Genomic DNA, 1,117,069 nt, shown 5'->3' with positions numbered 1-1,117,069 from the left:
GCCCTCCCACTCCTGGGGTGGGGGTGGGAGAAGACCGGCGAGGGGGGACGGCTGTCCTGCCCCAGTTCCTGTCCTTGGGTGGGGTGGGGGGGCCGGGAAGGTGGGGACCGTCCTGGGGAGGGGGGAGGGACGACTGCCCTCTCTCTCCCCCCCCCCACCCCCCCCCACCCCCGCCTCCCCGTCCTCGCTTGGGGTGGGAGGGCCGAGGAGGGGAACCCCTAAAAGTCTAGTTGGAGAGTTTTGCTCCTGGGTCACTGGGCAAAGGGACAAATGAGCTCAGCAGTCTCTGGGGCCCAGACGCTCCACCCCCCTAGCCTAAGCTGCTGTCACACTTAAGCACCTGAATTAAGGGTTTTCTACTGTAAATGGAGTTTGCCTAAAGATGCTTGCGATCCCTGATGTCTGTGTTCCTTTTTGGAATCATTTATTCAATCAACTAACAGCTAGATCAAATATCCCGGGACCCAGGCTAGGCACCGGCTTCAGGAAGGCAGACACAGCTTTGCCCTTCAAGCTGTTTACCTGCTCATCCGGGAAGAACATGCCTGGCCAGTGGGGCATTGGGGATCAGACCCCTCTAGTACCCCTCTAGTACTACGGAGGACCCCCATATGCCTTCCTAATTCAGCCAGGCCCCGTAAAAAGGTGGCAACGTTCCCAAATTTCCATCATTTAATAATTGTCAAATACTTACCTGGCCGGGGAGATACCATGATCATGAAGGTGGTTTTCCCAGGACGAGGCTTGTCCATTGCACTCCAGATGTGCTGACCCCTGCGACCTCCCCAACTGCAGAAACCTCCACTGCATAATTTGGGATAGTAGGGGAGGAAAAAAAAATGATTGTCAAGTGTCAGAACACAGACCCTCCCTGGTGGAGCTAACAATTCAGTGGGAGATGCAGACGTGGGTCAAATGCATGTGCTAATAAATACAAAATCACCACCATCAAAAGTCCTGTGAGGCATTGCTGGGTGGTGACCCGAGAGTGTCTGGGGAGGAGGGGCCCCCCAGGGTGAGAAGTTTGCCTGTTTACTCACTTTCCAGCCTGGACGTGCAGGACGTATTAACCAATCATCGTCTGAGCAAATACAGAGGTACAAATGGAGATAGAGAAGTTTGTGGTGCTGGCGGGGTGCGGCGGGGGGGGGGGGGGTTGTAAAACATTTTTATGAAAAGCTGTCACAAGAAAACATACTTGGCAGAGGGAAGAGGACAGTAAAAACAGGGTCAGGGATCTCTTCCCTAAGGAATGACAGTTGATCTGAAGTCCAAAGATGATTTGGGGTGAGGGGGGGTGGGAGTCTGGGGGATGGGATTCTAAGCCAAGGAACAGCATGTGTTAAGGGAGTGTGGCACCTTCAAGGGACTGACAGGTCACTGAGGATGGAAGAGAGAGTGACCACATCAGCTGGGCCCAATTAGGCAAAAAAGCCTAACGGGCCATGTTGGGTCATGTAAGGATTTAGGTCTTATCCCACCGGCCATGGAAACCACTGAGGGGTTTTCGGCAGAAAGGCACACGTATTTGACCCACGTATTTGAAATAGAACCACTGGCTGTTGTGTGGAGCTCGAGTCAGAAAGGGGTCAGTGACTGTGGGAGGCCAGTAAGGAAGCTGGTAACTCCGGCGAGGGGGCAGGGCGGGGGCCGAAGGAGAGAGGTGGACAGAAGTTGGGGCAATTCGATTTCTAGGTATAAACCCCCAAGAATTGAAAGCAGGGTCTTGAAAAGATGTTTGTACATCCACGTTCACAGCAGCACCAAAAGGTGGGAGCCAGAGTTCCACCCACATGTGTGGCCAGACAGCCAATGGGGTATCAGTCACTCGGCCTGAAAAAGGAAGGAGGGGCGCCTGGGGCGGGGGGGGGGGTGCTCAGTGGGATCAGCGTCTGACTTCCACTCAGGTCACCATCTCTTGGTTCGCGCGTTCGAGCCCCGATTTGGGGTCCGTGCTGACAGCTCAGAGCCTGGAGCCTGCTTCGGGTCCTGTGCCTTTCTCTGTGCCCCTCCTTCTCTCTCTCTCTCAAAAATAAACATTAAAAAAAAAAAATTTTTTTTTTACATTTATTTAAAAAAAAGGAAGGGAATTCTGACACCTCCTCCCCCATGGATGAATCTCGAGGACGCTGTGCTAAGAGAAACCAGTTGGTCACAGAAAGTCAAGGATTGTATAATTCCCCTTATATAAGGTCCCCAGGGTCGTCAAGTTCTTAGATACAGAGAGTACAAGGGTGCGTGCCAGGGGCTGGCGGAGAGAGAGGTAATGGGGACACAGTTTCAGTTTCGCAAGATAAAGAAGTTTTGAACACGGAAGGTCGTGATGCCCGCACGGTAAGGTGGATGAACTCAGTGCTACCAAGCTGAAGATGTTTAAGATGGTAAAATTCACGTGGTGTATTTTACCACGATTTTTTTTTTTTTTTTTTAAGAGTGACAGATTTACATACAACCTCCAAGATTCTTTCTTCTGCGTCATCTGAGGTGACTTCTCGCTTTTCGATGCCTGGTGTGTTGGATGACAAGAGGTACGTTGTGTATATCCAGGCCCCTCCGGCTGAACTTACTGTCCAATGTGAAGGCTCAGGCCCAGACCGACAGAGCTCCACGAGTCTTTTCCCAAGGAGCAAGGCCACGCGTGTTGGTAACACCAGCAGCTCGTGGGCTGCGTCACGGTGACCCTGCCAAGTCCAGACACCCACTGCATTCCTTCCTCCAACAGCAAGCCACTGGATATCCTGACAGCTTCAACAGACGGCGCGAGGAAAGGGCCGGTAAAGGCCATTAAAGAAGCAAAATGCAAGACGCTGACTTCTTCTCGCTCTGTCCAGGTCTGGAGGGCATGGAGAAGCTCCTTCACGAATCGGGCGCTCGGAAAAGGAGCAATAAACAGCTTGCAAGGGCGAACCTTGTCAACCTTTCGGACCCTGTGACCGTCAGGCTCTTACCCTGATAGAAGCTCCTGGAGCTGGTTGCAGAAACAGAAAGAAAGAGAACTAATACCAAGACACTAAACCATCAAGAAGAAAAGTAGGCTTTATTGGGAGGTGACAAGACCGTGTTAAAAAGAGGCAGTGCACAGGGGCACCTGGGTGGCTCAGTCAGTTAGGTGGCCGACTTCGGCTCAGGTCACGATCTCACGGTTCGTGGGTTCGAGCCCCGCGTCGGGCTCTGTGCTGACAGCTCGGAGCCTGGAGCCTGCTCCGGATTCTGTCTCCCTTGCTTGCTGCCCCTCCCCCACTCAGGCTCTTTCTTTTCTCTCAAAAGTGAATAAACACTAAAAAAAAAAAAAAAAATGTTTAAAGCAAAATTTCCTCTATGTAAATAGTACTTTAATTTACAAATTAAAAAATAAAAATACAACTCTACAGAGCCTGCGTTATAGACCCCGAACGTGGATAAGAGCCATGCCGCCCAATTCAGAAGCCACTAGCCACAGCTGGCTATTTGCATGTATGTTCTAATTAAAATGAAGTAACATTAAGCATTCCATTCCTCAGTGGCATGAGCCACGTTTCAAGGGCTGGATGTGGACGTCCTTATCCGGTGGCTACCGTCCTGATCACTGCAGATAAAGAACATTCCCATCATTGTGGAAAGTTCTCCCGGCCCAGCCGCTCTGAGGGTGGGCTGTGGCCGGGCTCCTGCCTCCGCTCTCTCCTGTCTTTACCTGCCAAAGTCGGGAATCGTGCCAGGCTCACGGTGGCTGTACCAGATCTGCAAAGAAGCGATGCCTTGGGCCCCCGACGGCCCTGAGGGGTTTTCACCCTCGGGCCGGGGTGGGTACGTGCAAAGCAGTGGAACAGAGCCCCAGCAACAAGAAAGGGTGCTTCTGGAACCCTCAGCGTTAGAGCTGGCTGAGTCTGAAGGCAGGTAGATGGGGCCGAGGAGGCGAAGCCTCAAAGTTCGGAAGCTCCTGGTCCATACCTGCATCCTCAAAGGGTTGGGACTCACTTAATATCTGTCAAATGCCTGCAGAACCCAGACCTCTGTGTTTGTATCGTCTTCCCTTTCCTGTCTGCTGAGTGTTACTTCCTGCTGCTGCCCTATCCTTCTGGGATGCTTCCTGTGGCCCCAGGACTGCTTCCTGCCTGTTCGCGGCGTCCTGAGGGCTTCCTGTCATGCAGCCACGGGAACTCTGACCACTGTGGAGCAGGACTGCACTTTTGTACAGCTGCAAAAGACAGCCAGACAGAGAGAGAGAGAGACAGAGGCTGTGTCGCTCATCTGTTGCTGGGCGGTAAATGGCTCCAACGTGCTGAAAACACAAGAACACGTATCACCTCAGTTTCTGTGGGCCTGGAATTGGGGAAGGGACGACTCAGCTGGGTCGTTCTTGCACGGGGTGTCTCAGGAGGTTGTGTCAACCTGTGGGTCGGGGCCGCATCTCCTGGAAGTTTACCTGAGCCTGGAGGGTCCACCTCCCTCCCAGGTGATGAGCTCCGGCGAGAGCACACGAGGAAGCCCCACCCTGCCGTTTCTACAGTGTCCCTGTGGTTACGCGGTCACCCGGTTCAGCACGGGAGGGGCCTCCGCAGGAGTGTGGCCACCAGCAGGGGAGTTGGAAGGAGTGGGGGGTGGCGCCTGGGTGGCTCGGTCGGTTGAGCGTCTGACTTCGGCTCAGGTCATGATCTCACGGTTCGGGAGTTGGAGCCCCGCGTCGGGCTCCGTGCTGACGGCTGAGAACCTGCTTCGGATCCTCCGTCCGCCTCGCTCTCTGCCCCTCCCCCATTTAGCAGCCAGACAATATGCTGGTGATGATATGCCGGCTGGCGACGCAGGACACAGCGAACCGCGTAGGGTTGCCACAGTGAAGTCAAAGCGGCAGGAAGGTGTGCTGGAGGGGACACAGGCTCTGGAGCCCGCTCCTCTGTTACCCAGTCACGTGACCTTGGGCGAGTTATTTGGCCTCTCCGGGCTTCAGGGTCCTCGGCTATAACGCGGACTTAGAAGGGTGTTGGAGGGCTTAAAAGGAATAATGTCAATGGGGCTGCAAGACACTCGGAACCTCATTCACGTTGCTTCCGGAAACGCAGAGCGCTTTACAAGAACAGGCTGGGAGATGAGGAGAGCCAGACTCTTAGCCCAAAGCCCGCCCCGCCCGGCAGGCCTTGCAAAGCAGAGCCCCCTGGACGTGTCGCAAGACAGGCTGCTTCCCCTCGCCCGATGGACACCCCAGGGGATGTTTTTCCCTCCTCTGTTAAGACCTGATGGAGACTCTGGGGGCAAAGCTCACGGAAATGTGGGGCGGACCCCTAGGACTGAGAGGTTTTCGTTCTCACGCTTGTCCTCGTCGCGAGGCCAGCATCCACCGCGTCCACCCTGGGGGGGGGGGCTTCTCTGGCCCCCGCTGGGTCTCCTGGTGCCTCCTGCTCTCGGACTTCTGTTCTGGAAAGCTGTCTCCCCCACTTGGGCACCGAGGTTTGCCCCGTGGCCTCCCTTTTCTGGCCGATCTAGGAGTTGTTGATTTTCAGCGTGTTCATTCGGCTTCTATAGTGTGGCGTGGATCGGGGGGCAACGTGTAAGCTCCGGGCACGAGGGACCGGACGCGGGAGGTGTGTCTCCCAGCAGCTGTTTCTGCTTCTTGGTGAAGCTCTGTGCATCCTCTCCCACCACTAACTGCTCAATGCCCCTCTTCCTCTGCCCCTCCCCTGCTGGTGATGTCTCTCTCTCTCTCTCTCAAAAATAAATAAACATTAAAAAATATTATTAATATAGTAATAGTTTCCACAGGGGTTACAGTTTGAAATGATAATATTTGGGATATATTGGCTTAAATAAAGTGTATTACTGAAATTAACTTCACCTATTTCTTTTTACCACTTTAATGCAGCTCCTGGAAAATTTAGAACTTACATCTGTGCCTCTCATCTGTGGTTCATATATTTCTACCCCACGGTGCGTTAGAGGCCAGTGAAACTTTTCTGGTCCAATGTTTCTGTCTTCATGACGATGCTCTCCATTTGTGTTAGAGCAGAGCGAGGGCTCCTAGCTATCAATTCGGTGCCTCTGTGTGGTGTGTTTTCCTTCCTGTTTCAGTTGCCACGTCACCTTGTGCAACTCGTAGCGTCCGAGGGGGTCTGCGCCTGTAGCTGAATCTGCCCGAAGGAGGTGCAGAGATGGAAGGAACGTGCAGACTGTCCGGGAAGCTGTGCTGTGTCTGCCCCGGGGTGTTTTGGTTTTCGGCCAAGGAAAGCAACACTGGCCAACTTAAACAAGAAGGGAATTTATCGGCGTGATGCTGAACGGTTCACAGAACCAAAGAAAGCTGAGGTCCGGGTTCCCGAAAAGGGTGGGAGTCAGCTGCCGTGGGGATTAATAGCAGCAGCACCCCAAGGCTGCTCTCTCGGGTTGGGGGGGGGTGAGATCAGCTCTGGCTTCTCCCCTTTTCACACCATCCCACATGAGCTGAGCGAGAATGTCCAGGAGACAGCGGCTGACTGGCTCCCCGAGGCTCCGGGCCCGGGGCCTGGATCAAAGGTGGGCAGACCACGGAAGACGCAAGCAGAGGCTGGCCCTTACTCAAAGCAAAGTCTGGCCACTGTTAGTAGAAGGGGGAGGGTGTGCCGAGCAGGCAGAGACAATAGACGTTCACTGCCTCACTCCTGCCTGGTGTCGTCAGTGGCCACTGCGGGACGTGGCCAGTTCAGCTTTTTTTCTTTCTTTCTTTTGAGACTCTTAAGTTCATCTTTTCAAACTTTAAAATATGGAAGCATGTACCAAAGAGGACAGAATAATAACATAAATCTCCGTGTATCCATCCATCCCCTGGCTTCCACAACGATCAACTTACTGGCAGGCTTGTTTCATCTATAAGCCCACCCAGATCCTCCTGTATTATTTCGAAGCAAATCTCAGGCATTATATCATTTCCTGTAACTCCGTATGTATCTCTAAAAGACAAGAGTTTGTTTTAAAGAAAACATAACCGTGATATTATCACCGGTAAAAGACTCCCAACAATGTCTTAATATTATCAGATTTCTGGCCAGTGTTCAGATTCTGATTTTTTTTTTTTTTAACGTTTATTTATTTTTGAGAAAGAGAGAGACAGAGCATGAGTCGGGGAGGGGCAGAGAGAGAGGGAGGCGCAGAATCCGAAGCACGCTCCAGGCTCTGAGCTGTCAGCACAGAGCCCATTGTGGGGCTCGAACCCACGAACCCTGAGATCATGACCTAAGCCGAAGTCAGACACTTACCGTCTGAGCCGTACCCCTAGCTTCTCCTTTTTTAACAACTTTATTGAGGCCTGACGTTTTCCATATTAAATTCACACAGTGTATGGTCTGATGACTTTTAGTCCTGTCCAGTTTTCAAATGTCTTAGAACGTTTCCGTCACCAAAAATGCTCCCTTCCGCTCTTGCAGCCAAGTCCTCACAATCTTTTCACAATCTAGCGAAAAGTTAAACATACACTCAGTGTGCAATGCAACGCATCCACCCCGAGGAATCTGCTCGAGAGAAGTGAAAACACATGTCAAAGACTACTCCGTGAATGTTTAGAGCAGAATTATTCATAAAACCCAAGCTGGAAACGATCCGTATGTCTATCATCTAGTGGGCTCATTGAAAAGAAAACGGTATTTTCGTACAATCAAGTATGCTCCGCACGAGCAGGGACGGGTAGCGGATACGTGCAACAATACAGATGAACCCCAAACCTCGTGCTCAGTGAGAGAAGCAGACAATGGACCACACGAGGAATGACTCCAGCCGTAGGAAAGGGGTAGAAAGAGGAAATCTTAGAGGAGAACGCGTATCGGGGCTGGCTGGGCCGCCCCTCCTGGGAACTCTTCTCTCTCTGTCCTTCTCGGAGGCTCTCACTGGAAACTGGTGCTTTCAGTTCTGCAATCCCAGCTGCCCTAAAACAGGGGCACACGAGGCCCGGCTACTTCCAGAAATAAACGCAGAGAGAACAAGGTACAAATTTAGATATCGGGAAACATCCTGCCACGTGCACTTTAAGAATCATGCCTTTATGTCTTGAAACAGTGATACTTTGGGGGTCCCTGGGGGGCTCAGTTGGCCAAGCGTCCGACTTCAGCTCAGGTCATGATCTCGCGGTCCGTGAGTTCCACCCCGCGTCGGGCTGTGTGCTGACAGCTCAGAGCCTGGAGCCTGCTTCGGATTCTGTGTCTCCCTCTCTCTCTTTGCCCCTCCCCCCACCTCAAAAAAAAAAAAAATAATAAAAACTTAAAAAAAATAAAATCAAGTAAAATAAAATACATGAGCAAAAAGCTCTCACTTAGTCCTTCCTAAAAAACGCTTTGTCACCCACACAGATGACAATATGCTTCCGCCCCTAGGTTGGCAGAGCCGACGGCACACAGGCGCCGTGGGTGCGGGGACAGGCACTGGAACCAGACCCCCTTAGGCTTCAGGTGTGGCTCCAGCACTAACTACCTGTGTGACCGTGGGGCTCCCCATGCCTCAGTTTTCCCACTTCCTGTAAACCTCCGGACTAAATGAGGGTCATGTGTGTAAAGGGCTCCGGGCAGCGCCCGGCAGGAAAGCGACATCCCAGTCACGCTATTCGGCATTGGGTTGACTTGCCCTACTGCCCTTCAAGAATCGTCAAATCTGCTCAACGGCCACTAATTTCTCCTGTTTCAACCTAAAATTCTAACTGGGACTCAAGTTTAAAAACACAGGCCCAAGTGTGGGAGCGCAACCAGAGATCCCCGGAGGTCTGCTCGCGGGAAGACTCGGAACCAAAGGCCGTGAGACTAAATGAAACTGGTCTTTACCAATTCCACACCACGGGGGCGGGGGCTGCTGGTCTCATCCTCCCCCCACGCACCCCACCGCGTCCCCGTTGTGAAGCGGGAGAAAAGGGAGAAACAAATGCAGCTTCCCACATCTGTGAAGACATGTGTATCTTAGAGAAGGAAATGGAATTCGAGAAGTCTAACTTCTGGCCCAACTCCCAGCCATTTACAAAAAAGCGTGGCTGTGCTAGACACAGTTGGTGCTCCGGTAACTGGAAGCAGCTGAAATGCAGCCTCTGTTGTGAGTGTACCTTGCGGATGACGTGGTGTGGGGAGGCCACGAGATGCGTGTGAAAAGTGCACGGCCCGGCGTCCCTCGGCTGTGCAATACCTGCCGATCGGATTTCCCCTCTACGGTTTATCCTGTTAAGGCTTCAAAGGAAAAAAAACAAGCTGGCTGGGAGAGTCTGACGAAGTTTACGGTGACCGAAAAGATGAAATCTATAAGACATAATGCTGCTCCCTCTTTTACGTCTATCGCTGCCATAGAGAATGAGCCAACCAGCTGTTGAGTTTGCAGTGAGCTGACACATTCGCTTCCGGGTTTGAAATCCTCCCTGGCAAGCGTTTTCTTACCGTGCCGACAGCAGCAAATATAGGCCCTGAAGGAGATTTATAATCGACCTAGAATAAGAAAATAAGTAACGTTTGAGAAAAGGATCAAATAAATATAAGGTTAAAAAAAAAAAAGAGTACAGGACCCCTAAGATTCCTGAACCTCTCTCGAAACCAAAAACCCCTGATTCCCTTGGAATCATGACTTGGAAACAGTCATGCTTGACCCTAAGCACAGAAAGACAATGGCAGTTCCTGTAACACCTCCGTGTTTCCCTTTGGTGACGGTGGTCACCCAGCAGCTACCCGCCACGGGCGGGCCAGATTTACCACCCAGTCCCTCCCCTACAGAATGTAATTAGCCATCGAAGATTCAAAACGTGACAAGATGGAGATCATTCTCCTCTGTAGGATGCCGGAGGTGAAGCCGTGTTCGAGCGAGGAAGGCGGGGCCGCCTGTCCTGCAGGTGCCCGCCGTCAGGAGTCCTGGCTTCTGGTGGGTGTGACCCAGGCGGTGTCACAGGGTGGTTAATGATTATCGTTTGCAGTTAAAAGGGCAGAGCCTCCTAGCAGCCTCCGTATCCATTCTGCACTTCCTCTGGTTAGTACAACTCCGGTTTTGCCCAGGAGGGTACGGAGCCCAGCTAAAACACAGCGTGTCTCAGCCTGTCTTGAGGCCAGGGGTGGCCACGCACGTTCTGTGGCTAACGTGCTCAAACAGAGGTCACAGAGCTCAGGATGACAGACTCGCTTACCCTTAGAGTTTTATCACGTTATGTGTGCAACCTTCAATAATGGGTTGCATTTATTTGTTTTTATGCTCTTTATGATTGGAATGATACTGCATAGGCCTTCTTGTTTGTTTTGAGTGGGGGGAGAAGATGCAGAGAGAGGGAGAGGGAGAGAATACCAAGCAGGCTCTGTGCTGTCAGCACGAACTGCGAGATCATGACCTGAGTCACGATCAAGTCGGATGCTTAACCCACTGAGACACTCAGGCGCCCCTGTGTAAGGCCTTCTGCGTCTGGCATTTTACAATCAAATTGTTTGGACCATGCGTCCATAGTTTGCAAGTGGTCCATTCATTTCCAATGCTTTCTAGCATTCCCCCTGTATGAATATGCCACACTTTGTTCATTCAACTGTAGATGGACATTTTCAGCAATTACTCTAAGAACACTTCCTGTCTGTATATCCCGGAGCACAGGAGCACGCATCTCTCCAGGTGCTTCTCAAAGTGTGGTTCCCTAGATCAGCAGTGTCAGCATTACCTGTGGACTTGTTAGAATGCAGATCTGGGGGTCCACCCAGACCTTCAGACTCAAATTCTGGGAATGGGGCCCAGAGGCCCCCCAGGAGATTTGGACACGTGAGAACCTCTGTTCTCGGTTATATATCTAGAAGTACACTTGGAGTCACAGGATATGCAAACTTCAAATCTCCTAGATAATGTCAAACCATTTTCCAAAGCCTTTGTCCCAATCTGCACTTCCGCTTATAGTGTATTCCAGCCCCCCTTGCTCCATGTTTTTGCCATCACTTGGCTCGGTCAGACCCTTAAATTGTCAGCCTGGAAGCTATGAAGCTACCTCATCATAGTTTTAATAGGTGTGTGACACAGTTTTAATAGTTTTGTGTGACTTCTGATGAGGTTGAACCTTTACTGGCCATCCAGATAGGCCCTTCCATGCAGTGCCTGTTCCAGTTTTTTACCCATTTCTCTCTTGGGCCATCTGTTTTTGTTTTGTTTTGTTTTGTTTTGTTTTCTTTGTTTGTTTTGTTTTTTCCTCATTGCTTTGAAGCTCTTTAAATATTTGGAAAATGGGTCTTGGTTGGTTATTCCTGCGCAGGTTATCTCCTTCCACTCTGAGCAAAGTTGTTGCTACACTTTGAAGAATAGCTTCTTGATTTTAATTTACTCTGGCTTGCCCCTGTTTTCATTTATGATTGGTGCTTTCGATGACTTGTTCAAGAAGTTATCCCCTACCCCTCAGTCATGAAGATGTTCTCCTATACTGTCTTCTAAAAGATTGTAGCTCTGCCTTTCACATTTAATTCTTTGATCCACCTGGAACTGACTTTTTGCATACGATGTGAGGTAGGGGTTCCATTTCTTCGACAGATATGTACGTGCATAATTTTCTTGGTATCATTGGTTGAAAACTACGTCTTTCCCCCAACAGCTCTGCAGGGCCACTCTGTCACACACTGAGTGCTCACATGTACACAGATCTCTTTCTGAGCATTCTGGTGTCTCCTCTATGTATTTGTGTATACTTAGATCAAGACCACACAGTATGGGATGCCCTACCTCCTCTGCTGTTTCCCTATAGCAGAATTCCTCCTCTCAGAGAAGCTTTAGGTGCCTTGGGTCAGACTGTTCCCTTGCCCCCATTTCATAGGGTCAGGATGCCTTAAGAGTTGTCTGTAATTTTGCCCTGGCTCACACATTTCATGCCCCCTCTCCACACACCATCCCTGCCTGTTGACATCTCACGTTTCCTGCAAGGCTGCCCTCAAATGCCGACACCTCAGATCACTGGCAGCCAGAGTGATTCCTTCCTCTTCAGACAGAGCCAGTGGGTAGGATGACTGCATGAGAACGCTGGGGTTGCTGTAACAAAGTACCACAAACCAAGTGGCTTAATCCACAGAAATGCATCGTCTCTCAGTCTGGAGGCCAGAAGTCTGAGATCGAGGTATCAGCAGGGCCATCCCTCTTTTTATGAGAACCCCAGTCACTTTGGATTAGTGGCCACCTACTCCAGTATGGTTTCACTTTAATGAATGGCATCTGCAATGACCCTACTTTCAACTAAGGTCACATTTGGAGGGACTAGGGGCAGGGATTCAACATGTGACTACTGCAGGGACACAGGCTGACCCAGAACAATGACCATACAATTGATCATCTGAAACTGGGACATTTTGGAGAGTAAAATAGGGCAGTAGTAACTGTACCAGGCTCAGTGTAAACTGTGAGTTCTCTGGATAATCCACAACACGTGGGCTGCCCTACAGAGACGAGGGGGAGGTTCACATCATGCAAACACGTCTAACTTCGGCACTGGCTCAGTTAGAAGGTCTTAACTGCAAATAACAGAGAAGCCAACCCAGTGTGGCTCTGACAGAGAGGGGATTTATGACCTCATGTGTAAGAACTTAGGAGAAAGGACAGGCCTAGGATGTGTTGATTCAGTGACTCCGTGGTGCCATCAAGGACTCCATTTCTCTCCACCATGTGGCACCTGTGTCCTTGATGTATTGATTCGTGTACTTTCGAGTGCCTGAAGGGGCCTTGGGCCCCATCTTCCCAAACCAGGATCCAGAGACCATTTTTGCTTCATGCGTCTCTCTTTAGGAACAAAGACTCCAGCCCACTTCCCTTCATGTCTTGTCGGCCCAAATTACACTCCCCACCAGTGCCTAAGCCATGGGGGATGTGGGACCACCACACCCTTCCTAGCTTAGTCATGATCCTCTCTTAAGAGCTGGGCCCCACTTCTCCTGCAGCAGATAGCAAGTGTGTATCTGGACAAAATCTGGGATCTCTCTGCAGGAAAAGGAGAAGGGTGGGTGGGGGCTTCTAGGTAGGCAGCAAAAATGCACCTGCCACAACAGGGCACAGGGCCGACGGTGAGGACCGGCAGCGTGTAAGGACAGGTAAAAGGAGAGATTCTCACAGCTGCGTGTGGAAGCAAAAAGTGGGCCCCTCGAATCTTCACCATGTTAATTCTTTCTGGGACATTTATGAAACCCAACGTTTTGGGGAGCCGGCAGTGGTACTCACGTCTCGTAAGGTGTGATAATTAAGGTTAGATGGTTTTGTTTTGTGGCCCTGGACGGAAGTCACTTCACAGGGGATCGCTCTGCAATGTGGCATCATTAGAGAGTACCAGTGAGAAACAGGCAATCAGTGAAAATGATGGTTACCAAGCAACAAGCTAGCACAGCAAGAATGGAATAAAGGGGACTTAAAAGGGCCACAGAAATCAATCAGCAGAAAAAGGTGGCATACGCGAGAAAAAGCACATCGGAGAGCCAATCCAGTTTCTGCTAAATTTCATTTTTAAAAATGACACTTTCCCTGATTTGAAATGCAATATATGTTCATTGTAGAAAATCAGGAAATACTTATAAAAAAGAAACTAGTCGCGTGCCTAATCTCACCACTGCCTACTTTCAATAGTTTGGGGCATTTCCCTGAGAACACACACACACACACACACACACACACGCTCACACTCTATCTCGTATCTTACCTTTTTCATGTCACGTTACTTTGTATGGTATTTCCCCATTCTTAAGAGTCCTCAGTCGACATCATCTTAGATAACTGCCTAGCACACACACTGATCAATCACTCTGCAAAACACCATCACTTTGCGCTTTGGAATGACTATCACAGGGGTGTGGGTGGTGGGGAGGAAACGGGGAGTTGAGAAGCTAAGTGCCAGTATCACTCACGTATCCACTTGTTGGATTGTGAAGTGAAGGCAAAGGCTTAGCCTCCTTCTGATCTCTTCTCTAGTTTGGGGGAAAGAAAGCCTGTGTCGAGGACGGGGTGGGAGGAACGTCTCTGATGTGTGTGTGTGTGTGTGTGTGTGTGTGTGAGAGAGAGAGAGAGAGAGAGACAGGGGAACCCTGTGTGTTGATGTGTGCTGTAAACCATAAAGCAAAACACAGAACTTTCCGATTATTAGTGACATTTTTCAAAAAGATAAGCCATCGAGTGCCTGAGCCCTTCCTGGAATAATAGTGAGCTAATAGGTACAGTAAGGTACTCAGCTGTACCTTAAATTTCCTCCCTTCATTGGTGTGATGGATCCTTAGGAAGCACTGAAGAACCATTATCCTAATCATCTCTCCTATTAAGAGTGTCAATTTTTTAATAAAAAAAAAAAAACAACAAAACTCACAACGGCAAGGCTGCAGAAGTATTTTTTTTCACTGTCCTCGTAGGATTTCCCTGCTATTTGACAGTGTGTGTTAGGCCAGACTAATTTCCAGTCATTTTATTCTGTTAACCTTCAAGGAGTGAGCAGGCCTGGTTGGTCACAGTTCAAGCCACATCATCTGTTTCTCAGGTTTATTATTTCGGCAAGGAGAGCATCTGCCCTCTTGGGTTGAGACGTCATATTGATCTCCCAGTGTGATGATGCTATGTGTCCCCCATCCTTCCCGCTGTCTGTGCCATACCTGTTAAAAAAATTTTTTTTTAATGTTTATTTTTTGAGAGAGAGAGAGAGAGAGAAAGCAAGCAGGGGAGGGGCAGAGAGAGAGAGGAGACACAGAATCTGAAGCAGGCTGCAGGCTCCAAGCTGTCAGCACAGAGCCCGATGCGGGGCTCGAACTCACAAACCGTGAGATCATGACCTGAGCCGAAGTTGGACGCTTAACCGACTGAGCCACCCAGGTGCCCCATGCCATACCTGTTTTAGATTCACGGGACTACTGCTGTATCCACAACATGCCAGATTTTGTGTTTTGAAGTATACTCCCCATGTTGAGGTCTTTACAATGAATTGCATCTTTATCCATCTGACTTCCCAAGCTAAGAGGATATGATTGTTTTGATACACTTCTGCCCTCATGGGAACGGATGGCCCTCAAATGTTCTTCGAGCCAGCTTTTTTTCCCTTTCTTTTAAATTAAATCTTATGGAAAGGAATGTGCTTCCGTTCAGAGGCATAGAGGCCGCTCCCCATCCTGATAGGGGCCACAATATCGGGACAAAGAGGCTGTTTCTCTCTGCAACAGGACAGTCCAAAAGGCAGGCCCGCCGATATCAGGCCTGGTCCCCAGGAAATGAGGACTTGTCTTGGGGAATGATGGCTTGGTGTTTCCGTTCAAAAAGACAAGCCAAACTCACATTTACAGAATGATGCTTAAATGCGAGATAAGTTATTGGTTAATGCAGAGTGGCAACATCAGAAAAAAAGAGAGACACAGGAGTGAAGAGTCAAGGTTGTGTCAGAGGCTGGAGTGAAATGGGATTTTTTTCTCTTTCTCATCTTTTTCGTATGTGTCTGCTTTCAAAAAAAATCATTTAATTGGGTCTTTTTTGCTTTTTAAAATAAACAAGGAAGGGGGGCGCCTGGGTGGCGCAGTCGGTTAAGCGTCCGACTTCAGCCAGGTCACGATCTCGCGGTCCGTGAGTTCGAGCCCCGCGTCAGGCTCTGGGCTGATGGCTCAGAGCCTGGAGCCTGTTTCCGATTCTGTGTCTCCCTCTCTCTCTGCCCCTCCCCCGTTCATGCTCTGTCTCTCTCTGTCCCAAAAATAAATAAAACGTTGAAAAAAAAAATTAAAAAAAAAATAAAATAAACAAGGAAGGGGCGCCTGGGTGGCTCAGTCGGTTAAGCATCCGACTTCCACTCAGGTCATGATCTCACGGTTCATGGGTTCAAGCCCCGCGTCGGGCTCTGTGCTGACAGCTCAGAGCCTGGAGCCTGCTTCGGATTCTGTGTCTCCCTCTCTCTCTCTGCCTCTCCCCGACTTGTGGTCTGTCTCTGTCTTTCAAAAATAAATACATGTTAAAAATTTTTTTTAAATAATAAAAAAGTAAATAAAACAAGGAAGGGGCCATATGCGGGCGAGACCCCTTACTCACCACCCCTGCCTTGTCTATGGAGCACACAGACGGACTGGTCACATTCCAAATCCGCACCCCCCCCCCCCCCCCCCGCCCAGCTATTCTTGTTTGTGTGAGTCCCAGAGCCCCCAGCATCTTGTTAGTGTCATACTGGAGAGGAGTTGGGGAATCTTTCTGCTCAGGCCTCTGGAAAGCTTTTCCTGCTTAGAAAAGAGGTTTTGTTTGAGTCTTTTTGGCCTCTGAGGCACCAGAGGGAGTGATTAATAGGGAACCACCTCGAGATTTCAATAGAGCAGCAGCGTGGGCTCCCAGGGCGGGCAGGGCCTTTGTTTGGCAGAAAAAGCGGCCGATAAAGCCGAGAACGGCTGTCGGCCGGGAGTCCGGTCCTCAGGCCTGCTCGGTTTTGTCCCTGCCAGGCCAACCTCGAGCCCCCACGCCGGTCTGGGAAGATTCATCTGCCTGCGTCCTGGGCGGGGTGATTAGTAGGAGCTTTCTCCTCTGGGGAAGGGGGTCAAGTCTGGCAGGCAAAGGGGGGACCCGGGCCTCACGAAGCGCTCAGGCTGGGCTGGGGCCCAGAGACCTTGCTTTCTTTTGTGAGGTCCCGCAGGGAAGAGAAGGGCAAAGGCACAAGGGCAGTGATGGTGATGGTGGCACGCAGGCTCGCGGGGCAGGGGTGTGGGAGGGCTCCTCGGCGGAGGCGCCAAGGTGGCCGGGCCTTCGGGCGTCTGTGGCTGGGGGAAGCGTGCGGGCCTGGGACTGGGGACCAGCCTCCTCTGACCGCAGGAGAAGTGGGAGGACGGGGACGAGGCCCAGCGGAATTAAAGCAGGAAGCGGAGCAACAGCCGGGAGGCCCAGGCCCGGAAACCGTGGCCGGTGCGGGTCCCACGCTGGCTCGATGCTTCCTTGTGTGCGTTTGCCCGTGAGCGTGAACGGGGGCATGAGCGGGTAGTTCTGGTCACATCGGAGTGAGGGGCAACGGGGTTGTCAGAGCCCAGAATCCCCGCCTCCGTTCTAACAACTGCCGAGGGGCCGGCAGGACGGCAGCATCCAGTGCGGATCCCAGGGTCAGGCGCTCAGCATTCGAGAAGCCTCTGCCAGCTCTGAGCATGTGGGGCCCCCACCCTGCGCAGGCCGCCGATGCTAGCGTGCCCGACGGCGGTTTCTCTTTAGCACAAAAGCGCCTCCCGACGAGGCCTCAGAGGCCAGAGAGCGTGCGGGCAGATGTGGGGAGTGTGTTCGTCAGCTCAGCTGCCGTAACGAGCACACCACAGCCCGGACCACTGACAGACAACAGACACTGATTTCTCACGGTTCTGCAGGCTGGGAGTCCAAGGTCAAGGTGCTGGCAGATGGTAGCCAGCACGCAGAATGCCTCACGGGGATTAGCTATGACAAAATGGAAGCCAACGGGCCCCGCCCACCTTGCCCGACTCCAGGGGAGCTGCAGACACAGAACCCAGCATCCACTGTCCGTTGTCCCTCGTGTCCACAACCCCCCCCTCCCCCCCCCCCCCCGTCAGTGCAACAGCTTTTACATGACAACCTAATCAGGATGTGAGCTCAGCCGTCAACTACCAGAAAGCTCAACTCAAAATGGTCTGAACGATGCCCAGTGTGTCCGTCCACATGACCAGGATCTGGATGTAGGGGGAATTTCGGGGTGGCTCGACCCCATGGTTCCAGCCACCTCAGACAATGCCATCTGTGCTCCTCCTGTGGCAAGCCCCACGCCACCACAGCTCACGCTCTCCCGTGGCGTCTGGAGAGGGAAAGGCCTTCCCTTCTCGAGGCTGTAGCTTAGGAGGTAAGAACCCTTTTGTGGAAACTCCTATCAAACAGACACCTGACCTCTCCCGGAAGGCTTGGGGGATGGTAGACAGTGACTGACTTGGGTTCCTGAATCACTCACTATGCATGGTGTAGACCCATCCGTGCCCAGCTGGAGTCAGTCCCCCTCCCCGCCTCCTGATGGCTCCGTAACGGGTGAGGGCAGCAAGGGATGATGGCCACTTAACACGGTCCACTGAAAACGGCTGCCTCACCGAGTCCTGTGCAGCTGTGCCATGAGGCAGGTACTGTGGTCACCTCCACTTGAAAGGAGAGGACAGGGAGGCCTGTTGGGACACACAGGTAGGCAGGAAGCTCTGGCACAGAGGTGAAAACGAGGCACAGGAGGGGCGCCTGGGTGGCTCAGTCAGCTGAGTGTCCGACTTTGGCTCAGGTCATGATCTCGCAGTTTGTGGGTTCGAGCGCCGCATTGGGCTCTGTGCTGACAGCTCGGAGCCTGGAGCCTGCTTCACATTCTGGGTCTCTCTCTCTCTCTCTGCCCCTCCCCTGCTCACATTCTGCCTCTCTCTCTCTCAAAAAATAAATGAAAACATTAAACAATTTTTTAAAAAGATAATGAAGCATAGGAGTCTAGCTCCCGACCTCACACCCACCACACAGCTCGTGGACTCAGGACAGAGTCATTGCGGGGCGCGGGGGCAGGGGGGGCGGTGAACCCATCCCAAACCGAAACCCACCTCGAGTTTGCTCACAGCGACACCATCTGAGAGCGTTCGGGGCCAACACTGGGTACAGTTCTTGCCTGCTATTTTTATTGCGCAATGTTTACATTTCTCCCCAACTTTTTAAAATGGGGAAATGTAACATTTCACACATACATAGAAAGGTGCATAAATGTAGCAAATGATGACATATTCACTTTCTGTTGCAGTGTAACAAACGAGCACACGTTTAGTAACTGACAAAGCACAGGTTGGTTACCTCAGGTTCCCCAGGGCAGGAGTCAGGGGTGGGCAGAGCTGCCGGCTCAGGGTCTCCCACGTTGTAATCCAGGTGGGGGCTGGGCTTTGCTCTCGTCTGGAGGCTCCACTCTTTCCAGCTCATTCAGGCTGCTGGCACACGCGTGTCCTCGTGAGCACACGACCGAGGGCCCCAGCTTCTTTGTGGCGATTGGCTGGAGGCCACCCTCAGGTCCTGGAGGCGGCCCACCGTCCCCTGCCACGGTCCCCTGCCACGGGGCCTTCTCCAAGGGCTGTTCGCGTGGCTGTGGCTCCTGCAAGGCCGGCAGGAGACGGTGTCTCCAGACATCATGGGATCGTGGGCGTGATGGGTGTGACATCCATCATCCTTCACATGTGAAGGGACACAGTCAAGGGAACGAGGGCCTACCCCGCTCAGCAAACTCTGCTGGTCAGAAGCCCATGGTGGGTCGGGCTCAGACTCAGGGGGAGGGGATGATCCAGGGCACTGACTTGCCGGGGGTCACCTTGGGGGGTGCCTAAGTGGAACCCGGGGGAAGAAACTGAACATCCAGGACCAACCCAGAAGCCTAGCTGACACAACCCCATCTCCACTTGGAGGTGACACCCGTGCGAGCCGGAGCTGGGGCATGAGAATCAAATGTTAAATTTTCAGGAATTCTGTGGGCTTGCGGTTAAACAGACATTATCAAAAATTAAATTAGAGAAGTTTACAGTGAAATCAGTACTCTTGATAACAAGGTCTCACAACACGCTACTTCTCAATTATCCTACCGTGACCTACGTGCCTTGGGTTACTTCCATTTATTGGATCCATATGCTGGAAAGAGGGTTCCCAAGCCTCATTCTGACACTCCATGTTGGTTCAGGCACCCCACATTGGCCGCTTGAAATCAGCCATCAGAGAAACATTTATATTGTGGAAATCTGAACATGCTACAGTTCAGAGCTGGAAGGTTGAATCTGGCCTTTGCTGGAGCTAAGAACAGCTTTCATATTTTGAAAGGGTGGTAAAAAAACAAAACAAAAGAAAAAATATGTGACAGACACTACATGTGTCTGGCAAAGCCTAAAATATTTCCCATTTGACCCCTCGGGAAAAACTCTCCCAACCTCTCCTCTAGACTTAAGAAAGTAATGGAGAAAATTAACAATGTAGCTTAATTTAAAATGTTGCCAAAATTTTGACCAAAATGTGTCAACTCTGTATCCTTTACATTATAACCGGCAGAAAACATGGAGGAAAAACTGTATTTGTGCCCTATGGGAAAACCATGATCCAATTTGGCCAAGAAGTTGCTCATGTCATTGATGAAATTCTTTTTGGCTTCAAAGTTCGTATCACATATTAATTACATTTAATGACAAGTTTATTGGGAAGCAACTCAGTTTGACAGATCATGGGTGAATTTCAACTAGAGACTGGCTTTGGGTTTGAGAATTACTGCGGGGGGTGGGGGGGGGGCACCTGGGTAGCTTGGCTGGTGGGGCATCTGACTTGGGCTCAGGTCATGTTCTCTGAGTTCGTGAGTTCCAGCCCTACCTCCGGCTCTGTGCTGACAGCTCTGAGCCTGGACCCGCTTCAGATTCTGTGTCTCCCTCTCTCTCTGCTCCTCCCCCACTCACCTGTTTTCTCTCTCTCAAAAATAATTTTTTTTTCCAACGTTTATTTATTTTTGGGACAGAGAGAGACAGAGCATGAACGGGGAAGGGGCAGAGAGAGAGGGAGACACAGAATCGGAAACAGGCTCCAGGCTCTGAGCCATCAGCCCAGAGCCTGACGCGGGGCTCGAACTCACGGAACACGAGATCGTGACATGGCTGAAGTCGGTCGCTTAACCGACTGTGCCACCCAGGCGCCCCAAAAAATAATTTTTTTTAAAAAAAAGAATTACTCAGGGAAGAGAGGGGCACCTGCCTGGCTCAGTCAGTTGAGCATGGGATCTTGACTTCAGCTTGGGTCATGATTCCAGGGTGACGGAATAGAGCCCCACGTCCAGCTCCATGGGTGTGGAGAGATTGTCTCTCTGACCTTCTCCTCCGCTCACGCTCTCTAAAATAATAATAAAAGAATTCAGCAAAAATAAACAAAAGCATTCTCTGAGCATCAGTGGGCTCTCAGAGATTTACAAGAAAGAATACTGTTTGTTTTATCATTCTTTGTGGAGGGGGCGCTGCCCATGCTTGGTTTCAGCTAAATTTGAAATAAACTCATGTTTATGCACATGGCACCCCGCCCCAACCACTTGTTACAGTAGCATCAGCCTGATCTTCAGGGTAAGTACTTCCTGCCTTTCCCTGATAACTTAACCAGCTTTAGAGCTGCCTCTTCCCTACACGTGACCCAGGCACCTTAAAGGCTGCAGCAACGTCCAGCAAACAGTAGGCATCGAATAGATGCTGCTCAAGTGGGCAAACTCATTTTGACAGAGCAACCAGCAGCGGCAATGCAATGGTGGGCCTTTGCGATAAAATGGCAAAAAAAAAAAAAAAGTCAGGGGAAGTCGGCTTTCTAACCTCTGCAAGCCTCCTCAAATCTTTTTTGAAGCAACAGGGCATAAAATCAAAGGCGGGCGGGGAAGCGACCGCTCTAACAACAGCACAGCCTGGGGGCTCCGCGCGCGCCCAGCCAGGTGACAGGAGAGGCCAGGCGCGTCGCCTCTCGTTTGCGCGGCCCCCTCGCATGAAGCGCGCACGGGGCACCCGGAGAGCGCCCGCGGGGCCGCCGCGCACGAGCGCAAACTCGGGCTGGGCAGGCAGAGGCGGGGGCCGAGCGCTCCGCCACCGGGGCCACGTGGACGCCGCAGGCCCCGCCCCCGCCCGGCGCGGGGTCTTGGGGCCGCCCCGACGCCGCGCGTGTGACCTTGGGCGGGCCGCCCCCAGCTTCCCCTCGCCGAGACCCCGGGCGGGCGGGAGGACGCGCGGTTGTCGCAAGGACGCAACCGACCCACGCCCGGTCGAGCGCAGACCGGAAGGCGCGTCGTGACGCTTGGTGCGCAGGCGCGACGAGCGGTGCGGCGCGCGGGGCCGCCACCAGGGGGCGCTGCGGGCCGCCGGCGCCGTGGGGGGAAGGGAGGGTCCGCGCCGGGACCGGACCACGTGCGCACCACGTGGCGCACCCGGCAGCCCCGGACCGCGGTCAGACGGCCGGGCCGGCCACGCCGCGCCGCGCCGCCAGCAGCCGGCAAAGGCTAAGGGATCGGTCTGCCCCTGGCGCCCCTGCTGACCTCTGACCTCCGACCCCACTACCTTTCGGGTTGCCCCTCGCGGGTGGCCGCGCGGTGTGTTTATAAACAGAGCTCTCGGCGGCGCCCAAACCCCGGATCGCGGATCGACTCCCGGGGAGCGGAGCCTCCTGCGCATGCGCCCCGCGTCTTCCGCGGGGCTCTTCCTGCGCAAGCGCCTTGGCGGGCGGAGGGCGCCGCTGCGCCGGGCGGGGACCCGTCGGGAGCGGGAGGGCGGCGGCCGGGACAAGCTGGGTTCCGCGGTTGCGGCCCGGCTGGGCCCCGCCCGCTCCTTCCTGGGATGCGTTCCGCGGTTGCTGCCCGGTGTCCTGAGGCCGGGCCCCGTGTGGGAAGTAGGGTACAGGCGGCAGGTCGGGCAGATGAGCTCCTGATCTGCGCACCCCCCCCCCCCCCCCCCCCCCCCCCCCCCGGCTGTCCTCCCTGGCCCACGTGGCCCTGGGGCCGGTCCCCACCCAAGAGAGCCTTTAAACCCAGCAGCCCCCAGCCTCCCCCCCGCCCCCCCCCCCCCCCCCCCGTGCTGATGAATGGGTGCTCATAAGGTGTTTACACACAGTGGGATACTGCTGAGCCTCAAAAAGCCAGAAAGATACTGTGTTAGCTGTGTCGATGAACAAGGAAGACAGCTCTGCCCCAGGCCACGAGGGCCACGAACCTGAGGCTGAGTGACAGAAGCCAGACACGGAAGGACCACTCCTGCACTCACAGGAGGGCAAATTCATAAGGACAGAGAGAATAGAGGTGCCCAGGGGATGGGAATTCTTTGATGGGGACGCAGTCTGAGTTTGCGAAGATGAAAAAAAGTTCTGGAGACGGATGGTGTCAGCGGCTGCACAGCGATGTGAATGTGCTTAATGCCCCTGAATCCTGCACTTGACAATGGTTAAAATGGCAAAGGGTGTGCGGTGTGTGTGCTTTACCACATCCTCCCCAGTCAGTATCACATCAAGTTGTGCCAGGCAAGATCCTTTCTGTGTTCTAAAAGGCCCCGACCTCTCTCATCCCTGCCCACCTCATCTCGAGCCCCTCCGGCCCCAACCAGTCGCCTTTCTTGCCTAGAACACACCACTTTTGCTGCTCCTTGCTGTTCTTGCTGACAGAAATGCTTGTCCCTCTCGTCTTCGCACGGCTGTTCCCTTCTCGTGGACTCGTCCATTTCATACACCTGCTTATTTTCTGCCAGGCATTATACAAGACCGGGCGATGCACAGGTGATCAAAACAGGTAGGAGTCTCCTCTCGTGGGCTTTATAATCTGGCAGAGGGTATAAACGCAGAAAAATGTCAGATGGTGTAAGTACCGTTTAAAAAAAGGCATGAGGCAACTGTGGACCGGGGATCTAAGCTAGATGGGGTAGGCCTGAGCGACTCACTGAGAGCTGGTGGCCTGAGCTGAGACCCTGCAAGATTGGGAGAGGGGGAGAGAGGGGTTTCTCGGAGAGAGAGGGCAGCTGGTGCAAAAACCCTAGAGGTCAGAACCATTTTCGTGTGTTTGGGGAGCAGAAAAAAGACCAGGTGGGAGGAGTATGTGAAGGAGAGAGAGGTTTAAGAAATGAAGGCAGACCCGGTGGCTCAGGTCCTGATCTTGGGGTTCGTGAGTTCGAGCCCCGCGTCAGGCTCTGCACTCGTGGTGTGAAACCTGCTTGGGATCTGCTCTCTCCCCGCCCCCCCCCCGTCTCTGCCCCTCCTCTGTGTGCACAGTCTCTCTCTCTCTCTCAAAATAAATAAACTTAAAAACAAAAAAGAAATGGAGGCACACAGGCCCCTCACACTCGCTTGGGAAAAGCAATTATTGTGTTTGGCCCGCAGTGTGCTAGGTCAAGAGTTCACTTAGGGCTTAGCTATTCCGGTTTTCGCTTGGGGGTCTCAGGCAGTTACCATCAGGTATTGGTGGGGGTATGGACATCTCTTTTTTTCTGATTTTAGACAAAAAAAATCTATTTTACAGGCATGCACACACATGAGCGTGCATACACACACACACACACACACACACATACACACACACCAGGTGCTATGTAACTTATTGAGCCACGTTCCTGTGTTTCTCATAATCACTGCTGGTGACTTTGCAGTAATAAACAGAATTTGGTAACTGGGCACAGAGAAGGTCCTAGAGGTGTGGAATTGCCACATCTAAAAATGTTAGAAAAGAGGTCTAAACCAGTGATATTCGAGGTGAGGTTGTAGACCACTCCTGATCTGCCCACTGTTTCCTGGTCTGTGACAAGAAAGTGCAGACATTGGAAATAAACATTTAGAAAGTTCTTTAGGGGGCGCCCTGGTGACTCAGTCAGTTGAGCGTCCCACTTCGGTTCAGGTCGTGATCTCGCAGTCTGTGAGTTCAAGCCCTGTGTCGGGCTCTGTGCTGACAGCTCAGAGCCTGGAGCCTGCTTCGGATCCTGTCTCTCTCTCAAAAATAAATAAACATTACAAGAAAAAATTAAACACAAAGTTCTTTAGGAATTTGACTCTTTCTAGAAAAAGTATTTATTTTGAGCAAAAGAGAGAGAGCGAGCAAGCACACTCGATCAGGGGAAGGGTGGAGAGAGAGAGGGAGAGAGAGAGACAATCCTGAATCCCAAGCAGGCTCCAAGCTGTCAGCACGGAACCCGACACGGGGCTTGATCCCACAAGTCGTGAGATCATCACCTGAGCCAGAATCAAGAGTCAGATGCCCTTACCGACTGAGCCACCCAGGTGCCCCTAGGAATTTGACATGTTAATGACGTCCGAGAGTGGATCCCATGGACTCATCATCTATTTTGTAAAACACATTGAGAAGAAGACCACAGTCTGGCCCTTCACTGCACATGGTTGGGGAAGGACTGGAATCAGTAAGTCGCCTAAAGTGTGCACGGCATGAGCTGTATCTAGAAACACAAGACAACTGGAAAACTGTAAGACGAGTGGATATGAAAAAAAATCAATAGTATTTCTATGTACAAATAGCAGCTCCTCAGAAAATACAGTGGAAGAAAAGATCCCTTTTGCAGTGCAAAATAAATGGAGACACCCAGAAATAAAGCAAAAATGTGCAACGTCTGTATGAATGATTTGCTCCCTTTAAGAGCTGGAGGACGCAAGAGGTTTTCTGGACAAAACTGAGGTTAAGAAGGACCTTCACTCACTTTGCAACAGGCCTAGAACACATCCAAGGAAGCCACGGTGTGGTTCTGGAAACTTCATGGTTTCTCGAAGGCACGGACGAACCCACGTCTGTCTCCTTGAACCTGCCTCGTCTAGATACTTCACGTAAATGGAAACACACGGTATTCTTTTCTGTTTGTCTGGCTCCTGTCACCGGGTATCGTGTTTTCAAGGCTCGCCCACATTGTAGCAGGTGTCAGCCTTTCGTTCTCTTTTGCAGCCGAATAATATTCCATTGTGCGGACAGACCACGTTTTGTTTCTCCACGCATCTATAGACAAGCACTTGTTGATGAACATATTCCTTTCGGCTCTTGTGAATGATGCCACTGTGAACATGTACCTACAGGTATCTGAGGCCCTGTTTTCAATTCTTTCGAGTATACAGCTGGGACTGCCAGTCGCTGGGTCACGTGGTGATTTCCGTTTTACTTTTTGAGGCAACGCCAGCCTGTTTCGCACGGCAGCCGCACCTTTCTGCGTCCCCACCGGCAACGTGTGAGGGTTCCAATTTCTGCACATCGTCACCTGCCCTTGTTAATTTCCGTTGTAAACATTACATCCATCCATGCAAGGTGGTGTCTCACTGCATTTTGATTTGCACTTCCCTAGCGATTAATGATGTTGAGCATCTTTTCACGTGCTGGCTGGACATTTGTGTTTTCCCTGGAGAAAGAAATGCCGGTAGATACTAAGAAGTATGTTAGTAAAATTTAAGAAAACATTTTTTCTGTGTGTTTTTAATGACACCCCAACAAACGCAATTCAACACGTATTTCAGCAAACTTTATGAGCAAGATCGAAAGATAACAGGAACCTAGACAAATGATGGTTAACACGCAACACAAAGAAGGGCCTAGAATCTACAACTCTCCAGTAATAGCATATCTAGCACCCAGAACTTGATCTTTTTTTAAAGAAAATATTGAGAAAATATTCTGTAAAAATTTTTTTTAATGTTTATTTTAGAGAGAGAGAGGGCATGAGCGCGCATCAGTGGGGGAGGGGCGGAGAGAGCGAGAGGGAGACACAGAATCTGAAACAGGCTCCAGGCTCCCAGCTGTCAGCGCAGAGCCCAATGCGGAGCTTGAACTCCCGCCTGCGAGATCACGACCTGAGCCGAAGTTGGACGCTCAACCGACTGAGCCACGCAGGCACCCTGAGAAAATATTGTAATATAAAGCAAAAGCCCTCAAGCTTGGTTTTACGTTGGAATAACAGGGGGAGTTTAAAAAGAAATTAAACTGGGGTCTCTAGGAATGCTCACATCAGTATTTTTTTACAGCCCCACAGGTGGTTTATTTCAACATGCAGATGGCCTTAAGACCGGCATTCTAGAACAGAGCATCTCAGACTTGACCGTGTCTGTCTGTGAATCACCTGGGGGATGGGTTCAAATGTGGGTTCTGATCCAGGAAGTCTGGGGTGGGGCCGAGCTCTGGGGTATTGCGGATGGTGTCAAATGAGGACCACATTTTGAGTCGCAGAAATCTCCCAGGTGCTGCTGATGCGGATGCTGCTGGTCGCTGGACCACGTCTCGAACATCAAGGATCGACTGGGGCCTAAGAGCAGCGGCCGCTGGGCCTTGCTAGAAATGCAGGCTCTCGGGCACCACCCCCGCCCGCTGCCTCGGATGCTGCATCTGACGAGGTCCCAGGTGCCTGCTAGGCATGTAACCCTGGGATGAGCCCCGGTCGAGGGTCCTCCCTGTCTTGGCCCTGTGGTCTCACCAGCTCATAGCGGAGGGGACGGGCCGTGAGTGTCTGGGCTTCTGGCTTCTGTCCCTGGAAAGCTCTGAACAACTCCCTGCCCCCCACCTCCCCCCAACCAAGGGAGAATAGTGATAAGTGACTGTTTCTCAAGTGCCCCGACCTTTCTTGGAATGGACAGCCCCCGGTTAGGAGGAGGATTTCGTGTTTGCGGGCCACGTTGGCCGCGCCTCTTGTCATCCTAGAGATGGCAGTGCAGGACGGCAGTTGAACAAGGCCGCAGCCGCAAACCCGCAGCAGCTCCTCCCAGACGCTGCCATCATCCCTCCCACTGTGATCGCCAGAACTGGCCCCGGTTCTCCCCCGGGGTCCCAGCCCTGAGCTCTGGTTTTCCCGGCCAAGGCCACGGCGGGGGTTGGGGGGGGGGGGGTGTGAGGCAGGCGCCCCGCCCCGAGCCTGGTGGGGGTGGGCGGGGTTCGTGTATATCTGCCGCGACAGGAGAGCGTTCGCTATTCCACCAGCATTTCATTGACTGCCTACTGTGTGACATGCAGCCTGCTACGTGCCGGGGACCTAGAAGGCAAAGCGAGCCCACAGTGCTGGAGCCTGGCCAAAGCCACGAGCCAGCGCTGCCGCGGACAGCTGCCTGGTGCTCGGGGCGGGTATAAGGAGGGTGGTGACCTCATCTGGGAGGTGAGATCGAAGGGACAGACAAGGAGCCTGGCAGGAAGCACACGTAGCAACTTTGAGGCAGAAACCGCATGCGTGTCAGCACATCCGTATAGTTTCCAAAGATCACTGGTACAAACTGGTCCCAGGCGGTCAAAGCTGGCATCTACCGGCCATCCTGTTACTCAGAAAGGGCACGTGCTTTTCGGCAGGAATGGCCCCAAACGGTGCGGAAATACCTGTCCTCAAAATAATGAGTGCGTGTTCCCAGAGCGGGGGGCCGTGTGCGAGATGTGGCCCTCGGTCACGCGGAGCAGCGACGGCCCGGCTCTTGTCTGCAGAGGACTGCTGGTTTTACTGAAAAGGTTGCAAACCGCACGTAAGGAGAAAAAAACGAAACAGGAGGCCAGCGTGGTTTATGAAATGGCAGACGGGGGATAGAGGGTGTTGGGGTTGTGTGGTGGGGGTGGAGGGGAGAAAGTGGGTGCAGGGGGAGGACGGGGGCGGTCCAGGCGGGTGAGAGGCGGGGGGTGCGGGTGAGGCCAGTGTGGGTGAGTTCTGAGGGACGGGCCGGGGGGCGGGGCCCAAGCCTGATGCTGTAAGCCGGAGCCGTTTATCCCGGGCTCGTCCAGCCCGGTACCCGGTACCCGGAGGAGGAGGAGAAAGCCCTCCAGGGCCCGTCCTGCTGAAACTCCCCCGAAGCATCCGCTTTATCTTGCAAAATGCTCATACATTTCGGATTTGACTCTGTGACAGAGGCACGTTTAGCATAAAAATAATGTTTTGAATTACTAGCTACAAGATTTGAATTTTCTTCCTTAACACTTCCCGACAGTCTGAGGTTTTAGGAAGGCGGGTGCTTCCCTGTTTCCCCGACCCACTCCTCAGCAGGACACAGGGGCTGGCGAGGAGGCTTCTTCCCCGGGGGGCATCAGGGCCTGATGGCCTGGGGTCAAATCCCGGCATGGCCTCCCCATGTGACCTGGTGGGGGAGACCCTTCTCTGGTGGGTGCCTGGGCTCCCTGAGAGGGGAGGAGTCTCAGGATCCACCTCACAGGTTTGGGTGAGTACTGAATGAGGGAGTACCCATAAAATACTTAGCAAACAGTTGATCAACGTCAGATGTTAAGATACTACGTCAGTCAGTAAATGGGAGATGTTATGGTCACCAGCATCACTGACAGGTCACGGGCGTCTTGAATGGTTCCCACTTCAAAAAGTGTGTCCAGGTCTGGAGCGGGCAGTCGAGGTCCTACGAGTTAAATTGTTGTGATTTTGGGGGCCGGTGGGGGTGGGGGGGCACAGTCTGACGCATAAGGACCTGGCTGCCTTTGGCTCTTGGAGAAACCACACGACACCACCGAGTTCACCAGCTGGAAAGACCAGGGAGGGGCCCTGGTGAAGGGGGCAGGTTGCCCACATGTCCTGGAAATCGATACGGGAATTGGATCTGGATGAAATCTTTGTGTCCCTCTGAAATTCATCCGCTGAACCTGGGCCCTCGGGTGTGGCTGCATTTGGAGGCAGGGCCTCTGAGGAAGTAATTCAAGTTAACTGAGGTCCCGAGGGTGGGGCCCTGCTCCCACAGGATTAGCGTCCTTATTAGAGAGCTCGCCGTGCTGTCACGTAAGGTCACGGCGAGGAGGTGGCTGTCCGCAAACCAGGAAGAGAGGTCTCACCAGAAACGGCCTGTGCGGGACTTGACCTCGGACTTCCAGCCTCCAGAACGGGGAGAAAGTATATTTCTGTGGTTTAAGCCGCCCAGTCTGTGGTACGTTGTGACGGCAGTTGGAGCATAGCTGGTGCAGGGAAAGAGGCCATCATTTATTAGATACCTACTGTGTGCCATGCCCAGAAGGCTCTGCACAGATGATATTTTTAGGCTCAGAGAAGTGTGTTCTCACCCTTTTCTCCAGCTCTCTCCCTCACTTTGTGATTATGCCTTCTTCAGCTTCTTTCCTCATTTTAATGGTCTGTATGTGTGTGGGCCTTCTGCCGGACTTCCAGCCTCTCACGGAATACGTGGAACGAGCAGGTGGTGAATGGAGGCACCTGAGGTACACAGTGGGTCCTCACTGAGCCCTCGAAACACGGAGCCCTCGAAACAGGCAGGGGTGGGGTGCCTTGTGACAAATGCACACAGCTGGACAGTTGTGGCTGCGGAAGGGAACCGGGTTTGACTGGCTGCAAAGATCCCGGGCCCCCCCCAAGACCCAGCCGCCTTCAGTGAGCTCGCGTGTGGACATGGTGAGCTTCCCAAGACGGCGGGGGTCGGGGGGTGCCACTCCGGGGTCCAGAGGCTGCTCGTGGACGGGAAGGATGTTCGGTTTGGGAGGGACATCACTGCGCCCTTCCTCCAAGACTGCGCTCTGGTCTTCACGGTCACGGAAGGCGGTCACCGGGGGCTGCGCCTACGTACCTGCGGATGGGACTCCCTGCCACAAAGGGTCTACTGGACCTTTTTTCGGATCGTTTACGTTCTTCCTCGTCCTGAGCTGATATCTATTTCCCTTGTTTTTTTTTTTTTGTTTTTTTTTGTTTTGTTTTGTTTTTAAAGGTACACAGGACAGAGCCATGAGGAGAACCTTGAGGTCTCGAGACCTTTCTCTTGCTTGAACAGCAGCCCATTAATCAAAGCTTTGCATTTAGTTTTTCGCCTCTTCTGAATCGGTCTCACTCGAGTGCCCTCAGCCCGTATTTGTAGAACCCGCTCACGGGAGCCGCCTGAGGACCTCCGCCAAATGTCTGGCTGCACCCCAGACGCATCGTCTCTGGAGTCTCCCCTCTCAGGAAGGGAGAGCTTCCTCTCGTATGAGTGGTCTCTGGATCCAGGCGGTCCCCAGAGGACCCTCTGCTCCTGCCTTGTTCTCCCGGGGTTGACGAGATTTCAGGACTGTTGCCCAGCCAGACGTGGAGTTCTGAAGCTTCTGGAATCTGCCTTTTTTGGCAAAGAGGCACAGATGTTCATCTCTCCTCCGCTGGCACCTTCCCACTGCTCGGGGCTCTGTGAGGGTGGGGGCTACATCTGTCACGGTCACCGTCCCGCTGGCCCGCCGCGCCCCCAGAGCCTGGCAAAGAGGACGTGTGTCCTCGGTAACTGTGCCGATCTGCCCCGAGCTGAGCTGACGCCGGTCCGACAGTCTCGCTCGTAGGCTCTGTCGTGTCCGTGATCCTTCCGATTTCCCAGCTCTTCTCAAAACACGGCGTATTCCTTTTTGCGAGTGTAAAAGGAGCACGTGCCCACTGGGGATCTTGAAGGTGACCGAACCAAAGGCAGTCCGCGCTTAGGGCTCGAAGGTCACGAGTACCAACGGTTCCGACTCTGGCATCCACTCACCTACTGAATGTTTCTGCCAGGGTGTCTCTAACGCATCTCAAACCCTACCTGACCCCAATCGGCCTTCTCGTCTTCCCCTTCACACTGCTCCCGAGTTCCCAGATTGGTTCACAGCATCGCAATTCACCGGATCGCCCAAGACAGAAGTCTTACGTTACTTTCCACTTCACCCCCAACACCCAATTATTCATCAAGGCTTGCCCAGTCTTGCTCCCCGGAATGCGGCTTCTCATCATTACCGCAGCTTCCCCGGACTCTAAAACAGCCCCTCATCACTGCTCATCTGAATCATCGCAGCCACACTCTTACTGGTCTCCCGACCTCTCCGGCCGGGGCGACCTAATCTCGCCAGTGCTGCTGGGATAAGACCATATTATCCCTCTGCTCAAAACACGTCAGAGACGCACCGTTTTCCACCGAAAAATCCAGCATGACATTCAAAGCTGTGTCTTCATCTCCCATCTACTCAAGTGTCACCTCCTCCAGGAAGTCTCCTCTGATCTTCAGGACCACAATTAACAACCCCATCTCCCTGTTCTCCCATGGTGCTTTCGCTGGGTGCCTTTAACAGGTCTTACCCATCATTTCATGGTTTGTCACATAAATCTCTTGCTCCCTCTCTGGACTCAGGAGCTCATCAGTACCAGGGACCACTCCACTCACCGTCGTGTGACCCGAGAGAATCACAGTATTGATCGGGTGGATTTCAGCACAGAATTCATCTGGACATAGAAACTGGAACTTGAAAAGCACACATATGCAATCTGAGTATCACCTTAGTTCCCTGGCACTTGTGTTTTCTAAGAGTTTTCAGTTAAAGTGTTACATGGATTTTTGTCTTTCAAAATTTTTTTTAATGTTTATTTATTTTTGAGAGAGATAGAACAGGGGGGTGGGCAGAGAGAGAGGGAGACACAGAATCCGAAGCAGTCTGCAGGCTATGAGCCGTCAGCACAGAGCCCCATGCAGGGCTTGAACTCATGAACTGTGAGATCATGACCTGAGCCAAAGTTGGACACTTAACTGACTGAACCACCCAGGCTTCCCTGGATTTTTGTCTTTTAAACACTGAATTTAGATTTTCTCTATTTAAAGTTAAAATACATGTATTTCCCAGTTACCCATTTCCTCTGATTTTGCTTGAGGAATCTCCTGTCCCTTTCCCATTGGATACAGTTCAATGGCAGTGAGTGGGGTTTATAATCAGGAGGGAATCTGCCCTCCACCCAGCACACGAGGCATCACATGGCCCAAGCTAGACCCAACTGGATGCTTCTTCCTCTGGAGCTGAGTCCTGGGCAAAAGAACAAAGGGGCTACAAAATGAATGGAATTCTTTTCCGCGCCCCAACTTGTGGGATGTGCCACAATTAGGGCCTCGCCCCTTGTGGGCTTAGGTGACACTTACATTTTTGACAATTACAATGAGATGGAAATTTCAGGGCTCCAAAGGGTTTTGCCAATAATCTTCTTCCTGGGACTCCCAGCTCTCTGCTGGAGGCAGGTCTCATCACTTCCTGGACCTCTGCGCTGGCAGGGCTTACCTGGCGTGAGGGGTGGATGCAGGCAGCCCCCATGCTTTACAGCCGTGGTGGGGAAGTCTTTTGTGATGGAGAAATGTGGGCACAGATATTCATGACTTATGTTTTATTTGAGACACTGAGAAGGTAAGTTTCTCCCCGGAAATAGATAAGAATAAACCAGCAGGATCTCCAAAGAGGGACTTCTAGAAGGCAAATGGATAGACTTCCCTGTTTTTCTTCTTTTCCCAACCTAACGCTTGGCTTCCAGGAAAGGATGTGGTTTGCTTTCAGACACAGGTGACTGTTTACTAACCCAGCTGCTGCTCTCTCGAGAAGGAGGATTACCACACGCGGGTGAGGAGGTCACCCATAACTTTGTGGGTGTGGTTCGTGCTTCTTAACTCTCCAGCTGCCTCCATTCTTGCCCGTTTTTAAGCCAGGTTCTCCAGTTTCTTGTTGGTCCTGTGAGCCCTGGATGGCTCAGGGATGAGTTTGCAGGCAGTGGAAAAAGAGTGACTTAAATATCAGGCAGCTGGTCCGGTCTGTGGCTTCAGAGAGTCACTAATGTCACAGACTATTCTTGTCTCTCTGCTCTAACCATCCTCAGCATGGCGCTTCGATCCTTAAGGTCACGTAACGTCATCATTGCTGCTGCGGCACCAGCCATCATGTTGATATTCCATACAGGAGGAATGAGGAAGGAGGAGGGTCAAAAGGGCATTGCCAGCGCAGTCAGCCACTTAAAAACAAACAAACAAGCCAAAAAAACCCTTTCCCAGGATTCCAACCCATTGGACTTCCATTTATATCTTGTCTGCTGTAATAATGTCACACGGCCACACCGAGTTTTAAGGGAAGCTGGGCAGTGGGGTTTAAATGGACATGTTCCCACTGTGACAAAGATCAGGCTTCTTTTAGAAAGGGAGAGAGTGAGCGAGAGCGAGCGAGAGAGAGAATGTTGGGTGGGCGAGTCTCACTCTTTGTTTTGCCTCAGCCCCCAACATCCTTCCTAGGACTTGTTTTTGATTAGATTAATTTGAGTTGCTTTCTGTGACTTGCAACCAAAGAAGACTGAAACCATAACTTATTTATCTAGATCTATCGTGGGGGAAAAGGGAAAATACATGAAAGAAAAAAAATTAAAATCACCTGCAATGCTACTATCCAGGGATAAATATCGTCAATAATATATTAATAGCAGTAAATATTCTACTAACTTGTGGTTTTTCTTTTTCTTTTTTTTTAACATTTATTCATTTTTGAGAGATAGAGAGGGACAGAGGGCAAGCAGGGGTGGGGTAGAGAGAGAGGCAGACACAGAATCCGAAGCAGGCTCCAGGCGCTGAGCTGTCACACAGAGCTCGACGCGGGGCTCGAACCCACGTATTGTGAGATCGTGACCTGAGCCGAAGTTGGATGCTTAACCGACTGAGCCACCCAGGTGCCCCCCACATAAACACAATCTTAAAGAGATGCAGCCTTCCCCGCCACATTCAACACCTCGTTTTTTTGGTTTCACCCTGGGGTTTGTGTGCAGCTGACGGGCCACCATTATGGGGCTGGCCACGCTGGTTGCTCGTGGCTGGGCTCTGTTCCGACCGGCTCGTGCCAGGCCGTACTGACCGTTCAACATTTTTGTGAATAAATGACCTATTTTTAAAACTCTTTATTTGGAACAAATTCTAGATTCTCAAGAAGTTGCGAAAAATATATATACGGGGAGGTCCCCTGAACTATATCCAGTTTCCTCAATGGTAACATCTTGCATAATTATAGTACAATATCATACCCAGGAAAGTGACGTTTGTATACTCTGTAGAATCTACTCGGATTTCACCAGTTGTGTGTGTGCGTGTGTGTGCGCGTGTGTGCACATGCAGTTTTGTGTCATTTTATCTCATGAGTAGATCTGTTAACCAGCACCACAATCCAGACACAAGGAGCCCCCTTAGGTTGTGTCTTTACTCTGTCACACCCACAGATTGGCTTTTTTCCTCCACTCGGCGCGATTCCCTTGAGATTCGTAAAAGTTACTATGTGTATCCACGGTTTGTTCCTTTGTATTGCTAAGTAGTATCCGTGGTGTGGATGTAACGGTTTCCTTGAAGGGTACTGGCTGTTTCCAGTTTGGGGCCATTATGAAGAAAGCCACTATGAACAGTCGTGCACAGGTTTTTGTGTGCACGTACGTTTTTATTTCTGGGCGAATGCCCAGGAGTGTTAATTTCTGGGTAAATATGATAAGTGCATATTTAGTTTTGTAAGAAATCGCCAATTTTCTAGATGGCTGCGTCATTTTACGTTTCTGTCAGCAACGTAGGCAGGATCTAGTTTCTCTGCGTCCTCACCGGCACAGGGTGTTGTCTGTTTCTTTTTGTTTTAGCCACCTTGGTAGGCGTGTAGCGATAGTTCACTGTGGTTTCAATTTGTGGCTAATATTGTCGAACTCTCTTCATGTGCTTAATTCCTGTCTATCTTTTTCAGTGAAAGGTCTTTTTGTTCCTTTTCCCCATTTTCCAACTCGATTTTATTTTTGCTATGGATTTTTGAACGTTCTTTTTAATACGTATATATTCTAAATACAAATCCTTTGCAAATTTTTTTTTTTTCAACGTTTATTTATTTTTGGGACAGAGAGAGACAGAGCATGAATGGGGGAGGGGCAGAGAGAGAGGGAGACACAGAATCGGAAACAGGCTCCAGGCTCTGAGCCATCAGCCCAGAGCCCGACGCGGGGCTCGAACTCACGGACCGCGAGATCGTGACCTGGCTGAAGTCGGACGCTTAACCGACTGCGCCACCCAGGCGCCCCAAATCCTTTGCAAATTAAGTGGTTTGTAGAGGTGCCTGGGTGGCTCAGTCGTTAGATATCTGACTCTGGATTTCGGCTCAAGTCGCGATTTCGCGGTCATGAGATCAAGCCCAGCGTCGGGCTCTGTGCTGGGCCTGGAGTCTGCTTGAGATTCTCTGTCTCCAAAAAAAAAAAAAAAGAAAAAGAAAAAAAAAGTAGTTTGCAAATATTTTCTCTCCGTCTGTAACTTGTTTTTCATCCCATTAAGAGTCTTTTTTTTTTCCCCTATTGAGATATAAATGACACACTGTAATTTCATGCTTTTAAAGCACACGGTCCACTAGTGTTTAGTGTGTGCATAATTTTGTACAACAGTTAATCACTATAAAATTCCTGAGCATTTCCATCACTCCAGAAATAAACTCCAGACCCATTAGGCAGCCCCTCCTCACTCTTTCCCTCCCTCCAGCCTTCACATCCACTTTGTCTCCGGATTCGCCTGCTCTGAGTATTTTGCACAAGTGGACTCACACCACACGGGATCTTGTGGGTCCGGCTTCTTTCTCTCAGCAGCATGTTTTCAGGCCTTACGTTTTGCAGGCTTTCCGTTCCCTTTAGGGCTGGATAGTATTCCTTTGTACGGACAGACCGCATGGCGTCGGTCCGTTGTTCGGAGCTGGATTGTGTCCTCCAAAAAGGAAATGTTGAAATCCCAGCCCTCCGTACCTCAGAACCTGACCTTATTTGGATACAGGGTGGTTGCCCATGTAACTAGTAAAATACGGTCATACGGAGGCTCAAGCCCTTGATGACTCGTGTCCTAATAAGATGCACAGAAGATGGCCACGTGACAACAGAGGCAGAAATCGAAGTGACACAGTCGCAACCCAGGAAATGCCGAGCTTGGCAAGAGAGGAGTCCCCTCCAGCTCCCGGAGGGGCGGGGCGCCTCCGACACCTTCGTTTCAGTCGTCTGGTCTCCAGAGCTGGGAGACCGTCCATTTCTGTGGTTTGAAATCGCCTGGTTTGTGGCCGTGCCTTTCGGCAGCCGGAGGAAACTCACGCATCCACTCATCAGGGCCGTTTGGATCGTCTCCACCCATTGGCTGCTGTGAATCATGCCGCTGTGAACGGTCCTGGACAGGTTTCTGTGTGGATATTTGCTTTCAATTCTCTTGGCTCTGTACTTCGGAGGGGAACTGCTGAGTCATATGGTTACTCTGTATTTAATTTTCTGTGTGTGTGTGTGTGTGTGTGTGAAAAATACACGTAACATGAAATCTATCATTTTAACCATTTTAAAGAGTAGGATTCAGGGGCACTAAGGAATCTGCAAATTGTGCAACCATCACCATGATCTAGGTCCAGAACTTTCCCCCCACAAACTGAAACCCTGTAACCAATCCCCCTCCCCCAGCCCCTGAAAATCACTACGCGGCTTTCTGTCCCTATGGATTTGCCATCCCTAGTATCTCATTTAAACGGAGTTATACCGTATGCGTCCTCTCGTGTGTGGCTTCCTTCACTCCCACCTTCCAGTTCAGCCACGTTCTGGCCTGTGGCAGTACTTTGTTCCTTCTGTGGAGGAGTGGTACCTTTGAGAGAGACAGACAGAACACGAGGAGGGGAGGCGTAGAGAGAGAGCGAGGCACAGAATCCGAAGCAGGCTCCAGGCTCCCAGCTGTCAGCACAGAGCCCGACGCGGGGCTTGAACTCACAGACTGCGAGATCGTGACCTGAGCCGAAGCCGGACGCTTAACCGACTGAGCCCCCCAGGCGCCCCGAGGGTTCTGTTGTTTATAAGCCACCCAGGCTGTGGAACTTTGTGGCAGCAGCCGGAACAGACTGAGACAGTTTTGCCCCGTTTTAGAACATAACTGGGCTGCCGCGCTCAGCATAGCGTCTCCCAGACTCCCAGATACTATGTTGCCGGAGACGGGACTTGTTTCTTCTCACTGCTGTACCAGGTTCCATCACCAGAACAGACCACAAGCGACCACCCGCTCACTGTCGGGGGACATCCGGGTGGTGTCCAGCTTTTGCCTGTCACAGATAAGGCCGCAGGGGATATTCTGGAACGCGTCTTCGGGTGCGTCCGGGCTCTGTTTGTCTTGGGGGATGTCATGGGGCACGTACGTAGCTCTAGCAGGTGCTGGCAGATGTATTTCCGAGGTACGCGTACCACGTGGTGCTCCCGTGTAAAGGGGGAGACTTTGCTTTTGCCCGGCCTCTTAGGGAGTTGCAGTTTTTCTTTGCATTTCTTCGATGGGTAATAATGTGCAACAACTCCTGGGGCACCTGGGGGGCTCTGTCGGGTAAGCATCCGACTTCGGCTCAGGTCATGATCGCCTGTGAGTTCGAGCCCCGCGTCGGGCTGTGTGCTGACAGCTGGGAACCTGGAGCCTGCTTCGGATTCTGTCTCCCGCTCTCTCTCTCTCTCTCTCTCTCTCTGTGCCCCTCCCCACTTATGCTCCCTCTCTCTCCCTTGCTCTCAAAATAAATATTAAAAAAATATTTTAGGGGTGCCTGGGTGGCTCAGTGGGTTAAGCGTCCGACTTCGGCTCAGGTCATGATCTCACGGTTCATGGGTTCGAGCCCCGTGTCGGGCTCTGTGCTGACAGCTCAGAGCCTGGAGCCTGTTTCAGACTCTGTGTCTCCCTCTCTCTCTGCCCCTTCCCTGCTCATGCTTGCTCTCTCTCTCTCTCTCTCAAAATATAAATAAACATTAAAAAAAATAACGTGGGACACCTTTTCATATTCCAACTTCCCACTTAATGCTATGTTTGAACAGCACTCACTATAATCCTGAGAGGTTGGCATTCTTGTGTCGTTGGACGGATGGGGACATTTCGAGGGCAGAAGGGGCCGGCGGCTTGCCTGAAGAGGAACAGCTGGTACACGGTGGATCCCGGATAAACTCAGATGACAGGGTGTGAGCTCCTACCCGCTGAACTGCAGAGAAGCCTTGTCCTAGGACAGGAACGAGGTCTTCTCCCTCTCGAACTGGAGGAAGACGGGCAGAACTCAGATCAGCTCTTTATGTATTTTCTTCAGATCAGCTCGTGAATCACTGGAGCCCGGCAACACACGGGTTAAGAAGGCTCTTTGGGGAACAGGCTTTGCTCTCCCCCGCGATAGCCCCTGCTGTTATTTTTACGGGAAAGCATGTTCTGAGTTCCAAGCCCGGACGCCAGAAGGAGGCCCGGTGCATGGCCCGTGGGAGCCTGTCTGTGTACCCAACGAAAACATCACGACTTGAGTAATAGCGAGTCCTGGAAATGATGACGGCCGCTTCCAAGCTTGTTGCCAGCCACTTGCTGGCCTTTGCAGAAACCTGAGACGCAGGCATGTGTGTAGGGGAGGCGGGAGGCGGGAGTCCCCACCAAGGAGTCTCAGGTTTCGCAATCTCCACGAGGCTAGAATCCGTTTTCTCCTCCCGTCTCGGTCAGGCTGCCCGGGAGCAAACCTGGAGACCGAGATTGGTGTGCAAGCCGTCCGCTGAGGTCACGGTCCCAGGGTGGTCTGCAAGGGGGGGGGGGGGAGGAGACCAAGAAGCCAAGGGGGGACGGCGTTTTCTTCGGCAAAGTCTCCCCAAGGGTTTGTCCAGACTCGGGCGGAGGAGCTGGGCCTTCATATCCAAGTACCTGCGTGTCAGTGACCAAGGGTTCACCTGCGGACAGAAGCCCCGGGCAGCTCTCAGCATCCGCGTGTGCACGCGAAATAACTGCAGGTGCACGCCGTGCGAAGCAAAGCACCCCAAAGACCAAGGAGGCCGGAAAGAATCACAAGGCTTCAGGGGAGCTCCCAGAGCACACTGGGGGCCGCCCGTCTTGCTGGACTCACACCAATCAATCTCATCGGGCTCCAGCCATGTGATAAGTTATTCAGTGAGGTGCCGATACCTTGTAACGTTTTCGTCGCTTCCAGAAAACAAGAGGCCAGTGATACTTGCCAATGGCAAATGCCAGAAACAATGTGAGCCGGAGCCAGAGGCAAGGATTCCTGCTCACCAATCCGGGAGGTCAGCCTGTTGACACAGCCGATCCAAGGAAGCTGGCCTCCTTCTGCAACCACACACCGTCTGTGATTCCCGGCAGCCGGGGAAAGAACGTTACTCCCAGCGGCTGGGACGGCGGCCCGGCGGTTTTCTCTCCCCGTCTCCTCCGAAGCCTTTCCCTGCCCGGCGATGCGTGGGACCATCTACCGTGACACTGTTGATCGAAACTCAGCATGCTGATGGAAAAGTGCAAACGCGTGAGTGTGTACAGACGGGTGGATTTTCCCAACGTGAACTCATCCACGTGACCCCCTCCCAGGAGCCCCTCAGGACGTCGGGAGATCCCCCGGGCGCCCTTTCGCTCCCCTCCCTCCGCGCCCTCCTTCCCAGGGAAGGTGCCATCCCGACGTCCGACCCCAGAGGCTAGCTCTGCCCGCCACGGACATTCTATACGAGTGACATCACGCGGGGTGTGCTCTTTCGCGGCCGGATGCGTTCACGCAGCCCCACCTTTGTGAGGTTCGTCTGCATGACGGTTTGCAACGGCGGTTTGTTCTTTTTCCATCGTCGTCTACTGTGCCGCAACTTCTGGATCCTTCCCATCGCTGACGGGCATCAGAGCTCGCTCCCGTTGGGGCCGTTGGAAACGGTGTGCCTGTGAGTGTTCTAGAACGTGTTTCTGGGTGCGCGTATGTGTGCATACTGTTGGGCGCACACCCAGGGGAATGCCTGGCTGTCCGGTATTTGCATGTTCAGCTTGATGAGGTGCAGCCTGTTTGCAAAGTGCACTGATTTACACGCTCGGAAAAGCGCAGCCGTTCTGGGGCCTGCACCACCTCGCCAGCACTTGGTATTTGGAACTTCCGTTTTGCTTGCCACCCAATCATAATGCAGGGAACGATACACTTCGATATTCTCCACCCTTACGACTGCCGCTGGTTTTTATAACATCTTTGTGGGAATCGGAAAAGGACCCTCCTGCCTTAAGACCCTTCCGCCGGATGAAAATGTGATGAAAGCTGGTTTTGTCAGAGCATGGCATGTGACTGCCCTCTGCTGGAAGACTGTTGAAATTCATAGTACAGAGCTTGGATCCCGGCGATGGAAATGGCAACCTCTTAGGTGTGGTAGCCTTGGGCAGTGCACACCCCGGACAACCACACATGGTGACCCTGCCACTCTTCACTCTTGTTCACACACACTGGAGGTGACGGTCAGGACTGGGCAGAGGCGGCCCAATGAAAGCTCACAGAATGATGGCCGGGGGACTGAACCTGGTCTGCTGTTTTTATTCGACCCACAGAGGGGGAAAAAAAAAAATGGAGCTAATATTTTAAAATTTGGCAGATTGTGTCTAATGATCTGGAAAAATCTGAGAAATCAGAGAAAGTAGAGAAACTGGGCCCTCACTCCCAAATTATAACACCGAGGCTGCTCTCCATGTGTCTCCAGTTAGCCTTCGTCTCCGCCATGCCCGACTGTCCCTCAAGCCTTAGTCAATGGCTATAGCGAAATGAAACTATGCTAATGCAGCGTCAGATGCCTTCCCCAAGTGTCTTCCCTTATGTATCAGCAGTCTTCACTGCTGTTGGAGGCCTATACATTTGTGACCACTGGTCTTGACACTGATGAAAAAAACCCCACCCCAAGCTGATCCTTAGATCGTAAGATCAAGTAACCCCTATATTCTTTGTGCTCTAGTGAAAATCCCATCGGACAAGGTTTCTGTGGAATCATAGGGTCGAAAGGCTGGAGTCTGCCGGCCCCAACCCCTGCCCCAAGGGGTTGGTGCTTCACCAGCTGGTGGCCCAGGAAGGGGGGAGGTGGGGGAATGTGGCGGGAGGGCTGGGTGAGCAGGTGAGGGTGAGGGGGCTGCATCTAGAACTTGCTCGGAGGGAATCCGGTGTCCCAGGGATCGGGGCTGGGACAGTGTAGCAGCCTGACAGTTATGGGGCTGAGACAGAGTTGACGATTTCAGGTGTTCCCGTTACATCGTTCTAAGCTAGTCTCTTCATTAACTCAAGACTTTTTCACTCATCTATCTATCTATCTATCTATCTATCTATCTCTATCTCATCTTTCTATCTATCTATCAGCATATACTGGCTAAATCAACTAACTTTGAAGTAATTTATCGTTTTTGTTAAAGATGAATGGTCCTAATACTGCATGTGTTTATGCGGCACCTATTTTTTTAAGTATTCTTTTAATGCTTATTTTTGAGGGAGAGAGAGAGAAAGAGAGAGATAGTGTGGGGGAGGGGCAGAGAGAGAGGGAGACACAGAACCCGAAGCAGGCTCCGGGCTCTGAGCCGTCAGCACAGAGCCTGACGCGGGGCTCGAACTCATGAGCTGTGAGATCGTGACCTGAGCCGAAGTCAGTTGCTGAACCGACTGAGCCACCCGGGCGCCCCATTATTGGGCACTTACTACGTTCCAGGAACTGCGTCACGTCAGGTAGCCTTCACAACGATGCTGTCTGCCCTACTGTGTGTCCTCCGATAAGCCCTGTTTTGTAGACAAACCGAAGCCCGAGGCCCAGATCACACTCAGGGGTGGCGGGAGGGCGGGTGTGAACCCAGACCTTCCTGATTGCGGGGTTCCAGCTTCAGACGCCTTTTCTCTTCTGCTCAGAGAGTGTCTGATTTAGAAGCAGAACCTCTTAACTTGTGGCACCGGGGGACTCTAGGTGGGAAGACAGAACTTTGTCATAATCACAGATGTGTTGGTCTGGTTTTGCTGCTCTCTGGGAGATGTGAGTCCTTTTGATTTTCGATGTCACGAACTCTGAGCGCCCACAGGCTGAAAACCACTGATGTCCTACCTTATCTTTCTCTTGCAGGGCCTCCCAGAGTGACCTGACGCTTTGCACAAGGTCACACGTCCCGTCTGTGCCACAACCGGAATCGGGAGCCCGGGTTCTGACTCACTGATTTTTCTCCACCCGACGTGCAGTCTGAGTTTCCAAATCCGGCAGGCATCAGAGCACGCTGCTCTTTAGAAAGATGAGCCAATTTACATTCTTCACCGGCAGGCCGCGGGCTGCCCCCTCTCCCGGAGAGGCCTTTTTCAAACTGACATCTGTCAGCAGCCTTGATCCGTGCGTGGCTTTTTCCAAGCGGTGGTCCTGCTCGGGGACCTCAGCTCAACTTTGATTCCAGCCGCGGCACACGGGCAGCCCCTCCCGGCTCCAGTAAGATGGGTCGTGCCCTGGCTGCGAGGGACAGCGTGGGGGCAACCAGGCCCGCGTTGTGCCGTTGCAGGGGTGGGGGAAGGCTCCCGTGAGATGCGGGCACGCAAGTGTTTGGAAGAATCATGCGATGTTGGGCAAAGGCAGAGCGTTAGGATTGCGGCGGGTGGGGGAGCGGGCCGGAGGAGGGGGCAGATGGGCGGGTGCCGCGTCCTCTTCTGGAGTCGGGCCCAGAGCCCAGGGCTCCCCTCCCATCCCTCTGACAGTGCAGGGCTCGCCAGGTTCTGTGCCGGCATTCGAGGGAGCGCCGGAGCTCTCTGAGGCTGTGGCTCGGCACTGGAGCCTTCCTTTGGAGACATCTGCCAGGGAGATTGGAGCAAAGCTTCTTTGAGGCCACGAAGAGGTGATTGTTTTGCATTGTGTAGGAGGAGCCATCCAGGGGAAGGAGAAATTTCCCTTCGAGAAATTCAAGAGGCGATGCCGGAATCCTGTCAATTCCACGACTCACGGAGCGGGGTCTTCGCCTTTGTAGGGAGGGGTGCGGGGGATGGGCAGGGGGCCGTGACGTGTGTGGGGTCCTTCCTTAGCGGGCAGAAGTCAAAACGGGTGGGACGTGTTCATTCACGTACTTCCTTATTAAAAAATAATTTACTGGCATGCATGCCTCGCCTTCTGTATGGACCCAGCCCTCGGGGCCCAAAGTGCAGGCACAAACGGATACCCACACGAGTGACTTAGGAGGGCACCGAGGCGGGAAGCGTCAATGCTGCTGGGGAGGTGGGTGTCAGGGGATCTTCTGGAAATGAGGTGACGTTAGCATCTTAAAGGATGCATAAGATTTTCCCAATTAGACAAAGAAGGGAAAGGCATTTAAGGTGGAGGAATGGCATGAGCAAAGGCCCTGTGGCTGGCAGGAGCGGGGAGGTTTTGAGCATAAGGGATCACCTGGGGTGGCTGGAGCATGAGGCGCTTGTAGAGGAGGGGGAAGCCCAAATCAGGCTGTGGAGACCCTCTGATACTGTGCTGGGGGGCTGTTATCACTCCTTGCCTCATATTTCCACGGGACGGAGGCTGTCTCTAGGAAGGAAAAGCACCGTTGGAGGACTTTGTCTGCCTGCCTGTCACCACAGTGACACAGTGTGCTCAGAGGCACAGCAGACCTGTGGCCCTGGGTCCCCTCTCCCACTATGTTCCATGCGGACGGCCGGGGAGGTGTGCCTGTTGAGATCCAGACCCATCCACGGCAGCTAAGCTCCCGGGGAGGCTGGATCCTGGAATGTCTGGGTGGAGCAGAGCCCCCAGCCCATCAGGAACAGCCCTGCCCGGGTCTGGTCCAGGGATGAGAAGGGCATCCTTGCTGCTTTAAGCCCCAGCACATCTGGGGTTGGTTACAGCAGCTAGCCCGAGTCTGATACATCAGGTGTCGGGAGAGGAAAGGGCAGGAGGAGAGGAGCGGAAGTGACCCACGAAGAGGGACTCCTTCCTTGGGGTGCCTGCAGGGTAGCCATGAACATGCAAGCACGCAGCAACATACTCACCACTAGGGGGCGCTGATTCACCCTGGGCACCAAGAGCGGCTGAAACTAAGCTTTAGGTAAAAACAAAGCACAAACACACACACACACACACACACACACACACACACACACACCCTGTGGAAAAGGAATTCCAGTACTGCCTGTAATCTACAAGTTTTGTATTTTTCAAAGAAGGTAACAGCCAATGATTTACTGCCCTAAAACTTGAAAATAGATTATTTGGGGTTTGGGCATGCTGACATACACCGAATTGTCTCTCCTATTTGCATAAAATATGTGATTTCCTTGTCAGTGGTTGCGTTCCGTCTCCAGACAAAACTCTGAACGTGCCAAAGTGATCTTACACACCGCACCACACACGCTCTGGATAAACCGCTTGTACTCAAACCTACATCTCAGCCCTGCCTCTGGGAGGACCCAGATGAAGACAGCCAGCTATGATCGCCAATTACATAGAAAATGGTGATAAGAAAACCCTTGACATTGGGGCTTTAGTTAAAATTGCGTTTCCAGGTCTGGGGCTGTACGTCCACCATAGACCTTGAAATGTGTGGATGTCTGATCTTATCTACTCAGGCTCCCGTGGAAACTGCCCCTTCTCACTCAGCCCGCCCCTCCAACAGCCGTCTGATGGTCGCAGTGGGAACCGCCATGTTTGTTCAGCGTCTGCTGTTGACAAAGTCCCTTGCTCTGGAGGCGACTTCACCACAGCTGATCCAGGCAGAGACCTTCCTGGTGCTAAGAGACTCCAGGTTGGCTGGAATTGGGCACAACTCTCTCGACCCCAGGTAGAGAAACCCTGAGTGCCTTTGGCAAAGACCATCTTCTCCCCGGTTGGCCAGGCATGCCAAGAAGGCAGAACGGATGCCTGGGTTCCCTCAGGTGCTCTGGTTCCTGGCTGTGGTCCATTCTGGAGCCGACACTCACATTCTTACATCCCTAGTCTGAAACTCCCATCTGGTTTTGGTGGTAACCCAAAGAAGCCAACGGAGTCCTACCTCACATGGAAACAGAGGCTCCCAGGTGTCCACAGAGGCTTGTCATCAACGTGGGATCCAAGCGGATACTAACGGAGTCTGCAGAGTAGAAAGAGGTACAACAGCAACAGTCAGAGCAGCATGGCTTCGGCTCGACTCTGTCAACCAGAAACGCAATTAATCAAAGCCGTGCATTTCCCAAGCTCCCCGTCGGCCTGACGCGTTACTGTGTTGGGAGATGATTTAAGAGGGAGCCGATGCTACAGAGGAAGGGGACAGGCGTGCATTAAATACAAGCAAACAAACAAACAAACAAACAAGGGAGGAGAATGGCTGGTCACTCTGATTGCCCCAGGCTCCGTGTATGGTTCCGAGAGTGACATCGGATCTCCTATAACCCTATGGGGAGTCTAACGTGGGACGTTTCCTTCCTGCTGCAGCATCGACACAGCACAGATTCACAGGGAAGGAGGCAAGGACGGGGCATGAATTCAGTGCTGGGTCCACCTGGCACCTTGCGAGGCACCCCACTGGGTGTTCATAGGCGGCTTCCTCAGAGCAAACCAGGGAGCAGCTGTCGAGAGAGGAATTTCTCTCCTAGAAGGCAAAGGTGGAGCCTTAAGTATTTACAGTCTGAGCGAGGGTCTGGGCCCATGGGCGGTGCTCAAAACATACCTATAAAATAACGAATGAGTCAGTGAAGTCTCGTCTTCCCAAACTGCCCAAGTTCAAGGGGAGGGGACACAGGTCCCATCCCTCCACGGGAGGGGTGTCAAGCTAGAGCAGGTGGGATGGGAGATGATGTCTGTGGTCCCTTTTGGAAAACACAACCTGCCTTAAGACTAGAGGGAGACAGTGGCACAAGGGAACCAAAAGATTTGCAAGAACCTTCCGCCAATCCCACCGAGGATCCACGTTCCTGGTTTAGATAAAGGCAATGGGGTAGAGGGAGCGCGGTCTGTGGTCCAAACCCGGCCCATCCACTTATTGCCAGAGTGACCTTTGACCTGCACCTCCCTGCACATGTGATGAGCGGTGGCTGGGATGCCTGTTAGCGTCACCGGTACCGGTTACAGCGCGTCGGATATGCTGCAAGGCCCTTTGCCCTCTTAGTCACTGGGCGTATGGTCTGCGTGTGACATGCCCTACATCGTTATGAAGACTGACACTATCTGGCACTGACTCTGTGTGTTGGGACAAGGCGGATTCTGTGTGGGGGAGGAGTACCGCCAGAGGAGGAACATCTGGGGAGTCCAACGACACAGAGGTCCGGTGTTTGTCGACAGGATGGCATGGACCCAGGGAGCCTGGGGAACAGTGCTGGAGGGCAGCCTAGTGGGTTGCGTCTTGGCTGGGGACTTGCCCCGGGTGGGCTGTGTGCTTGCAAAATTGGAGTCAGGGGGATTTAGCGGGGGGGGGCCTCTGGACTCAGAGAGATTCCACGATTCTCTCCAGGCGGGCATCGCAGTGCTCTCGTTTTCATGTTTTTATTGTCTTCCCATCCCCACCTCCAGTAAGAGTCTCTGGGTCAGGGTCGGGGTCAGGGTCAGGAGAGGGCAGGTTTTGTGTCCCGCCTTCTAAAGGGAGGTGTCCAGACTTGGCCTCCACCCAGAGGCTGGGCTTGGGCTGACTCTAGATTCCCCCAGGCAGTGGGGTGGGGACCCCTGCCCCTCTCTTGGGGGACAAAGCTCTGCAGTGAACTTTGGCCAACGCTCAGCGCCATCTTGTGTGAGCGGCACACCCCACACACGTCTCGTGCCTGCCTTTTTCCATCCGCAGTCTGTCTTCCTTCCCTGACTCCCTCACAGGGATACAAAGTGCCTGCAAAGTACTTTTTTGTTCGTCAGACAAAAAGAAAAAAAAAGGCACTACCGAAATAGAAGATATTATTAATACCTCACGATTGTAAAAATGGTGATCAGGGAATTGAATTAAGGCATTATGGGAGAGCTGCGGTAGTGAATATTTTAGAAATAAAACACACATGATAAAAGAATTATCAGAGCTACTAATTATAGAGCGGGGACTGTTAAGGGAACAGAGGAAAGTCTGCGCCGAGGGGAAAACGGGAGCAAAATTGGTGAACGGAGAGATGGAAAATAAGCAGGAGAGAAATATTCACGTGCGTTGCCTTTTCTGTTAGCGTCATCTGAGATGTGATGTGGAGAATCGAAAGGAGTCGTTTAAAGAGGAAAGTGGTCATTTGTTAAGAACGATTTATTTTATATTTTTACGCTGACGTCAGTTTCACTGAGGTATAATTTACACCTAGTGAAATGTCCCTTTTCAGTGTGTGGTTCCATGAATTTTGACAAAGATATTGTCACGGACGTTCCCCTGCAATGAAGATCTAGAATATTCCATCACCCCACTCAGTCTCCCACAGTCTGCCTTATGCCATCATCTCATCCCCGGAGATGTCCTGCTCCAAGCCAGTTAGGACTTCTTGATGACCTAATCCAGCAGACATATCACATCCCCGGAGATGTCCTGCTCCAAGCCAGGAAGGACTTCTTGATGACTGAATCCAGCAGACACCTTTGAGATGGTCCAGATGTTTTATTCAGCTGAGTGGGGCCGGGACGAGGGTGTGCACAGAATGGAGGCACGGGTGTGTGGGGGGAGTAGAGGAGGCATGGAGGAACTGAGACCACAGGGTCTTAATCCTCTTGAAGGGAGAGGCCAGACTGCCCCATCAGAGTGTTGAGGTTGGGACACTGGATAAGGTGTGAGGGGGGCCGGGAAAGCCGGGAAGGATCTGGAGGAAGAGGAGGAATGAAGAATGTCCCGCTTCCTTGTCATCAAGGGGACGGGAAGGTGAAGGGAAGGAGCGAGGCAGGGCTGGGTGTTGGGACAGAGGCAGGGGACAGGTGACGAAGACGCGGCTCTGTGTCAGCCTCGCCCACCAGATCCTTGGTCATCGGGGACTTTCTAAGGGCAGCGAGGAGCCTCAGGGGCAGGACTTCCAAAACACCTGGCTACAACCTCTTTCGTTTCAAGGTGAACTTGAGCAGATGGTCCAGCTAGATTCCCTCCGCACCCGTCTCCTGCCCTGTAGGATGGGGTGGATGTGGGCAGCCAGCTCGGACCAGAAGCCTTGTAGTATATCCTGTCTCCAGAGCTGAGTGTGACCTTGCACTCCAGGACAGCTCAGATGGCGAGACTGAGTGGCAGAAGCCAGCCTTCTGCCCTGATGTCCTCAAGAGTCAAAGAGGACACTTCGCAGGGCTCAGTCCTCGTTTCTTCCTGACATGCTCTCACTTCCTTGGTGACCTTGGCTGCACTCAGAGCAGATGTCCAGCTGGAGCTCTGTCCCACGCAGCTCCTGGGACTATCCTCTGAGAGTCTGCCTGGTACTCTGCTCCCACCGTGCCCTGGCTCCCCTCTGTCTCCCTGTCACACCTCCCCCCCCCCCCCCCCCCCCCCCCGCCTGGGCACAGGCCCCTCTCCAGGAACACTGTCCCCTTCAGGCAGATCTTTGTTGACATTGGCACCTTCCTCAGCTATCGGGCGCCCTCCCGGCCACCTGAGCAGAGAGAGCTCACCAAGTGTCCAGGGGCTGGTGGGGTCACAGATCCCACGTCAAGAGAGAGCTGCCTCTCCGGGCCTCATCCAAACCAGGTCAGGCCAAACAGAGCCAAACTGACGAGCCAAACAAAGCCACTTCCTGTAATTCAGACTCCGTGGCAACTGGCCTGTGCACGTCTCTAAGGATGTCTGTTTCGTTCAGCCATTGTCACGGCCAAATGACTTAATCTAGAACATTTTCTCGTTCGGTTTAAAACAGATTGCTCAGTTTCTTTAGAATTCAGAATACGAACCTCAAAAGTAGTTTCCACAGACTCAGGAATGCTGTACCAACGGCCCTCAAATCTCACGGAGGGCGACCTCGCCTTCTGACTGCAAACAGTTCACACCCCAATGCGAAGCACTTGAAAAAACAAAACAAGGGGCGCCTGGGTGGCGCAGTCGGTTAAGCGTCTGACTTCAGCCAGGTCACGATCTCGCGGTCCGTGAGTTCGAGCCCCGCGTCGGGCTCTGGGCTGATGGCTCAGAGCCTGGAGCCTGTTTCCGATTCTGTGTCTCCCTCTCTCTCTGCCCCTCCCCCGTTCATGCTCTGTCTCTCTCTGTCCCAAAAATAAATAAACGTTGAAAAAAAAAATTTAAAAAATAAAAAAAAAGAAAAAACAAAACAAGCCAAACAAAACCCCTAGACCAGCCCACAGAAAAAAACCAAAGATGAAGGACCTTTCATGTATCCTGCCACCCGGAGATAACTGCTACTTCTATTCCGCTAGTTTTTATTTCCACTGTGGCTTTTAAATACATGCCTACACCCGCACATACACACATACCTCACACAGACTTACAGGTTGTCCGTGATCTATGGATGATGAAGTTCTATGTTTGTGTAAAAGCACGAGCACGCGTGTTTCCGAAGCTAATTGCATCGTCGGTAGCACATCTGAATGTCTCCCTTTTCCCTTCTGCAAGGGGTTATGAATTTCTTTTTGCATTGTAAGTATTCTTTCCTCAGTATCCGTTTCTATAGCCCTATGGTATTAATTGTCCAGTTAACTATTATTTTTTTCATGTTTATTTATTTTTGAGAGAAAGAGACAGAGCACGAGCAGGGGAGGGGCAGAGAGACAAGGAATCCGAAGCAGCTCCAGGCTCCGAGCTGTCAGCACAGAGCCCGACGCGGGGCTCGAACCCACGAAACGCGAGATCATGACCTGAGCCGAAGTCAGATGCTTAACCGACTGAGCCACCCGGGTGCTCCCATGATTTTTAAAGGAGAAGTTTCTTGTGCATACTTTCGATCCTGGGGCACGTTCCCAGTTTCCATCTCATTTAGCTCTCCAGGCCACTGGAAGGGAAGTCTTTGGGCCGTTTTGCGGGAAACTAGGCCAACGGAGGCTCAGAGAAGCTGTATGGTTTTTTGTTTCTTGTTAGTACCTGGAGTTAGAACTCCTCACCAGGTCCTCTTTAACCAGCAGCCTCTTTCACTGTATCTCAGCTGCCTTTAACTCAGAGATAAATTAAAATTCTCCAGAAGTTATCTCTAAGGCGATTTTCACTTCTAAAATGATCTTTTAATAACTTTGAAGAGCCTAAGCAATCTCTCCAGACTTTAATGTACATTTTATATGCAAACGATGCCGGAATTCATAAAGAAGCTTGATGTGTTGTTATGACTTAAATCACTGGTTCTCAAACTTTGTTCCTTGGAGCTGGGGTGCCCTGGGGCCATCACAGCACAGAGCACAGGGTGAAGGGGGCAAGTGGGAGTGTCCTCTGCCCATGTGGGCTTGGACCATCCCAGCTCTGATTGCCTGTGACTGTTCGTACTGGGGGGGCGGTCTCTGTATGTGCAGGGACGGTCTTTTTGAGAGAAGTATTTTGCTGCTAATAAATCAAATATAACAGACTAAGATGTTCTCTGTGAGTTTATGACAGAATCGAAGACCTCAGATTCTATAATGAGATGATTGCAAAGGCGTGATCCTGTGGTTTAGCCGTACAGCCAGGCTCTGCTATTCAAAGGAATGAAGCAGAGAATTTGGCCCACGTACGATTTTAGGTGGCTTAGAAGAAGAATGTGTGTTAAAAATAGGAAAACACACATAGATGAAAATCCGCCTCAGGGGACAGCAGAGTAGGGTGTGGCCCTGGTGAAGGGCTGCCCCGGGAGGGAAGAAACAGCAGAGAGGGCAACATGGGGACAGGGGCATCCACTCTAGCGGCCACTGGCCACATGTGGCTCATGAGCACAGGAGAAGTGGCAAATGTCACCAGGGAACCTCCGTGGGGGCTGGGGACGGGGAGACAGGGGTGAAGCTGGAGGGGGTGGTGCTGCTCAGAGGGGTGGGGCTTGGTAGCCACGGTTAGGATTTTGGACTTTGTCTTAAGAGAAATGGAAGCCACTGGCGGTAGTAAGAGGACAGCCAGAAGGACGGAGTGGGAACAGAACGTGCGTGCAGAGAGCAGTGCAGAGGGCGCAGGAGGCCAGGAGGGAGAGGAGGAGGAGGCGGACAGCTCAGGCTCAGGCATGGCTGGGGAGGCAGAGGGACGTGGATGGAGTCTGGAGGTCTTTGGGAGGTGACGCTGGCAGGTCTCGGGTTGGGTCTGGTTATCCCGATTAAGGGACACAGCCTCAACCAACAGCATCGGGCAGAGAGGCTGCTGTGTGAGTCTGGAACCAGGGCAAAGAAACATGTGCACGCCCACCTCGTTCTTGTGTGACACTCGCTCTCGGATATGGCCACCGTGCTGCAAGGAGGCCCAAGCACCCCACAGAGACCACGCAAGGATGCCAAGTGTAGGTGCCCGGGCGCCCTGGTGAGGTTGGGGCCTGTGGGCCAAGTGCCAGACGTTTGAGCAAAGAGCTCCCCTCCCAAGTCACCTCTCCCTCCTGCCGCGATGCCAGCCCCTGGCCTCCAGTCGACGCCCCCAGGTGGGAGGGCAGCAGACCCTTCTGTCCCCGCTGTGCCCGCCCAATTCCAGACTCACAGAATCCACGCACAGAACGACGCCATCTGGGCTCTCGGGTCTGGGCGGGCGGCGCCTCCTGGGATGCCCCTGACCTCTCGGCCTCTGACGTACAGCCTCACCTCCTGGGTGGAGGCCTTCCTTGGGCCAGGGAGCCCGTGCGGGCGGCTGCCGGGAACGGCTTGCTTTGGTTAGGCCGAACCTTCCCGTGTTTTTATCCCGAGAGGGTCTTTGGGACCATTGCACACCCTCTAAAACTCAAACTAATTAAGCTTCGAATTAATTAAAAACGTAAGGCAATTGATCTGAAAAGCCGTGTACTGAGAGCAGAAAGGAGGTGGAACCCAAGCCTTAGACGGAGGGCTGGAGGCTGCCCTGCCCACCGAGTGGCTCCTGTGGGGGATGCGGCCGTTTCCAGTCAGGGCCCCTGCTGCTTTCCTCCACGTCAAGGGGGCCTCGGTTCTGGAATGTTCCACCGCACCACCATGTGCATGAGGTCCCCGCTGCTGCTTCTCGGAGCCTGACAACCAGCCCATCTGTTAGATGAAGGCAAAGCCAGCCCAGACGAGGCCCCGGAAGTGATCCTTGCCCCTGACGCAGTTGGAAAAGGTCCTGATAAGGAGCGCCGCTCCTACGTCTGCAGGCCCCCGTGTTCCCGACCCATCACACGCGTGAGCTCGTTCTGCTGTCAGGGCGACTCCATGCCGGGGAAGGTGCTGGGGGTGGGGGACTCACCCTTGGAAGGGCACTCAGTGCCCCTGAATGGGTCAACTTAAAACAGTTCACTTAACGTGATGTGAATCTCACCTCCATAAATGATGGACACATCGACAAAACAAACGCCTCCACGGAGCTGACTGTCACAAGCCATTGGACGAGGAAGGACTTTGGGCCCAGAGGTGACTGGCTTGGCTCCCAGCAAGTTCATGGGGGACCCGGGATCTAAATCCAGGTTTTAGCTCAGAGTCTGAGCTTTTTTTTTTTTTTTTTTTTTTTTAAAGTTTATTTATTTATTCTGAGAGAGAGAGAGAGAGAGAGAGAGAGAGAGAGAGCGCGCACCAGAGAATGGAATCAAGGCAGGGGCAGAGGGAGAAGGAGACAGAATTCCAAGCAGGCTCCATGCTGTCAGCACAGAGCCTGATGCAGGGCTTGAACCCATGAATCGTGAGATCATGACCCGAGCGGAAACCAAGAATCAGACACTTAACTGACTGAACCACCCAGGTGCCCCAGCTTTTGGTTTTCGTTTAAAGGTTCCCCCACCTCTGCCTGTCCTGATCATGTCCACACTACCTCAGTTACAGTCGCTGTATGATAGGCCCCATCGTAGGTCTTACTCGGTAGCAGAAACCCTCCGACTTTCTCCTCCTCCTGAGTCTTTCCCCTTCTCCACCATCGCCCTGTCCATGTCCAGCCTTCTGCATTTCCCTGTGAATTTTGGTGAAACTCCCCTAGAGGACCGTTTGGCAGGACTTCCACAGCCCGGAAGTCCCACTCGGGGCCACGCCCTCGAATGAAACGCAAGCGCAGGTTCACCAAAAGACACGTACCGGCACGTTCCTGTTCAGCGGCACAGCTCAGGGAGGCCCCAAGCCGGAAACTGCATGGCCGCCGGGAGGGGGACGGTTGAGTGCGTTGTGCACGGTCACACCTCGGAATGCTGCCCGGTGGTGAAAATGAAGGAGTTACGCCACACGCGGATGAATGTCACAAACGTAATGTTCAGGGGGTGAACGAAGGCAGACAGAGGAGGAGTCATCCGTGTGACTGCATTTCTGCAAAACACAAAACCAGCCTCAGCTCATCTGTGCTGTGGGAAATCGAGAGAGAGGGTAGCATTTGGGGGCATAGTTGACCGGAAGGGGGCCCGGGAGGCTTCTGGGGTTCCCGTCACGTTCTCCTCCTGGGTCTGGGTCCACGGCCGGATGGGGTTTGGGAAAATACACTGAGCTTCACACTTGTCTTCTGTGCACATCTGCACGTAGGTGATGCCTCGGTAAAAGGTTTTTAAAAATAGGGGTGGGGGCGGGGGGGGGCGTTTCGCTGCTTTCCAAAGGAAGGACAGCTAGTGAACTGTCCCTTAGAAGCCTCGGGAACGGTACAGACTGGCGGCCCTGGGGGTGGACATTCTCTGGTCCACGTGGCTCCTCCAGGTCCTTAATGCCCTCCTCTTCTCTCCACCTCCTCCCAGCCGGGAGTACCCTATTCATCCTGTTTCTCCAATCTCATCTACGTGTGAGAGAACATTCTAGTTCTCGGGGCCCAGGCTTTTGAAACTCAAAAAGCCAAGAAATGACCGTCTCAGTCTGTTCAGATACCACAACAGGGAGGGGGTGGGGTAGCTTTTCTCACTGTCCTGCAGGCTGGACGTCCAGGTTCAAGCCACCTGCACGGTCATGTTCTGGTGAAGGCCTTCCTGGTTCACAGATGGCGGCCCGTCCCGCCGTGTCCTTATGGGGGGGGGCGGGGCGGGGAGCTCTGTGGGGCCTCGTGACGTGAATCCCGTGTTGTAAGAGCCCTCCGCCTTCACAACCCGAGCACCTCCCAAACGCCCAACTTCCTAACACCATCACCTTTGGGGGTTAGGACTTGAACACGCGAATTTTGGGGGGCCAATCTCTCAGAGGGTAGCTATGATTCACTTTCTTTCCGCATTTCTGCTTTGCCATTTATTTACTGAAGCACGACCGGCAAGGTCGAAGGAACTATCAGGCACGAAAAGGTAACCAGTGAGGTTTGGAAATCAGGCGGAGGTGATGGCTCGATCCCATTGTGAATGTGCCAAATTCCACCAGACTTCACCCTCTAAAAAAGCTCGTCTTGTGTATGTGAATTTCAGCCCAATAAGATAAAGAAAGGCATTCGTTAATAATTCAAAAACGGTATCGCATCGCATTACGGCATATTCTCTGAGCCAGGTGGAGGGGTGAACCCTGCACCTTTAAATCCATCCTTGTTAATTGCGGTGAGCTGAAGCTTCTGGCTGTAGCAAAGCAACTTTATGTGATTAATTTAGCAAATGTCATGGTCAAGAGGACAAGCTGTGGGGCAGGCTGAATGGGGTCGAGGCTCGGCTCTGCCACTTACGAGTTCTGTGACCTTGGCAAGATTTTTGATTAAAACAAAATTGTTCAGTTATTATCAACGGCCCGAGAGGAAATGCCTGACTATTCTCCCACAGCCTGTGTTTAACTTGTAACGTCTGATGAACTTTCACCCGAAGAAATGGCGAGTCCAGCCACGAAACATCCAAGAAGGAAGAGGGTAATCAGAAGTCATAACGTCCCCCGCATGGTTCCAAACGTTAAAAAAATGAACCACCGGCCGACGAAGAACGCTTCTGGGAGTCACAGATCCTGAAATTCTTTGTGCTTCTGTCTCTTTATCAGTGAATCGCGAAGTGATAACCCACCCTGTCTCGGGGCAGGGACAAGGGGGTTCGGCGCCCGTCTCGGCAGAGGGGAGCTTTGCTGCTATTGTGACGATTATTACTATTCATTCATCTGTCGGTTTTGAGCGAGCTCCGTGAGGGCAGGAAACTTGCTTGTTTTCTAGAACTGGAGACTCCGCTTTTAACAGAGTGCCCAGCACTTGATAAATAGTTCAGTGAGTAAGTGGATGAACTATGTTAATGTTAAAATCCCCCAAAGTCTACGCTTTTATCTCTGAGGTTGGAGACTGAACACTTCCGTCTGCTATGCCAGTTCTCAAATTCTTTGTGACCCCCTCGTGGTGCCCAGCAGGGCGCCCAGGAGCCTCTAAGAACACGTTGGTTGAATGAATGGTCGCATCACGACGGACACTTTTTTTTTTTTTAAAGTTTATTCATTTTTGAGAGACAGAGAGAGACAGAGCATGAACGGGGAAGGGGCAGAGAGAGAGGGAGACACAGGATCCAAAGCAGGCTGCAGGCTCTGAGCTGTCAGCACAGAGCCCGACACGGGGCTCGAACTCACAAACTGCGAGATCATGACCTGAGCCGAAGTCGGACGCTTAACCCACTGAGCCACCCAGGCGCCCCAACGATGGACACTCTTACGGCTCTTTGCATACAGAGGTTTTGATGAGCGTTACTTTGTGGTTGGAGAGAAGCATCCCTTGGGAGTCGAGCCTGGTGCGTAGAGCCCCTGATGCTCTGGGTGAGTCTGGGGAGTGTCAGCTGGTGGAACCGGCCAGCTTTGTCCCCGGCAGCTGGGGGAACCACGCAGTTCCGACCGGCTCCCGTGTCGTGGACCCACCAGCAGGGCTGGCTGAGCTGAAGAGACGGCCTGTGTGTCTTTTCCGTGGACGGCTCGTCCTTGCAGCGGGAGTCACTCCTTACACGTGGAATCCTGCCAGGACTGGAGGGCCGGCCTCGGGGTGGGCAGTGATTGCTGTCCGGGGGCCCCATGGGACTGCAGAGCTCTGCGGGGTTGGCGTGGACCAGTGTGCGTGGCTGAGGCTGCAGCAGACCGTGGCTGTGAGTGTCTGAGGCCAGAGAAGCTCCCGAGAAGACGAAGCCGGCGATCCAGCAGGACCGGCACGGCAAAGCGGCCAGGGAGGTGGACACAGGCTGTCACCTTCTGCTTGTTGACAATGCTCTACCTCTGGCTTCTCCTGCCATTTCCGTAAGTAACTCTGGCTTTTGCAGAACCCCACTTTGGTGCACAACTCTCTGGTGGTCCCGATGGCCCTCCTCCGTTTTCTGAGAGGGAGAGAGGGAGAGAGAGAATCCCAAGAGGGGCACAGGGGGAGAGAGAGAGAGAGAGAAGTGGGGTGCACCCGAAGCGGGGCTCAAGCTCACCCAATGTGGGACTTGAACTCAGACAGTGAGATCGTGACCTGAGTCCGGGTCAGATGCTCAACGAATGAGCCACCCAGGCGCCGCGTCCTCCTCCTTTATGGTGACCCATCTGTCCCCCAGTAAAAGGATGCTTCGACCGCCTGTGTGCCAGGGCCCGGCCAGGTCACCACGGGGAGCCCCACGCCACCCTCACGTTCTGATGAGCAAGTCTTGTCTGCCCAGTTACCTGAACACTTGACTGCATTTTGCCTTCGTCTTTCAAAATAATACTCTTACAAATGACCCACTGCTAAAGCTGGGAGCTGGGGGGCTTCAAACAGAAACGTGTTCTCCCGCAGTTTCAAAATCCAGGCGTCCACAGGCCCACGTTCTCCTGAGGGCTCCAGGGGAGGATCCTTTCCTGCCTCCTCCAGCTTCCGGGGGCTCCTGGGCTTCCTTAGCTTGTGGTCGCGTCGCCCCGATCTCTGCCCTCCATCTTCACACAACCTTCATCCGTGTGGCGCCCCTTGTCTCCCATCTCGCTTCCTTCTCTTCAAGGACACTGGCCATCGGGTACGAGACCCAGACGCAGGATGAGCTCATCTCAAGATTCTTCATCACGGCCTCAAGGACACGGTCTCCAAGGAAGGTCACATTTGCGGGGGCCTGCAGCGCGGGCTGGGGCGAATCTTCATGAGCGACACTGGCCGCCGAGGACGAGGAAAGCGCTCGAACGGATTCCTCTCTCAGTGCCTGGCAGACAGCGGGGTCACGTAGCCTGGAGAAGGAGGTCAAGTATTCCCACTTAGGATTATGCCGGTAACTTCCGTCTGCTAATGTGTTTTCCTCCCAACCTTGGTCATCCTATTTTTGAACTTACACACACCTTTACAGAGAAACTTCTCAAGCGTTAGCTCTAGGCTCCCAGCTGCAGATCCGGGGGTTGGAGGTCCGATAGACTGGCCGCTATCCTGGGTGGGGGGAACGGGAAGGGACAGTTGGGTTGCGTCCAGCGCCTGAAACTGAAGGAGGCCCCGTATGCAGTAGACAGGTACTAAATTCTTAGTGACGGCTATTAAAATGATATGAAAAACACAACCGCACCCGGGAGGTTTGGGATTCCTGTCATCCACACGTGAATTACCATCTGGCAGGTAGAGGGCGGTATCCAGGAATGAGAGGGAGCCCGGCGGGCAGATGTTGCAAGGAGAGATATTTATACATTCCCTTCTTTTGGCTAAAAGGTCGTTGGAAAGCCGGAGGTCCCCTCCCTCCCTCACCTGCTTCTAAATTGGGCGGACTCTCCTATTTAAATCTCAGCGAAAGTTTTGATTCTTTATGATAACATCATCCATTACGGAAGGCCTAATTTGGAGATCTAGGGAGGGCCGCCACCTGCCTTGTAATTTATCTGCCTTCGCCTTTCATTTGGGATTTGGAAGGCCGAGATAGGTCAGAAGCCACATGCTTCTGCCTTTTTCAGTTTGGATTTACTGTCAGATGCAGCAACGGAGAACGAAGCCTGCAAATCCCCGCTCTCACCCCTCGGGCCCTGCAGAAGACTTTGGAACATTCCTTATCAAAAATCAGATGCAGACACTCCTTCTCCATATTCAAGGACAGCGGCCTCAGGCAGGCCCGTCATCTGCTTTCACAAGGCTTTATCAAACCCTCAGACTTGGAATATTTTTCAGGTTGTAAATCTAACACTAGGCGTAGTATGAAAATACTATGTTCCTTGCATCAAAACATCATTCGTGTTTATAATTAGCTTCCTATCTGCACCCCTTTGTTCCCACTTTCCTGAAACGCCCTGATTTCCCAGGACCGCACAGATTGTGTTTCCCACTTTCCCCCTCCTTCCTTCCTGTTTCTCGTAGTGTGGCCTTGATCACGTTGGTTCTCCTCTTGAATGTCTCACGGGCCACGTCGTGGCCACGATGCTCTGAGCATCTGACTCCCCTTCTTCTCCCGGTTCCCCGTAAATGAGGCCCCCGAAACCGTTTCTCCAGACATGCCTTGATGGCTCTCGTTCATGCAAATGTTACTAACTGGCTCCCAAAACCGTCCGTCGTGAGGTGTTCGTGGGCCCGGCTTGGAGACTCCCAGGGAGATAGTAAGACCGTTTAGAATAAGAGACAGGTCCAATAAGATTATGGGAAAAGAAAAACGAATCAAAGCCATGAAAAGGAACAAGTGAGATTCCTCAAGGACTAAGCTACTGTGATTACATTTTAACGTTTATTTATTTTTGGGACAGAGAGAGACAGAGCATGAACGGGGGAGGGGCAGAGAGAGAGGGAGACACAGAATCGGAAACAGGCTCCAGGCTCTGAGCCATCAGCCCAGAGCCCGACGCGGGGCTCGAACTCACGGACCGCGAGATCGTGACCTGGCTGAAGTCGGACGCTCAACCGACTGCACCACCCAGGCGCCCCTGTGATTACATTTTAAAACTTGCACCGGAAATCCTAGCGGTCTGGGCAGTGAGGGAAATCGCACTGCCCGAGTCACGTTATTTAGTGGGGAACAAAGCTGGCTTGTTTGTCATTTTCTGGTTTTAAACTATAAAAGGACTTTCTCAGTGGATGTCATACAAGGGACGACGCCGAGTAACACAAAATGCAAGACAGAGACGATCTTGACCTGAGAGCTTCTTGCCCACCCCCCCACTCCCCAGGACCCGAGACATCCCCTCCTTGGGGACACTGCTGTGTGCCTGAACTACAATGCCCCCCGCCATGGGACTGAACGGGCCGGCCACCCGAGCACAGGGGACAGAGGCGCCCGTTCCTTGTGGGGCAGCACCAGCCGAGCTCCGGCATAGACTCTGCTCTCCAACTACCTTCTGTTCCCTGTTGGTGCCGCGAGGGGCGTGGGGTGGCCTCCGGGCCGACTGCTCCCTGGAGCCACTCTGGGTCTCTGACGATAAGACAAGCTCATTAATTTTACCCGGGAAAGCGGGCAGCAAGCGGGTTTTTCCACAACCCTGGCTTCACCGCTGGCCAAAAATCATCACCTGGCCCAAGGGAAGGCCTCAAAAGTGATGAGGTGACGTCCGCGACCAATCAGCAAACCTCAGCCTCACCTTGGTTTACCTGTCCCTCAACCGTGGGGCTTTCCCTTTCTTGGTTTCTTCCCTCGTGTTGGTAGAGGGCACCTTCTTATTTTTATTTATTCCCAGGCTTACTGAGATGTAACTGACAAAGGACACTGTGAAGGCGTCCAGCTACGTGCATACGCGGCGAAGTGCTTCTCACGGGAAGGTTGCTTAACTCACCCTTTGCCTCACGTCCGGAGCTTTCTGAGAAGAGATGCATCATGGTACTTTTTGTTTTTTTTTTTCCTTTAAGAGCTTGCACACCTGAATGCGATTCTGCTTGGGGGCTAGTTTAAGCATACAATTGAAGGAAGGTCCGTAGGATTGGCGTAAAGCTCATCACTCGCCAGGGTGTGGGGGTGGGGGTGCTCATCTGGCCAGCTGACCAAAGACTGGGCAGCGGCTTGGCCAAGGGGACCCATAAAATTAACCATCACAGGAACAAAAAGACATTTCCCCCCTTTCTGCCTAGAAGAGAACTCCCCCTGGGCTGTTACTGCTGGGTGAGTGCTGTCTGAACCCCCTCTTTTGCTGCGTATGGTTGCAAATCCCAGCTTAGTTCCTTAGTAAAAATGCTCCTTTTCGCGGGGGGATGTTCTGGGGTTTCAGACTTTCCAGAAATGGTGCCAGAGGCCCCACCCAGCAGTGGCCAGGTGTAGCCCAGGGCTCTCTTGTCTGCTGTGAGGAGTCTCAGGTTTCCCCTCAGCTGGCAGCCCGGCCCTCTGGCTGATTCAGCCCAGGACTTCCTCTTCCAACTTGTAAGCATCACCGAGAGGCTTTTTTCTTTCCTGGCAGGTGCAGATTCCCAGGGAGGCACAATCGTATTTGGTATTGGGAGAAGCGCGTCCAGGGGGACCCTGGTAGAGGCTCGTTAAGCTCGGTGTGCTAGAGTCAGGCTGTTCTGTTCCTGGCACATGCTCTTAAGGAGCCTTGTTGTTTCCCTGGATGGTTCTGGAACTTCGGTTTCCCAGGCAGCCCGAGATTCACCTTTGGGGAGTTTGCACACATTTGCAATCTCCCCCCCCCCCCCCTTATTTCCAAGGCTCTAACTCACCCTCTGGCACCTGTGATGTCTTTTGGGTGTTGAGACGTTGAACCAGGGCTCTCTGCTTTACTTCGGGCACCTTCTCAGGAGGCGCCCTGGGGCTGACTTGAGCAGGGAGGGAGTGTAACTGAGGTGAAATGGTGCTTGTCTATTGATTTCAAGTTTCAACCTCCCCATGAGGTGTGTGTGTGTGCGTGTGTGTGTGCGTGTGTGTGTTTAACACAAAGGGAGAATCACTGATACGCTAGAAAAGAGATGCTTTGGCAAAATTATTAGGAAGTTAATGTAACTGAATGCAATAGACTCGCGGACACACAGACGGAATGCTGGTGGGGCTGTTGAGGCTAATCCAGCTGTGATCCTTCGCCCCAGGCCGGGCCCCTGCGCGGAAGGTTAGGCGCTCACGACCAGAAGGCCAGCAGCCAGGGTCTCTACTACAGGAGGCTCTCCGCTTTGGATTTCCTTTCCGGCAGACCTGACCTGAGCCTTGTTTCTGAAATCCCGCTTCTCCCGCTCAGGCCCTCAGTGCCCAATTACCGCCTAAGAACTTCCTGGACTTCCTTCCTCCGAAAAAAAAAAAAAACAAAAACCAAAAAAAAAAAAACAAACCAAAAACGACAACAACAATTTCCTTTCCACTTTTCCCAGGTCAACTCCTTCGTGGACACACCCCCACACTCACAATTCTGGGGCCCTGTTTTGCACAGTGAAAACATCAAAATCGCAGCCGGAACTCAGCGACGGGTAGTTTTGGTGTTATTTATTTAAGTGACAGAAGTGAACACTCAGAGCAAGTGTTTTATTTATTTTTAAAATAACTGTATTCTTTTTTTAAGTTTATTTTGAGAGAGACAGAAACAGTGTGAGTGGGGGAGGGGTGGGGGGAGAGAGAGAGAGAGAGAGAGAGAGGGAGAGAATTCTAACCAGGCTTCACGCTGTCAGCACAGAGCCAGACCGGGGCTGGAACTCACGAACTGTGAGATCATGACCTGAGTGGAACCAAGAGTCGGACGCTTAACCGACTGAGCCACCCAGGTGCCCCAGAGCATGTGTTTTAATATTACCTCCGTCTTTTTTGGAGAGGTGACACTGTCCCCTCTTGTCCGTTCGCGGTGGACGACTGGAGGGCAAGTCTCCCTTGCCATTCATTCATTCGTCCATCACTTTCTCAATCAACAAACACGTCTCAGATTTATGGAAATCTGCTAGACTGAAAGAGGTCACTGGTGTCTTAATTTCCTAAATCCCCTGGAAATCTAGCAGGGCTCCTGAGATCAGTGAACAGGGTGGTAACTGGGGGTTCAGAGCGTGCAGGCCACGCTGGCTTTCCCTCAGCATCCGTTTTCCCACGTGGCCCTGGAGGTAAGAATTCGGACGGTTGTGAGATTTAGAGACAACCCACGTCCCACCAAACACGTCAGAAAGAACGGGGTTATGTGGTCTTCACAGACAGGCTAAGATGTTCGGACTCTACAGTACTCGCAGACAGTTCGAGAGAGACTTGAAATTCTCCGTTTCAATATTTCCTCTGTCCTCTCTCCTTTTCCGTAAGACGTCACTAACCCCTGCGGTGACAGGTAGTAAGTCGCATTTCATCTGCTCCGGGTCAGTTCTGTCCTCATTAGGGGCAGGGCTCGTTACATTTAGATTAGTAACATGTTTTCTTTCTTCTCCCAGGGATTTTGTGATTTTGATGCAAAATGTTTTATAAAGCAATGTGGGGGTGAGTTCTGGAAACTTCCAGCTGACAGGCTTGCTAGGATGAGGCCCCTGTCGAGAGCCCCTTGGGATGAAGCCCTCTAACGAAAGCCTCTGGAGCCTTCCCTTCCTGGATCCCCTGAGTCACCAGGTCGAATGTGAGTCAGGCTGGGAGACCTGCAGGGCGTCACTGATCTGCGGCCGTTGGTGCCCAGGGACCCCCAGCATGGCTTTCTGTCTCGTGATTACCCTTCATCTCCATTTCCCCTCCTTACATCCCCTTTAACTGCATAAAATGCATTATTTCAAGCCCTTGTAATGTTTGCCCATCAATGCATGTCATTACCTCTTTCCCACGTGATTCACTTTTCATTAAAAGCCCCAAATCCCTTATTGAAATTTTGGATTAAATATGTCATTTTGAAAAGTGGGCTCTGGGGCCATCGGTGGGGAAACCATTTCTGTTCAACTTTTCTTACTTTCTCTGCAAGTGTGGGGTTTGTTTGTTTTATGTTTTAACATTAAGCCAAGATTTTTCTTTCAATAAAAAAATACGGAAGAGGGGCGCCTGGCTGGCTCAGTCGGTTGAGTGACCGACTTCGGCTCAGGACATGATCTCACGGCTCATGAGTTCAATTCCTGTGTCGGGCTCTGCTGACAGCTTGGGGCCTGGAGCCTGTTTCGGGTTCTGTGTCTCCCTCTCTCTCTGCCCCATCCCTGCTCGTGCTCTGTCTCTGTCTCTGTCTCTCTCAAAAATAAATAAACATTAAAAAAAATTAAAAAATATGCAGAAGATTGGGGCGCCTGGGTGGCTCAGTCCATTAAGTGTCTGTCTCTTGATTTGGGCTCAGGTCACGATCTCATGATCTGTGAGTTCGAATCCACATCAGGCTCTGTGCTGACAGCATGGAACCCGCTTGGGATTCCCTCTCTCTCTCTCTCTCTCTCTCTCTGCCCCTCACCTGCTCGGCTCTCTCTCTCAAAATAAATAAACGAACTTAAAAAATATTTATTAAAAAAAAGTATACATGAATATTTCTCTACTCCAGTCTATGGACTTGAAGGCATGTAGGATATTTCTAGATCACGGTGGTTACCGGTGCGCTGGGGTTTGGTGAGGCAGAGGGAGGGGTGGAGTGTGGGGCTGGGCTGCTCACAGCCAGTGGGGGTGCTCCTCCCTCCACCCCTCTTCATCTTCTCTCAGTGGCCAAAGAGAGGAAAGTTGAATATATTCACACAGAACTGATATAAATAATAAATAGAAATATAAATAATAGAATAATAAAAATATTTCTCTATCTACCCATATCTAGTGAGGTAAAGCAACGTTGTCGCTCTCTCAGAAAAGACCAGATTTATCGTGTATTTCTGTGACATAAATACTCCCATTGTGGTCCATTTCAAGCTGGTTTGGCATCCAGCTCACAAAATTCCATGGTGGTGGTGGTTGTGGTGTGTGTGTGTGTGTGTGTGTGTGTGTGTGTGTCCATCCAGGTGAGTGTTTGTTTACAGGTGTGTGTGTGTGTAGAAGGGTGTATGTGCATCATGGGTATGTTTGTGTATAAGTGTGTGTGTGTGTGTGAATATGTACGGGATGTGTGCACACACATTAAAGGGCAGGATCCCAGCAGTTGTGTTGGGACATCGAGGTTCCTGGCACCAGTGGGCTGTGCGGGTTGAGGGGCAGCGTCTCCCTGGATTCATTAGCCAGCTCGGCCACCTGAAAGCTGGGGGATGTAGTTATTCAATGCTGGGGAGCCTCAGTTTCCCCATCTGTGATACAGGGATGATAATGGCACCTATAGTGGGGTTTCTGTGAGGTTGAGGACGTTAATGCAGTTGATGCTCTCCTGTGATATGAGACACCACCGAGCCACCTAGAGTGCTGGCCAAGGTCGCTGAGATTCGTACTTGTGCAGGCTCTTGTCGGCTGCAGAAGCGACGCAAGTTGCCTGGTTTGGCACAGATCTATTTTTTTTTTTAAGTTTTTTTAAACGTTTATTTATTTTTGAGACAGAGACAGAGCATGAGCAGGGGAGGGGCAGAGAGAGAGGGAGACACAGAATCTGAAACAGGCTCCAGGCTCCGAGCTGTCAGCACAGAGCCTGACGCGGGGCTCGAACGCACGGACTGCGAGATTGTGACCTGAGCCGAAGTCAGACGCTCAACCGACTGAGCCACCCAGGCGCCCCTAGCACAGATCTATTTGCTGAAGAGCCAGCTTGCTGAATGACTCAGTCCCTGGATTCCTGAAGATACTTTCTGAGGTTCAGTTCTTCCCCCACGCCTGACTCTGTGATGTGAAGAAGACGGTTTTCCTGGAACACACTTTACTAATTTGCATCAGGACGTATGTCCTGCCGTGACACCTGCCCATCCCTTGCATTGTCCTTTCTTGGGCCCCCCTCGGCCCCCATTCTGTGGGCACACCTTAAGTCCACACTACTGTTCTATTTTTGTGGAGGGATGTCTCTGTCTCTGACATTGAGACGAGAGTGATGGAAGTTTCTGGGCCTCATGTCTTGCAGTTTTGGCGAACAGACTTATCTTGAGTTAAGAACGAGAAGGAAACGCTGGGCTTAAAGCCAGACCACGTTGTCATGGCCACGGCCACACTGGCCAAAGCTCGACCCTCCTGATCCTGGTGGCTTTCAAGAAGCTTACATCATCAAGCCCACGAGCCTTTGTGTCATGCCACGAGAACTGGAACTAATGATTATTTAACTGGCCTGTTTGCAGAGTGTGTGGCCTCTGCACCCGCACCTGCCTCCGCGCACTCTGGCTGCTGCAGCAAAATGGCACGGACGGGCCGGCGTATACACAGCAGGCGTGCATTTCTTCCGTTCTGGGGACCAGACGTCGAGGATCAAGACTTCGGCGGATTCGGTGTCTGGCGAGGCCACTTGCTGGCTCATCCCCTGGCACCTCACGTGGCGGGAACAGAAGGGAGCTTGCGGGGGCGTCTTTTCTAAGAGCGTGAACCCCAGTCCTCAGGGCTCCACCCTCACGGCCCTCCTCTTAGTACCACCACTGTGGGGGGTAGTCTTTCAACCTGTGAATCTGGGGGAGGGGACACGAGCCTCCAGACCACTGAATTAGAAGGTGGCCACGCAGAACAGATGATTCCTTCATTCACGATTCGTTCAAAATCAGCGTGCCTGCGGCGGTGCACCCAGGGCCCAGGAATGCAGAACTGAGCCAAGTGTGTTCCTACTCAGGGGGTCTCATTATTATTATTAATGCAACGTCTTTAGTGTGTATACAGTGTGACCGACGTCCCCATAGGCACTTTCATGAGATGCCGCCAGGTTTTGGGAGGAGGAAGTCAGGAGAGGGGGCATGAAGCCGTGCCCTCTGTGGTCCCATGCCACCTGTGTGGGAGGTGCCCCGGTGAGGGTGTTCTGCTGGCATTTCTCCGGCTGGATGTCTGGCCCGCGGGACCTGCCAGTGAACGGTGACAGAATCGACAATCTCGGTCATAAAAAAGGTGCCTTGGGACGCCTGGGTAGCTCAGTCGGTTCAGCGTCCGACTTCGGCTCAGGTCACGATCTCACAGTTCGTGGGTTCGAGCCCCACGTCGGGCTCTGTGCTGACAGCTCGGAGCCTGGAGCCTGCTTCGGATTCTGTGTCCTTCTCTGCCCCTCCCCCACTCACACTCTGCCTCTCTCTCTCAAAGATAAACATTAACATTTTTTTTAAAAACAAAAGAGGTGCCTCAGTGTTTGGAAGGAGGTTTTGAAATACTGAAAAACATAAAGGCAAAGGTAGCCAGCACCACACCCTACTGCTCAGAACCCAGAATTTAAACCATTAATGTGTTGTTTTGATTTCAGATCAATATTTTCTAATATTTAAGGGCCTCAGGATAATGCGATAGAGACGAAGTACCCTCTGTACCCCTCCCCAGTTTCAATCTCTCTTTTTCGCTCCCCGGAGGCAGTATCATCATAAATTTGTTATGTGTTTGCCTACTCTATTTAAAATGATTTCATCACGTTTCAATGAATGTGTATTTCTATACCATATTGCAGACTATCATTTCATGCATTTTCAACTTTTACACAAGTTATTCGTTATGCATAACATCCTAGAGCTTGATTTCTCATTCAATGTTGTGTTTTCCAAGCCACAGACATCTTGACACATATATTAGCTTACTAATTGTAAATGCTGGACGGCATTCTTCTTTCTGTCGAATGACTATTCTATGATTTATTTATAATTTTTTCCCTACTGATGGACATTTAGGTTGTTTCCACTTTTTTTTTTAATTAATGTTTATTTATTTTTGAGAGAGAGAGAGAGAGAGACAGAGCACAAGTGGGGGAGGGCGGAGAGAGAGTGAGGGAGACACAGAATCTGAAACAGGTTCTAGGCTCTGAGCTGTCAGCACAGAGTCCGACTCGGGGCTCAAACTCGGGAATGGCGAATGGCGAGATCGTGACCTGAGCCGAAGTCGGACGCTGAACCGACTGAGCCACCCAGGCGCCCCGTCCACTTTTCTGCTCTTACCAACAGTGTTGCAAAGATGCCTGTACATCTCCTGGTGGAAGGCTGCAGTTTTGGACCGCGGCATGCGTGTGCCGTACCAGATCAAGCCGCAGTGCTCTCCAAGGCGCAGGACCAATTTACAGAGCTTGCACGTTTTAATGCATCTTTCTATTAAAACCCCGGTGTTGTCAGGCTTTTTGATTTGCCAGTTAGACGTGTGAGATGGTAGCTCGTTGCCAGCCATGTGCTGGAGCTGGTCTGGATCCCAGGAGAGCCGATCGTGGCCGGGCTCGGGGATGTCACGATGTTAGCGTGGAATCGGCTCCGAGGGGAGCACCGGCACCACGGAAGCCGGCCAACACCGCCAGTCAGGGTTTTCCTCTTGGGGGGCCAGGCGAGAAGCACCGACCAGCACAGCGCCGAGGTCCGCTTTCCTCCCCGAACCCCGTCTCCCTGACCCCCAGGTGACGAGGTTGAGGAGACTCCTCTTTTTGGTGGCCGTAAGTCTTACACGGGGTAGCTGTGACAGCCGTCACCGTCACAGAATTTAACAAGGTGGCGGCCACCCCGCTGTTCCAGACTGAAGGGGTGCCAGCGAGAGGCTCTCCTGTAAGCAAGTTTTAAAATGCATACAGACTGCACAGGTCTCTTTACCGAAAGGCTAGGCAAACACATATTTAAATACGTTACTACCCCCTGTTCTTAGAATCCTCTACTATCGAACTCTTTTGCAGCTTTATTTTTCTCAGTTAACAGTATTTTTGGGAATTTGTTGTACAGATTATGTTATAATCGCTTCGTGTCTTTTTACAGCATCCAAATGCTCCATTTTAGGGGTCTACCACAGTAGGACTGAGTCCCCTACTCATGGACATTTGGGTTGTTTCCAGTCTTTTGCGTATACAAAAAATGCTACAGTAAATAGATTAACGCATGGCCATCTTGCATTTTTGCTAAGGTGTATTAAGGATCGATTCTTGGGTGCAGAGTTTCTGGGTAACGTATAGAACACGTTTGTTTGTTTGTTTGTTTTTAAACAGCTTTATTGAAGTATACTTTATATACCATAAAACCCAACCGTTGTAAGGGCAGGCTCAATGGTTTTTAGTAAATTAGTATGTTCTGCACCCACCCGTTATCCTGTTTTAGAACAATTCTGTCACCCCCAGCAAATTTTCTTGCGTCTGTTCCTAACCTCAAAGTCAAGCAATTACTGGTCTGCCTGCCATCTCTGAAGCGCTATCCTTTCTAGAAATTTCATATAAGTGAAATTATACAACATGTAGACTTTCGTGTTGAGCATAATGCTTTTGAGTTGCAATTGTGCTGTTTAATATATTAGCAATTTCTTCCTTTCTATTAGGGAGTCAGAGCCCAATGTGTGGATGTATCACTTTTTGCTTATCTATTCACCAGTTGATGGACCTATGGGTTGTCTATTATGAGTCATAATACCACGAACATTCGTGCACAAGTCTTTAGGTGGACATATGTCTTCATTTCTGTCGGGTAGAGACGTACGAATGGAACTGCTGGCTTATAAGTGTATGCTTAACATTTAAAGCAACTTCCAAGTGTTTTCCGGTTTTACATTCCTACTGACAGTGTGTGAATTGAAGCCCCTCCAAGTCCTTGCCAACTGACAGTCCTCTCGATTACAGCTCCCTCAGGAGGTGTGATGAGGTTCCACAGTAGTTTTAACACACGTCCCCTTGATGACTAATAATACCAAGCATTTTTGCTTGTGCTTATTAACTATTTTTTGGTGAAATGCCTCTTCAAACCTTTCACTCATTTCTAATTGGGTTGTCTTCTTATTATGGGCTTCCTAGAGGGGACTTACATATCACGCAGGTTCTTTGTCAGATACATGATTTGAAAATACCTTCTTGGGGCATCTGGGTGGCTCAGTTGGTTGAACGTGCGGCTCTTGATTTTGGCTCAGGTCATGATCCCGGGGTCGTGGGATCGAGCCCTGCATCAGGCTCTGTGCTGAGTGTGGACCCTGTTTGGGATTCTGTCTCCCTCTCTCTCTCCCCTCTGCCCCTCCCCTCTGCTTGCATGTTCTCTCTCTAAAAAAAAAAAAAAAAAAAAACAAAACAACAAACTTTCTCTGTGGTTTGTCTTTTTGTTTTCTTAATGGTGTCTTTTGGAAAGCAACAGTTTTTAATTTTGATAAAGTCTCATTTATCCTTTTTAAAAAGGATTGTGATTTTGTTGTCACATGTAAGACGCTTTGGCCTAACCCAAAGTCACAGGGCTTTTTTCTTCAATGCTTTTTTCCTTCTAGACATTTAGGAATTTAATTCTTACATTTAGGCCTAGGATCCATTTTGAGTTTGCTGTTGTACACAGTGGGAGGTAAGGACATCGACCTGTGCCATCACTGTTTATTGAAGAGGTGATTCTTTCCCTTTGGGTTGCCTTGGAGTCTTGGTGATAAATCAACGGGCTACCCATAGGTGGGTCTGTGTCTGAATTCATTTCTTGCTTCTGTGTCTCTCTCTCCTTTCAATAGGCTTTTAAATATCCTTTGGACGGGATCACTTTCTTTTTCTTTGAATTGGTCTTTTTTTACTGTTCACTGTAGAGCCTCTTCTTCTTGGGAACCTGGCCCGGGTACCCTTAAGGTTTGGGTCAGGCGAGGTGTTCACGGGTGTCTAAGGCTGTCTTTTGAAAGCATTTTCGTTACTCAGCCCACCATTCCCAGCCCCGGTGGGCTCCTGCCGCATGGGACACAGTACTCAGCTGGGCCAGGAACCACCCATCTCCTCCGGTTTGCCTTTCCTTGGAGTCTTCCTAAGACCCTAGAGATGCCTAAAGCCTAGGACCCTCTGCTATACACACCACAAAGTCATGAAGCGTGCATGTTTATGGTCATTATATGCCCACTGGAATTACATTCCATCTCCAAATATTTGGGTCTTTGCTCTCTGACCTGGATGGCTGAGAAACTGCCTGGTTACCATCATTCCTTCATGCACCCTCCCCACAACAGCCCTGGCCTACCGGGGAGACACGTGTGGACCAGCAAACAAGTCGCCATAAAAGTACTTGAAAGGATGGGGCATCTGACTGGTTCAGTTAGTTGAGTGTCCAGCTCTTGGTTTTGGCTCAGGTCATGATCTCATGAGCTCATGAGTTCGAGCCCCCATCCAGCTCTGCACTGACAGCGTGGTGGGGGGGGGGCCTGCTTGGGATTCTCTCTCTCTCTCTCTCTCTCTCTCTCTCTGCTGCCCTCTCTCTCAAGATATGAAAGGACAACAACAGAAATACGGACAGGGCAAAGGGGTGGCTCCCAGAGAGACTGGTAAACTCTCCCAGCATGCTGTAGGTGGTCAGATGGGAGAGCCTTTGGAAAGTTGATGTGCGAACTGGGTTTGGTTAATAACTAGGATAAGGAAAGGAAGATAACCCCGGGGACAGGAAAGAGAATGGTCTACCCTACTCTGGTGTAGACCAGCAGAGTGTCACCAGGGAGTCAGGAATCGGTGGGATCGTGAAGCCCCAGGTTCGGCTGAGGGATTGCGGTAGTTGTGTGACTTCACCCCACTTAAAAAGATGTTATAGACTGTGATAAAATACATATAACAGCTTAGCCGTTCTTATGAGGAAGACTCCGTGGTGCTGAGAGCATTCGCACTGTTGCGTGGCCATCACACCATCCATCTCTGGAACTCTTCATCTTGCAAAACTGGAACTCTGCCCCCATTAAATATGGACTCCCCACCTGCCTCCCCAGCCCTGAGGACCCATCCTTTCATCTTCTGTTTCCCTGAACTTGACTACTCTGAATCGAGGGGCACTCCATGATAGAATCACACAGTATTTGTCTTTTCGGGACCGACGTTTCACTCAGCACAACGTGCTTGAGGTTTATCTGCATTGGAGCGGGTGTCAGAATTTCCTTCCTTTTTAGGGTTGAGTTCTATTCTTTGGCACGTAGGGATAGGCCATATTTTGCTTATCTGTTCATCCGTCGACAGGTACTGGGTGGCTTTCGCCTATAAGAGCATCACCAAGTAACGCTGCCATGAACATGGGTGTGAAAATCCCCCTTCGAGGCTGTCATTTCTACTCTTTAGGGTGAATACCCAGAAGGAGAACTGCAGGAGCATATGGTCATTCTCTTTTCAATATTTGGCAGAACCATCATACTTTTCCCACAACCACAGTACCAATTTCACATGCCCGCCTGGAACGAGGGTTCCAATTTCTTCACATCCTGGCCAACACTTATGGTTTTCTGTGTTTATTTTTCTTTGGGTAGAAGCCGTCCTAACAGGTATGTTCACCCCACTTTTGACAAGAGACTCATTTATCTCTGAGCCACTGGATTGTAAAGATTAGCTACAGTTAATGAATTAAAAAAAAAAAATTTATGACCAAGGACTGGAGTGAGGTCAGTCAAAGCTTGGTTCTTTGCATATCAACAAGTCAGTGAGGGTAATTTCTGGATTGTCAACCACCAGGTGGTATTTTCGTTGCAAACCTTGCCAGATAGGTTCTAGTTCACCGGCCGGAGTTCTGACTGACCCCTGCTGCTGCCGAGCCCTGTGCTCTGTGAACATGAGCTGCTCCTTCTGGAACAAGGGAACAGGGCGGTGTACCGAACACAGGGAGGAGGAGAGAGAGCAGGTGAAAGTCAGGGAAACAAGGACTTATTTCTGAGCATTGCCACTGAAAGCTGGAAAAGGTTACCTTTTGGTCTCTCCTCTTTTTTTTCTCTAAGTGAAATTGTGCAAGTCCTTGGCTCCCTTTAATCGGATGAGAGAGTGTTGGGTGTTCTTGACAAGCTCACGGGGCTGTTATAAGGATCAAATGAGGTTGTAGATGATCAAGCACTCAGGTTTGAAGTGCTACATCAATGTACGGGATTATTATTAATCTCCCATTGATCTCTTAATACAGAAAAAAATATAAGTCTCATCCCTTGGGGTTTCCATGGCAAAGAGATGGCTGTGACTCTCCTCGCCCTGGCCCCGCCTCCCTTTGTCTGCTGGATCCAAAGTTCCGGCCCTGGAAATTTAATCGCCTTTGTGCATTATTACCCATTAGACTTCACTGAAATCGGAGGTTTCGAGTCTGTTCTGAATCGGGCGCGTGTATCTGTTTTGGCTGGCTCGTAGAATGTTTAAGAATCTTTTTGTTTTGTTGGCAAATTACAGAAGTCAGGAGAGTCCCCGGCCAAAAAGCAAAAATCTGGGTTTCCGACATGTTGGGAAAAATGAGAAGGCAGGGCCACGTCAGGACCGCATTTCTACCTGCTAACAAGGGTCCTTTCCCCTCCTGCCTGGCTCGCTCTGGGGGCTTGAACGGCAAGTCTGAGGTGAGCCAAGGACCTTCGTGAGGATGGCAAGCTTGAAACCGACCGGCAATCTCCTTGGGGAAGTTGTGAACAGCACTGAATGGGTTTGGCGAATGTCTGATTTTGATGTGTCGTGGTGTGTGTGTCCTTCCTGGGGCCTGGATGTGGTCCTCGTCCCCGTCTCCTGGTGACTTAAGTCCCTCCGAAATGCTGGGAAGCAGTGTCAAGTCTCAGAGTGATTTTCAAAAACTCACTTTCAGGATAAGCCTACATGACGGTTTGGTTTTAAGAGGAAACACATCCCAGACAAACTTGGAGTGTAATCAGATAAGGGGATCCGGGATGATGAAGGCGTCCAGAAACCAATGTGTGAAATAAAAAGTCCTGGGGTGATGTCAGCGAGATGGTCGAATAAGACGTTCCTCACACGTACTCCCCGCCCCCAACATTCATGGACTAACACGTCTTTGTGGGAGCCCTGGAATCCACGTCGGAGACTGGAGCCTCGGCACAGCCCGAGACCACGATGAGGATTTTGGGAAGGAGGGGTCTGAACCCAGGCAGCTGGTTTGCCAAGTGCAGTCCTTGCCACAGCCCCAGAAAGAGCTCTGTGCCCCCAAGAGCTCGGCCACGCCCCCCTGGGCTTGGTCCTGTCATCGGCACCGAGTGCACGGCACTGGTAAAAACGGACACGTAGACTGATGGAACAGAGTCGAGAACCCAGAAACAAACCCATGTGCAAATGGTCAGCTAATATTTGACAGGGAAGCCAAGAATACTCAGTGGGGAAAAGACGGCATTTTCAGGAGCGTTGGGAGAACTGGGTGTTCACGTGTAAAAGACTGAAAGTGGACCCCATCTCACACCACTCCCGAGAATGAACTCAGAATGGGTTGGAGATTTGGATGTAAGACCTGGAACTGGTCTAGAAGAGGAAAAGGGGGAAAAATCCCCTTGATATTGGACTTGGCAATAATGTGATGATGTTTTGGATATGACACCAAAAGCATAAGCAAAAAATAAAAAAAGGAAAATAAACACACGGGCTTCCATAAAACTAAAAAGCTTCTGCACAGGGGCACCTGGGTAGCTCAGTTGGTTAAGCATCTGACTCGATTTTGGCTCAGGTCATGACCCCAGGGTTGTGAGATTCCGCCCCACATCAGGCTCTGTGCTGAGGGGGGGGGGGGCTGCTTGAAATTCTCTCTCTCTCTCTCTCTCTTCCCCCTTCTGCCCCTCCCCCACTTGTGCGTGCTCTTTCTCTCTGTCTCTAAAATAAAATTAAAATAAAGTAAAATGAAATAAGCTTCTGCACAGCAAAAGAAACGATCAACAAAGAGAAAAGGCAACCTACAGAATGGGAGAAAATACTTGCAAATCATTTATCTGATAAAGGGTGAATGTCCAAAATACATTAAGAACTCACACAACTCAGCAGCAAGTTAATAACAATAATCAATAATAATCTGATTAAATAAAATGTGGACAGAGGACATGAACAGACATTTTTCCCAAAGAAGGCGTACAAATGACCAAGATGTACATAAAAAGGTGCTCAACATCACCCACCATCAGGGGAATGCAAGTCAAAACCACAGTGAGATGGGGCGCCTGGGTGGCGCAGTCGGTTAAGCGTCCGACTTCAGCCAGGTCACGATCTCGCGGTCCGTGAGTTCGAGCCCCGCGTCGGGCTCTGGGCTGATGGCTCAGAGCCTGGAGCCTGTTTCCGATTCTGTGTCTCCCTCTCTCTCTGCCCCTCCCCCGTTCATGCTCTGTCTCTCTCTGTCCCAAAAATAAATAAACGTTGAAAAAAAAAAAAAAAACCACAGTGAGGTCACCTCACACCTGTTCCAATGGGTGTCCATGGGGATGTGGGGAAAAGGGAGCCCTTGTGTACTGCTGGTGGGAATGTGAATTGGTGTAGCCACTACAGAAGGCGGTATGGTGGTTCCTCAAAAAATTAACAACAGAACTACCACATGATCCATCAATCCCACCTCTGGGTATATATCCGAAGGAAAGGAAAGCACTATCCCCAAGACGTGTCTGCACCTCCATGCTTGTTTTAGCATTATTCACAATAGCCAAGACCCGGAAACAACATAAGTGTCCATCAATGGATAAATGGACAAAGAAAATGTGGTGTGCGTGTGTGTGTGAGATATGTGTGGTTTATATATATATAAAATGGAATATCATTCAGCCTTAAAATGATAAGGCACAATGCCATTTGTGACAACATGGATGAACACTTTGAGGGCATTGTGCTAAGTGAAATAAGTCAGACAGAGAAAGACAAATATGATACGATCTCACATGTGGAATAAAAAAGAAGAGTCAAACTCATAGAAACGGAGAGTAGAATGGTGGTGGTCAGGGCTGGGGGTGGGGGAAATGGGCAGACCCACTGGCCAAAGGGCACAAACTTCCAGTGATGGCATGGCTACGTTCTGGGGATCTCGCGTTGAACATGGTGACTGCAGTTAACATCATATTATATACTTGAAAGTTGCTAAGAGAGTAGATCTTGAATGTTCTCACCGTCCCCCCCAAATACCATCGTAATTATGCGATGTGATGGATACGGTAACTAACCTGGTCGTGGGAATCGTTTCGTAATGTATACTCGTACTCTCCGGGTTGTTGGTCCGTTGTCTTCTAGCACCAGGGCTGCCAATGAGAAGATAGAACCCAATTTGACTTTTGTCAAATTGACAAGATTGTAGGCAATGGACAGATTGTAGGCAATCTGTTTCCTTTTATTTTTGTCTGCTTTTTAGGACTTCCCTTTTATCCTTGACGTTTTGAAATTTCCCAGCGGTGCTCTGTAGGTGTTTATGTGTTTCATGCATTCTGATCAACTTCCAGTGAACTCACTCAACCCCGATACTCGTGTGTTTATTTAACTGTGGATAATTTTATTATTAATTTTTTCTCCCCTTCATTCCCACAATTCTCTGCACATGAAATTCATATTAGGTGGCTCTTGGAATGGTTTGATTATCCAGGAAGGAATTTGTTTTTAGTTGTATCAGTGTACTGGTCACCTGATCTGTTGAGTTTTGAGGTTTTAATATCGTATTTTAAACTTCTTTGACTTGTGTTAAGCGTCTGATTCTTGGCTTCAGCTCAGGTCACCATCTCCTGATTCGTGGGATTGAGCCCCACGTCGGGATCTGTGCTGACAGCTCAGAGCCTGGAGCCTGCTTCGGATTCTGTGTCTCCCTCTATCTCTGCCCCTCCCCTGCTTACGTGCACTCTCTCTCTCTCTCTCTCTCTCTCTCTCAAAATAAATAAACATTAAAAAAAATAAGTTTCTTCGACTTGTAATTGGTCCTTTTGTAAAACTCATTCCCCTTCCACCTCCACTTCTATGCACATATCTGCTTTACTCTCACAAGGTGTTCTGTATCTGGGGCAACAAAAAACTTTATGAGAAAACAGAAACCTTTTCAGTGTTACCCAGTATCTCAAATAGCTTGAAAATTATGCATTCACAGTTGACCTTCACCCTGGTCAAGTGCGGGAAGATCTGAAGGAAGTAACGCAGCCAGAAGCGCTGCTGTCTGAAAAAAAATTACTCCTGTCAAGGCTAACGTTACCGATCTTGAGATTCATTTTAAGCTGAAGCAGCATGGGACTTACTCTAGTCCCCAAAGAGGGACGAGTAAGCTAAGCAGACATTGTCTAAAAAGATTCAGGAACTCTGCCATTGCTATTCCGACTTGTCACACAGCCCTATCCGTAAGCCTAATTTTAGAAGCGTTCCTTGTTACAAAACCAGGACATTCTGTTTTCGTTCAAAAAGGAATGACACACAAGTCAGTTCAGCTGCTTTTAATTCATAAAACAGATTTAAATTTAGCTGAGGAAATAGAGATGTTAATTACGGCATTATTTATAATAGCACACATTGGAAACAACCCAAATGGTCAAAAAGAAGGAAAGGAGAAAATAGATCATGCTACATTCAATCAAAGTATATTATGCAGACATCAAAAATGAGAGTTATGAGGAGTCAGTGGCAAGATGAAAAACACTTATATAAGGTTAAGTGAAAAACGGGACATAAAATTGTATATGTCTACAAATTATACATAAAAATGTATCATTATGCATATGTAAAATACACTCGAAAGTAGGGAAATACAAAAGAAATATAAAATATAAAAGAAAAGGCAATGAACTGGGATGCTTTCCTAAGAGGGAATCTTTTTATTTTTATTTTATTCATTTTAAAAGATTTTATTTTTTAATGTTTATTTTTGAGATAGAGAGAAAGAGAGAGAAACAGCATGAGTGGGGGAGGGGCAGAGAGACACGGAGACACAGAATCCCAAGCAGTCTCCAGGCTCTGAGTCATCAGCACAGAGCCCAATGCGGGGCTTGAACTCACGGACCGTGAGATGATGACCTGAGCTGAAGCCGGACGCCCAACCGACGGAGTCACCCAGGCGCCCCGAAAGATTTTATTTTTAAGCAATCTCCACATCCAATGTGAGGCTCAAACTCACAACCCTGAGGTCAAGAGTGACATGCCCCTCCAACAGCCAGCCAGGCGCCCCTTGTTTGCTTTTTAACGCCGAAGTTTTGGAACCTGAGCTTACTTTTAAAGTATTAAATCATTGGGGCGCCTGGGTGGCGCAGTCGGTTAGGCGTCCGACTTCAGCCAGGTCACGATCTCGCGGTCCGTGAGTTCGAGCCCCGCGTCAGGCTCTGGGCTGATGGCTCAGAGCCTGGAGCCTGTTTCCGATTCTGTGTCTCCCTCTCTCTCTGCCCCTCCCCCGTTCATGCTCTGTCTCTCTCTGTCCCAAAAATAAATAAACGTTGAAAAAAAAAATTTTAAAGTATTAAATCATTTAGGAGAATATTTACCAGAGGTACGGAATGTGATAGAGAAGTCAGTGGACAGCCGGGAATTCTGGGTTCTGCTCTGGGCTTGGAGCGTCCCTGAATACCTTTAGCTGTTGTGTTGCCTTTGGGCTATTTGTTGTTGTCTTTTCCCCTATAGTGTGTCATATCCTGTGTACTTCCTATTTTTTATTTTATTTTATTTTTTATTAATTTTTTTATTTTTGGGAGAGAGAGTGCGAGGGGAGAGGGGTAGAGAGAGAGAGAGAGAGAGAGAGAGAGAGAGAGACTCTTAAACAGGCTCCATGGTCAGTGCCGAGCCCAACTTGAGGCTCGATCCCACGACTCTGGGATCATGACCTGAGCCAAAATCAACAGCCGGATGCTCAACCAACTGAGCCACCCAGGCGTCCCATATCCTGTGAACTTTCTATACTTCGAAAAACCTTCTAAAGTTCTGCTGTAGTACTATTATGTGTTTATTTTCTTTAAATTATATTTTCTGCCGTTTTATGGGATTTGGAATCAGAGGACAGTGACACTTCAGTATGTCATTTTGTTATGTCTCCGTTGTTTATTTTTCATAGACTAATCGCAGTCTGTGTTCTTCGAATGGCATTTCTCCCATAAATCTTTGTTTCTTTTAAACCATAAAGCCTCATTCAGTTGTTTCTAGAAACTTAACCCATGAAGCCAGGCATAGGATAGTATATGCTATTTGTAACTCAACTTTAAGATTTATTTCAGCCTTTAGTAATTTCTCGCCTCTTTGAGTTAAATGAACGTCCTATTGCTCATGGTATTGATTATGGATCTAGATTCTTGCTCTTTGTTCCACACAGCCTGGGTAGGAGGAAATGTTCAGCATTGATTATGTGACATCACACTGAAAGTCACAATGCGTGGGCTCTGCTTTTAGCCGAGGCTCCAGCTTATGGAGCAATTTAATCTCGCCGTATCAAGTTTTGTTTTACTTGACACGTATTTCACGATGAACCACCCCCTGTATTGGCCAGCCCGGGACCCATTCCTTAAAAAACAAACAAACAAACAAACAAACAAACAAACAAACACAGCGTCAGTGGGTAAATGTTCATGGGACTAAACTGTGGGTGATTGAGATGGCGGTTCCATAGCGGTCCACTTTGGAAAATGTGGCTACTAGAAAAATGTAAAATCACATATGTAGCTTACATTTACATTTTGCGTTGTATTTATATTAGGGCTGAAATAGAGAACCCAGAAATCGATCCATATGCATATGATTGATTTTTTTAGCCTTTTAAAAAAAATGTTTATTTATTTTGAGAGAGAGAGAAGGAAAAAATAGGAGTGGGGGAGGGGCGGAGAGAGAGAATCTGCTGTCAGTGCAGAGGACACAAAAATGATACAAAAGCAAATTATGCAATTTAAAGAAATTGATAAATTGGACTTTAGAAGGCATTTAAAACTTCCTGTTACAAAACCATTAAGTAAACAACAGGGATCATTGGAGGGGTTTTTCATTTGTTTGCCACATTTGTAATATGTAGATTTTACAAAGGGCTCTGGTGATACATATCTTGTTACAGCTCGATGATAAGAAGATGAATTGCCAAATATTTGAAAAGATAATTCACAAAAGGTGATACTGTTGGAAGACAGCTCCTCATGGGTTTCTTGTATTCCTGCGTGGTCCAGGCCACCTGCACAAAGAACACGCTGGAATAGCAAGCCCGTGCTGGAAGCGAGAGACGCTCCCACCAGAGAAATGGAGAGAAATACCTCCCTGGTGATGTCTCCAGATAGGAAAGATAAAATCTCCTTCCCCTTCTTGAAATATTTGCTTACGTTCCGGGGGAACGAATACTGTTTCTCTTCAGAGAGGAGGACAAGCAGATACGCCAGCAGCTTCACGAAAGTTCAGAGGCTTTCGAGTTTAGGGTCCTGTGGCGCCTGCACCCCACTGCACGTACGGATAACCTGGCCCTCGGTGCCTGGCCCTGTGGGGATGAGGGTAGCACACAGGATGCTGCTCTGTTTATCGTTCTTGCTGTGAGTAGTAACCCCTCCCTGTCTCTGACCCAGGGGTCTTGTGTCCTTCTGCTAGGATATGGATATAAAATTATGGCAAACCAAGCACTTTGGTTTGGATGCAAGTTCGGTAAAATCCCAGGCCCTTCCCAGATTCGGACTTAACACTTTTGGCAATGAGGCTGGGGTACTGGGCTTCTGGACGAGGCAGATGAGGGCCCTGAAGACCATCTGGGGGGACCTGAGGGAAGTTCAGGAGAACTGGTACTTGACACAGTGACCATCCTGTATGGTCAGGCGGGTGCGGTGTCCTCTGGTTTGTTGCCCGCAGATAGGATGGTTTGGAGGTGGCCGTGGGGTGGAAGCAAGTAGCCCACATGGGGTTTTGGGTGTTGCCCTCTCCTGCAGGTAGAGGGAAAGGGTTGTGCGTCCCAGGGCTGGCAGAGGGCTTTGGGTGGATTGTGGACATTGGAAGACCGGTCGGTGGAGCCACAAGCGGTGGTCGTGCTGTTGAAGCCTGAATGCCAGAGACTCATTCTCCGTGTCGCCCTCTGCCCCTCGGTGGCTTTCAGGGTTCAGGGTGGGGCCGAGGTCTCCTCGTGCCAAAGGAGGACTGGAAGCCTGGACATTCTGTGAGGAGAGCATCTCAACTTCTCTTTCTCTGTTGGCCATGGGTACCTGGGTCACCGCCGTACCTGGTCCTGCGGGGGAAGGGGCACCGGGCGTGGTGGGGGAGGAGAGAAGGTACTGTGACGGTTTATTTCATGCGTCACCTAGGAGGCTGGTTTTGGATGAGATTCACATTGAAAGTGGTGAACGCTGAGTAGGCGGGCTGCCCTCCAAATGTGGGAGAGCTGTATGTGCAGAACCGAAGTGCGTTAAGCCCCTGCCGTTCGCTGCCATCGATGGATCGGCATCTTGCGGGAATGCCTTTAGCTGTAGGGGACAGACCGAGCATGAAGACATTGCTAACTGCAGTCCCTGGGCTCCAAAGGGAGGCAGGCTTCCCCAGGAGGACCTTTGGGGTTTTGGACTTGTGGCTTTGGCTTGCCTACTAGATACATGACTTTTGAAAAGCAGCTGTTAATACCTTGCTACTGACCTTTTTCTGAAACTGAACGCCTGACCTCTAGATGTCTGGGATTCTCTGCCCGACATTCCTATTTTGGGGGGAGTGAGGAGCCCTGAAGACAGCAGACGGTCTTGTATGAGAACGTGGCTGCCGGTCTCCCACTCCGCTGCCTTTAGCAAAGGAGTCGCTGGCTGTTTTGGGGTCCTTCATTCACAAAATTTCCCCCAAACACCTGCGCTTGGCTAAGTGTCTCACAGGGGAACACGGCCTCAGCACGGGCTGTGCAGGCTGAGCACGGACAGGTCTGTTCCACCAGCGAGGGGAGCTCAGACTCTCAGACCAGGGCAGGTCAAGGACACCCCGATTTCAGGTCATGAACTGTGGAAACAGATCACGATTGCTGAGTGAGCTGGCTGGGTCCCTCCCGGAGGTGGGACAGGGCGGGACAGGGTTCCTGCCGTGGATGGTAAGGTCTGCGTTCACCGGGCACTCGCTGTGCTCTCCGAGGAGACCCACGGGAAGCACGTGGTGGACGGGGCTTGAGACTTGTCTTCAGTATTTCACAAACAAGGCCGTGTGAACATCCAAGGGCATGACTTCTGTGCATGAGGGGAGGTGTGCATCCAAAGAGACAGAGCTCTGGGGTTGCAGGGTGTGAGAATTGAAAACCTTTGGAGACGCTGATAAATTACCTTCCAAAGCAGGATAAAATGTGCTGTTTTTCCTTGTGCTTTTCAGTCTATGGCTTAAAATGTATTTTCCTAAAACGTAGAGTGTCTGGCTTATGTTTCATAACAGTGTTTTCATTTGAAAAGCTCTAGTGCCGCCTAGCACCTGATACGTCGTTTTCTACTCGGAAACACTTCCCGAGCACCTACTCTCCGCCGGGTGCTGTCCTAGATGTGAAAATGCAGCCGGAAGCAAAACAAAGCCCCTCTCCCGCGGAGCTCCAGCTGGGAGTGGGTCAAGTCAGCAGCACAACGCACGCTAGCGGAACGGAGGTCAGGCAGTGGCGGGAGCTAGGAAGAGAAGTGGACGCGGTCGAGGGGGTGGGGAGTGCAAGGGGGTAGGGGGCGCAGTCTTCTCTAATGTGGTGCCATACGCACTTAGAGCAGTACACGTCCAGGAGAGTCCACATAAGTGGCCCCAGCCAGAGGCCGTGGATGGAGGACCATGGATTCGGATGGACCCCAGACCCCTCCTGGACCAAGCTGACGACAGTTGCCAGACCAGGGAGCAATAGGGCTTTTTTTTTTTTTTTTTTTTATGCTTATTTATTTATTTAGAGAGGGCGAGAGTGAGCGAGAGCATGTACGCAGGGGAGGGGCAGAGAAAGAGGGAGAGAGAGAATCCCAAGTAGGCTCCACTCTGTCAGCACAGAGCCCGACGTGGGACTCGACCTCACGAACCATGAGATCACGACCTGAGCCGAAATCAAGATCGACGCTTAACCGCCTGGGCCCCACAGGTGCCCCACAATAGGGCTTGTTTTAACCAATGGTGCACACACGAGGGGATCATTCCGTTCTGTCCATAGCAGAAGTTGTCAATTGTTCATCAGCAACCCCCTGTCTGGGATTTAAACCTTGGCTTTCCGCTCAGGGCTTTTCCTCATGGGCACACTCTCCTCTGCCTTTTGAACAGACTCGACTTTGTGCATTTTATTTAAGCTCTGATTAGTCTTTGTTTTCATTTTTGACGGTATCCATGCCGATCTAAATAAAATAAAGACACAAAGGGTCAAAGATGTGAAAAGGTCAGAAGTAATTTTTATTCATCTGCAAAGCCTTGCACGGAGGATTCGCTTAATTTCGGTGTCTTTGTTGTCCGTGGCCTCTGAGTACTCGGCGGGCGATCCCTGCTGAAACGTGGTGCCCCGGCGGGCTCCCACCCCGGCAGCCGTGCCGTCAAAGATGACCACCAGCAGAAACTAACTCCCCAAAGGCTTTCCAAGCAGGTCTCTCAGACAGTGGAAGGCCAGACAAATGTCTCCATGACACTCAGGAAACCGGAGAGAATTTACTTTCCATAAGAGCAGGTGAACCGCTAGAGGTTTGCGCTGGGCTTCCAGCTGTCTGGGCTTCGGAGGCACGTCATTCTGGTGCTGACGGAGCCTCCGTGAGGCTACTCCGGATGCCCGGTGAGTGGAAACGCACGGAGCCAAGAGCCGAGCCATGATTCGACAACGTTTGCTCACGACGCTGAAGACGGCAGTGAACGTAGTAGCACTTGGGGCACAGACGGTGTCCTCGTGGTCTGCAGTATTATACTGTGCTCTTCAATAAGGATACGACATGGAAAATACTGTCTGATGCCTTGTACTTCTAAGTGGAATGTATATACTATGCTGCACTCTGATGTTACTTAATTTTTTTTTTTTTTCAACGTTTATTTATTTTTGGGACAGAGAGAGACAGAGCATGAACGGGGGAGGGGCAGAGAGAGAGGGAGACGCAGAATCGGAAACAGGCTCCAGGCTCTGAGCCATCAGCCCAGAGCCCGACGCGGGGCTCGAACTCCCGGACCGCGAGATCGTGACCTGGCTGAAGTCGGACGCTTATCCGACTGCGCCACCCAGGCGCCCCTGATGTTACTTAATTTTGATGTGTTATGTTTATAACTTGATGATATGATATAACGTGACACAACGTGGCACAACATAATATAATACGACACAATATGATATTCATAGGATTACTTGGTTGTTTGGGCATCTCAATCCTTGGAGGAAGAGCTTTAAATCAGATAGAAAGAGCAGAAATCCAATTTGATTGTTAAATAGCTGGGATTTAATCCACCCAAACTTTGCTCGCTAATTAGGCTAGAAGTGTGCTTCTTGAGCTCTAATGAGGACATAAATCAATCGCGATCCTGTTTAAGATGCGCAGTCTGGTTCAGAGCGTCTGGGGTGGGCCCTGAGAACCTGTGTGTCTGACTGGCTCCCGGGGGGCCGGATACGCTGGCCCGTGGACCACATGCTGAACAGCAGGGACTTGGGGCCTCTCCATGGCCAGCCTGGAGACGCCGTGTGCCTGGTGTGGGTCCTGCGGGTTGAGATCTCTCTCTGCAGCCAGGCAGACCCTCTTGAGCCAAGAGCAGCCCCCACTTTACTCCAGCTGTTCTGTTTTTCTATGCGTTACACCAGGCCAAGAACCAGCGGAACCATCTGTATCGTCAAATTCTTTGGATTTCAAGGGACAGAAAACCACAATCCAAGATGATTTTGACGAAACGGAGGCATGGGTTCCTGCATTTGGAGTGTCTGGGAACAGGCCTGGCTTGAAGCATTTAAGTGGTGTCACCTGGACCCAGTGTTTCCCCACATTCTCCTGGGTCGACGTGCACCAGGAAGGGGCTGGCTCCCTTGTGTCCACACGAGCGTGGGCTCCTATCCATCCGTGACGGGCCCCAAACAGCTGGCTACGTCGGACCTCACGTCCTCCAAGCTCCAAGCTCTGACCCAGAATCTTAGCGGTGTGTTGTTGCATCTGATTGGCTCCTGTTGGGTCACATGTGCCCATGACTATACAAATCACAACTGTCAGCGGGGTGCCTGGCTGGCTCAGTCAGTAGAACATGTGACTCTCCTTCTTTCTTTCCTCTTCTCCCTTCCCTTCCCTTCCCTTCCCTTCCCTTCCCTTCCCTTTCCTTCCCTTCCCTTCCCTTCCCTCCCCTCCCCTTTCCCCCTCCCTTTTCCCCCTCCCCCTCCCCTCCCCTCCCTTTTCCCCCTCCCCCCTCCCCTCCCCATCCCCTCCCCTCCCCTTCCTTCTTTTATGTTTATTTATTTATTTTTGAGAGAGAGATAAAGAGAGCCAAGTGGGCGAGAGGCAGAGAGAGGAGGACAGAGGATCCTGTGCTGACAGCAGAGGGCCCGACGCGGGGCTCGAACTCACGAACCTCGAGATCGTGACCTGAGCCGAAGTCAGATGCTTAACAGACTGAGCCACCCAGGCGCCCCAGAACGTGTGACTCTTGATCTCAGGGTGATGAGTTCGAGCCCCACGTCGGGCACAGGGATAACTTAAAAATAAAATCTTAAAAAAAAAATCACAATTGTCAGTGATTGTGATTGAATTGTGTCCCCAAAGAGATGTCGAAGCCCTAACCCTTAGTGACTGTGAATGTGACCTTATTTGGAAATAGGGTCTTTGCAGATGTAATTAGTCAAGATGAGGTCTCGAGGGTGGCCCGATGACTGGTGTCCTCATAGAAAGGGAAGTTTGGACACAGGGACAGGAGGGCACACAGGGAGAAGGCGGAGATGGGGGGATCCCTCCACAAGCCCAAGAAGGCCCAGGGTTGATGGCAAACCACCCGCGGCCAGGAGAGAGGACGGAGCAGACGCCCCTCGCAGCCTCACAGGACCCAACCCTGCCACCCTGCCCTCAGACACCCAGCCTCCAGACCGGGAGACAGTAGGTGCCGCGGAGCAAGCCACAGGCTCCGTGGCCTGTTTTGGCGGGCTCAGGAGACCGATACCACGGGGCAGCGCGGGACCCACCACGCTCTCCCGGCACTGTCCTCCGCTCCGTGCCCAACCCCGTGCCCACCCCGGGCTGCCCTTCCTCCTCCCCTCTGCGCGCTGCCCTGCTCCTTCAAGCAGCCGGCGAGGGACGCTCACCACGTGCTGATTGTCCACCTGGAATCCCCGGGGGCCAGGGGGCAGCTAGGACAAGTGCCTTGGAGGCCCGAGTCTCGGGGAGCCGGCCTGAGCCGTCCCGTGCTCAAGCCTCCCTCGTTTGGGGTGCTCAGCTCGAAATCTTAGCACTCGCTCCTCGCGGCACTGCCTGGACTGTCGCCTCCTCTCATCACGGCTGCAGCCAGGCCTGGGAGCGGAGGGCCTCTGTCTCGCTCGGGCACCAGAGGCGCCCCAACTGCCAACCGGGGTCTGGATTTGGGAGGAGAAAGCTGAGAGCTCCTCTGTGGCCTGTGTGTCAGGAGAGGGACCCGTTTACCCACGACCTGTTTCCTCTCCACATCCCGCCATTGTTCACGTTTGTATACGGCCCGACGTGCCTCACGTGCCTCGGCGCGGTTCCCGAGAACCCGGCCTAATTTACGATGTTAGGAGGCAAAACCGCTCCTGCTTTTCCGAGAGGTTTAAAGCGAGGAGTTATTAGCGGGAGCGCCGGCTGTTCATCAGCCAGAGGGAAGCGCGGGCACCGCTCCGGGGCTGGTGCTGTGTGTGACAGCTCGCCCGCCAGCCCCCTGCCTGCTGCCGGCCACAGGCCCCTGCCACGGGTCTTCTCAGGCTGCGGGACAGGGGCTCCGTTCTTGCTCGGCCCGTAGGACTCCGGCTGCCAGGACTAAGAGACGAAAAGCTTACGCTAACGGTGGGGAGGGCCCTCCCTCTCCAAAGAGCCTTGAAACAGGATAAGAACTCAGTCAACGAAACGTCAAATCGGCGTTTTATTTGCCCAAAAAGGACACCGAGCTTACCACTGAGGCAAGGCTGGCTTTTTTCCTGCAGGCAGAATGGGTGGCTAGACAGGGCTGCGTGGGAACAGCGGTGGACTCAGGAAGAGCCTAAGTGGTGACAGACACCTGCACAAGCAGCCATCATTGCTCCCCTCGAGTGCCCCCTTCTGTGGGCTTCCCCAGCCTGCTGCCGTCGGCACTGACCCTGGCCCAGGGGGTGTTGGCGGACATGACGTGAGCAGGAACTTGAAGCGTGCTTGTGTGACTGAGCATACACTCTTGACCTTGGCCTTCTACCCTGACAGAAGAAGAGCGTCCCCTAAGTTGCTTCTGTCCTTTAACCTGGGCCCCAAGTGAATACACGGAATCCCAGAGGAGGACGGGGAGAGGCCAGACAGACTCGCAGCTTGAAGAAGCTGGGACCCCCCGATTGAGCCCAGCACAGGCCAATAAATGCACGTCATCTTTCTCTGCCACTGAGATTTTTGTGGCTGCTTGTCAGGCAGCGACAGCTGACTGGTACAGGGGGCAAAGGCCCCGGGAAGGAGTTGACAGGCGAAACTGTCTTCTGCAGGGGCCCTGCTCCCGTATCAGAGACCACAGGCCCACGCGTGGATTGTTCAAACACCGAACTCTTCTTGCCTCCCTCATTATGATTTGCGGGATAATGATGTCATTAAACAGCTTTTAGAACTTTCACATTAGCCGAGTGATGGGATCATAACCAACACTTTGGCGAGATTTCAAAACCGAAGGGGAGTTGTGAGGTGGGTTCGTTTGTAATAAAATGAAACGACTCAAAGGTTTTAGTTTTCAATTATGAAAAGTTCTAGTGCCAAAGGCTCAGCTATGCAATCTGGTCCTCAGCTATTTTCACTAATATCTCTTCTGTACCTGACACCCAGATACTCAGTCAGTCAGTGGCCATCAGGGAGCTCTTACCATGGGCCGGGCTGTGTGTGCAGCCGGGGGGTGGGGGGAGGAACAGAAGTGAAAATCCTCCCCATTCTTCGGGAACTTACAACTTAGAATAAACCTGAGCTGCCAAAGAGATCAATTATTCATTTAAAATGCTAAAAGAGCTTTCACGATGGGCTCTTTGGGCACCTTCTTTTTCTAAACCATCATAATGATTTGTGTTTATTTTAAATAACTTACCAAATATAAAGAGGCACAAAGAAAATACAGATTGCCAGTAATCCTAACACTCAAATAACTGTTGTTAACGTTTTGATGAATAACTTCCCAGGCATTTTTTTCAAGGCATGAACACAGTAATTTTGTACACGCATTTCCTTTTTTTTTTTTTTTTTTAAGTATCGTATTGTTCTTTTCACTTAACACGGCATGGCCATCTTTGTGTATCAGTGACCATCGATCTGTAGCATAATTTTAATGGCTGCAAAGTAATCCTTTGCACGGATATGCCACGATTCGCTTCATCAATTTTCCATCAATTTAGATTGTTTTCTGATTTTCTGGTTACAAAGAGCAATGCAGTTAACACCCTCCTACATTTGGGTATGTGCAATGGTCCCCTTATGACCTTAAGACAAGTCGTGATGCCTAGAATTCCTAGGTCAAATGTAAGCTTTTTTGTATCAAGCATTGGATATATTTGGGTACCCTGACTTGCAAGGGCTCAATTGCAAATGTCTTCTCCAAACAAAGTTAGTCATCATGATTAGATGATTATGTCACAATCCAGACATGTCATGGATCTGAGTCTCTCTCTTGAGGTCCAAGGCTGTTCTTTTCAAGTTTATAAGTTGGTTCTGAAAGCCTGATGCCCTCGTGACTCCGTCAAAAACTTTGAGGGTTGTTCCTTTCAACTAATGTTTGTTAGTCCTTCTCTTCCCTGTGGTAAGGTCTGGCCCGAGGTAGGGACGCCCATGCACGCGCATCCATGGAGGGACTGTCGTGCACGCGCACCTGCAGGAGGGACCCAGGTGCTACTCATCTCTGCTGACTTCGGCTCTAACTTGCTCTGCACACTTTATGCTTCCCCTCCCAGCCCACTCACCCACGATAACGCTTGTTTTCAGCAAACCAGTGCTGATCTCCCATCGCCACACACCTCTTTTTGAGCTGGGAAATTGTGGGTGTTGAAAACACGCAGCCTGTAGACTCACACGTCCCCACTGGTCCGCGACGGTTCAGGCTGCTGGGTTCACCCACCTTCGCTCCCGCCTTGTTTCTGTGGGTACATGGGCGTCGGCTCTCCTGTTTCCCACCCTTCTCCACCCGTCTCTTGTCTTTAAGAGGCACAGCTAAAGCATAAGGCCCACAGAGGTCGAAAATAAAGAGGATGGACGAAAAGGCCTATCGGTAATACACCACCCAAAAGACACTGTACTCGGGTAAACAGTAGGCAGAAAGAGTTCAAGCCAAAACGCGTGGGAAAGCATGAAGCCAGTCTCTGTGCGACGGCACGGGCTCTGTTCAGTGAGAAGGGACGGCCATCCCAGATGTGGAGTACCTAACAAGACAGCCCCATACGGAGGAACCCAAGAATGGACAGAGCTGCAGGGGAAATGGATAAATCCACCTTTCCAATTATTCCAATTATTGGAAGTAATCAGACAGCAAATAAGCAAGGCTACGGGAAATCTGCACGGAGCTGAGCATTGGCCTAACGGGCCCGAATTCAGCCTGAGGGCTGTAGACCAGCCTGGCGCCCATGGGTGGTGAGCGGAGTAGGGGCTGTTGGGTAGCCCCTACCTGTCTGACGGGATGGCTTTCAGACAGCCCATGTCGTCCGATGGCATCGCTGTGAAGTCAGAAGCTAACATGGAAAGACAAATTAAAAAATGCACACTGTGGCGGGGGGGGGGGGGTGCCTGGGTGGCTCAGTTGGTTAAGCGTCCAACTCTTGGGTTTGGCTCAGGTCATGAGCTCAAAGTTTGTGGGTTTGAGCCCCACGTGGGGCTCTGCACTGATCGTGTGGAGCCTGCTTAGGATTCTTTCTCTCTCCCCCCACCCCACCCCTCCCCTGCTCAAGTTCTCTCTCTCTCTCTCAAAATAAATAAACTAAAAAAAATGCACACTGGTGGGGAATTTAATAACATATGTGGCTGGATAACTTGGGGGTTGGAAAAGAATTCTGGATGGAAGAATAAAAAGGGCCAAAAAGTTGATTATCTTCGGGGGAAAAAAAAAAACCCAAACTAAGGATTGCAGACAAGTTTCTGAAGACACTGATCAAGGCCCAGATAAATCATGTTTTATATGAAGAATTATAATTATGGATGAGGTGGAGATTTAAAAAATAGAAGAATACTATTAACAAACACTGTTGATTTTAGTTCTTCCAGCAACTGTGTTTTAAAATCTCCTTAACCTTTATTTATTTTTCAGAGAGAGAGAGAGCGAGAGAGAATGTGTGAGCAGGGGAGGAACAGAGTGACAGGGAGACACAGAATCCAAAGTGGGCTCCAGGCTCCGAGCTGTCAGCACAGAGCCCGATGTGGGGCTCAAAACTCATGAACCGTGAGATCATGACCTGAGCTGAAGTTGGACGCTTAACCACCGACTGAGCCACCCAGGCGTCCCCGGTGTCTGTGTTTTATAAAGTCACCACGAACTCTGAGTTAGTGAATGCTGAACCGTGGCTCCCGGGCTGAAGTCGGGTTGTGTCACTGCCAGCCTCACTGGTCACGACATTTTCATCAGCCGATCAATACATCACCTTGTTTTATGTGCATTTCTGTTTAAAGACACCTCATTGAATATATATTGTTGATTCATTAACATTGAACCCACAGCCAACAGCGCTATAACTCACACCTGAATCAAGCTTAACTAAGTCGCGTATTTTCTCTGCAAACAGCCTCCTGGCACTTACGAATCCCAGAAAGCATGCTAGCACTGTGCTTTGGGGGCCTTTTATTTTATTTTATTTAAAAAAAATTTTTTTTTCAACATTTATTTATTTATTTTTGGGACAGAGAGAGACAGAGCATGAACGGGGGGGAGGGGCAGAGAGAGAGGGAGACACAGAATCGGAAACAGGCTCCAGGCTCTGAGCCATCAGCCCAGAGCCTGACGCGGGGCTCGAACTCACGGACCGCGAGATCGTGACCTGGCTGAAGTCGGATGCTTAACCGACTGCGCCACCCAGGCGCCCCATTGGGGGCCTTTTAAATAGCAAAAAGCACAAAAATGCAAAAACCGTGGCACCAAATAGATGCAGAAAGGACACTTGTTTGCACAGCGAGAACCAAACTAGAGGCCAAGGGCTGCCTCCCTCGACCGTAGCTAAGAACGTGTGGACTGTGCGAATCCAATCTTTCACTGCTCCCCCCATGTCTGTGGATGACCCCCCAAACTCTGCCGGTGTCTACCTTGAGGTTACAAATAGGTTTTAGTGTGTACCCAAAGTCAGAACTTTGGAATCTGTAAATAAGGAGAATCAACTCTATGTGCCAACAATTTTTTTTTAGAGCAGTTTTAGGTTCGTAACGAAACTGAGAGGGAGGTACAGAGGTTTCCCGAGTGCCCCCACCCCCAACACAGCGTCCCCACCGTCAACATCACTCACCAGGATGGCACATCTTTTACAGAGGATGGACCGCACAGACGCATCATCACCCAGAGTTCATGGTTCACCTTCGAGTTCGTCCTTGGTGTGGTACGGCCCATGGGCTTGGACAAATGGATAGTGACACTCATCCGTCATTATAACATGACACGGGATGTTCGGTGCCCTGAAAACCCTCTGGGCTCCGCGTATTTCTCTCTCCCCCCTCCCCCACCCAAGAAACCACTGATCTTTCTACTGTCTCTGTAGTTTTGCCTTTTCCAGAATGTCCTATGGCTGGAATCGCACAGTACGAAGCCTTTTCAGACTACTTCTTTCACTTCAAAATATGCATTTGAGTTTCCTCTATCTCTTTTCGCGGCTCGACAGCTCATTTCTTTTCAGCACTGAATAATATCCTGCTGTCTGGATGGACCGCAGTGTATTTATCCGGCACCTACTGACGGGCATCTCGGTCGCTTCCAAGTTTGGCCGTGGTGAATGAAGCTGCCGTAAACATCTATGAGCAAGCTTTTGTGTGGACGGACCTTTCCCGTCGGTCTGGGTAAACTGCCAAGGAGCGGCACTGCTGGGTCCTAGGGTAAGGGTGTGCATGGGTTTGTAAGAAACCACCACACTCTCTTCCACAGCGGCCGTCCCACCAGCCCCGAATTCGAGAGCGCCTGCTGTTCACATCTTGACAGCGACTGGCGGTCAGTGTTCAGGGTTTTGGTCGTTGCCATGGACGCGCAACAGAACCTCTGTGGCTTTAACGTGCGTTTCCCTGATGACGCCTAATTGGGCCAACGTCCACTTTCGTCGAGGCAAAGCACAGAGCTGAGATGATGTGGAGAATTTTACTGAGTTCCTGGACTCAGCCAGACTCCAAGCTGAATGAGGGGGAAAACTGGTGTCTTAGTCACTGCTGACTTTCTAGTACTGAGAACGGGGCTCGTCGGATGATAGAAGCCTCATCTGCTGAGTGAATCCTGTTCGTTAAGCAAGACATTAGCACGGATTTGTTCAGGAGTCAGCGAATGTGGCCTCGGTCTGTCATTATAAATAAAGTTTTATTGGGATACAGACACACCCGTTTATTTCCCTGTTGTCTAAGGCTGCTTTTGCACTAAATGGCGGAGTTAAATAGTTACAAATAAGACTGGCTGGCTCCCAAACCTGAAGGCTATTTATCATCTGGCCTTTCGCAGAAGTTGACCTGGCCTCGGGTTATCTGCCAGGAGGGCAGCATTTTGCAGAACAGATGGGGCACCTATTTCGATTCCTCAACACTTCCTTCTACTTTATTTGTCATTGGTTTAGTCGCACGTTGTACCGAGGCCTCAGATTTTATGGACGGCCAGGGAGCCAACACGTCTTTGCTGGTGTTCAGGCTGGTGGGGTGGAAAGATATGTAAATGTCTTTTATATTTTATTTTATTAATTCTTTTTCATGTTTACTCATTTTTTGACAGACAGAGACAGAATGCAAGGGGTGGAGGGAGGAGGAGAGAGACAGGGAGACACAGACCTCGATGCGGGCTCCAGGCTCCGAGCTGTCGGCGCAGAGCCCGGTGCGGGGCTCAAACCCACGAACCGTGAGATCACGACCTGAGTTGAAGTCGGACGTATACCCGACTGAGCTACCCAAGGGCCCCAAGATATGCAAATATCTTAAAGGTCCACGATCCTCACGTGTAGCTCCGAAATCCGGAAGTTCTGCAAGTGGAAAGAGTTTTGCAACTCTTTTGGTTGCAAAACCTGACCTGATGAGACACTACTTATAATCATTATTTTCCCCGCTTAGTCTGAATATTCATGTGTTCTCCTACAGAAATATTAACGGGTTTGATTACGGGGTGCTGTCCCCCTGGAGCCTTCGGGATTTTTAATGTAATACAGAGCACATGCGTGCATTATCTTTTGGAAGCTGCAAAGTTCTGAATTCCCAAACACATCTGGCCCAAGGGTTTCAGATAAGGCACGTGGGCCTCTCATGGCCACATGACACGATGGAGCTCTAAGTCAGCCGTAATCAGCGCTCAGCTTTGAGCTGGAGGCCAGGTGCGCGCAGTTGGGGTTTTGGGGCCTTGAGGAGCTTGGTGGGTACCTGGCAGCTGAACCCTGGCCGTGAGCACACCTGAGGCACTCAGGGCAGTTGGGGCGAGACAGAGGAAAGATGGGGCAGCTGTGCCAGGAGAACTTTCTGACTGTTCCTAGGACTCATCCACCTCCAGGCGAAGTCGTGATGTTTGTATTGCCCTGGTGTGCTGTCCACGCTCCCTCTCCCGGACACCTAGTGGTCTTGAGCTGGAGAAGCCCTGCCCCCCCATCACACTTCGGAACGGGTTCCGCCAGGACCGTGTGCCCCTGAAATGATAGGGAGCCCCCCTCCCTGGCTCCTGACGTCACTAGTGCAGGAGTCGGTGCGGGCAGCGCGTCTGGGGCTGAGCCTGAGCTGCAGGTGGTCGCGGAGAGTGAGCGCCCAGCACTCGTCCTCAGCCCTTCCCCCACCACTGAGAAGCAGGCCTCGTCGAATGTTCGGGGCTGAGATGCTGGCTGGCAGGATGAACGGCAGGGCTGGAGTGTGTCGGAGAAGGGGGATGACAGGAGAGCAAGACGGAAGCAGAAAACCAATGAGGTTGTCCGCTATCCTTTGGTACTGGTTTTCTCTTCTTGTCCACGCCCGTCTTTGCATTTCCCTCCCTTCTCACTTGGGATCAAATTATGCTTTCAAAAGCTAGTCATTTTTTAGGGACTGATTGAATGACTTCATTGACTTGAAAAGAACTTTCTGCCAACTGGCTTTAATTGCTTTTTTCCCTTTAAATCAAAGGTGCTTATATTCAGTCCTGGATCTCCTCCAAATTAAGTGATTATACGTTGTTGCCTCGATCCTTGCCTCTAATTTCCTCCAAGTAAATGGACTATTCACATCCCTGCCTAAAAGTAATGACCCGTTCACAGAGGGAGCACCTACCTGCCAGTGTGCGTGATTGCCTTCCCAGGGAGAGGTGAATTTGCACAGGTAGGAAACTCCCTCAGAATTCTGATAAAAAGGACCAAACTAGAAAGGCAGAAAAAGGTCAGGGGAACAGTTGGGCACCAGGATGACAAATTGAGAAGCACGGTGGCCGTGGTCAAGTTGCTTCTCCCCCTGGAGTCGATTCATTAAAACGCGGGGAGAGACAGCGCTCATCCTGCGAGCACATCCCTGCAGGAATTGTCAGGGGGACTCGGTGGCATCGTTGAGGAGGACGGTCCAGGAGGAGACACAGCTCCAGCACAGACACAAAGGCGGCCGTGAAAAGAGGCGTGATGGGGTATAACTGTGACGCCTCAGGCAGCCGACGCCGGGTCTCCGGCCCCACGTCTGTTTTCCCAGCCTCTGTGCCAGCAGCTCCTTGTGTGACACCAAACCCCTTGGAAAGTCAGTTTCTGGGGCGCCCTGCAAAGCACCGAATGCAAGTTGCTATCATGAAATATAATCTCGTTAGAACAAATTGCCCAGGCATGAAGGTGAATTAGCTAGAGACGCCGACTGGTGGGGAACTGCCTGATTTGGTGATTGCCATCTGCTCAATTATCAGGGTGATAATTATTTGAAATGACCTCTCAGCCCATCTCTAGGATAGCACAGGAATAAATATATTGCCCGACACATTAACTGGTTTTCTTTATTTTTTTTACTTCTCACTTTTGTGTCTTAGCTCAGTTTGAACGCAGGGAATTTAGGACAAACTGACACTAGATAGGGGCACGTGGGTGCCCGTGTGAAGTGGGGGGAGTTAGGAAATGTACCCCAACAGCATCCCCAGATGGGAGGCTTCTGCTATGGGAACAAAGGAGGGAAGAATCCAAGAAGGTATCACAGCTGAGAGAAGAAAGAGGAAACGAAGTTCCTGCCTCGTGAAAGTCACTCTCTACTCAGCCTGTCACCTCCTGCAAACATCGCCTTCCTTGGTGGCCTCTGTGGACATTCTTGGTGGCTCAGTCTGCAACGTGGGTGCCTTCGCTAACCTTTCCAGTGTCTCTCTCCTCCAGTGTTTCCAAGAAGATGCCACCACGTGAGGGGTCAGGAAAACAGTGCTGAAAAGCAGACACGGTCCCCTCAAGGCCTCCAGGGTAGAGGAGGAGACAGAAGAAGCCTTCATAAACCACGAATAAATCATGGAATTACAGACTCTGAATGGCCACAAAGGAGAAAAGGCAGTGGAAGAGAGAAGCAGATGGAAAATGAGCTTAGGGAGGGTTTCCCAAGCCAAGACCTGGAGGAGAAGGCATCTGCTTTGCAGAGGAAAGATTGTTTTGAACAGGACCTACAAAGGTCCTGAGGCAGACTGCCGCAGGGTTGTGTCCAGTAATTCAGTAATTTTTTGGAATTTCTCAAATAATTTGCTAGAGCAAAAAAAAAACAACAAAAAACAAAAAACAAAAAAAAAAAAAAAAGAAAGAAAGAAAAGAAAAGAAAAGAAAAGAAAAAGAACAGACTGGGAGTGAGGAAATCTTCATGGAAGGAAGTTGTCAGCACCTTCCCAGAAACTCGAGGTGTGTGTCTTTAAAGGCTGACAATCCCACCTTTGGCTTTGCCTGCGGGTGAATTATTTTTCTTGTTCCCGTGTTGGCAAGAGAAAGAAGGAAATTAATAACCCCTATAAGAGCATGTCCGGGCCTTACGGTTTATGTTTAAAGATTTAACATCACCCATTTATAACATCTTCATTAATTTACGAGGTTACAATGCTGTAAGTTACCTAAAACTCTTGTAGAGGTGTCGTAGGATGGGAATAAATACGTAAGTAATTACAATGATGGTGTCTTCTGAGCCTGGGGTCGGAGAAAATAAACCATCAACGGTTTCGGGCTATTTGCTCGACTGACCACAGACTGCTGCTTTGTTGTTAATAAGTTCAGTAATGGAGAGCTTTGGAAGCGTCACAAATAAAACATAACACTTGGAGAAGAATTTCATATAAATTAATGACATCATGCTCGAGGTGGCAAAGCGATCGATAAATACACAATAACAATACACAGAGTAGCCAGAGGCCAGTCTCATGCGGTGTTGGAAGCTGGGCTCCAGGGACAGACCCGATCGCTGCCACGCCACTCGTGACTGTCTGACCTTGCGGAGTCACTCAAAATCTATGCCTCAGTTTCCTCATTGATGCAGGGGCAACTTCACTGTCACTCACCTCACCATTTTTTTTGGGCCCTCATGTAGTGTAATCTGACCTGACACTTTGTATGGGCTGTGAGCTGAGAATGGTTTATACATTTTTTTCTTCTAATTTTCTAATGTTTATTTATTTTTGAGAGAGAGCACGAGCGGGGGAGGAGCAGAGAGAGAGGGAGACACGGAATCAGAAGCCGGCTCCAGGCTCTGAGCTGTCAGCACAGCTGACACGAGCCGTGAGATCGTGACCTGAGCTGAAGTCGGACGCTCAACCGACCGAGCCACCCACGCGCCCCTGTACATTTTTCAATGGTTGCGAAAACGAAACAAAAGAAAAACCCAGAAGAATACTATTTTGTGACACGTGAAAACTATGTGAAATTCAAATTTCAATGTCCGTAAATGAGGTTTTGTTGGAACACAGCCACGCCCACGGGTTTAGGTACCACCTTGTGGCTGCTTTTGGCCACACGGCAGCGTGGGCAGTCAGATCGAGACCACACAGCCGGCAAAGCCCAGGGTGTTTTCACCAAACCCAGCTGCCCAGGGGTGTGGAGGTGCTAACCAGCACCTTGTCGTCGGAAACGCAAGCTGGACTGCGACAGACAGAAACCTGGTTTTGTGCCAAGGATACAATAAAGGTTACAATCATGCCGTGAACATTTAATTGTCAAGTAAATGAAAGGTAAGAATCACACCAGAAAAAAAATGAGTACACTTGAGGAAAAAAAAAAAAAAAAAAAATATATATATATATATATATATATATATATATATATACTCTCTCTCTGTCTCTAAGTATGGATTTCAATAGAAACACAAATACAAGTTCAGTAGGACATCTAGTTTTCAAGTTTTTTTGGAGAGAGAGGGAGAGCGAGAGAGAGAGAGAGGGAGCTCACGTGGGAGAGCGACAGAAGGAGAGAGAGAAAATCCCAAGCAGGCTCCACACTCAGCACGGAGCCCGATGCAGTGATTGATCTCAAGACCATTGAGATCACGACCCGAGCCAAAATCAAGAGTCAGCCACTCAACTGACTGAGCCATCCAGGCGCCCCTCAACGGTTGATTTTTAAATGTGTATCAGGTCAATAAAACCGCCTTCTTTCCTGAACATCTCGAACATCTCAAAATGAAACTTTTCATTGCCTCTGAGCCCAGCTTTCTTTCTAACCAGCCCACCTGGCTGTTTACGCGGCCTCATTTAGCAGTTGTGTGTTCTGTGGAAGTTGAAACTTTATCTTCCAATTACCTTCCATGCTCACTGGGCTTCAGGTTCAGGCGGAGACAGCGGTCAGTTTTGGCATTTAGGGCACCCGCATTTGGGAGTTTTCCGTGACGCGACCCTTTCCCCCAAGGATGGGTCTCCCGGCATGTGTTCCTGTGACACAGTCTGAACCAAGATGGGCCATCAACAGTTAGGGCAGGACGTCTCTCCGCCTTTCCCTGAAACATCTGCAGGAGGTAATTCACGGCCTTCCTCTGAAAGTTCGAAGTTCTGTGCTTTTAGGTTTTCCAAAAATAGCCTCATGGCCTCTGCCTGCCAGAATCCCAGGCAGCCGTCTTCAGGATGCAGAGCTCATCTCAGAGAAATAGTAGTCACGCTGCTCTGGGGAGTTCTGCCCTTGGAATGGGTACTTCCTTAATGCACATTCTGTCCAGGGTCTTGGCACAGATGGGAAAATGGCTTTAGCATTTCGGAGTATTCCTAATCGGCCCAAAATGTTTAACTGGCGCTCACAGTTATGCGATTCTAGATGCTAGAGTTTCTGATACAGGGGAACCATTGCCCCACTTCCTACATAGCTCACAATTCAGAGGAAGAGCAAGGATAGAGATGGACTTTATTCTGAAGAGTAAATCACAGAGCTGTCACAGGACGAGGACACGGAAATCTCCTGTCTCCAAGTTGGGCCGGGACAGGCAGATGTCTGGTGGTTCCATCAGCACTAGCCTGCTTGGAGAGAAGGCAGAGAATTTACATGGGGCTTGAGAAGATGGGGAGAGGAGGAGCCCTTTGGAGCAGGAGCGGGTTGGGGTGCCTTTGCGAGAACCCTTGGGGTAACCTGACGCGAACTGTGTGGAGTGGGTACCAGGGTCCCTCCTGAGAAATGCAAGGCGACAGCGGTGTGGAGAGCCCCCTGGTGGCAGGGCAGAGAATGAGGGCTCCTCGGGAACAGGCTACACCCCGTCAGTGGCGATGGGACCGAATGCACTTGCTGGGGGTGGTGAGCGGACGGTGACCCAATGTGGACTCAAGCACTGAGCCGCTCGAAAGTGACCCCCATCCTATGAAGACTGCCTGGTGGGCTTGGCGACTCAGCAGATGGGTGGACTGCAAAAAGCCTGGGGTTGTTGGAAGCAGTCAGATGGAGGAGGCCCTGCTTGGGTCGGGGAAGTGGAGTGAGATTTCCAGCAGGGAGTCCCTAAGGGGACCCCACAAACACCCTTCAGGGCATCTGCCGTATCCAGGACGCTCCGACCTAGATCACAACCATACCAGCCAAGCAACAGCTTCCTTCTCGTTCCTCCCCTTCCCCCGACAGAGCCTGACCCTGGGGGACAGATGGTGACAGCTGGTGAGTGTGGATGGACACCGAGCAAGAAACAGGAAACACGGGGCCCTTCTTCTTCACACAGAGGTTGTTTCTGTTTTTGCTTTTGCTTTTTTTTGTTTTTCGTTTTTGTTTTTTGTTTTTTCCTAAAGGCAGCCAGCCCAGCTGATGGAGGAAAGACGTTTCAGAGTTAATGAAATTAGAAAACTTTTACGCTTTATCTCTGAAAAACAAATGCTATTTGATGATAGTTTCTGGAAGTGACCCAAACCGCTTTGTGATCTGCCTGAGATTTCACGAAGGGGTGAGAAGAAACGGAGTTCCAAGAGCCAGTAGCAGGAAAGAAGGAAGGTGCTTGTCTGCTCCTCTGAGGCCAGCTCCATGGATCAGAATCTTCTGCGGGCTTCTCCAGGAAGGACAGAAAGGCATAAGCCAAATGAGGAATTCGTTGTCCTAATTCAAGACAGCCCATCCCCTCCAGGCCGTATGTGGGGATCCGCGGCTTATGGTGGCTCCTCAAACATCCACCCTAAGAGGCAAAATGTACTGGCACATACAGCCAACAGTGCCCCGAGTCCGAGGGGCTTACGAGAGGTGTCCTCAAGCTTGGGTGAGGGCAGGGGTTTAGCACTGGGGCCGTATCTCTCAGGGGCACACGGGTGGGCTTCAGAGGCTCTCCAGACTCCATAGGACCGCGGGCAGAGACCATACACGCTAATGTACATTTTTGTGGGGGGAAAACGTAGCCTCCTTCATTTTCGCAAAAGGGTGTTGAAGTTTCTAGGTCCGAGTTGGAGCTGCTCCTGCCTGGGATGCCACGTCCGCAAACCCAAACGCTGGGGAGCGCTCGCGTCCCTGTAAATACTGCACTTGCCCAGACACGCACTACCAAGGCAGCCAGTCCCCAGCCTCCATGGTTTCCAAGGAACTCCGTGAGTTCCTTACTCACGGTTTCCTCGTTCTAAATAAGGGCGGATTTGCAACCCCTCCAGTCGGCTAAGGACACACGCACGCTCCTCATTCCCTCGACTGACCTGCAAAGAAATCCCCGGCCTTCTGGCCAATGAGGCCGTTTCCTCACTGTGCTTCTAACGCCCCATAAAACTCGCTCTTGCCCGAAACCCCTAGGGAGGGGGCATGTTTTACAGTTTGTGGGGCACTGCACTCCCCCACCCTACGGATTGCTTTCCCTGGAATGAAGGATGTCACCCTCACTACACAATTGATTTTTGTCACTTGACAAGGGTCTCTGACCTAAAAACAGCAGCTTTTTTGGTGCCAGGAGCCATTTGAGCCAGAAGGGACAAAAGTCCCACCCCCGTGGCCAGGGGGAACGGCTTGGGGTCTCCAGAAGCAGACACAGTGATGAAGTGTGGGGCAGGATGGTCACGGCAGCCCCCAGCACCTGCAAAGGGAACCGGAGGAAGCAGGGACAGTCAGGTGGCCGCCGTACGAGCCCAGGAGCCCTGGAATGAGCAGCACCCTGTCCCCAGGCTGGGGTGGCCCCGGAGGCTGCCCCGGAGCTCCTTCAGCAGACGTAGAGCCCCCAGGAAGCGATGGCCTCTGCAGGGGAGGCTCCCCAAGCTGGGGGTCCCGTGGGCACAGCCCAGTATCCCCCACGGGGATGCTGCCTGTTGTTCAGGATCATCGAAACCAAGCCCTCCAGAAAGATGGTCTCCCTTCCCTGATTCGCCTTCCTTGCTCAGAGCATCGGGCGGGCACCTGTCCCTGCCATCCGGATAGCTTAGGCTCATGGCCACAGGCGGCTCATCTCGCATGTGCCCTGGAATGCTACTTCAGAAGGCGCCCAGGCTTTTAAAGAGCGTCACGTTTGATGTTCAACTTGGTACCTTTCCCACGAGAGATGCACCATTCCAGTTTCCAGAGCGTCTCCACCGCAATTTCTAAAGCGCCAGAGAACAATCGTTAGAATCCAGAGAACGCCAAGCAAGGTGCCCAGAAGGGGCATCTGTGGCTCCTTCGAGCACCAACCTGCTCCGCCTGGCGTGTCCTCCCCAGGACAGAGCGCCCGCCTGCGCTGGCTCATGGCCTTGTGGCGAAGTCTCACCCCCGTCAGACTCAGCGTGGACTCCTCTGCTGGAGCACGTGTCTCACGCTGCACCTGGCCAACCCCACTTCTGTATCCGTCCTCTTGGGGTGAGGGGACAAGGCCCTCCTGTCTCAGCACGAGAGAGGCGTGGGTGGGCCACTGCCCTGCATCGGCTGCCGGGAGGGACCCGTGGGCCGTGGGAACAGACGCCCATTGCTGAGGCTGCTCCCGCTAAGCCTCTTGTCTGTGTGAGCAGAGTGTTCCATCCAACAGTGGACTGTGTTGTGTTTTCCTTGGCAACCCCGATGCCAAGGTGCAGTGGGCGAAAGAGCTTGGATGTCCACGCCTGGCGACCGGCAACGGGTGCCCCGTGCCCAGAAGTCTCGCCCTGCAAAGTACTGGTGTGAGAATCCCCTGTAGGCCAAACGTAAGGGGCAGTATGTGCAAAAGAGCTAGAATATATCAGGTTGTACCTGAGTAAGCCATACGTCATGCATATCATCCGTGGCATTTCAAGAGTCCTAGCCCAGTTGTAGGAGACACGGAACTGCTTTCATTTTCCCTATTAAGTAAGTTCCAGGGCCATAAATTTCATGCAACTGTCGCTGGTATGGAGATGAGGAACCATTGACCAACATGGCTGAGATGAACTCACAATTCTGAGATCTGATCTGACGTACCGCACAGAGAATCGTAATCCTTCACTCCATTCCCCCCCTTGGTCATGAATTTAGATCAGGATGCCGGGTCTGGGAGGGGGAGATGTCTGGAGGCTCCAAAGGAAGCGAACTCTGCAGTTTTGCTTCACCGTCACCAGAGCCTGTGGCGCCTACAGACATAATGACCAGCATGTGACCAGTGGGCGCGTGGGGGCAAATACTGATCCCTTGAGTAACCCAAGCGTTGGATGGAAAACTCATTTGTATATTAGTTATCATTCTTAGAAAGTCACTCTTAGAAGTGAGCCTATATCGCTGCCTTGCTGTTGCAGAGAAGGAGAGAGACCACTCTTTCTGAGGTGGTGGGTCCGGGGCCACATGGCAGGCACCTCACCGAGGACTTCCGCATCCTTGACCATATTACTAATACCCCTGATTTAGGGGAAACCAGCCCTGCTCACATCCAGCTTCCCGGCGTCCTCCTTCTGGCTGAGCCCTGAGCCCTCTGCGAACCTAGAGGTTGGAGAAGCGCAGGCTCTCCCGGGAAGCTAGGGAAGGCCCGCGTTTGATGTCGTTCCCTTTCAAGAACTTTAAAGGCACCCAGCTCTGCAGGTGTGGGAGACAGAGATGTCACTTGGCAATATTTTTTGTGGAAGAGATCTGTGAGTTCCAGTTAACCACAGGCTTACTTGGAGCCAAAGCAGCCATGTTCCTGTGAACAGACGGATAAATCGGTTCCCAATCATAGGAACTGCCACCACCAGTAAAATGTCCGTTTTCCAGAACACATTTGGGTATTGGGTTCGATTTCTCCTTCGCAGGTCAAGAGAGACGCTGATGGGGGTGCCTGGGTGGCTCAGTTGGGTGAGTGTGTCTGACTTGATTTCTCAGGTCAGAATCTCATAGTTCGCGAGATCAAGCCCCAAGTCTGTCAGCACAGAGCCCGCTTCAGATTCTCTCTCTCTCCCTCTGCCCCTTCCCTGTTCGTGCGCTCTCTCTTTCAAAATAAGTAAATATTAAAAAAAAAAAAAAGACACTAGCCAATTAAAGAGAATTGTGACGTTGGGAGGAGTGAGTCTGGAAAGCATGTCGCAAGAGAAGGGGACGGCAGGACTGGAGATACTTGTTGGTAAAGGCTAAGGCGCCTGCAGGCAGTGATTTGGTAGAGGAGGGTTCGTTCCACACCTGTGAGGAGACGCTTAGGGTGTGCTCTCCTCTGCTCTAGACGCCAGGATATAGCAAGAACCAAACGGATATGGTACCCACCATCAGGGAGCCGGCATCTGGGGGGGAGGGCAGGTAAGGGGACACACACTACAACAAACTAACCAGTATGGTGGGTCGCAGGGAGGTGGATAGGGCCTTGGGAGCGTGGGGTGAGGTTGCAACTTTAAACGAAAGGGTCAGGGAAGACTCTAGAGATGATGTGACATCGGAATGGCCCCCGAGAGGGGAGCCCGGGTGCCACGTGGGTGATGCAGGACTAGCACGCCAGGCAGAGGGACAGCTGGAGCAAAGGCCCTGAGGCACGAGCGGTGGGAGGGGGGATGGGGACTGGGTCAAGGAACTCCCTGTGGAACACTGAGCTACCTCCTAAGCTGGGACCTTGGAGGGTGCCGTCAGTGCTGAGGTCAGCGTGGAGGCCCGAAGGGCAGCCCAGACAGCAGAATGGGGCTGCGGGCTGGGTCCAGGCCAGTGGCCAGGAAGCGTCCAATTCTGAAGGGGCCTTGCGGGCAGAGGGACGGCGGGTCCTGATCAGTCCTCACTCCCTGGGCCTGAGCATTGCAAGGACGGGGCCGTATTAGCTGAGCCAGGAGCACGGAGAGGGCCCAGGCCGGTGGCAGCGAGGAGGCCTGTTGGAATAGGAGGGAAGGGAGTGGGAATCTGAGTCTCAGGGGTGGGGGGGACTCGGCTGGGGCCCCACCAGCATGGAGATGGAACTGAGAGTCCCCAGCGCGGGTGAGGCGGCCACCCAGGCACAGAGCTTATTGGCAGAGGGACCAGAGCCTGTGCCTGCCCGATGTGACAGGGAGGGGAGGACGGTGGGAAGTGGCAGAGGGGTCCGGGAAGGAGCCTCTCCCCTCCCCCGCACTGAGAGCCGGCAGGGAAGCCCAGGGGGCTGGTGTCCTTGTCCTGGGAGCCAGAGAAAGCGGCCAGACAAGAAGAGCGGGAGGGGGGGAGGGGACCAGTGATGTCACGTGTTGCTCCTGGGAGCAGCGAGACACAGGCTGCAAACAGAGCACTGCTCAGGGCGCCATTCTGGTGAGTCCACAGAGGGCGGCTGAGCCGCAGTGAGCCGGGGAGACGGGAGAAGGGGAGCCGGCCGGGGTTCCAGGAGCAACATCAGGACCCGCGCTGGGTGGCGTCTGGAACAAAGAACGTATGACCGCTAGGGTGGCCCATGGCACACACTTATCAACAGGAGCCCCTGTACCGGACCTGGTCCGCCCGAAACCCACGCGCGCATTCATCAGGAACATCGTGGCAAGGGTTTCTGCAGCACGTGGAAGGTGGCGTGAGATGATCTGGAAGGCCACCTGCAGCTCTAAGGCTCTGTCGTTCACTCTGTCGTGGGCTCCGTGAAAGTCACCTGCGTGAAAGTCACCACACGGTCCGTGGGAGTGAGAACATCTCGTCCCGGTGGCAGCATTAAGGCAGACAGACGCTCTCGCAGGAAGCCTCTGTTTCCGCCCTGCGTTCTTTTCTTTTTTACACTTGTATTTATAGTCCCAGCTCCTCTCCTTAAGCTGCTGAATGACCCAACTCCCCAAAGAGGACGAGGATCCTTCGTCGGATCAATAAGCAAGATTGAAAGAAAATCGTCCAAAAGGAACTTGCACAGTAAGCAGGGCCTCCCAGCAGAGAGGGAACAAGAGTGTTCTTAAATTAAAGATGAGAATGAAAAGTCTCTCCAAGATGGCGCTGCATGGGGTGTTCACAGGCCGGGCGCGTTGTTTCCCTGAAGGAAGGTTTCCAGGAGCCACGGAGGGGCCGGCTGGGCAGGGAAGCAAAGTCACGCCGTCACTTTCAGTAAGAAGGCGGCTGGAGTTTTGAAAAAGGTGCGTGGTGCCCAGTGTGGCTTTTCACAAACGTTACTCTATGTTTTGGCCCGACGGATTCACGTCTCTGGTATCACGACCCCATCGTGCCCTTTTATTTTCTGCGAGGGTCTGTCACAGTTGAAAATGATTACGTGTCTCCTGCCGATGTATCCTCCCTAAAATGTGAGTTCCACGAGGAACCTCAAAAACCGTCTCTGTCTTGTAGATGGCTTGGCATCTAATGGACGCTCACTGTGAATCTGTTTACTAAATTTGATTCTAGGTGGTCGAGGCGATGGCACCAGCCTACTTCCCCAGGGTTGGGAGTAGGTGAAGCTCTGGGATGGGCCCTAATTAAAAGAGATGTTCACTGTCAGACAGCAACCATTCCCAGCTCCCTTCTCTATTGTTTACCTTCCACTTTGAGAACGGAAAATGGCCAGATGTTGGCTTTCCAGTATCTTGTTTTTTCTTTTTTTGCCACAAGGGATTGTCACATGTCACAATCCTAAGGGGACGCACTGATGGGCTTCAACCAAAGCTCTTCCTCTAGTGTTTATAAGAGAGAACAATTACAGGAAGTAACCTTTGGCCACTGCCCCTATTGTTTCCTTCTTTTGAGGTCATGACGCCCGGAGCTGCAGCAGCCACCTTGTGACCATGAGGCAACAATCATGAGATCAAAAACTCACATCTTAGAGATGAAGGAGCAGAAGAATGCAGTGATCTTGGATCCTTGATGACTCTTTTAAACTAAGGGCAGCCACCACATGTCTTCTTGCCAAGTGAGTAAGGCTCTGTTAGTTGAATTTTCTGTTACTTGCAGCTAAGCGCATTTTATGTGATATGACAGCTGGCACGTGGATGGCATCTGTAAGGTCAATGCTAGGCTTTCTAGTCAGTTCCCAGGATGCTAATGAGTCAGGTTCTTGGTTGAGTCTTGAGTTCCCTATGTCTAGGGCCATGTGGATGCCTGGCCATTGGTGACTGACTTCTACAGAATGATGGAGAGATCCTCTGCCTGCAGCAATGGGTCTGCTGTAGGCATCTCTGAGGCTTTGTGTTGTCACTTTAAAATTTTTTTTAAATGTTTATTTTTGAGAGAGAGAGAGGGAGAGAGAGGGCACGAGATGGGGAGGGGCAGAGAGAGAGGGAGACACGGAATCGGAAGCAGCTCCAGGCTCTGAGCTGTCAGCACAGAGCCCGACGCGGGGCCCGAACCCACAAACTGCAAGCTCATGACCTGACCTGAGCTCATGACCTCACCTGGCGACTGAGCCACCCAGGTGCCCCCGTGGTGTCACTTTATACAGGGTTAAGATTTCGGGTGGATCCCTGATGGAGGTTTGGACCTTCCTCCTCTGAGTGTTTCTTGCTTCAGATTACTGACAACAACTTAACATGTAAATGCAGCTATAAATTCAACTCCGCTCCTCCTGCATCAGAAACACCAGAAATACACATGTGGATAAAGGACAGTCTCTGCCCTTGAGATGCGGTGGGCATGCGAGCACAGAGGGAGAAGACAGAATCGTAAAATAATTGGGATATCAAGTTACTTATAATAAAAGCATGCATAAGGAGTGGCGCTCTCATCGAGTGGAATGTTGATGAGCTACCTTTAACGGCTATGTTCTACTCGGCAGCGAGAAAGAACAAAATCCTGCCATTTGCAACCACGTGGATGGAACTGGAGGGTATTATGCTAAGTGAAATAAGTCAGTCTGAGAAAGACAGATATCCTACGTTTTCACTTATATGTGGAACTTGAGAAACTTAACGGAGGACCATGGGGGAGGGGAAGGGGAAAAAATAGAGAGGGAGGCAAACCATAAGAGACTCCTAAATACAGAGAACAAATTGAGGGTGGATGGCGGGGAGAGGGGCAAATGGGTGATGGGCATTGAGGAGGGCACTTGTTGGGATGAACACTGGGTGTTGTATGTAAGCGACGAATGACGGGAATCTAACCCAAAACCAAGAGCACACCGTATATACACTGTATGTTAGCTAACGACAATAAATTTTAAAAATGAGTTAAAAAACCCAACGATATTCTATTTAATTCTTAGAATATTTTTGAAATAGGTGTTATTACATTTTTCCACTGAGGGAACTGGGTCACCAGAAATTGGCCTCAAACCTGCATTCCAGTCAATTCCAATTTCCCCCGTACTTTCCAGCCATTGGAGGTAACGGATGAAGCCAGGGCACAGACAGTGGGTTGGGTGTGCATGGTCTGTGACACCTGTGGAGGGGCTGTTTCCGAGGTGATGGCTTACTCCCCCCCAGTTCTCTGGGGGAGGGGGGGCTCACTCCTGGAACCAGCTGCCATGCGATGAGGGAGCCCAACTAGCCCCTGCCCAGGGACCGCAGAGAGGTCACAGGTGGGGATCCCGGCCACCAGCCCAGCGCAGTGCCGGCGGCCAGCTGGCACCAGATGCCGACGCAGGAGTGAAACTGACTTTGTGTGTGGGCTGTCCACGTGGTAGCCATCAGCCACGTGAGGCCATTTAAAGGTAAACTAATTGAAATTACGTGAAGTTTAAAATTCAGTTCCTTGGCTGCACCGGCCCTGTTTCAAAAATGCTCAAAGGCCGCATGATACTGTGTCACCCCAGCTTTCGAGTTTGCCCAGCGGAGGCCTCAGACCTGGTGGAGGAGATGTAGGCGATAAGCCGCCCCCAGTGACCTGAGTCTGGATCCACAGAACCTGGGAGCATAAGAAGGTGGTTGCTTCCTGCTTCTAAGTCTTGGGTGGCCTGCTGGGACCCCAGGGAAGGGCATGCTGGGATTAGCACAGCTGGGTGTGCATGGGCAGTGCGTCTGGACCTGAAGCCCATCCCGGCCACCTTGCATGTCAGTGTAGGAGCTGGAAGGGACCAGAGTCACGCGGCTCCCGTGTGGAACCTCCTGTTCTTGGGTGCAGGTTACCTGGAAGGTTTGCATCCTGGCCTTGTTTCGGCAGTGGCCTTGGAGCCTCGCCGTGAATCATGAGAGGCTGGGTCGCCTAAGAGGCGGCATCCTGTGGACAAATTGCCTCGCTTCACCTCCATTTTATTCCCTATTTGCCGTCCACCAAGGTTACCGGTGATTCCTTTTATCGTGACTTTTGGAAAGTGATAATAATAATAATAATAATAAAAAAAAAATATATATATATATAAATTTCACCTTGGGTGTAATAAAAATCACATATATTTTATAAATGGGAAAGCAGCGGCTATGACCAAGGTGTTCCTTGGGTAATAAGAATGAATGTGTTTGAACGCTTTTTTCTCTACCTGGCTGTCAGAAAATCTGTCATTTGGAGTAAAAATCAGTAGCAAGAGTAAAAAGTGGAGTAAAAAAAACTGTTGGTTTGGAGTAACATTTAAGGTGTAGGAGACAAAGTTCAGATCTATTAAAACCATGTCTTCGGTAGCGATTTTTCTCTGTAAGATTCCTCCCAGATGTAAGGTGTGGAGGCGCGGAAGGGGGTGTCTCTGGACAGTGGCCTGCAGGCCTCGCTCCCTCCGGTGTGGGCCCCACGCTCTTGCAACACAGAGCTGCGGGCTCTCTCTGGCCTAACAGTCACTGTCGCGACTGCTGTCTTCTCCGCAGAGAAGGCCGAGTAGGGAAACAAACCAGGATGGTGGAGATAAGGCACTCGTTTACCAGTATTTCTTCCTTTCTTTCTCCAGAATTGTTGTCTGTCGTAGAAAAGTCAGACAATGAACTCAACCAAAAGATACAAGAGGAAAGTTGCCCAGAACTCTGTCCGCCCGCCCCCAGAGCCCCTCGCCAAGGTCTTATGCCTCAACTTATCTCCACGCAAATGTGTGTGCGGCATTTACAAGCTCCGGGTTATGCTACGTGGGTATGTGATGCTGTGATCTGTCTCTCTCGCTTGAAAATATATGCTACTTCCCATGCAGTTTTCTTCGAATTCAAAAGAACTTTCTAACCTGAGTTGAGGAAAACAGGATGAATAATCAATGCTTCTTATGCTTATTTGCCAGTTGAAAACTTTAAAGATACGGTCTCTTGGGTCACAGGATACAAATATATTACCTGAAAAGACGTTATTAACTGGAGGACTTAAATAGGTTCAGCAAGAAAAGGAACTAACGATATGCATCTCTAAAGGATTCTGTCTGTGGGGCTGGGCCAATTCCAAAACAACTCTTTTGGATGCGAACCGGGAATACTGAATTTCGTCAATGGAAGCAAGAGGGTGGTCTGTTCGTAGTAAATGTTCTCTCTGGGATCTCTTTGTAAACATTTAGGGAATTTTGGCTGGCTCCTGGGGGTTAAGGCCCTAGCATTTTGGGGTGAGGGTGAAGGTCCTCCCTGGCTAGTGGTTGCTATGGACTCTGGGTCTCCTCCAAACTCCTGTGCTGAAGTCCTGGAAGTGATGGTTTCAGCAGGGGCCAGGAAGGTGGAGCCGTCCTGAGGGATGAGTGCCGAGCGGAGGAACTCGAAGGAGATGGCTTGTCTCCGTCTCTGCCCCGGGAGGGCGCAGCGGGAAGGCATCTACACGCAAACCAGGCAGAGGACCCTCACCAAGAACCCACGTGTGCAGGCACCCCCATCGGACTCTCAGCCTCCAGAGCTGCGACAAATAAATGTTTGTTGTTCAGGCGTCCAGGGTAGGGTAGTCCTGTTAGGGCAGCCGTAAGGTGCGCTGTGTGCTATTGCCGTCCGGGCGCCTCCCAGACCACCCCCAGGCCCAGCGATTCCCCGGAAGGGCTCATGGACGAGAGAAGATGCTACACTCACAGGGAGGGTTTATTGCAGCAGAAGGATACTGGCTAAAATCGGCAGACAGCACCCGTTTCTCCCAGCAACGACCCGTGACCATACGTGCGGAGTGCCGCCCACCGGGGACGTTCACTCACACCTCGGGGTCTAGAGTGCTCGTTGGGGTCCGTTTCGTAGGCGTGGCTGACCACCCACGTGGCTGAACTTAGTCTCCGGGCCCTCCGGAGGCCAAGCTGATACTGTGTGGCCCAGGGACGCCACCATAAATCACGTCGGCAGCGTTGAATGTGTGGCCTGGCCCCGGGCCCCAGGTAGACAAAGACACTTGTGTCAGGCAGGATATCCTAAGAGCTTTAGCAGTCAAGGGCAAACCTTTCATGTGCAGCCTTTGGACAACCCAGAGCTGCTGCTTGATCCTTTATAGGCACAGGCCCCCTCTCACGAGTGGCCACCTTATCCACGCACGCCGTGGTTTAGGCTTCTCCAGTGCCGTTCCTGCCCTTGACTTGGAGTTTGTCCGGGGGCCGAGATGACAGATGATGAGTGAGCTGTCAGGGATTCCCTCCCGCTCAGCTCTCGCCCTTGAGTCTAATTAAGAAACTAAGAAAGGACTTAATTTTTTTTTTTTTTATGGCAGGTGGTGAGGTTCTTCCTGATGTGTCGGTAACCAAAGAATGGTTGGATAAAAACGGAATGCCAGCTACACAGAGCCGGAAAAGCTTGGACTGTGGTCAAAACATGAGGGGGCTATTCAGAATCTCACGGGCCCAGGCAGAGAGCTGGTAGCGTTTAGACTCCCCGGGGCCTCGGGCGGTTTAACGAACACAAATGTAGGCTAGTGGTTCGAGGGAAAGCGTAGTGGATGTGAAGGAATCGTGATGTGGTTTTTTTTGGGGGGGCGGGGGGAGTAGGGCTCTCTTTTTACCAGGATGTTATTGTTTATACGTTAGTATTCCAGTGGTTCACATCATTACTATGATCTCCCCATTAAAGGCACTTTTCAGTATTTTCCGTAGATGACTTTTTTTTTTTTGCTTGAAAAAATCCTCAAGGTGAACAGAGAATCCACAGACACACACACAGACACACACACACACACACAACCCTCCCCACGCCGCACACATGGGTTAAGGAATCAAGCACTCAATACCAGACTTTTGCCGCAAAGCATTCAGTGGACAACAGGCACGTCCTCGTTAAAGACGATGGAAATGCAAATGACAGGCTTACTTATCACTGGCAACACTTAGAGACACGGACTGTAGCAAAGGCTGGTGAGGACGTGAATCGGGAGGAATATTCATGAACCCGCCAGAGACCGCGGCAATCGATGCGATGACCTTGCAGGCCATCTGCCGATACCCAGGGCTGGAGGGGCGCCCACACCCGCCTGAGAGCCACTCCAGCACCCGGGGCGGAGCCTGGAGGAAATCCGGCCCACGTTTGCAGGGACTTGTTTGGGAACATGCAGCACAGCAGCATCACGAAGGCAAAACCACGGGAAGAACACAAGTGTTTGTCACCAGGAGACTGGGCCACACGACGGTGCCCGTGGGTATGGCCCCTGCGTCCAGTCGCGGGGTCCTGTGACGGAGCCCAATCGGCACCCGTGCGGCGGGACTGGAAGTGCGGGGTGTCAGCAGCCCCCAAGAGCTGTCCCCGACGTCGGCTGCTGGAGGGTGGTGGCTACTGAGCTCACGGGCCTGTCCTGTGTCTCTCGGAGCCCCCGCAGGGTGGAGCCCCATGCTCCAAGCCTGAGCCAGGCTTTCCTTTCCCTTGTTTGTCTGGAGTGATCCCAACAGGCAGGGGTGCGGATTGTTATTTTAAGAGTTGTCATTCATTCCTACTATTTTTATTTCCCTCCAAATAAATAACCTGGCCCCCAATCCCCGTCTTAGGGTCGGCCTTTGGGGAAGGGCAGCCTAAGACGCGGCTGGCGACAAGCTGTCTCTGGGAACATTCCAGAAATCCTCTGCAGATGTCCTGCCGGCTTCACTGCGAGCAAGATGCACTAATCGTCTCTGCCTCCCTCATTTCCCTCTGCTGACTTCCCGTACCCTCTTCTCTGTAGCTGCCCCCCTCAAACCTCGGGCAGGAGAGGGGGGCTCTGGCCCCTGACCACGCCCTGTGTTGTTTCTGGACGGGAGCGCCAGCTCGGAACTTGCTAACCACACTCCCCAGAGAGGTTTATCTCCATAAAATTCCTCCGGGAAATCTCCGCAGCTCTCAGCGCAAAAATCTCTCTTCTGCTCTCAGACGTTCAGATACCCGAGAACAGACTGACTTGTGTCCAAAAAAAGCATGTGGTTCTATCCGAATGTTTTCATAAAGGACCCTGCTGCTCCCTGTGTCCCCTTGTCCTCATATTCTGGATGCTGGCTACCCCGCAGCCTGGGGAGGAGTGTTCCTGCTGGAGTGACTGATTTTCAAACGGAACATGGACGGAAGCACCTGAAGATTGTGTCCTCTCGGTAGTAAGGACGAGTCCGATAAACGATTAAGGATGAAATAAAAGAAAAACTACTCAGTGATCCTAATTTTGTTTATAGTAACAATTCATCAAGTCCATGTCATTCTAGCTTGAAACTAGTCATTTTAATGAAACGCAGGACAAAGACTGGAAAGGACTCTGGGCCCCCAAGGCTGAGTCAGTGAGGCTGAAAGCCGGGGTGGCCCAGGTCTTTGATGTGGCCTCAATCTCTTCTGGAACAAGAAGGGTTATACAACGGGCTGACCACATAATTGTTTTTGGCCCCAATTGGGAAAATTCTGAAATGAAAAATCAATGCTAAAATGGAGATAATGTGAAAAATACTTATTTTTTGGCTGACAAATTTGTTTCATTATCTTGGTGGACCTACAGTTCTTTTCAAAAACTGTTTTCAAAACATATGTATTTTTTAAAAACCTCCAAAATCTATGTGCATTAAAGGAAAAACAATTTAAAATTCTTTATCTTTAAGAACATATCTATACCATAACATACTTAAGATAGTGTTCATCTGAACACTGGATAATCACGTGGGAAGGATAATGATCCCTGACAGCTCCTCTCTTGACATATTTCTGTTTTTACCCACATCTTCTCCTACTATAACATCACTGATGTTTTTCTGAAAAACAAAGTTTTAACGTGTTCTAGTTTATCTTTCATCAAATTGCCTGCAGACTTCTTCAAAGTGGTTTTTTTTATGGTCCATGAATTTGAAGTCCTCGATACCTTCCATCAGTTTTTTTTTTTTTCCGTTTTTCATATTATTTAAAATTTTTATTATTTATTTTTGAGAGCGCACAAGTGGAGGAGGGGCAGACAGAGAGGGGGGACAGAGAATCCGAAGCAGGCTCTGTGCTGACAGCATTGAGCTTGACGTGGAGCTCAAACTCACAAACGGTGGGATCATGACCTGAGCCCGGGTCGGATGCTCCACCGACTGAGCCACCCAGGCGCCCCTCATAATATATTAGATTGCAAGAAGGCTTCCAGAAGGCTTCCCCGTGCAGGTGCTGAGGTACCTGTAAGCTCAGGACAATTCCAGTGAACAGAGACTATTGTCAACTCTAGTAGTTTTGTGTTACAATGTGTTAACATTTCAGTTCAAATTTTTACAGGTCATTTTTGCTTCCATCCAGAATACTTTCTGCTGACAAATATTTTCATGAATCAAAATTCGTGAACTAAGTTTACTCTATTTATGATTCTTTTGGGTGTCTCGCCGACCAAGGATGCTGGGAAGTTGTATGTACTAAGTATCAATGTATCCAATAAAAAAATAGAAGCTTCGTCAAAAGAGTCTTCCTGTAAGTCTCAGTACTCCCAGACACACTTTTGGAATTTGAAAATTAAATCTTGTCGTGGGTTGAACTCGTATTGTGTAACGTGTTTACCTCCATGCTTGCTTCTGTGGGAACACATTCAATACCTTCCTGATTGCAGACTTTATTTTCAATAATTGCATTTTGCGAACATCTTCAAGTGCTGAAGATCTCTTGGAACTCTGTGATTACTTTAATTAAATATTTCCAACTGATTTTTGTTTTTAAGTGCACGCAAAATTTGGAGGATTCGTGTATTTTTTTTTTTTTTAATTTTTTTTTTCCACGTTTATTTATTTTTGGGACAGAGAGAGACAGAGCATGAACGGGGGAGGGGCAGAGAGAGAGGGAGACACAGAATCGGAAACAGGCTCCAGGCTCTGAGCCATCAGCCCAGAGCCTGACGCGGGGCTCGAACTCACGGACCGCGAGATCGTGACCTGGCTGAAGTCGGACGCTTAACCGACTGCGCCACCCAGGCGCCCCTCATGTATTTTTTAAGAAGTCACTTACCACTGGTTTCATTTCAGGATTTTTGTAGTCAGGTTCCTCTATGCCTAAGTAGAATATCGTAAACTGTGACAGGCAGGGTTTCTGTTTCTATGGGCAGAATATTGCTGCATATTTGGAAGTAACTGTGTGTGTACCTTATATGGGTCCAGGCATGTTTTTGTCCCGCGGACCTTAAAATTTAGTGCTAACGCTGTTTTTTTTTTTAAATTTTTTTAACATTTATTCACTTTTTTTGAGACAGAGAGAGACAGAGCATGAATGGGGGAAGGTCAGAGAGAGGGAGACACAGAATCTGAAACAGGCTCCAGGCTCTGAGCCGTCAGCACAGAGCCCGACGCGGGGCTCGAACTCATGGATCGCGAGATCATGACCTGAGCCGAAGTCGGACGCCCAACCGACTGAGCCACCCAGGCGCCCCGTGAATGCTTTTTTTATCTCAACGTTGTTCTCCATCAAATGTGTACTGTACGACCACCGGCCCCCACTTTTTAACTCTAACGTTGAACTTTTTAACTGAAGTTTCAAAGACATTCATAATAATTTTAGACATTTTACCTTCAACAGTATGATGCATTTTCAAAGGCTTTATTTTGATCATAGGAATGGGATGTGAGAAAAAATCAAACTCTACTTGGAATGAACTGATTTTCTATTATAAAGATTTCAGGGTGCCTGGGCGGCTCAGCCGGTTGAGTGGCTGGCTCTCGATTTCGGCTCAGGTCACGATCTCACAGTTCAGAAGTTCGGGCCCCGTGTCGGGCTCTGTGCGGGCAGTGCGGAGCCTGCTTGGGACTCCCTCTCTCCTGTTCTCTCTGCCCCTCCCCAAGTTGCACGTGTGCATGCTCTCTCTCTCTCTCAAAATAAATAAATACACATTAAAAAATGGAAAGAAACATCTCACGACTCTGATACAAAAGTGGCATCACGTGGCTGCTTGTGAAATTCGTCCACTAATGAAGTGAGTGCATTGGCAGCTACTCCTTCACTTCTGTGCAAAAGCGATGAAACTCAGGAGTAAAGATGAGCGACGTCAATTTAAAAGAGCGATCGTTTGATCCAAGGAGGAAGCCATGCTTGGAAGATTACTATGTGAACGTCACACCTGCACACGGGGTCACGTGGTCGTCTTTGAGCAAAGTTCAATGGCAGTGAACTTTTGCGGTGGATGCTAAGCTTCTCTGCCTTTTTCCCATTTGCACACGGGGCGGCGGGGGGGCGGGGCTATCGCAAAAGCCAGTTGTTAGTTTGTGCTAAATACGCACTTCGCCTTTTTATTTTCAGTTTATTACTATTTTAAGAGTTTGCTGCTAAATAACAAAAGCATCACTGAACCACGCGCTACACAGCTATTTGCTGACTTACTCCGTGCAATCAATGTCCGAGCTGATGCAGCAGGAGTATCCGGGTCATTCTAACACACCCGCTGGCCGGGCTGCCTGGGCTGCATTTCCCACGCGAGTTTCGCACGCTTGTCTGCCTTTCTCACCGGCCTCGCCAAATGGGCGCCCGGCAGTTAAAACCTTCTGCGGCCAAACCACAGCCAGCCAGGCTGAGTTCTTTCCCCCGCCCCCACGCTGGACGGAGTTAGCTGTGTCTGGCCTCTCCTGTCCGAGGTCCCCCCCTTTCATCAGCAAGCCTGCTTTGTTTCACCAGCGAGACCCTCACAAGGAAGAGAGGCAACTGTTTGTGCCGGAAATACGTGAGAAGCAAGGGACGGGTCATCACCACGGGCGCTGCACGCCTGTCTGGCGCTCGGCCGGACCGCCGGGTGGCCCGGGTTTTGCGCACACAGAGCGTGCTCTCCGCACGCGGCCATCGCAGCATGGTGTTGCTGCAAGCGGGGAATCCGAGATGAACGCCAACCTGGGACAGAGGACGTAAACTGGTACTGTTTGAGGCACATCGGGAAGTGTGGCCACCCTCGTGATGATAGATGAAGAGACAGACAGATGATAGAGATGGAGGCAGGGTAGCTGGTAGGTCGATACACAGGTGACAGATGGCACGGAGACAGGACAGATGACAGGTAAACGCATGACAGACAGACAGGTTTGCTAACGGTCAATTACTTCTATAGCCAACTGTGCGCGAGTTGATCGCTGATATTTGGCAAACTTTGCTCTTTTGTGATATGGGTGGTTTCACTGTGCGCTGAGAAGGCTTCTATGCTAGGAATTTGTAACTAAATTCCTTCCTTTTTGGTTTCCTTATTTTGTAACTGAAGATAAGGCACACTTCCTGCTTATAACATGAAGGTATGACATCGAATCGGACAATGTTTATGAGCGTGCACCGAAAAACGTGAACTAAAATCATTCTCTTTTCCTAAGAAAAGGATGTGAGAGCTCGGTCATTCCAGACTGTATCCACGACTCTGCCAGTTCCGTGAGGGGAGAAAAAGAAGGGATTTCTCATGCTGGCGAGATGGGAGACATGGGGTAGAGACGGCTGTTTTTCCACCTTCTTCGGTGTGTTTCCTCTTCTTCCAACTAAAAGAGGTCACTTACTGTGCTTGATTTTTTTTTTTTTTAATGTTTTATTTATTTTTGAGACAGCGAGAGACAGAGCATGAGCCGGGGCAGGGCAGAGAGAGAGGGAGACACAGAATCGGAAGCAGGCTCTAGGCTCCGAGCTGTCAGCACAGAGCCCGATGCGGGGCTTGAACTCACAAACTGTGAGATCACGACCTGAGCTGAAGTCGGATGCTCAACCGACTGAGCCACCCAGGCGCCCCTGTGCTTGATTTTTTTTTTTTTTTAATTTTTTTTTTCAACGTTTATTCATTTTTGGGACAGAGAGAGACAGAGCATGAACGGGGGAGGGGCAGAGAGAGAGGGAGACACAGAATCGGAAACAGGCTCCAGGCTCTGAGCCATCAGCCCAGAGCCCGATGCGGGGCTCGAACTCACGGACCGCGAGATCGTGACCTGGCTGAAGTCGGATGCCTAACCGACTGCGCCACCCAGGCGCCCCTGTGCTCGATTTTTTAATTGAAATATTTATCCAAGTATTATGGACATGTGGTTAAAAAGTCAAATACGTAGTATCACAAGGCTTACCCTCAAAACCAGTCCTCCTTACGCCCAAGTCCCGCTTCTCACAGATAACCACCCGTAACGTTACTATGGCAAGAGACACTAACACAAATTTTACCATCATAACCATATTTCAGTGCAGGGTTCTGTGGCGTTAAGCATGTTCACGGTGTCTGTCCGTCACCACCATCCGTCTCCAGAACCCTTTTGTGTTCCCACACTGAGACCCTGTCCCGAGCACACGCTACCCCACCCCCCTCAGCCCCTGGTTCCACCACCAACCTTCTGTCTGTGAATCAATGTCTCCTGGAACTCACAGAAGCACGATCATGCAGGATTCACCTTTTGTGCCTGGCTATTTTCACTTAGCATGTTTTCAAGGTTCATCCATGTGGTGGTAGCTGGTGTCAGAATTTCACCGCTTTTGAAGGCTGAGTAATCTTCCATTCATGTATACATGTATGTTTAAATGGAACATACTATTTATAAAACACATATACCACATTTAGTTCATCCATTCCTCTGTCCCCGGGCACCTGGGTTGTTTCTACGTTTTCTATTGGGAACACTGCTGCTGAGAACATGTAGGCTCCAGAGCAAGTGGTACATTTAAAACATAAGTTTAGGGGGGCCTGGGTGGCTCGGTCGGTGAAGTGTTCAATTCTTGATTTCGGCTCAGGTCCTGATTTCATGGTTTGTGGGATCAAGCCCCATGTCAGGATCTGCGGTGATCATGGAGCCTGCTTGAGATTCTCTCTCTCTCTCTCTCTCTCTCTCTCTCCACCCCCTCTTTCTCTCCTTCTCCCTCTCCTTCCCTCCCCAACCCTCTCTCTCAAAAAAAATGTTTTAAACATTAAAAAAAACACATTTACATTACAGACCACCCAGCTGCTGATGGACGAGAGAACTATTCTTTAAGTCTTGACCAAATCCGATGCTGAGAGATCGTGGCACTGCTCCTTCGGTGTCCTCTGCACGTGGGGAAAATTCTCTACTGTGAGCAAAGCCACGTGGTGGGAAAGTAATCGCTGTCGAGAGGTTGGTAACACCAGGAATGGGACTCTAAGTGGAAACTCACGGTAGCCTCGAATGACGGCACGGGGCGTGTCGGTCCTTGAGTTCTCTCTTGGGTGTTAGGATGTCTGGGGATACAGAATCCAAGCGATGCTGGAAGGCTCCGCCCGGCCCCCCGCCTGCCAGAAGGGGAGGCCCACCTGTAGGAGTGAGGGGCTCGGGGAGACGTGATTCAGTACACCTGTCAGCACACCTGGTGAGGAGCCGCCCGTGGTTACAGATCGGAGTAACCAGAGATGACGCGTGAGGTTGTGGCGGGATGTGGAAGCTCTGGGGCCCCGGAAACTGCTCACTCCACTCCGATCCCTCCACCAGGGATCTTACAAGTGCCGTCCCGCAAGTAGTGCTTTGGTGACTGTAATCATTTTGCATTTCTTAGCAACGCAAGTGAGAGGCCCGGCAGATTCGAATCCTTTCCCTTCGGGACGCTAGTTTTGGGGGAGACACAAAGTATGCAGGACAGTGGCCTCATCTCCAAGCACAGTCTTATTAGATCTGTAGGCCACTCCAGCTTCGGACACGGGATAAAGGGATGTCACCAACCTTGCCCTTTTGCCCTCTGGGCTCCAGTAGCACTCAGGGTGACACCGTGACCCGTTTCTCGAGATAAAGCTAAGTGGGCAGTGGTGACACCATTCTGCCTTTCCGGAAAGAAATCCCTGTGGCTGATGAGCCAGAGACAGTGGACTTGTAAAGGCCAGACAAGCTCTAATGCTCCCAAGACCAAGGGCGTCTTGGGCTGGATGTTTATTGTCCAAGAGGACAAGGACAGAGACTCTCTGGGGAAAGTAGAGAGAGGGCAGACGCGGGGCGGAGGGATGGCCCGGGTGTCTTCCAGAACACTGCGGAGCTTGAGTTACCTGCTCCACGGGGCCATGGCCGCTGCTGGTGGAGCAGGGAGGTGATGCTCTAGGGTGCCTTCTGGCGAGCCGGGAGCTTCCTAGTCTGGGCGCTTCTCGACACCATTTTCACGGTGCATCTTCTACCATGTCTCCATCTTCCCCCCAGGGAGGCATCTGTGGGTACAGAGGCGTCCCCACCCAGGGCACTGGGTCAGGGAGCGCCCTGGCCTCACTCCTGCTGGGCTCCAGTAGAAGGCGCTGCCTCTCCCTATGTGCGTTTTCTGGCTGGCGTCCACTGAGCAGTGGTCCTTGTCCAGATCCCAGGATTCGGTGGGCATCCACAGGTGATTCCCAGCTAGGATAATCACAGCCTGGCCAGTGCCCTTCTCAGCGGGGATGCTCCTTGTTGGGGTTGGTGCTGAGACCCCATCTCATGCCCGATGCCAACAGTTGTCTCGCTTTGGTATCGTTTGCTTCAGGAACTCCTCCAAAACCAACTTATCTGAACCACAGATTTCCCAAACAGACTTTTTCTAAGATATGAGGTTGCTTGACTGGTAAGACATTTGCTTATCAAACAACTGTATTCACCAAAACTCCTTCTAGATCCTTGCCTTACTGTGCCCACCAAACCTAAACTATTACGTCGAGAACTTTGCACAATCCCAGAGATGAGGGGGCCAAAGGCGAGGTGGGGGCAAAGCGCAAGCTAGCAACCTCCCCCCCCCTGCCACCCCGTCCCTGCCAGGTGGGGTATGTGTGACATTCCTCAGGCACTCGAAGCTGTCCAAGGACAAAGGAAGGGAAAAACCAATGGCTAACTGTCAGAGATCAGTCACCCAGGACACGAGCTTCCGTCAGTTTACAAAGGTCTTAGTACATCACAAGAAAAAGGCAATCTTACCAAGAGCCGAACCTCCAGAAACCCACAGACTCAATTTCCTGGAGCCCCCACATCATCCTCCCCTCCACAGTGATGTAGGGGACAAAGGTAGACGAAAATAAAATAAAATAAAATTTCTTTATAACCTGCAGCCCACTGACAAACATTTGAGATAGGCAGAGTATAACATTCCTCCAATTAACTCCCGACTGTCTTGTCTCAATGTTAATGCTTTACTAGAGGGAAAACAACCTTAGCTCGACAATAACAAGGCCTCCAGGATCTTGTAGTAAACAGACACATTTGTAGTATCTCTGTAGCATATGAAAGTCCTTTTGCAAACCTCCCTTCTTCCTTACCTCCCCCAACTCCCAGGTCACTCCTCACAACCCCAGCACAGCTCTTTTTGCCCAGGGGTCCTGACCCTGTGCTCTGATGACATCAGAGTCCTTTTGCACCAAAGACGTCTCAAGAATTCTTTCTTGGTGGTCAGCTCCAGACCCGCCCCCACCGCCCCCACACCCCATCACCGGTACGGTCTCCCTGTCCAAAGCCCCACCCTAAACCAGTGAAGGTGCGTAGTGGGCTGAACGGTGGCCCCCAAACGTCCACAGCCTCATCCCTACAATCTGTGAATGTGGCCTTATTTGGACAAAGGGTGTTTGCAGATGGAAAGAGGGGTCTCGAGATGAGGAGATTCTGCCGGGTTATGTCGGCGGTGCCTGACTTCAGTGACAAGTGCCCTCACAAGGAACACGGGGGCAGGAGAGGAGGAAGCCCTGCGGCCACGGAAGCAGAGACTGGAGTGCCAGCAGCCACGAGCAGCCGGGGGACAGAGACCGGATTCTCGCCTAGATCCTTGGAGGGGAGTGTGGTCCTACCAGCACCTAGTTTTGCGCCTCCGGCCTCCGGAACCGTGGCAGAAGAAATCTCCGTTTTCTTTTAAAGCCACCCGGTGTGTGGCGGTTTACTACGGCAGCCACAGGAAACGGATACAAGCCTCTCGCCGCGGAGACCCCACCCATGTGGGCCCCGGACCCCGTGTCCGAAGCCCGCCTACTGCCGACGAAGGGTCGACGTACCTCGGTTCCAGGGGTCCGACGCGCGGCTCTGCTGGCTCGGCAGTTTCACGCGGGCCTCTGGGGGGCCGACGGCCGATCGCTCTCTTCCCTCGTCCTGCACCCTTGTGTCTCGGGGCTCCCGAGGCTCTACAAAGAGGACCAGCAATACTGGTGTAAAGACACGCGTGAAAGAGAGAGAAAGGCACATGTAGGGGGCGTCGCTTCACGCGAGGATTCTTGCTTTGGAATATGTTGCATCTGTCCCGGGGCATCTCGATCCAGAACACCGGTAAAGTGATTCATTTGTTGTACCGGTCACACATTTACTGGGTTTGTGTGTTTGTTTATATGACATGTTACCAGGGACCTTGGGAAACTAGGGTTAGAACAGAAAAATAGTTAACGGCGTGCAGAGTGGAGAATGCTTAAATAAAGTAGATTAAGTGGGAAGAAAACACACATCTAAAAGGTGCATTATGGATGCTTAATGGGCTATATTGTATGAGTATTGATGCTTCGCCCAGGATGGGGCCACTTCCTGCTAACAGCGGTCACTGCACACAACAGGAGAATTACAGCATGCTTGAAAATACCCAGAAAGGGAAGGAATCGCAAATTTAGTACCACTCAACGTGGCTGCTTAAAGACGTGCCATTGTGTCGGTGTCGATACAGATCAGCGTGGCACCCACATGCCCAGATCGTCCATAACAGTCTTGCTTTCAAATCCTCGTCCTTCGGTCAGATCCTGTGTTGTCATGTGAGCACTGGGTTACAGGGAGAAGCCCAGCCAACCCTGGGAACGATCTGTTCGTCTCTTCAAGAAATATCTGAGTGACACCAAGTGGAAAGTCACAGATCTCGGACTCTGGTACTACATGACCTGTGACCTCGGGCCAGTCGCTTCGGCTCTCCCTGAATCTGTTTCCTCCTCGGTAAAGGAAGGTTGGTAACTGGTACGGAATAAATGAGATCACTCATGTGTAGGGATGACTTTGTGGAGAATTCACCGGGTTCCTCTTCTCTGTTTGTCCCCGAATGTTGTCACTTATAGCCCGAGGACTCCGCACCCCCTGCCTGCCCCTTGTGGCCCTTGGCTCAGGGGGACAGGAACAAATCAAATCATCGGTTTCAGGTTTTAAAGAATTAAAGCCTGGAGAGAAGGCGGCGAAATTTGGTGTAAGTACCGTGGAGTCAGCATCTCCAAACTGGTGTCACAACAGGGGAAATATATTTCCGAATCTGGGGTGAGAAGCCAGTTGGAAAGAGGCTTCTGCACCCCACGTCCTCCACCGGGTGGACAAGAAGGGTAGAATCTTCTGGAAAGTTCTGGATCTGAGCATAGAGGGGATGCTTGCCTTCCTTCCAACCTGGGAGGGGCCCTCTTCACCACTAAGGTGTGGGGACAGCAGAACAGAGGCGGAGCAGGTGGCTGGACACAATGGTCTGAGGCAGCCTCACTGTGCTTTCTGTGGCCCCTGAGTAGGAGGGGCAGCAGCCAGGTTTCCTTTGCAGTAGGCTATGTGGAGAAGGCAGCAGAGGTCTGTGAGCTCAGAGACCCGGTGGGAACACGGGGCTCCCAGGGACTTCCGAGCACCCTTTGGAGCCGTCTGGAACCCTCTGGAACCTTCTGGAAGCTTGTAACGCCCAGGAAGAGGCAGAGTCTGTCTCCTCTCTTGCATCTGGGTGGGCTCTGACAGAAGAAGGGACAGCTTCCACCATGCGTGCTGGAACGCTGGATCTTCAGAGCCATGCAGGGAAGTCTGATTGTCCTGAGGTCACCATGTGGTGAGGAGGCCACATGCAGAGGCCGTGAGACTGTGTGGAGTGGGCCCTGCCCCCTCCCGCTGTTCCCGGCCCACATGCCGTGTGGGAATGAGAGACCCGTGGCCAGAAATGCCCAGCCAGACCCCTCGTGACTTTGTGACCCACGAGAACTGCAAAAAGTAAGAAATAGATGTTTTCGTTTTAAGCCTTTAAGTTTTTGGGTGACTTGTTAACGTCGCAAACGAAACCTAAAACCAAGGCTGACACCACCGAGGACGCCCAACACTGTGAGTAACCCTTTCACTGGAGGGAATGGAAGTTGAAGAAAAGCTCACTTTAAATAAACTTGTATTTTACTGTTTGCATGGTGGTTTCGAGCCCTGGAAATTTATACCCATGCTGCCTGTGTCCCTCGGCGGCTAGCAGGGTCCCGAGGGCCCCCCAGTGCTGGGTGCACAAGGCTGGGTGTGATCCAGGCTCGAGGGCCTCACGCTCGCCTGCCTGGAGCTCTGCTGAAGAGGTGGGGGGAGCGCAGCCCCGGTGGTCCTTCCCGAATTTGTTGGAAGAGGAGCGTAGAGAGTCCAGCCCATGAGCGGTCTGAGGGCAGCGTGACGTCCCAGCACCCCAAGGTCCTCTAGAGCCCATCTCCGGCTTGGGGCCCAGCCCATAAGGGAACCCAAACCAGCAGCCCCTCAACGGGAGCCCAGCTCGACCCAGCCCTGAGCGTGGTGTGGGATGGGGGCTGGGAGGAGGGGACTCCGCAGCCCATCCCAGGCGGGTCTCACAACTTTGCCTTGTATCCTCACTCCTGCTCCCACCACCCCCAGCTTGACAAGCGTGAGCTCATTCTTCCCGGGAGCTGGATAAGGAGGAGGGCACGACATCACAGCTTACCAAAGCCTCCCAGAGCACGCAGATTTGAGTTTCAGTATTGCCTTTACAAGATACTCCCCTGTCCTGCAAAATGAAAATATGGCTACATGTAACAAAAGGAATATGGTCACTGAAGACAGGAAAAGGGGAGTTCGAACCCCGTCTACGGTGGCCAGCCTCCGAGCAGGCCCCTGATGGATACAGTCCTGGTATTCACAGCTTGTGTTGTGCTGGGCTGGTCCATGTGACCTGTAGGACACAGCAGAGGTGACGGCTTGTTTCTTTCTACATTGGGTTATTGAAGACACTGCCCATCTGATGAGGAGCTGAGGCCTCCTGCCAATAGCCTATCCTCCAACCCAATCGAGCCTTCAGATAACGTCAGCCCTGGCTGACAACATGGCTGCAGTTTCCCGGGAAACCCCAAGCTAGGACCACCCAGCCAAGCCATTCCTGAATTCCTGATCCTTAGAAACCACGGGGCATCATCAGTGTTGCTGCTTATATCTTCTAGGGTGTGGGATAATTTGTTACACAGCAAATGTAACTACTACACTATCTCTCCCAGTTATTGTTGGGTAACCTTGAGCACGTGGCTTCCCGTTTTTCATCCATAAAATGGAGACATCAGTGCCCCACCCATATCCCCTTGGCCCTACCAGGGGGTCCCCACAGCTGGGTCTTACACTCACTAGCAGCTCCCCGTGTCCCCTGCCCAAGTCCACTCTTGTGCCACAGGCGTGTCCCTGGCCCACGCACGTTAATGCCCTGGGAGAGGCCCTCCGCCAGTGCAGACGGGGTGGTGGGTGGGCACCCCAGCTCCCTTGCTCCTGGCGGGAGGGCACTTCCGGATGCCGTGCACAGCTTTTCGGAGGGTCTCAAGGGACAGTCGTCACATTCACACACCGGCTATCCGTCCTCCTTGTCTGTCTTGCTGGCCCACTCCCTGGCTGTGTTCCCTGGGGTCGCTCTCAGATGAAATACTTGTTCCCAAATCCTTGTCTCAGGCTTTGCTTTGTGGACAACCCAAACTAAGATGGCCTGATCAACTGAGGTGTCGTGGGTGATGGGTAGTTCTCTTCCTTTCAAGGAGCCTGGCCTGGAGCGCGTGGGGGCAATGGTGTGCTGCCCCTGAGACACCTTATTCAGAGTGCTTCAGTCATGGTGCGGCTTAGTCGTGGGTGACTTCCTGTGTATTGAGTCCCTTCCTCTCCCTCCTTTCTCCTTTCCTTTCCTCCCTCCCTCCCTTCCTTCCTCCCTCCTTCCCCCATCCCTCCATCTCCGTTTCCTTCCTTCCTTCCTAACTTCCTTCCCTCCCTCCTTCCTTCCTCCCTCCCTCCCTCACCACCTCCCCTCCTTCCTTCCTCCCTCCCTCCCTTCTTCCCCCATCCCTCCATCTCCGCTTCCTTCCCTCCTTCCTTCCTCCCTCTCTCCTTCCCTCCCTCCCTCCTCACCTCCCTTCCTTCCTCCCTCCCTCCATCTCCCCTTCCTTCCTTCTTCCCTCCTTCCTAACTTTCTTCCTTCCTTCCTCCCTCCCTCTCCTGTCCCTCCATCTCCCCTCCCTCCCTCCCTTCCTTTCTTCCTCTCAATTACATTACGTGCTTTTTATTTCTTTTACATGTAAGAAACAATACCTAAGCGTAGAAGGCTCAAATTTGAATGACGAGTTGATGCATGAACAGAAAGAACTCAATGAACAGTTTCTAAAATACGTGTAATTAAATTCTTTCTTTCCTTGGTGGTCCCTCTTCTAAAGAAACAAACTGTACTGTAGTGATTTTTTAAATTTGTTTTTAATGTTTATTTTATTTCTGAGAGAGAGACACACACAGAGTACAAGTAGGGGAGGGGCAGAGGGAGAGGAAGACACAGAATCCCAAGCAGGCTCCAGGCTCTGAGCCATCAGCACAGAGTCCGACGTGGGGCTCAAACCTATAAACCGCGAGATCATAACCTGACCTGAAGTCAGACGTTTAACCGACTGAGACACCCAGGCCCCCCGTGCACCCTAGTGATTTTAGGAAAGCCTTTGTAAACTCCATAAACGAGGTTGTGCAAACATCTGGACACTGAGGCTACGAGTGGTGAGAATTATCTGGGACCAGGGTGGGGGGTGGGCGGCAATGAACTAACTAAATAACCTGAAAGGCAGCTCAAGGCGTCTCCTTCATACTGAATGGGCTGAGCCAAGCTTCGGGGGTTCTCGTTATTCGTAGCTCTGTCCTATGAAGTGACTGAACACCCAACTGGCAGATTCCGGAGCGACTTCCGCGGGGAAACGCAGGGCTACGTTCCGGCCGGCCCCCGGTCACACTTGGGTCGATCAGTCAGGCCAGAACGTGACTTTGTGCCGTCTGTGTCTGGCTGGTGCGTCTTGGCCAGTATACGCTGGGGATGCGGGAGCTGAGCCCAGGACGGAAAGCACCACGACCCCGGGCTGAACGGCGCTCAGCTCTCCGCGCCTCGGCTGCGCAGCTCGCGGCAACCTGAGCTTGGGGACACCAGCCGGCACCTCCGCGCCGCGCCCGAGGGCCACTGTGACGGCAAAACGCCCAACAGAAAGCACACAGAGGTGGAGCGCGTGCGCTCCACGGCCCGTGAAGGGGACACTTGTCGGCAGCGCGGGAGCGGCCGTGGCAGGCAGAGCGGTGGCCTCGGCCAGCCTCAGCCCGAAGCGAGTGTGTCGGGCCACCGTAAGGGGCGGGACGGTGGCCCCTCCGCAGGTCCGCGCCCGGAAGGGAAGGGGTGACGCCAGCGCGGCAGGATCTGACTGTCGGGACTCAGGCGTCTAAAGAGGCGGTTCGGTTAATGTGAGGTCATGGGGTGGGCGCCCGCCCAACCCGACCGGGGTCCCAGGAGGAGCCCGGGACGCACAGAGGGACCCCAGCGGCCCCTGGCCGCACAGGAAAGGCCGGGCGAGGCCCCAGCGGACCGACGGGGACCCCTGTGCTGGCGGGCCTGCACGTGTTCCCAGGCGAGCACGGAGGCGCGGTGAGCACCGAGGGTGGTTTTGAATCAATCTTAGCGGGGACGCGGACCCCCGAGTGCCGGGTGCACGCACGGCGGGGGGTCAGCTGGACCGCCGCCCAGGCCGGCACCCGGGGTCTCTGTGCAGCCACCATAGACTCTGACGGCGCCACAGCCCCCCGGAGACAACAGGCCGGGACCTCGGAGTCCCACACGAGTGGGTAAAACGGGGCCCGTCGGGGAGAATTTCTCACCAAGAGCCCGGCTCAGCGCTCTCTGGGCTCTGTGGTTCCCCAGCGCAGTTACACTTGGTGTTCCCTCCACAAACGTCGTTCACTTTGTTTTAAGTGCTGAACATCGTTTAGGGGCCAGAGCCCGAGGCGGGGGACACCCCAAACCCGAGGGGCGCGCGGGTTCTTCCCGTGCACTGACGCCACGTGGACGGGTGCCTGGCCGTGGGCCCTGAGCAGCCGCAGCTGGGCACCGAGCGCTGACCACTGAGCACTGGGTACTGAGCACTGACCGCCGAGCTCTGACCACCGAGCGCTGACCACTGAGTGCTGGGTACTGAGCACTGACCACCGAGCTCTGACCACTGAGCGCTGGCCACCGAGCACTGGGTACTGAGCACTGACCACCGAGCTCTGACCACCGAGCGCTGGGTACTGAGCACTGACCACCGAGCACTGGTTACTCTGCGCTGGGTACTGAGTGCTGACCACCGAGCTCCGACCACTGAGCACTGACCACTGAGTGCTGGGTACTGAACGCTGACCACCAAGTGCTGGGTACAGAGCACTGACCACCGAGCTCTGACCACCGAGCGCTGACCACCGAGAGCTGGGTACTGAGCACTGACTACCGAGCTCTAACCACTGAGCGCTGACCACCGAGCACTGGGTACTGAGCACTGACCACTGAGCTCTGACCACCGAGTGCTGACCACTGAGCGCTGGGTATTGAGTGCTGACCACCGAGCTCTGACCACTGAGCGCTGACCACCGAGCACTGGGTACTGAGCACTGATCACCGAACTCTGACCACCAAGCACTGACCACTGAGTGCTGGGTACTGAGTGCTGACCACCGAGCGCTGACCACCGAGCACTGACCACTGAGTGCTGGGTACTGAACGCTGACCACCGAGCGCTGGGTACAGAGCACTGACCACCGAGCTCTGACCACCGAGCGCTGACCACCGAGAGCTGGGTACTGAGCACTGACTACCGAGCTCTAAGCACTGAGTGCTGACCACCGAGCACTGGGTACTGAGCACTGACCACCGAGCTCTGACCACCGAGCGCTGACCACTGAGTGCTGGGTACTAAGTGCTGACCACCGAGCACTGGCTACTGAACACTGACCACCGAGCTCTGACCACCGAGCACTGACCACTGAGCGCTGGGTACTGAGCGCTGACCACCGAACGCTGGGTACTGAGTGCTGACTACCGAGCGCTGACCACTGAGCGCTGGGTACGGAGCACTGACCACCGAGAGCTGGGTACTGAGGACTGACAGCCAAGTTCGACCACTGAGTGGGGACCACCGAGTGCTGGGTACTGATCACTGACCACCGAGCACTGACCACTGAGTGCTGGGTACGGAGCTCTGACCACCGAGCGCTGACCACCAAGAGCTGGGTACTGAGGACTGATAGCTGAGCTCTGACCACTGAGTGCGGACCACGGAGTGATGGGTACTGATCACTGACCACCAAGCACTGACCACTGAGCACTGAGAGCTGACCACCGAGCTCTGACCACCAAGCACTGGGTACTGAGCACTGACCACCGAGCACTGACCACTGAGCGCTGGCCACCGAGAGCTGGGTACTGAGCACTGACCACCGAGCTCTGACCACTGAACACTGACCACTGAGTGGTGACCGCCGAACTCTGACCGAGTGCTGACCATTGAGCACTGGGTACTGAGAACTGACCACCGAGCACTGACCACTGAGCGCTGGGTACTGAACGCTGACCACCGAGCTCTGACCACCGAGCACTGACCACTGAGCACTGGGTACTGAGTGCTGACCACCGAGCTCTGACCACCAGGCACTGGGTACTGAGCACTGACCACCGAGCACTGACCACCAAGCTCTGACCACTGAGCGCTGGGTACTGAGCACTGACCACCGAGTTCTGACCACCGGGCGCTAGATACTGAGCACTGACCACCAAGCTCTGACCACTGAACACTGACCACTGAGCGCTGGGTACTGAGCGCTGACCACAGAGCTCTGACCACTGAGCGCTGGGTAGTAAGCGCTGACCACCAAGCCCTGACCACCGAGCACTGGGTACTGAGCAGTGACCACTGAGCTCTGACCACCGAGCACTGACCACCGAACTGTGACCACCGAGCGCTGGGTACTGAGCACTGACCACCAAGCTCTGACCACTGGGCGCTGGGTACTGAGCACTGACAACCGAGTACTAACCACTGAGCGCTGGGTACTGAGTGCTGACCACCAAGCGCTGGGTACTGAGCACTGATCACCGAGATCTGACTACGGAGTACTGACCACTGAGCGCTGGGTACTGAGCTCTGACCACTGAGTGCTGACCACTGAGTGCTGACCACCGAGCAGTGGGTACTGAGCACTGACCACCGAGCTCTGACCACCGAGTGCTGACCACTCAGCACTGGGTACTGAGCGCTGACCACCGAGTTCTGACTACCGAGCACTGACCACTGAGCGCTGGGTACGGAGCTCTGACCACCGAGTGCTGACCACCGAGCGCTGGGTACTGAGCACTGACCACTGAGCACTGACCACCGAGCACTGGGTACTGAACACTGACCACTGAGTGCTGACCACCGAGCACTGGGTACTGAGCACTGACCACCGAGCTCTGACCACCGAGTGCTGACCACTGAGCGCTGGGTACTGAGCTCTGACCACCGAGCGCCGACCACTGAGCACTGGGTACGGAGCAATGACCACCGAGCGCTGGGTACCAAGTGCCGACCACCGGGACAGCGCATCCCACGGCCACATGGACACGCCTCTCGGCTCCTTCCCAGCAGTCATCAGGGATTTGCACGGACACATCTGCCCTTTTAGCCCGAAAGCCCTCAGATCGCTGGCTGGGACTTAAAGGGTGACTGCAAGGGGTGAGCAGTACTTCTCATGATTCCCCCCAAATACTGACCCTGTGACACTGGCCCCCTCAGCACCTGCTGCGGCAGCAAGGCTACGGCCCAGGTGGAGGCCCTCCTTAGCAACAAGTGGCCGTGACGTGCCCAGCTGCGGCCAAGAGCCTCTCCCTTTACTCCCCAAGCACACATCTTACTCCGCGTTTTGACCAAACGGCGCCATGCTTCATGGACTCCTGCGCGTTTCAGAGAAGCTCTCATCGCCTTAGCAAGGACCTTTTTAAATGAAATGTGTGGATGTATAATAATTATTTTTAAATCATGGAGATGACAAAACTCTGTATATCCTAAAATTAGATTTTTTTCCTTTTCAGAGTTGATCAATTAGCAATCTTCTAGATAGAAAATACATTTGCGTGGCTCCAAGTTCGGAAGATACAACACGATCCGTGAGGAAAATCTTCCTTCCGCCCCTGTGTCCTGCTACCTACTTCCTCCCTAAAGAGGAAACCGATCTTACCGGTCCTCGTGTATCTGCACGTTTCCACACTCTTGTTACATGCAGGTGGCTACATAGGTGTGTGCATGTGAGCACATCTGTGTGTGTGCACATGTGCACACACACACACACGTGCGCTCAGAGTCTAGCACATTCGCTGCTCCATTTCTTGTTTGCTCGACCACTCTCATTCGCAGGTTCTTTATTTGGGGATTCGCCTGCTTGCTAAAATCTGTTTGCACCCCGCACATCAACGCTCATGGTGTAGACGCTCCTCGGAATAGGGAAAATCCGAGTCTCGCCACTTCCACGCTCCCAGCTGAGGTCCAGCAAAGCTACGCTCCACATTCTTGTCACTGTTACTACCTTTTTAGAGAGTGATTTTTGGTCACGCATTCGAGTTAGCTGTTGTTTTATATGTTCAGTATTTTTTTTTAACCTGTATTTATTTTTGAGAGACAGAGAGGGGCAGGGGAGGGAACAGGGGAGGGACAGAGAGAGAAAGAGACACGGGATCCGAAGCAGGCTCCAGGCTCCGAGCCGTCAGCACAGAGCCCGACGTGGGGCTTGAATCCACCAACTGCGAGATCATGACCTGAGCTGAAGTCGGACACTCAAATGACTAAGCCACCTAAACGCCCCTGTTCAATCATTTTTTATATATTAATGTCTTCCTTCCTTCCTTCCTTCCTTCCTTCCTTCCTTCCTTCCTTCCTTCCTTCCTTCCTTCCTTCCCTCCCTCCCTCCTTCCCTTCCCTTCCCTTCCCTTCCCTTCCCTTCCCTTCCCTTCCCTTCCCTTCCCTTCCTCTCTTTCTTCCTGTGGTTTTACATAAAGCACAAATCTCCCTTCCACTTGTGACCCCATTTCGCCCCACTTCCACTGCTGATTCTCAACATTCACCCTTCACTCCCAGGGGATTGTGTCTCCAGGGCTGGCATCCAGCTTCTGTGGTTGTGGACAGGCCAAGGCCCTCCTTTGCCAGAAGTGACCTTTATAAAGACTCTTTCTGAGAGGTGCAGCCACAGTTGGTCACATTTCCTGTTATTCACCAAGACAATCCCAACCAATAGAGAAGACAGCATGGTGACAGCCAGACCTCAGCGATGGGGCGGGGCTGGGCTGGGCCTGAGGACATTGTTGCACCTGGGCTGGGGTGAGGTCGACCTTGGAGGTTTTAGTTACACGAGCCGGTAATGCTGTTTGGTGAGAAGCCATCCGGCCCCTGCACCAAAAGCTTCCCCAGTGACTCAGGAACAACCCTCTATTCATCCGTGTGGCTGCCATTTGCTGGGTGTCCTTTCGTGACGGGCACGTGTCCTGGCCTGGGGATTTCCATCGTCAGATAGCGGAGATCTATCTTGTTCTTTGGAATGTGTCACATTTCCCTAATTCTTCACGTTCCTTGTAGCTTGGCATTGGTGTCTGTGTATTTAAAGCAGCAGCCCTCTCCCAGGTTTAATGGACTGGCTTTGACTGCGACAGACCTTCACATCAACGTGTCCTGACATTCTGGGTCGTTCCTGGCCGCCCCAGATGTCCAGTCTTCCCGGCTCCCCTCCCCAGGAGCCCACAATCTCTTGCTCCTTCTGGTGTCCGACTATGCCAGCTCCGTGCGGGGCAAGATAGAAACCGGCCCCTCGGGTACGTATTGAGCAAGCCACCCCCCCCCCCCCCCCCCCCCCGGACAGTGGAGCGAGGAGGACCATGGCCATCTCAACAACTCTCCTCCACCTGTCCTGTCACTCATGGAACGAATGACTCAGGCCACCGAGGTGGGTTGGACCATTGCAGAGTTTAAAATGGCTTTCGATCACACAATTTGAAATGGTTGTCTTTAGCCATTTAATCTTTAGCCGTTGCTTCAGGCAGACACGGAATAGATCACTGTCCAAAGGAGAGACACATATGGAACCCCAAATTTTAAATATAAGCTAAATAGAATAGAAAAGAAAAAGGAGTCTTTACATTTGACTCAGGTTGAAGCCCAACAGCCCTTTACTAGGTCCGCGAGCTACGTTGTATAGAGAATGGCACAATGAGCTTCCTTTGTATGTTAACCACAGGCATTACGAAAAGACAGTGCAACCCTGGAGTCGGCTACCTGGACGTGCGTGCCGTCCGTGGGGAACACGGCCTGTATTCCGTCAGCCTCTGCCCTGCCATGTGCAACTTGTGACAAACCCCTGGTGGCCGGAAACTCTCTCTCCAATCTTTTCACTTAAAAGTAAAACACAACACTGATTTAAAAACAATCATTTGAGGGGCACCTGGGTGGCTCGGTCAGTTAAGCATCGGACTTCGGCTCAGGTCATGATCTCACGGCCCGTGGGTTCGAGCCCCACATAGGGCTCTGTGCTGACAGCTGGGAGCCTGGAGCCTGCTTCGGATTCTGTGTCTCCCTCTCTCTCTGCCCCTCCCCCCACTCATGCTCTGTTTCTCTCTCTCTCTCTCCCTCTCTCACTCTCAAAAATAAATAAACATTAAAAAAAACCACAGTCCTTTGATTGTTTTGAAAGTAAAGATTCAGGAATTTCAAACATCAAGCCAATTTATGTCCATTTTTAGGATGTAATGAATAGTTGAATTTCAATTTATATTTCCATACTCGTTTACTTTTAATTTTTTGCAAACAAATCAAGCCTTTTGTACAGAGTTTATTGGAAAATACCCGTTTCTCTAGATTTCATGAAATAAATATGGTTGCAAAATAACTTGTGTTTAGGTAGACTTGTGAAATCACAGTGCCTAAAATGAAGGATTTCGTCTTACAATTCCTTCTTCGTCATACACGGTGTGTGCAGAATTATCTGCTCATCTCGGCTGGGGCCAAGGACTGCCCTTTCTGGGGACCCCAGCCCCTCACGCTTCTGGCTAGACTTGGTGGTGGAAACCAGATGAGGAAGCAGTGACAGCTGCTGTTTCCAGAGGAACAGCAGGTCAGGTCGGAGGGGGATGGACAGAGCCGAGGGGCTCCGGGGTCCCACTGCCCTCCTTGCCTCCGCTCTGCCCGGGGCTCCATGTTATGGACCCTCCACACTCACCACCTGCACGCCCTCGGCTGCCCGTCCGGAGGGATGGCAGCCACACAGGATTCATGGTCCTGTCCCCAGCCTTCCCGGGCGCAGCCCACTGAGGTTGTGGCTTGTACTGGGCTTCCTGACGTCCCCCCAGGAGCCACTCGCCCTGTGCTTCAGGGGGACGCTGAGTGACTTCTCCGGGATCTCCCAGTTCCGCCCTCTAAGTGTTCATCTCTCCAGCCTACCCCACATGTCTGTAAGTGTCCAACGCCTGTAATGCACCCCCCATCCTGTCACACTTGGGGTGGCTCTGCTCCGCTGGCTGAACCCTAACAGATACACTGAGAAAAAAAATTGTGACATGGCTAAAATTCCCAAGGTGGTTCCCGTGATTCAGAATAGGCTGGAAAGCCCTTGACTCTCAGGCCTGCCACTTGACCTGCCCACTCTCCAGGAGCTGTTACTGTCGTGCACGAGACAGGGTGAGCAGGGGACATGTTGCCCTGAGTGTGGAAGCTTACATTTTGGTCAAATGACGCTTCGGTGGGTTTTTTTCTTTTTTTTTTTTTTTTCTGCCTGCGAGATCTCAGCCCACTTATAAGATTTTTATCCTTCTGTTTTCTTCTTTTTTCTTTCCAATCCTTTGTGGGCTTGCAGAGCCTGTCCGTCTGGATGATATTGTCTGTTTCTGAGACCCTTGGTCTGTCTACGGCAGGCAGCGCCTAACGAGCAGGTCTCATCTGGAGGTTCCAGCATTTTCCAAGGTTGTGATTTCATTTATTGTTGTACGGATTTCAGGCCAAGTTTTTCTTCCACTACTTCAAAGTCCCTCTTTAATCATTTTCAGGTTTTCATGGCAGGTTTTTCTGCAGGGATTTTGGGGCGGTCGATGTTACACTCTCGTCATAACGGCGCGCAGGGTGGTGCAAGCCCCCCGTTGTCACCCCATTCCTAGTATTCCTTCCCCTAGCATTCCACGCTCCAGCCAGATCCACGGACATTGCACACACTTCCTTGCCGCGTAAGCCTTTCCCTTCCCTGAGCCGCCTGTGGACTCTCAGTCTGAGCTGCCATCTTGGGAAGGTTCTCTGGTCTCCCGGGGGAACGGAGCCCTCCACCACGTCTCTGGGTCTCTGTGGCCCCGGCTCATACATCTGCAACGGCACCTAAGTGTTTTGTGCGTGGGGCACAAGTCTGTGTTTATTTCCGGCTCACACGTCGGCTGGTCGGCTGGGATTTGCTCGAGGCCGGGGTTGGCACTGCTTGGCTCCAATGTGAGCTCAGCTCAGGTCTGCTCTGTGTGTCTCCTACTCTTCGAGGATCTCATTCAGGGGCACCTGAGGCGCGTTCCTCACGCGGGGACGGCCTACGTGCAAGGGGGCGAGCCCAAGTGGATGAGCGTATTTTGACCCTTTGGATCTCACCCCACTGGCCAAAACGTGATGTATGGCCAAGCCCTGTGTCCAGTCGTGGGGAAATCCCCTGCCTGCCATGAAGCCATGGCAAGGACGTGGACGTACGATCTAACTACAAGAGAGCAAAGAAGTCACGCCAGTGATTCAGTCTACCCCAGCACACTTAAATATGTGTTGCGTCCACAAATATGGAATGTTCGGGACATCTGGGAAGATTCCTCATGGTTGTATAGAATTTAGCAACTGCTAATTTACCCACATGCGAGACTAAGCTTCTTCTCACCTGTCCCCAGCACCACTCCATCCATTTCTCTTTTTTAATTTATTTAATTAAAATTTTAAGGTTTATTTATTTTTCAGGGAGAGAGAGGCAGAATGTGAGTGGGGGAGTGGCAGAGAGAGAGGGAGACACAGAATCTGAAGCAGGCTCCAGGCTCCCAGCTGTCAGCACAGAGCCTGATGCGGGGCTTGAACCCACGGACCGCGAGATCATGACCTGAGCCGAAGTCATACACTCAATGGACTGAGCCACCCAGGTGCCTCCCCGCCCCATCCATTTCTAAAGCAGCAACGACTGCCTCAAATCAACCTGGGGGCAGCACCCCAGGGCTCAGTGTCATAAGCTGACAAGAGCCCCTTGACTGGGGTTGTCCAGCCGCATCGTGAAGCCACACCACACGGCGCCATCTGGGTAACCCTACGTTCAGCCCTACCTTTTTCTCTGTGAACATTCCCTCATGCATCAACAGGAAACCATATTAAATTTTTGAAGACCATCTTATTTATTAGCTCATCATGGTAAGACGAGTTTTGGCGTATGCATGGCATTATTAACAAAGCTTACAAAAGAGCAAATATTTTGGCTCTTTATTGTTCTTTTCTTAATGTTTGTTCTTTGGATTATTTGTGGAATTCTATTAAAGAAAACCGAGGGAGATGGGCCCTTCCCTGCTTCTGGGCCACTGATGTTAACCTGAGGGATGTTTATACAGTGAAATTTGTTTTTCAGGTTCGCTTTTGTCATGTTGGTGCTGAATTTTCCATCACAATTTGCAGCGAGGCAGAGGTCAGGAATAATATGCATAAATATTTATTTCCTAAAAAGTTAATTCTTACTCCTAAAATGATTTTGGAAAGTTGAAGGGAATAAATTTTCATTATGTAGCAGAAAATGCTGAATAATTCAGTCGGCATTTTCAAACACCTGCCCACGAAGTAAAGGAAGGCGCATTAAGGGAAGGGATGTTTGGAGCTGTTCAGATGGGGAGATTGGCCGGCGGCACCGAGGGTGGGAGAGGGACGGGAGCGACACAAGGGATCGAACCAGTGAAGGACGCAAAGCCTACTGATCTGGTTCCCATCACTTGAAGCTGGAGAGGAGAGCAATGCCGACACTGTCCTATCGTTCATTACTGGCACTGGGGCGTCCTGCCCGCCAGCCTGCCTGTGTACCTCCTTCGAGAGGGCAAAACTCCAGACTTGCGGAGGGGAGGAGGTTCTGCTGGGAAATGTTTCATTATCATCATTTTCTACAGAAAGCACATGAACTGTTTTAGGGCGATGTCTCACTGCCATGGTACCGCGGCAATGATGAGTTTTATAAAACACCTCATCTGTGTGGGCGTCTTAGCTCGGGCAACGTTGACCTTCTTTGTGCGGCCATGCGCTGCACCACGGAACGTGTAGTAGCAGCATCCCTGGTCTCTGTCCACCTGATGCCAGGAGCTCTGCTCCCCCAGGGGGACAACCAAAAAATGTCCCCAGACATCTGGAAATTGTTCCTCGGGCGGGGGCGGGGGGTGCAGGCAGGCTTGCCTCTGGTTGAGAACCACTGCTCTCATCCAATCTCAAAACAATTATGTGGTTGGTAATCAGGGACATGCAAACCAAAACAGGAATTAAATACTATTTCCCCCACTAGGTTTGCAACCATATCGAGCTGGATAATGTAGAATGTTGGCAAAAGGACAGGGAACAGGTTGTTCCTGGCAGGAATGTTAGAACAAGTATTTAGGGGGAGGGCATTGGTAGTTTCGACTGAAATAGAAAATGCACATATCCAATGACAGAGACGTCTTTCCAGTATCAACCAGGAGAAATAGCGACACTTTTAGATAAGGAAGCATTGAAGCAGCGTTCACTGCAAAATTACTTGCTATAGGGAAAAATGGAAAGCCTACGTGTCCGTCCACAGATAAGGAGCTAATTAAGTCATTGTGACTGGTGCTACGGACTATTTCGCAGCAGCTAAAAATAATTAGGTACATCTGTCTGTACTGACATGGAGTTCGACAGAACATCGAGACACAGCATTAAGAAATAAAAAGCAAAGTTACCAAATGAAAGGTACTGAATAATTTCACCCATGCTGCTCTCTGTCATGCACACAAACACCGCATTTTCTTTAGGTGCACGTTTCTGTACGCAAATAGGAATACGTAAAAAAAAGATGTAGAAACACTGGGAGTGGCAGGGCCACTATGACCCCCATCTCCTTTTCCTTAGGGATTGGTGAGGGCTTGGTGGCAACTATGCTGGGAGCTTGGAAGCAGAAGGATGAGGAAGATGAGTTGGAGAAGGAGAAGGAGTTGAGAGTCTGTCTTTCAGAGCAGTGCAGACATCGAAGAAGCTGAGGTGGGGGGGTGGGGCTCTGGGGAGAGAGACTAGGGGGAGGCATCAGGGGAGACAACGCAGACCAGCATTTGTGCAGAGGGCATCATAAGCCCATGTTCACAGCGGCATCATTCACAACAGCTGAGATCTTGGAGGAAACAACCCAGTGTCCACCAGTGGATGAATGAATCAGCAAAATGGAATCCATCCAATGGCTCTTATTCAGCCACAGAAAGAAAGAAATCCTGACACCTGCTACAACCTAGATTAACCTTGAAAACATGATGCTGAGTGAAAGGAGGCAGACACTAAAGGCCATATACCGTGGGATTCCATTTATGTGGAATGTTCAGAGTAGGCGGATCTGTAGAGGTAGAACGCTGGCTGGTGACTGCCAGGGGGCGGGAGTGAACCTCATCATCAGTCATTGATAAAAGTAATTTTTTTTTAAAAGTAGGCACCACTTAGTCTGAGAACTAGGGAAGAAAACAGGCTAAGCAACTCTTCCATAATACCAGAGCCAAGAGCGAAACCCTTTACGGATTCGTGTCTGCTGTCAGGGATGTGGAGATTTTCACCCTGTTAATTGACAGAGGGCAAATACTTGGATTCCTGGCAAAACACCAAGGTAGTAACTCAACTTTGCCAAACGCTTCGTTGAAAAACATGGAGGAGGCATTGACCTGGTCCTCAAGGCCTCGGCAAGTAGAAACAGTCACGAAAAACAATTATGTGATAGACTGAGTGCCAAAAGGACGTTTCTCGTTTAGGGGAAACACAAAGAAGGAAATTCCGAACTCCCTGGGAAGCTTGGAAGAGGAGGAAAACTCCTGAGGGAGGTCCTCAGTCTTGCTGGGGGGAGAGGGCCGGCAGGGGAGAGCCTGAAGGTACCTCCAAGGGCACACAGGGCACCCATTTGAGATGGCAGGAGAAGAGGTTGACGTGCAGGCGGGCGTCTAGCGTGAGGGGAAGGCCGTCCGGACTCTGGCACGTCCGTTAGGTTCCAGTCATCTGCTCCTTTGTCCGCTATCCTGTGAGAATTTCAGCTCTTTTCAAACCCGTGTCCACGTCCCAACTACTCCTGCCCTCATTTTAAGAAGATGACTCTTTGTCCTTCCCCACGGAGAAAAGGGAGGTCACCAGCTTGAAACGCCTCTTGACTTCCCAGTCTGTGTCTATAGGTCTCCCTTCCTTCCACCTGCTATGGCGGGGGGGGGGGGTGGCGGGGGGAGGAGGTGTTACCCCAAGTTAGGGCCCGGCCCTCCCCTGGGCCCTAGAGCCCCTCCTCCACAGTCTCCCTGTGGTTTACATCTCACACGGTGTGGCACAAAAGGGGCACCTGGGTGGCTCAGTCGGTTAAGCATCCCACTTCAGCTCAGGTCATGATCTCACACTTGGGGAGTTTGAGCCCCACGTCGGGCTCTGTGCTGAAAGACAGGAGCCCGGAGCCTGCTTCCCATTCTGTGTCTCCCTCTCTCTCTGCCCCTCCCCTGCTCACGCTCTGTCTCTCTCAAAAATGAATAAAAGTTTAAAAAAATTAAAAAAAAAAGGAAACACTGGAAGGCCCCGGTTGCTTCTGCTATCAGGCTGGGGGTCTCTGCAGCCGCCCACAGAGCACGGCCAGGCCGGAGTCTGCCCTGCTTACGCTGCTTCTCGGGCGCTGCCCGGTCCTGGGTCCCGGCTCACCTGGCCCCGCCGCCCCACACCCTTGCGGTCCTGCGTCTTTTCCTGTGTTGCGCCTGTTGCGGTCTGCGAAGCGTCTCCGTTCTGGCTTCACTGGCTCCTGGTTCTCTCACGAGATCCTAGGGTCCAGTGGAGTCACGCCTCGCCCCCCTTACTTCTGCAGCACCAAGCACCGTGCCCGGCTGGCGAAGATGTGCTCAGTACACGCTAACCACGTTTACTAACGTTAACGGAAACGCTGACTGGCTTTCACACACCTGGGAGGCTGTATCAATACTCTCCAAATGCGTGCACAAATCATCACAATCGCTCTCGTCCTTGTTAGCCGAGAATAAATTTCTCACTATTGCCCATCTTTTGAGCTGGAAGGAAGTTTGGAGGAGACACGGTCGTCGGCCGTTTTAGGCCAACCAACCCACAACCGAGCTAACCTTGTCGTGTGCAGGCTCCCGGTGGTGGGGGAGGGAAGGGTGTGTGGTTAAGTGGGGACTCACACAGAAACCCGAGCTGGAACCCGGGAGTCCCCTTCATTTCCCTGGGATCTTGACGTGAACTTGGCAGACTCATTCACTCACGTCAGTCTTAGGTTTCAAGATCTTTATTGTTTCCCGAGAGCCTGTTATAAGAAGGTCGCAGAGAAGCATGAGAATGGGGGACTGATGTCAGGGCAACAGATTTTCCAAGGATAAAGTCGCCCAACACTTAGCGAAGATCTTCTCTGACGGGGCCCAGCCTCCTGTCCAACCAGCAGCCCGTTATCGGTCTGAGCGGGCCGCCTAACAAGGCGCCACAGGCTGGGCGACTTAAACTACAGACTTTGGTTTTCTCACACCTCTGGGGTCGTAAAGTGCAACATCAAGGTGTCAACAGGTCTGGTCTCCCCTGAGGCCTCTCTCCTTGGCACGGAGACAGCCACTGTCCCCCCGTGTCCTCACGTGGTCGTCCCTGTGTGTGTGTCTGTGTCCTGATCTCTTCTCGCAAGAAGTTCAGTCCTCCTGGAGGAGGACCCACACTAATAGCCTAATTGTAACCAAATTACCTCTTGAGTAGGAAACGCTGTCTCCCGATGCAGACACACTCTGAGGCCTTGCAGGTGAGGACTTCAACACGTGAACTTGGGGCAGGGCGCAATTCAGCCCATCTACGTGAGTAACAACGGACAAGGTCAGAGAGGACACAAGCACATACAACCCTGTCCCGAGGAGTAATGCCAGAATTAGATATTCTTTGAGTGATATTTGGATCAAAAGGAGAGAAAGCCCACCATGACTCATAGAACACACACTTTTTATCAGCCTGACATGTTTACTCATCATCTAAATAAATTTGGAGAGCAGCCCCCGCAATGTCAGCAAATCTGACAACGCAATCACGGGGTACGACACAGATGGGGAGTAAATGTTTAAAGAATTAATCAAAGACATTTTCATCAGCGGGTGGGCCGTGCTGCTGTAAACAAAGCCCGTTTCTCATCCGATGGCAGGGCCGGCTACGGTCCTCTCCTCTCTGGGCATCTTCACACAGCTCTGGAGACAATCCCTCTCCCCTTATTTTTCTATCCACTGCCTGGGGAAAGTGTTCAAGTTGCGCAGGTTGGATAAGAGGTATTTTTAGGCAAACGGAACCCGTGGCTCTTCCTTGGGTCTTTTCTCACCAAGGGTCCCTGATGGCGCATCATCTGGCGAGGGGCTGGGGCTAAGCTATCCTATACTTGACATCTTTGCTGGTTTTTGATTTCATAAACAAAAAATATTTTGCCTTTAGGGTTTTCCTTAGCAGAAGACCTAGGAAAAAAACCCCATTTGTTCTGCTCATAATGCTTGTGGAGCCATTAGTATTTGCCAAGCATGAAGTAGGGTGCTTGCCTGGGTGGACCCGCGAGCTTGTCTCTGCCTTGGGGTCGAGTCTCTCCATTCAACAGTAAAAAATTTCTAGATGTTTCCAAAAGCGTGGCCCAAAGATTTCTTTTGGTCAACTGGGACACTTGTTAAAAATTTAGATTAGAATTCCCTTATGAACATATCTGTGAAACTCCCATTTCCTCTATGCTCCAAAAAAAAAAAAAAAAAAAAAAAAAAAAAAAAAAAAAAAAAAGAAAAGACTAATAAAAGAAGCAAACTTTGTTTTCGGCAATGAAAGTAAACTCCACAGAAAGGGAGATGCTCCCGAAAGCATCTGTGCTGTGATGAGAGCTGGTGCAAGGAAATGGAGACACGCTGAGGACAGACCTAAGGGGTGACAGTCCAGATGCCACAAAGCTCAGAAAATATCAGCAAAAACACAGTTCTGTAGGGCCAGAGACATATCCTGACGGGCACAGCTTTCATTTGCTGTTCCATTGTGGGCGGGGGGGCACGGTGGGGGGAAAGGATCAACAAATGCCCCCACTGGAACCACGCGGGTTTAGAGACGTCAAGAATCATGAAGACAGGCCATACAGGAAGCTGTCTGCTCTGGTTGTAAGTCACAAGTAAGAGCTGGCATCATGAAGGCTACAGCCGGGTCCGCCCTGCTCTGACTCATGCAGTAGTAAGTAATATATAGAGAGAGACGTACGAATATGTCTTCTTGCTTATGTTACTACATTTACGTCTACATATGTCTCTATGAATACATATACACATATATCTACATGATGTACTAAAAGAAAAAAAAACAGCAGCAAATATTTATAAAGAATACTCGGATATTTTGCAATGTGTATTAGTTTCCTATTGCCACTGCACAAAAACTGCCACTACATTTAGTGGCTTTAAACAACACAAATTTATTATCTTACAGTTTTGGACGTCTGCTGAGACTGGAGTCGCTGGGCTGTGTTCCTTCTGGAGGCCCGGGGGACGACTGTTTTCTTGTCTTTTCCAGCTTCTGGAGGCGCCTGCATTTCTGGGCCCATGGCCTCTTCCTCCAGCTGCAAAGCCAGCAATGGCCAGTTGAGTTTTGGTTCTATTTCACCACTCTGACCCTCCTCTTCCACACTCCAGGGTGCTTGTGATTACATTACACCCACCCAGATAATCCAGGGAAATATCCTTATATTAAGGTAATCCGATTAGCAACCTTAATTCCATCTGCAACATTTATTCCCCTTTGCTACATAACACAGTGTATTCACAGGGTCCATGACCTAGCACGTGGATATTGTCCTTGGGGGCGACACTATCCTGCCTAGGGCACCACAGCATAGAGAGGAAAATGGCAAACAACCATCTCACCGTGAATTTTTAAAACCTTAAGGAAATGATCTCAAATAAAGGAGACCACAGATACAATGGCCAAAATATCAGGTGAGAGAGAAGGGGGATAAAACAAAAGTTGACAGAACTCAGGAAAAAGAATAAAGAAAGAAAGAAAGAAAGAAAGAAAGAAAGAAAGAAAGAAAGAGAGAGAAAGAGAGAAAGAGAGAGAGAGAAAGAAAGAAAACCATCTCAGGAATGCAGAGAGTCGGAGGGAGCAAAAGGGAGGCCACTGAGGCCAAAACTCATACAAAACAACAAAGCCGTAGTCTGCCTCTCATTAGAGGAGAGAAAGGAAAAAAAAAAAAAAAAAAACAAACCCGAAAAGAGACGCAGTTTTAAAATGGAGTGCAGAGCAGATGACACGGAAGCTGTGGGAGAAGAAACCAGAGATGTCGTAACTGGAGTCCCGGAAGGAGGAAACCAGAAAGGGAGAGAAGAAATATTTGAAGACATGGTTCAAGAAAACGTCTTTGAAAGAAAAGAAGCCTTGAGCCTGCGGAGTGAAGGAGCACGCCAGGGTACGCGGAGCGGCTAATGCTGGAACTAGCTGGTCACTACGCTTCAAGGATAAAGAGAAACTTCCTTTGGGCAGCCATGCAAGAAAAGGGAGACAAGCTGAAGAAAAACCCAAGCAGGTCTCAGATGTTTATTATAGCAACATTTAAAGCAAAAAAAAAAAAAAAAAAAAAAAAAGGGAAGAAAGAAAAAGAAAGAAAGCAAGTAGAGAAATCCTTACAACATTCTCACGGAAAGAGGTTGTGAGCCACAATTTTACATCCATCCAAACTCTACATAGAGTGTAAAGGCTACCCACAAAATACCTCTGACGTTAAAGACTAAGAAAACACCATTCTATGAGGCCTTCTTGGGGCAATTACCAGAGGATCTACTCCAGCCACGCAGTGTGTGCCCAGAAAAAGGAGGAAATGTTTCAAATTCTTTTTATGAAAAGAACATAACCTTGACATTAATACCCACCAGATTGCGGTGGGAGCAGACACAGTGATGGCAACAATAAAAAAACTCTCACGAATGCAGATGTAAAAACTCTAAATAAAATATACTAATGGCAAGATTTCATTCTTTTTTTATGGCTGAGTAATGTTAATTATACTTCAATGAACATGTATTGAATGAACTAACCCAGTAACATTTTCGAATCCATCATGACCAAGTATGTTACGTGAGGAGTATAGGAACAATTCAATTTGAGGAAATCTAATGAAATAATATAATTCAAGGGAAATGGAAAGATCATCTTCATTTTATGCTAAGGGGGCATCTGAAAAATTTCAATATCCATTCCAATTAAAAAAAAAAGTACTCAGAGAAACAGGGGTAGATTCATACTAGCTTATCCACCATGGATACATAATAAAACGTTTATCCTAGCTCAAAACCCAGCGTCATTCCTAATGGCAATCCCCTAGAGGTGTTTTCACTAGAATCAGCAACATGAAGACGATGCTTTATTATTATTTAATGTTGCACGTGGCGGGGGGGGGGGGGTGGTTCTAGCCTACGCGAGGACACAAGACACCACCTAGAGTCTCACCAAAAGGATGATACACGGGCCGCATCAAGCCTTTGGATTCAGTTGCCAATTAAGCGAGGGTCACACTGAACTGTGCTGTGGGGTTGCAGTCAGCCCCAGATACCCCAGAACTTTCCACAGGTAAATTGCAAGAAAAAAAAAAGGATGTAAGGGAAATGGCAAAATTGAACGCAACTTAAGAGACATAGCACGATTTTTTAAAGTGGGCGAGACTGAACTGCAGTGTCCTAGGGATACGCACTGGGTGACCTATTCAGGAATGACAAGAGGCGATGGTCACATAGCTCAGGAGAGTGGTCACTTTGTGCAGAGAGGGGAAGTTGCGACGGGAAAGATGGCGATGGTTTCTGAGGCTGTTCCCGTCCCAGGCGTAGTTTACAAGGGTGTCTGCCTTAAGACCACTCATTAAGCTAGACATCTCTCTTATGTGCTTTCCTGTACAGACATTTTATTTTACAATAAAAAGGTTCTAAAAATGCTCAGCTCTGCACAGCATAAACCACCATAAAAATACCAAGTCAAAAGACAAATTGCAACACTGCGTTGGCAACTTCGATCAGAGGCAAAGCACCGAAGACTTTCTTCAAATTAACAAGAAAAAAAAAAACCCCGTCAGTTTATTGCAAAAACTGACAAAAGACATGAACACGGGGCCCCCAAATCTACAAAAGATCTATGTCTTTTCGCTTCACTTGTGGGGGTATCCATGATGGCGCTTGTCAGGATTTCTGGTTCCCCCTCTTTTCCGGCCCATGTGCCTTTGAGGTCATGTGCCTGGCTCTGGCCAATGGCATGAAGCAGAAGGGAAACGTGTTAGTCGTAGGTGGAAGCATTTAAATGCCCGTGGAAGAGGGTCTGGCACTCCCCTCCCTCTCCCCTCCCTCCTGCCCAAGTGGTCCTGGGAGCGCGTTTACTCCCAGGAAACAGAAATGAACCCCCGCACGGAGAGCAGCTGCAGAGACATCACTCAGTTCCGCCAGGACTTCAAGTGAGCAAGACACAGACCGTTTCTGTTCCAAGGCACTGAAATCCAGGGGCAGTTTGTTGCACGGTGTCACCTAGCCTATCTGAGTGTTACGGATGTCCTAGGCGTGCCCTGTGACAATTATTATCTTGGTCCAGACTAGGGAGAAAAATGCCACTGTTCCCAGCGGTGAGCCATCGACTGCATTACAAAGTGGCGAGGCTTCTAAATGCAGCTGATAAGATGAAAAAAATGACAGCCATTTTCGTAAAGCGGAATATCTTCGTATTTCAAAATGCTATGCTGCAGACAATACGTTTTGATGACCACACAATTTCATTTCCTTTGTGATCTCAACAAATGCACTCTATTATGTAAGAAATAACCGCCACTTTCTTTATTTCACTTATTTATTCAACAAATATTTATTGAGCGCCTACTCTGGGTCTGGCACTTTGCTGGGTGATATATCAGGGAATAAAGGAAGTAAAAATGCCTGCTGGCCTAGAGTTTACACTCTGGTGGGGAGACGTGGACAGTAAACACACATAGTACATAAATAAAGGGCACAGCATGACACAAGGCGTTAAGGGCTGTGGAGTAAAAAGAGAGCAGGATAAGAAAGATCGGGAATGCTGGGGGAGGTGATGGTATTTTAAATGAATGGATAAGAGAGAACTTATTGAGAAAGTGACCTTCAAGCAAACATCTGAAGGTGGAGAGATGCCGAGCCATACAGCTGTCAGGGGAAGGGTGCTCTAGGGAGATGAAGCAGTCTGTGCAAAGGCACTGGGGTATTAGAGGAACAATGAGGAGGCTGGAGTGGAACGAATGATAACGGGTGAGTGAGAAACAAAAAAGGGTAGAGAGAGAGCAGTTGGAGGACCCTGCAATAACCCATCATACGGAAGCAGGGGAGGGGACGGAGGGGAGCTCAGATTCTGGGTTCATGCTTTCAAGGTGGAGGCTACAAGATTTCTTGACAGTTTGACTGTGAAATGTGCAAGAGCGAGAAATCAAGACTGTCTCCCAGGTTTTAGCCTGAGCAGCTGGCAGGAAGGATACAACCGACTCGGGCAAGATCCTGAGTACAGTGGCCCGGGGAGGAACCCAGAGCTCGGTTTCTGGCACGTCAACCGTGAGACGACTATCCATCGCCGTGTCGGATCCCTGTGCAAACTCCCGTGAACCAGGCGGTCTAAAACAACAGAGATTTCTTCTCTCACGGGTCAGGGCACTAGTCCAAAATCCCACAGGGGGCTCCAGGGGAGACTCGGTTCCTGGCCTCTTCCAGCTTTGGGGTGATCGGTATTTCTGGGCTTCCGGTAGCACACCGAACTCCACCTCTGTGGTTACGCTGCTTCCTCTCCGTCTGTGTGTCTTTCATAAGGGTGCCTGTCATTGGGTTTAGGGCCCGTTGAGATAATTCAGGCTGCTCTCGTCACAAAGTCCCTCAGTTACATCGACAAAGACCCCTCCCCCCAACCCACCTTTTTTTTTTTTCTAAACAAGGTCACAGTCACAGATTTGAGAGATTCGGATGCGGACATATCTTTGGGGGCCCCCATTCAGCACCCCCCATGTGTCTTCAGTGGTTTAGGGAGGGTCTTTCCGTGGGGAGACTATATGGGGATTGTGCAAAGCTCTCGACATAATGGTTTAGGTTTGGTGGGCACAATAAGGCAAGGATCTAGAAGGAGATTTGAAAAGTACACAGTTGTCTGCCAAGGAAATGCTTTGACCGGTGGAACAATCTCGAGTCCCAGAAGGCTTGTTTTTGGGAACTCTACGGTTCAGACAGATTGATTCTGAAGACGTTCCTGAAGCAAAGAATAAAGTTCTTTACTGCTTTACAGCTGTAGGTGCCTGAGCGAGAATGCCCAGTTCTCAGCTCCGGTAATTAAGCTGATGCTTAGGAAAGCTGGACTCAGAGCTCAAAGGGCAAGATGAATATCCTGACCTCCCTCCCTCCTCTGGCCCAGACGCTTGGAGCGGATGCACGTTACGGGCAAAGGAGAAAGCGGACCACGGACAGCCTCTGCTGGGCCCACTGCCGGAGCCCTGGGTCAATGCTGCTTCTCCATGGGCCCCGCGCGTCCCCCGGGGGCAAGGGCCCTGTGGCAGGGACACGGCACCACCTTTCCACCCAGAGCCGTCGTCCAAGCGGAGACACCAAGTCCCATCACGTGGTTAGCTACCATGTCATCATGTCTTCAGAGCTGGGTGAGGTCTTCAGGTCATTTGCTGTAACGCTTGCATTTTAGGTGGGGAGCCCCACAGGCAACGGTTAAGAATCTCACTGCGCTTCTCCAGGGCCCTGACGAGAAGGCTGGCTTTCGGATCCCAACTCCCGTGCTCTGCGGGACATCTTTGCCCTGGCTACCTGCAGATCCAAGGAACTGATGCTCAGAGCGCAGCAGCATCTCGGGTTAGGAGTTTTTGTGACTAGCAACAGAAACGGAAACTGGTTAATTAAAGCCGAAAAGGAATTTGTTAAAAGGATCAGGGCGCTCACAGACCTCCAGGAGGTCTCAGAGTCGGGCGTGGAGGCCGCTTTGCTGTGAGCAGTGCCCCAGTTCACACTGGCTGGAAGACGCTGCGGCCCCCACCCCGGGGCACTGACAGATGTGTCCACCCCCCTGGCCTCTCCGGTCCCTAACACTGGGGCTCTGGACACTGGACACAGGGGCTCTGCTGCGGCCACTCCTGGCAGACCGGTCCCGTGAGGTCTGCTCCTTTGCCTACTGGCTCTGAATCCAAGCTAGAGCCACGAGCCCCTGTCCGGCTGGTTGGAAGGCGTGAGGGTGAGAAGCCGGCACTTCCGGCCTGTCTGGCGGGAGATCTAGGGCCAAATTTCCGAGTCCCCAAACACAGAAGGGGCCCAGGGGCACGACGGCCACAGTTAACAGCAATGTTCACAGCAAGAAGCTGGGGTGTGCCCACTTGAGACGGTAACAAAATAATCCTACCTTCCTAAAATGCAGTTTGGGTCACGTCAACTTTAAGCGCGTCCCATCTAGTGGCCAAACAGTCCGGTCGCCTGCTCAGGGCTCGGTGGTCAGCTCCAGGCTGTCTGACCAGGCTAGCTCTCAGCACAGCCCCCACCCTGTCTTCACTTGCCTACCACAGGCCACTTACTCGCCCCACCTCACCCATTGGGTTTCTTTCTTCTTTTTTTTTTTTTTTTTTAGGTAAAATGGGCATACGGCAAAACACACTAGTCTGAAGTGAGATGATTTGATGGGTGCTGACAAGTACACACACCTGTGAAGGCCAGACCTCTATCAAGATCTAGACTTTTCTATCACCTGGCTCATTCTCTCATGCCCCCTCCCTGGTCAATCCCTGGAAACAACTACTGATTTGCTTTCTGTCACTACAGATTTGTGTGTTCTAGAATTCCACGTCCGTGGAATAAAACAGTACATCCTTTTATCATGTCCAGCTTCTGTCTCTTATCAAGATGTTTGTAAGCATCATCCAGGCCACCGTGTGTGTGAGCAGTTAGCCTAGGGTTTCTGCCCAGTGCGACAGGATGTAGTGGCCCATGGCAGATCGCAGAGAAGCTGTGACCTCTGCCGTTTTCATTTGAATGAGGATGGTTCCGATCCCTGAGACCAGCTGAGAAAGGAGGAGAGGGGGTCGGGTGGGTTCAGAACCACCTTTCCCAAGCACCACAGGCAGGCCCTCTCGTGTCTCCTTAGACACTGACGCTTTTAGGTGAGTTTTCGTTTGGGGATGAACAGAAGTTTCTCGTCTAAACGTCATCTGGGGGAGCGTGGGCTGGTAACCTAGGTGAGCTCACCGGCATCTGTTCTGAGAGCTGAGTGCACCTCCAGATAGAAACCACTCTCAGTCGAGCGAGGTTGAGATTTTTAGAAAGTCAGTGAACAGACATTTGGCTGCCCGGTGTGGGCAAAGCACGTGCACGACTCTGTGGAAGATTCCAGAAACCTCTAGACTGTACCTGCAGTGGTCCACGGCCTCACTGGCGAGAGGAGCCACGTGGACTTGTCAGGAGCCCTTGTTGCATTTCCATCGTGAGCGACACTCGGTCCCGTTCAGAGAGCGCAGGCCTCGCAGAAAGCCTAGGCCCCTGACAGGCCGTGGCTGACTCTGAAATAGAAGGAAAAGAGGAGAGGGGGTGACATGTGCCATATGCTCACCGTAGGGTTGTTGGTGACACATTTTTGTATTTCTGCACAGGTGCAGCTTTTTGGGCACACGCTCCTGAAACGGGATCCTGGATGAGGACCAACTTGGGGAGTTAACTGCAGGGGGAGAGAATTCCGGAGAGATTCGCCGAATGCTGCGGGAGGAGGAGGGGCGCAGTCCTGGGACGCCGGGCTTCCCTGGCCCCCAGAGAGGCTGATTTACACCCAGAGGGTTGGGGCGAAGATGCCCTCGGAGCCCTTCCCAGGCCACTAACTCACTACAGCTTTCTGTGTTGGCCACATCTCGCTTCTAGGTGCCAATTTACATAAGGGCACAAAACAGAGCCTGTGGGTTAAGGACACAGAACAGAGGCCGACCTGTCCCACGCGACAGCCCCGCGGTCCTGCGTCCTGGCCGTGGGGTGGGTGGGGCTCCACACCACACGAAGTCACCCGAGACCCAGGTCCCTTCCCCCCTGCGCTCCCTCACCCCCTAGACTCCTGTCCACACGGAACACAGTGGAAGCGGCATTGCTCCCGCGTCTGCTTTCCAGCCTCCGGACAGAACGGAAAAGGGCAGACGTCTGAAACAAGCCGCTCGCGCTTACGCCTGACGCTGCTCACTTCTCTTCTCACACCCCATTGGCCCCTAATAGTCACATGACTACAAGGGGCTGAAAAGGAGGCTGGGAGAGTCCTTCTGCTTACCTCCCATTGGCCCTTAATAGTCACATGACCACATGTGCTGGGTGGGGGGGAGGCTGGGAGCTACCCTTCTGTTCGCAACCCTCTAATTGGCCTCTAGTAGTCACATGGCCACATGGAGCTGAAAGGGAGGCTGGGAGATGTAGTCTCCAGGTTGGCTGCCCTGTGCCTGGCTGAAAACTCCATTAACATGGAAAAGGAGAGGGAGAATTGGGAACACGCTCAGCCCTAAGTCCTTGAGGGATGGCAGAATTAATTCGTCAACCTGGGTGGGTTTTCCTTCTCCCCCGCCAGGGTTAGGCTATAAACACAGCTCCGTTTTTTACAGCCCGGCCTCCCCTGCATCTCTGGATCAGATGAGGAGTCGGCAAGTGCGGCCGCCGGGTTTCGGGGCGAACCCCTCATCCTGGGACGTGCAGGTTACCTGGTGTGCTCCTCGGCTGCCAGCGGCCTTCCCGCATTCCTCCACTCCCCATCCCGCACGGTTCTGCTCCCTCCTGCCTGGTTGTCAGTCCGTACACGTACTTTGAAGTCCGTGGGCTGTATCTATTTTCTGGTTTTCCCGAAAATGGAGTTTATGGGGTTTTTAAGTCCTCCTTGTTCTTTATGCATGATTTCCAGGAGGAGACGTAGAAAAATGGTCTTATGTGGCCACGTTCATTCCGAAAGGCAATGGACTAGTTTAACGAGTCACTTTATTCTGGTTAGGAGTCAAGGACTTAGCCTCTCTGGAGACGGTGTTAAAAGGGATTTCTCTGTGGGGCGAAGAGACTGCGGCAAGTAGCAATTTAGGCTGGCGACAGAAAATCGGCTTGATTAACGACGACAAGATCAGACAAGCAGGGGAGAATGCATCTGACTTAGGGTGGAAAGCGGAACAACCTTGATAACATTGCTCTGGGCAAGTTGTGAGCTGCTTTTCCAGCTCGGAAATTGGTCCAGATGTGCCTCGGGTAGGATCATAGGTAATGATCCCACAAAAAAAGTAAGAAACTACAGGAAAAGAATGTGTAAATGCCACCGAGTAAATGCAGAGAGATGTCCGTGGGCCCCGGCATCCTGCGTTGGGGGCAGGAACCAGCTTGTAGAGTTACCGAGAGCAGAGGTCAGGGAAATGTGCTGTGCGGGCCACACTGACTACGTCCTGTGTCCCCGACCCATTCCGGCACCACGTGACTGTGCCTTGTAGCACATTTTCTCCACAGCATCCAGATTTTCCTTCTGAAGCAGAGTGCTGGTCTCAGAGCCAGAACCATGAACACTTCTGTTATCATAATGAAAACTACCACCAGGTTAACTCTAGACATTTTGCGATGGATTTGGATAGATAAAAGCAGCATGGCTTTCTTCCCGGAACGTCTCCGTTCGGGACATCCTCGGGAAGCCAGGTGCCCTGCGGGATGCTGGGGACGTGGTGTTCCACTTTACAGGTAAGTAACTGAAGCTCAGAGGCCTCGCGTGTCTTGCTTAAAGTCACTAGGATATGCAAGCGGTCAGGTGGCTTGGGTGGATACCACTAACTTGTCTGTAAAAATCCTCATGCCTTTCTTCCTTGCTAACAGGAACCCGAGTGTAAGGCTGCAATGCACCTAGCCCCAGATGATGACTTATGATGCAGACAATCATGACAAAGCTGTTTCCCGGTTCCTCAGTCCCTTCTGCAGCTAGGGGGAGCCATGTGATCCAGTTTTGGCCCATGAAACCTAAGGAAAACACTGTTACCTGTGGCTCTGAAAAGCTTTTTGGTAAAAAAAAAAAAAAAAGAAAAGAAAAAGAAAGAAAGAAAGAAAGAAAGAAAGAGAAAAAAAAAAGATGTGGCTCACATGACTTTTCGCACTTCCTTCCTCTCACTGCCTTGTTAGCAGATGTGATATCTGGTGCTGCTGCAGCCATCTTGTGACCATGAGTGGGGGAAAAAAAGAAAGAAAGAGAAAGAAGGAAAATCCTGAGTCTCAGGCTTAACATGGCGTGGGTCCTTATGGTATTATTAAAACAGGTAAAGCAATGCCAGCAGCTGCCTACCTCCAGATTTCTATGAGAAAAATAAGCCTCTCTTTTATTTATTTAAAGTGTCTTTATTTATTTATTTAGAGAGAGAAAGAGAGAGAGACAGAACGAGCGATCAGGGGAGGGGCAGAGAGACAAGGAGAGAGAGAATCCCAAGGAGGCTCTGCACTGTGAGTGCAGAGCCCGACGTGGGGCTTGAACCCACCAACCACGAGATCATGACCTGAGCTGGAGTTGGATGCTCAACCCACTGAGCCACGCAGGTGTCTCAAGCCTCTTTTAATTTTTTTTTTTTCAACGTTTATTCATTTTTGGGACAGAGAGAGACAGAGCATGAACGGGGGAGGGGCAGAGAGAGAGGGAGACACAGAATCGGAAACAGGCTCCAGGCTCTGAGCCATCAGCCCAGAGCCTGATGCGGGGCTCGAACTCACGGACGGCGAGATCGTGACCTGGCTGAAGTCGGACGCCTAACCGACTGCGCCACCCAGGCGCCCCTCAAGCCTCTTTTAAAAACCCACGTTGTTCAAGCTGTCTCTTGATTGTAGCCAAAAGCAAAATTAGAATGTCTTCAGAGCTGTTTGAGCCTAAAGTCCTGTGGTTTCCATTCTACCGTGGAGGCTGCTTGGCCAAAGACGCATAAGCAGGTTCTCGGACTCCCAGCGAGTCTGGCAAAAATGTCACGCCGCAAGGTCAGGCTGAACGAGTCACGAGGCTGAGTCTCACCTTGCCGGATGACAGTCACCCCGGTCCTTTCTGCCCAAGGCCTCACTCCGCCCTAAGCGGAGCCCGCCCACACGCGAGGTCTGAAGCGTGTGCGAGGGCGGGGCAGGTAGCTTTGCCGGCTGAGGACCAAAGGCACTGAGGCAGGGAATCGGTGGCGGGTCTCGTCCTAGAGGAGCATTTGGAGTCTCCACCCCAGGCAGCCCTGGGTAGGCCAGCCTGCTGGTAACGCAGCACCGGCCCTTCCCGGATCCTTTGAGGCGACTGGCAAATTGCTGGTTTTCTATGGAGAAATACAGTTTCCGTTTTTTGCAAAACAAATTACCCTAAAACTTAGGGGCGTGCAACGATACTTTTCATTTTTCTCATGATTTCGGGGACAAGAAGGTGAGGAGGGTTTCAGGCAGTTCTCAGTTGGGCCACTCATGCTGCGGCCACCAGATGGTGGTTGACATTCAGCTGTATGAGGACCTGGCGGGACGGGCATCCGGGATGGCACGTCCGGTGGCCTCCCTCCTCAGGCTGGCGGTTAATGCGGCTGGTGGCGGAGCGCCTGTGGCGTGGCCTCTCCAACAAGGTAGTCTCAAAGCTGCTATATTTCTTTAATTTAAAACATTTTTTAATGTTTATTTATTTTTGAGAGAGAGATGGAGAGCTAGCGGGGGAGGTTAGAGAGAGACGGAGACACAGATCCGAAACAGGCTGCAGGCTCCAGGCTCCGAGCTGTCAGCACACAGCCTGAAGCAGAGCTCGGACACATGAACCGTGAGATCATGACCTGAGCCAAAGTCGGATGCTTAACCGACTGAGCCACCCAGGCGCCCCTCAAAGCTGCTGTGTTTCTAACATTGTGTCTGGTTTCCTCCAGATGCCTCCAGAGCAAGCATCCAAAGAGAGAGGGCTTTTTCTGACCTGACCTTGGAAGTCATACAGCATCACTTTTCAATTCACCCTGCTGGGTCACGAGCAACTCACTGAGGTCAGCTTTGCTGTGGCAGGAGGGACATAGCAGCAAAGAATTCTGTGGATGAGTTTTTGAAACCAAACACAATCATCTGGAAGGAAATTCTTTCTGCTGGGGAACCATCTAGAAGGGAAATGCGCTGTTAGCCAAGAACACGGTACTTAGGCAGAGATGTCCCTACACTGTAGGCCATTTTTATAATTGTTCTGTTATTTTTTTTAATTTTTTCAACTTATTTTTAACTTAAAAAATTTTTAATTTTTTATTGATGTGGACATTTTTTTTTTTTTTTGAGCATCCATTGCCTCTTTCTGATAGAAAATCGTATGTGTTAATTGTGGAAGCTCTGGAAAGCAGAAAGTTAAAATCATGCCGCACGTAATCTCATCAGAATTTGAACCACTGGTGACGTTCTGACAAGTTTCCTTTCAGCACTGTCGTCCCCAGGATGATCTCAGATCACATGTAGTTCTATGCAGGCAATGAAACGGGATGGTGACTGGAACAGGCCTGGGGACTGGGGAGTCACTGCCTTCGATGTTGTCAGGGAGGCCTCTCAAAGGGGGTTTCCACTGAGACCAAAATGAGGGGCGACTCGGTGGCTCAGTCACTTAAGCACCTGAGTCTTGATTTTGGCTCAGGTCATGATCTCACGGTTCGTGAGTTCGAGCCCCACTTCGGGCTCTGTGCTGACAGCTCGGAGCCTGGAGCCTGCTTCGGATTCTGTGTCTTCCTCTCACTCTGTCCCTCCCCTGCCCAGGCTCTGTCTCTCTCTCTCTCTCTCTCAAAAATAAACATTAAAAAAAAAATGATAAAAAGACTTGGGCAAAGAACAGCCAGTGTAAAGGCCCTGAGGTAGCAGAAGATCTGGAAGGTCTGTGCATGAGAAGGGGGTCTGGTGAGCTTGGAGGGCACTGCATTTCGGCAGGAGGCATAAAGCAGGGTAGGTGTCGTCAAAGACTGGGCTACGCAGGGCTTGTCTACCTTGGTAAGGAGGGTGGATTTTATCCCAAGCGTGATGACGAATTTTAAGCAGAGTGGAGAAAGGGTCCAATTTAAAAACAATCTCTCTGCGTCTGATAGTTTGCTGGGGCCACCATAACAGAACACCACAAACGATGTGGCCTCAATAACAGAAATGGGTTGTCTCACCATTCTGGAGGCCACACGTCCGAGGTCAAGGCGCCTGTGTGGTGGGTTCCTTCTGAGGCTGAGAGGGAGGGTCCACTGCAGGCCTCTCCCGCTCTGCTTCTGACGGGGCTCCAGCAGCGTGTGGCATTCCTTGGCTTGTAGGGGCATCGCCCCCATCTCTGCCTTCATCTTGATGTGGCCTTTGCTCGTGTGATGTCTGGGTCCAAAGTTCTCTTTTTCACGAGGATGCCGGTTGTATTGGATTCGATCCCGTCCTGATGACCTCATCTTTAGCTGATCACCTGCAAAGACCCTATTTCCGAATCAGGTCGCATCACAAGTACCGGGGGTCAGGGCTTCAGCATCTTTTGGGGGCTACGCGGCACAATTCAACCCACAAAATCGGTGTTGTGTGGGTAGATGAGTTTGGGAGCGAGGGTGCAAGGCAGAAGTCTGACCTCATTTCCTGAGCTTTGTTCTCTATTCTCCAGTGGTCAGAGGCCAGAGGCAGGCAGAGTCCCTGTGCTGGGCTGACCGTGTCCCCACCGGCGGCCTACCCCTGGCCCGCGGCTGTGAGGCTCCTGTGAAGAAATCAGGCTCGTGAAGGTCACCAGGGCCAGGCCGAGCAGGCCCCCCAGGACTCAGGGTCCAGGCTTCTTACCAGCATGAGCCTCGTTTTAGCCCCGCTGTGGCGAGGCCGCTCCGTTCTCTCCCGTCCCATGACTTTTGTGGGACAGGGTGACAGACACCTTGCTGGCAGGTCTGCTTTGTCTGATATGCTCTGTATCTTTGTCTTTATCATGGGCCCAGACCTGGTAGCCTGATCCCCGGTCTGATTAGAAGAAAGCTCTTTCTGCTTATACTTAAAATTCAACACAGTAACTCTGAGAAAGGAGATATTTAAGATCCCGACGTCTTGAGTTGAGATAGTAAATCCATGGGGCTTAGCAGGCGCTTGAGGGATGGGACTCATATGGGCTGAACTGCACATTAAGCCACATTGTATAGTCCTGACGGCCGGTATCTAAGAAGGGCTTGCGTCTGTAAGTGGTACCTTGGAAAAGGAAGGGGTAATTAAGGCCAAATGAGGTCCTGACAGTGGGCCCTAATCCAGTCTGACTGGGGTCCTTCTAAGAAGAGGAGATCAGGACACAGACGCACACAGAGGGACAACCACGTGAAGCCACGGGGAGAAGATGGTCATCTACACGCCAAGGAGATTGGCCTCAGAAGGGACCAGCCCTTTGGAGCCTTGATCTTGGACCTCCAGCCTCTGGAAGTGTAAGAAAACAAATTTGTGTTGTTCAAGCCCCCCAGTGTACGTGGTTTTTTTTTTGTGGGGACCCCAGCACACCGATACGGGGACACAGGATGGAGATGTGTTGCTAGGGAAGGTGAACAGAGGTTTAGAGTATGGGGACCGTCCCTTCATCCAGGGATTCCACATTTACAAGTCTGCCAGCTCTTTTAAATTTATTTGTGACCCTGAGATGAACACCCATGGCGCTTTCGTGGTCATTCACAGCCCTGTGCACGGTGGTGACAGATCTGAGTCACCCAGTGGGCATGTTTCCAGCTACGATGGAGACAGGCCACCCTCTGCCTTCTTGTTTCAGCCCCTCTGCTTCTGGCTGGTGACTCCACTGTTTAAAACGTCCCCAAGCTGAAGCCAGGAGTCCACGAGTCCAGCGGTGATGATTCCACGATATATACAGGTGAGGTAGGCTGACCTTAAGCAGAAACGCACGTACGCAAGGTTATATATTGATCTGTTCACGAAAACCTTGTGACCAGAGGCTCCCTCGGGAAGAGTGTATTTCCCCCGGGAAGCCATGGTTCTGCACTGGAGATTCAGCTTTAGCAGCGGCTTCATAGAACACTTTACGGAAGGGACGTATCTTGGCTGCTCGTGCGTGAGCGAGGTGCTTTGCGTTCACGTGCGGACGTCATCCACCCATCCATTTCCATTGTTTCCGTCAGCAGAGATGATAACTGAGTGTTCCTTCCACATGGGTCGGTCCCGATATCAGCATTTTTGAGTCACCTACTGGCCTTCATATTTAAAAAAGTTTTTTTTTTTAACGTTTATTCAAATTTTTTTGGGGGGGGGAACAGGTGAGGGAGGGGGAGAGAGAGGGAGACACAGAATCCAAAGTGGGCTCCAGGCCCCGAGCTGTCAGCACAGAGCCCGACGTGGGGCTCGAACACACAAACTGTGAGATCATGATCTGGGCCAAAGTCAGACGCTCAACTGACTGAGCCACCCAGGTGCCCGTTGGCCTTAATTTTATATCAATGAGCGTTAGGAGAGAATACGGTTTGTGCCAGGCTAGAGGCTGGAATGTCTTCATGTGCATGTGGCCACGAGCCCAAGTGCCACGTGGTAGGTTTGTGGAATTAACACCTTCAGTTCTAGTAAGGTGGGGGCACTGGCATCTATTCACATTCTAAATTGGACAACAGGGGTACCTGGGAGGCTTAGTTGGTTAAGCATCTGACTTCAGGTCAGGTCACGATCTAGCAGTTTGTGGGTTTTGAGCCCCGTGTCGGGCTCTGTGCTGACAGCTCGGAGCCTGGAACCTGCTGCAGATTCCGTGTCTCCCTCTCTCTCTGCCCCTCCCCTGCTCGTGCTCTGTCTCTCGCTCTCTCTCGAAAACAAACATTAAAAAAAAAAAAAGTAAATTGGAGAACAAATTCGTTTCTCTTTGAGAAAAGGTTTTCTTGGTTTTATTTTTTTTAGTTCTTAGCTTGAACTTTGGTTTTACTTTTGATCACCTGGGGGCAGAGCTCTCTTTCCATCAGATGAACCATAGAAATTTCCCAGAAGGTAGACGAGAGAAATTTAGCAGATTTCTAGAAGGGAGGACTATATTAAAATAAGGGGTTGAGAGTGCATTTCACTGGAAAGGGAAGGAGAATAAAGTCCTTTTATCCCTACATTAACTCTGGATTCTGAAGTCTGAAAAGAAAGTACCGCCAGGGTCTCCTCATTTCTCCCAGATAGAGGACCCAGAGCCACGTGACTATTGATTACAGACCTTGGAAAGGCGGAGAGGGAGCTGAAAGTCAAAATGAAGGGCCATCAAATAAGGAGAAATACATTTTTCCTCTATTGAGATATGCTCTATATTTTAGCCCAGCGCCCATCGGGAGATATAATTAACGTTGGGCAGGCGGACAAGACAAATCACAGCAAACTGATTCAGCAGAAATCATATCGGAGCTGGTTACTGACCTCAGCAGGGGAGAGAAAAAGCAATCAAGGAGGCTCCTAGCTGCCAGTAAATGAAATGCACGCTGCCCCTCCCCCCCCGGCAACGCAGCCCTCTACTTGGGATGAACGATTGGTAATCTGCACGCAATAAAATAAGAACGGCACATAAACAATACTCAGTGTCTTAAAAAATGGAACCATTAGTGTTACTGCATATGCGGCCCATCCTTTCCCTCCTGAAATGTATGAAAGATTCCTTCGCCAGGGCCAATTAGGATCTTCCACCCTGTGTGCGAGAAGGCCACTTATTATGGGTGACAACATAATGCTGAGAAGATGCTTAGAAATAAAACCCAAGCCGTAATCATTTGCCTGAGTAAGAGTCCCTGGCTTTGGCGGCCTCCTGTATTTGCTAAAAATTCTCCTTTCCACAAAGGTTAGGTCTCTGTTTACTATTTATTACTGTGCGTGTGTGGCTGGTGGGGGGTGGGGGTGGGGGGACGGACGGGAAACTTGGTCCACAACTTGGGCGTGCCAGCAATGGTTTACGTCTTCCGTGTCTTTAAATCTGCGTAATTTTATCTCTGCTTGGCCGGTGGGAATACAAGAGGCATTTTTACGATGCCCTCCCTCTGAAGCTTCTTCTGTAGACTGAGCCTCGCCTTTGGAGTTCCAGGCAGGGCAGAGGCGGCTGAGAGGGTGCTTGGGGTCATAGATGGGTGAACGCAGGGACCCCATCGCCAGCTCCCACGGACCCTGCAAATCTGAAGCTTTACTGCTGCCTCGGAGCTAGGTCTGGGGTCCTGGAATCTCTGGTGAAGCCGAGAGTCCAGACTGAATCCACGTCCCCGGGGACGGCTGTCTCTGAGGTCTGGGCACAGTTTGGCAGAGGTCCCTGTCTGTCCTGTGGCCTGTGCTCCACACACCCAGGAGACACTCCTTTTTTTTATCTAAGAGAAACTCTCTGCCTCCACATTTCCCTCAGGAGCTCACTTCTCTCTTCAAACTTCTCTTTCCAGTAAAAAGAGTGGATTCATATTAATCTGCGTTTCTCTTCTCCTTTTGGTTTCTAAGACCCCATTCAGGTCCCGGTTCTGGGTAAGAACCTGTGTTTTCCCCTGTATCCAATGACCCTGATTTAAAGCATCACCAGTGGTGATGCCAGCGGCTGCCATGTTTTCCCTCCAGCCTGGGTTTAATGCAGCTGGAAACCCAGACGTGAGCTGTGGGGCACAGGCAGGGAGTGAGTGCTCAGGGGAAGCTTCTAGCCCTGGCTCAAAGTTGGAAAAAGGGAACCCTAGTACCCAGAAAGCACAGCAGTGCCCTGGAATTCCTTTTCTTCCTTTCCTCTCCATTCCCCCATTGTCTCATCTCCCAGCCCCCGGACGGTCCCAGAGACAGTGGCTGGCGAAGGGGCCAGTGAGAGCCCAAACTCGGAGAGGGGCGCTTCCTTCTATGTTCAGTGGAGCTGGGACCCTCAAAAGGGCACCAACCCTGGGGGCTTTTCTCTCCCTGTCCTCCCTCCACGTGGGCCCAGGTGCAGTCCTGATCGCACAGGTGGCCAGCAGACCGCAGTGACCGGGGCCGTGAGCCTTGGCCAGAGGACCGTGAAGGGGAGCCTCAGAGATGTGGAGAAGTTGTACGCTTAAGGTTGAAATGATCCTAAATACACTTCCCAACAACAGTTGAATTACATGAGGGATTAATGGCGGGAGACAATTTGGGAAACTCAGAGACACAGAACCAAAAAACACACTCCTAAGTAACCCATAGGTGAAAGAAGAAATCACATAATTAAAAAGTATTTTAGCATGAACGAAAAAAAAAAATGCAACATACCAAGACTTACAGAATGCAGGCAAAGACTGCTTAAGGGAAATTTACAGGAGTTAAGCAAAACAAAACAAAACACAAAGAGGGAGGGATGGTTCAAACCAATCACCAGCCTTTCCACCTTAAGAAACAAGAAAAAGAAAAGCAAGCAAAACCCAAAGCAAGTAGAAAGAAGGAAGTCTTAAAGATTACAGCAGGAATATGATAAAATAGAGACTAGAAAATCAGTGTAGAATAATATCAACAGAACAAAAATGGGTTCTTGAAAAGACCAACAAAATTGACAAACTGACCAAGAGAAAAAACCAGAAGAGTCAAAATACTAAAATCAAGACGGAAAGAGACGGCATGCTTAGTGACTTGACAAAAACAAAAGAGATTATAAGAGAATTCTATGGTCAATTACAGAGATAACTGTGATAACAGAGGAGAGAGACAAATACCTAGAAATTCGCAAACCACCAAGAGTGTCTCAGGAAAAAGTAGGAAATCTGAATGGATCTATAACAAGTAAAGAGATTGAATTAGCAATAATAATAATAATAATAATAATAATAATAATAAACAACTTCCCATGAAGAAAAGCCCATAACCAAATGGCTTCATGAGTCAGTTCTGTCAAACATTTAAAGAAGAATTAACATTAGTGCCTAACGAACTCTTCCAAAAAAGACGAAGAGGAACAACATTTATGAACTAATTCTGAGGCCAGAATTACCCTGATACCAAAACCAGACAAAGATATCACAAAAACAAAAACACCCCAACACTACCCATCAATATCCCTTATGGACAGTGATAAAAAGAATCCTTAACAAAATACTAGTAGATGAAGTCCAGCAATATATGAAAAAGATTATATACTATGACCAACCGGATTGTACCCCGGAAAGGGAGGCTGGTTTAAGACATGAAAATAAATCAATATAGTAAAAATATTGATAGAATAAAGGACACAAACCATCTGATTGTCTCAATGGACGCAGAAAAAGCATTTGACAAAATCCAATACTCTTTTGTAATACATTCAACAAACGAGGAATAGAAGGGAACTTCCTCCACCTGACACATAGCATCTATGAAAAACCTGTACTTATCACAGTTAATGGTGAAAAACTGAAAGATTTCCCACCAGGATCAGTAACAAGACCATTATGCCTGCTTTTACCACTTTTGTTCCACGTTGCACTGGAAGTTTCAGTCGGTGTAGTTAAGGAACAAAAAGATATAAAAGCATCCAGGTTTGAAAGGAAGGAGTAAAGCTCTCTCTGTTTGCAGAGATGTGATCTTATATTTAGAAAATTTCAGAATATACACTAAAAAAACCCTATTAGGGCAAAGGCCGAGGTTAGCAAGGTTTCAGGATGAAAGACTGACACACAGAAATCACTTGTATTTCTCTACACTAGCAGCGAACAATTCTAAAATAAAATGAAGAAAACAATTCCTTTTATAATAACATCAGAAGAATAAAATAATTAGGAAGAAATTTAAAAAAGGAAGTTCAAAACTTGTACACGTTAAACTAGGAAGCACTGTTGAAAGAAAGTTCAAAAGATCTAAAGAAATGGAAAGACATCCCATATTCATGGATTAGAAGACTCATTTCTATGATGGCGATGCTCCCCGCATTGGTCTACATATTCAATGCAATCCCTATCAAAATCCCAGCTACCTTTTTTTGTTGTTGTTGTTGTTGTTGAAATTCACACACTAATCCTAAAATCCATATGGAAATGTGAAGGACCCAGAATAGCCAAAAAAAGTCTTGAAAAAGAAGAATAAAAATGGGTACTAACATTTCCTCATTTGAAAGCTTGCTACAAAGCTACAGTAATCAAGATAATATTGCACTGGCATAAGGATTGACATTTGGATCAAGGGAATGGAATTGAGAGTCCAGAAATAAATGCTTATATTTATGGTCGATTGATTTAGAAAAGGCTGCCAAGACAATTCAGCGGGAAACAATAGTCTTTTCAGGATATGGTGCTGGAATAAGTAAATAGCCACACGCAGAGGAACAAAGTGGGCCCCTTCCTCGCATGATACACAGGTATTAATTCAAATGGACTGTAAACCTAAGGGCTAAGCTAACACTACAAAATTAGAAGAAAACACAGGAGCAAATCTTCATGGCCTTGGGTTAGCCAAGGGCTCCTTGGATATGACATCAAAAGCACAAATAATAAAAGAAAAAAAGAGAAATCTGACTTTATCAAAATTACAAACTTTTGTGTTTTCAATTAAAAAAAATTTTTTTTCATGTTTATTTTTGAGAGAGACAGAGCTCAAGCAGGGGAGGGCAAAGAGAGAGGGAGACACAGAATCCAAAGCAGGCTCCAGGCTCTGAGCTGTCAGCACAGAGCCCGACACGGGGCTCAAACTCACGAACTGTGAGATCATGACCTGAGTTGAAGTCTGATGCTTCACCAACTGAGCCAGCCACCCAGGCGCCCCTTTTGTGCTTTAAAGGAAAACATCAAGAAAGGGAGAAGACAACCCACGGACTGGGACGAAACGTTTGCAGACTCGTATCTGATAAGGAACGTAAAACCTCTTAACAGCTCAGTGATAACTGATTTTTAAAAAATAACCCAACTTGGAAGAATGCGGGCAAAGGATCTGAACAGATACTTCTCTGGAGAACACATGCAAAGAGACAAAAAGCACAGGAAACGATGCCTCACATCCTTACCATTAGGGGAATGTGATCAAAACCATGAGAAGCAACCACTCCCTCCCCCGCCCTCCCACCCACAATGGCTGCCGTCACTAAGACAGAAGACGCAAAGCGTGGGCGAGGACGTGAAGCAAACGGGACCCTCCCGCGGTGATGGCAGACACACGGAATGGACTGACCACGTTGGAAAGCACTTTGGCAGTTACTCGAGACGCTAAACACAGAGTGATCATCTAGCCCGGAAATTCTGCTCCTAGGTACATACCCAACAGAAATGAAGACACACAACCTTGTACGTCAGTGCGCAGGCAGCATTGGGATAAAAGCTCAAAAGTGGGACGCAACCCAAGTGTCCATCTTTACTGATGAAATTATGTGCTATATCCATGCAGTGGGATCTTTTTCAGCGGTAACAGAGAACGAATTACTGACACATGCTGCCATATGGAGGGGCCTCGAAAACGTGTTAGATGAAAGAAACAGTGACCAAACAGCACATACTGTATGATGCCCTTTATCTCAAATGCCCAGAAGGCAGGTCTTTGGAGAGAACGTAAATTAGTGTTTGCGTGGGGCTGGGGATGGAGGTGACGTGGGGGGTGAATCCTAAGGTACAGCGTTTCCGCTGGGGGTGATGAAACTCTTCTAAAATTAGATCCAGGTTGGTTGGTGTGAATATACTAAAATGCACTGAATTGTGCCTTTAAATGGTGAATTGTATGGCACCTGAATTCTCTCTCTCCATCTCTCTCTGTCTCTTTCTATACATATATATATTTAAAGAACCAGCACAGGATTCTGGCTGATTCTTATGACCTCTTTACCGCTGACATCAGCGTTTTTAAGTGTTAAGTATTCTGGGCTGAGGTCTCACTGGTCAGCTCCTGTTGGGGCATGTGAAATGACACTGGGCTTTGGCCCAGTGTACTCATCAGGATGGAAGCCTCTGTCAATCTGGGCGAGAGCCAGCAGGTCTGTGACGCATACGTTCAGGTCCCAAGCAACCCCAAGCCCGGTCCTGGTTAGAACCTCCACCTCTAGAGACGGCCATGGGCACAGAAGGGCCGCTGAAAAGTAGAAGTCCTACCTGAAGGCGGTCCTGGTGCACAACTCCAGGGGGCACTGTTGACATTGCGATCTACGTAGGGGGTGACCTCTCGTGTGAATGACTGCACCTGCCAGCTCACAAGCTGCGTCCTTACACGCTCTCCGTGAATTCTCAAAGCCAACGATTGCAACCGGGGGATGTTTCTTTCTTTCTCCATGTTCCTGTGGCCAATTTGAACCTGCAGAAAGGAAGACAGGACACTATACAGAAGCTCGTGAAACCACCCCAGATTTATGAGTCTTGCAGCCTCAGGTTGCTGCCTGAGGAAATGACACAATGTGACAGCAAGCCACACGGGGAGTCACTAAGGGAGCCCTGAGGAAGGGGGAAGTCTGGTAGTAGTTGTGTTTTCAACAACCTCTTCCTAGTTTAACTTTTATCCGCCCCCCCCCCTTATAGGATGGGCGTAGCGAATGACCTTCAGGCGAATGCTACAGGTGCCACACTGTTTTACCTTTCCCCAAATATCTAGACTCTGAAACCATAGTTTTAGGACCATGAGTATAAATGTGAATGAACAAAACAAAATCTACTGGAGTCGGTGGTGGGATAAACTAGACAGAATGACTGGGTTCATAACGCAGCTGGTTAATCCGAATCACATTATTTTGTTTGGCTCCAAAAACGACACTCAATCTTCTTTATTATCTGTGCCTCAGCTGCTCTCCAGGAACGTTTTAGTAACGGTTGTTGACAGATTATGAGACGGCCTGGCTCTCCGAGCTAAGAGGGTTTTTGGATTTCAGGGTTCCATTTTATTTTTCCAACTCTCTAGAAATTTGGGTCACCTTGTGCATTATTAAGGACGTTTCACCATCCGTGTTCATTTGCGGTGGCCAAGGATGGAAAGTAAGCCAGGATTCTGCACAGCCAAATTCAAAATGAGGAGGAAGAGTGTTTTCCACGGGAGGCAAGTGGCCTTGAAGGACCAGCACCTGGTCCTGGTGTCCACAGGGACATGCGCGCCTCTGAAGCGTTCTCCTGGTTTCTGACAAAACACCTGCCGTGAGCCAGGAGTGACAACCTCTTCCGATGAAAGAGATAGTAGATTATCGACTGGGAATCAAAAAAGAAAAAAGCAAACCCAATGACATGTTTCTGTTGTTGGTAACAGTTCAGTTTTTGTCCTACACAGGGGTCTGGAACGGAAAATTACACCCTGATCTCCTTCGTTAGAAACAAAGAGCCGTTTCCTTATCCAGGTCCGACATCTGTCTGTTCTGCTTTTGCTTCGTCAAGATTTGTATTTGATTGTTTTCGCCTACTTGTGACTCATGGACAACTTTCAGTCTTTTTTTTTTTTTTTTTTTTAATTTTTAGTGTTTATTTATTTTTGAGAGACAGAGAGACAGAGCACAAGCAGGGGAGGAGCAGAGAGAAAGGGAGACACAGAATCCCAAGCAGGCTCTAGGCTCTGAGCTGTCAGCACGGAGCCCAATGAAGGGCTCGAACTCACAAACCACGAGATTATGACCTGAGCTGAAGTCGGATGCTCAACCAACGGAGCCACCCAGGTGCCCCAACTTTGAGGCTTTATCTGAGTTGACATCACTACATATTTTTATTAAAAAAAATTTTTTTTTCTTAACGTTTATTTATTTTTGAGACAGAGAGAGACAGAACATGGACTGGGGAGGGTCAGAGAGAGAGGGAGACACAGAATCTGAAACAGGCTCCAGGCTCTGAGCTGTCAGCACAGAGCCCCACGCGGGGCTCGAACTCACGGACCGTGAGATCATGACCCGAGCCAAAGTCGGATGCTCGACCAACTGAGCCACCCAGGCACCCCAACATCCCTACAGGCTTTGAAAACTGAATCACGTGATTTTCTGATTATAAGGTCAATTCACGTCAATGGTAGAAAATTGGGGAAATGCACAAAGTCATGGATGCAACAACAATCACACCTCCCAAAAGCGAGCGTTCCAATCTTGCTGTGCTCTTATTTCCAAGCAATCCTTGCATGCTATTACCCAGTGCTTGCCATACGTCAGGCACTGCTCTGTTCAGTATTTTTTTCTGTGCACATTTCTCTCTGTATTTACTTACTTTAGATTCGGATCTTGCTTTCTACCCCCTAATGTTTTATCGGTTGCATTTCCCCAGGCCATTTGGTAGCGTTCTCACTGGTACGGAGAACTGCCATACAGGCTTATGGTTTATTTAACCATTTACTTATTTTTACATATTTAGGAGATTTCTCATTTCCGGTTGTTAGTAACTCATATCTTCACCTAAGCTTTTGTGTGTTTATTTAACCGCTACTTAAGCATAAGTTGCTAAGTGAGACTCGTAGTCAAAGGTATAAACATTGTACACGTTATGAATGCTTATGCCCCAATGGTGCTCCAGAAACATTGTGGGACTTTTCTCTTCTGTGAGCAGTTGAATGAAAACATCCATTTCATTGCACTTATACTAACGCTGTATGCTTTTTTTTTTTTTTTTAAATCTTGAGGCTTCAATATTTAAAACTTCATTTTTGCATTGTTTTATATTTTTGATGAATATATCAAATATTGTACATGTCTGGTAGCTATTTATTTTTTCTAGTTTCAGGACTTGCTTTAAAAGTCAATTTTTTTGGGGCGCCTGGGTGGTGCAGTCGGTTAAGCGTCCGACTTCAGCCAGGTCACGATCTCGCGGTCCGTGAGTTCGAGCCCTGCGTCAGGCTCTGGGCTGATGGCTCAGAGCCTGGAGCCTGTTTCCGATTCTGTGTCTCCCTCTCTCTCTGCCCCTCCCCCGTTCATGCTCTGTCTCTCTCTGTCCCAAAAATAAATAAACGTTGAAAAAAAAAATTAAAAAAAGTCAATTTTTTTGAGGGGGAGCCTGGGTGGTTCAGTCGGTTGAGCGTCCGACTCTTGATTTCGGCTCAGGTCATGATCCCAGGGTCGTGTGTGGGATTGAGTCCTGCATCGGGCTCTGTGCTGGGTGTGGGGCCCGCCTCAGATTCTCTCCCTTTCCCTCTCCCTGATTTCCTGCGCTCTCTTTCTCTCTCTCTCTCTCTCAAGGAAAAAAAAAAAAAAGCCATCATTTTTCATACACACTGCAAATGTTTCTTCCCACTTTGACTTTCCTCTTTTAATTTTGTTCGTGGGTTTTTTTTTTTTTTCTCCCTGATATCAGCATGTTAGTATAATTTCATTGATCTCTGTTGCTATTTCTTTCACATTTTTATGCCTGGAAAATCCTTTCTACCTTCCTATATACTCCCTATATTTCTTGTTACATGTTGGCTTGGTTTTTATATTTAACTCTTTAGACCATCCATCATTTATTCTGGCACATGATCCAAGGAGGGAAACCAACCATTTCTGTCCATTAGTCACCTATCTAGCTGCACGTCGCCAGTGAGTCGTGGGTGGTGTGAAACGCCCTGGCAGATACGGACGTAACGAAGCAGGATCTGGGGCCCCACTGCTGGCCTTCATGTCCCCAAACCTCTCTGTGCAATCCCTAAAATGCAGAGAATAGCAGACTTGTTTTAAACATCCAATGACTATTTTTAAATAGTTCTCCTTTGAGATGTAATTCACATACCTACTCATTCACTGATTCAAAGTGTATAATTCAAGGGCTTTTAAATATATTCACGTGGTGGCATGTCCGTTACCATAACCAGTTTTAGAACGTTTTTATTACTCCCCAAAAGCATCCTTGAACCCTCAGGCGTCACCGTTCAATTCCTCCATCCACCCCAGCCCTAGGTACCACTAACTTACTTTTCCGTCTCTATAGAGTTGACTATTCTGGCTTTTTCTTACAGAGGGAGTCACACAATAGGTGGTCTTTTGCGGTAAGTTTCTGCCACTTGGCATGTTTGCAAGGCTCTTGTGTGCCCCCGCACGTACCCATACTTCCTTTCTTTGCCTGAATTCTGTTCAACTTCATGGCTATACTGTGTCTCACTCACCCATTCACCAGCTGACGGACATTTGAGCCGTTGCTCCTTTTTGGCTCTTATGAATTATGCTGCTGTGGATATTCCTGATGCATTTTTGGGTCATCGTTTACTTTCATGTCTCGTGGGTGCACACCTAGGGATGGAAATGCTGGGTCATACGGTGACTCTGTTTAATTGTTCGACGAACAGCCGGACTGCTTCCGAAGTGGCTGTACCAGCCTACGTTCCCGCCGGTAGCATGTGGGAGTTCTGATTCCCCCACGTCTTGGTCAACCCTTGCTATTTATCTGACTTCTTTAAAAAAAATTTTTTTTTTAATTTTTAATTTTCTTAATGTTTACTTATTTTAGAGAGAGACAGAGTGCGGGCAGGGGAGGAGCAGACACACACACACACACACACACACACACACAGAACTTGAAGCAGGCTCCAGGCTGCCAGCACAGAACCCGATGCAGGGCTCAAACTCATGAAGGGTGAGATGATGACCCGAGCCAAAGTCGGACGCTTAACCGACTGAGCCACCCAGGCCTATCTGACTTCTTGATTACAGCCGTCCTACCTGATGTGAAATGTGGGCGTGATCTGCATTTCCCTGCTGACTAAGGAAGCATTTTTTCACGTGCTTATTGGCCATTTGTGTATCTCCTTTGGGGAAAAAAAAAAACAGAATATATAGACAACCATGTCCTTTGCCCATTTTAAGTTGGGTTACTTGCTGATTATTGAGTTGGAATAGTTCTTTATACATTATAAATATAGTCCCTTGTCAGATCTAGATTTATATATAAGCACAGTCCCAACCAGATATAGGATTAGCAGTTTTTTTCTTCCATTCTATGGATTTTCTTTCCAATTTCCTCATGGTGTCCTTTGAATGACAGAAGTTTTTAATTTTGATGATGCTTTACTTTATCTATTGGTTCTTTTATAGAAGAATAAAGAATCTAAGGATCCATCCTAATATAAAGTCACAAAAATTTACACCTATATTTTATTCTGAGAGTCTTATACTTTTAGCTCTTACGTTTAGGTCTTTGATCCATTTGGAGTTAATTTTTGTATTTGGTGTGACGTCAGGGTCCAATAGTCTCAGCACTATTTGTTGAAGAGACTGTTTTTTTCCCCAGTGAATGGTCTTGGCACCCTTGTGAAAAGTCGCCTGACCATAGATGTCTGGGTTTATTTCTGGACTCTCAGTTCTATTCCCTTGATCTTTATGTCTAGGCTATGCCAGCACCACACTTTCTTGACTGGCACAGCTTTGCAATAAGTTTTGAAATCTGGACACGTGAGTTCTCCAGTTTCGCTCCTTTTCAGGACTATTTTTGCAATTCCGTGTCCCTTGAATTTCCACGTAAGTTTTAAGATCATCTTGTCAATTTCTTCAAAGAAAGGGATTCAGGAGGAATTTTGAAAGGGATTGTACTGAATCTGTAAATCACTCTGAGGAGCACTGCTGCCTGGGAAACATTAAGTCTTTTGTTCCATTAATATGGGATATCTTTCCATTTATGTAGATCTTTAATTTCTTTCAACAATGGTTTGTAAAGTGTGAACATTTTATACTTCTTTTATTAAGTTTATTCTAATTCCTTCCGATGCCATTGTAAGTGGGACTGTTTTCTTAATTTATTTTTGGATTGTTCAATGCTAGTGTATAGGCTTTTAACTGACTTTTTTGATTGATTGGTCTTGTATCTCGCAAACCTGCCGATCAATTAGTTAACATTTTAACCAGCAAGTATCTGGCCCCTAGTAAGAGTAATGTAGCTGCTGAAAATAATGAAGCAAAATAATACAGTGAAATGAAATGAAACTGTCATGTGACACCACAGAATGGTCCCCACGGCTTTTCTTTGTGGCACGGTACGACTCAGACCACTTTTTCAATTTCTTCGACACCTGAGAAGGTGTCCTAAATGGTGGTGAGTTAACTCTGGCCCCTCACAGTTACCTGAGAAGTCATTTGTTTCATCTAAATATTCAGATTTGTTGTTTAATAATTACTCATCCTAAATCCAGAGTTATTCCAACAAATATCGGGAAGTGGGAGACGGAATGTGGACAGAGAGTGAGCTCATTTCTGTGTCTCGTGTAGCAGGAGCCAACAGAGAGTAGTTCACTCTTACTAAAAAACAATGGTTCAAGGTTTTCTTTTAAACTCAGCAGTAGCCACTAAGGGATAATTAAAAACTGTCTTTTGTGGGGCGCCTGGATGGCTCAGTCAGTTAAGCATCTGATTTTGGCTCAGGTCATGATGTCTCAGTTTGTGGGTTCGAGCCCCGCGTCGGGCTCTGGGCTGACGGCTCGGACCCTGGAGCCTGCTCCGGATTCTGTGACTCCCTCTCTCTCTCTGCCCCTCCCCTGCTCACACTCTGTGTCTCTCTCAAAAGATAAATATTAAATAAATTTTTTAAAAAGTTTATTTTTTTAATTTAAAATTTGAGTGTGGTTGAAACTAAGGGGAAGTTTCTGATTTGAGGTGGGGTGATTCGGTCATGGCACAGTGTCATTCTCGGTCTGTGCACTGTCCTCCTGTGTCGTGCTCCCCTGTTCATGCCACCTTAATGCCTTGTCCCGCTCCCGTCGCCTTCCTCCACTCCCACCACGGGCAAATATTCTTTCAACGCCTATCTTTCATTTGTGTTTTTTGCGAAAAGTGTTTTGTTGCTTTGTGTGGCTGGGTCTTTAATTTATATAATTGTTTTGGCCCTGTTGTCTTTTTCCATTTTTACATTCTTCACCGGGCACCATGAATGTAATTAAGATCCACGTTTCTGTCTATATGTCTAACCCGCCAACTCCTAATGTGTGCATTGCGCCATATTGTATGATCCACCGTGTTGTACCCATCAGCCTCCTGTGCTGATGGCCCAGCTGGCTTCTATCTATTGTATGTGCCCTGCAGACTGTGGGAGAAGCACCCTGGGACGTATTTCCTGTGGCGGGACTGCTAGGTCATCGTGGGGATGATGGCCATTGCTCTCCAGACTGGCCGCTCCGCTCTGTATTGCCACCACCAATCTACGAGGCTCCTCCACCACCACCCCCCAACCCAATCCCACCCAGTAGGAATGATTTGATCCACCAAAACACCCTAGCCAATGGATCTACGGATCCCTCACTGTGTCATTAAAGACATAGCCCAACAAGGGGTCTGGCCCTTGCCCCGTGGCTTTGGGAGGTGATCTCAAAGCCCTTGGGATGTCATGCTTGATAGAAGTGTGTTTGCTTCCCCAGGGTCCTTGGGTCATGCCAAATAGTCACATGATGTGAATTAGGGTGGGGGCCGTGCCTGTTGCAACATCAGCGCGACCTCCAGGGGGGGCCTGAGGTCAGCCACCCGGAAGTCAGTCGAGCTTACACCCCAGGGAAAGTTGAGGGCACCCCAGGGAAATTCCTGGCTCAGAGGAGCCTCCTTGGCTGGTGATGCTCTGCACGCTGTGTGACATCATTGCAGGAAGGTCATACTGTGCATGGCTCCACCTGGGAAGGGGCAACCGGAAGCCCCAGGCTTGGAACCTTCTGGTATCCTGCCCTGAGCACCCCTTTCCTGGGCCTTTCACTGTATCCTTTCGCTGCCTGAAACAATTACCATGAGCCCAACAGCTTTCAACAAGTTCTGTGGGTCTTTCGGCAAACCATTGAAGCTGAGGCTGGTTTGGGGGACCCTGAACTTGTAATTGGTATTAAGAGTGACGGCGGTCTTAGGGACCGTTCCCTGACAGTGTATTCCCAAACCAGCCCGGCTTCTCGTGGACACACCCCAAAGCCCACGGGGACGTCCAAATCAAATCCGATGAAAAGTAAGACAGTGCCGTGTTGTGTCAGTCTCTCTGCAAGGCTCCATGAGAATGGCCGGGGACGGGCATGACCGGGGAGGACCTCATAGCGAGGAGTGCACACCTCCCTCAGGGCGGCACCACAGGGAGGGATAAACCGGGGGCTCCAGTTCCCCGTTTCCTGCACGGATCCGAGGTCCAGGCAAGGAGAGCGTTAGGACCAGGAGAGAGCAGAACATCTTTGCTTTTGGACATTCATGTAAATTCAGATGATGGAAGAAGGCCAATGAGTGCTTGGCTCACTGCTTTCCCCCAGTACCTGGAGAGTACGGACGAGGCCATACTGGTGGCTCTCAAGTGCAACGTGACCGGTGTCATCATACGAAGAACGCCGCATGAAGAGACAGACACGTGGAGAACGCCACGGGAAGGTTGGAGTGACGCCATCACAAGCCAAGGAGCCACCAGGAGCTGGGACGGAGGAGGACGGACGGGAGGCGGGGCTTGCGACGGATCCTCCCCCCCCGCGCCCGCACAGTAGTGTGATTCTGCCAACACCTCGGTCTCAGACGTCTGGCCTCCACAACCGTGAGCCGATACTCCTGATGGTTAGGCCACTGGGTTGGTGGTACCTTGTTAAGGCAGCCCGAGCAAACTCATACAGCAGAGAGTGGAGCCGTCATCCAGGACCCAGGCTTGCAGCGACCGCAGAGCCGCATGGCGGCTCTGAATGGGGACCGACGGGCTTTGCAGCAAAGGCTGGGCCTGCCTGGCTGGTGACATTCTTACTCCAGGTGAGTACAGAATTAATCCCTGCTGTGCCTGACTTGTTGTGCAAAGCGATTTAGTTAAATAGGTTCCAGGTGATTCCCCTGATTGTGACCAAGAGGCTTTATGCGAAAAAGGATGCAGACTTAATATCCTTCTTTGAGGCTGTGCTTGTTATGGATCCAGCCCACACACGGGGCTGCTAAATCTTCCTTGGTTCGCTGCTCGCCTGGGCTTCCGATGCCTCCATGCCTGCCTCATTTGTTAGGCTGTGACCCCACAGCGAAGCCGGAATGTGACTTGCTCATAACCACAGCTGGAAAATTAAATTTTATTTTCAACACATCTTTACCCTTCTTGTCGCTGATTTGTCTGGCTCTAAGCCAGTCTCCCTATGGCTTTGGTTTTAATATGTGGCCATAAACCCCTCAGTGTTACAGCCACTATAAGGTGGTCGTCACTTTTTCTCAATACAGTTAATTAAATTCCAAGCACAGTGTGCAGACGGAGATTATAAAACTCCTTGGCTGGAGAGGGTTGGTAGGACACATCCAGGCGAACATTCAGATTATCTTTTTACAATGGTGTCAACGCGGAATGGGAGGAGGCCGTCTGTGACCGGACGGCAAGTGACGCTTTTAAGGTCCTTCCAGAAATTCCACGAGGCTCCCACCTTGAGATATCTACTCAGGAGAAATGAAGACACAGTCCCCAAAAGGCTTTCCCGAGAATGACGACAGCACTATTACTGGCTTTAGCCCCAAACTGGAGACAGTTTAAAGGTCTGTCACCAGGAGAATGGTACATTGCTCGGTAATAAAAAGGAACAAACAACACAAAAATACATACTGGATGATTGCATTTTATGAAGTTCAAACAGCCAGCCAGACTAATCTATAGTCACAGAAGGCAGGACAGTGGTTCCGTATGATGGGTGCAGATTGCCTTGGGAGGAGCACACGGAAACTGTCTGGGGTGACGACCATATTCCACGTCTTTACATGTGCGCTGATGGCATTGGTACGTGTGTTTATCAAAGCCCAAGTGGGGTGCCTGGGTGGCTCAGTCGGTTAAGCATCCGACTCGATTTCGGCTCAGGTCATGATATGAGAGTCCTGACACTGAGCCCTAAGAGAGACTCCACACGAACAGCGCAAAGCCTGCTTGGGATTCTCTCTCTCCCTCTCTCTCTCTCTCTCTGCCCCTCCCCTGCTCACGTGCGCACGTGCTCCCTCTGTCTCTCTCTCTCTTAAAAAAAAAAAAAAAAGGTCCAAATTATTAAGTGTGCTCTTATGACCTGGGCATTTCACTATATGCAAATGTCACCTTGTAAAGGCAAAAAGGTCCATGACTATAAAACCCTGAGTTACCAGAAATTTGAGTGCCCTGCCCACTTACCTCTCAGGACAGAACTCCTCGGGCTCCGGCTAGTGCTTGGGACGGCGGTGTAGACAGCAGGTGGGGATGGCGGTGTAGACGGTAGATGGGGATCATCACCAGCATTCCCTTGGAGGTAGTCACCCCTTGAACTCTGTGGTTTTATTCCAGACCCTTCCAGACATCCCCCTGGGGATAGAGCCTGTGGGATTCATTCACACCATGTTTAGATTCTCCATCTGAAGGAGGACCTCACGGGCAGGGTCCACCTGCCGGAGAGAAGGGTGTTTATTAAGTAGCTGCTAAATGAGCCTGGCGTATGCTGCTAAGAAAATAAGGACTTCTATCTTTCTGAATTCTACGAGGGCGCGTCTGCCCGCTCAGAACTATCTCTAGAGGAGGTGCTGTGAGCTGCAGGTGACATTGGGTGGAACTGTCCACAGCTCACCGGACGTCATCATGACACGTTTATGTCTCTTCCAGGGGGTTAGGGGTGGTCTGGCTGTGCGCTGCAGGCCCACTGACCGCTTGTAGGGTTGGTACAACCTTTCCTTTCTCAGAATAGTCTGTGTCTACGTGTATATGGACGTCTGGTGGGCACTCCCCGTCTCCCTGGGACGGCGGACTCAACGTGGCCTAACTTCTCTGACCCTGTCAAATGTTCTTCCCGACTCCCCCCTTTTCTGTCAGTGGTCCAACCATCCACCCGCTGTCTCAGGCACAAAACCTACACGTTTTCCTTGATTCTTTTTTTTCAAACACACCCCGTCCAAGCCATCAGTCCCACCTCCCAAAAGTCTCTCTGATCCAATCGGTTTCCCTGTATCCACCGTGGTCTTCCCCACCTGGACCTCCGCCTCCTCACTGACCTCCACGCCTCCATTTTTGCCCCCTGCATCTATCCCATCACCTCACCCCCTGCTCAGTGCTCATCACTGCAGTGAGGTCAGAAGCCCCACTCCATCCCATGGCCTACAAAGCCCCTCAGGATCTGGACCCTGCCCTCTCCCCCTCTGTACCTCCTTGTCCCTCCACCCAGAACTTTCCACGGTAAGGCTGCCTTCTCAGGATCCTCCCGAACACTGGCTCTGAGGGATGCCCTGCACCCAACCCCAGCCCCAGCCCCGCCCCCTCCCCATTCTCTAACCCGCTGTCCTGTTGTATTTTCTTCACGGAACGTATCACCATTGCCTTTCTCTTGCTTATCACCGGTGTGCCTCCTCCCCATCCAGGAGCATTTATGTATTTGCAGGGCTCAGGGTCAGATGGAAATGCGGGTCCCCTCGTCTAAAAATTAAGGATTTCAAGATCATGATGGTGGAACGTTAAACCCAGTGTGGGACTCTTATGTGTGTCTGGGTGTTCCCACCCACGAAGCCATCCCTGTCTCCACCTGTCATACCTGGAAGGTGAGCTCCTCGAGGCCAGAACCCTTGTCCTGCTTGACCACCACCAGACCCCTGCGGCCCTCCACCTGGTCTGCTCAACAAAGGTTTGCTGCATGTACAAAAGTCAGGCTACTTTGCGCACACTGGGTAATTTCAGCGTATTCTTAACTATATTTATTCTCTCAACACATTAGTGCTGTTGAGGCAGGATTCCCACTCTGCACCGTTCTGTGAGATCCTGGAGTCAATATCTGGCATCATCTAACACATAATTATTGGTTCAATGGTGTCAGCGTCCCCCCATCTGAGAACATTCTAGAATTTAGGCTCACACTTAAAACATGAGCCTTCCCTATGAAGGCTCCCAAGCCACTTGACCTTGTTGGGCAAGGCGCTATTTCCTCCTGAAGTTTCTCTTGCCCCTCTGGGTGAGTGGCCAGGTTCCGGGAAGCAGAAACCCTGGCCAGGCAGGTGGTGGCTTGCAATCACCCATCCCATGATGTTTAGTTGGAAGATGATGGTCTGGGGAAGGTCCTGGAAGGGGAAGGATGACGGAAAGATGGCAAAGGCTCATGGAATGTTATGAGCTGGAGGCAAGAGCCCATAGAAGCCAAGCCCCTCGAAATACAAATTGAAACCACAATGACATAGCCCTTTACACCCATCAGGATGGATATTAAAAGGAAAGCAAAACCAACACGCACACAACCTAGGCAGAAACAAGTGTCGGCAAAGATTTGGAGAAATCTGAACCTTGTGCACTGCTGGTGGGAAGATAAAATGGTACGGCCGCTGTGGGAAACAGTATGGCGGTCCCTCCAAACGTCTAGAAAATGACCACAGAACCCAGCAGTTCCGTTTCTGGACAAATACCCCCAAGGACTGAAACCAGGGTCTTATTTGCACATCTGTGTTCACAGCAGCATCACTCATGATGGCGAGAAAGGAGGAAGCACCGATGGATGAACAGATGGACTGGCGACCCACACGCTCACACACACACACACACACTGGAATGCCACTCAACCTTAAAAAGGAAGGAAACTTTGACACCTGCTCCATCATGGGTGAACCTTGAGGACATGATGCTGAGTGAAAGAAGGCAGACCCAGAAGACATTACGGGCTGAGTCCACGTCTGTGAGGTCCCAGAGGAAGCAAACTCACAGAAAGGGAGAGCGGGATGGTGGGTACGGGGGGCTGGGGGGTGGGGAAATGGGGACAGAGTTTCCATTTTACGAGACGAGAAGTCATAGAGATGGAGGGAGGTGATGGCTGCGCAAAATCCGTGGCCACCGCCCCTGAACGGCACACTAAAAACGGTTAACACAGTCAGTTTTTATGGTTTGTGTATTTTACCCCGATTTAAAGAACAAGCCAGCTCTCCGTTCGGGAGACAGGCCCCTGGGCGCCTCTGGGCCGTTACCTCTGGGGGCTTGGTCGTCCGTGCCGATTCCTGGCCGGCCTGGGCGTCGGTCGATCGTTTGCTGTAGGAAACCCATCGGGTCTGGGCAGAGACTCGGGGGCGGGGGGAGTGATGATGGCGAAGCTGACAGTGACCGGTGTCCGGACGCCCCTCGCTGCTCCCTTGGGGAGGGCAGGGAGGCTGCCGCCTCGATGCCCCCAGCCTTCGGCCGTGTCACATCCGGACCGTCCCTGCAGAGCCAGAAACTGGCCACCTCCCGCCCTTGTCTCCTACTGTCTGCAGCCCAGCGCCCACCTCCTGCCCTGCCCGTTCCCTTGCAGAGCGCAGCCTAAGCGAAATTACTAAGCAGGAATTTCTGCCTCTATTTTCATGTAAATTATTTTTTAGATGTCTGTAATTTTTGGACATTCAAAACTACGATAAAAATTAATTGTAAGGCAATTGCTCAAGATACATGCTGTTGTGCAGTTACGTGTTTCTTCCCAGGCTTTTCTCAAGCAGCGTTTACGTGGATAAGCTGACATTCCGTGCACAATCTTCTGTTTTGGCGTTTTCCACGTAGCTTATCGTTTTGGCCTTTTCTCGTGCCGTAAAAGACTCTTCTGCACGCAGCTAACGGCACCGGGATGAGATCCCACCATGCGACCATGCCGTCTTTTCTGTCACTCTTGCTGTGTTTCTAATTTATTCCATTTTGCAAATAATGTTCCAATAAACATATCTTCTTGAGAATCTTTTTTTGGGGGTACACGTTTCCAACTGTCATATTGGAAAAGACTTCCAGATTTTTTTTTGAAGTGGAATCACCAGGTTAAAGGTGGGAATTATTTTATTTTATATTTATCTATTTCTTATAAGCATTTTTTCTTTTTTTCCGAAGTTTATTTATTTTGAGAGAGGGAGGCGGGGGGGGGGGGGGGGAGGGAGAGAGAGAATCCCAGAGCCTGATGTGGGGCTTGAACTCAAGAACTATAAGACCATGACCTGAGCCCAGATCAAGAGTTGGACGCTTAACTGACTGAGCCACCCAGGTGCCCCTATTTTATTTGAGAAAGAGAGAGAGGGAAAGAGCCTGCATGAGCTGGGGAGGGGCAAAGAGGAAAAGAATCTCAAGCAGGCTCTGTGCTGTCAGCGCAGAGCTCGACGTGGGGCTGGAACTCAAGACTCTGGGATCATGACCTGAGCTGAAATCAAGAGTGGGAGGCTCAACGGACTGAGCCACCTGGGTGCCCCAAGGGTGGGAATCATTTTAAAACTTGCCCCACATGGTGGCCCCACTGTGTGGCTACCTGAGGAGGCTTGGTTTCCGTATATTTATTTACCACTGTAAATTTGTACGGAAGCATGGTTTATTTTCTTGACAGTAGTATAAGGTTCAGATAATAGGAATGGGAGCTGAACACTTTTTACTTTTTTCATTATTTATTTTTCATTGTTTTCTAGGGACTTTCTACCAATGTATAGTTTCGCTGAGAGTGTTCATGCCTCTAACACTTCCCACATTTCATATGTATACTTCATGTATATGTAACGTGTACATATTATATGTACGTACATATATACACATACACATAATATACACATACACATACATATAATATGCGCACATATATGTATACATATACAATACATATGATAATATATACTTATAATTATAATAATTTAAAAATTCTAATTTGTTAGTAAAATAGAACACAGCGCTTAAAAAAAATCTCTGTTTTTGGTTACTAGTGAGGTTGAATGTCTTCCCACACGTTTATTTACAGCTGTATTTCTTCTCTTATAAAATTTTTTTTTAACATTTATTTATTTTTGAGAGAGAGAGACAGATGGAGCATGAATGGGGAAAGGTCAGAGAGAGGGGGAGACACAGAATCCGAAGCAGGCTCCAGGCCCCGAGCTATTGGCGCAGAGCCCGACGCGGGGCTCGAACTCGCGGACCGCGAGATCATGCCCTGAGCCGAAGTCGGACGCTCGACCGACGGACCCACCCAGGCGCCCCTGTATTTCTTCTCTTATGAGCGTCCTTTGAATGTCCATCTGTGGAGCCTGGGATTCTTCTCACTGATTCACACAAGCTCTTTATAAATTCAGTCTGGGAACACCTCGTCATATTTTTGCAGATACTTTGCCCCCCTTGCTGTTTGCAGGTTGAATGAACTGGTGTTCTTGGGGTTTCTCTCTCCTTCTCCTTCCTGCTCCCGGGGGCTCTCTCCCGCTTTCCCGCGAGGGTCAGTGTGAACGGGTGCCGTGTGGAGGCGGCCTGGGCGGTCGGGGGAGCCTCAGGGCCTGGGGTCTCCGCGTTCGGGCAGCTGCTCACCGTGGGGTTCGGGCAGATTCTGTAACTTACGTGAGCATCAGAGAAACGTGGGATGGGGTCAGTGGGACGGTGAGGAGAGAGACCACTACGTGAGAACGTCCAGCCCTCGTAAGAGAGCCCCGCTCTCGGGGCACCGCCGCCTCCTCCGCCAACGTCGCTTTCAAGCACCGTTTCTGCTTTCGTGCCAGAAGGACAGCACAGCTGCGCTCAGAGAGGGTGGTGGCGAGGTGAGAACGCACAGCAAGAGGAGAACGGCCGTAAGTAAAGTAAGCGGGTCTGCCCAGAGGGAAATGAGGCCGAGGAAAAGCTTTTTCTGTGCCACGAGCCTCGCCATTAAAGAGACATCTGAGAACAGAGCGGGCGTGCTGCGTCTGGGGACACGCAGAGCAGTCTTTGGGAGTGCAGAAACTACTTTTGAGACTTCTCTTTGCATTATTTTTCGTTGATCCTTCAAAAAATGCCAATTTTGGAGTATGCTTTATTATGTACATAATATATTCTCACAGAACTACATGTGGTGCTTCATAAATAAATAAATACACGCACACATGCGAAGCTCAAAACGTGGCTGCTCACACGGGTGTGCGGTCAAAAGAGCTCAGAGCGCCCGGAACACACGGGGCGTGTGGATAAAGGCTTTGCTCTATTCTAATCGACTCCTGTGAAACCGCACTGCAGCACGTGGGGAGTCCTTCCTAACCATGTGGAGCGTTTCTTTACTTCTTTATTTGTAAGCCGCAGGCTGGCAAACCGCTTCCCCACACTTGAGCTTATTAGATGCCCACAGCAGCCTGGGGAGCTGGCGGGTTTTGGGTTTCTTCCAGGGCAGCTGCGGGGAGGGCAAGGTTCCCCAGGGAGCACCGTGTGCTTCAGGGCAGGGCAGGGAGGCCCCGTGCTGCATTTGCTGGGAGGAGCTCTTTCTGCCCAGAGGAGGACCACAGGGCTCAAGAAATGGCACACGATCTCCGCGGCAGCAGTGGTGGGGAAAGTCACCCCTATTATTGACGGGATCTGTGTCCACACCGCAGGAGGTGCTGCTGAGGACGTCCAGACTGTGGCCCCCCAACATCCAGAACTCAAACGGGACTCAAACTCTAAGGGAATAAAGCAGAGGCGGCAAAGGGGTCAAGAGTATCCGGGGACCCCCTAGAGTACCTGTTGGCCTCCTCGCTGGTCCCGGAGCCCTTGCTCGGAGCTCGGTGGTGTCGGACTCACCGGGCAGATCACGGGAATAAAGGGCACCGTCCTCCCATCACACGTGTCCGTGGCGTAAAGGCTCTGCCTGGGCCAGCGAGTGATGTCACGACGTGGGCACAGGAGAGTCTATGAGGGGACACCCACGGTCTCCCCCGCAAAGCTGGTCGTCTGCCTCTCCGCAGAGGGTCGGAGAAGGAAGGAATCATGGAGGTCAGCGTCACAAGGGGCTTCGCGGAAAAGGTGAGCTACAAGATGAGCCTGGAGAGTGGGAGAGAATTTCAGTAAGCGGAGCAGAGCACGAGTGGGTGAACGTGTTCTGTGTTCGGGAAATGCACACGAAAGCCACGATAGGCGTCCTCTGCGCCCCCGCCAGAATGAGGAGCCGCTGGGACGCACAGACCTCGTTGCTGGACACACAGAGTGGCCCTCGGGACTTGGGAAAACAGTTGTGCGGCTTCTCCTGAGGACAGACACGTACACGCTCTCACGACCCAAGAAACCCCCTCCCGAGTAGGTCTCCAGGAGAAATGGGTGCTTACGTCCCTGAGAAACTACGTCCAACTATCTTTGTAGGAGTTTTTGAATTATTTTTAATTATTATTATTTTTTTTTTAGAGAGAGAGAGCAGGAGAGAGGGGCAGAGGAAGAGAGAAAAAGATGGAGGGGGAAGAGAGAGGAAGAGAGCGAGAGAAAGAGAGAGAGGAAGAGAGAGGGGAAGGGAGAGAGAGAATCTCAAGCAGGCTTCACGCTCAGCATGGAGCCTGACTCGGGGCGCGATCTCACCATCCTGGGATCATGACCTGAGCCCAACGCTCAACCGACTGAGCCACCCAGGTGCCCTGTTTGTAGCAGTTTTAATTATGAGAGTCCCAACCCGGAGATTCCCAGCCCTTCGTGAACCGTGGGCTGGAGATGCCCGGCGTATATTCGCAGCGAACTGTAGCCACTGTCTGAGACAGTTCTCTCAGACACAACACGGAGCAGAGGAGACCGGATGAATGAGAGCCCCAGAACACCCTAGGGCGTCACCACACGTGCACGAAGTTCAAACACAGCCGAACCTCGTCCACAATAAAGAGGATGAACAGGCAGAGAAGTAGGAACCTGGCTGGGGGTTGGGGCGCGGGTGGGGGGGAGAACAAGGGGGAAGGACCACGACGGAACCTTCTAGAAGCTGGAAATAGTCCATATCTTGATGTGGGCGATGGTCACACAGGTGGGAACACATATAAAAATGAGGCCACTCTACACTTAAAATTTGTATGGTTACTGCATAGGAGTTATATCTCAATAAAAGCGGTTTTAAAAATAACCAAAAACAGCGGCGTCTGGGTGGCTCAGTTGGTTCAGCGACCGGCCCTTGATTTCGGCTCAGATCACGAGTGATGTCACAGCTTGTGAATCTGAACCCTGCATCAGATTCTGCACTGACAGCACGGAGCCTGCTCGGGATTCTCTCTCTCTCCCCGCCTCTCTCTGCCCCTCCCCCTTTAGCGCGCTCTCTCTCAAAATAAATAAAACAAACAAAACAACCAAAAATAATCATCAAACTAAGAAAAAAAAAGGCCATTTAGGTAAGGAGAAGAAACCACATTCCAGTAATTCACGGGAGAGGCTTCTTCTGTCTTTTTTGGGAAACCAAAGTCTGATCTTTTGAGTCATTTGTCCCCCTCACATCCTTCCCGAAGCAGATCCATACCTTTGCAAAAACGTTTGTCCAAGTCATTGCCTGCTCCGGTCCTCGTCACCGAAGGCTGTAAGGTGTCATTCGCCCAGAGCTGCAGGGCAAGTGCTTTGAAACGCATCAGTTTCCAAAGCAAAATGGTCCTTTCCTTGAAGCTTCGTTGAACAAGATGTGTTTCGGAGACTGGAAACATGCAGATTTATTTCGTTTCTGAGATCGACACCCTGTACTTGAGGGCCACTGAGCGAGTCTGCTGAGGGAGACGGGGAAGGCTGTTGGGACATTCGGAAAACCGTGGGCGGTGGCTCCTCGGGTCGCCCGTCGGCTCCGGCGGGGGCGGGGCAGAGACGGACGAGGGCCCAAGGCGGGCGGGCGGGCGGGCGCCTTTCCTGGTATGGGTTTCCCACGGAGAAGAGAGTTACAGGGGATCCGGTGGGTGGCATGAAACATGCCCGTGGCAGGCGCTCAGCGAGTACTCGGATGTTGAACGAATCAAAGAATACGCAGAAGGCCCGAAGTCTCTCTTTTGCTAATAGCACAGAGCCGGCTCCAGATAAACCATCCAAGTTACCCCCTGGCTTTTCAGTTCTGTCCCCTCGGCCTCCCTCGAGGGCACCCCCGCCCCCCGGCAATTGAGCCTCGAAGACACCTGTGACCTGTCTTCACACTGAGGCGCCGAGTTGGGCCGGGAGGGGGTCATGGATGAGGTGCAGGGGAGGGGGATCTGCACACGAATGGGGATCAGCACTGGAGCCTCTGCCCCGAGCGTCCGTTCCCTGGTGGAATCCCGGCCACGAACCCCGGCAGCTCCACAGGACGCGCGTTTGCACAGGGCGATGTGCCTCTGGGCTTCACCGCCTGGCCCGCAGGTGCCGGAGGCCTCGGGCCATAATTTCCAGCTCCAGTAAAATCCTCACATATCTTTTTATACCTGTTCTAAATTCATTTGGGCTCTGGGCCTTTTAGGCCTCGCTAATAATGTGCAGGACTGGGATGAGGCAAATGGGGCTCGTCTGGCCTCGCGCTGTCGTCTATAAAAAGGGGAAAAGAAAACCCTGAATATTTATGCCTGGGCTCCTGGCCCCAGACCCCCCTCCATCCATCTTTTCCAGTTCCCGGATGCCGTAAAGAGCCAGCGGTCGCCCCCCTCCTCCCCGAGGGCCACACCACTTGATTCCACGGATGCGTTCCCAGCCACTGCTTTCCTGGGATTTTACACCAGAAACTCTCTGCAGCATTTGCTGCGGGGAGACATCTGGGGGCACAAGTGACATCAAAGCCATTTGGCATTGGGTCACTGATATGTCCGTGGGTGACCGGCGCGGAGAAGGACATTTGGGTGCTCAGGGATGCCCTGCTTTCCAGAAGTTCACTCAATGCCACCTCGCTTTTACGAAAGGTCAACAGCAGTGCCTGCACTAACCGGAAGAAAGCTGAAGAGGGATTTTGGAATTTACGAAAAAAGCTGGTTTCCGTGCTAATGAGGGTCTTTTATGAACGGGCATGGCAGACTGTGGACTTTCAGGAAGCAGGGATGCTTTGCCGTACGTCATGGTGGCTTAAGGAAGGTTTTACGGACACGCTCTCTCTGGGTTACCGGGGGAAGCCTGCATCTAATGTAAGCCCTCTAATGACCACAACTGTTGAAGTTAAGGGGTTTCGGGTGGATGAAAAGAGGCATGACATATTCTGATTCATTAGCTTGAGCATGAAAAGGACTTTAACTTCACTGCGGCTGTTCAAATGTTTCTGGAGCCCGAATTGACTTCCCTGATTTTGCAAATCCTGTTTGTGAATATAAATCTTCCTAGGACATAAAGATCATCTTAGTCAAAGCGATCACCACGCTGGAGAGGCAACTGGCCGGAATTCTAGATGGAGGGATCTCGTGGGTGTGTTGGCAAACATTTACCGACTGGCTCCCTCCAAGGGTAGACAGTCTGGTTCGTGGTGTTTCCCAGTTTCATGATGCAAATACTCGTGTGTGGCTGACTTCAAGTTACCAGCTTGATATCTCCGCACGTCAGTGGGGTTGACGCGTGTATAATCGGCTCTCACAGCTGATTCCGGCCAGTGGGCGTGCCATTTCCAGAAGGCTTTTTTTTTTTTTTTTTTTTTTTTTAAATTTCAACTATGAATGTATTTTGCCTAAAAGCAAGTGCAGATAAAAAACAGAGGGCTGAAATGGTACCATAGGGGTCATCCCACTGTATCCCAGTCTGGCCAAATTGAGGGTTTGGGTTCGTTTTTGGCTGAGAAAAAACGTTGAGATGGTATAACCTCTGTCCTTTCCTTTAAGGCGCTGTTAGTTGAGGGGCGCTTGGGGGGCGCAGTCGGTTAAGCGTCTGGCTCTTGATCTCAGCTCAAGTCACGATCTCACGGTTCGTGGGATCAAGCCCCACGTTGGGCTCTGTACTGACACTGTGGAGCCTGCCTGGAATTCTCTCTCTCCTTCTCTCTGCCCCTCCCCCGCTTGTGCTCTCTTTTTCTTTCAAAATAAATAAATAAACTTAAAGATAGATGCTAAATAGTTGGATAGGAACTAGTCCAACAAAGCTCATTGTGGAGCTTGGCTTTTACATTTCTCTCTGCTGAGAGACTGGTCTGGACTGGAGAGCACTCCTCACCCTCACCCCCCTTCCCCCCGCCCCGCCTGCCCCCCACGCCTTGTCCCGCCTCCGGGGGAAGGGAAAGCCACGTGGGTTCTGCCGGCTGCTCCTGTATCACTGCCCTCCACCTGCAGAATTCCCAAGACATCCCTGGGTCCCCTGGGTTGGGCGGATGGGGACAGAAGACACAACGGAAAACAATGGTATCGCCATCCTTACGTTCGAAAACTTGAGTCCTGGATACCTGCTCCTCCCCTTCCCTCCACCCTTCTTAAAAACACAGATTCAGGTACAGCTAAACCATCCTGGTAGCCACGCGTAGTTTCTCCAGTGGAGAGAAGCCAGAAGGAGGGGTGTGCTGCCTCCTCAGGGAGACCCCCCTGGGGGTCTGTATCGGGGAGAGACAAGCCGGATGGGAGAGGATGACAAGGACAGAGGAAGAGAGGAAGGGAAACCGATGATGGAAAATGAAAGATGTTTCAAGACCCTGACTCCCCCCACCCCACCCCCCCTACCCCCGCCACAACAGCTCTTTGGGGCTGGCTGACTGGCCAGCACTTACCTCCTGGAGGTTTCTGGGGGCGAAGGGTGGGGACGTGACAGTTCTGAGCTGTTTTCATTTGTCATCCTTGGCGAAGATGAGGCTTGATTCCAAACTTCCATTTCAACCTCGGTTCTAAAGCAGATTAAGTGAATGAAAACAGGTACAGCTCAGGGTCGAGAAATGGCGTGGGAGTTTCTCCAAGGAAGGATTAGATGCATTACCGAGAAAAGAAAAAATAAATGCACTCGGATGATGTGCGATGCTGCCTCTTTCCAGAGCATTCTGAAGGGGCACGGAGGCAAGGCGGCAGGCTTGGGCGCCGTGTGTGGACAGCCACGACCGAGCTCCGCGTGCGCCCGAGGCCGACGGACCTCTGTGATCGTCGTCAGGGTCTCAGACGCGTCCCCTCTGCTGAGCAAGCCCGTCTGCTTCCCTGCTGGGAGTCCAGCTGGGGGAAATCATTAGGCATGGATGTTTCTGAGTGAATCGTTTTTAATCTAATGTAGCTCGCCCGAGGGAAGGCTGTTGAAATCTTGCATGAAGAGTAGATAATCTCTCGGACGGTCATCCTTTTGGAAACGTGAAGAAACCCAAGTGTCTAGGGGACCTGTGGCTGATTTAAGCCAAATCTGAGGCTGGAAACTGGGACTTTGGGACTTTGGCCACTGACGATACGTTCAAAAACGTGGGCAGGGTGGTGAGGGAAGGGATTCACATGTGGTCTTGACCCTGAAGTCCCCACCTAACTCAGGCCCAGTGGTAGAGATTTGGCTGTGACGACCAGTGGTGGCGAGACAGATTTTTGGACAGAGGCCTGCCCAGGACCTCTCGAACTCCCTGTCACAGACACCGCCGCTGGCGAAGGCTTGTAATCCACTGAAAGTGCTCAGATCCTGGCTGCCTTGACATATGGCCATGTTAAGTTCAGCAAAAGGATAAATTGTATTGTTCCGGATGCCACCATTGGGCAGATCTAGTCATTTGACATTAACCTGCCTTCATTTTCCAAATGTGGCTGCCAATTCACGACGACCCCTCCACATCTTAGATGCTGGTGCGGTTGCCAAGAGCCACACCGTCTCTTTCAATGCCATCAGAGTCTGAAATGACTCCAGGACTATGAAAAGGAGCTTCAAGCCTATCATCTGATGATTAATTCCTTTCTCAGGTTGAGAGGGAGGGAAGGGTTGTCACCAGCCCAGAAAGCTCAAGTCTAACTAGCTTCTGGTCAGAAACAGGCAGGGAAGAAGCAACCTCAGGCTCCAACCTACCCTTTGGTTGGGGAAAAGGGTGTGAAAGTCCTTCATCGGAACACGCATGATGAGAACAGTGTCCAGGAGACCAGGACGAGCTGTCTGCCTCCAAGATGCTGTTGCACACACCACGACTGCCAACGAAACAGGCAACGACGTTATTTAAGAAAGGTGCCTCGGTGGGGCACCTGGGTGGCGGAGTCAGTTAAGTAAGCGTCCGACTTGAGCTCAGGTCATGATTTTGCGGTTTGTGGGTTCGAGCCCCGTGTTGGGCTCTGCTGACAGCTCGGAGCCTGGAGCCTGCTTCGGATTCTGTGTCTCCGTCTTTCTCTGTCCCTCCCCAACTTGTGCTCGCTCTCTCTCTCTCTCTCAAAAATAAACATTAAAAAAAAAAAAAAAAAGAAAAAAGAAACATGCCTCAAGCCAAAACGTCCTGGTTGGCTAGTCTGGCATTTTGATGATTTCTTTTCTGAGAACATCAGTATTATGCAAGCTCCTATCATTTCCCCCTTTATGGCATAAACAATCTGAGTGCTTAATTTTCAAGATAACGCCTGATAGGATTTCTCTCTCTAGCTGGTTCCATCCACCTCCCATTTTATCAGGCATCTTATGCTCCAGCCGGGTGGAGAGCTTTAGTCTTCACTGTGTCCAGAATATGCCAGGACCCTTCTTCCTCATTCTGCTTTGGGACACGTAATTTTAAGAGGTCAGTTTTAAGAGTTCTGGCAATTGTGATCATCAGCGTGCAAACTAAGATGTACACATGTCCACCACCTAGAAAGGCATGGTCGATTTGCTACCCACCTCCCATCCCCCAAACCACCTTCTGGTTTCTACCACCACAGGGTTGTGTTTTTTTTGTCTGTTCTCGGACTTCATAGGATGACATCCTATTATCTGTATTCTTTCCCGTCTGGCCTCCTTTGCACAACATAGTGGCTTGGGAGATTCGTGCACACTGTGTGTCACTAGTTTGTTTCTTCTTACAGCCGAATAGGATTCCGTTGCATGGAATTTACTTATCGACTTTCCAAGCAGATCCACAACGTAATCCATTTCGTGTTGATGAATGTTGGGATTATGAACAAGGGTTTGTGTTTGACACATTTAAATTTTTCTCCTGTGAACTCCCAGGTAAAGACTCTCTGGGTCACAGAGTAAATGTGCGTTTCATTTTATAGGAGGCACAGATCTTCAACGTGGTGGAGTCACCTTACACGCCCACCAACAATGCGGGAGTTCCAGTAGCTCTGTCAACCTTTTATATTGTTAGCCATTCCAGTGGGTGAGAAAACAGTTCTCTCCTTTCTGTTTGACTAACTGCTCTTCATCCTTCGAGACTGCTCGGGCACCACCCTTTCCGTGTGGCTTTCCGGCTTTCCGCTGTGGTGAATTTTCACGGCCTCAGTGACGAGTTTGAACCATCCGTGAACTGTCTCTTACAGCCATGAGCTCCCTGGGACAGAAGTTGTGCTTTATGGGTCTCTGCCCCCAAACAGTACTTAGCAGTGTTCCTGGCCGGTGGCAAGAGCCCAAACGAATGTGACAAATGAATGAGGAGTAGAGACAGAGTTAGAAGCTAGTTTCTGGTTTTGAAATCTTGGCATTTCTGATTCTTTTAAAATGGGCATTTCAAGAGATGTTGAGGTTAAATTGTATAAAGTGTGATCAATATACTGATTGATGGTTTTCTTTTTTTTTTCCAAAAAATTTTTTTAACATTTATTTATTTTTGAGACCGAGAGAGAGCATGAACAGGGGAGGGTCAGAGAAAGAGGGAAACACAGAATCCGAAACAGGCTCCAGGCTCTGAGCTGCCAGCACAGAGCCCGACGCGGGGCTCAAACCCACGGACCGTGAGATCATGACCTGAGCCGAAGTCGGACGCTCAACCGACTGAGCCACCCAGGCGCCCCTATGGTTTTCAATACCATCTCCCCTGTCCTCAGACTCCTTACTGGATCACAGTGGGCAGCAGCACTAAAATCTGTTTTGTTTGAAGCCCACGACGGTAGAGGGAGATTGTGAAGGCCGGGCTGCACTGTCCACAGCACAGAGTGCCTGCCTAGGTTGTGTCTCTCATGTGAGCCTGTTTTAAAGAAGTCAACCTCCATGCCCACGGGAGAAGGTGCCCGTCTTGCTACAGGGTAGTGGTGGCCTTCTGCTTCACCCTCATGGTGACCGCTAGCGCCCTTGAGGCCACCTGGGCCAGCTGGGTCCCCGGTGACTCTGTGTCCTCTGTATCCTGCCCCAGCGTGTTGCATGTCAATTGATCCACATCTCACCCACAGGACTCCAAGTTTCTCACGTAGCCAGCTCTGCTCCTACACGTTTCTCAAGACCCCGCTCAGGTCTCACCCCATCCGAGAGGATTCCGGAAATTCGAGTCCTTGCCCCATGCCCGATTCAGGGCCCTGCCCACAACGGAGGTCCGAATATCGGTTGATTAATTTTCAAGGTGATGAGGCTATAGCAATGCCTCCAAACCCACCACATGAGATGGGGTCTTCTACAGCTCACATGACAGTGGGCACTGTGTTGGCTGCCATATTCCCCGACTGGCTGACAGGCGGGCTTTTGTACCGCATGGCAGAGAGGGAGAAGGCCCAAACTGCCTTACCTAGAGGAACATTCCAGTTCACATTCCAAAATCCCCTGGGGAAAAAGAAAGCCCCGTTCCAGGTGATCTACTGTTATGTCAACACCGCTCAGACGCTCAGGGGGCCCCCCTTCCACCTTCCCATCCTTTGTGTCTCGACGTGGCCCCGCGTGATGGCTCGGGCAGCACACGCACAAACACTTGTTAGGTCAACAGGAACTATTTTAAGGTGAACTAGAAAAACATAGAGTTAGTACATGTAGTTTAGAATTTCTAAGATATTATTTCATAAGATAAAGCGACATTGATGTAGGTTAAAAAAAAAAGTACAAAGTTCAACGTAAAGAAAATCATGGAGGGGATTATACTACAGTGTTTGAATATGGATAAAATGGTGAAGGTAGTACCTGAACGTCGAAAAAGCAGTGGACTGTCCCAAAGCCCTGATCACGACAGAAGACCATGCGTTAAGTCATCCCCTCTGGGCCTGTTGGGTTCCCACCTGGGGGTGGAAGAGGAAGTGATCTACGCACCTGCCTGTGCGGCTCAGCCAACGTTTGACCTGAAAAATCAGCACTGGTTGGTATCTGCACTTGCAAATTAGTCTAAGACGTGGCAATGAGCTTCAGTGGATGGGCCTTTCCTCACGTACAGACCTCGTTCTCGAGGACGCCCCACGGACAGGGACGCTGGGTCCACTCACTTCTGCCCGAGCTCTTCCTGCCTCGCTTCCGGGGTTTTGAAATCTTTCTCTCTCCTCTTCCCACCTATGGCCATGTCTGTACCAGAACGTTCTGTCCCTCTGTCCCATGGCACACTGATACTGCTCTCCTCTGAACATGTGAAGTGACAAGGTGATGGCTAATGTCTGCAGTGTGGAGGCCATCTGTCTCCTCACACCTTCGTCTGGGGCACTTGGGTCCACGTGACTTAGCCGAGGACCCCCAGCATCTGGCATGTCACACACGGCACTTTACTCTGCCTTGTCTCCTCGACAGTAGTTCGTCTTGGTGAAGCCCTCCTGTCGCTCACAGACGGCTCAGCACACATCGCAGGGATGAGCAGGGAACCCTCCCAACACCCTACTGACCCTCCCCGAGACCTCGTCCTGCTTTGGGAATTCTTCCCTGCCTGGATCCCTGGATTCCCCCTTCCACCACCCCCAGGACTGTCCCAAAGGCCCTGTCGAGGTGGACAGGAGCTTCCTGAGGGTCCGACAGACGCGTATCTGAGGGCCTGGAGATTTCTCACGCTTCTCCAGTGTCAGGATCCTCCTCTGTCACCCCTACTGCCCTCCCACCCCATCCTCACCCCTACCTAGCTGTCCTCAGGCCCCCAGATTCCAGGGGAGAGACAGCACCTCCCCTCCCCAGCCTGCCCACCCCCCACCCCCCCACAGCGACAGGCCCAGGAAGCTGCGTTCCGTTGGCGACTCAGCAGCAGGAGCGTGACGCAGGCCAGCAGGTGTGTCCACATCTCTGAGGACAGGCCTAGAAAGATGTTCGCGTCCACAGCCTGGAGAGGACTGGGCAGGCACTGAGAGCTGCAGGCACATTTACAGAAGTCCTTCTGTGTCACTCATTTGACTGCTGTTATGAGTCTGTCCCCAGAATGCCAGCCCGTGCTGTCTCTTGCATAGTTTCCCTTTCTAATAAAAGAGAGGTGAAGGCTTTGCCCCCCACTAGCTTCCCGGCAGGATCTGTGCTTTGGCTTCCAAGTGCTGGGCTTGTCCCTGAGCCGAGGGCACTTGGTGCCCCCAGCCTGCTTCAGGGACACATGCCGAGTCCTGGGAGGAAGGTACACGGTCCCTGCCAGCCAGAGGGATCTCACAATGTGTGTCAGACGTCCCTGAACACCAGGGTTTGCTGAGACCCAGGGCACTTGTAAGGAGTGACAGGATCTGTATCTGTGGTCCTCACGTCAGCTTTCCTTCTCTTCCTGCAATGTTCCCTTCAGCACTGCCACGGGGCTGTGTGGTAAGGACGCAATTTTTACACCTAAATGTGGATTGGGGGTCACAGGGGGAGTCTCGTGGGGCTGCAGCAAAGACTTGAGACCACTGAAGATGGCACATAGTGGCCAGAGTCCGTGTGGAGAGATGGCCACACACCCCGCTGTGGCTGGCTGCCTGGGTGGGAGCGGACCCGGGGGGGGGGGCAATGCCACCCTGAGCTCTGGTGCACCATCAATTCTCCCCACAGAGTGTATTTGTTTCTTTGTTTTTATCCTTACACATATAATGCACAAATGCATCTTGTTTTTCACTGTTAGCAGCTTTATTGAGGTATAACTGGCCTATCACAAACTGTACATATTCAAAGAGAACAGCATGAGATCACACACAAACACACACAAGTCCGCGCCCCCATCACAGCAGCCAACAAAGCTGCTCCCTCCCCAGACTTTTCTCGAATCACGCCCTCCTGCCCATCCCCCACGAAAGAACTGCCTCCTGTCGCTGTGGATTTGTTTGCGTTTCCTAGAATTTTCTTTCCTTTTGGTTTTTTTTTTTAATGTTTATTTGTTTTGAGAGAGAGCATGTGTGAGCAGGGGAAGGGCAGAAAGAGAGAGAGAGAGAGAGAGAGAGAGAGAGAGAGAGAGAGATCCCAAGCAGGTTCCACGCTGTCAGCATGGAGCCCGATGTGGGGTTCCATCGCATGAACCGTGAGATCATGACCTGAGCTGAAATCGGGAGTCAGATGCTCAACCGACTGAGCCACCCAGGCATCCTGCCTTTGCTAGAATTTTCTATGGGATGAAATCATGTTCTCTGCTTTGTCTGGCTTCTTCACTCAGTGCACTTCTTTCGAGACTCGTCCGCGAGGCCACGTGTATTCTCCATCCGTTCTTTCTGTGGCCGAGCAGTGTCCCGCTATCTGAATGTACCGCGGCGGGCTTATTACTTTCCTGCCGATGGACATCTGGGCTGTTTCTGATAAACAGCCTTTCGTTCTGTGGGGTAAAATACCCAGAAGACCTAAGTTATAGGTCTAACCAGTACGTGTTATAGTCAGTCATTTTCATTTTAGTCCCTGATAGGTGGGCAGGGGTATCCCACTGTGATTTTTAAAACTTATTTTATTAATAAAAATTTTTAAGATTTATTTTTGAGAGACAGAGAGACAGAATGTGAGCAGGAAAGGGGCAGAGAGAGAGGGAGACACAGAATCGGAAGCGGGTTCCAGGCTCCGAGCTGTCAGCACAGAGCCCGACACGGGGCACGAGCCCACGGACCACGAGACCATGACCTGAGCTGAAGTCGGACGCGCCACCAACTGTGGCACCCAGGCGCTCCTAAAACTTATTTAAAACGGTCACAGATACACAGGGGGTTGCAAAGTTATCACAAAGAGTTCCAATATACCTTCACCCCGTCACCCCCAATGGTTTCATCATACACAGTGATTGTACAACCAGGAAGCTGACACTGGTACAATGTGCGTGTGAGTAGTTCTGTGCTCCTTACCGCATTCTGGATCTGTGGAACCACTGTGGCAATCGAAACAGAATTATCCCATCACCACAAAGCTCTCCCCCCTGTATCTTTTCACAGGGACAGCCACCTCCCCACCACCTCTCTCTGTTTTCCATCTCTATAATTTTGTCATTTCATGACCGTTACATAGATGGGACCGTACGTTTGTCTTTATGTTCACGCAGCACGTTGGTGAGCAATTTCCTTTTTTTTTTTTTGAACTGTGCTCCTCTGATTGTAGCATCAGCCTAGTACTTGCTTCATAAAATTGGCTGGGAACAGTTTTCCCCTCTTCTATTTCCTGGAATAGATTCTACAGCATTGGTGTTAATTTTTCTTTAAATATTTGGTAGCGCTCTCCTGTGAATCCATCAGTGCAGAAATTTCTCCATAGGAATCTTTAAATGACGAATCAATTTCCTTGATAGCTATAAGGCTATTCAAATGATCTATTTCCTACAACTCCAGTGAGTTGTGGTAGTTGATCCTTTTCAAGGAATTCATCCATTTCGTCTAAGTTGTCAAATTTATGTGTGTAGAGCTATTTGTAGTATTCCCTTATTATCCTTTGGACGTTTGCAGAATCCATAATGACGCCCCCAGTTTCATTCATGATAACTGTGTCTTTTATTCTCAGTCTTGGTGGAGGTTTGTCCATTTTCCTCACTTTTTCAAAGAACCAGCTTTTTGTTTTACTGATTTTTCTCCGTATCTGTTTTTAATTTCTTTAATTTCTGCTATTATCCTTATTATTTACTTCCATCTCCTTGCTTTGGTTTTATTTTTCGGTTCTTTCTCTGTTTCTGGAAGTGGAGGCTTTAACTATTGGCTTCAGAATTCCCTCACTTCTGATGTAAATATTCAGTGCTATAAATTTCCTTCTCAGAGCTCTTTTAGATGCTTTGCATTTTCATTTAAATTCAGTTATACATATCTTTAAAATTTTTCCCTGAGACTCCTTTGACCCACGGATGATTTAGAATTGTATTTTGTGGATATCAAATATGGGGAGAACTTCCTGTTACCTTTCCGGTATAGGTTTGCAGTTTGAGTCTGATGTGCTCTCCGAGTATGTGTTATGTACAATTTCAATGCTTTTAAATACATTGAAATGTGTTCAATGGTTCAGGATACGATCTTAGGTAATATTCCATAAATACATGAAAAAAATGTGTATTCTGCTGTCTTTGAGTGGGTTTTCTATAAACGTCAATTCATCCTGATGGTTGATGGTGGTGCTGAACTTTTTATGTCACCTCATTGTTTTTTTTGTCTAGTTGTTCAGTCAACTGTTGTGAGAACGGTGTTGAAGTCTACAACTGTGATTGCAGATTGGTGTTTTTCTCCTTTCAGTTCTATGAATTTCTGTGTCATATTTTCAGTTCAGTTGTCTAGTGCGTACATATTTAGGCTTGCTGTAACTTCTCGTCAGATTGACCCTTTCATCATTATGTAATGTCTCTCTCTGTCTCTGGTAATTTTCTCTGCTCTGACGTTTACTTTATCAGATTTTATATAGCTCGATTTTATATTCCTTATCTTTTTATTTCTATTAACTTTTTTCTATTCTTTTACTTGCGATCCACCTATATCATTATATTTGAAGTAACTTTACTAGAGAGAACAGTTTGATCGTTTCCTCCCTGCCAATCTCTGCCTTACACCTGGCTTATTTAGATGATTTACATTTAATGTAATCATCGAAGTGCTGCCACTGCCATTTTGTTTTTTGTTCTGCCGTTCACTCTCCCTATATTCTGTTTTTCTGTTTTCCCTGCCTTCCTATGGGTCACGTGAGCATTTGTTTTAGAACTCTGTTTTTATTTGTCCAGAGTGATTGAGTCTCTTTCAATTTTTTAAATCATGATCTAGAATTATATATGTAAAATATAAATATATGTATATATTAAGAGTCATAGGCATCTGAGGCATGTTATGTGTCTTGCACATACATAACTTACCACAGTCTATTTGTGTTGACATTTTATGAGTTCAAAGGAAGTGTAGAGACTTACATCTCTTTTCATCCTTTGCCCTCTCCATTTATAAAATAATTGTCTTAAATATTTCTCCTACTTACAATGAGAACATATTAAAAAGTGTTATTTGACTTTGCTTCATAATTTGGAAGCCTCAGAAGGGAAGGAAAGGCTGCCATATTTACACATGTTTCTGTCTGCTGTCCTTCCTTCCTCAGGGTTCCAGTTTTTTTTTCTGGTTGCATTTCCTTCTTGTCTGAAGAGCTTCCTTTAACAATGTTCTTTTAGATCTTCTGGCTATAAATTCTAGTTTTCCTTCATCTGACACTGTCCTTATTCTCCCTTTATTCCTGAAGGTTACTTTCTGCTGGATATAGAGTTGTAGGTGACAATTCTTTTCTTTCAGCACTTGGAAAATGTGTCACTTTTTTTTCTGGCCCCTGTGGTTTCTGATGAGAAAACACCATCATTTGAATTATTTTCCCCTAGACTTAATGTCCCATTTTCCTCTGAATGCCCTCAAGATTTTTCTTTTCTCTTTAGTTTTCAGAAGCTGGACTATGATGTGTCTTTCTTTGAGTGTGTCTTTCTTGGGGTCACCCAGCCTTTTGATCTTGTACACTTATATCTTTTCCCAATTTTGGGAAACTGCAGCCACTATTTCTTTCAATACTTTTTCAGCCACACCCTCTTTGTTTTCTCCTTCTGGGACTCTGATGACCCAAATCTTGTTACGGAATTTTGTTGCAGCTTCAAATGTCTCTGAGATTCTCTTAATTTTGTTTTTCAGTCTATTTTCTCTCTGGTGTCTGGGTTGGGTTATTTCTGCTGTTTACCTTCGACTTCCCTGCGTCTTTGGTGTGTCCTCCCTCTTCTGTTGGTGAATCCCCCACCGTGACTTTTTGTTCGGGTACCGTGTTCTCCATTTGGTTATTCTTTATAGCTTCCAACTCTTTGCTGCATTTTTAAATTTTCATCATGTTTGTAATTGCTTATTTTCTTTTTTTATGATGGCTGCTTTAAAATCCGTGTCAGACAATTCTAATGGCTGCGTTACCTTGGTGTTGGCATCTGTTCACTGCCTGTTCTCATTCAGTTTATGGTCTTCCTGGTTCCGGGATCTGGATCTTATTTAAACCTGACACCAGTCCAGAGGGGCAGAGGGACGCTACCTTATTACCGCCGGGTGGGGGCAGGAGTTCAGGTTCTTCATGTGGCTTCCATGGTCTGCTGGGTGTGGATGTTTCTCATTACAGTTGAGTGGAAGGGAGGTTGGGCTTTCAGGCTCCCTATGGAATCCGTGGGTGGAAGGGGGACAGACATCTCACTACTGTCATCCGAATGCCTTCTACTGACACTGGGTGGCGGGAGGGACGGGCTATTCCTACCACTCAGTGGCGGTAGAAGCTCTGAGTCTCCGCCATACTCGTTTAGCACGACCCACCCCCCCGTCGGGGAGGTGGAAGGAGGCCAGGCTCCCTCCGGGTGATGGTGGAAGCCCAGGTTCCCCATGTGATCTTGGCACAGTCTCAGCTCTCCCCTTGGCCTGATCTGGAGCCACCAGGCAGCAGCAGGAAGGGGAGGAGTGGGGACATCTTGTCACACACAGCCTGGCGAGCTGCGAGTCTGAACTCTCTGTCTTTGCTGGCAGGGGTAGAGCCACTGTTTTTGTCTGTGGCATTTGGCTGGAGTAGAACAGGCATCGTCTAAAATGTTTGTTCTGCTAGGTTGCCTTTTCCTGGGCCTGTGGCTGGGGAGAACAGGCTTTCCTGGGAGCTTTTTAGTCTGTACCTGGTCCAGGTTACTAGATTCCCACCTGGGAGCTACATGAGGTCACAAGGAAACCCAGAGAGTCACTGCCGTGTCCTTCCTCGGCTCCTGAGGTCCTTGGCCGGTTTGCCATCTTCTCTCCATTCTCCAGTCTTTTGTTTGTTTTATCTAAATACCTGGGATTTTAGCTGTACTTAGTGGGAGGAACAGAAAAAAACAAAAGCACACCTATTCCATTTTTTTGGAAGCAGGTCTCTTTTCTGGGTCTTCTTTCTAAACACTTGTCCTCCCCTCGTCAGACCCTCTGTATTCGGATCCTTCCCGAGATATTTCTCTTGATTCAATGTGTTTCTTCATAGACTTTTCCCCCTCTGTATTTACCTACACACATCCACACACAGAGAACAGTATGATTTTGCCTTTCGTAAAGAGTCAGATGCTGTATGTGTTATTCTGTAGTTTGCTCTGTCCATTTAATATGTCTCGGGAATCACCCCATGTCAATATACAGCACTGTCCCCATTGATTTTAGCTGTCATAAAAAAAAGGGAAGCGTCTTCCATATTATAAATAAATGTAATTTATGTAACTACTCTGCTACTGAAAAACTTCACGTTACCTATAATTTTTTGTTACTATAAACAGCGGTGGTACTAATATCCTTTTTCCTGGCTGTTTGAGCACAACCCCAGATTGGGAGAAAATATCTACAAATCGTGTATCTGGTGAGGAACATGTATCCAGAACATATAAAAAGGTCTCAAAACTCAATGATAAAAAGATAAATAGCTTAATGCAAAAATGGGCAAAGGGTTTCAAGAACCATTTCTCCAAAGGCGAGAAATGAATGTCTATCACACACATGGAAAGATGTTCCACAGCATTAGGCTGCAGGGAAATGCAAATTAAAACCACAATATACTACCCTACGCCCACTAGGATGGCTGGGGTAAGAAAGACATACGATTACAAGCGTTGACAAGGACATGAAGAAAAGCCCTCATCCGTCCATGACGGGAATACAAAACGGTGCAGCCACGTGGGCAAGCGGTCTGGCGGCTCCTCGAAACGTGAGCGTTACCTACGGCCCAGCAATTCTGTGTGTACATGTCGTACGTGTGGACATACGTACTCAAAGGAAATGAGAACCTACGTCCACACAAACATTTTTACGCAAATGTTCATCCAGTATTATTCACAACAGACGAAAAGGAGGCACCATCAGTGTCCGGGGACCGCCAAACGGACGGACAAAATGCGGTCTAGCCACATAGTGGAACATCACCGGGCGAACAAACTAACAAAGAACAAGTTGCTGATTCACGGCGCATCTTGAAAACCTGCAGCTCGGCGAAAGGAGCCAGTCCTAGAGGCCATTTGTGGTGCGATTTCATTTCTGCAAAACGTCCGGGAGACGGACCGTGGTGGAGACAGGAGGTAAATTGGTGGCGGGTCAGGCCGGGCGCGGGGGGCGGCTCAGGGACACGCGGTGAGCGGCCGTTAGCGGCTGCAAGGTTTGCTTTCGGGGTGGCGAACACACTCTGAAGCCTGAATGAGGCGATGGTCGCCCAGCCCTGGTCACGTGCAGGTCAGGATGCTGACGTGGAGGCTGTCAGCAGGGGAGCTACGGGGCCCGGCCTGCAAAGCGTCTCCCGGTAAAGCTGCCAGGAAAACCAGAAACCCGGCAGTTGTCTCACGTAGCCTGTGGCCGCGGTCTGCCAGCCCGTGATCTAGACCGAGGACCCCACCGGCCCCGCCTGGCACCTGCCTTCTGGCTCGAAGACCCAGGGCCCTGCCCGCGAGGCCCTTTAATAAATTCTCGGCGACCGTCCGTGGCACAAACCAAACAGCACAATGGGCCGCGCTCTGGATTTTCTGACGTCTTCTCAGAAGAGCTGTGTTTACCATTTTCTCCGCCCGTGAACCCCGTATCTCGCAGGATTTTGCGAGGTTTCATCTACTTGGCAAATCTCATCCCCCCTTCCTCAAGTAACAGTGTGGCGAGGTCCATCGAGTTCCTGGTGGAAGGGCCACTTTTTCTCTGAGGCCTCAGTCCCCCCCACTCCCCCAGCTCTGCTCCTGTTCCTGTTACACTCACCACCCTGAGCAGCCTGTATGGTTTCTGGATTATGTTGACTGTTCATTTCTGGATCCCGTTCCCTGAAGGGCAACTCCACAAGAGGGGGGTGTTTTGTCTTCCTCACCGAGGAGCCCCAACTACTGAGCCATCGCACAGAGCTGGGGAGAGGTCCGTTCAGTGAGAGGGCGACTGTTCTGTAGTACTTTTCTTTTTTGTTATTTTTTTTTTCCAGAATCAGCTATCATTTCCTGAGTATGCCAAGTGTCCCCATTTTACAGACGGGAAAACTCGAGCTCAGAGTCAGTAAGACCCCACCCCAGGTCGCACAGCCAGTAGGGGTGGGACCCGGTGTGAATCCAGACAGTGGGCCTCTGGAGCCCACCCTGTGGTGCCCGCCAGCCTGGGGCTGACCCCTGCGGCCACTCTGGACGGCTCGTGTTTCGGCCCCAAGCAAAGACACCTGCACGTCCTACGAAAGGTAAAGGCGAGAACTCTCTGTTGGGCATTTGGGAACACTGAAGGTATCTTGTGAAACCCCCTCACAGGATCTCTGTGAACCCCGAAAGGGAGCGGGCTGGCCAGTTTAGAAACGACTCACAGACAGTGAGAGCGTATGGCTCCAGAAAAGAGGAAGTGACGTGCAGGTCCACCGGGATTTAGAGACACGGAAACAGACGGTCCACATGCTCGCACACCGCCGTCGTAATCCGCGGGGGCAAGGCTGGGAGGGGGGCCGCCCCAGGGTGGTGTCGGCAGCTGCCGCGGGGGTTCGGCTCCTGGAGACCCCTGAACTGGGAAGACGGCCGTGCAAAGGCTGAGCCTCCGGGGGACGGAGGCAAACACAAGTCTCTCAATCCTGGGCATTTTGCAATGTCATCGTCCCCCTTGGTTAGCTGGCTCCTGTGGCCTGGCTCTTTCCTGACCCCTGCGCGGCAAGGGGTCTCTCTTCCCATTCGCTAGACGGGAGCGGGGTTCCAAGGGGGCTGCACAGACCGGCTGCTGGTGAATGAGGCAGACACGGGCACCGGGTGTTTTGAGTATGATGACTTCATCTAACCGACTGCTTCACCCGGCCCGGCATTAATCTTCCGGCTTTCCAATCATCTCTGCTAATAGCCGCCAGGATTCTCTGCAGCCTCATTGAGATTCCAGAGCGTCTCCAGTTTTAGTCCGGGCTGGATTCTGAGTCACTCAAAGGCCACAGAAAATTCAGACCCCAAATTTAGTGGTGATTGTTCTAGGCATCATGGAAGACAATCGTTGAGTAGAGGCCACTCAGGAGGCCAGGACAGGGAGGAGGTGATGGGGGGGAGAAGAGGGAGCAGGGCAGGAGAGCGGGACTTGGCCACCTATGTTTTCAAGTCACGAGTTACATATGTAAATATGTCCAAAACTTCATTAATAATTTTAAAAAGTGCATGACAGTCTGTAGTATGACAGAATTCTAAATGGAAGCCGGGACTGACCGAAGGTACAATTTCTTCGCTAAAAGGGCATTAAGTTGTTCCAGGACAAAACGCGGACCGAAGTCCTGTTCCAGGGGGAGGGGCTGAACCAGGTGGCAGATCTGGTTTGGGATGGTGTGGACGGTGTGGTCTCGGTGTGGCTGGCGTGGGGCAGGTGGGCCCCCCCTGGCAGAGCGGGTGCCGCGGTCTTCCGCGGTGCGTCCTCTCGCGCACGCCTGGGCGGCCAGGGCGGGGATGGCTCGCGCACCCACTGTGCGGAGGCCCCATTTCTTGCTCACGGTGCCCTGAGCTGGCGGCGGAGGTGACCACGGGAATGAACGGACAGCCACGGATCTCTGGAGTCTGCAGGCTGCCTTCCCACTCACTTCTCCCCTAAGTCTCAAAAGAGCTTAGTGTTTCATTATAGCAAAGGAATAAATCAGAGAGGATTAGTGAGTTTCCCAAGACCACACAGCTGGGACGTCTTCGAATCACATCAATGTCCGGCACCCCGGATGCCCAGGAAGGACGGGTACTGGGGAGGAGGACAGTGGGCGTCCGTGCCCTGGCACTGCTCCATTTTCCTCTTTTCTGTTTGAAAAGATAATGGGGAGCCCGGGTGGCTCAGTCATTTGGGTGTCCAACTTCGGCTCAGGCCGTGATCTCACGGCTCGGGATTTCAAGCCCCGTGTTGGGCTCTGTCCTGACAGCTCAGAGCCTGGAACTTGCTTTGGATTCTGTGTCTCCCTGTCTCTCTGCCCCTCCCCTGCTCACACTCTGTCTCTGTCTCTGTCTCTCTCAAAAATAAATAAAACGGTAAAAAAAAAGATAATATGTGTGCATGGCAAAAAGTCGAGACAATACCAAGGTCGGAGGCAACCACTGTTACCAAGGTCTTGCCTGTCTTTCCAGAGATGGTCTCCACACATGCAGACGTGTGTGTGTGTGTGTGTGTGTGTGTGTCTATGCACATGCGTGCACACGCATGAGTGGCAGCATTCTTAATTTCGCTCACAAGGGCATCACTTGAAGATTGCTCTGTGCCCACAGATGTGATTGCAGTTCATTCTGCTCAACAGCTGTGTGGGTCCCAGTGTGTGCAGATAGCAGAATTCATTTCCTGCTGCGGTGGCCTGGGGGTGGCCTGTAGTAGAGGTGGCACAGGGCCGGGAGAGCTCACGCGGGGGGCGGTGAGTCGGTGCTCCGGAGGCAGATGGTGAAGGGGGGGCTCCCCTCACCGGAGTCCCCAGGAGGCTGGGTGGCCTCTATCGGAGATGTGCCAGAGGCCTCTGAGTGGCTTGTCTGGATTTCTGTCTGCCTTCTGTCACACATCTTCTCTGGAGCAGCCAGTCCCCAATTTCCTGACCCTCAATGCTCTTGAAAAAACATTGCCTAAGACCAAGTGAGCACAGGACCCCAGCTTCAGCTCTGGGTCTCCATCAGCCATACGGGATTTTCCCCTTGGGCTCCCTTTGGGGACCCCACGGGGCTCTCTGGGCCCCCAAGTCAGCAGGCCAATTATGCTGTCTGCTGGTTGGAGAATCCCACGGAAACATCTCAGGATGCCTCAGAAACATGAATTTGTTATTAAAATATTTGAACCTGGGGCGCCTGGGCGGCTCAGTGGGTTGAGCTCAGATCATGAGCCCAGGGTCTTGGAGCCTGCTTGAGACTCTCTCTCGCCCTCTGCCCCTCTCCCCTGCTCGTGCGCCAACTCCCTCTAAAGTAAAAGAAAAAAAAATATTGAACCTGGATCACATTCAATCCCATAACGTAGCGGTGTGCTCAACGACTGTAGAATATTGTCTCGTCCGAGGAGAAGCAGGACGTTTTAAGACCGCAGAGCCCAGAATTAACAGCTTGGAATTTTCGCCCTTGCTTGGCTGCTAATTGACTTCAGCCATTAAAGGGAAGGAAATTCTGGCAAGGCCTGAGGTCCTTGAATGAGCAAAGCTGCAGCCATGTTCAGGTCCTCTAGCGGTGGGCGTCTGGCGAACCCATCCTTTCGGGAAGATGGGTTGTTCAATCGGAAGGTTTGCGAAAGCTTCTGTGGTTCCCGAGCGTAGCGTCCGTGAGCGGCTGCACCTCACGACGGACCCACGTGTGAAGGCCACGCAAACCGGCCGCCACGCCATCTCGGGAAACACGGTGCAGCCCTGGCACCAGCCTCCAGACCTGTCCTCGAGCTGCCCTTTCCTCGGTGCTGTGGGTGTCAGGGCCCAGGCTGGAGGCAGAATCGCCTTGGCGGGATCACCTCGGGATCGTCGGGCCGCGGAGGCCGCGGGGTCAGGGCCACCCCCGGACGCTGCCAGCTCCACACGCACAGGGCGTGTCCAGGTCACGCCCTCCCCCTCCCCTTTCCCACGTCCTGCACGGTACGTCCACGGGGCCCACAGGGTCCCCTGCCCACGGCTCAGGTCAGAGGTGGCAGCTGTGTGGACCAGAGGCCACGAGCAGGCAGCAGGGCTGTGGCTCCAAGTCCCCACCTGCCCGAGTCAGCCCCGAATAATCCCATCGGGTGCTCACACCCGTCGAAAAAACTGTCTTCTTTTTTCTATTGTCCCCCAAATGCCTCGTTTTGCAGAAAACGCACGTCAGGTTTCCATCCATAGCTCACTGGGAACCAGCCCCCACCCTGGTCGGGGCATCTGTTCTGTAAGGACAGTCCGTTGGTCTGGCCCGAAACCGTGAGCCCAGGCAGGGTGGCTGCGGCACCCGGGGCCGAGGGACCCTCCCCGGGCTTGGCCGCCACAGCCTCCCACGATGCCTCTGTGGCCTCCCGGGCTGGCCCATCGGGCAGGGGCACCGCGGGCGCTCAGAGCTCAGGCCCGAAGGGGACGAGGGCCCCCCAGGGGCGGGAAGCGGGGTCCTCCCCCTGCAAGGAGGTGGACGGTCTCAGGCTAACCTAAACGAAGGGGACTCATGGCAGGAACGCCAGGAGCTTGCCCAGCCGACAGGAACCCAGTTTGGAAACTGGCAGAGAGCAAGGTGATGTCCCAGGCGAGATTCAGAGGCGCCCCTAGCTCGCTCGTCTGCTGCCAGAGAGTCACGTTCCCACGAGGGGGCCGCAGGCCACCCCCCGCCTTGCCTAACACTTGTCACCTGGGAGGTTGGCCTGGGGGAGAGGTGATGCCCCAGAGGCAGTGGGGGTGCGGGCGGGCAGGGAAACGCGTTCTAGTTGGCCAAAGCGCTAACGACCCATCTTTGCTATCTTGCCCCTGGGGCCCAGCTCTGCTCAAGCACCCTGGCGGGGCCCTGGCCCCCAGTGTCCCGTGCACACGCCTGTGGGTGAAGGAGGGGAGGACCCGGAGACTCCCTTTCCTCAGCGGACGCCTGATTCACGGTGTGCAGGTCCTTGGGCCCCCGTGGCCCCCGCTGCTTCCGGGCCCACCCTCTGGGGTCTGGGGGCCTGGGGCCTGGCTCTGGAGGACTCGGGAGTCCTGGCTCCTCCCAGCCAGGCGGGGGCACCCAGCATGTGGCCGCCACGCTCCCGCACCTTCCCCGTCCTGTCCTCAGAGCAGAGAAACCACTGTCAGGGCTCTGTGCCTGGGACGCTCACCCACGTCGCTTTTCCATCCCGAGACGGTCCACCTACCTGTCACCCAGCAAGGGAGTGGGGTTCTGTTCTCCGTGACGGGTGCTGCCTTTGGAAGATCCTGCCATTAACTTCCCAACAACAGTGGTCATCACGACGCGGGCCGAGCTAACGAGTCCGCTCTCTTCTTGTCAGCGCTGGAGGGGACGCCGGGGAGGATGAGGCCGCCCGCGTGCCCGCACACTCCCGCCGGGCTCTGGGCCGTGCCCACCAGCACCCGGCTCCTCCGAGGCTCTCCGTCCCGGGCTCCCAGGAAGGCTGGGGGAAGCAGACCCCTCCTGGAAGGCAGGGCGGTGGCTCAGGACCCCGGCTCTGCAGCCCCCCAGCCGCCTAGGTTTGGACCGCCCCCTGCCCCTGTGCCAGCTGGCTACCCTGGGGCGGATGGCTTCACCTCTCTGGGCGTTTCCTCATCTACAAAACAGGAGCCCTGACTGTGCCTGCCGCATGTGGATCGACAATGTTGAAGGACACAGAACATGCTTGGCAAATGGCAGGGGTGCAGTAAAGGCAACTATCTGGGACACGGAGGCTGTGGTTTCTGAAAAGCGTGCAGGTTTCAATTTCACATTTCTGGAGGGTGGGAAGAAGAACAAGGGAAATGTTCTTACCTCTGGCTTGTCCACGGCGGTGCTGGCTTCTGGAGCAAAAGGGCGAACTTGGGACCACAGGCCCCAGTTCTCCTGTGACCCGGACCCCCATCCTCCGTGCAGCCGGCAGCCCTGCCCCTCCCCCGCGCAGGTCTTCCTTGCCTGTGCGTGGGAACCGCCTGGGTAGCTTTCGGAACCAGAACCGCATGTCTGGGCCCAACCCCCAGAGATCCTGGCTTAGCTGATTTGGGTGTGACTGGAACACCGGGACTTGTACACATTCCCAGGGATTCTGAAACCCGCCATGGCCGAGAACCCCTCTCTGAGGCTGGTGGGACGTGGGGAGGCGGGAAGCCAGGCCTCTCGGGGTGGGGGGGCCTGCACGGAGGGGAGATTCCTGCATTGCCGCCAACCCAGGCTACATTCCGTGGGGCGCAGTGTCTCCTCCAGGCTCTGTGGAGTCTGGGGGGGGGGGCTGGGGCTGAGGAAGGCCACTGTTCACAGGATACGTGGCTACGTGGTGCCCCTGACGTGTCTCTCCCCGGGAGCGCTTAAATCCCTGTGACCTCAGCGGCGCCCTCTGTGTGGCGTCTGCATCTTGACAGGCATGGGGCCTGGGACGGCTGTGCGTGTGGTTCAGGACCGCGCTGGGGCTGAGCCTCAGAGCCTGGTCTTTACAGGCCTAGAATTCAGGAGGCATTTCGTCAATACTTGAAGAAAATCACGAGCACATAAGGAACAAAATGATGTTTTTATTAAAAATCGTACCCATAGCACCTCTCTGTCATCCTACATTTTTTTTTTTTTTTTTTTTCAAATGAGATCTGGGATTCTGCACAACTCCAGAAAACATTGCCGGGAAAACTTCAGGACTGACCTAAGCTCTCGATAAACCGGAAGGTGACGCTGAGAGGAATGGAGAGGAGCCTCAGCAGACTAGCTCGGGTCACGGGTTGCTGCGGTGTTCCCGCCTTCCGGACCGGATCCAGGCTACTGGGATGCCGAGTTAAAGAGAGCCAGATTTGGATACGCGGGTGGATTGCTCATCGGGAGAACGACTACACCGTGTGCCGAGAATTCGTAAAAACTAGAGACCATGCTACGATCCATTACGCAAACACCATGCTTCAGTCCAGTCGTGGTCAAATACAAGCACAGCATCAAAAGAAGTTTACAGCGTGCGCGCGACCCTTCCTCCCCGCGGCCTGGACGGATTCCCTGGCCGAGGGCCTCTGCCATCACTTGCGGCGCGGGGGATGCGCCCCCACGTTGCCCTACGTCACACCGTCCTCTGCTACGACGCTGAATCGAGTACGCCTTACAAGCACGGCGGTGAGTGAAACGGAAGGTAAGGCTGGGGCAGGACAGGGTTCGCTCTGGGCCAATTTATTCAGGAAGGGGTGCGTGAGGCCTTGCTGATGTGCTTAATGCCCGTTGGGTGCGGGGACCGCCCGCAGCCACCCCCGCCGCTCACCTGCCTGGAAACCTGTGCCCTGGTGCCCGGGCGGAGAGGGCCAGCCCGTCCCGTCCCCCCAGCTCCGACAGAGCTCGGCCCTGCCTGGCTGCTTTGCTGGCTCACCCTCACACGGGAAGGACAGCTCATCGCCCAACGACCTGCCAGGTGAGGGATGAGGGAGTGCATGGGGGGGCTCAGCCACCGCTCACCGTAAGGCACCCGAATGACGTCACTACAGAAGAAGGCAAGATGAGGACATTTCATCTGGTCGTGGTTAGAGAAACGTTGCTTGTTCTGTTCTTGGACGGAGATTAAAATCCAATCAATACCTAGTCTCCTATGGTGTGGTGTCTGTTTTCCTCCCTACAAGTTGAGAGGCTGGGGACTGATGCCCGTGGACGCCCACACTGCCTGGGGAGGCTGAAACCTAACTGCGGACGCCCAGTCTGTTGCTTTGGTGCAGGTGTCTCTCATGGGCCAGGGCCCCCGAGGGACAGGGCGGGGGGCGGGGGGGGAGCAGGTGCTAACAGTCCGTCAGCAGCCACGGTGCCAGCAGAGCCTCAGACAGACGATCCCATACACAAAAAGTTCAGTAAAAGCAGAGAAAGAGGAAGTACAGGAAATATAATGAACCTGAAAAAAAGCTTCATGTTGTCGCGAAAGCCCCAAAGCAAAGAACACACCTCCAACCAAAGGGTCCTCATTCTGAGACGTGACAACACTTTCCCCCATATTTTAAAGCGAAGTCCGTATGGCTTAGAGCTCGAAGTGCGCAGAAGGCAGTTTGTCCGTGTTCTCCACCGGGCGTCTGTCTTCCAAGAAGTTCAGCTTGCAGCCTGTCGCCTCGCGCGGGTTCCTGCCCCCTTGCCGGCCGTCCTGGGGCCGAGAGGACGGAGCCGGGCTTGGGGCCCCGAGGTGCGTCCTGTCCGGTGAACTGTTGGGGGTGATTCTCACGCACAAGTGGCTTTGGGCAGAGCATCTAGGATTTTTGGTTTAGAATATTTCTGCCTCCGCTCAGAAAAAGAAGGCAGGAAGGAGAGAAGGAAGGGAGGGAAGGAAAAGGAGGGGAGAGAGAGAGAGAGAGAGAGAGAGAGAAGGAGAGAGAGAGGAACCTCTCCACACCGTCAACTGTTGGAAAAACTGAAAAGGGGCTTTTCACCCAACGCAAAACTCTCCTTGGCCTCCGGGGGCCACAGGCGGCCGCTGGGAAAGCAGAGGGCCCGACGGAAGTGTAGACGGACTAGAGCCGAGGAGATACCACGCGCTTTATATGGGGCCACAGGACCGGCTCCCCTACCGTCAGGGCACTGGCAGGTCACAGGTCACCCCTGCTCCTTGGGGGTGTCGACAGGGTGGCTGGCTGTGCATTGTCACGGCCACCCTCCTGCTAGCGAGGTGGGGACGCGGGGCCCTCCAGGAGCTCTGGGCGCCCGCCGGTTACACCTGGACCTCGGCTCTGGCCTGGGGGCTTGGCTGCCGGCTCCTCAGTCACCTCGGCCACCTCTTGGAAGAATAATGGGATGGCCGGAGCCACAGCTACACTTTGGGCTCTCGAAATTTCAAAGTAGTTCATGCTATTCTCATGTAGCTAAAAGATGAAAACTAAAGTAGCAAAGGGGGAAAAAATAGTTTCCAGAAAACCTGTTAAGGCTGAAAGCTGGGCTGGGCTGGGGGCAGGGACAGCAGCACTGGCGGTCAAGGCAGTGGGCAGCGGGCGGGACAAGGAGACCGGGGCGGGGGGGGGGGGGGGCCGCGCTCGCGGGAGGCCTGGCGGGGAGGAGGCAATTCGGGGCCCCACTTTCTCAGAGCTGTTTCGCTTTATTTGGAGACACCGACGCTTTCCGTCTTTCTCATGTACAAAGCCAAACAATTAATAAAAAGGCACCTGGAGACAGCAGAGACTCATTCATTTCATGTGACATAGTTTAAAAAAAGATAAAAAGATTTAAAAAATCCTCTGGTTAACAACGCACGCCTCTTACACAACAAGCAATTCTGAAAGCGCCGTCTTGCTCTCTCTGGGTTCGCGGGGTGGGCCGTGTGCTGTTCACGGGAAGGACACGCTCGAGAAGGGAGGGCCCGCGCCCACTCGCAGCCCTGGGGGTGGGTCCCTGCTCTGCGCCGTTGGCTTCAGGCAAAGAAAGGAAGAGACAAGCCCCGGGGATTTCACCACGGGAATGATGCAAGGTGCGACCGCTGAGCCGTCAGCCGGTCAGAGGACCCCCCCTCGGAATCTCTTGCCCCCTCGCCAGGAACCTGAAAGCCGATTCCTTGCCTACAAACTGCGGAGTGAGAATATTTCAGAGATGGATGGGGTCGGGCCGAGAAGCGCTCAGCCCGGGGCACACACTTCGCTCCGCAGGGGCCAGGAGCGGGCGGGAGCAGGCTGGTTCTCCGGAGGCCCAGGAGGTAGAGAAGAGGAAGGAGCGGCCTGGATGTGGGCGGACATCTCACTTGACCCCCACTCCTCCTGCCCCCCTCCCCCCGCAGCCTCCCTACTTGGCGTGGGATGCAGACACCCAGGACTGGGGGGGTCTGGGGTGCCCTCGCCACCGCACCACTGAAATACACCTTCTCGTAAAAAGAAAAGAAAACAAAGAAACCCGCTTCCTGCAGCGATGTTACAAAAAGCCGTTAAAAAAACCTTTCTAATTGAAATCTAGTGTTCACCGGTAGGTAAAATCATCACTTATCAGAATTCTTGTTTGAACAAAAGCTTGAGCTCAGTTACTGGAGTTGATTGTCTCAACAAAAGGAGGCTGGAAGGTGCGCGGAGGCCCCGCCGCGGCCGTCACACGAAGGAGGAGAAGCCGGTGAGCGGAGTCCGGGCGCCAGGGCCCGCGGGCGCGAACACGGCGCTTTGCGTGGTGACCACTGTGTGCAGGTGCGGCCCCGCCTCGCCGCCCGCCACCGCCTCGTACCTGTGCGGGGCGCGCCCGCCCGGGGCTCGCCGCTTCCACGAGTTGTAGTAGGTGGGGTCGCTCATGTAGTGGTTGACGAAGGAGTGCTGGGGGGGCGTGTCCTCAGATTCGGAGTCGGTGCCCTGGGGAGACAGCCAGGCGTGAGCGGGCCTTGGGCGGCAGCAGGTGCCGGGGAGGGGGTGGGCGTGGGGGAGGGCATGAGTGGTCATGGGGGAGGGGGAGGTCAGCCCCAGAGGACGGTGGGCATGGGGAGGGGACGGGGTGGCCGTGGGCGAGGGCAGGGGGCGGCCTTGGTGGGGACCCGTGGCCACGGGAGAAGGGCAGCCACAGGGGGAGGGTGGCCACGGGCAGGGGGGCTGAGCTGGAAGCAAGGGATGGCCAGGCGGCCATACCAGCAAGAGGCATCCAAAGTGAGCTGGTTTGCGTCCAGGGTGTCCCACCCTCTTCCCTTCTCCCTCCCCCCAGGCCATCCCACACTCCACCCGAGGTATGCCCCCCTCCCCCGCCCGAGCTCAGCACCTCCACTGCCCTGAGACAGGGACCACGCGCTGTCCCAGCTGCCCGAGTCTGCGCCTGACCCCTCGGGGTGTGTGAGCCCGTCCCAGGAGGGGTCTGCACTGCACTTCTGCCCCAGGACAGGTCTACACTTCATCCTCTGACCCAGGAGAGGTCTACACAGCCTCAAGGGGGTGCTCTGTGCCCTCCCAAGGCAGAGCTCCTGCGAGGGGGTGGGGGTAAGAATGGTCCAGGGTCCTCGGCTTGCCCAGGACTACAGTGTAGGCTGCACTAGACCGAAGGGAACCGGCCCTGAGCACACATGGAGGTGAGGACAGGGTGACCTCTGCGGGATCCAAATGTCCGTGTGATGTCATATCCGTGCAGATCTCAGAGGGGAGGCTGCCGAGGACAGGGGCCCTAGGGAGCCACGATGTCTCCAGCGGCCGTCGACTCCTCCCTCCCCAGGCCCTGAGACCTGACCCCTCCGGCCACACACACAAGCCAGCCTCGTTGATGGGTGAAGGCCAGGCTGAGTGGGTTTTCTCCCCGTCTTTATAAGAAAATAAATCAGCAGATTCCACTGAGAACATTTAGTCCACATAGTTTCTATGTTCACGTTCTTAAAGCAAAACCCTATTTTGTGGTTTGGGGACTGACGTGAAGTCACTGAGGGGCCATTAACAGAGACAGTGAAGACCGTTTTCCCAAGAGGGTGAAGGCTCCCACCTTCCTGCCCCAGAGGAACTTCGAGTACCCCCGGGGGGCCCTGCCGCCTGCCCACAGGCTGGCCGGGTCGGCTGCTGGGCCCCACACGAGACACGCCCCCCACCCCCCACTTTTGAAAACACAGTGGGTTCCTCCCTGCACCACCGGGGACCTCGCAGAGGCCACTGACGCCTTGAAAACGCCAAATACGGGTCTACAGACATGCAGACATCTAGCCTTTCGAGTTCAAGGCCAGGGCGGGAGCCTGTGGCTGGATAAAGCCTCTCCATTCCAAGGTGCCCTGCCTGGGCTCCGTCCCTGACACGGCCACACCCGCCCTTTTATCCTCTCTCCAGGAGGGTCTCAGGAGGCCCGGCTGGTATGAAAGTGTGTGACACCCCCAAATGCTGTCTCAGAATCAGCAGGGAAGTTTGGGGAGAGCACAGATTACTGGGTATGCTTCCTGACGGAGTGGGCCTGGGCTAGGGCTGGGGACTGCGTGTTTCTCAGAAGCTCTGGGAGGATTCCCATCAGTGGCCAGGCTGGAGTGAGGGCAGGACTCATTCGATGTGTCGGCTGTGTTGAGACTGAGGGAAGGAGACTGAGGGAAGGCAGAGGGTCCCTTGGTGCTCTGAGTCACTGTCCCTCAGCTGATGGGGAGCAAACGGCCCACGTCATGCTCCATCTGGGGACTGCGTCCTGCCAGCCGTTAAGAGCAGGTGGCACCTAGGCTGTGCAGAAGCCCCTTGTGGACATGGCGGGAGCCGGACTCCCAGGAGTTTCCAGACACCGACTCGAAAATCGGGCTCTCACTGGAACATTTACAGGAAAGTAATGGTAAGTCACAGATTTGGGACTTCTTGGGACCTGTGCGTTATGGCACAATCAGCTGTCGGCAGCTAAACACCTCTGTGGTTCCTCTGCTTTGTACGGAGTCAGAGCTCACATGAGTGCAGGTCTGATGACTGTCCTCTCCCGACACAGCCCGAGATGCAGGGAACATTAGTTCCTCCATCACTGGGCGGTGAGGGTGACAACAGACCACAGACCTAAGAGCAGCTTCTTTTTAGGAGACGCGACTACATACAGATTAACCCCTGCGCTGTCCCTGAAACCGCATGGTGCCTTTTATTCCTATTTTATGGATGAAGAAAGAGGCTCAGAGAGACGGGCCAGTTGCCCAGCATCCCAGGCGAGGTGGCAGCCGCGGGGGAGCCTTGCAGCCCTGGGGCCCCTGCTGGTGCGGAACCGGTTCTCTGCTCCGGGGTCTCCTTCGTGTCTGCTGACCCGACTCACAAACCCCCGCTCGTGATTCCAAAACCCTCCTTGCTCTGAAAATCAAAAGCGGTTTTTGTAGCTCACCTGGTGGCAAAGCCTGACCTATGCGGAGCTACTTTGGCAGCTATGACCCTGAGCTGAACTGACGTGCAACTATTTAGTGTGGATATTCGCAGATTCTGCTGCAGAAATACTAACGTGCTCGTAACGTAAGGTGCCCTGCAGGGGATGCTACGTAACATACGATGTATATATCCCACCCCTGAGAAACGCCGAATTCTTAAACATATCTGGCCTGGAGGGCTGCAGGTGAAGAGATACGGCACGTGTGCTTCTGGCGGCTAAGGTTTATCCTTCGTCTGTTTTCCAGAGGCCTCGAGGGGCTTCTGAGGCAAAGCTCTGTGTAAACCGAGACAGGCAGGAACGACAACAAGGGTCACCTGAAGGAAGCTGGCGGGATCCGTTATCGGTCCCTGAGTTGGGTCTGTCCCTTCTGGAGACACCATATCTTGGTCCCAAATTCCTGACTTAGGAGAAAAGAGCTCATGCTGAGCTATGTCGGGGGTGTCGTCCTCTTGACAAAGTCACAGAACACTCAGGATTGAGGCTTCACGCACCGGGGTCAGAGGTCGTGGTCATCTGACGAGTGAATGTAAGATTCAAGGTTTTCTCCCTCTTCACCCTGTACCCTGCGGGGCTCGGGCCGCCCCGCCCCCCCCTCCCCCGGTTGTGCGTGAGGAAAAACGTTGAGCAAGGGCACTTAGGTTCAGCCTCCTCGCTTTGTGTCTGACACTGGCCAGGGACAGGGCGGGGCCAGACCCAGCGCCGTATCACAGCCAAAGGTGGCCGAAATGAAGAAAGCCTTTCTGGTAACACTTTGGGACACCTTCGAGCACAGCCGTATGAAAGGTTAGAAGGACATTTTACGTGCTCGGTCTTCCGTCAGGTCTCCGCGTCGGGGGACATCACCACACGCAGAAGTCGCCCGTGCTGGCAGTTCCACTATGGCAGACCTGTCGGGCACCCAGGTGGTGACCCTTCGGGCACCTCTCCCTCTTCTTGCTACCCCTGTCCGCCCCTCCTCCTGCAGCTGTTTGGGCCGTCGAGAAGCCGGGCTCCCAGCGGCCAAGTGGCACTGGGTGGGAGGGGGAGGGGTGGCAGTCTGGTCTAGAAGTCACTCCCGAGTTCTTGCAGGAGGCAGCCTTTCTACGGGCACGTCCAACCTTGCTCAGGTATGAATGCCTCTCATGTCCCACCCCGGCGTGCTCACACGGTTTCACTGGACATGTGTTCAGCTGTTACATCATTCCGTATTTTCCCGGCCATGGACCTAAAGGTCCTATAGCATGGAGAGAGGGCTCGGTGACATGCGGGTGCTAAGAAGAGGCCCCGGGGGGGGGGGGGGGCGCTGTCTGGCTCACAGTGATGTCCCAGGTCTGGGCTTGGACCCAGGAAGGAACCTCAGGAAGTGAGCCTTCTCTGCCTTTCCTTGTCACGTGGGCTGAATGGCTCCTCCCCGCCTTAAACAGTGATTGGCTAGTGGGTATACATGTGACTTAAGCTGAGCCAATCAGAATCCTCTCTGGGACTCTCTGTGCTGCACAGGAAGAGCCCCGCCCTTTAGGTGGCTACGAGCCCTGAGCGGGCAGGGCCCACAGACCCAGCCAAGAGCCGCTGGGAGAGGTTAAGACCATCCTGCAGAGAGACAGGAAAGGCAGGAGCCCAAGAGCGGACGGTCACAGGACACACAGGCCAGGCTTCTTGGAGCCTGCTCAGCCCTCCCCATTACCTCCACAAGACAGCAGTGACTTAAATGCCATCCTCCTCCCTGCTGCCTGCTCTGTTTATTGTTTATATGACATTATTATTTTTTGATGGGGATGTATCTTAGTGAGCTAGAATTACTGACGAAAAGGCAATGCTGCAGGGTCCTATTTTTTTTTTTTTAGGTTTCCTGTGTGATCCGAAGTAGCGATGTGTGTTGGTTTCCCCGGAAACCACGGAAGGACAGCAGGTGATTGGATGTGGTGGCAGTTTCTAAAGGTGCACAGATGCCTGGCAAGAAGCTAAGAAAGATAATCTCAACACTCTTGGTATTATATTTTCAAGATGAAAGAGTCAAATAATATTAGGGAATTAATTAGGTACGGGGGGGTTGGTCCAGGTTGGAGCGGGAGAGGTTTTGAGAACTGTTTCTTGGGATCTTGAAAACAATTTTTATAATGCGACTTGAACAGCAGTCCTGCGTGAAAGACAAAGCCTCCCATCCCTAACCAGAGACAGACAAAGGGCCACGGCTCATGCCATGAGACATCGACGGTCTAACTCACAGTGGCTCTCATCAGGTTCTTGTGCTCCCATGATCCCATTCACAGAATTTCCACTTCAAGCACTGTTTCTGAAAATGGTTAAAAACGTCCTGGGGAGAAAAGGACGGCATCGCCGTTCTCATGGTGAAACATTAGCTTCACAGAAGACCTCTTCCAGCAAAGATCGCATAGGGTTTCTGTCTCCTTACTTCCCCGGGCTCTGGAGAGGAGGGGGGCCGGGAGGAAGGGCATTACCCTCCTCACTCCTGAGCCACATTGCATCAAACCGTTGACTAAGTCCAGGGCCAAGAACGTGTCTTACTTTCCACTCCTGACATCTCAGTGTACAATGTTTTTAAACCCAGACGCTGCCTCTGGTAGGGAGGATCAGTATCTGAAATCTGAATGCACGGGGCTCCTGGGGGGGCTCAGTCGGTTAAGCATCCGACTTCCGCTCAGGTCATGATCTCATGGTTCATGATGAGCCCCGCATCGGGCTCTGCGCTGACAGCTCAGAGCCCGGAACCTGCTTCGGATTCTGTGTCTCCCTCTCTCTGTCCCTCCCCAGCTCTCTCTCTCTCTCTCTCTCTCTCTCTTTCTCTGTCAAAAATAAATAAACTTAAAAACAAAAACTGAAATCTAAATACAAGTGCAAGTCACTTATTAGGTGGTCCTCTTTGAAACAGGTGCTAACCGTATGTTCTGCTGCCCTACCCTGGGTCTCTTCTCTCTGGGACCCTTGCTCATCTCTCTGAGGGCTCTGTCTGCAGCTCGGTAATTTGCCTCTATTCCTGTGAATTTGGGGTTAAGGGGCCAGGCCAGAAATCATCACCATCTTTAGGAAACCTTGGCCCATGCTTCTCCCCTCTGAATATCAGAACCATCCATTACAAAGGCAAAAGGTGCTTCCAGAATGGCCGGTGAGGAGCCAGCAGATTGCCTTCCAAGAGAGACAATGATTTAACTGGAGAAAGTTATCTTATAAACAGGCCTCTAAAGTCGCTGGGAATCATTGCCAGGACAGAGAGCAAATGGAGGAAGATTTACTCCACCAAGAACAGCAAGAGTCTGAGGCACTCGAGCCGTGACCCGCATCACCCTCCGCCTCTGACCCCCAGTTCCGTGTGACAGCAGCTCGGCAGGTATGGTCGAGAGAACCGGGTTCCCTTCCTTCACCGTGTCTTTACCCCTAGGCCGGACGGTCTATGCCACTTGTGGCAGGTTGGGAAAACTGAGCCCCAACGGCCCCTGCCTCAGCTAGCTTGTAGGGAAGAAGTTTTATACCAGAGGGGCAAGCCCAGAAGATCGGGGACTATCGTCTCCACCCAGTGCCCTACCTGCACGGCAGGTGTGTCCCTATGGGCGAAGAGGGCCACTGTCCCCACCCCCAGCTTTGGTGCTGTGACACAGAAGTCCTGCACGGTGGGGAGAGACAGTCCGTTAGAACAGAGAGATCCCGACTCTCCTAAAGGGAATGGCTTTGTTTGGAACAAAGCATGCCTAAGGGCACTGCCGAAAACAGTGGAATCCTTCCGCATAAGACATTAAGAGGAAGCTGGTAGTTCTGTGATTGTAACAAGTGAAGCAATAAACCAGCCAGAAGTTTAACAGAGAGAACCACGGAAAGAGACAGCTAAGGAGAGCCTCCTTGGGGTCAGAGCAAAATTCAGATTGATAACATCCTGCTACTGCAGGAGGGCTGCCCCTTAACTGGAGCAAGCTATAGCGTAATATATAGCCCAGGGCATGGTGAAAAATAATCGAGCTAGCAAGTGGTAAAGGTTAAGAGCTGGGTGTGATACCAATACCAACAGACCATCCAGAATCTTAATAGGGGGTGAGAACAGGAGACAAAGAAAGCCTGGCTGGGACCATCGTCATCCCGGGTATTCAGGGGTCCTGAATGTGTTCCTAAGACTGCACTTCTCAGGAGTGTGGCATAAGAGAATCCACCCCTGGGGGAGACAGTCTTCCGCTGAACTAGTCCAGCCAGCCCACTAAACACGCAGACAAAGAGCATGATCCTCGGGGTAGAGGATATCAGTATTCACAGTGGGCACAACACATTAACAAAAATGAACCGTCTTCAGAAAAACAGGACAGTGTGTTCCACACCTGCAGCAAAAAGCAGGCAGCGTCTGAGGAGACTCGAGTGTTGGCAAACAAAGATTTTGAAAGCAGCTATTACAATCCGGTCACAGAACTAAAGGAAGCTAAGTTTAAAGAATGGAAGATGATGATACTGTGCCAAGTAGAACGTATCAATAGAGAAATGATTTTAAAAGAACCAAATAAGAAGTTTTGGCATTGAAAAATACAATGGCCAGAATAAACAATTCATTGGAGGTGCCCGACGGTACGCTGGGTCTGGCAGAACAGAGTCAGGGCACAGGGACGTATCAACAGAGATTATGCACTCTGGAAAAGAGAAGAAAAAGCATGAACACACACGAAGGAGAAGAACAATAATGAAAGAAAAGAGCACCTGACATATGCAGGACAATGCTGAGTACACCCACACACGAGATGGTCATGAGAGCACCAGGACGAGAGCAGAAAGACAGAAGAAGAAAACACAGGGGAAGAAATGGCTTATGACTTCTCAGGTTTGCTCAGAAGCTTTCATTTACACGCAGAAAATCTCCACAAACACCAAGTAAGTCCACACCCAGACACCTCACAGTCAAAAAGACAAAGAAACTCTTCAAATCATGGACAAGGGAACTCAATTAATGGTAAGAGTTGGCTTCTATCAGAAAAAAAAGAAGATGGGGGACAGAAGGCAATGGGGAAGTGTATTCAAAGTGTTGAATAAAAACTGCTAACCAAGGATCTTGTGTTCAGCAGGACTGCTTTCAAAAATGAAGGTGAAATAAAGGCATCCCTAGATAAGTAGAGGCAGGAAAACTCATCACTATCCAACCTGCCTTAGAAGAGATACGACAGGAAGACTGTCAGGTTGAAAGCAGGTGACACGAGCAGAAGTGTAAAAGAAAAGGCAATGACCAAGATGATCACACATGGGTAATTACGAAAGATAGCATCTTTCTTCTCTTACCTAAATTAAAAAGCAATTGCATACAATGATATGTATATAATTGTATTGTTGGGCCTATGATGTACAGAAATGTGACATATTTTTTTATTAAATTTTTTTTAATGTTTATTTATTTTCGAGACAGTGTGAGTGGGGGACGGGCAGAGAGAGAGAGGAAGATAGGGAATCGTACACAGGCTCCAGGCTCCGAGTTGTCAGGACAGAGCCCGACCTGGGACTTGAACTCATGAACGGCGAGATCATGACCTGAACCGAAGTCAGACGCTTAACTGACTGAGCCACACAGATGCCTCAGAAATGTGACATATTTAACAAACAGAACAAAGGAAGCAGCTGAGTGAAGAAATGATGCCCAATGGTAACTTGAATCTGCTGGAAGAAATGAATAGTATACAAGAAGGGTAAAATGGTAAACTCCAGATATATATTTGCTCTCCTTTCTCATCTCGACTTCCTTAAAAGATGTAGAGTTCTGTAAAGTAGTAACTATAAAAATGCATCCTTGAGTTTGTAACATTATGGATTTACAGACATCATGTATAATAATAAATGACAGCACAGAAAGGGGAGGAGGCCAGACAGCTATATAGGAATAAAATTTTTATACATCACTGAGATTTAGCATAAATCTTAAGTAAATGTTGATACTAGAGCAATCACTAACAAAAATGACCAAAAAAATAGAGTAAAAGCAAAAACAAGAGAATTAAAGTGGTACACTGGAAAACTTTCACTTGAAAAAGAAGAAAGTAAGCAGGAAAGAAAGAGGAATAAAGACATGAGACATATAAAAGACAAATATCAAAACAGCAGATGTAAAGTCTACCTTAGCGGTCATTATATTAAATGTGAATGGATTAAACAATCTATTCAAAAGGCAGAGATTGGCCGAAAGAAAAACCACTCCAGCTCTATGCTACCTGTAAGAGATACATTCGAGATTCAAAAACAAATAGGTAGAAAGTACAAGAGTGGAAATAACATACTATGGAAATAACATACAATGGCCAAAAGAGACCTGGGATGGCTGACTAGCATCAGACAAAATAATCGTGAAGGCAAAATTGTTACTAGGGACAAAAAGGGCCATGCTATTCTGATGAAGGGGCCAATCCATCTACAAGACAGAACTATTATAAACATACATCTAAAACAGAGCCCCTGAAACACACGAAATTAAACTGGCTGAATTGGAGTGAGAAATCGAGAATTCAACAATAGTAGCTGGAGACTTGAGTATATGAATGGACGGCAGAAGATCAGAAATCCAGGTGACTGCCACAACACTGTAAATCAGCCAGCCCTAACAGACACATCCAGACCATTCCACACAACTGCAGAATAACACTTTGTTTTTTCAAGTGGATATGGAACATTGTTCTGGCACAGACCATGAAACAAGACTCAATACATTTAAAAGGATTGAAAATATACAAAGCATGTTCCCAGACCACAATGGAATAAAATTAAAAGAAAAAAATCAATAACAGAAGGTCATTTGGGAAAGTCACAAATATGAGAAAATTAAAAAAACACTCCTAAATAACCAACGTTCCAAATGAGTGAATTGTGTGGTATGTGAATTATATCTCAATCAGGCTGTTTAAGAAATGCGGTTCACAGCAAACTCTTCCATCTGAGCTGGTGCTTCCAAGATGACGGAAGTCCCCAGGTCCCTCTGTTGGGACCCTGTGAATATCTGGTGCTTACACATCTCCCAAATCCATAAGGTTCACAGATAGGACCCAGCAAGATTAGAAAGCTAAGAACTCTGGAAAAAAGATGGGCCTCACTGTGTCTACCCGAGGACCCAGGAGCAGACAGGACACAGGCATGGGAGTTCTCGGTGGACTCCATGGGACCTCAGCTAGAGATGACCGTCAGAGCTTCCTGGGGGCCTGGACCCCAGATCCTAGGAGAAATTCTGCATGTACATAGAGCGTCCACACCTCTCGTCAGCTTCCTGATAGAGCCCTTGACCCAAAAAGCATTAGGAACCATGAGAGGCATCTGTGGGAATTATAAAAGGAACCCCTTCCTCCTGGCACAGGGCTTGCCAAGAGGAAGGCAGGCCCCTCGCGCACTCAGCCACAGCCGTGGAGCTGGGACGGCTCAGTTCTGGGTGTCGGGTCTGCTGGGACGGACAGCACTGGGAGTCTGGCTCAGGTCGGCCGCTCAAGCTCACCCCACCAGCATGTGTGCAGGGAAGACGTAAAAACTTCTGTAAGCTTCAGCTTTGTCCTCTATTATATGAGGATCACGGCTACCTCCCCGCAGGGCTTAGTGTGAAATCTATGTCCCTCTCTCCTATGCCTGCCCTCCTCCCCCACTCCCCCCATCAGCTCCTTCCCTTCCTCCTTCCTCCACCTCTGGACGTGTGTGTTTGTATGTAGGTATATGGGCGTGTGCACGTGTGCATACGACTAGCTCGGTGCCTGTATACGTTTACTAACTGTCTGTAAAAACCAGCTGAATTGGCATCTCCAAGCATCCCACAGGCATGAGAGGACAAACAGACGGCTGCCCGTCTACCCATTTTGAGAACGCTCCCATGAACACAGAGTTCAGAATTTGTGCCTCCAACTCTGGCCACTCTCGACATGGCCGCTGCCCCCAGGGGTCAAGAGGAGCCGGTGGAGGCCAGGGCCTGGCTGAGCTCTGGATGACCTCAGACTTAGTCTTGCTGGCTGGCCAGCGAGGAGAATCGCCCTACCTCATGGGACTGGTGTGAGCATTGAGAGAGCACGCCTGGGCGCCTGGTGGCTCAGTCGGTTAAGCGTCCGACGTCGGCTCAGGTCACGATCTCACTGCTCGTGGGTTCGAGCCCCACGTCGGGCTCTGTGATGACAGCTCGGAGCCCGGAGCCTGCTTCGGATTCTGTGTCTGTCTCTCTGCCCCTCCCCTGCTCGCACTCTGCCTCTCTCTCTCTCTCTCTCAAATATAAATAAAACATTAAAAAATAAAAATAAAAAACGGAAGAGCGTGCCTGGACCATAGTGGTGCAAGTTGTGTCTGAGCCCCGTTGGACCGTCGTTCACTCCACCCGCAGGGCGTGCTGGCGAGAACTGAGGACAGACGCCCAGCACAGGCCACGCGAACGCATCTCGAAGTTGCTGGCACACGCGGTGCCTGCCGCAAGGCCGTCGTGCCCCTTTCCAACGTGCTGCTTTTGGCGCAAGCAGCTAGAGAAAGCTAGACAAAAGCTGCTGTTTCCTTCTCACAAAAAGCCAGGTCACTTCTGCAGCATTTCACTTGAGAGCCCCTTGACTTCAGACAAATGCAACATCGGCTGCTGCTTGCTGTTTGCACCGTGCCCAAGGCAACGGCACAGACGGGGGGCGCCCGGCGTCCTCTGTAAACAGGAAACTCGAAGCAGAGCGGACCCGGTGTCACCTCGACAGCCACCTGCCGTCCGTCTCACTTGGAGCTCACATACTAACCACAACTTCAAAGAAGCCATTTTATTGAGCCTCGGGGCTTGATAAGGCCTGAATTCGGGTCCAAATGAAGGTGGGACTTATTTTAGATTAAATATTGATTTAGAGTATGGATGTCAAGAGGTGGGGCAGGCGTACGTGTCTAGCAAACGGCTTGGTGATTTTCCTCCCTCTCAACACCGGGCACGTCTGAAATAAAGACGTTTAGGACTGATAGGGACCCACCCCTCAAACTGTCACTTCGGCTGGCTTTGCTCCTTAGGGTCAGACGCTGTCAGACCCTGAGGCAGCACGCTTGTGGGGAAAGGCACTTCCCGGGGGGCAGGGAAGGCTGACCCCTCCTGGAGTCTCCCACGGCTGCCTCCTCTCCGGATGACGCCCTCCCCGGCCTGCACTCAGACACACAGGAGGCCTCGCAGATGCAGGCCCACGGGTCCCGGGTGGGGGTCACATCCGCGAGGGCAAGACCCCCCTGGTCCATCTGCTCAGTGAGGACAGAGACAAGCCTCAGGTCAGGGCTCACCAGACCCTGTAACTGTCCCTGAACGGCGGTGGCTCAATCCCGCTTCAGCACAAAGCGGGGCGGGTGGGAGGGGAAGGGGCTGCCGGGCACGGGGTCCCAGGTTCTGTGGGTTTTGGGGGCTCAGGCCGTCTGCCACTCCAGCCGGGGTCTAGAGGGCAGGTTCTACGGTCACCACCAGAAAACACAGTTTATTTACGGAAGCCAAACGGAAAGTCAAGTGGCTTCGGGGCCGGAAGCCACTTTGGGCGAGGTGCTGATGTGAGAGCTGGCCCGGGGGCAGTGACCTCTGGGTCTGAAGGAGTCCCAGCATGTACTTTCCTCATCGGCCAAAGGGACTCATTTGCCCCTGGCCCTGCTGCCCCTCAACTCCGCAGGGACCAGGGGGGCAGCACCTCGGGAAGGCAGAGGGCTCGGCACAGAGGCGGGGACAGAGGCCGCGGGCACTGACCTCAGATTCCGAAGCGTCCACAGACTTCTCCTTGAGGTTTGTGCTCTCGGTCAGCACGGCGCTGTTGTATTTGTTGCAGATGTCCTCGTCTGAGTAGTGCAGCCCGCCGGGGCTGGGCCGGGGTGGGGACCTAGGACAGGACGCCGCCCATGGGACGGACGCGGGTTCAGATATCTGGGCCGCAGCTACCTCCCGGGGCCCTCCTGACCCGCCCTCTGGCCGCTGCCCTGTTGGGATGGGTGGACGTCCATTCTGGTGGCACCCGTCTGCCCGAGAAGCAGGGACTCCCTAACGCTCAGCCAGCCTGCGGGCGCTCGGCCTCCCGAGACCACACCCCTCCGCGCCCGAGACAGGCCTTCTTTTTGCATCTCTGGAATGGGAGGATGGACGCCCCGGGCCCCTTGCCATGTGCGCCCCCCGAGACTCAACGCGGCCCTGTTGGGTTGTGACGGGTGCCCGTGGGCACGGTGACATGCCCGCGGCCAGACCGTTGGGCAGACGTGGCCCAGGTAGGTTACGGGCACTGCGTCCCTACCTGGTCCCGTTCTTCTTTGAGAAGGTGTTCTTGACATTGAGGTGGCGGCTGTTGAGCTCCAAGGCGGCAAACCCTCCGTTGTCCAGGGTCACGGTCTCCTCCACGTTGGAGATGTTCTTCCCTAGAGCCGGGACGGGAGAACGGGTTCACGTGCTGCGGTCAAGGGCTCACTGGGGGTCTGCGGGCCGCACAGGTGCTCGGCTTACAGGTGTGCAGAGTTCCCGCTGGAAGCAGGGCCCAGAGCCCGGCCAGGCGCGGGGTGGGCGGAGGCTCGCCGGGGAGCCGGCAGCGTATTAATCGCAGCGCTCGGAGCACTGTGGTGTTTGCTTTGTCTGACACCAAAACACCAGCCTTCCTATCAGAATTGACGGAGGAGCCCTCAGGACGCATCGGCGTTTTTTTTTTTTTTTTTTTTTTTTAAGTTGAGAATTAAGTATTTTATACATTTCAAAATGACGACCTCATGACCACCTAATAAAACAGTAAGTGGAAAGTAGATTTGCAGGGGGTGACAGTCCAGGGGACACGGGGTCTTTCTGGGGTGGTGAAGATGTTCTAGAACCGGCCGTGCTGATGTCCGCACGTATCTGTCAACACGCGAGAAGCCACTCAAAAAAATAGGTTTACAAATACACGTGAAAATGTGTTCTAAACTATGTCGGCAGATCAAACGAATAACCGTGAGGTTGGGAGAAACCACAGGAGATGCCGAGAGTCTCGTGTCTTCCTGTCCTCAAGGCTGTCTGCCCCCTTGCCCCAGAGTCCTCCTGGCCCACCGTCCCCTTCTTTCAGCTCACAGCCCAAGCGTCACAGGACCAGAGAGCATCTTCCAGACCACCCGAGACAGCGACCATCCTTCCCCCTCCCCCTCTTCCTCCTCCTCCTTCTCCTCCTCCTCTCCCAGAGATGTGTAGAGCTCCCCCCGTGGTGCTCATCCCAGCAGTGCTATTTTTCACCTGCTTGTATGTTCCTTACCATCCACCTCCCATCTCTCCTGGCCAGACCACAGCCCTTGGAGGCAGGGACCCCACCTGTTTTTCTCCCGCTGTCCTCGCCTCCAGGACAGGGGCCACTTCCAGCTTTGTTAAAACCCCACGGTGCCCTCTCCGCTTCGAACCAGCGCCCGCCCCCCCTTCCAGAGGGTCCGGAATGCTCTAGGTGCACGCAACGGGAAAAGCCGGCAGGACAGAGACCTGCAGATCGTGGGTCATTCGCCGGCCAGTAGGGGTCTGGGGCTGACGGATGAGTGGGTGGGCAGGTAAAAAGCAGTATCGGAAAGGAAATCCAACGAGGGTGGTGTGTGAGGGAGGCTGTCGGGCCGGAACGGTGAAGGTTTAGGGTCTGCGTGTCTCCCGGCAGGAAGGCAGACATTCGAGTAGACACGTATTTTTTTTTCTTTTTTCTAGGCTTCAATTATGATGTTAAATTAATACTCCAGGGTGAGGCTGAGTATCAGAAGCTGGGGTCAGGTCTGGCTTTTCGGGGCTGTTTTCCAGATGCAGAAGGAGAGTGAAAAGCGGGGAGATTTTCTGTGTGCCAGACACAGGATTCTGGAATAGCATTAACTCAATAAAATGACACGCCATTCATACATAGTAAATCCCATAGGAATAAAATCTGATTTACGAACACTTGTTAGAAGTGAATTTATACAGAAAAAAATAAACCCTTTCTTGGAGGGATGAATTGCTTAACGCCAGGAAAGCAAACGGTGAGACGCCTGGTTGTGTTAACCCGTTAGGCGCAGGGATGGATGAACTGGGAGCCTGAGGCTGGGGAAGCCGCTCAGCCCAGCCCCTCGTCCCTGAGGGCTCACGGGCCGGCTCCTTTGCAGGAGGACCCCACCAGGGAGCCGGCCTCCTGGGGAGCAAAGACAGAGGAGCGGTGGGAACAGCTCCAGCTATGGGGCCTGTCCTGCCGCCCTGGTGACACCAGGGAGCTGGTCACGTTCTCGGCCAAGCTACAGCTGTGATGGAACAGACAGCCGTGGTTGTGCCAAGAAGGGGTCTCCTAGGTTATTAGGAGAACTGAAGAAAAACCGAGAAGAATAAATGCATAAAGTGTACTTATCTGACACGTCCGGAGTGACTTGTTTGCTACGTGTATAACTGCCATGGGCGTAGAGATACGGAGCCCCATGAACCCCGAGGGGCTCCCTCACCTGCCAGGATCCCAGAACCCCGAGGGGCTCCCTCACTGATCTTCTCTGTTTATACTTCTCTCCCAACAGGCAACCACTATTCTGTCTTCTAGAAACTCCCACTCATTTTGGTGGTTCCGGACCTTCCTATAAATGGAGTCCAGCTTTGCCCCGTGTTCGTTTGTCCGTTTCTCTGATGGGGGCGATCCACTCAGCAACAGACACTTACTGAGAACCTTCTGTGTGCCAGGAGCTCATACTGGGGAGGCAGCGGTGAGCCGGGCGCCAGAGGGCGCGGAGCTGGGACGTGGGGTTTAAGGTGAGGTACAACTCAACCGCTGTCTGGCTGAACCCCGCACCTTGTTTCCATCGGCGGCTCCCTGAGCCTCACCGATGCTTCGGAGACGTGCCCAGCACTGCGTTCCCGTGACACTGAATAGTCTGGTGATTCATCTGGTCAACGCTTCTGGCTAATGCGTTATAGATCACGTTAAAAAATACCGCTGCAGGGGCGCCTGGGTGGCGCAGTCGGTTAAGTGTCCGACTTCAGCCAGGTCACGATCTCGCGGCCCGTGAGTTCGAGCCCCGCGTCGGGCTCTGGGCTGATGGCTCAGAGCCTGGAGCCGGTTTCCGATTCTGTGTCTCCCTCTCTCTCTGCCCCTCCCCCATTCATGCTCTGTCTCTCTCTGTCCCAAAAATAAATAAACTTTGAAAAAAAAAAATTAAAAAAAAAAAAAATACCGCTGCATCTGGGAAATGGTGCTTATGGGGAAAACAGACGCAGGGAGGCCAAAATGACCCAAGCGACGGACAGGAGACACGGGCCAGGGCCAGAGTCTGGGCTGCCAAGCTCTAGGACGCCTGCGCACCGCACCCAGCCGCCTCCCGAAGGAAATCCGCTGCGCCTATCTTATGACCTGCAAAGGGGATGCTGGCCCCACAGACCCTGGAGAGATGGGAGAAAACAGTGGCGGGGGGGGGGGGGGGGAGGGGGGCAGATGCCTCACCTGTGCCGCAGTTCTTGTATCTCTTGTTCTGCCCATGCAAGACCAGAGCAAACACCACCAGCAGCAGGACGATCAGGCTGGACAGCGCCATCACCAGGAGGAACCACCACTCCCCGTAGAACGGGGTCTCCACTTGCGCTGAGGGGCACACGAACACAGTCACACGCGATGGAGACTCCTGCCTCCTGTCCGGGAACAGGTGGCGGGGATCCGTGCAGGGTGGGGGCGGGGAGGGAGGAGGCGACGAGCCCCGAGTCACGGGGAGGACGGAACCACGGGCTGGTGTGGGTTCCAGCTTCCCACACCCAGGCTCGGGCGTGGCGGGCTCTGTGGCCGCTGCTCCTTCCCTGCGGGAACCGGGCTCGGGGCCCCCGTGGCACCCACACTGCCCTTTCCCAGAGCTCGCCCTGCCCTTGACCATCTACACCGTCCTCCGCGCTACTTCCTGTGACTTCCACATCCACCTGCCCGCGGATGTCGTCCGGGGTAAAGACAGGAAGGATCGGAGAGCCTGGATGCCCTCCCCTCTTCTAGGGCCCAGGCTTCCCTTCCGGATGGCCCCGCGGTCCCCTTACCCTCTCCACCACGGCCACCACCCACCCCTGCCCGCCACAGCCTCTTCTCAGGGGGCTTCTCCTCTACTGGACTCACCCCAATCCACTCCCTACACTGTCACCAGAGAGACCTCGCTCAGATGGAAACAAACCGTCCCTTCCTAAAAGCCTTCGGTGCCCCACGTTAGCCACGGGGCACAGTCCAAGCCTGGGGAGCCCCGTGGTCTGACTCCTGCTCACTCCCGGTGCTAGATCCCATCCACCCCTGCACAGAAGCCTCCCCGCTGGCCTGTTCTGCCACACCAGGGCTCCCCAAGGACCGCGGTTGTAGTTTATTTATTTTGCGCCTCCAGCAAAACTGAGCAGAACTGGCCCATCTTTCCACATGTTTTTTTGAGGCACCGAACAGAAAAGTTCATTTAGAAGTTGCTTTGAAGAAGGATACCCTTCTTGATCATGTTTTATTCTGTTTACTAAGAACAGAACAATAGGCACTGTTTCTTGTAGGTGCCGGATGGCCTCGGGGTCCTCCCCGGAGAGCTGGTTCGGAGGGAACAGGAAGCCTATTGTGGGTGAGGCCAAGGTCCACCTTCCAGCCACCGAAATCCACAACAAACACATCTACCTTGTGTTAAATCTCTCACTGGGCAGGTGAAAAATGTGTGCGCGCTGGGGTTGAGAAAGGGGAACTGACTTTGGATAACGTAACAGCACAGGGGTTCCGGGGAGCTGGCAGCATTTGGAGTCCAGACACGGTAAGCGGTTTTCAGGCTGCACGTTAGGGCCCCCACGTAATGAGCCAACAAACCCCAGCCGACCGCCCAGCGGAAGAGGCCCAGGTGGGCCTGGAAAGGAAAGGCCTCGGTGCCCGCAAGATTCTCACCCGGGGCAGATCTGCGGTCGGCCCCGAGGCAGAGCCGGGCAGGTGCCCGCCTGCTGGCTGGTCTGAAGGGGGAAGGGAGCCGAGCACATTCCTGCCGGCGGCCACGGTGGGCGAGGGGGTGCGGGGGGTTTCAGAGAAACAGCCCGGTCACAGACCCCATAAACAGCAGGGTAGGAGCGCTGTGTTCTCCTGTAGGAACCAGCTTTTGCCATCGGCCGTGTGTGTGTGTGTGTGTGTGTGTGTGTGTGTGTGTGTGTGTGCAACCAGAGTCTCTGTGCGTTTGGAACCGCTTCATCGCTTCATGTTGACTTTCCACAGGTGAACCAAGAGAGGCTTGAATTGGGGAACTGGGGTGACAGTGTCCAGAGATTCCTTATTCTAGTCTCTCTTTTTGGGGGTGTATTAAATTTTTCACGAGGAAAATGAAGGAAATGAGGAAAATTTGGTGTGTTAAAGTCTGATTTGTTAAACAAGCCGGCGGTGTGCCATGTCTCCTCCAGGCAGACTCCTTCACGGGCCACCGGGACTTGGGGGGCCCAAGTGCGCCCACGGACACTATCCTTGTCCAACGGCAAGTCCAAAGGCAAAACATGAGAGGTGTTCTCAGTGACACAAGAGTAGTCAGTAGCTTAAACAGACCTACGTGCAGGGGAAGTGAAACACGTTTCTCTTACTGTAGGGACGCCCGTCTGGGTCTCTGGCCTTGCCGGTGACCTTGCCTGCAGGGGACGGCCAACTTCTTTTCTGAATCGCCCTCACCTGGCTCCCTACTATCCCTCCAGAGTGGGCTCCCAACTTGGGCTGCCCGGGACAGGGGAGGGGGGGGATCCGCTGTGGAGCCCCCAGGGGGGCGTTCTCCAAGCAACCCCCAGTAACCCTGGGGCTGAAGGCAGCATCCCCCCCAACCACCTGCCGTCTGAGACTTTGTGCTGCCTCCTTCTCCTGTGCCCTCCCCACTGTGCACCCTTCACCACCCAGACCCCCTCTTCTGAGAAGCCCTTCCTGACTCCTGGCGGTCACTTTCTCCCCATCTGTTACACCCCCGGCCACATGGCTGGTGACGGCGGCTAGTCTGTCCAGCTCTGGGAAAGAAACCTCACCTCTCCCACCCAGAGTGGAGCCGGGGCCTCACCCTACAGGGTGGCGACCAGCACGGGCTCACGTCCCCGAGGCCCCCCATCAGACACAACCTATGTCTGGCGCTAAGACACTCCCCAGGGGCGTCTGCTGGGGCGATTTTTGCATTTTAGGCATCACACAAGTCTGCACCGTAAGGAGCCTGCAGCTCATGGGAGGGCTCAGGGCGGCCTTCACCCCCGAGGGCACTGCTCAGCCCAAGTGGACTGCTCTGACTCCTGCACAGGCCTCCGATTAGGGAAAAGTGAGACAAAAACTAAGGATTGCTCAAGCGGAACATGGTAAGGGCAGTCGGGGGGCCTGGTGGTGGTGCCACGGGCTCCCATGCACACTGCTTTCCCAGCACCGAGTTCCCTGGGCCCTCGGCGGGGCCGCCTACACGAAGCACAGTGTTGTGCCATGTCTCCCTCTCCTCCCTCAGGGGACAGGGCTTTGTCCTGAGATTCCCCTGCTTGGGCAGGGCTCCCTACCTGACACGGCTGTAGAGGGGCTGCTGGGCTCCCCGTAGCCTGCCTGGTTCACGGCCACCACTCGGAACTCGTACGTCACTCCCTGCCTGAGCTTGTCCAGGCTGACGGTGTAGGAGGTGGCACTCCGGGGGATGTCCTTCGCAAACATGTCCCACAGGCCTTCATCTGAGGACACAGCACAGGAGCAGAGGTTAGGGTTTTCTCCCGCCTTCGACCTGGCGCCCGCCCCGCGGCCGGCTCACCGTGGCCCTCGCGCAGTGCAACTGACGGGAGAGCCAGAGCCCGGGTGGGTTGCACGGGGCCAGGCTGGGGACGAGGTCAGCCCTCTCCCCGACAGAGAGACCCCGCCAAGGCCCTGGGGTGGTCATGGCATGTTCCTGAACATTTTCCTCGCCCTGTCACATTCCCATCAGATTCCAGGCCTCGTCTCTGCTCTCTGACTTGATGTCGTCTCTAGTAGGATCTCTGGCATATATAACAGTGCCTTACACCGAGCGCATTACGTGAGGACATATACGGAGGCTGCTTGGTAAAAAGTGGGCTCAGAGCCCAGAATGTTCATGAATTATAATTTCCTTTACAGGCACAGGTATGTGATCCTTTAAAGAGAGCAGGAGGTCCGGAGAGGAAAGGCACGTTTGAGTATGCACGCACACGTGCGGACAGCTTTGCAGAGAGCTGAGGGTTATCTGGCACCAACCTGCTCACGCACCTTGGAACGCCAGATGCGCTCGAGTGGATTAGCCCAACAGTACACGGGAAGAAAAGTGCTGGCGTATAAGTCTGTGTTTGCATAGGATTTAGAGTTTGCACCGATTAAGCCCTTACAGTCACAGGTTAACGAAGGCACGGACGTGAATGAGATTTTAAAGGCACAAATCTCTGGACGGGCAGAAAAAGAGAACAATGATCATTTATTCCTCAACTTTCACGTTTACACTCATTCCTCACCGAGGTGCCCGTTACGGCTAATCCCGTCAAAATGGCCGGCCGGCCACAGCTCCAAGTCCCCCCCCACCCCACCCCCCGACACGCTGAAGTCTGCACACAGGGTGGCTGTCGGCTGTGGTTTTCGTTCTGAGTTTGCACGACAATGACCAGGAAATAACGGGCACCGAGAGTGCCCTGCTCTATAGCCCTGCTCTGCCCCGGTGGCCCCTTCCTCCCCCTCCACTGCCTCCCGTTCATTCACGCGTTCTTTCCACTTCCACAGACACTCGTGTGCTCACTCTTTGCTTGGGCTGTTCCACCCATCGGGGAATCAGGTGAGATTTCTGCTCGCACGAGCAGCTCCTAGTCTAAGGGCAGTGTGCGGAGGAACATCAAGTCATTTCACCCTTTCAGACTCGTCTTGACCTCACTCCTACACTTTAGGAAGGGGGTTGCCTCCACCAACTGGCTTTCTGAGCACTCTTTCACATTTACCTTTCGGCACCATGGTGCCCTCCGAGTCTTCAAGAGTTCAATAAATATCTGTTGGGGTGGTCCATCCTTCCATCCTTGCACCCACTTACCTCCCCTTCCTTCCTTCCTTCCTTCCTTCCTTCCTTCCTTCCTTCCTTCCTTCCACCCACCTATCTATCCATCCATCCTTCCTTCCTTCCGTCCATCCATCCACCCACTTACCTCTCCTTCCTTCCTTCCTTCCTTCCTTCCTTCCTTCCTTCCTTCCTTCCTTCCACCATCAATCCTTCCACCCACCCATCTATCCATCCTTCCTTCCTTCCGTCCATCCATCCACCCACTTACCTTTCCTTCCTTCCTTCCACCATCAATCCTTTTATCTATCCATCATCCATCCTTCCGTCCATCCACCCATTTCCCTTCCTTTCTTTTCCTTTCCTTCTCTTCCCTTCCCCATCAATCCTTCCATCCATCCACCCATTTTCCTTCCTTTCCTTTCCTTTCCTTTCCTTCCCTTCCCTTCCACCATCAGTCCTTCCTTCCTTCCTTCCTTCCTTCCTTCCTTCCTTCCTTCCATCCATCGATCCATCCATCCTTCTATCCATCCATCTTTACCTCCCCATAGCACTTTGCAGGGCCTAGCACAATCAGCTTTTCAGTAAACAACCACCACCATTTTATTTAGCACTTACTATGAGCAAGTCACTATTCTAAGCGCTTTAAATGTTGACTTAATTGTTTCTTTTCTTTTTTGTGTGTGTGAGAGAGAGAGGGAATGGGGGAGAGGGGCAGGGGAGACAGAGAAACAGAATCCTAAGCAGGCGTCGAGGCTGAATCGGGGCCTGATCCTGTGACCCTGGGATCATGACCTGAGCCAAAATCAAGAGTAGGATGCCTAACCAACTGAGCCACCATGGTGCCCCTGCAGTGTTTTTCTTCTAAAAGGGGAAGACAATTTTATGCTGTAAAAAAGACAAGCAAAAAACTATATATATATAAGCTCTTTTAAACTGGATGTTGCTTGAACCACTGCAGTGCAGGGACTAAGTGTGAAAGGAATTCTCAGACTGTTAAGAGCAGGTCTGAACTCTTCTGGAATGACTTCTCCAAGTGTCTTTTGCATTAATGTTTCTGTAATGCTTTCCTGCTCCTGAAGAAAAAAAATTATTTCCCCTTCCTCCACCGTCACCTAAAGGCCACATTTTATTTTAAGCGCTCTGTCACAGCCCCAGGAATTGTGTGCATTTTTCATAAAAACATTTTAAAATATTGATATAGAATCTCAACACAGAACAATTTATATAGCAATCCGTTTACACTGAAAAATGTTGGGGGAGGGAGAGTCATGCCGAGAGAATTTCCTTCTGAACTACGAGAAGAAAATGTTCACATTTTTATTTTGCTTAATTCCTCCTTGCCAAAATTAGCACATTTTGCGTTTTAGAATTTGCTTCTAATTCACAGGGCTATTTATCTGTACTGATCTTTACATCGTGATCATGAGTGGGTAAGAAAACTTGGCAGCTGTTAACGCGTCCACTCTCTTTCCCCACCGTGGATTGTTTTTTTCTCGTTTGTGTTGTGCCGTTAAGTATCTCAATAAATCAATGATGGAGAAAAGTATCTCTACAAATTAGGGGGGAAAATAACATTACAGAACTATTAGCCATAATGAGGTTTGTGCAACTGATTTTCCAATGCATAGGGATAATCCCCAGCGTCCGGATTTCCATCTCAATCAACACTTGAGAGCAGTGTGGGCCTTCGCTCGTTCCAAAGGCGGTTCTGGGGGTCCGATTCAGCCAGCCCTCAGACCCAGGTGAGACTGGCCCCCACTGGGATGCTCAGGGGGCCCCGGCCTGCCTTCCCGTCTGCACTCGGGGAGCTCTTGTGTCCAGATACCTTCCAAAGCTGCATCCCTGAATGGCTGATGCCCCGTGCTGTGTCCTCTGCGGGCTCCGGGGCATTGGACTTCCTGGGGGCGTGGTCTTGATGTCTGTGGGAGGGGGGCCCGTGGCGGGGGAGTGAGCCCAAATCACACTTGTGTGCAGGGCCTGCCCCCTATTCCTGGACGTCTGGGGGAGCACCTCCCTGGACTCTCACCACTCAAACACCTGCCAGGGACAGCAATCCTGCCCCCACCAGCTAAGCGGGGGGCGGGGGGGGGGGGACACTGCTGAGAGAGAAACTTTGCAATTATCCTTAAACACACCCCAGGTCCCACCAGCCTCGGGGGGAGGTGGTAAGAAGCCACACACACGGTCTGGCTCCTCAGTGGGCTCATGTTTCGGGAAAGAACATGAACTCATTGTCTTGGCCGCCTGCAGCGCATTATCTGTGCATCAGACACGGGGAAGCAGCCGATGGTCAAGGTCCTTGTGGAAAGAACCCTCTTCCGGTCTGAACGGTTTTGCTGCCTCACGACAGGCCTGCTTGCAGCTCACAGAACGGGCAGCCTGGCCTCTCCCCCGCCCTCGCAGCGGGAGGCACATCTGCTCCCAGACGATGTCCTAATAAACGTGGGAACACGAACACCTCTCTTCTGGATCGAGACGGAGCCCAGCTCGGGCACATCTGCAGGTCGCTCGATTTATCCCTCGAACGCCCAGAATGGAGCTGTGTGCCGCAGGTATTCAGGCAGATGCCAGGCCAGCACGAAAGTTTGATTTCACGGACAATTAAACAGGGTCTCCGTGCTGAATGAAACTGTCACTCACGGGCCCGAGATTTCTGGTTCCACTAACTCATGTCACCAACAACGTGACTGTCAGGCTGTGGCTCGGAGCAAACGGACGCCTGTTGGCCATGTGTTTCTTAGACGCTGCCATTTCTGTCGTATCCGTGGTCAATCTTGGTCCGAAATTTGACTGAAGCAGGTGGGGCTCAAACATGAGGCTAAATACCTCGCAGGAGAGGAAAAAAAATTCCCTTGTATCTGATCCAGTTGTAAGGCAGGAGACAAGCGGGGATGAATGTCTAGAAGCAAAGGAGGCCTGTGACAGGCTGAGCCCAGCGGGCGGCAGGGCGCCCGGGCGGATGGGCGGTCAGCGGACGTGGGTGTGAGGAGGCCGGGAGTGGGTGCCAGGCCGGGCGCCGTCGGACCTGTGCCCGCAGCTCCTTCCCCCTGCTGAATTTGCTGACTTGGGAATTTCCATGGGTTTTAAAACCTTTGGGAAAAGACTGATTTTGTTCTTTGTTCAACTGAAAATCCCTCGGCCAGAGGCTGATGGTGGGGAGTGGGGAGGCGGGTGGGGGGCTCCCAGGGGGACTCTGCGTGGATGAGGCAGGTCCAGATCGGGGATGGGGACGAGGAGGGACCAGCTCTCATCTCTGGGCTAAAGACGCTGCTTGTGAAAAAGGCAATACAATGTCTGTCTGCACCGGGTACGTCCTAAGTATGTATTTCACGGCTGCTTCGGAGAGGAAAATATATTTATAGTTCCCTTACTGCCATTCCGGTCTATTGTGTAAATATGTAAATTAGGTTTCGTGATCTACACAGTAAAATGCCTTGGGATAATTTGTGTAAATAAATCATCCGCCTGTGCCCACTGCATAGTCTCCGTCGCCTTCCAGGGAACTTTGCAACACGGATTCGGAGCAAACGTGCATGCAACCAGAGAGAGGTGTCTCTGGCCAGGCTGTCCTCGCGCCCGCACTCCCTGACTGTCCTTCCCCGGAGTAAGAGGGACTCTGGGCTCCAGCCCGACAGTAATGTCACGGCCGCCGTCTGATTCTGTCTCCACGTTAGGGAAGCAGTGAGCTACTCTGCAGAGATTGTAGGGGTGACAGTTGAGGGTACAGAAGGGTGAGGGGGGCTGCCCGAGCCCGCTGGCCACCTCGAGGTGCCAGCCACCCAGCTGATCAGCCACCTGCCTCCTGGGGGTTGAGGCAGAGACTCAGCTGGACAGGAAGACGGCGGCCGGGCAGACAGGTGGGGGCTCCAGGGGCCACCTAGTGCCAAGTGGCTCAGGCTTCCCAGATACCCAGGGGTGTGCCGGGTGGCTCCTGCCCTCCCCACCCCCAATAAAAAATAAGGCCTCCTCACGAAAACCCGCGACCGTCCACCAAATCCCCACTCCCTTTGACACCCACGCCCCTGCCTGGAGAAAGTCTTGCCAGAGAGCTTCGGTGGAGAAAATAAGATAGAGCGTTTAATGTGTTGTGTAATGAGGCCTGTAATAGATGGCAGCTGAGATCCAAAGCCCTAAGGCACCAGCAAGGTGTTTAAATATTGACAATCCATAAAAGCATTTCATTTGCCTCTGTGTCGCTGCTGGCCTCAGTCACGGGAGGGAGGAGGCCTTTCCGCGGGAAGACGGCGAAGCCCTGCAGCCGCTCTGCTTGGGCGGATGGTCTGAAAGGGGGAATCGGTCGCGGGACACCAGGGGAGGCAAAATCTCTCGCGCCCGCTGAATGAGACGGCGTCTTGCAGGCCAGCTTCCTGTGGGGTCTCAGTCCCTGGGGGTTGGTTTCCACGTGGCGGCACGACCCCCGGGCCTCGCTGGTCTCAGGAGGCGCCCGCTCGGCCGAGGACCTCCGGGCGGGGGGCTCAGTATGAGACCCGGGCCGGCACCCCGATCAGCTCTTCCTTACACACCCCCTCGCGGACTCCCTAAAGCTGCACTTCTGGCCAACAGGCCACCGGCTTCCTTCGCTACGAAGGACGCGTGAGCATCTGATAACCTGATGAGAAATTAAATGGCTCCCCAGGCAAGTCTGAGGATCAATACCTTCTCTTCCCTCAGAAGGTGCCGGAATGTGCTCTGCACTGTTAGGATTCCGAGCCCTTGCGCCCGTGTCTGGCTGCTGCTGTGGCACATTCCCCACGGCTGATCTCTGACATGAGAATGCTCGTTTCAAAGACGTGCCGTTGCACTTGACTGAACAGGACACCGTCCGTGGGATACACGTATGTGTTTTAAAATCTTGAGTGGAGCTTTGTATGTGGAGATAACTGTAGAGCCCCACACGGTTATGGGAAATACTACCGAGAGATGCCACGCGTCCCGTATCCGGGGTCCCCTGACGCTATCACCCCTCAGAACAACAGCGAGGCATGGCAACCGGGAACTGACGTCGACATCGTCCAGACACAGAGCGTTTCCGTCGCCCCAGTGACCCCGCCGTGGCCTCTCACATCTATACATCCACTGGGGTTTTTAACGCCCTGTCGGGGAGCAAGCGTGCTGCCGAAGGAAATGACTTGGCAAAGGTCTTCCACTTGTGTCACCGAGGACAAGCCTTGTCTCCTCCCGGTGCCACGGACCCCTCCGGCAATCTGCTGACTCTGAAGGGAGCCCTTCTCAGAATGGCTTTAGATGCAGAAAATAAAATAAGAAGGAAGCCAGCTATGCTGCTAATGACTGTAATTACCCAGAGGGAACTGGAGGTTCACAGCAACCCTGTGTCCCAGGGATGCTGACTGTGTGGGTCACGTGTGGTTTTCGATGCGCCTGTTGGGCTCCGTGGTTCTTTGGAAGATGGGGTGCAAAGGCTGGGATTCCTCCAGGGCCGCGCTGGAGCACAAGTTCCAGGGAGCGTCTGGATGGCGAGGCCCACCGCCTTGTGAAACACCCTCCCCAGCCGGGTCGGGATGGGAACCAGTGTGGTTTCTACTGCTGACAATTCCACAGGTTGGGAAGTTACTTACGCGGTTTCCACCCAACTGTTGTAGGTCAAATTGAGACCCCTCAAAATTCACGTGGTCGAGGTCCTATCCCCAATGTCTCAGAATGTGACCTTATTTGGAAAGAGGGTCTTTGCAGATGTAATTAGTCAAGGTGAGGTCTTGGGGGTGGACCCTAACCCGGTATGACTGGTGTCCTCATAGAAGGGGAAGTTCGGGCACAGGGACCGGAGGGCACACAGAGAGAAGGTGGAGATGGGGGGGAGGGGGCAGGAAATCCCTCCACAGCCCAAGAAGGCCCAGGGTTGATGGCAAACCACCTGAAGCCGGGAGAGAGGACGGAGCAGACCTCCGCTCACAAGCTCACAGGACCCAACCCCACCACGCCTGTCCTCAGACACCCGGCCTCTAGACCGGGAGACAGTACATGCCGCGGGGTAAGCCGCCTGGTGCGGGGTACGTGGTCATAGCAGCCAGAATACACGAACACGCCTATGTTCATAAGGGAAGAAAATGCTGAAGGTCAGTTGGTGGTGAGAGATGTCCACGGATCTCCCGAATTCTCTCAGGAGCCCTTGGTAGCCTGAAAGGGCACAAGGGAACCTTTGCAATGAACGCTCTCCCTAGATTCGGGGAGAAAGGGTCGACTTCCTTCCTTGGGGTCTGTCCGTGCAGGCTCCTCAGCCCTCGGCTGGGCCCAGACCTCACCAGGCCTGTATTCGAGGCTCCTGCCAATCTCTGAAGGTGCCGTGGGATCAAGTGTCCTCAGCGGAGAGCCTGCTGTCTGCTCTCGGGGCCGCCGGCTTTCAGAGGGACAGGGCGGGGGAACCCAGTGGCCGCAGGAGGCCTGTCGCCCATCTGCGACCCTCCGTTTCCAGAACAGGCCAAAAACCTCGCTCAGCATAAGCTCCAGGACCCCTCGGGGCGGCACGGTGAACGTGTGAGTTCAGGGGCTGAAGAACTTTACATAGTGCCTTTCACGGGGCCTGTTTGGGTCTCGGGCGCCAGATTTCTACCTGGAAGTTTCTAGGAGGTGCTTACAACCAGTAACCTCTGAAAAGCACTTTGATGGGGGAGGGGCATCTGGCACAGTCCTAAGTGACTTCACAGCCCTTCCCTCTTGGTGTGATAGCTTCTTTAAATATCCGGCTAAAATGACGCCCGGCGCTGAGGGTGGGCTCTGGCAGAGGGCTCTCTGCCCGCAGCCCTGGCGCACCCTGTATTTTCGTGCTCAGGCGCTCACGATTGAACGTGCAACCACCTGCAGGCCACAGTGGACGTGCTCGGTGTTCTCTGCATTGGGTGATGCCCCCATGGCTCCAAGGAGTAGTAGCCGACTCCACGCAGCAGAAATTGATCTTCCAGCAACCTCCACGCTTCATTATTACAGCTGAACGGGAGGAAGAGAGCGAAAACCCTCCTCGGGCAGATAGGGTAGGGAATGGACTGAGACCTCATTTTTGGGAGCCTAAAAGATGGGGCAGAGGGCACGGACAGGAATCTGCGCCCCGATCGGGAGCGAGCGGGACTCTGTCCGTCGGGGCAAACAGGCGGAGCCTGAGGCGAGCATCTGAAAACACTCTAGGATCTTCCCGAGGAGCCGCAAGTGTCTGTAAGCGTCCCTGTGTGTTTTCATGCACATGTTTCTGAGGATGACGACGACCGGGCTCTGAGGCACGTGTACTGTGGCCAACCATCGAGCATCTCAGGCCCGCGAGGTTACGGCGGAGGGAGGCACGTGCCTCGCCCTTCCTCGAGTCGCCCTCGTGGTCTCCACATCTTTAGAGAGAGGCCAAGCGGAGGCCAGAGGGCCCCGACCCTCGCCTCCGCTAGGCTGAACAGGCTCCTTGGCAGGTGCCCAACCCCCTCCTTACCTGAGGGCCTGACCTCGATGACGTAGCCCGTGGTGGGAGTCCTGCCCACGCTTCCCTCCGTCCACCGCAGGGTCAGCTCAGAGGCGGACTTGCTGACCGAGACATCTCTGGGGGACCCCGGGGAGCCTGCGGGATAAAAGAGACAGGGGAGGGTGGACGTGGGCACTTGGGGGCTCCTCATCCCACAGGGGGTCGGCGGCTCTGGCCAGGTTCTGTCTCCTTCCCCAAGCATGTGGCTTAGCCTCGCTCTGTCACAGTCTTCTCATCCTAGACGTGGGAAAGCCACCCTGGCCTCCCGGGTTGACCGGACGTGAGCAGAGATGGGCCGTGCAACGGGCCCAGGATGGTGCCTGGCGTGGGGCGTGCACCCTGTGAACCGAGGTCCTGTCACCCTCGCCTTGCTAAGGATGTCAACAAATGCCAAAACCATTTAGGTGGGTGGGAAGCCACGTGGCTCCTCTTTGTGACGTGAACACTTTAAGATTTTCTTGTGTATGGGGGCGCCTGGGTGGCTCAGTCGGTTAAGTGTCCAACTTTGGCTCAGGCCATGATCTCGGTCTGTGGGTTTGAGTCCCACATCGGGCTCTGTGCTGATAGCTCAGAACCTGGAGCCTGCTTTGGATTCTATGTCTCCCTCTCTCTCTCTGCCCCTCTCCCGCTTGTTCTCTCTCTCTCTCTCTCTCTCTCTTTCTCTCTCAAAAATAAACTTAATAAAATGTAAACAAAAGTTTCTTGTGTATCTAATTTCAAAAATTCATTTTTCCCAAGTTTTTCCAGAAAACAGCCCCAAACTTGACATGCTTAACACCGAAGAGTTTGCTGGTCTGCACATAACAAGCCTGTCTGTAGACACTGCTGCTAACACAGGTGTTTGGAGACACCCATGCTGCCAGAACATTCCTGCGTTTATGGCCGCTCTGGGTGGGCCAGAGCTGCTTGACGGGCGGCGAGGGGGGACCCTCTGACCGGACGGAGCCCGGGGTGGGCCGCTCGCGCTGCACCGGCCGCGGGGCCCCCGGCGGAGCTCCACTTACCCTCGGCGGGCCCGGCCGTGACGTTCGCTTGCAGCTCGGGCCCATAGGCGATGGTCCGCGCTTGTACACGGAAGAAGTAGGTCACTCCTTTGGTGAGATCCCGGACCTTCAGCCAGCGCTGCCAGTTCCCCTTCACGTCCACCGTCACCACCTTGCTCACCCCTGGAACCACCGAGAGCAAAGGCCGGGAGGTGGCCGGAGTCAGAGACGCGGCCGGACGCCGCCTATTCCGCCGCGACCACAAGGACGGCGTCCCCAGCTTGCCGAGGAACTATTTCTTGCAATTAGGAGGAGTCTAAGTGGTGGTGATAGCCAATTTTCAGCACAGATAAGTGTAATGAGAGTTTAAGCCTGATAAGTGGGGCTGACAAACCCAAGAGCCAGCCTCACGGTGCGGTGCGGGGAGGTGGCCCAGGTCTCCCTCACCACACCGGGGAGGCCCCCGTGCTCCTGCCCCCAGCCCGGGGCCCCCTCCCCTCCCGCTGCACTCCGAGCCGCACCGAACTCTGTGTCTCCTGTGCAGGTGACCTGGAGCCTCCTGACTTGGGAGGAGAGAACGGGGAAAAAGAGGCAGGAACCTTCATCATAGCTAAAAGCTGGGCTTCCTCCAAGTGGGGCTCTCCAGCCTGACTGGGCTGGCTAACCAGCGGCCTAGAGGCCTCCGGCCCCTCGTGAGAACTTTCTCCTGGACTCCCAAGCAAGGACGGAGAAAGGCTGTCGCTGCAAATATCACTGCCCAGGTTCACACAACTCCGACCACGGAGAGACAACGTTTTCGCTCATGAACACGCAGACAAAGAGAAAGTGTTGGTTGTATTCGGTGTAAATGGAGAACTGAGATTCCACATTTCGGGAGGAAGACACACAGTGAAAATGATACGAACGCAGCATTCTCCAGGACAGAGATGGGGCTCCCTGGTTAAGTAAGTTTGAAGATGACGTATTACAAAAAGGCCTCGTAGGCTCTCCACTCGGGATTTCTGAGAGCTTTCAACATACCGGTGTCTACGGCTCATCCCCCGGAGGAGCAGGAAGAGGTGAGGTGGCCCCTCTGACACTGGTCAGCAGAGCCTGCCAGGAGCACCGCCCGGCACCTGCCGTCCGCCCCCAGCACGGCCCACATGCACCGTGAACACACTGCCCGGCGTGGCCACCACCGGGCCTGCCCTCAGCGCGAGCAGCCAAAGCCATCGGCACCTTCCATCCCCGTGTGGCCCTGACCTCAGAAGAGCCCAGCCAAGTGCGTCCTTACTACGAAATGGGCTCATCCTTCAAACTCATCAAAGCGAGTGTCTCTTAGCCTACAGCTGTCCAAGTACCTTCCAGTCGGCTCACCGTGTTCATATCGTGCCTTTTATAGAACACTGATTCAGCTAAATGACTCCCTTCCAGATGATTTCAGAGTGATCCTGCCTGCGTTTGAGTGACCTCCAAATTTGAGCTTTTCTGTAGAGAAACAAGGCCGTTTCTGCCCAGGGAGCCTGGCCCTCACCCTGCATGGCTCAAGGAAGGGGTTTGGGATGCCAGTTTGCACACACACTGCCCATCATGAGCAAACAGATGGGGTCCATTTGGATGTAAAATTAATCTGGAGAGCACCCCCCCCTCACTTTTTTTTTTTATGTTTTATTAAAAAATGCCTTCCTTTTCCCCAGAGCAGAAACAAACCCATGTATGGATTTTGTGAATTCTATCCCACTAGGACGTACAGCTAGTCTGGCCTCCCCTGCATCTCAACTATGTCAGAATCTTATTTATTTAGTCCATTTGTAAACCGTGCCCTGCAATACAAAGCCCTGGGGTGCAATCACATAAAATACTACCGTTTAAAACATCTTAAAAAACATAAAAGTAACTCTGCCATAAAACCCATTCCCTAAGAACACGGCTCCTGCTCCGTGTGGCTCGGTGCTCCCCACCGTGACCAGGGCACTGGCGGGGGCGGCGGGGGAGGAGCCGGGCCTGTCTTCTCCGTGGAGGGATCGCAGGCAGGGTGTGCCCGTGCCAGGTGGGTGTTCTGCTCTCGAGGAACGTCCGGCCGGCCAGGAGGCAGGAAAAAACGGCCAGCAGAATGGCCAGCGGGTGAGACGACCGTTTGACGGCCTTCCTCCCTGTCTTTGCCGCACAGACAGGCCCTCCATGTCATAACCACCTTCACGGGAGGGCTGGCGTTACCGCAGAGTTAGCAGGATTCCGGCCCCAGATGTTTTCACCACACTTGCAACCACATCTCTTGGAAATGCAGCGGTTCTGTGAGGCATTTTGAAGAACTGGAAATTGTTCGGAGACCCGGTTGCCACCCCCGCGATTCCCTGCTGGAAATCCGGATCCAACGTGAAGGAGGCAAGGGTTGGGTTCCTCCGAGAGACCCCCACTCGAGAGGCCCGCACGCTGATCAGACGGGCCAGCCGATGCCCTAGGGGAGGGGACAATACGCTTCTCGGGGAGACAAGGGTCTGGGAACGGAGGCGGGACGGCGAGGGCCGGACGAGGGGCCGGACGCTTTGACCTCAGCCGGGCGCAGGACGCCACGCTGTGTGTGCTTCCCAAAGCTGCCTTCTGTTTAGCCACTCGGAGCGTCTGGTCCTTTTGCGTATGTGACAGCACGGCCTTACTTTCACCTGAAAGATCCCCTCCTCCCCTCTCCAGCCTCAGGTCAAAATGCCCCCGATGGGCCTGGGGGCGGAGAGAGGCCACAGGAAAGTCTCTCCTGCTCTGAGTTCCTGCCCTCTACCGGCCTGCGTTCCTCCTTTGGCCTGTGTGGCTGCAGAGCGTGGCCAGCTAGAAGGCCAGCTGGAAGGGGTCGGATCTGTCGGCTGCTGTCTGGCTAAGCCAGGGGCTCTGGCAGATGCCATCAGACCAGGCAGGCACATGGTGGGACCCGGAAAAGCAACACTGGTGTTGGCCAGTGGTCAGGGACACCCCCGGAAGGTCACAGGGTCAGGGGCACTCAGGAAGAGGGCTGGGGGGTTCTGCTCACGGGGAACAGGCTGTTTGCTGGGTTCTAGGCAGGGAGGACGGGCGGGGGCGGGGGCGAGGCCAGCCTCACCCCCGGCTGGAGCAGGGGCAGAGCGGTTTCAGGAAGGGGTCTGCGGCCGAGAGGAAGGACCCAGCGGAGGCCCCTCCGACTCCAGCAGAGTCTGCGGCTTAGCGGCAGCTGTGAAGCAACCATCCCCAGCCCCAGGCCTGGACCAGCCGCATGACAGACGAGCAGGAATCAGGGGGTCGGGGGTGTGCCCGTGCCGCCTTCAGGACCAAGGTTTGGGGGTCTGGATGGTTGGGTCTCAAGCGCCCGGGGACTGCACCCTGAGCTTCTGGAGAGACCTGTGAACTGCTGACTGAAAGTACCTTCTCCTGCCCGGTTCCAGAGCGTATATACTCACTGCCAAAGACAGGAAAATCCAGGCAGAGGAACCAGCCCTCCCGACAGACAGGAGGGCCAACGGAGTGACAGAGGGTCTTACTACTTGTGAAAAGAGGCGAGATGCTTGCGACCAAGAAGGTCTGCCTGTCGTCACCAGAGAGAGAGGGAGAGGGGAGGGAGGGAGAGGGGAGTGAGGGAGGGGGAAGAAGGGGAGAGGGTGAGAGGGAGAGACGGAGGGAACGGGGGAGAAGGGGAGAGGGAGGGAGGAAGGGGAAGGGATAGGGGAAGATGGGGTAGGGAAGGGAGAGAGGGAGAGGGAGAGAGAAGCAGAGAGAGGGAGGGAGAGAGGAAGAGAGAGAGAGGGAGGGAGGCAAAGAGACAGGGAGAGAGGGAGGGAGGGAGACAGAGAGGGAGAGAGGGAGAGAGGGAGGGAGAGAGAGAGGCAGAGAGGGAGAGACAAGCAGACAGAGGGAGGGAGAGAGGAAGAGAGGGAGGGAAGAGGGAGGGAGGGAGAGAGAAAGGGAGAGAGGGAGGGAGTGAGAGGGAGGGAGGGAGGGAGGGAGGGAGGGAGACAAGTGCCATGGGCAGCTGTGACACGCTGATGACCGCTTCTCCCGCTCCCCGCTGTGACGTTTGTGGCACGTGTCCCCCCCAAAGCCCATGTGCTCCAGACATTTCCCCATCACGGGCTCTCAAACCAGCCCACCTGGGGCCAAACCCCACGTGTGTCCGCATTCTCCACCTGCAGGCCCTGGGTGGTCGTCTTAAGGGCTCGGAGCCGGATTTCTTGTGAAATACGAATAAAGGCGGCCCGGCCGCCGCGTGAGGACTCAGAGAGAGCGTGTGCCCTTGCTCAGTGCCGGGCGTCTAGATGGCGTCTGGTGAGCCACGGCCGTGCTGCTGCAGAGGCCACGTGACCACGGCCCCGACAAGGCCCAGGGAACCAGATGTGCAGGGTCATCTCCCTGGAAGGTAGGGGGAGGCCATGGGGACAGATGTGTGGCGAGCCGGCAGGACTCCGGGACGTTGGAATGCAGAGATTGGGGGATCGCGAAGCAGGGCCCACCGTGGCTCCCGACCGGGTGGAGGCCACGGCCACGGTCTTGCCTGGATGGCAAGTACTTCTTTATAAGACAAAGGCAGCCAGCCTGGGGGCCAAGGCGTGCATGCCACGGAGTTTCTAGAGAGATTGTACAAGCCCATCGATGCAGAATAAGTCACTTATTTGAGGAGGTACAGGAAAACCCGTACCTTGATGGGGAGGGGCTCCAAGGTGGCTCGGGGCCATGATTTTTGGCCATCCTTTCCCCGTTGCGTGTGGCACTAGTTAAAAGGCATCTGCAACGCCCGGGCCACCTGGTCCCCACGCAGGCACTGGGCCCTGAAGAGGACGCAGCGGGTGTGGCCGCGCCATCTCGGGGCCGGGCCGGTGCCCTCCACCATTTCACACACCGCACACCCGTACCACCTCTACTGTTATTTACCAAAGCGCATCCATCGCTTGTCTGAGACTCTCTCCCCTCACGTGTTTACATCTCTGATTTGGGATTGATGATGCCAACATACTGGGCTGCGGTTTACGGCCGGCCTTTTTTCTCTCTTAGCACTTCATAAAATAACAATGAATCTTAGAGTCGATAATGGCATTTTAGATTCGATGAAATGAAATCTGGTGCTTAAATTTTCCTCAAATCAGCCCCCCGTTTTACTTGAAAGTACTTATTTTAAAAGGAAACTTTTATCACGGCTTTAAATGGAGCGCCAATATTATTTGACGTGTTGGTTATATTTTCTCCTCCTAGGCATTAAATAATCTACAACGGTCACAGTCTGGCCGCGCGCGTTTCCAGGGGAAGCCCGCCCCGGGCCGGGCGCCCTCCTGTGGCACCGGTGCCGGGCACAGGGTGGGCGAGAAAAAAGTGCCCGCAGAGCCCTCTGACAGCGGGGCAGCAGCGAGCGGGAGGAGACAGACGCGCCAGAAATTACAACGGCACCAGAGACAGGCAGCAAGGCGGCAGGGGCGGATCGGCACCTCCGGGACCAAGGGGCGAGGGTGCGCTCCCGTCTCTGCCCCCTTCCAGGGCAGCGGGCGGGTCCCCCGGGCTCCGCCGCGAACACACGCATCCCCGGTCCCCGCTCCACACCCCCAGAGCCCAGGCTCCGAGCCCCTTGCTAGGCGCTGCTCGGCCGGCACCCCCTCCTGCCCGGAAGCTGTTGGTTTCCTCTTCTGTCCCCCGCCTTGTACTGGGCTTTACGCCCTCCTCCCTGTGCCTCTGGCAGGCAAGACTCCCCGCCCTGCAGACACTGGGGAGTGCCGTGCCCTCCCCATGCGCCCCCCTGGCCTTACCTTGCACGGGCGCTAAGGGCTCGTAGACCACTCGGTAGCCCTGCAGGACGCCGTTGGCTGCCACCGGCTCGCCCCACGAGACGTTAAGCGTGGTAGAGGTTATTTCTGAGAACGCCAAAAAGCTGGGGGTCCCCGGAGCTGGAAGAATGGGATGTGAAGGGACTGTTGGTAAAGCTCCTTTATAGACCATTTCCACACATGTCTGTGCCTCCACGTACGATAAAAGCGCTACTAGATGTTATTTTCAGCTCCGTAAAAGTCTCAACGCCGTGCGACCACCTCTGAACTTTCCAGGATCAATCAGACACGTGGACTCTCCCGAGAAGAGGAGACAAGATGATGGGGTTTAAACACAAGAAGGAGCCTAAGGGACGCGGTGACAAAGGCAGAAAGATGAGTAAAGAATGAAATGCAGACAGCCCCATGAGGCTCTGCCCACCTCTCCTGGCCTCTCCCTTGGGGCCCAAGCCGGCCCTCCTCTGAAACGTCACAGTGTCCGCCCTCGGGCTGGGGACAGGGGGGCCCAGTGAGCCCCCCGGGCGGGGGGAAGCTGCCCGCAGAACGCAGACAGCCAGGCGGGTGGCCGGGTTGCTGACCCTGCTCGCCGCCCCCTGCCTGGGCTCCGTGTGGGGGTCGGTGCCCGGAGTTGCCCCCCCCCCCAATCAGCCCTCCACACCCCCATCTGTTGTCTTTCCAGTCCCTGGCGGCCTTTTTGCCCCGTGGCCTGCCCGGTCCTCAGTGCTCTGGTGAGGAACGGGTGACCCACCCTGATTTCTAGAAACGGCCCCTGTCTGGCCGCTGGATGAGACCCAGAGGAAAGAGTCCTGGCACGCTGGCCAGTCCTCTCTCAGGCAGGACGCAGGATGCCTGGGAGCCCCGAGCGGGACGGGTCTCCCCGACTTCCCCAGCCTTACACTTCCTGGGTCCCACAAAGTGCATCCCAGGTCCGCGGGACCAGGGTTAAGCTGACATTCCCTTGGAATCCTGACTCACTTCCTAATGTTCTCTAGCCGCTGGGGAGCTGGCACTCACGACAGAGGGAGCCACGTGCTGTGTGTGTGGATGTGGGGCCACAGGCGGCGAGGCACGTGGCAGTGCAGTGCTCTCGCCTGGCTGGTGGCGGGTGTCTGAGAAGCGGCTGCAAGCTGTTGCGGGTGTGGCCCTGAAACCCGGCGACCCTGGAAGCGCCCGACGCTGTGGCCTGGGCTCGGCGTACAAAGAACTCACTTCCCCCGGGATCTGGACAGGCCGGTGCCGAGCCCCAGCAAGAAGCCCCCCGAGGGAACCGGAAGGAGGCCTGGGTGCGGAGGCGGAGCCCTCCTGCCCTCGGCGACCCGGGAGGGTCCTCGGGAAACAGGTGCTGTCTCACGGGCGCCCCCGCGCAGCAGGCCAGGGCTGGGCACTGGGGAAAGCAGCTGAACGCAACCCAGGCCTTTCTCTCCAGAAAGCCCCGGGCACACGACAGCCGTGCGTCACAGGCTGGGCAGAGCAAAGGGCCGTGGGGACGGGGGGGGGGGGGGGGGGGGGGGGGCGCTCATCCAGCCTGGCTCGGCCACCCGTGGCCGTGGGGAAGGGGCCCCCGCGGAACACGCCGCTCTCCTACCGGCCTGGTGGGTGCGCCCCTGCCTGGGGTCACTCCGGGGCCCGTCTCCAGCCGCGTTGAAGGCCGAGATGCTGACCCGGTAAGGGGTGTGACCGGTCAGGTTCTTCAGTTTCAGCACGGTCTCCGGCAGGAACAGGACCTTCATCTTCTCTGTTTCGTTCTGGCTGTCTGCCTCCCAGTAGTAAACCTGCCGATAAGAGCCAGAGGTCGGAGGCAGCAGGCCACGGGGCCACGGGGAAGGGGTGGCAGCCCTGGTTTCTAACCTGGTGGGGGAGGTGCCCAGTGAGCGGTGGGCAGGACTGGACCTCGGCCCGTGTTTCTCCTGGGTTCACTTTGCCCCCCACCGCCCGGCCTGCACATGTTCGCGGGCGGACTTGAGGCCCAAGCACAGAGGCTGGAGGAGGTGGGTTGGCAGGACCGTTTCCCGGGACAGCCGGCCGAGAACCACTGCCCTGAGCCGGCGCGAGCCCGGCCGCCCAAAGACAACACCCACCTCGGCTCCGGGGGGCGAAACCCAGCAAGGCCACCAGGGCCACTGGCCCACAGGGCAGAGAGCCGCAGAGAGCTTGGGACAGGTTTTCTGCCCCCACGTGGGCTCCCGGCCACGAGCACTGCTGACTCCTGCCCGCAAGATACGGTCCGGTCCTGCTCTCAGAACTGAGCAAATCTGATCCTACGCTTGAACAGGCCTTACTGACTTGAGATCAATACCCAAGTTCAATGTCTTTATCATTAAGGAAATTAGAAAACATATTTTGGACATACATAAATAGCATCTTGCCTCCAAGCTCGTAAGACTTCCCATTACCTCATTAATCACTGTAACAGCCCTGCCGTGGAGGAAGGTATTTATTTTCATAAAACACCGACCAAAATCATTTTTAAATGGACATTTAATTGGCCCAATAGTCATCAGGGCAGGCTGGCCCACAGAAGCTGATGACTGACCAACCTGGGCTCCGACATACCAGTCGGGGAGAGTCATTCGGGAGAAGGAAGGGGGAGTTTTCAAGGGACGGCCCCGGGCTGCTTTCTTCAGGCTGTTTTTAGCTGATCCTTCTGACTTCTCTCCGAAAACGTGGCCCTCCGGGCAGGTGTGCAAGGAGCTTCCCGCCCCCAGATGAACCTACTCTGGGTAATTACTCACTGGCCTCCCGTCTTTCCTTTGCCCCATCTCTGGAATGTCGAGCTCACGTGGAACCTTAGTGTGGTGGTTCTCAATGTGGGGTGCCTAGGAACCACACCCCTGGGGGAACTTGCTAGAAATGCAAATTCTTGGGCCCCCTGCCCTGGGCCTCATGAAATATTCAACAGAGATCCAAGGGCAGGGTCGGGCTGGAGAACCTGTTCTCTTCAGCCGGATCTGTTCTGCTGTCAGCAAAGATACTGGATTCTCCCAGAGCGGGTGCAGCAGCAGGAAGGGTGCTGGGCGGGGCCTGGGAGGGAGGGGCTGCCGGGCACAAGCCAGCTGCACGGTGAACCAGGCTGCCACCCCCAGGCCGAGAGGCAAGGTCAGGCCGAGCCTGCCCCAGCCGCTCAGCACCGACCCCGGCTGTCCGTCCTGACGGTCAGCTGCGCGTGCAGGGGCAGGACGGAGTGAGCCGGGGGCAGCAGCCGTGGCATGCAGCCAGGGTTCCAGCGAAGCCGCTGGGAACTCTGTGGATTTAGGCCACTCTCCGGGCCTCCAAGTGACCTGGAAGGAAGAGCCAAACCATGCGAGAGAGCATTGCCTTGTAGCCCTGGATGTTCCCGTTCTGGCTCTCCGGTGGTGGCGGCTCCCACGTGACCTCCAGCTGGCTGGCCGTGAGCGGGGTCACCTGGACGTTCTGCGGGGCCATGGCCGGGGCTGGGGAGAGAGCAGCACAGGAGAGGGGCTGAGATGGCTGTTGGCGCGTGCGGGGCCCCTGGCTCCAGGGTGGGCGGCCTCAGAGCCTGCCCCGGGGCCGTGCAGCTTTTAGGCCAGGGAGCTCCACACACGCCCTTCCCGGAACCACATTTTCAGTTGGCATAAAATGGAATCTGGAGGATTACGAAGAAAATTATATTAATTATAGTAATTATATTGAGATGCGGTTGGCAGAGTGTTCAGAAACAAAAGTGTGATCTGGTCATCTGCGTGCGTCGTGGGTGGGCGCGGGACGTGGGTGGGGGGCTGCTGCTGAGCGAGCTGCGGGTCCCGCTGGCCATACGCACCATGTTGCCGTGTTCACGGTGGAGGGAGGCAGTGCGTTTTGGATGGAACGCGGAGAAAATGAGGCACCCACGTGTCCGTCCCAAGTTCAGGAATCTCGCATTGTGGAGCCTGGCTCCCCGGGTCTGGGCCGTCCTCCAGCGGCGACAGGACCAGCCTAGGCTGGTCCCTGTCCCCTGCCCTCTACCCAGGCCCCTTATGGCTCGAACTCTGAGGACCCAGTCCTCGATTGCGACCCTACCCTACCGCCCTGGGGACCACGCTGTGCCCGGAGAGGTGGAGAGGACACCGTGGCCGTGGCCCGGCAGGCGGCCCTGGGGAAGCTGGGATGGCACCGAGAGCACGTGTGCCCACACAGGACACGTCTCCGCTCCGTCTCTGCATTCCTCGCCGGGCACCTGTGCGGGACGCACTCCTCTCTGCCTCCCGAGAGTCCTTCCCTTCTCCCGCCTGTGTGCACCCCAACAGGGCTGTGCTGGGCTGGACGCCGGAGCCCTGGGAGCCGTCTGGGGGGGCTCGGCCCGCGGGGCCACGAGCACTGCCTTCCGACTCAAGCACGTTCCTGGCCACGCACGGAGACCACGCAACAGCACTGTCCGAGGGCGACAGCCCAGCACGCTGGCTCTCGGGAGAGAACGACCTTCGAGAGTCACCCCTTCCCCTCTCCCCCCCCAGTGTAGAATCAAATAGTAATTAACACCCACTCAGCCTGACACCGACTATTTATTTTGTTCTAACTGTGTGGTTCCCGTATTATCGCTGCCCACCCTGCCGTTAATGGAAATGTTAATAACCCACACCAGGTTGTTGTGACAGATGCTTGGCCTCATTATCAGAAATTCTTATTTACCGCTCCATTAAACAACAGAATCACACAAAAAAACAATTCAATCAAAACTAACTGGAGGAATTTTAACAGCCACATTAATAATCCAAAACATAAATAAAGTTAATGTCTTTTGCATGTTTGCCATCGGCAACTCTATCGCAAAATTACTGTTGTACAATTAAAACGTGAAAGGCGAAATTGAGCACGGCCGTTACCCCGGTAGTCGGTTAGAACCGTCTGTGCGTGGTCTCCCCCGATCTCCAACCCCAAGGTTTCCTTTTCAAACTCTGGGCCCGCGACCCTTCTCCAGACACGGAGGTCCACAGAAACCAGTGCTTCTGCAGGCTCGAGGTGGCTCCTGGAATTCAGGGGCCACGTGCCTGGACAAGACCCGCCGGTCACGTGCGGGGCGGCTGAGCCACGCGAACTGCCGTCCCCAAGCTGAGATGCTCCGATGTGCCCACCAGCCGTCCTGTCGCACAGAGCTTTTGTGCCGTAAAAAATGCCGCAGGGAGTGAAGATTTCTTTGATGATGACACAGGCAGGGAAGAGAGAGAAATGTGTGTAAACACAGAGCAGAGCGTGTCGGTTTTGAGACCTACTTTTCTGGCTCCTGGAAGCTTCTGGGTCTCCGTCCTGGCAGGACGACCTGACTGGGGAAAGTCCCCTTGTGTACGGCCCCAGATGCAGTTCTGGTTTGGCATGGAGCATGTTCGGAGGGAACGGATGGAGCCTCTGATGAGCCCTTGTCTGATGGCTCTCCCCCCTTTGCCCCCGTGGTGTATAGAATGCTTTGGAAATGTGCGTGAAATCAGTTTTTAGAAGCAATTTAGCGCAGCGCGCTCTGGCATTTGCTGATAGCGGATCGCCTGCAAACAGCACCGAAGGGGGGCTCACAAAGGTGAAGGTGCAGAGTGGAGATTCTCTCCGCACGTCTCATGTCGGGGCTGACGATGCCGCCACACAGCTGTGAACCAGTCCTTGGCAGCCACGGAGCCGCGAGAGACAGCGCAGCTTCTAGAGGCACCCTGCGCCTGGAAATTTCTGGAATCTCCCGGGCTTCTGGCTGATTGTGTAGGGAGGCCCTGCAGGTTGGGAGCTGGGGGCTGCACGCTGGCAGGCAAGCCCCACAGAGCAGGACGGGCAGCTTACTCAACCCCCTAGGCGGACTCGCTGCCCCCGACGTGGCCACCAGCCATCAGTCACTGGGGAACAAACGGCCACTGGAACAAAATGGCTGTCCCTGGCTCAGTCTTAATTTGCTGGGGAGCAGAGAGTGCTGGCTCATGGCCACCTGGCTCCAGGCCCACTGGATCACCAGAATGACCTGGTCACTTAACAGTCCTGAGCTACAGACCCTCCACCCTCCACCAAAACATCGTCCCCTCCCATGGGAGGGTCATCCGTCTGGCCTGTGGAAGTCTCTCTCCTGCAGGGACCCTGCGGACCCTCTGCCTCTGCCTCTAGTTTGGTCGATGACAGGGGAGCGGTAGTGACATGTGGGTAGGGGTGACATAGGCCACCTCCCAGCAGAAGCTTCCAGAGGGTTCCCTGGCCGGTTACCTCCTCTTTTCCCGCAACCACCTGACCTAGCAGGTCCTGCACGGGGACGGACCCCTCAGTCTCTGTCTTTGAAAGAAGACGACAGGAAGCTGCAGAGAAAGAGCTGGCCTTGAAGGATGGGGAAGGTGCACGAGAGAAGTTGCCACTGGTGTTTCAGCCATGCGGAGTCTGTAGTTATTTGTTGCCATGGCACAATGTGCTGGAAATTTCCTGAATGTCAACCAGGCCTTAGGCTTGGCGCTGAGGGGTAGGTGGATACAAGGATGTGAAAACAGGTGTAACAAGAGAGACAGGTCACAATAATCATGATACAGGGTGTAACGTGAGGGCAGGTTCCAAGGGCCATGAGAAGTCACTTCTGGCTGGGGGACACAGGCTCTTTCCTGGAAACAAGAGTATCCTCCAAAAATGGGGCAGATTTAACATGGGACAACGGGCCAGGGAAGCACGGGCGAAGTAAGAGACAGGAATGGGAAGGGTGAGGGTACAGAGGTGACAAGGCAGGGTACCTGCTGGGGTCATATCAGATAGACGGTCATCAGATGCCAGTGCTACCTGGGGCCACACCAGGCATCTATTCATGCTGAACCATGCTAAGCCATGCTAGGCCACGATAAGCTATGCTAGGCTATGCTAGGCCATTCTAGGCTATGCTAAGTTATGCTAGATCACGCTAGGCTATGCTAGCCTATACTAAGCCATGCTAGATCACGCTAGGCCATGCTAGGCCATGATAAGCTATGCTAGGTTATGCTAGATCATGCTAGGCTATGCTAGGCCATGCTAGGCCATTCTAGGCTATGCTAGGTTATGCTAGATCATGCTAGGCCATTCTAGGCTATGCTAGGTTATGCTAGGTCATGCTAGGCTATGGTTGGCTATACTAAGCCATGCTAGATCATGCTAGGCCATGCTAGGCCATGATAAGCTATGCTAGGTTATGCTAGATCATGCTAGGCTATGCTAGGCCATGCTAGGCCATTCTAGGCTATGCTAGGTTATGCTAGATCATGCTAGGCTATGCTAGGCCATGCTAGGCCATTCTAGGCTATGCTAGGTTATGCTAGGTCATGCTAGGCTATGCTAGGCTATACCAAGCCATGCTAGATCATGCTAGGCCATGCTAGATCATGCTAGGCCATGCTAGGTTATACTAAGCCATGCTAGATCATGCTAGGCCATGCTAGGCCATGATAGGCTATACTAGGCCATGCTAGATCATGCTAAGCCATGGTAGGCCATGATAGGTTAAACTAGGCCATGCTAGACCATGCTAGATAATTCTAGGCTATGATAGGCCATGCTAGATCATGCTAGGCCATGTTAGGTTTCTACTTTCATTTTTTGTAACCCAGTGATTCATTATTTGGGTAGAGCAAACTTGTAACTGATACTTTGAGGATCATTGTTAACATTTTAATATAACGAGGTTAAGTATTTCTTTATATGATCAAAAAAATTACACATTTCTCAGTTCACTTTAATTACATCAACCCCTTTCTGGCCAAACACTCTTCCTGATTTCCTGTCAAAGTAAATAGGAAACAGAATTCTCTAATGTAGTTTACCTTCTCAGCACACTTGGCCAGCACATCTGTTCCCCTAAGCCAGGATACCTGGAGACAGGCTCCAGCTCGGGGTAATTATCTAACCTCCGGGGCCTTCGCAATACATAAAGGAGGCTTAAACAGATCATGGCTCTTCAGCTCAGTGGGGGCCAAGTCAGAACTGGAGACAGAGCAATGACTCAGAGCAGGGAAGTCGGGAAGGAGCAGAATCTCAAAAGGTGAGCCGGGCCTGCAGACACAAAGGCTTCGTTCCCTTCTGGGCAGGGGTACAGCTCACAGGAGAAAGACAGGAGAATCACTGCCGTCACCGAACATAAAGCCCGAAGCCCGCGGTGCCCTACGAGGCCGCCAGCCCTGCCTCGAGAAACTCAGGGTCTGTCAATGACCATTCGGTGCGACATCACACGGTAGTTTTTTTTAAAGCCTGCGACAGACAGTTCAAAGTGAGAAGATGGTGTTTTATAAATCTGTGATAAACAGAGAAGACGAGGATCGCCCCTTCCTCAACCTCCAGCCCCCTGTCTCCAGAAATCTGCAGGGCCTTCTGTAGAGTGCTCTCATCTAGTCTGACGGCTGCTGGAATCCTAGCAGCCCACGAGGGGCATGACAACGGCGTTGAGGGTGGCATTGAAGCTTGGCCTCTGGGCTCACTTCACCCTCATGGCCCGCAGAGGCGGGGGCTCGTCGCTGCCATTCATGCAGGGGAGGCTGGGGCCGGAGAGAGCAGGGCCCAGCCCCAGGTCTCCACTCACCCCACACTCTTAGCCTGGCAGCTCGGCTCCCAGCACCATGCCTGGGGGTGGGCAGGGGATTCAAGGCCACGTTCCTGGGGTCCAGGGGTGGCCGCCTCGGCCCAGCGCCTTGTCACTCTGGCTGGCGCTCTGCCCTCCAGCTCAAATGTCTGTCTTTGCTCCAATCACCTCACCGCTGAGCCAGAACAAACACAATTCTAAGGAAGCTTAACAAGAAAAATCAGGAAACTGGTCACAGAAAACCTATTTTTCGAAGTAATCAATGCCATGGACTCCAGGCTACAGAGGCTGCAGGCTGGAGGTTGTGGGAAAAGCCCTGGATGGTGAGTTTTAGGATCCAGGCTCAGCCTGAGGGACCTCGGACACAGTTCAGTCTCCCCGAGACTCAGCTTCTTTTGTAAAATTGGAGAAAATACCAGACTCAGTGGGTTTCAGAGACGAAATGAGCTAAGTCTTGAGAGGGTACAGATCAGTGGCCAGCAAGGAGGAGGCGCTCTGTAAGGCGGCTTGAACACGGTGTCTCGCTCCAAGCTCGTTCCCCCGCACTCACTGACTGGTGAATGGCCCAGTGGGTGTGAATGGCACATTGGTCCTGCTTGGCCTGTGTCCCCGCTGGGACTGTCGGTAATTACGTCACCACGTGCTGACGCATTTAAACGTCCGTCTTTCCTCACGGAAACGTCCGTCTTTCCTCCTCATGAACCAGGAGCTGCACAGGCATGTCCTGGGCACCCCGCCTTCCACAGCCCTGGACGCCGGTACCTTGGATCATGGAGACACTCCGAGGACCCGCCTTCTGTTCCCCGTGCCCTCCCTTATGTAATCTCCTCTTGGGAACACTTGCTTCCGACCATGGAACATGGCAGACGTGGTGGCCAGTGGCACCGTGATGAGGTTGCAGGAGACTGTGCCTCTCCACAGCTCGTGCCCCTCCTGCCGGCCCTCTGCCCTGCCCCCTCCCGTACCCGCTCTGACGAAGCCAGCAGCCACGTCGGGAGATGCCCCACGGAGAGGCTCATCAAGGCCTCCGTCCAACAGCCCACGAAACGCAGTCCTGCCAACGACTACACCAGCTTACAGATGGACCCTTTCCCGGTCCAACCTTTGGATGAGACAGCGGCCCTGGCTGGCACCTTGGGAGAGACCCAAAGCGGGGGACGCAGCTAAGCTGTGCCTGGATTCCTGGCCCCCACACACTGTGAAGCGGCACAGGTGTGTTTCAAGCAGCTGTGCAGGGAAAATTTGTTATGCAGCAGTAGCTAACCAATACACCCAACAGGCAGGAAGGCCCAGACTCTGCACATCCTGGGCTCTGCCAGACGGGTTCGAATCTGGTGTAGTACTGCTCATAAATGTGGGATTTCATGGTGTTCAAGCGAGAACTCCTGTTATGTCCAACACGTGTTCATAACTGGTCCAGACCCAGCTCTGGGCTTGGCACCGTGAGGGTGCAGAGGAACACCGCTCCGGGCCTTCTGATCGATAGACGTGCCACAGGAACTACGGAAGTCTGGAGCTTGGGGGGTTTGAGGGGTTCTGCTACCGGTGCCTCCAGAGCAAGGGCGAGGGTGAGATCGGGAAGGCTCTGAGTCATGACCGAGCGAGCTTGGACGTGTGGCAAGGAGGAGGGGGGCCCAGGCAGGGGACTCAAGCAGGGGACAGGGCAGCAAAGGTGTGCTGAGGACACTTAATCTTCCCCAGCTTGGGATGCGGGCTGATCTGGGATCACGTGGCAGCTGCAGTCCCAAGATGCTGGTTTCAAAAACTGTGGCTTAAAAAGTTGCTTCGGGGTGCCCGGGTGGCTCGGTCGGTTCAGCATCTCTTAATTTCAGCTCAGGTTATGATCTCACGGTCTCTGAGTTTGAGCCCTGCGTCGGGCTCCGTGCTGATGGCGCGGAGCCTGCGTGGGATTCTCTGTCTCCCTCTCTCTCTCTGCCCCCCCCCGTCCACACATTCTCTCTCCCTCTCAAAATAAATAAACATTTTTAAAACTTTTTTTTAATAAAAAAAAATAAAAAACAGTTGTTGCAACAGGCAGGGAGGTTGAGGCCTGAGAGTTTCAAACCCATAATCGCAAATGTGGCTCTGTCACCGCTATTTCAGTGATCCAGGTGAGTGCCGAACATCTGATTTCATCCAGTGACGTTCCCTGCTTTCCGCCATCATCGACGCTGTCCCCACCTGCCACCGACTGACTGCCACCACCTGCCGGCAGGAGATGCAGGGGTGAAAGCCGCTCAGACGAGCCAGCTGTGCACTGGCACCTGTTGCTGGGCTTTTCTCCTCGCCTACGCAGGGACCGTCCCGCCAGAGCAAGACCCAGGCCCTGCCAGGCCACGACTGCATTATAACCACTGGCGGTCTGTGTAACGCAAACCACAGCCCGCATCCTGTGCGGACTGTATTCGCCAAACTCAAGTGAGAGGAAGGATGTTTATCCTCACGTCACACCTTCGAAAACTGAGCCTGAAGGGGTTAATTTGTTTGGCCCAGAAGGGGCTGGATTTGAACTTGGGTCTGCATAACCAGAAGGCTGTGTTGCCAAGGAAAGGGCTTTGGGAAGCTTTCTGTGAAGGGCCAGACAGCATTTTAAGTTTTGAGGGACACAGGTCTCTGTTGCAACAACTCAACTCTGCCACTGAACGGCAAAAGCAGCCGCAGACAGTAAGCAAACGAATGGGCGTCTCAATAAAACTTTATATAAAAACGGGCACTGGCTGCATTCGGCCCCTGGGCCTGGTTTGCAGACCCTGCTCTGAGTCAATAAAGAAAGGGCAGGGATGGGAAGGGGGTCCTTGCCTGCCAGCTTTGTCATATATAATGAGTTGTGTCACGTATAATGAGGAACGTCCCCGGCCACCAGCCTCCTGAGCTTGTCCCCGTGATATAACCCTGGACCTGTCAGGTACATTGGGAACAGCCACCAGGTTCTGGCCACCGGGGACCCCTGTGAGGGGCGTGGGCCCAGGCAGGCAATGGGGGGCCTGGGAAGTCTGGAGAGGCAGGTGACACGATGCAGGAAGCCCCAGGGGATGAGGCTGCCAGAGACTGGCTTTATTCATGGTGCTCTCATTTTTTTTAAAGAATGGATAAATCTTTTTTTTTTAATTTTTTTTTCTTTTTTTTTTTTTTGGGAGAGAGAGCACAAACAGGGGAGGGTCACAGAGAGGAGGACGGAGGATCTGAAGTGGGCTCCGTGCCGACAGCAGTGAGCCCGATGTGAACCTCACGTGAGATCGGGACCTGAGCCAAAGTTGGACGCTTCTCAGCCGAGCCACCCAGGCGCTCCCGTGGTTTTCTCAATTTTTGAAACCCCATGTTCTGATTTTGATGCCAGAGGGCCTTGTTTTCTAAGAAAAATAGCTTCCTTGGATGAGGTGGCTACACTGATGTGTCCTGCCACCACTGACCAGCTGAGCATTCCTGGAGAATTCTCCGGAAGCTTGGGTGCTTCCGTTTTTCTCACCTGTAAAATGAAGGTAACCTCTGAGCCCCACACCCACTGGGACGTGGCAAGTTTGAGCCAAGACAAAGAACACTGCAGGCAGGGTCGCGGGGCGTCTCCCCCCAGTTCCTACTCTCCTCCCACATCCCACTGCCGGGACCCACTGTGCCCGATGCCAGGTGACCTCCAGGCAAAGCTCCAGATCAAAGGAACCGGTTGAAGAAGTCCGTGTCCGAGTGAGGCTGGGGACCAGGGACACGGAGAAGTAAGCCTCCGCCCTGCACAAGCTGGGCTGCCCCTCACGCCAGCTCTGACAGCGGGGGCGGGGCAGCTGCAGGCCTACGGACGCCCTCCTCCCCGCCACCAGGGAGGCCGGCGCAGACCTTCCTGCTTTACAGGAAGGGAAGTGAGACAGCGTTCCGACAAGGGCAGGCTGGAATCTGAGAGTCCTGTTCCAGGTGTGGCCTCAGGGATGCTGGCCTGCCCCAAACAAGCCGGGGAGGTGAGAGCCCACGATCAGCTAGTCATCGAACGACTACAAGGCACGTGCTGGGGAGGTCAAGGCACAAGAGAGGCCTGGGGCCTCGGGATGAAACTTGGGGCATCTGTCCCCAGGCAGCAGGGGCACCTCGTGCAGGACACAGATGTCCATTCCTCCCTCCAGGGTGAGCTGCAGGCTGTGAGCTGTGGGGCATGCAGGGGCCCCCCCACCACGCCTGGGCCAGAGGCGAAGGGGCAAGGAGGGCTTCGTGGAGAAGGACTTGAAGGCTGGAGAGAAGAGTCAGGTGGGGCCAAGTCGGCTTTAGCCATCAGACGTCTCTCCGGAAAGGCTTTGTGAGCGGGCAGGGAGCACCGTGGCCACAGTCGTACTCTTGGGGATGACAGGGCTGCACCCGGGGAGGGCACCGGCCGTGAGGACCAGCTGGGCGACTGCTATGACGCCACAGGCAGGTGAACGAGGGCGGTGGCCACAACAAAGGAGAAAGTGACAGAGTGTCTTTGATGTCGGGGACCGCGAGTCAACAAATGGTGACTGGCCGACGGGTCATGGGGATCGAGGACTGGGAGGAACCAAGGCCATCACCCGAGGGGCCGCGTGGGATTTGGGGATGGATGGAGGCATTGCTCCCGGGGCCACACACAGGAGTAGACTCGGGAACCGCGTGGCCCCTGAGGATGTGGGAAGGAAGGCGACTGTCCCGAGAGAGCGGACTTACAGAATGGAGTGAACGGCACCAAAGAGAGGGCCAAGGCAGAGCCGGGAGCCAGGGTGCCACTGAGACCGAGCTGGAGACGGCCACAGTCAGAGCAGGTCAAGGGCAGAGCTGGAAGCAGCCTTAGAATTTCCAACAGCAAAAGGGGCTGAAGCTGCTAAGTCTCGAAGTGGAGGAAGGAACTGAAGGCAGAGGGGAGCTAATCCCCCGGGAGCCTGTGTGCTGACTGCATACTTGATCATGTGAAGAAGGTGTTATTAATTTTTCTAGGTTTGATAATGGCTTCATGGATTTATTTATATATATATACATGTATATATGCGTATATACGTGCATACATATATATAGTGTGTGTGTGTATACATATATACATATATGTATACACACACACACTATACGTATATACTATATACGTATGCACGTATGTATGTATTTAAGGAGTTCTTTTAGGGATATGCGCTGGGGATGTTTTTGAACGAAACGATACGATGTTTAAAAGAAAGGATACGATGTCTGAGAAATGCTTCTGAGCCAGTGGGCAGAGGGCACAAGTGCAAGTCCCGAGGAAGCAAGACCCCGCGTCGGTGCCGCGGCGGAGCGGGTGGGGGGGGGCACGGGGGCGCGCGAAGCTGGCCCGTCTGCTGCTGGGTGTGCTGCAGGCTTCCCTGCTCAGCAGTGACACAACAAACAAAAGGGAGAAGGTTCTTGAATTCAGGAAGAGCTTGGCCGGGAAGGAGAGGCACAGGCAAGGCCCCGGGCTCCGGGGAGAGACTCTAGGGTTGGAGCTGTTTCAAATCCACCGTGTGGGGACGATGCCTCCCTCCCCCCAGGGGAGGACCCGTCGTCTATGCACCCAGCAAGCACGCCAGTCTCTGTAAGGCGTGAAGATGGCGCAGTCAGTAAGGCTTGACTCTGAAGAGCCACGCCCCCTCAGAGGTCACAGGCCAGGCCATCTCTCTGCCCAGAGTGTGTGCTGCCCAAGGGCAGGGCCTGCCTGGGCCTTTCCCCCTTCAGTGGCCTCTGGAGCTGCAGAGTGAGTGGGCGCTCGGCCGAGAAGTCTCAACCCACCACCAATATGGTAATCAGACAAATCTCCCGAGAAGCTGGCCGAGGACTTGGACTCCGGATTGCACGATGTTTGGGATCCTTTCCAGATACAGCATTAGGCATTCAAATATTCTCCATAACCTTCCTACATTGATGGAAATTAGGTTATTAGAAATGTCATTTATCTACCAACATCTCCTGGGCCTCACGTCTGCTAGGAAAGGCAGCAATCCAAGGCGGGGAGCTGCATAGGGAGCCCGTGGCACGAGAGAGAGGCGTCCAGGATTGGGGGGCCAGGAGATGCTCACTGTGGCTGGAGGGGTCCCAGGGGCCTGTCTCAGGAGCAGATTTTATTTTCCCCCTACAGACAGTGGGGACCCACTGAGCGGTTGAAACAGAAAAGTGATGGGATGAGGGGTTGGGGAAGGATCACCCACGCAGGGGTGTGGAGGGTGGGGTGGACATGGGGATTCTGGAGGCTTCCACAAGTCCCTGCTGAAGGGCTTTCGCTCACACCTGTGGACACAGTCCGTGTCCCTCGAGGCACTGCAGCCCCGCCCAGGCTCTAGGAGACTCCTTTCCTGCCCTCTGTCCCGGGGAGCTTCTCACTGCACAGCCGGCTTGGTCCTCACGGCCCTCCTGGCTCAGCCCTCCCCTCCCCTGCTCAGTACCCTATCCCCTGTGTGCTTGCAGTGGCTTTATAGTTAACACAGCTGCCTGGCTCGGTCATCTCACTCCCCTCATGGCCTCTGGACAGGGTTTCCTGGGCAAAGGGATGCTGAAGACTGCCTGGAGGAGGTGGCAGAGGTCCAGGACCATACCTTGCAACTCTCCCTCGCCTGGGGAGGGGAGGGGCAAGCTCTTAATGTCCTCATCAACATCTGCCCAGTCTGCCAGCGTCAGGCACGGAGACACTGGGGGAGGCCCCTTGGTGGGGACTCTCCAGTCTGGACTCGGAGGCAACAGCTCATCAGGTGTTTGTGCATCACGGGAGCCCCAGAGGGTGAGAAGGAGCCTACGGAGCCGCCTCCAGGCCAGGTGAGGAACTCTGAGCACCTGCTGCTCATCTGAGAGCCACGACAGCGATCCTGCCTGGCGCGCGGCAGGTCTCGTGCCGCAGCTGACGCCCAGGCCACAGGTCATGACAGCCCGTGCGCAAGCCGTGCCTCCACCTACACACGGCCTGGCCGACTGGCAGACCGGCCACCGAAGCTGCCCGTGGTTTCCATGCCGTCATGAGCCTGCGTTCCACGAGTAGTAACCTGGAGATCCCGCTGCATGAGGACGAGATACCGTGGGCCCGTGAGACGACACCTCTGCACAAGTACCGCTGACTCTTGGCCGCACAACCGTCCGAGGCCAGGGGCGCTCAGAGCCTCTGCCTGTCCCCTGGGGTTCGAGACCAGCTCTGTCTGCCGCTAGGGGGAGCCACAGCAGCGAGGAGCCGCGAGACTGGGCTCCCAATCCAGCCAGCAGTAATTAAAAGCTGACAAGAAAGGTGGTTCCAGCTAAGTCTCTTGTTCTCTGAAAAGGAGCAAGGCAGTCGTTCCCAGATTCCCTTCAGTCTTGTGACGCGACACACAGGCTCAAAGCCACCCGATGGCACCTGAAACAACCCAACGACTGCAGCGTGGGACCGTCTGTTTTCCCTCTTTAGCAAAAGGTGTTGTGTTTCAGTCAAAGGCCCCACACGGGGCACTGCTGACCTGACCTCTCGTGGGCGCTTCCCACCGGGCCCAGGAGAAAGTCCTGACTCCCTCTTTTGGAGACAGAACCTTGCCAGTCCTTTTTCCCAGAGGGACAACTGCGGTGCCTGGACAGCCAGGTGGGCCTGGGACTCTGGCTGCCGTGGGTACAGTGAGGACAAGGTGCTGGGGTGTCAGGGCTCCCAGAGATCACCCTGCCCGGACCCAGTCCAGGTGACTCCCAGGGTGCAGCCAAGGGCACGGCCGCTCCAGGGAGGGAGGGGGGCGGCGAGGGGGAGAAAGGTCTGCCGAGGGAGGGTGAGCTCCGTGACTCCTCGGGGCACTTTTATATCCGTTTGGAATGTGACACGCGTTCCGCAAAAACCCGGCAGAATTTGTCAAAATGACGGCAAAGTTCCTATGAGTGGCCGAGAAGTTCTGTAGGACAAAAAACAGGACGAGCGCCACTAAACAGGAAGAACGCGTAATAAAGGGGGGGCGGGCGAGGGGACGGCGGCACCAGGGCATCGGGAGGAGAGGTCACGCGGAGATGGTGGGATCGGAGCGACGTCTCCGAAAACCGACCACTGAGAAGCTCACTTTGACCAGGCACCAAGGCCGATTCTGGAGGCGTTAGGGGGCGTCTGGGAAAAATGAAACCGTGAAAATCTGGAAGACAGTCTAGCTACACGCGGGGCTCCTGGACGCAAGCAGTGGTCCAGCACGTCCAGGGCCCTGACACACAACTGGAACACAGGGAAATCAGCAACGAACAACAGAAAAGGGAAAGCGTGGGCCACCAGCAGGGTGGAACGTGACATCCCTAATGTAAACGGAGCCCTCACACATCAGCCCGAGAACAGGAAGCCGGTGCGAAATGGCACCGCCTACAGCCACAGGCAGTTAATGGCAGAGCAGTGACTTACATACAGGCCTGAGGACTGAACAACAGTGACATAGATTTTCTCCTAACAGACGAGGCAGGACCTAAATGTGGACGCAGAGAGGCCACGAGACCCACATCCCGGTCGCCACTAAGCGGGGTGTCAGTGTGTTTGGGTTCCTCCAAGCAAAAATCGCTCACGTCCTTTGAGCCAGGGGTTCTGCTTCTAGCGTTTTCCCCCAAGGAGAGAACCAGAGAGGTTTTGAAAGACTGGCAACAGTGTTCACAGAGGGTTTGTTTGAGACCGTGAGGTCCCGCACCTGGCGCCCCATGCCAGCGTCCCCCGTCGGCAGAACAGCAGGAAGAACCCGAGAGGTTGTTTGCGAAGGTCCCCTGCCAGCTGGACCCGGCCCGGGCCTGCCCCATCGGTACCACGGGCCTCGTTCAGGGGAGGCGTCACCCAGGCAGCAGTGAGCCCCGCTTGCCCGCTCCCCCAAACCCCTCGCACAAACACACCATTCACCAGGTCCACACGTGACCTGGCCAAAACCACGAGTCCCAGCTCCTTTGAACCAGCTTGCAGCCCCCAAGCCCCTCCTGTGTGGAAATTCTGGAGTCCCCGCTGCTTCCAGCCCCAGGAGGGGGCTACCGATGCAATCCCAGACCCGGTCTGGAGCCACCCCTGCCGGACCCCGATGCAAAGGGCAAGATCTGGAGAAGCCTCGGGAGGCTGGGAGGGGGCTGGGCCCAGAGACCCTGCGACAGCGGCTGGACCGGCGGGGCAGAGAGGACAAGTGCACTCCGCGCGTCTGAGGGCTCAGCGGGCGTGGAGGGGTCTCCTAGCCTGTCCCGAGCGGGAGCACGTGTGGGCGCCACTCAGCCTCCGTGGATGGGCGGGCGGCACACATAGGTTAATTCGCGCACGTCCACAGGAAGGTGCCGGGGCGCTCACGCAGGGAAGGAGACGGAGCAGCCAGACTTGGGAGCGCACGTGGCCTCTGTGCCGGGGCACCAGGACACAGGGGCTGCACCGGCCCGGCGGCCCCGACCCCCCGGGGACGGCTCTGCCTCGGGCCTTCGGTGTGCCGGGCCTGTCTGCAAGTCCACGGGGATGGGGAGGCCGGGAAAACCAGTGCTGGGCTCTCCACAGTCGAGGCAACGGAACAGGAGGCCCAAGAGGAGACTTGAAGGTTTGGATGAACGTCCCAGCTGGGCCCCCGCGGAGCTACTGCCAATAGCCCAGCTGTGTCGTGCAGAGCAGCCCCCACCCCCAGGCACCACCCGGGCCTTCCCTTTCATCTCTTGTCCCCCAGCAGTGGGAGGGCCTTGCGAGCGGGCGGTGCTTCGGGCACTGGGGTCAACCCATTTTACAGGATGGAAAACAGAGACCGGAGTGGTAACCACCCAAGGACCTATCTCGCGTGCTCCCCCACACGCGTGCCCTCCTGCTCTCCTCTGCGACACAGGGCAGCTCCCGAAGGCCAGAGGGGCTGCTCAAAGCTCTGCAGGGTTTTGACTTTGCTCTTGGACCCTGGCAGAGAAGCGTCTGTCCGGGGCCAGTGACACCATGGTCAGGCCAGGGGAGGGTCCTGGGCCTGGTGGCTGGACCCCTCCTGAGCCCGATGCCCATATGCAAAAGAGACGGGTGGCTTTCCCCTTGCAGGACGCCATGGGGCCTGAGCTCCCGAGCCCACCCTGCCCAGAAGCCCTCAGAAGCAGTGACCCGCCAACATCTCTGCACGGCGATCTCTATGATGGCAGCTTTTCACGGCAGGAAATGAAAGGTGAGGCTGACCTTGTGTTTCCTCCCCCGGAGCAGGGCTGCTTCCCTGAGAGGCCCTTGCACACGCACCCCTCCCCTCCATGGCAGCCCGCCTCGCCCCAGGCGCCCATGGCTCTCCTCCTCCCGCGTGTCCGGTGATGGCTGGAGCCCCAAAGGGGCCATCCGACCGCACACCTGGGTCACAGTGTCCGCCCGGCCTCTGTGGGCTCTGCAGCGTGCCCCGTGGTCCTGGAGCCAGACCGCAGTCTCTGGGCCCATGGCCAGGCCCTGAGCATCAGGTGTGTCTGGGCCGTCAACTCAGGCCCAGGCCGAGCATTTGGCTGTCTCAGTCACTTTCTGGGCCAGAACTGCTCCCGGCCGACATCTCCCCGTCAGGGTTCCACTGGGTGTTCTCTCCTCTGCCATGACCAGCTCGGCGCTCTAGATGGGCTCGCATGGGTTTGGAGAGGGACTGCGTTCTGTCTTTAAAACTGGGCGGAGGGGCACCTGGGTGGCTCAGTCGGTTGAGCATCTGACTTCGACTCAGAGGTCATGATCTCGGGGTTTGTGGGTTCAACCCCGTGTCGGACTCTGTGCTGACAGCTCGGAGCCTGGCGCCTGCTTGGGATTCTGTGTCCCCTTTATTTCTGCTAAAACAAAACGAAACTGGGCCGAGGCTCAGAGGGGAGGCAGAGCTAGAGGCGGTCAGGAGCGGCTCACCTTGCCCCACCCCTGAAGGGCAGGTGGAACGACAGCTGTCCATGCGTCCCTGGACCAGGGCGCCAGGCCAGGAACCTCTCGTTCTTCAGTCTCACCGGATCTTCACCATGACCCTGTGACAGAGGCCTCAGGAAATCTAACCCCAATCCACAGGGGCTCTCGCAACACCCCCTGCCTCCCAAATAAGGCGGCTCGGTTAGAGCCCACCAGCGGCAGGGACGGGCTGCAGCAGACAACAGCAGAGCCGAGCGGGGGCTGCTGGGCTGGCGGGTCGGGGCAGGTGCCGATGGGCTGAGGGGTCCCCACACTGTGAGAACGAATGCCGTCATCCCCCTTTCCTGGCTGCAGGAGCGGGAGGGTCCTCTGCTTCCACGACCCCCACCATCACAGGGGGAGCAGGTGCTCCGGCCCCACGGGTCACCCCCAAGCGTTCACGATGGGATCACTTCTTGATCAGAGTGGAAGAGGATCTGAATGGAAAGCCCTGGGCTTGGTTTGGGGCCAGTCAGGTCTGCTCTGCTGAGTTTTGTGAGAAGCCCTCACGGTGTCGGGGCTCCTGGGCTTCTGTCCTCCCTGAACGAACAGCGGCCGCGGGGCAAACGGGAGCTGGGGCTTCCCAGGGGAAGCCTCCCTCTGGGACCTCCACGCGTGTCCCTGACCCGGGGTCTCCACCCTCTGGGGCGCCGCCTGCTCTCATGTGTCTCTGGTGTCCGTGCCTCTGAGCTGGGCTGCTGGCTTCCCACCCCCCCACACCCCCCCTGCCCCCCCCTGCCCGCCCACAGTGCTCCAGAGTACTGCTGTGTTCCAGGCAGAGTCCTGAGGACGTTGGGGTGAATCGGACGGGTTCTCCGCTCCGTGGGGTGCACAGACACAACGCAGACGGGAAGTGCAGGAGGCTGTGTGTGCAGCATGTTCTGGGACAGGGTGGGGAACACGGGGTCTGCCCGCAGAGACGGGGAGGCAGCTACTCCCCCGAGGTGCAAGCCCCGAGCCCGGGCTGTAGGAAGGCTGGGGTCTTCCCGGGGACGGGAGGCGAGAGCAGGGATTCTGGGAGGCAGAGCTGGTGTTCGCTCCAGGGGAGAGTGGCCTGGGAGGCCTGGAAATACAGGCAGGGGCTCATGTGTCCGGCCCTGGCCCAGGGCAGGAGGGCAGCCTGATCCTGCAAGTGGGGGCCCATCCTTGAGTGCCACGTGTCTCGGAGGCCAGGATGTGGGCTCCTTTCCGGAACCAAGGACACAGAGAGGGGCCTGGAGATTCTACTAGGGACGACGGGAACAGCAGCCATGCCACGGCATCCCCAGACAGGGCTCTGCACCTCTCCCAGGGAGAGTTCTGGCCGCTTGGCAAACTCTGCCACCAGTGCTATGCACCCTGCTACAGTGAGCACCCATTCCCCTGGGGATCCTCCCTCCCCTTTGGTCCCTGTGCTTCAGGTACAGATGACATCGCCGGCTTTGCGGACCTCAGGCCATTGGCCACAGCGTCTGGTATGCAGATGGGTCATAAAGGCAGGCTTGGGAGAGCCGGTGGGTTTCCCCTGTGGGTGCTGTTGAAGGCAAACTCCCTTCCTGCTGCCTGGAGCTGCAGGGCCACTGAGATGAGAAGCCTGCCCAAGACAGGAGCAAACAGCAGAGTGGAACCAACAGGGGACAGCATTCCAGCTTGTTAGGATGCTGGATCCAGCCATGCCTGAACCCGTATCCGGGCTCTTCAGCTGTTTTCTGTTACGTGAGTTAATAAATGATTCTTTCAGCTTGAGCCTGTATGCCTTGGGTTTCTATCTGCTGCAAACTGGAGTCCCTGCTGATGTATTATCTTTATCGATTTGTAATGCCCAGACTCAGAAATCAATCTCCACGAGAAATTTCCTCAAAATCACCTTGTCTCCGTGAAATGAAACAGACTTGAATATTACACATTTGGGCTAGACTGAGACCTTTTGACTCAAAACCTTGCTTTGCAGATGAGGCCCGGCAAGTCGAGTGTCTGACCCAGGGTCTCAATCATCTGTTCACAAATACTGACCGGCCCTGTCTGTCACATTTCGCACCTTCATCCTGTGGGCGGGACAGACGAGTCTGGGGCAGCACCGGCATGAGGACCCAAGTCGCCTTAGTCTTAGCTCACAGCGTTCCCCTCTGCTCCGTGATACCTCAAGGCTGGGCCCAGAGTGGTTAAGTGACTTGCCCGTGGTCACACAGCCAGGTACAAGGGGCAGACTCCTCCCCTGCGGCCCCAGAGCAGCTAACATGAGCACCGAGAAGCCTGCTTCCCTGTCTTCTCCACCGAAATACCAAACGCCCTCCCATTTCATCACCTGGGGCCGTGGTCCTGCTCCTTCCCGAGTCCCGAACCTTAGGGCCCAGACCCTGGCCAGTGTCCGTTTCCCTCCAACACAGGCAGGCAAGTCTCACCCTTTCTCCTCCGGGGTGCACGGCACCCCCTCTCCTGGTGTCCTCCCGCCTTCTCTGCCTCTGTGTTGTGTCCTCGGGAGGCTGGAACCCACATTATGGTGGAAGCAGCAAACACACAACCTCCCTCCCTCCCGTCACCCATCTGAGGTCGTGCGGGGAGAGCAGACCTGTGGGGCCACGTGCCTGGGGGTTTCCACGTGTGGCTCCGAGGGGAATCCTCTGGCGCAGAGCCTGGACCTTGGCACTTAGCGGGCTCATCTGGTCCCTGTCCCTGCTGTCTGCCTGGGGGAGGGAAGGGGTGGCCTCCCAGCACCCTGGCTGCCCACTTCCCAAGGGTTCACTCCTGCACCCTGTCTCGCTGCCCTCCCCTCCCCTGTGTCAGGAAGAGCGCTCCGTGGAGAAGCATGGCCTCACGAGGGTGCCTCGGGCAGCAAGGGTACGGGGGTCACGGCAGTCAGGGGCAGATGCCGCCGTCACTCGTCGCTTTGCTTCAGGATGAGGCATCACGGATTAGCCTGCCCCCCACTTACTCCCGCCCGCCCTGAGACACGAATTCCATCCACTTCATGGCAGCTGATGTGGGCGCCTCCCGGTGCCAGGAGTCCCTGAAGTTGCTCTCCTGCCTCATCCTCATGGGAGTTTGGGGGCCTCTGTTCACAGGACAGTAAAGGCGTTCAGGTCCCCTTTGGTCCTAAGCTCAGGACGGGGAGCATCTTGAGACACGTGGTTGTGGTCCCGTGAAGAGGAAGCCAGGCCAGTCCCATCTGACAAGGGAAGGCAGAGGTATTCGCCGAGCGCCCAAGGACCCGGGCACAGAGGGAGAAACGTGGGACTCCTCCTGCGGGGGTGTCGGAGAGCTTTCTGGAGAAGAAGCCGCTGCAGCGGGGTCCTGGGCGGCAGGGCGAGGAATCCAGGGCTCCGGGGGAGCAGTGCTGCACACACTGCATACAAGTCCGCTTGGGGGCTTTAAAGCCCTTCTTGGTACCTCCTGCACGTGCCCTTGGCAAGACAGCTGGCTCTCCAGAGCGTGTGCGTGGGGCCAGATGGCCCTGGAACCCGGGCTCGGTGGCTAGAGCCTCCCTTTCCTGGGGGTGACGGGTCCAGGAGGCTGAGGCCGGGCGAGGTGGGGAGACAGCATGGGGCGCAGGTGCGTGAGGGGCGAGGGGGGCGGCAGGACTGGCCTGGAGGGAAGAGCCGGGGCAGGGACCCCTCCCGGAGAGGGGAGCGAGACAAGGGGCCCGGGCCCCGCCTGCGGCCTCCTGCCCACCGGGGCTCGGCGTCAGCTCAGCGCCGCTGGAAAATCCCCGTGCGCCATTATTCACAGCGGCTCTTCTCCCAAAACCCAAACGGCGGCGACAACCCAAGTGTGCGTCAGCGGATGCAGAGAGAGAAAACGCGTGTGTGCACAGCGGGATATTCCACAGCCACGAGAAGGAACGAGGTGCTGAGATGTGCTACGAAACTCGAAAACGCGTTCAGTGTAAGAAGCCAGGCACAGGAGCACAAACATCGTGGGATTGATTCCACTCGTATCAGACACTCCGAACGGGCGAGACAGGCTTCAGTGGAGGTGGCGGCGGGGGGGGGGGGGGGGCAGAGGAGAGGGGAGGGACCGCCGGATGGCGAGGGCTCGGCTCTGGGAACACGGGGCTCCGCACACGGCCGGCGGTGAGGGCAGCACAGCATCGTGAATGTGCCCCAGGCCGCTGAGCGGCTGGGACGGCGGCGTTTACGTCGTGTACAGCTGACCACGGCCCAAGACAAGCCGACGGGCCACCGCGGCATAGAGCGCGGAGCTGGGCTTCCGGCCCGTGGTGACGTGGCCAGCCGACACGGCTCCCGGCGCCCACCTGCCTCCCTCCCTGGCCGCAGTCCTTTCCCCGAACGTCCGCCCTGGTCTCTGGGTTTAAGGCTCTGCCTCTAGCGACCCCCGGCCTCGGGTGCAGCTAGAGCCAACGAGGGGGAGGGAGACAAGGGGCCCCGGCCCCGCCTGGGCAGTTCTGGCACCGCCGATCCCAGCTGGCTGGCCGTGCCCTCCCTCTACCCACCCGCCTTGGTGACCCACGTGGGCCCAGGTGCCAGAATAGGACTGGAGCCCCACGCTTACAGGCGGCGGGTGCCTCGTCCCCTCCCTGCCCGTGCTCCTGGGAGGCCAGGGGCGTCTGCCCCGAACTCCGACTGCCCAGCCCCCACACCGTCGGCTCTGAGGAACCCGTGGGGACAGATGTGAAGAGAGGCCAATGGAACCTGCGCTTCAAGCATCTCTCTCCCTCATCCCTTGCTTGGCCTTTCCAGAAAAAGCCTGCCAAGTTAGGCCCCCGGCGCTGCCATCTGCCATCTGGTTTATGACTGTAACCTCTCCGAATTCCGAAAGGTCACCTGACGCGTTTCTGTGGGCGGGCCCTGTGGCCGGACCTCCTTCTCCGAGCCTGGGGCTCTGTGCTCAGGGGAGTTCTGGTGGTTCCCGGCCCAGAGCACGGCCCGCTCACTGCCCCCACAGGTCCGAGCCGGGTTCCCCCAGCAGAGGAGGAGGAGAGCGGGCAAGGGCCCTCGGGCCGGAGGGGAGGCAGGGGACGGAAGCCCGAGCCGATCTCAACGTGACACGATGCCTCTACGGGAGGGACAGCCCTTGAAACAAACTCAGGATCCACGTCTTACCTAAAAGGGGTACAAGCAACGATCCGGGTGGCTTTCCGAGGCCTGAGATGGGGCCATTGCCAGGAAGTCAGGCTGAGGCCCAGCCAGGGACCGAGGGCGACAGAGTACAAGCATCCCCTGCAGATGCCAAGGTCCCCACACGCCCGGATGCCCATGCAGGCCTCAGCCTGTCTCTCCTGGAGCACGTCCTGGTGAGCGGGAGGGCTCCAGATGCCAAACAAACCGTCGGGCCTGGAAGCAAGACTGGGAAGCATCACCCCGGCAGTCGGGACTTTCCAGCCCTCGGCAGATCCTGACTTGCCCAGTGGTGACCTGGAAACCTCCCGTCCGCCAGCATCACGCTTGGCACCCGAGAGCGCCAGGCCAGGCCTCTCGGAGCTCAGGGGCGCTGGGAACTTACCGGCCTCGCCGACAAAGACCTCGACGGGCGCGCTGGCCGGACTCTCGCCGATGATGTTGTAGGCCGTCAGGACGACCTCATAGCGCCGGTATTTCTTCAGATCTACGGGTCAAAGGAGACAGCGGTCAGCTCGCCCGGGCCCGGGCCCATCTCCCCGCCTGAGAACCACACCAAGGGGGCGGTGCCACCCGGGAGCCGCGGGGGCACGTCACGAGCGTTTCCTTCCTCCTCCTTCCCTGGCCCGGGACTAAAGGTCACCCTGTGCAGCAGCAGAGACCCGTCCCACTTGCACTCAGGGTAAAGGCAGCAGCAAGGCCCCCTTCAGAGGAAAGAATCGAGGTGACAGAGTGTGACGTGGGCTTTGCCGCTGGGTCCAGAATCTCTCTGTAAGAACTGACAGAGTGAGACCGTGGTGGTTAAAAAGGAAATACATTGGCCTCGGAGTCTTTAACAACCACATCCTGGGAAGAGAAGGGTGTGCGAAGCCACATATATAGGATTACACAGGGCAAGCGGCAAAAGCAGCCGACCTTTGAGCCAAAACATTCTGGAAGGTTCTCCCGCTGGTGGATCTTGTTTCGTCACAGCCTGGCTTTCCTGAAGCCCAACGTGCGGGTCTGACCCCCTGAGTGAGTGGTGACTCGCGCCAGGCTTCGCATCGTGCCTCCTAGCGAGCCGCCAGTCAGCAGAGGTTCGGAGCCTCAGGACGCCGAGTTCCTTCCACCCCAGCCTCACAGAGGTGCCCACCGGGCCCAGCAGGGGCCTCTCCCCCACTCTCAGCCTTGCTGAAGCCCTGATGCCTCGGAACCCACCGCCATAGCTTCTTAGTCTCCACCCCGGGACCGTGGGGCTCTTCAGCGTTACCTGAGACAAGCCAGGGCGTATGTGGACAGGGTGTAGTGGGGCCCCTCTCTCGCTTCAGAACCCAGACTGAAAAGGCCGGAGCGAGGTCCGGCCAGGAAGCCTCATCTCTGGAACCCGGGCTGCACCTAACCCTCTGAGCTGATCCTCAGCCTGGGACGTATTACGTGCACACGGGGAACCAGGCAGTAGATGGGGACGCGGGGCAGATGACAGACGATGGGGTGTGTTTGGGGCGCAGTGTGGAGGAGGAGAAAACGGCTCGCCTGAGGCCTGCCCGGGCACTACTGGGATGCGATGGGATGGCACTGGTAAGCCCTGGGAGAGCACCCCCCTTGTACCCACATTCCAGTCCAGGGAGGCTCCCTGCACGGAAGGGGGTCCCATCGGGGGCCCCCTCGGCCCCACATTTGGACCGTGAGACCCTCTGAGGACCAGGAACACAAGGGCAAGTGACGTGGTGCCACCAAAGGGAAGGGGCGATGGACGGACGGATGGCCAGCATGGGCTGAGTGCTCGCGGTGGGGCGCCGCTCAGCCTTGGGGAAGGAACAGTGTCTCGAGCAGGCTCCGGCAAGCACCGAGCTCCAAGGGGAAGAGGACAAGGGCTGTGTGGTTTCGCTCGTATGTGTCCCCGAGGGCTCAGACGCAGGGCCAGAAAGTGGAAGGTGGGCGCCAGGGGCTGGGTGGGGGGACGAATGTCCACTGGGGACAGGGTCTCACTGTGGGAGAGAAAGGAGCTCTGGAGGCTGGCGGTGACGGGCGCACGCGGTGGGAGCAAGCTTACGGCTCCTGAGCCTCATGTTTCCCAACCGCTAAGACGGTAAATTTTATGGATATTTTACCACAGTCAAAAAAAGAGGAACAAGAAAAGGCCACAGGGAGCCAGACGGGAGATCTCGCTCAACCTGACTTTCCTTTCCGTCCCAAAGTCAAAGACCCGCTGTCAGGAAAACCCCTTCCCAGCCTCAGTTTCTAGAAGTTTCCTTTCCTGTCTCCCTGATGGTTTCGGTGTGTTGAGAACAGCGTTTGAGAGGGGAAACTCCGGAAATTAGAGGCGTTAATCCAAGCTGCTTTTCACTGGGTCCACCGAGAGGCCAACTGGCGCTGGCCCCGGCCTGCCCCGCGGTCACAGCGCCTCCTGCTGAAGGCGGCATGCACTTACGTGTTAATTCATACGTCGTTAACGTGGAGCTGCTGTTCACGGTCTTGAAGCTGCTTTGGGCTATTAGGGGCGAGCAAGGCAGAAAGGCAGTTAGCACGCGGGGAGCGGTTATTGCAAACGACGGGCCGCGGAGACGGAGGGGACGGCGCCTCGCTCGGCAGCCGCTGTGCCTCCCACGCTGCCCGCCCAAGGGCCACAGAGACCACGCCGCCGCCTGAGCACTTCCTCGGGGCTCACCAGGGCAGGGGGCGGTGGGGGGGGGGTGGCCAGCACTTCTTTCTTCCTGCGACAGCCAGGCACCCGGCCCGTGACAGGTGGGGCCTGCGCTTACCCTCTGATTAAACGCATCGGATTAGAATCTGCCACAACAGCACAAACACCACTAGAGGAGACGGGAGACGGGCTTCTCCCAGGGTGCCGATTCTTCCAGACGCCCCACGGCAGGTACGGCTGTCGGCCTGCCTGTGCTCAGGTAAGAGTCCCGCTCTGATGCGGGCCGGCAAGCCACAAACCAAGAGCACAAACCAAGGACCCAACCACATCCTGGCTCCTTTTATTTGGTTGTTTCGAATCTGCTACAAAGCCCGGGGGGTGACGCTGTCTGGCCATCAGCAGGGAACACCTGTGGGGTGGGGGCGGGGTGGCCAAGAGCCTGGGCAACAAATGCCACTTCTTCCTGTCAGCACCACGCCTGGGGCGGGCAGCCTCGAGCCACTGTGGGTCCACGGCCCCGCGACCCCTTGGTGGCCGGTGGCAGACAGTGGGCATGTGGTCCCCGAGTGGCACGCTCTGAAGCCACAAGGAGGTTGAGGGGCCAGAAGTAACCTTCTGGGACACCATCTGGGGGACGCCTTCTGACCCCCTTCTGAGAGAGGAGGATGGGAGAGAGCAGCGGCCTTTCCAGAAGTTCCAGAAGCTGCCTCTGCCACTGTCGCATCCAAGTCCTAGCCCGAGCCAGGGGTACCGGGAGCAGGGGTGAGCAGGCGGATGGGCCCCGGGAGAGAGGAGGCGCCGCTCCACGCGAGGGCTGTGCGTGCACCGAGGCCGGGGAGCCCCCTGACTGGACCCCATCGGGCAGCGGCCAGCGGCACGATACCCCCGGAGGGCCCGGCAGGTCTCCTCCCTCCCGGCCACACCCCACCAGCCTGACGCAGCAGGGGCTTGGGTGAGGCCATCCAGGAGCCCCTCAGCTCTTCCTGCCTCCTGACCATTTAGCTTTGCAGGGGCCCTTGTGAGTCACGCCTTCCCTGGTGTCCTCAGTGAAATCCGTCTCCGGGGCAACCTATCTCCCGGGACTCCTGCTCGGCGAAGCCTCCCCGGTTACCCTCCCCATGTTTTCCACGGGCCAACACCTCTCTGCATGCCGGGGCTGCTGCAGGGGCCCGTCCGCCCCAGTGGCTGCGTTCACCGGAGGCAAGTGGCATCTCCCACCATGCCTTGCATGCAGAAACACGCACACTGGTCACCCGGGGCCCTCGCTGCCCGCCCGGGAGCAGGCGGCGGTGCCTCCTCCGGGAAGGGGAAAGCGTCTCACCTGTGAGCTCGGCCCGTAGAGCCGAGGGCGTTTTGAGCGTCTTGGAGGCCGTGGCTGAGGAGGCCTCGGACTCCAGCTCCCGGTAGTAGATCCGGTATCCCTGGAGGAGGCCGTTCAGGCTCTCGTCTCTCGGAGGCTGCAAATACATCACGGTCAGCCCACCGGAGGGGTCTGGCGGCCTCGGCTTCAAGTTGAGCCAGCCAACAGCACTGGGGGGGGGGGTGTCACTGATTCAGACAGGCGGCTCTTGGTTATTTACGAACAAAAGGGCCAGTGCCACATTCACGCAGAGGAGCACAGGGCACCCTGAGGCAGAGGGCCAGGCTGTGGAGCCTTCTCTGAGGGCCCAGGTTTTCTGGTGCTGGTGTGTGGGCACCGGGCCTCGTGACCCGCGTGCAGCAGCCTGTAGGAGCCCCCGTGGGCAGGGACCACGCCCAGGTCGCAGAGGGGCGAGGGAGCTGCCCGTTGCCTGGTGAACCCGGGACTCATGAGAACTACGCATGCAGCCCGGCTCTGCCTCATCCACGGGTTGACCCCACCCTGTCCCTGATGGCCACCTGGGCTTGTGGCAGCCTCACTGCCCCCCACCACAGGCTGCTCTGCATGCCAGGTCAGCCCCACTCTGCCCTGACTCAGACCTAAGCTGGGGCCCCTGGGCGTCCCACCCCAGCGTCTGCTGGCATGTGACGGGCCCAGGGTAGGCTGGGTGCCCATCGCCCTTCAGACACCCCGTGGAATATGAATGGCGGTAAGACAGGCCCTGGGCTCAGAATTTCACCCACACTGGGATCCGCTTCTCAGCCAAGGCCCAGCCCACATTCTCCCTCCCGTCAATTTCTGTCGATTAACGAGTATGGGGACGGCTGTAGCAGCCATCGTGCCGGCCAGGGGGCCAGGGGCTCTGGTTCTGGTGTTTCCTCTGGGATACTCAGCAGATAAGGACAAGAACCACCCAGGCTGTGGCCAGACAGACGGACAAAGGGCACCCCAGGACCCCTGGCTGCAGGGTCACGAAGTCTGTCTGGGGACAGGGACGCAGGGCGATTCCCCGTGACTCCTACACAGGCACTGTCTATAAGATGTCACCAGCGCCTCAGGAAACACTGTCCTGGTCCCAGAGTAGAGGCCACAGCTTTGTTGTAAGAAAACCCCATTGTCGTGGTGGGTTGAACTGTGTCCCCCAGAAAGACACGTTGGTATCCCAACCCCCATTACCTGTGGGTGCCGCTTTCTTTGGAAACAGGGTCTCTGAAGACGGCGAAGGTAAGAGGAGGTCATATTGCAGTAGGGAGGGCCCCAATCCAATGACTGGTTTCTTTTTTGGAGGGCAATTTGGCTTTATTTATCAAAGTTTTCAACGTACTTGCTTTTTATTCCAGCAATTACACTCTTAGAAATCTACCCTACATAAATGTTTGCAGAAATGTAGTCCTGAGTCCTAGAGATACAAGCTAAGGCTACCAGTCCCCCCAAACCCCAAAACAAAGTATCTCTGGGTCTTTTCAGTGACACCCAAAGACAACAAGACGACCTTCAAGCCTGAAGGTCACTGGCAGCAAAACGGCCTGCAGATGTAATCGTGCACTTTGGACTGATGAACAGGTATTACGATGGTTAATTCACACAGGGAGCCTGAGCGTTCAACGTTATCTACTCGGTAAAGTTGAAGACAAAGCATGTTTTAGGAAGCAATTTAGAATCCCGCAATCATTTGATAAATACTGAGACGACACAAAGGTCCTTATAAGAGGAGAGAAATTTGGACACACAGGGAGAGCCTCGTGTGTGCAAGGAAGCAGAGACTGGAGTGGTGTGCTGTGATATTGTGACCCTCAAGAAAAATGTTTGTTCCTTCAGAAGGACAAAATCTGCTTCTCATATACGTGTCTTTGTCCAGAGCGACAGAGGTATCTTTTGTCACGCGAGTGAGGTGACACTTGGACCTCACCCAGGGAAGTGTGATCAGAGGGTGGGAACTTTCCGGGGGGAGCAGGGGGGACCTTTCCCCCCCGACTTCTGGGGAAGGGAGAGGGACCGGAGGTTCAATCAGTCACCAATGGCGACTATGTAACGAAGCCTCCATAAAACCCTAGAAGATGGGGTTCGGAGAGCTCCTGAGTCAGGAAACATGCTAAGATTTGGGGAGAGGGGAGCACGTGGAGAGAGCCTGGGAGCTCCGTGCCCTCCCCCACACCTGGCCCTTGGCACCTCTCCCACCTGGCTGTTCCTGAGCTCTACCCTTTCACAATAAACTGGCAGCTCGTAAGTAAAATGCTTCTCTGAGTTCTGGGAGCTGCTCTAGTCAAACCCGAGGAGAGGGCTGTGGGAACCTGACTGAAAGCCGACAGGTCAGAAGCACAGACGATCACCTGGCACTCGTGACTGGCCTCGGAAGTGGGGGACAGCCTTGTGCGACCGAGCCCTTATCTCGTGGGACCCGATGCTCTCTCCAGGTAGAATCAACTTCAATTCCAGACACCCTGCCGGTGTTGGAGAATTGCTTGATGACGCGGGGAAGCCTCCACACACACGCTTCGGAACTGGATCCAGGAACGCGTTGGTGCAACTACAAGCTAAGGACCGCCAGAGGTGTCGGCAGCAACCGGAAGCCAGGAAGGAAGCTGACGCCTTGGCTTTGGCCCTCTGGCCTTCAGAACTGTGTGAGAATTCATTTCTGTCATTCAAAGCATGCGGGGTGGAGTAACATGTTGCGGCAGCCACGGGACATTAGCACATCCTTGCCCCCAAACTCTCTCAATGCAATTCTTACTGTCTGAACCCAGGGACCAGAGGGATTCGGATGCTCTGATAATCCTGTTCTATTTCAACCCTTGCTACCCACAACCCAAAGAAACCAGGCAGATTTGGAAGATGCAGTATCCCGTTGTCCAGACTCTCCAACGGCATAGCTCACGTAACTCATAATGATGTAGCTAGCCACGGCATACACGCAGGCCTGTACCAGAGGGACACGGCGTGCCCGGTATATTCAGGATGTTTTTGAACACGAGAAAAGCTCGCGTTAATTCACATGCAGGCTGCCTCCCTCACAGCCCCAGTGTGACAGTGACAGCTGACAGCTGCAGGGGTAATCTGACCTCTGACCTCTGCAGGAAGGCTGCAAAGGCCCCAGGACCTGACTGTGCAGGTGCACAGGCCAGAGGCACAATTGCTTGAGGGTAATTCGCTTTTCATGGAGAGAGAAGCCGGGGTTTAGGGAGACTGGCTTTCACTTGCCACAATTATCAACGAGCAGGAAGTTGGGAGTTTGGGAAAATAAGTGTCCTCCCTGGGGGCCAAGTGGGGTTCTCCAACAGGCAGCAAATACCCCGCCCACGGCATCTGTGTCCACACACATCCCGGGCTGTGTCCACACCTTCCCGGAGGGGAAGGGCCGAGGCCACCCATCCTGGGCGCACGAGCATTTCTAGCCGAGGAGGAGAGGGTGGTCTCCAGGTGCAAGCAGAGGGAGCCAAGCCCACGTCCCACAGGCACAGCCGCTACCCGCGACCGGGCAGGACCCACGTGTGGCAACAGACTCACTGGCGGCTGCTCCCGAAATGCCCTGGCGCGGCCCTCCCTGCAGGAGCCATCTGGGCTTGGGGAGGGGACAGGTGACCATGCAGCCCGGAGGGTAGCCTCCTTAAGGCTGCAACAGGTCCTGGCCGCACAAAGGGCAGGCTCCATGGAGACTCCGGGGTCTGCCGCACGGGATGCTGAAATGGGTTTAACCACATTTTCTATTCCTGGAGTCTGGAGTAAACCCATCTGTCATTTGTGAAAGAGGCCTCTACGACTCTGGATGTCCTGGGAGGCATCTGTAGGGCAGCTCCATGCGACACACAGAAAGTTCCAGAAGCCATGGGCTGAGTTCAGGCTCTGGAATGGAGTCTTGGCTCCTAGCAGTGTGTGCCTGGGCCGGTTGCTCAACCTCCCAGCCTCAGTCCCGTCTCCCTAGCAGGTGGAAGCCTGGCGACACTGCGTAGAGCCTCCTGTGACTCTGGCCAGAAGGTTCCCTTTCAGCCACAGACCTGCTTTTCCAGCCCTCGGCCCTGACCACACCGCGCCTGTAGTTTGCGATTCCACGCGGACTGGAGGCAAGGCCACGTCTGCGTCTTTTCCTTTCTATTTCCCCACTGCACCCGTGGCAGGCTCTGGTCACAGCAGGTGCTCGCTCCGTTTGCTGACGTCCCAGATGACCCCATCGATGGTTAGTTTCATCCTGGACTGGCCGCCTGTCTGGGAGATGCTCGGGCCCCGGAGGCCCTAGAAAACCTGGTTCTGACACGCCTCCCTTTGAAGCCTGGTGCTGAGTCCCGGTGGCTGTCACACCTCTGAGCCTTTGCTCTGTCTGTGCGTGATGCCCGGATGCCCATCCCTCTGCCTTCTTTCTACCTGGGGTGGGGGCAGGGAGCGCTCATCCTGCAAGACACAGCCAGAAGCCCCCTCCCGGCCCCCCTGACGAGGGCCGACCGCCCCCCTCCACGTCTTCCCACGAATGCGTCATAGGGCTCAGCCCGGTAAACGGAAGGTCCTCGAGGTCTTGACTCGGTCTTGTCCGCCCCTGAGTGCTCATCACCCTATGCAGGAACCGGTCCTCTGCAGGTGATGGAGAAAAGGAACAAAGCCAAGACACGTCCTGGGGAGGCCCCACTGCCCGCTGTCCAGGCGGACTCACCGTCCTCTTAGGAAGGCGCCCGTTCCAGCACCGAGTTCACCCTGTGCTGAGTCCAACGTGCACGATACGATCTATTGCCGAAGAGGGTGTTTTTCTGCTCAAAAATGGCCTCAACCTCCACTTAGAGAAGTCTGCGGCCACACAAAGCCAACCGCATTTGTGACAGACAACAGGAGCCCCCGGAAGTTTCAGAACAGCCAGCCTGAGTGCTGCGACCGATTCAGAAGCGTGTCTATTATGAGCTACACTCGGTGTGGACACAATACCATCGCTGTCTAGAATAGATGCTCAAATCCTTAGATTTCAAACAGCACTGGACCCCATGAAAGGCAGAGATCGATTATCCTACCAGGAAAAATCAAACCTGACAGATTCGACACAGGGGCCACTCAAGTGGGTCAGCAGCCTTGAAATTACAGGCGGCGTTCGCATTTTTAAACAAATTACTGGGGGAAAAAAAAGGGTTTACAGGTGAAACGTTTCATTTGGAATGCAAATCTATATTTAAACGGAGTCTCTTTGTTCTCTTCGCTCTAATTTAGTAAATTACTCATAATTTTAATTATACTTCAATTGCCTGGCAGTTGACAGGCATTTATTTCTACAATACATCGTATTGACCACCTCCTGCTCTGGGCTTCTGGCAATTAGTTTGTTCTACTGGGCTCTGAACAGGGACAGCCGATGGCCACACATGCCAAGTTCCTTTGGTGCAGCTACCCACCATCCACGGAGCCGTCCAACCGCAACCGAGGGGCGCGGAGCCCCGCGCGCTCGGGGGTGGGGTGGGGGGCAGGACGGGGGGCCAACAGCTGCTGTGTGGTGGTGAGGGTGCACCCCAAGCCTCAGCGCAGCCTCGATCATAAAGGAGCCCACCTAGCGCCTGGCAAGCCAAATGGTGCGTCTACAAAGAACAAGCTCATTTTCTGGTAGAATTTAGCACGGCAGACAAGACCCATCTTTTGGCTGACTGAGTTAGTGGAGAGTGGGACACAGAAGCTCCCGGGACCTTGCGTTGCCATTCTGAACGTCTCCCCCCACCCACCAAAGGCCCTGCTGCAGCCAGATGTGTGGACACCTAACGGGGCTCGCATCAGAGACCTCGGAGGTCACCTTTGACCTCCCAGTGTTACAGAGGAGGGGCCTGGAGCCAGAGACGCCTGTCGGCATCACAGCGGTCCCCCCGCGAACTGGGGTCTGCAGACCAGAGTATTTGTCACTTAGCTGGGGCTCCGTGATGCGGTCCAGGGAAGCAGCTTCCCAGAGGCAGGCCCTCCGGTGAGGCCGGAAACTACAGAATGCCACAGCAGCCAATTTCCACTTTCACCGGATGACGTCTGGAACTATCTCCTGATCACCTTTAAGGGTTCCCTCACCCCTGGGAGGTGTCACTTAGCAGCAGAGAGTGAAGAAGGGCCCACAGCCTCTCTGTCAATCCCTGGAGACTACCGCGTGCTTACTGGAACCCGGGCTATGGAAGTCCGGCTCTCGTCCGGGGAGAGAGGCTTGCCAAGTTCCGCCTGCATGGGTCTCCTGGCTGTACTCCTCAGTCGTGGCCAACGTGCACGTGGGTGGTGCCGAGTGGCCGCGTGTGGGGAGGCAGCGGGAACCTTCGGCGGTCAGGAGCCACCACCCGAGAGCTCGGGAAGCCCCCTCGCGGCTGGCGACCACCCCCGACCCTGGTGTTCCGGGGCCTCCCGACTCGGTGCTTCTCTCCCTCTTGCTCCTTGCTGGGCTCCAGCGTGCCCCGTCCCGGCTGCTGGAGGCCATCCACTTAGGACAGGTTCCCCCGAAGGTCACCTCTGCATTTGCCCTCTCCCTCCCCACCCCTGCCCTTCATCTCCACCCTTTCCAAAGGAATCCCTTCCAGCCCTCCCTTCGTGCCAGCCTCTGCCCCCAGCAAGGCGCGGCCTCTCTCTCTCTCTCCAGGGCCACACCCAGACCATGGCCTCCTCTCGGTTCCGGCGTCACCTGGGTGCCTTCACCTCCAGACCCTCACACCGGCCCCTCTCCTCCTGCCGGCACTCTCCCGGACAGTCCCCTCAAGGAAGAAGCCCACGCCGCACAGACCCCCTCTGCGGACCACCGGTCGGAGGCAGACCTCACCTCACTGCGGCCACGAACACAGACTAGGGCACCGGGCCCCACCTCCCTACCCCACGACCCCCGGCTCCAGGCACTGCCCTCCCCCTCCTCAGGACGGCCGCCCCATTCTGGCCTCAGGAACCTCCTCGTTGGCTAGAGCTCCCACGATGTGCTCACCGCTGCCCTGGGCCCCTGCCCGGCCCGGCTCCAGCCCGGCTCGTGAACCCGACCCCCTGCCTGGCTGAGCCCTCTCCCTCAGACCTGGTCAGTTCCTCGGCACTTCTGCCCCTGTGTTATTTTTGTTCTCGATGCACGGTGTTGTTAGCAAAAGCACCGAAATTTTCCAATTTGGCAAAGAGGGGGCACAGTGTCCTTTCTATGTCCTAATACAGCGCTGTTTAGCGGCCCAAGATTATTTGATTATGTAGGATAGCGTGCCTTCATTTGACTCACTGCTCATGAAGACGCAGACCTGGGAGTAGGGAGGACTCCCCGCGGGTATCTTGTCTGGTTGCAAATGATTCTTGTAGAAAAGACACCTCCACAGGCTATGGTTTCACTGCCCTGTAGGACGCCACCCAGTTCTGTACGTGCCACGGAGGCCTCGCTGGGCCACCCTTCTCCAGATGCCTGGAACAGTCCGCCCTGACGCTGGGCACCAGCCCTGCCGTCCTGCTGGCCCTCCCCGGTGAGCTGCGTTCAAGCTCATTCCCACACGCGTGGCCATCAGGGAGCCCCGTGCACTGTGGCCCCGTCTGCACGCCAACCAGGTTGTTTCCTCTGACCGGCGACCCTGACGAGGGGCCCGGCCTCCGACAGTGGCGTAGGAAATACCCTGTGATTCCCTGGCCCTTACCTGCCACTGGATCAGAACGGAGGAGGTCGTGTGCGGTGTCACCGAGACGGAACTGGGAGGCTCTCCTGGAACTGGAATCCAAGAAAGAAGAAAGCCAGGGTTAGCTGGTCCGGGCTGTACTTGGCTGCCGTCCCGGAGCCAGCCCTCTCCTGGTGCTGGCGAGGACGCAGGGCCGGGGCCTGGCCGGGGCTTGGGAAGCGGGCCAGCCAGCAGCCCACCTCCCTCCCTTCCCTGTGGATGCCCTTCCCTGCCCAACTGCAAACGGGAAAGAAGGGACCGGATAGTGCCCTGCCCTTACCCCCCAGGCGGACCCACACAGAGATGCAGGGCGCGTGAGGCTCTCTTCCTTGGGAACCCTGCCCGGGGAGCCTTCCTGCTGGTTCCACATCTTCTCAGGGGCCCACAACACCTCCCTCGGGGAGAGCCATCAATTTTTTGAGGTGCGTAGGTCAGAGTGGCTCTGAACAGGACAAAAGATTGGGCCAGGCCAGAGTGCTCCCGTGCTCACGCACGAATGTGACTGTCACGGAGGGGTGTGACTGCTAGTGGCTGAGGGTTGTCTGCCCGTGGACGTGGCCCTACACGCTGGGAACTAAAACCTGCAGCCGTCCGCCACGTCCACCGCTGTGAGATCCTGAGGCCGTGCGTTAAGTGTTCACAAATGGTCACTGACTGGAATGATTTAGGCTGTTCTCCCCACCCCGTCCCACATGACTAGCCAAATCTCGGTCCCCGGGGTCACCTGCTCTGTGAGCCTGCTCTGTACCTGCCGGGGCACCCAGCCCCTGGGACATCAGCCACACCTCCAGCCCCCCATCCTGCCTTCTGGGGAGCTCTCTCCACCCTGCTCTCTGGCCTCTTGCTGGTCTGTCTTAAGTCGGTGGTGACCCTCATCCAGCTTTCTGGATCACACCCGACTACAATTTCTGGGGGGAGGGGGGCTCAACAGCCCAACCACCATAGTAAGAAAACGTGTCTCAGCAAACCATCCACACGTTGAAAACCCCCGTCCCTGGCCCAGGGCTCCCAAGCCCTGGAGTCTGAGAGTCTCAGCAGATCTGTGGTTCTGGAGACAATACAGTGCAAACACAATGAGAACCAACTGCAAAGAGAAAACTGCGAATCTCAGAAGAGGAAGACAACAGGACAGGTGCCTCAAAAGAAATGATTTAAATATCAAAGGATTAAGACAGGCCTTCGGGAGCCTGGAAGAGGCCTCGAATGTTTTTTTCTTTTCAGAACAGGCCAGTTCTGACTGAGCCCCGTAAGGGAGGCCGCGGGGTCCTGCTCACTGGCTTGCAATTTCCTGAGACTCCCTACAAAATCAGCTTGCTCTATTTGCTTCTTTTTGCCAAGAATTAATGCTTCGTCTCAAATAGCACCTGAGTTGTGTTAAACGTAAGATTAAAATATGAGCCAGAGAGATGACCAGCTTTTTGAGGGGCCTGTTCAGGCCGTGGGCCCCCTGGGCGTGCTTCTGGAAGCGTCCCGGAACGCCTCGGCCGGTCCTCCAGGGCACCGAGGCCGCATGCCGGTGAAGCTAAGCTCCCAGGCTATAAAAGAGGAAGACAGAAACTCTGGGAAGGAACCCAGCGCTGCTGCTGGGCGAGCGGAGGGCTCAGGCTTGCGGCCTGGGACGAGGGCTGCAGCACTGAAAGCGGGCCTGACCGCGGGGGCGGCGCTCCCGGCGGGACCTACACCGATGTCGCGGCTCTGGCCCGGGCCCGACGGGATCTGCACACAAAATCACACCAGCTCTTCAGCCCTGCTCCTCCGAGGTGGGAGGGAGCGGGTCAAGACCGCCTGGAGCTTTTAGGGGACCTCGCCCCCATCCTCCATGGCTTACCGGTGTGCTTTTGCCAAATGGCAAGACTGGGGAGTGGTTTGTGGATGAGAAAAACATGGGGACACCTCCGAAAACCCAGCCGCCCTTCGACATTTATTTTTAATGACTCCATAAATTATTCAATTTCTGGGTTGCTGATGGGTCGAAGAGGTTTGGAAGCCGATCAAAGAAACCCCCGTTCCATCTGGAAGCCCTTGAAGTCGGCTTCACGGCCACAGGCTGTACGGAGAGCTGGGAGCCGCGTGTTGCTGACTGAATTCTACTGCTCGCGCCACCGCCCTCCCTCCCGCGGGTGACCCCTTCCTGGCTCCAGATGAAAGCGGGGCCTCTCTCTGCAAGCCCGTGTCTTGGTGCCCAAAGGTGGCAGCCGGGAAGGGGCCAGCGTCCGCACCCGCCGGGGGCCCAGCCGGCTCACCGTCTTGCAGCGTGGTGACGGCGTCCGTCTCCGCACTGAAGTCACTGTCCCCGATGTCATTGGTGGCTTTCAGGCGCAGCTTGTAGGAGGTGAAGGGCCTCAGCCTGAAACACGGAAGAAGGCTGAGTCAGGCCTGAGCCCTTCCCCTCTGCCCCCTGCCCCGGGGCTCCGGCCGGAGTGAGTGGGCAGCTGGAGCAAGACGCCCCGGGGACCAGGGAGTGAGTCCTGCCCGGGGAGGGGCCCTCAGACTGCCAGCTCTGTCTGTCTGGGAGGGATTTCCAGACAGGAGGGGAGCCCGGAACTCCCTGGCCGGGAAGGCGGTTTTGCTTTGGGCTCCTCCGGCGGGGGAGGGGGGGAACCACCTCCTCCTATAATTAGACCCTCTCCTGCAGAGGAAATCAGTGCTCTCTGAGGGACTCGGAATTCTTCAGGAGGAGCTAATTACCACATCCCTCACACCATTCAGAGCGTGAAACCGGTCCTCCTAACCACATCCTCGCTCACCCGTACGTGTTCCTTTGTACAGGTCGGCGCTGGCCGGGCCCCCCCTCCCCGCCCCTCATCCCTGTTTATGCAGCCGGACGCAGTACCAGCTTCCCCCCGATTAACTGCACGGCAGCCCTGTGGGGCGCATTCGTGATGATTCCCGTTTCAAGGATGGGTAAATAGAGGCCCAGTCCCGTTAAGTCCCTTGCCCGCTGCCAGAGGGCTGCAAATGGCCCGGCCAGGGCCGGAGGAAGACCTTGTCATGAGGCCACCCCGTCCACTGTACCTAAGACCGAGATAATGCCAACTGTCCAAGGCGGGGAAACGTCCCCTCCCAGCCCCCGGCAAGGATTTACGGCACACTGCTGGCTGCCGCCTCTGGACCACCACCGTCCTTTCTTTCCTCCTTTCCTTCCCCCACATCGAGCAGTTCCGTGCTCACGGGGCTGGTGTGCTGAGCTCCGTACGTCGCCCAAGACTAGGACTCAGGACAAACTTCTGTGCAGAGGACACTGTCTTCGTCTGGTCCTCGGCTGGACTGCTCCTGTGGACGCCCTGGTGTCCGTCTCCCAGACCAGGAGAGTAGCGTGGCCCTGGGCTCTGCCCCTCCCGTCCCTCAGGAGGGGAGGTGTGGCCCACTTCCTCTGCTACTGGCAGGCAAAGCCCTCACCGCCTCTGAGCCGGTCCACTGTCCTCCCTCCCAGGCCAGCCTAGAAACCTGTGGGCTTCAAACCAAGCCCCGTGGAGCCTGGGAGGCTCCGAGGGGCCCTCTCGGAGACCGGGGTCCCCACACCCCCTGCGTCAGCCAACAGCGGCCCCGCTTCCGTCCGGCTTGCGAGTGGGGTCTGGGTAATGATGCCTAGAGGAAGGATTCTGCTTTTTCTGCGAGGTAACTACTGTCGGACCCACGGTCAGAAGAGTCCTCCTCTAGCCCTGTTTTCACGTTGCTCTCCCACCGAAGATGGTGGGACGGGACGACACTGCTTCTGTCGGCCGGCACAGGACACTCTTCCTTCAAGCCCCGCCGAGACGGGGCCTCGCCCTGCTGTGGCTGGTCCGCGACGGCAGGCCTGTCTCCCGGCCTCTCTGCACCCTGGTTCCACAGCTGGAAAAGTGGTGGGCGACCCTGCTGTGGCCCCGGCTGTCCTGGGGGTGCTCCTCTAATTTTAAGGTTTTGTTTTATTTCTTTGAGAGACAGAGGTAGACACTGGGCAGGGGAGGGGCAGAGAGAGAGGGAGACAGAGAGGGAGAAGCAGGCTCCAGGCTCTGGGCTGTCGGCACAGAGCCCGACGCGGGGACTGAACCCATGAACGCGAGATCGTGACCGGAGCCAGAATGGGATGCTTAACTGACTGAGGCACCCTGGCGCCCCAATCCCGGGGGTGCTTCTAAAGTGCCACCCTTAAGAATGATCTTTGCTCCTGCATTCTGGGGGAGATCTCCTCTATTAAGTTAAAATACACAAGTAACTTCCCATCTGTTCTTAGCTTCCTAGGAGCTATTTCATTGAATTCTGGTGCCAACCGTGAGCATTTCTCCTGTTTCCTGCCTCACTCACTGGAGGCCCCCGTGTTTGGATTAGCTTCTCCTTCTTGGACTAGAGGGCGGTGGAGGGCCAGCTGCCAGGAGCGTGCACTCTGGAACCAAACCGCGTGCACTCTAACCCGTTGTAACCTTGGGCAGGGTGACGTGCCGCAGGGGCGCCCAGGTCGTGAGGTGGGCGGGTGGATCACACTCAGAAGAAGCACGTGGAAGAGACTCTGGCACCCGGTGCGTGCTCACCAAATACAGGCTGTTCTCCTTATCATCACCGCCCTCTGGTACCAGCATATGTGGCCCCAGGAAGGGCCCGTCCCACCGTGCTCGGTGCCCGTCTGTCTCCTCATCTCCCCCGCCGTGATCTGTCATTAGCCGTTTCTTCCTTGACCACTGTCTGCCTCCTCCACCTTCAGGACTCCGTGGGGACAAGGACCGAGTTGGCCTCGTTTACTGCTGTGCCCCCAGCACCAAGAACAAGGCCTGGCACCTAGGAGGCGCTCGGTGAACGTCTATGAGTGGATGAATGAATGGATGGGAATGAACTAGTAATCTCCAAAGCGCCCTGGGAGGGTTGAACGCGTGTAACCATCAGCACGGCGTCCGGCACGCGGGAGATGCTCCGGAAATGCCCCTTGTCACCGTATGCAGAGCTTACGTTTACTCGGCGTGTTATATTTAGGCGCTTGGGTGGGGGCGGGGGGGCGCGGCTTACAGTCCGGGTTCCTCCCACCGACCTAGAGGCAGCGTCTCACACACAGAAGGAGCTCCCGAGATTCATTCATCCGTTTCGGTTGCAATAATGAAGCACGAGTCCTGAGGAGTTTAGACGTCACCTACCACTGCCTCTCTGTACTTAATACTACCTGTAAGGTACTGAAAACACCTATTAAGAACTCAGGATTTGCATCACAGAGAGCAAGGAATATCAAACCCCTGGATAATATCCTTGGCCAAATTTACCTGACTTCTCACATGGCTTTATTTTTAAAGATCACACAGAAGGAGGAGGAGGAGGAGGAAGAGGAGGGCAAAGAGGAGGAGGAGGACGACGAGGACGAGGACGAGCAGACCAAGAACGCAGTGGACATGAGGCCAGCGCACTGACTTTAGCGGAATCCCTGGTGTTTCACACCCTAACCCCTTCTGGTCGCGGTAGTTTGGGCTGGGTCCACGGTGTCCCCGTGGGGATGTGCAGAGGGATGGCAGGACGCATTATCACTGGATACGCAGCCATCGCCTGAGCTCACGTTGCCACCATCCCACCCTAGTGACGTCCGGAATGTCCGTGTGGCTCTGGGCTCGCGGACCTTCTCCTCCTGGACGGAACTGCATTTCTGTGGGCGGCAGTCACCCACCAGGGACCGGCGCTGCCTCGGTATGTCCCTCAGCCCAGCGCCACCCCTCCTGCTCCAGAGCCACGTCCTCTACATGTGGGGACGGCCCCTCGATGCAGACGGTTAAACTTTTTGCTTAGAACTTTTGTTGAGACTTTCAGGTCTTCTGGTCATTAGTGGATTTCATGCGATCGGCACAGGTAACATGTCAAAAGAATGTAAAAAAAGGAAGGAAAACGTAGCTACGAGAGCACGTGCCACGGGGCCGCGCAGAGCGCTGCTCTCTCGGGAAGGGGGCCGGTGGCTTGTTTCTGCTGATGGGCGGAGGGGGCCCATTTGGGGGCTGATGACCGCTTCTCCCACGGCAAGTCCAACTGTCCAGAAACACGGGGCCCCTCCTCTCCAACACGAAGTCCCGTGCACACCATTGGTCTGTTTGATTTCAGGAGATTCTCTGACAGGAAAGGCCGGTGGATTTTACCTTCCCCCTTTCTCCGGGATGGTCACACATGAAGTGGGATCGTTTTTATCCGCAAGCACATTCTAATTAAGCCGAGCACCAGCGCAGCAGAGTGGAGTTTACGAAGCAAGCTGGGCTGGCTCCGCCACACCCTCCCGACCCTCGGGGGGACTCAAGGCCCTGGGAGAGGGCAGCTAGGATGCTGTCCTCCGAGGGGCTGAGAGCTGCACCTCTCGGGTTCTGGGGCTGTCGCTCCAAGGGTAAGTGGGGTGCTGGCAGAAGTGGGGGATGGAGTGGGACTGATGGGGACTAATGGAGGCAAATCTTGGGGTCGCAGAGCTGAAAGGAACAGCGAGGTCACCCCTCCGTCTCTGTCTTTCACACATGAGGCAACGAGGCTCAGCGAGCCTGTGTGGCGGACCTTCCCAAGGCCCCGGCGCTGCCGGGCTCGGTGGACTTCGAGGGCTCGGCGTCTGGGTGATAAGACACCAACCGCAGGCCCTCGTGCATTAGCGGGACAGTCTGCGGCCGTGAGTTTGGAGCTACAGACCCAGCTGGCACCAGAGCTGAAGGGCCCCGAGGGCCTCTCTCTCTCGTGCGGAGAAGCGCGGCTTGTGTCTCCGCCTCTGCTTCCTCATCTGCCAAGTGTGGTCTGGACGCCTGCGGGCCTGCGACAGACACCGTGCGGAGCCCCGAGAAGGACAGAATGCCGTCTGGCGTGGGGACGACAGTGGCAACGACAGCGGCTTTGATAGTGACCGCGGTGAGGAAGGCCCCGCGGGAGCCCTGACGGTCTGAAGCCTCCAGACGAGGTCCCAGAGGTGAGCACCACACGATGCCACTCCCGCCTGCTCTTCCTACGATGAAAAGTGTAATCACAGCTGTAACCGTATCTAGTTTTCTAGACACCAGCTGGCCAACGCGCACGTCTGAGCCACCGCCGACCCTTCCGTGGGGGGCCAGGCCGCGCCTCGGGCCCCGCTGGACACACCCCTGGTTCTGGGGGCTGTTCATCCTCCCTTCCGGACTGATCTGGTGCTGCCTGCATCATGTGATGGGGGGGGGGGCGGTGTCACTGGGCCACGAATATCACTTGGGTCCCCGGCAGCTGGAGCTGTAAGCTGACGAGCTGCCCTCCTTCTCAGACTGCAACCCGCCCCGAAGGCCGTCTGCAAAGGGGACATTACATCTGGGGGCCACGACAGAGATGCTGGGAGACCCGTGCCACCTGCTCGGGGCAGCTCATGGATGTGCGGGGAGGACACACGCTCCCCACCACAGTCTGGGCCCAGCGCTGCCGGGACCCGCGTGCCGCCCACAGGCCGCACAACAGCGCGGAAGGGGAGCACTGAGGAGCTGCCCAAGACCGCCCGCGTGGCACCTGCACTGGACAGCTGAGGCCTCGGTCTCTGCTTTCCTGCGACGCCCCAGTGCTGACCATGCCCACGTGCGCATCACACACCACCTCGGTCACGTGCTCGCTCCCTGAACCCTTCTCTCCAGGCCTTGCTGTTGCCACCTGCTGGAGGCGGTGACGGAGCCACGCTCCAGCCCCCACAGCGCCCCGCAGCCTGCACTGTCCCTCCAGGGTTGGCGGGGGGTGAGGGTCGAGACTGCCGCAGGAGCCCCCACCCTGGCTGCTTTCCCTCCGCTTGGGTTCGGCCAAGGGCGGGAGCTGAGCCCCGCGGCCTGGCAGAGGGGGCGCGTCAGGATGCCGTGGCAGATGCTGGGGCCGCGGGCAAGAACGACTCTTCAGACCCCGGTTCTCACGCATAGAAAGGGGACGGCGGTCTCCCCCCACCGGCCCACCGTGCGGGTCTGATGAGAAACATGCGAAATCTCCCAGGACGGTGCCCAGAACCCGGGGTGCGGAGGCGCCGAGGACGCGGTGTTGGGTCTGAACGACGGCCAGCCTGGGAAATAGCATCTGGCCCTCCTCTGCCCTCCCGAGAGGGGCTGACCGGGCTCCTGGAACCCTGGGAGGCGGTGGGACGTGTTCCTCAGCGGCCCCCTCGTGGCCAGATGTGAGCTTCATGGAGAGTGACCGTGGCCAGCGCCACAGAAGGAGCACAAGGAAGATGTCGGGCCGGCTCCCTGGACAGGCCTGCCCCCCGATATCCCGGGGCTTCTGCAGGGCGGTGTGAGCAGTGCAGCCCGGGCCCACTGTGGGGACGTGGGGCCTGAGGTCACTTTTGAGAACCCTCACCTAGACGGTTACGGAGCCTTCCTCCCCCGCCATAGAGGGGGAGCCCTCGTCCGTCGCTGTAGAGACGGGTGTCCTTGACCCCACCGTAGAGGGGGGAGCCCTCGTCCCTCACACTGTAGAGAGGGGTGGGAATGGGAGAAGGGTCCTAAACGAGGCCATGGGAGCCAAGAGCTGAGCTGTGGTGGTCGGTGCTGCTCCCTTCCCCCCCCCTTGCCTGGCGGCTCACTGATAACTGGATACATGCGGGGTTCTCATCGTGCAGCGGGGACGCTCCATCACGAACGGATGACAGGGGTGGGAGCCGCCTGCCTTGCTGACTACGAGAGGGAGCACAAAGACAAGGTGCGACTCCTTCAGCCCGCAACACCCCTTCCCCGCGCCTCCCCTCCTCCACACCTGTGTCTTAGGGGGTTAGGCGCGGGGCCCACGCTTCCAGGCCCACGTCCCTGTCATCTGTGCCTCTTCCGTCCCCGGGGCCCGGGCTTGCAAACCACCTGCGCAGGGCGTGCGTAGAAGGCCAGACCCGGGGAGGCCCGAGTGGGCTCCAGGACGCGGAATCCTGGTCCCTGGCGGAGGGAGCGTGCGCTAGGAGCCGAGACGAGAGCAGGCGCCCGTTCCCCGGGGAGGGCCCTCCCGGCTCTGGGTACCTTTCGACAGCACAGGCCGTGGCCTCGTGGCTGATGGACGAGGAGTACGTGTGCCACTCTCCCCCCGGCAGCTCTCGCACCTGCACGGTGAAATAGCGGATGGGGGAGGCCCCGTCGCTGCCCGGGACCCACTGGAGCCGGAGGCTGCGAGCCGTCACTTCTGCCTGGGGCACCAGGAGCTCTCTGGGGGGCGCCGGCCGCTCTGCAACCCAAAGAGAACAGAGCAGGGGCACGTGAGAGGGCGCTTCTCCGGGAAGGCTCCGCGGGAGCACAAGCCTGGGGACTCGGCTCCCCACGGGGTCAGACAACGTGGAGATGATTGCCGCACGTGGCTCGAGACCCCGGCTTGCCCCCGGAACGCGGCACTGTCAGCGCAGACAGAGAGAGGTGAGCCCATATGTGCCCCCCACACGACCATCTCCGAATGACACCTGGGCTCTTGCGAGCACCTCCAGGCCCCTCTGATCTCGGGCTCAGTGCATCTGTCGTGCGGTGGCCGACCCGAGCCTGACACACGGCGGCGTCCAGCTCAGCATCCCCGGGGCCGGTCATTGCCGCCCTGCGCAGCGGCGACAGGGAACGCAGGGTGCACGGGGCCAGGACCCTGCTTCGGAGTGTGGATCGTTACCGTCCCGCGCCTCCTCGCCCATCGATTCCAACAGGGCGACTCCACACAGGGAGGAATAATTGTTTAATGGTTTATCATGAAAATTATTGATTCGGAGGAGAGTGCGTGGTGGGTAATAAAGCAGCGACTGACTGCGGGCCCTGCGGCGACGGTCTGGAGGAGCGCTTCCGTCTTACCCGGTCAGCAGTCCTCTCGCAGGGCTGGAGCTGGGGCTGCCCGCTTCCTCATACCCCCTTGCCCCTTGAGCACGGCTCCCCTGGGCAAAGCTTTGCTGGGCCCCCTCTCTCTGAGCCTAGAGCACGGAGGGCCTGTGGGCCCTGGAGGAAATCCGCTGAGCTCCGTGGAGCCCAGGCAGGTGGTGCGGGGGGTTGGGGTAGGAGCTGGGGTGTGGACCCCAGGCAGGTGGTGAGGGGGGTTGGGGTGCGGGCTGAGGTGTGGGTGAGGCAGATGGTGCTGGGGGTCAGGGCATGGGCTGGGGTGTGGACCCCAGGCAGGTGGTGGGGAGGGTCGGGGCATGGGCTGGGGTGTGGGTGAGGCAGGTGGTGTGGGGTGTCAGGGTGTGAGCTGGGGTGTGGGCCCCAGGCAGGTGGTGCGGGGGGGCAGGGCACGGGCTGGGGTGCAGGTGAGGCAGCTGGTGCGGGGGGTCGGGGTGCAAGCTGGGGTGTGGGCCCCAGGCAGGTGGAGCAGGGGGCAGGGCACGGGCTGGGGTGTGGGTGAGGCAGCTGGCGGGGGGGGTCGGGGTGCGAGCTGGGGTGTGAGCCCTAGGCACGTGGTGCGGGGGTTGGGGCGCGGCTGTGGTGTGGGCACACGTCTCCCACCCCAGCAACTCCGCTGTGAACCAGACCAGGGTGCCTCGTGAAGGGCACCCGTGTTAATGCCTCCACTTGGATTTAAGTCACATCAGACCGTTAGCAAACCTGTCTTTCCCCGTGCCTTAGAAAGTGCTGGATTTCCCTACAGGGCTGCACGGATTCTGAGGAAGGCGAGAGGCTTTGGGAGTGGCCCCCAGGGCCCGGGCTGCTTCGCTGGCACTGAGAGCGCTGGCCGGACCGCGTCCCGGACGGGATGAGCCTGCGGACCTTGGCCGCAGCTGTAGGAGGGGTTCTCCCGGGGCCCGTCCTCTGTACCAGGGCCCCGTGCTGGGGGCCATCGGATGGACCGCGTTTTGGGCTGACGGCGGGGCCCGCGTGTGCGTGGCCGTCTCCTCCACCTGCTTCACGCTCTGGAGGGCGCTCTGTGACCCTGGGATTTCTGTCCTCCAGTTAATAGCAGAGATGCTCGTGGGAGGAGGGGGCGAGCATCTCGGGGAGGCTGCAGCTGCTCTGGGGTGGGCGTCGTCATCTTTGGGGAACTGAGGCTCAGGGTTTGGGGTCACGGGACTCACAGACGGGGGGGAGGGTTCAGCCTTCGAACCTGCAGCCAGAGCTGCCAGGGTCAGAGGCCCGGAGCGGTGGCCCTTGGGGAGGAGGCTGCTGAGGCAGATTCCAGAGGGAGGCTCGAGGGCAGGGCCTCGGTGAGACGGGAGCCCGCAGTGGATTTCTGTGTCCACGCAAACCACTGGATCCGTCTGGGCCCAACTTCCTCTTCCACAGAATCGGGGCTTGCAGCGCTCTTGCCCCCAGGCTTGGTGAAGACAAACCAAGACGGTGCTTGGAACGGTGGAGGCACCCGTCCAGACAGATCTCCCTAGGAGTGCTGGGCAGGAAACGTGCTTACCGAGCGCCTGCTCGACTGGGCACGTGGTTTTGAACATCAGAGACCAAGCGCCTGCCTTCAGGGAGCTGCCCTTAAACAGGGGGACTCAGTGCAGCCCTGGGCCAGTGACACAACCTCTCTGAGCCGCGTCTCTCTCGTTAAAGCTGGGACATACGTGCCTCTCTGGTAAATGTCAGGCCGTGTAGGCACCCTATGGTAATGTGTCCGGCTACAGGTGAGGCTCAGCGGGTGCTTGATAAGTGCATGGGTCCTGGAGCCACCCAGGGCCCGACCCAGGAAGCCGTGGACCCAGCAAGTCCCCGGCTCCCACGCGGGGCCGTCTCTCCCCGCTGTGGCACCAGGACAGCAGATTCGGGTCTCAGGTCTTACCTCTCTTCTCAGTGGTGATGACGGTGGCCTCCAGCGGCTCCCCCCAGCCCTGCCTCGTCTTGGCCGACAGCCGAAAGATGTAGGCCGACTCTGGGGCCAGCTCCGTGGCCGTGAACTGCCTCACCGTGGCGCCCACCTCCACCGTGGTGAACGTGTTGGGGCTGCTGCTGGCCAGGCGGTAGGCGATCTGGTATCCTGCGGGTGGGGCAGGAGGGCCGCCCGTCAGTCACGCAGGCTCGCGGGGACCCCGCTTTCCCGCCACCCCACCACCCCGCCACCACCCTGCTTTGTCTCTCCTGCTTCCTTCCTCCTCGGCCAGCATCCGACAGGTAGATGTGGTGACACATGGAGCCTCTGAGCGCTGGGCCCCACGACTCTCTTCCCCCTTCTGCCCTCCGCCACCCGCCCCTCCCCTCGCAGGGCCAAGGGCCGTGCCTCCTAGAAAGGTCTTTCAAAGGCGCCCTTCTCACATCAGTGACTCGTCACCCTCCCTGCCGCCCACCCCTCCTCTGTGCCTCCCGCCCCAGGAAGTGCCAGCACCCCACCCTGGGCTAGGGGCTCCACTGCACAGAACTCTCCTGGCTTCAGCGGCTCTGAACGTCTCCTAAAGTTCCCGGTTATCAAGGGATTGTGGTCGATCTGATGTTATTCATGACCACACCTCCCAACCAGGCTGCGCAGGGACTGCCTCCACACGTCCGAAGAGGCCACCTGTCAGATCCGGCCGGGGACCCGGCGCGCCCCACCTTCTCTCGGGCACCGACGGCTGCGCGTCCGTCTGCACTGGCGAAAACCAGAACTGGCGGGCGGGGCGTGGTGGCATCCACAGGGCAAAGCCCTCCTGGCGGTGGGGGGGGGGGGGGGGGCGGGCAGCCAGCAGAGCCCAACCCTGTGCCCGTCAGCCCTGCCTTCCCTGGCCTCCCGGGGGTGGCACGGCCGCCAGCAACAAGGCCGCGGTACTTGCACAAGACTGCCCGCCTCTCCGCGAGAGACACCCTTCCGCCTTTGTCTTCCTTCTGGCACCTTCTTTGGCTCCACTGGAGACCGAGCTTACCGGCATCTTCCCGGTTCCCGCACTCGGTCTTCTGTGAAACCACACAAGGAGCCACTCTCGGGCGGCCACATGTGAGGGGGGGGACAACTCTGTGTGATCAGCCAGAGAGCGCCCCTAGCATGAGGCCCCTGACCACGGCTGGCCACAATCGTCAGCACACACGTTGGGGGACAGCACCCCTCCTGCCCTCTTCCCCCTGCCATTCACGGGCCTGGTATCTGCAGGGCCTGGAGCTCGGGCCCCTGACTGGCTATCACGGCTGCGGCTCTGCCTCCGATGGCTCCTTCTCCTTGCCGTGACAACCAGCTGTCCCCAGCTGTCCCCAGCTGCCCCGGTGGCCTCCGGGCTCTGGCCAGGGTGTTCTGCTAGACGCCGGTCCTTTCCCATTCAGTGACCGACAACCCAGAGGGGCTGAGCCCCCCTTTCTCTCCCTCACATGGTGTAGGTGGGGAGCCTGGGGTTCGGGTGCTGTGGGAGCCTGGTCCCCGTCCTTTTGAGTCTCCTAGGCACCTAGTATCCTGAGGGTGAGGGCACCGCGGTCACTGCAGCCCCCTCATGGGGCTCTCCTGCTGACCTCCTGGCAGCCTTGCCCCTCTGAGCCCTCGCGACGGCCACAACAGGTAGCCTTCGTACGCTCGCTGGGTCACGCAGTACAGCTCAGACGGGGTAAGTGGTCTGCCTGAGGTCACACAGCAAGTGACCAGAGGGGGTGGGACTGGAGCCCTGAGTCTGTCTGGCTCAGCCCATGCTTTCCACTGAGTCATATACTGTTCCTGTGAATAGAAAACCTCCACCCCAACCTTCCAGCAAAGGGAGAGCGTCCCCTTGCCAAATCCTGGCTACTCGAGACCGCGCATCCCGAGCGCCGGCAACACGTGAGCGTGTCTCCAAGGGAAAACAGCGTGCCGCGGCGTGACGAGCACGTGCTCTGGGAGCACACCTGCCTGGGCTGTGGTCCAGGCCCTGGGAAGTCTGTGCTGTGCGACTGCGAACCAGTACGGTACCCCCTCTGGATCTCAGTCTGTTAGGCGACGTGGGGCGGGGCGGGGGTGGGTGGGTGCTGTCCGGGTTGCCCTTTGGTGCATGCTGCATACTGAGCCGGGCACAGAGTGGGCACCGAGCGCGGCCCCTCCGTTAGCCAACGGCCCCTGCTTCCTGGGCCGGGACCGTGCGTCTAGGGCCTGCGTCTCTGGCTTGCTGCCTTGTGGCTGGAACTCGTCCTCTTGTCTTGGAATTAACATTCATCTAGGAAAACTCCGAGCGTTAAGCTGCCTTTCTTTTTTTTTTTTTTTTTTTTTTTTTTAAACGAAGGCATTAAAATGTTATATTGAAACATTTTGTCATTACTCTTCGGGTTGTATCATACTCAACACGGCTCACAAATAACACAGGAGTGCAAGGAAGCACTTTCGAGACAGTCACCTCCCACCCAGGCCCCAGCCGGCAGGTCCCCTCTGCCTTGCTAGCGAGAGCCCATCCGGGCTCGCACCCGGCCTTCCTTGGTGGCACCTCTGTGGTTGGCATGTGCTCTGTCAGAGGTCTGGTCCCTCCAAGGTTTTCTCGTCTGTGGTTCTTGTAATACGCATGCCTGACGGTCACGATTTCCACAAGGTCAGTCCCTGGTTCTTCCTAGACTCACGGATCCCGTGGACGGTGGTGAGGTCAGCACACCTTCCCCTCTGGCCTGTGGGCCACGCGGCGTCTTTTAGTTACGGTACCGCTTTTGTTTCTCTTCTGGTCTGGACCCTCACCCACTGCTATGAAAGTTATGTAAATCAAGGCTCTTACCGCACCTCTAACCTCGGTATGTCCCCCTCTGGCTTTTATGAGTCGCGTTCTCATTTTTACCTTGTCGGGATTTGCAGCGGAACTACGGGTGAACAGCAAATTTAAAGCGGCACGCAGGGTAGATCAAAGCTCGGGAGGAAACCAGGCGCCGTTCCAAGGCAGTGTGTACAGAGGCTGATGTGAACCTCGCATGAGACCGGGGTCAGCCAGGGGCCTTGGTGACGACCCCTTCTTTCCACCTGACCACTGGAGGAGAGTGTGCGCCCAGCAGAAAAAGCACCTGACCGATGCCATTAACGTACGCGTATTCCTAAACTAGAGAGAGAAACTAAGGGAAGAAGGGTATCTTCCAAAGACAAACTGAGCTCGACAGTGAAGCACAGAGGCCACTCTGGCAGCCACAGACGTTACGCATAAGAACACGATCAAACGTGATGTTTTCAAAACCTCCAATATCCCTGCTGGTGATGCAGAGCCACCAGGCCTCCTCGAAGAAACGGAAAGTAAGTCTGCATTAAAAGCAGGCTTGGGCCCTGTCCAGGGACACACTGGATTTCTGTGTAGGATGAGCTGGACAGCTTTTGTCTTGACGGCGTGAGAACACAGGCCTGCACCCGAGAGAGTAAGGAGTGGACATGACCCCCTCGCGCACGCTCTCCCAGCGTCCGTATCCAGAGCGGGCAGACCACTGGCCACAGACGCACACGTCTTGGGAGACTCCCCAGGCGGCCCGGAGCCCAAGGCTGCCCTCAGCCGCAGCAGCGGCCTTCACTCTGCACGTGACATCTTGGATGTCCGGAGGTCCCGAGCCAGGCTTCCACCCCAACACGACTCCCGGCTCCTCATTTCCAGCCGCTGGAGCAGAGCAGCCCAGGTCACCCCCAAGATGCCGTTTCCGCATACTGATTACTTTGGGTTAAAGTTACCCAGAAATAGCCAGCGCGAGAAGGACACTGTGCCCCTCCTCTCTCCCCCTGAGAGCAGGAAAGAAGTCTCCTACGGGGAAGGTGCCCTCCCCACAGCAGGAGGAAGAGAGGCCCCCTTAACCCGGACGCGGGCAGTCTTGGGCCTAGATGGCCGCATGAATAAATCTTGTTACTTCTTCACTGATTTACTAGCCCAAGCCCAAACCCTGTGGTCTTGTCAATTCTTCACAAATGTATGGTTTCTTTGTCTCAAAGGCATTCAAAACTGCCGCTCTGGTCACATTTGAGCCTGTGATCTTTGGGGCTCATACACATATAAAATTAAATTTTCTTCCTGTTTCATCTGTCTTTTTAAAGAATTTTTTAATGTTTTATTTGATAATTTTGAGACAGACAGAGACAGAGCACAAGCAGGGGTGGGGCAGAGAGAGAGAGAGAGAGAGAGAGGGAGACATAGAATCCGAGGCAGGCTCCAGGCTCTAAGCTGTCTGCACAGAGCCCGACGTGGGGCTTGAACTCACAGACTGTGAGATCATGACCCGAATAGAAGTCAGATGCTCAACTGACGGAGCCTCCCAGGGGCCCCTCCTGTTCATCTTTCTTATGTCAATTTAATTCTTGGACCAGCTGTAGAGCCCAGAAGGGAAGAAGGGAGAAGTCTTCTCCCCTACACTATGAATAAAGAAAACAATTAGCCCCCACTTACTAGGGCCAGTGTATTTCAGGCACAGGACACGTGTCACATCACAGCGGTCAGTGTTACCCCCGGGGGCAGGGAGGGGGCACAGGAGCAGAGGACGGAGCTGGGCCTTCAGCGTTACAGCCACATTCTGCCCGGGAGGCCCTGCTGTTTCTCCTAGCTCCCTGCTCTAAAATGGTATAATTCTGGTGACTGGAAGGCAACAGAGACGAATGGAAAACAATCTGGTCACTCTACAGGTCACGTGCAAGGTGACTGTGACAATCTGGTCACCTGCAAGGTGACCGGGAGGGAGCGGGGGAAACCGCAAGGCGTTCTGGACAGCAAGAGGCTGACCCCCGTGCCCGGGCAGTGGGGAGGTGATGCCAGCAGAGCGGAGAGGCAGAGACTTCCAGGGCCACGGCTCCTCCAGAGAGGAAGAGTTGTTTTAGAAAGCAGCCAGAAAAACCGGGGTTGTGTGCAAAAGCCCCGAGGTGCCTGCGTCGGGAGCGAGGTCAGGGCGGTGCCTCAAGTCCCTGGCAGCAGGGCCCGGGGTCAGAGCAGCTGCGAGGTCCGGGGGGAGCATGACAACCCACTGGGAGCCGCCCTGGCCCAGCCGCAGGCGGAGCCCTGAGGATGGGTAGAGCGTGCGACAGGATGGTCGGCAGGTGACACGAGGACCAGGACTCTCCGGATGTCACGTTCCACGGGCGGCAGTGGGCACCGCTGGCCACACCGGTCAGGGGATGGGCACAGAGCTGGCTAAGCAGGGCAGATGCCAGAGGGACGCCCGGGGGCTCTGCGCACACAAGACACTGTCTATTCCCGGGGTGCCGCGGCCTGAGTCCTGAGGGGCCCGGTCGGCTCCAGCCTGGCCTGGAGCGAAGAGCTTTTTCGGGAGGTGAGCCCAGGAAACACGGGGAGCGGATGGCAAGCACGAGGAGGCAGTCGCCTTGCGGGTCCCCAAGGCTCTGCCTAATGGGAGGCGTGGAGAGGGCTGCTGCGTGGTCCCCCCGACTCCCAGCAGTCACGGGCTGAGGGCTGCTGGCGGGCAAGTCCCCCCCAGAGGCCCGGCCCCAGGGCAGAGGGTGCAGCCCGCAGGGCCCCCGGCAGCTAAGGCCTGGCTTGCTGGCTGGCCGTGGGTGGGAGAGCCTGGGCTCTGAGGGCCGACTACGCCCAAGGCATCTGTGACAAGGCGACCCTGCCGCCCAGAGGTCACTGATCTCAGGGACCGCTTCTGGCCATCATCCTTCTATGCATAGGGACTTGAAACAGAACTGATTTTTCTCCAAATGCAGGCTTTTTATTTGTGTCTCCTCGCCACATCCCGAAAGCCTCATTTCTTTTTTTCCCTTCAGAAACTCAAGCTTTAGTGGCTGCGTAATATTCCCCCGTGTGGGCCGGCCGCTGGAGGTGCTACCAGGACTGACTGGGACGGGGGGTGTCCGTGGCGGGACCGCCCTGGGCTCCTCTGCCGCTGAAGCACGGAGGCGACGATGCCCCCCTTCCCACCGCCATGGGAACCGCAAGGCACAGCGTTGCCACCCGTGTGCAACTGCAGGGCGTGTGGGCTGGTCTGTCAGTCTGGGACCCAGCTCCTACGAGAGCCACTGGGGAAAACCCCCAGCCCGCGGGTTACACCCGTCCTTTCCCGTTATTCGCCCTGAAACTGGGCTCGTGCCCTCTCGTCCCCGTTCTGTGGCCTGGTGAACTGAAGACTGACACCTGTGTCTTAGGCTGAAGTGTCCTGAAAACGTCCTAGACTCAAGGGACACTAGAAGAGAGCCTTCTGTGCAGAAACGGCGAGAGGAAGCGGCTGAGCATCCGTTCTTGCGTTTGCAGAGAACAACGAGCTAGAGTGCTGCGGGATGAGAGCTTTCGGTGGGAAAGGCTCGTTCTGTAATTACAGCTGCAGCGAGGTCAGAAACATGAGTGTGTTGACTGTCACCGTGCAAGGGCAGAAGGCTGCGGTGGGTGTGAGGAAAAGAACAGAGGAGCCGGATCAGTAGCAGGAGTGAAACGCGGCCCGAGCAAAGTCTGATTTTTAAAGTGCTGGGTGAACAAGAATACAGGCATCCAGAGGGGCAAGGCCAAGTACGAGCCACACTGATCCAAGGCTAAGATGAAAACCACAGCGTGAGAGACGCCTGGGCGGTCTCTGATTATGCCCAGAAGGCGGAGAAAACAACGTGCATCTAGAAAATCACAATCAGAAGAGGGCGTGTGCCTCATGCTCCAGACAAGTTCTAGAAGCATCAGCTGTGCGAGACGCAAGAGGAGGTTCTAAGATGCTGCTGTCGCTGGGAGCCTCCTGGGGGATCTCAGCCGCCTCGCTCGGACGGGGGACTGCAGGCTGACACCCGGAGCCCCCTGCGGGACTTATGTGTCACGTGGCTGGTGGTCACAGGCTTCCAGGGCAAGCGAAAGGGACCAGTCTGAGAGTCGCCTGGGCCCCGGGAGGCACCCTGCCCAGAGGCCGCGTGGCTTGTTGGTTTTACGGCTTATCCGTGAGGGCTGGGGGCAGACAAAAGCAGCCGTGGATCAAAACTATGTTTTTGCAAACATGGATTATGCTCACTGGCGCTCCTCTCAGCAGAGACCTCGCACACCCTTCTGTACTAAGCTGAAGGTAAATGTTAGGCCCTCAGTCGGCAGGTGGAGGTGGGGGAGGGCGCCGGGGTGCCTGGTGGAGGGGGGCAGACCCCGTGGGTTTAAAGAGCACACGCGTCACGTTGGCTTCATGGCATTTAAGGGAGTGCGGAGCAAGCGAGGGAGGGTGGCCGTGCCCAGGGTGGCTCTTGCCGCATCCCCCGAAGGCAGGCTCTAAATGCTAAAAGCTCTCCATGGTAAAATATTTACGCAAATAAGCAAGCGTTTTTCCCTGTAGGCGCCCGGTGGTGTTTCGTGCCGTTAATCTTTTTTGGAAATGCAAGAACACGTTTTGCTACAGATTACAAGAGCGCGGGCTGCCGAGGAGGCTCTGTAGACGGAGGGCCGCGCCACCCGAGCGTGAGCACTGATTCAAGGTCTCTGGGAGCCAGGCCTGCAGAAAGCCGTTTCCCTTTCTCTCCTTTCAACACCAAGCCGGACCTTTAGGAACTGTTTTCTCATCTTCCCCACAGCACCTGCAAGTTGGTGCGCTAGCTGTAATGATATCCAGGTGACAGGTTGCCCAGACAACATTTGTTACCGTCCAGCTGAAGGCCATTCCGAAGGAAGAGGCTCGAATGTGGTGTTTTTCTGCACGAAAGGGGGACGAGGCACCGCCTGGCCGTTCGTCCGTTTTGCCGCGGTTGGGATGCTCAAAGCATTTAGACACGAGCCTCTCCTTACCTGGACTTTTGTGACCGTTAGTGACCCCCAGGGCCTCGGGGGGTCACAATGCCGACTTCTGAATGTACTTTAGGAACACCGTATAGCCTGACTCCAACCTGCCTTTCCTGATTCTTCTCCCTGTCTTGTCAGCACGAGACCTCTGTTCCCCCCCCCCCCCCCCCCCCACCAGGGCAGAGGAGAGCAATGATGCGTCTCCCGCTGGCGAGCACCAGGTAGATGCTGGTGCTGGGGGATGGCTTGGGTGACTGGAAGACACCCTCCGGTCCAGGAGACATGATGAAATACCGAACAGCCACGCGTTCGAGCTGACATTCGTCGGGTGTTTACTACATGGCAGGCGCTGTCCTAAGTTCTTCACGCACAACCCACTCAACGCTACGAGGGTGAGTGCTATTCCCATTTGAGGGATGGGGGCACTGAGGCACAGACAGGCTCGGGAACGTGTGCAAGCTTACCCACGCTGCCACTCGGCCTGTCCGGAGCACAGTGCTTACAACACAGGGGAGAGTAAAGCAAGCAGCCCGTGATCCCCGAGTTTATGGCGCAGACCACAGCCGGCTGGGGACGCAGGGGAGGGTGAGTCATACCCGCCCGGGGCTGTCTGAGAAGCTTCCTGAAAACAGTTGGCTGAGTCAGATCCCGAGAGACCATGTTGGTTCGCGTTGCTGTTCGGCCTTTCCTCTCACTGGGTCTTGCCCTCTGCGGCCTAAAGAGGCCGAGCCCCGTCAACCCTCCCACGTGTCCCAGTCCTGCCACCACGTCCTCGGTGGACACGGGGCCCAGGGAGCGCTTCCTGAGCACATTTCACATGACACGCCTGCAAGTCCTGGTTGGGAGGAGTCCTGCCACTCGGAGTGAGGGACAGCAGCCCTGGGGAGGGCCAGGTGAACGCCGACCCCAGCCTGCGGGGCCACGTGACAGCACCGGCTTCGCCCACCACGGAAACGGCAGACGACTGGAAGACGCACACGTTTGCGGTCTGTGAACGTCTCTGTGCCCAAAGTTAAAAGAGCAAGTATGTGGCAGATAATATTGTCAACCATCGTGCTGGCTGGTATTTACTGGGTTAAGTTGTCTGACCCTGTGTCGTGGCACAAACACAGCAGGGCCAGGCCTCCGAGCCAGACCAGACTTCAGGGTCTGGGCTCTCGCTCAGCCATTTGGTACTTAGATGCGGCCAAAGTGTCAGGCACGGAAAAGCCAGTGAGGAGAGGGTTAATCCCCAAGAGAAAAATGGTCAAAGGGGGTGTTAGGGGCTGAATGGCAATCCCCCCAAATTCTTAGGTTACAGTTCTAACCCTGAGCACCTCCAACGTGACTGTATTTGAGGACAGGGTCTTTATTTTATTTTTGAGGACAAGGTCTTTGAAGAGAGGATTAAGGTAAAATGAGGTCACTAGGGTGGGCCCTGATCTGGAGTGACAGGTGCCTCTACAAGAAGGGGTCAGGGGGATGACGAGGTGAGGACATCAGGAGGAGACGCCGTCTGCACGCCCAGGAGAGAGGCCCCAGGACCCGCTGGCCCTGCCCAATGCCTGGGTCTCTCACTTCCAGCCCCCAGAGTTGACAGAAAATAGATTTCTGTTGTTCTGTGGCTCTCGATGGGAGCCCCGGCAAACTAGTACAGAACATAAGCTGGGAATTCCCAAAAGGAATAAAAAAAAAAAAAAAAAACCCTGACGGCTAATAAACTGTGAAAATGACCCCCATATAAATTTTACATTTTAGCTATTAAACTGGCCAATATATAGAAACATTAATGTAGATGTTGGTGAGGGTGGAGTGACACGGGAGCCTGTGTGAGGGGCACTGATGAACGGTGCTTCTGGACGGACAGTGTGAAGTACAGGTGAAGAACCTTAGAGATGTTCTAGCACCTTCTCCGGGTCATTCTGCTTCTGGCCTGTACCCTCGGAGATCATCGGAAACGCTGTGGACATTGACCTCTAAAGACGTCACTTATACCTGTTGTTTACGATTGCTCAATTTGGGAGAAGGCCCGTGTTTTTAAAAGTTTCAATTGCAACGTATCTGCACGTAAACATTACGTCATCTGAATGAGCGTGTTCTCGCTGCGGACCCCCCAACGGTACTGGAGTATATAGTGTCTGCTTCCGGCAGTGTGGTCAACCTGATGTCCCGAAAAACCTTCCTGCGAGGACAAATTGATAAACATGACGTCAAGAAAAGAAAACCTTCTAAGTGCGTGGCTGAACCAGCAAGCGAGAAGGAGAAATTACAGAGATGGAAAAGGAAAAGCCCAGGCCCACAAGGATGGGCACGCACATCTGGCGTTGAGGAAGCCATTGGGGAAACCCAACATAAAACCACAACAAGCCACCACTTGAAGTCTTCCAGAATGGCAAAACATTTAGACTCTGAGGCTGTCGAGCGTTGGCACGGATGTGTATGGCGGTGGGGGTGCTGGTGGGGGTACAAACTGGTGTCACTACCTAGGAGAATGGTCTGGCGTCATGGGCGTCACCGTGCAGAGCTTGGAAGGTGCAAACTCTGTGGCCCAGCGAGGCTGTTCCCGGGGGGTGCCCCGGGGAACACTCCCGCGCATGCGCCAGGAGGGGAGCACCAGGCACCCGTGTGTTGCAGACATGCCGGGGGCACTGCGACCGTCCCGGCCGGGGGATGGCTGGGCAAGCTGCTGTGCGCGCACGTGGACAGCCAGTGTATTTGTGAGGTGGGAAGAAGAGAGCAAGGTTGCAGAAAAACCTGTCATCGGAGTTTGTATGAAATCTAAAGACACGCAGAACTAGTATCAGATTTTTAGGCCTAACTTCAGCTCTGGGGAAATCACGTGGGAAACCACTGGGGAGATAAACACAAAATCCCAGAGGGGGCCTGGCGGGCTCGCCATCTCACACTGGGCAGCAGGGATGCGTGTTAGTTTACTGCCGTCACGACGTAAACGCGCTAGAACAAAGAGGTTCCTGTGTAAGCGTGAACTATTTCATAATAAAAATATCAGAACAGGGGCGCCTGGGTGGCGCAGTCGGTTAAGCGTCCGACTTCAGCCAGGTCACGATCTCGCGGTCCGTGAGTTCGAGCCCCGCGTCGGGCTCTGGGCTGATGGCTCGGAGCCTGGAGCCTGTTTCCGATTCTGTGTCTCCCTCTCTCTCTGCCCCTCCCCCGTTCATGCTCTGTCTCTCTCTGTCCCAAAAAATAAATAAACGTTGAAAAAAAAAATAAAAAAAAAATAAAAAATAAATAAAAAATAAAAAATAAAAAATAAAAAATAAAAATATCAGAACAGCGACCGGAGGAAACAAAGATACTCACATTGTTTCGGGGTGGTGGAATTGTGGGTGATTCTCATTTTCTTCGTGTTCCTTTTTAAAATTTTCTGTTTTTTTTTTTAAAGTTTATAGGGAATGTGCCATTTTTGTTTTCGAGTTGCCCTTTTTTGTCATGAATATTTCAAGCATACAGAAAATACTGGAAATGCTATCGAGCAGACACTCATATATCCATCAAACCAACTGAAGACATATTGAGATTCTTGCCAAATTGGACTGTTTGTTTTCATATTAGACGGGAGATGAGGCAGAAAGAGTTGAAGCCGTCCGGCGGCCCTACTGGATGTTCTTCCTCAGCGTAACCCCCGTCGCAGCTCAGGGTACGTTCCTGCCACGTGTTCACACCTTCCTGTACGCGTGTACCCGTAAATGACGGAAAATAACGTTTACAGAGTTTCTGAAGGTGCAGGAATGTTCTCAGGCTGCACATATCCTCCCGCGACTTCTTTTTTCCCTGAACAAATGTTTCTGAGACTCACTTGTATTGACTTGGGTAATTTCGTTCATCATTTTAACTGCTACCGTGTTTTCTGCTGGGTGAATATCCCAAAATATACCTTTTTATGGTCTTACTGATGGACACTCGGGTGTCTGGTTCTTGGTTTCCCCTATTATTCAAAGCGATATTCAAAGCCAGGAGTGTCCCCGACCGTTTCTCCTTGGGTCCCGGTGTGAGACGTCCTCCGGGGTTTAAGAGCTGACGGGCTCCCGGGAGGTAGAGGGCAGATGTGTTCGCCTCGCCAAGACGTTCCCAGATTCTCCTCCAGAGAGGCTGTGCTGGTTCACATTCCAAACAATTGCACGTGAGTGTGTCTGCTTCCCCACATCTCTGCCTCGCCTGGGTGGTACCACACTTTCTACGGCTCTCCATCTGAATAATGTAAGATTCTATTCCGTCATGGTCTGAATTCCCCTTTTCCAAGTGCTCTTTCAATCAGAGGAACAGATGTTAGAGCGACCCTTAAAAGTAAGTGACAAGATTTTACTTTTGGACGGCGAGACTCCTGTGATTGTGGTCGGTGCAGGAAGGCAGGGACGGGCGTGGAGAGAACGTGCAGGTACACGTGACATCGAATGTGACGGTAAAGGCAGAGAAGGGGCAGGGGTCTTCCCTGGCAGAGGACCAGTAAGCACAGGGGGCTGGTGCTGGCGGAGGCCAGAACCTCCCCAAAGAGGAGCCCGGATGAGCAGTTCAAAGCCACGGCCACAAAATCAGAGCGCGGGTCTGTCTGCACTAAGAGAGAAACACACATGAAACGCTGACTGGCCTCCCCTCCATCTCCCGTGGGGTCCTCCTGTCAGAATGATTCTTCTCGGTCCACGATGGCTACAGCGAGTGCGGGGGTGGGCGCAGAATCAGCACCAGCCTTGGGACTGGAGCACGGGCGGAGGGCAGAGCCGAGGGGGGCTGCCAGGCCCAGGGCCGTGGGGCCTCCCTCCCCCAGCAGGCAGGGGAGGCTCTGCTTCCTGGAGACTCCGGGTACTGTGACAGGTCGGAATTCACACTTTGTGCTCCAGACATGTTTCCTGTCTCACAGCAGGCTGGGGACGTCCCCTGGGTAATCGGATACGCTCCATCCGGAAGAGGCAGCAGTCTGGGCCCTGTGTGGAGGGCTCCAGAAAGCCTCTGCCGTAGCCTACGCCCTGCACACCACCCTCCGCCCCAGGTCTGGAGCTCCAGGCACAGGGCCCAACAGGTGTCTGAGATCCTGTCTCGTCCGGACAGCCTCTGAAACACATACTTCAACAGGGGCTTCTTCGTCTGCTCATTGTGATTTGAGTAGCAAGAACCTATAGTTCCCAAGGTCACCCAATTCAGAAATACCGTGCTCATAGCAAAACGCCCCATCTAGTGACTCCAGGCACCGCACAAGGAAGAGTCAGACCGAGGAGGGCCACAGCCTTTGTGCAGGCGACTGAGGTACGCCCCAGGCCCCGTCTCCATGAAACAAGAACTCAATAAATATCTGCCTCTCCCTTTAGTTATTACCTAAAAGACAAATCTGATTATGTCACTTTGCTGCTCCCAAGTCCTTGGGTGACTCCCTACTGGCCTCAGCACACATGAAAAAAAAAAAAAAAAGGTTTTTAATGAAGTGAACCCTTCTTTGAACCAAATCTTAGAATCCTACTGTCAGAAGCAGGTAGACGTGGTGAATTTTGCTACCTGTCTGTAAGCTCAGGTTTCTGATCTGACCACCCAGCACACAAACTGACACATTTGGGGGTCTGCCCCACGTTGGGATTAGGGACGCACCCGATCAGAGGGCTGGCCCGGGTCTGGAGAACATACTGTGCCTTTTGATGCCTGATTTCACGCATCAAGGCCTAGGAGCACCCCCTGCCTGGTGCAGCCGGCCATCCCCAGCAGTCCCCGGCCTGGCCCACATCTCCAGGCCTGGGTCTGTCTACGCAACCAGAGGCACAACACATTCCGTCTGGCTGAGTGGATGACCCTCTTCCCTTCCTCCAGGGCTCCGGAAGCCACTTCTTTGCAAGATCCAGTTCCAAAGCGGCCTTCTGTCCACCGAGAGCCCCTTGCCCCGGGAAGATGTGCTTTGGGGCATTTCTCGAATCTGTGCCCCATCACCTATCATGTTGCGCTGCATTTGGGCCTCTCCCCGGTGCTGCCCTGGGCACCTCACATCTTGAGGACGGGCGTATCTTATTCACTCCTTACTGCCCACCACGGACACGACGCCAGGCATATAGGAGGCCCTTAATTCGTCATGGCGAGAACGTGAATAAAGGGACTGATGATTTTTTTAAAAATACAACTTGCTGCCTTGGGGGAACAAGGAAAAATTAAGGCTTTTCATCAATGTTATCAGAGTTGCCCTGCTAAAAGTTAAAAGCAAACAAATTTCCGGGGGACGAGGGCACACACAATTCACTCCGGAAACTTCTTCAAAGGATTAGGCGCAAGCCCTGCAGCAGGGGATGTCTCCTGCAACTTGGGAGCAAAGGCCAGGCCTCTGGCTCCCGTGAAAAATGAGCCTGTTGAATCCCAAACACACATGGAAACAGCCTCGTGGCTTCGGAGCTGAAGGAAAGGCCAATGACACACGGTACCGTTGTGAACCGCCAACAAAAGGAAGAGGTTCTGGGTGAACAACGTGGAAATTCCCACCTGCAAGGAAACCTCAGCGCTCAGCTCACAGAGCAGCCGAGGGTCCCACGTTTCTCAGCGCGGAAAACGCGCGGCCACGGTGGGCAGGACTTTTCCCCCCAACCTCTTTGACGTGTAAAAAAACCAGATGAAATCAATCCAACTGCTGTTTCTCTCCGAACTACGACCTGGTACATCGCGGCCGCTCCCTCACCCAGGATGATGCCGTTGGGCTCCTCCGGCGGCTGCCACACGATCCGCACGGACGTGAGTCTCACTTCAGGAAACACGAGCCTCACGGGTGGGCCTGGGGCTGGAGGGAAGAAGGGAGACCGTGAGCCAGGTGTCGCTACGGTGCTACGTGGGTACGTGGCGAGGTTGTGCGCGACTCTGCGGGCCAGCACGGCGGCTCTGATCACGGATGGGACGCTCTGAGCCTACGACTGACTTTTGCAAACTAGCTCGCTCTGCGTGGCCCCCTAATGGTTCTGAGAAAACAGCTCATTTTGAATCCAGCTCATCTGCTTTCCAAGTTCCGGAAGAAGTGCTCACTAAACCGTGCTGGGCGACCCCTGAGCGTAAGACCTGCTCCCAGCAGGTCAAGCTGAGGGTCGAGGTCTTGCCAGTCTGGCCCGAATCCGGTCTGGGGCTCGACACCCGCTAGCAGGGGCTGGATCAACCGGGCGGCCTCAAGTCCCTCCCAACTGAGAAAGTAACATGTTGACAAACACTGATTTTTCTCTTACGCACACCACCCCCTCCTGCACCGTCCTAGAAAACGAAGAGTTGAGGCGCACAGGCGCACGTAATTCTTCGGTGCCTCATGACTGTGGCGCCGTTTAGTAACAGGGTCATAGCCCTCGTAAGATGCATTTACTTAAACGGACAGGCGAGGAAGTGCGTGGCCTGTACCAGAACTTCTGGTTGGAACTTAACTGATTGATTCCCAGGTAAGAGGCCATGGGCACAGAACTATCGATACAACAGGATGATGTGTGTTACAGTCACGCGGGGCTGTGGGGTTCTGCCTGTGGCTATGAAGCTGAGAAGAGCATTTAAGATTTTAAACCTGTGTTCAAAAATTTTTTTTACTGTTTATTTTTGAGAGAGAGAGAGAGAGAGAGAGAGAGACAGTGGGGGAGGGGCAGAGAGAGAGGGGGACACAGAATCCGAACAGGCTCCAGGCTCTGAGCTGTCAGCACAGGGCCCGACGCGGGGCTCGAACTTACTAGCTGAGCCGAAGTCGGACGCTTGACCGAATGCGCTACCCAGGCGTCCCTAAACTTGTGTTTAAATAAACCTGTGTTTGGGAACACCTGGGCAGCTCAGTTGGTTAAGAATCCGACCCTTGATTTGGGCTCAGGTCATGATCTCACAGTTTGGGGGTTCAATCTCTGCATCGGGCTCCGTGCCAACAGCTCAGCCTGAGGCCTGCTTGGGATTCTCTCTCTGTCTCTCTCTGCCCCGCCCCAGCTTGTGCTTCCCCTCTCTCTCTCTCTCTCTCTCTCTCAAGATAAATAAATAAGCTTAAAAAACATTAAAACAAATGAACCTATGTTTGGCAAAATAAACATAAGAAGGAGGCTAAGGGCTCACACGCCAGGGCCAATTCATACATATGCAAATTCTGACGTCAGCCTTGGTGGCACGGACCCCCTGTGCTCTCCCCAAGGCAGGTCACATAGATCACACTGAAATGAGGGGGTAGAAAACATGCTTAAATTCCGACTCTGAGAGAAGGAGAATCATTCCTTGACTTCCAACCTATACTCTCGCAAGCAGCACCTGTAACTGACCGAGTTGTGAGGCCCATTTTCTCATATGCCCCTTTTACTTTTCGTCTCTGTGACTCGGGACGCCCTGGCTTCTCCTGTCACGCCCCAGCCCCCCAAGACTCCGCGTCCAGGATGGGATGAGCATGACAGTGAGCCGAGCTCCTTCCTGTCATCAGCTGAAGCCCGATGCCCGCCCTGTCCCCCTGTAGGACAGGAGGCCTCCGGCTCAGCAGCCTGAGTGTCATGGGGGCTCATTTAATGACTTCAGCAGACACGTGGATGAAAACCTACAGCTGGTCCAATTCTGTGAGAAGCTTCTGATCCCTGAGGTGAGTTTTGGGGAGGCGGGGGAGGAGATTGGTGTTTTCCCCCAGAACACCCTCCCCTGCTGAACATTTGCCACAGTCAGCCTAACAATAAAAATGTAAAAGAGATAACCTTTAAGTGTTTGACATCTGCAAAGTGGAAAACCATATTTACTGATGATTTAGACTTCCATAAAAACAGAGCCGTCAAGAAGCGCGTGCTGTTCCCGCCTGGAGGCAGGCGTGCCGCCCCCACCCCGGAGCCTGGGAAGAGCTCTACCCAGAAACTTCTGGCAGCCTCTTGGCACGCCACGCAGGGTCTCCTGGAGCTGGGGGCGCCGCGAGGGCGGGGGCGCCCAGGTTGGGCTCAGAGTCCTTCACCAGATTTGTGCACACAGCCCCGGGAGAAGTGGCCGCGGGTTTTACGGCCCCAGCCCACCCGGCCTTTACTGCACTGCCTGCTGCCAAGTTACGGCTGAAATTCGCACAGCTTCATAATTAGGCTGTAAAAATTCACTCCGGGCTGAAATTGGCCATATAAACAGTGACTGAAAAACAATTCTGTTTTGTTTTTCTCAACTGAAAAAAAGACAAGGGATCTGAAAATTAAGTTACAAATGACAAGCATCCAAACTGTTTGGACCGTGGGAGCACCCGGCGACCGTACCGTCATCCTTGGTCCGCTCCAGGAGGAGGGGAGAGCTGGGGACTCCGTTCCCGATGCGGGTGAACGCCAGCACCTGGAGCTCGTACAGCACAAACTTCCGGAGACCCGTCAGCAGTGCCGATTGCGTGTGGTTCCCGCGCACGACGTGGCTGCGGGGCTCGGGATCCAGCTCTTTGGCCCGGAACAGGATCTGGAGCATCAGCACACAGGTGCACGGTCATGAGGGTGCGCGGTGTCAGGAAGGGGTCTCAGGGGCACCGGGGCTCCCAACCCCAAGGCAAGGACCAGGCGACCGTGGCCTCCCCTAGGATGGCCGCGTTTTGGCTTGTGGACCCAGTTTCCACGTGCGGTGTTCCGTGGGGGCAAGCGGCCCGAGAGCGCTTTGTGAGATCTGGGGCACACGGCGGGAGCCACAGCAGCCACAGCCACTGAAACGAGGACTCGGTCATGAACACAGAGACGTTCTGCTTCCTCCGGGAGCCTGCACCCCACTCCGTGTCCCAGCTTATTGGGAAACCGGGCTCTTGCCTCAGGAGAGTTGCTGCAGTCTGCCTGAACCCCAGGCCGCAGCTCCCCCGGGGCTAGGTACTGCTGCCCCCACACAGACTCAGCACCCTGGGACGCTGCCCTCCACGGCCCCGCCTGCTCCTGCCCATTTCCTAAGTCCTTCCTCAGAGCTCACCCTTCTGGAACTGGCCCCTCAGTGACCGGAAAGCCACAGAAGATGGGGATCCCCGGGGAGCAGAGTGAATAGAGGACAGCAAGCTCTTTTCTCCAGGACCCAGGTATGTGGTGTGGAGCGTGGCTCACTGGACCCACTCCAGGGGACCGCCACGTCCCGTGGCGGGAGGGAGCAATCAGAGCTCCCTGGAAGGGAGACGCGGGAACAGGTGGGGAAAGACAGAGACTAGGGATTGAAATCACGGGACACCCGCAGGCGACAGGCAGAAGTCTGCAGCTGGCCACGTCTGGGAGAATTCATCCTGCTGCCTGGAGGAGGTGACGGAACAGAACACAAGCGGGTGTGAGACTACACCCAGCAACGGCTCCCAGAGAGGCTGGAAGGCGGTCAGCCCCTTGCCCCAACGCCACTGCCTGGACTTCCCGGGGTACTGGTGTGCAGGCACGCATGCACGTAGCTAAGAACAGGGACCTGACACGCACACCCTAGAAAACACCGGCTTCCGTCCCATACCTAACCTCGGAGGCAGCTACGATGACGACTCCCATTTCACAAGCCTGGAAGCAGAGGTTCAAGGCTAAGTAGGTGGCTACTGTGTCTATGGTAAGGTGGTAAGGTAAGGTATGGTAAGGTATGGTAAGGTCTATAGTAGGCGGCTATTGGTCTATGGTAAGAGGTCACGGCCACACCGAATCCCCAGAAGGTTTAGATAAGTTTAGATAAGACGCCAGACAGGAATATCACAAAACGGGGCCGTGCAGTCGGTCTGGAAGAAAACACACACTCCCTGGTTTAGGGGAGTGGCATGCAGTCCCATTACAACTTACGCGAGGACGGTCACCTGAACACGTACCTTGTAGCCCAGGATGAGCCCGTTCTGGTCCTGTTCTGGTACCGAAGCCCATGTCAGTAAAATCTGGGTCGAGCTCACAGCCTCGGCGGACACATTTTCAGGCGCGGCTGAAGGAACTGCCGGGGATGAGTTAAATAGATTGGTACCGAAAATCTAAAGGCTTCTATAAATAAAGGCCCAACTTTTACCCAAACAATCAAGTTGTCCTTGAAAGAGCAACGAATTCTGAGCCTTTTGGAGTGATCAGATTAAGCCTGCAGAGATATAACAGAAATGTAAATCTCTTTAATATTAGCAACAAATTCCACAGATCCGGGGTATTTAGATGCTCAATTTTACCCGAATCCGCCCAGCAAGACAATATGCTTGGGCTGTTTTCATATTAACTTGTGGGAGCTACAGGCTTTTCTCTCCAGGGGGAAATCCTCACTTCCAGACCCCGGTTCAGTGATACCTCTAAATGTGGTATTTTGTGAGGGCGGCAGGGGTGCTGGAGAGAGCAGGTGACATTACCATGCACATGACAGGGAGGGGAGGGAAGATCGCCCACGTGCTCAGTGCACATCCTGTGCTACGGGGTCTTTGGATCCACACTCACATCTAGGAGCCGCACGAACCCAGTGAGGCAGGGGTGAGCGGCCCCGTGCTGCAGGTGGGCAAACCAGGGCTGGAGAGCACGCCATCCAGCCCGCTTAGGTGAGTGCTTTTTATACAAAGGGATGGGCCTCCGGAGGCAAGCTGTGCAAATCTTACCCGTGCACCTGCAGGATAAAGTTTGACTCTCTCCTGTTTACGGACGTCACCGAACTAATTCTATTTATTTATTAATATTTTAGAGAGAGAGGGAGAGCGTGCTTGCGCGAGCAGGGCAGGGGTGGGGAGGGAGACAGACAGACAGAAAGTGAGAGAGAGAAAGAATCCCAAGCAGTCTCACATACAGCCCAACACGGAGCTCGATCCCATGACTATGGGAACGTGACCCAAGCAGAAATCGAGAGTTGGACGCTTCACTGACCGAACCACCCAGGCCCCCATCACTGGGAGCCCCATCACTGAACTAATTTTGTCCTGTATGTTTCCAGTGGTTCAGAAAGAATGTGTATTGAGACAACCATCAAACTTTAAAAGGCGAGTCTTTATTTTCTAGATAATCTCTCGGCTTTGATAATTTTCTCGTGAACCCATTTAAACTGTATTCGGATGGAAAAGGCAGGTCTAGCATCCCCTAGCAAGGTCATGGCAGCATTCAGGATCACATTGTCACCGGATCCACATCCCACCAGGACCCAATCCGCCGTTTAGTCACAAAGTATCTGAGTATCTTAAAGTTGGTAAAAAATAAACCAGTAACTAATCTTACCCTTTCTCTATTTTGAGGCAGCTTCAACTCCCTTTCCAATCTGCCATCTTGAGTTTGGGGGCAGTCCTAGAAATTCTTTTTCATTAAAAACAATCCCGATTACAATGCTTCTTTTCTCCTTCATTTGCTCCCTCTCCTCCACAGGATTTCTCACTGCTCAGTCTTGATTTTTAGGGCCTCATTTATCCTTATAATATATCATAATAAATCATAAGATGTCATGAAACCAGTCAGATCGTACTTCAAAATCGGAAACGTCATTTACATGTGGTTCAAAATGTTCCGCTCCGTGCTTCCCACACCGGCTCTCAGTATGCCGGTGGCCACACCGTATGTAAGTGCCCACGTGCGGCCACCCTCACGAGGCACGGTCTGAAGTTTATTCTCCCCCTCAGCTCCCTCCGCTCCCTCCCTGCCCATCAGGTGCACTCCACCACTGGGCTTTGCGACCCATACCCGCTCCTACCCACCCTCGAGGGCTGAGCGGTGCCGGGCGGGGTCTGTTCTCGGAAGCGGTGGATTTCTCTGTTGGGAGGGCACGTGTTCAAATTCGGCAGGACCAGGGAAGGCAAGACATCAAAATGCTGCAACAGGAACTGGGGGGCGGGAGGCTGCCTGTCAGAGGTGAGGGGCTGCCTCTGGCAGGAGGTTCTGGAAGTACCATTCAGAGGTGGAGGTGCCAAGCTCCAAAGATCCAGCAACACTGGAAAAGAATGTGCAGGTTGGGAGGGCCAATGTGCGAGCACTGGTACTCTTGCGGGGAGGGATCGGCCTAAGAGGGGCTCTGAGGACCCCACTCTTCCACCACTAAGAGTGTCTGAGGTCTGGGGGTGCCTGGGTGGCTTAGTCAGTTAAGCATCCAACTGTGGCTCAGGTCACGATCTCATGACTCGTGGGTTCGAGCCCCGTGTCAGGCTCTGTGCTGATAGCTCAGAACCCGGAACCTGCTTCGGATTCTCTGCCTCCCTCCCTCCCTCTCTCTCTCTGCCCCTCCCCTGCTCACTCTCTCTCTCCCTCAAAAAAATAAAATAAACGTTAAAAAAATTTTAAAAAGTGTCTGAAATCTGAATCATCACATCTTGAAATGAAGATCAAAAACCCTATTATTCAATTTGTGATGAAGGCACCTTCTGAACCCAAACTCTTTTTTTTTTTTTTTAAATTTTTTTTTTCAACGTTTATTTATTTTTGGGACAGAGAGAGACAGAGCATGAACGGGGGAGGGGCAGAGAGAGAGGGAGACACAGAATCGGAAACAGGCTCCAGGCTCTGAGCCATCAGCCCAGAGCCTGACGTGGGGCTCGAACTCACAGACCGTGAGATCGTGACCTGGCTGAAGTCGGCCGCTTAACCGACTGCGCCACCCAGGCGCCCCATGAACCCAAACTCTTCTAACTGAACAAACATCCCATTAAAAACTAAAAAATAATTTTCTGTAAGCCAGAACCCTCAAAAGAAGAATGTGGTAGCATAAAGCAACGCTTAGGTTGCAAGAACAATTCTTACTCTAGATCAAAAACTTTCTCAACAAGTGAACCACAAACGTGGCAATACTGAAACTGATCCGGTTGGTGCCGGGGGCTGCTTGTGCTTCTCCGTGATACGTACACACATGTGTTGTCGTTTTTTGCCAACCAAGACAAAAAACAAATCTGTTATGCCTTTTTTTTTTTTTGATACAAAATCTGTACCCCGGTATTACCTGAAACATAGAAATCCCTACAAAAATAAACAACATCGCTCAAGAAAGTCTACTCAGAGTTACCGGGTAGGAGGTGACACAGATGGTCTGAAGAGGACAGAGCGAGAGGAAAACATCTGGAGTGAGTTTACACAGATGCTGACAGCCTCAGCATTCTCCTCACTATCGTGAAGGTAGCTTTGCAGCAGCTGAACAGATTTTTACAAAAATATAGTCTCACTTCAGCAATTTTGACGTTGGTTCACTTTGTTTTTTTGAGAGTGTTCTTTGGAAATGTAACAAAACAATATTATTATCCATTTTTATTACAATTCATTCATCTTCACGTATCATTTGTACTTTTCTGAACAGAATCCTTGAAAAGTAATTTAGCTGAGTGTAAAACTTGAGGTTAAGTTACTTTCTCTTAGCGCCTTCAGGATTGTTTTGATTCCATGATTCCACTGCCTTCTGGCCTCCACTGTCCTTGAGAAGTCGGCTTCAAATCGTCTTGCCTTCTGCAGGTAAGATGCCTTCACTCCAAACATTTTTAAGATTTTCCCTTTGGCTTTCAGGCTTTACACTTGCAGCATAATGCATTTTGGTGTGGACATATTTTATTCTGCTCAGGAGGCATATTTCTTCAGTCTGATAAAATACCAATTCTGAACCTTCTCAGCCATTATCTCCACATATTTCGTCACTCTCTTCTCCTCCCTCCTTCCCCTCTGAGTCTTATTAGATATATGTCAGACACTGTCATTTTATTCTTTATGCCTTTTAACCTATCATGTTTTCAACCTCTGTGTCTCTGTGCTGTATTTTATTTACTCGTTAGAGTTACAGTTATAGATTACTCATATCTAGCTTTCACTTTGAGAATTCTCTCTTTAGCAGTGTCTAAACTGCTTTTCGCCTCAATTGTAGTGTTTCATTTTCAGTGGCTATGTCCTTCTTTTTTTCTTAAAAAGTGCTTTAAAAATGGCATTTTATCTTTAAAGTTTCAATGCTTTCTTTTCACAGTTTAAGACTTTAATATTTATTCCACCTTTATGGAGATATAACTGATATACAACATTGCATAAGACTAATGGGTGCAACATGTCAATTTGTGATATTTATTGCAGAGAGATTACCACCATAACATTAGCTAACACCTCTTTCAGTCAAATAACTATTGTTCCTTTTTGGTGGTGAGAACATTTAAGATATATTCTCTTAGCAACTTTGTTTTATGTTTTACAAAAATTTTTTAATGTTGGTTTATTTTTGAAAGAGAGAGAGAGAGAGTGCAAGTGGGGGAGGGACAAGAGAGGGGGACAGAGGATCTGAAACAGGCTCTGCACGGGCAGCAACAAGCACCCAATGCGGAGCTCGAACCCACAAGCTAGGCACGACCTGAGCCAAAGTTGGATGCTCAACCAACTGAGCCACCCAGGCGCACCTCTTAGCAACTTTAAAGTAGTATTATTAACTATAATCACTATGCTGTACATAAGATTGCTTAGAATTTATGCATCTTGCAACTGTAAGCCTTCAATAATTTTAAACATACTTATTACATACTCTCTTTCATACTAGTATGTACTTTAAAGTAATCAGGTCCTGTTTCCTTCCTTCCTTCCTTCCTTCCTCCCTCCTTCCTGCCTTCCCTTCCTCCCTTCCTTCCTTCCTTTCCTCCCTCCATCCCTCCCTCTTCCCTTCCTTCCTCCCTCCTTCCTTCCCTCCCTCCTCCCTTCCCTCCCTCCTTCCCTTCCTTCCTTCCTTGCTTCCTTCCTTCCTTCCCCCCTCCCTTCCTTCCTCCCTCCTTCCCTTCCTTCCTCCCTCCTTCCTTTCCTCCCTCCCTTCCTTCCTTCCTTCCCTTCCTTCCTTCCTTCCTTCCTTCCTTCCCTCCCTCCCTTCCTCCCTCCTTCCTTCCCTTCCTTCCTCCCTCCTTCCTTTCCTCCCTCCTCCCTCCCTCCCTTCCTTTTCTTCCTTCCTTCCCTCCCTCCTTCCCTTCCTTCCTTCCTTCCCTCCCTCCTTCCCTTCCTTCCTTCCTTCCTTCCTCCCTCCTTCCTTTCCTCCCTCCCTTCCTTCCTTCCTTCCCTTCCTTCCTTCCTTCCTTCCTTCCTTCCCTCCCTCCTTCCCTTCCTTCCTCCCTCCTTCCTTTCCTCCCTCCCTTCCTTCCTTCCTTCCTTCCCTTCCTTCCTTCCTTCCTTCCTTCCTTTCCTCCCTCCCTTCCTTCCTTCCTTCCCTTCCTTCCTTCCTTCCTTCCTTCCCTCCCTTCCTCCCTCCTTCCTTCCCTTCCTTCCTCCCTCCTTCCTTTCCTCCCTCCCTCCCTTCCTTTTCTTCCTTCCTTCCCTCCCTCCTTCCCTTCCTTCCTTCCTTCCTCCCTCCTTCCCTTCCTTCCTCCCTCCTTCCTTTCCTCCCTCCTCCCTCCCTCCCTTCCTTTCTTCCTTCCTTCCTTCCTTCCTTCCTTCCTTCCTTCCTTCCTTCCTTCCCTTCCTTCCCTCCCTTCCTTCCTTCCTTCCTTCCTTCCTTCCTTCCTTCCTTCCCTCCCTCCCTTCCTCCCTCCTTCCCTCCCTCCCTCCTTCCTTTCCTCCCTCCTTTCCTTCCCTCCCTCCTTTCCTTCCTTCCTTCCTTCCCTCCCTCCCTTCCTCCCTCCTTCCTTTCCTCCCTCCTCCCTCCCTTCCTTCCTTCTCTCCCTCCTTTCCTTCCTTCCTTCCTTCCTTCCTTCCTTCCTTCTTTCCTTCCTTCCGCCCTCCCTCCCTCCCTCCCTCCCTTACTTAAAAGGATCTCATTATTACACATGACAGAGTATTCCCTTGTGTGTTTGGCAAAAATTGTGAATTCATCTTTTTCATCTTTTAAAAGTTGTTTTTTATCTGGGACAATTTGGCTGTGACAGTATCTCCCATAGACGTTTCCTTCTTTGGTTGCCCAGAAAGTCTGGCCCAGGACCACGTTTCTTTCTTTCTTTTTCTTTTTTCACTTTTTGTCTTAAAAAAAATTTGTTCTGTTTTTGAGGCCAGTGAAATCGCTTATTGGGTTATAACACATAACGTTTCAGGAGGAGTGGATCACTGTCTCCCCCAGGGTAAGAAGCTGGTCAGTGAGGATGTTCCTCAGGGCCTTCCGATGACATACCAAGTGTACCATCTCTGAACCATGCTTATTTTAATAACAGCACTTGCTATCGTCCTTCTTGATTTTAGATTTTATTTTAGCCACCTCAGGGGTGCGAACTAGCAACTCACTGCGGTTTTCATCTTCATTTCCCTGGCAGTGAATAACACTGAACATCCTTTTGCGTGCTTCACTGACCGTTTGTATGTCTTCTTTGGAACAATGGATATTCAGATCCTTTGTACAGTTATTAATTGGGGCATCTTTTCATTTGGAGTTGTAAGAGTTTTTATATGTACATCACGGATATAACTCTCTTATCAAATGTATGATCTGCAAATATCTTCTATGATTGGGGGACTGTTTTCTTTTTTTAACTCTCTTCATGGTAGTCTTTGAAGCACAAAGCTTTTAATGTTAATGAAGTCAAATTTTTCTTTTGTTGCTTGTGATTTTGGTGTCTGGAACCAAGTTTTACATTAATTTCTTTTCCACAAGTCTCTGGGACAGTGTAAAGGCGGAGCCCCAACCTGAGTCGGGCATGGGACCTAGAGTGACTTCGCTTCTTCCCATTCAGCGTCCAGGTAGACAGGTAGATGTGGACAAACTTCCTCGGGCAGAGCTTTTCAGTCTCTTCTTTCAAAGATGGTACAGTGTCCAGGAGCCTTGTCTGTGGGCAAGTGTCTCGATTCCAACCCCCCGCCTTGCAGAGACTCACGGTTGAACCTCCTTTTCCTGGATGGGCACCATGTCCTGAGTCCTGCAGCTCCCAGGATGGATGTCCCCTCCCCGTGCCAGCCCCCTGGGCCAGCCACCGCACCAGCTCACCACCTAATGCTTCCGTCCCTTCGTGTCTCTGACACATGGGGATTTCCCCTGTTTTTCTTATGAGGACAACCAATAAATTCAAAATCCCCCCTAATTATATTTTGTCCACAATTTTCTAGTTAGTCACGGTGACGCGTTTTTTTTTGTTTTTTTTTCCTAATATTTTCTTGGTCTGCCTGTTACTGGAGTTAGAACAGTCCCTTAGAATGTTTCAAGTTCTCTTCTTTGTCACAAAGACTCAGACGCTGAATAGAGCTTTTTAAAAATCCATGTGATCAGACAGCCACCAGCTGAGCATACAGTTTCAATCTTTTATTGCTAACGTGATAAAACCTACAGCCGAAAAGAAAGCCAGGAAGGCATCTGAGGCAGCCCCGGCTGTTCTGGCAAACCCCTCTTTAAATGTCGGTCCTCTTGGAAGAGGAACGATACATTTCCACCCGTTCAGGAGAGAACCTAGCCGTTTCAGACCAGGCGGAAGGAGCTGGTCTGTAACACCATACCCTTTCAATAGGACAGCAGCCCTTTTTTGGGACTCCATAATCTCAAACTGGGCCAGCGAGGGTCCCCAAAACCACAGGTCAGCCCACAAAGCCCAGAAGGTTCAGGGAACACACTGGTCCTTACCAGACCGCAGTCCACATTTTTGCCTGTTGACCCCAGACACTTCTCCCTTCCTCCCTGGCAACCGGCGGCAACCCCGAGCCAGGCGGCTCTGCGCAGAGAAGTGTGTACCGTTTCTGGAAAGATTCTAAGGGTCAGGCATGCCCGCTCTTCATTCTTTCTTCTCCCTCTGGTAGCTGGGCACAGATGACAATTAGTCCTACGGCACGGCAGAGCCTGGGTCCTTGAATCACCTCGAAGAGAGCCACCCCCTGAACAGGAACAGTCCTACTTGGTGGCAACTGAAAAGTGGACTTCTATTGTGCTAAAGCCACTGAACCTTCGAGGGGCTCTTTGTCAGTGCAGGTGAGACTATCTTAACATGCCCACAAACTACTTTGTCAAGAGGGGGTCCTGAGGGCCTTGTGCTATAAAGATCTCCCTTAGGAACTCTGTACACTCTTGCTTCTTATCACTGATGGTGAGAACCGTGCCTCACTTCGCAAATAATACCGTGAATCCAGCCCCCCGTAAAATCCATCACTAATTTCAGATCAGTGGCATTCACTCTAATGACGTTCTACTTAAGTCACGGTCGCAGTTGACCTGATTATTGGGTTAGGAGAGTGTGGATGTAGACACAGGTGGGGACAGAGCCAATGAGACGCGATGACTGGGGACACGGGTGGGGGCTGAGCCCCGGGGCGGGAAGAGCCCCCCCACCTCACCTGACTCGCGCGTGCGGCCCCGCACCGCCTCGCTCCAGGGCCCGGCGCCGATGGCGTTGAACGCCTGCATCTGGAGCTCGTACTCCGTCCACTCCTCCAGCCCCTCGATGGTGAACTCCCTCTCCAGCCGGTCGTTGATGACCTGTGCCAGTGCCTGGGGCCGGAGGTCGGGGCGCCAGTACTTAATCCTGTAGCCCACCGACTCGGGGTTCCCGTTGTACTGGGAATCGGGCAGGGGCTGGAAACAAACGACACCCGGGGTGAGCCGGCATCTCCGAACTGCCACTTGTCAAGGCCGCCAAGGCTGGGCCTGTCTTATGAGGCCAATTCCTTGGAAAACATTTCCCGCGGGGAACACGCTTGGAACCTTTACCGCGTTTTGTCCCCCCAGAACTTTTCTTCCGTTAATTAAATGAAACGCTATCAGTAACTTTGGCTGGACGTAATTTCTTTTTTTTTTTTTTTTTTTTTTTTTTTTTTTAATTTTTTTTTTTTTTTCAACGTTTATTTATTTTTGGGACAGAGAGAGACAGAGCATGAACGGGGGAGGGGCAGAGAGAGAGGGAGACACAGAATCGGAAACAGGCTCCAGGCTCTGAGCCGTCAGCCCAGAGCCTGACGCGGGGCTCGAACTCACGGACCGTGAGATCGTGACCTGGCTGAAGTCGGACGCTTAACCGACTGCGCCACCCAGGCGCCCCAGGACGTAATTTCTTTTAATACATCTTGGCTTAATTTTGTGGGGGAAACGTTCTGAATAAATATCAGGCTGGCTCTCTTACAAACATTGAGTATTGGCTTCATGTTGACCCAGCTTAAGGACTTACAGGTCCGGCTTATGGCACCACTGGTTTCCCTCCCCCAGAGAATATTCCTCAGTTCCAAGAAGCCAGTGAGTGATGCTGCTAATTAATTAACAGGGTCTCCGGGGCTGGTCTGTGACCCAAGCCCAACAGGAAAACGCAATACTTTTTGGTTTCACCAAGAGGTTAGCTGTGACTAGGACAAAGCCTTGGCCAACACATCACTAAGCTCTGGTTTCACACTAGGTCCTGGACGCTGGAGATGACCGTCCCTGCAGCCAACTTCCGGCCCCCCAACTCACCACCCAGCGGAGCCGCAGGCTGGTCTCACTAGCAGTCCGCACGGTGATGCTGGTCGGAGCCACGTCCGGGGGCGCCTGCAGGGTCTGGATGACCCGGGAGGACTGGCTGAAGGGGCTGGCACCGACGATGTTCACCTGCCTCATTCGAAATCTAGAGGCAAATGGCAAAAGGCAACGTGGAAAGATGGACAGAACAAAAAAACCCACAACGTTCTCGGAAGGTGCAGGCATGTGTCCCTCTGTGTCATCAAGGCTGCCGCTCAAGGGCACCTTCTTTCCGCCTGGTTTCGTTAAAAATGCAAATTGCGTATCTGGTCCTTTTCCCCAAAAACCTCCAAAGAATGGTAAATTGTAAGGACAGGGGGTTGGGGTTCAAAGAAGCAGTTGACAGAACTGGAGTGTCAGGATGTCACGACCAAATGGTGGCCTCGAGAGTCTGGTGTCTTTTCACCACAACGGATGCCCTCACCCCATTCTCTGTCGGCTCAGGAGAGGTGCGCTGGCCCCAGAATCCACACCCCAGGACCCGAACCCCATTGGCAATTGGGACCCGAGGCAAATCAGACTCGTCTCCATTTCCTTACCTATAAAAGGAGGGTGGGGGCGGATGTGCTTTAAAGCTTGGTTGGGCTAATGTTTTCAGTTCTCTGGTATTTGTACGTCGATTACTTGGAGTGACCTTTTGTCCAATAAATGTACCCTGAGCAAACACGCATCTATTACAGAGTCTGGACTAGGACACGGACAGGGGTCTCTAATCACCGTCTCTGGCCTTCGAAGCAATTGTACAACTGACATCCATTTCACATGGAAAGCCTGGAGGCCCTGCAGCTCACGTGCGGAGAAAAATATTTCTCGAAAAGCGAGTGCGTGGTGCCTTGATTCATCTGCTCTAATCTGAGGGAGGCTGTTAATACAAACAGAAGCTTGAACAGCATCTCTCATTAGGCATTTAGGGAAAATAAAAAAAAAAAAAAACGTAATGTCGGTATTATACTCAAAAAAAAATGTTCTTTACAAAGATGTAATTTCACCTTTTACTCTCTGAATTAGTCATTCTTAAGTCTTTTTACTCCCCGATCTTATGAAAAGTATCCATCCTGGCAGAACAGTGACATTATCAAACTCAACATCTGGCGATAACTGGAAATTTCATCTTGGTCAATGATCTTACGGGAAGTTATAACATCTCTAACGGCTTGTGATCACGCTACCCTTTGTTAAGGCCAAGGATTTACTGCCTGGATAGGTTTCAGGATCAAGAAGCAAAAGGTTAAATGGCATGTTAAGTGCTTGATTAGTGAGGCCCGCGGCTCCTGGGCGTTGCAACGGGAAGCAGAGGATGTTCAGTGGAAGATGCTTTGTTTATATACAGACTGTTGACAGGCGCAAGGGGTCACTGGGCTTTGTGAAGACCCACGTCTGGGCTGCCTGGGGCTTCTGGTATTAAGCCTAACATAAGAGTGAGCCATCGCAGCTGGTGTTGAAGGAAGGAGAGCTGCTAATCTGGCCTCGGGGATATACCCTCTCTTGGAATCCTCCTGAGGATTCATGTAACATGAATTCAGGTAACACGGACTGTTACCGCCGCTGAGAAATGCCTCGGTCACATACACAGAGCTGGGTTTTGGTCTTGCGGGCTGAAGCCACCCGCTGGCCTTGCCAGCCCTCCTCCTGTGGCGGTCTAGCACCCGAGGTTCTCACCTGTAATGAGTGTAGGGTGTGAGGTTTGGGATCTCCAGCGTCTGGGCGTCAGGCTCATTCTCCTCCTCGTAGAGGCTGACCCACTCCTCCTCCTCTCCGATGACTCCAACCTGTGGGAGAGAAGATCGTGAGAGGGGACGGAGGAGCCACAAAGCGGATGCTGCCATTTACACCGTGTGCAACTGCCTGGTGCGAGTCGCGCTGGGCAGACCCACCCCGTGTCCCACACACGGGCAGGTTAGTTGAATCTTGCACACACCTTCGGTCTAAGCCTTGGAGATAAGGCTCCTGCTAAGTCCAAGGTCCTGCCAGGGTCAGGACCCAGAGGGCGGGGCCTGAGGGTGAAGTCTCTGGGGACAAACGTCACGAACCTCACACCATCCCGTCCTCCCTCCTGCTTAACAGGTGAGGATGCAGAGACAGGCCCAGAGAGAAGACCTGGCCAGGATCCCACGTGACCCCATGTGGCCGCGTGTCCTCACTTAGGGTCCAGAGCCATTTCCACCATACAATGACCGGGGGGGGGGGGGGGGGGGCGGGGAATGGAGTCTCCGCCCACTTCTGTCCCAAACACACACTCTTCAAAGAACTGGTGCTTCTTCAAAGAACCTTTTGCGGAGAAGGACTGGCCGCAGCCCGGAAGCCAGACCAGCAGGCCAAGTCAAGAGACACCATGACCTCACACCAGCCAGGAGAGCCCTGACTCCACATCCCTGTGTCAGGCACACTCGGCCTTGTGCAGGCTGTGTGGCTCTGGGGGACCCAGCGGACACACGTGGAGGGAAGGCTGGAGCACAGAGGGAGTTTCAGGCCAAACGTGCCGTGCCGAGGTGGGTCATTCCAGGGCCCTGCGCTTTTAACACTTCATAAAGGTGTCAAACGACACAAGTGAGCAGAAATGTGCTCGTTAAGCTTGCAAGTGGCCAGAGGGCTGGGGGACGGCACAAGAACCTGAGATCTCGGAAAACCGGAGGGCGGTCCAGGAGGGCGAGGAGGAGCCTGAGTGGACACAGTGCCGAGAGGCCCGCTTCCTCCAGAAAGCTCAATGCAGACTCGAAGCTCTAAACACTCCATGTTGAAATCACGGAAAGAGTCTGGCCGTTCCTCGAGAAGTTAAACAGAGGACGACCATATGGGCCAGCAGTTCTGCTCCCAGGGGGACGCCCGGAAGCTGGTCCTCTAGCAGGTACACGGGCGCACGTGTTCACGGCAGCTCTGGCCACAGGGGAAGGCCACACAGGGGCCCATGGGCGGACGCGCGGATCAACAGCTACAGTGCGCCCACACCGTGGACTGTGCAGCTGTAGAAAGGAACCTACAACCTACAAGGTGGGTGAACGTCGAAAACGTGATGGTAAGTGAACGAAGCCAGACCCCAAAGGCCACATATTGTCCGACTGCATTTCATGCAGTACCCAGAATAGGTAAATCCAGAGTCAGGAAGCAGATCGGTGGGTGCCAGGGGCCGCAAGGAGGGAAGGGTGAGTGACTGCTTCATGGGTACAGGACTTCCTCTCGCGGTGATGAGAACGTTCCGGGACCGGGTGTTGAGCAACATCGTGAACGCGCTAACGGGTGAGCTGTGTACTTTGACACGGTTAACTTTATGTTACGTGAATTTCAACTCTGTTTAAAAAATCAAAAATGTTAAAATAAAAGGTGGGATGACTGGTCAAAAACGTGTGGTGGAGAAAGATCCGGAGGTCAGAGTCGATGCATGGCCCGGGAGTCAGAAAAGCAGCAGGGTAGTCGAATGGGCAGTGAAATCAGGAAAAGATGATGGAGTCGGCACAGCTGGGAACAGGTGGGTAGCCTCCAGGACCCTTGCGCCGGTGGAGGCTAGTCTCCCCCAGTCATCAGCACCGGGGCCCCCACCGGAGCCCGCAGAGACACAGAGATGAAAGAGGGAGAGAGCAGACGTACATCGAGGATGGTGCACAGGACGCCTGTGTTGGAGAAGGGAGGGTCTAGGCTAACCTGGGTTGGAGGAGCTGCAGAAACAGACAGCACTAAGTGCCCCCAGGGCCCAGGGCCGCCACCGGCCTCCTCCACTGTGCCCCTGATGTGGAAGGGGCCCGAAGGGGAAGACTGGCCAGTACTGACCATGGCCTGGGTCCGTGCAACGCTGCCAGGCAAACGGAGGCGAGCCCCCGCCGTGTGGTGTCAGGGAGCGCACCAATGTCCACTCAGGAGCCCTGCCCGTGGCCTGGCGTCCAGCCAGGGGCAGACCCTGCACGAATCTGGGGGGTGAAGGAGGGGAGCTGGCAGATGAACTACAGGGCGGGAGGAAAACCACAGCTGTGCCCCAGACTTGGAGGGTCTGCCGCGGTTCTGCCCCACGTAGAAGGGACCACAAGGAGCGGCAGGGAGGGGAGGCGGGGGTGGCAGGAGGGCTGGGACCACGCTGTCTGCCAGCACCGTTCTAGACGTTAACAAGATGTAGGCGCGCCTCAAAGTCAAAACGCTAACACTTCAGCCGAATTGTACTGAGTGTCAGGGACCCCCTTCGATCTGGGCCTCACGGCAGGGTGTCGTGGTTTCTGAGTCCGAGGTGACAGGTGAGCTCCTCTCTGTGAAAGGGACCCTCGAGAGACTGAACCGCAGCACTTGTACCATTTCTCGTAAGACAAGTTTAGGGGAAAAAAAGGAAAGGAGGATGAAAAGAAAAAGGGAAGAGATGACTTCGGTTTTAGGAGAGTCAGTTCAAGACCTTTTATCTCCTGTTTGAGCCCCTATGGAGACGCCTCAGAGGGTGCTGGGGAGCAGGGCAGCCGGCGCTCGGGGCACCGAGTGACCAAGGCAGGTGTGGGCCGTGGGCACCTGCTCACCACCACCAGGAACCGGGGCACGAGTGCTGCCCCGGAGCACTGTTGTCCTGACGTGTCTGTGCACATGGAGGGGGGACACGCACGGCAAGCCCATTTATGGACCAAATCCCCAGGCCCCACCGTGGGGGCCCCTGTGCTTCTGCGAAGGCACTCCTTCCTGCTCCTATCTCCCTGTGTCCCCAGCCCCACCCCTTCAGCCATGGCTGCTTCGTCTGAGCTCCTGGTGTAGAGAAATACCCCGGGCTAAGAAACGACAGGGCTTGGTGTTGGCAGGCTTTTGGCCTCAAAGTCTGGCGTGTTTGGATTCCATCTGTCTGGTTGCCTCACTGGCCTAAAGCATTCATCTGCCGGCCTGGTGACTGCCCTGACCCTGTGGACGTCACTGGCCTGAATGGACACCGGGGGCTCGGAGCGTGCCCTTGGCCATGCAGCCACTGTGGTTGCCGGGGCTCAGCACACGATCTCAGCGGGGTCAGCAGGGGTCGCCTGCACTGGGTTTCTAGCCTGTTCCCCTCACATGATTGAGAAGACGGGAGAGGAACTGGCAAGGCCTCCTTTTACGCTACTGGAGAAACACTGCAAGGCATCCGTGGAGGCTGCAAAGGCAGGAACCGGCTGGTGTGGTCCCCCGGGGGCCCTGGCCCGCAGCTGCATCAGCCCCACGGCTGGGAAATGTGAGGGGCCGGCAAGATGACACCCGCTTAGCGTTCCTGGGAAAGAATGCCACTCTGCACTGGAGAGCCTGTGCAGCGAGAGCTCCCAGGCCCGGCCGCCATGTTCCCAGCCATGCCTAACACGCCTTCTGAGAAGGTCACTGTGGGTCGAGTGCAGGGCTTCTGTTTTGCGGAGGGGAGCCTCCGGCTGTAGGGCTAGGATGAATGGGGACACCCAAGGTCACAGTTCCCTGCCTTCCCATGGAATGCTCCGTCTCCTTTTTAAACAACCTGGATTTGAGCGGGTGCCAAATCAGCGGCGAGCCCAGGTGGGCGCCGCGTGGCTCCGTTTGGCTCTGCCCGCCACTTCTCCCTGCAAAGCCAGTCTGTCATTACCCGGAGGCGTCACTTAGTCGCAAACACCTGCACCTTGCAAAGGCTCTTCCCGCCCTCGAAAGTGTGCCCCCTCCCCACTCCTGTCCTTGCAGCCCATGAGCTCCTCTAGAAGCTGCAGGGCGTCCGGGGCTTTGGGAAGCATCCAGGAACGCCCCTGCCCCCATGCCACTCATTCTGCCCTCTCAGGGCATCTTCTGTGTCCCTGAGATACAGCGTTCCTCCTGCCTGTCATATCCTTTTAAAAACATGACTCTCCTATGAATCCACAGTACAGGTCAAAGATTCCTTTTGCTTGTTGGTGAGGGAACCAGCAAGGTGCTGAAACTGGTTCAGAGAATACCAGAGTCAAAGTGCAAGGACTCCACCAATGAGGACACACGTTTTGCCACAAGATGGCAAAATTAGAAGTAAAACCGGTTACAAGAGCACGGCAACCCTAACCTCTGGGTGCGGAACTTTCAATCTTCTGTAAGTTCTAACCTAGAACATCTAACTTCACAGAGCCTGAGCCAAATCATAAATAGTAAGACAAACGCAATCACGGTCCTGAGGACAGACGAGCCGTAGGCAAGCTCATGAAACCAGACCCCAGGACAGGGACCAGCACGCTACGGCCCGAGGGCCAAATCCGGCCCACCTCCTCCCGTTTTTGTCAATAAAGTTTTATTGGGACACGACCACACTCGGTGGTTTGGTTCCTGCCAATGGCTGCTTCTGTGCTGCCAGAGCAAAGCTGCTTAGTTACAGCGGAGACTGTCTGCCCGAAGGCCTAAAGGATTAACTATCGGGCCCTTCACAGGAAAAGCTTGCCAACCCCTGGTCCAGCGCTTCACCAAAAGGACAGGCAGTGCCCCTCTGCCTCCTTACTGAGGTGACTTGCCATGTCTGTTTTCCCTTTTGTCTGCATGAAAGCCCCCAGTCAGGTTCAGGGTCTCACCCCTCACTGCCCGCCCGGGCGTCACCCCCAGGAGCCGTCCCAACCTGTTGGCTTCATATACAAATGTGCAGGATTTCAAAATCAGTACTGAAACGAGGTTGTCTTGCGCTGAGCTCCAAACGCAAATTATTACCGAGAATGTAATTTTACTTATGGATCTCCGAAGCAGGGGAGGAGGAATGCTTAAGTTTCTATAATAAAGGGTTTACATTTTGATCTGAAGCGACCAGAATTCTTTTTCGCGAGGAACAGAAGTCTTTTGACACTTGCTGGGCTCCTCTGGCTCTCTAGTGAGATTTCAAAACCATCACGACGGAGTGTTCTAGAAGTAACTAGCTGTTCACTAATGATGTGCTGGACATACAGTGTGGCAGCGCTCTTTAAAGATGAAACAAATCAGAGCTCCATGGGGAAGCTGGGATTTTGACGGTTTTCTTCTTCTTCTCCTTCTTCTTTTAAAGCTAACAAATAGCACTTTACAATACTTAATACAAAAGCAGAAATGCCACACATTTCAAACGCCACTCATCAGGGGGTGGTCGTTAGGATCCATTAAGGAACTGCTGTCCTTCCAAAAGCCACGTTCCTCCTGGAGGGCTCTCACTGGCTCGTCCGCCTCCCTGTCTGGCTGGGGGGCTGGGCTCCTTGGGACACAGGTGCTCATTTAATGCCTGGGGGTCCCAGAGCCCACCGCCCTCACCAACTCGGGTTTTCCATCAGAACGGGAGCCGTCTGCCCTAGGACAGCCTGCAGCCAGCGGGGCCTCTGAGAAGTCCAGCGGAAGCCAGCCGGCCCGGGCAGGACCCCCAACATCCCGCTGAGGCCCTGGAGGCCAGAGGAATGGCTGCTCCCAGGATGGTCATTAACCTCATCCTCTGAAACGTACCAGCACAGGGAGAGGACGCATAGGAACGGGCGGCTGTGCCGGGAGAGGTGGGGGGGGGGGGGCTTGGTGACATGAGAACACTCTCCTTTCACCCACAGCTAAGAGAGGGAAAAGACTCTTCAAGAGTTCATTCCAGGGAACCCTGCCAAGCCAAGTGCACCCTGCTGGCTGGAACTCTGGTGTCAGCAGGAAAACCTGCGTGTCCAGCAACTTCCACGGCTACCAAGGCCCCTCTTGCTCTGAGCGGCGTCCCCCGCGCCCCAGCCAAATGAAGCGCCCCGGTGAGGACGCGGGACAGACGGGGCATCTCCGCATGGCTCTGCTGGCCAGTCGCGCACGACCAGGAAGGGGCTTAGGCCGTCCGTCCGTCTGGAACCCTGATGAGTCCTTGGGGGGGCATCGTACCTGCACTTGACCGAGGAGGGTTCGGGCTCTGCAACAGCCCGAGCCGGGATCCCCAGTCCTCCCTCCTGTTCACAGCTGTGCCCGCTGGTTACTTATTTATTCTTTTGTAATTGTTTAACATTCCCTCCGTCTGCAGAAGCAGGACTGTGACGTGACCGCTGGGTCTCCTACCATGTGCGGCCTCAAGGACACTGGGTTCTCCTGCCCTCCCCCCCTCTGGCTTTCCAGCTTTGTCTTCTCTGGTTCCTCCTTTGCCCCCAGTGACACCCACATGCAGTGTCCCTGCAGGTGTGTCCCGCCCTCCTCCTTGGCCTCCCTTGGCGTCGGTCTCCTTCCTCCTAGCGTTCGGGGTCCCTGCTCGGGTGGCTCAGACCCCCCGTGTGTGGCCTGCCTTTGTACTGACTACCGGGTGGACGTTTCTAAGTTCTGCTCACGTCTGAGCTAGCGCCTCAGGCCTGACCCTCCTGCGACAGCGTCTGTTCTGCCCCCACCCCGGCTCCCCGTCCCGCTCCCTCCCACCCTGCCCGGTGCTCGCAGGCAGGCCGCCCTGCAGCCTCTCACGGCTGCTTGACTCCACGGACGGGACCTGGCGTAGAAACTCCTGACCTGTTGCTCGAACTACTCCGATAGGTGGTGTAGTCAGTGAACTGAACACGGCAGAATGTGCTTGCTCGTAAGAGCCTCCCTGCCTTAAGACCGAAGGTTCGGGGCTGCCGACGGCTGGCCGCAGGGTCTGCGTGCTCACCGGCCTGGGGAGTCGCATCCCTGACCGGCGGTCGGAAAGCCACCAATCTGGCGGGGCCCTGACCTGCCTCTCGGTGAAAGAGCTGGCTCCTCGTCAGTCACCCTGTGCAGCGCACCTGGGTATGTCCCTCAAGTACAGGCCCCCAAAGGCTGCACCTGTGACGGGGCACTCCGTGCAGGGGAGCTCCAAGGTCATCCCTGCTGCTGCCTGCTCCTGCTCCTCGTCCGTGCCTCGTCCCACCCAGTCCTCCCTGTGTTGCCTCCTGTGGGCCCCCCCCCCCCAGGGTTCCCCGACTTTATACACAGTCCCCAAATGTGCCCCCACCTGAAAGAGCCTTCTAGGGATGGTTTTCCCATGAAGCCTTCCCCTCCCGTGAAGAGGCTTCTCCCGCAGGCCATCTGTGCACCCAGGACAGTCCCTGCTCTGGAGCCCGGGTTCTGAGCTCGGCTGCCCGGGGTCTGGGGGCCGGTTGTATGCAGCCTGGGGACCGGGCCATCCCCCCACAGTCTCTCCCCAGCCCGTGCAGGTGGCCTTCTCTGCATCTGTCCCTTCTCTCCCATCAGATACGACCCCTCTCACGGACAAACGGGACACCCACACCTCCCTGTGCCACTTCCCAAGATCCTGAAATGCCGGCGAGGACTTGGGCCCCCACTCTCCGAGTGGCGTGCAGGGGGAAGGTCGCGAAAGGCACGGGGGCGTGAGAACCGGCCTGCTACCTGCCGCCTGCTTTGTGATGCGGGGACCTCAGCCTTGCCTGTAAAGTGAGGACGGAGATGACTCTCCCCCCGGAAGTCATCTCCGAGGCACCCTGCTCGGACACCAGGAGGTGCAGTTTCCCATGATGCTTTCACTGCAGAAACTCACCAGGCCGTTCACACGAACCCCCGCACCCCTCCCCCCTCCCACTGCGCCGGGGCACACCCCCGCCCTGCAGCCGCCCCCCGCAGGTGCACCAGCCACGCTTCCAGTTTCTGCATCTGACCCCTGACCTCTGGGGCCCTGCGGACCCTGGAGCGGCTGCCCCAGGAGGCACGCAGCCGAGGCCTAGAGAGAGCAAACAACTCGCCTGTGACACAGCTTTCGGTCCATAGCCCACACTGTATCCCCTCCTCCAGGGGGCTCCCGAGCTCTGGGCCACCGTCCCCCTGCCCTCATCACCCAGGGCCAGGGACCTATGCCCCGGAGCCTCTCGCATTACTCAAGCTGGCCAGGCCTCAGCCTGCCCTCCCGCCTCCCTGCTCCTTCCCTCAGAAACCAGAGTAAGGCTCTCGCCCAAGCGCCACCTCCCCTGGCCTCCTGACCGGCCCTGGGGCTTCCCCCTGTGGCCCCGTGTGGCATCCCGTGCCCCCTCCTCTGGGAACGGTCAATAAAGACTGTTTTTTCAGTGAGTCATCTCCTGACCTGGTAGCTTCGCCACACCTGAATTGACAACTAAGTTTGTATTTTAAAACAAGAGGTGCCACGTAATTTTCCAACTCTGCCTTGTGTGCGGCTGTTGTCTCTGCTCAGAACGCCCTTCTCGCCCTGCAGCGCCCAGCGCCAACCTCGCCTCTGCGGAGCCCTCCTCGGCTGTTCAGGCCAGGCCCCCATTTGCTTTCGGGCTCTCTCTTAACGGCAGGTCTCATCCGCGTGAGCCAGATTATATGCCCGCCGTCCCGCCCACGCCCCCACCCCCACCCCCACCCCGGGCTGTGAGGTTCTGGAAGTCTTTGTAACTTGGCGTTGGGCACCAGACCGGAAACCTGTAAAACAGGAGGTGCTTCATAAATGTCTGCTGGATGAACGGGTGACTGAATGACACAAATATAAAACCTGGTGCCTGAAAAAATGGAACATGGGTGAACCTAAAAATCCAACAGGAGAATTAGGACGAAAGGTTTAGAGCGGTCCTCAAGATGAGTAGAAAAATATTATCCTCGTAAAACTTAATTTGGTTTCACAGTTGTGATTTCTATACGTGTTGACCTCTCTTTCCGGCAAATGACATGATAAAACATTTCCCTAGGTCCCTACCTGCACCGTCACTGATGCCATGATATGTGCTGCTCTGTGGTATTTTTTTTTTTTTCAACGTTTATTTATTTTGGGGACAGAGAGAGACAGAGCATGAACGGGGGAGGGGCAGAGAGAGAGGGAGACACAGAATCGGAAACAGGCTCCAGGCTCCGAGCCGTCAGCCCAGAGCCCGACGCGGGGCTCGAACTCACGGACCGTGAGATCGTGACCTGGCTGAAGTCGGACGCTTAACCGACTGCGCCACCCAGGCGCCCCAATGTTTATTTATTTATTTATTTTTTATTTTTTTTTAATTTTTTTTTTCAACGTTTATTTATTTTTGGGACAGAGAGAGACAGAGCATGAACGGGGGAGGGGCAGAGAGAGAGGGAGACACAGAATTGGAAACAGGCTTCAGGCTCCGAGCCATCAGCCCAGAGCCTGACACGGGGCTCGAACTCCCGGACCGCGAGATCGTGACCTGGCTGAAGTCGGACGCTTAACCGACTGCGCCACCCAGGCGCCCCTCTGTGGTATTTTTAAAAGTCCCGTAATAGGACCTAAAAGGATCCGATAGACTAATGAACAAGAAGGCTGGTTCAAGCCGTTCATCTTGTATGGATTTCCCAGGCTGGTCAAGAAATAAGGGAGAAAAGTCATTGTCAGGGTGTCATCAGGGACAACCAAGCAAACACTAAACACTGAAATATCCGCGAGTGACGTCGCAGTCACCCAGCACGGCTGCGCCTCAACGCTGAGCCAGACACGTTGTCCAGGAACAAAGAGGAGCCCGCCTTGGCACATTACGCAGGTGACCGCATCATTGTTGAAGGAGCCATCAGAACTGGTGACAGCCCTCCTTTGCATACTTTACAGACAATTTAGAACTAATGTCACTCTTTTTCTTCCTATTATGAGAAAGAAATTCAACTAGTCAGAGTTTATTACAGCTGAGCTGCTGACAGATACGCCTGAGAAGGGCCACAAACGGCTCTAACCTCCATCCCTAATGAGGGAAGGGGGAGATATAATTAGTGATTACAAGTCCCCACCTACAGATCTCCGAGTGATGAGGCAAAAAACGTCTGGCCTGTGACCCTGCTGCAGACGGGACACGCTGGAAGAGGTGACAGGAGCCAGGTGGATGGTTAGGTAAGGACAGGAAATGCCGCGAGAACACAGAGGCTCTGCCCACGAGTAGGCGCTTGTGAGGCGACCTGCCCCTGCAGGCTTTCCGGGCACCCTCCTCCCACGCAGCCAGCCTGCCTGGGTCCCAGGTGAGCGGCCACAACAGGACAGACAAGGTGCCTGGTCTCGCCGAGCTTACGTTTGGTCTCTGGGGACCCTGTGACCGCGTAACAAACAAGAACCTTTCTGCGGGAACGGAACAGGGGGAGAGGCTCTGGGCCTTCTTGGCCTGTCTGCCTCATCGCCCCCCCCCCCCCCTCCCCGGTTAGGACTTGGAGCCCGGTATCCCGGCTGCGTTGGATGATGGGTGCGGAATAGGCAGTCCCTCTGTGCACTCAGATGGCCCGTGCCCTTCAGGCCGGGGGAAGCTGGGAGCCACCGAGGGCTGGCGGGGGAGCTCCGTTGCCATTCGTGGCATAATTTATACCAGGAAAAGGAGGCCAGGGATTGCCGGACTTAACATTTTTCAAGCGTGGATTTGGGTTGCTTGTGAGTGAGTTCTAAGCACCGGCGGCTTGACCCCCAGCTGACCCTCTGGGCTCTCGAGCCCGGGCTGCCTGCCAACGCCAGGAGCTTGGGCCTTTTCCCGACTGCAGGCCCCACGTCACAGGGGACTCAGCCCTCCTCGGTTCTCTGGGTACGGAGTACCCCCCGCCCTGAGCTCGCCTGGGCCCCGGGCCCACTCTGGCCTGGGCCTGCCTGACTTTCCAGGTGTTTCCGGGTGTGGCCCTGCATCCTCGCCACGGGCCTCCCCAGGAACGCAGTCTTTCCTCAAATGTTTGCCTTGATTATTTGGATTATGCGCTTCCATTTATTAAGCGCTTAATACGTGTGAGTCCCCTGCTTTCAGTGCACTGTGCCGGTGACCACAGTCGGCCGCCAGCCAGCGCTGCGGACTCCCCTACGCCCATCAGCCTGGAGCCTGGCTTGTCACCAATGCGCCTATGCTCCTGCTTTGGCGCTGTGCTCTGCCAGTCGGCCTGTCCCTTCCTGGTCTGGCCTCCGGCCATACGGACCCCACAGATCCTTACCCGTCCTGCCCATCCTAAAAAGGTCAAGGGCAAAGCTGCAGCTCTAGGTATTTTATTGCAAAATCCTAGTATCTCTCTCAGCCTCCATATTTCCAGGTTTGCTCTTTAACATTCGGGTGGGCTCTTAAAGGGAAGAAGACGCTGAAAATAGTACACAACTCCTACTTTCAAATGCAACGTCTTCATAAATTCAGCCTCCTTCAGGCGCCTGGGTGGCTCAGTCGGTTAAACATCCGACTTCGGCCTATGTCATCATCTCGTGGTTCATGGGTTTGAGCCCCACGTTGGCCTCTTGCTGACAGCTCAGAGCCTGGAGCCTGCTTCCGATTCTGTGTCTCCCTCTCTCTCTCTGCCCCTCCCCTGCTCATGCTCTCTCTCTGTCTCTCTCTCTCTCAAAAATAAATAATCATTAAAAAATTTTTAAAAAACCTCAGCCTCCTCTGAGGCCTGCAGCCGTCTGCTTCCCCTGCACGGCTGGACATCAGTCTCTCTCCTATTTGTCAGAGGCAGGGCTGTATCTTCCCCAGAGGCTACGGTTCGGCAGAGCACGGGCGTGGCAAGGACTCGACCACAAGGAGTGGCCAAAGGTGCAGACGGGAGGCAAATCCAGCTGAAGGGAGTGGAGAAGAGCTACGGTCCCAGAATTCTCAGGTCACGCTTGGCCTAAAGCCCCGGGCAGCGTGGGCACAAAGGGAAACACCGGGGCTGCGCGGGCATCAGCTTAAGAGAAAGTCGACGCACTCGTCCACCTGGACGTTTTCCCTGCAACTCGCCGCTGGCAGAGATTCGCTGAGAGAGGCCGTGGCTCGGCAGGCTGGGATATGCTCGCCCGGGGCGCCGCGCTCACAGGTGAGCCCGCCAGCCAACGGGAAAGAAAACGAAGCCTGGCCGTCCCCTCGCCAGCCCGAGATCCAGTCCCTCGGCAGGATCCCGGGAAGCAGAGAACCTCGCTTGGCACCTCAGATTCTTCCAGGGACGTCTCTCCACATGCCACTGCCGTGGACACCGGGGCCACCTGGGGCATCCCTGACGCCCCACCTGTTCTGTCTCCGCTACTCTTTAGTTACCGGGAGACCGCAGTCGGCAGGCGCGTGCTTTATTTTATTAGCCCGTAACACTCTCTACAACAGTTCCTTTTAAGAAAATGGTACTATTATGCACAAATAAGCACTAAGTGGGCTTTTCTCCCCTCCCCGTTTTCGGGATGGAAACAGCTTTATCTGTACCACCAGCATCTTCAGTACAGGGGACCTGCTCGAAGCAACCTTTTGAGAAGACTAGATGTTATTTTGGCTATTAGAGCACAGCAAATGGCTGCAGCCGGCAGGGGTCGGCAGCGGTGGCGAGAAGGCAAGCAGGAACGGAGCGGCAAATGAGAACATAGAACATTTGCATTTTCCTCTTCTATTCGCGCCATAGAAACAGGGGAAGAGATGTTTTGCTCGCTCTATAGTCAAAGGTTACTGATTAAGCAAAGCATTACCGAACGAGAAATACCTATAGTAGCTGCTTTCTACAACTTGAACCCACATCTGAGCATCAGCTTATCACGCGGCCCTTCAATGCATTGCTCCGAGGATCTTTTATCCCATCATTCACCGAAGATAACGCCAAGTAATACGAGCCTCCCGGTGCGCTTTAAAAGCAGTCAGAATCTAAAGGAAACTTTTCTGCAAAGACCGTATGATTGAGAAGTGGGTCAAAGGGAAGAAAACGATGCTCTCCTGCCACGAAGCGTTTGGTAAGACCCAAATCCTCACACCTGGAAGGCCGCTCGGCCGTCGCCTGCCACGACCCACCTTCCTGGTTCCTCGAGTCAGGGTGCAGATGCCATCCCCTTCCCGGGCCTCTGCCACCGCCTGAACCAGTGAAGTCTCTCCTTCCCGTGTTCTGTTGGCACCCGGGGCCCCCTAGGAACTCGCCCCCTGCTTCCCGTGTGGTATGTCGTTGACTGGCCGACTTCTCACTGGACCCGGTGTTCCTGCGTCTCTTTCCTCTCCGAACTCAGGCCCCCGGCCAGGCACAGAGCAGCTGTGAGAGGGGATGCTGGAGTCTCACAGCATAGAAAGCCTGGGCTCAGCTTGCATCCGTCCAAAGAGAATTAGGTGAAGAATGTTCCAGAAGCTTTCTCCTATTCCAGCTAGAGTCTCAAGGGCCCTGTTGTTCTGAGTTCAGGAACGTTGGAGCCTGGCTGGCCTAGGGAACCCACCGAGATGTTTTCGCAGAAGCAGCTGGGCCAGCTGAAGCGAGGCTTCATGGAGGGAACACCACATGGGCGGGCAGTACAGACGAAAGTCAGGGGCACAGGTCAGGGACACGCCCGCAGGCTGGCAGGTACCCGGAAGAGATTTCATTTGTAAAGTGCCTCTTGCCTAGAGAGCAGAGGCACGTGTGTCTTAGAGAAGTAAGCATGACAAAGCGTTCGAATTCTCTAGCAACCCCTCAAGATGGGTAGGAATATCTGTTGTACAGACAAAGAGCCAGTGCTGGGTGGCCTGCCTGCAGCCACCGGCTGGGATGGGTAGAGCTAGGATTCAAGGTCCAGGCTCTCTGACCCCCAAGCCTGTGCCATTTGTCCTCAGGTCACCGACCATTTCATCTGGGCACCACGTACTCCTGGCGAACTTGTCCATGGCCTTTCCCGGGGGGTGAGTCGGAGGTGATCCGTGAAAGGTGGTGAATGCCCAGGGTGGCACGAGGAGAGGGTCAGGATGGGGTTTCTGGAAAGATCTCGTGGCCAGAGTCCTGGCCCTGAGAGCGAGAGGAAGGGCTGCAGACCTGCTCTTCCCCTGGAGGGGCCGTGCGAGTGTTAGCAGGTGATGTGGGTGGAGTGGAGTATGTTCTGCCTGGAGCTCCGAGAAAACTGGACCCTGGCCTAGCGGTGAAGTGCCTGCCAAGGCATTTAGGAGATGCTCATTGGTTCACTTTTCAAGGCACACCCTCTGCTATATGCCTCTGAGGTTAGTAGGAACGGGTCGCAAATAAAAGTAGGATTGGTGTGGCCAAAAAAAAAAAAAAAAAAAAGGATATTCATGGTAACCTTTGCCGCACCATTATGACATTTTCTTGGGATAAGTCAGTGTATGTCTGGAACCAGTCCAACGCATTCAGCCCAAACTGGATTAGTATGACATAAAGCTTGGTAGCGGTCTATTGATGGAGTCAATCCAGGTGTTTGAGGAAAAGGGCATCTTCTTCACGTGGCCAAGTGGTCACTAGAGAAGGGCACGCCGGCTCTGTGACGGAAGCGATGTGGGGCTCCCAGCGCACAGAGCGGTAAAATGCTCATCACTTGTCTTCTGTCCTAAGGAGCCCAGGAAAAGTCTTTAATCTTTACCTTCTGGGGTTTGGAACGAGGTTTCTTTATACAGATGAATGTTTACAGTTTAGGAACACTGAAACACAAGCAGTTCAGATAATGCACTTTAGGGGGCAAAAATTCTCTTTTGGATTTCAAGTTTCAACCATCTGTACCACTACCAGAATTGTTAGGCTTGCTGAGTTAATTTTAAGACACCTTAGAGAGAATATTTGTCAGGGACTTCCCGTTCTAGCAGTATGGCAGACTAGATAACCTTTAAGGTTAGCCTCCCACCCCCAAAGCCAGGGCAGGGCTGGATACGGCACAAAAGCTGCCTTCTTAGATGCCTGGCCAAGCGCTCGGGGAGCAAGGGACATATCTTGAGGCCCATGTCAATGTGACATGTAGCTGTGGCCAAACCCATCACAAAACCTAAGCAAGTGCTGTCTGTGGGAGGAGATGCTCATAATAATTACAGCCTTTAGGGATACAGAAAAACATGGTGGACGTGAAATACTGGACATAATAACAAGTACAACTGGCTCAGAGTGAAGGGATTTTAGAACCCTGCACCACCTGGAGGAAGACGGAGATACTGGCTAACTTTAGATTTTGATACCTTACATTTGCATGTTACAATTTTAAAGGCAGCTGGTGGCGGGGAGGGGGGTCAGGACCTACATCCAGGCAGCTGGCAGCCGACTCGGTTGGGAGGAAGGCCCACATCTAGGGGGATTTGGCAAATCAGTAAATAACTGAAGTTAGTGGGAGCCAAAGAAGGGCTAGTGTCCATGTGGAAAGGGCGGCCTGAATACACAGGGGGCTCTAAACTGTATTTGGAGGTGCTGGTGGGAACTCGTGATTTTCGGCACATACAGACAGACACAGAAAGAGACTGAGGTGTAGGTGTGCGTGCACCTGAGCATGTGCATTTCCTAGCTCTGGGCACTGAGGAGGCCTGGACACAGTGACACCCAGTGGCCGTGAGCCCACGTGGTGCCCAGATCTTGGTTTCTAAATACCACTCTCCACTGAAAGGCCCCAAGGTTCCTTGGAGAAAGGGCTGAAAACAAAGAGGAAATAGTACGATGAACCTAGAACACCTAGCTTTGCCAAAAAGCAAGGGTGTACTTCGAGCGGCGGGGGCTTATGGGGAGAACATGAAAACCAGGGGGTGCGGGAGAGCCGGGGCACCGACCAACGTTAGCAACGACAGCGGATTACAATCTGTTAAGTAAAGTAGGAATCCATGAAGCCATTCTGATATAAACAACTGAATGAACAAATAAATGAGGAGAGAAAAACTGTCTCCTACAGTAAAAAGTCCAATCAATAAATGGAGAAGAAATTACTGAACTAGAAAAGTCACTATTTGGTGCCCTCATTGTACTAATTAATTCAGGCAAGAGATTTCAGTGGATGACAAAACCAGTGGATATGAGCAGGAAGGGGAATGAGATTTTCACAGAATCTCTAAATACCTCCACACAGAACACTTACTCACTGTGAAGAGGAGGAAAGCGGCTCTACCGTGGGGAAAGCCGGCAGACCCCGTTTTAATCGTGTGAGCTAAATTAACTCCACCAGTCATGGGGCCTATCAATGTCTTACTAAACCCAACAGGACGCAGTGGCAAGAACCCAGCACCACTTCTGCGACTATCTGACCAAAAATGGATAACCTGACTCTAATCCTAAAGAAATTTACAAACTCGAATTGAGGGGTATTGTAGGAAATGAATGGCCTGTAACCTTTGACACTGCTAAGGTCATGAACATCAAGGATGGGCTGAGGAACTAACCCAGGCTGAGGGAGACTGGAGACTGTGTGACAGCCGGGGGCAGAGTGTCATCCTGGGCTGGATCCGTTCCCGCCGAGGACATGTTGGGACAACGGACTGAACTTGTATGGGGTCTCCGAGTGAAGGGAGCTCTCTGTGGTACTCTTACAACTTTTTATACTTTCGAGGCGAATGGCAAACATGAACTTCAGGGCAATCTCGAACTCCAGCTAAAGCTTTTAACCGACAGCTACAGACCGAGCCAGCGAGGAGCACAGCAGCCCGGGGCGCACACCCCGGGGAGTCCACCTTCGCCACATGGGATGCTCTCAGACCGACCTGGGGGAGCACGACCCCTGCGGAAAGGCACAGAGCCTGCCCAGACCACGCTGCCCTGGGAGGAGACATGGAGAGGACGGATCACTGCGTCCCCTTTGGAGCCCAGCGCCCAGGGTCCCTGCGGTCCCTGTGGTTTTTAATCCACCCCTCCACCCGGGAAGTTATCACCCACACAGCAATCCCCTCCCCGCCCCACACTCCACTCGCTAAGGCTCAGCCAGGACTCGGAAACCAAGAGGGCCTTGGGAAGACGCCCCTGAGGCTCTGCTCTGTGCCCAAGTTCAGAGTCAGCAGCCCTGCCTCTCACATCCCTGAAGGGCAATCCAGTCTTTGTGAAAACTGTGGAGAAAATAAACTATTGATCTTAAAAGCCAAAGCAACCACCAGAAAAGGCCAGGTTCACTTAAGAACAAGAATACAAAAAATCCTGGCTCTGGACTAAACCAAACGGAAGAGCCACCGTGATCAAGTCGTGTTTATCCCAACGCTGGGATGGTTGAACGTTAGACTATCAGCACACATTGTTACCAACAGACGACAGAGAAAAAACCACAAATGACTCAACAGACGCAAAATAATATTTTGATAAAAATAAACTTCTTAATGATTTTTTAAAATCCTAAAGTACCAGGAAACAACTCCTAGCAAACCAGGTTTAGAACAGAACGGTCTCAATGCAATACAGCTAGCTATAAAAAGGGATGACTGACCAACCATAAATGTTTTCACGTCATAATTGATAACACCTTAACAGAATTTCGTGAAAGGTAGTAATAATATAAACGTTGTTCTATCACTGCTCCAATTCAATACACTACGGGAGGAGCTCCCCTCCCCCCCCATCAAGACAATAGATTAAGTACATTAAAAGAAACAAAAAAAAAAAAGAGAAATGAAGGAGATAAAGATTTCTAAAGAAGAAACAAAGCTGTCGCTTTGAACAGATGATAGGACTTCTCTGTAGAAAACTGGAATAGAATTAATAAAGTAAGAAGAGAATTCTCAAAAGTCTGGCCATAAGGCAGACTGGCGGCTTAGAGCCAGTCATTAAAAGAAGAAAAATATTCAAAAATCAGTTGTGATTCTACAGGCCAGCAGAATGTCAAAAAATGTAATTAAAATTACACACACATTAATTAATCCTCAGGGCGATCTTGTGAATAGTACTACTGTCCTCATTTCACAGATGAGATTAAGGCTCACAAAGAACTTAAGAAATACGTCCAGGATCACAGAGCAGGGAGAGAGGGTGAGGAAAAGGGGGGCGTCAGGTCTGCGCATATGATGCAAAGCCCATACTCTTTCCACCGCTGTTTTCAGGTACACTCACTGCCCTTGATTTTCCTGCCTTTTTCAGAGCAGAGTGAAGGTAGGAATAGAGAGCCCAGGGCTTTTGCCAAGGAGAACACAGCCGAGAAAAGTAGATTTAAACAAATGGAAAGACGTATCATGCTCCTGGACGGAGGACTCACCATCGACAAGAGTAGCCAGAAAGATCCGAAACAAGTCAAGCGGTGAGTGTGCAGTGGCGGGGGTCAGGAAGACCTTATCAGATACGAAAACGCATTTTAAAGCCTCTATAATTAAAGAATGTGGGATTACTGCATGCGTAGCCAGACTAAGAGAATAAAAAGTTCAGAAATGAACCCAAGCGCATATGGGAATTTAATATTACAAATCAGGAGGAGGAGAAAAAAAAATCACGGGCACTTTTTATTAAACGGCTTTGAGATAATCACATAGTTATTTGCAAAATTATAAAAATGGATTCATACCTCACTCCACACATAAGGACAAATTCCAAGCGCTTGGGGAGCTAAACGCGAAAGAGCAACTTGGACAGTGGCGGCAGAAAGTGAGGTGAGTTCCTTTATCACCAGAGGGTGGGGAAGACCTTTCTCTGACTGACAACGCAAAAGCATGCAAAAAATGATTGATAAATTAGATGCGGTTTTTCCTTTTCTTTCTTTCTTTCTTTTTTTTTTTTTTGGCATGGCGAAAATTTATATACACAGCTGATAGGAGTACAAAATGTCCCAACAAAATGTGGCGATTTGCTAATGACCAGAAAATTTACACAGTCACTGTCTGATGTAGTAAGTCTGCTCCCAGGAACCCACCCCCAAAATTCAAGATGATTGTGCAAAAGGCTGAAGACCACCTTAGTGCAGAATAACACCCCCACCCCGGGGAATCCCACACCGTCATTCCTGGGACCTGTGCGTATGTTACCTGACCGGGCGAAAGGGACTCTGCGGATGTGATTAAGGTTAAGAACCTTGAAATAGGGAGATTATCCTGGATTATCTGAATGGGTCTAGTCTATTCACCCGAGTACTTACAAGTGGCAGAGGGGGCCAGGGGGGTGGTCACAGTCAGGAGATGGGAGGAGGAGGAGGAGGAGGAGTCGAGGAACGAGAGAGCCTGGACGGGTCACGGTTGGCTGGGAAGGTGCAGGACGGGGGGCCTCGGGCCCAGGAACACGGTGGCCGCTGGAAGCCGGGGGTGGTGACGGTCAGCTGGGTTCTAGGACCATGAGGAGGTGAATTCTGACAACCCCTGACCCGGAAGGACACAGATCCTCCTCTGGAGCCTCTGGACAGGGACGGAGCCTTGCCGACATGCTGATTTTAGCACAGGAAACCCACACTGGACCTGTGGCCCACGGAACCGTGACAGAGCGCGTGGGCTTTGGTCATCGTTTAGGGCGGAAAAGGGAGGGCCCCGCCGGCGGAGTCGGCCAGCGCTGGCACACCGGCACCGGGGACAGCTGCGTCTGCGCCAAGGCCCGCCAGTGCACGCGGCCTCCCGGACCTGCTGTCAGGGGGACAGAGCGGCGTGCAGCCTGCTGCGTTCGGAGTAAGAGGGTGGGGCACAAACGCGTGTAGCTGCTTATGTTGCGGAAAACAGAAAAGGATAAACCGAAAACCTAATATGGGGTTTTGGGGGGACAGAAAGAGGAACGTAAATTTCTCCGAATATACCTTTTTTATGGTTTCGACTCTGAGCTCTTGCAAATGAGTTACACGTTCAAAAATAAAATCGAACTTACAGTGTGTTAGCAGATTTTTTAGAAAATGATTTTTAAAGAAAATTTAAAGAAAATATTGAAGCAAAAAGAACAAAGCCAAACCAGACCTTGAAATGAGTGAACCTAGTTTTGTATTAAGTTGATGACTCGACCAAACAGAGAAAATAACTTAGAATTCAGGATTTTGACTGTAATCTGTTGTAGCATAATCCAGTCCAAGGCCAAATACTTCAACTCTATTCGGGACTCTTATTGGGAGTCTTACCGTTGAAATTCTATTTTTGAAACTCTTTATACAATAGTAGGATAAAGCAAGTAAGCAATGATGCTAATTTTTCTAAAAACAATTTTATAGGAAAGCTATTTCAAGTGTAAATTCAAAGTTAAAGTAATCTTACATTTGAGGTGGAAATACCAGTATGAACTCATAATGCTTCCTTTCTCTGTACCCTGAAAAGACCCAGAATGCCCAGCTGGAGGCAATGAGCGCCCCTCTCCCACCCTCGGTGCCCAGACTCTTGTCTATAAACGCCCTCTGACCCTAAAGGAAACCAGGTAGGGATGACTGCACCTGAGCTGGAGCTGTGCGGCAGGAAGGCACAGGACGATCCCGGGACATCCTGCCGTACAATACCATCAAGGACTGGGATCTCCAGGTGAGGAAGCTCAGAACAGGAAGGGCTGCCCACTGGCCAAGATGCGTCAAGTTCAGGTTCAAGAAGAATAAGGGCTGAAGGCGACGGAAAGCGCACGGAATACAGTTTTAAAAATTATGCTTTCACATTGATAATTCAGGAAAAGTGACAGCAGGGGGAAGGAAGGGAGGAAGGGAAGGAGGGAGGAAAGGGGAGGGAGGAGGAAGGAGGGTGGAGGGAAGGAGGGAGGAGGAATGGGAAGGAGGGGAGGGGGAGTAGAGAGGGAGGAGAAAGGAGGGGGGAGGGAGGGAGGAGGAAAGAGGGAAGACGGGAGGAGCGAGGGGGAGGGGGAAGAGGAAAGGAGGGACGAGGGAGAAAGATGTGTTTCACACTGGGAGTAAGCGGGGGACCAGTCCCTTACTGAGACTGGGTTCAGGAAGAGGACTAGGCACTTATCCTGCATTCAGGGTGACAGACCTGCCTGAGGGACAGACAAGGGACGTGCTTCTTTTCAGATGAGAGAAAACCGTTAAAGATCTTAATGGAAATCTGATTTCAGGGCAGACCCTCGACGGCTGAGACTGCTAACTAGGAGTCTGACAGGGACGCACAAGCACAGGGACAGGCTGCCCGTCAGTCTGGTGTCCCCGAGGGCGGGACGGGGGCCACTGTGTGTCCCGGCTGCCATGTGAGGTGACCGGCTGCACAAGGGGGAATCCACAGCAGTCTGCCCTCGTCCACGGTTTCGCCTGGTCCAGAGGCGGGTGACCCTCCCCCTGACTGACACGTGTCACAGACACCGTCATTCCTGCTTCCATCCGGTCCTGGGGCATCTCACACCTCCCGTGACCACCCAGAGTGGCGGGGGGGGAGGGGGGGAAGGTGAGTTGGTGCGGTCAAGTGTTTTCGGAGACAGTCCACATTCACATGACTTTTCCTTCAATGTACTGTTATAATTGTTCTATTTTACTGTTAGTTACTGTTGTTCGTGTCTGACTGCACCTAATTTATAAATTAGACTTCATCGTAAGTATGTACATCTAGGGAAAAACACAACACATACAGGGGTCGGCACTGCCTCGGTTCCAGGGGTCCATTGGGGGTGTTGGAATGCATCCCCGAGGATACGCTGGCCAGGGTTTTGGGGTGAACTTCCAGTGTGCAGGAGACATGGGGCCAAGGAACAAGTGACAGCACAGGGAGGTGAAGCGTGTCCCTCCAGCGTGGGACACCCAGGCGACAGCTGCCTGGGACTCGTCCACGAGACACTGGCATGGTACCACAGGAGGGCTCTAGATGAAGGGTCTAAACCTACAGAGACAGAAGGCAGACTCACCCTTGCTGGGGATGTGCAGGGAGGAGGGGGAAGAGTGCCGGGGGTCATAAAGGGCACACAGAAACTTCTAGGGGTCATGGGTTTGCTCATCAACTTGACCATGGTGAGGGTTTCGTATTCAGAAGAATACGTACAGCTAAGTCAAAACTTACCAAACGGTACGGTCTAGAAATATCCAGTTTACTGTATGCCAATTAAACCCTGATAAAACTATTAAGAAATTTCTTTAAACAATTTAAGAGTCATGACAACCAAATGCATACCGTCAAGTCTGTGTGGATCTTGTTTTTCATCAAAACCATAGTAAAAAGATATTCTTGGGAAATTTGAACGTGGACTGATTATTACATGATAATGAGGAACTTTTAATTAACCTTATCAGGTGTGATAACTGAATTATAATACTGAAAGTATCTATATTTTACTTTTATTTTTTTAAAGGCTTTTATTTTTTTAAGTTTATTTATTTATTTTGAGAGAGAGAGAGAGAGAGAGAGGGAGAGAGAGCGCGAATAAGCTTGCAAGAGCTCCTGGCAGAGAGAGAGGGAGAGAAAGAATCCCAAGCAGGCTCCATGCTGTCAGCAAAGAGCCCAATGTGAGGCTCGATCTCATGACCGTGAGATCATGACCTGAGCCAAAAATCAAGAATCGGATGCTTAACTGACTGAGCCACCCAGGCGCCCCGCAAGTGTCCACATTTTAATGTAAAGTTTTTATCAAAGGAAATACAGACAGGCACACAAGTGCACCAAGCAGGGTGCACACACAAGATGAACAGACGTATGGAGCCCAACTCCAGACCGAGCAACCCCAGCAGCATTATGGGGGCTCCAGCCCTGCTGTCCCCCAATGGAACGGTAAGACTCCAAGGGGAGCCAGGATTCCAATCCCAAAAAGTACTTCTTCTTGTTCTGGAACTTTACATATGTGGAATCAAACAGTATATACTCGAAACACAAGTCTGGCTTCCTTTGCTCAACATCATGTTCGTGAAATTCATCCACATAATAGTTACACGCACCTACACTTTAGAGACATGTGCTAGTAATCTGGCGGGGAAATGGTGTGTGGTCTGAGCTTGCTTTAAAATGCTGTGGCTGAATCAAATCAGCACATTGTACACCTTAAACTCAGACAGTGACATATGCTAATTACATCCCAATGAACCTGGGGGGGGGGGTGGCGATAATGGATAGATGTGTGTGTGTGTGTGTGTGTGTGTGTGTGTGTGTGTGTGTGTATAATTATGTATATGTGTATCTATGGGTATATAAAGAAGTCAAACTGCCTAACCAGATTAGCTGCTAACATTACCATTCCATACACAAACATGACCACATAATTCTGCATAAATGACTTCACATAATACAACTCCTACTACCTTTGATCTGCTCGTTTGCATTAAATAATATGTACGGGAACACCTTTCTATGTCAGTAAGTCAACAAACGTAATCTTTACCATTATTTTTCATAGCTGCATTTTATGACATAAAAGCATTAAAAAAAAAAAACCAGCTCAGCAACAATAAAGAGGGGGACTAGATGAATCTAGGTAATAGAACAGATGAGTCTAGGTCATGGGTATATGGGAGTTCACTGTGTTACCGTCTTTCCTCTCCGGTATGTTTAAAATTTTTTATGTTAAAATTAAAGATGTGGTCGTGGGACAGCAGTACTGAGCAAATGTCCTGTGGCAGAGAAACTGCTCTGTGTCCACCACATCGTTTCCTCCTCTCGGGCACACCGAGAGCCGTCCCAGACCCCCTCACGTTAAACTGGAGCCATGCGACTGAATTCTGGTAGACAGAATATGGACAGAGCACTGTGACCCCCGCTGGCCCCAGAGGCATGAAGCGAAGCCTCCGTCCGGTGAGCCACCACATCCCTGTGGCCCCACCGAGCCTCACGCGCAGGCCTAAAGCTGGAAGACCTGCATCCGTGGCATCCCCGGGGTGCAGCCCTCCCGTGGGCAGTGATACAGGGGGCACCACGTGCTCCCGCAGGCCTTGCTCAGCTATTTCAGAGGGACCTTGAGACCTAGAATTGGTTTTCATGAGATAGAGTGATTTTCTCCCATAATTTCTTCTGCGTGTTTTATTAAAGTTCGCTTTCATCATCTTGATTCCCATTCACTGGGGACCTGCTATTTTCACCTTGACGTGGGGGGGGGGGACTTTTTTTCCTAAGGAAATAATTGTTGTGGTCTCATTTATCGATGAGTCCCAACAAGCAGGTTTGGGCTTCCAGAATCCTGCAGAGGTTTTCGGAAATAGTTGCTTAGTGAAAGCTTTGAGGATCTGAATAGAATCTGTTCCCTGATCGACGGCCAATTTGCGGGAGTGACTTATCTCGCAAGAGGGCAGAAGCCCAGCTATGAGTGTCGCTGGGACTTTCCTGCAGACAAGAACGGTCCGGAGACGTTGCTGCTCCCATCACTTGTCTCTTTAGCTTTTTACCTCCTGTTCTTTCTGGGGCATGGAACCGTGGCCTGTGTGGCACTACCCCCGTCTCCGGGACCCCGTGTGACCTGCCCTCAGGCCTCCCTGCTGGGTCCTCCACTGCGATGTGCACGTTCCTTTCCCAGCAGCCTGAGCGTCTTTCTCCCAAGACAGAAACCCCTCCTTTTCGTTTTACTGCCTGGGACAAGCATGCTGTCCTCACGGCACGTATTCACGCACGCGTACACTTGGTGGCTAATTGTTATGTGGAATTAAAAAGAAATAAATCAAGGATGCTATCCAATTGGGTACCTATTTGGAGCCAAAACTTGAATGTGAGCACTAGCAATCACTCCTTCCGTGGCCCGCAGGCTCACGTCCCTATCTCCCGTGTCCGTCCACATCCTGCCCCCAGCAGCCTGTCATCTCCAGTCTCTTGTCCTGCAAACACGACCACCTCCCCAACCGCTGTCCCGAGGGTCACCGCGCTACTGACCAGTCATTCTTCAGAGTCTCCCACCGCCACACGCAGGCCCCCATGTGGCTCTCTGGAAAGCCCTCCGTCCGCTTCCGCGAGCGCGTACCTGTCCCTCTACGATCCACCTGGAGATGGACGTCTTCCCGTCGTAGCCGGGGCGGAACTGAAGTGTGGCTGAGCGGGGGCTGATGTTGGAAATGACCAGGTTGGACGGGGCACCAGGGAGCTCTAGACAGAAAGGACAGAAAACATGGAGAGGCGAGGTTCTGCGAGCTTAGGAAATGCATCAAATGTGTCAGCAAGGACACAGTCTCAAGACGCCCAGATTTGCTTTCAATACCCCTAAGCGAGAGGCACTGCTTCCCCGGGACGTGACCCCAGCACGATCCTTACTTTCCTAGGGCCGTCCGTCAGGCCCCACGGCCTCTGCAGTGGGGCGAGGACACACGCGGCCCCAGACGATAAACTCGGAAGGTGGGACTTCCTCGTGTCTGTGCACAGCCGGTAATTAACAGCTACAGGCTGAGCGAAGTAAGCGTGAGCGGATGTCATTCTTCCTGACCCCAGAAAGAGCACAGAGACCAAACACCCACCGTCCCTCTGGTGAGGACCGTGAAGCCGGGGCAAGCGGAGCGGGGCGGGCGGGAGACAGCAGGTGCCGTGTATCACTGCCAGGTGCGCGGGGTCCTGAGCCTTAGGCTCCTGGGTCCGGTTTCCAAGACAACCACATTGGGGTGAAAATGCAGGGCTCTCCCCACTCTGCCTGAGTTCAGTTGCTCCGGCAACGAAATGGGGGGGGGGAGACACACTCCCACCCTGGGAGGTTACGTGGGTCTTTGGCCTACTCACCGAGTGGAGACCCTCGGGCAGGCTGCTCCCCCAGAGAGCCGGTCCCGCTCAGAAGCGGGATACCGTGAGTCTGAAATATGGGCTCTTATCTTGGCAGCAGCACAAATGGGGAGGATGGGGGATGGGGTGAAGCCGACAAGGACGCCGTGCAGGCAGCAGAGGCGGTGGGCAGCCCGCGCCGTGTCCGAGGAACGTGTCGCGCCGGGGGGGGGGGGGGGGGGGGAGGGGGCAGGGGGCTGAAAACCGGGACGAGCACGGGGACAGTAAGGCCGCGTGAGTGGTCAGGACAGCACTGGCACAGGCAGGGTCCTCAGGACCTCAAGGGTCCTTTCCGCGTCTAGTTTCATGACTCTGAAGCAGGAAGTGTTTCAATCGAAGGACAAGTGACTCTTGTCTTTGTATTTCTCGGCTCGCTGGACTCTTTACGTGGTGCTCCAGACATTTAACGGCTGTGAGCTTGAAGGGCAGGAGGCGGAGCACAGTCCTCCAGCGTGATGTGACGGCGGGTGTGAGTTTGCTTCCAGACAGATCTCCAGGCCCTGGACCCGTGTCCAGCTGCAGGTGAGTTCGCCAAGGTTAACTTGGCACAGCGGGGCCCTCTCCCCGCGAGTTCTCTCTCCGTGGTGCCTCCGGAGGTCCGTAAGGTGCCCGAGCCGACCCAGGGGGACCTGGTTACACGTGGTGATGCTCCTCAAGTCGCCGTCCGTCGCTGAGCGTGAGACAATTCTCACACATCCAGCGTCCCGCCATCATCGCTGGTTATTAGGGCGTCAACAGTATCTTAAACGTGTGCTGTGGGAACGGGCTGTGGATGGCGAAGAAACGAATCTTTCTGGAAGTCAAAGACTGCTCTCTTTCAAAAAGCAAACTCATTTTGTAAACGCCTTTAAGAGACACCGGACTGCCTGGAAGCATGGTCCCCGACCACCTGAGCACCTGCTGCAGAGGCAAAGCCTCCAGTCCCGCCCCGCATCCGCGGGTCCCAGAAGTCCCTGGGATGCGCTGTGGGTGGCCGTGCCGACCCGCCACCTCGGAGAGAGGGTGCGGCGACCACGTATCTGGGGACAGAGACTGACTGGCTTGGGGACACCCGCCCAGCTGGCAGAGCGGGTGGCCACTGGCCTCTAGAGAGCGTCCTATGAGGTCGCGCTGCTCAGAGGAGAGGAGACACCGTGCCCTCCTCCTTCGTCGCACCCAACTGGGGGTGGCGGCTGCCGAGCTCTCTCGTGAACGTGGCCCCCGTGAGGAGAACGCACTCTTTCCTGGGCGGATTTCTTTTTTTACTCTTTCCATTTTATTTGCTTTGCGTCCCTTCCAGATTGCGTGTGTCCCCCTTCCAAGAAAGCGGCTGGGTGTGAACACGGAGTGGGAGGCAGAGGGAGGCGGAGGGCACGATGGGGGGACGTGCAGACTTCAGAGGGGGCTTCAGGGCCTAACCCTCGAAGACCAGCCAACACGAGGCAAACTGGCATCTTGTGAGTGGCCAGAGACTGACAGCTGGAATTACAGTCGAACCGAGAGCCCACAGCACTTTCCCGCATTCACTTGTGTTTGTGAATTCCCAGGAAAAACATGTATTTTAAACAGAAACTTTAAGATTAGAGAGAAAAGAGTTGAGTGCCATTCTCCAAGGCTGGAGCGAGCGTGCTGCATGTTCGGGAAGATAATTGAGTCCCCGGCGCCTGGGGACGCGTCTGCCTCTCCCTCTGTCTGCAAGATCTTTCCTCCCCTGCCACCTCCTCCAACTCCTTCTTCTTATCTCCACCCAAGTCTCCATTGTGTAGTTCGGGGAATGAAGTTTCATGCTTGCTGTTCTCGGTTTCCACACCCACATCTCTCACCGTCTTCCCTGCAGGCCCTGACTACCGTCTCCCTGGAGGGCCGCACCCCGCGGCCAGCTCGCTCCCCGGGGCGGGATCCCCCCCACCCCGCCACCCGACAGCAGGTGCTGGCGGATGGGGCTGACTCAGGCCACAGGGCCCGCTTCCCACCCCACCGCCAGCAGGAAGCCGACACCCCTCTCTTGAAGGTCCCCGGCGGCCGGGACACGGAGCTGCCTTCAGCCCCGGGCGTCGGCGTTCTCTGAGGGCAACGTCCTCAGACGAGCGGCAGCTGGGCTCTACTGACCTGGCGGCACTCCGGAAGAAATGGTGGACGAGGTCGCCAGGCCGGCCCCCGCCGCGGTGACGGCGGCCACGTCGATGGTGTAGGTGGTGAGCGAGGACAGTCCTTGGATTTTGTATTCGTGAGTCGTGCTGTTGAGGGTGTGGGTGAGCCGGGAGCCGTTCCTGCCGTATACCTCCCAGGAGACCTGGTAGCCTAGGAGCAAGAACAGAGTTAGCCGGGCCTCCCGGGAGCCGAGGGCGCGCCACATGCGCTGTGTCTGAACACCTGCCACAGCACGGGGGGGGCCGGGAGGACGCACAGGCTGCCCAAACCCAACTCAGAGTCGGGCCCCTTCTTCTGCGGCCCAGTGCCCCCCCCCCCCCCCCCGAGACCTAGAGGGCTGCCTGGGTTTGGCGACCTCAGCCCCCGAGCCGGGTGGGTGGCGGAGAGAAGAGTGATGGCCGCCAGCCTGCTGCGCCTGATTTCAACTCTTGTCAAAACGTGGATGCGTTTCATCAATATTTCCATTTTCGTAGGCTGGTATTTTCATTATACCCTGCTCTAAATCAGGAGCTAGCTCCTGGGTTGCAACTAATTTGTGGAAACACTGCCACTTTCTCCCTCATGAAATGATTGATCGACGCTCTCTCCCGCACAAAGTGCTTTGCCTAAAAAGTTCCTCTGGGCCCGGGCGCCACTTCAACTGCTCCCCACCTTCTGAGCCTCCCGTTTTTCCTGGCGAAATTTCTCCTTCCCCTGGACACCGTTCCGTCTGGGGCGGGGGCGGGGCAGGGGCTCGCGATTACAGTTTAGTCAGCCTCGGATTCCACCGTGATTTTAGGCTCAGGGAAACAAAGCCTCAGCAAGATCCTGAATCGGCCCCCCGTGGAGGGGAGTTTATGTGATTAGGGACCCTTAAGAGCGGCTCCTGAAGAGGGAGACAGTGATGGAGAGCGCTCCCGGGCCCCCCGGGGAGGGGAACCACCGAAAATGCTTTGCTCTTCTGTCTTTCCAGTCAATAAACTCGGGACACCGAAGCACTGAGAGGAGTCTTAAAGCTCATTCTGATGAAGGCAATAAATATACTTAGAAACTTGTGCTTGCAGGTAAATAAGAATTTAGAGAGCATCTTGGGACTGTAATATTGAGAAAAAAAAAAATTAATGTCAGAAGCTGCTGCCTGTCTGCAGTCCCACAGCCCGGGGGCTCCGGGGCACGGACACCAGGCCCCCCGGCTGGGCGGTGACGATGGGGCATCCGGGACAGGAGGGCAGCAGAGGGGTCCCGGCCACTGGCCGCCGGGTGCCTCTGCGTACATCACCTCCGCCCGGGCCCCTGCGTTCCGCTACGCCCATCTGGGCTGTGGGCTGCCTGCCCGCCTCCCGCTCGTCTCCCCTGCACAGGGCCCCACCGGTGATGCCCCGCCCAGCTGCCCTGCTCCCCCTACACCCCAGACTCTCCCTCCTCACCTCCCGCCCCACATCCTGCCTCCCTCCTCCTCAGCGCGCCAGGCCAACCCGTTCTTTTCATTTTGTCAGTTCGGAATTTGGATCTAATTGTACGATTAAAAATCAAATTACTGGCTTCAAACACACAGTTCCTGGTGTTCGGGGGCGTCCTGAGCACATCAGTTCATCTAATCCTCACAGCGGACTTTCCGGGTCAGAGCCGTCACTACCCCTTTATGGCGGGGAAAACTAAGGGGCAGAGAGGTCCGTAGGCTTGCTGGGAGTGGCCAAGGGTTTCTAGGGCTGGCCCGGGGCTGCGTGCTTCCCCACAGAGCACCCCCGTGCACGGCCCTGTCGCCGAAGCCCTGACCCTGGCTCCACCTGGCACGTCTCTGAGCAGTCTGATGGCCGCGTCTTCCCTGAACATACAGCAGGAGGCGTCGCAAAATGCTACGGGCTTGGCAGTCAGACAGTTTTATCCGTTTCAAAGCTGTCCTTCGTCAAACTTCACGGAAATACGGCATGTTGCTCGTCATGGCAACCTGGAGCCCAAACCCGATCGGAGTCCTCAGTGGGGGGGCCTTGTTGGAGTCCGTCAGCATCACACCTGGTCGCCGGGTGGGCCACGACCCTTGCGGATGCAAACGAAACCGAACGACACTCATCTGCTCAGGAAGGGCGCGGGAAAGCTCGGCTGTGCCTGGCGGCTCTGGCCCGGGGGCGTTTCACCTGCTCCGGCCGAGAGGAGGCAGGAGGGGCCGCCCCGCCGGCACCCGGCGCCTTCAGCGGGCCTCCTACCTGCTCCGGATGCCGCCTAACGGAGACGAACGGCCGCAGGAGCTTCAGAAATAATTTTCTGTTGATCTGAAGTAAATTCTCTACAAGAGAGCAGTACATCCAATCACAAGCTGTCTGTCTGCATCCTGGCCCTCATAAATCAGAGTTTACGCAGGGAGAGTGGAAGATGCTGGAATTTACAATAAGTGCAATGGGCAATTTGCTCGGCGGGCAGGCCGCCCCTGCTCGGGGCTGCCTTCTCTTTCTGGCCGCGAATTGACTGGGAGGTGGATAAAGAACGGCTTCCTCCGGGCGTCTCGGCCACCGAGCGCCCCACGCAGAGGACCACACCGTGCCGCTGTCGTCGGCCCCAGTAGCAGCTGCACTGACAGGGAGCCTCCAGAAGGATGGTGGGTGGCTTTGGAGGCCGAGTTTGCCCACAAACCAGGCTTTCCTTTTGCTGCACTTGGCGAAATCCTCCCCCCGGAGCCCGGGGCAGACTCTGTGTTGCTGCTGGCACGCCCCCCGGGAGCCCGGTCGAGGGAGGGTGCTGACCTGTCAGGGCAGCGCCGCCTGGGCCGGGGAGGGCCTCGCCGAGGGCAGGGGTCACCGGGGAGGTGACTGGGGGACCCGTGCAGTGAGGCCAAGGAAACCACGGCCGTCAGGCCTCGGCTCCGCTAGGCCCTCTTCCTCCGCAGGCCTCCCCAGAACTGCAGGGACCCGGGCACGCTGTAGAGTTTGCGTGGGAAAGGGGACAGCGCAGCCAGACAGAGTGAGACGGGGACCACGTGGCTGACAGGGGAAGCGGGGCGTCCGCCCGTGGCTCTGAGGTCACGGCGGTGCCAGAAAGCACCAGGATGCCAGCAGCCAGGAGCTCCGATGGCCAAGCTCCGTGCTGAACAACACGAGGCTGCTGCGTGTAACCACAGGTATTTGTTTAAATAAAATACGAAAATGAGTTCATTAAGCCCTATTAGCTGGCGAGAACAGATGATCGTAAATCGCGAGTACTGGCAACCACGGCTCAGCCGGGGACGCCGGCTCTGCTCGGTGACTTCGTGCGCCCGCGTGCCCGCCGGAAGATTTACACCAGGAGTGAGGTGCGGGGTGCGTTCACAGAGGACGGGACGGGGGCCAACAGTGTCTCCGTCGGAAGGGAAGTGTCTGGGTCCATACGTGTCCACCACGGAGCCCTGGCCAGATTTCTGAGACACGGCGGTCACGGGGCCCAAGCACGCAGATGTGGACGCCTCGCCTCTGAAGTCGGCGCTGAGCGCAGCCTCGTTCCGGCCATAGGACTGGAGCCGACCCTGAGAGATCTGAGCTGGATGCCCTTTGCTTCCGAGGGCAGTCGTCCTCTGTGCGCTTCTCCCTGGTCCTGCTTACTTTGCTTTTCCCTCCCTCTGTGTGGCAGAAAACAAAGTTCACCCACACCGGCTGCTGCTGTCTACGAGGTCCTGCTCTGCCCACCCACACTCTGTTCAGTTTCTTCGCTCCAGGCAGCAGGAGGCCTTTGTCGTTTCGCAGTCACACCTGCGTTCTGATGGATGCTGAGGGGACTGCCGGATACACAACGGATCTGGGCCCTGCTGTCCAATTTCAATAGCGACTCTTCCCTTTTCCTGGAGTGACAACGTTGCTGACAGGAGGCATTTCAAAACGTTAGCTCCGAGGACAGAACCAGACCCACAGATGTACCCTGCTCGAAAGTCAGGGTTAGAGGCCGCATCGGGGTCTAAGCACACCAGTCTATAGGGGCCTCTGGCCGAGCTCAGGAGACAAGGTAGTGTTTTGTGGACAAGCAGGAGAGGTTGGCACCAGGAAGTTTCCCGACTAACGGAAGGGAACAGAGGAGTTTAGGGTAGGAAGGCAGTCCCCAGGCTATGCCTTCGGGCACCCGGGACACAGCCTGGAGCCCCAGAAACAGCGCGAGGCCACAGTGATGCTGGGTGCCTCCCACCTGTGTCCACAGGGGACCACGGTTCTCAATTTCAGGACCACGGCATGCCACACGCCTTTGCCCACATCCTGTCTTTGCAGAGCTGGGTTTCTGGTGGTGTCGGCGATACAGAGGCAGGTAGGCTTCCATTAATTTCAAATTCAGCTGTTGAGTTGTTTGCATATAATTAAGTTTTTTGCACCAAGTGACCTCATCCAGAGAGCTGCCAGGTGTGTGGAGAAACTTGGTGGGAGCCCATGACCCCAGGAAGACGGGAGCCCCTGGGTCAGGGTTGGGAACATGGTGTGAACCCCACCGCCGTCACACTGAGGAGGGAGAGGCTAGAACACAGACACTTGTCCCCCCGTGCCGGCCACGTGACCCTGGGACGTCGACACCAGGGTCTCAGACAGGGGTTGTAAGAGGTGCTCTGTGTGCTTGTTCCAAACTAAACAGGATCCTGCAATGCTGAGGTGCCTGCCTGTGGTAAGTGCCCGGGTCGCCACTGCTGCTGTCTAGGACGTGGCCCCGAGGCCGGGCAGCGGGGACGGACGTCACTCCCGGTCTCTCCAGTGCACGGCTAGCATGAGCGGGCTTCTGGAGTGTCGGGCACAGGAGGGCCTCCGTGGGCTTCTGCAGGCGGTCAGGCTACAGAAGTATCCGCTGAGGGGCAACGCCGTCCAGGTTCATCAGAATTATCCGCTGAGGGACAGGTTTATCACAGATGCACAGGAAGGATGGACACCACTCGCTCAGGAGCTGGGTCCCCCTGAGGCCTCAGGGTCCAGGCTTAGAGGGCCGAGGCAGGAGCCCCAGACATGACAGGAGGTGCTGCAGGCAGAGTCCCAGGGCGCGTGGCCGCACTGTGGGGACACGAGTGGCTGGCTTGACATTTCACAGAGCGCTCAGTAAACGGAAGGGGCTGGTGGCGGCCGCAGCTTCGGATGGGTGCTGCGCGCAGCCGCCCGGGGCCTCCTCCCTACGGCCCCACGAGGGCTGTACCACTGTCCAGACAAAGAAACGGAGGGTCTGAGAGGTGAACTGAAGCCCTCAGAGCCCCTGAAACAGTGGGACACGGTCCTTCCCACCTTTACGTGAGGCCGAAGCCTGCATGGCTGTTAACCAAACCCAGAACTGTTTTTTCAAGCCAAGATTTAAATTAAGCCTGAACCTAAGAGGTGAAGCCTCTTCTATACGAAAAAAATCATCAAAGCCCTACAAAAGACAAACCGCTCCCCAGAGATGCCTGAAGTCAGAGAGGAGCCTGTCTGAGGGCGGGGCAGGCTGGCCTCCCCTGTCAGCTGGGGTCCCCCGAAGGCCCTGTACGGGGGGCCAGGGGCAAGGAGCCCGAGCCAGGACACCCAGGCCTTCCCGTGGGGCTCCCGGGGCCCTGGCCGCTGCCGGATCGCAGCGTTTTAACAAAGGGTCCGCACACAGTGGACATCTGGTGCATGGCTGCTGAAGGAGGGCCCTCTGGGCCTCAGCGTCCTCTGAGAATCCGTCATGATATCGGCACATACTTTGCCGCATCGCCTCGAGAATCGAGGGGGACGGTGTGTGTGAAGGGATGTGCCACAAAATGCCGATTTCCCCTGATCAAAGGCTCTAGAGGTTCGTTAAGAGAACGCAAGGAGGCCTGGCCTCTGACTCGAAAGCTGTGGCCCACAGAGAAATACCCCAAAGGAGGTGGGGCCCCAGGGGCATGATCTCGGGCGTGGCGACCAAGCCCTCTGCCCTCTGCCGATGGCCAGGTGGACACGTCCGCTACCCAAAGAGGCCGCCAGTGCACGTCTACCCGGAGGGCTGTGTGGGGTATGGCCAGGCCATCTCCTTGCTGGGACACAGTCTGCATTTCCTTTTTCAGAAGACAGGGACACTAACCTGTAATAACGCCATTTTTTTCCAGAGGCTCCTGCCAGCTGACCTTGAGGGATGTGTCTAGAATCTCCGTGAAACTCAGATGTCCCACAGCTCCTGGTTCTAAAAATAAGTTAAAAACAAAGTCGCCTGTTAGCACAAGAGTCCCTTCTCTTTGGGTCAGATTTGTGTGGAAAGTTCTAAGCCGGCAAGGGCAGCCCGCAGGCCAGAGCCAAAGGAAACGCCAGTACAAATCCTGCGGGGGTGAGGGATTTCGAGGTGGAAGGTGACTGGGCTCTGGGCACGTAAATTATTTTGCTCAGCTTCGTCCCAGCCACACCGAGAACCCAAGCAACGGGCCAAGGGAGAATGCCACACTTCACTCTCCTTCTCCTCGATCTGATCTAATGAGAACCACCAGGCTGGCTGGGTCCCGACAAGCAGCCCCGGGCACCCGGGCGTCCGGCCTGTGAGGGACCCTGCCCTGTGCAGCCGTTCTCCTGACACCAGAGGGTCGCGGGGTGGAACAGTGGCTTAATGAGCAGCCGGCCGGACTCGAGGCCCATCACCGCCGCAGTTTCTCACACTCTCTAGTCTTCGTTTGCTTCTCTGCACAACGGGGACAATAAAAATAACTCCCTGGGCCAGGCAAATGTGAGCATAAAGCTGAATAAAACAAGGAGAGCAGCTTGCAGGGCCCTGGCACAGAAATGCTGCCTGACACCGGCCGCTATTCTCAGCTCTGCGTTGTCCTAGTATCCCGACAGTCATTTGTGAGAGGCACCCAGACAAGAAGTCCCGGAGCCCAGCATGAGGTGAACAATCCACGGTCATGGACCCTCAGGGCCAGGGACCCCTCGCCCGCTCTGCAGGGGCTGTGGCACGCAAGGCCCGGAGAAACAGGAGGGGAGCCGGGAGGAGCTGAGGAACCCAGTCCCCCAGCACAGGCCCCCACCCCCGGGGGGAAAAAGCCGGTTCCTACTGAGCTCTCTGCCCCACATGGCTCCTCCGGTCAGACCCCGAACGTGCCACACCGAGATCTTTCTAGTAATAACAAAGTGCAGTATGTCAAGCTTAAGATAGGAGAGCGCGAAGTCATGGGTGACGTGTGTTGGCCGTCCGGCCACAGAGCAGAGGAGGCTTCCTTCGGAGAAGCCTCACCCCCGTGCCGGCTACGGCCAGCCTCGGTTGCAGACAGCTGATTCAGAACGCGGTGCTCGGCTGATACCTGGACAAAGCTTCCTAACACAACTTGTAATTTGAAAAAAAAAAAAAAAAAAAAAAATGGCAACAGCCTCGGCAGATACACTTATCTGGGTGGAACTTTCAAAAGACTTTTTACGGATAAGCTCAAACACTGACAAATGCCACTCTCTGAGCAGGGAAGACGGTAAAATAGAACGGTTGTCGAAACGCGCTCATCTTCCTCCAGCTTTGAGTTTCCAGAAAGACATTCTGATGGATTTTTGAACGGACTTCTTTTTTTTTTTTCAGTCGATAGAGCAGCAAAGAAAGCTTTTTGCTCCTTTTATATTCTCAGTGTTTCTGCTTCTTGGATTCCTGCCCAAATATGCTGTCCTCCAGCTCTGCTGGAAGCAGCTGGCAATGTCTGGGCTTAAAATTTATATTGTTTCCTCTTTACTGTGTTGCCCACCCTCCCCTCCCCAGCCCCCGAGTTCCCATCGCGTGGGAGCTTTGTGGAAGGGGGCCTGCTGGCTGCTGAGCTAAGGGAGGTGCCGTCAGCCAGAGAGCAAGGGAGGCCGTCCCTACGGCCCCCATGGGGCCAAGCTAGCACCCGACCGCCACCTTTCCGTGAGACAGTCCACATTCTGAACAGGAAAAACAGGCTCCTTGCCTGCCTCCCCCCCAAAAATTGAGACTCCGTTAAAAAACTCTCAAAAGATGATATCACTTCCAGTTTTCTCAATTCCCAAGAAAGAAATGTCCAATTTTTCTTTTTACCTACTAATGGTGGGTCTAAGCACATTTTGTGTTCTATTTCCTGGCCACAGAGCTTAATGGGATGTTTCCCCACCATTTCTGTCCACTAACCAGCAACAATTGGGCTTTCTTTCTTTTCTTTTTTTTTTTTTTTTTTTTAGTGAAGAATCGAGCCAGGAATTTTCTCTCTTGTTTGAAAGGAGTCATCTTCTGCCACTTTGTGGGTTTTTTTTTTAAATGTTTTTAAATTTATTTTTGAGAGAGACAGAGCATGGGGGGGGGGGCGGGCGCAGAGAGAGAGGGAGACACAGAACCCGAAGCAGCTCCAGGCTCCGAGCTGTCAGCAGAGAGCCCAACGCGGGGCGTGACTTGTGAGCCAAAGTCGGATGCCCAACCGACTGAGCCCCCCAGGCACCCCCGCCACTTAGTGTTTTTAATGAATATTCTCTGGGAAGAGAGGTCTGCTACCCAGCTGGACCTGGCTGCGGCTTGAGCAGAGACAGTGCCTTGCCTCTTCTGCCAAAGAATGAAAACACGCACATAATGGAGAGCTACAAGGGGGATTCTTGTAAAGTGTGTCCCCCACTAGCTCCCCCCCTCACACTGTCTACAGACGTGAGGGGGCTCTGCTTTCCTACACATGAGTGCAGAAAGTACCCTTCATCCAGGCAAGGCTGCCTCCTTCTCTGAGACCCCACATGGGTCCCCTGCGTGCCCCCTCTGTACCCTCAGTCCCCAAACCTGCAGGTCCCGCGTGACTGGGCTACAGCCCAGGGGCTTCCCCCTTGTCTTAACCCCCGCCCCACAATCTGCCCACCCGATCCTTAGAGTGACTTCATGTGCTTAGGTGGCTTTAACTGCCTGGGATCTTACAGCACAGACACCCTGGGGTAGAACTGATTTCAAATGTTTCCATCTGTGCTTAGACCACATATTCAGTTACCTCCCCTAACTCTTTCTCGGAAAGTAAGGTCACAATTGCGAACTGCCAGCCCTCCCCAGTCCACTTCAGATGCCCCTCTGCTGCCCATCGGCCACATGGGCCCAGATGCCCCACAGCCACTGCACACCCGGTGTGTCCCAGTCCAGCCCCGCGTCCTCACCCCAGACCACTTTTCCACATCTTCACTGCTGGCTTCTTCATCGACAGTCACATGAACCTCAGCATGCTAGGCCATCCTGGGTGATTCTTTCCACCCCTCTATTAACGAGTCCCCCTGTGTTAATGAGCACCCAAACTCCCCGTGACACGTCTTCAGGATCCATTGCCCCTCGTCTCCACAGCCTGGAGATGGGAACTCGGGGGAATTTCGTGCCTTCTTCCCAGCATCCTTCATCCGTACGTCCAGTCCAGCCATCACAAAACCCCCAGACAGAGCTTCTAGAACTACAGATCTGTTCAAATAGCACCCCTAATGGAGAACCTCCTGTGGTTCCCCAATACCCAGAATGTCTTTGTCCAAGTGCCTGAACTTAGCGGTCGAGACTCTTCTGGGTCAGCTCCCAGCTAGTTTTCCCAGCTCATTCCCTCCCCCACCCCCCACCCCGTGCTGCACTGCAGCCACACCCAACACGTCATACCCTGTCAGGCTCACACACTCTCCTTACCACTGTCGGTTCTATTTCTCCTCCCTGGAGCGGCCTCAGCCATTCTCTGCGTGAGAAGCTCAGCTGTCAAACTGTCACCTCCTCCACAAGACTTACCCCACACCCCACCGATTTTCTGTCCCTCTTCGCTGGGCGGCTGCAGCCTCTTCTCCAGGCCTCCCTCCTCAGTGGCACTGGCCTCAGCCATGTCCCTCATGTCCTATTAGGCCGTAAGCTCCAAAGGCAGAGGCTGTGCTGACTTATCTTTGTAACCCTTGCGACACCCAGCTGGCTACCTCGCACATGGCGGGCATTCCACAGACACGTGAATGTTAAGTGTGCAGACTTGTTTCTGTGTGGGACAGATGGATGAATGAACCAGTCAATCAGCATTTAATTATGATATAATTACAGTAGGAACAAGACTTGATGAGATAGGCACACATCCTTTTTTAAATGAAAGAGCTAAATGCGATCAACGTTCTCCTTTAATCCTAAACTCTGAGGGCGGGGGAAGGGCTGCATAACATTCGCAGCTGAAAAGCAGGTTCCACAGAAGAATGCACATTATTCTTTCCAAGCACTTGCGATGAAACATTTACCAAGACTGACCGTGTGCTGTGCCATAAAGCAAACTTCAATGAATTTAAAGGAATTGAAACTGTACAAAGTGTGCTCTCTGACCATAATGGAATCTAGCTAGAAATCAGTAGCAGAAAGGCAACGGGAAAATCTCCAAACACAAGGAAACTAAATAGTACACTTCTAAATAATTCGTGGGCCAAAGAGGAAGTCTCAAAAGGAATAAAAATACATAGAACTGAATGAAAATGAAACACACTATAGCAAAATATGAACACGATATATCAAAGTATGTGGGATGCAGCTAAAGCAGCATGGGGAGGAAAATTTATAGCACCAACTGTTTATAATAGAAATGAGTTTAAGTCCGTAGTTTAAGTACCCACATCAAGAAATTTTAAAAAAAGATCAAAAAATAAACCCAAAGCAAGCAGAAGGAAGGAAATATTAGTAGCAGAAATCAACGAAACCAAAAATAGGAAAACATTAGAGAAAACTCGATGAAACAAGAAGTTGGTTCCTCAAGAAAAAAATCAACAAAATTGATAAATCTCTAGGAAGAATGACAGAAATATAAAAGGAGAACACCACTATCATAAATGAACAAGGAACACAATGACATATCCTGCAGCCATGGAAGAAGGGACTACCGCCAGGAGTGTGACATCCACACACGTGAAAATCACAGATACTGACACCAAACCAAGATTAAACAGACAAATGAACAGTAGTATAACCATGGGAGAAACTGAAACGCTCCCCCAAAAGAAATTTCCAGGCCCAGAGGATTTCACTGGAAAATGCTACCAAACATTTAAAGAAGGATTGACACCAATTTTATGCAATTGCTTCTAGAAAGTGGAAGAGGGGGAGAACATAACCAAATTTATTTCATGAGGCCCACCTTTCCCTGACACCAAAACCAGGCAGACATTAAGTACAGGAAAATAAACCCGCAGACCAGTATCTCTCATCAACTTGGATGCAAAAACATCACCCACAAAGTATCAGCAAACAGAATCCAACAACATAAAAAATAATTACAAACTGTGACCAAGTGGGATTTACTCCAAGTGTGCAAGCGTGGCTCAACATTTGCAAATCAATCCACCGTTATCTGTCCACTCGCTGAAAAGACAAATCCCATAATCCTATCACTCCATGCAGTTGAGGCACCTGCAGAATTGAACCGGCAAGGTAGTCACAGTCACAGGGTGGAGCGAGAGCCGGGTTACGGAGAGTGTGACAGGTTAGGGGCCCACGTAATCGTTTATCTGGGAAGGAAATGAGCTCACTGGGAGCTCAGCGGGTCAGGGCAGTCAGGGAGGGATGAGGGAGATCTGAGAAATGGTCAGACTCTTCATCCTCCGAGAGAAGAACTGGGGTGTGAACAGGATTCTGAGATGGCAGCTAGGAGGAGGAAGCTCATTTTGGACGGCCTTGACCCCTATAAATGCTGCCTCTGAGCACTGCAGAGGCTAAGGTCACAAGGAGCAGGGAGGTCAGAACCCCACCGCCACAGTGCCCATCGGGGTCATCGGTGGAAAAGGGGGCCGGCCACACCCTGAGCTGGAGGACAGACGAGTGGCAGCCCTGGGTGACACTGTCTTAAATGTCTACTAGTTTTTTTTTTTTTTTCAACGTTTATTTATTTTTTGGGGGACAGAGAGAGACAGAGCATGAACGGGGGAGGGGCAGAGAGAGAGGGAGACACAGAATCGGAAACAGGCTCCAGGCTCTGAGCCATCAGCCCAGAGCCCGACACGGGGCTCGAACCCACGGACCGCGAGATCTTGACCTGAGCTGAAGTCGGACGCTTAACCGACTGCGCCACCCAGGCGCCCCAAATGTCTACTAGTTTCAACTGTCCTTATAAACAGAGGACACACTCACTGTGGAAATGAGATATGTGGCAAAATCCAAACAAAAATGTAAAATAAATTCCTAATCACACCACATAGAGATAATAACCGTCAAAAATGTGACATATTGGGTGGCTCAGTCTGTTAAGCATCCCACTTCGGCTCAGGTCATGATCTCGCGGTCCGTGAGTTCGAGCCCCACGTCGGGCTCTGTGCTGACAGCTCAGAGCCTGGAGCCTGCTTCGGATTCTGTGTCTCCCTCTCTCTCTGACCCTCCCCCGTTCACGCTCTGTCTCTCTCTGTCTCAAAAATAAATAAAACATTAAAAAAAAATGTGACGTATTTTCTTCAAGGTCTTTTCTTATCTCATGGAGTTTTATACAAGTTTTATACAATGTTTTTATAAAATTTGGATCTCATACAGTTTTGTATATTATTTTTTCACTTATCATTAGATCATGACCATTTTCTCTCTAAACTTTTTTTTTTTAGTACTGACGAAATATTTAGTATATTGTCATTCCATAAGTTTTTCAATTACACCCCTCTGGAATATCTGAATGTTTTTCTTCTTTTTTTTTTTTTTTTTTTTTGCAGTTGCAAATAACTGCAGTGAGCCTCCCTATGTCGGTGTCTTTGTGCACACGTGTGGTCATTTTCTCAGGTGACTTCTCCATATAATGCCTTCCGCAGTGTCATCTGGTCTGAGGACAGAGCAGGAGCTGGTGTGAACTGACTGGACAGAGACAACACCGAGTCAAGGTGCTCAGAGGGGCCCAGGGTGAGATGCCCCGGGGAGCGTCAGGGAAGACGCAGGCTGGGAGGCCTGGCAGGGCATTCTAGAAGATAAGGGGGTTGGAAGTTGAAATCTGGGGGAAGAGAGGGCCAGCAAGATGAAAGGCTGACCACAGGGCTGAGACCAGACTGTTTCTTTTTCCCTCTGAGCTCTGTCTGCCTGCCAGGCTTCCAATCCCAGGGACCGTCTTCCACCACTCATTACCATTACTTTCCACTGACTATCTCCCTAGAGCACAGGCACCCCGAACACTGAGGACACGGAGGGTTCCTGATGACCCTCCGTGGGCCCCGCCCAGAGCTGGAGGAGACAGCGGTTGGGCCTCCTGGAGGGCTGACTTTGGCTGCTGGTGCGACCACGACAGATGGGTACTCACTGTCCTCATGAGTCCGTACGAGCTGAGGCGTGCTTGGAGGCCCGTCCCCCGGAGTGGTGAAACACAGGACTGACGTGAAGTAGGCAGTGAACTTCTTCAGGTTCGTTATATACCCGTGGTGGGCTCCATGGAAATCTGGCGCAATGGTGACCACAGTGATGGCCTCCGGGATCTCTGCGGGCCATGCCAGAAGCTGGGACGGGACAGGGTAAGAAAGAAATCCTTTTTAATTGTATGTCTTCATTCTCAAGTCTGTATCAGAATCTTATTTTGTGGTTGACGTAACTCCAAAGAAAGCCACGTCACCATCAAGAAACTCTGTAAGTCTAACGTTTTAGAGTCCCACTTAAACATACTGACTTTAAGAGACATCTCGTAGATTGTTGAGATCATATATTTGTATGTATTTGATACGTGTCCATATAAATAAAATCTCTACTTTAACTCAATTTGAAATAACCGACATTCCTCAAACTTTCACTTACGCTTCACTTAAAGATGATGCGGGATGTACGTGTTTTCAGACACTAAGCAATAAAGACGACACCATCTTTCTTCAACTTAATCAGTACAACGAAACACGGACACAAATATTTTTTCCCAGATAGTCACCTACTCTGGCTCAAAAAGAAGCCCCCTGATTCAATGGGAATGAATCTTAATTATTTGTGATTTATGTCACACTGCTTTTCTGAAAAGAATTTGAGGAGGTTGATTCCAGTTTTAAAGAAAAATAGTGCATCTACATATTCTAAGGGATGTTGTTTTCACATGCGGGCAACATCATGTATGAGTGGGACTTCTGATTCCTGTGACGCCAAACATTTGCAGGGCTAATTAGGTCTGAAGGCTGACCTGCCTCAGGACACAAAGCGTATTTATAGAGATCAAACCGACGTCGAGCCATCGAATGAATGCTCTGGTCTTGCCAATAAGACCTGACAGGAAAGCCAAGGAGGCAAAATCATCTTGGTTGATCTGATCATTATGATTTTCTTTCAAAAAAGCTTCTGACTGTAGATTCTTCTGGGGAATCAAAAAGAAAAGAAAAGAAGAGAAAAAAGAAAAGAAAAAAAAAAAAAGAAAAAAAAAGAAGTAAAGGCAGGACAAATTTCTAGCTACATCTGCCATGTAGTGAAAACCAAAAAGTGTTTGTGTAAGTTGAATCCAAGTGGGGAAACAAAGGGAACCATGTGTCTAAGGAAATGATACCGTCCGAATCTGAAATTACCAAGAATTCGAGTGGACTAGGTGGAGTCCCTTCCCCGTGAAGATCTTCCGTAAGTCTACCTTCTAATGCAGAACACCTGTGAATCCGTTGTAGGTAAAATTAACACAGGACCCCGGGCCAGCTAGAAGCTGATCTAGTCGGCAAGATGAACTATACTTGGGGAAGTTATGTCCAAATGCACCTGTGAAGGTAATATATTCTGGTAGCTAAGGACAGAAGGAGGTTGGATGGTGGGGATCGGTCTGTGTGTCTAATTCAGTCCAGGTAGGTGTCCTAAATTCTCTGGTCTCGGTTCTATAAACAGAACTCTCCCTTAAATTAGAGGGGAAAGGAATAAATGCCCTTACTTGATAGAAATATCATTCACTTGCGTCCAGTGCCCTTTGTTCTTCTGAGAGGACTCCTTGCCGGGAAGAAGTGTTTGTACAAATGCTGATTCTAATCAATCGAGATAGGTTTTCCACTGGTAATTTTAAAACGAATGGCTTTTTTCAAAAGAAATTACTCTGTTGCATCTGAAACGTCCTCTTGAAAACTAACAATTTGAGTTCCTGAACCAGTAGAAGTGATAAGACCTTGGATAAATGCTGACCACCCCCCAGCCCTGACCAAGGTCGACATACACTGTAGCTTGGTGCCACGGGTTCTTGATGAGATGAGGGGTGGGCAGCCCACAAGACCATAACACAGCACGACAGCCACCCAGGGTTCTGAGCTAGGTCCGGGTACCTTGTATCCCTGGTTGATGCCATTGATGAACTGCTGAGGTGGAGGGTTCCACAGGAACTGGATGGTTGTGGAATTCACAGCGTCCGTCTGCACATTCTGGGGGGGTGCGGTAGGCACTGTTCCCGGGCGGTCGTGGAGGACAGCAGGGCAAACAGCAGGAGCACAGTAGGGAGAAGAGAAGAGAAAGACACCCTGAGCTGCCATTCATGATTCACAGGCAATTACGCCATTGAGAAGAGCGAAGTGTGATGAATGTTTTTGGAGGCTAATAGTGGCATCACAGAGAAAAAGAACTAGGCTATTTCTCATTTTCTTCTGGAGAATTCTTTAAGGCATAGGCGGAGAAGTGGACTGGATCATCTCATTCCACGGGTGACGCTTTCCCAGGAATCCCAAGATAAATAGCTAATGAAAGGTTTCTCTGGTTTCTTTTTTGGTTACTTGGCGTGTGAGACTCAGGCAAGGTTTCATCTAGAAGCCCCTCCCCCTTTAGACACCACTATGTTTCAAGCCCATTTATCCTTCGTATCGAAAAAAAAAAAAAAAAAAAAGGCATCCCTTCCCATATGGATTATTCATTCATTTGGAGGCTAAATCTCTCTTGGTCTGTTACGGGACCACTATTTTTAAGATTTTCCACTCTTGCTGTCTTTCTGTTATTGACCAGCCATATATGTGCCAAATGGCCTGCCTTCCAGGAAGTCACATTCTAGGGGAGATACTCATTTGACGGATACAGGCAAATCGCTCCCTGGAGCGGGAGACTCACGGGGCAGAGTCCGCCCTAGGAAAGCACGGAAGCCTTCAAGTCAGGAGGCATCTGGACTAGGTCCAAAAGGACGGGCCTTGAGAGAGGCACTCTCCGCCCGGAAAATGGAGCATGCAAAGTCTGGTGTTTATGAAATCTCTGGCACACTGTGAGAAAACAGTGAGCGTGGTGAAACATGGGGTGCACAGGGGCAGTGTGGCTGAGGAAGTGGATTAGGTTGCTTTGGGCATCGCCTCCTGTGCCGAACCCAGTGGTTGATCACATATACAGTAGGCAACGGGGGAATCAGAAGCGTTGTGGAAAAGGCAGTGATGTGACCTGGCGAGCCGGTGGAGGATGAGAACCCCAGCGGCCTCGAAGGAGGGGACTAGCACCCTGGGGGTGACATCTAACTTTCTGCAAAGGAAGGTTGCTTGTTTCAGAAACAAGACACAGAAACTGAAAGGATCTTGTGGCTCAAGGTAAAGAAACAAAGACCACAGTCTCCTGGCCCAGAACATGTGGGAACAGAGCATGGTCCTGTTGAAAGATCATCGTGATCTCTCATTATTCTCCTCTTGGAAGGCTCATCTCGTTAGGCAGAAATAAAAACGCATAAAATTTGCCCAAGTCACACTCTCTTCCCATCTGCTCTGAACCCTGGCTGCACTAGACCTCAGACCCTCCCTCCACCAGCCACCAAGTCCACGGTCCCGTTCCCCACTCAGTATTTGTGGATTAAAAGCGCCCAGGGGGGGTCGCGGTGCCTAGGATGCAGAAAGCTGGGAAGAACCTCACACCCAGGAATAAGAAAAAGCTGAACTAACTACAAAATCTTAACTTTCCTTGAGCCCACAGAAAGCCGAGGTCAACAGGACAACCCGGTGGTCTGGAACGTTAAGAAAAGATGGGCCTCTTGACGGGTCAGAGTGTGAGGGCCGGCTCACCGGTGACACAGCAGGGCAGCACCATCGGGGACACCGTACAGCCGGGTAAGGGAAACTCAGCTAAACTTCCTAATGAGTCGCCAGCGGCCAGAGGACGGAGGGCTTGGCTGGTGCCGATGCCCAGACAAGTTCAATACGGACAGACAGATACACGAAGGAGAGAATTGCAACGGCCTTCTCGTGAACCAGAAGGCAATGGAGTATGATATGTTTAAAGTACCGATGGGAAAACCTATCGTCCCGGGGTTCTTGTCCTGTGGAAGCATCATAAAGATGTTTTCCGGAAGGCGAAAATGGAGAGAATTCATTACTAGCAGACCCGGACTACGAGAGATGCTGGGGGAATGTGCTGTCCAGTGGACACCCAAACCTCACGTCTACGCGGAGAAATGATTTCCAGACACGGTTCAAATGAAGGTAGATCTATTTCTTTCCTTGTTTTGATTCACTCTGAAATAGAGTTGACTGTTTAAAGCTACAAGAGCCGCATTTTCTCGGGACTTGTAATGTGGGTAAGAGTGAAGTGAACGGCCCCGATGGCACGAAAGGTGGGAGGGAGGCGCCGGAAGCATCTGTTGGTGAAGTTCTCACGTTATGCACGAGCTGCACTTCAAGAGAAACTGTAATTCACTAAGGATATAGATTTTAAATTCCAGAGCAATCACTACGTGAGTTTGAAAAGAGATACAGAACAAGACAAGCGAGGGAAAAAAAACAAAACAAAACAATGTAGATACAAAAACAGCTAATTAATCCCAGAGCAGGCAGGCAAAAGAAATAGAAAAGGAGGAAATGAGAGAGGGGACACGGAGAAAACAGTTGGCCGGGGATAGATTCTAATCTCACCTGCTGAGAGTCCCATAAAATGTCAACAGTCTGTACGGAGGGATAAAGGACAGACTCCCAGATGGGTGAGGAGGAGGGAAGAAAAGGAGTGGCTGGGAGGAGAAGACCACCGAGCGACTGCGCTTTTCTCCCAGAAGCCGCGCTCTCTGGACGCAGGCTCAGTGCTGAGGTTTCGTGGACTGAGACTCCATACAGCCTCCCTGTCCAACGTTGTGATGTTCTCTAGAACATAACACTTGCAAAGAACTGGGATTTTGCATAAATTAAATGAGCAATGAGTTCCTGGTGTCCTCAGAGGACATCTTGCGTCTCTGCAGTGCTTGGGGGACAACATGATCATTGCCCCGAGAGGCTCATGCTTTCCTGGTTTGGGCTGGTCACCCCAAGGTCAGCGTGTCTCTGGGGTCCACCGTGGTCTCACCACCATGGGCCCCGGGGGCCCTGGGGTGACCTGATCAAGGACGCGGTTCTGTCTTGCCCAGGCTCTCTCACCTGGAGTCACGCAAAGTCAGGAGGTAAGGATGGCTCGTGCCACACCCTTGCACTGAAGCTCACGGAGCCAGACGCCCCTTCCACCCCAAAGTCACGGGACAGAGACTCTGGAGCCTCAGGTTCCTTCTTCTCACCCACCCTGGGCTCCACCCACAAACTCAGCAGTTCTCCTGGGCATCCATAGGCTCCCTGCCGCCCTAATTACTGTCGCGGGAAATGCCTCACACGTTCCTGGACAGTGGAATAAAAAATCCTCTCAAGTGAGAGGAAGAGCTACAGCCAGAAAATTCTTCCAATAGAGGCTGAAAGACCTTCCGGGGGGAGGGCGGAGGGCTGGGACCTGTCTGCAGGCTTCACAGGAGATCTGAGGGGAGCTGTGGCCTCCCACTGCTCCCAATAAGGCCTCAGGGGCATTTTCTCCCCAGATAATTAGCATGTGAAGTGTCCTCCTTTCCTGTCCCTAACTGCAGGCCTTGAAGAGGTTTGGTAAAGTGACAAGTGTGGTTTTCTGCACTTCTTTTTCTCTTGTGGTTTTCCTTGCTTAAAAAAAAAATACATTTTCTCTAGATAATTCCCCCAGCACTGAACCCAGTATGTTCTCAGTCTTAAATCCAACACAGCTTCAAGCCATTCAGCACTGTCTCGATTCTCACAGCCAAGGACGAGGATCTCTGTCGTGAGCACCCAGCACCCAAGGGCACCGAATGACTCCGGCATGTGAAACAAAAAACCACAGGAGTTTTAGAAACAGGAATTTATCTGCTACGGAAAAGTCTGTGGTGGGATAACGCAATGGCGGGGGGTGGGGGTGGGGTGGGGTATGGTTCTTGGAGTGGGCCAGCAGGAGGCGCTGCACGGCCCGTCAGGCGCCTGGGATGGGCCACACCAGCGCCCAGGTTACTGCCGTCTGTCAATTTTTCAGAGTGGCAAACTGCGGTCTGCAGCCACTGAAACACTTACCACTGTTGAATTACACTCGAAAACTATACCCATGTATGCATTGCACGTCACTAAGTGAAAAAAGCCGGACTGAAGAGGCCACATACTGTGCGATTTCAACTACGTGACATTCTGGAAAAGGCAAAACCACGGAGGCAGTCAGGTCGGCGCTTGTCAGAGGGCAGGGAGGGATGTGAAGAAAGTGGAGCACAGAGGATTTTTAGGGCAAGGAAACCACTCTGTGTGAGGTTATAACGGACACGGGTCACTATACTGTCATCAAAACCCATAGAGTATATGCACCGAGAGCGAACCCTAATGTGAACTCTGGGTTGTGGGCGAGTGTCAGTGAAGTTCACTGACTAACAAATGCACCACCCTGGGTTGATCTTTTTTTTTTTTTTAAGTTTTTTTTCAACTTTTTTTATTTATTTTTGGGACAGAGAGAGACAGAGCATGAACGGGGGAGGGGCAGAGAGAGAGGGAGACACAGAATCGGAAACAGGCTCCAGGCTCTGAGCCATCAGCCCAGAGCCCGACGCGGGGCTCGAACTCACGGACGGCGAGATCGTGACCTGGCTGAAGTCGGACGCCTAACCGACTGCGCCACCCAGGCGCCCCACCCTGGGTTGATCTTAAAGAAATTTCCTTCTCCCTCCTTCCCTTCCCTTCTTCCTGGTTAGTCATGTAAATTCAGCAAGATCAGATTCTTGATGGATTTCAAAATGAGTCTACTAATTTTAGAAATCGAAAAATGTTTTAAAATAATAAGCTATATAAATAAATCAACTCATTAAAGAAGACTACAGAGTTTTACTGCTCCAAGTAATTGACTTTTTGAAATATTTGGGATAGAATACATAGTTAATATTTATATGTCATGAATTTTTCAGATTTTTAGTTCTTTAATCAAATAGAAATGAATGTTAATACTGCCTATGCAGGCTTCTTTTTTTTTTTTTTTTTTTTTTTGATTTTTCAACTCAGTTCGTTTGCAAACATTCCTAAGAATGCATGTAACAAAACTTTTATGAAAAGTTGATTTCTCAAGTCATTAAGACCTACAGTCCATTTTATGTACTTTATATTTAAGTATATAATATTTATTACAATTGTTCACATCTATATCATTAACACTATTTTATATTTACAGAGACATACTTCCCCAGCATAACGAACAACTTTCTGGTTAATGGGAGTCATTAGGTCCACCTACTCCGAAAGTAAAAGAACTTTCTACCCAAGGAATGTCATGGCAATGACTGGAAATTGAGATGTGTGCTTGGATAATCTCCTTCTTCAGCCGAAATTTAGTACGTGACAGGAAAGGAATGTGATGAAGTGACAATACCAGGCAAATTGCAGCAACCCCTTTCCCCAGCACTGATCTTACACAGAAAAGATCACAAGTGGGAAATTGCCTGTAGCTACACAATGGGAAGGAAGGGTATTTATGACTTTGGTTGCAACCGTATCAGATCAAGTTCAAGAAGCTGGTTACGTCGTCCCGCACTTGAGAGCCAAAGCCAACAATTCTCCTGCAACCCCAGAATCACTCTTCTTGCCAGACTGAGTGCAAACTGTCAGCAACGAGTCTGAGACCGATGATGCACGGGGGATAGGAAAGGTTCTGTTCTTGAATGGCACTGTGAGAAGCCATGGATGATATGTCGGATGACCCAGAGAGAGACAAACTTCGTCCGGAACATTATTAAAGCAAAACGTCCCGAGTGACTCCTTCAAAAGAGATGGGTAGAACGTTACTTTGTTGTAAAAATACATACTCGAGTTAGATTGAGTGTCCCTGTTTGTGAAGAAGCATTCCCTGTATTAAGTGTTATGGGGGCTCAGAGGATACACCTAGAAGGAGGTGAGGAAGTGAGGACAGCTCGTGAGAAGATGCTCTTCGAGATGGCAGCTAGTGAGGCCTCGGCTGATCTAAGCTGTTGTCCCAAAGAGGCCAAGGGACTAGGCTTTCCCATGCCCAGAGCATCGAGCCATTAGCCACAGGCTGACCATGGGAGGGGGGTCCTCTTGAGTGAAGCAGTGGGCAGTTCCCCGCTGGGTGCCGGCACTGGTGATAGGCGTGTCCCCCACAGGAAGTGATCTGGGCGGGGGGCACCACAGTATACCGCACGCATAGCAGACATGCTAGGAAGGACGGAATGGTCACAGTTAAATGGATGCTAGGAATAAATGTGTATTTATATGCATCAAAGAACACATTTGTAAGCGATGTATACTAAAGCCAAAAGAAGGGTATAAAGATTTTACTGCAAAATTCAATCTGAAAAGTCTGAGATTCCAGAAATCCATTGTTTCATTCACAGAGAAATTCTCCTCTGTAAGTGGTGGCCTGTAGGCCCCCCCGAATGCCGCATTGAACGATGCTGTCAGAATGGTAAATCTAACAAAATTCAAGCATGCTACAGTCCCACCTTTTTTTTGTCGTTGCTTTGTGAAAGAAAAAAAAAAATGGCATCCCTTTTGACAGAAGCTTTCCTTTCGAGGGATTCAAGATAACGCTACACGTCAGGCGAGGTTTGAAATATCAGCACTCACCAATCTGTGACGGAAACTTTTCTGGCTTAATGACCTGGGCTAAGTTTGTCTCTGGGCCATCTGACATGCCATCCATTTGTCCTGTGATAGCATTCCTCGAAAACGGGGACTTCCCTGTTTCCCGTTTCAATTCCAGGTGGAAGCCTGTGGGCTTGTCCGAAAGAAGGGTCTTGCAAGAGTGTGTGAACTGAACAAAGCAGTTATGATCACTGTTATTAGTTTTACTGACTGGGCCTCCCTTGGAAGACTTGTTGAAGGATGAGTTACGGGTCCCAACAGTGGCGTACTTAACTGACATTTTTGAGCACCTGAGCAGACGGACACAGGGGAGAACTGCCGAGATCTGGCCGAAGTATCCTGACACGTATGGGTTCCAAGAAGAAACTCCGCGTGGTGACGGAGTTAAAAACGGTGCACTAGCGATATGGGACCGATTTTATAATTCTAAAGGAGTCAGCGTTTGAACTCTGAAGGAAAAATATTAAGACTGGCAACAGCTTCCGTGTAGATCCATAGAAATGCCCATTATTTTGAAATACTTGATATGAAAAACATTTGCTCAGAATCCAATCCGTTCACCTCATCACAAAAAAATGTTCAACATTATGTCTGTCAAAGAAATAAAAGGAAGAGCTCTTAGCCTAAAGAAATTATGCCCGTAAAGTGCAATTTAAAGAGGCTGAATTATCTGCATTCCGGTTAATGGCAAGGAAGAAGTTTCTCCTAACGGGGTGGACAGAGTAATAAATTATCTTCAAACACGTGCGACCACCTACTTGTACAAATACTTCTCGTCAACGGTAACTTCCACGTGTTTGAAGAGGTCAAAAGTCTGCATGCAGTCTAAATGGAGCCATCCGAGGAGTAAAGCCAGATATTAAAAATGTTACGTTCATCCATCAGGTCAAGTATCTCACTATACATCCTGAGATTTTTGATCGGGAAGGTTTATGCAAATTCACCACATAATAGTTTCCTTTACATTCTCCAAAGGTGACCAGAGAGGCTTTAAAGGAATACTATTAGGAATCCATGGACTAAAATGTATTTGAAACTTTTCATTCACTTCACTGCAGTTTTATTATTATTAATTTTCATGATTTTCATATTTTCCCATGTTTAACTCGTGGGAGTCTCGCCAGGTGGGCCTGAGTCTTTCTGACAAGTTCTCCCTGGCATTTGATAGTTCGTTTTTTTTCTTTTTCTTTTCTTGTCTTTTTTCTTCTCTTTTTTCTTTTCTCTTTCTTTCTTTTCTTTTCTTTCTTTCTTTCTTTCCTCCTTTCCTTCCTCTATCCCTCCCTTCTTTCTTTTCTTTTCTTTTCTTTCTTTCTTTCTTTCTTTCTTTCTTTCTTTCTTTCTTTCTTTCTTTCTTTCTTTCCTTCCTTCCTTCCTCTCTCCCTCCCTTCTTTCTTTTCTTTTCTTTTTTTTTTCTTTCTTTCTTTCTTTCTTTCTTTCTTTCTTTCTTTCTTTCTTTCTTTCTCTCTTTCTTTTTCTTTCTTTGCTTTTTGAGCTCTCAAGATCTCACAGGCTCACCTTATGGGCTACCTGCTGGATAACTTACCCGGAAGCATCCGTTTATTTATCCAAGAAAGCCCGTTTATTTCTGTGGTTCCTGGGAAGCTCAGTGCGAGGGGATTGGTTCCTATTTCTAGGCCTTTTAAAAAATTCTTTTTTTTTTTTAAAGGTAAAACATCATACTACTATTTCAAACTCAGTTTCTTTGACAAAAATCTCCATTCCTAATAACATCGACATGATACTTACTTGCTTTACCTCGTAATGCTCATGCAATTGCCTTAAAACCCAAACTCAACACCACCACCACGTGACTGCTGAAAACAGTTGTAGACCTTTCTCCCTCCCTCCCTTCTTCTTCTTCTTCTTTTTTTTTTTTTTTTGCACCTAGAGTATATCCTGCTAGGGACATACAGTCAAATGACCATGTTTTAAAGAGACCTGAAGTCACTGCTTTCTGTTTGGTTATGCCACCAATTCAATATGTGCTCATATTCATTTTTAAAATTTTTGCCTTCAGTGTTTTAGAACTTTTTATAAGTGTCTTAAAATTGAGTTTTATAAACGGATACAATAGATACATGGTGTCAAAGGTGATGGAAGCCCGTTATCTATTTCTGTGCCCCCCTTTTCCCTGCAGGGGCTGTTCTAGGAACGCCCGCCTTCCTTTCTTACGGCTGCAGAATGGCGTCCGTGCCTGGTTCGTTCCCCCAGGACGCTGCTGACGGACGTTTGGGTAGGTCTGGTCCTTCCGGAACCTCTAGCGCTGAGGTGGACCGTCTCAGGTACGTGCTGCTCCATTTTTTTTTTTATCTGTCTCACTGGAGTAACTCTCTACAAAGCGGAGAGTGGACACTCTGCCAGTTATTGGCACTAGAAGTCCCACCCGTTTGGGGTAGAAGACGAAAAGGAATTCGCAATAGTTTTAAATGAGACAGGTAATTTCCATTTTGAAATGTCTGACGCTTTCAGAGATTATACAAAGACTTTTTTCAAAATCGTTTCATAGCGAGCTACCAAGGTAAGCCCCTCCCCTTCCCCAAATCCGTGCCGTGTGGCTCCTGGAGACGAGGACACTCACCACCTCACCGCCCTACAGCCACGGAAAGCCCGATACCAGAAGCGTACCTTGTCGTCAGGTCCTCCGGCTTCTCCCGTGAGGTCCCCTGCGGCGGTAGGGTCCGGTCCAGATCCTGCGCTGCCATTACTAATCCTGTCTCTTCAGTCTTCAGCCTGGAGCTCAATTTCTCCTCGACTCTCGTGGCCTGGACATCTTGGGATATTTATTGCAGGCTCATCTGTCACGTCAGTTTGTGTTCGTCTGATGTTTCTTCTCGGTTAGGCTCCAGCTATGGATCTTAGGAAGGAGGAGCACAGCGGTGGTGCTCCGTTCTCCCGTCGAGTCCTCTCTGCACGATTGTGATCTGTGCCATCGCCGGGGAGGTTCCCTGTGACCACCTGCTGCCGGGTTGGGCCTCAGCAGAGTTATCCTTTCCCCCTGTAATCCATACACGCTTTGGGAGGAGATACGGGGACCCTCCTCCCACTAGTCGCGGCATCCAGGGTCGGGCGCCGATCGACCTCTCCGTGTTTGTATCACGCTGCATTCTCAGTGAAGAAGCGTGCCCCTCTTTCAAGCCTTATCACAGAATATTGTCAAATGTTCACATTTTGACCAAAATGACAGGCGAGAAATGGTGTCTCTGTGTAGCTTCACTCTGTGCTCCTCTCATTGGTAGAAGGGAGCATCTTCTCACGGGGCTAAGGGCATTTGCACTGCTGTTGATTCTATTTTCTTATTTCTTGACTTCTTTCTTTTGCATATTGGTCTCTTACTTCTCTCTTTTAGAGGCTCTTGACAGAGCTTAATGTGCAGCTAATAACTTGTCTGGGAGATAATTTTGTCTGCTCTGTATCTTTCCCCCCTCTGCTTATTGTATTTTTTGGTATACAGAATATTTTAGCTATTTAAACATTTTATGTAGTCAAATTTATCATTTTTTTCCATTTATTGCTTCCAGATTGTGAATAATAGAGAACTTCCCCCCCCTCCCCCCCCTTTCTAGGTCACAGGGGAATTCGCTGGTTTTTCTTTTCTGGTACTTCTGCAGGTTCTGTTTTTAACACGGACATCTCAGGTCTGTTTGGAATGCACCCTTGAATTCGGTGTAGGGAGTGGACCCAGCTTCGTCCTTTCCCACAGAGGAATCCACTTATCTCAATACTACTTATCAAAAAGCCGGTCTCTGTTTACTCTTGCAAGATGCCACTTCTACGGGGTACTAAATTTCCACGTGCAACCGAGTCCATTTCCGGATTTCCTACTCCATTCCATTCACGCACCAACCCCACACCTGGGTAGGCACCTGAGGAGGTACCGAGGCATGCACACGTACTCCAGTACATACAGTCGACTCGGCATCACGGTTCTGTTCGATGACATTATGACAGCCGGAGTTCTGTCAAAGAATCCTTCCTCTGTGAAGCTTCGTAGAGGCAAGGGCCATACAAATGGCCCTACTGACGGTGCAGACAGAGTTCTGCAGACAGAGGAGGAGAGGAAAGGGCCACCGAGGCCACGTGGTTCACCCACAGCACCCAGATGGATGGCCCCTCAGCTACCGTCGGCACAGCTTCCAGCTCCACGTTCCCGCCGTTCGGGTCGCGCTGAACCCCTGCTGTGTGTGGCAAAGAGGCTTTCCCTCACACTCAACTGAAACCTCTCCTTCCACAACTTCTGACCAGTGATGCCCATCTGCCTCCTGGGTAAAGTGTCCCCCCCACACACAGCTGTTAGACTATTTGAAAATCACAGGAATGTCCAGTTGGGCTTTACTACTATGGGCCAAGTGGACATCCTGTTTCTCTGTTTCCCATGCGGCAGGATTGAGGGAGCACTCGCTGCCCACTCTATACTGGTCTCCTCCTCCGAGAAGCCTTGGTTTTCTCCCCACCCCTCACGTTGAGGCGCCTGGAGCCGATCTCCGTGCTCCAAGTGCCCAAGCGGCATCCAGCCAGCCAGGATTCCTTGGCACTGTGATCTGCCTTGATGCGGAAACATGTGGTCTGTACAGACGAAGAGTATGGTCTCAGCCCTCCTCGGGTCTGCGCTCGTCTATCCCCTGAGACTTTCTATGGTGACTGTTGGCAAGTCCTGTCTCCCCGTCTTGTTGTCACATGACTGGGGTGTGTGTGCGTAACTGAAGTATTTTCCCTCATACCTTTCACGTCCCAACTTGATTTCTTTTATGTTCGGTTTGATTTCAACCATCAATCTAAGAAAGCAATTTATTTTTTACTTCTGATCTGGGGATAGAATACACGAATTATCCCCTCTGAGCCGTGGCCCCTGCCTATTTGATGCGCATGCCATCTCTGTTCCCTCCAAGTCGCCAGTAGAGGTGCTGACCAAGAAAAGCCCAGAAGAATGATGGGTTTTGCATGTGGAGTTATCCTCCAAGTGGTGGTACGTCAGGCAAGTTGCACTCTTCGGGTGAAGCCAAGCCCTGGGAACCCATCTAATTATTCTGTCATCCAATCTGTATTTCCCTATCTTAGCCACAAAGGTGCTTAGTGAGTGAATTAGAAAATGAATGAATGAGTGGGAATCAAGCTACAGAATGACTCTAATATTTGGATCTATCAACTCAGTAACCCTCCTCCAAAAGGAAATGAGGTTGGTGGGATGTGGTTCATTCTGAATGACCAAAAGGGACTCCTAGTGACTGCTTCCTGACAATTATAGACTCAGGTCTCTCGATTCTTCTTTGAAGTGGAACCTGAAGTCCTGTCCTCCGGCGAGTGTTTTTATAGCTTCGTGTACACATCTCCTCTCTATCCTTAATTTCTCAACAGAATTTCTGTTGAATGTGTTCTTCCTATCCTTTCTGACATGAAACTCATCCCTTGTCACAGTCTATTGTTCGAACACAAATCCCATTAACCTTGACAGGGAACAGATCAAGCCACAGGAAAAAGGTTACTAAAACATGATCAGGCTGCTTGACTTGACTGAAGTGTAGCCTCACCTTCTTAGAATATGCTGAAGACACAAGTGTGGACGGGAGGCTCTTCTAGATTGTGGTCTCCTCCAAGGCACCCGTGCATTACTCTCGGTGGCTGGTCGTGGTCCACACAGCTCACTCACCCTAATTTGCCACTGACCACTGCCTGTATCTTCCTTTCTTTTCCGAGTCATGACCTTTATCTTAAGGAAGACTTCAGCCTCCTACCCAACCGTCAGAGTTTCTAAACCACAGCTGAGATTTCTTGTGAGACACGCCATGTTCCTGCGTTCCCCACAGCGCGTGTGCCCTCGTTCACGGGAAGAACCACTTTTCTCCAGCTGATGGTACCGACCCTCCCCGGGCACGATCCCCCTTTCTTCGGAAATGCCAGAGACATAAATATGGAGAGACTCGCGGCGTTCGTGGTTTCAGCCCTCTGCTAACTACCAACCTCTAGAGAGGTGAGTCTCAGATCAGAGTCACCAGAATCATCTGGGGGCTTCTTGAAACACAGACGGCAGGCCTCGCCCCCAGACTTTCTGATCCAGTGGGTCTACGTGGCCTGAGGATTGCATTTCTAACAAGTGGCACAGGGACCCGACTGAGAACCACTGCTCTGCCGTTTCTTTTCTGCCATTTTCTCTTTCCTTCCCTCCCCCCATCCTCCCCGTGACGATCACCTTTCATTTCATTTAGAGCCGTTAATTGGTTGGCAGAAGACCTCACTCCTGTCCTCACGAGCCTCTCTGCCACCTTTCCTGCCAGGAACGTGTACTGTTATTTCCAGCCCAGAGAACCTGAGATTATGCCGGGCGAGCAATTTTCCCGAACCATTCCCTGCAGCTGAAAGGGCATGTTTCATTCAAGTATTCAAACAAAATTATGCAAATTACACAAGCTGATGTGCAACACCCTTGAGTAAATTCCAGCCCAGCGTTACAATTCATCTTGGCTTCCGTCTACACAAATGGCAGAATCGGTTGTAACTCACAGTCATTCTAAACAAAACCCCGCTGACCATAGAGCTATCTGATGTTTTGGAGACGCACGACGTGTCAGATCAAATGAAGAAGGTGACACCGGGAAGTACCAGCTCAGAGAGATTCACGGAGCCTCGTGGGACAGGGGACACGGGCGTCCGGGCTTCTGCGGTAGGAAAATGACGGACTTCTGCACCCTGCTTATTGGCCCCATCAGACTGACGTAAACCCAAGCGAAGAGTTAGCACGGAATGAAATCACAGTGCTTTGCCCAACACGATTTTTATCTATTAAGGTATCTGTTAGAGATAAACTGTGAAACGCAGTGTGTTACTGCAATAACGGCTCATCCTTCAACGCCCTCGAGAGCGCCGTCGGTTTTCCCGGTCGGTGAGCACCTGGCGTGAGGCCACGCGGGGCCCACCCTGCCTGGGAAGGAGTCTCCTCACTTTGGATCCGCTGGCCGGGGTCGGAGCTCCCGGCAGTGCCTCTGCGCTGTGCAAGGGCGCACAGGTCTTCTGTCTTCACCACAACTGCGCGCTCCCGTTTTCATTATCCTTGGAGTAGATGATGTCAAATCCTAAGGGCTGCAGCGTCTAGAGCCAGAACTTGGTGGGGATTCGTGGGCGTGGACTCCTCCGGGCAATTCCCCAGAATTAAATGCACATGCCTCTCAAAGAGGGGGGCAGCAAGCTCGTTATGTGGAAGAATTATTGGCTACGTGGTGCTGCACGGATGTCTCTATCGCAATCTTTGTGGCGGGTGTGATGTTAATTCCAGATCGTTACAGGCCGCGGACAAGTTCTTGGGTTGTTATGGTTCTTGCCGTTTTGAGACACCGGAATGTTCTCACTGCATTAAACATTTCTAATGCGTTATTAAGGGGACCGATCTTGGATAAATAAGCTCAGGTCTCTTTTAATGACCTGAATAAAAAATAGTATTTTAATACTGTAGAAGATGTGTGTGTCCCTTTCTGAACTTATTTTCCCCCTTATTTATTTTGGGACCAGTTTTAGGCTGGGGAGGCACAGCATGTGAGGTCAAGCAGGCAGGCACTGGGCTTTCCTTCGAGCTCCTGAGACCAGAAGAGGCAGGAGGGGAGGGAAGGTATCACGCTGGATATGGAGAGTAAATTGAGACAGCACCGGAAACTAAAATACAAACAATCAGCATCTGTCTTCAATCAGACATACATTTATGCCTTGTTTATTTACATACCAGGCATTGTGCTTGGATTTGGAGATACAGACACAGACCCCGCCCTCAAAGAGCCCCCAGGCTTGCAGGGAAGGCCAGTCTGTACATGACCAAACAATATGCTGGTCACGGCAATTTAAGACCGGTTCAATTTTTCCATGTGTCTTCCTGTGGCAACTGAAGGCCAAGTCTTACCCTGGGAAGCCCTCCTCCCTCACGAGGTCATCCGCGCAGATCCAGGGGCTGGAACCCTCCTACAACCCCTGGATCATAGCTCTGCGCCCAGGCCCGTTGCCTGCCGTACCCCCGCTCGGATCCCTGTTTGGTCTCTCATCGTTGGCTGTGGTGGCCTCTCCCTTGGGGACCCTGGTGCGTCCTACAGGCCAGTGGAGGAGCCTCTTCTGAAAGGGACACGGGTTCAGCTCTCAACCAAACGCCCTGTGTTGCTCGAATTCAGTGGTTTTCAAACTGCAGGTCTCCCAACGCACTAGCAGACCAGGAAATCAATTTAGTGGCCGTGGCCAGCATTTATTAGAGAACCCGAGAGTGAAACGGAATGAAACGGGATGGCAAATATCAAAGAACACCACACAGTGTAGGGGGGACTACTGTCGCACGAGCCTTTTGTTTCAGCTGTGTGTGTGTGAGTGTGTGTGCATGTTTGTTCATGTGTGTATCTGCGCGTGTGTCTGTGTGTGTGTGCATGTGTCCTGGGTTTCAGTGTGAAAGACATTTCCTCTTGTGGACTACACACCCACCTGCCACTCATCCGTGAGTGACGTGAGATCTCGCTTCTTTTCTGTATTCAAGCTGCACCGGAAATCTGGAAGTAATTTCTGTCCATGGGTGATACGTGCAGAATGAGAAAAGGAGTGCTAGGTTTTCCCCAGCATTTCCCAGCCATGTGACTTGGGGAAAGTGAGTTACCTCTTGGAGCTCCCGTTTTCCTCTGTGGAATAAAAACAGACACCTATCTCTCACAGCTGTCCGGGGGGCAGGGTGGGCGGGGGGCGATGACCAAGGTGAGGCACGGAGCACAGGTGCGCAGGATAAGACAACAAAAACTGGTCGGGGGCGGCTTCCTCCAAAATGCTAGCTTCCTCTTCTTTTCTTTCCGGAAAATTCTAAAAGCCTGAATTAAGCCCAATCCTGATGGAACATCCCACATCATTTTGTTCAGTTCTTAGTGTTTTAGGTGACTCTGGGAGAATCTGGAACATTATCCTATTCTGTAGGCACAGCCTGCGGTCTAGAAAGTCTTAAGGATTGAGAAACAAATCTTTTGTGCAATGTCATTTATGCCACATTGAGAATTTCCCAAGAGGAGGTACGAATGGAGCTTGCAAACAGAGTGTTCATTTATAATCCTCACTTTAGAAAACCCTTCAAAGCCCAAGTGAACATTTAGGGGCTTTTACTAATGTTTTAGAAATGTGGATAACCAAATGTTTTTTCCATTTCTCTTTAAGTATGAAATATTTCCCTTTCATTAGAAGGTAATGTTCCAAAACCAGAATAAATCATTATAGCGCAAAAATACCTGTTCAAGGAAGAAAAATGATAAAGAAATAAAACCAGAAAAAAATTAAAACCTGGGTGTGTTCAAAATGATGATGTATAGTATCATTTGTCTTTGGACCCTTTATAGAAAAGCCGCATCTGCATTTTTATGAACACAGTGAAGAAACGGACGGAAGTTTGCGGGTCTAGGCTGGCATATTTTGGGACCCAGCCAGCATCTCTCATGCTCCAACAGTGCGTAGGATTCCACGCTCAGGGTCACCTGAGGACTTCATGGTCACACAGTATCTTTACGGGGCTTTCGCGGGTAGTTGCAACATTTTTAACAAAACCTGAATTTGGGAACCAAACATCGCGTGAGCCTTGAATTTGGACCACTCACTGCTTCAAGTGACTACAGTACTTTGCCTCTCCTACTAAATGATGGGAAGGTTGCTGAAGTTGACATTGGCAGTAAGAACAACGCTGGTAATTACACTGGGCATTTAGTTATGCAGAACTTACACGCTAAGGCTTTTTCTACTTGCAACCGAGAACATATTGATTTCTGGAGCATTCTGAAAGAAATTCCTGAGTCAATTTAAGTTCGCTTCCATTTCATTTTGGGTAATCACACTGGAAATTTGACGAGCGGGTTCCACGTTGGCTGGATTTTTGGTCGCAGCTACTGGGACAGGAGGGACCTTTCCTCTCACCCCTTGGAAAGTTCATGTGGCTGTGACTGTATCAGAATTTTGCTGCCCGATTGGTAAGTTAATATGTCGCATTTTAAAATGCCTGGAGCAGAAAAGGTCACGGAGGCACTGCTAATAAAATCTATTCAGTGGGATTGGCAGACAGTGGATGGGGTGGGGATATGAAGAGCAGGGGAAGTGAGAAAGTTTATATTAAATAATGCCTGTGTGTCCAAGGTGTTAGCCCATGCTGAGAATAGAGAGAACCAAGGTAGACCCCAGACGTTTTTAGCAGATCTCAATAATAAACGGGATTGAAAAGAAAAAGGGGGCATGTGACAGGGGAAAGGTGGGTTCAAATTTCTTCAAGCATCCATACCACATTGTGCTGAACTCAAGGCACAGATGACTCATTTACCTTCGAGAGCTTCCATAAAGAAAAGAGACTTGAGACCAAAGACGTGCCCAGCAACACGCGGGTGTCTGCCCCCAGGGCAAGCGCTGGCCGATCTTTTCAGGTCAAGGGCTGCCTGTGCGCCCTTGACTCTGCTCCCTGGGGCCGAGGCTGCGACATTTGGGAGTTCTCTTCGAGAATGACCGTGCACCGTGTCACATGCAGCCTCACGTCGGCGAGCCGCACCAGCTCTCCCTGGCGTTCTGATGCCTTCTCAAGAGGAGCGAAATCCAAAGAGCTTATTAAAGTCGGGACAAATTACAGCTCATTTCCCCTGACGGGTCAGGCTTGCCGCTTGGCTGAGGGGAGGAGGAAGAACCAGGCGGGCTGGCCGGAGGCCTTATTCTTCCCGAGGCGGGGCGTTTCCAACTGTTCCCATGGCGTCCTGACGGACTCCAGAGTCATGTGCATATACGTTCCAATAACTTTCCAAATTAGGCTGACAAATAACTAATTTTATGAGTGATTCTCTTCCCCTCTAATATGCTGACATTTAAATTATTCTCTTTGCAGCTTCAAGGGCCAATTCAGGCCCGCAGGCTTTCTCTACACGCGGCACCAGCAGCCAGGGGCACCCCAAGCCCCAAGCTCACTGACAGGGGCTCCCAGGGGCAGCAAGCATGCTCAGCTGGTGCCCAAACAGACCACGAGCTGAGGGTCTGAGGCCAAGGACCCGGGGAGCTGCGGAGCCGCTTGCTGCTAATTCTTAAGTGGGGGGTTCCCAAGGATCGTGGGGCTCTCTGCATGCGGCTGGCTGTGAGACAGACGATCGTACAATTTTACATCTAGAACTTGCATATCCTCTGGGTTTGACTCCGCAGCAGGAGTCATTGCAAAGAGCGAGGCAGAAACCGCCAGCTACCCTCTACTATCTGTCCCCCCTTCCTTTCTTAGCAACAGACAGAAATGTATCTGGCGGAAAGAGCACCTTTCCGGGCTTCTGGCATGGAGATATTCGGTGAATTGTAAGCATGAGTCAGCAGTAGGTAGGACTCCTAAGAAAGTTCGTCAAAGGCAAACATACTTGCATACGTGGCCACAAGGTGTACCCCTGTGCCTTCCTCATAGAATGTGGACGCGACCGCTGGCATCCCAGCAGCTAATGTGCAACCATGAGGCAAATGCTAAAGATGGCAAAGTGAAAAGAAGGAGCCTGACCGTCTGGTGACCGTGGAGCTGTCGCTAAGACCCTGTGCAGCTGAATGCCCATTCTTGGGGAGAGAAAGATAAAAACCCACCTCTATTTTGTTTTAAGCTGTTATTTTGGGTCTGTTTCTAGCAGCTGGACTCCATTTCCAACCACTACAGACAGATGAGCCCCAACGCCTCTGATGTGGCCCTACCATGTAGATCCCAGTAAAGTCGCTCTTTATGTCGATGGCATCTTCCTCTGTCTCGACTGCAATCTGAAGCATGCTCGCAACGTGGGTCTTGTGGATGAATGGGGGTGAGCACACATCAGTGACGCTGCTTTCTTCTGCAGCTCACTCTTATTTCACAAATGTTAGTCTCTCCTCGCCGCCTCGGCCGCAAGTCCCAGGTTTGACTCTGTGTTGGGTGCGTTCCCTACTCCTGCTCCGTACCACAGCCCATCACTGATCACACAGTAGGCACACGCATCAGTGCCACAGCCCGTCACACAACACTGGGCACACAGTAGGCACACAGATGGTTCTTGAGATTTTACTATCAGCGGAGAGATGGTGCCCGTTTCTTTCTGAACGACTGCGGCTGCGGAAACATGCAGATACAGTAGGTTCCAGGTACTGGGCGTTGCCACAGAAGGAGGAACAAGAACAACCTGAGCATCCAGGATACTGGCTAAGAGCTCAGGGCTCTCAAGGCCTTTCTCTCACAAGGAGTCAGGGCAGATGAGCTTGAGGCTCAGAAAGGTTGATGTGCTTCTGGAAGGCAGGTAAGTAGTAAATGTGAAGTCAGGCCCTGATGGACTAGAAGACTGCTGTTTCTGGAGGTCAGCAGACAGACAGATGTGTGGGAGGACAGCTCACAACCCTAAATTATTCACGGCCCCTCACTGTGGCCATTTTCCTTTCTGATGCGGCCCCTCCCAATCAGATCACTTTCTCTCTGGTTTATTCTGCCCCCGCTCCAGACCAGCTTCCCCGCCCCCACTCCCTGGTTCTTTCCAACTGCGAGTCTAAATGCTCTCTTACTTGTGTCCTGTCTTGGTGGGAACATTGGTTCCGGGACAGAATTTACCGGTTCCCTTTTGTTCGGCTGGGGGTGGCTGACCAGGACGCTCCCGACAACGGGGGCCGGACGGGCGCAGTGTGAGCGCACACGCTGTAGGGCCGCTGCCTCCCCTGCTCGTGCCCTCTCCTGATACCTGACAAGTGCCACGGCCAAGCCCAAGGGACAGTTACGCCAACACTGTGGTCAACAAGGGCTCCACCCTGATTTGTCCTGGGGCTGAGGCTTGCCCCTCACAGGAGGGTCAGGCTCAGAGGCTGTCGAACGCCTGAGAAGCTCTGTCCAGGGACCAAGGGACAGATGTAGGGTTAGGAGTCGGGGAGGGTCTGGAAACACAAGCATAGGGTCCTTTCCCCAGGGCGTTAGTCACGTGAAGCACACAGGAAGAGTCGGGACCACATGTAGGGAAAGGGCTGCAGGCCCGAGGGAGGACAAGGGCGCCGTGCTGCCTGCGTCCATGCTGAGGTGAGGAGGGCACAACATCAAAGCAGAAACGCCCGCAGCGAGGGGAGGTGTGAGTCACGACCATGGCCCCTGGGTGCCCTGTGACCTGCAGGGGCCCCGGGCTCTGGGCTCCAATGCCAGCCATCCAACGCCCAGACGAAGAGAAGAGGACCCAGTTGCCAAGCCAAGATACAGACGGGAAAACTGCACACGACATATTCAGGAACTTGGGCTCAGCAAGAGTGAAGAAAAAGACGGACACAGAGAGCTAATGGGAGTCCCGCTCGCACCAGGACGAGGAAAGCAACTCCTTCCAGGGAGCTGAAGCAGCCTCAGTCAGCTTCTCCATCCGGACGATCACCGCATCCAGAGGTGGGAGCCTGCCCCGCCGGCCCCGCGCCCCGGCATTTCAGACCAGCTACATCGGGGCTGGCCAGCGTTCAGCTTGCTTACGCGTCAGTGGTTACATCGGACCTGCCCTGTTTTGTCCTATCCCCACCAGCGAGCCGAGGAAGCAGCTCAGCTGCCCACCCCCCCCCCCCCGTTCACACTCCAGTGACCCAGGGACGGGTGCATCGCGTGAGCGTCCTCTGCCCCGCTGTCTCGAGGCACACAGAGGGAAGAGAGGCAAAGTATTTTGAAAACTATGCAGCACCACCCGAAAGCGCCAGCCACGCCCTCCTCGTGGCCTGCATCACAGCAACAGGGAACTCATGGGTTCACAGCCAGACCACGTGCCCTTCCGTCTGGAGTTGCTGAGGCCGCGGGGGGGCCCCCAGATCGCCCGCACAGCCGCTGACGGGTTCGCCTTCCTAATACAGCATTTTGCTCATGTTGCTCCTGGCCCTCAACCTTTAATGGCTCCCACGTACGAGCCAAACTCTAGGGCCGAAGCTCTCCTCAGCTAGGTGGGGATCTGCCCCTCCATGTCCCGCACAGGACCCGAACACACCAGTAAGAAAACGAAGCAGTCCTAGTTAACAGTAATAGGCGATTCTTAATAGCAAATTCATTATTTTAAGTATTTCCAAATCTACTGTCATCAGGTAGGTGAATTAAAGCAAACATTAATTGTCCAGGTACTTAGCCGTCTCCGTTTTCCGGTGAGTAATCGAGACTCACGTGCGGACGAGGAGGTCCTTCCCGGCTGTCTTGCATGTTAAGTATTTCCGCCAGGCACATATTTCACCATGGAGACAGAACTGACTTAATTTATAAAGGAGGCTTTATGGACTTATGGACGACGACAGACAGCCGATCGATCAGGGATGATGATAACGGTATGCAATATCAAGGAACATGAGGTCTCAGGCATGATTTGGGGAGAGAAGTGGGCAGTTAGGAATATCATCATTTGAAAAAGGTCAAGGCCTGGTGGCAGTAAAAATGCCTAAGCAAAGAAACCCACACCTGTTGAGTCGGGAGAGGCTAAAAGTGCAGAACGGGAAGAGCTGTCGATTTTCTGGGGAAACTGTTTTCCCCGGGCAGGGACTGGGGTGCCAAGACAGGGTCCATTTTCTCCTGCTGGGAGCACTGACAGTGGACGGTGCTTCCAAATGCCAGCGCTCCCTGGGGCTGAGACCTGGGTCCTCTAGAAAACAGTGGGGGGCTCAGCCATAAAACGAGGGGGTTGGGTCGCAGCATATGAAGGCAAGACCCCACTGGCTTTACGACACCCTGACTGGCCGTTTTCGGAAGGGTGCTGTGGGGAGGAGTTTTTACCCACGTAGTAAATTATTTGGCTTGTATAAGAGAAAAAGAACTCTCCCCCCCCCCAAAAAAGGCACACCGAGTTGCAAATTCCATTACCAATAATCACAGTGCATTACTAAAAACAAAATTCTAAATAATCGTTCTCTTTGGAAAACGCTCTCGGTATCACATGGGACTCCACGGCCAGCTTTACCATGTAATATACCATTATTCCATTTAGAAAAAGGCAATTCCACAGATCTTTCTGAGAGTAAGTGGACTAACTAAAGGATGTGTGTGGATACTCCCTGGCCTAAGTGCCCAGAAGAAAGCATCTGGAATGTTCTCTGTGTCCCTTCTACAGTATTGCGATAGTTGAGGAATAGAGAGACTCAATTACAGGTGATGAATTCCCTTCTACTTGCCCCCTGGAGGACCAGGTCCCTCACCTTTATTTCTAATTTTTTTTTTTTACATGTATTTATTTTTGATAGAGACAGAGCGCAAGTGGGGGAGGGGCAGAGATAGAGGGAGACACGGAATCCGAAGCAGGCTCCAGGCTCCGAGCCGTCGGCACAGAGCCCCACATGGGGCTTGAACCCTCGAGCTGTGAGATCATGACCCGAGCCGAACCCCCTCATTTTATGGCTCAACCGACTGAGCCGCCCAGGCGCCCCTTTCATCTTTACTTCTAACGTGCTCTCGTCAAACTCGACATGCCCTGCTCCCCGACAGAGACCGTGCAACCTCGCGGAAAAGCAAGCTTACCTCCTTGTAGGGTGTACTCAGTCACGGCCCTGCTGAAGACTCCCAGGCCCGCCCCGTTGTAAGCTGCCACCTGGATTTCATACTGGGTCCAGATGATCAGCTCGGTCACCAGGCAGTAGTTGACCTCCGGGCTGGTGATGTTCCGCTGCTGGTACTCCCCGGGCAGGCCGGCCAGGCGGTACCTGCATCGCAATGTGGAGAGATGGCTGGAACCAGGACGCGGGCGTACCCGCACGGATTCCACGCAGTTGGAGGGAAACGGAGTCAGTGAACAAGAGCGAAGCCAGAGGTCAGCCTCAGACAACACCGCTTCCTAAGCCAACCCCTCAGATGCGGTGTCACTGAATCTCACAGCGATTATGAGCTCTGGGCAAAATGGAACCGACTGTGTTACTGTGGAATGCAACTGTGTTACGGTTAAAGAAAAATTATAGCTTTTTAGTGTAAGTCGCCTGGGGGGCGCGGTGACTTAGCACCAGAAATTCCAGGCACGGCTCCCGTGTCGGGTGTTGCCGTAAATAACGATTGTGGAGGGACAGCTTTCCTCCCGTGGTCCTGAAACGTGGGGAAAAGCAGAGAGGCGGGAGGCCCGCTGCGTAACCCGTCTAGGGTTTCTAGATTTGTTCACGCAGCCCCAGAACCAGAACGAGTGGCTTTCGGTGGTGTTCCCACTTCTAAAATACTGGTCGCATGCTGAGGTGGATGGGCTGGGCTGTTTGTTAGGGGGCCTTCGTGGACGAAACGGGCGCAGGGTTCCGTGTATGGCTCCCGATGGTGGCGGGGTTGGCTGCGGTCGTCAGGCTGCAGCACACAACGCGGGATTCTTGCGGCGTGCACCTGACCCTAATACAGTGCTCTACGCCGATTTCACCCGTGTTCGAGAAGGAACTGTGTGGAACAAGCGGAATACTTTGCACGCTGTATCTGTGTTCCAAAGTCACATGCACGACTCGGGACTTAGAAAACGTATAAATCAGGCAATTGCCACGTGTACTACCCAAGGGCTTTTGTGGCATTATTTGGGGTAGTGAATGCTTTTCACAACTTGGTTTTTAGAAGTGCACTGGTTCCCCAGGGTGGAGTGCGGGGGCGGGTGGCGGGAGACAGTGCCTTGGCCGTCACACAGCTCCCGAAGCCTCCAGATCCTGTCCGGGCAGCGACTCTTGGCTCGGGAAGATGTGGCTTTGTCTGACGAGAGGGAGAGGGTGAGGGCCGAGGGGACACAGGGCAAGAGGACTCTTGATGGCAGGTTGGGGCCACGGGCAGAGCGCCTGGGCACAGAGGGGAAGGCCCAGCAAGGCTACTGCCGTCGGTGGGGGAGGGGAGAAGAAACCCAGAATTGAGGCCCTTCACAGCAAGGCTACTGCCGTCGGTGGGGGAGGGGAGAAGAAACCCAGAATTGAGGCCCTTCAAGGGAAAACAGAGCTCTCCAAAGAGGATGAAAGCACAGAGACTGCAACATAAGGTCCTTCGAGAAAATCAGGACTTTCCGAGGGCAGCCTTTCAGCCACAGACCATGTGTGCAGGTGAGACCCGTGCGGTGGGAAAAATACAAGATCAAGAACAGGCAGAACCGGAACAGTGAGAAGGTCCCAGGCCACCTCCTGCCTTCGCCTGAAAGGAGGTGCGGCTCGCCTGACGGGAGGCGTGGGGGACGGACAGTGCTCCCGTGACGGGCAAAAACAGGGGCCAATGCCTCACACCACATTTCTGCTTTCCTATTGCATCCACTTCTGACACCGACTGACTTGATACTCCTTTACTGAACTACCTGCATCCCAGCGGGGGTTAAGTTCATTTATGTAACATCACGGCCTTCAAGGCAGCGGCCCATGGGGACACAGGTGTGGCATGGGATAACCCACAAGAGGTACTCCCACTCAAATTCCCCATCTACAAAATAAACAGCACCGAGATGGTGAGAGAGCCATTTGGAAGAAGGCAAGGATTGGCCCCACGGCAGCACCAGGGCGCCCTGGCGTGTGAATGGCGCCCAGGACCACTTATAATAACCAATATGGCACATACCGGGCAGTCACTTGAGAAGATCTCATTAATGTGGAGGCATCTCTACGCATGACACATTCCAGGGAAAAGCAAAGACGTTAGCTCCAGAAGGAGCTGGGAAGACGACTGATGAGCTGGGCGGCCTCAAGCAAACTCTTAACTTCTCCGAGCCTTGGTTTAGAACTCCCGGGAAGGACAAAATAATGGCCTTCCGCTGGGTTTTCGCGAGAATAAAACCAAACGATGGACACAAAGGAGACGTGACAGTGTGAAGCACCCTGTAAGTATTTCTGGTTATGAGAACACTGCTCATCCAGGAAGGACGTGAAGCCCGTATGAACCGTATCTCCTGGACCCTTGTTTATAGGATCGTGTGGAACAGACCACAGGATTCATGTCTTAGAAGCGGCCGCCCTCCTCTCCTTTCTGCAGCAGGCAGGCTGGCCCATTCCGACCCGCGGCTCGGGTGCTTTTGTAACATTCACAGGATGTCTGGGAAGGTCACAATTAATAACAGAAGCACAGGGCATCGCCCTCTCACTGGTGGGATACGTTGCCTGGGAGACTGTCTCGCACAGAACAAGATCATTTTTTTATATGGAAATAAACAGAAGAATGTTTTTAAAGGACATAACCCCTATGCTCCTCTCAAAGAAGCACCCTGCCCATTATTATAAATATTTTATTACTGTGCACACATCCTAACTACTTCTCACGGCCAGAGCCGCGACGGTGATTTATTTCCATTTTGTTCTTCCATGGGCTGTGCTAAGGCTCTGACACAGAGTCTTTTGCCCTGGAGGATGCACACTTGCAAAAAGAGCTGATTTGCAGACCGGAGGATTATTCGGAAATGTTTCCAAGCAAATTTGTTTTGGCATGGGTCTTTAATTTCTGAAAACTTTGATATTCACAGGCCTTGAATAGTGCACCCTCATTTTAGGACTTCCTTGATTTAAACCCCTACAAACACAGATGCCCTCCTTCCCAGCACTCGACTCTCCCAACATATCACAGAAAATCCTTTTAACAGCGGTAATCCCACAAAATGGAGAAATGTGCAGTCCCCGACGGGGACTTGTAATGTCAGAAGGGTTTCATTATTAAGCCCCACGCCCTGAGCCTGGTTCTGCAGGCTGACTTTTAAAGTCCTTACTTGGCAGCTGGAGCCTGAGGAACCTTTTCTGTGTGCTCAAGAAAAGAAAGAGGCGGCCGAAATGACAAGCATGTGAAGGGCCGGGTGGAGGGCAAGGCAATGATTTTCATTAGCTGATGAGCATGGGACAAGAGTGACAGCTGAAGTGAGGGCCCAGGAGCGGGCAGGAGACCTGGGTGGGGGGTGGGTGGCCAGCTAGTTTTCTAGAGGGATCTGGGAACCGCCCAGAGCCCACAGGTGCCCCCGTGCCAGGTCTCTTGTTGGAAGGGGGAGGACACTTGGAGGCAGAGTGACCAGAGAGACCCCAAGTGCCGATTCCAGCCCTCCAGCCCCTGTGGGCCCCTAGGGGTCACACTTAAACCCCTTCAGGTGGATAATGGCCTAGCTTATGTTTAGAGGACAATTCACATGCTTGAGGAAGACTTGAGAATAGCAGGAAGTGTTGGTGATTGGCTAATTATACGCGCACGTGGATAAAGGTGTGACAAATGAATGGATGATTACATAAATATATACTGGAAGGAATGGTCCTCCACATGCAAAGATAACGGAGCTAAAAAAACTATACCTTCATAACTTCTTACATTTGTCTAAGAAATTACATTTAGCCCCCTGAGACCTTTGTTCACCCATATTTTCTGGTCACACGCTCAGAATGGGTGCCAGAGGCCTGGCATTGGGAGGAAGGGAGTGGCGGACACCCGCTGGGGAGGGACACGCAGCGCAGGTCGGTGAACAAACGCGTCCGTGGCTGCACGGTCTGTTGCAAGTGATTTCATAATTACCCTTTGAGACTGCTTTTCTTTTTCCTGCTTGCTACTGTGTCAACAAACCACTGCAATGATCACATCTGGTGCAATTTCAAAATTAGCAGTAGTTTTGGCAAAAGGGACTCCTCGTCTCCAACCCAGCCAAGATCTGGGAGAGCCCTCTTGACATCCTTAGAAGCCTCACAAGGCAGAGAAAACAAAGCAGCCACAACGTGGGGCCACATATGGCCTGCAGAAGAGTGAGCTCGGCCTGCGCTGTGGTCCAAAACGGGCCGACCTCATTTCTGACATTTAAAAGCTGTGAGATCGCATGTAAAAAGGTAGGTTTTTAAAACATTTCTTTGAAACACTAGAGGGCCTGGCAATACTGAACAACGTGCTAGCCAGCATGGGAACGACTGGCTAATGATTAAATCGGTTGCACTACTGTTAGTTAAAAATTATTACAGTAAATAATGTGTGCCCCTGGATTCACGATGGAAAGCACACCTTGACCCCGACTCATCATGTCCCCCTTCAATCTTCTACCAAATGTCACCATCGGTGCGGGGTTCTGGTATGCACATGCTAGGCCGGATATGCAGACGCTCTCTGCAAGGCCGCCCCCAGCGAAACAGAGCCCTGACTTCGTGACGACAGCCTCGAGCCGGCCAAGCACAGGCTACTCGCCTGAGGATGTACCCGCGCAGCACCCCGTTGTGCTCCGTCTCTGGGGGCGGCTGCCACTGGACCATGATGGACTGATTGGTACGCCCGCTGGCCACGATATTCTTCGGGGGAGCGCTGGGCGGCTCTTCAGGTAACACCAACCTAGACATAAAATATGGGCAGGGAGAGACAGATCGGCATCCAAAACAAAGGGTCCCCATCTGCATTCTCTGTCTCACTGAATCTGGAGCCCATCTACTTTAGAAAATCGAGGGATGAACCGAGCAAAGCACACGGCTGATCCTGCTAGCAGGACAGGCAGGAAGCGGGTACAGCGAAGGCAACGTAACGGAAAACCGGCTACGCGAGCACCAGGGCAGGTGCAGGAGGTGACCTGACTCCGTCTGAAGGAGCGGCACCTCCGCCCGGGAAGGGATCGCAAGCCCGAGCGGGCCAGTCTGCAGGCCCACAGCCTGAGACTCCTTCCACATTGCTTTTCCTTTGGCTCTTTCGACATTTCTCACATCACACTCCCACATTTTGAAAAAAGTCATTGAGAGCTCAATCATGCCATGATTCAGGCCCCGCGAACGCTCAGGCAGGTTGGGGAGGGCACGCAGGAATGTGTGGATGGGAGGAAGCCATTTTCACAGGTCACATCTGAATGGGCTTCCACAGCAGCTGCCCCAGGGCCGGGGGAGCAGCAGGGCCACTCAGGGATGCGAAGAGCCCGGCCCAGTGTTTACTTGTCCCGACAGCGGCACCAGCTCCCTTCGTGCTGGTGGCCGGGGTAGACAGAGGGCGCAGAAACACCGTTGGCTGTGCACTGCATGTATGCAGAGGCCTATGCGATCTGGGACGATCTGTGTCGGCCCCTCCAGGGCACCACGGAAGTCTAAGAAACTTCCCTCAGAGCGATTAGGGAGAACCCCGCTAGGCCAACACACGAGGGACTGTGTTTCTCTCTTGGTTACAGTAATTCCTGCCCACGTTGTGGCCAACGTCGCTAAGGGGGCAGGGTGGTTACTTGGATCTATTTCCTCCTCCTAACTGGACGTTCCGTCTTGTTTTCAGGCCCGAGCTGCCCCTCGTCACCACGGAGGGCCGCGCGCTCACACACCTGCTCGTCTCTGCGCTGTACTGACCCTTGCCCACTTGGTTCACGGCACACACCCTGAACTGATAGGTGCGAGCTGGAGTCAGGCCGCGCACGGTGACGCCTGTCATCTCGGGGCCGACGTTTGACAGATGCACTTTCCACGGAGAGTCTGAAAGAATGAGCAAAATGAAATCAGAACCATACGAGCACACGTCTGAATGATAACAAGTGAAGGCGAAACGCGTCCCCATAAAGTTCTCTCATCTGCTTTCCTGGGCAGAGAGAGCAGACAGCCCCGTGTGACAGAAGTGGAAACCAAGGCTCGTGGCCACATGGCTAACAGCCGGTAGCCTGTGGGCCTGGCGTGAAACTCGGGGGCCCACTCCAAGCCCAGCGTACCTCCCGTCATCCCCCATGCTGCTGTCAACAAGTGAAGGAATTTTTTTGCTCAACTTGCATGTGGCAGTTTAAACGCAACCAAAATATTCCTCGCTCCTGCGCTCTCTGTCAGCTCACACGGTTAGGCAGATTGCAGATTTGTCTCCCAGAAAAGGATGCCGCACATGTCACCAAATGATAAATAAAAACTATATTCATTAACATTTTAATAAAAGAGGAAATGAGCATGATAAAGACAGATGGGCTGTGCATTTTGCAACCCATCTGCGTGGCGGCCCATTACAGCACCGCACCCCTGAGTGGCTTTGGCTGGAGGGAGGCGTAATGAAATTCGCAGCGAGTTTAGGATATCTTTGCACCCAGCCCGCGGGCAGGTGCGCAAGAGCGACTCCGTCAGCCAAATGGGCCCTCGCCTGGACGGCTTCAGGGGATTCTGCTGGGCTCCTACACCTTTGTAGGATTTTTTTTTTTTAACAGAGTTTAAACACGCTTTTTGGCCCCATCGTTTCACAGAATGATGCCCCGGAATAAACAAGGCCTGGCAGCGAATTTGAACACCCACTGTCGCTTCTCATTTGGAATCGTCAGGACGCCAGAACTGCATTTTCAAGTTATCAGTGAAGTGAATTGGGGAGGTCGGAGAGGGGGCTTCTTGCGGAAATCAAATTGTCTGTCTTGTTCCTTGGAAGAGGTGCCAAACTCCCTCCCTCTCACCCACACCGGAGATGGTCAGAGAGGCGAGGCATGATTTCCGCGATGGCGTCAGGCGAGGCTCACGTTGCCGACGCTGCGGGCTGTGGGCATGCTCCACACACAGCAGAAGAACCCAAGGACGTGACGCTCAGGACTCACAAGTCCGTGCCGGGAGCGCATCGGGAATGCACGCTGGGTCCTTGGGAGTCACCACAAAGTAGCTACAAACCGCTTCACAACGAAATGAGGCTCTCGAGGGCAGCCCGCGTGGACGCTCACAGGGAGCTGTCTACTGCTAAGCTGGAGTTAGCTGATCCCCCAGCAAAAAAGTTACGCTGCTCTGCAGCACGAAGCCAGTTGGGCTACAAAGGCTGAATCTTTTTTAATTATTTCAAATAAAGCTGCTTCCAAAAATGGCTTTCTGGGAACGCGGTCCTCACCACCAGCTGGGCATTTCAGTGTTCTTGGCCTTTGATTCTCGGTGATATAGGTAATCGATGCTTGACGAAGGTCCCCCTCTCTTTATGTTTCCTTAAAACTGCCACGTGTGCATCCCCAGTTAACTCCAGAAGACCTCACACCAATTTGCCCTTTTGCTTTGGGAGTCTGAGACCCTTCTAGAAGCACCAAATGGCTCGTGGTGATCCGGTTCGCTAAGCAGGTTCCTGTACAGAAAACAGCCATTTGTCCACACGGCTCGTGGAAGAGGCTTCTGTCACATCCACGTAACTGGACTTGGTTGGGGAGCAGGGCCCGTCCCTGCCAAGTCACAGTCCAGTGGAGACAGTTTTCATTCTGAAGACAACACACACAAGTGTCCACGGCTGGCCACCACTCTTTCACGTACAGGTGTCTATTTCTGTTTGAGTTTCTTCTGTAAAAAGGTGGGGGGCAAGTTAAAACCACAGTGAGACCCACCTCCCACCCAGGGGACGGCCACTCTACAGAAAGCAGAGAATGGCCTGGGTGGGTGAGGACGGAGAGAGGCTGGGACTCGTGTGCTGATGGTGGGATGCAGAATTGTGCACGTGCTGGGGAAGACAGTATGGAGGCTCCTCTAAAGACTAAAAACAGAACTGCCATTTGATGCAGCTGTTCCACTTCAAAATATAAACCCCAAAGAGCTGAAAGGAGGGGCTCAAAGAGCTATTTGTTATGAACCCGTCTTCACAGCAGTATTCACAACAACCAAAAGGTGGGAGCAGCCATAGCGTCCGTAGATGGATGGATGGATGGATGGACCAAGCGTGGTCTCTCCGTGCACTGAAATACTATTTAGCCTTGATAAAAGAAAGAAAGAAAGAAAGAAAGAAAGAAAGAAAGAAAGAAAGAAAGAAAGAAAGAAGGAAAGAAAAGCAATTCAAACACACACTCCAACACAGTTAAGCCTTGAAAATAAGGCAGTCACGACAGACACACAGTGTAGGATTCCACCTATATGAGGTCCCTGGAGGAGTCAGATTCGCAGACACAAGGTCGAATGGCAGCTGCCAGGGGTGGAGGGAGGGGGAGACGGGGAGTCCCGTTTAATGGGTACAGGGTTCCAGTTTTTCCAGATGAAAAGAATTCTGGAGATTGGCGGTGCAATGTGAGTGTGCTTTAACACCACTGAATTGTGCATTTAAAACTGGTTAAGACGGCAGATTTTATGTTATGCATATATTACCGCAATTAAACATTTGTTTAAATGGTAAAAAAAAAAAAAAAAATGGGGGAATAACACAACTCCCAAGACAGTCATGGTGAAGAGATGAGCACTGATGCCTCCAGCACAAAGCCTGGCCCGCGGTGGATCCCAGGGCTGGACATCCGGTCCCCCTCCCACCGTCCCCTTCACCCCTCCCACCTTCCCCTCCCTGTTCTGTGCCCCCGACGACCTGCCTGGCAGGGCTGGGCTCTTTCTTACTCATGGGGCGATCCCCCTGTTCTTCTCACGGGGGCAGCTCTAGGCCACCTCTCTGTCTGGACCCTGCAGCAACCCTTGCCTCTGTGTCCTGAGTCACAAGGCTCCACACCTGGGCAGACCTTCCCTTTGGAAACTTCCTCCCGGACTGCTCTAATTCGAGAGTGCCGCCTACTCGAATTAGAGCGGCACCTGACTGACGCGGTGCTCGATAAAACGTCCTTTCTCTCCTTCTTCTTTTTCCGTAGAGCCTGTCAGTAAGCGGACGGCTCACCTGCTCGGTCAGGTAAACCGTATGGTGCAAGTTCAGAAGGGGGCAGAGTCAGAAGGACGGTGGGGGAGCCCGCGGACTGAGACGGTGAGTGTCGGCATGGGGGGCGGGGCAGGGGCACCCGCTGCCTTGCCCGCCCAGGTGCCTTCCCTCCCAGATTCTGCCCTGTGGGATCTGCTCCTTCACTCGGAGTATAAACAACTCCTCAAAGTGTGTCACCCCATCCGGGGGATCTGCTGATGATAGGCAACAGGGCCTATTAGTCTGCCCTGTACCCTGGGGTCCCGCTCAGTCTGCGGGCTGCATCGACAGAACTCTTTATTTATTCTTTTCCTCCTTCCTACTAGAAGATAAAAGGTCTGGCAGGAAGAGAGATTAAACCGAGCACTAATACAAATGAACCTGATCCATCTCACAGGCACTCTGATTTGTACCAAAAAAAAAAAAAAAAAAAAGTAGTTTGGGAAGGATTTGCTCATTCACAAGCCTCTGAGCTGCAAGCTTGCCGAGACTGTTAAAATTTAAATAGCAGGTCTGCTCCTGACAATCCATAAGCAAAATCCCTTTAAAAGGTTCTCCTCCAGGTCCTCAGAAAAAAGTCCCACAAGATGCTGTCGGAGGGGCTGGAATGTAGAGGATTCTTTTGATAAAGGAAACCATCCCATAAAAGTTACAATAGCTTTTTCCTCCCCTTCAGGGATGGCTCCTGCCCTCTGATCTAGAAGCCTGAGGAATTTCAGTCTTCCCCAGTCGGGCTATGAAACAAACCTCTGCTCCACAAAGAGCGTCACTGATCTTCCTGTTACCTTCAAGTGCCCAGAACCCCCGAGGAGGTCACCGCTCCTTCGCCCTGTCTACTGCTGAAAAAGCTTCACAAATGTGCTGGGAGCTTTCTCCAATAAGAAAGAGCATTATCATGTTCTCAATCAAAGGTATCTTAGGAAGGGAAATACTTTTTCAAAGAAAAATTCAATTGCCACAAGAACCATTATTATTAATGCCCGAGGTCTGTATGGCCGCTGGCGGTCCGGAAGCGTGTTTGCATCTGTAGGCACGTGGGTCTTCTTGGGGAGAAGGCATCATCTCCTCTCTGACAGATGAGGAAACCAAGACTCAGGGACACAGGAACAACTCCTCCCAAACCTTACAGGCTGTCACTTCCCAGACATGGGGACGGATCAAACACCACTAAAGGCAGAGGAGCTGGGCTTCCAGCATCTCCTTGTGAGTGAGCGGGAAGTATCCAGCAAATGCCCAGGCACCCCTGACACACACACACACACACACACACACACACACACACACATTCTCTCTCTCTCTCTCTCTCTCTCTCTCAGAGAACGCACAAAGCCAAAAGCCAAATGCAAATTCACTCCAGTCTCTGGGCAATAAAGGAGATGCAGGAACGCATTAAATGACACCACACGGAAGCAATCAGCCAAACCCCGGACTTGGGACATTCTACAGGACAGACGCCCTGGCCTCTGTACCAGGTGAGGGCAGGGGAAAGGGGGGTGAGGCTCTTGTTGATGAAGCAATGGACGGACCTCATTTGGATCTGGATTTGGATTCAAAAGAATCAACTGTGAAAAGTCATTAAAAAAAAAAAGAAAGCATTTGAAGATGACAAAAGGAAATGAAAATACATTCCATGCTCATGGATTAGAAGAACAAATACTGTTAAAATGTCTGTACTACCCAAAGCAATCTATACATTTAATGCAATTCCACCAGCACTTTTCACAGAGCTAGAAGAAACAATCCTAAAATTTGTATGGAACCACAGAAGACCCCGAATAGCCGAAGCAATCTCGAAAAAGAAGAGCAAAGCTGGAGGCATCACATTTCTGGAACTCAAGGTATATTACGAACCTGTAGTGATCAAGACGGTACGGTCCTGGCAGAAAAACAGACACAAAGATCAATAGAATGTAATAGAAAACCCAGAAATGAACCCACAACTCTATGGTCAACTGATCTTTGACAAAGCAGGAAAGGACATCCAAAGGAAAAAAGACAGTCTCTTCAACAAACGGTGCTGGGAAAACTGGACACAACATGCAGAAGAATGAAACTGGACCACTTTCCCACACCATACACAAAAATAAACTCAAAATGGAGTAAGGACCTAAATGTGAGACAGGTAACCACTAAAATTCTAAAGGAGGACAAAGGCAACAACCTCTTTGACCTCGGCCGCAGCGACTTCTTACTCAACACGTCTCCAGAGGCAAGGGAAACAAAAGCAAAAATGAACTACTGGGACCTCATCAAAATAAAAAACTTCTGCACTGCAAAGGAAACAATCAGCAAAACTAAAAGGCAACCGATGGAATGGGAGAAGATATTTGCAAAAGACATATGTGATAAAGGGTTAGCGTCCAAAATCTATAAAGAACTTACAAAACTCAACACAGAAAAAACCCAGTTTGAAAATGGGCGGAAGACACGAATAGACATTTTTTCCAAAGAAGACATCCAGATGGCTAAACAGACACATGAAAAGATGCTCAACATCACTCATCATCACGGAAATACAAATCAAAACGACAATGAGATACCACCTGACACATGTCAGAATGGCTAAAATTAACAACTCAGGCAACAACAGATATTGGCGAGGATGCGGACAAAGAGGAACCCTGTTACTCTGTCAGTGGGAAAGCAAACTGGTGCAGCCACTCTGGAGAACAGTATGGAGGGTCCTCAAAAAGTTAAGAATAGAACTACCCTATGGTGCAGCAATTGCACTACTAGGTATTTATCCAAAGGATACAAAAACACTGATTCAAAGAGATATTTGCACCCCAATGTTTACAGCAGCACTATCTATAATAGCCAGATTATGTAAAGAGCCCAAGTGTCCATCAGCTGATGAACAGATAAAGAAGATGTGGTTTATATATACAATGGAATACTACTTGGCAATGAAAAAGAAGGAAATCCTGCCATTTGCAATGGCAGGGATGGAGTTAGAGAGCATAATGCTAAGTGAAACAAGTCAGTCAGAGACAAATACCATATGACTTCGCTCACACTGTGGAATTTAAGAAACAAAATAAAGAAACCTAGAGTGGGGGAGAGAAAAACCAAGAAACAGACTCTTAACTATAGAGAAAAAAACCAAAGGTTGATGGAGGGAGGAGAGTGAGTGGGTGATGGGCTAGATGGGTGATGGGGATTGTGGAAGGCACTGGTGATGAACACCAGGTATTACGTGTAAGTGATGAATCACTAAATTCTACACCTGAAACTAATATTACACTTTATGTTAACGAACCGGAATTTAAAGAAAGACATTTAAAAAAAGCAACTAGAGACATTTAAATATGGACTGAGTATAAGATGATATTAAGGATTACCACTAATCTTGTTGGGTGTGATGTCCTTTACTTGAGCTATGTACTGAATCACTTAAGGTCGAAATGACATAACGTCTGGGATTTTCTTAAAAATCCTCTAGCAAAACAAACAAACAAGGTGGGGACTTGATGGAACAAATACGGTAATATGCAAATGGTACTGACAGTGAACACATGAACGAATATCCTGTACCTTTGTGTATACGTAGCACTTTTCATAATAAGAAGTTCCTAGAAAGTGACTGTTTTGTCACAACATTGCCAGCACTGAGCACTGTGACCGTATTAAGTCAGACATTTGGTAGATGAAATATGTGATTTCACTGATGCTTTGCCTTGTAGTGTTTCTTATTATGAGAATGCGCGTTCTTGCATTAAAACAACTTCCCCTAGGTCACAGAGCAAGTTAAGTGGAAGAATTAAGATGCAAATTTTATTCTTTTCCTAATTCGAATTCCAGTGCTCTTTTGGCTACAACAGTCTGAGTATTGTGTCTCCTAAAATATAAGCTTCGGGTTAGAATAAGAATGGCTACCCTTTCAAGTAGCCGCCCACAGGATGAACTCCACCAGAATCCGTTTTGCTCATTGGTAGATCCTGGGCACTACAAGAGTGCCCCACGTGAAGCAGGAACCCAATAAATATTCGTTCAGCGAGAGCACCTGCCACGTCCTGGGCACTCTGGGTAACTGTGTCACACACTGAACCTTCACAGTAACCTCATGGCATTTATGATCATCCTCTTGCTCATACAAGGAAAGGAGGCACTGACCCACGGATCACGATCTGGTCCTTCCACCGTGGGGGCAACTCCCAGACGGAGGCAACTCTGTTCTTTCGATGTCTCTCTACTGGTCATAATGAGTGTTAAAGCTCGCAAGTCAAGGGCTTGGTCACAGAGATGACCCGGAAGCAGAGCTATGCTCCTGGCCCAAAGCCTTCGAGGGCTCAGTCATGTGGCTCTCCTTCCCCACACAGGGCTGTTGAGACACTAAGTGGAAGTTCTGTGGGCTTCTTGGTAAGGTACCGCACTCTCGGGGCGGGCGCTTGGATGACGCCGCACTTCCTGGTGCTTAAAGCTTTAGCCTCTCCAGCACCCACAGCGATAAGGTGCGTTGATGCCCCTCCCCACTAAGTGAAGGGAAAGGAATGGCACTTTGCTGCGTGCTCTTCCTTCTGGAACCCCAAAATGCTGGCCTAGTCATCAGAAAAATATCCACAAATCCCAACCTGGTGATGTCCTACAAAACACCTGAGCATCAGTCCTCAAGGCTGTGAAGGTCGTCACAAGTCTGAGAAACTGTCCTGCTAAGAGGAGGCTAAGGAGACACAGCGGCTAAATGTGGTGTGGTGGCCTGGACGGGGTCCAGGGACAGAAGAAAGACATTCGTGAAAAACTGAAGGAATCCGGAATAAAGCATGGACTTTAGGTAATGATAATACGTCAACATTCGTTCATGAATTGTGAGGCAGGTACCACACAGATGCAAGATGTCATAATAGGGGAAACAGGGTATGGGGCTTTTGGAAATTCTCTGTCTTCACAATAATTCTGGAAACCTAAAACTCCTCTAAAATAAATCGCAAGAGAAGAAAAGGCCTGTCAAAGAGTTGGTGAGAACCAGGAAGGAGAGGGCAAGCTGTGCCACACAGCGCAGGACTCGCGTGGGAAGGCCCTGTGTGGTGTGCGGGAGAAGACAGCCGTGTGTGTGAGTTCACAAGGGGAGGCCCGGATGGCGGACTCAGAGCCTTTGCAGAACAGAGTTTCAGGCCACCGTGATCGTTCCTGACGCTGGAGCCCTGGAGGGCGGGCCGTCCCAGATGTGGCTCACTGGCATCTCTCAGTGTCTGGGGGGCATGCTGGCTTTGGGGGTTAGTGACAACAAGGGGCCAGGTCCCCCACAGCTGTAAACAGTCATCACTGAATGTCCGCAGGGTAGGAGGCTAGCATCAGCTCTGGGAGTCGGAAGGACGGAGGGACCTTGGGCTCAGCCCGCACCTGCGCTGGCCCTGCCCAAGGCCCGCAGAAGCCCTTTAGGTTTTGAATAGATTACCATAACAAGGGCTCCAAAATTACTGAGCCATACAAATCCTGAAACCACCCAGGGAACCGTATGCCCAGGAAGTAATACAAAAAGGTGGAAAAAAATACATGCATATAAAATATGTACTATGTTAATTATATATAAATTATATATACGTGTATAAATTATGTATATAATTATATACACATATATAAATTATACATATATAATTATATATAAGTTATATACACACATATAAATTATTTATATAATTATACATACATATATGACACATAATTATATATAAATTATATGTACATATATAAGTTATACATAAATTATATAAGTATATAAAAATTATAATTATATACGCATATATGAATCATATATATAATTACATATAAATTGTGTATATAAATTATTTATATATAAAAATACATCATAGAAAGTACGAATTCATTAACGAAAATCTGGAAAAGAGAATAAGAGAAGAAAATGAAACAAAATAGGCATAGATCCATTCTTTTTAAAAAATTTTTTTTTTCAACGTTTATTTATTTTTTTGGGACAGAGAGAGACAGAGCATGAACAGGGGAGGGGCAGAGAGAGAGGGAGACACAGAATCGGAAACAGGCTCCAGGCTCTGAGCCATCAGCCCAGAGCCTGACGCGGGGCTCGAACTCACGGACCGCGAGATCGTGACCTGGCTGAAGTCGGACGCTTAACCGACTGCGCCACCCAGGCGCCCCTGGCATAGATCCATTCTACAGTCTTTTAAAACTGTTTTCAAGATTTTTTTGAGTGCTTTGTGCAATTATTTTCAAGCTTCTCGGAGAGCAGTCCGCCCTACGTGTCGGCGTCCAGCTCACTGAGCTGCGGGATTGAGTGTGGCGGGACGGCTACCGTTTGCTCCCCTACGTTGAAGTTCCCGCCGTCCCGTGAGAGAAGCGTGGTTTCAGGGCCTAGCCCGGGCCCAGTGAGCTGGCACCCCAGGCCCCTCTCCCACTCAGGAGGCAAGCATGCCCGGCGTCAAGCAGCGGTTTCTCTCGGCCTATTCAAAGGTCCTGTGGACACCGGGAGAGAGGCAGCAATGCTAACTAGTCCTGCAAAGGTCAGGAAGATCCTTGTGCGGGGCTCTGGTTAGAACTGGTCGCCAGAACGGCAAGACTCGAATCAGTGGGGATGCCGCAGCGGTCCGTTTGTGTCAGTTGGTGGAGAATCTTCAGCACGGACACTCCGGAAAGGACACGACCAGGTCCTCGGGATGGACGGGACTCCACCGAGGTGGCACACATCTAGCACAGGTGTCAAAGAACGCTGTGGCTCGGGCCTGCTGTGGCGACCCCGGGAGATAAGGCTGAGGCCTCGGGAGGGCCGGCCATAATCCGCCAGGCTTGGCCGGGGCCGAAAGACACAGACCTGAGTCAGGGAACTTCACTAGACCGGGACAGGGCGGGAAGCAGGCGGCTGCTGCCCAGCCAGGACGAAACCCCAAGGAGCAGAGAGGTGAAGCACAGTGTGGTTCCCCACCTGGGGAGGGTTCCGTGGCAGACGTCCCCTGAGAAACAAGCAAGTGTGTGGGGCTGGGTGGGCAAAAATGCACCGAGTTTGGCCTTCGAAGTTAAGAACGAAAGCACCGAGCATTTGGGAAGTAAATGAATCTCCCTCCCTCACGAGGGCACATGGCCGAGGCAATGACAGGAAAGGCTTTGGGACCTTACATGGTTCACGTCTGAGGGACTGGGGCCTCTGAACTGTGGGTAAGACCCCAAATGTGCCTGAGGCTCGGGTCCACAAGGGGACACACACTCCCGGTGAGGGCCTGAACTGGAGAAGCCATTTGCTTCGGAGAGGTGGAAAGAAGCCAGGAAGGCTGGAAGCAGGGATTGGACAAACCCAGAAGGGTAGGGGGAACCGAGCCGCGGGCAGGAGCCATACCGTGACGGCGGCAGTGCACCCCCCCACGATGGACAGCTCAAACCCTGGCTGGCAGGTGACCGGGTGGAACTGGGGGGCCCTCTCCGCATAAAAGGGGCCCCCAGCTTTAGGGAAGACACATCCTAGGGCCACTGGTATTCTGCACTGAGTGGTCACAAGGGGCAGACCTGTGCATCAATTTGCATCGGTGTGGGACAGGCTTGGGAAGGGCCCCCCACGAGGTGAGCAGAGGCTGTGGGAGCCTCTGTGGGCTCCCTGCCCACCTCCACATCTTGCGGAGTACAGAGAGAGAGAACCCCCAAGCCCTCTACCTCAGCCCCTCTCTGGGCCTATGACACAGCAGGATAACAAAGATCAGTAAATATCTGGGACACTGGGACAATAAAATCCTGCATGGACTTTAAAATGGGAGCAAATGCCCTTAACGCGAGGTTCCGTATGCAAAAGCCCAAAGAAAAATGAGCTGAGCCATAAAATACTTCCTAACAACTCTGAGGTTGTTAGAAAATACCTGTATGAGCTACGTTTAGAAGACAGCATTCAAACGATTTGAAGCACAGAGAACAAAGTCTCGGCAACTTGGGCACGCAAAACAGCACAAAGCCATCGGCTTTCAAGTGCGTCATCGCAAGCGGGGATGAAGATGTTCGACGTACTGTGTAGTGGCAGTCGGGAGCGGCTTCCACACGGAAGCAAATGAGCTCGTGGGGAGCAGTGCGCAAGACAGCTGCCCGGCCCTGCCTGAAAAGACTCTGTGGCCACGGAAGAAAGAGCTGAGCCACACGGCCTCGAGATCCTCTCTGCGGAGGAAGGAGGGCCCTTTCCGCCTCTCCTAACGATGCCGGGAAGGGGCTTGGGAGAGGCCCCGGGCCCCAGGGAATGCCCTCCAAAAGCTAGTCTCCGACCAGCCGTGGACGTGAGGTGCCCCACTCAAGAAAGCAGTGGCCACTAGAACGTTCTCTACTCGAGAAAAGACACGCCGCCTGTGGGAAATCGCCACCTCAACCCCAAAGCATCATCTTAAACCCAGCACGCTCCGGCCAGGCTGGCCGACCATCCCCCCAGACTGACGCCTCAGTGCGGGCTTGCAACCCTCCGGCTCAGGCCCGGGGTTCCCGGCCGCCCTTGGCCCTCTTCCTTCCAGGGAACTCAGCCATCAGTTCAGAAAAAGCAACCTCCCTGCTCTCTCCTTCCGCCTCTGAACCTCACACCACCACAGCCAGGTCCATCCACCAGCTTCTAGAGGCGCTCCCATGGCGTCGCTCGATGACTTTGCATGGCTCTCTATGGTTTAGGACTTTGTTCTGGCATCGCTTGGTCCCTCTGTGTGCGGGCATCTGTGTGTGTGTGTGCGCGCGCGTACGCACACGTGTGCAGTCTGCTTTTATTTTTTTTAAGTTTATTTATTTATTTTGAGAGAGCATGAACAGGGACAAGCCAGAGAAAGAGAGAGAGAGAATCTGAAGCAGGCTCCACACAGAGCCTGAGGTGGGGCTCAAACTCACAAACTGAGATCATGACCCGAGCCCAAACCAAGAGTCAGACGCTTAACCGACTGAACCGCCCAGGTGCCCCTGGAGGTCTGCTGCTTTTAAAGAAGATTTAGACATCGTTAAGTGAAAATACACATAAAATTGGATATAAAGTGAAAATAAAAAACAAATCCAAAATCACGAAGGAGGGGAAGACAGCGGGATGTTGGGAGCACCCAGGATGACTCAGGTATCCAGCTAAGCACTCAGTTTAGCTTCGGGCTTCCTGGAGGCCAAAGGAAAAAGCACCACGCTGGATGGCAGAGTTTGAAAAGAAAGCTGCGGAATTGCTCAGGAGAAACAGACGTGTCTTCACGGCAGAGATGCCGGCCGCAGGGACGACTCTGCCCGAGACCCAGCGAGAGACGCGGAGACGCAGACGTGTTCTTCCAACCTCATGTTTCTTCTGGCACGTCTTCAGCAAAGAGGAAGTAAGGTATTAACTTGCGGGAGACAGTGTTCCTCTCCAAGTTAAGGACAAATACATTAACTTCAACCTTGAGGCTCAGGCACCTCATGTGGTGATGGTGACCAAGTTGCCCACCGCGTCACCTCTGAAAGGCACATAGAGGACGGTCCTCCGGGAATCTGTGTCAGGGCCGTGGAGCTGCGGGATGCTCGTGTGTGGGAGGTGTAGGGCATCGCTAAGTGGAATGTTGGTATTTTAGGAATAATTTGCCTAGAAAGAATACATTTCCATAAAAATTTAAAAAATCAGAAGAACCACGAATGGTAGGAGGAATGTATTAAACGATGAAAAACTTGTTTCAAATCAATATCATATTCATTTCTACGAATTTCAGGAACAGGCCAATCCAACGTATGGAGGAGGAGGGCTGCAGAGTGCCTGCCCTTGCCAGAGAAAGACCGTGGAGAAGGGTCAGGAGGGAACCTCCCGGTCTGCGGAAACATTTCGTATCTCATTTGCAGTACGAGCTATGTGCTGTGTATGTATTTGTAAAACTCGCTTAAGATCTCTGCATTTCATAATATGTAAATTATGCATCAATAAGCAACCAAAAGTCAATATCATGTATAACAATAAAACCCTGGTAGATATTCCACTGAGATCAGAGAGTGAAAGAGAGGCACTACTGTGCTGATTATTCTTTTAAATTATTCTAACCCTGTAAGTTTTGTTTTATTTTATTTTTAATTTAATTTTATTTCACAGAGAGAAAGGGAGAGAGCATGAGTGGGGGAGAGGGGCAGAGGGAGACAATATCTCAAGCAGGATCCACGCTCTGTGCAGAGCACAAGGCGGGGCTCGATCCCACGACCCAGGGATCATGACCTGAGGTGAAATCAAGAGTCGGATGCTCAACTGACCGAGCCACCCAGGCGCCCCTACCCTGTGAGATTATTTTTTTAAAAAACAGGAAACAATAAGTTTCTATTACTTGGAGAAGATATGATTGCCTACCTTGAAAACAAAGAGGACCGATTGGAAAATCATTAGAATAAGAGAATACGGAAAGCGGCTGGATGGAGAACAAACACTGGAACCAGGGCTGTAGCCACAACCCCAAATTTAGAACTAGCTGCCAGACAGAATAGAAAGGCGATCCCATTCTCAGTAGCAGTAAGACGGAATCTTAGGATAACCTCAACAAAAAAGTGTCAAACCAATGGGTGCAAACCTGCCAACTTCCCTAGATGATTCAAAAAAAAAGAGCTCATGCAACGGAGAAGCATGTTATTTTCTGGATGGGAAGACAGAATCTCCAAGAAGTCAGTTCTCATCAAACTTCTCATAAGCTTAATGTCACTAAAAAGTCAATGGGACTATTTTTGAAACCTGACAAAATAATTCCGATTTTTTTTTTTAAGAAAAATAAACAGGCAACAAGAACTAGCAAAAATCTGATAAGACGAAAGAACTTTGCTTTATCAGCAATTAATACACATTTTGGAACTAAAACAACTAAAATATAAACCAGGCCAAAAACCAGATGATGAATCGGTGATCCAAATAAACCCCCCTAAACAGACTTTTATATAAACAGGGCCTCTTAATACATAAAAAGGGAAACATTCATGAATAAATGGATTATTCAATGAACTGTGTTGGGAAGATGAGGGTCATTTGGAAAAAATAAAAATTCTAAGTTCAAACTTACATCTTAGTTCAGATGAGTTTTTAAGAGTTAAATGTGTGAAAAAGTAAAGGTTTAAAAATCAGATGAGAGGAGCCTGGATGGCTCAGTCGATTAAGCATCCGACTTCAGCTCAGGTCATGATCTCAAAGTCCTTGGGTTCCAGCCCCGCATCGGGCTCTGTCCTGACAGCTCGGAGCCTGGAGCCTGCTTCGGATTCTGTGTCTCCCTCTCTCTCTGCCCCTAACCCACTCGCATTCTGTCTGTCTCTCTCAAAAATAAATAAACATTAAAAAAAATTTAAAAAACCCAGATGAGAACTTATAGAACATGTATTTTATGCTTACAAGTGTTGAAGTATCCAAACATAAAAGCAGCGAAATAAATCGTAAACGAAAATACCAATAGATTTACCTATATAAAAACAGAATACTTCTGTATGTCAAAGAGTAATACACAAAAATCAAGAGTAAAAAGTAAATTGAAAAAATACGTGTCACAAATGACAGGAAAAAAACCCTAAGGCTTTGATACAAAAAAAGAGGAAAAGAAATTGACAGATCATAGAGACAAAGCACGAAAAGCCAAGGAACTTGGAAAAATGCGTTCAGGAGGATCAGTAATCAAAGGATAGTGCGAAGTAAAAATCCTCTGAATGAAAACATAGGAGAATATCTTTGTAAACTTGGGAGGAGGAAAAGTATTCTTTAGTGTTTCCTTCTGGATATTTTCACGTGCTGATGTCCTGCCTTTGCTGGTGACCTAAGGGCCTGGTTTGCCTATCGGGTGATTCGATATGGCTGCTAGTGCTACTTGGAGCAGGAGACTGGGGACAGCATCACCCATCCTCAGGGGGAGACCTGGGACAGTGCCCCCTCCCCCTAGGAGGAGACCTGGGACAGCGCCCCCACAGAGGGGGAGAACTGGGAACAGCACACCCCCCAGATGAAGAGATCTGGGAATAGGGCCCCCGGAGAGGACACCTGGGGGCAGCTCCCCTCCCAGAGGAAGAGACAGGGGGCACCGCTTGGAGGAAATGCTACAAGGGAGTTGACCTGAGACAGAAGGTAGGAATGGAGAGAGAATTCCAGACAGGCTGAGCGAGGGGCAGCGGCACCGGGAATTAGGCGTGTTCAGGGGTCTATGAGCCACACCTTGTCGCTCAAGCATAATCAGCGAAGTGAGTGGCTGGAGGTAAACCTGGGGAGGCAGGTGGCAGGCGGACGGAAACAGTGCTGGATACCACGCTCGTCGGCTGAGAATCTAGACTTTAAGCGATGAAATCTCTACGTAGGAAAGAGGGCTGGCTATCTGGCTAGAAGACGGGCTCGGGACTAGTGTCTGAGCTGTCTGGAGCCCTACGCGCTCTGGGGGCCCTGAAGCAGGTTACGGAGGCAGGCCAGGCTCACGCGCAGCCCTGCCGTGGCGCCTTCTCTGAGGGGCCACAGGGTTTCGAGCGGGGAAAGGCCTTCACTCGGGCACATGTGTGTTTGGAGGGCTCCCGCTGGCGTCTCGGTGAGGGTGGGCCTGAGGAGGCGACGTGGAAGGACTCAGGTGATGGGGAGGCAGCCAGTCGGGGCAGAGGTGGCGGGAACGGAGAAGGGTCACGGGCTGGACAGACACGAGGTCAGACGACAGGAGTTACTGAAGATTTGTGGAGGACGGGGGACGGTCTGTGTTTCTAACTTGGAGAAGAAGCTACTTGGGGGAAACGTGATGAGTTCTAGTCTGACAGTTTGAGTCTGCTGAGCCCGTGGGTCAGCTGGGCACGAGTGTCTGGGGCCCAGGGCCAAGGTCAGGGTCATGAACACGTATTAGGGCAGCAGCTTGGGGGAGACAGGTGAGCCACAGCGGCACGGGGGTCACTGCGGGGGGCGGGGGGGTGGGCACAGGTGCACCGCCGTTCAGGACGACCACGACCACAACCGCCCGCCGCCCGTCTTTCAGGACAGCGATGTTTTAGCTTCGGTGGGAAGAGCGGCTGGTGTGAATGAGAGATGAGGGGGTGTCTCTCCGGTGAGGAGGGAAAAGCCCGGAGGGAAGCAGAGCTGGAAGAGAGAGGGTGGACAGGCATTAACTCCCGGAGGACCTGGGGCAGAGGGGCCAAGGGCGTGTGTGGAGGGCAGGAGTTCAAGTCGCAAGGGACTGTAGTGATTGCTTTCACTCTGTGCTTGAAGTAATTTCTCAATTTTTTAAAGATTTACTTATTTATTTTCAATGTTTATTCTTGAGAGAGAGAGACACAATGCGAGTAGGGGAGGAGGAGGGGAGGGGCAGAGAGAGAGAGAGACACAGAACCCGAAGCAGGCTCCAGGCTCTGAGCTGTCGGCATAGAGCCCGATGTGGGGCTTGAACTCAGGAACCACAAAATCCAGACCTGAGCTGAAGTTGGACGCTTAACTGACTGAGCCACCCAGGTGCCCCATTTTCTAAATTTCTTTTAAAGAGAGAGAGAGAGAGCATGTGAGTGGGGGAGAGGGGCAGAGGGAGAGAGAGAGGGGGAGAGAGGGGGGGAAGAGGGAGAGAGAGAGAGGGGGAGAGGGAGAGAGGGGGAGAGGGGGAGAGGGGGAGAGAGGGGGAGGGGGGAGAGAGGGGGAGAGGGGGACAGAGGGGGAGAGGGGGAGAGAGGGGGAGGGGGAGGGGTAGAGGGGGGAGGGGGAGGGGGGAGGGGGAGAGGGGGAGAGAGGGGGAGGGGGGAGAAAGGGGGAGAGGGGGAGAGAGGGGGAGAGGGAGAGAGAAGGGGGAGGGCGAGAGAGAGAGAGAGAAAGAGAAAGCGAAAGGGAGGGGGAGAGAGAGAGAGAAATTGAAAGAGTCTTAAGCAGGCCCCATGCTTAGCATGGAGCCCCACGTGGGGCTGGATCCCCCGACTGCAGTCACGACCTGAGCCTAAATTAAGAGTTGGATGATCAACTGACTGAGGATCGACTCCGTCTGATCCTCGAGCTGAGCCACCCAGGCATCCCACTTTCTAAATTCTTACCAGTGAGCATGCCTAAGTTTAATAATCTGAATTACAAAGTTATTTTATATTTTAATTAACTTCAAAAATTTTAAGGCGTGATGGCCAAACCGTAACTACAAATACCCACGCCTGTTAAAAAACTGAGAGAAGAACCCAGTGGAACGACATAACCTGGATTTTTTGTATAAGTGGGTTTGTCACCCGCGACTACGTGCCGGGGGACACGAGCTAAGGCTGGGAAAAATTCACGGGAAAGGGACCATCTCTCCAGTTGGCGAAAGACCTCAAGTATTGTATTTGAGCCGTGGAAGGAGGGTCTTCGTCCAGTCCCGCTCACGGAACACACGAAGGGCTCAGCTTGGGGCACAGACTAAGCCAAGTGCCGCCTCTCCCAAATACCCGGGTTATCACGGAAGCTCACGGAAACCCTTGCAGGGCTCTCATCCAAATACCAAACGAACACATCCTAAAGGTCCTGGGTAGCTCATTAATTCACGAAGGAGCGAGTAAGATGCTACGAATGTATCAAGAGGGAGTTCAAACGGCGCACCTGTGTCAACAATCAGCAAGGCCGAAATGAATTCACAAACAGGTGCCAGCTCGGTGGGTCACTATCTCCAGGGCCACAACTAGTGACTCCAAGAACCACTGATAACCAGACGCGATGTATTTGCATTTCTAGGGACAAGGATGATTTGCATTACTTACGTTTTCTCCGCGGCCTAGGGGGCTGTAACACAGCTCGAAAGCAATGAAAGGTGCCGGCCTCTACGGAGTCAGAGAGCCCCGCAGCCTGCTGCCGGAGCCGCGTGGTAATCTGTGTTTGATCTGTCTCCGAGTCCACTTCAAAGCCTCGCACCGTGCCTCCCGGCGCTGTCCCGCCTTATCGTCATAATCTCAAAGAAAGATTACTCTTGATCCAATTCAACGAGCACTTAAGAGACTGGGCCAAGCGCTCTCGCTGTTCCCTGCGGTTCTCCACCAGTTTACGGGGTCCGCGCTATCAAGCCGCAAGAGTCCCTGTGCCCTGGTAACGCAGGCCCCCCAGGCTCCCTTGTCTCCCACTAGACCCCATGTGTTCTCAGCTCCCCCCAGTCATGTACCTCAAACTGGGTCTTGGGACACTGCCGCCCTCCTTGAGCCCCGGCTCTGCAAGGAGACGTATCAAACTCTGCAGAGCGAGGCGATCCACAGGACGCCCGTGAGGGCCCAACACGCTCTCTGTACGGGGTTTCAACTCCAGGCAAATGCACAGACAAAGGCTCAGCTTAAGCTCCAGAGTTCTGCTCCATAGAAGCTCTGGAGAGACCTCTCGAAACGGCTGGCATGTGGTGAGAGCAGGTGCTGCAAGGGGCCTGCCCCCCCCCCCCCCCCCCCCCGCCTCCACTAACCAGGCCAGTCTGGCCCCTGCAGGAGGCCGGGTTTCCAGGAGAACGGCATCCCAATCAGCCTGCCAGGGGAAGCTGGCTGCAGACGGTGTCCCAAGTAGCCGGATGGATGGACTGCTGGATGGAGTCATTTAGAATCGCCCACTTGCACAGCGTGGGGTGTAGGCCAAATATCATTTCCATTTTACCGTATTGCTGCTAAGCTGTTCTTTCCGACCATAATTAGCTAGCCTGTTCAGCTGTTTCTTAAGGACACACCGCTTCCTAATAAAAATCCAAACCAGATCCTTGGCCCAGGGGACAGTGCTGGTCTTCCTACTGGCTGTGGCTAGAAGGCGGACAACAGGGTGGACAGCTTCCACATAGCCTGCACTCGTATCCCGTGCAGTAGAAATCAGGATCGGCCCAGAGACGACCACCTAATCCGCTCTAGATTTTTTGTGTAATGATAATAATGCTTGGGGCAAAAATAATAATAGCGTAGAATACTCTAGATTCTTCTATATCACATGCTCTGGAAGAAAACCAGATGGGAGTCTCAGCCAGCTCCAGAAAGGTCCACAGGAGAGCCAGAGGCTAATGAGGGACTAATGATGTTCTTAGGACCCTCTGCGGTGACGTGAAGGGACTGGACGCCCACAGAATCATCCCGTCTGAGCCAGGCTCTCTGTTGGCCATTACGGGTACAAGGAGTATTGGGCCAAGCCCGCCCTTAAGGGATTCAGTCTTGGCAGAAGGCACACCCTGCAGACCAGCAGCTATTACATGTGGGACTAAATAGTCAAGGGGAATACATGGAGTGGTGTGGGGACTTTCAGTGTGGGCACGATGGGGTCGTGGGTCAAGGAGAGGTTTAGAGGAAAGCCATATTTGAGGTGGGACATGAAGACCGAGGAAGAGTTTCCCTCCCCTCCCCCCCCCCCCCCCCCCCCCCCCCCCCGCCAGACGCTCTCGCACGACCCGGCGACCTTCCGGCCCAACACCCCTGCCGTAGTCCCTGCGGAAGCTGGCTGCCTCTGAACGTGCCTTGAGCCTCACGCTTTGGGGCTGATGCTGCCCCTGTCCTCTGCCCAGCCCAAGGGTCGAGGCCTGTCCCCTTTGGAGGCTCTCTGATTGACCTCACACTCCCCCAGCACCGGCGCGTACCTCGGTGGGAGCTCGTTATGGGGCAGGACGCGGTGATGAGCCTGACCTTCCCCCTGCCGTTAACCAGCGGGGACTGGTCACCTCGGCTCCGCATCCCGGCCCGCGGCAGAGTGCTCCGCGTGAAGCAGGTGCCCGACGAGGACCTCGTGTGGCGTGAATGGACAGATGGGTGGAATGAATGACTGCGTGTGAAGCCCGTGCCCGATTCGAGCAAGATGCCCGACTGGCAGAGCCGAGAGCTCCCGCAGTTTGATGAGAAAACGGCTGGTGTGGGCATTTTGAGGCAGTGTCTTATTTTAGTAAATCGAGGATGGTCGAGCACCTGACTTTCAGGAGGGGGTCTAGGACTGTAACCTGAGTCCACCACAGGGGGCGCTACCGGAGAGACCCGAGTCGGTTCACCTGCTGAGTGCCTACCGAGTGCTAGGGACCCAGGACACAGACACGAAGGACGCCCGGGCCTGGTCTCTGCTCCTGTCTCACTCTCTCCACGCAGACCATCATCCGGCCCCACGCTTTTCACAGGTCGCCTGACCAGAACACCCTGAGGAAAACCTTACCTTCTCAGGTGTTTTTAATAAATAATGCCAATGACTCCCCTCTGTGAGCAGACAGCGGTGTATAGACAGGTCCCCATTCACACCCTGACCCCCGATGGGAAGGAAGAGACCACATCGGCCATCAGAGAAGCCTCCGGCAAGGGAAGCAAGGCCTGGGCATCGGGCACCTCATCCTCAGATGGTGCTCAAAATGGAGGCCGTCGTCGCCAAGGGTGTAAATTTAGAAATGCAGGAGTTGGGACTAAAATACGCCTTCTGGGACATCCCTCCATGGACTGGTTTGGGAGGTGCCCAACGCAAGTACGGGCAGGTTCACGGAGCGGCTCCCTTTAATCTCTACACAGACCAGAACCCAAGGCCACCAGCGCCTTCACCTCCGTCATTCACCACCGAGGTGCGAGAGACAAGCGTCTGCCCCGCGAGACTTCTTTGTAAACGCCTGATACTCATTAAGAGCAGGGCCTCCGGAGGCAGACAGCCTGGGTGGAGTCCCGCCCTCAGCCACCACTAGCCGTGTGACTTCCGGCCAGTGACTTACTCTGCACGTCGGGCCCCTGAGCTGTGAAATGAGCATCAACCAGGGCCTGCTGGGGCATGGGCACGTGATGATCTGAAGGAGGAAACGGCATCAGGACGGGGGAGAAGTACAACAGGTAATTAGCAGAAGCTCGGTGAGTTAAGTCAGCAGCTACAGAAGAGCGTGCGAGCTGGCGAGCGCCTAGGAAAAGCGGTCACCAAGACTGTAGGACGTCTCTGCCTGCAGAACTGAGCGGGCCAGCGAGCCATGCGGACTTCGGCCAGGCTGACTCAGGTTTCGGCAGAGGGCACCCCGAGAGAGAACCATTCCCAGCTGTCCTGGAACAGACACCCAATTATAATGACAATGTCACGATGAGACAAGCCAGGGGCCCCGTGATGTTGACCGTCACAGGAGTCCAGCTCTTTGTGGTCTGGCTAGCTCCTCGCAGGGGGAGGCCCGGGAGGAGTTTGGAATAACGGCCGAGGGAGGATGCTAGCTTGGATGGTGAAAGCTTACACTGAGCCAGTGTGCTGGAAAGCGTCTTTGAGGAGGTGACAGTGAAGGGTGACGGTCCAGCCCCGTGAGTGTTCCAGACGAGGGAAACGGGGCCATGCGGGCAGCCCGTGAAACCAGCGTGCCTTGCACATGCCGGGCACAGAGCAGAGTGGGAAGGGGGTGGTAGGTGACAGTGCTCAGGCTCCGAGGAAGGTTTCCTTCTAAGCCCTGTGGGGGCGGGGGGAGATGTTAAGATCAGTGTCCCTGCCTGGGTAAGAATGCTTTGGAAGAGAAGAAGAGTAGAGGCAGGGGCACCAGTTGGAGGCTGTCCTGGTGACAGAGACCGGGCCCTCCAGAGCTGTGTCCGAGAACGCAGAGCGCGGATGTGGGCGTGGGGTCGGGTGAGGAGAAAGGGGCCCCGGGCCATTCGTGGCGTTCGTCACCAAGGAGGCCTTGGGGCTGGAATGGAGATTAGAAAGGCCGCACCAAGGCACTGAGGATGGTCAGGGTTCAAAGGAGTTGAATTCACTCTGGAGGAGTGTGGGAGACCACTGGACAGAGACATGGAGGAACGGGGCCCTGAGCGTGACTCTGGAGGATTAGGATGCTGGAGAACCCAGATGTCAAGGAAAAGACGCCCCTTGGAATCACAGGGATGCCCTGACTTCCCAAGAAGAGAGTGGAGGGGGCAGGAGAGGAGCCACTGGCCCACAGAGAGGAGGGGAGAACGGTGGCAGGGCGGGGAGCAAAGCCAGCTCCTGCTGGCGGAGGCCAAGGCGTGGGGGAAGGGAGAAGGGGAAGGCCCAGAGAATACTTCGCCCGCGTCCGAGCCAGAGGAGACAGGCAGAAACGCTAACTAGTGCTGTTGCTGGCTCCCAAGCAGCCCCAGGGGGCGGCCCTATTCCCCGCGTCCAAGTTCACCCTTGGGACGGTCCCAACGGGTGTGCGCACAGCCTCCCTGTGGGGCTCAGGCCCAGATCCGGGCTCTCACGGGAGGCTCCCTGTGCTTCCTTGTCGTCCCTCCCAGCCTCCCACGGCACCCTGTATCTTTCCCAAAAGCCACAGTGGGGTTTTTCATTTGGAACTCCGTAGAGCATCATCACATTTTTCTACTGGTTTGGGGTCTGTGCCAGAAGTACAGGTCAAGGACACTGAGTGCGCGGAGAGAAATCCGTCCACGGCAACAACTCTGCTTCAGCACTTACTGTTTTCAGACAGCTCCACGATGTAGTAGAGGACTGGGCTGTTTCCGTCAAAGGGTCGAACCCACGAGAGCGTCACGGCGTGGCTGTGGGAAGAGTTCAGGCTGGCCAGGAGGTTCTGAGGTGAATGAGGCAGTTCACTTGGGTGCAAAGGAACAGGAAGAAAAAAAGGGTGCACATCAGAATCGATGGTTAGCCTGGTTCTCACATCGCACAGTCCCGGTGGGGAATGTTTTGAAAACGGAAACATAAACTATGCCCCGGACACAAATTCTGACCACCTCTCCGCCCGAAAACCTTCTCCATTCACAATGTGGTTGTTTCGCCAAAGATATTTGATTTAATCCTTCTGGTAGAGATTAAAGGGTTGATGGCTTTGGGATTAGATGGGGAGGGAGTGCCAAGTTTTACACAGTATAGTATTTAATTGAGAAAATTCAGTCAGCAATTTGTTCTTACAACCCGAAGCTGTTAATGGGAAGGCGGAGAGCCACAGAAACAGGAAAGGGCCTAGGAAATAAGATTTAACTTGGGAAATTCTGGACCCTAGTCACTTGGGCTCATTCGCCAAAATGTCCACAGGTATCCCCAGACAGTGGCTGCCTCTTCTTTGACCACATGACGTTGTGGCGTCATTCTGTCTTCTGCGAGATAACGGGGTTTGGGGGAAGAACTCAGAGGAATGTGGAGAAATCTCGAAAACCCCATGGGAATAGTAAACAGAACATCAGCAGGGCTGTAGAATGGAAACACAGTTGAAGCAAATAAATACAGAAAGGGGTTTACTAATAGAAAAGGTCTTTACTGGGATCTACTGGTGACAAAGCTTCAAAGTCCAATTGTATGGTTTCTCCTCAGTCTGCAACCATACAATCCCTTTCTTTCTTTTCCTTCCTTCCTTCCTTCCTTCCTTCCTTCCTTCCTTCCTTCAAGAGATTAAGTGCAGGAGGGGCAGAGAGAGACTGGGAGAGAGAATCCCAAGCAGGCTCCATGCCGGCAGCACAGAGCCCAAGGTGGGGATCGAACTCACGAGCAATGAGACCATGACCTGAGCCAAAATTCAGAGCCGGATGCTTAAATGACTGAGCTGCCCAGGCGCCCCTGCAATCACACCATCCTAAGTAGCCCTAGTCTGGTGCTTAACCTTCATGTCTCACAAATTAGGGAGCAGCACCCTGTTTCGTGGCCGTCGGGAACAGCTTTCTCTATAAACGTCCTCAGGTGGTACTGGGAGAGGGGTGCCATGTGGACCCGTTTCACCCACTAGCTAGTCTGTGGTCTCTCTGAGACATCAATTACCGCTGACCCACATAGGTCAGCACAAAGAGCCATAATTATACTTGATATTTTTAATTTAAAAAGCATACTCATTACACTTTGAAATTTATTAAGCTGTTATGTGTGTGCAGCTACCTAAGAAACACAGCTCTCTCTAACCCAGGCACACGGTTAATAAACAAACTAATATTTCCAGTGTAGACGGAGACTTTAAATTAGTACAATAAAGAATCAACTTGAGCCTGAAATGTTGGCTTGTTTTCTCTTTAGTTGTGAATTAGGTTTTAAATCAGAAAGGGAGCTTTTATTTCTGTTGAGCTCTCCAGTAACTGATTCTTCCTTAAATTCCCAGTGAAGACGCCTATGAAGGACATGCCAGGAAAAAATATCTCTTCTCCTTTCCCTGTGCCCCATTTTCCTACTGGAATTGGGTTGTTCTCAAACCAAACCACAGTTGTTGAAATCGTCCCAACCTGAAAACAAACTGAGATAAACTTGGGTAAGTATTCCAAATAAGACTGTGGTATCATAAAGAATTGGTCTGATCTTTGCCCCAGCTCCCTGGGGTGGAACTTCTAAGCCCTTGGAATTTCCTGAGGGGCTGTCTTAGCTGTTCATGGTGGGCCCGTCAGGCCACACCTGTGTTTTGCCAACAGCGTCACTCGTGGAGTGGGGGGGGGGGCCCTGCAGAGTTCCAGGAGGGGGCTCGCCTGCTGGAGAGACCAGCCGTGTGGTTAGAGGGCTGGGGTGTCGAGCCAGTGAGATCAGCCAGACCTTCTGATCTCCTGGAAATGGAGGGGGGGGGGGAGCAGGGGCCCGAGCCAGTGATAATGACGCCCCAGCCAAACTATGGACACCAAGCTCAGCTGAGCTTCCTGGTTGGGAATCGGACACGTGTGGAAGCTTTGTGTTTGGGACCCTCTCAGACCTTGCCGTTGCCTCTCTTTGTACGTCTGGTCCGGATTTTATCCTCTATAATAAGACCGAAATCAGGCACTTAACCGAGTTCTGTGGGTTGTTCTAGGGAATCACCCATCCTGCTGGGGTGGCGGGAAGCTTCAAATGCTAGGGGGTCGGTCAGAACCACAGGTGGCCCGGGGGCCGCGGAGCTGCGGCTGGTGTCTGCGGTGGGGCACGGTGCCCTTCACCTCCGGGGAGTCGGTGTCAGGACCGCACTGCCGAGACTTGCCCAAGCCGGGAGGCTGGCTGACGTGGCCAGCACTAACTCAGAGGACTGACAGGGTGGGTTGGTGCCCGGGACCGTTGTTCATGTGCGGACACTGCCCCACCTGGGCCCGAGGCCCCCCACCACCGACTCACGGCCAAGTCGGGAGACGTGCGGGTGGCCCGAGGCCCTGGAGGCAGACGCAGCCCCCGCGAGAGCCTGAAGGGGCCGGGGGGACGGAGAAGAGGTCCCGGGAGGCCCTGGGCGGCATCTTACCGTGGGCAGGAGGCACTTCCAGTGACACGCTGCAGAGGGATTCTCTCTGGGGGTTGACGGGCACGGATCATTCTCCTCACTGAAACTGGGGGGTGGGGCCCTTCTCTGGGTCGGTGGTTACACTGCAGAATCTCCACTCCCACCACCGTCCCCCCTTCACACACACGCGCCTCTAAGGAGTCACCACGTCCTACCTACCCTCCTTAGAAACGCCCGTGACGCCAACCCGTCTGCTTCGTCGCCACTGACCAGCTTCAGCCCACCGGACACAAGCTGTCCCAAGGGCCACGCCACACGGTCCTCCCGCCCGTCCTGCCTGCTGCCGCTGTACCGGGTCCTGCCATGAGCTCCCCGCTGCGCCCGCGACGACTCCCTGCTACACAGCTCAGCCTCTAGCCCACACTGGCTGCTCTCCCGAGCGTCACGCTTCCAGCCACAGTGAAGGCCTGGTGGCTCCCCGAGTCCAGCCACCCCCTGACCTGTGTGCACTCACACGGGACGTCCCGTCGATGGGAGAGTCGCGCCAATCAGAAAATCCATCTCGGCCTCCGAGGCTCGGCTTCCCTCTCACCCATGAGTAATTCTTGAGCAGAACCAACCACTTCTATCTCACTGCAATCTACAGATTTTTCAGTTCAGGAAACATCTTGAAGCCCTACGGGAGCAGGAACCCTACTGCATCCTGCTTGATTATGGATCTGCCTCCCTTCTCCAGGGAAGGAACATTTCTCTTCTCCCTTCCCTGCCTTTTCCCCTTGATCTTGGCATCGCCAACGCTGGCATAGAGTGGGCACGCAGTAAAATGTGGGGCGGACGGATGGACCAACCGATACAGGAGTGGATGGGTTAACAAACGAACACTCCCCAAGCCGGGGGCCATATGTGGAGTGCAGGGACACGGAGGGAGAGGCTGTCACAGTCCTGCTCTCGAGAGCTGAGACGCTGAGGAGGAGCACGAGGCCCGTATACAGGCTGAGACGAGGCAAGGCATCGCAGGTCAGGAGCCGTGGGGTGGTTCTGGAAATAACGGTGGGCGGAATGCAGGGCGGAGCTGCAGGAAGGGCCATCCGTGGAGGAGGTGGGGGTCGCATGGCTGGGAGGGGTATGGGTGAGCGGAGGAGGAGGGAAGGCTCCCTGGGGCACGGAGGACAGGAAGGAGAAGGGGCTGCTGAAGGTGCGGGTGAGACTAGGGGGAGGTTTGGAGCAGCAGCGGGAACACAGGGTTTGCACTGAGTCATGGAAGAAGGCAAGTAAGAGACACCCGTATTCAAAATTTCTGGGCTATCTGTGTGACGTTGACTTTCCAGGGCTACAACTGGGACCCCAAGGGCGACTCACTGGAAAGTGTCTGAGAGACACAGGAGGCAGTCAGGAGAGGGGACAGACCGGGAGACAAAAGCTGGGCTAGAGGTTAAGGAGCCAGCATCCACGGCCGACATATACATCCGGACTCCAAGAGGAGATCCGGGGAGCGAGAGGTGGGGGCACACGGCAGGCTGGGGACAGGACTGGCCATTGTGGACCCGAGGCTGTGAAGAGACAGTCTGCTCTCGTTCAGCCTGTGGCCCCTGAGAAACTCCTGTGTCCCCACACACCTCGTCTAGGGGCCTCAAGTGGCTGTGCAAGATCGCATCCTAAATTCTGAAAGTATGGCTTTCCCACAGCTGGGAACATACGGGCTTCTCGCACTCCATGTCAGATCATGCTTCTCTTAGCCTAAGAGGAGGGCCAAGAGAGGACCGATATGACCGGTGGCCAGATAGCTTCTGTTCTGGGGGGGGGGGGGGGTGGAGGGTTGACTACTACTCACAGCCACTTCCTGCGCGAGGGGACACTACTTGAGAACTTCTCTGTGGAGGGTTCTCACCACAGTCCCTCTGTCTGCCCCTCAGAGCTTGCTGATTCTCACTCGGCATGTGATTCTCCTAAGAGGGGTTTGTGATTTCCCTCTTCCCAGCTGATCAAAAGCCACCTACAAGAAGGCCCTAAGGTCTGCTAGAAGTAGGCACCCTGAACAGCAGAATGGCAGCCAGGTGCCTGAGACGGAGGCGACATTGAGAAGACCTTGGAAGTGTAAAGGCAATGTAGCTTTGGGACATTTAGTGTAGGAACAGGGACCTAAAGCCCAGCGGTGCCCAAAGATGTGATGCGACTCATCATCAAGAAATAATGAGCCCTCATCCACCGCTGCCCCACAGTCCTCTCCATGGGCTCATGGTCACATCCAAGATGGTGGCCCAATGCTCACTGTGATGTTTTACACACTGCAGAGCTCAGAGTCAGAAGGAAATTTAGACCTTTCCTAGTTCCAGCCTCTGTCCTATAGGAAAACCCCCTCTGTGATACCTCTTGTGTTCAATGTTACCTGTTTCCCAATGCAAAGAACTTTATAATATACATTGAAGACGTAAACTGTTTCTTTAAATGGTGAGTTTTGGTTATCGGGAAAATTAAGCTTTGCGCAATACTTGCCTGACCATCAATAACCGATAAATGAGGCTTTAATATATTCTGAGTCCATTTCAGAGAATCTGATCTAATAGAAATAGACTATGTCTTGGCGTTTCTCTGCCAACTTTGAAAGGAGATAAATGATCAGCAGAGCAACTCACAGACAGGGATCCGCAGACAGGGTGACAAATGAAAGAAATCTGCGAACAATAGAAATGAGGCCGGTGCCGAGTCACTTTGTGATTTAAAGAGAACTTGGGGGTGGGGGGGGAACCCCCTGTCAAGCCAATTACACCACAGGACTACCAGACACTAACAACGAGACACGGGGACCGTAGGGAAAGGGGATTAAGCCAGGTGTGTTTGGGGAAAACAGCTTCGAAAACGACCGAAAGCAACTGGCAAAATTGTGGCTGTAGCCGGCCTGCTGTGCAGCGGAGGCTCGGGTAAGTATTTTCCTATATGGAAGCACGGCCCCTTTAACGCACAAACGATGACCTGGTCAAACCCAGCTTGTCCGACTTCACTCTGAGGGTGAAGATGACGGGGGGGCCTGGCAACTCTCGAGAAACGGTGTTAAGTTGTTCACTCCTTACGATGGCCTTGTGAGGGTTGGCTTTACTGAGAGAAATCTCTTCCCTGCCTCAGGGTCCCAGTCTTGCAGTCGGCTCCATAAATTAAGTTTTCTCCGTACTCCGGACTCCTAAGAATTAGTCTCTGATCTCGGAAGGAAAGATGCAAAGCTAATTGGGTCTTTAAATGATTAATAGTCACTCAATCCATCAAGCCCTAGGAGCCTAGTTCCCCTGGTGTGTTCAATGCAGCAAGGCGCTCTGGGATGTGGGGCGTCCCAAACCAGCTCCTCCCCGAGAGGAACTAGCTAACCAGCAGGAGAGGCACGCCCAACCGACCAGTCGGGGACTGGCCGTTTCGTGATGCCCTGTGGACGGTTAATTTATAGGGCACAACCCGGGACCACGTGCATTTGTGGGAGCCTCTCCTCTCGGGGAGGCGATGAAGGCAGACCCCCTCAGAAATTACTCTTCCTCTGTGATCCCCGTTACGCAAGCCCAGTTCAGCCTCGTGGGGGGGGGCGGGGGATAAGGCTCACTCTGACATTTACTGGACATTTATGTACCGGGCACCATTCCAGGCCAGGCATCGAGAGCTCAACGGCAAACAGACATACCTAGTGTGTCCGAGGGTCACGGAACATGGTCAAAAATAAAGCAGGATAGAAGAGAAGCTTCCTGAGCCCGGGTGTGGGAGGATGCTTTGCTGAAGGAGCAATGGTGCTTCTCGTGGGACAGTGAGCAAGGAACAGGAGCCATGACTGGGTGAGCTGGGTTCCAGGCCAGGGTGGTATAAACACTGGTTCGTTCAAACCTCACAGTGGCCTTCTAAGGTAGTGATAACGTGCCCATCTTGCAGTTGAGAAAACCAAGGCTGAGAAGTGGGCTAAGCTGCCCCAAGTCAGGAAGAGCTGGAGAAGGGGGTCCAGTCCGGCCCGGCTGGTGGAGGGCACCTCAAAAGGTACCTGTAGCCCTGCCAGGACCGCGACTTCTCCGGCACTGTCCTGGGCGTGACGGGCCAGGAGTCCAACCAGGCTAGCAGAGACGATGGAGCTAGAACACGCCACACACACACACACTGAGAGCAAACCGACGGATGGTCTGCTTCTGAAAAGCCCACTTCTGATGCTGCTAATTTCTATATTTAACGAAGTAGCTTTTAACTCAAGTGGGGAGGCAGGGGAAGCAGGCTTTCAGCCTCTTTTGAAGGACACTATTTAGCTGTAAGTACCTTTCAGTCACTTCTGCAGCATGAGGTTTTTTTTTCTTTCCTCTTCTTCTTTTTTTTTTTTTTTTTTTTTTTTTTGTCATCAGAGTAAATCACAGAAATGTTACCGAGCTTGATTTGAAAGTTCTCCGAGAAGCACAAAATGCCCCTCAATCGTGAGTTACGACTATTATCATTACTATTGTCATTACTGATGTTGTACAGTTAAGACCTATCTGGATCTAAAGACAGACCAGGCTATAACCTACAACTTCCTCAATTCATTCAGATTTGCAAGAGTGGAGTGTTTATTACACTCACAATTCATAAGGAACCGCTGTCTTCCAAATCAGTTCTGTAACCCGCTGTACCTCAATTGGTTTGAATCACAAATCTGCAAATATTTCTATATTTAGAGATGAGGTGTCTTACCATTACAGAAAGCCTATTATTTTATAGATTTGGCAACATTTGCTGAAAAATGTATTTTACTCAGAGGAAATCAAATAAGCAAATAGAAGGGAAGATATGTAAATCAGTAGACCATAGAGGTAGTGCAGAATAAAAAGCATGCCCTGCATTGGAAGCATGCAATTTTGGCTTCTGCTGACAGAGTCCTTATGAAATGCTAACACTCATTTATTTGTTACCAATGACGGATGATCGAAGAGTTCTCATAGGTAGCTTTAAAAATGTGAATAGCACAGTGGATCGTGTGAATGTGCTGGGTGTGTACTCCCAATATTGTCAAAATTAAAAACAAAAAAAACAATTCCCAACATGATGGAAGGAGGAAGGACACAGGCCCAGATCTGACAGGGGGTTTGGGGGCCGGGCTGGCTCCCTGCAGTGGAACAGGAGCCTGTGTGCCCGGAGGGAGAAGCCCCGGGCATGTGAGCATCGGAGGGAGGGCCCAGTCGGGAGGAGCCCCGCCGGTGGCTGGTAACCCACACACGTTGATTCGTTCATGCATGCGTGAACCACCCGACACGGACGTCGGAGCCCCCGTGGTGTCCCAAAGCATCGTGAGCCACTCAAAACGCAAGGCCTGCCATCCAGATGTTTTTGCTTCAGCAGTGAAAGCACTGTGAAAACAGTCTCTTCCGGTGCACAGGCCCAGTGAACACGGGCACTTGCAGCCCATGCGATCAGTGCTATGACAGAAGGTCCAAGCAAATGCTGGGAAGCCGTGAGGCACCCTGGGGTCCCCACGCAGGGGTGACCCTGTGGCTGAGCCCTAAAAGAGGCAGGGGCCCTTCAGACGGCGATGGCAGAAAACACGGCCGCAGCAGCCCGAGGCCCTGGGCGGAGGACCAGGTGAGCCCAGGAGGGCAGGAAGGGCCCAGGGCTGGCAGGTCCAGCGGCTAAGGGTGGGGCGGGGACACCTGGCACTTCACGCACACTCACAAAGCTGCAGGGACACAGCACCTGACCCCCGCAGACATCCCGGGGGATGGGGGCACCTGTTGTCTGGTGACTAACCGGGATGACCTTCACTCCCAGCAGGTGACTGACCATACGAACGAGAACAAGGAGTCGCCCTGCAGATGCCAACTAGGCAGGAGAACAGGCCTTTCCGGGTACTGGAGGCACAATTCAAGGCTCTTCTGGACCAGCTGCTAAACACCATTAACCCGTGGAATCCCAGAAACAGAGCTAGGCCAGGCTGCCATCTGTTCATGTGTTCACACGTGTGTGCAACACACCCAGGAGCCCATGTGCTGAGCCCTTAGCAAGCATCCTTCTCCCGTGAACCCCCTCGGCTGGAGGCTTGGCTCTGTATGCAGACTGTTCATGTTGTACGTTCAGGGAGTGGCTTCTGTCTATAGACTCCTTCCTGGACTGAGGTGGGCAGACACCAGTAAGAAAAACCTCTGAAACGGCCTTTTCTAATGGCCTCACACGGCCCACATTAGCCAGGGCTGCTGGCCTGCGCCCCTGGAGCCCCTGCCCTGCTGCTTTGTTTGCAGATCTTACTTTGGTATGGTTGTGCTCAGGGACTGTCTGGGAGGCACCATTCTTAAAGAACAAATAACTACATATTAGAAAAAGGAAATTTGTCAGCAGGCTCTTTAGCCCCTGCCGGGGAACAGAGAGGAGCTGCATAAAGAGGCCCAGAGACGGAGGAAGGCAGTGGTTTCCTTCCTGGGCCCTCGGGACCCCCAGGAGGTCTCGATCAGCTGCTTGCCATTTCCAGGATTTCCAAAGACTTCACGGAAAGCACCTGTTTACCCACAGAGAGGCAGGTGGTGCTGACCTCAGTGCGCCACGTACCTGGCTGTCACCTAACGGTCTGGCCTCAGTGGGCTGGCCTGACATTCCTCACCGAGTTCTGTGGGCGTCACGTGGCAAAGTGGGCTGTTGTTTACGGGCGCTGCGGTAAATGGGTGATATGGTGCCAACGGGGGAGATAACGTAACAATAGGAGGGTGAAAACCAAGTACCAAACCATCTGAACCAAGAGTGGAATGTTTTCATTTCCAGGTTCCAACAAAACCCGTAAGTAAGCCTGTATGCCTGTGAGGCATGAGGCCATGGCCTCTGACGGCTGGCTTGGGGACCCAAGTGGCATCACACGCGCTAAAAATAGCCACTTGGACTCGGGATGGCTGACCATAGCGCTGCAAGCAATCAGGAGGTGGTTAACGCTCCACGGCGGCAACACTCACATCACCTCCAGCCGGGCCGTCCTGGAGTCATTCCCCCCTTCCGAGAGGATTTCACAGGTGTAGTCTCCGATGTCACCCGACCACGTCTGGCTAATGACAAGGGACCCGTCCTTCTCCACCACGATCCTGGAACTGCCAGATGGGGTGATGATTGCATTGTCCTTCTTCCACACGTAGCTGTGGGCCAAGCAGGGAGCCGTGAGTTAGGAAAGCTCTCCAGTTAGGATCAAGCCAGAGGGTTAGGATCTGGGCCGTGAGCGACCGACGGCCTTGTGAATGAACCAGAAGCCACTGAACTGTGTGCTCTTTAGATGGGTGAATTTCATGACATGTGAATATATCTAAAAGAAAGGATAAAGAAAAGCAACCAAATATCTTGGCCACAAGACAAAAACAGATGCTGAAGTTAAAAATGGGTCTGTGAAGATCACTGAGAACACCGAACTGGCCTTTGGGTTTCGAGACGGGAAGCCTGTACAGTGTCATGATCACACATGTCACTTACTAACACTGCACCTCGCACTTTGCCCAGGAATGTTCCTGGAGGACAGGGGTGCTGCCTGGATAGGGGGCAATGACCGTCCCAGAACTCCTCAGAGTGGAATTACCCAACTCCTGGAAAAAGATCACACCCCATAAACTTGTTTTCTTAAAAATGTACCTCTTTCTTATTTAATTCTTCAGTTATGACAACTTTAGCACATTTTTCTTTTCAAATGTAGAATCAATTAAGAGCCTGGCCGGCCTTTGGTGTCAGTGGTCAGGGGTCACCACTTACTGCTGGACAGCGGGACATAACTGGCTTTCCTTTCCAAAATAATGTGCTCGGGTTTGCAAGATGTACCCAGCTCTTTAAAGGTTTAATATGCACAGAGCATAGACATTAATAAACTGCTTATCTGAAGTTACCCTGAGACAGAACAGACGTAGTCCCCCAAGAAGGAAATGAATAAATCGTTCTCTCTGGGGTATGACGTTCAGCTGAGATCATCCCTTAGGGGCGGTGCTCTCAGAGCAGAGGAACCCTGGGGCGAGCAGTGCCCCAAGAGTGAGCCATCGAAAACCCCTCCGGAAGGAGGCTCCAGTTCTGTTTACTCACACATAAAAAGCTACGAGAAACCCGCAAAGGTCCAGAGGGATTCCGGGTGAGCTCTTGCAGAAAACCAGCTTGTCCTTCTCCCTCCTCTGGAATCCTACTCCCAAACCATTTAGAAATGAATGTGCTCTTTTCCAGGCAACATCTTTAAGACGGCCTCCATGGACTCTCTCGGTAATCTTCGGCCTGTTAGTTTTTGTTGGTGGGTTTTCCTTTTGACATTCTTGCAACTAAACCAAACTTGGTTTTTGAGCTCTCGGGAACTCGAGAGAGCCAGGTCAAAGTACAGAAACTCACGATCTGCCAAACGTCTGCTCAAGAAGAGCAAGCAAACAGCTCAGTCTCTGAATCCAGTTAATAACGTATGTGGCAGGGGCGCCTGGGTGGCTCAGTCCATTAAGCGTCTGACTTTGGCTCAGGTTATGATCTCACAGTTCGTGGGTTCGAGCCCTGCATCAAGCTCTGTGCTGATGGCTCAGAGCCTAGAGCCTACTTGCCATTCTGTGTCTCCCTCTCTCTCTGCCCCTTCCCCGCTCATGCTCTGTCTCTCTCTCTCAAAAATAAACATTAAAAAAAAAATGTATGTGGCAGCAGGCCCCTCCCTCTGCTCACAGTGAGGTGTTCGAGAAGGAAGGAAGGCATCTTGAGTCTATCCATTTGGCTAAATGTGTGCCTTCTGGCTGGGCTAAGGCCAGACTGAAAATTCTAGGATGACCGTATCATTCTCTCTCGATTTATTTTCAGGGCTGGTTCCGAAAATTAAAAACCATTCTGAAGGTGGCAGCTCTTTGGGAAGAAGCTCACCACCCAGTCACCTGTGTCTGCTGCCCTGCATTTCGCGAGAGGGGCACAGTCTTCATCATTACCCTCCTGCCTGAACTCGGACAAAGACGGGATATTACAATCCCTTCAGTGAGGCTTCAAGGCATCTAGTTCCCGTGTTTAAGTGCATTTTCCTCTACATGCACGAGGTGACCGTGGCCGCCTTTCCTCTGGGTACAGGTCTGCCTTACTCCCCATCTCACCATGAAACCACCCTAGAGCAGAGGGAACCCCTCTCAAGTCTCACACAGCCCAGCATAAATGCTGCTGAAATCCTATTTGATCTGTCCGGACTTTTCTCTCATTAAGTATCAGCCCCTGACAAGTACGTTTTACAGACAGTGTATTAACCTTGGCAGAAAAATCATGAAAAGCTGTACTGAAGCCACGGAGTGGAACATAGCTCACTGTAAATAATACATAAGGCTGGAGTGGAAAATGGGATTTGTGTGATTAATGATGGAGCCCAAGACTGTGTGATGCCGTAATCAGGGATCTGCGGCTGAAATCAAAGTTGCCCAAATTCTCCCATCTCAACTTCATCTCCTAAGCTCCCAGAACATGAATGAGTCCCAAACGCTGTGAGTGACTGAACTGACCGGAGAGTGATCCGGGGGTCATGAGTGGCTCCGCAGTGCAGAGTGGCCGTGGTCCCCTTAATCACCACGCGGTCCTCGGGAGGGTTAACGATGGACGTACGATCTGGGAGAACACAAGTCACAACTCAGACAGAATTACATGCTTGAGACTTTCCTCCCTCAGGGGGGAATGAATTGGTCACCTAACATAAAAGCCTCCAAGTTTTCTCTGATCTTGGCAAAACGAACGTAAATGGAAGCACTCAGGGAATTGGAAGCAAGCTTTCCACGGCGCGGCCAGGGCAGTCAGGCCTCCCCTCCCCTCTGGGGCCCGCTCCCCAGCCTCTCAACCCTCCTGAGGACAACGAGAACGCAGACCGTATGCAAATATTCATTAGGTTCTGCGGTCTTAGGTTAAAACCGTGGTTCTTTCCCAAGATTATTAACATTCTGGTCATTCCTGCTGTCTGCACAGCACGTCATGACTTTGCAAAGTGCTTCCATTTGTATTGTTCTATTTAATGCTCACACAACCTCGTGGGGTCTGTGTCAGCACCACTCCCAGCTTCCAGGACTCGAGAGTGGCGCTCAGAAGTACAGTGGCTCGCCGAGAAAGGCCCGGCGACAGCCCTGTGGCCGGTGAACCCCCCCACCGTGCACCTGTGAGGTGGACCCTGCTCTGGCCCCAAGGGACAGAGCCCAGAACATGGGAGTCCTAAGACTAGGTCGGGGCCCAGCCTGACCGTCTGGAGCGCAGTGTCCCGGAAAAGACCTGAGCTTTAAACTGGGTGTCTGCGGAAGGGGGAGGGCGGAATCCCCCGCAACCGCACAGAACAGAGTAGGTAAAGGGTGGGATGTGCTCTGCAGGCCCCCTGAGAGCACACCCATCACTCTAGTGTTGCGAGGTTTTGAATCTTAGCAGATCTACAGAACTTTCTGGAGGGTGACCTACAGAGATGCAGACATAGTTCTTCACAAGCTGTTAAATGTCAGGTTCACATGTTAGGGACACAAGACAAATCAGAAATGGTCAACGGAGTGGGCCACGAGATGGGACAAGACCTCTTTTTTGGTACCGGAGAATATTGGGGGAATTCGAATTCGTGCCTCTTTAAAAGTCCTGGTGTTTTTATAACACCTAAATCAATTAGAAGGGGTCATTTCTCAAAGTGGACACAAACTGTACCAGAGAGAACCAAATGGACATGAAATAAAGCACGATAGTTCAGGTTCTCTTTAAGGACGGTGTTTGAACAAACGAGTCACTGATGCCAGTTAAATTTTTCTCTCTTCATAGAGATAAGCTTTACAAAGATCAGTGAGCACTATCTTTTGCTTTTTTGAACAACGATTTTTTTTTAGTCCTATAGATTATGGATGAAGCAGAGATGAAAAAGTACACCGGCAAGTGAAGTTAAAGGTGGGGCAGAGATACTTGGTAATGAATCCTTATGTCTGGAAAACAAATCATTCTCCAGTTCAGAAACCTGTGTTACAGATAAAGAAAAAAAGCTGGAGAAATCAAAAATTTTCAATTCACTCCTAAGATATAAAAAACACTCACGTTTAATATACTAAGAGTGTTTTAGTTGGTTAAAATGATGCCACAGAAAAAACATACTTTCTATAAAATGTTATCTCTTGACTCTTAACTGTTAATTCTTACACAATGCTTATAAAATTAACCAACCTATCAGTTTTGTTGTTTGGGCTAGTTTGGGATAATATTTCCTACTCCATTGACTTTAAAAAATCAATCTTTAATCTCTCCTGAAATGTCCCATTAAATCTTTGAATACATTTTCTAATTATTCTTTTAGAAACTGAAAAATTAATTACTCAACAGATTTCTATAAATTAGTTGTAAAAATAATCATTATCTTTTGATTAAATTAGAGAGTCCAAGGGCATATTGACATCCCCTAAGCACAGCTGACATGATGATTAAGCCATGATGAACAGAAGGTTCCATGTGGCCTGTGGTCCTTACTCCACACAGTCAGTGCTGCAGACGCGCTCAGGGACCCCTCCGTGTTGGTGGCATAGCAGGTGTAGTTGCCAGCATCCTGGATGAAGACGGGGGTTATCTGCAGACCCCCGGATTCCAGAAGCATAAACCTAGGAATGCGCACAGAGCCACTGGCCAAAATATGTTTTCCTGAAGAAAAGTAGAGAAATGGGAATGTCAGCACCAAAACCAAGAAAATAACTTGAAATAATCATAATAAGGTGGAAACCATATGTGCAAAAATAACCAAAGCAGTTTCCTTTCGCATTATTTAGGATGACGGAGACCAAGAAAATCTTAATTGTGCAATACTGAGAAAATGGGTTAAACCAGTTACGTCCATGTATGTATGCGACTGTTATCTTTGGTGACTGACTCTGACTTTTCTTTATACCTGTATACATCGGCAGATTTTCTATACAAAGCTATCATACATTCTAAATTGGGAGAAAAAATGTATACATAAAAGAGAAGAACCCCCTCTTGCTTACTGACCTGCATGTTTAACAGCTCTGGTCTGGGTGCAGGAGTCACGTGCTGGGAGAGGTGAGAAGCCTCTATGAGGTTCACCCAGAGGAGGGCACTCCGAGCGTAACCAGCTCATTTGTGTGAACCCACACAGTTCAGCATATATTTGTTAAGAATGGATTGTGTGTGCTGTTCACTGAGGGACATGTGTGCCTTCGTGTGGAAGGGCCTGGGAACCACAGAGAAAGCTCATGATGTGATGCCCCTCCTCATGAGGACTGAAAACAGGTAGAATGGAGAGGGTTACGTGTCAGATGAGCCTTTGCTAGAACCATCTTTCCCTCTCTCCGCTTTTCTATTTTAGTAAAGCTCTCTGCCTTTGACGTCACTCTGCTAAGTTACACACAGGGAAGGGATCTTGGAAGGTCCTTCTGAGTCTTGCTGTCCATGAATGCTTCAGACTTTGAGCCTTGGCAGAATCCAGTCTTTGGTTTCTCTGCTTTTTTTTTAAATGTCTGTGTTTATTTTGAGAGAGAGAGGGAGAGAGAGAGAGAATGCACAGGGGAGGGGGAGAGAGAGAGAGGGAGAGAGAATCCCAAGCAGACTCCACGCTGTCAGCGCAGAGCCCAACATGGGGCTCGATCCCGCAAATGGTGAGATCATGACTTGAGCCGAAATCAAGAGTGAGATGCTGAAGTGACTGAACCACTGAGGCATCCCTCTCTGCCCTTTTTAAAACCAGGTACAAATGACGTCCATATCCTGTTAGTTTCAGGCGTGCATCCTAGGCACCTTTCTTTCTTAAAGAGACAAGGGTATTATTCTTCATTTCGAATATTGCCTTCACTTCATAAATGGAGAAACTGAGTCCTGGAAGCACTTCTCCAGATCCAGTACCTATATTTCAGGCAGCCCCTCACACGCCTAAGGTGGCCTATGAAGGGCTTGGGCAGAACACAGCGCTATTCACACATTTTGAAAAACGTCTGTTTGCTCCTGGAGACGTAAGCTCTGTGAAGCTTACAGGGGACTGTCCTTCTTCCTCACCCGGCACCCGCACCCAGCCCGTGCTCGACAGACGGCTACTCATCCTCACTGACTGAAGGCAGGCGGTGGGGGTAGGGGGCTGAGAACACGAGCCTTGGCCCAGGGGCTCCTTTCCCACGGTGGCCAGGCTGTGGGGGCCGCGCAGGTTACCCACCTCTCCTCCACGTGATGGCGGGCTTGGGCGCCCCGGACACCTCGCACCTCAGAGTGGCTGTCATCCCGTCGGTGACCGTGGTGTCCACTGGCAGCTGTGTGAACGCCGGGGCGACATCTAAGCGGGAGCGAACAGTGACATTCTCAGGGTGCGCCCCCCGGACAAGCCCAGACCCGCCTGCGGGGGGTGGCCCATATGGACTTTTATAGGACTCATCACACAGCACTGCAGCGACAAAAGATGAAAACCTTTCCGCAGTGACTATAACCTTCAGTTACTTGTCCCTCAGGAGCTGCCGATCTGTGTTTACAACCCAGAGAGAAACCCAGTCCGCGATGTAACGGACACGCGGTGGCAAAGTGCCGGGGCCCAGGAAGGGCTGTTTCAGAAGAACGGTAATAAGACGAAAGACATTTATTTAGATAAATCTAACAAGCTTGACTTCGTTACTCTTCAAAAATAGAAAAAGCTAATTTTTGACTATTAAATATTAACCGCAAGATGACACTTTCACGAAATAATCAGATTTGAAGCCCTTCGGTAAAGGATTTCCAGGAAGTGTTGTGGGCCCAACTGCTGGGGGGCCTTCTTGTCCTGGGGGGCCGGCACGGGTCTCCAGCTCTCAGGAGCCCGGAATCGGGCGGCTCAAGCCGGCTTCAGCGAGGGCTCACCTGACTCTGTACCACTTGGAGAATGATTAAACTGGAAATCGCCGAAGAGCAGGGATCTGTGTGTCCCAAACCCTGGGAGGGCCCCACAGGAGCCTGGGCTGGGGTTCCCGAGATAAGCGGATGCTGCTGCCGGCCTGCCTTCCCCAGGCGGGAGTCCCTACGAACCTCATAGGTGCCATGGGTGCCGTCCCCAAAGCGTAGCCTAGAGCCCTCTGCTTCCTTGCACCTGTGGGGCCACCACCTGGACAGTGCAGCAGCCTCCTACCTGGGCCCAAGCCTTCCGCTCCTCCCTGCGCTGGCCGCTCTACACCCAGCCTTGGGTGCCCTTTGCGAGCTATGAAGGATACCCCATCACTCCCTGCCGGAGGCCCTGGAAAGCCTCCCGCTGGGCCTTGGCCCTTGACCCCTCCAGCCTACCTCCTACCATGACCCCTGGCTCCTGTATCCCCAAGCTTGTTCCTCGAAGGCATTTGCAGCGTCCCCTCCCTCACCCCATGATGCGCACATCCCCCAAGATTTTGCACCTTCGGGCCTCAGCTCCCGCACCGTCTCAGGGAACGATCCCTGGGCGCCCTCAGAGGCGCCTCCCGGGTCACCATGGGCCTGGCCTGTTGTCCCTCTCACGGCCCTCATCCCTGGCTAGACGATCTCTTCTTCTCCTGCGTGTCTCCCCACTTCATGACCTCTGCCCTGGAAGGGTGAGAACCTCGCGTGTCTTCCTCAGAGCTCCGTCCCCGAGCCTGACAGACCCAAGTGCCTGACAGAGATGCTAAATTAAATGTTTGTGAGATGAACGAATAAATATTGATTGCTTTACATACTATATTTTCTTTTCACTAAATGGGTTTTAATTTGGAAATAAAAGCCTATTTTGCAAAACCGTGTACTTACAAAACAGAGAATGTAGCAGTATCATTATCGTGTATTTATTGTTCAATCTCCAGCTGCCATGGTAACCAGTTTGGTAGCACTTTTCATCTAAATTTCCCATCTGATCCTTGGAGGAACCTTGTGAACTGGGCTGAGATGGTTCCATTTTGGTGATAAAACTGAGGCTGAGAATTAAGGAATGTGTCCTAAGCCTCTCACTAGAGAAAGGTAGGCAACGACAGCCTGTTGCCTGCTTCTATAAATAAAGTTTTATTGAAACACAGCCAGGTCCATTTGCTCAGTACTGTCTGTGCCGCTCCCACGCCACTACAGCAGAAGCCAGTGGCTGTGACAGAGACCACGTCCCTCCAAGCTGAAAATACTACCTGGCTTTTTACAGAAAAAGTTTGCTCCAATCAACAGAACCAAAAGACAACCTACTGGATGGGAGAAGATATTTGCAAATGACATAACTGATATTTTGGTTAGCATCCAAAATATATAACGAACTTCTACACCTCAACACCAAAAAACCAGATCATCCAATTAAATTAAATTAAACAAATAATCCAATTAAAAACACGGGCAGAAGACATGAACAGACATTTCTCCAAAGACATCCAGATGGCCAACAGACACATGAAAAGATGCTCAACGTCACCGATCATCGGGGAAATGCAAAACAAAACTACAACGAGGCATCACCTCCCACCTGTCACAACGGCTAAAATCAACAACACAAGAAACAAGTGCTGGCAAGGATGTGGAGAAAAAGGAACCTTCTCGCACTGCTGGTGGGAATGCAAATGGTGCGGCCACTGTGGCAAACAGTGTGGAGGTTCCTCAAAAAGTTAAAAAGAGAGCTACCCGATGATCCAGTCATTCGACTCCTGGGTAGTTACCCCAAGAATACGAAAACACCGATTCAAAACAGACTCTTAAGCACAGAGAACAAACTGGTGGTTGCCGGAGGGGAGGGGGGCGGGGGATGGGGGAAACAGGTGACGGATGAAGGGCACACTCATCGTGATGAGCACGGAGGATGGAACAGAATCGTAGAGTCGATGTACCGTATACCCGAAACTGACAGTGAAATTAAAATGCAGATTAAGAAAAAAGAAAAAGAAAAGCCCCACAAGCTCCCGGCTGGCGCTTTTAAGATGTGCTTTAAATAATCCTAACTGATCAAAACTCAGCTTCTGGCTTAAGTACCCACTGTTATTTCCACTGTTACAGTCGTCCAAACCAGAGGATAAACTTGACCCCTGGGCAAGATTCAAGGAAGTGGTCCCTACCGTACCAAAACAGACACACGGTTCCTTAAATTCATTCGTTCTGGCAGACAGGAGCCATCTGCATACTGACACGATTTGCTTTCTCAAATGGCTCTCACACCTGAGCATATCAGCATTTTGCCTCCAAAAGGGCAAACATGAAAGGTATAATCCCATCATCACTAAATTCCACTTCATTTTAGAAGAACAATATTACAGCTGTGGAGATGAAAAAGAAAACCCACAGATACAGTGAAAGCCTTTACCTTTATTTTATTTTTCAAAGACAGAGTGCCAAAGTATTTCTGTTAATGGGATAATAAAAGAAACTTACAGAAGAACTGTAATTGTTCAATAAAACTAAAATAAAAAATGGATATAAAAAATGGGAAAGAGATCAAAAGAAAAAGATTAGGAATGAGCTATTCACTGAATAGTTCTTCCAGTTCTGTCCAGAAAAATGCAGATTTTTCTTTTCTACTTCTCAGCGGAGAAGACGGCTTGAGCGCCGAAGAATCAAGGTTTGTGTAAGAGCAGGTTGGGCACCAGGACGTGGGGGCAGGGTGAGCCTGCTGGGGCTGCCGAGGGGCTTAGCACACGGGCTGCTCTCTGCCTGAGACGGGGCCCCTGCCGTGGCCACTGCGCCCTGCCCGCTGACCTGAACAGATGCTACCACCTTCCGAGTATGTCACTCAGCCAAAAGTTGGGAAGCCCTGGCCCGAGGGCCCAGCCCAGATGGCCTGTCTTTCCCGACGGGCAGTACTCACTGGTGACGTCCAGGTACGTGTAGGTCTGGATCTCCCCTCCTTCGTTACTGGCAAAGCACTGGAAGATTCCGGAGTCCTCTGGACGCAGATGCTGGATGCGCAGGCCTCCGCTCGCAAGCATTTTGTATCGAGGATTGTGGAGCTTGCCGATGGAGACGGCATCCTTGTACCACTGGAGAGTGGGGAGAGGGACCCCTGTGTAGGAGTAGAAAGAAGTAGGCGTTTGGAAAAATTAAATTCCAAGCACTACACACGGGGACTGAGGCAAAAATGTCTCAAAGGCTGCACGGCGATAGGCTGGTAGGCATTTTTTCATCTCTCAGCCCCTCCGTCCAACTCGTATGGTGTTATTTTTCTCATCTCTGTGAAGACGCGGACACGGAGGGGCACCACAAGGAGTGGGAATGAACTGATGCTGGGCTGCAGGTGGTTCTGGACCCCCGGAGCCTGTGCAGGTTTGTGCTCTGGTCGGGAGGGGAAGGGAACCCAGCTGTGACCGCCCTCTGGACAGAAAGGGATGGGGAGAAAGGCCCCTGTCGCTCCGCAGCGCTGACGCTGCCCCTCGAGGCTGGGGGTAGGGTCACGGGGGCCGGAGACGCACTTGGGAAGGAAGCGGCCCTCGCAAACTCCGAATGTTGCTGTGAAGACGCATGGCGTCAGTACACACGCATCTCTTCGTGCCCGGCAGGTGGTGGGTGCACAGGGGCTAGAATGACTATTGCTACAGCCAACAGCCAAAAACGTGCCCCGTGTCTTCACCCCTCCCCCGCCTAGGGAGCTGGGCGTCACCCTGATGGAAGCGGAGGCCTGCCGTGGCAGAGGGGAGATGGCCGAGGTCAGTGCCCGGCGCCTCAGGTGCAACTGGTGTTCGACTGCGCACAGGGGAGAAGTCGCTTGGCCCCTGAGATGCATGTGAGTCCAGCAGGTGGCAAGAAGGGGCCGGGACGGCACCATCCTTGCCCCTGGGAGCTAATGGCAGCCTGGGCGGGGCCAACACTGACCGGGGGACGGGAGGGTCAGTCTGAGGCTGAGCGTCCCTTCCTCACCCTGGCGATGTGACAGAGACAACCCAGGCCTCGGTCAGAGGGACCGGAGCTCCGTGCCATCTGGCCGGCCCGTCTGATGGAGGGTGCCGTTGGGTTTGGGAAGGGTCTACAAGGAGGACAAAGGACAAGCTCACAAGGGCGGAGCCCTTGTTGTACACGAAGGGACTGTCCTTGGCCGAGAGCACGAAGCCCCCTGCCGCTCACCCCCCACGTGGCTCTGCTCAGCACACGGAGCCCAGGCGATGAGGGTGCGCACACTGTGCCCCCCCTTCACCCCCCCCCCCCCCCCCACCGGCGCCTCGCTGCACGGGACAAGCCGTGACTGGGCAGAGGCCACGTTCCTTCCCTGGGCAGCTGCCCTGGGAGGCTTGGGTGACTGACAGTGGTGGCCACCGCTCCCTGGCCCTCCCAAGCCGCCCAACACGGGTAAGCTGGGAAGACGCGACACGCTGTGCACAGAAACTCCACCACGGCACCAGACCACGGCATCCCGAACCGTGGCGGGCACACGTATGCTTGCCGTGGGCCCGTGGGAAATGCGCAGAGATGTTCAGGCTGCTTCCGTACCTCAGTTTCTCTACGCGTGAAATTAATTTAAGTAAAGCACGTGTCGGCAGTGATTCATGGTGAAAAGCACACCAAAATCACTTGATTTCAGATGCTATGTAGGTGTAAGATGTCTTCTTTAATAAATAAAGTTAACGTTGTGAAATATTTCAAGATAATGTATTTTCAGATTCTGTTCTTTGCCTTAATTATGTTTCCTGTCACTTTTCATTAAATCAGGAAATTAAAAAAAAATCCATTTCAAGGTAAAAGCATAACCAATTCATGTAAAATCTCATAATAGCAATTACACGATGTAGCTTTCATGAAGAATAACCACTTTGTGTGCTGCTATCGTTTCATTGTCAAAATTAAAAGAAAGCAGTAAATTATACGATGGCAGGGTTGAAAGGCCTGTTCGATACATATTTACAAGTCTGTATGGTAACAAGCAGTTCACCCTGTAGAAATCACGCAAAAAAAGCATTCTCTTGTCAAGGGAAGAGCTTAAGATTGTCATTTATCGAAAAATAATTGTTAGGATATGGGGAACTCAGTGCCTTTCTATTTTAGGGCAATTTAGTGGCATAAAAGGAAATCTTATCCCCTGCAGGATTGCAGACTCTGCCTTCTAAAATCCGAGCACCCTAAATACTGCATAGCTTCACTTTCAGAACATCGTGGACCTCAAAAAGATAGGTTTATGTGAAAAAAGAGAACAGGGGCGCTCAGTCAGTTGAGCATCCGACTCTTGATTTCAGCTGAGGTCATGATCTCGTGGTTCATGGGATTGAGCCCCACGTTGGGCTCTGTGATGGCAGCATGGAGCCTGCTTGGGATTCTCTCTCTCTCCCCCTCTCTCTCTGCCCCTCCCCTACTTGTGTGCATTCTCTCTCAAAATAAATAAATAAAATGAAAAATAAAGATAAAAAAAGAGAGAACAATACAACCCGTAGCTAGGGAGAGCTTTCCATGTCGCTCACATCACTCTCCTCTGCCCCTCCCCAGGAGGCCTGGGCAGAGCCAGACCAGAGGAGGGCGCGAGCAGGACAGGTCTGTCAGCAGGGCTGCTGTGAGCTGACCAGGGGCTGAGAACCGAGCCCCTCAGCCAACGCCCTCTGGGCCGAAGCACGGTGGGTAGAGGTGCCCACGGCAGACACCGATCACTACAGGAACCATCAGGGCTGTTCACAGGACACCACTACTTTTCAGAAACGAAGAACGACATGCCCGGACCTGGGGACTGGTGGACATGTGCTCTGGGTCCCAGGACCTCAGCTCTCCGGGAGAAGCCAGGAGACCTGGCCAAAGCCCTTGCTTTGGTAGCTGATGGGTTTGGGTTTGGATCCTGCCTCCACTGCCACGGGACCCCCGGCAGGTGGTCCAGTATTTAATGAGATGCTCCTGCATGCGAGATGCTGGGCCATGATTTTACAAGTAGCTCATTTCATCCCCCTGGCTCTGCGCCTTGAGCACGTTACTTACCCTCGCTTTCTAAGGTCTTGTTTTCAAATGTGTACTCTGAGATAATAGTATCTCTTTTATGAAGCTGTTTTGAAGATTTACAAAATCGTGAGCAATCCTTACTCTCCGAGCTCTTAGAATAAAATACCCAGCCGTAAGATGGACAGGTTTAAACATTAAAAAAATGTCCTTTTTCACTGACAGTTTCCAGAGCACTAGCATAGCTATTGTTAATGAAATTGCCTTTAAAAAGCTTGTCTCAGTTATGGGTTTTAGTATAATTATTTGTGCTGCCTGACAGGCAATGGAGACTATGGACAGCTCATAATCAAGGCATGGGGACGAGGGGGGAAATTACTGGAATAACAAAGAAAAAGTCAACCCAAAACTGGAAAGGCAAAAAAAAAAAAAAAAAAAAAAAAAAAAAAAAGGAAGAATTTCCTGTGCAAAGAATTTAAAACCATCTCTCTTACTAAGGAGAACACATAGGCGCGAGCCTCAATCACCCCACGGACAAGAAAGAAGTTCTTGCCCCAAGTCTTGGGGGGCATGCTGGTGGAATCAGAGCCCTGGAAGACAAGACTGTCTGTCTCTGTCGGGACGGATGGGGTTAAGGCCTCCCTGTCGCTCCTGTGGGTGACAGGTACTATCTCTGCTCTGCAGGGGAGGAAGCAAAGGCTCAGCAAGGCCAAAAACCTGCCTCAAGGTCACATGCCCAGTTACAGAGGTCTGCTCTGCTCCAGAGGCCCTGTGATTGACGTCACTGTCAACGTGTGTCCCCATAACGATGAGGATCCCGCCCTGGAAAATGCCCCTCCGCGTCACGGCTGCGTGGGGAGCAGCCTCCCCACACTCACCCATTGCTCGACAGACGATGTCCACGGTTTCTTCCACGTCCACTAAAATCCGACGCTCGGGCTCAGCGGTAAAATACGGTGGCTCTTTAAACAAGAAAAAGAAATACCCCTAAGCAAAAGAGGTGTATTTCAGATGACCTGTATAGCCTGAAAAAGCTTGGACTCCTTTTGAAAAGTATTTCCAAAAAGTTCATTAGTTACCATCGTGCACACAGCGAGCGCAGGCCAAAGGCAATTTATATTCTAAGGTTTGAGAAAGCAAATTACTACTCAGGGTGATGGCTACTTTTTCGTTTATGGGCTTGAATCATGGAATATCTTAATTCACGTTTTAGAAGGACGATCCCAAGAGGTTCATAAAGGTTTATATTTATAGCACAGTATTTTATAGGCCAGTTTGCTTCAGTATCTGAACTAAGCACCAACGCATGAAGCATGTCAAATAAAGTGCCACAGCCAGGCATCCGGCCTGTGTCAGGGCCTCTGTCACGACAGCCTATTAACATATTTCTTTAAAGTCTTAGCAGTTCTCTTCTCCAAAATATAGATTTACTACTTCAATGGAAGGCTAAATAATAGGTAAGAGAAGAAAGAAAAAGGGCCCCTCATCCATCTTTAGTTGCAGAGGAAAGTCCGCTGCTTGTATATCTCTACATACTCTCCTCGCTTATTCAACAAAAAATAGTGGGTGTATTAAACAGTGAATCTCCTTGGAGAGTACACTGCAATATTTTTCTCGGTTTATTCAGCGAAACTTCAACAGTGGTGTGGCCAGATTCATCCAGTATGAAGGCGGTAGTGATTTCATTATCACGATAACAAAAGGCTGTAGTATTCATTTGCCGCGTGATAATTAATTTCTGGGCACGGTCTTCCCAGGGTGGCTTATTTTCACTGTAACTGTGTTGAAGGTGGACAGTACAGCTTGGCATGCCTCCTATACTGTCGGGGGCTTCGAAACAGAGCGGAGCCTAAGAGAGGGAAAGGAGAAGTGGAAACACCCTTTGCGAGAAGTGAGCGAGGGGCAAAGACTGAAGGTTTCTCAATGAGGGTAAAGTGTGGCCCCCAACTCTGCAATCACCGGGGCCACTCAGGCGGCCCCAATCTGCCCGAACACCCGCTCTGGCTGAGGCCAGGGCGGCACCCTCACTGGAGGACGCAGACCCCTCTACTGGGCTTTGGTCGTGTGTAGACCGGGCCTAAAGACACACCGCAGAGATTTACAGTCTCTTTTCAAGGCGGTCTTCACTGCATACACTCAAATGTTCACATTCAGCCGCATTTCCTCCATCAATAATCATGACAGCAGCAATATTTGTATTCTAACGATGCAGGAGCAGCGTCCTGTCAAGGCCCTTGTGTGTAGGTCATGCCCCATATTCATCAGTGAATGCTAAAGTCGATATCTACCTCCATGGTCCGATGGAAGGGACGTGAGGGAAAAGGAAAAAAAAAAAAAAAAAAGACCAAGTGAAGAAGTCAACATTTGCCTCTGGTTAATTACGGTTCTCCTTTTTTAAATTAAACATCGTATTTTGAGGTCATTGTAGAGTCCACACCATTGTGAGAAATAATAGAGACCCCAGGCACCCTCTACTTAGCTCGCCCCAACAGTGACCTCTTGCAAAAAACTACAGTCCAACATCACACCCAAGGTACTGACAGTGACACAGGTGACCTGGCCTCCTCCCACCCTCCCCCCCACCCCCAGTCTTGCTTGCACATGTATGCAGGAGCGCGCACGCGCGGGTGAGGGTTTAGCCCTACACGATGTTACCAGGGTGCAGGCCTCTGTATCCGCAGTCAAGAGGCAGAATGGGTCCGTTACCCCAGGGTCCCACACGCTGCCCTTTCACGATCATGGCCACCCAACGTCCCATCCCTTGCGTCCGGCAACCACTCCTCTGTTCTCCGTGTATAATTCTGTCATTTCAAGAATGTGACAGGAACGGAATCACACAGCATGTGACCTTTGGAACTGGTTTTTTTCACTTGGCCCAAGTCCCGTGAGATTCATCCAAGAGGAAGTGCACTTTGATGATAAAAACCCACACAAATGAATGGTCAACGTGTCCAGGACCAGACAGCCTTCCCCAGGTACCGGGCCAGCATCCTGGTGTCGCCCCTGTCTCCTCCGCGACGCCGCAAGGCTTCCCCCACGTGCCAGGGAAGGACCCAGCCCGGGCTCAGAGACCTGGGGCGCTCTCCACACGGTGGCCCGAAGCTGGCGGGAGCTGAGCAGAGGCATGGCTCTCAGGCCGGGGGGCATCAGAGGCCTGGCCGAGGCCGCTCATCTGCGAACACTGCCGTTCCCGACCCCACACAGTTACCATGGGCGCCTTGCCCCACACCCTCTGCAGCACCAGCGGCAGGGCCGTCAGGCTCCCCGGGCACAGTCTGCAAGGGCGTCCGGCCAAAGCTTGCAAAGCGCTCTCTCCTCTGAAGCCGATAACCAGGGAGGTTTTAGAGGCGGACAACGAGGAAGGCCAGGAATGGCACAGACAGAGCGTGTTTGTTCATTTACTCTTGCCCTGTTCCTGAAACTTCTCCAGGTGGCTGAGCAAAGCAGAGTGGGTGTGCAGCGGCCAAGACTCTGAAAAGGCCTGTGCAGCTTCTAATTGCGATGGTCGTGCCTCCCCCACCATGTACACGTGATGATTTCTCTCACTGCTCACCCTCTGTATCAACATAACTCAACAGGTGCTCAGAAGACCTTTTTCTCTGGACTCCCGGCTACTCTTGTACGTAGTCAGCTATACGGGAAAAAGCGGGGGCATAGCGAGCATATTCACAACCGAAGGGCTGTGGGTTGAGTACTGGGGAAAATCTGTCGTGAGCGAGTTGTCTTGCGCACAGACTCTTGCGGCCACTTAACCTCCGAGGGGCAGGTGTGTGACTCAGCTAATTGGTAGCGACCCTTTCTAGAAAGGGCACACTGCCAACAGTGGTGCACACCGGAATTTCAAAACTTTGCCACGACTGCAGCCAATAAAACTGGGGATGGCAACTAACACTTTCCTCTCTCTCGAAACAATACGAAGACATCAAGGAAACGGTGCCATCCCGGGTTGAGAGATGGCGGCCACGCCGATCGTCCTCCACATCCGCCCAGGGACCCCCACTGCCCAGTCTCGGACCAGGAGATGGGAAGTCTCCCTGGAAGCCTAAGACCGGAGTCGCTGTGAAATTCCCCACCCTCCAAAACGTCCGGGGCTTAAAGCACTCATTCCGGCCTCGTGGAGGCAGCTGTGGCAGACGGTCCGTGTGCACCGAGGATTCGTCACACTCTCCTGCCAAAGCTCCCAAGTGTGATCTGCAGGGCCGGTCCTGAGTAGGGCTCACAAGACCCACGCATGCCCCCTGTTCTGTCTTCCTCTCAGCTCCAGAATGGCCAACTCACTCCACGGGGTGCCCTTCTGGTACCATCGTCCACACCTGGTGTCTCTGTCCATTGCAGTGGGGAGAATGGCCCCAGGGTGTCCACCCCCTAGTCACCAGGACCTGAGAACATGTCACGAGGGCTACATGGCAAGATGGCCTCAGCCGGTGTGATTAAGGCCGTCGATGTTAGAGCACAGAGCTGGTCTTGCATTAGCTGGGTGAGCCCAGTCCCATCGCCGGGGCCCCTAAAAGCAGCGGCTTCCTTGCTGTTGGCAGAGGAGATGAACTGGCTTGTGCTGCTGGCTGTGGAGAAGAAGGTGGCCCAGGCCAGGGGGAGGGGCTCTGAAGCCTAACGGTGACCCCGAGCAACAGCCAGGAAGGATGCGGGGACGCTAGTCTCACAAGCCACTCACAAGCCCACGCGCAAGACTCTGCCCACCCCAAGGGAGCCTGGAGGTAGATCCTCTCCCAAAACACTCAGGAAAGAGCCCAGCCCAGTCAAAGCCTTGACGCTGGCCTCCTGACACCAGCAGCAGAGAAACCGGCTGAGCCCGCCCGCGGGGACTAGGGGACCCGAGCAGCCCCTGGGCTCCAGTTGCTATGCAGGAGGCATCTGTGGGCAAACGCCTTGTCGGTCGTGAGCTCAGCCCTAGCACCCTTCTTCTGCACAGTGCCCCCGACCTCCTCGGGCAGGGTCCCCCCTCCACACTGGAGCTTCCGTGGAGAAGGACGGCGTCCTCCTCGTCGCCGTCTTGGTAGCGCCCGGCACGGTCTCAGAGGAGACGCAAAAACTGTCTGCTGGAGAGAGATACGCTGGAGGTTACCAAAGACCTTAAATCCTTGAAGCCCTTCGGGGAGCAGGTGTGTCCTATTCATCTTGGCAAATCCTCCCTGTTCGCGCTTGGCCCACGCCAGTGCTTCAGCCCAGGGGCTCGCACACGCTGTGCCCTCCACGAACGGCTGGCGTGTGGGCAGGAGGGCCTGGGAGCCCTGGGGGACAGACGGTCCCCAGAGGAACACCCTCCCTGCTCCCTCCTGGGGCGTCACGGCCAGCCCGCCAATCCCGCACACAGGGCAAACGACCCAAACACCGCTGGTTGTTCGCCTTGTATGAATTTTCCTCGCTTTAGAAACAGCTCTGTAACAGCTCTGTTTTCTGAGCTTCATTCGGCCATGACCTGTGCTACAGAGAAGTTCTAGCTGTGACGGGGCACCAATGATTAACGTGGGTGCTTCTAACACAGGCCATCTGTAAAACCAGAAAGGAGACATCTTGAGTTTATCCTAAACCAAAGGGAATGAGTTATAGGGCAGCGCGAGAGGGTTCGGCTCACTGTAGGATTCTGTTCTGGCCACATGCCAAGACAGCCTCTGCCCCCTGCACCTGCCATGTGAGGGTCAGGGCGCCCCTCCCCACAGCCTCGCACTCACTGTGCTGAGTTGTGACAGCCTCGTGAAGGGGCTGCCTCCTGCACGAGAATCCCTGATGCCTGGGAGCATGGCTACCTCTCCACCCCTCTGTCCCCGGTGCTCCGTACGGTGTCAGAGATGGAGACTCGATAAATGGAAGTGGAGGAAAGGAAGGAAGAGAAAGACAGGAGGAAGGGAGGAGCAGGGGAAGGGAAGATTTTATGTTGGGGTTCGGACATTTGAGAGGGGCTCGCTCTCAGTTCGGTACAGGTAGAACTTCGCGATTGTGGTACTGTTATCAGCCAAGAGACGTTACGTGTGATTTGTGATTCTGACGACAGTTACGGTATTGGAGTTCCTGGACGATCTGCGTGTGCAACACAGAGACCGCTCTCTACTGCACCCACCCTCCCCAACCCGTGTGTGAGCGCAGCGGGAGCCGGCGTGCCAGGACACCGGCGCTCACTGGAGCAGGGCAAGCGCGTGAACGGTGGTGACAGGAGAAAGCGTCGGTCTGCCGGTCGGGACCGGAAGATGGGCGCAATAGGTCTCACCGCGTCTGAGACGTTGCATTCGTGGGTAAGAGGCTTTGCTGTCTTATTTACGACCAAGAGAGGAGAAAACGCTTCCGTGGATTGTGAGACACATCCTGCTTTCAGAGAAGCTACTTGTGGAAAACGTGTGCCATGTGACCACCTGCTGGTAAACCACCAGCGTCCCCCGTGCTGTGACAGAGTTGCACCGCCAACTAACAACGCCGCCGTTTTAGTGCTTCTGTGACCAGCACTGCCTTTTACTGCTCACGGTAGGAAGCGGTACGATCTCCTACCTTGTCTACGTTTTACAGATGTGGAAACTGAGACCAACAGCGGCAGGGGGCCTCGTTCGAGCCAGTGGGTGGTGCTGGGAGAGCGTGAGCCCAGGCCTGTCCCCACAGCCCTCCCTGTTACATGTGGTGCCCGGCTGACCCACCAGGATGCCCGCACGCACGCTCTGGAGCAGGTGGTGACCTCGGGGAGGGGTCTCGAAGGACACGCAGACTCGCCACCAGGTGAGGTGGGGCCTGGGGCGGAAAGGCATTCATCCCAAGCACAGGTAGGCACAGGTGCTCAGAGTCTGCGGGCGCAGAGTGCTGGGTCGGCCTCCCGGACACGCAGACAGGGAGACGAGGTTCACGGCCACGGTTTACCTGGGAGGTGACGGAAACGCCACCGGGAGAGGCAGGGCAGCTGAAATGAGCACGTGACCAAGTCGGCTTCCCCATCACAACAGAGAGGGAGCTCCACTGTCCACCCGGCGGTCCATCAGACCCGTGCTCCAACCTGCTGTCCACCCGGCAGTCCGTCAGATCTGTGTTCCAACCTGCCACGTGGTGAGTGCCTGGGCTCCGCGTGGTACGTGCCTGGCCCTGTGCAGTGGGCGCCTGGACTCGGGGGCCAGGGAAGGCCACGGGAAGGAATGGCGGCGCTGGCGGTCAAGGCAGGGAGGGCGAGGGGACATGCCGGCAGACGGAGGCGGCTGCCTCACCACATGGGGTGTGAGTGGCAGGGAGACGGGGGAGGCTATGGAGGAGGCTGTGGAAGGGAACATGGACCCAGGAGGCCGGCGTTCCTGGTCACGCAGAGTCACCAGGACCTCCGGCAGGTATGACACTGCCCGCGGCCAGAGCCCCGCGATTCCCTTTAAACCTCAGAGATCGAGCGACACGCCAGCGAGGCTGACAGGTGGAGCAAAGAGCGGCCACTGGTCTGTCTTGTCTCATCAGTGTGCGATCAAAGTGACCGAAAGCCAGTGCGCTCCCGCCTTCTTCCAGCCGCCTGTGCAGGGACAACTCCCTGCCCGGCCCCACGGGGCCTGGGACCCTCCCTCCGTGATCTCCCAAGCCGCTCCGGATTGACAGAGGCGCTCTTCAGGGCTTTTCCAGGGTGATTCAACCACAAAATCCTACCTGTCACAGCAAATTCTTGTGAATAAAAGGGGATGTAAATCCACATTTACATTCGCAGACTGTATACCTTTAAAAGCCAGGACATGCAGAGAGACGGGAACTCTAGAGAATACAGAGCAATCTGCTTTGGAATTCAGCTGTAAATGCAAAACCAAAGTTCACATGATAGATTTGAATATTTTTAAAAGGAATTATGATGGAAACAAACATTCTGGTTTCTAGGAAGATAAATTTCTTCTCCTGTTTAAATTACCTTAAAATGTTTTAACACAATCTAGGGCTGTCTCCTGGAGACTTCCATGCCGCAAATTTTAATTTTGGTTCGCTCTGGGCTGTCTGTGCTCATACAGCTACACACAGACCCTCGTGGGGAGTCCTCGCAGGGAAGGGGGCTGTGGTGTTTCTGCCTCGAAGGCCCAGAGAGCGAGCCACCCAGAGAGCCAGCACAGCCCCCAGCATGCAGTTGGCAGCGGTGTGGGTCTCCAGGCCTGCTTTCCCGATACTTTAAAAATCTCTGTGCTCCGCTCGGAGGGGCTGACAGGTTGGCGTGTATTTGACAGAGTCGTTCACAGGCCGCGGAGCCTTTTCGCAATGACTTAAAGGAACGTGATGCACTCTGGGCAAACGGCCTTTTCTGCGGGATTTCTCCGCACTCTGGCCAATTTCATATGAAAATAGGAGCTTTTATTTTTTCTTAGTTTGTGAAGTGGTAAACGGCAAAATATGTCACGTGAGGAGCCACTACCCTGCCCGGGGCTCTCTGCAGATTTGACCCTTCTCGTTTCTGGCTCTCTTCTTCCCGAAGAGGAGAGAGGAGGTGGAGATCCCCCTTCCTGGGGTCGGCCTCCAGGGGACCTCTTACCTGTTGCGGCTACCACTCCGCTGCACAGGTCACGACGACAGTGACCGCAGCCACTAAGAAGACCAGAAAGTGTTACAGGAACTGAAGAACGTAAGCAATAAAGGACCTGCCTCACAATTCAGTGTCATCTTCTCACAATCCGAAAATAAAGCGAGGCCTCCCTCTGCCACCACACCAGGCACGCCTCCCGGGCACCGATGCTCGCCAGCGTGCACCGCAACTCCCGTGTGCCTCATTTTAACTTCTCGCTCTCCTCGGCTCAGGAATGACACTTGGGGAGCGGCTCTGTTCCCACTTTTTAACCTCATGAAAGGTATTATCCAGAAGTTTCTTTTTCTGGGTCAAAAGATCTCTGAAAACTGATCATAAGAGCCCGGTGAGAGTAACAGAGGAGCTCAGTGGTGCAGGGGCCGGCTCAAGATCTACGCCACAAGGACCTCACCCCCCATCCCCCATGCTTTATGATCGGAAGTTTCCAGAATACCACTTCTAGTAGGTACTCAGAATATCAGCGCTTTGGATTTAAGGGGTTTATGTTCTCAGAAAAGGAAGAGCGGGGTGACTTTGGAAGCTCATCTAACTGCGCCCTCATCTCCTGAGCGAGAAAGAAAGCCGGTGAAACGCGGGTGTCGCTGTGCCGTTTCCCAGGACGTGCCCGTGTGGGACTGCCACCTGAGGCTGCGGGTGACGCTAGGCGGCTGAGCATTACCTATGATAGAAAGAAAGGCTTTCGCCGTGGCTGGTTCGAAAGTGCTTCCCGTCAGTGTCGCCTCGCAGACGTATGCCCCGGTGTCCGCGGACGTCGGGTTGCTGATGGTGAGACGTCTCCCAAAGCCGTGGAGCCCACTGGTGACCCTCACCCCGTTTCTCTTCCAGTTCACGCTCAGCAACTCAACAGGCCTGGGAGAGCATTAGTGACGATAATCGTGAGTCACGCAGACGGCAATAACAATAATTTGAGGCATTCAGCACAAGCCTGACAAAGCTAATTCTACCAGGAACCATGGCGGGCTGAACAGTGGACATTTAAAAATCAATCCAGACACAACTGTGCTCCCTTGCGGCATGCGTCAACAATACACTGCGCTCAAGGGCTACTGAACGAGGAGAGCTAATTGCAGCAGCAATGGACCATAAGTGCTAACGACTCCATGAGCTCGGGAAAAGAATGTTTAAAATAAATACTACTAGGGGACACGGCTACATGGGAGGCATGATCACGGGAACTCGATTCTGGAGCCACCACGAGCCAGGCCGAGAGCACCTCGGACTGTGGAGGAGAGGAGGGATTAACTCTTTCCAGTGCCCCCGTGGGATTTCACTCCTGGCTCACCCTCGTCTGGAGTCTCCGAGGAGGAGGCCCTCCACAGTTCCCCACGGCTAAACTGAAAAGCGGTGCTTTCTGGCACGAACGTCACCGTCAACGTAAGTACCGCGGCACCAGGCTTGGGAATTCGGCTCCCTGTCTTCCCGGCCCGCTGGGCTCATAGCCCCGCTGGACACACAAGGCCACCATTGCTAGAAGGGCAGAGCACGCGTGTGGTGCATCCTTCCACTCCAGATAAACCTCACGGCAGTTATACGGGCTCTGTAGGCCCAGGGGGCGACCGGCAGCATACCTGGCATTGGCTACGCATTCCAAGGTGATCTCGCTGGACCCGGCCACCACACTTCTGTTGCCTGGGGGGATCACAATGACGGGAGCCACGGTTTCGGGGGCGCCAGCATCTCCTGTGGCAGAGAAAGCAGAAGACCATGGGACCCTCCTAAGTAGGGAGGATGTGGAGACTGGAACAGAACGAACAGGGGGTCTTGTCGAGTCACGGAGACGGGACGCCCGGGCATCAGGACCCTACCCCAACCTCCCCCCGCCCTCCCCGTGAGAAGCCCTTGGGCGAGGACACTGTCACTGGCCTTTATCTGACCGTGGGAGCCTGGTGTCAAACCCACGGCCGGTAAGGGTACGTTCTGGCAAGAAATAGCGGGAACCAGAGCGTCACAACGCCGCCTGGCCGTCACGTGGCTAAGGACTGTGAAGTGAGGAACGTTTTCCGAACTGCTTGCTGACTTTATTCTTTTATTGACTTAAGACTTTGCTTATTGAGTTACCTAGTCCCCCCACTACTTTCAAATCTGCTCAGTTCCACAAATATTCCGCGTGTCGGGCACTCTGCTGGGCACGTGTGGTGTTCCAAAGCGGCCGGCTCTCATACTTGGGCCCAAAGGGGACTCCCCGGAGCAAACACATTCAATCAACAAAGGGTTCTGTTCTGCCCGTGTACTTTCAATCCCTTTTTCTTCTCGGAGAAGTAAATATCCTGAATCCACCTCTGTTTTGCGAGTATCAAACTATAAATAATTTAGCTCCTACTTCTGGTGACAAGGGAGAAAAAAAACCAGCACACGTTTCTGCCACTTTTCTCTAAAATCCATGTAGTATCGAAATCAAACTACCCACGGTACACTTTACCGCTGTTTATTTGGGGGAAATGATGACGGATCAAACATTTCTAGAACAGGAATTTCCATAAAGGGTGGAGACGGCAGAGACTGGAAATAAAAATAAATATAAGTTCTGCGAATGTGAAATGTTTCATCTAGCGCTTGATGCTGGAGAGCCCGGCGAGCGTGGGGGGCTCTGGCAGGGACCAGTCCTTGGCCGCCCGACCGCAGCGGGCTGGCGCCACCGAGAGAACGGTAGGGAAACCGAGGACTGGCTTTGTATCACCACTAATTCTCCACAGCTCTGCATCCTGGTTTCATTGCTTTAGCGGTATGTGAGTTTTGAATGAAAGGTTCGTGTCAATTAAAAACAAAACTTGATGCAGGCAGGGCCAACGAGTTAATTTTTTAACCAATACACCGATGACATTGATGGAGGCTGGCTTCCCAGTGTCCCGGGGCCTCCTGGAAGGCTGAAGCGGCCTTCTCCTTTCCCGGCCTCTTTGCCTCCCAAGTGAGCCCCGCAGGGCCTCTCTGACAGCCTCCTTCCGAGGCTCTCCGCTTCTAACTGCAGAGAGACCGTTGGGCTGGTGACCAGATTCCCGACGACATGCCGGAGTACAGACACTTTCGTGATGGGGCAAAGGACAGGAGCCGACTGCCAATCAGATTAACAACCTGCCTGTCATCTGTGAAAGTTGCTGATGAGGAGAAATGACCTGAGAAGCTAATATTTGCAAATAGTTATGTGAAGTGAAGAAGGGCAGCAGTGAATGCTGAAAGGTCACCGAGCAAGGTGCTAATTTGGCATTAATCACCGCTCCGCCGCGGCGGCAGAAGAGGAAACCCGTGCTCAGCACTTGTCACCGCCCGGGGAGGACGGGCCCCAGGCCGGGCGGCCTCGACTGCACGCTGACCCCGGGAGAACCGTGCACGGGACAGAGAAGCACCAAGGCCGAGCTCACAGCTCCCCGGGGGCGGGTGGGACAGAGCAGTGCCACTCTGTCACGGGTCGCGGCCACACCGAAACGTGGAGCAGCCCCTAAGTGTGCTTCAAGTGGGGCGGTGACCATTTCCACAAAACCCCTTCGCGCACGCCGATGCACCTGTTTCGGGAGGCCCTCACCCCGCGGGGTTGGCGGCACAAGTCCAGTGACTGCTTGGATTTGATTCGGGGCACAGGACACTGGCTGAAGAAGTGGGTGTGAGAGCTGCAGACTGAAATGCGGTCGTTCCTAAACGGAGCGTCCGTGACACACGCACGGGGCCGCCGGCGAGGTGTCCTTGCCTTACGGGACCCACCACCAGCAAGATCACAGCACGGTCTTCTGGCTGTAACGCTATGCATTTGCTGTTGAAGCTGCCATGACCACTTTTCGGGAAAATTTTACTGAAGAGCCCAGAATCCAGATCTCGCGATAACAGCAGGGACGGTGCTCACGACAGAACACAATGCTAGAGCACTCTCTTCTTTTAAAAAAATGTCTTTAAATTTCAATCGAATCTGACTGGGCACGTGGATTAACAAGGCGCAGAAACGCCCCTGCCCCCGTGTGACCATCTGGTGTGGCAGGTTCCAACTGTCTGAAGACAGCCTGAATCCCAGAGAGCAGAGGTCTCTCCCCTGAGCCATGTGTCCCATGTGTCCTCTGTGGAGGGGAACCTCACCCTGTGTTCATGTCTGTCCTGTTTGGCTGCTGAGAATTCTGCATACAGCAGCGGGGTACGAAGTAGATTGTTCCAGAGACAAACTATTAACTCCTCCCTCTGTCTCCAGCTCCGTGTCACAATTAGCCCCTCCGTGGTCCAGCGCCAGGTGTCCCCAGGCCGACACCTCGTCCCCTGTGGCCACCGTCCTAACATCTGACAGCTGCTCTCGGGAGCTGGCTTCATCTCCCGCCTGTGAATCGTTCTGTCTCTTTTCTTCTGTCATTGCGCACCTCAGTCTCTCAGTCTTTTGCTGCTTTTTAGAAGGTTTTTGCCTCTTTTTTAAGTGACAGGAGTATTAGAGGTGCTTTATCTGCCATTTTTAGCCTGTCACGCAGACTTATCTGCCAATTTTTTCCCCACATTCAATTTTTAGAAAAAAAGATGCAAAGAAGAATATCCAGCATTTTAAAAAGAAGAAAGCGACCTCTTTATTCCTGCTATTCCATAGTATCTGAGATATAAAAGCACCCGAAATCCCTAATGACTGGTTATTTTGTCGTAAATATTCCACAATAATGAGTCACTGCTGCCTCCACTGGGAATATTACCCTCTCCTTCAACGCTCTACATGAACACGGGATTTTTAAATGCCACATGCCGACGTATTAAGAATTACTTCCGAGAAGAATGAAAACAAGGGAGGAGGGAAGGTAACCGTGCTTCCCCACGTTCCCAGGTAGCCACCGTCACATCACTCAATGACTTATAAACGTCTCCCCATTTGATCTAACGAGACCAGAAAATACCTACTACTGCCCCCCGTTTACAGACGAGGAAACTGAGGCCCAAAGTCATAGGAGTTCAAACGGCAGAGGAAGGATTTAAATAAAGGAAAGGCTCCACCCCGCATCCATCATCTTCCTTTCACGTAACGCCGTTTACTCCTGATAAAAACTCTGGTTGTGCTAAGGTAACCAGAAATTAAATAACTAGACCACGCCTTCCCCCAAGCGTTTCCTTAATGGAGACTTTACTGTGCTGTTTTCAACTGAACATCTCCCAGGCTGGTTTTAGGTGGTTGAGGTGAAGGTGTTGACTCAGAAGAGGCTTTCTGCAGAGGTCAGCAGAGGTCAGCAACGGACGGGCACCGCGCGGCCCCAGAGGCAGCCGCTTTAGACGGAGGCCTCTTTGTGGTCACGGGAATACAGCGCCTGAGCACCGAAACGGCACCTCATCCCAGCCGGTCTCCCCACGGAACCCCTGAGTCACTACAGAGCTGACTAGGGGAAATGGTCCAGGCTGCGTTTAATTAAACAAGTGCATTTAGGGGCGCCTGGGGGGCTCAGTCGGTTAAGCTTCTGACTTCAGCTCAAGTCATGATCTCGTGGTTTGAGAGTTTGAGCCCCGCATCGGGCTCTCTGCTGTCACTGTGGAGGCCGCTTCGTATCCTCTGTCCCCCTCTCTCTCTGCCCCTCCCCTGCTCTCTCTCGCTCTCAGAATTAAATAAATAAACATTAAAAAAGCATTAAAAGTGCACTTCAAGCACATCAAATGTCTCAAACAACAGGAAGATTCACCTGAACTACTGACCCGTAGAAAGGCAGCGAATGAAGCGGGGTAAGGGACAAACACTCTGCTGTGCCACTTTAGGGGGGAGGGAAAGTCCCAGGAGAGAGACGCGGGGTTAGGGGACCCAGCAGCGGTGGTGGTGGGGTGCGGGGAGGAAAACTGGCGTACAGACACCTGGGTGCAGGGTGGTCCAGGCACCCACTCCCCCGGGAGGTGGGGGGGGGGCTGTTGGAGGAGCTACTGGGGGTGCAGGCTGGAGCCCCGAGGGCACGGGGAGACGTGTGGGGTGAGGGGTCAGATCGGGGAGGCCTGTGGGCAATATTCTAAAGGAGGATGGGAACCTCTGCCCACTCCTCAAATAAAACTTAAACGACAACTACCACGGGATCTGGCAATCCCACTTCTGGGTATAGACCCAAAGGAAACGACAGCGCTATCTCAAAGAGGTGTCTGGGCCCCCACGCTCACAACAGCCAAGACGCGGACACAAATTACGTGCCCATCTGTAGACAGATTAGGACACTGTGGTATATTTACGGAGTATAATTCAGCCATTAAAGAAAGAAGGAAATCCTGCCGTTTGCTACAACATAGATGAGCTTTGAGGGCATCGCGCCGAGGAGACAAGGCAGGCAGAGAAAGACAGTATTGTACGCTTACACGTGGAATCTGCAAAATGGAGCTCCCAGCCACAGGACACATCGGTGGTTGCCAGAGGCAGGGGTGGGGGAAATGGGGAAAGGCGGTCGAAACCGACATATTTACCTCTAAGAAAAACAAGATCTCGGGATGTAACGTGAAAAACAGAGGTCTCCTGGTATTGCCAGACATCCGCCCTGCGGTAAAAGTGTCCCTAGCTGGGAGCCACTGGTTCTAGGCCACACTCCTAGTCACTGGTACGGGCGGAAAGAAAGAACAATCCTTCATAGTTTTTAAAAGAGACAGAAAAGCCACTACTGTTGTGCCGTGATGGCTGCACAGACTTTCCCTTACTGGGGTCGCCGTTTCTGCCCGGATGGTCTTCCCCAGGCCCAGCGCTGCAGCGTGCGGGCGAGTCCAGACGCCGCGTCCAGATGGCTGCCCGGGGACACGAGGCCCCCGCGGGCGTGCACCCGGCCCACACACCAGACACCAGGGATGTTCTGCGCACACCCACTTCTGGGGCCGCCGGTCTCCCATCCCTCCCGGCGCCCCCCCCCAAACCTCGCTTCCCCCACTTCCTATCTCCCCAAGTTTCTCTGTGAGGACAGCCCATCTTGAGGGCACGCAGTGACCCCACGCTTGCTGCTGACTGCCAGCCCTCGCTTCCGCTGTTCGACCCGGATGCGTGGGCATGGTGAGTAGGTACCTGCCCGGTCCCTGGAAGCAGACCCCATCAGGCTCCCCTCGCCCCGGCCCCAATCCCAGGTCCTTCTGCTCCAAGCTTCTCTCCCTGCCCCCAACCGTCCCCGCTGAGGCTCCCCTGTGCCCGACAGCTGAGAGGCGCAGTCCTGATGAGGACAGTTTCGAGCCCAGTCAACCTGGAAATACCACCATGGCTCCCAACTGTTTCGGAACAAGTTACCTAACTTCTCCGAGCCCTACCTTTTTCATTTGTAAAACCGTGAGCACTTCACGAGGCCGTTATAAGTGGGGGCCTGCATGTGTACGAATGTGGGTGTGCATGTGTGTGTATGACCGTAGGTGTGTGCGCACACGTGGTGCCCGGCTCACAGAAGGCGCTGCACGAACACGGGGGCTCCTTATTAACGCGGGGGCTCCTTATTAGTCCTGGGAATTGGGAACAAAGCCGTCACCCCCTCCTCTGCCCCAGGGCTCCACCCATCTCTTCCGCCAGCACTGACCTCTCCACGGGTGCCCTGGAGGTGCTCGGGCTGATGTCCCTGCTTCTCACCAAGGACGTGTGGATGAATGTGCGAAACCTCCTTGAAGCCTCGAGAAGGCTGCGGCTCCGTTCACATTCGCAGCCCGGAGGCAGAGCCCACGCTAAGGGCTGCGAGCACTCAGACATTTCCCCGCGCCCTCTTTACACAGATATCAACATCTCATTAAAAATGTAGACCGCTTTCCAAAAAGAGTCTGTGCCCTTAAAGAAGTGGAATTTTCCAGGACATCTGAGAAAGCGAATCCTGCATTTTGGTTCTTCTCTGTTAGCACCACGGTCTTGAATTTCCTGATTCACAGGTGATGCTCCTGGCAAAGAGGCCTCAGGAAATCTTTGCAGCAGCCGGCTCACAGGTCGTGCGTCCATGACCTGCACAGCCCATGTGCCTCCCTGGGCCACGCCACAAAATAATGAGCCACAAATGCTGCCCTCAACCAAAGGGTGCTGAGTCACATCTGCCCTGAGATACGAAACCCGCGCACGACTTCATGTAAACATGTACGAAATGAGCAAACCGAACGCCCTTCTCACACAAGAGCGGACGTTTTCCGGGAGGAGTGCCTGTGTCGGAGGAGAAACTGGTGTGATAGCTGTCGCACAGCCCAAGAATAGAAAGACTGTCTGGCTCCTCAACTCCTCATGTGTCTCCAGCAATGGGGTTTTGAGTTTTGTAAAGACAGCTCCCACCAAGGAGCCAGCAGGTAATGGAGTCTACAGGATGGCTCGAAACCTCAGAATCTCCCTGCTCCGAAAAGAGCTGGCCCCAAATTTGGAGGAACAAAAGAGAAAACGGGGTCGAAAACAAAACCGGAGTAAAAGACAACGAAGGCTCCCTGGGCTGAGCGGCGCGTTCCCTGGTCTTCTTTCTTCAACGCCAATAACAACAGCAACACGTATGGGTAGTGGTGTGCAGGTGACACGGCGGTTACAGAAATGCTTTAACACGCAGGCAGCCGGCTATCCGGACGCCACAACAGGGAACCGCCCCCCCCCCCCCCCGCCCGGCCCGAGCCAGCACAGTCAGTACCCTGGCTCCCTTACCACGTGGCTCTCATCTCACGGCAACATCAGATTTGCGCGTAGGTCTGCCCGCCTTCTGGAATAAGGAGGGACATACGCGTTATTCACCTTTGTGTGGACGAAGTGCCTTGGCCATACCAGCCCTTCTGCAGGTACTCATTAAATGAAGAATTACGTCTCGCCCAAATATAACAGGTTGGCTACTGTTAGCAGAGGATTACCACCATAGGGCAGGAGCAACACTGATTATCTCTTATTTCAGGCGCGCTACGGCCAGGCACGGCGCTGGGGGTTCAGTTTTAACTGCACGAGGTCAGTGTCCTCAAGGGGCTGTGGGTTTAGTGGCGGAAGATGTCCCGTTAACAGAGCAAGTCCTACCGGGTTGTCTGGGGCTAGGAGAGGTGCAGGGAGGGGGACAGCACACAGTGGGTGTGGGCCGGTGAGTTAATTCTGCCAGGGGAATTAGGAAAGCCTGAGTCATGTCCTCGAAAGATGGACAGGCAATCAGCAGATAGAGGAGGGAAGAAAGGCGTTTCAGGAACGGAAGACAAAGAAGGCAGAAGGCAGTCCACACTGTTTGGAAAGGTACGAGTTGCTCTGGAGGGTGAGTGGGTCTGGGTGTGGCAGGGACGGACCTGGAGGTGAACGCCATGGCCCTGCTTGGTGCTGGGGACTTGATCCAGTGAGGAACGGAGTCACTGAAGGACCCAGAGGAGGGGTTGAGACGAGTAAGGGATGGTGGGAGGCCAAAGGGAGGAGGGAGAGAGAACAGAGGGGCCTTGGGCGGCTGGTTTATCTAAAGTGCTCCCAGTTGCTGGCCTGAGTGGTTCGGATGGACGGCACGGCGACTCAGGGGTGAAAACACGGAAGAGAGAGCAGGACTGGGGGTGATGACGTTGGCACGTCAGGGTGGAAGAGGACGAGGGGCCGCACTTCCCTCAGGTGCCTGTGGGGCGTGTAGGGGGGCAGGTGCAGAGGGCATCGGCCGCTCGGCTGGCAGACGGTGACCGAAATTCTGACGAGAAGACGTCTCTGTGAGAGTAGGAAGGGCAGAGAGCAGGCCCGGGACAAAAGCCTGTGGAGGGCGGGCACAGAGGTCCACAAGGGACAGCAAGGGGTCAGAGAGGGGAAGAAAGAGGGGATTTTACCAGACGAAGGAAATTAGAGCTCAGGCTATGGCTTCTTCCAAGTGGACAGGAATTCCCACGTGTAAAATCAAGGCTACTTCTCAGTTTTGGAAGACGGATCTTTGTAACTTGGGGGACAGCTGCTAAGGAACGCAGGGCTACATACGGGCGAAAACCCTGCCCTCTGCCGACCAGGGCTTCACGGTAAGCACAACACCGTGAAGCTGGAGGGGCTCTTTTGTTCAGTTCTGCAGCTCGGTTTCTGCAAACAGGCTGGCGCAGGCCATCCCCAACCTGCTTTCTGACAGAAAAAAGCGTAATTTAATTAGTCAATCTTTCGTGATTCTTGGCCTTCCCCCATGCATAGCAAGGGATGTTGGTGCTCCTCTGGGGGATGGGTGGAAAGCACTCCAATATATTCCACTTAAAGAAAATCAGGTGGCTTCTCAGTTTATCAATTGCTTTTGCAACCCCTTGGCGTCTGTCATCTTTCTCCGCATTATCAAAATCGCTCCGCAAAGGGATTAGTGCCTGCCTGCAAGAGCGTCTCAACAGGTGTGTCTGACCTCTGGCCACCACGGGGAGCCAGCCTCTCAACAGCACGAATCCTGCCGTGCTGAACCCCCGGGGTACATATTTTTCAGAGACTGACAGACCCCCAAGTCTCTCTCTATGATTTATGTGCATTTGCAAGAACTCCTAGAAATCAAGATTATTATTTGTTTCATTAAAATGTGCTACAGTGAAAGGTGTGTCAGCAGCAGGCAGACCGGGTCATTCCCGAGGACGTCTTGAGGTGATTTTCTCGCGGCAGAACTTGGGCCACTGTGACAAGTGAAATAAACAGCACGCCATGTCTCCTGACAGAAAAAAAATTCACCCAGCAGAAGGTTCCTCCCACCTCTTACCTACCACCAAGTTCGTGTTTTCATTTGTAGTCACCTCCTGAATTTAATTTCTGGGTTACTAATCTGTTGTGTGTGGAGGTGTCTAAGGACACTTTCCTTTCCTTTTCTTTTCTTTTCGATGCTGCGGTCCCCGGTCCCGTCAGCCGGAGCCCGGTCAGGGGCCGCGTGGGCGTCAAGGTGGTGCAGTGAGACGGAGGCGGGCGTGCGGGGCTGGGGGCGAGCACTGGGGCAAACCCGATCGCAAACGCTCTCGCGGTTCCCTTGCGAGGACAGGGTGCCAGCTGACCCAATTCCTGTTTACTGTCCAGCGGTAGGAGGGAGAGAAAATGGGAGGAAATACAGCAGTCTATCCCATTTACAATTTTATCTTTGTGTGTACTTCCGTTTTTATCTCAATACGCTTCTGGGCCCGTCTATTGACAAGAGACGATAAATAAAATAATATGACAGTTTGACAAACAATCTAGCAGTTTCTTTTCTTCTCGTTTATGATATATTTGAAAACACGCACATTCGGAAATGCACGGACTGTACCACGGTGCGTATTTTCATCAACTTTTTACCGGGTGGAGGAAAATGAAGGTGACAGAGACTATGGCACAGCGGGCCTATTTCTCTATTTATTTGGGGATGCACACAAGTGGGTAAACACAAGGCAGGATTTAGGAACCGCGTGACTGGGGACTGGAGTGATCCAGATAGCACCAGATCTTTTTATTTAAACACATGTGAGCATAATCTACCAGGTAATGACAGAAAAGCCATCACCGACAGAAAAGCTGGACTACAGGCAGTTTGGGCGGGCCGGGGTGGTGGGGGGGGTGGTAAGATGAGGGATTTTTCATGAGTTGACGTCACTTTTCTGAATGGCATTCTCAAATTATTGGGACTGTGATGAGGAACAATAACAGATCACTTTTCGCTTTAATTAAGAAATTCCCTTGAATAAATTTGCCAAACATACAAATCTGGGCATGAGCCCAAGCCCACCAGGGCAATTGACGCCCATCTGAGGCCATTAAGCCAGGACAATGGGAAAAGGCACGACCTCTTGGCAGGGGACTCTGAAGGTCTGATCCTCCCTCAACCCCAAGCTTGAAGAGCTCTCTGGAAAAGAGTTCTCCTCCAAGTTCAAATGAGAGACACAAAATATTTAGCAGTTGGTACATTTAGTAAACTGTAAGGGAGGGATAAGAACCACATTTGATTTTTCTTAATGGCCATCAAGCCATCATTGTGAAGACACAAGCTACAGTGACTGGTGACCCCTGCCTCTGCAAGCCAGGGGGGCTCCGCAACAGGGCCCACCCTCCGCCCTGCTCTGCTTTTCCCCTGACTTTTAAAAAAAAAATTTTTTTTTAATGTTTTACTTATTTTTGAGAGAGAGAGACAGAGCACGAGCAGGGGAGGGGCAGAGAGAGAGGGAGACACAGAACCCGAAACAGGCTCCAGGCTCTGAGGTGTCGGCCCAGAGCCCGACGTGGGACTCGAGCTCACAAACTGTGAGATCATGACCTGAGCCGAAGCCGGACGCTCAACCGACTGAGCCACCCAGGCACCCCTCCCCTGACTCTTAACACCATCTGACATGCTGCTTGCTGGGCTTGTTAGTTATGTTTATGTCTGTCTCTGCACGAGTCCACAAGACCAGGAGCATGGGCGTTTGCATTTGCTCTGTTCTGGCTACACTCCCAGGCCTTGGACAGTGCCTGATGCTTCATCAGGTGCTCAGCCAGTGCCTCTTGAGTTAACACAGAGTGAAGGCGTTGGGACAAGTCTGTCCTTCCTGTGTCTATGGGGGAACTCCGGACGTCACAGAACGACGAGTAACCACCTTCAGATCATGAGAGCGGTCTCACTGAGAACCATCCTGTTCTGGAGCCCCTGGCCACTCCCCAGAGAGCCTCCTTGACATGCCAGCCGAGACCAGGTCCCAGGTGACCACGGTCGCCTGTCATAGCGTCTCCTCCATGGCTCGATATTCCTGAGCTTCAATTGCACCGGACTACGCGGCACTCTGATGCATCCCGGCTGTCCCCCTTGGACCCGAATGCGCCCACTTGTGACAACTTTCTCTATTCCTACCCCCTGTCCCCCTCCGCACTGCTTCCTCCCGAATCCCACCCACGCATCCAGGCCTGGGAATACTTCCTCCGTGAAAGTTTCCAAGGCCCTCGGTTATGATGATCTGCCCTCTTTGTACACGTGGTGGACGTTTTAAAAAATTATTATTGTGGTCACATCTACAGAACATGAAAGTTACCAGTTTTAAGTGCGTTAATTCATGTTGTTTTGTAACCATCCCCACCGTCCATCCATGGAACTTTCTCACCTTCCCAAATGGAAACTCTGTCCCCATTAAACACTACCCCTGCTCCCAACAGCCCCAGCCCCTGGCACCATCATCTACTTTATCTCCAGTTTTACTCTAGGTATCTCATATAAATGGAACCATACAGTTTTTACCCCTTTTGTGACTGGTTTATGTTACCTCGCACAGTATCTTCAAGGCTCACACGTGCTGTAACATTTGTCAAAATGTCCTTCCTGTTTGAGGCTGGATAATATTCTGCTGTCTGCAGGGACCACATTTTGTTTATCCAGATGATGAGCGAGTTGATCATCTTTCCATGTGCTTCGTGGCCGTCTGTACGTCATGTATGGAAAATGTCTATTCAAGTCCTTTGCTCGGTTTCTGAGGTCAGGTTGCTTGTGTGTGTACTTGGTTGCTTGTTGAGTTGTAGGAGTTCTTTATATATTCTAGATATTAATCCCTTATCAGACATATGATTTGCAAACACTTTTTCCCTATTTCATGGGTTGCCTTTTTACTCCGTTGGCGGTGTGCTGTGATGCAGAAATGTTTCATTTCAATGGAGTCCAATTTGTCTATTTTCCTTTTGTTGCGTGTGCTTCTGGTGTCATAGCCAAGAGGTCATCGCCAAATCCAATGCCGTGAAGCTTTCCTCCTGTGTTTTCTTCCAAGGGTTTTACAGTGTTAGGTCTTTGATCATTTTGAATTCGAATATGCTGTACATGGGGTAAGGCGTGTGGTACACTTTCTACATCTGTTAAAATGACTGGAAGCGGGTGCTGCCCATGTCCTGCCCGTAGCCTCTGTCACTCACCCCTCATGTGTGAACCCAGGGCTTCCTGCCAGTGCCTGGGGGGGGGGGTCCCACCTGAGGTCGTTCTCTGGTCAGGGCAGTGGTTGGTCGTTCATGCTGGTCTCAGCCTGTCAATAACCAGTGTAATGACAGGGCCGGCTGTTGTGGTCCTCATGACAACTGGAAGACACCTTCTAGTGTCTTCTAGTGTCCATCGGGAAACTTTGAAAAAATGCACGCTTAATCATCACAGGCTTGGGAATTACACAGCATACCTGGGGTCACACGGGGCGGCCTCGGGTACGGAGGGAGAGAGAGGGAGGGAGAGAGAGAGAGCACGGCCGGGGTTTCTGCTTTTATTGGGGTTGACGGTGGGGGCCTGGGTTTTGCAGACTCACTCCTTATTGGTGAATTTAAGACATAAAAGCAAGAATTTAAAGTGGCCCAGGTGGTCAGTTATCAAGATCAACTCGGAGCTCTGAAATAAAGGAGCCTCCATGTGGGAGGCAGCAGGCTCTTTATCCAGCTCCGCAAGGTGGGCCTGTGTTTATTCCAAGATAGCCATCTCTGAACCGGCGCCTGGGCATCACAGCTTAAGTCAGCCACTTGCATTACAAAAGGGAAAAACGATAACCTGTCAGGGCTTTCCACTACACTGGCCTACAAGGGCGAGGCGGATAGACAGGCCAGGGTGCCAGCAAATTAATGTCCCTGGAAGCTGTTCCCCACCACTAAAACATAAGTGGCATCAAAGTGGCTTTTCATCAGCCTCCCGAGGACTCCTGGGTACTGAGGACAGGTGCTCCCAGAGGCGATGGGCTCCCTGATATCCCCGTAGTGGCATCTTTCTCCCCACCCCGTCTCCTTCACACACCCCTCTACCTGTACCTCCCGGGGCCAGTAATTGAGTGCACTCGTTCCCGGGCTCACACATCGTTTCCGGGGAACAGGACGATGGGAACCTATCTCCTTCGGACAAGGGCATTCACATGAGCAGATGTGCCCTGTCCACTGCAAACTCCTTGAAGGCACGTGATGCTCAGAAACCCCCTTATGCTCACAGCCTCTGGCAAACAGTTAAGTGCCTACTAGACGGTCGCCAAATTGAAGGAACCTAACTTCACATTTTCCACATAGATGTCAATATCTGTTCCTAAAATATCAACGTCTCTTCCCTGGATGAGTTTCACAGACACGTGTCTGGAGCGTAACACAGCTCGGCTCCTGGGGTGTGTCTGTGACTATGTGCCAGGCTCCAATCCTGCTGAAAATCAGATGTTCTTTACAAAGCATGCGGTTCACAAACAGAATCTGTAACTAGAAAAGTGTCTCTAATAGATAAAACCAAGAACAGAGAAATTCAATCCTGAGTCCCTGGAGAAAACAGAAAATTAACTTAACAAATGCTTTGAGCACATGAGAGAAGGACGAAAGAAAAAAGGAGATAAGAGAGAAAGGGGTCGCAGTCTGTTCAGTGGAATTTATCTTGAAAATCACAACTGCGCCCTCCTCCTTCAAATACAATAAGGATCTTTAAAAAACCAGCCTAAATTGAAGGTATTTTCCCTTGCTACGGATACTACCGTTCAACTCACAGGCTAGAAATTATGGCAATTGATGCTCCAGGTAAATTCATAGTCTGGTTATCAAGAAGCCAGCTCCAGAAGCCATGCCGTTGGTGAGCGCTCCTGGGGCTGTTACGTTTTGAGGACTTTGCTGGATCGGAACAACACAGAATAGAAAGCTTCATATATTACGTCCTTGCCCAGCCGTGTGGAAACATGCAGAGCTGAGGGCCAACATTGGGAGAAACGGGTTTCTCGAGGCTTTGCCGCTTCCTTACCAGAAGGGGCACCTCTGGAGCAACAGACGACCCTCTTTTGATCTTTCCCTATAAGGCTGATATCTTAATTAAAACCAGAGCTTCTCAAATTAGAAATCCACAGCCAAGTAAAATCTCTCGTTTACATATTTAGTTGTTTCATAAAACTAAAATTCTGAAAGGTGGTTAAACACAGGACAAACATTTTATCAACCATGTGGCATTTTCTTATGTATCCCCATGTTCGACACAAATATATCGACGCACCTTTCCTCTGCTGTGTTTTTAGATCATCAATTTCTCCTTTCTTTCATCCTAGAGGAGGGCAGACTCTGAAACAGAAAATCCTGCAGGGTTTCTATCCTAACCATCTTAAAGCAACTGTGAAATCTGAATGTTCCCAAACAATAAACAGTGAGTGACAGACAATCGAGTCCTCCAGCCCTATGCCTTCCTAAGTAAGTTCAGGAATAATAGAACAGCAATCTGTTTCCCGATATCAGGATAAAGGAGCATTTCTTTCTGGAGGAAGGAGTGGGGGCTTCACCTTACCCCATCTCTAGGTGGGCCCGGCAAGGGCTGTCCCTCTACCAACATGGTGGCACTGACTGTCCCCGGTGCACCAGGGCAGATCCTGGGCATGGCCTCATTGGCTACTTCGCATCCAGACTGGAGAGCCCTGACCCTGAGCAGAGTCAAGAGTCAGGCTCAGGATCTGGCTGTAGAATGTGCCACATCCAATCGGGGCACACAGGTAAGACAGGAGGAGCGCGAGTCTTGGTTTTCCTCCACCACCACCCCTACCCCCGCCCCCATTCACGGTGTGCACTCTTTTTTCTCATCTACCATCTCTGGGAGTTTGGTGGGTCACTGTCCTTGATGAGGTGCACAGCAAACAAGGCCACACAATGAGCCAGGGCACACGGGTGCTTTGAGAATGAAGAATGAGAACTCATAACCGGAGAGGTATTTCCCCTTCTGTTTTCCTATCTCTTTTCTTTTGTTGGAAGTTGCTATATCAGAATTACCCTTGGGTGTCACAACACAGGTACAAACAAATCAGGAAATCTTAAGAGAAGAAAATATTTCTTTTCCTGTCTGCCCTAGCTTCCATTAAATGAATAAAGTCAGTCCCACAGTGCAAGAATAGAGTACTCAGCTAGAACAAGACATTTTCTGATATGACCCAAGGTTATCTATTTAAACCAACTGGTTCTCTACTCCATCTGCTACGAAGCAAGGTTTTTTAAAATGTCAACACAATCTCATTTATATTTTGGCGTAAAATCAACACGAACAATAAATCTAAGGTTGATGACAGAGACAGAACACATAAAGCGGAAGGTGTGTATATAAAGAATTAAGTGTACAAAAACAAAGTTGAGATCCCTCTTAAGATACACACTTATAAATACATTATCACAAGTGTTACTGAGAGGGGAGTGTATTGCTGGAAGAAACATAAGAAGTCTATTCACAGAGACAGGAAGGCAGGTGAACAAAAAATAAAGTCCTAATCCCATTTATGTGGTTATTCAAATACATTAAGAAAGAAGCTGGTCAGTGTGGGCCTATTTAAAATGTGGAGGGTCGATGATTACTCAGCACATCTGGACTGTGCAAACTATCAGTTCAAACAAACGAACACTACGAGCACATTTCACATACTGAGCAGTCTTCTGTAGTTTTAAAGCAGCATGGGTACTCAGCTTTCTGTGAGGCAGCGTGAGTAACAGACTTATAGAGAATTTATACGAAATCCAAAAGCAATTATGGCAAATCATTAAACAACAGGCACTTCTGCCAAACCTCTCCCAAAGCTACCGATAAGAGGATGCCATCTATTTATTTAAAAATTCGACTTAGTCTCTGTTCAATCCATGAGACAACTCATCGATAAGCAGTAAAATGCCTGATAAGCCTGCACATGGGGAGACAGAGAAAGGGGCTGAAGCCAGGATGGCAGTCTCTGGGTAACCAGAATAGGGTCAAATCAGGCTGAAGATGCTTGGTGAAACTGAATGAGGAAGACTGAGCAGTATTTTAAGGAGCCTGGAGGCGACAGCGTTTGACTGAACGTAAGTCAAGAATTCTCTCTGATCCACAAGTGTATGGCCAAGCGGTCTTTGACAAAGCAGGAAAGAATATCCAATGGCAAAAAGACAGTCTCTTCAGCAAGCGGTGCTGGGAAAACTGGACCACGACATGCAGAAGAGTGAACGTGGACCTTACACCGTATGTAAAAATAAACTCAAAATGGATAAAAGACCTAAATAAATGTAAGACAGATAACCATCAAAATCCTAGAGGAGAAAACAGGCAACAACCTTCGATCCTGGCCGCAGTAGCTACTTAGTAGACACGTCTCCAGGGGCAAGGGAAACAAAAGCAAAAATGAGCTAATGGGACCTCACCAGGAGAAAACCTTCTGTACAGTGAGGGGAACAATCAACAAAACTAAACGGCAACTGACACAATGACATATCAGATAAAGGGCTAGTATCCAAAATATATGAAGAATTTTAACAAATTCAACACCCCAAAAAACAAGTAATCCACTGAAGAAATGGGCAAAAGACATAAACAGACACTTTTCCGAAGAAGACATCCAGATGGCCAACTGACACATGGAAAGATGCTCAACATCACTCATCATCACGAAAATACAAATGGAAACCACAGTGAGATACCACCTCAAACCTGTCAGAGTGGCTAAAATTAACAACTCAGGAAACAAGAGATGTTGGTGAGGAAGAGGAGAAACGGGAACCCTCTTGCACTGTTGCTGGGAACGCAAGCTGGTGCAGCCTCTGTGGAAAACGGTATGGAGGTTCTTCAAAAAATTCAAAACAGAACCATCTTACGACCCAGTAATCGCACTACTAGGCATTTATCCAAAGGCTACAAAAAAGTGCTGATTTCAAGGGGCACATGCACCGCAGTGTTTATAGCAGCACTATCAACAACAGCCAAATTATGGAAAGAGCCCAAATGTCTTTTGACTGACAAATGGGTAAAGAAGATGTGGTATATGTTTACAATGGAATATTACCTGGTGATCAAAAAAAAAAAAAAAAAAAAAAAAAAGAAATCTTGTCATTTGCAACAATGTGGATGGAAGTAGAAGGTATTTTGCTAAGAGAAGTCAGTCAGAGAAATATAAGTTATCACACGATTTCATTCATATGTGGAACTTAAGAAACAAAACAGATGAATATAGGGGATGGGAAGGAAAAATAAGATAAAAACAGAGAGGGAGGTAAACCATGAGAGACTCTTAAATACAGAGAACAAACAGTTGTTGGAGGGAGGAGGGTGGGGCTGGGCTAGATGGGTGACAGGCACGAAGGAGGGCACTTGTTGGGCTGAGCCCTGGGTATTACATGCAAGTGATGAATCACTAAATACTATTCCCGAAACCTTCATTATACTAGGTGTTAACTACCTTGGATTTGCATAACATTAAAAAAAAAAAAAAAGAACTGTCCCCGAAACTATTTCCCCAGAAAGAGGGAACTGCCTTTGGTGGAGTCTTTGCAAAGTGTCCCAAAGAAATAAATCCTCCTTTATTTTGAAATTTAAGTACTGTTTGGGAGAAACACAATAGCCTAAAATAACAACTTGTGGCGGTTCCTTGAAGGACTCAGTTTTTGGAAGAGGCGTAGAAATTTGACATGGATTTAGTAATTATTTGCTGAGGGTGTGACCTCTTATGGGTAAGTGGTGGTTCCTGTCGTGTAAAAGACTTTCACGTATTGTTTGAAAAGCAAACCATGAGTGTGGTGCGTCCACTCTTCTGGATGATAAGGAGCCATGAAAGATGAGAAAACTTTTCACAGAGCAACACAGGTTTCTCTAAGATACACCGGTAAGTGAAAAAAAGCAAATTCTGAGAAGTGCGCATCATGTGTTGCTTCCGAGGTAGAAAAGGGGGCAGAAATAAGGCTATGCGTGCATATTTGCTGTTATTTACAGAAAGAAAAACAACAAAATAACAAAATAAAAATAACTCGGTCAGACAGATGAGGAAATCACTATGCTTTTACAACCAGGCTTTAAGAAATGGCTAAAGATAAGATGCTCTATATGATGATAAAAGTAGCCAGTTTGAAACGTTTATAAATGCACCTTTCTTCTCCCAAACATGATCCAAACTCTATCTTCCTCAGAGTCTTTTCTGGTTAATTAATTTCAACCCACTCACTAATTAGCTTAATTTAACATCAGTATTTTCAGTTTCCGGAGCGCTGAAAACCACATATGGTTTCACAAATATTCTTAAGATCTTTTTATTTGTATCTTCTAAGTCAGTGCTTCTCAAACCTTCAGCTGCACACCTGGGGACCGCCTGGGTATCCTGCTCACATGCAGATTCGAAATCAGAATCTGCATCGAATCAGCTACCAAGTGATGCCTGTGCTGCTGGCCATGCTCTGGTAGCAGGGCTCCTACCGCTTCCAAGGGAAAGATCGTGCTTTGGGGCACGTGGGGGGCACTCAATACACTCAATACAAGGCAACCAACCCCTTGCTCCTCAAAGCGAGCTGGGACGGGCAGCACAGACCTCCCCTGGGAGCGGGTCAGAGGAGCAGGGCTTTGGGCGCCACTCCAGACCTAGTGAATCAGGACCTAAATGCTAACAAGCTTTCGAGGCGATGTGTGTGTTCGTTCGATTTGAGAAATTCTGTGCTAGGTGATGTTACTCTTTAGTTAGGATTCCATGCACCTGTTCCCCAGTTAAGTAAAAGGAAACACACGAAGACACTATGTTTTCACAGATGTGACTTATCAGGAAATAGTCCCGCTGGGGCGAAGGAGGCAAGGCCTGAGACAACCACCAGGGAAAAGAGGCAGGAGGAAACCTGAGATGCACCCAAGGATTTCTGTGCAGCAGGGACGTGCCCAGAGGAGGACACCACCAGTCTGGTGGGACTTGAGTCCTGCAGAAGAGGAAGCAGGTAGAAGGCGGGCTGGGCCTTAGCAGGCTGGGCCTGCTGGAAGGTCAAGAGAGGACTGATATGCACAAGGAAATAGTGAAAATGTGGACGCCACGGTGTGGGGGAGGGACGGTTGGGTGAGCAGACACCAATGAGGTATGGACGAGGCACAGAGGGCAAAGGTCAGGGAAGGCAGATGGGAGGGAAACTGAACAGAATTAAAGATCCCATAGGTGGAAACTTTTTGGAGATCGTAAGAATTACAGCGAACGCTCGTTGACTGCTTATGTGGGCCGGACACTGTGCCCGTCGTCTTGCGTTCATCCTTGTGTACGTTTTCTATTGCTCCCATTTTGACAGAAAACTGAGACCGGCAAGGTAGCTCACCTGCCCAACGTCCCACGGCAGAGCTGGGACACAAACCCAGGGCTTTATGGCTAGGAGTTGTGCTCTGGACTACTACCCGTCCTGACTCCAGTGAAAGGTCCAAGCTAGGTGCGGCCGGGCATGAGCAGCAGAGGTAAAAGCCCACAAAGGAGACAAGACCAAGAAACTCCGCAGCCAGAGCCACAGTTCAGAGCTGACCTCAGCCTACACTCCCTGGAGCACCAGCCCCTCATCCGCAGACCCCGACACCCGCCCCCATACCTGCCGATTCAAGATTCGCCCTCACCTGGGGTGGGAGATGTCACCCTAGCCATGCTCACCACCGTTCTGAGTTCTCCCCTCCCTCCTGGCACCCCGTCCCCTACGAGTTAGGTGTGGCGATGTGACAGGTCTTGCACATTCAAGGAATATGTGAGTCCCCCATGCCCCGTGCAGTGAGCCTAAAGTCTCCTGCGGAGGTGGCTGCACCGCAGAACAGTGACACGTGTGACAGCCGGGTCTGGGCACCTTACGGTGAGCGGACCCCTGTCCCCTACAAGACCTGCAGTGCACGGGTAATGAGTGAAGATAAACTTTGTTGTCTAAGCCACTGAGTCTCCAGGGCTGTGTATTCTGATGACCCCCTGGGCTCCCTCTCGCGTCTCCCTGCACCCAGATGACCGGCTCTATTCTCCACATTTCTCTGGTCCCTCTCCTCTAGCTACACCTCTGCTGCTTGCCTCGAGGGTCAGTCTGCATGGACCGCTGCTTCCCAGCCACCGGGCAGAATCAAGGGTACATGCCGTCAGGCTCAGGATTTCACGTCTCTTGACCTGAACTGCGCCATGCCACGCTGTCACAGGTGCTTTTTCATTTAAAAAGTTTCATCACCATCATCAAATAATATTTGTACATGTCGGCAAAACGTGCAGATGTTAATCAAATTAACTTGCGGAAGGTTCTTGATGATGTCATAGAATTGAGGCATTTTCAACTAAGTGATATTATCAGCTCACCACAGGGAACTATATGCTAGAAACATAACGAAAAGATTTGTTCAATTATCTAGAGAATTCAGACCAAAAAATCCACTGGCCCTTTAATCAACTGGCTTGGCAGTCTGATGGTTCTGGATACAGTAGACAATGACTATAATTTATGTTAGCCGAGACTTCGATTAATTTTCCTATACCTTTTTTGAAGTTGTATCATTAATTGCTATTAATGCTTCCTAATCAACATGGAGCCAGTCACCAAAACAATTAACCTATTTCTGAAGGTGCAAATAGAAAGAGAATTCATCAGTCTCCCAGTTTTTTCCCCCTGCTGCAACACTCTCCTGGCTTTTGTCACTAAATATTCTTCTACTCAGAACTCACAGCGGCCGCTGTCAGCCAGCAGGAAAAAACAAAGAATGCGTTCATTTGTAAGGGTCGCTCCTGCAGGTTCTGTGCGAGGAACAACCGTTTGTTAACTCACGTAGGAACCTCAGTCTCGACCACAATTTCCTCCATCTAAAGACATTCAATGAGCTAGGTTCCCGCAAGGAAATACACCTGAAAATTCAATCTGTGTATGCAATTAGAGGCTATTGTTTAGAGTCCTCTCCTGCAGCGGCTGGGGGCTGAGTGTGCTCTGGGGATGCCATGTGGCTCTTTAGAGACGGTGCCGGGGGGTCCCACGGCCTGGGGGTCTGGCGTTGCATCTCACCAGCTCCCTGTTTACCCCTTTTACTATGGGAGAAGTGGGTTATGCTGTGTGAGGACTAAACGAAAGAACATACGTAAGGTGATTATAATACATCATCTGGCACACAGTAGGTACTCAACAAACCGAAAGCCCCAAAACATCTGATTGAAAACATCAGGATATCAACTAAAGATCCCAGCATTTACTGAATGAAAACAAATTCTCGTTCAATAAGTCACATGGTTGCTTTGGAATGGCATATATTTTTAAAAGGGTTCTTAATCGCCAATATGTTAATAACCTTTGACGTATATGTAATGTGTGGCTCAGTTAACGTCCCCAAGTCCACACTGGAATCTAAGGAGGAAAAGAGTGTCGGCCCCTACCAGCCCATCATGCAAAACGAAGTGAGCCAACGAAACCTACGGGTGAGTGGATCAGGAATCCATCTGTGCTCTGAAGCCCAGTATCAGGTGTCCTGGGGGCCCCAAATTAAGCCCTAAGGGCAACCAGGAGATCCAGGCAGGCTTTTACTTACATTCAGGTTCCCGTGAGTCCTGCTAGAAATCTGGCTTCTGCCTGTTCTCTCTGGTAAGCCAGAGGGATTACTGTTCCTGCTTTACACATAAGGAAATGTGGAAAGTCCAGCAATTTGGGAGCCCAGATCCACGTGACCCAGGGCCTGTGTGCCTAACCACCACGCCTTCCTGCCTCTCAGAAACCCTCCACCTGCAGGGACAGCCTGGGCCTAAGGTGTGAATCTGACCTCAGTACCAGGTCATGACCCTTCCCCGTAGCCAACCCCAGAGAAAGCTGGGGACAGAAGACAGCAACAGACCCACATCTGTGGCACCTGCTCGGTGCCAGGCCGAGTGTGCACACCTTGTGGTCATTCTCGCTGCTCCCAATGGCCCAGAAGGCCAGCTCTCGGGGAACGTGGGGCTTCTCCTGGCGGGAAGGCCCATGGGCAGGCCTGCTCAGCACGGCGGCCGGCGTCCTTGCCACCGAACTTGCCAGTCCGGCTCCTGGCCCTGGGGCCTCCACCCTCCACTGGCGGAGGGGCCTGCTCCGGCCTCTCAGGAAGGGGCTGCGAGGGCTCCTCACGGCCCCCCCCCCCCCGCCTTCAGCCGGCCCCTTTCACGAGAGGATGCGAACGGGGCAGAGGGTTCGGAGGGCTTGCTCTTGTAAACTCCCACTGGGGGACAGACAAAGGTGGTTCAACACCCAGTTCCTAAAAGGCCGTTCCCATCCCATCAGTGGGGGAAGAGCAGAGTGGTGGCCAGCTCACAGTTTATTTTCCACACATCAGGGAAAGCTGGGTGTCCCCCGAGCAGGTCACAGAGCGCAGCCTCAGCAGACATTCCCAGAGCAGGCGCCCAGCGCCAGGAAGCCTGGGGCCGGCCCGTTAAGCGTGCCGATGGGCCCAAGACCGTGAGGCGCCCAGCGAAGCATCCTCTGCGCATTCGTTCACCCGCCTTCTGTTTCTGGATTAAAGCTCTTTGCTTTGGTGACTAGAGATCTGACTTCTGGTCTCTTCTGACGATAGACACTCCATGGCTTTTGCCAATAACAACCCGGCCGTTGGAACAGGTTGTGCACACGGCTAACTGCAACTTCTGTGTGGAAACGTGAATGTGCTTTGTCATCTAAGCAACCTTAGAGCTCAGGGTTATCTACTCAGCTTCTCCTCGCTGCTTTTTCTCCTTCTTCTTCTTCTTCTTTTTTTTTTTTTTTTAAAGCCAGTTGTGTTAATAGAAAGTAAAAAGTTCCCAAGCTGTCGAGCGTTCTTTGCAGGTAAATGCATGGTCTGCATTTCCGCCTGCTTTGGTGATCGGACAGTTCCCTGGCAAGAGGGTGCCCGGCACGGACTCTAACCCAGGTGGTGGTGAATCCTGAGGGACACAGCGGCTGTCCCGTTTGCTTTATCCTATGCAGTGTAAGCAGACAGACCTTAAGCTACAACGGATAAAGAGAAAGAGGGGAAAATGAACGGACAAAATTAATTGTCAAGGGTGAAATGAAGAAGCCACACGTAGCCCATCATGGGGCCCTTGAGCCTCCAGCTGACGTCCCCACACTGCAGCCGGGCGAGAGTTACCACGGCCAGGGTCAGGAACGAGGATCCAGGAGCTGAAGTACCAGACACGAGGGTGGAGGAATCGCGGCAGACAGGAGGAGGGTCATGGGTGAAGAAATCCATTATTATCTTCAGTGCCACTTGGTAAACTTGAAAATTAACATGCCAGACTCTCTGAGGGATGGCCCGAGGGAAAGCTTCACAAGGGGAGGGAGCGGAGGGAGTGAGCCTGGGGACAGGCGGGGTTCTCTCGGGAGTCGGGGAGCGTCCTGAGCCCTGTTTTCATCAGCGACAAATGGGAATGTGAGAGGCCCGAAAGGAGCTGTGGAGGCGCTGGTCCTTCATCTGGTTCGTGGTGCTCCAGGCCCCCAAGGGATGCACCTGAGCCCACAAGGCCACAGCTCTGTCACCATGACAACGAGCACCTGCTCCTCCCTATGACCCGGCCGCGTCTCCCCTGGCCAGGGATGGTCTCTTCCTCTCATTTCCATGGCTCGGGCCAGCCTTCTGCCCCAGTCAAGTCCAGTTTGCCTCTCCTCCGAGGAATCATCCAGGGGCCACGCCAGGAAACAGTCCCACTCACCTCTGTCCTCGCGCGCCTCTCTCGCCGCTGGTTATCAGCTGAGCCCCGTCCTCAGGAGCCCGCGGGAGCCCGGCTCCTCCCTCTCCCCACACCACTCACCCCGCAGCTGAGGACACAGCTTCCCACGGGCCTGCGAGTCTCTGGGGCAACACTCCTCGGGTCACCCTAAATGCCATCATTAAAAAGACAAGATCCAAACTTTTGCCCCTAGGTGATCTGCACTCGCTCATTTTGCACTTCTTAAACCCACCACAGAATTTTTTTTTTTCAATGTTTATTTATTTTTGGGACAGAGAGAGACAGAGCATGAACAGGGGAGGGTCAGAGAGAGAGGGAGACACAGAATCGGAAACAGGCTCCAGGCTCTGAGCCATCAGCCCAGAGCCCGACGCGGGGCTCGAACTCACGGACCGCGAGATCGCGACCTGGCTGAAGTCGGACGCTCAACCGACTGCGCCACCCAGGCGCCCCCCACCACAGAATTTTTAAGAGGGCATGAATGTGCCCCATCTGAGGCAAAGGCACTCTGATCTGAAACTCCCCATCTGCAAAAGGAAAGTCAGAGGGATGCCCCTCGGGCCCTGCTGGACAACCACCCAAGTGCCACTCAGGTCAGAGCAGTCCCTGGGGCTGGAGATGGGGGAGGGGAGCGCCCTTCCGTGGCCTGCTCCGGACAGCCCACAGGTGTTGGCACGAAGGGCTGAACATAAACTCACACTTGATGTGAACCTGCTGTGGACAGAAATCAGGTCACGGTAGATGATCCGCTCCCCAGCTTCTGAGGTCCCTTGCGTCACCGGAGGGCTTGTTAAGGCACACATTCCCGGGCTCTGTCCCCAGAGTTTCTGATCCAGTGAATGTGGGGCGGGGTCTGACAACCTGTACCTCTAACATGCACCCAGGCGATAGGGACCCTGCTGGCCGAGGTACCCCACTTTGAGAACTTCCTGAGCACAGGTGAGCACGAGGGAGAGAGAAGCAGATCCCTGGGAACCTCTGGATTATTAAATGGGGAAAGAATTCCATTAGCCCTGAGATAAAACTACCTTCATCCCATCAGGGTGAACTGTAGACACCTCACTACAGTCTACACGTTCATTAATGTGGCAAAATAAAAATTAAGTAATCCTAATAATAAAGCCCATAATGGAAAAAGTCCATAATAAAGGGATCAATTAATTTAAAGACTATGAAGACATATCCCCTTTATGGAAAAGAACACTTCAGGAAATTTCTGAACCATATTGATTCAGATGACTCAGAAAATCTGAATCAAATAAAAGTGCCAGTGAGCGGGGTTGATAACATACTATAGATATGAAAACAGAAAGATCTTAGATCAGAAAAGATGGCTTTTTGATGAGCATACAAACTGCCAAAATTAAAGATACGACAGAAGCTCCAAAGTACAGACTGGGTAGTGCCTAAGATCAGATCAGTGAATGTGGCTGGAATTGAGAGTTTTTTCTGGGATCTCGAGACAGCAGGTAACTGAGCTGTAATGAGACGATGAGCGAACGGAATGCTGATCCAGGAGGCCCCGTGTGGGCACAACAAGAATTCTAGAAGGTGAGAAGAGAGTCTGTGAGAGGCCAACGTCAATCAAATCGACAACGCAGACAGATTGCCACATGCGAAGAAGGCTTGCTTGCGTCTTCAAAGGGCTTCCTGAGCACCGAGAGGGAGACAGCCCCTGCAGTCCTGTCCCAGCTGAGCGTCCGAGCTTCAGGACAAAGAAGTACAACTGACAAAGAAGCCAGAGGGAGAAAACATGCCATCAACCCGAAGAGAACAAAACCCGAACCCCACGCCCTCCAGATTTCTTCTCCATGAAACGCTAGAACAGAATGAGGTAACATCTACAATGTTTTAATGGAATCCGATTGTCAGAAAAACATTCTGAAGATGTCCACCACTGGCCGTACCTTTTCTTTCTTTCTTTTTTTTTTAATTTTTTTTTTTTAACGTTAATTTATTTTTGAGACAGAGAGAGACAGAGCATGAACGGGGGAGGGGCAGAGAGAGGGAGACACGGAATCAGAAACAGGCTCCAGGCTCTGAGCTGTCAGCACAGAGCCCCACGCGGGGCTCAAACTCACGGACCGCGAGATCATGACCTGAGCCGAAGTCGGACGCTCAACCGACTGAGCCGCCCAGGCGCCCCTGGCCATACCTTTTCTAAAGGACTCTGACAGTGTTCTTACATGTGACACCCTGTGTTTTTCTGATAAACACCGGACATGCGGCCCTGACGCACAGGACACGCGCTCCCGCCCACCTTGGGGGCAAAGGGAAGTAAGCAGGGAGCAGAGGTGAGAGGTCACAAGGCTCCTGAGGGGCCTCAAAGTGTTCCGGGTCCAGGGAGTCTGTAGCTCCGGCTTCTCCACCTGGAGTACCTTGTACCTGAGCTGCAGAAGACACCTCGTTTCCTGTGGTTCGGGTGAGCCCCGGTCCCATTTTTAGACTGGAGCTCGCAAGTGTGTGGGCATCTATTTCTAATATAACTCAACAGCTGGACCACAGCATCCTTCAACAGGTCAGTTCCACTTCCAGGAATTTATGGTAAAGAGATAATTTCGATATTCACACAGATGTGGCTAAAAGGATATTCACCATTCTGTCTGTAACGGGGAAAATCGGGAGACAGTCTGAACGTCCGATGGTCGAGAGCTAGGTAGATAAATCATGTTTGTTTAAAAAAGGAAACTAGGCAGCTATTTAAAATGATAGTAGGTAGTTAACATTGTACAAATTATGAAATATTCAGTAATAAATCTTACAAAATAGAATACATGGTATAAGCCTGTTTTGCTAAAAATGTTTTTTTTTATTGCAGGAAATATGTATGAAAATGTTAACCATCATGAGTCTGGGCTACAGAGTTGCAAGTTATGGACATCTTTCTGCCTATCTATCTTTTCTCATCTCTACAGTTAACATTTATTACTTTGGTAATAAGAAAGAAAAACTTCTTTTTTTGAGAGACAGAGAGAACGCGGGGGAGAAGGGCAGAAGTAGAGAGACAGAGAGAGAGAGACAGACAGACAGACAGACAGAGAGTATCTTAGGCAGGTTCCACACTCAGTGCAGAGTCCGACCCTGGGATCATGACCTGAGCCGAAGTCAAGAGTCAGACGCTCAACCGACTGCGCCACCCAGACGTCCTGCAAAAAAGAAACTTTCTGTTCCCACAGCCTCTTATTTACATCTGAGTAACAGGAAGCAGAGAGTTGATCTGAAATTTCTCTGTCTCTGCCTCCTTCGCCTGAGGACCCGGGTAACGCTTGCGCACTTGTGTCTGCAATGCGGGGGAACGCCACAGGGGCCACTCAAGCTACCGCCTGGGCCTTCCTTACTTCAGCTAGGGATTTTCCGGCCTTTTCATACAGTAGCTTAGCCCTGCTTTAGGCTGTGGCTCGCTGACACTTTACCACCTCCTGTTTCCACTCTTATCTGTCCTCCCTCTTCACCATTCGGTGCTGGTTTGTCCTTCAACACCCTTCCACTACCCAATTCTTGGTCATCAAAACCACCCTAAAGTAAGACTCCCAAATCTCCATCTCTAGCCCCGGCCTGGTAGCTTAGGTGCCTATTTGCCTTCTGGAAATTTCCATGCTGGGATCTAAAACGCAGTGTATCAAGAATCCATTATCTCATTGCTCTTTCTGTTCTTCCCCCCAGACCTGCTCCTGGGTCAGCCAACCCCTGGGAACATCACCATCACCCAACCAGCCACTCAGGCCGGAACCATAAAAGCCGCGTAAGACACCTGTAAATTAACACGTGTGGATTCTGCAATCTCCCCCAAACTCACACGTGTGTCCCTCTCTTCACCGTCACTGCCACTCTCTTAGCTCAAGTCCTAGGACATCACATCCGGCATAACGCAAAAGCCTTCATTCAAGCTGGCCCACATGCTGCAGCCAGAATGATCTTCCTGAAACACCCCTAGTTTTGAAATCCTTCCGGAAGGAATTACTGTAACCTGTAGAACAAAGTGCAGGAGCCTCGGGATACATGGCACATTCTTCCCCTCCTGCTCCAGACCCCTCTTCCAGCCACAGGGCGGGGCGGGGGGGCGGCAGTCATCGCCGTCCCTGGGATGCTCCCCATCTGCATAGGGTTTCCTCTGGCAGCCCTCCCTGCCACACCCCTGCATCCCAAAAGGTCGGCTAATTGTTGTCTCCACCGTGAAGCTTTCCCAGACCTGGTGACTCCCTCGGGCTAACGAGGAGCCCCTCCTCTGTGACCCGAGAGCCCCCTGTGCTTACACTCATGTCACAGCACTGTCTCTAAGTGTAGTTTTGCTCTCCTCCCCTCAGAGGGCTGTGACCTGACTCCGGTGCAAGTCTGAGAGGTGAGGTGTGGGCACAGCCCGTGTCTCGTGCAGCCTCAGTGGAGATGGTCCTCACGAATTGCATGTATGGTCCCCAACTAGACCGGAGGTCCCTTCATGCCCCACGGGCTCTGGCACAGCAGACAATTGCTAAATCAGGATCTTTAAGTGCTCAAGATGCTGGTGCTCCTAGAAGCACAATCTGCAGAGCACAAAACACGTGGTGATATTTTGGCCACACTCCACGAATTCTCAGTTTACCAGGAGGAGTAAGGAGTAACTCTGGTCCCTCTGACGCCCCCCATCCACCCCTCCAACTGCCATCGGTCATCACTGGAGGTGGGGCGGCAGGCACGTGGCCTCTCGATTCCTGACCTGCGGCATCAGGGGGGCCTTGTGGCCCCGGCGAAGGCCAAGTCCGACTCAGAGACAAGTGCGATGCTAGGAACGCCGGAGCACCGCGTGAGCCTCAAACCCAGCAGTTCACCCCGCGTCTTGCCTCCGAGGACAACGAAGTGTTGCTTGGTCACAGGCACTCTTTCACCCTGGCCCAGGGGGAGAAGCCCGACTCCTAGGATCTGCGGGGACCGCGGGCGGGGAGAAGGGGAAGGGACACAGAGGGAGACGAGGCAGCAAAGACAGATTACGTGGAGAGGAAGTATCGTTAATAACAGTGATTATATTAGTGATAGCATGAATTATTCATATTTAGTGAGCGGCCACGGTATTAGCAATGATAGTAATAGTCACGAGTTACTGGGCTAACGAGGATGGTGCTGAATGTTGTAATAATAATGGACAGAAGGATAATTCTGTGCCCACAGATCAATCTGAAAAGAAGTGAAATGTGACAGTGTGGGTGCTGAGGATGTGTCCGTGGGAAAAAGGCGGCGGGAAGCCACACACGCGGACACACGAGAGAGGGAACCGGGCAGGAGAGCGGCCCACCCGAGGCCACCCCCAGAGGCCGACCGGATTGACGCACGGGCCCCTGAGGTTCTCAAGACGCCACAGCATGGAGATGGAGGGCACGGGGCCCTGACCTCCCCTGTGTTTGGGGTAGGAAGGCAGCGCCCTCGGCAGCGGATGGGCCCCGGTCAGAGGAAATGTTGCCGCACGGCCTCTCAGACGAGGGGGTGTCTAAGAGCCATGAGTTGCACACGAGGCCCACAAAATGAGCTGCCCTGGGCCCCGCAACAGAAAACAAGAATTGCCACAGAAGCTGTTTCGGCTTTATTGGGACTTTGACCAGAATCTCTGAGCCCTAAACCTTCCTCTCTTCCCTTGGTGACCATAAACCCTGAGCGCGCGAGAGGGGGGTGTGTGTACGTGTGTGAGCACGCATTCACATGCCCGTGTGCACAAGCAGGAAGGGAACTTTGAGAACGTCTGTTAGAGATCTTAGTCTCTCCCTCCTCCAGAGCCGTGGAAACAAGAGGCATGACTTATGTTTTGAATTTGATAGCTGGCCGTGTACAAGTTCCCATAAGCCTCGTTAAGGAGTTCGGCAGTGCTCAGACATGAGCCTCGACTTCCTTCTCACCACCTCCACCCACCCCTCAGGGTCCAGTTCAGACGCTAACTCCTGGTGCCCCCAAACATGCGAGGCTCTCTCCTCTGGGTGCCCAGAGCACCCTGGCTCTCCCCTCGGGAAGCCTGTTATGTGCCTCTTACACCCTGGCTGGAAGGACGCTCCCTGTCGTCTGCTCTGGGACAGAAGCCCTCACAGCTGGAAGCCTCCTGCTGGAGCTGCCCTGGGGTCAGGCACAGCTCTCAGCAGAAAGCAGAGGTTCAGTAAACATTAGCTGAACACTGCGCAAGATGAGCGGTGACTCGGAAACAGAGACACTTGCCCGCGAGACAATGGATAGAAATCAGAGACTTAATGCTATCAAGGGATTGATTTTCATTTAGTGCCAAATTAGATTCAAAATGATAAGCCTGAAAATAGTTTTGAATATGTGTGGTCCAGGCAACAGACAGACTCTTTGTATTTTCTATACCGCTTGAGGATTCATTTGATGGAAAACAATTGGTGATGCAGAATTATTTTGTTAAGGGATGACAGGAGAATCTTAGATGGGGATCTGCCTTAGGCTTGTGAGCCTTTGGGCCCAGGAGAATCACTGAAAGGGAGAAATGGCGTCGGGCACTGGGGTCTGGTGAGAAATTTGGTACAGCGAGGGTGCACCTGTGCCTAAACCAGGAAGTTCTGGAGAGACTAACACCCAAGGTCTGTCTGTCTTTCTACCTACCTTTTCCTCTTCCATCAAATGGCAGATAATAGGAAGTACTGTGTATAGAATTTGTGTATAGAATTTGGCAGGAATGTTGTTAAATTTCTCTAATACCCAATAATTCAGTTAAAAAAAAAAAAACTGGTACTCAGCGCTTTTCCTAGACATAGAATGTACATGTGCGCGCGCGCGCACACACATATATATACACACACACACACACACACACACACAGAGGCAAAGTGTGTCATACAGGAAAATATGAATAACCCAGAGCCAGTCCCTAAGTAATTGTTGGAGGCCATGTTAAACCTTACCGGGAAATTGCTTAAAATGACTGATTTGCCTGTAGCACACATGAGCAGTCAACTTTCCTTTGTCTTTAGAGACAAGGCAGCAGGAGTACAAATAATCCTTTTTTCTACCAGAACATTAAAAAGTAACAGGACAGACTTCTCAGAGTTTAAGCTCTCCTTTCATTTAGTGGAGGTGGTAAAAAAGGATAAATAAACGAACAAACAGTAGGTTGCAGAATAAAGATAAAAAGTAAAAAATCTACATATTTTATGATCAAATGAATGATCACCCCAAATACACCTGGCCGGGCCGGGCTTTTTGGTGGAGAGCTCCTGGTAGAAGGTGCATACAGAGTATAAGGACCAGTAAGTCTCCTGCGGCTCAGCACTGAGCACTGAGGGCCCATCATCAACTTCTGTAACTTGGAAGTGGCTGCAGGGATGGGGTGCCTGCCTAGGACACATGCTCTCGCGCCCCCCAGTACTAGGACTCCCTGCTCCACCTGGGTCCCTCCTTCACTGCCACACTCACTAGCTTTGCCAAAGAGACAGCGAGAACAGGGGAGACCCGAGGCTCACCCCACCCCCTGCCACTGCCAGAAAGTTCACTCTGTTCATTTGAAAACTATCGTTGACCCCTTGGGCTCCCAGGGCCACCTAGGCACAGGGTCTGTAAAGGTGAGCAGTCAGTGACTGTGAGGTTTCCAGGAGAAATGTGCCCCACAAGCTGCACTGACAGATGGCACACGGTTCGGGTCTGACACCTGCACCCACATTACCGACACCCCCGCAACACGGGTCCAGTCTCACCAGGCACTTAGACCACAACATGTGTGCACTTTTGGAAGCTTTGGAAATGATTTCTTTTTAAAAGTTGAAATGAATGCAGGGGTCTCACTGAAATTCTCAAAAAGCACGTCAGTTGCCTAAATTGTCCGTACGTTTTCTCATCATCCCAGTTAGCTTCCAATTACCAGAAGGGCTGTCACAGCCCCTCTGGAGCTCCTGTGGAGTGGCCCACGCCACTGTGGCCGGCAGATTCCCCCCCGCCTGTCCTCACGCAAAACACGTGTGTGCAGGAGCAAGCCTCCGAAGCCCCTGCCTCCGCCATCTGATCGTCCCCTGCAACGCCGCAGCGGCAGGTAAGTCTGTGCACGGCAGTCGCCAATACACCGTTTCGGCTGCAGACGCACCGTTTCAGAGTTGTGGGAGCACGAAAACGGTGTTAGCCGTTAATCTCGTGTTACCCCGTCTCCGCTCAACCTCACTGTGACTTCAGCACCGTCTCCCTACGTGTACACGTACGTATGCACATTTCTTCCTTTCCCCGAATTTTGGACATACTTTCTGCCCCTGCCATTGATCTCAGAAAGGAGAATACGATAACCGTTTAAAAGATTTGACATGAAGCCACTAAGACAGAAGAGCATAAGAAGATAAAGAGGAATGGAGAAAAGGCAAACACCGTAATAGCTCAGACAAGCAACTTACAGCAGCAACTTGCTTGCTCCTAATTATGATAAAGGCATAAATGAACTGTATAATGTGTGCACTTTAAGCCACGTAGGAAGAAAAACTGCAAATGGGCTTGCAGCAAATGCAAAATAGGAAGCTACCCCCAGTCCGGGCCCTTGAAATTGCTTCCTACCTCTCTTCAACATCTGGAAGGGGCCTCTTGGGTCTTGATGGAAAGTGGGAAGCCTCCGGAAGAGCAGACACCGTCAAGGAAGGAGGGGGGTTCAGCAGGATGAGCACCTGGCTGTGGCCCCAGCACTGCCATGAACCACACGTGTCCTCTGTGGCAAGCCAGTCACCCTCCGGGCCTCCTTCTCTCTGGCTCCCGTGATTCTCAGACAGCACACCACGAGATCAGGGAGACTGATGACCAGGGAGAAACACGAAGGAAAATCAAAGAGAAATGGGTAGAGGGCAGCATCGGTCTTGCCCCAAATCAGTTTCCTTATTTCTGCTGCACCCACAGCGACCAAAACAGACGAAGAGGTAACCTTGGGCGAACTTACGCAAGCAGGAGGGTTTAATGAGGGAAAGGCCGTTGGCAGAGCAGGGCTATGTTCCAGGGAAATAAAGGACTGGAGGCAGGAAGCAAAGGTAGAGGAGAAAGGCCAGAGGGGGGAGAGTAAAGGAACAGATCCAGAGGCGGCCAGAGGCCTGGAGCTGCTAGGAAAAGGGCTTCCCCTGAACCAGGGGGGGTTTCCAAGTGATGCCCCGAGGGGCGGCCTCACCCTCATCTCTACCCTTTTCCCCCTAGAAGCCCCCTAGTTCACAGATCCCAGGGTTAGAGGGGAGGGGGAAGACAGGAGGCCACACCCCGCTTCTGGCTGGGGCTCTCCCCTCTGAGGCTTCTCCGGTGGGGACAGAGGGAAAGGAGTGACTTGTATGTGTAAGGGGAGCTGGCACAGGGGGAGGGCCAGTCTTCATGTACTTCTCAAACAAGTGGGTGTCTAAGGGAGGAAGCAGGTATCCCTCCTGTGCCGTTGTGTGGCCTGGGGTCCCCCCAGAGCCTGCTGGGGCTGTGCATGGGGCTGGGGGCCACGGCGGGCTTTCTGTCTTCAGCCAGAAGCTCAGTGCCAACAACGCGGCTTCCTCCCTGGGGAACTCGCAAAGCCCCCGCACGGCCGCCCCCCGCGAGAACGCGGTTCTGCGCATACTGGTGTCATGCCTGTGCATGTGTCCGCGCACAAACACTGAGGGCTTACCAGGTGCCAGTTGCGGTGACAAAGAGGCTCTGTGGTCAAATGACCCAATGGAGGAATCTCCCTCTCCTCGGAATTCACCATATGCACATTAGCATACGAACGAAAGCAAGCAAAGTCTGCCAGCAGCCAGGGCGGGTTCACTCCCCTAGTGGAGGAAACACAATTCGGAAGCTAGGCCTCCAGCTTCCCCTCTGCTCCAGAGACTCCCCGTCCAGAACACAGCTGTCGTGTCTCCAAGCCCTTCCCTGAGGACACGGAACAACCTCCAAGCTCCTGGGTCACCTGGCTCGTCCCACACACCTGCCTCCTGCCCTTTGTTCCAAGTAAAAGGCCCTGCTCGCTGCCCCTCCCTCTTTCCTTGTGGGCACCCAGCCTTCAAGGGGCGTCTCATTCGCATCCCCAGCCAGATGATCTCTCCATCCCAGCCCCCAAGGGCACTCATGAGCAAGCTGCACCAGATGACGACCTTCGCACGACCATTGCACACCACCGTGGGGGAGTTCACACAGTCCCCAAGGACTCCAGGGCCGGGCCTGCTCCCTGCGGGGTCCCTGACTCACTGTCATAGCCCTGTGACCTCAAATCCCCAACACCTCATAAGGCTGGGGACAAAACAACGGTCCAGTAGGGAACCGGGCGGCCTGGGCCCTGAGCAGCTAGAAGCCCTTGGGGAGGTCACCTGAATTCCTCTTTCCTTAATCGTGAGGACAGGCAGGTGTGGTGCCAGATGAACATGGGTTTGAGTCGAACACTTCCACGGGCAGCCACGGTGGCCGTATGAGGGCACGTCCCTTCACGCTGATCCATGTTTTACGCGCCATTTCCATTTCTGTCCCAGCTAAAAGAGAAAGGCTCCAAAGAGCCTCCCAGCTGGGCCACTCTGGCTGCCACACAACGGAGCTGGCGTAGGGTGAAGGGCGCCATCTTGCCAAGGCCCCGCAAAACCATCAGGCGAGGAGAGCGGAAAGCCAGGGGAGCCGTGAGTGTGAACTTGAGGAGGGAGGAGCCATAGGACACTGAGGAAGAAGCCCGCTGTGCCCCACAGCATGTGTCACATTTACGGGATACAATAGGTCGTCGATTATCCAGACTAATTGGGGATTTAACGATCCGAATAATCAATTTTTCTGGGTAAGTGCTTACGATGGATTTGAGAGGAAGAATCATCAGCTGTTCAGGCAGAAGGGTCAAAGAGTGGCCTTTCAGGTGACCTGCTTTCCACAAAGTTACACTGCGGACGACTTCCAACAGGCTACAATCGCAAGGCAACTGCCAAATAAAGATGCTCACTTCGACACCTTTCGACTGGGCGTGCCCAGATTGCATGCTTGTACACGGAAACCCCTCTGGGGTCAAGGGCAGGGCCTAGAGGCTTGAGAAGGCTTCTGACCGGGACGGTAGCACCAATGTAACAAAATGGTCTTCTAGCCTGTTAATACTTCCAGTGACCTCGGAGAGCTCAGGCACCTTCCAGAACGCTAAGGAAACAGACTCCCTGGCCAGAAGAAACTGGCCTCTTTCAGCAATATTCTGCAACACGCAGCTATTTTCCCTGCACGCGCAAATTTTCCCACACAGACGGGCTTTGTAGACATAATACGGCTTAAAAATGTGCCTCACAAGAGATGCTTTTGAACAGAGGATTGTGCTGTCGCGGTGTGGCAGCACAGCAGAATAATCTGTTTGTTTCATCTCTCTCAAATGCTCGCATTCTCCCTCTGCTGTGGTTCTGGGCGTTGGAGAGAGAACAGAGGTGCAGAGCACTGCACATTCCCCCCAAAAATAATGGGACCGTCTGCTGATGCAGCAGGAGGCAGGGAGCCAGTCACACACTGTGTCATTGTTTTCCCCGCGAAGAAACAATGCTCCCACATCAGCATCACCCAAAGAGTGAACGGTCCTTTCAGACAGTCTCTCCATCCGTGAGCGCCCGTATTATTTTTATACATTTTAAATGAACCCTACCCTTGGCCACTACTTCTCGCATGAAACAGTCACTTCCCTCGGGGTGTAAATGCGCAATGATCCCTCCTGCTCATGTATGCCTTTGAGGCTGTGTTGCATTTAACTCTTAGTCGAAAAGGGCTGATTTATGTACTACAAGGTATCTTTCTTTAAGCAAGTAAGGTACACAAAGAGATAAAGCCATAGATCATGGGAATTAAGAGAGGCTGCTTTAATCACTGAGCTTCTCTAGTGAATGTCAAAACATACGTACCTAGAACACGTGTCTTTGTTTATTCTTAGACATGATACAAGTTCATGTTGTGTAGCACATGGAGACAAAATCCACTTATACACACTAGAAAACTAGAAGACAACGCACCGGGCACCGTGGGGACCACTCACATGGCCCCCGCCCTCTAGATGCTTCCCCAGCCTGTCATCTTTGGGAGGGCTGGGACACACTTTGCTATAAATGTGCTGCAAGGTGGCCATGCCAGGCTAATCGGAGGCCACAACGGGAGGATCGGGGATGCTCCTTGGAATGGGCCCACCCACCCCACCCCACCCCACCCCTGCTCTACCGGGCACTCCTCATGTTGGCCAACAGCATCACCCACAGAGCAGATGGGGCATGTGCCCTGTGGCAGGGGCAGGATCTAACACTGGAGTTACTGGTGGCCATAACCCGCGACGTTGGCTTGAGAATGGGGCCACGCTGGAGGACAGACGTGCCTGACGTGGAAAGAAACCCAGTCTGATGAAGTGAAGCATGTGGGGCTAGCCGTGTCTGAAGACCGACTGTCCCTGGACCCTTCCATTACCCGTGACAAGAAATTCCCTAAAGCGCATTCCAGGAATAAATAAACTCAGGGCAACCAAGAGGAAAATGGGCCAAAGGCACAGCCAAAGGGGCTGCCTTCCAATCTACTCGCCACCCCTGTCTGGCTGAGCAGAGAAAGGCCATGCGGATGAGCCTAGGTTCAGTTCCTGATGGACCATTCCAGAACTCCAAAATGACCTATGCTGGTAGAAAGAACATTTACAGAAGCAGGAGACTTCAACCCACGTCTCTCAAACGTGGCTTATTCCTTCTTCACTGCAAGGCATCAAAAAACTGGTTTCTTTCCCTCCTGGATCCCCCAGAGGATGCTGTCTTTTCCTCACACCTGCTCTATGATGCCTGGGAAGACAGGGTCCATTTGTTACATATTCGCTTCAAAAGAGTATGATTTCCCTTTTGACATCAAAAAATGTATCAGAAGTGATTTAGAGGAAAGAGACAGGAATCTAATGTCAGCTTAGGTGCGATACGAGTGTGAATGGCCAAGCGCCAGAGGACTTAAGGGAGGGGCTGTAGTGGGTGCTTGGGGCGGCTGGAACAAGCATCAGGATGTCCTGGGAGCAGGTGCCCCACGTGAATCACTAAGCTACGTCCACATGACCCAGCCGTCCTGGTCACAGCTGATCGGACCTGGGTGGGCATGTAACCGGCAGCCTATGAAGGGACCTGCCAACCGTGGCCTTGGCACGGGGGTTCTGGCGGGTAACCAGACAAAGCACTGTTCCGCCTGGACTGAACAGCCTTCCCTGCAGTCCTGCCTTCCTACCGCCCCATGCTTGCGCAGTGGGTTCTCCATCACTTGCTGGAACCAGTATGAGTGTTTGTGTTTTGCAGCCCAGTGTGCCGGGCGTTCCAGACACACACCCGGCGTCCTCTGGGTTGGGAGCTGGGCTCTGTGAGCACCACCATGCACGGCTCTTCCACCACCCTCCCCACACTTTCCATCACCTTCCCTCTGCCTGCCTCACTGACCAGGGCCTGCGTCTCACTGCACTGCTATCACAGGAGCAAGCACGTTGTAGGGGCTCGGTAAGTGCTTGCCAAGTGAGGGAAAGCTGAGCAGGCGAGGAAGACGCAGACACGGTGCATCGTTGCAGGAGCGAGTACAGTGCTGGGGCATCGCCCCAAACCCCAACAAGCGCCCACAGGAAGGGACGATAGAAATAAGCAATACATACGACCACCCTTGCTCAAACTGTTGTAGTCCCATCGAAAATCACACTGGATGCACCCGGTACACACCGCTGAGCAGTAATCAGTAAGAACTGGGCAATTCAGGGCTGAGGAACATTGGCCCAAACCCTGAATACCATGAAAGTGAACCGAAACAGAAGATGACATAAGACCCCCACTCCCTCTGCTGCTTTGCTATATCTCTGTGATTTACTTTGCCAAGAACATATTTTTAAAACCACAGCAGCGCCATAGGACCCAGCAATTCCATTCCCAGGTGTACACCTCGAAGGACAGAGAGCAGGGACTAAGACAGATATTGGTACGTGAATGTTCGTTACAGCACTAGTCACAATGGCCAAAAGCTGAAACAACCCAAATGTGTATCAACAGGTGAATGCATAAGCAAGTTCTGGCACATTCATACGATGGAATATTATTCAGCCATAAAGGGAATGACATTCTGACACCTGCTCGAAGGTGGATGAACCTGAAAACATGCCCCGTGAAATAAGCCAGACACAAAAGGACAAGCATCATTTGATCTTACTTATATGAAAGATCTCAAATATGCACATTCATAGGGACAAAAGGCAGATTAAAGGTTATCAGAGTGGCAGTGGAGAAGGGAACATGGAGTTATTACTTAAAACACACAGGTTTCTTGGGGTGCCTGGGTGGCTTGGTCGGTTAAGCGTCTGCCTTTAGCTGAGGTCATGATCTCACGGTTAGTGAGATGGAGCCCCATGTCGGGCTCTTTGTTGCGTGTGCAGAGCCCGCTTCGGATCCTCTGTCCACCTCTCTCTCTGCCCCTCCCCTGCTTGTGCACACACTCGTGCGCGCGCTCTCTCTTTCTCTCTCAAAGATAAATAAATAAATAAAAACAACAAAAAAAACACACAAAGGGTTTCTATCTGGGGTGATGAAAACGTTTTGGCAATGGATATTGGTGATGGTTGCACAACATGGTGAATGTTCACACCACTGACCTGTACACTTAAAATGCTTAAAAGGGTTATATGTATTGTACCACAATAAAAAAAGAATCTCAGTAGATTTCTGATTTTAGGTACATGACAGAATGAGTTATAATGAATCCCATTCCTGTTATAAGCACATAAAAATCTGGGTGAAATACAGGAACGACAATTTTTTTATAGTTTTTTAAATTTTTTTTTTAATTTATTTTTGAGACAGAGACAGAGCATGAGCAGGGGAAGGGCAGAGAGAGAGAGGGAGACACAAAATCCGAAGCAGGCTCCAGGCTCTGAGCTGTCAGCACAGAGCCCGATGTGGGGCTCGAACTCACGGACTGCGAGATCACGACCTGAGCTGAAGTCAGACGCTTAACCGACGGAGGCACCCAGGCACCCCAGGAAAGACAATATAAAAGCCAGAGCTAAGCTTGGTAGAACAAAAAAAGGATAATTAACATGCATCAGAAAATAACAAAGATCAAAAATACAAAGAAGGACCACCTGTGTTCTGTAGGACTCCTTACTCTGAAAAATTTCAGTTCTGGACCAATAAAACCATTGAGACGATGGCCCAAAGAGACACAAAACCATCCCACGACAACACGGCTACAACCCACGAACGTAGGGATTAGTTACTAATGAGGGCGAGCTGACACACGGACAAAATACAGCCACTGTCAGGAAGAGTCGCCCTAATAAAAAAGCAGGTGTGATACCCACACCTTGAATTTGAGAAGATGCTGTAAAGTGAGGAAGTTTGAAGCTATGGAGAATAAGTGAAAACTGGAAATTCTAACCAAAACCAGAACGACATGAAAGAGAGAAAAGGCAGATTTTGAAAGTGGCAAACACAACTTCTGCAAATGAAAAACACAGCCATTGGAATAAAAAAATTCAAAGGTGAGGAGAAACATCAGATAAGACAGAGCTAAAGTGAAAATAATTAACTGGCAGAGAGGTCAAGCTTTCCCAGAATGTAGCAAAGACAGATGGAGAGACAGACGCTACGGAAATGAGGCTAAGAGGAAGCAAGGTGAAATGAGGGAGTCCAAAATACGTTTAAATAGGAGTTCTAGAAAGAGAGACAAGCAGAGAAAGAAAAGCAGTGCTCCGAAGAAAGAACAAAGCTAAGAATTCTGGGACTGATAAGACGGGATTCGTCAGACTTAAGACTTAAGACTTAAGAAACAGGGTGATTCTGAGGCAGAACATAATCTACGCAGCAAAGCTAACGACAGCAGAGACGAGGAGAAAATTCTAAAACCACCAGAGAGAAAGATGACCCACCGAAGAATAATGCAACTGGCAGCAGATTTCTCATCAGAAAAATAAAGCGGCTGGAAGAAAACGTCAAGGGGTTGAAAGCAAGTAAACTGTCAACCTAGAACTCTATACACATCTAGACTATCGTCCAGGATTTAGCGTGAGATCACCTCCCACGGTACACAGACGTGTGCACAAGTCTGTGGTGTTACTTGTAGTTGAAAAACACCGGAGGCCATTGAAATGTCCACATGGAGGGGACGGGCAGGACAAAGTGAGCTGTGGGGAGTGTGTAATGTTGTCAAAAAGGAACAGTGAAGACACACCAGCACTGATCTCCAGGGTAGAAATCGAAAACAGAGCAAAACGGGGTGGTGATGAGCATAGAAGAAAAAAATGCCGGCGTATTTATTGCTGTAATTCACATACCATAGGAGTTGCCATCTCAAAGCATGCGGGTGAGTGGTGTTCATTATATCCACAAGGGTGGCCTCCATCAACACGGCCTGATTCCGGAACATTTCACCACCCCAGCACCCGTACCTTCCAGCACCCCCTCCCCACGGCCCTCCGAACCCTGGAAACTGCTAATCCACTTTCTGTCTCCAGGGGTTTCCCTATTCTGCACATTTCATATTGAGGGGATCATATAGTAAGCGGGCTTCCTTCACGTACCATCATGTTTTCAAGTTTCAGTCATTTTGTACGATGTAGCAGTATTTCCTTCCTTTCTGTGATGATAATATTTCACTGTATGGATATACCACATTTTGTTTATCCAGCCATCTGTTGTGGACGCCTGGGTTCTTCCCACCTTCTGGCTATTATGAATAATGCTCCTGAAAACGTTCACGTACCGGCTTTCGGCGGAACGTATGTTTTCTCTTCTCTTGGGTATTTACCTAGGAGTGGCGTTGCTGGGTCACATGGTCAACTCTAGATTTAACTTCCTGAGGAAATTTAAAAGTGTTTTCCATACAGCTGCACCACTGAGCATTCCCACAAGCATTCCACTTTCTCCACATTCTCGCCAACGCTGGTGCTGGTCATTTTCCATTTAAAAAAATCATGATCACCAAACTGCTGGGTGTGAGGTGGTATCTCATTGCACTTTCATTCCGATGTCCCTTACGACTCATGATGTTAGGCATTTTTCATTTGCTTACTGACCATTTGCTTATCTTCTCTGAGAACTCTCTATTAAAACTCTTTGTTTTTACCTTAGATTGTGTTTTTTTTTTATTGTTTAGTTTTATGAATTCTTTATACATTTGGGACACCTGGGCTCAGTTGGTTAAGCATCCAGCTATGGCTCAGGTCTTGACCTCACGGTTCATGAGTTGGAGTTCAAGTGAGCTCAAGCCCCACTTCGGGTTCTCCTCCCTCCCTCCCTCTCTCTCTCTCTCTCTCTCTCCCTCCCTCCCTTCCTCCCTCTCTCTGCCCCTCACTCACTCACCCTCTCAAAAATAAATCTTTTATATATTCTGGGCAATACACCTTACCAGACATAAGACTTGCAAATATTTTCTCCCATTCTGTGGTATATACTTATTTCTGCAAAATGAAACATAGAAAGGATATACCAGAAACGTATGAAGCTGCCTGTGTACGTACGGGGCATGGTTGAGAATGAGGAACAATGTATAGATAGAGAAGGGGGTAGGTAGAGCTTCTCTGAGTGTATCTTCTCATGTAGTTTGGACTTTTGAATTATGCTAATGATTTACATTTCTAAAAATATATTACTGGATAAATAGGAACCAAAAGTTTTTCCTACAATTGATTCATACAGAAATGAATGAACCCAGTGGGTGGGAGATGGGCTAGATGGGTGATGGGTATTCGAGAGGGCACTGGTTATTATTTATTTATTTATTTATTTCTTAATATAATTTATTGTCAAATTGGCGAGTATACAGTGTGTAAATGTGCTCTTGGTTTTTGGGGTAGCTTCCTGTGGTTCATCCCAGTGAAGGAGGGCACTTGTTATGATGAGCCCTGGGGGTTGTATGTAAGTGACAAAATCACTGATTTCTACTCCTGAAAGCAACATTGCCCTGTATGTTAACTAACTAGAAATTTAAATAAAAATTTGGAAGGACAAAAAGAAACACTAATATATGAAAAAAAAAAAAAAAAGAAAGAAATGAAGCTAACAGTCCATCAAATAGATAACGTACAGAAGAAAAAGAAAGTTTAGAACTCAGTATCTGACTGCAAGCCTCAAGAAGGTATCTTGCAAGCACATAAAGGATGAGAAAGAAATGTTGAATTGTATTCAGTGACTTTGAAGCAGGTAGCTGTACTGGTGTGGCAATTGGGAAACAATCTAGTGTGAACTACGGAATTGAAAAAATGAATAAATAAATTAATGTTGTTGGAAATCAGTGTTCTCCTTGTGGGAGAAGTGAGATACAAGTAGGAAACAGGGGAAGGGAAGAAAAATTCCTATGATGTCAATATTTAACTGGAATTTAGAAGTGCCAGTATAAACTATTAAAAAAACAAACAAGAACTGCTTACACACACACACACGACACTCTTAGAAAGACAAAAATATATAACATGTAATTATTATATATGATATACAATACCTCCCGTATATTATATACACATCCTTGTCCCATCCACTGAAAGAGCCTAGAAGCAGTAGTACCTCATTAGTAATGAACACACCCAGTTCTGAGAAATTAGGTTCTAAAGGCCACACGACCCTCAAAGGAATCCCAGCTTCTCGGAACACTGGCCGATTCCAGGGCTGTGGCAGGGAACATTCAAGGTGACCCCGGAACACCCTGTTTTGCCGGAAACTGAGAGATGCTCCGAACCAGGTAAGAGCGTGTTGAGAAGACAGAGGAGACGCTTTGCACGGACTCCCACCAGCCACATGTGGAACAATCCGGGCCTCAGAGTAACCGAAGGCTTACATTACAACACTGAATTACTGACAAGCATGCACGGTTCCCTTCTAAAAAACTTGAAGGGCGGAGGATGGAGGAGACAGCGCAGCTCCTTGCACAAGAACGCTAACCGAGCACACAGACAGATGGTGGAGGTGCAGAATGTTGCAGGAGCACACCCGTCACGGTAGGATCAGACTGGGGCGGGACGCTTCAGCGGACTCGAGATCACTGGGTACAGACTACGCTGGCAAACAGAACAGTTACGGAGCGTCAAGGTTTTACCACACCGGTTTTTGACTAATTACAAAGGGAAAATGCACCTTCCCGTTTGGAGAAATCTGCTGGCCTCCCTGTTCACCCAAATAATCACTTCACGAAAAGTCGTCAGTAATGAGACCAGCTGACATCCTGCAGTGCTGGGGTGGAGCGCGAGATGGGCACACTATCACCAGGATGTTTAACCTGAACCTAATAGAGGAGAAACAGTCAGACATGTTCAAGACTGAAGAACACTCTACAAAAGAGCTGATCTGGGCTTTTCCAAAATGTGCATGTCAAGACAAACAAAAGGTCAAGGACTTCGTAGACTAGGGACACGAGAACTACCGCAAAGGATGATCCTTAACTGGACGCCAGGGCTGAAAGCAAGCGCCGAAGCTCTTTACTGTTATAATTAGGGACATTTGGATGTGGGCTATACATTTGATGATAGTGCTAAATCAAGGCTAAATTTTAAAGAGTGATCATTCTACTGTGGTTATGGAGGAGAATGCTTTCGTTCATAGTCTACAGATGCTGAAATATTTAGGATGGGAAGTCTATGACAAATTCTCAGAGGCATCAGTGTAACAAAAATGTGTGTGTCGGGAGAGCGAGAGCGACAGAGAGACCAACACAGACAGACACAGACAGATAGACAGACAGACAGAGCGAGAGCCAAAGTGGCAAGAGGCTAACCATCAGAGAACCTAGATGGAGGGTATAAAATATACATTTTATTCATCTTACATTTCTGCAGGTTGGAATTTCCCAAAATAAAAGGAGAACATGAATCAGGTGAAACACAGATATTTTCAGTTTTTCCATAGGAAATGACTTCTACGGGAGGTACTTGTATGAGTGGGAGGAGGGGGTGTGAAAGCCATGAGGAGTAAAAACCATGCTGGCAAATCTAAATAAACACTGTGAAAAGTAATTTTGTACATTATTATAACTAACCTGGGGATTAAAAACAAGATAGATCCAACACAGAAGACCACAAAGATAGGAAATACAGAAGACAGGTTGATTGGTGTGGAAGCTGGAAAGTCCATTTATATTCAGAAAGTGCCGCCTCATTTTAGACTCCATTAAGTCAATTGTGCACGATAAATATTTGAGGGTAACCACTATAAAATGGAAATATTTATGTAAATTAAAAAACACACAAGTGATATTCTATAGAATTATGGGGATGGAAATGTATAATAAAACAGGAAACGCCGGGTGAGGAGTCGCATCAAATTCAAGTTAATGGCTTCCACTGCAGAGAGAGAGGGGATGGGAGGGGGTAGTTTTTCTGTAAAAGTGCTTCATTTAAAACGTTCTTTCTTCTTACACGTTGGTGGGGTACATGCTACCAAATTACAGCTTTCTACATGTCGGAAATATCTCACAGTTAAAAATTTTTAGGAAGAATCCCTTGGAATACTTTCTAATTCATACGGTCAGGCAGAATGTGAGCGAGGGAACCAAAACCCAAGGGGAGAACTGCAACTTGCTCTGACAATTCCTTGCAGCTCAGATTCGCAGCAGGCCCTGGGGAAGCAGGGGGAGTAGGGCACTCTGGTCAGAGTAGGGCACATCTGGTCCCTGGAGGAGTGTCAGCCTGCAGTGACCCCTGAGGACACCTGACAGTGGAAAAGGACATCAGGGCAGGGAGAAGGTAGCAAAACCAGATGTGACACAGAAGGGCGCTCAGACCAGTGCCGGGGGCAGGTAGGGGAGGTGTCCGGACCGCCTGAGGGTGCAGAAGCTGTGGCTCCATTTCTGCAGAGCTTACCTGACCGGGAGTCAAGGTGAGGGCTGTACCTGCATTTGTGCTCAATCTCCCCAAAGGTCCCAGGGAGCCACACTGCTCCCATTTCAGAGACAGGGACACTGAGGCACGGAGAAGCTGAGTAATTCTCTGCAGGTCACATGGGACCGGGAGACACAGGACTTGCACACAGGTCCTTTGGAGCCCAGCTCTCAAATGGGCTGTAACCTGCAGGCGATGGCGAGGTATTCGAGAACCTTCACCAGAGGAGGGCGTGGACAGATGTGCCTCAGAAACGCCCAGGGGATGCTCTGTGGCAGAACACCTCTGCGGGGACTGAGCGCAAGCGATCAAAAATCAAGGCCAGGCCAACCAGTGCAAGCGCCTCTGTTTTCTAAGACAGTCCTCAGGCCCTGATGTCCCACCTGACCCTGGGAGGATTACAGGAAAGACGGTATTTAATAAAGTTCTCATAATTAAAACTGAAACCAGAAAGAAACTCAGAATCATGCTGATATAATAATAAAATAAGGTATATACGGACTGGATCACCTTACTGCATAATTAGAACACCACTAATTCACAATTTGTTATAATTCACTTAGGGACTGGGCTGAAGAAAATCTACATTTGTATAAAGAGAAATTTTTCTCTCAGCAAATCAACAACATAAGTGCCATTAGAGAGTTGAGAATGTCTTTGCACTTATAAATGAAGTTCACTGAAATAACATCACAATCTGTTTATTAAAACATGTTCCCAAAGAGCTTTAATTGCTAAGACTTAGTTTGACAATCAAGGGCGACAAGGTGCCTTGAACACAAAAGAACTTAAATTAGTCATTCACACTTTTTATGAATTCAGATGACTTATCATTAGTCAGATTTACTGAGCGACTGCTCTTTTGTTTCAGGGGCCATTATTTTCTTAAGGACATTAGGAGGTAAAAAGCAAAAGACAAATGATAAAGTTGGAAAACACATTTGCAATACACAACATCTAAAGCCAATCAAAAATGGGCAAGGTACACGAAAAATAAGTAACTTCATTTTCATTGTCTTATGTTCATTATCACATGCACATATAGTTTCCCATATTTTATCCTGAACCTTTAAAAGCTGGTTCAACAGAAGTCTTGGGGAAAGAGATGGGAATGACAGAGTGACAAGGGCTCCGGACAAGAAGGCAGAAAGTTCCTCCGGGCTCCGCGTGTGCTCACGTCACCCGTTCCACCCGGGAAGCTTCCTCTGCGACCGCGGTGAGCCTGACTGTGCCCGGCTCTGGGGCCGGGGCGGCTGCCAGCCCTTCATCCAGGCCTTCCTGGATCGCCCGGGCCAGACGGAGCCTCCCTAGGAGTTACCGAGGAACCCCAGCCGGGCTTCGCCAGCGCCTCCGGCTCCCACCGTGGCCACGGACACCCCCGCGCCCACTGCGTGCGCCCACCCTGCCCCAGCACACCGCCCACCCACGCGCGCTCACCCCGCGGGCACGCAGGCCACCCTTGTGCGCTCACCTCTCCCGCACGCCCGCCGCCCACGCTCAGCTTGCAGCCCACGCAACTCCCCCCCCCCCACCGTCCCCCCCCCCCCCCCCCCCCCCCCGGTTGGCACACGTGGCTGCACGCGCTAAACACAGCACTCACGTGCGGGAGCAAGAGGGGAGAGGAACGGGCTGAGAGGGGCAGAACGGGAAGGAAGGGCAAAGAGTGGGGAAGAAAGGAGAAAGGAAAGAGAAACAGAAGAGAGGAAAGGAGAAGGTGAGAAAGCGGGAGAGGAAGGAAGGAGATGAGAACGGCGAGGCAAGGGGATGTGCGCAAACGTGGCCAAGCAGGTGCGTCCATCCTCTCCTCTCCCTGTGGGGCTCCACATGACCTACGTGCTGGCTCACGAAAACCTGCAGACACGGACCCGACAACGTGGCCATGTGGCCGCCAACAGTTGAAGAAATTTAACACATTTGTGGAAAACAGCATTTTTTCCCGGTAGCCAAAAGTTGGAAGCAACTCCACTGGCTACTGACAGCTGCATGGAGAGACAGACCGTGGTACACGCGCACAGTGGGGCTTCAGCCTTGAGAAGGAAGGGATTCTGACACATGCCAGGCAAGGACGAACCCCAAGGATGAGATGGCGGCTGCCGTATGCTTCCTCCTCTGTGAGGTCCTCAGAGGAGTCACATTCACGGTCAGAAAGTAGATGGCCGTGTCCAGGGGCTGGGGGAGGGCAGGTGGGGAGTCGGTGTGCAACGGGGACAGTCTCAGGTGGGAAGAGGAAAAACTTCTAGGGATGGATGGTGGGGTTGGATGCGCACGATGTGAGTATGGAATACTACTGAACCATATACTTAAAATGGTTAAGTTGGTAAACTCTGTTATGTGTGTTTTACTACAATTAAAACGTTTTTATTTAAAAAGACAGATGAAGAGGACTTTTGCTTTCAGCCATGGAAGAGTAAGAGGAATCTGACTTACTCCCCCACCTTAAACAGAAAACCAAGTATATGCAACAATGGTGTCCAGACACTGGACCATGGGCCAGCACCACCTCACAGGGGTTTTCAGGCAAGCGAGGGAACCCAAACATCCCAGAGGGCCTCCTGAGTCGGGAAGACAGAGTTCGGCATTTGGGGGGCAAGGGGGCTAAAGCTTGTGGGGCAGAACCCAGGCAGGAACCCGTGTACGCACAGCCCCAGAGATCGGCAAGGGAGTCCCCTCCGGTCTCTGCTGATGCTGAGCTGTGCATCTGTGGTCTGCGTAAGGAAGGAAACCAGCAAGGTATTCAAGGGAGTGGGCGCTGAGACGTCAAAGGAAAGGTACAGAGAGTACGACACCAGGAGCCCAAATGGCCAGAGTTTGTGCTCCCGCCACACCAGGCACTGGACAGACTTTACCCCGAGCAGACCAGCTCCCCCAGAAATGTTAAAGCGGTGCCTTCAGGCAGAAAGAAAAGGACACGAGATGGAAAGCTCGATGTACACAAAGGAATAAAAAGCACCAAAAATGGTAAATATGTGAGTGAATATAAAAGGCTTTTTTGTTCCTCATTGAAAAAAAATTTAAAAGAAAAGTCAGAGGATCGGTAAAGATACAGCAGACTGGGACAATTTTATGACCAACGTGACCTGATATTTTACAAAACATTCCGACAGCAGCGAAATACAAATTCTTTGTAAGTGAACACAGAGCATTTGCCGGTATATTCTGGGTCATAAACAAATCTCAACAAGGGTACAAGGACGGAAATCATGCAAAGTGTATTCCCTGACCACAAGAGAATTAAATCAGCAGTCCGTAACAGAAAGACTATCTGGAAAATCCCTAACAGTTGGGAGCGGAACATCACACTTACAGATGACCCATGGGTCAAAGGAGAAATTACAAAGGATATTAGAAAATACTTTGTCGTGAACGAAAATGAGAAGCCATCGTCTTAAAAATGCACCTAAATCAGTGCTTTGAGAAATATGTATAGCATCGCTTATGTTAGAAAAGAAGAGAGGTCTCAAGTCAGGGATAAGAACCCACTTTATGCCACTTCAGAAACAGAGAACACTAATGGCTGGAGGGAGATGGAAGGCGAGCAGGTGTGCCTGGGTCCTTCGGGGCACTGGCGTTTGTCCTCGTGCTCACTGCTTCTGAGGGGCAAGTGGCTGCACTCTCCCCAGGTTTACGTGGTTGTTCCAGGAGGGAAGAAGGGAGAATGGCCAAGGGGTGCTAGCCACGTCTTTATCCCAAACAGAACACTTTCCTGGAAGTCCTACCCAGTGGCCTTCCCTACATTCTCATTGGCTAGAAGTCTGTCATGTGGTCACGTCTAGCTGGGGGTGCCTGGGGACTGCACCTTGGGTCAGGCAACCTACAGTGTTGGCCACGTAAATCGCACACAGAAGTGAGGGCTTAGCCTAGCTACGCCCAATGACCGAACGTACGAATCAACTCTTGCAGCCACCGAACTACTTTTGGTCACAATCTCTTTCTTCAGCTACAACGGTTCCCCCCATCCTTGTGGGGAATTTTGTGCTATTCTTCGTATCCTAGAATAGAAACTTTATCGCAACCATATTCAAAGGAAAAGTACCAAGAGACTTAGAGGAACGAATGAGCAAAACACTACCAGGGCTGTGCTGCTAACTGATAGGTGTGACGTAAAATTGCCACCATTCTGCCTCTGCCGCAGCACACAGGCCGCATATAGTGAAGCGCACCTATTTTTGGTGGAGCTGAGGCCCTGACAGTGTAGCTGTCCAGGGAGGTGCTCCCGCGGATCGCCGGGAGATCCTGCTAAGGCAGGCACACATCCCTTTCGGCAACTGGGTCCATCCGGGGAGGCCTGGACACCCCGTAAAGGCAGTGGGAGAAGGGAGCCTCGCACCCCACCCCTGGGGGGGCTGGTGCCAATGCTCCGCAGAGGCTATGAGCAGGTTTTCGGACAGACGCAGAAGTCACGGCTTTGCACAGTCACTAAGCTTCCAGGTGCGGGCTGTGAGGCCCCCAAGCCCAGAAGGCTAAAGGGAAGCTATTAATTTATCAGAACCATGCACATTTTAAAACTGCTCCTGATTGAAGTTGCACGGAGAGGTAAATTAAATTTTATGAAAGCTTTGACTTTTAATACTATCGGCAGTATATTAAAGTGTTCTGAAGATTATTTATGATCCATATTTTCTCAAACTGGTCCGACTCCAATGATGGAAAGCATGAACATCTCCAAGCAGGAAGTACTTAAAACGCTCTTTGCCATATTTAGAATGCGGGACCTGGGAGACGTTGCCCAAGAACTTTCCTTGTCTTTCGGTGAATTTATTCTCATACCTGAAACGTTGCTGCAGGGGTGACCACCGTGGCACTGGCCAGGAACGCTGGCAGTCACGCTGAGAGAGGCGCAGGAAGGAGAACGCGGACGTACGGCAGCTGCCGGAGGTGGTGCTCAGGGCAGGTGTTCCCCTGACACCCCTGCTCATGTAAACCCTGTGTTTCCAGAAGAGACCATGCTTCCCTTAAGGCAGCTGAGTTTTATGTACATGTTGTGGGAACTAGCTCTTCATTTAGGATGCTACCATAGTTTCCTTGATATCTAAAGACAGTAATTTTTTTAAAGAAGTCTCTGTTGACTTGATGTGTGGGGGTAAAACGCCGGGTTGTCAAGCCCTGTTTTAAATATAAGCGAAGAAGTGAGTGTAAGTGACCGTGTCATAAATTTCAAAAAAATAGCGTATTTGCCCTCGTTCTCCACTTGACAAGAGCAAGAAACTAAGGGGATTGTGAAGTTTCCTTCCCCGTCTGATTCGGTTAAGTCTTGCAGGGACCCACCCAGTAAGTGAACCGCTCCACGTCCTTAGGGCAGAATGCTGGCCGGTAAGAAACGTGCCCTAACGCAAACAACAAATAAATGGTTTACTACACTAGAAGTAAGGTCCGTTGAAGCTAAACCTGTAAAATCCTTAAGACTTGTCCAGGAAGTCAGAGTTAGGCAAACAATGTCAACTGGCAACTGGGTGGCCCAGTAGCCAGGGTCAGATACGGAGGGGATCGGGGCCAGGTGAGCCGGCTGGGGGTGGGAGCGGGCCACAGGGGAGAGCTGCGGGCAGATCGGGAGGGCCTGCGGAGATGTCCGGAGTCACCCAGAGTGCGGCCGCCCCTGTGGGAATGAACTCCAACTTGGACCGCACCCTCTGTTCCTTCACGGCAACCAGAGCGGCGGAAGCACATTCACAAGAGGAGAACTAGGTCGGCGACGAGGGCTGAGACCTGACGTCCACGGGACACTGAGGGACTGAGGTGGTCCCACCCGGAGGAACTCGGGAGGGCGGGAAGGCCCGAGGGCTGGGTTCAGGCACTTACAGAGCTGCCTGTGAAGCAGGGACGGCCCCTAGCACTGGCAGGCACTCGCACGTTCGTCGTCCCGAGAGGACTGCGGGGCGCCCGGACAGCCAGCTGTACCAAGGCAAAGAGGCACAAAGCCCCCTTCCCACGGCCACACAGACCAAGAGCGGCAGAGCTGGCTTCGGCCCCAGGCGGTCTGGTGCCCACGCTCCTGACTGCTTTGCTTTGCTGTCCCTCGACACCGGGGGAACGGGGGCCAAAGCTCACTGGTTAGGGTCAGATTTTGACTCTCTGTAACGCAAAGTTTCTTCACAGCGAGAACTGTGCAAAATAATCACCCTGACAACAAGCCTGGGAGTGAGGTTCTGCTGTGCTCGTTTTGAAGACAAGGGAAACAAACCCAAGGAGTTTAAGATGGCCCCAGTTCCACACTGTTCCACAGCTGGTACACGGCGGAATGCGGTTACAACTCACGTCAGCCTGGTTCCTAAACCTCTATGCCTCCTACTGCTGCCCCGACTCCTCATCACCTAGCACGCTCCCTGTGGTTTGGCAGGCAGTCACAGCGTCGTCCTCAAAAGCAACCCAAGACTCCCTCCGATCGAACCCTTTGCTAACAGCTGAGAGGGACGTGGGATCCAGAGGAAAAGCCGCAGGCCTAACGTGTACACGTAAGTGGTGGCGGAGCTGAGGCCGGAACTCGGGGTCTGTAACTCCCCAGAAGGTTCTCTCCGCTGCCCTGAGCGGGATGCACGCTGGATGACCTCCCAGGCTGGAGGTTGTCCAGGTCCGTGGGTTTTATCACACGGAGGGTCCTGACTCAGAAAAACGCAATCCAGTGGGTCCGGACGATCCTCCACCAGGTTCCTTCATGGAGTCTACAGCTAGGAGACGTCGCATCACGTGTTCGAAATCGTTTGCCTCCACCTGGCCTCATCGTGACTCCCCAGAGGCTGAAGGACGCACCCACCCCCTTAGCTCTGGGCCTGCCACATGCCTTGCAGGAGGAGGTGATGGCGTGCCAGTGCCCAGCAGAGGCCTTACCAGGTGGCGTGGGTTTCCACCGGCCCTCCGGAGACCCTGTCCCTCCACCACTAGAGGAGCACGGCCCAGATGGGGGCTGCTCACCTCAGCCCTGGTCTTGGCACGAGAAGGCTCGGGGAGCAGGGCCAAGCTCCACGGATGGCAGCTGAGTCACAGGATTCTTAAGCGAGAAATAGATGTTGGTCGCTGGATGCCACAGAGAGTTGGGGGCTGTTAAGTCACTGCAGCAAGAGCTAATGCAGAAATTGGCACGAAGTAGGGGCTGTCGTAACTAAAACCCTGATATACAGGGCATTCGTTTTGGGTCTAGGCAATGGGAAGCCAGAAAACTCTTAGGGGAGGTTGGAAAAACGGCAACCCAAGGCACGCAGCACTGGAACATTTAGCAAAAAAAGATCACCTGTGCTAGCTTAGAAGGCAGAAAATGTACCTACTGAACCCGTTTTGAAACAGCATGTTACCATGTGAGCTGGGTGTTGTGGGATGCCTCTGCATCCTGTATAGGACAGAAATGACCCGCCTCCTTCAAAAATAATTTCACTGCTTTGCAAGCGCAATTGAAAGGGAGTATAGAAAATCCTCAGATTCCAGGACTTGCAGATTTGAAAACGGAACTATTTCTCAGCAATCAAGGGTGGCCATCAAGGCACAGCCTGTTGGCAAAGACCAATCAAAGGGATGGCGGTTACCTGCCTTGTTGGAACACCCCCACTGGGTCAGGGTGGCCCCGATGAAACTGCTCAGTTGCACAAACTGGCCTAGAGAATGACACCCAGACTTTGGTCTCACAGAGGCATCGGGAACTCAAAGTGCCTGTGCCTGACTCTAGAGAGAGACCCGGAGCTGGAAACGACTACGAGTGCTACATGCGTGTGAAGCTGCCCGGAGCCCCAGATGAAAACAAACGCAGTAGTTTTGGGAGGCAATAAACACACTTGAGGCTGAATTAAAACAGATGGTGATTATCTGAGATCTACAATGACCCTTGGCTTCCCTCTCTTTTGTGGGTAGCAAACAGGTTAAGAAATCTGCTGGGCTGTGAGGGAGGGCCTGTCTCCTAGTGCCTTCCTCGGAGGCAAACAGCAGACGGAGAAGTTCTCCCAGGGGCCTAACAGCAGACCAGTCCCCACTCCCTGGTCCCTCGGGGACCTCCAAGTACTTGCCTAGCGGGTACTGGGACACACATGGATCGTTGTGGGGCTTCCTCCCTTCTTCTTTCCAAATGTGAGTGCTACTGAGCCAATCCTGTCTTTGTTCTAAAAATGAATATGGGGCGAAGGGGGAGAGGGGGTGGGAAAGGAAGGGAGGAAGCAATTAACTTGCCTTTTTGGTTCATGAGAAGTTAGGTCAAGAGAAGCTATATCTGGACATGCTGTGGATCTCAACGGCCTGGACTGTGACACCGATGCCATAAATCTAGGAGACTTCTGGGCTATCTTGAGGCAGGGAGGACTGTAGATCCATGTGGGAGGAGGGTGAATACGCATAGCCAAGAGGGCAGAGTGCGGCAGGCTGTATCACACGCACGCCAACACCCCTCACGCCCCTGCTCATGCTGTTTTCCCAACGGGCCGGGGATGCCTCCCTGCCACGTTTCCTTTGGCCTTGGGCACGTGACCTGCTTTGACAAATGGAACAGGGGAGGAAGCGACGGTGGGCCAACCGGCCGCAGAGGTTGCAGGAGGCACTGTGTGCTTCTGCTCACCCTCTGGAGCTTCTGCACCGAGGAACACGTGACCCAGAGAGTGGCTGCTCTGCCAGAGCCTGGGCCCCCAAACAAGAAGCACGGGCACTGGCCGAGCTGAGCCAAGCTGACCGGGAGACCCACAGTGAGAAATAAAGCTCATGGCCGTGAGACCCTGAAATCGGTAGAGTATTTGTTACCAAAGCAAAAAACGACACAGTATTCACATAACAACCACAGGCCCAGTGCTACCTGTCGAGGCTCAGGGTCATCTTCTCATGAGTTTTTGTGCAACTGCCTTAGTCGACAGAAATATCATCCAAGTCAGACACGTCACCTAAATCTACTGGTAGGCACAATGAAAACGTAAACAGAAGGTTTACAAATGTATTTTCTCTCAGCCTACATATCTACTATATTATCACTTGAACACGTGATCAACAGGAAAACGTAAGCATGCGATGGCTTCCGTGTTTTGGAACTAAATCTTCAAAACATGAACACGCTGTGTACTCGTGGCATACTGCAACTTGGAAGGGCCACGTTACGAGGGCTCAGCAGCCACGGGTGGCTGGCGGCCACCATGCCGGGCAGCAGGGGTCCACACCTTCCTGACCCGAACTTCCACAAGTGAAAAGAAACGCAGGCACAGAATTCCAGTCTGAGGTTGCTGCCAACGGTCTACAGGACTCTTGGCGGACAGGGGTGTCGCGGCACAGTCTCAAAATGAGGGATGAAGCTCTCGCCCAAGCGTCTTTCCGCTTTGAGCACTCAGGCAGTGTCAAACCAACACAGGCTACCCAACTGGCCAAGGATTCTTGGTTGTAAATGGTAGAAACCAACTCAGACTATCTTAGCACAAGCAAGGAAGAGGAGAGGGGAAGAGGGGCTGCCTGGAAGGTTCTCAGGAGCTTACAGAACCGGTCATACGCTAGCTGGCCAGTCTTGGAAGACAGGCCAGCAGCAGCTAAGGTATCTCTGCAACAGCACACTGCCTTCTGGTGGGAACAGGGTGGCCGGGTTACTGCCGGAGGACCTGTCACCTGCAGAAACCACCACGGTGGGCTCGGAAGCAGCCACAGCTGCTGTAAAGGAACCCAGCCATCCCTCGGTGTCTGTCGCCCGTGCTGCCTCCTGGGTCCTGGGCGCCCAGGGCCATGATGGGGAGAATCGCTTCCCTTTCGTGATGACTCACTGCCCTCTTCAGCCATGTGAGGGCCTGGGGACACGAGGCCCTGTCCCAGCAGGAAGAAGTACACAGGATTCACCTACATACTGTTATATCCTCCAGGGCCCTTTTATATTTGGCTGGATTCTGGAGGCAGTGATTGGACATCACTTTCAGTCTCCATTCATATTAGACTTAAAGGAGCTAAGAGCAGCTTGTAGGCTTAAAAAAAAATTTTTTTTTAAATATTTATTTCTGAGAGAGAGACAGAGAGACAGAGAGAGACAGAGCATGAGCAGGGGAGGGGCAGAGAGAGAGAGAGAGACAGCATCTGAGGCAGGCTCTAGGCTCTGAGCTGTCAGAACAAAACCCAATGCGAGACTTGAACCCACAAACCGTGAGATTGTGACCTGAGCCGAAATTGGATGCTTAACCAACTGAGCCACCCAGGCGCCCCTTGTGGACCTTTTAAAATTTCAAGGTCCATAGGACAATAAGGGCTATGAGGGATTTTGTCAGGGTCCTTTAAGTGGCATCAACATGTCTCATTTAAAAATTAATAGCAACAAAATCACATTATTCCCTTATCTCCACTTAAAAGATATCAAATTTCATAGTTCCTTCTTAAAGTTGTGGCAAATTTCCGAAGTGCTCATAGATTCATTTCTAGGTAAAATGAAAAGAGCTAAAGTGAACATAGCTTATCAAACAGAGTAACAAGAAAATGACTCAAAAGAGGTGAAAACCTTGCCAATTCTGCACCCGTAACTTACACTGCTCCTCACAACGCGTGCGTGCTTCCTGCCAGGATTTTTTGTTCCTCCGTACAATGCAAAACCGAAATCCACTGTTCCACAAGTACTGATAACCCCAAATTAGAGCTACACCAGAATTCGAAGACCCTATTCGTGTATAATTTATCAAAGTCATTTCTGCTGTGGTGATATTACTATTGTTTTGTGATGATATACTGTACAAGATGCCATTATCAAGGAATTACATTCTGTGAACAATGACTACAGTAGCAGTCTGTTAATGCATCACCATTGATTTATTGGATACGTTTTCTCTTGGGGCTTTCAAAAGCCTTTGTAAAGCGGCGCTGCACCAGGGCACAAGACCAGGGAGCCCCCCGCGGTGGGGGCAGGTGCAGCGTGTGTCCTGTTTTGCTCTCGGCGGAGGCTGCAGCCAGTTCCATCCCAGGGGCCAGAGACTAGACTGTGGGCAGGCGGGGCAGAGTTAGGAAAACGGCGTCAGATTGAGGGACAAGTCATCGTCCTTCGGAACGAGGACTTATATCCACAGTCTTCACGACAAATAGCCAAGTGAGGACAACCTGGGAACAGCCATAAAGGTAGGATTTCCTCCTTTATCGGCTGGAATCTGTGCAAGGCAGGCAGAAGGCACCTGTTATCACTGAGGAAAGAGGGAAGTCCAACTTCAAGCGTCCGTTTCAACAGAACATGTCCAAGGCCTTCCTAAGTCACCTCTTGGCTGAATCGCGTATTTTTTTAAATATCATTTGGAAAACATCTGTACATCTTTCGTGTTAAGGTGGTAAGAACCACATGATTGTCACCTTTCCCCCTCCCTGGAAAACAAGACAGAGCAAAGGGAGAAGATGGCCAAGTGTAAATGACAGCTTGCAGACCTGCCATCAGTTGCTGGAGGAAGAAGGGAGGAATCACATGCATTTTCTGGTTGTTGAAGTTTCAAAACACGCGTGGGAATCAACAACTGTTGACTGCTACCCCACGACGGTGTTTCACGCCGAGATCGAGTCCCAGCTAGAGCTTGGACAGAGAGAAAAGAAGAGGTGTTGTAACTACTCTGACCGTGTATGAAACGGAAGGTATTCGTCTGCTTCAAGAATCACCAGGACCAGGGGAAAATGACAACATGCTTTTTTGATTTGTTAAATAAGCAAACAGATTTATCTTCTTAGTAATAGCAATCTTGGCTCTGGGCATTTCTGACGAATTAATGAGCAAATAACATTTACAGCCCAAGGCCAAATTCTTCTAGCCTTTCAGAGATCCCTAGGAAATGCCCTAGGACAGCCTTGATCAGCACTACTTAATTATCATTCCTTCTCTGAGAGGGGAAGACAGTTCTGACACTCACTCGTGCCTGGCGTCCCTCCATCACCCCCTCTGGGCACTCAGGACTGTACTCCTCAACCTCCTTGTGACTCCTTGGAGCCATGTGACAAGGTTTGGCCAAGACAATGGAAACAAAAATGGCATCATCGTTTCAGGACTGTATTAGTGACAAGCCCAGCAGAAGTCTCCAGTCACTCTTTTGATCAGGTACTGGAGAGCTTGGGATAAGGGACACACGAGATGGGGACTGCCCAATCCCCAGGTCCCCACGTGGGCCCGGTGTGGGCTCCATGAAAAATACACCCATGTGTGAAACCACGGAGATTATGTGTGTGTTTGTAACAGCAGTGGAACCTGGTGTATTTATTGCTCTAAGTTGGAATCACAAATGCATCCCTCCGGCAAACACATTGGCCTAGACTAGCTGGCTTCCCTCCAGAGTGGGCTGAAGTCTACTCCTTCACGGAAGCTAGCTGGCTTGGTATCTCAAGAGCCAACTTTTGGGGCAAGGGCAGGGGCAAAAGACATCCAACCCGGACAGAGGCAGATACGAAGCTCACAAACTGAATTCCAGGTTAGATATCCGGACTGGCAGGAAGGAGGGGAAGTTGCCAAAACGCGAAGAACAGAGGTACCTCACAAGTGTTACCTGAAGCAAGTTACTTAGCCCACTAGACTCAGATATACCGTCTGTCAAGTGAAAATACCATAACGCCAGCCTACACCCACCCTCCCCAGCCCCGCCACACGGCGCACGCTGGCCAGCCTCTCGTGGCCAGCATCTGGAGCACGACGCCTGACGGCTCTCTGGATCACGACGGCCCGACGCCGGAGTCTGCTCTGCCTTCATCCACAGAGGCCAGAGGTGCCAGGGGATCAGCCTCCGCTCTGCGCAGCTGGGACGGGTCGTACAAACACTGCGGTGCCCTCCCTCATCCCTGGGGTGGGGTAACTACCCCGTGTGAGGTGCACACCGGCTCCAGACTTCCAGGGAGGCACTGAGCTCTGGTCTCCCAAGTACTGCCGTGCAGATCGTAAACCTCCGACGGGCTGCCTCGCCTTCTCTGTGTCACATGTCACCCCTGTCCTAGGATTGCCTCCTCAATGCACTACTCGCCCGCGATCCTTGTCCCGCGGGAAGCCTCTGGGACATTAAAAACCCAGAACTCAGCTCAGGGTCTAAGTGGGAGAATTCAAAAGGAGATAGCACGCAGAATGCACTCCTGTGCCCTGTCTTCAGAAAGAGCTTAATAGATGTTAGCATTTGTTACTGTCGTCGTATTTATGATGAACTCTGGGAGGAAAGTAGAGAGGAGAGGCTTCAATGAAACCATATGCCTAATGAAGGCTGGCATTGTGGTGTGAGGGGAAATGAGGTAGACCAGGGGTCGATTAAATAATTAAGCAGCATCCATCCTGTTTCCTGAAAGATACCACAGCATTCACCCAAGCTGGAGACAGAACGGGCACCCATGTCCTGCCCAGCATCGCCAGGAGGTGAGGGTGAAGGGCTGGGAGTACAGGCAGGACGAATGGCCTGGGATGCTCGACCCAGCGGACCCGGTACTAGAGAGCCATCCCGGGTTCTCGCTACGAGACTCAGACATAAGAAGCTTACGTATAATCAACACCCCACGTAAAGAGGACAATCGTCAGAGGCCTGAGGCACACTCTGTACAAAATGTGAGAACGTGTGTCACGAGGAAGTTCCACCCCCACTCCCCGTGCGGTCGGCCCCACAGGTCTCTGTACTCAGGGACCCTGTCCCGCAGGCAGCAGCCGGCTGACCTTCGTTGGTTCACAAAGCAGCCGGCCGTGAGCGAGCGCCAGTGCATTTACAGCTCTGCCCGGAAACCAGCCGTTCTGGGCTGTCAGGACCCAGCACGTCAGGCCACCCTCAGCCAGATTCCTCGCGTTGTACACGCATTCCAGTCCAGCTGTGGCAGGCGCAAGCGGGCAGGTTCAGGCTCAGGTACGCCCGCCCTGCCCTTCCCCCCGGGCAAGAGCAGTGCTACGGGGCTGGCGACCGAGAAGCCCTGGGCTGGGGCAGGCGGTCGAGGGAGATGGCCTTCCTTCCCACCCTATCCCTTTCTGGTTTGTGCACCCCGAGTGCCAGGGGCCAAGGGTGAGGAGAGGGGGTAAGCTCTCTGTGCCGCGCCCCTCCCCCCCCCCCCCCCCAGTCCAGGCTTCAAGGCCAAGGCCTGCTCATCAGCAGAGACGCCCCCACTGCCTACTTTGTACTGACTACGGTGCAGGCAGGGTTGGGGGGGGGGGTGTCACTTTTTCTTTTGCAAGTTCCAAGGAGCCACATCACAGGTGCATTCTAATTATGAAGACTATGTTGTTCCACGAGAGGCAGGGAATGTTCTGTGTGCTCCTGCACGTGCTGGGCTGCCCCTACTGCAGCCCCTGTCCCCACCCTCCCAGGAGCCTCCTGAAGCGGGGACTGTCCTCCGCCCCCAACATCTGTGTTCCCAGCACCGAGCCCAGGCTTGGCACACAGTAGGCGCTCACAAACTGCTTGCTGGAAGGACGTTCAATAACCACAAAAATAAGGTTAGGCAAGGCCCGGAATCTCTCTTGAGCCTCAAATTCCTTATCTAATCAGTGGAATTAACTACTCCTTCTCTTTAAGGTTGTCGTGAGAGTTGAAAAGAAGTGTGTGCCCACGTGCCACACGCCTGGTGCGTGTAGGGACATCAGTAAATGCCCAACAGCAACAACAAAGTAACATGGCCAGTGGATTCAGCTCAGACATACCGAACACGTTTTACGTGTTAGGAACGGGGAATTCAAACGCAAGAGGCCCTCAATGAGCCCGAGTCTGGGAAACAAATAAGCACAGCCATCAAGAAACAGTAAACACATCACTTAGGAGACGGTCGACCTGGAGAGGAGCTGTGCACGCCTTGTCACAAGGTCTGGCCTTTACCTTCTGGCAATGGGCAAGACCAGGGATTATCTGTGGGGGTGGCCACTCGATCGCTCCTGTGCAGGGATCCTCCAGAACCCTACTGGAGGCCGCGTGGGGCTTGAGGAGAGGGAGGAGGCCTGCGGTGGCAGAACAACGAGACAGCACGTCAGTGAGGACGACCGGGTCCGGGGCGGCAGCTGGAGGAGAGCAGGGCCGCATTCAAGACGCGCTGTGTCAGACCACCAGGCAGAGTGATCGCTAACTGGGCCCTCGCTGGGGAAGAAGCCCGCAGAGTGACTCACAGCCTTCTGGTTCCGTCTTCACGGTCAAGTCTACATCTCTCAGAAGGGACACGAAAGGCCTTAATACCGTGGGGCCATCAAGGTCCCCCTGGCCCACGTGTCTGGCTCTCTGATTACCCCTCAGGGTGAATTTCTGGAACTCAGCTTTGCAACGAGGCAGTTTCAGATGACACAGAGTTTCTCACATGTGTGTGCACGTGCACACACATGCACACGCACACAATATATGGCAGACACACTGTGACTGTCCAGAGAACTTCCCCTTTCAGATATAACCTCTTACCAAGGAGACCAATCTTCTTTTATAAGTTCCCTTGAGACCGAGCAGACTCTACAAAAAGGGCCATACAAGTCCTTAAGCTTTGAAGAAACCTTGTTTTTCCCCAAAAGAAGAGTTAGGAGAAACTTCGATGTGAAAAACAGAGAAAAGTAGGGGCCACCTTGGATAAAGTGTGCGTGGGTGCGGGGGGGAGGGGCACTCCTGGACCGCCGCCCACCAGCCAGCCAGCCAGCCAGCCAATCTGCTTAACCCTTGGTGGGGGGGGGGGGCCTCTTGGCACCTTCACGGGACCCCCAGGCTCTGGAGAACCCTGCAGAAAAGCCTCCCGGAGCCAGAAATCATGGCAGTAACTCAGACTGAGAGCTCCTATGTCCTAGTTTCTTATAAGGCTCACATCTGTGTGGCCCTTGTAGCCAACACTTGTACTGATCTATGGAAATGGGGCATATGCTCCATTACTGAAATTACATTTGAAGGGAACAAACGCCAGAACGGTCTCTTAGGTATGCATGACTAAATTGTTTTCTGCATCCATACAGGACAGTAATTCAGAGGAAGCAGAAGAAGTCTAAATTATAGAATATTTTTTAAAAATTCAGTTTCATTCATTTTAACCGCTCAAATGAATTGCAGGCAAAGTGGTTCCAAGAAGACACCCTGCCAAGCCTGCTTTAATCAAAAAAGAAGGTTCGTTTGTAAATAGTGACATCAGCGGTTATCGGGAGTCCTTAAAAACAGTTTGTTCATCTAAGTAGGCAGAGCGTGCCCCCGACGATGCTTTTTACATTCTAAATTAGCTCCATGCACACCGTCCCCGTAGAGCAAGGGTAAATTTCGTTCCAGGCCAGGCTAGATGATCATAAATTCTCAATGAATAGAATCCAAGTGGAGGTACTTACTGAATCCAAGCAAAAATTCTGCAAGGACAAAATCAGTATTTGGGGTCAGATTACAAAGGAGAGAAGAAAGATCAAAGTAAGCCTGACACAGAGGCACCTCCGGGAGATAGAGGGTCTCCTGGTGAACCCTGGCCTTGACCTTCACTCCCAGCATCCCAAGGTCAACTTGCCTGTACCATCCCAGTTGGAAGGGCATCGCGGGGTCTTCTCCTGCCACCCTTAACTGCTGATTCCTCTGCCCACCCCTGAGCACGGAGGGAAACTGCACGGTGGCCACTCAGAAGAAGGTAAATCTAACACATTCTTTTTTTTTTTTTTTTTTTAAGTATTTACTTATTTCTCGGGAGACAGAGAGACAGCGTGCAAGCAGGGGAGGGGCAGAGAGAGAGGGAGACACAGAATCTGAAGCTGGCTCCAGGCTCTGAGCTGTCAGCACAGAGCCCGTCGCGGGGCTCGAACCCACAAACCGTGAGATCCTGACCTGGGCCAAAGTCAGACACCCAACCGACTGAGCCACCCAAGCGCCCCTAAATCTAACACATTCTTAGAGACACTCGAATAAAAACCATTTACATGGAGAAGCCCCTCCGGGGGACGGGCTCACTGCAGACCTGCCCCTCTCGACTGTACTGAAACTGAGTCCTCCAGACATTAAGCTCCTCTTCTGTGCCCAGGGGCAAACAGCCAGCCAGTTACCGTCTCTTCTGCCCATCCCGTGGCCGTGTGTCTCTGAAGTCTGTGCTCAGCGCCTCCTGCGGCCCCATCTTCCCGGGACTCGATGACCCCGGCCGCACAAGGTTTGCTAATGAGTCCTGCCTTTCCCGGCTGCAGCTCAGAGCCGTGGCCTGTGGTGCTGCAGAGGCTGGGGCCTCCACGGCGCTGGCGCTGGCTCTCAGCCTTCCTGCTTTGCTACGTTCTGTCGAGGCCATGTCAGCTCCCGTCACGTCACCCTGACCAAGAGAACATGTTTTGGGGGAAACCAAACAAGAGGAGATGGATAGACGCAGCACAAGCAGCCATCTGGGGGTTCGCTCAGGTGCTGGTGAGCTGAAAGATTTTTGTTTCTCACCTGTCTCCATGTTCTTAAAAAAAAAAAAAAAAAAAGACCAACCAACCAACCCAGGGCATTGTTTTAAAATGTCACCACACATCTGTGCATCGGTGCACTTGTATTTTGATCTTGGCCACACTCCAGGGAGGCACGAGTTCACGCAGGGCCACGGTCCTGCTGCTGTGGCCGCGGGCAGCCGGCCGTGTGGCCAGAGTGCTAATCGCAGGGGCAGGCCCTCCTCGCCTGCTGCCCGCTGCTGCGGCTCTCTCCCCGATTCCTCAATCTCTCATCGTGACGTGTGGCTGGGCTGCGGCCCCAACCAGCTGTTAGGAATTTATTCCTAATAGAGCTAATATTTTAAAATCAATCCTGCCCGAAATTGAGGCACGCCTGACCGTCCCAAAGTCGTGGGACATACCCTTCTCCCTGCAGAGCATGGTGAGAATTGCGTTCGTTAAAAATCTTTTCGTAATGACATCCTTACTATCAAAGGGCACAGAGATGATTGACCTTGGCATCTAGGATTAAGGCAGCATTATTTTTCTTGATTACCAGCAGCAGAATAGAAGGGAAATTATAAAGCCATTGAGAGGATTAATACAGCCTTGATCTCTCTCTCCTGGCTCTTTATCTCAAGTGATTAAAATTCTGCAGGAAGAAAAGTGGGCATGTAGCATACGCCGGCTGCCACAGACAGATACAGTATCAGCTCCATGCATCAGCTCACTGTGACAGCCGCGCAAAGGTTAATTATGCATGCTGTATATAGTTTTAATCACTTTAATCAGAGCACTGTTCCGCTACAGACCAGGCTATAACTTTTCTACAAGCAGGGGAAGCACTTCAGGCATGGCGGTGTTTGTGTAGGGGAAAAAAAGAGGAGAAAAATGGTACATTAACCACAAAAAAGAAAGATAATGCAAAAGCTATTGACTGAACAACAAGATTAAACCAGGTGTCCATCCTGAACACGCACGGAATGGCTAAGTGAGCTGCAGGGCTGGCCTGCGAGCGGGGGCCGGCTGCCGGCCGCCGGCCGGTGAGGCCGTGATGAATCTTCTCTGTCCAAATTCCGAGGCACAGCCCAGCTCCCGGGGGCGGGGGCGGGCGCGGCCTCCAGGAGTCAGGGGGGCTGTGGCCTCTGCATCCAACCAGTTCTGTGGCCGTAGGCAAGCGTTACCCCAAATTACCTTACAGGCACTTCTACTGCCCTGCACGGTGTTACCGCACCTCCACTGTTACCTAGTAACCGCAAGGTCGGCACCAGGTAATGACAGGTGCCGAACATTCGTATCTGGATTCTGACCCAGGTGCGCCATCACAATCTTGCAAGATCAACACAATCTTCCTGCAAGATCAACAATCACACACTGTTGCAAACTGCCGTGTTTGCCCTTAAAATATCGTGGTTTGGTTTCACTGTCCAAGGCTAGAACTACTAAAAGCTTTATCAGTGCTGTAGATACTCCAAAACCTAGGCAGTTTATTATTACACAGAGAATATTGAGAATTCATTGCCCCTGGAGAAAGAGAGAAGAGGGGAGACCAAAGGGTATGTTCTCCCAAAGAAAACTCACTATCTGATATAATAGTTATAGTTGAAGGAATTGTTGGGACGGCTTTACATTTTTCATTATGACCACCTGTATTAGAAAACGTTACTAAATATTTTTCTGATCTTAACCTGGTGGCAATGACACGGGTGTGTTTGCTTTGTAATAATTCACTCAGCTAAGATTTTTATACTTTACCGTATGCATGTTATACTCATTAAAAAAAAAATAATTGTCACAGGGCAGCCCTGAAGTTAGGAGAAGACTAATGAACCCCCCAGGACTTTCCAACATAGGAAGGCAGGGGAAGGGGAAGTGGTCGGCAGGACCCAGGATACTCTTCCCGTCCACCCTCTGACCTGATGCCTCACTATGTGCACTTCTAAAGGAGCGGCCGCCCAGGACCCCAGGATTCTGGAAAATCAGTTTCCATAGTTGCTGTGAGGGGAGGACTTGCTTTATAAAAGCTATTGTTTAATTTTTAAATAAGCGAGGTTTTTTTTTAACTTTAATATGAAGGCATTTTTTTTTAAAGATACTATTTAATTTTAGGGAGAAAACGGTCTTATCAGAGAACATAGAAAGATTTTATTTTATTCTAAAACTCCCAAACGTGGAGATATGGATATTACTTATGCTTTAAGGGGAGTATAATTTAGAGCTGCCTTTCCCACGTACACTCGGTGACACGTTTCATTACTTAAATACATGTTCTCTCCGTCCGGCAGATCCACATCTAGGATACGTTCTAGAACATAACTGTGGATGTTTTAAAGATGAATGTATAAAGCAGTTCCCTGCAAGTCCACTGATGGCCACTGACCCAAATTTATTTAATTTGGGAAGCCCATATACTGGCATTCTGTGATGATTTACTTACTGACGTGGAAACATGTTTGCGACACAGCAGCTGAGGGAAAGGGAGGCTTCAGCACATTATGTTTAGCACATCCCCATTCTCGTCCACGTTGGTATATTTTTACAGGAAGGAGTCTGGAAGGATAGAACTCCAAAGTTGACGGTAGCTGACCGCACGATAGGGTCACAGGTGACTTTGCACTTCTTTTCCATAATTCTTCCGTATTCTCTCATTGCTTGATACTTTTACAAGAAAAATTGAAAGGGGGGAATCACCTAAAGATTTTTAGCTGGGAAAGGGAGAAAAGTCTCCATCAGATACAGTTCATATCTCTATCAATTAACCAATCCCCAAAAGAAGTGAATTCAAGAGTAGGCAGCAAAGGAAGGAGTATGCTCTCTCTCTCTCTCTCTGCCAAGTCTGACACCTAGCAATGTCATAACAGCAGCTGCCTTCTGCTGAGGGGCTACTAAGTGCCAGGAACCACTGTACCTTGGTCAGTCCTCTTAACAACTCTGCACGACAGGGACTATTTTACCCACACCAGGAAGAAACTGAGGCTCCGAGATGGTGGCCTCTCTGTGCAGGGGGAGTGCAGAAGAAGGTAAGTCTGGGTGCTCTGGGCCAGACATGGCTCAGGGGCTCTGACGGGTCAGGTGGCCATTGTGATTAGTCAGACACTCATTCTGATCGATCAGGTGCCGTTCTGATTGATTAGGGGGCTGTTCCTGGCCAGAATCTGAATCTAGAGCTCTTGATTCTGAAGCTGGATCTTCTAAGCTATGAACATGTTGCCTCTGAATCTAAGAATTAAGATTTATACATAAGAGAGGGAGGGGTCAGAGGGAGACAGGCTATTTACTTAATTAAAAAAGTCTTTGCTTTATGAAAAAAAAATGTAGAATTCATTTAAAAGGAAAATCTCCATTAAGATATATTTCAATTCCACAAAAATAATTTTACAAACACTGAATAAAGTATGACAGAGCTGTACTAAAATGCCTAGGTTTACACTACATGTTAATTAACTTGAATTTCATAAGATTAAAAATTAAAAAAAATAAAATGCTAAGATTTGGTGAATCGGCTCCACGTCCATATACTGCCTTAGCTATAAAGACCTCACGTGGAAGTGTGGTCACATATCTTGATTAAAAGTGTCACCAGGACAAAAGAAAAGACAATAGTATCTACGTCCCTTCAAAAAATCTTTCCTTTGGCCACTTGAGATACACTATAGCATTGCGTTTTGAGTTCTGAAATCTGAAATCTCAAATGTAATCTTCAGTATCTTAAACTTGAAATATCTTAAGATGTTATGAGCTCTCTATGGTCATCTAACTGTTTTCACATCTTAAAATTATAAAAATAACACCCAGAGAAAAAGCTCTGTTCTGCAAACAGTTACTAAAAGCATCTATTCGCGTAAACAGAACAAACAGCGGTAAGAAGATGCTTACACCGGATTCTTCCTGTCTTGTTGAGAGCCTAGGAAATTTAAGTACTGATTCCGTCCACATCCCACCATGCGAGATCCGCAGAGTAGGATTTGTAACACTCGATGTCAAAAATGGGTTTTGCAATCTTTAGCTGACCACAAATTCCCAGCCTAAAGGAGACTCGTGAAAATGGCACCAAAAAAGCTAGAGAGCAGAAGAAAAACTGGGGAGAAAGTTGTCATAATGCTGGGAGTCTGACCCTTCCCCTCATTCACCTCAAGTCAAGGGACAGAAGCTCTGGGGACCCTGGGAGAGTGTGCACGTGTCCCTGGAGGTTTGGGGAAACAGCAGGCTGGTATCCCACGGCCTGGAGACCGGCTCCAGTGCCTGCGGCAGGGGACCTGCCATCTGGAGTGCAGCTGTCCTCCTCCTGTGGCAGCAGGGCACAGGGCCACCAGGGTGGGCGTTCCCTCTGGACCATGTAAGAGCTTTCACAAGAGAAATCCCTGGAGAGTAAGAGGGGGGAGAAGCTAGAAGCAGAGCGCCTGCTGGCTAGGGGCTAAGAAAGGAGACACAAGGACCCCCAGGTTGAAGGCAGGCATTCCTCCACGATAAGGGATCCCAGGTGCAGGTTCCCCGGCACGAGTGGATCTCGGGAGTATGGCTGGGGCTCTCCTAAGAGACTGTCACCTGAAACACCCGTGCAGGTTCACGAACATGCATCCTTTCTTTATGTCCCCTTCCCCCAGCCAATCTTTGCCGCTCTATCCCTAAATCTCCAAGCTGAGGGGTTCATTCGGTAAAAGGCATGGCTAGCTGGAAGGGACAGAGTATAAACAGAGGTGGGGACCAAGGAGATGCCGGTCACCACCCCCGTTCCCACTGTAGTGAGTCTGACACAAGCCTGAAGGCGGGGGGGTGGGGGCGGGGGCGCAAGCAGCTCAGAGCATTTCCTGTATGTTTGACCACACGACATGCTGTCTACACAGAGATTATCTAGAGTATTACGGTGGCGGCGGGGGAGGGACGTTCACTGTTCTGACAGTGACTAGAAACAGAAAACGCAGAGGCTGGATATGGTGAATTTCTGCCTCTATCTCCTCCCTGTAGAGACCTGGAAAGAGCCTCCCACTGTCACAACGAGCAAAACACTGGACAAAGTGCAAACTAACAGCTTTTCTCGAACCTGTCAGAGAACAGAAGTTGAGGGCAAACAACCCCAAATCTGGAAAGAGACAGGCACCTCCACGGAGAACCAGGACCCAGGCATTTGCTAATATGGGGCAGACACCACTGAATACAACTAAGGCCCAGAGGAAGGTTCGGCTAAGTTCTAATGATTTGCCCAAGGCCAAGAGTGGGCTAGCGAGAGTGCGCACCATGCCAGGGCTCACAGGCAGAAGGGGGCGAACAGCCTAGTGCAAGGTTTTCCTCCAGGACCCCAACCACGTGCTCACAGGGAAGACCAATGGGAATCCTAAGGAGGCTCCGCTGTGGTGCTGGCTGGGGCCGTGCTGAAACTCTGACCAGACTTATTTCTTCTATCCCCCTAAAAACAAAAACCATACTCTATAGGGGGGAGAACAGCACAACATGGCCTTAAGGCACTGCTAGCCACCTGCTGCAGGTGGGAGAGGGGAATGGTAGTCATTACCCAAACTGCCCGTACCCTTCTCTCCTAAATCCCCAAAGGAATGAAAGCCTTAACACGCAGAAGAAAGAACAACAAAACTGTAGCCCGAGGGCACTAAGTACTCCTCGTAAGGCCAGGCTGGGAAGTGGGGGCCAGGGGAGGGGGTTGGCTCTACCCTAGAAGGAAGACTGGAACGTGCGCTGGGCCAGCAGGATGCATAGAGGGGGAACGGGAACACTTAAGGGCCACAAACCCGAGCACGGGTTCACAGAGCCTGCCTACCAGCGAGACCTAATCAGAACACAGGAGAATGCCCTCTGTCCCTGGACCCCACCCAGCACGAAAAAACAGTGAGTGAAAATAACCAGGGATACAGTGGGGATTCGGCCAGAGACAGGATCCCTCAGGAGCGACGCAAAGAGAACACTCAAAGACTCATTGGGGAACTCAAAGACAAGTGGGAACAAACAAGGGGGACAGAAAAACCCTCTGGAAAATTAGCCTACGCTGTAAACACAAGATATCACGAGAGGAATCTGAAACCTCCAGGCGAATGAGGGCCACCATAACAAGGCCAAGGCCAACTTGAAACCCAGCCAGATGCCTGACAGAATTAACATACCCTCATATTAAAACACTAGCAGAAGAAAAGGCAGGCTTATCTCTGAGCATAAAAAAAATATTTACCTAAGTATCCATCATCCATGATGTATCTTTCAACAAAACCTATGAAGCATGTGGAAAAGGCAAAGAAAAACGCTCCATGGAGAGAGAAAACAATCATCAGAGACAGACTTACGACACGATGTTAATGGTGGAACTATCAGATGAGGAATTTAAATTAACTACGGTGAATATGTTAAAAGTTCTAATGGAAAAGGCACATAATATACAAGATCAGATAGGTAATTTTACACAGAAACAGAAACCATAAGAAAGAATTAAGTGGAAATGATAGAAATTAAAAAACACAGTATGGCAATGAAGAATGCCTCTGATGGACTCATAAATACCTCTGAAAGAAAAGACTATTGAACTTTAAGAGAGATAAATAGAATAGCAATCATCCAAACTGAAATTTAAAGAGGAAAAAGAAAGGTGCATGAAACAGAAGAAAGCATGCAAGAATTATGGGAGAATACAGTCTAATACACACATAATTAAAATCCTAGACAGAAGGAAAAGAAACACTTGAAGAAATATTGGCCAAGAATTTTCCAAAATTAGTGGCAGACTCCAAACTACAGATCCAAGATCAGAGAACATCAAACAGCATTGAAACAAAACAAAACCTCTAGATATCATATTCAAACTGCTGAAAGCTGAAGACAAAAAATCGTGAAGGGAAAAAGAGGGGGGGAAAGATATTACTCGCAGAGGAACAAGATAAGAAATACAGAAGACTTTTTGTCAGATACCAGGAAAGCAAAACGACGATGGAATTACATCAAATGTTAAAAGAAAAATATCAGTATAGAATTCTACACCCAATGAAACTCTCCTGCAAAAGTGCAGAATAAATAAAGACCTTTTCAGGCAAAACAAACAAACAACAGTCTCCCCCAAAACTCAGGGAATTTATTGCCAGGAGACCTGAGCTACAAGAAACATTAAAGAGAATTGTTTAGGCAGAATATGACATAGATCAGGAATGTTGATATACACAAAGAAATAAAGAGCATCAGCAAAGAAAAAAGTGAATTTAAAATAAAATAAGATACACTTTATTATTTTTAAGTTACCTAAATAAGTACTGACTAAGGCTGTAATAGCAACATTATATTGTGGGTTGACAGCATATTTAAAATTAAATATGTGACAATAATAGTAAAAGAGATGAGGGAGAGGAATTGAGAATACTCTGTTATAAGGTTTCTCTACATGTGAAGAAGTATACTATTATTTGAAGGTTGACACAGATTATTTTAAAATTTATATTGTAAACGCTATAGCAGCCATGACAAAAGCTTCCAGAAAACAGAGATAAAGTCAATGAAACCAAAAGCTGTTTTTTAAAAAACATATTAATAAAAGTGATACACTTCTAGGCAAGCTGATTGAGGAAAAAGAGACAAGACTCAAATTACAAATATTGAATGAGAGAGGAAACATTGTTGATACCATACACATTAAAAAGATAATAAATACCAAAAATAATTCTATGCTAATAAATTTGACAACTTAGAATTTTTAAGAAAAAATTCCTTGAAAAAAAAACCAAAACTCACTCAAGGAAAAAAAAAACCCTGAATAGTCTTAGATCTATTAACAAAATTGTGTGTGTAGTTGCAAAGTTTAAAAATGAAACAAACAAAAAATAAAATTCAAGACCCAGATATACTGTCACTGGTGAAATCTCTGAAACATGTTGATTCTCCTATGCAATCTCCTAGAAAAAACAGAAGAGAAGGGAATACTTCTCAACTCATTTTATTAGGCCAGCATTATTCTAATACCAAAATTAGATGAACACATTATAAGCAAAGAAAACTACAGCTAAATGTACTTCATGAATATAGATGTAAATATTTTCACAGACTAGAAAATTGAATACAAAATATATAAAAGTGTACAGAAGAATAATACATTATTGCCAAGTGGAGTTTATCCCAGTATTGGAAGGTGGGTTCAATATTAAAAAAACAATCAGGGGCACCTGGGTGGCTCAGTCAGTTAAGCATCCGACTTTGGCTCAGGTCATGATCTCACGGTTCATGAGTTTGAGTCCCGCATCAGGCTCTGTGCTGATAGCCCAGAGCTTGCAGCCTGCTTCAGATTCTGTCTTCAGATTCCATCTCTCTTTACCCCTCCCCATCTTGTTCTTAGTCTTTCTCTCTCAAAAATAAATAAACATTAAAAAAATTAAAAAAAACCCAATCAATTTTACTTACCATATTAATAGACTAGCTAAGAAAAACCATATAAACATCTCAGTAGATGCAGAAAATGAATTTGATAAAATTCAACATTCATTCATGATTAAAACCCTTAGCAAATGAGAAATACAAGGGAACTTTATTAGCCAACTATAAGATATCCCCCCAAACCTGAAACTGACATCATACTTAATGATTAAACATCATTTTTCCCTTAAGGACTTTTCCCTTAAGATTAGGATCAAAGAAAGAATGTCTTCTCTCACCACTCCTACTCAACATCCTATTCAGTACACCAAGGCAAGGAAAGGAAGTAATACAGAGTGGAAAGGAAGAGACAAAACTGTCTCTACTCACAATGTCTATGTGGAAACCCTGAAAGGACTTATGAAATGTCTATGTGGAAACCCTGAAAGGACTAATGAAAAAGTTCTAACATTAAGTGATTTTAGCAAGAGAGCAGGATACAAGGTCAATATATGAAAGTCAATTGTATTCCTGTATGCCAGCAAGTGAACAAGGTGAATTTGGGGGAAAGGAGATAATCCATTATTTACACTAGCACCAAAAACAAACAAAAAAGACAAGAAAGGATTAGATATAAATTTAACAAAACTTGTGCTGGATGTGTATGCTAAAAACTATCGATACTGATGAAAGAAATTAAAGAAGACCTAAATAAATGGAAAGGTATACCATATTCATGGATTGCAAGTTGAATATTGTGAAGACATCAAATTCTTTCCAACCTGACCTACAGATTCAATTCATTATCAGTCAAATAATTTCTACAAATACCTGACCAGTACCTTTCAAAAATGTCAAGGTCATGAAACACAAGGAAGAAATCAGAAACTATTACAGATTGGAAAAGACTATGGAGACATAACAACTAAGTGCAGCATGATAGCCTGGAGTGGATACTACAACAGAAAAAAAACATAAGTAGAAAAACAAGTGAAATCTGAATACACTCTGTATTTCAGTTAATGGCAATGTACCAATGTTAATTTTAGTTTTGAAAAATGGGTTAGGATTATGTAAAATGTTAATGTTATGTGGGAAACTGGATAAAGAGTCTACAAAATTCTCTGTATTAACTATGCAACTCTTCTGTAAATCTAAGATTACTTAAAATTAAAAGTTTACTTTCTTTCAAGGGGCGGATGGGTGGCTCAGTGGGTTAGGTGTCTGACTTTTGATTTCAGCTCTGGTCATGATCTCATGATTTGGAGCATTGAGCCCTGTATCAGGCTCTGTGCTGACACTGAAGCTCTCCCTCTCTCTCTGCACCCCCCCCCCCCCACTCTCTTTCTCTCAAAATAAGTAAACTGAAAAAAAAATTAAATGGCACTTGCTAGAGACTTCCCCCATGGGGTCAGGGAAATACTAGTCTAAACACAGTGTTTCAAAATGATAAGAGACCAGAATAAAAGCTATTTATCTAAAACTGACATCCTTCTAAGTCCTGCTTGTTCAATGCAACAGTTATACCCATATCGAAAACTTATTTCATTCCTGATAACCATCATTTTCCCCCTGGAAATTGGCACACAAGGCCAGCTGCCTCAGCTTAAAAGGGCCACAGAACTGTGAAAACAATGAGAAGTGGCAATTACTTGATATATTAGAATGAGAGAGTTAAGTTTAATATATCAAAAACTCACAGAAACTCTGGTCCTAGATCATAATATCTTTATGAAGTTTTTAAAGGTGAAGTATTAAATAGTTTTACATAAACTTCTCTGAGTGCTGACAAAGGCTTTGTATTAAAGAATAATGCATTTTTAAATGCCTTTTATTATTGTGATCATTTTTACTTCTCATGACACAATGACAGTAGCCCGTTTACACACAACCTTACCTTACACTTAGGTGGATGATCCAAGATAAGCCCCCAAGATGTTCAAGTTGTTAATACTGAGGAACAATAAGTATCAGATGGCATTTCTTTGGAATAAAACTATTTTAACAGCGTTTTCTTTCTCTACCCCGTGGGAACAAAAGGAACCCCTGTGTGATTTGTTACAGGCAATGTGTTATGTTGGCTTTTAATTCAACCGTACACTTTAAGCTCCTCCTTTTTGCTGGGCAGAACGACATTCCAAAGCACAGGTGACTGCCTGAGGGAGCCGATGTCCTGCTCCAGGTGAGGTCTCAAAATCTTCAATTTCAAAGAGTTAAAAATAGTGTGACTACATTTTCTTATCAGCAAGGAAAATCCACGTGGCCTGTGGAAACCGACGGTTGCATGTGCGGGGGGAGATGCAGGGGAGGGGTTGCTAAGAAGGGGAGTCAGTGTATTGGGTCAGCAGCCCAGTGACTTCAGAAAGCTAGAAGCCACTCTGACTCCTAACCACCCCACTGCCCTCTGGGCTTTGCTCCCCTGATTGAGATCTTAGAAAAATGAAAAATACAGCTGTTCCCACTGTGCTCGTTTCCACTTATTTTTTTTACAAGAAATCTTCAACTGACAGCATTCCGCAGCCAAGTAGAATGCCCCAGAATGACCAGAATTAGCTTTGTTTTTCCTGAATGAGAAATATCAAGTTCATATTTCTGTTTTGTATTATTGCTTTCAACAGTGTAACATGGTAATTTACATTTTCTTATATAGAGCAATGATATCATACATGTCAATTATTCATCTCAGAATATTAAGCAACAAAAGAAAGCTATATAGATGTTTCTCGTCCAGAAAGCTAAAATGATGCCAAAGGAAATGGCTTTTTTATAAACAGCAGCTCTTGAACATAATTTCTTTATGTGTAAGTTAACAGAGTATCTGCAATTTAACTTTTGTTGTGAACAAGGTGCATGCTATTGTACATCAAACTTCTGCACTGGAGGTTCCCTTAGTTTCCGGAGAAATCAACAGTCAACAGGAGTGTGGGTTTCCATTCGTGCTAGTCTGACATTAGGATGTAAGTCTAGACTGTTTATCATGGGAGAATGCAGAATTAAAATACGGGCAAATACTTGTGGAAGAAAAGTACAGATGAAAGAATAGGGCTTGACCGTAGTAGCAGATCGTATTACATTACCTGGTTATGAAGACCTCCACGTGTATTTTTTTAATCTAGTAGCAATGAAAGTTACGTTTTCAACAAAAACAGCAAATTTATTAACCAGATGTCACCCGGTCTGTAAAGTCAACTTTGATAAGGCAGTTTTCTTTCCCTATTTCTTTTTTAATAAAGTCTGGTTCCTCTGTACAGACAGTTTTAATCTCATTATATCAAGAGTCTGTTGGATGGTATTTAATAATCACTGAGCCTCCCTGACATAAACCCTCTGCTCTGATGGTACCAGTCAATGGAGTAGCTAAGCAGCACATTTTCCGCAGTCAATGACTGGTGGCAGGTTTGTTTACTATTCATTAATAAACAATAAACAGTAACGCTCCTAGTGGGTAATGTCAGGTTACGTGATTGTATTTCCTCCCAAATTGTAAGGCTAACCTATGACTCACAAGTTTGGGCCTTTCTCCTGAACGTGCCAGGCCACCCAGGAGCAATCCTTCATCACGGCAGCTAAATATGCCAGGATTAACATTCTGCTAAACATGTGAACCGAAATTACTCTTCAGTCATGAAATAGGTTTTTTTTTTTTTTTTTATGAGAAGTTTTATGTAATCTGCGAACTCTGAGCATCTCTAGAAAGATATAAAGGGTAAGTAATGGGTCTGCCAAAAAAATATTTATCTCTTCCATGAAAGAAAGAACATGTTAATGCAGTCGTAAACCACACACAGCCGATGGATGATAGCTAAGAAATATAACACACCATCATTTCTAAAGAAAATCATGATTCAAATGAAAAACATTATCTCAAAGATGAAAAATAACCTAGAGATCAATAAGTATATTTTAAGTCTTAAAAATGTTTTAATCAAAAGGAGCTACACTTTTATATATCCCCAACATCAAAATAAGCGGATTCTAATTCCTTAATGTACTTGCAGAAAATTTGCTTTCAATGAAGAGTCTATTTCTTCTCTGCTGGGTTGAAGGCCTTTTATTCTTCAGCCAGTCTGAACTCATGTCCTCAGACAGACTGACCAAGGCCAATTCTTATTTCATTTGAATCTAACATGATACGATCACTAAACAGGCTTTTTCTTGTGTCTGGTGGAGCCTTAATTTGGCTTCCTTCTGTGTTATCACTTGAAAGATCACAACCTTACCATCAGCTCTCAGAATGAACTCCCCCCAACCCCACACACACGTACTGGCCTGTCTACACTCTCCTAGTGTCTAGCCCATCATTCTTAACTTGCCCTAAGGACAGAGGAAGGAGGCGATGGCCGTGTCCCTCCAGTCTGAATCCCTGCAGGGAACCCACAGCGAGGTCACCCCACTTGGGGAACACTCGGTGTCTTGGTGACCCAGCTCTCATGACCAGCGGGATCACGTTCAAACTCTTCAGCTTTCTCCCCCACTGTTTCTCCGTTGTCACTACCTTGAAAACAGGACATGTTGTTCCCACACACATGTAACCATGATAGGCTTCCCCAATCTAACCAGCTTGGTTTCTATAGGAGCCAAAACCTAAATTCAACTTCCCCCTTGAATTAATCTGTGGTTCATGGATTCTGAGTGGAGGGAGCCCATAACGTTGCTCGAATCATATGAAGCATTATGTATGTGTTGGTTTGGAGAGTCAGTCCATAGTAGCCACCATCTCAGACCACACTCCCCCTCGGTAGCTACCATCCAGCTACTCCGGCCTTCTCTCCTCAAAGCTGACAAATCTCTTCCCTCCTGGGGCCTCTGTCCTCTCTATCCGTCTTCATCATTCAAAGCATGTAGCACTCTCAGGAATGACTGCCGTCAAGTACTTGTTGACTTGCTTGTCATCTTTCTTCCCCTCTGGGAGTCCAGGAGAGCAGAGCCACCTCTGTCCTGCTCACCACGGAATCCCCAGATCCTGACACTGGCCACAGTAGTGAGATGCTCAATCGACACTTGCTGGATTAATACGTGAATGAATCAATCTTTCAAAGTGGCTTGAGATCTAAGAAAAGCTCTCATTTGGTTGTTTCACATGATGGAAATCAGCCTCCCAGGAATCAAAAGGACTGTATGTCATATATTCTAAAATATCTTTAAAAATCAACAAACATAATATAATTACAATATGCTATTCTCTTTGTTTTCTAATCTATTCTTGGGGCTTTCTTCCCTTTCAAATGTGCATCGAATCTCCTTTCAGATGTGCCTTGTTCACTGTTGTTCTCTTTGCCTTTCAAATGCAGATTTAAAGTTTGTTTAAAGTTCGTAGCTTACTTATGACTTCCCTTCCTGTGAATCCCAACATCATTTCTGGAACAGTGTGAGTGGGTTCTTGGGATGTTGGGTTGTACCTGGGTCACGGAGAAGAAAACCTATAGAACTGGTGTGTTAAGAACAGAGATGAAGGGGCACTTGGGCAGCTCCAATGGTTAAGAGTGACTCTTGATTTCAGCTCAGGCCATGAACTCATGGCTTTGAGATTGAGTCCTGCATCAGACTCTGTGATGAAAGAGCACAGCCTGCTTAGGATTCTGTCTCTCCCTCTCTCTCTGCTCCTCCCTGTGCTTGCTCATGCGTGTGTACTACATCTCTCAAAATAAGTAAATGAACGTTAAAAAAAAAAAAAGAACGGAGGTGAAGTGGTCGCCTGGGTCCAGCTGGCTGCTGTTCTATCATTTCTTCCCGAAGGCCGTTTTTGTAAACGGCCACGTCACACCTCAAAAATGTTTTGAGTTTGTGGTCCTATTTCTACCACGTTCCGACATCCCTCCAAAGAGAGATGAATGAGACACCTACCCTTCTGCACTCTGTCCCCGTGGAGCTGACTCACCCTTTCAAGCCAATTCCACCCTCACTCTTCCAGGAGGATCCCCACATCCACCCAAATCCCTGCGTTTACCACCCTCTCACCTCCCCAACTTCTGCCCGCTTTTCAGTGGCTCCGATACGGCTTCCTATAGTCTTGTCTTCTTGGACATGCTGTACCCCCAAGACCAGGGGCAAAGACATACTCTCCTCCCCACTCGTCAGTAAAACATGCAGGAGGAAAGAGGGCTGGAGTCGAAGGGAAGAAGTTTGAGTAGTGGGAAGCTGCATACATGTAGGGAAAACGTGGCCATGGCTGGCAACCCCAAGATGCCAGTAGCTGAGATCCAGTTCAAGCAGGGACAAAGGACAGTCTGTTAAATATGGAGGATTCCCACTGGAGAAAATATTTCTTATCCACTTCTGTTTTCTTTTTGGTGGAGAGAAGTCCATCCCTGATCTCTCTCTCTCTCTCTCTCTGTGTCTCTTCCTCCCTCACCATCTCCCTCACTGAGGAAAGAGATGTGCCTTTAGCTAATTCGTGAATTTGGCAAAAACAAATGAACAAATGAGATATTTAGCTTAGCTCCTCCTTCCTCCTCTTTCCCACACAGGCTGTCACCAGGAGACACATCTGCTCTGCTCTGTCACCTCCTTGTGGGCCAGCACATGTGCTATCCAGGGCCATCTAAGACTCAGGGACTAAGTTCAACACTCGTTTTGGTGTTAAGAAACCCACTTTCCTGTAGATCTTGGCCACATTCACAAACTCTGCTTTATTAGTTATAAAGATAATATTTTACTCTCCTATCCACTCTACCCATTTGTCTTATTCTTCAATAGATTGAGAACTGGGGCTGGAAGGAAAGGGTACTGTTTATCGGGCTCCAGAAACTTTAACAATTGTTAACATATGTTTACTTTCTCTTCCTTCCAAAACCCTACTATAATGACAGTAAAAGATTTTTTAAGTTATTGGTCTGTACAAAGCAAAGCAGAAGAGGAGCTAGAATGAATTTTTGGAGGAAAAAAAAAATGATGGGAAGTTATAATTCAAATACCTGTTTAAGATGCCTTTAAAAAGTGAGGCAATTTATACTGTAGAACCCAGAAAAGACTCAGGCCTTGTAGACTGCAGTTATCACAGGAGGTTTGGCTGAGTTTGAGGCTGGAAATGCTAAATATCTCTATACAGAGTTATTGGCGCCTTCTTCCCAAATGTTACATAAAAAGAATCTCTTTGCTGTATGTAAAAATATTAGAGGCGAGCCAGCTCTAGACAGAATTGTGTTAAAAACGGACTGGTCAAAAAACAACAGTGTTGGTGAGGATGTGGAGGAAAAGGAACCCTAGTGTACTGTCGGGGGAATGCAAATTGGGGCAGCCACTGTGGAAAACAGTCTGGAGGTTCCTCAAAAAATTAAAAATAAAACTACCCTGTCATCCAGTAATCTCACTACTGGGTATTTACCCAAAGAATACAAAAACACTAATTCAAAAGGATATATGCACCCTGATGCTTATAGCAGCATGATCTACAATGGCCAAATTATAGAAGCAGCCCAAGCAGCCCTTGATAGAAGAATGGATAAAGAAGATGCGGCATATATATACAATAGAATATTATTCAGCCACAATAAAGAATGAAACCTTGCCATTTGCAACAATGTGGATGGAGTGAGAGAGTATGATGCCAAGTGAAATAAGCCAGAGACAAGTACGATATATTATTCACGTGTGGAATTTAAGAAACAAAACATACGGACAAAGTAAAAGGAAAAGAGAGACAAGGGAAGAAATAGACTCTCAACTGTAGAGAACAAACTGTTGGTCACCAGAGGGGAGGTGCGGGGGGGGGGGGCGGGGGGAGCACACTTATCGTGATGGGCACGAGGTCATGTATGGAAGTGTTGAATCATTATTCTGTGCACCTGAAACTAATATGACGTATGTTAATCATGTTGGAATTAAAATGAAAAAAAAACCCAATAAACAACAACAACAACAACGTATATTGAAAAAGGAAAAGCGGACCAGTCAGCTACTTCATACCCATTGGAATGTGCACTGTGGCTAAAATGAAACAGAAAACAAGTGTTGGTGAGGACGTGGAGATGTTGGACCCCCCCCCCCCCGCCCCCGGGGTTGCTGGTGGGAATGCAGCCATTGTGGATGGCAGGATGGCAGTCCCTCAAAAACTTAAACACAGAACGACCACATGATTCAGTAATTCCACTTCTGGGCCTACGACCAAAAGACCTGAAAGCAGGGACCGGAACAGGAGTTTGGGCAGCCAAGTTCACGGCAGCATGCTTCAGCAGCCAAAGACGGAAGCAACCCATGTGTCCACTGACGGATGAATGGATAAACAAAACGTGGTCCATGCATACACAAGGGGGATATTACTCAGCCTTCAAAAGCCAGGAAACTTTGGCCTATGCCACAACACGGATGAACCTTGAGGACATGATGTGAGTGAAGCAGGTCAGTCACAAAAGGACGAATCCTGCATCATTCCACTTGTATGAGGTGCCTCGAGTCGTCAAGTTCATAAAGACGGCGAGTAGAACAGAAGTCAGGAAGAGTGCGGCGAGGGGGCAACAGGGAGTTATTTTTTGTAATGGGGACAGAGTTTCTGTTTGGGAAGATGAAAAAGCTCTGGAAACGGTAGTTATGATGGTTGCACAGCAACGTGAATGTGCTTAGTGCCACTGAGTTGTGTACACAAAAAAGGTTAAAATGATAAAGTTTATGTAATGTATATTTTACCACAATTTGTTTAAAAAAAAGGATTTGCCAGGCAATCAGGTGCTGAAAAGGGCACTAAGCCATCAGCGGAAATGCTGAGGAGAGAGAAAAAGTTTCTTCCAGAACTCCTGTTGGCGAAAGTTGTCTGATTAAGACCGTTTATGTGAGAAGCAGGGCGCTCAGGGGACAACATCTGCTCCTGGCATTCCTCCTGAGGTGTTTGCAATGTTTGGCCAAGTAGAATATTCCAGAAGCTCCAGAATATTGAGCTCAGAGAAGATGCCTCAAATACACAACCGATTCCTCAAACTCCAGTTTTGTCAGAAGAAGGCTGACATTTCTGATACATATGAGGAATATTACTCACATATTACGCACTGATATTGCCGAACAAATAATTCAGATGATGACCTTTTCCGAATCAAGAATTAGGAAGCATTACCTGAGAAAGGGATCTTTCTGATTTGTAAATATGAAACGTGTGATACAAAACACAATATCTGATAAGGTTGCAAAAGTTGTCTTTAGTTCTACATTCAACAACACATAGCTTTATTGAAAAGAAGTGTCAAAAAAACAATCCTATTCTAAAAAGATACAATCACCACATCCAATCACACAGTCAGACAGCACTAGCCTGGAGAAGCTCTCTCAACCAGGGGTTCTCCATATTTTCTTTTTTAAAGTTTATTTATTTTCGAGAGACAGAGAGAGAGTGAGAGAGAGAGAGAGAGAGAGAGAGAACATGTGGAGGAGGGGCGGGGGGGGGGTGTGGAGACAGAGGATATGAAGTGCACTCTGCTGCTGTCAGCACAGGGCCCGATGTGGGGCTCGAACTCATGAATTGTGAGATCACGCCCTGACCTGAAGTTGGACACTTAACCGTCTGAGCCACCCAGGCTCCCCCAAGGGTTCCTCATCTTGGCTGCGGACTGGAATCATCTGGAAGCCTAACAAAGCGCCCTCCTCGCCTGGCATCTTCCCCTGACATTCTGATGAAATCGCTCTGGGAGGGTTCTGGGACTTTCCAAAGCTCCCCACGTGGCTCTAATATGCAGCCGTGGTGCAGAGCTGGTCTAAATAAAGGAAACCAATTTCCTGATTATTGTGCAAGCAGACAGATCTGGAGATGCAGTAATTCAAATGAGATGTTTGTGCAGGAAACTCCCACCGTCAATGGCAAGGGGCTTTTCGGAAACTTGCTCTCACAAACATTTACGTGCAATAACTGCCAGGCGCCTTTGTTTTCTGCTGGGTCACTGAAAGCCGACAGCTAGAGCCTCGTGGGTGACACTCCCCCTCACGCCCGGTGGGTCTGCGGAAAGGGGCCCGGGAGCCAGGAGGCTCCAGCTCCTCAACAGCTGCTTGGATTGTTCTCTGAAGATCCCCACCTTTACGCCGGGACGGGTAAACACAAACTTCTAATTCAGTAATCAGGACAGATAATTGCATCCTCCTAATTGTTTTCTTTTTTCAGCTTAGGTTCACATTGATGGGAGATGGTAAAATTAGTCCACAAGCCATGTGAAGTTTGCTACTTTGCTGATTAAAGCTTTAATTGATTCGGAATGTTTTACAAATCAATCTCTGTGAATCACTTGAGGCGCATGAAGGCATCTTATAAAGAAGTGTTAGCCCCAAATAGGGTTTTGAATGAGCACCAAGTTAACAGACAGCCCTTCTGGTGGAGGCATTCGAGTTCTCCATGGTAGGAAAATGAGTCTTGCTTTCTCCCATTTGTGTTCAAATTACTCTTTCCATTTCTTTTTGGTGGTACCCAAGCAGCAGGGGGGTCAACTAAACCTCTTCAGTCTGAAGCACACAAGCACTCCCCATACCCCAAAATGTCTACGTAGTGATTCCAATCCCCCACCATGCCCCGCAAGGACCGGAAGGCGAGCGGTGCAGAAAGGATGGATGGAGATGCTCTGACGTGACAAAGACATCAAACGAAACGGGTGGATTTTGTCTCAACAAAAAAACCGCATCACTGGAGCAACTCTCAGTGCCCTTTCCCCATCTTTAGGCACAGGGTTGCATTGACCTGGGTGCACAGTAATGCCGCATGCTGGACGTACAGCAGGCCACCTAGCCCTCCTCCACTCAGGCGCTGTTTCCAGTTGATGCTGGTACAAACACCCTTCTGTACGCTTCCTTGCAATCACGTGCAAGGAAGTATTTCTCAGAAGTAGAGAACTGAAGACGTACAGAGCCTGAGAAATAATCTTCATTATAACAGATATTATCTAATTGCTTATCAACACGGCTGCGTTAATCTACACTACAATTTACGGCAGTTTGAAATTTTCATTTTCTTATACCCTGCCCAACACTGGATATTACCCAACTGGATACTGGAGATCATCAAACTTCTTAAATGTTCAACAATGTGATGAGTGAAAATTTACAGTCTATTTTAATTTGTATTTCCTAGATTGAGAGAAAGACTGTCCATCCTTGCATAAGCTTACTGGAAATACGCATTCACTTTCTATCAACTGCTTCTCCTACCCTTTGCCTATTTTTTTTTTTTTTTTTACCCTTGAGATATCTTTTCTCATGGTGATCGCTTCTAGAATATTAAGTCTTTGTAGATTAACTGTATTGCAAATACTTACTTTTAGTCTGACTCTTAACTCTTAATTTTGTTTACAGCGTTCCTTATTACACAGAGATTTTAGATTTTGATGTAGGGGCACCTGGGTGACTCAGTCAGTTAACCGCCCGACTCTTGACTTCTGCTCAGGTCATGATCTCAAGGTACGTAGGATCGAGCCCCGAGTCAGGCTGTGCTGATAGCGTGGAGCCTGCTTCAGATTCTCTCCCTGTCTCTCTGCCCCTCCCCTGCTTGCATGCACATGCTCTCTCTCTCTCTCTCAAAATGCAATAAACTATTTTACCAGTTCTCTTACTGCTTTACATTTTTGTTTCTTAGAAAGGTCTTCCCTATACCAATATTTTCTAAGGATTTGCAATTTTATGTTTTACATTTATTTATTTGGAATTTATTTTGCTAAGTACAGTGTGAATGAGAGAGGTGTCAAGGACACTGGGGTTGACTCATCAGTATTGATCCAACCCCTAAAAACTGGTCTAAGCCAACGACCATCTGGTTCTCCCCTGGTGACTGTAACTGCAGTTGATCTAATAAGACAAAAGAAAAGGAACTTTAAAACGAAAAGGACTTTCTTTCTCTCCTGATGAGGAGGCATGAAACCCACACTGCTACCAGCAGTCACTTTGATTTGGGATGAAGCCAATGCTGAGGATGCTGAGGACAGTAAAGCAGAAAAGCGAGAAGAATCTGGGGTCCTGGTGACATCACGAGCTATGTGATAACAAATCTGCTTACAGTTAAAACAAGTTTGAATTGAGGTTTTCTGTTGCCCGAAGTCCCAAGCAACCTAAGAGGTAACTAACGGGTAAGTGGATCTCCCTGCATACAGGGGCCACTACCCTGAACTGCCATAAATAAAGGCCGCAGAGAATGAGACATCACAAAGAAAAGCCACCTGAGAAGGAGGCCTCCAGCCCGGCGTCCCAGCGGACAGGTGGGTCAGAGATGGACCTCCCAGCTAAGACCTTCCTCAACTCATGAACCACAAAGTTGTGAGCAAAAAAAAAGAGAGAGGTTGTTATAAACAATTAAATATGGGGGGGGGGGTAGCTGTTACACTAGATAACCAAACAGTATTGTGCCTTCCTGCTCCAGTGTGACAAATTTCTTACTTTATGATAACAGGGAAATTCTTTCCTCTTTCCTTAGCACTTGTGAAATTCGTGCTGGGGACTTGTGCTTCCAGGAAGATGGCATAGACGCATTCCCCAAGCCTTCCTGCTAAATGAGCACACCTGAAAACCCTGGGCTTCACGTAGGAAGCAAACCCACGGAGACTCTGAATGGAGGCTGAGATGTCCCTCCGAAATTTTTCTGTTCTGTCCTCATCCTCCCTCTCCAGGGAAAGCCATCATCAACGGTTCAGCACGAGTCTTTTCTGGATCTTTTCCAATGCATTTATCCGTATGTACATGTACTAACAATGTGTATAAAGGACTGTTTTGTGTTTTTAAAAATAAGTTAATCATACTAGATGCTTTGTCTTGTAACCTTCTTTATTGCACAGAAACATGTTGTGGAGTGTGCACCATAGTCTATGTAAAAATCTACCTCATTACCCTGAACGGAGCCATAGTATCCCATCATATGGACGTACTGGGGTTTAGTAAGCCATGTCCTTTTGAAGGTTTCCATATTCACCCTTAAATAAACTTGGTAAATCTCATCATTGTGCTGACTTTATAGAGTCATCTGAGCGGAGTTGATATCTTCCCATAACTGAGTTTTCCATCCATGAACATGTTATACCCCTCCATTTGGTCCTTCTTTCAGAATCTTCAGGAGAGTTTCCACAGATTCTTATATATTTCTTGTTGGATTTATTTAAAAAATATTTTCAAAGTTTAGCTTACTATAGTGAGAGCATGTTTTAATTTTTGTTATCTATTATTTTTTATTTTTGAGAGAGAGAGAGAGAGAGAGAGGGAGTGAGTGGTGGGGAGGGGCAGAGGGAGAGAGAGGATCTTAAGCAGGCTCCACGTTCAGCATGGACCCAACAAAGGGCTCAATCCCAGGACCCTGGGATCATGACTTGAGCTGAAATCAAGAGTCAGACGCTCAGGCTGTTGGGTGGCTCAGTCGGTTAAGCATCAGACTCTTGATTTTGGCTCAGGTCATGATCTCGTGGTTCCTGAATTGAGCCCTGTGTCTGGCTTGTGCTGACCGTGCAGAGCCTGCTTGGGATTTTCCCTCTCTCTGCTCCTTTTCTGTCCCAGCACAGGAGCCACCCAGACATCCCTATTAAGTTTTTCCAAATAGTTATTCCTGATGAACAGGAAACTGTTAATTTTCTTCCATTTAATGTTGTGTCCAGGCATCTTTTAGGGCTGTTTTATAAATCCCAATCCTCAATAGATTATTTTAGGTTTTCTGTGTCAGCCATCACATTGCCTGAAATATTGATACTCTGGCCTCTTTATGGTTATCTACACCTCTTTTCTTTCCTGCCCTTCTGCCCCTCCCATCTTCTACTTCACTCCCCTCCTATTATTTCATTTACTGTCATCAGGATAATGTAACAGCTGGCATCCTTGCCCACATCCAGACTTCAAACTCAAGGCTTCTAATAATTTACCACTAATTTGTTTCCAGTAGATTTTTGTTAGATCTCCTCTATGGGGTTAATATGCTTTTCTTCTATTTCCCCTGGCGAACCTTGACCATAGATTGGAGTTTTTTCACAATGTCATTCTGAACATCCTCCCATTTTTAGGTGCCTAATCCACCATATTAATTATGACAATCAGAGTGTCTTGTTAGATCCCTTTGAAGCATGACACATCTGTTATTTTTAATACCATTTGACCTGAATTCTAATTTATCTAATATATTTTACAAAATATTGTTAAATCAGATTTTGATTATGGTTAACATTTGTCTGATATGTCTTTGCGTCTTATTTCCACCTTCTTACATTATTTGAAGAAATATTTCCTGGGGCACCTGGGTGGCTCAGTCGGTTGGGCGGCCGACTTCGGCTCAGGTCATGATCTCACGGTCCGTGAGGGCTGTGAGTTCGAGCCCCGCGTCGGGCTCTGTGCTGACAGCTCGGAGCCTGGAGCCTGTTTCAGATTCTGTGTCTCCCTCTCTCTGACCCTCCCCTGTTCATGCTCTCTCTCTGTCTCAAAAATAAATAAATGTTAAAAAATATTTCCTGTAAATAGCATATAAGTGCTTTTTTAAAATGCAATCTGAAAGGCTTTGTTTTTTATAAACATGAGTTTAGTCACATTTACTGAGACTTCTCATCTGTTTGTAGTAATCTTGCTATCTTGTTTTATATATTTATGCCCCACGATTCTTAGTTGTTTCTTTATTTTTTTTTAAATCCTCTTTTCCTGTTCTCTCTTGGATTGATATGATCCATTCTTTTTTTCCTCCAGTAGTTTGGAAGCTACACATTCAATTTCTATTCTTCTACTGGCTATCCTTAACATTTTAACATTTACTTAAACATACTTTTTCCTTCTGTCTAGACTTAATCCGTAGGCATGTCCTTCTCCTCGAAAAGAAAATTAGTACATTTTTTCTTCATTTCTCCACTACTCCTCCCTCCCTCTCTTCTCTCCAGACCATCAATACCTCTCCCTGTTGATGACTCTTGGAATTTTAGTTCTGTCTTGATAGTACCAATAAAACACTTTATTTTGATTTAAGAGTAAGGTGTAGCAATTCTTTATTCATTACTGCTTCATTTGTACGTGGTTTTCTTACTGCTGGAGTCGGTCTTTTATTAATTCTTTCGCAATGAGTTTCGCAAGGTGGCGAACTTCTGAGATGGTCAATGTGTGCAAATGACTTTGTGCAAATGTCTTGAAAGAGAGTATAGAGCTTTATATGCAAAGCTATCTTCCCTCAGAATCTTGACTAGAAGTAGTCTGTTTTTCTTTCAGGGCTCTTCTAGGATGTTGTGTTGGGAGGTTTTATCCCTTGTTTGTCCTGGCGCCCGGGACATCTTTGTCTCTCTTCCATTATGGAGGTTCCCTGATATTTCTTTGCATATCACTCCCCCACATTCTCTCATGTGCAACACTTGTTCCTAAATGCCGGCTGCATTTTCTCTGACCGCTCGCTTTCCTTCCACCTACATAATACCTCAGGGTCGGTGGCCCATCCCAGGGGAGTTCCTAAGCCTGTTCTCCAATCGTGTCTGCTGTTTCCTCCATCTACCGCATTTTTATCTCGACAACCAGTCTTTGCTTTCCAGGATGTGCGGTTTTGACCCAGGAAGTGCTTTCTTGCATCTCTGCTAGATTCACGATCTGTCTCTGTTCTCTGTCGTTCTCTTCCACTTGCTCTCTTCGGTGCCTGCTCGGATGAGTCATCTTGGCTGAGTCTGTGTCTCTCTGCTGGGGCTTCCCGGTTGCCTAGTGGCCCTGGAGATGGCGCTGTGTGTCGGAGATTCCACAGGAGAACACCGGCCGCGCCCACTCCCCGCGGTGACAGAAGCTGCTGACCAGGGTGCTCACATAGCTGATCTCCAGGAAGGCGCACTCTCTGTTGCTTATGGAGGAACTGATTCCCCCTGGGGACACAGAGCACGCACTTGCAGGCACCCGCCCCCTCAGGACACACAGCGCTCACCTGCAGGCACCTGCATCTCTCACTGAGAGGGCTGGGTGGGGAAGCCCTCTCCTGTGGATGCAGCTCCAGGGCCCAGGGAAGCCCTCGGCGCTGGCACTGCCCACCCCCCGACCCCGTCTCCCACCCACTGTCCCTGTCTCCCATGCCCTGCGCTGGCAGCCCCCCCCCCCCCCCCGTCTCCCACCCCCTAGCACTTTCCCCACCACTCGGAGGCTTCCTTTCAGTCACTCTAATCTGCCTGGCTTCATTTTTGTTTCTATTCTTTGGTGTGAGAGGGAAAACGATGGTAGATTCTTAGTCTGTCATCTGACCTGAAACCCTCAAATATTATTCCTGTATTTTCAGAAGAAAATATTGCAGATAAAGCCAAATTGTTGCTTTTATGTTTTCTAATAAATACAGGCACTCAAATGCTGTTGCATGACTCTTTTTATGTTTTTTTTTTGTTTGCATGTCTCTTTTTAAAATTTCATGAGCAAAATATTTCTTACCTCGCATTCCATTCCCACTGTCTAAGATCACCATTGTGCCCCAAGACATCGGGCAATTCTCAGCACTTAGTAACAGGTCCCGGAGTAAGTGCAGAGACTGCAGGCAAGGCGATGAGAGGGAAACATACTTAACACTTACTGAACGTCTCCATGTTCTGGGGGCTCTCCTCATGTAATCTGATTTAATTTGCACAAAAACCCTGTAAGCTATGGATTGTTATGATTATCCACATTTTACAGATGAGGCACCTGAGGCTTCAAGGGCTGAGGTAACCTTCCACCCACTCTCACAGGACTGGGAAGCAGACTTGAGACCGGAACCGAGGTCAGAGGATTCCCGGAACCCTGCTCCTTGATCGGTAGAGAACTTGCTCCCGTGACCTGTCGTGGACTTCTGCCCAAAGCCGCACACACACACGTACGGGGGGCTTCGTCGGCTTGTGCTCCATACCTGGCCTTGGGATCCCAACTGGCCCTCTGTTCCAGATGTCCAGAGGGGTCAACTTGCCTCACCATGTTGAGCCATTCCAGGCCGGCCCTCTGAAACGGATCAGGGAGGGAAGAGAAATATGCAGGTGGCCGGGCTCCTAAGATTGCGAGATACAGGAAGAGACGGAACAAAACCCGGAGTGCTCAGGACTGCGCAGAGATCACACACAGGCAGCGTATATCTCGCCCTGGGGGGAACAGTTAGCTGCAAGCCTCAGCTGAGGGGCGGATGCTCTGCCCCAGACCCTCAGAGGGACTCGAGCCCCTGCAGGGGCTTGCCCAGCCGGGAGGGTGGGTGGCGTGAGCACCCGATCTGATGTACGAACACTTCTCTGTTCTTCCCTGTGCTTCTGTCTCCTTTATGTTCGCTAATTCCGTGTATTCCTTTCCCTTAAAATTAATACAGCCTTCCTCCATGAAACAGCATGCCTACCATGAATTACTATTATTCAGAACACTTCTCCACCATACTGGGCACTGGATTTGGCTCCCACGGGTCGCCCATGAAAGGGAGATTTACTATATCAAGTACTTTATTCCTGGGAGTTATAATCTCTATTCTCAAATTAAGAAATTTATAAGGCTCTTGTGTTTAATATAAAATATGTATACGTGTACATATTCAAAATCTAATTAGGACGTTTTTCTAGGGGCACCTGGGTGGCTCAGTTGGTTGTGTCGGACTCCTGATCTGGACTCAGGTCTTCATCTCACAGTTCGTGAATTTGAGCCTCACAATGGGCTCTATGCTGACAGCACAGATCCTGCTTGGGATTCTCTCTCTCATTCTCTCTCTCTCTCTCTCTCTCTCTCTCTTCCTCTCTCTCTGCCCCTTCCTTCTCTCTTTCAAAATAAATAAATAAACTTAAAAAAAAAAACAGACAGTTTTTCTAGCAAAGCTTTCAATATTAAAATCACTTGATTTAAAAAAAAAAAACCACAAAGGCTGTGAAACAGAAGACAGAATGGGTCGTGAGGTCTCGGAGGACAGTCGCATTTATTGCTACATCCCCAACAACTGACACTCAATAAATGCCCTCCCAAATTGTTGAATAAACAAGCAAATAAACTCCAGGATCTACACGCAGGACTGCAAATGTTTGCAAGATTCATCTGAACAACAGACTGCTCTCCGTCCTTCCAACCAGCGAAGTCAGCACGCGCAGGGGCTACTCCAACCAGTACACAGCCCGGCCCCACGCCGCTTGTAGGACAGAATTAACCAGTGTAACCACAAGTTAAGGTTCTGCCTTCGTGCCAGGTGATTCCCTCAGAAGGACTGAGGGCGGTGGTGGCCGTGGCAAAGGTACATAATGTTTCGGGACAAAAGAAACATGTTTTTCTTTCCTTAAGTAGCATGTTTTAAAAGTAAGTTTCAAGACACGGAAACACACGGCACATCTCTGTCCTTTCTCACCACTCATACAACCGATGCGCTCCCAGGGGTGAGCCCTGGACCCCGCGGCAAGGCAACCACGGCTTCCAGGCGCGCACGGCGTCCTTCAAAGGCCTTCTGCCCTCGTCACTCTGCCCTGGTCATTTCCGTGCTTCCACAGGACTGGCCAGAACCATTTTTGTAATTGAAATTCCAGAATGACTTGAATAATCCCAAGAAAAACCAAGAGTGGGCCCCCTTCTCGTACGTCGTGCGCCCGGACCAAGCGGGGTGCCCAGAAAACGCTCCAGGAAAAGCAATCTTCCCTTCTCCTTTAGTTCCCCGAGATTAACTCCACTTGAACTCCACCAGCAAGCTCTCAGTGCACCAACAGCACTAACTGGGGTACGATACACCTCCAACACAAACCTCCTATCAGGACCCCATTTTTCTCTTAGTTGTCAAAGTCTGCCAGGGGTGTGAGGACGAACTGCCTTACTTATACATCTCGTTCTTTAATAACAGAGCTTGAAATCTTACTTGTCTTCCCCCAGGAGGTGTCTGAAGCCTTTCAGCCATTTAGTTTCACCATCCAGTCCTTCTCCAAAGGCCACTTCTTCTGTGTCCACCACGGCCGCCTAGGAGGACAGCATCCTGGGAGACCAGGTGAGACCCTGCTGTGGCTTCCCGCAAATCACGTATACCTGCCTAATGCCAGCGGCTGTCACTTAGCAAACGGGGCCCTTTTTTGTAAAACACACATCTTCACAGCACTTGTGTGACTGGCAAGTTTTCACATCAAAGATATTACTTATCCAAATTATTATTTCCTCGGGATTGGTATTTTCACAATATGGCTCCATTAAAGCTCACACTGACGACGAAGGCAGTGATACACACGTGAAACCAAGAAGCGCGTGATGCTTCTATCTTTATGGAAATATGAAGTATCAATTAGTTTGAACGGAGATTTTGGATATGTTAAATACTTATAACATCACTAACATGAAGCCGAAATTAAATATCACTTTCTTAAGAAATATGAAAAAAGGATAATTCCTCCGTTAAAATGTTACTATCATCCAAATAATTCAATTTCTAAAAAAGACTATATCGTGTCTTCAAGAAAGACATTGTCTCCTAATAGCTTATTATTCATGGCAGATAGCATCCTTGTCTGCTCTTAACAAGCTTTAAATGCATTTTCATAAAAAAGATAATTTTTACTCTGACAAGTGAAACTTCCAACGTGTATTGTATAATTTTGAGTTACTAATAATGTACACATGGGATTTTTTTTTTTTTTTAGTTGGTCCGTCAGACAATTTTTAGAAAAAATTTTAAAAGTGTCTTGTTTTGAGGGCCGCCTGGGTAGCTCAATGGGTTAAGCATCCGACTCTTAAATTTGGCTCAGGTCATGATCTCACAGTTCATGAGTTCGAGCCCTGCCTCAGGCTCATTACTGACAGTGTGGAGCCTGCTTGGGATTCTCTCTCCCACTCTGTCTCTGCCCTTCCCCTGCACACGCTCTTTCTGTCTCTCAAAATAAATACACATACGTTTAAAAAAGTGTCTCATTTTAATTAATAAAAACTATAAATATACAATAATTAGAATGAGATCACTGTATCACTGTACTCAGTAATATGAATAATTCTATAAAAGCAGTAATTAAATAACAATAATTCACGTTAGGCCCTCTTACACACTTGACGTGTTCTTAACCCAGCACTTCATACATTCCTGTGATGTACCTGTCACTGCTCCCCCTGTGAGACAGATGACCAGCAGAAGCAGAGGGGATGCTCGGGGCTCCCCCAGGGCTACGTGCCTGCCAGCAGAGCGGCCACACTCAGGCAGGCGGCCTGGCCCCAGGGCAGGTGTCTCTCACCCCCAGGGGCCATCTCTGCTAAGTGGCTTTGGTTATAAGACAGCAGAGAGGAAGACAGTAAGTCAAACAGAGAAGGAAACGCCTTCCTTCCATATTGTAACTTGCCAGATAACATCTAAGAAACTCTGCCTTGTCTCCAGTTCCTACCCAACTTGTGAATTACTGGTAATTTCAACTTGTGAAAATACACATTATTATTCTTAACTTCTGAATTCTCTTTTTGTAAAGCTAATCTGTTACTGTGGTGCCAAGCAGAGCCTTCACAATTAAAGGTCTGCCTGCCTTTCTACCTTACACTCCCTAGGTGAGCCTCAGAGCAGCTTTTTAAAAAAGATTTATTTATGATTTTTGAAAGTTACATAGATAGGTACAATAATAAGGAGAGAAAGGAAACAAATGATCCCACTACCCAGAGGACGGCGTGTTGTACTGTAGGTAATGGCCACTATCAGCAACATTCCAATCTATTATCAAAATAGCTGCCCTGGCAGAATCATCTGTCAAACGGATTCAACTTCCTGCTTTAAATTGAAATTCGCCAGTCAGTATAAGGCTCAAGAGATCTTCCACATTCTTATTTTCTTGGCATATTCTCTCAAGTAAAAAATTACCCTCTCAGTCAATGAATATAATATCAAACTGTGTAAACAGGTTTTCCTCAAAAATGATCTTCCTAAAGAATAAGTCTACTTTCTTGCATTTATTTAAGAAGTTTAATGTCTTGGCATCTGAAACTACCAATTCCATATCAGCTGTACGCTGGGTGTTGTGCTTAACCCAGGGATCCACGGTCAGAAGGGAGGTGAAGTCTGGAAAGGAGCTCGGGCCTTGCCAGGTGAAGCAGGTGCGGTGACCGCTGGGGTGGGGGTCGGGGGCGTTATGACAGATGTATGAATGCGTTCAGGGCTGCATACAATTTCAGAAGAGAGAGAACATGTCAGCCATCTTGTAGATGTGTGGGCAGAAATAAAGGGGGTGAGGGTCCTCTGGGCCAGGGGACTTGTTCAAAGTGCAGCAGAGCAGGACAAGGGTGAATTAATTTGGGGAGAGGTGGAAAAATTTGCAAAACCTGAAACTTCATATATAGGCTAGGACAGGTGTAAAGAGTCTTAAATACCAGCAAGGAGTGAAGATTTTCAGTTCTGGAGAAGGCAAGTGGCCTGTTTTAGAAAGAGAGCTCCGTTGTCATTACTGAGAGGTGCCCGGGGTAGGGCAGCTGCCATGGGCTAGTGGGGAGGCCACTGCAATAGTCCAGAGTATGGTCTTCAAGCCAGGGACCCCTGCCCCTGGGGTAAGGTGACCTAAGGAACATTCTAAGCACAGGCACTTTTAAAAGAATCAATTTCCAGATACCCAACTTCCATACGTGTTTTCCCTAAAACCAACTGCCTGAGAAGTCTGAGCTCCAGGCCCTCCCCCCTCCTCCCCTTTCACGGCCACCCTCCCACTTGAAGAAGGAAGGCTAACCTGTCTCCATCCTGAATGGCAAGGACGTGCCATGTTGAACAAAACCCTCTGGCTTGCAAACCGAAGAACCAACTTGAGCCGCTCTGATTATGGTACCAAAACATAAATACCCTTGAACCCATCTCATCGAGAGAGACGTTCTCATTAAAATTTTAAGTTCGATAATTATTTATGAAACGTGTAATACACTTAATGGTATTCTGATCAACCTTCGCAAGAAAGTATGATAGGGTGATCACTGACAAGTCTTGAAGCATAAAATAACAGTCCATGGGGATAAAATCCCGCAGGGGGGTGGGCAGAGTAGAAGTCAATGATGTAGCAACACCACCGTCAACTCTCCGAGAAAACATTTCTCACGGTCTTTGGAAATGGATGTCGATTATCAAACCACTATGGTAATTAGCTATTCCAGTGGATCTGTTCAGAAGGACGAAGTTTTACTTTTAAATGTCCATATTTACAATAATATCCCTTGCAAGTATTTACACGTGTGAAAACGGTACTAAAGGTGTGTGAGGAGGTGGACGGCTTTCACGAGTTCTTTCAGGAGGAAGGGCAGAAAAACTGCTGGAGACTTCTCCCAGGGTAGGGGAGGTGACGGGAGCCCGAGTGAGTGTGGGCATCGGGACAGGGTCCGGAAGCCTGAGGCACGCGGGAGCTCGACAGATGGGGCTTTGCAGCTTGTACACCAAGTTCAACCCTGCTTCTAGCACTTACTGGTCTTGTGGCCTTGACTAGCACCATGTCAGCAGGTTCCTCTGCAAACTGCCTCCCTCAGCGTAGCAAGTCATAGACCCCAGCAGACGCTAAATAAAGTTCCTATTATTTCAGAAATAGAACCGACAGAATTTGGAAACCTCAGGGAACTAGATGAGAAATTTAAGGTGATCCTATGATTTCCAGGTTTAAGAAGACTTGGTTGCTAGTGACAGCAATGGGTCTGGGCAAGAAATGAGGCCCTGTGTTATGCGGACAGTGGCCCGAGGAGTCCATGGGACACCTGGCCGTGTGAGACCCAGCCGCGGCCACAGCGCGCACAATCCCAAGAGCAGACTTGGGGCTCCAGGCCTCAGTGATTGACACTAACAGGAAAGAGGACATTTAATGGGGGAAAGTGGCAAAAAAAGAAAGAACGGAAGACAAATCCTGAGCAGATGTGGAGTCATACAGGTCACTTCTGACCCACTGGTGGCAGTGTCAGTGGAGACCAGACCCCAGAGGGCTGCGGAGGGCGAAGGCCCCGGAGCAGGGAGCCTGAGGGTGTCAATGGCAAAGGCACTGAGCGTGCCTACAGATTTGCAGGGGAGGGTGAGTGGACAACAGACAAGGCGGAGCCAAGCTCCTGGAGAAGAGGAGGTCAGGGAAGCTCCAAGAGGAGCAGAAATGCCCTTCCAAGACTGGAGGGAGGCAGACAGAAGGCGTCAACACACACAGATCTGAGGGACTTTATAGAGGGGCGGCTGGCTTCTTCTCAAAGGATCAGGGAGGTGTGCGGGGACCTGGGGCTTGCGGAAAAGTCATCTGAACATCAGTTCTGCTGGAAGGTGGGTGCCCTACATCATACTCAGAAACGACCTATCACAGGTAATCAAACTCCTTAAAGAAATGTCCTTCTCTTGTGAAAATCGGAGGGCAGAATTCCCTTAGCACAGAATTCATACCTTATGCTTTACCTATTTTTTTAAATTTGAGGTTTATCCAATTTTGAGAGACAGAGTGTGAGCAGGGAAGGGGCAGAGAGAGAGGGAGACACAGAATCCCAAGCAGGCTCCAGGCTCTGAGCTGTCAGCACAGAGCCTGATGTGGGGCTCGAACCCACGGACCATGAGCTCATGACCTGAGCCGAAGTTGGACACTTAACCGACTGAGCCACCCAGGCGCCCCATGTTCTACCTATTTTTATGCAATAAACATAACTTATAGGAAATCTTTACTGAGATCCCTTTAACCAGGATATTAACTGCATATCCAGAGGGATGTGCTGGCACGTTTTTCTTTTCATGGGTGTGTATGCACATGCATGTGGCTAGGTGTGTGGCCCCTGTGAGCGATGCTATTACTCAGTTCAGGAAAAGCAATGTCAATTATCAGCAACCTAAACTTATAGTTAACAAAATTTCTGGGGCTCTCTTTCCTCCTGCTATCGGTGAGTTACTCTCATTTACTTCAAACAGAAACGCATATGTGTTATCGAGAAATACAAACCCACCCCTCTTCTTTAAGTAATTGGGAATATGGTCTAAAATTATTCAAGTGGATTTCTGTAAGGTTGCATATAGGAGAGCGGTTTAAACATCATTTCTACTGAACTTATTCCGGAAACCACAATTTCAGTCTGTTTATACTGATGATTCAGTCACTTTCTAAATGTATCCAGTAATTTATTTTATTTGTATTATTTTGAGGCTCGTACAGCAAGCAACCTGTTCAGTGTTAAATAAATATTCACTGCAAATGGATTTTCTTTTTAACTGACCAGGTTGCATTTGTTAAAAAAAAAAAAACAAAAAAAAAAAACAAAAAACCTGCGTCGAGAGAATCCTATCTGGAATGCCGAGGGAGACCCACAGCTTAGGGGACCCTGAATCGAGAGCTGTGGTTTTTTTAGGATGGGTTGGCGGTCCGTCTTCAAGTCCGAGCAGCGTGCCCAGCACATGCCAACGTGAGGCCCTCTGCCCACTCTACGACCTGCTCTGCCCTCCATTCTGCGGGTGGGTTTGCCCGACGACTCAGATGCAGCTTTACGTTCCTCCCACCCTCCAGACTGAGGTAGCTTGGTCTCCCAACTCTGCTTCCCTCCCTCTCTGCTGTCCCCAACGGGGCACATCCATGAGCACTTTCTGGGTCACTGCTCTTGAGCCACCCTGGCTCTCCGGAGTCCCTTCTCTGAGGGCTGTCTGGCCTCCCCTCCCCGGGCCAGGCCATTAAGCCCTGCATCTTGTGTGATAACAGATGTTCTGCTGAAGTATATATTCCGACTAATAAAGTATTATGTTAAAAGCCCTTCTCTTAAGACAACAACATTTATTTGGTAAGTAATGAAGGGATCAATTCAGGAGGTTCTACTCGTAATGGATTGTGAACACAGGATCACACGTTTTATTAAAATTAAGGCTCTTGTTTAGTCAAACCAAATCAGAAACATGGTAGGTAAACAGATTTGACTTTTGTCTCCAAGGCCCGAGGCAAACAGTGATGTCATGGGCCAACTGGAGAGCTGTAGTAAGTTAAGTGGTACTTTTGAAGGTGATTTTTTTCTCTAACTTCTTCATGATTGAAATTATAGTTAAGGAAGTGGACTTTTCTTTGGCTTCGTGAAAGATGGTTTCATAGCTGTCTTTGCAAAAGAGGTGAAGTTACAGGAAGCTGGCTGTCTGTAGACTTCAAGCTTGACTGTTCCCTGAAAACCAGGACAGCACATCCAGGCCCCTCCAGGCCGGCACAACCAGGGGCCGTCCTGGTCAGCCCATCCGAGCCTGCCCGACATCTCGGCCATTAGTTTGGGGTGGACCTGATACCTGAGTACCAGCCTTGAGTCCACTGTTCTCCTCTCATCGCCTGCCTCTCTGTACTTTTCCCTGTGCCCTTATTGTGACTGGCACTCTCCACTGGGCTAAGAAAATGTTTCATCAGTATAACGTTTATGTAACTTTTGCAATGTATTCTTTATATACCTATTCTGTAGAAGTTTAATTGTGTTGGGCTCATAAAACACAAGTTGAGATGGAGTCCACCTGGTTCCAAGTCCTCATTTTACAGATGAGAAAACTGAGCCCCAGGCCCCCAGCGGCCAAAAAGCCTCCACAGCCACACCCGGGGGTGAGCTCTCTCCGAAACAGCCTCGCGCTCCGGATCCTCAGGCCAGCTTTGTAATAGGGCCCTTTTGTCTAACAGGGTCTGAGTGCCCGTGATAATACTGTTTCGGTTCTTAAAGAAACTAATTAATTTTCATCAAAAGCACTATGAATAAAAAAATCAGATGTGCTTCAAAATGAATTAAAAGTAAGAAGGAATATCGCCAATTGAAAACAGGTTGATGTGAGTTAATTCGGAGAAGAGCCAAGTCCTACTTGTAGGTGATAGGGTTTTAACAATTTCTTCCTCACAATAAAAGCCCCCCCCCTTTTTTTAAATAGCCAGAGACAAAGTTAATAAATCACAGCCCGTCTGTAGTCCTAAAGAAGACCATTCGAAACCAGAATATTCAACTTGGTCCAGATCACAAGGCGATGTGAGCCCATGCTCTGCGGGATCCTGAAGTAAATGCAAGTCAACAGAGTAAATGCAGTCAAGTGGTTCTGGTGTTAGGAAGACGGCCCTGTAGCCCGCCACGCCAGCTAGAGCCCCGCATCGAGGAGGTCAAGAGCATGGGGAAGGCATGGCGGCCCTGAGCTGCACAGGTTCCTACACTAAGTGTGGGAGGGCTGCCGACTAGACCCATTTCTTCCTGAGTCCGTACTCACTGGGGGTGTCGGCGGGTGCTGGATGTATCTTCACCAAAGAGGACTATGGGTTGGGCCACCTTGCCACCAATCACTGACCTATGTCCTTCTGGGACTCCTTCTCCAAAGAAACAGGTTTGCCGGACCTCCACAAACAGCACGGCACATTTCCTGGCTGCACCTCTGGTGACACATTTTCCTCCCACACAGACTCGGACAGTCCTGTCTGCCCTGGGTTCAACCGCGTGAGGGAGTAAAATTCCAGGGGCATAGAACGACGGGGCCAGCACTTCAACTTGTCCGGCGGGGTGACCTAGACCTTCCTCAGAGCATGTAGCTGACTTGCCCCGGGTGCTACAGCCGCCCACTGCCTATTACTGTTGGGTGTGCAGCGGTGGGGACATACCAGAGAGTCGCCTAGGTTTCAGCTTCCTCCCTGCCCCTGTTGGGGAGCAAAGGCCCGGGCTCCTCATGGTCATTGGTGCCGACTCCCCAGCCAGCGCCTGTCTTCACCTGACTGTCCAGGGAAGCCTGGTGCACCCCCCAGTACAGCACCGTCTCCCATAATGCAGGAACTCTGAGAGAGCAGAGTTTAGGGACAGGAAGCATAACCCCCGAACCGGGTCGGTACGGGGAGGGGAAGACTTCCCTTCACCACGTCCTGACGGCCATCCGGAAGGGGTGCATGTTTCCAATGGGCCAAGGGTGCTTGGGACCCACGTGGGAGTTGGTCCCAGGCTTTCACTCCTCCATCGGTTGTTAGGACCCTTTCCCACAGAGGCTGGGGTCATAAGATGGGGCAGAGGTGTCGGTGCTGAAGAAGTCGGTGACACGAGGACTTGGGGTTACCTTTCCTGTAATTTATCACCTTCTGTATCTGCACAGGCCCAGCCTCAAATGTGCCGCCCTCCTGACTTGGAGGGTCTCATGGCACCCAGCTTGTGACGGGCAGTTCTGGAAACTGGTCACTTGGTGCTCAGGGTCCACGAGGGCCCAGAAACTCATTAGAGCGGGATGTCTGTCCTTCTCAGTTAAGAGCAGTTCTCTCCTACAGAAGGAGTGAGCCTGCCTCCGTCTGGGGCCCCGCACCACAGCGCCACTGAGGCCACCACAGACGGGCACAGCACCCGCCTCCAGCAAGGATGCCTCTTGCCCACGAGATCTGATGGATCTCAGGGTGTGAGCCACTGGGGGAGTGTGCCGCTGGATCTGCCGGCACCCTCTCTGATCCGGTCCCTCTCCTCGACACCGACAGTCTTCTGAGTCACCCAATAAATGGCCGGCGGCAGTGTTTCCAAGGGCTGTCTGCCCAAGGGGCACTACCAGGCCGTGCCTGTAAGCCGCAGACAATCAGCCGTGCCACCAGGACCCCTGGCCAACAGGTACCTGGGGCTGGAGACTGGTGAAGCTTACAACTCTCTCACTGAGCTGGCCCTCCTGGTGCTCAGCCCCTAGCCGTCGCCCTAAACTAGCGTGACGCTCAGAGCCGGTCTGTGTGGATTCTCTCCAGAGCGGTCCTTCTCCAATTGTGGAGAACACCAGAATCAGCCAAGGGTTCATTAAAACCCAGATTCCTGGATCCCACTCCCAGAGATTCTGGTCAGGAAGTCTGGGGTGGGACCCTGCGAATCTGCACGTCTACCAAACATCCAGGGGCCTGTCCCCAGACCACCCTTGGAGCAGCTCTAGTCTAGAACTGCTATACCAACAGCAGCTGCACCAGGGGGCGCTTGTCAAACCTGAGTGTGCATATGAATCACCTACGGATCTAGTTCAGGTGCAGAATTGGACTCAGTAGGACTGAGATGCAGCTCAAAACTCTGCATTCCCAACAAGCTCCCAGGATGATGGTGGTATCCTTGGTCCAAGGACCACATGTTGACTTTAACCAAGTAATTCACAGCACTGGCTCTGTGTGTGTGTGTGTGTGTGTGTGTGTGTGCGTGCGCACGCGCACGCAGTCAAAGCACCTGCGTGGTTTTTTTTTGTTTTTGTTTTTTTGAGAGAGAGAGCGAGCGAGCAGGGGAGGGGCAGAGGAAAGGAAGACAGAATCCCAAACAAGTGCTGCCATGTCAGCACAGAGTCTGATGGGGGGCTCGAACTCATGAACTGTGAGATCATGACCTGAGCCAAGATCAAGAGTTGGACACTTAAATGACTGGGCCACTGGGCGCCCCTACGTGCAGGCTTTAAAGAAAGGTCCTGAATCAGCCCAGGTGATTTTCGTGGGCACCTAGGGTTAAGACACTATCAAATACTTAAAATATTTTTATTCCATTTTGTCACTTTTCCTATGATTACTGTTTAACTTACTGGCCTAGCACTTTTATAAATTTTGTGTGATTTGTCCTCTGTCTGTCCTTCCAGTTTTCCCACTGTCCTGGCATTATTGCCACGAACATTTGGGGGTTCTCAAATCCCCTCCCCTGCTTCAACTTTCATTCGCAAACGAAGCATACACTTTGCATTTACCACTTTAAGTGACAGAGTTTTCGGGTATTTTTGCCCATTTAGTGCATAAAAGAATTTTGCAAAACTCTATCTCCCTCACACAAACGTTACATTTAATTCTAGTGTGTTTTAAATAAAACTTTAGATGACACTTTTAAATGTATCCAAAGGGACCTAGATACGATTGTGATTTCATACCAACTATCATTCATTCTAAAATCTTTTTAATACCTGGAAACTTTGCATCATTCCTTTTTCTCAATCCATGCATAGAATTTTATTTACTGTAATATATATTATGCTTGAGAGTCTTTTATCACACTTCTCTACACAAGAAAAGATAGAGGTTTCATTATTTTTTTTTTCAAATTCCATGACCTGAAAACTCTAAATGTTAAAAATTCTGGTTGGTCATCCATTATAATTATTATAAGTAATAATCACACCAACATTTATCATCACAAATTTTGAAAAATACTGAACATGAAAAAGTGTAATTTTATTGGGAATACATCTTTGGTGGATGAATGGGATTTTTAAAAAAATTAGTTCACGTATTCATGGTTGAATATTACTTCCAGCTAAAATGAGAAGGCATTCAGCATCAATTTTATTTCTAGTTTTTGTTTTTATAAATGTATGCACTTAGAAAACTTATTTTCATAAACAAGCATATGGCAATGGAAGGAGTTTCATTAGAACACTGTCAATTCTTTCACATCATTCCAGTGACTATGCCCAAAATTACACAGTAATTTATCATCACACATTATTTTTAATGATCTATTGGCCGACAACTTGATGGGGTCCTCCTTCAATTTTGCTGAAAGCGTGGAACTCTAGGCCACCTGACTTTAAACAGGATTTCTTATCCAGCTGTTACAGTCACCCACTTTCTCAGCACCGGCCTGTCTGTGGAGGTGTCCTTTGTCTGGCAAGCGGAGGGCTTGGCCTTCTAGAACAACGCGGCGGGGAAAATCAGGAGATCCTGGAAGGAATGACCCTCTGGGGTGAGGGGCCAGAAAGAGAGCTGTGAGGGAGGTGAGGGGCGCTCCCTCAGATGCAGCTGTCTGGGAGATGGGACGCGTGTCTGTCATGGAGGCCGAGTCCCGTGGGCCATCCATCATGGAAGATCCTTGCAGTGACTGAGCCCCGAATGGAGATCCCTGATCTGGATTCCCCTTCCGTTAGTGGTGAGCAGCGCTGACATGCCTTCGCCCACACTCCTGCCCGCAGGTACCAAGCCGCCATCGTGCGGCGTGAGATACTGTCCACGTTCCTCGTCTAACTTCTGTGTCCTTATTTTTGATAGAGACTGGGTACACAAGATTTCTTTAAAGTAAGAAACACTGTAGGGTGAACATGATGACAAATCACACCTGGCTGGTCTGCTTATTAGGGACACAGCCGGGGAGAGTTGGGGCAATGGCCAGAGGAGCAGATGTGCCACGGAAAGTGAACCACTCCTTCTCAGCTGGGGCTGACTGATGTCTTGAGGGGGCATGTGGGTCCAGGTCACCAGATCTTCAATGTTTATGTGGAATCTCCTGGTTTTTAAAGCATTGTTCATATTTCCAGTTATGTTTCGGCAAGCTCTAATCTCGGAAGTTGGTATGTCAAAAGTCTGCGAAGCTTCTAGAACCCATAGAATAGAGAAGCTTCTATTGACCCCAAGCAATGCTGTTTTCCCTTCATTGGGGTCATCTTCCTCCTCAGCAGTTCATCTGACTGCTCTTACTCAACCTTAAGGTCACGGTTAAATATCAGCTCCCTAAGGAAAACCTCCCCAGTCCCTCTGGACCTGGTGGGTGCCCCACATTGGGGTTTCCATAGTGACCTGTGCTCCTCTCCATTGTGGCTCACATGCCTTTGTTTCAATTATCTCTTGACATGACCATCTCACCCTTGGCTCCCCTAACTGGCCAAGGCCTTGCTCAAGGCTTGGTGCACAAGAGATATCCTATAGATAACTGTGGAACACAGAGATCAAGATTGCCATGTCTACCCAGGCAGGCTAGGCAGTGACCACCCACTTTTAGGGGGTGCCATTAATACAGACTCCTAGAGACCCTGAAGGTGCAGAGCAAGTGACTAACCAATCACATTTGCTCCCTGCACAAAGTGCTCCACGGCCAAAGACCTTCGGTAAATAAGCCTTTGTCATCTCTCCTGCTTGTATGTGCAACTGCTCTCCAGGAGTCCTGGGAGTCAAAGTATTGCTGGTCATGACAAGCTCTTAATGCTTCTAGAAAATTCCAGGAGCACGTGCCATCAGTGGTGGGCATTTTGTATATGAAGTGCTATGCGTTCTTATAGAGCTGTCTCATCCAACATGGTAGCCTCTAGATACATGAAGCTACTAAAATTAAAACTAATTTAAATTAAATGGCATTTACAGTTCACTTCCGCAATTTCACTAGCCACATTTCAAGTGCTCAGTAGCCCCATGAGGCTAATGGCTCCCATACTGTGCAGTACAGAGAACATTTCCTTCATCACAGACACTTCTACTGGATCACAGGTCACAAGTGAAATGCTTCGAGAGCAGATAGCTAATGTGAAAGAATAAGGCTAATTCAGAAACACTTCTCTCCAAGGATGAGGCCTGTTAACACAAATACCCAATTCACCTCAAGAACAAAGAGACTTAATCCCTCACTCTAAAACACCTGCCCCTTACATTGCTTTAAGTCTGCAGTAATTTAAAACCCAGAATGAATATTTTCCCCCAATATTGCACTCCACAGGCAAACGGAAGCCTCAGCCCTGGGAGAATGCACCCAACCACACAGCCTGTTGGACCTGGGAAGGTGGGGCTGGGGCGACCTATTCGTCAGCTATTAGTTCTTCCTTCCTGCCTTCCTTCCTGCCTTCCTTCCTGCCTTCCTTCCTTCCTTCCTTCCTTCCTTCCTGCCTTCTTTCCTTCCTTCCTGCCTTCCTTCCTTCCTGCCTTCCTTCCTGCCTTCCTTCCTTCCTTCCTTCCTTCCTGCCTTCCTTCCTTCCTGCCTGCCTGCCTTCCTTCCTGCCTTCTTTCCTGCCCTCCTTCCTTCCTTCCTGCCTTCCTTCCTTCCTGCCTTCCTTCCTGCCTGCCTTCCTTCCTGCCTCCCTCCCTCCCTTCCTGCCTCCCTCCCTTCCTCCCTGCCTTCCTTCCTCCCTCCCTCCCTTCCTCCCTCCCTCCCTTCCTCCCTCCCTTCTTTTAATTAATTAATTAATTAATTAATTAATTAAGAGAGTATGAGTGGTACAGGGAGAGAGAGAGAATCTTAAGTTAGGCTCCACGGCCAGCACGGAGCCTGACACAGGGATCAACCTAATGACCCTGAGATTATGACCTGAGCTGAAACCAAGAGTCGGACACTTAATTGACTGAGCCACCCAGGTGCCCCCTGTCAGGCATTTTTTAAAACTGGAAGAGTTTCTCTTGATGTGTAAATACTGACTTGTGTCTTTTTACGGTATTGTGTGGGCTATGCAAAACACAGTAACGAGCAAACAGAGCCCACAGATGGCCAAAGTAGACATCTGATCTACAGCAGTGCTGTGCCTTAGCAAAGAAACCACAACAGGGATAGGGCAGTTATTATGCACTAAATTGTGTCCTCCTAAAATTCATATATGGGTGTCCTAATCCCTAATATGTATTTGGAGAAAGGGCCTCTAATTAATGAGGTAATTAAGGAAAAATGGGCTCAAAAGGACGGGGCCCTAATTCGATGGGACTGGTGTCCATATAAGAAGAGAAAAAGGCACCAGATCTTTCTCTCCCTCTCTCCATGTGCACAGAGGAAAAGCCACGTGAGGACACAGGGAGAAAGCAGCCATCAGCGAGCCAGGAAAAGAGGTCAACTCTGCTGGCACCTTGTTCTTGGACTTCTAGCCTCAGGAATTATGAGAAAATAAATGTCAGTTTTTTAAACCCCAGTTGGCGGTATCTTGCTAGGGCAGTTCTAGCTGACTCATGTTGTAGTTGTAACTTACACATCTAGGTTATTTTATGTAAATGTATAGAGGTTCCATATGTAACTTATATATAAGTTATAAGGAGATCAATTTTTACAAATCACATATTGAATGGCTTAAGAGATGAAGAACCTATATTAATAGTCCATTTGTAAAGCAACTCATCTTTTAAATTACAGTCTGACACCCTGGGCTTGCAGAGCACAGGCGTGAGCTGGCACTCTTTCACGTGGCTCAGTTACTTCTGGCCACAGAAGGGACCTGCTCGTGAGGATAATGAGGCCCACAGCGTGATGGCTGTAATTCTACTGACTTGCCCTATTTCTCACACAATCCATCTTTTGAAAATTTTCCATATTTTCTTTATATATGCCTACGCCAATAGTCATACAAATAAGAACTATTATAACTCTTCCCCCCAGAAGTGTTTCTTCAGCATGCAATCTTGTGTATCTTTATATTTGCCAATTAGACCTTTTCCAACAGGCAAAAGATTAGACATGGAGGAGACTGAAGCCCAGGACGAGTGGGAAAATTACTATTCCCTCACTTAGGGCATCCCCTACCACATCAAACATGCTTGCTTGCTTTTCTGTCCCACTAATGCAAGCTGTGATGGCAGAAACCAGTCTACCTCAATCACAGCTGTATTCCCAATGCCCAACATAGTGCTGGCACTTACTAAGTACTCAATAAATATAGGCTGAGTGAACATATTAACAGATGGATAGATGGACAGATGGATGGATGGATGGATGGATAAATGTTCTGAAAGAAGCAGGGGTTTAGGTGAAACGTTCAGGGACAGCAAAGAGGTGGAAATGCAGAAAGGCAGTGAGGTAACTCTCCAGGGAGTTTAGGAGAAGAGGCTGCTGTGGACAGGAAGTCTAAGGAGACAGGCTCATCTAACTTCCAAGTGCAACTGTGCAGCAACAGCATGGATCTCACTCTCAGGCACCACCTCCCACAAACCACGTTAGACTGGGCAAGCTTTGCCCACTGCACTGCACGCAGCGGCAGAACTGGTAGAGAGACTGACCCACAGAGGGAAGCCAGACCCTAGGGGGTCAAGGGAAATCATAAAACAGGAAAGAAGTCAGTCAATAACTGAGGAGATGCCTGGGGGCGTGCCTGCCACTTCAGGCACCTTAACTGAATCAGACAAAGAAATTAAACAATTAGAAGATAATCAGAATGTCACAGCCATAGAGGACTTAAGTCATTTCATCCAGCGTTTCGCTTGAAGACCAGACGCTCAGACTGGCATTCGGGTCTGGAGATAACGTGTGATCAAAGTGATACATAAAGTCACAAGAATGAAGAGGTTCTCCAAGGAGAACGAAAACTGCAGAGAAACAAAAAGAAGTATTGTACCAAAGGCCTACACAATGCAGCTCCTCACATCTGGGGGCAATGAGAACCAGAAGGAGCTATGAAGAGCGAAACAGAAGGGGCAGGGCCGGAGGAAGGGCCAGGACAGGGTTGGAGGGAAGGCTCCCGCGGAAGTGGAGGCGGGGGATGCGGAGGCTGGGCGAGCAGGAGGAGGCGCCCGTCCCTGTCCCTGGTGCTGAAGGATGAAGATAGGAAATAACGCGCTGGGGTCTAGCGCTCTCACTCCTTCACAGAACAAGCACTGGCAGGCCCCATGGATTCTCACGCGCTGCTGGTGGAATGAGGGGCAGCCTGCCCTTGGGGAACACGCATTCCGGTAAGAGATCAGGATGCTACACTTAACTGGAACGCGCGTCCTGGGGACACTGGTATGAAAAACGGAACAGACAAGAGGGCAGCAGTTGTAACCTTCCTGAGTGGAATGGAGCGTAGTTCCGCCCCAAACCTCCTGGTCTTCACCATCTCGCTGGGAGTGCGTGTCTCTGTAAATGGAGGCAAGGACCAAAGAGCTCGTCTGATGATGTTTTCCCAAGCTGGCGGCAGAACTCACCGGCCCCTACATCCACTCCACAGGGCGTCCCCCACATCACGACCCTGCCATCTGCTCGGAGTCTGCCTCTCTGGTCAGCAAAGCTCGAGCTCATGAAAGGCAAGAAGGTGTGTGCCTTATTCATGTCGTTTCCCCAGCATCAAGCATCATGCCGGCACATATGAGATGCTCAGCGTTTTCTGAGTGAAATAGCAGACACGAAATCTCAATTTTTAAAAGGAGGGGTCATATACGCTGGGACAAAAAGGAGGCACACAGACGGTAAAGGCCCAGAGAAATCACAGGGCAGCCCTGCCCACTGCCCCTTCCATTCAGACGTGTGTGGAGTGATGGCCTGGGGGGACTCCAGAACAGCAAAGTACGCAAAGTCCTTCCACAATGATGAGAGGTTTACTTTCTTATTCGTCCTTGAGGATTCTTCCAGGCTGGAGTGATATTCAGAATATATACTGATGGACATGCCAACATGGTGGTAGGGGCACCAGCCAGTCAGAACAGAAGCTGGCAGGGGCACAAGGGCTCACCTTCAGTCCAGCAGGTAAAACTTGAGTGATGGGTATGATCCAGCCCATCTTTTTTTTTTTTTTTTAATTTTTTAATGTTTACTTATTTTTGAGAGAGAGACAGAGTGTGAGACGGGGAGGGGCAGAGAGAGAGGGAGACACAGCATCTGAAGCAGGCTCCAGGCTCCAAGTTGTCAGCACAGAGCCTGATGCGGGGCTTGAACTCACGGACCACGAGACGATGATCTGAGCTGAAGTCAGACACCTAACCGACTGAGCCACCCAGGCGCCCCACGATCCTGCCCATCTTAATGGGAACACGGTGTCCAAGGAACTAGAGCCTTCTGGATTTCTATCCAGTACATGCTTACTGTCATGATATTTTAAACACTATAACTAAAATGAACAAAGAAATAAAAGGCTCAGAACACTGCCTACTCATTTTATACTTCTTTATAACAGTAACATTTTTTGCATATTTTTTTCCCCAAGACTATTTTCTCATTTCAGGAGAAGCTTTCCTCCATAGGCTAAAAAAGTGTGAAACCACGTCAACTTTCTGAAATCAACTAATAACCAAAGGTCGAGTCCTGTATATGGTCTTATACCGAGGTCATTTTGACAAGGGTGCTTCCCAAAGTCTCAAAGAATAGAAAGGGAGAAGTCTGAAATTGGAAGCACGTTTGTGCTGGAAACCTTCCCACCTGAGGGCAAACATTTGTGTAATTCCAGCCTGTCTGCATTAATATAGCCACAGAGTGACATCCTGATGGGGGAGTATACTGGAGTGTGCTGTGGTCTTTCCAGGAAAGTGAAGGGAGTGCACAGCGTGGGGCCTACCATGCAGGTGGGATACAGCCCCCAAGTCCATTCCCAGTAAGATGAGCAAACACACAGCTAACCGTGCAGAGCCAGCCGAGTGGGTCGCCAGCACGGCTGCTTTTCCAGCTCTGACGCCGACTGTCAAGTCCATGCTGGGGACCCACGTGGAAGAACAGCCGGACTTTCAGGAGTTCCATCAGTGCTTTGGCACTTGTGGGCTTGTGTCTCAATGCTGCTCCCTAGGAATATCACAAAACCATGACGGCCTGCAGACTTGGCAGGTGGTCATTCAGGTGTGGAGCTAGGGTGAACCAGGAAATTCTCAGCTCACGGTTTCCTAATCTATGCAACCACTTAAAATAACAGTCTTTGGGCTGTGACCTGAAAAAGCCCCGCCCCCCCCCAATACCCCTGGGCAAATAGCAGGTCACACTGAGAATCAGCAGTTACATGTCTCACAGGCCCTGTGACATCTCTACCAAATACAGAGCCATACCAGGCTCTGATGGTAGGAACTGACTTTGTGCCAAGGAGGATATGGCTGGAGACCATAAAAGGGGAGAGGGTATAGGCGGAGTAATTACCCGGAAGAACAAAAACTCACAGGTGGAGACTGTTGCTAAGAACTGGCTAATTAGAACATACAGTGTCTACATCTTAATATCTATTTCTGGTTCCTCTTGTTTCTGATACAAATTCCATGGGTTTTCACATCTCAGACGCACATGTTCTCGGAAAAGTGGGGAGTCCAGCTCTCTGGATTCAGTAATGGTCTTTAGAGCAGCTGAGTGACCTTTTACTTTAACAGACGCTTTACCTGATTTTCTTAAAGCTTAATTGAATATTCACATGCATCCTGTAAAGATCTCCAGCTTTAATCACCCGCTGTAATTGCCTTCTATGAGAGCTGAAAGAACATCATTTACAGTGATCAGCCATAAAACATTATGACTTCGTTGTAAAGGCAGAACTGAACTGTTACCAGAAGGTGGCTGGTTGTCAGGCTGCAAACAGAAAAGCAGCAACCAGATTAAGAACTTTCAACGTGATTTTAAAAATCGAAAATGATCTGCAATATAAATAGTGTCCATAAAGAAAACAGAGACCGTCTCTTTGGGAGAAGACAGACTTGGGTGGAAAGTAAGCCACGTAATTAACTGTGCGGCCTTGCACACATTATTTCTTCCCTTTGTTTCCTTGTGTGTTAAATGGGGATGACAGTGACCTCCTAGGGCTTTTTAAAAAATGGGGGGTGAAATCTTGTAGAATATCTGCATCCTGGACCCAGAGCAGACTTCGGTAAATGACTGGTGTTCCTACTGTTGCAATGGACTGCGTTTTTGGGTCCCCTCCAAGCTCTTATGCTGACATCCTAACCCCCCAGTGTGGAGGCAGGAGGTGATGCCATCAGGATGTGGGGCCTTTGGGGGGTAATTAGGTCATGAGAATGGAGCCCTCATGAAGGAGATTCGTGCCCCCCTAAAGGGACCCTTTCCACCATGTGAGTATATAGTAGGAACTCGGCATCCCAGAAGAAGGTTCTTCCCAGAACCTGACCAGGCTGGCAGTCCCCAGCCTCCAGAGTCGAGAGGAGTAAATGTCTGTTGTCCACAAGCCAACCAGTCTGTGGTGTTTTGCTACAGCGCCCAAGCTAAGACAACGAGTATCACAGGCTTTCATCACACATTAGGCAACATCCTGTCTTCCTATCCTTTGGGGAAAGCCCGAAACGGATATTAGCACGGGAGGGAATCGGGCCTGCCCTCCACGACACCCTGCAGTCGCTGAGGCTGCTTCCTCTCTCCACGTTCCTTCCAAATCAGAAAACCACATATCTCTTTTTTCTGAAGCACAATCTACAAAGACATTTTAGCCCAGCAAGTAGGACAATGTGAGTTTGCAAACCTTGGAAACTCTGAAGAAAGACAAACTAAACATGTGTTTCTTAATCAGTGACTTCAGAACACTGAGCCCCTTCATAAAAGGCCAGGGGACAACATGAAAGTAAGAGTAGGATTATTTAGTCCAGGAAAGAGTAAAAGCTCTGACACAAGGGAACTAACCACGGTCACCATCTGTATCCAACTACTGAGTAAACACAGTTTTTCACAGAAAACTCTGTTTACAACTAACAACTGGTTCAGTGGCCTCATCTTGGCTGATAACCATTACTTTGTTTAGGATTTCCCCAGACGAGATGGGTAATGGATGTATGTTAGATTTGATAAAAATGATTGCGAGGAAAATTCAATTTTCCATCCCCCTTGCTTGTGCCCTCTAAAAATTGCTTATCTTTTCATATCAATTATAGCGACAGGGAAAGCAGATGAAGTACTTCAATGAATGTGACATCCGAAGTGATCCAGGCTGGGAAGGTACTTTGCAAGAGTAAGTCACAATGTTGAGTCCCTCTCAATACATGACAAGTTTTGAAATGTTCTGTTTAATTATTAAGAACCTGCAATGAAAGGATGTCAAACTCTCAGTCACCTGAATGCAAGCATGCGGCTGCTTGTTGGCTAAGGTTAAGAAATTAGATCCCAGGGTCAAGGGTAAAATTATTAGGGTTACATCCAACTGCAGCCTTAGAAGCGCCAGTTAGAAGACTCCTGTGTCGAGATGTCTGGACAAAAGAATTTAAATTGATGTATCTCACAAGGGGACAGGAGGAGGGGTAGTTGTGAAAAACATTAAAGGTGGGCTTTGGGGGAGATTTAAGGTCTGATTACGAAGTCACTACTAGGTGACAGTCTGTGCCCTTGGATAATCATCCTATTCTGGAAGAAGCAAGCGAATGCCGACACTCTGTCTACTGAATGCACCAGCTGGAGCAGCCATGCTCCACCCCGCCGGCTGTGGCTTGCTCTGGGGGCAGAGTCCGCCAAGGCCGGTCACCAGCAATGGCTGGGAAGACGAGGATGGCCGTGCGCGTCACCAGAGCAGACCACGTCCTGTTCTACGCCCACGTAGTGTCTACTGCATCCTGGGTGACAAGTGACAACACACCCTGCTGTTACGAATGCTCCGTCACCGAGTGCTGACTGTCTCCTCTCCCACCACACACTTCGGCAAACCTGTGCTCACACTCTCACTCACCGCCACCCAAGTGTACCCCTGGCAGCTGCAAAAGGGTGCCGACCTCCGAGCTGCATGTGCATGAACAGTACACGGAGACTGAATGTTTATGGGGAGTGGTTCTGAGCTCAAAACAGAGTTTCCTTTTGAAAACAAAACCAAGCTCCTCTGAGGTTTGAGTGTGGAGAAGCTCTTAACGGAATGTCCAGTTCAACGGGAAGGCTGCTTCCTGAGCTCTCTATGCCTTCTCCTCTGGCCTGGACATGGGTTGGCCACCAAAGCACATCCAGTGTGCAAAATACATGCTGTTCCTTTTTAAAAGGAAAATCTAGGGTGTTGGGGGCTCAGAGAAACTTTGTATTGAGTCCCTAATCCCCTAGTCGCAATTCTTGTGATTTTGGTCGATGACCCCAATCTTTTTGGGGCCTTGGAGCCCTCAGCTCGGTAATGGTGTTGATCACGGACTCACAGGCTGTTGTGGGATTCAACAGGGAAAGTGTCCGTGAAACACCTACCTGCAGCTCAAGGCTCATCAGGGCCCTGCTTCTGCCTCTCCCTTGGGGAATCACTTAACAGCACACTTATTTATAAATTAGCATCAGAGCTGCATATAGCTCGGAACAGTTTCTGCTCCTGTATCACCTAGAAGAATTTTGGGGCGCCTGGGTGGCGCAGTCGGTTAAGCGTCCGACTTCAGCCAGGTCATGATCTCGTGGTCCGTGAGTTCGAGCCCCGCGTCAGGCTCTGGGCTGATGGCTCAGAGCCTGGAGCCTGTTTCCGATTCTGTGTCTCCCTCTCTCTCTGCCCCTCCCCCGTTCATGCTCTGTCTCTCTCTGTCCCAAAAATAAATAAATGTTGAAAAAAAAAAAATTTAGAAGAATTTTGCCAAACTGGGTTGTTCCACAGCTAACGTTAACATCTAACACTTTTTAACACACATTTGAAGGACTACAGAGAAGGGAATTTCACATGTATTTTAATTTTGGATATGTTAGTGTATTTTAATAAAGTAGAAGTCTGCGGCCTCTTTTATATGTATCCGAAGGAATCTAGGCATTTGATAGAGCAAGTCTAAGGATTTGATGCACGTTGCCACCCATTTGAAAAAAAGACATCAACAAGCTTTAATTTTTAATAGCCAGAAATCTGACCTCATTCCTTTTTCATCTTGAACCTGTACTTTCATTCTATACCTCCCACAGAATTTTATCCTAATTTATTACATTTAATGATTCCAAGTATTTTATTGATCACCCTAGCATAGCCTCTGACAAAATATGCATATAAATTAAAATTTCCCAGCAACCATATGGCTCTGGGGTTAAAAAAAAAAAAAAGTTCTCTTGGATTGAGTTACTGTTACAATTGTTATTTGTACTCAATTAATCAAAAAAGTATAACCGATTTTGATGAATATTATACATTAAAAAAATAACTGAAAATGCCTCTCTCCCAGAAATGGATAACCATGTACCCTGATTCTAATCCTACTTCTTTTCCATATATATAACTCCTGTGAAACTATGTTCGTAGAAAAGCATATGACGGTGGGAGGAATTTTGTTACCTGGGTTTCTCTCAGTTCTTTTAGCCCCTTCTGAACTCCACATGGTCATTTATTAGTTAGGATAGATCGTTTTTTGTTCCAGTGGCAAATAAAGCGTGGAATCACAGTGCCTGGCACACAGAGGTGCATTCCCCGCTCCCTAAGGCATCATTCCACTGGGGGCTCTCTCGGGCTGTTCTTCCAGTATCTGGACAGCTTCCAGCCTGGGCTCCACCGTCTCCAAAAGTGGCCTGGCCACAGGGAAGGGAGAGCGTGAAGGTCACTTGCTGCCTCTTAAATCCCTGGCCTGGAAGCGATGTGCTTCATTCCACTCACATTTCATCGACTAGTGTTAGGCGAATGGCCCCCAAACCACAAAGAGGCCAGAAATGTCTTCCTGTCCTACAAGCAGAGGCTGCACTGATATCAGCAATCTTCAAAAGTTATTTGTAATAAAAAGTCAACTGACACTGCATTTTGGTCCTGCCTCATTTTGCAGACAGCAAGACACCAAAGCACCTAATTTATACAATGATTTATTAGAGTCCTTCACTTTCTCAATCCCGATACTGACATTTAGGATTACCCCTTTGTTTGGCACCTGGACACTCACACCCTCAATTAATGCCTGTGTTAAAGAATCGGGATGAGTGTGATGTGTGCCGAGTGAGAGAGGCAACTGCGGAAGGAAGAGAGCTCCCTGAAACTCAGGCATGCTCAGGCAGATCTGGCTTTAGGAAGAGTATATGAAAGCACCTGGAAACAGATTCCGCAAAGATTATGCGTGCCTGCTTACCCCCTTGGAAATGTGTGTGTGCCCTGAGAGGTCCGCATAGGCTGCTTTGGGAGACTAAGGATACTTGGTTACCCTGAATACATTGAAAAGTTGAGGGCAAGTTACAATTTATGGTTTAAACTGACTCTCTCAGACTTGCCAATGGTGAGATTAGGCGGCAATCAGCCGTAAAGGGGAAAGAAAGGCAGCATGGGAAGAGAAGACGGACAAGAGCAGGTAGGTAATGGAAATAACCCAGTTTTGTCTCATCCGCCGGGCCTCATTGGTCTTTTTTGTTGTTGTTGTTGTTTGTTTTGTTTTGTTTTAAACTAAGTCTGGTTGAGAATCACCAGTTGAACTTGATTCTAAGCCTGTCACTAACCCATATAAACATATGCCTGGGGTTGAGAAACAAAACAGAACTAGCTTTTTTTAATTTTAAGTAAGGGCTTGAACACAGGGCTTGAACTCATGACCCTGAGATCACAACCTGAGCTGGAATCAAGAGTTGGATGCTTAATTGACTGAGCCACCCAGGCGCCCCTAATCTATGTTTTTAAAGCAAAGCCATAAGAAGAAAACTAACCTTTGATAATGCCAGGTGTGTTGGTGGGATGGCCCCACATCATACACTGTAATTAATGCACATTCTCTCAAGGGGAGAACCAAAAATGTTCATTTTCAAGGAGGTAGACAGGATGCCCTCATGTATCTGTCTGCTCTCAGAACTTGCCAATGGGCTGTGGTTTCCCCTTCGCCCAGACAGACGTATTTGTGTCGAGTGGACCCTGGAACAACATGGGGGTTGGATTGCTGACACCCTGCAGAGTTGAAAATCTGTGTATAACTTTGACTCCCCCAAACTTAACTCCTAATAGCCTACTGTTGCCAATAACATAACACTCGATTAACATAAAATTTTGTAGGTTTTATGTATTACATGCTACATTCTTACAATAAAATAAGCTAGAGAAAAAACATCATTAAGAAAATCATAAGGAAGAGAAAATACATTTACAGAGCCGTACTGTGTTTATCGGGAAAAAAACGTGCATGTAAGTGGACCCATGCAGTTCAAACTCGTGTTCTTCAAGGACCAGCTATATTTGGTTTTAACTAAACTGTCACAGAATAGATAACCAGACACAAGCGTTCCTGGCAAGAGGCACAGATTGGAGTCACTCCACAGGCAGCACAGAAGAGGACGACGAACAGCAGCTCTGCATCGGCAATGATACTGGATACATAGTCCTCCTTAAACAGAGGCTGCAAGAATTCGTCCAAAAAACTAAACAGCAGAAAGACGACGTAAAATATGCATTTCCACTCAAGAAGTGTCTATTGTGCCATGAGACATGAACTAAAGATGGAATGAATCTCAAAATTAATGAAGGGGAACCTCACTGAAGTTGGCTCGGGGGCTAGAACGGGAGGCTGGAGGGACATCACTCGATGTCTCTCACAGGAAGAAATGTCTATTACAGACCCAAGAGAAGAACAATCAACAGGAAAGAAACCTCAGCTACAGGGCCCGGCAGGCCAAGATAATGCAATGCGTGCCCTAAACAAAATCAACCACCCTGCAACTCAGCCAACCAGGGACCGTCACCACCATGAACCCTTGTTTCTCCCCAATGGATGTTTGTTCAATCCCCGCCCCCGCCACATACAACTTCCTCCTTCTTCTCCATAAAACAACGTTCCTCTCCTTTGTTTCTTGGATTTGCCTATGGTTTTGCCATGGTTTGCTTGTCCTGAATTGCAATGTTCTGTTATTCCTGAATAAATTCACTTCTACTGGTAAAATAACTACTTGTCTTATTTTTAAGATTAATAAGATGTTCAAGATTAGCAAGACACTAAAGATACCACTTATCTCTCTTGTATCTCTTATGCTTATAATCTATAAACAACTGAGTGTGCATATGTTAGGGTGAAGGCTCAAGGCCTATTTCCTGATGGAGTGCCTACAAACACGCTTTAGAGACTACAGCCTACACTCAGTTCTGCTCACGCCCAGCCCCAGGATCCCCGGGCCAGAGCACGTCTCATTACACACCCCACTTAGAAGGCTCAATCCGTCCTAAATGATTAACTCATCACTCTACCATAAAGCACACGACACTTGCTATATGTGTTTCTCAAAGTTCTGGCAGTAAAGGTCCATACAATGTGTAAAGCTGTAGCAGGAATCTAAATTGATCATTTGTGGGAGGGCCACAGTCTCTAGACAGGTTTCCAGTAATATTTCAAACTGCTACTATTGCTTTGGGAATCCAACCCACGTCAGAGCACACTTGACAGGCTCATGCCTTGCCCCCTCTCTCCCTGAAATTTTAAGGCACAAAGAAAACAAGAGAGAATCTTATCTGGGCACACAAAAGTCAGGTTTTACCGGGCAGTTCTCTCAGACGACTGTTTGACTGTTCCTGGACATTATTCTCAGGAATCCGGTCTCAACTACTAAGCCTATATGAGGTCTGCAGTCAAATTAGCATTATAGAGGACAAAGGAATGTTAAGTGGTCTTCAGAATGAAAAGCCATGGTTTGTCAGCCCGAAGGAGGATCAGCTAAAATGATATGCTAGCTGAGGACTTTGTTTGAAGAGCAGGCATTGAAATGAAAGACGTGAAAACACAGGAAGGAGGCAGGCGGCCGTGTCTCTAAGCCTCCTCCCCGGCAGAGACTCTCATTACACCTGGCGTCCTGCGCACCGGGTCACAAGTGATGATGTGTCGAGGTGTGCAGGCGGCCGTCACACAATGATGGATTGATCATCGTGCGGAATTCGTCTCATCTCCTGACTCTACCCTTTTCTCTGACTTTAAGGAGAAGCTCTTATTCACATATTCATTCAGTTCAGAAGATCTGATCCACAAAAGTTAACTCAATGTAAAATCTTCAAAGCAAAAACCAAAAGCAGGTCGACAGGTTTATAAAAGCTTGCCTGGGTCTGACCTCAGAATAGAAACGTCTACTCTCGGGTGAGTTCAGCCCATTCTTTTTCTGGCGTGCACCTGAACTGCGGGAGCCAGCGATGAAAAATTCATGCAGGGCGCTTCAACGGTCCCACCTATGTCCTTGACATCTGCTGGCTTCACGTCACATCACAACTTCAAAGCAAATCCACCCCTGAGATGGCAGCAAGCTTTCACGGGGGAGGAGAACGGAGAGTTCAGAGATGGCCTCTCCTTCAGGACAGGAGGTATCTGTGCAGCACATGCTGCAATTTATCTTCTTGGCCAGACAAAAGGGGGAGAAACGTGAAGAGATGAGAACGCCAGCCACCAACCATGCACCAACAGCAGGCGGCACCATTATGGGACTGCATTTCCCCTCTAATGGTCACGCTTTTGTAAACATTTATTTATTTCTATTTAAATCCTCTTTATCTTTCGCTTCCCATACGCTTCCAGTGTAGGTAAAGCGTTTGGCAACCGAAACGGTGGCGAGGTTTTGAACTCTCAAGTCCACAGTTGTTGGGGAAGATACATCATTCTCCCTGGGGGGGCTGGGTGTTAGGGCATCACTCATTTAGATGTTTGGAGGCAAGGCCGGCCCCCCTGTGCTCTCCCACCTGACACTGGGCTGTCCTGCAGGAGGGACAGCTTATTCTTACGATAGGAAACAAGAGGTGGGGCCGCCGGGCACTCTCCAATTTCAAATCAGCTACAGTACAAGGCACCAGGAACTTAATCTCCAGTTACCACTACCAACCTCAGTCGTATTCACTACAGAAACATTCTTTATTTTACTCTCCTGATGCCAAAGAAAAATTTATCTTCGTTAAATGATAATTGGCTGTAGCATCTTTGGATTCTTCAGAAATGCTGGCTGGCAAGTTTTGAAAAAACATTTCATCAATCTTGTTTGGTGTTTTTACAAAGCCTCCATCAGAAAAAAAAAAAAAAAAAAAGAAACAAAAGATGTGTAAGTGTGCTGAGGACACCTCACCCCCAAGTAGCCTCCCCCGGTGCTGCAGGGAGTCCTGAACTATAGGTTCTGCCACTGTTCCGGAAGGAAGCGACATGTAAACACACAGTTCTGGGGTTTCTGCAGATTTATCAATTTCCTGATCTTTAGAGGTTTCAAAATAGGATTTTTAGTGAGAAAGCGCATAATTGAGTGCCATTTAACTTTCAGCTAAATCCAATATGTCAACAGAATGTTATCCTAAGAATCAAAATAAGGCCGGTTCCTCAACCTTCTCATTCTTCACATTTTACTTGGACCCAATAAAAAGCAAAGACTATATAAGGAAACAGTAGGCAGCTTTTCTCCTGAGATTTAAAACAAGTCCGTCCGTATCACCAACCTCTTTATAACCCACCTTCTACACATTTTACCCGGTGCCAATGAAAAGATAAAAATACACAAGGAGAAAAATGCAAGGCAGTTAATTATAATATTTATGAGCTACTCCCAATACACTTCTGGGTTGGAGTAGAAACTGAAATTACTGAAAAAGCATTTACATATCCCAATTACCTAACGCTACGGTATCCATTAGTATGGCAACTTGCAAAATCACTGTATTAGTTTTGTTTCCTACTGGCCTTTCTACAATAGGCAATGTAGAACACCATGGGTTCAGACTATTTCATAACTCTTTGATGTTAGTATTACATTAACCAGAATATTTGTGGAATTTTTTTCTCTCTTCCAACAGACTGAGGCCAATTTCCTTGTTTCTGACCTAGAATTTTACCAGTTTGACCAATTATTATCCTGGTAGGTATATCACAATTGAGTGATAAATCTATTTTCTAAATAGAAGAAATGGCTGTAATTGTAAAACTTGGAAAACACTAAAGCAATCAATCTATTTAATAATGTGATTTCCATCTGTTGTTATCGATACTGAAAAAAATTCTTGAGAAGCCATATTTATTTCCACTGTGGTCCTTTAAATATCAGTACCTCCTGGCCTATATTTTGTGAACACCACACCTAGTCGATGCACATAACTCTCCAAAGCCTTAAAAAGGCCATGGGGACAGCCCAGTCTGTGCCCAGTCTATAATCTGGAGATCAGGTTTCAATTCCCAGGAACAAAGGGGCTGATGGCAGGATAATGGCCACTTGGGGGCACTTACCAGGAACGTGAGGGGACATAGAAGCCGACCAGGTAACCCCGGGGTCTCCTACCCCATGTTTGCTACAGACATTCCCTCGGCCAGCCCTACTTGGCTTCGTGCAATCGTGTCCCTCGGGGAGCACAAGCAGCAAACGCTATGATCCCAACCCATGAATGAAAGGAAACTTTTCAAACCCGAGGGGGAAGCCACTGCTCAGAGACGTTTCTCAAAATGGTGACGTCTGCTACCATACAGACAAAATCACTTACTTCACTCTTGTCTGATGTGATCACGGAATTCTGAAGTCTACAACTATTTCCCACCTGTATTTTCTCAACACAAAATCACATTATTTCATCCCATGAAGCTTCATGCTGCAAACGCCTGGCGACGGGCCCCGTGAGACTCACGCTTTAATCTTTTAGGTCAGAGTTTTTGCTTCTGGTCATTCCCCCCTTCTCCAGCAATCAACTCTGGGAGAATTCCTAGAGACCTCTTCAAAGGCCAAATGTTTAAACTAAGTTTCCTCAGACTAACATTTCTGTAAATAAACTGCAGGTGTAACGGTAATTGTGTGTGTTCTCTTCACAATTCCGTTAAATCAGGTAGAAAAAATGGTCAGCTCATTATGATTAAGAAACACTGCTAACTTGAACACAATATTTATGCTTTCTCAAGGATTTTATTTTTAAATTAACATAACCTGTGCCTAATCTAGTTTCAAATAAGGTTCATTGATGGAATTCCTTATAAACCAAGATTTGTTGTTAAAAACAATACACGTTAAAAACGATGATTGAAACCCCCAAAACGAATAAGATCTTGCAGTGGGCATCACCTGTTGTGTTCACATTTTACGTGTACAGCTTCAAAGAAAGCAACTATTGACAGTGGATCAATATCGAACCATGGCCACCATCCTAGAGACAGAAGATTGATTGCAAAGGGCCCCGTGAGACATGTATTAATTAAATCAAGACTTTATTGCTTTCAGAATTATCATGTGGCGTCTCAAAACTTACCTGCTACACTCAGGTGAACGAGCGGGCTGGTCTTGCTGTCTCCGTTGCGTTCGTTGACGGCCTGCGCGTAGTAAACCCTGGCATCACCCGCTGTCGCTGCAAGGATCACCAGTTGATTTTCCAGTGTGATGGCTCTGTGTCAGACAAGAGACAGCGTCAGAGCCACTCCACAGCGCTTCCTGTTCGTAAGGCAAATCAGTTTATCAGGCCGACGAGAGAGGCGTGTCCAGGGCTTTAAAAAGATCTCGAAGGACAAAAACACACAGGCCGAGCTGAGGCACATGGCGGTGGCTGAGCCTCCTCTGGCCTCGTCCACACTCCAGTAGGGAGGCTTTGAGCCCTCTGCTTCCCTACTGACCCTCGGTTGTGAGGCACTCACATATCCAGGGTTAGTTAAAAACTCAGAGCTTCCCCTGGGAACTTGTAACAAGTTCAAGAAATCCCAGAAGGGCTGGTCTTTTTCTTTCAGGCAGGGCCGTGAGATCACACCATGGCCACAAACTATAAATAAACTCTCAGATGGAAGGCGGAACCGCCCAAAACCTAGACCGGGGGGCAAATGAATTTGCTGCGGTTTTCTCCGCCTCCCAAGGAACCTCATTAGAGTTTCTGTACCTCTGTTTCTCAACTGGCGGGTAGAAGAAAAGTCACCAGTGGGCATGGTGCTGGCCCTTTCAACTGGATTCTCCCATAACTGCTGATGCCAGGCCTGCTCGTCCTTCACCCCAGCCATCTCCCCGCCCCACCCATTTCACAGCCTGACCCCTCCTCATGGAGACTTCCCGAAGAGCCCAATTCTGCTGCAGGAAAGAACCTGGGAGACACATTTGACCAGCCACCCTCTCTTCAGAAATGAGAAAACTGAGGAACAGGGAGGTTAAGTTATTCGTTCAAGGTAACCTAGCAAGGTAACAATACCAGAGGGAGAACAAGATCTTCCCACGTATGAACAGATGCTCTGCCAACCAGATCACACCCAGACTCACCAGGTTATTCAAAAGAAGAGGAAGAAGAACAACAAAGACACAACTTCCATAAATCCAAGCAGCTTTTAATTAAAACAAGCGGTCCTGGTATCCTCTGGTCTTGCTAGCATTTGTAGATTTTGCTACAAAACACAAAGTACAAAGGGCGGCCTCCCACTGAGAGTAAGACACATTCTGAGCACCAAAGGGCTCTTAGTTCCCAATGCTGGGAGCACCTTGGGACCTGAAGTGAATCCCACGGCTGCACACAAGTTGTCATTCTACAGGAAATACGTTTATTTGTTCATTTTATTTTCTCTTGATTCATTAATCCATTTATCTATTTTCGAGAGACACAGAGAGAGCAAGCGAGCAAGCACGCGAACAGGGGCAAGAGGCAGAGCAGGCCCTACGCTCAATGTGAAGCTCAACGTGGGGCTCGATCCCACGACCCTGGGATCGTGACCTGAGCCAAAATCAAGAGTCAGACGCTCAACCACCTGAGCCACCCAGGCGCCCCTATTTGTTCATTTCAATCCTAGGCAGTCGTAGCCCTTCCAAATCCAGATAAGGTCTCCATTCTGGTAACAGAAAAAACACAGAAACTGGGTGATCTGTCACGGGGAATTTTACTATAATAATAATTTTTTCCTTCCTGCTACCTTCTGGAAAGCTTTTTCAAAAACTCTCAACTTTTATACATTATACAAGATTATCTTGAGAAGTTAACTGCTTATTCAGGGTTCCCATACGATATATTGCAGCTTGAGGTCTCTAAGACTAACTCACCTCTTTCTCACAAAAATTTCCCTATTAACAAGTTTTCAATTTTTATTCCCATAAAAATACCTCAAAGAAGCTTTACTATAATTATTTATGACTCCTTTATAGATTCCTTTATAGAACCACAGAAATTGTTCCATTTTATTTTAGTGCACGTCACACCAGCACCTAAAATTAAATATGAATATTTATTACACCTGAAGTTACACCTTAATAGTATAACTTTAAAAACTGAGTATGTCATAACTTTTTTCCTTAACATCTGATTTTTGCCATAGTAATTTCAAATATGCCTATGATTTCTCAGAATTATTCTGCAAGAATGCCTATTAATTCTCTATATTATTTATGACATTGTCTCAAGGCTATAAAAAATAAAAAAGTACATAAAGAACAAAAATATTAAAGTTTACATCTATGATAATTTGTATCTTTAAGCCCAGTTTTTCTTCTAGTTTTTAATTTCTAGACCATTTTAAGTCAAAACTTATGAGGAAAAACTTGTCTATGCCAAAAAAGACACCGCAAAAATGCCAAAGCTTTGGAGAACATTAGATTAATGAGGACTTTATTCTTTCTTCCTCTCCAACTCTTTCTGAACAGAGCATGTCTAATGAAGAAACTGATTTTTTTTAATGAAAATTAAACTATCTAAAGACAGTTATCTTAATTTCAGATAATTCAGATAATTGTTATAATGGTGGCGAAAAGAGAAATTAAAAAAAATTTTTTTAAATGTTTACTTTTGAGAGAGAGACAGTGTGAGTGGGGGAGCGGCAAAAGAGAGACGGGGACACAGAATCCGAAGCAGGCTCCAGGCTCCGAGCTGTCAGCACAGAGCCCGACGCGGGGCCCAAACCCATGAACCGTGAGATCATGACCTGAGCCGAAGTCAGACGCTTAAACAACTGAGCCACCCAGGCGCCTCTGAAAAGAGCAATTTTTAAAGACAGTGGAGCAAGTACCACACGTTCATTCTTCTTCCCAAAAGACCTTGATTCTGCTGAGCCCACACCTTGTGTGGGGCACCACACACGCAGGCAAATTGGCCCATTCGCAGCACCAGGCGTGTCTCTTGGTCATCGGAGGCCCAGTACAGGTACCGGTGCCACGCTCAAGACCATCAGGGGCTGGTCCGGGACCCAAGTTGCCCAGAGGCTGAAGGAGGCGGAGCTTGCTTGGGGGGGAGCTCTCACCCCTCCTGGAGGCCAGGCAGGAAATGTGCTGTCCTGAGCTGCAGGCAGCCACCCTTGCAATGCAGAGGAAAGGCGGTGCGTAGATAAGAGCAGGAGGAGGGACAGAACTTTGAGAGTCAGAGCAAATTAGTCAACAACCTGAAGGCAATGATGAGGAAGTATGCTAAGTGATCCTTCAACATGACTCTCACATGTGTCCATAAAATATTCTGTGAAAACGTCTGGTTACTGAGGTGGGGGTTGACTTCCAACATTGATTCCACATCTCCAGCATTTTACACTAGCAAAGTGGTTTGCAGAATTGACCCCAACTAGTCTAAGCTGATCATCGTAATCCAACCCCTCTTGCCAGTGACTGACAAAGGAGACCGGGCTTGAACCAGGTGGCTTTGGCATGTATGTGGTGACTGTCCCTGCTCTGGGGCAGCTGCCTCTAGGCCCCTCTCACCAGATGGAAGGACAGGGTTTCCAGGGCTGGGCACCAGGGTTTTTCTCCCACCACTAGATGCGAGCAAGGAAGCGTGTTGTCCGGATGTTCACAGTGGCAATGGGGTGACCACAAAGAGAGCCACCTTAGTGTGACGCTTATGACGTCGGCAGCAGGAGAAAGAAAAAAGAAAGACCTGGGGTCTTTTACCTTGCCAGCTGCCCCAGTCAATGAACCACATCCTGCAGCCCATCCCGTCTCTGGGCTTGCTATTTCAGGGAACGGGGTACTTCGTTCATGTTTGAACTTGTGTAAGTTAGGGTTTCTGTTACCAGAAGTCACATGAATCCAGGTACAGCATATACAGTAGCGTCCCTTTAGAGTTCAAAAAGAGAAGAAGGCATTCTCAGGGCATAAAATGTTAATAGTTCCTGTTGAGTGGTACGATTATAACTTATTTTCTTTCGATTTCTGTGTTTTAAAATATTTTTCCAATTTTTCCAGGATAAACCACTTTTGTTACAGAAGAACAACTTTCAAAATGAACGCAAGGGCACGCACTGAATACTTTGCCCATAATATGGACTACTTGGCTTTTTTATCACATAATTCCGAAGTACTAATTTAAAACTTCCATTGACTCTGCAGGAAAATTATAGTATTAAGCCAGAGAGATTCTTCCTTTATTTTAACTTTATTAAAATAAACGTATGTATGGTTTTACATAAAACTATTTCCTTAGTCTTCCCCATTTTAATTCTACATTTCAAAATGAAATCTTGTAATTCTAATTCTTTGGGATAGTGATAAAGATAAGAATACACTAACTTAAAAACGTAATCCAGTATGGGTAAAATGCACCACAGCTTGGGAAACCAGAGTGTCAGACTCATGAAGGACAAGTTAAAGGGTCACCTGCTACTGACTATAAGCGCAGGGAGTTTTCAGAGAGAAACCTATCAGCTGTCCTTCGTCGTGGGGCTGCCCTAAGGAGGAGATGCTGTGATTCACGAGAGAGCTCATTTTAAAGGGCATGTTCCAAGTGCCTTTGACTCTGCACTTGATTCTCCCAATACTTTCTTAAGGCAGTAAGCAAAATAAGAATTCTCTATTTAGGGAAAGTTAAAACCTCAGAGAGTTCCTTGGGGTCTCTGACCGCCAGCACTGATCAGAATCCCCCTTGAGGGAAAGACGCCTCTGGGCGCCTAGACCCAAGGGCTTATGCATGTGATGTGTGGGGTGGGGGTGGGGAGCCAACCAGGGGGCACAGCTACAAGTGAGTTTCCTGCCACACCTGCCAACGTCCGAGGACGTCACATTCTGGACGCCATAAAGAACACCTGCTTTCCAACCTGTGGCACAGATACATTAATTACAGAAGTGCCCTTGGTGGTGGAAGAAAACAGCCCAGCATGCGCCTCACCTTGGAGCTGCAGGAATGGAAGGGCAGATGTTCGCACGGACTGCCACGGGAAGAGACGTAAGTAACTGTGTCCACTGTTCAGTCAGCCTGGAGTCCCCAGGCCTAACTCAGAGTGGAGGAGATACGAAGCTGAACCAAGGGCACACTGCCCATATCCCAAGGAGCTCAGATTCAGTGTTCCTTTTTAAAATTTAACTTAATTAAAAAATGTTTATGTAGTTTTGAGAGAGAGCAAGCAGGGGAGGGGTGGAGAGAGAGAGGGAGACAGAGAATCCCAAGCAGGCTCTGCACCGTCAGCACAGAGCTGGATGCGGGGCTTGAACACACGAACCACGAGGTCATGACCTGAGCCGAAATTAGGACTCAGAAGCTTAACCGACTGAGCCCCCTAGATTCAGTGTTTTTACAAACTACAGGAAGTAATAGGAAACACTTCATTAACTTTCCCCTAAGAGTGGCTGTGGGCCCAAAGTGGCAGTCCCGGGGGACATCCAAAAAAATCTCCATGATGTGCCTCAAAACTTTCAATGCAAGCCATCCTTGGGCTTTCAAAAAAAGATAAACGGTCTTCGATTATCAGTAAGTTTTTTGATCCTTGACACCGTTCACACAAACTGGATGGTAATACATACATTGATTTATACATTACGATAAAAATTCAGTGAAGGGTTCAGTAAAGTAAGAACTGTGCCCATAAAACATAAAAGTATAACTTGGGTTTGTGGTTTTACTATCACAAACGGTAAGGCAGCATTTGATTAAGTTTGTATTGATATTCGAGTACATTTTTTTAAAAACTTTAGAGCACAAGAAAATGAAGGACATTATTTTTAGGTCCTTAAAAACACAAACATCTAAAATGTTCTCCATGTTAATTAAACAATTAAGTTTTGAATGGAATGGTTTAAGGCTTATTGTTCTGAGTATAGCCTGCATCTCAAGCCTTACAGCCTCACAGCTACTTCAAGGCAGACAACTTCAAAATTAATGTACTCCCATTACTGGTATAGTTATAAGAACTAAGATTGCTTTCGAGTAGTTTTGGCAATAATGAGTCTCTGGATATTCAATAAACGTTAAGGCACCGGAACGTCATGTGTATTTAGCCACAAAGTAAACACGTGCTGCTGACCGTTTGCGGTGGGTGCAGGAAGAACATTCTGAAAGCAAGTGAAGAATGTGGGAGGCCTGTTTCTTAGAATTTCAAACCAACACAAAGGACGAGGTGAGCTGAGAAGACAAGAATACTCAGGATAGATGACGGGAAACACTGGGCACATGGGATGGCAATTCGGCACCATTGTACTGGGAACACAGCCCCCAAGGAGAAAGGTCGCCATCAAATGTGGGAGGGGTGGCTGTCCGGAAACACACACACTGTCCTTCTGTGGTAGGAGAAAGACCACGAGAGATGGAAGAAAGAGACAGGGAGGGGCTGTGCCAACTGTCCACCAGCTTAGTTACTACTGTGGTCCACGCCTTGCCAAACATTTCAAATTAGTCCACAGAGGGACTCTTTTCTATAGCATGTATAGGTAGTTTCATAAGGGCAAGTATACGGGGAAATAGAGGTAGATTTATATAAAGTCTTCAATGTAATTCTTCTATTCTATATGAAGTGTCCACTCTTAATTACAGATACAAGTGGGAGTACATTACGGGATAGGATGTCTGAGATGATTACCACCTTACAACTGTTTGGATGTGAGGTACATTCAACACTCACACGTTCTGCCTTATGCACACTTGTCCCCCAGTATTTAAGCACAGAGCCTGACTGAAAGGATGTAATCAACACATACATGTTGAATGAATAACAAGGAGAAAACATACAGGTATTCATTTTTCTCTCTTCATGCTTAAGCTTTCAACTCCATATTGGTGCCAGAACCCAGGCCAGGAAAGAGATAATCCAATCACCCCATGAGTCTGTATGGAGTGACTGCTGTGTGAACGACACTGTCCAGGGAAGGTAACCAGGGAGTATGGTCCCTGAACACAAGGAGGGAAGAACACATCCAAAAGACAGAAGAAGAAAATGGCAGCCGTATGAAGTCCCCAATGCGTATTGTATAGAATGTTAAAGGAGGAGGAGCCAAAGAGTCAGCCAAGCCACCAGAAAACGTGGAGATCTGACATCTATCTTCCTGGTGACAGCTCCTTAAGAAGTAAAATGCAGATGTCACATTAGAAAGACAGGCCAGGTCCTCTAGCCCAAAACATACGTAACACCTCAGGAACAGGGGGGGGCTGCCCCTGGAGGTGACATGGAAGGAAGGACCGGTTTCCTACCCACGTGTCTGGCCTTTGACCCAAAGCTCTGGCCCAGGGCTCCTGTGAGACAGCACATGTCCCAAAGGACAACGTGTCCGAATTTCTCCCAACCCGTGGGCCTGGCCTGCAGCTTTGTAGACTGCTTGCCAGCAGCACGAGCACGGGGTGAGCATACCGGTCAGTAGGCCCAGCCGTGGCAGAGAAACCTCCGGGTCCCATAAAGAGAAGCGGAGAGGACACCCTCCTGGGCACAATGTCTGTCTCTGAATGAGAGCAGAAAGGACACCAGAGCTCAGAGCTTCTTCACCTTCTCCAAGAGCAGCTCCTGGCGGCCCGAGATTAAACACGGTCTGCCTTCAAGGTAAAATCTCCAACAGTCTCCAGAGAAGACACCCCCTCTGTCCGCCAGTACGAGATCACGGCAGATGATAGGCAGGAACTCCATGGATAAACCCAGGCTGAAGTAATCACAATACTCTGTGTACATGCAGAAAGGTCCTTGAAATGACCAGGCAAGTGTGGCCCACGTGGATGGACAGGCCCAGAATCAGGTCTGGCTCTGATTTGTTCCCTCAGGCTAACTACTTGGTTTTTCCATCTGCGCAACAGGAGTGACCATACTCCCATCAAAAGGACCTTCGTGAAGTACCAATCAGGCAACGACGTGAATGAGCCTCACACGGCGTCCTCACTCGGTGTTTGCTGAACCTGAATCTGGCTCCTCAGACTATCAGGCGCGGTGTGTAGGTAGTAAAATACTAAATGCAGTCAAATGTCCTCCTTCCAGGGTGAAATATCAAATACTTGGTAGCATTCTAGTTAACAGACTGCGATACAAACACGGCCGAGTCGCTGAATTACCAGATTCATGTCATAAAATGATGCAGAGGTGCTACTACCTAAAGCCATCCGCGCAGGAGCTGGACCAACGCGGCAGCAGGCGGGCCTAGGAAACCTCATTTCCAGGCCTTTCCATCCATCAACTGCCCCAGCAGCAACACCCACTGTACAAGACCTTAATGCCAGAAAATTCCTGGCCTCCTCTCGACACATGTTGACGTGTCGTAAACAGAATTGATCCTCCTCCTCTTGGAAAGATGCCGCGTATCAGCAGAGACGGAAGAGAGAGGGGAAAATTACAGGGCAACTTGATACAATTCCTGGAGGGTGTATTTCATCAGGGGTTTTTGCCCAGGAGAAATACATCTATTTATAGCAGCGCTTCTTAAATTTTCTAGCTGCGTTGATTTATTTACTTATTTATTTTTCTAGTTCATTCATTTTATTTTACTTTTTATTCTTACTTCTAGCTACTTTAAAAAAGCATTTTAGTGAATTTATACTTGATCCAGGGCCTTCTGTTATTTAACTAATTGTTCCAGCTCTAGGCACAAGGAAGTGACCAGGAGCAATTTCTGGTGTGGTCATATGCAAAAGAGAGGAGTTGGATGAGGAAGGTTTAAAGAGTGCTGAAGTTTAGGCATAAACATTTCCAGGCACACTTCTCCCCTCCCCCCACTAAAACAAACAACCAAAAAATTAAAACAAGAAAAAAAAAAAACAAGAACATGTAGTCTTGAGGTCCCCAAACATGAGAACTTACCCAGACGTAAAATCTACTCAAACCAGAAACCATCAACAAGGATTCCAGAAAGATGGCTAAAACCCAGGCAGGCACCAGTGGAAGTCTCCCCAGAGGGGGCTCTCCTGAGATCCTCCACATCAGTGGACAAGTCTGAAATGAGTTCACTTTATTTTTTTCAAATGTTTATTTTTGAGAGAGAGAGAGACAGAGTGTGAGCAGGGGAGGGGCAGAGAGGGGGAAGACACAGAATCTGAAGCAGGCTCCAGGCTCTGAGCTGTCAGCACAGAGCCCGACGCGGGGCTCAAACCCGTGAACGGTGGGATCATGACTGAGCCGAAGTCGGACGCTCAACTGAATGAACCACGAAGACGCCCGTGATGTAAGCTCACTTTATCTTATATATGGCATAATAAAAACAAGACCTCAGTCAGCCCCAAAGCCAACGGGCACTGCCATGGTCAAGTGACTGAGCGAGTACGCAGAGCGGGTGTGTGCCCTTATGTGACCTCTGTGATAATCAGTCCCTCCCAGAGCAGTGAGCAAGTGAGACGGACCCAGCCACTCCCACCTAGTAGGTTGGGTCGGGAGGCTGAGGCTGGCGATTCAAGCATCAGACAAGTCAGTTTCTCTCCGCGTCTCCTTGTCTTCAGAATAGAGCACAGGGAGACTTTCTTCCTTCTGCAGAAGGGGCACTGGGCGGAGAGCACCTGACCCTGGCTCCACGGGGGCGGCACCTGTGGCGGGGTGGGTCCTCCTGGCGGGATCAATCACAAGGAGCAGCTGCCATGAAGAGGGAAAGGTAGGCGGGGCCACTGGCGGACCCCCGGGGGACACGGCTCCTGGGGATACTCTCCCCGAGCAAGTCAGCCACCATCACTCCTCCTAGAGAAATGTAATTATCACAAAAAGGTTCCATTCTTTGTTAAAGTCTGTTTGACGACTAAGGGACAAAGCTGTGCCCGCAGAGCACAGGTGTCCTCAAGGACTACAGCTGGTCCTCAGCGGTGCCGCGCGCCCCTGGAAAACGCGAGCTCCCCAGACTACAGGGCGAGATCTTCGTGTGCAAGGACAGAACTCTGTCAGCCAGGAAGATGGAAATAATTCTAGAAGAATAGCCAACTTTCTCTTAACGACTTTCCTTCTGGAAACCACGAGTAGGGGCCATGGCATATGCGTGTAAACAGAAGGCGCTTGCGCACACAGCCTGGCAAACAAACGCGGGAAACGGTCAGTCCACAGAGAGAAACGGACTTATACACAAAGCTGGGAGGTACTTAAACCCCGGGCTGCTGAACTAAACCCTCAGGAACCATTACCACCTCCCTTGCTACCGTGACATGAAAATCTCTCCGGGGAGAGCTGCCGCCCCTCACGGGCTGAGCTGGGCCTGGGCGGCCTCGTATTACTGCCCCCCACCCCGCGCTGGGGAACCCGGCACAGCCGCCGGCTGGGAGACAGCCGGCGGTGTTTTCCCCTGAGTTTGGACAGACTCCTCTGAGTTCCATTTCAGCGGCGCTGAACCTGTTCGTTTGGAGGGGTCTCCCTGAGGACAGACCCCCCTGGCCACCCCCAGTCATCCCACCAGCTGGGGCTGCTTGCAGGTGTGCGGAAGGAGCAGTAAGCCCCTTTCGACCATCCTCCTCCGCAAAGATGCTCTGTGCTCCTCACGGAATGAGAAGATCCAGACTTTTCTGAGCATGTTCTATGGGCCTGGCATCGTGCTCAGCACCCTGCACGCATCACTGGCCCCCCCAGGCTATGGACACAAAGCAGGCTGCTGGTCTGTCAGTGGGGGGTAACACAGGCTGGGGTGAGAAACAAATGGGGTAACAGAAAAAGCGACTGGCCCAACGCCTGGCCTATGCCCCAGACTCAAAAACGCTGAGCTAAGGTCTCATCCCCATTCTACAGACAGGAAACAGAGGCTAGAAGAGATGAAGTAACTTTCCTGAGGAAAGTTGAAGAATTGAGACTCTAATCCCAGTCCCCTCCACCCCACCCCAGACAAATTCCCGAAAGTTCCCTCACCTGAGTCTCCCTCGACCCAGGTAGGCAAGAGGTCAGGAACAGTATTTGACACAAACCCTCGTCCTGGCATTCAGCAGGGTTGAGAGGCCCCAGGGGTAAGCCTCTCCCTCCCTGTGCTGTCTCTCTCTCTCCCCCACTTCTCTAGGACTCACGTCTGGCTCCTCAGCAGCTAAGGCAGTGCCCAGCACGCGGCGGTGGCCACGGAGCTGGTGTTGCACTTGGGTTTGACAAAGTCCCATGGGTGGACATCGACCAGGAGGACAAGTGCTCCACAATATGCCAGATCTTGACAGAGGAGCCCCGTGCCTCTGAGGTAGAGAAGGTGGAGGTGAGGGTCCCTCTGAGTGTCGGGGCAGAACCCCAAAGCCGGGCCTCCCTGAGAATTCTGGTAAGAATTCTCTTCCCTACTAGGTCCAACCGTTGTTCCTACTAACAAGAGGCAGAAATCAGAGGCGTGGGGTCAGCTATGAAGATTAGTGATCATTTCCTTTGGAGACAGACAATCTTTTTTTCTCAAGAACTACCCACTTCGGACTTGCCCAGGAAAAGCTTTATAAAACCATTTGATTTGGACATTGGGATGGGTCTAAAATGAGAAAATAGGCAGGCAACTCAGATTTGTGAGGGTAAATGGTGATATGCCCAAAATACAGCTGTAAATAACTTAAAGAGGACCATTTTGGGAAAGTCTAAGTATATTGAAACATTATTAACCATGACAATGCACCCGTGAGATAAAGACAGCGTGCAAATTTTAGGCAGTATCACTCATAGTGCCTAGATACCCCCCAGGAAAACACAATGAGGGAAATGGATAAAAATAGTAAAAAAGGGTAAGAGTCACTTTTCCCAACTGTCTCCACATCCTGCCGCGGTTAATGACCATGCAGTTCATCTCCATGACAGACACAGCCCAGTAACATAAAACAGAATTGCCTCCACTTGTCTTAGAGACGCGCGCCGTTGTCCATCAGGCGCTGGTGTGTTTGCTTGCGGTCCTTGGCCACATTCCTCAATTTTCCGTCTGCCACAAGCCGTGTGTAACTAGCGCCCTGGCCCAAAATGATGAAAATGAACCAGGCGCTAGGTGTGAACACAGTGAAAGACCACAGCCAACTGTGCCAGAGCTATCCAGAGGTAAAGACCTCCAAGACCCCCCCAAAGAGCGGTGGGAAAAGTCGCGACCCAACTCTTTGCCTCCGTGTGCAGTGCATTCAGCTGCTCCGAGGCTACCGAATGGCCCCCGAGATGGCCTCGTCCTCACGCCCAGAGCCTGTCGATAGGTTATGTCACACAGCACAAGGACTCTGCAGATGTGATTAAGGATCCCGAGATGGGGAGATGATGCTGGACCATGTGGGCAGGTCCAAACAATCACAAGGGTCCCCAAAAGGGCAGGCAGTCAGGAGAGTCAGAGCCAGAGAGCGCCGGCTCCAAGGGTGGCCGAGGGGCCACGAGTCCCAGAGCCCGGGAGCCTCTAGAGCTGGCGAGGTGAGAAACAGACTCTTCCCCACACCCTCCGGAGAAACGGAGCCCTGCACACTCGTCGATTTTAACCCCGCCGGACACACTGTGGACTTCTGACCTCGAGAATGGTAAGAAAACAGATCTGTGTGGTTTTCAGTCAGCAACGTTGTGGAAATTAGTTATAGCAGCCACAGAAAACTCCTTACGAACTAGTTCTTTGGGCTCCGTTTCTTCATCTCAGAAATGAGAGACCTCTACCCAGCTCACAGAGCCATCGTGTGTATTAAAAGGTAAGTCTGAAGTATGTGCACGTGCTGGGCACGGGGCTGGGGCCTGTCAATATTCAACAGCTCGTGTCCCACTCACACACTGCAGGGGGACGCAGCGCTTCCTCTGAGTGTCACCGTTCGTGCACTCATATTTGCGATGAGTGCATTTGTGATGTTCCAAACATGAACATTTGCAATCTCTTCTCCCTTTCCTGTGGGGCCTTATCAAGCAGTTTGGGGGGGGGGGAGCAGAGTCTAGAGAGAGAGGAGGGTCTTGGGAATTCACACCAAGGAGAGAAACACAAAGTGTGGAAAGGATCCAGAAAGGAAGGGGGAGAGCAAAGAGGCCAGAGCAAAGAGCACAGGTCACTGTGAGGGAGGACAGAAAGACAAGTTTTATGGTTCGCAGGAGTTTAATTCTTTGAAAGACTGGTAGTGATCTGAATTGCTCTGACCACTTCTTTCTTGGATGGGCCATATTATATTTTTTTGTTTTGCCATCATCAGAGACTAGCTCAAGATGTATTTCTTTCATTCATTCATTCATTCATTCACTCATTCATTCTTTCATTCATTCCCTCATCTGGTAATTAATTATTGAACCCTTCCTGGGAACTTCTCTGATAGATAAGGGAGTACCAAGAGGTTTAATCAGTGGCCACATTCCAGCAGAGAACTGTGAAGTCAGGCAGTCTCTCACAGTAGTTAAAAGTGATGTTTCCAATTTCTGATGCCAGAATGTGGTCTCTGCCAGGGAATGTACAAGATGAGCCTTGAACATCATGTATCACATAGGCTGGAGATGATCAAAGCCTAGGTCACATCGAAAGGGCTCAGGATTCAACAGAGGAATTTTCCAGGACCCTGAAAGGGCGTGATTTCGGCATCATAATAAGGCATAAAAATCAGAAAGGAAGGTTTCAGGGTACAAGATAAGCACACAAAAACCAATTGTATTTCCATGTAATGGCAATGAACATGTGAAGACAAAAATTGAAAACATAATATCATTCGCGATTGCTCAACAAATGGGAAAATTATACTTATGTGAGTATCTGGAAAGTATGACTAGGACTTCTATGTGAAAAAGTACAAAATCACTGGAGAAAGAGACCGAAGCTCTGAATAAATGGAAAGCCATACCAATTTCATAGATTGAAAAATAATAAAGGTATCATTTTTTTCCAAACAGGTAAATAAATTTAATATGATACCTATCAAGATCCCAGACATGTTTTTGTAGATGCAGGGGAGATTTTTCTAAGATTCATAAAACAGTATGATGTTGGTAGATAAACAGACACGAAGATCAATGGAACAGAATACAGAACCTAGAAACGCCCATGGAAAAACATCCAATGGATTTTTGACCACGGTGACGACGCAATTCAACGGAGGAAGAAAAGCCTTTTCAACAAAGGTGTGAAAGCGAATGGACACTCACAGGGAAAAAAATTATCCTGGACCTAAGCCTTATACACCTTAAATGAAAATTAACTCATAATAGATTCAAGATTTCTATGTGAAAGGCAAAACTATAAAATTTCTGGAAGAAACACAAGACAACCCCTTTGGGACCTAGAGCTTGGTGCGGAGTCCTCAGACATGACAGTGAAAGCATAACCCATAAATGAAAAAAAAAATCAATAAACAAGATGAACAAAATAAAAACTTCTGTGAAAAACCCTGTAAAGATAAAGGTATGCTACAGATGGGGAGAAAATACCTGTAAACCAATATTCAGGACTGACATAAGGACACATATCTAGAATACAGAAACAACTCTCAAAAGTCAACAGTGAAAAAAAAACAAACCCAATTAGGAAACAGGCAAAGAACTTGAGAGGTATGTCAGTGGAAAGGATATACGGATGGCAGAGGAGCCCATGAAAAGTTGCTCAACATCACTAGCCATGAAGGGAATGCAAATTAAGACCATGATGAGCTCCAAGTACACACTTATTAAAACAGCAAAAATAAAAACGGTGACGCGGAGATCCTGCAGCTTTCATTCACTGCTGGCGAGAATATGAAATGTTAGAGCCACACTGGAAAACTGGCAGTTTCTTTACAAATTTAAACATATACTTACCATTTGACCCAGCAATTGCACTCCTGGACATTTATCTCACATAAAAGAAAAATTCACATCCACACCAAAGCCTACACACAAACGTTCACAGCAGCTTTCTTTGGGAGAGTCCAAATCACGAAGCAACTCCAAAGTCCCTTAATGGGCCAAGAGTTGGACAAAGTTTGCTGCCGCCCTACTGCGGAACACGACACCGGCAGTGAAAAGGAGCTACCTGTTGATACACACAGCTCAGACGGACCTCCAGGGCGCTACCTCACTACTGAGTGAAGAAAGCCAATCTCAAAAGATCACACGCTGTAGGACTCCACTTATATCGTCATTCTTGAAATGACAAACTTATGGAAATGAAAAACAGTTTAGTGGTTGCTGGTAAGGATGCTGTAAGGGAGAGAAGTGGGTGCAACCACTCGGGAGATCTCTGAGGTCGCGGGGCGGTTCTGTGTCCTGACGGCAGTGCTGGATACACAACGTACACACGTAATAACACAGCACAGAACTAGACACACATGTGGTACCAGTGCCCATCTCCTGGTTTTGAAAAGTGCACGGCAGTTATGTAAAATATGGCCACCGGCTAAGGGATACGTGGTGACTCTCTGAGGAAAGATACAATTCTTACAACTTTCTACGAATATATAATTATTTCATAATAAAAATTAAACAAAAATAAAACCAAAAAAAAAAAAAAAAACCCAAACTGATGCCAGAGAAAAGCAGAAGAAGGAACACTCCGAACTCTTTCCATGGGACAGAACGGTGGGGAATTAAAACCAACAAGCTGTTCTACCCTCCTAGAGCACTCCAGTGTCCAGGGTTCTTGCCAGTTTACTAGGGGAGACAAATGCTGGTGTTTAGGAACCGAACTGTAATACAGGATGTGCCACATGAAACCAAGGTTAGAGGATCCAGACAGAGAGCACCAGGTGCAAAAGGCCCTGAGGTGGGACAGACGTGGTGTGATACAGGGGGTCCGTGAAGCCAAGGAGGTGGGAGCAGCTACATCATCCAGAACCTTCCAGATCTTATCAACAGGAAGTCCACTTCCTGCTTTGGTCAAGCTTGAATACAGACAGTCTGGGCTGAGGAGGGAGAATGAAGGAGAATGAAGGAGACAGGGATACTGACAGCACGGTGACAATCAACAATGGGCATAAATAAGGTTCATAAATGTAGTTACAAGAACGCAAAATGCATAGCTGAGGCAAGTCGGTACATCTAAGATAAAAAAGGGATTGAACAATTCGGTAGACTCTCAGGGTCATGAAACAGGAATTTATGCTTTTAATTATAACCTTGCAATGATATTGAAAAGAGCATAAATTACATGCACTGTGCTCCAAAGAAAGGTAGAGACATATTAGAGAAGTTTTCATTAAAGCTACCACAAAGAAAAAAAGTTACGGTGATAAAATATTATTTTTGGCTATTAATTAAACCCTGTAACATATGCAACAGCTAATTACACACTAATGCCTCCTAAATGAAAAAGCATCTCTGTCTTCCTTTGCTCAAAAACTATCTGCTTAGTATAGCTAGTTCAACTGTGCTGTGGGATATACTAGTAAAAAAAAGAAATTTGCTAAAAACTACATTTGACTGTACAAACACCTGAGTTTGGGACATTCCGGTTATGGTAGGAGGAACAAAGGGGCTGATACGAAGAGAAAGTTGAAGGGAGTTAGTCACCCAGAACCCAGACTCAAGACGAGGACAAATGTGCTGAGCCAAGAAAAAGCGAGGTCAGCCTTCTGGTACACCAGGGCTTCTAGAACGCCTCTGCGGGCGGTCAGATATCTCAGAGGACACAAAGGACTTTCCTCTTTTGATGCAGGAATAAGCTGTGTAGGAGTGATGCTAGTAACTCTGAATACTGTGGTGCTTTATGAATTATCTGGTATGTGACAGCAGTGTGAACAGCAGTTTACTTTGCAAAAAGAAAAGTACTAGTTAGTCAGGAGCACATCAACGTACCTGGACACTTTAACCAATGAAGAACAAGAATAAAGACATGCATATGCCATTACTCAAAGGCCAAGCTGACTAACAGATGATAGGACAAGATTTTTTTAAAAAATAAGAAAATAGAATTTCTCCCTTCCCTTCAGTTCACCTACCGTCCTGAAGGCTGCTCATAAAAGGTTGTGGATCGAGTACTAAGTCCACACCCCTGCTGGAATCTAGCCAAAAAATATCCTGTTTTTACTGTACGTACTTGAAGGTTCAAATGAAGCCTGTGTAAAAACCTTACTAGCCACATCATTTTGGGAAAGGTGTATTGTTCCATCTCAGAGACAATGAACCAAAGCTTCACCCGGAAAAGGAAAAGAAAAGTGGAGAAGTTGGGAAAAAAACATGAACCAAGCAGTCATGACATAGCAATTTAGTCAGTAAGGTAATTTCTGAATAGATGCCAAGAGCAGAAAGCTCCAAATTCGCCGTGCTCAAGAACAAGGAAATCCAGGCAAGGGCAGAGAAAAGTTACGGAGTCTCAGCTGTCAATCTAGAACACATGGTATCGAACACAGTCCTGTGCCTTCCACCTGGAGAAGCCAGAAGAGGTCTCAAGAGAGTAAGGGGGGAAGTGGACAGACATGCTGTGTTTCCAGACAAGACAATTACTGGATCATAAAGATAAAATGTCTTTCTAGATTCAGTTGAAAAGTTTAATAAGATTTTAAAAAACACTCCAGTTGAACTTTCTGAAAGTGGAAAATAAATATTTTTGAAGTTTATAAGAGGAATGAAAAAGTAATAAAAGACCCAAAATCGTTGTTTAAAGGAAGAATAAAGCTCCTATCAGATAGAGAATGACATAAATCCATACTACCATAAATAATGATCGAATGGTAGATGATCGAAGGAGGAAGGACATATTCTCCTGAACGGAGAATCTGGATTAATAAATACAGAAAGAATAGGAAAAGTAGAACAGCCACTGCAAGAAGTTCACAGAAATAGTTGGCGCAGACAAGAGCCACTGATGAATGGTAGAATGAGCAAGCAGAATTTTAAGAAAAACAGGATATTTGTAGGACCTCAAAGGATCTACCCCAAAGTATTTATTGTTTGTGGTGGTTTAAATTATGTCCACAAATTCTCTCTGGTGGGTGGGGCTTGCGTGTGGCTGGACTGAGAACACAACGTGGGGAAGCAGCAGTGACTTTTCAGGGGATGCACCCAGCTGATAGCACCTGGACCAAGTGACCACGGCTGACATCTGCAGCCGTCACTGGGGCCAGTGTCACAGGCCCCGATCTGATGAGTAAGGAGTTCACCCTCTGGGATGCTTCCTCCTTTTCTACAACACAGCCTCAACATGAGAAAACTCCAGACGAGCCCAAATTGTGGGACATTTTATAAAACAACTAGCCAGTGCTCCTCATCAAGTCTGCGAAGGTCACACAAGAAAAGACAGAAAAGGGTCATGGGTTGAGGGAGACCAGAGACATGAGGACGGAATGCCACATGGGGTCTGGATTGGAACCTCGGCCGGGGAAAGGGCATGAGGAGAAAAACTAGGACAATCTGAACAAAGTCTCTAACATAGTTAACAGCATTGTACCAAAGTTAATTTCTTAGTTTTGATAAATACACAATAGTTATGTAAGATGTTGATGTTAGGGGAAGCTGGGTGAAGCAGACTTCGAACTCTCTTATGGCTCTTGGCTATCATTCTACAATGATTCAAAAATAAAAAGGTGTTTTAAAATGAAAGCGAATAAAACAACAAAAAGGGGACATCTGTACAGAGTAGAGAGCCTCCAGGCAGACCATGATACACACACAAATTACAGGCAGAAAAGGAAGAGCTGGAGGTCAACAGAATGGGAAGAGAGAATTCAACAAAACATCAGGGAAATGCTAGCCAGCCACTCAGGAGAGAGAAGGAATTAGATCCTTACCTCACGCCACACAGCAACATGAAACTCCAGTGAGATTTCCCAGTGGAAAAGAAATTATGGAAAGAGACTTTATAAATGAAGATGTTGCACATATCCCACAACCGTTTAGAAGACTGAACTGTAGAAACTCGAGTTCAATGACCATTCTGTATGTACCGTTGAGAAGGAAAAGGTAGGGAAAGACATAGAAAAGCATACAAAATGGGATCCCATTTTTACAAATGGCGGCTGGCAATAAAAACCGTGTGGCTGTGTCTTTGTGTGTGTGCGTGCATATCACGGGACTACAGGACTATGCAAAGAAAAATAAGAGAAGATACAGTTTAGGTTACCAACATGGACTGGACGAAAAGAGACAAAGGAAGCAGCAAGGAAAGGGCGAAAAGATGAACAGAAAAACACATACATGAGCATATTTCTGCACATTTAAAATTATAATGTGCACGTGTTTGAAAATATTAAATTTTAAGAATTAAACATTATAAAACAAAAATTTACTAATTACTGAAGGTTTCAGTGTAGTTTTCTGAATGTAAAAATTACATAACATTTAAATTACAAGAGATTAATAAACCTGACTACATAACATTTGTAATTTTAGTTTATCTTAAATAAAAACAAGAAAATTGAAAGGCAAACTGGTAAAAATGGAGAAAACAAGTACAAAATTCATTAAACAGTTAAAAATGAATACTGTGCATTTGGAAACTACTCAGCACTATAAATTACCACAGGAAAGCAAACAAAAACAAGGACGACCACTACTGGCTGTCCAATCCAGAGGCACACAGCGCAGTCCAGTGCTAGGACCCAAGGGGCCACGGGGAGACGGTGAGGGGCCGTTGCATCCTGGGAGTCTGTGTGGGTGGGGCCAACGGGAGTGCTCTGGGCTGGGTCTCAGGTGTAAGAGAGAGGGGGGCCCAAGATGAATGGAGCCGGCACTGAGTTGGGCAGGAGGCACAAAGTTGTATCCGTCTTCAGGGGGGTCTGCTTCCGGCGAAGGACACCGACTTGCAAACAGGAAAGTAGCCTCAAAGTCTCGCTCTGAGACCCACTTCTATCTTCCAGTACCTTCCTGAGTAAGAAATGCTTGTTTACAGCCAAAGCACCCTCTCTCTATTTGAGCCTCATTCATTTCTATCTGGTCTTCCATTGGGCATCCCACTCGCTCATACTTTTTTTTTTTTTTTTAAATTTTTTTTTTTTTTTTTCAACATTTATTTATTTTTGGGACAGAGAGAGACAGAGCATGAACGGGGGAGGGGCAGAGAGAGAGGGAGACACAGAATTGGAAACAGGCTCCAGGCTCTGAGCCATCAGCCCAGAGCCTGACGCGGGGCTCGAACTCCCGGACCGCGAGATCGTGACCTGGCTGAAGTCGGCCGCTTAACCGACTGCGCCACCCAGGCGCCCCCCACTCGCTCATACTTAAAGATCTCATTCACCTTCCCTTTATTAGCCTATACTGATTAACTGCAGAACTATTTTCTATCCCTTTACTCATTTTTCTTCCTAAAATGTCCCAGGAAACAGAAGGTAGGACTGTAAGAAACCCAGAGAGGGAAAGAAAGGCTGCACAAAGCATACGGTTCCGCGTTACCGGCCCCAGCCAGCTGCCTGCGCCTGCAGAGCAGTCCGTGAGTTCTAAAGCCAAAGGTTATGAATTCTATTTCTTCGCACTCTCGTGATGTCTGTGCGTGCGTCCGATCATGAGTCATTACCTTCGCAGAAACATGTTTTATGAGAGCTACAGCTAGATTTATTGTCTCTCTGATATTATGCTGAGTGTAACCAGTCAATTCCACATTCCAATTGGCTCGAGGAAAAATTCAAATGGGTACAAACCCACGCTGTGACTTTATCGTGGAGCCAGGTGGCATGGGGAGGACACCTGCCACTTCCTAGAGGTGACACCTCAGAAAGGGACATTTCATGTCAGGACTCAGCTCTCAGTCTACTGTGATGGGTTGTAACACATCAGTGTCGCTTTTCAATTTACTGTGATTTAACTTTTCCTCACAGAAACCAGAAAGGAGAGGATGCTGCTGAAAGACAGACATTTAACAACTAGCTGCCCCCAGGGAAGAATTTCCACGAGCGCAGCCTGTGCTCCTCCCGCTGCTCTTTACAGACACTGATGCCCCTCTCGTGCTCCACTTCCTTTTCAAAAAAAAAAAATTTTTTTTAAAGTTTATTTATTTTGAGAGACAGCGCATGAGAGTGTAAATGCAGGAGGGGCAGAGAGAGGGAGAGAGAGAGAATCCCAAGCAGGTTCTGCACCATCAGCACATAGCCCAACGTGGGGCTCGATCCCATGAACTGTGAGATCATGACCTGAGCCAAAATCAAGAGTCGGAGGCTTAACTGACCGAGCCACCCAGGCGCCCCTCAGGCTCCACTTCCGAAGGAGTTCTGTGAATTCTGTATTTGTTTCTAGGCCCTTAAACTGCTCCCTCTGTCATAAACTCACAAAACGGTCTGTAAGACTTGACTGGCCCTTCCTACAGGCGGGGCAGGGGTGGGGAGGGTGCGCTGACCGGCCAAGTCTCGTTCGGCCTGGCACACCAGGTGACACCAGTTTATGAGACACCATATCCAATACTCCTGTACAGAAAAATAAAAAAAACCCCGCAGCACGGCACGTCGTCCAGTGGAGGTATGACGTGGGGCCGAGGTGGCCGAGTCCCCACCGATGGGATCCACCTCATGTGCGAGGACGTCTTGCTGTGGCCAGGAGGTTCTGGAGTCAGTGAGCTGTACGCTCACCTTGGCAAAGTTCCCGAATCCCATCAAGGCCCCACCACCCACCTGAGAAGAGGAACGTGCATGGCCCCCGGGGCAGCCGCGGGAAGGGCACGAGCCACCACCAGCCACGCTCCCAGCGGAGTGTCTGGCACACAGCTCACACTTCACAGAAGAGTAAGGACAACAGCGATACAATCCCGCCATTGTCTTTTATGATTAGCCCAGTCATGTTTCCTTAAAGGACAAACTGAGTGCCTGAGATTTCACGTAAGGCAACAGAGGGTCTAAAGCAGGTGTCTGCTGGGCCAGGCGCGTGAAGGGGCCAGGGTGGCGCCTGGACCCTGAATCCAGAGCTCGCCTCCTTGCTACATAGTGTTTTCTTGCCTTCTTTCTTTTCTTTCTTTCCTTTGTGAATGTTTTCCAGCCTTACTGAGAAATAACTGGTGTATTGAAATCTTTCTTTTATTTAAAAAAAGTATAGTAAAATATAAAATAAAATTCCCGTAATGGGCACGTTAAGTAGGAAACTTGGGCCAGTGTGTTTGACCTGAGGCCGGGAGACCTCACATGGGCAGCGCTTTATGCCTTCAACTGCAAGTTGGGTGGTGGGCATTCGTGCCATTCTCCTTTAAGTATTTTTGTAAAACTTAAAAATAACTTATAACACGTTTTTTAAAGGAGATACAATTATAATATGTAAAATGAACTCAAGGAACATACTAGAGATGCCCTATAAAGGTACTATGTTTATATAGAGAACAAACTGACAGTCCCCACAGGGGAGGGGATGGGGGATGGGTGGAAGGGTGCACTTATCATGACAAAATAAAATGGTACAGAGGTAACGTTTATTAAAACGAAGACAACTGGACCAATGCCAAGTCCGGGACCCCACTCCCACACGCAGGCACTTTGGAGGAAGAGGCTTCAGGAGTGGAGATTTTAGCACTCTCCCGAGAGCACGGCAGGGAGGGGTCCTCACCAGGCTCAGGCTGACCACGCTCCGCTCTCCCCGGGGACTACAGCTGTGTGAGAATGTGCCCCCCCCCCACACCCCTTCCCCCGGCTCAGTCCATGCCCTTTTTGTGATCCCGGGATAACAGTGCTGCCCAGCTATTAAAGAACCAGCAATCTGAATGTTGACACCCATTTCTACTTTAAATCTCGCTTCCAACAGCTCCGTAAGGGGCAGAGGAGTGGAAGGTTAAAAAAGATGCGGTTTATAGCTTCCCAAATCTGAAGTAAAAACAAGATTGCTCAGTTGCTGACAAAAGCTACAGAGCAGGCAGATGAGAAGGCAGCAGAGGCTGAAAGGGCAGAGGCTCAAGGGTCTATTTAAAAGTCTGCACGAACAAAGAAACCAAGACTATCGAAAGCACAAGGAAACCTTCATAAGCTCAAAGTGACCATCATTATGTGCGGAAATATGCAGTGTCGGGCATGTCAACGGCTGGGCAGGATTTTCTTTGTAGAGCATGAAGATCTTCAAGTACACAGCTTTCCTATCCATTAGAAAACACATCCTATGTGTAGCTGATTAATCTATTAATAATGCTCATGTCTTTTCAAAGAGGAGTAGAAGACAAGATTTGAAGCTAAGTGAGCGAATCACTTCCAGGGTCTTAACAATAGTGAAGGGTTGCCTTCAAATCTAGAAATGTTATCTTTCTTTTATAGAAACAGACCACAATATTGAACCTATAACCCTTACATGTTACTGTAACTTTTTTTTAAAGGACACTGGGTAGAGAGTTTCCTAACAGGACGTCGGTCTTCTTAATAGTATGAATTTTATCATCATCCCATTTGTAGGATTTCAGCCTTTGACCTTTTTTCCATTACACAATTCCTACACAATTCTGTATATCACTGTGAAGTGAATGTTTTTCCTTCCCATGTATGAAAGGCTTGAGGAGTTAGTGCAATGTTAATATTTCAGTGTTTCAAAGCTACAACTAAATACATTCACTAAGCTTTGCTTTCTATGTTAAAAGCTAGGCTAGAATGAATGCTGGAAGTTACAGTGTATTGGAATCTAAGCAGGAACGACAAAGGCTCTGATGCTAAGTAAACAAACTCAGAGTGAGATGTATAGAGAACCAAATAGCATGGATGGATGGATGGATAAATAGGTGAATGTGTGTCGGGATGGATGGATAAATGAGTGGATCGGTGGGGGTGGGGGGATGGATGGATGGATGGGTAGGTGGATGTGTGTCTGGATGGGTAAATTGCTGTGCCGATGAGTAGGTGGATAGATAAATGTATGGATGAATGGGAGAGAGAGAAGAAAGGGACATTCAGTTGGACAGTGGGAAAGAAAGTGAGAGCATAAAAGGCTGATATGTGTAACTCATTCATTCATCAACAAACACGGGTCAGCTCTTTGCTGGGCCTGCTTGGCAGGGGAGCACTGAATATAAAGATGTGTAAGATACATCTTTAAGATGTAAGAACATAATATTAGCAAGGCAAATGAAAGCATTAACCCTTCAGCATTTACTAGAAATGACTGAAGAAGAAAGGGAGCAGCAACACAAGAAGGGAAGGAGGAAGTGGCACTCAGGTGCCCGGCTCCCAACCCCCGAGGCAGCTGTAGGTCAGGAACCAGCCATTAGGGGCACAGAAGCGGGGGTCCAGGATGGTCTAGAGCCAGGCACTTCTCAGAGGCCTACTTCAGGTATAAGGGACCTTTGTTCCATATCTGGCCAAAGGATCCAGAATTGAATACACCCTCCACACCTTGCACTGATCACACTTGACTAAGGTCTATTTCAAAACGGATTCTCTTCAGAGACAGGGAACTGGAGGCTTCCTGCAGCTGAGAGGGCACTTGGTTTGAGTCCCTGCCTTCCCCAGTGTTGGCATCATCCCACTCAGCCTCACACGGGGTCTGGAAGGAAGGAAGACCAAGCAGGGGTCACATCAGCAGCCTTGTTCCGTTAGTAGGATCTGGAACATTGTACTGCTTTGGACTCATGACCAATGGGCCTGGAGGAGCCTTCGAACCACAGCTGCCACAAAGTCTTTGCTCAGGTCTCTATCATGACAAGGTCCATGTGACACGGTTTCTGCCATATTCCTTTGTAATATCTGAAGCCCTGACATCTAAATCATTCAAACCTCTTCCCAAGGGCCAAATCTGCTTCCAAACTCCCATCTTACTAGCTGTAGTCCTACAAGGTGGGCTCATCTAGAAATTTATGCTCCTGTTCACCTAAATTTTGGGTTTCTTTGTCTAGCAGCTCAGGACTTAACAGTGCAAGCCGTGGTCTGGGGGTTTCCGCTTAACCAGCAGTAACGTTAACTGCATTATCAGACATCGTGCAATCCCCCAAATGTGAAATACTCCACAAGACAGGCTGGGAGGTAGGCACTGGTACTAGAAACAGGCTCAGAGAAGTAACTTGTCCAAGGTGACATAGCTAATGAGGGGTAGAGCCGGGGTTCAAACCCAAGCAAAGGCTCCGGGGCAAAGCTCCCCTGACCACTGTAAAAGCTCTAGCTAATCTCCCCACACTTTTGACTCTCTCTGACCCCAGCGGTTCCCTGTCCCACTTCTCACCAGGCCCCCGGGCCCACTCTCAGAGACAATCACTTTCAAGCCTTTAGCTTTGGCAAATGTTATTTGCCTCCATATGGGCCAGTTGCCAGTGACCCCAGCCCCATACCTACCCTGGGACAGTCCCTGGCCCTGGGATGCTGGGCTGGGGCTCTGCAGACTGGCTTGCAGAGTCCTGTGCTGGCCAACCATCTGCTCAGTCAATGATGGGCCCGACAGACACTCGAAGGCAGGAAGAGAAGGGACTCCTTCCCCTAGCCAACTGTTGGGGCTGTTGGCCATGACAGTGTGCCCCAGGAGCCCACCGTGCTCCCGGAGCACGGCCCCTCCAGCCCCTGGCTTCTTTCGCAGCCTGTGCCCCAGGCCTTGCCCCCAGGGCTGGAGGAGGCCCGTGCAGCCTGGAGATGCAGGCCCAGCTTCTATGCCTTCATCTCGTCCTGGGAGACGCCATGTTCTCACAAAGCAGTGCTTTCTGAGGGGCTTTTAGAGAGCACTGCTCAGAACCGCATACAAATAACCTAAAGGTAAAGAAATGATGACATGAAAATAGTGCAGCACACAGAATTCTAATGGAGAACATTATAAAATATGGCTTATTTGCCTACAGGAGCTAACCGCATTTCAAACGCAGACAGGGTGGCCGACAGCACAGATGGCCGCTCAACTCCATCCCATCCCCTGTGGCCGACCGTCCAGCTCGGCAGAAGCTAGAAAGCTCAAGACGACATGTGCAGATTCCGGCTTTCACGCGTCGACTGCACGCACCGTTGCAGGCGGTGGAGGAGCGAGGGGTTCACATGTCTGTTTCTCCTGAAGAGCACAGACACGGGGTGTCCCCTTGTGGGCAGCAGCGATCACAGAGCTTCCGAGGACTAAGTCTTTTACTTCCTGGGCGGCAGGATACGTTCCTGCAGACGTCGACACCTGAGAGGCTCTATTCTGGAGCCAACGGGCCACACAGAGGTAGCTTCCTGCCTCCTGGCCCAGCAGAGGGGGTGTGGGGCCAGCCCTGGTGGCACAGCTTTGGGACTGCCCGCCTCCTGCTCCTCCCGGGAACCCCACTCCCCAGAGGGGGCCAGGCCCTTGCACTAAGCTGGGGGTCATTCCCAAGTCATTCCCAGAGCCAGCCCCGCTGCTGAGGGCTCTGCGAGCATGTAGCTCCCCCTCCATCTGGCGTCTGTAGACAGGACTGTCGAGAGTGGCTTCTGTCTGTCTGCCTCTGACGATGGCAGCGGCAGAACTCCGGTGGTCCTGAGGAAGGAGCGGCCCAACAACGCGAACTCTTAGGTTTGGAAATGCTTTTATGCAGAGCTTCACAAAGCGTCTACACGTCTAAGGGACAGCGGAGACAGATAAGCTACATTTCCGCCAAGCGGTCAGCTTCACTGCGGTTTGGGAGCACGTCTCTGAGTTAGCTGTTTTATGGTGAACTGGCCATAAAGAAAGGATGACTGGATAGGGCCAGCCTAGGAAAAAAGGAATCATCATCTAGAGGAACGAGTCTTACTATTTACAAAGAGGTACTTGGGGAATCCCTGAGATACAGAAATTGGGGGAACCAGAGGAGATTTTGCACCAATGCCTGAGAAAAAAACAGTATTTTAAAACTGGTTGCTGCATTTATTTCTTCTGCTCGTATAGGTTCATGTCTAGGTGAAGAAGATGCTCTTCAGACCAGTGAGGGAGGAAGGACACAAGAATGTCTTCAGTGAGATCATTTTTACTTTGTTGCTGGGCTTTGGCACCCTTGCTTTTCTGCAAATGAAAACAATATTTTCTTCGTCCTCTCCCGAGTTAATCAGAATTTAGATGCACATAGTTAGAAAAAAGAATCTTGTCAAGTATAATTAGTATTCAAACAATGCCGGAAAATTTAAATTAAGTGGGCAACAGGGAAAGAAGATTAAGGACTAGGCTACACGCAGAAAAGTTTTCTTTATGGGATTTAAAAAAATGATTTCAATAGTAAGTCTTCTCTGGGATGAGAGAATTTTAATGACAATGAATATATTGTCCAGAGAAGTCACATTTCCTATTTGCAACCTGAAAGCAAGAGCAATGTTACGTCAACCACCACCACAGTGAAAGGGAACCGATGTCCATCAATTTGCTTTGAATAAAGGGAGAGAACAATGTTTCTAACCCACCGATTCTCCTTCCATTGTCATGTTTTAAGTAAGATGATGCAGAGCTCTGGTGATACATTTGAGATGAGCTAGTGCATTTCGGGAGGGGAATGAGAAGAGCCGGAGGGACCCGTAGGGCCCCACGTGTAGGGTAGCACTACTTACGCACGTTCGAAAAAAAAAATTAAAGGAAGCGCAACTGTAAAGTGCCCAGGAACAGGTGGCCTCACCCCTTCTCTCCCCGCAGCTCTGATGAAAGCACTCGTCTTATGGCAGAGAAGCAAAGACCGTAAAGAGCACTTATCGGGAAAAGTTCACGTGTTGTCAGGGCAAAGATGGCACACTGCTTCCTTCCATTCCCTGGGACACGGACGCAGTTCCACTAATCACAAGACATCCATCCAGGGGCATCCTCTGCATTGTTACCTGCATCCTTCCAGGTGGAGAGGCTCGTAAAGGCACAAACTGGAATCCTGTCTCCCTCTTTTGTGTTCCACGAACATGACTGTCATTTGGCCAGAATTTAAGATCCAGAACCCAAAACCATCTGGTATGTTTTTAGGTGGAAAAGAAGAGCAAAGCTACTAAGCAGAGGCTACAAAACCGGTGATCTGCTCCAACTGCTCCGAGCATTCCTCCCTTCCACAGTCACAGTCACGAGAAAACACCTTTCGACCCTGCAGCAGCACACAACACAGCGACGGATTCTGCACGAAGATGGCAGCTGTGTACAAGAGGACTGAGCCCCAGGTCAGCTTGGACGTGCTTCTGTGAACCTCGCAAATGCTACGCCCCAGAAGGAGGGAAGGGAAGGGGGAGAGGGAGGAGAGGGAGACCACCAGACAGAACCCCAAGAAAGAAGCAAAACCCAACACGGGAAACAACGTACCCGTGGGGGCTCCAGTACACAGCAGCCTTTCCTTTCTGGAACTGATGCCACGTGTGCGTCACATACATGAGCACAACCGTACTATCTGACAACGTCAGATGACCAGATCCGCAATCTGATAAAAGGAGGTAGTTCACTAAAACTGTGCTCAGCTGAGATTAATACCATATTTGCTCAATATTTACCTCAAGATTTACATAGGCAAACAAGCACGGGGTCATTTTAACAGGACGGTAATGTGAGTCACAGGGGAGCAAAAACCGTGGGCGTGGGCCTCTGAGTCTGGGACACTTTAGGACATTTGTGAGAAACTGCCTCCTCCCTCCTTCCACCCTTCAAACGCGGAGCTCGGGAGGGCGCTCGTAATCATGGGCAATTGTATTTTTCGAGCTACACGCCTGCACTCATTGACTAGTTTTCCAAATATATTCGGTTTTCTACCCCCTTTCCCTCCAGCAGACAATTACGTTATGAAGCATTTACAACAATATTCTGTTAACAAAATTATTATTTAATTTGCAATGCTTTCCCATATTTTCTTTTCTGTTTTCACATTTTCTAGACAGACTGGCCTCAGCTGATTAATTATATAATTTTTCCCCCAGATCTTCAGTTAGATTATTCGTTTTAAGCGGCATTAGAGGAAAAGAGATACGATATTAAGATCATCATTCATGGATGTTTACACAGAACCGCGGTGGACTCAGCTGACTTTGGCCTTGACCATAACATGTATGGGATGCTTGTTTTTGCAACACTAAAAGAGCGTGACTTCCGGAACAAAAACCAGCTGTTGTTCAGGGCCTCCCATCTGTCCTTAGAATCATTTGTAATTCAGGCGGCTGTGGCCCTCACCCGCTCAGGAATGGGCATTTGCTGCAGGCCGTTTTTAAACTCTGCTGGTCCTAAAAGAGTTGCTTTCCCAAGCTCAGTACAGACAATTTGCGTAACTTCAACTCCACACCAACGCTAGGCAGGAGTTCTTGGACCAGATGGTACGTACACCTAGTCTTAAAGACAGTGTGTTTATTTTTTATATCAATCAATTTAAAATAATACAATTACAAAGGAAACTCTGCAGAATTCTTAGCCAAATGATAAAAAAGGAACATCCATAATTTAATACTGTCTTTGTTAATTTCATTTTACTCTAAGGCATTCAATTAAAGTGTCATGCATAAAAGCTGCTGCTTCAACGGATCCCAAATCCTATTAAGTGTCAAGGATGTTAAACGTACAAAACTAACAGATTCTTGAGTCTGAAACCGTCCAGGTACTTTACGGTGCTGCCAGCTAGCCTCCCACCTGAACAGCGCTGGACTGGAGAGGCGGTTCATGATGTGTAATCATTGAAGCCCTGGAAATAATCGACCCCACGGGGCCCTTCAACCTTACTCAGTTTACATTAAATAATTATGAACTCATCATTTTGTTCAAGCTTGTGTTTAAAGCCAGCCACTCCACTGAGTCTGTTCTGTTAGAGTGAAGTATGTTTTAGTTTATGGATCATGCTAGATTCATGTTTGATCTAAATACACTTCAGCCTCCTAGAGACATACAAAATACACATTTGTGTTGTCAATGCATAAATACAGATACATGGGGGCCGTCTGTTCAGATGGGTGGGAATGACTAGATGAAACAGAAACATTCTCTGGCTATTTTTGTCAGATATGACAAGATAAAGAACATGAACTCTAACCCAGCCAGTTAAATTGAGTTTCTCAAGGAGGCTTTTGTTCAAAGTCCAAAGCACTTAACAAAGGAATTATTTTTAAAATCTAAGCCATGAAGCCTTGTTCTACTATATAGGGTATCACCTTGCTTTTTCAGGCTGACGTATTTCTTTTAGGAAAATGCTATTAAAATGTGGACTCATGTTAGTACAGAAAATTCTGGCTTCAGATTAACCTTTCTTAATAGGAAAAATGAAATGCACTTGAAAAGGTAGAAATGTCTTTCATCTTGTATGCTAGTGGTCGTTACCAAGATGGTGGCCATGTCACAGAAAATGTGTGGCACCATTTGAGTTCTCTGAACACAGACCCAGAAGGTCCCCTTTGCCTGAAAGGGAAAGGAGAGAATAATCCAGAAAGACGTCAGGCTACTTATGTGAAATAAAATCATGTCTGAAAATACTAGCTACCAAATAACAATGCCCATCATCCTCTGTGATCATTTCTCAGCAGGAAGCTAGAGTTGGTACTATCCAGAACTGACCAGGTGGGGGACCGCATCTCCTTTCATAATCACCTTAAAGTGGCAATAACTTAAGGATTTCTGTGAAGTCCCTAAGCTTAAGACAATTACTGCAAGATAGTATGTAAACACACATTGTAAGATGGCACGAAAAGCTGTGAAGCGATGGTCAGTCAAAAATCTCCGAACAGCCGCGCCGGGCTCCAGGCAACACGTGACACGGTAGCTGCGAGAGCGGATACAAGTGGCAGAGAGAGGACTCTGGCTCCCGACAAGTCTGCCGTGGCAGCATCAGGACAAGGACACGGGTCTCAGTTCCGGGCCGGCCCTGCCACGAATTTGCTAATCCACATCGGAGGACGCTTCCTCGCCTGTAAAATGACAACCGTACTACCTGCCCGGACTACACACAAGGTGAGGATCAAGTTGGATTATAGGAGTAAACACTATGACAGCCATAAAGTCGTAGTTAAACATTAGACTATTTGTTAAAAGACTTAGGGATATCTATTAAGCAGCATACTAATAAAGGCAAATTAGGGCACAGCTGTCTGAATGTAAAGGGTGGGACAAAAGTCACTTGAAGATCAGAATTGTGTTTCACTCAGGTCCACAGTTAAAACATTCATTTTATGTCTCAAGTGTTTTTATCATAATACAAAGTTTACAGCCCTTCGGTGACACCTTTATCTCATCCTACATAAGTGCCAAGGGTGTGGAGAGCAGTACCGGAAAGGGTGAGCTATGAAACAGATTTCAGACAAAAATATCATCATTATTAGCAATGAGGAGGCAGGTGTCTGAGGCACTGGAAAAGCACAGAGATGAAAATGAGCCCTTGGTGAGTGGGGAACGGATACAGATCTCTTGCTGGATCGGCATTCGTGCGGGTATACACAGCTCTCTGTGATACAGCTCTCTGCGTGTTACCATGGAGACTCTGAGAAGTTTTACTACACGGTTATGCAAGACTACTGCTGACATTCTTAGGTCTCTGTAACAAAACCAAGGTTGGTTTCCATTGTGTGTCCTTTCTGGATTTATCCTTGTCCGGGAAAGCATCTCATGGATACATGATTTAGGTCTCTGCTTTCATTGTTCCAGAAAAAGTATGTTAGCCAACTATCTCCTTTTCTTTTTTCTAGTGGTTACTTCTCAAGTTATTTATTGTGGGCCATTAATAATTTGCTATGGTCAAAAGCTATCATACGTAGTAAATGCATCCTAGAAATCCCCGCCCCTTGCTGGGTGGTTTACATCCAGTCCTGTATCGTTTCCATCCAAGCCTTGCAGGAACTCTGTGAGACAGGTGAGGGGGCCGCATGGTGGAGAAGGGTCACACAGCAATCGACCTGGCCCAGCTCTTCACATGGGGCAAGAAATGTCAAATGAGATGCAGAAACCGATCCTATTTGTTCAAGGGACAGAAATAGAGGCCTTAAATTATCCAAACACGAATCTGGCACAATATGTTTTCAGGATGTAACTGGGAAGCAGAACAGGGGTACAATACAGATATGAAAAACAAGTGTCTCTTCTGTGTTCCCAAAGCCCCTTGTATGTACATCTCCAATAAACTGTCCTTTACACTGACTTGAAACTGCCTGCTTATGAGTTTATCTCCCCTGAGAACAGAAAGTTCCTCCAAAGCAAATACCTTTCATTCATTCCCTCACTCTAATATATTTATTCATTCAACACACACTTATTGAGCACACACTCTATGTGTTTCCTAGAATATTCACGGCCTGAGGACTGTGGCCTGATGCACACAGCAGGTGCTGAATGAAGGACACCATGGATGACACAGGGTGGGAAACACATTACAGTTGACTAAGACAGCAACAAGTCAGTCAGTGCAAAGACTGGTAACAGGCAAGGAAGAATCAAAGATATTAATCAAATAATTATTTCATTTAAAAGGTAATAATGACTAAGCATAGGAATTAAACAGGAAAAAATGAGAATAAAAATGTTATAGAAGGCTGAAACTACTTTAAAAACACCAGCCTGTAATTCATAGGGGCACACGTACTCCAAGGTTTATAGCAGCGTTATCAACTATAGCCTAATTATGGCAAGAGCCCAAATGCCCATCAACTGATGAATGGATAAAGATGTGGTTTATGTATATAACAGAATACTACTTGGTAATGAAAAAGAATTAAATCCTGCCATTTGCAACAACGTAGATGGAACTAGAGGGTATTGTGCTAAGTGAAATAAGTCAGAGAAAGACAGATATCATATGTTTTCACTCATATGTGTAAGTTGAGAAACTTAACGGAAGATCATGGGGGAAGGGGAAAGAAAAAGACAGTTACAAAGAGGGAGGCAAACTGTAAGAGACCCTTAAATACAGAAAACAAACTGAGGGTTGATGGGGGTGAGGTGGGTGGGGGGATGGGCTAAAGGGGTGATGGACATCGAGGAAGGCACTTGTTGGGATGAGCACTGGGTGATGTACGTAAGCAATGAATCATGGGAATCTACTTCTGAAGCCAAGAGCACACTGTATACACTATATGTTAGCCAACCTGACAATAAGTTATATATATACAAAATAAAAACATAAAATAAAAAATAAAATATTTCCTCCCTAAATAAAAAAAAAAATAAAATAAGAAATAAAAACATCAGCCTGAAGGCCAGGACCAACCTGTATGTGTCAAGGACGGAAAGACGTCAGGCCAGGGACAAGCCCACCTGTGCACACCAAGGGAAGCTTCCTTGGAAGGTTGGGAGGCTATCCAAGCAAAGCCACAAACAGCTTCAGAGAAAACACAGAGCATTAGGTTGAACTGTATGCAACTGCCAACATTCAACGCCTCTGACCTGGGAAATGGCAGCTGCACATGGTTCAGCCCAGCAGAAATCAAGAAGGCCTGAAGAAGGTGAAACAGTGAGGAGACACTGTTAGGAGCACATAAGAACAAACACCTAGAACTATTTCTAAACCTTTACTTTCACCTGTATTTCCTGAAAACCAGCACATGAAGAGCAGTGGCCCAGGTAACTCCACAATAACTGGGACGGACCACTCGTGAGGGGATTTTCTCCAGGAACAGTAGCGGAGGCATGGGAACAGGACTGCCCACGGAGCTGAGCTTGCCGACCAGCATCTGGGCACTCCAGCCTCCACGAGCCTTCCACTGGTGGTCCCTCCAGAGAGGAATTACCACAGAGGCAAAAGGCTTCCCTAAGATGGGAAAGCCCGAGTTTGACAATTTAATAATCTCATTTAGTGGCCCGTCATGGTTTGTTAGACTCTGAGGATCAGAGTTACCTAGATATTAATACCACAAAATAATTTTAAGAGCTCGAAGAATAGAGAGTTTAGAGGATTAGAAATCCTGGAAAAATACCTCCAACTTTGAGACCTAGTTTTCAGATTATAAAATCGATGTGTAATTCTCTTAGAAAACTTGGAAAATACAGAAAACTGTCAAGAAATAATCTGGCAAAGATACCAATTTCTGAGAAGGTAAAGCGTATTGCTTTCCATGGTGGATGGCTTAAACTGTATTTGTTTGAAAACCAAATGCTTCCCATGAAGCAAAGAGAAATGCCACAGACGTCAGTCTCTGTCAGCATCCCCAGACAGGTTAAAGGGATTCAGAACCCAATTCAGTCATTCATACAGGTGACAGGGAGGACGAGGTAAACTTACTATTAATAAGAATGGCCTTGATTCTTCCTACTCCCCTGTCTCTACAGTCTTTGCAATGACTTTGAAGTGCCTCCCAATGTAAGATGGGGCCTACCTCCCCTTCTTTGGATCTGGGCTGGTCCTGTGACCTGGCTCGGGTGACACGACGCAGGGGAAGGGGTGGTGTGCCAGTTCCGAGCCAAGGTCCACTCTCCTGCAATGCTGTAACCGCCACGCACACGGGCTCTGGCTGGTCCGCTGAGGGGTCAGAGACCACGCTTGGAGGAGGGCTGCTACCTCCCACCCTTGATCGGCCCACAGCCAGGCAATCCCCACATGTGTGCGGAAGCCAGTCTAGATCAGCAGAGCCACCTGCCTGACCTCCCGCTGACCACAACCACACGGTCAGCACGTTTGGGCTGACCCGGCCCAAACCAGAAAATGCACACAGGTGACCCAGACACGCATGAGCAATAAGAAATGCTAACAGTGAACAGGGAGGCAAACTGGTCAGAGAAAGATCACATGGGACATTTATCACCTGCCCAGCCAACGAAAGAAAGTGACCCCCTCCCTGGTGTTCCCCAGCCCCCAACATGGCAGAGAAGGGAGCCAAGGCAGGCTCCTACCTCACATGAAACAAACAGAGGTCCTCTCAACAACATAAGGTGAGCCCAGCAGCTCCTATAAACAGGCAAGGGGTCTATCAGTCAGGAGCCCACTGAGAATAAGCAGCCCAAAGAAGGGCTTTTCTTCCATAGCAGGCCTAAGATCCCTTTCCTCACCAAGACATAGCATGTGGCTGGCAGCCAAGACAAGGGGACTCTATCCACAAGGACCCAGGGGGTTCTCACAGGTGAGACCTCCCCACATAGCCAGGTGTCCTGAGCCTGGGAAGTGCTTCCCACCCCCCATAGGCAAAGGAACCCAACCAAAACAAGAGCCTGGTATCAGAAGCTCTGTCTTTTCCCTCAAGCCTGAACATACTCTCCCAACCCAGAGGCACCAGGCAGCCCTGCCCAGAACTCTTTCTGTCCCATCAGACAGGAGGCACCAGGCAGCCCAGCCTGGAACTCTTTCTGTCACATCGGACAGCAGCAGAAAACTAGTGGGAAACCTGGAGGCACCAGACAAACCCAGCAGACTGAAATAGCATCACAAGGGCTCTGAAAACTAAATTATCATTGTTGTAAATTTGACAGTGCAAATGAAATGGCCCAATTCTTTGATCACAAACTATCCAAGTTCAGCCCAGATGAAACAGACAACCTGAATAGTCCTACGCCATTAAAGAAATTAAATTTGTAAAACCACAACAAAACTTGACACTCCCGAAAAGAAAGTTCCCAACCCAAAAGGTTTCACTGGAGAATTTTACCAAACACTGAAATACAAATTAACACCAACTTTATATAATCTCATCAAGAAGATAGAAAAGAACACACCGAACTAATCTTATGAGGCCAGTATTACCCTGATACCAAAACCAACAATGGCACAAAAAGGAAAACTACAGATAAATATCTGTCAATAACTCTGATGTAAAAATCCTCCATAAAATATTAGTGAACTGAATCCAAGAGTGTATAAAAAGAATTACATACTTATGACCATGTAGGATTTATACTGGGTGTGCAAAGCTGGTTCAACATCTGGAAATGATTCATGTAATCCATCCTAAAGACAGGCTAAAAAAGAAAAATCACACAATATCCATTGATACAGAAAAACCATTTGACAAAATCCAATATTCCCAATAAAAACTCACAGTGAGTATACAGTGGAATTATCTCCACTTAATAAAAAATATCTACCACAAACCTACACTGAACTTGATACTTAAGGGTGAAAGACAATGTTTAGCCTTAAGTTTGAGAGTAAGGCAAGGATGTCTGCTCTCACCACTGTTATCCTGGGCAGTAGTGGAAGTTCTAACCACAATGGCAAGGAAAGAAGGTGGAGTAAGAGGCATGCAGGTTGCAAAGGGAAAAGTGAAATCATCTCCATTTACAGATGATATGATTATGTATGTAGAAAATTCCAAGGAATCCACGAAGAAAAACCTCCTGGAACAAATGCCTTAGTTGAGCACAGTCACAGGATACAAGACAAACACAAAAATCAACCACATTTCCATACATCAACAATAAACATGGTGAAATTACAATTAACGACACAATACGATTTACACTCACTCCAAACAAAATGAAAAACTCAACTATAAACTTAAAAGAGTACACACTCTGTACACTAAAAATTACAAAATGTTGATGAAAGAAATCAGAGAATTAAAGAGATGGGGAGACACACTGTTCATTGAATGGAAGATGCCTCATGGTAAAGATGTTGGTTATCTCTAAATAGGTCTGTAGGGTTAGTGCAACTGCAGTCAAAATCCCAGCAAAAATCCGGTAGATCTACACAGACTATTCTAAAACTTATATGGAAAGCCAAAAGGCACGAGACTAGAATAGCTACAACAGTTTTGAAAAAGAATATTAAAATAAAAGGAATCACTCTACCCTATGTTAAGACTTGATACAAAGCTACCATAATCAAACAATATGGCAGTGGCAGATAGACAGACACACAGATGAGTAAAACAGAAAAGACAACCCAGAAAACGAGACGTATGAAGAATTAACTTTTGACAAAGGCACAAGAATAATTTCATAGAGGAAGGATAGTGTTTTGAACAATTGGACACTCATGGGGAAAAAGAAAATTAACCTCGACCTAACCTTCACGTCTATATAAAATTAACTCAAATCGATTGTAAATGTAAATGTAAAACTACAACACTTTTAGAAGAATACATAGGAAAAATTCTTTGGGGCTTAGGACTTGGTGAAGAGTTCTTAGACTGGACTCCATTAGCGTGATCCAAAAAAGAAAAAAAAAAAACACACAATAAATGAGACCTCATCGAAATTTAAAATCTTTGCTCTGCCAAAGAGTATGTTAGGTGGATGAGAAGACAAGATACAGACTGGGAGAAAATATCTGCAACCTACACATCCAACAAAGGACTAGTATCTAGAATATATAAAGAACTCTTAAAACTCAATGCCAAAAAAAGTCAATTCGAAAACGGGGAAATAATATGAAGACATAAATGGAGTATGTGGATAGCAAACATATTCACATTATTAGCCATTAGCCAAATGCAAACTAAAACCACAATGAGACAGCACTGCTCACCTATCAGGATGGCTAAAATACAGTGACAAGACCAAGTGCTGGCAGGGACACCGGGAAACCAGACCGCTCCGACGTTGCTGGTGGGGTGTACAATGGTACACACAGGCACTCTGGAAAGCAGTTTGGCAACTTCTTATACAACTAAACATACGGTGATGACACGATAACGTCTTGGATATTTATCTGTGGGAAATGAAAGCTTACGTTCACCTAGAACTCATACACAAATGTGCACAGCAACTGTATTCGTAATAGCCAAAAACTGTGACTAAACCAGGTGTCTATCAATGGCTTAATGATTAACAACACTGTGCTACGTTCACACCATGGAATGCTACTTAGCAATAAAGGTGAATGAACCACTGATACGCAACACAACATGATGGACATCAAGGGACTTATGCTGAGGTCCAATCTCAAAACCACTATCAAAAGGTTACAGGCACGCCACAGGATGCCATTTCTACAACCGTGAAATGACATAATCACAGACTGTGGTTGCCAGAGGACAAAGGAGATGAGGTGGAGTCAGTGTGGGTGGGTGTGACTGTAAAAGGGCAAGAGGGTCCCTTGTGGTCTGGCACTATTCTGAATCTTGACTGTGGTAGAGACACACGAACCCACACATGTGACAAAATCACACAGCTCTAAATACACACACACAATGAGCACAAGTAAGTCTGGGGAAATCTGAACCAGATCGGTCAATTTCTCCAATGTTCCTATTCGGGTTGTGATACTGTAGCACACATTTGCAAGAAATCACCACCGTGCAAAATGGGATAAAGGGGACATGGGATCTCTGTATTATTTCTTACAAGTGCATGTGATTCAACAATTGTTTCAGAATCCAACGTTTCGTTTTCAAAGCTGTACTGCTCAGAAGCCGGTGGAAGCCACAGATAGGGCACCGACAGAAAGCAGCATTACGGCAGCCATTTCACAGCTATCACTCAGCACAGGGACGAGTTGTGGTCATGACAGAACACAGCCCCTGGGGACTTCTGGCTCCCAGGGAAGTGCTTCACCCTGCTGTGCTCCCACAGCAGGTGCACCCAACGGGATGGAAGGGAAGGGCAAGAGGAAAGCAGACAAAGGACACCTTGTCACGGGAGAGGGTGGAGGAAGAGAGAGAGCAGGCCTCAGAGGGACGGGCACGGGAAGTTCAGAAGACTTGATCGCTGGTGACTATTTCTAGTCTTCGGGATGCCTACAGCTGTGCACCGCGGCTCCAGGCTCTGCAGGGGCAGTGTAAAGACTTCCCGTCAGCACGCGAGAACATGCATACACTTCACTGCAGACCTTCGGCGGCACTGGAGTTTTCAAGAAGCAGCTCGAGACATTCCGCATGCAGGACCCACGCCCACGTGATCTTATCAAACTGTCAGACGGCCTCAGAGACTGCCGCTAGGCCAAGAAGTACGGAAGAGTTTAATAATAAAGACTTGCTTATTTGATGCAATACTGTCTTCAAAGTTAGGGATTTTTTATTTCATGTCCTTCAAACGTAAGGGACAAGATGATAATGAAATATTTCGTCAGCATGTTACCTCTGCTGTCGCTGCCCATTACAATGTTCTCCTCAAATGTGGTGGCCGTTACGCCTCTACTTTACGTCCAGTACACCGATCTGCCACATGTCCTTCAAAGCAAGTGTCTGTTGAAACTTCCATAGGGGAGAAATCGTTGCTACACCTGCAGCCACAGCCACCTTAAAGAGAAGGGAACTAACAACCCAGAGGATGGATGGACATTACTGAGTGCCAGCATGGCAGTCAGGAGCCTGGGACGGCACCAGCCTTTTGCCTCCTATTTGCTGTGCATCCCTGGGCAGATGAGAGCTTTCTGGTTTCCATCTGTGTGAACAAGGGTGAAGTCAGCAGTGCCGACTTCTGACCCTTCTGTGTTGTGAGGCCTGGAGGAGAGAGTCATGGAAATGACTCAGAAAGGTAACTGGCCCCAGGTAAGTGCACGGAAATTATCTCTCCTTGCTTTGCTAAGAAGCCATCCCATGACAATGATGACCCTGAAGGAAGAAAACCATAACTTTGTCTTCCTAGACTGTTTCCTTCTGGAGAATTCCAAAGTTGTTTTTTTGTCTTGCATTGTTTTGTGAGGCAACACATCCTAGTTTAGAGCCTAGAGTCAGGCCTCGGATTGCCTGGTTCCAGTCCAGCTCCTCCGCCTAACCCTGGTGCCTGGGCCTGCGACTTGGCACCTCAGTTGCCCTATTTCCTCATCTGTAAAGTGACAAGGAGGAGAGTGCCTGCCTCTTATGGCTGCTGGCCGGTGAAGGGAGCTCACATTGTTAGCCAAGAACGGTGCCTGCATTCAGGAGGCGTTAGCTATCACGGATTTCACTTTGTGTTAACATGAATAATTACGATGAAAATAATGGGGATTTAACAGGAGGAAACCTGACCATACCCTCACCCTTGTGGGTCTCGTCCCAGTAGGCTCTCGGCACTGCCCTCCACTTTTTAAAAAACATCTTTCTGGGCTGCTGTGTTCTCCTTCTTCCTGGCAGTAATTTCAAACCTTCTTCACTGAGCCCCCAGGTCAACTCCCTGATGCCAGTCCCAGAGTATAAGTGGGATTCCCAGCCTCAGTGGGTCTCCTGACCCCCACAGGCCTCTCCAATCTTTTCTCCGTAGCACCTCCATGGCCACCCCACCCCTATGGCCTCTGCCTTCTCCTCTCCCATCCTTACCAAGGGGTCTCCTTGATGCTGTTCCATTCCTCTCCGAACTTCCCCAAGTGGATATACTATTTCTACTTCCTCCCTACCCCAATTCCTCTGGCTTTTCCTACTAAGACTACTAATAGGCTCCTCATTTCCAAAGCCAAACAGGACCCCTGGGACCAGACACTCTGCCTGATACTGCCACTTGTCTTTGATGACATTTAAATACAACCACCTTTGGGTATATTATTGGAGAGGCATTTACCTGAGCTTGCCCCAAGGAATAATCATTATCCCTTCACATCTTCAATTCCCAAGTGTCTTCACATAATAGCTCAATATATACTTGTTGTCTACCAAGAAAACTAATTCCAAAAAATTTATCAGAGCAACACAATTCCTAATTTCACCATTAACTAGTATTTCTAAGAAAAACTAATAACAACCAAAACCTACTTTTTATTGATCCTTTAGTAAAAGTCAGGCACTATTCTAAGTGTTTCACGTTATATTTTTCCATTTAATAATGACAACTCTATGAAGTAGGTACAATTACTCTCACTTAACAGATAAGGAAACTGAGGCACAGACATGACTTGTCTGCTAGAGCCAGCATACAAATCAACCTACTGTGGCTTCAGAGACCTCACTTGTAGCTACCATTCTTCTTATTTCCCAAGGTAAAAAATAAGATAACACACTTTGCAATTCATGGTGGCTGGATCATTTTCTTGGAATAAAAGAACTTCCTAAGGCATGAATTTAGAAAATGTTCAGACTGAGAAAAAATGGATAACTAGTTTTCCTATTTTACATTAACCAATGCAAATCAGATACCAAGGAGATAAATATTATAATCATATACAAAAATAATGCCCTCTATAAATTAATATTAGAATTTTGCACATAATTCGAAGAAATGCCAATCCTCAAACATGACATTTCTATCCATCACAGCAAATCTTGCCCAACTGGCCAGAAATGTCACCTCTTGGAAAACAGCCATTTTCAAATAAATGATGAACTTATTAAAAACAAGTTCTTATGAAGCAAATGATTAATTTTTTGCACTGTGATCTTATTGCTACTAGGTTTTGTCTTTCAGTGAGGATGATGAACTGAGAAGGAAATAAATAATTTAAAATGTGATCCAAGAAGTATTTTCAATCCTGTTGGACCCAATGTCTGCCCCCTTTTAAAAACAAATATTTAACAACGCCAACTTTACTCTTCTGAAATGAAATTCATAGATAAAGCAACCAGCCTTCACATATAATTTCAAGAAATCAATATTATGCCTCAACCGCAACAGAAAGGGTGGAAAAGGGGAAACAATGTACATTGACCATGCATTTTAATCTGTAAATGTGTAAGCCTGATGCCACTGGAGGCACTGGATGCCTGTACCTTTTTGGATGAATATGTCTGTGTGTAGAAATATATGTTTAAAAAACCATTCAGTAAGACAGCACAGGAGGACAAGAGAGTAGAGGTATATACAGGTGGACACCAGAGCAAGACCCAGCATTAAAAGTAAGGAGAGCACACACACATCAATGCAGCAGAAGCTCCCAAGCAAGGGCTGTGCTAAGGAGACAGACATAAAAGACCGAATTCATTACGTTCCATTCACATGGGATTCCTAGATGTCAGAATAATAGTTACCTTTGGGGGGTAGTTCATCATGGAAACATTTTACATTCCCACCAAGATGGGGCTTTCACGGATGTATTAATATTTGAAAATTCATTGGGTATGGTACATTCACACAATGGAATATTATTTACCAATAAAAAAGGAACGAACTACTGGTACACCAAATGAATGACATGGGTGAATCTCAAAACCATTATGTCGAGTAAAATAAACCTTACCCATATACAAAGCATCAACATTCTGTAGGATTCCATTTGTGTGAAGTTCTAGTATGGACTAAAGCAACGACTGTCAATTTTTGGGGGGCTAAGTGTTGTCATACAGTCCTAAAACTGTAATTCTGAGAACCCCCAAAAGCTCTGACTTATGTTGATACCTATTTCTATTTATCCTATTAAATTTTAAACTGAGACACTTACAAATATTTAATTCATTAAAGATGGTAATAACAAACCTTACATATTAACATATATTTTATGAAAGATAATTATATTTTCTAAAACAAATAGTTAAGAGAATGGTCCTGTTTTACATTTTTGAAAATCTCTTTACTGTTTGGCTTAATAGAAGACAGCTGGATTCTCATATCTGCTTCTGGATTCAATTTACATATTAAAATACATATTCATTATGAATTGCTTTCTTTTATTTCTCCATACTATCAAGGCTGCCACATTATACTGATTTTTTGAAATTGTATGTGTGGCTTTCTTTTTTTTTTAATCTATGAATTTCATTGCAGGAGAGTGAGGAAGCATGATTAAATATTTGGTATAAAAAGGGGGTGGGTATTTTGTTCAGGAGCATTGAAGATAGTGCCTTAGATCATGTTTTAAGTATTGATTCCTCCCTTAGCTCATCATCCTCACTGAAATATAGAGCCCGCCAGCAAGGGCACAACCACACAAAACGTTACTGTGGAACTGGGAAACCCCACTAGCCAGTCATCAGAGAATGAGATGGAAAAGGGCAACTAACATCTAAATACGACAAAACTCACGTGGACCCCACGGTCCTCCTTTGAGGGTTTGATGGTCACCCACGCGTCCCAGATCAGAGCTAAGCTAACCAATGACAACAAATATCCAGAAAAGTGGTATTCTCTGGGGCTCAGGACAGTTTGGCCGGAAAGGGGCATCAGGGAAGTGATCAGGGCGAGAGTGATTTTCCATAGAGTCGGGGCCTGCTGCACACAGAAGTATGTATTTGTAAAAGTGACTCGAATGGTACACTTACATTTTATGCATTTCATTGCATGCAAAATTTACCTTAAAAAAGATAAACAAATGTTGAACACTAGTTAATAGTATGTGTGGTGAAGTGTTTAGGGGTAAAGTGTACTAATGTCTACGACTTACCCTGACGGACTGGTGGAAAAATAGAAGAGTGCACGGGTGGACGCGCGATGAAGCAAATATAGCAAAATATTAATTGTAGAATCTCGGCAGTGGGTGTAAGCGTGTTTACTTTATAATCATTTCTATGTTTGAAAATGTTCATAATATAATGCTGAAAAAAATTCATCAAGGTGTATACTTAAGATCTGTGTACTTTATTATATGTAAGTTATTTCTCAAGAAAAAATTTTAACTATTAGACAATTAAAAATACGAAGGTTAGGGTAAGTAATAATGGACTAAGCTTACCTGTAAATGATGAGAGAAAGAGGAAATAATATTTATTGAAATAAAGCTCCTAGACAAATTACACATTATTAAAGGGAAGAAAAGGAATATGAATAAGGAGGATTACTTTTAAACGCAGTGTTAAAACGATTTGTCGTGCTCGTGCAGGATGGGGTACCGACACAGTATCTCAGAAAATATACCTCACGTCTTGAATCCCCATCATGTGCCAACCAACAGCTCAGATCGGGCCTCCGATACTAACAGGACAAGAACTGAGGGGCTGTGACACAATGGACGGAATGACACTGTGGACTACTGGGGGCAAGCAACCCCGGGGGAGATGGAAAAAAACAGGAGGCAACCCCCGAAATCAACCGCCCAATTATGTGATTCTCTAACCTATTTCATAGGATCATATTGCAAAAATGAACCAAATACAGAGGATGACAATAACATCTTCAAAACTTCTGTTAGTACAGGGATTTAAAAAAAAAAAAACCTTTAAAATGTGATCATCTTCACACTTCACGTTCCTCTGCTAAGTAAAAAGCATTTGGTTTGAAGTCCATTGCCACGGAACTCAGACGCCCCGTCACACGGTTGCACGCCACAGCCGGAAACGAAGGTGGGCACAGGTGTGTTTGCTGGCAGCTCAGACTCTACAGGGCCTTGCGGAAATGGTGAGTGGCCCCTGGTACAGTTCCCAACAAAACAAAGTACAATTTTCCCTGTATTTACTCAGTAATTGCATTTGTGGAGAATTTTAGTCCATGTTAAGACACTGCAAAAGTGCTACTTTTTATTTAAAAAATGGGAGAGTAGGCTCTGTGATCAACAGGGTGTGTGTGTGTGTGTGTGTGTGTGTGTGTGTGTGTGTGTGTGTGTTTAACCTGTGTAAACATCCAAAAGGACACGCGAAAGACGTGAGGACACAGAAGTGTCTTTGTCACGGAGGCCCATCCTGGGCCCTGGAGGTATTCTAGCCTGGCTCCTGTCCTCTCGATGACTGCCATCATTGGGACGACCAGAAATGTCCCCACAAACACCCAACGGGAGGCATTACTACCTCCACCAAACACCAACCTGAGAGGGATAACGGACTGTTTTAGAAACATCTAGATCTTAACAGCAGAGACATCTTCCCCAAAACAGAATTAGGAGGCCAGCACGTATTCACTCCCAGCTCATTTCATGTAGAAACACTTTCAATCTCTTTAAACAGTCTGTGGCCAAGTTGTGGTCGAAAACAACACAACCCCACAAAGATCTACTCAGGCACACAGTCACTACTGATATTTTGTGACTGTAGTTGGCCATAGAAAAAGCATTTCAAAGAGCAGGTAAAGAACTGTCATGTGAGGGGCACCTGGGTGGCTCAGTCGGTTAGGCGTCTGACTTCGGCTCAGGTCATGATCTCACGGTTCGTGGGTTTGAGCCCCACGTCGGGTTCTGTGCTGACGGCTCGGAGCTTCCTTCGGATTCTGTGTCTCCCTCTCTGTCTGCCCCTCCCCCTCTCATGCTCTCTATCAAATATAAATCAACAATACAAAATTAAAAAAAAAAATTACTGTCATATGAAAACAGTAGTTGCTTATTCCTGCCTCGGGCTGGATTTAAACCCCTGAGCTGAAAGTGAAAAGCTCCACAGTCTACTAATCAAAACTTAAAGCAAATACAAAAACTTCACATTTGTCCTTAAACATTACTCCTCTGATTTTGTTTTCAATTTTCAGAGAATTCAACCTCAGTGTTGCAGTGCCACGTGATCTCATAATGTGACCGTTCCCGCCTCCACGAGCGACTTCGCAACTGCTGGGGGGCTACATCCCACCCTAATCAAGTTTGTGTCAAAACTCCTGAGTCATTCCTATGTCCTCTCCATCCCTCCCCAACATTCTAGATGTTGTCTGCCTTTGGGTGTGTCTCCCTCTCTCTCTCTCTCTTCTCCCCACCCCCATCATCCCTGTACAATGATTACACCTAGTTTTTTAAGGCAAGAAAAGGTGCAATGGTCCAAGAATTCATTCATTTAGATGAGCTTCCACCAAATAACTAAATTGATCACCAAGTATGGATCAAGGATCAAAAGAAAACTGTGCTTGATGAATACAATAACTACTGGGCTTTTTCAAAGAAATTACAGACAAAAAAAAAAAAATCCGTCAGCTCGAAAAAGCCATATGCAATTTGGCAATCAAAATGCCCAGGGAGGAAAGGTGCTATTCCTTTTTATATTTTTATATGTTTATATTCTAGATTTATTATCTACATTATCTACATATAGACTATGTATATATTCTAGATGATGTTTATATTGTAGATAAACAAAAGTTCTGCAAATGCTTACATTAAAATGAAATGTGTAACACGTGACCCACTCCTGTGTATCAGCCCAAGTGAACTAAAAATCTAAGTTTACAAAAGATTATGGAGGCAAGTGTTTGTAGCGGCTTTATTTATCATCACCCCCAAAACTCAAACATCCTCCAACAGATGAATATAGGAGCGTATCACGATACATCGAGACAACGGACTACTACTCGGCACTAAAAGGGATGAACTGTTGATTCACACGAGGGCGTGAATCAATTTTAAATGCACTTTGCCAGACAAAAGACTCGAAGATGCCATTTAGATGACACACACGAGAAAGGCAATACCGTGTGGTCAGGAGCAGAGCAGTGGTTTGCGGGGGGCTGGAGGGAAGGACTGGCTTACAGGGAAGACACACGGGGTTTCGAGGGCGATGCAACTGGTCTGGCGGTGGCGGTGGCCACACAACTCTATGCTTCTGTGAGTCTCAAGGAAAAGCTCCCCATGGAGGGGAGGTGGGGGGGGGGGGGGAGGAAGGCGCGCACTGGTGATGAGCAGCGGGCGAGGTGTGGAAGCCTCGAATCACTGTCCTGTCCACCTGGAGCCAGCATAACACTCTACGTTAACTGATCGGAATGAAAACAAACAAAGGAGCAACAACCAAATCAAGAAAGGCTCCCCACAGAAAGAACTTCGCTGCTGACAAAGAAAAGTGAGTCCGGACCGGGGCGGGGGGCGGGGGGTGGGGGGGGGTGAGATGCAGGAGGGAGGAAGGCTGTGATTGGGGAATGGCCACCGAATGAAATGCACCTGGGCCACAGGGCCTCGCGGGCGGGGACGGGGCTGCCGGGACAGCTTTGCAAAACAGGGTCTGGTCCCCAGAAGGCTGGCCCGGAAAGGGGCTCCCTACAGACGCGGCTTAGGTGGTGCCTTTGTTTCTCACAGGGGTGTGAGTTAGCGATTCTGAAGCAGTGTACATGGATGACAGGGCTGAGCGAGTGAATCGTAGACTTCTCGCTGTCAGAGAAAGAAATGACAAACGGAACAGAGGAAAACGGAGTGAACCCGTGGTCCTTCGTTACAATCAGAGATGCCTGCATGAACTCATGGTTTTTGAAAGATGTGCACACACAGGGGCGCCTAGGTGGTGCAGTCGGTTAAGCGTCTGACTCCAGCTCATGTCATGGTCTCATGGTTCATGAGTTTGAGCCCCACGTCGGGCTCTGTGATGACAGCTCAGAGTCTGTAGCCTGTCTTCAGGTTCTGTGTCTCCCTCTCTCTCTGTCCCTCCCCTGCTTGCACTGTCTCTCTCTCTCTCTCTCAAAAAGAAATAAAAACATAAAAAAATAAATTTAAATGTGCACACGGACAGCTAGGAAAAGAGACTTGCACGTTTATGCAGGTTAGACTATGCTCGGTCTGTGGAGAAACCTGGAAATGTAACAGCCCAGCAGTGACCAGAACCCGGCACTCAGACCCTAGTTTCTAATCTCACTTGCCAATAAAAGAAACCAGGGATCTGGTTAATGAACCATTAGAAACTGCTGATTCTGGGGCTGGTGCAGGGGAGACATAAGAGAGACCTGGAGCACCTCATGGTGCCAGAGGGTGAGGATGTTCCTAGGAAAAAATCAAAGGGACAGAGGAGCCAATCTAAAGAAGCTCCAAGGTCAAAGTTGAAACAATGTGAGCCACAAATTAAAAACAGATGAAAACCCAAGGAATAACATAAATGTCCACATGATAAAATAAATGACTGAATAAAAAAAAATAGATGAGGAAAAAGACAAATCTTCATTACAGAAGAATTTCAAATAATAACTGCGGAAGAAATAAAGGAAACAGAACATAACCGTGATAACTGCTACAAGCAAGACCCGCCGGCAAACGCGAGATTTGGTGGATGCGAGTGTTAGGAGACACAGACGTGTGCACAGCCTCCAAGTGCCTCCCCTGGAATGCCTACCGATCAGCATCTGCCTGCAGAGGACCGGATGCTCTCCCCTCCATTGTGGAGCACAGCTCCCCTCCGCCTGAGGGTGGGCTGGACCAGTGACTTGCTTCTAAGGAATTACAGCATAATAGGAAATCTACATCTGCCCTCTGTCTGGGGTCCTGGCATAGATTTCTTAAAACCCTTGGAATTTTCTGAGTGATAAGGGTGACAGGAACATCTTTGGCTCCAAGGATGCAATTTTTGGAGGGCTCCCACATAGCTTCAGAGGGCAGAGGTTGGTTGCCCCAAAGGCTGAGCACTGACTGGAAGCTTAGAACTTGTCCTTCAACTCCCCCAGCCTCTGGGGAGGGGCAGGGGACTGGAGACTGAGTTAATCACCAATGGCCAGTGAATTCATCAATCATGCCCATAAAATGAAACTTCCATAAACACCACTAAGCTAAGGGGTGTATCGAACTTTTAGGCTGGTGAACACATGTAGGTGCTAAGAGGGTGGCATGCTCAGAGAGGGCATGGAAACGTGGCACCTCACCCCCACCCAGCCGCCGACCCCGTATCTTTGCTCTGTGCCCCTCCTCCGGTGGCTGTTTCTGAGTTGCATCCTTTATAATAAACCAATTATGATAGATAAATAAAGCACTTTCTCAGGTCATTCTAGTGAATTATCAAACCTGGGGAGTGGGGTCATGAGAAGCCCTGAATTTGCAATTGGCTGGGTGGAAATGTAGGCAGTCTTGGAACCCCATTTGTGGTTGGCACCTGAAGTAGAGGCAGTCTTGTAGGGTCTGTGCTGACTCTGGAAGTTGGTGTCAGAGCTGAATTGGAGTGTCAGAGAATTGGAGAATTGGAGAATTGGTGTGGAAAAACACCAAATATTTGGTTGGTATAAGGAAAAAATCTTTCAGGAATAGAATGTTGGGAAAAAATAGGAAGTGTACCCTGGAGAAACTTGTCAAACCCTACCTTCACCAAGTGATCAAAGTTCCTATCACCAGGAGTAAGTCATGATGATATGCATCCCCAGAGACGATGTCATGGAAAGGGCACTTCACCTCTGTGGTATTTTTCCCCCAAACCCATAACCCCAGTCTAATCATGAGAAAACATCACACAAACCCAAGGGGAGGAATTCCACCAAATATCCGACCAGACTCTTCAGAAGTGCCAACCAAGGTCATAAAAATAGGGGAAGACCGAGAAACTGTCACAGGTTGGAGGAGACTAAGGAAACATGACAACAAAATGAAACCTGAGGCCCTGGGGGGATCCTAGGCCAGGAAAAGGAAGTGAGGAGAAAAAGTGGTGAAAGAGAAATCAAGACTAAAGTTGTTTTTTTTTTAAGGGTATGAACTACTGACATACATATGACAATGTGGATGTGCCATATGCCTTGTGCTGTGTCAAAGAAGCCAGCGCAAAAGCTCCATTTTGTACGTTCCATTTATAAGATACTCTGGGAAAGGTCAAACCGTAGGGTCAGAAAACAGGTCCATGGTTCCTTGGGATCAGGGGTGAGGGAAAGGCTGACTACAAAGGAACATCAGGGGAACTTGTGGAGGTGACATTCTGTATCTTGATTATGGCACTGGTTACTAGACTCTACGTCTTTCAGAAAGAGTGAATTTTACTAGATACAAATTAAAAAGTAAATTTTAAAAACATCCAATATCCTTCTTAATTTAAAATTTCCTGAAGTATATATTCAATTCACACTTTGCTAGACTTATTTCTCAGTACAAAGTAAGAGAACGAATACACAAAAAGCCCCTGGCCAGGCCCTGGAGGACAAGAGACTCCAGGCCCCGTGAAAAGTCCGGAAGACAAACACACCCTCTGTGCCAATGGCCCAGGACTGTTGGGACTGGGTCAATGACCATGACTTCTTTACTTTCATCCCCCCAAACCCTTTCCAGCTCAGGACCAACCTAGAAAGCCAAATATGCTCCCCAAAGCAGCCCTTGGGATGCCCCCTTCTAGCGAGCTGCCTCCAACTTCCCCAGGCCAAAGCCAGACACCCAGCCTCCCCTTCTCTCCCTCCTCAGCCCTGCCTTCCCTTGGCCTGCCTCTGTGTACCCCCAGGAGCAGGACTCCCCTGCTAGAGCAAACTATGAACCAAAATAAACCCAGAGTTTATTTTCACAGAAGCAAGACCACTTTATAAAACAAAAGCCTTATCAGAAATTGGATAGAACGTCACCCAGGCACCACACAAGCAGCAGGGCAGGATGCTCTGGGCCACAGCTGAACAGGAGAAAGGATGCTCCCTGTGCTGCCATTCACTTTCAAAATCACCAAGTCCTTTGAACTCCCGTATTTCCCCAACTAACGCTGCCATTAGGTGCCCACTAGCTGTCCGGTGAAACCCGTACAACCTCATCAAATGAGGCTTTCTTTCATCACGTCGAATTTTTCACTGAATGTTGTAACCACCGAGAGGGACTGAGAAACCAGCTGGGGCTGGGGCTGCAGCTGCTGTCCACAGTGCTGGACGACTTCGAGGCACCAGGAGACAGGAAGGAAGGATGGTGTCAGGGAAAACAGGGAAAGAGGACGAAGGAGGAAAAGGGAATCGGCTTTTTTAGTAAAAGTTGACTTTGCTTGAAAGGATATAACGGAAGGACTGCCTCCCAGGACTGATAAAATGATTTCACTTCACAATAATTTAACATTTTAATGCTTCCTATAAAAGAGTTTTCTTCCTCACCACGTAAAACAGCTTGCCAAGCTATCTGAATTTCAGGGGAAATATTAATATGAGCTAAATTAGCTGATGTAAAATTAAATTATTCTGACAGAACAACACCAAGCAAAATTCGCTGAAAGAAGCAATAAATTAAAGAACCTTCTTAAAAATGCAATATTCAATTATAACTTAAATATATCCCTGGGGTATGAACCAAGACAATTGTATTAAAAAGTAATATGAATTTCTCAAAGAATTTCAGTTTGGTTGAATAAAAACTCTCCAAGAGGCAACTTCATTAGCCAGCATAATATCAATGTATGTGACGTTCCAAGACTCTTGGAGTGGCTGGCTAATTTAAAACATCTTTTACAACCAATTTCCATATGGCCTAGTCATTTATGCTTATACTTTGGGCAGAACTCTTCAATGGAAAGTCAAGAGGAATGTTAGAAATAGCAAGTTTTCTTTTAGAAAGATATTCCTCATCAAATCATGTGGTTGTTTTTTGTTTATGTTTTTTTGTTTGCATTTTACTCTTCTTCAGAATTTTATTAGGTGATGTTGAATTCTTACCAATTTACCAGTATACCAGTATTTTATTGACTATAGTATAAAGATAAAAAAAAAAAAAGACAGCAAATAGCAAAGGGTCCAGTTCTTGCTACTTCAAGGCATGCCTTTTAGGAATGTGCTATTCGCAAATCACAGCCATATTCAGCCACAAAACCCACTTCACGAACCTAGGAGTGTCATTTGAGGATCTCACTGATGAGAAAAACTCCACTATAGTCAGGGTCCTCAGAGCCTCCCTGTGATAAACAGGTCTACACATGCTCCAGCTTTCTAGAGGGAGGGTCAAGAGCCAACTACAATAATCTGCAAGAACTTTTCCTGTCTCGGGGTGGCTGCAACCCCACCACGTTTATTCCTGCTTCTCTCCTGCAAAAGCCTTCTGCCGAGCATTTCTCTTCCTTTGCTATAAAGGTTAAGTGGCACTACCTCTAGTTTAGAAAATTTTCACTCCTTGTCTCTCTTACTAATAGTGACGGTGATGTTTCTGCTTATTTACTGTCAATGATGTTTTACAATAATGAAATATGGCTTGGACATCTACAGTTTCCTGGAGAATTCAGAAATCAAGTTCATAAAATGACAGAGTTTATACTTTTTATGTCCATAAATTCAGGTTATAAAAATTGTAAAGAAATTACTATAAAATTACTACCAAGATTATACTAGACTATTTCCAGATCAAGTAAATCATAAACTAGTTATGATACCTAGTTATGAATTAGTATATCTGGAAACAGTGCCCCCCAACCCTTGGGTTCTCCAAATTTTTGATCATCATCTCAGACATCCTACTGATCATATGGCAACAGAATTCAAAGACCACTTAGGAGTTCAGTGCCTGTTCTTTTATTTGGTTAGAGAACTAGCAGCATCAGCGTTGACCTTCATCTTTTCGGGTAGGGGGACAGAAATTAGTAAAAGTTGGAATTTAAAGCTGATAAAACAAAACTAGATAAAAAAAATATTCAAATATACTTCCTATCTCTTTACTACAAATACTGTTGTAATTTCAGGGGGAGAGTAAATGTAACAGACTGTGAAGACAAATAAAGTCAAAATGGAGTGGGGAAGCAACGAAGGGAGGGTTACCATGCACACACCACACCACGGCAACATATCTTATACACTCCTGCAGGAAGAAGCAAGATTTTCTCCTGGCCCGGCAACAACACAGCCAATTAGAGACCACGGCCGATGACAAAGCAGAACTCAGCCAATGAGAAGCCATAACCCAGCCAATGAGAAAAAAGAACTTGGCCAATGAGAAGCCACCCCAACCCCAAACTCTCAGTCTCCTCCAAACTTTGCTCAGAACAACCCCTCCCACCCCCACCCCCTGCTTTATTACAGAACCCTCCCTTCCTTTGCTCTCTAGACTTGCTTGCAGTTTGCCTCGATCTGTGCTGTCCTTAATACCTCTTCTCTTCCTGAGTAAACTCGATTTTGCTGGCTAAAGTGCTTACCTTTTTCTTGTAAAGGTTGACAAGACTCACTACTTATTTACAGGTAACAAATCAAAAGTTTTCACACATTGTTTCCAATAATAAGGTTTTTGCCTTGGAAGATGAGTCTCTTGATTTATAACAATAAAAATGCAAAGAAAGAAATGAACCCTATACAGACCCAGATGATATAAATTCACGCTAGAATTCTAAAATCAAACTCTCAAAAAAGCAATTTCTGTAAATGCCGTTTCTGAAGGCATCTCCTGGCATATTTTTTTGATTTCTTAAACGCAGAAATGCACTTTGACCAAGGTTTAAAACTTCTCCCAATGCTCAGTCACAAATAAAGTTTCCCCATGACCCTTATTTTCTCATCTTGTTTGCATTTAATTCTATTAAAATCCTAAGGTCAGATGACATTAAAAGTATTGGGAGCTCTCGCAGAATAGTAATTATGTATCAAAGTGAAGGCACTGGAACTGTGATGTTCAGGAAATGATTTAAATGAAAGAAAACCAAAAGAAAAGAGTCTTTGAAGTCCTAAACATGCATTAAGATAAAAATAATTGATCTAATAAATTCATTACATAAATTGCAGTTCTTAATAACAGTGAATAAAAGCTTATGGAAGACAAGTTAACAAAGTCAGTTTCAGGCTCAACCATCAGGCTGGGTAAGATGAAAACAAAAGTTGCAATATATATTCTATTCATTCACATATGCAGCAACTTAGAAAGCGTTTAATTAGTTAACTTTCTACCAAAAGGTTGTTATGAAATGTAAATCACACAAGGTGAAAGACACACTTTTTCCGTTGGTAAAGAGTTTATTTCATCCTCTGCTCAGTGGGAATATGCCTCACGTGAAATACTGTCTTAGTCTCTGGCCCATCATTTGTGGTGTTTTTTATCTGTTTGTTTTTACAACGTTTATTTATTTTTGGGACAGAGAGAGACAGAGCATGAACGGGGGAGGGGCAGGGAGAGAGGGAGACACAGAATCGGAAACAGGCTCCAGGCTCTGAGCCATCAGCCCAGAGCCTGACACGGGGCTCGAACTCACCGACCACGAGATCGTGACCTGGCTGAAGTCGGACGCTTAACCAACTGCGCCACCCAGGCACCCCATTGTCTGTTTGTTTTTAAATTAGATATACCCACACGGATTTTACAAGTGAACCAGGAGAAGAAATGGAAGTAGGAAACAACTTTCCTGAGGCTTTCAGGGGACAGTGGTCATCAGAGGAAAGTGACCAGGAGGGCTGTCACAGCTCAGGTGTGTCCATCTCTGAATAAGGCGGCTCCAGGGCCCCCAGCACATGTCCTGTCTCGGACCCTTCCCAGAACCCGTCAGTTATGTCTGATCAGAGCTCGGCACCATCATCAATGAAGTGTTAAATAATTTTTGAGAAAAAGGACCTTTCAAGAGGAAGTCTGTACGGCTGTCAGCGAATCCTCACTGGACGAGACTCAGGCCTGTGAAAATAGTCCACGCTGGACAATTAACGCTGGCTAAGTAGGCTTTAGGCTTTTGAGAAGTTAGCTGCACTCGCCACCCCTTGCCCCCCAAGCTCTCCTTTCTTGCAGCCGGCATATCTGGCCCTGCCCTCACATTCTGTTTGCTATGCGCAGCATCCTGAGGTGAGACGCTGTGGGCACGGCAATGAATTATGAACGCAGGCACCGACTTCAAGGTTTATGGGACAGGAAATAAAGAGGGCATCATCCTAGTTTTGTAGCTTTTTATTTGATACCTTGAGAAATATCAGACCTTCAGAAGGCTGAAATGCACATGAAAACCAGTGGCTGAAATTTAAGTTTCATGTCAGTAAGGGCCCAAAAGTCCTGGCATGTCAGAAACGCTAGCCCCCAGGGCTGGCAGTCAGGCAGGGACCAGCGGGAGCGCTATGGACCCACACAGAGAGGGGCTCCTACGGCTTTCTCTGGGACAGCAACGTGGAGCCTCGAGGTATTGCTGTGCCTGCAGGCCCACTCTAGAAGGAAAAAGTAAATTCTCAGGAAGGAAAGGCTCTGCATGTGATTATAACACAAAGAAGCCTAGCCTTGACACATCCCTCGTCTGTCTGCTCTGCAGTCACCACCATCAGGCATCGTCACGTGCTTTAGGCAGAAAAAGGTGAAGGAGAGAAAGGTGTGAATAGACGGTAAAACAGGAATCTTTTATCCCATTTGACTCCACCAAGTATCTTTTATTTCATTAGTATACCTATAGACAGCATCGCCTATAAGTTACACATTTAAATACTTTTACACTTGTTGGTTTGGCACGTGAAAGGAGACGTCAAAATTAAACGGTTTGCCTTATTACTCACTTGTCTGCAATGCAATTAACACCTCTTTCACATTCCTTGTGGTCCATCTACTCACTTTTTTTTTTCTTGAATCAAGCATCTTCCTTTAGAGATGCCTGTAAGATCTTACTAAATCTCCAGTCCTTCTAGGCCATGATAAACGGATACTATTAAGTGATTTTTAATTGAAGCAAGGCAAAATAACCATATATTCTGAGAGTAAAACATCTTTGCCAATTTTATTCAATAGATTAGGTCAATCTCACGCTAGACAAATAAATCCTGTCTTGGTCCCTAAAGACACATCTGACCACAGTCTGTAAAGGCCCGTATGAGCTTTGTATTAAAGAGTGGGAAAAAAAATCCGGATGCTAGCAACAGCTCATATTAGACTAAGGTACGCTGGAACACCCAGCTGGCAGAGGGGAGATTTTGTTTTCACTTTGTTTCTTTAGAGCCCTGTGTCCGAAGTAATGTTTCTTGCTGCTTTTTACACCAAGAGGGCTCCAGCCTGGGGAGCTGTAGGGCACGTTACTACCGCTGGCCCCTGGGAGACTGGAGCTCTGCGGCACCAGCCCCCCGCGTCAGCCCAAGAGGAGCGCAGGCCATGGCTCCCGGCACCTTACAGCGGGCAGAAGGGACGCGACGTGCTTTCCTCTTGCCGCACTGGGGTTTAGCTGTGAGCAAGCTGGTGCAGGGGAAGGGGCTACACTAAGCAGCAGGGCCACTTCTGTCATTAAATCAGAACATTGCTCTCTTTTCTTATTTCAGATCAAGAGGCGGTATTCTCCCTCTTTAGTGCATTCATCCATTCGACTGTCCGATTAGATTCCGGAGGCACGGAATAGTGAGAATACGATCTGTCAAAAAATTCCCAGTACTGGCATGTTTCGTCTACATAAGGTTTGTGCCTTTATTCCCCACTATCCCGAAATTTAACCTAAACCAGAATATCATTATTGCTTTTTAAAAAAAAAATTTTTTTTAAGAGAGAGAAAGACCACACACGCAAGGGAAGGGGACACACACACACACACACACACACACACACACACAAGGATCCAAAGTGGGCTCTGTGCCAACAGCAGTGAACCCCATGCAGGGCTCAAACTCACGAACTCAAGGTTATGACCTGAGCCGAAGTCAGCTGCTCAACCTACTGAGCCATCCTGGTGGCCCAGAATATCATTATTGTTCATGAATTTCTGTACAAAAGGAAAAATTTATCTAGATATGACAAATCGGATATCCCTGAACTGTAGCGATGCTGTGAATAACACCGAAAATAAAAGTATGCAGTAGTTGGGCTGAGTTTACGTACAGTAATTATATGGTTGCACCACGTACTTTTGAATTTTAAGATTTGTTTTTGCTCCCAGTCAAATAAAACAGGAATGAGACTTAATTCACCCTATGATTTTCCTATGGTAACAAAACCAGAATTTTTACAGTTCAATACATGAAGCATGAAGAAACTGAACATGTATTAGAATTTCTAAAGCTAGCCCAGGGCTAGCTGGTTTCGGTCTCTCTCAGATCCATATGATTGAATAATAGAGTTCAATAAAAACGTCGAAGCTTCAGGGTCCTTAATGGGAAAGCGTATACTGAAGGAGACCTCAAAGGGACAAAGCCAGCACGAGCCCAGACTCTATGCCATTTAATGGGTGTTTGCCTGTATCATGTCTTAAGCCCATTTTAATATGTACAGACCACTCATTTAACTTTTCCAAGATAAAACCAAAAGTATTTTCCTGAAACAATACATATTTTTCTAAGTAAACAGTAACACCTATCCATTTAAGAGAATTAAGAAAATAAAGGAGAATATGAAAAGCACCTTCATCCCAGCACACAGAAAACTCCGGCACAGCCATTAGGAGAAGTTTCAGTTTTTGCATGTATAGGCACACAATTTTGTTTTTCAAAACTGAGACTGAACTGCACCTGCTGTTTGCATCCATTTCATATCATATTAAATATTGTATCATTAGGTGTTATTAAGTATTATTAGATAATATTAACAATTATACGCTTATCAAATGATTTTCAATACAGTCATAGTCATTATGATACACAATATAATAATGACTACACACTTGTATTAAGACATTAAAATTATATACTGTAAGACTGAATCAGTGTCTTCTTTGAAAACACTGTTTTTCCTATCAGTTTCCTGGGTCAAATCTTTAATGCGCATGGAAAGCCTCACGCAGTGTGACCCCTCCCGCCTTCCCAGAGCCGTCACGAGCCCTTCCTCTGTGTCCTCCCTGCGCCACTGCTGGCCTTCACACACGACACCCCCCCACCCTCTTCTCCCTGACTCTTACTACTTTTTCGCGTTTCGGCTTTTACAGCTTCTCCGGGGAAAACTGCCCGATGGCCATCCCCAGCACACACAGGTACTCACACCCAGGCCAGGCTAAACCCTCCGGTGGAAGGCGCTCATTATGTCTAGCACTTCCTCTTTGATCACTTAATTTCTCTCTTATTTAGTTCATGTTTGTCTTCCTGTCTTCATCAGCATGTAGCCAGCTTCCTTCCGTACCTACTTGAGCCCCGGGACCGAGCATAATGTCTTAGCACACAGAGTCCATAGCATGTTTGAACAGCTTTCAGAATAAATTCCTAAGAAGAGAATTCCAAACGCTACCTAAGTTCAAATGCCTTCAGTAAATAGTGGCCTGTATCCCTCCAGAAAACAGCACAGCAAACATGTTACTCAAAGTACACGTCCTTCAAAGTACACACAAGCACAAGGGGCGCTGGGGGGCTCAGTCGGTCCAGCGTCCGATTCCGGCTCAGGTCATGATCTCACGGTTTGTGGGTTCAAGCCCCGGGTCAGGCTCTGTACTGAAAGCTCAGAGCGTGGAGCCTGCTTCAGATTCTGTGTCTCCCTACCTCTCTTGTCCTCCCTGACTAGTGCTCTTGTCTTTCTCTCTCTCTCAAAAAATAAATAAACATTAAAAAAAAAAAAAAAGTACATATAAGCACTAATGACAGTACTGCTATTTTCTAAATGTTGTCTTATTTCAAAGTAACAATGGTAATATGGTTATTGATGTTTTAAACTGCAACTTTAATTAGCAACGAGGATGCTTTTTTTCCATACATCTACCTGCTACTGGCAGTTCTTGTGCGACACCCTGTGTGTCACCACACCTGCATCCCCCGTCCCCCAAGTTTCTATATAACATCATTTTCTAGGGACTTAGCCATCTGCCTCAATACTTACTGGAAAGTCATTTTTATAATCACTGCTTTCTTGTTCCAACTTTGTTGCTCTTAAAGCAAGGGTCTTTTATCTTGCTTCAAACTCTTGTCTTCTTACTGCTAAATTATTTAGCATCTTCAGAACTTAAGTATTATTTTATCAAAGTGCCACAGGTATCTTCCAGGAGTTTGAAATTTCATTAAGCCCATCTATTGATCAATTTAGAGGGAAACAGTACCCTCACAGTGTTGAGCTTTCCCAATCAGGAAATGGGACTGCATAGCCAAAGATTTTATTTCTATTCCTTTGCAAATTTAGACTTGCCTCACAGAGGTCTTATACACAGTGTAGTATACTTGCTCCAGACATTACAACGCTTTGCAAATTTCCTTCCAGATGTTTTCTAATATGGTTACTGCGAGTTATACAGGAAAGCTAACTGAAAAAAATTCTTACATTGTGCAAGAACACATATAAAAAAGTATACAAAATAAAAATAAATGGAACTATGACCCAGATCAAAATACGGAACCTTGGAACATTCCTGACTGAGACCCCTGCAAGAATCACTCCTCTTCCCATCAAAACAAAAGGCTCCCAAGTGTACTGATGCATTTCTTGATACATCTATGGGTTCATCTCTACACATAAGTTTTGCCCATTATTTTGAACAATATAAAAATGGAATTATAAAACAGCTATTCTAAGATACTGACCTTTTAAATTAAGAATACAAAAAATAAAATACTGTGTTTCACATTTATTCCCTCCACGATGCTCTTCCATTTTTAAAAAATTTCTTTTTATTCTTTATTTTTGAGAGAGAGAGAGACAGAGACAGAGACAGAGTGCCAGTGGGAGAGGAACAGAGAGAGAGAGGGAGACACAAAATCTGAAGTAGGATCCAGGCTCTGAGCTGTCAGCTCAGAACCCGGCGCAGGGTTTGAACTCACGAACCGCGAGATCATGACCTGAGCCAAAGTCAGACACTTAACCAACTGAGCCACCCAGGCACCCCAATGCTCTTCCATTCTTTATGTTGACCAGAGTTATTTTCCTTGTCTCCTAAGCGCTCCTTTGAACATTTCTTGCAAGGCTGGTCTGCTGGCAATAAATTCTTCAGTTTTTGTTTGAGAAAGTCTACGGTTTGTCTTTTGTTTGAGAAAGTCACTTCTGAAGGATAATTTTTGTCGGATATAGAATTCTAGGTTGCTGTTCTTTTCTTTTTTTTTAATTTAATGCTTTGAATATTACACTCTGCTCTCTGCTTGAATAATTTCCAGCAAGACTTCTAATGTAATTATTATTTTTTATAAATTGTTTTAATGTTTGTTTATTTTTGAGAGACAGAGAGAGACAGAGCATGAGTGGAGGAGGGACAGAGAGAGAGGTAGACACAGATCCAAAGCAGGCTCCAGGCTCTGAGTTCTCAGCACAGAGCCCAACATGGGGCTCAAACCCATGAACCATGAGATTATGACCTGACCCAAAGTTGGATGCTTAACCAACTGAGCCACCCAGGCACCCCAATGTATTTCTTCTTCTTGTTCCTTGCTAAGTAATGCATTTTCCTCAATCTGTTTTCCCCCCAATATTTTGAATGTGCCTAATAGTAGACTTCTTGGAATTTATCCTAATTGGTGTTCTAGGAGTTTCTTGGAGTAGCTAGAGGTTTGGTATTTGTAATTAATTTGGAGAATTCTCAGCTATTATTACTTCAAATATTTTTCTTTCTTTCTTTTTTCTTTTTTTTTTTGAGAGAGAGCATGAGTGGGGGAGTGGGGCAGAGAATGCAGAGGTAGAGTGGGGGGCGGGAGAATCATAAGCAGGCTCCACACTCAGCCTGGAGCCCAGTGTGGGGCTCAATCCCATGACCCTGGGATCATGACCTTAGCTGAAACCAAGAGTTGGACACTCAGCCAACTGAGCCACCCAGGCACCCCTCCTTTAGATATGGTTCTTCCTCTTATTTTCTTTGTTGACTATTTTGAGAGAGAAGAGACAACACACACGTGAGGGGGTAAGGGGCAGAGAAAGAGAGAGAGAGAATCCCAAGTAGGCTCCCTGCTGTCAGCATGGAGCCCAATGTGGGGCTTGAACTCATAAATCATGACTGCAAATTGGACTGCAAACTGCAAATTGGACACTTAACTCACTGAGCCACCCAGGTGTCCCATTCTTATCATATGCTACACTTTTTGTTAATTGTCCAATAGTTCTTGGATATTTTTTCATTGTATTTTTTCTCCTTACATTCCACTTTGAGAAGTTTCTATTGACATATCTTCCAGCTCACTGATTCTTTCCTCATCCATGTCCATGTGACTAATGACCCCACTGAAGACTTTTTTTTTTTTTTTTAAACAGTTTTTTATTTCTAGAATTCCCTTTGATTCTTCTTTGGAGCTTCCATCTCTCTGCTGATACTACCTATGGCTGCATATTATCTTTTCTTTTTTTTTTCATTAGAGTCCTTAAAGTATCAATCATACTTATTATAAATTCTCTATCTGGTAATTCCATAATCTCTGTCATATCTGAGTCTGGTTCTGACGCCTGATTTGACTATTAGGACTGATTTTTCCTGCTCTTTATTTAGCAGCCTTATAATTTTCTTTGAAAGCCAGGAATGATGGAAGGGATAACAGAAACTGATGTGAGGAGGTATTTAGTGTGAGGTGTTATGTTAGGCTGTCTAGTTGCTGGACTGTATTTAACATTTTCTGTAGCTGTAGTGCCAGAAAAAAGTTCCCTTGTTGTTGCCCCTTGTGTTCCTGTTGTCTTTGGGGTCCTAAAAACTCTTCTTAAATACAGTCTATGTCTTGCAGCTGTCCCAGTTGCCCTCCACAGTGGTTATACAGCAGCCCTGCTGATGTGGTGATAGATGCCTGGGAAGGAGAGTATTCTGTGTTCTTAATGTTAAGTCCCAGTTTTGAGTGGGCCTGAGTCCTTGGGCTGAGACCTGAAGAAGTAAACTAGACCATTTGTCTCTTCCCTTACATGAGACAAGAAGGCTGGAGGATTCTGAAAGTGGCTAATTGCCCTGTTCCAAGGTCAGATAAGGCTCTGATGAGATAGTTTTCCTCACAGAGCTGGACTTCATAGGGAGAATGGTCTGGGTGTGTCTCAAAATGGTTAATTTTTCTCTTCCCTGCCTGCAACGAGAGAACTTTTCTTCCATGTTTACAGTAAAAATCAGGTGAGATTCCAGGAGATAAACCCTACAAAAGTGGGGAAGCCCCCTAAGACTGAGCCTCCAGGAGTTTTAAATTTCAAGCCGGTGCAGTCAGCCTCCAGTAATACATCAAGACCTACCACTTAGTGTTCTGGTCATCTAGTGGTGTGGTGGCTTCTGTTTAGGTACCTGACCTCAGTTGTGATTCTCTGTATTCACCTGTCTCTCAGCCTCTGGGGTGGAGGTCTGCCCTGTGACCTTAATTCCCTGATGAGCTCTCTTTACCAGTGTGATTGGTTTTCTCATGTGGATTCAAATTACCTTCTAGAGTCATTTGCTTTTAGCCTGAAGAAGTTCCTTTAGTGTTTCTTGTAAGGAAGACCTGATACCAACAACTACAATTTTTGTTTAGCTGGGAAAGTTTTTACCTTTGTTTTTAAAGGATATGTTTATAAGATGTAAGATTTGTGGTTGTCAAGTTTTTTCCTCTGAGCAGGTTGTATGTTATCCCACTGCTTTTTTGGCTTCTAGTGTTTCTGATGAAAAGCCAAATGTTAAGCTTACTGGACTTCCCTGGCAAGTAACGACCCATTCTTCTCTTTTGCTGCTTTCAAGATTTTTCTCGGTCTTTGACTTTCAGCATTTTTATTCCAATGCATCTGTTCATGGATCTCTTTGGTCTTTATCCTATATAGAGTTCATTGAGCATCCTGGATGGGTGGGTTATTTTTCAATAAATTGGGGATGCTTACAGCCATTATTTCTTCATATTTTTTTTTTCCTGTTCCTTTCCTTTCTCTCTCTCTCTCCCCTTTTGGTATTCCCATTTTGCATATGTTGGTGTGCTTAATGGTGTCACATTTCTCTGAGCTTTTTTCATTTTTCTTCATTCTGTATTCTCTTTGTTCTTTGGCTTTCATAACACTATCAACAGATTTTCAAGTTTGTATATTCCTCCTGCCAGTTCAAATCTACTGTTAGCCCTTCTAGTCAATTTTTTTTTTTTAATTTCAATTATTGTACTTTCCAACTTTAGAATTTCCACTTGGTTCCTGTATATAAATTGTTTGCTGATATCATCTATTTGGTACAAATTTTTCATTATACCTAACTTCTTTAACTGTGGTTTCCATTAGTTATGTGAACACATTTATAATGGTGAATTCAAGGCTTTTCTGATAAATCTGACATCTGGTCACTCTCACAAGCAGCTTCTGTGGACTGCTTCCCCCCACCCCTCCTCAGTGTATGCCACACACTTTTCCTGTTTCTTTGCATGCATCAGTTTTCTTTTGGAAACTGGACATTTTAGAAAATATATTGTTGCAGTTCAGGGTACTGGTCCCCCCCCACCCCCCACCATGAGGCTTGTCACTACTTACTTATTTATTGACTGGCTACATTATTTTAGTAAAGCGTATTTCCCCCCAAGAATGATAAGCTTCCAATGTTGCTCTGTGGGGATACTGATGGTCACCCTGGTGTAACAGTGGTTTTTGTAAGGGTCTCTTCCTTTCTTTTCATGAACATGCCCAGCTGTTAAACTCTACTAATTTCCAGTTGACTGCTTTATTGTTTCCAATAATAGCCCAAGGCCTAAATTAGTCAACAAATGAACTTAATCACATTCTGGCTTCTCTGGAAGAATTTTTTTTTTTTTAATTTGTTTTATCTTTATTTATTCTTGAGAGAGAAACAGGGTGTGAGCAGGGGAGGAACACAGAGTGAAGGAGACACAGAATTGGAAGCAGGCTCCAGGCTCCGAGCTGTCAGCACAGAGCCCGATGCGGGACTCAAACTCATGGACCATGAGATCATGACCTGAGGTGAAGTCAGACGCTCAACCGACTGAGCCACCCAGGAGTCCCTGGAAGAAGGGCTTTTGAAGCCGGTGTCCGCCATTTGTTCTCACTTCACGAGGACCTCCGTCCCATTGCTTGCCAGGAAAAATTTCTTAGCCAGGGTACTGGAGCTAGGAGTGGGGACAATAGCAAATTTCTGAGCGTCATGCCCCATCTGCCTCTTCTAGGAGCTGAGCTCCAAGGGGAGGGGTAGGGTAGAAGCCTGAGGTCCTCTTAGCTTACCTCTCCTGGCATGGAACCACTGCCTTACAATCCAACAGGGAGCTGCAGCAGGATAAGAAACACTGATGTCCCGCCCTTCTTGGAAAAAAAAGCCCTCTAATGGGGATCTGGAGGCAGAAGGAGCCCTGTGTGCTTGGCCTTGCACTCTGGAGTGGACTGTCTACCTTGATGAAGCTGGGAATGATGAGGAAGGAGCAGGCTGATTTAAACTCCACAGACTCTCACCTTTCTAAAAGGATTTCTGTAGCTTTTCTTCAACAGATTTTTATTTGTTGCTTGTGCTCAGGACAATTTCTAGAGTCTTTAAATGCTGGGGGTTTTTGAAAAATAATTTTCATTAGTTTTACCGTAGAGTAGGTCAGTGGAGCTCTTCACACTGTGATGCTAGAGGTTGATATCATCTGATTTTTTAATATTCATTTTTTGACTAATCATTCTTACTGATTTATCTTACTGGTGGCAAAAATGCTAAAAAGAGAACATTTATACATTGCTTTTATTTTTAAATTTAAACTTGTTTTAAAATTCTATTAAGTACTTAAATTCCAGTATAGTTAACATACAGTGTTATATTAGTTTCAGGTGTACAATACACTAATTCTATAATTCTGTACATTACTCTGTGCTCATCATGATAAGTGTACTTTTTAATCCCCATCACCTAATTCACCCATCCCCCACCCACCTCCACTCTGGTAACCACCAGTCTGTTCTCTATAGTTAAGAGTCTGTTTCTTGGGGTGTCTCTCTGTCCTCCCTCTTCCCCAACCTTGTTCATTTGTTTTGTTTCTCTACTGCTTTTAGGTCAAACTAGATGAAATTGCCAATATCCAGCCATTTTGATCTACAAAAACAGCTACTTCATATTATTTAAACTGTTATGTGGTTAGTGCAGTTCTAAATGCTTTATATATATAAATATATATTTAAATATATAAACATATTAAATATAAATATATCTATATATAAATATATAAAATAATATATACATATATATTATTTTCACTAATCCTTAAAACAACTTAGGTAGGTACTATTATTACCCCCACTTTACAGATGAAGAGAACGTTTATAGAGAGGTTAATTTACTAAAAACCTCACAGCAGCACGTGGTTGACCTGGGATACAAACCCACACGGCAGGATATACCTTCATAATCGCCACAATGCAGTGACGAGGAAGCGCGTGGCACGCTGCGGGCAAAGTGCAGGCTAACAGCACCCCCGCCCCCCAGGTGGAACATGTGTGATGTTCCTTGGACACTCCTGTCCCCCAAGACCAAAGAGAGGGGTTTAAGTGCTTGCCCTGGTGATGTGAGAAACCAAGGCAAATGAAAAATTAAATTCCTTTACTGCCTACAACCCATTGACAAGTCTTGGAAACCAGCAGAGCGACCTCCCTCTAGGAGCTCAGCTGCCTGAATGATGACACTCTGCCAGGGGCAAAAGACAATCTTGGCTTAACATTATCCTGATCCCCCAAGATCCTGTAAGTCTACTTTAGCATATAAAAATTCCTTCGGAAACTTCCTTTATCTCAAGTGCCCCAAGATACACGCTGGCAATCATACTCCAAGCTTATGCCCTCCTGATATACATCTGAAGGGTCTCGTGACTGGGGTTTCACTAAACGGTAACGAATGGTGTTTTCTCGACAGTACCTAGCCCCTCAAAGTCCTGGAGTCCTTGATTCCAAAACACCTCAGAGACGGCCTCTATCCCTAAACCCCTCCCAACCTGAGGATACATCATCTGTTACCCATCAAAGCCCAGTGCAGCTCTTCCTGCCCACGGGTTCTTTCCCTGTACTTTAATAAAATCACCTTTTTGCACCAAAGATGTCTTCAAGAATTTTCTCGGCTGTCAGCTCGGGACCCCCACCATCACCCCAAAAACTTCATCAATAGGAACTCTCAAATTAATAGTTTCAATCAATTACTTTGGATTTTCTGGAGAGACAAAGACATCATTTGCCAACAATGATACATTTTTCCTTCTCTCTCTTCCTTTCCAATAGTGTTATTACTATTTGCCACGTCTAATTATGTTGCTGTTCCGTCCCTTCTATTTCACACACTAATTCTGAAATCACTAAAATACGGCACACTTACATATGCGCTACGGTTCAGGTACATAAACTGCAATTCAAGAAAATGAGCAGGGGCCGAGCTCAAAATCAACACACTCGGGTACTGGTGGTTTCTCTCTGTCGGTAACTAGGTACATCTCTGGGAAGACAGTCACTGTGTGCTCCCCGGCTTTCACAGTAGTGAAGTTAAAATGATCAAGCATTGTCCATCCCAACAGTTCCATGTCTTTCTTTGGCGAATTAGTGACATACTGACAGGGGATAGATGAGATTGTAAATGTAAATGCCAGGGCTCCTAGCTTAAAAGCTTTATATAATTTGCATAAATCTGCATGCTGAGTTCAAAAGGCACAAATCTGTAACATTAAAGTTAATTAGGGCAAACTACTAGTTAATATGAATCGAGTATTCAAGAATAACACAGACAAAATATACAGTTTTAAAAACCAATTGTTTTCATCATTTCCTGATTAAAATCACTAAAATAAGCTTCATTCACATATGGCACAGTCAGCGGGGTACACAACTCCCACACAGACCACTGCAGGAGAGCAGGGTAGAGAGGAAGGGTGTCCCAGGGGCTGGGATGACATGGGCTGTAGATTACTGCTTGGTGCTCCCGTGGTGTAGGTGGGGCTGAGGAGGGAGCAGGAGGCAGGCTGGGGGCAAAGCAGGAGGTAGCATCCCCCCCCCCCCGCCAGGTGGGAGATGTGTGGCACTGTTCACCACGACCACCGCCCCACCCCCCGCCCCTCCCGGGTGGGAGATGAGTGACATTGCTCAAGCACTCCTGGCTGATAGAGATCACAGTCATGCAAGACATAGTCTCCATCAGTTTACAAATATCTTAGTAAATTACAAGAAAAAGGCAATCTCATCAACAGCCTAATCTCCAGAAACCTATAGCTCAGTTTCCTGGAGCTCCAACATCACCTTCCCGGCCATAGTGATGTGGGGAACAAAGGCTAGAAGGAAATGACAGGTGAAATCAAATTTCCTTATAACCTGCAGCCCGTTGACAAATACTTGCAGCAAATACAGAGTAGAACATTTCTCCAGAAACCTCCTACTGCCCTGATGTTAATGCCTTCCTGGAGGGAAAACCACCTTAGCTTGACATTAGTGAAGCCTCAGGTATCTTCGGAGGCCTCTACAGCACATCACAGTCCCTGAGGAGGCCTCCCTTTTGTCCTTACCTCCCCAGATTCCACGGTGTATAACCAGTCATGCTTCCCAACCCCAGCACAGCTCTTCCTGCCCACGGGTCCTGTCCCCGTGCTTTCATAAAATCACCCTTTTGCAGCAAAGACGTCTTCAAGAATTCTTTCTTGGCCATCAGCTCTGAACCCCATGAACCCCACCATCACTCCAAAACCCCATCAGGTTGACAGGGTCTTTCCAAAGTTCTGGGTGCTCCAAAAACTCTCCTAGACAAACTGAAAACATTGCCACCAGTTCCGTGGTCGGTGGAGGAGGAACTGCCCGGCACTTCAGAAAGTACCTACTGACGTGGGAAACAAAGGCAGAGGGAAATGGCAGATAAAACTGTATTTCCTTGTAAACTGCAGCCCACTGACAAACACTAGAGGCAGGCAGGGTAAAATATTTCTCCAGGAACTAACCCTAACCCTATTATCTTAATGCTAATGTGTTGTGGAGGGGTGGGGAGGGGGGACCTTAGCCTGACAATAGCTAGGCCTCAGGTATCCTATAAGACTTCTTTAGCATATGAAAATCTCTTCGGAACCTCCCCCTTGACTGTAACCCCCCTCCCCAACTACCAAATGTATAACCAGTCTCTCCAGAGGGTTCCCATGCTTTAATGAAATTGTTATTTTTGCAACAAAGATATCTCAAGAATTCTTTCTTGGCCATCAGCTCTGGACACCACCCCACCATAACCCCCAAAACTTGATCTTCTAGAACACCTTGGGGTGTACGAGGTGGTATGGTGGGCTGTTCAATGAGATGTGGCCAAGGAAGCCAAGTGTTCTGTAATCTGCAGACATTCTACTCCCTGCGATTCCAGGGGGCAGCGGGCAGCACATTAACTGCAAGGTCAGGTTCCTGACAGCTCTTCTGTACACAATGACTCTTCCTGCGTCCACACCCGACTGAACCACAGTTCACCTGAGAGGAGCGTCTCCAGAATGACAGAATAAAAACTGCCGAAAATCCAATTATCCATTAAATTAACGACAACAGTGGCAAAACCTTTTTCAGAACTCTGGAAATTAGTCAGAGGCTAATCCAATGAGTGTTTATTAAAGAAAAACTGATGACCCTTGTCAAAACCAGCAAACGTGGGTGTTTTTACCTGTCCCATCGCTATATCCCTCTCCCCACTTCCACAGGATCCTTGAAAACCAACAGCCCTGCAACCACAGCAGCCATGCAAACCAAGTTGCCTTGGAGCCACTAAGCGGAATAGAAGAGAGAATTATTACTAGTTTGTCGGTCAAGAAGTTCCCTTGAAAAGCTCCATTCTTAACGTTTACCTTTATTTGGCCTCAGACCTCACTCTGTATGACAAGTGCTATCCCTTGTTTGCAACCAATGCCCAGCAATGGCATTTGTTGAAAATAATCCGTGACAACTGTTCAATATTGCAGTAGCCTGAGGCAGCAACACTAGTGGGAGCTATCAACAGACTGATAAAAAGCTTAAAAGGGAAAAACTGGGGAATGAGATGAGTTTTGAAAAGCTGAGACATTCCAGGAAATTTAGAAGGCCACAAACATGGGCAGGACTTTGCACACATCTAGGAAAGACCTGACAAAGCCGTAAAATTTCACCTCTGCAAGAATGTTGCAATATATGAAAATTAATCAATATAAATACATTCACGGAATGAAGGGGAAAACTATGTGATCATCTCAACTGACACAGAAAAAGCACTTAACAAAAACAAATACCTTTTCATGATAAAAGCACCCAACAAAGTGGGAATAGAAGGAAATTATCTCTCGGGGCACCTGGGTGGCTCAGTCGGTTAAGCTTCTGACTTCGGCTTAGGTCATGATCTCATGGTTCGTGTGTTCAAGCCCCACATAAGGTTCTGTGCTGATGATGGAGAGCCTGCCTGGGATTAACTTGGTCTCCCTCTCTCTCTGTCCCTCCCCCCATCTCAAAAGAAACAAATAAACCTAGGGGGAAAAAAGAGCAATTCCATTTAAAACAGCAGCAAAAAATAGCATCAAAAAAGAAGAAAATACTTAGGAATAAACTCAACCACGGAAATAAAAGACGTGCATATTGAAAACTACAAAATATTGCTGAAAGAGATTAAAGAAGACACAAATAAATGGAAAGACATTCCGTGTTCACAGATTGGAAGATTTAATATTACTAAGATGTCAATATTAACCAAAGTAATCTAGAGATTTTAATGTAGGCACTATCAAAATCCCAATGCTGTTTTTGCAGAAATAGAAAAATCCATCCTAAATTTCACATGAATCTCAAAGGACCCCAAAAAGTCAAAATAACCTTGCAAAAGAACAAAGTCAGAAGTCTCACACTTCCTGATTTTAAAACTTATTACAGGGGCGCCTGGGTGGCTCAGTCGGTTAAGCGTCCGGCTTCAGCTCAGGTCACGATCTCACAGTCTGTGAGTTTGAGCCCCGCGTCGGGCTCTGGGCTGATGGCTCAGAGCCTGGAGCCCGCTTCCAGTTCTGTGTCTCCTTCTCTATCTGCCCCTCCCCCGTTCATGCTCTGTCTCTCTCTGTCTCAAAAATAAATAAACTTTAAAAAAAAAAATTAAAAAAAAACTTATTACATATCCGTAATTAAAATAATGAGGTACTGGCATAAGCACTAACATACAGACCAGTCAAACACAATATAAAGCCCAGAAATAAACCCTTTCACATACATAGTGAAATGATTTTTGACCAGGGTGCCATGAACATTCAATAGGGAAAAAAACATTCTATTCAAAACATGGTATAGAAAAAGTGGACATCCACGTGCAGAAGAATGAAGTTGGTTGGACCATGAACTTATACCATAAATGAAACGAACTTGAAATGAATCAAAACCCTAAATGTAGGACCTAAAACTATGTAACTCTTAGAAAGAAAGCAGAAGAAAAGCCTTATGAAATTGGATTTAATAGGATTTCCTGATATGACACCAGAAGCACTGGCAGCAAAGGTGAAAACAGATCAGTTGGCCTGTAGGGAAATGCAAATCAAAAACACGTGGGGGGCCTGGGTGGCTCAGTCGGTTAAGCACCCGACTTCAGCTCAGGTCACGATCTCATGGGTTCATGGGTTCGAGCCCCACGTCGGGCTCTGTGCTGACAGCTCACAGCCTGGAGCCTGATTTGGATTCCGTGTCTCCCTCTCTCTCTCTGCTCAGTCTCTCTCTCTCAAAAATGAATAAACATTAAAAAAAATTAAAAAAAAAAACCATATCGAGATCACCTAACATCCACTAGAATGGCTGCTATCAAAAAGAGAGAAAATGACAAGTGTTGGCGAGGATGTGGAGAAACAGGAAGCCTGCTAAATTGGTGGGAGTGTAAAATGGCATGGCCACTATCGAAAACAATGTGGGAGTTCCTCAAAAATTAAAAACAGAACTATCCTATGATCCAGCAATGCTATTGGGCACATACCAAAAGAGCTGAAAGCAAGGTGTCAAGAAAGTATTTGTACCCGCATGTTCAGAGCAGCACTATTCACAATGGCTAAGAGATAGAAGCCATCCAAGTGTCCATCAAATGATGAATGGATAAACAAAATGTGGTCTACCCATACAATGGGATATCACTCATTCTTAAAAAGTAAGGAAATTCTGACATATGCTACTGTATGGATGAACCTTTGGGATGTTTTGCTAAGTGAAATAAGCCAGTCACAACAAACAAACAAACCACAAACACTGTGTGATTTCACTTACATGAGGCACCCAGAGTAGTCAAACCCAAAGAAACGTAAAGTAGTACAGGGGTTGCCAGAGGTTGAGGGAGGAAAGGAACAGGTGGTTGTTTAATGGAGGCCGAGTCTTGCAAAATGGAGAAGCTCTGAGATGTAGTGAAATAAATGAGTGAAGTAAAATTATTAGAGGAACACAGAGAAAATCTAGAGGGTTTTCTAGCTCCCTAATCCAAGGCCCTCCTGAGTTCTAGCTGGACTCCGGCCCTAGGATTCCGAAGATACGTCTCAGAATCTAATTATAAATTCTCCATTGGGCTTAAAGCACTTTGAGTGGTTTTCATGCGACTACAGGCGCTCTAACGAACACGGGCACATAAAGGAAAGTGGGGGACACTTGACGCGAAAGATGCATTGCTTACTTCCTAATTCTGCCACGAGCTTGTTTTGTGCTGAACTTGGAAAATACAGACTACTGGGGATGAAACATTTTGTGCAAAAAAGGCTGATCCCAAAGATACTATAATTTGTCTTCGAGAGGGAGGCTGTTCATCTCAAAAACCACACAGTAGATTAAGTGGCTTAGACACACATGAGCCACACTTACAACAAATGTCCCATACATCTCAGAAAGAATTTGGCCTCCAGCCTTTGATATTATACATTCACTTCCTCCAATTGGAAGAGACCTAGTGTTTAATTAATGGGTTATTTCATTTGACCAAGTTTTGGAAAGGAAACATTATAGAAACTGCAAACGCTAACTCATCTCAGGTAATACGTTTAACTGATACATTTAACCCTCTTACTGAATTACGGACTTAACACTGAAGGAGCAGTTCCATTAAAATTCTAAAATGAATCTATTCAAGTATCGTTTTTAACATCATCGACAGTGAATCAAAGTCGGAAAGCAGATTTCACAACCTTTTATTAATCTGGATAGATGTGTGAAGACAAACTTAACATTCTTTTTCATCTAGTTATGCCAATGTTGATTTATTCTCAAGCAGGTCACAGAATTCAGGCATCCCTCCCCCGCTCCTTACAGAGCACCAACTGTGCATTAGGCTGCTGCTCTAGAGTGGCAGAGTCTAATGATAGAAATAAATAAATTTTATTTAAAGTTTACTTATTGAGAGGGAGCATGTGTGGCACACTAGTGGGGAAGAGGCAGGGAGGGAGAGAGAGGATCCCAAGTAGACTCCACACCGTCAGCATGGAGCCTGATGGGCTCAATCTCACGAACCGTGAGATCATGACCTGAGCTGAAATCAAGAGTCACATGCTTACTGACTGAGCCACCCAGGCACCCCGACTGGAATAAATTTTATGACAACTACAGTTAAACACCAGCATGATCTCACAGGTAAATGAAGAGAGCTATTGCTCCTTAATTCCAACCACCTGTCATGAAGATAAAATGGGATCTACGAGCCTTCGACTTACTGGGAACTTGGGCCACAGCAAAGGTGCTTTCACTACGGGCACAACCAGGGCACGTGGCAGGTCTGCACCAACAATTCCGGACGTGCTTTCTCAGGGTAGGTGATCTGAGACGTTCTGGAGTCTTATGAAAATTAAACTCTTGAGCCCACTCCTTGGAGAACCTAACTCAGTAACTGGGGGGTGGGAGTCCACGCCAAGGGTCCAAAGTGATCCTGATGGCATTCAGATTCGAGAGCCATCTGTCCTGACAACAGTCACTGTAGGGCATGAGAACTGGGGTAAACTCCGTGCAGAGAAGGCTGAAAGACAACTGGTTTCCAAAACACCACTGAGGGGAGCCACTTCTAGCCCCCCACGCTCTTCCATTCACTCCTTCATTTCATAAATATGTCCTCACCACTTTATTGTTAGTCACTGCACCAAGGGCTAGGGAAGCAAGAGTCAAAGAAGACAGACATAGCCTTGGGCACTCGGGCTGGGGGTGATGCAGATATTAACTGCCCTATAAAATGGGGTGGGGCTGGAGAAGGCAGCCGGGGACAGAAGCCACAGCTCCACAGCCACTCACCTGTCAACACTCTGACCCCAGAGCAGAGAAACTCAGAAGCTGCAGTTCTGAAGAAAGAACCGAGTGAATCCACTTGAATTAAAAGGAATGCTTCTACTACTTGTGATCTCTGTGTATCAAGGGTGAAAACTAACTCATGAGACAGTCTCTATTGAGTGAAATATTACAAATAATTTCTTGTGCACAGCCACCTAACTGCACACATTCAGAACGTTTCCCAATGTAGTAACTATTCTCATGCCATCCTGTTCTTCAGACTAAGTATCCACTGAAAAATCAGAATTTGACTCAAGTGGCCTATTTAAGACACCAGGTGATAAATTTAAAGACCTTTTAAAGACCAAACACATTACAAAGTTAGACATTCATAGTGATATATGATATAACACCTTCTTTTTAAGAAACTTGTCAAACGCTTCTATGCTTATCATTGAATTCCATAGGGTCCATTTTATTTAATTGGGAAAAAAAAAAAACACAGAGTCCCAGGGATGGGGTGCTTGCCAATGTATAGACCAAAAGGCAAGTCCACAGCTCCTAAGATTACTTCCTAGAAACTGGGTTGTCCCCTTAAATCTCATCGTTAGTTTCTAGAAACAGGGTTGTCCCCTTAGATCCCTTCCTAGAAATGGGGTTGTCCCCTTAGATTCCACTGGATGGCTTCCAACCAAAATGCTCCCTCTCCACAGCAAGAATGGCCACTTGAGGAAACCGTGAGCAGCTCCTCCGAACAATCTAGTCACCACCCTTATAGTCCAGCGAGGGTTAAGCCTTGAGCTGTCTCACGGGCTCTGCCTTATGATGCTTACTGTAGCAGCTATGGAATCCTGAACTGAAGGCTTCATTTGCATCCTCTCTGTTGCTAAACTCCTAGGCATTTCAGTGTCTTGGTTAAACAAATAAAGAAGACATATTGCAAGGATTAATTAGTGTTTGCCTCTCAGTCTCAGAACATCCCACATGGAGAAATGTGTTGCCAGTAAGAATATAAAAGTATAATTATTAGCACTGAACAAAAAATATGCAAAGAGAAATAGTTAAGATTGAGAGAGGACAGATGGGAATGAGTAAATATGAATGGCATGAAGTAGAAACTTACCGTGTAAACTTTTAGAAAAATCTTCCTTATCTTTACCTTGGAACGTTACAAAGTTCCACTTTATTCTATTTTAAAGAGCTCCAAGTAACATGGTATATCTCTCCTCCCAAAGTGCAAAAATTCATTTTGACATTCACATATGTTTATCAATTCTTCTGTACCCATTTGATCACAACAGTTCAAAAATCGGCAGTTTCCCCATGCCCTCCTGACAAAACACACAGACAGCTGGAGGTCCCAGTTCGCGATTCTGCACCGCCTACTGCTAGAAACCAGAAAGCCAACTGGAACGCATACGTCTTCCTTCATCATTTCATCTTAAAAATAAAATTAGCAGGAGGTTCTTCTCCATGGGGATTCCATTCTGTTTCTTCACAAATCTATATCCTTCTTTTATTCAGTTCTCTGAACAGGCTGTATTAGAGTAGTGTTTGCATTCCTGGGGTTTCTGTCATCATCATGTAGGTGATAGAATGATCACAGATGGAACAGGTTAAGAGACAGAAAAATTACCAACTTAAAATGTGTAGTCAAGATGTCTGCTGAGGTGGATCTCAACTAGCAAGCAGACTAAAATCCATAATGTGTTTTGCTCCAAAACGACAATACCAAAAATAAAAGAATCAGCAGGAGAAAAGTCCTTCTGACAACTAGCAGGTATCAACTGGCTTGCTTAGTATTTCACCAGTTCTAGAACATCTCTGCCTCCCTGTATCCACTTTCTGGAGTAGCGTCCTCCTGCGTGGAGGCTGGGCTTGGTCATGTGACTTGCTTCACAGTGGTTCAGTAGCAAATGTAACACAAGTGGCAGTTTGAAAAAGCATTTGTGAATTCCTGCTTTCTCTCCTGGACCCTTTACTGTGAAAACACGCCCATGTGAACCTTATGGAAAGATACAGGAGCCATGTGGAAGAGAAATGCGTCCATGTGAGGCCATCCTTTATCAGCCATTCCCAGGCATCCTGCTCTCCATGACCATGGCTGTGTAAGTGAGCCCAGATCAACAGAACACCTAACTGACCCAGAGACTCATGAGGAATAACAAAAAGTTATTCTTTGAAACCACTAAGTTTGGAAATGGTTTGTTACACGGCAATAGCTAACTCATACACTACTCAAAAGACAAGTAGAGAATATAAATTGAGAAACAAAACTATCAAAATAAAAACTATCCTAAGGTTCATCTGGGACCTTAAGCCTGATGCTGTATTTCAAAGACTGATGGCATAACCATGAAAATGCCTCCGGTTTGGGAGCCAAAGTAAAAATCTTCAAGGCTAGAGTGTGGTGGGTACAGTTGCCAAAACAGCTGATTATCCACCCTCTTGCGCCCTCCATCCTCTTACCACATCTGAGGCCCTTCCACTTGGCTTGCCTTTTGATCTGTTTGCTCTAGCTACTTTCCTGGAAGGAATAGGGACCTTAATTTTGTGAGTAAGGGAAAATGATCTAAGATCTGGAACCCAAGCCACAACTCTCACATGCCATTGGCTTCTGTCCCAGAGAAAAAGGCCATTTGTCACCTCATCCTCTCAGTCCTGCTGCCAGGACACTTAATCTTCTGACGGGCTCTTCCTGCTGGCACCAGTTCCCTCTCTGCCTTCCTGGAGTCTTCTCGTTCACATCTCTATTACCCCCCATGTCCTACGTTCCTGTCATTTCACAATCTGCTCTTTGAAAAAGTGGACACAGATGGTCCCAGAAGATTCAGAGCCCTGGCAATAGTCTCTTCCATCCACTGGCTTCTCTCCAGAGCTCCTACTCTGACTAGGGATAAAGAAAGCAGCCCGGTGCCTCAGCTGCCAGATTCCCTTAATGACAGGCGATAAGGCGTGAAAAATATGTTAGAATCCCCACCTGCATTAGCAGACATTTAGTAACCAGTCGCTGCCTGTGGGGTTAAGATGTCCCTCCCATCTCCTAGGCTGACCACTTGTTTAGCTACTGATGTGAGTATTCTCTAGGTCACCTATGTCTCAAAGGAATCCTCATTAATTATCCTCATTCCGAAGCTGTAAGCCATTTTCCCTTGTGAGGACAAGGATTTTCTTCCAGGGACCATCAAATCCATACGTATCCAAGCACTACCTATAGACTGAATACGCAGTGGGTCTCACACAGACACGTAGGTATTATTGCTTTTGAGATGTTCTGATTAATAGAAATTACTACAAACATTGCACTAAATCCGCGGTTTTTGTGTGTGGGGGCGTGTGTGCACACTAGCCCCATTATACGTTTTCTCACTTACTGAATAAATAAGAGGTCAATCAATGATTATGTGAGACTCCTAGAAAGTTTTGGTCATTAAAAAAGGTCTTCAGGGGTGCCGGGGTGGCTCAGTCTGTTGAGCATCCGACTTCGGCTCAGGTCATGGTCTCACAGCTCACGAGTTTGAGCCCCGAATCAGCTGATGGCTCACAGCCTGGAGCTGCTTCAGATTCTGTGTCTCCTTCTCTCTCTGCCTCTCCCCCACTCGTTCTCTCTCTCTCTCTCTCTCTCTCTCTCTCTCTCAAGAATAAATACATACATACATAAGTAGGTATTCCTATTCAAACATGCTGAGTGGTAACCACTGTTCTAGAAGTCATTCCAGAAATTTCATTCTTAGGTTGACCCAGGGTCACAGATGTTCTCTGGGATCATCTAACATCTTTTACACCAAACCTAACATAACATGTCTCAGGGTCTAGACAAAGGTGCACCAGAAAAAAACTGGAGGCAACATAAGCAATCGTGTGTTTCTCAACCTGGGCACTACTGACATTTGTGTCAGAGAGTTATGGTGGATGGCTGTTTGTGCATCGTAGGATGCCCAGCAGCGTCCCTCACCCTTCACCTGGCCTTCACCCACAAGATGTCAGTAGCACCCCTCTACCCAGTGTGACAACCAAAAATGTCCCCAGCTGTTACCAAGTGTCCCCTAAGGGATAAAATCCTCCCCCTGCCCCTGAACCACTCATCTAGACTGCCAGGAATATCTGAAGACATTACCACCAGAGCGAACACTTCCAACGTCAACATCAGCAGTGAAGAGTCATGTTGACAGGGCGTGCCCTTGACATCATGCGACGAGAATGGCACTTGACTTCTGTGATACTCTTTCCACACACTTATTAAGGCCTCTGTCTAACCATGGAAAAAATATCAGAGAAACCCCAAATAAAGGATGTTTTACATAGTATATGACCAGCACTACCCTAAAATTGTCAAGGTCATAAAAAACAAGGAAATCTGACAAACTCCCAAAGATTGGAGGAGCCTAAGGAAAAATGGGGCCTAAGTGTTAACAGTGGGATCCTGTATGATATCCTAGGACGGAAAAGGAACATTAAAAGTTAAGAAATTCTGAATAAAGTGTGTACTCTGGTTAATATGCTTTGTTCTTGATCATTCATTTCTAATTGCTGTCCCTGGGAAAAACAGAAGGATGGGCAGGGCAGAACCAGCCTCACAGAGAGAGCACAGAAATAACGCAGAGGGTTTCGGCGCCTGTTTGTGACAAGCTGGTGGTAAATGTTAATGGTAAATCCAGCATCACACTTTCCTTCCAGAATACAGAGCAATGGAATGAAACCATTTCCTATTTAGGGATTCTGATTACACATTAGATCAGCAGACACAAACAAATAGATCTCTGATTAAATCAATATGGCAACAAGGTTGCTTTTTAAACTAAAAGTAACTTGCTTCTCTATCTGCCATGTAAACAATCAGGGAGGCATACTTTCTCCAATGCCTCTTTATGATGCAGGTGAAATTTTTAAAAATCAATTCCCTTCAATAGAGGGAAACATTGTTGTCTCCCTAACAGCAAGCCTGCTTTCTTGTCACAAGCATGTCATGGCTGTAAAGACTGAAAGGCACGTCCCCGAGAGTGTCACTTCAGAGACCTACCTTATTCATGATCTATTTATCACGGAGACAGGCAATTACAGTTTGATTAGCATGTAATGAATGGCGTTTCTTTCCAATATATCTAGCAAAGTGGGTGAGCAAAAACCTTTTGTTGTGATTTACACCCCTCTGGACTACACAGGAAAGAGGTGGTTAGTGATAAGACATTGGGTGAAGGGGAGACTGGGTCTGGTGTTAGACCATTTCCTACAAACTTGGAACCAGGAGGTCTGCTGGCTCTGTGGTGAGCCATGACTTCCCCCAGCTCCTGATTCCAAGAGAGAACCCAGAGTTTGATGTTCCCCACTATCAACATTTTAATGTTTTTGAAGCATTAAAAGCTTACATCCTTTAAAATTTCACTTGTAATCTTGGAAATGATTCAGCAACAAAGAATAAAATCAGAAACAACTACAACGTAGTGGATTAAACCCAAATAAAAACAAATATTCTGGAAAACTTACTAACAAAATATAAAACAAAGAATTCACTTACTCTCTTAAATGAAAACATGTAAAGAAGTGACTAAAAGGCAACCGACAGAATGGGAAAAGATATTTGCAAGCGATGTATCAGATAAAGGCTTAGTATCAAAATCTATAAAGAACTTGCCAAACTTAACAGTCCCCCCAAAATAACCCAGTGAAGAAATGGGCAAAAGACATGAATACACACTTCTCCAAAGACATCCAAATAGTGAAGAGACACATGAAAAAATGCTCAACATCACTCATCATCAGGAAAATACAAACCAAAACCACACTCAGATACCACCTCACCTGTCAAAACGGACAAAATAAACAACTTAGAAACAACAAATGCTGGCAAGGATGAGGAGAAAGGGGAACCCTCTTGCACTGTTGGTGGGAACGCAAACTGGTGCAGCCACTCTGGAAAACAGTGTGGAGGTTCCTCAGAAAATTGAAAACAGAACTACCCTATGACCCAGTAATTGCACTACTAGGTATTTATCCAAAGAATACAAAAATGCTGCTTTGAAGGGACACGTTCAACCCAATGTTTATAGCAATACTATCAATAATAGCCAAATTATGGAAAGAGCCCAAATGCCCATCAAGTGATGAACGGATATACACACATCCATACATACCTACACACGCACAATGGAATACCACTCGGCGATGAAAAAGAATGAAATCTTGCCATTGAAACAATGTGGATGGAACTGGAGTGTATTATGCTAAGTGAAATAAGTCAGAGAAAGACAAATATATGATTTCACTTACATGTGGAATTTAAGAAACAAAACCGATGAACGTAAGGGAAGGAAAGGAAAAATAAGATAAAAATAGGAAGGCAAACTATAAGAAACTCTTAAATACAGAGAACAAACTGAGGGTTGCTGGAGAGGAGGTGGTAGGGGTGGGTTGAGTGGGTGATGGGTATTAAGAAGGGCACTTTTTGGGGAGGAGCATTGGATGTCACATCTAAGAGATGAATCACTGGGTTCTACTCCTGAAGCCAAACTACACTGTATGTTAACCTGAATTTAAATTGAAAAAAAAAGTGACATTTAGGCCTTAGAACATGCCACACGGCTACCAAAAGCCACCATTCTGTAAGTAAGAAGTACCTAGAGCAGAGTTACCATTTCCAGTTTCGCTGTTCGCATATACTACCTATCTTAACACCCAGAAGCATTAACTTTGTTCTTCACTAACTGATCAGAGTTCATGGATTTTAGTAAGCATACCTCTCAATTCAATTCTTCAAACAAAAGTTTCTGTCACTCAAGGGGCCGTCACATTTTGCTTGAAGTAGCGTGAAGATCCTTACAAACCAGATGCTGGTATTAGGCTGAAACGCTCTTGGCCAAGAACGTCTCAGATACCAAGACTCTTCCTCTTGCAAGTAGGAACTCCTGGTCCATCTCACTGGAATGCTGGGATGGCGGAAGGTGATGGGGCTTCAAGCAAACTATGAAAATCAGCAATTTCTTTTCCCCTGAAGAATTTTAACGGTGTCCCTCTTGCTCTGAGATACTGGTGCCTGAATATACCCTCATTTTTCTCAAAACAGTCATTATTTGGTGATGCAAGCATGTTTTAGCTCAGAATCAATTGACTGTTCAATACAATTGAGTTCCTTCTGCAGTAATTTCAGAAACTTTATTACAGTAGTAAATTGTGGTTTCAAATCAGATGTCATTCATGACCAGGCTTACAGGGGAGAAGACGACAATATGCTCTACTGCTGGCTCTCACAAGTTTCTTCTCTCTAATGGTCTTGGTTTGGGCAACAGCAAAGGTCAAGGACATAGGCTAAGTGTGCCAGGAACAGAGGCTGCTTTGACTGCTTCCTCAGTGCGGCTGCCCTCTCTGTTCCTGGGGCTCCTGTATCTCTCTACTTGTCATTTATGTGAGACAGTGGAAGGTAAAAGATGGGCGTTTTGAAATCACAGTAGTGTTACTGATAGTATTAATGTTTGCTTAAGGGGATTCTTAATTACAGATTCTTCTGTAATTAGAAGACTTTTTCTAATGTGAAATTTGTCAAAACCTAAGTCATCTTCTGATTTCGAGGAGAAAGACCAGAGGGTTATTCTCCAAACAGTACATCTGTGGACCTGTCCCTGCCCTTGGCCATGCAACAACATTTTAAGATGCTGAGGTCATATGGCCCTAGTTGTTAAGGTCCAGGCATTCATTGTAGATCTTCACTTGTGAGACTCCCTTCCTTGACCCTGCGGTCTCCTACCTCTCTGGTAAAACTAAGTACATTTTCTTGGAATTTTCAGAATGCCCCAGAGAGTATTCTTCCTTGACTGAACTCTAACCAGAAAAATCAATTCCTCGGGGCGCCTGGGTGGCTCAGTTGGTTGAGTGTCTGACCCTTGATTTCAGCTCAGGTCACGATCTCATGGTTCGTGGGATGGAGCCCCACGTTGGGCTCTGTGCTGACAGTGCGGACGGTGATTGGGATTCTTTCTCTCTCTCTCTCTCTCTCTGCCCCTCCCCCCCACACGCTCTCTCTCAAAATAAACTTAAAGAAATTCCTGGGGTGCCTGGGTGGATTCCTGGGGTGCCTGGATGGCTCAGTCATTAAAGCCCTCAACTCTTGATTTCAGCTCAGGTCATGATCTCACACTTTGTGAGATCAAGCCCCGCATCAGGTTCTGTGCTGTGCAGAGAACCCCAAGAGTCTGCTTGGGATTCTCTCTCTCTCTCTCTCTCTCTCTCTCTCTCTCTCTCTCTCTCTCCCCCCCTCCCTCTGCCCTACCCCCTGCTCCTTCACTCTGTCTCTCAAAAATAAATAAAACTTAAAAAAAGAAAGAAAAAAAGAAAAACCAATTGTTCTATCAACTGAAAACGAATTCAACTTTCTGGAACTTTCTTTCAAGTACTTGTCTAGGCCCCTATTTGGGGAAAAAGAATGTGGCTGAAGAGGAAAGTACAACCAAGTGTGGCTGCAAAAAGCTTCCGTGGCAGCTGGGCTGGCTGCCCACCAAATTCCATTTTTGTTGTTGTTTCTGAAATGCAATTTATGTCTAGGGAAGCAGCTGTACCAGAATCTGTATTTCCAAGCCCTTTTGCAGGTAGATGGGGCCACATGACAAGGTCCCTTCAGTGAATGTTGGCAGGAATGACATGCGCTGCTTCTAAGCCGAGCTCTTACTAGGGAGGCCTGCCTCCTCCTTGCCAGTCCCCGCCCCACCCCCGGCCCAGACCCCCTCCAAAGGCTGGGGCAGGGCCAGCAGTGACTGGAGCTACAGGATGGAGCGAGCCTGTGTCTCTGAATCACCTTGAGGAAGACAGCAATCCAAGGACCAGGAGCGCCTATCCCGAGCTTCTCTGTAGAAGAAAAGGACTTCCCTGTGTTTAAGTCTATCTGTCACCATAGTCTAGCCTGACAGAGTGCACTACGAGGACCCTTGGAAGGTACAGACACAACCGCATGACAAGTTTTCACCTGACCTCACCTCTCGGCACCAAAAAATAAATTCTGCTCAGACGTAATAAGCTGACGGTGCAAGAGAATGACTTAACATGCTCTGCTTTTTTCTGAAAGCATGAAACGTCTCCTTACAATACTCGAACTTCAATAATGGAAAGAGTGCGGTTGGAAATTCAGGTTTTACAATGACACGTTATACTATCATTAGCCCAACAAGCCAGATATAATTCTCTCACTTATCTCTCCCTCATCCTGTTACTAACGTGTGAATAAAGAAAACTGACGTAACCTCCTTCAACTTCTGTGCTCATTAAAATCAGCAAGACACTGTGGCAGCCCTTACAAGTTTATCTTAGCAACAAGTATACTTTGCAAGAGCTTATATTTAAGATATAAACATTTTTTATCCTAGTATTTCAGGAAAGTACTCTCTGATTTCTCTGGTAATGATATAAATTTATGTCGATACCTCAGTACACAAAGGTAACTTATTTATTTGGTCTAACTTATGTAGTGTCACATTTTAAACTCTTAATTTATTACTCAACAAGGACAGTTAACTTTTTTTTTTTTTTTCAACGTTTATTTATTTTTGGGACAGAGAGAGACAGAGCATGAACGGGGGAGGGGCAGAGAGAGAGGGAGACACAGAATCGGAAACAGGTTCCAGGCTCTGAGCCATCAGCCCAGAGCCCGACGCGGGGCTGGAACTCACGGACCGCGAGATCGTGACCTGGCTGAAGTCGGACGCTTACCCGACTGCGCCACCCAGGCGCCCCAGGACAGTTAACTTTTGAGTTCAGAAGCTTTTTACTTTAGCACACACTTGAAAAAGGCCTCAGACCAGAATTATATAGTCACAAATTCCTTCCTAACGGATATGCTATCTGGCCTTGCAAAAGTTACTTAACCTTACTGTTTCTGTTTCCCAAGTGTGAAATTGAATATTATATGTTACCTCTTTCTTCTCCCAAAGAGTATAGTGAAGTTTAAAATTTGTAAAGCAATTTCAAGCTGAAAGGAGTTTATAAATACTAAGTACTCAGGCTGCTTCTCCTCTCTGACTTGGGGAAATACGTATTTCTTGAGAGTGGAGGAGAAAAGTCCAAAAGGCGAATGAAAGTGTGGCCCTGGAATCCAGAAGCCAGAAGCCCATCCACTCCAGTGTTGGGCATGCCCCAGTGAATGGCCTTGGGGATATGTGACGATTCCCATCTCCAAGGACCCTGAACCAGGTGTGGGGCACACTTGCTTCCCCAGCACACATTTGGGCATCGTGGGGTGTAGGGGTGCTGTCAAATACGTTGTGGCCCTTTGTAAGCACCCCCTGTGCGTCCAGCACTGGGTGGCGTGCTATGGAGGGTATGGTGCATTCGTAAGGAGCTTGGGGTTCTGAAACAGCACATAGACACAAATACAGGATGGAGGCAACATACAGACAGGGCAAGGTGCTCTGGCATGCTCGCCCCCTAGTGGTGTCCCCGACAGTGACTGGGAGAGCCAGGCGGCTTTTGCAGATTAAAGTACCCAGAGCTGACTTCCTGGGAGAGCCCCATTCTTGTGGCTGCCGTGTCAGGGGAGAGAGATGGCCTTTTGAATGTTTCTCACTTTTAGCTCAGCCCTTCTCTCTGTTCTGGGGGTTCTTGTTTCTAACGGTCGCTTCAGAAGCCTACCCAGCCAGAGCTTTCTTTTCACATAAATCCTCTTAGCAAGATTTACTGCAGATAATTATGAGAAAATCGTTGGGTAACAGACATAGGAGGGGGAAGATGAAAGGATGGCAGACGGTCCACGAAGTTATTCTGCTACATGTTCTTGAGTCCAAGTAAAGTGACGCAGAGTACGTTTCCACAAGCTCCCAGCTCTGGATTCTCTTTTCTTATGGGGCATATCTCCTCTTCTCTCTTCCTCCCCTTCCTCAGGGAGAACACAGCACACGCTCGGACCCCATTCCAACTTCCTCTAGAAATTCCAGATTCCATATAGCAGATGTCTTGTTAGAGCGGAAGTGACAACACGGGGTGACTTACATCATAAGGGGACCAACAGAGGTGTGAGCCAACCACTGCAAGACCGTCTCCAAAATTTAGAAGCTTTTACTTTGAGAGTGTTATTGTTATTTGATTTTTACATATTCAAATTGTATTTTTAAAGTATTTTTAAAACCCTGAACTTGAAATAATTAAAAAGTTGCAAAGTAACGTACTGGAAGTTACTCCCCCTAACCAGGCTGCTGAGAATTTTTACAATGAAATAATGTTGGATTTTTTCAAATGCTTTCTCTTTCAAATGCATCAACGGATATGCTCATAAGATTTCTCCTTTTTAGCCTGTTGATATGCTGGATTACACAGATCGATTTTCAGATATTGCACTAGCATTGCATACCTGGAATAAAATCCACTTGGTTGTGACATATAATTCTTTTTATACTTTGCTGGATTCAATTCGTCAACGTGTTAAGGATTTTTGCGTCTATATATGCAATGGACACATTTTTTCATAGTTTCTGCTTTTATGCTTTTTTACCTATTTTTCTACTTACCGGATGAGATTTTTCTTCCTTAAATGTTTGGTAAGTATCTCTGATGAAAACATCTGGGCTAGGAGATTAGGGAAGAGGGGGTTAATTACGAATTAAATTTCTTTAATGTCAGTGAACTATTCAGAGTATCTATTTTACATAGGTTGAGTCTGGATACTTTGTAGTTTTTGAGAATCTGGTCTAATTAATCAAAAATATGAGCATGAAGTTGCCTATAGTATTGTTGTTTTAATAGCTGCAGGAACTATAGTGTTATCTATTTCATTCCTAATATTAGTGATTTATGTCTTCTCTCTTTTCCTTCTTGTAGGTTCTTAAGGTTGGCACTTAAATTATTGATTTGAGACCTTTCCTCTTTTCTAATATAAACATTGAAATGCTATAAATTTTCCTCTCAGCACATCTTTAGTTGCATCCCACAATTTTGGTCTTTTCTACTTCATTTTCATTCAGTTCCATGCATTTATTTCCTTTAAGACCCTTCCTTTGATCCATGAATTATCTAAAAGTATGTTGTTTAATGTCCACATGCTTAGAGATTCTCCTGTTATCTTTCTGTTCATTCACTTCTAGTTGGTTCCACTATGTTCACAGAACGTATTTTGTATGATTCTAATCATTTGCAATTTGTACTGAGGTTTGGTTTTATGAGCCAAGACATGTTCTATTTTGGAGAATGTCCCACGGCCCCTTAAAAGAATGTGTATTGGGTAGAGTTATCCTATACCTGTCAATTAGATCCTGCTGGTTGGCGGTGTTGTTCGGTCCTTCCATATCCTTGCCATTGACTGTTTCTGTCAATTGGTAAAGTCCCCAAACAGAACTGTGCTGTGCCTCTGTCTCAGGTCAGTCTGTTTCCCATGCTCGAAGTTGTGATGTTAGACACAGAATGGGGAAGCCTATGTCACTGCGGTGGAGTCATCCATCCATCCTTAAATAGTGGCCGGTTCTTCCCTTTGTGGTTGTCTTCGGTCTGAAGTCTCTTTCATCAGATATGAATGTAGCCAGGGCTGCTTTTTCTTAAATTAGTGCTTGGGCGATACAACTCTCCACGTGCTGCTTTCAACCTGCACGTACATCATTATGTTTGAAGTGGCTTTTGTAGTTGCATGGTTTTTCAAATCTTCCCTGCCAATCTCAGTCTCTTAATCAGTGTATTTAGACTGCTTAATCACTTTGTGCCTCGTTCTTCTGTTCTCTTCTGTTGCCTTACTGTGGGCTAGCTGAAGGATTTCTGGGATTTCATCTTTATTTAGAGTGGTTTCTAATATCTCATTTTGTGTAGTTTTCTCAGTGGCTGCTCTAATTATGTCAGTAGACACAGGTAACTTGTGTCAGCACCCCACCTCTTCAGATGAAGCAGAGGAAGCCCCCTCCTCTCCCCATGGTTCAAACAGAAATGTCTCAAGCATCCCCTCTCCATACACTTAGCACCACTGTATGCAGCATAACATCTTCAACTTCCAAATATAATGTAAGAAACTCGTAAGGAGGAGGACAGTCTGTTTTGTTTACTTTCATCCTACCTACCTCTTTGCTCTGCTTTCCTTTCTGCAGTCTGAAACTCCTCCTCTGCTCATTTCCTTTCTGTTGGGAAGGCCTCCCTCAGTCATGCCTCAAACACAGGTGTTGTCATGACACGTTCTCTGAAGGACATTTCTGCCAGGCAGAGATACAGAATTAGCAGCTGGCAGTGCCTTTTGTCAGCTCGAAGAGTTTTAATATTTCTTTACTACTTATAAATTTAAGTATGATGCATCCGCGAATAGATTTCTTTGCTGTTGTCTCCTTTGGTATTCGCTCAACTTCTTGAATCTGCAGGTTTGTGGGTTTTTTCCAATCTGGGAAGGTTAGGGGCATCATTTCCTTGAAGGTCTTTCCAGCCCCACTCTCCTTCCCCTTTCCTTCTGGTGTCCTGGCAATTTGAATGTGAGATACTGGGTTACAGCATCACAGATCCCTGAGGCTCTGTTCTCTTTTTTTCTTTTCTATTTTTCCTTTGTTGTTCAGACTGAGTAAATTCTATTGATCTGTCCTCATTGTTCTCTATATTCTATATCCTATCCTCGTCATCTCCACTCTCCTACTGAGCTCATCCACCCAGCTTATTTTGATTATGGAATGTTTCAATTCTCTAATTTCCTCTTGATTCTTTTTTTTCTAATTTCTTCTTAGCTGAGATCTTCTAATCCTTCATTTGTTTAAAGCGATTTAATAATTTGACGTTGAAGCACTTTTATGAAGCTGCCTTAAAATCCTTGTCTGGTAACGCCAACGTCTGGTTCATTACAACACAAGCTTCCGTTGATCGTTTTCTCATTCAGGTTAGGGTTTTCCTGGTTCTAGGTACAGTGAGTGATTTTCGACTATATCCCAGACATTCTGGGTATCATGCTGAGACTCCTAATCCTATGTAATATTTTAGCAGGCAATGCTAGGTTTCGTGGATAGGATCTAGCCTACTTTTGCGTCTGTAGTTCCAGTGACAATTTATTTTTCAGAGCTATTCAGGTCTCCTCCACTCTGTAGGGTGTGCTGAGGCCCCTGCTCTATCCCTAGTACTACTGTCTGTGGGGACAGAAGGCACTTCCGTGGGCTTCCCTGTGTCACTGGCTGTGAGGTGAAGGGTGCCTGGCCCCGTGGACCGCAGAACTTCTCTGGGCCATCAGGTGCAAGGTAGCTTCTCACTCAGTCTTGACTGGTGCCACCTGAGGAGGAAAACCCACCGGGTCCACCCTCTTCCACTGGAGATAGATCAGAAAACTCTGGGTCAAATAGGTTTTAATTTAATAAAATTTCTGGTAATATTGCATACATTAATTCATTTATAGTCTGTAGTTCATCTGCAAAAAGTAAAATAAAACCTTAAGTCTGCAATTATATTGGACAATTTATGACAATCCAGCATATTTGTGAGTCGTGTAGTTTAATATCTATCATTCACTGATGCTAATTACTTGCGCAATTATTTAGGAATATAGTGAACAATAAGGACAATCACAGTTTTAGCACTTAACAGATTTTAAGTCATCATCCGAGAGGCTGAACCAACTGAGAGATAAGCATTCTCCCTACTTGATTCTCCATTTATTTTTTATTTAATTGAGTTTTAATGCTACATAATATTGATTAACAACCTAAAAGATTAGAATTATAATCAATCTAAGCCCACACTGCATTCTCTCAAAGCCCATTTTAAGGTCTAAAAAACGGTGTCATTTATTAATTTCGTTATAATTTGCACTTAATTAGAACCTCTCCCCGTTTGAGACATACATAAAACAGCTCGTTCTGGCACAACTGGGACAGAAGATATCTTACAAGAGCAAATTTCTCAGATATGTAATGCCCAATGCTTCAAGGATGGAAACATGTTTTAGAATCACTGTTTAGACAAAATTTTCTGGAATTAACTGTACAGCAGGGCTCTTCCTTCTTAAATAAAATGTACTGATGACATTTAACCTTTTCTTGATGTCTCAGGACCATTTCCACGGTCTGTACGCTGCTCTGTAACGTGATAATGACCCCAGGTACTTACGTGATGTGTGCAGAATGCACAGCCCTTTAAGGGCACTGTCTTACTGGTATGAAATGTGGAAAGAGAATACAGTCATCATTCTCAATTTGGGAGGAAACCAAGTCTCTGGGAAGGTAAACGACTAGTCAAAAATTAAAGAGCCCACCAAAAGGCAGATGAAGGGGTTCAAAAAGCTAACATTCACAGTGTGCTTTTATAGAGCCAAAGCCCTTTTCCTAAATATCATTTAATTTAATTTTTATAAAACTTATTATTATCCTCCATGTTTTATGAGGAAACTGAGGCCCAGAGATTTTAAGCACCTGTCTGGTCACAGAGGGAGCAAGCAAAGCCCTCCCTGCAGATCCCGAGCTGTCTGTAGTTCGGGGGTTTTTAAGACCCTTCGGATCTCAAGTCCAGAGCTGTTTCCCTGCAGATCCCGAGCTGTCTGTAGTTCGGGGGTTTTTAAGACCCTTTCGATCTCAAGTCCAGAGCTGTTTCTGCTGCACCGTATCTGCAGGGTTATTCACACCTTCATGATGTGGCTTCAAACGCGTGCGCCGTGTGATCCCCGGTTCCACATTTCGCATTCTTCTGTCCGCTCTGCTGCCACGGGCTGCTGGCTCACTCTTTGCCGCCGTCTGTATCCCGGCCTCTCACTGTTTCTGATCTGACATTTCAAATGTATTTGTGGACCAAGATGAAACGGCCTTTGAATTAGGGTCTGAGGAGCTCTCCCTTTTAAATCAAGCCATGAATTACTGTGACGTCCATCGTGGCTGTGTAAAACCCATTCTGCTGATTCCCGGTTCTCATTTATGTTCCTGATGGCAGTGGTAACCAGGTATTCGACTCATCAGCAAGGGACGGGCTCTGACTATGTCACCTTATAAGCGATACTACACAATAATTAGCTAAATATTAAATTGTGGGGTTTGCTTTCAAGGCTAGCGCATTCTCCAGATGAGAACTCCAGTTCAGATTCTGTGACTTAACGATCGAACATTGCGACAGAAAGCTGTGGAAAGGTATCTGATGAGTGATTGGATCTTATTCTAATGGAGTTGACATGGGTTTGAAAAGATTCGTTTTTGTACTTTCTGTTCCAAATACGGAAGCCTAGACCAAGCCTAATTCAATGATGAAAGACCGTGTTGGGAGAGAGAAGTAGGGGGTGTCTAAGATCATGAGAACGACCACCGCCAAGATTCTGGAGGGAAAGCGGACAAGTGTGATCGTATAGTCCTTCCCTCTCCAAACCCTTTCTCACTTCCAATGTTTGGAAACCAACCTCCCTCCCTCCCTCCCTCCCTTCCTTTCTCTCTCTCTCTCTGTCTCTCTCTCTTTCAGAACCAGATTTCTCGTGGCATGGAGAGACAAACAACCACAATCGTACTTTACATGGAGCCTCAGGCCTCGGTTCCCAAATGATTTTGAAGTAAAATGTCACTCTGTCTTATCCCAATGGAGGAAGACAACGTCTCCACCATCAGTGGCTTTGCTCAGCAGACAAACGCAGCTTTGAAGCAGGTGTTTACGTCAGGGGTACGCTCCCACTGCCCGGCTCGCGGGGGGTTCCCCGCACCCTCTGCGGCCTCTCCCTGCCTGAGATCCCCCGGTCCCTGGGCGGACTCCTGCCACGGCCCAGGTGGCAGCAGGGGTCCCCTAGCCGCACAGGCGTCCCCTCGGTTGTCTCTCTCCCCTTCAGATGGGCTTGGGGCTGACACAACAATCCGTATCCTGGGTGCTCAAGTATGTGGGTCTGCACCTTCTCAGAGGTTTCTGGAAATGTTCTAACACAAGGAGGGAACGAGCGGTACGAACAAAGGGGAGATGTTGGGAGGCCCCCGGGCCCTTCGCAGGGCCACTTGCTGCATATTCAGCCACAGGGAGACTCCACTCTCTCCGTAACCTTTTCTGACCCTTTCCCCCTGAACCAACTTTCCCTGGTGGGCAGGAGTACTCCTCGCGGTGTGTGTGCCCACAAGGGAACTACTGCACATCTGCTTTCGTGCCCACTGCTGTGTAGGTCACGAAGCCAGCGAAATCTTACTCATCTTTATAACAACGGGGGGGGGGGGGGTGGCAATTATTGTTAGGACATCACTGAGCACCTGTTTTATTCCAAACGGAAGTCTTTCACACACGTTTTCTCACAGAACCCTCACAACAACCTTCTTACGTAGATACTGTCATTAGTCTCAACCACAGAGAAGGAAACTGAGCTTTCCAGAGACTAAGTAACTGGCCCAGGTGGACAGCAGCCCAAGAGAAGTCTCCCGGAGGGTCACCCGTGCCCGTCCCACCCCAGGCCTCTGCCTCACACAGCAGCCAAGTGCACAGGACCGGGCCTGAGGAAGCTCAGAGTAAGCACTGTGCTCAGGATTGCATTCCAAATGACATAAATGGTCCAAAGGGCCCCAAGGGGTCCGGTGCCTGCTTTTCGCCGCCCCTGCCGCCAGACTCTTGCCCTGACTTATCACACTCCCAACTCACTTCCTCCTGCTTGTGCAGTCAACTCGGCTGTTCTGCTTTGGGGTCTTTGAACTTGCCAGGTACCTCCGTGGCCTGAAACGCTCAAACCCCAGGTATTTGCTGGCTCGTTCTGAAACTTCAGGAATCAGCACGAATGTCACTGACACAAGAAGCAGCTTTCCTTGACCACACGCCAAGTAACCCACCACCCTCATTATAGGAAGCCTTTTCCTTCATATAATTTCTAGCAAAGTGTTTATTTGTTAACTGCCTGTCTGCCCCCATGTAAATCATATGAGGTCAGAAGTCTTATCTGTCTGATCTCTGATGCATCCCTGAAGTGTAAGCCCAGAACTGAATGACTATTTGATGACAAAATAAATGAGTCCTCAGCAAAGGTGAGGGAGACTACAGTCTCCTAAGTTAATGGAGAACATTTTCAACTTAAAAGAAAAAAAAAGAAAATTTAAAAAACTATTTAGAAATATTTTTATGATGTCCAAATAACTCAAATCATACCATTTCCTATGATAAAAGAGACAGCATATCAACTTCCTTAAATTCATAATTCGAACTTTTGGACACAAAGCTATTCTAGCTTCTGAACAATAAAAACTGCTATCAAATTCCAGTTGATGAGATCACAAAAGCACCTGCTGAGAGTTCTCTGGAAGTAAAATTTAATTTTAAAGTCTGAAAATGACATGAGTGTAAAAGAATAGCTTTCAAATATGCTTTATATTTTAGAGACAAATCTCTCTATTACAACACGAAGCCACAGTGATAAAGGTATCAGCTGGGTACATATTAATGATACAGCATTCAGTATGCTACATAACTGTATATGGCAATCTGAAGGCAGAGATAATCAAATGCCAGTGCAAACATTCCTGGGACATTTCCCAAGACGTGGATGAAGGTCGGCTGCTGAGACTATCGGTCCATCAGCCTCTCTGTTGCTTTCTCGGTGAGCCGGGAGGCCCTCCCGTCCAAGCACTAGCACAGCCGCGGTTAACGTGGGGTGTGAAGCACCCCACCTCTCTGCCTGAGACCATTGTTCTGTTTAACATTTGAGAGGAGACAGTAGGTGAGTGAAGACTGTTCATGTAAAACTATGGACCGAACAACTACTGTGAAGGACTGAGACAGACTGTTCTCATATCACAGCTAGCAACAACTCCAATCAGAGCTCTGTCCTAAATAATTCCAGCATGTGGGCCTTAATAAAAAAAACAATTCTACTTGAGCAATGGATGTTTTTCTGGCCTCGTTAAAGGCATGAGATAACTGAACGACCAGTGAACAAACACATTCCCGCGTGTCCAGTATGTGATGATCCAGCATCGGCTGGTCGTGCAGGGGTACTGCTCATGCCCCGTCTTATGAGAAACCCAGGTGGGAAGACAAGATTGCAAACATGGGAAATAACAGAACAATTCATTAGAGCACACCACTGGCTGTAAGCATCACAGAATCTGTCACTGAAAAGACAGACAAACATCAATTGCCTGTCTGTCCTGAAGGGATTGAGAATGTAAAATGCATTGTAAGCAGTCTCTAAAGTTCAGTAAGAAATGTTTAGAGTTTTAACGAAATCTCTTTCTCTGAAGTCAAATAGTGTATCAAATAATTTAAGAATAAGTTACCCAGTGATAACAAAACTACAAAAAGGCAGAGAACATGGAAGCCTGAGGCGGTCCGGCACACCTTCGTTCCCTGGTGCTTTCAGTGGAGCTGGTCACCAAGGTTCCGGGAGGCAAGCATTGAGAGGAGAAAACCTGAAATTTCTAACCCTTGTCAACTCTAGTGAGTCCGATTCTCCTTTGAAGTTAGAAGCTGAGTTCATCCCGCAAAGTAGCCATGTGTTGATGCAAATCAACCAGCACAACAAAACTACACACAATGAGGCAGCGACCAAGGCACCAGGCTTGGGATGGGGGACAATTCTCACCAAAACACCTAAGAAGACTGCTTTTTAAAGACAAAACACTTTATTTTGAAATAATTATAGGGGCGCCTGGGTGGCTCAGTCGGTTAAGCGGCCGACTTCGGCTCAGGTCCGTGGGTTCGAGCCCCGCGTCAGGCTCTGTGCTGACAGCTCAGAGCCTGGAGCCTGTTTCAGATTCTGTGTCTCCCTCTCTCTGACCCTCCCCCGTTCATGTTCTGTCTCTTTCTCTCTCAAAAATAAATAAATGTTAAAAAAAATTAAAAAAAAAAAGAAATAATTATAGATGCACAGGGAGTTAGAAAAATGGTACAGAGAAAACCTGTGCGCCTGTCACCCAGATTCTTCTAACGGACACTTCTTAGGTGCAATATGGTGAAAATCCTACTGCACTTAAGATGATTCTATGATTTCATTCTTTCTCATTGCCAAATAGCATTCCATTGTACATATAAACCACGTCTTCTTTATCCATCCGTCAGTTGATGGACATTTGGGACCCTTCCATAATTTGGCTATTGTTGTAATACTGTCATTTCAAGAATGTTATGTAAACAGAATCTTGCAGCATGTGACCTTTGCGACAAGCCTCTTCCCATTCGGGATGACTCCCCTGAGATCCACCCAAGAGGTCACCCTGTTAATGGTTCATTCCTTTACGATGCAGACTAGCATTCTCTGGGACAGACGCCCTACACTTTGTTCAATCGTCAGCCACTGAAGAATGCACAGGCGAGTTCCAATTTTTGGCCAGTACACGCACTGCTTCTGTGAACAACCCGGTGCATGTCCTGTGTGGACACGGGTCTTCATTTGTCTGGGATGAACTGCTAAGTCTTACCGTCAGTGTATGTTCAGTTGTTCGTTTGTTTTAAAGAAACTGTCAAATTACTTTCGACAGTGGCCAGAGTATTTGACCTTGCCACTAGCAAAGGATGATCGACCCAGTTTCTCCAGATCCTCAGGGGCATTTGGTGTCATCGCTCCTTTTTATTTCAGCCGTTCTCGGAGCGACTTCGACGTGCCTCCCCATGGTTGTGACTTGTAGTTCTCCGACGGCAGGAGGGTCGGACATGTCTTCATGTGCTCATTTGCCGTCTGCATGTCCTCTGTCATGAAATGTCTCCTTGTGTCTTTGGCCCATTTTATAATTCGATGTTTTCTTGAAATTTCGAGAGGCCTCCATGTGCCCTGAACATGAGTGCTTTGTCAAATATGTGGCTGGCAAATATTGCATTACAGTCTATAGCTGGTCTTCTCATTCCCTGACAGGCTCTTCAGCAGAGCTGAAGTTTTAAAACATGAAGAATCCCATTTTATTGCCTTTTTCTTTTATGGACCGTGCCTCTGGTGGCCTGCCTAAGAACTCTCTGCCAAATCCTAAACCCCGGAGATTTTCTCTTATGTTTTCTTCTGAAAGTTTAATCATTTTACATTTAACATTTAATCCAACACATTTGGAGTTAATTTTTGTAGCAGGAATAGCGTTTAGGTCAAGGTTTATTTTCTTGCCTATGGATGTTCAATCACTCTGGCACCACTTGCTAAAAAGACCATTATTCTTCCTTCATTGAATCTCTTTGTACCTTTGTCAAAAATCGGTTGGCTGTACCTGTGTGGCTCTATTTCTGGGCTCTCTGTTCTGTCCCATTGATCTACATGTCTGTCCCTATGCCAGTACCACAGAGCCTTTCTGACTTTAGCTATCTAGTAAGAATGCAAATTGGGTAGACTGAATTCTCCTGCTTTATCCTTCTTTTTCAACATTGATTCGGCTCCTTTGCTTTTCCACATAAATTTGAGAATCATCTTTTCTATACCTACAAAAAGATCTTCCTAGGATTTTGAGAGGAATTGTATTAAACCTACACATCATTTGGGGGAAAACGGATTTCTGTTACTCCACGAAAATGCCACATCTCCCCATATATTCAGATTTTGACTTCTCTCATTGGTAATTTATTGTGTTCGGCATCAGGCCCTGAACTTGTTTTCTTAAATGTACACCAAATTATTCATTTTTAAAGCAATTGTAAAAAGCATTGTGTTTATATTTCAATTTCCATATGTTCATCATTACTATATAGAAATGTGGTTGATTTTTGTATGTTGATCTTGTATCTTATAACCTCACTAAACTTATTCAGAGTTTTATTTTGAAGACTCCTTGAAAGTTTCTAGGTAGACCATCATGTCAACAGCAAATGCAAAGTTATTGTTCTTCCGTTCCTATCTGTATGCCTTGTATTTCTTTCTTTTTCCCACTATTGAGCTGGCTAGAATCCCAGTACAATGGTGAAGGGGGGCTGTGAGAGTGGACATCCTTGCCTTGTCACCAAGCCCGGGGGAAGCACTCAGTATGTCACCACTGAATAGGATGTGAGCCATAGTTTTTGTACATGTTACTTATCAAGTTGAGAAAGTTCTCTCTATTCCTAGTTTACTGAGATTTTTTTAGGAATGGGTTTGAATTTTGTCAAAGAATTTTTCTGCAATAATTGATATGATCACATGATTTTTCTTCTTTGGGCTGCTAGCATGCTTGATTGCATTGATTGATTTTGAACAGTGAGGCAGCCCTATATAACCAGCATAAATCCCATGTGATCATGATGTATAATTCTTTTAGATATATTGTTGAATTCTATTTGCTAACAATTTCTTAAGGCTTTCATGTTCATATTTATGAGGGATATTGGTCTGTAATTTTCTTTTATATATGTGTATTGGTGTATGCTTTTTTCTGGCTTGGGTATCAAAATAATACTACTGATTCATAAAATTAATTGACGAGCATTTCACCCTCTGCTATTTTCTGGAAGAGACTGGGCAGAACTGCTGTGTGTGCGTATGGGGGGGCGGTCAGTTTGCTTGTTTGTTTTTGTTTTACTTTGTTTTACAGTTTGGTACAAATCTCCAGTAGAACTATCTTGGCCTGGAGATTTCTTTTTAGGAAGGTTTAAAATTATGAAATTGGGGCACCTGGGCGGCTCAGTCGGTTAAGCATCTGACTTTGGCTCAGATCATGATCTCACATGCCGTAAGTTCGAGCCCCATGGCGGGCTCTGTGCTGATGGCTCAGAGCCTGGAGCCTGCTTTGGATTCTGTGTCTCCATGTCTCTCTGCCCTTGCCCCACTCATACTCTGTCCCTCTCTCCAAAAAATAAATATTAAAAAAAATTAAAATTATGAAATCAATTTCCTTACTAGTTATAGGGCTTTTCAAAGTGTTTAGTTCTTACTGGGTGAGTTGTAGTAGTTTGTGCTTGCTGGGGAACTGATTCATTTCATCTAAACTGTCACATTTATGCAGGCAGGGTGATTCATAGTGGTCCCTTATTTTCCTCTTGATGTCTGCACTGCCTGTAGAGCCATCCCATTTCAGTCCAGATATTGGTAATCTGTGCCCTCATCTGTCGGTTTCATTACAGGTCTATTCTATTGATTTTTTTAATTAGCTTTTTCTTACATTGATTTGTTCTATTTTTCTGTTTTCAACTTCATTGCTTTCCTTCTTTGTTCTTTTCCTTCCTTCTGCTTGCATCGGGTTTACTTTGCTCTGGTTTTTCTCGTGTCTTAATGTCAGAGCTTTGGTGGATTTGAAATTTTTCTTCCCTTTCTGATGTAAGAAGTTAATACTATAAACTTCCCTCAATCTGCTTTAGGTGTGTCCCACAAAGTACATTATGTTATGTTTTAATTTTCATTGAAAGTACTTGTTTTGTACTTTCTTTGACCCGTGGATATTTTGAAGTGTATTGTTTCCAAGTGTTTGGACATTTTTTTGCTATCTTTCTGTTATTAATGTTTGATTTGATTCCACTGTGGTGAGAGAACACACTCTGTATGATTTCAGTTATTTAAAATGCTTAGTAAAAAAGGTTTCTTTTTGGCCTGGCACAATGACTGTCTTGGTATGTGTTTAACGAGAGCTGAAAAGAATGCATCCTCAACTGTTGCTGAGTGAAGAGTACTATAAATAAATACCAATTAGAGCCTGCTGGTTGATGGTGTGGCCGAGTTATTCAAATCCTTGCTGACTTCCTGACTAGTTGCTCTATCTAATACTGAGAGAGGGCTAAAATTTGGGTCTCCAAATAGAAGCATGGACCATGATTTCTTTCACTTCCATCAGGTTTATTTCACATATTTTGCTACTCTATTGTTATACATATTTAGAACTGCTCTCTCATCCTGGTAGACTGGCCCTTTATTATGTCTTTGTCTTCAGTAATCTTCATTGCTCTAAACTCTATTTTAGCAGATATTAATCTAGCCAGTCCTGAATTCTTTTGATTTATGTGTGTACGGCCTACCTTTTAGGTCCTTTTACTTTCAATGTACCTACATAATTATTTTGAAGTTAGTTTATTATAAACTCTATAATTGGGTCATGACTTTTTTTTTTTTTTTTTTATTACACTACCAATTCTTTGTCTTTTCACGGGTATATCTTAACCATTTATACTTACTGTAACCATGGATATTTCAGGGCTTAAGCCTACCATTTATTTTTTGTTTGCTGTTTGTTTTCTCTGTGTTTTAAAATTTTTCTCTGATTTCTTTTTCTGCCCCCTTAAATGTTACTTGAATATTTTTGGAAATTTATTTTGATGTATGTAGTGTTTTTGAGTGTATTGTTTTGTATAGCTTTTTAGGGGTTGTTCTATGTCTTACATTTTATCCACTTAACTTATCATGGTGTATTATAGTCAACATTTTACCAGTTTGAGTGAAGTACAGAAACCTTACCTCACTTTAAATTCCTTATCCTACCCCATGTATAATGTTTGTCGTAAACATTTCCCCTACATTGCCTACAAGCATTTTGCAGTGTTATACTTTTTCCTCCAACCATTAAACATAATTTAGATAATTCACAAGGATGCTCAAACTATTCCAGAAAACAGAAGAGGAAGAAAACTTCCAAAATATATCCTATGAGGCCCGCATTACCTGGATACCAAAACCAGACAAAAGCACTACAAGAAAAGAAATGTACCGGCCAATATCCCTGATGAACACAGATGAAGAAGTCCTCAACAAAATATAAGCAAACACATACAAAAAGATCATTCACCAGGATCAAGTGAAATTTATCCCAGGGATGCAAGGAAAGTACAATATTTACAAATCAACGTGATACACCACATCAGCAAAACTAAGGACGAAAATCATATGACCATCTCAACAGATGCAGAAAACGCATTTGACAGAATTCGACATCCACGCATGAAAAAAAACTGTCAACAAAGTGAACTTAGAGAGAACATACCTCAACTCAATAAAAGCCACATGTGGAAAACCTGTAGCTAACATCCAACCCCCATGGTAAGAAATACTGACAGCTTTTCCTCTAAGATCAAGAACAACACAAGGAAGCTCAACCTCACCATTTTGATTCAACATGGTACTGGACGTCCTAGCCACAGCAATCAGACAAGAGACAGAAATAAGAGGCATCCATGTTGGTAAAGAAGAAAACTGTCACTATTAGCAGATGACATGATATTATACATAGAAAATCCAACAGACCCCGCGAAAAGACTACTAGAAGTAATGAGTTCAGTAAAATTGAACGATACAAAATCAATATCCAGAAATCAGTACTACTTCTATATATTCAAAAAAAAAAGCAGTAAGAGTGATTAAGAAAACAGTAACATTTACAATTGTACCAAAAAGAATAAAGTACCTAGGAATAAAATTAACCAAAGAGGTAAAAGACCTGGACTCTGACAACAAAAACACTGATGAAGAATACCGAAGATGACACAAACAAACGGAAAGGTATACCATGCTCATGGACTGGAAGAATTATTACTCTTAAAATTTTCTTACTACCCACAGCAATCTACAGATTCAGTGCAAACCCTATCAAAATACCAACAGCATTTTTCACAAAACTAGAACAAATAATACTAAAGTTCATATGGAACCACAAAAGACCCGGAGTACCCAAAGCATTCTTGAGAAAGAAAAACAAAGCTGGAATTATCACAATCCTAGATTTCAAGATATACTACAAAACTGTAATAATCAAAACAGCTTGTACTGGCACAAAAAACAGATACGTAGATCAATAGGAAAAAAAAGAGTGCCCAGAAATAAATACGTGATTATATGGTCAATTAAACTATGACAAAGGAGGAAAGAATATACAGCGTGGAAAGACAGTCTCTTCAATCTTTTCTGGGAACAGTCTTGCTGGGAAAACTGGACAGCTACATGTAAAAACAGTGGAAAGACAGTCTCTTCAATCTTTTCTGGGAACAGTCTTGCTGGGAAAACTGGACAGCTACATGTAAAAACATGAAACTGGACCACTTTTTAACACTTTACACAAACACTAACTCAAAACGCATTTGAAGAACTAAATGTAAGACTTGAAACCATAAAAACCCTAGAAGAGAACACAGGCAGTAATTTCTCTGATACCAGCTGTTGTAACATTTTTTTTCCAGATAGGTCTCCTAAGGTAAGGAAAACAAAAGCAAAAATAAACTATTGGGACTATATCAAAATATAAAGTTTTTGCACAGCAAAGGAAATCATCAGCAAAGCAAAAGGCAACCTATTAAAGGAGATATTTGCAAATGATATATCCAAAAAGAGGTTAATATCCAAACTATATAAAGAACTTAACTCAATGCTAAAAACAAACAATACTTTTGAAAAAAAATTTTTTTTTAACATTTATTTATTTTTGAGACAGAGAGAGACAGAGCATGAACAGGGGAGGGTCAGAGAGAGAGAGAGGGAGACACAGAATCTGAAATAGGCTCCAGGCTCTGAGCTGTCAGCACAGAGCCTGACGCAGGGCTTGAACTCACGGACCGCAAGATCATGACCTGAGCCGAAGTCGGACGCCCAACCGACTGAGACACCCAGGCGCCCCAAACAATACTTTTTAAAAATGGGCAGAGGACCTGGGGTGCCTGGGTGGCTCAGTCAGTTAAGCATTCAACTCTTGATTTTGGTTCAGGTCATGATTCATGGTTCATGAGTTCAAGCTTTATGTCAGGTTCTGCTCTGACAGTGTGAAGCCTGCTTGGGATTGACTTTCTCCCTCTCTCTCTGCCTCTCCCCTGCTGGTGCTTTCTCTCTCTCTCAAAAATAAATAAAATAAACATTAAGAAAAATAAACATTTAAAAATGGGCAGAGAACATGAAAAGGCATTTTTCCGAAGGAGATATACAGATGGCCAAGAAACATGAAAAGATGTTCGATATCACTAGTCATCGGGCAAACACAAATCAAAACTACAATGAGATACCACCTTATACCGGTTAGATGCCTAACGTAAAAAAGACAAGAAATAAGTGTTGGTAGGGATGTGGAGAAAAAGGAACCCTCATACACCACTGGTGGGAATGCAAATTGGCACAGCCACTGTGAAAATCAGTATGGAGATTCCTCAAAAAATTAAAAATAGAAATACCATATGATCCAATAGTTCCATTATTATTTATCCAAAGAAGATTAAAAACACTAATTTGAAAAAAATGTATGCACCCCTGTTTACTGCAGCATTATTTATAATACCCAAGATATGGAAACAACCTAAGTGTCCATTGATAAATGTATAAAGAAGTTGTTACACACAGACACAGGAATATTACACAACCATAAAAAGGAAGAAATCTTGCCATTTTTGACAACATGGATGGATCTAGAGGGTATAATGCGAAGTGAAATAAATCAGGCTGAGAAAGATAATACCATATGATTTCACTCATATGTGGAATCTAAAAAAAATGAATAAACAAAAGGCAGAATCAACCCAGTTAATACAGGGAACAGAGTGGTGGTTGCCAGTGGAGAGGAGGTCTAGGGGTGGGAAAAATGGGTGGACAGTGGGAGGTACAGGCTTCCCGTTACGGAATGTATAAGGCACAGCATGGGGAATAGAGCCAATGATGTTGTAAAGCTAGTATGATGACAGATGGTAGCTACACTTGTGGTCAACAGAGGATAATGGATGAACTTGCTGAATTACTATGTTTTACACTCGAACATAATGTAACATTGTGGGTCAACTACACTCAAACGAAAAAAGAAAATTCCCATGGAAAGAGAAGTCTAGTGTATTGATCCATTTTGCTCTGCTATTTCTTCCTGATATTCTAAGATTCCGCCCAATCCCTTTTTCTCCCTTTATCGTTTCTTGTTTTCGGAGTGCTCACTTTAGCTACTCTTTAATGGTAAGTATTATAGCAATACACACTCTTATTTTTCCTTCATCTGAAAATGGCTTAACTTTCCCTTCATTCCTGAAAGATAGTTTTACCTGATATAGAATTAATGGTTGACAGTTCTTTTCTTTCAGTATTTGAAAAATGTTCCGCCACCTTCTGATAATCTCCATGGTTTCTAATGAGAAATCTCATTACAGTTTTTCCCCTACACGTAAGGTGCTGTTCTCCTTGGCCACTCTCAAGACCTTTTCTTTAGTTTCAGAAGTTTATTATGTTTCTTGGTGTGTATTTTTTTGGATTTATGCTATTCGTAATTCACTCAGCTTCTTAAATTGTAGGTTTATGTGTTGTGCCAAATTTGAAAATTTTCAAGCATCATTTATTTGAATACTTTTTTAACCCCACCCCTCTTCCTTCTCTCCTTCTCTGATCCAGATGACACAAATGTTACATTTTTTTGTTGTTGTTGTATTCCCAGTAGTCTCTGGGGCTCTCATTTTGGATTTTTGTTTTGGTCTATTTTCTATGTTGTTCTATTTCTATCTTCCAATTCCTGGACTCTTTTCTCTTCTCCTCTCCTTTATGCTGTTAAGCCTATCCACTGAAATGCCTTTTAATTTAAATTATTCTGTTTTTCAGTTCTAAAATGTTCATTCTGTACTACTTCCTCTCTCGTATTTCTTTGCTGAGACTTTCATGTGACCTTCCCCCCTCTTTATTTCTAGTGTGTTTGTAACTGCTCATTGAAGCACTTTTATGAATGTTGCTTTAAAATGCTGGTCAGATATTTCTAAAATCTGTGTCATGTCAGTGTCTGTTGACCCTGCTGTCATTCAAGTTGAGATATTCCTGGTTCTTGTTATGGTCACTGATTTTCAATGAAAACCTCGGCATCTCGAATATCATGCTGGGAGATTCTGGAAGCTCCTTCACTCCTCTAACCTTAGCCAGCCTCTTCTGTCACCGCTTTGGTAGATGAAAGGTAGCCTTGCCCTCAATACTGCCAGATGGGAGTGGAAATCTAAGATTCCTACCTGGCCTGCACTGACATGCAGGTGTGGGGGTGGTGGGCTCCTCATTAGGGCTGGGTTGGGGTGGGGGTTCAGGCTCTGCTGATACCTGACATTGTTGGGGGGGGGAGCCTTGTTACCACCGGTGGAAGTGAAAGTCTCCTCGGCCTCCTCTGACGTGACCCAGTGAGAAGAGAGAAGGGCACTGTGACAGCACCAAGTGTGAGTGAGCAAAAGTCCAGGCTCCCCACATGGTCTCCTCTGAAACAGGGAGGGAACTCATTACACCTCAGACGGATGTAAGCCTTGGCTGCACACTCAACTTCTTTTTTAGCGCTCTGGTCAGGGGTGGGGGGTGGAGAACCTCATGGCAGCCTGTCAGCAGGACTGGAGTCTCGACTCCTCACTCGGCCTTTGCTGCAGTAAGGAGGTTAGTGTCGAAAAGATTTCTGTCTTGCTAGGCCACTCCCTTTCTATGGTCCTTTAGCTAGAAAGAGCAGGGTTTCTTGGAGGCTTTTTTTTTTTTTTCTCTGTGCCTGTCGGCATCTGGGCTTTTGGCTTCTCTGGCATCCTGGCTAATGAATATGAGGCAAAGAATAATCTCGGGGAATCCACCGTGCGTCGTTCATGGAGTCTCCAGGCCCCTAGGCAGCCTGCCTCCTCCTCTCCACCATTCAGAGTCTTGTCATACATGTTTTTCGTACAGAATGTTCAGGGACTTTAGCTGTACTCTGGAAGGAGGAACAGGGAAAAGTATGTCCACTCCATCTCTCCAGAGGCATGAATCGAGAAGATTCTTTCAACGGTTTTTCTTTCTTTCCCACAGACTAATGACCGGCAAAATAACATTCAAGGATCATTAGCACATGGAAACGCCAGAGGAACAACAACACAAAAACCTACATAGGAGTGAAGTAGGAAGAAGAAGTGAATAAATTATGAACTTACACCAAGTTCAGAAGAACAAAACCCAGCTGCCTCATCTGTTACTTAGGGCAGAAGGGAACGACTGAGACAGAAGTGTACGGGGCACAGGAAGAAGCCAACAACCATCGAAGAAGAAGGGTGGAGGGGCGCCTGGGGGGCTCGGCCAGTTGGCTGTCCGACTTGGGCTCAGGTCATGATCTCACAGCTTGTGAGTTGGGGCCCCGCGTCGGGCTCTGTGCTGACAGCTCCGAGCCTGGAGCCTGTTTCGGATTCTGTGTCTCCCTCTGTCTCTGTCCCTCCCCTGTTCATGCTCTGTCTCTGTCTCAAAAATAAATAAACCTTAAAAAGTTAAAAAAAAAAAAAAAAAAAGTATGGGGCGCCTGGGTGGCTCAGTCAGTTGAGTGTCCGACTTCAGCTCAGGTCATGATCTCACAGCTCGTGGAGTTCGAGTCCCAAGTCAAGCTCTGTGCAGCTCAGAGCCTGAAGCCTGCTTGGGATTCTGTGTCTCTCTCTCTCTCTCTCTCTCTCTCTCTCTGCTCCTAACCCACTTGCATCCTGTCTCTGTCTCTCTAAAAAATAAATAAACATTAAAAAAAATATTTAAAAAAAAAAAGGAAGGAAAAACAGAAGAACTTTTTTAAGATCTCAGGTCAACACTTAATGCAGCAAAGCGGGAGAGCAGTTCTCCGTATCATTAGCCAAGTAGCACTCGATTCCATTAGATGAAGATGAAGCCCAACTGCTGAGGAAAAGCAGAGCCAGAAGTTCCAAATCAGTGACTGACACCCTAGGGACACACTGTGAATTACAGCAGAAAGAAAGGAAGGAGTAATTAGCACAACACAAATTTCAGTATCGTGGCTTTTCTCACAATTAATAGACACGCAATTTAAAAACCACCTGGGGGGCGCCTGGGTGGCTTGGTCGGTTAAGCGTCCGACTTCAGCTCAGGTCATGATCTCACGGTCCGTGAGTTCGAGCCCCGCGTCGGGCTCTGTGCTGACAGCTCAGAGCCGGGAGCCTGTTTCAGATTCTGTGTCTCCCTCTCTCTCTGCCCCTCCCCTGTTCATGCTCTGTCTCTATCTCAAAAATAAATAAACGTTAAAGATTAAAAAAAAAAAAATTTAAAAACCACCTTGTACAAAATCACTATTGCTATTTTCCGAAGGTAACAGAAAGAACCTAACAAGGAATGGTTGACATTCCCTTCATTCAGTCCACCTAGCTTTGTTATCAGAGTTGGTCAAAGACAGCTAGAGAAAGAAAATCTAGAAAATAAAAGGTTTCTTTCACATTGCAATTCTTATTCAAAAACCAGAGAGAATACATCCCTTCAAGGTCCTCAGAGGATTTCTAAACTATAGCTTCAGTCAGCGCAGCTGTTCTATATACAACAGGAATTTATTGCACATGCCATGTTATTTATGTTTTCTTTTAGGAATTGCAACGGTAAGTATTAGAAGTCTCCTAGCTACTGGTGTCGACACCCTGTGGTATCACAAACAACGAAAAGCCCCTCGTTTACAGTGAATCAGTTTTTATAATTACATTTCAGTCTCTAATAAACAATTAGACTAAATTCAATAAACTATTTAATATAACAATTAGACAATCAATGTTATAAAATAATTAAATCTGTTATTTTGTATTAAATACAAAATAACGTATTTAATGTTGTTTTATAAGTTAGCACCTAGGAAGGAAGAATTTTTGAATACCCTTAAATCCAGATGACAACGATGCAAAGGAAGAGAGAAAAGTATGCTCTCTGAGAAAAAGAAAGTTGGGCTACATATTTCGGAGCATCAACACCCAGTCCTAGGTCAAGAAAATAAGAATTACGCTGGAATCAGTGAGGGAGGATTTTCATCATCACTGGCCTGTGATCCCATCACTCACTCGCTGTCTATGCCCCCAAGGAGGCAGGCTCAGCCAATGTGTGGGCGTGTCGTACAATCTGCATAAACAGAGATCCTGTTACCTGAGGCATCTGCAGTGAGAAGGCTGGCCTCGAGGATGGATTGGAACCAGGACCACAATGAAAGGCACGTGTTATTTGTGAGTCCCAAGGCAGAGAGAAGAGGGTAGGACGTGACTGAGGCCCTTGTGTCCCTAAGAGGCAGTTAAGGACATGAGAGCAAGGAGGAAGAACCCAGGGAGACTGGTCAGAATGGAAAAAGGAGGGTCAAATTGAGAATGCGCACGGACACCAACATTTTGGCGACAAGTCAGGAAAGTAATGGAGAGAAACAAAGGAAGACACACAAAAGAATAATGTTGAGAAGTCAGAAGAGATATGTGGGAAAGGTGAAAGTGGCAACGGTTCGAGATACTGCAGAAGGCAATTGAGGTAAAAAGTGGAAACCGTCCATTAGCTTTAATAACAGGGCTGTCACCGAAGAACCAAGAGAAGGCAATTTCAGTGGTAACGTCTGGGGGTTAGTGCCAATCTTCCACAGTGTCCCCACTGCATATACTGGCTACTGCCTCATATCTGCTTCTCTGTTTATATTACTCAGATTAATAAACACATTTTACAAAGTAATTCGGGAAGCGTATACATGACAGAAACTGCAATTAAATACACTTAGTCGAAACACATAATGCATTGGAACACATCCCCATGTTTTATACCTCTTGATTTTGCAAGGATACTCACATCTAAGTCTAGACCTCACATCTAAGTATGACAAACTATTATTTGGCCATTACAATGATTTTTTACCCAGTTCTTGATTGATGAATGAAAATGTCTATGATACAATCTTAGTTTGAAAATGTTTACAAAAGTTGATCAAGTAGAATCTCAATAACAACAACATACATAAAGAGAGTGGGCATGTGACAAAATGCTTGTAATTGTCTACAGAAAGTAGCATTAGGGGGACTTACCCCGCTGACTTACATTCTTCGGTATTTATGTGACGTATCACAACAAGCAGGCATTTTGAGTAATTTCCCTAATCATGAAAAGGAATAATTAAGTCCTACTATAAGGACAGAATCAATTTCCTGTCTCCCCACAGGTATGTTTGGAATGCAGGCTCTTTGAAGGAAACACCATTTGATTTGTGTGAAGCGGCTAGAACAGACCACACTGCCTTAGAAGAGAGCTAGGTTCTAACGACTCTAAGGTTATGTGCCGGTAATATTCTTCGTCATCAGGAAAGTGTGAGTTCCACAGTACTACAGAAAAGCTGCATGGCCCAGTGTCCCTCAGACTCTAACATGCCGAACAGCCACCTCTGGGCCTGCTTTCTTGGGTGAAGGATCTGCCTACTGAAACAGTTTCAGAGTTTGGCTGATGAGCAAGACACAGAGAGACCAGAGCAGTGAAATGCCTATCATTACAGGGTGTGCTTGTATGTCTGTACGTGTGTCTGTTAACTTTTCATAAAAGAAATGATTTGTAAGGTTTCTGGGGGGGCTCAGTCAGTTAAGCAACCAACTCTTGACTCTGGCTCAGGTCGTGATCTCATGGTTCGTGGGATCGAGCCCCACATTGGGGCTGTCAACGCAGAGCCTGTTTGGGATCCTCTCTCTTTCTCTCTCTCTCTCTGCCCTTCCCCCAGCTCACTCACACACATTCTCTCTTTCTCTCTCAAAATAAATAAACTTAAAAAAAAAGATTCACAGCAAGGCTTGCGTGTTGCTACAAAGAATCCTATTGTTCTAGTGCACTGTTTCACAAACTTGCCTGGCAATACGAATTATCAAGGCAATTTGTAAAAATGTAGATTCCCGGGCCCAAGCTCCAGAATCAGAATCTCAAGAGATGGCCTAGAAATTTGGATTTTTTTAAGTTTCCCAGGACACTAACCACACCAAGATCTAAGTATTATTTTCCTGAGAGTATTCTAGGCCATCTACTGAATCATTCACTTTCCCAATTTCACCTTTTTCCCTTTGCAACTATTCCCATCAACTGATACACACCCATTGCAGAGGAACCTAAGTGCCAGCGATAACCAGAGACTCCCGGGTCTATAGCTGTAGTTTCCAGTCTGACTACCTGTCAGCCCTCCTTCCATGCATCCTGCAAAATCCGCCAGAAGTCGGCTGCTGTTCCCCTTGTCAGGACTGACCACCCACTGGCTTGGTCTAACTAACAGTGTCCAAAATATCTACATCCTTTCAGCCACTGACTCCAATTCTGTAAGTGAGACTCATAATCAGAAATGTGACAAAGATTTACACTTTCATCATCACAGCAGGTAAAAACAAACCAAAACCAACACAAAAATCACAGGACATAACTGAAATGTGTCCAAAGAGGGAAATAGTTAATTTATGGTACCTGACTCAAAAATTGTTCGGCAAACCTAACATATGCTTTTAAAGAATATTTAACAATAGGAGAAATTCTCACTATTTAATGATCATTTAAAGGAAATAGCAAAACTGGACATGTAACGTGGCCCCGAACGCACACACATGTGGGCACACACGCATGCACACGTACACGCACACACAAATGGAGACAGAGAAGGGGAAAATATATCAAAATGTTAATGCAGGTATGTCAGGAGGGTGGACAATCTTAGACTATGTTTTCTTGTTATATTCCTATATTTTCTAACTTACCTGTAAGATTTTAGAATCAGAAAGAATTTTTTAAGAAAAAACAAGAAGTCAAATTGCTTGGGGTCTCTGAATTGTAATGATAACTACATTAAAAATTATTTACACAGTTATTTATGTAATGTTTGTCTCCCCCACTCAACTGTACGTAAAATCAGAGTAGGAGTCATATACATCCATATAGCTATATTCTGGGTGCCTGGCACATTGCAGGAAGTTAATAAATATTGATAAATGGATGAATAATAGAAAGAAAGGAAGAAAACCAGGAGGAAAGGGTGGGGGGGGTAGGGACTGGGACAGCAAGGCCTAGCGGGTCTGACAGACCAGGAGTCTGTCTACCAACTTCTCCAGAATGCCTCCCTGCCCAGCTGCTGCCGGGTATAGGATACCTGCTGAACATGTATACGTGAATAAGTGGGTACACTGAGATTTACTTCCTTTCAATTTCTCTTCAGCTTTGTTGAGGTATGACTGACACACAGAAACTGTAAGATATTTAAAGGGTATACCATAGTGACTTAATCTACATGAACGTTGTGAAAGGACATCCCCATCTAGTTAATTCATGCATGATGACTCATTTTATGTGTCAGCCTGACCCAGATAAGAGATGCCCTGATGGCTGGTCCAATATTCCTGGAGATCTGTGAGGGTGTTTCTGGAAATGTCAGCATTTGAATCGGTAGACTAAGGTCTGCCCTCCCCAGTGAGGGTGGGCATCATCCAATCCGTTGGGGCCCCAACAGAACACAAAGGTGGAGGCAAGGTTAACTCAGGCCTTCACTTCGAACTGGGACACCCCTCTTCTCCTGCCTGTGGACGTTCACGTCCCTGGCTCTCCAGCCTTTAGGACTGTAGTGACCATCGGCTCTCCTGGGTCCCTGTTTGCAGATAGGACATCGTGGCGCTTCTCACCCTCCAAAATTGTGTGAGCCAATCCCTCGTAATAAATCTCCTTCTAACTACCTCTATATATCCTATTGGTCGTTTCTCTGGAGAACCCTGACCAGCACACCCAATTACCCCCAACACCAACCCGTGGCCTCTGCTCTGGGTTTGTTCGGCGCTGATACAGAGGCTTGGCATCGTCACGGTCTCAGCCCCAAATAACCGTTGCTTTTGTCAACTCCGTATTGCATTTCTCACACAACTGCTACTGACTTCTCCTGTGCTTCATAAGCCCTGCTCCGCCCCCAGCCTCTCGGTCTCAGCACTGGGCCCTCCGTTTCTTCACTGACACCATTAAGTACAACGTTCCCACCTAATTTTTCACAGCCTGGACGACGCTGTGGATTAGATGTTACATCATCTTAGGCTTCCCTGTGCCTTTCCCACTTTACCACGAACACAACGGCAACATTATTCTGTGGCTACCCACTTAATGACTGTCTTTTCCGCTTTGTCATCAGCGAGGCAAGAGCGGGGACCATGTCTTCCTTGCTCACTGCTGTGTCCCCAGACCGCAGACCCCAGGGCCGCAGCTCTGGGTTCTTATGTGCAGGGAATGAGCCTGGGGATCAGGTCCAGCGGGAAAGGGCGGAGGGCAGCGAGCCTCTGAAATGGGCACCCTTTTGACACCCTTCACGGGCCTCGCACCCTGCTGCTGCTTCTGTCCCTTCCTCACTCCTAGGCATCACCACACGAGCATATTACCCTAAAGTCGCTGAAAATATTCCACTTCTGGCAATGGCACAGAGGAGGCAAGTGCCCCCCGCCCCCACAAGCCCCAGCTTCTGCCTTCTGTCTGCACCACGCCTGCAGTCCATCACTTGCGGCGGGAACGACAGCATCCGGTACACCCCCCACCCTCACCTCTCGGCAGGGCCCCTTTCCTCTGCGCTCACAGGCCCCCAAAGCCTCCGTGTCATCCTTCTCTCCTCCTCAAGGCCACCCTCCCTTGCTTCAGCCCCACCCCTCCTTTCCCATTTCCAGTCAGGCCTCTCTGCCCCCCGCCCGGCAGCCTGCACACACGTCACTGCCACTGGGTGCTTCTCCGAGGCAATATTCTAGGCAATGGACAAACATGTTTGCAAGAGCATTTGGCAAATATGTTTTACAACTTAACAGGTCAAATACAGAACGTTCATTTCCACACAGATGTCAAAACAAGTATTTCTAAACCCTCTTGGCCGGGAAGGGCTGGGGAGAGCCCCCCGATCCCTCCTGACTTTATGCCTCCCTTCAGCACCACAGTTCCGGAAGACGAGTCTCCACCTGGGGCATTCACTTCCTCCCCACCCGCACAGTTATTAGGCTAGTCGCTCATTTTTTCAATAGTGAACATGTGCTCACGGCACGGAAGTCACAATACCCCCAAAGGTAGCGGGAAAGCATCTTCCTGCCATTGGTGTCCCTAGCCCCACACCCCCCTCGCAGTAACCCCACGGTCAGTGCCTTGCGTATCTCTCCAAAGGGCATATGCACACGTACATTCTTATTTGTACTTTTTTTATTCGAATGGAGGCATTTGTGCACATTTTTCACCCTTTGCTTTTTTTTCACTTAAAATATCTTGGAAGTATCTCACATCAGGACATCCAAAGCCACTTCCTTCATTCCTTTTCCCTTTAATTGAAGTATAATTGACATACAATATCCCACTAGTGTAAGATTTGCTTTGTAATTAAGGCAAGAACTAATACACAAGCACCTATTGCTTTCTTCTCTGACTTTAACGCATCCTAAGCACAAGTGAAACCAGACCTGACAGGCATGGATATGCCTTCGTGTTGGTGCTGAACGACCAAGGTCATGACAGGAAAATCAGTAAGATTGGTTCACGTGGATCATGTCAGATAATAATCTTTTTATTTCTTTGTAAAGTATCATACCACCAGAGAACGTGTGTCTCCTACTTTTTGTTGTGAATACCGCCACCTCCTTACACAGGTCCCTGAAAAGAGAAGAGGACGTTCCACTTTCCGAACCACTTCCAACATCTGGCAGTTCCGTGAAACTGCTGTTTGTGGATTTCCACAGCTGAAGCGGGGAAACCGCCCACTCTAGTCCAAAATTCAGCCTGTGATTCACCTTGCACTTCAGGGACTAGCCAGATGTCTTCACATCATTAGACATTCTTGTCATATGGCATTTTTACTCTGCTTTGTGATAATGCTAAAACTTAAGAAAAATCCGAGCCACTTTTTTCTCTCACTAGTCTGAAATTCAGAAAGCCCTAATTGGTTTTCACATACATTTGAATTTATTCATGTTGAAAGGTAATTCTAGGTACGAAACGTTGGTGTAATGGCCTGAAATAAATTGGTGAGCTTCCTGCTAAATAATAAAAAATGAGAGATGACTAATTTTTTTTCAATTTTCAACCTCACAAGTTGAGGATATTTTCTTCCAAATAACTTCCTTGAAGAGGAAAATCATCTGACAAGGACAAACACACTACTATATTTGAGTATTTCTAGCGGGTCCCAGTCTTGTAAGGAAACATTAGCTCAGTGAAAATGCCTCTAAGTCCAAGCTAACGTATTAGTGTATTTTATTTCCAAAGTGTTTTGAGACCACACATTATGAAAGGTGTTATATAAATGCAAAGTACTAGTTTTAAATTAAATTTTCTTGGAACTCAAAAGACAAGTCATATGGCTTTTATTAATGTAAAGTTTATCTTGACCTTGCAGTGGAGAGTATAATCAAGTTGAAAAAATATTGGTATAATGTTATAGGGGTTAAAACTAATATGGAATCTTAAAAAGAAGAAATGTTTTCCTACTTTCCAAACAAGATTGACTGTGTGATGCTGGCTTGGTGATTTATCTGTAAAAGTTATACTGTGATCTCATAATTCGATATCGGTGGGGCTGCTCAATGCATGATTTATTGGGTTTCTCTTTATCCTAAATGCCAGCGAAAGACATAGGCTATCCAGTGGGCTTACTTTTTTGCTTACTACATGTAAAATAGAAGCTAGAGGAGAATTATAAAAGGACAAACCCTTGCCACTATAATTGAACATTAACAATTAGCCTCAAGTGAATTATTACAATTTGGGCAAACAAAAAAAAAAAAAATGATATTTACCCACAGCCCTCAAAGGAATAATAATCAATACAGGGAAAAAAAAAAAAGTCACTATTGTCTGGTGCTTGAGGCCTAAGTGTAATGTGTCATTTCACCCTAGATTCCTGGTGACCATCCACCCAGGCGGGGCTGGCCACGACATCAGAGCCACAAGGGACAATGTGCATCGCTGCCCTGTGAGCCACCAAGCTCTCCGTCTCAGCTGCCATTCCTAATCTGTTCCAAAGGGTAGACCTGCTCTGGGTTATAAACTGTAAACCCCTCCAAAGTGCTGCTAGGTGCTTCTCCGAGGCAACATTCTAAGAAATGGACAAATATATTTGCAAGGGCATTTAGCAAATATATTTTGTAGCTTAACGGCTCAAACATAAAACATCCATTTCCACATAGATGATCAAAACAAGTATTTCTACACCGGAAAAATATTTTTGTTTGCAATAGAAACATGTTCTGGCTGTCAAAACATTTCTAAATAAAACATGATTCTTGCAAAAGGTATTTAATTTGGCAAATATGTGCTTGTGTCTACATAGACTCAAAGTGCTTTAAAATTATGTATGGACTCATCAAAAATAAAAATAGCAACTTCCAATCGTTTGCTTAATCTATGAAAACAAGTGAGCAAAAGCTTCCCATTGATCACTAATCTAATCCTTGTTATAAGTAAATGTGAGAAACAGATAAGAAAGCTGAGGCCTGCCTAGAGAAGTTAAGTAGTTTGTCCAATGTTTGACTAACAGGAAAAGAGCAGGACTGCACTGCTCACAAGCAAGAACAGTGACACGTTTGAGAGACTGCTAAACAAAAACAGTTCATCTTCTCATGTAACAAAATCCCCAGAGGTGGGGAGCCGGGCCAGCACACTTGTCCCTTCTATCTTTCTACAGACGAAGGGGGGATAGGGGACTAAGGGGCCGGATTGGCATCATCTTCCTAGAGGGGGGTTCGGCCCACGTTTTCCGTAAAGAGCTGGACAGTAACAAGTTTCAGGTTTGCGGCCACAGGGTCTCTGTCACAACCACCCGGGGAAGCTGGAAATCCGTCGCTGGCGACCTGTCTCAGGGCGACAGGGACTCAGCACGGGGGAGGGCAGGTACACAAGGTCGGAAGAACAAAACCAGGGTCCCACTGGGAAGCCAATTGGCCGCCTGGCCTGGTATCCACCATGGAAGAGAGGCAGAGCTCACATCTAGGTCCAGAAGACTCCGCCGCCCACGCTCCGACCCACCGTATGATTCTATCATTTTGCATCCAGAAAGCGCGCCTCAGAATCCACACACGTGACAAGCGGAAGGTACCCTGCATGCCGTGTACTCCAACATACTATGATTCTAGAGGAGGAAACTAAGGCCTGGAGCATACGTGACTTTCTAGAGGTCCCCGGGCGAGTTGGCAGCGGAGATGACACGTGCCTCCCGATTCCCCTGCAGCACAGCTACTGCTCCTGCTTCTCATCGGAACAGGAACACTCGTGGGGCATTTGCGGGGCGGCGGGAAGTGCTTCACGTCCCGCACTTCCTACTTCACAACACCCTTCGATACGCGCACAGTGATCCCAGCTCGGTCTGGCGTGCCCGAGGTCACACCGCCAGGAAGCAGCAGAGCCGCTGCGCTGAACTCGCAGAACTCGGGCCGGAGCCACAAACCGCCAGGCTGTCCTGACCACCTCCTGTGCACCGCACTGCTCTCCGGGACTCCGGAAAGGCTCGGCACGCTCCACAGAACGCCTCAGGTGCTATAAATAGAGGTAATACCATGAACTCGGCTGTACACAGCACACAGAAAGGAGGCAGGAAGCAGCGGCATCGTGACCACAGTGAGCACCGGTTGTCCCGAAGTTCTTGATACATGGGCTGCCCTGGATCCAGTTAAAAATGGCTCCCAGGGCAGTTTCCTCTTGGAAGTACTCTAACCTTTGGAGTAAAGCCTTTCTAACAATCTTTGAAGGCGTCACGGCTCCGCTCTCCTTCCCTTAATCTGAGCTATTACGGGCTCTCTACTCTGATCGTCAAGGTGCGGCACCCAGCTCACAAAAAGAAGAGGGTGGTCCCCATGGTGTTTTCAAAGAAATCTGAAACTGGAAACTTCACTTGGGAAAATTACTACTTTTTCCTTTTCTCCCCATGCATCCTGAGAGACCAGAAAAAGCAAGACCCTATCCCCTTTCTGTCTCTGTCATCTAGAAGAGGCAAAGCTCCTTCCCGTACCTTCCGAAGCCTCCTCACAAGTGACTGCACACATCTAGAGTTCAGGGCACACCTCGGGGCCCCATCCCGTGAGCATCCCTTCCTCTATCTGCTGGATGAACGCTTTAGCAAACTCAGCCTTTTCCAGAGAAAGGCTGACTCCACGGCAGTGGTCAAAAACAACAGGGTGACACCGGCATGGGCACAGTGGAGATGCAGGGCATCCATCCCCACAGCCCCCAGGACCCCCCGTGCTGGCCCTCAGAGTCACTGGCACTGCCCCCCGCAACCTCTAATCCGCTCGCATGCCTTTAAGTTCATCACTGCCACAGTGTCACAGACAGAATCACACAGCATGTGGCCTCTGGGATTGAATCTTTTCACCACCTTAATTCCTTGAAGACGCACCCGAGTTGTTAATTCCTTTCTGTCACTAAGCTGTATCCCACAGCTTAATTAACATCACCCAGTCCAGGGACTCTGTTTTTTGCGGGTTTTTTTTTTTTTTTCAGACTTTAGTGATTAGGAACAGAAAATGCTATGAATATTCATGTACTGATTTTTATGTGAACATGACTTTCCATTTCTATGGGAAAAAAATGCCCATAGGAAACCGTTTGTTTTAAATGCTGCCTTGATCCAGTTTTGAGGCCCTGCCTGGAGGCCAGTCAGCTGCCCTGGAGCCGCGGGCACGTCCACACCCGGCCTCCACCCTGACAAGGCTCTCCTGCCGCAAGACCGCACTGCACTGGCCCTCACTGCTCTGGGGCCAGGAGCCAGCAGCCGGGGACAGCCTCCAGACCCTGCAGCCCGCTGGAAGAACTCTCACTAGTCAGTCCCCAAGGAGCCCAGGAAACCTGGACAGTAGCCCCACCCTGCTTGCTGCAGTATGTACCCCCCACGGCTGCAGCCCGCAGCTCCGTGCGGGGCATGACTGGGGCCTGGCCCGGCCTCTTGGCGTTCTGCGAACAACCGGCTCTGCCCTTCCGCCTACCCCGGGGTCAGCGAGCTGCATCTGGCCGACAATCTCATCGTTAAACCTTACCAAAAGGTCCAAGAGTTCATTCAATGGGTTGTATGTAATCGCACGCTTAGTTTTATTTAAAAAACTGCCAAACCGTTCCCACGGTTGCTGCACCACTTTACCTTTCTGCTGGCAAGGTGTGTGAGTGACGGTACTGGGTTTTGGGTTTTTGCTTTTGATCAATTTGAGGAAGATCCCCTTGATTCCTAGTTTGCTGGGAGTTCTTAGCAGGAATAAATGGTGAATTATCTCACAAGTTTTTTTCTGCATAAATTAATATGATGTTTTTTCTTCTTTAGAGTGTTGATATAGTGGATTACATGAATCGATGTTCAATGTTGAATCAGCCTTTGATAGTTAACTGAAGCAAATCCTACTTAGTCATGACATGTAATTTGTTTTATACATTGCTGAAACTGATTTGCTATTTTCTTGAAGACTTTTATGACTAAGGGTGTGAGATATTGGTCTATAGATTTTACTTCTTTTTTTTTTTAACTGCCTTTATCTCGTTTGGGTATAAAGGTAATACTACTCTTCATAAATTGTAAAGTGTTTTCTGCCCTCCATTTCTTTGGAAGAGATTGTGTGAAATTGGTATTCTTTAAAAATTTGGTAAAATTCTCCAGAAATTCACTTCAAATGCAGTGACATTGGAAACTGCATGGAAATTCCTTCCTCGGGCAATTTTTCTTTGCAAATTCGATTTCCTTATTGGTTATGAGACTATTCAGGCTACCTACTTCATCTTGGTCGAGTTTTGGTGGTTCTTCCTTTCTGAGCTACAGTTCAGGTCACCTAGGTGACCAAACGTTTATGTGTAGACTTGTTCATATTATTCCTTTTATTTTTTGCAGGGCCTGTAGTGATTCCTTTCATTTCTAATATTGGTGATTTGGTTCTTTCTTCACTGTTCATCCTGCTATACAGGTTTGTCCACTGTACCGATCTTTTCAAAGAACCAACTTTTCTTAATATTATTTTTCCCCATTTTTGTTTTTAATTTCACTGGTTTCTGCTGTTGCCTTTATTATCCTCTTCTGTTGCATTTGGGTGTATTTTTCTCTTCTTTCCCTAGTTTCTTGAAGTGGGAGTTTATACTTTACTGATTGAGACTCTTCCTTTTTTCTAATGTAAGCATTTTAGGCTATACATTTTCCTCTCAGCCCTGCTTTAGCTGCCTCACAAAAATGTTGACATTTTGTATGTTATTATCATTTACTTCTCTGCATTTTTTAGAAGTTCCTTTGTTTTCTTTTTGACCCAAAGATAACTTAGAAGTGTGTTGTTTAATTTCCCCATGTTTGGGGATTTTCCTGTTACTGATTTCTACTTTGATTCCACTAAGCTCAAAGAGTATTTCTGTGTGATTCCAATTAATTATTTGATCCTTGTTTTATGGCTCCAGATAATGCCTATCTTTGTGAATGCTCCATGTGTGCTTGAGAAGACTGTTTACTCTGTTTTTGTTAGGTGAAGAGTTCTATATATGTTAGTCCTATATGTGTTGATTGTGTTTTCAGTTGTGCTGCATCACTGCTGATTTTAATTGGCATATTTATATCAGTTGCATTTAATATAATTTCTGATATTATAGGGCTTAAATGAGCCATCTTATTACTTGTTTCCTGTTTAGTTCATCCAATTCTTGTTACTCTGTTTCTTTTTCTTATCTCCCTATGTGTTATGTAAACATTTTTTTTGGAATACACAGTGATTTATTTCTAGTGCTTTTCAATAGCTTTATATTGTTTTCTTAGTGGTTGATGAACATATCATAATATACATATATAACTTACTGCTGCAAATGAAGTTTAAAGACCTGACTTCCGCTAAGGTCTCTTTACTTTCTCCACTTTTTCAATGTAATCGTTTTAGTGTTTACTTAAGATATACTAAGCACCATATTAGATGATGTTATAATTTTTGAATATATGATTACAGAAATTCAAGAAAAGTAGGATAATCAATTATACTTACCCATATTTCTACGTATTCCAATATCCTTCCCTTTCTGAAGTTCCAAGTTTTCTTCTGTTATCATATTTTTTCTGTTTAGAAAATTTCCTTCAGCTATTCCTTAACGATAAGTTTGCTAACAACAAAATTCTCTTAATTTTCAATCACCTGAGTATGTCTTGATTTCCCTTTCATTCCTGAAAAATGCTTTCATCAGATATAAAATATGCTGTTGACAGTTACTTCCTTTTAGTTTTGAAAAATGTTATGCTACTTCCTTCTAGCCCCATGGCTTCAGATGACTACTGTCATTACAATTCACGTTTCCCTATGAGTAATGTGTCATTTTGCTCTGACTTCAAGACTTTTCCCTTTACTGTAGCATTCAGAAGTTTAATTATGTCTTGGTGTGAATTTTTTTGCATTCATCTGATTTGTGGTGCTCAACTTCTTAAATTTGTAGGTTTATGTTTTTTGCCCAATTTGGGATGTTTGCAGACGTTATGTCTTCAAATACTTTCAGCACAACCCTCCTTCTCCTCTTCTATGGGTCTTGATGATATGAATATTAGCTTCTGTTATTGTCCCACAGATCTTTATGGGTCTCTTCATTTCTTTTTTCAGGCTATTTTTTCTCTGTGGCTCAGAGTGGGCAGATTCTTGATCTGTCCTCTAGTTCACTGATTCAATCCTCTATCACCTCTCTTCTGCAATGGAGCCCATCCAGGGAGTTTTTATTTTGGTTATTGTTATTTTGGTTATTTCTCTGTTCTTTAATTTCCATTTGGTCCTTTTTTTGTTACACTTCTTTGCTGAGTTTTCTATTTTTCTCATTTCTATGGAGTTTTTATTTTGGTTATTGTATTTTTCAGCTCTTTGATTTCCATTTGGTCTTCTTTTTGTTACACTTCTTTACTGAGCTTTTTCTATTTTTCTCATTTCTATGGAGAGAATAATTACTTGTTGAAGTACTTTTATGATTAGCTCCTTTTAAATCTTTTCTAGATAATGCCAACATCTGATTTCTCTCTGTACTAGTGTCTTTTTACTGACTTTTCCCATGAAACTTGTTATTTTCCTGGTTCTTAGTATGAGAAGTCATCTTCAGTTATATCCTAGACATTCTGGATAGTATGTGAGGACTCCATCCTATGTAATCTTCTCTTTTTAGCAAGCATACCCATGGTTTATGTGTAGCATAAAGGCCAGGTGAGTGTGCATGTTCAGCATTGTACCAGGCTCCTCCAACACTGCCCGGGCAAAAGCGAGGCACTGACTCCAACTACGTCATTGCCTCTGAGTGAGTATAAAGATCAGTTCCACTATGGGCCCCAAAGCCACCAGGAAGGAGGAAGAAAGGCTGGTTGCTTTCTTGCAGCACAATGGACCCGAAGCTCCTGTCCCACTGGGTGCAGCTGAACCCAGTGTAGTGTGTGAGGGCAAATGGTAATGAGCCCACCTCTCACCAGCTCCTTAGGTCTGTCTGCTACTGATCTGGAGGGAGGCTCAGCTCTGGTGTAGAGCCCACCGACAGAAGCCTGGTGGGGAATCAGAGCACCACCTGTTTCTGCCGGGCAGAGGGAGGAGGACTGGTTCCATGCCCAGTCCCGCCAACACCACCCAATGCGTCGAGCAGGGAACCCGCCTGTTCTGATGGAGCAGGGAACGGGCAGAACATCAACTTTCACAGGGTGAGGTGATGGAGAGGGGAGGGATACCTTTTCCATTCCTTTGGCTAGAGTGGCACAGAGGTTACCAAGAGAGATTCTGTTGGTAGGTTACCCTCTTCCTAGACTTTGGCTAGAACGAATAGGCTTTTCTTGGAGCTCTTGTGTGTGCGTTGGTGGTTCAGATCACAGTGTCTGCGGCTCCTTGTCTAGGATACATGGGCAGCAGTAAGAAAACTGGGGGAACCCGCAAATACCTTGATCCGTAAGTCCCCAAGTCCCCAGGTAAGCCTCTTCCTTCTGCCTTTCACAGATGTCCTCTGCTTATGTGCTGTGTTGTGTCCCCGGAATTCTAGTTGTAAGGTGAGGATCTGGGGGCAATGGGGCGGCTCCACTGTGGTAGAACTTGAGGTCAATAAATGCTTTCTGGATGCCTGTCACGTGCCAGGCACACATGAGATTCTTGCCCTCATGAAGCTAACTAAATCTTAATAAGAGATTACACAAAAAATGATAAGAATAATCTGTGAGGAATGCTTTCATAAGGCATGCCGAAATCTACCTCACAAAAATGTATCTACCCCTTCTAGTCTGAAATTGTTTTTTAACCGGTTCAAAGGCATGTATCTCTTAAAGATAAAAGGCATATACGATCATTCATTTAGTAAACAAATATGACAAGTGCAAAGTATATGCTGGGTCCTACTGTAGGTATCGGGAAAGCACTAGAACAAAATAATAAAAAGCCTTACATTGACACAGCTTACTTCTACTGGAGGAGCCAGGCAAACACAATAAACATAACTCGTAAGATGTCTGTAATACACATTCATTCAATCAATTCGCTCACTGTCAATGCCTTGCCAGATAAGACCTTGCCTGAAAATCACCCTCAGTAAAATTTGCTATTTAATTTATAAATCCAGATGCCTTATTTCAGATCCTCCTCTGTTTTGAGAGAGGAGGGGAGGCTGAGTGTAATGGGAGGCACTGTGGAGCTGATGTGGGAAAAGGATTCTCGACCAAGTAAGAGAGAGCACAGGAAGGGGGGGGTTGGTGATGCTGAAGGCGGACATCCTGGCGTGCAGGGGTCGGAACCTTTACCGCAACAGACAAGGGAGGGCTGACCCTAGACAGCCCAGTGTATACATGCGCGTCGGTGGGAGCACTGCCGGTAGCTCCGTTCCAGATCTCAGGACAACAGTGCATGACTTATGACAGCTTCATCAGGAGGGAGCTTTTTCCCCCTCTGGAAATGCTAATTTATGTATCACAAAAACTGCCACTTTCATCAATGAGAAGCAGCTGTGGCATTGTTGAATAAGTATTAGAATCAGAAGACAAGGTTTGCATTTTAGCTCTGCTGTTTAGTACGACTTGAGGTAAGATCCTTATTTTCTGGTGACTGAGTTGTCTCATCTGTGAAGTGAGTAAAATCATATCTATGCTGTCCATCATCTCCCAGAGTTGTCGGGAAATCTCAAATATTTTTGAAAATTTTGATGTTTACTTTGAGCATCAAAATCTTCACCAGGCGATGTGACATGCAGATCCTTTGCAATTTTATCACGCAGTTGGGGCGCCCGGGTAGCTCAGTCGGTTAAACGTCCCACTCTTGATTTACAATCAGATCATGATCTCACGGTTCCTGAGATCGAGCCCTGAGTTGGGCTCTGTGCTGACAGCACAGTCTGCTTAGGATTCTCTCTCTCCCTCTCTCTCTTCCCCTCCCCTGCTCATGCTCTCTCTCTCAAAATAAATAAATAAAAGGTTTTTTTAATACATAAAATTCTATTAAACAAGTGCTTTAACTGATATAAGGCTATTTAGGGCTTTTCTGATCTCATTCAGCGATTGTCATAGCTTCACTGCAGAGACACTAATACATTTGATTACAAGATGCTCTTAGAAATCATACTATACCCATGGTAATTAGGTAATATGCAGAATATAGACTATAATATCTTTCCAAAATTTGAAAAATAAAAATTCTGAATTCCCAAATATGTCTGGTCTCAAGGGGTCCAGCAAAAGGATTACAGACCTCTATCCATTTTAACCTGATTCAAGTGAAAGGAGGGTTAGTCAGTGAAGAAAAAGCTATCATTTATATGTAACACCCATGGATTCAATTTATTCTTTCAACAAACAATTTTTAAGTGCCTACTATGTCCTGTGGTTATAGGTACCGGAGATACAAAAGAGAAAACAAAGCAAAACAATATCTTGGGAGATTATACCCTAATAATGAAAGACATAAAATAAATATCATAAATAAGTATATTAAAAGGCAATTAAGTGTAATGGAAAAACTGAAAATAGGTATTTTCGCATAAATTTGGGAACATGCTTGTCTTTATGACCCAGCAATTCCATTCCTAGGCAAAACGCAACAACAGCACGTGCACAGGTACACCAGGGGACACGTGTGACAACGGCCATAGAGGCACTGTTTCCAGTAGTCTAGTTAGGTAACAATTCAAAAGTCTATTAATGCTAGAATGGATAAGCACATTGTGATGTATGCATACAACAGAATATTAAGTAGCAATAAAAATGAATGTGTATTTTCTAGAACAAGTTTCATGAAAATAATGTTGAGGGAAAGAGGTCAGACACAGAAAAGTATATACAGTAAGCTTCCATTTACATAAAGCCCCAAAACTCAATGAAAGCACTTGGTGGGGGGTGGGGGGTGGGGCAGGGAATTACAAGCAATCACAGAGCAGCTAACATATACAGAAGTCAGGAGGGCTGCTGCCTTTAAGGGGGAGAAAGGGCAAACCTGGGGCTTCTCAAACGCTGCAGTGATCCATTTCTTAACACTGCTTCTCCAAATATTTAGTTTATAATAGTTTGTTAAAGTGCACAACTCGGTTTTAAAATCATAGATTTCAAACGGCAACGGATTCAGAGAAAGATGCAGGTATTGGACCGAAAGGTCTAGTGTGCCCTTCACCCAATCTCCCCAGAGGCACCATCTTCCATGACCACAGCACACTATCAAAACCAGCACAGGTGCTGTTAAGTCCCCAGCCCTGGTTTGGATGTCACCAGTTCTACAGGCACTCACTTGCGTGTGCACACAGTTCTACGCAAGTTTAGCACGTGTGCACCATCCGTGTGACCACCACCACAATCAAGATACAGAAGAATTCCTCTCCCCACAAGGATCCCTCGTGCTCCCCCTCTCTCTTGACACCCACCCCTCTTCCCTCCACGGCCCTTCCAAGCCCTCCTCTGTCTCTAACTCCTGGCAACCATTCGTCTTTCCTCCACCTCCCTAACTGTCACTTTGAGGATGTTATATAAATGAAATCATACCGCATATAACCTTTTGTGACTGCATAGTTTCACTTGGCGCAACGTCCTTGAGATCCACTCAAGTTGTTGTCTGTAGTATTAGTCCATTCCTCTTTGTTGCTGAATAGTGTTCCACAGTATAGACCACAGGTGGTTTACACAGTCACCCACTAGAGAACATCGGGGTCGTGTCTAATTTTCGGCTAATTACAAATAAATTTCTAAATTTGGCTATTACAAATAAAACTGCTGTCGATGTGTTTTGATGTTTATTTATTTTTGAGACAGAGACAGAGCATGAGTGGGGGAGGGGCAAGAGAGAGAGGGAGACACAGAATCCGAAGCAGGCTCCGGGCTCTGAGCTGTCAGCACAGAGCCCGACGTGGGGCTTGAACTCCTGAACCATGGGATCATGACCTGAGCCGAAGTCGGACACTTACCCGAGTGAACCACCCCGGCGCCCCACAAATGAAACTGCTACTCATGTTTGTGTGCACGTTTCTGTAGGATCCTAATTCTTCACTTCTCTGGAATAGGCACCAAAAAGTGTGATCACTGGGTCATATGGTAAGTGTATGGTTTTCAGAACGGCTGTGCCTGTTTACACGCCCCCCAGCGATGCATGGGTGATTCAACCTCTCCACATCCTGGCGGGATCTGGTGCTGTCACTAGTTTTTATTTTGGCTCTTCTGACAGGCATCATGAAATCTCATGGCGGTTTGAATTTGCATTTTCCTAATGGCTCATGATGTTGGACATGCTTATTTGGTAGGTTATTTCCAGCTGGATACTTTCACTGTTGAATTCTGAGCATTCCTCACACATTCCCGTTGCAAGTCCTTGACAAGAGCACGGCTCGCCCACCCCCCCTGCCTGTGCACAGCGTCTCACTGCATCTTCTTCACAGCAGCTGCCACGCAGCACAAGTTTTCGGTGCTGATGAATGAAATACAATTTACTCATTTATGAATCATGTTTTTGGTGCCATGTCTAAAAAATCTTCACTAATTCCTAGGTCCTGAAGATTTTCTTCCACATTTGTCTCTAGTGTCGCAGGCTTACATGTTATACTTTCATCTAAAGTGGGGTTTTTTCGTTTGTTTTGTTTTTGCAGGAGGGGTGAGAGTTAGGTTGAGGTTCATGGTTTTTGCCTGCAGACGTCCAGTTTCTCCAGCAACATAGGCTGAAAAGATGATTTTTCCCTCCATTGAATTGTTTTCTTTAAAATTGTGGTAAAATACACATAACATAAAATTTATCATTTTAGCCATTTAAGTGGACAATTTAATAGCATTGAGTATATTCAAAAAGTTGGCCAACCATCACCACTATTGACTTCGAGATCTTTTTCAACATCCCAATTGGAGATTGTGCCCATTAACCGACCATCCCAATTCCCCTGTCTCCCAGCCCCTGGGAACTGCCACCCCACTTTCTGTCTCCAGGAATTTGCCTGTTCTAGATACCTGATATATTGGCCCTTTTTTGTGTTTGGCTGTTTTCACTTCGCATGCTCTCAAGGTCCATTCATGTTGTAGCATTTTTCAAAAATTCATTCCTTTTTATAGCTGAAGGATTCTCCACCATATGTACAGACCACATTTTGTTCACTACTCATCTGATGACCACCAGAGTTGTTTCTGCCCTTTGCTATTGTGAATGATGCTGCTGTGAATGAGCATGCAAATGCCTGCCTAAGTCTCTGCTTTCAACTCTTTGGGGTCGATACCCAGGACTAAAACTGCTGGATCATGTGGTAATTTTGTTTAACATTTTGAGGAACTACCAAACTTTTCCACAGCCGCTGCACTATTTTCCATCTCGTCAGCAATACATGAGGGCTCCAATTTCTCCACCTCTTCCCAAGGTTTGTTATTTCTTGATTTTTTTCTTTCTTTCTTTCTTTTTTTTTTTTTTTTTTTTAGAAATAGCCATCCTAATGGGTGTAAAGTGGGTATCTCATTGTGGTTTTGATTTGCATTTCCCAGATGACTAATGATGCTGAGCATCTTTTAATATGCTTTTGGCCATTTGTATATTTTCTTTGGGGAAATATCTGTTCAAATAATTTACCCATTTTTAATTGAGTTTTTTTTTATCGAGTTGTGGGATCCTTTAAAAATATGTATATCCTGGATATTAATTTCTTATCAGATTTGAATTTGAGGTATCTATTAGATGTTTGGCTGAAGATGTTTTATAAGCATGATAAAATTTCTAACAGTAATTGGCAAACTACAGCCTGTGGGCCAAATCCATCCCAGCCAGGCCTGTTTATGTGGCCTAAGCTAAGAAACCTGAGGTCACTGTGCCTCTATCCACAGAGGTCCAAATGGATACCAAATGCATCCTGTGCTCTACCACTCACATTTTTGGCCCAATTATCTGCCTTGCCCACAAGGATTAATCCAAACATACCCTTTCTCCAGTGAGGGCTGAAGCCAACTTCTTTTGGCTCACAGGTGCCAATTTTGTGCTTTTCTATCCAGCTCCACAAGAGATGATGCTGTGGAGGTAGCTGAAATCTGCTTTAGTGGGAGTATTTACACCATGGAAATCGGCAAATGCTCCCGATTAGAACTCTCCCTTGCCAAAAGCTAGTTATTAAACATTAAACAGCACATCACTGCCTTTTCCCTGTTTACGGGTGAAGTCCCAGAATCTCCGCTCATCTCGCATCTCCTGCACTCCCTTCCCTAGACACCCCTGCACATCTCTTGCTCTGCTGCATTCCTCAGCAGTCCCCTGCTCCTTAACCTCTCTCATCATGCCACGGGGGCTCACAGCTGAACCCCTGCAAAGGCTCCTGTCTGGTCCACCTGTTCTACCAAAGCTTCTGGCTTCACCTTATTCCACTTGGAACCTGGCTCTCTCCTACTGACCCTCTCACCCCTGCAGCCCTCTCTAGACTTCCTGTGGCTGTGTACCACCGGACTTAGAGCAGAAGCAACTGTCCCCCTAGCTACACTGCTCTGTTTAATTCTCTCTACCTCTTCCTTACCTGCCTCTGTCTCTAACATCACGTGATCTGACTTGATTTCCACTATCCCTCATCCTGTAGTCAACTTCTGATGCCATCTCTACCTTATTTTTTATCATCTCTTGACTCACAATTTCCACATGCACACTGATGGTCCTTTAATGCACGTGTGACCAGTCTGTGCTATCCAGAGATATTTCCTCATTCTTTCCTTTTTGCCTTAACAGATGTCCAAACTTCAAAAGTTCTTAAAAACTCTATGATCATGGGGCGCCTGGGTGGCTCAGTCGGTTAAGCAGCCAACTTCGGCTCAGGTCATGATCTCGCGGTCTGTGAATTCGAGCCCCGCGTCGGGCTCTGTGCGGACAGCTCGGAGCCTGGAGCCTGTTTCAGATTCTGTGTCTCCCTCTCTCTGACCCTTGCCTGTTCATGTTCTGTCTCTCCCTGTCTCAAAAATAAATAAAACGTTAAAAAAAATTAAAAAAAAAACCCTCTATGATCAAAGAAATTGCCTTGTTATCATCTATTACAACTCTTTGAAAAGAGGCACCTGGGTGGCTCAGTCGGTTAAGCATCCGACTCTTGATCTCAGCTCAGGTCTTGATCTTGGGGCTGTGAGTTCAGACTCTGCATTGGCTCCCTGCTGGGTGTGAAGCCTACTTAAAAATAAATAAATAAACAAAAACAAAAAATAAATAAAAAATAAACTTTGATACAATCCATTGTTCTCTAAAAAATAAATAAAATAATCTCTTTAAAGGGACAAAACTACTGTGTTCCTATTTTTAAGATTGATTTATAATCATCTTACCAATAATAATATCAACATTCAAGAAAAGGTACTTAGGACTGAGCTTTATCGTAAAATACTCAAATGAAACCAACACTTGAGGCACGTTTTCCTATAATGAGGTGAAAACTATTTTGGCAATAAATGAAGTGACCCTGTCAGCAACCACATACACAATACAACAGGGAATACGGTCCTGAAGAGAAGCTCCAAGTTGATGACAGACTTTTTACCTTCCCACCGCCAGACAAAACTACCTACTACGTTAGGTGAGCATAAAATTCAAAACAACGTAGGTCAGAAATTAAAGAAGAAAACTATACTGAGGCATCCATCTCACAAGGGTTGTGGATCAACTCCTCTGGCAATATCCCAGCAGGACTGCAGTCTACCAGTAATTTGACTTTAACATCTTAAAATATTTGATTATAAATTATTACGGGTTTTAAGGCTCTCATGTGAGCTAATAAACACGGAAAAAGGACAGGATTCTGGAAATAAGAGCCCATTAGCCAAAGCCATATGACTCGAGGGAGAAGACTCTTCCAGAAAGCAAATGCTTTCATCCCATCTTTCTTCCCTATTGACACTGTCCAGCTCTCAGATATTTCCATCCAATGAATGATTCTGTTGATCAGGAACGGCTCCCACAGGATTGATGATTGCAATGCTTCCTTCTAGCTACACACTTCCATCCCATCAAATGTAGTCAATACCCCGTCTGTAGGATGAAAGTATTGCAGATAGGAATCAATCCCCTTTGGAACTCATTTTCTGAAAAGCTCGGCGTATCATTAAATTTAGGAACCACTGCCTTTCAAATTGGTCAAGTGCTACAAAAAGGTGTCTTAGTACTTTAAGTATTTATTCACTACCAGCCTGAGCTGCCCTATGGCCAAAGAAAGTTTAAAAAATAACAAGTTTATCCTCTCAAAATGATAGAAAAAAGAAAATGAAGAGGGAATCGTTTGGAATCCTTCCAAAGTGTAGTGAAAGATGCACCTAGGAAACGTTTCACTGTTTTCAAAGTTGGAATAGAGCTTTTACGCCCAACTCGCTGCAGATACTCAAAGGCGGGTCCCTCAGGCTGGGGGTCTATTCGGGCACAAGTGTGTTCCCTGCACGCTTAGAGTGCTCTCACGTTCTCTCACTGCTCTGTATCATGTCCTTCATGGAGGCAGTGCTAGAGTCCATGGAGATCACTCCTGGACTTACCCATTTCCAGTTCATCTTCCTCAGCCACACATCCTCTCTTGATGCCTCAGTTTTTGTCTCAAGACTTCACAGAAGCATGAATTCAGATGTAGTTTTTCATAGTGGCCTACCTTCAATATGGCCAGGAAACAGGAAAGTACTTCTAGGTTTTGCGGGTGGGGTGGAAAGCATGAACTACTGGCCACGGTGTAATAACACATGGCAGGTCCATTCCTGTCCTGCCTTGAGGACATTTCTCCTCTCACCACAGTTACAGGCCTCACCTTTACAATTCTCTGTCCCTCAATCCTACAACCCTTCATTTTAGACACATCGTCACTGCACCGTGACCCACCACGCTTCAGAGTTACCAAAAAAAATTTCTTAAAACCTTCAGGAGACTTTATATCCCAAAACATTAAGTTGTCCCAGAAGCCACAATGACTTCGGAGGAGCTATTTCCCAGTTTCCAGGGCCCTCCTGCCTTTAGCTGTAAGCGACTGCCGTGTTAGGGGTCATATCAGCTGTGAGGGTGAGCATGCTTCCTCACGTTATGAAATAGAAACAACCCGCGAGCAAGCAAACAAAAAAAAACCTTCCCAACCTCACAGACATGTGAGAGCCAATTAAATTAGAAGAAGAAAAAAAAAAAAAAACCTTATAAAATGTTTCAAGATTTCCCACTAATGCTATAGATTTCATTTCTTGCTCTTACTTTCTACCTAATTTCATTATAAAACTCAAGAAGCTTTCGTTTTTTCATGACACTCTCTCCTCAAGGATTGTTTTTTTGAATGACAACAGCAACAATAACAAAAAATGTCTTTGGTTAACTACCTAGAGAAAGCCAAATTTATTTTAAATAATTTTAACTTGGATATTTTTTTTTCCTATTAGCTCAGTTTTCAACTTGTTAACAGGTATAGTAATGATCATACAATCATATAGACTATATGTTCTTCTCAAACGTATTGAGAAAAACAGATAATATTGCAGTGTACATTTCAGGTGTTGAAAACAAGAAAAGGTAACAATCAAGGCTACATTCACTGGGTAATATAAAGATAGTATTCTGGTTTTGGGGGGGTGGTGTCTAAATTGATTCCATGTATTTCTTAGAATTTATGATTCTAAATATTAGAAAATAGGTAAGAAATTACTTTGATGTACCTATACTCATAATGTAGAGTCAAAGGAGCTTTAGAGAACATCAAGTCCAACTTAGTCATTTTTCAGGTCGAGAATGAGGCCCAGAGAGGGGATGTGACTTGACATTTAATGGCAGAAATAGCAGGAAAGGCCAGATCAGATTCCTGGCTTAGTGTTTCTTCTTTCCTCTAGCAACATTTAGTGAGCACTGACTCCAAACAAGACCAATGCTGTGGAATCAGTGATGAGGCAAAACAGCCCATCCTCATCCTCAGAGAGCTTACAACCTAACGGGAGAAATAAACAAGGAAGTCGTTACACAATGACCCGTGTTCGTTATAACCGTCATAACTACTGCAAAGAAAGATGCAGGATGTGCTGGGAGAACAAGTAATAAGGGGCTGGACTTGGTGGAATCAGCAAAGTTCCATAGAAAAAGCCACTTGTGAACTAAGCATGGAAGGGTGACCATATAATTTACTACACAAACCAGTAGTAAAGGGGACGCCTTAAAAATAATTAATAGGTGTTAAGTGATCTACAAGAGACACGCACTGTGTCTGTCCCGGCCCAAGGAGGATGGAAGGTCCTCCCTGAACAGGCTAAGTCCGTATTAACCAGGTGACACGATTGGAGCATCCTGGCAGAAAGAAGCGCCAGTAGTAATTCCATGAGTCATGAGGAATGGTGGTTTCCACAAGGAAATAAGTTAACATCTACTGGGGGCTTCCTAAATGTTAGGCAATATGCTACCACTTCACACATTTCTGCATATTTAATTCACAACATCCCATAAGAACTTGTCCAAGATCACAGCTAGAGTAAGCAAAAAAACAACAACAAAGATTCACATTCAGGCAGTCTGACCCTAGACACTGACCATTACACAAAGTGGCTTGGCGGAGCTTCTGAGACAGAGAGACGAAGCTGAGAAATTAGGCCAGGTGAGGAAGTAAGGAACCGTATTATATAGACCTTGCAGATTACATTAGGGATTTGGTTACTTGGACCAAGATACTAATGGACGTTAAGCACGGAAGTGGCATCACATTCACGTTAACCAATCATTCTGTCGACAACATGACGAATGGATTGAGAAAACAAAAATGGACGTAGGGATACAAGTTACAACACTCAGGGAGAAATTTATGAGAGAAGCAGCAGTTCAGCCAGGGATGGTGGCAGAGGTGGACACAGAGATGTGAGTGGGCTTGTGGGATATGAGGTGGCACAATAAAAAGAAAATGGTGATTGACGAGATGTAGTATTGGAGAAAAAGAAGTATCAAGGACAATTCCTTGGTTCTGGCTTGGACCACTGTTGGATGGTTGTGTCATCTAGATGAAGAAAGGAATACTGGAGGAGAACCAGCATGTTTGTGGGGTGAAGCAGGACAGAGGGAAAACAGGATCGATGTGCCTTTGAAGAAAATCTAGGAAAATACCATGAAGAGGCCACTAAATATATAGGTTTGAAGGTCAGAGCAGTGGGTTGGGCTGGTGAACTAATTTGTGAGTCGCTGGCAAATACTATAGCTGGTATGTGAACTATGGACTTACGTGAGATTGCCAAAGGAGACAGAATAAGGTGGGGAGTAATGAAATCCTACGACCAAAGACTGAGAAAATCCAGTATTTAGAGGAAGGTGACCTGGCAAAAAAAAAAAAAAAAAATCCAACAGACAGGGAAAGCAAACAGGATGTATAATTTTACGGAATCAAGAAGAATAGACTTCTTAAAACAGAAAGAGAAAGTGAACCAAAGAGTCAAGTGAACTGGCTAAGCTTAAGCAGGATAAGAACAGAAAATGACTCCATTTTGGTGGGAGCAGAAGCAGAGTGTCATGAGTTGATGTGTGAAAAGGAGGTGAAGAAACACTGTAGAGCCTGTTCATGTCCCAAATATTCTCATAAACAATTCTGTAATATCATACATCACATACACCTCAAAAAGCTTCATTTCTTTTTCAAAAAAAAAAAAAAAACTATAACAAAGTCCAGAGTCACTAAGTATCTCTATCATTTCATAAAACAAAAAGAGAACCTACACAAGCTTTTTCTTCCCTCTCTTCCTACATATTTTTGTGTTATCATGAGATTTTGGTCTCACATTTTAAATTTAAAAAAATTCAGCATGCAATTCAGACTAATCAATACATTTTACCACTTTAATTTTCATTATCACTCCTTATATTCTACTTTTCCCTTGATTCTTTTTCTTTTTCCTAGAATGTACCCGTTTTTAATACATTCAAAGAGATTTGGTAAGTGGTAAACTTCTTGAGGCATTATGTGGCAGATTTTAATTTCCAAATGAGTCACAACAATATTTCCCACAAGACATGCTCGTCCAGATCCTTGCCACCTCTCTCATTAATAGATGAAGTCTCTTCTCTTGAACCAGGGCAGGCCTGTAGGACTATCTCAGCTAATAATATAACTGTGAAAATAACACTGTCTGACTTCAAAGTTAGTCATAAAAGGCAATACAGTTTCCACATGGCTCTTCCTCTTGGGACATTTGCCTTTGCAATCTAGCTACTATGCTCTCAAAGAGCCCAGACCACATGAAGAGGCCCATGTGGAAAGGAACTGAGGCCTTTGGCCCTCAAGGCTGGATGGACCACCCATGCAGAGTCAACATCAAGTTGCAGGCATGAGAGGAGTCATTTAAGAGGAGGAGTGTGCTGCCACTAGCTCACCTACCCTAGCTGACAATATGTGGAACAAAGAGAAGTCTTCCCATCCCTGCCCAAATTGCAGATTTGGGTACAAAATAAGTAATTTTTTTGTTTTGAGCTAAGCTACTCAACTTCAGGGTAGTTAATTAGGCAACAACAGATAATAAGGGCATGCTGCAGGTCTTAAAATGCCATTATCCCTCCTTCCTCATGGATAAATGATAGGTTAGCTAGGTATAGAATGATAGGTTTCTGATTATTGCCAGTGAGAACTTTGAAATTTCTTATAAGTTTCTTATAAAGGTAAACATACAGTTACCTTAGACGCAGCAAGCCCACTCTAGGAATTTAACTCAGTTAAATAAAGACTATACTTACACAAAAACTTTTGTGGCCATTTATAGTAGTTTTATTTGTAATTGGCCCCAACTAGAAATATCCGAAATATTTGGTGAGGAGAATAACAAACTGAGATATATCTGCACAGTAAAATACTCCTAAGGAACAAAAAGGAAATATGGGCATACCTTGGGAATACTGCAGGTTCAGTTCCAGACCACCGCAATACGGCAAATATTGCAATAAAGTCAATGAATTTTTGTTTGGTTTCCCAGTGCACATAAACATTATGTTCACCCTAAACTGCCATCTATTAAATGTGCAATAGAAGTATGTCCAAAAAACAATGTACATACCCTTGATTAAAAAATACTTTATTGCTAAAAAAAAAAAAAAAAAAAAAAAAAAAAACAACGCTAATGATCATCTGAGTTGCAATCTTTTTTTCTGGTGGAAGGTCTTGCCTTGATGTTGATGGCTTCTGACTGATCAGGGTGGTGGCTGCTGAAGGATGGGGTGGCTGTGGCCATTTGTTAAAACGAGACAGCTTTGAAGTTTACCACATAGACTGACTCTTCTTTTCACGAAGGATTTCGCTGTAGCATGTGATGCAGCTTGATAGCATTTTACCCACAAGAGAACTTCTTGGGAGTCAATGCTCTCACAACTTGCTGCTGCTTTATCAACTAAGTTTATATAATATTCTCAATCCTTTGTTGTCATTTCAGCAGTCTTCACAGCATCTTCACCGGGAGTGGCGTCCATCTCAAGAAACCACGGTCTTTGCTCGTCCATGACAAGCAACTCCTCATCCCTCACAGTTTTATCATGAGATTGCAACATTCAGTCCCATCTTCAGGCTCCACTTCTCATTTCAGTTCTCCTGTATTTCCATCACATCTGCAGTCTCAGGGAATGGGAGGGTCCGAGGAGAGAGACGGGGGAACAGCCAGTTGATAGAGTGGTCGGAATACACACAACACTTACTGATTTCGTTTGCCATCTTATGTGGACACAGTTCATGGCACCCCAAAAACAACTGTAATAGTAACATCAAAGATCACCGACCACAGATCACCATAACTAATAACAATGAAAAAGTGTAAAATATGGTGAAAAGTACCAAATGCCGTTAGAAAAATGGTGCCGAGAGACTCGCCTAACGCAGGGTAGCCACAAACCTTCAACTGTAAAAACCGCAGCAGCTACAAAGCATAATAAAGTGAAGCACACACTGAAACAGGATATGCCTGTACCGATGCACACACAACAACGCACATGAACCACAAATGTATTATGCAGAAGGAGAGACTCCAAACTCAACAGCCTCCAGTATATGCTCTAAGATTCCGTCTGTATGACATTCTGAAAAATTCAAAACTATAGGGGGACAAAAAACAGATCAGTGATTGCCAAGGGCTGGTAGGGGGAGAGTTCAAAGCACAGGAGAGTTTTCAGGGTGATGGAGGTATTTTATACCTTGATTATGGTGGTGGATTAAGAACTTCATGTATTGGTCAAAATTCACTGACCTGTACACTGAAGAGGGTGAATTTTATACTGTAATTTTTTGAATTTATTCTTTTTAATGTTGAGAGACATAGCATGAGCGGGGGAGGGGCAGAGAGAGAGAGACACAGAATCCGAAGCGGGCTCCAGGCTCTGAGCTGTCAGCGCAGAGCCCGACATGGGGCTCGAGCTCATGAACCACGAGTACATGACCTGAGCCGAAGTTGGACTGTTAAGTGAGCCACCCACGCGCCCCTCTACTGACTCAGGGCTGGAAGAGGTTGGGAGAAAGACCCGCTTTATTTACGCCACGTACACAGCACGAGGACGCAGATCTTCTGGAAATGAAGCACAGCCACATGCAGGGGCAGCAGCACCGTAACAGGAGGTGCTGAGCCACCCGGGACGGATCCAGCATTCTGTCTTCATCTCTCCCTGGGCCTCATGCCTCTCATTTCCACTTCCCTGTTAGCACCTGTCGCATATCACCCTTTGGAGAAGTACGTCCTCTGCTTATTGTGGCTCCCCTGTAACCCTCTAACTCTAGACGATACGTGCCTTTGGTTTTTCCAAGAAACAACTGTACAGGCTTTATGGTGTCCGGACTTTTTTAGTCCAGCTTTCTTTAAAGATTATGATTAATCAATAACAAGCCGATGGACTGATTGCTGTTTCAGAGGAAGGACTCATGTGGTTCAAACATGGTCCACCAGTTTCTGCCCTTCAGCAGGAAATGTGATTGTAAGGCACTTCCTAAAGGAAGAGGAATGAGCTGGAAAGGTTCACTACAGGTCAGCAAATGGGATTTTTCAGAAGGTGTAGATTTAATGGAGCCAGGGACAAGGTAACTGAGACAAAGACACGACATAATTAACCAGAGGTAAAGACATGAGAAACAATAAGATGTTTCAAAAATTGTAAGGGGTCTGTTCTGCCTAAAGCACAATACTTTTTGGAGCAGGATTAAAAGGGATAAGCTGGGCCAGCTCAAGGAGATGTCCGCGGGTGGACAGAGGGACCAGAACATGGGGGGAGGAGCCAAGGAAACAGGAGACATGTAGTAACTCAGAAGAAAAGGCTACTTGCAGAAGCACAGTGGCCAAACTTGATTTAGGTGTTCTCTGCTCTTCCTGAGGAAGGACTCTAATTAGTGAGGGGGGGCAGGGTCAGGGCAGGCCATCAAGCAGGCTGGAAAAAAGAGCTTCAAAGAACAAAGATTTGGCTGTGTTTCTCTGGCCCAATCCAAGAGAGAAAAACAGATTGATGTGGATGCATCTAAAAAAAACCCAGGTAGACTGCTGTCAAGATAGAACAAAGTGTCTAGCCTCACTGTGGCTCAGAATAAATATTTTGTTACAATGTCCTAGCTCCTTTTGTCTGCACAGAAAGCAATTGTGTAATACCAACTTGGCTTCCTAGATACTGTGATACTGGAAAGAGGGTGGCCTAGAGAACAGATACGAATGTAACAGTCACTGGAATGTGCCACCCCACATTGTAAATGGGTGTTTGGCTCTCACGTTACTGTCCCTCCTCTGAGGAGGATCCATTTCAAGAATTCAGACAAAAATGCAAAAATGAAAAGACAACACTTTGGGATGTGCAGAGCTCAGGACTGATTCTGGACGTGGTGATGAATCACTGTAAGAGCCGGCTAATCTTCCCTGGTAAGATGTTATCTCTTCTTGGTGAAACTACAACTAACAACAGATTTCTGAGTAGCTCTGAATACCAGAAAAACAGACGAAATTTAATCATGAATGAAATAGGTAACGCTGAGGGTTTTCTTTTTAATTCAGTATGTAATCACCAGAGTGAGTGATATTTAGGAAAATCTACTTGGTGAACTGGAAGACGGAAGCAGGAAAGTAATAAGCTGACAGCCAGACAGAAGGTAGTAAGAACCTAAAATGATGGTGGGTATGCAAAAAAGGGGCAGACAGGAGAGAAAAGGAAGAACATACAGGGTTTCACACCATAGCTGAAAATCACCAGTAGGTACTTGGATTAGGGACTCGACTGTGAACAGCAAAATCATAAGGCTTTAAGAAAATAATTTAAGAGAATACCATCACGCCACAGGACAGGAAAAGGTATCTTAAACAGTTACCATACAGGAAAAGGTTGATGAACACAACTGTAGTAAAAGTAAACTCTTCTCATCAATAGACACCACAAGAGGAGTGAAAGGGCAAGCCAAAGAGATGTGGACTCATGCCCAATATCCATAAAGAACGAGAAACCAATGAGAAAAAAGTAACTTAATACAGAAAGTGGGCAAAAGATCTGAATATTTAAACAGACACTGCACAAAAGAGGAAATGCAAGTGACAAATGGACATATAAAAATATACTTAACCTCATTAAGTAATCAGGAAATGACAATTAAAACTGTTGTGGGGCGCTTGGGTGGCTTAGCTGGTTAAGTGTCCGACTGGCGGCTCAGTTCATGATCTTACAGTTCGTGGGTTCCAGCCCCGCATCAGGCTCTGTGCTGAGAGCTCTGAGCCTAGAGCGTGCTTCAGATTCTGTCTCTCCTCTCTCAAAAATAAATAAACAGGCACTTGAAAAATAAAACCATTGTGAAGTGTGACTATACACCCACTTGATTGGCAAATATTTAAAAGCCGACGATTCCACCTGTTGACAAAGAGTTGGAGGTGTTAACTCCTGTGATGATAGTAGGCATGTAAATTGTTCGACCATGTGAAAACTGTTTGGAGTATCTAGAGAAGGTAAAGATAGGACGACCCAATGACCCGATGGCCCCGGCATCAGGATGCATGTGCCAGAATACCCCATAGCAGGTCATTCACTGTAACCATGAATGCAACCAAGATTAAGGGAATCACTAACAGAACAATAAATTATGGCATATTTGAGCAACGGAAAACCATACATCAACGAATGTAAACAAATCACAGTTACAAACTACAACGTAGATGAATCTCAGAAGCAGAATGTTGAATTTAAGAAGACACAAAAGAGTACATTCTGTTTGATTCCATTTGTTTAAAACGAAGATACTAAGTGGCAAAACTCTAAAGAACAGCAAGAAAGTATGACCACCAAGGTCAAGTCTTCTGGAAGAGCGGAGGGTGCTTGAAAAGGAGCCCACGGGATGGTGACGGGTCATGTTCAATGTGGGAGTGAGAGGTGGTCACGAGGGTGTGTGCCCAACAATCATGTTTCACTCTCTACACTGACGTTTCATGCATTTCCTGCATCGATGCATATTTCATAACTAAAGCACCCCCCAGTAGGAAAATCTACAGGATTGACAGTGAATGTAATGTGGGTAGTAAAGGGAAGAAGGAGGGGCATGTGTAAAACCTGTGTGACTGGGAAAACATTGGTGGCATTAGTTGAAACAGGGATACGACAGTACGGCTGGAAGAGGGCGGTTTACAATGTAATGAGCTGAAGGTGGTAGCAATTTCATACTTGCAGAGACACAGCAATGTTGAAGGAGAAGCAAAGGTAAGAGCTACGACAGTGAAAAAGACAGGTTTAATTTTTTCTCTTAGTATTGCTGTATTGTGTTTATCTTAATTCCACAGAAGTGCCTTCCTAAAATAAATTAGTGTAGATAAAATCAAGAAGGGATGGAGGGTGCCTGGGTGGCTCAGTCGGTTAAGCACCTGACTCTTGATGCCGGCTCAGGTCAGGATCTCATGGTTTGTGGGTTTGAGCCCCACACGGGGTTCCGTGCTGACACCGCAGAGCCTGCTTGAGATTCTCTGTCTCCCTCCCTCTCTCTGCCCCTCCCCCGTGGGTGCTCACTCGCATGCGTGCTCTCTCTCTCTCTCTCTCTCTCTCAAAATAAACAAATAAGTAAACTTAAAATAAATAAAGCGGTTAAGAGACACTTTACAAGTATTGGCTGTTAAAATCTCAATGCGATGTGCCTCTAGGTCTTAACCAAACAAAGCGAGAATGAGCGCTACAGCTCTCGTTGTGACAACGGTACAACCTGCGAGTTCTTTTCTCATGTGAGGCCCCCAAGTTACTGTAGGGCACGATCCTGTCACGCAGTCAGTGCTCACCAGAACTGCCAGGCCTCGTGGGTCGGCTACTTACTGTTTTCCACTTAGCCCCAATTTTTCAAAAATTAGCTCTAAAAACTCATTTTAGGCCAAAAAGTCATTCTACAAATCACTCATGTAAAAAAAAATAAATGTTATCATTTTAATAATGGAAGAAACAGAAGCTGCAGAGTCCCAAAGATGCATTTTTGATAATCACATACTTATAATAAAATTACCTCTGAACAAGTGCATAACCTTTATGATATGTATTTCCCAAATGTGAATTTACCTGCAATGAGGTCAGAATAACGGGGCAGGGTACAGAGACATGCACAAGATGCTGCAAAGGTCATAATTCACTGGGATTTTTATTTCTCGTATCATTTATTTTTCTTCTAGGAGCACTTAACAGAAAAACAAATCCCTACCATACAATTTCCCAAACTAACAAAGCACAAGTCCTTCAAAAGAAGAGTAAATTAAAAACCCACTTCAATTTCAAGTTCAAAAAGAGCATGATGTGATCCCGCCAGCAAACCTTGCTAGTGACTCAGCAGATACATACAGGTAGGAGGACACATAAGATTTATCCCTCATTTCCAGCCCGCAAGACCGCAAACGGGAAAGGCAAAAGTCAGCTTACCTCTCCAGTGACACTGTTAACATGTGCTCTCTCTTGGATTTCTTAATTTCCACAAATGTACTTCAACAGACACACAGTATGAAAAGAAATCTAATATTAGACAGAAATAAATACCGATTACTTGTTCCACACCAGGAACTCATTTAAGGCTTGGGGACACACAGGGGACTAAAATGTGGTGCTCCTATCTAAGAAGGTCACAACACAGAGAGAAACCAACAAGCAAGGCCATTCCATCATATAGCTGACGGGACCAATGACAGAGGTAAGTATGGGTGACGTTGGACCACACAACTCACTGTGAACCTGGTCTCAGTGAGCAGTCAGGCTGAAGGAAGTGGCCTGAGAAATATTCTCAGAGAAAGGGATATGGAAGATGACATCTGAAGCCAAAAGTAAAACCCAGTGAGGAGAGTGGCATTCTAGGCAGGAAGCAGCATGTGCTGGGGAGCAGGTGGGTGGCAGAGTGTTTGGTGTGGCTGTGTTGTTAATGGTAAGGGCGGGGGGGGGGGGGGGGGGGGGGGACATGGGAGGGTCAGAGGCAGGCAAGGGCCAGGCCAGGAGGACCGCGGCTCAGACTTCAGCTAGAAGCAAGGGGAGACCACAAGAGTCCTTTAGAGAAAGGGGGCTACGGGTGACTAGCCGAAGAGCTGTCTAGCCTCCAGGGCAGAGGCTAGACTGGCGAGGGCCCGCAGTGCACAGGACAAAGCTGAGGACCCGGACATCAGTTGTGGGCGTTTGCAGGAGCCTAAGCAGAAAAGCTGACGGCCTGAACAGAGGTGGTGGCAATGGAGGGAGAGAACTTTCTGACTAACTGGGACCCAGAAGGCAAGGTACCAGAGGACTCCAAGGAACGTGGCAGAAAGTGGTCTGAGTTTTCTGGCCCCTTCATTAATGAAACCACCTGAGAAACCTTTTTATCTTTATCTAAGAGAAAGAGAGCACGAGTGGGGGAGAGGGGCAGGGAGGGAGGGAGAGAAAGAGAGTCCCAAGCAGGATCCATGCTCAGTGTGGAGCCCGATGTGGGGCTCGATCCCACAACCCTGGGATCATGACCTGAGTCAAAATCAAGAGTCAGACACTCAACCACCTGAGCTACCCGGGCGCCCTGAGAAACCATCTTTATCACTAAAAATGAATTGACGTCTGTTAACAGAAGAAGGAAACACAAGGCACCAACGCTCAATGTTTCAAACATGAGTAAAACGTTTATCACTTTTGTCTCCCACTCTGGGGCAAGGGGAGCGCTTGACAGACCACAGACTGCTGCGGGGCCAGTGTTGGTGCAAAGATCACCTCTCCACGGTCCCGCTCCTCATCCCAGAACAACCTCGTTTATCACTTTTGTCTCCCACTCTGGGGCAAGGGGAGTGCTTGACAGACCACAGACTGCTGCGGGGCCAGTGTTGGTGCAAAGATCACCTCTCCACGGTCCCGCTCCTCATCCCAGAACAACCTCACACACCGCTTCGTGCCGTCTTCTGCTGTAGCCTGATGCCCCTGCCAAAGAGAGGGGAGAGGGAGGGAGGGAGGAAGGAGAAAAGACTAACTCATACGATATCAGGCACAACACCAAGCCTCCTTCCTTCACACATTCACTCATGCGCTAATTAAACCCATAAATACTTCCCAAGGACACACATGTGTGGTCGTCGTGATGTACACGCAGGACACGCAGAGTGAAAAAAAAGGAAGCCCCTGCCTCAAAGAATTCCAGCGCAGCTCGAGTCAACGTGGTGCAGCGGGGCTAAAAGCAGTGGTACTCACTTCTGTAAATGCTGTATACATCCACAGGAGCTCTCCCTTACGTTAAAGAAAGCTCACAGAACTTGCTCGAAGCTTTCCACGGATCAGGCTAGAAGTCGTGAGGTGCGGTGGAAAGGGGGCTGAGGCCCCATGACCAGGTGGAGAGGAGACCGGAGGCCCCCGGGGTGCACAGAGACGGTGTTCCGGCACGCGGGCATGTGTGAGCAGGCACAGGGAATTCACACTCGAAGCCTCCCTCACAGATGGGGGCCTGTCTGACAATTTTATAGGTCCTCCTTCACAGATGGGGGCCTGTCTGACAATTTTATAGGTTTGGGGAAAACAACAGCACAAAGTCCACTCATTTGTAGACACTTGTGCCATCATTTCTCTACTTTTATGTAAACTCCAGGATTTCTGAGTCAAAGAACTCCCTCGAAGTTCTAAAGGTCCTAATCATTCTGCTTTTTTTTTTTTTTTAATTTTTTTTTTTCAACGTTTATTTTTGGGACAGAGAGACAGAGCATGAACGGGGGTGGGGCAGAGAGAGAGGGAGACACAGAATCGGAAACAGGCTCCAGGCTCTGAGCCATCAGCCCAGAGCCCGACGCGGGGCTCGAACTCACGGACCGCGAGATCGTGACCTGGCTGAAGTTGGACGCTTAACCGACTGCGCCACCCAGGCGCCCCAATCATTCTGCTTTTAATATGACTCCTATCTCCTCTCCCTGAAATGCTAGACTGTTCTTTAAAGGCACTATTTTTCCAATACGAAGACACACAAGTGACATTCTGTACTTCTCGGAGGCAGCCCTCCTCCGTCTGGGAGCCACAAGCAAGGTGTCAAGTTGTTAGAATTCATGCTGACCACACCTGCTTCCACAGCCAGGAGAAGAAGTTTCCGTGGAAAGAAACAGAAGCATACCAAAAGCTGAATCCTGTGGTTTCTGTTTTCCCAACAGCACGGGCTCTGAACGACCCCAATCAAGTGGGCACGTGAGAACAGAGAACAAACACTACATTTTCTCATCCTACCTTTCACAACACGACGGCATTTTAGCTGCAGCCGCCCTGAGTTGTGAGGGCCATTGAGAGCCTGGCGTCTCTGATCGTAACAGTGGCTGTGACTAAGAGTACCCCGGAGACACACCCTGGTGTCACCCCTCTGACTTGCCTCGTATTTTGCATCTCCTTCAAGGCACGCATGTTTTCGCCAAGCGTTCCGCCAGGAAGAAGGAAAAATGTCTCCCTGTGAGCCTGTGGGAAACCCTCCCTGAGCTCATGCCAACAGGTGTGCTTCAACAAGCTTGAGCGCCATTCAGATGGAAAATGCGCTAGAAGGCTGTAAAAGGCGTGACTAGTCACCAGCCACTCTGGGAGCCCGAGATGAGACACAGGGGTCAGGAAAGACCGCACAGTGAGTTTTTCTCAAATCTACAACGCGCAGCATCCTATGCAGCCTATCAAGTTTGTCCTACAGGGACAGTGATCTATTCGTCAGCAAAATGCCGTGAGAACAAATGAGGTTCTGTCCGTGAAACATTCCTGCCCTGCTTAGCTTCTACAGGAGAGCTGCTAATGTCAGATTAACTTCTCTTCTCTCTGGGCTTCCTTACAGATGCAGAACCTTTGACGCTAGTAGGGAAAACTAGCAGGGAAGTGGCAACTCTTACACCCGCAGGAGCCGGAAACGACAAGCGGTGTGTGTCTGAACAAGGTCGCCAGCGAACGTGAGCGCTAAGCTGGGGCAGCCCTGGGCAGAGCTGTCACCTACATGTCACACACACTCGCTCGCTAGCCACCTGATGTATACAGTATCTCTATTTCCTCACCTGATCCAATGTTTTCCTGTACAAATCCCTCAATTCCAGCACCAAGCTCTAAGAGGACAACTTCGCACAAAGTAAGCAAACAGAACCAGGAGAAGGAGAGCCGAACCAAGATGTGGCTCGGGCATAAATGCAACTTCCCTAAATATCTCATTTAGTTGAGAACTTGAAGAAATAATATGCGTGAAATGAGCCTTGGTTTTTCTAAGATCCCCCCAAATTTATGCCGTTTGAAGACAGAAACGTCTCTGCCTCCTGTTTCCTCAACAAAAGAAGGTGTGTCCCTGAAGGGCGTCATGACACGTTCTGATCACATCTTTAAAATCCGCACAACTTGGTTACACCCGGACCCTAAGACCGTTTCCCCGCTGCTCCATCACCTCCATCTTACCTACTGCTACTGAGAACTTGGCCTTCTGTTCACATAAAGGATTAAGGAAATCATTTTCACGCCTCCAGATAGGATGAAAGCAGTCAGAAATACAAAATGCAATTTTGCTTTGCAAGATTTACTTCAAGAGAACTAACACCAAAAGAATAATAAGACCATTGACTCCTCCTCCATTTGGAACATTCAAATTAGTAAAAATACTGATGAGAGTAACCAGAGCTCCTAACAGTCATGATGTCCTTCTGTGATTCAGGTGCTGGTCTAAGCCCTCTAATTTCGCAGGTGCCACAGAGAGGAGATCCTCACCATCCGATGAGGCAAATATTGATATGGTTCCAGCTTCATAGAAGAGGAAACTAAAGTAACACAGAGGCTGAGCACCTTGCCCAAGGTCACACAACTATTAAATGGCGGAATCAAGGGTGGAATTCAGGCAGTCTGATTTCAGAGTTCATACCCCTAGCCACCATTTTATGTTGCTTCTTTGCAAGTTGTATCTATTATCCTTCTTAAAGATACGAAGCAGAACAGAAGATCATAGAAAATACTAAGACCAGGGCATTTTCCAGTAAGTATTTAGAAACATCATTTTTGTATTTTAATCATTAGATGCTTTTCAAAATTTTTATGATTGCCACAATTCCTTATTTCATCATTAGATCAAAACAAAAAAAAAAGACTAAATTTTATCCAGGGCATTTACAATTTACTTAAATTCGTTTAGAGTTTGTTAGATAAAAGCCAGGCACTAAAGAGCCAGACATCATACTCGCAACCAAGGGCCAGAGATTCGTCAGCAGCAGCCTGCCGGGTCCTCACACCCCAGCTTCAATTAACACAAGTACTGGTTCACATTCATTTCTATGGACCACGTTCTTAATTGTAACTAAATGTCATTCAAGAATAGTAACCCACAGATAGCAGTTTCAAGCCATATTATGATTTCTTTGTTGACACCAAGTTTGAGAATAAGAGAAGGGTAATAAAATTATTTTTTAGACAGTCAATTAGTTATTCAAAGAACTTGGCACAACACAGGTTTCAGACAGAATGCCAAGCTCAGCAAAGCACAGGTACTGGTGATCTGCATCGTCAGAGTAGGCAGTCATGGTTTGGCAGTGATCTCACTGAACGAAAGGTATGTGTGAACATGACGGTGAGCAAAGGTGGGCTTCATGTGGGTAATTTCTAAACTCCCGAAACTACTCAGCAGAAATTACTCAGCAGAGGTAATTCACAGAGCTGCCGCGTGTGTTAAACTATTAGACTCTGATTAGAAAAGCAAAGGACGCACATTGCGTGTGTGAATGAAGCTTGTCTAATAATGAATGGGCACATCTAGACGCAAGAGGGAAGGTTCACGAATGAGTTCTAAGGATGCCTCCCCATGTATAACCTTCCAAGGTAAAACAGGACAATTCCATCAGCAGAGACCAACACCGAGCACAAAAACCTGAACAAACATCATCCTGGTTCACGTGAAGCATGAACTAGTGCTGTTATGGCTGTTTGATCCCAACTTCTAATCTGTCCGCAACACATTTTATCTGGAGGACCTTGTAGCCTATGGCTGTGGCAGAGAGCGAGAGCGGACGTTTTCCCAACCAGGCTGTGCAGCTGAATCCATCGTGTATGGGTTTCCCAAAGGGCTGCTGAAAGCTATCGAACAAAGGGGCTTCCCCAGATCTTCTTCTCTGCCTCCCCCTCCTGCACTTTGCTGATCTCCTCTTCCTAGTCCTTTGTCTGTGCTCGACTTCAAGACCGCATGTGGGCTGTAACCAGGTAAAAAGCTCTCTTCTTAGCGACTCCAGGACATCGAGTGCTCCTGGGTGCCCCCTCCCCCTCCAGTGGGCTCTCTCTTTTTGTGGGCACCTTATTTCTCCAACCTTCACTAAATGTTGGCATTCTCAGCCTGCGTCTCTTCTGTCTAAAATCTCTCTCCCTAGAAAGGCTTCTCTACCCCTGCAGTTTTCAATACCACACGTACACCACCCGCATATGGATGGGTCCCAGTTTCATATCCCCAGTCAGATTCCCCACTGGAGCTCCAGGCTCTGGACTCCCAAATGGCCAGTTGATCTCTCCACCCACACTTTTCACAAGCATCTGAAACTAAACGTGCCCCAAACCCATCCTTACCCAGTTGCCACCATTCTAGGACATATAAACCCAAGGACTCAAATCAGAAACAAGGAGCCTGACTCCACTATACACGCACTCCATGGTAAGTCCTGTAGATTCTACTTTTTACATATCCCCACTTTGCCATTATTTATTCATACCATAACTACTGGTTCGAATTTAACCCATTACTTTAATTTGTCCCCATTTCCTCTTTCCCATCTTAATTCAGGCTATGTAAGCGCCTCCTGCCAGGATGTTTGCAAGAGCCTCCTAAGGATTCTGGCTCTCCTTCTGCCCTCCCTTATGATCCATTCTTCACAGAGCAGCCAGATTTCCTTCAAGCCAATCTGATTATGGCATCCTCCTTGTCTTTCGACCACACTTAGGATAAACCCGCAGCCCACCTCCATAAGCACCAGACAGGGCCTTGCTGACTTCAGGTAGGCCTAACCCCTTACTCCCCCCTCCCCGGGGCCACAGCCTTGCCAGCTTCCTTTCAGGTCTCCCACCCCACCAGGCACGTTCTTTCCTGCTTCGGTTTCTTTGTCACTGCCGTACCCAGAATGCCCAGCCCCATTCCTTCAGATTACTGCTGCTTCTCCTTCCTAAAATTTTGTTCTACATATTATATCCTGGGACAGGGCTTTTCTCATCACCAGATCCTCTTTACGTGTTTGCTCGTGTGCCCATTTCTTGGTCTGCTTCCCCCTTACGACTGCGAATCCCATGAGAACAGGGACCTGTGTGACATCATACGAGTGCCTGCCAGAGCGCCCAACACAAAGGAGACGTCGGACAAGTGTCTGGTAAAGAAATGAAGGACGTCTTTTCTTTACCCAGGTAGAATTCAGCTCAGGAAAGGCCCCCCCGCCCCGCCACCAAAAACAAAAAACAAAACAAAACAACCATTGAGATATTTAATGACGATCAGTAAAAAAAAAAAAAAAAAAGAGAGAGAGAGAGAAATCAACTCAATCAAGACCACTAAGTATCAAAGGGCCACAGCGTATTATTCCTTTGATACGAAATATCCCAAACAGACGAATGCAGGAGGATAAAAAGTAGATGACCACTGTCAGGGCCTGGGGGTGGGGACAGGGGCTACAAATGGGTCTGGGGTTCTCCTTCAGGGTGGTGGGAATGCTCTGTCACACGGTGGGGACAACTGTAAGCTCTGAATATCCTTAAGACCACTTTAAAAAGATGTAATCTTCAGGGGTACCTGAGTGGCTCAGTCACTTAAGTGTCTGACTCTTGATTTGGGTTCAGGTCATGATTTCCCAGCTCTTGAGACTGAATCCCATGTCGGGCTCTGTGCCATAGCACAGAGAATCCCGCTTGGGATTCTCTCTGTTTCTCTATCTGTGCCCCTCCCCTATCTATCAAAATAAATAAATAAACTTTAAAAAAGATGTATTCTTTAAAAAGAATTTATGATAGGTGAATTACAGCTCAATAAAGCTATCATACAAAAAAACACGGGTGCCTGGGTGGCTCAGTCGGTGAAGCGTCTGACTTCACCTCAGGTCACAATCTCATGGTTTATAGGTTCAAGCCTCGCACTGGGCTCTGTGCTGACAGCCTGGAACCTGAAGCCTGCCTCAGATTCTGTGTCTCCCTCTCCTTCTGCCCCTGCTTGTGCCCTGTCTCTCTCAAAAATGAATAAACATCAAAAAAAATGTTAAAAAATAAAAACAACAAAGAGGCTACACAGGATGAACTAGGAAGAAACGGCTACAACCCTCTCACTAGGTTACAAGCCCTTCAGAGCCAGGATTGTTTTATTGATCTTTTTATCCCAGAGTCTAGCACAGTGCTGACCAGCTGATGGACTGAAGGGATGAGAGACGACCTTGACCTTGAAATAGGGACTGTCACCTGGACGCAAATTAGATCTACCTAGTCTTAGGTCAGCTCTGATTACAGCAAGGAACAAAAACCCTCATGAGAAAATGAGTCCACGTTACACAGATAGGACACTTCGTAACTCACACTCTATCTTTTATCTGGTACCATATTTGATTTTTACAAACAAAAATAAAAGTGTAAAAGTGTTGTGAGGGGGGCAGGCTGCCTCATCATCATCTGTATTTTACACATCAAAGTTAACCTCACAGAGGCTGTGGACTTGCCCCTGGGCACCGGGTGCACGTGGCACTGTGGGGCCGAAGCATGGGCACCGATGCCCAGCAGAGGACCCCTTTGCCGTATCAAATCCCGTATGGGCAACCTAAGATCAACTGTGTCATAAACATTCACAAAACTAACCAGAAAGGCATCATTCAGGTGCTGAACTCAATCCCAGCTCAATCACTAACACAGTAGTTGACCTTAAATCACATAACCACTTCCTTCCCCCATTCAGTCATCCACAAAATTGGTGTGATAAGACTTCCTCGGCTTCCTTTGCTCGAATGCCACGAAGATTTAGAGCAGTCTTGCGGAAAGATGAGGCAACGCATGACCCTCCACAGCATCTGCGCTGGCCGCACATCACTGACCTGCCACTGGGAACTTCATCCTGAGGACGGCCAGCTCCTTCCATGGCTCATCAGAGCCCCAGCCAACACACCGGCAACGTGTTTCACACCAGACATCCACCGGAACTGCCTTTACCCCGTGTCACACATGAAAGAGCTGAGCCCCTCAGTCATTAAGTTAGGCCTGCCCAGAATCAGAAAATGGAGAATACAGCTGGCTCCCCCAGTCAGCCCATCTTACTTAATCCTGTGCTTGCCAAAGCCTGTCCTGTCGTCACACACTCTCCATTTGTGTGGGGACTTCAACTCACAGTCCATGCTCCTCGATCGCCTTCAAAAGCGTGACCGCCAGGACTCCGCAGGCTGTAGTGTACCCTCCACCCCCTGGAAATGCTTCTCTTCCTACGTGGGGACACAGGTCGCCGAGAGCAACAGCACCCCCTGCCCAGCTGAGCTGGCCCCCCACTTATCTGTTTGTCTTTCTTGACCCTCCCCATGCCCACACCGCCTCAGTCTCTGCACATCACAGCCTCCTGCTGTAGCCCTCAAGTGCACACGGGCCCAAGAAGGGGACACAGCACGTGACTTTCCCCGAGCTCTGAGCACATCCCTTCCTTCCTAGTGTTCCTTTCCCTCCCCTTTTGTGGGGTAGAACTTCACTTTGGTATCCAAGATTTCTGCCTAAGGACTCTGGGACAAGACCAGATGAAACGAGGCTTGCCATGGCACAGAGCCCCCAAAGTGGCCATATAAACTGAACTGCACTCTGCCCACTGACTCCCCATGGATAGACAAGATGATAGGCATCCTGGAGCATCACCAGAAGCTGCCCATAGGGACCACGCCCCATGTTTGGGTCAGAAATGAAACAAAGTTACCAAATCTTCTTGACTTCTTAACTGTAGCAGTATCCCCTTGGCCAGAGTCCAAAGCATATTTCCTTCCTAGGGAGTTTGGTGCTTCAGGAGTAACTTTCATGGATGATGCCAGGGCAGTTAGGTACTTGTTAAATAAACAGACAAGTGAATGAGTAAGTGACCCGTATTTGGGAGAGAGTAACACTGACAATGATAATCCAAAAGAGAAGCTAATAAAAGTCACTTAAATTTGACTGTGTAATGAACTATCCATTAGATGTACGGGCAGTAATGCCTCCCTAATTACGCAGCTAATATTAAGACTGGCTTGAATTTCCCAAGGACATTATAACCGGGGGGAGAAGGAAAGTGGGGTGGCTGAAGGAGCAGATCTCCTTATATTCTATACTACCAGGGGCCACTTGACCAAGGATCAAAAGTTCATCATGAAAACTACCTAAAAATCCATAGCTCCAAATGAGGTGATAGTTGATTTGTAATACTAATCCGAGTTTATGTATACGGAGAATGTGATGAGAATAAGAAGAGTAGCACGGCATTACATTGACAGGTTAGCAAGTGTTTTCACATCTGTGATTTTATCCACCAAATACATGTTCCCTGTAATAACTCGAAGAGCTTGATAGGTTAGCTGCTACTTACCATCTCCGGGTGAGAGACCCAACTACATTACCTTTGTTGGGAACAGTTAAAGGACTTGCCCAAGGTCACAGGGCTCCTAAGTGATGGAGCTAAGACTGGGACCCTGGTTTCCCGAACCTTAATTTGATGTACATGGTCCCACACCATCTCCCCACAATGAGCCAAGTACAAAGAGCCATGTCCTCATTCATTCAGGAGATATTCATCCACTCATCTAAGAAGCATCAGGAGGGCCAAGCGCTGTGCTAGTTGCCAGGTCCTCAAAAACAAAGAAACAATCCATTTCAAAATGGGCAAAGGAACTGAGTACACACATTTCCAAAGAAGATATTCAAATGGCCAGCAGGGACATGAAAAGGTGCTCAACATCACTCATGAACAGAGAAATGCAAATCAAAACCACAATGAGATCCCACCTCACACCTGTTAGGGTGGGTATTCTCGAAAAGACAAGAGGTAACAGGTGTTGGAGAGGATGTGGAGAAAAGGGAACCCTCACGCACTGCTGGTGGGAATGTCAACTGGCACAGCCATGACGGAAGACAGTTTGGAGATTCCTGAGAAAAGAAAAGGAGAACCGTCATACAATCCAGCAACTCTAGTTCAGGGTGTGTATCTACAGGAAAAGAAATCGTTGTCTCAAACAGAGGTGTGCACCCCCGAGTTCTCTGCAGTATCACTCACAGCAGCCAAGACACGGAAACAGCCACGTGTCCATCAACAGGTGAACGGATAAAGAAAATGTGATCTATATTTACGTACATACGTATGCACATAGACGATGGAATGATATTCAACCTCAATAAAGAAATCCTGTCATTTTGTGACAACATGGATGAACCTTCAGCACATTATGCTCCTTGAAAAAAAGCAACACAGAAAAAGACAAATACAGTACGATCTCACGTGTACATGGAGTCTAAAAGAACTGAATTCGTGGAAAGAAAACGGATCAGCGGTTGGTTGCCAAAGGTGGGGGTGGGGGGCAAGGGGTGAAGGTGGTCAAAGGCATAAACTTCCAGTCACAAGACAAGTCCTGGGGATGCAATGTGTGTGGTGAGTAGAGCTAACCACACTGCATTGCTTATCTGCAAGTTGCTAGGGGAGTAGTTGTAAAAACTTCTCAGCACAAAAAGGAGGTTTAACTCTGTGTGGTGACGGATGTTAACCAGATTCATTGTGGCAATCGTTTCGTAACACACACACATATCAAATCATCATGGTATACACCTGAAGCTAATACACTGTTACAGGTTAATTATGTATCAATAAAGCGGGGAAGAAAACCACAAGGAAAAGCTTTTCCTTCATTCCAGAGTTTACAACCAGTAGCAAACAACCTATACATGCAAGAGGATGGACAGATATATGACAGCCACAAAGAAATACATGATTTGCTAGTATACACTATTACATACGATTAAAAGTGCCTCTTGCTCAGATTGTTGCCATTTCGAAACATGATGTGGATACCGATTTAAGAGCTTAAAAAAAAAAAAGAGCAGGTATGATTCACCTAACACATTCCAGGCCTGGCAACTTCAGAATTTATTGTTCATTAAAACTGTATTTTAATTATCCTGGTTTTAATTAAAGTATTATGTAGAGTTGGTGAAATGCAATTATGTGCAACTGACTCGAGATGTATAATAGGCTAATATTTGTAAAGAAATGCATTATTGTCACTAGATCTGCTCTTGTAAAATGAAGTGGTGTTTTATTTTCAAATGAAAAATTGGTACATAGAATATTAAAGTCTTGTCATTAAACACTACACTGCCAACTCAAATGGAACCAAGTAACTCTAAGACCCCCACCCCTGCCCTTCGGCCACTCACAGTTCTCTGCCTGTGAGGTACCCTTATCCCAGAGCAGCAGGAAGAGCAGAAGCTTCCCACACGTGCCACACAAACGTTGCTGAACAGAAGATACGTGACAACCTTCGTTCCGGCCGTGCGCATCACGGGATAGAGCAGGCCTCGAGGTCGGTATCCACCGCCACCGGCTGAGGCCCCAAACCTGATCTAACGGCGTTTAAAGGGTAACCTTTCGGGGCGCCTGGGTGGCTCAGTCGGTTGAGCGTCCGACTTCGGCTCAGGTTACGATCTCACGGTTCGTGAGTTCGAGCCCCGCGTCGGGCTCTGGGCTGATGGCTCAGAGCCTGGAGCCTGTTTCCGATCCTGTGTCTCCCTCTCTCTCTGCCCCTCCCCCATTCATGCTCTGTCTCTGTCTCAAAAATAAATAAACATTAAAAAAATTTTTTTTAAAAAAGAAAAAGAAAAAAAAAAATAAAGGGTAACCTTTCATCCCACAGTGTCAAACTACCTGCCAACCTGAAAGAAAGTCTGAACTTCTCACGGCAACCTCGGCCCTCCTCCCACGGTGCACAGTGGACGTGAAGCATGGCAAGCGCGACCTCAGTCAGCGCTCTGCAGGCCGTTCGCTGAAGCAACGTCGCGCTGCCCATCTTTCTCTGACCTGCTTCTACGGACACTAATATGCCTGCAATATCATCGGCTCGGACAACGGGACTCCTCCTGGATGTGGTCGGAACGACAAAAGGAACTTTCTAGGGGATGAACCAGCACGTGGAAAAGCCCACAGGACACACCGGGGCAGAGCACATTCTCTACCCCGGGGTCCCTCTCTCCCAGCTAGCATTCGGTTCCCGGAGACAAGTACATACACAGCCTCGTCTACACAGGGCACCATTATGGTAAGCACCAGGACATAAGCTGGGAGGATGGGTGACAGATAGTACAGGTCATCTGTCACTTCCTCAAACGTGAGTTGGTAAATTACTTCTCACTCTAAATCTCAGGACAACTCAGGAGGAACAGACGAGTCTCCCTGCTCCCTGTAGGAGAGGCACTGTGAGGCTATGTGACCTGTCCCAGGATAGACACCTCCTGGGTGGGTGTCTCAGTCCATTCATGTTGCTTTAAATACCATACATAGCTTATAAACCAAAAACATTTGCTTCCCACAGTTCTAGAGGCCAGAAGTCCAAGCTCAAGGCACTGACGGATTTGGTGTCTGATGGGGGCCCTCTTCCTTGTTCACAGCTGGCTTCTTGCTCTGTCCTCACAAGGCGAAAGCGGGGAGGGAGCTCTCTGGGGTCTCTTTTTAAGGGCATTAATCCCACTCACGAGGGTTCCGCCCTCGCGACCTAAGCACCTTCCCAAGGCCCCACCTCCTAACACCATCACACTGGGGATGAGGATTTCAATCTATGACCTGGGGTGGGGGTGGGGGCGGGAGGGCATAGACAGTCAGCCTCTAGCGGTGGGATTCCAAAGTGCCAGATGTTGGAGCCAAGCACCCAGAGGAGCATTTCCAGAAGGGCTTCCCGGTGTCCGGTCTACGCAGAGCAAGCACCACCAGAGCCATCAGTGGGCACTTGTATAGTGCCCATTTCTCCTCCTTCCAAACCCCAGCCCTTTGCCCCCACGGGATGGAGTTACACCACCATTTACTCTCCACACATCCCCTGCTCGGCTTCTACTTGCTTGCTCCATTTGCCCAAGAAGGACTCTCCCGGTTCTGCTTCTCCCTCGGACTCCTCCTCCTGCCGTCATCCCAGGTGGCTGAGCACCCTCACGCTGCGAACGTGGGTGTCTAACCCTCTCACTTCTGCTGACACTGTCTTGCGTGCCATGTCAGCCCCGCACCCAGGGTCACTCCCTTAGCCTTGCCAAGCCTTATGAAAGTTCCATTCATCATCATTCAACCTCAAATCCCTCAGGTCCTAGCCCAGGTCTCCTGGGGAACAGAGTCATTCTGCAGCAGCTTCTGTGTGGCCCCACTCCGGGTGGGTGAGGTCACAGAGAAGCAGGAAGGAGGGAGGGAGGAGAGAGCACAAAGGAGGGTGGGGACCCAGTGGCCTCAGCTTTGCAACTGTGGACTCCCAGGATGACTTCAGAGAGGCCGCTGGAAGCCGTGTCTCATCGGACAGTCCAGCGGACTTATCTGTTGGCCCACCCTCTCTCCCCCACATACCATTCTCGGGTTCCCTAAGGGCCAAAGTTCACACCACAAAAATTTACCTCTGGCCACCATTCTGGATAGCGCCATCCAGTCTCTCCCTTCCAGCGGGAGGAGACACCAGCTGTCTGGGGCTGGAAGGAATAGCCAAGGTGACGACGAGAGGACCTGGGGGGCCCAATGCAGCACCTCCTCTCCGTTCTCCACTCATTTCCACTACTTCACAGACTCCCACAGCCCTCTGACTCTGCCATGCATGACCACCCGTCACTTCTTCCCTCAGACAGCTGAAGGCCATCAAATCTCAAATCTCTGCAAACTACCCTGGACGTCCTCATTTTTACTCCCATCTGACAGGCAAGACTTCACCGTCTCTGAATCCGATTAGCCATCTTCTGCACAACTACACCAGAATCACTAAACGTTACTGAAGAGATCCATTCCCACAAACCACAACTACACATGTGCGCTCAGAGGGTCCCATGAGCCTAGCGAGTTTCTCAGTTTGCTTGGACTCTCTGGATGGTTATCTTAAGCATCTTCACATCTCTTCCTGTGCCACACTTCACTCTAAACTTAAACCTCTTCCCAATATGCAGAGAAGATAAAAATCCACAAGCCCTCAATTTCCCACATCAGCCAAGCCACATGCATCCACACCCACATAAGGTGTCTGTTGTGTTACAGCGGAAGCTGCCCTTCACTCTACCGAAGGCCCCCCTTCCAGAAGGGCCCCCACACGCAGGGCACAAACCTGCGGACCCACCCTGCCGAGGCCTTCCTTCTCATGCCCCCTCTGTGGGTGCCCAGGCTGCCTGGCCTCTCACCTTCTCCAGACCTTGTTCGTCCAGCCACACTCACACTCCCTTCACTCTTCACATTCTCCTTCTCTAGTGGAGAATTTCCACTAGCATACGGATTTTCTCTGGTACCCCTCCCCACCCCCCCAACCATCTTTTAAGAGAAAGAGAGAAAGAATGCATGAGGGACAGAAAGAGCGAATCTTTTTTTTTTAATGTTTATTTATTTTTGAGAGAGTGAGAGACAGAGATACAGACAGGGAGGCACAGAATCTGAAGCAGGCTCCAGGCTCTGAGCTGTTGGCACAGAGCCTGACATGGGGCTTGAACTCACGAACTGCGAGACCATGACCCGAGTCAAAGTCGGAAGCTCAACCGACTGAGCCACCCAGGGGCTCCTGAGAAAGAGAGAATTTTAAGCAAGCTCCATGCTGAGCACAGAGCCCGACACAGGGCTCGATCCCAAGACCCCAGAATCATGACCTAAGCCCAAATCAAGAGTAAGATGCTCAACTGCCCGAGCTACCCAGGAGCACTTGGTATTTCCCACCTTAACAGAAAAACAACCCACTTGATGTCAGGTACCCATTGTGGATACTCACCATTTCTCTACAGCCATTCTTTTTTTTTTTTTTTTTTTTTCCCATGTTTGCTTATTTTTGAGAGAGACAGAGTGTGAGCTGGAGGCAGGGCAGAGAGAAGGAGACACAAAATCTGAAGCAGCTCCAGGTTCTGAGCTGTCAGCACAGAGCCCGACACGGGGCTCGAACTCACAAACCACGAGATCACAACCTGAGCCGAAGGCCAATGCTTAACCAAGTGAGCCACCCAGGGGGCCCCCTTCAGCAGCCATTCTTAAAAAAAAATCCCAAAGAATCATCTCAACCTGCCCTGCTTCATTATCTCTTACTTAAATATATTTAAACTACAATTACTAAACATTTCCTAACTAGAAAAAAATCAAAGACCAACATTCCTAATATTCCATTTCCTTCTAGATTCAGCATCCTTTCTCCTCAAGCCCACTGATGGCAGTTCTCTTAGCACACGTTTCAGAAACATCAACTCCCAGTCTTGTCTGAAAATATCCTCAGGTCTCCCTTGGCTTGGGAGAGCAGATTAGCCGGATGTGGGATTCCATGATTAGAGTTACGTCCCTTGGAAGGGTGAAGCTATTATTCCGCTATCTTCCCTACTATTGCTGTCAGCTGAGATCTAATTGTTGTTCCTTTGAGGCAGCCTGAATTACACGTATGGTTGCTGCTAAGGTTTTTTCTCTGACTTTGAAGTTCCACAGTGACACTCGAACACGTCTAGATTTGGATATATTTTCATTTATCCTAGTTGGAGCTTCATCTGCCTTTTGACTCTGAGGATCCATCGTTTTAGGAAATACTATGACAATTATCTCTGAACATTATCCGCACCCCGTTCTCTCCATTCTTTCCTTCTGGACCCTTCTTAGAGCTCAAGTGATTATTCTATCTTCTACATCTCTGAGCCTGTCTTCTACATTTTCTGTCTTTTTTTATCTCTTGCTTTATTGTGAGTTTCTTCCTCATACCTATACAGGATAGTATTTTTCACTTCAGCTGCTTATTTTCTGCTCTTTCATCCATTGAAATGAATTTTTATTTCATTTATTTTTTAAAGTTTATTTATTTTGAGGGGGGAAGGAGAGATGGAGGGAGGGGGAAAGGGGAGGGGGAGAGGGGAAGAGAGAGAGAGAGAGAGAGAGAGAGAGAGAGAGAGAGAACGGGTGGGGGAGGGGCAGAGAGAAGGAGAGAGAATCCCCAGCAGACTCCACGTTCAGTGTGCAGCCCAACATGGGGCTCGATCCCATGAACCTTGAGACCATGACCTGAGGTGAAACCAAGAGTCAGACACTTAACTGAATGAACACCTGGGTGCCCTTCAGTGGACTTTTTAAATAAATGATTATATTTTTCCCTTCGAGAAATGCAGTTTTTTCCTATTTGGTTCTTTTTTAAATCCACACATTAAAAGATATTCAACATCATTAGCCACTAGGGAATGCAAACTAAAAACACAGCGAGTTATAACTGCACACCTATCAGGTGGCTAAAGTAAAAAACAGTGACACCAGTGAATGCTAGTGAGGAGGCTGAGACTAGATCACTCACACGCTGCTGGGAGGAATCTAAAAGAGTACAACCGCTCCAGAAAACAGTTTGGCATCGTCTTACCAACACTAAACATCCAGCTACCACATAGCCAAGCCACTGCTTTCCTGGGCGTTTATCCCAGAAAAGCAAAGACTCTGTTTACACGAAAACCTGTACACGCACGTTTACAGCAGCTTGACTCACAATGGAGGAAAAGTGGATACCACGCAGCTGACCTTCGGCAGGTGAGCGGTGGTGCGGGCGGTGGCACACCCGCACCAGGACCACCACACGAGAAGGGGCCGCACACCCACACAGGCGATGAGCTGACTGAATCGGAGGATCCCAGTGAGTGAAGAAAGCCAACCTTCGGGACAGGCTGCAGGATTCCATTGGCACGACATTCTCTAAGTGACAGAACTAGAGAAATGGAGACCACATCAGTGATTTCCAAGGTCTGGGGTGGGTGTGAGGGCTGGAGCGAAGCGGTGTGGCTATGAACAGGACACAGAAGGGACGCTTTGGTGATGGGAATGTGCTGTGTCTTGACTGTATCAGTGTCAATAACCTGGTTGTGAAACTGTCTGACAGGATGGCAAGAGAGCACCATTTGGGGAGACCGGCTAAAGGGACCCTGTGTTCTTTCTTGAAACTCCGTGTGAATACACAATCAACTCAACATACTAAGTTGATTTAAAAGTGGGGGAAAGGACAAATACTGTATGATTGCAGTTACAGAGGTACCTGGAAGAGTCAAAACCAGAGACAGAAAGTAGCGGGACGGGTGCCAGGGGCGGGCACAGCGGGGAGTTATTGCTTAACAGGGACAGAGTTGCAGCGTGGGAAGAAGAAATGGTTCTGGACGAGGATGGTGGGGACAGCTGCACAGCACTGGGAACGTAGTTAACGTCACCAACCTGTACTCAGAAACACAGTTAAGATGGTAAATTATACGTTACATGTGTTTTACCGCAATTTCAAAACATTTTCCAAAAAAGCACCAACTCCTGCAAAGACTTCCTACTGCGTGTGGAATAAATCCAGCTTCTTTCCCAGACCCTGGTGACTCCAGGTCCCATGTCCCATCCAGTCTCTTCCCTTTGCACTCTCCCTGCCCCCTTTCCTCCTCCCTGACCACACGACAGTCCCTTCAGCTTGGCAAATACAAGCTCTTTCCTGGTTAGACAAGTAATCGCTCCCAAGAATATTCCTGGCTCCTCACTCTCCCGATAGAGACTGAGAAAGCAGTGAGCACAGGGGGGACAGCGTGGGCTCTGACACGACCGGCCGCTGGCCTCTGTCCACCTCAGCCCCCATCAGTAAGCGGGGATAGTAACAGGACGGTTCACTCGTCTGCTGCGAGGATCTCCTGAATCATTACATGATTACATGGAAAACACTTAAAATAGCGCCCAGCACTCAAAAATGTTAATAATTGTTGTTACTATCACCTTGAGAATGAATGCTGAAAGAAGCAAGACACAAAAGATTGCATATTCTATGGTCGCATTTTACAAGAAATTCTAGAATAGAGAAACGATCCTGTGGCAATAAAAATTAGATCCGTGGGCAGGGCTGGGGGGCACAGGAGTACTCAGTGTCCCAGGAACATGACCAGGAAGTGCCTGGCATCTGTCACACATTTGTTAAATTCATCAACCTGCGTGCTGGCAATCTGTGCCTCACGCTCTACGTCACTCTCTCCCGGTTCGTCTCCTCACGGTGAAAGTGTCCCGTTTATTAACCTGTTTCCACGTGAGGCCACAGCTCACCGATGGCAGGCCTCACCCTGCCTCACCCCCCTTTCGGCCCCTGGCAGCTAGTACAGTGCCAGCATGAAATTAGCACTTGATAAGCATGTGCTGGAGGCGTGAAGGGAGATGGCGGGAGAGGCAGAGCCGGCCCTGCCCTTCCTTCCGCGAGCATCGCTTGAACGTGAGCGCCAGAAAGGACCTCAGTGGTCATCGAGCACACCTTCCTCATTCTGACCTGAGAAAATGGAAGCAAACCAGAGTAAGTTATCTGCCCAAGGTCAGAATCAATGGTGGAAGCAGGTCTGGAGCCCACATCTCCTGGTCTTTTTCACTAACACCAAATATGGCTCAATTCACACGTATAGACATACTCTACAAACATTCACAGAATGCTCATAAAATATAATATAACATTTTTAAAGGCATATTATTCCGAAAGCCCCGTTAACTATAAAAATATTTTTACAACCAGATCTACTTCATTCAAGCATTAAGTTGGGACTTGCACCGCAAGCGCTAATTTAAACAAATCTTTCTTGACACGATTGAAAATGAAATGGTAATAAGTTAATGGACATTCAAGTGTGTGAGCACGGACAATTATGAGGCAGGCTGTTTCCCCATCGCCCGGGATGCCGTTTACTGCCCGTACTTCACAATTCAGATCACTGCTGCCAAGGCGTCCCGTCCCGCGAAACTGACCGGAGGTTGAAATACTGAACCCGTGAGCTTCGCATTCCCTGCAAAACCCTTGCGAGCACGCCGTGTTTCCGCATTCCCGTCAGGTAGGCTACAACACGCAATCCGAGCACGAGGGCCCGCAATTAGGCAGAAGAATGGCACCACACAGAACAAGTTTCTGCGTCCTAATCTGATAACTGCCGACGTAAATCACCTCCTGGAGGTAAGAGAAATACTACACGACATCGGCATTCACGTTTTGCGTTGTGAGAAATAAAAGGAAACAAAGGACATATATCAAAACCCAAATAACACAGGACAATTTTATTATCAAATTAGACTGTATTTATAAGACAAGGCTATACTCATCTTTGACATGCAGAGATACCAAACTGTGTGGATTCAGTAAATCAGAAAAATAAACATGCATTTTTTTTTGCAGCTTCTCAGATAAATAAAACCTGTAATTGCCTCTTCAAAATTCTGAGTATAACTTACTCCCAATTCTTTCAAAGTATTTTTGCCTTTCGAAGATATCCCTTCATCCATAACATTTTACTCAAGGTTTGCTATGCTCCGCCCCCCCCTCCCCCCTACCCCCCCCCCCCCCCGCCACTTTCGGTGAGGAAGTTTGCAGATATCACATGACTTTCCTTCACACTTCCTCATTCACCCAGACATTCCAGCAGTGTGTATCTGCGGGGTCAGACCCAGTTCTCAGAACAAGGAGGGCTTAGCCAGCCAGCACCCAGGGGAGGCTGACACTGTTGGAGGAGACGGTCGACACATGCCACACGGGGTCGTGACTCTCACCAGCTCACGGCTGAAGGTGAGACGCGAGAACGCTGCTGGCTGCCGGCCCGTGCCATGTCAGGGGGCACTGGCACTGAACCCGGGTGCACCAGTCATGAGACTTCGCCTTTTCTTCTTTGTCCCACCCCCCACTTGCGAGTGCCCTCTTGCTTCTGCAGCTCCACTGCCCCTCTGCTGTGTTACCTGCACGGTCACAAGCTCCAGCATAGGACCTCACATCCTTGGGAAGCCATTCAGGTGCCGACTCACTCCCTGCTCCTGGGCAACATCCCGGTGCCACCCCGTCCCCTCCTTCTCCTGGCTTGGCTCTGATACTCCAATGCACGGTCTTTTAGCTCAGCCAGAGTCATCCTCTGTGACCTGCGGCCACAAGCATTTCAGAGATATGAGGGAACCCTCTGGGTTTCGCTCACTGGTTTGTGTGTGTCACACAGAGCTGCAGAGAGCTTTAAATGTCACGAACGCAGAGCCTCTGCTTCTTTGCTGACCTTGAGTCTGATACATCCAACCATCTCACGAGTGCATCCTCCTGACCATCTACTGTGCGCCTCAAAAGCGTACAAAACAAATTTCAGATGCCACCACCAACCTCCCCCCAACATACACAAAACTTGTTTTGCCCCCAGTCATCTCTCCAGTTCAGGAAACGGTAACTCCATCCCATCGGCTGCTCGGGCCAGAAGTCTTAGATTTTCCATGGCGTCCCTCCTCCTCCCAGACCTCACATCCAATCCGGCATAGATCCTATCGATTCTACGTTCAGAAGAGACCAGCATCTGACACTTACCACACCACTCGATCTGAGCCACCTCAACCATTGCAGCAAACCCCTAACAGGCCTCCTGGTCTCTGATTCTGCTGCCCCAGAGCTGCCCTATTCTGAACATAATTCTTAACAAAAGGGTCACAAGGAAGAGTGCATAGCTGCTCCGCTCAGATCCTCAGAGCAAACGCCAAGGTCCTCACTCTGGCTAAGACAACTGTTTCTAGGACTCAGGCTCAGCCACTTCCAAAAGCTCACCTCCAGCCCTCTCCCTGAGCCCACGCGGGCCACGCCTCCAACACACCTGCCATTCTGCTCCCTCACCTGCTCCTCTTCCTGATTTACTCCCAGGCCTCCTCCCTGACTCCTTCCGGTCTCTGCTCAAAGGTCTCCGGTTATTATCAGAGAGGGCTTCTCTGAACGCACATCTACAACAGCAACCCACCGGACCCCCCTCTCCCCACTGCATGCCCGGCTTTATTTTCTCCTCTCTGTTATCACCAGCTGGCCTATCACGTCTCCTTCCACTTGGAGACAGGCTCCCTGAGGATAGGGCCTTTCTTTGGTTTTCTGCGGCACAGCCGGTACCTGGAATGGTGCCTGGCAGGTAGTATGTCCTCAGGACGTATTCGGTGAATGAATTGGGAGAAAAAGCCCAAATTGCCATCAGAATTGTGCGAGTTTTTCATTTGGCCTCATTCTCCTGTGAATGCGAAGCAGCTCACATCCACCTCTGGGACACTCACTTCAGCTCCTTTTCCGGGATGGTGATGAAGTTTTGCCGCTCCTTTTGCTACACGACGGAAGCCTCCTCACTCAACAAGTATGCGGTGCAGGAGCAGAGAGGCTGCTGGTGACAGGGTGCTGGGCTCGGCACACAGCAGCGGCCCTCCGTCTCCCGCTGCCCCTCACCCAGTGCTACACAGACCTCATTTCCACCCCATCCCCCGCTAGGCCTCGGAATGTTGTAAAGCCCGTGCCTTAATTGGAAAACCATGTTTGCCTTCTCTTTTGTCAAAAATTTCTGAAGTTAGCGACTTACAGCCCCAACACAAGGGAATACATATAAATAACACCCTCACAGGCACGCTCAGGGCTACGTGGGCACGAGGGTTTGTGTGGGCCTGTGGCTCACACCGACCTATAGTGTTTCACACTGAAGGCTGACGTTCTAAAAGGGAGAAATAGGAACAAAAGTAGCATATGCAAAAAATACTTCAAAGACACGAAGAGGGTTTGGCAAGACAAAGTGAAAAGGATCAGCCTAGACAGGCCTGGCGCAGAAGCCAGAGGGCCACCGGTCAGCTGTGTGCCCTTGGGAGGACCCTCGAGCATCCCGTCTGCAGTCCTCGAGCTCCAAGCACAGCTGACGGCAATGGTGAGGATCAGGGAAGACGTGTTTCGAGAAGGTATCCAATAATTAATGGCCGCTGTTAAAATTGTTACTAAGCCATGCAACAAACTTTTCAAGTCAGGAATTATTGTTAGAATTGTTGTTTCCCTTGAAAGCGAAAAAAATTAAACTGTAGGCCAAAAGCTCACATTTTGAAGATCCCGCGGTAATGTTAACAATAAGGGGGTGGGGTTGGCGAAACCAGGCTCCTCCTCCCTGTGGCCAAGGACCACCTTCCCCTCCCCCTCCCCAAACCCATGTGGTGGAACGGACCACAGATAATCAGGTTACAGCAGGTACAGAAGCTTGACCTGTTTCAATATGAGTGAAACGCTTTGAGCCAAACATTTGTTTTTAAATGACACCTTTGGTGGCGCAGAACAGATCTAACGCCATCTGACTTTTGTCTGCCAACCATCCAGACAGGGGCCCTGCAGAAATGCCCTTCCAACTGCCATGCAAAGCCGAACTTTCTATCTCTGAATGATGTATAAACTCGCAGAGAAAACCACACACATGCTGATTTATGATGTCCTGCACAGCAGGTACTTAATAAATACGGGGGTGATGATGAGGTGGAAAATATGAAACTTGAAGGGCCTTACAAATGTGTAAATATCCCTAATCAGCCTCATCTCATCTTATCTCCTAAAAAAGGGATCACCGGCATATTATTCTACTGACATTGGAGATTCATCAATAGCTTCGCAGACCATTTGTTTGATGTGACACCAAGTTAAAACCTACTTAGCATCTTTACATCATTAGCTCACCAGGAATTCAAGAGTCTTTGGCAAGAATCTGCAAGTAAAACAAGAAAAGCTTATCAAGTTAAGACTTGTTATTTCACTCTACCTCCTTTCATACTTCTCGAATAAATGCCGACACCTAGACCACAAGTCAAAAACGAATTGCCAGACGGCGACCACCGTGGGCCGTGCCCCCATGGACATGAAGGGAAGCTCCAGTGTTGGAGAAGCTTAATTTGAACCCCTCATCCTCCCTCACACCTCCTCTTCCCCAGCATTCTTCCCAAACTGGCCCAGCCATGCTGGGCTCAATGCTAGAACTCTCCAGAATATTTTGCCAGAGTCCATCTCAGCTGCCTTGTGTTCAACCTAACAGGTTTCTAAAAGAATGAAAAATTGATCCTGTTCTTCATTTCACCGACCTGAAGAGGCATTTGCTATCAATGGAAGCAATATAAAGTTGGACACACAAGCAACTCTTACCAAAATAAGGAAAAAGGAAAGCAGGTTCCCATTTTCTAAGGTAATTAGAATTTTTACTAACATTTTTTTATTTAAAAAAATTTTTTAATGTTCATTTATTTTTGAGAGAGAGAGAGAGAGAGAGAGAAAGACAGAGACAGAGCTTGAGTGGGTAAGGGGGAGAGAGAAAGGGAGAACAGAATCCAAAGCAGGCTCCCAACTGTCAGCACAGAGACGGATGAGGGGCTTGAACTCAGGAACTGTGACATCAAGACCTGAGCTGAGATCAAGAGTCTGATGCTTAACTGACTGACCACCCAGATGCCCCATTAACATTTTTAAATGTTGTGTTGATACATTTCAACAGTCTTCCTGTTTCCAATAACAACAGTAGAAACATTTGTTAAATGGGATTCAGAATGGCCTAAGGTCAAGCAGGTTCAGATGCCCGGCTGGGAGAGCATGACAGCTGGCCTAGAGAAGGGATCCCGTGGATGGGCAGGCAAGGGAGAAACCAAGTCTATACCCCACAGTGACTTTCAGAGTTACATTTAAAACCTACTCAGCAAACTGTGTATTTTATATATATTTATATATATATATATATATATATATATATATATATATATATACTTTTATATATATATTATATATATATACACACACACATATATATGTGTGTATATATATACATATATATGTGTGTGTATATATATATGTGTATATATATACACACACACACACACATACATATATATCCTTTTTGGAAAGAACAGAATAAAACAAAAGCATTTTCTTCTCATGAATCTTTGTATGAGTGCAACCATCTGATGGTGTAAGTACTTGACTTTTAGCCCAAGCTTATAGCATTTCAGGATTGTTTCAGAAATGCTCATCCCTGCAGTGTTTATATTTGGTATATTAACTTTAAATTGTATTGCAAAATGCCCACTTATGAAATATATATGAAATGTTCTCTTTTAATCACTTAAAGCTCTAAATGAAGAAAATCTGTTTGGCATTAGATAAATACCTTGAATACGGGATAGGCAGGAACACCTTGAAATAATGCTTAACTAATCACAAAGCAGTATTCTGCAATAGATGCCGAACCACTAATTAGACGAAGGGAAATAAAACTGTCACGGCAGGATAAAAGGATAAAGAGAAATAAGCAGTAATTACTGTTTTATCGTCAGAGAAAGTGGTATCGAACATGGTTCAGTAAAAAGAGGGAAAAAACCCCCACAGCTCTCTAAGTAAATACCGGCACTCATTAAATTAGCACTCGGAGCTAAACAACTCAGGGATGACAATATCTTACAAAGCGCATCCAGAAAGGGAAAAACGGACCACAACGACCAAGTAAGGATGCTTTACTCGGGGGGGGGGGGGGGGGGGGGGGGGGGGGGGGCCGCGGCACTCTGCAGACTAACTTTACGGGATGACGATTTCCTCAAACTGCTGAAACATTTCCCCGCCAGGTCCTCAAAGAGCCACTCACCACGGCCTGGGGAAGGACTACGAGGCCACATCATTCTTCTCAGGGCTTAATCGATACAGTGAACTTCATTAAATGATACATAAATGGTGCCAACGAGCGCGAAGAGTTGTATTTTAAAGTTGGAGCAACTTACATTCTGCTGCTGGGAACGATCTTGTGCCCTTCTCTAAACCACGTCACCTGCGGTCTGGGGCAGCTGCTGATGGGCAGGAAGTCGAGAACTGCTGCGTGTCCTTGAGAAACCGTTTTCCTCTGGTCCGTATCCATGAAATTTCCCATATCTGCAGAGAAAAATCAGACCCTTTGAGTTCTAGAAAACTACTTTGTGTGTGTGTGTGTTGGGGGGGCGGTGGAGGGTCCAAGATGGAAATAACTACATATTACAGCAAAGTCACCACGGGTGCTTTAATTAAACTATAAGACAAGAAGAGACTGAGCAGCAGTGCTGAGGAGGGCAGATCTGGTGGGGAAGCGAAGCGGGAGGCAAAGCCACGTGCCTCCAAGGTGCCCACGAAATGCATTCATCAGCAGAACTTCGTGGTCTCTGTCGCTGCAACAACGCGATGAAATGTTTGCAACTGATCTGAATTCTGGAATAAACTATGGAGAAGCATCCAACCGCCACAGAGACCTTAGAGTCGCCCTTAGCTATCTGCCGACTCCCCAGTTTCTCAAGCTAGTTCCGCCCAGGCAGCCACCACTGCCCGGTTCACTTTCTCCTTCTTTCCGTTGCTGGGGTGACTGTCTCCCTAAAAGATCTTTTGGAATAGAGATTTTTTTTTCAACCACGAACTTGTTTTTACAGGGTTCTCCAAACCCCATACTGTTGACTTAATTAGGGACAGGTAGGCTCTGTTGCAGCCTCTTGTGCTGCTTAACATTTTTAAGAAATGGGGTCACAGGAAAAAACGAAGTCATTAGAATGTGGGCAGAGGACACCAATTTTTAAATTAGTAACATTTGAAACTTTTGAAAAATGTCTATGTTAGGATTAGAGACAGATACATGTGTATACACACAGATTTGACTTACATGCTTTTTGTCTCAATGTATTTAATTTGGCATAGTCCATAGCAAATCTATATTATCAATGGAATTTTTATTCAGAGGAAATTATTTCCTATGTAATAAACAGCATTTAATATTCTAGGAGATGAAACAGATGAGGTGAACAGTCACAGTTATTTTTAAAGTGAAGCTCGTTAACAAAAAGGAGGAGAAAAGAAAGAAAAAAATCTAAGAGCCAAAGATAAATTTCTAGAAACAAGGATATAAATAATTAACCAAGAAAAAGTCCAAAATTTAATTTTATTCAATAGAATTTAATACATTACCATAAATTCCAAGCTGTTAACTTATTCAAATATGTTTGGGGTATTGAACTGAAATTCATATTTATTAATTATGTTTTCAATTATTCAATTGAATACAAGTTCCAAATTATCCTGCAGTAAGATTTAGCTGAGTGACTTCACCACAATTCAGAAAAGTTAAGCCTTCCTAGTAATTAAAAACATAACTAAACGTGTAGAGACAGAATAGACGAGTAACTAGAAATTGTTTTCTTTGATACAGTGACACTGAAAACTATAGGCCTTACCTGTGGTCAAAATAACAAAGAGAAAATACTGTCTTTTTTGGTTGGCACAGCCCAGTTTAGGATCTCTCGAGTTCTCTCAAATCCGTTATAACGTATTAATACGTAATTTAAAGTAGCATAACACTTTCTGCTTTCTTTTAAATGAAGAGACATTTCGGTAGTAAATTCAAAATGTAATAAAGCTGACAGGCCGTTTTAGAAGGACCCTACCTTGCCAGGTTTTGGACTAGAAAAGTATTAAGTGCTCTGTGCAGACCAGCTTGTCTCTCCAATTCCTGCTAACGACGTGCAAACTCCCTGCATTCTGGTATCTCCCCTTCAGTTACTTTCAGAAGCCGCATTCTCTAAAATGAGTCTTGCCCACAGAGAATGCATCAGGTCCCCAACAGTAATACCTAGGCAGTAATACCGTCTAGGACATTACTATCCGTGTACTTTTTATCGTGGAGCTAAAGGATTTCTCAACAAATTGCTGGAAAGAACTAATTATGAACTGAAGAAATTTTATCTAATTGGGTTTAATTTTTTATTTGAAAAACATTTGAATCTGAACATAACAATGATAATAAAAGCCATGAGCAGCTAATTCATACAAGAGAAGGCATCCTGTTCATTTTTTATGTCTTTTTGTCCTCCACAGTGCCTGACAGAGCCCCTGACGGGTGAATTTTACACAAGTGCTATTTGCCTCATTAGCCCCATCACCATCACTGGGCCACCTACACTGGCTACTTATCTCCCAACAAATTTTAGCAATGACCCTATCCCAAAGAGAATCTAAGACACAGTCTCAATTCCCACAACAGGTAACGGTGATTTTGATCGGCATTCCCCACAGACACTTTGTTTCTGTGATTCATCACTTGGAGGCTTTTCCAGTGCACACATACATGCGACTTGAACTTCTGATCTTCTCTGCAAGAGAGCTCCCATCCTGTTTCGCACCACACAGCGGTAAAACCCAGCGTCAAGCCTCTGCAAGGACGGGATAATGTACCTGCCAAACACCAAAAAGAAGTATTAATGGTTCTGTGTCTAGAGCAGTTCTGGCACCACATGTTGCAAGTGTTCAACAAGCATTTTTGGTGAACCGTCTATGCAATCCTTCCGTGGCCAACACGCTTACCCCAAATGCAACTTGTGACATTACATAATCGATGTCTGTCTCCCCAGACATGCCACTCCCCGATGACTGCCACTAGGTGGTCAGTGGCACAAGCAACCAGTCTCTAGACCTGCCTGGTTCACGACTGTGCCCTGGCACCCAGCACGATGCCATGCGTGGAGTACTTATCACGTACAACTCCTGAACTAGCTGAACACATGACAAATGTGAAACAGCTGAAGGTCATTACATGTAAACTAGACCTTTCAACAAAAAGTGTTATAATTCTATCAGAATTTCTAAAAGTTATTTCTAGAACTGGAAACCATCTTTATATAATGTGTTGTGTCACTCTATATAAAAATTCAAGCAATACTTTCAGGATGAGACATGGGTGTCATCGAGGCAGAGAGCAGGGACACTCAGTGTTGCAGACCACCCCCCCAACATAATTCACACACTTCCCTTGCCCACTACCCCACACACGGTCTGACATTAACTTTAAAAACATTTTGGATAACTGAAAGGTGGTTTCACTTGTATTTTCCATTGTTGTGGCTGTAAGCAATCGTCATCCTTCAAATCAAAGTCTTTCTAAAAACTTCAGTAACATTTCATAGTAGAAAAAAAATGTACTTAGAAGATACAGTTTCCATAAAAGCCCTGCTTTAGGTTTATGGTTAGTTTTATAACTTAGGATGTTTTGCAATCCATAAGCAGGTAAGATTTATAACCAAGGACCACTTGCAGTGAGTTTTACAGCTCTGGAGCCCCAACCTTTCACAATACCTGAGAGAGTACACTAACTGGTTTCTAGGCCATGTTCACAAACAAACCAAGAATGAGGCTGAGTCCTGGCTACTTCTCACACATGGGAAGGTGCATACTACAAAAAAGAAAAAAGAGAGCTAAAACCCAGTCTTAAAGGTAGCCTATCTTCCGAAAAACAGAAAACTGAGTGATGCTATCCTTCATTACAGAGAGGTTCTGTACATAATTATCATCAATTTAAAACTACTTCTCCTAACAAAGGATAACCAGAAACGTTTAAAACTCAGGTAAAAAGCACCACGTATGGTAGGCTTTCTTGGCTCAGTTCCTAAGCATAGCTTGAAATCACTTATATTCAACTGATTGCTCAACTTTTTATTCAAGTATGTCCAATTAGTCAACCTGAAAAAGGAACTTAAAGGCCTAATTTTTAAGTGAATAAAACACTTGGACAATATAGGTAATTCAGCACTAAGCAAATATTAATCAAAGTATGTTTTCCCTCTGATAACCATCTTGACAGTCCCATGACAAGATTAATAAAATCTTTTATGAAAAAATATCGCTGAGTTTTAATCTTCAAAATTTTATTCTATTCTGAGGAATGGCTCATCTCAAACACAAAATTAATTAGTGTGGATAATCAGAGTAAGATCAAACTGAACACAAAGAGTCAACGCCATTTATTTAAATGACAAGTCAAGACTGGAAGGATGAGCAGCTTTGATGGTTACATAACTGTGATTATAATAAGGAGGGGTTTTGAGATTAAGTTGACACAAAGCCAACATGGGTGTTTTGAAATGAAATAACACGAGTCACAGGAGCACGTGTTTGAAAAAAACCACATGCACAGTGTCACCTCTGCAACATGTCCGCGATTATATAATTGTTATCCATTCCATTTTCTGTCTCTTGTGGGGTCCTAAATAGATTTTAAATTCTTATGAATTTCCACAGTAATCGTATGTACTAATGCATGAAAATAGCAGTGTTTTCAAACCACGGGGAGGAGCAGATACAAAATTGAGTATTAGGCATATGCTGTTCCGTACCAACTCTTTAGTCTCATGTCTCGCCAGGGAAAAAAATATACAAAAAGTTGCAAAGTACTCCACCTATTACAGGAATTCCTACACAAATTATGTTCACCTAACAGATGGGAATATTCACTGCAAGCCCATTGTTTATAAACACACATTTTTAAGCAGAGAAAGTTTCCTGGCTCTTTAGAAGAAAGTATGATAAAATCTTAGCACCATATGCCACCAAAATATAGAAAATGCCTGCTCCTATTTCAAATAAACACAGCAGGGAATGTTTGTATTCACTGGATAAAGGCAGAGTTTCTACTAGACTAACAGAACATTTTCCAGGGCCAGTTCGTTATCAGGAAGAGCAAATTAAAGAAAATCAAGCACAAAATCACAATAAAACCAAGGGTTTAAACGTCCATTTCTGCTCAAGTAGGAGAATACCTCAGTTCTGAGCTGCCTCTCAGGATGGGCCACATGAACCACCTCAGGGTTTCTCTAACAAGCAACCTGAGCTCCATTTCGGCCCGTAAACAATGGCCTGACTAGCCCTGCCTGGAGTGAACGTGTGACCTAGTTTGGGCTGCCTAGGATCTAGAGCACTGTCCTGTGTTTGGAGAATTTTCCACTCTGTGGGTCTCAGTGGAGGCAGACCCCTGGACACACGTATTCTGGGTTTTTAGACCTGAGGCTGAGGAGTGGGGCTAACGGAGAAGCGGTCGGACAGCATGGGTGCCGGGGCTCAGCAGAGCCCTGGACCAGGGGCACAGTGCGGTTGTCCAGTGCCAGTCAGGGCAGAGGCTCAAACAATGGCATCCCTGGCCCAGTGGGAGCAGCGGCAGGAGCCCCGGGGGGAACAGCTCCCGGGCCGATTTGGCTCTGAAGGCTCCTTCAGTCTGCCGGTGGTTTGGGGACCAACCCGGCGTCCAGGCAACAACCTCCCTTTCCATGTCCGTCAGAGAGAGTTTGCCCCTGTGGCTCGTCCTAGAACCCCCCAAGGCCTACTCTCCAGAGCACAGCCAAAATAACCGTGGCTGGAAAATCTTTTCACGTTACCAGGCACTCACCGTGGCCACAGAAAAGCCTAAATAATGCCTCTTGGAATCCTCTCTTTTAGAACTCATGGCTTCCTGGCAAACCACTAAATACCATTAGGTGATAAACAATCCCCCCAAAACTGGGACAAATAAACCTGTTCTGAGTTTTCCTGAATGTGCAGCACTAAAAGCTTAGAAAGTGTCTGACAAAATGCTGCCTGGTTGTAGACTGGCTACTTACTGTTGAGCGGTTCTTCCAACAACAGTGAGCTACTCTAAGGACACAGGTCTAACAGTCCCACCGTGGTTCAGAATAGCGAAGGCACATCTGCACTTCTCCCTCTGAAGTCAGGTGACATAATTCAATTCACAAAACAGAAATCTCATGCCCATTAAAATGAGATCTAAGGCACAGGGCGCTGGCATAGCTCAGTCAGTTAAGCATCGGACTTTGGTTCAGGTCATGATCTCACAGTTTGCGAGCTCAAGCCCCACACCAGGCTCTGTGCCGTCAACTCAGAGACTGGAGCCTGCTTCGGATTCTGTGTCGCCCTCTCTCTCTGCCCTGCCCTGCTCACACTCTTTCTCTCTCTCAAAAATAAACAAACATTAAAAAAAAAAAAAAACTAGATATGAGGCTCTTTTCTTTGAATGGGGGTCTACATTTCAGGCCACTTCAGATAAGACTATCCCCCACAATTTAATTTTTTTATGCTGGTATAAAAATATCTATTTTGCATGAAAATAAACCAAGTTCTATAATAAACTTTCCTATCTTGGCCCAAAGCCCAATCTTATTCAAAGTGGGAAAAAAAGGTTATGAAAAAAAAAACTGTAAGCCACTTATACCTTTCTTGGGATTACTTTCATTCTTCTTTTGTGAGAGGAGATGATAAATAATTAGACTTTCAATTCTATTTTTTATAAATTTCCTACGTGACATTAAAAAATAATAATCACAAGTGGAATGAGTCTATAGCTGGCTTCTTTCACAAGCAAAATACTGAAATGAAAACCCCAGACTGAAACACATTAAGAAGGAGATTTTAGGGCCCAGACCTGTAAACAGCATGGGCCTATAAGGGATTCTACTTCTCGGAGCCAAACTGTGTAAGACTAGTTCATTTGAGCCAAAATATAACTGTGATTATTGTGAGCTGGGCAGTTCAAAGAGGACAGGACCAGTGGAGAATTAAGCAGCAGAAAAGAGTGACTATAAACCAAGTCAGGAAAACTGAAACCAGACAGCTGGGGGCACCACGCCCTTGCGCAAAGACGCGGGTGGGTGTCGCACTCAGTTCAGTGAGATGATGGAGAAACCAGTGGGTCATCACATGTCACCTAACGGAAGAATTCTGTTAAACAGACCTTTCCTCTTGGTGACTGGGGGACACAGCAGATCAAAAGCAAAACAAAACAAAAAACATGTAGAGGAGTCTTTCCCATGGTGTAGTAATGAAGCCTAATTAGCTGCTTTGTCTCAGGGTCTGAAGATTTCTGAACACTGATCTTACGTCTTGGAACACTGCTAAGCCCACTTACTAGCTTTAGCAGCTTGTTTAAAGATAATGTCATATTTTCTACATAGACGATATAGAAATAAAAGACCTTCCATAAAAGACATTTTTATGTCTTACAATCTAGATGCTATTTCTTTTGTATTTTTCTTCCTTATTGCACTGGCCAGTAACACCATTACAGGGACCAGAGGAGCTTCCCGCACTGGGGGGGTTGGTAGGTTTGATCAACTGGAGAACATCTGCCATCTGATTTCTTCAACTATTTTTCAACTCCTGCCTCCTTTGGGATTCCAAACACACTCACATACAGACACATTGTCCTGTAAGTCACTAATGCTCTTTTCATTGTGTTTGATTCCTTTTTTTTTTTTTTTTTTGTATCTGCCTTTCATTGTGGATAATCCCACTGTTGTATCTTTAAGTTTACTAACATTTTCTTCTGCAACATCTACTCTGCTACTCTCCCATCCAGTGTGTTTTTCATCTCAGATATCACAGGTTTCATCCTCAGGAGTTTGATTTCGGCCTTTTAACATCTTGTATGTATTTAGCTTTGATCACAGGGAATATAGTTATGATGTTTCAGTGCCTTTCTCTGCTAATTCTAACATGTGTGCCAGCTTTGGCTTGATAGATTAATAGATTGATTTTTGTCCTCCTTAAGGGTTATGCTTTCCTTCCTCTTTACATGCCTAATAATCTTTGATTCCATTCTAGACATTGTGAATTTTACCCTGTTTGGTGCTAGATATTTTTGTATTCCTATAAACATCCTTGGGCTTTGCTCTCTGATGCTTCAAAGATACTTGAAAGTCGTTTGATCCTTCCTGGTCTTGTTTATAAAATCTTAGGCAGGATCAGAACTGCATTTGGTCAAGGGCTAATAATTCCCACTACAGACCCAAGATACTTAAGAATCCTCTATCCCATAACCCCATAAATTATGAGAATTTGAGGTACGGCTGGTGAGAACAGGTCCTCCGCCCAGCCCTGTGGCGAGCATGGGAAGTACGGCCATCACTTCTGGGCAGCCCTTTCCCTGGCCTTGGGGAGTCTCCTCAGCAAACGTGCTGATAAATATTCTGCCAAACACTCAACACAGAACCGCTGTAGACCTCTAGATTCCCTTTCTCGGGCACTCGGTCTTGATCCCTCTGGATTCTCCAATCTCTTCAACTCAGGAGTCCTCCGGGTATTAGCACCCCCCGCCCCCACAGCCACAGCCTGGAAATCCTGGCACAGAAGAAAAGCTGGGCCAGAGGGCTCGCTTGGTTTCTGTCTCTGGTTTCTGGTTTCTGTTTCTGGTTTCTGTCTTGGATACAACTGTTTCATATACTTTGTCTAGTTTTACGTTGTGCAGATTTCCTATCTAGGATTCTCTTTTATATCTCCCAGTGAGGCTTTCCACTTTTCTTTGTGTAGGTTCTTATAAAGGTTATTCCCAGGTATTTAATAATTTTTGTTGATACTGTGAAATTTTTCTTCTTTTTATAAGACATAAGAAAAAGTTACTTTGTCCTTAACCACCCCTATTTTCTTACTGGAATAAAAAAAAAAAAAGAATCATCCATCAAGTTTCTATTGTTTATACTGTCACAGAAACTGAACCACAGAGACGGGTCACGTAAGGAGATATAAGATTTTTAGCACTTTACAGTATCCAATTATTCTTCCTGGTATAAAATGAATAGTACACCTAGCACTAAGAAATTATTGGCTTAGACATCTATCTACCTGTATTCGAATGTAATTTTTTATCTCCAAGTAGAAAGTAATTGAGAATAAATACTTTCTGGGGGAAAAAAAAAAGAGACCCATCTGCCTTTGACAGCTATGCAAACCTGGTTTAATGACCTATTACAATTGTGGCTACAGGATCACCTATGCCTGAATGTGGATATAAGCATCCATGGTAGAATAACATTTGCGACTCACTGAAATTTGGGGGGCAGTTTGTAACACAAGCAGCAAAGAAAATGCTATTTCCAGTCAAAGCTGGAAAAGCTGAGTTTATATTATTTTCCTTTTATAGGATTAGCATTTTCATACTGACATCAAGGGGGGGGGGAGAGGGACTCAATTTCAGAGAAAAAACCGCTACCATTTTCATAAAGTAGCCATGTTCTTCAATTTGAGACTTAGAATGTCTAATGAAGGTTAACATATGACAGCTGAAGGTGCTTATTGGAAGGAAGTAGATGAAAGAGTAATTTGAACAAAGAGCATGAGCTTTTTGGGCAGCGTTTATTTCTTGAAAAAAGGGAGGACAAAATACTATGGGTCCTTGACAACCCATCTTAGTGTCTGAAGCCCTCAGTGAACAGAATATAATTTATCACATTGTTCCCAAACTGTTGGTGCTTTAGAACCACCCATTTCTTCCTACTAAGTTTCCAGGGAAATGGGAAGGAAGCATCTACCCCATTGTAATGGTCCACGTATAATGAGCTGCCCCTGCAATCCTGCCTCAGTGACCCACAATGCTTTGCCTTCCTGAGGATTATCCAGCGAGTGTCAAATTAACAGGTAAAATTTCTAGTGCAAAGAGCAACGCCAAAAAAACCTCCATCTCCTTGCACATTTTCGAGTGGACACCAGAACTGTTTTATCCTAAGTCTCAGCAGCTGCACATATAATAGTGGCATGGTGTATGGTTTAGCATTTTAGAATAAAACTATTACACCACTGTTTTACATGGATCCAATGGAATATAAATAATATAATGATTTTGAAACACACATCGTCCCTTCTTTAATAATGAACTCTTTAACAGATAGGAACCTTCATACTGCTCCTTTTTACTCTTTGAACTTAATTAGTAGGTCTATTTATCCCATAGAATTTTATTCTTATGTAATATATTGTTATGCTTCAAAGATACTTCTTGATTATCCATCATACTTCTCTGAAATAAAAATACACATACAAATGGCAATTTAAAAAGGACGTCCTTTGATCAAAACATTCTAAGTGCTTAAAAAAAATTCTTCTGTATTATAGGGTCACGGCAACTATTATTATTACATAGTTTATCAAAAAAAACAAAATGTATCACAAACTTTGAAATATAATTATTAAGCATTAAAAACTTAGAAAATGTGTCTCTTAATGGGAGGATAGTGGCTGGTTTTTTTTTCAATTACTTTTTATTTCATTGAATGGCAAGTTATTTACTATTAGAATAAATAAAATTGGATAGAAATTAACAACAAAGAGAAGGTACTGACCACATATTTGCATACAGTTCATTTAAATCTAAAGAGTACACGGAAGGAAATAAACTAGAGAAGAGATTGAAGCATAGCAACAATCAAAACACAGGAAAGTAATGAAAAAGGATATGGATTTAGAAACTCAAATCATCTTTTTTGCAGAAGTTAATGAAAGTGTCTTCTGAATAAATGTATGAGAAAATACAAAGCCCTAACTTTCCTATCATGCATGTTCTTCGTACATCAAGATACAACATGCATCTGATGGAAGTAAACAGAACTTTCTTCTTCCTCCTCCTTGAAATGTGCCACTGAGCCCTCAGCCTCATTACAGAGGAGGGTGAAATGCAGACACAGGGTGCTTCATTAAAGAGTATTTCACAGCTTGTTTCTTCTTTCCAACAGCTCTGGAATACTCTGCTTCTGCTACGTGTTAAGTGGACACACCCCGGGGCCCCGCCGTGAGCATGCTGCCCGGAGAAGACAAGGTGCCCTCGCCATGGGGATCTATCTTGCACGCGCTCTAGAGCCCTACGTTTCCTTAAAAGGAATATGTATAGACTAGAGGCCAAGTAGCTCTTCGGGGGTTATTTAAAAGAGCCCCTCATTTTGTTCAAGCCAAATATTTGGACCTAGGCACTCGTCCTGCACCTGAGAGGCAGTTCCACAGGAGGACTCAGATGGGGAAAGTGAGCCTTCCTTCTGCGAACTGGGGGAAACAGCACAAAAGGGCAGAATCCCGGGTGTCTGCAAAAAGGCATGTTCTCAGTCAGCTCAACCTCAGAAAACACACATATGGAAACTGAACATCTAGAAAGCCATTCCTTTGCCACTATCCATGACCACACACCCCAATCTGAACACCATCATTATAGATCATCCACATTACTATTTTTTATACGGAAGAACAATCTGGATTCTTCTGAGACTTCATCCCTTTCTCCCAGGGGCATACAAAACATTATGTCATTTCATTTTTATGAGAACCCTCTGAATTGGGTTTTATTATACCCATTTTACAGATGAGAAAAGCAAGATCAAACTGGTTAGGTAACCTGTCCAAAGTCACACACATAGTAAATTGAATAGAAGTATCCGAATTCAAGGCACCTGCTGTTAAAGCCCATTACTCACACATGCTTCTCATTTCTAAGCTTACTTTTTGTCTTTTTCTTTCTTATGCCCCTAACAAGCCAAGTACCCTAACGTCTCATTATGATGATATACAGTATCACCTAGGATTCATTAGCAGATTGCTTGTGGGCCAGAATATACACTGTTTTACCTACATTAGAGCCTTTTAATGCTCACAACACGACAAATGAGGTATGATCAGCCCCATTTTGCAGACGTTAAAAGTGGAACTGATAAGTGGCTTGCAGGAGATCACACTGCTAATGCTAATTGGTAGTGAGCTGGGATTCAAACCTGGGTCTGTTGATGTCAGCATGCTCGTAACTATTACGATAAATTGCTCCTACAACAGCAGATACTCTGACAGTATAGGCCTGATCATGAAAGAGGAGGTCACAAACTCTTATGTCTAAAAAGGGCAGGGGAAGAAGAGAACTGAGCAAAGCAAGTGTGGCATCATACAGATGATGTGGGGACCAGAGCACTGAGAGCCAGAAGGGTTGTGCCCTTCCTAAAGGGGAACACTGGCTGGCACCTGCTTCTGTGGGGGGCAGGGGGGAGGAGGGTTGCGGAGGCCAGAGCTGAGTGGCCAGGCCTTCTGACTGGTCAACAGGGATCAGAGAGTGGACTTTTATATGAAATCTTACAATTTTAAATACATACACACATACCACACTCTGAGTAGGCTGAATGTGGTTCATGGACCATCATATTATAACTTCTTTTAATTTTTAATATTTTTAAATAGCAAGTAAGTTTTTTTTTTTTAAGCTTATTTATTTTGAGAGGGGAGAAGAAAGGAGGAAAAGGGGAGAGAGAGAATCCTATGCAGGCTCTGTGCTGTCAAAGCAGAGCCTGAGGAGGGCTCGATCTACTATGAGATCATGACCTGGGCCAAAATCAGGCATCGAACTCTTAATGGACTTAGACACCCAGGTGCCCCTCTTTTATTTTTTTATTTTTTTAAGTTTATTTAAGTAGTCTCTACAGCCAGCATGGGGCTTGAACTCACAACCCCTCGATCAACAGTCACATGCTATTCTGACGGAGCCAGCCAGGTGCCCCAAACCTCTGACTTTTCATGAGAGTGCGTGATGGGTTATGCCCCACGCTGAGAACTCGTTACTCTATTTAAAACACCTCTGAACAGCCAATTCTCTTAGTTAAATAAGAGCATGACATTGCTGATTGCGCTGATCTGGGGACCTTTTGGACTTTTTAGGAAGTCATTAGTTCTCCATCCTCCTCAGAACTGTTGCATCTGGTATAACCAGCCCACACAGAAACGGAAGCTGAAGCTGAGATTCGAACCTGAAAGACCTTGGCACCACAAGGAGACACGGAGGCTCGAGAGCTGGTGCCACACCTCCCATGTGGCTGCATCTCGTCCTCGTCCCCGCTCACTACTTGTTCTCTGCCCCGTGTTGGGCTCACTGCAGCCACACCCAGGACTCGAGTGAACATCCTTGCTGGATGAGATGCCGTGCTCACACCCCTCCCCCACACTTTCATCCTCCCTGTCCTGACTCTGAAAGTTAGCCAGGTAAATTTTCTGTTGACGACTCAGAGCTCCAGAAGCTCCTGCTTTAAAGATCTCTGTCTAAAGATCTCTGTCTAAATATTCACGCTCGTTGAATACGAACGACACTGGCGGGTGGGGCCGTTGCCACAAGAGTGCAAATTTATCACGCAAAACCTGTTACTTGCATCCCTCTGTAACTACAACTTTTTTCAGCCTGGCAATTTTGCTAACAGACTTCCTTTTACAAATATAATGATACACCTCCTAGGTATAAATACAATGTCGATCAGAATATTAAATCACATTCTAATTAAATCTATCCCTTTAATCCTAATGCATTAGAAATTCAATCAAATATTTTCACCTCTCGTGCTATTACGGCCCAAAAGGCAAATACTCTAAACACATCAGCCTGAAACGGAATCTTATTTTCAAGCAATCAATTACTTATATTCGCTGCTGTAGGTGGTGAGCTCACTGTCATTGTGCATCCACTTGAACTCCAAAGGCCAGCTTCCTTCAGCGAGGCAAGTGAGGACAAGGCGGTTGCCTTCCAGGTGAATCTGCGGCAGGCCTGGCTCTGTCTTAAAATACGGCACAACATCATCTGAAATATTCAAAAAAAAAAAAAGAGAGAAAGAAAAAAAAATTGAATGAAATACACATGAAAATGGCATACATCCAATTAATCAATCACTTATTTAAAGAGACCTAATTTTAACAAGTATAAATGATGGCTATTTGGCCCAATTAAGTAGCCAATCATCCTTGACCTCCTGGAAGCATGTAATACCCTAGATAATATTTCAAAAGGCTGAAAAGCTCAATGATCAGCACCATTTGAAAACGTGACAAATTCATCCAACCTATTTCCATTTATGATTAATACCTCTTTAACAAAGGGGCATAGTGGGTGATCTCTAGTCATGCAAGTCTGGGTTTCAACCAGGCATTTTATTTTCAAAGTGACCAAGGGATACCCACTTGCTATCAAAGTGGGCTCTAAAAGAAATGTTTCCATAGAGACTTCAACTGGTTAAAAAAATAAAAGACAAGCAAGATTAACATGCACACATAAATGACAGGAATCACAATCCATCTTTCATCACACACACACATACAACGTGTCTCTTTAGGGACTTCCAGTGGGCGAGTAAACTGGAAACCTCCGCGTATTCCGACAGTAAAAGACTACAGAGCAGTGGGAACACAACAACTACTGCCACACACACCCCCACACATGAATCTCAGACATGTGCAGGCCAAGGAGCCAGACAGAAAGAAGTTACTACAGCATACACTTCCATCCAAAAGTTCATAGCAGTTCAAAATCAGGCAGGACTAATGTGTGGTGTTAGAGCTCAGGACCAATTTACCTCTGCGGGATAGAACAGTGGAGGGGTGTAACAGGGAGGTGTAATGGGCGGGGGGGGGCGTGTAACAGGGGGGCTCACTTTGTGAAACTTCACAGAAAATTGTTCTATGTAACGTGTGCAATTTTTATACATATGCTTCAATAGTTAAAACATGTGTGTGTGCACATGTATGTATATATACACACATGTACACACACACATGCATATAAGAACATGGGACACTTAGCTTCTAGTTCCAGCCCCATCACTAATTTTCTACATGACCCTGCTCAGGGCACATGGCTTTCTGCTTCTTCAGCAGTAAATTAAGGAGAATTAGATGGCTTGTCATTTCTCTATACAACCCCCCCCCCCCCCGCCACGTACCTGCCTCATCTGCTTCCTGTCTCTATTAGGCCCCCTACCCTCTCTACTCACGTATAAACAATCCAGCCATGCTCACTTTTTAACTGTTAACCAGGCTAAGCCCTTTCCATCTCGGGGCCCTTTCTCTGTGCTCTTTCCCAGCCCTACACTGCTCCCCAGTTCTGTGACTGCAGACTCAACCTTCAAGTGGACCCGGCTCCTCCCCACCAATGTGCCCCAACAAACCATGACATTTATTTCAGTCAGGATACTTCTCAGACAATGAAATGAAAGTATTAATGGATCACACCCAATGCACAATATGCCCTATCTTGATCACATCTGAATTCCCAGCACCTAGAACAATGCCAGGAACAAGGCAGATATTGAATAAATATCTCGTAAATGAACCAACAGAGTAATAATAACACAGATAAGAGTAACAGCTAGTAGTCACTCAATTTCTCCTATGTGCCAAAAACTGTTCTAAGTATCTTGTAGGTACTACCCGATTTGATTTTCTTAAAAGCCCCATGAAATACCAGATGCCATTATTATATTCATTCTACAGATGGGTAAAAGGGAGACCCAGGGAAACTAAGTAACTTGCTCAAGGCCACCCAGACAGTGAGCGGTAAAATCATTTAAAACCCAGATCATCTGTTCCACAATCCACCAATTCTGTATATTATCACTCGAAATGCCAAGGGTTTCTCACTGAGGACAGCCTCTTCTCATGAACCCATGTTTTAACTTCAAATTTTGGGTTACTCTCTGGAATTACTAAAGTGGAGTATTAAATTACTGTATTTTTAATAAATTAAGAAACAGCATATTAACAGTGCTAAGACAGAGACTGTATTTTTACAGTAAACTGGAGTCCATATAGCCAGTTTCTTTTGTACGTAAAATACAGAATTTAAATATACATTTGACCCTTGAACAACATGGGCAGTAGGTGCACCCAACCCTCCCCCCCAATAGTCAGAAATCCCCACACAACTTCTGACTCCCCCCAGAAGTTAACTACTGATAGCCTACTGCTGACCAGAAGCCTGACTGATAATATCAACAGTTGCTTAACACGTATTATATACTGTTTCTCTTAACGCAGTGAGCTAGAGAAGAGAAGAGGTTAGGAAACTCACATGGAAGAGAAACTACCTTTACAGTTTGGCACCACAAAGAACCCACAGATAGGCGGGCCCACAGCTCAAACCCATGTTGGTCAAGGGCCAGCTGTGTAGAGGTTGTTTTGCCATTGTGCTGATCACTGCATTCTATGACTGGTGTATCGATAATACACTATCACCAGTCTATTACTAGTATTCATTCAAATAATTAAAGGTTAAATTGTACTTGTCACTGTGGTAAGAACATATAAAAAAGATTTAACCTTCAGCCTACTTAATGAGATGCCATGCAGAAGCTAAGGGCTAAAAGATCAGTAGGAGTCAGACACTTGAGTGATGTCAGGCACAAAGGCCCTGTGGCGGTAGCAAACATGGGGAGTGAACCTGAAAAGTACAAAAGACTGAAAAGCAAGCAGATGTGCAGGTGCAGAGAGAGTGAATGGAAGCAGGGTGAATATGGCCCAGACCTTAGAGGGAGGTGCAGACAAGGCAAGCGAACATCATGGTTTCCGCATCATCGCTGTGTGATTTTCAACGGTGCCACTTCACGTTCAAAAATATCCTTGTGTGCATGATACTCTACATGGAAAACCCGAAAGACTCCACCAAAAGACTCCTAGAACTAATACATGAATTCACCAAAGTTGCAGGATACAAAACCAATTTACAGAAATCAGTTGCATTTTTATATGCCAATAATGAAGCAACAGAAAGAGAAATCAAGAAACTGATCCCATTCACAATTGCACCAAGAACTATAAAATACCTAGGAATAAACCTAACCAAAGATAGAAAAGATCTGTATGCCCAAAACTATAGAAAGTTTATGAAGGATATTGAAGAAAACAGAAAGAAATGGAAAGCCATTCCATGCTCATGGTTTCCAAGAATAAATATGGTTAAAATGTCAATATTACCCAAAGTAATCTACACATTCAATGCAATCCCAACCAAAATTGCCCCAGCATTCTTCTCGAAGCTAGAATAAGCAATCCTAAAATTTGTATGGAACCACAAAAGACCCTGAATAGCCAAAGTAATGTTGAAGAAGAAGACCAAAGCGGGAGGCATCACAATCCCAGACTTTAACCTCTACTACAAAGCTGTTATCATCAAGACAGTATCGTATTGGCACAAAAACAGACATATAGACCAATGGAATAGAATAGAAACCCCAGAATTAGACCCACAGATGTATGGCCAACTAATCTTTGAGAAAGTAGAAAAAAATATCCAATGGAATAAAGACAGTCTCTTTAGCAAACAGTGCTGAGAAAGCTGGACAGCAATGTGAAGAATGAAACTAGGCCACTTTCTTACACCATACACAAAAATAAAGTCAAAATGGATGAAAGAGCTAAATGTGAGGCAGGAAACCATCAAAATCCTAGAGGAGAAAGCCGGCAACAACCTCTTGGACCTCAGTCGCAGAAATTTCTTACTAGACACATCTCCAAAGGCAAGGGAGTTAAAAGCAAAAATGAACTATTGGGACCTCACCAAGATAAAAAAAACTTCCTTACTGCAAAGGAAACAATCAACCAAACTAAAAGGCAACCAACGGAATGGGAAAAGATATTTGCAAATGACGTATCGGAGAAAGGCCTAGTATCCAAAATCCATAAAGAACTTACCAAACTCCACACCTGAAAACAAATAATCCAGTGAAGAAATGGGCACAAGAGATAAATAGACACTTTTCCGAAGAAGACATCCAGATGGCCAACAGACACATGAAAAGATGCTCAATGTCACTCCTCATCAGGGAAATACAAATCAAAGCCACACTGAGATACCACCTCATGCTGGTCAGAATGGCTAAAATGAACAAATCAGGAAATTAGATGCTGGGGAGGATGTGCAGAAACGGGAATCCTCTTGCACTGTTGGTGGGAATGCAAACTGGTGCAGTCGCTCTGGAAAACAGTGTGGAGGTTCCTCAAAAAATTACAGATAGAACTACCCTACGACCCAGCAATAGCACTGCTGGGAATTTACCCAAGGGATACTGGTGTGCTGATGCACAGGGGCACGTGTACCCCAATGTTTACAGCAGCACTTTCAACAATAGCCGAATTATGGAAAGAGCCCAAATGTCCATCAACTGACAAATGGATAAAGACAACACGGTTTATATATACAATGGAATACAACTTGGCAATGAGAAAGAATGAAATCATGCCGTTTGCAGCAACATGGATGCTGAGTGAAGTAAGTCAGTCAGACAAAGACAGATACCGTATCTTTTTCACTCATATGTGGATCTTGAGAAACTTAACCGAAGACCGTGGGGGAGGGGAAGGGCGAGAAAAGAGTCACAAACTGAGAGTGAGGGAGGCAAACCATAAGAGACTCTTAAATACAGAGAACAAACTGAAGGTGGATGGGGGTGGGGGAGAGGGGAAAGCGGGTGATGGGCACTGAGGAGGGCACCTGTTGGGATGAGCACTGGGTGTTGTATGTAAGTCAATCTGACAATACATTGTATTAAAAAAATAAACAAAAAAAAAGAGAAGATATCGCTAGAAAAAAAAAGGCCTTGTGTGAACAGTAAAGTATGTGACCACCCCCAACATCGGCCTTGGTCAAAGCACTGCCAGTGTGATGGTGATGAGTATGATTAACCATTATTATAAAAAGGCAGCAGACAGCCTTTGAAGGAGCTGTACTGTTAAAAGTTCATCTGGCCGCTCCACAGAGAAGGAATTAAGAGGGGCCAGAGCAGAAGGGGTAGACCAGTTAGGGCCGCTGTGGTGATCCCGGCAAACGCATTCAAAGGAGACGGTGATTTGGGTCAAGGCAATCGCAGCGGTTGTGGTGGAGACGGACAGAGATGGGAGGCTTTAAAACGGCATCTAGGCGGCAAGAGAAATTCGTGATGGACTGAATACGGGAGTAAGGGCGAGGGAGAAGGAGTCTCAGGTCTCCGATTTGCCTGATTTTGTGTTCCACGCCCCCCCCTCCCTGATTCTGTTATCAGTGCCGAAAATGCAGTGAGAATGAGCCCCAGCTGCTGTCCCGTAAGAGGTTACGTCTCTGCCTGACGCGGGGACAGAAGCGGCAAAGCGTCAGCCACCGTGACCGAGATTGGTGACTGTGAGACAGGAGAGTGGCCGATCCTCGCCGCTCCAAGGCTGCTGCACGCCGCCTGCTCTGAGCCATGCCGCAAGTGTGTCCTCCAGCTGTGACCGCCAGCAGTGAAAGCGTGTCCGGCGTCCCTCTCTGCTATGTACTTCGGCTAACGCCGTCCACTGTCATGACCCAAGTGGCCTCATGAAGCTGAACTGCAGTGACTGTGGCTCTGGAGGCTCAGAATAGACCGAGCTCTGGGCTTTAATGCCCTGCCATCTGAGCCATGCTTAACAATGGAGAAAGAAATGCCACTTCATACGGGTCCTGTGTCCTATAAGAATAAGTCATAAAAAATAAGTCTTTTGAAAGAAAAAAAGCTTGAAAACAGACACTCAAGAATTCGAATTCGGTTTTTACAACTGATGGAGCATCATTGATTTAATATATTATAGGACTGTTTTGAATGTAAATGATTCCATAATTCAATTTTTCCTGGAATTCATAGTTTACTAAACATGCCTATACTCCATGCAAATTATTCTGTGTACTCGGTTCTAGCAGGAAAAGAAATCTTCATGAAGAGTAGTTTCACACAGCAGATGAGCAAATATCTCGTGATCCAAATGACCACAGGAGTGTGGTCAGTGCGGACACTAACATTTATGACAGAAAGAAGGGAGGTACATATGCCAGGGCTCTGGGCTCTATGTGCCTAAATTACTGTCATTACAAGTATTTTAACACAGATGAGCCGGTGTTCAGAATAACAGAGTTATCTCTGAGCCCAGCACTGTTTACCACTGAAATATATGCAGCAGATCATGAAACTAAGAGGGCATGAAGGCAGCAGAGCACAAAAGCTTTGGAAACAGAAAAAGATGCAGGAGGGTTGGTATCAGGTCTGCATAGACTCTTTAAAAAGCAGGTAATCTTTATACACCTTAAATGCAACAGAGAAAAGTCTGAAGAGATCCATAAACACAAAAATGATTACATTACCTCCTGAATACCATCATCAAACTCTGACCTGGGGAGAAGTCAATGGTCCACCTGATACTCTTTGAGGGGTGAGTGTGTGTGTGTGCGCGCGCGTGCACGCGCACGTGTGTGTTTTCCCAAATAACGACTAACAGTTTTCCCTTTCCTTGAAAAAAATGAACATTAAGTATGCTTTGGTATTCTTACAATGAACATTATAAGACTCTGGAATAAATTACTATGGAAAACTCAGAAATTTCCATTTTCACATACTTTTAAATAGAACATAAGTCATTTATGAACGAGAGTCTCGTCTGCCTGGATAATACAGATTTAAGGTCCATCCAAAGGAGAGAAATGGACATAACTTTCTCTCAAGATAACATCATAATTTTATGATGTAGAAGTCACTTCCCTAAATGGACTTTCAAGGTCTGATTTAATGGAAATGGATTTAACTTTACCTGTACAATGTGGAGATAATCCTCTGCTCGTCTACAAAGGGGCCACAACCCTAACCTCCACAGTAGAAATCATCCACTCCTGTGGGAAACTGGTGGATGAGAAGCCCTGAAGAGAACCAGAGACTGTGGTCACGGGCCCACCTACCATGAAGAAGGGGAGCTCGCCATGGATTTTAATCATCTGCTCTGTAATGGAAAATCATGGCTCTACACCAGAAACTCTGTTGTGGCAGAGTGGACAGGAATCAACCACCATGCGGCGAGAAAGTCCAACTTCAAGGTGCTCGGTGGCTCTGCCGACCAGAGGTCAGTCAGCATCATCATAATCGGTTCGGGGCCTCACCTTTTCTCTCCCATTTAAAGAGATGATGAAGACAAGAAGTAATAACCAACTTCCATGTGCACCACAGACGAGGCGGGTCCAAGGCGGACGAACCCCACACATTCTGGACAAGCGACGGGGAGTGCTCCTTGGCAGTCGTCACCAGCAGCGTCAGTTGGCCGAGGGTCCGGCGGGAAGGATTAGGGATCGCAGCGTGAATGGAGCGATCAGCTGGAGTAGGACCTTTTATTACTGAACTCTGCTCTCTCGATAGCTGAATTTCCCAAGGCAACTAATCTTCTGCTTTAAACCACTAATCTTCCTTTCAAAACTTCTTTTAGATCAAATTCAAACATTTTCCTGCCCTAAGCTTATGAATTTACAACTAACACAAAGTTTTATTTTTCAAATCCCAGTGAGAAACAAAAGCACAGGGCATAATGTATCATTTGTGAACACCTATTCTGAAAAATATGGGTAGAAGATCCTTTTCTGGTAAATATAGTCATTCAAATCCCAGCTGCTGGCAGGTCATTATGTACACCTACTGAAGCCGGGAATTTAATCTCACAGTGTGTTGTGCTTTTTCATAATAGTAATATTAATCTTTTTAAAGGCAACAGTTGTGCATTTCAAGTATATTTCTGAGGTAAGATGTGAACATGATCAAATATGTTCTACTAGTTAAATATGCACATATGGAAAGGTTGCCCTTGAATGCTGTGAGATGACCCTAGAAGATATTCTTAGACCAAGTCCTCTATATGCTTTAGAACAAGCTGATTCAAGTTGCACTTTTTTAAAATATTTTTTAATTTTTTTTTTAATGTTTGTTTATTTTTCAGAGAGAGAGCACAAGCAGGGGAGGGAAGAGAGGGAGACACAGAATCCAAAGCAGGTTCCAGGCTCTGAGCTCTGAGCACAGAGCCCAACGTGGGGACTGAATCCATGAACCATGAGATCATGGCCTGAGCTGAAGTCGGACGCTTAACCAACTGAGCCCCCCAGGGGAAGCTGCACTTCCTGTGACCACCTACACCGACTGAATACCCACCCCACCCCCCCCCCAGGGGAAGCCACACTTCCTGTGACCATGTACACAAGTCATGTGGTGGTTACAGGTGGAATGGAGGAGGAGGAGGAGGAGGAGGAGGAGGAGGAGGAACAGGCAGCTCTGTCATCACAGCTAACCTTCAGGCTTCATTCTCCTAGATTATCAGAAATATCTTTAAGTATTTTCCAGCGATATAGGCTTTCAAATAGAGTAGGAAGGTATCATCATTTTCCATGGGTCTAAACAAATTAGCCAACGTCTCAGTATGTTACTTTATATATTTCTACTACTGCCTGATATAACAGGGGCTCATTAGGTTAAGCATCCGACTTCAGCTCAGGTCATGATCTCGCAGTTCGTGGGTTCAAGCCCCGCGTCAGGCTCTGTGCTGACAGCTCAGATTCTGTGTCTCCCTCTCTCTCTGCCCCTCCCCTGTTCATGCTCTGTCTCTGTCTCAAAAATAAATAAACGTTAAAAAAATAAATAAAATAAAACACAATAAATGAGTATCAGAAATTTCAGGGCAAAAGGCAGCTACAGTTGAACAAACATAACATTTATTTTTTTAACGTAATAAAAACCCCCTCTTATGATCGCTACAACACAGTGTGTTTCCACATCTAACCTCTCCAGCACGAGTGACATGGCAGGACCCGAAGTGTCACTGGAAGCCAAGAGGCCACTCTGCACGGCAGCATCTCGGATCCAGAGCCCGAGATCCTGACCACCCTCCCATACCCACACAGCCACACACAGAAGACGCGCAACAGAAGTCCGGATGCTGCTGTCCCACACTCACAAAGGCCCTTCTCCCCTCCTTCCCGGAGCATCCACTGAGTGCCTCGTGGCCGCTGGGCCCCGGGGATCCAGTGGGTCCCTGCTCCGAGGAGCCTCGGTCCAGGAAGCCAGATGCTGGCCAACCAGCGGTGGGAAGGGGTACAGGTGCGCCAGAAGCCCAGGGCAGGCTGACTCGGGCTTCACCGGGGCTAAGGCACTAAGGGTCACAGAAGCCTAAAGACCCAGGTACATGTCGCAGGGCTGCTTCAGCTACACAGCAGCTTTCCAAGGCATCTGGGGCTGGTTGAAGAACCGGCCCGACCTCGATGACCAATGAGAATTTCCTTAGATGCCCAGACTTCTCCACCCAGGGAAGAAGTGGACGGGTGCAAGCCCGTGTGTGTGTGTGTGTGTGTGTGTGTGCGTGCGCGCACACGCACGGCCTGTGAAAGGTGAGTGGTGCCGCGGGAGCATCCAGGCGGCCAGGAAAGGCCTGGGGGCGGGGGCGGGGGAGGGGGTGTGGCGGCAGCAGCGGCGGTGGAGCTTGGTTGTGGACCCCGTTTGGGGAGCCAGGGGCCAGGATGCCTGGGCGGACGGTATGAGTCCTCTCCCAGGGCTCCATCCCACTGTCTCCTGGAGGCACCACCATCAGAAGGGAGAAAAGCAGAAGAAAACTCACATTTCACATTCCCAGATCTCACCGTCAAGTCATCATTTTGGACTCCGAAGTGTGAGCAGCAAGTGTGAGATTTTCTGAGTAGAGGCCTGCGTCTGCAGAACCATCTTGGGATGTGATCTGTGCAGGGGAAATCCCGAGAGGTGGGGGGCCTCAGGTTCCTGTTAAACAGCACTGCCGACAGCTTGATGACACATTCAGTCAGGGGGAATCAAACTCTATTTTCTCTGAAATCAATGCGAATGAACAGCATATTTAAGGGAACATGTGGGGCGAACCTCCCCATCGAGTGTTTTCCCCTAAGAAACCACTCACGCTTTCACTGAGATTAATCTTCTGTGAAGCTTGTGGTAGAAACATAAATGGTGGTATTTATGTACTGCTTTGATCCTGCACTGTTCTAATGTATTTCAGCATATAAATTCATAAGAGGAGGCAGTGGGATAACAACAGTTCCCCCACTTCTCCAAACTGAAAGAAGCCTCCAGCTCTCCGATATTTTATTTCAAGGGAGAACTGCACTAAATTGTCATTTCTATGGTTTGTAGTGAAAAAGGATGACCAACCAAAATGAGAGAAGAGTTATCACAAATAACCAACATTTTTCTTGAATATGGTACAATATTTCTTTCTAATATTCTTTCAAATAATCCTAAAGTACAACTCAGATTAAACAGAAGGCTGCGAAGGCCAAGAACAGAAACTCAGAAGTGACCTACCCTGCCCTGCTTCCAGGTTTACGGGGGGTTTATGCCTCACACGTACTGACATAAAAACTGGGACTCAAAAGATACCTCGAATTTTAGAGCAAGGAAATTACATGGGAAGAGAACTTAAGGATATCTAAACTCAAATAGATAAGGTCTATTGATTTTAGCAAAGTTACAAACCATAAAGTCTTCTCCAGGAGCAGCACGGGTGTGTGGCTGTGGCTTATAGCAAGGCCCTGGGGCCAGACAGCCGGGGATCAAAGCTCTGTCGGTAGCTTCCGAGCTTGGGGAACCTCCCACCTCCTATGTGTGGGATTCTCAATCAACAAAGTAATAAAATCAACCTCTTTTATAGCAGCAGTGCTCAGACTTTCTGGTCTCAGGACCCCCTGACAACTTAAAAAGAAATTAGTAATAACCCCAAAATTCTTATTTGAGTTATATCTTTCTGTATTTATCATATAGGAAAACAGTAACATCAAAGTTATCGCACGTTACAACAAGACAGCTAAGAAAAATTAATTTTCTCAAATAAAAAGTACTATTGGAAAGAATGACACTGTTTTCCTTTTTTTTTTTTTTTTTTTTCAAATTTCTTCAATGTCTGGCTTAATAAAAGATGACTTTTGCATTTAATCTCTTGCAATTATGTTGTTTCCATTGAAGGACATGAACAAAGTCCAGCCTCCCACAGACATGTAGCAAGTGGCATATACAACAGTTCCAATTTCTAATTTTTACTTCACAGTTCAGTTTTTATTTTTAGCAACCAATCCTGTCCATTGCTTTTCTTTATGCAACATCATTTTCATCATATTCAAGAAAATGTACCAATTACCCAAGTATGAATTACCACGGTTTGTCTCTTAGTCACAATTTCAGTAAAAAGGGGGGACCATGAAAAAAGCAGCTCACAACACGAGCAATCCCACAAGGATGTGGCCTCGAGACAACAGTCATATTTCAGTACAGAAAAGCGTTTTGTGCAATTCCCATTTTTGGGGATACTGAATATTAAAAGGACAGGTGTTAGACTCAAAATTCAGTAAAACTAATGACTTTTACTACTCCATTAAGAAGATTCTTAAGAGAACTAGATTTTCTTTTTTTAACTGCACATGTGTGATGGGGAAGAACACCACGTCAACCACGAAACTTGGGTGCCACCACCATGATACACCTGCTCAAGGTATGGGAATTTCCTCATGATTGCTTCTGTATTATCAGTAAACACAAACACAAGTCTCCATGTTATAAAATGTGTTTGACTTCTTGGACGCCCTTGAAAGGGTTTCAGTCTCAAAAACCAGAGGTTCTTGGACAACAGTGGGAACTGCCACCCCAGAGAGTTCCCACAAAGATGAAATTAGCCAATGTGTGCTTAGCACAGTCCCTGGTACAGAAACACAATTTTTGTGTTAGCTTTTATTAAAACATACTGTCAAAGAATGAAATTGCATGTTCCTACGGAATTTTGAAACTTGAACTTCATTCAAAGTACATCTACTTCTGGCGTTCAAAATAACACACATAAATCAGGTTATACTCTTAAAAGTCAATAACTATTAAGCTAAAGAAGCTGTTTCAATTTACAGAAAAACAGGTGTTCACATTTTCAATTATTTCAGAATTCCAACAAAACCTAAATATTGATCTGATTATTTATTCTTTCATTCAACAAATATTTATTAAAGGCCTAGCAGGACTTCCATGAGATGAGAATACAGATGTGAATTTTAAAAAAATACTGAAATCACATCTTCACGGAGCTTACATTCTAGTTCACGGAGATAAACAAAAAAACAAATGAGGAAAATACATGGTACAGTTTGTGCTGCTACAGCTCCTATTTCTCTTACATAAATTACGTCGTAAGTGGTTGATAAATAAGGAAATGATATCAGTATAACATGAAAGTTGTATATATTTATGCATGATTTTTTCCCCAGGATATTAATGCTACAGTGTGATCACCATCTTTAGCATTTAGTGAAGAATAACACTTAGAACTATAAGGAAACAATTAACAACAACAACAAATAAAACTACCCTGAAATTAAAGAACGACCTTCCTTAGTTTCGTGCTAGTGGCTGGTTTGGGGGCTCTAAGAACCAGCACGTTACACTTCTGAGAGAAGTAAATGCAGATAAATAAGCTGGGAAGGCTTTTCCTTTTTATCAAAACAATAAATCGATGAAGAAAGTCAGGAGTGTTATTGTTTATTAGTGTGCTGGTTGTAAAGCTCTATAGGTTTGAGTGGTCTGCCCTGAACACTACTTTTCCCATAAGTTCTGTTATTTTAGTGTATAATTTTATAGATTGCAGAATTTTTTCAGGAATAGATATATGAAATAAGAAAAATACCTATATATCAGATAGTGATAAATGCCATAGAAAAAATGTGAGAGAGAAGAAGAAAGAGAATTCAGGGGAAAGGGCTGCATTTTTATATGTGGAAGATATGATCAGTGACAGTGAGTTGGGATCAGAACAAGCTGGGGAAGGGGCACCTGGGTGGCTCAGTCGGTTAAGCCTCCGACTTCGGCTCAGGTCACGATCTTGCAGTATGTGAGTTCGAGCCCCGCGTCGGGCTCTGTGCTGACTGCTCAGAGCCTGGAGCCTGTTTCAGATTCTGTGTCTCCCTCTCTCTCTACCCTTCCCCCGTTCATGCTCTGTCTCTCTCTGTCTCAAAAATAAATAAACGTTAAAAAAAATTAAAAAAAAAAAAAAAAAAAGAACAAGCTGGGGAAGGTGACAGTGAGGGGATCAGAGGGAGGTGGGGAAGGAGGTCCTGCATTAGGAATGGAAAGAGCATTCCAGGCAGTAGGAAAAGTGAGTACAAAGGCCTGAGGTGGAAGTGAGCGTGGAGTGTTGCAGGAATGCTAGGAGAACCAATGGGGGGTGAAGAAGAATGAGTGAGGGCACTTTAGGGACAAATGAGGCTGAAAAGGTAAGGGCAGGGGAGCTCACAGGCATTTTAAGGCCTCTGGATTTTGCTTTATGTGTCATTGGAAGTCAGTGGAGAATTCTGAGCAAAAGAGGGATATCTTTGCTTTAGATTTTCACTGGCTCATATGGGTCAGTGTTGGGAAAAGGCTGGAAGGGCAGAAGCTGGGCCACAGCTCAGGAGGATGTGGTGTGAATCTAGAGGAGAGACAGTGGTAACGTGGTCCATGTTGGTTGCAGTGAAGGCAGACCTGAATCAGACTTCGGGTATGTTATAAAAGTAAAGTTAACAGAAATCACAGAAGTAGGAAGTGGGGTATGAGTCAAAGAGAAGAATCAATCACAACATCAAGATTTCAGCTCAAACAAACAGGAAAGATGCCATTTCCTGAAATGGGGTAAAAAGAGGGGGTTTACAGGGCTCAATGCCAAACATATTAAATAGGGAGTTTGGTTAATGCAGTGTATGTGATTCTCACACAAAAATGCAAAATTAACACTTGGGACTCAATAGTTAGATAATTCCAAGTTACCAGTTTTATAGAAAAAATTCAGCTGCCTTAAAAAATAAAATTTTGCCAGAGATATGAAATGTGTAAGTTGAATAGCCACTGAATTTTAATTTGGTGAGAAGTTAAAATTCAAATATCCTAGATTCTTTTAAAATGACAAACCAAAAATACAACTTATCTTTATTATCTAAAGATTTTAAAAAGCTTCAAAATAATTTTATTCTGAAATAGATGAGTTCCCATTTTTTCCCATGAAGAATACCTAGTTGGTATGTCAAATTTAACTATGCAATCAGACTTGGAGAAAATGAGTCCAGACAGAGAGGGAAAATTGTGCAGTAGTTGTATCACACCTAATTTATACGTTTTTTTCCCAAGTGCCCTTAGACTGTTCAAGATGCACCATATCCTGGACCATAAAACAAAACTCAATATATTTAAAAGAAATGAATTCACAAAGAGTATATCCTCTGACCATAATGGAGTCAAAACAGAAATCAAAACCAAAAAGACAACAGGATTATTTCCAAATTCCTGGAAAGTAAACAACATTTTAAATAATCCATGAGGCAAAGAGAAATTCTAAAAGGAAATATAAAATCTGTAGAACTAAATGAAGGTAAAAATACAACATACCAAAATACGTGGGACACAGCTAAAGCAGCAGTGAAAGTAAACACGTCATTAGAAAAGAGGAAAAGCCTCAAATCAAAAATAATATATTACCTCAAAAAAAGAAAAAGGTTAAAGTAAGCCCAAAGCAAGTTAAAGGTATAAAATAATAACAATAAAAGCAGAATCAATGAAACTGAAAAGAGAGAATACAGAAAATCAATGGATCAAAAACCAGGTTTTTCAAGAAAAAAAAGGGTAAAGCCCTGGAAAGATTGAATGAAACACAAAGAGAAGACACAAAGCACCAATACCAGCAATGGAGTAGGGGAGAGAGCACCTCAGATCTCACCATCATTTAGAAAAGGAATACAATGAGCAACTTTAAACTCACTAATTTGAGAACTCAGAAGTCGTGAACTAATTCCTCAGAAAATATAAACGACAAAAATTCAACCAAAATGAAATCTACAGCCTGAATAGTCCTGTAGCCAATTAAAGAAAGTGAATTTGTAATTAAAAAGCTTCTGAAAGAAAAATCTCCAGACCCAGATGGTTTCACTAAGGAATTCTATCAAACATTTAAAGAATTAACATCGACTTTACACAATGTTGTCCAAAAACGAGAAGAGAAAGAAATGTTTCCTCACTTATTTTTTGAGCCTAGTTTTACATTGATACAAAATCTTGGCAAAGATAATGCCAAAAAGTCCATTATATACCAATCTCTACTGAACTCAGACACAAAAATCTTCAACAAAATATTAGCAAGTCAAATAAAGTAATGTATTAAAAGAATTATATGCCAAGATTGAGTGGAATGTATTCCAGGTATGCAAGGCTGGTTCAAAATTTGAAAAATCAATCAGCATAATTTACCATTTCAATGGGCTAAAAAAAAAATTCTGTGATCTATCAATTGAGGCAGAAAAAGGACTGGACAAAATTCAACGCCCATTCATAAATTTAAAAAAAGAAAAAAAAAAAAAACACTCTCACTAAACTGGGACTAGAGAGGAACTTTATCTTTTAAAGAACATGTACGAAAAACCTACCTCTAATAACATCACACTCAACAATTACAAATAGAATACCTTTCCCTTAAACTTGGTACCCAGTCAAGGATGTCTGTTCTCATGGGTCTTATTCAGGGTCTAGCCACTGAAATAAGGAAGAAACTAAGGAAATCAAACACATACATATTGGAAGGGAAAAATAAAATTGTCCCTATTTGTAGATGACACGATTGTGTCTGTAGAAAATCCCAAAGAAGCTACACACACAAAGACACAAACAATTCTGTTTGATTTTGGTAAAAATTTTAAGTGACTTTAAAAATGAAATCAAATGTCACAGATGACCTGACCTAAGCCAGCGGCTATGCTTGAAGTTTTCACCTGAAGAGTAGAATGCTACAATCAGGTTAGATTGACCATTTAAAAAAATTTGTTAACATTTTTGGGGCGCCTGGGTGGCTCGGTCGGTTAAGCATCTGACTTCGGCTCAGGTCATGATCTCGCGGTCCGTGAGTTTGAGCCCCGCATCGGGCTCTGTGCTGACTGCTCAGAGCCTGGAGCCTGTTTCCGATTCTGTGTCTCCCTCTCTCTCTGCCCCTCACCCGTTCATGCTCTGTTTCTCTCTCCCTCACAGAGGGAGACAGAGCAAGAGAATAGGAGGGGCAGACAAAGAGGGAAACACAGAATCCCAAGCAGGCTCCAGGCTCTGAGCTGTCAGCACACAACCCGATGTGGGGCTCGAACTCACAAACTGTGAGATCATACCCTGAGCTGAAGTCAGACGCTTAACCGACTGAGCCATCCAGGCACCCCAGAATGACCATTTAAAAAAAAATAGAGAAAAAAAGCCAAAAAATAAAGAGAGAGAGAGAGAGAGAGAGAGAGAGAGAGAGAGAATGGGCATGGTATTGGCAGAGAGACGCTACTTTAAATCAAAGAAACGAATAGTGAAGCTAGAGGAAGCCCAACACCACAAGTACAGCCAAGTAAGTTTTGACAGAGGTGTAAAACAAACTGAATAGAGGAAAGATAGTCTTTAAACAAATGGTGCCAGAGCAACCAAAACATCCAGAAGTCCAATAAAATGAACCTCCACGTAACCTTCTTACCGCATATAAAAATGAACTCAAAATGGATCATGAGTTTAAGCATAAAAGTAAAAAACTGTAATAGAAAATATTGGAGAAAATCTTTAAAATCTACAGTGAGACAAAGAGTCTCAGACCTGACCCCAAAAACACATTAAAAAAAAACAACAACCAACAATCAAAAAAAAAAAAAAAAAAAACCACATTGAATCTTACAAAATTTTAAACTTTTGCTCTGCAAAAGTCCCTGTGAAGAAGATAAAAAGACAAGCACAGATTAGGAGAAAATATGTCCAAACCACCTATCTAAAAAAGGACTGGCATTTAAAATATATAAAGAACACTCAAAAATCAACAGTACAAAACCAACAGTCTAAACAGAAAATAGACAAGAGGTGTGAACAGACATTTCACTGAAGGCGATCTACAGACAGCAAATAAGCACATGGAAAGATGTTCCAGAGCATTCATCATCGGAGAAATACGAATCAAAAGCATACTAAGTGATCAGTGCACACCCGTCAATCACAACGGCTAACTTAAAACACAGTGACCACACCAACTGCTGATCATGTAAGAAGCAGACAAAACTGGGTCGCTCAGAGCATGGCTGGTGGACATGTGGAGTCACTCAGTCACTCTGGAAAACACCAGGACGGTTTGTGATAAAACGAAACACGTATCTACCATACAGACCCAGCAACTGCACTCTTAGGAATTTATCCCAAAGAAATGAGGACTTGTACTGACATGGTAACCTGTCCGAGATGTTAACAGCAGCTTTAGTCGAACCAGCCAAAACCTGGATGCAGCCCAGGTGTTCTCTGAAAGGCCAAGAGCCGTACCAACCACAGCACACCTACTAAGGAACAGGAGGGGCAAGCTCCTGGTACACAACAGCCTGGCACACTCTCCCCAGAGTTCTGCCGAAACAACCGAATCCCAAAGGGCATATGCAACATGATTGCTTTCATGGAACACTGCTGACATGACAAAATTATAGAAACGGAGAACAGATTGGTGGGTTGCAAGACCAGAAATGGGGGCAGGGGGTGTGGCAATGGAAGGGTAACACCGGGGACTTTCTACGCCCACCGCACTGATGGCCGCAGCCTGGTTGCAACACCTGGGCAAGACACCGCCACCGGGGAGCACTGTGCAAGGGGCAAAGGGGCCCACGCGATCTCTCCGTATCACTTCTAACAACTGTGTGTGAACCTGCCATTATCTCCAAGTAAAAGTTTGATTAAAACAAATGCACTGTTAAGTGCATTGTTAATGAATGAATATGAAGGCCACAAAGTGGAAGACAATATTCTGGTAAAAGTGGTACCAATTACATAAAAATGCCCACAATGCAGTGATGATGGAAGATGACAAATAAAGGAGCAAACAGCCTGAACGTGGACTTCTCAAAGGAAAACGGACAAATAGCTCAGAAGCACACAGGAGGTGCCTGCCATCACGGGACACTACAGACTACGAGGGCGAAAACCGAGAAAAACAAACAGCAGTAAAGGTGGGCGAGCTCTCCGCTGCTGAAAAGACTGTAAAAATGGCACAACCGCTTGACAAAAAGGTTTGGCAATTTCTCATAAAATTAAATACCTACCCAATGACCCAGAAATGCCGGGCCTAGATATTTCTTCAAGAGATAACACTCAAAGAATTGCCCACACGAATCAGTTGACCGTAGCATTACTTATAAAGCCCTGAACTGAAAACAAGAGACGTACGTCCATAAAGATGAACAAACTGATCAACCCAACACTGTGAAGAATTCCAGACATCATGCCAGGCGAAAGAAGCCAGACGTAAAACTGCCCATCTCACGTGACTGCCATTGTACGAAATTCAAGCGCAGGCAAAATTAACCCGTGTGGAAAGAAATCAGGAAAATGGTTGTCTACGGCGATGGAGCCCGGTTGGCAGGGGCGTGCGTGAGGACGTCTGCGGGGGCGACGGAATCGTTCTCCATCTGGACGGACGTGGTGGCCGCGTGAGGCTACACATCTGTCAAAACTCAGGGAATTGTACCTGACTATCCGTCAATTTCAGTACTGACAAACTCCACCTCAGTCACAAGTCCTGATGGCGTCCATCTATCCACCGTTTCAGGACGGAGACACACGTTCCTCAGGCCCTGCCTCAAGTGCTCTAAGGCACCGACTGCTGTGCGCGACAGCGGCCACTGGCACAGTAACACGTACGCTCCCGTGCGATCCTGCTAAGGAGCTGGCTGCCTGTAACTGCACCTTCAAGCCCCCGCCACCATTTAACGCTTCCTGTGCATCTTATCTCCCAGGCAGACGGAGGAGCCAACAGGATTCGAGTTCCTATTTGTACTACTCACGCTACTGTCGGACAATCATTGAGCATTTACTGCGTACCAAGGGAGACATGTTTTAATAATATTACAGGTATTGCCACAACAACCGCATCACAGAGAGGTCCTATTTTTATGCCCATTATACAGATGAACACACTGAGAAAGAGTTTAGGTAACTTGTTCAAAACCACAAGATAGTAAGTGGTAGAGTCAAAGTCAAACCTCTGTTGCCTAATTAATTCCAGGACCACACACTCTGCCCACCAGCCCTCTGGTTCAGAATGTAAACTAAAAATGAACAGAAATAGGTGCGTCTGGGTAGCTCAGTCAGTTAAGCGTCTGACTCTTGATTTTGGTTCATGTAGTGATCTCATGGTTCATAAGGTCAAGCCCCACGCCCCGCTTAGGAGTCTTTCTCTCTTTCAAAATAAATAAAATAAAACTTTAAAAAAATGAACAGAAACATAACTGCATGATTAAATACTAACATCAATGCTGGCAAGTTTCCTATCAGAGGGAGCGATTCATGCTTCTGTTTCAAAAACCAGAAAATATGCACCAAATATGCCTCTTACCCAAGACCAAGCTATGTGCAGATCAACACCATTAGAAAAGCCATCAAGGACGGTCAGCGCTGTAGCAATAGATTCCGCGCAGGTAACAATGGCTAGGGTAAACGGAGGCATAAAAATGAATAGAGGTAATCTCCCACAAGCAAAATTACATAAACCCCAATACTACAGAAAACCACTGTTAAGTGCCCCGTGAATAGCTTATATAATTCATGCAAGACGAAAAAAAAAAAAAAAACTTTAAAAGAGGGAGAAAAATGGCTGCATCTGACTGCCACCTTCTACATGCTGAGAACAAATGGGAACTCACTGTGTGGCGGAAAAGGTATTTTCCATGTTGCCAATTTAATTTGTAAAAAATTAAAACACACAAGGAGAGATGAAACCAAACGAGATAATCCCTCTACACATAAACCTATTAGGAAACGATTAAACTCTAGACACTAATGATGACTCACTTAGCTTTGTCTAGAGCCAACATTTTCTTACTGTTAATGAGACGCACATAGGACTAAGAACACTTGCCTCAAACTATCTTCACTCTCATCATGGTTACAAACTTTATAACAAGCAGGGGCTGATATTTCTTGTATCTTTTATCTTATATCTATTTTTTTTTTACAACCAATAGTATATTCAGGCTAATAAGCACATGAAAAACGTTTAACATCAGTCATTAGAAAAATCAAAATCAAAATTACAATGAGATAACCCATGCCAAACCACCTAACTGAAGGGCTATAATCAAAAAGACAGTCACACGTGCTGGGAAGAGTATGGCGGAATTGAAAACCTCATTTGTTGCTGGTGGGTATATAAGGTGGAAATAGGCTGGCAGTTCCCCAAATTGTTACAACAGAGTTACCATGTGACCCAGTAACTCCACTCCTGGGTATGTGTCCAGGAGAAATGCAACGTGCGGGTTTTGTCCACACAAAAATTTGTACGTATTCATTCACAGCAGCATTATTCAGAACAACCAAAAAGTGGAAGCAATCCAAATGTCTGTCAAGAGGCTGGATAAACAACATGTTGGTATATCTATGCAATGCAATCTTATTTAACAGTAAAAAGGAATTAACACATGACCCATGCCTTGAACCATGTTGAATGTAAGCAGCCAGTCACAGAGGACGATATGTCATGTGACTGCATCGGTACGAATGTCCAGGATGGGCAAATCCATACAAAGTAGATTGGTGGTTACCTGACGGACAGGGAAGCAGAGCAAGAAGGGGGGTGGGGGATGGCAAGAGACTGCTAGTAGGCTCAAGGATTATTTGCATTAGAGTATGGTTATGTCTGCACAACTCAACGTACTGAGAACCTTGAATTGACACTTTAAACAGATGGACTTCATGGTTATACATTCCATGTCAACAAAGCTGTTAAAATAACATATTTGGGAAATAATGATAGCTATTTGTGCTATGCGTGGTAAGTACTATTATTTTTACTTTCGTACTGATGGGGAAACTGAGGCACAGAAGGGTCAAGGAATTTTCCCAGGAATACAGAGCTGGCAAGTGGCAGAGTCAGGACCTGTGTCCACAGAACACGTCTGCAAAATTTATTCTCTTGCTTACTGTGCCCTGTGTCCTTTTGAAAAGAGCCAACCATGAGTGTTAGCAGTGGCAGTGAGCAAGAGGAGGGACAGGGAGACTGGAGAGGACACAGGAAAGATGACAAGAGAAACAGGGAAGGACAGCTGGCTAAGGCTTTCCCCTGGAGCTGGGGTTACCTTCTTGTGCATCAGGTCCTTAGGCGAGGCTGACCAGAGCTATCTGGGGACGGGTTGGAAAACCTTATGAAAAGGTATCCCCAGAGTTTTCTTCAAAACAATCATGTTCCAAACAAGCAGAATTATACAAGGATGAGGTAAGAACTTTCAGAACCACCAAGGTCTCCAACTGAAGCAACATTTGAGGGAAGGTGGGGAGAGACGGCCCATGGGGAAAGGTCTATACTGCCCAGTTCTTCGACACTACAAACGGAGGCCCAGGGTCGGCAACTGGGAGTAGAACTCTGTGAACACCAGTGCCCCCTGTTGGAGGCACCGAGTGCTGAGTCAAGAAGCATTACTGTCTAAGAACATTCTTCATGTCGAGAAATAAGCCTAAAGATGAGTAAGACTTCTTAAAAGAATACTTAAACCCTACCTTGTTGTCACAGATACTAACTCAAGTCAAATACCTTCCCCCACAGGTCGTTGGAGGCAGGCTCTCTTCCGTACCCCCGTTAAGTCCCATCTGCAACGCTACTTTGCATGGGGGTCAATGTTTTTACCCAGGAGCTCTCTTTCCTAGGTACATGTCTCAGCTCCTTGTCAGCCAGTAGAAGGGAGGGGGGCAGGGGGGCAGGAGGGCACGGACGCCACGTTACTCATCCCCAGCGGCTCCTGTCCACCTTCACCCCAAGGATATTCACAAGCAGTGCACTAAAAACCCTACAGCAAACCAGTCAGTGCTTCAAAACCATACAGCAAACACAGACCTGAAAAGTGTCAGATAAAATGTTTAAGATGTGGCAATCTATGCTGTTTCTGTATTTGTGACTCCACTAGGCCAAGTTCCTCTTTGTCTAAAGCAGTGACATTTACCCAAACAGGGCTCCCGCAGCAGGAGTCCCCGAGCCCCACCTGCCCGCTGTGCCTTACACAATGGCATGGAAAGGAATGTCTTGTGGCAGTTCAGAAAGGAAACACAACACCGAGATAAGTAAACAGAACAGAATCCAGCTCAGGGAAAAATAAATAAATAACCTTCGCGGGGCAGAATTCATCAACTACACTACACAAACAGCATCATTAAAATGTGGCAGGAATGACCAGGAGGTAGACAGAAAGAAAAGGGCAGTAGGTGGAGTAATAATTATCTAGACTATTAAAAGACTTAAAATAGAAGGCAGTTTCTCAAATTTGCAAGGCTCGAACCTTGAACGCTCCTTCTCATTACACAAGGATTCTGTTATTCTGAAACGTATCGACGTAAAGGGGAGTGGGGAATGGCAATTATATTTTTAAATGGCGTGTCATCTTTTTACCAGAGATAGCTGACATTTTATAGTAAGACATCATTTTCATTTCAAACTGTTGGGTGATTCTTATAATGACTCGAGGAGCTCTAAAGAAATAAAGTACCAGCAGGTGGTCAGTCAAATACTAAGAAATTCCTCACTCCACAGGCAGTAATCAGGTTGAAATACTTCCTCTATTACTTCCAAAAATAGAGCAGATAGTTATACACAGGCCTTCCCAGTTTCAAAACTATTATTTCCACAAACAGTAAAAATATATTGGTTTGTTTCTGCGTAGAACCATCAATAGCCTGGTTTGTAATCTGTATCAGGGAATCTAAGAAAAGTAGCTTTTGGGGAATTTTTGACATCTTTGCCTCTCAAACTTTAGACCCCATCCTACGCTGACTATACCTCATATTGATATACCTGCAAAAGTTTGAGAATCACCAGTTTAAAGGTTTTCTTCACTATGGACAAATTTTGCAAGCATTTAAAAAATAACCGCTCACCGCCACCACCAAATGTGTTCAAAGATTTCGGAGAGTTCCAGTAGCAGTGGTTCCATCATAGTCATTAGCTCTTTTCCATCAGTGTACCGCAGGCCCATTGCAAATTCTACCAAGAAATCCACCAAAGGCCCCGGTGCATGTTCTTTCGAAGGAGGAAGCCCCAGCCATTACTGTGACTGCTTTTCTGTATGCCAGGGTGAGCAGCCGGGACGAGGGATTTCTTTAATTTTATGACTTTCACAACGTACCCAATGCCAAGGCCTCTGGGCAGACACACAAAGGACATCCAGAAAGGAATTAATAATGGTACGGCCTCCCTTAGGTGGCCAGTGATCCTCCCCACGTCAATCAGAATCAAGTACTGAATTAACAGCTAGGTCCTGCCATACCCTGCAGGCTCAGAACAGCTGAAAAGAGGTCTATTGGGAGGTTTCAGAAACTTGGGTCCTGGCACTCAGTATTATGATGCTGCAAAAGGAAAAGGGTCATCCTTACAGTAACTGCCCTCTAAATATAAAAACTTAAGAGGTAAAGGTCAGCCCTTTAAATCACCAGTTGATCTCAGCTGCCTGCCTCACAAGAGGACACTCTGAAGTCAAAATGCTAAAATGCAGGGATCTACAAAGACATCACCAAATATAATTAAAGAATGATTATAATATAAACAGTGGTTTTTAACTTTGGATGCACATTAGAATCTCCTGGGGAGTTTTTTGTTTTTTTAAATGCTGTTTCCCAGGCTATACCCCAGGCCAATTAAATCTTGAGAGTCTGGGCGTGAGGCCCAGGTATCAGTAATTTTTCTCAAGTTTCTCCTGAGATTTCTATCTGAGGCTGAGGTTGGGAACCCCAGGAAGGAGCTGAAGGATATCACACACAGTTAGTTGAAATTAGCAATCTCCCCTAAAATATGTTGACTTTCAACTGTAATTAATGGAACTCTGTTGCATAAAGCAAGAAATTACTGTGATTTAGTGATTTCATTATTTAACATTCCTCTTTTAATTTTTACTTGATTTTATTTTTATGTGCATGAGTGGGGAAGGGGCAGAAAGAGGAGAGAGAGAGAAAATCTCAAGCAGGCTCTGAACTGTGACAGCGCAGAGCCCCACGTGGGGTTCGAGCTCACAAATCGTGAGATCATGACCTGAGCCGGAATCAAGAGTCGGTCAGTCACCTAACCGACTGAGCCACCCAGGCACCCCATAAGTATTCATTTTTTTAGAAGCTAAACAGCATATTTTCAACTGTCAATTCACCCTTTGGTACAGTTTACCTAATTAAATTTGTTATATAATTTTATTTTATTATTTTTTTAATATGAAATTTATTGTCAAACTGGTTTCCATACAACACCCGGTGCTCATCCCAACAGGTGCCCTCCTCAATGCCCATCACCCACTTTCCCCTCCCTCCCACCCCCCATCAACCTTCAGTTCATTTTCAGTTTTTAAGAGTCTCTTATGGTTTGGCTCTCCCCCTCTCTTTTTTTTTCCCTTCCCCTCCCCCATGGGTTTCTGTTAAGTTTCTCAGGATCCACATAAGAGTGACAACATATGGTATCTGTCTTTCTCTGTATGACTTACTTCACTTAGCATAACACTCTCCAGTTCCATCCACGTTGCTACAAAAGGCCATATTTCATTGTTTCTCATTGCCACGTAGCATTCCATTGTGTTTGTTCCACAGACTTTGATTTTCCAGTTATTCCACATCTGCCCCAATGTATTCTGTCTACAGCATTATCCATTTACATTTCGGTCAAAGGACATGGAAACAAAAAAGGGGGTAAAAAGTCTAAATCAATCTATTCTTAACTTCACACCATGCGTGTTCCTCGTTCAAATCCACTGAACTGCAACTCTGACCTGGGAGCACCCGTAACAGGTGATGAAACTAGACGGGTACCCCCAAAGCTCTGCGGGCACAGCCTGAAGCCCGCTGCCACAAGCAACGCTTTTCAATTTTAGTTTTCAGTTTTCCAAACCCATGCGTAGGGTACCTCTATCCCTAACATTTGTGATTGTGCTGACGTGAAAACCGACTTTCCACTCGTTACGGCTTTTGCATCTGTCCTAGCCTAGCACCAAACACCTAGCTGAGGAAGCACATAGTTCTGGTTACGTAGAGACAGTGAGGAACACAAATACTGAGTCTGGATGATGCAAAGACCCCATTTATCCACATTTCCGGGTGGCTCGAATAGTATTATTTGTATTTTATTATTGTAAGACATTATTATGCAAGTAATATCACATTGTCTTTGAAACACCGTAGCCACGGAGGCTGACACTAATAATAAATGTAAAAACTGAAGGAAGACACTCAGCCCCGAGAGACAGTGCCGATGAGCAGCGAGTTGGGACACTGACGTCCAAGGACCCACACACCTGTGCCATCAAACCCCTCTGAGTCTGAGTTTCCACAGCCACAATGTGGGGGTAAGAAGGCCTGCCCCCACCAGAGAGACAAGAACCGAATGAGTTGGTATTTGTCTGTACACCCGCCGTTAGCCAGTACCGGTACCAATTAACTCCTGCCCCTCGTATACGATTCGGTGTTTCGTGTCAAGAAACTAAAATCCCAAGCGGAAAGGAAGTACCTCTTGTGGTAAATGACAACTTCAAAATCATTTTTGACAAGCGGAAGTCATGTGAAAACGCCTATCAAGACAAAGGAGAGCAAATCAAACGCACATTTTGACTCTTTTATTTCGATCTTCCAAAAACAGTAACCCAACGCAGCTCTGCCTCTCTTCTCAAGTTTCTCACATCTAATAAATTACTTTATTCCAGAACACAGCAAGCAGAAACTAAATCAACCCAATACAGGTGTTGATAAAACCCGATCAATTTAAAATGAATAATTCAATCAGTGAGGTGTCCAAAAGGTTTCACTAAATCTTTTCAACGTCTTCCTTACGCGTAACACGGAGCTACTGACTGAGGAGATTTTCATCTCCTCCACAATGAATCTGGGAGCGCACCCTCAGGACCCCGAGACTCGGCACCCACCCAGCACATTCATCATCCTCACACAAGTCACAGAAGAAAAACTAAATGCTTTGAGCCAGGCTCTTTTGTAAGTGATTTTCTCAGCCAGGAGCTTCTTCCGTTTGCATGTTCCTTTGTCCTTCGTTTTTATTTCCTAAGCTGCCATAAACTGCAAAACTGTTCAGTAGAGACAACAGTCATTAGTTTATTACTGAAATAGATTTGTTTCAATCAACACATTAAGTATCTGCAGATTAAAATAAATCCTGCTAAAGGTATGATGCTACTGATCTGACATTATAAACCCTACAGCCAGGCTGTTCACCTAGTCACGCTCTTCCTAAATTAACAGGGATATTTGCCTTCATAAACCTTAAATTTGACCAACAAAACAGATTGTAACAAGTCACTTCATTTCTCTGTAATTCACCTTCTTTTTCTTTAAAAAGTGAAAAACAGAGTGAAGGACTCTTGGGTTCCCCAAAGATTCACCTAGCATCCCTTTAAGTGCTGAACACCCCTGGTATATTTGAAATAAGATTCAAATTACAAAGAATTGATTTACCCATAGCTTTTCAAGAGCAATTCCGTATTGGCACAGACATAGGTTTATTGAATCAATGAGCCGTCCAACACATTTTTATTGAACATTTAGTACATGGAAAGTTCTGTGCCAGCTACAGAGAACACAAAAAAGAAGACAGGGTCCCTGCCCTGGAGAAGCTTAGGACTTGGATGTGGAGATCTGACGAACACATGGAAAGCTAGGTAATGACCCAAGAAAGGTCATGGAGCCCTGTGCCAGTTAATTTTATGTGTCAACTGGACTGGGCCAAAGAATGTCCAGATAGCTGGTTAAACATTGTTTCTGGACGTGTCTGTGAGGGTGTTTTGGGAAGAGATTAGCATCTGAAAGGATAGACTCAGTAAAGTAGATAGATGGCCCTTCTCACTGTGGGTGGAGGCCATGCAATCCACTGAGAGCCTGAATAGAACAAAAAGGCAGAGGGAGGGTGGATTGCCTTGCCTCTGACTGATGAGTGGGGACACTGATCTCCTGTCCTCGCTGGTCCTGGTTCTCGGGCCTGCAGACTCTACTGGAATCTCTATCGTTGGCCCTTGGGCTCTCAGGCTTTCTAACTACCACACCAAGCTGGGGTCCAGCATGCTTCCTGGGACTTCTCAGCCTCCACAATCATGTAAGCCAGTACTTATAACCAATCTCCCTCTCTCCCTCTGTCTCAGATAGACACACGCTGTGGGTTCTCTCTCTGGAGAGCCCTGATGTCAGCGGCAAATGCTCGAAGTCGCAAACCCTCTAACCGGCGATCCCAGTCCCCTTCCTCCCATATTCTTACACTCCTGTCTTTGGCATCAGTGTGACAGCCACATTCTCAATTTTTCCCCCTTGTGTTAGGACTTAGCTATTGTGTCTGGACCCATGACCAGCCCTCTCAACAAGATCTCACATACCCCCAAGCATCCCTCCCTGACCTACCCCCAGTCCATGCCCACCATGCCCAAACCTCTGCACCGTGCCCACTGCCCTTTCCTCCTCCTCCAGCCCTCAGTTACACCGACTGCTTCTCCGCAGGGCTAGCACACCATTTGGACCCTGGCTGCTTTGGAAACAATCTCTTATGGCGTCCTTATCACAGTGGCTCTCTCACACTCTCCGGCGGGTCACCTCTGCAGAAGTGGCAGCGTCTCTGTCTCCACGGAGTGCTTTCCTCTTGTCTGCACAAACATTAAGAAATCCCCCATGACATCCAGATGACAGTTAAGGTTATTTTGTCCTTGGACAGTGGAATAAAATTGCTTCTCTTGTCCTTTCCTACATCCTGTGGGAGGTCCAGAGCCCTCCTCAATTTTGCTGCTAATCCCCAAAGGCATGTTCTTGGGGTCATATCAGCTGGCCACACTTGCTCAGCTCACAGCTGCTGGCCCCACGCCTGGGTTCTTCTGCTGGTCCGTGCTGACCCAGAAGAACTTAGCCTTCCTCCCCGCTTTTTTTGGCATGACTTAAATTCTTCCTCTTCACTCCCTCCTGCTGAAGACCCTCATCTGTGCGTGGCCACACTCAACTGCAAGACAGGACAAATGAGTGGCTCTGCCCTCCCCTCTAACAACCGCAGACCTCTCTGCCCCTCTGCTCTCCCAGGCCACTCTGCCCCGGAAATCAATCTCCCCACTTTATAAAACACAACCATTCAGCTCTCTTCTCCCCCCCGCCCCCAACCCACCCACTCTGGAGCCACACCTGCCTCCTCAAAAGCTCGCTGGTGCTTCTGCTAAAACAAAGAGCCACAAGCTCTGTCTCCTTTAGCAACACGGGCATGGCAGTCACCCTGAAAATGAGCCCCCCTTGTACTCCCTTTGCCACCAGTCGTGGAAGACAGAAGAGACACAGACGTACCTCCCATTGACAAAACAGCACATCTTTAGAGGTGAGAGTGGCTACCACCCGCTCTGCTTTTAGGTTTTTCTGGTCTCATCTACCCAACCCTTTTCTCATCCCTGACGTACCTTCTAGCTCCCACCCCACCTCCCTCCAGTACCGAACTTCAAATCTTAGCACCCCCAGAGCGACCCCCTGTCCCAGCGGGAACTCGCTAGTGACCGTTCGCTGAGTGTCAGCCTCTTCTTTGTGACACCTGCTGCCCCACGTGCTCAGGGCACCACCCCTGTCATCGGTCCTCACTCTCTCCAGAGCTCGTCCACCCAGCCATCGTGCCTACATGTTCCCGCTGCTCGTCTTTTCCTACTCACCTGTCAGCACATACAGCCTGCGCCACCACCCACTCCCGGCAGTCCGCGACAGACTCCCCACAAACCTTTCCCCCCGGCTCCTCTACTCCCAGTTCTGATTCACCCCATCAACTCCCTACCAGGCGTCTTTCCTCTCTTTCTTTCTTGTTCTCCCGGCACTACTGGGAAGCTGGCCATCCGCAGCGCTCAGTGCCCCAGTCTAGCCCATGTATCCACCAGACAGCTGCCGCCCCAAGTGAGCCCAGGGAGACACCAGCCTCAAAGGCTCAATGGCAAAGGAATTTTGCCTTTGTCCAGGTGTTCCAGAAAGCAGAGCCTGAGGCAAGGACTACACGCTGACACTTACTTCGGGAAGTGTAAGCTAGACAGAAAGATGTGCAGGAACAGACGCTCAAGGTAAGGAAAGACACGAATTAATGGGTCATCCCATTATGGCCACGGCACAGACTCCGAGACGCGTCATGTCACTTGCCAGACATGTCCAAGCACATGGGACGTCTCTGAGAAGTTCTCAGAAGCACGCCTGTGTGAGTCCGTGGAAGGAGAAAGGATGGTAAATCTACCAGCCCAGTTCCCTCCCAATTCCCACTGATGGAACTTCACCTCTGGAAGAGCCAACACCCCCAGGAGCTCCAGGTTACACCCTCCAGCCCCACGGGTGCCGCCCTGGGATCACTGTGGATGTGGCATTTCATCCAAGTTCAGAAGCGGAGGGGCACCTAGAGCAGAATTACGTCGCAGTGAGAGGCCAGGCGGGGCTGGGGCTCTAAGTTAAACAGGGCAGGAAGTACTGGGCAGGTAGCACCCCAAAAAGGAAGAGGAGGCCGAGGGAACCAAACAAGGCACACCCACTCCAGTTCTAGGGCCAAATACTTCTGAAACAGCACATAATGTATCCCCCTCCAAGAAGTCACAGAGCATAGTATAGGCTCTAAGAAGCCTTATAAAAAAGACCTGTTTATTTCCAAAACTTAATTAAGCAAGAACCCTTTTCGCTCACGACACTCCAAATGTCTGTAAAAACACATTTTATTTATTTTTAATTATTATTTACTTCAAGAGAAAGAGTGCACATGAACACAGGATGGAGGGAAGAAAGAAAGGGAGAGACAGAATCCCAAGCAGGCTCCGCACTCTTAGTGAAGAGCCTGACACGGGGCTCCAACTGGATCACGACTGGAGCCGAAATCAAGAGTTGAACTCTAAACCGAATGGGCCGCCCAAGCACCCCAAAACATACTTTAGGAAGACTATTCAAATCAACTTACTGTCCTGGCTGTAGAAACTTTAGAAACTTCTCCCCCCTCAACCATCTTGGTTAGCATTGCTTCCTCTTGGGATGGTGAGGGGCAGGGTGGTATCTGACCCCACACGGGGGATCCGGCCGTAGGCATGCAACCTTTACCCCAACAAGGCTGGCCCTCTCACTGCTCCACAGGCCCCAGGCTTGCCTCTGCTGGTAACGCTCCCGCCACCAGAAATGCCTATCACCTTCCGCCTACTGCCGAACTGACATGCTGTCACGGACACTGCCTTCTATGCGCGGGTTCCTCGGACCCCGCAGGTGGAGGTCTCCCCCCTCAGCCTTGCCCTGCACACCAACCTCTCAGAGGGCACTTAGGACTCTGCCTTTTATTACTGATTTTATTTTCCTTTTCAAAATTTAGAGGCCAAAAAGCCGGAGGTGAATACATTATTCATTTCTGTATCTCAGGGAGACCCCCAAGTCGAGGGTCTTGCCCATAACAGCTACTCAGTGTATGATAAAAACAGTAAGTGCTCTGAACTAGATAAAAACAACCTCTCGAAGACATAAATACAGGTGTGGATTCCGATGTTCCAGCTGCTCACATATTTCCAGTGATAAATTGCTGACTCTTCTTGTGTTTTAATACTGTTCTAAATAGAATCGGATTTCAAGGCAAATAAAATATTCTTTACGAATCAGTCACCTTTAAGAGCAATTTGGCACCAGAACAAGAAAGTTTCTAAATGGTAACATAATAAACAGAAAATCTGTTTACTAAGGAAGCAGTTTACTCCCGGAAAGAGGGAGAATGTTATTTTAGAGCAAGAACTGCCAAATTTACATACTCTTGGGCATAAATGATAATCCTCATTAGTCTGAGAGCTGTAAACAAGGGCCTGCTGATATACGGCCCACATGGCTACCACCAGGGCCTAAATGTAAGAAACAACCAGAGGCTTGAAAAATGTTTACACCAGCTGGTCCACAGTCTCCAATTTGCTTTCTTTAACAAAATGCTTTTCCTCCCCCCCCCCCCCCCCCCAACCCGCCCCCATCCTCCTATAGGCCTGGGCCTGAGTCACAGAAGGGAGGACTGGAGATGCAGGCTGTTGCGGGCTGGTGAATCCTTAGATATATGCCCATCACCCGTGCGATTCCTTTATGGCTCAATGCAGTCCAGCCCTGCACACGGAACTCCCCTCCACAGCACCCCGAGGTCCCAATTAACAAAGTCACAGGCCACCAAACTGGGCGGAGAGAAGACGCTGGAAAACCGCGGGAGGCCTGGGAAGGCGAGGGGCTTGCCCCAGAGACCAGGGTGAGCTCTAGTCCTGGAGCAGTAAATCCAGAGCGAGGACTAGCCCTCCAGTCCGTTACTTGCATAAAACCCCCTTTTCCTGGGAGAAGTAATGATGCTGCAGGGACAACACTTGGGGGGTGGGGGGGGGGGTCAGAAAAGGGGAGGGAAGCCAGGGAGAGATACCGCCTAGCCTCTTGGGCATTACAAGCTGGATGGCCACCTCTCACCACGGTCTCTTCGTCCAATTGGTCCCAACAGCTGCGAATCTCCTTTAAACTGCATCAACCGAGGCACTCACTGCCTGCCTCTATGGTGTGTGGACATACTGGGGATGGCCTGAAAACCCAGGAGGTAAGGAAATTCCATCTCTGCCCTGAAGAAGCTTATAACGTGGTTGGGGGATAACATATCCAAACAAAAACTTAATGCGAGCCAGTTCCCTCACTTGTGCAAGACAGAAAGCTTTCCTCACAAGAGTGCTGAAGAATAAAGTTCTCGGTTTATTTCACTTTCACTTAACACACGTAGAGAATGCTTAGCAGTGTCTGACACAGACGGGGCTCGATAAATAGCAGAAACGTGAGAAGTTCCACGGGGTTCCACGGAAGGAGGGAAAGCCCTACTACGAACCTACTGCAGAGGGGGCTGCCCTAGAGCTGGGGCAGGGGGGCAGCTCAAAGAGCCCATCCTGGGGCACACAGAACCCCAGAAGCACACCCAGTCCCAGGCGGCCAGCCTAGCTGAGAGCTCCACAGCCAGACGGTCAGGATCAGTGTGCTACTGTGACCCTCCTGCTGGCCCTGGGACCTCCTTCCCCCGGTCTCCTTTTCCTTGTCTGTAAAACGGTGTAAATAACAGGCCCCACCCGGGAGCACTGTTTAGAAGCTACTATTACAGTTACTGGCCCCAGACGATGTGTAGAGAAGCGTAAGGAAGCGCAAAGCGGGGGAGGTGGTGCTACTGCAGCGCGTCTGGGATCCAGATCAAAGGCACCGATGGAATTCCGAGCAGGCTCAGAGGCGGAGAGAACGCTCCGGCACGGTCAGCCTCCAGGGGCATTCGTGTGCGGCCCTGTCTCTGCGAGGCGGACCGACCGGACACAGGGGTCAGTCAGCAGGCTGCCACCAAGGCGCGGGGGCAAGATGAGGAAAGCTGGCCCACAGTGGCAGAAGGGCAGCCAGGCGCCCGCCAGCCAGCAGGGCAGTGAAACCACCACTCCCCACAGGCGGCTTTAGCTGTCTGAGCACAGGGGCAGCTGACTTCTGTAATTCCCAGGTACACACCTTCCACCTGAATCAAGGAAGCATCAGGAACAAAAGGTAGAAACTCCAGTTTCTGGGACAATAAACGCTCTTTTTAGTTCATGCACACGGGCTTAACAGGCAGCACACAGCCACATACACGACCCTGTGTAGATGCCACAGGGGTAAGTAAGTAACGTCTGCTACACTGGAGAAAACGGAAGACTTAACTACCACTGGTTTTTGGTTCTGTTTTCTTCCGGCAAGTTAAAGATACTGCAGCTTCAGTACAGCACGACTAAAATATTCAAGTCGAGAAGTTATTTGCTGGATCGTGGGGGGGCATGACGCCCATGAACTCCAGCAGTTCCGTACCGACCACACAGGAAGGTGTGGGGATCTCCAGCCGTGACCACAGCCATGTGGCTGCACTCAGGGACTACTTTCCTGCTGGCTCCTCAGCCCGAGGAAGCCCAGGCTTTCTCAAAGGGAGGCCTGTGCTGCCTGCCTGCACGTGCTTCCGGGTGGTTCACAGTCACACTGCAGTGTCTGGTGTAGTTTCCAAAGCCCTCATCTGGGGTAGGCTGCTGTCAACCTTGCAACCAATGGTGACCCCAGGGGACCTACTCAGGGGTGGTGGCCATAAAAGAGATGTGTGAGTAGCATAGCATTACCATTCTACACCGTGTGTGGTGATCCATTCGCAAGAGATCGACGGAACCAGTGGTTTGCTGGAAAACTTTGTTGAGAGTTAGACATGGTAACGTAGCTCTCTCTAATTACAACTTTCACTCTGTTCTAAAACGTGAAGTCAGATTCATCATTTTCCTCATTTTCTCCCTTTCTTTCCTCCTACCACTGAACATAATGCAGGTAAACAAACACATTCCTAAGAGCAGCAGGGACACCAAATCACTGCTGACCTGGGTCACAGGGCAAGAACTGGGCCGAGATGAAAGGCCTATTCCTCTATTCATCTCCTATTCCTCTGTTGGCCATTCACGGGCCTCGCTCTGGAGCTTACACTTTTAATAAAAAATAAATAATAGATTTACAGCCTCCTGGTTTGTAACAAGACAAACGCTATTGTGTTTTGGGTTTCAATGATACATGATCGACTGGGAAGCTTGTTTTTAATTCATTCCCATAACTTTAAAAGAACAAAGAAAACTTGATGGGCTGGAATTCTATTAATAAGTTGATACACGGGGCGCCTGGGTGGCGCAGTCGGTTAAGCGACCGACTTCAGCCAGGTCACGATCTCGCGGTCCGTGAGTTCGAGCCCCGCCTCAGGCTCTGGGCTGATGGCTCGGAGCCTGGAGCCTGTTTCCGATTCTGTGTCTCCCTCTCTCTCTGCCGCTCCCCCGTTCATGCTCTGTCTCTCTCTGTCCCAAAAATAAATAAACGTTGAAAAAAAAAAATTAAAAAAAAAAAAAAAAAGTTGATACCCAAAACTTTGTCCAAATAGATTTGCTGCCTTTACCAAGATGGTCCCTTTGAAGCTCCCACTTAATGGAATTTTATTGCTTATCTCTAGATTTATTTTGCTTGATCTTTAAAAATCAAAAGCCAGTTGAAACCACTATTTATAGCCAATGTGCTTTTTCTTCCTCCAGAAAATGTACAAATGTATTCTTTCAGCTTAAATATCAAATGAGATGTTGGTCTGGACTGAATGTTTCTGTCCTCTGAAAATTGGCATGCGGAAGCCCTAACCCCCAAGGAGATGGTGTTTGGAAATGAGGCTTTGGGGGATAATTGGGATTAGACTGAGTCATGAGACTGGGGCCCTCCTGCTGGGATTAATGCCCTTATAGGAAGAGACTCCAGAGTGTTCTCTCTCCTCTCTTTCCCCACCACGTGTAACTGAGCAAGGAGATGGCCGCTGGGCAACCCACGAAGAGAGCTCTCACAAGAAACCAAACTGGCCAGCACTCTGATCTTGGCCTTACAGCCTCCAAAACTGTGAGAAATACATTTCTGTTGTTTAAGCCGAGCCTGCCTCAGTCTACGGGATTTTGTTAACGGTGGCCCAAGCAGACAAACACAGATGTCAGTTCAAACCCTATTAGGGCTGGTCTTCTGAGAAGCAAAGGAGGTTTCTCTGGCTCCTCATGAGAGCAAAGCAGTAGTAACTTGACAACTTGAAGGGGCTGGGAGGAAACACTTAAGAGAATTACTCCCCTGCATTTGGATACAGCAAGCGGCTCTAACAGGACAGCTCACACCCATACATCTACAGTTCAGAGGAAGTTGCCTTTTACATGGTTAATTTGTGAGCCTGTCAGTTACTTCTTTTCTTAATCCGGAAACTCTAACGTCCTTGTTCCAGGAGGTTTTCTTCCCAACTTTCCCCTTGTTATCACTTGTTCCTTTATTCCTTTATTTGGTTTAGCACTGAGTATGCTTCTTACCTTTAAATGCACTGTTTTCCTTCTGAGCTTCAGGAAGCCAGGCAGGGCCGTGTTGCCACCATTTCTCTATACCTGACTTCAGCCGCACGGAATGCTTGTGTGGCGGGGAGGGGTGTGCGGAAGTCTCACCGTGCAAATGGCAGCCACCCTGCACGCAGCACTCACCAAAGTCAGGGGTGTGGGAAGGAGGCTGGGGATACCTCCCAAGTTTATACACTCTGGCAACAAGAACACGGGCCCCACTGGTTACTGAAACCCAGGTCTGGCATCAGTTAACAACAGCAGAAATGTCAATGCACGTAGCAGGTCAAATGAAATCAGGGACTACCTAGTCGGCTTTGGAAGCTGGGCCTCAGCTGCGAAGCCAGCCTATCCACATCATCACAGTAAACCATTGGGACTCCTGCCCTATCTTCAGAACCAGCGAAAACACCAACTCTGCCAAAAATGATGCCTCAAATACAGCCCTGCCTTTAATAAGTAATCAGCAAATGCACGCAGGATTGAAGAACCTGTCAGAAAACCAAACAAAACATAGTGTTCAGGTCTGGCATAATCACACACTCAGGTTTCCTTCCTTTCTTCCTCCCTCCCTGCTCTCCTCCCCTCCTCCTCTTCTCCTCTCTGTCTTGATGAGCACTGGAATGAGAGAGCGGAAAATGGAAAGAACAACAGAGGCTTCAAGGACCCCGGTTGAGCCCTAGAACAGAACAGAAATCACAATGGGCACCTGGCCCCAGGAGAGGAACACAGCCCAGTTCCCAGAAAACCTTCATTGTTTAGTTAGCTTTGGCCCAGAGCTAATCTTGATAACCCACCCAACCCCTGGGGAGGATCATTTGATCATTGTTCCTTCTCTTCAAAAGCTGGCTTTGGACAAGCGCTCCCTAACCAGGCTCTGGGTGCGAAGGAAGACAATGCCACTGTGTCCTCCTGGGAGCACTGAGGAGGCAGCATAAGGCAAGCTGAGGATGAAGCACAAGCTAGCACACCCCGCCCCTCACTGGGACATGTGTGATGTTCCTCGGGCACTTCTGACTGCCCAAGGACAAAGGAAAGGACAGAAAACAAATGGTTCATTTGATAAGAGTCTCCGTCATTTTACAAAGATCTTAGCACAATTACAAAAAAAGGGCAATCTCATCAAAGCCTAAAGTTCAGGAATTCCCTACTGTCTTGATGATCATGCTTTGCTAGAGGGAAAAACCTCCTTAGCCTGACAAGAGCTGGGCCTCCAGGAATATGGGAGTCTTTTTTAGTATGTGGAAACCCCTTTAGGAAACTTCCTCTTGACTTTATCTCCCCCACCCCCCATAGTATAGAACCAGCCACTCTTCACAACCCCAGGGCAGCTCTTTCTGTCCCGTGCTTTAACAAAATCACCTTTTTGCACCAAAGATGTCTTTAAGAATTCTTTCTTGGTCGTTGGCTCCAAACCCCACCATCACCCCAAAACCTCATCAAGCACCGCTGCTCCTCAGTGGGCAGCTGCATCCACCGTCCTGGGGCACAGCTCCCTGACACCTGTTCCTCCCCGGGCCCAAGAACAAACAGATCCACCCCACTGCCTGTCACCGAAGGCTATATGGAACCCCAGGGCTGGCCCAGCAGAGAAGGGCCCCTCGTGTCGCCTCTCCAGCTATCGACCGGGCCCACTGTCCATGTCACTGGAGTCGCTGCACTCTTCTGGCCCTCGCAGCCGCAGCTCAGCACCAGCCCCTCCTAGGATCCTGGTCTGTTCTGCCCCTGCCTCTGCCAGCATAGCGGCTACTCCACCAACCTGGCCCAGCCTCCACTCTGAGACCTCAGAAACTTTCTACGTGAAGGATTTTGTCAGAGCCTGGCAATATTTTATCAATAGCTCCCCCACTGCTGTGGGATAGAGCCCAGACTCCTTCAGAGCAGGTTCAAGGCACTGCTCGAGCAGGGCCTACCTGGTCCCACACCCGGGCTGCACATACAAGTTCTGGGGGCTTTGTTCTCTCCCTCACTTCCGGGTGCTCAGGCAGCAGGCTGCTTCTGCGGGAACACTGCTTGCCTCACCTGCTGTCACCAGCTTCCACCTGTCAATGGGGCACCCTCCTGTAGCCCTAGCTGGGAACACAGGCCAGTCCTCCTGTGGGCCGGTGGGCAGGACTTGTGGGCAGGAAGAGCTGCACTGAGGTTGTGAAGAGTGGCTTCTTCTATACCATGCAGCTGGGGGGGGGGGGGCGGTAAGGACAAACGAGAGGCCTCCTGAGGGACTGTGATGTGCTACAGAGGACTCCTGAGATACCTGAGGCTTCACTAATGTCAAGCTAAGGTGGTTTTCCCTCTAGTAAGGCATTAACTTTAAGACAGTAGGGGGTTCCTGAGGAAATGTTCTACTCTGTATTTGCTGCAAGTTATTTGTCAACGGGCTGCAGGTTATAAGGAAATTTAATTTCACCTGCCATTTCCTTCTTGCCTTTGTTCCCCCCATCTATGGAGGGGAAGGTGATGTTGAGGCTCCAGGAAACAGAGTCTATAGGTTTCTGGAGATTAGGCTATTGATAAGATTGCCTTTTTCTTGTAATTTACTAAGATATTTGTAAACTGATGGAGGCTCATGTCCTGCATGACTGGGATCTCAATCAGTTAGCCATTTTTTTTTTCCTTTCCTTTGTCCTCGGGCAGCCGGGAGAGCCTGAGGAATGTCACACACATCCCACTCATTGTCGTGGGGGCGGGGGGAGGGTGCTAGCTCATGCTGGGCCCCCAGCCTGCCTTACGCTCCCTCATCGCTCCTGTAGTCCTAGTTCCGGAGAACACATGCCCGTTGCACCTTGCACTTCATCACTATCACACTTACACGCGGCTTAGCCCGTGCACTTGCCTGAATGCCCCAAATAACTAAAAGTTCTATGGGGGCACTGAGGACATCTGTCTAGTTCACAATTAAATCCTCTATACCCACTATCACGCCCTTCACAAAAACAGGTACTGGATAAACAGCCACCGATGAATGGCTGTCCGCCTTCTCTCAACAAAGTCTGTCAGGATAAAAACTAGTAAGAGAATAATAGAATCCACCATTTATAGAACGCATGCACTGTGAGGCATTTACGAGGCCCTTTTGTATGTCTGGCTTATTTAATCCACGTTCTTTCTGGCACATTCCAGTGGTCTCCCCTAGGGTCTATCAGTGATCTGTGTCTTTCTAGAACACACGGGAGGGATGAGTCCAGTCAGATACGGGGCAGGCAACAGGTCGGTCCATCTAGCAGGAGGCTATGCTTTCTTCAGCCCCTTCTGTCAATCCCCTTAAAATACGGCAAATGAGGTGACTAACAGAGGCTGGACGCTTTGATTAAACACGAGACGAGAAGCCAGAAACCAACTATGTGGACTGGCCAGCCAGGCAGGAACACGATAAAAACGGTGGAAAAATCCAGCGCTCCACGTGTGCCGGTGTAACCAGCTGAAGTGGTGGTGTCTGACTTCCTTCCTCGGGAAGAATCTCTCCCTCTTGGAGCCCAAATCACCGACGCGTGTGCCAAGCCCAGGTTTAGACACCCATTAAGAACACGATCTCTCTACTCCAGTCCTGAAGGTCTAGAAGATACTAATCCCACATCCTCTGCAATGAGGCGTTCTTGCTTCGGACGGTCATAAATTAAAAATCGCTTACTTTACAAAAGTTCATGAGATACGATTAAACAAATTAAAGGTCTGTCAAAGGAACAGGAAAAAAAAATGTAAGTTACTTGAAATTACGAACTGTTGACTTATCAGTCTTCCTATCATCCGTAGTATTCTGATAGTAAATACCCAGTAGATATGCATTGAATTGAATTAAAAAAAAAAAAAATCAGTCACTTCTTGCTGATCTGAAAGTTTAATTTAACAGGTCACTGCCCTTCCTTTGATGGTTAGGCAATGGTAGTTAGCCAATTAATCCTGTGTATTTAGACGTTCGATAAGGAGATTTTGAGGATTTTCCTAATAGGATAGCAAGTGAGTAATTTAGGTAAGAGAAAGGAATAAGAGAAGAAGAAGAAAATGACTGAGGGCTTTTTAAGGGAGAGGCAGAGGCTTACCAATTAGCTTAAAAAATACAGCAGATTTAACTTGACATTAAGAAAACAGGTCACTTGACACTTCCTTGTAACTCACGCTAGAAACTGCTTGTCCGAGTTAAAAACCTGATCACCAAGAAAGCTGTATTCCACGAGCGCCTCACATTTCTCTGAGTTGATTTTTTTACAAGGGGTTTTGGATGAGCTAACAAGAACTTTTCAAAAACTGTACTTGGGAATTCCCTTATAACAAACTCTAAAAGAAAAAGTTATTTCATTAACAACAAAGATAGCCTAGAATAACACCAATAACATTACAAACAAGATTTTGCAGATTGATAATATAAAACAGCCATATACAAACATGGGTAATATGAAATATAAAATATATTGGTATATACAGAGAGAGGAACTCCACCTGTCACATTTAAGTAAACCATCAACTTCAGTAACCCAACTCTAAATCAAATAACACAGGGCACTTAACTCCAGTATCAAAAATAAACATTCCACTAGGAAGATCCTAATTTCATTAAACAAATAGAGTGGAGAAAAAATACAAAATATTAGCTACTTGGGAAAACTTAAAACAAATCTATGCGCTTTAAGTACAAATGTCTCCGTACATACTCTGACAGGGCAATTCTGACTACAAATGATAAACACATAAATCACCATAGATTAAAGAAGCATGCACGAAAAGCAAGCAAGCAAAATGCATTCCAGGCATTTATGGATTGACAAAACTCACTGAACAAAATAAAGAATATTAATTTGTGTTAAAAGAATGCACTTTATGGCACGAAGCTTGAAATGCCTCTGGGGACCCATCCGTGCGAGTCACACCCGCCCGCGCCTGCCTCTGCAAGCCAAGCAGGGGGACGAGACCAGACCACTACCATCTGTTGACTATGACGTGAGTTACTGATCATGTTGTTATAAACAAAAGTATCATTAGAAAACAAGAAGTGTCTCCAGATAAGGCAGAGTTTGAGAGACTCTCACAAGGGCGATGGATTAAATGGGAATCCTCACCATCCAGTGAGAGGAAGACAGTGGCTTGGGGAACGGGAACCATTAGCTGGGTGATACCAAAGTGGCAGCTCGAGGCTTGTTCCAAACCACCTGGACGCTGCTACTACACCGAGAACAAAGCGCCAAAGGCTTCTGGCCCCGCGTCTCTCAAAGGATGGAGCTGTGGTGCCGGGTTTAGGACTGTGAGGAAAAGACAGCAATTAGCGGGAAATGATGGTCAGTGATGGTTCTAAGGCCACAGTTACAGACATTCTGAGGCTCAGCCAAGCAGCAGCAAAAGAAAATGGTGGTTTCTCACACTTAAGACACACCGAGGGACACACTTCCCAGTAAGATAGTCGGTGCCAGCAAGTCTTAACCGCATGTCACAAAGGACAGACATGAACAAGTTTAAGGTCAAATTCTTCCTCCAAAAGTAACACGTGTAACGCAGGACGACCAAGTTCAAAGAAGAAGTTTCCTTCAATAAGTGCAAAGCAGAAGCCAATGACTCCCAGGGGCAGAGGCACTGGGCCTCCCCTCTCGGGATCGCTGAGCTGTCATCGAGAGAAAGGTCTTCACTTCTGGTCCTGGCTCCCACGTCAGGGCCACCTCACTGCCCACATGGACAGGCAGCCCTTTGGGGAACCTCATAAGGCCTTATAATTGGGACACTGCTCATGAAAGCAGTGTCCTCTACATCAAACTTCCCACGAAAACTACCCTCTTGTCCCAGCATCATGAGTGACTGTGCTTCTCTGAAACAAAGAATTTGCTTTATCTAACGAGGCTTCGGGATGAGAACACTGGCTGGGGATTCCCTCTTCCTGGTGGCTGCTATGCACTGTTATCACGAAAATCAGGAACTTTCACGGCAAAGGACCTAGTCTCCGCATCTCTCTATCAGCCTCACATCAGGTCCTAGCTTGTGGGCCTACTTTTGTTTTTTCTTGTTCTTGTGACTTCTAACTGATGTATTTTTTTGTACTCTGTATCACTGTCACCAGCATTTTTCAAGTAAGCAAGAATGCCTCAATTAGCCATCCAACTTCAGCTCAGCTCGTGATTCCATGGTTCATGGGTCTGAGCCCCGCATGGGACTCTGCTGTCAGCATGGAGCCTGCTTCGGATCCTCTGTCCTCCCCCATGCGCTCGCTTGCTCTCTGTCTCTCGCTCGCTCTCTCTCTGAGCCTCCCCCGCCCACGCTAGTTCTCTCTCTAAAATAAACATTAAAAAAAAACTAAGCAAGATATAAATTTTAAATGAGTAAATAAATATAAAAAATACCAACTCATTAACTTTTCAAATGAGAAAATTAAGGTCTAAAGAACCATTGATAGTGACGTGTAGAAAAAACATGCCACGCTAAGTATTCAATAATAAATTAGAGCAGTTAAACTCAGAATAAATGTTTATCTGTATAATGAAAAAAGATGCTAAATCAATTTGTCTGTAATTCCTTTGGGAAAATACTTTGTTTACTAACAACATAAAATGGATATGTGCGCCCTAAGATGGGAGCAGACCCCACTGGCATCTTGAAGAGCCAGTGATCATCTGAAGGGATCAGGTGGTCAACAACAGCCATCACAGACAACCCAAGGTGAGTCAAGGCCGGAGAAAACCACCTCCTATCAGGGAGTCTGCTAAAGGTATGTCACCAAAGGTAGTGTCATTAATGACAAAGGCTCGGTCTGCCAACTGTCTGCTCTTTACCAAAGACTGCTGGTACAAGTCATTTCTGAGGTCCTTTGGCTGTGGTAAAGAAAAAACTTGAGGGTCACTGAATACGTACAAGAAGCCCAAAGGACACCAGAGGAAAAGGTCAAAATTCAACTAGACAAAAACTCCTTGAATATTAATCATTTTAGGGACTCACAGACGAACTACCCATAGTCCCTGACCAAAAGAATGTGAAGTAGAATGAGGAAAAACATATGTATACTCTATACAAAAAGCAGTGGTGATTACTCGTCTCACAGAGAGGTATGGAGTCATGGGAGCGAAGAGAAGGAAAACATTTTCATCTGGAGGGAAGTTCGGGACAGCGAATCAGAGTCTAAGGCACCTAACAAAGATTAATACAGTAAACGAAGTGATCCATACATTATCATTAGTGACAGTGATTTAAACAACAAATCTCTTAACAGCCACTCGATTGAAAACACGTAGAATGAAAAGGTGGGTAAATGACCCAGATGCTGAGCACATCTGAATCAGCACACCATGGAAACGAGGCATGGTTTTACATGGTGATCTCTAAGACATTCTACCGTGTAACATATATTTTTTTGTTTGTTTAGTTCCACCGAGGCAAGGATTTTTGCCTACTTTTTCTTTGTTTTTTAAGTTTATTTATTTTGAGAGAAAGAGTGTGCACTGTGGGGGGGGGGGGTGCAGAGATATATATATAGAGAGAGAGAATCCCAACCAGGCTCCCGCACTACCAGCACAGAGCCCCGACACAGGGCTTGAACTCACAAACCACAAGATCATGACCTGAGCCAAAGCCAGTTACCTGATGATTACCTGACTAAGCCACCCAGGTGCCCCTTACCTACCTTTTCTAAATGCCAAGACATACTCTGGACATTCAATAAATACTTGCTGAATGAACAAATGAATTGATAACACCTTTTAAAGAAAGGTTTGTACCAGTTAACCCATGCTCCGTTTCCACGAACAACCCTATAGTGACAGCGACCATTTACTGAGCATTTATCATATGCCAGGCGCTCTTAAGATCCTGTTACAGGTTCAAGTCCCTTAAATCTCAGAGCCCATGTAATAGTCAGGCACGGAGGGACAGAGGTCTTGCCTGAGGTCACACAGTCAGCAAACTGCAGAACACCACTCTCCCTCTCTAGGCAGATAACCTGGAACGACACCAGATAAATCCACGCAAAGATGTTCATCGCACCGAAGATGTTCATTGCACCGCTCCTCAGAACCCTGAGACCATCTAACGTGCTTTGTTGGGTCTCTCTTTTTTGAATGTGCTCTTAAAAATACATATTGTTCTGTGCACATGCACATTTAACTCAAATGAATCCTGGTGTTATCCTACACATCTCCCTCAGTTTCCTCCTCCCCACGCTGCTGTTTTGTGACACGTAACCTGGCTCTCTGTGGACAATACCGGGAGTCGTTTCCAATCACTCGCTGTATGTAGCTTCAACACCCCACCCAACTGCACTGCTAGAATGGCACCCAAGCTTCCTTCCTGCCTCTGGAAATCAACATTGCCACCAACACCTCCTCTACATCCATTCATCAGTTACTGACAACACCCTCAGATACATACCCAGGAGATTAATGCTGAACCAGAGCCTGTGTTCCTAGTTTAAGAACTTCCAGACTGTCCTCCACTGTAGCCGAAAGAGTCTGCATTGCCACTATTAATGTATGTGAATTCCTTTACTCATTTTTCAGCTTTCTAATGATTACTAGTTTAATAGTGATTATCACATTGTTGCTTCAATTCTCATTACTCTGATTACTAATGAGTTTGGTGATTTCCTCATATGCTGGCTAGCCTTCTGGGTTTGCTCTGTTATGAAATAAAAGCTAGGATGTCTTTCTCATTTTCCTATTAGGAATGCTATCCGCTGTTTTGGGGAAGTTTCTTGCAGTTCTAGGCAGTGACATCACACACATCATCTCCCATCTGTCACCTGTCCATCTGTCTACGGATGGCTTCAGGGCACAGATATTCAAGACTTAATCAAATTTATCAATTTTCCCTGTTGCTTTATGCTTTTGTTGAAGTTTATCAAATTCTTCAAAAACACACAAAATTTTGGAAGAGATTTAATTGAATTGAAAGGTTAATTGGGGAAGAACTGAGTGAGGCCTTCTTAATACCACATCCAAGAAAACAAGAAGTCTATTACTCACATAATCTTCTATTAGAATTAAAATATTTTATCTGAAGAGATATTGTGCATCCTTAATTCACACTATATAGTTTCCGTTATTATGAGTGATATGTTTCATGGTAATTGGATATTAGTAATAGAGGAATCGTATTGATTCTTATAGATTGATCATATATACCCCCATGTCACCATACTCATTAGTTGTAACAATCAGTTTATTATAGTCTGTTAATGAAGATGACCTTATTGTCCATAAATAATGATAATTTTATCTATTTCTTCCAAAACTAAGTTTTTACTTCTTTTTCTTCGTGGGTGGCATTCCTCAGGACATCAGTGCTAGGTCAAGCACCAGCAGAGACAGTGAGAGAATAGACAGAGATAGAGAGATAAAGGATACTTTTGACCAAATCTCTCAAACTTCATTCCACTCTACCTCTGTCTAAATACGTCTGGAATACAGCTACGTTTCTCAGGTTTCTTTGAAGCTAAGTTGTGAATGAACTTGGGATCTGCCACTGGAGGGGCCCTCTCAAGAGATGTGCAAGAGGGAAGCAACGCAGAGGACGCCCCTGCTGTGGTGGGTGCTGGAAAGCCAGCTGGGGAGACGTGTTTCTCGGGCCAGGGTCTCCACCTGGGCGTCTAATTATCTGCTTGCAGGGGTCAAACGCAAATCATCAGGAAAGTGGCAGCAGCAACAACAGCCTCTTGCCCTCTGGACCATAACTACTGTGGGGTGACCTTGAACTCTGCCCCCAACCTGTTCCTCCAAGCCCTTCCCACAACTTAAGTACCTAATCCACTACATCTCTTTCCGCCTGAAAACATGCAAGGACTTGCTTCCTGCACTAAACTGCAAAAGACAGCAGGTCTGCTTGCCTCCTTCCCAGTAATAGAGGGAATTGTCCAAAACCCCCATTCAGGGTAGTCTGATACAGTTTTTGGTTGGTAGCCTGAAGGAAGTTCCCTTCCGTTCCTAAGATGTCAGCTGCGTGTGTCTCTAAAATCACAAACAGGTGTTGAACTTCATCAATCGCTTCTGCTACACCATTTGAGGTCTTCGTACTTTTTCCTTCGTTCTTTTAATGTTACATTCATATATTTTCTGACACTGGCTTCAACAGCTTTAGGAGCTGGGCATCATGACCTGCCTTCTATTTTATGGAAAGACCTATAAAAGATACTAAGTGGTTTGCCAGAAATCATCTATAAAATTCTCTCTGGAGATTTTGGGAAGAAAGGTCTCTGACTACATGTCCCATGTATTGATGTGATCATACATTGACCTCTAACCGTGTTATCCACTTATTCTTATGGCAATCTTGACATTTTATATTTTTTCTGGAAACATTTAGTTTTTTCTCCAAATTTACTAGTAAATAATATTTGTTCCAATATTCTTTTATCATTTGAAAATGTCTTTGATCTATAGCTATTTCTTAATTTTTTATTTCTTTTTCTTATTGTTCAGTCTGTCGGAGATCTTACTTATCTTTCAAAGAACCAGGTCTTGATTTTCTTAAATTTCTGTTATCATTTAGTGTTATTATTCTGTATTTTATTGTTTTTAGTACTTACCTTTATTTCCTTCCTTCCTGTTTCCTTGTTTTGTTGTTCTTTTTTACTAACGTTTGAGTTGACTGCTTAGCTCACTTACTTTTTAACCTTTCTTGTTTACCGATGAACTTAAGACTATAAAATCACTTTAAGCATCACTTGAACTGCATCCCACAGTTGTGACATTTAATGCCTTCATTATCTTTCAGGTCTAAATAGATCATAATTTCATTTTTATTTCCCTTTCAACCCAAGGGTTCTTTAGAAATATGTTATTTACTTCATAACCACAGCAGTTTTATCGGGAGGGAGGCTGTCATTTACTGATCATTTCTTATCATACGGCACAATACCGAAGGACCCTAAAGTGTACCACTCCCGTTCTTGGGAAACCCTCGTGGCTTCCTGGATGGCACCATACATGGTTTGCTCTCTAGAACCATTCCGTAGGAGCCCCCAAACCACATTCTGTTTGTTGATGCTACAGTTTTAGAAATATTGCTAATAGACTTACTAATCGTGTTGTTCAGCTCTTCTCCATGTCTGCTTATTTTCTCCACTGCAGGGCTTAGGTTTCTGGGAGCAGTGTTAAAACTCTCCCAACATAACTGCTGATTTCCTCTCTCCCTCTCTGCAGTTCTAACGTTGCTTCGTGTATTTTCAAGCTGAATTGTTAAGGGCCCGTATTTTCAAGGAGTACACCTTGTTCCAACTCTCTTTTTATCAGTACGTAATATCCCTCATTCTCCCTCACCTTCCCGTGAAGTTACCACTACTTTCTCTTGGTTCCTATTTGTGTAGGAGATCCCTTTTCTACCCTTTTATTTTCAACCTTTCACTGCCTTTCTTTTGAAGTCTGTTTCTTATACATAACTCATTTCTGTGACTTGTCCATCCAGTCATAGAATTTCTCTGTATAATGGATAACCCAGTAACCTGCATTGTAATTACTATCACATTAGATGCTGGCCACTCTTCTCATATTTTCCATTTAACGTGGTCCTTTCTCTTTGCTTTCTTCCCCCATCCCACTCCCTTTCCTTTTTCTGATTAGACAGATTTTCCTGCTGGTTTCAAAGCTGTACCTCTGTTTTTGTATGCAAAGTGGCTGAATATAAGATCCTTTCTTATGTTTTCATGCCCCTGCAGTCCCTTCCCTTTCATTTCCCCTCCACACCCAACAATGCAGATCATGTCTGGAATTTTAGTCCCAGATTACTTGGGCTATGGTTTCTCTTTTCTTTAGATCTTGACTTGTTTTTAAAGGCAGTGATAAAGCCAATTCCCGAGTCAGGACCTACAAAATGGAGGCAGCCCCCATGGCCCTGTCCACAGCACAAATCAACTCCCAAGCCAGCCTGCACTAAGGGAAACACTTGTCAAGGAAATCTAACACGTAGCAGTCACAGTCCTCCAACTCCGCTTTACTTTAGCTAGCTCACCTTACTCCAGAAAACAGGACCTGCTGGCCTCTCCAGGAAATCCGTGGCCTCCCAGCACATCAGGCCCTGTTTCCGCTTCCCTGCTGCCCCCCAAACCCCTCAGGAACAGCGTTCCGCTTTGTCAACAATCCACGGACTCTTTTCCCTTGAATAAAGGACATCAGACCCGTTACTAAACTGGATTATTTTTTTGACATTTGACAACATCAGTCAACTTTCCTAGGGGATCTGATCCTCCTCACCTCCCTGCCGGGTGTTTATTACCCCGCATATTTAAACGCTTCCTCCAAACAGACTTCAGGGTGGGTGTTCATACAAAAAGCTGTTAAGGGCTTGTACAGCTGAAAATACTTATTACGCTCTCACACGTGTGTGTGAAAATCCAAAGTAGCGGGGAAGGCACAAGCAGAACTGAGTGTACACATACTTAGGGCCGCTGAACTGCCCACGGAAGAGTCCGTAAAACATGTTTATTTTATACGGCATTTCTTCCAGACTCTCATGACATGCCTGGCGGCCCCCCCCGCAGGCTGCAGCTGCCCACTCCCCAGAGCTACCCAAATCCAAGCCAGCTCCGGTCTCCACGAGAGGCCACCTGTTCTTGTTGTGAGTTCTTAGCACTCAAGCTTTTCCACCTCCTCCACTTTACGAAGTCAGTGTCTATGCTGCCTTATGATCTCAGTTCAAACTACAAGCCTACATACCACTTTTTCCCTTTAAAACCTACACAGGAGGAGCGCCTGGGTGGCTTGGAGGGTTGAGCACCGGACTTCGGCTCAGGTGATGGTCTCGAGGTTCGTGGGTTCGAGCCCCGCATCAGGCTCTGTGCTGATGGCTCGGAGCCTGGAGCCTGTTTCAGATTCTGTGTCTCCCTCACTCTCTGCCCCTCCCCCGCTCGTGCTCTGTCTCCCTCCCTCTCTCTCAAAAATAAACAAACATTAAAAAAAATTTTTTTAAACTTACACAGGAATATACCAAAGTATTTTCTACAATGAACAGGACTTACTTGAATAAATAAAAAATGCTGTTCTAAAGACAGGGGTCAAAGCTGGTGATGGCAAGCTATTTTTGGAAACTGTACAATATGGTCTGAATTCCTTGGAGACAGGATCTGCCTTGCACTCAGAATCATTTTTCACTGGGGCACTGTGCGAGTTTCCCAAACACCCAAACTCTATTCCCCGGGTGAACCCGGGCTCTGAGACAGCATACCGTGGCCCCACGGCGCGGCATCCTGTCCGAGATCAACTTTGCAAACATAGCCGCAGGATGTTGAAAAACAGAGACCTCAACTATTTATTACGATTGCATATTTTCTCTGTATTCTCTCCCACTGGCATTTTTGTTAAATTAATCTTCCTCAATGCATTTTAATAAGAAAATGAAAGCAATGTGAATTTAAAAAGAAAACTATGAAAACAAAGTGAAATATTCTTAACTTACGGGTTTCTTACAAAAACATGCTCGAAATCCAAGTCCAGCCCCATAGTGAATTCTGCTTAAATACATATTCAGAAAAACTTACTTAGCTTGCTTGTTAGACAAGGGAATATATGCTCTTCAGAGTTTGGCCTCTGATGGGTCTCCTGCAGCTTCAGCTGGCAAAAATGTAAAGGGAACAACGTGGAGTCCATATAGAAAAACTAAGTAATCAAATTCAAATTTAGGAGACCAGCCTCGATTCAAAAACAGTTTATTCAACACTTACTACGTACCAGGCAGTACGCCTGGCCAGCAGCTACCACTGAAGGAAAACAGACCCTGATTAGCGACTCTCTTCAGGAGTGGTCTGCCCAGACTCTACAACACGCTCACGGTTTCTACTCAGCAGAAATGCACTGGGATATGTGGGAGTAAATAGGGGACCAGAAAGGAGACGCTGGTCTCCCCGAGAAGCTCTGACCCTGATGCGGAGAGCAAGCAGGAGCCACAGTCAGGAGGGGGAGTGAGAAAGTCGGCACGCAGTTGACCTAACAACCTAAGGAAGTAGGCTTTAGACTTCGGGGGTAAGCATTAGGGCTCTGAACCCAAGGAAAGAGCGAGGGACAGTTAAAAGACCCCATTCTAATACAACTCTGGTCACAGATCAGAACTAAACTAAGATTTCGTGGCCTGACTGGGACGTGTCCGGTGCCACCCTAGGCCACTCTGGTCAATCTTAAAGTCTAGAGGTACGATTTTTGAGAGAAAGGGGGTCGGGGGAGGAGATAATTAATGCTTTCAACACATAAAGCAGATAGTACGTTAGGTGTGGTGTCAAGAAAAAAGATAATAAAGGGGGAAAAAGGACATGTCTGGTAGTAGGTGTGAAATTTTATATGGGATGAATGTGGAATGACCTCACTGCCAGTGTGACTTGTGAGGAAAGACCCAAACGAGGGATAGGAGGAGCCACCTGGACCTCTGGGCAAAGAGCAGGGCTGGCAGAGGGAACAGCAGCTGCAAAGTCCTGAAGCAGCAGTGAGTCAGGGCACACTGGAGGCCGGAGTGTCGGGAACAGAGATCAAGGCGGCGAGGTCACGGCACGGGCTAGGCGGGACTCGGGCCTTCACTCTGATCAGACGGACCACGCACAGCGGCCGTGCAGGGCCCCATCCGGGCCTGACATGCGTGCTCCCGCTGCCACGAGGACACGAGACTGGGGCAAGGGACAACACGTAGAGATCAGTTACGAGACTACTGCACAAAGCTGGTGGAAGATGTTAAAAGCTATACTGAGGCACGTTAAACATTTTAAGAGTTTACTTGAGCAAAAATGGACTGGAGTGGGGCAGCAGCAAACGGTGAGTGTCCAGGAGCCCTCTGCCACAGAAGCCGGGGGAAAGACCGAGAAAAAGTGCGGAAGCAAAGAAAGAGAATTGACCGGCTATAGCTTTAAGACTAGTTGGCTGTTTGTGATGGGTCCTGTTTAGCGTTTTGACTTTGTAACCTTAAGGCATTTACAGGCTGAGATTTTAGTTTGCTACGGCATTAAAGCCTCTTCAGGCTAATGGCCTCCTTGTTTAATTAACTCAACAGAGATGATGGTGCCAGTCTGGTAGCAGTAGAAGGGGCGATTGCAAGTGATCAAATTCAGGATATATCCTTAAAGTAGAAACAACAGTATTTCCTAATAAACTGGATGTAAACTGAGAGAAAGCAACAAGTTAAGGATGATGCAACAGTTTGTGTGTGTGTGTGTGTGTGTGTGTGTGTGTGTGTGTGTGTGTGTTATTTTTCCCCCAACCAACTGGAAAGGTAGAGTTGCCATTAACTAAGAGGATGAATTCAGGGGTAAGGAAAAGGTGAAAGACATAATTTGGATGTCACCAGCATATACATAGTCCTTAGATAGGAAGCAATTGATTGCACACTCGTATTTCTCAAAAGCATAACAAGTACCCTAAAGATATGTTAGGCATATTCAGGATATGTACAGCACATTTTCCAGATGCCTATTATTTCAGGATAAATAACATTTACATTAAGTTTGTGATAAAACAAACAATTGTAATAGGAAGCAGAATTCAAAGTTTGTATGAGTTTTTAAGATAAAACACCAGACTTCAAAGGAATGTGCTTGTGACAGGTTGCTTTGAGCTACATTCTGGTCTCCTGGGGCTGTGAACTTCTCTCTTCTGCCAACACAAGTTTTTCTGTGTTCTTCCAAGTTCTGAGGAGTTCTGAGGTTTACTCAACATCAATCATCTTGAAACATTTATCAACTGTCAAGCACTGTACTGGGGGGTAGGGCCAGCATGGTGAACAAAAACGGAGTCCCTGCCCTGGTGAAGTCTATAGTCTGTGCTGGTGATAGTAAGTTCACCTGCTTGTTCCTCTTTGGGCAGGTTTTTAAAGGAAAAAGCACAGTGTCAACTTTGTCTGCACTTTGCAGGATTACCTTGAAGTTCAAATATTTACTATTGCAAAAACAGTTTAGAAGCTGGAAAGAGATATTCAAGTGACTTGAGTGGACATTGTTTTCACAACAGGGCTTCAGATGGATCAAGGGAAAGTTACAGCAAGACCAGAGAAGAGGACAAGTGATTAGCTCCATCCGAGGAAGCTGATTACTACATCTGGCCACGGAACAGGGCTCCTAAGTATCCTGGCACCAAAGAAGACTTTGACATGTGCATTTTTCTTATTGTCGCCGCTATCTAGCAAAAGTAACACGATAATTTTCTGGTAGAGAAAACACCGTTTTCCAGAAATGGACCCCAGCAAAGTTCACAGGGGTCTCGGTACAAGCCACACTGAAGGACAGGGCAGACATTAACATTCACTACCATTTCACAAAGGACAAAATTGCACTGTTCAAACGGAGGCTTCCTATGCCTATGAGCTATGAGGTCAGGCTGCACAGTAGAAAGTTACTAAATTATAAAACCCCTGCAAGAGTCATTATTTTGTAGCGTTTGGGATTTTATTTCCAAGTGCCCATCTGACTCTTATAATAATAATAATAAAAATAATTACTTACACGTCATAGTTCGGTTCGGCATCTGAGTTACAAACTAAAAGCTTCGAGGAAAATACCTTCAGTTGCAGAGGACAGGCTCTCTTTCTATTTTCAGTCTTAGGTTTTCAAAACACACATCCTGCGTGTCACAGGAAAGTTTAAAACATTCAGCCGCTGCTTCTCATACCCATTACTCACACATCTGCCTTCAAACACTCTTCGCAACATCACCTCTAGTATGGCAGAAAAAAGTGACTATATGAATTTGTAGTGGAATACATATTTGCCCATTAAAATGTATAGTAAATGTTTATACGTATGCCTTGTGTAAATGCTACCATTAGAAACATCTCGGTAGTCTCTAATTTTGACAGGTTTGTCATTTATGGGGGAAAAAATTTCCCCAACTCAAAAATCATTTTTACATTCATGATTCAACTATCACTTCGATGTCCTGATCACTAAAGACCCAGGCCGCAGCGGCAGCTCCTGGCTCCAGGGGCCACCCTGTCGGCCACGTCTGGGTCAGCCCTCGCATGACTTCATACGGGAGCAATCTCGGGCTCCCGGACCACACAATTTGTGCTGCACCAAACACCGCCTGCTTGTCCCTCTCTACAATTCCTTTGATCCTATGACCTACTCTAAGATCCTTCCAAGAAATCCTGTGTGCCAGCAGTTTCTTTGAGCCCTATGAAACTGCCATTCCTCCAAGTCGAAATGGTCTCATTTGGCAGCCATACTGGCAGTTTCAACCTGTTCTCCCTACTAAGTCAGGTCAGGTTTATGCCACTTGGAACCTAAAGAGTCTTCAGTGAGTACAAGCACTGGTACTTAATGGAACTTTCAAACTACGTGACAGAGACAGGAAAAATATATAGATTATCTAATACTGGTCATTGCTGATAAAGATACATAGGCACACACACGTATACATACAGGCACACACTTTCAAATTTACACATAGTATGATGCACACGATCACATAAAACTACTAGCCGCGCAATGCGTCAGAGTAACATCGCAGCACAGCTGTGTCCCTGAGAACACAGGTTCTGGAACCACACTTTCCGGGTTCGACTCCTAAATCAACAAGTTGTTAGCTTTCTTAAAAAAATTGAGAATTTTATAGAGATATTTGCAGATTCGCATGAAGTTGTAAGAAATAACAGAGAGATTCTGGGGACCCTTCACTCACTTCCCCGCAAATAGTAACATTTCACAAAACTATAGTAGGACATGGGACAGGAACTGATGTGGAGATAACCCACTGCTCTTCCTGAGATTTACCAGTTTGACTTGTACTTGCGAGTATGAGTGTGTGTGTGGTTCTATACAACTTCTGCACACGTGGAGGTTCATGTGTCCGTCACCACAAGAATCCTGGCTAATGCTCTTCTGTAGCCACAGCCACCTCCCCCATCAATTTCCTTGATGGGAGGAAACTCGTTTGCATTTGGGTTGTTTGTAGTTGTACACAAACTGTCCCTTTCTTCTTAGTTGGTAAATACATGAGAATAATGTTGCCCCTCATTTTTCTTTTAATGGCTTTAGGATCTGTAGTGTTGCCCCATCTCCTTCCTGTGTTAAGTGATTTGTCTTTCTCAGTCTTGCTGGAAATTTATCAACTTGAATGATTTTTTTTTTTTTCTTTTTGGCAGAGCAGCAGCTTTTTGCTTTCTTGATGGTCTTGATTCTTTTCCTATTTTCAATTTCATCTATTTCTGCTTTTTATTATTTCCTTCCTTCTGCTTGCTTCAGGGTTATTGTTTGTTCGGGTTTCTCTGTTCTTCTTTTCCAAATTTCTTAAGGTAGGAACTCAGATGATTGGGGACATTTCATCAATTTTATGTAAAAATTTAATACTATAAATCTCCCTCTCTGAACCGTGTTACCTGTATCCCACATATTTTGATATGTTGTTTTTACTTCCACCTGGTTCTATGTATTTTTATTGCCTTTAAGACCGCTTTGGCCCATGTATCATTTACAACTGTGTGATCTCATTTTACCTGGGGACTTTCCTGTTATCTTTCTGTTAGTGATTCTTCGTGTGAATCCACCATGTCCTAGAAATGCCAATTAAGTCCTGTTGGCAACAGTGTTGTTAAGCTCTTCTCTACCCTTGCTGATTTTCTGTCAGGGCCATCACCCTGTCTAGGTTCAGCACAAAGGTCCTGGCCTAGTTTTGTGGGCTGTGGTTCCAAAGACCGCCTAATTTTCAGAGTCTTTATAGCGTTCTTTGGTCTGCTTTCTTTGTCTGGGGCCAATGGGACACCCACAGGTCCTGCTGGTGCTGCCTGAGAGGCTGGAAGGGCTTTCCCCAGGCCTGGCTGCCTCGTGGCTCTCACTGGAAAGGGGGTTGGTGATTGGGCCAAAGGCTGGAAGAGGCTTCCCTGGCCTAGTGCTTACCGTGACAGGATCCCGTTTGCCTGTGGCTCCTGGCCACCTAGTGTGTCTCAGCACGGGAGAGGAGTCTCAGGTCCATGGTGACAGAGGCTACTTGGCTCGGCCATTAGCTATGGCAGTGTGCTGCAGCACGAAGTGCCAGATGCCCAGATGTCTGTCCAGGAGAAGAACCATCTGAGGCCCAGCAAGGATGGTGCACGCGTGCCCTGGCTGGTGAACGCTGGAGGGGCTCCTACTGAACTCTCCTGCTGCTGTGGCACGCGGCACAGCTTGCTCCTGTGTGACCCAAGGAAGGAAGGCGCCCACTGGAGCTGCCTTGTATCACTAGTTCGGGGGTCAAGATGGGCCAGGTCTGGCTGGATCTTCCTGGCAAGGGGAGTGTGGTAGGCCCTGCCATTGCATGGTTCCTCCAGTGCAAAGGTCCCAAAACATGTCACCTGCTTCTTCCCACGTTTCAGAGTTCTTTTCTGCTCCTGCATTGTTTCTAGGGTTTAGAGTTGCACTTAGAAGGGAGGAAGGAGGAGAAATAGACCGTTGCCCTCTCATGCAGACGAGATGTCCGAAGTTTCTCATTTTTTGACATGGATCAAAATCTCCTAAGTCTTAGATTCATCACTGGAAAATTACTGTCTCATAGATTGCAGAACATTAAATAGATACCACATGTAATGCTCTTAGCTCACTGCCTTCTATCAAATAAGCACTCAGAAACTACTAGCTACTGTTAGACAGTATAAAGCAATAATTAAATCAAATTAAACATATGAATAGAAAAGGCCAGAAGGAAACCCATTAAATAATTATACTTCTAAATGGTGACATCGTTGGTACTTTTACATGTCCTTCTTTCATATTTCTCTGTATTTTCCAAATGTTCTACAATTAACAGGTTTAAGTTTGAGGATAAAAAACATTATGAAAATAAGTATAACCTACATATGTACCTTATCACTCTTAAGGTACTTACTTAAATATCTTCCTCAATCTTCAGATACAGCAAGGAATATGATGGAAGCAACAGCAAGATCCAAACTTATCTTCCTTTTCTTGGTTTATGAGACAGAACAAAATGAGTGGGCTTTGTTCTGAGAATGCAATGATTATTTCAGTCCTTCACCTCCCTTAACCCCTAGACTGACCTAATTAGCAAACTGCGTGACAGCTAAGATAAATAGCTTCATAGGATTCACAGCCACGAATAAGGCTAAGATCCTACCCTGTGGTCGGTCTGGCTCACAAACACTGACCGGAATCAACTCAACAGAAAGGAGGTCTCTGAAATGTGATCCACCAAAATAAATATAATTACTTCCAAAGAGAAAAATACTATCACAAACTAACCTATCAGCAAATTCTGCCTTCTTTTCAGACTCTGTCAGCCTAGATGTGTGGGGAGAGAAGGCAGGTAAAATTCCAGCAGGCTCTGGAAGGGGGAGAGGCTCCATGAACATACTCCCAACAGAGAGGTCCTGAGGCCCGGGGCCTTGGTTTCAGCTAACCAGAAAATCCGATCTGACCCTTAGGAGTTGTTTCAAACTAACACCTGAATGAAACGAACACTAAATTTTCTCGGTAAGATTAAGGTTTTGTGTTCTTTTGTAATGTTTTATTATTTTTGAGAGAGAGAGAGAGAGAGCGCGCGCACGCGCGCGCACGCACAAGCAAGCAAGCGGGGGAGGGGCAGAGACAGAGGCAGACACAGAATCTGAAGCAGGCTCCAGGTTCCTAGCTATGGGCACCGAGCCCGACGTGGGGCTCGAACTCACAAACCATGAAATCATAACCTGAGTGCAAGTAGGATGCTGAACAGACTGAGCCACACAGTCTCCCAAAGATTAAGGGTTTTTTAAAGATTGATAAAAAGATTCACAATTTCCAGGTTTAAATAATTCCATTGAGAAAATTTTTCTTTAAGAAAACTTTTAAAGAAAGTTTGTGTTATATAAAACTTCTAAATTTAGGGAGAAAGTGAGGTCGGCTAAATTGATGTTTCTGGCTTTATTTTTGGATAGCATTAATTCCAGAAAAAAGGACAGAAGAGGCATGCAAGCAAGCTGGAAGTTAAACTGACTCGAAAATTATTAGCATAATGATGTATAAATATATACATAATTATCCCATTTTTGAGGCAAAAAAAATTCACTGAAGGTTGTGTCCAACTTTAGGCTTGCTTGACCTATAAAGTGAGGGAGAAACACTGCAGCTGACTTACCATTTGGATTTGAAAACTTTTACCAGGATACTCTTGGCAGATTGTATTACGTATGAATATTAAAAATTCATTTTATTTCAAATATCATAAAATAGTGCACAGATGCTCATTTTAAATAATTCACGTACCCATCAGGTACTGATATAGTAAAGTAATATGATCTATATTAATAAATACTGCATTATGAACACAGATGTGCTTTTTTTTTTTTTTGGAGGGGCTGTAACTCTTAAAAACATCTATTCCTGGCAAACAAATGCTACCAATAAATAAAATACTAAAGATCAAAAAGCAAAGAGATGTTAAAGCAAAAAAAGGAAATTTAGTTTGCATGATTTAAAAGTAGGTGGGGCCATTAAATCGGTGGTTCATTCCCCTACCTTGCTAAAATAAACTTACTAAAAGCTGGTTGAGTTTATCCAACACTTGTAAAATTTTTTTTTAACAATCATGGATGATTGTTACCTCTTTTAACAATTATGGATGATGAATGAAGGTTCAAAATAAGCCAATATGTTCATTTCAACTAGGCACCTGAGCAATACTGCAAAACATAAAATTATAAGAAGCTCATCTTTTCCAGAATAAAACACCTCCTAGAAATATCAAAACATGAAAACAGAAGGAAATATGACAAGAGCTCTCGCAAGATGTCTGTTCTTTCCTAAACCATCACTTGTCATAGTAATAATATCACACAAAGCATGCGGAAAGTTCCTGAACACACCTGTTGAATGGATATAATCAGTACAAGAGAATCCTGACTTGTTCTACGTGTTCTCAAAGTTCACCTTTAGTAGCCTTCTATCAAGTGTAAGGATGGAGGAAAACAGAACTATTGCATCAGAGATGGGCAAAGATACTCTAACACAATTCCAATAAAATCAAAGAAGGGATAACAGTAAGTATCCAGCAATAACAAGGACAGGTTTTGGGGGTGGAAGGCATGTGAAATCTGTGCTATAACCAACTGGTCCAAAGGGACTGCTCTAAACCAATCCCTGGTAACACGCGCAATACCTACGTAATTTTTACATTGCCGTACATGTTGATTTTGAGTATACTAATTCATCTGAAGGGAAGAAATAAAATGTAAAGGTTAAAAAGTTTCAGGCACTGAAATATTATGGGTTCATTTAAACATCACAAGATACCTAAAATTTGCAAATTTCCTAATAAATCACTGGTAATCCGTGTTATCTCAATATATGTTCATATATACTGAGATACATATATCCATAAATCTACTGAGAAATACATGTATGCATGTATATATATTTGTAGGTAAAGCTAAAAATTCACACTGACTTTACAAATATCTTCATAATTGTGATAGTTGTGCTGACATTTAACAAATATTATGTTTTTTATGTAACATATCTAAATATATATTTTTAGATGCACATTTCGGGAGACTGCAAATGGAGCTGCATTGTTTTATTTTAGTGTCACATGCACGGAAATAGGATTTTTTCCATTCTGGCTAAATTTAAACTAGGCTATCTATGCAAAGAAAAAGAAGTCATGATTCCAGGCTCTGTTTGCATATTAATTAGTTTACAGTGAATAGAAGGGCAATAGTAAAAAACGGTGCCTTTATGTGCATTAATAAAACTGTCTACACAAAGAACGACAACGTTATTGTTCATGGCCAACTTACACAATGCCTGTACTTTTCACCTCACGGCACAGTAGTCTAAGTCTGTGCTAAAAAGTAAAACGAAACCAAAACCCCCATTGCACAGGACCTAGGTAACTCTGATCTCAAGATGCAGATCTCAAGATTCAGTCTGGAGTGCACTGTGATTGATAACACATCTCCACCCTATTTCACACGGAATACTGTAGGACATAAAACCCTCTGCTCTAGAAAGAACTTTTCTTTCATTTTCCTTAGGCACAAGGGATAATATTTAGCACGATATATTATTTAAAAATTTTAGGGGCACCTGGGTGGCGCAGTCGGTTAAGCGTCCGACTTCAGCCAGGTCACAATCTCGCGGTCCGTGAGTTCAAGCCCCGCGTCAGGCTCTGGGCTGATGGCTCAGAGCCTGGAGCCTGTTTCCGATTCTGTGTCTCCCTCTCTCTCTGCCCCTCCCCCGTTCATGCTCTGTCTCTCTCTGTCCCAAAAATAAATAAACGTTGAAAAAAAAAAATTTTGGGGCGCCTGGGTGGCGCAGTCGGTTAAGCGTCCGACTTCAGCCAGGTCACGATCTCGCGGTCCGTGAGTTCGAGCCCCGCGTCAGGCGCTGGGCTGATGGCTCAGAGCCTGGAGCCTGTTTCCGATTCTGTGTCTCCCTCTCTCTCTGCCCCTCCCCCGTTCATGCTCTGTCTCTCTCTGTACCAAAAATAAATAAACGTTGAAAAAAAAAATTTTTTAAGTAAAATGGCAACTCACAAGGAACTCTATGTACATCAAACAATTCATGAGACGTCATTATTTCAACTCTGCCTCTTGTTGGTTGCAGATGAAGGCACAAAAGGTATGTGCAAGAAAAATAAAGAATGCTGTACCAACCCTGTGGTGGCTTCCACAAAGAGAATGCATCCTCACAGGAAGACTAGAATTCATAGAAAGCACAGTTCATGGCCTTCGGAATTAACCCAGTAAATTCTAGATTCTATCAAAAAGAACTGTACACATGAAAGATAACAAAACAAAGGAGTAAGTCTTAAGACAGGACACGTTTTTAATACAGCTTGGAAATATAATGTACTTCCGTTGAACAGATAATGGAGAGCGACAGAAACCATGTTAACAGCAAGCTCTCTCTGCCAAGAGATGTAATTCCAAGACTGTAAGAGTGGAGGGGCTTCTGAGCACAGCACTGTTGGTATGTGGATGTGCTGGAAAGGAGAACCCTACAGCTGCTGTCTCTTGGGACTGGATCCTAACAGAGCCCTCTGAAAATGCTAGAGAAGGAGACATTTGGGATCAAAGAAGTGATATTTTCTTTATGAGCTTATTAACATGTTAAGTTGTAACAGATGATAAAATGGATAAAAAATATTAACTCCAGATTTCACATGAAGTCCTAAGTTCATCAGAAACTTGAGTGCAATACTTCTCTATAACAATGATCTATCTTTAACAGAAAAATAGTGAGATACTGAATGCAGCACAATAAAATCATTAAATCCACACACACAGCCTTTCTGAAAAGCAACTTCGATATGCATTTGAAAAGCCTTCAAAATAGCCTTTAACTCAGTTATTTCCTTCTAAGAATTTGTTCTAAGAAAATACTCATGCATCCACTTGCCACTTTACATATGAGGATGTTCATCACAGCATTATTTATAATGACCAAAAAAACCCCCAGAAACAATCAAATGTTGAGCAACAGAAACGTTACTGCTTTAGGAAACATAACACAATGACATCTATCAACACTTAAAATGTACCACGTGGCTTTGGAGCAAGTCACATCTCAACTCGAATCCTGTTTCTACAACTTGTATATTTACAATGTTTAGCATGATAATTTATCTGAAATTAATTCTTGTACATAGGGTAAAAAAGGTGCCTAAAACTATTTTCCTCCAGAAGAATGGGCAGGTATACCCATGATACTTATTAAATAAACCATCTTTTAAGTGATTCTTCATATATACTTGGATCTCTATTATCTTAAATAGTGAGCTAGTAAATCACTTAAAGCAGAATAAAAATATTAATATTTAGCATTCAGTATTAATTTCTAAACCTACTACTAAGTATAACTTTAAAACCTTAGGTTTAAACTGTAATAAAAATATCTAAAACTCTACGAATGAACAAGGTCATGTGCCTTAGAAGAAAACAGCCAGTGCTGGTCAACTATCAACTCTATATACACTATATTTTTAAATCAAGACACTCAGAGATTTTCCTCAACTCATTTGGTTCGATCAGAAGGAGCCACCCCCCCAAAATGCATATATTGAAAACTACTCCCCAGCGTGATAGTTCTAGGAGGTTGGGGCTTCGGAGGGTGGTTAGGTCATAAGAGGGAAGGCCCATCCGAGAACTCCCTTGCCCCTTTCACCCTGTGAGGTCACAGTAAAAAGATGACTGTCCCTCAACCAGAAAGGGACCCTCACCAGACACCAAATCTGCCAGTGCTTTGATCTTGGACTTCCCAGGCTCCAGAACTGTGATAGATAAGTAAATGTCTGTTCTTTATAGACGATAATATGGTCTATAGTAGCCTGTAAGGACTAAGAAAATGACCTTTTATATCTTTCTGATATTTGGATTTACAAGTCTATCTTGCTGAGATCATGAGTTTTAAATGCTGGCAAAATGAGTAACTTTATACTTTTATTTTACAAAACCCTAAGGTAAGAAAGCTAAGAATGAGTCCACATAAGGAAAGACTTTAGTCAAAACGCACTCATATGACAGACTTCTAGGTTTCAGGACACCACCTCTGCAATTAGCCAGTTCTACAACACAGAAGAACCAGGGGCTTTTTGTGAAATGATGGTCTTTACACAGTACATTTTGGGCAAAGGCCACCGAGCAGCCCACTGCTACCTTTCCTTCCCTGAATTCTTAATGTCCCCTTCACATATTTGGTGCTGGGCCTTCGCCACACTTTTGCTGTTCTTTCCCTTTTCATATGCTGCCCTCCACTCCCTTGCACAGCACCCTGAATACACGTGAATACAAAGTAACCATTCATGGCTAATACACAGGATATCATAAGACAATGCATTTACAGAGCCTTACTCTTTTTTTTCTGTGGTTCTCGTCCACCATCTCAACTGATGCTATGTGAGCTCCAACAATCATGACCTTCATTTTCCACAGGAAAGAAACAAAGGACTAGGGGGGTTGAGTAACTTACATAAAGTCAAATATTTATTGGTAGCATTATGGAGCTGTAAACACATACATTTTTATCTCATTTCCAGCGCCTTTCCCAACACCACTGCTGGTGCAAGTGTGGTCCCCCGGGGCAGCAGTCTCCCACCTTCTGAGAACTTGCAAAATATGTGGATTCTCAGTCCCCACCCAGACCTGCTGACCAGGCTCTGAAAGCGGGATCCCTCAATCTGGGTTTTGGCAAACGCTCCAGGCTCCAGGCAACTCTGACACACTCTCCAGTTGGGAGAACCACTGTTTTACGCTGCAAAGATTGAAGGTTAAAGTGTTTGTCTAATTATGTTCAGCAATTTCATAAGAACAAAAATATGTTAAGACTCGACCAAGAATTGTTAAATTCTTTAAATAACTAGATCATACTAATTTAGGTTTCCCTCACCCTGATACATTCAGTGGTGGAAAGAACGAAACAAAAACATACAGAACAAAAAACCCCTATCAAGTACAAATTAGCACAAAGAGCTTCTCAGCTCTCCAGCACTAGTCACGGCCACTCCTACTTGCACCGGCCCCACCAAAATGAGCAGAGCACAGGCCGGGGGCTCAGAAATGCCATCTTGCTTCAGCTGCCCCCTGCACCCAGCAGAACCCCCCCCCCACCCCCCGCCGGCTTGTGAAATGTTGCATCAGCAAAGGGGCTGCAGCCCCAGGCACTGGGGGGACAGGGCCGCAGGCTGGTTCTAATTCACTCACCGAATAACCAGGTGGCGCCTGTGAGTATGTGCTAGGCACACAGGACACAAAAGTGACCCCTCGTCCTTGAGGAGTTCACATTTGAATGGGAAAAAAACCACGGCCAATTCACTAATATTTGAATTAAGCCTTGAAGGAAGAGGACTCACGGAGAGTTCCAGCAGGTAACAGCCATGAGGAAGTCCCACCTTGCTGGCATCCGCCCACGTCCACCTTTTCTTCCCCCAGATCCTCAGGCGAGTTCGGCTAAAATTGATCCTTACCACTAGGCCATCTGGCAATTCCACCCAACTGTTTACTTGGTGCCCGGCTACTTGCTTCAAATCCCTTCATTAATTGTCCGCTGTTTAAGTTGTTCCCCCTCCCAACAGCTTTGACACCAGTGGCTGTTCTCATTCTGCACAATGCAGAAACATCTCTAGCAAACAAACAAGCAAACAAACAAACAACCACACTTACGGATGTGTGGTGCAATCCTGCTGCCCACAGAACATTCGGGGCCTTAGTGGAACTGCGCTTCCCGCCTGCTCAGTAAGTGATGTCACCTCGCGTCAGCCAATGAAACGCATGCAAAACCACAGGGCTCACCCTGGGACAGAAGCCTAGGGGCCCGGGAGCCACACACCTGCTGCACCCCCCTCCTCCCAGACAGGTATCAGCAGCATTTGACGCGGTAGCTCCTCCGTCAGCCCAGGACGGACGGCACTGAGCAGAAACCCCCTTGCCCACCCTCAATGGATGCGTGGCCTAAGCATGAAACAGATGAATTTTAACAACTCAGACTCCCAGGCAGCGGTCTCAGGACACCCCGCTCTGGAAGGTGCTACAGGTGGAATGCTGCTGCATCCGTGCCACTTTCTACCCTGCCTCAGCTGACAAAATGCTCTGCATTAAGTTGCAAAGGAAAAAACAAACAAAAAAACCCCATGTTTTAAATTATTCTGGCAGTTACAAAGTGTTGGAAACCAAAACAGATACATATGGTCCTTGGAAGTGAGGAATTCTTACAGAACTGTACCAGAAAATTTATAACCAGTCAAACATGTCTCCGTAGGCATTTAAAAATGAAATCGATGCTATAAAGGCCAGATAGTCAAAAGCATTTACTAAAAGAGAAAAGCCTTTAGCCAAGAATAACATAATTTATGAGCAAAATAATTCAAATACAAAAACTATACAGTTGTTATGGTTGAGGAAAGAATGAAACAAGTTGAAAGGAGCACAGACACTTGGCGGTAACAATCTGTGAATAAAGGAGTGATCATTTCTCAAAAATAAAGTCCTTCTTGATGGTAAAAACAAAAAGTTTGTAAAACTCATGCCGCTACTGGTGATTTTACTGTCCAGTAACCAATAAATGAATATTCTGAAGTAATTTAAAAGCTAACATTCATCAAATGCTCTGAAAGATGATCTTTTTGTACAGAATAATCCAAAAATGAAATACAAACCATATGTACATCAATAGGATTTGAAATGCATTATAAAAATGAAGTTCTTATTAATTCCCGCCCATGCCTGTAAGCATACATAACACAGCCTGAGAAACATACTGAAGGACATTTCAAAGTTTCTCCCAGAATAAGCGAATGGCCGTCTTACGGATCTCCTGACCTGCCTTTGTGCGGCTATGTGCCCTCTGGATTATCTGCTACTAGACGTGGCTCCTGAAAGGATACTGCTCCTCAAGTGCAGACCATGGGAAGGGGAGGTCACCACCTGCCTGACCTGCCCAGCCCATCCTGCCTTGTCAGGATGGCTGCCCAACAGGGTGGGGGTCTGGCCTTGTGGCTTTACCTTCGCAACCACAACAGATAATGCCTGTTCATAAAACATAAATTAAATGCATAGAGAAAACCAGGGAGGCCGAGGAGAAGGGGACCTACTTCTTTAAAACGCCAAAACCTATCACAAATGCCCCCTCAGTGACAACCCCTCTAGGCGAGATCTCCATTTTTCTTGCGAGGGGGAGAAACGTTACTTTCTCAATTTTTAAAAATTAAATTAAAACGAGGAATAACCTCAGTTACCTTGGAGACATAGCTCAACACATGTTGGCAGGAAACTTGAAACACAAATAGGACATGACTTCCAAGCTTGTCCCAGACCTGAGGATGAAAAGAGCAACAACAAATACAAACTCACCCGGGCTGATCTCCCCCAAAGGAGGCTCCAGGCTCCAGAGAAGACGACAAGCACTGAAGGGTTGGAGGATGCTGGCCCTCCCCTTATTTCTGGTCCCCGTTCGGGGGGTAGTTTCTGGTGCAAGGATAAATCCTTTCACTTTCCTTCCTAGAAGTCTTCCTTTGTTTTTGATGTTTTTTTCTCATTTCTCCATTTACTCTTTAAAAAGGCCCCTGTTAGGGGCGCCTGGGTGGCGCAGTCGGTTGGGCGTCCGACTTCAGCCAGGTCACGATCTCGCAGTCCGTGAGTTCGAGCACCGCGTCAGGCTCTGGGCTGATGGCTCAGAGCCTGGAGCCTGTTTCCCATTCTGTGTCTCCCTCTCTCTCTGCCCCTCCCCCGTTCATGCTCTGTCTCTCTCTGTCCCAAAAATAAATTAACGTTGGAAAAAAAAAAAATTAAAAAATAAATAAATAAATAAATAATAAATAAATAAAAAGGCCCCTGTTAGAGCTCTATGCCTTCTCTGAAGGTACTTCTGGCAAACACAGAATAAAAAAGCCTCTTAAATACAGCAAACCAACTGGTGATTGCCGGGAGAGAAGGCAATGAGTGAATCAGGGAACAGGGATGGAGAGGTACAAACTTCCAGTATAAAACAACTGAGTCACGGGTATGAAACGTACAGCATAAGGAACATAGTCAATGAGACTGTCATCATGCTGTAAGGCGACAGATTGTGACTACACTTATCATGGTGAGCATTAACGTACAGAAATGTCAAATCAACATGTTGTTGATAACTAACATAACATTGTATGTCAACTACACTTCAGTAATAAAACAACACCAACAAAAACCCACCAAGCCTACCACATACCTTCCAAGAGAGGTTTAAAGAGAAACAATAATATCACACTGCTGAAAGCTACTGCAAGGTGTTTTTATAGATGAAAATAGCTTCTATTTTAAAGTTTTTGATAGTTGTATTGACTACAGTATCGGTGCAACTTTAATAAAGCAATGGAGCAAAGATACTCGTGAAATGCCAACCCACCATATGCCAGGCCTGGCAGCAGTAACTGGGCATACTTAAGCCTTAAGTGTTTCCCATCACAGTCCCTATGCACTGAGTCCTGCTCTCCTACAGACCCAGTGCTCTGCCCTGGAACAGGAGCAAGGGCCGTGCTGGACACACAGGCCTGCACAAAGTAGGGCCATACTCATGATCTCTACAAAGCAGAGGGTGAACAGGATCTGTGTGATACACTCGATCACCCTTCCAACATTCTTCTTGGGAGAAAAGTAACGATCTAAGTTGTTTTCTGTGAGACTTCCACAGTCAGTAGATTTCTGCATGATGGTTTTACTCAAGGAAGGTGTAAACTATGTAATATCAGGCTTTGACATAATAGAAATTTATCACAGATTATTTAAAAAAGCTCTCACTCTGAAAGAAATTTCTCGAGGCTGGCATTGTCCCTGACTACTTCTCCATCAATTAAGTTTTTAAATCAATGTGAAATATATCTCAAACTATAAGTTAGTGTTGGATTTTTAGTTTATGAAGGCTTAAGTATCTACCTAGCCCTTATTCCCCTGAAGATTATTTTTTATTCCTTTGTTTGAATGATATAGTAACAATATAAGAACATTTAGTTCATCAGATTGTTAAACTAAATGGCTAATAACACATTGGGTTAATAGTTTATTTTCCTGAGTCTCACACCAGAGTGGTATCTGTCTGTCCTAATGAACAGATCCAATCTATGTCAACAATCTTTTGTTGAAAAGCTCCCCTATGTCAGATACATGCCGCGATGCAAAAATTAATGACACACACTTAAGGAAGCTTGCAGTCTTACCGGAAAAAAAAAAAAAATGTTATTTGGGAAGTGCTGTCTTTGTCTAGGGCTCATACCAAGGGCTATAGGAATAACAATAAGGGGGTGTTAAGGAGAATTGTAGCAGTGCTGACATTTCCAAGTATCCTTGAGGAGTCAGGAGGAGCTCACCGGAAAGATTAAAAGCAAAAGGGACTGGGAGTAGGTGGGACGTTCCTGGGCCAAGGCACACATGAGAAAAGACAGGGAGGCACAGAATGACCAGCGTGCGGTATAGATTACACTCACTAATACCTACTGCAACGCAATGATAACAGTGAATCAACCTATGTAGCTTTGAGCGTACCAAAGTACACGTAAGGAACACCCACGCAGCCTTGGGCATGGGAAAGCACATGGAAGGAACTTGGCAAATGGGGTTTGTTTGTCCAACCAGACAATTTCTAACTTGCAGGAAGCAATGATCAATTTACAATTAATTACAAACTTTTTACTTCAACAAGTAAAAACGAAAATCTCTTTTATTAGTCCAATATAGGAGATAGGATATATGCTTTATACTCAAGGATATACCTTGTTCAGTTTTGACTTGAAATGCATATGTCACTTGAAAAACATTGATCAAGTTTAGCAGATAGAAATAATTGTGCCAAATGTTGGAGAGATTTCGGAAATGTGTTCTTTGGTAGATAACATGACAGAAAATGAATACTGGGACTTTAACTGGGCTTCCCTCCAATAAAATAAAGCCTCCTGGATTAGGATCTCCTGTCATAATTCTCACCAGACAGACCAGATGAAGGCCCATCCTTTCATGGTGAAGATATAAAAAGAGTGGTTTCCTTGACACTTTCATGTAAATTCCTTGAAATATTTTAAATATGCCTTTAAGGCATTACATTACAGATGCATGAATAATGGTTTTCAAATGTCAACTTAATTTATATGAACTTGGGTCCTTTATTGCCAAAGCTTTAAGGAAATAACTTTAAAAATAAGTTTGATTCCATTGATGTCTAAGTCACGGTCTAGACCTGGGTATTCAGGCCAGGCCAGAACCAGCGCTTAATGCTAATAATGAATTCTCTCTGTATTCACAACGGATTCACTGTGTTCTCTGATTATGTGATGTCTCCACACCACACATACATCAGAGCAGATCTCCATCATCCTTCCCCCAGATTTCCTGAAAGTCTTTCCTCCTTTTGATTCAAGTTTACTGCTCCCCTCTAGCTCTTTAATTGCTCTTTGTCAAGCCTGTGAAGGGACTCTTTCTCCCAACTGCCCCTCATATGAAGGTTCCCACCAGTCTGGTCCTCCTCCTGTTTGGTTTTCGAGAAGCCACAATGTGAAGGACCGCCCCAAATCTGACCCACACATGTTTTACTGTTTCCTCAAAGTACTACAAATGTGAATTTTAAAATCAGGATATTTCACGTTACCGTTTAGAGTTTTGCTTAAATCTGAACAACTGGGGGCTCTGTCACCAGGTCTACTGGCTGTGGCTGGACAGCAGCTGCCCCATCAGATAAGGTTTGTGCTCTCGGGCCAGCCCGGTCTATCCTGACACTGAGCCACGTGCCAGAAGCAGCTTGCCACCCTAAAGTGGGCACTCTTCACTCATTTGTGTGGATCCCACATGCCCTGAGCTGACAAGCCTGGCCACGGCGATGTACCCAATAATTTCTATAACCTTGCTCATGCCCATGACTCACCTCGGTGTGGATGATCACCATGGTGGTAAGTGCCTCATTTCATCAGTCTGTAATTGTTTATTGAGCACCCATACATTCCATGATTGTGCCACTTGTGACATATGAGTGGCAAAGACAAATGAGATGTGGTCCTGCTCCCGAAGAGCCTGCAATTCAGGGTAGGGGGCCAGGCAAGTACTCCGTCTCTGCTGAGCTCCAACCCACCAGTCTCCAGACCACAAGGACCTCTCACATGGACACTCTGATGCCAGCAAAAACTCAGCCTGTCCGGCTTAAAACTCCTGCCAGAAGCTCCCTCCTGGGCCCTGCAGGTGGCAAGGGCAAGGACCCATGGCTCCTCTGTCACTTTCCCAGTAAATCTCATAGAAATATGGGATTTAACAGTGATATGACAACAAACAGTGTTCTCACCAGGCATATACCAAGTCTTTGAAGGAAATGCTAAACACAAAGCACCAACTCGGTGGTCTCTACAGCCATGCTCCAGTGTCGTGGAGGATGCCCTAGCTACCGGCTCCCCAACAAGCCCTACCCGTGGAAAGAAAAATAAGCAGCCTGGGAACTAGGTGCCATAAGCCAAGAGGAGGGAACGAGTGGAAAACCTCTCCTGTGGGTCGTCGTCTTCCCCTAATGGTGGTGTGAGTTTTCAACACAGAAACAACAAAACCAGAAGCCATTTCTTACCAGCTGAGCCACGCCAGTTAGTGACTGGGTTGAAAGGCAGAAGGGAGATGATGTCAAATGGGGAGAATGGACAAAAACAGGAAAAGGAGGGCACCAAGAGGAGACCCCTCGAAGAGACCCCGGTGCATCCTGGCGCCTGCAACCATAAAATCGTGACAGCAGTACACATGTGTTTGGGCTCTGGGGTTTCTTTTTTCCTCTCTGGTTCCTTAAAACATTATCCAACTACCATAACAATTCCCTCTCAACTTCTCCTAAATTTCCCCTAAGTTATTTAGGCCCTCACTCGAAGTTCATGCCATTGTGGGGTGAGGAGTGTCTTAAATTCCTATGTCCCAAACCCACCACAGGAAACCCTGGGCGGGCAGATACGAGGGGAGCTTGGGGACCTAATCAATTCCCACATGAAAGGTACCTTGGTGACACTCAAGGTACTTCACAATCTGGCACCACCTTCCTTCCCAGGTAAGGGGGATGCGCCTTAAGAACGAAGAAGGATACGTTGCTGACAGGGTAACAGGAAGATGCTTGGAGTCAAAATTACATGGATCTTCATAAATACGGAAATTCACCACTTATGAACTGGTCTCGGCATTAAGAGACAAAATTAACAAAAAGACATCTATTCCTAGGACAATTTAACAAACTAACAAACAGGACTTCCAACATAAAGACAACAGAATGAAAGTGTGTGTTTACTTCTCTTCTGAAACGTCACTCGAACAACCGGGAACGCATTTTCAATTAAAGGTGAAGGGAACACAAGAGAGAACGAGACGGATTGGTAGAAAACGCTACACCTGAATCCAAAATTAGCCAAGGGGAAACTAGTGTAAGATCCCCAGAGGTTCTCAGGGGGCCTGACCTACCCGAGGAAAGAAGGAAAAGGAGGAAGTAAGGAGCAGAACCTGAGAGGCTCTTAAACTCTCCCCGCCCCCCCCCCCCCCCCCCCCCGTGCCTGGATGTCCTTCTCGAGACACTGTGCACAACCAGTGCCTGCCCTCTGCCAGCAGGACGAGCAGTAAGAGAGGACAACACAAGGGCACCTAGACTCAGAGAACTAACTCTGCACGAGCAGCGTCTGGATACCTTCCTGGAAAGAGGGAGACTCTCTGAACTTATGCCGACATACCCCAACTCAAGCTCTTGGATGCTGGAAGCCCAGCTTCCACCCTCTAGACAGGGCCGAGATAGAATCTTCTTCAGGGAAACTGGCCTGCTCAAGGGAGGAACACTTAAAAATGACAACATCTCAAACCAACTTCCCTGACTCAAAGGTCCAGTCAGACCACCCCACAGCCAGAGCTCCAGCAGCAAATGGCTCAGGGTCTGATTCACAGTAGCGACTTAATGAACATTTGCTACAGGAAACGGGGAATTTGTCTGTTTCTGGTAACAAACTTGCAGTCTGTTGCACTTTTCAATCCCAAAGCATCAATCACCATGCTGTTGTGGAGAACTCCTCACCACTGAGTTCCTCAGCATCACATTCAAGGTACATCATTCACAAGCGGAGGCTCTCTGACCTTGTTCCCGATCAGAAGCGCTAGGAAAGCAACAGGTACAGAGTCAGCGAAAGAGCTCGGGCTCACAGAGACCTCAGACCACGCTCTGGTTCTGGCACCTCCTGGCCACACCACCGGTCCAGTTATTTAAACATGAAGATGAAAAGAAAGCGTTTTTAAAGTAGTGACGAAGACACATAAATACTGATATGCCGTTGAATGAAACAGACAGAAAAGAGTACCCAGAGTGCAGTCCCATCCATATGGTGCTCAAAACAAAACAAAAGTGAGTGCATATCATCAGTATCAGGTTAGCAGTGGCCTGGGTGGAAGGGAGGCGTTTATTTAAAAAGGATTTGAGGGACTTTTATGGATTATTGGAATGTTTTGTATCTTAAGTACAGTGGGTAAAAAAAACCCATCAAAGGGTATTGTAAAAATCTCTGCATTTTATTATACATAAATTATATTTCAATTAAAAAATAAAAAGACTGGGAAAAAAACAATATTTTTCATGAGGTGTGATTTAATAGTCAATCAAGAATATGGTTTTATAGTTCAATTAAACAACAGCTGATTGATAATTACTTCATAATAGCACAGTACTTTTTATTAAAATGGATTTCCACAATACAATGTCAATTCTTAAAAATATGAAATATATCTTAAAGCATAAAGAAAGGAAAAAACGCGCTTCAAATTCACCACTCAATATATGCATTGTTAACATTCGCTTTACTTATTACTTTCGGACATTTTCTTTGCACAGATTTTTAAAAATCATTCTGCTAACATAAACCAAACATGCAGGGGGAACACTAAGAATTAAGAAATGAAGACCTAAAAATTAAATTTCTTATTAATTTGTGAATTAGGGGTGCCTGGGTGGCTCAGTCAAGTTAAGCGTCTGACTCTTGATTTCAGCTCAGGTCATGATATCATGGTTCGTGAGATTGAGCCCTGAGTTAGGATCTGCACGGTTAGTGCTTGGGATTCCCTCTCTCCCTGCCCCACATCCCTCCCCCACACTTGCTCTATCTCTAAATAATAAAAACTTTTAAAAATTGTATAAATTATAGCTATCAGGTATTAGTTAGAAATAAATATGTTCAGCGGTTCAGCGAATCTGGAATAGAGTATGGCGGTTCTTCAGAAAATTAAAAATAGAACTATCCTACAACCCAGCAAACGCACTAGTATCTATTGAAAGGATACAAATGCTGATTTGAAGGGGCACATAGCACTATCAACAACAGCCAAATTAGGGGAAGAGCCCAAATGTCCATCAACTGACAAATGGATAAAGAAGATGTGGTATACATATACAAAGCAATATCACTCGGTGATCAAAAAAAAAAAAAATCTTAACCATTTGCAACAACATGGATGGAACTATAAGGTATTAGGCTTAGCGAAGTCAGGGAAAGACAAATATATGATTTCATTCATATGTGCAATTTAAGAAACAAAACAGAGGAACACAGGGAAAGGGAAGGAAAAATAAGATAAATACAGAGAAGGCGGCAAACATAAGAGACTCAAATACAGAGAACAAACTGAGGGTTGCCGGAGGGGCACCGGTTGGAAGGGGCTAAATGGGCAAGGGGCATCAAGGAGGGCACCTGCTGGGATGAGCACTGGGTGTCATATGAAGGAGATGAGTCACTGGGTTCTATTCCTGAAGCCAAGACTACACTGTATATTAACTAACTTGAATTTAAATAAATAAAAAGGAAGAAAATAGTTCAGCAATATGTTTACAGAAAGTCATTTCCAAGCATAAGGGGGAAAAAGTAAGGTGCTAAACAGTACATGTGTTGTGATTTATGTGTATGTACCGACACAGGCATGAAAACTTTCTGCAAAGACGTACAGGAAACGTTAGCAACGATGAGCTCTGCCACTGTAGACATCTGTTTGCTGTTACTCCGTTTTGTTTTCAGTGGGGGGTGGGAGGGAAGACTTTCATTTTTCATTTTATACAGTTTGAGAATGTCTGAGTTTTCCCCATCATCATACACACACACACACACACACACACACACACACATCATTTCTATTAGTTAATTATATGTGTATTACTTCAAAACGAAAGACTTCTATAGACATATTTTGTCATGTAATAAGGGAATATGAAACAGCTACGTGTGTAGTACAACTCAACCTGGAAACAATCCTCTTGGTTCTCAGGCCAGCTTTCTTCCCACACAGTAGCCACAGAATATCAGGGAATCAAATGTTGTTAAAATTAACAAGGAAAGTCTTCAGTTTATAAATGCACCTTTCAACCCTGTATATAATTATAATAATGTACGTTTTACTATTAAATTAAACCAACAAATAAACAAGGGGACTCCTTCTAGCCCACCACAGTTTAAAAAAAAATTTTTTTTTTAACGTTTATTTATTTTTGAGACAGAGAGAGACAGAGCATGAACGGGGGAGGGGCAGAGAGAGAGGGAGACACAGAATCGGGAACAGGCTCCAGGCTCTGAGCCATCAGCCCAGAGCCTGACGCAGGGCTCGAACTCACGGACCACGAGATCGTGACCTGGCTGAAGTCGGACGCTTAACCGACTGCGCCACCCAGGCGCCCCTACAGTTTTAACGTAATATAAGAACTTCCCCACTTAACATAATCATACTAATGAAAATTAATGTCCAAACTTTTTAATTTTATTAGCTTCGACAGTTCTGAAATAAATTGGTCCATTTTATTAAACAATAAGGCTAAGTGCATTTTTGTCACTTTACAAGACCCTGAGCATCTGTTACAACAGTGGTTTGGGGAAAATATCTATCACTGCCCCTTCTACGAAAACAACGGGCTTGCTTAGTGATATCTGCCTATTCTTTTACACTGGTTTAAAACATTTTAATTATTCCCCCAAAAAATAAATAAACGTTGAAAAAAAATTAAAAAAATAAATAAAAAAAAAACATTTTAATTATTTTTACATGAAATAATTTCTCAACACTAAGTATTCGGAATGTAGAAAATGACCCATTAGAAGATCTTATCCTCATTAAGGGTCACAGTAACCAAGTATCACTTAGGAGGAGTTCTCAACCACAAGTGGCCAGCAGTAGTATGAGGAGACGTGCCACAACGTGGGTGGGCCTTGAGGGTATCACACTGAACAAAGTCAGTCAGATGGAGAAAATACCGTATGATTTCACTCATACATGTAGGCTCTAAAAAAACAAAGCAAAGCAACAGAAAAACAAATTCACAGGTACGGAGAAGAGATTGACTGTTCCTAGAGGGTAAGGGGGGTAGGGGGACGAAATGGGTGAAGGCGGTCAAGTGTATGGTGACAGATAAAAACCAGACTTTTCGGAGTGATCACTTTGTAGTGCATACCGATGTTGCTTATATCCCGATTTTGCCTCCATTAAAACAGGGATGCAAGAGGTGGCAATGAAGAAAGAGGAAGAAAATATCCTCCAAGAGCTAAGAAAGAAACAACTGTGAAACACTGAACAGGGGAAGCCAAAGAGACGGACAACAGGAGAGAAAACCAGGTTATAAGAGGAGGACCGGCCCAGCAAGCCCAACAAGAAACTAGCAAGAGCTCTGAACTCTGAAAACATAAAAGACAAACAGGGAGGGGTGCCTAAGAGGCCCAGAAGGTTAACCACAGCGGACTCTGGGTCTCAGCTCCGGTTCGAGCTCAGGATCTGGACTTCAAGCCCCGTGTGGGGCTATGTGTCAGGCTCCACGCTGGGCATGAAGCCTACTTTCAAAAGACAAAAGGAAAACTGTTGTCAAAGAATATGCAGTGAAATGGGAAAATGTAAACAACGTATATTAAATAAAAATGTGGTTATCGGAAAAAAAAAATTAAAAAATAAAATAAAAAGACAAAAGGACAGAAAGGGAGAAAGAAACTATCAATCAAGGAATACCAAAGACCTCCCAGGACGTGAGCTTCCACATTCCGGGATAAGCAGATGACCTGGCACTGCTATTTTTCATCCAAACCTCACGGTGCCGACTGGCTTCCCTTATAGAGTACAGGCACTACACTGATAAAAACAAAAGCACTTAAAATGTGACCCCTTGCTGCCTGGAGAACAAACAGAATTTATTCTGACACCACCTTCGGAACAATACCACTTGTATGCTGAAGTCACACGCAAGCTCTCCCTTAACCTCTCCTTTTCAAGTCACACTAACTCTGCTTCTGTAAATCTCCACAAGTGGATCGTCTTATTCAACTTTTCAGTTTACGCAGTAGACTTCACAGCCTTCAGCCCTGTTTGTACTTGGAAATGGAATTCTCATCAGAGTCTGATCAGCACCAACATTAATCTTCAAGGAGGTGATAAGAGAGCATTGGCTGTTATATACCATACACATTCGGGATTTTCACTGTGTCATCCTCTATCTTTGTCACATGGTTTGGGCTGGCTGTAACACCAAAAGCATTTCCTTTCACACTTCTACGTGCATAATTCGACTATTTTCCACCTGTATTTGGGTGTTTTTATTTTTCTACCAAATGCTATGCATTCTCTAGGCCTCGGGTGCCCGTGTTTGTTACAGTCTCCCCATCTCTGTCTCCCTCTTCAGCCCCCTATTTTCTCCATTTCCTGAGTGCTTACATTTGCCAAGTGGATGGTGCCTTTGAGGACGACTCCAGAGGCAGGGAGCAGACAGAACAAAGAAGGAAAAATGGCAAGAGACGACGAGGGATTAAACCGGGACCATGTAACAGAGATGTAGAGGAAAGCTTGTAGAACTCATTAGGTTGTAAACCAGGCAAAACTGAACAGAGACTGTGGAGAACTTCAGGACCATTCTCTGGCTTTCCAGTCTAGGTAGGAGGGTGAACAACAAGAGACACATCGAGGAAGAACAGTCTTTGATCCACCGAGACAGACGACAGCACTCTTGATCAGCACCTGCAGTTAGCAAGCACCTCAGTCACAGTGGCAAAGCACCAGGCTTGGACACAGGAGACTGAGTCTCAAACCCTCAACACTGCCATGATCTAGTCTGTTAAACCAGGGTGATTCCCCGAATGCTCTCTTAAGGTTCTGTTTACTCACCTGTGGGGGAACGGTGAAGGTACCGGCTAGGACATCACACACCGTGAGTCAGTGACCTCTCAGCTACCAAGCTTTCAGAACAGAGCTTTATCCAGACCGATCTGGGGCAACGTGGACGCCCGACACGGGAGGAGGAGAACGGCGCTACAGCAACATGCGTCCCTGGGCCTCACTCTGAACCTCCTGGGTTCTGATCTTCCATCGACAGGAATTCCTAACAACTTGGGTTTCACAAGCCGTGGAGAACAGAAAGCAAAATCATAAAGGGTGCAGGAGGAATTATCAGAGACACATACAACAGCCAGGGAAACGACAGCTTATTACCAATCCAAGGAGGAAAAAAAATTCAAAAGGAGGCGTAACGCTCAGCTATTTCATGTCAAGGTAGCGGTCCTGAGTCATCAGAAAAAGAGATTAAATTACACTGAGTACCCTCTGATTAAGAAAATGTGCAGAAGAAGGTAGAAACTGTATAACTTATTTTATAAAGATTTCCATCAAAAACAGTTAGATTTAGAAGATTTTAGTCCTTGAAGGTGTAAGATTCAGTTACCTGGAAAACTAATTTATGATCAGTTACCTGGAAAATTCCATCTTATTCTGGAAAATGACCAGATAAATGGGGTGTCACTGAATGTGCTACTTCGGTGCAAATAAATGAATCAAGTTTAAAACAAAAGCTCCTTAATTTCTCAGCTTATTTTACCTGAGCTGCAAAGTATTTCCTATGAATTACTTGTATGTTTAAAATATTAATGTGTAACACTTTACACGGTTCAGATAAGCATAAGTAGTAAACCAACATCATTTCTTTTTCAAGAATAAAGTCTCCCACATATTACTTCTATAAATGTCAGTACCCAGATGGAAGCAAGAAAAATAAGTAATGAAATTAAATGAATTATCTACACAAATGGGGAAGGAAATAGTATGGATGATTCTGTATGTGTGTGTGTGTGTATACACACACACACACACATATTTATATATTTTTTTCAATGTTTATTTTTGAGCGAGTGTGTACAAGCAGGGGAGGTGCAGAGAGGGGGGTGTGGGGGACAGAGAATCTAAAGCAGGCTCCGCAGTGACAGCAGATAGTCCGATGCCAGGCTCAAACTCACCAACAGGGAGATCATGACCTGAGCTGAAGTCAGTCACTCAACCGATTGAGACACCCAGGTGCCCCCCAAATAATGAATATATTAAGATCACTTATATTTGACTATCTGAACAGTGACACAAATTAATTCCCTCTACAGTGCTACATTCCAGCCAATCTGCATTCCCTCTGGCTAAACTAAGAATGTGGCTAGGAAAACTTGGGTGTAAAAAATCTGAAAGACAAATTAACTGCCCAAATTTCAGGTAGTTAAAATTCAATTTTTTTTTTTAAATTTTAAAAAAGTACAAGTTAAAGTTATCCTCAATTTGGCCTTCCAAATATCCATTATTCAAATAAAGACTAAATTTCTGCCGCATTTCTCCTAACCCATGAATAACTAAAGTCAAATAATCATCAACATTTCAAGACAAAACTCAGGCTAAACAGAGGACTTGCACTAAGCACTAATATAGGGCACAGATTAAAACCAATCCAAAATTTGCCCCTGAATTATTCAAGTGAAAACACGGACTCATCAAAAGATCCACATTTAACATCAACCGAAAAGATCCACGCAGTTCGAGGGTCAGTACCGTGGCCTGACAGTCGGGAACAGACCCAATATGCAGACTAGAGTTCACATTAGTCAAATCTTGTTAGACTCTTAAATGAATGATTCATTCGCTGGTACATGAAGCAGAGCTATTTTGGTAGAACATTCTAACAGCACAATTCCAAACATCAGCCGTATCCTTTCCAAACCAATGAAAATTTAACAGGGATGATCAACGGTACAATAAGGATGTCGCATGGAGAAATGAAGTTTAGTAATATTTAGATATGACCTTCTGAATAGTGGTCTATGTTCGTACACACAGAGAAACAATAAGGTAAGCAATTAATTCTTTCAGGAAAAAACGTTCTCACGTAAGTCTGTTGAGAGATGTAATGTCACAGACTCTCCAGTATTACTCCTCAGGAATTCAACGAATGCTGGTATTCCAGCTCTGACTTCAGCCACCGCGGCTTTCATTTTTGTTTCTCAGCCATGCACATATGTAACTCCATACTCAACGTAATCTTGAAAAACACGATGTTACTTATATGTCAACCAAGCTATTTGAAAATAAGCAGTGGGTGCCTGGATGGCTCAGTTGGTTAAGCGTCCAACTCAGTGTCGGCCCCAGTTGTGATCTCACTCTTCGTGAGTTCGAGCCCCGCGTGTCAGGCTCTGTGCTGACAGCGTGGGTCTCTGCCCCTCCCCTACTTGCTCTCCCTCTCTCTCAAAATAAACTCTGAAAAAAAAAAAGAAAGAAAACAAGTAGGACTCTGTCAGTAACACCACAAACAACAGGAGTACACTCACTCTTCCCACTACTGTTCATTCTATCCATTCACTTCTCTGTAAAACAGGAGTGAATCTTTTAAGTTCTCTTCCCCCCTTCTCCTTTCTGGCTTGATTTTTCGAGTTCTCTCATGGGTAATAGACATTCAAAGAACTAGTTCAAGTAAATACCTTCTATAGGTTATCACACACAGTATGATAAAAAGACATTTCCTTTAGTAACTTGGAAAAGCCTAAAATTTTTAAAGCTTCTTTAAAACAAAACGTTTATTTATTTTGAGAGAGAGAGAGAGAGAGAGAGAGAGAGAGCCTGCTTGGGTCTACACTGCAGGCTCTACACTGATGGCAGGCTCTACACTGATGGCACAGAGCCCAATGTGGGGCTCGAACTCACAAAGCATGAGATCACGATCTGAGCCGAAACCAAGAGTCAGTCACTTAACCAAATGAGCCACCCAGACACCAAGGAAAGGCCTAAAATTTTAATACAATTAGCCACTGAAAAAAACATAAAATTCATCAACTTTCTTCAGAACGGTTTAAGCAGGAGAGTAATGAACATGTGTGAGAGATACCACAAAAACGGTTCTTGTACCAAAAACACCTAATTCCTACTCTTAGGCAAGTCGAAATGGGTCATGTCTAAGACTCCGTGGTGTACTGTATAATTATTTTAAAATGTATGTAAATAAACTCATCATTTGAGTTGGGTACATAATGGGTACTTACATACACATCATTAGTGCAAGTATAAGTTGGCACTAGGTTTGAGGAATATAATTTAACAATACTTTTCAAAAGTCCTTAGAAGCTCTTACTCCTTGATCCAGTCATGACATTCTTAGAACTCCACCCCAAGGAATAAGTCTTAAGTATAGAATTTTATCCAGAAAGGTATTCATCACATAATAAGCAAAGCTTAGAAATCTGAAGCTACGCAGTGTGGAATTAGGACTGATTTATATGATGGAATACTACTTTTTTACATTAAAGGGCTCTTCTAAGTAATGGTAAAAAGAAGGGGAAATGGCTATGAGGTACATTCTGTTTAAAAAAGCAGGACACAAAAGTGTATATATAGCGTGATGTCCACTGTGTGAAACCACATCAGATGAAGAGTAAATAAATATGCTAATTACATGAGTGAATAATTTGCTTTCTTCCTTATACAATCTCTACGCGCACAGGTTTCTTTTAAAGCCGGGGAGGGGGCTGAAGATAACGGTTACAGAGGGGACTTGTGCTCTCTACTGTAGGTATAACAGAGTTCCTGAGCGCCTGGGCGAGATGAGCTGAGCTCAGGCTATTTCACCCTGGCGTGGGAACGTACCCTCAGGCATCTCTCCAGCCCCTCAAGTGCCTTCCCGGTCTGTAAGGGGAGGACCCCAGCTGGGGCCCGGCCAAGCCCTGGCGAGGGGGAGTGGCACGGTGGCCACTGCTACAATACTGCCCAGCAAACCGGTCCAACACAGGGATCAGAATGAGACCAGATCAGCCACCATTCTCGAGAGCGATCCCATTTTGCCTTAAATTCCTGTTCCTTGATTTCAACTTCGGCCACAAGAAGGACTTTCGGCCCCTGAGTCTGTCTAGCATCATGCAGATTCTTAACCCCACAGAATTCTCTCCATGCAGCGAGAGGATTCCAACTCCCCCTCTCCTGACTTCCAGACCCTGCCGCTCACTCTGCCCCATGGACACTGCCGGCCCTACCCCTACAACACCCTCACCTTCTTCCCTGGGTACCCCGACCCTTCCTTCTTTAATCGAAAGCCAGGCTGTCCCCTGAACCCCCTCTGTAGGTGGCAGCCATTTTTTCTCCCACAGCCCCTATGCCACAGCTGGTTCCAGATCTTTCCCCTCAATCAAAGCTGGCTACAAATTTGAAGCATTAGCCTTGAGTCACCTGGATTATTCTCCTATTGCTGCTCTAACAAGTCACCACAAACTCGGTGGCTTAAAATGACACAAATTTATTACAGTCATGGAGCTCAGAATCCAAAATGGGCCTCTGTGGGCTAAAATGAAGCTGCCACAGGGCTCCATATTCTCTGGTCCCTGCCTTTCCAGATGCCTCTTCTGCGTTCAGGGACCCTTCCCCCACCTCCAAAGCCTGTGGCTTCTCTAGTCTCTCTGCTCCACCGCCGCCATCACGTGGTCTCCTCTGACCTCCTGCCTCCCTTCGCAGAGGCACCTTGGTGATGGTTCTGGCACACCCAGACGACCTCGCCATCGCAAGAACCTTCATGTAATCACATCTGCAAAGTCCCTTCATCAGGAAGGCAACGTATTCATATTATTCTGCTTACCAGACCATTCCACTCTCTGCATCTTACTAAGACCAGCTACTTACCTGCTGGGCACCCTTTCCTGTCACTGGTGGAACAGGCAGCACCAAGGCACCGCCTTTCTCACACCATCATGGTATCTGCCATCATGCAACACACACACAGAAGGACCATCCATCATGCTGATCTCTCAGTTCTTCGCTGCTGTCATCTCTGAAGAACTTTTCTTCATCCCAACTCCGTCACCCCCTTCCATCATTATGCCCTAGAGACTTTGACAAAAATCCCACTCTTAACTGTCCTGCCATGTCCCTGGCCCACCGGCTTAATGACCGAGGCCACCACACTGTGCTGCTGGGGCCGTGCAACCAGGCGGTCCTGCTGACGCACCCCAAACAAGACCTGACTTCCATCGAGATCTCCAGCCCACAGACCAACAGAACATCTCTACTGGCCACTCCTCTGTCCATGTCCTACCCCAACCTCTCCCCAGTTTAGATTCCATGGTCCATCACTACAGTCATGCTCTCACAAGCACCCCTAACTCCCTAGTTCCCCTCTCCCTCTATCCCACAACCCGGAGAGCCCAATATCAATTAACCCAATGTTCTACCCCCACCTCACACACAAACAGCTTAACATGGTTCGTGAAAGACACAAGAGTGAGATCACTCATTCCGACTTTACAATGATGAATCCCCAAATCTCTCGCAGCCCTAACTTCCTAGGAATCTAGACGCCTACACACAACAAGTACACCAAGTGCCTAGGACGTGGTTTCTAAATTCCATCCTCTACTAAAAGGGAACCAAGACTCCTTGAATGAGTGGTTGATTCCACCATAAAAACAAGATGAGCCTAGAAAATGTACCTGTTCAAAAAGCAAGCACTCACAATGATGGAGGCATGACAGTAAGGCACCGGACCCTACCTGAAGGGGCTCACACGACGGAATCCTGGGCAGTTTGAGCACCAAGATAATGAGTGGCGGTAGCAGATACAGCACATAAGGAAATGGAAGGGAAGGAAAAGTACCTTCTTATGACAGAATGCCTGCTACTAAGTGTGGAAGGAATGACGGCGTTAAAAAAAATCACCCCCGCAGCACGATGGCCGATTGAGGTGGCAGTCATCAGCGGGTGCTCACGTTGGCAGGAGGATTTGCTGAGGAGCAGAGTATTGGCGCTGTCTTGCAGTATCCTCTCCCAAATACTGATCAGCCACGAATGGCAAACTGGTGACCAGGTGACCAGGGCTGACACTGCCAGTGGTGGAACAGGTAGACACGGCGTGTCTCCTGATAAGACGTGCTAAGAAGAGAACACTATCAATTCTGTGGGGTTTCTGCCAAAATTCCAGCCTGAGTGTGGACAGGAGGAAACCCTGGACAGACCCAGGCTGAGGAGCATCCTGGAAAATGAAAGGCCTGAACTCTTGACAAGCATCCACAATGTGAAGACAGGGGGAAGACCAAGAAACTGACGAAGACGAGAAGAGACAGGAGACACAGCCAGGAGAGGGGACATGTGGACGCCGGAGCAGAAAGGAGATGGCAGAGGTTGGGATGGACACTGAAATGTGAACAGGAAACAGTGTTGCATTAACAATGATTTCCGGATTCAGACGTCTATTGTGGTTATGCAGGGCGTGTTTTTATGGTTTTGTGCATTTCGGGGTTTTATGTTTCTTAACAAATGCAAGCAACTTCACAACCTTGCCCACCTAAAAATCCTCCACCTTGAGGACAAATCCTCCACTGACAAAAAATTCACACTCTTTCTCGTGCCCCATGAGGCCCTTGGTTTGCTCCTGACGTATCTCCAACTTCATCTTCTTCCACTCGCTCCCTAGTTGACTACCATCCGGCTCCCCGACCTTCCCGCCGCCCCTCAGACACTCCACCCAAGCTCTGCTCCAGGCCTCTCCACCAGCTGCTTCCTTCCCTACACTGTCCTTCATTCCATCACATGGATCAGGCCTATGCTTGGACGGCACCTCTCCCAAGAAGCCTTCCCTGACCACACCCCACGTCTTCAGTTCTGTCTTCACAGGCTAATGCCGTCTTGTAGCTTTCTACTGGGTTCTATTTATCTGCTTACTGTCTGCCCCCTACACTGGAAAGTGGTTCTGCCAGGGGCATCATATTCACCACAGTATTCCCATTACTTACGCACCTCACACTGTGGGTATTTAATAAAGATTTGCTAAATTGACACGTTAACAGAAACGTGTACGTAACAAACTTTTGTCAAAGAGAAATATCATCATCTAAAGATGTAGATTCGCTCACTATAAATGGCAAAATAACAGTAACCACCAGCAACATTAAGAACGGATCCCCCAGACCCGAGGTGTGCCAACGAGAACAGAATTTATGTAATTATACAATACTAAAACTGAAGATAGATTTATAGCAATTAAAATGACAACCTGCCATGTGAACATTAACAAAGGTAAGCAGAGAAAAGTCTCAAGAATAAAGACTTTCAGAGGTGCCCAAATGACAGATACCTTCCTAGTAATATAAAGCTATGTCTGGAAGACATACCCAGGATGCAAAACTGCATACTCCAATGGTTTGCATATGCATCAGGAATGAAAATCAAGCAAATAAAAGACCATCCATGGCTCCGTGGGGCCATGGAAAAAAGAAAAAGAAATAGAACCAGTACACAAATGAGACAGATTGATGGCATGGAGGAAAACCTGACAAAAATAAATGGGACTGCAGGAAACACAATCATGATGGTGAAAAAGAGAAATGAAAGCAACCATCTCATCCCGCAGTCCAGAGCAAAGTGATGGAGGAAACTACAGCAACTAAAAATAAAAATTCCACCAAATAATTATCTGTAGACAACGAAAAAATTTCCAAATATATATGGAATATTTATAGTCACATTACTGAATACAGGGGAAATAAACGATATAAAAAAGAGGCTGATAAGATCTCAATCTAAAAACAATCATTATTAAATGGAAGTTGCATCAAATCATAGGGGCAAACAGTGACTTTAAAAATTTTCTCCAGGGGCGCCTGGGTGGCGCAGTCGGTTAAGCGTCCGACTTCAGCCAGGTCACGATCTCGCGCGGTCCGTGAGTTCGAGCCCCGCGTCAGGCTCTGGGCTGATGGCTCAGAGCCTGGAGCCTGTTTCCGATTCTGTGTCTCCCTCTCTCTCTGCCCCTCCCCCGTTCATGCTCTGTCTCTCTCTGTCCCAAAAATAAATAAACGTTGAAAAAAAAAAATTTTCTCCAATATACACAACATATTGCCAGTTTATAGTGAAATTGGTATCATAACAAAAATTTGTGATAGATCCCACGATGTAAAATTGGATGGTAAAAACAACAAACCCTATAAAGGCTGAAATGTGAATTATTTGAGAACAGGGATATATTATTATCTCATTAATCTGTACCCCAACCCCATTTTAAGTCCTTGATCAATTGTGAATTTTATTTAAGCGAACAAAATTGCATACGAAAAATACATTACATTAAATGCGATAGTTTTTTGTTTTTTTGTTTTGTTTTGTTTTGTTTTTTTACTGGTCAGAGAATAGGGAGTTAAGGAACTCCAGGGAGAAGAAATCATCTACAAATCAACTGAGACAGGAAGTAACAGGGCAGGTGGGGGAAAATGAGTGGAAGACCAACTCTAAATAGAGCTTCCATGTTGATCCCACCTGTTCCAGAAGCTGTCCCTTCATCAGAAATGGGACTTTAAGAGAAGAGAGAGGCGACAGGAATTAATGCTGGCCCAATTCAAGAATAGAGGTCTTTGCAATCAGAAGGAGACAGTACATCTAACCGCTAAAAAAAGCATTTTCCAGGTTGCTGGTGCTGGGAGACACTACTGAGTTAATTCTACTCTCTCAGCAACCAGCCACACTCAGGGTGTGCATGGGGAGTGAATACACTACGCCATCAAGCTCTCACAAGATACAAAAAGGCAGACAGGGGTCTAAGCAAACTCAGAGCAAAGAGGCTTTCTCCTCAGTGCGAATGAACAAGCTGCCCAACACAAATCCACTCCTCGAAGGAAGAGCAGAGGCAGCAAGAAATGACCCGACACGCCCAGGACCCACTCCTGGTGGCTTGAACCCATGGGGAGACGCCCGCCCTGGTTTACAAGAATAACCTGCTCTCTTTCATTTGTCAACTCCATCTCTACTCCCAGGTGGCAGACTACATTTGGAGAAAGACACACAACTACACCAGCTGGGCTCCCTTTAAATTCATGATCACAAACCCGAACGGGCCGTGGCACCTCCTGACAACCCCACTGTCTGCTTGCCCTCTCCCACTCCTCGAGATGACAATTAGATACCCTCTCCTCAAACCTCCCCATTTCCACCTCATTCCGGTTTTTCTGGGAAAGGAGAAGCAATGAGAGGAGCCGTGGCTCAGAGTCCACCAGCTCTCCCCACCTGCCCGTCACACCTGGACATCCCGCCCACCACCCCCGCCCCCAACCCTAGACACACTGGCCATGGCCCCATCCACGGCCAAAACCTGTACTTGCCCACTGCACCAAGAACATAATTCCAGCAATTCTATTCCCTCTCCCTATCATTAACTTCTCCCTGTCCACTGGACTCTTCCTCCTGAGCCTACAAGCACCCTCCCCTCCCATTAAAATTTTTAAAAGCCTTTCTTGAAAGCTCGTCACTCCCACCTCCAGCTACTACTACTTTTCTCTACTGCCCTTTACAACCAACTCCAGCTTAGAAATCTCCAATTTCTTTCTTCCCGTTGCCTTTTGAACCCACTCCAGTTAGGTTTCCACCAATATCACTTCTTCAAAACTGCTCTTCTAAGGTCGCCAATCATGCCCGGTGGCCGAACCCAATGTTCGAGTGTCGGCGCACCATCAACCCCCTCGCCCCCTGACTCCGCGGCAGCTGGCACAGCCACCTTCCCTTGTCTGCTGGCTCCCAGGACACCACCTCCGCACTCCTCCTGCCACTCTGGTTGCTCCGTCCAGTCTCCCTGCTTGTTTCCTCCGCAGCACCCTAATCTCTATATACTGGAGAGTCCAGGTTTCAGTTCGAAAGACCTCTCCGCTCATCTTTGTGTGCTCCCTGAGTGACCTCATCCATTCCCACGGATTTAAGCCTTTTGCTACTCCAGTGAGCCCTCAATCTCATCCCTAACCTGGGCCTCTCCAGAGCGTAACTCACACTTGTACGACTCCACCTGGATGTGTGAGCCGTCTCACGGTGTACATGCCCCCCTTCCACCCACTGTTCTCAGTTTCCCCATTTCAGTGGACAGTTTCTCAAGTGGAAAACAGTTCATCCTTGGCTCTGCTTTCTCCCTTTTTTTTTGGGAGGGGGCACATCTGCATGTGGGCACGTGCACACCCAGGCAACCACGCTCCGTGTGGAATTTGTCAACAGATCCTGTTGGCACAGCCTTTAAAAACAGATGCAAACAGGGCCGCCTGGGTGGCTCAGTCCATTGAGGGTCTGACTTCGGCCCAGGTAATGATCTCGCGGTTCACAAGTTCAAGCCCAGCACTGGGCCCTGTGCTCACCGCTCAGAGCCTGGAGCCTGCTTCAGATTCTGCATCTCCCTCTGTCTCTGTCCCTCCCCAGCTCATGCTCTCTCTCTCAAAAATAAATAAAAACATTAAAAAAAATAGATGCAAACATCTTCCGCTCCCACCATTCCTACTGCTACCACCTGGTCCAATGACCGTATTATCTTCTGTGTAGATCATTAACATCACCTCCTGACTTATCCCCCTGCTTCCAGCCTTGTCCTTTTGCACCGATCCCAACGCGGCAACCAGAGTGACTTTGCCAAAATGCAAGTAGGATCTTGTGACTTCTCCCCTACTCAAAATTCACCAATGGTTTGCCAACTGACTCCAAATAAAAGCCAAGCTCTTTAAAAGGTTCTGGAAGGCCCTACATGACTGTGGTACCCTGACCTCAGCCCTCATGTCTCAGAGCTATGTTTGCTCTTCCCTCTTTCTGCAAAGTCCTTCCCTCACATCTCCAACTCTGTTCTCTCCCTTCCTTCCTGCAGGTCTTTGCTCAAATGTCATCTTCTCAGGCAGTATTTATTCAATCAATCAATCAGTCAATGCTGGGAACAAAGCTGATGTGTTGACCATACAGACACAGGCCACGCAGTGCAGGATTTCAATCCCTATGACGCAATCACGGGCCGGGAATGAGAATCCGACTCAGAGCAGACAGGTTTGTCAGCGGGGCCTAGTCCACAACCACAGTAAAATTTTGTGCCATGCAAGTGAGTAGAAAACCAATGCACAGCCCTAAGACTGCTGGGTGAGGACAGCATGAGAACAAAGAGACTTAAATTATCTGTTAGAATACAGGCAAAATTAATCATCCAGTTACACTGCACAAGGGCCGCTCCAATGTGAGCCAGCACCGGTTCCAGCCTGCTTCTGTCAGAACAGAAAGGAAGAGGAACACTTAGGAAGCCTGTGGCCATCTGACTTGGCGGTAACACATCGGTGTATGTCAGTTTGGGTTCCACGCAGTGTGAGCCACATACTGATCATTATGTCCCAAAAGACGGATAATCTGTCTGACATGGGCGAGAACTTTTAAAACAGAAAAGGCCAGTCCTTCCTCACAGATAGTTTGATAAGCACTGAGTAGCCAAAATACAAGCCATCTTCCTGATTACTACCTGATAAGATTTCCTCCTTTACACATATAAAGAAAAATTGTTTGCTTTTCGTCTTTTTAAAATTAAGTCAAATGTCTATCCGATTTCATTTTGACAACATACACCCATAACAGATAGCAATTCGGAATTTTTAAGTTTTCTTGTTTTATTCTTTTTTATGTTTATTTATTTTCAGAGAGAGAGAGAGCACGAACGAGTGTGAGCAGAGGAGGGGCGGAGCAAGAGGGAGAGAGAGAATCCCAAGCAGGCTCCACACTGTCAGCACAGGGTTTTCTTGTTTTTTAAATAAACATTGATAGGTTTACTATTTCTGGTGACAGCCTTCTGAAGAGTTTTGTTCGAGATCAACAATCCTGCCTTTGGCATATGGATTCCACTAAACATGTTTTATAGACCTTTCTGATATCAAATGGTCTCCATTATAAATTTCTCTCTCTTCTCCTGACCCCTCAGATCTCCATCCCCTGTGGCAGTGCTGTCACATCACACGCGAACTACTGGTGTAATCATCTGTCTTCTCTATTACACTGTTCCATCTGTAAGGGCAGGGCCATGTCTGAATTATAAAACAGCTTTATCCCCATACCTAAAATAAGTCCTGGCTCCTACCAGTTGTTCAGGAAGTACCAACTGAACAAATGAATAAATAAATTCACCTTAATGTAGACAAGTGAACCACAGGTGACAGAAATTTGGAGGGCATCAGCTGGCAAAACAGGGAAGCACGTGTTTCCTAAAGAGGGGGACGCAAGGCAATCGTGTAACTCTCAGCTGCGCAAGTGAATGAGCCTTGTTCCAGAAACTCACATGCCTATCGCCAAAGCTAGTGAAATGTTAGTGGACTCTCACGGAGGAATGCAGAAAAGTAAAATATTAGAAATGCACTAACAGCAGCAAGCACAATAACAAAAAACGTTTCCTTTGAACTAGAATGCTTTCCCCATAGTATTCCTGAACATTTATTAGGCACCTGCTGAAACAAAAAATACGATGAGTGGGGAGACGGGTGGGGAGGCAAATACAGTACCATCACTGGAGCACAGCTAACTCCTGTCTGAGTAAAGGGGTCTAATGTTCTGCTGCTTTCATCTTCCGGCTCGAGGAAAAAAAGTTTTCACACTGTTGCATATCACAAGTCTGACTGGTTAACAACTGGCACAACTTGCCTAATACTTGTTAATTCTGATTTCTGACATGAGGTTTTCTCCTGCTCTGGGAGGCTGGGCGCCCGAGGCCTGCCCACCCTGCACGCATTCTGGGGCATCCCATCCACTATGGTAGTAAGTGCTGTGTTGCCTGCACAGTCAGGGATCAATGTGGTGAAAGTTCTAACCAGACTCTAGAGGACTTACACATCTTACACATCTTAGATAACCTCAAAGATTAGGAGCTGTTCACCAAGCAGACAAGGTTAGAAAGAGGGTCACTTGCAGTCCCTAAAGATACTCAGTGATACCTACTGTGTGCTGAGTACTGAGGGTACATTCTGAGCACACAGTAGGCCACGTTGGAAATGGATGCCCCGGGTCTGTGTGTCTCACCCCCAGTAGGCCGGAAGCCCTGTGGCAGCCCAGGGGACAGCCTCCATGATCCAGTAAGTAGCAAAGCTCACCACTTACACAAATACAGAAATCGTCTGTTAACTGAGAAGAAAATATGCTGTTTATGATTTACAAACACTTCTGCAGTATTTGCTGGCTCGTTAAAAATTACATCGTTCAGGGGCGCCTGGGTGGCGCAGTCGGTTAAGCGTCCGACTTCAGCCAGGTCACGATCTCGCGGTCCGTGGGTTCGAGCCCCGCGTCGGGCTCTGGGCTGATGGCTCAGAGCCTGGAGCCTGTTTCCGATTCTGTGTCTCCCTCTCTCTCTGCCCCTCCCCCGTTCATGCTCTGTCTCTCTCTGTCCCAAAAAAATAAATGAACGTTGGAAAAAAAAAAATTTTTTTTTTAAATTACATCGTTCAGGTCAACTGCACGTACTGTTTTTCAGGAGATTTCACATCTTCAAGTTTTCTCAAAAATATACAAATATTGTCTTTTTTTTTTTTTAATTAGACTGCTAGTTTTAGTGACTTGATTACAGTTTTGAAATGTCCTAGAGGAGAGCTTACGTCTATACACAGTCTGAAGGCAGGCATTAAGAGTCTAATGAGTTACCTCTTGTTTATGAAGGGATCCATATATTCTGTATCTTTGTTTTCGCGTGCATGGCTTTAATTTTTAAGGCCAAATCATGGTCCATAGCAGCTTCTGGAATTCATTCACATCATCTCTCATGGAAAGCAGAAATGAGAAAGGAATGGGCGCCTGGGTGGCGCAGTCGGTTGAGCGTCCGACTTCAGCCAGGTCACGATCTCGCGGTCCGGGAGTTCGAGCCCCGCGTCGGGCTCTGGGCTGACAGCTCGGAGCCTGGAGCCTGTTTCCGATTCTGTGTCTCCCTCTCTCTCTCTGCCCCTCCCCCGTTCATGCTCTGTCTCTCTCTGTCCCAAAAATAAAATAAACGTTGGAAAAAAAAAAAAAAAAAAAAAGAAATGAGAAAGGAAAGACAGTCCCCCACCCCCAAGGCAACTTCCTTTCAGCATCTTTTAACTTCCAGACAAGGTGTTTGTCTATGTCTCATTGACTAGAAAGTATAGTCATATGGCCACTCCTACTTGAAAGGGTGAATGGGAAGGATCCTTTGGGCTAAGTGCCACCTCCAAATAATATCATTGTTAAGATACCAAGAAACAGAGGTCAATGGGTACAACTAATGTTATCTAATCCCATAATAACTCCTGGCAGGGCCTAACCATATTTTATTTTATTTTTTTAAATTTACATCCAAATTCGTTAGCATATAGTGCAACGATTTCAGGAGTCGATTCCTTAGGGCCCCTTCCCCATTTAGCCCATCCCCCCCCCCCCCCACAAGCCCTCCAGTAACCCTCTGTTCTCCATAACTAAGAGTCTCTTCTGTTTTGTCCCCCCGTTTTTATATTATTTTTGTTTCCCTTCCCTTATGTTCATCTGTTTTGTCTCTTCAAGTCCTCAAATGAGTGAAGTCAAATATTGTCATTTTTTTTTTCCAACGTTTATTTATTTTTGGGACAGAGAGAGACAGAGCATGAACGGGGGAGGGGCAGAGAGAGAGGGAGACACAGAATCGGAAACAGGCTCCAGGCTCTGAGCCATCAGCCCAGAGCCTGACGCGGGGCTCGAACTCCCGGACCGCGAGATCGTGACCTGGCTGAAGTCGGACGCTTAACCGACTGCGCCACCCAGGCGCCCCCAAATATTGTCATTTCTAACTCAAATGTGATACCCTAAAAATGTTTCCCTTTACTCAATCCTGATCTGCATCACCTGCCTCATGATACAAATGTTAAAGGTATACCAATTTACCACTTTGTATTAAATTATAAATTTGCCTTGAAGAGGGTTTTTATAAAATTATTACCCAAGTCCTGTATGGTATAATTAAATAAGTCAAACTAGCCCTTAGGGACCTCTTACTATGAAATGAAATTTTAGAGCCAAAGAGCGCCTGTAACCTTTAGTGAAGTCACGTCTAAAATGCTAGTTTGAATTTAACAAACTAATCACATCTCCTTAGAAGAGGCTATTTACACTCTCTGATGTGAATCTTGTGAATCCCACTCTCCTCGATAAGGATTAATTTAAAAAAATATTTTGGGGCACTGGAGTGAGTCAGTTAAGCGTGGGACTTTGGCTCAGGTCATGATCTCATGGTCCGTGAGTTCGAGCCCTGCGTCGGGCTCAGTGCTGACGGCTCAGAGCCTGGAGCCTGTTTCGGATTCTGTGTCTCCCTGTCTCTCTGCCCCTCCCCCACTCATGCTCTCTTTCAAGAACAGACATTAAAAAAAGAGGGGGGTGGTTAATATTTTAAAACAAGATTGTGTTCTACAAAGAGTGCTGTGACCCCAGGATGGGATCTCCCTAGGTTGTCAACTGGCAGGCAAGCCTCTGGTGGTTTAGAGGGTGGGAAATAAGAAGCCTTTCAAAGGTCAGCCCAGGTGATCCCAATCATCCATCACTGATGTAAGAAGCATCTCAGGGCTCCTTCCATGAGCCAAACCCCATAACAAGCACTGGAGCAAGAAGGTGTTCAAGTCCCTGCATCCAAAGAGCTCGAAGTATTTACTGTATGCCTCCTAGATAAGTTATCTCCTCAAAACTAGTAAGTATATACACATATTTATTCAGCAGGAAGATTATTCAGCTTAGTTTAGGCCGTGTGTCTCAGGATTCACTCAGCTTATCTCCAAAGAGCTGCAGAGAGGGCACTGGATCCGAATTAAAGCCCAGAAATGTGCTTCTACGTGTGACACTGACATGCCGAATGATCTTGATAAAATAACTTCAGATTTCTGAATTTCAGCTCTTCATATTCAAATAGAAAAAGCAATTCTTTCAACCCTGAATGTGTTCTTAAGACGGCTATTGGAAAAGTATGTGAAGCATTCCAAGGCTGACACAGGAGAAAAGTTAACCACTCTTACTGACATCACAGCCTGAGAGAGAGAGAGAGAGAGATTGATTCACTGTATGCAAGAAAACCAAAGGCACCATTAATGAAGTCACCTCTTAAAGTTTCTGCTCTAAAATCCTAAAAGTCTCATGACACGGATATTGAAAAGGACCAGAGTAAGAAGGTGCTGGACGACTCTGGTTGAGGTTGGCTACACCATGCCAGATGAGGACGTCTGTCCTAACTCCACCTTCCCCACCTTCAGTCCATCCTGCACACTGCTGCAAGATGAATTTTTACACGAATTTCCTGTTACGTTTTCACTCCACAACTCCGTGGACTTCCAATTTAGGCAATCATACCTAAATTCCATTGCGTGGCTCTCCAACCCTTCCATAAGCTGTGTATGTTATTTCCTGCTCCTTCATTCAGTCAGTGTAGGCCCTTCACTGTCACACAAAGACATCATGCCCAATCCCCACATGGTTTTGGTTCAGGTGACCAAGTTTTCCCACCTTCTCTAACTCTTCAATCCTTAGCATATCGACACCCACAACAACGTGAAGGGCCCAGTCAGGTTCTTCCTGCTCTACAAAGCCTTCCTAATTTTCCATCCCTACCGGTTTTACTTTCCTTTACAAATCCTAAAATATCAACATAAGGGCTTATCACAAATCCTCCACCAGTTTTTAACAACTGTGTCAGCACTGATTCTCTTAATTTCTGGCTGCCCGTTACTGCAAACACCACAATGGTTAACACATACAAGTAATGTGTATGTATTAAGGGAACAAACAGGCCCCACTGTGCCAAAAAGAGCAGCACCCAGAAGACATTCATGCCCTAACTCCAGAGACCTATGTGTTACTCTGCAAACCAAAAAGAGTAACGGGGACATTATCCCGGGTGATACGGGTGAGCCTAAAGCACAGAGAGGTAGCACAAGGGAAGTGGAAGATTCCCTTGAAGGAGACTCGAGCTGCTGTTTCTGGAGAGCACCACCCAGAAAACAGAAGGACTGAGAGCAGCCCCTGCTGGGGGGCAGCAAGCCAATGGCTCCAGCCCTACAACCTCAAGGCAATGAATTCAGACAATTTAAATTAAATTGCTTGGAAACAGATGCATCTTCAGAGCTTCCAAAAAAGGGACCTAGCCCCACCAGCACCTTGATTTGGGCTTTGGAGACTCCAGGCAGAGGAACTCATTGAGCCACGTTGTACCCAGAATTCTGATTCCCACACCTGTGAAGTAATACATAAGTGTTGTTGGAAGCTGCTATATTTGTGGTCATTTATTACGGTAGCACCAGGTCAAATAAGAAAGTGCACAGGCCAAAAGGCAATTTCAGACATGCTATCCAAAATATAAATGGTTCTTCAGAAGCTGGTAAGTTGGTTAGATAAAAGATCAACAGCTCACTGTGAACAGTGGTAACGGTAAAGAGCAGAGTTAATGTTTCAGATTTTGTTAAGGAAACCTTGTGGCAATTTCCACAGCCAAACTGAATTTTAAACGAAGCAGGCCAATTCTATGAGAACTATAGTATATGCTAGGCTATTTGTTTCAACTGCTTTTGCGATAAAGTGAGAAACTCATACTAAAACTTCCAAATTCAGGCAAAACAACCCCTCACGATCCAGGAAGTTTTCTTTGGCAGGGTTAGGGGGTACAGTCCGCACCACAATATATAGCAAAATTAAGTAATAAAAATTGTACATGTAGCTTTGTTATTATTAATACCCCACCACTGCGGGAATTCTGACCACCCAGTGGTCATCCTAACAGGGCACTGGATGTTCTTTGCTCAGTTGACAAACCGCTTACAGATAAATCAGGGGATCCAGATAGCACATATCCAGACATTCTAGAGGGACACAGAAGAAAATGATGAATTTGATGGTCAAAATCCTGAAATCGTGTCATTTACAAGATCACTATGCCAAAAGACAGGTAGGGTATAAATGTAACACCCACAAGAAGGGCTCCAGAGAACATCTGGTAACTTGATATCCAGCACCTTTGCTTACGTAACTAGCACGATGATAAAAGCATAACTACACGTAGCATTTTTAATCTACTTAAAATAATTTTAAGGGTTTTTTTCCAAATATACAATCATGTGCTCAATGAAAAACAGTTTGGAAAACAGAGTAACACACACACACACACACACAAATAAAATCGTCATTAATCCCAACATCCAGAGGTACAATACCATTACTATTCTGTTAAGTCTTTTCCTGGTTCATACAATATTTGTATTCCAATATATGTGTATTAATACTCTTTTTATTAAAACAGTATTACACTTTTTCAGGTTTAACATTGTGGATGTTATCACCTACAACTTGATTTTTTAATTCCCTCACAGAATTATATGATTCTCCTCTTATTTAAGAATAACTTCTATTTGTGGGAATATAAGTAGATTCAAATTTTTTAATCTCTTTTTTTTTATGCACATCTCTGGATATAACAGAGGCGAAACAAAATTCTGACGTCACCATTCAATAGCTATGTGATACTGAACAAGTATTATGTAACCAAACAAATGGAACAACAGTACCTACCTTCTCAGGGTTATGAAGACAAAGATAAGTTAATACATATAAAATGCTTACAATAGTGCCCAAAACATAGCAAACAATAGAGAGATGTTGGCTAGGATTGGTATCATTTCCTACAATAAATTCCAAGAAGTGTAAATGCTGTATAAAAAAGCTCACACTTTTAAGAATTTTTAACATTACACTACTAATTTTTTTTTTCCAGAAAGGAGAGTAGAAAAATAAGTTATTCACCCATAAGAACTGTATTCTCCCGCCCTGTATCAATACTGGGTGTGCTACTTGAACTGAGCCTGTCTTCTAGGCAAAAACAATACTACAAACATAAACGCCAATATATCTTACTAAAACACTTTGAAAGATAAATTCTGTGTTGACAAGAAATGGCCTAAAACTGTAACTTAATTTGGTTCTTTAAACACCCCCCCAGTAGGCTTTTCCACCAAAAAGAGGACGACCACAAAAACGAACCAATGAACAAAATACAAAATGAATTACACTTAGACTAAGGAAAAAAAAAACATTTAGTTCCTGGCTAAAGGTAGAGTAAGAGGGAGTTTGTTTTCTGCAAAGAGTAATTTCAGCTGTAGTGTCAGGTGCTAGATAAATGGTCTTATTTCATAATGACCTAGGAGAAGAAATGCACAAGGAATTCTCCAGATATGCTAGCAAGAGAAAGCATGGGGTGTTGGTATGATTCGCAGCTAATAGATCATGTAACATAAAAAAGCTGGGAACCTGGTCAGAAGAGTGTTGAGTATCAACACAGACAACGTGCAGGTAACACACTCAAGATCCTAACTCCACTTACTCCAGGGATGACAGGCCCTGAGCTAGGAGTCACGAAGGGTGACATATTCATGGCTCCCGAGGTGGCCGTGGGCTATTTCCTAATGAAACAGGCTCAGTAAGTTCCCGCAGGAAGCCTGCAAACGTGACAAACATCATCACGAAGAGTATTTGAAATCCAGAACATTACTTGACCTCCTCTTCCAAGGAACCACGACACATTGCTACCTCCAACGCCTTATAGAATTCACAGAGGTTCGTGTCGAGAGGAGATGGAATGAAACAAAAATAAGCTAAAGTAACTAGGACGATATAAGAGGCCCACAGAAAGACAGAGTAAGAACATTAATGCTCCACAAATCCAAGAGCACACCGGGCACAACCAAAGCTTTATATAATAAAGAATTGTGACTGCAGTACAGGGCACTCCTTTGACGAACCTGAAAAATCTAGCTTCCTGTCAGAGCAACTGCTGCTCTTCATTCAGAGGCTTGGGGGGAAGTTCCTTCTAGAAACGGTTCAGACTAAAAAGGTAAGGAGGCTCAGTAAGACTTCTCATTCACTTAGGAAGCACGTATACAATACAGGTCACAGGGGGAAATCGGGGCTATTGCTTGTAACCCCATGCTCGGGGGTGGCGTAAGGAAAGGTGAGCAGACCACCGCCCCCAACCCCAAAGTCTCCGCTCGCCAACCTCAGAGAGCCGCTCCCAAGCTGCTGTGACCCGACATGGCACTCCGCAGCTCTCTCAGTGAGTGCTTTTTCGTGTCCCCAAATCATGGGTAATGAAGTCCATTACAGATAATGAATTCTCAAGAAAGGACTATTCTTGGTATGATTTTGTATCAATTTCTTTTAAAGTAGCAATGTGTAAAACTGGACATATTTCAAATTGTTAATTGTCAGCCAATAACCATAGTTCTTCACACTAGACTTCCATGAACTTTTTCAAATTATCGTTTATACAAGCCCATAATAACTCATTTGAAAGGCTATAACAGCCTAATTAATATATTTTTAGAACACATTGTAAAAGTATTGTTAGCAGTACACTAGGAAAATGAATTCCTTAACAGGTCATGGAAGCTCTAAAAATACTTCATTTGTTTTGAAATCAAGAATATTTTCTTAAAGCGTTTGAAAACTATTTCTTAACTATTTTTTAAAGCATAAAACAGCCTGTTAAAGATGCTTAAAAAATGCTTACTGTACTTTCAATTATTAATCTGTGGAAAATAAATTCAAACTCAAAGTTATTTTTGTGTTAAAAGCATATAAAATATGTACCACCAAGCAGGATGATATGACAATGGTAGCTTCAAGGGCTGTGTGTGTGTGTGTGTGGGGGGGGGGGGGGGGGCTGCACACGCGCACCTGTAATATAGATGCATGAATGTTTAAACATAGCATATATGTATAATAATGTATAATATATTACATATTACAGAATATGTAATATGTACAATCTGGACAATTATATAATATACACTGTACAGGAATACAAATAAGTGTGTATAATGTACTATATACACAGACATGCCTATTTTGAAAGCAGACCTAAATATTATCCTTGAGTTAAAAGAACAAAGGAGTTCTAAAATTTTCTTACATTTTTTATAGTTTTTGCACTAAAGACTTAATACTTTAGTTCTCATCTGACGAATTGTAAGTATAAAATAACAATAATGAAATAATTACATGTGCAGAAAGCCCTTCCAATTATACTACATGAACATTTTCAAAGATCAAAAAATGAAAAACTTTAGCTAAGTCTCTTATACATGATGAAGACTATTTTTCATTAGTTTTGTGTCAATCTTCAAAAATTGATCAAAATAAGGTGATTTGTATCTTTGAGACGACAATACTGATGCATTTGTAATTTCAAGTATAGCGGATCCTTGAACAACACAGGGATTAGGGGCACCAACCCACATGCAGTCAAAAACCCACGTATACCTTTTGACTCCCCCAAATTTAACTACTAATAGCCTACCACTGACAGAGCTCGACCATTAACTTAAAAGTTGGTTAAGACATATTCTGTATGTATTATATACTGTGTTCTCACAGTTAAGTAAGCTAGAGAAAAACACGTTCTTAAGAAAATCATGAAGAAGAGAAATACATTTATAGTACAGTACACTATGAAAAAAAAGTCACGTGTAAGTGGACCCATGCAGTTCAAACTTCTGCTGTTCTAGGGTCAACTGTAATTTGTAATGTGTAAAATCAAGTCCTTTATAAAATCAAGTGAGCTGAAAGCACCAAAAGTGTAAAGCAAAATTTCCATCGTTTTTCTTTGGCCAAAACCCTTACGCAATTCTGAAATGATACTCAAATACTAAAAACAACTAAGTTACGTGTTCTTTCAGTTCTAGGTCTTGGAAGTCAAAAAGAAAAAAGTCTGTATTGTAAGAATATATTTTAGGTTACAGAGCACAAAATGTTATTAAAAATACAACTGACCATAAATTATCAAGCATTTAACAACACAGTATGTATTCTTAAATGAAATCATTCATGAAGTTGTAGGTAGAGTTAAAACTAAGAATTAAGCGTTGTTTTCACCCTGCCATTATGGTATCACTGCCATAGAAGCCTTTATTAAGGGTCTTACGCAAGGGGATCTGTGCCAAGCAGTTCACAGGGATGCAGTATTTGTCCTCCAGAATCTCGCCAGCCACAGGTGGCTTTCTCAATTCAATTCAGACACAATAAACAAGAATGAATTTTATTTTCCTAAGATACAAAAGTCTTTACTCCTATGGGGACTATTTCTCAGGATGGTCCAGGAGGGCAAGAGTCAATGCTCAGTCAAGACGTGCTCACTTTCACGAGAGCAGAATGAGGTGTACCTGGAGGTGCCGTGACTTGTCTCCTCCCAGACAGTCCAGATACCCTTTCTGTCACCCACCCCCTCAGCCCACAGAACACAGTGGGCAATGTCAACGTTACATAGCGTCAAAGGTACCTTCCAAGCCCAATAATGTCTTATCATAAAAACCTTGGGTAAAGGGAAAAAAAAAAAAAAGCGTAAGGGACCATTTTTCCTATTAGTATTAGAAATGTTGCCTTTCCTTCAAGTACACACAAAATAAATGCTAAAGAGACAGATACAGATAAATAAAAACAGGGTGAAGCAGAAATGGTTACTCAACTAGCCCAACGTCCATTCTCCCATTTCTCTGTAGTAATACAACTCAGACTTTCAGCTGAGCACAAGATATTATATCTTGCTCCAAAGGCCCAGAGTTCTGGCCAACAAGACGCAGTGTTTAAGTCCTGTAGAGCAACTTTCATAAACCTTGAAAGAAAGCCAAGGATGTGCCATTTGTCCTGTTTTCCTCCGCTCCTCTCCTTCCTGGAGGCTGAGACCCAAGACAGTTGGACAACAGCACCCATGCAGGACAATGCAGAGGCACACTGGAGGAGGGACAGTGTTCAGTCACACGGAGCCTGAGTCCTAGTGATTAGGGACACCGCATTGGCCCCAGACGGCCTACTTCTCAAAATTTGAGAGAAATAAACCTCTCCCTTGGGTAAGTCACGTGCTTTTCCTATTGAAGGAAACTAAAGCTATTCTAATGGCTATGTAAATTTCCCACAAATATATGTTTCAACTACATATTTTTCCTTGTTTCATTAACAGAATATACAAATGAACACATGAAAACATACCCAAGACACAACGACAAATTATGCACCATATTCAATTAATGAGATGCAGAATGTCTACTGTAAATTTCTTGCCATTTTTGGGAATTAGAGCCAAAATGTACAAACTTCATCAGGCAGTGAGTCTATAGACATCTGTTCTGAAACGGCTCGTCTCTCTTGTCCTCTTTCCTTATTTCTACAATACTAATATTTTCTTTATATTGTTTGCCATTATTTTACTGTCTGGCCACATGACTCTTAAGTCTTCTTAAAGAGACACTAAATATGACCAAGATTTGAATAAAGACATTTGCTATGTATGGTAAGACTTTTTTTTAAATATCAGTTATTCCCAAATTGATTTATAAGGTTAACACAAATCCAAACAAAATCTCATAGTTAAGGAAGGGGAAAAGGCAGATATAAAAATCAACTTTGTGAATTATGTTCCTACATTTCAAGGCGATAGAAGAAATCATAGAAAAAACAAATTAATCTACTTTGACCACATTTTCAAGCAAACTCAAAAACTGCAATCAAAGCCAGCCTAAAATTAAAAAGCAAACCACAAACCTAGACAAAATATCTGTAACAAATATGACACAATATAGCTGGCTAATTTCTTTAATGTGTAAAGTGTTGACAGCAAGTTAATAGCAATTTAAGAACATGAAAATAAAAGGCAATGCACAAAGTAAGAAATACGAAGGGCTAATATGTATTTAAATAACTTTTCATTAATATTCAAAGACAAGTAAGCCCAAACAAGAAACCAAGTCTCAGTAAAATTGAGGAGTCTTTTATTTTTTTTATTATTGTTATTTATTTATTTTAATATAATTTATCGTCAAGTTGGCTAACATACAGTGTACACAGTGTGCTCTTGGTTTGGGGGGTAGATTCCCGTGGTTCATCGCTTATGTACAACCCCCAGCACTTGTCGGGACGAGCATAAGGAGATTTTTAATGGAAATTTTACAACAGTGGCTACCCAGGGTTCAAAGCTGACATGGTGCTTTCCTGCCCTGTGAAGAACCACAGCTCAGCAGACACAGAAGCAGGGACTCCAGAGGAGGACAGACTGTGAATCCTGGCTCCGAATCTGGCCTAAAGTGGGACTCAAGCACAGGCCCCACACACCCAGGGCTGCTGGGAGGACTTAGCAAGAAGGAACGTGAGACGCACTCAGAGTAGTGCCTGGCACAGCCAAGAGCTCAGTCGTGGTAACTGCTGTTATTTTTATTAGTGTAATTATCAGAAAGCAACGCCACAATGTATATACAGACCATCCAAAATGTTTCTATTCGCCAAAGTAGTCACTTAACTTCTGGGAATGTACTCTTAGAAAATAATCCAAATGTCAAATTTTTATGCATAATGATTTTAATGGCAATGCTATTTATAACTTTTTAGAGATGAAGATAACCACAACTTCTAAGAATGAGCAAACATTAAATCTCATTACCGTCACTCAGCTCTTAGGAGGACATGATCCATTTTTAACAAAGCAGGAAGAAAAGCCTGTATTGTGATGTTAAGTTGGGGGATAAAGAGCACAAAATTCTATTTACCCCAAATCTTAACTATTCATACAAATAAGCAGAGAAATAAAGATTGAAAGGAAATAATACCATTAGGAGGAGTTGTCTCAGAATGGTAAAATTATAGTTTTTGTTTTTTTTTTTTTTGCTTCTTTAAACTTTTTATGCTTTACTATTTTTCTATACTGAGATTTTTATAATAAGTTTTTTTTTTTTTTAATAATTGTGAACTACTGCCATGTATCACAATTACCAGGAAAAAATTAGAGAGCATTCCACAACATTAAGAAGTCAGGAATAACTGCTAAATAAACATTTTGACAAGCCATTTAACAGAGTCTGACAATTTGATTAGCAAATTTTACTTATTAGTTAAACGTTCATTAAACAGAAAAATTTTAACGTAAAGCACTAAGCAAAGTAAAATGACCCAGATAATCTACTTATTGAATTTTACATAATTTAACTTCAAGGAACCGAAATTATTTTTGAACTATAGCTTTACTTAAAAATCTTTATCCCTGAAATCAAATGTGAGATCTTGGAACAAAAAGATTGGTAAAGATACTGTCACTCTGCAAATGAGAAGAATAATCTAAATACGGTATAGTTTTCAGAACACACTAAATTCTGTGATAAATGCCCGACAAGGAAGAAATAAAACTTGCAATCACCTTATCAAATTAACAGCTGCAGCCTGTGGCGAACTTCAGCAGGAAGGAGCACGCCTGGGGTCACCCTCCACTTACCTTTCTCTAATGACACACATCCATCACAGAATCCCATTGGCTCTACCCTCAGAGACATCCTTGCCACCCTGGCCGGCCCCTTCTGTTGCCTGGATTATCACACTAGCCCCTGACCTGGTGGCCGGCCTTCAGCCTCATCTCTGACCTCCTCAACACAGCAGCCACAGTGGCCCTCTTCCCGTTGGCCCCGTTCCTTCTTCCTCTGATGGCTTCCCGTCTTACACAAAGCCAAAACCAAAATCCTTCCCCAGGCACTGGTGGCCAAGCCTCTGCTCACTCTCTGACTTTTCTTCCAGGGACCACAGTTGTCTGCAGCCCATAGGCTCCCAGGGAACCCAGCTGCTCCTGGGAACCTGCTGAACATTCCTCTGCCGGCGACCGCACCCCCCAGAATGCTCTTTCTGGAGAAGCTGCAGGGCACACCCCCTCACTCCTCTCAAGTCTTTGCTCAAATGTCAGTGACCCTATGATGCACTCCTCAACCGCTAGGTTTAAAACTGCACCATTTACCCCCTGCCCTTTTCTATCCGCATAGCATTTATCACCTTAAGACCTACTACATCATTTATTCATGTTTACCATTTAGTCTTTGTCCCCTCTGAATGTTGTCACTAAACAAAAGCTCAAGAAGGGTAGGCATTTCTGTCCCTTTGGTTCACTGTCTTCCAAGCATCTAGAGTTTAACTGGCACATAGTACATGCTAAATAAGTATGTACTGAACAATTGAAAAAGCAGTACATATCCCGTGATACACATGATCACCAAGGGAAATGTGCCTAAAATTAACTTAAAATGTTACACTTCTCTCTTTAAGACCAGTGACACTTGGGGCGCCTGGGTGGCTCAGTCGGTTGAGTGTCCGACTTCAGCTCAGGTCATGATATCACAGCTTGTGAGTTCCAGCCCCACGTCAGGCCCTGTGCTGACAGCTCAGAGCCTGGAGCCTGCTTCGGATTCTGTGTCTCCTTCTCTCTCTGCACTCCCCCCACTTGTGCTCTGTCTCTCGAAACTAAATGTTTAAAAAAAAAAAAAAAAGGTTAAAAGAAAAAAAAAGACCAGTGACACTTAATGTGTGCACAGCTAAAGGTGACTATTGTCAATTATCAGCAAAGTAACCTCCTCATGGAGAAAAACGTACACTGAAACACGTGGAAAGAATGTCTGGAAAGAAAGATAAAGACGCTCCTTCCCCGAAGCCAGCCTCTCCTATCCTTCAATTCCTCATTTGGTCCTCCGTCTGGCCTGCGAATTCATTTTTTCTTAAAAAGCAAAAACGAGAACATCGGCAGCCAATTGCAATACTGTCACATGACACAAACAATCAAATGCTGCCATGGCCAGCAGAGTGACAACTGTGAGCAACCACAACATTATAAGGCACACCTATTCTGGCAAGAGAACGTCCTGTGCAAACCAATTACAAGGTGAGCAAGTAGCCACTGCCTCCCTATAAAACCTTCAACTACCCGAGCACACTGGCTCTCTCATCACCTTGAGCAAAGCTCTTCCCTTGCCAAGCCGACTAGCAGCACACATTGTTTGCAAAGTTGAATTTAACTTGCAGTTAAAAAAGAAAAAAAAAGAAAAAAGAAAAAAAAGGAACCCAGCTCCATGCACTGGGAAAACACTGTGAGATTCTGATAAGGCTCTCTTAGAGAGCCTCGGGGAACAAGATTGGACCCAAGCCCCCACCAGCTCTTCCTTGGTGGTTCTTCTCAACCACAGCCGCACCTCACAGTCACAGAGGGGCTGCCAAAAGTACTGGCCCCCACCCGCTGGAGGTCTGATCCTCATGTGCAGCCTGAGTTGAGAACCACTGACCTAACTCATTCTGTTCTCTAAAATTTAGTCTCCAGATGCTCACGGCCTATGTGTATTTGTGGGCTCTCTGTACCTGTCTTTTTCCTTTTCTTCTAGCAATCCTACCTAGGGCCAAGGGCAGAGAATGCCTGTCCCATGTGAGCCTGCCCTGTGACATCAAGTGGAGGGTGTCACAGTGAGTGAAGAGGAGGGTGTGGTCTAGGGGAAGTGGCACGGGGACAGAAGATTCCTCTGCTACTTGAGGAACCTTCGGTAACACGTCAGCTGTCTAGGCCTCAGATCTGGATCTGTAGAACAGAAGTGCAAGAATGACTTCTAACACTATGCTTGTAAGAATTCTTTTTTTTTTTGTTTTGTTTTTTTGTTTTGTTTTAATGTGTATTTATTTTTGAGAGAGAGACAGCACGAGCAAGGGAGGGACAGAGAGAGAGGGAGACACAGAATCTGAAGCAGGCTCCAGGCTCTGAGCTGTCAGCACAGAGCCAGATGCGGGATTCAAACCCACAAGCCATGAGATCATGACCTGAGCTAATGTCAGATGCTTAACTGATTGGGTTTCCCAGGTGCCCTGATTTTAAGAATTTATTTAACAAACCCTTAAATAGCAATTATTATGTGCCAGGCAGCTTTAAGTCCTTTACAAACATTTCCTCTGTGAGTATTCTCATCATCTCCACTTTACATGTAGAGAAACTAAAACACAAAAAGGGGAAGAAACTTACCCAAGGTCACATTTTGGCAGAGCTAGAATTCAAATCCAAGCAATTCTGGCTCCAGGTTGGCCTGTGCAGGTCACATCACTAACACTGGAAAAACAGCACAACTAGCAAAGTCCAAGGATCCCCCCCAAGCATCCGTCACAGAGCTGGTAGCTTGGGGGTCAAGTCACTGGGCACAATTCCACTGTCTACCACAACTGGATCTTACTCAGTGTTCTGACTGCTCCCTTAGAATGGATATCGTGTGTGTGTGTGTGTGTGTGTGTGTGTGTGTGTGTGTGTGTGTATGTGTATGTGTGTGTGCGTGTACGTACCTGACAGGCATGCACACAAAGACACAGATACACACCCACCTCATTCCATAGACTGCCACATAATGTTCAATTCATCACTGCTCCCTGCCTAAGACCACTGTCACTGCCACCACTATTAATACATTCCAGTTACCAAAACATCGTAGAGGTGTTTATTTTTCAAGAGAAAAACAATCACCTACATGTCACATTCAATAAAATAACCACTTCCTATGAATCATATTCATTCCTTCATTTGTTTATTCAACACATGCATACTGAGCAACCACTGACAGAAACAGTCCCTGCCATCAAAGAATTTACAATAAGAAAAATTGTTAGAAATAAGAAAAATAATAAGAAAAAGGGAGACAAGCAACTTTGGAACAAGGATAATGCAATATGAGGCAATTTTCATAGAAGGGCTTTAAGTGTTAAGATACGTAAGTACAGAAAACTTTTGTGATGATGTTAGACAGGCAAGAGTAACGATTAGTTCAGCTTGGGGTACAATGAGTTTAAGAGCCTGGTGGACAAGGAAGCCAAGAGCCAGTTGTCTACATGAATCAGAAGCTCAGATAAAAATGTGATCAGGAAAAAAAAAATACGGACAACAGCAACACGTGGATGGTAACTGAAGTTATCGATGTGTAGAGGATCGCTAAGGAAGAGTGTATTGAATTAGGTAAGACAAAGGCCATAAGCAATACTCCAAGAATCATCAGCATTTAATAGTTGGGAAGAGAAAAGGAAACCAGACAAGAAAGGGAGAGCCAGAAGGCAAAAAAGAAAGGGAGGGACTTACTATCTCAAAACAGGGGAAAGGAAACTCTCAAAGAGTCAAGAGTCAAGTGTCACCAGAAATCAAGGTAGATTAGTACTGAGACAGGTCCATGAGTAACCCTGGTGAATACTACTGCAGGGAAACTACTAGGTGAAACTAAGAATGGAGTAGGTTCAGAATTAAGTGATCGCAGGTCCAGATATGGCTGTTTAAGACAAGGGGAGATCGGCATACTTCAATGCTAATTAGAAGAAGTGAGTACAGAAGAAAGCGAACATACAGAAGCAAAGGAGATCATCAGTTGAATAAAGCATTCGGCAAATATTTATTAAGCACTTACTGTGCATCAGGTTTTGATCTAGATGCAGTAATACAGCAAAGACATGAGAAAGTCTCTGCATTAACAAAAAATTACCAAGTTAAATAATAATAATAAATAAGGGATTCCCAGACATTGTAGACTAACTGGCATTGTACTAGCCCTCCTGGAGTAACAAGCTAGAAAATGGGACAAAATATGAGGAAGAAATGTTTTCTGTCACTGGATTAGGAGGCATGAGAAACAGAAAACAAATGAGGCAAGCCCCACAGGTATCATGGGTCTCTGCTGGAGGCATTTACTGCAGTATGGTGTGAGAGTGGGAGCCCAAGCAGGGCACAGTGGTCTTGTCAGTGGAGGACACAGTGATGAGAGGAGACCGCTGGCCAGAGTACTCAAACGGAGAAGTTCTACAGACAAAGAAGTCCCAAAAACTACAAATGAGTCCCCTCCACTCTTGGTCTGGATCCTAAACAGTATGCGTGAAGGACTTCTGGAGTGCACACAGGAACGTCCTTCAACACGTGGGGCTGCACAAGAGCCCTAGAAGACCACGCATTAGAATCAAGATAAACCAATGCTGCCGTAGAGACTCACCCAAGTCATCAACAAGTACAGGTTCCCCACCAGCAGAGCACACAAGATAGACTTGATGAGATAGAGTTTATAAACATGTAATATAGCTTGCTTCCAGAATAAAAATACATATTTTTTGGAAGAAAATGCAACTTTTTTTTTTTTGAGACAGAGCATGCGAGTGGTGGAGAGGAGCGGGTGGGGGAATGAGAGAGAGAGGGAGAGACAGAGACAGAGGGACAGAGAGAGAGAGCACGCATGCAAGAGGGAGGGAGGGAGAATCTGAGCAGGCTCCAGACTCAGTGTGGAGCCCAATCCCATGACCCCAGAACTATGACCTGGGCCAAAATCAAGAGTCGGCCACTAAACCAGCTGAAAAATGCAAATCTTAACCAGGAAAACAATCAGACAATATCAAGAGATGAAGCAATGACAGAGATGATGGAATTAACAGGCGAGGACTTCAAATGAGTTCATAAATATATCTGAGGATTTAAAGAGAAACAAGAACATAATGAACATAGATGAAAACACAGGGAAAAAACATCTAGAGTTGTAAACTGAAATGAAATGAAAAAGTCAGTGGATTTGCTTTAATGTACATAAACGTAGGAGAAGAAAAGATCAGTGAATTCAAAGACAGGGCAATAGAAAGTGTACAGACTGAAGCATGGAGAGAAAAAGCTTGAAAAAATACCTGGGTAAACCGGGAAATCATCAAGCAATATACTATACATCTCATTGGAGTTCTGGAAGAGGGAAAATGATATGAAGATATAACATTTAACTTTTAGCAAAGTAGTTAAAAATATAAGCCCATATATCCCAAAGGCTGATAAACCCCCAACAAAGTAAGAACCAAGCCAACATACCAAGGCACATCATAATGAAAATCCTTAAAGACAGTGACAACAGAAATGCTTATAAAGCAGCTAGAGGGGAAAACAAGATAAATTACACACAGGGAACAGGAAGAGTTACTATTGACTTTTCATCAGAAACAATACAAGTCAGAAGACAATGGAAGACCATCCTTATCTTTCAGGAAAAATAAATAAAACTGTCACCTTGGAATTCTATATCCACTGAAAATGTCATTTAAAAATAGAACCAAAATTGGTTTGCAACCAAAGAAATGCTTAGAGAATTTGTTTTCAAAAGACGTGAACAAGAAAAGCTTTAAAAGGGTCTTCAGGCAAAAAGACAATGTTACAGGATGCCAAGGTGTACCTACAAAAAGGAATAAAAAGCATCATAAGTGGTAAACATGGGTAATTATAAATCAATTTTTTCGGATTTTTACATTTCTTTAAGAGACAATTGAGAGTGAAAGCAAAATACAACTTGCTATAGGGCTTGAATCATATACAAAAGATGGAAAATGGTAACAGCACAAAGGGCAAGAAGGGGGAGATGAAAGTGTACCGGTTTAAGGTATTCTCGTTCACACAAAGGGACAGAATATTATTTAGAGACAAACAACAATAAATAAGTGCATTGTATATCCTAGAGCAACCAGTAAAAATCAACAAGGTTTAGTTGGTAAGACAAAAGAGAGATAACAGGTTATACTTAAAAACATTTAATCCATAGCAAGTTCAGGGAAAAAAGGCAAATTTCTACGTGTTTTCAAGCACATGCAACTGGTATTTTTTAAGGAAAATTATTCTAATAGTCAAAGAGGATTTTCATATTAAAGCAGCCAAAAACAAATCTAGAGTTGTGTATCACCCCTTGAAATGTTATGTATTTTATTTTTACTTATTTATATTATTCAAGGTGCATGAGATAAATATTCAGTGAATGAATAAACTGTGCTTTTTATTTTTTAAAATGTTTACTTTTGAGAGAAAGAGACAGACAGAGAGAGAGAGAGAGAGAGAGGCAGAGCATGAGCAGAGAAGGGGCAGAGAGTGAGGGAGACACAGAATCCAAAGCAGGCTCCAGGCTCTGAGCTGTCAGCACAGAGCCCGACGTGGGGCTCGAACTCACAAACCATGAGATCAAGACCTGAGCTGAAATGGAAGTCTTAACCAACTGACCCATCGAGGTGCCCCTACAGTGTGCTTTTTGTATAGTATCTAAGAAACTATTATCTAACCCAATGTCTCAAGATATACTCCTGTATTTCCTTCTAAGAGTTATATAGATTTAGGTAAAAAAAAAAAAAGAACTTTGGGTTAATTTTTGTACGGGTGTGAAGTAGGGGTCCCAATGTTTTTTTTCCCATGGATATCCAGTTGTCCCAGCACAATGTGCTGCAAACACTATTCTTTCCTCCATTTGATCATCTTGGCACTTTGGTCAAAAATCAAGTGACTATAAATGTACGGGTTTATTTTTGGACTTTCAATTCTATTCCATCGGTCTCTGTCTTTATGCCAGGACCACACCTCTGGGTGACTGCAACTTTGGAGTGCTTCAAAGTGAAAAGTGTGAATCCTCCAACTTTGATTTTCGTTTTCAGTATTGTTTGGTTATTCTGGATGCCTTGTATTTCCATGCAATTTTAGGATCAGCTAACTGATTTCTGCAACAACACAAAGATTCAGCTGGGATTTTTTTTTATATGAATTGTACATCAATTTGGGGGAATAATGCCATTTTACTGATATTAAGTCTTCCAATCTATAAACACTTCATGTCTTTTCTTTATTTAGATCTTCTTTAATTTAACGTTTTATGACTTTTAGTGTACCAATCTTAACTTGGTTTTCATTCTTAAGATTTCACTCTTTTCAATGCTATTGTAAATATGGCTGTTTTCTTAATTTCATTTGCAGATTGTTCACTACTGTATACTATGTTTGACATGACCCAATCATCACTGGCGAAGAGGGAATATTATGAAATATTATTAATACCATAAACCAGATAATCCAATTCTTCCAAATATGACTGCTGGAATTCCTGAGTCTTAATGACTATTTTTTTACTCCCTCTTTTTCCCTGGAGCTGACAAATTCTTAAGAACCTTGTAATTATGTATAACTGAAATATTTCATGTTAATATTCACTTGTTATTTGCAGGGAAAGACAAGATTGCAGAAAGCATACCAGTATCTCCATGTAATTTTAATTAAAAGACATCTAAAACATTAGATGATACAATGGCATTATTATCTAGTCCACTGTGCTAAACATAATACATAATATTAATGATAATATCATCTATTTGGGTAATTCCAGTTTTACACAGAACAAAATATTCTACAAACACTAGTTCATTAACCGCTACAACATGGCAATGATTTGGTGGGCTCAGGATTAACATCTTCATCTTAGTTTTATAGCCAGGAAAAGTGTGTTATATAGAACAAAGTAAACAACTTCCTCAAGGTCATTCAGAAAATCAGAAGCTGGAGCTGATTCTAACAAAAGCCCCTTTCACTTGTCAAGAAGTCTGAGTGGTTTGCTTATATAAAATACGTAACTATAGAAATGTACATGAATCCACATTTTGTTTATGTGATCACGCTTTAAGTGTATTAGAGGTGCTATTAAAATCAAAATTACCTTATGAAACATTTTGTAAAAATTTTTAGTTGAAACAATGACTGTTAAAACTCTCTGGAAAAGCAATCCTCAATTAATGATCCTTGTGTACACTGAATTTTCATCTCATAGGTTTTTTTTCATGGCAGTGGCTAAATAAACCCTAATTATAACATTCCTATGTCTAATTGCAGTAACCAAAGGACATTTTTGTTAAATGAAATGTAGCAAATAAATGAAATTTTTGTTAAAGATTTGTCTATCACTAAAATTTCACATGTTGTAAAAAACCATATAAAGTTATAAAGAACAAACATCTTTCGTCTGGGAAGTCAAACCACAGGCAAGAATAAGCTAAAATGGCTGCAGGATACTTTAAATTTCCAAGTATCTGTAAATCAACAGGAATTCAGGACACAAACCTTGGAAAATGTCAAAAGAAAGAAATATTTCTCAACCATAGTCTCCCATTAGTTTTGAGAACTTGTGGATTTTCTACAATAATTGGAAAAGGTTAAAACAACTGCTCTAGTTCAACAAAAAATAAAAGGAAGATTATGGCAATTATGGACCAGTATTGTTTACTGCAATAATTGCTAAGATTAGAGAACAAATTAATGAATACATTATTTTATAATCAACTAGATAAGTACATGTACTGGATCAACTGAAATAGCTAAGAAAAAACAAACTGTTCCAGAACAATCTGCATCAATCCTTCATCTATTGAGAATCCTATTACATGAATACATCAGGTTTCCAGAATACACCCAAGAATACAAAATAAATAAAAACTGGTTTCTGGGTCACCAAATCAGATGCCAAAAATCCACACATTTAAAACATCTTATGCACAGGGCAGTCCCTTAGGCTGCCACTCAGAATCTAATTGTTCTAATTTCAAACAATCCTAATCAAGATTTTTCCCTGATTCTTCAGGCCATAGCAATTGGACAGCAAATGAGAGACAAGGAAAGGGAAGAAAAGCAACAAAAGCCAAGTAAGGGATTGAAGAAACTGTCTCTAGGGAATCTGACAATGCAGGAGAAGTTCTCTAAAGGTCCTAACATGAAAGGTGACCCAAGAGGAGCTCAAGCAGATCACCCAACAATGCTACTCAGAGTTAACATGCCCCACCCATAGGCTCAGCACTTTCAATCAGCATTTTATTTTAGCCTGCTAGTGTGTATTACAAGCACATATCTAATACTCATGGTCATGTATGGAAATACTTCAACAGAGAAGGTGGAAATCAAAACAACCATAGCGAAAATAAAGACTATAAAGAGAAGAGAAAATTTCAAAAAAATTATTAAACTTTTCAGATATGATCAAAGTATTGCATCTATTAAACACGAACAGGAGGCTATGAAAAGGGAAAGAACAGAACAAGAACTCTTAAAAATTAACAAAATTAACAAAATGATAGGGGGAAAAACAGAGTTGGAGTATGAAGTTATAGAAGTCTCCCAGAAAGAAAGTAGAGCATAAAGTCAAAGAAAGGTAAAAGAAAAGAAATAGAGGGCCAGTCCAGGAGGTACAACATCCAAATAATAGGAATCCCAGAAAGGAAGGACAGAAGAAAATAAAGGGAGAGAAAATCATAAGGAAATTACTCTAGAAAACTCAGAACTGAAAGAAATCAGTTCTGGGTTTAAAAGGACCCACTGAGCACCCACCACAATGGAAGAAAATTGATCTCCACCCAAGTATATCATTGTGAAACTTCGAAACACTGGGGGAAAGAGAAATTCTTACAAACAGCAAAGAGAAATCCCAAGATCACATCAAAGAAATAGAAAGCAGATTGGCTTTTAACTTCTTAATACTGGAAGCAAGACAACGGCACAATACCTTCAAATTACTGGCAAAACTGATTTCCAACCAAGTATTCTCTAACCTATCCTTCTAAAAATGAAGTTAGAACAAAGAAATTTTTAGAGATATAAGATCTCAAAACATGCATCTCCCAGGCAGCCTGCTCTCAAAAGATACTGGAGGATGTACTCCACCAAAACAAGAAAGTAATCTAAGAAAGAGGGAAATGTGGGATACAGGAAGCACGGGATCCAGCACAGGCAAGAAGCAAATGGTATCCATGAAACACAGTGAAAAAGATCCTGTGATCAGAGCTACACAACAATTAAAGGGTACAGTGATCCAGATTTCAACAATGTGCCTCAAGAGACAGACACGCTGCAGAATGACACCACAAACTACCTCCCCCAAGCCCTTTAACCATCTTTTCCACCTCAACACAAAATGCCCAGGTGAGCCCAACCCAGACTCTTGTATGTACTTGGCTTGTTCCAACCACAAGTTGATGGAGTTTCTACTCTATCCCCCCCCCACCCCCCCCCAACTCTCAACAGCACTTTGACACCTTCATCCACTAAGGACACTCCTTTCACCCTGCAATGGCTACTCTGGTCTACTCTAGAGAGCTGGGGTTGGTATAAGGAATGTAGAAACAGAAAATACAGAAGTGCTCATCCCCTTTCCATATTTCTGCCAGGCATCTAACACATGAACCACACCAACAGCCCTGTTGTGACTAGAGTAAGCCCTATGCTCCCCCCAGGACTCATCCATGACCTTGCCCACTACCCTCCCCAGAAGGGCCTGTGTAGATTCCCAAGGATAATGAAGACCAGCCCTGACCTAGAAGCTCAGTTCAGCTTCTGTAATTATGGAAACCTGCAGTGGCAACACCGCCCTTCTCTTACACAGCGAGGTGTATGTAACGCACTCAGTTTTTCAAAACAACAAATCATTTTATACAAAATAACGACGTGGTGGTTAACCTGTAAAGAAGAGCAAGGAAACATTACGGGCTTATCTCTGAGGCTGGAGAAGGGATACGTGGTGGTTTGTAAGATACTGATAATGTTTTCTTAATCTGGAAGCTGTGTACTTAGGTGTTCACTTAATATTATTCTTTAAACAGTAACACACACTTGATGTACTCTTCCTCACGTAGTATACACCTCACAATTTAAAAAAAAATGAAAACAAAAATAGCCAAAAATATGGCTAAGGCATTAAGGAATGATTGGTGAATCAAGTGTTTTAATAAAGCAAGTTAATGCCTTATTAAAATGACTGGAAAGCCACAGCACGTGGATAAAGGTGCAATGATGTCTGCAGCAGAGAGCTACAACAAGTGCTAAGCATCCTCTATCAAAAAGTAAAACACAAAATGTAGCTGGCCAAGGAACATAGGCCACTTAGTTATGCAACTAGTAATTGTCAAATCAGAACACTCAATTAATCTGGAAAGATGTCCATCTCAAAGAAACCACTTAGTGCTGTGCTGGGTACAGTCTCGGCAATTCAGAAAACTAGATTTTTCTAAAACAACTAATTCCAGAGGCAGCACCATAACCAGTTCAGTCACCAAGCTGACTGAAATGTATTTGTGTTATAATGTGATATGCCGACATCAGATGTTACAAAACAAAGGACAAAACACCTACCATTTAATTAATGTGGGATTCCCACAAATTCTTACCAATTAACCAATAAAAGTTGGCTCCAGATCAATGGTATCCACTCCCAAATTGATCTTCACCTGCCCCTATGGCCACTGGGTCCTCTCAGCTGCCATGCAGCAGGCTAAGAAGGGCCTTTCAGAAGCCCAAAAGAGAGATCTGGGTTGGGGGCAACCACATCAGCATGCAAGTGAGAGCTGCAATCTTGGCTGGGCCTGAGATTATCCACAGAGAGCAAAAAGTCAACGAAGCTAAAGCCGACAAGTCAAATCCCAAGAAATTCCAATACTGAACGGGCAGAGAGATGAAGAAGCAGGTAAAAGACTGAGCCACCGTGTCAGTGACACTGGAAGAGAACAAAGTGAGAGGGAATTGTGATTCAAGAGAGGAAGTAGAAACAGCTATTAACAGCAGCTGATAATTAGTAACAGTAATCAATAGTAAACAAACCTTCACTTCTCCCCCACCATGTGCTTGGCAGCACATGAAGCACCTGACATGGGTTATTTCACTTGAGTCACCCAGCCTTGCTGCGAAACACCTACTACCACCGCCCCCAGGTAGAGTCTAGAGACCGAGAGAGGTGTAGTCATAAGCGCCAATCTAGCAAGTTGGGAGAGGAGAAGGCCAGGACTAATACTCAGTACGCCTAAGTTTTCAACTCCTGCAAAATGTACCAAGAGATGTAAATTGAAACCATGAGAACACATGCATATATAGTCTTTAGAGTGTAAAATATGCCTCATAAAAGGTGACATTTCCAAGGCAAGATCCAGGGTTGTTTTTTGTTTTTTTTTTTTTACCCCAAAACCTCACGCAGACAAGAAACTAGGATTAACTTCACAAATCAATTCAAAACAAGTTTCAAGAACAAAGGTTTAAAACTTCAAATTAAATGTAGGCCAATTTAGCCTGAGGGTTTTAAATGACCAACTTTCTAGGGCTGGTTTCTTTAAATCAATTATCATCGATAGAAGCCAGATGGCCGGACTGTCAAACTGGATAGAGCTGTCTGCATGATAAGGTCACCGCATCTGTCACTGGGAGACTCTGGGAAAAGTGTCACATCCAGAAACTCCCTAACCTCACAGCCCGTGTATCTGAGAGAAGTCCATCAGGGATTAAGATGTGCAGTGAGGGGATTAGATGGGGTTACAGCATCTGACAGTGTTTGTCTGTCAAATTATTGTTTGCATTTTTATTGTGGGAGTAAAGAGAGGAAACAAAATCAGAGCTCTCCACAGCCTAAGTGGCATCTAAGGGGTTTATCCAGGTATGCGATTTTATTCCTTCATCTTTAAACCTCTTTTTACCCCACCTGACTACCAACAATATAATCTTCACAGGTGCCATACCATGTCTGCTATCAGCAAGGACAGCGCCATAATTAAATGTTACTTCTGTGAGGATACATGTGGTACAGGTTGAGACAAGATCATGTGTGGTATAATTTTGTAATTTGCAAAACCATCTCACTCCCGCTGCTTCAGAAACTCACTCTGGAACAGCAAGGACTGAAAAGCCACAGCACGTTCATAATAAAGGTGCAATGATGTCTGCGGCAGAGAGCTACAAAAGAGTGATAAACATCATCCATCAAAAAATAAAAAAATAAGACATAAAAAAGAGTAGGTATCTTGACATTCCTCACGAACAATGTATTTATTCACACAAATCTACAGGCACCGGGCCCCTGCGTGTATTTGTTTCACAATTTTGGCACTGGAGATGCCTACGTTTGGGGCAAAACCATCTAAAAAAGACAGGAGTAGCCGTCGCGCTCTTGGAGAGGAAACGTCCTTGCTGGGGCAGTTATCGGCGTCTCTGTCTTGAGTTAAAACTACAGATTCAAACAAAGCCTTAGGAATAAGCACTGTCTTGTCCATTAATAAACATTCCCATCTAGAAGGATTTTAACTCTCGTTTTCGCTGCCAACGTTTTTCACTGGGAAAATGACATGACCAACAGCAATTTAATCATTCTGTGCTGATAATGTATGGGGACAGAAACAGGAATGTGGGGACTCAGATTATCCGGCTGCTTCACAGCCACAATTAAATCAGGTGACCTCTGAAAAGGAGTCTGGTCATGCACTACTAACCTAACTGTGGGAGGCAAAAGGATTTTTATCTTCTAGTCTGTAGAAGAAATTAGCCAAATTTAGCTTGAATTTGTATACCTTCACTACACTAAATGAATTAACCAATGGCCCATCCTTTATGCTTTCAGAACCCAACAAATGAAATGGACTTGAGCAGCAAAACATTCAAAATCTAGACATTCTTCATCAAACAGGCAAAGTCAACATGTGAAAATTCATTATTTTGAAGTTTATGAAGCATAAGCCCATGTATTACATTTGATCGGAATCCTCAGTTTTAAATTTTCACCTTCGCCATGCAACCTGTTCCAATCAACTCACTGGCCAAGGCCAAATATTATTTTCCCTATATTTTATGATTAGGAAGAAAAACCAGCAAGTAGATACAGACAGCATCCTTCTATAATGCCGATGACACAATGGTGACAGCTTGATACCCTGAGAAGCTAGAGAAACTTTAAAACGTATGTAACATATAGCATATAATTCACATATGGCTGTATACATACACAACTTGGGGTTGTGTGTGGCGAGGGATGGATGGCAATGACAGTCACAAGAGCTGATATATACGGCACATGGCTCCATACCAGACACTGTCCTCAGAGCTTCAGACATGCTAGCTTCTTCGCTCCTGCAGCAACCCTATGAGACGGGCCACACGTTATAGTCACTTCAGTGATGCAGGGGAAGGGCTGGCCCAGAGGTCTGTCATGCAGCTACGGACTCCATGGTGGAGCAGGGGTTCAAGACCGAGCCATGCACTGCCCAGAGTTCAAGTCCCACGTCTTAACCATTATGTTAGATGGTCTCTCTCCCTTGGAAAAGTTTATCAGTAAGTTTATCTTACAATCAAGATCCCATTTTATATTACAGTGACAGGACATATGATCAACACGCTCTAATTATATACAAATTCACTCAGAATTCATTAACTGAAATTGTGACAAGCACAGGCAAACAGACCTATGACAGAGTAAGATGTGTGTTCGGGACAGAGGTGGCATGTCACCCCCTTGGCTTCCATGTTTTTAGAGCCTCCAAAGCAATGAGAAGAGCATGGGCAAAGGCACAGAGCCACGATGGCACGCAGCCTCCTGGGCGGACAAGTGGGGCAGGTGGAGAAGGGCAGTCAGTGGAGGAAACTGAACTGGCAGCGATGCAGCCAAGATCAACCGAGATCTTGGGCGAAGCATGAAATCACCACCGTTTTTTAAAGAGTAATTTTGTCTACATTATGGAGAGCCTCAACACAGAGAAACCAGTGAGAACTGTTCCCTGCTCCAAGTGCGGGCCCTGAACTACGGTTAACTAAAAACGAGAGGGAGGGCCCAACGAGAGAACAGTTCTGAGTCCTAGTGTGGGGTCTCCAGCAGGCTGTGGATGCTAAGGAAGGGGCAGAGATTGTGCTGAAGCTTCAAGCATTAGAGACGGACAGTGATGTCCCTCATTAACCAAGACAGGGAATGCCCTGGAGTAGCAGCACTTTACAAAGACACAAGGCTTTTCAACGCCTTTATTACAAATTTAAAATGTGGGAAAGCTCCTTTTTCCCATCCCAAGAGTTCTTAAATACAGAGAGCAGAGCAAGCCCATCACTTACAGATATGCTTTACGAATGGATGGAAGGTACGCTCTGTGGGCAGAGGTCCACCCTCTAACAGGCAGGGTGGTGCTTCTCAGACACTCCCAGCACCACAGTTAGGAAGGAGGCATCAACAGTGAGAATTAATAGGTTAATTCCTACACTTCACAGAGAGGAATAGCATTTACACAGCCCAAGAGGGAATGAACTATTCCCAAAAGACACTCTTGAATCAGTCCCCATGTTTTCATCTTAAGAAGGGAAGTTTTCCCAGCCCACGGACCCTTCGGATGTTTCCCCAAATGTCCTACTATGATTCACTCTTTTTCCACAAATGCATTTGAGTGACAGCAGGTAGCAGGTTCCCACAGGAGAGAAAGGCGCTAAACGTGAACAACTTGAAGACAGGCCTACAATGCAAAGTTTGGTTGCAGGTAAAGAGACAGACCTGAAACCATGGGACCACAGAGTGGAGAAGTCCCCATGTCACTTCTCGCACACGATAAATGTTTACCAAGTAAAGTGTAAGTGGTAATCTCTGAATTATGCAGCACAATCAGTGAAGGAGGCGATTCAAATAGGTGACAAATGTTTGCTTGTATCATTTTAAAAATTAGGTTAAAGTTTTAGTGACTTTGATGATTGCCCCAATATAGTCCCTGATTTCTTTAATAAAATATATAAAACATAACCCTTTTTCAAAAATGTGTAATTTCTAACACTAATTTTCTTACTATAACATAATGTTATGATACCCTCAGAAGTTATTACTGACTCAGAGCTCTTTACCACCCCCCCAAATGCCCCTGGACCAGTCTAGTCCCTTCTTCTCTTCCAGGTATGATGCCCCACTCATTTCTCAGTGCTCCTACCACTACTCACCCCCACCTCCGAATTCCTATCTTCAATCTTGACTATAACAACATATAAGAAAACTCATGAAAACTGTGTATAAAGTAAAAAAAAAAAAAAAAAAAAAAAAAAATACTGATTCAAGGTTAAAAAGCATAAAAGTCTTCCCTATGCAATAAAAAAAGGACTTAAGCTATTTTAGTTTCTTGGAACGTATCTGGCTTCTAAATAAATGGGATCAAAGTTTACTTGAAGAAAAAACAAAACCTAAGTTTTCAAAACTCACCTAGATATAACACAAACCTGGCCTCCTTCACGGACAAGTCTCTACCAGAACTTGCTCTTTTGCTGGTTGTGGCTGTGACAACTGGCTGAAACGTGAAACAACTTATGAGCTGCTTGCATTGATGTTTCCAATTCAAACTCAAAGACTGGACGAAGGATTTGTAATTTCCAATTCAAACTGGAAGACCGGACGAAGGATCTGTAATGGAACTTTGAGGCGAAATCAGTCTGTTCACCCCATGCAGAGACAAATTCAGACTGATCTAGTATAGCAAATCCAATGTTCCGTAAGTCACAGAGGCTATGTCATAAGCAAGACAAGATGATCAAACGCAGTATTGGTGCGCTAACACAAGAATGATTCTTTTAACCTTGCAAGAGAGAAATTGAAGCTGAAAAGCCCTAGCATTGCAAAAGCCCTGACTCATGAAGATAGGATTCATAAAATTCCTTCTGTAATTCTCCTTTTCTTTAGCGAGCTAAATAATAGTCCAAGAAAATCAAATTTCTTAATTATCGCTATTTTATCAGCATGGGTACTTCCTTATAAATACATACAAGTTAGAAATAAAAGAAACAATACTCTGTAGTGAGAAGAGCACACTACACAGAAAGTAACACTTTTAAATCTTTTTTGAGAATATATAACCATCATTAAAATTTGATGAATACGATAACTCAGTGGACTGAGTTCTGGTCTTAAAGGTTCAAAACTCACGTGGAGGAGGCACATGGATGGTTCAATCACTTAAGCATCTGACTCTCCGTTTCAGCTCAGGTCAAGATCTCATGGTTCGTGAGCTCAAGCCCCACGTCAGGCTCTGTGCCGACAGTGAGGAGCCTGCTTGGGATTCTCTCTCCCTCTCTCTGCCCCTCCCCTGCTCGCATGTGTGCTTTCTTTCTCTCTCTCTCAAAAATGAATAAACGTTAAAAAAAAAACTCAGGTAGAGTTTTAGTTCTCAAGGAATGGCAAAGATGGATAAATAGATGACAGGTAGGCAGGTAGGTAGGCAGGGAAGGAGACAGACACATCAAAAAAGTCTTAGAACACGGTAAACGCATCAACTACATACTGACTATCAAATTCCCATATTTTGTCAGTTCATCTTAAATATAAAAATTTTAGCCATTAGTCAACTAAAGATCAAATGAAGTTCTGTGTTCAATCAAGAATAGCAAGATAAACAGCTGCATCTTTCTGTCTGCCATCCTTGTCAATGAGCAGGGACTCTGTTGTGTAATTACAGTCTTAATAGGATGTCAAGATGTTATGTAACAAACAGAACGTCAGTCAACCAGAAAGCAACAGGGCACTTGTTCAATGTGAACCGATGCGATGCGGGATCGAGCACACGGGGCCGAAGAGGAGGGGCCACGCTGGTGAAGGACTACTCACTGCTCCGCCTGCTGTCCATGCATCCCTCTGGTAAGGTCATCCCATCTCACAGACCTATCTGTCACGCCTTTTAATTAGAGACATTACTCTTTAACTCACAAACCTGCCCCCACACACCACCACCAATTTTAGCAGAGGACAAAGTTTTAGACAAATGGGAAAGACTTCTGGGAACACTCGGGATTTCAAAAAGTGGTTAGTATTGTTTTTCTCATGTTTTAGGTCCCTAAAAGGCATGTATTAGAAGAAATTTAAGCTTTAGCCTGCCAAATGTCCAAACCACATCTGGCTTTTGCAAATGAAACGAACACCTTGCGCAGTATCCAGAAAGCAACACGAAGTCAGTATAACCTGAACAAAAGGTAATGCTTTCCATATGGATAGGATGTTAAATGCCCATGTTTCCACAAGAGTACCTTGTATTCACCGCATCAACTAAACGGGGCCATCAATAAGATACTTTTATCTATGCTAATTACTATTTCTAATTCTTAAATTTAAATTCTGTTCGAGAGCAAGGATCCTTAAATGGCTACTTTATACTTTGATTACATAATTGTTGGCATATGAGAAGTAGTTATCTGGCTTGCACACAGCATTGGATTTATTGCTCTGATTCATTTAAAAAGCCATAACACTCATGTTACATTCAGTGGCGCAAAGGCACAGTATCTCAAGTTCTACCTCAGCTAAGAACGTGTGTACCGCCTTAATTAGTAGCTACAAAAAGACTTCAGGAGAGATATAGCTGTGTGTGTATTTCCTTTTCTAAGTAAATCTCATCAGGCAAAATTAGGTAATTCTGTAAAAGTTAAGACTGCTATCACAATGGTTTATGAATGGGGAGAAAAGAAATGCTTTAATCTTTAATCCATTCTACAGGCAATTCCGCAACATATTTCCATGACACCTACCCTAAAATGCAGCAAGAGCTGCCCTGTTCAAAGCTCTCAACCAGTGGTTCTTACCCTCGGCGGCATACTGAAATCATTTGGGAACTTCACAAAACACTGATGCCTGGGTTCTACCTCCACAGACTCCGATTCAATTGGCTGGAGGAGGCAGTGTGAGTATTGGTGGCGTGAAAAGCTCCCCCAGTGATTCCAACGCCCAGAGGGAACTGCCACTGTAAGCTTAAGACAGCTCCCCAGAAACTCTAGCCTGCTTAGTCACCAAACCGGATATACTTGTCGTACTCCATAAGGAGGCACCACAATACCCACAACACGAAGCCACACTGACCTCTCCAGCTGCAGCCTCACTGTACGTTGTCAACACGGGAGACCTCTGAATGGAAGCCAAAGTGAGCCCCTTAACCACCAGGGAGGCCTGGACATCCCACTCACATAAGGCTACACACTCCCATCAAATACTCAGACTTCCACCAGGCAACCCAAACAAGATCCTGGTCCTTTTTTCCCTGTCATTTATCAAGTGGGCGTCAAGTGAGGGTTAGAGCAAAGGTGTGGGGAATGTGATCAGTGTGTTGATAGCTATTTCACCCTTGCATTGTGGGGCCCCAGTTTGTATGCTACATGGGCATAAATGCCAAACAGAAGCAAATTTGCCTGTGGGCCTGGTAGACAGGGAGAATGTACTCCTCTCTTACCTTCCAGGGTTCTATGAATGCTTTAAGAAACGAGACAGAGGGGCGCCTGGGTGGCGCAGTCGGTTGAGCGTCCGACTTCAGCCAGGTCGCGATCTCGCGGTCCGTGAGTTCGAGCCCCGTGTCGGGCTCTGGGCTGATGGCTCGGAGCCTGGAGCCTGCTTCCGATTCTGTGTCTCCCTCTCTCTCTGTCCCTCCCCCGTTCATGCTCTGTCTCTCTCTGTCTCAAAAATGAATAAAACATTAAAAAAAAAAAAAAAAAAAAAGAAACGAGACAGAATACACTTCATCAAGGCCTAAAGGAAGCCTTGGGAGAACCTAGGAGATTGCCCACATGTTGAATTAGGACCCCCTGCGATATCCTGTAAAGAAGGGGGGTGGGGGCTGAGAGACCACCTGATTCAGGGGTGTGGGCTCAGGCAGTGGTTTCCAGTCACCAGACATTTCAAGCACTTGAGCGTCTGGGCACATGGTGCTTTGGTGTGTTCACACTTAAGTCTATCCCTGACAGGAAGTTACATGGACATGATAGAAGTCCTAGCATTCTATATGGTAAACTGTTTTTGTTGTTGTTGATTTATTTTTGAGAGAGAGACAGAGTGTGAGGGGGGAGGGGCAAACAGAGAGGGAGACCCCGAATCCAAAGCAGGCTCCAGGCTCCGAGCTGTCAGCACACAGCCCGATGCAGGGCTTGAACTTACAAGCCACAAGATCGTGACCTGAGCCGAAGTGGGATGCTCAATGGACTGAACCACCCAAACGTCCTTCTGTATAGCAAATTAACACAAAATAAGGTCTCTAAAGAAATAGCAGAAGAAACGGAATGGCAATCTTTAAAATGATGTACGGAACACATGAATGACTAGGGATCACAGGCACTCAACAAATATTTGTTGAATTAATTAATAAATTTATTCTGTGCCAGATATGATCCCTAGGCCGAATTTCATACATTTTCCCCAAGAATAACAAAAACAATCCTGAAAGTGCCGTTAAGAAATATAAATCCTGGGGGCGCCTGGGTGGCGCAGTCGGTTGTTCGTCCGACTTCAGCCAGGTCATGATCTCGCGGTCCGTGAGTTCGAGCCCTGCGTCAGGCTCTGGGCTGATGGCTCAGAGCCTGGAGCCTGTTTCCGATTCTGTGTCTCCCTCTCTCTCTGCCCCTCCCCCGTTCATGCTCTGTCTCTCTCTGTCCCAAAAATGAATAAACGTTGAAAAAAAAAATTTTTTTTAAAGAAATATAAATCCTGGAATTCATTTCTCTTCTGCTAATTGGTATCAGTGATAAGGACTATTAACTTAAAATATGCCTATTTTCTATGAAAATAATGTAATAATCCATCATTCATCTTACATTACCTGGATGCAAAGGAAGAAACCTAGCAGTTACAAGATTAAACAGTTACAAGATACACTCTACTAGTAGTAATAATTTTACTTAAGACAGATTTCTTTTCATTTAATTGGTACCTATGTCTAAGTACAAAGACAAATAATTCCAGCTCGAAGGCAAGTGATAATGTATCATTTTTGTATATTCTCTCATCAACAGCAACAAAAATAAACAAATGAGCGGTAAGCACAAGGCAGGTAAAAAAAAGTTCATCCTGAGAATTAGTTATCCACATGTATTTGCCTTTGACTGTTTTATGTCCCTGGCAGTATCATTTCCTCATGACAGGACTCATTCAGTGATACTACAACTTCCTATTACTTCAGGATTTTCCAACAAACTTGAACTAGTAATTAGTTGGCATGAATCTTGCTGCATTACCATATATACTTTGTGACTCAATTTTAATGGGACCATCTCATCTGTATTCACACAATGCCGTTAGACCAATTATTTTTTATACATTGCCTTAAAATAAATCTACTTTACTTTTCATATTAGAAACTTTCACTGGGTTACAAACATGCAGGAAAAAAACATTTTACTAAAAACAAACTAGGTAGCAAATCACATCTTGAGTTACACTTCAATCTACCTCAGATACGCACCTTCCATTATTACTAATAATTGGTTTCTAGAAATCCGGTACTCAGTGCTGGATGACCAGTAACCCCCCCCCCCACCCCACCCCCCACACACACTCTTCCCAAAGCCCTAAGATCTTTTCCCAATTACTGTATTATAAATAGCAAAAATATCTATCTGATATACTAACACTAACAGAGAATTTTTTATAATCACTTGTTGGTGGGGCAGCAATTATTCATTAAAGGCAAAAATCATAGCAAACTTTCTACGAGAAACTCAATTATTTATAGAAAAAATGATGCTTGTTAAGTTACACCTGAAGGAATAAATATTCTAAATGAAGGGTGTACATTAGTCCATGTCATGGCTGATTAAGTATTCCACTGTGTGGGTGATGACACTGGTTTCCCGCCCAGCCACCGTCCCTGCACCCTCTGTCACACCCAGGCTATAACTTACTCTCACAACCCTGATTCTGTTCACTCTGTCCAAGGTCTACGTTCTTCAGGAACGGCGACCTTCAAATATGCCAGCCCCAACTTACCCTCAGGCAACAAACTGTTACTACACTTACGACCCATGGTCGTCTCCTTCCCAATGACTGGTTTAGTAATGGGCTTGGGACACAATTCTGGTCATTGAAAGGGCTTGCTGGATCTATACAAAGCTTCCGAGAAGGACTTCCACACACAAGCACTTCAATAGGGAAGCCTGTGGTCATTTTCTGCGAAGGCCATCCTGAAACTTTGAAGAAAGCCAGTCTAAGACAAGAAGCCTAAACTGTCAGGCTAAGGAAGATAACAAAGGAAAAATGGGTGAAACACAGGTTTTGATGATTTTAGTGACGCCCCCACTTAACAGTGCCTAGAGTTACTCTACTTCAAGCCTTCTTGTCATGCAGATAATAAATTTCCTTTCAGCTTAAGCCATTTTCAGTTGGCTTTCTACTGCCTTTAGATAAAGACATCCTAAATGATGATCACTGTAATGGACTTCAAAAATAATTTCATAATTGTCTAACACTTATAAAACTTGATTACAAATTTTGCCATAAGCTAATCCTCAATTCAAAAGAACATAAATTATAGAGATATTCTCTGAAGATAATGTAACCAAAACTGAAATTCATGACAAAAATAGGTAAATAAGGGGAAAATTTTTTAATTCTCCTCCAAAATGAAATCATTTGTTAAAGAAACTACAGAAGCAATTACAAAATCTTTAGAAAATGATAGTAAAAATGACACACACCAGAAAAATAATAAAAGAAAGAAGAAATAAAGCCAGATTTATAATCAGAAAAGCAAATAATTGAGGAGATGGGAGGTAGGAAACCAATTATTCATTTATTTAAAGATGTCAGAAAGCAAACACCAATAAACAAAGATAAAAGATAAAAATAGATGAATCTGGAAACGAGTTGACTTGGAAAACTAATCCCAGAGAGCTTCTTTGAAGAGGGTAGGGAAGACAAGCTTTTAGCTAGTATAATAAAGAACAATTAGGGAGAAGACAATTTGCAACAGTGGGAGCAAGCAAAATGTAAACTTAGAACCAGGTACTATAAAAATTTTTAAAGGACTTTACATTCAGCCAACAGTACTAAATCTGAATGCTTAACCATTTTCTCATTATCATGCCCCTAGGAAGCCTTTCCTAATCAATATCCTGCCCTTGAAATTAAACCCTAAGGAGTAAGATTTTGTTGGGTAGAACTGAGCTTTGGAGGGCCATACGCCATCGTAATTCTCAAGGTTTTTTTTTTTTTTTTTTTGCCTCCCCCAAACTCAAGCCAATTTTCATAATATCATGCTTGCTTAAAATACATGCATTACTACTAAATATAATGTTCTAGAAAAATGAGGACTTTCCACACTGATTCAAGAGAGAAAATATAAAAAATATCAAAAACAATGGATAAGGCTGTACACGTTTTCAACAAATTACCACCAAAAAGATTAACAGACACAAATGCTATTATGTATGGATAATATCTAAATTTCAGATTTTCATAATCCTTATGCTAGATCAGGAGTTGGTAAACTAAGACCAGTGGGCCAATTCTGGCCTGCCACACGTTTCTATAAAGTTTTAATGAAACACAGCCCCACTCTCATTTACCTGTTGTCTAAGCCTGATTTCACACTACCATGGCAGAGTTGAGTAGCTGTGACAGAAAACATCTGGCCCACAAAACAAAAATGTACTGAAAATTTCATAAAATAAAAACATGAGTAGACCAAATCATCACTGACACAACTAAAATGACAGATAATGATTTAACTCTTAAAGAAAAAGCACTCAGCTTAGGTGGTTTTTGGAAGTTTTCTAAATCTTCAGGGAATAGATGATTCCCATGTTACATAAAAGTGCTGTAGGGCAAAGAAAAAGATTTTTTTTTTTAGCTACTTAACATATTTTAAGAGGCCAACAACATAACTGGATTTGTAAACAGGATAAGTATGATAACAAGCTTAGATGAAAATAGCATTTATGAACATGAACGTAAGTAACACTTTCAAACAAAATATTACCGTAAAGGAAAAAGTCAGCCAAGTGTTATGACCATGTGGGGTTTACCTAAGGTATATACATATAGTTCAAAGATTTAAAAAAAAGGGGGGGGGGATGGCCCAATGAATTTACTGTATTAATATATTAAAGGAGAAAAATCCTAAGATTATCAAATAGAGGCTGAAATATCATTTGATAATATTCAACTCCAATTCCTAACAAAAAAGCTCAGCAAAACCAAACAAAGGGTATATACCAGAAATTTAGAGAAAATTTTACCTTTGTAGTAAAATATTAAAAGTATTCATTAAAAGGAAGAGTAAAACAGGGAGATACTCTCTCCTTGCTACAATCCTACATTGTACTAATTTGGTGTTGCAATAAGATAAACAAAAACTTACAGCTATAAATTATTGAAAAGGAAAAAACAAGATTATAATTCACAAACAATATGATTATTCACCTAGAAAATCAAAAGCAAACAACAGAAAAAATAAGAAATTTGCCAAGTGGGCCACATACAAGGTCAACACAAAAATCCATAGCTCTCTTACACCTCCAAAATAGCCAATTTAAGAATCTAATAGAAAAAAGCAACATAAACGTTAAAGTGGGTATAAAACTAAAAGAAATGTTCAAGATCTTTATGAAGACAACTATAAAACTTTACTGAAGAACATAAAAGAAGCCTGGAAAATGAAAAGATACACTTTGTTCAAGAACGGTGAGACTCAATATTGTAAAGGTGTCCATTTTAAACAAATTCATTAATAAATGTAATCCCTATCCCTACCAAAATTCAAACATGACTTTTCTGTAACTTGACAAGCTAACCCCAAAACTTACAGAAAGTGAAAAATACGTAAGAAAATGTTAAAAAAATAAAAAAGAAAAAAAAATGGAAGACTATGAGCTATACAAAACAACACAAAAGCAATATAGCACTGTGTTAAAATGGTGGGATACTAATACAGAAAGAATTAGAAAGCTTGAAACCATCAATATCATCACCGCTGCCACTGTCTTCATCACAGCTAGCATTTACTTGGCACTCATGTGTCAGAAGCGGTTCCGAGCTTATTACATAGGCAACCTCAGTTAATTCTCACAACAACCCTTTAAAGTAGGTATTTTCATTATTCCCACTTTACAACTGAGAACACTAAGACACAAAAAGGCTAAATAACTTGCCTAAGGTCCCACAACTAGTGCTTTGCAGAATCTGGATTCAAGCCTAGTACATCTGCTCAGAGTAACCGCCAAATTATCCTGGTAGAGTTCATGAAGTTTGAGAGGTAAAAAAGGTAAAATTTCCAGTCAACGGACATGTTGAATATCGTCATAGACCTCTCTACGCTCTTCCGCTCCCTGCTCTGTGCCCCAGGAGGCTGACCTGCTGGGACTACATCAGTGGGTTTCTGTGACTTCCAGTTGTCTTTAGCCAATGGGGAACGAAGATGAAGAATTAGGTCAAGGGACTAATTCTGGTCCCTCAACTCTTCCTGTCCCCTCACCTCCAGGGACTATTCTGTTTCTGTAAGGTTACCACCAGGCTCACTACCGGACAAAATGCCACAGCTCCTATCAGGTAGCCCTTTCCACTCAGCCTTCTCAACATCCATTTCCCAAGTCCATGCCTTATCCTTTAAGACCTCATGGAGGAAAAAGCAGCTGCTACTTGCTTCAGAGTACAACAGAATTCCTTTCAGTTTCCCTAAACTGGTACACATTTGGGAAAGTCCCTTTATTAAACTCTGTTCTCAAATGACCCCTGTTTGCTTGCACAATCTGTTTTCTGCCAGGACCCTGACAGATACACTGAGAAAAGATCCGTTAATTAAATCAGCTATCCTTTTAGGAATATGAACAGTCAAAGCCCTCCCTCAAAGAACTTACAAAAAATATTCCAGACAAATTGAAGATCACTATATTCAAAGCAAAACTATATTAACAGAAGGTATAGGAAAATATTTTATAACGCTGGGTGAGGATTCCTTTTTCAAAAAGACACAAAACTTAAAACACCTAAGAGAAAAACTTTATGAATTTAATGACATTAAAATTTTTAATTTTGTGTAACAAAAAAAAATAGTCAACAGATTTGGGAAGAACTTTTAATGTAAGAAAGGAGTAACAATTAAAGCATGTAAAGAATGTCAAAACATCCCTGGGAAAGATAAGCCACACAACAGTAAACTGAAAGGACAGATTTTCCCAAACTTACTGGAAAGCTCCAGTAATAAAATGTATAGTACTGGTGTGTGAAAAAGATAGCAGTTTCATCCTACAGACACATGATACCTACACACCCTAAACTGTGTGCCTATTGAAACAATCAAAAATGTTAAATATTTCAAAGAAGGGTATTCTAAACTGTATTTCTGATCAGCCAAGAGAGTAAGAAATCGGCAGGGGGAAAATGAGGAAGCTGCACTCAGGGACAGCTTTCACTGTCTCTGAATTCTGGTGGCCTGGAGCTTTGGCGTGATGATCACTGGGACCACCGAAAACAGGCGCGAAAGTCTACGGTCTCCACAAAATGGGAAGCTCCAAAGAAACTTCTGAATTTTACCGGAAGCCCAGAGCCCTCTGACCACAGTGTAAAGGTGAGTGAAATGAATCACCGTGTGGAAGAGAAAAGCCAAGAAACAAGTCTGACTTAGAGCTCTTCCCAAAGAATTTATAACCACCAGGGGGCCTCACACAGGCCTGTAGCTCAGATTCCAGCTACACTACCAGGAAGCCCACAAACAGCCTCAAGCAACCCATTTTTAAATGTAGCCTTCAGCAGTCGTGCCCCTGGGCAACTAGCAAAAACAAATGCCATTCCCCTCCGGAGGAGAGCGGCTTCAACTCAGTACTCTAGGCAATGCTGAAAGGAGCCAAATGGAAAAACAGGTAAAGGAGTAGCAAGCAATTCACCCAAGATGAAATGTACAGAATCAATAAGCAGAGAACATCAAAAAAGATGCATCATCTCACTGGTACTAAACAAAGACACGCAAATGAACACGATAATGAAATATCATTTCACCCACTTTATCGGCAAAATTTATAAGTCTCATAATATTAGGTGCTACCAAGGATGTGGGCCAACTAGATTCTCACATGTTGCTATAACTCACTTCTTACTCAACAAATGTTTATTGAGCTCCTACTGTGTACCTGGTATTATTTTAGTGAAAACACAAAGTCTGCTTAATTTGTAGTATTGTGATCAGAGCCAAACAATAAATAAACAATTACCTGTTAAGAGGAGAGAGAAGGGTGGAGTTAAAGGCTACAACGAAAATTAAATCCGGGTAAATATATAGAGCAAACTTTTTCTGTAAATGGCCAGATAGTAAATATTTTAGGCTGTCCGGGCCAAATGGCCTCAGTCAAAACTACTCAACTCTGCCACGTGGTACAAATGTAGGCCAAAATAAGCAAGACTGTGTTCCAATAAAACTTTATTTACAAGAACCAGCACCGGGCCAGATATGGCCCTAAAACTACAGTCTTTCAAATTACAGAATGAAGCGCAAATAATTTGTTTTTTGGTCTTTTTCAACTATGGTGAAAGCCTCAAATATAAAGTATAAAAATTGTCTAACAAATATGTATCCAAGTTCAATATGAAGATTTTTCTACATTTGTCTTATCATTTTGTTGAATTATTTCCAGGTAAATACTAGACATCATGATATAGCCTCACACATACTCAGCATGCATCTTCTAGAAATAAGGATATTTTTGTATAAAGTCACACTATTGTCACAGATAACAAAATTAACAATAATTCCTTAATTTCATCTTACCTTCGGTCCATATTCAAATTTCTACAAACGTTTAAACAATTACAGCTGGTTTATTTTAATCCAACCAATAGCAACACGCTACATTTGGTTATGAGCTCACTCTGAAGGGAGTTTTAATCTCCAGCAATCTTCAACATTTTTTCCTCACGACCAATAGGAGAGACCAGACCAGTTGAAATACAGAATGGCAGACCTTAACTGATTTCAATTCCCTTTTAATTGTATAACTTAGAGAAATTCTCCAAAATCCGCACAAAGAAACATATGAGAATATTTTTGTTAGTTATATTTTGTTTGAGAAAGAATGAATAACACGTCACTCTTTATTCAAAAGATAGAATTTCATGTGACAGTTCAAAGTGACATGTTATATCCATATGTATTTACATGGATAAATCTAAAAAATACGTAAGTAAAACAGCATTGAAGAACAAACATGGTATACTGTTCATGTATTTTTAAAACTACACATTCATAAAGGAGAGGAGTAGTGGACACTTCATAAATGTTCACCTTCTAAAAATATGTACATTTTAAGAAATAGAAGAAAAAAAAAAACTAATGTAGATCGCCCAAAGATTTCCTCGCAATAAAATACACCAAGACAAATATTTGAAACTCTTTATGTGCAGAGCCCAGCTTACAGGAAAGGAAGGAGAACTCCTTCTCAAAGGACACAACGAAGAGCCCCAGAACATGAAGGTGGAGCACACACCCAGAGGGCTGAAGTTGGCAAGCCCGCAATGTGGGGATTGTGTTATTAACAACTGCACAAAACACTGGAGACAAGACCTTGGGTCTATATAAAGTGGGAAATTATAATCAAGCCAGAACAACTAAAGGTCTCTACCTTCTGTAACAGAAGATTTAAAACAGAAAAAAGATATAAAACAGAAAAAAAAATCATTAAATGGAAAAGGAAAGTTGCTTTTTTTCGTCTTGATTATGGACAAAGGTGGGGGGGAAAAGTCTGAGTTTTAAACACAAATGACTGACATTTCACTTTACCCTACCTGTGTGGTCCAACACAGCCCAAACAGAGCAATTAATTTGAAGTAGTCCCACACTGCTAGCCATTCCAAACACAAAACAGAGAAAACATAATCATCTCTAGACAAGGGTTCCTGAGACACAGCCCTCACAGAATTTTTACAATTAAAATCTCCACACATCTGAACTCAAAATAAAAACGGTAACATATAAGGGAAGCAAGCCATCGCAGAGAGGGTCAATAGAAAAAGCAAACACAAACTTCAGACTCATAAAAACAAAAAAACCTTAAGATATACAGAATGTTCACAAGCAGAACATGAGGTATGATATTCAGTATGTTTGTAAAAACCGTGAGACAATGAAAATATGACCAAGCATATTTTACAAAGAATACACCTTCTGGCACTGTAAAAATAGAATGACCTAAACAGCAAATCAGATACAGCTTCAAAGAGAACTTGTGAGCTGGGAGATGGGAAAGAGGAAGTTCCCTAGAAAGCAGCCTAAGTAAAACATAAGATACATGTGACGGCACCTCCAAAGAAAATGAAAGACAGAAGAAATAGTGACCGAAAATATTCCAGAGTTGGTGACAGACATAAATCCTCAGATGCAGGAAATACAGTGAAGCCCAATACAATTAAGGTATTTATTAAGAATCCACACCTTATCACAAAACTAAAAAACACCAAAAATAGACCATCTTAGAAACAGCAAATAAATTTACAGAGAACTTTACAATAGCAATATTGGAAGCCCAGAGACAAAAGACAATTTTATGACAGCAAACAGAAAGTAACTATTAATCAAAAATCATATCTTTATGATAGAGAAACCAACTGCTAGTCTACAATTCTGTAGCAAATAAAATAGATTTCAAATACAACACAAAATAAAAATATTTTTCAGGCAAATGAAACCAAAAAATGCAAAAAGAACTTCTAAGTTATATATACTTTGAAAAGTAAGCAAACAAATGAACAAGCAAACAACAACAAAAACCCAGAAGGATGCTCTGAGATCCAAGACAAAAAGCTGGGTCAAGAAAATAGTAAACGTAATAAATTCCAAACAAATTTAACCATATAAAAACAACAATAATGATATTGAATTTAGGATTTACAGGAAAACAAGAGAGAACTAAATATACTAGAAAATAAGAATGTGGAAAAGAAATGACAAGAATTAAAATCATTTACAGGTCCCTGAATGTTAACAGTAACTACAAAAACAACAGAAATAGAATCTATTAAATCCAAAAGAGCAGAGGAAAACAGATTAAAGAGAAAAGTTCAAAAGCAAAAGTGGAACAAAATAAAATGGCAGAAATACAATGGTAAAAATAAGTCCAAGTACATCCATAACCATAATAAGTATAATTATTCTGAGTTCTTTAATTAAAAACAAGTATTGTCAAATTATGTAAAAAAAAAAATCATAATCTACAGACATGACGATTATAAAACATAAGCATACAGACAGACAGCAAGTTAAAAGGAGGAAAAAGATACGGCAGGGAAGTACTGACAAGAAACTGGACGTAAGTCTGAAATGGGCAGAGCTATACATCCTTTCTGGAGGCCCTAGGAAAGAATCCATTTCCTTTCCTTTTCAAATTTCTAGAAGCTGCCTGCATTTACTCATGGCCTCGTCCGTCCGTCTTCAAGCCAGCACCAGCTGATGTACTACTGTTCACATCACACCACTCTGCCTTCTTCTTCTGCCCCCATATTCCACTATTTGTAGTCCATATTCCAAGACCACTATGATTATATCTGGCCTAGCAAGATAATCCAGGATAATTGACATATTTTAAGATCACATGATTAGCAACCTTAATTCCCCTTTGCCACGTAAGAGAACATAGCCACAGGTTTTGGAAATTAGGATATAAGCATCTTTTTGTTGGGGCAGGGGGGTTGGGGGTAAGATAGAGGAGACATTATTCTGCCTACTTAATAACACAGTCTCTAATTTATAAAGAACAAATTGAAAGAACTTGGAGACATTTACAGACACAACATTTAGTGGAATATTTCAACATATGTCTCTCAGTAATTGCTAGCTAATCAGACTAAAAACAATCATTAAAGATATTGAAGACTTGCACAATATAATTAACAACCTGATTAATAGGTATTTTTAGAACCTTTATCAGAGAATAGATACTCTTATGCAAATGTGAAACATTTACAAAAGTGACCACATACTGGGCCATAAAGTGAGTCTCAAGAAATCTTAAAATATCAGCTTAATATACCTCAAATTCTATGACTATAATGTAGTTAAATTAGAAATCAGTATTTCAGAAAATAAGGAAATTTAATTTAAAAACACATACCTAAATAATTCATTGATTAGACAAGAAATCATAATTAAATTGTTAACTTACACTAGAACAATAAGGAAAATACCACATATCAGAACTTCCAAGAAGCAACAAAAGTGACAGAAAATTTATAAATTTAAATGCTTCAATTATAAAAAATGATAGGCTGAAAACAATGAACTAATACGCATCTAATTTAAGAATTAGGAAAGGAACAACAGAGTAAACCTTTGGTTCCTTGAAAAGCCCAATAAAATTGATAAATTTCTAGCAACACTGATCAGGAAGAAAGAAAGAAAGAGGTCCCCACACAAATGAAAACAAAGATACATGTAAAATTCATGGTCATTGGATATTCAACTTTATTTGAATTTTATTTAAAGAGAAGATGTAAATATGGCATTCCAGGATTCTTTTTCTAATAATTCTATTTGTATGTTTAAAAATTTTCTCCAAATTAAGGGGTGCCTGGGTGGCTCAGTCAGTTAAGTGTCCTGCTCTTGATTTCGACTCAGGTCATAATCTCATGGTTCATGAGATCAAGCCCCGAATCAGGCTCTGTATGCTGACAGCAAGGAGCCTGCTTGGGATTCTCTCTCTTATTCTCTCTCTGCCTCTCCCCTGCTCCTGTTGCTCCCTCTCTCTCCCTCAAAAAAAAATAAACTTTAAAAAAAAATCTTTTGGGGCTCCTGGGTGGCGCAGTCGGTTAAGCATCCGACTTCAGCCAGGTCACGATCTCGCGGTCTGTGAGTTCGAGCCCCGCGTCAGGCTCTGGGCTGATGGCTCAGAGCCTGGAGCCTGTTTCCGATTCTGTGTCTCCCTCTCTCTCTGCCCCTCCCCCGTTCATGCTCTGTCTCTCTCTGTCCCAAAAAAATAAATAAACGTTGAAAAAAAAAAATTTTTTTTTTAAATCTTTTTTCTCCAACTTAAACAACAACAACAAAAAAGGAAACAGGTCAAGACCTCATTCACAACAAAATAACAGTATTAAATGCCTAATAGTACATTAACAAGAAATGTGGAGAATCTACCTCCAAAAATTAGGGACATAAAAACAGTGGATATATAAAGAGATGTGCCACGTTCTGGGATAGACAGCAAAACCTAATAACATAAAGATACCAAAAGTTCCACTTTAACTTGTAAGACAAATTTACAAAATAAAAGGAATTTTAATCCAAATTCCAAAATTTTATAAAACAATTTACAAGTTAATCTTAGAGTAAATGGAGGTTAATGGCCAAGACATTTTGGAAAAATAACAAGGGAGATTTAGCCTAAAACCATTAAAATGTAATACAAGAAGATAATACTTTAATCTTTTTTTTTTTTTAACTGATAGAGATTTCAAGATAAGTCAGTAAAACCAAACAAAATCCACAAGGGTAATGTTTCATAAGAAGTGTGTTTTAAATCAATGGAAAAGGATACACTTCCATGAGAAGAAAGTACAGGTATGTTTTCATCCAACTTCTCATTGTACATATTAGACAAAAACCATAAAGCAAAACTGAATCACGAGGATGTCACCTTTTGCAAATAGGGTATCTACTGCAACTGGTTTAAACAAGGAAATAATTTAACGGCTGACATAATTGTGAAGTACAGAGGGTAGGTCATGTTTCAGGTTCACTTTTTTTTTTAATTTTATTTTCATTTATTTATTTTTGAGAGACAGAGCAGAAGTCGGGTAGGGGCAGAGAGAATGAAACAAAGAATCCGAAACAGGCTCCAGGGTCTGAGCTGTGAGCACGGAGCCTGACACAGGGCACAAACTCACGAACCATGAGATCGTGACCTGGGTTGAAGTCAGACACCTAACCGACTGAGCCACCCAGGTGCCCCCCTCAGGTTCATTTTGATCAAAGTACTGGTTCCACTTTTCTGTGGTTCTCTGGAACCTGCCCCCTTCAGCATGTGCCGGTTCTTCCACGGCATGACTTCCATCAAGCCTACAGGGTCTCAGGCCTTACATCCGTATGCCTCACCATCTCAAAAGGAGTTTCTCTTCCTCCATCCACTGCCAGAAGACCTAGTCAGGCAGGTCCCTCTTGACAGTTACTGCAACAAAGAGAATGCTGCACACTGGGTGGATTAAGCTTGAATTCCGTTCACAGGAAAGGGCCCAGGATTTTGCCTTTAAAGTCGACCACACAGGGTCAATCCTTGGGTGAGGTCATCCAAACTAAATTGGAGTTGCAGAAAATGGTTGGGGAGAAAGAACTAGAAGTTTGAAAAGTTTACTACAAAGAAATTGACAAATTTAGTTATCAGAAATGCTAAATTTCAATACAGAAAATAAATCCACCACTTACAAAATCAAAAGACAGTGACACAGAAAGAAAAACATATATACTGAAGCAAAAGAATGGTTGAGTTCTGTACCACCAGCTTTTGGTAATAAAATCTTGGAGGATTTTACAAAGCTGTATCATTTGGCAGAAAAGTGGAATATAGATTTCAAAGAGAGTAACAATTTAATAATTTAGAGAAAAATGTAATGTCTGCTTTAAAAAAAATTAATATTGAAATCACCACTGACCACTGTTTGAAAATACAGCCTTGTAGTGTTGGATATTACCAAGAAAGGTAATGGTAACAACTGAAGAAGAATGTCTACATGGAAATGACATACTTCTTGAGATCATGGAATCCTGTTCAGGTCAAGGACATTAAAGAAAGCCATTAAAGGCAGAAACTGATCAAAGAAATATTATTACAGGAACAGCTTCCATATGCATATTATACATTTCAGGAAGCACTCCAAAACTTTTGATGAGACAGAATATAAATAAAATTAATCACATCATCCATAAATGAGGAACACTGCTGTGAAACAAGTTTTAAATTGGTTTTCAAAACACGGGTTTTTTAAAATAGAGAGCCTTTTCCATGATAAGTACAAGTTTTAATTAACAAAAGATAATAAGCAGGATATGTAAACAGACTTTAAAACTAAACATACTAAATTATTATGGTGGAATTTTAAAGGCAAAGTCAAAATTTTTGAGTTAATTAATGTCTTTGGGCAGAAATCATATAGAACAATGAAAAACTAATACCTCATGTTGCCACAGAAAACTAGAGAAGAGCTAAGGTAACCTTTTAAACAATGCAGACCCACCATGAGATCACAGATTTGTACGTGAAGACCATCATGGACAGGAAGAATATACATCATTCTTTAACACGCGTACACCATACAAGCTGGACTCGACAAGTGAAGTTTTTTACTTCTTGTCCAATTCCCCCATAGACTTCTACCTGGAGGGGGAAACCTGGCCATGACTTGGACAAGTAATACCTCAAAGTAAATCTTTCAAAAATCACACAATTAAAAAGAAATGACTACTTTCCAATAAATCAATAATCAAATAAATGTCACAGTGGAAAATTAAGTGGAGGTAGAAGAAAGTATGCCAGGTGTCTACCGTGCCCCATTTGCTTTCCACCAAACCAAGGGAACGTACGTGGAGTAGTGAGACACACGTGCTCTGAGGAGACGACATCTGACTCTGGAAGGGTCACGAAGAAGCCCACGTGGTTTGGCAGATCCACAAGGAGACACAGCAATGAGAACGTCTTCCTAGAGGACTCTAGACTAAGTGGCAGCGTGGGACAATTAAGGGCACAGGACTGGGGAGGGTGGCCGGAAGCATGGAGCAGTAATTCCAGACCAAGAGGCAGAACAAGCCATGCCTGGAAGGTAACAGAAAGCAGCTGACAGCTCAAGAGCAAGAGGGACAGCGCAGGCTCCAGATCACTGGACCTCACTACAGGCCATGTGCAACAGAAGGGACAATGGGAAGGAGCCGAGTGGCATGATTAACTTTGTTTGAAAAACATCATCCTGGTTGCTGTGTACAGGATGGCCCGCGGGGTACCAGAGTAAATACAAGGACATCAGCCAGGATCTTACCACAATGACCCCGCTGAGAGATGGTAGTTGTGTGAACTAATACGAGGTCATTACAGGTGGAGAAAAAGAGACAGCTCAGAGAGAAATACAGGCGGTACACAAGACAAAACAGCAATGAATTAGATATAAAGTATGAAAGAGAAAGAAACACGTATGTAGATGGAGGATGGTGGCATTAACAAACTGGAGAAGAGTGAGAGGGGATCAGGTCAGGTGTGCATCAGGGTTGCAGGGACAGACTGAGATTAGTACTGGACAAGATGAGCATCTGGGGCCGAAGTCAAGTGGACAGGTGGATGACACTCATACAGCCCTGTATAGCAGGTATCCGCCTTATCTTACAGGTGGAAAAGGCCCAAAGATGTCAAGAACCAAAGATGTCAAGGCATTTGCCTAAAATCACACAGCTAGCAAATGGTGGAGGGCATCTTTTAATCCAAATTATTCTGACCTGAAAGCCATATTCCTTTCACTACCCTTTACTGCTGTGGTAGTTAGAAACCTATATGAACTCTGAACAATAGCTCAAGCAAAATAAAGGCAATACAATGGTCTAAAATGATCACCTCATTTCTACCACACTTCCTGAACATGGTCATATATATTAACACCTTATTTTGGGAACTAGGGCTTTATGTTCAGGAAGAAGGTGGAAGTAGAAAAAGGTAACCAGAAAGAAAAATAATTTTTTAAATACTAAGATAGTTTTTTTTTTTTTTCTGTTTATTTCTTTTGAGACAGAGAGACAGAGGTGAGCGGGAGAGGGACAGAGAGAGAGGGAGACACAGAATCCGAAGTAGGCTCTGGGCTCCGAGCTGTCAGCACAGAGCCCAATGCAGGGTTCGAACCCACAAACAGCAAGATCATGACCTGAGCTGAAGCCAGATGCTTAACCAACTGAGCCACCCAGGCGCCCCAAGAAAAACAATTTTAAAGCAGTAATTCAAGACATATTAGTAGCTGAACCTGTAGGGAACATGTAGTAAATGAATAAGCATATGGAAGTGTAGGAAAGAATTCAAAAGGCTCTTTTGGAGGTCATTTAGGGCTGCCAACATCCCACTCTACGCAAGGGCCCCATCTAGAGAGGGGCGATCCCTCAGGGCTTTAAAACTCCACAAAGCTATTCTTCAAGCCAGCCTCGATTTTTGTTTATGCTGTGGAACCACCTCTAATGCATACAACATAAGTCTACAAGGATTGCCGAAGAAGTATATTTGTAAAGCACTTTAAGCAGTACAAGCCAAGTAACCACAATAAGTATTTAAACACAATTTCACTCATTTTCTCCAAGTTTTTCTCATTGATTCTCCTCATTTGGGGGAGGATTTGGGGTGGAGTCAGCTTTCTGAGCAGTGGTGTGGAAGGCATGGAGTATGCAATTTGAGTTTGAGGTTTGGCTTCACTTACTTTAGCAAATCATTTCACTGATTTGCAGGTGTGTTTTTTTCATCTTAGATCAACATCAACTTGACCTACCTCACAAGGTTGATGGGATGCTCAGGTAAACTGGTATACATGAAAATATTTTCTAAACCATTAGAAGCCATGCAAGTATCAGGGGCAATGACACTGAAGATGCTGCTGATGATGGAAAAAGAAGAGTAGCAAGAGGAAAAAAGGAAAATAGAGATGGGGGGGTACGGAAAGGGGCTTTCTTTCATTTTCTTCCATCGTCAATACTCACAAGCGTGTCTTCCCTAAGTACTGTGGGCCACCGCAACGTGGGAGCGGTCACCCCGCGCTCTAAGGCTGCAGTACCATCAGCTAGCTGTGTAACTGAAGCAAGTCGCTGGCCTCAGTTTCTTCCATTTCAAATAGAGATTGACTAATTTAGGCTAAAGTTCTGAATTTTGAAACTCTGATGCTCCACAAACTTTAGTGAGATAGCGTTTCATTTTCTTTAAAATTGAAACGCTAGTACCCTATTTATTTATTGCAAGGTTCTGTGATGGAGAAGTAAACATTTTTAACTAAGTACAGAACTAGTCGTTATCAGTTACAATTTTTCTGTGAAGTATCACAATAATCAAATATATTTGTTGTTTTTAAACACATACTTACATATTATCTTTGCCTTGTATTGTTTCCTACCTTATTAGCCTTGTCACTCTAGATAGTCAATCTCCCTAGAAAGAAAAACCACTAAATTGTTTTTCATTTCCTTAACAGGGCCTAGCAACACACCCAGCATGTGCTAGACACTCAAATAAACTTTGTGCAAAATGTGTAACGTGTAGGAACTAAACCGGGCTTTTAATCCCTCGCCTGCAACAAGAGATGCAGTTCTGAGGACATCTGGAAAACAAGAGATGCAAAATAATACTTATGATCCTTTTTGCCAACAGAAAGTAATGGCGAGAACTATGGATTCACTAACCGGAGCCACAGACACAGGATGAGGAAGCACCCAAAGACGCTGTAACAACACGGCTTCTTTTGCATGAGCAAAACTATGGACAGAGGGGTATGAAGGTTACAAAAGTGAAAAAAAAGGACTCAGGACCATAATTCAGGCGTCAAGTAATAGTGGCTGCAGTTATGAATCATTTGAAGAGGGTGATTTTTTAAGAGGAAACTAAGCCTTTTCCACAAATCGAATGCAGAGAAAGTGCACGCTGCCCTGAAGTTTACCAACCACGGGAGGCCCAGCGTGGCCTTCAAAGGAGCACCACCGGACACGCACTGGGAACACCAAGCCAAATAGACTATAAACAGACTCTCAAAAGCAAAACCATACAAAGCTTATTTTGTTCTTGGCAACGACAAGCAGCATTTCTTCTTGCTCTACAGCGTTATCAGTCCACTTGAACACAACCGGAGTTTGCCTATGTGAACTGACATTTCTTATTCTTGACTTCAAGTATTTCAGCCAACTTGAAAACACAAGGTAAATATGCAAAATTGGATTTCATCTGAATTAGTTTTAGAATATAAACTGACTGCTCATATTGCTAACTTTATTAATGACTCCTTAATTAACAAGGTTTTCAGTACCTGTAGTGTGAGGATTAACACGTATTAAAAATAATGTTGTGAAATAACCCAATTTACAATATCAGGAGATGATAATGATTTTGCAGAAAGAAACAAGGTCTAATAAAAATAATCTCGATTCCTAATACCACTTACTGACAATCACAGCTTTACATCATGCTAAAATTAAGTATTTATCTCCTCATTAGCAACTAATCTCACTCATTCTTCTTGCCAAACCAATTATGAGAAAATTTTCAGACTCAAAGGAATTAATAGGACACTTGGACCTCTCTGAGTCTTCTTGTGACTCAAGTAATTAGCAAGCACTTGTATCTGAAATCCAAATCATTTTCCTAAACTAATTAATGAAATGAAGGACATCAAAATGTTATCAACTAATAGCAACTCAAGTCATATACCCATAGTCCTCAAGCAGCTATAATAATTGCCAGATGTTGACAGGGTCTTCTTGGTCAACTCAGAGATTGTTCAGTGGCGAAAATAAGGAGGAGGAGAGAGAGGTAGGTGCTTGTCAAATACAGCAAATTATTTATGTGATAAAGGAGTATTTTATAGGCAATGACTTGTATATTAAACAGCTTCTGGATTCTCCAACTCTTTAAGCACATAATACAAGGCGAATAAATGATTATAGCGGAAATTTGCATTTATATGATATTCTCTTCCAAGCAGCTCAAAATGGGAAAACATAAGGCTAAGCCATTTTCTGGAAATTTCATAAAAAGGCTGGAATTTCTGAAAAAAAAATTTGGATAGCTTGATTCTCCTGTCAGTTCCTTATTTTCTCTGTCCTTTCAACCATTCATTTCAGAAATCAAACTGTAACCCCTTGTTAAAGTTTTTTATTGTTTCCTCTCCTTCCATACCCCAAAATTCAATAAAGAGCTTCCATTGTAACCAGATACAGTTTTTTCTTTCTCTTCAAGGTTTTCTCACTGACTGACTGAGAGGCTCGAAGCACTTCTTACAGACGTGTTTTATGTTATAAATTATATTCATTGGCTGTTCTTAGCTCTCTTTTAAAGATTAAAATTAATAGTAAATCAGAAATTCAATTTAGTTGGAGTATAGATTTTATATTTCTTCATTAAAAGTGAGGCCCTTCAAGAGATCTTTAAATAGTTGTATATAGTGTTTTAAGGACAGTACATCGACTCTCTCTGAGACCCACAGCATATCAGGTCCTACACGTGTTAGGTCTGATCTGGGTAAATAGTACAAATCCAGAGTGGCACAAAATTGGTACACTACACATGTACGTACGTGTACACACACACATACACACACACACACACACACACACACACACGAGAGAGAGGCCAGCATATGTATCCTTGAAATCTTTCAACTCTAGATACAGAGAAGGCCAGTTAAAAATTCTTCCCATGACACTAGGCCCCAACAACGCCAAGAACTAACAGAACCTCGTTCTTCTCTTCTCCAGAGACACTAGTCGTATTAAAAACAGTAAAGTTCATGGACACAAGCTGCTTCTGGCCATCAATATTACTGCATAAAATTTATACCTGTCCCGAAATAACAAACATTCCCTCATACCAAGTAAGGCAAATCTCTGATATCTTTAACTTATGATTTAACCACTGATAAACTGAGTTATTTTCCTATGTCTTAATTCAGAGAAGAAGCTTCACCAGATCTGAAATCTTAAGAAGCGTTTTCAATTTCTTTGGGAAAATGCCTGACAGACTTCTTTTTAATCTCCCTTTAGATAAAGCTCTCTGAAGATCAAAGGGGCCTCACTCAGGAAGATGTGTTTTGCTGTCAAGGGCTAAGAGAGAAAAACAGACTTCAAGCAAACTGCTCAGAGAATCCTTAAATAATTAGGCATCAAATGGAGAATACAAAGTCTTCAGAAAGGTCAACAGATAAGGAAAAGTGTGGCATTCACACACACACAAATTTTCTTTGGAAAACCAAACTAGAAGTAAGTCCTGACTGGAAAAACTAAATCACATTTAAGTAAGTAGACAAGCTTTCCATAAATACTCACAAATACTGAAATATACATAACCTAATGCTACTTACTACATGCCTTCAGTTCTATTCTACTGAACAATATGTGATTAAATCACTTGATTCAAAATTCCAAATTTGAAACCAGCATGTATATTACCAGATGATCAGAAAAAACAATCTTTACACCTAACAACATATTGTTAATAAGTATTTTATAATTTCATGCAGCCAGAGAAAAGCCCGAATTGTGTAAAGTTAGCCAGCCCCTACAATGATATTAACCAATTTCTATTTATACCCCTGTAGAAAACGCAGTATTGGGCACAAGATAGCTGCTTTTCACTAGTAGTAACAAACAAAAAAACAAAAAACAAAAAACAAAAAAATACCAACGCTTCTCTTGGACACCAAGAGTAGTACCTCACATGAGGTAGGAATAGAGAAATGTTGAACATATAATCTGAAATTCTCCTCAACTTCAACTAATGACTCCTCTATGCTCTACTTTTTTCCTGCAGAAATACTGAGATATCTATTCATTTCTTAGAGGTTTTACATTATAAATGTCTGAAGTTAAGAACTGCTTAAATCCTCATTAAGGAAATATGATAACAGTAATGATTGGGTCACCTATGTATAACAATTAGAAACTCAGAAAGCTTAAAAATTATACAAAAGATCTCTGATAAATTCGTGATGCATTCTCATATTTCTCCAAGCACTGTTCCAGTGCATAAGCTAATAAATAAAGTCTAATGCTGTGGGAAAGAAATTAATTTTCACTTGGAGAATAAGTTTTAATTAAATAATATCCAATTTAAAATATTTAACATAAGGGGCGCCTGGGTGGCGCAGTCAGTTAAGCGTCTGACTTCAGCCAGGTCACGATCTCGCGGTCCGTGAGTTTGAGCCCCGCGTCGGGCTCTGGGCTGATGGCTCAGAGCCTGGAGCCTGTTTCCGATTCTGTCTCCCTCTCTCTCTGCCCCTCCTCCGTTCATGCTCTGTCTCTCTCTGTCCCAAAAATGAATAAACGTTGAAAAAAAAATTAAAAAAAAAAAAAATATTTAACATAAAATTAACTTTATCTTTAAAACTATCTCAAAATAAGCTCAAAAATGTAGAAAGAAATCACTAATGAAGAAATTGGTTTTAAGACAAATTCTTAATAAGTTGCAACAAACGTGCTTAAGGAATTGAGAGTCGCAAAGATGGACTGATTTCTGTTGTATTTTATTAACAGATACCAAATTTAAAAGAATTTACTATGATAATCAGCTAAAAGCAAACAAATTCACTCAGATGAAAGAATATCTACCCAGTTTTCCAAAACCCAATTAGATAGTTATTTTACCAGGTGTAGTTTTTACATGTATCCAAAGTACAGTGGACAATTCTTAAACACCCATCAGTAGGGGTCTTAATTATAGAAGTGAAATAGTTTCCTTGATGTGAAAAACCTAAGAGGTTTTTAGCTCCAATTCAAATGTTGGTCAATATACAAGTTTTACTGTCTTTAATTATTGGCAAATTTTTAAAGCATTCTTTTAGTACAAACATATGTGATCAGATAAAAAGTATTTTTATTGATCATAAAAGTAACACATGTTCCCTAAGAAACACAGAGCAAAGTATAAAGAAGTAAATAGTATCCCAATTCTACCACCCAGGTATAACCACATTTATCAACATTTTGGTGTCTTTTCTTAAAGTCTTATTTACTGACTACGTATATTTTTTCAATATGTATATGGTATATATATACACATATGGTGTATATACATGTGTGCAAATGTATGTGTATATATGTGTGTGTGCATGCACAGGTGTGTGTGTGTGTGTGTGTGTGTGTGTGTATGGAGAGAGAGAGAGAGAGAGAGAGAGAGAGACTTTTACAGCATATTATTCGAAAGCAGTAGAAAAAAGACACTAATAAAAAAGAATTGGATGTTTACCACGGATGCTGTATACATATTTCCAATTTTAAAAACTCAATGCCTCCAGTCATTTGGTATCAATTTAACACAGTAAAACTTTAGTCAAAATCCTTAGCTTTGAAAATTCACTTTATGTTGTTCAATTCAACTCTGCTTTGAAGAAGGCAGGTGGGGGTAGACTTTGTGCAATCCTCTTGACAGATTATCATAATCTTTTGGAAAGCTCTGCCATTATTAGCAAATGCTACAACAGGAAGGAGCCAGTTATTATTTTAAGTGATAAGCAAGAATGACAAGCCATTTCATATGAACTATGGATACAGAACATGGCTCAAAAAAGATACACTCATTCTGAGATGAGTAGATGGAGAGGAGAAAATCTGCCCAAAAAAGTGCAAGGCTGAGCTCACAGCCCAAGCTAAAAAACCCAAATGGGAAGACACAATCCAACCAGATTCTTGAGGTTAGGACATAAACTAGGTAAGAATCCTGCCTGTGACAGAAAAATGTTCCCCAAGTAAGCACCCAGCATTTCTCCAGTATCAGAGAGAAAGAATAATTAGATGTGCTTCCTATGAATGTTGGGGAAGCAGCATCAGGGCCTCATTGTAAGGCCAATTTCTGCATCCATACCCTGCAGAACACTGCTCCCAGAATTAGCATATAAAAGCTAAGAATCTGCCTAAAGACACTAAGACTCTTCCTATCCCAGGAACCTAGCAACGTTAGCAAGTTTCCCATGAGTTTCAATGTGCCAAATCACGGCTGCCAATGTGTCCAACAGTTCCATCCTAAGAGTGGAAGCCAAGGCAGACGCATTAACAAAACCTGATCTTCTTGGAGATGTCCATTCGAGGAATGAAAAATCACCACCTCCTGAAGTAGCATTCAAAGGGATCATGGTCTGTGCTTTATTATCAGTCCGGAAAAACAGAGTGATGGATAACTCCGGCAGGACCTTTTATTCAGAAAGGATTTGGTCATGCGAACATGTCTCAGGTGTGCTTAACAAAAACTCCCCCTCTGTGACCCTATAGTTGGTTAGGATTTTAGACCAATAACTCAATGTTGATTCCCTGAAATGCTCTACCCATTAACTGTAAAATCCTTTAGTAATTTTGCTCTTTAGCAACATAATGCTCTAGGCTGGCTCACCAGAACTCCTTCCAGACCTTCCAAGTCTTCCTAAATGGTCAGAAAAGCAGAAAAGAGAACACAGATCCACCGTCCTTTACAGGACCTTCCCATCCTCCAAAAGTAATTCATCAGGAAGAGTGTGTTACAGTCGTGGGCTTCAGCCCGGCAACAGTCCAACATTATACAAAACTCAGCACTTACAAGAATGTAAGGCCATTCAGAGAAGTAAGGAAAGCCTTTGTAGGTATTAAACAACAAGAAAAACTGATGGTCAGGGACATGAGAGGATCTCTACTAAAAATACTTCTTCTCAACTTTAGTCTTCACTTGCTGAAATCTCTAATTATGCTGAGGTTATTCACCTTGTTTTATATACCCATTTCTCCTCATTTTCATTTTTGATGTAAATAGTTTTATTCATAGTTGAATTTGCGTGTGTTACACAAATATTGGTAAGAAACATGACAACCTCTAGAGAATGCCACTGACTTGTCCTAAGCGACGAACTAGACATGAGAGCCTGCACTTCACCCCCGAAGCAGGCCCATATCGTAAATCAAAAAGGACACTCCGCGGGATTCATCCTCAGAGTTCCAGTCACCACTCAGAGGGGAGACATCACTCCAATTTGCCCTGGGAAGCACTCCATCAGCAGCCTCACTGGCAGAATTAGCTCCACCATGCCCCCAATTGCTGACTCTTGGTTCCTGTAAGAGAATATGCACCCCCTTTCATGGGTCCTTCTCTAGTCTACCAGTGGTTAGCAAAAATGTTAGCCTCAGCAACATCGAGTATATGACTTTTTTAATACTCAGTGTAAACTATAGTTTGATAGCAAATACTAAAGGGAAAAAAAATCAATTAAGCGTATATGTTTCTCCAGATAAGGACTAATGGAATATCAAGTCACGATATATTCTGTAAAAATCCACTACAACAACACTGAACTAAAAGTCACAAAACTGAAATGTACTTTAGCCAAGTACTTTATATGTGTGCATAAATATATACATACGTGCACAGACCGTGTTAAAAACACCCTATGAATCAGGTATTAAGTAAATAAATATGTATTATCCTCATATTATAAATTTGGCTTTAAAAGCATAGCTTCTCTTAAAAAAAAAAAAAGAGACGGAGAGAGAGATTGAGAAAGTGAGAGAGAGAGAGAGAGAGAGAGAGAGAATGAAAAGGTACTCCAAATTTTAACTTTTTTGTTTTGCTAACAATAGAAAACAAAAGTTCAGTCCCCAAAAAGCACTTCCTATACTCACAATGTGTGCATGTTTCAGAGAAAGATGTGTCAGTGTAAGAGTATTCATAAATAAGTATATAAAGTATTTTATTTCTTAATTTTTTTAACGTTTATCAAGACAGTGTGAGTGGGGGAGGGACAGAGAGAGAGGGAGACACAGAATCCGAAGCAGGCCCCAGGCTCTGAGCTGTCAGCACAGAAACCGACGCGGGGCTCAAACTCACAAGCTATGAGATCATGACCTGAGCCAAAGTCAGACACTTAACCAACTGAGCCACTCAGGCACCCCTGTATATAAAATTTTTTTTTTTAATTTTTTTCAACGTTTATTTATTTTTGGGACAGAGAGAGACAGAGCATGAACGGGGGAGGGGCAGAGAGAGAGGGAAACACAGAATGGGAAACAGGCTCCAGCCTCTGAGCCATCAGCCCAGAGCCTGACGCGGGGCTCGAACTCACGGACCACGAGATTGTGACCTGGCTGAAGTCGGACGCTTAACCGACTGCGCCACCCAGGCGCCCCGTGTATATAAAATATTTTAAATGACTGGTTAAGTCATAGTAAAAACATCCTAAAGGAAGTTCATTGTTTTTAGATTCAAACTGTCAGCAAAGGAAAAATTAAAAGTAACAACATTTTATATATGCTTGGCCCTCTGGGTTCTAAAGCCCCAAAGATGGGGGAAATGGCTCTGAGCTTAGAAGTGTCCAGAGTGGGATTAAAGGACAAAGATTCGGTTCACGTGCCTGGAACGTGTCAAAAAAAAGCCAGTTTAGGTGCCAAAGTCACCATTAAATTAGTTCTTCCTTGTACAGCCTGTTATGGAAAGATGTGTTAAAAATCAGACACCAACGTGGACAAATGTATGGAAAGACCAGCATTAAAGGACAGATAAGAGGAGACGGGGGCTCACGAGCTTCCAAGCCCACCATTTTTTCCTTCAGGCTAAAGTAGTTTAAACATGCACAGAAAACTCACTTACTTGAGAAAACCAGAATTTACTAACACTCCTATAGTAATACCATGATCCTCTGATGATTAATTGGCACTTACCATGAGCTAGAACTAAACTATGCAATTTTCATTTATACTCTTATATTCTATAAAATTATTATCACCATATTACAGACGAGGAAGAAAGGCTTTTAGAGACCCTGACTCTGTAGAAGCTTGCTCAAAGTCAAATAACAATTAAGTGGAGGAGCCAGCACTCAAACTCCAATCTAACTGATGTCACTGATTCATTCATTCACTCATTCAAGAATGTCAGTTCCAACCATATAATAGTATTTTGCAGCACCAAGGCTACAATGGTGGGGGGAGAGGGGGAAGGACATGGTCCTTGTTGTCATGGGGAAAGAGACATTAATCAAATCCTCACATAATTAAACAAAGTTACACATGTGTAAAGGGCTATGAAGGACAAGGGAAGACTACAAGTCCTCACCCAATCTCCATGTGAATCAGGGACAACTTCCCTGAGGAAACACCACCTGTGCTAACATCGGAAGGATCAAAGTTCGATGAGGGAGGAAAAAGAAACAAGCATAAAGTCCCAAAGCAGGAGGGAGCAAGGCACTCACTCACATGTCAGAGAAAGGAAGAGAGAGAGTAGGGAGGTAAAATCCAGACCACGCAGCCCATTTAAGGATTTTGGTCTTTATTCAAACATCAATGGGAAGGCAGTGAAAAATAAGTAGGTGGGATAGCATATTATATTTGTGTTTCAGAAATCCTCTTGGCAATGAGTGGCAAACGGACAGGAAGGGGACCAGAATGGATGAAACCAGATCCCATACAAAACCACTAGAGTTGTCCAAGAAAGAGACAGTGTTAGCTTGGGTTAGGGTGACAGCAGCAGAAACACAGAGAGGTCAGGTGAGAAAGACATCGGGAAGGAAAACAGTGAAATGTGGGAATAATGCAGATGAGGCATCACAGACGACTCCGAAGTTATGGAGTGTTTGCGTAGAAGAGTCTGAGGTGCCCTGGAAATATCCAAGTGAAACTATCCAGGTGACGGTTGGATAGAGAGCACGAGAGCTCAGAAAAATTTTGGAGTCATTAGTATATAACACATGCAGAGGGCAATGCAAACCATGTCCGTAAATGCAAATCTCAGGAAGAATACTGAGCAGGAGAGGCAGAGAAGTGGGACTGGCTTTGCGGAGTTCCAACACTCAACACCTGGTAGTGAAAGGGCAGACCTACGCCAGCCAACTCCATCTTGTTCTGTGTCCTCCACCTTGACCACGCCTCCTCCCCTTGAGTAACCTCCCGCTCACCTGTTCAAACTTCCCGATCAAAACACCCTGCGACCTGCATAACAGGACTCCGACCCTTCCCCCAGCCAATCGGCTGAGGCCATAGCCATTAGCTCACCAACTGCCCCTAGACCCCAATAAAACCTTTGTGCTTTTGAAACTCACTCTCTCTCCCCTGTATCTCACCGCTGCGTCGGTGCAGGTAGGGGATTGAGCTCGAGCCAGCTCGAATAAAGGCTCTTTGCTTTTGCATCGGACTCGGCTCCCTGGTGGTCTTTGGGGATCATGAATTCTGGGCATAACAGTACCCAGCTACCCAGAAAGAGAGAGAAATCAGGAGTCATTCAGGAAGAAAACCAAGAGAGAAGGCTTCTTGTAACTGTTTCAAAAAGACTAAGAGACCATTCCTGAAGCAAGCTACTGAGCAGTCCAGTGACATGTGAACTCAAGAACCTCCTTTAGGTTTGGTTTCCCTAAGGGCACTCATCACCTTATCCAGGGCAATTGTGATACAATGATGGAAAGAGAAGCCAATTTAGAAAAATCTGAGCTAGGCAGCAAATACAGACGACTCTTTCCACAAGTGTGTTGTAAATGGAAAGACAAGAGAAAGAAGACAACAGCTAGGTAGATGTAGAAAGGGCGTGGTTCTTTTTTAACAGAGAAGAGTCTTGATCATGTTTAAATGCTTACAGAATTGTTTTGGTTAAGAGGAACAGCTTGAATATTTAGGAAAGGAAACAAGACCAACTGATAGTACACATTTCTTAGGAGTACACAACATGATGCAATTGCAAATCCAAGTGGAGATAACTGACCTTAAATATTTAACAAAAGGAGGAAATTCTGGAAATGTACATAACTAAGTCAGTTTTGGAAGCAGAATATTGAGGGAGTTTTTAATCTCATGACTTCTGTTTCTCTGCCAAGTGTAAGCTGAGTCATCTATTCAAAAGATGAACAGAAGAAGGATGGGGAAAACTTTTGAGGCCAAAAAGAAACATCTCAGAATAGTTCAACAATGACCAAAGTCACACAACTGCTAAGTACCAGAAGGATTCTTGTTTTGTTGTTCAGTTAGTTTGTTTATTTAGAGAGAGAGAGAGAGAGAGAGCAAGCAGGGGAGGGGCAGAGAGAGACAGAGGGAGAAAAAGAATCCCAAGTAGGATCCACCCTATCAGAGGGAAGCCTGACGTGGGGCTCAAACTCATGAGCCACGAGATCATGGCCACAGCTGAAGCCAAGAGTCAGACGCTTAACCGACTGAGCCACCCAGGTGCCCTGCCCCTAAGTGCCCGGAGTATTCTAATCCAGATCTTAAAACTTGAATTCAGCCCTGATGTCACTCGACAGCAGCTGTTGCTCTGTCCTCTGGTTTGGTTTTTCCTCCACATTATTTTTCCCAACTGTGACTCTGGCACAAAGACATCCTGCCTAGTGAAATCACAAGACTTCTCAGGGAGACATGGATGCTGTCTAAAACTTCATGTGCTTGTTATACCGCTCATGGTGATGGTTTTAAATCATAGCGTCCAACTTTAGGCACATCAAGTAGGCAAGGAATTCATGGGAATGAGACCACGATGCTCACAGAATTGTTACGAGTGGAAAACAAGCCTTCAAAAATGGGCAAGAATCAAGAAAAGCTAGACAAAAGCCAAGATCCAACAACAGAAAGGCTACTTAGGGCCTCTGACCTCTGAGTCAGAGTTTCAGCATTTCTTAGCTAGATCGCTCTCCAAATTGACTCGTACAACACACCAACCATCATATATGAGAGTTAAAGTGAAAACTTTACAAGCCATCAAAAACACCAAAATGTGTACAATCTAGTTACATCCTATGTATATGTATAATAGCCTGTGGTATCTCCACCACAGATACATATGTTTCTCAAATTGGCTGTGATTTGTTCTCGTTTATGTAATACTTGGAATGTAAAAAGAAACATTTATCAAAAATAAAAAGGGACTTCAGTCAAGAATCTAGTCTAAGATTTCTTATTTTTAAAATGCCAAATGATAAAGAACAGAGCCACGAGGAAATACAGATAACCAAAACTGGTTTCTCAAAGTAAGTTGAACAATTTTAAGATTCATTCATCGTCCAATTTATAATAATTGGGTTGTTTTGGCCCTTACGTCAGTTTTTAATTGATTTATTCACAATGACTAACAAAGCTACTCGACACCACACACATAGTTGACCCTTGAACGACACGGGTTTGCACTCCGTGGTTTACTTACACTTGGTTATTTTTAATAAATACAAAACAGTACCGTAAGTGCGCTGTCTCTTACGATTTTAATAACGCTTTCTTTTCTCTAGCTTATGGTTGTGTAAGAATACGTCGTATACATATTATATATAACATAATATATAATATAATATATACAATATGTATAACATACAAATAGATGGTAACTGTTTTTGCTATTGATAAGAATTCTGGTCAACAGTAAGTTGTAATAGTTAAGTTTTGGAAGAATCATAAGTTACATTCAGATTTTTGACTACACAGAGGTTGGCACCCATAACCCCCCTGGTGTTCAAGGGCCAAAATATTCCTAATTCTTCTTAAATTGGGACATTAGGCAAGATAATATAACCTATAAAATAAAGATAGACATGAAGGGGGTAAAACTGCAAGATTCAGGTCATTACATTTGGAAAGTAAGTGAATGAGATTCTGGATACGTTAGCTTAGGACATACTAACACACTATAAACTACTATAACATCTGCTCATCCTTAAAAGCACATTTCCAAATTCCTTCCTTGAGAGCTGAAAAAATAAAATCAGTTCTAAAAACTGAATTGTTATCAAATAACAGATATACAAAAAACAATCAGTTTTTCAGTAACATAAATACCTATAGTCTATAGTAAAGATATTTACTGATTCAGATTCTAAAGCAGAGTTCCTAAAAATTAATAATTCACTAACCAACCCTTCTGGGATGAAGTGATTTAATTCACCTATCTCCATCTTCCTCAGACTATTCTTATGAAACATATAACTTAATCATCCCCAAACATACCGCAGCAAGCACGTGACAGTATGTGGCCCAGGTCACTATAGCTGTCCCATTTCTACAGTTTGGCTGATGAAAATTTAAAAAGTATTTTCCCATTAAAAAGATAAATTCCATTATGCCTAAAACACTTCAGAGAGCAATGGTTTATGGAAGTAGGGATGCCATTTACCATCTTAAAATATCACCAGATCTTGCTTAACAGATAAAAAAAAAAAAAAAACAAAAAACAAAACAAACAAAAAACAGACTTCAAAATAAACACATCCCAAAATCACGTAATTTTAAAATGTTGGACAAAAAACAAAAATACTAAAAATTAAAATCATTTTCTTCCCTATCCAGAAACAGGCAAGTTTCAGAAACTTAACATATTATACGTTTGGAAATGTCAATAAATATGACAGACACCTTCTCTTACCTCCACAGTACTTCTCTCTCCTCTTTTTCTGCTAATAGAACCCCAGCCAGTTCAGGTAACAGTAGAGAGGGAGAGGAGGCCCTCACCTTAGGCCCTGGAGAGAAGTTACAACTGGTTTAGAAGAACTGGTCACTGTGGTGACCTGTCATTGATTTGTGATGGGTCTGGAGGGTCTGTGAGACTGAGTTCTGGCCAACAACAGTTCTCAGTTCTGGAGGCAGCAATGTGTGGGGAGGAGACTTGGCAAAGTGTTTGCTTTCTTGGTTTTCAAAGAGAGAAAGAACAAATCCATTTTGCAGACATCTCCTTTCATCTCTCGGCCCTTTTCCCCACGTCCTGCCTGGAACAGAGAAGTGAGGTCTCAGCTAACAGGTGGCAAGCATAAGGACAGAAACCAGCGCATTCAGGAAGGAGAAGCAGAAAGACCAGGAGAGCCGGAGTTCCTGATGGCACTGAGAAGTGGCAACATCCAGCCCTGTCCTGAGTATCTGTCAACTTCAGATAAATTTTAAAACAAAACAAAACACAGGGAGGATTCATGAGTTTCAAATCGCTTGGAACCAAACACATTTCAAAGTGATCAAGTATATAAAACTTCAAACCTAAAAGTATATCCTCTGCAAAAAATGGGTATAAGAATTTACTACAAATACAACACAAATTCCTCCTAAATGGACAAAATACTTCAGGGCACAGAGAGACAAAATATCAAGCCATCTGTTCTCTAAACATGCAAAACTTAAAATAGAAAGAATAACATGCTAAAGTCATGCATTAAAAATACAGAACAGTAGGGGCACCTGGGTGGCTCAGTCGGTTAAGCGTCAGACTTCGGCTCAGGTCATGATCTCGCGGTCCATGGGTTTGAGCCCTGCGTCAGGCTCTGTGCTGACAGCTCAGAGCCTGGAGCCTGTTTCAGATTCTGTGTCTCCCTCTTTCTCTGACCCTCCCCTGTTCATGTTCTCTCTCTCTGTCTCAAAAATAAATAAACGTTAAAAAAAATTTTTTTTTAAATACAGAACTTTAATGATGTCAGTTGTCCTCACACTGACCTACAGATTTAATGCAATCCCATTCAGAATCTTAGCAGAGTATTTTTAAGTGTTTGTGTGTGTCTGTGATTTGACCATTGATTCTACAAACTTATAAGGAAATATAAAAAGGTCAATAATAATCAAGACAATGTTGAAGAACAAATTTAGAGACTTTCATTACCTAATATAAAATCTGTTTATAAAACTGGATTAATTATGGGAATGCAAGCTGGTGCAGCCACTCTGGAAAACAGTATGGAGGTTCCTCAAAAAACTAAAAATAGAACTACCCTACGACCCAGCAATTGCACTACTAAGCATTTATCCACAGGATACAGGTGTGCTGTTTCAAAGGGACACATGCACCCCCATGTTTATAGCAGCACTATCAACAATAGCCAAAGTATGGAAAGACCCCAAATGTCCATCGATGGATGAACGGATAAAGATGTGGCATATATATACAGTGGAGTATTACTCGGCAATCAAAAAGAATGAAATCTTGCCATTTGCGACTACATGGATGGAACTGGAAGAGATGAAAGGAGATGAAGGTATGCTAAGTGAAATTAGAGAAAGACAAAAATCATTTGACTTCACTCATATGAGGACTTTAAGAGGCAAAACAGATGAACATAAGAGAAGAAAAACAAAATTAATATAAAAACAGGGAGGGGGACAAAACAGAGGAGACTCATAAATATGGAGAACAAACTGAGGGTTACTGGAGGGGTTGTGGGAGGGGGATGGGCCAAATAGGTAAGGGGCATCAAGGAATCTACTCCTGAAATCAGTATTGCACTATATGCTAACTGATTTGGATATAAATTTTAAAAAATTAAAAATTTTTTTAAAAATTTAAAAAAACTGGAGTAATTAAAATAGTGTGGTAATGGCACAAGAATCTTAAAAAAGAATAGAGACTAACATAGTCACTTAATTTATAACAAATGTGGTACTACAGTGCCTGAGAAAGGATGATCATATTAATAACGATGTTGTGTCAGATACACGTATGGAAAAAGTAAATCTGGACCTCTACCTCATCATCATATATATAATAACCAATTCCAGTTAACAGTATACGTGTTAGATTATTCTGTTTCTCACCAGAACCCTGCCCATAAAGGTGCTTTACAAAAAATATATAGAAGTGAAAAAAGGTGGAAATAATAATAATCTTAGAAATAATAATATACTAGCAGACAAAACAATAGAAAACTGCAAAGAACCAGCGACGTAATCTCCCCATGTACAAAACAAAAGGCAAAACAGCTGCACAAGAGATGAGGAAAGACAATTAGAGTATAAATCCAGGATATTTAACTGCCAAACAGAAGAAGTTCACTTCGTTCATTCAACAAATATTTATTGTACAGAGTACTTACTCTGTAAAGACACTGTTCTAGGCACTCAGGATACAATAAACAAAAGAGACACAAATTCCTCGAGTTGTAGAGCTTATATTCTAGCAGATTTCCACAAGCAAGAGGAGAAACACAAGAGGAAAGACTTGACCAATAATACTAACAATATTAGACATATTCCCAGGAAAGAATGACAGTTTCCAGATTAAAGAATACCAGTTAGATCCAGCCCAGACCCACAATGCCACATAAAGGCCTATCAATGCAAAATTTCACAACATCAAAGATAAAGACAATTATCTAAAAGTATTCATATTTTTGTATGTCAAATGTAAGAATCAGAATGTCATTTTATTTCCCAAGACAATCACTGGAGGCTGTAAGACAATGGGGGAATACTGTGAAAAATTCTAAAGGAAAATGATTTCTGACCAAGAATTTCATAGCTACATGAGTAAAATAAAGATGTTTTCAAAGATCTAAGGTATCTAAAAACTTACGTTTCATATGTGCATTCTCAGAAAATACCCAGAGGGTGTGCACCAATGAACAAGGATTAAAAAAAGAAATAGACATGTGGAATGGAGAGAATCAGAGAGACAACAAAGGAGACCAGCAAAGGAAGCAGGTACAATATTGGTGACATAAAACTCCAAGATGGGAGCTGAGCAGAAGTCCCAGGGAACAACCAGCTCAGACTGACCCCGGCTCTCAGAGGAACATCTCCAAGGGAAAGAATAAAGAAAAATGATTAAAAACAATAACAAACACTGAATAGTAAGCCAACTGGTATGTTTGGCCATTTTAAGTTGAACTTCATGGAGTTTAGGGGTAAGCTAATAATAAATAGATAGAAAACTAAACAAAACAGAAACCTGTGAAGGAAAGAAATATCATCATGGGGTACAGTGTGGGCCGGCTAGGAATAATAAAGAACAATACTGAACAGTCATAAAACATAAGCACCAAGTTCCGTTTTAAGTAAAAGCTGTGAATTGGGAGGATGATGGGAGGGCAGAGGACATGTGTGTGACACGCATGGGAACAGATTGGGGAAGGACACAGACACCAATTATGACAGACCCTCATCCTTCAAGACTTCTGAAAGGCAGAAAGAAGAAGTCGATCAGTGAGGGATGCCAAGATTGGCAGGCATCTTAGGAATCCCAACCCAAGAGAGGACAGCAAGCCAGGCCTGGTGTTTCTCCACCTCTCAACTAGCAAGCTCCTTTCCACGCCCTCCCCCCAACCCCCGCTGGTCAACGGGAATCCCAGCAAGGACAGCAGGTGAGCACAGCATTACCAAAGGGGGTTCAGTTAAGAACCTCACTGACAACAAGGGGCTGGGAACAGAATTCCTCTTTGCCCCCAGGTCTGAGACTCCCTTCTTCTACTCAATGTCACTGAGAAGCACAGAACATGAAGGCACCTTCTGCACCTCCAGGAGGCAGCAGCAGGAATCGGTGCAAAAGCCTATAGGCAGCAGACGAAAACAAACAGATCAAAACAATAAGACAAAGGCTCTAAAAATTAAGATGTCATTGGAACCACTAACAAAAGTTGACCAGGATCCAAGTGCTGAACCTAAACATGGTGACTGTCAATTAAAGTAAAAGGTTTAAGTAGGACCAAACAGTTGATAGCCAAAACGTCCAAGGCACAAGTGAAAATCAGAAATCAGAAAAATCACAACTTGAATGAGAAAAGATTCCCAACACTCTAACACATGTTAGAATTTTCTGATGAGAATTTTATTTATTTATTTTTAATTTTTTTAAGTATAGTTGATACAGAACGCTACATTAGTTTCAGGTGTACAAAGTAGTGATTCAACTTCTGCATATATGAGGCTGTCAAGAGTAGCTATCTTCTGTGACCATACAACACTGTTAGAGTATCATTGATGATATTCCCTATGTTGGGCCTTTTATTCCCGTGACTCATTCATTCCATAACTGGAAGCCTGTGTCTCCCTCTCCCCTTCACCCATTTTGCACACACATCCTTCATCCCCCTTCCTTCTGGCAACCACCACTTTGTTCTCCGTATGTATAGGTCTGATCCTGCTTTTTGTTTATCCATTTGTTTTGGTTTTTAGATTCCACATGAGTGAAATCCTATGGTATTTGTCTTTCTCAGTCTGACTTACTTCACTTGGCCTAATGCTCTCCAGATCCATCCATGTTGCAAACACCAAGATCTCATCCTTTTTATGGCTCAGTAATATTCCATTGTATGTGTGTGTGTGTGTGTGTGTGTGTAGATGCACACACATCTTCTTTATGCCTTCATCTATTGATAGACACTTGGGTGGTTTCTGTATTCTCGGTTTTTCTAAATAATGCTGCAATAAACATGGGGTATGTATATCTTTTTAAACTAATGTTTTAATTTTCTTTGTGTAAATACCCAATAGTAGGAATTGTTGGATCATATGATGCTTCTATTTTTAATTTTTTGAGGAACCGCCATACTGTTGTCCACAGTATCTGACAAGAATTTTAAAGAAGCCATCATAAAGACGCACCACCAAGCAATTATAAATTCTCTTAAAACAAATGAAAGAAAAAAGGAAATGATAATCTCAGCAAAAAAATAAGACAGAAGCTATAAAAAAGGAATCCAAATACAAGTTATAGAATTGAAAATTACAGTAAGAGAAATCTAAAAAACAAACCTTCTGGAAGCATTCAACTGGAAAATGTAAATAACAGCACTGAAGACTGAACAACAAAACTTAGTGATCACAACATCACAGAGACAATACAGAGCCTTTGAACCTGTAGTACAATAACCAAAGGTCCAAATTTTTATCACTGGAGTCCCAGAAAGACAGGAGAAGCTAGCGGGGCTGAAAGAATTATTTGAAGAAATAGTATTTCCCAAATTTAGCAAAAGACATAAATCTACAAATTCAAGAAGCTGAATAAATCCCTCACAGGATAGCCACCCTCCTCTGAAAAAATTCACACCAAGACAAATCAATGAAAACTAAAGAAAAAAACTGAAATCAGTACAAGAGAAACTAACTTATAGAGGGGTAACAATTCAAATGACAGATTTCCCAGCAAAATCTGTGAAGACCAGAAGGAAGTGACACATTCTTCAAGTGCTAAAAAAAAGACAGCTGTCAACCATAATTTCTGTATAAATAAAAACGTCCTTGAGGAATGAAGAGGGAATAAAAACATTTGTGATAAAGGAAAACAAGGAATTTATGAGTAGCAAACCTTTCCTTAAAGAATGTCAATCTTCCCCTTACACACTGATCTATTGATTTAACATGGTTTCTATCAAAATCCCAGTACAAATATAGACATTGAAGACACAGGTAGAAAAGAGATCTCAAAAATTCCTATGTGAAGAACCTACAACAATCTTGACAGAGAAGCACAAAGTGAAAAGTATCCCTCTACCCCATGTTAGGGCCCACAGTCCACAATAATCACAACTGGACGGTACTGGCAGAGGAACAGAGACGGATGGAACAGAAGAGAAAATCCAGAAATACACACACAAATATGTTCAACTGATTTTTGGTAAAGGTGCAAAAACAATTCAGTAAAAGAAAAGCCTTTTCAACACATGGAGCTGGAACACAGGGATATACATGGGTTATAAGGGGAAAAAAAAAAAAAAAAAAAGAACCTCAACCTAAGTCTCAAATCTTATACAAAAATTAACTCAAAATGGTTCACAGACTTAAACCTAAAGTTTGAAACTCCAAAAGTTTTTTTAATTGGAGAACATCTTAGGGAATTAATGGTAGACAATAAGTTCTTAGACTTGACTCTTAAAAGCATAATCCATAAAGGAAAACTTGATAAACTGGACTTTATCAGAATTATAAACCTTTGCTCTACGAAGATCCTGTTAAGAGGATGAAAAAATCGGGCGCCTGGGTGGCGCAGTCGGTTAAGCGTCCGACTTCAGCCAGGTCACGATCTCGCGGTCCGTGAGTTCAAGCCCCGCGTCGGGCTCTGGGCTGATGGCTCAGAGCCTGGAGCCTGTTTCCGATTCTGTGTCTCCCTCTCTCTCTGCCCCTCCCCCGTTCATGCTCTGTCTCTCTCTGTCCCAAAAATAAATAAACGTTGAAAAAAAAAAATTTAAAAATAAAAAAAAATAATAAAAAAAGAGGATGAAAAAATCTACAGACTGGGAGAAAATGTTTTCAAACTATATATGCAACAAAGAACAAGTATCTGAATATATAGAGAACTCTCAAAACCCAACAAAAAAATCCAACTGTACAACAGGCATCCAAAGACATCTAAGTCAGCAGCCATTACAGCAGTATGAAGCCATCATGTCTAAACTTGAATGTCGAAGCTTGACAACAATGACAATAACCAACACTGGCAAGGATGCAGAGAAACTACACCATTCATACATTGCGGGTGGAATGCTAAAAATTGTATGGCCGCTCTGAAAAATAGTTTGACAGTTTCTCAGGAAACTGAACATGCAATTATTCTACAACCCAACAATTGCACTCTTGGGCATTTATCCCAGAGAAAGGAAAACTCACGTTCACAAAGAAACCTGCACATAAATGTTCACAGCAGCTTGACTGGCAATAGCCAAAACATGGAAATAAACCAGAGGTCCCTCGATGGGCAAATGGTTACACAAACCGCGGTAGAGAGAGATCATCAAATACTCCTTGGCGATAAAAAGGAAGACGTGTTGATAAATACAACAATGTAGATGATGTCCTAGAAAATTATGCTGAGTGAGAAAGCAAATCCTGAAAAGTTACATACTGTGACATTTTTCAAACGACAAATTAGACAAATGGAAAACAAATTTGTCACTGACACAGATGAGAGACTGAGGCAGGGGTGGTTATCAAAGCACAACACAAGAGGTCCTCGTACGAACAGAACTTTTCTGCGTCCTGGCTGTGGAAACACCAACCTACATCCATGACACAGGACTCAGCGCTTGCACGCCCACACGCCAACACAAGTACATCTGAGGAGACTTGAAAACTTTTAATAAAATTTAGTAACAAAGATTTAGTAACGAAGTAAAAGCTCTAACTTTTAAAGGGGAAACTTCAAAGAAAAAACAGGTAACATTGAAAATGAATGATAAAGACGACACTCTAGAAACTGAGTTGGTTTTTATGATCTGATTATATCAATTTCATCTTGCAATTTGGTTTTCTGGATGCTGTATTCATGTATTCTTATTGCATAGTGCCTCAAAAATGTTGTAGAATAAGTCATATATAAATTGCCAACCCACCAACCTTGGGTCCAGGTTTATATAAGAAAGAAGAAAGCAGTTGTTATTTACTATTTACTATGAACAGGAAATAAATTACAGTGAACAGGTTAGCACTTTAATGAAGATGACAAAGTTCTCCATATAAAAAATCCCACATAACTTGTACTTCCTAAAATCTTCCTACTTGTCTCCTTTCCCACCTCATAGCCATGCTTTGTAGCAAAATGGAGTAATGAATGAGATTACTTTATAGACCTCAGAGACCTAGACCAGACCAACAGTTAATCCAAACCAACCCAGATTACAGTTCCAAGAGAACTCAAGACCACCACTGTCTCTCAGTCCGGTAAAAAGTGCATCCAAGTGTCAACTTGAGATGCTAGCTGTCCTCTCACGTTGGCTGCAGGTCAGAGGGCACAAACAGGAGGCCCCAACTTCCCAGCCAATATGCGCGCAGGGTAGTGACGTGAGCACTGGTATCAGAATCACCCAGGGGCTTGTCAAAAATGCATATTCCTGGGCTCCATCCAAAGCCACCAGGTCAGTTGCCTGTGGCTGCCATCACAAAATGCAAACTGGGTGCTTCAGACAACACAAGGGTCCTCTGTTAGATTTCTGGAAGCTCTCAGGAAAAATCCACTCCTTGCCTTTTCCAGCTTCTGGCGGCTATCAGCATTCCTCTACATGCGGCCACGTGACTCCCATCTCTGCCTCTGTGGTCACACCGCCTCTTCCTCCTCCTCAGTCTGTCTTCTCCCCTGTGTCTCTCTTATAAGGACACCTGCAATGACGTTCAGAGCCCACCTAGAGAATCCAAAATAATCTCATCCTCAGATCCTGGATTTAATCACATCCACCAAGACCCTCTTTCCAAATAAGGGAATATTCACAGATCTGGAGATGTGATGTTGGATATTCGGTGGGGGGTGTCATTTTTTCAAGCTACCACAGCTACCGAATCAGGACCTCTGATTGTGGGGACCAGAAATCAGCATTCTTTACATGCCAGCGATGCCCCTCGGCCCAAGTCAAGTGTCCCAGCAACCACTTTAAGCACTGAGAAAGACCGGCCACAGAATCAAGCACCTGCCCTGCTCAGGCACTGGTATGGGGCTTCGGCACATTGGGGAGAATGGGGTAGGGGACACGGGGGTCTAAGCTCTGCTATGGTTCCAGTGGCAGGACCAGGACAGAGGGGCTGTAGCTGCAGGATCAGTTCTATCATGGTGTCGACAGAGCTGAGGTAGCAACACACACCATTAAAAATTACAAAACAACAACAACAACGGTTGTTTGCATGTGGTTTTCTCATGGTGAAGGCGGAATGGGTTAACCAACATCATTAGGGACTTCACAGTGGATACGCTCTGAGGTGAGAAAAAAAAAAAACAGGAAGAACCAGAAAACAAAAAGAGGGGAGAAGAAAGGGCTATCTCAGCACAACTTGAATCTGATTATTAACAAACCTGACAAGACTTTTGCAAACAGTAAACAATGAGGTTTCCAACAGGGTGGTGGACGAAGAAAGAGAAATTCCCAAAGTCACATAACTACATATATTTCTTTGAATTCTAAATGTCTTCATACATGGGACAGTATTACGGAAACTTTTCTATACTGTAACACAACAGGCTGGAAAATATTTTCATTTTTTCACTATTTGCAAGACTGCATTATGATGTTAGTCGTGGAGCAAGTAAACACAAAGTTTTGTTTTTTTATTTTTATTTATTTTGAGAGAGAGTGTGCACAGGAGCACACACCTGTGGGCTTGAGCCAAGTGTGGGAGGGGCAGAGAGAATCCCAACCAGGCTCCACACTGTCAGCACAGAACCTGACATGGGGCTCAAACCCACAAACCGCGAGAACATGACCTGAGCTAAAATCAAGAGTCGGACACTCAACCACTGAGATACCCAGGCGCCCCAAGAGTGTTCTTAATGCGATATTTTAGTAGTAAAGGTTTTGATTAACGGACTTTCAAAATAACTTCCCGGTCTTTTATTTTTGATACAACAATCACAGGATTAACTTTATTCCAGAGATGTTTATGGTAAGAATGTCCCTGTGATTCAAAATGAATAAATCTGTTATTAATGTGTAAGTACATCACTTCCAACCTGTCAATTTCTAATATCAACCACCTGCTTCTAGACAGTGACAGAAAGAAATGAGATGCTTAGTGAAGGTCATATACAGCCAGCATCTAAAAATGTGAAATATCCACATCATTCCAGAACACTTGTTTTGAAAAGTTTAGGTGAAATGCTAATGCCTGTTCTTAAGAAAGGTGACGACAGGGCCCCGGATGTGTTCAACAAGTAAGACGCAAAGATGTCCATAACTTGATTATGTTTAACCATCTAAGTCAGCTTTAATAACCCTTGATAAACTTGCACAATTTAGCTCAATAAAAGATGTAATCCTCTGCTCCTGGTTCAAACATACAAGTGTATTCACTCTAATGCACTTTGAATGAATTATTTTTCCTATTCACACACATCAATATAACAGAGCTCATAAGCAGGGAAATCTACTCTGTTAACACCCCCACTTGGAGCCTCTTTCCTTGGCGACCCTGGAGGCACCCTTCATCTATTTCCCCAAGTCTCTCCCGGACCGCACTGGTCTGACTGGCTGAGTATAGGTGGCTTTCAAATGGTCAGTTAGGTGAGAGAAAAAAATACAACGCTAATATTTGGAAGCAGAACAAAATGCAAAGTGAACAGGTAAAGCAGGTCTCCCGGAGACTGATGGAACTTTTTAATTTTATATGTGTATTGTTTGTCAAATATTTACTTTAGCTTAAATTTCAGTAAATTGTTCAGTCCTACCTGAAACATACCCAAACGTTTTACATAATGAAAGACAGTGGAAGTTAAATTCAACCTGCTTTATTCTGATTCCATGTGGATGCATCCCTGGCAGGACAATGACCGGGCCACGAGCAGAGGTGTGTGTGCTGTGCGGCTCCCCTCCCCACGTCCTGAGAGTCCTCCGGTCTCCATGTCTTCTCTCTCTGTCCTCAGACGGCACCCCTCGAATCACGGAGGAAAACGCAGCTGGCCTGGCTCTTACTCCTGCCTGCTCGGCCCCTGAGCCAAACGTGCCGGCACCTTGGTCGCAACCTTTTCTTCCGTCTCTCCTCCCCACAGACTCTGTAGGAAAGGGGTCTCTGTTCTTACAGAGCTGCAGGCTCCCTCACCTCTCTAGAGACCTCACATCCATAACCTGCCTTATCGCCTTTATTTTTATTCTCCCTCGCATTCACCTCATACACACACAGCCCTACACACACCTCCCTCACCCTGCACCATCTCCTTCCAGCTGTATTGTCTACTTTTGTTAAGTGCCAACCCACTGAAACAGTCATTTCTTCTTCGCTTGCCACTCCCTGGGCAATCCCTGCATGCCGCCGTTTACGAGCGCCGCTCCAGGAACACACTCTGGCCTACACCGCTAACAACCTCGCTGCGCCGAAGCCAACAGACGCCCTTAACCAACTGAGCTCATGTGAAATCTCTGGGCCATCTGATCACAGGGACAACCACTTCCCTCAGGACAGTCTCCCTTCTGGCTTCCACTGAGCTGCTCTCTTCTGATTTCCTTCCTACTTTCTGGCTGTTCCAGCTCCGTCGCCTTCTCAGGTTCCTCTGCCTCCATTTTAAATTCTGGGGCCCCATCTGCACCCTTGGTCCTTTTCTCTTTCCTTGCTGCAATCTCGTGTACTGCCCGCGCTCAAATCAGCACCTACATGCTGACAACACTTGGATCTTCAACTCCCTCATGTGCCAAGGTCACATCTGCTCAGGTGACCAATGAATGTTATCATTTCTCCCCAGAGACCATAAGATGTTTAAATCCCAAACTGGGCTCAGTATCTTCCCATTCCCAAATTCATCCTCTCCTAGTTTTCATGGACCAAATCCACACACATCCACTTGCTCCACACCAGAAATCTAGGCATCATCCGAGCCTCCTTTCCTTCCTTCCCATCCTGAGTCCTAGCAATGCTACTTCCTGAAACCTCTAGATACACATTACAGTTCTCACTGGGATCGTTCTGCCTCTGTGCTACCAGTTTTCACGACTCTGGACTTGGTAACACCTCATCCATCCTTCACTGTATCCCCAGAGAAAGCTTTCTAAACAGCACATCTGAAAAGACTGCTCTCTTGCTTCACATCCTCCTTTAGGATCAGACCTAGTCTCCTTAGTCTGGGGTAAGAAAAGTTACAGGACCTCACTACTGCGAAACTCTACACATCGTGTCTCACACTGATACGTGCACATGCACATACCCGCACCTGCTGAGGCAGTCACAAGGAAGACGGACTTGGAATTTATGATATGACACTCAGCTAGCCTTCTTCAGTGTCCTCATTTCCTAACACTCCTACCAGAAAGCTTCGGTCCCTCCAATCACCCTCTTTTTGCTTGGCTAATTTTTCTCCTCCTTTTGAACTCAGCTCGAAGTCCTACAGACCCCATGCCCCCAGTCTGATTTGTGTGCCTGCACTACACTCTCACAGCACCCTGAGCCTTCACGTGACTGTTAAACACAGTATTGTGATGATACAACTCACATGTTCACATGCTTGTGAACTACTGGGAAGAAAAGACTCTGCCCCTCATCACTGTTGGCTACAGCCTCATGGAAGGCTTCCGGCATTGCTGATACTCAGTAAACACTGGGTAAAAATGATGAATGAATGAATGAACCAACGGTTCACACAAGCCCCTCTGCTACTTGGGATCTTTTTAGTTTAAATGCTAGACATCCGTTGTCATGAAATAGAATATTGTAAGAATATTTACCTACTATAAATATGCATCAGAAAAACATTATTTCATAGCTACATACTATTCCATCCTAAGATACAGCATATTCTATTTACTTATGCCCTCACTGTCAGGTATTTTAGCAGTTCAATAAAGGATTCTTTATACCCCAAGATCCTATTTCTAATTATAAAGATGATCTATCATTACTATATTGCAACATATAACCCAATCTTCTCAGATCTGTAATCTACGCAATTCTTCCAGCCACCGCCTGATTAGAGACGCAGGAGTCCCCTTCGCTTCTCCCTCACTGAAAGAGGACGCTAGCACCTCCGGTCTGCCCTCAGTCTGTACTTTCTAGCTCATTAAGTTCTTCTGTGTGGCTTATCTCCAACTCAGGCAAAAGCCCTGGCAGGCACAGCACCCCACAACATGAACCAAAACTAGCCCTCAAGCAACAAGCACTGCCTGACGCCAGCAGGACCCCACGTGCCTGCCCCCCGGACAGCGATCCCGCGGACTCTTCCGCACACCTGCATGTACCACCGACCTCTAGGCCTCACTGTCCTCACACAGACCCCACAGTATATACGGCACTTTGCAGTCTCTGAGGCAACAGTCCGCGGTCTCCCAGCGTGGGCCGCAGGTAACTCAATTCTCACTCCACATCGTCTCTCTGCCTTTGGATTTTGCCGGCAGTGAGCGGCCCAACCTGGTCTATGTGGGACGCCCAGAGCCAGGGGCACCTGCACCCCTCGGCCCCTGTTACATCCTCACCTGTACAATGCTGAGTAAATCCAATCAGCACTCCCCAGCAAGAAGATATTGGAAAGCACGATGTTGTAACACTGAGCCCAAGGACCTATTTCCAAACAGCATGAGAAAAAGCTATGTCAGGATTTGGGCTCCCTGTGCAGGGCGTAACTCAAAGGATGAGCCCAAAATACACGTGAACTACACAGCTGCCTGCCCATCTCTGCGGAGCTACAGCCGCCAGGCGCCCGGTGCCCAGAGGGCCCCCCACAGCCTTACTTGGAGAGGCACCGCCGCGCAGCTCCTCCCTCAAGGAGAAGGCAGGCCTCTGTGCACGTGGTCTCTCTGTATATGGTTCAATCGAGGGAGAGATTTCTTTCTTATATTTAATAAGTGACTTCTTCACAGTGGTTACAAGTTACTGCTTTTGTAGAAGCATTGAATGAATACTCCAAATTTTCCCAGTTTTTACCCAGGGTCTTAAAATTGTGGATTTGTTCACGGCAATAATCCTTCTTGCACCTGCGATTTTAGTCAGCAACAATAAAGAGTATCAGGGAGCATTTGACATTTGAGAGCAGAGAAATAACCTTTCCAATTTACTAAATCCTGCTTTTAAAAAGTCATTACCGTACTGAAAATGGGTTAAGCTGGAGAGGAAATACAATCACTTAAACATTTTAAAAGGATACTGATAGCATTTAAATTCAGAGGGGGAAAGGCTGGTTTATTTACTAAACGGCATTAGTATAATAAATGGCTAGCTATCAGGAAAAAGGCAAAGCTTGGCTCCTATATCCCAACATACATAAAAGTAAATTCCAGATGAATTGAACATCTCCATTAGGGAGCACCTGGGTCGCTCAGTGAGTTAAGTGTCCCACTCTTGGTTTTGGCTCAGGTCATGATCTCACGGTTTGCAGGTTCAAGCCCCGCATCAGGGTCTGCACTACAGCGTGGAGCCTGCTCAGGATTCCCTGTCCCCCGGTCTCTCTGCCCTGCTTCCATTTGTGCTCTCTCTCAAAATAAAACACTTACCAAAAAAAAAAATTTCGTATAAAAAATAAGAAATTCTGAATAAGAGGATTTAAGAGAATGTCTTTAAAACTAAGGATAGGAAAGCCATAAAGATATAAAGATAGATAACAGTAATAGCACTATTTATTCTGTAATTAAAAAAAATACTACCAACCACTCTAAAAATGTATAGAGCAGTAAAAAAAAAAAAAAAAAAGAAAGAAAGAAAAAAAAAACTTCCAAAATAAATGATCATCAAAGAGTTAACACCTCTGATGCAGAAAGCACTCCCACAAACAGGTAAGAAAAAGAAAACTGGAGAGTAAAACAAGCTAACAACATCAAGAGGAAATTCAAAGACTAAACTGAAGTGGCCAAGAAACACCCAAAGGTGTTCAACTCCACCAATCATCAGAAAATGCCACTTAATGCAAAAATGAGGTACTGTTCTTTACCCATCAAATTAATAAAATTTTGAAAGAGAACATCTCATGTAATTAAGCATGTGAGAAAGAAAGGGGCCCCAGCTGGCTCAGTCAGGAAAGTGTGCGACTCTTCATCTGGGGATTGTGAGTGTGAGCCCCGTGTGAGAAAATGAGCACTCTCATACAATACTATTAGGACTAGGAAATGCAGTAAACATCGGGGAAGGAAATACAACAATATTTACACAAAATTAAGTACATATAGCCTCTGGCCCGGAGGTCTCGTTATCAGAAATCTACCCTTTAGAAATAAAAGCATTGTTATTGAAGACCGCAGACAGAGAAGCCTCACTGTAATAACCACAAACACTGTGCGTGTAGCAATAAGCAATACCCAATGTCACAGGAAACTACCCAGATGTCCATCAAAAGGAATGACTGAATAAACGGACACACCCATTCGAAAGATACTCCAGGCTATTTTAAATAACTTTGAATTCTGTCTCTTGTTCTGGAAGAATGAGAGGAAACAGGCGATTTCAAGACTCTGATGTATAAAGAATGTTGCCATTATGAAGCATATAATTATTAGTGGGGTCTGACACACATGAAGTGTATATGCTTTAGCATGAACAAAGGTGTAGAAAGATAAACCCTACAATGTTAACATTAGTTGGAGAGAGGGAGAGAGGATGGAAGAGAGGAGGCTGCGGGAAAATTATTAACTTTTCCTTTACAATATGTCAATTCCTTCAATCGTTACCATTAAGTTTCATAATTAAGGGAAGAAAATATTAAAAAACAAAAAGTGTCTCCTCTAATGTAGTTTACTTTATAGTATTTAGTACATTAAAACAGATACAAGTAATACCATATTATAAACCTGCTGGGTGAAGAACATTTTTAAAATAAGACTTACTCTGAATCCTCAAAGATTTTAGAAGATATCAAGTTCAGAGCCTTCTAACCTGTCACTCGCACAAAAAAAAAGGGGGGGGGGGGCCTAAACGCCAATGCACACCCAGATTCATTCATATTTCACATTGGTTCACTAACTTTCCCCTTCATGAAATTCATCTGTTTTTCAACTTTTTTCTTGAAAGCTGTTCTATTGATTACATGGTGTCTAAAAAGATGAGCCATGTAACTGCAAAGTCTGAAAAAGATTTTGCAGAGAAAAAGTTCATGGTAAAGCAATAATCTCAAAAGCAAACGCACTTCATAGTACAGTTTAACATCTGCAAACACTTGTAGCTGAAACAATATCCTGGGATATTAACTGGACTCTGTGTAGAGCTACTGATTTGATATTAGTTATTTCTTAGGGACTGAATCCAAATACAGTTTAATCTTGTTTGAAAACAGGGATTGCTTCAAATCGTTAACTTCTTCTACAAATGCTATTTTACAATACATTGTAAGGAATCTACTAGCAAAAGTTAAAAGCAAAGACTTGATAAATCCAACATACTTAATTTGAGAAAGTTTCTAAAAGTGCATTAGTTGCTCTTACTCATACTCTTTTTAAGATTCTACTTTAAAAATGTCATATAAAGCACTGATAAAGTAATTTTGTTGTGTATCAAGGGCTGGTAGAAATTTTACGAACTCTTGAGATTTTCTGCAATAAACACGTATAACACATAACAGGTATAAGTTAAATTTACTGAACATTACATTCTCCTACAGAAAGAGTATATGCTGATTTAATTGAAGGGCCAAATTTTACTTTAAAAACATATAGGCGCACCTGGGTGGCTCAGCGGTTGAGCATCTTTTTTTTTTTTTTAATGTTTCATTATTTTTCGGAGGGAGAGAGAGACAGACACAGCATGATCAGGGGAGGGGCAGAGAGAGACAGACACAGAATCCAACGTAGGCTCCAGGCACCAAGCTGTCAGCACAGAGCCCGATGTGGGGCTCGAACTCACAAACCGTGATATCATGACCTGAGCCGAAGTTGGACGCTTAACCGACTGAGCCACCCAGGCACCCCTAGCATCTAACTCTTGATTTCAGCTCAGGTCATGATCCCAGGGACATGGGATAGAGCCTGGCATCAGGCTCACTGCTGAGTGTGGAGCCTATTTGGGATATTCTCCCTCTCTTCCTCTGCCCCTCTCCCCCACTCGTACACACACTCTCTAAAATAAAAAAAAATAAAAAAAAAAATGAACGAATGAATGAATGAATGGCACATCATCATTATAGAGAGCTTCCTCATTTCCAGCTCCAAACCAAGAAGGAGCCAGATTACGTTTCTCCATTCCTCCTGCAAAGTACAGCTAAAAACTCTCAACATTATATATAAAACAATCATTAAAAGACTCTGAAAGACAGATAAAGTCAGTCGTACTGGACCTCAGGACTCAGCAGTATATTCCTTAAGTTTTCTTTTTGGTTCATCCCAGATTCAATGCTGGAGAAAATGGCAACCTAGAAAAACCAATGGGAACAGACAAAAAATATATACACACACACACACACACACACATATGTGTGTGTGAGCAAGTTGCTCTTGGGGAGAGATATATATATGTACGTCTATATATGTACAATACATATATATATACATATATCCATATATACATACATATATCTATGTATGTATCTCCTAGAGACTTGCTCTTTCTAACCAAAGGATGAGGAAGGGCACAACCTAAGAAGACAGAAAACTTTTAGACAATGGCCACTCTACTCCAGCCAAACACCACAGAACAACCATATCCTTAAGTAAAAGCCAAGTGAGCTGCTCAGACTGCCATCCTTGCCCAGCCAAATCATGGCACTGCTCCCCCAACCTCCAGGGGTGATATCAGAGAAGGCAAAAGACTTTCATCACCACCTGCAGTAAAAATTCCAGCCTCTGCCACTGAATCATCTGGCCAAATGGGGATCACTGCTTTATATAAACGTAACTCCCTCCAACCAAGCTGTATATGGGCTTATCGAAAATGAAATATTAATCAATGACAGCAATCTAACAACTGACTGTGGAGTAGATAAACGTAGCTAGGGAGGAGAGTATAGAAGTGGGAGCCTCTGAAGAGAACTAGCAGTGGGCAATAAGGAAGTATGCCCAGTTCCGAGTGGCCCATTTTTTAAAATAACTTTGAAAAATTACAGTTTCCTTATAAAAGAAGTGGAGTTTTCTTGTTATTAGATGGTATAAGGAAAGAATCTTCCCTGTTCTTGGAACTACCTACCACTATCATCATTCAACAAATATTTATTATCCTAAAGTCAGGGACACAAAAATGAGTAAGAGACAAGGGGAGGATGAGGTAGAGAAACCAGCTTGGAGACAGTAAAATCAAAGTGACAGTAAGGACTTGTGTAGTTGGAGATGTCTGGGAGACACTCAAGTGGACACGTCAAACAGGCCCAACTATCGGGCAGAGGAGCGTCAATACTGCAAAGCCAGTGTCCTGGAAAGACCACCACCAAGGAAGAAAGCCAAGAGCTGAGGTGTGCTTCCAGAAAATGTCCACCACAAGTGAGGATGGAACTGAACAAACTTGTCCTCGACAGGGAGGAAAGCAAACAAGAGAACAGCAACAGGCGTAGAGTCCTCAAGAGGTGGGAGAGCGACACTGTGTCAGAGACAGAGGGCTGGTGCTGTGGGAAGGCTCTCTGGAATCTTTCTGCTTCCGGCCAGGCCTCCATGCCTGTTGCCCCAACAACTGTAAGTGCTCCCTAACTGCCCAGGCCCCCATGTCTTCTGACTCTTTTCAATCCATTTTCCAGTTGCAGCCACAGAGATTTTGGTCACAACTGAAATGTGATCAAGTTACCTCCTTTCTCTAACCCCTCCCAGGGTTCCCTTTGCTCTTAGAGCAAGCAGACACGAATCCTGAGGTTGATTTTCAGGACCCTGCGTCCTCTCTTACCTAACTCTCCAGAACCATCTGCCATCTGACCCCCAACCCGTCCGGTCCCAGCCTCACTGGACTTCTCCAAGCACCTCAAATACTGAGTGTGCTGTGCTGGGTGTTGTCTCCCACCACCGGGACTCAGCGCTCGCTGCTCCCAATACCAGCACACTCTTCACTCCCTTTGCACCTGGTCAACTTCACGTATCAACTGAAGCAGCTAGGCCTCTAGGAAGTCTTTCTTGACCTCCAGCAACAATGACAATAAAATGTTCCGGCCCTTCAAAACACTGGCCGCTGTTAGAAGTGTTGGTGTGAGTACTTGTCTACCTCCCTCTAGAGGGTAAGCTGCTTACAGACGCTGAGTAATGGGCTCACGACTGTGTCCCCAGCACTTACTTTGGTGCCCAACATACAGCCGGCTCTTGATAAGCACTGGTTGGCAGAGGAGATGAATGGCATCCAGGAGCAAGGGCTCACGGGCACTAGTGAGCACAAGCACTGGAGTCAGAAGCACCTGATACCACCTCTCGTTTATGTTTAGGAGTTCATCAGCCATCTGAACAGTATTTCTCTTTCATGTTAAATGCCACATTATATGATGGTAATGAACAATGCTAGTTTGTTATCACACCATTTCTGTTAATAGTATTCTGCATTCAAGTCTTCAAGTCATATTGGCAGACTGTGTCCTGCCTAGCTTTCGTTGAACTTAAAATTACCTTTTTGCACTTTATTATGGAACTTCCCATGGTGTATCACCAGCCTGATGACATAAATTTATAAGAGAATCTAGAAATAAAAGCCATTGTGCTTGCTGACCATCAAATAAAAACAGATTTACTATCTTCAAGGTCACTCAGAGCTGGATTTAACAAATCCCGTTTCCCCTTGGCAATCACAGATGAACAAAGCAAGCACAAATCAAACCAGCATCAAGACTTGTGTAGCTCCTATTTATGCCAGCTGTTTGAGAAATATTTAAACTTGGTATTCAGCTAACACTATGGATTTTCTAACTAGTCATCATCCCCTTCATTAATAAGCAGCTAGTGACAAAAATCAGATCACATCATCTGCACAGTTAATTACAAGCTGGAAAATATTCAGGGTATACAAATTTTATTAGCAGAGCTGACATCTGTCAACTATTTTCGTTAATTACTCCTGAATTTGGATTTTAGCCTTCAACTATTTCAAATTTTAATATATTTGCCATAAATGGTTTTCAAGCAACCATTATCTGTGTTGAGTATTTTTGTCTTCTTCCTATACTAAAATTGTCAGAAATCAGTACTGTTAGCTCTCATACTGACATAGTTCACTCTGCAGCTAAATAAAATAAACTGTTAAGTGGCAGAATACTATCTACCACATGGTTAAATTTTTTTGTCAGTGCTTATTAAACACTCCCAGAATTGCTATACAGGACATAAAATATTTTGAACTCTCTAAATTACATGTTAAAGATACAACCCTAAAGCTCTTGTCTTCAGCGTAGAAAAGAGCATGTGGCTTTTGGTTTCTACAGACGAGATACAGACAGGCTGTTCGTGTGCTTTGTAAGTAAGCATGTTTCCCGTCCCTCCTCTATCTCAGAGTCATGTGGGGTGCACAAGGGCAGGCTTCTTGGAAGAAACTCATTTAGAAGTGGGAGAGAAGTCCAGTTGGGGTGCAAGAGAAGATCAGAAAGTCAGAAGGGAGGGGAGAGTTGGCCACTGAGAACAAGTAACTGACAGAAAGCAAAGCAAAGCAAAGCAGGAGTGGTCCAGCGAACACACGAAGGCCACGCTTCACAGGTAGTGGTTAACAAGAACATACAACATAAACGATAAAAGTCGAAAAACTATATTGTGCTACAAACACAAACTACACCAAGTACGCTAAGCCCAACCGTTTGCTTTCAATCTCTCCAGGACAATTCTTTTCTTTAAGGAAAAGAGGCTCGAGCAATGCAGCCCCCACATGTGCAAAGGCAGAGTGGTCACGTGAATCCAGGCATGCTGACTGTTCCTATTCCCCACAGTGGAGGACACTATAGGCCGACAGTCAATGACAAATACGTTCCCACTTGTCCTTGAAGAATTGGTGGTTAATTTGCAATGACCTGGTCACCATTCCATCTGTTGCCTTCATAGAAGTCAAAGCTCAGTCTCATTACTGTAACTGACACTCCTTCAGAAAAATCTGCAGCCCCAACATGAAAGGCTATATTCTATAAATCACACGATTACCTAAATATCCATGGTACACTGACCTGTTTCCTTCACAACCACAATTACGTTGCTCCTATTAATAATGGTTTAATCTTTGTTATATGTGTTCTGGTGTCATTCCTGCATTAAACTCCCCCAAAAAGGTAGCTGATCAGGGGAGGATTTGAATATTCTTGGATCTGTGATTTAAACCCATCCGAGTCTCACCCAAAATGCCCTCCATCCTCCGTGGAGTGAGTAGATTAGGTGAGTATACATATTCGTGGTCGACTGGCATCTGTGTGGGACAAGGAAGCTTGTGGAGGACTCAAGGATCTTTTTTTGGGTAAGACATCTAATGTTTAGACATCTCATATTAAATGAGAATTGTGTGGAGAACCGGTCAGGCAAATCAAGCAAAAAGACCAATCCCCAGTATCCTGCTTATCTAACTGTGAAGCACCAGGAGTACCCCTTTTGCTTTCTTTCCTGGTCAGTAATCCCAAGTGGCTTATATTTAAACCCAGATAACAGTTTTAAATTTCAGAGATCCAGAGACTCTGTTCATGGTTTGCAAGACTCAATATTGTCAAGGCATCAATTCTCCCAAGTTGACCTATAAACGCACTGTAATCCCTATCAAAATTCCAGCAGACATTCTGGTACAAATGGACAAGCTGATTCTGAAATTTGTATGGCAGAGCTAAAACACCTTTGAAAAAGAACAACAAAGTTGGAGGGCTCATGCTACCTGACTTCAAGAATCATTATAAAGTTCCTGCACTGATATTCTAGCACTGGTGTAAGGGGACACAAAAAGCTCAATGAATCCAAACAGGGAGTCCAAAAATACACCAACACATACATGGACGATTGACACTAAATGATTAAATAAAAAACACAAAACATGACTGGATCCATACCCCACACTATATATGAAACTTAAGATAGGCCACAGGCTTAAATGTAAAAGCTAAAACTATTAACCTTTTTAGGAAAAAAATTAGCAGAAAATATTTACACTCTTGGTTAGACAAAGATTTCTTAGATATGACACCAAAAGCATGATATGTAAAAAACATATTGGAAAATCTCACCTCATCAAAATTAAAAACTTCTACTTTCCAAAGATGCTGTGAAGAACATGCAGAGGCAAGTCACAGGCTGGGAGAAATCTATGAAAAATATATATATGTAATAAGCTTGCTTTCTAAACAAAGAACTCTAAAAATTTCAACAAAGGGAACAACCCAATTTAAAACAGACAACAGATCTGAAAAGACATCTCAGCAAACAAGATACACGGATGGCCAACAAGCTCATGAAAAGATACCCAACACTGTCAGTCACCAGGGACGTGAAAACTGAAACCACGATGATACGCCTCTACACACTCATCCAGAATGGCTAAAATGACAAAGACTGACCATTCCAAGTGTTGGCAGGGGTGTGGAGAAACTAGAGCTGTACCAGAGAGCATGATGGGGTCACTCTGGAAACAGTTTCTTAAAACATGTACCTATCCTATGACCCCACTAGTCTAATCCTACATTTTGCTCAAAAGAAAAGGAAGTACATGTCCAGATAAACTCTTTCACACAAATGTCCCTGCCAGCTTTATTTGTAATAGCTAGCCCAAACCTGGAAATAATCCAAGTATTCATCAGCAGGTAAATGGATGAAAACATTGTGGCATATCTACGCGAGGGAAGACTTACTTGGCACTAAAAATGAACAATGAACAAAACATATAAAAACATGGATGAAGCTCAAAATAATGACAAAAAGAAGATGTGCTGCTATACAGCCTTCATTTTTTATAAAACTCTAGAAAATGCAAACTCATCTGTAGTAACAAAAAGCAGATCAGTGACTGATGATGGGGGCATGTACAACAAGCCTGACAGGATAATTGTAACTCTGCTCGATGAAATTTAGGGGGAGGTGTGTGTGTGTGTGTGTGTGTGCATACACACACACACACACACACACACACACACATATATGTACACTGTCTTGATTGTGGTGAGGGTATGTTAATTACACCTCAGCAGAGCTGTAACTTAAAAAAAAAAGGTCCAATAAGGTTAGTTTGGGAGCTAATTAATGTCCCCATTCTGATCCACCTGAGAAGCTTCTGGCACAACAAAAGGGCCCTCTGGTAAGGAAGAAGGTCTTCCTGAGTGGAGTCAGAGCTGTGTTGGCCATATGACAGTCTTCCTCTCACAAAGAGGATGGCTTTAAGTCATTATAATAAAACTAAATAACATATGAATGAAAATGGGTTTTTCTGTTTTATAAAGCAAACTATGGTATCTCATCCAAAAGTGAATCAAGTCATTAATTAACTAATTAAAAGAAAGAAAAGGAGCGCCTGGGTAGCTCAGTTGCTTAAGCATCCAACTTGGGCTCAAGTCAAGATCTCATGGTTCGTGGGTTCAAGGCCCACCTTGGACTCTGCACTGACAGGGCAGAGCCTGCTTGGGATTCATTCTCTCTCTCTCTCTCTCCCTGCCCCTCCCTGACTTGTGCCTTCTCTCTCTCAAAATAATAAACTTGAGCTCTTAAAAAATTTTTTTTTTTTTTTACTTCACTGGAAAGCATTAACCAGCTGATATAGGCTATTCAGTAGTATTCATACATGGAATTTTGGATTTAACTCCTGCGTCTTCCATATAACTGACTGCTATCCATGAAGTCGGTCTTAGGAAAGGGTGACCACACCCCACAATAACCTAGTATCACTTGTGATTACGTCTGCTCAGGTTTGTAAGGAACACAACGGCGGTCTCCAGTGGGACAGCTGCATCTGGAGCTTGCGTGCTCCTCACGTGGAATCACCGAGGAAACATTCACTTTACCGGTTTTTAAGAAGGAAAGGGATGGAATGTTCCTACGTTTTGGATGGAATGTTCACTCTAGCCAGTTATTTATCTTCTAAAAATGGGTTAATGATACAGCGTCTAACCAGCTGAAGTACAACTAAAATCTGCCACGCACTCTACACGCAAAGTGATAAACAATCCACGGAACGGAGAAACAGGAGTACTGGCTGTGGAGGAATTAGTGAGGAATAAACTTTCAGGACCGGGATATGTGGTTTTCTTGAAGTGAGAGAAGAGTCCACACAGAGAAAGATTACAAACCTAAGGGAGGAAACAAAGAACCAAAGATGAGGGCTGGCAGTGAAGATGAGGTCCCCTGCCAACTAAGTGATAGGCCAGGAGCGGCCCCAGACACAGCCTGCCCCGGAGCCAGACTCCTGCCCACCATTCGTCCACGCCATCAGTGGCACTGACACATGGGCAAGAGACCTTCGCAGTGGACATTTCCTGAGGCTGGCGGGGTCTCCGCAGCTGTCCGCAGTATATGAACTTCTGTACGGCCTGTCTCATAAAGAGACCTTAGGACCAAGAATATGCTATGGCTTAAAGACTGAGAGATTATTGTGAATTCTCGGCACATTCTATCTTCTGTGTCTTTTTTTTTTTAATACTATTTTAGAGAGAGCACAAGTGGAGAAGAGAGGCAGAGGGAGAACCCCAAACTCAGCGTAGAGCCTGACGCAGGGACCAATCTCACAACCCTGGGATCATGACATGGGCCAAAATCAAGAGTCCCAGACCCTCAACCAGCTGACCCACACAGGTACCCCTTTTTTAAATTTTTATTTATTTTTATTTTTGTTTTATAGAGGGCTATTATCTTTTATGTCTTTAAATGAAGGTGTAGAATTTAGCCGGAAGAAAGATGCCCTAACTATAAAAGGATAACCCTTGTTACGTGTTTTTTTGCACAAGTCATATTCATTGGGAATATGAGCTGGTAATGCTAGATAGGTCTCAGTAGCAAATTTTGGCTTAGTGTTAAATTTGATGCATAAAATCAAAAGATCATCAAGAGACTACACAATGCAACATTTTAATAAGACTGGAGGGGGGAAGAGGATAAACAGCCCCGGAGGGGACGTCAGTTGCACATATAAATGTGCAACTGAGTTGTCCCAAGTCCACTCTGTCAGTTTTAACATGTAGGTAGAATAACCACGCCTGCCCTCACAAGGTCTCAGGGTTGAGAGGATCAAATGAGAGGAGGTGAAAGTGACCATCCCATCTCTCACACATGTACAGGGAATCTCACTGTCATCACATCATCTCTTTCGGGGATGTCACTGTGCGGTTTCTTCACTAGTAATTTCCAATACTATAAATAAGTTGAAGCTTCCATTCAGCCAAAGCTTCTACAAAGCTCTCTGAATAATTTTTGTTTTCCTGAATCGTATCTAATTTTAAATGCTAACACCTAATAGTGGATTACAGGTTTCCTAACTTTCCACATACTATAAAACACTTGTGTTATCACACTAAATCACTCTTTTTAATGAGTCAAATTTCAGCCTTGAAAATAATCACATTCATCTTTATTCCACCTCAAATTCCACCCCTAAATTCTGGGAAATAACAACCTAAGGTGTTTTTTTTTTTTTTAATCATTTATTACTTATTACTTGGTTAGGTTTTCAGACCTAGTTTTTGCATTGAAATATCTCCTTTCACCCTTGAAGAGCACTGAGCGATAAAGGTGAAGGACTATAATATAATGTCCTGTATTCATTTCTCAGGATTGTATCAACTGTCTTTTAGTGTCATGAGACCTTTGTAAAAGATAAGCAATGTGAAACCACACAGGGCTCTCCTGGAATGAGGAAGGAGGGGCTGCTGACCCCTAGATTCCTAAACCCAGATTTTTTTTTTCTGATGTGACCAATTTATTAAACATTCTAATTTCTACATTTTTATTCAATAAATAATAATGAAGTAAGGATATACTTTCATTAGAGAACATTCTATGGTCTGTGCAGCTTTCTGGAGAAGGTCCATGAGTTTTTTCAAGTAGGCTAGCATCTTTCTGGCTTTTGTTTTATAACCCTAGATCACAGGTTTCAGGCAAAGGGGGAGAAAGTGAGCACAAAGGTTCTGTTCTAATTTAAATATTCTTCACAATTTAGTAGTAATTACTTCTTTTAAGGTTCAATCACCTTCTAAATGTTACACGATAAAAAGAAGAGAAAATTATTACATGGTTCATAGCCAAGAACATTAACAAAAGTACTTTCTAAAGTTTAATCATTATTTTCATTTTCTATTTAAAATTTTTCATTTTTTTATCATCTCAGTTGCCAAATTTCAATCTTCACTGATTGAAAACACAGCAGAACCCCTTGCATACAAATTTATTCAGGTTTGCAAACATTAAATCATCATTAGATTAGAATGACAAGCATGACAAAATTAATACTCCAAAAGAGGTTCAGGGAAATATAAAATCTAAAATGTATTGAATTAGGTTTTAAATTGAACTCATACAAGCTTCAGTTCAATGAAAACTAATATTACACACTTTTTAATCAATTATTTCATAATCATCTCCCTAAATCCTTTAATTTACCAAGAAATCCCATCTAAAAAGTTTTCTAAAGTCAGCCATAAAATACCACTGAAATGCAAATTGGATCCAAACTTCCAGTAAATCCATCAAATGTCACCTTACTTCATCAAATAACTTTATACGACTGAATGTAAAAAAGTGTCCTCAGTGCTCATTAGTATTACAATTAAAATCCGTATTATGTGGAAAACAAAATGACATAATTATCTGAAACCATTATGGAACTAAACTCTTTTTAAAAAGACTTACCATGTAAGCATATGATGCTAAGCTCATTTACAACCTTAAACATAATTTAGACTTAATTTGCAAAGCTAACAAGAGCAACAGTCCTGCCTTTTTTAATATTTTCAGTGGACAAAAGAAAACTCTTTGTTGGTTCCATTTATACAATCTTGTGGCTAACAAGTGATCATAGGGGAGAGAGCAGGGCCAGAAATAGAAGATTACAAGTATCATTATAAATCCATAAGAAAGGATGAGGTCCCCAGAGAGTAGACACAGACAGAGGGGTTGGAAAAGGGGAGACAAGTCAGAAGATGCCCCAAGAAGGTGGGTCAAGGTGGGGCTAGGGAAGGCACATGTAAAACAGCATAGAGGTTAGTTCTCCTCTAGTCCCTCTTTAAACAGTAGCCCCCTTACTAAGTCATGTGTCTAAACATGTGGGTTTTGAAATAACACTGAAAAAGATTTCTAATGTAATCTGTTTTTATGCTTAATAATTTGCTTTTTTTCATAGTCATGATCTTCTATAACACAGTGAGAAAAAGATTTATGTCAATAATAATATAAAGAAGCATTTGTAAAAGTATTACAAATCACAAAAATCAACTGACTGTAAGTTAGCAATCTTTAATTCATTTGAAGCTGAACAGACTGCAGTTAACTGATCAGAATAAGAATTATAATATTTAGGTTCATGTCATGATCTCACAGTTCAGGAGATCGAGCCCCACATTGGGCTCTTCACAGACAGTGAGGAACCTGTTTGGGACCCTCTCCCCCTCTCTCTGTTCCTCCCCCACTCATGTTTGAATGCTCTCTCTCAAAATAAACTAAAAATTTTTTAACTGATCTAGAATTTTAGCCCATCTCTCCTCCAGTAAAATCCCTGCGAAACGTAAAATAAACATCACTATGAAATGAGTCCATTGTAATCTGTGTCTGAGTTTACTGTGGGTCAATGGAAGGCTCCGCCAGGATGTGCAGAATTTCTGCGCTTCAGAACTCCAAAGGCAAAGAGGTCTGAGTAGGTGATGGCAGCAACTCACAGCTCATGGGGCAGCAGTCTAGAGAAGTAGTTAGGACTATCTGTGTTTCGTCCAGTTGACTTGGGCTAGAATCCCAGCGTGGTCACTTACCTGGAAAAATGACCCTGAATGAGCTTCTCAACATCTCTGAGCCACAGCTGTCCTCATAGGTGAAATGGAAAGGATATTTATGGAGTTGTGAGGATTAAAATGAAGAAATACAGGCAATCCTGGATAAACGACAGCTACAGTCATGGCATTCCATCTTCTCCAAGAAAATGGGTGGCACTTGCGACTAAACGTATCTTTTCAGCTAAGTGCAAGCTGACATAGCTAGCATATTCGACCTCAACAAAGTAAACTAAGAAAGGACTTAAAATCCCACCTCACACACCAAAATCAAGGGGAACAAAGTGGAAATTCTCTCACAGGTCCCTAATTTAAGAAAAATCAAATTAACATATTCATCTGCGTTAAATGAGTCTTTGAAAACACAGCTTCCTTATCTCCCCAGCACTTTGACTCTAGGACCAAGAAAAGGGAGTAGCACAGGCACCAGACATTCTAACACTCTGTCTTCCAAGAGAAAGAAAAAACACCCATCACAAAATGGGCCCAAACTGCCAGCAAAAACAGGTTATAAGACAGACCCGTATCTAAGGTTTTTGCCTCTTTTCTGTTATTAATCTTGCACTGAACTCCCTTCAACGGACTGCTTAGACGCTCTACTCTGGTGCTTTCCAGCACCAGATACGTGCGGTAACGATTCCTCCCAATGCTTCCTTACTCTAATGTAGTATTTTTATGAAAAGTAACCTGACTATTCAACACAAGCTAAACTTATTAATAAATCACTAAGTTCACAGGAAACTTTGATGTAAAATTGTGTTTAAAACCCAAATTTCTGAAGTCAGCTGCAGGAAGCACCCATCTGTAAGGGTGTCAAGCTGCTGATACACAAGACCCATGTCACAAATGAGAGTTCCTCAAATTTACAAAAGTCTGGTTCTTTTCTACTAAGCACTGACTATTGCTCCTAAAAATTTTCTGCGTCAATTCAGCTGGAATGGCCAAAATACTTCTAACATGTTTGCATTTGATGCTGGTCCCTAAAGGCTGCCATACCAAGATTAATAGCTTCTTGGCCAAGCAGTCTTTAATGTTGCAATTCACTCAGGCATTGGGCTGGAATGGCTTTTTTTTTCTATGTGATATAAAGCTAAAGAAGAGGGGGAGGAAATAAGAGGGGAAGAGACAGAAAGTTTGAAGATACAGATGGAGATGCAGGTGGAGAAGGAGAAGGAGAAGGAGGGAGGAGGGAGGAGGAGGAGGGAGAGGGAGGAGAAGGATGGAGGAGGGGGAGGGAGGAGGATGAAGAAGAGAGTGGGAGAGAAGAGGATGAGGAGAGGAGCAGGGAGGAGAAGAAGGGGAGGGAGAGGGGGAGAGAGGAGGGGGAGAAGGGAGAGAGGGGGAGAGAGGAGGGGGAGGAGGGAGAGAGGGGGAGAGAGGAGGGGGAGGAGGGAGAGAGGGGGAGGGAGGAGAGGGGGAGGGAGGAGAGAGGGGGAGGGGGAGAGGGGGAGGGAGAGAGGGGGAGGGAGGAGAGGGGGAGGGAGGAGAAAGGGAGAGGGGGAGAGGGGGAGGGAGGAGAGGGGGAGGGAGGAGAAAGGGAGAGGGAGAGGAAGAGTAGAAGAAGGGAGGGGAGTAGAAGAGACAGAAGGAAGAGTAGAAGGAGGGAGTAGTAGAAGGAGGGAAGGGGGTGGGAGGGGAGGAGAATGGAGGGGAGGAAGGAAGAGAGGAAGATAGAGGGGGAGGCAAGAAGAGGGGGAAGGAGAAGGGAACTTATTAACTAAATACTGAGAACCTGCCCTATCATCCTCAAAGAAAACACAATTCTAATCCAACCTACCTCTCCACTCAAGTACTAAAATGACTAAACCAAACATCAGTTTGCACGCACCTTTTGAAGTGTGACTGTATCAACTAGTAATTGCAATGTCGAAACATTTATAGTACTCCAAAAGGCTACAAAATGGATCCCCGGTTTAAGATTCATTCAAGACCAGTTGAAACAGGTCTCAAGTAGTTAACCAGATAATTTAGGCAAAAGCAGGTCTGTTCTCTGGCCTCTGTCTGATTCACTTGGACTTGTGGAATACCGCGCCCTCACATTTGGAATCAGCTGGTCTGCATGAATTATACTAAGTGGAATCTCTGGGGATATGTTTTAGCAGTCAAGATGAAACTTTAGGAAAACCTTCTGGGAAAATGAATGAAAACTAGCTTAACTTGAAAAGAAAGCTAAACACCAATAGAAAAGAACTCTTGAAGACTCTAGTTACTCTTTTCTGTACATGAGTATTTACAAGTTACTAATAACAAGCTATGAACCTGTGTATTAATGTATTAATGAGGGTCGGTCATGAAATTCTTTCTGGAAAATGTGACACAGCAATATTCATCTTCAGACTGGATTGGAAGACTTCCTTTTTAGTGGAGAAAAACAACTGTATTTGTGATTACAAGAAAATTTTGTTGCCTTATTTGTGGAGGGAAACGGAGTCCTTCAAAAGCAACTTAAATGTAGCTATGGGGCTGTTGCACAACTCAGTCCACCAACACCGCTCCATGACAGCTCAGAGCGCAGTCGACATGACCAGCCTTCTTCTGAAGACTCAGGTACTTGTCTGTGTCTCTAGCTACTTGATCTCTGTGCTTCAAGAGTTTCTCTCTGTGAAATCCAGCAGAACGTGCTTCTTTCCTACAGTGACATGCTTCTAGATAACAATGTTATGCAAATTCAACAAAAATATATGACAAGTACTATTGCTTCCTACTACTTTAACCCTTTGAGCTTGTTTACAGTTTAGCTGTTAGGATATTCCATCCTCTGGAGAGTTAATTTACAAGTAGGCTTAAGACTTCCAGAGTACAGACCAAACCTTCAAAACTGCTACATCAAAATTCCAGCAGCCGCAGAAAATACAACAGCATACACTCACTGCCGGCTGGGTCAGGATGACATGGTGCCAGGGTCAATGTCAACTCAGCACCAGCGTCAAGACGCCAAGACCAATATGATGATACCAATGTCAACAAGGTAGCAAATATACGGCCAAATTGGCACTAATGTCATTCTCATACTAGAAAAAGTTCACCCTAAAATCTAAGGTCTGGAGATGTTCTTTATCACAGCCTGTAAAACACTGTTTTTGGAGTATTTCACATAAATTTACTGAGCTCTTGTCATAATTCCATGAGATTATTCTTTTTCTCATTCTATCCAGTGGGTGTATTTTTTAAACTGGTATGTATAAATTTAACTTTCGTCAATTAATCACAGCTTCAAAGGTTGGGAAGAGGTTGAGTCTTAAAGGAATTCCACAGAGAATCTTTTTATAAACCCCAGGCTCCTGGGGAAAGGAAAGGAAAGGGGAAGGGGAAGGGGAAGGGGAAGGGGAAGGGGAAGGGGAAGGGGAAGGGGAAGGGGAAGGGGAAGGAAAGGAAAGGAAAGGAAAGGAAAGGAAAGGAAAGGAAAGGAAAAAGGAAAGGAAAGGAAAGGAAAAAGGAAAGGAAAGGAAAAAGGGAAGGGAAGGGAAGGGAAGGGAAGGGAAGGGAAGGGAAGGGAAGGGAAGGGAAGGGAAGGAAAAAGGGAAGGGAAGGGAAGGGAAGGGAAGGGAAGGGAAGGGAAGGGAAGGGAATCACTCCTGATTTGTATAAAATCTTTCTTACTCACTTTGCTCAAATCAGAAGGTACCTCTATTTCTATAAGGTAGATCCCATTTTACAAATGAGGAAGTAGACAGAGGTTAATGTGCTTTCTCAAGGTCACGAAGCCAGTCAGTTGCAAAAGAGATTTTCTCTCAGAGCTCCAAATTCCCTATCCTCCCCTTAGTCCAATGGGCCACGCTGCTTCTCTAACCAGAAATAGGTTACAATAAAAGATAACCATACGAGTTTGAATCTTCCATTCTCCCCTTCATGGACTGCCTTTACAAGTACAATACTGAAAAAGTGACTTGCATTCACCTTTGGTATTTTTCATTGCACTGAAGCAGCACAGAATGTGAGTAAAAGGCACAGTCCTACTCATTGGCTGTACCAACGTCTGCCTTTTCAGATTCCTCACCTAAAGAGTCAGCGGGCTGTTAGGATTCTTTCTGGTTAAGTAAAACAGGTATACGTATTTTGAAGTATCTTCCATAGTTTCCAGAGGAAGTCTTTTCCTGGTCCTCCTTTGTTTCACAGATTTTGGGATCCCTTCATTATCAGGAATACTTTACATGTGAAATTTTAATAGAAAACAGAATGGGCGGGGCACCTGGGTGGCTCAGTCAGTTGAGCGTATGACTTCAGCTCAAGTCATGACCTCATGGCTCATGAGTTGGAGCCCCACACCAGGCTCTGTGCTGACAGCTTGGAGCCTGGAGCCTGCTTCGGATTCTGTGTCTCCCTCTCTCTCTCTCTGCCCCTCCCCCAATCACATTACGTCTGTCTCTCTCTCAAAAATAAACATTAAAAAACTTTTTTTAAAAATTTATGTATGGGAGGGGCAGAGAAAGATGGAGAGAGAGAATCCCAAGCAGGCTCTGCACCATCAACACAGAGCCTGATGTGGGCTTGAACTCACAAACCGTGAGATCATGACCTAAGCCAAAACCTGAAAGTCAGACAGTCAACTGACTGAGCCACCCAGGCGCTCCCATTAAAAAATTTTTTAATTAAAAAAAAAAGAAAACATAGAATGTGTGGTTATACTATCTCCTTAGTTTTAAAGTAATAAAACAGACAAAATGCCAGAAGCAAAAAAAAAAAGCTAAATACAAGTAGTGATAATAGATCCGAGCAGTCAGTTCATATTCTTCCACTGCTCTTGTTCCAAGAGGAGCATGTAGGGAGGACAGGAGTCAGCTCCTCAGGTTGCAGACAACCGCACTAGTGACAGAGGCCTAACCAGTGACGGGGACCTAACTGTGACGGTGGCCTAACCAGGGATGGAGATCTATCCATAATCGAGACCTAACCAGGGATGCAGACCTACCTAACTGAAGTCAGTCTGTCTTCTGAGTTCTGGAACCCAATCTCAGAGACTCTTGTTAGAATCTGCTCATCACTGACACCGATGAGATACAAAACCATGAGCCAGGAGGCCATCATGTGAGACATATGCTAAGACGTCTAGAGAAAGCCAGTCAATGGAGAGAGAAGAATGAAGCAGACAAGCAAAGAAAAGCTTGCTTCAAGTGACCTCAAAGCCGGAGAAGCAAACATAGTGACAGAGAAGGGGCCAAACTCCAGACAGAGAGAGAAGCTCCTGAGTATGTCACAGAGCTCAGTCCCTGATCCCTGGGGGGCCTGGCAATTCCACCTGTGATACACCCGCCATAGCTTTAGAGCTGGTGTCTTTCAGTAGGTACAGTCTGTTTCTGTTACTCGCTATCAAAAGAACTTTAGTGATTAAGACACAGTGGCAATACACAAAAACAATTCATTAAGAACATGTATAGAGTCTGAGAAATGGGATGTGGAGTATCAAATAACTATCGAGTACAAATGAAGGCAGATGGCCGTTCCTGCACAGATGTAAACTTTCAATAACTTAGCAGAGCTCTAATTCATCTGTCGTGTGGCTGAGAGGAAGGGCTGCCCTTAAGGTGAGGAGCAATTACCAGGATACTCAAGTTGGGACTCAAAATGTAGTATTTCATACAGTAACGATGTGCATTTTAAGGAGCACAGAAAGATATATATGAAGAGATACAGAGACACAGATACATATAGGTATGCATAAAAAATAGGATTTTACAGTATGGCCCAGGTAGCAAATTACATTTTCAAACATATTTCTACAGCAAAGTGCAGTCTGAGGTCCATACAATAGGCTTAGCTCAAGACCAAAGATCAGAGATGCACTCCATCACTCCATAAATATCTTACTTTTCTTTTAATAACGTTTAGTCTGGTATCTTTTCCTTAAGAGCTATGTCATGTATTAAAAGGGGTCGGGTGTGGGGGGGGGCACCTGGGTGGCTCCATACGTTAAGTGACTCACTCTTAATTTTGGCTCAGGTCATGAACTTACGGTTCATGGGTTCGAGGTCCACATCCGGTTCCTCGCTGATAGTGTGGAGCCTACTGGGGATTCCCTCTCTCCCTCTAGCTCTGCCCCTCCCTTGCTCACCCAACTCCCTCTCTCTCAAAATAAATAAATAAACTTTTTAAAAAGCAGGGGAGGGGTCTCGGTGTAAAAACAAACTTTCAGCTTTACCACATTCTCTGTGACTTCAGAAAAGTTACTTAACTTTTCTGAATCTCACTGGAACAACCGCTAACAAGATGTTTACGAGAATTACATACTCAATCAGTACAAGCCAGGCACGAGGCCTGGCATTGGAGAGACACTGAATAATGCCTCTTTTTCTTTAATCATATTTTTTCTCAGCCTTCATCTTTCCAGGGCTTAGTGTAACCCTTTCATTCCACCTCCGTATCACAGCTCTACTCTACCCTGGACACCTTTAGATGCTCCAGATTGGGCCTCCTCAGTTTTAGAAGCTAGACTGCATGTCAGAATCAGCCTCATCCAAATTCAGATTTAACTACCTGAACTGCACTATTACCTGCCAGCCAATGAATGCAGCAGAGGCTGTGGAAGCCACCTCTGAATCCTGGAAGCTGAGAGTCCTATCACTTAACCTACTCTGCTTATCTGTCATCCTAACCAGTATCTCCACTGCTAACTATTTAGCCCACTTTTTTCCATTTGACTGCTAGGATGTTCCTGTCCTTCTCAAGGACTTCTGATACCTTGCATCAGTCCCTCCTTCATTTTGAGGCTGAGGACTCTTGATTCATTCCAAGAAACTCCTCAAGTCAGGTGTGTATGCAGCTTACAGAAGCTCTGTACAGTAATTCATTTTTCATGTAAGCCCTGGCAATATTACACAATCCAGTTACATAGAGACAGAGTCCCTACAGGCCTATAGACTGGATTAGACACGCTAATGATTTTTTTGAAAACAATCCATTAGTGATTCAAATGCCATCAATATTTTGACAAGAGCATCCAGAGACAGGTTGCGCCTCCATACGACATTCAAGGCCGGAGACTTTCGAAAAGTTATGTTAATGGGTCTCTGACACTTTTTAGCTAAGTGACCTTAGGAAGTTACTTAATCTTCCTGAGACTCAGTTTCTTTGTTCATAAAATGGTTCTAACACGTAGGGAGTCCTTGCTTTTCACAATTCTGAGATGTGCACATTTCAGTCACCACAGTTTAGTTAAGTAACACCATTCTCCCCATAACTAGGTTCAAATGTCAGTTACTGTGGTATATAACCGTGAATAATTACATAAATAGACAAACTTCACCACCAGCTCTTCAATCCACAAATCACTACCTAAGTTACACATGGGTATCACGATCCACGACCAATCACATCACTCCTTTCAAAGCCTGTCAGCGACTGGTCCTGATGCGTGTGCTAGTTCACGCACAGACAGCAAAGCATGTAGTTTGATGCCACCTGGTCTCCCAGGGATAAATCCACTTGACATCTTTGAAAAAAGGGTAACCCAAAGAGACTCTTGGTCACAACACAGATCAAAGTGCAGCAAGGAAACACACAGTAGTAAAACTGGAAGTGAAATGTGGATCCAGCAAAAACGTGGTTTACAAAAGCAACAGCTGACACCATCACTGTTTGACAGACTGGATGCACAGCCACAGGACCTTGTGAAGCCAACACATGTATCAACATTCATGAGCAAAAGAATCAAGAGGTCCAGAGCAAGTGATGCCGGAAAAAAAAAAAAAAAATCACAATAAAGGAACTCCAGGAGATATTTCAAAACACTGAAAGCAAACAGGATAACATGCTGGAAGCTGAGCCCAACTCAGACAGAAGAGGTGCTCCAGGTTCTATGTCGCACAAGATGAAGAAGGGACAAATTGTTCACACTGCTTTTGGTTAAGTTTTTAATTGCCAACGTTTCTAATGTTTTACGGTACAATGTACTAAATCAGTATTAGTTTTACTATTTTTTCATTTACCTACATGCATAACAATAGCAAGGGAGTTTTTAGCATTTTCTCAATCATTTTTAAAGGTCTGGAACTAGTGAAATTTTTCCCACGGGTTAATGAGATCACAGGGCACAGTCTAGGCTGCACCAGGCCTGGTCAGGTCCTGCACTGCCCGGCAAAGCAAGGACCGCCTGCACATGCTTTGGAAGGCTGTAGTAAGGATTAAGCGATACGAGGTTCATAAAGCACCTGTTGGGAATTGAGGCTGGACGGCAAGCATAGGCTCAATCCTCAAGAACCCCAAATGCCCTTAACACTGGAGATTAATTACAAATTACTTAATGATGGCGAGGAGCCACTGAAGGGGTTTAAGGAGAGTGGAAGGGCAAGGCGTGCATTTTGGAAAGATAATAGGTCATACTGAGCAGTTTGAACTTTAGGAAGATTTTACTCCAAGAAGCAAGTGAATTAAGATTAGCGTTCTCTGAACTACAGCTGTAGCCTTCAGCATAGAGAAACCATTTTTAAGAAATATTTAAGAGGAGAAGATGGCAGCGTGGGAGGACACTGGGCTCACCTCGTCCTGCCGATCGCTTAGATTCCACCCACATCTGCCTAAATAACCCAGAAAGCCGCCAGAAGACTAGCAGAACGGACTCTCCGGAGCCAAGCGTAGACAAGAGGCCCAGGGAAGAGGGTAGGAAGGGCGGAGAGGCGGTGCGCGCTACACGGACTGGCGGGAGGGAGACGCGGCAGTGGCGGGGCAGCCCGCCCGGCAAGGCAGAGCCCCAGAGTCTGGCTCGCAAAAGCTGAGGGGCCAGACTGTGCGAGTTCTGACAGCCAGCGGGACTTAACATCTGGAATGTTACAAGTCAACAGCTCTGCTCAGAGAGCAGGAGGGCAAGAGGACACCAGGAGGGAGAGGTGTTGAGCCCCGGAGGACAGAGCTCAGCTCGGTGGGGAACAAAGGCGCTGGCCAGCACCATCTTCCTCTCCCATCCCCCAGCCGAAATCCCAAGGGGAACCAGTTTCTGTCACCGAACTTGCTGGCACCGCGCAAACACCCAACGCTGTGCTTCTGCGGATCCACCCCTCTGACGGGTCTGCCTGCCTCCCTCCCATGCTGCAGGGCCCCTCCCGCAAAGGACCGCCGACAGCAAAGCGAGCTGAGCCTGCCCTCCCGCCACTGTGCAACTTGCAGATCCACCCTGACTAATACACCAGATCCCATCAAAGCAGCACCACAAGGCTGGAAGTGTGCCAAGTAGCCCAGACAGGGGCCACACCACTCCACAGTAAGTCCTGCCACTGGAAGAGGGGAAGATAAGGTACACACCAGTGTGACTGGCCCCAGCGGTGGGCTGGGGACAGACATCGGTCTGACTGCAGCTCTGCCCACCAACACGAGTTACTCCAGACAGCACAGGGGAAGTGCCCTGCCATTCCACGCCACCCCAGAGACTATGCAAAATGATGAAACAGAAGAATTCTCCTCAAAAGAAACTCCAGGAAGTAGCGACAGCTAATGAATTGATCAAAAACGATTTAAGCAATATAACGGAACAAGAATTTAGACTAATAGTCATAAAATTAATCGCTGGTCTTGAAAAAAGTATAGAGGACAGCAGAGAATCTATTGCTACAGAGATCAAGGGACTAAGAAATAGTCAGGAGGAGCTAAAAATGCTCTAAATGAGGTGCAAAATACAATGGAGGCGACCACAGCTCAGACTGAAGGGGCAGAGGAGAGAATAGGTGAATTAGAAGATAAAATTATGGAAAAAGAAGAAGCTGAGAAAAAGAGAGATAAAAAAAATCCAGGAGTGTGAGGGGAGACTTAGAGACCTAAGTGACATAATTAAACGAAATAATGTACACAAAATTGGGATTCCAGAGGAGGAAGAGCGAGAAAGGTGCTGAAGGTGTACTTGAAGAAATCAGAGCTGAGAACTTCCCTGATCTGGGGAAGGAAAAAGGCATTGAAATCCAAGAGGCACAGAGAACTCCCTTCAGAGGTAACTTGAATCGACTTCTGCACGACATATCATAGTGAAACTGGCAAAATACAAGGATAAAGAGAAAAGTCTGAAAGCAGCTAGGGATAAACACGCTTTAACATATAAAGGGAGACCCATAAGACTAGTGACAGACCTATCTACTGAAACTTGGCAGTCCAGAAAGGAATGGCAGGAAATCTTCAATGTGATGAACAGAAAAAAAATGCAGCTGAGAATCCTTTATCCAGCAAGTCTGTCATTCAGAGTGCAAGGAGAGATAAAGGTCTTCCCAAACAAACAAAAACGGAAGGAATTCGTCACCACTAAACCAGCCCTACAAGAGATCCTAGGGGGGATTTTTTGAGTGAAATGTTCCAAGGACCACAAGGTACCAGAGACATCACAAAAAGCATGAAACCTACAGACATCACAATGACTCTAAACCCCTTTCTATAGTAACACTGAATGTAAATGGACTAGATGTTCCAACCAAAAGACATAGGGTATCAGAATGGATAAAAAAAAAAACAAGACTCATCTATTTACTGTCTACAAGAGACTCGTTTTAGACCTGAGGACACCTTCAGATTGAAAGCGAGGGGATGGAGAACTATTTATCATGCTATTGGAAGTCAAAAGAAAGCTGGAGTAGCCATACTTGTATCAGACAAACTAATATAAATTAAAGGCTGTAACAAGAGATTAAGAAGGACATTATATAATAATTAAAGGGTCTATCCATCAGGAAGAGCTAACAATTATAAATGTCTATGCACCGAATATGGGAGCCCCCAAATATATAAAACAATTAATCACAAACATAAGCAACCTTATTGATAAGAATGTGGGACTTGCAGGGGACTTTAATACCCTACTCACAACAATGGATAGATCATCTAGACACAGGATCAATAAAGTAACAAGGGCCCTGAATGATACACTGGATCAGATGGACTTGACAGATACATTTAGAACTCTGCATCCCAAAGCAACAGAATATACTTTCTTCTCGAGCGCACATGCAACATTCTCCAACAGAGATCACATACTGGGTCACAAAACAGCCCTTCATAAGTATAAAAGAATTGAGATCATACCATGCACACTTTCAGACCGCAATGCTATGAAGCTTGAAATCAAAGACAGGAAAAAGTCTGGAAAACCTCCAAAAGCATGGAGGTTAAAGAACACCCTATTAAAGAATGAATGGGTCAACCAGGCAATTAAAGAAGAAATTTTTAAAAAATGGGAACAAATGAAAAATGAAAATACAACAATCCAAATGCTTTGGGATGCAGCGAAGGCAGTCCTGAGAGGGAAATACATTGCAATCCAGGCCTATCTCAAGAAACAAGAAAAATCCCAAATACAAAATCTTCCAGCACACCTAAAGGAAATAGAAGCCAAACAGCAAAGACACCCCAAACCCAAGAGAAAAAGAGAAACAATAAAGATCAGAGCAGAAATAAACAATACAGAATCTTAAAAAACTGTAGAGCAGATCAACGAAACCAAGAGTTGGTTTTTTGAAAAAATAAAATTGATAAACCTCTAGCCAGGCTTCTCAAAAAGAAAAGGGAGGTGACCCAAATAGATAAAATCATGAATGAAAATGGAATTACAACCAATCCCTGAGAAATACAAACAATTATCAAGGAATACTATGAAAAATTATATGCCAACAAACTGGACAACCAGTTTGGACAACAAACTGGATAACCAAGAAATGGACAAATTCCTAAGCACCCACACACTTCCAAAACTCAAACAGGAAGAAATAGAAAACTTTAACAGACCCATAACCAGAGACGAAATTGAATCAGTTATCAAAAATCTCCCAACAAATAGGAGTCCAGGACCAGATGGCTTCCCAGGGGAATTCTACCAGACATTTAAAGCAGAGGTAATACCTATCTTTCTCAAGCTGTTCCAAAAAATACAAAGGGAAGCAAAACTTCCAGACTCATTCTATGCAACCAGCATTACTTTGATTCCTAAACCAGACAGTGACCTAGCAAAAAAAGACAACTGCAGGCCAATATCCCTGATGAATATGGATGCAAAAATTCTCAATAGGATACTAGCAAATCGAATTCAACAGCATATATCAAGAATTATTCACCATGATCAAGTGGGATTCATTCCTGGGATGCAGGGCTGGTTCAACATTCACAAATCAATCAATGTGATACATCACATTAATAAAAGAAAAGATAAGAACCATATGATCCTGTCAATCAATGCAGAAAAAGCATTTGACAAAATTCATCATCCTTTCTTAATAAAAACCCTCCAGAAAGTCGGGATAGAAGGAACATACTTAAACATCATTTATGAAAAGCCATTTATGAAAAGCCCACAGCTAGTATCATCCTCAATGGGGAAAAACTGAGAGCTGTCCCGCTGAGATCAGGAACACAACAGGGATGTCCATTCTCACCACTGTTGTTTAACATAGTGTTGGAAGTTCTAGCATCAGCAACCAGACAACAAAAGGAAATCAAAGGCATCAAAATTGGCAAAGATGATGTCAAGCTTTCACTTTTTGCAGATGACATATTATATGTGAAAAACCCGATAGACTCCACCAAAAGTCTATTAGAACTGATACATGAATTCAGCAAAGTCTCAGGATACAAAATTAATGTACAGAAACCAGTTGCATTCTTATACACTACTAATGAAGCAACAGAAAGACAAATAAAGAAACTGATCCCATTCACAATTGCACCAAGAAGCATAAAATACCTAGGAATAAACCTAACCAAAGATGTACAAGATCTGAATGCTGAAAACTATAGAAAGCTTATAAAGGAAACTGAAGAAGATATAAAGAAATGGAAAAACATTCCGTGCTCATGGATTGGAAGAATATTGTTAAAATGTCAATACTACCCAAAGCAATCTACACATTCAATGCAATCGCAATCAAAATTGCACCAGCATTCTTCTCGAAGCTAGAACAAGCAATCCTACAATTTGTATGGAACCACAAAAGGCCCTGAATAGCCAAAGTAATTTTGAAGAAGATGACCAAAGCAGGAGGCATCACAATCCCAGACTTTAGCCTCTACTACAAAGCTGTCATCATCAAGACAGCATGGTGTTGGCACAAAAACAGACACACAGAACAATGGAATAGAATAGAAACCCCAGAATTAGACCCACAAAAGTATGGCCAGCTAATCTTTGACAAAGCAGGAAAGAATATCTAGTGGAAAAAAGACAGCCTCTTTAACAAATGGTGCTGGGAGAACTGGACAGCAACATGCAGAAGGATGAAACTAGACCACTTTCTTACACCATTCACAAAAATAAACTCAAAATGGATAAAGGACCTGAATGTGGGACAGGAAACCATCAAAACCCTAGAGGAGAAAGCAGGAAAAGACATCTCTGACCTCAGCCATAGCAATTTCTTACTTGACACATCCCCAAAGGCAAGGGAATTAAAAGCAAAAATGAACTATTGGGACCTCACGAAGATAAAAAGCTTCTGCACTGCAAAGGAAACAACCAAAAAGGCAACCAACGGAATGGGAAAAGATATTTGCAAATGACATATTGGACAAAGGGCTAGTATCTAAAATCTATAAAGAGCTCACCAAACTCCACACCCAAAAAACAAATAAACCAGTGAAGAAATGGGCAGAAGACATGAATAGACACTTCTCTAAAGAAAACATCCAGATGGCCAACAGGCACATGAAAAGATGCTCAACGTCGCTCCTCATCAGGGAAATACAAATCAAAACCACACTCAGATACCACCTTACACCAAATGAACTAATCAGGAGACTATAGATGCTGGCAAGGATGTGAAGAAACGGGAACCCTCTTGTACTGTTGGTGGGAATGCAAACTGGTATAGCCACTCTGGAAAACAGTGTGGAGGTTCCTCAAAAAATTAAAAATAGATCTACCCTATGACCCAGCAATAGCACTGCTAGGAATTCATCCAAGGCATACAGGAGTGCTGATGCACAGGGGCACTTGTACCCCAATGTTTATAGCAGCGCTTTCAACAATAGCCAAATTATGGAAAGAGCCTAAATGTCCATCAACTGATGAATGGATAAAGAAATGTGGTTTATATACACAATGGAATACTACGTGGCAATGAGAAAGAATGAAATATGGCCTTTCATAGCAACGTGGATGAAACTGGAGAGTGTTATGCTAAGTGAAATAAGTCATGAAGAGAAAGACAGATATCGTATGTTTTCACTCATACGTGGATCCTGAGAAATTTAACCGAAGACCATGAGGGAGGGGAAGGAAAAAAAGAAAAAAAGGTTGGAGAGGGAGGGAGCCAAAACATAAGAGACCCTTAAAAACTGAGAACAAACTGAGGGTTGATGGGGGGGGGGGGTGCGGTGGGAGGCCGGGGAGAGTGGCTGATGGGTATTGAGGAGGGCACCTGTTGGGATAAGCACTGAGTGTTGTATGGAAACCAATGTGACAATAAATTTCATATTAAAAAAAAGAAAGAAAGAAAGAAAAATTTAAACGTAGAACTGACCAAAGGTGGTGACTAACTAGAGACAGGTGCTGAGAATGGCCGTGGCTGTCTGGCCAGGGTAGTACCTGCTGACATTTGTTGAAAGCCATGTACCAGCTACTGTCCTAAGGGCTTTACACCTACATATTAACTCAGCAAATCCTAACACATTTAGGAGGGAGGCTCTCTTACCATTGTCACTTAGAGGTAAGGAGAGTGAGGCAGCGCAGGGAAGGTGAGGAATCTGCCCCGGATCACACAGGCAAGAAGCAGTGTGGTGCTGGGATGCGGACCAGGGTGTCTAGGTCCAGAGCCACAGTCGGATCCCACTCTCTTGCCGCTCACCAGGGGCCACCCTCTCTTCATGTCTGCAGCCCGTCACTGCACACAGAGCCCCCTTGTGTCGTCACGCCTCCGTAGCAGGCTGCTTGCCTTCTTTCTGCCCTTGAGCAAATACATACTGGCACCATGTGACCAGCACTGTCCTTTTAAAAGTTCCATATCACACTGGCTGGGATCAACTCCTGATCTCCTAACCGCTCTTTTCTTCTACTCTAAGTTGTACAATTGCACAGAACAAGAGGAAAACATGGAAAGGACCACTTATCTGAGAATAATTTCATGTGTCTTGCAACCCTTCACCCCTAAGTTGTCATCCGTAGATAAAAATTTTTGTAAGAGGAAGAAAAGCACTGTCTATTAAACTATTTTTTAAACCACTTGAACCTAGCTTTCCATCTTAGGTGGGCTCCTATGTCTCCCATCTTGTTTTAGAGAGACCTCTCTTCCTGAAAGAAAACCTCTCAAGAAAGTGTATTCAAAATATCCTGGGCTAACATGTTTTTATACTTTTCTAGGACTCCCGAGTTAGTCTGCAAATGTCCTAGATATAACTGGCTTTTTCTACCTATTTATCCCCCACCCCACCCCCACCAACTAATGGCACATTTTATCCTAAGTATCTTTGAAATTAAACTTATATTTTCCCTCTCTTCCCTAAAAGGTAGATACAGTTGCTTTAGTTATTCCCATCAATGGGTTTCCCACTATATACATTTGTTTTCTACTCTATTAACTGAGTAATTTATTGAGTTATATGAGGGGTCCAAGTAAATTCCAGATCTAACAGAAGAAAAATCTATCACACCAGTATTAAGCTATATTTTAGTGATTCAGTTTATGCCAAAATATAGAAAATTGGTAGAAGATGATAATTTAAATGGGTTACCGAAGAGTTTCTCAGAAATCAATCTCCCCATCATAGATTTATGCTCAAAGGGAAAAACAGTCATTCAGTTCTTGATTTATATCAGTCATTCATAAAAGTCTTCAACAGATAAGGGCCATAAATTTGCTCTCTGTCAAATGTAAATCATTGCCACAGGAGGATCACACAGGCTTGCCTCCCTGAGATCACTCAGATGTTGAGCAGCTAGCTTATGGGGAAAAAGAGATAATTTTTAGTTCAGTAGTTCCTACAACTTTCCTGTCATTTGCAAAAGAGCTTACAATTTTATGACAGTCAAGAATGGAAAAACAAAGACCTCAAGGTTTGCATACTTTTTCCATATAGAAGATGTGATAACTACATTAATAAATACTTGATTTAGCTCGAAATGGCTACTGTCAAAAAATTAAAAACATTTTGGTGTCCATCTTAAATTTTTTTTTCTGCTAAGAGTAAATGGGTTAAAAGTAAATGTATTTTGTTTTTGAGGGGAAGTTCTTAGAAAAGGAAACTAAACTTCACACTGGCTGGACGGAAAAGAAAAGAAAATGATTAAATTTTGATACAGTAAGAAGCATGAAAGAGATATTTCCTCACAAATCTCACGTTTTTTTTCTTTCCATTATAATACTATAGTCTCCTGTTTGCATCAGCATGAAGAGATTTCCTGAAGTATCCCACATAAGTCTAAGTTCTCAAATCCCTTATACTTGAGGGCAGCATAAAGAGCTTTAAATATTTAAGGGCACAATCCCAGAGAAAAGATTTATCTAAACAAAGGTATTCCGAAAAGATACCAAACAGGTACAGTAAGCTACCTCAGCACATTTCAGCATAAAATAATTCATCTTTTTACAATTTTTTTCACAATGAACTACAAAATAACATTCCTAAAATTAAATTAACATGTATTTGCCAAGAACCATTTATTTTTTCAGAAAGTATAATGGTTTTACCTACTCTATCATTTACAGAAAATATAACATTAGAACACTTTTATAAGGTTGAATTATCATTTTCATACCAAATAAGTGATATGGTGTCTGTCTGATCTTCCGGTCCCTGGCTGTCCAAAAGGAATTTTCCTAATCCCTTCAGATATCAAAAGCAAAACTAAACCCAGTTTAATTTACTGAGTCCTATAATCCAGTACTACCTAGAAATGTACTTCCTTTATTTTTAGAATTCGCTGTATGGGAAGTAAAAACAAAAAATAAAAAGGAATTTACTCCATGATTAAAACACAATTCTGGGTCTGTATCGATTGACTTTTCATTCCTGAATTTATTGTTATGTTCTCACTGCCTCAAAAAATCCATCTTAGGAAATCATAGAAACCTGCTTATCTCAAGGAATTGTCCCTGTTGAAGATTCAATTAGTTCTGCCCTCTACTCCTTTTTCTTAGCAGACATTCTGCTCAAAAGTTCATTGTTCTTTTGATAGGAATCATGAAAATTAACTACATATTCTCCTCTTTCAAAGAAAGAAAACTCAGGTCCTTCCTGAACCCTCAATAAGAATTTTACTCTTGTCTACCATCTGATAGAAACCACACCAACTATATTGGCCATAATAAAAAATGTAAATTATTGGAATCATTTGTGCTTCAATTTTCTTGGGAAAAGGATGGCAGCTTCCACCATGTTCCTCTTTTGTCTTTACATGCTTACAAAGGAAAATAGTTTCCTCTGACTACTTATTATGATCACTCCCTAGACTTTGCAATTAAAAAGGAAGAAGCCAAAAAAAAAAAAAAAAAAAACACTTTGCAATTAATGGATCTATACATTAGTATCTATAATTTTTTTTTTAATTTTTTTAATGTTTATTTATTTTGGGGACAGAGAGAGACAGAGCATGAATGGGGGAGGGGCAGAGAGAGAGGGAGACACAGAATCGGAAGCAGGCTCCAGGCTCTGAGCCATCAACCCAGAGCCTGACGCGGGGCTCGAACTCACGGACCGCGAGATCGTGACCCAAGCTGAAGTCGGACGCTTAACCGACTGAGCCACCCAGGCTCCCCATTAGTATCTATAATATTAAAGAATGCTCATTACACTTCTGCAGGTATATAAAATTGGCCTGCCCATTAAACTCTGATAATATGCAGGATAAAAGGAGATAACAAAAAATACTTGGTACAGAACCCTACAATATTTAATAAATGCAGTCCGTATTTATGATTACTTTTGAAAATCAGATCAACTATTTCTTGTATTTTTCCCTAGAATGGCTCATCTACCATATTTGGACCACTTTCCATACACTAGATATCCCCACTTTATCTCTCTACTTCTCATCCCTGGGCCCCAGGTTTTGCGAGTAGATTTTTCAATCAAATTAATTAGAAATGCATGTGAACTCAGAGCTCCAGAAAGAAGTAATTTCTTTGAGTTTTGTAAAGGTGTCATTAAGGAAAGAAACATTGTTCGTGTTCTACGGTATATTTCGTTCAATGAATCCACTTAGCTTCACAATCTATTAACAATTATTTAGATTCAATTCAAGTTCCACTGGTTGCATACAAGCTGTTAGTTCTCTTCTATTACGATGTGTGGGTTTTTCACCCCTGATTTTGCCATTACCCACAGTATTTTCTTAATTTCTTCTCAAAGGATTCATAGTTAGAACATACCACATGTGCAAATATTGATCCTTGACCCACCTAAACAGTATATAGTTTAGCTGGCTACAGAATTCTAGGGTCTGTCTGAGCTTCTTCCACTTGAAGGTATCATGTTTTATTCTGAAACTTGAGGATTTTTTTTTTTTTTGAAATTCAGGAATCTCCTTACAGATATATCAATATATCTATCTGTATATCTATATATAGATAATTATTTCATTATATGCCTACTGTTATTGCTGTTATTAATCAGGCCTTCTGCTTCCCGAATGACTATTTAATTTCAAGCACCATCCAGTGTATTTAATTCCCCTATTTGATAACAATACTTTGCATCTCCAAGAATTCTTTCCCAATGTCAAGTGTTTCTTTTTGATATCAGTCTCTTATTTTATGGATTCAGCACAAGGCAAATTTCATCAAAAACTTACCAGGTCTCAACCTAAATGTCATTCATGAGGCATCCAGTGTGGACCCAAACGAAAACCCAGGCTGTCTGGCTGTTATTCGGACAGAGTCACAAAGAACTAGGGAAGCTCTGCTGAAGGAAGAAGCAGCACTTAGATTCCGTAGGAGAGGCTCAGCCACTCGGGACCTTAGGTTGATGGAACCGATCGCTCATCTTCGAAGAACTTTGCCCACTTCCCAAAAGAGCCTCGAGCACCCAGAAATCAAAAAGAAAAGACACATCCGCTGGACAAGTTCTATTATTTGAGGTTAAGAGCAGGTTCTCAAAAACCCGCACTACTCTAAACGTCATCTTTAAATTAGAGAAGGAAAGCACACTCTTGTAGAACAACCACCGCCAGCCAAGTCCACACGAGTATCATCCCAACCAAGAAGTAACAAAAAGCCGCCTTGCTGCTCTAGATGTGTTCTTCAGTCTCAAACACCTATACGATGTAGAAAATAGCCATTTTCTACTGATTTCATCTCACAATACAACCAGTGTATATATGATACTCAGTAATTAGAATTAACTCAACTTTACATATCTAGACTAGTATCAATAATATGACATTTTTAACATATTCATAAAATATTTAGGTCGAAAGGTGTTTATCAAAAAGAAAAAATATGAAGTGCAGTTGTAAAAGATTTAGTAATTGTGAACATGACAATTATTTAGCGACACACTAAATTTAACACTGAAATAATTAGAGGTGGGTGTATAGACAAGGAAATGTGTTATTAAAAAAAAATCACTGGTAAAAGGTTTTGCCCTTTCTCCTTTGGACTACCACTTAGGCAACAATGCAATAAATAAAACAATCCAAGTATTATGCTTTAAAAATAACTGTTCTGAGATGTGGCAAATTCTTCCATAAAGATTCTCTTGGCTAAAATCAGTACAATGAGAAAACATTCAGTTTCTCTAAAACAACAACTTATTATAATCCTACTTGGTGTTGAGCCACATACCAAGCTCTACAGAACACAACCTATGTCCCCAAATTAAGCAAAACCTCCCCCTCATCTCTCTCCAAAGACTGTTCAGAGTATTAACAGCTATGATGAAGAAGATACACAGACATGTAAAATGTGCAGGAAAAGTTGATTAACACCGAACTACTCGAGCATCTCCTCAGATGCTCATACGGTACAGTTTTACATACGGTAAAATGATTTGATGCTTGCTCTGGAAGAAAATTTAACGAGAAAAGAAAAATGCAAAAAGAAGATCAGACGGGTATTGAAACCGTCTGAGCTATAAAGTCTCCCCACCGCTGCCATCCAACAAACCTGCACTATAAATGCTATCTCATCTAACCTTTTAAAATCTTTTAGGTTAAACAATAGTTCCAAATTCACCAAGTAAAAAAAAAAAAAAAATCACAGGAAAATTTCAATGCTGATAGTAATAATATTATAGCAGGATTAACAGGATTGTCCTAACACTTTTAAATTTAAAGGATATCAAATTGAATAATAAATAGCATTTTGTTTTCACTCTAGGGCATTCTTTTCCTCACAGTAACTATGGAAGGCACTCCAGTTTGCCACTGGCAAAGAGGTTTGAGCGCCAGAGAAACACTTCAAAAGCCCCATGCTTCGGTGGCACGCTCACGACCACAGGGGTTGGGCACATTTCCCTGTATCGCCTACTTCTGAGTCTCTGGTACAACTCTAATGGCTTTGCATATTTTCCAGTTTTACTTATTTATCTTTGCTGTTCCACATTTCGCCCTTTTGATTGTGGAACTTCTAGGCAGGGATTAATATGGGGCCACATTGAGCTTAGTTTTGTTCTTTAGAGAAAGCTGTTAATTCTCTTTGAATAGCATAGTGTATTTCTTGAACACTGGGAACTTCAATACTTAATGCTTACACAGGTAGTTACCAACTTGAAAACAGATTATGTTCCAAAAGTGGACGCGTAAATCGGTTGCTGGAACTAGGAACGTATTTCCCCATGTGACCAGTGTTGTGAAGGGTGAGGAGGATTCCTGACCAGCCTTCAAAAATTGAATCCACCATGAAGCTCCTATTACAAAGAAATCCTACAGGGCTGAGGAAGGTGTTCCGACACAACGACTTCCCTGCAGGCTGCGCTGGTCAGAGCCAAGGGAAGCCTCTGCACTGCTGTTTCTCTAGACGTCCACCCTAGAGGAGAAGAGGGAACAGGTGCCCTAGCTTCAGGGGTGACAAAATGGGCAGGAGGATCAAGGCAGAAGAGACATGGCAGCCTGCCCTAAGTACCGACGTTATAATCAAGTGTCCACAGAGACGTGGCATGTTACATAGGTAAGAATGTGGATTCTGAAGCCCAAGTGCCTGCCTCTGAATGCCAATTCTGCCACCCTGGGCAAGCTACTTAGGCTCTGTGGCCTCATCAGTTTCCTGATCAGTAAAAAAGGAATAGGGCAGCTTCCTCACAGGATTTGTTGTGAGGATGAAATGAGTTTATATAAAGTGCTTATAACAGTTAACTTTGCTAAAGCATTGTGCGTACTTGTTACTATTATTAATCTTCGTGAGTAGAACAAATCAAGACAATGCATAGCACTGCCCGTAACAACTCCCAGAATACACCCTGGAAGGTTTTCACAATAAATGTCTTCAGAAAGCCAATTTCTTTACGTTAAGTACTTTCAAATTGTTTTATCCTCACGTGGAGAGTTGATTGTATTAAGGTTCTATTTCAACCTGTTGAGCACAGAGATGAAAGCATACATAGTTTCTGCTACACTGGTAATGTTTTTAATGACTGTGGTTTTGGTTCAGTGATAAGCAGAGGGGATCAGGAACGTCTGGGTTACTCTTTGCTCTTTCTGGAGCAGAATGCACTGACCTGCCTGCCTGTGATTTTTTGTACTCAAGTGAATACTCCATTCCATCACAATCACTGAAAAAAGAAACCACAGTATACCTTGGGATTTATTTTTTTATCCTGTTGTAACTTGGAGGAGTCTGACAGCATCTACCAAATTAGTAAAACTCAAGGAAAGGTGCTATCATTAGAGAAATCATTTGCAAGTGTTCTAGTGTTTTACGGCGAGTGATGAGGTCTTTTCATTCTGAAGTATTTTGCAATCTCACTTCCCTCCCTACCACTCTACTAAAACTATACGTTCTAAAATATCCAAGAACTTCTGCTCGCCAAATACCACAGACGCTTTTCGGACATGGACTTGTCATATCTCAGCAGCACATGTCACTGTGACACGATTTCATTCACTTAACAAACTTCTCTTCAGCATGGAACATGCACGAGGCACCGTACTAGACACAGTGGATACAGCATGAAAGAGACTGTCATGGGAGGCAGAAAGGTGACAGACAAGTAACTGCACAAGTAAATATTTAATTACACTTGTGACAAACGTTACTGAAGAGAAATGAAGGGAGCAGTGAGTGCATATACTTACAGTATATTGCCCTTAGTGCACTAAAGCAATCAAACCTGACCTAGAGGGTCAGAGAAAGTCATATTTAAGTATAAGCTTGGGGTGCCTAGGTGGCTCAGTCGGTTGAGCGCCCGACTTCAGCTCAGGTCATGATCTCGCAGTTTGTGAGTTTGAGCCCTGAATCGGGCTCTGTGCTGACAGCTCAGAGCCTGGAGCCTGCTTTGGATTCTGTGTCTCCCTCTCTCTCTGCCTCTCCCTGACTCACGCTCTCTCTTTCACTAATAAATAAATAAACATTAAAAAAAAATTAAGTATAAGCTTGAAGAGTCAGTAGGACTTGAGCAAAGAAAGAAGATGGGACTAAGGGAGAGAAAACAGCACATGCAATGGACACAGGGCTGAAGGAAGCTTGCTGAGCTGGAGAAACAAAAGGAGGTCAGACTCAGGAAGCAGAAAGAAGATAAAGTGTCAGAATGCTGGAGATGTGGGCAAGGACCAGAAGGTGTTCCAAACTCTATCAGTTGTAGTTTTAAAAGGCAACGGTATACATTTGACCCCACATCCACAACCAGAGCCTCCGTCTCCAAATGGCAGGTTCCCCGTCCTGTGCTGTTGACTTGTTCCACAAATGAACAATCACTCAGCAACGACTCCCTTGTTTGGTAGCTCTTTTTCCTTTCATAGTCTAACATCTGCAAAATGGGTTGACATCTTATAATTCATTTGCAGCATTGTGTTTTAATGAGACATAAAACAACCGTGTATATTCTTCATTAGTGACATCAAAGATTCAATTAAGTCTAATATCCCGATTCTGTTTTAAGTAAAACGCTCCCACACTGAGTATTTGTTTCAAGGAAGGCAGACTGCTGTGGTATACTTTCATAGGTGAAAATAAAAGGCTTCCCCACCTATAAAAACAACTATTAACTATGTGCTCTGACAGAATCCCTTAGGATTGTAACTGCTTTTATGAGTTCAGATAGGTCAAATTTCTTCTAAAAAGCTGAGTAAATTCCTACACTGCCAAGACGCTGGCTGAAGATTCTGCAGGACATAATTATAAAGAAACAAGTTTCGACAATTGTCGAGAATGGTAAAAATCAGGAATATCACCACCACCAGGGGAGAAAAAAGAGTGCATGGGAAATGCAGGGCTTTCTTCTAGCACCTCTCTCAGCTCTCAACACGAGAGCATAACCACAAATAATGAGGATGAAAACAGACGGGGCCCCAGAACATGGGCTTCAGTAGAGAACTGGTAGCCTACAATACCCCCAGGGCTTCTGGTCAACCCTGTTAAAGGATGTAGCTTAGGCCTAAAGTCCAAATGGGGTTCCTATGTCCAGCCTCCTGACCTGAGGATGTCCAGGACCAGAGAGCCAGACTTAACTGATTCACTCACCCACAGGAAGGCTGAAACCCAGAACTAGAAACAGCATAGATGAGGCTGGTGCTGCCAGGACCCCATGTCCCCTGTTCTAGCTCTTGCCTGAAGGCAGAGGCAAGAAGTGGAGGAGAGCCCAGTCCTTCTACCCAGGAAGCCCTGAGTGAGAAGCAGAACAGAGGCTGTGTTGCAGACACAGCACTTTCACCCATGTCACTGCTAGGCTCTGAAGTTCACAATTTGCCACTGTTTCCCCCATGGGGAGAAGCTAATAAAGAGAAAGGAGGGAGAGACTCCAAGTGGAAACAGAGTTCGTCTCCTCTACGTAAACACAAAGAAGTGAGACCAGCACCTTTCTGAAAGGCAAAAAAATTTAATAATAACTACTTCCAAATCTGATCATGGATATCTTTCTTTCTACAACTACCTGACTAAGCCATGTAATTTGACACTTGGTACAACAAAGCCATAAAGATTTATAGGACCCATAATCATTACCTTGACAACGAAGATAAAATCTACCATCATAAAATACTCCATACTTTAAAGGAGATAGCAGTGACTCGTGCAGCAAAGGTATCTTTGATTTTGCTTATTTGCACACACCATCTGCTTTATTAGCACGTCATGTCACATAGAACTGCTCTTGCAATTGCGAGCCTCACATTATGATAACACTAGCAGGATACGAAGGTATGGAAGAGACAACACGCAGAAAGGGAGACAACGGCTAATTTGTTTAGTCTTGCCCTACCTTGTTCCCAGGGTATTTTAAGCAGCCTAGTATTCATTTGCTTAGCCATTCAAAAATAGGTTTTCACACTTACATGCTAGGCAAATTGTACCAGACAATGGAGATAAAGCAGTAGAGAAAATATGGTCTTCTGAAGAAACTGACAGGCTTGTGACAGAAATAATTTTGCTAAATATACAGTAAGGAGACATGGCAGAGATTTTACAGCTCAGGAGCAGGGATGCAGGGCAACCACTACATAGACTGGTGAATGTCCTTCACATCTGGTTTTATACCTCTCCATGTGCATGGCAATATATAGTATTACTTTATGGTTTTCTTAACTTCCATAGATGATAATCATTCTTTTCACTCGCCTCATGTTAAGTAGTTTCAAGCATGTCCCTGTTTATATACATACAAAGCTGCTACGCACCCACAGACACACCTGCAATACAGCCTTCCACTACATGAATAGCACACATTTATCAATATATAGTGTGGCCACAGTTCTCCCTACCTTAAGTGATATATCGACGAATATCATTTTAAATATATGTTTGTCACAAATGCAAGTTTTCCTCTAGGCCATCTAACCTTTCAGATCTTCAGTTTTCTTTCTTAGCTACTATGATGAATAAATAATATAAAGGTTATGAAGCACTTTCTAAATAGTCAAGTTCCATACAACCTTGAAAAGGTAAACATGGGGGTGCTTGGGAGGCTCAGTCTGTTAAGCATACGGACTGACTCTTGATTTCAGCTCAGGTCATGATCTCATCGTTTATGGGATCAAGGCCCACCTTGGGCTCTGTGCTGGCATCACAGAGCCTGCTTAGGATTCTCTCTCTACCACTCTTTCCACCCCTCCCAGCTCATGCTTGTTCTCTCTCTCTCAAAATAAATAAATAAGCATTAAAAAAAAAAAACAGGTAAACACAGATTACTATATGATTCAGCGATTCCTCTCCTAGATATATATCCAGAGAAACAAAAACACATTCACACAAAAACTTGTATGTGTATGAGCCCAGCAGTACTACAGTATCATTTATAATAGCCAAAAAGCAGACACAAATCAAATGTCCATCACTTGACAAATACATAAAAGGTGACGCATCCATACAATGGAATGTTAGGCGACAGTGAAAAGGGACAGAGTACTGACACCGACTACATTGATGAACCGTGGAAACATTATGGGTTAAGAGAAAAAAGCGGGGGGGGGGGGGAAGCCAGTCACAAAAAGCCACATATTTATGATTCCACTTATAGGAAAGAACCAGAATAAATACATTCATAAGACAGAAGGTAAAGACAGTGGTTGCTGCGGGCTGCAGGGGAGTGGAAAAAGGGGAGCCCTTTCTAATCAGTATGAGATTTCCCTCTGTAGTGATCCAAGTGTTCTGAATTAGATAGTGGTCATGTCTGCACAACCTTGTGAGAGCACTAAAAACCACTAACCTGTGTACCTGAAAATGGGGAATTTCACGGTATGTGAAGTTTATCTCAAAAAAATTTTCTAAGCTGTAAATTTTCCCAGATAGAAACTGTGCCATATTCATCTTTGCACCCCACGAACTATCTTGTGCATGGTAGGTTCTCAAGTTGTATATCTGCTACATCAGTGTCAGGGACACCAAGAATCTCATCACTCCAGATTCACTGGAAACTTCACTCCTTGACTATCCCAATTCATACCTATTCTTTGCTTTTAGTAAGATGAAAGAGAATTCTTATTCAAGAGGGTGGAGGCCATCAAAGCGTAAGTTTAGTGGGTTCCTGGATTACGGGCATTCACAGTGTGCCATCTTCTAGCACTTGATGAAGAGGGCCTGAAAACCTGCAAACAAGGCATCTCAGGCAGCTCAAGCAGGCTGAGTCACAGGTTGGTGGGGAGGGGTCTAGAATTTCCGTCCAGGGTCTTGAGCTTAGCTCCATAATCCTCCCACCTACCATCCATACACGTATGGACCACATGAACTACATAAAATTTGACTGTATTATAGAAATCATATTTAATGGCAATTTACCTAGTCTGTTTTCTGCTTTTCGTTAACTTTGAAACAATACAATAATTACGTACATTACACTGTGTCGGATAAATTATTTATAGATCAATATGAAGTTCTATGGAGAGTTCCTTCATTCCTCATTTAAAGTACATTTAATAAGGACTTATTATCCAAGGCAATAGGTTCATACCCAGTGAACCGAGTTCCAGCTCCTGTCAAGCCTTCACAGACATTAAACACATTAAACTCCAGGACTCACAGGATGTTGCTCTCAAGTTCTAGTCCAGGCAACTCAGACTGTTTTAATTGTGGAGAGAGCAGACACAAGATGTACAGAAAAAAATGAGAAGAATTAGTCTCAGTACCAGAAATCACTGCACTGAAAGGGAGCTTCTCCAGGTTAACCTCAGCATACTGTTCGTTTCGTGGTGGTGTATCTACTGCATTTCTAATGCGCCGAGAAGCATCACAGATGCACGAGATAGCTGAATGGATCTCTAATTAAGCTGACAAATGACAAACTAGAATGTTCTACTAAATGTATGAACTGCAGGTGGGGGGGGGATCTAAATGTTAGCTCCCAATTTATCACTGGATCATACGTTTCTGTTTCTTCTGTGCTGACAGCCAGTTGTTTTTAGTTCCACAGGGAAATAAATGTCATCTACTCTGTGAACACCAAAGAGGGACGCAGACACCCGTCCTCAGGCCTCGTTCCGCGTGACCTCCACGCAGCACTTGACCACGCCGACCGACAGGTGCTTCACGAAGCTCTCTCATCCCCAAGTGTGGCCGCTGTACCATCTTCATTCCGCCCTCTCCTTCTGTCTGCGTTGATCTTCCCTCTTCTCTCCTGTGCTCTTCCCTAACGCCAAGCCTCATCCTCCCCCTTCCGTAAGATTTTCTGTTATAATAATTGTTACTAGAAAGCTCTTCTTACTGTGCTTTGAAAGGACACTGTCCATTTAACATTCAAAACCTCATTCTGTGTCGGGCACTCCAGCTTCCACCTCCCCTCACATCGCACAGCCTCTGCTCAAGAGCCTGTGGTAGCCAACAAAGGAGAGAGACGAGGGTAGGTCCAATTCTGACACTGTCACTTACTAGTTAGGTGACCTCTGGCAGAGGAGTTAGGTTGCTGGAACTGCCTCTTGTATCAAGTGTGTATAATACTGCCTCTGTCCAAACGGGTTTTGGATTCAATTGTGATGATGATGATGGCGTTTAAATATCTGTGCCAGATACTGTTAAGCACTCTACACATATTAACTCACTTAATCTTCACAAGAATCCTATCATGCCATGTTACAGATGAGCAAACTAAGGCAGAGAGAGCATACCCGTAAAGCCCTTTCACAGCGGCTACCAGGCACTCAACCCATCGAGGCTGCTCTCAGGAACACCTCTCTGCTGTGACTCTCCAACATACACAACATACAATATATATCTTCATTCACTCCAACTCTGCCGGGGGATTTCCACACCATGTGTCACCAACGTGAATGTAAGAATGTCAAAACTCAAGGCCCACATCCCATTCCCCTGTGCCCCCCCTACCCACACACAACACACAGCTCTCAACCTTCCAGGGGTACAACCATCGCCTTGGGTTTAACCTGCAGGCATCCTGCCTCTGCTCTCTCCCGCCCCGTCTTCTGTCCGGCCCCAGCCTGGGCATCTTCCTACCTGTTCCTCCTCCTCTTTTCTCCACGTCTTCCTTCTCTACCTCTGTCCTGCCAGACAGCTGGATTCCAGAGCCAAACAAACTACACCAGACACATGCTTCCGAAGTATTCCGTAGCTTAAAGTTTGACGCAAACAAGAAGCAGCAACACCTCAAAGGTCAGGCGTAAGGGGCGTCCGAAAGGCAGCAGAGGGACGAGGAGAACAAGACCCCTGATGGGACAGGCAACCAGACGACGGACACAGGAGCAAATAAGTGATCAGACTGGAATCTGCTCTGAGTCACCAAATGACCTTGACAGCAACCCAAACAAAAATGTAATAAAATCTTAGGAGAGACCACCGTGAGGGAGAGGTGGGATGCAAGGTTACCAAGATGGTGAAAGGTGAGCAAGAAGGATGAGAAAACACTAAGACACATGGAATTAAAAGCCACGTTAATCGGAAGCACAACTGCCAGTTTACATTATTTGGTTTTGTTTTCATGTCATGAAAAAGAAAGCAAACTCCTCTTTGAGGGTGGGGAGGGAAAGAAGCGAACCACAGCAAGGCCATTCTTAGATGTTTCATTTTATTGGCGGGACAAGCCAGCACTACGTGCCTCCAACTGTCAATAGGGCTGACGGAACCACTTAAGCTAATTAACTAGCTAGGCCTTTAAAATGCAATGGGAACTGTACATCAGCATCGCTTAATTATTGCAAAACTGGAAACTGCTAAATAAATATTGCAAAGCCTTTGGTAAATAAATGGCACTGCCGTTCTAAAATGCATTATTATTATCATCAAACATTAGTGAATATAGTTGAGTATGCAAAAGCAAATAAAGTTCTAAAGGCAGAATTTAAAATTTGTATTAATATAACACAACTTATATAGAGTAACCCATGGTATTATCCAACATATCAATTGTAAACAGTTAGTTCAAGTACAGGGCAAATCAGTAAGTTTACATACACAGGTGCTTAAAAAGACGGATCAATTCACCATGGGAAAAGCAAAGATTAACTGGCCAAAACCTCCTTCAGTAACAAAATGAATGAGATACTCAAATACAGTACTTAAATCTTATGTTTTCTGTAATTTATCAAATGGGATGCTGTATGGAGTTTGTTCACAACTCCTTTACAAAGAATAACCAGAGTGTAAATTAAAAAAAAAACAAAAAAACAAAAAAACAAGCAAACAATAAAGCCACAGCTCACAGTTAAAGACTACAAAGAGGTTTGTTAAGTGATAATATAGAGGAAAAGCAACATTTTAGTCATGAAGGGAATTATGTGATCGGAAAGAAAACAGTACGCTATGGCATTCTCCAGGTCCTAACAGTTCAGGGGGTCTCTGATTCTCAGGTTCCCGTGGTGCTTCCCCAAGGAACCTGCTCCCAGAGGGACACGTGCTGCCTCTACCTTCCTCACAACAGACGTGGCGCCTGCTGAGAGCAAGACTACATCCACTTCTGCCTCCAGAGCCTCGTACCAGGCCCGGCACATGGCAGTTGGGCAGTAAGTAGGCATTCAACGACTTGCTTACACATATGTCTCTGCCACAAAAGTAGGAACTTCCTGGAAGGACGGACCAATTCTTACTTATCCTTGTATACCAAACACTTACAACAGTGCCTGACACAGAATATGCACCCAAGTTATGTTTACTAAATGAACAATCTTTATTTCCAACTTACGTCACACAGCTTGCGATTTTCTAATGCACTAATGTGTCACTCACTTAAAGCTGATTTCTGGAAAATCTCATTTATTAGATCAGAGGACCGGCTGCCCAACATCACACACGAAGATCAACGTATTTCTGAATGTAAGGATAATGTCGCTACCCGTATTTTTCCTTCATTTATTTGTTCTTTCATTACTATCTTTTAATTGCAGATATTTAAGCACATAGCTGAGGCCAGTCAACCATGCACTGGCCAGAAAAAAATACCATTTCACATGATGCAAAATCTGTGAAGCCTGACACTGTGCAAGAAAAGCCTCAGAGAAGCTTTGTTTTCTATCCAACATCGAAAGAACAAATGTTTCGTAAGGGCTATCAGCAAAGATTATGTTGTTTAAAAATCCCTGCTGTGATCTATCAAAATTTTAATATAATGTTCCAGGAAGCCCACTGAATTCTGAGCGGGTTGTCAACTCAGGGGGCAAGAGAAGCCACCTTGCAGAGTCTTCTTTGACCCCAACCATCATTAGCACAGACTGGTATTCCCTGTCTCCGTTTACTGTGTGCTTGGGTGGCTGGTTTTTCCCTACCCATTATAGAGAAACAGAGCAATTTTGGTTGGAAAAAATAATCTCTGCCCTCTCCTCTAGGGTTGTTGATCCCACTGGTAATCAATCAAGTCTCAACCACTCAACCATTCTGCAATTTACTCAAACTTATCTATTCTAATTTTTGCCTCTTTGTAGACATCTTCTGCTTTTCCGTTTTAGTATAAAAGTGGACTGCTAACATTATAAATGTACTGTACATGCTGATCTTACAAAATGAAAACTTCTTCATCAATTCCATCAACTTTCTATATTCATTTTGTGTGTCTATCACTGTCTGTATACATGCACAAATAAAACTGTCCTTATGTACGTCTGTGTGCACTTACTGTAGACACAAAGTCTTTAATGAATGATCAGAGATTCCTATTTCCTGTTAAATATCCCTTCTGAAACATACCCAAAAGCCAAGACTGGCCTTTCCTTGTTTAGTACCCTTGTCTGCATGGTAAAGGTAAATGCTTTTGGTTACGAGGTTTCATTCAATCCCCAAAATGATCCATGGAGTGAGAAGCCAAAACTAAGGAGGATTAATGAATTGGCCCAAAGTCGAAGAGTGAGAGGCAAGATGTGAACAAGAAGATCTGTCTGATCCCAGAGTATATGACCTTGACAATAATACATCAAGGTATCAGACACAACTGATAATTCCACAGAAAGAAAAATGAGAAACACATTTACCACTTAGGTGCAAGTCTGGGATTATTTATATCATCTGGGATATCTGTAAAGTGTTCTCACAGATTTTATATACGATGTATTTACACCTATTGTATATATGTATATACACCATATCCATGCATTTTTTAAACATATTTGTTTTTGAGAGAGCAAGAGACAAAGAGGGAAGAGGGGAGGGAAAGGAAAGAAATGAAGAAAGACTTGCCAGAGTCACAAATGTTGCTCGTAGGTAGGCCATCATCAGAACCCAGGCCCTCTGGCAACTAGTTAATTTTTAAATCCAAATGTTTCTGCTCAGAATCTTTCTACATTGGGCAACTTTTCGAATAGAAGAGGTTCATCTGAATATTTTTTTTTACTTAATACAAACATTGAAACCTCAACCTTATTACCTACATTACAGAACACAAAATTAACAAGTTACAGTATTTTAAACTTCATGCCTTTGAAAATACTCCCAAATGGCTTCCCCATTCTTGTCCAATCCAAACACATTTATTACAATACTAATTACAGCAGCATTTAAAAGGATCCTATATTGTACCACTGGACAGAAGTGAACCACTTACCAAGGCTGCAGCTGTTCAACCTCTGAAGTAATCGACCTCAGTCATGTAAAAACACTGACCAGCATCAACTGGCTTTCAGCCCAGAGAAGCTTTCAAACCCAGTGCAGAGGTATATCATAATTCTAAACATCTCAAACTACTTTGCCAGTAAGCATTCTTGCACCCCTACATAAATGTCAAACTAAGGGCAAATGAATACACTGTTTAGGTAAACAAAGTCAAGTCAACAACCCGCACTAGTACTAATGCTCTCAATTCTCCATTACACGAGAACGACAGGTATAGATACACATATACAGTATTGGTTTAATACCACGCGAGACACAGGCTACTCCAATACTGAGAGATGGCAATGCTCCCACCCTTTCAGAGAGGGCACAACAAAGTGCAACCAGTATGGCAACAGACAACACTAAGAGGCTACCTTAACAGGTAGTTACCAGTGGGCTCCTTTACATTAAAAATGTGATGTGGCATTGAGTCTCCCTTTCTTATTATTCTTGTGCTCTTTTCACTTTTATTCACATAGCTAGGTACCATCGGTCATTTTCTCCCTAGGTGGAAAGAAATTTTTGTTTGCCTGTCGTTATGCTGCTACCTAAACAGGGGCTCCTTAAATCAGAAACAAAACATCTGTTTTTCAGTGGCATTTATGAGTCAGCACCACAAATCAAACAGAAAACACTGTCAGTCAGTCACAATATTAAAACAATCCGAGATGGGCAATAATAACTACAATTTTTCCAGTATTAATTTCAAACATCTGAAAGAAGCAAGCATTCATTACTTTTATGGGCGGAGAAGTAACATAAAATCACAAAATTTTAGACTAAAGGAAATGTTGAGATCTCCTAATGAGTAAACTAATGACAAGCAGAGGTACAGAAATGTTGGTTTATGTAATTTAGAATAAACTGAAGTGTGCGTAATTAAATATCAATCAGGAGCCATCACATTTACATAAGAGCTAAAAAATTTTAATAAATTTCCACACAGTTTATAATAGAGTCTATTGTTGAGTTTACAATAAGTTTATATTAACTAATAGACTCAAAGTTTAAACACACAGGTTTCTTTTTTTAATCTACACAGTGAAGGGAAAATTGCAATCAAAAAGAAAAACACAATGATTTAAACACCTCAAAATGTCATCATAAAATAGTCCACATGAAAAAAAAGGAACCATTTCAAATTATTTGCCTTTCACAATGCATATTCTTATTTCACTTGGAAAATTTAATTGTGTTCTGCGTATGACCTTTAAAGCATCATTGTCACAGCTTGATGATAACATCCAAATAATTTCAATAAAACATCTACCACAGATGGGAAGTAATAAAATCATAATAGAAATACTCAAACTATGTAATAGTATCTAGGAGAAATTTCTTTTCTAAAACTTAGTCTTTGCCTCTTCAGAAATGTAAATTGTGGTTCCAAGTGAATTTCTTGGGAAGACACAATAAAAACCATTGAACCCATTACCCTTTGAAGAGCCAAACCTCACCATCCAGTATGTCTGATCATCCAGTTCTTCAGACCTCATTAACACCTTTTGCTAAGAATCTCAATTAGATCTTACACATTTCCCCTGCATGCCCTACTGAGGGCATGACACTAAGCCACGTGGAGTTTTCTCTTCATTGAGGTCTTTTTGCATTTATTCCCTGCACATTATTTTCTGTAAATGACACCACTTTATCATTCATGATTCACACATAAAAGCCATACGTGTAGAAATTCAACAGATTTCTATGCATGATTTTGTATCTTATGCCTTTACTAAATTCATTCATCAGTTTTAGTAGTTTTTTGGTGGAATCTTTAGGGTTTTCTATATATAGTATCATGTCATCTGCAAATAGTGAAAATTTTACTTCTTTCTTACCAATTTGGATGCTTTTTCTTCTTGTTGTCTGATTGCTACTGCTAAGACTTCCAGTACTATGTTGAATAAAAGTGAGAGTAAACATCTTTCTCTTGTTCCTGACCTTAGGGGGAAAGCTCTCAGTTTTGTCTGCTGAGTATGATATTCCCTATGGGTTTTTCATATATGGCCTTTATTATGTTGAGGTACGTTCCCTCTAAGTTTATTTGGTTGATGGCTTTAATCATGAATGGGTATTGTACTTTGTCAAATACTTTTTCTGTGTCTACTCAAATGATCTGTTTTTCTTTCCTTTCTCCTATTAATATGACGTATCACATAGATTGATTTGCGAATACTGAACCACCCCTGCATCCCAGGAATAAAAGCCCACTTGATTGTGGTGACTGATTTTTTTTTTAATGTATTGTTGGATTCAATTTGCTACTATTTTGTTGAGGATTTTTACATCTCTCTTCATCAGAGATACTGGCCTGTATTTCTCTTTTTGGTAACAGTATGGTACTGGCACACTAACAGATACAGAGATCAATGGAACAGAATAGAAAACCCATAAATAAACCCACAATTATATGGTCAATTAATCTTTGACAAAGCAGAAAAAAAGTCTCTTCAACAAATGGTGCTGGGAAAACTGGACAGCAACACGCAAAGGAATGAAATGGGACCACTTGCTTACATCATGCACAAAAATAAGCTCAAAATGGACTAAAGATCTAGATACGAGATCTGAAACCATAAAAATCCTAGTAGAGAACACAGGCAGCAATGTCTCTCAAATTGGCCATCACAACTTTCTTCTAGGTATGTCTCCAAAGCAAAAATAAACTATTGGGACTACATCAAGTAAAAAGCTTCTGCACAGCCAAGAAAACAATCATCAAAACTAAAAGGCAACCATCTGAATGGGAGAAGGTATTAGAAAATGACATATCTGATACAGGGATAGCATCCAAAATATATAAAGAACTTCTACAACTCAGCACCTAGAAAATAATTCAATTTAAAAATGGGCAGAAGACTGAACAGGTACTTCTCCAAAGACGACATACAGATAGCCAACAAACACAGGAAAAGATGCTCAACATCACTCTTGATCAGGGAAATGCAAATCAAAACTACCAGGTGTTATCACCTCACACCTGTTAGAATGGCTAAAATCAAAAACACAAGAGACAACAAGTGTTGGGAAGGATGTGGAGAAAAGGGAACCCTCTTGCAAACTGGAGCAGCCACTATGGAAAACCATATGGAGGTTCCTCAAAAAGTTAAAAATAGAACTACCCTATGATCTAGTCACCACACTACTGGGCATTTACCAAAAAAATACAAAAACACTAACTCAAAGGATACATGCACTGCTATGTTTACTGCAGCATGATTTACAAGAGCCCAATTATGGAAACAGTCCAAGTGTCCATCAACTGATAAAGGGATAAACAGTGTGTGTGTGTGTGTGTGTGTGTGTACACACACACACACTGGAGTATTATTCAGCCCTAGAAGGAATGAAATCTTGACATTTGCAGTAACACGGATGGAGCTCGAGAGTGTAATGCTAAGCAAATTAAGTCAAAGAAAAACAAATACTATATGATTTCACTTATATGTATAATTTAATAAAAACAAAACAAGTCCAAGTGTCCATCAACTGATAAAGGGATAAACAGTGTGTGTGTGTGTGTGTGTGTGTGTGTACACACACACACACACACACACAATGGAATATTATTCAGCCCTAGAAGGAATGAAATCTTGACATTTGCAGTAACACGGATGGAGCTCAAGAGTGTAATGCTAAGCAAATTAAGTCAAAGAAAAACAAATACTATATGATTTCACTTATATGTATAATTTAAGAAACAGAACAAACGAGCAAAGAAAAAAGAGAAAGAGACAAAGAAACAGACTCTTAACCATAGAGAACTGATGGTTACCAGAGGAAAAGAGTTGGGGAGGGATAAATGCAATCGGTGATAGGGATTGAAGAGTACACTTATGATGAGCGCTGGGCGATGCACTGTATTGTTCAATCACTACACTGTACACCTGAAGCTAATATAACACCGTATTAACTATACTGAAATGAAAATAAAATGCGATGAATTTAAAAAAAAACACACTCATTAGTTAAAGCAGGAAAACTACAATTTTTAAATTTCCATTTTCTTAGTTACCTTTCCATTCTGATCCTGCTTCCATGATATTATGCTCAACTCATCTTCAATGCAGTTTTAGGTATTCCCCCAAAATCTTCACATGATTATTCTGCATTTTCTGAAGATTGTTTATTTATTGGGGCAGCGGGGGACAGAGAGAGAAAGAGAATCCCACGGGGCTCAATCACACGAACCGTAAGATCATGACCTAGGCCAAAACCTCAAGTCAAACGCTTAACAGACTGAGCCACCCAGAAGCCTTCACAAGATTATTCTAAAAAGCTTTTCGGTGCACCAGGGTAGCTCAGTTAAGCATCCGACTTCCTCTCAGGTCATGATCTCATAGTTCGTGTTCAAGCCCCGCATCAGGCTCCCTGCTGTCAACACGAAGCCTGCTTCAGATCCTCTGCCCCCCTCTCTCTCTGTCCCTCCCCTATGTGCGCTCTCTCTCCCTCTGTCAAAAATTACACAAAAGATTCAAAAAAAAATTTAAAGCCTTTCAACACTTGTGGAAGTTGTGAACATCATGCTGTAAGTATGGAATTCAATAAGGGTAGCATTATCTGGGTATTTATTGGACTTCAGTGATAGCTCCTGTACGTTTACTAACACCCTCCAGATCAGGTTATGAAGATATGGGCTGCAAGGGACCTAGGCAGGGGCAGTATGAGACAACTACTCATCTCAAAGTGGCACTAGCGGCCGTCACCGCTTTCATAATCATCTATCCTGTCCTGATACTAGAGTCAGGCTAGCTGAAGCAGCTCCCATGTGAGACTCGAGACATATCCTCCCCTGACTAATTCCTGTAGCCATAAAAATGGCTTTAAAAGTTGAGGTCAAAGCTCCTTTATAAAAAACTCCATTGCATAACAGATTCCCCATCTCACATGTTAATGTGAAATCAACCACAACCATGAAATGTTTTTTGCTTGTGTGTACATTTTCAATGATGGAATAAAAATTGAAACCATTACTTGAAAATATAACTGGATCTTAATTATAAGAGATATCGTCCTATGTATTCTCACCCCATTCCTGGATCTGCCCCTACCTAAGATGACCACTATCTGGAATCCTATACTTTTTATAGATATATAACTTCATGTATTTTTGCATAATAAAAATGTTTCATATATACATATACATATATACACACATATATGCATATTTCTACATATATTCTTTTAGTTGTTTCTAAGTTTATCAAATTTATAAATGCTATATGTAATCTTCAGGGATTTACTTTTTTCACTTGCTATTAAAACTCATCCATATTGGGGGCAGAGGCATAGAACTACCAGAATAGTGAAGTAAGAACCTTTGTAAATGCTCTTACCCATAAAAACAATGAAAATACTGGCATAATTGTGAACGTCAACTTTTCAAAATTCTGGAGATTAATCAAAGGCTTATAAAAATCTAAGAAGCATTATCCTAGAAAAACTGCTGAGCCTTGGTTCGAACAGCTTAATTTCTGACATTTCACTCTGATCTACGGGATCCTCCTCTCCTGAGCTCTATGGTAGCCTTAAAAATAAGCAACCTCACAAACCAACAGCCTCCCAAACACAGTAACTGACAAAAACTGTAGTTCTACAGCTTCCAGGTTTGGATCTCCCCGAAAAGCACCATCTCCAGAACACAGACACTATTAGAACTGTCTCAGCTCCCTGGAAAAGCCCCATTCGCATAGCATCATCATTATTTGATGTGACTCAGAGCTCAGGAAACAAGAAAAGCCCTATCTCCAGGGTGTCTGTCAAAAACAATTAGCTGCAATTGATTAACATCACCACTACTAAGTCTGTCCTACCAGTTGGGCAAACAAGAGTTTTAGCCCAAAACTTAAAACGAAGATCCACCCAGGTGACTCAGTCAGCTAGCTGAGTGTCCAACCCCAGCTCAAGTCATGATCTCACGCAGTTCATGAGTTCAAGCCCCACATCAGGCTTGCTGCTGTCAGCCTGCCAGCACAGAGTCTGCTTTGGATCCTCTGTCCCCCTCTCTCTGCCCTCCCCGACTTGCACTCTGCCAAAAATAAATATTTTAAATAAATAAAATAAATAAATAAAAGGAAGATCTGTAGAATCTTGTGGATGTTTTCATCCACGGAAGGTTTTGAACATATCATAGAAATCCTGGGGGACACAGGACTCCACACACATAGGTAGGACTATGTGCATGTCCAGAAAAAAAGCTCAAGAGGACCCAAGTCTCTCACTCCCGGATGACCCTGAGGCCCTACACTACTAGAGAGTAAAGGCAGACACAAAAAAGTACCTTCATGCCAAAAGTGTCAGAGCCATTCACCACACCAGGCCACTCACAGAAGGCTAGGAGAATTACTGGTAATATGAATTTAAGGAAATCTTTGTCTAACCATTGGCTAACACTAATCAAACTAAGCGTAGATTTTAGTCAATGAAGAAAGAGACAAGAAAGAAAAGAGATTTTAGAGGATTCATCCAGAAAAGTCACAATACAAATAAACAGCAGCAACACAAGAAGATGACGTCCTGGGGAGATGAGGAATTTGGAGTTCCAAAGTTTACACATTGCATCATTAAAATTTCCAATTGTGATCAAAAATTACAAGACATGCAATGAGGCAACAAAGTATGGCCCAGTACAGCCCATACATGAGGAAAAGAGCTATCAATAGAAACCATCCCTGGGACTCACTAAACTAAGGCTATAAATCATCATAAATATTTTCAAAGACTTAAAGGAGAGGTGCCTGGGTGGCTCATTTAAGCATCCAACTCCTGATTTCAGCTCAGGTCATGATTTCACAGTTCCTGAGTTCGAGCCCCACATCAGGCTCTGCACTCATAGTGCAGAGCCTGCTTGGGATACTTTCTCTCTCCCTCTGCCCCTCCCCTGCTCATGTGCGCGCGTGCGCGCGCGCGCTCTCTCTCTCTCAAAATAAATAAAACTTAAAAAAAGAATTAAATCGTGTCACAAAAAATTAAAGTAAAATTGAAAACAATGTCTCACAAAATAATGAATTGTAATAAAAATATGCATCTTATGAAAAGGAACCCACTAAACACTCTGCAGTTGAAAACTACAACTGAAAGAAAATATGCACTACAAAAGCTCCACAGCATAGATGAAGTGGCCAAATTAACGACCAGAAAATTTGAAGACACCTCAACTGGGATTATCCAGTTTGAAAAACAGGGGAAAAGTGAACAAAAATAAACAGCACTTCTGAGACCTCTGGGACATCACCAAATACACAAAGGTAAGCACACTGGGAGCCGAAGCATTTTGAAATATTCCCAGAGCATTCTGTTCCCCATAACAAGGGAAAACTATTTTACCAGAAGAGTATCTGACCTACAAAAAAAATAATTAAAAATCCGATCCCTTCTAGCATCCCTCCCTGCCTCACCTAAGTGAAGGAAACAATGCTAAGAAAGTCTTCCTAAGATCATATCCCAGATATTTACCTCCACTAAAAAAAAAATAATAAATAATAATCTGAGATTTGATCGTAAAATTATAGAATGCTTTTTTCCCCACAATACCTTACCACCACCCTACAGGGCTCCAGGAAAGCAATAGTGGATTACAACTAAAAAAAAAAAAAAAAAAAAAAAACCTTCAAGATACAGTCCCTATTTAGGAACACGTTTCTAGGGGAGCACAATAACAAACAAACAGGAAAAAGAAAAAGAAGAACAACAACAAGAATATAAGAGGAAACAAAAGCCTCTAACACTTGCAGTTAGAGCTAACACTAAGCCTAACTCCATGCCAGATAAACATAAAACCTCACAGTAAACACCTAATTACCTTAGATCCTATTACCCAGTATAATATGTCCAGCTTTCAACAAAAATTATAAAGCATACTAAAAGGCAAGAAAACACAAAGTCTGAAGGAACAAAGTAAGCATCAGAACCAGATTCATATACAACACACATTTTGGAATTGTCAAACCAAATTAAAGTAACTCTGATTAATATGCTAAAAGGCTCTAATGGAAAAAGCATACAACATGCAGAAACAGATGGGAAACATAAGCAGAGAGATTTAAATCTAAAAAAAATCAAAATGAAATATCAGAATTCAAAAACACTGTAACAGAAAGATGGCCAAAAATTCATGTTTGATGAAAAACATTAATTACACATCCAGAAGCTGAATGAACTCCAACCAAAGAGGATAACTCAAAGAGATCTACACCTAGACAAACTCTTACAAACTACTTAAAGATAGAGAATCTTAAGAGCAGCAGGAAAAAAAAAAAAAAAGAAAAAAAAAGGCTCATCTACTACAAGGGATCCTCAGTAAGATCTCATCAGAAACCATGCAGACTAGAAGACAATGAGGTGGAATTTTCCAAGTGCTAAAACAAACAAAAAACTATCAACCAAGAATTATATATCCAGCAAAACCATCCTTCAAAAAGTAAAGTAAATAATTTAACAGATAAAGAAAAACTGAAAGAATGTGTGACCAGCAAACATACTCTGTAAGAAATACTAAAGGGATTCCTTCAATCTGAAATAAAATGAAACTAAATGGTATCTCAGTCCACATGAGGAATCAAAGAAGACCAGGGAAGGAAATTACATTGGTAAATATAAAAGACAGTGTAGGAGCGCCTGGGTGGCTCAGTCAGTTAAGCGGCCGACTTCAGCTCAGGTCATGATCTCGCGGTCCATGGGTTCGAGCCCCGCATCGGGCTCTGTGCTAACAGCTCAGAGCCTGGAGCCTGTTTCAGATTCTGTGTCTCCCTCTCTCTGACCCTCGCCTGTTCATGCTCTGTCTCTCCCTGTCTCAAAAAAAAAAAAAAAAAAAAAAGTTAAAAAAAAAAAAAAGTGTAATTGTATTGGTGTGGAGAGGGTCAGAATGTATGGAACACAGCTAATGCAGACACAGAGGGTAAGTCATAGCACTAAATGCCCATAGTAGTGAAAAAAGCTCTCAAATCAATAATCTAAATGTTCACTTTAAAAATGTAGAAAACGAAAAGGAAAACACACTGAACGTAATCATTAAGAAAGAAATAATAAAGAGGAGAGTGGAACCTAAAGAAATATAAAACAGAAAAACAGTAGGGGAAATAAATAAATTATATAAGATAAATTTAAACAACCAAGTGTAGGTTCTTTTAAAATATTAACAAAATAGGGGCGCCTGGGTGGCTCAGTCGGTTAAGCGTCCAACTTCGGCTTAGGTCATGATCTCGCGGTCCATGAGTTCGAGCCCCGCGTCGGGCTCTGTGCTGACAGCTCAGAGCCTGGAGCCTGTTTCAGATTCTGTGTCTCCCTCTCTCTGACTCTCCCCCGTTCATGCTCTGTCTCTCTCTGTCTCAAAAATAAATAAACATTAAAAGAAATTTTTAAAAAAATATATTAACAAAATAGACAAACCCTTAAGTAGACAAACTTTTTAGCAGGAAAAAAAAGAAGGAAAAAAAAACCACAAAAACAGGAAAGAGAGACTACCTCTGACCCTCAAATATTAAAAGGATTATGAGGAAATACTATGAACTTTGTGTCAATGAATCCAACAAATGAGATATAACGGACAAACTCCTAGAAAAGTCACCAACTGCTAAAATTGACTAAAGAATAAAGAGAAAATCTGTATAGATCTGTAACAAGCACAGGCAATGAATAAGCAATTTAAAATCTTGCCCCCAAAAAAAGTCTAGATCTAGAGGACTTCACTGGTGAATTTTATAAAATATTTAAAGAATAAAATATTCCATAAAACATTCTTTTAGAAAGTAAAAGAGGATGCAACACTTCCTAATTCATCCTATGAGGACAGAATCACCCTGACACCAAAGCCATCACGAGAAAAACAAAAACAAAAACTACAAATCAACATCCCTCACAAATAGAGATGAGAAAAAAACTCAACAAAATATTAGCAACCCAAAGCCAACAACATATAAAAACTATTATAGGAGCACCTGGATGGCTCAGTCCATTAATTGTCTTACTCTGGATCTTGGCTCAGGTCATGATCTCATGGTTTGTGAGATCAAGCCTCACACTGGGCTCTGTGCTGACAGCAAGGAGACTGCTTGGGATTCTCTCTCCCTCTCTCTTAGGCCCTCCCCAACTCAGGCACACAAGCATTGTCCCTCTCAAAATAAATAAACTTTGAAAAGACCTATTATAAAACAGGATAAAATAGGAAATACCCCAGGAATACAAGGTTGGTTTAACAGCTGAAAATCAATTAATTTAACACACCATATTAACAGAATAATGGGTAATGGGCAAAAAGCACATGAACAATGCAGTAGGTGCATTTGACAAAGCCCAATATCCATTCATGGTAAAAATTCTTAACAAACTTGGAGTAGAAAACAATTTCCTCAACCTGATAAAGAGTACACAAAAAAACCTATAGAAAATACCATACATATAATGGAAAACTAAACTCTTTTCCCCTCACATGGGGAACAAGGCAAGGATGTCTGCTCTCATCAGTTCTATTTAATAATAGTAATGGAAGTCCTACCCACCCAGAAGAAATAAATAAATGGCATCCAGTTTGTAAAGGAAATATTAAAACTCTCTCTTTTTGCAGATGGCATGACCCTATACACAGAAAATCCTCAGGAATCCACAAAAAATTAAAACTAATAAATAAGTACATCAATGCTGCAGGATAGACAATATAACATCAATATATAAAACCAATTATATATATTGGTTATATAAAACCAATAATATATATATGTATACATATGTATTAAAAATTAACAATCTGAAAATGAAATTAAGGGCATAATTTCATTCATAATAAGATTAAAAATAATTAGGTACTTAGGAATAAATTTTATAAGTGCAAGACTTACACTTTGGAAATTACAAAACTTTTTTGAAAAAATTAAAGATCATTTAAAAATGGAAAGACATTCAATGTTCATGGATTGGAAGACTTATTATTAAAGCCAGCAATTTTCAAGTTGATCTACAGGTTCAATGAAATCCTTTTCAATATTCCAGCAACCTTTTTCACAAAAATTGGGAGGAAGATCACAAAGTTTATATAAAAATGCAAAACATTTAGAATAGCCAAAACAATTTTCGAAACAACAAATTTGGAAGAATTTCACATCTCAGTTTCAAAACTTAACATAAAACTCAAGTTATCAAGGTAGTGTGCTACTGGCAGTAAGACAGACGTTGGTAGGTGGAACAAGACTGAACTCCAAAAATAAGTCCTTAAATTTACAGTCCATTGATTTCTAACAAATATGGGAAGGCAATTCATTGGGGAATGTAGAGTATGCCCAACAAATGAAACTGAGACAAGCGGATTATACACATGCAAAGAAATGGTCTTAGAACTTCCCTCACACCACACACAAAAATTAACTCAAAATGATCATAGCCTTCAAGCTTCTATGACTTTTTAGAAGAAGTTATAAAGTCTTCAAAACTTTGTTTAGCCAAATATCTTAGATAGGACACCAAAAGCATTGTTCATTTAAAAAAAAAACTGATAAATTGAACCTCATAAAAATTTTTAATTTCCACTTCAAAGACACCATTAGGCAAATGCAAAGTCAAGCTACAGACTGGAGGACAATGTTTACAAAGTAGACATTAGATAAAGGACGGGTACGTAGAATTTACAAGCAACTCCTATAACTCAATAAAAATAAGAAAAATGACCAAATCAAGAGATAGACAAAAGATATGAACATACATTTCACCAAATAAGATATAGGAATGGCTACTAAGTGCATGGAAAGATGCTCATCATCATTAGTGATTAGTAAAACACAAAGTAAAACTGCAGTATCACTTTTACACTCATGAGAAGAACTACAATCAAGAGTACCATAATGTTGGTAAGGATGAAGCAAAAAAAAAGCCACCTTAAAGACTGCTGATGAAAATATAAAATATTCAGCCACTTTGGAATATAGTTTGTCAGTATCTCAGAAACTTGACAATAAAACTACTACCCAATCCAGCAATTCCTCTCCTAGAGAAACAAAAACCTATGTCCATACAAACATTTGCACAGATGTTCAAAGCAGCATTATCCATAACAGCTCCAAACTGGAAACAACCTAACTATGCATCAAATGGTGAAAACATCAAATGTGCTTTATCTATATGAAAAACTATTCAGTAATAAAAAAGAAAAGACTACAGACATAGGTTATGCCATGGATGAACCTCAAAAACATTATTTGAGGTGAAATAAGTTAAACATGAAAGACCATATATAAAATGGTCTTATAAAAACATATATATTTATTGCATTAAATGTCCAATTTTTGGACAAAAGATAGATTCTGCTTGCCTAGGAATGGTAGAAGGTGGGGACAGGGATTAACTATAAATGGGCAGGAGGGGCCTTAGTGCAGGAGAGAGATGTGGAGGAACATGTTCTGAAGCAGATTTATGGTGATGGCTATACCAATCAAAAAAGTTACTAAAAGTCACTGATCTGTGCACTTGAAATGGGTGGATTTTAGGATACCTAAGATACACTTCACTAAAGTTGTCTGGAAAAAATAAACGAGGAGGTGTTAAACAAGAAAAAAATTATCCTGATCATTGTATGTTGAATGACTGCTATATAGTATTCCACTCTATGAATATACAGAGTTTATTCATCTGCTTTCCTCTCAATAAGCACTTGGGTTGTTTGCAAACTTTTTGCTATTGTAAACAGAGCTATCACGAACATCACATATATATGCCTGATACACAGAACAAGAGTCTCTTCTCTTAAATATATAACTGGCATTGAAAGGGCTACACTGTGAAGTACATGGATTTTCAATTCTATGATATAATATCCAACAGTTTTCCAAAATGATCGAGCAATTTACGCTTCTACTAGCCATGTGCCTCAGATTGTGTGGATCCACATCTCCTCCACCTGACCCTGTTCGAAATTTAAACCATGATGCTAGCTGTAAATCTAGTCCATTCATTTTAACTGCTGTATTCTGTTGTATGAATAAGTCCAGTTTATCTACCTACTCTTTTATGATGCATAACTTCAATGTTTACCCATTTTTTTACTCTTAAAACTGTGCTGCAATAAAAATTTCTGAATGAACTTCCAGGAATCAAGTGCAAAAATTTCTCTGGGGCAGGGACACCTGCGTGGCTCAGTCAGTTAAGTGTCTGACTTCGGCTCAGGTCATGATCTTGCGGTTCATGGGTTCAAGTCCTGCGTTGGGTCTGTACCAACAGTTCAGAGCCTGGAGCCTGTTTCGGATTCTGTGTCTCCCTCTCTCCCTGCCCCTTCCGTGCTCACTCACTCTCCCTCTCTCTCTCAAAAAAACAAATAAGCATTTAAAAAAATTTTTTTAAGTTTCTCTACACAGACACCTGTCACAGGAATATACCAAAGTTCCCGTTTGCCCACATCTTCTAAATCAACATCTAGTCTGGACAGTTCATCTTGGCCGCCTGATAGATGTTGTTTCAAACTGCATATCACCCTTTAGAATAAGATTGAACCTATTTTTATATGTGTGTTGGATATTTGTATTTCTTTTACGTAAATAGCCTAGTCATACTCTCTTCCTATTTTGATTGTGAATCATTTATCTTTTTCTTAAGATTTATGAGTGGCCCATCATCCATTTTAAATACAAATCTATCAGTTACGTCTGTTACCAGTCTACTATGTGGTCTGCCTTCAAAATATGTAGCTATGCTGTGTTTTGGTCATACACAAGGTTTTTATTTTTGTGTGTAGAAAATTATTTCTCTTTTCCTTTATGAGTTACACTTATTTGAGAAAACTTGCTCTACTCAAGTTTTTGTATTTACTTCAAGAAATTTTAGAGTTTTACTTTTTGTAAAATTTACTATCTTTTTGTATTTACTTCAAGAAATTTTAGAGTTTTGCTTTTCATACTGACGTCTTCACCATGTGGTGTTTATTTTTTACCCCAATGTAAGGTAGGGATCTCGTTTTTTTTTATCTTTATTAATATCAATGGTCAAGTATCTTGCCATAATTTATTCAACAGTTTGCTCTACCTCCCAGTGAAAGATGCCATCTTTATCACGCACACAGGTCCCACATTTATGTGGTTATTTTTCTGGCTCTGTCTTCTGCCACTGATCTATTTTCTATCCCTATACCAAAAACATGCTGTCAAATAATAAAATTTTATTACCAGTGTTGGTAACTAGTAAGGTGCATCATTCTTCTTTTTCTACAGGTCTTGGCCATTCATGGCTCTCTACTATGTGAATTTAGGAAGTTTGTTAAATCACGTGTCAATAAGACCTCTTGGATTCGTTGTGTACAGTGAGAAAAGGCCAAGGGACAATCTCCACAAACTGCTGTGCAGAGATCTCCATATGGTCACATGTTGTTTCGCTTATTGTTAAGTGAAAATGCAAAAGGCAGCTCAGTGTTTATAGAAGGAATCTTTGAGGCAATACAGAAGAAGAAACTAAAATTAATACAAACAGAAAGGGGACATCTCTTTGTATATACCTCGTTTTAAAATGGAGACCCTGGGGTGCCTGGGTGGCTCAGTCAGCTAAGCATCCGACTTCAGCTCAGGTCATGATCTCACCACTCATGAGTTTGAGCCCCGCATCAGGCTCCCTGCTGTCAGCGCGGAGCCTGATTCAGATCCTGTCTCCCTCTTTCTCTGCCCTGCCCAGTCTGCACTGTCTCAAAAATAAACATTAAAAAAATTATTTAATGGAGACATTGAAAGCATGTAATAGCACATAATTTTCAAAAATTAAATAAAAACAAAGAAAAGGCAATTCCTGAAATAGAAAATGAAGTAAACTGCGTATCGAGCTGGTAGTGTAACCACATAGAGAAAATCATTACTTCAAGTTACTTTAAAATACGAATTTTGACTGCACATCTCTCCAGAGGAGTACGGCCTAAGCTGGTGGGGGAAGGCAAAGAGCTGCTAAGCAATATTAAATGGCATTCTACAGTCTTTTTGTAAATAGAAATACTGGTATTGTTATTTTTAAACTATTATGATCATATCATAGGATGAATCAAGTGAGTAGTATCATAAGGAAGCCAGACTTTCAGCCCAAGAGAAAAGGGATACCAATATCAAATCAAAGAAGCCCTACCAATCTTTCATTTGAATTAAAAGCATCAGTTTGTCACTTAATTTCAAATAAATGTCTACTGTATTTATTACTCTATTACTCTGAATATATACGTGTGTATGTGTATGATTTCACACATAGGTATGCATTTGTATGCACTTCCTAGCTCTGACCACTGCAAATACCAAAAAGCAAAACCCACACTGTGATTTCTAAATACTATCTCCACTAAAAGGAACAGGGACTATTTTCAGAAATGACCGATTCCAGGGCGAGGTCATGAAATGTCCAAGGAGAGACTAAGACAACTTGTTATTCCAGAAAACAACAAAACTATCAAAAACTAATGGAGGTCCCGACAAAATATTAATAAACCAAACCTACAGCATTATTAAAAATCATCTACCATGAGCAAGTTGGATTTACCCAGGAATGCAAGAGTGTTTCTTTTTTAAGTTTATTTTTATTTATTCACGTAATCTCTACACCCAACACAGGGCTCAAACTCATGAACCTGAGATCAACAGTCGCATGCTCTTCCAACTGAACTAGCCAGGCACCCTCAAGAGTCTTTCCACAGAAGAAAATCAACGCATGGGGCGTTTGGGTACCTCAGTCAGTTAAGCATCCGACTTTGGCTTGGGTCATCTTACGGTGTGTGAGCTTGCGCTCCACATCAGGTGAGCTCAAGCCTCACTTCAGAATTCTCTCGCTCGCTCTGCCTCTCATGGGGTTCTCTCTCTCTGCCCCTCGCTCAATTGTGCCCTTTCTCAAAATATAAATAAGTAAACAACTTTAAAAAATCAGTGTAAACACCACATTAATAGAACAAAGAAATAAAACCACATGATGATCACAACTGACAAGAAAAAGCACTGGCAAAATCCCATATCCTTTCGTGGTAAAAATACCAAACAAGGAGGAGAAATAGAAAGCAAATTCCACAAAATGATGAAGTGCCTTTACAAAAAACCCACTGCTAACATCATTCTCAAAGGCGGAAGACTGAAAGCGTCCCCCTTAAAATCAGTAGTAAGACAAGGATGACCAATTTCACCTGTTGTTCGACGTTGTCCTGAAAGTTCTAGCCTTTGCACTTCGCCAAGGAAAACAAATAAAAGGTATCCAAACTGGAAAAAAAAGATCTCAATTCAAAGATGACATGATCCTACTGATAAACAATTCCCCAAATCCCTAAGATATTAGAGCTTAATAACTGAATTTAGCAAAGCTGCGGAATACAAAATCAACGTGAAAACGTCAGTTGCATTTCCATACACCTGCAATAAATAATCTGACAATGAAATTAACAATTTACAATAGCATCTAAAAGAATATCCATATGACTTCACTCATATGTGGAATTTAAGATACAAAATAGATGAACATATGGGAAGGGAAGCAAAAATAATATAAAAACAGGGAGGGGAACAAAACATAAGACAGTCTTAAATATAGAGAACTGATGGGTGCTGGAGGGATTGTGGGTGAGGGGATGGGCTAGATGGGTAAGGGGCATTAAGTATGATACTTGTTGGAATGAACATTGGGTGTTATACATAGTGGATGAATCACCACAATCTACTCCTGAAATCATTATTGCACTAAATGCTAACTAACTTGGATGTAAATTAAAAAGTAAATTCAAAAATAATTCAAAAATTTTTAAAAATTTTTTGATAAGTAGAAAAAATGAAAAATAAAAATAAATACCTAAGTATAAGTTTAATCAAGGAGATGAAAGAATCACATACTGAAAACTACAAATAACACTGAAAGAAATGAATTAAGTCCTAAATAATAGGAAAGAACTCTTACGTTCACAGATCAAAAAACTCAGTATTATTAAGATGAAAGTACTACCGAAAATGATCTGCAGATTCAAGGCAATCTCTAGCAAATGACAAGAGCCGTTTTCATAGAAATGGAAAAGCCAATCCTCAAATTAATATGGAATTGCAAGGGGTCCCAAATAATCCAAACAATCTTGAAAAAGAAAAGCAAAGTTGGAGGACTCACTTCTGAATTTTAAAGTTACTATAAAGCCACAGCAAACGCAACAGTATAGTACTGGCATGAGGACAGACATACAACCAATGGAATAGAACTGAGAGTCCAGAAAGAAACCCATCCATCTATGGCCAAATGAATATTGACAAGGGTGCCGTGTCCATTCAATGGGGAAAGAATTGTGTCTTCAACAAACAGTTCTGGCACAACTGGATTTCTGTATGCAAGGTAATCAAGCTAAAACATTCTTTCATCTAACATACAAAAATTAACTCAAAATTCAACAATCTGAATATAGGAGCTAAAACCATTACATCATGAGAAGAAAACAAGGGTAAGTCCTCATGACTTTGGATTTCGCAATGGATTAGATATGACAACAAAAGCATGAGAAAGAAAAGAAAATATAAATTGGATTTGATCAAAATGGATTTGTCAAAATGCACTCTGCCAAAATAGTAAAAACAGGGGAAAAAAAGTATTGCTGAGGAAACGTTTAAAAAAGTGTTTTCAACTTTACTCCATCAAAGGATATGATCAAGGAAGTGAAAAGGTCAACTATAGAATGGGAGAGAATATTTGCAAGTAATGTATCTGATTACAGTTTAATACCAAAAGTATCTAAAGAACTCCTCAACTCAACAATAAAGACAGACCAATTTTAGAAAGAGCAAAGGACCTGAATAGTTATTTCTCTCAGGTAGACAGGCAAACTGCTGAGAAACACATGAAAAGATGCTCAATATCATAGTCATTAGGGAAATGCAAATGAGAGCTACACTGTACGGGCGCCTGGGTGACTCAGTTGGTTAAGCATGCGACTCTTGATTTCAGATCAGGTCATGACCTCATGGTTCATGAGACTGAGCCCCAAGTTTGGCTCCAGGCTGAGCATGGAGACTGCTTAAGATTCTCTCTCACCCTCTCCCTTTGTCGCACATGCACACATGCACAGGCTCTTTCTCCCTCAAAAACAAACAAACAAAAAAACCACATTATGTATCACTTCACACCTACTGGAATGACTTTAGTTTTTTTTTTTTTTTTTTCAACGTTTATTTATTTTTGGGACAGAGAGAGACAGAGCATGAACGGGGGAGGGGCAGAGAGAGAGGGAGACACAGAATCGGAAACAGGCTCTAGGCTCTGAGCCATCAGCTCAGAGCCCGACGCGGGGCTCGAACTCACGGACCGCGAGATCGTGATCTGGCTGAAGTCGGACGCTTAACCGACTGCGCCACCCAGGCGCCCTTAGTTTTTCTTTTTTAACAAAAGGAAAATAAGAGGTCGTTGACAAGGATATAGAGAAACTGGAACCCTCATATATTGCTAACAGAATATAAAATGGCGCAGCCTCGGTGGAGAACAGTTTGGCAACTCGTCATAGAACTAAACGTAAAATTACCCTATGGCTGAGCAATTTCACTCCTAAGAATATACCAAAAATTTAAAAAGGGGACATTGGCGTGCTAAGATCACAGCATCACTCCTAACAGCCAGAAGGTACAAATAACCCATGTGTCCTTCAACAAAGGAGTGGATACACAAAATGTAGTATTCAAAGGAATATTCAGCCAAAAAAGGAATGAAATTCTGATAGTTTCTACAAGATGGATGAACCTTGAAAACATGCCAGCTGAAATAAGCCAATCACAAAGGGGCAAATATTGTATAATTCTGCTTATATAAAATATCTTGAATAGGCAAATTCATAAAGACAGAAATTAAATTAGAGGTTGGTGGAGGAGGGAATGCAGAGTTATAGTCATGATGATTGCACAACACCGTATACTTCAAAATGGTCCAGATGACAAATTTTACTTTATATATTATACTTTAACCGCGATTAAAATAACAACAAAGTTCTGTCAAAAGGTCACAAGATCCAACCTAAAAGGGCCCCAAGTGACCAACAATGTCACAATCTGAGTATCAATAAAATTACTGAGTAAAATAGATTAAACACCCCAAACATACAAAAGTACATAGATCAATGATACTAAAGTTTTTAAAATCATTGGTCATCAGTAAAATTTGCTAGGATATCATGGCAGATTAAAGATGGCTGAAAACTCTCTACTTCTCCGGGAATTCTGCCATGGAAAAAGTCCAACTACTCTGGAATCACACTGCCTGAGAGGACATGTATAGACTCTCTGATCAAAAGTCCCAGGTGAGCTCACCCTTCTAACTATCCCCATCAAGGTGCCAGAGATGTGAGTGAACCCAGGACCCTCCAGACCTGCCCATCCACCAGCTAACTACCTTTTTGGCAGAGAATAAAACTTCCCGCCAAGCCTTCCAAAATGTCTGACCTATCAAATCATGATGCCTAATACAATAGTTGTTTTATGCCCCTTGAGTTTTTGGTAAGAGGAAAAAAAAATCAAGCATCTACCCTGCCTTTCTAGTATAAACCATTTCAGGGTAACTACATGGCTGATGGGGGATAAGATCTATAAAGAATTCTATCTCATAAAAGCATAAGTAATGATATAATTAGAAATGTGCTGTTTTTCAACCCCCAAGGAATTAATGATTTCAGGCAATAACCACCAGTGGACGCTAAAGCCTCAGATGGAAGAAGTTTATCAGACAGGCATCAGGCTCATACCCCCGGCAACACACACACACACACACACACACACACACACACACACACACACACACACACACACAGTAAATCCCCTGCATAAAATAAAAACAAGAGAGGCCATTATAAAATAAAAGAGGCTTAAGGGCATAAGAATCAAATACAATGTAAGGACCATGTGTACATGCTGATTCAAATAAAATAACTGTAAAAAGCCTTTGTGGAGACAACCTGAGAAATGTGCATACGGATGGAAAATTAGATGATATTAAGGAATTAGTATTCATTTCTCTAGGTATGATAATGGACAAGTAGTTGTGTTTAAAAAATAAGCACTTAGTTACAGATGCATCCTGAAGCACTTACAGGTAAAAATGGCCTGACAGCCTCTGGACCTGTTTTAAAATACTCCAAGAAAATAAAACCACACACTCGCCCCCTCAAATCACTGGCATTATAACAAGACTGCCAAAATGCTAGTAAGTGTCAAAGGTGGATGCTGGGCACATGGGGTTCATTACACTATTCTCTTTACTTTTGTGAAATTTGATGTGATGTGATGCGATTGTGATGAAAAATGTTGAAGTATTCAGTTACTGACTGGAACCAAATGTGTGAAATAATGCAGGGACAACCACCACCTTTATTGTATTGATACTTTGCCTTGTAAATATGGAACATCAATGTATTTATCTGTGTCTCCTTTTATACCTCTGTAAAAGATTTGCATTTTTTTAACTACAGTATATTTTGCTATCACGAATATATGCTAAGTATGATTTTTAAAATATTTCTATTGTTTGAGAATAAGATACATATATCTACTCTTGAACAGTTTTTTAAATTTTTAAATACATTTCAGGTTCTATTATTTTTTGGTGGGAAGAAATCTTTTATTCTACACTAGAAAAACTAAAAGGAAAAAATAACTTCTGAATGTACTTGAAAGCATAATTTCCAGAGAAAACTCTATTCCACAAAATGAGGCATCCTTTTACTTCTGGCATTGCTATAGGCAACTGCTTACATTCAAGGTGCATTTCTAAGTCCTGCACAGGGGAACAAAAGTTCATGTGGGGTTGACAGGACAGAGAAAAAGAATGATAGAAAAATCATTTTTAAGAGCTGACTTCCATAGACTGTATCTATTATTTCCCTGGCCAACCCAGGTCAAAAATTACCAGTAAAGAAACAAATCGCAGAAGACCTGGCACCACTTTATGCAACCTTCATTCTAGTTCTTTCTTGTCCCTTCTCAGTTTGATACTAATGTTGATTCTGTGTTCGAGGACTTTTTACTCCCCTTTAAATCTCACCTGGTACAAAAGGTTAGGAATTACTCAAGGAGCTATGGTGGCGAACAAACTTCCAGAATTCTGAATCTGGAGAACAACCATAGTAAACACTGGCTCTGTGAAAAAGTGACTTTTTCTATCTTTTTTAAAATTAATTTGCTAAATAGAGTCCATTACATAACTTTTACTTGTTAAAAGATATATTCATTTCCTAGGGCTGCCATAACAAAATACCACAAACTGGGTGGCTTAAAATAGCAGAAATATATTCTCTCAGAATTCTGGAGACATGAACGCCAAGAACAAGATGGCAGTAGGGCTGGTTCCTTCTGGGGTCCTGGAAGAAGAATCTGTTCCGTGCCTCTCTCCTACCTTTTCTGGTGGCTACCAACTTGGCGTTCCTTAGCTTGTGGCAGCATAACATCAATCTCTGCTTCCGCCTTCACATGGCATTCTCCCCGTGTGTCGTGGTATCCAAACTCCCCTCATCACATAAGGCCACCCGTCTTTGGATCACAGACCACCTCATCTTGTATGACCTTATCTCAACTTGATTCCATCTGCAAAGATCCTGTTTCCAAATAGTCACATTCACAGGTTCCAGGTAAACATAAATTTGGAGGAATACTATTTAACTCCATACAGGAGGCAGGCCAAATAAAATTTCTAAAATAATGAGAGAATACACAATTCTTCCATACTGCTTACACATGTTTAATTAAATCAGTGGTAAACATGTGAAAGCTGGTGAGCAAACTCAAACTCTTGTACATATGACACGCGTTTAACACTATAAATACAATCTTGCTATTCAAAGTACGCTCTGTAGGGCGTGCTGTCAGCAAAGGCACATTGGTCTCTCAGGCATGCACTGAGGCTGCACTCCACAGACAGAATTACTTCCTGCATTTTCCCATAAGCAGCAACAAGAAACAAAAGTGCAAGTGCGATGGCTTCACAGGTGAATTCTACCAAACTTTACAGGATTAATACCTATTCTTCTCCAACTATTGCTATATATACACATATATATTTTTTGTATGTTTATATTGTATGTTTTATATTACATATATATATATATACATATATATATATATATATGAAAAAAAGGACATTTTCCCAATTCATTCTGTAAGGCCAGCATTACCCTGATACCAAAACCAGATAAAAACACTATAAAAAAAAAAAAAACTACAAGTCAATATCTCTGATTAACATAAATGCAAAGCGTTCAACAAAATACTAGCAAACCACATCTGACAACACATTTAAAAAAATCATTCACCACAATCAAGTGGGATTTATTCCTGGGATATAAGTGTGGTTCAATATTCTCAAATCAATCAATGTGATACATCACATCATTAAGAGAAAGGATATAAACCATAGGATCATTTCAATAGACACAGAAAAAGGATTTGACCAAGTACAACACCCATTCACAATAAAAGCTCTCAATAAAGTCGATTTAGAAGGAACATACCTCAACATAATACAGGCCATATATGAAAAACCCACAGGTAACATCATACTCATTAGGGAAAAACTGAGAGCTTTCCCCTAAGGTCAGGAACAACACAAGGATGCCCACTCTCACCACTTTTATTCATCACAGTACTGGAAGTCCTAGCCACAGCAATCAGACATCAGAAAGAAATAAAATGCATCTAAATTGGCAAGGAAGAAGTAAAATTTTCACTATTTCATCCAAGTACAAAGCTTTTGTACAGTGAAGGAAACCATCAACACAACAAGAAAACAACCTACTAAATGGAAGATATGTACAAATGACATACCTGATAAAGGGTTAATGTCTAAAATATACAAAGAACTCAAAAAAATAATAATCCAGTTAAAAATGGGCAGAGGACCTGAATAAACATTTTCCCAAAAATGACATTCAGATGACCAGACACATTAAAAGATGTTCAGCATTGGGGCGCCTGGGTGGCGCAGTCGGTTAAGCGTCCGACTTCGGCCAGGTCATGATCTCGCGGTCCTTGAGTTCGAGCCCCGCGTCGGGCTCTGGGCTGATGGCTCAGAGCCTGGAGCCTGTTTCTGATTCTGTGTCTCCCTGTCTCTCTGACCCTCCCCTGTTCATGCTCTGTCTCTCTCTGTCCCAAAAATAAATAAACGTTGAAAAAAAAATTTTTTTTTAAATAAATAAAAAAATAAATAAAAGATGTTCAGCATTACCAATTATCAGAGAAATGCAAATTAAAGCCACAATGCAATACAACTTTATACCCTTCAGAATGGCTAAAATAAAAACCAATAGAAATAGCTAGTGTTGGCAAGTTTGTGGAGAAAAAGGAACCCTCCTGCTCTGTTGGTGGGAATACAAATTTGTGTAGCCACTGTGGAAAACAGTATGGAGGTTCCTCAAAAATTAAAAATAGAATTACCTTAATATCCAGCAGTTGCACTACTGGGTATTTACCCAAAGAAACACAAACACTAATTCAAAAAGATATATACACCTCATATTTATTGTAGCATTACTTACAATAGCCAGGATATGGAAGCAGCCCAAGTGTCCATCTATAGATGAATGGATAAAGAAGATTTGGTATATAGATACGCAATGGAGTATTACTCAGCCACATAAAAGAATGAAATCTTGCCATTTGCAACAACACAGATGAACCAAAAGAATATAATGCTAAGTGAAATAGGTCAGAGAAAGACAAATACCATGTTGCACTCTTATGTGCAATTTAAGAAACAAAAAGACAAACATAAACAACGACAAAAAAAACCAGACTCAAGTCCAGAGAACAAACTGGTAGTTGCCAGAGGGGCGGCAGGTGGCAGGGATGGGTGAAATAGTTAAAGGGGATTAAGAGCACATTTATCTTGATGAGCACTGAGAAAGGCACAGAATTGCTGAACTGCTATATTCTACACCTGAAACTAATGTAACACAATGTGTTAATTATACTTGAATAAAAAAGAAAAAAGCCAAACAGCAACTTCAACACTTTGCTTAAAAATGTCCTCAGCTATTAAATATTCATCGCTTACACATTCTGCTTTCCATAAAACTGCAGCACATAATTCAGCTAAGCTTTCTGCCAATGTAACAACAATCTGCTTCACCCAGTTTCCAAACACAGGTTCCTCATATCCTTCTGAGCCATGAACCTCCTTATTTCCACCCAAAGCAGCCTAGGTTTCTTCAATCTTGCACCTCCAAGTTCAACCTCTACTCATCGACCATTTCTGAAGTCCCTTCCACACTTTTAGCTACATGTTACAGCAGTGCCTCACTTCCAGGTACCAAAATCTGTATGACTTTTCCGTTGTTGCCGTAACAAACTACTGCAAATCCATGGCTTAAAACAGAAATTTGTTCTCCTAACAGTCCTAGAGGCCAGAAGTCCAAAACACGAACATAAAGGGGGAAAGTCAAAGTGTTGGCAGAGCTGCACTCCCTCTGGAAGCTCAAGAGGAGAATCCTTGCCTTTTCCAGCATCTAGATCCCCATCCTTTGCATTCCTTGGTTCGTTGCCCCTTCACCCACCTTCCAAGCAAGGGGAGTAGCATCTTGTATAACTCTGTTTCTGTTTCTGTCACAGGACCTCCCTCTTATAAGGACACTTATAGTTACAGACCAACCAGGTAATCCAGGATAATCTCACCGTTTCAACACAAGATAACTGTAACGTGCTCAGGAGTAACTTGTTATATCAGCTGCAGGAAATTACTTTCCATCTAGTGCCAATATACTATCGTACTTTGATAACAAACTCCACTTGCCCCCAGACCCTTTGCTTCTTACATACACATGTTAATCACTACTGTCTGATTGCTTTCTCCACGTTCACATGTGTAAGATAGTGTTTTCTTCACGCTCACCACGTGGGTAAGATCTTGTGAAGTCAAAAAATATGGAGATGGAACCCCTGTTCAGGGCTCTTGTCTCCCCCCAGACATTAGCCTATTTCATATTCAATTCTGTGCCAGCTCTCTTGCTGGAATGGACAAGAGAGAACTCCAAACTAACAGTCTGTGACAATCCCCAACCACATGAAAGGCAGTGTTTGAAGGGTCCAGGAATTAGGGCCTGTGTATCTTTGGGAGCCATTACTCAACCTTCCAAACTCACCTACAGCACTATTCTTCCCTCTCCCCCCACCACCCCTTCCTTAGCCTCTGCCCACAATCTTCCCAGAGCTGGCTCCTTCTTGTTCCTGTCACCTTCGAAAATGCCACTTTCTCTAGGAGGCCTTCCCAAACTGCCCTAAAAGCTGATCCCATCTCTATCACAACCATGACTCCCTATCACAGCATTCTGCTATTTGTTTCCCAGCAGGCATCACACCTTCTGTTGATTTTATTCACTGATTTGTTTACTTGATCATCTGCTGCCTTCACCACTGGAATGCCAACTCTATTTGGGCAAGCTATCTTCTCTTTATCCTCTCTATCCTTCAGCATCACGCATAGTGCCTGACAGTAGGTATTCAATAAATATCTGTCACATGAATATGATAGGAATCTCTTTAAAATGAGATTTAACATGAAATATTCATGTAATAGATATGTATCACGTTATGTGGTATACACATACATATAGCAAGCATGCTATAAAATTCTTTGAAATTTTAAAAAATTAGTAAGAAACAATTTTCAATACATTACCTAAAGTCTAAAAAAAACTTATGTCTGAAACTACACCCTACCATTCAACTATTACCTGTGTTGTGGGTATCATAAAGAGAAACTCCACATTTAACAGCTGTAAAACCCAATTAAAAATTTTTTTTAATATTTTTATTTATTTTTGAGACAGAGAGAAACAGAGCATAAGCAGGGGAGGGGCAGAGAGAAAGGGAGACACAGAATCTGAAGCAGGCTCCAGGCTCGGAGCTGTCAGCACAGAGCCCGACGCGGGGCTCGAACTCACGGACTGTGAGATCGTGACCTGAGCTGAAGTCAGACACTTAACCGACTGAGCCACCCAGGCGCCCCCCAAACAACTTTTTTAAATGAAGTTTACTAACATTATTTTTTCTTACTTCAGTCACATAGCATTTGAGAGATGAGACTCTGTAGTTGGGAGAGACCACTGAGCCTTAGAGCCTGTACAAGAACATACCACAGGGGTGCCTGGGTGGCGCAGTCAGTTAAGCGTCCGACTTCAGCCAGGTCACGATCTCGCGGTCCGTGAGTTCGAGCCCCGCGTCAGGCTCTGGGCTGATGGCTCAGAGCCTGGAGCCTGTTTCTGATTCTGTGTCTCCCTCTCTCTCTGCCCCTCCCCCGTTCGTGCTCCATCTCTGTCTCAAAAATAAATAAACATTAAAAAAAATTAAAAAAAAAAAAAAAAAAAAAAGAACATACCACAACCAAAGCATTTAGAATGAGAAAGGAATTTAATCATGAACAGTGTACAGTCTCCAAGTTTTACAGCTGAGATCACGGAGGATCCACGAAGCAACACTGCCAGAGTCACAAGTGTGGCCTAGTCACACAGCCAGAGTCTCCAGGCTCCCAGCCCCGACCTCCTTCTCTCAAAATACAAATAGAGAATCAAATTAGGTCAATATTTATTTGTAGGAATGTAGCGGCTTATAGCATCAAATACGGAGCCAAATATCTTGGGTTTGAATACAGCTCTGCCAGGCAACAGCCAGGCAATCCTGGGCAGGTTATGTCATCTCCGGTGTGACACAATTTCCTTACTGGAACAATAAAGATTATAATACTAGCCTTGTTGTAAGGATTCAGTTAATTCTAATACGCAAAATTCTCAGACCAGTCTCTGGCAGGTAGTAAAAATGTGTGACCTTTATCAGGTATTATTTTATTAAGCAATCTAGTTTTTGCTATGGACTACAGGTAAACCTCTAATTCCCACTGTGATGGTATTTGGAGGTGAGACCTTTGGGAGGTGATTAGCTCATGAGGGTGAACCACTAGTGAATGTGATTAGTGCCCTTATAAGAAGAGACACAGAAGAGATTATCTCTTTCTCTACCGTACGGGAATGCAGTCTGCAAACCAAGGAGAGGGCCTTAATCAGACACTCATCCTCCAGCTACTTGATCCTGGACTTTCCAGGCTCCAGAAATGAGAAATAAATGCTGTTGCTTAAGACACCCAGGCTATGGTATTTTGTCATGGCTGCCCAAACTAACATACTTTTGCAAACAAAATGGAAACATTTACCTTCAAAATATGGAGACCTGGTAAAAGATCAAATCTGCACTGTGACTGGCATCAGTATCTCTTACATGATGATGTAGTTTGCTAGATTCTATTCTAATTTGGTTAGGAGACAGTGCTGGCAGAAAGATAAGCCCACTCCTAGTGCAAACTGCCAACAAGGAAAACAGGGCTTCAGAGGAGAAACCAGCACCACTGGGGTGAACCCCTGAGCCGAGATGGAAGGAAACCATCAGCCCACACCTGCTATAAGGAGATTAAGGCCCTCTAAAAGCCACCTTGGTTGGTGGAGGGGGAGCTGTTAAAGGTGATCTGTGCTTTGTGAAGGCAAAAGGACAGATGGAAAAAGCTAAGTGACCTCAGTGCAGAGCCACAACATACGCATGTGCCCTACACAAAGGTGCCCAGGTTGGGAGGATGAGTGGCAGCTGAAATCATGCCCTAGTGCCATGCACACTAGCTGTAGCCGGTTCAGCCTGGAGAAGGCGGCACATGCCTAAGAGGGACAACACTTTGTTATTGGTCAGCCCAGAGAAAACACATGCTCAACTGGGGAACTGTTTTAAATGCAAGAAAGCACATATGTCCAATCAGCAGTGTGAACTACCTGAAAAATATGCCACAGCCCTTGTGTTGGAATGCTTGAATTCATGATTCGTAGTTCTCTATGGGTACTCATCCCTGCATTACTCATTAGTTTTCACTAAACACGTCTTTAAATGTCTTTAAAACACAGCCTTGTCTCATTATGACATATGTTGTCTACTTTGGGGACCAAGTGTTAAAAGGGACCAACACCCATTCTCCCAAAAGCTAAACATGGCGGTAAGCAGCTGTAATTAGCAGAAAGCCCAGAAAAAAATGGAGTCCCTGGGATTAACTCTAAGCCACCCACTCCAGTTATATACAGAGACCCAACTGGAAGGTCTGAGTTTGATTTTCATCAGGAAAGCAGTGTTTCCCTGCAGATGGTGAATCGGTGGACTGGGCATAGTTCCTGAAGGAACATACTGACAGACGTTCAAGAGAGTTCACTTTGGAGGAAGAGACAGAGATCTCAACAGAATCATGAAGGACCTAAGAAAAACCAGACACTCCTTCCAGATGGCTTTTAACGCTGAAAGTATGAACTCAAAAAATGCATTTGTCTTAAAATTACTGCAAAGCCTATGTCATAAAGCTAAATCATGTTCTTACAAAACCTGAACCTTAACCCTTTAAAATGGAGAATTCTTTTTACCAAAAGTATTAAATTCCTGATAGTCAAAATTATAATCTGCATAGTACAAAATTATCACCACAAAAAACATACTTCTCACAGATCCAAATGAAAATTCAATGTTCCACACTTTCAAATATCATTAACTTTATATTATACAATGTTATTATTAAAATTTGGCCAGCTGCTAATGCATAAAGGAGTCTTATTTCTACCACAGAGTAATTCTTTGAAAGTTATCAGTTTTTTTTAGTTTTTAATGTTGATTTATTTTTGACAGAGAGAGAGAGAGCAGGAGCGACCGTGAGTCGGGGAGGGGCAGAGAGAGAGGGAGATACATAATCCAAGGCAGGCTCCAGGCTCCAAGCTATCAGCACAGAGCCCAACACTGGGCTCGAACCCACAAACCGTGATATCATGACCTGAGACAAAGTCAGATGCTTAAGCCACGGAGCCACCCAGGTGCCCTGAAAGTTATCAATTTTAAAATAGCTCCAGTGTTTCCTACTGTTAGCTACTCAATAAGAGAAATATTTTCCCACTGTTTAATATTAATGGTTAGTGAAATTATGTAGTATTTTTATCCCAGCTTCCTTCATGTGGGGAAAGAGATATCCATGCAGAAAGGGAAGAGAGAGCACATGAATTTTGATACAAATTCTGTTAGAGAATTTTACAGAAGAATCATTACTAAATAACAGCTTGATCATTCTAAGGGGCGAAAATAAGCGTATGAAAAACTATACACAAGCAAATACAAATCTGCTCCCCAGAAATTTTGTTGAGATTCAAAATCACAAATTATAATACTTTACTAATAGATCCACAGAGTATGACTTTCATTTCACCTTGTAAACAATATATGTAATAAAATGTCGGATAGTGATAAGAATTATAAATAAAAAGTAAAACAGGGTCAAGGAATATAGAGACATACATATAGGGACAGTTTTTACGAGATCAGGAAGTGAGGAGAAGCGGCAAACCACCATGTGTGGAAGAACATTCCAGGCAGACAGACCAAGTGCAAAGGCTCTGAGGATAAAAGCAAGAAAAATCTACTCTTCAGGCGTTTTTAGTTTTCAGAAGCTTTTGAGAAAGGCTGGAAGTTTGTGGGGGGTTTTTTTGTTGTTGTTGTTTTAACATTTATTTATTTTTGAGACAGAGAGCATGAACAGGGGAGGGGCAGAGAGAGAGGGAGACACAGAATCTGAAACAGGCTCCAGGCTCTGAGCTGTCAGCACAGAGCCCAACACGGGGCTCGAACTCGCGGACCACAAGATCATGACCTGAGCCGAAGTCGTACGCTTAACCGACTGAGCCACCCAGGCACCCCAAGGCTGGAAGTTTTTAAACAAGGATGGGAAAGGGCACCTGGATGGCTCAGTCAGTTAAGCGTCCGACTTCGGCTCAGGTCATGGTCTCATGGTCTATGAGTTCGAGCTCCACGTCGGGCTCTGTGCTGACAGCTCGGAGCCTGGAGCCTGTTTCCGATTCTGTGTCTCCCTCTCTCTCTGCCCCTCCCCCACTTGTGCTCTGTCTCAAATAAATGAATAAATGTAAAATTTTTTTAAAAATGTTCCTCCCTCTCAAACATAAAAAAGGGCACTGTGTACTGTTGTCCTCTGGATAAGACCATTTGTCCCAGAAGGACTGTCGTAGTTATTTATTCACATGATACTGGCATAATGGGCTCTATGAATCAAAGAAGTTTGACAGTCATTAACCTTTTAGGGCTATGGTAATTTGTGCAATTAACTTGGGGGAAATTATTTTTCTCAGTCACATAATTAATTGTCTGTGCTTTTTAGAAAAGAATTCTTGTACCTGAACTAAAAGTTACATGAAAATACCGTAATTGTACAGTTTAAGATCAGGTCTTCAACAGACTGTACTATTAGCTGGACACTTTTCAAGTATTTCACGTACACACGCCATATGACTATGGTGGGGGGGGGGGCAAAAACAAAAAATGGCCAAGTACCCTCCACAAGGTTTGTGAATAACCTAACACTACTGAAGGCATAGCTTTTTATCCTTTTAAGACTTTTTAATTAGAAAAGGAATTCTGATTTCTTACTTCAGATTTTAAAAGGGAGTTTTTAACTGAAGTATGAGAATGTAATTTAAGAACTAATATTTTATAAGTGAAAGAGTGACTTACTTTTAATTAATATCGTTGACTGATACCTGTGGGTGTTCGCAACCTGGAGATAAAATGAGAAGAAATTCCTTCCTTCCACCAAAACAAGCTTCAGAAATGACGGAGCATCAGGTTGATTATGAGTCAACAAATGCATAATAAGCCAAAAACCTACTGCATTAAAAATTAATCTACATTTTTTTAATGTTTATTTTTATGTTCGGGGGTGGGGAGAGTCAGAGAAAGCAGGAGACACAGAACCTGAAGCAGGCTGCAGGCTCTGAGCTGTCCACATAGAGCCCAACATGGGCCTCGAACACATCAACCACGAGATCACACCCTGAGCTAAAGTCAGACGCTTAACCAACTCAACCACCCAGGAACCCATAAGTCTACGTTTCGTAAGTGGTTACCATTCACTGAATCAGATGTTGTGAAGAATCCAAATAATTCAAGTATATATACATATATATACACACACTTGATTTTCGACTTTTCTATGATAATAGATTGCTTTTATAATCAGAAACAAATGTTCCTGAAGAAACTCATGTTTATCTTATACTTTGGCTTATAATGATTACACAGACATAGGTAAGAAAATGACTATTAAATAAGCAGGCTTACAACTACCACAGTTTAGTTTGTTTTTATGTTTTATTCATGTTATGAGAAAGTAGATTTGTTATGTTTGCTTTCTTCTATATTTTTGCCAATATTCCCAGCAGCAACCCATGCCTGTTCTGATTTGTCAGTATAGGCAGGAAAACGTAACATCACTATAAAAATATACTCAAATCTAAGGTAAACTAAGTATGTGATTCAAAAATTAGCATTAATGTGATGATTTTAAAAATCAGAATAATTATGACTATAAATATTTTAAACTGTTACAACAGATTATGGCAATTAAAGTACCTAGGGCAATGCCTGGCACGAAAGAGTCCACTGACCTTAGCAAATATTTTGGGAAGTATGTTAGGATGAACTACCACATTGCCAGTCTCTTCTCACAGGCGATTTTGTATGACTCAAAATACACACATGAGTAGTTAACAACCACTCCGGAGTCCAAAGATGCAGTTCAAATCCTGGTGTTACCACCTAGCAGCCCTGTGATCTAGAACATGCTATTTCAATTTTAAGAGCCTAGTATCTGTCATCTTTAAAGTGGAGACAATAGGGGCGCCTGGGTGGCTCAGTCGGTTAAGCGGCCGACTTTGGCTCAGGTCATGATTTCGCAGTCCGTGAGTTCGAGCCCCGCGTCGGGCTCTGTGCTGACAGCTCAGAGCCTGGAGCCTGTTTCAGATTCTGTGTCTCCCTCTCTCTGACCCTCCCCTGTTCATGCTCTGTCTCTCGGTCTCAAAAATAAATAAACGTTAAAAAAAAATAATAAAAAAAAAAAGTGGAGACAATAGTAACACCCACCTCACAGGTCTTTCTCATAAAGACAGCAAAGATGACGCAGAGAAGGTGTTTAGCTTTTTGTCTGGGTCAGGGCAGGTCCTCAGCAAATGTTAGTCATTGATATAAATTCTTTTAGAGACAAAACTATAAAACATGTTTTAACTGCTTTTTGTACAAATTTATTGTTCAGTATTTCTAAAGCTCTCCTAAGTATCATTCAAAAATGTCAACTATAATTTTTTAAATCCTTTCCATGTAAGATAATGGCATGAGCAGACTGGCAGGATGGCACTTTATGCAATGCAGTTTCTTGAACGATGGACTGGGCTCTTAACACAGAGCCAGGACCCACGTTTCAATCTCCCAAATTCTTTACAATGTTACCACTGATCTTGTCCATCCTCTCCAGACTCCAGGTCTCCCATCTCTGTCCTAACACAGAGGATGATGCCTCTTCTCATTTCCTAGGGAAGACAAAGGTCACCTCTCATATTCCCTGCCTGTCGCCAAGCTACAAAAGTCCCTCTGTATCCATACATCCTTCCTTTCTCCCACCTTATCCTTCCCCCTGGGCTCTGGAAAATAACCTTTCTCTAGGGTCACCAATGACTTTCCTTTGCTAAACCTCAAGTTCACACCTCAGTGCCCAACCAGCACATAGGGCAATGTAAACTCTGCCTCTCCGTGGGCTTGTGACACACCACACCATCCAGGGACTCGCCCTCCCACCATTCGCTCATGGCTATTCCTTAGTGCCCTTTGAGAATATATATTCCTCGGTTCCTTCAACACAACGTTCCTCAGTGAAGTTCTTTTACTGATTCTCTCCTTACTCTGCATACTCCTCTGAATACTTTTAACCACTCCTGACTTCAATTACCCCATTAGCAATAAGTCCTGTGGCTGACACAGCAAGTTGCCTAACCAATGTCCACTCTCTCCTTTAAAATAGAAGTCTGCTTTTGCTTTAAAGAGCAATGTGCCCCCTTTTGAAAACAAAAAGCAGCAGCTGGATTTCTCAGGTTTCCTTATCATTAAAGATGGTTCTGGGATACAATTCTGGCCACAGACACGTAAACAGAAAACGAACGGGTGAGGTTTCTATGAATGCTATTATTTTGGATAAAAGGGGACAAACCTAACTGGAACATCCTTCCTCCTTTCGCCCGCCTGGATCACAATTGTAATTACTAGAGATGCAGCAGCCACCTTGTTATCATGAAGTCAAAAGCCATAGAAGGATGATCAATCAGCAAGACAGAGAATGGATCCCTTACGGCACGTTCAACTACCATGCATGTCCTAACTTTAAAAAGTTACAATTAACTTTAAAGATTGCTCTCTTTAAATTATTTACACAATTGTTTCTCTGGGTTTTAGTTACTTGCAGCCTATCTGATACAAGCCTAAATGATACAACACCAAAATTGGCTAAATTAAATCCCCAACTCCTCAAACACACAGGCTAGGCCTGAAGCTACAAGCGATTCTGCAGACGCTTCGGTGTCAAAGTATCCAAAACTCCCATTTTCCTGTAACTCTTAAAATACTTTTTGCAAGATACAAAGATTTGAAGTCTTTCAAGATTATGAACCACTTAACAGCTTTAAAACAATTATATCATGAGATGCTAGTGAGAATTCTTAAGTATAAAGTAATTTTCTTCTAGTGCATGGGTTGGTTTAACTACAATGGTATGCCATTTCCATCAAGTACATATTAACATCTTCATAAAACTGTAATGAATACTCCCTTCACCTATTAACACACTGCATTTTTTTTGCATCATTATAAGCCAAACCATAAAATAAATGTCAGTTTCTTTTCAGAACCTTTTTTTTATTATAAAAGCAATCCACATTCATAGAAAACTTGAAAATCAAATATACAAGTATAAAAAAGGTCGTATCCATCTCCCAAGGATAACATTTTTGATACTAGCATATTTATTGCTTTCTGATTCATGATACTTAAGTTTATGCTTTTTTGTTTTTTGCTAATATAATTTTCCCACATTATTCTTTGAGGCTTCCTAGTTCAAGACAATTTACGTAACTTTTTCATCTTTCCCAATGGCAAGAATGAGAAAGGAAATATACAATGAAAATAAATCCATAGCAATAGTAAATATTCAGGACTGACAGCACTGGACCACGTTCCCCTTCATCTACCACGTCTTTTCACACCCTGTGCCCTCTGCCGGGAACACTCCTGTCCTCATTCTTCATCATCTACGTTCTTCTCTTCCTTCTTATCGAAGGTCAACTGTCACTTACTCCAGGCAGAACTCCAGGGCAATCCCTCTCCCAGTACGTCAGCCCTTACATATGCCTCCGCAGCTTCTCCTCCAAGAATGTGCACTCGTGAGTCAGTCATTTAACGCCTCTTCCCCATGAGACTATGTAAGTCCAGCACAACAGGCTGTTTCTCCTCTTGTTTACCCTTATTTCCTAACACCCATCACGCTAACATTTGTGACACAGGTGAGTGAATTTCTGGGGGAAAAAATCTAAAACGGACAAGACACAATGATGGCAAATCTAAATACAAAGAACCTGTGACAGATGAAAACTTTCCCTAACAGAACCTCCAAATAATCCCATTATCGGTGCAGTGCCGGCTAGAAAAGGGAGCTGACCACAGATAACTGGCCAAGTAATTAACTAAAGGGTACAGAGCTGAGTTAGTCCCCCTACTTCAAATGCCTGACTTGGGAATTTGCTCCAGAAAAGGGGTGGGTGGCCATGAGCACAGATGTCTGATAGAAGAGTCCTAGAAGAGAGGACAGGCGAGCCCACAAAGGGACAAAGGAAGTGGAGCAGAGCTGCCTCACCCAGCAGGCCAGCTAAGCGAATACCCTGTCCTACAATCTGCCCCCTGCCTTCCCCTAAAAAGTTACGTGAGGTCAAGCTCCTGTATTTGAACTTGCATTTGCCAACAGGTGAGGAAAAACTCCCCACTGAGCTAAGAAAATCTAATCATAGATCCTTATGTACAGATGTGAACCGAAATACAAGAAACACCAAACTTTGAGGTAAAGAAAACAGCGTGAAAGAGAGACACCGTCCACCCAGAAAAGACGACAAAGGAGTTAGGGGATACAAGGATGGGCTTCTAGAGTCTGAATCCTGACCACGATTTCAGCATTTCCTCAGGTATAAAACAGGGTAATGTGCACACTCCTAACCCCTGAGGAAACAGGTAATACAGTAAGCAGAGGAAAACTTTGAAATGAATACACTCAAAAATTCATAGAGATAACACCCGCACAAAATAAGAACAGGTCATCTGAACACAAGTATCTATAGACCTCCCCTCCCACCGAAGACCTTGTGAACTGTATTTAAGTAAAGCTGAAGAACACTGGGACACAAAAAATCGTAGGAGTGAAGGGAGCAAGAGGAAGCAGCAACTCTGCCTGGGAACACTAGACAATGAAGCACTCCAGGACAAAATCTCCTTCTCAACCCAACTTGCTGGCCCATTTCCCATCCCGGCAGCACCCAACAGGGAAGCCTGCCAAGCAACCCGCTCCACACACTACCTGGAGCCTGCGGTCAACCCTCCCAACTCCAGGCTGCAGAAATGGACCTGTAGGCCTGGAGACCAAATCCGTGACAGCTACCACCACTCATTAACCCAGGCCCTCATTCAAAACTATCAACAGTTAGCCAAGGATCATCAGGCCTTAGAGACAATCTAACAGAATGAGAGGGAAGAAGATAAAATGACACTAACAGTTAACCCTGGAAGAAAGTCACAATCAAGGAATGTGAAGTTAAAAAAAAAAATTCTAATCAGAAAGATTCAAGAGCTATTATACACATTACGCAACAGATTCCTGGAAAAGAATTTATCAGAAACAATAAGGTATTTTTAGAAGCTGCGATTAACTGGCAAAACAAACTTTTTGAAGTGGAGTTAAATGTTAGACTAGACACAAAACAAGGGACAGTAGGCAACACGGAAATGGAAGTTAAGGAAATTACTAATATACAGAAGAAACAAAGATTAAATAGTAAGATCAAAATGTTCGTAAGTAGAGAAGAGATCCAGGAAGATCCAACAGGAATTTCTGAATGGAAAAAAAGAAATAACAGAAGTGGAAAATGGAGCGGGGGAAAGGGGAAGCAGAGGAAATCTGACTAGCCCAAAGAATCACATTTTGGGGGGTTCATAATAATATATACATCTACCACAGAATAAATTTACACAAGTATAACAGCTAAATCACAGTGAGCACTCACTTTGTACCTGTAAATGTTGTCAGATGGCCTTCCAGAAAAGGGAGACCCATCTACATCCCCACCCACATCTTCTAACCTTCCTCCAGATCAAGCCATCTTTTTTACCCCATCAGCCATTTTCACATTTGCCAATCTGACAGGTACAATCTGATCTTTGACTGTTCATCATATTTGTTGGATAACTACTGTTCATTCTTTTATCAGCATTTCTGTTATGAACTGCCTCCTCATGTCCTTGGCCGTTCCATTTATAAAGAGTTCTTGAAGACATACTGCCTTTTAAAATACAGGCGGCTAACATGTTTTCCCCATTGGTGTCTTTTCTTTCATCCTTGCTCATACCATTTCCTGGTCATAAAGAAGTTCTGAATTTTACTTTACGGTATGGAGATTTCACATTCATAATTAGTAAGTCCTTTGCTACCCCACAAGTATGAAAACGTTCAGCTTTACTTTCTCCTAAATACATTAATGTTTCCATCTTGTACTCAAATCTTTGACCCACATGGAATTTCCTTGATAAAAGGGGCATAGTAAGAATCCAACTTACTTTTCCCCCCAGTAATGGCTAGTTATCCCAACACCATTTACTTAACAATCCATTTGATCAGTTACCTACTGCTATATAACAAATTACCCCAAAACGTAGTGGCTTAAGATAACAATAAACATCTCACACAGTTTCTCTAGGTCAGGAATTTGGAAGCAGCTCAACTCTATGGTTCTGGTTTGGTGATCCTCTTGAAGTTCAAAGCAAGATGTCACCCACAGCTGCAATCATCTGAAGGCTTGACTGGGGCTGAGGGACCTACTTCCAACAGGGCACACTCTCATGGCTGCTAAGTTGATGTTGGCTGTTGACTAAGGCCTCAATTCCTCCTGACATGAACCACTCCATAGGGATGTTTGAGTGTCCTCAAGATATAGTAGCTGGCTTCCCCCAGACCAAATGATCCAAGGGAGCACAAGACGGAGGTCACAATGTCTTTTACAACCTGTGTAAGATGCACACCAACATTTTCAAAACGTCCTTTAAGTTACACAAATCAGTCCTATCCAACTGTGAGAAAGGTCCAAAAAGGGTGAACTAGGAGGCCAGGATCATTGGAGGCCATCTTAAAGGCTGGTTACCACTTATCTTTTTTCCACTAATTTAAAATAAAAAATATCAGACATATACTAAATCTCCATATATGCTTGGGATTACTTCCAGACTTTATTTCATTCCCCTGTCTATTTCTGGGCCACTATTCCAATGATTTAATAATTTACAACTTCGTCATAAGTTCATTATGTGTAAAGGGAAGTCTACCTTCATTCCTGTTCACTTTCTAAAATTTTCTTCACGGGTCACAAATACAAGCATACCTTGACTACGTGTTGAAGATACTATATATATGTATATGTATATGTGTGTATATATGGTGCCAATAGACTTACTCAGTGTAGGGTTACCACAGACCTTCAGTTTGTAAAAAAAAAATATATATATATACACATATACATATATACATATATATACATATTTTTATACATATCTTATACATATTTTATACATATATATATATATATATATATTTTTTTTTTTTTTACAAACTGAAGGTCTGTGGTAACCCTACACTGAGTAAGTCTATTGGCACCATTTTTCCAGTAGCATTTGCTCACTTTGTGTCTCTGTGTCACACCTTGGTAATTACCACAATATTTCTAACTTTTTCACTATTATTATATTTACTATGGTGATCTGTGGTCATATTTGATAGTAATATTGTCATTTGGTGGGACACCACAAACTACCTCCATTTAAGACAGTGCACTTAATAAATGTTTTGCGTTCTGACTACCCCACTGACCAACCATACCCCCATCTCCCCCGCCCCTCTCTGGGCCTCCCTATTCCCAGAGACACAATATTTAAATTAGGTTAATTAATAATTCTATAATAGCCTTTAAGTGTTAAAGTAAGAGTATCACGTCTCTCACTTTAAATCTAAAGTTACAAATAATCTTGCTCAGTGGAGAAGGCATGTCAAGAGCTGAGATAGGCCAAAAGCTAGGCCTCTGGCACCAAACAGCCAAGTAGTGGATGCAAAAGAAAAAGTTCTTGAAGGAAATTAAAAGTGCTACTCCAGGGGCACCTGGGTGGCTCAGTTGGTTAAGCTTCTGACTCTTGATCTGGGCTCAGGTCATGGCCTCAGGGTTTGTGAGATGGAGCCCCGCGCTGGGCTCGGTGCTGACAGCGCAGAGCCTCTACTAAGGATTCTCTCTCTCCCTCTCTCTCTGCCCGTTCCTCTCTCTCAAAATAAGTAAATAAACATTTTAAATACAAATGCTACTCCAATGAATACATCAATGATAAAAAAAAGCCAAACAGCCTTATTGCTGATATGGAGAAAGCTTTAGTGGTCAGGACAGAAAATCAAACTAGCCATGATGTTCCCTTAAGCCAAAGCCTAATCCAGAGAAAGACCCTAACTCTCAATTCCATGAAGGCTGAGAGAGGTGAGGAAAATGAAGATCCTAAGTTTGAAACTACAAGAGGCTGGTTCATGAGGTTTAGGAAAGAAGCCATCTGCAGAACAAAAAAGTACAAGATGAAGGAGTAAATACTGATATAGAAGCAGCAGCAAAGTATCCGGAAGATCTAGCTAAGATCATTAAGGAAGGTGGCGACACCAAACAACACATTTTCAGTGTAGATGAAATAGCCTATCAGAAGGCTAGCTACAGAGAGGCCAACACCTGGTTTAAGTTTCAAAGGACAGGCTGACTCTCTTGTTAGGGTCTGCTACAGCTAGTAAGTTGAAGCCAATGCTCACTGACCATTCTGAAAATCTGAGGGCCCTTGGGAATTATGCTAAATCTATTCCGCCTATCCCCTAAAAACGAAAAACAAAGACTAGATGACAGCACATCTGTTTACAACACAGTTTACTGAATATTTTAAGCCCACTGTTGAGGCTTACTGCTCAGAAAAAAGGTTCCTTTCAAAATCTAACTGCTCACTGACCATGCACCTGCTCACCCCAGGGCTCTGATGGAGATGAGCAATGAGATTAATGTGGTTTTCAACACAACACCCATTCTACAGCCCATGGGATCAAAGAGTCATTTCAATTTTCAAGCGTTATTTAACAAGTACATTTTGTAAGGCTATAGCTGCCACAGATGGTTATTCCTCTGGTGGGGAAAGTCCACTGAAAACCTGCTGGAAAGCATTCATCATTCTAGATGCCATTGAGATCATACAGGATTCAGAGGAAGAGGTCAAAATATCAATAGTGACAGGAGTTTGACAAAAGTGGATTCCAGCCCTCAGGGACGACTTCAAGGGTTTCAAGACTTGGTGGACGTGGTGTAACAGCAAAAGAACTATCCACAAGTGGAGCCCGAAGGTGGGACTGAATTGCTTCCATCTCACACTGTAAGAGACCAGGATCGGCTTCTTATGGGTGAGCAAGTAGTTTCTTGAGATGGAATCCACTTCTGGTGAAGATGCTGTGAGGACTGTTGAAATAACAATAAAGAATTACGAATCTCACATAAACTGAGTTGATAAAGCAGCAGCAGGTTTGAGAGGATGACTACCAGCATGGAAGTTCTCCAGTGAGTAAGATGCTATTGAACAGCATCCCACACTACAGAGAAATTTTTCAAAACAGGAAGACTCCATCAGTGCAGGAAACTTCACTACTATTCTAGGAAATTGCCAGAGCCACCCCAACTTCTAGGAATCACCACCCTGATCAGTCACCTGTCAGCAGCATCGAGGAAAAACCCTCCAGCAACAAAAAGATTATGACTCCCTGATAGCTCAGATGATGGTTACCATTTTTAGTATGTATGTTTTTTTAAACATAACGCCATTATAGAGTAAGGTAAACGTGGGAAACCAAATAATTCTTGCTTTATTGCAGTATTTGCTTTATCACAGTGGTCTGGAACTGAACCTGCAATATCTTCAAGGTATGCCCATATTCTTGTAAGTGAACATCAGGTTAACTTTGTTAGAATGAGAGACCAGATTGGCCTGTGACAGCGCTGAGGATTCCGGACAGGAGCTGTGTTAGGAAAATGCCTACGTTAGCATCGCTAAATATGTTACAGGCACACTATTCATAAACCTTGGTTTAAATCATTATACATTTATTCATTCACCAGCAAATATGTATTTAATGTCTACCCTGTAGCAGGTACCTTTTAGGTGCTAGATATAAAATGGAGAACTAAACAGACACAGTCTCTGTCCTCTGAAGGGAATGACAAACTGTAACAAAAACCACGTATGATTATAGGTAAGTATTCAGAAAGAAACCACAGAGTCTGAACTAGTGAGTACAAGGGAATCAGTTTTGAAAGGCCAAGAGAAATCTAGGTTGTCACTAAATCTGAGTTCTGAAGGTTGAATGAGTCAACTAGGTGTTTGTCTATGTGGTAAGGAGTGGGGAGACCATGATTACAAATTGGTCCACGCCGAGGAACATCCTACATAAAAGGCCTGGGGTGGGGAAGGACTTGAAGTTTTCAAAGCATTGAACTATTAGAAGCAATTTGCTTTCAAGTGTAGAAAGGTGTTCATCAGTTGATCTTTTTCGTTTTTCTCATCATTTATCATCTTCAGATTGTAATAATTTTGATTCCTTTCTGTCATTCACTGTTTTTCAGTGTCACATAACATTATGTCATACTTCCAAAATGAAATTTTTAAATGTTGTTGATAACTTCATTAGGAATATTTAAATAAGCGTTTCTAGAATCACACCAGAATAAATGATGTTGACTTATTTTGAGCCACATCTTTGACTATGTTTAGAACATACTCTTCAATCTTTGTATTCTTTTTCTTTCAAAACAAAAAATGTTAAATATTATCAAATAACTTCCTAACACCTATTGAGACCAAATAGTCTTCTTCCATTGATTTACTCCTAATTTCAATTATTCTTAGACTGAGCAAAATTCCACTTGTTATTATTTTTACATTAACTGCTGCATTCTAGTTTCTAAAATTTAAGATTTATCATCAAAATCCTACAGTTTTCTTTTTCGTATGTTGTTGTTGGAAAGTATTTTTTAAATGGGAAAATGGGCACCTGGGTGGCTCAGTCCATTAAGCTCCTGGACTTAAGAGCTTAACTCCATTAAGCAACTTCAGCTCTTGTCATGGATCCTGTGGTTCGTGGGTTCAAGCCCCGTGTCAGGCTCTGTGCTGACAGCTCAGAGGCTGGAGCCTGTTTCCGACTCTGTGTCTCCCTCTCTCTGTCTGCCCCTCCCCTGCTCGTGCTCAGCTTCTCTGTCTCACAAGCAAAACATTAAAAAAATAAATTGCAAAAATAACCAAAAAATAAAAGGAAATTTCTAGAATGTCAGAATTCAGATAATTTAAAATTCTAGATTTTGAAATAAGATCTATCAACTTTATAATTTGCAATTATGCCAATACAGGGTATACTATCTTACATCATGTGCTATCTTCTGAGGCTAGCTTATTTTTACTTCAGTGTGTATCCCTTAAGGTACATTGAGCTGCACATAACAAAAACTCCAACTCAAAATCCCACGTTATTATCACTATAAAGCTAGAACTAATTTTAAGGTTCTTTAGTTCAGGGGCCAAATAATCTCAAAAACTCAGGTTCTTGGCTTCTGCTCTGTCGTATCAGGGTAGTAGACCTCTCAACAGATCGCTGCTCTTCCTAGTTTCAAAATGGTGTTGAGCAACTGGGAGTGTTCTGAAGCACAAAAGTGTCCATTTTGATAAAACTCAACTCACCAATGTTTCTCTCTCATGATTTTCATGTCACATCTAAGGAAGCACTTACCTAGTCCTATGTCCTCTAAGAGTTGTGTCTTCTGAGCTCTTGTATTTAGGTCAGTGACACATTTTGAGTTGATCTTAGTAGATATGTGAGGCAAGGCCCCAGATTCTTCTTTTTGCACCTGAGGATCCAATTGTCCCAATTGTTAAAAAGCCTACTTCCTTTTCATTGAAGAGTTTTTTCAACACATGGTGCTAGGACCATTTCTTTCCCATTAATTGGCGCTTAAACCAATCATAGCCCACCACACCGAGCTAAGGATGGGATGGATTCCTGACAAAATCAGCAATCTTTTTAGGAAGAAGGCAAGGAAAAATGGACACCTGACAGACAAGAGGGTGGTAAAAAGTTTCTCGTCTCTCTACATTTAGGAAGAATTTAAGTACTGTAGATATGATCTGTTAGGAAGAATTCAGCAACAAAACCAAGTGTATGTGTGCTGAAATGCAATGCTAACTCTCTAACCCTCACTTTCTGCTGTTTAGTACTGCAAATCTTTATGGGTTTTCTCTACTTAAGGCAATTTGAGTAACATTTTCCTAGAAAAGTATCCATTTGAGTTTCAAATTTATGAATATATACTGACCTTTGAACAACCAAAGTTTAGACTGGATGTACCCACTTATACATGGATTTTTTTCTTAAATACAAGCACAGTAAATATATTTTCTCTTATGATTTTCTTAAAATTTTCTTTTCTCTAGCTCACCTTATTGTAAGAATACAAAATAACTTTAAAAAAAAAAACCTGTTATCAATAAGACTTCTGGCAAACCATAGGCTATTAAGTTTTTGGAGAGTCAAAAACTATGTGGTTGACACCTCTTTACCCCACATTAAGGGTCCATTGTATAGTCACCCAAAAGATATTTTTCCTGATTTCCCTTTCCATTCTTAATTTTTCATATTGTTTTCTGTCTAAATTAGGATATCTAAAGTCTTACCTGTTTTCCTCTAAAAAACTACTTAAATTTATCAATTGTATTGTTATTCTGTTTTCTAGTATTTTTATCTTTAATAACTTTGTGTTTTCTTTTAGAATGTCTGAGCTAAAGTGCATGATTTTTATTCCCTTTTGCTAAGAAACTTAAAAACATTACTTTTCCTCTAGGTCCTGCTTTGATCACATCTCAGTATTAATATGCACTTCCCGTAATTTGTTCTAGGAACTTCTAGAACTTTTGTAATTTTAGTTTTGCTTTCCTCTTTGACCCCATCACAAGTTATTTAGGAAGTGGGGGCTACACAAGAATCTATGTTTTTGGGGCGCCTGGGTGGCACAGTCGGTTAAGCGTCCGACTTCGGCCAGGTCACTATCTCGCGGTCCGTGAGTTCGAGCCCCGCGTCAGGCTCTGGGCTGATGGCTCAGAGCCTGGAGCCTGTTTCTGATTCTGTGTCTCCCTCTCTCTCTGCCCCTTCCCCGTTCATGCTCTGTCTCTCTCTGTCCCAAAAATAAAAAATAAAAACGTTGAAAAAAAAAAATTAAAAAAAAAAAAAAGCCACACGCTAGGCATCTTCTATGTATTTCGAAGAGGAGTTCTTTTTAGATCTGATGTTCTTTCAGATAGGTAACATGTCCTTCATCTCAATGCCCACCGAATGCTGGAAGGTTCTCTCTGATTGAAACTTGGAATTGGGTGCGTCCCACTCCCAGCTCGACTGGTGATATGTGACACATATTCCCTCTAACGTAAGCATGTGGCAAGAACTCTTCCTGCTCTGATAGGTGTTCCTATCAGCTGTCACATGCACAGTACATAATACATGTAACACAGGCACCCACGGCCCTATTTTTAAAGTTTTTCTTAGCATAGAAGACAGCAGAGAATCTATTGCTGCAGAGATTAAGGAACTAAAAAATAGTCATGATGAATTTAAAAATGCTGTAAATATGGGGCAAAATAAAGTAGAGGCAGCGACAATGAGGACTGAAGAGGCAGAGTGGACATTAAGTGAAACAGAAGATAAAACTATGGAAAAAGACGAAGCTGAGGAAAAGAGAGATAAAAAAAAAATGTGAACCACGAGGGGAGAATTAGAGAAGTGATTCAATGAAATGGAATAACATCTATATCATAGGAGTTCCAGAAGGAGAGAGAGAAAGGGGCAGAAGGTGTACTTGAACAAATCATAGCTGAGAACTTCCCTAATCTGGGGAATGAAACAGACATTGAAATCCAGGAGGCAGAAAGAAGCCCCTTCAGACATAACTTTAATTGATCTTCTGCATGATGTATTACAGTGAAACTGCCAAAATACAAAGATAAAGTGAGAATTCTGAAAACAGGGATAAACGGGTTTGAACCTACAAGGGTAGACCTGTATGGGTAGTAGCAGACCTATCTACTGAAACTTGGCAGGCCAGAAAGGAGTGGCAGGAAATTTTCAATGTGCTGAACACGAAAAATATGTAGCCAAGAATCCTTTATCCAGCAAGCCTGTCATTCAGAATAGAAAGAGAGATAAATGTTTTTCCAAACAAACAAAAACTGAAGGAATTCATCACCACTAAACCAGCCCTACAGGAGTTCCTAAAGGGGACTGTGTGATCACAATGTTGCAAAGACTACAAAGGATCAGAGACACCACTATAAGCATGAAACCTACAGGTAACACAATGACTCTAAATCCCTATCTTTCAATAACAACACTGAATATAAATGGACTAAATGCTCCAATCAAATATAAAGGGTATCAGAATGGATTAAAAAAACAAGACCCATCTATTTGCAGTCTACAAGAGACCGATTTTAGACCTGAGGACACCTTCAGATTGAAAGTGAGGCGATGGAGAACTATCACGCTACTGGAAGTCAAAAGAAAGCTCGAGTAGCCATATTTATATCAGACAAACTAGACTTTAAAGGCTGTAACAAGAGATGAAGAAGGACATTATATCATAATTATGGGGTCTATCCCTCAAGAAGAGCTAACAATTATAAGTGTTTATGTACCAAATTCAGTAGCACTCCAATATATAAAACAATCACAAACATAAGCAAACTTATTGGTAAGAATGTGGTAATTGCAGGGGATTTTAATACTCCACTTACAACAATGGACAGATCATCTACACAGAAAATCAATAAAGAAACAATGGCCCTGAAAGATACACTGGACCAGATGGACTTCACAGATATATTCAGAACTTTTCATCCTAAAACAGCAGAATACACATTCTTCTGGAGTGCACATGGAATATGTTCCAAGATAGATCACATACTGGGTCACAAAACAGCCCTCAATAAATATAAAAGAACTGAGATCATACCATGCACACTTTCACGTCACAATGCTACAAAACTTGAAATCAACCATAGGAAAAAGTTTGGAAAACCTCCAAAATGCATGGAGGTTAAAGAACATCCTACTGAAAAATGAATGGGTCAATCAGGCAATGGAAGAAATTTAAACATATGGAAACAAATTAAAATGAAAACCAACAGTTCAAATCCTCTGGGATGCAGCAAAGGCAGTCTTAAGAGGAAAACACAGTACAATCCAGGCCTATCTCAAAAAACAAGAATAATCCCAAATACAAAATCTGTTAGCACACCTACAGGAACTAGAAGCAGAACAAAAAAAAAAAACCCAAGGCCAGAAGAAGAAGAGAAATAATAAAGATCAAAGCAGAAAAAATATAGATTCCAAGAACACAGTACAACAGATCAATGAAACTCAGAGTTGGTTTTTTGAAAAAATAAACAGAAGTGATAAACCCCTAGCCAAACTTCTCAAAAAGAAAAGAGGAGGACCCAAAGAGATGAAATCACAGGGGTGCCTGGGTGGCTCAGTCGGTTAAGTGTTGGACTTCAGCTCAGGTCATGAACTCACAGTTTGTGAGTTCAAACCCCACATCAGGCTCTGTGCTAACAGCTCAGAGCCTGAAGCGTGCTTCAGGTTCTGTGTCTCCTTCTCTCTCTGTTCCTCCCCCCTCTTGTGCGCTGTGTCTGTCTCTCTCTCTCAAAAGTAAAGATTAAAAACATAATAAAAAAAAATAAAGTCACAAATGAAAATGGATTTATCACAACCAATCCCTCAGAAATACACGCAATTATCAGAGAATATGATGAAAAATTATATGCCAGCCAATTGGGCAACCTGAAAGAAATGGACAAATTCCACCCTAGACACCCACACACTACCAAAACTCAAAGGGGAAGAAATAAAAAATTTGAACAGACCCATAACTAGTGAAGAAATTGAATCAGTCATCAAAAATCTCCCAACAAATAAGAATCCTAGGCCAAATGGCTTCCCAGGGGAATTCTACCAGATATTTTAAGCAGAGTTAATACCTATCCTTCTCAAGCTGTTCCAAAAAATACAAATAGAAGCAAAACTTCCAGACTCATTCTACAAAGCCAGCATTACCTTGATTCCCAAACCATACAGAGACCCCACAAAAAAAAAGAATTATAGGCCAATCCTGATGAATACAGATGCAAAAATTCTCAACAAGATATTAGCAAATAGAATTCAACAGCTTATAAAAAGAATTATTCACCATGATCAAGTGGGTTTCATTCCTGGGTTGCAGGGCTGGTTGAGTATTCACAAATCAATGTGATACATCACATTAGTAAAAGAAAGGATAAGAAGCATATGATCCTGTCAATATATGCAGTAAAAGCATTTGACAAAATACAGCATCCTTCCTTAATAAAACCCACAGGAAAGTCAGGATAGAAGGAACATACCTAAATTTCATAAAAGCCATATATGAAGAGCCAACAGCTAATATCATCCTCAATGGGGAAAACTGAGAGCTTTTCCCCTGAGAGCAGGAACAGGACAGGGATGTCCACTCTCACCACTGTTGTTTCACATAGTGCTGGAAGTCCTAGCGTCAGCCCTCAGACAACAAAATGAAATAAAAGGCATCAAAAACGGCAAAGAAGAAATCAAACTTTGACTTTTCACAGACAACATGGCACCCTACGTGGAAAACCCACAAGAGTCCACCAACAGACTGCTATAAGTGATACATGTATTCAGCAAAGTTGCAGGGTACAAAATCAATGTTCAGAAACCGGTTTCATTTTTATACACCAACAGTGAAGCAACAGAAAGAGAAATCAAGAAACTGATCTCATTTACAATTGCACCAAGAATCATAAAATACCTAGGAATAAACCTAACCGAAGATGTAAAATATCTATATGCTGAAATTGATAGAAAACTTATGAAGGAAATTGAAGAAGACACAAAGAAATGGAAAACCATTCCAATGTCATGGATTGGAAGAATACTGTTAAAATGTCAATACTACTCAAAGCAATCTACACATTCAATGCAATGCCAATCAAAATTGCACTGGCATTCTTCCCAAAGCTAGAACAATCCTAAAATTTCTATGGAACCACAAAATACCCCAAATAGCCAGAGTAACATTGAAAAAGAAAACCACAACAGAAGGCATCACAATTCCAGACTTTAGCCTCTTCTACAAAGCTGTAATCATCAAGTCAGTATTGTACTGGCACAAAAACAGACACATAGACCATGGAATACAGAACCCAAAATTGGACCCACAAACATATGGACAACTCATCTTTGATAAACCAGAAAAGAGGGCACCTGGGTGGCTCAGTCGGTTAAGCATCCGACTTTGGCTCAGGTCACAATCTCATGGTCCGTGAGTTCAAGCCCCGCATCGGGCTCTGTGCTGACAGCTCAGAGCCTGGAGCCTGCTTCGGATTCTGTGTCTCCCTCTCTCTGTCTGCTCCTCCCCCGTTCATGCTCTGTCTCTGTCTCAAAAATAAATAAACATTAAAAAAAAAAAAAAGATAAAGCAGAAAAGAGCATCCAATGGAAAAAAAGACCGTCTCTTCAGCAAATGGTGCTGGGAGAACTAGATAGCAACATGCAGAAGAATAAAACTAAACCACATTCTTACAACATATACAAAAATAAACTCAAAATGAAGGACTTGAATGTGAGACAGGAAACCATCAAAACCCTAAAGGAGATGGGGCACCTGGGTGGCTCAGTCGGTTGGGCGTCCAACTTCGGTTCAGGTCATGATCTCGCGGTCCGTGAGTTCGAGCCCTGCATTGGGCTCTGTGCTGACAGCTCACAGCCTGGAGCCTGTTTCAGATTCTGTGTCTCCCTCTCTCTCTGACCCTCCCCTGCTCATGCTCTGTCTCTCTCTGTCTCAAAAATAAATAAATGTTAAAAAAAAAATTAAAAAAAAAAAAACCCTAGAGGAGAAAACAGGAAAAAACCTCTCTGACCTCAGCTGCAGCAATACCTTACTTGACACATCTCCAAAGGCAAGGGAATTAAAAGCAAAAATGAACTACTGGGGCCTCATCAAGATAAAAAGCTTCTGCACTGCAAAGGAAACAATCAACAAAACTAAAAGGCAACCAACAGAATGGGAAAAGGTATTTGCAAATGACTTATCAGATAAAGGGTTAGTATCCAAAAATCTAAGAAGAACTTGAACTCTATATCCGAAAAACAAATAATCCAGTGAAGAAATGGGCAGAAGACATGAATAGACACTTTTCCAAAGGAGACATTCAGATGGCCAACAGACACATGAAAAGATGCTCAATGTTACTCATCATCAGGTAAATACAAATCAAAACCACACTGAGATACCACCTCACTCCAGCCAGAGTGGCTAAAATGAACAACTCAGCAAACTACAGATGCTGGCGAGGAGGTGGAAAAATGGGGAACCCTCTTGCACTGTTGGTGGGAATGCAAACTGGTATAGCCACTCTGGAAAACAGTGTGGAGGTTCCTCAAAAAATTAAAAATAGAACTACCCTACGATCCGGCAATAGCACTACTAGGAATTTATCCAAAGGATCCAGGAGTACTGATGCATAGGGGCACATGTACCCCAATGTTTACAGCAGCGCTTTCAACAATAGCCAAATTATGGAAAGAGCCCAAATGTCCATCAACTGATGAATGGGTAAAGAAGATGTGGTTTATACATACAACGGAATACTACTTAGCAATGAGAAAGAATGAAATCCTGCCATTTGCAACAACGTGAATGCAACTGGAGGGTATTACACTAAGTGAAGTACATCAGACAAGGATAGATATGTTTTCACTCATGTGGAACTTGAGAAACTTAACACAAGATGATGGGGGAGGAGAGGGGGAAATACAACTGTTACAGAGAGGGTGGTTGGCAAACCTTAAGAGACTCAAATACAGAGAACAAACTGAGGGTTGATGGGGGAGGGGCAGGGGAGAGAACAAAATGAGTGATGGGAATTGAGGAGGACACTTGTTGGGATGAGCACTGGGTGCTGTATGTAAGCGATGAACCATGGGAATCTACCCCCAAAAACCAAGAGCACACTTTACACAGCCAATTTGACAAATTATATTTAAAAATAAATAAAACTGGAAAAAAATAAAAACTTTTCTTTACATTACATGCATTCGGGGGTGTAGTGTACCCTCAATCATTTCCCGTAGCTCCTGTTGCTGGGTTACACATTCGGAGTTAAAGTTTTCAGATGAAAATAGAAAAGGACTAGTGGCGATGGGGAAAGGGGCAGGGTAAGGACACTGGTCTGACTGGCTCAAAAGCCTGCAAAAGGCAAACTTTCCCCACATGGCATGACCCCTGTGCTTCCTGAAGTCAGGCACGATGAAGGCGTCCATTTTCAAAACCGCATCCTACTTTGTGCAGAGCTACTTGCCCCGTTCCAGCTGGGAAGGAGAACACAAGCTATGCAGTCCAAATCTAGTCTCGTCCACATTTAGGAGTCTTCTACTCCAAACCTGGCATAGGGCGTATGCTTTCTAGTGCAATTGCGTGTTTTTGTCACCTTCATGGATGTTTCAACGGGAACTGGGAAGCGGTCTATCAGACAGAAGTAGTCTGCTACGACATTATCCCAGAAATGTCGGACCTAAGAGTTTCAGTAATTACACCGTCATGTATTTTAGTGAGAACAGAGATTACAGGCTGCACTTGTGCATTTCATGCATACATTTCTTAAAAGATTACTTTTCCACATCACTCTGAAGTCAAGCTACAGACTTAAAAAGAACAACTGACAGCAATTGTTTTTTCATTCCCTCAGGGGTTAACAGTCGAGGAGCTGTCTCTCTTGGTCGGCACACCCTATACTAAAGAAAAAGAGCCATCTGCCTTGCTGTCTAAAAAACGCCACTTGTCTGCTATTCCCCTGCCAGTAAGGAGATTGCTCTGAAAACCCACGTATGCATAAAGCAGGTTCACTTTTGAAACCTTATCACATTTCCAAAACCATACTCTCTAATACACATAATTCAGTTTAAAACCAGGCCTAAATTCAAGCTTTATCGAAGGCCTATGTTCCTATTGTTCATGACTCTGAATCTGAGGGATTCAGATAATAGGAATGATACATTTTAAAACAAGGATTGGTTTTAAAAGTCCCTTTCGCTAGTTACATGCTGCATCCCATGGCGTAAAGTGATACCATTGACTCCCCACATCTCCAGTGAGGTTCTCTGAGCTGGTATTTAATACCAGTAAGGCTCAGCACTACCCTGAAATACTCACACTCTTATGAAAGTAAACTACTATCTGCCATAAATGTGAATAGGTATTTATTCTTAAAATAAATGTACCACAAATTTTATGGGTTTAGTTTTTCATTTATTATGGAAGAAACAACCTCAAATCTCTAAATTAATATACACAGTTTACTGAAATCTGTAATGTTTTATTAATTTACAATTTTTCACAATCAGCTCTTTGGTAACCACATAAATGAAGACCTAAGGAAAAATCTTATTTTGTGCTATCCTCTTATACAAAATCATTTCCTTCAATATGGGATGTAAAAACAAATGAAGATAAAATGCTGGTCTCATAAAGCTATTCTGTAATTGAGTACTTTTTATTCACTTTTACCCTGGTTCAGATGACCCCATGTATCAGGGGTGAGCAAGTTTTTCCGGTAACACCCATAGAGTAAATACTTATGGACTTGCAGGTCATATAATCTCTGTCACATCTATACAACTCGGCCACTGTAGAATGAAAACAGCTATAGACAATACATGGACAAATAAGCATCAGTGTGTCAATAAAACTTTATTCACATTATTAAATGAAGCAGCAGGAAGTAGCAGAGAGCAAGGAGATAGAACAATCTGGGAAATCACAATTTCACAGAATTACAAAGACTTCTTGACTCTTATATGCACAACAGGGAGAAGTATCTATATTATTTAATAGCAATCAAATTGTATTCAGCTCTTAGACATGTCAAGCACTGTTCCAAATGATTTACATTAACAGCAACCCAGAAAGGTTAGAAATAGCGGTAAGACATAAACAAGATGCCATGTCCTATCAGGCTGCTTTTCCCTTCAAAGGGGAAACACTGAATAGAGGGAAGAGATGTATGGCAAGGCCCAAACGGCACATGCTCTGCATTCAAGTAACAGACTCAGCAAGTCCTAAACTGTTCCAGTGCTGCTATCCTTACTGGTTATCCCTTCAGCTCTACCATTCCATAATCCAAACCTTTCATGGTCAACTTTACTTCTCAAATTATCAACTGCACTCAGGGTCCTCTACCCCCTATGAAGAACTGACAGTTCTTCATCACCGTCAAAACTGGATGGAAATACAGCGGAGATTATCAGTCTTGCAATCCCCGATAAAATTCGAAACCAAAATGTTTCCTACAAAGTGAGCTGGGCAAAGGGTGATTTTTAAACGCTCAAACAGTACAGCAGTGTATGTACTATAGCACCTGTTCCACCCTGTGCAGCAGTTAAACTATTTAACGCCAATCTGACAGTCATTTCAGGCCCTAATGGTACAAGTGGTGTCAGCCACCATCTACTCTGTTCTGTTTAGCAAGCAGTCAGGTCATCATTAAGAGGCACCTTTACAGAAACAAAAGAAAAATATGTTAATGACTGGAACAAATTACTAAACACATAATTTACTAGAATAAATAAATAAATGTTCCGTTAAACAGTAGCCTAATGGGAAGACAACTAACTTTGATGTCAATAGTAGATACACTGAAGGCTCTGTCTTTTGGGAAAGGAGCAACTTAAGACCACTTTCTTCTATTTGTAATGCCTAGAAATGATCAGGCCTTAAAGCTGATTTGTAAATATTTAACTCAATTTTACATATTTTATCTGTTTCAGATTTTTTGTTACTCAGATGCCCTTACTATTAAGTTTACCTTTAGCTGAAGACAAGAATATAGCTGCAAAAATATGACAGTACTCCTTCCTGTTGTAAATCATTTTCTCTTGGAATGATCACTTGGACAGTGATCAAAGATCTGATGATGAGACAGTATCCCTGTTTAAGTCTTTCTGCAAGGTTCATCCTAAAGGCAATACTGTCAGCAGCCTTAGTATCCAGTTAATAGGAATTTAAGCATGTTCTAGTTACTCTCATTTTCTAAGAAAAAACATTTTCCTATCTACTCATTTTGTGCTGTAATAATAGTGAACATTAAAAATAAAGTAAATAAAATCTAATCATCATCATCCAAACAATATACTGATTTCCCAGGAGGTACGTGACTCAATTATCCAAGTTTAGAGTTAGGTGAGTGATATTAAATTTACTCCCAAGAACAGCAAAGAAATAGGCATTTAAACCATTCAAAGGGGAGTTCAAATATAATGGTCTAGACCAGGGTTCAGCAGACTATGCCCCATGACCCAAATATGCACACTCTCCTGTCTCCACTCAACTTGCCTGTTTTTGTTAATAAAATTTAACTGGGACACAGCTACATCCATTTGTTTACACATTGTCTAAGGCTGCTTTTATGTTCTAACAACAAATCTGAATAATTGTGACAAAGATTATACACCCTGCAGAATCTATAATATTTACTCCTGGTCCTTTACAGAAAAAGAATGAAATCTCCTAGTCTACACAAGAGACCAAAGGAACACAGATTATGCATATTAATTACAAAGAAAAGAAAGACCATGAATTCAGTTCTACAAAATTAAATAACATCACCAAGCAACCATTTTACAAATGACAAGTTTAGGACAGACAAAAAAAAAGCAGTAATGGCATTGTGTGGTTTTGTGCTATATGGTGAGAAGATTAATCAACATAGGACCTGGAATAACACACTGTTAGCAGTAGCTGGTTGGAAATATGGCCCAAAGAGGTGACCAGTTAGAGAATGTGAACATGAAAGGTAATTCCTAACTTCTTAAACCCAGCTACATAAATTGTGTGCACAAAGAGCTAGAGCATATAAAATAACAATAAATAAGATTTTTTAAAACTTGTCCATCCAAAAATCAAATTGTAAGACAAATGGCATCCTGGGATATAATATTCACGTTTCTTTTTCTGAGGACACAATATTCTTCTTTCTTTAACAATCCAGAAAGTACTCAAAACCCGAGAGACCAAGAGGCAAAAGACATGAACCAACAGCTGACAGAAGAGAAAAGCCCACAGACCTTTTAAAAGATGCTCAACTCATCATCCACAGCCGAATTACGGAAAGAGCCCAACCATCCAGTAACTGACCAATGGGTAAGGAAGATATGGTACAGGTGCTCCTGGGTGGCTCAGTCAGTTAAGGATCCTACTCTTGATTTCAGCTCAGGTCATGACCTCAACAGCTTGTAAGTTGAAGCCCCACTCCATGCTGTCTGTGCAGAGCCTGCATGAGACTCCCTCCCTCCTTCCCTCTCTCTTTCAAAACGAATGAATATACTTAAAAAACTTAAAAACAGATAAGGCATACATACAATGGAATATAGCCATCAAAAAGAGTGAAATCTTGCCATTTGCAACAACATGGATGGGGCTAGAGTGTATTATGTTAAGCAAAGTCAGAGAAAGACAAACACCGTATGATTTTACTCATGTCAAATTTAACCAACAAAAACATGAGCACAGGGGAAGGGGGAAGAAAAAGGGGGAAGGAAACCCTAAGAGACTCTTAGAGAACTGAAGGTTGATGGAAGGAGGTGGGCTGGGGATGGGCTAAATGGATGATGGGAATTAAGGAGGGCACTTGTTATGGTGAGCACAAGGTGCTGTAGTTAAGTGATGAAATCACTGAACTCTACACCAGAAGCCATTTTACCCTATGTGTCAACTAACTAGAATTTAAAAAAAAAAAAAAAACTTGAAATAAAAAAGATGTTCAACTATACTCATTAGAGAAGTGTATGTAAATTAAAACTACACTGAGGGTCGCCTAGGTAGCTCACCTGGTTGAGCAACCGACTTGATTTTGGCTCAGGTCATGATCCTGGAGTAGCAGCATGCAGCCCTCATCAGGCTCAGTGCTGGGTGTAGAGCCTGCTTGAGAGTCTGCCTGTCTCTCTCTCTCTCCCCCCAACTAAAATTAAAAAATAAAATAAAATACTACCCTGAGACACCACTTCTCACCTATCTGGAAAAAATCCACTCTCTCTTGGCAAGACTGAAAAGAAACTGAAAATCACAAACACTATTGATAAGAGCAAAAAGCAAAATTCCCATAAAGGGGAATCTTGCATTATCTAATAAAATTACATATGCAAAATTATGCAGTACTTATGCAGCTATAAAAAGGAGGAAAAGCTCTATGTACTATTACAGGGTAATCTCCAGGATATATTGGGAAATAAAAAAAGCCAGGTGGATAACATCTTTTGTTTAAGAAAGATAAAAATAAATATGCATTTGCTTATTTTTACAAAAAAAATAAAAATGGAGGAACACTAGTAAGGAGTGAATGGGTTAGAAATGGAACTGAGAGTTAATAGGTAATATTAAGAAACCAATATTTTCAGTGTAAGAAGGAAAGAAATAAAAAGTGAAAGAAGAGAAATAATCTGCTATTAAATTTGACTGTGAAATATCAATGTGAACTACCTTCACCTCCTAGCTCTGACTATGCACAGAGTTTTAAAGCAATGGCCTCCTAATGCAACAGCACCCGTATCTTGGTATGGGAACATGCTGTGGCTCTAAAAGAAACCAGGGCTTCTTGGGGACAATGCTGGCTTCAGGTCTTAAAGTTCAAGATGAAAAGTGGCATTTCCCAATTGACAATGAGTGACATACGTGAAGCCTTCAAAGTCCTTAAAATCAAGAGGCATTTCCATCACCACCATTCTCTAGCAATCTACTGTTTAAGTTACTCCAGTTCCCTTTCTGCCTTCTTCAAGTGCAATGGCTTTAGATTTACAATGAAGCAGTGTGTGTGATCTATCAGCAAGGTTACAAGAAAGATAAATACATAAAATTTTATATGCTAGCAATGAACACATGGACACAAAAGTTAAAAATATTATTTGCAACTGTTCCAAGAAAAATTAAATAATATACAGGCCTTGTACAGGCCTTGTGTGCCAAAAACTAAAAAATGCTGATAAAACAAGAGGTAAACAAATGGAGACACATACCATGTTCATGAATTGGAAAACCACACAGTATAGATGTCAAGTATCTCAAAATTGATCTAAGGATTTAATGCAATTCCTACCAAAAGTCCAGGAAGACATTTTGTAGATATAAAGAGTATTCTAAAGTTTATATGGAAATGCAAAGGAACAAGAATAGCTAGAACATTTTTGAAAACGAAGCAGGAATAATCAATATATTATTTTAAAACGTACCATTTATGCTTTGGATAAATTCCTAATAGTGCAATTGCTAGGTCGAAGGGTAGATCTATTTTTAACTTTCTGAGGAACCTCCATACTGCTCTCTAGAGTGGCTGCACCACTTTGCATTCCCATCAACAGTGCAAAAGGGTTCCACTTTCTCCGCATGCTCACCAACATCTGTTGTTTCCTGAGTTACTTTTAGCCATTCTGACAGGTGTGAAGTGGTATTTCATTGTGGTTTCAATTTGTATTTCCCTGATGAGTGACGCTGAGCATCTTTTCATGTGTCTTCTTTGGAAAAGTGCCTATTCATGCCTTCTGCCCATTTCTTCACTGGATTTTTGTTTATTTGGGTGTTGTGTTTGGTAAGTTCTTTACAGATTTTGGATACTAAATCTTTATTTGATATGTAATTTCTAAGTATCTTTTTCCATTCCGTTGGTTGCCTTCTAGTTTTATTGTTTCCTTTGCTATGTTGATGAAGTCCCAATAGTTCATCTTTGTTTTTATTTCCTTTGTCTCCAGAGACATGTCAAGTAAGAAGTTGTTGCTGCAGCCTAGATCAAAGGGGTTGCTGCCTGTTTTCTCCTGTAGGATTTTGATGGTTTCCTGTCTCCCATCTAGCAGCACTATCAACAATAGCCAAATTAAGGAAAGAGCTCAAATGTCCATCAACTGATGAAAAGATTAAAAAGATGTGGTATACATAAACAATGGAAAACTACCCAGCAATGAAAAGGAATGGCATCTTGCTATCTGCACCATGTGGATACAAATGGAGAGTATGATGCTAAGAGAAATAGGTCAAAGACAGATACATGATTTCACTCATAGATGGAGTATGAGAAACTCAACAGATGAACACAGAGAAAGGGAAATAAAGAGATAAAAACAGAGGGAGGCAAACCATGAGACTCTTAAATACATATAAACTGAGTGTTGTAGGGAAGGAGGTATTAAATGGTTGACAGGCATTAATAGGAGGGCACTTTTCAGAATGAGCACTGGTTGTCATATGCTAGAGATAAATCACTGGGTTCTACTCCTGAAGCCAAGACTACACTGTATGTTAACTTGAAAAAAAAATTATATAGCTACAGTAACCAAGATTGTATAATATTGGTTCATAGACACATAGACCAATGAAACAAAGTAGAAAACAGACTCGCAAATGTATCCCAACTGATCTCTGTCATGGTACAAAGCAATTTGATGAGAGGAGGGAAAAAAAAAAAAAAAACCTTTCAACAAATGGTGCTGAAACAAATGGACATCCACAGGTGGAAAACTGAACCTCAACAATATACAAAAATTAACTCTAAACGGATCATGGACTTTAACGTGAAACATAAAACTCTAAAACTTTAGGAGAAAGAAATATAGGAGAAAATCTTCAGGATTTATAGCTAGGCAACAAGTTCTTAGACTTGACACCAAAAGCATGATCCAGAAGAGGAAAATTGATTAATTCAATTTCACCAAAATTAAACTTTTGCTCTACAAAAGACCCTGTTACAAGGATGAAAAGAGCCTATACAGTGGGAGGCAATATTTGTGAACCACATAGCTGACAAAACACTAGTATTTAAAATCTATCAAGAATTTTTGGGGATGCCTGGGGTGGCTCAGTCAGTCAAGCATCTATCTGACTCCTGATTTCAGCTCAGGTCATTATCTCACAGCTCGTGGGATTGAGCCCCATATGAGGCTCTGCGGTGACAGAATGGGATCTGCTTGCGTTTCTCTCTCTCCCTCCTGCACCCCCCTCAATAAACAAGCAAACATTTAAAAACTCTCAAAACTCAGTACTGAAAGACTAATTAGAAAATGGCAAAAGATGTAGAGTGACTTTTCCCCATAAAGGACACATGGATGAAAAACAAGCAAATGAAAAGATGTTCAACCTTAGGGAAACATAAATTAAAATCCAAAGGAAGTATCACTACACACCTATCAAAATGGCTAAGGTAAAACAACACTAAATGCTGATGAGGATGTGGAGAAACTAATCATTCATACAATGCTTCTGACAATATAAAAAGGCACAGCCACCTCAGAAAAAGTTTCTCAAACATTAAACCTTCATCTAACATACAACTAACATTTATACCCCTAAGCCCATTTTTGTCACAGAAAAATGAGGTTGGCAAAAAAATAAAATAAACCTCAACACAAAAGTTTAGAGCAGTTTTACATGTAATAGCCAAAACATGAAACAACTCAGATGCCCTTGGAGGGTGAATGGTTAAGCAAACTCACACATCAATAGCACGGACCACACTCAACAATAAAAAGAAATTAGTGATATACACAACAATTGGAATAAACCTCCAAAGAATTATGCTGAGCAGAAAAAGACAACCCCAATGGCTACGATGTGTATGACTCCCTGTATCTAATTCTTGAAGTGACAAAATATTAACGTATTAGTGGTTGCCAGGAGTGGTGCTCAGGGCAGCAGAAGGAAAATGGGTGTGGCTAGAGGGGGTATCAAGAAGAATCCTTGCAATGGGCATGTTCTCAATCCTGACTGTATCAATGTCAGCATCCTGGATAGGATATAGTTCTATAGTTGTCAAGATGGTACCATTGAGAGAAACTTGGTTAAAAAAAAAAAAAAAAAGGGCAGAGTATCTCTCTGTAATGTAGCATTATCTCAAAATAATTTAAATGAGTAACGAAAATTTAGATGACGAGTTACAAATATTTCCTAAATTTATCCAAGTTCTTAGAAGTCTAGCAAAATAAGCATGGAGAACTATCAAAGAAAAGGATGATAACAGTCCCCACAAGTACCTTTTAGATGGTACAGGAAAATGTCTTCCAAGAAAAAAAAAAAAAACTGGTTGTATATTCCTGCAATTCTCAATCAATATTGTTTTCCTTAGTTATATGTTTCAATATTTCACACTGCAAAGCGTTAATGCATTCTAAATCTTGTGTATTCCTTCAGAAGTCTAAAAAGAAAAAACTGTAATTAAAAAAATTTAATGTTTTTTTGTTTGTTTGTTTTTTACTTTTGAGGAGTGTGTGTGAGCACACAAACATGGGGGAGTGGCAGAGACGGAGACACAGAATCTGAAGCAGGATGCAGGCTCTGAGCTGTCAGCACAGAGCCCGAAGTGGGGCTTCAACTCACAAACCACTGAGGTCATGACCTGAGCCAAAGTTGGACTGTTAACTAAGCCAACCAGGTGCCCCTGATTACATTTCAAAAAAACATTCTCAGGCTTAGGGGCACCTGGGTGGCTCAACGGGTTAAGTGTCCAACTCTTAATCTTGGTTCATGTCATGATCTCAAGGTTTGTGGGATCAAGCTCCACAGCGGGTTCTGTGCTAACGGTGTAGAACCTGCATGGGATTCTCTCCCTCTCTCTGCACCGCCCCTCACTGCTCACTCACGAACTCTCTCAAAATAATTAACATTGAAAAAAGTTTTTAGACCTTAGTATTCTAATGAAGCTTGTAAAGATATCACAAAGATATGGAAAAACAGCATTTTTCAGATATAGTAAACCCAAAAATGTTATGAATTTGGTTTTGTATACATTCTCTGCCACTGCCTATTTATATTCAATCACCAAAATCCTACTCAAGTAAGAGTTAACTGGGTGTTAGATAAATCCTTTCCAAGAAGAGTCTTCAAAGAGACAGTCAAGGAAAGGTAAAGGCAGGCTGCAATTACACTCAGCTCACACACACACCTGCGCAACTCCACCGTGTGAAAACATTGATCAAAAACACTCAGCTCACACACACACCTGTGCACTCCATGTGAAAACAGATCAATTACACTCAGCTCACACACGTGTGCACTCTATCGTGTGAAAACACTGATCAAAAACACTCAGCTCACACACACACCTGGTGCAGTCCACTGTGTGAAAACACTGATCAATTACACTCAGCTCACACACACCTGTGTACTCCAAGTGAAAATATTACTCAATTATACTCAGCTCACACACACACCTGGTGCAGTCCACTGCGTGAAAACACTGATCAATTACACTCAGCTCACACACACCTGTGTACTCCAAGTGAAAACATTACTCAATTATACTCAGCTCACACACACATACCTGTGCACTCCACTGTGTGAAAACAGATTACACTCAGCTCACACACACATGTACACTCCACCATGTGAAAACACTGCTCAATTACATTCAGCTCACACACATGTGCATTCCACCGTATGAAAACAGATCATTTACACTCAGCTCACACACATCTGTGCACTCCATTTGAAAACAGATTACACTCAGCTCACACACACATCTGGGCATTCCAGTGTATCAGAACAGTTTACACCAAGTCATAATCAGCCACCTAATGCCTCAGGGATACATACACTCTCCCAGGGTTAATTTCATCCAGATTCTACAGTAAGAGTTATTTATCACAGTGTAGTCCAGATCAGAATGCTATTACAACTAGGTCCCTTCAGTAAGGAAACTTCTTTTCCTTTCCTTTCTTTTGCATCCTGCTCTAAAACTGCAGTAATAAACCTTAAGTCCTTTAGGTCTGAGTATTTGCAATAAAGAGTACTACCAAGACATAACTCAATGTAGGGAAGAGAAGGACTGCCATTGAAAAATTAATCTGCTCCAAGGTATACACCTAGAATACTTAAAACAGGTTTTTTAAAAGAACCAGAAGATACAAGAAAAACCATTCTAGACAGAAAGCCATAGATTCCACAAGTTTGTACATATCGTTTACTTTTGGTATCTATTATCAGTACAGCATTTTAAATAATCATCCTGAAAAATTCGCTAGTCATTTTGAAACTGAGATTAAAAAAAACCTGCTCAGGTGTACTAATCAAAAATTATAATTTTTGTCTAGTAAAAATACAAAAGACCTTATATACTTTGCATGACCAAAGGAGGATTCTGGCCAACAGTTCTGGAAAGGAGGCAGCTACAGGCAAGTTCGTCTGGAAGCACATTTTGCACTTAACCTATTTGAAACTGCTTATGACATTTGTCAGTAAATAAGACAATCCACTTGTAGATTTAAACAGAATCAATCAAAAAGCAGGCAAAGGATGGACACAGAAGGTACAGGAAATGGGGGGAAAAAAAAAACAAGGAAGGAAGAGACCAGATTAGGAAATTAAAATACAAGTTAAGAGAACCCACCAGTAGGTGGAACAAAGAGTAGGTTCAAAGTTTAAGTAACAAATAGTAACAAGTATCAGGTACTACAAGGTAAACAATTAGTCTCACCATAAGTGTTTAGAAAATTAGTACTAATTCAACTGAGGTTTTTCCATTAAATTATTTTAATATAGAAACAACTACAGTAACAGATATGCTATACACATTTTCTAAGATTTTTGGTATATGTTTATTATCTTTTGACCATCATTAAATTTCTTACAGTGTCACTTTAAATTCCACCTTAGTGGAACGACCACAGATAGGACTTTCAACTCACCATTTTGTTTCTTCAACACAGTCTATAAATGGCAACTGGAGGCCTAGCTATTCAAACATACTGACTTGCTCCTCCGTGTCAAATACGTCATATAACACATAGGGAGAACCATTTCCAATATGGCAATTCCCTAAAGGAATGCCTCCGCTCATCCCTAGTGGGCTCACAATTTCCTGAGGACACTCTTCTGTTCCTTTGGGGCGGGGCACTGCTAAGGCACTGTCCCACTGCTCCAGGACCTGGCAGGCCGGGTGGTGGTGATACAGCCACAGCACTGGAGCAGATGACAAAACGGGACCATCAACACAGCACTAGCTTGTCACATATTCTCGACGTGTTTTACAGCACACAAAAAAGCAAAGTTTGTTTCAATAGCAATCTTTAGCAGTGGTTTATATAGCAGATTGTCAATAAATTTAAAAAGGTCTAGTATTAAAAGAGAATGTAAAGAAAGATCTGGTTCCATCGATTTGAACGTCTTTCGACATACACTCCCTAATTTTCCCCTAAGGGGGTGGTTGAGTGGGTGTGGGTGTGTAGGCGCACACATGCACACTGCACATATTAAGGTTATAAGCCTAGCATTTGAACAGGTTACCCCAGAGCTATACATTTGCATAAAGTGTTCCTTTAACATCTACTTGCTTTAAAACACCTGATCTAATGACAATCAGCCCCAGCCATCACTGAAAATTCCTTAACCCAGGAGCTCCATTCACTCATTCGACAAACTGTGTACTCTGGCAGGTACTCTGCAGGAGAAAAACTTAACGCTGAACCAACTTGACCTCTAACCCTCTTGAAATCTATATTCTAACAGTAAAGAAGCAAACTAACAGAAGTAGTTGGATACTAACAAGCGCTCCCTGCAGTCTAAGATTGCCGAAGGCCGCTGAAGATTAAGAACGCTTCTCCTCCTGCCCCTAATGTCACACAGCTTACGAAGTCAACAGCAGAATGGCAGAACTAGATTTAAAATGTACGAAGCGCTATTATATTTTGTTTATAAAATTTCTTTTTGAAAGTGTTGCTATAAAGGAGGACAAAAACCCCAGCGGCAAGGCACAAGCCTCAAAATTCACTCAGCCCAACCAAGATCCTCCTCAATTTGCCCTAAGACCCTAAGGGTCACAGCTGCAGTACGAATTCCTACCTCGAAGGCTTAATTACTGAATATGATTCCTTCTTACAGTGACCTCCAGAATGCCCTCAACAGTAGCATCCCCGAAGAGTTCCACAAAGCCTAAAGACACTGTCCTGAAAGTGCTCAACTCCTGAAAGTAAGGCCATAAAAGCAACAGTGGGGGCAAGAACTGGTCAGGAACTGGCACATCTGCTCTAGCGTCCTGGAGATATTTCAAACCGCGAGCCCCAAATCCTCTGGGGTACAAATAATGTCAGCAGTACTAACAGACCACATAGTAATCCTGTTCTAAGAACAGACTTTTCAAGAAGGTATTCAAAATGTTTTATTTCAAAGTATTCCTGGCCAGGTGCAAAATAAACTTATCACAAACAAGCCAAACAAAATAATTTTAAAGTTAAAAACTATAAGCCTAGACTCTAATTCTTTTAACTATGGCCAACAGTATAGCTCCTACTTGTTAATTCTCTGTGGAAAAAACACCACATAGTGAGCAACGATGCGCACACGCACGGTCCTCGTCAACGGCCCTTGAGTGAAAGGCCTTTGCCTGGGCGGGACCCATATTCCCAAGTGGCATGAAGGCTCGTGCCCCCTGGTGGTGCTCCCTCCATCCAGTAGCTCTCCCACACAGCCCAGAGGGAGGCCACTCAGCAGCCTGTGCACCAGCGGCAATTCACGAAGAAACGCTGTCTTCCCTTGGAACCTGCAGAGAATTACTAAATGGGACACCCAATACCTGGTGGGTCCCACGACCATCCCTTGAACTCAGTGTGTCTCCAAAATGAGTTCTGTGATGGGGGAAAACCTAAGCGGCACGGTAACGGACAGCTTCCAGCAGACTGCTGCACTCAGGCCTGCGCACAGTGTGGATAAAAGGCAGCTATGCAAGAAGAACCAGAAGATAGGAGAAAAACCATTCTAGACAGAAAGTTATAGATGCCAAAGCCCACTACACTAACTTTTCAACTTTTCTTTTTTACAAAAGCAAACCTTTCTTTAAATCTTACATTGTGGGGACGCCTGGGTGGCTCAGTCGATTAAGCATCCGACTTCGGCTCAGGTCATGATCTCGCTGGTTCGTGGGTTTGACCTCCTTGTCAGGCTCTGTGCTGATAGCACAGAGCCTACAGCCTGCTTTGGATTTTGTCTCTCCCTCTCCCTCTGCTCCTCCCCCACTTGCGCTTTCTCAAAAATAAACCTTAAAAAAAATTTAATAAAAATCTTACATTTTTATACAGAACCAAATAAATAAGAGAAAACCAGAGCTGCAAACCAGAGGAACAAGGTTGACCCCTAACACACATGTTTACCTGTATTCCTTCCCCCACCAGGTGATGCCTGAGAAAACTCCTGTAACTCCTGAACTCCTGAGATCAGTCTGAAAACCAGGGCTCTGATTCAGAAGTTTCTGGGGAAAACTCTACTAATGTTACACACTGTGCCTTAGAAATGAGTGTACCATATTCTTATCTACATCAATCATTATTTAGTCCTTATTTGCAGCTGGAAAGAAAAATTTATTCATTAAATGTTTAATCCTTTTATTAAATGCTTAAAGATCCATCACATTTTGGCTCCATCTAGAAAGAATTTTAATTTTTTTTTCACATTTATTTTTAAGGGACAGAGAGAGACAGAGCACAAGCAGGGGAAGGGCAGAGAGAAAGGGAGACACAGAATCCGAAGCAGGCTCCAGGCTCTGAGCTGTCAGCACAGATCCGACGTGGGGCTCGAACTCATGGACCATGAGATCATGACCTGAGCCAAAGCCGGACGCTGAACCAACTGAGCCACCCAGACGCCCCATATATTTTTAATTTTTTAAATGTTTATTTATTTTTGAGAGAGAGAAAGAGAGAGAGCATGAGGGAGGGGGGCATGGGCAGAGAGAGAGGGAGGCACAGAATCCGAAGCAGGTTCTGAGCAGTCTGCTGGCACAGAGCCCAACACAGGGCTCAAAGTCATAAACCACGAGATCATGACCTGGGCCAAAGTTGGACACTTCACTGACTGAGCCACCCAGGCACCCCTGCTGTCATTTTTTAAATGTTTATTTATTTTTGACAGAAAGAGCATGAGGGGAAGGCGGGGCGGAGAGAGAAAGAGACACACAGAATCCGAAGCAGGCTCCAGGCTCTGAGCTGTCGGCACAGAGCCCAACACAGGGCACGAACCCATGAACTGTGAGATCATGACCTGAGCCGAAGTCAGACACTTAACCGACTGAGCCACCCAGGCGCCCCCATCTAGGGTAAATTTGCTTTTACTATAGTGTGGGTACATATAAAGATCTCAGAAACCAAGTCCTCCAGAGAATGAGTATCAATTGGCTTAATTTTCAAAATCAGTCTCAATGCTCAGAAATGCTACAATCTTCGATCCTACAGAAAATTCTAGGTGCACAGTAACTCCAGACAACACTTAATTCTGAGACTTTTATAGAAAAACCTTTTTATGAGTCATACCTTAACTCCTGCTGGAAGCCTGAAAGAACACCGTAATGACTAGATTCATGGTTCCAGATATTCTCCCTCCTTAAAAAATAACTTACTATCTAAACAAACTGTCCAAGATCACCACTTCTAGTACTTCATTCAGAGATGAATGGGAAAAGCTTACCCATCAATCTACAGGTATCATTAATGGCTTAAAGTTTTATTATACTGTACCGTGTTACTATATAGTTTTTTAAAGCAAATATAAATGAGAAATACGTCTAAACGTAACTCAGCAGAATGGGGAAGAAAAGATAGGCTTACTCCCAAATCCTAACTCCAATAGCACAGAAAGTTCACAGTTTATCTTTGTTTTCAAGACAGTACTGTCATTGCAGAAGACATGCTCGGTGGTCACATAATAGTATGTGACCTATCAGGCCATCCTAAAACACGTTCCTAACTCTTTACTCATTAAAATCAGTTGGCCTATCTCTTTAGTCCCTCAAGGTCACAGCTATAGGTTATCTAGCACTCGTGCCATTGGTCTAAAAACTTGATTTTGTGCTTTTGTTGTTGTGTTTGTCACATTCAAGTTAGAGTAGCTGACAGGAAGGGAAGAGGGGGAGAGAAACAAAGGTAGACAGAGAAGAAAAACACAAGAGGAAAAAGCCTGATAAAGAGGTGAAGAGAAAAAAACCACAAAAACAAAATGTCACGTTCTCTAAGACCATGAATATAAACATGTAAAACAAGAGGTGTGCCAGAGTTTGTGAAAGATCAAATTCTGACGTAAACACATGATTTCAAGGAGAAAGAAATGGAAGAGATACTTGAAAAGATTAAGGCAGCCAATGGGGCGCCTGGGTGGCTCAGTCAGTTGAGCGGCCAACTTCAGCTCAGGTCGTGATCTCACGGTTCGTGAGTTCGAGCCCCGCATCGGACTCTATGCTGCCAGCTCAGGGGCTGGAGCCTGCTTCAGATTCTGTGTCTCCCTCTCTCTCTGCTCATACTCTCTCAAAAATAAACATTAAGAAAAAAAAATGTAAAGATTAGGGTAGCCAAGCAGGTATTTTTCTAATGAGCTCAGGTTTTTAAAGGAAATGATGAAAAGACAGGCACCATGTGTACAAGAGAATGGCAAATTATAGCTACTAAAATTAGCACCGAGAAACTCAATCTAAGAATAAAATTAGGTTTTAAAAAAATGAAAAAAGTTTCTTTAGTTACATTACATTGTAACAAACAATTCTGGAAAACAGGTAACTCTCTACACCTACTTATTTGGTCAAGGAAAATAATCTTCAGAATACATACAGAAAACTAAACACGAGAAACAGGAAACTAAAATCCAAGGACTGGCAAAAACAGACAAGGAGTTAATCTCAGACGCTCTAAAATAAACGGCAGCCTCCTAACATGTTTGAATCAAAATAGAGGAATTTGGGGATAAACTCAAGGAATACCTGCCTTAATCTTTAAAGAACAGAAACAGTTGTTTATTTTACAGTGCATTGAAATGCACATCTGCCTTATACACTTTATTTGTGCTGTGTTTCACCAAAGGAAAAAAAAAAGGCTAAAAAATTTAAGAGGCACAGGATGACGCTATCTCCATTTTCAAAACCTACAGACTGTGAATCCCTAGAAGATCTTTACGGAGTACATTTGTAAAACTCAATGGGACTGACATGGGGGTTCCTACTCTACAAGGTCATGAACTCCCTTTTTCAGCAGTGTTAGTCATCAGGAACCGCCCTCCGTAAGGGCTATGCTATGTCCTACTCACACAGTGCAGTGCTCGTGAGGAATGGGGAGGCAAGGGCAGGGTGAAGAAATGCTGTGAACGTTGGGACAACAGTGTGATTTTTAACTTTGCAGAACCAGACAGAAAGAGAATTAATTATTCGATCAAATACCCTCTAGAGGATGACTCTGGGGATGTTCTGCAAAGGTCTATGCCCTACCATTCTTCAACATGTGAAGGTAATATGGAAGGCATACAACAGATTTAACAGATGATGAATTTGGACATGACGAATTTAATTCAGGGGATAGTTTCTAACTTTTTTTTTTTCCAACGTTTATTTATTTTTTTTGGGACAGAGAAAGGCAGAGCATGAACGGGGGAGGGGCAGAGAGAGAGGGAGACACAGAATCGGAAACAGGCTCCAAGCTCTGAGCCATCAGCCCAGAGCCCGACACGGGGCTCGAACCCACGGACTGCGAGATCGTGACCTGGCTGAAGTCGGACACTTAACCGACTGCGCCACCCAGGCGCCCCAAATGTCTACCAGTTTCAACTGTCCTTATAAACAGAGGACACACTCACTGTAGAAATGAGATATGTGGCAAAATCCAAACAAAAATGTAAAATAAATTCCTAATCACACCACATAGAGATAATAACCATCAAAAATGTGACATATTGGGTGGCTCAGTCTGTTAAGCATCCCACTTCGGCTCAGGTCATGATCTCGCGGTCCGTGAGTTCGAGCCCCACGTCGGGCTCTGTGCTGACACCTCAGAGCCTGGAGCCTGCTTCGGATTCTGTGTCTCCCTCTCTGCCCCTCCCCCACTCATGCTCTGTCTCAAGAATAAACATTAAAAAAATTTTTATTTTTCATGATCAAATTTTAGATAGGAGATATTCTGAAATCTTGTTACATTTTTTTTTTAAAAAAAACTTTGCTGCATATCAATATTATCAGTGAAATTATCACCTAACATGACTCAAAAGTAATAGCTGTGGCCAGACAGGTCCCATTCCAGTTTAATCAAAGAAAATGAGAAAATAAATGAAGACTTACTTATATGATTAGAGTGTAGACCACTTACACATACAAACGGTTCCTGACTTAGGATCACTTAACTTAGGATTTTTCAACTTTACGATGGTTCAGAGCCCTACGCATTCAGTACAAAACACACTTCAAATTTTCCATTTTGCTCTTTCATCAGGCTAGTGACTGCAGTAGGATTCTCTCCCATGACTCCGGGCAGCAGGCGGCAGCTCCCCATCAGCAGCACCATGATGAGCGTAAACGACCGATACACTTAAAATCATTCTGTACCCACGCAACCATTTTCCACCTTCAGAACGGTATCCGATGATAACGTTGGGATCCATGGGATACTCAGCACCTTATTATAAAACTGGCTTTTTGTTAGATGATTTTGCCCAACATAAGTGTTCTGAGCGCCATTAAGGAAGGCTAGGCTGAGCTAGGACCTTTGATAGGGTAGGTGTATTAAATACATTCTTGACTTAATGATATTTTCAACTTACGTGGGCTTATCAGGACTTAAATGATACTTTCAACTTACATGGGCTTTTTCCTAAGTTGAAAAAGATCTCTACATTGTTGTCTGGTGGTTTATTTTTAAGCACAGCAGCAAGAATTCTTTTACACAGTCAAATAAACATAGTCCAATAGTTTCCTTGTTTAACTTTGCTTCATTCTATTTCATTTAAGCATAGCAGAGTCAATCATATTTTGCCCTTATCCTTCGGGGTATGTTTTTAATAAGGCCAAGGGTTAATGCCTTAGCTAGCAGGGTTATTTAAACAGTCTACTCCAGACTTATAAAGTCGATACGAATTCCCAATGAAATGTAATTAACTGTATGTGATTTAATAATTGTGAGACTCTGATATACATGAAAAAAATAGACTGATCATCTGACTTAATTTTTTTCAGGAGCTATTAAAGCATTAAATGACTAAATAAGTTCTTGCAATAAAATATGAAGACTGTTAAATTTAACTTTTATGATGTTGCTTTTATCAACATTTTTCCCAGAAAATTAATTTCTAGGATGATCATCAGTACCAATGAAAAACAGTATTTCAAAAACAGCCTTTTCCTTATATTCAATTTTCCAGACATAAACATAAGGCCTAAAATCAAGTCATATTGGCCTGGTTTGTCCACAGTCCTGGTTTTTTGTCTTAAAAAATCATCTACACCTTGATGAAATAGATAGAAGTCTAAAATATTCATTTGAAGCCCAGTTCTACCATGACACGTATTACTTGAAGAAGTTGGTCGACCTCACTGTGGCCTGGTTTCCCATCTCCAACCTCATGGAATCATAAGGACTATACAAGGTGCCATAGGGAAAACACACCCCCATGCAAGACGACACAACACACCTGCCCAAGTACATCACACTGCTTCCTCTAACCACCATTTGTATGGAATCCACGGTGAATTGTCCTTCACCCAATAACGACAACCACAACCCCTGTAGCTATGATTCTCATGGTCTGTGTTAATCCGGTTATTGTGCTTTCTGTTCATGACAGAGTGGAAATATCATTTATCAGAGGTCTGGGAATTGGTGGGCAGCCCTACTGGGCATGCAGAAATAGGCAATTTTGGGGTGAACCATTAAGGAAACTACACAGGGCACAACCAATATTTTTTTGAATTTTACCAAGAGTAGAAACATAGAATATGAGTTAATTGTAACAAGTATAAATGTGGGGCATCTAGTGGCTCAGCTTAAGCATCCAACTCTTGGTTTCAGCTCAGGTCATGACTTAACAGTTTCTTGAGTCCAAGCCCCACATTGGGCTCTTCATTGCTTGGGATTCTGTCTCCTCTCTCTGACACTCTCTCAAACGGTCTCTCTTTGAAAAGAAATAAACTTTAAAAAGTTTTTTTTTTAAGTATAAATGTAACTTTTATCTCAGTTATTATTTTATGTTATAGTTATTTAAAAAAAACAAGGATCATATTCCTTATATTTTATAAATCCAAATATGAAGTTTATATGAATTTTTATTCTAAATGTCATCAAGTTTCAAAATAATGCCAAAATGAAAGATAGCCATTAAATTTTCTAAGTAGTGACCCAGGATTAAGTAAGGCACTTTAAAATGAAGAAAAAAAAAAAGGATATAATCTACTTAATAGTTCTTGAGTTTTTCCATGCTATCATTTACATCACTTACCTACCCTGCCTCTACTCAAAAAAGGTAGCAATGACAGTAACAGGAAACAAGGTAGAGAGACTGCCTCAGGAAAAGAAACTATACATTGGGACAACCTGGAAAATTTTTAAAAAACTAATGAGCCGGGGCGCCTGGGTGGCGCAGTCGGTTAAGCGTCCGACTTCAGCCAGGTCACGATCTCGCGGTCCGTGAGTTCGAGCCCCGCGTCGGGCTCTGGGCTGATGGCTCAGAGCCTGGAGCCTGTTTCCGATTCTGTGTCTCCCTCTCTCTCTGCCCCTCCCCCGTTCATGCTCTGCCTCTCTCTGTCCCAAAAATAAATAAACGTTGAAAAAAAAAAAAAAAAAAACCTAATGAGCCAATGGGACCTCATCACCAGAAACACACATATCTACCGGACACTTAATACACCTTTCTACACTTTTTCTTTAAGGCAGAGGCTCTCTAGTCCCAACAAAATACTGTACTCCCATATATACATGTTCCTGCATCCATGACATGACAAATTTCTTCTTCAACCTGGTGTCTGTTCTGCTTTAGATTCTCACTCTTTAAAAACACAGGCTTGTATTCATTTCCTTACAAGAAGCAGGGAATGCCTGAATCTTTTCATGCTACTCAAACCTTGGAAAAGGAAAAAGCAGGAGGGGGTGGTGGGTAGATTTCTCTAGATGACCAACAACTCGTAGCCATGTGAAAAAGTCTTTTTTCCTCAGAAATGGAAATGAGAAAGGGTAGTTAAATCCCAAACCTGTGTATATTTGAGAGCCTCAACGTGCCTCTGTTAACCATTATTTAAATACAGAAGTAGAAATAATTTACTACAGCCTGTCTGAACCACACTATAGGCTCAGTAGGTCTTCCAGTTCAAGGTAAATAAAAAGAGGGGACACAGACAATGAATGAAAACCAGCATATATATACACGTCTTGGGTTTTTTTAATTTTCTTTTTAACATTTATTTTTGAAAGAGACAAAGCACTAGTGGGGGAGGGGCAGAGAGAGACAAAGGGAGACAGAATCCAAAGCAGGCTCCAGGCTCTGCGTTTTGAAAACAGAGCCTGAGGCCGGGCTCAAACTCACTAACAGCAAGATCACGAACTGAGCCGAAGTTGGATGCTTAAACGACTGAGCCACCCAGGTGCCCCTACATGTCCTGTTTCTAATAAATCCACAGGCTTCCTAGTCATGACACACCCTCTTACCACCAGCAGGAAGGAGTTTCTCCCCATTGGCTCAGAGACTTACTTTTCTAATCCAACTTAAGATCATCCAGGGAAAAGAAAATTTTCAAAAATATTGGAGGCTCTCCGGAATATAGAAATATCAAATACTTAGGCATTAAGATAAACATACTCAAAAACTGACAGTTTTTAGTTACTATGTTCAGCAGCACAGTGAGTTGGGTTTGTTTTGTTGTTATCTTGGGGTGTTTTTTTTGGTTTTTAAATGACAATTTTTCATCCTTCCAGTGCTTTTTAAAACTTCATTAATTTGTAAGATGTTTTCAAGTATATTCCTTAATTTTTAGGCACATGGGTTTACTTCTTATCTTTTGATTATTCTCAGCATAATTCTACTATAGTTAGGAAACATACTCTAAGATTTCAAACATTTGTTGAGACTTGTTTTACAGTTTATACATAACCAATGTCAAATGTTCCATATGTGCTTGGAAAAAATCGGTTATACAGGAAGTGTAATGTTTTACGTATGCCTATTTGGTCAAACTTGTTATTCATGATCTTTAAATCACCTACATCTTTCTGAATTTTCTGTCTGCTATATTCAGAAAGGTGTGTTAAGTTCCCCCAGGAGTGGGAATTTGGCTATTTTCATGTTTCTGTATATTTTATTTATATAATTTGCAGCAATGTTACTAGGTACCTAAGTTCTTATAGCTAATAAAGTGAACATTTTACCACTGTGTAGAGATTTCATCTCTACTAATGCCTTTTACCATTCTCTCCATCTTTCTTTGGATTAGAATAAGCTGAAATATAATTTTGTGGATTTTTTTTTCTGTTTGCTTATGTTTTAGTTATGCTTCTTGTAAACCTAGCATCTCCATTGAATTTTGGGTTTTTTTTAATCCAATCTGAGAAACTTTGTCTTTTAACTGAATCATCTAGTCTACTTACATTTATTGTAATCACTAATACTTGGATTTATAATTATGTTATTTTGCACTATTTTCCATGACTTGTCTCCCTTTTTCTCTTCATAAAACACAATAGTGCAAAGGTCCATTATTCTCTACTTGCCACCTTGTGTTCCTTTTGAGTAATGACAGTAAATTATTAGGTAAATAAAATGATTCATCAATTTTTATTCTAATTTATATGCTTGTTTTCTCATTGAGATAGGGTAATGTTTAACTTTCCCAGTTAATAAATTCTCATGCTTTTCGCTGATAGCACAACACAGGACATAAAATCTTTATGAAATTTTGCTACAACTACCATCTGGTTTTTAAGATTAAGCAATCTATGAAAGTACAAGACTACCCCATTAAAAACAATGGCAACAGACGCTTAGAATAACTGCTGTTTAGGCAGTTACCAAGCAGCTTTCAGTTTATCCAAGGAAACTAAGGTATATTAATACACAATAGATATCTATGTATCAGACATTATTGATCCTTGCAGCAACCAGATGTCACTAATTGTGTTTATTGTAACTCTTAACATCAAGCCCAAACTAAAAACCAACTGAAGCCAACTTCCTCAGAAGCAAAACTGTTCTTTCACTTTTAACAGGGGAAAAATTGATTATTCTAATGGTCTAATTTTTTAAAGATTCAAGCCAACTTCCACAAGCATGATTAACTGTGAGAAGTGAATAAACAAACAGGTAAAAAGTAGCATTATAAAATGGAGCAAAATTAGCATAACGCGTTTGGCAAGCATAGAGGAAACAGCTGAGACATCACTAAAAAAAGGCTAGCTGGCCACACCCAAGTGCCACACACAGCAGCAGTGAGGATAAGATCCTCAGTCTTATGGCCCAGAGACCTTTGCCCAATTCTAGAATCGATCAGACTCAGGAAAAATACCTTAAACAAACAGGGCTAACAAAGTGAAAGGCAATCAATTCTATAAAAGCAAAGTGACATGGTCTCAACGTTATTAGTCATTTACAAGACAATGAAAAACTGCCAGAAAGGGAGAACACTGAATACCTCTGATCACCGTCATCAGTCCTCACTGGTGAGTTACACTGGAGAACGAGTAATATCGGATGAGCACCCAGGAGAATGGAATCATGACAAAGAAGTTATTTGCTCGTGTTTGAAGTCTGGTACCATGTATGTATTCTACTATGAGTATATGCCTGCCCTAGAATGCCGTCTCCAATAGATCAACCCTTCTTCAAAAGATAATGCTCAACAGACAACGACAAAAAAAGTTTTTGATTCTGAGCTCACTGCCAAACGACCAGTTCTTCCTTTGTGGCATAGTCATCCTATTACTGCTTTTAGATCATGTTATCTGCTGGTCTGGGGGGTCTCTCTTTCCCTTTGATCCATTATATACGGATTGACTCAAAATAAGTTACCCCATCCCAAACCAAACTTACTATTATTGGGGCACTTCACCTACAGACCACCAACAGCATGAATGTTCATTACTGTGCTACATTAAAAAATGCCATAAACATGGGATATATGAAGGTTGCCTGGGTGGCTCAGTCGGTTAAGCGTCCGACTTCGGCTCAGGTCACAGTCTCACAGTTTGTGAGTTCGAGCTCCATGTCTGGGTCTGGGCTGACAGCTCAGAGCCTGAAGCCTGCTTCCAATTCGGTCTTACTCTCTCTCTGCCCCTCCCTCGCTCATGCTCTGTTTCTCAAAACTAGATAAATGTTAAAAAATAAAAACAAAAAAAAAACCTTTTAATAAAAATTAAGGGAAAAAAACATGGGGTATATGAAGTCCCCAAGTCAGTCACTCTTCATCCTCCTGTTACTACTTCATGAACAGCCCAACAATGCCCAAGGAGTAAACCCCTTGGACATCTACCAACCCAGGACGCTATCTTAATGTACGTGTGCTCTGGCCCCAAAAGGCAGGTTTAACTACAGACTACTTGTCCATATTCCTTACTTTCAGTCCTCTGTCTCCACATAGCTGGTCCCTACTGGAAAAATACCAGGGCAGTTCCTCCTTTCTGGACATCCTGTTCACTCACATTCAAGTCCAAGAGTCAAGGGGGAATTTCATCTTATAAACCAGAGTTCTTCCTACCTCCCCCTCCCCAGCATAGTCCACTCTGCAGCCTGAGGAGCTAGCCTCTTTTTTAGATGGGCAACTCTAAGAATAACTTTCCCCTTGATAATGAGCCATAGTCTAACAAAGCTAAAACCCTGTTTGTACCACAAAACCAGAGTCCTCATAATGCCAAGGTCATACACCTATGTACATGATGCTTTTATTTACCTGCAACCATAGCGCAGTTGAAGGCAATGGAAGACTTAGGAAGTAGGCAGCAAAAGTAGGAAGAAGAGGATATAGAAGGGAAAAGAACAAAATGCCAAAAGTAAAGTTCACCTCCTCCAAGATATTGCTGCCTAGGTGGCCAAAAGGAAGAGCAAGCCAGCCCCTTAAACTCTATGCTAACGTGTCCAAAACTGTGAGGAGGGCCTTCTCGAGAAGGGACAGAGCCTAACGACACAAGAAACGAGGTGAAGCGTGTCATGGTATTTTATAGAAGTGGCTTCTTACATCTGCAATTTACAACAGGAACTCTAACACAGCAAAAGCTATCCTCTCTTCAGTGTTTGCCAGTATTCCTAGACACAGTACTTGGCACTTTCTATCTCCTACTTCATTTGATCTGCTCCAAAAGTCTTACCAATGAATACTAAGAATAAAAATAGCTCACATTTACTGAGCTGTTACTACTCATAACAACTTTATGTATTAGATACTAGAATTATTCCAGTTTACAGGTAGAAAAAAGCAGAGTCCGAGAGGTTGATTAAGTGAAGGTCACACAGCTATCCAATAGTTAAACCCAGAAACAAACCCAAATTTTAGTGCATAAGCCAGGTGTACTAAGTCCCTAACCACTCTTCTGTCTCTGATGTAAGCTTCACCCCTACTTTAGAAAGGAGAAAAACAGAGAGAGGTTAATCTATCAAAGTCTCACAAAAGTACAGGGCTGATGCTTTGGATCCTCTGTCCCCCTCTCTGCCCCTCCCCCGCTTGCACTTTCTCAAAAATAAATAAATCTTAAAAAAAAAAAAAAAAGTAAATCACTAAACTGGGATTTGAACCTGCTTCATCTTTATTTTTATAACAATACCCCTTCTCTCACTGAAATGTTCCAAGTTTACTTATTTATGAAACAGGGTCCTTAGATTTAAGCTCAAACTCCATTTGTTTTCAAAGGTTCAAATCTACTTTCCAAAGGGGGGGAAAATTCCGTACTGTGTGTGTAACTGACGAGATACTAAGCTACACTCTAATGCATAAATTATTCCCTGGGAATTAATAAGGTACTTAAGAAACTTGTATTAACTCTTTCAGGCCACAGGGGTATCATTCAGTGAACTGAATTCTTAATTTACTAAAATGGTACCCGAGAGGTTCACAAACACATAACTTCCTCTGAGGGCATGGGGAGAAAAAATCTTGTAAAACCATTTAGGAATATAAACTAAATTCAGAACACAATTAAAAACCAAGCTACAGGGAAATACTGTTCCAGTGGATTAGCCTCTGGCCTTCAAGAATTTGGCAGAAATGAAACTAAAGGGAAGCTGGAAATATCTAGGTCTTCTGGATAGAAAACCACCTTGGGGATAGTATCTGGGCCCGATGGCTAGGGTGTAGACTTGACTGATTCACCGGAGAGCAAATGAAGTAAAGTTGTTTTGCTCCTGCTTCATTAAGTACTTCTGGCAGAGGGAGTAGGAGCAGTGGCTTTGGGAAAAGTCTCCAGGTCTCCAACTGGTGCCACTATCTTCCCATTCTGTCTTCACTGACAGTTCTAACCTATCCGTCTGTCTGCCAAGAATCCTCCCACTTCTGTCTTGTGGTGACAGTACATCAGTGCTCAAGTCTCCAGCACTGCAAACCCCACTGTACGCACTGTATACGCAAGACAATGTATACACTAATAATGCCAAATGAAACATGCTCTTTAACCTATAAAGCTATCGCTCCACATACTAGAGAATATCTGAGGATTTACGTCAAGTGCTGTCAGAATAGTACAAAACTGCTGTGATAAAAGCAACAACATAAAATCATTTCTGGTTTGTGCACCTGGAACGAACTTCGTGGAGTTAGTGCCATCTAAGCAGGGTCTTTAAAGCCAAGTACAACTTTAAATAATAGGCTAACATCTAGATGCAGGACATACAAGAAAGCAAAAGCAGTATGAGCAAAGGCAGAGAAGTGAGAAGACATTAACTCTTTCATGGAGCAGCAAGGAAATTTTAACTGCAGACTAGTGTCTGAAGTAAAACCTTCTCCAATTTCTGTAGTAACCAACAACAAAGACTGCCCTCAACTTCACTAATAACTTTTCCTGTATGTGTCACTGGCTTCCTTCTTACTGATTCTGACGTTTTTGTCAATATTCTCCTTTGAGATTTTTGCCATTTCTAATTCAAATAAAAATACAACTAACCTGGGGCACCTCAGTGGCTCAGTCTGTTAAGCTTGCGACTCTTGATTTCTACTCAGGTCATGATCCCAGGGTCATGGGATCGAGCCCTCATCAGGATCGGAGCTGAGCATGGAGCCTGCTTGAGATTCCCACTCTCCCTTCCTTCCCCTGCTCGTACTCTCTCTAAAATAAATAACTAGCCATATTTAGTATGATTTAATTGTTCTTTTCCAGCATTCCCATTTTATAGATTCCTTTTTCTTAAAATACTCTTACTTTGATAATATCGCTGTCCTTGTATGACACATGCTTTTCACTCTCCTGTCAAAGACAGGAGTACTGACGTGGGTACTCAGTAGCTGAGTCCACATTCCACCTGGTTTTGGGAAGCCTAGCGTTTCACCTAACCTAGGAAGTTTATCTTCCAGAAATCCAAGTCTCTGGTATCCCTAAAGACCTACAAGAAACAACCTAGAAGTGCAACACTTCTTCCAATGGTGATGGTCAGGTAGCAGCTGAGGGGTGGGGAAGGAATCCTTACATCTTACTACGCTGAACAGTTTGGCCCCACATTCTAGAATAAGATGTTGTATTATCCTACATAACCAAATACCCACTTCAGTGAACTTCCCAAAGCAGCCTTTTGTCCTCAAACGTGACCCCAGGCCATCTCTAGACACGCAAGAAAACATCTACAAACTTTAGAAACAGTAATAGTAAAGCTAATTGGGACAGTAATTATAACTTTCCAACAAACAGAAGCCCAGTACCAGATGGCTTCTCTGGTGAATTCTATCAAACATTTACAGAAAGAACTAATCTCAATCCGCAAACTCTTCCAAAAAATATTAGAGAAGGGAATACTTGCAAATTTATTTAGCAAGGCCAGCATTCCCCTGATACTGAAACCAGACAAAGACATAAGAAAATAAAATTACAGGCCAATATCCTTGATGAACACACATGCAAAAATCCTGAACAAAACTATCAGCAAACTTAATTCCAGCATTACATTAAAAGGATCATACACCACCATCAAGGGGGACTTATTCCCCCTTGGAAATAAATTCTTGGAATGCAAGAATGGCTCAACATCCCCAAGTCAGTTAAGGTCACGTAGGTTAACAAAATGAAGAACCAAAATCATATCATCTCAACAGATGCAGAAAAAGCATTTGACAAAATTCAACATCCATTCAGGATAAAAATTCTCACCAATGTGGGTACAGATGGAACGTACCTCAACCATATAGGACAAGCCCATAGCTAACATTACACTTGGTGGTGAAAAACGAGATTTTCCTCTAAGGCCAGTAACAAGACAAGGATGCCTACTCTTCCCACTTTTATTCAACATAGTATTGGAAGTCTTAGCCAGAGCAATTCAGCAAGAAACAAAACTCATCCAAATCAGAAAGACAGAATTAAAACTGTCTCTATTTGCAAATGACGTATTGTATATACGAAACCCTAAGACTCCACCAAAAAGTGTTAGAATAAATTCAGTGAAGTGGAATATAAAAATTAATATACAAAACTCTGTGGTGTTTTTATATACTATTAACTAGCAGAAGGAACAAGTAAGAAAGCACTCCCACTTACAATTACATCAAAAAGAATAACATATCTAGGAATAAATCTAAGAAAGTAAAAGACTAGTAGACTGAAAACTTTAAAACACTGATGAACAAGGCACACTGAACAAGGCACAAATAAATGAAAAGATACTCCATGCTCATGGACTGCAAGGATACTGTTCAAATGTCCATACTACCCAAAGCAATCTTTAAGGTCAATGTAATTCCTGTAAAAATTCCAGTCTCATTTTTTCCACAGAAATAGTAAAATACTAAAACTTGTATGGAACTAAAAAAAAATCCTGGAGAGCCAAAGCAATCTTCAGAAAGAAGAACTAAGCTGGAGGCATCACACTTCCTGATTTCAAACTCGATTAAAAATCTACTGTAATCAGTACAATAAGGTACTGGCATAAAAACAGATGCATAGATCAGTGGAATAGAGAGCCCTGAAATAAACCCATGCATATATTGTCAATTAACGTACAACAAAAGAGCGAAGCATATACAGTGGGCAAAGGACAGTCTCTTCACTAAATGGTGCTGGGAAAGCTTAACAGCCACATGTAAAAGAATGAAACTGGACCATTTTTCTTACATCATACACAAAAACAGACTCAAAATGGATTAAAGATTTGAACAAAAAACCTGAAACCATAAATCTCCTGGAAGAGAACATAGGTAGGAAGCTCCTTAACATTGGTCTTGGCAATGATATTTTGATTTCTCACCAAGGCAAAGGCAACAAAAGCAAAGATAAACAAGTGAGACTACGTCAAACTAAAAAAGCTTCCGCACAGCAAAGAAAAACGATCCACAAAATGAAATGGCAACCTATGAAACAGAACATATCTGTGAAACATACAGCTGTTAAGAGGTTAATATCCAAAATCTATCAAGAACTCATACAACTCAACAAAATAATCATATTAAACAGGTAAAGGACTTGAATGACCTTTTTTCAAAGACCTATAAATAGCCAACAAGTACATGAAAAGGTGCTCAGCATCGCTAACCGTAAGTGCAAATGAAAGCCACAGTGAGGTATCATCTCACACCTGTTAGAATGGCTATTGTCAAAGAGATAGCCACTGCTGGTTGAGAATGTGGAGAAAAGGAAATCTTTCTGCACTGTAGGTGGAGAACGTAAACTGGTGTGGCCACTATGGAAGTCAATTTGGAAGTTTCTCAAGAATTAAAAAAAAGAATAAGAAAAAAAATACCATATAATCTAACAATTCCACTTCTGGGTATTTATCTGAAAGAAACAAAACCATTAATTCAAAAGGTATCTATACCCCCACAATCACAGCACCATTATTTACAACAGCCAAGACACAGAAACAGCCTAAGTATCCACCAATGAATGATGGATAAAGCAAATGTAGTATATATACAAGGGAGTATTATTCAGCCATAAACAAAACAATAAAATGTTGCTATTTATGACAACATGGATGGACCCTGAGGGCATTATGCTAAGTGAAATAAGTCAAAGACAAATACCATATGATCTCACCTATTTGTAGAATCCAAAAAGAAAATCAAACTCATCTATGAGAACAGACTGGGGGTTGCCAGGGATAGGGGCTGAATTTAATGAGTGAAGGTGGTCAAAAGATACTAACTTCCAGTGATAAATAAGTCCTGGGGTATAATGTATAGCATGTTGACTATAGTTAAAAATACAGTATTGTATTTTTCAAAGTTGCTAAGAGAACACATCTTAAAAGTTCTCATCACAAGAAAAAAATTTTATCTATATGTGGTGGTAACTAGACTTACAAGTGCTGATCATTTCTCAATGTGTGCGTATTTATATTATATATATATATAGATGTCTCAAATCATTATGTTGTACACCTAAAACCGATTATTATATTATATATCAATTATACCTCAAAAAAAAAAAAGAGTCCAATCATCATAGCCTGGGTTCAAATCCTGGTGCCACCATTTTAAAGTTCTGTGATCCTGGACAAACCACTTAACATTTCCTCAGGTGTACTTAATGGAGGCAATAAGAGACCTATCCTCATTTAATAAGGACTAGGTAAGATAATGCCATAAAGTTCTGGCATAAATGTTTAATCAATGTTGGCTCTCATTATTATTACAAGAAAAGTACTGTAGCACATAGTACATTTGGAGAACTTCAAGTGGTTTTAAATAACAGGACCATAATAGACACAGGTCTGTGATACTGACCAGAACAGAGAATAAAGTGTAGCTTAAAGAAAGCAAAAGCCAGATGAAAAGCCTTAAGTAAAGGCTACATTAGCCAAATGATGCCTCTGAGTGAACTGGAGAAGTGCCCGACCACCGCCACCAGCCCTAGAGCTTGGGTAGATGAACTGGTGGGACTCGACTCCTTACCGATACCCACATGTAGGGCACGACCAACTTTACCATGAGCAGCAGTCCTGCAAGCTTAAGAGTTTGAATTTTATTCTGCAGAGGGATCCCCTGAAAGATTTTAAGCAGAGTCTGAGGTATTCGTAGCCGTTTAGAAAAATTCACAGTCTAAATCTTCAAAGTTAGACCCAAACTAAACACAGGTTATTCAGGACTACAAACACCAGAAACATCTAACAACAGGATTGATCTAAAAGAATGTTTTATTTATTATGCCTAACAGAGCACGAAAACAAGAACTCAAAACTACAGCATGTGATGAGTGTAATTGTAACAAGCTGATAATGGCTGGATGTGGATGTCAGAGCAGCCCAAAGCACATAATCTAGACAGGGTCATGTGCATCCCAACAAAGATACCAAATATTACTGCCAGAAGCTGACTAATATGAAAAATCTCATACATTTCATAAAACAAGGTCATTTATTACTAAGGTGGAGATACTCCAGGGAAACACTGAAAGGAAAGGCATGACCAGAATAAACAGTTCATGCTGCAAGAACCCGTTCCGGAATCTGGGTTTCTGTAAACATGTCACAGGGCCTGATGAGAGAGGTTACCATACTCCAGATAAGAATTTTCTGGAAAAATGAAAGCTTATGTAACTGAATGGTGTTAATTCTTCGCAATTAAAAAAACTGCATTGCATGGGGCACCTGCATGCCTCAGTCAGTTAAGCGTCCCACTTCATCTCAGGTCATGATCTCACGGTTCATGAGATCAAGCCCCGCATTGGGCTCCGTGCTGACAGCTCGAGCCTGGAGCCTGCTTCGGATTCTTTGCCTCCCTCCCTCCCTCCCTCTCTCTCTCCTTCAAAAATAAACAAACATTAAGAAAAAAAATTTTCTTTTAACTGCATTGCACATCATACCTCTTGGTGTAGGAGTAAGTAAAAACAATACGTTTACATCACTACAAAGGATTTTACAGATTTTTTTTTTTTTTTAGAAAATCTGAGCTCAGAAAAATGACAACTACTTTATTTTGTTTACATGATGTATTTATGTTTAATTAAAATGTTAGCTCAGTCTTTTTTCATCCTCATTTGTTTCTTAACATATGTTATTATCCCAAAATCTTCTTGTGTATGTGTTCTTTTGAAATGAAGATATTTACACTGTGGAAATACTGTCACTGTCGAACAAGCCAGGTCTTAAAGAAACCAGAAAACAGATTTTATCAGCATAAACTGTTTTAGTATACCATAATACACCTGAAAAATAAAATTCTCCAAACCCAAAAACGCAGTTTCTCGTGACATTTCTTCCACATACCACACTGTAGTACTAATCAAACCATGTTCAATGAAGCTCCAAAGTTCAGCAACAAAACTTCAAGGCTTCTATAAACATTAGTTTTTTGCAATGTATTTTAAAATCTGTAATAAAGCACAAGTCATAATCACAGGGGTACTAACCTCAATTTTTTACATATAGAAGTCCCCCCAAAGTACTACCCTGCACAGTCAGGTTTATTTGTACTTGAGTAGACCTGGAAATAAACTTTCTCTGGATAATACTGTATAAGGACATGTTTGACTTGCAGTGATCATGTCAGTAATGATTGTTTTCTGAATTTGAGACTGTTGAATTTCTATGTTCACTCTCCCATAACTCAAGTACCAAGCACATTTCTGCATCACATATGTGCCAAATTAAATTATATACCAGATAGGGCTCAGGCACATCAGACTGAAATGTGCTTTCAGCATTTATATTCAGTCCAGCAACAAAAAAATGAAGACATAATATCCATCTATTCTGAGGTCCTAATGTAGTTTTAATGTTTCTTGCAAATTTGAGGGGCTTTTTCTATTTATGATAGTAACAAGCAGCTGTCACATTTTTATTCAGCTTGGAAATAAACTTCTATAATTCTTTTTAAGCTCCTATGTTAATATAACTAAAGTACATCTTGAAATTACAAGAGAAACTTTTTTTAATATTTTTGAGAGAGAGAGAGAGAGCGCACGCGCACATAAGCAGGGGAAGGGCATAAAGAGAGGGGGACAGAGGATCCGAAGTGGGCACTGCATCGACAGCAGCAGTGAGCCTAATGCAGGGCTCGAACTCACAAACCATGAGATCACGACCTGAGCCAAAGTTGGACGCTGGACTGAGCCACCTGAGTCCACCTGAGAAACTATTTTTAAAAGCTATTAACTAATCCCACTACTAAAGTTAATCAATTTTCTCAGGTATCATATAAGTAAAATAAAACATGGAAACAATTGGACCCTAAAGCCAATGACTGCATACATTACCCATAAATCTTCAATTCTTTGTTTGCAACCATCTAGCTCTTGTTGATAAACTTTACTGCAAGTAAATGTCATAAATATGAGCTTCTAAGACACCCTTGGGTGCTAATGGCCTAACAACAAACATGTAAAGTACAATATGGAAAACTGTATCTGAGTCACAAAAACAATGCCAAAAAAGCACATAACCTCACTTGATGAGTCAAAGAAAGCATCACAAACAAAGGTTTCTAACATGAACTGTCGGGCGCCTGACAGTCTCTCCTAAGAGACTTTGTATTTGGTCAAAGGACAAGTGTGAACAAAGTGGCTGAGCCCAGCACTGCAGGGTGTGGTTACTACCTCAAAGAACGTCTATGATCTAAAAGAGGATATGCACAAGAAAACACTGTGTAGGTCTGTTTTCAAGTCCAGTTTTTAGAAATTATCATGCATATACACTTTATAAACAATTTAAATATAATATATAGGAACTCTGTACATTTTCTACAAAGGATTAGTTGTGGTGATATCATACAGACCATTCGGTAAGGTTTTAGTGGTCTCTCCTTTTGCTTCCTACTCTCCCCTCCCTTAATATGCATTCCTCTATAATTTTCTCCATCATATAATCATATGAATACATATACAGAAGTTTCATCCCTGTTTGTAAAATAGAATCCATTTATACACCTTTCTGCAACTTCATTTTCACACTCAACGCCTTCTAAAATTTCCTCCCAGACATCTGCCACACAGCTATACTGCTTCTACTTCATGGCTGTAGACGGTCTGTCACATGTGGCTTATTTCAGTCATACCTTGACTACTTTTGTTTCCTGTGGTCTCTGTAAGCAATGCCACAAAACATTCTCTATCATCTCACACATTAGCAGTTTATTCCAAGACAGAATTTCAACAGTGGAATTGAAATCTAAGGGTGTATCCATGCATGTGATGCATACTGGCATATATGTGCATTGTGTGACAAATTTTAATAATTTATGTTGCTATATTGCTTTCCCAAAAGGCTATATCAAGTTATGTTGCTACTTTTCTCCACATCCCCACCAGCAGCCAAGAGGATGGCTTTTTAATTTTACCTGGCCTCATTATCACTTTATTTTGAATTTTTCTGCTGACTAGGGACTACTGGTAAATTTTAACAACTTTCCATGTTGATGATCATTTCTATTTGCTCCTTTATTATTTGATTAATCAGATTTAATGTCAATTTGTAAGAGTTCTTTATATATTCCTTTATCACTTGAATTGCAAGTAACTTTCTAAATATATTTGTTTTTATATTTTATAGTGAAAATGTGTTAGGATTTCATATCACCAAATGTGTTGCATTTCATAAGTTCTGAGTTTCCAATCTTGGTTTAAAAAGATGTCCCTGGTGTGGAGGGGGAAAATATACCCCCATAGCAATTGGCTTGGAAAGCCAGAGGGACTAAATTTTGTGACTTCTGCCAATGAGCTGGGTTTGAAGTGTGGAGTTTTGGTTTTGTTTTGTTTTTTTTTAAGTTTTTCCCCAATATTTATTTATTTATTTTCGAGAAAGAGAGCACAAGTGGGGAAGGGGCAGAGAGAGAGAGAGACAGACAGACAGACACACAAAATCCGAAGTAGGCTCCAGGCTCTAAGCAAGCTGTCAGCACAGAGCTCGACACAGGGCTTGAACCTACGAACTGTGAGATCATGACCTGAGCACAACATCAGACCCTTAACCGACTGAGCCACCCAGGCGCCTCTGAAGTATGGAGTTCTAAAGGTAAGTGGGCTTGGCTTGGATAGAGAATGGATATAATGAACTCCTCTTAGAATGCAGGCAAACAGTCCACGGACACACAGCTTGAAAACAGTGATGTGAAGAGCACCTGGGGTACACAGTGAGGAGGTTATTCACTCATCCTGGAACATGTCCCAGAGGAAGTATTGACGGAGAGAAAACTCTAGCAACAAAGGAACTGGCAGGCACCATTCCCCCCCACCTTCCCCCCATCATAAGCACAGGGCTACCCACAGGAACCAGTACAGCGCCTACACTTGCTACCTAACTTGCTTACACCAAGCCCCACCCCTCCCCATGCACCAGTGGAACCATCCTTCCCAGTCATGTTTGCCTAAGTCCCAACACAGTAGGCCCCCTTCCCTAGAAGACCAGCCCAAATCCCTGCTCACACCACATCTCCTGACCTGGAAGTTTTGCAGAGCCTCGGTTCCACTGGCAGTAGTAACAGGTCTCATTTCACAAGCAGACCAGAGCACACCAAGTTACACCTTGCCACATTTAAGCCAGGGACAAAACACTGACCACAACAGGCAACGAGAGCCTCTGCAGTCAACTGGCCTGAAAGATAAAGCAAGCAAGACAAGAAGCAGAGCACATTCAGCACATATTGCAGACACTCTCGGAAGCCCCAGGGCCTGAGAGTGCACTATGGGACCAATTCTTCATAAAGCCATTACCCTCAAGAACCAGGAGCTGTTGGTAACTTACCTAACATACACAAACAGGCACAGGGACTTAGACAAAATGAGAAGACAGAGAAATTTATCACAAGTGAAAAAACAGGATGAAGCCACAGCCAGAGATCTAAGTAAAACAGATACAGTAAGATGCCTGATGGAGTATTTAAAGCAGTGATCATAAGGATACTCAATGGACTTGAGCAAAGAGTGTAACAAGACCATCAATGAGACCCTTAACACAAAAATAAGAACCAAAGATATAAAAAGGAGGAGGAGGAGGAGGAGAAGAAAGAAAAAGAACCAATCAGAGATGAAAATTAGAAACACATCTGATGCAGTGAACAGCAGGCTGGGAGAATCAGAGCAATGAGTTAATGACCTAGAAGACCGAGGAATGGAATCAAACAAAAAAGAAAAAAAATTATGCAAAATAACAACAGACTTAGGGAACTCAGTAACTCCATCAAATGTATTAACATTCACATTATAGGCATCCTAAAAGAAGAAGAGAAAGGGGGCTGAAAATTTATGTGAAGAAAGAATAGCTGAAAACTTCCCTAATCTGGGGAAGGAAACAGAAATACCAATCCAGGAGGCACAGAGAACCCCCAACAAAATCAAGAAAAGCAGATCTACACTAAGACCTACTATAATTAACAAAATAGGGGGCACCTGGGTGGCTCACTTGGTTAAGCATCCAACTCTGGATTTCGGCTCAGGTCATGATCTCACAGTTGATGAGTTCAAGCCCTGCATCCAGTTCTGTGTTGACAGTGTGGAGCCTGCTTGGGGTTCTCTGCCCCCCCCCCCACCTCCCCCACTCACACTCATGCATGCGCAGTTCTCTCTCTCTCGCCAAGTAAATAAACTTCAAAAAAAACTGACAAAACATAGTGATAAAGGAAAAATTTTTACAGCAGCAAGCCAAATAAGACAGTAACATAAAAAGAAAACCTCCTAAGGGTAAAGAGGAATTCTCCAGCAGAAACTTTTGAAGCCAGAGGGAGTGGCAGGATGTACTCAGAGTGCTGAATGGGAAACATCTGTAGCCAAGAATACTCTATCCAGCAAGGCTATCATCCAGAATGGAAGGAGATTAAGAGTTTCCGCAAACAAAAACAAAAGGAGTTCATGACCACTAAACCAGCCCTTCAAGAAGTATTGAAGGGGACTCTGAGTGGAAAGGAGACTATAAATAATAGCATGTGGGTAGGAAACACAATAGCAGTAAAAATGAATTATTTCTGTTAAAAAAAAAAATCAAGCAACTCACAAAATTTAAAAATGTGAAATATGACAACATAATAGACCTAAAACGTGGTGAGGAGAGGAGTAAAGAATGGGTTCAAATTTAAGCAACTTAATATGGACTGCTATATGCAGATGATCTTATGATACAAACCTAATGGTAACCATATATCAAAAACCACTAATAAACATGCAAAGAATAAAGAGAAAGAAACCCAAATACATCACTAAAGAAAATCAGCAAAGGAGAAAGAAAGGATCAGAGGAAAATATTCAGAAATGACCACCAAACAAGTAACAAAGTAACAAATCTGTATCCATAATTACTTTGAATGTAAATAGACTAATCAAAAGGCACAAGGTGACAGAATGGGGGGAAAAAGACCCATTTATATGCCGTCTAAAAGAAAGTCATTTTAGACCTAAAGACACTTGTAGATCAAAAGTGAGGTGATGGAGAAAATTTATCATGCAAATGGATGTCAAAGTAGCAATATTCACACTGGACAAAACAGACTTTAAAACAAAGACTATAACACAAGACAAAGGGGACTATCCAGCAAGAATATATAACAATTGTAAATATTTATGTGCCCAACATGAGAGCACCCAAATACATAAAACAGTAATGAACTAATCTACAATAATACATTATTAGTAGAGGACTTTAACACCCCACTTACATCAATGGACAGATCATTTAAACTGAAAACCAACAAGGAAACACTGAATTTGAGTAACACATTGGAACAGATAGGTTTAACAGATATATTCAGAACATGATATCCTAAAACAGAATACACATTCATTTCAAGTGCACGTGAAACATTCTCAAAACTGGATCACCTATTACTCCATAAAACAAGCCTTAACAAATTCAAGAACTTTCTGACCACAACTCTACGAAACTAGAAGTCAACCACAAGACAAAATTTGGAAAATAATGTGCTACCTAACAGTTAACAGGCCAACCAAGAAATGAAAGAAGAAAAAAGCACAAGAGAACAAATGAAAATACAACAGTCCAAATCCTTTTGAATGCAGTAAAAGCAGTTCTAAGAGAGAAGTTCATAGCAATACAGGCCTACCTCAAGAAGCAAGAAAAATCTCAAGCAACCTGACCTTACACCTAAAACAGCTACAGTAAGAACAAACCAAATCTAAAACCAGCAGGAGGAAGAAAATAATAAAGATTAGAGCAGAAATAAATGATACAGAAACTGAAAAAACAATAGAACAGATCAATGAAAGCAGGAGCCAGTCCTTTGGGGGAAAAATAAATCAATAAAATTGAGAAGCCTCTTGCCAGGCTTACCAAGAAGAAAAGAGAAAGAGCTCAAATAAAATGGCAAATAAGAGAAGATAAATAAAAACACCACAGAAATGCAATCATAAGAGAATATTATGAAAAGCTATATGCCAACAAATTGGACAACCCAGAAGAAACAGATAAATTCCTGGAAACATATAAATTACCAAAAGTGAAACAGGAAGAAATAGCAAATTTGAGGCAATAAATAGCAAAGAAATTGAGTCAATAATCAACAAGTTCACATCGAACCAAAGTCTAGGACCTGATGACTTCAGAGGCAAATTCTACCAAACGTTTAAAAAATAGTTAATACCTATTCTTCTCAAACTTTCCAAAAAACAGAAAAAGGAGGTAACCTTCCAAATTCATTCCACAAGGTAAGCATTACTTCAATATGAAAAAGAGATAAAGACACACAGAATAAAGAACTACTGACCAACATCTATGATGAACATAGATGAAAAATTCCTCAATAAAATACTAGCAAACCAAATCCAACAATACGTTAAAAAAATCATTCACCACAATCCACTGGGATTTATTCTGTCAGCGCAGAGACCGATGCCAGGCTCAAACCCACAAACCAGAGGATTATGACCTGAGCTGAGGTTGGATGCTCAGCCAACTGAGCCACCCAGGCATCCCTCTGTACAGGTTTTTACGGAACTGTTTTCATTTGTCTGTGATAAATACCCATAAGCACCTGGGTCCTATGGTAGTTGCACATTTAGTTTTATAAGAAACTACCAAACCATTTTTCTACAGTGGTGGTTCCTACCAGCAGTGTAAATGTAAAGATGTTTCTCTATATGTTTCCCAATGTTTGGTGCTGTCATTTTTTATTTTACCTTCACCAGGGGTTTCTTCCTATGGTTTTAATTTCCCTAATGGCTAATGATACTGAATGTCTTTCTCTGTGCTTATCTGCCATTTATAGGTCCTCTCTAGTGAAATTTATGTTGTCTTTTGCCCATTTTGTAATTGGTTTGTTTTTGTTACTACTGAATTTTGATAGCTCTTTGTATCTTCTACTTAAGGCTTTCTGGCAGATTTGTCAGTCACAAATATTTTCTACCAGTCTATAGCTTCTCTTTTCATTATTTTAACATGGTCTTACCATCAGCAAAAGTTTTTAAATTTAAGGGGCTCCAACTGATCACATTTTTTTCTTTTGTGGATTGTGCTTTTGGTCTCAACACTATGAATTCACTGTCTAATCCTGGATCCTGATGACTATTTTTTTTCCTTGAAGTCTACTGTACTGAACATAATATATGAACACAGTATGTGTCAACATTTATCTAGCTCTTTGATTTCAATAACATTTGTAGTCTTTAGTACAAAAATCCTACACCTGTTGAAGGTTAAGCCTCAAAATTTTTTATTTTTGGAGCAATTATAAATAGTACTAGTTTGGGGGCCCCTGGGTGGTCCAGTCGGTTAAGTGCCCAACTCTTCATTTCAACTCAGGTCATGATCTCAAGATTCGTGAGTTCAAGCCCCACATCAGGCTCTGTGATGACAACATGGAGCCTGCTTGGGATTCTCTCTCCCTTCCCCCCTTCCCACTCTAATCTCTCTCTGCCCCTCCCCCCTCTCAATAAAGTATAGGTTTTAACTTCAGTTTTCACATATTTCTTGTCAAATAGAAATGTGATTTTTGTGTGTTTATCTTGTATGCAAAGGTGTTGACCTCACTGTTCCTTTTTTTCTAAGATTCTTTAGGATCTTCTAGGTAAATAATAGTGTAATCTGCAAACAGGAATATCTTGTTTAATTCTTTTTCCTGCTTTATTGCAGTGGCTAGAACTTCCAGTACTGTTTGAATAGCAATGTTAAGAGCACACACCCTGGCCTTCTTCCCAACCTTACAGGGAAAATGTTCCACTTTTAACCATTAAGTATGGTGTTAGAAGGAATTTCTTGTGGATGTTATCTAGGTTCAGGAAGTTCCCCACTCCTACGTTTTGGATTTATTAAATTATGAATGCATGTTGGATTTTATCAAATGCTTTTCCTGGGTCAACTGTTTTGTTTTTTGTTTTTTTTTGTTTTTTTTTTAACGTTTATTTTTGAGAGAGAGAGAGAGAGCATGAACGGGGAGGGGCAGAGAGAGGGAGACACAGAATCGGAAGCAGGCTCCAGGCTCTGAGCCATCAGCCCAGAGCCCAACACAGAACCCACGGACCACGAAATCGTGACCTGAGCTGAAGTCGGACGCTTAACCAACTGAGGCACCCAGGCGCCCCCTGGTCAACTGTTAAGTCACACGATTTTTCTTCTTCAGCCTGCCAACTCAGTAGGTCACACACTGATTTTTAAATGCTGAACCAGACTTGTATGCCTGAAATAAATCTTATTTGGCTACATTAAATTTTATATGTATAATTTATACATATATACAAATATGGTATATATATAAATGGATTTGATGTGCTAATATTTTGCTTGTAAATTCATGAAAGATACTGAGATGGCAGAATTCGTTTTGCATGTGTTGTCTTTACCTGATTTTCCTATTAGGGTAATAACTAGCCTCATAAACTGAGTTTGTGGATATTCCCTCCTTTTTTCTGGAAAACATTACAGAAAAATTGTATTAATTCTTTAAATATTGCTTAACCTTCTTTAAATTTCCACGAGCAAAACCATCTGTGCCTGGAGATTTTTCAGGATCTTTTTAATGAAGAATTCATTTTCTCAAATGGCTACATCATTAATTCAGGTTATTTCCTCTTAATTTAGTTTGGGTAGGTTTTAGTCTTTAAGAACTGATTCGTTTCCTCTAAGTGGTCAAATTTATGAATGCAAAGCTGTATCATTCCCTTATTATTCCTTTAATAGCTACAGGATCTTTACTGAAATCCTGTTTCTTTCCTAATTTATTGGGATGTGGTTTTTTTTTTTTATCTTTGTCAATCTTGCTGGAAATTATCAATTTTATTTTTCACAGAATAATATTTTTACTCCATTTTTTCCTTATTAGTTTCAATTTCATTGGTTTCTGTTCTTTACTATTTCCTTCCTTCTCCTTGCTTTCTGTTTTTCTTTTCCTAGTTTCTTGAGGTTAAGAGCTTGAGTTACTGATTTTAGACCTTTGCTCTTTTCATATAATTATTTGCAGTTATGTATTTCCCTCTTAGCACTGCTTTAAAGTACATCTCAAATTTGATATGTAGTATTTTCCTTCAGTTTTATGGGGTTTTTTTTTTCCCAATTTTCCTTTGGGCTAGTTCTTTGATCCATGCATGGATTATTTATAAATATGTCAATATTCATGTGTTGAGAGATTTTCCTCTTATTTGTTGGTAGTTTCATAAATTGCTGACAATGGAGGGATAGAGTCCACCTTTTGATTTATACATGTAAATAATACATACTTAATCTATTAGACATTTATTTCTCCTTTCAGTTCTATCCAGTTTTCACTCCATGTATTTTGAGGCTTTGCTCCCTGGTATGTACACATTTAGGATTGTTATGTCTTCCTAATGGATTCTTTTATAAGTAATGTGTCTCTGTCTCTAATTTTCGTTGCTCCGAAATTTACTTTTCCTGATAATATGGCCACTCACTTTTAGTTTTAATTAGTGTGTGTATGGTGTATCTTTTACCATCCTTTACTTTTACCCTACCTATGTCATTGTGTTGAATTGAGTTTCTCGTAAATAGAATAATTTTGTATCTTTTCTTATCCACTCTGCCAATCTCTCCTTTAATGGGTATATTCAGACCCTCTACATTTAAGGTAATTGTAAATGTGACAGGCCTTCAAGTTTGCCATTTGTTTCCTGTTTCTTCCTCTGCTTGTCCTCTCCTTTCTTTCCTGTGGGTTATGTGAACTTTAACAATTGCATCTTTTTTTTAGTGCTTCAAGTATTTCACTTTGTTTAGTTTTTTTCATGAGTGTTCTAAGGATTAAAATATGTATTCGTAACATCACACTCCATTGTTATTAGTATTTTATCAGTTCAACACAGAAAACTTACTTGCATTTAACTCCCTTCATCTTCCTCACTTTTTAAGTATAACGGTCTTAAATATTTTCCTACATATATTTAGTACCTTATCACATTGCTATAATTTGTGCTTCAACAACCAAATATGATTTAAGAAGCTCTAAGGACAATCTATTTACCCATTCCAGTGTTGTCCTTTCCTTTCTGAAGTTCCAAGCCTTCTTCCAGTATTTCCTTACCATTTTAAGAATTTCTTTTACCTACACTTTAAAGTTATGTTTGCTAGCAATTCTCTTAATGTTCCTTCATCCGGTAAGTTTTCCTTTTCCTTTCATTCCTGATTTTGTCACAGTAAGAATTTGTGGTTGATAGCTCTTTTCTTTCAGTAATTGGAAAATGCTGTGTCACTTCTTTCTGGTATGCATGGTTTCAGATGAGTAAGCTCCTCTCATTTGGACTTGTCCCCCCCGTCCCCCAACCTGTAATGTATTGTGTATCTTGGAGTACGTTCTTTTGTATTTTTTTTCCAATGTTTATTCATTTTTGAGCAAGAGAGAGAGAGAGACAGAGAGAGAGGGGGGAAGGGCCAGAGAGAGAGGGGGACACAGAATCCGAAGCAGGCTCCAGGCTCCGAGCTGTCAGCACAGAGCCTAATGCGGGGCTCCAAATCACGAACCGTGAGATCATGACCTGAGCCAAAGTTGGACACTCAACCGACTGAGCTACCCAGGCGCCCCAATCTTGGACTACTTTCAATCATTTTTAGTCTTTAGTTTGCACAAGTTTAAAATATGATGTGTCTAGGAATGAATTTCTTTGGGTTTTCTCCTTTTGGGAATTCATTAAAGCTTCTTGAGGGGCGCCTGGGTGGCTCAGTCTATTGAGCACCGACTTCAGCTCAGGTCATGATCTCACAGTCTGTGGGTTCAAGCCCCACGTTGGGCTCTGTGCTAACAGCTGAAAGCCTGGAGCCTGCTTTGGATTCTGTGTCTCCCTCTCTCTCTGCCCCTCCCCTGCCTGTGCTTGGTTTCTCAAAATAAAAATTTTTGTTAAAAATTAATGTTTCTGGCATCTGCAAATTTTGTCTTTTGCCAAATTCTGCATGTTTTCAAGTATTTCTTCAAATACTTTTTTGGTCTCACTCTTTCAGTCCTTTCCTTCTGAGTTATGATGACATGGATATTAACTTCTTGTCTCACAGGTCTGTGAGACTGTTCATTTTTTCTCCTGTCTTTTCTGTAGTTCACAATGGGTAAATACTACTGATTTATCTTCAAGCTCACTGATTCTATCCCCTCGTCTCCATTCAGCCATTTTTATTTGTTCTTTTTCAGCTCAAATTTTTTTGATACCTTTTAATAAATTTTTTGCTTGAGATTTTCTACTGTATTTGTTACAAGCGACTTTGTGATAGCTTGCTAAAACGTTTTCAAATCTTTGTCAGATAATACTCACTGTTGGTACCTGTTCTTTCTCATTCATGAGTGATTTTCCTGGTTCTTGGAGTAATGAGTGACTATCTATACGCAGTACTTTTTGTTAAGAAACGCTGGATCATATTTAACCTTCTTTCAGCAGCCAGTCCCCTGGTAAGTGTAGTGCCAGAAATGGGTGGGTGTACACATTCTCATACCCAATTAGGCTCTCCCCCTACCCAGTACCCAGACAAGAGCCACACACTGACTCACGCCGTCTCGCTGCAGGCAGGTGGAGTCAAAGTTCAGCACACTGACACCTTTCAGGCCAAAGTGTGGCTCCAATTTACCCTTCCTGTTGCCCCCATTTAATAAGATCAGCCTCCCCTTCAGCCAAGCCACCACCAGAGATGGAAGCCAAGGGCCGTTAGGCTACTTTGCTGTCGCAAACTTGCTATACCCCAGCCAGCCCCATTATACCAGAGGAGGGAAGCAACAAAGCAGAGTGCCAACTAGCCTGCCTCCTTCCATCTATTCTACCTTCTTGATGGCAGTAGGTGTGAAGACTCGGCTCCTCCACAGGGGGCCAGAGGGAAGGGGGCAGGGAGGAAATCAAGCTCAGTAGTCCCTAATCGCACCAGCTCGCTAAGCCCAACTTCAGCTGGCTGGTCCTGTCAACAATACCTGGTAGGAGAACTGAAGTGCCACCTGCTGCTGCCAGGCAGGGAAGGGATTCGCGCTCTGCTCAGGCATACTTACAACCTCCAGGTGGTGGCCTAGAGCCTGTGCCTGTGTTCAAGGGCGATGCAGGGGGACGTGGTAGAGTCAGCTCCCAGCTCAGCCTTGCTGAAACTGTGTCAGAGGAGAGGTTTCGCTTGGTGTTTGGCAGGAGGAGGATGGAGTACCGACACCCATTTTCTTAGATCCTCTTTTCCCTTTACTTTGGCTAGGGAAAGGCTCTCCTTTGCGTTTCTCCTGCGCTGCTGGCTGTTCCAGGTTGGAGGCTTCTGCAACATGCTGTCCAGGATGCATGGCAGCCAATAAGAACACCTAAAGAACTCGCCTTCTTGTCATTTCTCAAGTCCCCAGACTGCCCACCACCTTCTTTCCACTTTTCTGAGCCTTCCTATGCTTGTTTGTTGTATTACTTCCAGGAAGTCTGGGCTTTAAGACTATGGACCTGGAATGAATGGACTGCTTCATCTGGCCAAACAGGGAGTCTCTGGCCCACTCCCTTTTGTTCCTTTCATCTTACTTTGCCATTTTATACTGTTTCCACTTTCCCTTTCCTAATGCCTACCATTTTGCTCAGGTTGCTGCTATTCACTTCATTTTTTCTATGATTTCCAAAGTTCAAAACTGCTATTATTCCTGAATGTTTATTTTCTCTTACCTGTAATCTGTCACATATTTTATTATTTCTTACAAACTGTCCCTCCACTAAAGACACTTTTGTGTCTTTAATCTTCAATCTTTAAACTTCAATCTTCCACTGAGACAAGACCTTTAAAATAATTTCACTGCCCCTACCTTCCAATGAGCCAATACATCAGTACCCATGTGCCAAAGGAAGCATAAAACAGTGAGTAAAATTAAGTTCCTGAGAATAAACCATTCTAGTGGGGAACAGAAAAATAGATATATATGATTATGTATCTACCCAGTAAGTTGGGGGGTTGTTATACTTAAAAGACCAACATGGACGAAGTTTAGTAAGCTAGACAGAGACAGGAGGTATGGTCAGATAGACCACCAGGACTATGTACATAAAGCCTTGCAGGCCACAGTAAGACCTTTCTATCGTATCCTAGGCACAACGGATCTACATGCTAAGCGAGCAGCAGAAAGGCATGATCTAGGGACTTACTCGCTCTGGCTGTTGGGTACAGAACAGTGAAGTGAGGGTACCACTCAGAAAGCTTGCTACTGTTGATGGTGTCCTGGGATGGCAACAAGGATGATTACAAGTGACAGTTTCAGAACTTAGTTTGAAGGCAGAACCAACAAAATTCATTAGTAGAGTGAATATGAGAAATTAAAGAAGATCAAGGACAGCTCCAGGGTTCTGTGCCTGAGTTACTGGGTAAATTATAATCCATTTAGTAAGATAGGGTACACCGGGTAAGAGGCAGATATGGGCGAAGAAAACCATCAAGAGTTTGGTTTTTGACATACTAGACACCTACAAGGGGATCAATGTGGGCCACCGGAAGTTCAAGTCTAGACTTCTGGGAAATACAACACAGAGATCAATTAAGGAGAAGATTGCCCACAAAGAGAAGAAGAGGACTGAGCCCTGAGGCAAGGAGAGGAATCAACAAAGGAAACGGAAAGGGTTTCTGGGCAACGGAGAATAAAGCATCCTGGACTCAGTGCAGAAACATTTTCACGAAGCAAAGAGTAATTTCATGGTGTCAAATGCTCCCAAGAAGTTGTTTTTGAAGCGTCCAGAATGTTTTTATTTCTCTTCTCATTCTTGTCCTTTGCACCTCCTAGACACCAATTCCAAGAGTCTCGGTATCCCTAGGGTCTTTCTGACTCTCATCTCCTCCTCTTTCCTACTTGCCACACAGTGGTATTGCACCAACTTACAGCAATTTGAAAGTAACAAAAGATAAGGCAGGAAGAATGATTAAGTGGAGTTCACACCCAATAATAGCTTCTTTCTTTTCCTCTCAAGCTTACGCTCCAGTCATCTGCTAAAAGGGACCAGAGTAAGGTAGAAAAGGAATTGCCATGTTCATGAACAGAAGAATCACTATAAGGACAAGTGAAAGCACGGTAGGACAATTTCAAAGAACCAGCTTTAGCTGGAAACCATACACTAGTAGAGAATACCCCAGAGTGACTCAACTTATTCCAGCCTTCTACTAACAAACTGCAGAGGGCTGGAAAGCTCAAAACCACATCTCCCAGCCCCCTTGCTACTGGTATTCTGGACTAGACTTAAGTTGTATCCATCAGATCATGATAAATATGAATCCTATAAAATATAAACCTGTATGATCCACCTGAGTTACATCTGAATCTGAATTAAGTAGGGAGCAAAAAAGAGCACTGACGTATCCATCACACCACTGTGGATGGCAACGGAGGCAGCAGGATTGTGGGGTCGGGAGCTGATCAGCACCACCCACTTCAGCCGTGAGCTTCCTGAGCAGCTGGACTATCAGTTCCCCTGGCAGCCCGGTTCTGAAGGGGGTATGTGAGAGGTGCTCTTGGCAGGTCAGGCTGGAATGTGTCTTTCAGCCCCTCAACAATTCAGCAAGACATTTAATTCCCTGCCATAAATCCCTTTGTGTTTAAAGTAGGAAGAATTAGACTCTCTTCTCTACACAACTGAAAGCCGAGCAACACAAACAACCATCTTCAAAGTTGTCCTGTCGTGCAAAAGTACTGAGCAACGTGGCCACAAGAGCAGACAAGGAGAGGAGTTTGTGTGACATTAGGGACAGGCATGACAGGTTCAAAAACAGAAACAAAGATGTTCACTAATGTGATAAAGTTCAGGGTACAGATTTAAGAGTTAGAGAGGACCCTGGAATCCAGGCTGTGCACAGAAACAAAGCAAGCCACCACCTAACCAGAAGTCAGGGATAAGGAAAGATAGGAAAACAAGCAGGAGCCCAAATAAAGGCAGGCAGAACCAAACTCTCAACATCCCATAGTTGCAATAAAGCTGCTTCTTTGACCTCTCTAAAGGGTAACATACAATTATGAAATGTAATGAGCATCTTCTCAGTGAAATTGTCCTTTCATATGACCCCAGAAGTCAGTAGACTCCCCAGAAATAAGAAATTCCAAGTATTTCACAAATACATTTTGAACATCATAATTTGGCCAATAACTGGTCTCATTAGCTCTCTGCATTTGGGTTTCATTAGGAGTCAGAGGCTCCCAGAGCAGCAGAACCACAGGAAGCAGACTAACTTCCACTTTATTAAGCAAGAGATTTGAACTCACAGTGTACCTGTGAGAATGCCAAAGTCAAATCCACAGCCTGAAGGAAGCGGTCTCTTCCTTTCTTGGCAATGCCCTGACAGAAGGTTAGGATATACTGAAAAGAGCCTTTTGTGGACAATGAAACTCATTTCCCAGGCTCAATTTAGCATTCAATTCTCATCAGTGGTAATGTCAAAGTGGAATGTAAGTAGCTGTTTGACTAAAAATTATTTAGGCACCTTCAATGATATGAGAATCATACAAAAAAAAAAAAAAAAAAAAAACTAGGCAGATTTACCAAAAATACTTCTTGTATCTACTCTTGGGAGGAGGGGGAGTTATTTGGACATAGAAACACCTTACTAGATGAATGTCAGAACTTTTAAAAGTACTACTGTCCCCTATGGCATATTAGGACATTCTTAGAAACTGTTCCAACTTCTACTAAATTATGAAATGCAGAATCTTTCTAGGGCCCAGAAATATAGTAATTTTAAAATAAACAGCAGGCCATTTACATGTGTTATAATGGAAATAAAATTTGTTTTTCTAAATCGGTAACAGATTCCATTATCTTTCCTGTATAATTACTCTGACTTCATTTTAGCAGAGTTATTACTTATTAGAAATGTGGAGAGCAATGTTTAAGTTCTTGAATCCTACTGAACCATGTCCCTTTTCACCCACAAAATAAGAATTTACATCTACATAGGATGTAACACCAGAATAACAGAAATAATGTGAAAACAATTTACGGAGCTGACATTAAAGGATGGAGCCCTGCTAGGATTAATTTGTACAGTTCTAGTCATACTTATCAGTAAGCTGTGTCCTGTACGTTAATTATCTGAGGAAAAAGTGAGGAAATTCACAACTACAATAGTAAGGAGAAAATTTTAACTCTCTCTGTATGACCAAAAATAAATCAGTTTAAATCTCAAAAAAAATCTCATTTATCAATTAGTGGTAAAAATTTCAGAGATATTAACTTTTAAGATAGATAAGCTATTTTCCAACCTGCAATACATTAACCATCTTCTTAGCATAGATAATAAGCTTAATGATCATCAAAATAAGGCACAAGAAAGCTACATTCTGAAACTGCAAAAACAGATTTTAATACCTATAATGTAAGCAATAACAAGTGTTTTATCATAAATATGCAAAACTACATTGCAAGATCATATACTATAAAAGCTAGACTTTATTAACATACCTTTAAATCTATTTCCAAGTAAAATATCTGTAAGTCAACTCCGTTGGTACTGCCTTAAAAGAAGCTGCAAACTGAGATCACCTTCAAGGAGAAAGTGGTTGAGATGGGAAACATGTTGCCTACAATCTGATGAACCCCATAACCAATAAAAACATGTTTCATCAGGCAAAATTCATCATCAAAAATTTGTTCACATAGGACACGAAAAGTGCAAAGAAAAAATTATAAACTAAGCTTCATCAAAATTAAAAATTTTGTACTTCAAAGAACAGAATCAAGAAAGCAAAAAAAAAAAAAAAAAACAACCCAAAGAGAGAATATCCAAAAATCATATACTTGATACAACAGTTGTATCCAGCATATATAAAGACCTATCACAACTCAAAAATAAAAATGGGCAAAGGATCTGAATACGTATTTTTCCAAAGATATGCAAATTGCCTATAAGCGAATAATAAAGACGCTCAACATTATTTGCAACCAAAGAAATGCAAATCAAAACCACAATGAGATACTACTTCATACCTATGAGGATGCCTGTAATTAAAAAAAATTTTTTAAAGAAAACAAATGTTGGACAAGATGGAGAAATTTGTACATTCATTGTACACTATTGGTGGGAATATAAAATAATGCACTTTGAAAACAGTCTGACAGTTCTCAAATGCTGAAACATAGTTATCAAATGACCCAACAATTCCACGTCTAAGTATACACCAAGAGAAATGATAACCTACCTTCACACAAGAAGTTGTACATATCTCAGCATTACTCATAACCACGAAAAAGTGCAAAGAACAAAATAGCTGTCCATCATCGATGGATATAATGTGATCTATGCATGCAATGAAATACTACAACACAGCCATAAAACAAGAATGAAGTACTGATACATGCTACAAGGTGAATGCACCTTGAAAACATGATGTTAAATGAAAGAAGCCATATGCAAAAGGGCCACAAAAGGCAGAACTTTATTTACATGAAATGCCCAGAATAAGCCAATCTATAGAGACCCAAAGTAGATTAGCCGCTCATCTAATAGACCACTAATCAGATTAGGGGTTGAACTGATGGAGGGATTGTAGTTAAGGAGTGTGAACCTTCTTTTGGGGGTACTGAAAATGTTCTAAAATTGCGTTCATTTTAGAATCAACTCTGAATAGAACAAAAGTTACTAAATTTTACATTTGAATGATTGAATATATATCAATAAAATTTTTCAATAAAACAGTATATCAACAATGGGCTTGTTTCCTCCCAAGGAGGTCAAATGATAAGGGAATTAATCTGTTTCTCCCCCAAAGTCATAAGAAGAGTGCCTCATGAAGGGAATTCCAAAAGTGTGGGAGTATGGAACCTGAGCCTACATGAGTACCAACCAGTGTCCACAAAATGCAAATATGGTTCATACATAGAAATTATTTTTCAAACATAAATTGGTCATTAAAAAATTTAATATTCATTATGTCTAAAAATGTATCTACTTTAATGCAAAGCAGCACCGAAGAGAGCGAATAAACAGCATTTTTGAACAGAATCAGTTAAAAGACCTTTTTGTGTGGGTAAATTCAAAACTATTGCTATGTTTACATGTAGAAACCCTGTATTACCATGCTACAAATCTACCCTTAGGTTGTTTTTTTTTTTTTTTTAAGAATATGTCAACCTACACGCATAAAGGGGTTTACTGCATCATCCTTTTTAATAACCAAAAAGAGAAACAGCCTACAAGCCCATCAAAGAACAGCTATGCAAGTTATAATAGACCTGGAACACTACACAGTGAATAAAAAGAAAGTACATCTATGTGTGCACTTACAGAAAGATCTCTAAGACACATAAAAGAAAAAGCAATAGAAAATAAAGAATATATGCTCTTATTTGTGTAATTTTTAAAAAATATATATATGGGTGGCTCAGTTGGTTAAGCATCCGACTCTCGATTTCAGCTCAGGTCATGATCTTACGGTTCTTGAGATCGAGCCCCGTGTCCAGCTCCACACTGAGCATGGAGCCAGCTCAGGATTCTCTCTCCCTCTCTGTGCTCCTCCCCCAGTTGCAGGTGCATTCTCTCAAAAGAAAAAAAAATTTAAGTAAAACATACATATATACTAGCAATATAATGAACAGTTGTATTCAGCATATATTTGTGTATTAGATAAATACACAAAAAAATTTAATAGTTATCTTTGGGTAGAATGATTGAGGGAAAGAGACTTTTACACACAGTATATTTTCCTGATTTTTTTAACCAAATTGTTGTTCTTTTTATAAAAGAACATTTATAACAATTTATAATAATTGGGGTGTGGCTCACAACACCAGCAATTTAGATCACTTGAACTAGGATGTTAGCATGATCTAAAATGAAATCATCATCGTTTACAAGCAATTTCAAGATCTATGCCTAAAACCAAATTCAAAAAGGTCATAAATGTATACTTAAAATAGGCCTGATTTTGTTTATTTATATATATACAAGAAAAATGAATAGAAAATAAAGAATATATGCTCTTATTTGTGTATAGATATTTGTGTATATAGATAGATATTAGAATACATTATATATGTATGTATATATACCTATATATATCTATGTGTATTATGTATATAATATATACATATAGATTATACATAGATAGATCTATATCAGGATTTATTATTACACATTTCAAGTAATTCAATACAATACTATAATAACACTAATCAGATTGGATGAAGTGAAAACATTTAAAAATATCAGTTGCTTCTAAAAGACATCTCTATTCAACAGTTATAATATTTCAACGATTTATTTCCACACTGTTCTTCCCTCTTTCAGAAGAATGTTAAACATGTATAGAATAATGCCATGCTAGCAACATGTTATTTTGGGGCAGTCCTAATTTGAATATGTTCTACATATTAACCTAATCTCACCGTTTCCAAAAGGACAAATAGGTGTTAACTATTATCCTCTTTTTACATATGCATAGTGATCAGGTGTCCAAGTACACAGTATATCATTCAACATTAAAAAAAAAAAAAAAAACACAATCATAGGTACAAAAACCTTTGGGCTAGGAAAGTTTCAAAATTCAGACTTCTCTGGGTTTTCGAAGGGTAACAATACAACATTACGTAACATCCCGAGGAGTACCGGGAAGTACACTGTCATCAACCACCTTACTATTTCTGCAAAGAATTGTATGAATATTCACACCAAGTGGAATAAATACAGACATCTGTTCAGGTCAAGTTTTGCCTCTGAATGAGTTATGATAAGTATTTCAGAATTTTTTTGTTTTGTTTTTTGTAACTATGGATATATACAAGATTGTGAGTCTATACTGGGCAGCTTTCTCACTAAAAAAAAAAAAAAAAAAAAAAAAAAAACATTTTTTTCTAATGAAGAGTATTTTCTTATACAGCAAAATCACTTTACATATCAAAATTAAGTCTTAGTTTGGAGAAATGTATGTGCAGAGTAAAACCTAACAAAGATTATTATCTCAGGGTTTCCCAGAAACCCAGAAGCACCATTTGCACCACACAAAAAATCACTTGTTTTCATCAGCAAGTATAGAAACAACATCAGTAAAACTATGAGCCAGAGAAGCCAGAGCCAGACAAGAGATATAATTTATTGCTACTTAATTAGCAGCTTCTTCCTGATCCCTGAAACCCTTCCACATGACACATCTTCAGATGGTTGTCACCCTTCACCACTTTCTTCCCTGTTTTGTTTTCTCCAAATTAGAAATCTCCACCCAGCTCCTTCAACCATTCCCTATATGACACTGTTCCCTAATTTCACCACACTGGTCACTCTCTTCTGGATATGCTCATTTGTCAATGTCCTCAAATGTCACAGCCAGAACCAAATGCTGCAGATGTTATATGGCCAGCACAAAGTCTAGTTACTTTCCTGGAAGTGAATCTTATCTCTGTATCTAACATCTTAAGATTACTAAACCTAAGTGCTACATCACACTAGTGTTACTGGTATAAAACCAGACGGAAAAAAAAAAAAATCAACTAATCCACTATGAAATTAAAATGTATAACCACTTCGTACCCAAAATGTGTATAAAAGGTACTCATTCTCAGTAATAAGTGAGGAGACATACATAAAAATGAGATACTAAAAATTTAATACAGGTTAAATGTGAGTATGTCTGCAATTTGCTTCACAATAAATGGGAGGAAGGTAAATAGGTATGATACAGATGAACACGACTAACCATGAGCAGAAATTACTGAAACGGGTACATATTCTACCACTGCATTTGTTTACATTTTTCATGGTAAGTTAAAACAATAAAAAATAAACGAAGGAAAGATAAAGTCGGGGGGGGGGGAGCTATTAGTTTGCATATTCCTGATTTGCAATATATTTTTTTAAATGGCAAAGCAGTGCTGGCAAGAAGATGCAGAAATGATGACTTGGCAAAAGTGTAAAAGTAACACACACTACCTTTCTGAATGTCAGCCTGGTGATACAAGAAACAAAATAGAGGTGCTCTATGACCCAGCTGAGGTGACAATCAGACAAGAAGGAAAACATGCATACCTGTAACCGTATTCATCATTTCTGGATTTAAAATTAAGAACTAAAACAACTCCCACATCGCTAACAGGTAAGAGTACCAGAGTATATGCATCCAGGGAAAATAATGTTACATGTCTATTTATAGATTTGAAAACTGATAGATTGTTGAGTGAAAGATTACAAAACAGCATACAATTTGATTCTACTTAGTTGGGTATGTAATCCTTTTACATACATACATAGGCACAGAGATTTCTGGAAACTAGTTCACCAAGATGTTAACAACGGTTATCTGTAGAGAGAAAGATTTCTGTTGATTTGTATTTCCTTTATGCTGTTCTACACTAGTTTTAATGAAAAAGTAACATTTTTTTAAAACCAAATCTATTAAGATGGAAAAAAAAAACCCATCTTGCTAAAGTTACATTAAGAGATATTATATACACACATGTGCACCCAACTTAAGTTCTGCCTTTCTCTCCGGTTGGCTCTTTCCCCCCATGAGAATGTCTATGGATGGGTACAGCCAGTGAGATGGTCTTTCCTAGGTCTCCCAAATGAAGGAGATTTGCTCCATCCACCTAGTCATGGTCTCTAAAAGCCTGTTGCTTTGACTGTAACAACCCGTAATATTTTCCTGTTCATGAAAAATTAGGTGACCAAAAGTTCAAAATAGAGAAATTAAAGAGGTCTGAGGATTTTAAGACATTATTCACCAATTGTTCTAGTATTCTTTTGCAGATATATACAACTCTATTATTTAGCAATGTTAATTTTACAAAAGCTGGTTTATTTTGTAGATATGCACTCTAATCCCCTAGGACAGTTCCTATGATGGAATTACTTTTACTTCTATCGTCTATAATTAAAATCACTTCGGTTCCTGGGAATCAAGATTACATTTAAAAAGCTTTTTCACACGCCTATTACAATAAAAAGATTTTTTACGTGTGATGCCTAAATTCTCACTAAAACAAAATTTTTTAGTATTTATTTTTGAGAAAGAGAGACAAAGTGCACACAGGGGAGGGGCAGAGAGAGGGAGACACAGAATCTGAAGCAGGCTCCGAGCTGTCAGCAGAGCCCAATGTAGGGCTCAAACTCACAAACCATGAGATCACAACCTGAGCTGAAGACAGATGCCTAATCGAGTCAACTCAGGAGCCCCTAAATTCTCATCTCAAAATGAATCCACATTTTTCTCTGTTTAAAGGTAGTGTTGTTTGAATATTAATGAAAACCCAAAGTAAAATTATTTATGTATGAATATATACAATACTCCATGAGGTTAGAAATACAGAGCAATAATTGGTTAAGATGCTACATATAAAGAGGCGCCTGGGTGGCTCAGTCAGTTGAGCATCTGACTTCGGCTCAGGTCATGATCTCACAGTTCATGAGTTCAAGCCCCGCGTCGGGCTCTGTGCTGATAGCTCAAGAGCCTGGAGCCTGCTTCAGATTCTCTCTCTCTGTGCCCCTGCCCTGCTCACACTCTGTCTCTTTCTCAGAAATAAATTAAAAAAAAAAAAAAGATGCTACATATAAAGATTAGGATGTTATACAGAAAAGGTTGGAATCACTGTAATACATGTAATTAGAAAAAATAGGCTACTGATGCTCAGATCAGTGAAAGCTTGTGTACCAGTATTTGTGATATGGTCTACTGTTTGGAGACCTCACATTTTTCCATTAGAGCACTATGTCAGAATCTGTGTTTTCAGATGGGCCTGTGAAACTCAAGCATCACCACAAAAGAAGAGAAATTTAAAAGCTTAAATTTAAAATTTTAAAGTAGAGAAATTTACAGCACCTGGCTAGCTCAGTTGGTAGAGCATGAGACTCTTAAAATAGAGAAATTTAAGAAGCTGTCCTTCTCAGTCTAGGGTTTTTTTTTCTTTTTTTTTGGTAACCATGATGATAAAACGCAATTCCAGAGACCCACAACTAACAAGTATTCCAGCATTATATGGGGCTGAAATAGTTTCCTAAAGCTTGTTCTCTGTTAAAGCAAAGTTTGACATGGAAATTTCGCCATCTGTTTACAATGGAAAAGTAAGAAGGGAACAAGAACCTCCTTCCTAATGTTTGACCATAAGAACTTCCAAACATATCAACTGAAATCTTGTCCTTTACTTTTTTCTGGGCACAGGTTTAATGAAATCATACAACAGAAGGACTAGAAATTGTACTCTTAAAATATAAAAACCAACAACCATCTCAAATTGATCCCACTAAGATGACTTTCCTAAAGAACAGTTTTCTAGTTTCTGTTTCACAGCAAAAGAGGTTACTACTGCTTTGAGTGCAAAACCCATTTTTGTAACTAAAAGTTAGACAATTGGCAGTTTTTTTCCTGTTACTGAGAAGATAAGGAATCTAGCTCCACATCACCTGTGATTACGATATCTCATCCTCTATAGCCAACCAACTCCAAGAGATACCTAACTACTCTTATCACAGTCTCCAAAATTTTAAGGATTATCCTTTTATACCTGTACCTTAAATTAAAAGAATAAAAGCAAACAGGCTAAAACTTTATCAAATCAATGGGCAAACAAAACTCTGCTTTCAAAGGGGTCATAGGATAGGTAGACTTCTGCGGTACTGGTAATCATTCTAATGGTTTTAGATACTAATTACACGCATTATGTTCCATTTGTGAAAATTTACCAATATTTATGTACCTTTCTACATGTCTCTTTCAATAAAAAGTTTTTTTTAAAAACTCTGCTTGTAACCAGAACAATCGGTGATTTCGAATGAATCCTGTTTCCCTAGAATGATACATACCAGATTTCATTTAAACTCATTTCTATCAAGCTTATTTCTACATTATGAGATACATAACATGGTTTAAATCCTTGTTACATATACAGGAATATGAGACCAAGGGACTTGAAACAGGTCATATAAACCCTGAAGTTAAAGGCAAATCAAGACACAACTTACTGGCTAAAGCAGAACATTTACCCAAACCGTCTAAACGTCACTTAACTATTAGCACACCACGAGGAAGAATTTCAAGGGTCCCACCTCTAACTCTAGAACCTGTGAATATGAGGCCATCACTCCTGTGATGATGTTACATCATACAGCATGTGACCTTCAGATAATGTTATTATCCTGATGGGCCTCATCTGGACAAATGAGCCCTTATAAGCACTGAGTTTCTCTGACTGAAGGCAGAAGTAGCCAGAGATTTCTCAAAGCGTGGGAAGAATCTGATGTGCTGTTGCTGGTTTGAAAATAGAGGGCTTACATGAGAAGGAAGGCAAGTGGCCTCTAGAAGCACAGAGTAGCCCTCCCACTGAGGAAGGGACACAAGGAAATGGGACATCATTCCTACAACCACAAGAAAATGAACTTGACAGTCTGAATGAGCTTGGAAGTGGATTTTTCTCTAACGTCTCTGGATAGATTATGATGCACCCAAATGCTGGCCCACATTAACCATATATTTTCTTCCTATCTTTTACAGCAAGCTCTGGAAATTCAATAAGCACAGGCATAAATGGTGATACACGAAAAACAATTATACAGTATATTCATTCATACAATGTATTCACTCATTCAACAAACATTTATTATGTTCCTATTGTATACTGGGCATGCACTGTGCCAGGTGCAAGGATTATATCAATGCATAAAATCATCTTTGAAATTACCAGGCTAGCTTGAGAGACTATCATAATAAACAATAATGAGGAAGGTACAAAGATAGGGAGATGCACAGGGCACTATGGAAACAGTGTGGAGGACAAAGAAATCAGAAAAAGCTGTAAGAAGGCAGTGATACCTGAGCATCCCTCAACAAATGACCTGAAGTTGGCCTGGCCAAAGGTGGGGTAGGAAAGAAGGCTAGGAGGCAGTATTTAGGGCTAAGGGAACCTGCAAAACAAAGGCAAGGAGACAAAAAACAATTTAGTGTGTGGGGGAAAAGGGAGCAATAAAGTTGAACTACCAGCAATTCAGTATTTCAAGAGTGCCAAGTGAAACCAGAGACCAGATTACACTGTGGAGGAAAACAAAGCTTAGATTATGAAGATCCCTGAAGGCTGCGGTTAAGAGCCATTATAAGCAGATTCGCAGTGAGATTTGTTTGGAAGCTGTATGGGGGACAGTCTTGAGCAGAAACATAGGCAGGAAGTTCAGTCACAATGAGGGCGATTTGATAAGTATTTAAAGGAGGAAAATCCATAGGATTGCAAATCTAGTTGGATAGTGGCAGAGGGAGAGGGAAAGAGTCAAGGAAGGAAGGAAGAGGCAGATTCATGGGGAGTCTCAGGTTTCTAGCTCAGGTGACTCAACAGATGGTGGTGACACCAAGAGAGAAAACACTGGGTGAAACTAGACTAGGTTACAGAAGAATAGGAACCAGGCTAGACAGGTGTTTCAAGACATCTAAAGCCTGGAGAGATTTTAATGCTAGACTCAACTTGGTAAGCTCTGGAGAACCAAATAAGGTTTCTAAGACTAAAAAGGTAGACCTCAGGAATTCTTTGACAAAGCTGTTAGTCATCATAGTGGCCCACACAGTAGGTAGGGTCCATGTCAAGGCCGAGACAGTAGAAAAAAGGGCAATGTATGTGCAGTATTTCCATTGTTTACAACACGGCCCAGCAAGTGATGAGGCAGGCACACAAAAGCAGGGTCTCAGTGACATTTCTTAGTGAAGAAAAGAAAAATGTTTTCATGGAAACATTAATTCCACAAATACAAATGCTCACCATAGGTCAGATACAACACTAGATGATGCAATGAAAATTGTGGCTTGTGGGGTATTGAGGTCCTGCTGGGATGAATCACACCCAAAGCTCAGACCAGGGGTGGGAGTCAGGAGATACGGATGAAGTCATCCATTTAGGAATGATAGCTGACAGAGTAGATGAAATTACAAGAAGAAAAGGTCAAAAATGAAACCCTAGGGAACATCTACACTTATGGGGTAACAAGGAAGAGGAAGAAAGACCATAAAACCTTACAGATTAATTCACACAAGACACTCAGCTACAATTAATTGAGCATGAAAGAAGTTCAAGTCTGACAAAAAAAAAATTCCCTGGTTTCAAGGAGTGCTTACAATAGGAGAGCTTACACATACATAATGATAATACTAGATGACCCTTCTGAGCACCATAGCGAAGTTACCAAAAAAAAAAAAAAAAAGGCTAGGGGAGATGGGGTTCTATTCTACTTGGGGTGAATTAGGGAAGATTTCATCAAGGAAAATGTATCCAAGTTGATCCTACTGAGAGGGAAAGGAATATAAACACAGACAGCAAGGTAACAGAATAAAGGGAAATTATCACCAATAACAAAGGTGGACTTTTACATGTATTTGAGTCAATCTTTGCAACTACTCTCATTTGTGAAAGAGAAGGATAATCAAAATGTTGAGCGCAGTTCAGACAGTGGTTTCTGGCAAGGAAGAGGGACACTTTTCCTCAGCTTGGTGCAGGTGCTTCTCAATGTTTTCTATGATCAAGAATCAAAACCCAAAGTGGATATTCACTGCATGTTTAGATTTTCACTTGAAAATAATAGATCCATTTATATCGAGTATAGCAATCACCTCCTGGAAAACACTCGAGTACCCATATCTGAGGCAGCCACTCTTCTTGGTGAATCATAACTCTGACACTATACAGCAGTCCTTACAGGAATGAAGAAATGTTAAAATGTTATGGGAACACAAAAGAAAACCTCCAGGTAAGAATAAGAGAGTTTCTGGTTTCAAAATGATCGTATTTAAGATTACAGGCTTTTGCAAAAAAAATAAAATAAAATAAAAATAAAAAGATTATGGGCCTTTGCTGCAGTAATTTCACTTCTAAAAATCTATCACTCACATAAGCCAGCACAAGTGTGAAAACACCCACATATAGGATTATTCAATATGGACTATGTGGAATAGTAAAAGACTAAAAATAACCCAAGTAAACTGGAGACTGGTGGCATAAACTTGGTATAGCCGTACAAACTATGCAAAAAGAGTACAGGGAGGTGTGGAGGGAGAGAATACAAGGAGACTTCCAGATTATATTAGTAGGTTAAAAAAAATGCAAGTTACATAAATTACAGATATTATATGCATACACGTAATATGTGTTTTATATATGACTGGGAGGAAATGCAAACATGTTTATATTCACTTGTATTCACAAAAAGAATATTGGAAAAATAAGCAAAAAACTAATAACAGAATGGGAGAAAATATTCAAATCATGTATCTGAAAAGGGCTTAGTATCCAAAATAGATCTAGACTTCTTCTAAATCAAAGACAGTGCAGTTTAAAGATGAGCAAAGAACATGAAGAGACAGCTCTCCAGGGGCACCTGGGTGGCTCAGTCGGTTAGCCATCCGACTCTTGGTTTCAGCTCAGGTCATGATCCCACAGTTCCTGAGTTCAAGCCTTGCATTGGGCTCTGTGCTGACAGTGTAAGCCTGCTTGGGATTCTCTCACACTTCCTCTCTCCCCATCCCTTCCCCTACCCCTTCTCATGCTCTCTCAAAATCAACTTTAAAAATAGACCCTTCTCCAAAAATATACAAATGCCCAATCATATTAAAAGATGTTCAACATCATTGCTCATTATGGAAATGCAAATCAAAACCACAATGAGATACTACTTCATATCTATTAATACGACTAAAATTAACTTTTAGAACAAGGAAAATAACAAGTCTTGACAAGGAAGTAAAAAACAAATTCTCAGAAAAAAATTAAAATTTTCTTACATTGCTGGTAGGAAAGTCAAATGGATCAGCCACTGTGGAACATAGGCAATTACTTAAAAAGTTAAACAATTACCATATCATCTAGTAATTCCAATCCTAGGCACATACTCTAAATAAGTACACATACAAATATATACACACATTTTTGTAGGTGCATTATTTCCAACAGCCAAAAGGTAGAAACAATACAAAAATCCATCAATGGAAGAATGGATAAAAAAGAGTGTGGCATGTTCATACAATGCAATAATTAGCCATAAATAAATATAGGATGTACTGATACAGAGGACATCAATGAAGCTAGCAAACACTGTTAAGTGGAAGAAGCCAGACACACAAGGTCTCCTATTGTATGATTCCCCTTAAATGAAATATTCCTAACAGGTAAATCCATACCAACAGAATGCATATTAGTGGTTGCCAGGGACTGGAACGGGGAGGGGAGAAGAGAGCCTGAGTGACAAAAATGTTTTCGAACTGCACATAGGAGATGACTGCACAATACTGAAAATATGTACTACATGCTATTGAATTGTTCACTTTAAAATGGTTATTTTTTTACGTTTATTTATTTTTGAGACAGAGCGAGTGGGAGAGAGGCAGAGAGAGCAAGACACACAGAATCCAAAACAGGCTCCAAGCTCTGAGGAGTCAGCACAGAGCCCGACTTGGGGCTCAAACCCACAAACCACGAGATCACGACCTGAGCTGAAGTCTAACGCTTAACCGACAGCCACTCAGGTGCCCCAAATGGTTACTTTTACACTATGTAAAATTGGCCTCAAAAATTTTCAACAGAATGCAGCTAATAAAAACGGTTACCTGTGACAAGGAGGAAGCAAACACACAGGAGGGAAAGGATATAAGCAAGACCTCTATATATTCCTATACAGCTTGACCTTTAAGTCCTATAAATACGTTCACAAAATAGTCAAACATAACTCCACACTCGTTCTGTTAAATCTTAGCTTAAAAAATAACTTTTGTCACAACCTGACCACAAGAAAACAACAAACAGTGTTTCTTTGGAAAGTAACTTCAAATACCCTAAGATCTTTACAATGTTTCTTAACTTCTAAGGCAGGGGGTGGGGGTGGAGGGACTGATGTGACCAACATGACAACAAAAATTGTTCCTGAGATCACTCCCACTGACAACAAGAACTATCAACTACTCGAGTCACAGTCCTGCCCACTGTACACAGTGTCATCTCCTGGCCACACCTGACAAGAGAGGCTGGTGGGAACACCTGAAAGCCACGTAGACCAGCGGCACTCAAGCCACTGAGAAGGGCAGGCAGAGCCAATAGTTTGCAGAACAAAACCAGTGGACCTGTTCAGCCCGGGAACTCACGGTGTGGGTCAGCCTGAGTTAAGACCACCAAGAGCCGTACCAGCTTTAGAGCTGCGTTTCCCACTGTGCCCAGCCAGGAAAACTAATTCATAGCCCCACTCATTACTGAATAGAGCCTCCAGCCTGCCCCATCAGAAAACCTAACCAGAGCACAGGGCAAACTGTAGAGCCATTCCAACAGCCCTGCTCATTTACAGTGGTACTTGAACACTGCCCATGGCTCTCCCCATCATGGCCTCACGTGTCCAGGGAAATCAGTGCACATTCTGGTCTGACGTAGGCCCCAGACAACAAGCCATACAGGCCCTGGGTGTGTCCTCCTTCCCTGCCAGGGCAGGGAAGCAAGTTCATAGCCCCATCTGTGAGTGAATACAGACCCATCCCCCAACCTAGTAAGCCTAACCAGACAATCCAGGCAGCCACAGTGCCCATCCTAAAGCATCACTTTACTAGTGAACCAAGTCAGCAGTCCCATCTAACTGCTCTCGGCCAGTGGTACAGGCTCCCTCCCCAACCTCACAGCTCAAACAGTTGCCTCACCCAAAAACAGACAACAGCAGACCCTACCTGCGAAAGGACATTACCAAGAGTTAGGCCCAGAAACCAGAGCTGAGCTGACTGGTCAACATCAAGTCTGTGTCTAAGCAAACATGTAAAGTCTGGCAGGGGTGACAGGTAAGACCTGATTACTCAAGTGAGCAGATACCAACATAAGGATCATGAAGTACCAGGTAAATATGACACAACCAAAGGAAACTAATAAGCTCTAATAACATGTTTAAAAATGGACATCTAGGGGCGCCTGGGTGGCGCAGTCAGTTAAGCGTCCGACTTCAGCCAGGTCACGATCTCGCGGTCCGTGAGTTCGAGCCCCGCGTCAGGCTCTGGGCTGATGGCTCAGAGCCTGGAGCCTGTTTCCGATTCTGTGTCTCCCTCTCTCTCTGCCCCACCCCGTTCATGCTCTGTCTCTCTCTGTCCCAAAGATAAATAAACGTTGAAAGAAAAAAAAAAATTAAAAAAAAAAAATGGACATCTATGGGGCGCCTGGGTGGCTCAGTCGGTTAAGCGTCCGACTTCAGCTCAGGTCACGATCTCGCGGTCCGCGAGTTCAGGCCCCGCGTCGGGCTCTGGGCTGATGGCTCAGAGCCTGGAGCCTGCTTCCAATTCTGTGTCTCCCTCTCTCTCTGCCCCTCCCCCATTCATGCTGTGTCTCTGTCTCAAAAATAAATAAACGTTAAAAAATTTTAAAATAAAATAAAATAAAAATGGACATCTATGAACTGTCAGTAAAAGAATTCAGAAAAATGCCCTTCACAAAGTTTAATGAGGGGAACCTGGGTGGCTCAGTTAACCCTCTGAACCTGGTGAGAGAAATAGATATCCAGATCCAGGGGACCCAAAGGACCCCAAATAAGTTGAGCCCAAATAGGGCTACACTGGCACACATTGTAATTAAAACATCCAAACTCAAATTAAAAAAATTTTAAAGTAGCATAAGAAAGGAGACAAGTTACATACCAAGGAACCCCCATAAAACTGTTGGCAGATTTCTCAATGGAAACATTCAGGCCAAGAGACAATGGGATGACGTACGCAAAATATGAAAGAAAATAACAACCAACATTATACCTGCCAAACCTGTCCTTCAGAAAAGGAAGGATGAAGACTTTCCCTGAACGAATAAAAACTAAGGGAGTGCATTACCACTAGACCTCCCTTACAAAAAATGCAAAAGGGAGTTCTTTCAGTGGAAGAAAAAGGACACTAATCAACACCATAAAAAAAAAACAAAAAAAGTAGCATAAAACTCACTGGTAATGATAAACATATAGTCAAAGTTAGAATCTGTACTTTGGCAATGACGTGCATAACTCACAACTACTTTGAAAGTTAGAATGAATGTAATAAAAGTTACCACACTTACATCAATGTCTTAATAGTTATGCAGTATAAAAATATGCAATGTAAACTTTAACAGCAATAACCTAAATTGTGAGAGAGAGAAGTGAAAGTATAGTTTTGGAATTCAACTGAAGTTATCAGCTTAAAATAAGGGGTTATAACTGTATTTTATGTAAGCCTAATGATAACCTCAAGAGAAAAATCTGTAACAATTATACATCAGAACATGATAAATAAGCAAAAGCATACAAATACCAAAAGAAATCAAAATACACAAAAAGAGAGGTTAAGAAACAGGGAAAAAAAAATCAATCTACAGAACTACCACAAAACAAGAAAATGGCAACAGCATTTCATTACGTACCAATTTTTTTCATTTTTATTTTTATGTTTTATTAATATATTATCTAATTGTTTAACATACAGTGTGTACAGTGTGCTCTTAGTTTTAGGGGTAGATTCCCATGATTCATTACTTATGTACAACACCCAGTGCTCATCCCAACAAGTGTCCTCCTCAATGCCCATCACCCATTCTCCCCTCTCCCCCACCCCTCCCCCATCCATCCTCAGTTTGTTCTCTGTATTTAAGAGCCTGTTTTGGTTTGCCTCCTGCGCTCTCTGTAACTATTTTTTCTCCTTCCCTTCCTCCCTGGTCTTCTGTTAAGTTTCTCAAGTTCCACATATGAGTGAAAACATATGGTATCTGTCCTTCTCTGACTTACTTCACTTAGCCTAAAACCCTCCAGTTCCATCCACATTGCTGCAAATGGCAGGATTTCTTTCTCAATGCCAAGTAGCATTCCATTATATATATATATAAACCCCATCTTTTTTATCCATTCATCCGTCAATCGACATTTAGGCTCTTTCCATAATTTGGCTATTGTTGAAAGCACTGCTATAAACATTGGGGTACATGTGCCCCTATGAATCAACACTCTTGCATCCTTTGGATAAATTCCTAGTAGTGCTATTGCTGGGTCATAAGGTAGTTCTATTTTTAATTTTTTGAGGAACCTCCACACTTTTCCAGAGCAGCTACACCAGTTTGCATTCCCACCAACAGTGCAAGAGCGTTCCCGTCACTCCACATCCTCACCAGCATCTGTTGTTTCCTGAATTGTTTATTTCCGCCACTCTGACCGGATTGAGGTCATATCTCAGTGTGGTTTTGATTTGTATTTCCCTGATGAGTGACGCTGAGCATGTTTCATGTGTCTGTTCCATCTGGATGTCTTCTTTGGAAAAGTGTCTATTCATGCCTTCTGCCCATTTCTTCACTGGATTATTTTTCAGTTGTGTAGTTTGGTGAGTTCTTCATAGTTTGGATACCAACCCTTTATCTGATATGTCACTTGCTAGTATCTTTTCCCATTCCATTGGTTACCTTTTAGTTTGGTTGATTGTTTCCTTTGCAGTGCGGAAGTTTTTTTATCTTTTTGATGGTTTCCTGCCTCACATTTAGGTCTTTCATCCATTTTGACTTTATTTTTGTGTATAGTGTAAGAAAGTGGTCTAGTTATTCTTCTGCATGGTGCTGTCCACCTCTCCCAGGACCATTTGCTAAAGAGACTTTTTTACATTGGATGCTCTTTCCTGCTTTGTCAAAGATTAGTTGGCCATATACTTGGGGGTACAATTCAGGGTTCTCTGTTCCATTCCATTGGTCTATGTGTCTATTTTTGTGCCAATATCATACTGTCTCGATGATCAAAGGTTTGTAGTAGAGGCTAAAGTCCAGGATTGTGATGCCTCCACTTTGGTTTTCTTTTTCAATATTACTTTGGCTATTCAGGGTCTTTTGTGGTTCCATACAAATTTTAGGATTCTTTGTTCTAGCTTTGAGAAGAATACCTGTGCAATTTTGATTGGGATTGCATTGAATGTGTAGATTGCTTTGGATAGTATTGACATTTTAACAATATTTATTGTTCCAAACCATGAGCATAGAATGGTTTTCCATTTCTTTGTGTCTTCAATTTCCTTTGTAAGTTTTCTATTGTTTTCAGCATACAGATCTTTTATCTCTTCGATTAAGTTTATTCCTAGATATCTTATGGTTCTTGGTGCAATTGTAAGTGGGATCAGTTTGTCTTTCTGTTGCTTCACTATTGGTGTATAAAAATGGAACTGATTTCTGTACATTTGATTTTGTATCCTGCAACTTTGCTGAATTCATGTTATCAGTTCTAGCAGTTTTTTGGTGGAGTCTTTCTGGTTTTCCATGTAGAGCATTGTCATCTACGAAAAGTTAAAGTTTGACTTCTTCTTTGCCAACTGTGATGTCTTTTATTTCATTTTGTTGTCTGATTGCTGATGCTAGGACTTCCAACACGATGTTAAAAAACAGTGGTGAGACTGGACATCCCTGTCGTGTTCCTGCTCTCAGAGGGAAAGCTCTGTTTTTTCCCATTGAGGATGCTGTTAGCTGTGGCCTTTTCATACATGGCTTTTATGATGTTTAGATATGTTACTTCTATCCCAACTTTCCTGAGGGTTTTCATTAACAAAGGAAGCTGTATGTCATCAAATGCTTTTCCTGCATCCATTGATAGGATATGGTTCTTAGCCTTTCTTTTATAAACATGATGTATCACATTGATTGATATGCGAATATTGAACCAGCCCTGCAGCCCAGGAATGAATCCCACTTGATCATGGTGAATAATTCTTTTTATATGCTATTGAATTCGATTTGCTAGTATCTTGTTGAGAATTTCTGTCAATAATTACTTTAAATGTAAACACATTAAATTCTTCAAGCAAATGACAGAATGGCTGAATGAATTAGAAGACCCAATGATATGCTCAGTCATAAGGGAGTCACTTTAGCCTTAAAGACACACACACTGGAAGTGAAGGAATCGAAAAACTAATTTGAAACCAATGGTAACTCAATAAATGCACATACATTTACATCAGACAAAACAGACTTTAAAACTGGTAAAAAGAAACAAAGAAGGTGAATACTTAATGATAAAGGGGTCAATAAAAATATAATAATTCCAATTATTTATGTGCCCAACATCAGAGCACCTGAATACATAAAGCAAAATCTAACAGAGCCAAAAGAACAAACCGTAACACAGTAATAGTTGAAACTTCAATACCCCACTCTCAACAATGGAAACATCATCTAGAGAATCAACAGACCAAATGTCCTGAAAGACATATACAGAATATTCTACTTAACAGCAGCATAAAATATATTCTTCTCAAGCACACATGGAACATTTTCTAGGACAGACCATATGTCAGGCCACAATACAGTTCCCAGCAAATTGAAAACACTGAAATCACACAAAATATCTACTTTGACCACAATAGCGTAAAACTAAAAATCAGTAACGAGAAGCAAACTGGAAAATTTAAGAACACATGGAAATTAAAGAACACTCTCTAAACAACCAATGGATCAAATAAGAAATTTAAAAAAAAGTTTCTTGAGACAAATCTTAAAGGAAATACAACTGTGATAAGAGTGTTTAGAGCTTTTCAGCAGCCGTGGCCCCGGTGACAGTGGCTGGGGACTGGGTGTGGGCTTTCCAGGGAGAAGGCGGCGGGGTGCGGGGGCTGGGGGTTCGGGGCCGGGTTGTCTAGGTGGCTGGGGAGGGGCAGGAGGTGGCCTGGGGCTGGGCGGCCAACACCCACGGCTGGACACGGAGCCTGTAAAGCGCTTTGGTTGCTGAAGCGCTACATTTGTGTGCAGAACTCGTCATCGTTTTCAGCGTTGAAGTTGGGAGCACTCGTTGATCCCAGAGCTCCGGTTTGGGATCTGGTCTTGTGTGTGCAAACAAGTGAGGACATCTGTCAGTCTAGAGAAAGCTATGTTGACATTCATGACACAACCACTGCCTCTGTCCTAACAGCAACTGTTAGCTATGCGAGGCTGTGTGCCTGTGTCTGTTCCTAGAGCCCTTCGCGTACCCCGTGTGGAGGGAACCTTTGTAGGAACCCTGCGAGGCAGGTGTTGTAGCCTGTGATACAGCTGAGGAAACGGAGACACAGCTAGCAAGGTGAACTGACTTTGTCACAGTTACCACCCTCCGGCAAGTCGAAAGAAAGTCTAATTCCAGAGCGCATACTCAGCTGCTAAGCTAAACCCTTGCCATTTTGGTAACTGTGCGGCTGGAAGTTTCCAGGGAAAAGGCGGGGAGGTATCTATCTATATAGGTGTACATGTATATGTAAATGTGTACATTTATATTTTTAAGAAATATGAAAAGAGAGTCTTTAAGTGATACTGAATTCTACTCCTGAAACCAATATTGTACTGTATGTTATCCAAAATTTAAATTTAATAAAAACCATTTTAAAAAAGAAACGAAATACAACACACCAAAGCTTAAAGGATGTAGCAAAAGAGTTCTACATATAAATGCCTACATTAGAAAGGTACTGAATAAACAACCTAACTCAAATCAAGCCCAAAGTTGGCAAAAAGGAAAAGATTACAGCAGAAAGAAAAAAAATTAACCTGAGTACTGGTTCCTTGAAAAAGGTAACAAAATTTACAAACCCTTAGCTAGGCTAACCAAGGGAAGAGAGAACCCTAATTAACAAAATTATAAAGGAGATATTACAACTGATACCACAGAAATAAATCCTAAGAGGCCCCCATGAACAACTACACACCAAACTGGATAGCCTAAAAGAAATAAGAAAATCTAAAAGAAATGAGAACATCAATTATAAAGACTGGATCAGGACAAAATAGTAAATCTGTAAAGACCATAACCAAAACTTTCCCAACAAGGAAAAGACCAGGACCAGATAGCTTCACTGGTGAATTTTACCAAACACTTAAAAGATAATTACCAATCATCTCAAACTCTTCCAAAAAATTAAAAAGGAGGAAACACTCCCAAACTCATTTTATGAGGCCAGCATTATTCTGATACCAAAACCAGGAAAGAATACTAGGAAACACAAAAACTACAAGCCAATATTCTTGATGAATACAGATTCAGAAATTCTCAGTAAAATACTAGCAACTGAATTTAGCAGTACATTAAAAGGATCATCATTCATCAAGATCAAGTGGGATTTATCCCTGGATGCAAAGATGATTTAACATATGCAAAGTCAATGTTACACATCACATTAACAGAATGAATCATAGATCATCTTCATAAAGAAAAAGCACTTGACAAATCTATTTGTGAGAAAAACTCTTAGAAATTAAGCACAGAAGGTACATATCTCAATACAATAAAGGCCATATGCAACAAGCCTATAGCTAACATCACACTCAATGGTGAAACGTTAAAAAGCTTTTTCCTCTACAATTAGGAAAAAAAAAAATGCCCACTCTTACCACCCCTAGTCACGTGATACTAGAATTACCAGCTACAGCAATCAGGCAAGAAAAAGAAAAGGGATCAAATTTGGAAAGGAAGAAGTAATGTCTCAATTTGCAGAGGACATGATTTTATATACAGAAAACTCTAAAAAACAAAACTGTTCGATTAATTCAGTAAAGTTTCAAAATTAGCATACAAAAAATCAGTAGTGTTTCTGTACACTAACAGTAAGTTTTCTGAAAAAAACAAATCAATCCCATTTACAATAGCATCAAAACTAAAATACTTAGGAATAAATTTAACCAAAAAGGTGAAAAATTTCTCCTCTGAAAATTACAAGACACTGATTAAAGAAATCAAAGACACAAATAAATGAAAAGGTATCCCATATTTATGGATCAGAAAAAGTTAAAATGTAAATGCTACCAAAAGCCACATACAGCTTGAATACAATCCATATCAAGATTCCAAGCATTTTCTACAGAACCCCCCCATAAAATTTATACAAACCCAAAAAAGACCTCAAGTAGACAAATGCTAAGAAGAACAAAGCCAGAGTCATCACACTTTCTGATTTCAAGCCATCCTATAAAGCTATAGTAATTAAAACCGGCATGAAAACAGCCCAATGAAAAGAATTGAGCCCAGAAATAAATCCAAGCATACACAGTCGACTAATACTTGACAAGAGAGAATACTCAAAGGAGAAAAAGAGCCTTAATAAATGGTGCTGACTTAATTGGATATTCACATGTAAAAGAATAAACTAAATGTCTATCTTGCAACATTCACAAAAATTAACTCAAAATGGATCAAAGACTTGAATGGAAAAGGTGAAACCCTGAAACTCACATTAGAAAAGAGAGTCATAAAGATCCTTGCCATGAGCCTTAGAAAGGAGTTTTAGGGTATGACACCTAAAGCAACAAAATCAAAAACAAACAAGTAGGACTTACAAACTAAAAAGCTTCTGCACAGGTAAAGAAACCATCAACAAAGGTAAAAGAAAACCTACAGAAAGGGGCACCTGGGTGGCTCAGTCTGTTAAGCATTTGATGTAGGCTCAGGTCATGATCTCCAAGTTTGTGAATTCGAGCCCCAAGCCCTGCATCAGGCTCTCTGCTGACAGCTTAGAGCCTGGATCCTGCTTCTGATTCTCTCTCTCCCTCTCTCCCTCCTTCCCTCCCTCTCTCTCTCAAAAATAAACAAACTTAAAACATATTTTTAAAAAGCAAATATTTAACAAAACAAAAAACCTACAAAATGGGGGAAAAATTGCAAATATATATACCTAATAAGGCAGTGATATTGGGGGAATGTGGGAGATGAACGACAATAGCAAAAATAAATAAATAACCCAATTACAAAACATCCAAAGGACTAAAACTGACATTTTTCCAAAGGTACACAAAAGGCCAAAAGGTACGTGAAAAGATGCTCTACATCACTAGTCATTAGAGAAAGGCAAATTAATGAGATACTCATTCATACCTGTTAGAACAGCATTATCACAAAAATGAGATAAATGCTGTCATGGATATGGAGAAAAGGAAATCCATGCACACTGTTGGTGGGATTGTAAATTACTATAGCCACTATGGAAAGCAGTATGAAGTATCCTCAAAAAATTAAAAACAGAACTACCATATGATCCAGCAATTCCACTTATGGCAATATATCCAAAAGAAATAAAAACACTAAGTCAAAAAGATATCTGACTCCCATCTCCATAGCAGCATTATTTACAATAATCAAGACATGGTAACAACCTAAGTATCCATCGATGGATAAATGGATAAATAAGTTGAGGTATAAACCAGGATTTCCTCTTTTTTTTTTTTTATGGCTGAGTAATATTCCCTATCTGTGACGAAAAGGATGGAACTTAAAAACATTAGGCTAAGTGAAATAAGGCAGAGAAATACTGTAGGATTTCACTTACATGTAGCATCAAAAAAAGAGAAAACTCCTAGAAAAAGAGATTACATGTGGTTACTAAAGACAGAGGGAAAGAAGTGGTAGAATTGAAGGAAGATTGTCTAAAGAGATGAATTTTCAATTATAAGTATTGACCCTCGGGGGAACTGGGTTCAAGGCAGCAGCACAGCAAGACTCTAAACTCATCTCCCTCCCCCAACAGATACAACAAATCTACAACTATACATAGGGTAATTCCCTCTAAAAGGGAACCTGAAATTTAAAAGTGAACCTCCAAAACAAATGATAGAAAAAACAGCATCAAGATAGGAAAGAGGCAGAGACACACACCCACCAAAGCATACACCATAGCCCAGTCAGGCAGGTCACAATTGGGAAGAATATCTAACGTGAACTTTTCCCTGAGGAACAAGGGACTCAAGCTCCACGTGGTACCCCATTCCTTAGATCCTGCACAGACCCCAAAAACACTGGGCTTTGCAAATCAACAGGCATTTTCAAGAAAACTATAGAACTGTAGGAAATAGAAAATCTGGTCTTAAAGGGTTCATGCACAGACCCACACAACCCAGAAACCAGCATAAAAATGCCAATATGAAAAGTACATGGACCATAGGTGAAGGAGAACCATTTAGAAACTTTCAATTATCCACTAGAAAAGCAGGAAACAACCAGGGACTCTCTCCATGGACTGAGACACTATCAAGAGCCGTTTTTGTGTTCTCAGTCTACCTTCCTAATACCTTCAAGGCTGGTGGGTACCATTTGACATTCTCCCTCTAATCCGCTAATGCCACTGGGAGTGTCCTGCTGAGAGCCCACACACCAATGTGCCACAGCAGTTAAGGGCACACCTCCAGTTGAGTCAAGGTCCATTCCTGCCCACCAAGGCATCACAGCAGTCATAGCTGTGTCTGTCAACCCAGGCACCAGCCACAGCACTGCCAAAAGAGAAAGGTAGTTGCAACCCACTTGAGACATCTCTTGAGTACCCATCTCAGGTAACCAGGGGCAAGACTGCATTTCTGGATCTCAAAGAACATCTGCTACATAAACCCACCCCACCTTCAAGATTCAGAGAGGTAGCTGACTTAACAAATACACAGAAACAAATAGAGAATTAGACAAAATGAGGAGATAAAGGGTAAGTTCCAAATGTTAGAATAAAACCAAAGCTGGAAAAAAAGAAAAAAAAAAAAAAACTAAACAGAGATAAGCAATCTGCCTGGTAAAGACTTCAAAATAATGGTTAAAAGGTGCTCACAGAACTCAGGAGAAGAATAAACACAGTGAAAACCTCAACAAAGAGAAAATATAAATACCAAAGAGACATTATAAATGAACAGAGAAGTACGAGACTCAACAGACTGTATGAATTTGAAGAATGAATCAGTGAAGTGGAAGACAAAGCAATGGAACTCATCCAGACAGAGCAGCAAAATAAAAATAGAATTGAGAGGTGCCTGGGTGGTTCAGTTGGTTGAGCATCCGACTTTGGCTCAAGTTATGGTCTCATGGTTCGTGGGTTCAAGCCCCTCATGGGGCTCTCTGCTGTCAGTGAAGAGCCCTCTTCGGATCCTCTGTTCCCCTCTCTGTGCATCTCCCCCACTCACACTCTCTCTCTCAAAAATAAACATTAAAAAAATAGAATTAAGAAAAATGAGGATACCTCAAGGGACTTTTGGGACAACATCAAGCAGAATAACACTTGCATTGTAGGAACCCCAGAAGGAGAGGAGAGAAACGGCCATAAAAATTTTTTGAAGAAATAATAACTCAAAACTGAAAGGAATCAGACATGCAAGTCCAGGAAGCCCAGAGAGTTCCAAATAAGACGAAGCCAGAGATCCACACCAAGACACACTATAATTTAAATGGTGGTATAAACAATCCTAAAAGCAGCAAGAGAAAATCAACTTTTCAAGTACCACGGAAACCTCCTAAGACTATTAGATTTTTTCAGCACAAACTTTAGTGTCCAGAGGAGAGTGGCATGACATCCTCAAAGTGCTAAAAAGAATAAAACATCCAAAAATTCTCTACCCAGCAAGATTATCGTTCAGTATTCAAAGTCCGATTAAGAGCTTTCCAGATATGCAAAAGTTAAAGGAGTTCCTCATCACTAAACCAGCCATACAAGAAATGTTACAGCAATTTCTCTATGCCAAAAATAAGCAACCCTCATTAACAACATAGGAAAGTAAAAGTCTCACTGGAGAAGTCAAGTAACAAAGATAGTGGGTCACTTATAAAGCAAGCATGAAGATGAAAAGATAAAAGGGAAGCATTTTTTTAGAAGATGTAAAAAGCGTCAAAAAAATGCAAACTGTGGAAGGGACAATGCTTTGGAATGTGTTTAAAATTAAGTTCCTATCAACTTAAAACGTACTGCTATTCACATAGGGTATTTTATATGAACCTCACAGTGACAAGGAAAAATCTTACAGTAACTACACAAAAGAAAATCAGAGGAATCTAAACATTAAAGAAAGGCATCAAGCCACAAGGAAGGAGGAAAAGGAAGAAAGAGGAGGTACAAAAACAATTAACAAAATGAAAGTATATACTTATCAATGATTACTTTAAATGTAAATGGATTAAATTCACCAATCCAAAGACAGTGGCTGAGTAGGGAAAAAGAAAACCAAGACCATCTATATGCTGCCAAAAAAAGACTAACTTCAGAAGTAAGGACATGCACAATCTAGAAGTGAAGGGATGGAAAAAGATATTTACATGTAAATGGAAATGAAAAGAAAGCTGAGTAGCTATCCCAATGTCAGAAAAAAAGAACTTTAAAACAAAAACTGTAATAAAAGACAAAGGGTATTACATAATGATAAAACGGTCAATCCAGCAAGTAAATATAACATTTAAAAATATATATGCACCCAACACTAGAGCACCAAAATATATAAAGCAAATATATTTTAATATATGTTAATATATAATAACAGACCTAAAAAGCAAAATTGAAAGCAACACAATGATACTAAAACCTCACTTTTACTGGTGGATAATCCAGACAAAAAGTAACTTTGGCCTTAAAAAACACATTAAACCAAATGGACTTTATACAGAATATTCCACCCAAAAGAACAATACATACTATTCTCAAACGCACATGGATCTATTCTCCATGTTGGGCCACAAAGTGTCAATAAATTCAGGGAAACAAATCATATCTAGCATCCTTTCCAATTATAATGGTATAAAAACTAGAAATTAATAAGAAAATGGAGAAAACCACAAAAACGAGATTAAACAGGCTACTGAACCACTAATAAGTCATCAACAAAATCAAAGGAGAAAAAAATACCTAGAGACAAATGAAAACAGAAATACAGCATACCAAAATAGATGGGATGCAGCAAAAGTGGTACCAAGAGGGAAACTCACAGCAATACAGACCCAATCTCAAGAAACCAAAAAAATCTCCAACAATCTAGCTTTCCACCTAAAGGAACTAGAAAAAGGACAATGAAGTCCAAAGTTAGAAAGAAATAAAAATCAGAGCAGAAATAAATGAAATGGAGACTAAACAGACAATAGTTAACATCAATGAAACAAAGACCTGATTCTTGGAAAAAATAAACTTTTAGCTAGACTCACTAATAAAGAGGGCTGAAAATAAAAAATATAAGAAATTACAGTAGTGCCTGAGTGGCTCAGTCAGTTAAGTGGCCAACTCTTGATTTCAGTTCACGTCATGTTATCAACAATCATGATATGGAGCCCCATGTAGGGTTCTGCCCTGGGAGTGAAGTCTGCTTGAGATTTTCTCTCTCCTTCCTCTTCCCCTCCCAGACTTGTGCTCATTCACACACATATGCACGCTCTATTAAAAAAAAAAAAAAGGAAAAACTACAACTGATGCCACAGAAATACAAAGGATCCTAAGAGACTACCACAATTATACACTAACAAACTGGACAACCTAAAGGAATGAATTCCTAGAAACAATCTTCAAGGCTGAATCATAAAGAAAGAAAATTTTAGTCGACTGATTACTGGTGAGAAGATTGAAACAGTAATCAAAAACCTCCTAACAAACAAGAGTTCAGGACCAGACAGCATCACTGATGAATTGTTCCAAATATTCAATTAAGATTTAGTACCTATTTTTGTCAAAATTTTCCAAAATACTGAAGAGGAAGGAAAGCTTTCAAATACACTTTACAAAGCCAACATTACCCTTATACCAAAACCAGACAAGGACACCACAATAAAAGAAAATTACAGGGGCGCCTGGGTGGCTCAGTCGGTTAAGTGGCCAACTTCAGCTCAGGTCATGATCTCGCAGTCTGTGAGTTCGAGCCCCGCGTCGGGCTCTGGGCTGATGGCTCGGAGCCTGGAGCCTGTTTCGGATTCTGTGTCTCCCTCTCTCTGACCCTCCCCGTTCATGCTCTGTCTCTGTCTCAAAAATAAATAAATGTTAAAAAATTAAAAAAAAAAAAAAGAAAGAAAGAAAATTACAGGCCAACATCCCTGATGAAGACCGGGATGCAAAAATCCTCAACAAAATATCAGCAAACCAAATCAAACAATGCATTAACAGCATCATACACCACAATCAAGTGAGCTTTATTTAAGGGATGCAAAGATGGTTCAACATCCCCCAAGTCAACATGATACATCCATTAACAAAATTGAAGATAAAAATCACACATGATCATCTCAACAGATGCAGAAAAACCATTTCACAAAATGCAACATCCATTTAAGACAAAAACTCTCAACAAAGTGGGTAGAGCGAATATACCTCGACATAGTAAAGGTCATATATAACAATCCTACAGGTCACGTTATAGTCAACAATGAAAAGCTGAAAGCTTTTCCTATAAGAACGGAAACAGGACAAGGATGTCCGCTCTTGCCAATTTTATTCAAGACAGTAGTGGAAGGCCTAGCCACAACAATTAGGCTAGAAAAAGAAATAAAAGACATCCAAACTGGAAAGGGAGAAGTAAAACTGTTACTATTTGCAGAGGACATAATACTACATATAGAAAACCCTCAAGAATACACACACAGAACAAATGAATTGAGAAAACTTGCACAATACAAAACTAATATACAGAAATCTGCAGTGTTTCTTTTTTTTTTAATTTTAATTTTTTTTTTAATGTTTATTTATTTTTGAGAGAGACAGAGACAGAATGAGAGTGGGTTAGGGGCAGAGAGAGAGGGAGACACAGAATCCAAAGCAGGCTCCAGGCTCGGAGCTGTCACCACAGAGCCCGACACGGGGCTCGAACTCACGGACTGTGAGATCATGACCTGAGCCAAAGTCGGACGTTCAACCGACTGAGCCACCCAGGTGTCCCAGTGTTTCTTTTTCTTTAATGTTTATTTTGAGACAGAAAAGAGGAGAACATGCATGCAAGCACAAGTGGAGAAGAAGAGAAGGAGAGAGAGAATCCCAAGTAGGCTCTGTGCTGTCAGTGCAGAGTGTGATGCAGGGATGGATCTCACAAACCAGGAGATCATGGCCTGAGCCAAAATCAGGAGTCAGACACTTAACTGACTGAGCCACCCAAGCACCCCAGAAATCTGCAGTGTTTCTATGTAGCAATAACAAAGCCTCAGAAAGAGAAATTAAGACAACAATCCAATTTACAATTGCACCAAAAAGAATAAGACAACTAGGAACAAATTTAACCAAGAAGGTGGAAGACCGGTGCACACTGAACACAATGACAGAAATTCAACAAGACATAAATAAATGGGAAGATATTCCATGCTCATGGATTAGAAGAATAGTGTTAAAATGTCCATACTACCAAAGCAATCTACAGATTCAATACAATCCCTATCAAAATTCCAATGCCACACTTCCTAGAACTAGGACAATTCTAAGATTTGTATAAAACCACAAAATATCCTGAACAGCCAAAGCAATCTTGAGAAAGCAAAACAAAGCTGAGGTATTGCACTCCCAGATTTCTTTTTTTTAATATATGAAATTTATTGTCAAATTGGTTTCCATACAACACCCAGCACTCATCTCAACAGGTGCCCTCCTCAATTCCCATCACCCACTTTCCCCTCCCTCCCACCTCCCATCAACCCTCAGTTTATTCTCAGTTTTTAAGAGTCTCTTATGGTTTGGCTACCTCCCTAGCTTTTTTTTTTTTTCTCCCCCTCCCCCATTGGTCTTCTGTTGCTAAGTGAAATAAGTCATACAGAGAAAGACAGATACCTTATGTTTTCACTCTTGTGTGCACTCCCAGATTTCAAAGCATACCACAAAGCTACAGTAATTTACAAAGTATGGTATTGATAAATAAACACACACACACTCAATATAATAGATTTAAGAGACCAGAAATAAACACACGCAAGTATGAACAATAAATCTACCTACCAAAAAGGGCCAACCACACACAGGAGAGAAATGACAGCCTCCTTCAATAAATGGTGCTGAGAAAATTGGACAGCAACATGTAAAATGTGAAACTAGACCACTATCTTACATCATATACATATTAACTCATAATGGATTAAATACTTGAATGTAAGATCCAAAACTCCCAGAAGAAAACATAGGCAGTAAGCTCTCTGACATCAGTCTTGGTGACATCTTTGTGGATCTGACTCTAAAGGGAAACAAATGCAAAAATAAACAAATAGGACTATGTCAACCTAAAAAAGCTTCTGTGCAGCAAAGAAAAACTCATCAAAACAAAACAGCAACCTACTTAATGAGAGAAGATACTTGCAAACCAGGTAACTGATAAGGGGTAATGCCCCAAAAATATAAAGAACTTACACAATTCAACAACATTTTCCAAAGAAGACATAAAAATGGCCAACAGGTATATGAAAAGACACTCAACATCACTAATTACTGGGGAAATGCAAATTAAAACCACAATGACATACCAACTTACACCTATTAGAACTGCTATTATCAAAAACACAAGAAATGACAAGTGTTGGAGAGGACATGGAGAAAAGGAAGCCTTCACACACTGTTGATGGGATGGTGAATTGGTGCAGCCACTATGGAAAATATCAGAGAATCCTCAAGAACAGAACTACCATATGACTCAGCTATTCCAATTTTGGGTATTTAGTCAAAGAATACAAAAACACCACTTCAAAAACATACATGGATGCCTATGTTAATTACAGCATTATTTACAACAGCCAAGATATGGAAAGAACCTAAGTGTCCATGGATAGATGAAGAAGATAGATGTATGCAGCAGACTGCTACTCAGCCATAAACAATGAAACACTGCCATCTGCAACAACACAGATGGACCTTGAAGGGATGATGCACTAAGTCAGAGAAAGACAAATACCGTATGATTTCAGTCCTATGTGGAATCCAAAGAAAATCCCAAACAAATGAACAAAATACACTCAGATACAAAGAACAGACTGATGGTTACTAAAGGGGAAGGGGCTGGGGCAAAATGGGTGAAGGGAGTCAAGTGAACGGTGATAAATGGAAACATTTCCGGTGATGATTTTTCTGTAGTGTGTATTTTCTAATGATAAAGCTATAAGCCTGAAACGCATGTAATAAAAGGAAATACTAGACATGTAATGTACGACATGATGACTACGGTTAACACCGCTCTATGATAAACAGGAAAACTGTCAAGAGAGCAAATCCTAAGAGTTCTCATCACAAGGAGCAAATTTTCTTCATTTATTCTTTATATGAGACGGATGGATGTTAGGCTGAACCTATAGCAATAGTCATTTCACATACATGTAAATCAAACCATGCTGTATATCCTAAATTTACACATGAAATGAATGTCCATTATTTCTCAAAACTGGAAGAAAAAAAAACACAGCTTGTTGTTCATGTAAATTGATCATTATACTGATTCAGCGTCAATCAAGGAAATGCCTGGAGTTCTTGCAGGTTCTGCCAGATGCATCTGAATCACTGTCTGGGGCTGAAGCCCTGGAGCCAGGGGACACCAGAAGGGGCCACAGCTCACTGCCCACAGGCTGATGACCCAGGATTCCCTCATCTAAACTGCAGTCCAAGAAACCTCATGTGCTCTGAAATAAACTTAAATCAAGTGAGCCCCGAAATTAAAGAGGACTCTAATTCATTTTTACTTTGATTTTGAGGCTTCTGAGAAAAATGTCAAATTCCATGGTATCAGCATCCTTCTCGATTTTTTAAGATTGAGTTTCAAAAGTTTTCTTTTCACAATACAAATTTACTTACTTTTCATTTCAAGAGGCTTCAGTTGATATGCCTCGAAATACCTTAAAATTTTAAAATGGCAATGTATCACTAAATCCTGTGTTATATTAGGAAAAGTTAAATTTCAGAGGAAAAATACAGAAATTTCAAGAATTTCATGATCCTCTGTCAGTCTACAGGCTACAGTCAATTTTGGTCAAGCACAGGGTTGAAGCCAGAGTGCTTTGCCTTAGCAGTCACATTTTAAGTCACCTTCCCTGATAGTGCCCACATACTGATTTCTCTAATTCCGGAGATCTACCAAAACCATTTTCAACACTTTTTGTCTAGTTCAACATTATATGAAAAGTTTTGTCTTGTTCTAGAAGCAGCAAAAAATACACGAAAGATCTTATTTCTTTTAACACAGATCAGTAACTGAACAAATTACCTACCCTCAAGGAGCACTTATTTTGAGATGGTTGTAACAACTACTATTTAAACTGAGCATCTGCTTAAGGTATCTAAGATACTTGACTACAAAGACCATGAACTGGCACCAGATCTGATTTCTGGTGACTTATTTGTTAAGAACAAAAATTAGTCCATGTCCCCTCTATCTTTAGGGTTTTCATATGCCAACCACAAGAAAAAATCAACCAATATTAAACAAGACTCCTTTTTCCAAGGAAGAACTCTAACACAGAGAGACAGTTCTGAATGCTAGGCAGCAACTTGAGATCTTATTCTGTATAATATAAAAACATTTTTTAGTTTACATGTAGCTTTCTCCGTAGACTTCAAGGCTTTATGTGTAAAATAATAAATTATAGAGGGAGAAAAAAAAACAGAAGAAAGCTCTAATTGCAAAGGAGGGCAAAAATGTCTGGAAATTAGGATCAGATGTCTAGAAGGTCTAACTATTTCCGTGTGTCTATGCAAGTAAGGGAGCTGGGGAGCAAGAGTGGGGAATTTGTGTGTGAGGCAGAAACACCTGGAGTGTCTTAATCCCGCTATGCCAGAAAAGAACAGGAGAAGGGGCAATCAATGTGGAAGAACTGTTTCAAAAGGGCAGAAGAATCGTGATTCTACCACACCATAATCCTCTCACCACTTCTGGGCTATTCTATTAAGCAAAGAGAAACTCATTTTCTCTCTCCCTCAGAAAGCCTTGGTACATAATCAAGCCATCACCTCTTTAAATGTTCAAATTTTCAGAAAAGTAAATGGGGAATAAAGGATTATTAAGACTAGGTTAGACTTAGGCAAATGGAAAAGGAAATCGGACTTTTAATACCTAGAAACAGCACAAAAGTGAAGTTCTTGAACAGAACATTTCAAATGTGGTTTAAGTGCTGTATTTCTATGTATTTCCTTCCATGATTATAGTTCCACAGCCGACAGGTGATTTGAGTTGGCAATAAGCAGACCAGCGACATGCAGGCCATTACTAAGTACCTTGGGAGTAGATAACGGATCCTTGCTCTCCACTGCAGCATACAAGGATAAACAAAGGGACAAAAACATTAAGAATAAACATCCAACAGTATATATCCATCATCCAAGTAGTGAAAACCTATCAGCACCCAGAAGCCAAAAAACCACAGAACAAACTGCCAAAATGTAAGCTGGCTTGCTTAGATCACACCAGCTGGTGTGTACAGATGGAAATCACACGGATATGAATTAGTACCTTAAACTCACCAGGTCTAAGCCCCCAGATGCTCTTACAGGCACTCAACTCCCTCCAAGCATCCTGACTCCTCCAAGCATGACTGCTTGACAGACCCCTGTTAAGTGAGAATCACGCATCCCCTGTGAAAAGGGTGGGGGATTCCCAGTTAGACCTCTTGTACCCTGAAGCAGAACATCAAAATAGCTTAGTAAGGCAGCTCACCTAGTTTAGAGACATCATATTTTTCTATTTTGTACACACCACACCCTGCATACCCCATGTGGCCCCAATGCCTTGGACTTACCATTATCCTGAGAGCTTTTAGGGAACAATGGGGCTGTATCCCCATCTTCCCCATACTCTCCCCAGTCACGATTGGCCCTATGGACTGGCCTCCTAGGACCGGCCCCAGATAGGCCCACACTGCTGAAGTGCTTCTGTGGAGTATCAGCCCCACATTTATTACTCTCTACCAGTTGCCATCTGTATCCAAATCTCAGTTCTATCCCAGCTGAAGTCCCAGACACAAAAAGAATCATTCTGCCAGGTGACTTGAAAAATTTCAAATGCTGACATTAAATTCGCTCTGAAGTATCAACAGAAATATTCCTTCTCCGTGAGGTTTTACAATAAACTACAACTGATCGTACCTAATGCAATGACAGAGATGATATGATAGGTCAGTAAAGTCATTAACAAACCAAGAAATCTCAAAAAGTATAAGAAATACCTAATGTTATTTGTTGGGCAAAGGATGGGGAGGGAAGAGGGAAAGAATACAAACAATGGATTAGAAGAAGGGACAATCAAGGTTAAGTTAAAAGGTCAAGAAATATGTAATGCCTTCTGTGTATATTATTTTAGTGGAGGAAGGAGAAACACATTAGGCGTTCATTTGATCTATTAATGAGCACAATAATAGCTATGATTTATTAAGCAAGACACTGTGCTAAAGGTTTAACATACACTATTTCTTCTAATGCTTACAAAACCCTCCTGAAGAGATACTAACTTCTCATTTTATAAAGGAGCAACTGAAACACAGTTTATCTAACTTTCCTGAGGTCACAAAGCTCATCAAGGGCAAAGCCAGGATTTTAAACCACCTCTAAAACTCATGACACTATCATGTTATAGTGCCACTACACTGTTGGCAAGGGCTTAAAAGCACATTTTCCATGCATTTAAAAATGAGATAGAGGGGCGCCTGGGTGGCGCTGTCGGTTGAGCGTCCGACTTCAGCCAGGTCATGATCTCACGGTCCGTGAGTTCGAGCCCCGCGTCAGGCTCTGGGCTGACGCTCAGAGCCTGGAGCCTGTTTCCGATTCTGTGTCTCCCTCTCTCTCTGCCCCTCTCCCGTTCATGCTCTGTCTCTCTCTCTCTCTGTCCCAAAAATAAATAAAACGTTGAAAAAAAAAAATTTTTTAAATGAGATAGATACATACACGTGCTACTATGAAATGATCTTGAAGTCACAGTGTTAAGTGAAAAGGGACAAGTATGCTGAGGCCAGTCTCCAAAGTAACAGTACGCTACCTTTTGCATAAAGTCAAAGGGCTGGAAGAAAAAGTATCTATTGTTGCATACGCAAAAAAAAATATCAATGAAAGAATATTCAAACCTGGAACAGTGATGGCCTCAGAGAGGACCAGGGGACTGAGGATCAGAAAAGAAAAGCCTTTTCACTACACATACTTTGGCATGGCATGACCTTTTAACCTACTCATGTAATTTTTTACAAGAAAAAGCACTACATAATAAAACACAATGGAACTATAAAAGCTAAAATTCTATGATGAAGGATACCTTAAGCCTCTCCTTATCAAGGCTAAATAAAATTTAAAAACTTACGAATAAAGGCACACCTATTTTAGTCAAGCATACTGTCTAGATGTCTTCACTATGAAGAGTCCCTAGTAACACTGCTCACATCCTCAACATGGACCAAACATGCTGCCACACATTAAAAGAGGAAACCAACTCCTGTGAACATGGGAGGAAAGACTGCAGGTCGGAAACGTTAGTGCGACAGAGAAGAAACAAGTCCACTCGGAAATCATCAGTGGACAGAGAGGATGGAGTGAAGGCGGGCCCACCCCTGGCAGGCCCAGGGAACACAGCTACAGAACAGAGCTGAGCTGCAGAAATGAGGAAGGAAACTGAAGGCACAGAAGCATCTAAAGCAAGGTTAGGAAAAAGAATTCCCACTCCCCAATTAGTCTGGAAAGTGGGAAGATGAAAACAAAATCAAAACACACGAAGACCAGTTTCATTTGTTGTAGTTCATTGAATAAAATGCCTATTCAGAATCAACATATGTTCCTTTGCTTGCCCTGAAGTATTTCCTTTTAGAACTTCTATAATTTATTTACATGGTTCAATATTATTGGAAATGATTATTAAGCACCATGCCCCGTCTTTTAAAAGGTTTGAATACCATCTGCTCGAAGAAAAACAACTCTGACCAGCTCAAGCAAAAAGGAGGATATGCTGAAAAACAGACTGAAGGAAAAGCTGAACATCCCAACTTCAGGACAGGCAAGAACCAGGGCAGCTCTGAGGATGCAGGGATCTGTCGAGCATCATGAGAACACTTCAAGAGATGATACGGCAGAAAAATGGCCAGTGGAGGCCCCTGCTGTGTACAAGGGCCATTCCCAGAAAACAGTACATTTCTGTAAGCCAGGTGCCACCCTAACTGTAGCCTACTACACTACCACACTCATACCTAACACTCTAATTTACATTTATATTGCATTTAATATAAATGTATTAACTTCTTAATTTATGTAAAATGTTTTACCGAAAATCACTCCTAATTTTCAAGTACATGCTTCAAAATTTTTGTACCTAATACCATAAGAACTTCCATTTATTGATTTGATACCAGAGTTGTTACCGGGAGAATTTGACAGAAGAGTCATAAAATAAAGATTAAGCAGCACTAACCAGAAATCGATGGTACAAATGTGTTTATCCATCCATCTTTCACAGGAGTTTTTGTTTTGCCTTTTTTATTTTTAGGTTTATCTATTTTGAGACAGAGACAGTGCAAGCAGGGCAGGGGCAGAGAGGGAGGGAGGGAGGGAGGGTGAAGCCCAAGTATGCTATGCACAGCACAGAGCCCAGCGTGGGGCTCAAACCCACAAACTGTGACATCGTGACCTGAGCCAAAACCACAAGTCGGGTGCTTAACCAATTGAGCCACCCAGGCACCCCAAGCTTCTGCTCTTATAGGGAGTCCATAATTTAAGATACTGTAGGTCTTTTCAAGTAAATGAAGAAAATAAGGCCCAACACAATCATTTATGTTCCCTCCAAAAGAAAAACACACCAAAATCTCAGGTGCCCATTAATGGAATCTCAGCCTAAACCACTAAGCTACTTTAATACACAGTCCTCCTAAAACCCCCTTATACCACATTATAGTAAATAATTGCTTTCATAATTTTTTAAAAAGTTATAAATGCTTGCTGTGTTTGAAAGTTACAGCATTCAGAAAATTTTCCTGTAACACAGATAAACACAGCATTCACATTCTTTCATACTCGTTGCATAGATTATAAAAGAGCTTCCTGTTTCTGACTTATTATATACCCTTTACTTTTTAAATCTCTACTTTTCTAGAAGATTTTGTATTATTTCAAAAGCAATCGAAGCCCCATTACAGACCTTCAGAAAATAGAGCGAAGTCAAAGAAAACAAAACATCCACGTTTTTACTCACCAAGAGACAGCTGCTACTAACATCTTGGTGTGCTGCGTCCAAGCCCCTTTCCCGTTTACTTGTGTATAAACGACATTATCAGAGAAATTTCCCACCACGTGCGTTCAGGTCACTGCAGAGGGGCCACACACTGCAAGGACTAAGGGCAGGGGCTCTGGTGTGCACCAAACCTGCATTCAAAACCCAGTTCCACCACTTATTAAGTGGTGACCTTAACCTCTTTACACCCTGATTTCTTCCTTTGTACAAGATTCTGTGTAGAAAGGCCCTATCACAGGGCACAATGCAGGAGCATTCAGTAAAGACAAGCTATCACCTTGTACAAAGCACACTATGTAACCTCATCTTTCACGTAACGTATTCTGAACATTTTTCCGTGCCAATTAGATCCACTTCTACAACACGCTTTATACCAACACAGCACAGTAATTTGTCTACACTGCATCAGCCCCTAGAAAAGACGCCAGAAAAACTCAGATCCCCATCATTTTGGTCAGGGTCACCTGCTACTATCACACATAGAGATAGGACTCTAACCAACCCAACTTGTTCCCTAAAATGGGGGAATGAGAGAGCAGGACTCCCAATGCTTCCTCACTAGCCGAGTTAGGAAAAGTCAAGGGGAAAGTGAGGTTTGGCTGGGGTTTTTGGTTTTTTGGTTGTTGTTTTTTTTTACTAACGTGTTTATTGTCAATAACATCTATGATGAAATTCAATTTACCCAAGAAAGAACTTTTAAAGCAAATAAACTGTGGTTTCACAAAAAAAAAAAAAAAACTTTAAGCTGCATTTGAAGTTAATGAAATGCTAAATCATTAATTTTCACTCATTCCATCTCCATCAACACAGAAGCATATTACAACTTAGGTTTCATACTTTTGATTCCACAGGGAACAGTAGTTAGAGATACTGATGACCTTTGCTTTTCTACCTAGAATACTCCAAGATACTAGCTTTAAGTAATTTTCAAAGTCCGGGAGTTTGTTAACAACAACCAGCTAACAATATCAAGCTGCCACAAAACCACAACGTATACATTCTCACCTTCCATTAATTCTCATTCACCGAGCTTCTTTTATACCTTAACTATGTCCCTCCCTATGTATGCTCTTATTTTTAAATGTTAAAAACAATTTTTCCTTGTGCATTTAATCTAACTCCCTGAGAGCCAAGTATACATTTTTTTCACAGCTAAGACCCCAATTTGGACTGTAAAGAAGGTCATTTTGCAAAGTGTCCTTTTATCAGCAAAAACCTGTCATTATCGAGACACTGAATTCCTCACTGTTGCTCAGTTTCTTTCTACCTGAATCCTTCATCTGTGTTCCCCAAGTCCTACTCTGACATCCTCTAACATGACCTGCCTACTCGTATCCCTAAAATCCTGATGAAGTTCATCTCTCACATTCTGAACGCTCTGTATGGCTTAAAGGGCTCTTCACAATCAACTGTACTGTATTTTATGTGTTACCGTGTCTCCTCCTCAATAAGCAATAAGCTCCATGAAGGAAGGAACTGGTTTAATCATTGTACCGTTATTGCTTTACACAGTGCCTTGCTCCCTGAAAGCCCTCAGTAAGCACTACATGAATGAACTCTGCTGCCCTCCCACTTAATCTGTCCACTCCATAGTATCAGTGGGAGCTGCTAATGTTCACTTTTCTCAAACCACAAGGCATGTAATAAATTGGAGGGAATGTTTCCTAAAAATGTACACTTTGCTATTTGCATCTCATTCCCTCCTCCTGGTTTCAATCTCTTTCTTCTTGAAGTAAAAAACATACACGTAAAAAGCTACCTTTTGGGGCGCCTGGGTGGCGCAGTCGGTTAAGCGTCCGACTTCAGCCAGGTCACGATCTCGCGGTCCGTGAGTTCGAGCCCCGCGTCGGGCTCTGGGCTGATGGCCCAGAGCCTGGAGCCTGTTTCCGATTCTGTGTCTCCCTCTCTCTCTGCCCCTCCCCCGTTCATGCTCTGTCTCTCTCTGTCCCAAAAATAAATAAACGTTGAAAAAAAAAAATTAAAAAAAAAAAAAGCTACCTTTTAATACTTCCTCCAGCAAGTCTACAAGTGATCAACTTTGTCTATCTACAAAGGCTTTATTTCACTTACTCCTGAATATCACTTTACATGGATTCAAACAAAACGCCTGCCAGTCTAGACAATGGCTTCCCTCAGGTTGCTTCTGTCTTGTTTCTAGTGTTTCACCTACAACATGTGTAAGTATAAATTTATTTTTATTTAGCCAGCTTGGAGTTCACTGAACTTCTTGGAACTCAGGATTCAAGCTCTGCATTTATTATGGAAAACTTCCAAGCATATCTTCAGATAGCATCCCTTCCACTATTTCCTCTTCCTGGAAGCTCGCAGAAGGTAGTACTAGACTTTCCTACGAAAGTTCAGGAGTCTTGGGGTGCCTGGGTGGCTCAGTTAGTTTAGCAGCCAACTCTTGATTTCGGCTCAGGTCATTTTCCCAGGGTCGTGGGATCTAGCTCCATACTGGGCTCCACACTGAGCTGGAGCCTGAGATTCTCTCTGCCTCACCCTCTACCCCCTCCCCCTGCTCACATGCACTCTCTAAAAAGAAAATAAATAGGGGCGCCTGGGTGGCTCAGTCGGTTAAGTGTCCGACTTCAGCTCAGGTCACGATCTCACGGTCTGCGAGTTCGAGCCCCGCGTCGGGCTCTGGGCTGATGGCTCAGAGCCTGGAGCCTGCTTCCGATTCTGTGTCTCCCTCTCTCTCTCTCTGTCCCTCCCCCATTCATGCTCTGTCTCTTTCTGTCTCAAAAATAAACGTTAAAAAAAATTTTTTTTTAAAGAAAATAAATAAAAATAAATTTAAAGTTCATGAGTCTTAACTGCTCGTTTTCCATCTCTTTAACCTTCAGTATTCTATTCCAAGCAATTTCCTCAGATCTCCTTAAAAATCAGTAGTCTTCTCATCAATTGTATCTACTCAGCTGTTTCACCTGTCTACTGAGTTTACTTTTAAAAACCCTAATTTTCATTTCTGTAAATTCTCTCTGGACCTTTTCCAGATCTTCTTCTATGATGTTCTTTTATTACAGTCTTATCTGTTGTATCTCTAATAATTTTAACCAAGGAATCTCTGGCTTATATCCCAGGAGCACCTCCTGGAGTACCAATTCTCCTTAAAACGTAAAACACCTGCCCACTCTCCTTGGTACTGATTCATCTCCTTGTTGGCTGGTGATTTTTTTTTTAATTACAAGTGGGGTTTTTTTTGTTTGTTTGTTTTTAAGTAGGCTTCACATTCTACACAGAGCCCAATGCAGGGCTTGAACTCACAACCCTGAGACCAAGACCTGAGCTGAGTGAGATCAAGAGTCGGACACCTAACCAACTGAGCTACCCAGGCACCCCTATTACAAGTTCATCTTCAGCATGAACTGTTTCTACTGAGAATCCTAGATTTTTCATTTGCTCTGCAGAAGGGTTTCACATCTGTTTCTAAGGGTTCCATTTGTTTCCAGTTCTGTACCATATTTCACGCTAATTTCTCAGCTTAAGGGTTAGTCACACTGTAAGAAATGTTAAATTTTTAACCCACCCTCAATATAATGCAGTGCTTTGGGATTCAGATGTTTATTTCTAATTATGTACAACCCCAGGAAGACCACATGTTTCTTTACACTTCTTTAACTAGGTTTTTCTGTCCACAGGTGGGACACCCTTCAAGGTTTTATGTAACAAGACCTCAACTCCAACTTCCTTCTTCATGGAGAGCTAAGGCCGTGTCTCCTGCTGCTTCATGACATCCTCAGGACCAAGCCTTGGACCTACATCCAGATCTGAAACCAAGGCAAGCCTTTAGTTCCTAATTACAGCCTGGCTGTGAGTTCTTTCACTTTTGGCACGTAGGATTTCCTGGCCTATCGGGCTCAGGAATGCTTTTGTTGGTCCTTAGTTTATTTTATCCAGTTTCTAGGTGTTTGCAGCAGGGTAGGGGTGTTAAGTGCCCTAGATCGATCAGCTCTGCTGGCAATATTGCTAGAAACCTGAAATAGCCACAAAATATGAAAATGAAATGATCACTTCAGAGAAACGTGAGGATTACTCAGCATCTTGCCAGATGACAACAGCTAACTTTTTTTCAGCCTTGAAAACAGTTTTCAAATGGGAAGAAGCAAATATTCCCAAAGCATTTTAAGATCATTTTGCCACTGTGCACTTTAAATGCCTTCATAGTTGTTTTTTCTTGAGTTTCAACAGAAAGAAAATTTCAACAAAGAACACCTGTTGATTCCATTTTCTCACTATCCATTCATTCTGTAATCAACTTCAATCTGCTTCCTAGTCCTACAACTCTAGTGAAATTATACTCAAAATATCAACATTTCCTGCCTCATCAACAAATCCAAAGGCCTGTTCTTGGCCCTCATCTTTTTCACCTGTCTTCAGCAATACCATTCCAATTTTCCACCCTACTATCACCCAGTTCAGACACTTACTCCAGCATTATCACCATCATTCTCTAACTCACTCCCATCACCCCAATCTCTTCCTCCCTCGCTTTATCAAGCCAGTCTCAGGCATCGCTATCACTATCCTGTAGTCCTATCAACTGCTCACACATCCCACTCTGTCCTACAGTGGCTCATTAATATCTAGTCCTATGCGAAAAGAAAAGGTGAATGAGGCAGGATTCCTGTCCACAAGAGTGTAAATAACAAGACCACAACCTAAAACTGACTGGACGTGTGCTATGTACTTGGCAAGGTGCTAAACACCTTGCCTGCAACCATACCAACTGATCCTCACTGCAGCTCTATGAAGCAGGCGCAATTACTATACCGACTTCAGGGATGAGAAATAATGCTTAAAGATGACTAAGTAGCCGGCCCTAGGAAGCACAGCTAGCAAGTGGCTGAGTCAATTTTATGGCAATCCCATCCTCTTAAAAAATATGCTATACCTTCACCACAAGTATTTATAGTAAAAGCCCAGACCTCACCTCTGATTGAAAAACATATCCAACACCACCTTAACAGCTGTTTGGATGCCTCCAAAGTACCTCGCATTAATATATCCACAACCAAAAACATGATCATACTGCCCAAACTCAAGCGGTCCAAACTCAGCAAATGACCGCCTTAACCAACGAGTCACGCCAGCCAGAAAAACCTCACCATCACCCGGGACACATTTTCATTCACCCTCCATAACCAACCTATTACCAAATCCTGTCCTTCTTCTGGTTTGATCTTTTGGTCTCCCAAGTCTTTCTCTACTCCATCCACATCAGTCCATCTCCAACAACACTACCAACCCAGCCTCACCTACTACGTTCTCTCAACTCAATTGCTGATACAGCCTAACTTGTCTATAGACATTTATTCCAGTTTTTCCCATTCTTTCAGTTTTGCAACCAAAATGCTCTTTCCCCTTGTCAAGGTAATGCTTTTATGATACTAATCTGATCATTTAACAGATTTTAGATTCTGGGCCAAAGTTTTAAGTCTATCTTTTATTTCAGGTTCTGAAGCATTAGAAATGCAAAGACTGATGAAATCTGGGTTTCAGTCACAAAGGTAAGGTCAATTTTCAGTGACAGTCAAGAGGTACACCAACACAGGAAGAGAAGCAAAAGGAGAGGGTGACAGGACAATACCTGAGAGGTTTTGAAACACTTGGCTCTAGTTATTCCCAAGGTGGAGCTGAATCCTAAATTTGTCAAGTTTCAAGGTATTCTTCTTGTTACACTGTGATACCCCAGGATGCCTCCAATGAAATCTTTTAAGTAGTTCAGACTGAGTTTCTAGCTTGCGGCCAAGAGTCTTAGCTAAGAAAAAAGAAAACAAAAGCAAAAACAAAAAACCTTATAAGAGCCAACAAGACCCTCTTAGAAAAAGGGGATGTGGCAAAAATAAAACAAATTCTACATCAAGTAAAGATACCTTTGGCCAGAAAATATATAAACAAGTTCAATGCTTGTAAACTCATGTATCCTTTTAAAGGTGCTACATAAAATGCTGTAGGGTAAGAGCTTTTTTTTTTTTTTTTTTTACATTCTGCAAATCATCACAGCTTACCATGAAGCTAACTGCTGAACAACAACAAAATTAGAAAAGCAGGACTATACAATAATATAAATCATAAAGTTGCATATTTGAAAACCCACTCCCTCTGGCTAATAGCTTATACATGTGTTCATGTAAAGAAAATGTCTTCTTCCAGTAATACCTTAGCACTATTCTATTTTCTGGTTGTGATTTGCATTATCAGGTATTATTAACTCACCTTGCTCATAGCCAAAAATTTTATTACATAAGTATGCTGTGAAGTAGTGTTAACCAAGGAAGGCAAAAAATTAGCTGTGGAAACTACAGATTATATCCTCTATAAACACTTTTTCTGTTGCCATCTGGTGGTTCATGTATTAAATCAACACTGACATCCAACGTATAGAAGGGCTTGGTCCACAAAATAAAAATCTATTCTTTTTCCACCACATGTAAAATACAGGGAGAAGGCAAGGTAGAACTGACCTTCACTTTGAAAACAGGCCCTCCCGGGGCGCCTGGGTGGCGCAGTCGGTTAAGCGTCCGACTTCAGCCAGGTCACGATCTTGCGGTCCCTGAGTTCGAGCCCCGCGTCAGGCTCTGGGCTGATGGCTCAGAGCCTGGAGCCTGTTTCCGATTCTGTGTCTCCCTCTCTCTCTGCCCCTCCCCCGTTCATGCTTTGTCTCTCTCTGTCCCAAAAATAAATAAACGTTGAAAAAAAAAATTTTTTTTTTAAATAAAAAAATAAAAAAAAGAAAACAGGCCCTCCTTCATGAGAAACCCATAAATACACAAAATAAATTAAGGATCGCTGAAGAACCCACAGAAACTACCACCTCTGGAGATGATCATCTTTAATCTAAGGTAGGATACGTTATACCTATGTGATACAAGATAAGAAATCCCTCCTTACCCCAAATCTAAATTTTTCCTATCTAGTCATCTACTCGGGTTGCTAAAATTCCCACCACCAATTACTCCTTATAAAAGTAACTACTTTTCAAGTAGCCATAGCCATTCTTTGGTTACCTCCCTAGGTCTTTTTTTTCTTGGAAAGATAATTCATCTTCGTAAAACCACACTTACATATATGACAGCTTCCAAACCTCTTACGAGAAGGAATCAAGTCCAGAATACAAAGAGTTCTGAAAGGGAGAAAAAGCAACAGAAGACTGCACCAGAGGCTGATTTTGTCTATGTAACAATATGGGCCCACAAGTCTAGCCCATTCTCTACAGTCCGTATCTCCAAAGGCTGGCCTTGTCAATTAAAAAATATATACTTAGCAAAGCTAAAAACAGTGCAGAAACTATAGTCTTAGCTCATGTTCAACAAGCTAATCTGCAAAGATCAGTAAATAGATTTACTTGACTGACACAGGCTGTCAAGAAATTGAATTGATAGCTGTTATCTTCACTAGACATTGTATATCAATAGAGTGCCAGCTAAGTCTGTTAAAGTGAATAAATAGTTGTGTTAATTTTGAGGGCCTTTTGATTTACCAAAAGTCCTAAGGAATACAATTAACCAATATAACATTCAGTTGAGCCCAGAAATATCAACACCCATCTACCAATCTTTTTAAATTATTGATGGTCACTATCCTATAAATATAAGCATTCTTGTATCATCACTATCTCATATCTTTTAAAATTTCTCTGCATTACCTCCAGTAGATTTCAATTACTCTTGCCCTTTCTTCTTCCAGCCATTTAAATAAATAAGCATTTCATAATTTTAAGGAAATTTATTTCTCCAAACTGCAGGCTTACACTGATAAATTATGGCACTAATTCATTTTACAGAACCTAAAGTTTTGAACAGGAACCATTTTCAGGCTAGAGTAAATACATCACGTGTTAGACAGCAGGAGAAATACTGTATTGCATCTTAGTTGTCTTTGACATTGTAAACACCCTGGCAAAAGTAAAATGAGGAGAATTAGGTTCTAGGAGCTAAGACATACGGAGTTACAGAATCCCCAGATAGGAGACACACTTACAGAGTCTGATAAACGGCACGAAGTATAAGACAACATACAAAAGATCAGAGAATCAGGCAGAATGAGAGGATCTAGTCTAACCCCCTCCTTTCACAGGTGAGAAAACAGACTCAGAGAGACTAACAGACTTGCTCTTAATACAAGTCAGCTACAGAATGAAATAAAAACCACGTCTACAGACACAGCTCAAAGCCTTTTCCATTCACCACATCTATGTTTCTAGCAAAACTTTACCAAAGTATCCTCACCCCCACAATACCCACAAAAGACAGCGGGGCCAGGGGCCAGGCTAAGGCAATGAGTCTCTAGCTTTAGAGCTGCCTGTCAAGAGGCCAGACTACCTAAAGACTACAATAGCAAACATATAAGTAACTGGAGTTTCCTAAAGCAGTGCTCCCATAACATCATTCATCCATTTTTATATTTGAATACATCAAGAATGGCATTAATAGAATGAAGTTCTAAAAATAATTTATTTCTCCCGCACAGGTCTCAGACATGGGATCAGTAAGTGGCAGATAAGTCTCTGTCCGACTCTGATAGGCTTTTGCATTTCAGAGATTCACTGAAAATTTTCAGACTAGGGGAACCTGGGTGGCTCAGTCAGTTGAGCATCCAACTTCAGCTTAGGTTATGATCTCCCCGTTCCTGAGTTCGAGCCCTACATCAGGCTTGCTGCTGTCAGCCTGTCAGCGCAGAGCCCACCCTGGATCCTCGGTCCCCCTCTCTGTCCCTCCCCTGGCTTGTGCTCTCCTGAAAATAATTAAAAACAAAAACAAAAACAAGAAAACTTGAGACTAATTTCATGGGCTAATACAAAAGGATGGCAGGAGGAGCCATTTTCTGTCCCAGCTGACAAAATTTATTGGTCTGTTGGGATCACGGGTACTCATGTTTGTTTTTAGTAAAAGGGATTTACCAATTTAGGGAGAAATTTAAGAAAATACCTTATAGGTATGTTGGACTCTAATTACAATTAAAAAAAACTATACAAATTGAAATGCTCAATTACATTAGGTAGAAATGTACCATGACTTAGGAGAAATATTTAAACGAATAAAACTTAAAACATCTTTTCTTTTTCGAAAATAATTCTATTTTAACTCCTCTTTACACTATACCTCTCAACCTGATTTTTATTCCCCACCCTCAGTTTTACTCACCTTTCATGGAGTTGGACTTCAAGGGTCCGCTCTTCAAACTACTGCTTGTATTACTTCTTGCAGAAATTTAAAGTGTGACCTCGTCAAAATCCAGCTTCTATGTGTTCCTACTCACTCTGTGTCTGTTCCATTCTCAAGATTCGGTCAACCAACATTACTGGTCTCTGATCAAGGAGACACCTAGAGGCCCAAGTCCATGTTTCACAACAAAAAAATATGCAAGGGGGCACCTGGGTGGCTCAGTGAGTTAAGCATCTGACTCTTGATTCCAGCTCAGTTCACCACCTCACAGTTTGTGAGTTAGAGCACTGTGTCAGACTTTGCTCTAATGGTGAGGAGCGTGCTTGGGATTCTCTCTCCCCACTCTCTGCCCACACACTCACGTGCTCACTCTCAATAAATTTTTTAAAAAATGTATGAAAGGACTCTAAGGAGTGCAAATAATACAAAGGCAACTGGTAGATAACATCTTATTTGATTCCACTTAATTACATTACTTGTCAGAGTTCCATCCTGTTTTACCCCAATATTTAAGGGCACAGGAAACTTCCTAGCTAGGTATAATCCCAGTATGTAGCTAACAATTAACTGAGGTTATATAAAAGGCATGGTGAAGCAACAAAAATTCTGTACCTTGTAAGCCCCACCTCTTTATTTTCATCTGAAGGACTTAACTACATGTACCTGAATGCAGATAGTCATTTTCCAACTGTCCCTCAAACAAATGGTTGGTACGCTCCTAGTGGTCAATTCTGGGGTGTTCAAATCCGCCAACAGACTACCACAACCCATTCTCAACTGGAATTTGAGGATTACAGTATGGAAAAAAAATTGTGTGAAATGGCAACCGTCATTTTATTATGGGAGAGGAATGGGTATATGGAGAGGTCTAGGCCTATTTCCTCTTCTCTATTTTCCGAATTGTCTAATGGAATGTAACAACAGTAAATAAGGTAACCTGAAATGTGAGGCCCAATACAGTATTTAGAAACACCAACCACCGTCTTTCCTCGGTATTGCTCTGACTGCGCTCCCTCCCCACCTAAAGCATGGGCTACAATGGGAGGCACTCCAACCTAGAGGTTATGACACAGACTGTGGATCAAGCAGCCTGCTTTCCGTTTTGTTCCATCACTACTAGTCTCAGGAACTTAGTTAACAGCTCAGTGCCTCAGTTTCCCCACAGGTACCATGAGTACCAAATGCTACCTACCTCTCAGGGGTTGTTGTCAAGAGTAAATGAGCCTACCTAGAAAGCACTCAGTGCCCTACACATAAGAAGGGCTCTAAAAAGGTTAGCTACAGGTGGCTATACATAAGGCCGCATAGAGAGTGATAATTGCTTATTACTGGATTTACAAGACAGTTACCAACCAAGTGGCCAGTTGCCATCTGTTAAACATGCAGTGGCCTAATAAAATTTAATCAGTAAGTATCTGAGCACTTACTAAGTGTAGCACTCTCTATGAAGACTCCAGTGAAGCAGGTAGCCTGGAACTCAAGTTACCAGATGAAACTCAAATTACAAAGTTGTAAGAGAAAGGGGGTACAAGATGTAAGAGGAAAAGGTGAAACCAAACGTGTCTGGAAGAACATAAATAAGGCCCCAAAATGAAGCTAGATTTGCAGCAAACCCAATTAGCACAGTTTTGTGATTTTTCCAGCAAACCAGGGGCAGAGAAGCCTAATTAGAAGATCTAACCCAAGGCTGGGGATTGGCCTGAGAAAAGTGGTCCAGGCAAGGATCCAGATAAGCATCCAGACCACGTGAAGTCAGACTAAGGATGACAGAGAACGGAGCGAGATTATAGGACTGGCCAACACAAGGGTAAAACCACAGGTGATACTAAAGATACAAGTATCACCTGTAGAAGTGATAGCGCTTTACTGAATGCACAAATTCGTGCTCCAGAGGCCCTCCCAGTCAGAGGCAGAGCCCAGAGGACAGTATTTTTGAATTTCACCAGTGATTCTGAAGCATATCCCAGACTGGCACAAAGTAGGAGCTCAACAGTAGGAACAGAATGAGTGATTAAAGGCTAATTAAATCAGGGAGAAACTTCAAAGTTTAGGATCACAAACATGGAACAAGTTTAGGTGAAAGAGGTTCCAAGTGTATGAAGGTCACTGGAATTGGGGGAGGAGGGCAGTAAGGTACTACAGAACCACAAGATCAGCAACAAGGTTAAAAGGGAAATGGGGTCATGTGATCTCATTTAAAAGGGTTAGAGCAGGGGCGCCTGGGTGGCGCAGTCGGTTAAGCGTCCGACTTCAGCCAGGTCACGATCTCGCGGTCCGTGAGTTCGAGCCCCGTGTCAGGCTCTGGGCTGATGGCTCAGAGCCTGGAGCCTGTTTCCGATTCTGTGTCTCCCTCTCTCTCTGCCCCTCCCCCGGTCATGCTCTGTCTCTCTCTGTCCCAAAAATAAATAAACGTTGAAAAAAAAAAAAAAAAGGGTTAGAGCAAAGATTCTCAAACTTGGCTGAACATTAGGAACACTTGAGGAGTTTTAAAACCTGATGTCCAGGTCAAACCTCAAACTCTGGGAATGACATCCAGGCTTCAGTGTTTGAAAGCTCCCCGGTGATTCCAACGCATACCCAAGTTCAACAAGCGTGGGGTTAGAGACTCCAGGAAAGCAGCAGGTGACTGGAGTAAGGAAAGACCTCAGGCAATCAAAGTCCGTGTTCTCCAACGCTGGTGTGTATCAAAATCACCTGGAAAGCAAGCTGTGGCATTACAGGGTCACCAAATTCCCCAGGTAATTCTGATGCACACCAAAGTCCAAGAACCATCAATCTAAGCAACTGGAAATAACTCCAAAGGAGAAACCGAGAACTATAATCAACCCCAAAGCAATAACGGAGAAGGGCATTCCTACCCCTCTCAGCTTGATGAATGTAAACTCTTAACACACGAGGCTATACTGAACATAGGAGGCTGTACTAAACATTACCAGAATCAATAACCCTGTCAAAGGTCTAGCACTAAAGCTAAGGCACCACAGACTTCACGCATGTGATACTTACGACCCGGCCATCCTTCATCTCAGAAGGCGTCCCTCTAAGACACTTATGTCTGGCTCCTTGGTGGGCAATGTAAAGAAAGCGTGCATTGCCACCTGCCTTTGAGCATTAAAGACTTGGGTCTTTAGGAAACTAGAGTTACCCCATACACACACACACACACACACACCCCAATAAGCAGAGTATAACTCAGGAAATTTTCACTATGGTGTTAGAAAGAAACCCCAAGACACATTACAGTGATATTTCGAAGATCTGAACCTGGTGTTTCACATAATGGCCAATTATGTAACTTAGGCTATGTAACTAGACCTAAGTTTTACTAGTCAGCGTTGCACTTTTCTCCCAAAATCTCACGACCAAGCCTAACCCCGTAAAACACGGTTACGAGAAAAACAATTACAGAGAAATTAGGAATCACTTCACCTAGCTCCACTCTAATATGGTACTTAGGACAAGTTCCAGCTTAGTGTTAAGTATTCCATTTAGAATGTTACATTTCATCTGATAAGATTCACAAGAATATATTCCCTTGCATGTGACCAACTCATCATCCCATCAGAAATCTCTATAGCAGCACCAGAATTTTCATTTTCAAGATACATGAGCTTTTGTCAAATGGTGACATCTCCCCAGTAATATGAATTTTCAATATGATATAAAAAATGATGGATATATTACACATTTCACAGAGCACAGAGAACAGAAGCCTGTCAATGAATTTAAGATTTGTGACAACCCATTTGAAATTTTACACTAAAAGACCTGTACACTTTCATAAGCCATATAAAAAAACAAGTACCCGCGTTTTCACTTCCAACAAGGAATAAAATATTCCGTCCTGACAAAGTTTAACCGTTGCCTTAGTGCATTTTAATTATGCATTTTCATTAACGTTACAGCTGTAAAAATGCGACACGTCATACAGCCTTCACAGTGCCACTGAGAACTTGAAATCCTTGCGACAGAGTTCAAAACAAAACCATCAGATTCCTCCTCCCCCACCTTTTGAACGTGTGCACACATCTTCAAACGTGCAAACGTACAGACAGGGCTTACTGCAAAGTGCAAATCACTGGTTGTTGTGTTTTGTTGTTGTTTTTTTTTTTTTTTTTTTTTTTTTTTTAACAATAAAGACCATTCCTATCTTTAAGGTCATGCCTAAGGGATTCAGATTTCTTCATCCGACCCTGGCTTCTCTAACAGCCCACAGACCCCGTTTCACAAAATGACTTAAGAAGCGCTTTCCTACCCCAGTCGGTCACTGGGCAAACCGAAGCACGCGCGCGCACACAAGTGCGACGAGAATCCTCCTAGTAACGCGGGGAGTTACGTGAACCGCGAACACGGCCACCGGCTGCCACGCAGCACACCCCGAAGGCAGGTGTTACGAAAGCGTCGGGGAGGGGCGGGGAAGGGCCACAGGGCGCACGACGTCAGGTCAGCGCCCAGCAGGGAAGCCGGAGTTACCAGTTCAAGTCCCGGACGGCAGCGCCGAGCTCGTCCCGCCTAGACGTGACCACGTCCCGGCTGTTCCACCGCACGCCGTGGAGAGCGTCTCCGCCGGCCGCTGCGCACGGCTGGTGAAGTGGGGGCGCCCGCGGCCGTCAGTCCCGTCCCTTCCCGCGACAGCCAGCGTGTGCCCCCCCTCCCCCCCCCCCCGCACGGCTGAGAAACCCCAAAGCCACCCTCCCCAGAGCTGCCAACAGCAGCAGGGCCCCGCGCCCCGGCTGTGAAGACCTCGCCCGAAAGGAGGTCTTGGGCGGCCGCCGCCTGCCCGCCGTTCGTCTTCCCTTCATCCTTCTCCGGCGAAGCCAACTTCACGGGAAAGGATGCTCCGGCCAAACGGGTTCCTACCAGGACCCGGACGGAGGGGGCGAGCACGGCTCGCGGAGCTGCCGCCCCCCCCCCTCCTCGATCCCCCCACTGCGCCCTCTCCGGGAGCGCGGGGAGAGCAGAGCCGCGGGCACCCCGAAGTTTGGCTCCCGGCGGTGTGGCCGCCGCCCCGGGGCTCGGGACCCCGGCAGGACGGCGCCGCGCCCCTGCGGCCGCGCGGAGAAGCCGGGCTCCGACGAGCGGCCGGCTCCAAGTTGGGCGGCGGGGACCGCAAGGCTCCGCTCCCGCCGGCGACACAGCCCGCAGGGCAGCTGCCCGCCACGCGGCCCCGACGGCTCGCCCCGGCCCCGCCGCCCCGGCCCCGCGCCTACCTTGAGCCAGCGCCCGGAACAAGTGCAGCTGCAGCGCCAGGAGCGCCCACCATCCGCGCCGCCGGCCCGCGCTCAACTTTGTCGCCGGCCGCCCGCCGCGCTCCCCCGCGTCCCGGCCGGGGCTCTCGGGCGCCGCGCGGGCTCCCCGGGGCCGCCGCCGCCGCCGCTCGGGGCCGGGCGGGGACCATCGCGGCCGCCCCGGGCCCGCCGCGCCACCGCCGCCGCCGCCCCGGGCCATGCTGAGGAGCGGCCGCCGCCGCCGCCGCCCGCGCCCGGCCTCGGGCCCCGCGAGCGGGACAGGCGGGCGGTGGCCGGCGGCCGAGCGGCCAGGTGCGGGGGGCCGGGGGCGGCAGAGGGGCGCGGCGGAGGAGAAGTTGTCAGTGGGGTGAACTGCCGTCACGCCGCCCCAGCGCCCCCGCGGCCGGAACACCCGGGCCGCGCCGCGTCTCCTGGAGAGTCCGGCGGGCGCTGAGGAGGAGGAGACGCCGCCGCCGCCCCCGCCCGGCGCTGAGGAGAAAGTGCGCCCGCCCGCGCGCCGGCGCTCGCCCTCCGCCGCCACCGCCGCGCCCCATTCACAGCCCGGCCGCACGCGCCGCCCGCCCGCGCCCGCCGCCGCCGCTGATTGGCCGAGGGGAGGCGGCTCGCGGGCCTCGCGTCCCGCCCCCACGCCCTCGCCTGTTTTCAAACTCGCGGCGCCCGCCCGCCTGGAATTTCACGCCGGGCCGCGGGCTCGCCTCGGCAGCTTCCCGCGCCGGCTGCGCCCCCTAGGGACGCGCGGCGCGCACTGCAGGCCGGCGCCGTCTCCGCACGCGCGCGGCGGACAGCTCGGGCGGGGGCGGCGCGGGCCGCAGGGGTGGGGGCGGCGCCGGCCTCGCCCCTCTCGGGCATGCGGGCTCACAGGTGGGCTGGCGCACGTGTGGCCGAGGGGCGGCTGGGCCGGGTGCCCGAGCCACGCGCTGGGGCAGGTGGGCGCGCCCCTCCCCGCGCGCCGAGCCAGACCTCCCCGCCCCCCGCCCCCCCAGCCCCGGGATCCGCCCGCTCCAGCCAGTGGGTGGTGTTCGGGTAGTTACGCGCCAAGTTACTGTGATTGCAAACGAGAAACACGCGCAATCGGGTTTTCAGTCGTTAGCAACAAAAGCCACCGCTAGGTGCAGACCCGCCGCCTGTTGCCAGAAGTGGACTCCGGCTTTGGAGGGGCGTCCAAGGTCATGTGTGGCCTGCAAGGACCCCAGTACCGCCTGTTCCCGCCCAGTGGAGGGGCCGGTCTCTGGGAAGGGTCTCCCAAGGGAAGTTTCCCTTAGAGGGAGGATCTCTTAGGGAGAGGGTCTCATAGGGGGGAGGGTCTTATAGCGGGAAGGGCCCCCCGGGGAGTTCTCCTAGTGGGGAGGGCCTCCCTAGGGAGAAAGATCCTTTGGGGGCAAGGGTCTCCTAGCGCCAGGCCTGGGGGGCCCGCGAAGGGTGCGTGGGGCGGGGCGCTCAAGCTCAGTCGCATGTGGTAAGCATTAGCAGAGTTTATGGGGTGAGCTAAGAGCTCTGGAGGCTGGAAGGCCAGTATTTTTGTGGGAGGAGGCCTGGAAGGTGACACACAGTCTGATGCTGTTGGCAGTGGGCCTGGAGGAGCCTGGGGGCATGTGATGATTGAGATCATGTAAACGGTGATGGCAGCTGGACAGGGCGTGCGCCTCGCCGGGTGCTGGCTCCACGAGGTTATTGCCCCGGGCTCGGGGCGAGGGAGGGGAGAGCCGGCACTGCCTTCGAGGTTTCCGAGAGGGACCTGGCTCCCACTCCCAGAACACTGACCGTGCACCATCCACCCTTACTGAGCCTCAACAAGGACCTTGTAAAGGAAAGATGGGGAAGCTGAGGCCCAAGGACAGCAGCCAAACGGAGGAGGTGGATTCCGACCTAGGTCGGTTCCCGGGGCCTGCCCCCTGCCGCCTTCCCACCCCACGCAGGGAGGGCCGGAAGAGTGAGAAGCAGTCCGGAGGGGGCGTGTTCTGAGAACAAGAGGAAGCACGGGTGTGCAGTGCCTGAAGCGGCACAGAGGCGCCCTTTGGGCACGTTGTCCTGAGGACAGGTGGATGAGAGTGAGGGGGGCATTTCTACTTTTATTTTCCGTTGCAGCAGCCTTGGGTCTAACTTACAGGGCTATATGAGAGCGTAGGGGAGAAAGAGGCACTACTGTGAACTGAACACCTCCTGCGGGCCAAGCACCTCCTGTGGGCCAACCTGGGCCACCCTGGCACTAACCCCCCCACCGCCCTCTGTGTGAGAGGTGCTCTCACTCATGCGGTTGGGGAGTCTATGGCTAACGAGGGGAAGTCACTTTGGTCAGCGATGAGGCTCCGCTGTTTCTAGTTGTGAAATCTGGGCAGATTGCTGACTCTGAATTCCCGTTAAAAGTTAGAATTCCCCTCTCACAGGGTTGTTGCGAGGGAATGAGATAATTCACACACTCAGAAAGCGCTAGTTTCCTGTGCTTCGGACCAGCTGGGGAGCACCGCCCCAAACTACCCTGGCTCTGCACCCCAGTTGAGTCGGGGCCATATTTAACCTTTTCCTTTCAAATACAAACATGTCTATTATTTTCTTTGCAGATAGCGAGCCACACCCATACGCCCTCACAGCATAGGCAAGAATATGGCCCAGGCAACTTCTTGACTTCGAGACCCTCAAAAAATACCCAGAGTCTCTTTTGCTACAATTTATTTCACAGTTCAGAAAAAGTTATGGAATCTTGCTCGGAAATTAGAAAGCCAAGCCAGTATACCGTAAGTAGTAAGAGAACCATGGGTATCACAGCTACTCCAAAAGGTCCAGAGACACTTCTGGGAAATTTTTTATTCCAGTATCATCCTGGGTAAGTGAGGCTCTGATATTGAGTCATCTTACAGTTGAAGGAACTAAGCTAGGGAAGTTTAACATACACAAAGTAACCATGTTAAAGCCAGAGTAGGAATCTAGCTCTCCTGGGTGCTATTCTAAGATTTTTTTTCCCCACCAGATTATGTTGCCTTTTACATGACTCATTAGATTACTGTCTTCAGGGATGTGTTTAGACTGTGGCTATTCTGTCTCAAAAAAAAAAAAAAAAAATACAGAAAAACCCCTTTATAATGCTGGGAAGAGGCCAGCACACAGCTGAAACATTTCTACCCAAAAGGGCCAATTAATCTCTCCATTTAATTTTATCGAGCCTAAAAAAGAAGGTCTCAAGAAGAGAACGTTTCATCCCTGTATATACTCGCTTTAATAAATCTTTAGCCACAAATGTAAAAAATTAAAATAAAAACCTTCAGCCATATATTGTAGAGTGCCTGACTGGCTCAGTTGGTAGAGCATGCTACTCTCAATCTTGAGGTTGTGAGTTTGAGCCTTATGTTGGGAGTAGGGATTACTTACAAGTAAAATCTTAAAAAAGAAAAGCCGGGTATTCTAAAAGACCCTGAGGTAGAGGGATTTTGCTCCGTGAGAGCTGACTTACGTTTCTTTAAAAAATGAGCTATGCCTATCTCCTGGTTTCAAGAGCAAAAAGAATCTTCCCTGCTTAACTAGAGAGAGTGAGGAGTTTTACAACAAATGATCATTTAACTGGAGTTAGAACTGTCACTGAGGCCACCCCATTGTCCTGTTCTAAAGCGTCGCTACTCCAAGGTGTGGTCCACTAGCCATCAGCCTCTCCTGGGAACCGATTCGAAATGTCATATCTCAGGCCCCTGCAGGATCTGAATCTACATTTTAATAAGATCTCCAAGTGATCCATATATAAATTAAAGTTTGAGAATCACTCCCTATCGCCTGAGAATTGAAGAAACATGATGAATATAGCTCTCTGTTCTCTTCCTCTCTGTCTTTATTTTTCTTTTGGTTCATTCTGTCTTCTTTCTCATCTTTTGCCCTTAATGAGATAAAAAGGGAAAGGCTTTTAAAGGATAGAATTATGATTTTATTTTTTTATTTTTAGAGGAAAATCTGCAACGTCGTAGAACACCAACATACTCAACTGTTACAAGTTAAAAACCAAGAACATCCATATGGCGCTGTGAAAAAAGTGTTGAGAAACAAGCAACACACTGAAGGAAGTATTAATCTTTCTACATAAAAATAGCTTTTGTAAGTCAATAAGAAAAATAGATGAACAATTCCTATAGAAAGAGGGGCAAAGAACATGAACAGGAATGTCAGGGGGAAAAAACGTGTTTCAAGAATGCTCAAAGAAATCAATCCAAGAAATAAAATTAACAAGGCTTATAAAAATATTAAAGCATTGATGACAGCAAGTGTTGGTGAGGGTGTGTGGAAATGAACGCTCATACTGTCAGTGGAAATATAAATGCACAGACTTTCTGGAGTGAACCCTGAAATTCATAGCTAAACTTCGAAAACTAATTGTCTTTGGTCTAGTCATCCACTTCACAAATGCACAGAAATGTGTGTCTGAGGTTGTCCATTCCAGGATTGCTAATAATAGCAAAAAAAAAAAAAAAAAAAAAAAAAAAGTCAATCTAAATGCCCATCCGGGAAGGTTAAGTACAATATGGTACACCCATACAAGAAAATCTCATATAACTTAATGAAGTATAACTATTGATGTAGAAATATCCACGATATCAGTTTTTCTTATAAAGTTATGGAGAAATGTATAGAATAATCCCATTTATGTTAACTTTTTTTTTCCCTGAATGGATGGATGCCAAATTTTAATGTCCTTCAGGGCACTTGGAATTGCATGCTTTTCTGTACATTTAAATTTTTCAAATGTGAATTCTATTTTTATAATCAAAAATAAACTAATAGAGCTGTTTTTTAAAAGCGAAGGGTTGATAAGCCTAAGTCATTTCTTACCTGTAAGTCATTAAGAAATGTCCCTTATGGGTTCTCAGTGGTTCTTCTGAGAAAAATATTCCCCAGTCCTATTAGAGAACAAGTTACAGCATGATCTTGTCCGCAAGGGGATGGTGTGCCCCTCCACGTGCAAATCAAGGCAACGATCGTGGGGATTCCTTGCACCTGGTTTGCACAGCCTTCTCCTGATGGGCGGTCTACCCTCTCTAGATGCCTGGGTAGTTCACTCTGAACTCCCTGCCAGCTGCTAATCCCAGCCCAGCCTTGCCTTTGTTCTGTTGCCTGGCAACCCATTAAGGAGCCACCAGGTGCTGCTTTTGATCCCTAATGGGGCGTGGGCTTTGGTTACTTTAGAGCCCACTCAGCTGAGAACTTTTTAAGAAGCTAAACTCTCCTGAAATGCTCTTGTTAAAGAAGCTACTACCAAGCCTCCAAAAACTTCTCCCAGCCTTCTCTAAAAATAACTACCCCTCCCCTTTCAGACTGCTTTCAACTGTATAAAGTGGAAGTTCTCAAGGTGTGGTCCCAGACGGGCATCAACAGCATCACCTGGGTAGAAATGCAAATTCTGGGGCATCACCCCAAACTACAGAATCAGAAGTTCCGATCAGAATCACTGGGGGTGGAACCCGGCAAGCTGTTTTAACAAGCCCTCCAGAGGACTCTGATGCTCGCTGGGAGTGTCCAAGAATGATTGGTGGAAAGTAATTCCTCCTCTTCTTAAGTTTCAGCAAGTATTTATTAAATTGCTGATTTGTGCCAGACCCAGTGCTAAGCAAGAGAGAAATAAACAATTACAGGAACCATACGATAAGCAAAAGCACTTTAAGGAACCTCCCAGAAGGATTTCACAGCTGTGGGGAATCAGGGAAAATCTCCCAGGGAAGTAAAGTCTCGACAGAAACCTGAGGGATAAGTAGGAGTTGAATCAACAGCCTGGAAAAGAAGGCAGGATGTTCCAGGCAGAGGGAAAGCCATGTGCGGAAGCTCAGAGTGTAAACTTCAGCATGAGAACAATGAGCCCTCCTGGAGGTTTTTTTTTTCTTTTTTCTTTTCGACTTTTTATTTAAATTCTAGTTAATTAACATACAGTGCAGTGTTGGTTTCAGGAATAGAATTCAGTGATTCATCACTTATATACAACACCCTGTACCCTTCCTAACAAGTGCCCTCCTTCAGGCCCATCTCCCATCCAGCCCATCCCCCCACACACCTCCATCAACCCTCGTTTGTTCTCTATCTTTAAACGATAGTTTCTTATGGTTTGTTTCCCCTGCTGAAGGTTTTTAAACAGGGGAGTTACATAATCAGATGTGACTCAGCAACATCATTCAGTCCGTGGATTAGGGTTGGGTCATCAAAAGCCAGGATGCCTGAGAGGAGACTGTTGTGGCCATTTAAATAGGATACGCCAGAGCCAGTGGGATGGGAGAAAACAGGAAGATTAAGAAGCCATTCTGGAGGTGGGATCCATAGATAACAAAGGATGGTGTGGACAATGACACCTGTTTTCTGGCTCTCGCAGCAAGAAAACTGGCTGTTTGGCTTCTTACGCGAGCCAACACAGTTGGAGGAACAGAATTTGAGGGATGGGGGGGTGGAAGAGACCACCTGATCTGCTTTTGAATCTGTTAGATTCGAGATGTCTGTGTGACGTCCATCGTTAGACAGCAGGATGTTTGTGGGTACAGTCAAGGAGGGAGCAGAGGTGGAAAGCAAGATGGGAGAGGGTGGGGCCTCCACGATGGGGAAACAAGTGACTTTGAGCAATCTACAAAAGCAAATACAGCAGAGCATCCAGAAGCTAAGGGCTAAAACGAGACCCCTGTGCTTAGTGACAAGACGCTCCTCCAAGACCTGGGATGGCAGTGTCCGTGGGAGCCTGAGCTAACCCCAAGGGTGGGCAATTCAGGTGCCATGTTCAAGAGGTTTGGGCGAGGGCAGAAGATGGCAGGGAGATTCGGGCTCGAGGGAATTCTCTTTTCTGTAGAAAAAGAGAACCAGGAGGAGGGGTTGGTAATCAATAGTTCAGAGTCCCGAAGACCCCCGGGAACGTCTTATAAGGGGAAGGCTTGGCCTTGGCCAGGGGAGAGCTGTCCAGTCCTCTGCAAAGGGAAGTTGGGGCATGGGCAGGGGGCACAGCTTCATTGGTGAGTGGTGAGGCAAAGCTGAGGAAGAGGCAGCTGATATTTTCTTCTCTCTGTCTCTCCCCAATCGCTCTCTTCAAAGAGGACCTAGCTACTTAAGGGGTAGAAAGAGGAAGAGAGTTGCCAGCCTTTGAGACTGGAGTATGGAAGGTTTGAGATATTACTTTGGAGAAGGGGACAGATGTTAGCAAAGGATTCAGTAGACATCTCTCCACCTGGGGTTCACATAAGCACTTTATTTAACCCTCACAACAACCCCTGTGAGACAGAGAGTATGTTTTTGCACTTAACTGAGGTCCAGTAAGCTTCAATCATTTGCCTGGGGCTACCCAGCCAGTCACAGGTAGAGCCGGGATTTGAACCCTATCTCCTGACTCTGTCTCCTGCCCTTGGAGCAGATGAGACAAATACCGTACAGTCAGCATCATGAGCACTGGTCAGTAATGGGTCTTAAAGAGCATCTGGTGTAAAAGAGGAAGTTCTAAGTCAAATAAAAGAAACCTCTTACGTCCCTGTGGGAACAAGGCAGGAAGTTAAACGGGGGAATTAGGGCTGGTATGAATACCTCTTCAGGCCAGTCATGTGCCCGAGGCACCGGGCTCCTCTGTGTCAATTCTCAGGAGCATTCCATGTGGGGAAAGCTGTGGTTACCACTGAGTCTTGCTTGCAGTGAACTGTAGGCAGGCTTTCTGCGGTGTCGGTCACTGGCCCGCATTCCGCACTCTGGAGCTATATACAGGAGTCACCAGTCCCTACTCTGTGCCCAAGACAGTGCGTGGTGCACCACGGACAATAAACACTTGTTGGCAGGACAAATGGCAGACGCTCTGGCCTGAACACTGCGGGGGCTGGATTTTAATCTAGTTCCACCATCCACCAGCTGAATATATGTTTGAATAAGGCACAGTCTCTCTTTTGGCTCCGTTTCATCCCCGAATGTGATGTGAAGCAGTCACTTCGCTCACAGGGTCTGGGGGTCACGAATTCAATCAGGGCACGGCAGGAAAACGGCTAAGGCCTAGAATCCCCCAGAACTTTTCGCTCAAAGTCTGGCATGTGAGCTGGGATCGCTTGCAGGCTGGGCTTGACCGGGACTATTACACAGACTGCATGCATGTGGTTTCTCCGTGTGGTTTGGGCTTCCTCACAGCATGGCGGCTGCGTTCCCAGAGCAAGCATCTGAGACACAGTTTTCCGGAAGCTGCACGGCCCCTTCTGCAGTAGCCTTGGAAAGCCGGCACATCATTTCCACTGCAGTCTGTTGGTAGAAAGCAAATCACTAAGGCCAGCCCAGATTTGAGAGGAAGAGCAATTAGACTCTACCTCTTGATGCGAAGGAGGCAAGCTCACACTGCAAAATAGGCAAGATCGGAGGTATTGTTGCAGTCATTTTGCAAAATACAATCTGCCAGAGATACTTCCTGAGGTCTCTGTGAGATACTTGGAGGGAGGGTACTTACTTTTCAGGGGCCGGAGAACAGCCTTAGAAACCGTGGAATCAGAGTACAAATACAAAGCCCTCCACACAAGCCATTCCTTCTACTAGGTGGGCTTCATGGACTGAATTCCGTCCCTCCACAAGATTCATAAGCTGAAGTCCTAACCATACCCCAGGATGTGACCATATTTTTAAAAGGTAATTAAGTTAAAATGAGGCCATGAGGGTAGGCTCTAATCCAATCGGAACAGTGTCATGATAAGAAATGCAAATTGGGGGGCACGTGGGTGGCTCAGTCGGTTGAATGTCCGACTTCAGCTCAGGTCATGATCTCACAGTCTGTGAGTTCAAGCCCCATGTCAGGCTCTGTGCTGACAGCTCAGAGCCTGGAGCCTGCTTCACATTCTGTGTCTCCCTCTCTCTCTGCCCCTCCCCTGCTCATGCTCTGTCTCTCTCTGTCTCAAAAATAAATTTAAAAAAACATTTAAAATTTTTTTTAAGAAATGCAAATTTGGAAAGACAAGGAGATACCAGGGATGCATTCACAGAAGAACCACCATGCAAAGAGGCGGCAAGAGGGTGGGTACCTGTGAGCTAGGGAGAGAGGCTTCAGGAGGAACCTGCTAACCATAATCTTGGACTTCCAGCCTCTAGAACTGTGAAAAAACAAGTTTTTGCTGGCGAAGTCCCCCAGCCTGAGCAAACCAATAGCGTGAATGACTAGGTCCCTTTAGCTATGTGGGCAAAATACCCTAGAATTAACATGCATTCATAGCATCGGACCTGTGGTTCTCACTTAGGGGACATCTTTACATGCCCACACTCGGCATTTCAGCTTCACCTGGGACATTTATTATATGAGTTTTTAAAATTATGTCACTTTACCCCCAATTGTCCTTCTAACTGCTTTTTTTCCCTCTCTTATGGGGCTCGGGATCCTTAGCGAGAAATTTGGGGGTTTGTATATAGGTTTTTACCTTTTGTTCTCCTGAGCTCTATTCAAGTTAGGAAGTGAAACAGAGTTTATCTGCTCTGTCATTCTGAGAAGTTCTTGGATGAAAGATAAGCATCACCACCGAGTCACCTAGGGATTGTGGGAAGTAATCTGGTGACACTCGTATATGAAAAACCTTAAGAAAGTTCGTATGCTTTGCCCCCCCAAATCACTCTCCAATAGAAATACCTTTAAATTGATGCCAAATGTGAAGATTCACGTGCAAGAATTCATGTGCTTACCTCTGCATCATTTGTAATAGGAAAAAATTAGAAGGAATTCATATGCCTAAGAGTAGGAATTATTATACATTATGACTTATCTACTTTGTGGCATACTATGAAATCATTAAACTATTTTTCAAAGAAAATGGGAAAATGGTCAAGATTATTTGTGTCATTTTTCTTTTGCAAAATTTGGAATACCTGGATATATATTAAGGAGGGATGAATCAACTATAGATAAACAAACTTTTTAAGAAAGGACTGGAAGAGGGGCGCCTGGGTAGCTCGGCTGGTTGGGCATCCGGCTCTTGATCTCACCTCGGGTCATGATCTCACAGTTCATTGTTGCAAACTATGAGTCTGGAATTCTCTCTTGTCCAGCAAGAGAGCGGATGCAGAATTGAATATGAGAGAGGCTAATGTCTGGGAGGAGACAAGAGCCCTGAACAGGGATTTCATGTCCGTATTTATTGAGCTCTCAAGATCTTACACATGTGGTGAACATGGAGAAAACAATCAGACTGTTATTAACTTGCGCGTGTAAGAAGCAAAGGGTCTGGGCGCCAGATGGAAAGTAGTTTCCTGTAACAAGTTACTCGTGATCCCATTTTAATATCTTACTAACTAACCTTGGACACTTTTGCCCTGTGGGGGCAGCTTTTGGTCCTAAGCTTTTTTTAACCCATTTATGTAACTATAAGGAATTCTTGAACCTGTTTCCCACAGTTCATGGGATCAGGCCCTGTGTCAGACTCTGCACTGACAGCACGGAACCTGCTTGGGATTCTCTCTCTCTCTCTCTCTCTCAAAATAAATAAGTAAACATTGAAATAATTAAAAAAGGACTGGAATAAAATGCACCAAAATGTTAATAGTGTTCATTCTTTATAGGATCATAATTTTTTTTTCATTAAATTTTTCCTTAGCTTCTAAGAAATCTAAGACGAATACATATAATTTTATAAGGAACAATAGGAAAACTAATGTAAGTTGTGCTTTAATGTGGGGGTGGGAACAGCCACTCTCCCCCCTCACACTAGGAGGGAGCAGCCTTGGTGTAAACTCCTACTCGGCAATGTTGGGAATTTCAGTAATCCTTCTCCTTACCTTGTCTCCTTCCTCTCTCTTTCATTTACCTTCTTTTCTGAGAAAACATTGCAACGGAGACAGCCTCCTGGCCCCGTTGACTTCATCCTGGGACCGGCAGTGACACCAAAGAACATTTAGTGAGAGGACGAAGAATCACAAAATTTGAGAGCTAGAAGGGGCCTCAGAAACCCTCCAGTCCAGCCCAGTTATCTGTCCTGATGTCAGCCGGAAAGCAAGCAATGGGAAACAGAACATCCCAGTTTGCCATAATAAGCCATTCTGGGTCTCTCGACCATGAAGTTGTCTGAATCATTTTTGAAGCTCTTTGTATTTTCAAGTCCGTACTATTTCCATAAATCTGCTACCCACTGTGGGAAGCACAGGATGTGGGGGTGGGAGGGGGGGACATGGCTTAATAGCAACACATGTGAGAAAGAAAAGGCTCCGGGCTGCTCTCTTCCTGCCTCTCGCTCTGTGGGAGTCAGCCGTGTGTACTGGTGGTCCCGGGCTAAGGCAGGGCCAACATGGTTGTGCAGAGAGAAGGACGAGCTGGGCAGAGCTGGGCCAGCTTGACCACAGCTGGAGCGATGTGTCCAGTAATCGGTGGCATATCTTAAGAGGGACAGCCGCAAGCCAGAGCTGTAAATCCCAAGTGAAATGGTTGGCACAACAAAGGTCCCGTGGACCAAAATGGGAAAGGCTTGAGGTGAATCTGGCAGCTCTTTTTAAATATCTGACTGCGTGCCCGTGTTATCAGACTTCACTTCCACCCCAGGGGGCGGGGGTGGGCCCTGTACCGTGATCAGTTGAAATTCAGTTAAGGGAGAACTTTCTACCATTTGGAGCTTTCCCCCTACTGAATAAGCTTCTTTGAGAAGTGGTGAGTTTCCCATCATTGGGGCTGGTAAAGACCAAATGGCCAGGTTCAAGGTTGTGATGTGGGAAGGAAGGCAGCAGGCGGAGGCTTGGACTCAGCAAGAGTTAGGATTCCTATCAACTTCCCTTTCAAATCTGAGATTCTGCCTCAGAATTCTGTTTTATTTAGTAACACTATGTCTGCGCTGTGCCTTATCCATAAAAAGACTTCTGCGTAAATGTTTGTGGCAGTTTTATTCACAATAGACTCAAATATCCTCAATAGGTAAATGGATACACGGCACCACGGTCCCACAATGAAATACTATAGATGGATGAAAAATGACCCAACTGCTGATTCACGCCACAGCAGGGATGAATCTCAAAAACCCAGTGATGAGAGAAAGAAGCCAGACACCAGAATGTACCCATGAGGCTCTGAAAACAGGCAAACTCATCTACAGCAATAGCAAGCAGATTGGTTGCACAAGCTGGGGGCTGGGGGGTGACTGACTTCAAAGGGGCACAGGGGGCCCTTTCCTGGGGCAACAGACGTATTTGCATCTTGACAGGGACAACGTTTCCGCGAGCGTGTACAGTCGTCAAAGCTAATCCAACTATGCAATCACAGAGTGTTTATTTCCCCCAAAGTTAATCCTATAAAAAATGCGATGTTTTGTACACAGAAAAATTTAAGGCAGCTGTCTTTTTGCGTGAAATAAATATTTCAAAGTTTTTCTTAAACATGGAGGTTTGCCTCCTCTCTCTGGTGTTCTGTGACTTGGTCCAGTATTCTGTGACCCTGTTCACCGTCTCGACACCTTTCAAGGATTTGGATGTGGTGCTTGTGTCCCTCGTCAGCTGTTACTTCCACGCTGAAGGACACCTGCCTCCCCACTGTGACTCTTCCCTCCCCAGGGCCACTCCGGCTGGCTCAGGACATTCCTCGTCTCCACGTTGTCTGTCTCAAGATACACAGCGCATCTCTCCATCTGTGCATCGCAGAAATAGTTTTCGAGCACCTACAGTACAAGACACACTTCTCAATTTTGAGGAGTTCGCTGTGCAAGAGGCCAACTTTAAGCAGATCATCTTTCCCATGATTCAGAAGAGCCACTTTTAGCTCTGAGCAAGCAATGATGGCCGAGCCATGTCCGCGGAGGTATCACAGAACTCACAAGATGTCTTTAGAGGGCAACGAAGCCTTCTGAGGTGTGGAGTGACGAGGGGAGAGGGGGAAGATTAAGAGGAAGCCCTGGCACCAGGGTGGAGGCCGTGGGGACAGGACAGCAGAAGGCAAGGCATTTCACAGAGCAGCAGGACGATGAACTGTCTTTGATGAACTGCTAGGATCCAGCATTCTGTCCTCATCTTGGCTGACGCATTCCAGAAATCGTGCACAGTGCCTCCTGTGCCTCTCCACGGGTCATGGCTGACAGCCCTACCATCTTTTTCCCCGGATGCTCTACCAGAGTTGGGCCCAGCGAGGCCCATTTGCCACTTCCCTGTCCACGCACTCGGCCCTGAAGACCTCCTTCCGTTTGTCTCCGTTGGCCTGGCATCTCACCACCCAGGAAGGTCCAAGGTCGTGTGCTGAGTCGCCGACTTCACTGGGCATGTTTTCCGCCGCATCATTTGCAAAAACATCACAAGGCCATTTCCAAGGCTCCTTGCCGGGGTCCCCAGGGTTGACACCGTTCTGGCCACTGATGTCTGTTCATCACTGCTCTTTTCTCCCTGCCCCTGAGTCATTTTCTTATCCATTAAAAAAAAACCCATTCTGCCCACTCCACACTATGCTAACTAAAGGTTTCAAAATATGTTTTGGTGCAGAATCTCATCAAGGGCTCTCTAAAAATCTAAAATATTATTTCCATGTGTTTCCTCTTGTACGTGTTTACTCTCTAACAGAGATGTCATCAGGCTCTATTTCCTGTACCAAAATAATGATGCTTTTCGCCCAGAATCTTTCATTTCCTTTGCTGTTGGACGATCACACCACTTACTCGTGACTCACAACCTTGCCCAGAGCAGAAGTGACATTCACTTGGCCATTCTCAGGGTCCTGCTAGAAGACCCGCCCCCCCCTTGACGTTTTCACAAATGTGCTTTACCTTTACACCCTGAAGGCCCAGGGCAGCTTCCGTATGAAGATGGCTAAACAGATCTAGATAAGCCAATTACAAGCTCTTTTTTTTTTTTTTTTTTTTTTTTTGAAGTAAACTCTATGCCCAATGTGGGGCTTGAATTCACGACATTGAGATCAAGAGTCGCACGCTCTACCGACTGAGCCAGCCGGGGATCCTGCAAACTCTTTTTTTTTTTTTTTTTTTTTTTTAACTGAGGATATTTTGTTCAACGAAATCTTAAAAGGAAATGCATTCATTTAAAAAATAATAATTTGACTGCCTACTCTGTGCCCTGCACTTTTCTGGGCCCTTGGAATATATGAAGGACCAAAGAAAGTTCCTTATCTGTGGAGCTGATACACAGTAGGGTGGGGAGGGGAGAAGAGGGGAGACAAGGCAATACATAATAAATAAGTATATTGCCTATTCAAGGATAATGGATGTGATGGGAAAAAGAAAGGGTAGAATAGAGAAGGCAAGGTATCCCCATAGAGAAGGTGACATTTCAGCAAAGACCTGAGGGAGGGAGAGAGGGAGAGGTTGAGTATAGGGGTTAGCTGGGTGGGGGGAGTGTTACAGGCCGCTGGAAAGGCTCTAAAGGGGAGCCTGCCCGCAGGGTTCCTGAGCAGCAAAGAGGCCGGTGTGGTGGTAGGGGCAGCAGGTGCGCCATGATAGGAGCTTTAGCTTTGGGGAGTCACAGTGGTGGTCTGAGCCAGAGTGCCACGACCTAAATTATGTTTAAAAGGTCCATTTTATGTAAACCAGATAATAGGGAACCCACGGTTGGAAGGGGAGAAGAAGAAAAGACCTCTCAGGGGGGTGATCCCCAGTTCCTGGGGATCTGCAAAGCCCTCCTTGGTTCCATCCCTAATATCACCATTTTTAAACGTAGGTTTTTATTATAATTTAGGCATGGCAAGGCCAACGGATCAGGAGAGGATTGCCATTGAAAAGATAGTTTGTTACTCACAGTTCCAGGAGGAGGGGGTACCCCGACTGCACCGGTCACTCAAGGAAGAACCAGGGGTGGTCGGGAGGCAGCAGGAGGAAGGAGAAATGGGGGCAGAGGCCTTCACCTTCGTTTTCCCCAAGAAGGAATGGGCGGGGCTGGGGAATCAGGTGTAGGATCGGCTAATCTGAACAATTTCAATGTGCCCTGGGGCATGATGTCTGTCTGGGTGCCTGGCCCTGGGTGATCGGGCAGGGGCAGGTGATAGTGGCCCAGAGTTCCAGAGAGCTCCGTGGAGGAGAGGACTGGGGAGGAGGCTCTGGGCTGACGGGTGTGCATATGAAAGGTATCCTCAAGGTGAGTTGCTTACTATCCCTAGCAGTTGGTTAACCTTGGGAGGACAGTTCCTCCAGGGCCAGCAAGACCCCAAGATATCAAAGCATCAGAAAAGCAGAATGAAAAGGTATGATTAATACCCAGTGGTCCTCATTCGCATCACCCAAGGAGCTTAAGAAACAAAGTGAACCCAGGCAAATTGAGCCAGACGTTTGGGGGAAATTGATGAGTCTTCTGTAGACCCAACACCTCACACCAGTGCCTCAGAGACACAGCTGAGGATGAGGGTCGCGGCTTGGCCACGGGCCTGACGATGAGCTCTGCGCCCAGTCACTTTCCCTCCTTGGGAAGCTGACTGTCCTCCTCTAGGAAAACAGGAGCGTGCTTCGTGTGGATGAGGATCCACGCTTGAAATACTCTGTGACAAAAACAGTTCTGCAGCATTGTTGTTCTTATTATTTTACAAAGTTCTTATCCTGAGAGCTTTCAACATCATTTCAGAAGGGGGACTCTGGAGGAATGTTTTCATCTTTCTTCCCGTGGTAGATATTTTTCTCTGCTCCGTCTGATTATTACTTGTGTACTTGGCCATCGTCCCCTAAGATACTGGGAGTTCCCTTTTTTTTTTAATGTTTTTATTTACTTTTGAGACACAGAGAGACAGAGCTTGAGCAGAGGCAGAGAGAGCACAAGACACAGAATCCGAAGCAGGCTCCAGGCTCTGAGCTGTCGGCACAGAGCCTGACACGGGGCTTGAACTCCCGGACTGTGAGATCATGACCCGAGCTGAAGTCAGACGCTCAACCGACTGAGCCACCCAGACACCCCAATACTGGGAGTTCCTTAAGAGCCACCAGCGGCCCTTTATCTTTTATCTTTGCTGTTCAGCACTGTTGCTGCAATGCTGGCTCAAAGTAAGGTCTGTGGAATGAAAGCTAGAGGCCTTGACCTCCAGTAGGTCAGTAAGTATTGAATCCTTAAGCCCCAAGAATTGGCCTTTAAGCCCCAAGAATCCCCTGCAAACCCTACTTTTGCATAACAGGGACATTGAAGACTTAAAAGGCCAGGGAGACCTTTACAAGTTGTTAACCTTCTGATGTCGGAGGGGAAATGGCCTGTGGCTTCTGAACAGTTACATCCACAGGGATGTTGAGTTCCTACTGTGTACCAGACATAATTGGAGGGCCAGAGATTAAGACCCAGTCCCTGTCCTCAAGGAACTTACAGCTTAGCAGCAGAATACACACAATGAATTCTCATACGAATGATTCTTCTGCTATCACCCCTCAACAAATATTGGTTCCATTATAGGAGTGTAAAAAGGTCCACCATTTATTTCACTGGATTTTCCAAACTTAAAATAAAATGGGAGGAAGCCAGCGCATGGTAAAGATTGATGAGGCTTCTGTTATAGAGGCCAAGAGGAAAGCCTTGTAGCCTTCTTTTTTAAATAAATAAATAAATAAATAAATAAATAAATAAATAAATAAATGGAATAGACAGAACATGACCCATCAAATGAGACATGAGGTAGGCAGAGATAGACGAATACACAAAGCCAGGTTATATATCCCAATGCCAGGAGCCTAAATAATAAGATAGCTCACATGGATGCTTGGCAGCGAAAGGAGATCTTAACACAGCTGGCACCTGGGGAGCTGGTGGCAGGGAGACAATTGATGACATGGGCTTTTAGGCCAAAAACTATGCCAGAAGGAGAGGGGAAGGGAGGATGGTAGGAGCAAAGGTACCTGGAAGCAGGAAGACACAAGTAGCAGCCAGGCACCTGCACTCACCTGGTGAAGGATGTGCCAGGGAATCCTGGCCAGTGGAAATTCCATCCTGCGTCACAAAACACCTGCCCACACCATCGCACCCGGCTGGGGACGGCAAAGATAGAGAGACATTAACCAGTACTGGCAAGCGGCCAAATTAGTCTAGTATTGATGGAAACCTTTCATCACTGTGCACAGGTGGGTCCAATGTGGTATTGAACAGAAAGTAAAGGTCAGGTGGCTTTGAACATCAGTGTCTCTCTTTTTTTTTAATTTCAAACTTACAGAAAAGTTGAGAGAATAGTAACAAGGAACACACATGTACCTTTCCACTAGACTTTCCCTTTCCCTTTCTCTCTTTCCCTTTCCCTCCTCCTTCTCTCTCTCTCTCTGAACTTTCCTGTCCCCTCATCTCTGATTAATCATGCCTCGCCTCAGAATATGGACATTCTCCTATTTTTTTTTAACAAGGAAACTCTCATTTGATCCATACTGTACAGAGAGGTCCTTAAAGGAGGTATTGCTGTTCCACGTTATACTGATGATCATAACTCTGATACCGACCACACACCCATGAGCATTAACATGACTGCAGTTGTCTGATACACTTTCCCACTTTGCTCCCCAAATGGATTTTGCAGCTGTGTTGTTCTATTTTCTCGTACCTGCACCAGGACGCAATCCAGGTGTCTGTGGCTCTTGCTTTCAGTCTGGAGCGTGCCCCACCCCTTTTCGCCTGCTTGGTTTTTGTGACTTTGAATGTTGTGGAAGAGTCCAGGCCAGCTGTGCTTGTGAATGCCTCGCTTTCTGCATTCGCTGGGTGTTTACTCTTACCTACACTCAGGTTAAACACTCGGACAAGAACAAGGGGGATGTGGCCTTCCTGGTGCCTTGCATCGGGACACAGTGTCAGGTCATCACCACTACTGGTGATGTCAACTTTGACCGCTGGGTTAAGGTGGTGCAATAATCAAGTCCTTATAACGGGTGATGGACTGACTGACTCTCCTGCCACAGGTGGTTTAGGACCCCGGCCTTGACTAACCAACAGTCACTGGACCAGGAAGTCATAGAGGGAAGGCACCAAAAACATAGACAAAATAATAATAATAATAGCAATTCATTACTGAGCACTTACTGTCTATACGGCAAATGGCTGATGTTTTACATGGAGTGGCCCATTTAATCCCCATAACTACCCTGTGGTAGGTGCTATGGTCCATGTTTAACTGATGAGGCTCAGAGAGGGACAGGGATTTGCCCAGGGCCACATAGTGAGTTAGTGGCAGAATCAGGATTCAGGCAGGCATCTGACTGCAGATCCACATTTTAGCTGTCAGCATAGACCACTTCCTAGTCACAGAGCAAATTCTTTGTCTCCCGGGGCTTGGGGGAAGCATGTACCCAAGAGTTACCTTACCTGTTCACCTGCTCCCTTTAGAAGGACAACATGGTCAACAGTGGGTCTAGGAAAACATGAGGGAAGCATTTAAAAAGAATCAATGAGGGGGCACCTGGGTGGCTCAGTCAGTTAAGGGTCTTATTTGATTTCAGCTAAGCTCATGATCTCATGGTTTTGTGAGTTCGAGCCCCAGGTCAGGCTCTGTGCTAACAGTGTGGAGCATGTGTGAGATTCTCTCTTTCTCTCCCTCTCCTTCTCTCTCTCTCTCTCTCTCTCTCTCTGCTCCTCCCCCACTTGCTTTCTCTCTCTCTCAAAATAAAAAAATAAATCTTTTTTTTTTTTTAAAAGAAAGAATCAATGAGTCTGTAAACACCAGAGCACTGTCTTAACATAACTTAACTGGATGAAAGTGCTGTGTTACAGAAAGACATGTAGACAGAGTTCATTACATCATATTCACCTCCCAGGTCTGCTTCCTCATTTTCAAAATGGATGAGTGACACCCTTGGGCAGAGGCAGATCCTGGCTTTTATGGAATTTGACACTTATTCCATCTGGAGTATACACGTTAAGAAAATAAAAAGATTATTAATGAAATCAAGAACAAAGGTGAATATTTATTTATAATGAATTAACACTCACTACAAATTAACACTTTTGAAAAAACTGACAAATAAACACATAACAAAATCCAAGCCTTGGCGAGAAGCCCACGCGAGACTCTTGGAGCTTAGGCTCCATTAGTGTCCCTGAAGGTCCGCTGTGCTCTGGAGTCGTTCTCGATGTCTCCTGCAAAGTCTGGGGGCCCGCCCCTGGGAACAGATCCTGGTATGGCCGCGATTGCCAGCCTGTCACCCTTAAATAAGTCATGGTCATCTCCCGCCTCCACTGTTAGAATGGTCTCCCAGCTTCTGTTCCAGCTCCTTTACAAGTCTGTTCTCCACACACCTTCCGGAACATTCCTTCTTCTTCTTCTTTTTTTTTTTTTTTTTTTTTTTGTTTAAAATTTTAAGTTTATTTATTTATTTTGAGAGAGACAGGGAGAGAGCACAAGCAGGGGAGGGGCAGAGAGAGAGAGGGAGACAGAGGATCCAAAGCAGGCTCTGTGCTGACAGCAGAGAGCCTGATGCAGGGCTCAAACTCATGAACCATGAGATAATGACCTGAGTCAAAGTCAGATGTTTCACCGACTGAGCCCCCCAGGCACCCCCAAAAGATTCCTTCTCAAAAGTCCCCTGAGGTCATGCCACTCCCTGCTCTCAACCCTACAGTCACTCCCAGAACACTCAGCTCTGCCCTATGCAATACGGGACCCACTAGCACGTGTTTCTTGAGCGCTTGAAATGGGGCTTATGTGACTAAGGAAACCCGTTTTAATTTTAATGTAATTTAATTTAAGTATAAAAACCGATGCTGAATTCAATTATTAGAAGAAAACTTTTAAGTACTTTTGGACAACCTGGCTATGTGAATCTACCTTTTCCACTGTAAATTTACGAAACCTAAATACTGATCAGGTATTCCCGATAAAAGTTCAGCACCTGGGAACGCCTGTTCAGTCAGTTAAGTGTCCAAATCTTGATTTCGACCCTGGTCGTGATCCCACAGTTGTGAGGTGGAGCCCCGCATCGATCCATACTCAGCACAGAGCCTGCTTGGGATTCTCTCTCTCTCTACCCTCTCCCTCTACCTGTCCCCTGCTGGCTCTCTCTGTCACAGCAACAAAAAATTCAGCACCTGAGTTACTTGTGCTGTAAGTACAAAATATATACCAGATTTTTGAAAAAAAATTGTATGAAAAAAATGACAAACATCTCATTAATTTTTACATTGATTGAATGTTAACATGTTAATATTCTGTATCTATTGGTTAAGTAATGTATATTATTAAAATAATTCCACCTGTTTCTTTTTTACTTTTTAAAATGTGATCATTGGAAAATTTTAAATTACATATGTGACCTATGCAATATTTCCCCTGGACAGTGATGACTTAGAGTAAACGCCCATCAATGTCCTTCCTCCATGACCTGGTTCCAGTCTCTCTCTGACCTTACGTCCTAAGACTTTCTTCATGACTACCAGGTACAGCCGTCCAGGTTGTGTCCTATGCAATGATGGCTGGTGGTGATTAGTCTACCTGGAAGACATACCTTCTTCTAATTAACACAAAGGTTGCCCATCACTTTCATGCCATCCGCATGGCCTTGCTTTCTCAGATTGTGCCAGTCTTATTCCTGCTTCAGGGTCTTTGGACTTGTCCTGGAAAGCTCTTTCCTTTGGGATACTCCCTGAGTGAATTAAGGCCACTGGTTTAATGTCAGCTCTGCAGAAGGGCCTTCCATGATCACTTAGGAACACCTTGTCTGAAATGGCACCCAACCGCACAGCCACTCTTTGACTTGATCTGCTTGGTCTTTGTAGGATTTACCACCACCTCTGTAAACACACAATATATACTCACGGTTTGTTCATTTCTCACGCTGGAAAGGAAGCCATGAGGGTGGGAGCTTTGTCTTATTCACCAGTGTATCCCCAGTGCCAAGAACAGCGACAGGCACATGGGAGGTCTGTTGACTCCCTATCTCAAAACGTGGCTGACAGCACTTCAGAAGACCCAAGATACAAAAGTGCTCTGAAGGTAGTTTGGATCATTGAGAGACAAAAAAAAAAAAAAAAAAAAAAAAAAAAAAAAGAAGGAGAGGAGCTTGTTCAAACAGCAGTAGAGAATTCTCTGAATACAGCCAGACACAATGTGGTCCCCCAGATTTTGTTGTGTAGTTTACAAGAGACTCTCAAACCAATCCCATGAGAGTAGACCTTTTAATGATATTAATGAGGAAAGACATCTAGAGGCCCAGTAGGAAACTCATTTGGGGAGCTAAATTAATCTAGACACATGGGTTGCAATTAACAGGACCCCAACACACATTAGCTCAAGGGAAAAAGAAGGACTCATTGACTTGTAACTGGAAAGGCAGGTGATGCCGCTGGCTCCGGAGACCACGGAAACTGAGCGCTAGGGGTGGCAACCTCCTGCTTATGCCCTGCTTCCCGATTCCTCCCTGTTTCCCGACTCTCGTTCTCTGTGTTTATTGCCATCACTCTCACCTGCTTCAAACAGATCTTTTCCATTGGACAGATCGGGAAGACGCTTAGTTGCTCTGGATTGTCTGTATGAGTAGAAATGTCTCCTCCACAGGCTCTCGTCGAAAAATTTCAGGAAAGGATTCTGGTTGACCCATTGCTGGACCCATCACTGGGTCCAAGGGGATTGTGTATTGTGATTGTTGACCCCAGCACAACCACCATGATGGAGCGTGAGGGGAGCAGTCCCTAAAGGGAGAGAAAGCAGTGCTGACCCAACAAGCTCCCCAGATGGGCAGTGGTGGGACCAGGGCATCAGCACAGGTCAGTCTGACTCTGAAGCTAATACTTCAGTCACTAAGCAACACAACTCCCTGATCACAGACGAGGTCAGCGTCCTGCCAGGAGAGCACACACCACCAACCCAGTTGCTCACTCCACTTTTGAAAAGGATAGTATGACTAATAGATGTTCTCTACAGGGGAAAGGATGAAAAGAAAACAGTTAACGGATTGAATGGACTTCTAGCCTCAGTCTACAGAGGCTGTTAGAACGGCTTCTACAGCAGACAGGTACTAGATCAAACCATGGTCAATACAAGGATGTTCTAAGCCAGATTGGAAAGAAGTAAGTGCAGATAAATCACTGCAAGCAGATGGCATCCACCTGAGAGCACAGCGGGAACTCAAGGATGAAATTGGGATGGTTGGCTGGCAGGAGTGTGGGACCTGTCAGTGCAAATGGCTGCTGTGCTGGAGAGGATGTCGGCTCACAGATGTGACCCCGGCCGGAAGAGCGCCCCGGCAGGGCCTGGGGAATTACAGCACAGATGACCCAGCTCTCAGCCTCCATCTGGACCAAGCTGGTGGCAACTGGAATAAAGAAGAGAAGGCCGTGGACTTAAGAAATAACCCATGGGGCAAGGAATGAGTGGGGTGTGGGAGTAAGAGCGGCCACCCAGGTGCTGCCCAGAGCAGTCACACCTGACAGCCGTCCTGGAGTCCTCCGAGGCCCGAGAGGGTGAGTCAGCATGTGTACAAAGGGAGACCGATGGTTCCCATTCCCACGGGTAATGCACGGCAAGCAGCCCATACGTCCGGGAGAGAGTAGGTTTTCCTAGCCATGCTGTCCTGGCTCTAACCCCAGCTCCGCCAGCTCAGACTGGGAAAGCTCGCACTGGTTGCACAACTTGCCTGAACCTGTAAAATGAGAATAATCACACCTCACCTGAAAGGCAGCGTTGAAGATTAAAAATGATAAGGAAAGCACCTGGCAGGCAGTAATAAATGGTAGCTTGTATTACGCACCACAGCTGGACCAGAGATCTCCCCAGCTGAGTTCTACAGCACCCTACAGCCACTTTGCAGGGTCTTTGAGGAGGTTGGGAGTAAGACTCCAGGCTCCCTTACCTGTTGTTCCCAAACAGCTCTGCTTATATTTATTTTCTACAGAAGATTCCCTTTGAGAAAACGTGTGTCATGGTGCAGTTCTCTGTCCCCTTGCCTCCCATCCCATCCTCATTGCTTACAGGGTTGCTGAATACAACTGATGATAGTTCTACTATCATTTGCAGTCACTTCTGCAAATGTACTGTGTCAAAAACTCTGAATCATCTGCACCTTCAGCGCAGTGGCTGAGAATAAGCTTTGGAGGCAGACTGTCTGGGTCTAAATCCTAGCTCTGCCTTTACTGGCTGTGTCACTTAAGCAAGTTATTTAATGGCTCTGGGCCTCACTTTCCTCACGTGTCAAATGTGAGATTGATTATGATAATGATACTTGGCTCATAAGGATGTCCTAAGAATTGAACGAGTTAATACATGCAAACTGCTATGATGTTGCCTTGATAGTACAAACTGCTGCTGTCATCATCACCACCACTACCACCATCACCACTATCTTCGTCATCATCATCACCACCATCACCATCATCACCTTTATTACCATCACCCCCACCATCAACTTCATTATCACCATCATCACCATCACCTTCATCGTCACCATCACCATCATCACCAATATCTTCATCATCATCACCACCATCATCACCATCAGAACCACCATCCTCGTCACCACGGCCGCCACCGTCACCACCATCAACGTTATCTTCACCATCACCACCATCATCATCATCACTATCATCACCATCATCACCATCAGAACCACCATCCTCGTCACCATGGCCGCCACCGTCACCACCATCAACGTTATCTTCATCATCATCACCATCATCATCATCACTATCATCACCATCATCACCTTCAGAACCACCATCCTCGTCACCACGGCCGCCACCGTCACCACCATCAACGTTATCTTCACCATCATCACCATCATCATCATCACTATCATCACCATCATCACCATCAGAACCACCATCCTCGTCACCACGGCCGCCACCGTCACCACCATCAACGTTATCTTCATCATCATCACCACCACCATCATCACTATCATCACCACCACCACCATCATCACCCCCACCTCCATCATCATCACCATCACCATCATCACCATCATCTTCATTATCTTCATCATCACCACCACCATCACAACCTCCACCATTATCTTCAATGTCATTATCACCACCACCATCATCATCACGATCATCACCACTGTCATCATCACCAGCACCACAATCCTTATCATCACCACCATCACCTTCATCACCATCACAACCACCACCATCACCATCATCACCACTACCATTATCTTTATCATCATCACCACCACCATCACTGCCACCGCCATCATTATCACCACCACCACCATCACAACCACTACCCCCACCACCATAATCACCACCACCACCATCATCTTTATTATCACCATCACCATCACCACCATCATCTTCATCACCATCACCAGTGTCATCCATATCACCATCATCTTCACCACCATCATCATCATCTTTTTTAATGTAGTTTATTTATTTATTTTTAATGTTTATTTATTTTTGAGAGAGAGAGAGATAGAGCATGAGCATGAACAGGGAAGGGGCAGAGAGAAAGGGAGACACAGAATCTGAAGCAGGCTCCAGGCTCTGAGCTGTCAGCAGAGCCCAATGCAGGGCTCAAACCCAAGGCCGTGAAATCATGACCCGAGCTGAAGTTGGATGCCTAACCAACTGAGCCACCAAGTGCCCCCATCATCATCATCTTTATCACTCTACCCACAGAAAATTGTGATGCTCTCCTCTGCCCTCCAAGATAGAACAAAGAGCAGCAGATTCCCTGGATTTGACTGCGCAGGGAGCCAGAGGCTGGATACAGGACCCTGCAGTGGAGACTGAGTTGAAAGGGGAGGCTGGAGGGTGGCCTGTGAAAAGTGGGCTCCCCTTTAGCCTATATCTGAGGCTGATTCTATAAGGACTGAAAGCAATCCAGGCAGGCAAGGGCTGTTTTCTGTGTTGCACTGTTCCCTGGGCTCCTTGTTGTTATTGATAACCAGATATTCACTGATTGGGTACCTTCTCTACTCTTGATGTACCCATTCACACCCTTCTAGGTATCTGGCAATGGCACAAGAGTGGAATAACTAAGAGGTTCACAGCCACAGAAGGTTTGAAAAACACCTACTCACAAGATTTCAATGAGTTTTATTCACTAAAGCCCTTTTGAAATAATTGAGCCACTGACCAAAGGAGATGAGGGTTGTTTGACACAGTTGGGGAATGATAGGGAGCAAGGAACAAACATTAATGATAAGGGGACAGAGGCAGTTCTCCAAAGGGAGGTGCAAAGAGCAAGACTCCCGAAAGATCAGTGCCAGCCCCAGTTTTATTTAATATTCTTTCACAAGAGCTGAAGGAAGTGGGGGGCAGGTACACAGAAAGCTCAGGGTTAGCAGATAAAAGGACAGGCATGGGAAATTGATGACAGGGAGACCAGAAGATCTTAAGACTCTGTGCAGGTGGGCAGGAAGGAGGGAAATGAGATCAAATGTGAGCAAGTTCAAGGTGATAAACTTCATAAAATGGGAGCCCTTGGAGATTGCCCCCAGAATGCTGCTTCAGCAAAGTCACCGTGCTCCAGACATCACTGAGAACAACGAGAAAGGGGGTGGGGGGGAGGGAAGGCTGTCCATCACTGACACATTGTCTTCATTTACACACTTCCCCTCCTAACTCCCTGTGTTTGGGAGATGTTCTGAGCTCTAGCTCGGCAAGGCACAGTGATGCCAAGTCTGGGAACAGCTGAACTGGGGGACTGGGTCAAGGAGGGAGCCTGCTATCTGCTGAGTGGGCCATCTGGCTTGTTCAAGTGCTAATGGTCTTGTTACCTTCCAGGGGCTGACCTACAGAGAGGATAAAAGCCATAATGTTGCTATCACTTCCCGAGATGCCCTATCAACTCAAGTGGTAGATGGCCATGTTATTCTCTCCAGAACGCTTGTGTGTAATCAGTGATCTCCCGGCCCCAGTGGAAAGATTTGTGAGCCACAAATCCTGAAGGAAGAGCTGTCTACAAGCTACTTCCTATTTCTTGTGCCCTGTAGTTCAGTACCCAGTGTCAATTTCCCTGTTGTTTAGATTTCCAGCGTGAGCTCATTGCATGAATGGCCCGAGAGAACTCTCCGACCAGCTGGCTCTCCCAAATGAGCTCATTCTGCCTTTTTCACTCCTCTGTTTTCTTCCACAAGGCTGAGTGCGAGAGCGAAGGAGGGTTGGCTTTTAAACAGTATTATGTGTCATCTAAATAAATACATTTCACTGGGGAAAACATGCTAAATATGATATTCCCATGAGTCACAAAACAGCTGTGCTGGCTTTGCAGCCTCAACCTACTCCCCCATCAGTCCTGGTGATTGGAGAAGAATGAAAGAGTCACATTTCAGAACGAGTGATCCCCAGAGAAGCAGGGAGTGGTCACCTCCTGCCATTCTAAGGACGCCTTATGAACTGCTATAGAAAGCATATGAAGAATAGCACCCAAATAAAATGTGATGAGGGTCCATGGAGCTCAATACAGATTTGGAGTTCATGGACAAGAAGAGAGAGGGGCAGAGGGAGTTCTACAAAGCATAATGATCGCATCTCCCTTTGCTCTGATTCCTATTATGATTTGGAAAAATAAATCAAAGCCCACATGCCTTCCGCCCATCTGCCCCCACCACCGTCAAGTCCAAGGGATCCTGAGTTCACAAACAAATGGGGTGCTACCTGCAAAGCCACTTTGCAAAAGGCAGAGTGCTAGTGGCAGAGCTTACTTGTCATTACTGTCATATAAATGACCATTTAGGTCTGCATCTCTCTCCGTAGAGTTGGTGTGATAGTGTGGGGACACGGGAGGAGGGCTTTAGGGTAAAGTCAACCCCTAGATTTCTTAAAATGTCAGAGGGTCTTTAAGGGTGCCTTTGGCTGTGGCCGTATTGGGTGCGTTCAAAATTCAGGAGGCGTGAAAAAAAAAAAAGAGGATTTCATTTTACTCTCCCCAAATGGCAATTTAGTTCTGCATTTCCCTAACCTAATTAATGGGAGGCCACCCATGTCACTGTGGTGGAAGACTCGCTGTGACATTACCATGGTTTCCTGCTGTACTCCGCAAAGGTAAGATTGCCTATTTTCTTGAGACTCTTTTTTCAAGAACATTTGAGACTTCCCCCAGGAGAGAGCCAACAGGCAAAAGGTATAAGGATATTACCCTCAACTGTTTAGAGAGTTTTGAGGGAGATTATCCTAACAGGGGCTGTCACCTTCAAATCTTAATCCTTTTGGACCCTACAAACAGCCTACCAGGCTCCCTTTACTCACATCTGAGAACGCCTCTGGCAAAGGTAGACTGAGGACATTTCAGAGGGAATGAGCAATAAAGAGACCAGGTCTAAGATGCCAAGAAACCCTCCGTGGTCCAGCTCTCCCCACAGCCCTGGCTTTGATTTTTGATGTTCATTCCAGCTGCTCATGAATCTCTGAAGCGCGTCAGCCCTGATCCAGCGCTGAGAATTATATGTGGAATGTAGTCTTCTAATAAAAAAAAAATCTGAAATTAAATCCTTGTGTCCTTTGATAGTATCGTTCAAAAGCAAAATTGCCTGCTCAATTATCCAGACAGTACTTTTTGCCTAGGCAGAGAAAAATGACACACAACAAAGCTAATATATTTAATATTATATTTTCAGAGGCACATACCCTAGAATATCTTGGTTAGTGTAATTAATTTCGTTGAGTTGTGCCTACCAAGAATTTTTTTTTAAATTACCATGCTATCTGAATAGGTGTTACGATTATAGTAAGCCAACATTTTTTTAAAACAAAAAACTCATATTTATTGTCAAGCGATAGGAAGAAATTGAAAAAGGGATACAAATGTTACTGTGAAGGCTTGAACAACCACAATTTACTGCAAAGAGATAAAAACCACACACCTCAGCCTTATTATCACCATAATTGTGTGCCCTTTACTCATCTTATAAAATAAACGGATCATGAAATGTGAGAGCACGTTTCAAAACATACATAGAAGGTGTTAGAGTGATTTTGCGTAGGCTGCCCGACTTAATTGTAAATTGTTTTTCTTTCAGTGGGAAGGGAGAAGGTATTAATCAGTCGTGATTTCGACAAGATTGAAAGTCCATGGACTTTGGCTCCAAGAGAACTG

The 1,117,069-nt window shown here is 46.8% G+C and overlaps 1 protein-coding gene, 6 long non-coding RNA genes and 1 pseudogene across 10 annotated transcripts; 3 read left to right on the top strand and 5 right to left on the bottom strand.

The window, feature by feature from the left end:
- The first annotated feature begins 686 nt into the window (after positions 1-686).
- On the top strand, positions 687-871 carry LOC123589826 (annotated as a pseudogene).
- Positions 872-8,851: 7,980 nt separating this feature from the next.
- On the bottom strand, positions 8,852-13,202 carry LOC123589359. Of its 2 annotated transcripts, XR_006708276.1 has the most exons (3): positions 13,114-13,202; positions 9,345-9,392; positions 8,852-9,140 (listed from the first exon to the last, which is right to left on the bottom strand). It is a non-coding gene; the product is annotated as an uncharacterized LOC123589359 (long non-coding RNA). The 2 variants fall into 2 exon arrangements; XR_006708275.1 differs by having other exon boundaries at positions 8,852-9,392.
- A 1,129-nt stretch (positions 13,203-14,331) lies between these two features.
- LOC123589358 lies at positions 14,332-20,233 on the bottom strand. Its single transcript, XR_006708274.1, has 2 exons — positions 18,685-20,233; positions 14,332-14,522 (listed from the first exon to the last, which is right to left on the bottom strand). It is a non-coding gene; the product is annotated as an uncharacterized LOC123589358 (long non-coding RNA).
- A 1,474-nt stretch (positions 20,234-21,707) lies between these two features.
- Positions 21,708-30,649, top strand: LOC123588876. 2 transcript variants are annotated; one of them, XR_006708051.1, is made up of 3 exons: positions 21,708-23,217; positions 26,359-27,817; positions 30,010-30,649. It is a non-coding gene; the product is annotated as an uncharacterized LOC123588876 (long non-coding RNA). The 2 variants fall into 2 exon arrangements; XR_006708050.1 differs by lacking the exon at positions 30,010-30,649 and having other exon boundaries at positions 26,359-28,250.
- Positions 30,650-37,791: 7,142 nt separating this feature from the next.
- Positions 37,792-42,942, top strand: LOC123588875. 2 transcript variants are annotated; one of them, XR_006708049.1, is made up of 2 exons: positions 37,792-40,762; positions 41,940-42,942. It is a non-coding gene; the product is annotated as an uncharacterized LOC123588875 (long non-coding RNA). The 2 variants fall into 2 exon arrangements; XR_006708048.1 differs by having other exon boundaries at positions 37,792-41,554.
- Positions 42,943-118,953: 76,011 nt separating this feature from the next.
- LOC123589276 lies at positions 118,954-147,467 on the bottom strand. The gene is made up of 4 exons (XR_006708241.1): positions 147,353-147,467; positions 146,676-146,824; positions 139,730-139,861; positions 118,954-119,160 (listed from the first exon to the last, which is right to left on the bottom strand). It is a non-coding gene; the product is annotated as an uncharacterized LOC123589276 (long non-coding RNA).
- A 54,282-nt stretch (positions 147,468-201,749) lies between these two features.
- On the bottom strand, positions 201,750-1,090,089 carry SDK1 (sidekick cell adhesion molecule 1). The gene is made up of 46 exons (XM_045462082.1): positions 1,089,906-1,090,089; positions 1,089,202-1,089,819; positions 732,944-733,103; positions 722,052-722,158; positions 719,695-719,842; positions 559,342-559,475; positions 442,347-442,458; positions 441,437-441,627; positions 433,127-433,210; positions 429,214-429,408; positions 425,632-425,748; positions 423,945-424,112; positions 421,976-422,078; positions 419,459-419,635; positions 409,844-409,980; positions 387,371-387,518; positions 386,272-386,412; positions 381,670-381,851; positions 359,670-359,785; positions 357,710-357,902; positions 350,590-350,688; positions 344,566-344,757; positions 341,696-341,817; positions 317,183-317,292; positions 315,479-315,629; positions 314,374-314,611; positions 306,069-306,184; positions 304,534-304,723; positions 302,001-302,099; positions 287,587-287,781; positions 284,874-285,075; positions 278,202-278,305; positions 275,941-276,011; positions 268,322-268,457; positions 266,788-266,847; positions 264,763-264,864; positions 243,362-243,477; positions 241,632-241,818; positions 240,029-240,166; positions 234,318-234,479; positions 233,284-233,409; positions 224,377-224,541; positions 221,333-221,470; positions 218,186-218,306; positions 217,651-217,780; positions 201,750-205,516 (listed from the first exon to the last, which is right to left on the bottom strand). Exons 1-46 carry the CDS (start codon positions 1,090,087-1,090,089, stop codon positions 205,265-205,267), a joined length of 7,137 nt encoding a protein of 2,378 aa, XP_045318038.1. The 3' UTR covers positions 201,750-205,264.
- LOC123589564 lies at positions 1,075,436-1,077,242 on the bottom strand. Its single transcript, XR_006708395.1, has 2 exons — positions 1,076,823-1,077,242; positions 1,075,436-1,076,583 (listed from the first exon to the last, which is right to left on the bottom strand). It is a non-coding gene; the product is annotated as an uncharacterized LOC123589564 (long non-coding RNA).
- Positions 1,090,090-1,117,069: the final 26,980 nt, after the last annotated feature.

Source organism: Leopardus geoffroyi, chromosome E3 (assembly GCF_018350155.1).
Source record: "Leopardus geoffroyi isolate Oge1 chromosome E3, O.geoffroyi_Oge1_pat1.0, whole genome shotgun sequence".
In the NCBI taxonomy this organism is placed as follows: Eukaryota; Metazoa; Chordata; class Mammalia; order Carnivora; family Felidae; genus Leopardus; species Leopardus geoffroyi.
The sequence above is the reverse complement of the archived record's forward strand: the minus strand, read 5'-3'. Positions and strand labels throughout refer to the sequence as shown.

Bases quoted from the DNA above. Each gene is read 5' to 3' on its own strand.
- SDK1 (XM_045462082.1), bottom strand. From the start codon at position 1,090,089: ATGCCCGAGAGGGGCGAGGCCGGCGCCGCCCCCACCCCTGCGGCCCGC. The intron at 719,843-722,051 runs GTATGTGTGCAC...TTTTCTCTGCAG, and splicing joins ATCAGAAGTTCAAGTCGCAT to ATATGGGAAATTTCATGGAT. The intron at 441,628-442,346 runs GTATGCTGCCGG...ATGCTCTCCCAG, and splicing joins GAATGCGTAGCCAATGCCAG to GCCTGTTGAGTTGCTGAGCG.